Source organism: Stenella coeruleoalba (genome assembly GCF_951394435.1).
Source record: "Stenella coeruleoalba genome assembly, chromosome: 18".
Lineage (NCBI taxonomy): Eukaryota > Metazoa > Chordata > Mammalia > Artiodactyla > Delphinidae > Stenella > Stenella coeruleoalba.
Window position 1 is genome coordinate 74,160,036 of NC_137164.1, and position 1,153,433 is coordinate 75,313,468.

At 42.7% G+C, this 1,153,433-nt stretch overlaps 2 protein-coding genes, 1 long non-coding RNA gene and 1 pseudogene across 9 annotated transcripts; 1 reads left to right on the forward strand and 3 right to left on the reverse strand.

The window, feature by feature from the left end:
- The first annotated feature begins 3,925 nt into the window (after positions 1-3,925).
- Positions 3,926-645,432, forward strand: MYO16 (myosin XVI). 5 transcript variants are annotated; one of them, XM_079902787.1, is made up of 38 exons: positions 3,926-4,010; positions 39,990-40,090; positions 41,341-41,452; positions 169,716-169,886; positions 246,071-246,334; positions 287,311-287,381; positions 298,296-298,439; positions 326,258-326,366; positions 333,073-333,197; positions 340,730-340,855; positions 352,178-352,253; positions 355,576-355,729; positions 370,358-370,508; positions 376,785-376,895; positions 385,553-385,618; positions 392,209-392,336; positions 397,548-397,653; positions 403,352-403,469; positions 413,802-413,949; positions 449,020-449,131; positions 452,175-452,292; positions 453,046-453,117; positions 455,599-455,740; positions 475,389-475,461; positions 492,458-492,610; positions 494,142-494,342; positions 512,766-512,841; positions 517,465-517,640; positions 520,367-520,447; positions 520,729-520,934; positions 555,049-555,151; positions 572,703-572,799; positions 577,448-577,694; positions 579,594-579,865; positions 588,478-589,509; positions 612,666-612,824; positions 626,222-626,307; positions 644,286-645,432. In XM_079902787.1, the coding sequence occupies exons 4-38, from the start codon at positions 169,811-169,813 to the stop codon at positions 644,511-644,513; spliced, it is 5,607 nt and encodes a 1,868-aa protein (XP_079758913.1). In that variant the 5' UTR covers positions 3,926-4,010; positions 39,990-40,090; positions 41,341-41,452; positions 169,716-169,810; the 3' UTR covers positions 644,514-645,432. The 5 variants fall into 5 exon arrangements, with proteins under 5 accessions (XP_079758913.1, XP_079758910.1, XP_079758911.1 ...); XM_079902784.1 differs by lacking the exons at positions 612,666-612,824; positions 626,222-626,307; positions 644,286-645,432 and having other exon boundaries at positions 370,361-370,508; positions 588,478-590,181; XM_079902783.1 differs by lacking the exons at positions 3,926-4,010; positions 39,990-40,090; positions 41,341-41,452; ... (1 more) ...; positions 626,222-626,307; positions 644,286-645,432 and adding an exon at positions 117,371-117,452 and having other exon boundaries at positions 588,478-590,181.
- Positions 645,433-824,026: 178,594 nt separating this feature from the next.
- Positions 824,027-826,217, reverse strand: LOC307176672. The gene is made up of 3 exons (XR_013824863.1): positions 825,945-826,217; positions 825,150-825,245; positions 824,027-824,037 (listed from the first exon to the last, which is right to left on the reverse strand). It is a non-coding gene; the product is annotated as an uncharacterized lncRNA (long non-coding RNA).
- Positions 826,218-1,014,644: 188,427 nt separating this feature from the next.
- Positions 1,014,645-1,042,722, reverse strand: IRS2 (insulin receptor substrate 2). 2 transcript variants are annotated; one of them, XM_079903435.1, is made up of 2 exons: positions 1,038,531-1,042,722; positions 1,014,645-1,015,359 (listed from the first exon to the last, which is right to left on the reverse strand). In XM_079903435.1, the coding sequence occupies exons 1-2, from the start codon at positions 1,042,573-1,042,575 to the stop codon at positions 1,015,355-1,015,357; spliced, it is 4,050 nt and encodes a 1,349-aa protein (XP_079759561.1). In that variant the 5' UTR covers positions 1,042,576-1,042,722; the 3' UTR covers positions 1,014,645-1,015,354. The 2 variants fall into 2 exon arrangements, with proteins under 2 accessions (XP_079759561.1, XP_079759560.1); XM_079903434.1 differs by lacking the exon at positions 1,014,645-1,015,359 and adding an exon at positions 1,037,491-1,038,100.
- A 33,276-nt stretch (positions 1,042,723-1,075,998) lies between these two features.
- On the reverse strand, positions 1,075,999-1,077,095 carry LOC307176811 (proteasome activator complex subunit 1-like; annotated as a pseudogene). The gene has a single exon. The product of its transcript is annotated as a proteasome activator complex subunit 1-like (transcript).
- Positions 1,077,096-1,153,433: the final 76,338 nt, after the last annotated feature.

The window sequence follows — 1,153,433 nt, forward strand, 5'->3', positions numbered from 1 at the left end:
ATGGGTGTTGAATTTTGTCAAAAGCTTTCTCTGCATTTATTGAGATGATCATATGATTTTTCTCCTTCAATTTGTTAATATGGTGTATCACGTTGATTGATTTGCATATATTGAAGAATCCTTGCATTCCTGGAATAAACCCCACTTGATCATGGTGTATGATCCGTTTAATGTGCTGTTGGATTCTGTTTGCTAGTATTTTGTTGAGGATTTTTGCATCTATGTTCATCAGTGATATTGGCCTGTAGTTTTCTTTCTTTGTGACATCCTTGTCTGGTTTTGGTATCAGGGTGATGGTGGCCTCGTAGAATGAGTTTGGGAGTGTTCCTCTCTCTGCTATATTTTGGAAGAGTTTGAGAAGGATAGATGTTAGCTCTTCTCTAAATGTTTGATAGAATTCGCCTGTGAAGCCATCTGGTCCTGGGCTTTTGTTTGTTTGAAGATTTTAAATCACAGTTTCAATTTCAGTGCTTGTGACTGGTCTGTTCATATTTTCTATTTCTTCCTGATTCAGTCTTGGCAGGTTGTGCATTTCTAAGAATTTGTCCATTTCTTCCAGGTTGTACATTTTATTGGCATAGAGTTGCTTGTAGTAATCGCTTATGATCTTTTGTATTTCTGCAGTGTCAGAAGTTGTTATTTCTCCTTTTTCATTTCTAATTCTATTGATTTGAGTCTTCTCCCTTTTTTTCTTGATGAGTCTGGCTAATGGTTTATCAACTTTGTTTATTTTCTCAACCAGCTTTTAGTTTTATTGATGTTTTGCTATCGTTTCCTTCATTTCTTTTTCATTTATTTCTGATCTGATTTTTATGATTTCTTTCCTTCTGCTAACTTTGGGGTTTTTTGTTCTTCTTTCTCTGATTGCTTTAGGTGCAAGGTTAGGTTGTTTATTTGAGATGTTTCCTGTTTCTTAAGGTAGGACTGTATTGCTATAAACTTCCCTCTTAGAACTGCTTTTGCTGCATCCCATAGATTTTGGGTCATCGTGTCTGCATTGTCATTTGTTTCTAGGTATTTTTTGATTTCCTCTTTGATTTCTTCAGTGATCACTTCGTTATTAAGTAGTGTATTGTTTAGCCTCCATGTGTTTGTATTTTTTACAGATCTTTTCCTGTAATTGATATCTAGTCTCATAGTGGTGTGGTCCGAAAAGATACTTGATGCAATTTCAATTTTCTTAAATTTACCAAGGCTTGATTTGTGACCCAAGATATGATCTATCCTGGAGAATGTTCCATGAGCACTTGAGAAAAAGGTGTATTCTGTTGTTTTTGGATGGAATGTCCTATAAATATCAATTAAGTCCCTCTTGTTTAATGTATCATTTAAAGCTTGTGTTTCCTTATTTATTTTCATTTTGGATGGTCTGTCCATTGGTGAAAGTGGGGTGTTAAAGTCCCCTACTATGAATGTGTTACTGTCGACTTCCCCTTTTATGGCTGTTAGTATTTGCCTTATGTATTGAGGTGCTCCTATGTTGGGTGCATAAATATTTACAATTGTTATACCTCTTCTTGGATCGATCCCTTGATCATTATGTAGTGTCCTTCTTTGTCTCTTCTAATAGTCTTTATTTTAAAGTCTATTTTGTCTGATATGAGAATTGCTACTCCAGCTTTCTTTTGGTTTCCATTTGCATGAAATATCTTTTTCCATCCCCTTACTTTCAGTCTGTATGTGTCTCTAGGTCTGAAGTGGGTCTCTTGTAGACAGCAAATATATGGGTCTTGTTTTTGTATCCATTCAGCCAATCTGTGTCTTTTGGTGGGAGCATTTAGTCCATTTACATTTAAGGTAATTATTGATATGTTACGTTCCTATTCCCATTTTCTTAATTGTTTTGGATTCGTTATTGTAGGTCTTTTCCTTCTCTCGTGTTTCTTGCCTAGAGAAGTTCCTTTAGCAGTTGTTGTAAAGCTGGTTTGGTGGTGCTGAACTCTGTCAGCTTTTGCTTGTCTGCAAAGGTTTTAATTTCTTCATCAAATCTGAATGAGATCCTTGCTGGGTAGAGTGATCTTGGTTGCAGGTTTTTCTCCTTCATCACTTTAAATATGTCCTGCCAGTCCCTTCTGGCATGCAGAGTTTCTGCTGAAAGATCAGCTGTTAACCTTATGGGGATTCCCTTGTGTGTTATTTGTTGTTTTTCCCTTGCTGCTTTTAATATGTTTTCTTTGTATTTAATTTTTGACAGTTTGATTGATATGTCTTGGCATATTTCTCCTTGGATTTATCCTGTATGGGACTCTCTGTGCTTCCTGGACTTGATTAACTATTTCCTTTCCCATATTAGGGAAGTTTTCAACTATAATCTCTTCAAATATTTTCTCAGTCCCTTTCTTTTTCTCTTCTTCTTCTGGAACCCCTATAATTCGAATGTTGGTGCGTTTAATGTTGTCCCAGAGGTCTCTGAGACTGTCCTCAGTTCTTTTCATTCTTTTTTCTTCATTCTGCTCTGCAGTAGTTATTTCCACTATTTTATCTTCCAGGTCACTTATCCGTTTCTACCTCAATTATTCTGCTATTGATCCCATCTAGAGTATTTTTAATTTCATTTATTGTGTTGTTCATTGTTGTTTGTTTCATCTTTAGTTCTTCTAGGTCCTTGTTAAATGTTTCTTGCATTTTGTCTATTCTATTTCCAAGATTTTGGATCATCTTTACTATCATTATTCTGAATTCTTTTTCAGGTAGACTGCCTATTTCCTCTTAATTTGTTAGATCTGGTGGGTTTTTATCTTGCTCCTTCATCTGCTGTGTGTTTTTCTGTCTTCTCATTTTGCTTATCTTACTGTGTTTGGGGTCTCCTTTTTGCAGGCTGCAGGTTCGTAGTTCCCGTTGTTTTTGGTGTCTGTCCCCAGTGGCTAAGGTTGGTTCAGTGGGTTGTGTAGGCTTCCTGGTGGAGGGGACTAGTGCCTGTGTTCTGGTGGATGAGGCTGGATCTTGTCTTTCTGATGGGCAGGTCCACGTCTGGTGGTGTGTTTTGGGGTGTCTGTGGACTTATTATGATTTTAGGCAGCCTCTCTGCTAATGGGTGGGGTTGTGTTCCTGTCTTGCTAGTTGTTTGGCATAGGATGTCCAGCACTGTAGCTTGCTGTTCGTTGAGTGAAGCTGGCTGCTGGTGTTGAGATGGAGATCTCTGGGAGATTTTCGCCATTTGATATTATGTGGAGCTGGGAGGTCTCTTGTGGACCAGTGTCCTGAAGCTGGCTCTTCCTCCTCAGAGGCACAGCACTGACTCCTGGCTGCAGCACCAAGAGCCTTTCATCCACACGGCTCAGAATAAAAGGGAGAAAAAGTAGAAAGAAAGAATTAGTAGAAGTAGAAAAAAAGAAAGAAAGGAGGGAGGGAGGGAGGAAGGAAGGAAGGAAGGAGGGAAGGAAGAAAAAAAGAAAGAGGATAAAATAAAGTAAGATAAAATATAATAAAGTTATTAAAATAAAAAATAATTATTAAGAGAAAAAAGAAAAAAATTAAAAAACGGACAGATAGAACCCTAGGACAAATGGTGGAAGCAAAGCTATACAGACAAAATCTCACACAGAAGCGTACACATACACATACACACTCACAAAAAGAGGAAAAGGGGAAAAAATCATAAATCTTGCTCTCAAAGTCCACCTCCTTAATTTGGGATGATTCATTGTCTATTCAGGTATTCCAGAGATGCAGGTACATCAGGTTGATTGTGGAGCTTTAATCCGCTGCTTCTGAGGCTGCTGGGAGAGATTTCCCTTTCTCTTCTTTGTTCGCACAGCTCCCGGGGCTCAGCTTTGGATTTGGCCCCGCCTCTGCGTGTAGGTCGCCAGAGAGCGTCTGTTCTTCGCTCAGACAGGACGGGGTTAAAAGAGCCGCTGATTCGGGGCGGGAGGGGCACGGAGTGCGGCAGAGGCCGGCGTGACGCCGGCGTGACGCCGCACTCCGGGGGGTCCGCGGTGTTAGCCGCGGCTCGCGCCCGTCTCTGGAGGTCCTTTAAGCAGCGCTCTCAATCCCCTCTCCTCGCGCACCAGGTAACAAAGAGGGAAGAAAAAGTCTCTTGCCTCTTCGGCAGCTCCAGACTTTTCCCCCGGACTCCCTCCCGGCTAGCCGTGGCGCACTAACCCCCTGCAGGCTGTGTTCACACCGCCAGGCCTCTCCCTGCCTCCGACCGAAGCCCGAGGCTCAGCTGCCAGCCCCGCCCGCCCCGGCGGGGGAGCAGACAAGCCCCTCGGGCTGGTGAGTGCTGGTCCGCACCGATCCTCTGTGCGGGAATCTCCCCGCTTTGCCTTCCGCACCCCTGTTGCTATGCTCTCCTCCGCGGCGCCGAAGCTTTCCCCCTCCGCCACCCGCAGTCTCCGCCCGAGAAGGGGCTCCTAGTGTATTGAAACCTTTCCTCCTTCACGGCTCCCTCCCGCTGGTGCAGGTCCCGTCCCTATCCTTTTGTGTCTGTTTATTCTTTTTTCTTTTGCCCTACCCAGGTAGGTGGGGGGTTTCTTGCCTGTTGGGAGGTCTGAGGTCTTCTGCCAGCGTTCAGTAGGTGTTCTGTAGGAGTTGTTCCACGTGTAGATGTATTTCTGGTGCATCTGTGGGGAGGAAGGTGATCTCCGCGTCTTACTCTTCCGCCATCTTCCCGAAAGCTCTCCACCACTCAGCCTGAGTTGGTTTCTAAGATTCACTACATGAAACAGGACACTCATTTCTTTTAGAAGTACAGACGTTTTATTTTACAACCTTGGAGGGTGATATATAATATACGTACAATAATACTCAGAATCTTCAGGGCACGGTTTGGTGATGCATTTTTACAAAGTGGACCCCTCCTGAGGCCACCTCCGCCATCTCAGCACAGGACATCGCCAGCACCCCAAAGCCTGTCACCTCCTCCCTTACGTTAAGTAATCGCCATTCTGACTTCTGTCTTAAAGGAAGAGTTTTACGATTTGAACTTTATACAAATGGCCCCTTACGGGATGTCATCTTTTGAACATCTGCTCACCACTTTGTGAAATCTTTCCACACTGTTTCCTGTAGGAAGCGTTCATTCTCTTTCTCTGCTGAATAGAATTTCACTTTGTGAATGTATCAGAATATATTTGTCCATTTTACTATTGAAAGACCTTTGGGCTATTTTTAGTTGGGGGCTATTATGAGTTGTGTTTCTGTGAATATTCTCTGAAAATATTTTGGGGATGCTATGTACCTGTTTCCACTGGATCTATACCTAGGAGTGCAGTTGTTACGACATAGACGATGCATATGTCCGGCTCCAGTTAATACTGCTAAAAAGATGTCTGAATGGTAATTTCCAGAAAATCACACAGAACCGGGCTATTCAAGGCCACAATTGGCAGGGCTAATTTTTCTCTGCCCACTGCAGCCAGACACGTGCTCTCTGCTTTGCTGCAGACCCCTGGGACTCTCTTTGCCCCCCTGTTATCTGCCTGGCCTGTGCTAGGATCCCGGGGATTATAAAGAGAGTTTACTCTGGATATCTGTGGGCTCATTCACTTTTCTAAATTAATTTTGTAAATGTGCGTAAATCTAATTAACTTTCACAGACTCATCATGGTTAAAGGGGGTCCAAGATCTCTAGGTGTCCATCAAATCAGCTTCTTCTCTCCGGTTTCCCTTCTCCTGTGGAGGACGGGAGGGCCCCAGGGGCTGGCATGGGGCCCTCAGCAACTCCAAACACTGGGGATGTCCCTGCTCAGCCATGCCCGGGCCATCAAGAAGCGAATGCAATTTTCTTTTAAGCTCCGTTTGAGGGTGTCTTTGATTTCCTCCTCACCTTTCCCATCGCTAAGTTGACTAAGTCTTTTGTTACTTAAAAAAAAAGGAAATAATGTTTAAGATCATTGAAAAAGTAAAGATAATTAAATTGTAGAAGGATGTTAATAACAGTTACGAGTATCAATTTGTTGTTTATTTAGATTTATTTTACAATCTTATGCTAGCATGAACCTCACCAAAAGTTAAGATCATGTATTTAGAGTATTCGATACTTTTCCTGAATACTTAATTCTGTGCACGTGAAAAGATTTTAGGCATTTGTTTAGTTTTTGTTTTATCTTGTGTTTCTAGACCCCGCTGCGATCACACACTGTATTTAAAACTAATCACAAAGGTGGGAACTAATGAATGGGCTAAGATGGAGTGGGTAGCTCTGTGTGAGGGACTGTTAGGTTTGGTGTTATGATATGGAACTGCCAATTTAGATCTCCCAATGTCTAGTTAATTTGTCACTTTAAAGGACTAAACAAACAAGACCAACAACACAAAACTATGATATATCTGGAGTACAAGTTGATTAATTTTTCTGGGTCTTATTTTTTCCATCTGTTTAGCAACGATTTTTTTTCACAAATGAATGGGAAAACTCACAAAATCCATTTTAGACCACTTAGAGGGAAACACTGCTTACATTTTTACCTGTAGGCATGTATTTATAGTGGTAGAATATATTCTATGAGAATTTTTTGCATGAAACATTTTATTGTGTGTATATATATATATATATATATAAAACTTCGATAGTGACTCTAGACATTGTGCTTTTCAAACTTTGGCTGCTTTGGATGCTCTGTGGTTCCTTTCTTTCAAGCTGTCCTTATTCACAGCTGTTCTGCCTGTTACGATGCTTTTCCATATTTTCTGTGGCAGAGGGTCTGCCGTAGTAACTGCAGTAATGAGTCACATTTCCCTGTGGCATAGACATCGCTGCCATTGTTTTCCAGGTCAATAAAAGAACCACAAAGTGGCCAAAATGTTGCGCTCCTATCCAAACCATCACATTAACATAAAAATGTGTTAGAAAAGTCTCGTGGTTATAAAGGAATTGCAGTTTTTATCATTATAGTTCCACCTTTAAATACCAAGGGAAATTTCTTAGCAGGTTGTCGTATGTGATCACTGCCTGTAACAGTATTCTTTTTAGGCCTATGCATTTGCACAGCTTCAGAATATTACATAATTATTACATCTGTTATTCCATGTTTTCCATTAATAGCAATTGGCGTATAGGTACTAAGTGCTTTTGCTTAAAAGACACCCCCATCCTCAAACATACACATAAGAGGAGGGATTTGAACCAGAATTCGAAGGAAGGAAATAGACATGCACTATTCGGTTTTATTTTAGAAAAAAATATGAAAGTTAAATTGGAAGGAAATTGAGAAATCTAGTTTTATTATTTTGTTTTAAGATCTCTTGAATAGACCAGAAATAAAGAAACCGAACCAGAGAGAAAGCAGCCCCCCGGGACTGGGAACACCTCTCCTGCCCTTCTTCAGCCCCATGGGAGCCTCCTTCTGTCCAGTAGTGCAAATGGAAAAGGAAACACACAGCTCTGACCACATCCTGCCCGGAGGCTACGTGTTTCCAGGATTTAAGAGGCAGGTGGGGCGAGAGCTTCAGTGTGGAAGCGGAAGGTCGCCCGAAATTTAACTTGATGGAAGGAGTGAAAGGAACCAGGATTCAGGAGATCTGGGAGGAGTGGCAAGAAAGCAGAATAAGGGGGGGTTTATGAGAAAGAAAACGTCCATGGGAAAGAGTCTTTCCGGGGCCGGGGGCTGTCCTATGGGAGCAGCCTACAGGTCTGAGCTGGGGCAAGTAGGGAGATGGGGGCGTGGTCTGCTCTCATCCCTCAGGACCGCCCCTACCTAGCCTCTCTCTACGTGCTGAGAAAGGATTGATCCTTTTAAGGGGTCTTATCAGGGAAGAGCATAGTGTTGGGGTCCCTGGTCCCCCAGTGGAATAGGGGCCACACTCAATATGAACAGGACTGTGTGGGTAGAGAGTCACTTGGAAATGAACACAGCCCACTTTCTCCTTCTGCATTTCAGAGAAGCCTATTGCATAATACATGACAATTTGACTCCCTTGGAAGTGAAGAAAAATTATTATTTTTTGTACGTGTTAACTTCAGAGTTGACAGGGCTACTCTAAAAATCACAGTAAAAGTGAACAAGACATTTCTAAACAGCTTCCCGCCTGCGGAGGACTCTGCTCTGCCACTTTGGAAGGTTGTCATCCAGCCTCGGAGGAAACACCTCCAGAGAAGACAGCCTGCTTTAGTGCTGAAATCGCATCTCCTTCGGGAAACTAGGATGCAGTCTGTGCTTTCAGAGGTCCCTCTCCCCACATCCCAGGAGAGGAAATTCAGCACTTAGCAGAAGTTCTTTTTAATCCCCATTATCTGAGTGGATATGTCCAGCCATTTGGAAGAGTTTGCAAAGCTGCAAGAATTTTCATTTGTGAAAATTAAAACTAATTGGAGTTCTAGCTGTTGCTTGAGTCTTATCTCGGGAATGGGTGGTCCACTTGGGTCTCATGTAGGAGGAAGCCTGCTTTTGCACATGAGGTGAAAGAGCCCCCGGATTTCCCACTGTCACCTGATAGTGAGAAATGTGGAAAAGGTCAAGGAAGGAAGTGTCAAGAAACTACAAATTTCTGTACAAGAGAAAAAAATGAAAAAGAAAGCCCCTGCCCCCAAAAGAAGTCAAAAAAGACAGAAAGGAAGAGCAAGGAAGGAAGGAAGGGAGGAAGGAAAGAAGGAAGAAAGGGAGGGAGGGAGGAGAAAAGGAGGGAGAGAGGAGGGAAGGAGGAAGAAACTTTTTCAATATTTAAAGAGGCATAACATGCTAGAGGGTAAAACTAGAATCAATGGATGGAACTTACAGAATTTTTTCTTTTTTAATTTAATTTTTATTTTATATTAGAGTACAGTTGATTCACAATGTTGTGTTAGTTTCAGGTGTACAGCAAAGTGATTCAGTTATACATACATATATATATATATATATATACACATTATTTTTCAGATTCTTTTCCCATACAGATTATTACAAGATATTGAGTAGAGTTCCTTGTGCTATACAGTAGGTCCTTGTTGATTATCTATTTTATATATAATAGTGTGTATATGTTAATCCCAAACTCCTAATTTATCCCTCCTGGAATTTTTTCTTTTTTAAACAACTTTTTTAAGGTACAAATGACATACTATAAAATTTACCTGTTTAAAATACATTTGAAGACTTGTGCAGAAAGTGACCAAATTTAATTAAAAGCCTTAGGAACTTGAAATTATAGTCTCAGGAAGGAAAGGGAGAGGCTTAGAGAAAGATCTAAAAAGAAGAAAAAGAATTTTCTGAGAAAAGATTTTGCGCATCCTCCTATATTAAAATGGATTTAGATTTACAGGAGGTTACAAAGATAGTATAGTGTTCTGTACACTCCTCACCCAGCTTCCCACAGAGTGTCATACATACAGGACATTGCCACAACCAAGAAGCAAACACTAGTACGTTACTGTTAACTGAACTCCGTACTTCATTAGGATTTTATTGGCTTTTCTTCTGCTGTCCTCTTGCTTTCCTGGATCCAACCCAGGGCACTTCATTGCATTTAGTTGTCACACTCTCTTCGCCTCTTCTGATCTGTGACTGTTTCTCAGACTGTTCTTGTTTGCATGGCCCTGGCAGCTTTGAGGGTGTTTTGTAGGATGACCCTCAGTTTGGGCTTGCCTGATACTTTTCTCATGGTTAGGATGGAGTCATGATGCCTTTTGGGAAAGAACACCAAAGAAGTACCCTTCTCATCACATCAAACCAGACAGAATCACCTGGCTAGGTAGCGCTTGCCAAATTCCCAAGAGATCCCTTGGAAATTCATGTTTCTCATTACTTTGGAAACACCGCAGTGTCTTCCCTTTGCCTTGTTGAGATGTTGTACCCATATACAACCACCAGAGGGAAACCTAGAACAACTAAAGTAAATTGTCTTTTCTTTTTTAAGTCTTTATTGAATTTGTTACAATATTGCTTCTGTTTTTTGTTTTGGTTTTTTAGCCGAAAGGCACGTAGGATCTTAGTTCCCCAACCGGTGATCCATCCCGAACTCCCTGCATTGGAAGGCGAAGTCTTAACCACTGGACTGCCAGGGAAGTCCCAAATGGTCTTTTTTTTTTTTTAACATCTTCATTGGAGTGTAATTGCTTTACATTGTTGTGTTAGTTGCTGCTGTATAACAAAGTGATTCAGCTATATGTATACATATATCCCCATATCCCCTCCCTCTTGCGTCTCCCTCCCACCCTCCCTATCCCACCCCTCCAGGCGGTCACAAAGCACCGAGCTGATCTCCCTGTGCTATGCGGCTGCTTCCCACTAGCTCTCTATTTTACATGTGGTAGTGTATATATGTCCATGCCACTCTCTCACTTCGTCCCAGCTCACCCTTCCCCCTCCCTGGGTCCTCAAGTCCATTCTCTACGTCTGCATCTTTATTCCTGTCCTGCCCCTGGGTTCTTCAGAACCATTTTTTTTTTAGATTCCATATATATGTGTTAGCATACGGTATTTGTTTTCTGATTTACTTCACTCTGGGTGACAGACTCTAGGTCCACCCACCTCACTACAAATAACTCACTCCAAATGGTTTGTTTTTAAATACAACTAAGTGGGTAGAGAAATACTGAAAATGATAAAACCAGGAACTGGACAAGCGTCTGTTTAATTGAAAAAATCATTTATATATATAACCGCACTAAGCCAATTTGTACACACTATCTAATTTTTAATTAAAAAAATTAATAGACTATTTTTAGAGCAGTTTTGTGTTGGCAGAAAAATTGAACAGAGAGAGCCTGTCCACCTAATCATCACCACCTCAACTCCCCATGTTAGTAACATATCGTATTTATGTGGTAAATTTGCTGTAATCAATGAACCCACATTGATACACAATTATTAACTAAAGTTCTACAGTTTGCATTAGGGTTCTTGGTGTCGGACAGTCTATGGGTTTTGACAAATGCTTAAAGCCATATATCCACCATCACAGGATCACATAGAGTACTTCCACTGCTCTAAAAGTCCCCTGTGCTCCCCCATTCATCCCTCCACTCCCTTCACGCCCCACCCTGAGGCTCTGGCAACCACTCAGCTCTTTTACTGTCTGCATAGTTTTACCTTTTCCAGAATGTCATAGAGTTGGAATCACACAGTGTATAGTCTTTTTTTTTAATGTTTATTTTTAAATTCAAATATAGTTGATTTGTAACATTGTGTTAGTTGTTTCAGGTGTACAGCACAGTGATTCAGTTTCACATTCTTTTCCCTTATAGGTTATTACAAAATATTGAGTATAGTTCCCTGTGCTATACAGCAGGTCCTTGTTGGTTATCTATTTTATACATAGTAGTGTGTATATGTTAATCCCAAACTCCTAATTTATCCTCCCCCTTTCCCGTTTGGTATCCATAAGTTGTCTGGCTTCTTTCACTTGCAGTATGACTTAAGATTCCTCTATGTCTTTTTGTAGCTTGACACTTGTTTCTTTTTACTGCTGAATAATCCTCCATTGTGTGAATGATTGGCAGTTGTTAATCTGTTCACCTATGAAAGGACATCTGAGTTGCTCCCAATTTTTTTTTTTTTTAAAGAAGATGTTGGGGGTAGGAGTTTATTAATTAATTAATTTATTTTTGCTGCGTTGGGTCTTCGTTTCTGTGCGAGGGCTTTCTCTAGTTGCGGCGAGCAGGGACCACTCTTCATCGCAGTACGCGGGCCTCTCACTATCGCGGTCTCTCTTTTTGCGGAGCACAGGCTCCAGACGCGCCGGCTCAGTAGTTGTGGCTCACTGCTGCTCCACGGCATGTGGGATCCTCCCAGACCAGGGCTCGAACCCGTGTCCCCTGCATTAGCAGGCAGATTCTCAACCACTGCGCCACCAGGGATGCCCGCTCCCAATTTTTGATAATTATGAATGAAGCTGCTATAAACATTTGTGCACAGAATTTTGCGTAGACGTACATTTTCAAATCACTAGGGTAAAAGTCATGGAGCACAACTGCAGGAACGTGTGGTAAGACTATGCTTAGCTTTGTAAGAAGCTGCCAAAGTGTCTTCCAAAGGGGCTGCAGCGTTTTGCCTTCTTACCGGCCGGCAGTGAATGAGGGTTCCTGTTGCTCTGCGTCCTTGCCGGCATTTGGCGAGGGTCTCACTGTCAGTGTTCCAGATTTTAGCCGTTTAATAGGTGAGCAGAGTTGCCTCCTTGTTTTAACTTGTACTTCCCTCCTGACACGTGATGTTGAGCACCTTTTCAGGTTTCTTTGCCATCTGCAGATCTTCTTTGCTGAGGGGTCTGTTCAGACCTTTTGGCCACTTTTCAATTGGTGTGTTTTCTTACTGTTGAGTTGTAAGAGTTCTTTGTCTGTTTTTAGTAGAAGTCCTTTGTCAGATGTGTGTTCTGTGAAGGTCCCCTTCTAGTCTGTCGTTTTTCTTTCTGTTCCCTTAAATCTAATTTAGTTTTCACCACAACCGTGGAATTGCAGGTGCTATTATTCCCTCTCTTTTATAGACGAGGAACTGGGGCCATATCTCATGCAAGGTCTCAGAAACTAGAGTATGTGCATCTGGACTGTGACCCCTGTTGGGGACAGGGTCTGCAGAGCCAACTGCTTCTTCACTTTCGTATTCAGTGTTTATTAGCTTTACACCCTTTTGTGCTCCATTGAGGTCAGTAGTGATGCTGAGACCCTGATATTGGTCCACTTTCCATTTATGTTGCCCTAGATACTGGTGCCTGCTTGGACATGCAGTGAGCTAGCAATAGTCAGTGTTTGAGAATAGACTTTGAAATACCGTAAAATCAGATCCAGCTTCCAAAAAGTTGCATTCAGACCAACAGCAGGGGTTTTTTCGATGTCAGAGAACAATGCAATGGTTTCTTGAAAGAGCAGGGAAAAATCCGCTATAACTTAACCCAGGGGATTTTCGTTTGGTCCTTGGTAGAAGTGAAAATGAAGCTTCAGAAGTCAGGCCGTGGGGTCAACTATCCTTACTTTTAATCACTTTGGCCTGGAAATTTCCCGGCAGAGGGCTAGACTATCCACTTCATCCAAACAGATGCATAGGAGAAAGGGTGGATGAGTAACACTGTGGGTATATTGTCGCCTCTACCGATCTTTCTTAAAAGAGAGAGAGAGAGGGAGAGAACTTGGGAGATGAGATAGGGGAGGGCGGTGGAGGGCAGCACGAGTGGTACCTTCACGCTTTTTTTTTTTTTTTTTTTTTTTTTTTTGTGGTACGTGGGCCTCTCACTGTTGTGGCCTCTCCCGTTGCGGAGCACAGGCTCCGGACGCGCAGGCTCAGCGGCCATGGCTCACAGGCCCAGCCGCTCCGCGGCATGTGGGATCTTCCCGGACCGGGGCACGAACCCGTGTCCCCTGCATCGGCAGGCGGGCTCTCAACCACTGCGGCCCCAGGGAAGCCCTGAACATACAAGTTTGAATTAATAATTGCAGAGCAGTGTACATACGTCTCTAAAATGGCAGTTGGGGTGGAATCATGTCCATTTTGCTTGATTAATTAAAAATTGAATACCAGTGTGTACTTGTCTAGGAATTTACTTTCTTTGCCATGAAGATTTTGCATTTCTCTCCATTTGGGAGTTGCTTAAGCCTTTTTCTGAAATGACACAGAACTTCATTTTTACCTGTTTGGTGTATCTTATTAAATTACCCTGAAAAGCAGTATAGAGTTGTGACAGGATCATGGGGTCCTTGGAGTCCAATGAACTGGTTTGAATTGCAACTGTGTTAATTTTAGATATGTGTTCTTGAGTAAGCCCTTAACTTTTCCAAGTCTCAGTTTTTTTTATCTGTAAAACAGGGATAGGAATCTGTACAAAGTTGATGTGGGAACCAGAGATAAATTTATAAAACTTGGAAGCTCACTCAGTAGCTCAGTTCCTGCCCACGGCAGGTGTGGCAATGATCTCCATCCCACATGTGCCTTTATTACCAACTGATGCTGATAGGGCAAAGGATGTCTCTGTCTTACCCACCTTTCTATCCCCCATCACTTAGCCCAGTGTTCTGCTCATAAAAGATATCAGCTTGCATTTCTTACTTGATAAATTAATTAAGGAATGTATTCACAGTAGCCAAGACATGTAAATAACCTAAATGTACATTGACAGATGAATGGATAAAGAAGATGTGGTACATATATACAATGGAATACTACTCAGCGATAAAAAAGAATGAAATAATGCCATTTGCAGCAACATGGTTGGACTTGGAGATTATCAGACTAAGTGAAATAAGTCAGACAGAGAAAGAGAACTACCATATGATATCACTTATATGTGGAATCTAAAATATGACACAAATGAACTTACAAAATGGAAACAGACTCACAGACACAGAGAACAGACTTGTGGTTGCCGAGGGGGAGGGAGAGTGGGGGAGGGATAGATTGGGAGTTTGGGGTTAGCAGATGCAAACTGTTCTATATAGAATGGGTAAACAACAAGGTCCTACTGTAGAGCACAGGGAACTCTGTTCAATATCCTGTGATAACCATAATGGAAAAGACTGTGAAAAAGAATGTATATATCTGTGCACTTAGGTCACTTTGCTGTACAGCAGAAATGAACACAATATCGTAAATCAACTCTACCTCAATAAAATGAATTTTAAAAAATTATTAAGGGCATGAAGCGCCTCCTAACCCCTAACTTAAGAAAATCTGGAAATCGGTGTCAGGTCTACTTTCTTGCGCCTACATCAGTTTCTTTCCATATATTATGGCACTCTGTCAAGAGATGGAGGCCCTTTTATCGTGCATCATCTATGGTCTTACTGAGAGAAGTAAAACATTCTTGCATCTCCAGCAGATAGAGAAAGTGGAAATGCCCACAGAGAATTTGCTGAGGATGCTGTATTGTTTCCTGTGTCCACAACACCTGCTGTGTCCACACAGCAGTTCAGTAGCCCTTGTGGTCAATAGCTAGTAATAAAAATGACTCCGGCTGAGTCGCAATTCAGATAGCAAAGATTTGATGTAAAGTTGATATTGTTTGGGTTCCTTGGATTTAAACGCCATAGAAAAAGGCTAACTGGAAAAGTAATACAACTGTCTACATGTTTTAATGGAGAAACTGAGGGCATTTGCACCTGGCTTACTTTTCCCTCTTCAGTCCAAGCATCGTCTCCTTTGGAGATTTCTGATAATGATGGGAATTAACTGTTAGGGTGAGAGTCGGAGAGCTTCTGTTGGCAGGAGTCTATCTTTCTCCTAAAATGGACCAAGTCTCTACAGACAAAGCCCTGGAAGGAAAAACTATAAAGACCGGACATGTACAAAAACTACCTGGAGGCCATGGGGGTGAGGAGAAGCCAGCAGACTCCGGGAGGAGAGCACACGTGCTTGAACCGGGAGGTGGAACTGTACACGGAGGTTTCTCTGGGGGGCTGTGGGGCACATGTGGAAAAATCCAGAAGGATTTCTAGGAAATCAGAAATGAGCTGGTAAAAAATGACTGTTGAGGAGTGTGGGGAATCCTGGAAGGAAGGAGTCTGAGAACGGATGTCCAAAATCTACCTCCCCATCTCTCTCTCTCTCTCTTTTTTTTTTTTTTTTTTTGCCCCACTGCTTGGCTTGCGGGATCTCAGTTCCCTCACCAGGGATTGAACGTGTGCCCCTTGCACTGGGAGCACAGAGTCCTAACCACTGGGCCGCCAGGGAAGCCCCTCTTATCTCTAATCAACAGATGCAAAGCACAAACGCTGAGGACAAAATATCTGAACCGAGACCCAAACTAACTGCTGAAGAAATCCAGTTTGTAGCCCAAACTCAGCTAACATGATTTTCTACAATTACTGACATTCACCTACCTATATACCTAAAATTATATATGCCGTTATATATAAACACTATCTTATTAAAAAAGAAACAATGAAGGTAAACTAGAAAAGCCTGATTTAACTGTAATTGAGAATTTGGTCTCTTTTGTGGGCTATTTTCAGCTAATTTAATCCTTTTTTTTTTTTTTTAACAAGTAGCTTCAAAAGAAAAATGCCCTACCAGTTTATCTTTTTAGATTTTCATTGCAGTTTTTTTTTGGTGGATTCATAATTTATGAAACCAATTTTATTTCTCCCTATATGCATTTTTTCACTTATTTATTGTTAACATTGTTTTTTCTGGAAAAAATTTAAACTGCACTTATGCTCTTAAATTTTGGTTTGCTTACCTTCAGTGTCTTGTACTGGCATATACGCAATCATTTATCTCATTACTTAATGAATTAAACTTTTTCTGAGACAGATATACATCTGTTGAAAACGGACATAGTCTGGCGATGCGTATTGCCGTATCCTTTTGCGGGGGTATCAGTGGTTTCTAACAATTAGAGGCAGGTACCTCTCTGCACCCCGGCAAGAGAGAGTATTGCGTTTTGCCTGTAGTCACACGGTCAGTTCTCTGTCCTTTTCGGTACTTCACTAAGTACATTTAAAAAAATTTTTTAATTTCATTTTTTATGGAAGTGTAGTTGATTTACAATGTTGTGTTAGTGTCAGGTGTAGAGCCCAGTACTTTGCAAGAAAAGTTTCCTCAGATGCAAATTCAGCAATGTTCTGAAGGTGGATGTACCGCATTTTTGAAGCTCTTGGTCACATGATTGACTAGGACTTTAAACCTTTGGCACCTTTTTGGAAAGTTAAGCTGCTTTACTCTCCAGGTTTTTCTACATGATCATGTAAAAGTTGAAGTGCCCCAAACATCTTTTGCAGCCATGCAGGGTGAACACCGCTCATTCCTCCCGTGAACTATTATTTATTACATCTCTTATGTAGATTTACAGTCCTGCAGTGCAGAACGGAGCTGGCATCACAGGAAGAGCTGCGTAGCCCCCTGGAGGCTGGAATACCAACGAGGGTCTTCGAGTTGCCCGCCCGGAGTTTGTTTCCTGATTCCTCCTTGTTGACCCCCATCCCTCCCTTATGAACGAAAGGCAACGTGCACACACACACATGTGCATCCTTCCGTCTGTACTGAAGTATATAAAGGAAATGATAGATGACATAACAACACTATCAGGTGAAATTCCCTGAGAACGGTGTTTTCTAGCACTTCAGATTTGATAGAAGGCTGGCAGCTTGGGTCTGGAGCAAACTGAGGAAGAAGAGGCGAGGTGGCCACGGGCCACACTGGAGGGGAAGGGGTCACATTGACAGCAGGCTCCCGGCGGCGACCAGCAAGCACTGAAGATGCAGAGTGGCAGAGGCAGTGAGGCTGCTGCCAGAGAAGCAAACGTGGAAGGTGTAGGGCAAATAAAAAGTGAAAAGAAGAGGCATCATTCTACCTGTTAGAGATGAGGGAGGAGCTGCTTCCCCTCCCTTTTCTTAGAACATTTTCTTTAAAAAACTTGCAAGTTCTTTCTCTGTCTCTTCGAAGTATTTGTAAATCTTTCCAAAAGCTAAACTTAGGTTTCCCAGCCCGGGAAAGTCTTTCTCAAGGACCTGGGAGCCATCTCCTTGAGATGTAACATCAAGGACGGTAGGGCTCCATCTCCTGCCGTAGAGAGATCGGTGTTTGTTCTTCCTTTGTATAAAGTCAATTAACCAACACGGATGGTCACCCCAATTACCAGGTAGATTTAGGATGAATTACATGGGACACATGTTTCTGTCAAGTCCTGTTACTTGAGGACTAGTTACTGTTTATCCTGAGAACGTGTATCTAATGGGTCGCATCCGCTTGGTGACAGAAGAGGGCTTTCTGTCCTTGCAACCTCTTAGCAGACCACCTGCTACGTGCATCACATCACGTGCTTATTCAACAATAAAACTATTTTCTTTCTCTACTGACTTTATGGAGAGAATTTCAAGGTTGGAAGATTATTCTGTTTTAAATTATATTTCTCCACTAAAGGCTAACACTTGGGGAAAGTCTTCACGATTTCTTTGCTGTTCTTATTGCAGCACGATGATGACAAGGTGTTCTCCTCAAACGTTTTCTCTTTGTTTACAGGAATAGTATTTATTTTCTAGCAGGTGAGCATATTGTAATGTGGTTGCCCCTTCATCTCTGATCAGTCTAATTCTTTTCCCTGGCTGAGCCCTGAGGTCTTTCGGTCCATCCCCCTGTGCTCATAGGTTGATCAATATTGTTTAGCCAAGTGTCAGCTGGGCCCCAGGATAATTTAGTCAAATCATAATGTTACAGGTAATGATTAACATACAATATTTCCATCGAATGTTTAGATCTTTACCGATAGCTTCAATTTCTTTTTTTTATGATTTTTCTCATTGATTTAGTTCTGTTTGTAATGCATTGAAGTAGAAAAAGAACTGTTCCCCCTCCAAAGGACGTATCACAACATTAAAGCCCTAGAGCTAATCACCAGAAAGACTTCACAGTTCTCCGTGTGTGGGTAGCTGACTTCTCCATATTTCTGCGACTGCAAAGAGTGCACTGCAGTAATGGAAGAATATAAATTTTAAAAAAGCAAATTAGGAATGTGAACTAAGATAGTGCCGGTCATATCAGTAAACAAAGCGTGTGGCAGCCATGACGCCATCACAGGACAGGTGCCCGGATGGTGAGCCCTGAGGGAACTCAGGATGGAGACAAAAGGTCTGCCCACTGGCAAGTCCATCTAGCAGTCAGCTGCTGCAGCCACAGGATGAGAGAGCACAGGGTACCGGCCCCAGAGAGCTGAGGTGCACATCCAAGGAATGACTTCAGTGAGCCCAGACTCTTGCATCTTCCCATACATAGCAAAGTGCTAAATTCCTTAACTTGAGATATCTGGTTTTCTTGCATTAACGGTAACATTTTGATGTCCTGAATTCCTTGTCGTTTTATTTATTTATTTTTTTGGCCGTGCCACCAGGCATGTGGGATCTTATTCTCTCTTCCCTGCAGTGGTAGTGCAGAGTCCCAACCAATGGACCGCTAGGAAAGTCCCTGACTTCTTGTCTTTTGTTGCCCAAAACTCCTATATATCCTGGTTCCCTCCCCTCCCCGCTTGCCTCTTTGGAACAGTTTCTCACAGTTTTCTGAGATGCTGTGTCCCTGGCTTACGTCCTCAGATTTGTCCACCGAATAAAACATAATTCTCAACTTTTAGGCTGTGCATTTTTTTCAGTTGACAGGAAGGAATAACATGGAAATCTTTGTCTCCAAAATTCTTAGATATTTAAGAAATCATCGTGCGAAGCACCGTACTAAAAGACAAGCACATCATTGGAAGAATACTCATTTGCAGTTAGGCTTTTAAGCAGAACTTTCGGTTACTTTCGGTTCCATCACAGTGAGCCAAATTGCTTTGGCTAAATTGCTTTCAGCCTAATCATATGCGCTTTCTTAACACAGGGCCTTGTGTAGCTGCTACCAATTAATTGGAGTGATCTTAAAGGGCTCTTTTTCATTAGTGAGATTGTCTTTAGGGATAAATGAATCATTTGCTTGGAGTTTGTAAGAAAAAAAATCAGGACTGAGAAACAGTTTCCAAATTGCAAGACACTCCCGGTATTTTGTTGCTTTTGCTTGAAAAGCGTAAGCCTTTAGCAGCACCTGAACAACCAATAGGGTATTTACGTAGACACTCGTGTTAGTAAAGTGTTAATGCCAGAACTTTAAATTCCTGCATTATAAAATTACATTAAAGATGCCTTCTTCTGAGAAGAGGGAAGAGACAGTAAAAGGGAAGTCATGATTTATTGAGGCTAATCTTGAACTATGATGATCTTTGATAATTACCTCTCATTTAATTTAAATCTTCAAAGAAATACATTTCTTCCTCAAGTATCAGCCTTAAATTTCACTGGCTGATCATCTCACAGCTAAAAAAAATTAATACTTTTCCAGGTGGCTTACTTTATAAGAGGGAACAGTTGAAGGCACGAGAAAATGTGGCTTCAATCCCATCCTGGTCCTTGATCTTGAATCCAAAAAGCTGCTCTGTGTCTCAGCAGTGATGACCACTAGGTGGGATGCAGCAACAATGCCCGCTTCTCTGTTTCTTCAGTGGCTAATAATAGAAAGCATTTCTTCTCAGCAGCTGCAAAAACTGTACACTCAAATGCCCACATAACTGATAAACTGTCTTTTGAAAATGAGAGATCGATCATTTAATTGTCATTGAGTCCAGCCTCCTGTTTTACCAGTTCTGTGTTTGGATAGCCCTTTGCCCAATCCCTGCCCTGTCCTCTAGGTGCTGCCTGAGAAACAGCAGGAAGTGACCACAGTGCGAGGTAACCAGTGATGGCAGGACGCGGGTGGCGTGGGAGTGCTGGTAATTTGGGAAATCAGCACCAGGAGGGCCTAGAGTAATAATATCCAGATATTTTACCTACAGGCCAAAGAAGGGAAGCAAAGCTCAATGTTGATGTCTTGTCCTTGTTGCCAAGGAGATAAAAGGGAAAATGGAAATGGAGACGTGCAGGAAGAAACTGACATTTTTGGTTGACGTTGCAGAATCAGAATCGAACACTTTGCTTTGCTGCTAAGATGTCTAAGAACTGTCATAAAAGATACTGCGTGCCCTTGGGATAAACCAAAACTAACAGTTCACACTTATGGGTTCCGGAATGCCCAAAAGATAAAATCTTGACTATTTTGTGTAAACTGGACTTCATAAAAAATTTTATCCCTGATTTTTTTTTAATGTGTTGGTGTTGGAACATAACTTTGTGGATATAACTGCTTGAGAATTGCTCCTTTTCCACCATGAGCAGAATAATATAAATGGACTAAGCTTGGTCATTTGCCATTGTTAAAAATATCTGTTGCATTTTATGTTTGGTGAGCCAGTCTTCTGAAGCCTGACTTTCCTAGAAGTCTTTGTGAAAAAACGCTTCCTCTGCTTTTTAAAGTGATTCTGCTTCTGAGTCTTCCTTTGACAAGACATACAGTGTGTCCAAAGATAAAGAAGAAAGCTTGCTTTTATAAATAACTTTGAGATCTTGACTAATCCACAGAATAGACGGTATTTCCATTGACCTCTGTAAGTCTTTTCACTACTTTTTCCAACCAAATAGTTGGAACCGCAGCCTATAATTATGTAATATCTTCACTGTGGAGCATTTTGCCAGTTGACCTCAATATCCATCCTCTCCTTCCTTCATAGCAACAGAAGTTTTCACCAGGTTAATTTCTTCTCAGAATAAATATTATGTTAATTAGCATCTCACACAAGAGATGGGTGGGGCCATTTAACTTAATTCTGGCCAAAAGAATGTAAGCAAAAGTACTTGGGAAAACTTTCTTAACAGGTAACTTGCTTATGCTCTTTGCCACTTTCTCCTTTGTCCAGTACTACTTCCTGCTAGCCGGAATATAGTCCTTATGGCTGGTGCTGCAGCAATAGTTTTGGTCCATGAGGTGAATTTAGGGAAAACATCCATGCCAAGCTGAGAAAAAATAGCTTGCCAAGCTGAGAATGTTATTGGGCAGTAAACCAGCTATTTACATAATATCCTTAGATTATACAAGAAATAATCAATTTCTGTCTTGTATAAGTCACTGTTATTTTGGATCTTTTATGGGTTGAATTGTGTCTTCCCTTCAAATTCATATGTTGACGTTCTAACCCCTAGTACCTCAGGATGTGATCTTATTTGGAGATACAGCCTTTACTAAGATAATTAAGTAAAAATGAGGTCAGTAGGGTTGGCCCTAATCTAGTAAGGTTGGTGTCCTTACAAAAAGGGGAAATTTGGAAACAGATATATTCACAGGGAGAATGGAATGCGAAGAGACACAGGAAGAAGATGGCCATTTACAAACCAAGGGGAGAGGAGTGAAAAAGAGCATCCCTTACAGCCCTGGGAAGGAACAGACTCTGTGGAACAGACTCTGTGGACACCATCCTGGACGTCCAGGTTCCAGGCTATGAGACAGTAAAGGTCTGCTGCTTAAGTCTACAGTCTGTGGGACTTTGTTCTGCCAGCCCCAGAAAACTAAGACAGGGTCTGAGAACCAAGGAGGATTTTGTCAGAGAAACAGAAATCACTCTCAGTGTTTCAAGGATTCAATATAGGGAATTGAGGTTATGGAAACTGCTAGAATGCCTGGGAGAGTGAGCCTTGATCACTTGGCTCAGGTAGTGTGTATCAGATTTCTCCACTGCAAAATTATTGTTTTTTTAATCCCCTTGATACTATATGCTTTGGAAGGAGATCACTGTTCAGCCAGTACCTCAGGACTGGAAGTTATGCTTCACCTTTGGAGGGTAGAGTATCTACACAGATTACTTGAAATTCTTCTTCATGGAAGATTTGTTTCTTCTCTCATATTTATTCAATTTTTTATTTATAGCATATGGACTTATGCATGTTTACTCTATACTTTGGGTTATAATCTGATACTACCTTATTGCTCAAATTTTTTCAGCTTTGGCTACTGGAGGTTCTTTCTTGTAGGCCTTTGACATGTCTCCATCACTGTGGGATTTCCTTACATTCTGTTCATTGTGGGTTTTTTTCCAATAAAAAGTGTCTGGTTAAGGGGAAACTTACCTAGAATTGCACTTGAGATCTTTACCATCCTTACTGGTCTTTGGCCCACCAGCTATCTCTTGCACCAAGAGTGTGTTTCAATCTATCCCGTGTCTTCCACAGTTTCTGTCTTATGAAGGAATTGTGTTCTTTAGAGCCTAGTTATTCATACCTCCTATATCTTAGTATAAAATGTTTAAAATAACGAAATGGCATTTAATTTATTTCATTTGCCGTTTTTAATTCCAATTCTGTTGTCTGCTCTCAGGATCAGTACCCTGATATTCTGTTGTTTCCACTGGCCTCGTGTATTTGCTTATCCTCTAGTTTGGCTTTGCTGAATCACTTTGTTTTGAGTGTGTCTCTTGCTTTGTGAACCAAATTTAAAATATTGATATGACTGATATGATTAGTTTCAGCTCTGTCACGTCATCTTTGTTGAATTTGTTGTGCTTTCCATTAATATTGTTTTACTGCAGGCATAATATTTATTTGGTGCTATTTGTTCTTCTTGGTGATCTAAATAGTGTTTTGAAGGATGTGTAAAGTGGTTCAGAGTTAAGTGGCTGCCCGTCCCTCGGTTCCCTAGAAGTTCCCCACCAATATTTCCTTTTAACATTTATTTTGCTTTTCTTACGCTCAAGAATGCTATAAAAAGGCAGAATAGCTTTGAGATGTCTGAAATGGCTACTATGGTTTGTCATACCCTTTTTGTAAAATAATTAACAGGACCTTGAATAAAGAAATTTAAATGTATCTGACATTTTCAAAAAGCCAGTGATAATAAAGAGAATTGTCTACAGCACAAGTCAATTCTCTAAATATTAATATGTAAATTTAATTAAATTTACAATTTAAATTCCACTGGAATTTATCCAATTTGGAATTGGATAAAATGATCTTAAAATTCATATGGAAGTACAAATCTTTGGAGATAGCCAAGAAACTCTTTTTAAAACCTATCTGGCAGATGTCAACGAATACTATAAAGCCAGTAGAATCGACTCAATACAGTGTTGGAATACAGATAGATAAATAGATTAGTTTGACAAAGTGGTAAACCAAATAATTTTAACCAAAGAGAATCGAGAAATACAGCCCAGTATACATGTGATAAAATATTAGGCATAAGTGGTGCTTTAGTCCGGCGAGGAAAGTGTGGCTTATTTAACAGACAGCGTTGGTACGACTGCTCATCCACATAAGAGAATATTTGAGGGGATGCGAGCTGAGTCCCACCAGGGACCCTACGTGTCGGTGTCTGTGGCCAGAAGGGAACAGTGAGGGGCTAAGGCTGGTGAGTGAGAAGGCTTTTAGACCATGCAGGTCTTTACACGTCACCTAAGGAGGGAAATTCAACCTTGTAGGAGAAGTGGGGAATCAGTTTTTCTATTAAGCAGAAGGAAGGCAGTTATGTATACGTGCTATAGGACAAAGTGGGCAAAAGTGTGAAGGATGTTGGAGGGGAGAAAATGAGAGTGTTGGAGGTGGCTAGGAAAAGAGGGCATGGGAGCCCAGAAGTGGAAAGACAGAAGCTTGTAAAAAGCAGGGGAAGAAAGAGCTCTGATAACTGGGCCAGCCGACCCAGTCATACTTGGCCTGCTTTACCATTTGCTTCCCCATGGAATTCCCTTGCCGTGTACATTTCAGATAGATTCCTGGTCTCATGTTCTATCTCTCCAGCTCTATGGTTACAGTGATCCAGAGAGTGTATGATCTGTGTTTAGCCAATAGTTTCTCTAACACCATGGCCCTGCTTTGTCAGTTCCTGGAACCCCCTTTCATTATCCTGACCTTCCGTCCTCTTTGCTGACCTGGGTTACAGCCTTCAGGTCTCCAGTAAAGTCCTCACTCAAGGGAAAAGGAAAATCTTGTGGTTCAAAACCCAACTGGAGTGTTCCCAAGCACAAGGGAAGGCGCACAATCGAAATATATGTCAAGAAGCAGTGGCACCAGCTGGCGGGGCTGAGTTTCTATCTGCAACTTGTAGCAGCTGTCAATTGTCTGAAGAGACAGGTGGAGCCCAGCTGGGACACAGCGGACCCACAGCTGTTTGACTAGGGTGGCTGAGGTGTAGATCTTTTAGAAAACAAAGCCTAGATTAGGTCTGAAGTCCCCTCAAACTGCATAATGCAAAAAGTCGTTGTGAAAACACAGGACATAAAGATGAAAGCAAGAGTGAAAATAAATGTCTTCATGTCTTCACGTTACATGAGGATTTCTGCTTTTTGTTTTACTGTCTATACCATGACTATTGCGTTGAAAGATTTGGGAAGCAGCGTCTTTTCTTTCTTCTTAGGCTTTTTGCCACTACTGTTTTCTGTTATTATTATTATATATTATTCTGACATTAGTTTATTCAGTAAATACTTTGTGCGAGGTATTCGAATAAGAGTATTTATTCTTCATTCTCAAGTCGTTTTATTCTCAGAACAATTTAATTTTATCAGCAAGATTAACTAATTTTTCCATAGTCACACATCCAGAAAGTGAAAAACTTGTCTTTTAATTCACGTGTACACAAATACACTTGAATTAAATATGCTCTTTCTACATTATATTTCCAAAAAATATGCTCTTTCTACATTATATTTCCTCTTGATTAGGCAAAAGCAACTAGTTCGAATAGAGAAAGGTCAGAATCATTTTGGTAACTCTTTTTACCTTTCATGCAAGTTGCTTTTGTGTCTGCAGTCTTAATGGAGTAAGTTAACCAGCCACTTTGATGTGAGCACTGAATCTGAAGAGGGTGAAACTGTTTTTCAGCATTTTTCCTTGTAGCCTTACTGACAGGGTTTAGAATCTGATAGTTATTAGATGATTATTTAGGATAAGTTTCTTAAATTTGCTGAACCTTGGTTTACTCATCTATAAAATGGGTTGTTCCAGACATTAAATATGAATATATATAAACACGTCTAGAGAATAATACTCACTAAATAAGTGACAATCTCCTTCCTCTCTATCATGCATCTCCTCTCTGCTCTATAGTGTCCTTAGACCCCTAAAAGTTTATACTTCATATTGTGAATAATGCTCTTGTGGTAAGGATGGCATTTGACCAAAGAAATAAATATGCGATAATTGAATTTTATTATTACAGTAAACAAGGAAAAATGAGAAGTTGTAAGATCTTCTTGGAACATTCTCAAATCTTAGCAAATTGGTGTCTGTTTCTTTAAAAAGTACTGTGAAAATATACGTTTTGGCCACTATCCATTGACAAAGTTAGGCACTGTAAAAAGGGAAGGAGCGTTTGAAAGGGAAAGAACAGGACGTGCACACAGATAGGTTAAGACAAATATTTTCCATATCAAAGCATACAAAAATTAAAAATGGTAAAAGAATAGTGAAGAAGTGAGAAATAAACCATGAAATGAACCATTTTGATAGAAAGCTTTGAATATTGCTCATGTTTAATATTGTCATTTTAGTCTCTTAAGGTCACAGTGTTAATGAAAATTTTTAAATCCATTTGGTTTGATATAAATCCACTAGTCACCATGGATTATCTCAGCCGGAGAAGCAAAGGGTGGAGTGAGACTAAAGGGTGACCTTCAGTACGAAGGTGCAGAAGCTGGCTGCGTTCACCGTTCAAAGACAGCAGAACAAGAAGAGATGCAGAGAATGCAGTATTCAGGTTCTGTTTTTTCTGAAAGCGACACATGAGCGTTGCAACTGTGTGCCAAGGGGAATTGTGCAATTCTTCCTCTAGAGATTCTGGCATGGCTTTGCCAAAAAATAATGCATGACCCTGCTATCACAGTTGCTCCCCTGGCCCTTTGGGGATATAATTCTTTATTTCAAGAGCCCAAGCCGCGTTCCGCTATGTTTCAAAGACTCTGGAATTCTATGACTGCCATGGGAAAAAGAATGTCATTGTGTTTTGGCAATTTGTCAGATTGAAAATAGAATTCAAAGTCTTTGTCAAGTTCACCTTTTTCTTAGATAATCCTCTGAGAGCTGTTGTATGTAAAGTTGAAACGGAGCGCTGGATGCATTGAACCGCTCCGTGGTGACTAAGAGCTCTCTCCGCTGAGCAAGGTACTTATGTCCAGAGTGATATACACGCGTATTCAAAACTGCCTCACGTCAAAGAAGACAAACTGTTGGAAGGATCTGGCATATTCTGAACTCTGTTTGACATACAGGAAATAGGGGAGCAAAAACGTCCTGTCATGGAGTCTCGGTAATTGAAGAATCACTGAGTTGAAGCCTGAATAGAAAGAAAGACAGGAAGATGAATTCAGCTTTTCTGTTCATCAGTGTGATATTGACAGTATAGCTCTTGAATGAAACATTGTAAATAAGGCTGACAGATACACCGGTGAGGTCTGCTCTCCTGCTTCGTCCTGATGGGTTTATCTTTGGGGGGCACATCAGCTTTACTTAAAATATTCAACAGAAAGTTGAGATGCAGTAGTTTATTCTAAAAGCTTCACATGTCTCATTCCATCAACAATCATTGTTGAGTACATGCGAGATAGATGTCAGACTCACAGAGTTCAAGATGAAAATGACATGGACCCTCTTTTCAAGGAAGACTGAGTCATCCTTTGGGGATGCTGGGTTCCAGCCCCCCAGAATGGAACTTCTGCACTTGTAAAATTTTAATCTAGTGAGTGATCAGCAACTAGGTTGCGATTCCTGTTGTGCTATTTGACTCTCACACGTTTATATTAAATCCTGTTCTGCTACAGATGAAACCAGAGAAGGGGTCATGGAGAAGGCAATATTCCTCCAAGGAGGGGGGTGATGAGCCCTTGCCCAGGCAATCAACACTCATTATTAAGATTCCACTCACCTCGTGAGCAACAGAGTAGGATGCTCACGGGAAGGTCACCCAACACTTTCTTCAGCCCTTTGAGGAGCAGTTAGAGCCTAAGGCTCTGGGCAGTGAGGAACATCACGTACCCCCTTCTTTTGCAAGGCTGCTGTGTCAGTCACAGGGCTGTCGCCATGTGTGCATATGTCTGGTGTCCATCTCAGGGAAGGTGGTGTTTTGGCTTCTTTGACACTCCTCTTCTGTTTCTACTGTGGTAATAACAGATGAACGGATAACAAGAATCTACCCTCTTAACAAAATTTTAAGTGGAGGATATAGTGTTGTTAACTTCAAGCCCAATGTCCTATCTCTGGTCTCTAAGCACTTCTTTGTCGTCTTGTATAACTGAAACGCTATGTCCCTTGAACAGCAATTCCTCATCATCCCCGCTCCCCAGGCCCTGAATGCCACCATTCAACTTTCTACTTATCAGAGGTATCGAAAATAGTCAAACTCATGGGAGCTCCAGATATTTTGGAAACATAACAGCTCATGACTCAGACGTGAAAAGGGACATACAGTCTATGTGTCTTTAGGCTATTGAGTTAACTGATCACATGAGTGGATTCAAATATGAGTCAGCCTGTTTCTTTGCTCATTTATTTAACCGAATGTACTCTCTTGATGGGCTGTTTTGGTGTTCCCTGTATAAAGCCGTAATCCCACGTCTTGCTATCTAGACCACAGCCCTTGAAGAGTCATCCTTAAAGCCCTGTAGACGAATGTGACGCGAATTTTAATTGACAGCCTGTCCCATGTCAGTCCCTGTTTTAGTTTTGGGAGATGTTGGAAGGAACAAGACAAAAATCTCCGCTCAGGGAGCTTCCATTCCAGTGGAGGACACAGGCAATAAGCAAGTTGAATACGTAAAGCAGACAGCGTATGCACCAGTAATAAGTGCTTAAGAGAAACTATCGAAGAGGGAGGTGGGGCTCTGGAGTGTTGGAGTCCAGGGAAGGAGTGGGTATTGACATTTTAGAGAGGGTAGACTCAGAAAGCCTCACGGGGAGAGTGACTTGTGAATTAAAACTGAATGAAGGAAGGAGCAGGTCACGTGGCTGACAGGAGGGGAGCAGAAAGGGAGGGGTCAGTGGAAAGTGCAGGGTGGAGGGTGCCCGGCGTGTTGGGGAACTCGGCACCTGGAGAGCAGAGTAGCAGGAGATGATGTCAGACAGGCAGTGGGGGCCTTGTACGGGGTGGAAGGGGTTTTGCTTTTACTCCGAGATGGGACTCTCCTGTAGAGTTGTGCCTGGGGAGTGACAGTGTGTAACTTAGGCTTTGATAGGTTTGTACCGGTACTCGTGTTGAGAGTATACAGTAAGAAGCTGTGGTACAATCAGGGAGAAGTTAGATCAATAGTTAAACACAGGGTTCATGATGCCCTTGACCAGGGTGTCGGTCCTGAGGACAGTGAGAAAAGGCAACATGCTTTATTCCTGGAAGACATGTAGGATGTGAGAGGAGAAGCAGAGTTAAGGATGAAGGTTCGTAGCATAGAGCTCCCACTGCCTGAGACGGGGAAGACTTCGTGGGATAAGATCACACTCATGGGAATATAGAAACTTGTTTTTAGATATAACTATTCTTATTTTTGCTTTATTTACTTTTCATTGAAATACAGTTGATTTACAATTTTATATTAGTTTCAGGTGTACAACATAGTGATTCAATATTTTTATAGATTATGCTCCATGTCAGGTTGTTACAAAACGATGGCGGTATTTCCCTGTGCTGTACAATATGTCCTTGTGGCTTATCTTTTTTTCCTTTTCGTTTCCTTTTGTATTTTCTGTTTTATATTGGAGGCATATATTTGATTAACAATGTTGTGTTAGTTGCAGGTATACAGCAAAGTGATTCAGTTATACATATACATGTATCTATTCTTTTTCAAATTATTTTACCATTTCGGTTGTTAGGGAATATTGAGCAGACTTCCCTGTGCTATACAGTAGGTGTTTGTTGGTTATCTGTTTTACACACAATAGTTTTTATCTTTTAATCCCATACCCCATCTCATCCCTCCCCCTGTTCACTTTCCTCTGTGGTAACCACTAGTTTGTTCTCTATTATCTGTGAGTCCGTTTGTTTCATAGATGTAACTTTTTAATACTAGTAGGATTCTCAATGGAGGGACCAGTAGATGGGTGGACATATGGTTTCTGGAATTTGGGGAAAAGTCTGAACTGGAGATATATATTTGGGACACATCAACAGACAGGTAGTGTTTAAAGCTATGAAGCTGGATGATACCAACTAGAGAATTAGTCAGATTGTTTCCAAAGCCTCATCAGAACAGACAAAGAGGCAGAGATTGGAGCTGAGGCTGGCCCAACCTGGGGTGTTCAGAGCAGGCCTGTGCTGGTGGCTGGAATGTCAGAGGAATTCCAGGCCCTGCCTTGAGAGCAGCTTCTAGTCAGGCTTCACAGTGCATCACTGACTTGCTTAAAGATTGACCTTGGCTTTGGCTATTACATAACTGTGGAATCCGAGTCTTCATTGCATGTACAGGAGAAGGGTTGAAGTAGCAGAACTGTTCAGTCAGTAATTCTGCAGATGCAAATATTCCCTCACAAATATAAATAAACATATTCATATATTAAAATATTTTCCCCATAATTGAGCATTTTATTTTGTTCTTAATTGTTTTATTCATTTACAGTGAGATTACCAACTAGACAGTAAAGTGTTTTGTTTTTGTTTGTTTTTTTTTACAGAGAAAGGATCTATTTTGCACAATTCATAATAATGTTAGACACCTAGGAAGCCCTCAATGAATACTTTCTTGTTAGAGATAAAAATTTTATAACCATATTTTTCTTTTAGAACCATGATAATGGTCCTAATTTTAAACTATTGTTATAGGACTCAAGCAGAGATGAGATTCCTGAATGAATATGAGATTGAAATTGAATTCATGATTTCAATTTTCAAAAGTGTATCTTGGTGATTACTGATTGGCCCTCCCGTCAAGGTACACTTGTCAACTGTGTTAGGGTCTATTACTTGCAGAGAGCATAAATTTTAGAAAAAGGAAAGAAACCCAATTCTCTTCTGAGAATCCCCATAATAATATTATCTTTTAACTATATTTTGACTCCTGCCTGCTGTATTTGGAGAGTGTGATGCTAAAAATACCATCTGGGACAGCTGGGTGGTAGATTACAGAAACTACAGCTGTTCTGGGGTAAACTTTTGATGGATGTCATCCAAGCACCAGTTGTTAAATACTACCATAGCAAAGGTTTTCTTTTTCCTTAAAAAAAAAAAACAACTGAAATGAAAGCCACAGAATTCGACCTCTCAAGCAGCATGGAATACTTTTAAAAAACCCTCACAGTATGATACTATAATATAATGAAGTATATGAAAGACGTGTGTGAATGGAGTGTTGCTAGAAGAATCAACAGCAGAAAAGCCAAATATATGTAGCACAGTTGCACAAGCTACTAGTGGTGGATACAGACTCACCAAGACAAGGCAAACATGTGAAGCAGATCTATAACTTGCATTTTTTACAAGGAGCAAAATACATGTGGCAAACACGAATGCTGATCATCCTAACTCAGCCTTACTGAATTGAAGCGGGTCCTCCTTGAGTGCTTTCAAATAATACTATTTGCTGAGCACCGACTGTGGTCCAAGTGACATCCACGATCTCATTTAACCCTTGCAACAATCTTGGGAATGTGTATTGTTTTCCACATTTTACAGGTGTGCGGATATATTCTCACACAGGGCAAAGTACTTGCCCGAATTATCCTTCAGTTCTTGTAGATTCACAATATAAAATTAAGAGTTACAATTTAAAAGTTTAATTATAAGGAGTGCAAAACTAAGGACAAAAGACGTGAAGGAAATTTACATGGAGTGACCCGCAAATCCTCCCACAGCATAGCGGTGCCTGCAAGGGCACATCCTCCCAATGATAGGTCAGCGACGTCACCTACCTGCCAGAGGGACAGAGCATGGAAATGAAAAGTCTGCGATTTTAGAATCACAGGTGGACTGAAACTACTACGAGTTTTGCCTCTAAATGGAGGTGACAGTGGTACCCTGTGTAGCACATGATTAAGCAACTGTTTCTTTAACTGTAAAAGTATGTACTTAGGGCTTCCCTGGTGGCGCAGTGGTTGAGAGTCCGCCTGCCGATGCAGGGGGCGCGGGTTCGTGCCCCGCTCCGGGAAGATCCCACATGCCGCGGAGCGGCTGGGCCCGTGAGCCGTGGCCGCTGAGCCTGCGCGTCCGGAGCCTGTGTTCCGCAACGGGAGAGGCCACGACAGTGAGAGGCCCGCGTACCGCAAAAAAAAAAAAAGTATATACTTAGAAGGCATTTCAACCACAGCAAAACATTAGGAATAATAACGCTCTTTGTAGTGTGTCCATATACTTGCTCTGAATTAATTCTTGCTAGTGCTGTTTTGCTGAAATGTTAATGAATTCAGTTAAGGCAGAGGTGTGATGCGGAATAACACAACGACAAGGATTTTCACCGAGCGCTCCTTCCTTTACTTCCTTTGCATCATCCCTAACTTTAATGGAATCGGTGTTCATGATGACAAATGTGAAGAAAAATAAAAACAGGAATCACAAAAATCGGTTTTCAAGTAAAAAGCAAAGCTCATTCTTCATCTGTAATAGACGGTTGACCCATAATTAAGGCTGGGCAGACACCTCCCTCATTGTCATCCCTCACATATGGGAACAAGCGTGACTTTGTGGGACAAGGTGACCTTGAGTCCTAAGACTTGACTTCTAGTCTCTGCTTTGTGCTGATCGGCTACATAACCCAAAGTCTCTACGGCCAAGTTTCCCAGTAAAAAGAAGGTAACACGGTTTATCTTGACCGCTTGTCAAGGATATTTGGAAAATCCAATGAGGGAGTAAGCGTGAGGGGAAGAACCCTGTCTCTGAGAGGGGTGAGTTAAGCAGGGGTTCCAGTCACCTGGGGTGGGGTTTTTAACATTCCTGAAGCTCCAGCCACTCTGCAGACCAATTCAATCAGAAAACTTTGGGAGTGGGACCCAGGCATTCATGCACTGATACTTCTTGAAAGCAGCCCAGGGGAGTCCCCTGTGTAGTCTGAGAACCCGAGGGCTGGAGGGAGTTGAGAGCACCCCTAATGCACTGGAGCTTCTTCCTCATCCTGTGATGCGTCCACAGTCATGGGTGATGGACTGTTGACCCCAGATGATCACAATTGGGACGTATCATTACTACACCCAATGCTGTCTCTCTCCCACTAGTAGATTGGCACAGATTTCAAGGAAAAAATGGGCTAACTAAAAACTTGAGACCTAAAGAGATGACCTTCAAAGGAGTTACAGCATGACATTTTGTAGACGAACACATTGTACAATTTTTTCCCCAAGAGCCAGTACAAAATTCAAATTATCTGAATAATGAAATGTTTCCGATCCACGGTAGAAATAGCCATTTATTCAATTTGTATGTGCACCTCGAGTTTCAATTTTTATTTTATTTAGACGTTTTTATTGAACTATACTTGACATAAATCATTGTATTAGTTTCAGGTGTAGAACGTAATGATTCTACATTTGTCTGTATTTTGTGAAATGATGATCATAGTAAGAGTCTAGTTAACATCACCACACACGAAGGGTGTTTTTAAAAGATAATCATAAATTTAGGGAGTGGAGATAGTTATGACTTAAGTGTAGAATTTGAATCGTGTGGACGTACTTATTACCATTGTGCTCTTACTAAGATAAGGAAATTATTCTTTGGATGACTATGGCAGGCTGTCTTTATGGCATTAGATGTTATGAAATTTTATATCCTGTGGGAAAAATTGTTTATTCACTCAATCCTTGAGTATCCACACGATCTAAGAAGGTTTAAAAAATGCACTTGAAAGAGACGAATTTATTTTTTGCGGAGTCAGCCAGCAGCTACCTATTCATCAATGGAACAATTAACGTTTAGCAGCCCCATTTTACAAGACAGGAGTTTTAACAAGACTATTTCACAGTCAGTCTGAACCACTAGGCAAAGCAATTTCAAAGTGGACTTTGATTTGCCCCCTGTCAGCGTTCATCACTTATAGCAACACTATTCATAGGAAGCGTATATACAGCATAAATATGACCAAAGAGAGTGGTCAGTTTCAGATATAGATCTGGTTGGAGAGGGTCTATCATTAATCTTTGAATTTTATTTTTGAGAAGGGTGAACAACTCAGTAATCATAGTAGCAAATGCTGAGTGCCTGAGACATGGTTTATACCTGTCCCATAAGAAGGGCAGTGCGGGCTTATGAGCTGTAATAAACCCATCTTGTATCGTGCACGCACTTGTCATTCACACACCTGAAAATCCTCTTTGCCCTGAGTTAATGAGACTTATTGAGAAACTTATTGAGAAAATCTAAACTTATTGAGAAAATCCAGATTCCCATAATTGAGGAAGTCTAAACTTATTGAGTTAAACTTAATAAACTTAAGTTTATTAAACTTAAACTTATTGAGAAAATCCAGATTCTAAACTTATTGAGAAAATCCAGATTCCCATAACCGAGGAAGTCTCTCTGAGTCCTGAGTTTTGTTTATTACTTATCCCGGTCACTTTGAGGAAACGGGTCCTAGCTTTCACCCCGTGGATCTGGTAACTGTTGGGGAAGCATGGGAAAACAAAGGCATTGGAAACCCTAGCTTTTATTCATCGCTCGAGAGCACAGAAGGGGTAGAGAGTGCTGGGATTTTCTATTAGGAGGAAGACTATTGAGTATTCTATATTTCTATTCCTAGACTATACACAGAGCTAACGAAATTTTTGTTCAATAACAAAATGATCAGGCAGAAAACGAGGCTGAGGGATTCTGAAAGACACTAGGGGATTCCAAGTGGGAGTGAAGCCAGTGATGGTGCGGAGTTGGCAGGTGGGAGGACCAGCTGAGGACACACATGAGTGGTTGGGGGTTGGATGGCAGGTCAGGGGGCTGGCAGATCTTGCACCTGGCACACTCAGCCCGGGGCAACCACACCAGTTGCTCAGCATCTTGGGTGGAGAAGAGCTGGCGGTGAGACAGGGCACATGAACAAACACCAGCCAGCTGACGTTTGGATTGCCATGTGCCAAGCACAGCAAGGAGTCCGAAAGATTTGATTCTTACTTATTTTACCTCTGTTTTCACTATACTAAAATATTTACAGAGAATGGATGGGCATGTATACATCAAAGAATATTCTAGGCTATGTGCTGATACAATACTATAGTTCCACAAGGGGATTCAGCAAATGTTTGAGTGGCTAAGTATCCCTGCATTCGAGTTTGGGTTCAAGTCCCCGCACGGCCACTTTCCCAGATGTGACAATCTCATAACCTTTCTGTGCTGAGTTCAATCACGTGGACAATAGGATTATGTTTATAACTACTTCATAGGGTTGTTGTGAATTTAAATACATTTATTCTGAAGAAAAGCACCGAACCAAAAACTAATAGCAGCTATTGTTTTCTCACAAGCCTTTTAACCAAGTGGACTAAAATATATCTTCAAGAAAGCACTGAATCATTAAGGTTTTCCATCCCAGCCACTTCACTGGGTGAACTGGCTCGGGGCAGAGGTATGGCTCTCAGAGTAAACTTCCATTATTGGGTTGAATTCATCTCATTACCAGGAATGCAGCGAAAACTTGAAAAGCTTTTTTTTTTTTTAAATACGATTATAAGTACGTCAAACAAGTTATATGTATGTATAGGAAAGCGAATAGTGCAGAAGCACCTAAAATAAAAAGAAATTATCTCCTGATCCCATGTTTCTCATTCCCAGGCTTTCTTCCAAAGCAATAAATTTAAAATTTTGAATAATAGCATATGTGTACAGAAAAGGGCACAAATTATCAAAGTGCAAGGTGAATTTTTACAGTGAGCACACCATGTACCCACCACCTAGATCAGCTGTTGAGCTACCTGGTCCAATGCAGTAGCCATGGGCACTTACGACATACGATGTACATACTTACGAGAACTGATAATTGATTCAATTATTGGACACTATTTAACTATATTTGGAACAGCTGTAGTATATGAATCTACTTTTCTGTCTGTAAAATTTACAAAATCTAAGTATCAATCAAGAACTTCTGTTGAAAAATTAGTGTCTGAATTGAGAGCCAAAAATGACTGCAAAGACACGGCACAAAAATTTAAAATATCCCAGTAATTTTTATACTGATTTCCTGTTGGAGTAAATAAAATCCACAAAAATAGTTTTAACTTTCTAAAAATGTGACTACTAAGTATTTTAAATCACGTGTAGCTCACTTCGTGTATTTACTCTGGTCAGGGCTGATCTAGAACATTACCAGGACCCCTGACTCTGCCTGCGTCCACGTCTAGCTAGTAGTAGTAGTTAGTTATCTTTATTGACCTTTAGCAGTCCATTGTTCGACAACACCACATGTATTTATTTATCCATTCTACTGTGAATGGTCCTTGGGGGGGGGTTGCCTTTTTTTTTGGTCTTCCTGCTATCTGGTTCTAGAAGCTAGGCTTCTGTAACTCTTCAAGGATCCAGTTTTTATGGAATTTCCCTATTCCTACAATTTCTGCACAGGTATTGTTCTCCAACTCTCTCTTGAGCTCACTTCTGTCTTACAATGTACGGCTAATGCAGCCCACTGCAACCAACATACACTTTTACATTCCGTTCTCCAGCCTTTTGTATCACAGCTTGTACTTTTACCAAATGTTTTTCTATCGCGTAGCATGTATTTCCTGTGATCCGCCCCACACAGCTGTTTCTTCACCACGACTCTTTTATTGCAATGCCAGCGCTACATACTTCAGATGTTTATTATAGCAGCATCAGTTTAAGTCAAGGTATCAGTTTCTATTTCAGTCAGAGGGTATGAACTGCTGGAAAAAAGCCCCCCAAATCTCAGTTTACCATAAGAACTTTGTATTTCTTGCACCCTCATAGCACTGGTTCAGTAGTGGACGGCTGGGGGGATGCTCGCCTCGGTGGTATGTCCCAGGAGAAAAGGAGTCATATGGGTAGTGCAAAGCTCTGTTAAACTCCCTGTGGGGTCTTCCTATTGAATTCATCTGCCCTTCAACTTTGGAGATGATCACATGTCACTCTTTGATAATTTATTTTCCCCTCTTTTGAAAAATTGCTATAAATTGTTAAGTTGTGCCTCCTGTGATGATAGTCTATGCCACTTACCTTTTCCTCTCATTTTTTCTTTTTCCTCTTTCATTTCTTGACTTTGTATGCACCTCCTAATTAAAGTTTTCTTTCTTGTTGTTTCTGTTCCTTGAAGTATATTCGTGGGCCATTTGGTTTTTTTCTTGGATTTTCCCCCTCATGTTATAAGGGTTCTTAAAATAACTGGTTCCTCATATTAAAGGAGAAGGTGGTAGAGAAGCTGAATAGAAACTCTGTGTTTGTTGGTGGGCTTATATATGGACAGACTTCACTCTGTGATGGTTGGAAAAGAGCCAGGACCCTCCGATATGAAAAGTTGGTTGTCCTTGTGTTGGGACTAAAACCGTCTCACTTCTGCTTGCTCTTCCCCCAAACTGTCTTCAGAGAATAGGTCCAACAGTTATCTACTGTGTCTTTTTTTTTTTTTTTTAAAGAAGATGTTGGGGGTAGGAGTTTAGTAATTTATTTATTTATTTTTGCTGCGTTGGGTCTTCGTTTCTGTGCGAGGGCTTTCTCTAGTTGCGGCGAGCGGGGGTCACTCTTCATCGCGGTGCGCAGGCCTCTCACTGTCGCGGCCTCTCTTGTTGCGGAGCACAGGCTCCGGACGCGCAGGCTCCGTAGTTGTGGCTCACGGGCTTAGTCACTCCGCGGCATGTGGGATCTTCCCAGACCAGGGCTCGATCCCGTGTCCCCTACATTAGCGGGCAGATTCTCAACCACTGCGCCACCAGGGAAGCCCCTCTACTGTGTCTTGTTTATGCTTTGGGTGTTACCCAAACGCATGTGCTCTGTGTGCTGTTTCTAGAGAGTCTATTGGTTACCTTCTCCCCCTCGCCTCTTCCCATACTGAGGACCTCGCAGGGGCTCTGTCCAGCAGGTCGGCTGCTGCCGGTGCCATGTTGTCTTGATTAGAGTAGCTTTACAGTGAGAGCTAAAACTGAGTCATGGGAGTCTTCCAATTTTATTCAACAACCAATCCAAACTTCTTTAAAGAAATAAAATGTGGTATGTGTGTTCTTCAAGTTTAGCTTCAGTTTTTTAATTTATGCTTTTATGGGGATTGGGGGCTCATGATTAGTTGTCAGTGAGTTAAGTCCCACCCTGTTTCAATTTTAGTACTTCCCCTACATGGTCACAATATATGCATTAAGGAAAAAAGTATCAATTTGAGAACCAAAGTTTGTAAATACACCACAGTTGCACACTCTAAAGTTTTCTGGGGACAGTTTGACCTCGATTTTCAGTTAAATAGGTTCATGCAGTGAAGGCTATATTATAGGATGCCCAGCCCCATGTGTCTCTGATAACCTTCACCTTCTAGAACCACCACATGGATTTTACAGTTTTCGTACTCTTCAAGCTTGGCTACGCTGCCCTATTGGCTTGGGAAAAAGAGGTCAGCACAGGAATCATTTATAAAACACATGGATTTCCTTTGAAACCCACTGAGGGTCTGGGGCATGAACCCTCTTGGGTGGAGTTGCTCAGGCTGAAAACACAAGTGTCCTTTTATAGTCTCCACTGAACTGTTTCCACAGTAATTAATGGGAGGACAATTTCACTTGTGAACTACAGTGGCTGGATAATATGAGGCCGAAAACTGGATGGAGAATGCATACAGTTTGATTTCCCGAACTATCACACCCTCCTTGAAAAATGTCTCCCTTGAAGCATTTACTGGCTAATTTGCGAAGTATATTTAGAGGATATCCGAAGTTGGAGCCTATTAAGTGACTAAAGAACTAGTTTATATTTTAAGCAATTGAAAGATTTTACAGCATTTCATTCAGATTTGTAATCCAGTTAGATGGGGTTTTCTCAACCAGGACAGTATTGACACTCCGGGCTGGGTAATCCTTTGTAGTGGGGGCAGTCCTGTGCATTGTGGGTTGCGAATAGCATCGGTGGCCTCCACCCACTGGATGCCAGTGGCTCTCCCCCTGCCTTCCCTATTAGTCCTGACCATCAGAAATGTCCCCAGACATTGTTAACTGTCCTTGAGGGGTGGGAGCAAAACTGTCCCCAGCTGAGACTGAGTTAGAGGATAGCAGCTGAGTAGTAACCTCTGGTTGCAGAGAGTTAGTGACTTTGACTGGAAGCGAAGTTAAAGATAAAAAATCATGTTTCAGAAAAACTGTGTGAAAATCAGCACAATGAAGGTGAGCTATAAAATGCATTGACATCTGTAATAAATGACATACTGAACTATCCCAATGCCATATAATTTCCTGAACACTCCAGTCTCTCCTTATAAGCATGGATGACATAAAAATCACATGTTGCCCATAAATGTCAAACTTATTTACATCTGCGGGCTTCCCTGGTGGCTCAGTGGTTGGGAGTCCGCCTGCCGATGCAGGGGACGCGGGTTCGTGCCCCGGTCCGGGAAGATCCCACATGCCGTGGAGTGGCTGTGCCCGTGAGCCATGGCCGCTGAGCCTGCGCGTCCGGAGCCTGTGCTCCGCAACGGGAGAGGCCACAACAGTGAGAGGCCCGTGTACCGCAAAAAAAAAAAAAAAAAAAAAAAAAAAATTATTTACATCTGCGATTTATTTTTGCCTTAAAATATTCACTCTTCTGTAAAGACAAGTTTATTTTTCTGGATACTGGCTATTTCTCTTTTATGCTGAACTCAACGGACTGTTGCAGAGCAGCTATTTGTGGAATCATATCAAAAATATTTGAGTCATTTTATTTTAGAATCACACATCATCTTCATATTCAGTGCTGAAATTTTATGCAACTCACTTATGGAATTAATCTATTCTTCCAGTTATTTTGAAGTCAGGTACATCCTTCGAAGTACCTCAGCAGGAAGTCTTTTATAACTGTTGTTTACTCTTTCTCTGTTTTACTTTGTTCATCTTCCTATAAGATTCTAGTCACCAGTCATGTAATGTTATCTCTTTCCCTCTCTCTTGTGTGATTGGATGAAGTTAGACTGATTTTTGTTAGATATAATAGGGAGACTAGAATTATTTGCTTGAGATAGTAACAGAAAATCTTTCATTCACGTTAGAGCTATTTAAGGGTATGATAAAAATGCAGTAGCATTATTAACAAAGAAAACATTTTAAACAATGCCGTAAAAATTATATACTTTAACATTTTCACTCCTAGATAAACCTCAGGTAATTTAGTAGTACTAATAAGAAATGTCTTCTTAACTTCAGAAAAGTACAATTAAAGTGAAATTTAATTATACTAAAAATATAATATTTTAATCAATTCTTTTAACAATTATTTATTAAAATGGTATGGGAGAATTGGTAGCAAGATAAAACATTATTACACTGAAACTCCACCTAAAAATGGTTACTTCTTCCTTTGGAATCATGGTTAACAGAATTGTAAATACTGTGCTGACAGAGTCCACACTAGCTTTTTTTTTTTTGACCGCGCTGTGCAGCTCGTGGGACCTTAGTTCCCCCACCAGGGATTGAACCCGGCCTCTGGCAGCGAAAGCGTGGCGCCCTAACCACTGGACCGCCAGGGAATTCCCTCCACGCTAGCTCTTGTCACTAGAATCAGAATTCATCTTCCCCCAATTTTGGTGAAAGTGACTTTCAGCACCGTACTTAGACACAGTGACTTGCCCATTTCACAGCTCCAGATTTCAAAACAAATCAAAAACAAAAGCACACGCCCAGGTAAAGAATGTCGTTTAGATCTCTCTTTAGCTTAAAAGAGTAGCACTGACTCATTCCTTCTTTCTGGTTACAGAGCTCACCAGAGGAGCCTGTTGGTGGCCGGGCATGATGACACCTTCCGAAGAGGCAGCTGAACTTTGAAGCCAGTGGACCAGGGAAGACACGAAACCGCAGGTAGGTTATGAGGGGGGTGTTTGGGGGGAAGCACTATGGGCGGGTGGAAACCACTAATTCCAGGAAGTAGGAGGGACAGGGATTTTGAAGGCCTACCTTCAGATGTTGCAGTTGTAGGTGGAATACCCAAAGGGAGCAGCAGACTTGAACAAAACTAAACTAGTCCCCAGGGACGACGACAGACGCATATACGTTTACGCGTCCTGGCAGACCTGTCAAAACATCTACAAACAGACGGGCTAGCACTCGCTGGCCACTTAGGTAGAGGCTTTACTGCCCTCACATTGCCCTCGCCTAGGTGCGCAGGGCAGAATCCAGAAATGTCCCAGGAAACGGGTGATCTTTCTTAACAGCCCGCATGGCGCTCCCCTCGCCCTTAGTTCACAGCCCGTCGTACTGACTCTTACCCAGCATCCCGTGATTTTCCAGCTGAAATACACAGGCTGGTAATCAGTGTAAGCGAACAGACTTTGCATTTTGCTTGCGTTTGGCAGCCCGCCTGTCACTGAGGTATGGGACACCATTGGGATGTTGAAAGGCCACCAGCCCTTCCTCTTGCCAAGGGTCGGTGAATTCCTTCATCCCTCCTCCACCCGCAGCTTATGCAGACATTACCAATCAATCACTGCACTAGCCTCAGTGAGGGCTGGGCTCAGAGTCCTTCATCAAACAGTCCCCAGGGCAGTCAGTCTATTGCAGATTTACTAAGTTGGGGCTAGAGTTGAAACCTCTGCATCATCCTTATTCTAATTCTCTTATCTGTTGCCAACATTTGGTTTGACCATGAGCCAACCTCACCCCTTGGCCTTGACTTTTTCATCTATAAAACACAAGGGGGCTCATTTTTCAATTCTATCATCATTAGCCTGATGGGAGGAAAGAAGGTGGAATATATAAAATTGAGTTTCTTCAGATTCCCAGTTTTATCATGAAAAACATATAATATTAAATTGCCTGTGAGAATTGGAATATTCCACTTGCCTACCATGACCTACATGTGAGACGACTACATTAATCCAGGGTATTGTAGCTCTTGGGAAACATTTGTAACAATTCCGTTTATAAAGCAAAGCTAGATTATCACCCAGAAAGTATTTCTTGGTGTTAATAAGCAATTCAGTAAGTTAAGGCCAACTAACAAGAAAACAATCTCCTTTTTTAAAAGGACACATTTTTTTTTTCCAGCATTCCTTTCTGAAAATTTTCAAGTCTTAGTAATTAACTCTAGCTTCCAATTACACTGTTTTCAGCACTCCGTGTTCACAGGAGAGCAATCAGACCAAAATTCACTTAACATATGGAGCCGCAGCTGTTACAGAAGAATGAGTCCGCGAGGCTCTGTGTTCACCTCCTAAGTCCCAGGTAGGGGAACTAAAATGCGAACTTCAGGGTTGCAATACTTTCCAGTTATGCGGTATTGAAAGAACTACCTTTGCTAGTGATTTGATTACGTAATAAGCACTCTGTTTAGTGATGCCTAGACTTTTGCAGGGAGGGACAATGCTGTGCTTATGAAGCACGAGGTCATAGTGCTGAAACCTACAGCCTCTGGAGACAGCCATCATGGTGCAGCCCTTGTATGACTTTGTGTGACCTTGGGAAGCTGTGCGACCGTTTGTGCCTTGTTTTCACATGTGCAAAAAGGAGATGTCACCTATTACATGGTGTGCTTGTGTGCCTAATTTGGATAACATACGAACAGTTATTACTAACAAAGAAAATTGTTCCAGGTTGTTAGGTGTCCCCCACTGTGGACTGAGGCTTCCTGGCCCACAGCCATAGCGCCATAGAAAATAATTCCATGATCTTGTGTTTCTCCAAGGCTACCTATTAAATTTTGGCACCTGCATCAGTGCTATCAGGGCTGTGCACACGTGTGGACCCATTTTTTTTTTTCTTTTGGCTTACGAAGCATCTGCAAGGTTCAGAGTTTATGTCCCTTGGATATTACGATGGCATAGACCGGTCACTGGCACACTCCAGATGAGTCTGGAAGGCTGTGCCTTGGGAGATTTGCACACCCCGAGGCAGGTCAAGGATGGGGACGCTGCTGCTCTCCGTTCTCCTGTGGATCCTAAGCTCTCAGCCCTGGCAGATATCACGGTGCTGATGACCCGGAGCTGAAGGGATTCCCCCTCCAGAGATGCACTCTGGTTGTTTGCTTTACTCTCTCGGGTGAGGCCTCCCTGCCCACCTCCCCAATCAGGAGATCTGCAAAATAGCCTTACCCCATCTTTCCACTATATGACTGACACCCTTCTTCAAACGAACCAAGCCGGGGCTTCCCTGGTGGCGCAGTGGTTGAGAGTCCGCCTGCCAATGCAGGGGATGCGGGTTCGTGCCCCGGTCCGGGAAGATCCCACATGCCACGGAGCGGCTGGGCCCGTGAGCCATGGCCGCTGAGCCTGCGCGTCCGGAGCCTGTGCTCTGCAACGGGAGAGGCCACAACAGTGAGAGACCCACGTACTGCAAAAAAAAAAAAAAAAAAAAAAGCCATCAGTGTCCTGAGAGGAGCATTTGAGATGATCGCTCTCTCTCTCAGCCAAGCTTCCGGAGAGAGGAGTCTGCCTTCACTTTGGCCAGTCCCTGCGCCATTTACCCTATGCTCCACTGCAATCTGGCTTCTTTTTTTTTTAGGCCGGACCCCATGGGGGATAGTTCCCCGACCAGGGATTGATCCCACACCCTTAGCGGTGAAAGCACTGAGTCCTAACCACTGGACCGCCAGGGAATTCCCATGAATACCGTGTTTAAAAGTTATTAAATAATAATAGATTTATGGACCAGGAATGTGAGAATCCTTCCTAAGAAACATGTCTTCTTTCTGTATGGCTCCCAGAGACACAGTCGTAAAGAAAAATTGACTTTTAATGCTGTCCAGGTGATTGAATATGCGGGCAGACCGAGAACTGCTAAATTATAGTGCAGATTCTGAAGCAGAGTTTCTCAAACCTTCGTGTGCATACAGATCATCAAGGGATCATGTTAAAATGCAGATTCTGATGTAGTCAACCTGGGGGCTACTGGGATCACACTTTGGGTAACAAGGTTCTAAACATTAAGCAAGTTGTTTTCGGCATCGGCTGCTCATCGGGTGTACCTGGGGAAGTCGGAATAGTCCCAACGCACTGGTTCACTGCCAGAGATTCTGGTTTTGGTTGGCCTGGTCGGGTGTGAAGCCTGTGTATCAGGGCAGCCGAGGTTCAGTCTCCTGCTTGTAAACTAGGACCCCTGTCCTTCTCATTGTGACGCAGAATCGAGGGTAGGCCCTGGGGCCTGAAGACAAGTGTGACAGGTAAGGACTTGGCCCAGAGATCAGACATTATTGGAAACTTCCTGAGTTGTGCCTAGTGGTAGTGGCTTGGTTGTTTTTTTTTTTTTTTTTTTTTTTTTTTTTTTTTTTTGCGGTACGCGGGCCTCTCACTGCTGTGGCCTCTCCCGTTGCGGAGCACAGGCTCCGGACGCGCAGGCTCAGCGGCCATGGCTCACGGGCCCAGCCGCCCCGCGGCATGTGGGACCTTCCCAGACCGGGGCATGAACCCGTGTCCCCTGCTTCGGCAGGCAGACTCTCAACCACTGCGCCACAAGGGAAGCCCCTACTGATGGCTTTTGTTTGCTACATTAATCATAATTATCAATCATTTTGCTTTTTCTACTGCATTTGATATTGACCTGCTCCCCTTCCATATACTCAATTTTACTAAACCATTCACACATCTTCCAGGACAGGACTTGGAAGTCTTCTGCATCCCTGTCTTTCTGTGGTTCTAGCAACCAGTCAGTCACCCAATCTTGTGACTTTTCATTATAAATGCCTCCCCAATCCATTTTCCTCTTTCTGCCTGCACTGGCATGACCTTGGGCTATGCCCTCGTTTTCTCTCTCCTGGGTCGCAGATGAGCTTCCCCAGTGGCCCTTGACACAGGCTGTGTCTCTCATCATCCTCTCCCCATCACCAACAGAGTCATGTTCCTAATCCAAAAACAGATTTGCAAGGTGTGGCATTGGGGGAAACTGGGTGAAGGGCACATGGGGTCTCTCTGTGTTATTTCTTACAGTTGAATGTGAACCTTCAATGATCTGAATGTGAAGTCTAAGGAAAGAGTACCACTTCCTCTTCCCTTATAAGATTTTAAAATGTTTTCCAGAGTTTGCAAATCCCTTTCTGAACTGGCTTCTCTCCTTCTTCTTCAATATTACTTCCTGCTACATTCTGTCACTGTACTTCTCATTCAGCCAAGTAAACTACTTACAGATTCCAGAATCTTCTACATTCACTCACATTTTTGTCTTGGTAGACAATGCTTCCTTTGGCTTGGGCGTCCTTTGCAACTTGTCAGTTGCAAATCTTTGTTCAGATGCTGATTTCTCTATGGAACCTTTCTAGGTGGCCTCAAGCACACTTTAGGGAGTTTGAGATTGACACATACACACTGCTACATTTAAAATGGATGACCAACAAGGATCTACTGTATAGCACAGGGAACTCTGCTCAATATTATGTAACAACCTGAATGGGAAAAGAATTTGGAAAAGAATAGATACATGTATATGTATAACTGAATCAGTTTTCTGTACACTTGAAACTAACACAACATTGGTAATCAACTATACTTCAATAAAATAAAAAGTTAAAAAAAGTTTCATATTTGGAACTGTACAGCAATTTGTATATACCTCTACTTAGACAAATGTTGTGCTATAAAATAAATGTTTTTTTCCACATCTCCCTGTAGGCTTCCTGTGAACAGGAAGTGTATCCACTTATCTCTGTATTTCTAGTAGCTGAAACAAAACAGAGCTCAATAAATATTTGTTATACAAATGAATGAATCCTCTTTCTTGCCTTGATTGACAGATTCAATATAAAATATATTGATATCCCTAAATGTTACTAAAATATTTATTATAATATTTCTGATGCTCTTGTCTATTCTGAAAATTATGTGTAAGTTTATAAAAAACAATCTTTTATGCTTAAGATAAAAATGTGCAGATAAAAAGACTGCACAAAATATTATATATTCACAACATATCTTGTATTCTAAATCCTTAAGTTACATAAATCAATACCTAGCTGATTAAACCATTTTTCATGAATATTTTATGTGAAAACTGTATCTTCTTTAGTATTTCCATTTTTTAATTTAACTTGAAGATTTTCCTATAGAATGATGAGATACAATAAACCAACATGTTTGTAAGCTGTATGCGTTGGTGATAAGAATATTGAGAATTAAGTACAAAAATAATACCGCAAATTACCTTAAACAGTATTTAACATATTTAAAAGTGTTAAGATATTTAAGTCTTTAAGCTTTCACTGTGGATGAACGTAAATATTTGGTTAGTGGCGTAGGTGTAACGGGAGAGTAGGTAATGCAGTGCGTTAGCATCCTGACCTAAACCGTTAAGGTCACAAACTAACTCCTCCTGCTGTAATTTGGTTTCCACGACATCCCACCTATGGGGCAAGGCTGATAACTGGGGAAGCCAAGTATCCCATACACCTGGTAGGTGTGTTTTTATGTAAGTGTGAGTTTCAGTGATGTCTGTGTGCTGGGACATGTTAGCCTCTGGGTGCATTAACCGTCAACTATCTAAACATGCGCAAGTGAGTACCAGACCCGGAACTGGGTGTTTATACTACGTTAGCTCCCCTCGAAGGACCCCTCCCTGGTGGGGTGACCAAAAAAGCTGTCACTAGTGAACCCTGATTTCTCCCACAAAACTTTTCTTTTAAGCAGAAATAACTGATGAGCAGACAACTACTGCGAAGTTTTTATTGAGCAATCAAAAGAATGAAAGTGAAATTGAGCAACCAAAATTAAATCAAAATTCCCCCATCGCTTTAATTCATTACCATCTCGTCCACATTCCAGGAGAAGATATTAGCTTGCAGTGGTTGTTTTCTTCTTCTTCTTACTATTTTAAACTTGGATATTAATAATGAATTATATCATGCGTTAAATAGGAATTTTATAACTGAATACTTTGGCTTTTAGAAAAGGTAATTCAATTCAAATTAGCTTATATAGAATAATGGCTTTATTTAAATTAATGAAATCCTTCTATATATTTTAGTATATTAAAGCCATACATCATAAAAGGAATGTGTCAGATTATTATAATCAGTGATTGAAAATGAATTTAAATGTAACACATACCTTTAAAAGGCATAATAAATAGTTCTTTACAACATGTGTCTGAGTGAAAAACAATTTGTTGTGTTTGATGTTTGTGTAAGAGGAGTTTCATATAGAATACTAAAATTATTGTGAGGGTTATTTGCAAAAATAAACCAACTTCTTTTTAGGACAGTGGCATACACATTCCTTTGAAAGATGCCTGATTGACAAGACTCCATGATATTCTGTTTAACGGAAGAACTTGTTTATTAAATGTACACACTGTATGTAACACACACACACACACCCGTGTTACCACCAACCCAATGAAGGGTATTGAATAGATGGTGCTAAGTTTTGGATAATCAGAATAGTCAGTGAACTGAAAAATTAGGATAGATCACTGTTAGCTGAGGTACATGTTTTCACTTGCATGCCAGTGAAACAAAGAAACTAGTCAAAATGACCTCAAAATATCCTGGGACTGGTTTGGGGAGCTTGATATTCTAAAATGGATTAGACACATATTAAAATAATGCAAAGAGTAAAAATTGCTATCCAGAATTGCATGAATAAGGCATGACTCTTAGCTAAGTGTAGAATAAGCCCAAGATCTGTCCCTTCGTATCTCTGTGACTTTTACCTTGTTCTTTATCACCTCTGAGTCCATTTCTTCTTCTTTAAAGTGGGACACCCAGACTTCAATGCCTGAGACAGGCATCTCTCTCAGGGAAGCCCCCTTGATCCCCAAAGATAGGGAAAATCCCTCCATCCTATCCTCTATGTCTTTCAGATTTCTATTATTGTACTTGAAATTATCAAAGGATCTGCCATTCTATCTGCCATTCAACACACATACACAGAGCAAATAATATATATAAAGAAGTATTACAAAACATATAAGAGCAGAAACAATGGAAGAACAAACTTACAATGAAGATGTAAAGGTCCTGATTCTTACTCCAGAGATTATATGCTCCTATCTCTACAGCTATAGGAAGGTAACATCAATGACTGAATGATAATCAACAGTGCAGAAGGTGGCAGCAACGTGGAGCCCACATGACCTGCCCCAAGGGGAAACTAGACACTAGACCAGGATTGTTGCTGGGGAAGAATATGAGCTCCGGGAAACCAATGCAGAGTTTTTCAATAAAACTGAATCCCCACGTTTTTTATGGGAGCTGTCCCTACGTTTTCAGTATTGTGTGCGCCAAACAAAACACGTCTGTGGGCCACATGTGGCCCAGGAGAGCCAGCGTATAACATCATTCATGCAGCACATAAGGATGCATTAAGTATTTATATCTGGAAATATTAGAAACACAAAGCCGTAATTACCATAAAAATCATATTTACCCCCAGACTTTGTCAGAACCAAGAGGCAAAACAAAAACAAGCCAACAAACCAAAAGCATCTATATGTACACATGTACACAAATGTGAAGTTGGGCCATAATCAATTAAGTTCTTCTGGATACACCCGTTTAACTCAACATTAGGGCATCATACATGAGATAAAATAAATCTTTTAACAGCAAGAAAATCATGGAGCAAAATCCTATGCCCATTCCTGATATTTTAAAAAAGAATATTAGTTAAGTGGACCTGATGTTTCTAAGGACACCATCGTGAAAGTGAAAAGAAAATCCATGAAATGGAAGAAAATATCTGCAAATCATATACTTGATAAAGGAGTTGTATCTAAAACATATAAAGAATCTTACAACTCAACAATATAAAGAAAAACAACCTAATTAAGAGGAGGAGCAAAGGCTTTAAGTAGACATTCATCCAAAGAAGATAAAGGAATGGCAAATAAGCACAAGAAAAGATACTCAGTATCATTAGTCATCAGAGAAATTCAAATCAAAACCACAGTGAGACACCACTTCACACCTACTCGTGGATACAGGAAAAGTGACAGATAATAAAAGTGTTGGCAAGTCTGAGGAGAAATTTAATCCCTCATTCATTGTTGGTGGCAATGTAAAATGGTGCAACTACTTTTGAAAATAGTTTGGTGATTTCTCAGAAAGTTAAACATAGTATTACCATATGACCCAGCAATTCCACGCCCACATATATCCAAGAAAATTAAAAAATCATGTTGATTAAAAAACATGTTCATGAATGTTCATAGCAGCATTATTCATGATACAAAAAAGCAGAAACAATATAAATGTCCATCAATGGATGAATGGATAAACAAAACATAGTTTATACATATAACAATATTATTCAGCCATAAAAAGAAATGAAGTACTGCTACAACATGCATGAAAGCTGAAAAAAATTATGCTAAGTGAAAGAAGCCAAGATCTATTCTAGTCCAATTGTTGGTCAATCAAAGCAGAGACAAAAGATACCATTTAACTAAAAGGACACAACTTCTGAAGACTCTGACTTCTACCTCACCATGATTCACTACTGTTAGTTCACAGAAAGACTGTGGAAAGTTTCCAATTCAGTTGCATGGATGGATCAAGTTCAAGAAAAGGCCTTCAGATGTTTATCAAAAATAAAAAATAAAATAGGAACAGAAAGATGTTTCCTAAATGGGGAGAATTAACAGCAGGGGTTCATCTCCTTTTCCTGCCAAGCTTCCACTGATACAACATTAAAGAAGGAAATGATATAGAGTGTTACCCGGTGGCCCACAGACTGTTTTGAGGGTACACACAATGTTTCAAATTAGGAAATCACCCTACTTCCAATCCCCCTCCTGCCCCGCATTGGAAAGACCTGAGACTCTGACAGCAATGATCCCACATTCTTACTTTGATGCTGTTGGCTGGACAGAGTAGACCACATGGCAGCCACAGCCTTCAGGGGAAGCTTCCATAATTCCTTTCACTCCCTGTGCCTGTCACCCAGCCAATATATTCATTAATTTTATTTGCTTTGTTCCTTAGACATACATATTTGTGACCTCTGTCGTGAAAACACAATAATGAAAGGAGCAGGAAACATGTTTGTCAAGGGAAATCCATAATTTCTGGAAGCCTGAACACGGTTGGAGGAGATATAACCAATGAAGTGGAGATGAGGAAGCTTCAGTCCAGAGTTGCAATTCTCAAATTGTCTCTGCTTAAAAAAAACCACCTATTAAAACACAGCTTGTGAGACGCCACCCCAGAGCTTCTGATTCGGTAGGTGCAGGGTAGGGTCTGAGAATTTATGTTTCTCTCAAGCTCCTCAGTGATGCTGACTCCTCATTCCACGGATCACAAACTGAAAGACAAGTTAGAAAAGGAAAGGAATAAGTTATAGACAAGGACAGAGACGTTGGCATGACCCCAAGAGAGCAGTGGGTCTCAAAAATACCAACTTCAAAAGATCACTGTAGTAAGGCTTAGGGTATAAAATAGAGGATTGGTTATTGGAAAGTCTGGTTTTAAGTCAGTTTACAACATCCCCTATCTCTACCCAGCACCCAAGTGCCTGCCCACCTAGCGAAACCCTGTGTAGGTCTTTACTACGGAAAGTTGCCCCAGAACAAAGATGCCACATTAGAGCCCTTCAGGTTACTTTCTTGCTTCTTGAACCGTTACCTAAGATGAGGATGTGAGTTGACAAGACTTGCCCGTACAAACAGAGCTTCCAAGCAGCTTTTATTGTTTCCATCTCAAATATGTGAACCATTGGATCACTTAATGAAATCCTTGTGATAGGAAAGACGCCAAGATTAACTAGGACAGCTGATCACGGAAGAAACTGATACTCAAGGAAACAGATGAGACCCAAAGAGAGAGAGAAAAATAATGTCTAGAGAGAGAGATGGGAAAAAAATTCATCTGTAAAATGAGAACAAGATAGTATTAAAAATTGAAAACAAAAGGACACTTGGAAATGAAAGCTATGATTTAAGTAATTTAAAATATCAAATAACAGTGGTGGGATTTTGAAAACCAAGGAAATACCCTAGGAAATTGAACAAAAATCAAAGGGGTGGAAAATATGAGTGAAAAGATAAGCAAACTGGAAGATTATTCCAAGAAATTGAAACACAACTTTTTTCAGCAAATGGAAATACCGGGAAGAAAGGGCAAATAGAACAGGAATGAAAATAGAATGTTAAAATGGTTAAAAAAACAACAACACAAAATAGTTTCCCAGAGCCAAAGGTCAGGAGTCTGCAAATAAAAGAAGACTAACAAATGTCCAACAAAATGAATGAGAAAAGAATACAATAATTATATCAGTGCAATAATAGAAAACAGAAAGTTTAAAGACAAGTTCCTAAAATTTCCAGAATAAAAATCACCACAAAGGGATGAGAATCAGAAAAGGATCAGATTTTTCCCATTAATAACAACAAAAACTTCCAGTTAAAGGACTAATACCTTCAGAATTGTGCATAATAAAACATTTTAACTTAGAATTTTGTTGCAGAAAGACTTTCAGTAAAATAAAGGAATTTTTGGATTACAAGGACTCATTTATTCCTACAGACCTTCACTTTAGAATGTGCTCTTTGAAAATAAGGGATCATTCCCCAAAATGGAATCAATAATTGGATCCAAGCAATAGTAATCCCTCTTAGAGTAATGATGAAGGAACATAAAACAATAAGAGACAGGTGGTAGACACAGGAGAGAAAAATAGGAGACCAGAGAACAGAGGACTCCAAGAAAAAGCTATGCTGAAAAACATATGTGAGATTTTTGACACTCTATTTTAGAATTTGTAACACCTAATGAAACAATAAAGGCAGATAACATGAGGAAGAAAAAGTAACCAATCATGAAGTACATAGTTTTTGTAATAATTAGAGACAGTTCTGGAGAAACTAACAAATGCAAACACACCAGATGAAGATGAAAACTACGTCTCTAGATGATTGATAGATAGATAGATGATAGATAGATGACAGATAGATAGTAGATGATGGATGGATGGATGGATGGATATATGGATAGATAAAGATGAATATAGTGATATAATTCAGAATTAGAGCAGCTTTGGAAAAAGAATACTGGTGAGCATAACAATTATTTATATATAGGAATAAGACTGAATACCTGTGAGAACTGTGGTTTTGAATTTCTTAAAAAATGGTTACAAACCTTAATAAAGCAGTAAAGTTATGAAAGTAATTATAGCTTCATGGAACTTTATACAGAAAGAAATGTAAGTATGTTAATTTCTACAAGGAAATCAATAATGTCTGATATTGAAGCATAGTTTTAAAAAAGCCAAGAGAAGGACTCCAGATTCTTAAATATTCTTGTAATACTTTTTTGCTTAGCCTTAATAGGATGGATTAGAAATCCATATCTCTTGTGGTAAAGGAACAATTATCTGAAGTTCAAAAATGTCCTTAGTTTCACTTTTTTTTCTTCTGTTAAATTCAAGTTATCTTACAAAGTAGCATTTTTATTAATGAATTTATTAGTAAAAATTCCTGGCTTAATAATTGTCAGATCTGGGATTCCACTTCTGAGGGATTTTATGTAAGGACATCATTTCCAATGCTTTCATCTTACGGAGCTTATTTCTAAAGTAAATTCAAGTCCAAGCCATCAGCCAAAGGGTAGAGGATTGACTTGCAGCTTGTCAGTGGTAAGGCATCTTGAGTGAAGAGGTTATAATTATAGAAAATTATCTGTCTTTTAGTTTAGAGGTCTTGTTTACCTTTAGTGTTTTATTACTCACCTTTCCAGATGGTAAAAACTTTGGTCCATCACATTCTTGTTTGATTTTTATGACATCACCATATTTTTTCCTATGACTCTTTTCTTCACTCAACCAGTTAATTGATTTAGCAATGTGAAAACCTAACTTCCAGTTTGAAGGTATTCATAAAGCTTCAGTCATGTAATGAAGGGTTTTGATCTAAAATGCCGATTACCACCAACTTAGTCACTTCAACAGATCAATGGCAGGTCTGACTTTAAAAATATGATCGAGTTAATTGCTTGGCATTGTGATAAGCGCCAACCCAATCGCTTTACTGATTTCCCCCTTTTAAATTTGTTACATTAACGTCATGTTTTCCCAGACATAGAAAATTCTAGATCAATTTAGTCTTACATTTCGGATGTGTTGATGCTACATTTCTGTACATCTAAAATGAAGCATAATAATACTTCAGAGATTTTTTAATACAAATTTAAATAGATGAGGAATTGAGTTTTCAGTAGTCAAAAGTCCACGATGGAATTTATCTAATTGGTAGCCATTTGTTTTACTTGTAAAAACAAAACTCTGGAGATGTAAACTGCCGTGCATTGGAACCAAGAAGAAATTAGAGCCAAGCATAGATTGATGCCATTTTAATAAAGTTACTTTTACACTGTCTTATGTTTCCGTCCAACTAGAAAGTTATACACACGTGCACATTTAGGTGTTTAGGTGTTTTCTGAGGTCAAAAATGCACATTATTCTATAATTTTAGGTAAGTGCAACAGTGACAAAAAACCCAAAGTCACAAAGACAAGGGTCCCATGACTCCTGTCTAATTCTGTTTAATTCTATTAAAAGTATCACATTGGTCAACAGAAATGCCACCAGTTGTAACCTTTGCTATCAAATGAAAGATCGACACATTTGACTCCATAAAATTGTACAACTTGTGTATAGTAAGATCAGAAACAATGTAAAAAGACAGGCCTTCCAGATACGGCAATATGGCCAATCAGAAAAGCCGTACAACATTACCTTTATAAAATCCTGGATAATACTTTCAGGCATTTTTTTTTAATGCATGGCTAAACACCACGTAAATACTAAAAGTTCTCAATTTAAAAAATTTTCAAAACCAAGTATGCAGAAATGTGAGACAGCACCTTGCCTTGGAAAGGGCGCACACCAAATATTTCCCCCCAAATGCATCTGTAACCACAGGCTGTCCCTCCTGTTTCTATGGGGCCTGAATTCACACCACCTGTGTGCTTTTCATATTTTTTTGTGTGGGAGTATAAATTGTGCTAACTTTGTGGAGGTTGATTTGGCAAAAGCAACCACATTTTTTTAAAAAGTATGTATCTTTAGAGCCAGGAATTCAACTTCTAGATTTATCTACTCATAGAGGTGCACACAAAAATATCTTCAAGGATGTTTTTAAAAGTAAAACACAAAGAAAAGAAACAACTATATGCCCATCAATAAGGATGTGGAACTATAAATTATAGAACAGTCATTTTACACAATAATAATGGGCAGCTAATCAATCAGAATCAGTCTGGTGGGCTGTCATCAAATACAGCCAAGGAGCATTAACTAAATGTAGAATGAGCTCATTAATAAGTGTATATGTGTTCTTCTGCAAATAAATAAGTTTAGAAGATTCACGCTATTTTAAGAGTGGTTACCTCTTAGAAAGAGTAGACGTCTCTTTGTAATGTGATTGCAATGATCATTTTAACAGTTAAAAAATACTCAAATCAAGATTGATGATGAAAATCACCTGTGCTCCATATACTTGTATATAGGTGTGTGTGTATACAGTTGACCCTTGAACAACACAGGTTTGAACTTCGAGGGTCCACTTATACACAGATTTTTTTCTCCTTAGTCAATACTTCAGACCTACACAGTCCAGGGTTGGTTGAATCCCCAATGGATGTGGACTGGTGGGATTGGAGGAACCTCGAATAGGGAGGGCTGACCATAAATTATACTAGATTTTCCCTGGTGGGGAGGTGCAGCACCCCTGACCCCCACCTTGTTCAAGGATCAATTGTATATGAAAGTATTGCATTCCAAGCAGAAAATAGAAAGTTCAACTTCATGTATTTTCAGGCTCTGAAGCAGTGTGTATATGCAGTCTTCTTAAGCATCGAGGCGATGGGGACGCCTTTCTACTCAACAGCCGACAGTCATGGCAACACACATATGGCCCTGGCCCCCATGAGCCCAGTGGATATGCCACTCTGGGGACCTACAACCCCATAGCCCTAGGAACACAGACGTGATTTCCACATTAGTCTTGCCACCTGCAGGGGCTCCCGTAGGGCAACCCAAGAGGCGTGGAGGCAGCAGAGACCCTGGCCAGGAGACCCTGCTCTCAGGACCCATAGATCTCACACCCCTTCCGGGTGTTCTGGGATTCCCCCACCCCATCTCCTCTCTCTCAAAGCTTCCCTCTTCCTGGGACCTTCCAGAAAAGTCAGGGTCATCTCCCCAATGGGTTCAGCGTTTTACAGTAGACAGACTGCCTTTGCTTTCGTGCCAGCCAAAATCTTGGTAGGAGGAGGGATTTATAAAATAATCACAAATCCTAGTTACTTGTTTGCAACAAGAAGAAAGAAAATTACAGGAAGTACCAGAACAATGTACTATGCCAATAACTTCTCTTGGCCACAGAATGAAAACCGATTTAAGCAAGTCAAATTTGAACCACAGTGAAAATGCTAAGGGCAAGAAAGCATCAGAGAAAACAAAGACTTGCTAATTCAAAATCAAATTGTAAATAAAACCATAACATCAAGTTAAAAGAGGAAGGCAAACAAGCCTTTCGAAGACCAGAAAACAAACTAACAGACACTGTAAAAGCTGCAGTTGAGCCCTGCTACTTCTCTGTATACAAAGGCGCCCAGCACTGATCCCTGCCCTGAGGGTCTGCAATCCAGTTGGAGACTCAGCCGCAACAAAGGAGCTGGGGCTGCCCTCTGCTCAGTCAGACGGGCGGGAAGCTGTTCCCAGCCCGCTAGGGATGCCCCAGTTCTCAGCGGGAGCCACTTGCTTAAACAGATCAGGTCCACCACGCTGAGTCCTGGATTGACAGAGAGCAGGTGTTCCTCGTTACCGCCTTTTCCATCACGTTCGTTTTCAGGAAGAGCAATCATGTTTATCCCCACGTTGGAAAATATCAACCGGCATCTATAAGATGACTTTCTTTCACATCTCAGCACCCTAACTAAAAAATCAAAGTAAGCAAACAAATACAATTTATAAATACATTCCTGGAGAGAGTGAGGGCAAATGTCTCCAGGAGGTTTTGCTGAGAAGAGAAACAGAAAACTTGGGGGTTGAAACGAGACAAAGCGACTTTGGGGTTTTGGTTTTGTCTTTTTGTCCCGTTAAAAGAATTAAAAGCACGTATGTGCGCTGATGGGTAGGAGTCATAAAAAGGGAAAATGGATGAAGCCGAAGGGAAGGCAAGGGTTGCTGGTGTGAAGTCTTTGAAGAGTGGAGGGGGACCTTAGCCGGGGCTGCAGTCAGTTCACCCTTGTCAACGAGAAGACACAGAAGCATGCACACTGATGCTGGGCCCTGAGAGAGGTGATGTGGGACAGAGGTCTCTGCCATTTGTTTCTCTTTTCCTTGTGAAACAAGAAGTAAGAGCATCAGATACAAGCCAGAGAGAGAGGAACCTTCCAGCAGTTCCCCAGACGCCACTGCCTCCCATTTTTTATGAGTCCTTCACCCTTAACATACATGCCTCTTTCCCCTTCACCTTTAACCTCTTCCTTCCCATTGACGGCCGTCTATAGAATGACATGTTTAAGTCGGCCTCCCACCCAAACAGCAACAGAAACAATTCTCCAAATCTTAAGCACTCAGGCTACTGCTCAGCTCTAAGCTCATCATTTGAACGTTGGATGAAATGATGATTATCTAGGAAAAATGAAAGATTTAAAGTTGACCTCAGAAAATATTTAAGATCTAAAAGAGAAATTACCAAAGAAAAATTTTAAGAAAATAGGCAAATACCTTCCCCTGAGAAATAAATGAATACATGATAACAGATTAATATATCAAAGGAGAAAAGGCAACATCTTGATTGAGGCTGAAAATCTGATAAAAGTTTATATCATTCCTGATAAAATGACTTTTTATAGTAAGTCAGGTTATAATGCCTCTCTCTATAAATTAATCCAGTGGATCTCTTGCTTTTTAGAGATAATCTACCCACTGCTTCTACTAGCACGTACACACACACACACACACACACACACACACACACACACACACACACACACACACACACACACACACCCTTAATGAACTAGCCCTAGCCTGTCTCTCTATCCCTAACTTTGTACGTTTTGTTAAGCTTCAAGTGTGCTGAGGAGTTTGTGTTTCTCTGACCTTTCTATTTTCTCTCCATCACATTGTAAATGATGTCTTCTCTTGAGAAAGTCCTTTACTTCCTGTCTTCTTGCTAAATGCTTAACTCATCCTTCAAGACTCAGGCCTGGTGCCAACATTCATATGAACCGAAACCCGTCCTCATCGTAAGTGGTACACACTTCTATTTAAAATTTTATACTATCTTTGGGGATATTAGCACCATTCACTAGATTGAGTTCTTGAAAAACAACGATTTTGCTTTAATCATCCCTGTGTGCCAGAGCAAAGCCCAATCCCTGGAGCTTGAAAGATGTGTGTGAAACAGAGGAAATTCGTCTTCGTCTCTTGATATCTCCACTTTTGGAACTATCCTTTTTTCTAGATATCCAGGGCCCTCATATGGCAATTAGCTACAAAACATCCCATATAATTCTGTCTTGGGTAATTTATTTGCCTCTTAGAGATACTACGTTAATAACATCATCATCATTATTCCCCTAATGATTACAATTACATTGTAGCATGCCAATGGAATGACATTTTGTGGTTGATAGAATCTTATGCTTACCTCAAGCCATTAACTCAAATCTACTAGGTTTGCCTTGCCCACAGCTAACATTTACTTAGGTGATGGGAAAGGTGAAGGAAAGAGAAAGGGATGTCTTGGAGCAGAGGCAAGGACTCATTCATTGCTTCTATTGCTTATTTTTACTTCTTTATATTTCTGATGGGGGCATTGCTTTGGCATCCTCTCTGTTCACATCAGTGCGTTCCAGGTTGAAGAGTGAATTTTCCTGACAGGGTGGACAATACTTCTGATAAATAAGGACACGGTTCTGTAAAGGTGGTACATTTTTCCCCTGTGGTTAGCGGGGATTGCTGTACATGGGATTTCTTTTTATCAGTAACACATTGACCCTTATTGTACTTCCTGTGACCACATCTGTTTGGTTCTCAGGGTAAGCTGAGTAAGGATAGCATTTCATAGTAACTATCCTGTTGTAGTCATTGCCTAATTCTTCCTTGTGCCGCGAGGGACTTGCAGGTTCTCATATATAATTTTCCCACTGTACTAGGCAGAAGAAATTGCCCAGTAAAGACAGAATAAACATACTCTTTAAGCAGAAGTGTTGTAGCCTAATTGATATATGTTAGTAATTTGCTTTTACTGATTTTGATCACCTATGCATACCCTTAAACAACCACGCAAGTACTACTTAGGTTGTTTCCATGTCTTGGCTATTGTAAATAATGCTGCAATGAATGTAGAGGTGCAGATATAGCTTCGAGATAGTGATTTTTGTTTCCTTCAGTTACGTACCCAGAAGTGGGATTGCTGGATCATATGGTAGTCTTATTTTTAGTTTTTTGAGGAACCTCCATACTGTTTTCCACAGTAGCTGCACCAATTTATATTCCTACCAACAGTGTAAGAGGATTGACATGTTTTTCTGTTAATTCAGAGAAAACTGTAAACAGAACAAAAGAGTAAAACCATAAAAAATGGGAAGAGTATTCAAATATTGACAAAGAACATATTTGGTATTAATACCCAAATAAGTATAGTTGACTTGATAAGAGAGAAGTGGTATATTGTAGGATTTTTACTAATTTCAGAAGTTATGCCTGTGCCTTTTCTTTAAGAATTTAGCTAAATTAGTTTCCTCTCCTTGCAGAATTAGAATACATTATAAACATAAAAGAATAATTGTCTTTGACACAATAAATCAAATTTACATTTCTTTTCACTTGTTATTTTTTTTAAATTTTAAGATGAGGAAATATATGCTAAATCCTGGATCTAGGTTTACAAAAATTCTAATAGCTATAGACAGTACAGATTACAATAAAATCCCCATTTTTCCCCCTGCAGTTTGTACAGCGGGCTGAACTACAGCGTTTCACATAAGACAGCAAGTACAACCAATCTAGCAAAAGCTTTATCAATCTCTGTATAAAAAGGAGCTGATTATATTGCAGTAGCTGGACTTTGATGTGCGACTGTTTTCTATAAACTTTAAAATCTTTGTTCTAATTCAAGTGAACAGGAAACTAGAAGTATCTTATCTAGTAGTAGGTACATGCTAATGTTTAAAGTGTTTCTTTTTTTGTCTTTTTCTTTTTATCTTTTAAAAAATTATTTTGTAGTTAATATTTCAAATGCCTGTCTTGTTAAAGGTTGTAAGATGGAAATTTAACAATTTTTTACAATTTGTTCTAAATAATTTACAGTCATGCAAGTTTACTGAATCTTCTATCTTGCCTTCTGGGTCCCTGAGTAGAGCCAAGGTGAATATGCCCTTCTGGATCTTTCCCAGTGTGTTTACCAACACAACCCTGCTGGACTTGCGAGTCGCTGACCAGGTGTTTCTTGGTACTCACCACACCTTTCGATAAACTGATTCAACGCCAGTCATCAGGGAACTGCAAATCAAAACCACAATGAGATATCATCTCACACCTGTCAGGATGGCTATCATCAAAAAGAAAACAAATAACAAACTTTGGCAAGGATGTGGAAAAAAGGAAACCCTTGTGCACTGTTGGTGGGAACGTAAATTGATACAGCCGCTATGGAGAACAGTACAGAGGTTCCTCCAAAAACTAAAACTAGAACTGCCACATGGTCCAGCAGTTCCACTCCTGGGTATAGATCTGAAACACTAATCAAAAAGATACATGTGCCCCAAAGTTCATAGCAGCATTATTTACAATTGCCAAGATATGGAAGCAGCCTGAGTATCCCTCAACAGATGAGTGGATAAAGAAGATGTGGTATACACACACACACACACACACACACACACACACACACACACACACACACAATGGAATACTACTCAGTCATAAAAAAGAATGAAATTTTGCCATTTGCAGCAACATGGATGGATTTGGGGGGCATTATGCTAAGTGAAATAAGTCAGACAGAGAAAGATAAATACTGTATGGTATCACTTATATGAGGAATCTGAAAAATACAACAAGCCAGTGAATATAACAAAAAAGAAGCAGACTAAGAAACACTGAGAACAAAGTAGTGGGTGGGGGGAAGGCATAAACTATCGGGTGAAAGACAGGCCCAAGGATGTATTGTACAGCACAGGGAATATAGCCAATATTTTGTAGTAACTGTAAATGGAAAGTAACCTTTAAAAATTGTATAAAAATTTAAAAAAAATTTTTAATTCAGGCAAAATAAAGATATTTCATGTAAAAATTTTTAAAAATTAAAAACTTAACTGATTCAAAGATAGTTTACGAGTACAGATAATCCCTGCTACCAAATACTTCAAAGAAAATGTCAAGGTGATAATTCAACAGAAGTTAATTGATTTGAGAAATGCTACAAATGAGCCCTGTAATTCATTTGGGCTCGAGAGTCTTTTCACTGCATAAAAATCATCATCATTTCTAGTACATATCCACAATAAGAAGGCTTGATTTATATCAGAATCTTCTGCTCTTTATGTGAGCAAACATAATAGTCACATAATAATGATTTACCACCAGGGTAAATCATGCAAAAAGCAGCATAACAAAAAGAGGGTCCAGGGGAGATTTGTTTCTTGGTTGGTTTGCACAATATTTATTTATTATTGTTAAGACTGAGGAAAGTCATGCAGGAACTGAGGCAGAGACTCTGATGATCTGCTTCTGGGGTAGTAGGTGCTGCCTGAGCTGTAAGTGACGCTTGGGGGAGGGGCGGGGACACCCCTCACTTCCCCGTCAGTGGGCACAGGCTCAGACCTCCTTCCAAGGCAATGTAAGATTTTGAGGAAACACTTTGTCTGTCTTGTTCACCACTGTATTGTCAGTGCCTAGAGAACTGTTGGGAACATATTAGCTGCTCAGCCAATTCTGTGGAATTAATAATATCTATATAATATCTAAAATAACACCTATTTTGGACAAGTTAAAATGTTTCAATTAAAATTATTTTTGTCTTTCTGTTATTTAAATACATCATAAAGTCACTTGATAAAGAGCTGCTATGCACGTTCGCCATAGTACTGAACATTTTGGCCACACTCTGCTTTTCTCTGTGAGCTCTTTTGTGTGGTTTAAATATTGCTAAGGCCTATGTGAAAAATCAACTGCCTTATGTTTGCCCCCCATTTTTCTTGAGTTTAGAGCTAGTATTACTGAAAATTGTATTGTTTTGAGATGTTTTCCACCCATTATTTTAAAAAGAACTCTTTTTTTCCCCACACAATAGTATCTACTTTTTTTGTATCCATGTAAAATCAATAGGAAATCAAAACTCCTTTCTTGTACATTGTATCTTTTCCCCTTTTAGAACTTTTTTGTCTTTTGGCCACACTGGGTCTTCATTACTGCATGTGGGCTTTCTCTAGTTGCATCGAGCGAGGGCTACTCTTCCTTGCAGTGCATGGGCTTCTCACTGCGGTGGCTTTTCTTGTTGCAGAGCACGGGTGCACGGACTTCAGTAGTTGCAGCACGGGGGCTCAGCAGTTGTGGTTCACGGGCTCTAGAGCGCAGGCTCAGTAGTTGTGGTGCATGGGCTTAGTTATTCCGCGGCATGTGGGATCTTCCCAGACCAGGGCTCAAACCCAGGTCCCCTGCATTGGCAGGCGGATTCTTAACCACTGTGCCACCAGGGAAGTCGCACCTTTTAGAACTATTAAATAAAATAAATTTCTACTCATTTAAAAATAATGGATGGCTAATGCTTTTAAAAGGTAATTCTGATGGCTGAAACATATTAAAGCTGTATATATTTTCCTAAGATTTAATACTAGTTGCATTCAAATGGCCATTTTTGGATATACATGGTTTGTTGGTTCTAATAATGCTAACTTTCAATATTTCCTAATTCAGGGTTAGTGTAATCACTTAAATACATCTAGCTGGTGGATGCACGTGTATTATACATGCAAGAATTAGCTGCAAGGGGTTCTGGAAAACATGGTTTTAGCCTTGTAACCTTTATAAATAGAAGAAGCTGGGACTGGTATTCCAGAGAGACAATCGGGGCATCAGACACATTTGCCGATTGTTGACTGAAAGAGTCTGCCTCTACCGGTAGGCACTGCCTCTGTGTCCAAGACAAGATGAAAGGGCAAGGCCCAGTCAAGCTCACTCTGTCTTTTATTCACTGAACCAACACCACAGGGGAGATTCCCAGGAGTGTGATGCTTATGCTCTGGTTCAGAAAGGTCTCTCAGGCCACATCTAGCTGCAAGGGAGGAAGGCAGAGGAGAAGAGTTTGGAAATACTTTACTCAGTCAATGTATAGTGTCTGCAAGAGGGCTGAAGTGTCAACAAGTAAGAAAGGACACTTTCAAACATTCATGCTTTTAGGGACTATGCATTCTTCTTGAAAGAAGATAAAAAATCTTTATTTGATAACAAATCCATCTAAGAGACGAAAGAAGATGTTGGAGTTAAAGATTAATGGTAGGCACTGAATCCATCTCAGTCCTGAACTAAAGGTTTGGGGCAGGAAGTAAATGACATAAATCACGTGACATCACATCAACCCAATCTGGAGACGGAAAGGGGAAAGGAGAGGAGGGGAGTCGTGTTCTAAGAGTCCAACGTCTTTCATGGTGGGGAATCAAAAGAATTACCTAAAGCTGATAACATGATTAGTAGAAGTTTAAGAGCATAAATAAGTCCTTTGGAAAAACAAATTATGACAACATAATTATATTAGCGATGTAGGGAAGATGAAGGGAAAAGAGAAAGGAGAATAATTTATAACGTTTTCATTTTCTTTTCTGGAAATTAAAGGAAACCAGATATAAATATAACTTTTTTTCTTATCATTGTTCACCAGTATCCCCTGCCTAAGTTTTTTTAGAGCATTGTGAACATGTTATTAACACTTAAAAAGGAATTTTCCATATGAAAAAAAAAGCAGACTCTAATCCTTCTAAACACTCAGAGGGAACACACACACACACACACACACACACACACACACACACACACCCCAAATTAAAAACACAAAGACCATGAAGTAAAAGAGAAAAAAATAGAAAAGTCATTCAAAAGGAAATGGAAAAGAAAATATAAGAAATATGGCAAAACTGAGATCAAACTTCTTGTCAAATCAACAGTTGTAAATGGGATAAGAAAAACTAATTAAAGGAAAATCTTTCTGGTTTGATCAAAAATAGAACCCTCATCTGTGTACACAAAGTGATGCATTCTAGAACAACCTTACAAAGACTTGTTGGACATAAAGAAAAGGAGATGAATCACTGATAAACGTACACAAAAAGAACTCAGGGGTCATGAAATTGTATTTGAATTCAAGGCAAAAATATTGAAAGACAGAAAGAGCTACTTTATGATGATTGATGCTCGATAGAGGATAAAGTCTAGAGCCAGCATGAATCCACGGTCACCACTATTGTTCATATTGCAGACTGTATTCCAAGCAAACGTCTCTTCCAAGGGTTGTGCCATGGACTCTGATACATGAGAGATTTTATTTCGTTGGCTGCATAGGGCAAGGGAGAAAGGAGACAGATGTAGATTTGGGCCACCCTAGATTAGAAGTCTAGCATGAATCCCCTGAATAGAGCTGGCCCCAGAGTGTTAGCACACTTTCTATGAAAGAAAACAAGAAATAAATCTGCCACCCCAAAGGGAACAGGAAGGAAACTTACCTGGCATGACTTCAGCATCGAGTCATCACATAATTTGTCTCCAAAACTGGGGCACTTTTGGGAGGAAAGGTCACTGTTTATAATTATGCTGTAACAACAGGCTGGGGATGTAGAGTCACTCTAAGTGGAAGGAAAGGAAATCCTCTGAGAATGTATAACCACAACCCAGTTCTTCAGCCAGTTTTCAACATGAATTCACACTACCTACAAGGCTGTAAAAAACCTAAGCAAATAATTTAACTTAAAGGAGTCTCAGGATGGTAGTGATTCCAGGAGCCTGGAAAAACAAATGCCACTCCTCTTTGGAGAAATGTAACCTAAAACAGACCCCAGGGGATTTCCCAGATAAAGTGAAATACGAGATTAAGGGCAAATATCAGAAAACACATGAGGAATTAAACATTTTGAATGAAAACAGAAGAAAAAACTCAACTTACGCAAACAATTAAAATAATTGTATAGAAAGCAAGACAAACAGATAAGTATAAAAGCTTCAATTAATTTTCAATCCGGAAACATTGTAACTAATACACAAATTCAAGAACTGGTCATTTGCATAGCAGCCAGGAAGTAATTAGCTTAATCAAGATAAAAGAGACAAAATAAAACAACAATAAAGAGATACAAAATAAAAGAAAATAGTTATATGTGGTTACACTGCCAAACTCTAAGCTAATAATTTGAAAATTGGATGAAATGGTGATTATTTAGGAAAAATGAAATGTCTAAAGTTGACTTCAGAAAACATTTAAAATCTAAAAACGAAATTACAGAAGAAATTTTTTGAGAAAATACTCAAATAGCTTCCCCTTAGAAATAAATGAATACATTATAACATAATAATGTATGAAAGCAGAAAAAACAAATCTTGATTGAGGCTGGTATCTAATTAATAAAATGCTACATCATTGCTGATAAAAGTTACTAATAAATTAAGAATTTACAAGTGTGTATCTTAAAACCCAGCATAATGATTAATGGTAAAAGACAAGAAGATTTTTATTAAAGTCAGAAAGAAATAAAGAACCCCCAATACTACTATTGTTCCTTATAGTTGTTTGGAGCAACTAAAGTAATTTATTCAAGAGAATGAAAGTACATAAAATTCTAAAGCAGGAGTACACAATATTGTTTGCAAATAATAAAGGGAAATCCAAGGGAATGAACTGAATGTATTAAATGAACTTATAAGATAAGAAAATTTAATAACCTGGCTGGTTGAAAAATTAATATGTAAAATCAATAGGCTGCATAAATACAAGCAGTATCCATTTGTAAATATAGTGGATTAGAAGTCTGAATTTCCAAAAGCTACGTGAAAGCTAGAAGACCAGGACTGCGGCAGTTTTCCTTTTCACTCAGGGTTGGACATAAAAGTCATTTTAACAACCCTCCCTACCCTACCGCTTTACACAAGAGCAATTTGCAGTCCTAGGGTGGCTTACAGTGCCGAAGTCTCTACTCTGTCTCACCCCAGAGACAAAGTCCACCTGTAAATACCAATCAAGTGAGAAAAATGAGTTCACACGGCTATCGAAAGAGTGTACACAAATGTCACAGCATCTTTACTTATAGTCTCAAACTGGAAACAGCCCAGGTGTGAATCCACAGGCGAATGGATAAAACAGTATGGGATGTTTATACAATGGAATTCAACCCAGCAATGAAAAGGAAAAGGAAATAATGATCCCTACAGGCAACACAGAAGAATCTCACAGAAATAAGGATGAGCAGAAACCTAGACGTAAAAGAGAATATACTCCTGGTCCTGACTTTATGCATTTCTGAATTTGCCGCAGTGCTCTCCAGGAGTGAAGATGTGTTCTAAGGGCAACAGAATTATGTACCACTGTCCTTGTCCCTGGAACGTGTGTATATTTTATAAGTTTCTCTTTTAATTAAAACAATTTATTAAAAATTTTTTCATCTTTTAAAAGAAGAGAGAATATACTATACAATTCCATTTTGTAGTATGGATCAAGATCGGGCAAAACCAATATATAGGGATAGAAATGAGAACAGTGACTGCCTTCAGGGTCCAGATGTTCACTAGGAAGGAGCGCCGGGGAATCGTCTGGGTGCCGGAAATGGTGTGTATCTTGATCTGCGTGGTAGTGATCTGAACATACACACACAGATACACACACATGCACACATATGTGTGGATATGGATGTCTGTGTGTGTGTGTGTGTGTGTGTGTGTAGAGAGAGAATAAATATATATATAAAGAGTATATAATAGTGTGTGTAATACTATGATATATAAAAAGATATGTGTATATATAATATATAAAAAGATATATAGCTGATTCACTCTATACAGTATACACTAACACAATATTGTAAAGCAACTATACTCCAATAAAATTAAAAAAAAAAAAAGAAGGAACACAGCCCTGCCAATACTTTGATTTTAGACTTATAAAACTCATTTGGTACTTCCAACCTCCAGAGCTATAAAAGAATAAACGTGAATTGTTTTAAGCCAAAAAAAAGAGACATGTGTGTGTGTGTGTGTGTGTGTGTGTGTGTGTATATATATATATATATGAGAGAGAGAAAGAGAAAGTACTGAACATGTAGAGCTCCTGCTTGGCCCGCCAACTTCTCTGCTTCTTTAACCTACATCTGATCCATCGAAGCTCCCACATCTGCCTTTGCACTCACTCTTCTGAGCTGCAAGTAAGAATTTTGGGCTTTTCAGTATGTATATATAGAGCATATAGTTTGCAAGCTCCTCCTGAACTCTCTTGGGTGACACTCGCCTTTTTTTTTTTTTTGGTTGGGGGGTTGTTTAAGGATCCCCTAGTTTCATTGAAGATTGAAGATGACGCTGACATTTCTGCTTCATGTTAATTGAAAGGCAATTAAATGATAAAACAAGAGGACTTGGTGACCAGTTGGATATAGAGGGCTGAGGAAAAGGAGAAATCGAGAATGGTGTGGAAGTCTAGTGTGGACAACCATGTTGATGGCAGCCCCACTCAATGAGGAAGCAAAACAGAAAGATGGGAGTTTGGTGAAGGAGGGGTTGGGTTTTTCTATGGCGCTTGTGGATTTTAAAGTATTTATGGGCTATTCAAGCAGAGATGCTCAGAGGATATTTGCTCCTGAAGCTTAGGGGAGAGAATAATTTAACAAACAATGCCACAAATCTTTTTAAGAGCCTACCGTGTGTTGGACTCTCTTTGGAAACTGGAGATAGATAAGAGAATAAATAGAGATTTGAGCTGGATCCAGAAATTTTGATGCCATCAACATATAAATCATATTTTAAAAAATGAGAATGTATATGACTGACTAGGTAAAGTATCCGGAAGGAGAACAGGAGGCTTTGAGCCAAGTCCCAAGGAACATCAACTACAGGGACGAGGTAGGAGTAAGGAAACAGCAAAGAAGGCTGAGAAGTGACCAGAGATGTAAAAGGAAAGTTAAAGAATGAGTAAAGTCAAGAGAAAATATATTTTCAAAAGAAGGAGATGGTAAAGTGCCGGATGCTTCACAGAGGATGGAAAAGAATTCATTGAATTTAGCAACAGGGCAGTTACTGTGAAACTCAGGGAGGGATGAAGGAAGAAGCTGGGGATCATGAACCTTATTATCTATTACTCTATCTCCTGCACCTGGAAGATTGTAGAAAATCAATAGATTTGGGGAATTAATAAACGAGTATATTGACAAACAGATTAATCTGAACAGAGCAAAAGATTAAGAGAGATTCACTTACTTGACAAAAAAATTATTGAGAGGATCTCTATGTGGCAGGATCTATTGTAGGTGTTGTTGTTAAAACAGTGAACAAAATAGAAAAAGCTCCCTCTTCTCAGGGAAATGCATTTTAGTTATGTGGAGCCAGAGGATGAATAAAAAATAAGTGTGTGTCATGTCAGAAAGGGATACACACTATAAAGTAGGGGGAGAAAGATTGGGAATGATGGAGGTAAGGATGGTATTTTTATAAATGCCCAGGAAATGACTCTCTGACAAAGCATCATCTGAGCAGAAAGGGAAGAAAGGGAAGATTGAGCCCTTGCCAAGGGGTCTGCAAAAGCAAAGGCCATGGGATGATAACAAGAACCAGGGCGAGAGCTAGAGCAACGTGAGTGAATAGAGACACTCCTCAGGGAGCAAAGGCCATGGGATGATAACAAGAAACAGGGCGAGAGCTAGAGCAACGTGAGTGAATAGAGACACTCCTCAGGGAAATGCAAGGTAAAACAACAATGAGATACCACTACACACCTGTTAGAGTGGCCAAAATCCAGAACACTGACAGCACCAAATGCTGGCAAGGACGTGGAGCAACAGGAACCCTCATTCATTGCTGGTGGGAATGCAAAATGGCGCAGACACTTTGGAAGACAGTTTGGTGGTTTCCTACAAAACTAAATATACGCTTCACATATGACCTAGCAACCAAACTCCTTGGTGTGCACCCAAAGGAGTTGAAAACTTACGTCCACACACACGTCCACACACACAAACCCTGCACATAGCTTTATTCATAATCACCAAACCTTGGAAGCAAGCAAGATGTCCCCCAGTAGGTGAATGGATGAATAAGCTGGGCTATATCCAGACACTGGAATAATATTCTGTGCTAAAGAGAAGTGAGCTATCAGCCATGAAAAGATATGGAAGAACCTTAAATGCATATCACCAAGTAAAAGAAGCCAGTCTGAAAAGGCTACATACCGCATCTTTCCAACTATATGACATTTTGGAAAAGGCAAAACTGTGGAGACAGCAAAAAGGATAAGTGGTTGCCAGGGATTGCGGGGAGAGTGGGATGAGTAGGAAGAGCACAGAGGATTTTTAGGGCAGTGAAACTACGCTGCATGACAACATAATGGTGGATACATGTTATTAAACGGCGGAGGCCATGCCTATCTGGGGCAGGGTTTATACGGGAAATCTCTGCATCCTTCACTCAATATTGACGTGAATCAAACAGTGCTCTGAAAAAATTAAGGCTATTTAAAAAACTCCTTTGACTACAAAGCACGAAAGTACTCAAACCAAAAAACAAACAAAAATTGTAGAGACCTGTCTGAAGGACCCAAGTGGCAGCATGAAGAGGTTCCTACTGGCTAAACCTAGAATTGGACTCTTTACTAAAGGACAAGCAGAACAAAACAAAAAGATTCTGCAAAGAACATTATTAAGACCTCTGACAAGTCTGAAATGTATCAGTATATGGTAGATTAGATTAAAGTGCTGTATCAAGGTTAAAGCTTTTGATTTGCATAACTATATGTGGTTACATAAGAAAATACCCTATTCTTAGGAAATACATGTTGAAATATTGAAGGATTGAAGGGTATGATGTGTCCATCCTAGATACCCTCAAGGAGACCTGGATGAAGTTACTTGGGAGCTCTGGCTATTATTGTCCAATTTTTCTAAAAGTATAAACCGGATTCAAAATAAAACCAAAATAAAAATGAGAGAAAAATCCTTGTCTTCCTCTCCCGTGTTACAAAAAGCAAGTCACAGAATCCTCTCTGGTGGAGCTGAGCTCACAGTTTGCTGTGTCAGTGTGCATGTGTCACCAACACAGCACGTTGGTTTGTGCGCTGGGGCAGGTGCTGGGAAGCTGGGTGTGAGGTCCAGACTTTTTACGCTTCACATGCCAGCAGAGATGTTGCTCTGCTCACAAGACACAGCCTTGAAACTGATCAGAAAACCTTTAGCTTTTAGATGGAGCGAAGTAAATAAACTAGTATAGAGCCTAATATCCAAAGGATGTGTGTGTGTTTAATGCTATTTCGATGTCTTCACTTACCCATGCTAAATGTATATCTAACCTGGTTAGAGGTCACCTTAACCTAGTCAACAACTGGTGTTTACCTGATGGCAGCTAACCAGAGATGCAGACAGAATAATAAAAAGAACTGAATTAGTCTTTCTACGACTCTTGGACAAATGCCAGCCCTTTAGGGGTTGCAGATGTGTCACAGTGATTTCTCAGAATCAAGCATTTTCTTCATCATCAGGTCAGTGAGCTTGAAACAGGATGTGTCCAGGTTTTGCAGAGGCCCTAAAATCTGAGCGTTGTGTGAGAATAACAGTTACCAAGAGCACGCACACGCTAACAGGAATGCTTCGAGATTGTCAAGTTGCTCGGCCAGCCCATCACCCAATTCCTGGATAGAAAGGAGGTGAAATGGAAGATGACGGTGTGCGCTATCTGGATCGTGGAGGTGACTCCAGCGGTCAAAACTTACACTGCACACTTTAAACACATGCAGTCTCTTGCCTGTCCAGAAGTGAGGCAATTGTTGGAGCCCTAAGGCGTTTCCCTCCCGACCTGTGTGAGAGCGTAGGTGGGCTTCCCTCACCTCACGTCAGATGAGAGGGGCTCTGAAAGCATTTTGGGGAGCTTGGTACATGCCCCTGGGGTGTGAGAGTCATGGCACCTGACATCGGGCTGACACCCAAGAAGTCTAAAGCAGGGGGCTGGGAGGGGAGCTGCCAGCTGATGGCTCAAAATAGGGAGGGGATATGGGGATATAGGTATACGTATAGCTGATTCACTTTGTTACACAGCAGAAACTAACACACCATTGTAAAGCAATTATACTCCAATAAAGATGTTTTAAAAAAAAGTAATCAATAGCATATAAAGCAGCCAATAGAGCTTCCAATTAACATGAGAAAACTAGCGTTGCCTTTTGGAGAAGTTATAATTCAGCCTAAAGCAAACAAATTTGGTAGTTTGTTCACTCAAGAATGTAATAAATGTTGGCACATTTATCAAAAAAAAAGCAAAGCAAAGCAAAGGGGTTGCATGGGGCTGGCTCATACTTCCCCGGTGAGAGAAAATGTCTGAGTTCCAGGGGACCACATATGAGCCCTGCAGATAGAGGCTGGCTTGGAGTTGGCTAAAAAGGGATCCCACTCACGAGGGGGTTCATGGAGGAGGAAGGAGACCCCCAGCCCCACAAGGATGGGCCTCAGCATACCCAGGGTTGAAGGGGACGTTTCAAGCCATTAGTGAAAAAGTCTTGTGCCAAAGAAATGGCAGCTGGAGAACCCAGCTGGGCAAAGGTGCGAAAGCCAGGAAACAAGGCAACAGCAAAAAAAGACAAGGTGAGCTCTGGATGCATCCATCATACCTGCAGGGAACCAATGCCACGTGGAAGTAGGCGCTATGTAAAATGGTGTCATTCCCCGTCCTGGAGGAGAGGAAGGTGGAAACCGGAAGCTGAGGGGAGGGGGCTGCGAGGGGAGAAGCTGCCAGATTCCTTTGTCCCTTGCCGACTTCCCAGCGGAAGCAGGCCAGGACTGGACGGGGCGAAATGTAAATAGAGAAGAGTGTGGGGTTTTGGTTGTATTCTAACAAAGACACTTTTAAAGCCTAAATGAGACTGTGCTTGTGACTAAAGGCGCCTGGGAAAGTTCTGAGGCTCTCCTGAGTGTCTTCCCAGGGCGGGAGAGATGGGTCTGCTGAGTGACTCTAATGGGTGGTGTGGTCTGTCCGCACCTCGGGAATCCAGCGCGTCCAAGACAGTGGGCAAATGCTCGGCGTCTTCACTCGGCAAATCCCACACACATGTGAATATCAAGATGCCCAGGCCCGAACTCTTCCCTTATCCAGATCTCCTCCTCCTCTTACCGTCCCCGTGACAATGAGGAGAACCGGTACCCGAAGCGGATGCAGAGGCGTGAGGGTGCACAGGCTGATGAAACCCAGATGAGTCGTGGACACCCCTGCAAGGCCCTTGTTCTACTAAAAAATCAGTTCATGACAATTCTTTTTATCAAATCACGTATTTTCAGTTGAGATCCTGGGGCCCTTCATGCCAGACCCGATACACCTATTTCACGCGACCGCCACCCTTACGTCCCCTGCCCGCAGACACCGCTCACTGCAGCCCCGCTGTCCTTCTTGGCGTCCCCAATACACCGTGGCTCATGACCCAGGCGTCATACGTTCCGCTGGCTCTGCCTAAAACGGTCTCTCTCCCCTTCTTCAAATGATATCTATTTTTTTGGTATTGAAGTATAGCTGATTTACAATGTGTTCGTTTTAGGGGTAGAGCAAGGTGGTTCAGATATATGTGTATATATTTCAGATTCTTTTCCATTATCGGTTATTACAAAATAATATAGTTTCTTGTGCTATCCAGTAGGCCCTTGTTATTTATCTATTATACACAGTAGTGTGTATCTGTTAATCCCAAAGTCCTAATTTATCCCTCCCCCCCCTTCAAATGATATCTTATCCTACAAAACTCAGTTTAAGCGTGACAGTTTTGTAACCCTTTTCCTGACACTACGTTCTGATTGATGTGATCCAGCTTGGCCATCCCATCATAATCTGCAGTTGACATGACCTCTGCCCTTATCATAACCTTCCAGGAGAAATGATTTACTTATTCTCTCTCCCTCACTGTACTTAATGCTCCTGTATGTCTAGTTTGAGAAGCCATTCCCACACCCAGAGCAATGCTTGACACCAGTTACATTTGCTAACTGTTGAAGAGAAGATTGAAGGAATAACGATGAACGGTTTTGTTAACGCAGTATATGATTGTTATAGTTATTATTATGTTTAGCGATAACATGTTCAATAATGCCTTGTAGTTTGCAAGGTGTTTTCATATGCATCCATTATCCTATTTGTTTCTTCACCTTGTACAAAGAAAGAAATCAAAGTTATGAGAGGTTAAAAAGCTTACATAACGTATAAAGAAGTATTTCCTTTTTTCTTTGAAACAATCACAACTTTACAAAAAAGTTGGAATTACAACACAAAAAACTTTTTTTCCCCCAGGACCATGAGGGTTAGGGGCCAACCCATTGATTGCTCCAACAGCCCTTAATACTAGTGTTGCAAAAAGAAAAATAAAAAGTAAAACTCAACGTCAAGTCAGAATATTAATACTGATGCATTTCATTATTTCTTTAAAATCCTCAGGTGTCATCAGGATTTTGCCAATTGCACCAATAATGTCTTTATATCAAAGGATCAGAAGTGAGCATGGCAGTTGTCACAGTTTTTCAGGCTTCTTCAGCCTGGAAAAGTTCCTCAGTCTTCCTGGAATTTCATGATTTGCCCGAATAGGGAAATCTATCCCTCTCTCCCATAACATTGAAAAATAAGTGGTTTACAAGGTAATTTCAGTAAACAGAATTTATGTGAAAGAAAAGCTTTCTGTGACAGATGGCAGGACAAGAGAAGCAGCCATATAATTGGGTTCTCTGATGTAGACACAAAGCCTCTTGAACACAATTCAGACAAACCCTTCTAACCTTGAGGTCTTTGCTGTGGTTGATGGCTCTGTCCAAAACAGTACACGTTCTACCGAATAGCAATTCATCAGAAAAGAACCCAAAGATTTCCATTTGGTGTGGCATTCTATTTCCCATTGAAATGAAATCTTATTCTTACAAACTGCCTTGAATAAAAATACATTTTTTTTTTTTTTTTTTTTAGCGATTTCAACTGAGTATATTCAATTGGGTATACACAGCATCCTGCAAATAATTCTCTGATTTGGGTATGAAGATTTTTTTCTTTACTGAGTTTTTCACATAGCTTTTCTCCACCCCCTTAATTCTGTACAGGGTTTTCAATGCTAATTTTGTTGCCCTTCAAACAGCTACCTGCCATTTCTACACTTGTAGAAGCTAAAGGGCCTCCGTCCGCTTAATCTAGTGAAGCATGAAATAGCCAGACGCCTTAATGTGTTTAATGGCTCATTTCAGGAACAACAAAATACTACTTAGGTTTTTCTTAAAGGGGTGTACAATTTGAAGAGGCTCACTCAAAGAATTAGTTACTTAAGTTATTTCCAATTTTCCTTTGATAAGTCGTGCTTCAACAAATATTCTTGTAAGAGAAATCTGATAATTTCCCTAGGATAAATTCTTAGAATGGAAATAAATTGCTTGGTCACAGAATGAATATTTTAAAAGATATACATCTATGTCTTTAAAAATATTCAGTCTTTGAAATATATACATATATTATTGCCCTAAAAATATACCCATTTTATTTAAAAATAGGTACAAAAGCAAAGCACTTCTTTAACCAACATAACTTCAGCACAAGATGGGGACTTGGTCCAGATGTAAGTTGATCATACCATTTGATGCTCAAATGGATCAAGTAAATAGCCTGATACTGAAATGTATGTTTATTTTTTTTGCCATTATTCAAACTGAAAACTGGACTCAGTCAAACGTGAACAGCTATGATATTTTTCTTATAAAAGTAGAAAGCAGGGCTTGTGATTTAAATCTTGCATACTCTCTGTTGGTGGGAATGTAAATTGGTGCAGCCATTATGGAAAACAGTGTGGAGGTTCCTCAAAAACTAAAAATAGAGCTACCATATGATCCAGCAATACCTTCTGGGCATATATCCAGGCACAACTATAATTCAAACAGATACATGCACCTCTACATTCATAGCAGAACTACTTACAATAGCCAAGACATGGAAACAACCTAAATGTCCATCGACAGATGAATGGATAAAGAAGATGTCGTATATATACGCAATGGAATATTACTCAGCCATAAACAAAAATGAAATAATGCCATTTGCGGCAACATGGATGGACCTAGAGATTATCATACTAACAGAAGTAAGTCAGAAAGAGAAAGACAAATACCATATGATATCACTTATTTGTGGAATCTAAAATATGACACAAATGAACTTATCTACAAAACAGAAACAGACTCACAGAGATAGAGAACAGACTTGTGGTTGCCGAGGGGGATGGGGGTGGGGGAGGGGTAGATTGGGAGTTTGGGGTTAGCAGATGCAAACTATTATATATAGGATGGATAAACAACAAGGTCCTCCTGTATAGCACAGGGAACTACATCCAATATCCTGTGATAAACCATAATGGAAAAGAATATGAAAAAGAATGTAGATCTATGTATAACTGAATCACTTTGCCGTACAGCAGAAATGAACACAACATTGTAAATCAACTATACTCCAATACAATACATTTTAGAATAATGAATAAATAAATCTCGTGTACCCCGACGGTCTGTGTGTAAGTGGCTCAACACCTCTCCTTGGAAGACAGAGACTGTTCCTGTAATCATGCTCCCATATTTGCCTCATTCATCATCCGCTTCTTGGCCACCGCATCGCATATCTTCTCAAGACAAAGAAAAGCCCACATTTGATTCATCAGTAAAACACGTACGTTTCTATTTTGTTTTAATATAAAGTCAGAAGCATACAATTTAAGACTATAATAAGAGGGAGAGACTTGGTAATAAGTGCCAACAGATGCTGGTAAGAAGTTAGGAAAGCTAAGGCTGTAAGCATTCAGGACAAAACTAATAAGCATCTCTCTCAACCAGGCTGTTTTGTGGTTGGAAATGGGATATTGCTCAACTGGGACTTCTGCCATGGTTACAGAAGACTGGCATCTTTTGAGATAGAATTATATTGGCTCGGGTCTAACTTGGCCCTGAATAAATGGTCTGTGAAAGGATTCGGTTCTCATGCCCATCCTGAAGCTGGGATGGACTCCACTGATTTGTCAGCCCATGAACCACTGGTTCTGTTTGGCTTTCAAGTGTATCACAAGTTTCTCTCGATGGCTAAGGAATGCTAGCTGCTCTGTATTTTTGCCAAGTTTCTGCATTTTTTTCACCTAGGGCATTTTCTTTTGGAAACGTAACTATGTACTATTATACATGTAGTTGGTTGTTAATTTCTGTCTCTGATACTTGAATCGTAGATTGGAGTAGAAGCCATGGTGCCAGAGAAAGGCATCTTTCAAGCAGACCCGCTCCTCGCTGAAATTTCTATTACAACCAAATGAGATTAAGCCCACATTGGATTTGTATTTAGATAAACTTGTCACTTTCCATTACCTAATTCCAAATAGTTATGAATATGTGAGAGCCATCCTTGCCCTTCACGGGTCATTCCAATATCAGGGAAGTAAACACGGTGTCTACACTGAATCGTGCCATTCTCATGTTGCCTTCAGCAGATTCTATTCAAACAAGATTGATAAGCTAGTCTTGATTTTCTGTGGGATCAGGAGCAATCAATGAGCCTTCTTTGTTGTCATGTAGGTAGGGTCCACTCCTCTAATTAAATTGGACTTTGCAGATTGGAAATTTCCATTCTCCCATATGTAACTATGCTGTCTTTAACTGCACCCCACAGGTGCCTGTGCTCAACACAGCCATCTCCAGGAGCCAGGACCATTGTGCCACAGACAAGCAGGCTGTAAGGGAGAGGCTAGAGCTTATAGTAGGGCCAGAGACCTGACGATTGCACAGCAGTGACAGCAACCAGCAATGGCACTCTTCTGTAAGCTCTGTGCAAATGCTTTGAAAGGTCACCTTTCCAAACAGCACAAACAATAAGGATCACAATCACTACAGTTCTGTCCCAATTTTGAGAGTGGCCATGTCACATCCCCAAAATGTTTTAAAATAAGGCAGTAGTTTTTTTTAAATTTATTTTTATTATTTTTAACATCTTTATTGGAGTATAATTGCTTTACAATGGTGTGTTAGTTGCTGCTGTATAACAAAGTGAATCAGCTGTACATATACATATATCCCCATATCCCCTCCCTCTTGTGTCTCCTCCCACCCTCCCTATCCCACCCCTCTAGGTGGACACAAAGCACCGAACTGATCTCCCTGTGCTATGCGGCTGCTTCCCACTAGCTATCTATTTTACATCTGGGAGTGTATATATGTCCATGCCACTCTCTTACTTCGTCCCAGCTTACCCCTCCCCCTCCCCATGTCCTCAAGTCCATTCTCTACGTCTGCATCTTTATTCCTGTCCTGCCCCTAGGTTCATCAGAACCGTTTTTTTTTTTTAGATTCCATATATATGTGTTAGCATACGGTATTTGTTTTTCTCTTTCTGACTTACTTCACTCTGTATGACAGACTCTAGGTCCGTCCACCTCACTACAAATAACTCAGTTTCATTTCTTTTTATGGCTGAGTAATATTCCACTGTATATATGTGCCACATCTTTATCTATTCACCTGTTGATGGACACTTAGGTTGCTTCCATGTCCTGGCTATTGTAAATAGTGCTGCAGTGAACACTGTGATACATGCCTCTTTTTGAATTATTTCTTAGGGTATGTGCCCGGTAGCGGGATTAAGGCAGTAGTTTTTATAACATGCTAGCAGGGGTCGGCAAACTATAGCCTACAAACCAAATCCCAATTTTTTTTTTTGCATGGCCTATGAGCTATTAATGGTTTGTACAGTTTTAAATGGTTGGCATATATTAAAAGAAGAATTTATGAAACATGAAATTTATATGAAGTTTGAATTCCAGTGTCCATAACTAAAGCTTCATTGGCGCACAGCCATGCTCACAGCCTTGTGTATTGTCTGTGGCTGCTTTTGTAACCGAAAGCGGGGTCCGGCCGCTCAAAAGCCAATAAAGAAGCCAGGTTGGGCTTCCCTGGTGGCGCAGTGGTTGAGAGTCCACCTGCCGTTGCAGGGGACGCGGGTTCGTGCCCCGGTCCGGGAAGATCCCACGTGCCGCGGAGCGGCTGGGCCCATGAGCCATGGCCGCTGAGCCTGCGCGTCCGGAGCCTGTGCTCTGCAACGGGAGAGGCCACAACAGTGAGAGGCCCGCGTACCGCAAAAAAAAAAAAAAAAAAAAAAAAAAGCCATGTTGGTGGAAAGGAAGGTTTGCTTTATTTCAGAAGCCAGCAACAGTTGCAGAGAGGGCAGATGCCTGTCCAAAGGCCGACTCCCCCGCGTTGACAATCACGGGGCAAGAGCTTTTATAGACTGAGGCAGGGGGCTACATGCAGAAACAGCACAGTCAGCTCTGACAGTCATCTTGATATTGGTCACTGGTGGTCTGACCAGCGTCATCTTGATTGTTTTAGGTACAGTTAATCTTCAGTTCCAAGGTTGGTTGGTTCTCATTTCTTGGGGCCAGTTCTCGGAGTTGTGGCAGCTTGTGTCATGGCTACAGTCTGGTCATTACGTAGTTAATTTCTCCACCTGATGGGGTTTCAGTGTCTATAAGACAGCTCACAGGACACGGCTCAAAAGATTATCTATAGCCCTTGAGGAGGAACTAAAGGTCCTTGACTTTGCTTAATGACTACACTATGATTATTTGGTCTCCTTGGACTGTTTTCCTTTGTTTCTGCATTTTCTCACTTCTCTGATTAAACTTATTCTTTGGCTAAAGTTTTTCCACAGACAAAAGGCAGGCTGAGGACATGGGCGGCATAGACCATACGGCCCTGCTCCGTTTCACTTTCAGTCTACAAACGCAGGAGCTAGAACCAGTAACTGAATCCGTCTAGATCCAGAGCAAACTCTCTGAGATGGTCCCCATCAAACTTTGCCAAAAGACATGTCTGATCACCATTGTTTGCATTTTCATGATGAGTTGAGCTAAAGACCATGCCAGCTGGGTGGCTAATTAGTTACAGGGGCCCTTTGTGTCGTGACAACTCAGAAAATAGCACCAGGTGCTGGCACTCACGTGACCCAGATACAGAGGGACCGGCATCACAGGGAGAGGAGTTAATAGTGGCCATTACCATTAGAAACTGTCTTTAAGCCCTTTTTGTTATTAATAGATCACTTTCTTTTTTTTTTGCGGTATGCGGGCCTCTCACTGTTGCGGCCTCTCCCGTTGCGGAGCACAGGCTCCGGACGCACAGGCTCAGTGGCCATGGCTCACAGGCCCAGCCGCTCCGCGGCATGTGGGATCTTCCCGGACCGGGGCACGAACCCGCATCCCCTGCATCAGCAGGTGGACTCTCAACCACTGCGCCACCGGGGAAGCCCAACAGATCACTTTCTTAAAACTGGATGAATAGTATATAAGGTCGAAATCCATATTTGCATGTTTGTTTTGGAAAGTAGTTACTCTTGACTCATCAATCTTTCCTCAGGGTTACAGACACATCCTAAGCACACATCTCTCTGTGGTTGACAGTTTGACCGGGTGCTGTTAATCCTGGTCCAGCCTACATCACGCCGATGCATTCAACTAGTTTTAAGTGCATTTTCCAACTCACCTAAAACCATGGTCTGGTTTAAGGGAGTGGAGTTAGGCAGAGATGAGCATATGCCTGGTCTATGACACACTGTGATATTGTGATTTATAAGGAAAAATATATATTTGGCTTCATCCTTGTTGCTGGCACCGAGCTCCTAAAACCCTTGGAACTTCCTAAGCCTTGAGAGCCGTAAAGGTGTCTTTTGTTAGGTCAGTGAGGTGACTTTTGGACCTAACCTAAGGGCTAACCTGTGCCAGGGGAACCAACCATCGATGGAGGGTTAGAACTTCCTGATTTCTGGGGAGGGGAGAGGGATTGGTGGTTAAATCCATCACCAGTGGTCATTGATTTAATCAGTTGTGCCTAGGTAATGAAGACTTATAAAAACCCCAAAGGACCGGGTTCGGGGATCTTCTGGCTTGGGGAATGGGTGGAGATCTGGGAAGAGCAGTACCCTCCAACAGAGCGTGGAAGCTCAATGCCCTTTCCCCGTACCTTGCCCTAAGCATCTATTCCATCTGGCTGTTCCTGAGTTACATTCTCTTATAATAAACTGGTGATCTAGTCAGTAAGACGTTCCTCTGAGTTCTGTGTGCAGCTCTAGCAACCTAATCGAACCCAAGGAAAGGGCTGTTGGAACCTCCAACCTATAGCTGGTTGGTCAGAAGCAGGTGGGACCCTGGGTTTGCGATTGGCATCTGAAGTGGAGACTGAGCCCTTAACCTGAAGAACCTGAGGTTGTCTCCAGGTAGATAGAGTCCTGGAGTTGAATCGAGTTGAATTGCGCGACACTGAGCTGATGCTGCTAGAAATTGCTTGATGGGGTGGGGAAAATACCCTCCCATCCCCCCTCCACACACACACACACACACACACACACACACACACACACACACACACACACACACACACACACACACAGGAATTTGGTGATCAGAACCATCTTTAATATACACTAATCCCTAGAAATGACTTCTGGGGTCTCCGTACTTGAGGTTTGGATGCCAAGAGCAGAAACATGCAATTCATGGGAAAGGTTCACATGAGGCATCCCGATTCCTTTTCCTTCTGTTGATGATCAATTTCTTGCCACTCTCAGTGTTCCTATTTTGATGGATTCCATGTTTATTTATAAGTTTCTAAATTTCAGATAGAAGACAAACAATAGAGAATCACCCAGAGATTACCCCCCAACACACACACACACACACACACACACACACACACACACACACACACACACACACACACACACACACTCCTTAACAACCCAGTGCAAAAAGGAGCTCAGGAGCTTCCACGCAGCCTTTGCAGGATTTTTCATGGCAGAGAACTCAAGACCTTCCCAGGAAGCCCATTCCAGTTTCGTTATCTTTAGCTGTTAGATCTCCTCCCCACTTTATTTTACAACCACCTGGGTTTCCTCTTCTGTCCCGTGAAATAACACAATTAAGCCTCATCCCTTTCCTAAAGCATGACATGTTAACATACACAAGGCAATTATTACATTTTTCTCAGCTTTAACTTTCAAACTAAGCACTCTCCTCTCCTTCAGCCTTTCCTCGTAAAGCCCCCTTTTCAGATCCCCCCGCAGCTGGACCCCCTCCTTTGGACACAACCCAGCCTGTTGGGTTTAGCGTGGAGTAGCTCAGAACAGAAATCCCTGTGCATTGATTACTGCAGGTTCTTTACAGACCCCACTGAGTATTTTTAATTACATACCTTCTCAGCACCTGTTTTCTTGACAAAACATTAAAAGTGAACACAAAGGCAGATCAAACTGGTACCTTTTTGGCACAAGATTTTTCTCCTAAACTCTTTGTTAATATACAGAGGAATCTGCAAGGACTTTGAACTCAAGCTTCCATATTTCCCAAAAACGTGGTACAAAGTACCTTGTAATTTGAAAACAAAATTCTTCTTTTCAAAGCTATCTCCTTCTGTGTAAGAAGATAAAGAAATGAAATTAGTTCAAAATTATGTGCTATGAAAGAGGCAAATACTGACAAATTCAACGAAATTATGATGTACTAACTTCAAGACATGTTATTATTGAAGACCTACAGGGATTAACACTGTACTGAATTTGTTATGCATCTTTATTTTTGGCTGGAAAATAAGGACAAACAGCAATGCCTTTGTTGCTTCTGAACTGATCCCAGTTTGGTAAGTGTTGTAAGTACCACCAAGGAAAGGAATCTAATATTTAAAAGGGAACAAGGCAAGTTAAACATACGTATGGGAAATAACAAGGTAACATTTAGCCTGAATAATTTGAGTTAATGGATCCAGAGACCAGCAATTCGTGACACCATCGATCAGCAGGGTAAATGCTTAGAAGGTCATGGGCAGTAGTGCTGGGAAAGACCTGTTAGGTTGCAAAATAGACAGGGATTTGAATCAGAGAGAGGCACATCCAGGGTGACTTCAGGCATAACCAAGGAATCATTGTACCCTGAGGTATTATAATTCTTCTGTCTGTCATACCAGTGAAGCTGGAAGGGTCTAAGTAGACAGAAATGAACTCTGCAACATTCAGTGTACCCCGAAGGCATAAAGATGTGATAAAATTTGAGAAGATCTAGAAATGTGAACATCAGAGGCAGAAAAGAACTCATTTAGCAGATATTTTAAAGCAACAGTGTCTACATGACTACTCTAGCCTCATACTTTTTGTGTGGTGGAAGAAATAGTGAAGGTATTTTTCAGGCAATCTTTTCCCAGGAGCACGATATTATGCGAATCATCTAATTGCATGCAAATGATAGATTCTGACTCAGAGTATGAGCAATTTGCATTCCTATCTCTAGTCGTGAAGCCTCCACTTGAAAATATTGGGAAGAAGTAAACAGGGAGGAAGACGGGTTGACTCTGGCAGTATCAGAGTTTGAAATTCAGAAATGGCGTCTTATTGAGAATGCCTGTGTTTCAAGATAAGTGGTTTAAGTATTGTGCCTTATTTCAAATATATCGCAGCTTATTCCTGTTTTCTTTAACATCACCAGGCACATTGTACAAGACAGATGGCCTTAATGGCCTGCAATGCCAATATTCGAAATTCCCTGCCCAACTGTAACAATAATGTCCTTTCAAATTTTAATAACACCTGTCACCCAGGGGACCCATGACCCTCCTCCAGTTTCATTATGTGCAGCATTTCCATTAGCCTGGTTGTCTGTTTTGTTCTTCTCTACCAGGGAAGGATCATGTCACGGGTGTGCAAATTAGCTAATAGTATGATTCAAATTAGTTAAAGTTTTAAAAATATCTTGTATAATAATTAGACTCACAACCCCCTACATATTGGTTCAGAGTGCATCCAATAACCATGTTAATTTTTACCGACCAGCACCTTGACAATGGACGTATTTGAAGAATGTAAACTCTAAATGAGCTTTGCCCTTCAAACATAAGCAAAAAGCAATGTATTCATACTGGGCATGGCATTTTTATCATAAACTCTTTATTAATTTACAGGGGAATCTATAAGGACTTTGAATTTACTCTTTCACTGTTTCAAAAGACATGGTTACCTCTGTGAAATGCTGTCTCTTTGGAATCGAGAGATGAGGGAAATGGGGTAACCTGGATCACTCCCATGGGGGTATCTAGTGGGATCGTGGGTCCACGGATTCATTGAACAAAAATATTGCTGCTGAAGGATACACAGGGCGATTTTGTCCCCCACCACCAGATGCCAGCTTCTCCTGTTCCCTGTGGTCTCCCACTGCAACCTCACCCTTCCCCCAAAACCCCCAGGGCTTCTTCCTTCTTCTGTTCGGGAGAGGCCATAATTGGATAAGGGGTCTCTTTGTAATGGTTAGAATTTATTTTGAGCACAACAAGCCCCATCTATGTTCCAGTGATATGACTAATCTTAAGTTCTCACACAGCCTTAAATAGTAGTGTGTGTGTGTGTGTGTGTGTGTGTGTGTGTGGGGTTTATCTAAAAGTTATATCACCAACTGGCCAAATTAGTTATTTCATTGCAAGTGTGTACAAAGTGACCTTGAGCCCTTGATGGGTTGGTTATATCACTTTTATACATGCAGCTAGGGAGTAGGGGTTGAGTGTTGGTCCGGCAGGGTGGTTAGCAGTCTGGACTGGACTTTTTTTCCCTTACCAGTTCCTCAGTAAAAGCAACTAAAAACAATAAAAAGGGCTGCTAACACGTGCACGCCCTTACCCATGCCAGGCAGTGACGAGCGCTAGGCCCATGTTAGTTTAGGGCACCCCATGAAGTGGGGCTTGTCCCCAGCCCCATTTTCGAGGTGAGTAGACAGAGGTAGAGAACTTGAGGCTCTCACCCAAGGCACGTAGGCACCAGGGGGAGCCAGTGGCTTTCTTAAGGCTGTGCTGTGTCAACAGTGGAAAGAACGTGAAACCAGGGGCCTGGAATAGCTGCATGGCTTGCAGGGCTCAGTGCAAAATGGAATAAGGGGCCCCTTGTCCAAATCTGATTAAGAATTTCATGACAGTGACATTGGATGCATAGTATAGAAGGTCGAAATCCATACCTGCATTTTGTTTTGGAAAGTAGTTACTTCTGACTTAACCATCTTGCCTCAGAATTTCAGACACGTCATAAGCTTACGTCACTCCGTGCCTTATTGTTTTATACATTTACATACAATTTGGCTTCAGGGTCCTGAAGTTGCCTCAGTTGACCCTTCCCTGTGCTCTCATGCACACACACATACAGACAGCACATGTTTCTCACGCGACATTGCCCTAGCCACATGAATCGGATGGTTCCAGCCCTCAGTATGTAGCTTTTGCCTTTCTAAGGCTGATGGAACATGTATATCACCGATGCTGGGAACCTACAAATAATATTTATTCCAGAGTTTCCAACAGTTTATCTTTCTCAGAAACCCCAGTGACAGAGAACTGATGGTTTTCTATTCATATTTCTATTTCTTAATTTTCACAAATCAAGAACCTTCAGATTTATTCTTTCCTTGTTTATTTCCTTGTATATTCTGAGAGATGCCATTTATCATTTTTTTTCATGAAAAGGTGTTTATTTAGATTGGATGCTAGAGTGTGTGTCTGATGTCCAATTCAGATCTCACATCCAAAAAGTTAAAAGTGACAAGTGCCCCAGATTCTTTGCGTTCCACTTCATTTCACGGAGGCATGAATTCTCCAGCTGTCCCCTTGAACTAACCTTCCTGGCCACCTCCTACCAGTACAGTCAAAATACTGCTCACCCGGCTAGATTGCTCCTCTCGTGAGCTCCAGAAATAATAAGCATCACTTGCATTACCAAGAGTGTTATTTTGTGCTTAAACTTCCTTAGGTATCTCAGTTTGTGTGCTAAATCGTCTTTAAATAACGCCTCTATCTTAGTCTGTTCCAGTAAAACACTCTTGAGGATCTTACCCATGTTTCTGCATCTGTTGTCTGACTGCTGCAAGTGACTTCCTTTAACCCCCAAACCTATGTGAATCTACTCCCCACCTTTATTCTATACCTGAAATTTTACTTACAGAATTACAAAAGTAGTTAAGTTTGGTTGATAAACATCAAGATAAGGCAAATGTTCAACTTAGAATTAATTCACCAAAGAAGGTATTTGAAGAACAGCAAAACTCCTGAAGGATTTTAACCCTGATTTATTTTTTTAGAATGAAAAGAAACAGGTGAGAACTCATTCCCCCTTGATAATATAAAGAGCAAATTTCAATGCAGTATTGACAAAAGCTGTTATTTTTAAAAGCATGTCCTTATTAGTGGCTGCAGCCAACAGCCTCCAAGTGGGCCCCTCTTTGATCAGCAGAATGCCCTCCTGTCTGTCTTTTGCCTCTCTCTCTCTCTTTTCTCTCTCACTCTCTCTCTCAAACCATTCGATGTGGTACAAGAAGGCAGTTGCCATGTTTTAAGTACATGGCAAGTGCATGGCAGGAAACAAGTTTCTGGCCAAAGCTAGTGAAGAACCACAGACAGCCTCCTCATGACCACGGGAGTGAAATTAGAGAAGATCCTCCAGTCTTAGTGGACCCCATTGCCTCAGCTGACAGTTTGACTACAACCTCAGGAGAGATTCTGAGCCAGACTAACCCAGTTTAGCTGCTGCCGGTTACGTGAGCATAGGAAATGACGTGAGATACTAAACATTGCTTTAAGCTACTAAGATTCAGGGACACATTTGTTACACAGCAATAGATAACTAATACACTGGCCCAATATTATTGTGAACAGAAAATAAAGCATAAAATCACAGCAGATATGATTATCCCACTGAGGAGTTTCCCTTTGGCTTCTTTTTTTAGGGTTGTCTGTTTTCATTATTAGGAAATCGTTAAATCCAGAATGAATACATTGATATGGAAATAATTATATCCATGCCTTAGATACAATTTTCTTCATTATCCCAAAACTCATCAGCTAGGCTTTTCAAGTCTTTTTCAATCTTCCCCGGTCTTAACCTGTTTAACTTTGTTTTCCACGACCTCTCAGCAAAGTGCAGGGTCTGGCCATACTTTATTCTATACCCAGAAGACAATAAGTCATTCTCATATCTTCATCCCACCGTATAACATCCTAATTCTCCTCCAAAACACTGTTCAGACACCACCCTGCTGGCCTGACCAGAGCGCCCTTCTTTGGCCTGGATTACTCAAGTTTGCACCTGCTGAAAATCTGACCAGTTCATATGCTTTTCATTTAACATGTGTTCATTTTGATTTCTCTTTAAGATGATGGATTCCTAAAATGTAAGGATTCTGAGAGCAGCTCGCTCAGCACTCAATAGACTGGACGCACATAATTAAATTCTGGTAGATTAAAAGATGCCTTATGACCAAACAATAAACACATACTGTGTAGTGGTTTACCGGTAACTTTCACAAACTCTCTTTCACTTAACTCTCTTAACAACTCACTCAGCTAGGACGTTGCCATGTGTCTCCCCCCCGCCAAATTCATATGTTGAAGCCTAACTCCCAGTACCACAGACTGTGACTGCATTTGGAGGTAGGGTCTTAAAGAAGTAATTAAGATAAAATAAGGGTATGGGTGAACCCTAATACAATATGATCAGTGTTCTTATAAGAAGAGGACGTCAGGACACAGACACACACAGGGGAAGAGCATGTGACGACACAGTGAGAAGACGCCCATCTACAAGCCAAGAAGAGAGGCCTCAAAGGAACACCTTGATCTTGGACTTACAGCCTCCAGAACTGTGAGAAAATAAAATTTCTGTTGTGTAAGCCATCTAGTCTGTGCACTTTATTATGGCAGCCCTTGCAAACTAAGGCAGACATTTCCACAGAGATGCTGTAACAAGGTTGACAACTTCTTACGGAGAAGTAGGCCTGGTCCCAGGTCCAGAACTACTGCCCCTGTTAAGGCCTCGGGCCACGTAAGAACTTTGAGCTTTAGAAACAGAAGTTTATTATGTTTTGCCTTTATTTTATGGTCTTGACTGTATGTTAACAGGCTCACCTTATAAATCTTTTGAAATACAGTTGATCAAGTCAGTTAGGGCCAAGCATAAAACCTTCCTAATTACTTTGTTCATAATGAAATGAATAAGATTTGAAATAAGCAGATTCTGTAGGGCTTCCGTTATCTTTGAAGACTGTAGAGGGGAAAAAAATTTAACTGTGTGCAATTTTTTATGTGGAAAATGATATGCAACCTTATAAGCCTAATATCTTCCACTCTGCTTCTTAATTCTAATCATCTTTCCAATACAGATTTATAAAAAGCAATTTATTTGGAACATTAAGAAGATGGTAAGGTTATCAGAGATTAAGTAGTGCGATGTCTGCTTTTGCTTTCCATGTGGGAGGCAGAAAGTGAGACTAGAAAAATATTAATAATAGTTCCAACGGGATGACAAATAGAAGGCATTCATTTGACTCTTGTGTATTATTTTATATAAGTTTCATATTTTTTCTAATGGGAAAATAAAGGAAATTGGAGACAAAAATCAGCTGTACAGTTGCTGACTTTAATATTTGGCAAGCTTTATTACCAGTATCCTGATGAACACAAATACAGAGAAACGATAGAGGTCCTACTTTGTTGCTGAAGGAAGAAGGGAAGCTTGGGGTATTATCTGTCACCCGAGTAGGTTTCACCTACTTGCTAGACACTTTCATGAACTTTTTCTTCAACAATGAAGTAGTTTTCTTGGATAGGTCCTTCCCAGAAAATTAAACTCGTAGCTACTTAGACTCAGACTGTGAAGTGTGATGAGATTACTGGAATCAAGACAGGGTCAATGAGGAAAAAAATAACTTGGCAACAGCAGGTAAGGACTGGCAGTGGCTGGGTTGGCAGAGAATAGGGCTCCGGGCAGAGGGCAGCCATCCTTGACCTTACCCCTGGGCAGTTATTCCTGCAGGCGCGACACAGCAAGGGAACGCTATTCAGCTGTGATGGTATGGCCACGTAGGGTGGTCGCTGTTGTGAAATCCATCTATAGATGACAAAATCCAAGCCTGGCGATAAAGGGAACAACTTCACCCTCTAAACAGGAAAGTAGGCTATGGATGTAGAAAGGATGACAGTGCCATGACTGACACATCCTGACCTGTGGCTGACACCTTATGCCACAGCTTACTGATCAGATCACTTTCCTGTCTCAGCCTTTTGGACATGATGCTCTTCCTGTCTAGAACCATGTTCTTGCCCTGGACATATGTTGCTTTTTGCTGCCCGTCTCCTCTATCATGTTGCCTTTGGTAACAGCTGTTTTTGGCCCTTCTTGATTCAGCAGGAAGTTTACTAACATCACTAATACTGATAGGGGTATTTCTTATAGTGAGGACAAGACTAGTAAAATCAGGGTAAAAGGAAAGTGGAACTGAGGTCAATCGGTCAGACAATGTCCAAATAGGCTGCCAAAGTGAAAGGGAAGATCTGGAGAGACAAGTGATGTTAAACAGCCAAGCACTGAGGCCACAGCAGTGAACTGGGTAGGATCTGTGTCTTTAAGGAGTTTCCCATCTAGTGAGATACACAAGGAAATACACAATTTCCATGCAAAATAATTTTTAAAAATTTTTATTTATTCTTGGCTGCATTGGGTCTTCGTTGCTGCGCGCAGGCTTTCTCTAGTTGCAGCGAGCGGGAGCTACTCTTCATCGCAGTGCGCGCGCTTCTCATTGCGGTGGCTTCTCTTGTTGCAGAGCACGGGCTCTAGGCATGTGGGCTTCAGTAGTTGTGGCCCACGGGCTCAGTAGTTGTGGCTCGAGGGCTCTAGAGCACAGGCTCAGCAGTTGTGGCACATGGGCTTAGTTGCTCCGCGGCATGTGGGATCTTCCCGGACCAGGGCTCGAACCCGTGTCCCCTGCATTGGCAGGCAGATTTTTCACCACTGCGCCACCAGGGAAGTCCCTATGCAAAATAATTTATAAAGAAATTACTGTATGGTGAACTTGAGAGAAGTTGATAAAAGGAAATCCTTGCGCTAAAGGCAATCCTGGTTATATCAAGGGTCTCTGCCATGACAATGCTGAGTACCAAATGACTCTGGAGCACCGTAACTTAAAGCCACTAGCATCCATTTAGCTCATGACTTGGCAGGTTGGTTTAGGCTGGTCTCAGCTTGGCTTGCTCATGTCTGGAGTCAAATGGCCTTGGCTGACCCAGGATGGTCTCAGTCGGAGTCACTAATTACTGCCCCTCCTGTCTCCTGCCCTCCAGTGGACAAGCTGGGCGCATGCTCAGAGTGGTGGCAGAAGATGTTAGCAAGATACACTGAGCTTTTCAAACTTCTACTTGCGTCACTTTGCGAAACACCATTAGCCAAGAATGGGAGAACGCTACAAAGGACTGGAGAATCAGGCCATGGAGGTGGTCAGTCTACCATCCACCCTGGGGTACACTGGCCACCATCTTGGTTTTCTCATCAGCTCCCAGAGTGAAGAAAGGTATTCAATCCTGTTATCAATGAATACAGGATTTTTAAATATCCCTGTAAGGCAGATATAGATCTAAGGAGCTGGGTGGTCATACTTTATTTGTGGCAGCCTAGGATGTATCATTTAAGCTGCAGGATCTCCCTGGGAGGTTCTGATATCCACTGTTTTGTGCTGATTTCCCCTTTGCCTCACAGCCGTCCCCAACATTGGATTCAACTGTACATCAGATCAGGAAAAGCGAAAGGTCAGCTGTGCCTGTGGGGAGGGGGGAGTGAGCAGAAAGGGCCCTGTCACAGCTGCCAAGGGTGCCATCACTGACTCACCTTGTAGCACCTTCCAGTCACGCAGGGACAGCGCTAAAAACCAGACCCGGCCAACCTGGGAGAATCGCACAAAATGACAGGCATTTCTCTGTAGCCAAGAAAAGAGCACTGCTATGACAACACCAAAGCAAGAGGGTGTCCTAGAATGCAGGGGCCCCTTATCGTCTGTAGATCCCATAATTAGCTCAAAGGAAACAGAGAATGAGAGGGCCCTGGTAAGGATTTATCAGAAGAGCAGACAGGTCCTTTGTTTCTTAGGGAAGATAAGCTGACCAACCATCTGTAAAGAAAGGTAACTGCCTGATCGCTCTTAGAATCAAAACCACATCAGTGAAGGGCAATAAGCATTTCAAAGAGTTACAGCTACTCAGTACGTGTAATTACACGTCTAAGCAGCAGTCCATATTTCGGATCCTTGAAATGATCATATATATGATCATTACATGCACTTAATTATCATATATTTTATATATAGTTTGAAATATTTTATAAGATATATTTATATTTTACACATCCATTTCATATATAGTATATACACATATGTATGTATACTCAGACATGTGTATGTGTGTACATACACAGACATATATTTCATATATAGAAAGTTCAATCCAATTAACCATGATTCTTAAAAATACTTGGATGAAAGAAACTAAAGGAAAACATAGTTCTCTCTCTCTCTTTTAAACAGATTAGTATGTCAGAGAAAAATCCATTGCCAATATGTAACTACCATAAGTGTATAGGATAATGGTTAAGATAACGCTATGTATTTATCAGTTGTGTACACTTTAGCAAATTATTTTATCTTTCTAATCTACAAAATGGTGATATTAATTATACTTAGTTACAAGGTTCTTGTGAAAATTAAATGCGTTAACACGTAAAAATCTTAGCGCGGTTCCTGAAACATTGTACCGGAAAGCACCGTTGCCATCAAGAATCTTCTATTAACTTGGTGATTCTGAGGTTAAAATCCCCAACATTTAATTGAAATAACATTCATGAAGAGCCTACTTTGTGCAAAGAATTCTACCAGACTCTGAAGGGATAGAAAAAGGAAAGCAGTATACGCCCTGCTCTTTAAGAACTTACAAGCCCATGGAAGTTGCCCTTACATATGTGAAAATGATGTGAAGTAATAAAATAATTTAAAGAAACAAAGCCTATGGAACCAGAAAGAAATGTGATCACTGCTGACTAGAGAATGAGGATGAACAGCTGAGAGAAGGTGGGACTCTGGCGTTCCTCAAGGGGAAAGAAGGGATTTTGAACAGCGACACCGGGAGAGAGAATTCCAGGCGGAGGAACAACTTGAGCAAATTTAGGGCAGTTTAAAAAACTCGTAGTACATTTATATCTTCGTGACCTCACTAAAAATCAGAGAAGTGACTTGTATGATATTGTTATAATTCATATCATATGATTCCCATACATAATATGGGAACAATCATATATAATTCACATACAATTATAATTAAGCAATGATTATGATTATTTACAGAGTCAACACACATTTCTATGCTTGGCTATTATCTTCAGTAATAGTGAATACTGGCCATAGTAAATGAATCCAAACGTCATTCCTTTATCAATTCAATTAACATCTATGTTGTGCTTACTAGGTACCAGGTACTGCAGTTGGGACTTAGAACACGAAGCAGGTATGATGCAAGGTTTGTTCTCAAGCAGCAGTGGATAAATGGAGAGACAAGTTAATAGGCCGTCAGGATGCAGTGAGATGGTCTTGTGATCGCAGGATACCACACCTTGGGGCTAGGAGAGCTCCTAGGAGGGCAAGGTGGCTCAGATGATGGAGGGGTAGTGAGAAGGACAGAAATTTCTCCATGAGGTGACATGTGGGCCCCATCCTCCAGGAAAAAAAAGGAATTAGATAAAAGTAAGGAATGAGGGGTCATTTATAGCTGCGAGTGGAATGTACACAAGTCTGGAGGCGTGAGAATAGCAAACTGCATGTATAATAATCTGTGGACCGCCTGAGTCAAATGAGAACAGAGGTTGGTAATATTTAAGCCTGAAAAATAATCAAGGAACAGATAATTAAGACCCTTATATGTTATGCTAAGGGCTTAGAATTTTATCCTGAAGGAACAGGAAATGAAGGAAGGGTTTCAGATAAGGCAGAAAAAATCTGCATTTAGAAAGACCACTTTGGCTGCACCATGAAAGCTGATTGGCAGGATCTACTGTAAAGGTGGGGGTAGCAGGGACTTCAGACTCCAGAAAGTGTTGCTTGACCTGGAATGCTGCTGGTCTGAGGATGAAGGGCAGTAGAGGACTCAGTAGTAATTGGATCTGGCTGGAGGGGTGAAGTGAAGGGTTTCTCTCAGGTTTTTACCTTGGTGTTTGTATCAGTCAGGGAAATTAACCAAAGCTTCAGTAACAAACAAGTCTAATAATGCAGGGCTCAACATGATACAGTTTTCTTTTGTTTAGCACTCGTTTAGCATACAGTCTAACACAAGTGGGGCAACTCTCCATCAGGCTGTGTCTTTTCTCCTATAACAGGCCCTTCTAGAATTCTTCACTGTGGCCATGTGAGAAGTGTGTGTGGTAATGGGGAAAACCTTAGCACCAGGCTTGCGTGGAGCCTATGAAACTGCTCCCCATGGGCCTCTGCCAGAACTGTCTCAGGATCCCACAGTGCAGGGAGGACTGGAGAAGAGGGCCTTCCTTTGTCTTGAGTTGGAAAAAGAAACAGTTTACACACAGCGTTGTCTGTGCCATCGTATCCTTTTTTTGAGACAGGAAACAACAGAGGAGGAACCAGTTTGGGGAATCAACTGAAAGTTCAGTTTTGGACTTACTAAGTTTGAATGACTCTAGGACATTATAGGTCTATAGATGGAGACATGAAAAATTAAGTCTTTCAGAAGCTCAGAAGAGGATTCTGCAATCATGTTACCCACTTAGGGATCCTCAGCTTATGTTTAGTGGAGAAAGCAGTTAGGATGTATGGGGGCACACAGGGAGAGCCCCGAAAGAGAGAGCCCTGGGGTTAATTTCTAAGGGCAGTGTAGGAAAATAAGAGCCCGTGAAAGAGAATAAACAAGAGTCTCCAGAGACTGCAGTGTCCCGAAGCGGAAGCCTGGATTAAATGATTAAAGGAGCAACAGAATTTACTAATATTTATTGTTGCAGAGAAGTAAAGAAGCTAAACCTGAAAAGTCCACTGGCAAGAGAGAGTCCATCAGCGTCCAGAGGGAGAGCAGCTTCAGTCAGTGTTGGGGGAAGTTGCCAGGTTTCAGTAAATGGGGGACTGGGAGGTAAACAGTAGAACCAGAGGAATAAGGTGACTCTTTCCAGTTTACCTGCTGCGTAGCTTGGGAAGCAGGAAAGTTAAAGGGAACACTTTGCAGTTTTCTTTTCTGCCTTTTATTCTGTAAAAGAAGGGAAAGACCTTAGTCATTTAAAATATTGATAGAAAAAATGAGTTGTAGAGAGAAAAGTGTTGAAAAGCAGGCCCAAATGGGATAAGTGATGAACTGATGACTTTGAAGACCCCAAGGAGAATAGGATGCTGAGGATGAAAGGGCTGATTCAGGTGAGAGAAAGGCCATCTCCTTTCTGGGGAGGGGAGGAGGTGCTGACTGAGACCCCAGGAATAAGATGCTCTGGGAAGGATAGGTCATCAGCTTTTCTAAAGGCCAGTACCCATCCTGTTTGGCTTTGCACAGGGCAGTGCGGAATTTAATGAAGAACAACTAGGAGACCAACACTGCTCTTCCCAACAGCTTTTCCAAAGGCAGAAAGAGACCTGCCTGCGCAGCAGAAAAGGCTGGTTGTTGGTTCAATGAACCAAGGAAGTCATTTTAAAACTGTTTGTGAGTTGCAAACATTTGGTCAGTGACCTGTTTATCATGCATGTTGGACATCTGTAAGAGCAAGATTGGGTCAAAATTTATAATTATAAATGATAATTAACATAGTTAAAACTTTGGTAATTATTTTTTCAATTTTTTCTATGAAGTTTTTACTGATGTTTGTGTTCACAGTAACAGTGCCAGCAACCATGGGGTTGTGAGTTCCTGCTTCTCCGCTTTGTCCATCTGGGATTTGATTTCTTTTTAAACTTTTATTGACAGTGAAAACTCATATCGCATTGTTACGTAATTGTCTTTTCCTTCCTACTAGTAAAGGGAAGAATCTTTCCTTACGTTCATTGGAATTTTAATTTCTTCTTCTCTGTATTATTTGGACAAATCCCTTGTTACTTTTGTATTGGATTATGCATATTTTTTTGTCAATTTTTGAATGTTCTTTTAATTCTAAGAAAATTACCATTTACTCTTATATGAACGGCAAATATTTCTTCATTTCTGTCGTTTTTGTCTTTTATCTGTGAGAGTGGGTATAACTTTTAAAATCCCCCCCCCCATGTGCTGCAAATTTCTTGCTAAGTTCATTAAGATATTTTAACCTCCCTTCTGGGGAGCATTATTGTAACTCTGATATTTTTCTTTCAATTAAAGCAGTATAGAGTGTTTTGTTTGGGTATATTAATCGAACCAACCACTTTCTGACCTGGATGTAAGAGTTGTTACTGTATTTATTTTATTTGTGATTAATAGTTTTTTTTTTATTTCATTCTGTTGCATTTAAGGTATAGAATTATATCACCTGTAAAAGATAACTTGGCCACGTTTTTTTCTAGTTTTACATTTTTATTTTCTTTTCATGTCTCTCTGAATTGACTAATACTCCTGAAAAGACTATTAAGTGATGGTGTCTTGATCTGGCCTAAACCAACTGCTCTTAGCCTCTCCTTCAAGTAGGAAGTAGCGTGTGATTTCCCATGTGTTCTTCTCATCCAGTAAGGAAATAGTTAACTGCTCCTATTTCATAAAAATGTTTTTCTTTAATCAGGCACAGAGTTGGAATTTTTCATATGTCATTTCTGTATCAACTGAAATGAAAAGATAGTATTTTCATTGTGATTGATAGCAGTATTTTACGTAATCTTTAACTACGATTGAATCCTGGAATAAATCCCTTTTGTGGCGGCGTTGTTCTTTTCATGTATGTTGGATTCTATTTATTTGCAAGATATTCATCAGTAGCTGTGCTTTCTTTTTCATGCTGTAGAAGCTTCTTCAATCCTCACTCAGCCCTTGTGTTGCCAGAAACTTCCAGGGTGAAATAATCGTCTCTCTTTCTCCCTTGTTTTTCCCTGGACTTTTATATCTAGAGTGAGACCCTCTAACTGGTAAGCTTGAAAATCCTGTTGGGAAGAAAATACTGGAGAATGCAGTTCCCCAATTTTCCTTGGCAATGGAAATAAGATTTTTAGAACGAGCTGGTAGCTCAGGGGAAGAAATGAGAGACAATCATCACCATAGTTGTCAAAGAAGCCTTTTTTAGTTTTCCTTCTCTGTTCTACTTCCTTTTAAGTTTTAAATTTCCAATTTACTGCCTTTGGTTTTTATATCATTAGTTCTTTTATCTTCTCCTTTTGTTTTATTCTAACATACTTTTCCTAAATTTTCAGGAAATGCCTTAGTTTAATTTAATACATTATTGTTTAATGACATAAATGTTTAGGTCAATGAATTTCATCTGAGCACTGGCTTACTCACATCTTAAAATTCTGTTACATACCAAATATAGTTCTCTTCCTCTCCTACAAATGCTACATGTCCTTCAAATGTCAACAAAGTACAACCAGTCACTACAAAAGGGAGGAGGGGAAGCATTCTCTTTGTTGTGCCAGTGGGAATGTGAGTTGAGACACTCTTTTTCTAATTTGACCATATGTATAAAATGCACTATAAATTTTATGTCTTTTAGTTCATGAATCACACTTGTACCGTATCCCAAGGAGATGATTAGAGATACACAAAGGGCTTTCTATAACAAGGATGTCAATCCCAGTTCTATCTACAAAATTTGGAAGCTGCAAAAATGTCAAACAATGGAACAATATGGTTAAATATAAGTTTTGGTAAAATCATGTGATGGGGTATTCATTCTGCAGTCAGGTATTTTTATTCTAGAAATGTTTACTAAACAACTAAAAGTTATCCTCATGTCAGAATATTTACAATTATTATTTATGGGTGTTGAAGATATAGGTAGATTATATTTTAACTTTTTTCCAGTTCTCCACATTATTCATTCATAATAACACAGAAAAATAATGAACATTTTTCATAATATGTGGGAATAAATAGGCCCAGTTTAGGAAGCAACCTGGGCATACAACTTACTGTATAAAATTATCTGGAAAGCAGCCTGGTGCTGCTTTTATTTCTTTCTTTCTTTCTTTCTTTCTTTATTTTTGGCTGCGTTGGGTCTTCGTTTCTGTGCGAGGGCTTTCTCCAGTTGCGGCGAGCGGGGGCCACTCTTCAGCCACTCTTCATGGCGGTGCACGGGCCTCTCACTATTGCGGCCTCTCTTGTTGTGGAGCACAGGCTCCAGAGGCGCAGGCCCAGTAGTTGTGGCTCACGGGCCCAGTTGCTCCGCGGCATGTGGGATCTTCCCAGACCAGGGCTCGAACCTGTGTCCCCTGCATGGGCAGGCAGATTCTCAACCACTGCGCCACCAGGGAAGCCCCAATTTTTTTCTTTTTTAACATCTTTATTGGAATGTAATTGCTTTACAATGGTGTGTTAGTTTCTGCTGTATAACAAAGTGAATCGGCTATACATATACATTTATCCCCATTTCTCCTCCCTCTTACGTCTCCCTCCCACCCTCCCTATCCCACCCCTCTAGGTGGTCACAAAGCACCAAGCTGATCTCCCTGTGCCATGCGGCTGCTTTTTTTCCAGAGCATAAAATCTTTAAATCTTCTAGGCTTCCTGTAGTGATCAAATATTTAACTTTCAAAATTATTCCTCAGCCTGCACATTTAATTGTTAGTTGAAAAGTTACACCAAGTTAATAGATTGTAACTGAAAGTAAACCAAGTAAATAGAAGATTTCTGGGCTTGTGTTTTATAAAAAAGAAAGCAGATGCCTTTTCAGACAGAAGAGAAGGAACTACCATTTCTTCTCATGATTAGCTGGTCTCTAAAATATTCATAGATATTATTCAGGGACCTGAATGGTTGATAGGTAAGGTCAGAACCACGGGCCTAAGTTAGTAGGGAGAAGCTCTTCGTCAGATAAAAACTATGAAACCAATTTCAAGTTAGCATTCTTGGTTTTTCAAAGCTCAGTCTTAAAATTTTCTTTAAATTTTTATTAAAATAAAAGAAACCGGAAAAGCACTTAATGTTGAATCAAAGCTGCTCTCATGAATACTACACACAACGTAAACCAAAGAATAAATCAGTGCTTCTTTAGGACCTGAGTGGGTGGACAGGGTTTCTCTTAGCTTCTTGTAGCCATTTTGAGTAGAAAAAGAAGAAAAGCGGGGAAGTATTTTACAGTGTGGTTGAGTCCTATTTTTGGAGACTGTCTGGAAATTATTGATGCTTGAAAACTACTTTTTTTGTAAATAAAAACTAGATGACATGAATGAAATTTCTCTTTCTTGTTGAGAAATGTAAATTGTTTTTCAAAATCTAAATCACAAACAGAGGTGGCCTTCCCTAAGAAACCTATTCAAAGTAGGTCTCTGCTGATCTATCAATCATAACTGCCTTCTTTCCCAGTCCTAAAAATTCTTAACCTTCCTTCCTTCCTCCCTTCCTTCCTTCCTCTCTTTCTTTCATTTCTCTCCTCCACTGAAATGCTTATTCTATGAAGGCAACTTGTCTACCTCTTATAAGGACTTATAAACTCATTACATAGCTATTTAATGAAAGAAGAAATGATATTTAAAGTCTGTTCTCATAATCTCATGTATAACTGGATTACTTTAATCTTTTAACTGGAAAAGTAATTTCAATAACAAGAAAAAGAAAACTGGTTTTGAAGTAAACGATCTGGGCAGTATAAATCTTATTCTATTTTTGCCACAATGAAAATAGTCAGTCTGAGGCAAAAGACCTTGCATTGATCTGGAAATGGAATTATGAATAAAGTTCTAGGGGAGGATTGTTTATGATTCAGAGATGAACAGCTTCTCTTAGAGTCCTGAAAGTAGCAGTACTTTTTATAATGTATTTTAAGAGTGATGCTGATGGAGAAAGCAGTAGTGTGCAATTGCATTAATCTTACTTTGAAACAGCAAGTCTATTCTAAACTTCTCTAATAGTCGTTTTTGTTTCTTTTTATGAAACTAGTGCTAACGCATGACAGAAATTATTGCTTCGAAACAGGGCTAAATGCACTTTCAAATGGCATCTTGTTTAGAAGGTTAAGCCATGTCTACGGAAGTGCTGCATCTTGAGATTCTTTTCATCAATGACTCTAGGATTTCTAATAAAACTCCTTCTGTGTTTATCAGTTTGGGGTATTATTTAAGAGTGTGGACCTGATGTCCGACTAGCCCAGTTTGAAGCCGTGTGACTTTGGGCAAGTTACTTCTTTCTGTGTCAGACTTCTATTATAAAATGAGAATTAGCAACAGTGGCTGCTAACGAGAGGATTAAACATGGGGCACATTTGTTGGTACAGTTAGAACAGTACCGGTGCCTGGTAATGTGGCTGCTTCTGTGGTTGTGTTATGATTAGCATCTTTACCATGATTTGATTCTTTAGGAAGCTGCCGTTGATCTTGAGAGCTGACTAGATGGTCAAGGAGCATGTGACCAGGGCCATTCCTCTGCACTTACATCAAGGATTTCCCGTCTCATTTCTGATTTCCGTTCTCTCGCCTCAGGAAGTTCCCAGATCTGCACCTGTTCACTGATTTTACCTCTTCTGCCAGTAGAGACTATGGCAGCCAAGACTCAGTAGGAAACAAAATGGTCTTTTTCACCCAAATCATATTTCAAAAAGGGAGAGCTAGAAAAGTGAGACTATCCCAGTGGAAATGAAATATCTTCAGTAGTGGATAAATCGGCAGCAGTGGAACTCAACCTGAGTTTGTAGAGGTTAAAGGTCATTTTGGAGAGTCCAAGAATCCTGCAGTAATCCTGATACCAGTTTATATCCTTAATTTGCCCCAGACATGCTAGGAGGGCTTTACAGGTATTAATTCATTTGCTCTCTTAACAAACTTTCAAGGCAATTGCCATTATCATGCCCATTTTACAGCTGAGCAAACCGAGGCACAGAGTGTTTAAGGTACTTGCACAGGGACACTCTGATTTTAAGTAGCAGAAGTGTGGAACCACAGAGCATGCCATGACCAGTGTCCTGCAGCTCAAGGCATGCATTTACAAGCACTATTTTTATACAGGTTAACCCAGGGGCATCGTGACTTTTATTGGACTCTTGTGCTACTTATTTTTCTTCTGAGAGTTGGAAATCTCGGCTGTGCTTTTCCTCCACCGCACAATTGATAGTGTCTGTCCCTTCCATATAGCTTGACAGCTTCATGACTAATAGTTTATTTCTCAGTTTTTAAATAAATAGTGGTTTGAAGAATTTCTCAAAGTGTCATGCATAAGGCAGGCCACATCCAGAACTTTTTCTCTGACAAGGAGAACAGGCCTGAAGATGCAGTAAGAACTGAAATACAGAAGGAAGCCGGTGTGCCCATATGGCAAAGAATGCCCACCAGCTACTGCTGGGCACCTGCCGTCTCTCCCCGTAACTGCAGCTGCAGCACTTAAAAGGCAGCAATGCCTGTGAGCCCCAGGTTATCCTGAGGTTCCACGTAATAAAGAGCTGGGGGATCGCCCACCCCGTGTGGACCCCAGGCCCTGCAGCAGGTAAGAATTTGTCAGGAATGTAGGAGCCAAAGATAGCTCACACAGAGCCCACACTTTCTGGATCTCCTGGGAGCCTTCATGCTGTGCACCAACCAGTTTGATTATAACGCTGAATGAAAGTAACCTTAGCCGCATTTGAGCTGTTCTTGTGGTCAGCCCTGGAACTGAAACCAGACTTTGTGGTTTGGCTATTTCTACTTATTTCTACTCTGAGTTGAATATAGTGACGTGTTCTGAAAACTGTAAGAAAGTCTTTAACCTACATGCCTGATGATCTGTTTAGAATTTTACTCTGCTACATTTGTTTTCATCTTTGAAAACAACAAGTAGCCCATTCCCCAAATGATTTTTGTCTATAAATGTAGAATAATGGGTTCTATCATTGTGAAATTAAAATCAGAATAATTGGATCACCAAAGCCCTTTTAAATTGTCCCACATTAAAAAGTAAATGATCAGTAAAAGCAAAACTGAGCTGACTTTGGGTACATCAGTCGGAAAGAAGAAAGAGTCTGACGGCTTCAGCAAGTGGATCCTTACTTTAGAAGAACCATTCTTTACATTTTGATAAAAAAAAATTCAGAGGAGTCCAAACACATAATTATATGAATTCTTTCTTGAAACTCACCGTTTTTTTTGTGACTCCAGTCTAAAGGCGGTGGCCCTTCCTCATTCCTGACAAAAACGTTGAAACTGGTTAATTGCAAAATAAATAAATTTGTAAAGGAAAAAAGTCACTGCATGGTCCCCTCTCTAATCCAGCAGTATCCATCTCAAGGGGGGCCCTTCTGAGACTGCTCAGAGACATTCATCTCTGGTTTTCTAGGTCCATTTCCTTCCCTAAACCGTTAGCTGCAGCTCAGCGGGGATGCAGAAGACTCTGCATCCCCTCAAGTTGGGAATGATCACCAAGTCCAAAGCAGGGGAGTGGCGTATTCAGGGAGTGACCTGGCAGATCCAGCTCTGCGTTGCACACCTGCCAGTCTGATGTCACTGTCAGGTGCTCCCAGCTACTATTATGCATATTGCCGGTATTATGGACTTTCTGGCCCTCTTACTGCAGATCTGATATATGGCCTGGATCTTGCAAACCTCGGCTTCAACTTGCTGCAAATGTCTCAGAGTAGAAATTCCTACCGGAACTAGGATTCGGGGGTTTCGTGCCAAATAATCACATGAGAGACTATTGAATGCCTTGCTGAAGTCAAGGTATACTGCATGATTTTGGCTTTCACTTTCTGTACAATAACATTAGTAAGAAAGGAAGTGATGTTAGTTTTGTACACCTTGCTTTTAGAGAACTTGCTTTGGTTCTGGTTTTAATGATGACTTCCTTTTTCAAGTAATCTGCTCCTGGGGAAGGAACTTGTTCCTCTCTACATATTGAAATCAAACCTACATCTTACCCTATGAGATCAGATAGGTCATTGTACTTGTGTCATTCATTCTTTTTTTTTTTTTTACAGCCTTTTTTGGAAAGAGCAATTAAGGGGAATTTAAGAATAATTAATAGGACCAGACAAAAGCAGTGTAATAAAACATTGCACTAAAAAAGGCCAAATATAATTAATAAAATAAAAGTAATTTCCAAATGACTAGAAGGAAAAACAATGCTGATTTTCAGCGAAGAGCAGTGTTGAACCCTAGTGGAAAACGTTCACTTTGGCATTTGGATTCGAAACCCTGTGAACCTTTAGAAAATATGGGTTTCAAGAAATAAAGAACGAAAAAACAAAACCCAAAAAACTAGGCTCAGAAAATGAGTGTTACCACTTTTGTAAATCTGCCAAGATTCTCAATACAACTGCCAAAGTTTTGATGTTCAGAAAAACGCAGCGGAATTGCTGACATGCATGCTGCATAAATGACTATTCATCGAATGAATGCTGCAGCTTATATGTGACTGCTTTCCCTGGCTGACTAATATATCAAGCATGGTCCTTGTTTTGTGCTCTGACAAACTTTCTCCATTGCCATAGTAACCTCTACATGTTGGCGGAAGCTGATGTCATTCAAGGTATTATTCATTCCTAGTGAATTGATACTGAGTGCTAATAAGCCTCAGGGAGATAAAAAGAACTAAGTATACAAACTGGTTAAACATTACTTAACCCTTTCACCCCACACCTTCCTCATATGCCCGCCAAGGGGATTCCTGAGGAAAGCTGAAAATGCCATCTGCCCGCGGGATGATTATACAGCAAGGGTCGCAGTTAAATTACAGCTTACTTTTCTCAGTAGGTTTATATCATGGTATCAGTCTGCTCAGGCTGCCATCACAAAATACCACACACTGAGTGGCTTAAACACAGAAATGGATTTTCTCACTGTCCTAGAGGCTGGAAATACAAGATAAAGGTGTTGGAAATTTTAATTTCTGGTGAGAACTGTCTTCCTGTCTTGCAGATGGTCACCTTCTGGTTGTGTCCTTACATGGTGGAGAGAGAGAGTTCTGGTGTCTTTTCCTCTTCTTATAAGGACGTCAGTCCTGGTGAATTAGATTCCCACCCTTATGACTTCATTGAACCTTAATTATCTCCAAAGACAGTCACATTGGGGTTTAGGGCTTCAACATATGAATTTAGAGGCAAGGGACACAATTCCATCTTTAACAATTGTCCTGCCTCTTTTACATTCAAGGACAAAACCCTAAACAGCACATTTCTAGTGGATGTATGGTTTTCATTATTTTATTTAAACAGGAAGATAAGATCGGGTTCATGTATAATAAAGACCAAGATAACGTTGTATCTGAGCCTGAACACCAGGTTAGTATCAGTGTAAATATACGCCTGCATCTGTATGTTGTAACTGTGTGTATACGTAAGTTTATGCTAGAAATATTAAAAATTCACTGGAATTAAAGACCAAAAGGAAAGAATAGCTACATTACATTTTGTTTTTTTCATTAATGTAAATTCAAACATGCTCTTGCATGAGTTTCAACTTAATTTAGTTTTACACTGGATTTGTCTCCATGTTAGATGTGTTTACTATAGTCTTCACAGGAACTTTAGGGGGGACAGAAGCTGGATTACCTTCCTACTGAAAATGTGCACAGACCCCATCACCAGTATATACCAGTTAATGAAGACTTGACCCAAAGTACATTGTGGGCAGAATACAGAACAATAAGTAACACACAACCACAGTGATCCCCAGCTTCACTGAGTCATTCAGTAAATGTCTATACATTTGGTAAGTGGGCAATGACTTTCTAGGAAGGGAAAGAGAATATGTGAGAAATAGAGGCAATAATCAAAGATGAATTTCAGGAAAAGCAAGCAGTTGTCTAAGGTTGAAATAAAGAACAAGCATTAGAGACTGCTAAGGTCTGAATGTCTGTCTCCATTCACATGTGGAGACCTAATTCCCAATGATGGTATGAGGAGACCAGTCTGGAGGCTAATTCAACAGCCCCAGGCATAAACAAGTTCGGCTTGAACTAGGTGATGAGATGTGAGTAGCTTAAGAGATTCTGTCTGCGATTTGAAGGGAGAGCCAACAGAATTTGCCCCTGGGTTACATGTGTAAAAGAAAAGACCCCAGGTTTACTCTCAGGCATTTGGCTCAAGCAAGTGGAAAAAAGAGAGTTTCCCTGTACTTTGATGGTAAGACCAGAGATGAAACTAAACAAGCCTGGGTTACTGAAGAGGTTTGAGATGCTCACGTAGCACCAAAGGTAGACATGGATCACGGTATTTTCATTCCTTCGTGGAAAATACGTCTACTTTATTAAACCTAATATCTGACTGGCCTGGACACTTCCTTCAGTGTTGGATAACAGACATTATCGAACAAGGGCTAAGTCTTGAACGATTCCCACCCCACAAATTACCATTTAGTCTTTAAATTACCACTCACAGAAAATTCACAGAAAAAAAATTCAAAACAGTTTAAACTACACATGAGCACGTATTCATTTTGTAAATTAAGTCCTCTAACGTTGGAGCTTAACAGCCATGTAAGGATTACTTTTTAAGGGAAAATGGGAATATTGTGGCATGCAGAGATGTCTAAACCTGCCTGCTTAGTTTTTCTGCCTGCCCTAGACGGCCTCCTGCTAAGAAACTGTAAATAACTTAAACAAGGACCCCTGTCTCAGGCTCTGCCTTTTTGGGAGCCTGACCTAAGACACATAAACACACAGACAGCTTTCTCAATCTTTCTGATTGTCTCAGAAAGCAAGCACTGCTTTGTACTGTATAAAATACAGATGACCAGAGAAGATAAGAATCACTTTAACCCCACTGCCCACAGATAGCCTCTACAGACATGTCTCGTATATTGGGTGTCTTCTCCACGTACAAAATGTATATACGATTAGATTACAACACTAACTATACTACTCTCCACTTGCTTATTCACTGAGCAATACACGTTAGACACCCTTCTCTCTATTACACATTCTTCTAGAGCTTCATGTATAAGGGCTGCATAGAATTCTATGATTTGGGCAATCGAAAGAGCAATCAGGGTCAGCCCGCTTTCTAAGCTGTGTATGAGATCGGCTCAAAATCCCCACATAACGGACGGGAGGAAGTTCAATGCCCTCACGAGGATTTCTGTAAGTCGCTAGGGGTGTGATTTTCCCACCATCCGTCCCAAATGCATGTTCAGGCTCTTCTCTTTCTTTGTTTTGTTTTCTTTTATTTATTTTTTATACAGCAGATTCTTATTAGTTCTCTATTTTATACATATTAGTGTATATATGTCAATCCCAATCTCCCAATTCATCCCACCACCGTCCCGCCCTGCTTTCCCCCCTTGGTGTCCATACGTTTGTTCTCTACATCTGCATCTCTATTTCTGCCCTGCAAACTGGTTCATTTGTACCTATTTTCTAGATTCCACATATATGCATTAATATATGATATTTGTTTTTCTCTTTCTGACTTACTTCCCTCTGTATGACACTCTTTAGGTCCACCCACATCTCTACAAATGACCGAAATTCATTCCTTTTGATGGCTGTGTGATATTCCATTGTATATATACACGACATCTTTTTTTTTTTTTAACATCTTTATTGGAGTATAATTGCTTTACAATGGTGTGTTAGTTTCTGCTTTATGACAAAGTGAATCAGTTATACATATACATATGTTACCATATCTCTTCCCTCTTGCATCTCCCTCCCTCCCACCCTCCCTATCCCACCCCTCTAGGTGGTCACAAAGCACCGAGCTGATTTCCCTGTGCTATGCAGCTGCTTCCCACTAGCTATCTACCTTATATTTGGTAGTGTATATATGTCCATGCCATCTCTCACTTTGTCACAGCTCACCCTTCCCCCTCCCCATATCCTCAAGTCCATGCTCTAGTAGGTCTGTCTTTATTCCCGTCTTACCCCTAGGTTCTTCATGACCTTTCTTTTTCTTTTTTCTTAGATTCCATATATATGTTATCATATGGTATTTGTTTTTCTCTTTCTGACTTACTTCACTCTGTATGACAGACTCTAGGTCCATCCACCTCACTACAAATAACTCAATTTCGTTTCTTTTTATGGCTGAGTAATATTCCATTGTATATATGTGCAAATCTTCTTTATCCATTCATCTGTTGATGGACACTTAGGTTGCTTCCATGTCCTGGCTATTGTAAATAGAGCTGCAATGAACATTTTGGTACATGACTCCTTTTGAATTTTGGTTTTCTCAGGGTATATGCCCAGTAGTGGGATTGCTGGGTCATATGGTAGTTCTATTTGTAGTTTTTTAAGGAACCTCCATACTGTTCTCCATAGTGGCTGTATCAATTCACATTCCCACCAGCAGTGCAAGAGGGTTCCCTTTTCTCCACACCCTCTCCAGCATTTGTTGTTTGTAGATTTTCTGATCAGGCTCTTCAATTAAATTAGTTCCCCCTGAGAATCTTCCCGCCGTCTCCCATAAGATCTGCTCTGTACCACATGGACCCAGATATGAATTTCAGGTATTTTCCTTAATAAAAACATGAGAGGAAGCATTTGTGTGTGAGACTGACTGAGGATTTGGGGAGCTGGAGGGGTCCCCCTTGGGATAATGCAGACAACCTGATGCCTGACATCAGAAGTCACTGCTCATAACAAACATCTTGGTTGAGGACGTTTTTTTAAGTTCGAGTTTCAGTCTTTATGTTTCAGCGTTTCAGCACTTATCTCTCTTTCTTCCCCCTTTCCTTGCTTTTCTGTGTGTTCACCTACTTTTCTGTCCCTTTTCTCTCCAGACCAACACCGAGTATCTCCCTTTTACTGTAGGAAAACAGTTCATCTTTGGGACAGTATCTTTCCTTTAGCTGAGCTGTGGCTCCTTCTTGGAACATTCTCTGACTTGGGAGAGAATCCCTCCACTTTTACTTCTTATTTAAACACTTATTTAGAAATCCTCCTGCTTTTACTTCCTATTTAGATGAGGGGTGTGTGTGTCACTTTTCCATTTACAGGATTCCTCTAATGTTGAATATTGAAAGCGTTTTCACTTTCTTGCCAATACAAGTCACTCTACGATATGTGTGTATATATATATATATATATATATATATGTGTATATATATATATATATATATATATTTTTTTTTTTTTTTTTTTTTTTTTGCGGTACGTGGGCCTCTCACTGTTGTGGCCTCTCCCGCTGCAGAGCACAGGCTCCAGACGCGCAGGCTCAGCGGCCATGGCTCACGGGCCCAGCCGTTCTGCGGCATGTGGGTTCTTCCCGGACCGGGGCACGAACCCGTGTCCCCTGCATCAGCAGGCAGACTCTCAACCACTTGGCCACCAGGGAAGCCCCTACGATAAATATTTTTATGACTAAACTGGCTTCGACATTTTCAAATTTCTTCTTCCAGAGGCCTGGAATGAGGATTTCTATATGAAGTGTATGAGCATTTTTTAAAGCTTATCATACTTATAGGTAACCTGCTTTCTCAAAAAGCTTTACCAATTTCTACTACCATTAGTCGTGTATGTCTTCTATGGATGTTATCATTTTTTTTCCTGTTTAACTATCTGATGTTGGAAAGCATAATCTCACATTTTAATCAGTATTTCTTTCATTGCTAGTAGAGTTGAAAGTTTTTTCCCCGTAGGTTTGGTAGGAATGTGAATTTCTTGTTTTCTGAACTGCTCTTGATTTCCTAGGAACTCTTTTTAAAATTTAATTATTTTTATTCAATTTAAGAGCTCTTTGTATATTTAGACCTTTAACAAGCTCTTTGCCAACTCCTCTATTTTTGCAGCCTGTTAAATGTCACACGTTTTCTAAACCTGCCCCTCTGTAAGCCGCTCCCATGAATACGGGCTGAACGGACGGACTTCTGATGAACAGAACATGGGAAAAGTGGTGGGATGTCTTTTCCAAGATTATATGACAAAATGCCTGTGGTTTTTGTTACTCTTCCTCCACCCTTTGAGGAAAAACCAGGAGGAAGCTCTATGGAGAGGCTGGGAGCTCCATGGGAGTGAATTTGGAAGTTCCCATCCCCAAATTGAGCCTTGAGATAACCGCATCCTGGCCGGCACCTTGATCGCAGACTCTGGTGAGGTGTGTTAGGACCACCAGGCTAACATGCCCAGCTCCTAATCCACAGAAATGGAGATGGTGCCTGCTTGTTGTTTCTAGCTGCTCAGTTTTGGGGAAATCTGTGGCGCATCAGTAGATAAACAGTGGTTATCTTAACAAATCCTTAAACTCAACATTGTAAAAATCTCACCTATAATTTTTCCTACTTCTGTTATGATTTCATTTTCACGGTGAAATGTTTAACCCATTTGGAATGTATTTTTGCACTAGAGAGATTACACTTTAAAGAAAAACAAATTATACTTTTTTTCTATAAAGTTAGAATAACACTTTTCTATTTTCACTGGAGGATTTTGCATCAATCAAGTGAGGAATTATTTGCAAAAGTGTTTTATAAGCATAATTTTTTTAACATCTTTATTGGAGTATAATTGCTTTACAATGGTGTGTTAGTTTCTGCTTTATGACAAAGTGAATCAGTTATACATATACATATGTCCTCATATCTCTTCCCTCTTGCGTCTCCCTCCCTCCCACCCTCCCTATCCCACCCCTGTAGGTGGTCACAAAGCACCGAGCTGATCTCCCTGTGCTATACGGCTGCTTCCAACTAGCTATCTATTTTACGTTTGGTAGTGTATATATGTCCATGCCACTCTCTCACTTTGCCCCGGCTTACCCTTGCCCCTCCCTGTATCTTCAAGTCCATTCTCTAGTAGGTCTGTGTCTTTATTCCTGTCTTACCCCTAGGTTCTTCATGACCTTTTTCTTTTTTTCTTAAATTCCATATATATGTGTTAGCATACGGTCTTTCTCCTTCTGACTTACTTCACTCTGTATGACAGACTCTAGGTCCATCCACATCACTACAAATAACTCAATTTCGTTTCTTTTTATGGCTGAGTAATATTCCATTGTATATATGTGCCACATCTTCTTTATCCATTCATCCGATGATGGGCACTTAGGTTGTTTCCATCTCCGGGCTATTGTAAATAGAGCTGCAATGAACATTCTGGTACATGACTCTTTGAATTATGGTTTTCTCAGGGTATATGCCCAGTAGTGGGATTGCTGGGTCGTATGGTAGTTCTATTTGTAGTTTTTTAAGGAACCTCCATACTGTTCTCCATAGTGGCTGTATCCATTTACATCCCACCAACAGTGCAAGAGTGTTCCCTTTTCTCCACACCCTCTCCAGCATTTATTGTTTCTAGATTTTTTGATGATGGCCATTCTGACCGGTGTGAGATGATATCTCATTGTAGTTTTGATTTGCCCTTCCCTAATGATTAATGATGTTGAGCATTCTTTCATGTGTTTGTTGGCAGTCTGTATATCTTCTTTGGAGAAATGTCAATTTAGGTCTTCTGCCCATTTTTGGATTGGGTTGTTTGTTTTTTTGTTATTGAGCTGCATGAGCTGCTTGTAAGTTTTGGAGATTAATCCTTTGTCAGTTGCTTCATTTGCAAATATTTTCTCCCATTCTGAGGGTTGTCTTTTGGTCTTGTTTATGGTTTCCTTTGCTGTGCAACAGCTTTGAAGTTTCATTAGGTCCCATTTGTTTATTTTTGTTTTTATTTCCATTTCTCTAGGCGGTGGGTCAAAAAGGATCTTGCTGTGATTTATGTCATAGTGTTCTGCCTATGTTTTCCTCTAAGAGTTTGATAGTGTCCGGCCTTACATTTAGGTCTTTAATCCATTTTGAGTTTATTTTTGTGTATGGTTTTAGGGAGTGTTCTAATTTCATACTTTTACATGTACCTGTCCAGTTTTCCCAGCACCACTTATTGAAGAGGCTGTCTTTTCTCCACTGTATATTCTTGCCTCCTTTATCAAAGATAAGGTGACCATATGTGCATGGGTTTATCTCTGGGCTTTCTATCCTGTTCTATTGATCTATATTTCTGTTGTATAATTTTTAACATCTTTTATTGTGGTTCTATGCAATGAAAGATAGAACCTTTTACATAAATGTTTTAATCTGCTATATACTGTATTGATCGTGCCTTTTTACTGTCCTTTTGATGCTTTGGGATTTGGGGGTCCTGAAGACCCTCGAGGGACTATTCCCCCCGGGGCTGGCCAATTGCTGGAGATCGCAGGGATTCCCCTGCAGTCTGCGCTGTCCCTGTCATATGCAAATCAGCCAATCCAGACCCTACAACCCCACCACCTCCTTCTTTGCCCTAATCACTCCGAGGCCAGACAGCAGACAAGTAAGGATGCCCCTACACCCCAGAGGATGCTGAAATTATTCAGACCAGCCAATCCTAAACCTGCTGCTGGCCTCCTCCATTTCTTCCTGCAGAATCCACAATCAAGGTCATGCCTTCTGACCAACCCAGGTGCTTCCCTCTGTGGCTCTTCCTGGCATGGTGTGCCCCCTCTTCTTGAGACCTGAGGTTAAAACAATTTATCTTTTCAACAGTCATCTCCTGAAATATTGTCCTCACCATACCTGGATGATAATAATAACACCTATATTTTAAAACATTCATGTGTGTAACTATATATATCGTTGCTCTATTCCATCTTATGTATATGTATACACAATCACACATACACACGTACACATGTAAAATGTATATAGTTGCTCTTGCTAAACTTATTCCGTTAAGTTTATTTTGGGCCGAGAATTGTGCTCTTCTTTTTCGTATCCTCCATGCGAGGATGTTATGCAAACTGATTTAACTGGGGAAAAAAAGACAGTTTTGCAGAATGCACTATTCCTTTCTAAACGTTCTTTGGCAATGACAGGCCTCATTTGCAAGCTCATTATATTATTATGGACATCACTAGGTCCTCACCAGAGGATCCTGGATTGGAATACTACCTTGCTATCATTGTATATCATTGTCATTACAGCTTTTTTCACGGAAATTTATAGTGTTTCTCTTACAGGTAGTTGCCAGCCGCACCTTTTGAGCTCACTGTAAAATGGTACTGTAAGCATCATTACTATCGTTCAACATTTACGAGCCGTGCCGCGGGAGGATGGGACCCTGGGGTGCAGCACTTTGCTGAGAGTCAGTCAGTCAAATGTAATATATTCTTCTGACTGTGATGAAGACAATCTGCTACAAAAATCACATAGGTGGGAAAACTTAGAAGATTAACGGACAAAAATATTAAAAAAACCCTTCTGACCTATTGCATTTTTCCCACAAGAAGAAATAAGCACCTCAGAATGTATTTTTGACCACTTTGCTGATCCTACTGGAAATTTTCCTCTTATGTAGCTTTAAAGAGGGAAAGAAGGTGAAGTCGAAGTTATAGAAGAGATAAGTGAGGGTGGAGATTGTCATTAACTGGCAGCGGCGGGGTGGGGGTGGGGGGAGAGATGGACAGGAACGCAGGCTAAAGGAAGAGTGACGCTCCGGAGAGAAAACGCGGGCAGCCCAGTGAGAACAGCTACTACTCTGGCCGTGACCTGGGAAGCGGGCTCAGAACAGGCAGTTGGGCGGAGTCTATCTCACCCTGGGGTCCCGGCGGAGAGCACAGTCCAGAAAGCTGCACCTACCAAGCGGTTCTTTTCAAGTTTGTCTTGTAAGGGGATGAGAGGGGACTTCTGGAGCAGAGGCCGGGAGAGTCTTCCCAGCCAGGCTGGGTCACAACGCCACCGGGTTGCCACCTCCCGCACCTGCTGATACGGTGTCCCAGTGTCCTAGTGCATGACAAGGGGTCGCAGCACTCTCTCCAGGGTGGGCGTGACACTCTGGAAAGAGCTCTGGAATCAGGAAACCCGCCCTTGGTGTGACTTTATCATCGCCTCTCTAGCCAGCTGAATGGTTGCGAGCGCCCACTGACCTTGAGCGATTCTGTTTTATTGGTAAACTAAGATTAATAACAGTAATGCACAGCATGCGCATTAAAGAAGGTTGAAATTCCCCAAGGAGACACTTTAATCTGTAAATGGAAAGGAGCTACACAAGCTGAGAGTAGGGGAGTCCTGGAGATCAACAGGGCGCGATGGAAAACGTGACGGTATTAGAGGCAGGTCACCTCCCGCGCACTGACTGAGTCAGACTCTGTATTTTCACAAGATTCTCCGGTGATTCACGTGCACATTCATGACTGAGGAAGAGTCTTCGAAATCACCTTGGTGGAAAGGAGACGCTCAGCTCGCTTTTCACACTCAAGAGAATTTCTTGGATAAATTATGTGCTAATAAAATTCTTCTCAATACCTTGAGATATACTTACTTCTGATCAAAATTCAGAAGAAAAACTTTTCAATGTAAATTAAAAATATAAATGATAGGTTTAGAAGATAAGGATAACTTCATGGCTCAAATTCAGGAGAGGTGAATGAAAAGACCATACAATTTAGAATTTAGAATCATGGAACTCGAGAATTCGAGTCCTAAATCTTTCCCTCACCCAATTAGATCCCTTGCTCAAAAGCTTGAAGCCCAGGGACCTCAGTCATAAAATGGGAGTAATGATAACCGTGGTTTTTCAAGAATGATAAGATTAAAAGACCAGTCATATGTAAAAGTGATCTGTAGGCTTTCTAGGGATGTACACATGTTAATTGTTATTTCTGTTGCTTCTACCTTGAAATACTTGAGATTTTCTAAACCTGGGTGCTACTACGGGTAAAGTTTGCTACAATCATTTTTTAAAAAAGTATCTATTTATTTATTTATCTAGGCTGCGCCGGGTCTTGGCCGTGGCGTGCGGGATCTTCACTGCGGCATGTGTAGCTGTGGTGTGCAGGACCTCTAGTTGCGGCACGCGCACAGGACCACCAGGGAAGTCCCTGCTACAAACATTTTTAAACACTGCCCCTTAGATAACCTGGTTACATGTGTCTCTAAATAAAATGCCCCCATGGAAGTTATTTTTCCCAGACCAAAATAACAGGAAAAGAAAGTGTGCCTTCTCTACAGCAAATAGTACACATGTATCTGGTGAAAAATGCAAATGTTGACACAGACTATATTTACTTTCACTTTACTGCTTAGACTTAAGAGTGACGACCAGTTTTAGTGGGCATTCATGCTCACTATATTATTAATCAGTTATGCATTACCATTGCCATTCGGAAAACTTTACAGTACACAGGGCTGTGCACCAATAACTTCTCTCCTCTTACGGTTTTGCTTCTATTTGCCTTTGCCTTTAGTTTAAACCTATTCATCTCTTTCTACTTTATAATATTTCCCCTTGTAAGCTATCGGATGTCCTTTTGGAAGGAGAAGAATAAAAATAAATAAACAGATATCTCAGGATACTGTTCATAAGTTATGTTTGAGATAATTGTGTTTCATATATATTTATAATTTATAAATTAGATTTATAAGTATAAAATAAAAATATATTTATAAATGTAATTATAAATATATAAATATGTATATATTTATATACATATAAAACATAGATTTTAAGATGCATTTTATGATGGAACTAAATTGAGAATGTTTAGTTAAGTAATTATCAGACATCACAATTGTACTTGGTATCGATAAAAAGACAAGATGTAATTGTTAAAAATTCGAGTTTTGAACATTGTGGTTTCAGAGACCTATGATAGTTTGCTTTTATTCTTAGCAATTTTCTAATAATACAGGAATTAAAGAGCAACCACATGAAAATCTGATACTAAAACAAACCACTTTGGTCTCTAGGGATTTATTTGAAATGAGGCCTCAGTTTTTCTCTGGCGAATGTCTTCTAGCACAAAAGAAATTTCTAAAATGCCCAGAGGTGATGGCATTTACACAGTTGATTTGAAACAAAGCAAAATGATTGATTACAGAGATTTCAACATTGAAACAAACGGGGCCTCAGTTGCTAAGTCGCTTTCACATGTAAGCTTTCAGGACCCTTAAGAGATGCCTGACCTTGGTTAAGAGTCTCGCTGGCCTCTGGTGCATCAGCCCTCAGGCAGGAGGTGGTTTTCTAAGACTCCTGTAGATGAGAGATGCTTTCTGGAGGAACGTCTCTCTGCCCTAGTCTCTTGACTAAGAACAAACAGGAAAATTCTAGAACCAGAGAAACTGGCTGTGGGAATCTCTAGCCTTTGTTCAGCTTGCTTCCACTTTTCAGTGGTCTCTTTTCTTCTCTACCTGCCCCAAGGGGTATCTCATGATTTCCAACATGGAAAAGACATTGAATCATCATTTACACTTATTAAAAATGAATTTCCTGTCCTCTGTCGGCTCCAATGCCCTTAAACGTTTTTGTTTTTAAATATCTTCTGTTTACTTTTGGAAGAAATTGATTTCTTGCTAAGAAATTTCAACTAATATGAAAGTAAACATTTTTTAGTAGGAGAAGAGTGATGGTCTTACTTAAGATCATATCGTACTTAAGACCAGCCTGACACTGACCCTACTCACTTATTTTCAAGTGTCCGTAAAAAAGGAGGAAGCAGAATCCGAAAGGTGTGCAGACTGCTGAGACAGTCTTGTTGCCTCCCTTTACCTTTCCTTCTTCTGCTTTCCAAACATGACCCTCCCAACCCATTTCTCCAAGCCCCCGAGACGTTTAATTTCAGAACCAGATCTTAGGATGCCTCTCAGCTGCCTGGTGCCTTCGCTTCCCATCCGTGTTGCTTAGCAAGAACAGTCTTTTCCTGGCATGCCCTTCCTACCATCTCAGCTTCGACAGTTTCTAGAACACCTGACATAGCCAGAGAAAGCAGGAGCGGTAGTTTAAGTGCCTGTCTGTTATGTATTTGGGGGACCAGGAAGAGGTTGGACAGGTGCTCATAGATGAGCTTCTAAGATCATTGAAGACTCTAAGATCATGGTTAGAGGTAGGTTAGGAACAGGAGAACTCAAGACCTTGAAGAATAAATATCTAAACTGCTTTTGCCTTTTAAACTCTAGATGACAGAATTTTAAATAGAAGGTGGTTATCTGTCGTAAACCATATACCCTATTGAACTCATTTATAAGTGTTGTAATTTAAAAAAAACTGCAAGAGAGAAACTGAAAGCTGTTTGGTTACTAAAAATAATTTTAATGACAACAATTTAGATGAATGTCTTACCTTTCTTGTCTAATGAGCATGAAACGCAATAATATCTACGTAAATCACTAGATCTGTCAGATTCAGCTGGTTGAAAGTGTGTTTTGCAATAATCAAGTCAGTATACGTGAACAATCAACAAGACTTGTTGGAATTGTAATAGGGTTGTATATTCACATATCCTGGTCATTTAATCATATGTTTAAAAATACGAAGTTTTCACCGATGAGATGTGGAAAAGAGCCATGCTGTTTGGTGTGGATTAACAATACAGTCATAAGTAAAATACCCATGTCAGGGCAGAAATGAACCACAGAGTTATAGCTTAAGTGGATTTCGGAGAGATGGAGACAGAGTCAATTTCAACCCAATGACACTGATCTGGGAAGGAAGTTTTACTAGAAATAAAAACATGGTTCAGAGTCTTGGTTTGGGAAATGCATTTCATTTTAGGTCAGCAGGTAAAAAGTCTATCTCTATAAAAAGATTGGGGTAACTGAAGGAGTGATGAACCTGGAATCAGAGTCTGTGTGGTCATAAAGCCTGGATGGAACTGAGTCTAAGGTAGCAAGACCCAGGAGATGAGTATGTAGGACAGAACGAGGACCCTTGGAGGAAAAGGAGTCACTTTACGAGAAACATCCAGACTGCAGAGCTCATGTGACAAACACACAAATGGTGTCACAGTTCAAAACGCTTCGTACTCACACTAGGAAAGCAAACTGCCTTTTGTTTGATAAAGTGAAAAGTAGCTACATCTCAGGCTCTTTGATGTAACTGAAATAGTTTTAAATGTAAACTCTATACTTTGTAGCAATGCTAACTTTTTTTTCTAATCAGGGAATTTAGCAGAAAAATGCAGTATCTTCTTTACTTCAGGGGTTTTCAGGACCACCTGACCACTGCCCTATTCTGACTCCTGGAAACTGAAAGGAGTGATGGTGTAAAACTCATGGGTAATTATAAATGAAAGGTTAAATATATTTAAATCACACCTCTGTATAAATCGTAGTGGAACCCTTTTCGCTCCTGTAATAGTATATTACTGATTAAAATCTGTTCTTACCACTTGAAGAAAAATATTTAAATCAAAACAATGATACTTCAGAAAGTAAGAATGTTTTAAAACTAAGAATGTTTCCAGATCATTCGTATGTTTATAAAATTGTAAACACTTTCATGAACAACTCAGAGATTTATACATAGATTTCACCCCACATATGTGGTCTCAATAACCATGACACAAGGTCTGAAGTTTTCTAAGCCTCATCTTTTTGTCCATAAGCTCTGCATATACAAATGACATCGGTGTCTCCGTGGTAACTAATGTACCTTAATTATGGTTCCCAACTTCAAGGGTTCCCCAGGCGAAAGCTGAAACTGACACCCTCCTGGAGGGCAAGGAGACTGAGAAAGAGGCAGCCACTCCAGGCTGGTAGGTGGCAGGTGTAATAAGCAAGGAGACTTACCTACAAGGCTTGTCCTGGGGGCTGCAAGATGAACGGATCTCCGCACTTGCCCAGCAGAATCATAAAAGTTTATAGAAAGACCTTAACGGGGTTCAGGCACGTGTACCATCAGGATGGTCTCAGCCACACAGCGCTCTCAGGACTGCATCCTTGAACACGGCTCCCACTGCCTGAACGGTGGGCAGAGCGGACATTCCAAGGGGAGGGGAGGGAGTGGGGAGCCCCCGATTCCTCGAGTGGAGCTCGAGAGTCAACTGGCGGTCACATCCTCTCCATGACCTCTTCCCACAGAATCACACTCTAAATGTAAAGGCACAAATAGTTTAAAAGTCAAAAGATGGAATGAGACACCATGCAAACGCTAATTAAAAAATAAAGCTAGAGATATCAGATATCTATATCAGAAAAAGTAGATTTCATCTCAAAGAATACTAGAGGTAAAAAAAATCATTTCAAAATGATAAAGGGATCGATTCACCAGGAGTATATAACAATTTTAAACATTATGCACTGAAAACGGAAATTCTAAATGCATGAAGCAAAAACTGGCAGAACTGCGAGGAAAACTACAAAAATTCAAAATTATAGTTGGAGATTTCAATACCCCTCCCTCAATAATTGTTAGAAAAATGTCTTAGTTTGGGTTGCTGTGACCAATTAGCATAGCTGGGAGGCTTATCTACAACACAAATTTATTTCTCACATTTCTGGAGCCTGGAAGTCTAAGATCAGGGTGCCGGCATGGTTGGGCTCTGGGGGACGGACCTCTTCTGGGTTGCAGAGGGCTCTCTTCTCATTTATCCTCACGTGGCAGACAGCAGAGAGCAAGAAGCTCTCCCATTTCTCCTCAACACAAATAGCTTCCTGGGGGCTCCACCCTCATGACCTCATCACCTCCCAAAGGCCCCTCCTCCGAACACCGTCACTTTGGGGGTTAGGATGTCAACAGATGAATTTCGGGGGCACACAAACAGTTCATAGCAAATAAATAGAGAAACTGGACTTTCATACAAATTGGCGAAGCAGGAATTATAACTGTGCATTGATTTAAAAATGATGCTGTTTGCCAATAATATGAAAATTTCCTTTTGCTGTCGCATACTTTTAGGGACATAACTTTAATCTAGACATGTTGTTTTACAGGAAATGAATATCTCTGTTTCCCCAAAATGTTAAGAATTGGCAAATTTCCATTTTTAAGTTTCCAGTTCATTTGACAAAGGTATGTAAGAGGCACAGTGGATTATATGAGTGTAATAAAATACAAAGAATTCACCGCACACACTTTTCCATAAGATGAAGCAAATTATTTATGTTCTGAAAAGTGACAAAAACTTATTAGGATGTGAAAGTAGCTGTGTCGGGGCTTCTGTCTAAGGCAATCCTCTTTCACTACCATGTACCTCCTGGGGTTGCAAAGCTGGATAATGCCCGCTTCTGTGCTAGCAAAAGAATTGCTATTTCTAGAATCGGATGTTTCCCTGTAAACACAGTGCTTGCCAATGGTAAACCAGAGTTTATATCTCACTTTAAAGGGAAAAATTACCTCTGGGAAGTGAACCAATATTGGCATTCTTAATAATATATTGCCTATATGCTTGGCTAGGAAAATCATTTTTTAAAACCTTAACAAAGTCAGTTGTGTATCTGAAGCCACTGTTATGACTACATGATGTAGAATGTGATGGGAATGGCTAGAATACAAATGTGATCTTGTTTACGATTTATGGGTTTTTATGTACATATTTTTCTTTTAGTTTCTTATAACTATAAGCTGCTAATGTAGAAACAGATATATGATAGGTACAAACATATAGCCTATATTTGAGAACTGTAAGGGTGGGTGTTGGCCGTACAGAGCATAAACGCTCATGCTGAATCCACGTTAGTATTTTAATAGGCCCCTCTTATTTGATGTGTATAGAGTGTAAGTGCTAGTTACCAGAGCTAACTTTTGGTAGGTTAGCTCTGGGGAAGGTTCTTCTACTATACAAATTTTACCATATGGAGAGAAATGGAATGGTTTCACATATTATACAACACAATAAACATAGAAATAGGGAACGGTCCTCACAGCCCACTTCTGTTTCTTGGTGCCAATGCATAAAAGGACAAGAAAACAATTAGGTGCTGAAATATCTTACTTTCAATTCATATTCATTCTTACTAGTCTATGTTATTCTTAGTACTGTTGTTAAAGTGCTTTGACAAATTCAATGATTTTGTAAATTATTTTTATAAGAATTAAACCTGACTTGGGCCTCTAATCTCGTCACATTACACAGGGAACGCATCTCCAGATACTCATGTAGTTACAAGATAAATGAATTCATTTCATTGATCCAATCTTGAAATTCAAAAACTGTATCTCAAATAACAGAAAAATATGAAATACGAGTGAAAATTAAATTGGTGTCTCAGAATCATTATTTAGTCCTTTCCTGAACATGCAGTGGGATAATGTCATTTAAGAATGAAACTTACATTCCATGCAGAGCTCTCTAGGTCTTCTATTCTTTATATACCCATGTATATGATTTATGCAAATATATCCAATAACTAATGATGAACACGGTTACGGTCTCATTGGAATAAACAGTTCTTGAGTATGTGTTATACACAAGACCCTCTGCTATTATGTATTATTATGTATCTGTACATATGTTTTCATACACATCTGTACATATGCATATATATCTGTATATCTATGTATGCACATATATATATATCTGTGTACATATATCACATTAACCCTAGAATATAGAATATAGCGCTCACGGCAAAATGTGGGCAGTGAAACATGTTTACAGAACCAACCAAAAACAAGATTTGGGGGAGTGGGGAGGGAAGCTTTCTATTTTGTCATGAAACTACACCTGAGAGCAGCTGCCTGGAGAAAGCCTTTTCCTTGCACGTGCTCGTCGTCCCGCGCTGCAGTTCGTATTTTGGAGCAGATTTCAGGAGAATCTCAGAGGCTCTCAAATACCAGAGGGGGAAGGACTGTTATGGCCTTTGTATCTTTAAAAAGGGTCACTCATCTCCTCTGGTAACAACTGCCACAGTCCCCGAGGTGGCCTTTGTTTCGATTGGACTGCCCAAGGGGGATGCCCGCGCCAGGTCGCGGCTCTGGGCCACTGCGCAGGGGACCCGCGTCCGGGCCACCCCCTTCCCCTCCTGCTGCCTCGCTTCTTGGAAAGTCCGGACGGAAAAGTTTGCAGAGTGAGCCCCATTCTTACATTCGCAGCCAAGCGAGAGGCGGGAGAGCCCGAAGGGGAGGATCGGAGGGGCTGGGAGAGGAGAGAGAGGCGCGGCCTCAGCGCGCGAGAGCGTGGGAAGGAGGCGGCCGCCCTGGAGGGGCCGCCGGGCGGTCGCAGAGGGAGGCGTGAGAGACGCGCAGCGCGACGGCGGGCGGAGCGGCGCCCCCGGGAGCCCGAGCGCAGCCCGTGGCCGACGGGCGCGCGGGGAGGGGCGAGCGTGGCCGCGGACGCCGTGTTCCGACCGCTACGCCGGCCCCGCCGACCGGGCGGAGAGCAGTGGTCACTGGCCCCGCCGGCCGGACTGCGCGCACCGCGCCCGCCCCGAGCGCGCCGCAGCCCCGGGCGCAGGGGACCCGCGCACCGCGCACCCTCGCGGGGCGCCCAGGAGCCGAGCCGCGGGGTCGCGGCTCCGGCGGACCCTTCTCCAGCAGGTAAGGGCGGCGGCAGGCGCCGTGCGTGGTCGCCGGCGCGGGGCCCTTGGCTCGGCAGCCTGGCCTCCGGGTCCGGAGGTCGGCGGGGCGACTCCAGGAGGGTGCGGGCTGCTGGCACCTGCGTCGCCGGGTCCCCAGCCGGAGTCCCAGGGCGGAGCGGGGGGCGTGGAGAGGAGGCTGGCGGTCGGTGTGTGGCCGCGGGCTGAGGGAAGAAACCCTCTGAACTCTGGACCCAGCCCCGGAAAGGACGAGGACCTGGCAGTTGAGAGGGGCTGGAAGCCTCTCGTTGCCGCGGGAGATGGGAGGGGCGGCGCGGTCCCCTACACGGCCACTCCTGGGGGGCGGCGGGGGTTCGTCCTCTTTCTCTTTTTCTTCGGGGACGAAAAAAGAGCGACTACTTCAGAGAACAAAGATGTGGGAGTGAAAGAGGGCCCCCAGGCTGTCGCCTCTTCCACTGATCTACTGACCCCTGGCCGCGACCCCCGCGGGACAGTGTCAGCTCCATTGTCTTAGAGGCCCGGCGGCGACAGGGGGGCCAAGTCGGCGGGTGGCGCGGTACCCGCCCCGGGCTCTCGGTCGTGGGTCCTGCTTCTCCCAACGCTCCCGCCCCATCTTCCCTGGCTGGGGGAAACCAACGCGGTCTGTGAAAGCGCTGGGTTTAATTGGTCCCTGGTATACCCCCGAAAGGTGATGGAGATGATTTTCATCAAGTTCTCTTAGCGTTTCTGTCGTTTCTCGAAAAGCTGTAGCTACTCACTCGTGGCTCAGACCTCTGTTTGGGGGGAATGACCCAAGGGCATTTAAATTGGGTGTTCAGCGTTTGCCACTCTGAAGAATTGTTTAGGCATTGGGGGAGGAGGGGTTGTCTTTTGCTCAGCAGGGCCAGGAAAACTTAGCTGCTGTGAATTCGCCAGAGCAGTCAATGGGCAGAAAGGCAGGCGCGCAGGGCGGTCTTTATCCTCCCAAGTGCAAACTCTCCGGGAACCGCTGATCCTCCCGGAGTGGTGGCTTTCTTTGAGAAGCTCGTGAGATGTCTGGAATCTCTGCTCAGGTGAAAGTGAGAATGTCTCGCACATGTTTGCCTTCGGTTCTTGGGGGGTATTTATGAAGTCGCTACACTCCATCCACGAATTTCCTAGTGATGGCCTTAGAATCAAGAGGAAGAACAAGAGACTCCAAAGTTGTCCGTGAGATCCTGAAAGCAAAGCCATTGAGACTGGGAAGGGAGCAACCACAGACCCACCTACCTCTTTATGGGATTACTGCATAGCGGCCAGAATAAATTAAATTTCGCTTTGGATATGTTTAAAGGCTTTGAAGGTAGTTTGTCATCCTTGGGTTAAGGGTCCTCCAGGACATGTCTATTGGTCTGTGTGAAGTTGTTTATTAAAATTATACAAGCATATGCGACATGTACTTAATCACGTGATCAACCTGTGTGCGCATGTGAGGTTAGAGTTGACGGACTTTTGGGAAACGAGAATGTATGCCATTGCTTTAAAGACGGTACTGATATGCCCTAGGGATATATTACTTGCTATAAAAACCATTCGGAGTGTGATATTTATTTATTAAAGGAAAAATAAGCTTAATCAGTACGATTTTCTCTAAAGGGCATAATAGTATGGTTGAACTTATCTGTGTCCTGTGAAAATTGGGGGAGTGAAATGATTTGTTTAGTACACACTAAAATAGCTAAAGTATTTTTTAAATTGAAGTATAGTTGGTTTACAATGTTGTGTTAGTTTCAGGTGTATAGCACAGTGATTCAGTTTATATATATATAGATAGATAGATAGATAGATAGATAGATAGATTCTTTTCCCTTAAAGCTTATTATAAAATATTGAATATAGTTCCCTGTGCTATATAGTAGGTCCTTCTTGTTGGATATCTATTTTATAGATAGTAGTGTGTATATGTTAATCTGAAATAGCTAGTTTGTTTTGCATGTGCAGTTAATACTTTAAAGATTTGTTTCCTCTGGTCTGAGAATGCTTGAAGATAACAGCTCCAGTAGCCACTGGGCCGGGCCATTAACGTGATCTATGGGTAAGTCAGCACTCCCGCAGATAAAGGAGAGTGTCCACTGACTATAAGCCCACTGCAGAGTATGAATGTTCTTGAGGGAGATTGAACAAAAATAGAAACCTTTCCTCCTCCTTAAGAAATCAAGCAATGAAATCTGTTGAGTAAAACCGTAACACCTATAGTGCATATGTACGTACGTGACTTGCAGATCATTAAATTTGTTAAAACATTGGCATACCTGACAAAAGATATTGCAATAGAACTGGGATATTTGAGTATGATGTTTCTTTGAATTTGAGCCTGTAGTTAGCTCAGCACCTCAAGCGTATCTGCCCCTTTGGGGTCTTATCATCAGGGCAAATCGTGGCCATTGACAGCTCATGTTTATAGAATGAGAAAACACCGGGTGAGAAGGAACTTGTAAGATGACCTGCTCAAGCCCCAGTACTACAAATGAAAAACAGGAGGCCCAGAGGACTTGGGTCATTTTGTTCAAGATCACAGAACTCGATCTTGGCAAGGTTACTAGGCTTTGCTCTTTCCACCGAACAGGAGAGTCCGTCAGGTGGGAAGGTAGGGCGTTTGTAGATGGTAAGTGTTTATATCAGTGATCTCCCTCTCCTCTCCTCACTCCTTTGCCATGTGTTTCTCTTTCTGCCAACCCTTCTTCTGGCCACTCCTTTGTTCTATATTTTTCTCTGTACTAGGAATAACACACTCTTCTGTAGGAATTCCAGAGAGCAAAGAGTGAGCATGTCAAAAGAATAGGAAACCTTTAAATGAAAATTATTTATTTAGATTAAAAAGGCACACAGTTTACCCATGTGGGCCAGAAACAAAGATAAACACAAAATCCAAGTGGTAAAATAGGGCAGTTTTCTCCTGAAATGCATGGAGGTGAGGAAGCAGTCATAGGAAGTAAAGTGTCTTCTCCCTTAGAAACTGAGATACTCGTGGTAATAACAGCTGATGGTTTTGTAGGAAGCTTTTCCGCGGAAGATCTCCCTGGATCCTCACAACTGCCCCTGGAAGGATGCGCGGTGGGCGTGGTCATTGATTCTGCATTTCCTATTGCAGATCTCTGAATAGCGTTCCTTGTCCGTTGTAGGGTGACCCCAGGCAAAATTGGATGCTCTTCCAGAGCTCACCTACAGGTGGGCAATTATGATGTAAGTTTGCCTTTCTCAGCTCTGTTTTCACCTTCCTGTCCCAATCGCGGGCCTGGGATGTGGTCCTCAATAAGAATTCAGTCAGTGCCTTTAGAGTATACTGAACGGGTGAGTTTATTTAACCTGGGTGTTTATACTCAGCTGCCTTCTTGAAGCGTGGACTTTTTTCAAAGTCAGTGATTTTTAGAGGAAGTAAAGTGGTAAATGCTTATTAACAGTTTTGTTGTGATGTCTCCTGAGAATGAGCGGCCTTTCGCGTACACAGTAACTTGACTTAGGAAGGCAGGTCATGGACCCCTAGGGACTAGGGTGACGTGCTAACTCTGGATCCCCCAGAGGTGCCTGTAAGAGTGGACTCCTTAGCCAGCCTCAGACCTGCAGAATCTGAGTCTGGGGTGGGACGTAGGGCTCTGCCCACCAGCCCCGAGGCATTTCCATGCCGACTGCCTTTGCCAGCCACGGCACAGTGGTCATTCAGGAGTTCACACGGAGTCTCCTCGACCTGCTAGAGCCACCTCTTCCTTGCCTTCTATAGAAATCTGCAAAGATTTTCTTACTTGGTTTCTTTCATGTTTGATCATAGTGACTGGGAAGACTTGCCAATAAACCAGGCTATTTGTTTAAGGAAGTTTAGATTCACATTATCTGGTTGTAGCCAAAAGTGTGCATAAAAAAATATTGGTATTTTTGAAGAGATTATGAACTGTGGATGACAGGATCTTATCAACCGATTTAGTTTAGGTCTTACACAGGATTACAATACTTTATGGACAATCGTGTTAAAAAGAACTCTTCTAAATAGCCTGGTCTTTATAATTTCTGCAACGTGTTTATTTCTGTGGATGTGGAAGAAACTGGGGCTGAGTGTCGGCACCACTCCACCCCATTAGAGTTCATCCCTCCACCCTTTGCCGTTCAGCTTCGATACAGGAGATGCTGCCGAACCTGTGCCCCCGCTTCTGTCCCGCGCAGTGGCCAGCATTGGACAGCCGAGTCTCACCTTTCGCTGCCCCTGGTTCCTCCGTGTCTCCTTCCCTGGCTCTGCTTTCCTTGTCCATCTCCTCATGACGGTTCCTTCACGCTCTCCCTTTGGACCTTTGCTTCTCCTACTTTCCATGTTGCATGAGGTTTCTCCTCCATTCTCTATGTGCGTGTGGCCGACCTCCAGACCTGCAGCCCCGATCCCGACTTCTCTTTGTGACACAGGTCTGCCTGCAGGACACCTTACCCGGATGTCCCATCCTTCCTGGGTGTTCTACGCCACATCTGACTTCACGTGTCCACCCTGGAGTCCACAGTCTCGCTTACTGTCTCCATGCCCGCCTCTGTGATTCCTGGGTTTTCTTTCCAGCCCCAGTGGTGGAAGCACCGTCCACAGTCTCCTCATTTATTCGCTCTTCCCTTTCCCTCCCCCAGCTTCCCACATCAGTCCTCAAGTCTTTGCAATCTATCTTGTAAGTGTTGCTGAGATGAACCTTCTCCATTCTGACCTTTTATGACCTTTTAGCCGGGGCTTCGTCATGCCCCGCCAGGGCTAGGGATCAGTTTCTAATTCATCTTCCTGCTCTAGCCTGTCCCCTCACATCCAGTCTTACAGATGCCGGGGTGGTTTACCATAAATGTGAGTTTGGCCCTGAGACCTCCTGCTGAAAAGACCTCAGTGATTTCCTGTCACCCACCCTGCGGTGCGTGTGCTCCTCCGCACGACCTACATCATCCTTCATGACTCCATCCTGCCCACCCTCCAGCCTCCTCTCAACTCTCCTGACTCACGTCCCCTACCGGGACCGCACCGAGCTGCCTGTAATCCTCCACGTGGAACTTAGCATTTCTTAATGCACAGACTTTATTCATGCTGGGAACGCGCTGCTTCTCTCTTTGCTCAGCTGGAGTCAAATCCAGAACATCTTCCCCCAGAAATTCCCGCCGGAGATGTCCCTCTTTTGACCTCTCCTTAGGCACATCTTGTGCTAAAGTAATAGGGAAGAACCTTTTGTATTCTGTTACAAGTTCATTACTAAAGGGATGTTGCCTGTAAGCTTAAATTCTACCTACTGGCCCGTCTCCGGGGACCCTGTCTCCCAGGTAATGAGCGTTAAGCTAAGATACCTCTGTTTGGCTCGCAGGAGACATCCTGACCAAGCTCACCCGTGAATGGCTGCAGGCAGGAAGAAATGAACACATCGCCTCCAAAGACTGATCAGGAAATGTTTGACTCTACTCCCTCCCCTTTTAGTATAAGAGAAGCCTGAATTCTATCTCAGGCAAAATGGTTCTTTGGGACACCAGTTCACCATCTTCTCTGTCGGCTGGCTTTCCGAATGAAGTTGGTATTCCTTGCCCCGGCAACTCATCTCTCGATTTGTTGGCCTGTCCTGTGGCGAGCAGTAGGAACTTGGACTTGGTAACACTAACTCTTAGTGCTACCCACTCTGGCTGAATGTCTGACTTACAGCTGCGCTGTGATTTAGACTTCCTTATTCATCTCTGTGTAAGTGTCTAGATTTTGTGGATGTTATGTGAATGGGTATAAGCACTGCACGTGGCAGAAGGCAAGCTGCCTAAAAACGCCCTTTGGAGATTCCAGCTCCCACAGCGCCCAAGCTCTGATCACGTGGACCCTCATCCCACTTTTTTTTTTTATCCCACTTTTTACTACAGCTCTCCTCTCTCCCATCACCCCACATCCCATTGATCTCTCTGACTCTCTGTCTCCTTCACCCTCCCATGAAAATCATCTGCTCATTTTACAGATAAATCAGAAAAGAAAACCCAGAGAGACTGAGTAATTTATTCAGAGTTGTACCGCTGGCTTGTGGGAGATCAAGTTGTATAGAAGTTTAATTATTAAACCTTGTGCTCTTATCAGTCAGCAAAAATCCAGGTTCTTTCTCCGTAAGAGAAAAAAAATTTTTTTTTCCTCTTTAACAAGTGCCTTATAGGAAACCATCACAGCCAGGGGCAACAAACTGTAGCCCAAGGGCCAAATATAACTTGTGTCCTGCTTGTGTCCAGCCTGTAAGCTGGACACACTGTTTATGTTTTAAAGGATAGTAAAAACAAATAAACAAAAAACAATAAGCCAACAAAGGATGATGTGTGACCTACTGAGACCCTATGGCCCTTGTAGCCTACAATATTTACCATCTTGCCCTTTGCAGAAAATCTTTGCAGTGTCTGTTCTAGAGGAACAATGGGACCTGAAGTGTAATTAGTCAAATTTATATGGAAACTGACTTTGGTAAATCATTGTAATACCAGGAAAAACCAGACACATTAAGATAAGTTGGTTTACTGAATTTTAAGAAGAAAAAATGAAGGCATAGCCCATACCTTATTCAGATGGTTGAGCTCGTGTATTTATTTCTTCAGCTTTTGATGCTTCTCACTTATCCATGAGTAACTACCATGATAGGCATCACTAGTATTAAGTAACGTTGCTAAATCAGATAAGTCCTCATAAGAATCACTGTGGGCATTTTTGGTTAAAAAATATGATTGTAGGTATGGATAAGGGTGAGTTTGATGTTCAAATTCTTATAAGCGGAATTGAATTATACATAAAAAGTAGGCATGTGAATATCCCTTTTTCTATAAATAAAGTGTTGAACGCATTCTTTTTCATTTTATTACTGGAATTAAAAATAAGCTTGGGAGGTTAAAGCCTCTAGCCTGTGGCACTGTGTGCTTTTAATGAACACATTTGAAATATTAAATAATCCCTTTATGAATGATAAAGTCCTATTCAGACTTACTCATTTTCTTTCTAATTTAGATTCTTGATTATAAGCAGCTCAGTAATATGTGATTGGGAGTCCCTGGGTAGAAATCATTTCATGAACTCCCAAATCTTCTTTTAAAAAGTGTATTAATATGCCTTTTATCTTTATAATTTGGAACAGCAAGTCATTCGCTTTACATTTATTTCAGTGATTTAAAACTAAATGCAAAAGCAAGACCAAAGAACTTTGACATAAGGAAGAAAGAAATTCAGTTGAACAGAGTACTGTGAAATATTTCATATGGTTTTAGGTTGCTATTTTCACTTTATAGCATGTAGAAAGGAATAACAGTTTTCAGAGTGGACCTGAGATACATGATTTCTCAGGAAGGGGTTTGCTGAAGCTATAGATACATGACAGTTCAAATAAGGATGGTAAGTAGAGTTTTTCTAATATAGGGAGTAACGGAGGCATTGAGGCACGAAATCACAATGTAGTATAAATGGTCAGTGAGAGGGTGAATTTGAGGTGAACAAGCATGTGTTGGAATTCCAGTTCTACTTCTGCTTCTCTGGGACCATGTATACATGTGAAAACCCTTTTTAGGCCTCATCTGTGAAATGGGATGAGCAAAGCACCCGCATTGTAGGGTTAAACGTGGGATTAAATTAGATAAAAATGTCAGTATCTCCTTAGCTCAGGGCTTATCACCAAGCAGGACTTTGTGAACTGCAGGTGCTGTTAGCCTGCTGTAGAGAAGACTTTAACATATTAAGACTTCTGCGGAAAGTTTCATTCTGTGAAAGTCTAGGTTACTTAAAAAAGTTTGAGTTGCCTTCTAACAAGCTTATTGTTGCAAAATCTAAGTAATGAGAGGAAGTGCTATGGTGGATTTGATTATGATTAATAAATAAGAACTTGTTGGTGACAGAGATAATTTTACTTCTTCCTTTTCAATTTGGATGGCTTTGATTTCTTTTTCTTGCCTAATTGCTCTGGCTAGGACCTTCAGTACTATGTTGGATAGAAGTGATAGGAATAGACATTCTTGCCTTCTTCCTGATCTTAGAGGAAAAACTTTCAGTTTTTTCACCATTGAGTATGATGTTAGCTGTGGGCTTCTCATATATGGCTTTTTATGTTGAGGTAACTTCCTTCTGTTCCTAGTCTGTTGAGCATTTTTACCATGAATGGCTGTTGACTTTTGTCAAGCGCTTTTTCTGTGTCATTTGAGATGACCGTGTGAATTTTATCCTTTGTTTTGTTAATGTAGTTATTATATTAATTCACTTTAATGTATTGAAACATCTTTGCATCTGAGGAGTAAATCCCATTTATGCGATGGTTTATTATACTTTTAATGTGTTGTTGAATTCAGTTTGCTGGTATTTTGTTGAGGATTTTTACATCAATATTTGTCATGGATATTGGTCTGCAGTTTTCTTTTTTTTGTAGTGTTTTTGGCTTGGTATAAGGGTAACACTGGCTTCATAAAATGTTCCTTCCTCTTCAACTTTTTGGAAGCATTTGAGAAGGATTGGCATTAATTCTTCTTTAAATGTTTGGTGGAATTCTCCAGTGAAGCCATCTGGTCCTGGGATTTTCTTTGTTTGGAGGCTTTTGATTACTAATTCAATCTCCTTACTAGGTAGAGGTCTGCTCAAATGCTTTGTTTCTGTATGATTCAGTATTGGCATGTTGTATATTTTAGAAATTTATTCATTTCTACTAGGTTATCCAACATTGGCATGTAACTGTTCATAGTAGTCTCTCATACTCCATTTAATTTCTGTGACATTAATTGCAAGACCTCCTCTTTCATTTCACATTTATGTATTTGAGTTTTCTGTTTGTTCTTAGTCTAGCTAAAGGTTTGTCAATTTTATTGATCGTTTCAAAAAACAACTCTTTTTTTCCATAAATTTTTATTTATTTATTTATTTTTGACTGCGTTGGGTCTTTGTTGCTGCGCACAGGCCTGCTCTCTAGTTGCGGTGAGCGGGGGCCACTCTTCGCTGCAGCGCGTGGGCTTCTCACTGTGGTGGCCTCTCTTGTTGTGGAGCACAGGCTCTAGGCATGTGGGCTTCAGTAGTTGTGGCACGTGGGCTCAGTAGTTATGGCTCGCGGGCTCTAGAGGGTAGCTGTGGCACACGGGCTTAGTTGCTCCACAGCATGTGGGATCTTCCTGGACCAGGGATTGAACCCATGTCCCCTGCATTGGCAGGTGGATTTCTAACCACTGCGCCACCAGAGAAGTCCCCAAAAAACAACTCTTGGTTTCATTAATCCTCTTTTTTTCCCATTCTCTATTTCATTTATTTCTGCTCTAATCTTTATTATTTCCTTCCTTCTGCTAATTTTTGGCTCAGTTTGTGCTTTTCTTTCACCTTAGTTCCTTGATGTGTAAAGTTATGTTGTTGATTTAAGATCTTTCTTCTTTTTGAATGTAGGTGTTTACTGCTATAAACTTTTCTCTTGGTACTGACTTAATGCATCCCATAGCTTTGGTATGTTGTGTTTTTGCCTTTGTTTGTCTCAAGGTATTTTCTAATTTCCTTTGTGATGTTTCCTTTGACCCACTGGTATTTCAAGTGTATGTTGTTCAATTTCCACATATTTGTTAATATTCCAGTTATTCCTCTGATATTGATTTTTTAGTTTCATTCTGTTTTGGTCAGAAAAGACAATTGGTATGATTTCCATCTTCTTACATTTGTAAGACTTGTTTTGTGGTCTAACATGTTCTAATATGTGATCTGTTCTGGAGAATGTTCTGTGTGTACTTGAGAAAAATGTGTGTGCTGCTCTTGCTGGGTGGAGTGTTCTGTATATGCCTGTTAGGATGTATTGGTCTATAATGTTCAAGTGCTCTCTTTCCTTGTTGGTCTTCTGTCTGGTTGTTCTAGCCATTATTGAAAGTGGGGGGGATATATTAGTCAAGGTTATCCGAAGAAACTGAACCAATGGGATAGAAAAGGAGATTTTTTTTTACTAGGAATTGTCTCATGCAATTTGCAGGCCGAAGAGTCCCATGATACACCGTCTGCAAATTGAAGGGCCAGGAAAGCTGGAGGTGTAATTCGTTCTTAGTCTGCAAGCGTGAGAACTAGGTGAGCAGATGGTGTAAATCTCAGTCCAAGGGCAAGAGGAGATAAGATGAGATATTTCAGCTCAAACAGGTATGTAGGAATAAGGGATGAATTCCTTCTTCCTCTGCCTTTGGTTCTATTCAGGTTCTCAAGGGATTGGATGGTGCCCACCCACCCTGGGGAGGCCATCTACTTAGTACTGAGTCTACCAAGTAAAATGCTAATCCTATCTGGAAGGAGCTTCACAGACATACCCAGAAACAATGTTTAATCTGGGAACCCCATGGCCCCCTCAAATTGACACGTAAAATTAACCATCACACAGATATTGAAATCTCCTGCTACTTTGGGGTCACTCTTTTTCATGAAATCCTGTCAAAGTTTGCTTCTTATTCTGTCAAAGCCAGTGTCTCTGTGGGTGAATAAGGGCTGAGGCTTCTTGCTAATGTCACTGTCTTTCTAATGTCACTGTATAGACTGGAGTTTAGTTTGATTTTAACAGGGCATCCGGAAAACTTTCTTGTGTTTGACAGAAGGCATCATTGCCCTGATCGACTGTGGCCCATATCTGTGAACAGGGGAACATGGTGAGGTAAGGGAGGTTGAACTGAGCCAGGTTGCCTGCAGAGCAAAATAGTTAATTGACTAGTGTCAGCTTTGGGCAATCAGAGATCAACTTTAATGAGACATAGTTGGAGAGATCTGATAATTATAGGAAAGATTCTAAGTAGAGGATTGATCAAGGTCAGATCATTAAGGAATAGGAGACGGAAACGGAAATGGAATCCCAGACAAACATCACTCATAAGACACACGTACAACCTGAAAAGAGCAGAAGTCACACTAATGCAGAAACCAGAGACACAGGTATGTGGCTGTTAGATAAACACCGCAAAGTCGGTGTAAATCAAAAGAAGAAAATGAAATAGTTTATATTCCCTCTACTCTATGGAAATGTACTCTTTTTTTATGGGAGTATCGTTGATTAACAGTGTTGTGTTAGTTTCAGGTGTACAGCAAAGTAATTCAGTTATACATATGTATATAATATATATATATACACACACATGTATTCTTTTTCAGATTCTTTTCCATTGTAGATTATTACAAGATATTGAATATAGTTCCTTGCATTCTACAGTAGGTCCTTGTTGTTTATCTATTTTATATACAGTACTGTGTGGAAATGTACTCTTACACCTTGGTGTGTACCCCTCTGTAACGTTTTCTGCATGTATGGGTGTGTATGGTTATGTATACGTGTATGTGTGCGACATGATTGCATGTAAATCACCATTCCTTTCACTCTTTTTTTCCATTGCACAGTACTCACTTGGTTTGGGTGCAGTTAACCCAAATCAAACTCTGGAAGTAGACCATGATTGGCTTTGGTTTCTCAGCGTAATAATACTAATAACAGTGTTCCGCTTGCGCTGGTGATTTTCCAGGGTTAAGAATGTGATCCAACCAAGTGTGGCTCAGGACTTCTCTTCCATTACTGAGAGCAAGCGCCCCACCCCCACCCCCCCAATCCCAGACTCTTTCCCAGCCTCTCTCCCCCATGGACACACATTATCCCACTGTGGTCATTGTTGCTATCATGACAGAAATAGCCTATGAATAAAGCCACCGCAAGACAGAGCAGGATTTGAATGAGCTGAGAAAGGGGCTTACACCATGATCAAACAGCACCTGAAACACACCCCTCACCACATACTACCTCTGACCTAGAATATTTGTGGGTTATAAAAGAATAACCATTCTAATTAATTCTTTTAATGTAGTCTTAATATATTTTGGCAATTACAACACTGTAGAGAAAATGCATATATTAAGAGTATAACAAATTAACAAGTTTAACATACTTAACAAATTATTATAAGGTAAACTCACGTATCTAGAAATAAACTATTGTAAGCAACTCCACTACTCACTGTCCTTACTTTTATGGTATTTATTTCATTTTCTCTTCTGTAGAGTTTTATCATCTCTGCGCACCTGAACACCGTGGTTTTCTTCAGACTGATTGTGAACTTTATGTGAATGGAATCATTGATGTTTGTTGCATGAGTTGTAGGTTATTCAGTTTCACTGATGGATATAAGTCTTCTTAGGAATATACCAGAATGTATTTATCCATTCTACTGTTGCTGGGCTTTGGAGTTTTAGTTTGCAGTTTGGGTATATCATGAATGGTTAGTCCTGGCATGTCTCCTAGATGAATGGATGATATATACCTAGGAGGGAAGGGCTGAGTTATAAAAATGGATATTTCAGATGATTTAGATAAACATTTTAAACATCTTGATAGGTTGATATTTGGGGCCAAGGTTGACAAGGGAGAATTTATCAGGGAGAATTGTAAGCCTTTTTGGTGGATTCAACATATCAATGACACAAGTTCAGAATGTCAAAGACATGTCCTGACAACAGAACATTTGGAATAAATATGCGAGTGCTGGTTGTCTAATGCTCAACATATGAGCCCAGTGTCACCAGGATAAATGCAGATGTGCTATAGAAATTGAAACTAATATCTAATGTCCTAAGTAGATGCGTTCACATTCTGAGTAGTGTATTCATTGCCGGGGGTCTTATATAATTAAGGATTTGACAAGCTGGAACATGTACAGAGGAAATAAGCCAGATTGGTTAAACCTGTATAGAGCAATGGAAAAGTACATCCTGGGAAGGTTTACCCGAGAAAAGGGCAGCGAGAATGTTGTACCTTTCCTGTAGAAAAACTATTATTATACCTATTTTGTTATCTCTTGGTAGTCAACCTTGGACCAATGGAAAGGATGGAAGGAGATTGTATTAAGGCATACTCCACATGCCTCATCATTTAATGTAAATATGAGCTCTAATAAATCCAAGGAAAGGAAAAGACAATTTTCAAACATAGGGAGCTCGCTATCAAAAAAGTTTCAAACCGAAATGGGAAGAGCATCTCCCTAGAAGTTTCGATGTCCTGAATTTAGATGATGACTCTTTAAAGTCTTCTCAGTATATCTCCCTGTCAAAAGAGGCAGGAAAAATTCACAGCCCCCATCAGGGAAATCCTGGGCAACCTTAAATATCCTGCTGAAAGCATTTCTCTACAACTTGAACAGAGAGGTATTTCTTACCCCTGAATTATAGCTTCCATTTACTATGTGTAATGTGACTGAGACAGTTGCACCTGTTTTGTCTGTGAATAATTATTACTTGAAAAAGGGATAAAGTCAAAACAAAGGAAAAAGCAACCCCTAAGGATAGACACATAAAAAAAAAAGTTGTGCAAAATCGTATTCCAAAGGGAATAACCATTTATGGGACCTTCTTTAGAGCTCTGCCTTACTTACCTCAGAATCATCTTGATTGATAGAAGTAGGAATTACAGTGGAGGGGGTTCGTATTGAGAAAAAAGCATGTCGGAATCCAAGATGCTTTGGATCTTGGTGATCCGAAGGTGAATATTTTTCTAAGTCAATTTAATAGAATTACATATTTCTATCAGGTCAAAGGATGGACATGAACTTAGTGATGGGACCTCAAATTGGTGTACTTAAAACAAGAAACACTATCCCTAAGCAGTTTGGAGTAGATGCTGCTTCAAAAGTGTCAAGAAAATAGAAAGAAAAAGAAATCCTATTGCTTAAATATTTTTATATTCTCAAGATATCAGTAGCATAGTAAGTTTCTCAAATCTGCCTCAAGATCATCTTTCCAGAGGCAAGAAGTCCAGGTTTCCCACTGGTGAGCACAGAATAGTTTCATCTTGCACAGCGGATGGCTCCGGGTCAGTGGCCAATAACAATTTGTAACACATCAATAGTGCTGTAAGGAAGCCGGCTCTCTCCTCGGAATGCAACCTGCTTTATAAAGACGAAACAGGCTGGTGACTGTTCTGTGAGAAAGAAATCTATCTCCTTCCTTCCTTCCTTCCTTCCTTCCTTCCTTCCTTCCTTCCTTCCTTCCTTCCTTCCTTCCTTCCTCCCCTCCTTCCTTCCTTCCTCCCTCCCTCCCTCCCTCCCTCCCTCCCTCCCTCCCTCCCTTCCTTCCTCTCCTCCTTCTTCTTTCCAAGCTCTGGATTTAACTACACTTCATTTATTCTTGCTTGGGTAAATATACCCCATATATAAGCGAATTTATAAATGGATATCATATACAAATTTCAGCAAGGTAAAAAATAGTAAAAATAAGATTTATTTGGCCAAAATAAGCAATATGTAAACTCTTTGTCCTCCCCCCTGGCCTTTCTTTCTCCCTCTCGCACACACACATATATCAGGAAAACAAAACAAAACAAAACAACTTTTACCCAAAGGCCAAATCGTTTCTTAATAGTTAATAAAAGCTATATCATAAATGGACATTATGTAAAAATAATAATGGGAAGACCATTTCTGAGATTCAAAGAAAATGTGCTAGGGAAAGGCTCTCTTCTCTCCTCTTTCCCTTAAAAGAAGGAACAGGCAATATTGGCATCACATAAATAAACTAAAAATACAAGTTGTGAAAAATTGAGCATCTGTACATTTTAGTACAAATCTGTTTTTAATAAAGAATTTGATTTAATAAACCACATCTAAAGGAAGCCTACCTTTTGTCCTTGAGTTTGTGACTCTGGGACCATCAGTTTACAAGGTAGAACCTTACTAGAATTTTGAGAATACTCTCACTGGGGAAATAAGATAAGTGAGAATAAAGCCTTTAACATATTCATTTTCACTAGTTTTCCATTTCTCTTTCCTTCCCTCTCTTCTATCTTCCCTCTCTCCTTTCTTCCCTCTCTCCCTATCTCTGTGTGACCTGGGGCGAGTCGCTTAATATCATTGTGTGACTGTGTCCTACTTCAGAAAGTGCGTATCATAAGATCTGTCTGGTCTGCTTCAGTTTTAGTGAGAATCAAATGAAATGATGCATGTGAAAGTCATTTTCAAAACTATAACGTGCACCCTATGTACGCACCTATCTATATTTATTACTATTATATATCTCTATGAGTAAAAATATGCAGTTATAATCATAATGGATCCCTAGATCATTTTACTTGAAGAAAATATAATTTGTGTTTGTGAATAAAGATACTAGTAGACTATATCTATTATTTGGATATTCGAATTATTTTTTATATCTGCATTGTGAATTTGAGGTTCTTGTATTTTTTAAGAACCTTGCCAGTAAGCACTCATGTGGGGCAATTAATGATCTCAATGCCTTGAATTGATCAAATATGGTGCGCTGAACAGAATCAGTGTTTGTCAAAGAGAAAACTTAGCTAGTAAAAATCTATTGAGAATATGATACATTTTTACAATTCTATTAAATTGTAATATACATTGAAACTTTCCTCAGTCTCAGATACGTTTAAGTCAATAAACTTTTAACACACTCTGTGGTATGGACATGTTCAATTCATAAGCGTAGAAGACAAATTTACAATAGCCAAGACATGGCAGCAACCTAGATGTCCATCAACAGAGGAATGGATAAAGAAGACGTGGCACGTACATACGGTGGAATCCTTCTCAGCCATGAAAAAGAATGAAACGATGCCATTTGCAGCAACCTGGATGGACCCAGAGATTATCATACTAAGTGAAGTAAGTCAGACAGAAAGACAAATTTCATGTGATATCACTGATATGTGGAATCTAAAAAAAATGATACAAACGAACTGATTTACAAAACAGAAATAGACCCAGAGAAAACATAGAAAACAAACTTATGGTTCCAAAGGGGAAAGGTTGGGGGGGGGAGGAATCAATTGGGAAATTGGGATTAACAGATATACACTACTATATATAAAAGAGATAACCAACAAGGACCTACTGTACAGCACAGGGAATTATACACAGTATCTTGTAATTACCTGCAATGAAAAAGGATGTGAATCAGTTTGCTGTATATCTGAATCATTGTAAATCAACTATACTTCAATAAAAAAGAAGACAAATGAAACTTCAACCGGATAAAAGTGTGTCTTTTCAGAAGTTAAGCTATTTCAGAGGCTGTAAGCATTCTCTCTCCAGCGATCACTGGCAGCAGATGCTCTGACACGCCTCTTCCAGTCAGCAGGGGATTGGCGTTGATCAGGATCTGAGCCGATGGACTCAGTTTCCTCTGTGCAATGGGTGCATCCCCCGTTGCATGCGTGCTCCCCCGCCCTCATCTCTGATCCCTCATCCGTCCTCATCTTGCTGTCCCTCCTCTCCCTTCCCTGCCCTCCCCTCTCTCCTCCTCCTTCCCCCTTTCCTCCACTTGCTCTCTTTCCTTCCCTTTCTCCTTTATCCAGTGCCTGTAGTCCTATCGTGCCAGCTATGAGCTCCAACCAGCACGAGGCACGTTCTCTGACCTTCTGCAATTCACACTCTATACGGAGGGATGGGAAATGAGCAGAGGAAACAACAAGGCAACATAGGAGGATGTGTCCCAACAAGAGTGGGGTAGATCGTGAGTGCCAGAGAGACCCAGGTAAAGGGCAGATCAGTGAGACTGGAAGAGACCAGGGAGACTTCTTGGAAGTATTGTGGGTCTCCCGAGATGCGTGAAGGACAGATAGAATTAAGTTACATGGTTAATAAAACTGAAGTAAGTCAGAAAGAGAAAAACAAATACCGTATGCTAACACGTATATTTGAAATCTAAAAAAAAAATAAAAGGTTCTGATGAACGTAGGGGCAGGACAGGAATAAAGACACAGACGTAGAGAATGGACTTGAGGACACGGGGAGGGGGAAGGGTAAGCTGGGACGAAGTGAGGCAGTGGCATAGACATATATACACTACCAAATGTAAAATAGGTAGCTAGTGGGAATCAGCCACATAGCACAGGGAGATCAGCTCAGTGCTGTGACCACCTAGAGGGGTGGGATAGGGAGGGTGGGAGGGAGACGCAAGAGGGAGGGGATATGGGGATAAATATATACATATAGCTGATTCACTTTGTTATAAAGCAGAAACTAACACAGCATTGTAAAGCAATTATACTCCAGTAAAGATGTTAAGAAAAAAAAAAGTAAGGGTTACATGATAAGATATTGTCATTTACCAACTCTATTATGCAATTCAGTGTTAGGATGCAAGTAATGCAAACAATGAAACCTTTCACAGAGGATTCCTGCTGGCTTTAATTGTCTGAAAGGCTTATTTCTAGCACAACTGTCTTTTCTAGGAGAGTCTTGTTTTTCAGTTTCTTCCATCTTACACATAATGGGCTGTAACATGAATGCGGTAGGTGTCTGCAGGCTGCTTTACTCCCACCACCTTTAGTGCAGCTGCCTGGTAAATAGTGCAATTCAACCTGATAACTGTCCTCTTTATGTCTGATAATCTGCCTCTGAGCCTGGTATTTGGGATCTTAAGTAGTTTTGCTCATAAATGTAATTATATTTAATGATCTGTTTCATATAAACACAATGGTGTTTCCTTTCTGTGAGTAGTCAACTGAATTTGAATGTGGACACAATAAAGGAAACAAATGTGAGCATTGCACATTTCAAAAAATGTTCCTATCGTTGTGTATATTTTCTACTTTGGTCTAGATGTACGTTAAACACAATTTCACGATTATTAATCTCAAAGAACATAACTGTGATGCAGATCTTGATAAATGTTTCTTTGTAGTTTTTCCAACCTTTCTTCTCAATAGACTATACCCAGCACTGTATACAAAAGACGCTAAGTAAATGGTTATTAATTATTTTTAGAATGTATAAGCAAAATCAGAGTCACGAAGGGGAGAAGAAAACAAACACATACAGAGACTGTGTTGCACAGTTACTGGTGACGTACTACAAGGATACTAATATAATACTAATACTCATACTGATGATATACTAAAAGGATGGTCTTTTTAGTCTGTGTGCTCTGATGTAGCCAGAACTGGGCCATTATTTTGAAGATGATCAACTTCTTTTCTATCCAGAAATCAGTGACTTTTCTGAACTATGTGATCCAAGTAACTCTTGCCCCTGGCAAGAGTACTCCTACTTGTTTAATGAATGAACAGATGAATAGATAAATAAATGACATTTAATATCTGTGACGTCTTTTCTCCATGGATTTAAAACTGTATTTCAGGAGTGTTCAGTGCTTGTATTCAGCCCGTAACAGTGTGTCCGTAAAGGTCCCCATCCTTTCTCTGTAGGAATCATCGAGACAGAAGATGAGATTAAGTGCAGAACGTGAGACTTAGTAAGGTGAGTACTGGGATGTTGGGAGTCTCAGGTGTAGTGGTCATAATGATGACACAGCTGTCATGTCAGGTTGAGGAAAGTCGGGAAGTCTTTGCAGAGGAGATAGAATTTGAGAGTTGAAGTCAATGTGTAGGAATTCGTCTGGTGAACATGAACCTCAAACGTACCTTTTCTGAAAGGAAGCTCAGTTTTCTAACTAAACTTGTAGCTGCTCCAGGATTCCCTAATTCCATTCGTGGACCAGTGGAATCTGGGTCTTCTTGCTTCTGCATTATACTTACTTAGACCAGGAATCTCATAAACAACTTGTGTCTTTTCCCTCCCTTCCATTTCCACTGCTGCTGCCCCGGGTCAGGCCTTGGTTCCAGAATGGTGGAACTGGTGTGGCTGGTGGTCTCCTGTGATACCCCTGAGTTTGTCATCTTCCCTTCATCATCCATCCTGTACCTCACTACCTGATTCAGCAACTTGGTACCAGTTGGGTCCTTACTCTACAGGCCCCAAACCTTCCATGTCTTCTCACTACCTACCAATCTTATTCAAGCTCTTTACCCCAGTAAGAAGTCAAACCTTTTCACAGACTGACCTCAGCCTACACTTCTCAGCTCAACATTCAGTTGGGTTAAGGAGGCTCAGCCTGGGAGTGGCCTTCAGTAGTCGGGGGATTTACCCTCTCCCCACCACGTGCATGCGTCCTTTGACAACATTCCAGCTGAGTGGTCCTGCCTTATTTCTGTCCCTAGTTCTGGGAACTTTGCCGTTACACAGCTGACCTCTGTTCAGGACCGTTTCAAGCACGTGGCTGTGCTTTCCCACTTCTGCTTCTTTGTTTATACCAATGTTAAGTTGTCTTCTTTCAAGACACCTTCTCCCTTGCTGGTGTTCACCCCATCATTCAAGTCCTGGCTATCCTGCTACTTCCACTATGGAAAATGACTGTGGCAGTCAGATCATCACACCTGAACCAAGGATTGTGCCCTGGTGACCAGGGAGGGACAAATGACCAATATAAATGGAATGATGGACTAAAGATTGAGATGGTAGTAGAATATAGGAAAATAAAATAAGTGGCATGTAGATGTAAAGTTTTTGTTGAAGGGTGACTGTTTTATGTATGATTTATTTTTGAAAGTGTGAAGGTGATTTTGAAAATCAACTTGCCTGTGTTGGATGATTTCTGATTTCAAGATCAAATGATCGCCCTATAGTTTATAATTTTAAAACTAAGTGAAAAAGTCAACCTGCTGTAATATGACTAGTCCAAGCGCAGACATGAAATCATAAGAGAGGGGAGGTCCAGTGTGAGGACCACGGGTGCCCACAGAGCAGGCATAGAAAGCACCCCTAGGTCCCGTCGAGAGCCCCGATCAGAGCCACCTTAGGGCACCAGGAGGTAGAATGGGAATGAATTCAGGTGGTGCAAACCAGGCTTCCCCACTCCATTCACTTGTCTCATCGATACATTTCACAGGGAGCATCGTTGCCTCAAAAATAGCGTTACTTAACATATATATTAGGAGACAGCCTGAGAGCTAAATGATTTGGATCGGCTAACTTTGAAGTAATCAGTGTTAGGCATTTTTTTGTTTATAATGGAAGTAATGAACTGGATGAAATAACACCTTTGACTGAATCGTGTGAAAGTTGTGCTCTGTTCACTGTCCTTGGACCATATGGGGAAGTCGTCACGTTTTATGATTTCGTTTGAGCCTGAGTTTGAACGGTGTTTTGTCCCAGTCTCACAGTAGCCTTTTATGGTTTGTACTTTCCATCTAAGGAGGCCACAGGATGAGAGAGAGGCTCTCCTAGCCTCCAGTCCTGGCCTTGCCCCCAGCTGGCCAGCTGTGGAACTTTCAGGCACATCCCGATCCAACTAGTGTTTTCTGATCCTATAGAAGCATCCCTAGAGAAGCAGAAGGTGGGACATTCATTAGCATCTAGGATACCTACATCAGAGTTTCTCAACCTGGCAGGATCGACATTTGGGACCAGATTATTCTGTGCTTAGGGCGCAGTGCTGTGCATTGTTGGGTGTCGTAGCAGCATCCCTGACTCTACCCTAGATGCTAGAAGCAACCGCCTCCTCCAAGTTTTAACGTCTTAGAAATGTCTCCAGGCATTGTCAGATATTTAGGGTTCAAAATCACCCTCAGTTGAAAACCACTGATCTAGATATTAGCACCAACTCCATAATCTTACTTTCATTACACTGAGCGGCCAGCTCCTTTGTGGAGGACACCTGCTCAGTGCATCACCTCGCGATCGCTTTAGCGTGCTTCCTAAGTTTATCTTATTGGAGGGACTTCAACAAGAATCCTGAAACTGAAATCCACACGTTTATAATTCCTTCAGTGAGTGGATTGCATGTAACGCGTGATGGAGAATTAATTATTCTTTATTCATTTTACACATTTTCTGCGTGTATTGAGCAAATGATGCCAGTTTTTCCCCTTTTTTGAAGTCTGGCCGCAGACACTAGTCTTCATCTTCCTACGACTGATTTTTCTGGGGGGAGGAGAGGGACAGGAGTGACACCAGCTGGTGAATGCAGAATTAATTACAGATTGTTTCCCTCAAAAAAAGACACACATGGATTACCAACCTCTGATGATGTGGGCAGCTGTTCCTGCCCTTTTAAGATTACCAGTAACTGAACGGATACTTTATTCTCTTTCTCCGAAGCGTATGTTGCAATTTGGGGGGATTTGGACACTGGAAGCTTTGTTGCAGATGCCACATCTAATGAAAATTTTAAACTGTACATGCAATTGCCTCGGAAACCCACTCTAAAATTTATTAATTCCTAACACTTTGGGAGTGCTTGAATTTCTGCTAAATACAAACGTATAAATATATTTCAAAAAAATACTGGATTAGTATTGAAGCATCTATGTCTTAAAAGTAGAAAATTTTCAGATAGATGAAGTATGATCTTTCCATTTATATTGGATTTGAAAAAGAGTGATCTCAATAATATCTAAGTGACCCTTAACGTGTGTTGTGTTCATGGCAACATTTTTGGGGGAGACGTTTCCCCCCTCCAAATGCTGATCGCTTGCTTAATGGTTTAAGTGCATTGAAGTAGAGTGTTTCAAAAAATGCAGATGGTTAAAATAAACTGGATCTTTGCTAAACTTATATTACTATATTAATAAATCTTATAAATGAAATTACTTTAATTTAAGTTGTATAGTTGAAGGAAGGATACTATAGTCTTGAAAATGTAATCTACCTACCATTTCCAGTTTTTCACTTCCCGTTTACTCCTCAATACACCAAATTTGAATTTTGGTCAGTGTTTCATTAACTGGTCCATTGGACATTCGTGTGAATGTTCTATTTCACTTCTGCCTGCCTTCCCTAGTCACCATGCTGCTAATTTCTACTGTTAACATTCCCTCTAATATTTCACTTCTTTCATGAGGAAGCAATATAGTGTCAGGGTTAAAAGCACGAACTTACTGTCAAACTGCCTGGATTCAAATCTTCCTTCTGCAACAGGCTGGTCTCAGAAAAAGCCATTACAAGGTGTCGTCTTGTTCTCTCACTGACAATTAAGGTCAAGTTATTAAATTTGGATGGGGTGACAAAATATTGTGAGATCACAGATGGTGAGTTAGTTATCATGAGGTTGGGGAATAAAATCAACCTTCTATGACAAAATGGCTCATAACTTTAAGTGAACAAGTACAGCTTTCAAAGGCAAATGTCTAACAAATATAGCTTCTTACAACAAGCAACCAGAAATACAGTCCTTGGAACTTTAAAACTATCTAAACCTATTTTTCAGTATCTATAGAAAAACTGTTTTTCCCATTACAAACAAACTGAGTTTCTTTAGAAATTCAAGTTTTCGATAGCAAGTGACAGATTAAGTGTAGAGTCAACTTGAGTTTAACCAGCAAGTAAATTTTGACAACATTTTTCTTATTTTTCAATAAGCTGTAATAGATAATGTGTGCTTTGTTTCATCAAATTTCCTGTATCAATATTCTCGCAATTCTTTTAATGCTTCCTTTTGAAACTATTAATTAAGGCCTGTAGCCTCTGGCTTCAGTTATAGTTTTGAGTAAACACCAAATCAAAGAATATGGGGCTTAAGTTTTCCGTTTACACACTCACTAGAGAGATCATTTAGTACAGATGCCTGCAGGAGCTCAAAATTGTTTGGCAACTTGAATTATACGAGTCATCAATCTATGTAGCCTGGCTGCTCTAACGTCTACGTGATAATAGTCTATGTCACGAAAAGGAGTCTTTGAACAGGAGAGGGCAGTTTCACTACTTATTCATTTCATTTGTAAGGATTATTAACATAGGAATCAGTTCAGTAATAATCCTGTTTGCTTTGTCCGCTTTATTTAAAAACAATTTTTTTTCAGTCGGTTTTTCTAAAATCTTTGTGTTAACAAGTGTGCCAGTGAAAAGATTCTTTGAAACTGAGGGTGTTGGTTTTCCTAATTATTCATGGACTTCCAAAATATGCTCCTTGTTTTATGATTTCCTCGTATTCCATGTGTCTCTAGAGTAAACACCTCACTACAGTGACAGTCTACTCCTTGGGAACTGATTCCATTACATTTTTTTAAAAATTTATTTTATTTTTGGCTGCGTTGGGTCTTCGTTGCTGCACGCGGGCTTTCTCTAGTTGCAGCGAGCGGGCGCTACTCTTCATTGTGGTGCGCGGGCTTCTCACTGCAGTGGCTTCTCTTGTTGCAGAGCATGGGCTCTAGGTGCGCGGGCTTCAGTAGTTGTGGCACATAGGCTCAGTAGTTGTGGCTCACGGGCTCAATAGTTGTGGTGCACGGGCTTAGTTGCTCCGCGGCATGTGGGATCTTCCCAGACCAGGGATCGAACCCGTGTCCCCTGCATTGGCAGGCGGATTAACCACTGCACCACCAGGGAGGCCCCAAAACAAAAGATTCAAAAGAATGTTTGGTCTCAAAAGGACAGGTCCAACTGGAAGGAGTAGGTTGAAATTGCAAGGTAAAGAGGACCTAATTTAGAAAGTGAGGTCCCTGGAAAAATGGAAGATATAGGATTCAGAGCAGCAGAGGCCAGGACCATCGGCCTATGATTGGTGGAGAGATTCTTGCTTCATTATAAATGGAAGGAGAAAGAAGAAGAAAAAGAAGGTGCAGGTTGGTTTACAGATTTGTTGGTGGAAAGGTGAGGGGATTCCCATCTGATGCTTCCATTTTCCTTTTTTTTTTTTTTTTTTTTTTTTTGCGGTACGCGGGCCTCTCACTGTTGTGGCCTCTCCCGTTGCGGAGCACAGGCTCCGGACGCGCAGGCTCAGCGGCCATGGCTCACAGGCCCAGCCGCCCCTGCGGCATGTGGGATCTTCCCGGACCGGGGCACGAACCCGTGTCCCCTGCATCGGCAGGTGGACTCTCAACCAACTAGCCCGCAGGGAAGCCCCATTTTCCTCTTAAATGATGAAGCATGGTTATCCGGTGAAAGTGGTTGGGTATGCTGGTGAGGGGGACTCAAGGTTTGCAATGGAGGGGGCTTCCATAGATATGAGCAACTTATACAGTGAGAAATTTGGCCTGGACCAAAGAAAAATCTGGTCTTTTTCCTGACTCCTGGGATGTAACCATTAAACCCTTGGAATTTCCTAAAAGGTTGTGGTGTCTTGGTTTTAATGTCTTCGCTGGGCCCCATGAGCCAGACCTGACGGTTTATGCTACTGAATGACCACAGTGGGACTTGCCACACTGCATAGACCTTGGGTGGGGACTGGCCATGCCAGAGAGACCACCGTTTGGTTCGTGCTAGGGGCTTTGGGGATTAGTTCACCTAGAGACGGAGTTCAACCAGATGGGCAATAAGGTATCGATAGTGCCTTTGCAACGAAGCCTCAGTGAAACTCTGGACACCGAAGTTTGGGTGAACTTCCTGGGTTCTCCTCATGTACTTCTTATGTGTTGCACGTGGATTCTGGCCATGTAAGGTGTCCCCGAGGACGGTGGAAGCTTGTATGAGAATCCTCCCAGGCTCTGCTCTGTGCACCTCTTCTCTGGAGTGGTTCTTATCTGTATGCTTTCCTTGTAATAAATGTAACCATGAGTATAACATGTTTTAGTGGGTTCTGTGAGTCCCTCTAATGAATTGTCAAAGCTGGCGAGGTGGTCCCAAGATCATCCTGGAGCAGGACCCTCATCTGGTGGGTCCCCATCGTCCAAGATGGTGGCTGCAGCTCCAGCGATCAGTCTTGCATTTCAGCTGTCCAGAGGGAGGGAAGCCGGGCAGAAGGCTACCTCCTGAAAACGGCATTCATCATTTTCTCTTACATCCCAATGGGTGGAATTTAGTCCATAATTTCACCTAGCCACAAAAGACAGTGGGACGGACAGTCTTTATTCTAGGCGGCCATGTAGCAAGCCAGTACAGTATTCCAGAGTTGAATTACTTCACCAGAGTTTCGGTTTTTGAAGACCAGAGCTGTGCCTTATTCTTTTTTTCTGTACATCCAGTGGTCCCCAACAAAACACTGAGTGCACTTCAGAATTTTACGTGATGCTGGATTAATGGTTTGATTTGCCTTGATACCCTCTCTGTAGAACATTTGCAGTAAGAACCTTTTTAGAGATGTCAAGCAAGTACAGCAAAGCCTCACTTTTGTGGAACTCTACGTGTTTACCACGTGTGTGTGTGTGTGTGTGTGTGTGTGTGTGTGTACTTTTGTTGAGTGCAAGAACAATGCTAGACTCAGCAATTTACAAGAACCAATGGCATCAGAATATACGGTGTAGGCCGAGTGAGAGAAGTTATTGATTATTCCCTAGTGATTTCCCTCGGTTTTTGCCTCAACTGGGTCAATCCAAGAAGAAACCATTTGTCTTACTGTAACCTCTCTGGGATCAGTAATCAAAAGATTACAGCTGCCTTGTTATAGCTTAGAGATTTAGTTTGCAGCTGCCACACTGGACTTTCATAGCAGGAGGAGTTTATTAAATTACTGAAGCTGAGGAGGAGAAGAATTCGAAAATCGGCCTTCAAGAGACAGCAAACAGCTGAGAATATAAAATGAGTGGAACCCTTTTGTTTCTTGAAGCTTCATCCCATGGATTCTGGAGTCAGATTAGGGTTTGAATCTCCACAGTAACAATAACAAACTGGGCAACGTTGGTCCCACAGTCTCTCTCTGTCTTGATTTTCTCATCCATATATGGGGCCAATGAATGCATTATTCAGAGCCTTATTAATTATGAAAATCCGAGCTACAAATCGGTTAAGTTAACTACTTGGTAATAATTTTGGAGGAGGAGTTAATGAAGGCAAACTGAACACTTGGAACATGCACTCGACTTTGTAACTTTCACACGTCTGATTTTCACTTTTTCTGTTATATTTATCAATAATTCAGTGCCGCAGTGAACACTTATAAAACTTAAGGAAGTAAGAAATTTAAAAAATCTAAACCTTTCATTTGGATGATAAAGGTACAGAGTGGTTGGGTGGAGTGGGATCCCAAGTAAATTTAACCCCAAGTCCATCATCACAAATAGCACGTTGACATTCCTGGGACTTCCGATGTTAACTCTTATGCCCTTCCTCTTTCTAATGGCTCCAAAGATCATTGTATATGGGAGATAATTTAGTCCATGAAGGTAGATAGAATAATATTGATAGTGTCATAGAGAAAAGGGCCAAGATAGGATCAGAAGAAATAATAATATTTTAAGAGTGGAAAGAATAAAAACAAATCTATAAAGCAGAGGAGAATTAGTGAAAAATTTAGAAAGAAAACCAGGAAAGTATAGTGTTGTGGGAAGAAAGATCAGTGTTAAAATTGGCAAATCATCCTTGGTGAGAAGTGAGCGGAATCCTTTACTTTGACAATTAATTCCTTCCTGGTGGTTGGCATGAGAAATGTCATTGGTGGTAGGTGTAGTTGTGGGGTGGAGGCAGACAGAGCTGGAATTCAGTGGGTGGGCGAGTGACCATTGGGGTGATCAAGGGGACACAGCACGTAGGGATAGGTCCTCGAGGAAGGCCTCAAAGGGAAGCAAGTGTCAGGAGCTAGAGGACAGTAAGGGTGACATTTTCCATGGGATCCTATCACTCTGGGTCTACGAATTGGCGAGATCCTGTTAGGCTTGATTCCTGTTGGTGCACTTGCCTCTGTCCAGCTCCATCAAAGGTGTGAAAGGATAGGTGCTCCCTCTTACTTATCCTTTTATCCCTAGAGCTGAGCACAGTGGCTAGAACACTCAAAATCTCTCTGTGGAAGGAATAAGAAGGTCTCACATGACACTTCAGTATAAAGCTGGTTTTTGAGCCATCCCAGGAGCCAGTCCCAAACTTGGATGTGGTCCCTGGTGTCTGTAAGAATATTTGATCTAAATTCCAACAAGAATGGACATTAGTTTTAAATGTTCATTTTTTCAGTTCTTTCAACTGGAAAGGACATGCCATCAAGTCCTGGCTCATGCCCCTCTGTGCCCCTCTGTCTTCACGCTGGTGTTTTCCCAGCCTACGTGTATCACCTACAGCTTTCCTGCTACATGACCAGATTAAAAAGTATTATACACTCTGCTGAGGTGTCATTTATCAGAAAAATGGCTTTGCAGTATTCCGCATTCTGTACTTCAGTTAAGAGAAATGGATTTCATCAGTGTTTGCCGAAGACTCTCTTTCTAAGAAAATATCCTTCTTGACGTTAGTAATTTAAATGATGCACAGACAAATAATATTCATTAACTGTTTTGCAGAAGAGCAAGCTCTTTTATAGGCTAAGTCCTCACCGACGCACACGGCAAAGGAGAACAGACCCACATTTCCCTGGTGTTGGTCAAACAGCAATCTGCTTGGATCCTTCTTTCAGTTCTCAGTTCTGAGTGAGCCGGCAATTGTATCCCTTGAGCAAATGAACGATGAATGAACTAAAATGCATATTAAGCATCATGGTTTATCCAGGAAACCAGGACAAGGAACTGAGAATTGATGATCTGTCTCCCCGCGGGTCAAATAACTTCTGATCCATCAAATAGTGAATGAAATGCTGTGGTTAAGGAGGAGTATTATGGTGGTTACGTGCAGACGTTTCTTACATTGAAAAATGGGTTTATTAATGGCCTGCTTAAAAAGAAAGTTCTAATCTGCGATTCTGGTACCATATTTAATTAACTAGTCAGCCGCTGAAGATCCATGAAGCTCAGATCCAGAAGTGAGTGATAATCAATTCTGGGTTTTGCTCTGTCCATGGCTAAGGAGATGGTTGCAGACCTCAGCAGGCTCAGTCCAAAGAGTAGATCAATATTTTATTTTGTCTTTTGTCACTGGCCAGGTAGGGGGAGGAAATACACAAGTATTCTCCTTGCTTTTTTTTGCCTTACACTTGAATAATTTTCAAGGAGGTGCAGGGCTGGAAAAAGAGGATTAGATCATTTGTGTCATTGTAAGATGATAGCTCCATGCCAAGAAGATGCAGCCAGTGTTTATCACTAAAATTCAGATTAATAGCACTGGGACAGGGGAAGTATATATCATCAACAGAAACTTCTTAAGAAAAAGATTCAAAAGTTTAGGAACAATGATCAGCTTGTTTTCTGTATGTATAGGACTAGCTTCATCCCTTTTCTGATACAACTCTTGAATTAGATTCTACATAAAAGAGACTGTAATAAAGGACACAGGTGGGAAAATATTTGATGCTGTCTTCATGTATTCACAGTCGTGTAATGGTCAACATAAATGGCAGAAATGCCAAGGGATTTGCGATGTAAATTTGGATTGCCTGTTTCTGTGGATTTTACTCTGTGGCAAAGCCAGTATTTTGAAGAACAATTAAATAACAGTAACTCTTGTGTAAAATGAGCATATTGGAAAACTTTCCTCTTGACCATTTGGAAGAAGCCTTTATTTTACTAACAATGGTGCCTGAAGATGTCATCCAAAAGAAATGAGCTCGGCATGACCAAGAAACACCTTGACAGACTGTAGTCTATATTATAACTGACAGCTCCTCCCCACAAGAAAGAAATTATTTATAATTTGTATGAGTCTATAAACAGTTATGTTCAAACCTCAGTTCTATTAAAGGCTAGGGAATTGGAGCTTTTTTTTTTTTTGCCACTCACGTAAAAGAGACATATAATAATTTTTGTGTTGCAGTAAAACTTCTTTAGTTAGGAGTATACCATTCCCGTTTCTTCACCTATTTCTATATTCATCTTAACAGGAAAGTTGTAAAGAGTCTGTTTCCAAAGAGCCGCTCTTAGAAAGTAAAATGAAATGGCTTAGTTGGATCAGAAGTATATAAAGCTTTGTGTTGTTCCAGAAGCAGAACTATTGTAAGAAAGTAGCCTCCAAGTCAGTTAGCCAAGGAGGAGAAAGTTCTGTATAACAAAATTATAGCAAAATGTTAATCTTCCACAAGTTAAAAATGGTAACGCTTATTTGTATTATTCAAAATACACATGGTAAGTGGAAATTTGAAGATTAGGAGAAATTTTAGGTGAGACACATACGGAGATAGAGGGTATGTTTTTTTCATTTGAGATCAGCTGGGACTTTACTTGCCAAGAAGACCACAGGATTTCCAAAGGAGAATTGGCATTATTGAATGCTTGTAACTGGAAATTCCTCAGCACCCTCAGATGACTCCTTACCACTGGCTGTTTTCCACAGGATAATTCCAATCAAAATTGGGAAACTGAAGTAAAGATTCACACAGGTCCTTTAAGTGACTTTAAAGATCTATGCTGTGTATATTGATTCATTATACATATTTACATATATATTTGTGTCAATATTAAAATGAATACAGGCATATACACAGTATTCTACAAAGAATGCATTTTTTATGCATTGTAATATTCAATAGATAATCGATTTAGCTACTAGGCTATTTTGTTCCATACTTTTTATTTTATGCTTTAAAGGTCATGGATTCAACATTTTCTTTCATCTTCCTTTTCAGCATTTTATCATGAAAAAAATTCCAACAAACATTAAAATAGAGTTAATAGTATAATAAATCTTCTGATACTCTAGATTCAACAATTAATATTTATTTCTTAATAAGAAAGTTATTGGGGTTTTGGGTTCCGTGACTTTCTTCAGTGCCTGAAATCCTGTAATATTCCCTGAGATGGGTTACATATACAGATTTATCCTTGGGATAAGTCTTCATTTTAAAACCTTATCTACAAATTCCCAGAAAGTAGTAAACAGAGTGAAGTTTATATAAATGTTACTACTGATATTTTGACAAGATATAGGAATATTTCCCATCATAGTATTAAAGAGAAAATTGATTATTTCAGATTATTTTTAAATAATATCAAAAAATTTAATAATATCTTGAGAAAGAGTTTTCTATGACTGGAGTAAATGTGTGAATTGGGGAAAATTATGAAGTTCATCTGGATTTTATGTCTTTATTAATTTTTAAATAAGCCATTAGTTGTTCAGTTAAGGTTTTATGTAACAGATGTGGTGTTTTCTTTACGATACATTAACACGTATCGTAAAGATGGTTGTGGACAGATAAAACATTGTTTTGTCTTCTACCCCAGAAATCAGATGTTTGATTTCATCCTAAAATATCATGCTTACTTGTTTTAATAAAAAGCATTTTTCAGTATCAAATATCACAAGCTTCTCTTTACAGGAAACATCAAATGAATATTTGGTAAAGATAAGCAAATTCATTATTAAAAGAATAAAATAAAGAATGATTCCTCAGAAAGGTTTGTTTGACGAAGGAGAAGTCTTCAAGTGTTTAAGGTTTAATTATCATAATCTATGTTTATTGTGATTGTAAAATGCATAAAATACCCAGTAAACAGTTTCAGCATATTCTAAGGTTAATATACTTTTATAAAATAAGATCTTATTTGAGCAAAATAGAATCACGGATTCTCTTCTTTGACCAAAGTAAAGGTACCAGGCACATTGTTTGCTGTCGGTTAATGCTTTTTATCACAAAAGAGAATGATACCTTCCTTAGTTTTTGTTTTTTTTACAACCCATGCTATACAATATCAGGTTTCAATGGTTTGTAGGCACTTGTGTGTATTAATATGTTTAAATTAAAATTCCAATTTGTGATCGAATTTATTGCAGGAAGCATGCAGAAGTGAGTTCTTACCCTCAGTGGGTCTTCCTTTGGGCACAAGTCTTCAGAAATTTTCCAGTCATCTTAAACCTTAGCTATTAGATGAGAATACAAGGACTTGCTGGGTCATATTTTAGATAAAGCAGCAGTGGAACAGGAACAGAGTTTGGTGTCCACCTTGGGCCAGTACCTGGCAGCAAGCAAGACCTTGACACGTGGGGTCAGGACCGAGTCTGGGTTCCGGTTTTGCCTCCTTCCCTGTGCTTGGCCATCTTAGTTTTTGTGAAATAGAGGCATCTACCTCACAGTTTCCTGGGGACCCCATGTGAAAATCTGTGGACAGTGTCTGCCACATAATAATCTTTCAGTATATGCCCTAGTCACTGACGGAGAAGGCTGCCGTGATGTTGAGATTGGGCCCTTGACCGTCGTGATACGATTTCCTTCTGGCTGTGCTGTGCCCCCATTGCTCTGTGTTCTGTGTGTGAAAATGGGGGTACAGACAAAAGTGAGGTCAGGGGTCGCCTAGACGCGGCCTGGAGTAGCGGCATTTGGATGACAGTTCTAGGGGAGGCAGAGGTCACTGCTGGCCAGAAGCCCTTTGGGCTGCATCTGGAGCACCTGGTTCCCAGCGGGCGGCTGTCCATCTTCTATTCTGGTGTCTCGTTTTAAGAAAACTGAAACTTCCCTCTTGGGGGGGACTGTTCTCAAAATAGGCTTTTCTAAAGGGCATTTAGCTTTAGCGTATTAAAACAACATCAAGAAGACCTTGTAAAGTGTATAAATTGGTAGTGTAATATCTCTGGAGAATAGATTTATCTTAGATCTCTCTCTCTCTCTCTCTCTCTCTCTCACACACACACACACACACACACACACACACACACACACACACACACACACACACACACACACACACACACACGGTCCCAAGTGTAGCTTATTATAAAGCTTGCGGGCACTTACCAGTGCTAAATGTTTACTTCCCTCATTGGCTTTCTGAATGCTTAGCAGAGATAATCCTCACTGCCAGAGCATTTGACTGATATCTGAGACCCACAGAGCTTAATGGTACAAGATGTCAGAGTCTGTGTTTCTCCCATTAAAACACCAGTACAATACAGACCCCTCGATGGAGGTGGGGACTTGTGTTTCTACTTCTCATCTCGTTTGTATTTTTCAGTATAATCAAAATGATAGACTTTTGTGTTTGTGGTACCCATTTCAAAACTGATTTTCCAATCACTCAAGAGAATTCACGTGAGGTTGGTAACTGGTAACCATATCCTCGTCCAGAATAAAGGCAGAGAGCAGATATAAGAGCTGGTTCAGAATCCCTTAGCACTCATATGTCAGGGCTCAGAACAAAATTCAGGACTGTTGAACAGAAGGCCACTGTCAACTCACCTGTGTCTACAAGCAGCAGTGTCCATAATGCTTAACAATTGGCTCTTTCTGGGGGGAGAGGGGACACTAATAGCATTTCCCAGCTTCTGAGGTACGCATAGTCCTACCATGGCTAGTTTCAAGCTACTGCTATGATGTCACTGAACACGGAGTTGGGAAGAGTTACACACCTCTTTGGATATTCAGTCAGTGACTCATTGGATCTTTATTAGGTTATTCCCAAGAGCAACACAATGCACTACAGCAGTTAGGAAGACGCAGAACATACGCATACAGTATCTGTCATCCAAGAGCTTACAATAAAATTGGTAAACGGACGCATAAAAGGTGCACCATGACACCATTAGGCATTGGTTGTCCAAGAGTTGCCATACAAATGCCAAGGTGGGTCAGGTCATTCAGGGCTGGATGAGCAGGGCTTTGGCTAATAGAATTTAAATGAGTGGACCTCTCCAGTGTGCAGACTGAGTCACGAGGGCAGTTCCTATCCTCTATTTCTAACGTGGATCATTCTTTGAGCTTGTCACCATCCCTTCTAGTTTCAAATACCACTTCATTTATACTTTCTGAGAGTGTGGTTTTGAGGAAGGAGCGCTGAGTCATCAAAAAGTCTAGGTTAAAAACTGATTCATTACTTTCAAATAGAGGGTGTTGGGCAGGTCCCTAAATGTCTTCACTGATCTGAGCCCAAGTTGTCTTCATATTTGAAATATACAAGGTAGTCTTTTAAAAAAAAATCTTGGTGTTTTTTTTTTTGCAAGCTTGTTTTGAGGGAAAATGATATATTCAAAGGATAAAAATAAGTTTACAAGTGTCCCTGCTGCTGCAACATAGGAAGATGGTAATGATAAAGATGGTGATTATGATGTCAGTGATGGCATGGTGGTGTTGATAATTAAGGCAGTGGCAGTGATGATGATGATGACGACGGGGATGATGATGGGGATGATGGTGATGGGGATCTTAATAAATACCCTCACTCTGGCTGCCCACTTCAGTCTTTCAGATTCAAAATTAGCAAGTAGAGTTTCTTGTGAATTCATTAATTATTGTAACTAGTTGCACTAGTATAGATTAGTAAAATAAAATGGTCAAGGAATTCCAATGCATGCATTTCTCCTGGTGCTCAGTTACCAAGGTCCTGTTCTCCATTTTTTGGGAGGAAGCTCTGGTGGCATCAGGCCAACTGCAGTTTAATTTCATATAGAACTTGGAGATTCACCAACTTAGTGTACTCCTCTCTGTTCTTTGCCTTGGCCATCACTGGTGTGTTAAAATACTCTTGTAAGATGAAAAAGAAAGAAAAGGGAATTATCAGAAAAGAGATTCCATTCTATACAAAAAAGTACGTTTTGTAGGAAAGAAAAGTTATTGAATATTTACATATAACTTGTCCCTACCATTCCTAATATGGTTTCATGCCTGACACAAGAAATACTAAATAAACAGAATGTGGTTGAGAGACTAAGGTGCAGAAGGATGGTATTTAATGTCTGTAGTAAGCTTATGTCTATAAAGAGCTACACATGTCTTTCTTACCAAATAAGAACTTTGGTTATACTTTTTATGCAATGATTACACTTTATTTTCATTCCCTAGCACAATCTCATTTAAAAATTGTAGGTAACTACAATTTTGAAAATCTACCTTTTTTCATTAGAAACTTTTTTTTTAAATTATAGGTGATATATATTTTTAAAATTTTATTTATTTATTTATGGCTGTGTTGCGTCTTCGTTTCTGTGCGAGGGCTTTCTCCAGCTGCGGTGAGCGGGGGCCACTCTTCATCTCGGTGCGTGGGCCTCTCACTATCGCGGCCTCTCTTGTTGCGGAGCACAGGCTCCGGACGCGCAGGCTCAGCAGTTGTGGCTCACGGGCCTAGCTGCTCCGCGGCATGTGGGATCTTCCCGGGCCGGGGCACGAACCCGTGTCCCCTGCATTGGCAGGCGGACCCTCAACCACTGCGCCACCAGGGAAGCCCTCATTAGAAACTTTTAAAAGACTAAATTATATCCTTGTTACTTCCACAAGTGATGCCAGTTTCTGTTGGAGATGTGTGTACCTGGTGTCGCTGTGTGTGTGAGCTTGTGTGTGTATGAGTGTGTGTGTGGGTGCACACACTTACATACAGGGACTGTATCAACAATGATTCATTTCATTTGGGGGAGAATGGTAAAGAGGTAATCAATCAGAATCATTGATTGATACATCACAACAGTACTTCCAACGCCAAGTACACCCTATAATAGAAATCAGGTTTTAAATGCTTGCTTTTGTTGGCTAGGAATGGCTCAGAATATCTGTCTTCTTTCTTGCAAAGATTAAATGATAAGGTATGATGATTACTTACTGGTTCCAATTTATTTGCTGTCAGCTGGTTTTTGTTTGGTCAGATTTTATATTCTCCTCACGCAAATTTCCAGCCTTGCTGGGAAAGTCAGAGCTGTTTTGAGAAACTAATATTGCCTATTAGTGAATTCTGATATGTGTTTCTGGGATCAAATCAACCAAGAGTTCTATAGATATTAACAAGAAATTAAATATTACTTATTTTAATTATGAATTTTAGCTCATCTGCTTACCTTAAAAACATTTAGCACGCCAAAAAAAATCATTTCTCTTGGCCTGGAAGACCTCAGCATGAAAAGTTTCTTTATTTATATTTTGAGGCATAAGATAACTCATGGTCAATTATATTTTACGTAATATAATCTTTAGTATAATAGTATTTTATCTTATGTAATTTATAGTATATAAGTCAGCCTATAATTTTATGCTTTTTAAAATGCTATTTCAGTGTTATAGAGGATTTACAATACTAAAATTCCTGAAACAATGGTGTACACTTCCACTAGTTCAAGTTTACTTTTATGTCTGTCAGGAGTGTGTTGCAACTTTCCTCACAGATTTTGGTAATGTATTGTTATGTGTATATACCCATACTCGTTCACACCTTTGTGAAACCTTTTTTTTCCAAAAACAATGGAGCATAGTACATTTGTTTATCATCTGTTTCCATAAAAAAATTATGTTCTGAGGAGAGAATTTGTTAGTTTTGTTCACCATTGGATCTCCAGTGCCATTAATGGTACGGGGCACATAATAAACACTGAAAATATACATTACTTAATTAACTAATTAATTAATTGAAGTATAGTGTCTGTACAGTATTATATGTTACAGGTGTACAATATAGTGATTCACAATTTTTAAAGTTTACACTCTTATTTATAGTTATTATAAAATATTGGCTATATTCCCCTTATTGTACAGTATATCCTTATAGCTTATATCAAAACACACTTGAATAAATAAAAGATAGGCAAGCTTCTTCCCTTTCCCGAACCGTTCTCCTCCCAAACACATCTCTGCTTTCACACAAGGTCTTAGATGTTTTCATGATTGGTCTTTATTTATGTTTAAGTTTATTATAATTGTCCCTGAGCAAATAAGTTCTAGAGCAGAAATTGCAGACTGGGGACTCATGGAGAATTTAGCAGACATCTTTGTTCCTCCCTGAACAAGTTTTAATAAGTCTCTTTTCAGTTGGGTGCTGCCCACAGGAACCCTGAGGTTTTGCCTGGCTTCCTGCGCCAGGACTCCCCACTCCTCACAGGCCCGGGCCTTCCTGCATACAAGCTCCCAAAGCCACAGGCTCTACTCTCCTTTGACCCTTCACCAGGATTCTTTTCCTAATCATTCATCCCTTCTGGCCTTAGAAGGTATTTGCCTTTTCTGTCTAGATCCAGTGAATTTTCTGCATGCACAAGACAGAGAAAAACTGGCCTATATTAAGAGCTTACTAGGGGTCAGACAATCCTTGTAATATTATCTCATTTAATTCTCACAGTAACCCAGTAGGTCAGGATGTATTGTCTAAAACAACAAAACCAAACAAAACCCAGATCCATAAGTTTCTTATGCTCTGTAGTAGCTGTAGCTTAATAATTTAACTGAATGCAGTCATTTTATTACTTATGAAATTAGTGGGGTTTTCAGCCTCTGAAAACCTTGTAAATTAATTTTTGAATATTATGTATTGACTCAAAACCATGTATTTCTTGTGTCTCTTTTTATTCTCAGAACCCCGTTTAATTCTCTCTGCACTAAATGCACTCAATGAAGAATTGCTGGGGCTTATTCTGTGATAAAAGAGGCAGATGTGTGAAGCATTTTAATTCTCAAAAGGCAGTAAATTATGATAAATATGTGGGTCACACCATGGGTGAATTTGTCCATTATATGACTTTTGAAGCAAGAGTTGTCCGGACATAGAGGAGGTGCAGCTATAGCGTAGGTGGGAAAGCACGGAGAGACTAAGCAAAGTTTGAACTTAACCTCAAACGAATGAGCCTGGCAAGTTTTCATGAAACTCGAGTCTTAGGTTGGCATCCAGGAAGAGGACTCAGAGTGGGAACGGATTGTACTTGGTGTGAATGAAACTACGGAAATGGAAGCCGAGGGTCCAAGGAGGCTCGTGTGTTTAGCCCTTCGGAACAGAAGGCAGCAGGTCAGGGAACTTTCACGAAGTACCTTTTTCATCAGTGATCGATGTCTGTAATTCTTTATTACCAGCTCTGTCCTCATTCTACTGGACTTCTGTCTGATATCATCAAAGAAGCTTTCACGAGTAATTTATCCTCCATTCCTTCACTTCTCCTGAGAGCCCGTTTGTCCCCTGGTAGACCCTTACTTAGCCTTGGCAACCTGACAGCAAAATATGCATGAATATTTTCTCTTTAGTTTATCCCCACTGTCCAGCTTCTATGTCAAGACTCTGTCTTGTACCCAGACACAGCAGTTCCCTAGTCTCTAGTTTTCAAATCCACCCACCGCTTAGCTGTCACAGTCACCTGCTTTAAAGACAAATCATTCTCTCCATTTCCTAAAAATGAAATCACTGCCTTTTTAATATGCAATGAGAAGAGACAGCATTTAGGCACTGCCCAGCCTTCCCACTGGCTTCTCTCCTCACCATCAAAGGTGGGCTGCGTCTAGTTTCTCCCTACAAACTGTTCAACCCTCTGCTCATTCCTCACCCCAATCCTTTTTTTTTTAAATTGCAGTACAGTTGATTGACAGTGTTGTGTTAGTTTCAGGTATACAGCAAAGTGGTTCATATATATATATATATATATGAATATATATATATATATATATCTGTTCTTTTTCAGATTCTTTTCTATTATAGGTTATTACAAGGTATTGAATATAGTTCCCTGTGCTATATAGTAGGTTCCTGTTGTTTAGCTCTTTTATACACAGTAGTGTGTATCTGTTAATTCCAAGCTCCTAATTTATCCCTCCCCCCACTTTTCTCCTTTGGTAACCATACGTTTTTTTTCTATGTCTATGAATCTGTTTCTGTTTTGTAAATAAATTCATTTGTATCATTTTTTTTAGATTCCACATATAAGTGGAATAAGATACCATAAGATATCATATGATATTTGTCCTTCTCTGTCTGACTTATTTCACTGAATATGACAATCTCTAGGTCCATCCATGTTGCTGCAAATGGCATTATTTCATTTTCTTTATGGCAGAGTAATATTCCATTATATATATATATATATATACCACATCTTCTTTATCCGTTCACCTGCCCATGGACGTTTAGGTTGCTTCCATGTCTTGGCTGTTGTGAATAATGCTGCTGTGAACATTGGGGTGCACCCGCTGTCCCTTATACAGTTGATTACTTTATGCAGTTGATTACTGTTCGTCCACTGGAAATCTGTCATTCACCCCATTACCCAGAAAGATCTGACTACCCTGGCATCCCCCCTTTTCAACTTTAATTATATGCTTCACTTTCATGATTCTGAAAAAAACCAATCAAGTATGATATATTGGTATATCTATATATATCACAGCAATATCTTCCAACTGGAGGGCAGTATTCGTTTTTTTCTTTTTTAACATCTTTATTGGAGTATAATTGCTTTACAGTGGTGTGTTAGTTTCTGCTGTATAACAAAGTGAATCAGCTATACATATACATATGTCCCCATGTCTCCTCCCTCTTGCGTCTCCCTCCCACCCTCCCTATCCCACCCCTCTAGGTGGTCACGAAGCTGGAGGGCACTATTCCCGAGGACAGGAGTTTGAGGAGTGTTTCGACTGTTAGATTGCAGAACAGTGCTCCTCCAAAGATTTCCACATTCAAATCCCCAGAACCTGTGAATATGTTACCTTACATGGCAAAGGGACTTGGCATAAATGACTAAATGAAGAATTTTGAGCTGGGCAGATTATTTTAGATTATCCCAATGTAATCCTGAAGGTCCTTATAAGAGGAAGGCAGCAGTGTCAGAGAGAGAGAGATTAGAAGATACCACACTGCTGGCTTTGGAGATGGAAGAAGGCCCAGAAATCAAAAAATGCAGGCAGGACTTCCCTGGTGGCGCAGTGGTTGAGAGTCCGCCTGCCGATGCAGGGGACGCGGGTTCGTGCCCCGGTCCGGGAAGATCCCACATGCCGCGGAGCGGCTGGGCCCGTGAGCCGTGGCCGCTGAGCCTGCGCGTCCGGAGCCTGTGCTCCGCAACAGGAGAGGCCACAGCAGTGAGAGGCCCACGTACTGCAAAAAAAAAAAAAAAAAAAAAAAAAAAAAAAATGCAGGCAGCCTCTAGAAGCTGGAAGAGGCAAGGGAACAGACTTTCCTCTGTGTCCTCCAGAGTGACCACAGCACTACTGACACTTGGAGTTTTTCCCAGTAAAAGCCACTTTGGCCTTCTGAACTACAGAACTATAAAATAATAAGTTTGTGTTGTTTTGCATCATTAAATTTGTAATATTTTGTTACAGTAACAGTGAGAAACCAATACAAAATATATAGAGGAGAGAGTTTGTAAATATTTGATGTGGAAGTAAATGAATGATGACATGGAGCTTCTGATGGACATATTAGATTTCATATCAAGTGCATAAGAGGAGGTCAGTCCTTGCTTAGGGGATAGAAAGAAGAAGATATTAGTGGGGTGGTGTGAGTGAGGAACAGAGAAAGAAGACTGATGCTGGTAGGTATCTGAGACTGGAGACTTCCAGAATATTGAAATAATGGAAATAATATTAAAATGACAAAAAAAAAAAAAACCCTTCCACTACACTAGGAGACATAACAAAGTGATTAAAGATTAAAAAACTTTAGGACGTGGAGCAACAGGAACTCTCCTTCACTGCTGGTGGGAATGCAGAAAGGTGCAGCCACTTCCGGAGACAGTTTAGCAATTTATTACAAAACTAAACATCCTCTTGCCATACGATCCAGCAGTTGCCCTCCTTGGTGTCCCAAAGAAGTTAAACACTTATGTCCACATAAAAACCTGCGTACAGATATTTAAAGTAGCCTTATAATCACCAAAACTCGAAAGCCACCAAGGTGTCCTTTAGTAGCTAAGTGGAGAAATAAACTGTGGTCCATCCAGATCATGGAATATTATTTAGCTCTAAAAAGAAATGAGCTACCAATTCATGAAAAGACATGGAGGAACCTTGAATGCATGTTATTAAGTGAAAGAAGCCAATTTGGAAAGGTCACGTACTGCATGATTTCAATTATATGACAGTCTAGGAAAGGCCAAACTATGGAGACAGTAAAAAGTTCCGTGGTTGCTAAGAGTTGGGGGTGGGTACGAATAGGCAGATCAAGGAGAATTTTTAGGCCAGTGAAAATACTCTGTGTGAAACTATAGTGGTGGATAAGCATGGATAAACATCATTACACATTTGTCCAAACCCACAGAACGTATAACACCAAGAGTGAACTGTAACGTCAACTATGGACTTAGGGCGATGATGATGTATCAGCACAGGTTCATCCATTGTGACAAATGCCCCCCTCCGGTGGACAGTGCTGATAAGAGGAGGTGCTATGCATTGTGAGAGCAGTGGGGTCATGGGTGATCTCTGTAGCCCCCCCTCACATTTACTGTGAACCTAAAGCTGCTCTGTGGGAACTCCCTGGCGGTCCAGTGGTTAGGACTCTGCGTTTTCACTGCTGAGGCCCTGGGTTCGATCCCTGGTCAGGGAACTAGGATCCCACAAGTCACAGGGTGCAGCGAAAAATAAATAAACAAACAAACAAACAAACAAATAAAGCTGCTCTAAAAATCTAGAGTCTTCATTTAAAAACAAAAATTAAGAAATCTGACTTGAAGTAAAAGCTAGTTCTGGAAATGATATGAAGCAGGAGAAACAACCCTGAGCCCACATTGCTTGCAGGAACTTTGGTGCAGACTCTCTGGTCCCTCCCTGGGCAAGAGACTTTGGATTTCTGTCTTTGACGGTCTCCCATGAGATTGGAACTGAATCCAGCTCTGTTTCGTGTCCATCTCTCTGATGGGGCCAGTTGGCTGGCAGACCGTGTCACTGTCTTTGTGCAGCCCCGGCCTACACTGCCGATGGGCAAGCAGTGGAGCATGTGAGCCGTGGGGAGAGACAGGCGACCTCAGGGACGGTTCAGCCACTGGCGACACCATGCCTCCCCCGTCTGCTGTTTGACAGAGATGCTAGGGGTGCCTCTTCCAGTGGCGTCAGCCTGTTGGCAGCTGTGCACAAGAGTCTTGGAAAGAACAAAAGTCTTTGCAGTTGCCTGTTAGTCCAGCTCCACTGTGCCTTTGAGCTTTTAACTCAAATATAACCTGTGGGCAAAGACACAGAGCATGTACGCTCGAGCGATGTCCGAAAATTATCTTCCAGCTGATGCTGACACTTTACTTAGACTTAACACCTTGGACCTGAATGTGGAGTTTTGAGTTCTTTAACGAAAGTATAAAAAGAGTTTTCCTCTCACCTGCCTAGAGTACAAACAAAATGTAAAATAGAAAAGCCAAGCTTTTGTTAGATCTGCCATTTATGTTGTCATGATTTTTAACTAAGGCAAATAATATTGAATCATTTGTAGCACTTAGAGATTTACTTAAGTTATAATGTCAGTGGATATGTAATAGAAATAAACTAAATTGAAAGAGGAAAGTAACGATCATCATTTGTCTTTATTTTATTCTGCTTACCAGAGCTATCGTTCCCTTCTAAATTTGCTTTTTCAATTAAAAAACATTTATTGAACCCCTGCTAACACTTTGAAAATGAATTATTGCATTTGGGAGAAAACCACCCCATTATTTTTCTCTTTTCTTCTTTGCCAGCAGAGTAACTTGCTTTTTGAGAATGTGTCTTAAAGAGAAATACTGTATCCACAGCCATAACGCATGGCTAAAAATGAACCTAATATTTTACACATTTGATAAATACGACGTCAGGATGTCCACACCTTAGCACTTGGCATTGTGCCTTGCGCCTTTTTATGGAAACTTCTTCCTTGCCTTTTGTATAAATACCAAAATCACATTGTCACCTGTGATAGAGCAGCTCCTCCTTTCTTTCCCTTCACACGCTTATTTTTATCCATACTTTTCTTAAATATTGGGGTTCTAAAAAGCCATCTGTTCTTTATTCTGTTTTCACACTCCACAATCCTCTTGGATAATTGCATCTGTTCCCTTGGTTTCATCTTGCAACTATACCAGGTAACTTCCGTATCTCCTCTTCAGCCCAAGTCTTTCTCCTAAGTTTCAGACCCATCCACCCAAGAGTCTAGTAGACTCTGTCCTGTGGCCAGCTCCCGGGGTCTGAGACTGAACTCATCACGTAGCCCCTGACCCCCCAAATCTACTCCTGCTTCTTTATTCTAGCCCTGCCTGGCTGTAACTCTGATGCCTCCTTCTCAGTTCTCTCATCACCTGGTCCTGCTCACTTGCCATCTCTTGAGTCTGTTTTCTTGTCATCAGTCCTACAGTTAAGACTGTCACTTAGCCTTCTTGACTTCCCGCTGCAATTGTGCAGTACCATCTTAACTGTCCCTTCTACCTTGAGTCTGCTTCCCTTCCATTTCATTCTCTATAGTTATTCCAGAAGTATCTTACACAGCATCCCATTTTTGCTCTGTGAAATCTCCCCATGTTTTTTCATAGCCTAGGGGACAAATTCTTCACCCTTAAGCTTTATGAATTGATCCCTGTCTATTTTTCTCAACTTATCTCTAGACTTCCCAGCTAACATCTACTAGTCTAAGCACACTGTGGTTTCCTCATGGATACTATTGTTTGGGGAGTAAACCTGATGCAAGGGTAGCTTCCAAATGCACTGCTAGCCAGGCCATCCCAGAGGTTGCAGGGCATAAAAGCTGACACTCCAAATTAAAATGTCACTAACTTAATTTAAAACACACAGCAAGAGCGGGGGGGAAGAGATGAGTGTGTTAATGTGGATAGGATAGTGTGTGGGCAGCCAGAGGACCGTACGTACTACTTGAGCCCTGGGACACAGAGGATGATGATGATGTGGTTATGCACCTGAATTGAAGGCTAAGCCCATGGATACAAGGTGCCCTGGGCTGATGCCACAGGCTTCCGGTTTTGGAGAACAGGTTCACCTGGCCACAGGTGTGGCTTGATCATCAGCCTGCTGTCAGACGTGGGCTATCTCTGCTTTTCTAGGGTCTAGAGCACACTGAGGCCGGAAGGGGAGCATACTCGGTGACACTGGTGGGTGGCCACCTTCGGGGGGCCCAGAGCTGTCAGCCCGGAAGGGACAAGATCACGGTGTACCTCTGCCATTGTTACTATCTATATGCAGTACTCCTATTTCTGGACACTTGTTTTTATTTATTCCGTCTGTCTTTGGCACGTCTCGCTAACACTTTCCTGGGTTCTGCCTGTGTTGCACTTTCCTCTTTACACGTTACCTGTAATTAACATATCCCCTGCATGTTGCCTCTATCTCTCAAAATACCAGCTTACCTACAGTTTACATTGAACACTTTTTTTTTTAAAGGGCTTCAAATGCTTGGCTTTTTTTTTTTTTTAAATTAATTAATTAATTAATTAATTTTTGCTGTGTTGGGTCTTCGTTTCTGTGCGAGGGCTTTCACTAGTTGCGGCGAGCGGGGGCCACTCTTCATTGCGGTGCGCGGGCCTCTCACTATTGCGGCCTCTCCCGTTGCGGAGCACAGGCTCCAGACGCGCAGGCTCAGTAGTTGTGGCTCACGGACCTAGTTGCTCCGTGGCATGTGGGATCTTCCCGGACCGGGGCTCGAACCCGTGTCCCCTGCATTAGCAGGCAGATTCTCAACCACTGGGCCACCAGGGAAGCCCCACTGAATACTTTTTATGAGTTTGTCCAATGTGTTTGTGTGTCTTGTCCTTCTAGCAGCATTGAACTCATTCTCAAATGCATAGACTCCAATACTACACCATTCCAGCCTCGCATGATGATGTGTCTCCACGCCCTCGCTCCTCCCTCCTGTCGTATCTAGCTGCCTTCCATTTTCCAGGCTAATTTTCATTCGCCCTTCAAGGCCTGATCTTGCTTCTCCTCCCTTCAGAAGCTTCCGTGAGGCTCCATTGCGGACCAAAAGTCCGGGAGATAATGCTTCCTTTCTCTTCGCCTGCTGTAGTATTTAATCACAGTTTACTGTAACTTCATGCTTACGGCGTCGTTCTCTCACGTTACACTGGAACAGCCTTGGGCAGTGATGTTGCCTTGTATCTGTTGGTATTCTGAGTTACGCCAGGCTGAGTTATTCCCGGGGTGGAAATATGAGGTGTGGGGTGGATAACTAACGGTCTTTCTGTACTTTCCTCCCACTCCCGGTTGCAAATATTCTGGTTCCACTTCAAGACTGTGATTTCCCCCAACAGTTTAAGAAATCCCAAGAGGTGTCTCACGTGCATTCACGGCACAGTCCTCTCAGCTGCCCCGTGGAAGGTGCCACCGCGCTTCTGCCCTCCCCTGGCTCCCCCATGTCATCTGCGGCCGACGACTCTAGTGCCCGAGGAAGGAGATGATACCTGTCCTCCAGGGTCCCAGAGCAGCTGTGCTCTCTCACTGTAGCTTCGGTTTCCTTCACGTGCCTTGAAGCTCCTTGGAGGGTCTCTTCGTTTGGTGGCAAATAGTCTCCTTTTATTTTATACTCTGTTCGTGAGTCAAGATCAGCGCTGTCTTCACTTGCCGACAATTATAGAAATTGTACAACGCTCTGGCGATACTTTTCCTTCCTGAAGTGCTTGTAATCTGACTTCTGTGATCCTGCCCTGTCATGTTACTCTGATTTTTTTTTTTCTTTGCTTCTTTCCCTGGGGCTTTTTGTTTTGCTTTTCTTTAACTAAAGCAAAAATCTGAGGTACCTGCTTATCTCCCAATCTTTTCTATAAATACCTGTCACAGAATTTTCTTCCATTCTTTTGCCTTGAGTTGCTACCTTTACGGTGTTGACTCCCTACTCTGACTGATTAATTTTGCCATCTTATCCAAGTTTAGTCATGTTCTCATTATTGTCTACTTGGGGGAGGATTTTAATATTTCCCAGATTCCACTAGCTTCTCCAATCTACATTAGCCATTGATTTCTGTCCTCAAAGTGGGAAATGGTCTGTTTACTCTAAAACCTTAGAGGAGAAGTTTTCTATTATATAAGTACAATGGGTGAAAATATGTAAATAAATTATTCAGGAGAAAGAGTTGAAATGCTTCCTCACTCAGCAATCTCTTTATAAAGGCAAGAGGGATTATGCCAGTAAAAACTTGAGTACTACACATGCATTTCCTCTCATTTAACTTGATTGCTAAATAATGATTAAAAGCATGTCTGAAATTGTATATCCATATATAAATATATAGATAGATAAGTAGATGGGCAGATGAGAGATACACACACATACACGCATGTTATCACTTAGTAGGGCTACATGATAATTGGATTGAATCTAGCAACTAGCATCAAGTATCCCCTGAGAATAATTAAGGCCATCTTTTATTAAAGTCTCATTATTTTCATTTTTCTTAAAGAAGGATTCCAAATGTTAAGAGCCTTGCTGCAGTAAAATAAACAGAATAATAATACTGTGATTTCAGTTTTCCACAAAGAGGGCTTAAATTATTCTCCTAGCAAAGATAATGATGGCAGGTGTCATAAACCAGTGGGTTCCCTCCTTTTCTATTCAAGGTGTTCATTGTACCAAGTTCGCCAGTTTTATATTGAGGTCAAATTGGCTTTGGCAATTCCTGCTGAGTTCCAGGCTCCCACTGAATTTTGCTTTAGGGAAAGTCTCTGGTCTTCTGCCCTCTGCCTTTGGGAGAGGACTTCCCATGGGCGTGAGCATCCTTGGTCCTGCTTCCTGAGCCCCCACTGTGAATCAGAGGCAAAGCTGCTGACGGCTGCCTGATATCCTGAGGGAGGGCCCCTCAACAGGGTCTTCTCGAAGAAAATTAGCAGCTGTGGAGAGAATTGGAGAGAATCGCAGAGTGGAGGGCTCTGCTCCGTGGGGTGTTTGCAGAGGAAATGTGTGTCTGAGGGCAGTGAAGGGGGGTGGCATTCTTTGTTGTCCTGCCAAAGCCACCGCCCACCCAGCTTCCAGGCTGGATTGTAGATGCTCTGCCCTCAGGGAGTTTTCCCAGCACCAGCTGGCAGAGCCGGTTCCTCCCTCTGCCCCCCCCCCCCACCGGAGAGCTCCCACGTGGGTGGGAACCTGCTTCAAAGAGTCAGGATGATGCCCTGGAGCGCAGCAATGTGCCAGAGGATGAAGCAGAATCCGAGGCAGGTGTCACCTCCGTCCCTTGGCATGGGCTAAATCATTTTCTCACTTGTTCCTGTATTGGTGAGAGCACAGTTGAGTCCTGTGCCGCCTGTCCACACGGGCGGATGAAGCAGGGAGCTGATGAGACATTTGATTCTTCTTCACTTTGCATAAATGTTCCCTCAATAGCACCGTGGGGGGTTGAATTGTGCCCCCCCCCCCAAGCTACATTGAAATCCAATCCCCGTACCTCTCTGAATGTGACCTTATTTGGAAGTAGAGTGTTTGAAGAAGTAAGTAGCTAGAGCATCCCTAACGTGACCCGCCTTTGTAAGAGACACAGACACAGACACAGAGGAAGACAGCCTTGGGGAGACAGAGGCAGAGAATGGGGTAGTGGCAGCTGCAAACCCAGGATGAGCAAGGATTGGTGGTTGCCCCCAGGAGCTGAGGAAGGCATGGAAGAGATTCTCCGCTAGTATACCGCCCTGCCGACGCCTTGATTCTGGACTTCCGGCCTCCAGAACTGTGAGAGAATTGTGTTCTGTTTCGAACCACCCAGTTTGTGGCACTTTGCTCCCGTAGCCCTAGGAAACTAATACAAAACACGTATACCGGGAAGATTCTGTAAGAAAAACAAGGAGCGGTACCACCATCATTTTAGAAAACTGCCTTTTATCTGAAAGTTTAATATTGTGACCTGTGATTCAAGCTGAATGCTAGTGACTGAAACATTGTTCACGTAAACTACAGACCCTCTCACACCTGTCACAATGATAATACAAGTTAGCTCATGTTCTTTTCATTAGGGCTTTTAGAAGATTTTAGACAGGCACCGAAATGTACTCCGTAGCAAAAAGAATTAACCTTAAATCTGCTTTCCTAGTGCTGAATTACCACTAGTTGGTATTAAAATATCAGGCTAAGAGTGAGTGTAAAAGACCCATCTTTCTAGAAAGGCGCGGCAGTGCTGTTTGCAGGAAGCAGTTCACTCTCTACTGGGGTTGGAACAGCAGAGCTTGGCTGGCCTGTTACCATGTTGCAGTTGCCATGGCAACGTCAAACCAATGAATGGACCACCTCCCAGAGACAGGGAGGTGAGTACGTGTGAAATTGATTCCGTTGCACACAGGAATACGCTCAAGCCAAATTTGTCAGGATAGCATTTCTGGTAGGCAACTGCATTTTCAATTATATAGACATGATGAATATGATTTTAAATACTTACCTCGGGTATTCTAGTAAAATGGTGTTTGAAAATTAAGTGCGCTCTGGAAATTTTATGCTCTTTATATATGCTCTGCACTTGTTTCAGACAACACTGAATTTGTTTTCGTTCATCTAAATTTGGATAGCTAAAGCAGAATTTTACATCTGAGATGAATCTTTTGAGTTATGTATCCTTGATGTTTAACTGCTTTTATTTGCTCATTTTAGATGAACATGTTTAGAGAAATGACTTTAGAAAATGTAAATGAAAGTTGTTACTGTATGGTTTTATTTTTAGCTAACATCTGTAAAGTGTAAATTCCATTTTACATTGAACAGTGTAACATATAAGTAGTCTAAATCAGTGAAAAATAAAAGGTTTGCTATTTTAGTACTTAAGGAGCCCATGGTAAGGTTTTATAAAAATAATTGATTCACATGACATATTACTGAATTGTGTTCACACTCATTTTCAGCATGCAGTTATTAATATAGTGTTATTCTAGATATGAAGTAGGTCTTGAACTTGGTCCATGTAATCCTTATGATAAATGGTTTATTTGGGGTAATCTGATAAAATAGACGTGGTTTGCTTCCTTTCATTTCTTACTTATAGTACATACTTGGCTTTGTCTCCCCGTAAGGTTGCAGAAACTGTACAGAACAGAGCAAGATCTATCTGTGATGTGGTAATTACTGAAATGCCTTTATTCAGTGTGGTTCATATTAACAAAATATATTTATCAGGCATGATCAATTTGAAATTAGAACATGTCTAACCCCAGGGGCCCGGTTCATGCTAAGAGCTGTCTACTTTCCCATTAGTTCAACTTGGAGAACAGAAGAGCATGACTTGTTTACGTAACAGAAACCAATATTTGCTCTCTTTTATTCTCTTCTCTGCATAGTCTTCCAAGGGCAACGTGCGCCAGATCCTGGCAAAACCCTTGCTGACGATGCATTTCCCCTTGGGCGATAAAATGGAACTGTCTAAACTAAAACAATGCTGCCAGAATCTTAGGACTTTCTAACAGTTCCATGTGGAGCCGTTGATTTTCCTTATGAAAAGATACAAGCGTTTTTTAATTCAAGCTGAGGTGAGGTATTATCAGATGTGTTCCCTTTTGCTTCACGATCAACACTGATATTTATTTGAAAGCACTGGCACACGAACGTGATGCGGTGCATCAAATTGTACTTTGTACTGACACACGTGTATCCGTTCCCATATGAACGCTATTACCTATTTCTTGTGTGTAAACCCATTTAGACATTTGAGCACCCAGACGTAGGGGAAAAATGCATATTCAAAGTACTAAATAAGACAAGCCATTCAAGCAGGTAAATCGAATAATTCCTCTCGTACAAAGTTACTTTGGGAATAATGGTATATTTTCTGGTACGAAGGTGGTAAGTAAGCACTGTTTAAAACAGAATCTCAGGAGACAAGAAAAATGTTTCTAAATACAACCTCACTCCATCAATGTCTTGATAGCCTTTCTGAATCTGGGCTCTGTAATCAACCTTCTAGTTTTAATTGCCCAGGTAAGCTTTTTCATGGAAGGTACCCCGACTGTCAGAGAACATAAGGAGAGGTAGGAAGTGTAGAATAAGGGATTATTCATTTTGAAATCACTGTCACGGTACCCACTGGCATATCATTTGCTGCAGATTTTAAGGGTGTGACAATTTATTAGTGACGAGCTCCATTTCTGGGAGACTTACTGTGTATACTGCTTGGGATACTTGCATTTAAAAATGACATTCTAGGGACTTCCCTGGCGGTCCATTGGTTAAGACTTCGACTTCCAATGCAGGGTGTGCGTGCTCGATCCCTGGTTGGGGAGCTTAGATCCCACATGCCTCGCGGCCAAAAAACCGAAACAGAAAACAGAAGCAATATTGTAACAAATTCAATACAGACTTTAGAACAATAAAAGATGAATAAATAGAAATGACGTTCTAGACAACTGGGATAGTATTTTGGCACTTACAGGGACCAGTAATGCTGACCCATGGATTTTATTGTTGCTGTTGCTGTTATTGGTCTGTAATAAGTACAGGCATCGACAGAATGTGCTTAGGAATATTCAGCCAGTGTGGCGCTGCTGTGACATCCAGGGGACTGGTCATGGGAGTCATCTCATCAGTAGGGACTACGTAGGGTACTGCTGAGCCTATGTGATGTGTTGCAGGTGGTGTGCGCTGCATACGTTAGTCGGACCACACTTTTTAAAGACCATTTTATTGAGATATGGTTGACATGGAAAAAGCTGTAGGTATTTAATGTCTACAGCGCTATGAGTTTGGGGATAAGTACCCATCCATGAAACCATCACCAGAATCAAGGCCATAGAGATATCCATCTCCTCCCAATGTGTCCTCCTGCTTCCTTTATTATTACTGTTGTTACCATTTTTTGTATGTGTGGTAAGAATACTTAGCATAAGAGCTACCCTCTTGGAAAATTTTAAGCATACGATAGACTGTTGTTCGCTGTAGGCACTATGCTGTGGAGTAGATCTCCAGAAATTAATTTTGTGGAACTGAAACTTTGTACCCTTTGACCTTCACCTTCTCATTTGCCCCTCCCCCTAGCCCCTGGCAATCCCCATTCTACCCTCTGCTTCTATGAGTTTGACTTTTTTAGATCCTACCTATAGGTGAGATCATACAGTATTTATCTCTCTGTGTCTGGCTTATTTCACTGAGCATAACGTTACCATGTTTTCAAGGTTCATCCCTGTAGCATTGTAACGTGTCAGAACTACTTTCCTCTTTAACACTGAGTAATATTCCATTGTACAGATATACCGTATTGACTTCTCCAATTACCAATTGATGGACATTTGTTTCTACTTTTTGGCTATTAAGCATAATGTTGCTGTATGTAGTCATGTATGAGATTTTGTGCATGTAGGGTGTCAGTTTTTTGGGGAATGTACTTAGGACTGTAATTTCTGAGTCATATGGTAGCTCCGATTTTAACATTTGAGGAGCTGCCAAACTGTTTTCCAAAGGGACAGCAGCATTTTAATATCCCACTAGCAATGGGTAAGGGTTCTAATATATTCATATCCTCACCAACACCTATTATGGTGTGAATCGTACCCATTTTACTGGGTGTGAAGTGGTACCTCACTGAGGCTGTAATTTGCATTTCCCTAATCACTAATCATGTACAGAGTCTTTTCATGTGCCTGTTGCCCAGTTGTATATCTTCTTTGGAGAACTGTCTATTCATATCCTTTGCCCATTGTTTACTTGGGTTGCCCTTTTATTGTCAAGTTGTAAAGATTCTTTTTATAGCATTCTGGATACCAGTCCCTTATATGTTTGGCAAATATTTTCTCCCATTATGTTGGTCATCTTTTCACTTTATTGATGGTATCAACTACATGACAAGAGTTTGAAATTTTGCTGTAGTCCAAATTATCTCCTTTTTTTTGCCACTTGTGCTTTTGGTGCCATATCTAAAGAAACCATTGTCCAGTTCAAGGCCACAAAGATCTATGCCTACATTTTCTTCAGAGAGTTTTATAGTTTTAGCTCTTATATTTAGTTCTATGAGCCTGTGATCCATTTTGAGATAATTTTTGTGTATGGTGTACGGAAGGAGTCCGACTTTATTCTTTTGTGTGTGGATACGAAGTTTTTCAGTATCATTTGTTAAAAACCTATTCTTTCCTATTTGCACCTTTGTCAAAATTTAACTGACCATAAATGTGAGGGTTTGTTTATGGACTCTCGATTATATTCCATTGACCTTTGTGTCTGTCCTTATGCCAGTACCACACTGTCTTGATTACTGTTGCTGTTCAGTAAGTTTTGAAATTGCTAATGTGAGCTCTCTAACGTTGTTCTTTCTTTAAGATTGTTTTGGCTAGTCTGGGTCGCTTGCCTTTTCATATAAATTTTATGATCAGCTTACCAATTTCTTCACAAAAGTCTGATAGAATTTTGATGGAGTCTGTGTTGAATCATTGTGTAGATCATCTGGGGAATATTGCCATCTTAATAATATTTTGGCTTTCCATCCATGAACATGGAATGTCCATTTATTACAAGTTCTTTCAACAATGTTTTGCAGGTTTTATTGTACAAATCTTGGACTTCTGTTATATTTATTTCTAAGCATTTTCATTATTTTTGTTGCTATTATAAATAATTTTCCCCTAATTTATTTTGATTTGTTCATTATTAGTGCACAGAAATGTAATCGATTTTTGTATGCTGATCTCATACCCTGAAAACTTGTTAAATTCAATTATTAGTTCTAATAGATTTTTTTTTTGTATGGATTGCTTAAGATTTTCTTTATACAAGGGGATAGCTTTTGTTGTTAGAGACAGATTTACTTCTTTCTTTCCAATCTGGATGCCTGTTATTTCCTTTTATTGTCTTATTTTCCTGGCTGGAACCTCCATTACAGTGTTGAATAGAAGTGGTGAGAGCAGACATCCTTGTCTTGTTTTGATCTTCAAAGGAAAACTTTTAGGTTTTCATCATTAAATATGATACTAGCTCTGAGTTTTTTGTGGATGTCCTTTATCGGATTGAGGAAGTTCCCTTCTCTTCCTAGTTTGTTGAGTGTTTTTAACAAGCATGTTGTTGAATTTTGTCAAATGCTCTGTGTCTATTGCAATGATCATATGGCTTTTGTCCTTTATACTATTAATACGGTGTGTTGCATTGATTTCTTTTTACATGTTAAACCAACTTGCATCCTTGGTATAAATCCTACTGGACCATGGTGTATAATCGTTTTTATATGTTTGCAAAGTTCATATGCTTATATTTTGTTGAGGATTTTTTTTGAATCTATTTTCTTTTTTTTTTGCGGTACGCGGACCTCCCACTGCCGTGGCCTCTCCCTCCGCGGAGCACAGACTCCGGACGCGCAGGCCCAGCGGCCATGGCTCATGGGCCCAGCCACTCCGCGGCACGTGGGATCCTCCCAGACCGGGGCACGGTCCCGTGTCCCCTGCATCGGCAGGCGGACTCCCAACCACTGCGCCACCAGGGAAGCCCTGAATCTATATTCTTAAAACACTTGTCTGTAGTTTTCTTCTCTTGTGATGTCTACTTTGTTTTGGTAATACTGGCCTCATAGAGTGAGTTGGGAAGCATTTTCTCTTCTTTCATTTTTTGGAATTTTTTGTGAAGAATTGGTATTACTTCTCCCTTAAATGTTTGCTCTAATTCCCAAATGAAGCCAGATGGGCCTGGGAAGCTAACAGTTAAGGCTAGATTTTTGTATCTCTTTGCCTACTTTGGGTACAAGAGTCTGAAATACTTTGTAAGTTCCACCAAGTCCATGTATATGTCTGGGATGATAATATAGGCAGGGTTTATTTAACTGAGGACTTTGTGAAAATTTAAAAAATACATGGAGAATGCTCACATCTGTTTATGATTGTAAATGGCATGATTATGGCTAAGAGCCTTGCCTCTTTGTTGATCTTGTATCCATTATTCTGTTTTGCAGCTAAGCTTTTCAGTGATCTTGTACCGAGATTAGGGCTTTCCTTTGAGAGGGCCATTATTTTGAATGAAAACATCTCTTGGGTCTATTAGTCACTTGCTTAAAGTTGTCTTTGGGGACAAAGCATTTATCAAAAACATTCTAAGGAGGTCTAAGGTGACACTGACAGGTTATTGTAATTTTGGTTTTTGCTCTAAGTGCATATGAGTAAGTCCAGATCTGATTATTTCAGGTTTTAATATTACTAAGGCAAAAGGGGGAAAAAAAAGATATAACAAGGCAAGCAGTTTGTGCTGTATTTCCCATTATTTTTTTTCTTCAGGCCCTAAGAAAATACTTCTTTGATGACTGAATCTCTGTGAACTGTGGAAGTCTAGGAGTTGGCTCACCGGTTAAGGATAAGAGGATCCAGTGAAGATGAAAGCAAGGGCATCAGAGGATGGTTCAGAACTGAGGATTAGCCCTGGGAGGAAAAAGAGACAAAATTGTCAAGGTTGGTGAACTGCGGAGAGTAGAAAAAATAAAATCAGTGCCAAGCTGGGAAGCATTTCGGATGTTTAAGTCATGATATTGAAACTGATTTGAGAAATTTCTATAATAATAAAAGACTAATCAGGAGTGTTGCGGGCAATTATAATTTAAGGTTTTTGTTAGTCGTATGCTGAGAGTGAAACATATTTTAAAAGATTTCAAGTGTTCAGGACATGGAAAAATAGAAGAGGTGCAGCAATGGTAGATTTTAGCTTCACACCTGCATAGAGGTTTGTGTATTTCAAAAGAAAACCAAGTAAGGTATCTAGTGCTTTTTTGTTTCTGAAAACAAAATTGGCTACTTGCAAATTCTTGTGTAATTATTTCTAAGTGTTTTCATTATTTTTGTTGCTATTGTAAATAGATGTCCTTTCCTAATTTCATTTTGATTTGTTTATTATTAGTGCACAAGAACGTAATTGGCTTTAGTACGTTGATCTTGTACTCGGCAAACTTGCTGAATTCAATTATTTAGTTCTTAAAGATTTTTTTGTATGGGTTTCTTAGAATTTTCTATATACAGGATGATGTCTTTTGTTGATAGAGGTAGTTTTATTTTTCCTTTCCAGTCTGGATGCCTGTTATTTCCTTTTAATGTCTGATTGTCCTGGCTGGAACCTCCATTCCAATGAATAGAAGTGGTGAGAGTAGACATCCTTGTCTCGTTTTGTTCCTCGAGGGAAAACTTTGAAGATTTCAGCATTAAGTATGATGCTAGCTCTGGTTTTTTTTTAAAATGTTCTTTATCAGAAAGTTCCCTTCTCTTCCTAGTTTGTTGAAAATTTTTAACACGGAATGTTGTTGGATTTTATCAAATGCTTCTCTCTGTATGTTGCACTGATCATTTTTTGTTGTTGTTGTTGTTGTTTTTGTCCTTTATACTATGAAAATATGGTGTGTTGCATGGTGTTCTTTTCATGTGTCAAACCAGCTTTGCATTCCTGGGATAAATCCTACTTGATCGTGGTATATAATCCTTTTTATATTTTTCCAGATTTCATTTGCTTATAATTGTTGAGAATTTTTTTGCATTGATATTTGTAAAACATCTGTCTATAGTTTCCTTCCTGACTGAGCTGGAGAAACTTTTAGTTGCAAGAACCAAGCATTCCTGTAGTATCAGTATTCCCCTGAGCGTGCAGGTTCCTTGATGGGAAATCATGAAATAAACTTTAAAAGAAAGAAAGAAATTTTATCTCCCACTAAACTAAGGTTAAATATACTTAGTGAAGACAGTGTCTCCTCTGTTGCTGGATGAAAATTCTGACGGGCTAGATGACTTTTCTAGTAACTCTTAAGCAACGGAAAGAGCCATATCACTTTAATTCTCAATAAAGTTTCAATTCATTAACTTAAAATGTCCAGGGCCAGAAAGTCATCAGTATTTCTAAGCTGCCTTAAAGTTAAATCTTCTCCCTTCCTGAAGTTGGGCCCTGCTGAATGTTATTATATGAGAAAGAGAGAGAATGAAAGATTCTTTCTTTTCCCTCAAGAATTTCTTCTTCCCCAGTTCGTTAAACATAGTGTGTAATCACAGCAGGTGCTACGTCTGTGACTAGAGACAGGTTTAATTCAAGAATTAAGATACTAATAAGACTCCATGTAACTGCCATTGGAAAAGTGGAAACTAGACAGTGAGACACTCGTTTCTATCACAACTTTCCAGCTGCAGTCCATTTAACAGTTTAAACCCAAATGGGAATTATTACACAGAGTAAAATATCAAGGCAGCTGCCCATTGAAGACTTTGAGACTAGAAATGACCACTTAGAAAAGACATGTTATCAACGAGGTGCGTGACCTGTATGTCCGTATCTCTCTTTGTGGGATGGGTTCCGTTATAAAGCATTCGTTTTCTGAGAGAGCTGCCAGTGTTCCCACCAGGGCTCGTATCATCCAGAAGTGCTTCAAGTTTCCTACCAAGACGTCTGCTTGGATCAAACCTCTGGCATCCTGACGTCCGTGCAGTTTTTCACATTCAGCCTCAGAATGTGGGTGCTACTCGGTCTGGATGTTCATCACTGAGAGCTCTGTGAGCTTTCATGTCATGTTCTCACAGTCCAGCTCCTTTGCTTTCTTCTCGGTCCCCTGGCACGATTATCCTTCTGACTGTGTGTGTTAGGTGTATGCTTCCAGCTCATTGTATGTTTGTTATTCCAGCATCAGAAGGTTGCAAACGTAGTTTCTGAGGAATCATATCTCTAAAGTTTTATTGCACGTAGGATTTATGGTAAATTCAAAAGGGGTTAATAATACTTTTTTTTTTTTTCCTGGAGTTCTGAGGACTCTTTGTAACCAGAGTCTCATTTCCCTTGGGGTCTCCCTTAGTATGAAGTACTGACCCAGAGCTGGTATGCAACAACAATAAATAAAGCCAGAACCTAAAAATGCGGGTGGTTCCATGGCTTTCTAACAAGCAGTCTGACCCCATGCACTTTTGCTGCGCAACCCAATTCCTAAAATTAAAAAAAGAGAGCCGCATGATGAAAATCGATAAGTAAGGATAAGTAAGTAAGGAGCTGATCTATACAACCTAAGTGGAGCAGAAGTGTATAGAGGAGCTGTTTTGCTTTCTCTGAAGGAGTTCCTTGATGGAAGAGGAAACTATAAAATTACCTTCTTTAGGGATCCGTCTTTCTTTCCTCCCTCCCTCTGCATTATTTAGGGTTAGGTTCAGGAGCATGTGGTAGAGAGCCCCAAACTAGCCCGGTTTAACCAGGACAGACCTTTGTGACTCAAGTCTAGAAGAGGCAGCGCTGACTCAGAGCCACGGTCCTCAGGGAACATCTCTCCAGCTCACGGCCATGCTGTCTTCAGGATGTGGCCCTAGTCCCGGGAACAGGGTGTACAAAGGATGAAGACAGACGGGCAAAGAGCAGGAACCGGATACTGAGTAAGGGAGGCCCTAGAAATCGCCACAGCTTCTGTCCCATCGGTCGTAACGTGGTCACATCTTCCAGCAGGGCGAGCTGCAAAGTGTGGTTTTGATGGGGCAGCTGTGCGCAGGGGCACAAGGGCTGTCACCATCTGAAAAGCGAGTGTGGTCTCTGCCACCACTCTTCTCTTGGAGGCAGCGTGATTGTACTTAACGGCAGGGGGTTGAATACCGATTTTGCCACTTTTCTCCTGTAGCCTGAGGTCCTCAACCGTGAGGTGGGGACCAGACCTCATTCTCAGAACTACTGTAAGGTTAAAAGGCAAGGTCGTGTGTAAAACACTGAATACGGTATTATTTATCAGTAAATCGTGGAAGTGATCATGTTAGCGGCTCGAGCCCATCTCTGTCGTGCTTCCCTGACTTGCTGGTTCAGAGTGGTTTTCTCAGCTGCACTGCTTCCTGGTCCCAGTTCTGCGTCCTCCTCCCTCTACCCTCCCTGTCTCCACCTGACCCCAGTCCCCTTCCTTCGCCTTTCATTTTGCTCTCTCTCTCCCTCCCTCCCTCCCTCCCTCCCTCTCTCCCTCTCTCTCTCTCTCTCTCTCTCTCTCTCTCTCTCTCTCTCTCTCCCCCCCCCCCCCTTCCCACCCCCCTTGCTCCTCCCTCATTCCATCCTCCTGGACCAACCACTCACTTCTCTCCCTCTTTCTTTCCCCTGCCTTCCAGTTCTGGGGTAGTAACTATTGTGATGTGAGTCAGTAGAGAAAACAAGTAAAGCAGGATAAGGCAAAATACTGCCCTCCAACTGCCCGCAGTGTGGAGGTAACCCCACAATTACAGAATAACATGTTCTAGTTGTAGTCTCGGATCTACAGGTTTAAATTCCACTCAGGGGTAGCCTTGCGGGGGGCAGGTATCACTACAAGTGACGTTTGTGCTGGATATCGAATGCTGGATAGGATTTTATGCCCCCTGGTGAGGGGCTTGGGGGAAGGGGAGACAGAGGACACAGTTTGCACAAATAGGTAGAGAAATCAAGGGAGAATTGAAGTTTGGACTCTTGGTCCAGTTACAATGGGAATGTAAATTGGTGCAGCTGCTACGGAGAACAGTATGGAGATTCCTTAAAAAACTAAAACTAGAGTTGCCATATGATCCAGCGGTCCCACTCCTGGGCATATATCTGGAGAAAACTCTAATTCGAAAAGATACGTGTTCATAGCAGTGCTGTTTGCAATAGCTAAGACATGGAAGCAACCTAAATGTCCGTGGAAAGATGAATGGATAAAGAAGATGTGGTACATATGTACAATGGAATACTACTCAGCCATAAAAAAGAGTAAAACAATGCCATTTGCAGGATCATGGATGGACCTAGAGGTTATCATACTAAGTGAAGTAAGTCAGACAGAGAAAGACAAATACCGTATGATATCACTTATATGTGGAATCTAAAATATAACACAAATGAACTTATTTACAAAACAGAAATAGACTCACAGACATAGAAAACAAACTTATGGCCACAAAAGGGGAAAGGGGGTGGGGGAAGAATAAATTTGGAGTTTGGGATTAACAGATACAAACTACTGTATATACAATAGATAAACAACACATGTACACAGTATAGACAGGGCTGGGTCTGAGCTGGATTTGGCCCATGGGCCGAGCTTACACTAACCTATTGAGAAACTCGTCCTTCGTCTGTCTTTGGTAAATACGTTTTACTGGCAAGCTGATACTCCCATTCATTTAGGTATTGTCTAGGGCTGCTTTTCTGATTTTGTAACAGAAACTGGGTAGACCACAAAATCCAAAAAACCTTACTGTCTGCCTTTTGACCTAAGAAGTTTTCCAGCCCTTGATCTAGAGTTTGGTCACTGGAAGCTGTGGCATAAGCAATTTGAGTTTCAAAAATTATTTTGGAACCGTTATGGCGAACGTCTTAGAGCAAGGAAACTGTTAGAGAGCTTTGCGGTATAGATACTAGAGATTGGGGACGCTGGCTGTGTGTGTATGATTGGGGATGTAAGGAAGAATCAAGGTTCTGTTTTTAGGGGATAAGAGCAAAATTGACATTTTTAAGAAAACGGAATTGAGAGGTGTACATGTTCACTTGCAGTTGCATGTATAGAATTTTGCATGTATGGAAGTCATGTAATTAATCTATGTGGCAAGAAAAAACATTCTATCAAAAATGATAACATCATCTGTCAGTTGATTAAGATCCAGTTCAAATCACTTTCCAATTGCTCTTCATTTAATTTATGTTTCTAAGCTGCAAAGAAACTGCATTTCTGCTGTGATATAGATACTTCTGTTTAGAGGCTAAATAACATTACGAGGGACTTATTTGAAATCAAGGTACACACACTTGAGCTTTCCACAGGCATTGGCTACAAAAGTTTATGTGGTGGATGCCCTAGGATGCAAGTGTTAATATTCTTTTAAGAATCACGTGGTTGATTTTGACATAGAAATGCTGGTGTTGGCGGCTCTTTCCAGGAGCATGTTGTAACGCATTATTCCAGTTTTTCATACTCCTTCCAACGTGCTAGCAACCGCAGGCAGTATTTTCTGTCTAACGACCTTGGTTTCAGCACCAGCGCCCTCTACCAATCTTCTCCCCCAATTCTAGGGGTTATAGCTGCATCTTGCTGTTGCTACCTCTGTTCGATACTTTAGTATTTCCTTTTGATCTTTTCAGTCCTTGGATGTCTCGTGACCAGTCCTTTACATCTAATTGCCTGGAGACAGCAGCGGGTGTGGCTCTGTCTCCCGGTAGGCGCTGACCGACACATCCACCCTCTCTTGTCTCTACCACTTACATCATGGGGCTGGAGGGGTGCTAGATGGAGGATTCTCTTACCCTCTTATGCTCCGTGGGGCAGAGGCAGAGGGAGAGGTTAGGATCTTTCACTGGGGCTGGAGGTCACTGCGCTCATGAGTGAAGAGAATCATGTCCAAGAAAGTCGTCAAAGCCAACGGCTTGAGTCAAGTACTGTCGAGGGTCTGCTGGGATGGGTCTGGAGAGCTCGTGCTGCCACGTGTGAAGAGCTGCAACACCTAAGAGATTGAGGGTTGATCTTCTGGGATGTTAGGAAATGCTCAGGAAAGTGCTATTCTCCCCCAGTAACTTGTTTTTGGGAAGCCGGGAGTACAGAGTCATGAAGCCCAGAATAGTTACTTGTGGGAGCTGGGAGGCTAGGGAAACGCACAGGTGATATAACACAGCCCATTAGAGATGTAAAGGGGAGAGAGGTCCAAGGGGACCTGCTGGGCATCTTGGGACCTGGGAACACAGTGGTGGCCCATGCCATTCGTTATTTGCAGTTAAGACTGTGTATCCACATTGATGTGGACCTAGCTTGTATCTTTTGCCTGAAGTCTTTCCACCAATCACCATTGCCTCTGAGACAAACTCAGGAACTCAAATTAGCAGCCACTGGACATTTAGTATCTACAAGGATAATCCCAAAGGGCAGTCAGTTGGAGCCTAGAAGAGAAGCCAGTCTTTATGCACCTTAGACTTAGGAGGATTCATGTGGCTAACTGAATAAATACTGAAGGCAAGTTTTCGGGGTCTCTTCCAAAGAAGAGAAGGCTATAAATCGCGTATACTGATTTGTGTACATGAACATTTTGACGTAGGGCTTTCCTGAGCACAAGTGCACAGATTGGCAGCCCAGGTGCCTGTCTTCACTGAATCATACCCAGATTACATACCCTGTGATTTCGAGGTTTAAAATTCTTCAGGGGGCTTCCCGGGTGGCGCAGTGGTTGAGAGTCCGCCTGCCGATGCAGGGGACGCTGGTTCGTGCCCCGGTCCGGGAAGATCCCACGTGTCGCGGAGCGGCTGGGCCCGTGAGCCATGGCCGCTGAGCCTGCGCGTCCGGAGCCTGTGCTCCGCAACAGGAGAGGCCACAGCAGTGAGAGGCCCGCGTACCGCAAAAAAAAAAAAAAAAAAAAAAAAGAAAAGAAAAAAAAATTCTTCAGGTCAGTCTAGAACTGAAAGACACACATGCAACAGTTTGAATGCAGAGTCTTTCTAGGTTATGTGAATTTCCCCTCAAGCATTAAAGTTGTTTGACCTCCAACTAACTGGACAGTATTCACTGCGGCAGCTTTGTGTTTGCAAAGTATTAAGCTTAGTTTTCATCATGATACCCCTATTAGTACCAGTTTATCTGTTCATTTAGTTAAATGATGTAACCATAACAGGTACAAAAGGCGCATCCGTATTTGAGACTAGGTCACGCACTCTTGGCGAGCTCCCGTCTCTCCAGGCGGACGGTGGTTAGGGTGCCGCAAACGTGGATGAGGATGGTTCACAGAGGGCAGGGGGCCATCCCGTGAAGGGAGACCAGTTAACAACTTCTAGAGTAGCCACTTGTTTGGCACCATTTAGCCAGACAGAAAATAATGCATAAATGTCTTTAACATGGAGGCTGTGTAGACAGTCTAAGAATATTGATGAACGTGAACGTATTTAACACACATTTTTGTCTAAAATGCATTTTAAAATTCTCTTTTCTATATGGCAGAAGATGTGAGTGGTATTTTCATCAAATTAACCTTCCATGGGCTGAATATATAATTGCATCTTGATAAATACAATTAATACAATAAATGTAATCCTTTTAGGTCATCATTTTTGAGTACCTATTTCAGGTGAGTGAAAGATACACAAGAACTTATTAAGATTATTTATGATTCACTAGAGTCATGTGGCGAAAATGAAATATATGTTCCCTAACACACGTTTCTAAAAGTAGAATCACATCCTACTAATGAGAACATCATTAGAGATGTTGGTGGAAATTCTTTTGGACTGTTGGGACCCTAAGTTGTATACAGATGACATACCACATATAATACGCAAGCTAAACTGAACAAAAATATTCAAACTCTGTTACTTTCTAATTCTTGTTCAAAGACGTTTTCCAGTAATTGAGGTGTCCTTTTTCTACCTGTAAACCTAAACCTTTCTTCTTGCTTATTTTTGTATATAATGCCTGTATTTCTTATTATTATGTTCCCACTAGGGTTTACTCTTTTTCTGCCCTTTCTCATGGGGTAGCCCTGGGCAACATTCCAAAGTAGGCTTTAGTATGTCAGCGCGGTTAGAATCAAGTGAAGCTGGTTAAATGCTTCCAGCATTCCCAATGTGTTTATTGAACTAATGCATATTCATTGTTTCCGTTTGAGAGACTTTAAATCATTTAGATACATTCAACAGTGTAGTTTCAGTATGTTTTCTGTGTACCATTAAGGCCATTCCAGGATAAGATGAAGACCTAAAGTTTTTACCTAATTTTTTTAATGTAAATTCGTTCCGATTCCCCAGTACTTTTCATCATGATGTTTTGGTTTTCAGGACTTGCTCTTGAAGGTTTGTGACTATTTCAGATTCAAAGAGATGACAGAACGTGGTGAAGCCATATTGAACTCAGTGATAAAACACCTGCTACGTCGTTTGTGCCTTACTCTTGACCTTGCATCTCAGTGAGTTTCCGTCCTGTCCGGTCCCACAATTACGCGTTCAGCCTGTTCTCCACGAGGCATTTGCACAGATACTGGGAGTACGAAGTGAAATAGACAAATGTCCCACACTTGAGGATTTTTAAGGAGAAGGAGGTTGTTCCAACCAGGAGAGGGACACACTTATTCATCACCCAGCCCCATCCCCAAACCCAGTCAGGGGAACCAGGAAGATATTTAAGCAGAAGATTTCAATTCATAGTGTAAATACTAGGAAACAGTGCTGTGGGACCAGACAGCAGGGACGATTAATTACCAAGCGTTCTTGTATGTCTGCTGTTTTGGGAGATTGCTTCCATGTCATGTGAAGGCTGAGTTGAATTTTGAGGACTGAAGAGGGAGGGGCCAAATAAAGGATGTGAGCGTGTGTGGTGGGGATGGGGTCAGGGTGGAGACCAAGGTCCTGCATCCAAAAAGAAGACAGGCTTGCCTTAAGCAACATTATGGTGAACAGAGTCATTGCCTAAAAGTTTATGGATTTTTTTGGGTGAAGAATGATTAAAATATTACCTTCTTTGTTGATCTCTAGAATTATAGGGTCATCTACCCCAAATGGGATCATGTATAGAAAATCGTTTTATTTTATTTATTTATTTTTTAAATAAATTTATTGTATTTTATTTTTTATTTCTTTTTGGCTGTGTTGGGTCTTTGTTGCTGCGCATGGGCTTTCCCTAGTTGTGGGGGGCGGGGGCTGCTCTTCGTTGTGGGGGGCGGGCTCTAGGCGCATGGGCTTCAGTAGTTTGTGGCACATGAGATCAGTAGTGGTGGCTCGCGGGCTCTAGAGCGCAGGCTCAGTAGTTGTGGCGCACTGGCTTAGTTGCTCCGCGGCATGTGTGATCTTCCCGGACCAGGGATAGAACCCATGTCCCCTGCACTGGCAGGCGGATTCTTAACCACTGTGCCACCAGGGAAGTCCTGAAAATTATTTTAAAAAACACTAAATTGCAAAAATTTTACAATGTTCAGCTTTAATGGTGGTATTTTAGATTCAGAAAATTTTATCTGTCAAGTTTAAGAGTAAATATTGGAATATTAAAGAAAACATTCAAAGAGAAATAATATTTGAAGATTGTATGGTATGTATTTTGGCTGTTACATTTTAAACAAAGTGATAGGAGCAATAGCGATTGTTTTGTTTTCATTTTTGCTTCTACAAAAATGTAGGTAGGATTTTTCTTTTGCACACATTTACTTTCTTCATATTTTTGATCAAAGAAGGTCTAGGATGTAATACAAGAGCTACTTTTGGGAGCATATCTGTAAATTATCCTGGGGATGGAAGAAGGACCCATACGTCAAGTTGACAAGGTTGATGGCATATTCCCTTGAGTTCCTGTATTCAGATGTGAAGTGTTCTAGAAGAGAGATTACTCAGACAGAAAGCTTCCCTGTTCATAATCAGAATATTCTTTTGGGTTGCTAAAATTTAAATGTTAGAGCATCGTACATTTGAAGCCTGTATTTCAGTATGAATATCACAAGTAAGCAAAATGGACTTGAAATATTATAATCCAGTGATATATTATTATATTTGAACAGTTAGGAAGGTGGTATATTTTCTTTTTGTTACTTTTTCACAGAGACTAATTTCATAATTATTTTAAATGAAATTATGGCCTATATTATTGCATTTACCTGGGTAAATATGGAAGAAGATTTAATGAATGAAAATGGATCTGTTGACAAAGTGCTGGGATGATGAATGATAATAATTTACTCATTTTTGGGTTTTTTATTCCTCTGTAATTTTTCTAAATTGCAAAGCCGATTCTGGCAGAGTGAAGAAAACTTGGAAAACAACGATAAGAAAAATGAAGGAATTAAAACCACTGTCGGTATCACAGTAACTGCTAGCTTTTTGGTCCTTATCCACCCAGTCTTTAAAAAAAATTATTTTACATATAAGATATACATTAGATAATGTAAATATTGAATCATTTTTTGGTAACTTGCTTTTTCACATCATTTATTGTACTGTTTGATTTAATTAAAAATACTTTAAAATCCTATTGAGAAAACATTATTGGAACATAACAAATAATGTTCAAAGCAAGGAGTGAATCTCTGAGATTTACTCTCTATTAAAATCAATTTTGAATCAATTTTAATGCATATAATTGGATAAAGTTGTTTGAACTATCTATGATTTCTGATAAAATATTATGTGAAGTCTGGTATATGTTCGTTAGAGCAACTTTAGACTAAACTTAGCGACTTACAGCTATAACAGTTATTACCATTACTCCTGACTTAAGTTTAATATTTTTATTTATTTTTATTTATTTATTTATTTATTTTTGTGGTATGCGGGCCTCTCACTGTTGTGGCCTCTCCCGTTGCGGAGCACAGGCTCTGGACGCGCAGGCTCAGCGGCCATGGCTCACGGGCCCAGCCGCTCTGTGGCATGTGGGATCCTCCAGGACTGGGGCACGAACCCGTGTCCCCTGCATGGGCAGGCGGACTCTCAACCACTGCACCACCTGGGAAGCCCAAGTTTAATATTTTTAAAGAGTAATAATAAATTGAATTCCAGTCTTAGTGTTTGTCCAGTAGAGGTATAATTTATCAGTATATTTAAGGTGAAGTCTCAAATTCAATGGGTTTTCCCTCCTTTGCTCTGTAATAAATTGTTATTTAGTTATGAGCAAGACATTCATTTTCTCTTGTGGTTTATGTTTGAACTGAGAGTAATAGTGAACCGTTAGGAAGGTATTCTAGGGGTGGTTATTAATTGGATTTATTTGAGCTTAGATTTATATTTAGATAAAAATCTAAACAATTGTTTTCCCCAAATTATTGTGAATTAAAGGATGCAGCAATAATTCAGTTGCTATTTATAATAATGCTTAATCTTCAACTTACTATTTTAAACTTGCTGAGACTCAAACTGTAAACTGAGATGGATGAATTGTTGGAGGATTCAATAAGTTAGTATAGAAATGTTTCTAGAATTGATCCTGGAACAGAGTTAACACTCAGTTATCACTATCTTAAATAATACTACAGTTAAGAAATGTAATAAGTTATGTACTTGCATATGTGATATACACATAAAATACACACACATACCCCAGATATACTAAGAAGAGATTATTTTAAAAATATGTTAATTTATAGTAAATGAATAAAGAACAATACATAGATTTGAACTACATTAAAATGAGCAAAAATGTTTATAAGTAACCATTTTACACTGAAAGTGAAGAAATAACCTTTCTTTTTAAAATTTTTTAATTTAATTTAATTTATTTTTTTATACAGCAGGTCCTTATTAGTCATCAATTTTATACACGTCAGTGTATACATGTCAATCCCAATCGCCCAATTCATCACATCACCCTCCCCACCCCCCCCGCTGCTTCCACCCTTGGTGTCCATACGTTTGTTCTCTACACCTGTGTCTCAGTTTCTGCCCTGCAAACTGGTTCATCTGTACCATTTTTCTAGGTTCCACATATATGCGCTAATATACGATATTTCTTTTTCTCTTTCTCACTTACTTCACTTTGTATGACAGTCTCTAGATCCATTCACGTCTCAACAAATGACTCAATTTCATTCCTTTTTATGGCTGAGTAATAGTCCATTGTATATATGTACCACATCTTCTTTATCCATTCATCTGTTGATGGGCATTTAGGTTGCTTCCATGACCTGGCTATTGTAAATAGTGCTGCAATGAACATTGGGGTTCATGTGTCTTTTTGAATTATGCTTTTCTCTGGGTATATGCCCAGTAGTGGGATTGCTGGATCATATGGTAATTCTATTTTTAGTTCTTTAAGGAACCTCCATACTGTTCTCTATAGTGGCTGTATCAGTTTACATTCCCACCAACAGTGCAAGAGGGTTCCCTTTTCTCCACACCCTCTCCAGCATTTCTTGTTTGTAGATTTTCTGATGATGCCCATTCTAACGGGTGTGAGGTGATACCTCATTGTAGTTTTGATTTGCATTTCTCTAACAATTAGTGATGTTGAGCAGCTTTTCATGTGCTCCTTGGCCATCTGTATGTCTTTTTTGGGAAAATTTCTATTTAGGTCTTCTGCCCAGTTTTGGATTGGGTTGTTTGTTTTTTTAATATTGAGCTACATGAGCTGTTTTGGAGGTTAATATTTTAGAGATTAATCCTTTGTTGATTCGTTTGCAAATATTTTCTCACATTCTGAGGGTTGTCTTTTCATCTTGCTTATGTTTTCATTTGCTGTGCAAAAGCTTTTAAGTTTCATTAGGTCCCATTTGTTTATTTTTGTTTTTATTTCTATTACTCTAGGAGGTGGATCAAAAAAGATCTTGCTGTGATTTATGGCAAAGAGTGTTCTTCCTATGTTTTTCTCTAAGGGTTTTATAATCTCCAGCCTTACATTTAGGTCTCTAATCCATTTTGTGTTTATTTTTGTTGTATAGTGTTAGGGAGTGTTCTAATTTTATTGTTTAACATGTAGCTCTCCAGTTTTCCCAGCACCAATTATTGAAGAGACTGTCTTTTCTCCATTGTATATCCTTGCCTCCTTTGTCATAGATTAGTTGACCATAGGTATGTGGGTTTATCTCTGGGCTTTCTATCTTGTTCCATTGATCTGTGTTTCTGTTTTTGTGCCAGTACCATATTGTCTTGATTACTGTAGCTTTGTAATATAGTCTGAAGTCCTGGAGCCTGATTCGTCCAGCTCCGTTTTTTTCCGTCAAGACTGCTTTGGCTATTTGGGGTCTTTTGTGTCTCCATACAAATTTTAAGATTTATGGTTCTAGTTCTGTAAAAAAATGCCATTGGTAATTTGATAGGGATTGCATTGAATCTGTAGATTGCATTGGGTAGTATAGTCATTTTCACAATATTGATTCTTCCAATACAAGAACATGGTATATCTCTCCATCTGTTGGTGTCATCTTTAATTTCTTTCGTCAGTATCTTATAGCTTTCTGCATACAGGTCTTTTGTCTACCTAGGTAGGTTTATTCCTAGGTATTTTATTCTTTTTTGTTGCAGTGGTAAATGGGAGTGTTTCCTTAATTTCTCTTTCAGATTTTTCATCATTAGTGTAGAGGAGTGCAAGAGATTTCTGTGCATTAATTTTGTATCCTGCAACATTACTGAACTCATTGATTAGATCTAGTAGTTTTCTGGTGGCATCTTTAGGATTCCCTATGTATAGTATCATGTCATCTACAAACAGTGACAGTTTTACTTCTTCTTTTCTGATTTGTATTCCTTTTATTTCTTTTTCTTCTCTGATTGCTGATGCTAGGACTTCCAAAACTATGTTGAATAATAGTGGTGAGAGTGGACATCCTTGTCTTGTTCCTGATCTTAGAGGAAATGCTTTCAGTTTTTCACCATTGAGAATGATGTTTGCTGTGGGTTTGTCGTATATGGCCTTTATTATGTTGAGGTAGGTTCCCTCTATGCCCACTTTCTGGAGAGTTTTTATCATAAATGGGTGTTGAATTTTGTCAAAAGCTTTTTCTGCATCTATTGAGATGATCATATGGTTTTTATTCTTCAATTTGTTAATATGGTTTATCACCTTGATTGATTTATGTATATTGAAGAATCCTTGCATCCCTGGGATAAATCCCACTTGATCGTGGTGTATGATCCTTTTAATGTGTTGTTGGATTCTGTCTGCTAGTATTTTGTTGAGGATTTTTGCATCTATATTCATCAGTGATATTAGTCTGTGATTTTCTTTTTTTGTAGTATCTTTGTCTGGTTTGGGTATCGGGGTGATGGTGGCCTCATAGAATGAGGTTGGGAGTGTTCCTTGCTCTGCAATTTTTTGGAAGAGTTTGAGAAGGATGGGTGTTAGCTCTTCTGTAAATGTTTGATAGAATTCACCTGTGAAGCCATCTGGTCCTGGACTTTTGTTTGTTGGAAGATTTTATATCACAGTTTCAATTTCTTTACTTGTGATTGGTCTGTTCATATTTGCTATTTCTTCCTGGTTCAGTCTTGGAAGGTTATACTTTTCTAGGCATTTGTCCGTTTCTTCCCGGTTGTCCATTTTATTGGCATAGAGTTGCTTGTAGTAGTCTCTTAGGATGCTTTATATTTCTGTGGTGTTTGTAGTAACTTCTCCTTTTTCATTTCTAATTTTATTGATTTGAGTCCTCTCCCTCTTTTTCTTGATGAGTCTGGCTAATGGTTTATCGATTTTGTTTATCTTCTCAAAGAAGCAGCTTTTAGTTTTATTGATCTTTGCTATTGTTTTCTTTGTTTCTATTTCATTTATTTCTGCTCTGATCTTTATGACTTCTTTCCTTCTGCTAACTTTGGGTTTTGTTTGTTCTTCTTTCTCTAGTTCCTTTAGGTGTAAGTTTAGATTGTTTATTTGAGATTTGTCTTGTTTCTTGAGGTAGGCTTGTATAGCTGTAAACTTCCCTCTTAGAACTGCTTTTGCTGCATCCCATAGGTTTTGGATCGTCGTGTTTTCATTGTCATTTGTCTCCAGGTATTTTTTTATTTTCTCTTTGATTTCTTCAGTGAACTCTTGGTTATTTAGTAACGTATTGTTTAGCCTCCATGTGTTTGTGTTTTTTACATTTTTATCCCTGTATTTGATTTCTAATCTCATAGCATTGTGGTCAGAAAAGATGCTTGATATGATTTCAATTTTCTTAAATTTACTGTGGCTTGATTTGTGACCCAAGATGTGATCTATCCTGGAGAATGTTCCATGAGCACTTGAGAAGAAAGTGTAATCTGCTGTTTTTGGATGGAGTGTCCTATAAATATCAATTAAATCTATCTGGTTTCTTGTGTCATTTAAAGCTTCTATTTCCTTATTAATTTTCATTTTGGATGATCTGTCCATTGGTGTAAGTGAGGTGTTAAAGTCCCCCACTATTATTGTGTTACTGTCGATTTCCTCTTTTAAAGCTGTTAGCAGTTGCCTTATGTATTGAGGTGCCCTATGTTGGGTGCATATATATTTATAATTGTTATATTTTCTTCTTGGATTGATCCCTTGATCATTATGTAGTGTCCTTCCTTGTCTCTTGTAACATTCTTTATTTTAAAGTCTATTTTATCTGATATAGAATTGCTACTCGAGCTTTCTTTTGATTTCCATTTGCATGGAATATCTTTTTCCATCCCCTTATTTTCAGTCTGTAGGTGTCCCTAGGTCTGAAGTGGGTCTCTTGTAGACAGCATATAGATGGGTCTTGTTTTTGTATCCATTCAGTGAGCCTGTGTCTTTCGGTTGGAGCATTTAATCCATTCACGTTTAAGGTAATTATCGATAGGTATGTTCCTATGACCATTTTCTTAATTGTTTTGGGTTTTCTTTTTGTAGGTCCTTTTCTTCTCTTGTGTTTCCCACTTAGAGTAGTTCCTTTAGCATTTGTTGTAGAGCTGGTTTGGTGGTGCTGAATTCTCTTAGCTTTTGCTTGTCTGTAAAGCTTTTGATTTCTCCATCAATCTGAATGAGATCCTGGCTGGGCAGTGTAATCTTGGTTGTAGGTTCTTCCCTTTCATCACTTTAAGTATATCATGCCACTCCCTTCTGGCTTGTAGAGTTTCTGCTGAGAAATCAGCTGTTAACCTTATGGGAGTTCCCTTGTATGTTGTCATTTTTCCCTTGCTGCTTTCAATAATTTTTCTTTGGCTTTAATTTTTGTCAGTTTGATTACTGTGTGTCTCAGCATGTTTCTCCTTGGGTTTATCCTGTATGGGACTGTTTACGCTTCCTAGACTTGGGTGGCTATTTCCTTTCCCATGTTAGGGAAGTTTTTGACTATAATCTCTTCAAATATTTTCTCTGGTCCTTTCCCTTTCTTTTCTCCTTCTGGGACCCCTATAATGTGAATGTTGTTGCATTTAATTTATCCCAGGTTTCTCTTAGGCTGTCTTCATTTCTTTTCATTCTTTTTTCTGTTCCACAGCAGTGAATTTCACCATTCTGTCTTCCAGGTCACTTATCTGTTCTTTTGCCTCAGTTATTCTGCTATTGATTCCTTCTAGTGTATTTTTCATTTCAGTTATTGTATTGTTCATCTCTGTTTGTTCTTTAATTCTTCTAGGTCTTTGTTAAACATTTCTTGCATCTTCTCAATCTTTGCCTCCATTCTTTTTCCGAGGTCCTGAATCATCTTCACTATCATTATTCGGAATTCTTTTTCTGGAAGGTTGCCTATCTCCACTTCATTTAGTTGTTTTTCTGGGGTTTATCTTGTTCCTTCATCTGGTACATAGCCCTCTGCCTTTTCATCTTGTCTGTCTTTCTGTGAATGTGGTTTTTGTTCTACAGGCTGCAGGATTGTAATTCTTCTTGCTTCTGCCTTCTGCCCTCTGGTGGATGAGGCTATCTAAGAGGCTTGAACAAGTTTCCTGATGGGAGGGACTGGTGGTGGGTAGAGCTGTGTGTTGCTCTGGTGGGCAGAGCTCAGTGAAACTTTAGTCTGCTTGTCTGCTGATGGGTGGGGCTGGGTTCCCTCCCTGTTGGTTGTTTGGCCTGAGGCAACCCAACGCTGGAGCCTACCTGGGCTCTTTGGTGGGGCTAATAACACACTCTGGGAAGGCTCACCCCAAGGAGTACTTCCCAGAACTTATGCTGCCAGTGTCCTTGTCCCCACGGTGAGCCACAGCCACCTCCCGCCTCTGCAGGAGACCCTCCAACACTAGCAGGTAGGTCTGGTTCAGTCTCCTATGCGGTCACTGCTCCTACCCCTGGGTACTGATGCGCACACTACTTTGTGTGTGCCCTCCAAGAGTGGAATCTCTGTTTCCCCCAGTCCTGTTGAAGTCCTGCAATCAAATCCCACTAGCCTTCAAAGTCTGATTCTCTAGGAATTCCTCCTCCCGTTGCCGGACCCCCAGGTTGGGAAGCCTGACATGGGCCTCAGAACCTTCACTCCAGTGGGTGGACTTCTGTGGTATAAGCGTTCTCCAGTCTGTGAGTCACCCACCCACCAGTTATGGGATTTGATTTTACTGTGATTGCGCCCCTCCTACCGTCTCATTGTGGCTTCTCCTTTGTCTTTGGATGTGGGGTATCTTTTTCAGTGAGTTCCAGTGTCTTTCTGTTGATGATTGTCCAGCAGCTATTTGTGATTCTGGTGTTCTTGCAAGAGGGAATGAGAGTGCGTCCTTCTACTCCACCATCTTGGTTCCTAATCAAGAAATAACCTTTCTTATGAAATTTCCTTATTTAGCTTTTTAAAAAAATATTTTTAGCTTTTTAAAAAAATATTTTCTGCTTATAAAAGTTTCTCACCTTTATAACATTTTAACTTTAAAAAATATTATAAGAAAATCAGCTGGGTACTATTGAAACTGCATTTGACAGGGTGAGGCTCAGGAAGATTAAGTAATTTATCCGAAGAAACACAGCAAGTAGGGTTTTGGATTCATGCTGTCTGACTCTCACCTCTCTCCCTAGAAATAAATACAAAATTGCAAATATTCTCTTTCAATAGAATAATTACTCTTTTTTTCAAGTAATAGCAATTACATAACTAATGAATTAAGGTCCTGCTTAAGGCTCTCAGTTATCAGGGAAATTTGATAATTTTACGTGAAATTAGCAGACGTTGTTATGTTAGAAGGGTTACCTGTGTTTCAAAAGTTTCTACATTTTGAATTGAATAGCAAATTTTAGCAACATGTTTAGATACCATATTCCATAGTTTAGGAAGAGGATTTTAATTAAGGTTTAGAAGGTGCCCTTCATGACAGAGTATAAGATGAGGGTAGTGTTTGCTAATTTTTGGTGCCCCTGAGAATAATGATTCACATGTAATTTTTGTTCACCGTGAAACACCATACATACATAACCAACTTTTCATGTTAAGATTCTTGAAAGTGGACCTCCCATAGCACGTAACTCTATTTCTAAAACACCAGTTTATTGTAACCATATAATCCAGTGTCGTTCTAAATACAGCTCAAAGCCATAACATACCTGTGAGCCAAGATTAACATCTGAGCTCTGAGGTCAGCCTTCTCAGAGAAAGACAGATACATGTGAATATAGCTAGGACCTGAAGCATGCAAGAATTTTTTTCTAAATTAACAATTTAAATAAATACAAGTGTATCTGCAGAGTATCTGGAAAACAAACTATCTAAAGAAGGAAAAATAAATTTAAAAAATGGCCTGCAATACCATCGCTCAGGAATGACAACTTTTCAGACTTCTTTTTCAGAGCTTATGTATTTTACATGCCTATTACGTTTACATGGTAAGGGTCCAGCTGTATATGGAATTCTGTGTGTGTTCTTTGCTTCTGATTAAATGCTACTCAGAGTCCATGTCTTGAAAGGAGCACCACCTGTACAATCACCAGTTGCTTGTTTGGGAAACGGATGTTTTCCTAATTTGTACTTTGACAAATGTGGCTCTTTTCCAGGCGGTCCTGATCACAGAGACTGCAGACACACCTCACTGCTTGCTGAGTGTTAAACAGAGGGGCTGGTGGAGAAAGTGGCATGTGTAAAACATGGCTTGAGCTGCAGCGTTCTTGGAACGAGAGGAGACTTCTCTACATTTATTAGCAAGTTATAAAAACAATACAAAGCGAGACAGAAATCAGAGAGAGGAACATACCTAAGAAAAGAAAGAGAGCAGACAGCCTCTCTTCCAAAACAACACACACCTCAAACTAGAAAGCTCTTTATGGCAAGAGCAAGGTTCGGGAAGATCCTGAGTGAGGAAGGTATTTTTATGGTAGTCATGAATGATTTTTTTGCAAACAGTTCCATTTCACCTCTTCCAGACACAAAGTAGGTCTGCACTTCCTAGGCCTTTCGAGGTTGGGTGGGTGGCCCCAGGTGGCGAGTTTGGACAAATGAGATGAGACAGAAAGTGTCCTGTGTCTTGGCGTGGATTTCACAGCATGACTTTGTCCATTCTTACTCAAAAGATGATTCAGTGTTTATGGGTTTTGTGTATGACCTTTTGGCCTAAGTATTGACTAAAAGTGCCCTCTTTCATATTCGATCATGGAGAGACCTAAGAAAGGTGTTCCAGAGCTAAGGCAGTGGCAGGTGAAGGGAAGCCAGGCACTGCGGTGGAGACAGTTAAAACAGTCACCACCCGTCTCGGGTTTGCGGGACAGTCCCTGATTGTAGCTGTTTGTCCCTGGGTGATTGTCATTGTTATTAGTAACCGTGTCTCCTCTCCAGCGTCCTGGTTTGGATGTTGAGTTATGTCCTGGTTCTACGGACATCACACGTTGACCTCTTCATCAATACCTGTTCTTGTTGCGTGTGTTGTGTGCCTTGTTGATTTCTATCAACCTGGTTGATCTGTTTGGCTACACGTCCCTGTTAGTACTCTTCACGTGTCGTTTTTATTCTGTCTCTTTCAGTTTCTAGCCCCTGCTGTTCTCATTAATGCCCTTTTCCTCTGGATGATTACATACCAGTATTTCTCTGGCTCCTTACTTTTCGCCATCTTGTAAGGAAAACCATGAAATTCATTATTTCATAAAATTGTCATTACTGTGTAGCCAGTTGTCACGGTAACAACGAAGCAGATACCACCAATACAGGATTATCTTCAATCCGGAAAAGAAAATGACACCCAATATTACTCATTTAAGCTTTTCCAAAGTATTTTCTAGAGCTTCAGACTGGCTATATGTATTGAATACCTCATTCTTTCTTTTCTTTAAAAAATTTAGAAGTCATTCCAAGTGTTTTCTGAAATCGTGACTCTGGAAAATTGGGAACAGCTTAGAGGGAAGAGTCTAAATTCACTTTTGTCCTGTAGTCCCTTTGGAGCAAAATTAGGGCAAGACTCGAAAACGGTGTTAGGATATCACGAATGTAGTCAGATTAACTTCCCAAGCTCAGATTTCTTCATTTTAATTCTCTCGTGTGCATTTTCTTCCTTAACCCTGTACTTTTATTTCTAAAGGTCTGTAATGACTAGATATAGGAGTAACTATTTCATAACCTGTATTATGCCCATGTTAAAGAAATGACCAAATATCTATAATTATATGGATGAGAAACTTTTGGGTTCTGGAAGAGCATTATCAAAAAGCCTCTGTTTTTAAAACAGCGTATTTTTAGCATAGACTAAATTACCAGTATATTTTTCTCAATTCATGCTAAGAAAAAAGTGTAAACATTCCACTTAAAAATATGACACATTTTCCCAGAGCTATGCAATCTGAGTCTTATGCAGTGGTTCTCAGCCCTTGCCATGCACTAGAAATACCCGAGTTTTTAAAGACTTAGGAAGGCTTGGTTTTACCGGAGGGTCAGATTTGATGAGCGTAATTGTGAAAGTTCCCCAGGGGATTCTAATGAATCATCAGTGTGGAGAGAGACAGTTTTAGCAGATCCCAGACTTTGGTGTGATGTGCACACATTTTGGGTTGAATCATGTCCCCAAGAAGGTATGGAGAAGTTATAACCCCTGGTACCTGTTGTGAATGTGAGCTTATTTGGAGATAGGGTTTTTGCAGATGTACTTGGTTAAGATGAGGTCGTCCTGGATTTGGGTAGGCCCTGATCCAGTGATTGGCACCTTTGTAAGAAGGGGGACATTTGGACACAGAGACACACAGAGAGGAAAATGCCATGTGAGGACACAGAGTCAGAGGAGACATGAAGCAAGAAGGCCACGTAGAGATGGATGTGGGGACTGGAGTGGTCCATCGACCACCCCAGGAATACTAGGGACTCTGCCAACCACACCAGATACTAGAAGAAGGGAGGACCGGTTCTCCCCTGGAGTCCTTAGAGGCAGCATGACCCTGCCAACACCTTGACTTTGTTTTTTAATAATTTAATGTTTATTTTCTATTGGAGTACAGTTGATTTACAACGTTGTGTTAGTTTCAGGTGTACAGCAAAGTGATTCAATTATACATACACATATATCTATTCTTTTTCAGATTCTTTTCTATTATAGGTTATTACAAGATATTGAGTATAGTTCCCTGTGCATCTTTGGCAGTAGGTTCCTGTTGTGTAGCTCTTTTATATACAGTAATGTGGATCTGTTAATTCCAAGCTCCTAATTTATCCCTCCCTCCACCTTTCCCCTTTGGTAACCATGTTTGTTTCCCAAGTCTGTGAGTCTGTTCCTGTTTTGTAAGTTCATTTGTATCATTTTTCTAGATTCCACATGTAAGTGATACCCTAGCATCATGGCTCTGCCAACACCTTGATTTTGGATTTCTTGCCTCCAGCAGGGTGGGCATGGATTTCTGCTGCTGTCAGCTACCCAGCTGTAGTGCTTACTTACAGCAGCACTGGGAAACCGAGACAGTCAGTGCACTGTGGCTACTTGTTGAATTTATTAAAAATAAAGAGGTTCAGTCCCTACCATCCAAGTACCTAAACCGAGTCCCGGGTGTGGGTCGCGGGTTCCTGAATTTTTACTTGGTTCTCCAGGCCTTGCATTAGGTGGCCAGCTGCGGCGACATCACCTGGGGCTTGGTGCAGGTCCTGAGCCAGATCTCTGGAAGCTGATCAGCTTTTGAACAAGACCCCTGCGTGATTCGTGTTGCTACACTGTGGTTTGAGAGGCCTTGCCTTGAGGAGGAAAGGAGGCGCCCCAAAGCGTGAGCTTGGTTGCTGTAGCCAAGAACATCATTTCTGAGATGAGTTAAGATCTTCAGTCTTCCAGGAAATGGACTTAGTGGATAAGAACAGTGTATTTTCCTAAACAGAAAGGAAAACATAGTTTAAAACTGAGTTCAGGGCTTCCCTGGTGGCGCAGTGGTTGAGGGTCCGCCTGCCGATGCAGGGGACGCGGGTTCGTGCCCCGGTCCGGGAGGATCCCACATGCCGCGGAGCAGCTGGGCCCGTGAGCCATGGCCGCTGAGCCTGCGCGTCCGGAGCCTGTGCTCCGCAACGGGAGAGGCCACAGCAGTGAGAGGCCCGCGTACGGCAAAAAAACCCACAAAAAAACAAAAAAAACACAACTGAGTTCAACAGAAAATATGATTCACTTGCTTTGTAAATGAAAGTCTGGCCTTCAGGTTCATAAATGGTTAATGTTTCCAGCCTTGCGTTTTGAGTGCTAGGCTATTTTCTTTTCTTTTTCCTTTTTACCTTACAGTCAATGGCCTTTCGTAATGATTGGAAGGAAACATAGCAACAAAACCAATTGTGTGACTTATTTTTCCTGACAATACTGGGCAATGTGCTGTGGGGAAAAAAGAGCATTTGGATTTGTGTTTTGCTGTCGTTGAGCCTTCGTTCGTGTGTTCACCGCTTTCTCTTTCTTCTTCCTCGTCATTCTCACTTGTGTAAATGACCTACTTTGAAGTTTCAAATAAAAAGAAGTTAAATAGGCTTTTATTTGGTTCTTGATTCTGTCTTTTTCTAGCAAATTTGGAAAAGGTCCTGACGTTGAGTGTAACGTGGCTGAGTGTGGAGAAAAGAAAGAGCGTTTCCTGTCGTCTTTTTTACTGGTCCACTCACGGGAACTTCTTTAGCTCCAAGGGAAAGCAACAAACTTGCCAATATTTGCACTCTATGAATAGAAGTATTTGACTTAAAATATAAAAAATAAGAAATAAAAGATATTTACCCACTTTTTGAGACATAGGATAACAAATGTTTAAGGGAGCAAATCCTGTGTGTGTGTGTGTGTATGTGTGTGTGTGTGTGTGTGTGTACGTGTACTTAGCTGCTGTACGGAGAAAAAAGAACTTCCCCTCTCCCCTCCTGAGTTCTTAACTGAGACCCCCTGTAATAAAAGGCAGATTAACAAGAGAAAAACAAACAGAAGTTTACTCACTGTATACCTCTTTTATGCACCAGAGGGAAATTAGCAACCCAAAGAGGAGGCTTAGAATTCAGGATTCAATACCATTTTACAAGGGAAGGGGAGGGGGGTGGCCTGTGGAGGCCTCAGGGGAGAGTGATTTTCTTAGGAAAGAGGAATGGGCCTTAGAAGAAGAAGTGGGAGGTGGGATAGTTTGTGACAGAGTTTGTCTGAGTGTGGGATCCACCTTCTCTGGCTGATGAAACTCCTGGGGCTGGAGGGTGAGGGGTGATTTATTATGACAGGTGAGTTTCCTTTGGAGAATCTGTCTTGAGGCAGATCAGGGGAGTTTAGAGAAAGCCTCCACCTGCAGCTGCTGTTTGGTAAAACAAGCGACAGAGCACAGTGGCACATTTTGGGGTGACACGTCCTGAGCTCCTGCGGTCATGTTCTGGGGCGGCTTATCGTGTTACCCTTCACTACATAGGATTCTTTCTACCTTCCATGCTTTGTTACCAGCGTGTGATCATTCTCAGTAGGGTTTGATGGCCAAAGATTGTGTGTTTTCTTTTGTTTCTGCTTTTTTAAGTATTTATTTATGGGCTGTGTCGGGTCTTAGTTGTGGCACGTGGGATCTTTGGTTGCGGTGCACAGGCTCTTCGTTGCAGCGTGCGGGCTTCTCTCTAGTTGTGGCGCTTGGGCTCCAGAGTGCGCGGGTTCAGTAGTCGCGGCACTCGGGCTCTCTAGTTGTGGCACGCAGCCTCTAGATCGCACGGGCTTAGTTGCCCCGCAGCGTGTGGGATTCCCAGTTCCCCGACTAGGGATGGAACCCATGTCCCCTGCATTGGAAGGCGGATTCTTAATCACTGGACCACCAGGAAAGTCCTGAAAGATTGTTTTTTAACAAAGACACAAAGTGTGCTGCTGTTGAAACAAAAGACTTTTATGTAATTATTTATTTATCTGAATTTGTAAGCCATTGTACTCTTTTCCACAGGAAGTAATGGCCAGAAATCTTTCAGAATAAAACACCCCCTCTCTCCATAGAGTTACGCTTAAGCTGAGCCAGTTTGGTGATACCTCTGTTTTGTGAACATGGGTGGACTAAAACATCTTTCACTTTGTAACATATGGAAACTCGAACTTATTCTTATGCTAACATTTCAATGTTATCTAATAGGGTAATGTTTTCTCTCTTGAATCTATGGAGAAATGAACAGTGGTTAAGTGGGGGTGACTGTAATGCTTAAATGACTGACAACTAACAATGGGGGGATTGGTTAGCAGTTATTTAGTACAAACATGACACATAGGGAGATTCAAATAAACCATTCAAGGAACTGTTCTAGAGGAATAGTTAATATCAAAGCACGATATTCAACACTTCATGATTGAAGCTATATGACAGGTGCCGAAGGGGTGCTGGAGTTGGGTTAATCCAATAGAACAGAGTCCTGGTAGCGGATTCTGGGAAATTTCTTTCCTGAGGGCAGAGCTCTAGGGACAGACATGAGGTGCTACTGAGAATCCTTGATCTGGACCCGTCAAAGACACCACTAAGGGCAGGATGGTATGATCTTTTCTTTACAAGTTGAAGCCTGGCAGATAAATAGATCTCGTGTGTATTTAACAGTGAGGCGTCAGACTATGGTTTACCTAGTGGCAAATTTTGACCCATGATATTGGGAAGTTACCCAGAACACGGGACAAGCGTGGGCTGGACCAGCTAGCAAAGGATTTGCTAACTCCAGCCCCAGCCCCTGTCTCCCTCAGACCCTACCTATGGCTTCCCCAAGGTCAGGGGGCATCACTTCCCCTCAAACCTGGGATGGAGTCACGCTTAGAGTGTTACTTCCCGGGGGTGTCTGCTGGGTTCCCACTCAGGTACCAAGCACTGGACAGCAAGCCAGGCCTCCTGCCCAGCAGAAGTAGCTTACCTCATAGCCCCTCCCAGCCTCTGAGAAGATAAAGGAGCCCCCGCCATTCGGGAGCTGCCCGGCACCCACCGCTAGCCAGCGGTGTTCTGCTGAACGTAAACACCTTTGCCAAGCATCAGCATCAGACACTTTGCATCTGTCGTGGGCAAGGCAAAAAGAAGGTCCCTCCTCTATCCTGTGTGAATACAGACAAAAACATGAGCATCCTTCAAGCCACAGGAATGAACACCCCCCCCCCCAATGGTCAATATCAGTGATGCTGCTTCTAGAGCAATCACATCTTTAGTCTTGCCCCAGTCCTTCCTCCTAAGGGATAAGACTTTGGAGAGGAGTCATAGAATGAACCCAATGTCCTGACATCATCTGATCCAGAGAAAAGCCCCGGTTCCTGGAACCCACTTCAAAATTCCCTAATGCAGGCCCCAGTAGTATAATGAGTCCTTCTTACTGAGGTGCCCTTCAATCCCATGGGGCATGCATTCCCCCTCCGTGCAGTGAGCGCCACCCAAACTTGCTCAACTTCAGGAGAATTCCTGGGGTTCCCGGCTGGAGGGCAGCACCTTTCTCGCCCCACCTTCACACATGCTTGTTTCCCTCCCCTTCTGGCTAATTAAGTTGCTTCTTGAATCCCAGCTGGTTTATTCTACTCTTCCCAGCCACGTGATCAGTGCCCCGCCATTTTCCAACAGACGTGTTGGAATCTGCACTGGGGGATTCCCCGTTCCCTGTTCCCCGATGGGACGCTTGGGTACTGATCACTTTCACACAGCTTTGGGATGCAGTGCTTGAGCCATCCCGCTGCATGCAGCAGGGTTGGTCCTCTTAGGCTCCACCAGCCCTGTGTTGCTGAGCAGATGACCATTCCTGTACCATTACCTGTCTAATACATGACAGTCGTGAGCGCCTAGAAATATTCAGTCCTAGGCTGGATGGGATCCTCGTGCTGGGAAATTGGACCAGTGTTGGACCAGTCCTTAGTGAGCACCCTTCTAAATCAAAATTCCTGTGATACTGTGACTCCTTTTCCTTGAGGAAAAGGCATCTTGTTTTGCTTCTTTGTGATCAGTTATGGACTGCTTTTGCTGAAAGGTAAGCCAGGGTGACTTCTAGATCGTATATATCAGAAAATAATTTATTCTTTTCTGGATTTTGAGCTCTTTTAAAATATATTCAATCTATATATTTCATGGATATCTTGACTGCGTGAATAATTCTGAAATAAAAATGTCACATCTTGACTTTTCTTGAGAATTTGTTCTTCCTGCATATTTCATCTCTCCTTTTTAATCAACTCGAATTATTTTACACGTAGATATTTCTTTCTTTCAGTGACCAGAAGCTTGGATGGTCAGATTGGAAAACGATGGTTCACATTTTATTATTAATTTTGCCTTGGTTTTTCATAGGCGTCTCATAGGCTTCTTTAATTCCTTCTACAAAATGGAATGGATTTATGGAATCAGGTCAAATCTCCCCAGCCTGACATTCTAGAGAAAAGTCTGGATCTGATTCAGAGCTTGCGCTTAAGTTTTTGTTTTTTTTTTAAAGTTTCCTCAAAAACAGTTCTGACTATCATACAAGGTTCTGCTCGCAAAGGATTAAAATGACGATTGCAGTTAAGGTGGCCTCACTCTTTCAGTGGAAACTCATCTGGTCTCATAAGCGCTGCTGCCCCGCAGATGCTCCAGGCCTTGGGCTCTCTAATCACTGCGCTGTCAAAGCCCCTCTCCACCTGCTGGGGAGTGTTTTGACACAGAACAAGGACTTGGCCCTGGGCAGCCTCTGATCCCTGCAGCAAATAAAGCTGCTGATTGTCACACATCCACCTCCCTCCTCCAACTCCCCTCGGGTTCATTCTGCTTGACTCGTTTTACTGGTAAACCTTTAACTTGATTTCTTGTATTGATTTTGATGTTCATCAGGCTGGCTCCTTTGAGTGTTTCTAGAGATAAAAAGTAGTGCTCAAGTCAGAGTCCTTTGCCAAATTCAAGGCTTTAATTTTTTTTCTTACCTTGAGCACACTTAAGTCTTCTCTTCTTGTTATTTAAAGATCTGCACCATAATCCCAAAACAACAGTGGCCGACTGCTGTGGGGCTGAAGGTGGGGCTGCCTTAGGTCAACCTGAGCTGCTTTGTTTTCTAGAATGACTTAAAAAAAAAAAATTCAGGCTTTGACTTACAGGGATGGGCCTCAACGGCTGCCCGGAGGGAGGCAGGGAGGTGGGGTGTGTGGGGGAGGGCAGTCTCAGACCTCAAATGTGGACCAGATCTGCATGCGGAGACTAAGGAAATGCAGAGGAGAGATTTGCAAAGGTTGTGCTTTCCTTCTGGTCGGAGCCTCTCATCCACACTGTGGTAAGTGGGTCAACTCTAGTTCACGCTTCCTTTTAGGAGAGGAGGGAAAACCTGTGCAGAATTAACCCTGCATTTTCCACAAGCTACTTTTAAGTCCCTTATTTGAACTTTAGAATGTGTGTATTTCACTCTCAAACTTTTTTGTTTGTTTTGGTTTCTGTTTTTGCTTTTGCTTTTTTGATAGTTAGGTTCAGCATAGTTTAATGCAATTGCTTTCTTGAAAATCTTACCTCTACCTAAAACTAAAAATAACAGCTGAATTCTGAAAGTCTTCCTGAGGGAATCATACATAAAGAAGGAGTTATTGGCAAAGGTCTGAAAGACAAAGAAGGAAAGAAGGTGATTTTCTCAGTTAAAAATGCTTTGGCAAATTTTTATGTGTAACCTAAGATTGAAGCTTGTGGTGGAAAATGGTAACTTTTCTTCTTGGGGAACAAGTAAACGTACATTTTAAAGGCCACTGTAATGTATATAGTGCAACTTAAAATTACACACACTTGTCTTTGTTTTCACAAAACATGGTGTATTTTTTGTAGGATTCTAGCATCTACATTGTCTGAATTTTTCCAACCTTGAAAGTGACTTAAAAAAAAGTAATAGCTACCCTTTATTAACGCTTCCTATGTGCCAGGCTCTGCTAGTCCTTCATATGCATTGTCTCGTTACATACTCACAACAAACTCATGAGTTAGACATTTTTGTTACTCCCTTAAAATATATTTATATTAAAGTCGTACATACCATGGTTAAAGTAAACCAAATGCAACGAAAGGGCTCATAATAAAAATCTGTCGTCTCTGGCCCCATCGTGTGTTCATCTAGTTTTGCACCCCAGAGACAACCATATTTACTTGTTTTCAGTTCTTGACGCAGTTACTTCCAGATTCCTAACAATGTACCAATATGGCAGTGATTTTATTCAGACATTGTCTGTTGATACCAGCTGTGATGGATGAGGGTTTAGTTCATCCCGTACCTTCCTTTATGCCTTCCTCTAGCTCCCTTTCGTAAATACATATATATTTATATGGTGTATGATATTTGTGTATATTTATTGTGTATAATATTTGTGTATATTTAATATAAATATATATTCAACCGAGTGTATATATATATTATATAAATATACATAATATATATATTCAACTGAATATATATTATTTATTACTGAACATAAATATGTGTGTGTGCACATTAAAATTAACCATATAGATGGTTAATTTTGGTTTCTTTCCTGGTCAGTTATCATTGTAACCTCAAAAAAAAAATACTTAAACCTGCATCTATGGTTCTATCGGCCATAGAGAATATTTCTTAACTGACCATTTTATAAAATACAGTTGTTAGTTCTCTCACCCTTTCACGAGCTGTCATCCCTTCCCCTACTTTCCAGTCTCTACCAGCCACACCTTAATTTTGATCCGCTTGAAGCATATGAAACTGCTGACAGGCCGTGGCCTTTGACCTATAAAGATGGCAGTTCCATATGGTCATGTTCAGTTTGGCTAAAATTACATTGCATTTCATAACCATTGTTAAGGCTCCCATACTTACGGACGACCAATTAATATTAGGCATATTCTATGATGTTATAAACGTGTTTAGAAATAGGAACGCACAGTGTAAAAGATGAAGTCTTCCTTTTTACTAGCCCTCTACGTTCTTTATTTTAGAATGGTTTCTCGTTTGAACGGTCCACTGTTTCCTTATCCAGAGATGCAGCTGCTCCACCTTTGAAAATACCATACATTTATTCAGTGCTACTCTCAGTACAGGCAAGGCTCGTCACTAGTATTTTGGAGACAGCTGTATCGGTGAGATAAATGAGGAAGGTGAGCCGTGATCAATATCGGTGTCACTTCCATTTATCTACTGTGCAGATACTTATGGAGCACCTAGGATGCACCAGACACCGCAATAAGGCAAAGAATAAATCAGACACAGGTCCCGGACTTCGAGGGGATGATACTCTAGTGTGGCCAAATTGAGGCATTTTGCAAAATAGCGGAGGGACTGTGTGTGCGTGTGTATTAAACTTAGGCTAGGATGCCATCCAGATTCATTGAGATTTTAGAACTTGCTTAGATTCTCCTGTGAGCTGTGACTTTTGGTTTTTTACCGAATGCTGATAGAGTACAAATAACTTTGTTTTACTCTAATAATAGTTGTGTTATCTCTAACACAGGGATAGTAAAATTCTCACTTGTATCAATGAATTGGTTCAGAAGGTGTCTCTGTTTCTATACATTTTTAAATTAAATTCCAAATTTATATAACAAACCCAAATTGAATTGTCTTCCTGTAGTTGAAAAAAATTTTTTAAAGGCTGCTATTAAAGTGATTGTTTAAGGTTATTTTTCTTACATTTTGTTTGTCTTCTTTAACTGTTCCTATCTTATATGACTTGTCAGTATCCATTTTTGTTGCTGGACCTGCTATTTCATTAAAGAAATGGTTTTCATGGCAAAATAGGCAGGAATGGACAAGTATGTTTGATTTCTTATGTGATTTGAAGAGGCGCTTGTGATCTCCACTCACAGTATTTTTACTCACTGGAACCTAAAACAATATTGCTGGCCGGACTTACACTCTGCCTTGAGAAAGAGAGCAGGAAATCGTTTACGTGATCAAGTGGATCATTGAACCAAGTTGCCTGTGGTTTCTTTGCTCCTCATGTAGCCATTTCGTTCTTATAGTGACCTTGGGAAGCAACAAGGGCTGTGCTTAGGTTACTCATTTGTAACCTCATGTCCATCATAGGACGCTGTCCACTTATGCCTAAGATGGGCGTGTATCACGTGAGGAGCATCACGCATGTGGTAAGTGCTCAGTGAATATACTTGGCATCAGTGAATGAATAAAATGAACTGAAATCCCCCTCAGTGACGTAGGAAATCAAATGCCTTCCTAGAGATTTCTATGAATTCCTGGGGGACTAAAATGTTTCTGGTTCCTTTTGGTTCAAGACCTCTTCTCACATCAGTGGCTAACATTTTCTGATTGTCTCACAAAACTATTCATGTTTTCCCACTCTTGTATGAGGAGGGTTCAGAAATGAGATGAGACTCTTTCTTTGATTTCTCATACTCTTGTACATCACGGATGGAAAGGTCAACAAAAGAAAATGCATCTGTGATTATAGCAGACTTTATTCAAAGTTTGGGGACATTTTCTCAGTGTTTCTGTGCAGTGATGTGCCCATGTATTTGCAGCCTCCTCTGTCCGGATGCCCGCCCCCCCAAGGACCTGTTTTTACAAACAGAATTATTCAAGTGAACAAAGTTAGGCCTTCTCCAATTATTCCTGTTTACCCTAATTCTTGACTTTTTAAGACTACATTTTCTAGTACTCTGATTCTAATGCAGAAATTTTGGCAACATTGCCCTGGGAGTGTGGGGTTGCGGATTGAGGAACAAAAGTTGCTCAACAGTTTGAAATGATGTCCGACAGAACTGGGTTTGTACTTTGGCTCTGATGTTTACTGATCTTTGACATTGGTTAATTCGCTGAGCTTCTCTAAGCTTTATCCTCCTATAAAATGTGGATAATTATAACATTTTACCTACTTCGTAGGGCTGTGAACATAATGCATGAAAGGTGCATAGAACAGTGTTTAGCCTCAAAAGCAGCCAGTAACTTCCTTTTGTTGCCATATTATTCATACCCCTGTCGTGAGCCCTGATTCACGTGAAGACTTTGTACTTGTTGAAGTTCTATGTTGTCTTTAGAAATGTTTGCTACTATACAACTTACTACCTTTAAAAATAGTTCCTTGGATGGGAATGAAGCAGCGGAACTGGAAATATACGTGTGCGTGGTGGAGAAAAAAGGGTCCATTAGATTCCCATCATGATCGGACCACTTGCCTTTCTGTTAGAAATTCTAGTACTTTGAAGTAGAAATGCTTTGAAACTCAGCAACCACCGTATCAACTGCAGTGCCATTTTTTTCTTTCATTTAACTGCTTTGAACATTTAGTACATGGAGCCCATGACAGATCTCTGATGGTGAAATTGGTCTTACCTTAAATGCTGACCATTTACTCATTTCACTGTGGTTTTTATAAGTAAGTCAGCATTTTCAACTCTATATTTAACAGCAGGTCTTATTAAAAAAGGTATTTTTTGACTACTGGGAAACTGTGGTACATTTTTCACTGTAAGGTTTTTTTTTTTGTTTTTTCGTTACGGAAAGAAATATGGAGAGAGAAAAAAAGGAATAAGAGATCTTTTTCTACTCGAGCGGCTCTTCTTAGATGACTTTGAAGTCAGTGTGTAGGTGTTTTGACCCATATAAAAATCTACAGAAAAAAAAGGAGCACTTTTTGAGAGGCAGGTCAGAGATAATTGTGCATGTGTGCTTCCATTCAACACACGTTTTTCCTTTGGAGATGTGTAGCCCGACTGAATCATAAGCTTTTGAAATGAGTATTTGATGGACTTCAGACTGTGTTGTGAAAAAGTGGAAAATTAGAAAGCTTCCTAAAACCAAAGTTTGAGAATTTTTTTGCTATTTATTGTGGTTACACACCCTTGTAAGAGTAAATCCTTTGAGCTTTCAATGGGTTCCATCCCCATAGTCTTTTTTTTTTTTAAAACTAGTAGGCACATAATTTTGGGATATATATATATATATATATATATATATATATATATATATATAAAACTTTTCCCATATATATGTATATGGAAGACTTCTTCCGTATTTAGAGAACTGTAAATCATATGGTCACCTAAAACTCAGTTTGGGGACTGGTCTTATTTGTTAATAATGGTTTGTGTCACGTGTTGGGGATGAAGGTGGGAGAAAGAGTTATTTTCCCTAATTACAGAAACTCCTGGACATACTTACATCATCGCAAAACGTTGTGATCAATCTGTGAACCCCTCAATGGACTGCTCCTCCTAATAGGGGTACTGCATGTGTTCTGAGTGCTTATTGGCTCTGAGATTACTTATATTTTATTTCTAAACTGTGCCAAGGCTGGCAAAATTTTATGGTCTTAATCTATAATATTATTCCTGTAGTTAATATACAACTTTGGTGTTTTACTTTTTGTGATGTTAGATGTTGAAGGTTTTTTTTTGCATTTTATTCTATTTATTTATTTTAAATGTTGAATTTTTTTTTTTTTTTTTTTTTTTTGCGGTACGCGGGCCTCTCACTGTTGTGGCCTCTCCCGTTGCGGAGCACAGGCTCCGGACGCGCAGGCTCAGCGGCCATGGCTCACGGGCCCAGCCGCTCCGCGGCATGTGGGATCTTCCCAGACCGGGGCACGAACCTGTTTCCCCCGCTTTGGCAGGCGGACTCTCAACCACTGCGCCACCAGGGAAGCCCTGAATTTGTTTTTTGTATTTTATTTTATTTACTTATTTTAGATGGTGAATTTTTTACTTACGTTATTTGAATTATTGACAGTCATTTCTGTTGATGTTTGGATTGGTCAATGTCTTTAAATTTAACTTGAAACTACTTATCATCCTTTGCTTTTAAATCATGCTATTAACTGACTTGGATTAATGTGTTAATTTCCTCTCAGCTTAAGCTCATTTGAATGGCTTATTTTCCACAGTACTGGCTATAATTCGCGATATTTAGCAGTTCAGTGGCTATGCTGGAGCAGGATTAAAGGGACAGAAGCAGTTATTCAATCTTCTAACTAAACTTGACATCTGTTTTTATGCTATTTTCTTGTTTTTAACCCAAGCCTTAGTAAATTCCTCTTTTCCAAATCGTTTTTTTTTTTCCTTAATCACTATGGAGTTTTGACTGATACAACAGCTACTTTCAGTGAGTGTACTGAAGACCTACCTGTACTATGTGTAGTTTTTTAAGGGATACTAGAAATATTTTGGTGGAAAAGATTCCGTACCAAGGAGCTAACTCAGACTTTTTCTGGGAGGTCAGGGAGGAGTTAAAATACTAACTGCAACATATGGAAGAAGAATGCAGCAATAAGGATGAGGAAATGAAGTTAGAATTTAGGGGTGGATTGGTTGACATCTAGATGGATGCGTGGATTTGGAAGCCCTCAGCAGGACAATGCATTTTTGAAACATGCAATCCACGTATAAACGTTTCTGCTTCTTCACGGGTTATCAGTGGACTATTCTGTGGAAAAGAAATCATGTCTGGTAGTAGTACTAGGGTTCTGGTTTTAATCAAATCTCTTGTATCCTTAATCATGGTCCTATATCATAGTTACATATTAATCTCATTTCTCAAAGGACCTACTCATTGACGCAGTATAGACTCCTGTGAAAGAATTACACTTTGCAGCTAAATATAGCCATCAGTGCCAAGAACATAATTCCCTATGTTTTTAAGGAGGCTGTCGTTGTAATATGTCTGAGAATATTTCCTTTTGTTTATGTAATAGGAATACTTGTCATCTGATGTACTCTCTGTGCAGAAAAGAAATCCCTATGAATGCTCTAAAGCCCCACTGCCCCACAGTGCTCTAATGTCTGACGGAGGATTGGTCCCCAGGCTCCTAGATGTGTGATTCTGGCCTGAAAAAGCATCCCCACGCCCTCACTGTCCCCCATGGAACTTTCTGGAACTGAGCTCAACATGCCGGCGTGTCCTCCTACTCTGGTCCACAGTGCAGTGGTATCAGACCCCGAGTATCCCTCCTCTGTCCTTCGTGGCCTCTGCTCCACCAGGCCTTCCCTCCTGGCTGTCCTCGTGTGAGTGGGACCCTTTTCTTCCCTCCTCTGCCTTGCCCACAGTTCCCTGATCTGAAAGCGCTCTTCCTCAGCTCCATCTCAGAATGTCTAAAAACGGCCCATTTTTGAAATAGCAGGCAGTGTAAACAGCATTAAGCTTCCCTTGATTTTCTCAGCTAGTCAGGATCTCTTTCCCACAGCACTTTGTAATTGTAATGATCGATAATTATCACTTTCAGTTTTGCAGATTTCTGGAAGCTCGGATGTTGGCTTCCATTGCTGGTTTGGAGGCTCCCTTTGACATTCGAGTCCTGTGAGGCAGCCTAAGGCAGTGTGTAAACGTGACCTTGTATCTACTGAAATCCATTAGGTGCCTATTTTCAGGCATTTGCAGTTCCTGCATGACTGGCCTGGAACCTACAGGGATCTTACTTCCTCTCCCGCTGCAGCTGCCCTGGTGTTTTTTCAGCTTCTCTATTAATAATTTGCCATTATCCTCCCGCTTGCCCGTGCCTTATGCAGTCGTGGACTCGCGCCGCGCTCCCACCTGTGCATCAAGCCCATCTCATCCCAAAGCCACTTCTCGTCCCCGCCTGGCCGGAGGCCCCTCCCCAACACAGTTCAGTCCAGCTACAGCTTTTCTGTTTGTTTTTTCTTTCCTGTTTCCTATTCTTGACCTTTATAGTATTTTTCACAAATTTCATCTCAATACATACCTACTTACCTGTGTATAAACCGAATAAATCTTTGCGCCAATTTGCCTATTCTATGCGGGAAACGGCATTTAAAAAATGACACCCTCGTCGTATGGACACCAAGGGGGAAAGTAGTAGGGGGTGGTGGTGGTGGGATGAATTGGGAGACTGGGAGTGACATATATGCACTAATATGTATAAAATGGATGACTAATAAGAACCTGCTCTATAAAAAATAAATAAAATAAAATTCAAAAATTAAAAAATAAAATGACTCCCTCGTACCCAAAATCAACATGAGCGATGGAACCTGTGTAAGGAATTCTTTATCTTCATGTAGTGAAGGACCTTGAAAGGGGTCCATGGGTGGCCCCAGCACACTCCTCCCCAGCCCTCTTCCTTACTGCCTTGTTTTTCCTGATTTTCCCAGAAAGCAGTTGTGGACCAGCCAGGCAGTGCGGACCTTGCCCTGGGCCAGCCCGAGAGCTGTGTCTCTGATCGCGCAGACCTTGAGCTTCCCGACTGCCTCCGGGTCTTGTTTGTTTCCTGCTCTGCCCTCCTGGAGTTCCGGGAGCCTCTTTTGCCTTCCTGGGTGTCCTTTCCAGGGGCTGTGTCCCCTCCAGGCCTGGTCAGGCTTCTGATTCTATGATATAAACAGCTGAGCTGTGGGTCTCTCCATTGGGGAGAAAGTGCCCCCAAGTGGGTGCACAGACAGAGGGACCCCTGGCCAAGAAAAGATGTCCGGGGATGCCCTCAGGACCTGGGTACCAGGTCCTTAATTCCCGTCCAGGTGGGAGACCGCAGGCTCCACAGGGCAGGGGTCTAGTGGGTGCTGGGCCTGCAGAGGGTGCCCAGTGGTGTTGGTTGATGAATAAATGAAAGAACAATTTTGAAGTCATTATGCTGTGGACTTGAGTGGCTACAGTACTGAACTGAGACACTAGAGGGAGATCAGAGAAGGACTTGAACACGATGGATACAGCAGGAGTCAAGTTTTGGCTGTGTTTGCTCAGATGGAAATGTCACTTCTCCTTCCTTGTCTTAAATTCAAATATATATATGGTGTGAAATCTGAACTGAATCTGATACAAATGCTTTCTCTGTTTTTAACACGGGCCACGATGACCCCTACCATCTGTAGAAAAAAAGGTAGGAATGCTGATGGACATTCTCAGATAAATACTCATCTGAGAAGTCTCATGAAATTACATCATATCATTAAACAGATGGGTTAGAATTAACACCACTAATAGTAATCGGAAATGACAAATGATAGACATGAAGGAATTCTGGGGAGAAAAACACTGGGCTTGAAAGGAAATCGCATAGCATGCCAGAAAATTGTGTATTTTAAATGGAAGGGTTCACTTATGTCCTCACAAATAAAGTCATTAACCTAATTCATAAAATAGATGGGAGAGGTAGGAAAGGACTTAGGATAAGCCTAATAAAATTCATGTGAAGCTTTGGGACACACTGCTATGCCCGAAACAGATATCCAGGGCTTCTCTGTTTGACCTTGAACAATAACCTTTCTGGGCACTGTTTCTCCATCTGTGAAATGGAGTATGTGTTTCACAGGGATTTAGTGAAGATAAAAGGAGAGAAAGTGCACATAAAGGCCTTAACCCAGCGACTGGCACGTGTGTCTTAAGAATGTTGTGCGTATGATACCTCTTGGGTGGTACTAGATACAGGCCTTTCTGTTCATGTACCACGTTTACTACCATTTCCCTGATGGGGCCATTTCCTCTCTCTGGGCTCTGTTTGAATGATTATGCTGTGCTAGAAGTTTTTTGTTTCCTTGGACTGTTCCTCACAATGGTGCTTTTTGGGACTGTGAGTGTTTTGTAGGGAAGAGTGCGCTTGCGTTCCTTTTGTAATCCTCCCACGTGTCGGTTCACCTTGTGGAACAGACAGATAAGGCCTCAGCAGTGGTTTATGAATGATCGTGCAGAGCACTTCCATACAGCAGCAGATGCTGTAAGGAAGATTCCAAGTGTGTACGGAAAGATGCTGATGGGAGAGTTCTGTGTTGGAATTGTGTAAGCATTTAAGTTTCAGCTGCACTCACATTGCGGCTAATAGCGAATCCTCCTCTTCTATATTTGCTTCACTCTTGGCTTCCGTTTTGTTGCATCTGGCAGAAGCTCTGATACGCAAATGGCTCTGCTATCCTCACAGGCACAGGTGACCTTGAGAAAGAAGGAAAGAGAAAAGCTGAGAGAGCTAAGTCCATGGTTGCCTCTTCTTCTACCTTGACTATATTAGAGTATTTTTTTTTCCTCCATGTAAATAAAGATCTGCTGGAAGTTCATTTCCAGATGCTTCAGTAAAAAATTAAGTTGACTTATTTTAATAAAAAAAGATGATAGGAAAGCTCTGCACTGGCACAAAAGCCATGATATTTTGAATGATGAATTCTTACATGAACTTTAAAAGTTAAAGATATCCACTAGGTATCACATATGTCATTTTGAAAATAATGTTGTATCTTGCATCTCAATTTGAAAGAAGCATCATTTCAGTGATCTAAAAATCCATATAACTTAGCTCTCCATAAGTAAGAATAAAACAGTATAAAACATAAAGAGACGCGAACATAGTAAAATCTTATAGACTTCTAGTTTCAAAGACCTGGGTGGTGGACCTCATCTATCAGTTTTCACCTGCGTGCAATCGCAGAAAAGAGACACACACACACGCACACACTTTAAAAAGCACCAGTTCAATGAATCAAATTAATCATTTAAAAATTCCGAGTTGGAAAGCACACTGAAACAAATAAGAAAGGAATTAATTTGGAACAACTAGAGAAATGACATGTAGCCAGTATTGGACTCAGTTCAATTTAAAATCAGAACAACTTTTATATTTTACCATCTGCTTCACCAAGAGCCTTGTAAAATTTCAATACTACAATCTTTAGAGATTCCCATATGAGGGCAGTTTTTTTAAAGGCCATTTAAAGAACGCGAAACCAGAATAAATAATGTTGGTGCCTGTCCAGGAACTGAGGTTAGTAATTAGCGATCAGTAAAAAGATAAATCACATCTGTGAATTAGGGGCTCAAAAATTCCACTTGAACTTCTGCCCTCTACAAAACCTCACAGAAGTCTAGCAAAGGTCTTCCGTCCCATGTAACAGAGGAGCAAACAGAGACTGGGAGAAAGCAAGCAACTAAGTGACACTCATCTCACTTGAAAAATGCCTCAGAGCTGGAATCAAAACCTACAATTCTAAACTGCTGGTTTTAGGCGTAACACTTATTAAGCAAAATAGGCAAGCGGCATGGAACAGACTATATCTCTGTCTGCCGAGTTTTCATGTTCTAGTTATATATTCAGGTGAGCTGTATAGAGAGCAGGTGACATATGCTGATAAAGTATACGCTTTACTTTTTACCTAGACACGTGCAGGTATGTGTATGTAGAGGTTTTAATCAATTGTAAGTTTTAGTTTATGGATATGACTGAATGTTGTAGTGTTTTAAGTGGCCGTTTAGTTAATTCTTCGGAAGCTCCCCCTGGACACAGAATGTAACTTATTCATCCTGCAGTTGTGTCTTGTACATTGCTTGTTTAATGAGTGAATGCATGTCTAAGGAAAGAAGGGATATTAAGAGAAGAAAAAGGGAACAGACATAAGCTGCTGACACCAGACAAAGAAGTACTAATATGCTTGAATCACGGTTTTATTGAAGCTGATCATTATATTAAAATATATGACTCTACGGGATATGGCATATTTGGGCGGTAGATACTGAGTTAGTTCTAGTTACTATCTGTGCAATTTTGACAGAGGAATACCTTAACTTTTAAGAACTCTAGTTTGCTGTTTACTAATTTAACATTTAACATGCACCAAGCACTGTAGTTAGGTTAAAATGTCAAATAAGACATCGTCCTTGTCCGTGTGGAGTTCACAGAGGACTCCCAAGCAAACAGGTAAATGGCATATCAAGTGATGGATGCGAAGATTATCCCTACACCACACACAGGGGAGCTTAGAGAAAGGAGTCCTATCAGGCGTGAGGCAGCGAGTTTGGTTGGGTGAGGAGAACTGGGGTAGGCACTGAGCCATGACAACTGATTCTCCAGTTCCATTCTCCCTTCCTCCTTAGTCTGTGGGACATGTAATGTAGGTCATCAGAAGTGATGTTTCATGTTCTTGTTTTTTTTTTTTTTGGCGGTACGCGGGCCTCTCACTGTTGTGGCCTCTCCCGTTGCGGAGCACAGGCTCCGGACGTGCAGGCTCAGCGGCCATGGCTCACGGGCCCAGCCGCTCCGCGGCATGCGGGATCTTCCCAGACCGGGGCATGAACCCGTGTCCCCTGCGTCGGCAGGCGGACTCTCAACCAGTTCTTGCTCCTCTGTTAGTAGACCCTATCTCTCCTGCTGAATGAGAGAAGAAACCAAGAAAAGTTAGCTCTTATTTTAACTAGGTCCTGAAATTAAACTAGGATGCAACTAGTAGAGAAGTAGCCAGGATCAGGAGAGGGGATGATTCCAAGACAGACTCTGAAGCAAGAAATAGGACTGCATATTTGAAGGTGATACACTATTTAGGGAGTGGAGCTGAAAGGGACCACAAGTGAACTTGACTAAAGTTGTAAAATAATGTCTACAGCTTGGAAAGGTGGAATTGATGATGGACACACTTAAAGGTCCAGAAAGTAATTTGGGCGCATTGTCTGAGAATGGCTAAAGTTCAATTAAATTTGATGAAAATGTAAAACTACTTGTTTTCAGCTTTTTCTAAATATAGTAGGACACATTTGGATGTCTGGGAAAATCTACATAATTTTTCTGGATTTGACATTCTGCCTGTAAAAACATTGGAAATATGTAAATGAATGATTGCATCCAAATGTGTCCTCATTTATGTATATTCTTGAGACATTCTAAAATTCATCTTTACTCCTTCCCTCTCTTTAATTCTTGACATGCAGTTAGTTATCATGCCTGCCGATCGTGTTCATGTGTGTTAGCTTTAATGTGTAACAAAACACCTTCAAAACTTAGCATCATGATAGAAGAGAAAGGAACACTTCCCTAATCATTCTATGAAGACAGTATTTCCCCAATACTAAAACCAGACAAAGACATTCCAAAATACTATACACAAACGCCCCTTATGAATATAAAAAGAAAAAGATTCAATAAAATACTAGCAAACCAAATCCAGAAACAGATAGAAAGGATTATACACCCTGACCAAGTAGGATTTATCCCAGGAATGCAAGGTTGGTTTAACACATGAAAATCAATCAATGTGCCATCAATGGAACATAGGACAAAGACCACATGATCATCTCAGCAGACTCAGAAAAGACACTTGACAAAATCCAACAACTTTCATGATAAAAACACTCAACAGAAGGAAATGTCCTCAACCTGTGAAAGTGCATCTGTGAAAAACCCACAGCTGAAATTATATATAAAGGTTAGAGACTGAAAGCTTTATCCATAAGATGAGGAACAAGACAGGGATGTTTGCTCTAGCCACTTCAATCCAATAATCTACTAGAGGTTCTAGCCAGAGCAATTGGGCAGGAAAATGAAATAAAAAGGATTGAGATTTCAAAGGAAGAAGTAAAATGATCTATTCTCAGAATAACATGATCTTGCATATAGAAAATCCTAAGGAATCCCCCCACAGACACACACACATAACTAATACATGAGTGCTGCAAATTTACAGGATACAAAGTCAGTAAATGAAAATCAATTGTATTTCTGTAAACTAGCAATGAACAATCCAAAAATGAATTTAAAAAACAATTCCACTTACAAATAGCATCAAAAAGAATAAAATACTTAGGAATAAACTTAACAAAAGAAATGCAAGATTTGTACATTTAAAACTACAAAGCATTGCTGAGAGAAATTAAAGAAGTCCTAAATAAATGGAAATGCATTTTGCATTTATAGATCAAAAGACTTAATCTGAAAAGATGACAATGCTCCCCAAACTGGCCTACAGATTAAATGCAATTCCTATTAAAATTACAGCTGCCTTTTTTTCATAAATTGGCAATCAGAGCTTAAAATTAATATGTAAATGCCACGAGCCCAGACTAGCCCAAACAACCTTGAAGGAGAACAAACTTATAGGATTGATGCTTTCCATTTCAAAATTACTACAAAGCCACAGTAATCCAGACAGTGTGGTAGTAGCGTAAGGCTAGATATATAGATCAATGGGATAGAATGAAGAGTCCAGAGATAAACCCTTAGCTTTATGGCCAATTTTTGACAAGGGTGTCAAGACCATCCAATGGGGAATCAATAAGCTTTTCAGCAAATGGTGCTGAAACAACTGAGTATCCACATGTAAAAGAATGAAGTTGGACTTATACTTCACACCATATACAAAATTAAAATAAATCATAGACCTAAATGTAAGAGCTAAAACTATACAATTTTTAGCATAAAATATAGGGGTAAATCTTTGTGACTTTATTAGGCAATGGTTTCTTAGATATGACACCAAAATCAAGTTAAGAAATGATAAATTAAAGTACATCAAAATGCATAACTATGTGATAGAAAGGGTACCATCAAAACAATGAAAATACAACCCACATATTGGGAGAAAATACTTGAAAATTATATATCTGATGAGGGGCTTTGCTCTAGTATATATAAAGTACTTTTATATATAACTCAACAATAAAAAGACAAACAGCCCAATTTAAAAATGGGCAACGAACTTGAATAGAGATTTCTCAAAAGAAGATATACAAATGACTAATAAGCACATGGAAAGATGCTCAACATTACAATAATTAAGGAAATGCAAATCAAAACTACAATGAGATATGCTTATCCGTTAGAATGATTAAAATCAAAAAGTCAGACAGTCAGACAATATCAAATCTTGACCAGGTTGTGAAGAATTTAGAGCTCCAGTACACTGCTGGTAGCATCGTTAAATGGTGCACCCACTTTGAAAAACAGTTTGGTTGCTATGAAGAATTTTAAATATAGGGTTATCATATGACCCAGAAATTCTACCAGTAGGCATATTACCCAAGATAACTCAAAAAATATGTCCACACAAAAACCTGTGCATAAACATTTATAGAAGTACTATTTATAATAGCAAAAAAATGGAAACAACCCAGATACCCGTCAGTTGACACAGGTAAGCAAAATGTTGTCTATCCGTACAATGGAGTATCATTCCACCATAAAAAGGAATATGTGTTGTTCCACGCTACAAACTGTATGAACGTTGACAACATTATGCTAAGTCTAGAAGCCAGACACAAAAGGCCACATATAGTATGATTCCATTTATGAAATATCCAGAATTGGCAAATCCAAAGAGATGGAAAGGACATTAGTGGTTACCAGAGGCATTCAGATTGTTCTGGGTTTAGTTTCCAGATAACCCAATCTGCAACTATCTACATCCATACTGGGCAATCTGTTATAAAATTAAAACATGCATTTCCCTCTTTTCTGACCTGTTTATACTGTTCTGAAATCTGGACTTCCTCATCTTTCTTCCTTGCTTGGGAGATCCAAATAACTTATTTCCTGTTGGAATGCTTCCCTGAAAGTTCAAGAAGCAACCCTAAAACTGACCATCTCTGAAACTGAGCTCATCCTGATGTCTGTAGCCCTCAACCTGGTCCTCAGAGTGTCCTAAGCAGGCATGGTGATCTTGTTTTCTGTGATCTCTCACCCCACCGTCAAGGAATCCATCAAATTCTGGAAAATCTTCCTCCTGAATAGATTTGAGACTGCCTAATTTTCTCCTTTTAATTATATTTTTGAATGTGAATATCAAAAACCCAGAAAAGTTTATAGTTTAGTTTTCCCTGTTTGGAAAGTTATATTAATTTATATCATTACATTACTCAATGTACTCTTCTGTGTATTGAACCTTATTTAATAAGATATAAAGTTCATCCATGTTATTGTAGAGCTCCGTTTCATTAACTCTTCTGTTGAATAGTATACATTTGTTGAGTATATCAGTATTTGTCCATTCCACTGGGGCACAACTGATGCATTTGCCATTTGAGGCCACTGCAAACAATCTGCCTAGGATCATTCTCGAACCCCTGTCCTGGTGTCCTTAGGCACACATTTCGTAGATCATCATAGGATCTGCATACCCTTAGCTTAATAGATAATCCCAAATAATGTCATCTAATATTATTCATCCCAGTGTCAAAACCGAAGTTCAGGATAGCATCACCTCTCTGTAGACATACTGCTACACCTCCCCTCTTGGGTCATCTCTGTGCCCCGCCATGTGCTCCCACCCCAGTGCTGTCTTCACACTACAAGAAAGTGATCTTTCTAAAATGCGATTCTGTTCACTGTATTCAAATGCTTGAAATATGCGAATGGTTCCCCATTATCCCCCCAATAAAATCCAAACCCTACACACCATTTTGCCACCTGGTCTCTGAGTAGATTCAGTGTCATCTCTCACTAGCCCACTCACCATGCTCCAGCCATGCCTAAGCTTCTTCAGCAACTGAGTGAAACCTGGTTTTGTTCTGTTTCTCTTACAATATTTTGAATGTACTATTTCTCATGTGTTGCTCGTTTGTTTGTTTGTTGCCTAGAGCAGAGGTTCTCACACTTAATATGTATCAGAATCATCTATGAGACACCCCCAGAATGTTGGACCCTCACGCAGAGATTCTGATTCTGTACACGGGATGGGACTAGAGAATCTGCATTTCTAACAAGTTCCCAGGGGATGCCGATGCTGCTGGTCTGGGGACCACATGACAACCACAGGACTGGACGAGCCTTTCCTACCCTTTCCTTCCTTGCTTCACCTCTCTTCATCTTGCAGAATTCAGCTTAGATAACTCCCTTCAGTGACTGCTGGACAGGGCAGAAGCCTTCAGTGTGCATCTCTGTACTTTTACACATTCTCTCTGTGTACTTATCCATCTATCATTGTAAATGTCCAAGTACCCTCGTTTAAACTGAAAGGCATTCACAAGCGGGGGCTTCATCTATGCCGTGCTCGTACCTCAGGGGCTGGCACCTCGCCTCATAGTCTGGACCCCATAATAGTAGTTATTAAGGGATAAATAAAGGAAGACACGAGTGGAAGCCAGAATCCATATCTACTCCATCCTGTGTTCTCTCCAGCACCAGCACAGGCCCTGTGCACAGCAGACACACTGTCAATATTGACTGAATTAACAAATGATGGTTTTATGGGGGTCAAAGGAGAAGACATTTTGAATATCTCCTAGATGTACTTTTCTATGGTATTGTGGAAATTAAAGTTACCTAGATTTTCTTACTGAACGAAACTTGGATCCACTCACCCACGTGCAGTAAAGACAGTCTGCTGACACTGGGTTGTGGTGAAGGAAAGTGTAGCGTTTATTGCAGGTGCCAAGCAAGGAGTCCAGGCAGCTGGTGCTTAAAAAAACCAGAGCTCCTGGGGCTTTCAGGGAAAGATTTTTAAAGACAGGGTGAGGGGGTGATGGATGGAGGTGGTGGGGTGTGTGATCAGCTCCTGGACGCTCTTCTGATTGGCTGGTGGTGAGGTGATTGTGAGGCAACATCATCAACCTTCTGTTTCCAACTGGTTTGGGGTCAACATGCTGTTGTCAGCATACAGTTAACTCCTTCTGCCTGGTGGGGGCTTGAGTAGCTGCAAAACAGCTCAAAGGACACGGCTCAGAATAGCACCTCTAGCCCTGGAGGAGGAACCGAAGGTCCTAGACTTTGTTTAATGGCTAACCTACTATTATTTTGTCTTGCTTGACTGTTTTCCTTTCTTTTTGCATTTTATCACGTCTCTGATGAAATTTATTCTTTGGAACTAGGACGCAGCCTAGGAAGCTAAAGTTTTTCTGCAGAAAAAGGCAGGCAGAGGACATGGCGGGGTGGGGATGGAGGTGCGGGTCTGTCTCCAGAAGGTCCCTTAGGGTCCTGCTTGTTTACATTTTCATCCTCAAAGAATAACTTCTTGACTTTCCCCCCAACCACTCCTCCCTCCTCTGCTCTCTGATCCCACTCATGACCTCACTGAACAGCCAAGCCCCTCGAAACTGGTGGCCAGGCTTTCCTCCCTGCTCTGCTGCTGCCTCTCCCTTCCCATCCTGGCAATCTCAACATCATTGCCTCCTGAAAATCTGCTCTGTCCCCTCTACCACGACTCTATTTCAAGCCCTCACGATGTCTGGCTTGGACTATGATAAGAACTTTTAATTTACTTCCCTGCTGCTCACCTTATCTCCCTCAGATCTGCCCTTCACAGAGTTTCAAGATTGAACTCATCTGTTTAAACTCTGCTAGCCACTCTCCATCAGCCTCAAGAGGGGTCTTTATTTTGAGGGTCAGGGACCCCTTTGAAAAGCTGTGCACCCTCTCCCGAGATTCTGTGGGAGTTTATGAGGTTCCAGATTACATAAGCCTGGCTAAGATGATGAAGCTCTTTTTACCACCTGTGATGTCCTTTGCGATTTGCCCCTGTCCATCTCTACAGGTTCAACTCCAGCCACTTCTTATCTGCAGTGCAAGTGCCCCGGGAATACTAACTGGCTTCTACAGCAGCATCAATGCATGATGCCTGTGCCGGGGGGTCCCCATATGCGAACAGTCTTTTCCAGGCTCTTTGTGAGGACCCTTCTTCCGTGAATGACATGCACCTCTGTGCTTTGATGATGCCCTGTGTGTAGTCTACCTTTTCATCGACCTTATTGTATTCTGACTGCCTATTTACCATGCTAGGAGATCACTCTAAGGGCAGCGACTGGTCTGTATTTGTAGGTATATGCATCTGTATAATAGATGTAGCCTGTCAGTCCACGGTTGTTGAATGAATAAGTGTAGAGTGAGTTACCTCAGCTTTATACACCTTGGAAATCTTTCTTTTGCTATTACCTGTTGCTGCTGTGTTAGGAACTACGTCACTTTCTAGGACACTTAAAAAGTGTGATGTAATTAGATAGACTCTTAGATATCATTTGGATACAGTAAAACGCACAGATCTTACAGTTCAATAAATCTTTATATTTCTTTATATTTTTATATATTTATACTTGTATAATGACCATCCAGATCATATTGGAAATATTTTCATTATTCTAGAAAGTTCCCTTGGGCCCCTTTCCCATCAATACTCCAGTTTTAAAAACTTCTATCATCATAAATCAGCTTTACCTGCTCTTGAACTTCATGTAAGGGAAGAGCCATAATTTGACACCCTCAAAATAACCCCCCATCAGCTTCATGTGAGACTTTTATTTCGCTGATGTGTCTTCACACCCATCACACTGTAACCTACCTTAAACCACTTAGTTAACACCTTCATACTGGGGTCTAGAGATGTGTATCAACGTCTTCTGTGGTCTGGAAATAATTCTATGATATTAACAGCTTACGTATGATTTCCGGCATATATCCGTTAAACTGAAAAAAAAATTCTATTAAAGTTGTTACAGCTTAGCTGCTTCTTGAGAACCTAAAATTTCATTCCTCTACCCCCTTAATTCCCATATATAAAAATGTAGCCCTCTTTCCTCTATAAAATCGTACTTTCTGTCTGTAAATCTTTTCTGAACACTTCTCTACGTTTATGGCTGACGGACCTCACATTGCAATGTCTGCCATGATGTAAGAGTAAACATCATTGTGTTAGCATCATATTAGCATTTTGAGAGAAAGCCCACATTGGACATAAATAAACCTTAATAGGACACAGAATCAGGAGGCATCACAGCAGTGAATCAGTGCAGCACACCTAAGCAAAGAACAAAGGGGTGGGGGGCAGGGAAGGGGCGGCAGAGCACGCACCCATGATTCTTTTTCGCTTATGTCCCACCTCGTTTTACCCACCTTCCCACCTTCTCCACCTTTGCCTCTCTGGGTCACCCACTGGAGGAGTCTTGGTGATGCAAAGGATGTATCATCACCTTAGGGTTTCGTTAGCCTCGCGCAGTATAGGCAGAACTGACCTGTTTTTATTGCTTAACTCGGAGAAGCTTCTCCAGTCATCCATAGGTGTGAAAAGGAGAGAGATAGAGAGGGAGGGAGAGGAAGAGAGAAGGAGGATGAAGGGGAAGAGAAGGAGAAAAAGAAGAGGAAGAAGAAGTAGGGAGAGGAGAGGAGAGAGAGATTCCGACAGGAAATACGAGGTCATGGATTATGGATCAGAGGACAGACTTTCTCCTCACAGAGCATCCTAGTGCTGGCTTTTCCTGAGCCCCAGTCCCCATAGAACAGTGCAGTGAAAGCCTCATATTACAGCGGGCACAGGAGAGGGAGCAGAGTTAGAAACCTCTAAGCTCTTAGAGGAGAGGAGAAAGTCTCCAGCTCCGTCACGCTGAAAGTTAACCAGATGAGTCTGGGGAGGGGATAATTCTTCAAGATCTCCCCAGAGCTGTGCTATCTCTTGCCGCCCAGGCGTGTTTTTACACAATCATCCTTAAGCCAGGGTGGCCAGTGCTCTTTGCCCGATGGTGCAGACTGTGTAGGCATGTGAGAATAGTTACGGAGACCTGTCCCCCAAGAATGAGAGCTATTGCAACTTCTCCAAGAATGTGTAGCCTTTACGTTTGGGAAATAATTTAATGTTATTTATGACTTCGTATATTTCACTGTACATTTCTTTTTCCAAATCACTTTAAAATGCTGTTAACATTTCGTCCCTTCCAATTTAGAGACTGTACATGATCCTTTGAAGTCCAAAGTGAAATCTGGAACCAGGGAATTCATTTGGAAGAAGAAAGTCCTTAGTGTTTAAACTTGCCCCCAAGTTGTCCTGTGAAGCATATTAAAGGAGCCCTTCGTAGGGAATACTGACAAGGCAAATGAATACGTTTCTTGCACCTACGCACTCAGATAAGAAGGCTGATCTTCCACTCCATCACTTGTGTCTTTTCCTTCTTTTTCAAGTAGAGTGAATTTTGTTTTCCCAATTGTTCAATAACCCTGCGTTTAATAAAATACTCCTCCAGACATTATGTGTAGTGCCCCAGAAGATGTTTTGGAGTATTTCTAATTCAGGGGTTCTTCATTTGATGACCCTTGAATATTCACTAATGTTTTGGACTTCATAGGGAATGAGAAAAGTAGAAAGTCTACACCTCAGTAAGTAATTATCTACTAAAAAGAGGCTTTTCATGCGATACGATTAAAGAAAAATTAGAGCATTGTATTATCAGATGCTAGATTGACTGGTACATGGAAAAGTGAATAGAGGGTTCAGTGCAGGCTAGGACTTATTTAGGCCAAAATTAGTCCAGAAGAGTTTGTAGGTTAAACGGGTTCAAAATGAATATCAAAGGATGCATACAAACTGCGTAAGTAACTTAGTGTGTATGTAGATAAGTGTATGGGTGGTTAGATTGTAGATAAGGACATGTTTTTTAAGAGACATATTATTTTAAAGGAATGTATGGGAATGGGAAAGCATGAAGGAGAGCCTCCAAATTGAATTGACTCAAAATTCCTTTCGTCCTCTTCAGGAAAATTGACATTATGTGTTAGGTCATTGAAATACTTCAGATAATTGTCTTCTAGTTGACAGGTGTGTATAGATCGGCCCAACCATCAGAGTCTTGTTTCCCAGCTCCATCTCGTTTCCAAGCTCTGTCTGTCTTAGGCCGTCACCGATCGCTGTACTTACCCTTCATCACCGGTGGAAGGTCATTCATGTGTCTGTCCCACCAGTCACAGGAAGCTGCGTAGTCGTTCAAATGGATTGAAGAACAAAGCGGGGAACACTTCACTGTTTCCCTACAAGCACCCATATTACACATAAGCACACACACTTAGGTGCGGCCACACAGACATCCACTAGTTCTGTCCATTGCTTACCTACAGTGAAGGTATGAAAGTCTTGTTTGCAAGGTCAGACTCTGGTGAGGCGAAACAGTATCTGAAAATCGGTGAGGCAGCCTAGATAGTTGTAACCTATGCTGGACAGATTTCAAAGTGGTTGTTACCATTCAAGTGAATGAATTTGCAAAGATTTTACAAATTCCCTTTCTTAGAGACCCAATTTCATTGATACTCATTAGAATTCAAAGCATTTCATTTTGATTAGAGAGAAAAAACTTTGCAGAAGGAATGTGAGTAACCAGATGCCCTTATGGAGCAATGAGAGCGTCCCATATAGCCTGCGTGTGTGGAGACATCTCTGTCTATCAATCTATCTATCTGGATATATGTATGTATTTCTGTATCGATACACATACATGCATATGTTATATTACTCTGTCTTGCATTGCATAAAGAGTAATTTTCAAACTTTTGTGGAACAAATTTACAATTGCATTTTTTTTTACTTTACATTGCTGTTCTATGAAAATATTAGTATACATGCTGATGAGTGTTTTCTGACCCTTATATTACGTATTCCCATGGAGGCACTAAAGCGGTGCTCAGCTGAGTGAGTGCCCTCCCTGCTCTGCTGACACGGAGAGGGTGGTTTTTATTAACCTCTACTTTCTTTCTAGCCATGCAGATCAATATTGTAAATTCCCTCCTCTGTTAGCCCCCCAATCGTCTACATCTAAGTTAAATGTCCACTTGTTCTGGAAGGAGACTTGTGAGGCTGTTTGAAGGTGAGGAGTCCTGTATCTGATAACCAGAGGTTGAAGAGTCTGGCAGAAAACCAAATCGGCCCCAACAGGCAGCAGGCTGTGGAAAGGGGATGTGATCAGAGAGGCCAGGATGGGATCAGTCAGGCAAGGCAGGCTTGATCCTGGTTCTGAGGCACCAGAGGATGACTAGTGAGGCTGCAAGTCTAGCAAGAACTGACTTTATTTATACCTTTTCTTCTTGACAACTCAGGATCAGTCCTTCTCTGCAGCCTTCAGGAAAGGGCCATTTAAGCCTTATAGAGTCCTAAATGATTAAACCAGATTATTTTTCTCAGGAGAGAAGATCTTGACTCCATCTACTCAGAAGCATTCATTATTTGTGATAGGCGATACTATAAATTTAGTTTCCAGCCATTCTGGGTTGGGGTGGGGGTTACCTGTGGATCAAGGTCCCTCAACCTGTATGTAATTTTCTTCATTAAAGTCTAATATTTCTAGGCCCCAGCCCATCACCAGAGCAGAAGCCAAGACTACTTTGTCTCACGACTTGAAGTTGCTTTACAAGCAATTTTTGCATGTGATTTATAGCCTCATTTGGAATTTTCATAGCACCCTACCTAAACTGGTGGTGTTTGTAAAGTTGAGTTTTAATTCCATCATTTAATAAATTCTGAAAAAATGCAGAACTGTGAGGTTTGGGAATTATCTATCAAAAGACTGACGTAACAGATTCCCCCCAGATAGGGGTTGAGATGGAGTAGTGTTTCACCTGTGAGCTTTCACTAGAAAAACTATTTTGAAGCTGTGTGTCACGCACATTCCATTTTTAAAGATATTTAATAATCAGTGCTTGTCTGTCACCAGGATCATTCCAGTTTCATATTTTTTTTTCCGTTCTGGAAATAATTCAGCCTTATTTGAAAAAATCTGGTGTATAACGATGCTAACCTTTAAAAGAAAAAAATCGTGTTTTTAATCAGAATTAGCGTGAATAGTGAGCAGCTGTTTGGTGTACAAAAGAGAAAAAAGAATTTCTTTATTATTCCAAATTGCTTCTGAAATATTGTGTGTGACATTCAGTGAGAACAATTGTTCATTGTAAATTCTGAAAGATAATCAAATCTTTGTGCTTTATTAGTGTGTATGTTATGTAGCAATGAAAAACAACTTTCAAATGCGTGATTTCGTTTTGCACTTAATGACCATAATCTGTGAAAAAAAATTGTTAACATTATATCTAATCCAATCTAGGTCTTTATTGCTACCATCATCACCAACTCTGATGTTATATTTCAAGTATCAGATCAGAGGACCCCAAACTGGTCCATGTGATGTCATAACACTGAGCTGAGTTTGGTAGAGTTGGGCAGAGATCAAGAAATTACAATCAATTGTAAATCACCATTATTTTTCTACTTTATCAAGGGAGTGGAGTTAATAGAGTCAAAATTATTTTCCCTCAGTAATAATGCCTGCAATAGAAGCTACTTTTTGTTTGATAATGATGGAAAATATAAAGATGTATTTCTTTGTGGTTAAATGTAGTTCTTCCAGTGTTTTGAGCATGAGTATGTGGTTTTCAGAGACAAAAACATGAGAGAAACTCTTAATCTGGGGCAACTATATGCATATACAGTTCATGCATATGAACCAGATTCTAAGTATTTTGATAAAGCTAAGAATAACTTTCTGGGGATATAGCCTCCTTTAACCCTAAAGTGGATTGGATGTCGCTTCTATATACAGTCCTTGCTCTATAATTTTTATCACACTACACTGTGCTAAGCTTTGGTTGTCTGTATCTCACCAGACTATAAGCAGTTTGAGGGCAGGGGTGAAGTCATCTTTCCCAGTGTACCTCCAGTAGCAAGAGTCAAAGACTTACCAAATGTTTATGCAATGAATGAATAATAAACACTTTTGGTAATAAGCCCTTGATGTATGGGGAGAGATGTGAATTCTCACAAAGGACTTTGGTAAGAGTTCTTACAGGAGGAGGGTTTAAGTTACTTCACAGTAGATTTTTCGGGCTCAAATCAATCATGTTTTCAATGGCGTATTTTCTTTGCCAAGCACATGTCATGCTTCTCTGACACTCATAACATTATTATTTTCCTCTCCATGCGTAAATGGTGTCATAGAACTCACTTGTCTGAAGATGTTTGTTGAGTATGAATTATATAGAGGTGTGCGGTAAACAAAGAAATACATGTATTTAAGGAAGGTATATAGATAACGTACCTATCTTTGTGTTAAGAGGAGGGGACAGGTGTACCTAGATGGATAGGACTTTCCCCCAAGAGATGCTGTACAGCATTCGCATAAAGTCATCATTACTGTGTGCATCTGTGAAGACTTGTATTGAGGTAGGAAGAGAGAGCCTTGTTGTCTTTTTCGGAAGCAGGTATAAGTAGTTGTCTCATGGTTTTATTAGGAAACATTTCAAAACACAGGAAATCTTAAACAATAGACTCTATAATCCTTGTAGTTAAGGGGTATGTTTTAGACATATTTTTATTCCTGAAAAGCACTTAAAAATGGCACCTTGATAGCAATGACTGTCAATAATTGACTGTGGAATGAATGACTAAATGAGGAATATGCATTGCTGATAATGGCTGAAAGTCCTCATTCTAATTCTTGGGAAGACAAGTCAAGGTGTCTATTGCAGTCGTTTGATATACAGCTAAGTATCATTTCCTTGTTACTGCTGATGGTACCTTTTTGTGGAACACCAACGATATCAATTAGAATTTGTATATGCATTTTTCTAACCTTCAGACTAAAGGTTAGGACTTGCACTTGCCATCTGTAGGTGAGGGAGCTGAGGCTCTCGGAGGCTAACTCACTTGTCCAGTTAGACACCGTGGTGAGGGATAGAATCTAGATGTGAACTCAGGCCATTCTGGTCCAAACCTTGAACTTGTTCTACGTCATACTGCAAAAATAGAACGACGCCTTGGTTAAAATTTAAGTCGTGGCCAACCCAATACATAGGTTTGAATTTTATAATCTTTGGGTTTAATAAAGGCATTTCTTTTTGAATTTTGCTTAGTAAGGGAAGCTAAGACCTAGGCTTCTATCTTGGAAGGATGTACATGGTTAAAACAGTATTCATAGCTATCTTTCCAATGCCCTCAAAATTTGAAACACAACTTCTAGGCTATGTCAACTTGTCTTTTAGATCATCATTAAAAAGTATCAGTGTGTAAAAAAAATTGTCTTGCATTTGTAAGCAACTTACCTATGACCTTTTCTTTGGCTAACGTGGCTATTGCATTGTTGAGTGTACATATTTTTGTTGCAGTAACGCTTGCAGACCGTACATTTCTTTCTTTCTGATTCCAATTCGGTTAGAATTACTTTGCCCGCTTGTACAGTGAAATTCACTGCAGTCAGCAGAGGTAGCAGAAATCTAAATTTGTAAAGCTTTGCAAACCAAAAGCTTTTTGTGGAGCATTTAAGTTTTACATTCTGCTTAGAAAACCAAAAAGAGGTATTGTGAAGGATAATGTAATTTCTTCATTACGAGGGGCAGATCCTAAGACCTGGGATTCTAAGAGGTGGTTATTTTGAGATCCTGCTATCAATTTCCTATTCACATACAGCAACTGGTGGCAACTAAAAATAATCGGCTCGGGGACCAGCTAAGAATCTGGTCACATTCGGCTCAGGGACAACGTGCAGAAATGAGATTTAGGGTCCCTCCTTCAGTCGCTTCTCTCCGGCCCCCTAATTAGCTAGTTTGCTGCCATCTGAAAGCTATTGAAAAGCCATTAACAGGCAGGACTCGGAGAGAGCCGCACTGCAGCACACCTCGGAGCCGGCAGAAGGTGGGTGCGTGTGAGCGCCAATTAGAGGGCACTATTCCCGGGATTGTGGCGCTCGGAGCCCTGTCAGTCAAGCGGCTACAATAGCACGTGCAGCAGTGGGGGCTGCAGACCCCCGGGGAGGCTGATCTGAACTCCAGCTGCTGAATGAGAATGAGTTTGAAGCTTTTTGCACAACCGTGGAACAGAGCCTCGGTTCAATAATGCATCCCGAGGTAAACTGTTACCTGAGGAGAAGCTCTCAATAATGCATTTCCTGGGGACGACAGTTGTAGCTGAAGAGAATGCTGGAACCTGTAGCAAGATTTCTGTCTGAGATGGAAAGATGTCTCACTATCATTTTATCAAGTGCTGTAAGTAAGCTTGCTCTTTTGCTCAGATGGTTATTTGTCTTCTTAAAATATTATTTTATGCAGATGCCAGCCTTAAGGCAGTTCTGCTGGCATGCTACATCTGCCTGCGTGACATAGAACGGTGACTTTGAAAGGTGTTTTACATGCTAAACGAATTTCCTCTTAATACCGGCTTCTGAAATAATGCCAGTGTGATCCAAATGCTGATAGCATAGAAATCTTTAAAACTCTGGCTTTTTAAGAAAAAGATACACACCCAGAGCAATTTTTAAAAACAATCCATAAAAAAGCATTTGATAAGGATATTTCCAGGTGTCAGCACATGTTAATGAAGTGTTTGCATACAAACTTAGTTCATTAATATATGTCTGAGGCCGTTCAGTCATTATTTTATTCTCGAGTTTTACTGCCTGTGTCTATGCCTAATGCCCAACTTGGAAGCTTCATCTCTGGGTTTATCCTTTACTGTAAACTTTCATCCTTGCATCAGTCACCTTGCCGTGATCAGGGACTGGGGTGACATCTGTACCAAATACTGTACACTGATGCCAGTTTGGCACTGGCTTTCCTCATGGGTCCATCAAGGATTTCTTCAATGCCTGGATTTTTAACAGGATTTTCTGAGCTAGACAAAAGCTGCATCTAAACCTTTTTTGGATGGTAATAATGAAGAGGGAGACATTTTTGGTAAAAATGCCTCGCTAGAGATGCTTTTTTTCTCCTGTAGCACTTCTGCAAAGTTCTATACATATATGTCATTGTCTTAATGTGACAGGTGACATTGGTAGAAAATGGTTCCCTCCTAAGATGAGGGTTTTGTTGGCAGAGGACATAACACTGTTACCTTGGAGTAACATCATTCAGGGAACACATGTTTGGAAAGGATCTTGAGTTGTGCATGAAAAGGGAACCTACAAAAACCTTGGTGATCAAGAAGGGGACAAGATTCCCCTTTTTCTTGTCTTTTGTGGGGAATGCATATAGGAATAAAAACTCTATGATTAATGAAAATTAAAATTCCTTGCTCTTCAGCACACCCAGGAGAGGCATGTTTTTGGCTTGCAGGACAATTTTGACTCCAAAAAGAATTCCCTTGTAAAATCACTTGTTTGTAAGTTTGAAAATTAGCTCTCTAATTAATAAGAGTAATTTGTTACGAGGTGCAGCATATTTAGGAATTGTGAGGAGTCTTTGTTTTAACCCCAGAAATCTTGGGGTTCTCGTCGTGGTGAAATGTACCTAGGACCGCACTCTTGGCTGGTTTTGTGTTGGCCCTCATGTTTTACTGCACCAGCAGAATGTCATTATTTCTCCTCTCTGTGCTTGTGCAGAGGAAACTCCCGGAACCCTCTGCACCATTTCTACAAGGAACCTGGGTGCTCCTAGGCGGCGTGTACAAACCTGGTGGGAGGCAGCCGCGAAGCATGTGCCGAAGCAGAAAGGGACAGGGTGACATGAACTTGGAGGTTCAGGGAGCACTTGGTTGCCAAATATAGCATGAGACTGCCCTTTCCTGCCTTACTTTCGTTGCAGCCGAGGTATTTGAGTTTAGAATGTCAGAAAATGAGAAAAAGTGATGATGTGTGACCCGTGGAAGCATTTGAGAGAATTCTTGCAGTCCAGATGAAATCTAAAATTAATGAATAGTGACATGATCCAAATACCTGATGAATTTATCAGAGTGATTACCAACTTCCTACTAAAGATTCGACTATGTCCTAAGTTCTGTGTTTGGCAATAGCTATAAAATGGAAAAGAAGCGTGAATATTGTCAAACGCTAACTTCTCCTCAGGTGGAATGGTACGGCGTGCTGAAAGGAGTTCAGACATGATATGTCATCACGTGCCACTAGTCAAGGGACATTGTGCAGTATTGACCTCGGTCTTGAAGAATGAATAGAACATAGAAGGAACAATGAGGGCATTTACAGCATCAGAAATGTTTATTGATAAGGATCATAATTCACAGTTTGATCATTATTGCTGAGGCAGAAGACGTTACCATACTCTGTCCCCTTGACCTTGATGTTAGGGTGATGGGTTGGCGAGGTTAACTGGCTGCGCCGTTCTTCACACTCCATTCCTTCCTCGCATGAGCTCTGTGTCTTCCACGGGCCTGTCTTTTTTATCCTGGCCCTTGTTGGTCGCCGTATCACGTGTCCACTTCCAAGATGGGCAGCAGTACCGGAAGTGGATCAGTTCCAGGGAAGGAGCCAGAGCTTCTGAAAACATTCAACAACAGAGCCACATGGGATCCTAGGAAGGCAGCCTTAGGGTGGGATGTTGGGAGACCAGTGAAGAGTGCTTCCAGGGAACTTTTAATCATCTAGGGAAGTAGTCATCAGTCATCATTTAATGTTAAAGCAGGTATATACCGAAAGGTCTAAATGCCGATTTCAACAGTAGCTGCTAACTCTGCCTTATGGAGTGATCAGTTATTACAATTTAATTAACTGTAATTATAATTATAACTGGTTATTATAATTACAATTAATTAGAATCAGCCATCAGAATAATAATCACAGTTAAACATTTATACTTAAATATTTATATATTAATTATGACTAAATATAAAATTCTTTATATGATAATTATAATTATCAGTTACTTTAATAAACTATTGTATATTTTAAAAACTGTCTACAATGGGCATGTTTTACAATCAGGAAAACAAAACTTTAAGACAGTATAAGAGACACTATTCAAAGACAGAAGTGGGTCAGACTCACATCACCACCCACAGTCCTTCTTGACTCCATGGGACCTGGCCTTATTCTAACGTGTACCATACATCTTATAGAGAAATGTTCAAAACTAGAGTCTAAAAATGTATTGTGGAAGCACGTCGTAGCAGGAAGGTTTAGGAACACCACAACAAAACGTGCTGGTGTTTCCTGTGTCTCTGTGGCCCGGAAGGATCTTCAGATGGGTCTACAGTGATACTGAGATAGTGAGATTCTGAGTTGTGCCTGGTGAGGGTGACCTGTGAACTTGGCCGGAAACCTCAGCTGAGGTCCAAGCAGAAATGAGAAACCAAGGAGAAAATGAGCTCTAGGGAGTCATGGGCTCCCAGAGTTCTAGCGCCTTGTGAAACCTTGCGCCTGCACTTCTGGTTTCCTCTTAACGAACTGGAGCTGAAGCTTGAGGTGTGCCCCGTGAGATTCCCTTCTGTGCTTGGGAATGAAAGCGTTGGAACAACTGCACCCGGCTTCTCTCTCTCCCGGTTCAGTTCTTCTCTAAGTGTGTGGGGTTGGAGCAGCCCTCTTTGTGGTAGAAGGAAGGTTAAAGTTATTTAAAATGAATAGACTCCAGAACTTCTAATTCACTCACAGCAGCCGAGGAGGAATTAGACCAGAAAGGAGGCTATTTTGCATATTAAACACATTTTACAATGTATCAAGGTCACCTCATTTTTGTTTTTCTGGTCACTCATTCTCGTAAATGCTACCTCTGCTAAGATGCTTTCCCAGATCTTGCATTGATTGTCCGCGCTCTTCACTTGTTTGAAGACCTCCAACTCATTGAAACACCACCGTGCTGCTCCCATGCCTGCCTTGTCTCCCTCAGCCTGCTCTCTGCCCATCCCAGATCCAGGGTCCATCCCTGAAGCCCCTCCACTCCCTCGACCTCACCTCCCTTTGTTGCACTCAAGGGACAAACGCCTAACCCAGGTCGAACGCAGCTTTCCAACTTGTCTGTCCTTATACCTCAGCAGTGGACGATCCTTGATGTCAGAGCAAAGGCAGACAAATCTCATTTTAGTTCTAGACAGACGAGATCCTCCCACACTCTTACCATGCTTCCCTGGTTGGCATGATTGCTCAGACCTAGAGATTCCCTGGACCGCCCACCCTGAGAAAACAGAAACCGTCAGATGTTAACTCCTGCGTCTTCCCACCATTATGTCTACAAAGGTGCCAGCGTGTGAGTTTCTCTTTGCTCACTTCTGTTCTGTAGTCCTGAATTGTTCATCCTTGTACCCAAAGCCAGTGTGCTCTGGACTCTACCTGGTTCCTCCCTCCTTCATTTACCCTTTTCTCTCCTGCATCACGGAGCTCTCTCCACTGCGCCATTTCCATCAGTTTGCAAACAATTGAACAGTCCCCCTTGACCTCCTGTTGCTTTCTGGCCACCACCTCATTTCTTTGTTTTCATGGTCACACCTTAGAGAAATGACACATATGACCTCTGACCCTCATCAATGTTTTTACTCTCCCAGTTGGTCCATTCATTACTTCACTGAATCCACTTTGGTTAAACCACCTTGATGTGGTTAAATCCCGCGGACGTTACTCCTTCCTCGCGTGAGTCAGTTTCTCACGTGGCTTTACTTCTTGTTTTACAGCTCTTGGGATTTTTCCCCTAAGTCCCTGGCATCTTTTCCTCTGCCCCGTTGCCAGCTTTCTCTCTTTAGAGTTTGGCCCTGACACTTTGCAAAATCCCTGGTGACCGCATCCGTTCCTGTGGTTTAAACACCATCGATATTTTCTCAAATATGTACCTTTAACTCAGATGTCCCCCCTTCTTCCTTAACAACATGGACATCTTTTCTGGCTAATGAAGATATATCTAAGCATTCTCTTTTTGATAGTTAAGTAACATTCTTTAGCATTTGTTAAACCATTTATTTATAAACTCTTTCCTTTTCGATAAGCATGAAAACTTACTTTAGTATTTTTGGCTTATATTACTAGAGTATTGATTCACAAAAGCAGGGCTGCTGAACCAAATGGCATGTGGATCTTTAAGTATTGTAGAAACTGCCAGATTTCTTTCCAAGTAGCTATAGCACCTCAGATTGCCACCACTAGCAGAGAATGTGCATCTCTGCATCTTTGCCAACCAGAGATGCTGCTGGTTGAAGATGCGTCTATCTTCAAACGTTGTCAACTCCACGGTGGAAATACAGTTTCTGACGAGGCTCTGTTCTTATTCTACTGATAATGAAAAAGTTTTCCCCATTTTTATTAGGCTTATTTCTTCATATCTGTTTTCATTTTTATGTTGAATTATTTATCTTTTTCTTATCAACTTTATATAATATTTTATATTAAGCAATATTCTTATTTCTCTGGATATGTGCTGAAGAGAGCCTTCCTATTTTTTTCTTTTGTCTTGGTTGGCATCTAATTTTCTTGTCATTGTATAGAAACGATGGCTCTCTTGTCTATTCCAGATTTTGGTTTTATTTATTTCTTTGGGTTGTCTGTTTCTACTGAAGCTAAGTGATTGATCTTTTCCGTGTTATTCTAAACTTGAATTCTTACATTTTTTATTCTAATCCTTGTAAAATTAAGATGTTTGTGTGATGTAAGATGAGGATCACTTTTTTCTCGTTACACTGATCCATTTGTCTAGTTCTTGGCCATACTCTGTTGGTAACTGTGTCTTGATAGTAACTTTAATATATAATAAGGCAAGTCCCTTCTGATTTTTTTCATACCGTTCTTAGATATTCTCAAATATTTACCTTTCCTTTCAATATTAAAATTATTCAACCTGTCTTAAATTTAAAAAAATCCCTGATCAGGTTAAAAAAATTGCTCAGAAGTTTAAATGTAATAGTGTATTAGAATAAGGTCTATAGATCGATAGTATCTATAATTCAATTAGTTTCAATATGTAACACAACTGCTCCAAACTTACCTTTAGAACAGTGTATTGATAATCTTTATATGACTATTTTATATATGTGTAAGAATATTTCATTATTTTTTCAACATTATTTTATCAGACATTTTTTAAATAAAATAAGTAAAGCTCTCATCTAGTGATAAATCTAGGACTCATAAAACCAACACAATTAAGAATAAGATAGAAATCACTAAATGTGCTGCTGAAGATAAATCTTTAGTGTAAGCTCTCTCTGTCTGTATCCAAATCCAATACCTCTCTACCTACCTACCTACCTACCTACCTGTCTATCTATCTATCTATCTATCATCTACCTTTTATATCTATATCTATCCTTCCTGTGTCATCAGTTGTGAAGTAACAAACCAGAGTTGAAGCCTATGTATAAAATGATAAATCAGTATCGTATATATCTATTGTTCCACATTTGACTGTACTGTTCATGTATTCCACTTTTATACAGACTCTTAGGAGTGTCAAGGTTCCGTGTGCCCTGCCTGTCCATCCAGGATATATCTTTGCGCATTTCTGCAGTGTTGACCTTGCATTATTAAAGGCTTGTCATTGTATCTGGAGGGTTCCACACCCACGTCCTTACCTGGCATCTGTTATGCTAATGTGATACGTTCCCTTCTGTAGGCTCTTTGGTGAATGAAAGGGGACTCTTTATACTTTCGATGGTTGACTCGCACTTAGTGTCCTTAAGGGGCATAAGCGTGCTCTGGCAGCTAAACTGAGCTGGGTGGATTAATTTATTTTCATTTTCCTTCTGTCTTATTCATTCATTAATTCAGATATTAATTAATTCAAGAAATATTTTTGAACTCCTAGACTTTTCCAAGCACTGATCTAAAGGCTAAGGATACAAGGAGAATAGAGCTAGCTCACATCCCTCACATTTTGAAATTCCCATGCCAGTGATGAGACAGAGAGTAAATAAGTAAACAGATGTAGATAAAAATGTTTGGGGGCTGCCCTGGTGGCGCAGTGGTTGAGAGTCCGCCTGCCGATGCAGGGGACGCGGGTTCGTGCCCCGGTCCGGGAGGATCCCACATGCCGCGGAGCGGCTGGGCCCGTGAGCCGTGGCCGTTGAGCCTGCGCGTCCGGAGCCTGTGCTCCGCAACGGGAGCGGCCACAACAGTGAGAGACCCGTGTACCGCAAAAAAAAAAAAAAAAAAAAAAAAAAAGTTTGGTATCAGCAACTGATGTGAAGAAAATTAAAAAGTTTAAAGATCTCATGGGTGGCCTGAGAACAGAACAATTTTAAGGGACAATTTTAAATAGGTGGTTAAGGGACAGCATCTCTCAAGAAGTGACCTCTGAGTGATTGAATAAGTGAGGAGGTGGGATGTGAAGATGTGTGGGAACAGTGTGCCCAGCAGAGGGAACAGCAGGTGCAAAGGCCCTGAGACAGGGATGAACGTGGTTCATGTGGTTGATTCAGAGAATCTAGGCTCTCAGAAATCAACTGTTTTGTTTAAAGTTTCATTAATACTTTCCAAACTTAGAAATAAATACTTTCAATGTTCTTATTTATTTTGATGTTCTTATCTACTCAAGTTAATATCCCATAATTCCACTTACCTCTACTTCCAAACTTCTTAAAAAAGTTCTTTGTGTCTGTCTCTCAAATGTCTTGCCACCCAATTACTGCATTTTAGCTTCCATACCATCATTGCGTTGAGATGTCAAACTCTCTTTTTTCTTCTCCATTTATCTGAGAATATTTGTCTAGTTCAGCTCAGCATGAGTCAGAGTTACAAGGATACTTTCTTTCAGGAACGCAAAATGCAGGAAGACTTAGGAGGTTAGAGGTGGTCACCTCTAAAAGGAAAAGGATAGAAAAGGCAGTTTGTGGACAGAGATGTGGTCTCAGAAAAGTCGTTTGCTTTTAAGATAGGAAATACTTGAGTAGGTTTTAGTTCACTGTATCTAATTCCTCATCTTGGTAAACTCAAATCCATCTATGCCTCCACACTTGCCGTCATTAAGGCTATGTGTTGGGGCTGTTTTGTGTTTTAAAATATTCGGGCATAGTTTAATCGCTTGAGAAATGAAAATAATGATAACAACAACAATAATAACGTTGATGGCAATGCAGATTTAGAAGAGCTTTGACAGAAAGGAAACTTTGTTTTTTCATCAGTTGTCATAAATCAATTCATGCTAGAATAGTACCTATAGTATCATTGATTGTTACAGGAGAAGGACCCTTTTTGTGCCGTGCTTTGAAAACTTCTGTTCCAAACCACAGTTGCATTATGTTTTCCTTTCTAAGGAGAAAGCATCGTACAAGTGCAGAGTCCATTTAAATGATTCTTACACTGTTGGGTTTTAAATTGACTTCTGTCTTTAGAAAACTACCCACAGCTGCTTATGGACAGTTCAGTAAATATGTTATCTCCACAGATAGTTGTGGTTAAAAAGGCTACTCAGGAGCTTCCCTGCATCATGAAGCGAGATGATAAAATGCAAAAGGGAAATTATCAGTGGCCCCTCGAACTGCCCTCAGTTCTGTTTAGTTCAGCTTGGAAAGGTCTTTTGCTCCTAGGATGTGGTCGAGGGGAGGATAAATAAGAGGCAAAAAAGCTTCAGGGTCTTTTGAATAAGGAAAGATGAAAGAAGCTTGAATTATTTATTATCTGGAAATGAGGAGTGACAGGAGAGACAGATACGAATTAATGAATGGTTTTGTGGAAATCAGTTGACTGTTCTTCAATCAGGTAATAAAAGAGGAAACGCTCACTGAAGTGAGCTGAGAACAAATATGAGATTGATGAAGGGTGCCTCTTGGTGTGTCCCCTTTTAATCTTATAAAATTAAGTCAATTCTGTGGAGCATAACGGAGGGGAGAAAACCATTTGGAGGCTGAATCGTTTCCTAAATTTCTAGTTCATTGTTATTTATCTGAATAACTTTACTTATTAGGTTAGCTTTGGGGGGACTGAGTTGACACCCTTTCCCCAGGGCACTCACTCATTTGTCCATCACGCATTCATCCATCTCTGCTGTCAGCACTGGGTACTGGGTACATACATCCCTCGGTCAAGGTCAAGGCTTACCTACCCCAGGTCTAGGCTGGGTCTGGAGGCCCTCAGGCAACAAAAGACTGATCCTTACAACAAACCTGGTTTAGGTTAAAACCAAACTTACATTAATAATACTGGACACATATTCATGACACAGTAATATTTGTTAAATGAAAATGAGTGATCAGTAGTAATCAGTTCACATAATGACTGTCATTAATATTCTGTAACAAAGCCATGTTTTCACAATTTTTGTCTTTATTTTCCCAGTATCCACAACAGTCTTCTCTGCTGAAATGGTCTCCAAACCTTGTAAGGTTTAGTATGGACGCCCCTTATTTGGGCTTTTCTTGACATTCAGGGATCTCAATCTTGCCCACCTTTGGTGAGATTTCCTTATACTACCTTCACCAGCAAACCTCCCACAGAATACGGGGCACTGTCTGAGTTACCAACAGTAGTTCTGGGGGAAAGACCTCCAGCTTTTCTGCAGTGCAGACACACCAAGTAACAAAGAACAAAGACCTACACGGACAGGATCACAGGAGGACAGTAGCTCAGGAGGCTGGGAGCAGCGAAGAGGACGGGATTCAACCCCAAAGGACAGTGGAACCCAACACTCCCCATCTCACCCTTTATCCCCTCTCAGTCCTTGCACGCCTCCACCTTGACCCCTGCTGACCACGTGAAGATGGAGGAACAGGAAAGGCAGAATCCGAGACTCTAGGCTTCCGAGTTCAGACTGAACAGGGCGCAGGGATCTGAGGGTTCAAGAGGAGGCGGGAAGCCCTTCTTAGGAGTGTTTCCAAGGTCGAGTACTCACTCCCAGCCTCACTGCCGCTCTGCCTGAGACTCAGGCTGACTGTATGTGGCCCGTGTCCAGGGCTCCATGTATTTCCTGAATCCCCAGTTTGTGATGCCAAGTCTGTACGAGGAGGAAATGTTAGTTCCATGAAAGGAAAGAAGAAAGTTAGAAAGAGGGGGTCTTTTCTGTTTGTTTGCTTTGTTTTATCTGGGTTTTAGTGGCACATGTGAGGGAATTTCTGTTCCCCATCTTGAGCATAGCACATTTGGAGCACATACCATGAAGCTTTCTGAAGTTTGGAAACATATTATTGTAAAATAAATAATCTATAATAAATCTCCAATATAATATAAAGTTGAACCTTTCCTCTACTGTGGAAATAAGGTGCACATTCATGGCAGAAGAGAAAGGAAGTGTATGGGTAAAAGGAATGTATCATTTATCAGGAAGGAAGAAAAAATCCTCACGGACTAGTGTATTTTATGAGTCTCTTGGTTGCCATCGACAGAAGATCCACTCGTAGTAGTTTAAGTACGAAAGGGAATTCATTGGCGTTCATATCTGGAAAATGGCCCATATACCTGGAAAGTCTAAATTAAAGTGGCTTCAGGTACTGCTGGATCTGGGATCTGGGGATTTAACTGCTATTATTGACTCTCTCTGTCTCTATCTCTTTTTCACCTCTTTCTGTCTTTGCCTGTCTTTCTCTGTCTCAGAAAATATGAGCCTTATACCTACTTTCCAGTGAGTTGATATTAAAACAACGACTGGGTCTTTTTTTTTTTTTAAAAAAAATCTCCGAGTGTCCATCTAGCAAATCTCATGGAAGGATCCTGAATTGTCCCTCTAGGACCGTATCCCCACACTAGAACAGTCACTGATCCTCAGTGTAGCGGCCATTGTGATGGGCTCAACCTAGGTCATGTTTTCAGTTCTGTGGGCAGTTAAATTGGACAACCTTTTTAATTTCCCCGCTAGGACCACATGAAGTGAGTTAGGAGAGGTGAAGCCCAGAAGGAGGGCTCCCAGAAGAAATGATGGGCCACTCTAGGTAGTTAATGATACTTTCAGATTTCATATAATGGAGTAGCCAGAAGACAGAAATGAAGATGGAAGGTATGTAAAAGTCTGGGGTTAATTTTGTACAAGGCATTAATTAGTAGTAATCTTCCATGGGCGAGGTGGAGCCTTTGATGATGGGTATATACGTTTTGACTAGTTGTAATAGCTATACCCTTATTGTGTGTTAGTTCTGAGATGAACATAATTTTGAAAAGTCTTCCCAGCAGGATGGAGCAGTGAGTGACCAAAGCCAAGGTTGTTTAATGTGATCATTTTGGACACACGGATGTTTATTAGTGAATTGTACTCTTTGTTCTGACATAGGTTTTCAACCGACATTGAAGAATCTCTTTCATCTGAATATGTCTTACAAATTAACGTGAAGGGCAGTGGTAATCACTTAAAAACACAAAATATAACCTAGAAACTTACTTAGCCTAGAAAGGTTAATAGAAATTTTAGCATCCGAATTTTCCCTGAAGTTTTCCCTTTAAAAAGGAAGGGGAGAACCAGACTCTATTAAAGCCAAAATTAAATATTAAATGTGAAATTCACATTGCAGGGTTGAAACTATTTTATACCAAAATAATGTCAGATATCAAATATTTTACATCCAACTAACATTTTAAATAGAAAAATTTGCAAGACTCAGGAAAATGATGAAATAAAAAAAATTATTTACAGCCATGAAATTAGAGTTGTATGGACATATACACAAGCTTTTGCATTAAAAAAAAGAAATTTAAAGAGGAGCTATTAAGATTACTAAAGCACACATAACGTGTGCTCATTGGTCTTGACCTTGAAATACAAAGTGTTCATTTTAGAGTGCTGTTTCAGGACTCAGACTAAGGGCATCCAGGAAACTGCATGACTGACCGGTGGGGTCCCTGAGCCAGTCACAGCTTCTGTTTCCTTAGGAGGGAACTCGTGTGTTGAAATTGGCAGGAATCCCATTCTAAGACAGTCTGAACACCAGGGAATTTGTCTATTAAACATATCACCTGGCAGGAATAGAGTGAGCTGAGCCTCTTCCGACCAGAATTGAAGATGTTGACTAAGGATGAAATGTGTAGATGTGGATTCAGAGCAGAAGATTGTTTAAAATTTGAGGGCCCCAAAATGTGTAATTGGGGGTAAAGGGTCTAACTCTATTGTGTTGATTATGAGTCCAAAGAGAGCTTCTCTGTTGAGCTACACAGGCATTCAGCCTTCTCTGAGGCTGTTTCAATGTCACGGCATTGCCCTTTCTTGGAAGGGTTAGGGCAGTGATTTCAGTTCCAAATCTCGGAGAAATCCAGTGGCAGGGACATTCAGGAAAAGACAGGGTTTGTTTTCAGCAGTATGGCAGGGCGTTCCAGGCTCCTGAGAACAGTAGAACTGTCAGTAGGCAGTTCTGATCTTAAAGAGGCTAGACTTCCCCAGAGAAGTTCTCATTAAGTGTATATGATAAGAGTTGATTGACATCCAGAGATGGGGCTGTAAGCCACCTGGCTCTGAAGATCCTGAGTGTAGCTGAGTTGTCTCTGAAAAGACGCCTGGTCATTCAGTGCTCTAGGTATCAGGGTAAACCAACGTGCTGGATATCAGCCCATGGGCACGACTGCGGAACTGTTGATGACACAGGACAGAGAATTCATGACGTGGTACCCTCCATGAACCATGGATTTGATGAAACATGCAGGTCCACTTGGATAATGAACCAGGAACATCATCACCTTAGGGTGACAATCTTCAGTTTTATTATTTCCCTGGAACAAGTCCTGAAAAGAATTATGACTGTAAACCTATTTCCACTGAAAAGTTATTTATCATAATCAAATCACTTGTTATTAAAGAAATATGATAAAAATATTAAAAGTAGAAAAGTGTAGATTGATGTGTAAAAAATAAATGTACTTTAGAGTGCGCAGGAATTTTTGTGTCCTGTGTATTTGCTTCATTTCCATTTTCATTTAAAGAGAAAACATTTTTTCACATTCTTTCATTAGAAAAGTATGCCTTAATAATTGGATGGAAACCCAAGAAATGGCCTCTTGATACAGAAATTAAAACATAAAATAGTGAGATGAAAGATATTGTTGATTTTCTTGAGAAGAATTTAAATTATTTAAGTTTATTTCTCCATTTTTCAGAGAAGTGTTTCAGTGCAGGGTTATATGAGACAGGCATTGTCGACCTAAATCCTGAGATATTTTAGGGCATAACATCTATATCTTCCCCAAATATAACTTCTTTGTACTATTTTTTGCTCTGCAAAGAGCGATATGGACCTGCAGCTTGATTACTAGGATGTTAAAATCTAGCACTTTTAAAAAGACTTCCAAGCTTTAAAAGGGTGTTTTTTTAAGGCTCTGGGGGAGTATGTTGAAATTGATTATACTCTTGTCTTTGAAAATCCTCACTGTTCCTTTGTTTCATTGTCATTGTATATGCAGTAAAGATATCTCTGGAAGCATGTTATAACAATTGATTCTGAGAATGAAATTTCTGCTAGGAGAGTTGTTGGGTGCATAGATGTAATTGTGTGTGTGTGTGTGTGTGTGTGTATGTGTGTCTGTGTGTAACACCTGTGTGTAAGCATGTTAATCTCCTTCCCAGGCAACTACCTTCCTGGAATTCGTAGAAAACATTTGTGTAAAGTGGAATCAACAATAAGTTTGCAAGTAAATTTTTCACAAAATACTTAAACTATGTGTATGTTTTTAAATCTCCTGTGATGCAGTGCTTTGTGTCATCTTATTCTCTCTCTTTTTTTCTACTTCTTTTATTGTGGTTAAAAAAAACTATAAAATAGAATTTACCACCTTAACCATTTTAAAGTATCCAGTTCAATAGTGGAAGCATATTCACATTCCTGTGCCATAGATCTCCAAAATGTTTTCGTCTTTAAAATCTGATTCTCTATACCCATTATACAACAACTCCCTCTTTCCCTCTTCCCCTAGGCCCCTGGTAGCCACCATTCTACTTCTGTTCCTGAACCTAACTTGGATCCCTCGCCCAATGTGCAGTAAAGTCTACCTACTGACACCAGGTTGTGGTGAAGGAGAGTATAGCCTTTATTGCAGGCACCAAGCATGGAGAATGGGCAGCTCATGCTCAAAAGACCCAAACTCCCCAGTGGCTTTCAAGAAAGGGTTTTGAAAGGCAAGGTGAGGGAGGGGGTCTCAGGGTGCGTGATCAACTCATGGACAGTCTTCTGATTGTTGGTAGTGGGATAATTGGGTGGTATTTTGGGAGTTAACATCATTAACCTTCTGGTTCCAACCAATCTGGGGTCTACGGGCTTGTGGTCAGCATGCAGTTAACTTCTTCCACCTGGTGGGGCTTTTAGTGTCTGCAGAACAACTCAAGGATATATTATCTCTAGCCCTTGAGGAGGAACTAAAGGTCCTATTATTATTTTGTCTTGCTTAACTGTTTTGCTTTGTTTCTACGTTTTCTCACTTCTCCGATTAAATTTATTCTTTGGGACTCAGGGAAGGCGTATGGCACTAAAGCTTCTCTATAAACAAGAGGTGGGGGACACTGGGGGAGGGGTCTGTCTCCTGGAAGCCCCCTCAGGGTTCTGCTCAGTTTCACTTTGTTTCTATGAATTTGACTACTTCAGATACCTCATATAAATGAAACCATATAGTATTTGTCTTTGGGGGACTGGCTTATTGCATTTAGCATAATGTCCTCAAGGTTGATCCATTTTATAACCTATGATAGGATTTCCTTTCTTTTAAAGGCTGAATAGTATTCCATTACATGGAATATACTTATATATATTCCATATATATACATTTTGTTTATCCATTCATTTGCCGGTGGACATTTAGGTTGCTTCCACCTCTTGGCTATTGTGAACTGTGCTGCAGTGAATATAGGTGAGCAAATATCTGTTTGAGATCCTGCTTTCAATTCTTTTCGTTTTATTCCCAGAAGTGGGATTGCTAGATCATGTAGTAGTTCTATTTTTAACTTTTTGAGAAACCTCCGTACTGTTTTCCATAGAATCTGTACCATTTTACAATCCCACCAGCAGTGCTCAAGGGTTCCAATTTCTAATTGCTTCCACATCCTTGTCAATGCTTCTTATTTTCTGGCTTTGTTTTGTTTTCTTTGGTAATAGCCATTCTCATGGCTGTGAGGTGATATCTCATTGTGGTTTTGACTTGCATTTCTCTGATGAGTAGTGATTTGGAGAATCTTTTTATTTGCTTTTTGGCTATTTGTATATCATCTTTGAAGAAAAGTCTGTTCAAGTCCTTTGCCCAGTTTTAAATTTGGTTATTTGATTTTTGTTGCTGTTGAGCTGTAAGAGTGCTTTATTCTTTTTATATTCTGGGTATGAGCCCCTTATCAGGTACATGATTTATAGGCATTTTGTCCCATTCTGTGGGTTGCCTTTTCACTTTGTTGATTGTGTCCTTTGTTGTGTAAACGTTTCTGTTAGTCCCGTTTGTCTATTTTTCATTCTGTTGCCTGTGCTTTTGGTGTCACATCCGAGAAATTATCACCAAGTCCAATGTCGTGAAGCTTCTATGTTTTTCTTCAATGAATTTAGTAGTTTTAGGTCTTATGTTTAGGCCTTGAATCCATTTTCTGTTAATTTTTGTATGTACTGAAAAATAAGGCTCCAACTTCGTTCTCTTGCACGTGTGTCTTATTATTTCTTGTGCCGCTATTATTTCTAGTTTTGAACACGTACGTCATTAAGTGTGTGTATAGATTGTGTATCTATGAAAAAATTTTTTCCTTTCGGAGTAAACCACAAAAATTAATAGAAAATTAAAGTAAATATAGGAAGCCTTATATGTCTTAGATTGCATCCTCTAGAAGCAGGTTCTGAGGGGGAGGTTCAGGAGCACATCACAGTCTGTTGAGGGAATGCTCAGCAGGGAGACTCCATCAGGGAGTGAGGGAAGTGGGGCACGGAGCAGACAAGAGTAGCAAAGCCGTGTAGTCTTGTGTAAAGTCTGTATTCACCTCAATTCACTTTTCTCTAGGGTGTAAATCACATCATAGGGTCGTTTCCCCTTGGGTCAGCTGGACGTGTTTTTGGACCTCTGTGGAGGGCATTCAGCGACTATGGCTCATGGTATGTGGGTAGAGTCTTCCACTCCCTGGGAGACTGAGCCCAGCAGGGAACTCTCCAGGGAAGAGGACCAGCCAATACTCAGAGCAGCTGAGGATACAGGTGTACCAGCCAGGGAAGGGGATCTGGACAGGGTGACCAGCCAATACTCAGAGCAGCTGAGGATACAGGTGTACCAGCCAGGGAAGGGGATCTGGACAGGGCACCAGGAGCAGTGTAGCTTTCTTCTTCTTTGCCAGTACTGACTCGTGTTGACCATAATTCTGAACTATCAGTTCTAATAGCTGAGTCATAGAATGTGTGGGTTTTTCTGTGTAGGTAGCAGTGTTTACAATGATAACTGATTTTTTCCTCCTCTTATCCATAGTTTATGTCCATTATTTCTTCTTCTTTTTTTCTATGTTGAGTAAAACCTTCATTTTGTGGTAGAATATAAGCAATGATAGAGGGCCTCCCTTTTCTAAATTTGAAACAGAAGATAAAGTGGCAACATGCATTCATAGATGTTTTAAGATTAGCCATCCTTTCATTCCATTAACAAATTGCACACCCCTGGGTTCACTTTGCTAATGTGCACACAGGCTATTTGCATGTGTATGTATAATGAGATTGATCTATACCCTTTTTTTGTGATGTCCTCATTTAGTTTTGATATCAAGTGTATGTTAGTCTCAGAAAATGAGACAGTTTCCATCTTTTCCATCCTCTAGGAGAGTTGAGGAGACATGCATGCTACCCATTCCTTAAAGGCCTGTAAATCATTTGGGCCATGGTTTTTGTTTGTTTGTTTAGTTTTTTTTCTTTTGCTGATTAGATTGTAACAATGTAATGATTATAAATCTATTCAAGTTTGTATTTCTTCTTGAGTCATTCTTGATAAGTTATATTTTTCTAGATACTGTCCATTTCTCGTGTCTTTCCTTATCTTTGTTCTTTCCTTATTTCAGTTTTATTCATTTATATCCTCATTTAATTATTTTCTTCTCTTTTGTTGAGCTGCTTTTATTGTTCTTTTCTAACTACGAATCAGATAGTTTTCTCATTGATTCTAAGACTGGATTCTTTTCCGACATATACATTTAAAGCTGTAGATTTATTTATATGAGCTAGTTTAGTTTCATCCATGAATCTGATATAGACTTTCTTTCATCAGTGGTTGGTTCTAAAAATGTATTATTTCTATCATGTTTTTCTACTTAAACTATGCTTTATTTAGAATCAGCTTTCAAGTTTCTTAATGGGAGGTGCGGCTTCATTTCTCTGGTTGAGATGAAGTTCTCAGCTGGGTTAAGAAAATGCCTGTCTAACTTCACTTCTTCACTGTTTGTTGAAATTGGCTTTGCTTTGCTGCCTAAGACATAGTCAATTCTGTAAATCATCCATGAATTCTTGGAAAAAACCTTTTTTCCCTGAAAATTGGATGCATGTTTCTACTGATGTCCTTTAGATCAAATTATCTATGCCTTTACTCATTTTTTTTTCTGCCTGTTGCATCGAGCAGTCATGGAGAGAGATGCACAAAATTCTCCCACATTGAGTGTGCCATGGCCACGTGAAGATTTTGATTCTAATTGAGATGAACGCATTTCTGGTAGTTGTACAGTAGAATCATTTCAGGAGTTCATTTCCTAGTTCCCCTAACTTATTTTTTATATTTTTGGTTTGCTACAATATAAAGTCCTGAAGTCGACACATCGTGTGGGACCCTCCAAAGCCAAAGCACGGGGCTACTAAAGTTTTTAATAGATATTGCACATTTATTTCTGAATATAGATCTTGGCTTTTTCCTTTACGTGTTTGATCTGCTGGCTCTCAACGTTTGTCATATGGAGACGCACATTTGCTGAGCGGGGACTTCTGGCTGTGACACGTGTCTGTACATTTTTATCTAGAATTGCAGGGCAGTCACATGTATAGGCTTCTCCTTCCCCACCCTCACCCCCCAAAAAGTCACATTGTAGAGCAGGAAATCCAATACGTGGTAAACTTGGCTACACTGTGTCTGACCAGATAATTTTGTGAGGAAAAACAATTAGATGAGAAGTATGGTGTCAGTGTGCCCTTCTGTAAGAATAGAAGTGATAAGCATTTATCTACTACACCTTGAATTCTGGATCTGGTCCTAGTATTATACATGATATTCCTGCCAACTGTCTAATGGCCCATTAAACAGTTTCATTTAACGACAGCAAAAATATTGAACATCTCCAGAGACTCAAGAATAAGCAGTGGATAAAACACCCCAAGTTCCTGACTTTGTGGTGCTTATAGATAAACGAGAAAATATGTACGTTTTTTAGTAGACAGCGTTAGTATTGGTATGAGTGTAATATGTATTCTAAGTATAATAATTGCTATTGTAGAAGTGTAACTCAGACTGATAAGTACTAAAGGGGAAAACGTAGCAGCAAAGAGGCATTGGAAGTTTTATCAGGGGACATTTGCAAATAGAGGTAAAGTGGGAGCCTGTGGGAGCCTCATGAAAAAGGGGGTTTTGAGTGCAGACCTGGGGGGCAGAGGGTGATAACTGCACAGTCTTCAGCTGTCAGAGCAAGAACATTCCAGGCAGAGGGAAGAGAAATGCAAAGACCTTGTGTCTGGAGAATTCCAGAAAATAAAAAGGAGAGGTATCATTGAAGCGCTTTGTGGGAAGTGCCTTTACCTCTCTCTGACTCTCTTTACACATCCCGTGTATGCAATAATTGGGGCGCATAGATCCTCATAATATATTCCTAACAGGAATAATTACCATTCATTGAGTCCTTTGTGCCAGGCATTTCTTTTTTGCAAACTTTCTCCTAGTTTTAAAATATCCCAGAAAGCCTGACATATTAATTCCTTTTTATATACTAAAAGAAAAATCTTAGAAGTCTTGAGTACTTTGCTCCAGGACATAGATAGAAAATGCTGTATCTAAGATTGGAATCCAGTTTGAATTTCACTAGTTTTTGCACTATTTAACATTGCCATCTATGAGCAGCTGATTTTGATGATTAAGCCATTTGAAGTGTATGGGTGTTTATCTACTTCCTATGGAAACTCAAACTACAAGTTGGTTAAATCAGTCAAACATCCCGAGCAAAGATTATTACATATACGTCGTTATTTTCTCTTGAGAAGTGGGTAATTCTTGATGCTGTTTGCTTCAATCACGCCTTGGAAATCATGCTGGAATATCTTTCTCCAAGTATTTGTTTTTTCTGATGCACATACAACCCTTGATTCTCCCACGCGGGGAAGGTGCAGTGGTGTTCTGAAGCCGGTCTTCCCTGATTCTGGAGGGTCCCATCTCTGAGTTTAGTGATGTCACGTGGTCGGTTTTAATTGGCCATGCCCAGAGTATTTGTACCATGATGCTAGGCAAATGCACGATAATTCAAAGATTCCATTCCCACCCCACCAGAGCTGATTGTTAAAAATTCACCAGCTCTCCACTCGGTAAATAGTAATGGAGTAGTCTTCTCATTCAAAACTCTAGAACATTTTAATGTTTTCTTCATCACCACGTAGCACTGTGAAGAAAATAATTCCTCAATCAACAGCATCCTCTGCGTAGGGCGCTGCGGTTGTCACAGAGTTAAAACCCCAAATGTCAGTGGTTACACCCAGTAGAAGTTAGTTTCTTGCTCATAAGAAGTTACGATAAGGGCTGATGCGTGGAAGGCGCGTGGCGGAACCAAGGCTCCATCACTGTCAGCATCTGGGTAGGTGGCTCCCTCAGGCAGCAAGCTCCTGGGCACCAAGCTGGCAGAAGTGACGGAACGTGGTAAAAGGCATGTATTTGGGCATTTTTCATGAGCCTGGTCTGGGAAGCTCAAAAATGAAGTCCACTCACATCTAAGGAGAAGAGAAAACTGGTTTCAGCTAGTCAGTCTGCACGACAATGAAAACATGCCCTATCTTAATACATGCGTCTTAGTCATACTAATGAACTCGTATTACTGTGAGAAAGAGGTTTGAATAATGTTGAAGTTGTATTAGTTCATGTGTGTTTTTTCCTAGGCAAAGAGAGTCAAAATAGTGGGATAAGAAGTAGGATAGTCAGCAGGAAGAGCCCCCGGTCAGTAACTGGGCAGGTGGAACCCCATCAACCCGCCGCGCAGCTGGAAACCAGTGCCTGCCCAGAACTCCTGTCCCAGGAGCAAACTAGCCTGGCCCAGTTCAGACTCCTGTCCTCCGCCTGGGCCGTCCAGATTATCACCTGAGGAATTAGTTCTTGTTGTTCTTAGTGCCCTGGTGATGAAATTCTGTAGACTTTGAGTAGACTGCCTCAAAACTCTATTTCCCATAACTCTGCTGTTTTTAGTGTGCTGTCTTAGAGATCCGTATAGCACATATACACGACATAGCTGATCCACCCATAATTAGCCAAAAGGAAGTCAGAGTGCCCAGTGCATTTTCAGAATATAAAATACATCAAAGTTTAGACCGTTTAAAATCAAAGCATGTGGAATTATTTAACCAACAGTGTGTTAAACATCAATATTTTATATATGTATGGATTTGAAATTTGACAGCCCTGGCTTTTGATTTTCCAGATCATAAGAAAATTAATTTAGGAACAACGCTCGGTACTTCTGTTTGAGGGAGGAGAGGGATTGCTCAATGAATCACCAGCTATATCCACAGACGCCTCAAAAGTTAATTGAAAATTTCACCATGAGACCTTTCTTTAAGAGCGAAAAACGAGAGGACTGTTGGCTTTATTAGATTAACCTCCCTCTTGGACTGCACGCTGATAAGCACAGGATGCTCTGCGATGTCATTTGTTTCACCTCTTTAGGCTTTTCAGTGGCTCCAATGGTTCCCTGGGCGCCCACTGACAAACCTGGAAAGTCACAGTTTCCTGAGCATTCAAGTTAATAAATCAAACCCAATGATATTTTCTAAACAGGTTTGAAAGTGGAGTATATCTCCTTTCCATTATTAATGAGCCCGCACAGACAGTCATACTCCACAGCAATTTGTCATAATTTCAGAACCCCTGGTGTCCTTTTGTGTTCGGGTCACTGGGAAGGGAACGTTCCGTGAGTAGCTATCTGATGCTTCTCACACCACTCTTGCAAAGACTGCTGAAGAGTTTTATGAAAACATATGATTCTAAAACACTGAGCTTTTGTCAAGTGCTAATGAACAATGAAAACACAGTTCCCCAAGTCTGCTGCTCTCCCCTCTCCATATGTATACACATATATATGTAAAATCTGGCTTTCAAGAATCACTGTCTTTTAGCTTGTCTTTGTCTTGAGCCTTTATGGGACATTTACAACTTTATCATGGTCTCGGACAAGTCACAGCCTCCCTCAACGTAGTTTTCTTTGCCTACACAACAGGGATGGTTATGCCTGGTGTTTACGAGAATAAAGTTTTGCCAAGTGTCAAACGAAATAGAAATGAAAATAGCATTGTCACAATTTGCTGTGCTGTCAAAGGAATAGAGCATCTTTCCGAAGATGAAGTAGACCCTTATGGTACGATCTTTCCAGATGTGCCTTACAATCAGCCACATTTTTGTGCGTGCAGAGTTACTTTTACTTGCCTGAGACTTACATCAGATACATCTTAAGAGAAGAACATACACACGGTTATCTGAACCTGTGTTTGTGAGCCACATTCTAGAGTGTTCAGTGGTTCAACATTTATCTTCTGCCAATAGTAAAATTTTCATGTAGTGGTTAATATACTGTTGTCAAGCCCAAGTTTGTGTGCCTGATGCCCAGTGAGGCCACACAAGTCAGAGCTGGAGGAGGGAGATGTTTATTGCAGGGCCAAGCAAGGAGAACAGGTGGCTTGTGCTCAAAAGACCCAGACTCTCCAGTGGGTTTCAGGGAAGAGTTTTTGTAGGCAAAACTTGCAGGGAGGTCTGCTGGGTTGTGTGACCTTCCTCTGATGGATTGGTGGGGAGGTAACAGGGTGGTGTTCGGGAATCTCAGTCATCAGCCTTCAGGTTCCAGCCAGTGTGGGTTCCACCTGCCTGTGCTCAGCCTCAAGTTACCATCCTCCATCTCTGTGTGGGGACTTAGTTCCTGTAGAAGAACTCAGAGATACGTATCAGATTGTTCTGTATATCCCCTCAGGAGGAACCAGGACCCTGCCCCATCCCTGCACTGTTCTTTCTGGACTGCCTTTCCCTTGTTTCTGCATTCCCTCACTCGTCTAGTTAGTAACTGCTTGAAACGCCCTTTGGAACTCAGGGAAGGTCTAGGAGGCTGAAACCTCTTTCCTACAAACAAGAAACAGGGGACACGGAAAGACTTTTGTACCCAGTAGGGCCCCACAGGGTTCTGTCCAGTTTCAATACGAGTTTGTACAATTCCATTACAGGTGCTTTGGGTGGTGTTTATAGGAAATAGAAAGGGATGATTTTCAGGTCCAGGACAGACAACTCACTTTGCTAATCGCTATATTCATAAGACAAAGACTATGACAGCAACAATTCCATACACACAATTTTGAGTTGCCAAGAGAAGAATCTCTCTTCCATTGCACAATCTTTATATTTAACCATCATTAGGTCTTTTAGGAATGCATGTCACTGATGACAAGGAAAAAGGCTCAGCAATAAATTGTGGAAAATGATCACTGTGTCATATAAACAATTGATGGCATACATACGTTCTGTTACATTAGGTTAGCAGAGTCATCACGACATGGAAAACCAATTTTATTAGGCTGTTCTCCAAAACTTGGAATGGCTTTCTGCCAAAATTTAGCATTAGTTGGCATTATTCAGTTAGAAGGGGCTTAGTGCCATGGTGAAGCATCCAAGCCTTTGGTAGAGACTTAAAGAAACAGGAAAGGATGGATTGTTAGCAATTATGTTGAGCAAAATTACCCATCTCTGTCTGTGTCATCTGTTTTACTACTGTGCCGTCTTGGGCAGGACATCAACTCTCTTCGCTTTTCCTGCAGTCTCTAAAAAGTGCTTGCATTACTTGTCTAGCACAAAGAGGACTGAATGGGTTTCCAGCTTGAGTGATGGGCGATGCTTGCAGTGCTGCTATCTTGGCTGTAGCAGTAGGTCTAGTGACTTTTCCATTGTGTTTCTTTCAGGTTGCTTTCAGCTATGTAACATTTTTCGATCCCATGAAATGGAAATTGACCAGTGCTTGCTGGAGTCCCTCCCCCTGGGCCAAAGGCAGCGGCTGGTAAAACGCATGCGCTGTGAACAAGTCAAAGCCTACTATGAAAGAGAGAAGGCTTTTCAGAAGCAGGAGGGGCTCCTGAAAAAACTGAAGCGTGGGAGGAATCAGAAAGTTCATTTTAACCTCGCTGACATGATACAGGATGCAATTATCCACCATGATGACAAAGAAGGTAACGACAAGAAAATCGTTTTCGGATGTAGTGCTTCATATTTTTGGTTTGTTGTTTTTTGGGGGGGAAGTGGGAGATAGAATTTCTTTTCAATATTAGAGGTTTTCTTTTAACTGTCTGAAATATTCAAGAAAAAATTACTCGTTTCAGTGAACATAGTTAAAAGTCCCAAGTCTCCTCGTAAAAGTGAAAAAAAGGCGAAATTTTCGTAAAATCGTTGTATATGGTTTTTAAAGAATTACCTGCCTGAAAAGCAAGTTGTTGATTCAAATCGATGATGAAATTTTTCCCCAATGAAATTGTTTCCTTGATGATGAGATCGTGTTGTGAAATTTATTATTTCATACCTGGATTTGTATATAGTGGTGAAGTCACTTCCCCCCAAAACTCTTGAGAGAGAAGAATCAGTCGGCTTATCCCTTAAAGTTGGTTGGCTTGTTGTATCAAATTTTATTAAGCATACTCAATCCAAATTTCAGTTGCCTTTACAAGATTATGGAGTTTCTTGATTTTTGTGTATTCTTTTGTATGAATTTTGTTTGTTTGTTTTTAGAATGTACTTTCCAAAGTTCTAATGTGAGAGACTTTCCAGCTGTAGGTATAAATGTAGAAAGCTTCAAAGAAGCAAATATATGTTAATTTATCTTGATTGGCTCTAAAATTACTGGTTGAGTTAATCGAAAGCAGGTATGCAAAGAGTACAGACCCATGACCCATGAACTACATTTCAAAATCAAAATCTCTGAAAAACAAGGGTTTTTTTTGTAACTTGGGTGACAGTGGCAAAGTTGTCCCAGAGCTATTTATATTTTTAACCTGTCCAGTCTGCAAAAATAATAAATTTAGTAACATGGGTCCCAAAGCTTTCAACAGGAATTGTGGATCTAAGAAAACTGACAGCCCATCCTATACAATAATAGCAATAATAAGAAGACAAAAGTAGTTCTTTTCATGGTTTTGTGTGGGCATGCTAGTCAAACTAGAAGACTCTGAGAAGCTCTGAGATTTTTTTTTTTCTTAAAATGGAATGAGTGGCAGAGAATCTCCTGGCCGGAAAGGACCTAAGAGATTACGTCGTACAACCTCTCCTTTTATACGTGAAGGAACTGAGATGCAGCCAAGGTACCACATCCTCTAGAAAGCTGTCCCAGAGCACGTTTACCTCCTATTTTATTATTCTCTTCTCACTCATAGCTCTTCATTGAATGGCCATCTGCTCTGTGAAGCTATAAGCCCCTCGAGGGGCAGGGGACTGTCTGTCAGGTTCACCACACTCCTTGCCCCTTCCAGGACTTTCCAGTAGTGTGGAGGGAAAGAGTGAGCAAGCTTACCCAGAGGTAAACTAATTGTTGTCTCTAACTGTTGGAGGAATCCTAAATTAGAACGCAGGTGGATTTAAGCCCTGTATCGATTTAACAGTAAAGAAACAACAAGAAAATATTTACAAATTTATAAAAACTTCTGTGTAAAATAACTACAGGAGAAGAATAACACCTAAGTTAGTGTTAAAAAGAAATTAAGCATAGTAAAATAGTAAGCCCAGAGAACAAGAGGAATCTATTGTATATTATATTGTGTTATGTATTATAATATTTTGCAAAGACACTGAAGTCATAAAATCTGAGTTAATACTTTTTAAGGAGTTGCTATAGGCTTGGAACTGGGCTGTCACTTGGGTGACCAAAGAGCAGGAAGAGAGATGAATCCTATCTTCAGAAAGACTCCAGTCCAAGTACAAAGAGAGAAAAAAACCTCAATAAAATAGAAAACAATAAATGAGTAGAAATGAAGTCTGGTGGAAGTGGAGGAGTTAGGCAGTTTTTTTGGTGACTGTGATTTTTTTTTTTTTTTTTTGCGGTATGCGGGCCTCGCACTGTTGTGGCCTCTCCTGTTGCGGAGCACAGGCTCCGGACGCGCAGGCTCAGCGGCCATGGCTCACGGGCCAGCCACTCCGCGGCATGTGGGATCTTCCCGGACCGGGGCACGAACCCGTGTCCCCTGCATCGGCAGGCGGACTCCCAACCACTGCGCCACCAGGGAAGCCCGGTGACTGTGATTTTTGAGAAACTCTCTTGATGGTTGCTTAGAGCTTAGATCTTTGAAGGAAGGAAAGAAGAAAACCGTTGGGCAGCAGTGCAGGTGAACAGCTGCAAAGAAGTGAGAGTCCCACACAAGGAGGGTCTGTCTGAAAGGAGTGGAAAGTGAAGATATTAGCTGCAAAGGTGGTTTAAAGTAGATAACTTCAGTGGGGATGCTTCAAGGTCTGGTCTTAAAGCAGACTGCAATGGGAATGATCGTATAGACCTGAGAAGAAAATTCATATGCTACAAATGGTTTTTAGCAAAGGTTAACCAGGGATCAACATCCGTAGGGATGCACTGAAGGGTGAGAATAAGAACTGGAAGCAAAGACACCCACTAAGAATCCATTGATGAAATGTTAGTGGAGTGAGCTTGGTTGGGGTAGTAGCAGTGGGAATTGGGGCAAAAGAACAGACCCAACAGTCATATTCCATGGGAAAAGTACACTCATTCATCAGATATCTGCTGAGTCTTTCTTATGGTCCAGACAGCTATGAATGGAATAGACAAAATCGCTACCTACACGATGCTCAGCTGTCTTGTGTGGGTGACCACAAATAAAAAGATAAAGTTGAACATGTAGTTTGGTAAATAATGATAAATGCTGAGGAGTCCACAGTTACCTCCTGAAGGTATATCAAGGAAGGAGCTTTTCAGGTGAGGTCAGAGCCCCCCCTGGAGAAACCAGGGCGGTAGGAGCAGATGGAGAAGAGCCAGACCACAGGGAGGCTGGGAGGGTCATCAAAAGGACTCTGGCTGTTGTCCCTAGTGCCTGCTGAAGCCATTGGGAGATTTGAGCAGAAGACAGACCTGGTGTCACTTAGGAGTTAACAGAAGCAGCCTGGCTGCCACATTCTGAACTGATTGAAGGATTTTGAAGGCAAAAGCAGGGAAACCGGTCAGGAGGCTCTGTTGATAAATTCAGCAAGAGTTGATGGTGGCTTGGACCAAAATGGAACAAGGATGTGGTGAGAAATAGTCAATTTGGGGGTATATTTTTAGAATAGAGCTGACAGGAAATGCTAATGAACTGGTGATTGGGAGTATAATAATTTTCTATTGCTGCCATAACGAATTGCTACAAATTTAGTAGCTGAAAATAACAAATGTATTATTATATAGTTCCGTAGGGCAGAAGCCTGGTGTGGGTCCCACTGGGCTGAAATCAAGGTACCATCAGGGCTGCTCCCTGTTTGGAGTTTCTAGGGGATACTCTGTTTCCTTGACTTTTCCAGTTTCTGGAGGCCACCTGCATCCCTTAAATCTTTGCCTCGTCCTCCATCTTCAAAGTCAGCAACGGTAGATTGAGAGCCGCTCATGGTTCGAACTGTTGTTTCTTTCCTGTCCTTGCTTGCATCTCCCTGACCAAATCTTCTGCCTTCCTCTTCCACTTCTAGGGACTCCTGTGATTGCATTGGGCTCACCTGGATAATCCAGGGTGATCTCCCTGTTTTTAAGGTCAGCTCATTAGCGCTCTTAATTTCCTCTCTCCAGATAATGTAACATACTCACATGCATAATACCAGAGGGCAAAATTCTGGAATCAAAATCCTACCTGCCTTTTTAAGGAACCTCCATCCTGTTCTCCATAGTGGCCCAGCAATCCCACTACTGGGCATATACCCTGAGAAAACTGTAATTCAAAAAGAGACATGTACCACAATGTTCATTGCAGCACTATTTACAATAGCCAGGACATGGAACCAACCTAAGTGTCCATTCACAGATGAACGGATAAAGAAGATGTGGCACATATGTACAATGGAATATTACTCAGCCATAAAAAGAAACGAAATTGAGTTATTTGTAGTGAGGTGGACAGACCTAGAATCTGTCATACAGAGTGAAGTAAGTCAGAAGGGGAAAAACAAATACTGTATGCCAAGGTATATATATGGAATCCAAAAAGAAATGGTACTGATGAACCTAGTGGCAGGGCAGGAATAAAGACGTAGACATAGAGAATGGACTTGAGGACACGGTGGGGGAAGGGTAAGCTGGGACGAAGTGAGAGAGTGGCATGGACATATATACACTCCCAAATGTAAAATAGGTAGCTAGTGGGAAGCAGCCGCATAGCACAGGGAGATCAGCTTGGTGCTTTGTGACCACCTAGAGGGGTGGGATAGGGAGGGTGGGAGGGAGACGCAAGAGGGAGGGGATATATGTATACATATAGCTGATTCACTTTGTTGTACAACAGAAACTAACACAGCATTGTGAAGCAATTATACTCCGATAAAGATGTATTAAAAAATAAAATCCTGCCTGCCACAGGGAGTGAGAGGTTCATGGGTAATATCAAGTTTGTTATGCCCTGAACAATCAGAAAAGCTAAATGCTCTTAACTGTGTTAGGGGTGCCTCTAGGAAGTGAGAATAAGAAAGGCAGTGTCGTGTTGGCTGGAGATACAAACTTGAGACGCATGAACATGTAAGCCCAATGATTCTATAATATCACTTAGGGAATGAGTTTAGATAACATTATAGGAAGGACAAGGACTGAGTCCCAGGGAATTCCAATATTAAGAATTGAGTGAGATGAGGTAGAACTACCAGAAGGGGAAAGGAGAAAAATGAGGTGAGGGTGCTTTTTTCTTAGAGCTAAACGATAAGAAATTTTCAAGGAGGAAAGAGTGATCAGCTATTTCCAGCGCTCCTGCTTAGTCCCACGGGAGGAAGACTGAGACGTGACCACTATGGTTAGAAATATGGCGATGATTAGTTTTGGTGAATTGTAAAAAGCAGAGATCTTAAAGGACTGAGTTCTAACAGAGGGGAAGACAGAAATGGACACGGAGAATATACAGAGCTCTTTAAAGGAGTTTTTTTTTTCAGTTGACGTATAGTTGATTTATAATGTTGTTAGTTTCAGGTGTACAGCAAAGTGATTCAGTTATACATATATATATATATTTCGAATTATGTTCCCTGATAGATTATTACAAAATATTGAGTTCCCTGTGCTATTCAGTAGGTCCTTGTTGGTTATCTCTTTTTTATCTAGTAGTGTGTATATATTTATCCTAAACTAATATATCCCTGAGGAGAGAAATGATAAGGGACCCCTACAGAGGGAAGAGAAATCAGGGGTCTTTTTAATGATGGGAGAAATAACAGCTTGTGTGTATGCTGAAAAAAATAATTCATCTGAGAGGGGAGAACCCGTGGCATCGGCATAGGGAAGAAAATTGCTGGAGTGAGGTCCCTGAGTTTGCAGATGCTGATGAGATCTGAGACCTAGGTGGAGGGTTTGCTTTAGCTAAGACCAATGATAGCAGTAGTTCTCAGCCCTGGCTGCATGCTTGGGTCATCTGGGGAGATTATATTTTTAATTTCAACATCTAGGCCCTACCCGGAAAGATTCGGGTTCAGTGTGTTTGGAGTGGGACGAAGGCAGTTTCCAAAAACGTCTCAGGTGTCGTGGTGCCCAGAGAGGGTTGAGAAGTTCCAGTCTAGGGTCCTGGGTGGAAGGATGTGGTGACAGGTGCTTAGGGAGGCTCTTCCTGCATCATACGCTTGCTGATGGAAGAGCTGTGGCTGTCAGCTAAGAGTGGGGCTGGGGAGGAGGCATTGGAGCTTAAGGAAAGAGGGGAACATGGAAGAGTGGGGGGATGAATGGACCAGAGAGAGACAGTATAAAAAAAGGAATTACAGGTAAAATTAGATCTGAACAAGAAAAAAGAAAGATCACGGGTTGTCACGGCCTCTCCATTTCTTTGTTTTTATTCTTAACTCTCTGATTTACGACCCTAAAATTTTCCTGTAGCTCCACATTTTGCTTGGTCTAGTGACCCATGTAAGGTATTCAGAGTGATGGGAACAACAGGAAACAGAAAAAAAAAAAATCACACACACACCACAATATTCTTTGCACTCCTGCTATGCACGACGAACTGTAATAAACCCTTCCTATACGCTACCCTGTTTATTCTTTAGGGCAGAAAAACACAAGCATTTTCTGAAGATTCTTAGAGAAGAATGTCCTCCAATACAACTTACATAAATTTATTTCTCCCAGGAAAGACTTTCTGTTACTGATGGAAGCAAAGATGATGTTCAGTAACTGAGGTCAGCATTAGCATCAAATGGTGAAGAAATAGTTGAATGACTTAGAATTCCGCAAGAGTTTTAATTTGTAATAAATGATTAACATTTTAAGTATATACATTATTGCAATATAAAATAAAAATTTCTGTCCACAGAGGTTGTCTTAGCTCAGGGCGCCATAACAAAATACTCTAGACCTGGTGGCTTCAACAGCGGACATTTCTTTCTCACAGTTCTGGAGGCTGGAAAGTCTAAGAGTAGGATGCTGGCCAGTTCAGTTCCTGGTGAGGGCTCTCTTCCTGGCTTGAAGGTGGCTACCTTCTTCTATCCTCACATGGTGGAGAGAGAGAGTGCTCCTGTCTCTTTTCTTTTCTTATAAGGGTACTAATCCCATCACGGCAACCCTATCCTCATGGCCTTACCCAAACCTCCCAAAGGCCCCCCAATCCTAATGTCACATTGAAGGTCTTCAATATATGAATTTGGGGGGGACACAAAAATTTAGTCTGTAACAGATGGTATATTCATTTCATACCTGGAGCTGACCCAAGAATGAAATATCTATCTATATCTATCACTTCTTTTGAGTCTCTTGTCTACCTTGGAAAATTCCACCTGAATACCAATATACCTCACTTTATCAGAGGAAAAATATTAATTCCTTGCAAATGGAAGATATTAAATTGCATTGAAGGGGTGAGTAATCTCTTCAGAGGCATTAAAACCTCTCTAGCACATGTTTTACTTTTTCTGGAAATGTATCCAGGACAAAGTTTTCATTTAGTCATGGTAGTCATATTTTCATTTATTCTTAAGCTACCCAAATAGCCCAATGTACACATTTATACAACTGAGAAAGTTAAAAATATTGCCATAAGAAAAACTCTTTCCATTTAAATTATTGTTAAAAACTTTACAGAGTGTGTATTTGTATAAATTATTTTATCTCTTATTTTCAAGTTCTTTCACTGGCTTGCTGAGTGTAAAGGATCAAATGTACTTTTTCAAAGGACGACATGCTATTTGTGCTAAGGTTTATAGTATCTCATTAACAAGCAATTCACAGATTTTTGTTTAACTTTCTAAATGTTGCATTTTTGAAAGTGTAAATTTAGTATCTTCGACACTTTATTGTTCTCTTCTGAGAGCTGGTGATTTTTTAGTGTGAAATCTGTCATTTTAATGTACTCCATCAATCTAAAATGGAGTACATTTTAGATTCAATAATTGTTTTCCATCTAGAAAGGAAAATTTGTTCTAAATTGTTTTAGGGGTTTCAGTGTAACTGTCTTTGAGTTATACCACATTAGAGAGAGAGAGAGAGAGAGAGAGAGAGAAATTTTCTCTATATGCAGAGAATATTTAAATGAGAATGCAATTCCACTGTTAGAATTGCTACTCCCAAATATCATGTTTTACTAATTAGTCCACGATACATTTTTACTAAAAGTAATATAAATGGCAATGGAGTGACTTCATTATGCTTTTACTATTTCGCATTCTACAGATGTTTTCAACACTGTCTGTGCTTTATATGATTTTAGTCACTTAATTCTTCCAGCAGCCGTATTCAGTAGGCAGGATATTCTCCCCGCTATGGGTGAGGATAATTAGCCTTAGAAGAACTAATTACCATCTCAGTCTACATGAGTTGAGAAGCCATGTTTTTGTTCATAACACTACACTGTCTCTCACGTTGATTTCTTTTTTTAAAATCACTTTATTGAGGTATGCTTGACAACAAAAACTTGTACACATTTAATATCTACAACTTGATGAGTCTGGAGATGTCTACCTCTGAGAAACCATCACCAGAATGAAGGCCATAAACATCTACCACCTGCAAAAGTTTCTTCCCACCCCCTTCATTTTTTTAATTAGATTTTTTTTCTTTTGTGGTAAGAGCACTTAATATATCACCCCTCAAGCTTATTTCTGATGCTAAAATGAGCTAAATCATCCACTTCACAAGTTGATTTCCTTCCATTTGCCATTTGGAATTCTTGCTTTCTCTTGTCTAGTGGAGATTTCCGTCCACTGTTAAGGGGCCAAAGGCATGGACAGGTATTCTTTATGCTCTGGTGTTTTCCTTCCTCTTTCCCTGATCAGCTCCCCTCCCTTTTTTTCTTTTTACAATTTAAGATAATTTATTAATTTAGGTACCAAATGTTTACTGAGGGCCTGTTCTACTCCAGATACACAAAGCACTTGCCAGCACAGTTACAGACCTGTAATGTCAAACTTCACTTGTACCTCCATTTTCCTTAAAATTCTGAGTCCTCACTTAGGAAAAGAGGAAACTATCAAATTAAAGCAATGTGAGACTCTATTTCCTTCTCCTGTCTCTCCAACCCCTGGTCCTCAGTTCCTTGGAGGGCTATGGTCTAAGGTCCATGGTCAAAGCTCCGAGCTTAACTCTTCTCTTTCTACCCATCCTCCCTGGAGGGTCTCACATTTCACCTACTCTGGTGATTCCCAAATCATATCTAGACTTTTCTCGTCAGCTCCAGATGCCACCATTCTGATGCCCTTACATTTCTAACTTATGATGTTCAAAATTGAGTATTTATCTCCATGTACTTCCCAAATCAAAACTTCCTCTTCTGTTTTCTATTTCAGTTAATGTCACCACCATTCCCTTGGTCTTATGGCCCAGAAATCTGGAGGTCACATTGATTTAGATGCACATTTGTAAAGTACTGAAGGTTGTACCTCCCCTGAATAATTTATGAGAAGTATCAGATATCTGTATATTATCCTGAGCCTTCTAAGAATATGCCTAGACTGCAATGAATTCTTACCATATGTTGGATGATCTCCTGAGAGGCTCCACTTAGAATTTTGTAAGTAAATCGTTGAGACCGAGTGTGAAGCCTTGGGTCAAAGAATAAATTTCGTATATTCCTTAAGTGTTTTATATATGAAAAATTAAATGAGACTGTGGTTAACTTAAAGCTCCTGAGTACTTAGCCCAGCCCTTTCCCTGCATTTACTAGATTGGCACGGAAGTTAAAATTATGAAGTAGTTGGCTACCACATAAATTTATTTAACTTTAAAATTTTTAAAATTTATATACCATTTATATTTATTAGTATCTAGAGTATAAATGAAGAAGGAACTAATTATAATTTTTCACCACTACCATCTAACGATGCTGGCTTTATGAAGATGACACACGTGCTCTGGCACTGTTTCCCCAGTGGAGGCTGTGGGTTTCTACCAAATGCAGCCCCACTCTCTTTCCTAACCTCTCCATCACCAGCTGCACAAACAGGCAGGTAGAAAATAAGACAGTCCCTCAGTAAATTTAAGCTGATACCTACAGAAATTGATACTGAGACTCTGCCACCTTGAGAATAGTGATCAAATCCAGTAAGTAGGTACCCAACCCTTGTTCCCTACTCATATTCATTCTGAACATAATTAGGTGTGATGTGGTTGAGTACTCTACAAGGATAAATATGTCTAGAACTCAAAGGAGTATATACTTGACATGGAATATAGGTAGACGTTCTCCAAAAGAGTTGGTTTCAACCAATAGGAATGACTTGGGTATTAGACATTTGGGGTTGTAAAGAAAAGGTAAAGCACCCTCTTGTCTTTAAGGAAGAAATAGGGAGAAAGAATATTCCCAGTGGAAAGACATAACAATATATTGTTGTCTGCATCTTCCGTGTTCTAAAGCAGTACCAAGCTTGGGCAGAGTGAAGGAAATGGGAAATTTATCAGAACCATCCCTGTCTTGTTAACTTCTCAGTGATATGGGAACAGACACCCTCTAAGCTAAGCTGAGAATGAACCTGTTCCTCTCACTTGAAGGGGAGTGGGGGTATGTGGGAAGATGTAACTCAGATAAGATATTCTCTGGGGCAGACACAGGAACAAAAGGACCATGTATAGATTTTAGAGAAAAGGGTGAGCTTTTAAGGTCCAGGTGTATGTCTGCATCAGAGATCTGGAAGGCTAAGTGTGTATAGCTTATGTACATGCTGAATCCAGCAACCCCAGGCAGTTTTGAATTTCACAGAACTATGTTCACTGGACTGTGATTATTTCCATGAAGGTAACAGCTGCTGGGTAATTAAAGGTGCCCTTTCAAAACTGGTTATAAAATCATAAATAGCTGGAAATTAAGTGCCTTTACATTCTGTGGGATTCTGTATGAGCTTAATGAGTGGCTTAATATTTTACCAATACTGAATTCATACTCCTGAGAATTATTAATTATTTTAACTGCCTGCTATGAAGTCACAACTTTACTGGGTACTGAGAGTGATTGAAAAAATGTAGAGAAAAAATGTGCTTTGTAAGCACTTATAATCTAGGTGGAAAGATACACTGTTCTTTAAAAACCAAACCAGAGGGCTTCTGTGGTGGCGCAGTAGTTGAGAGTCCGCCTGCCGATGCAGGGGACGCGGGTTCGTGTCCCGGTCCGGGAAGATCCCACATGCCGCGGAGCGGCTAGGCCCGTGAGCCATGGCCGCTGAGCCTGCGCGTCCGGAGCCTGTGCTCCGCAACGGGAGAGGCCACGGCAGTGAGAGGCCCGTGTACCGCAAAAAAACCAAAAAAAACCAAAAAAAACCAAACCAGAAGTCTATCCATTTAAAAGGAATTGCAGTGGACATTTGTTGGGGTGAGGTGAGGAATGGGTGAATCTGAAACTCTTCTCTTTGGGAAATTTTTAGAGTCTGGTAAGAGGAGAGAAAAGGACTTTTTGGCTGTGAAAAACAGCTTGAGCGCAGGAACAGAGGCAGAGAAAAGCAGGTTTCTTACAGGAGAGCATCATGGTAGAAGCACTGATGGAAGCTAGCACCAAGGGTTTTAACTCTGCGTTTGGAGGATGGGTTGGATCCCAACCTAAAACCTAGGAGCTGTGTGTCCCAGGTCAGGGACAGGCCACTTTCCTATTCTTACCTTCCTCTTCTGCAAATAAGGTTAAGAGGCAGAGGGGAACATCTCTCATAAGTGATTGTGAGGATTAGTTAAATATTACATGCAAAGAATTTACATCCGTCATGTATCACTACCTACATAATAAGTAGCAGCTGCTGTTATGATTCGAAAGGGAATTAATAGATGCTATTGAAATAGGTGGAATACTCTGACCTCAGGACCTTTGACATCTCAAAATCAAATAGAAAAAGGCATTTCTTTTATAGGGAGGAGTCATCAGGGCTAGCAGGAACTTTCGTCGGTCGGTGGGAGGGCTCAGAGGGGGGTGAGCAGACAGCATTAACAGGACATCTTTCTCTCTGGGGGCCAGACTGTTTCTGGAATGAGCTATTAGTAGAAGATGTCCATAACCTTAGTGTTGCTTAAACAGAATCAGCCAGAGTCCAGGGATCTGGGGGGAGCAGGGAAGGCTGAGTAGAGCTCCTAGATCTAGGCTGCCCTGGAGGTCTGCACAAGGGTTTGGAATTAATAATTAGCTGAAGAGCAAGTTGCTTTTCCTGATGATATTGTGTGATATTATACATGAAACATCAGGACCTTTTTCTTACGGTTGAAACCAGCCTCCTCACCTTCAGCAGATGTCATCCTACTCCTCTTAGTTTTTACAAAGAGATTTTAATATCAGTTAGTGAGTGGTAACCTGAGTATATCAGTGTTCAACATATTGAATTAATTAATTAACTCATTCATTCAAAATTAAGGGCCTATTCTTTCAAGTGTGTCCAACAGTGGCCTAAGTATTGGGGATGCCGAGAGAAATGGAGCCTGGTCTCTGCAGCCTGGCGGAAGGAGAGACGCTGCAGCAGACAGAGGCCATCGGTGCTTAAGGTCTGCAGGGGAGGGTCGTTGGGCAGTGGGACAGTGGGGTCAGGGTGGAGTGGGAGGTGCAGGGGACAAAGGGAATGGCATCTCTTGGTTCTTCTGAGGCAGGAAAATAAGCTAAAACTAAAATTGGTCCAAGACCTGAAGTCCTGGAGGAGTGTAAAATTTCAGAACTGCAGGCACTTGAGTACGACTGGGGTTGGGGAGCTTAACATTGGTCTTCAGAGACCATGAGTGCTATGCAGAGAGCTTGGGAGGTGGAAGAGACGAGACAGGGGATATTGGTCTGACCCAAATGTGTTTAACGGCAGATGAGTGCTTGAGACATTTATGGATCTTCACGTTCCCAGTGTGCACAGTGCCACCACTCTCCTCCCCCAGGACAGTGGCTTAAGGCTTTTCCTGGTTATCCGAAGGAATGGCAGCATGGCGGCAAGAGCATCAACGTGGCAGCATGAGCTCTTTTAGGTGTCATTCCTTTTTTTAAAAAAATCATTTTCTTACATGAATATAAGAAAAACTGTAGAAGGGAAATACTGGATTTAAAAGCACATTAAAAAATTAACCCAGTAGTTTTCATATTTTAGCGAAGAAGAAGGCACTAGTGAGTTCTGGTATGTGCAGTAAAATCGTGTCTTATAGCTTTGCAGTCTCACTAGTGTATGTCCGTGTCTTGTTCCATATGAGGTTACTTCCTAGACCTGCTCTCTTCTGACTAAGGTCAATGTCTAATGAGAATTAGTGGCAGAACCCGAAATCTGTAATTCCTTACTCTGCCTACTCTCAAGTTTTAATTAAATTGAAACTGAAAAAAAAACAAACATTTTAGTTCACTGAATTAACGCTGTGGCTGTGGTCTTCAATCCATCACATTTTAGATAGTATTGCTGCCGCTGGTATAAACCAAGGGTTCTCTGAGTCATGGTGCTCAGAAAAGTCTATGAAAAAAGAAAAACAAAATCACTGGTAATTTTCATAGGAAAAGAGCACAATCTGTCAGAGTCCCAGTCTGCTGCTGAGGGCACCAGACAATCTGTAGATCATATTTGGCTTTGACAGTGTGGCGGTTGTACGCTCCAAAGTAAAATGTTTTACAGAGAAAATGTAGATTTGCCATTTATAAGATCAGAGAAGTCATTTAGTGCATGCAGGAACGGACAGAACAGAATATATTATCAGAGTTTTTCTTGAGGATTTTCAATATGCAGGCAATTTCTAGGAAATCAAAACTTATAAATACTGTTTTGTAAAGCAGCTCTTTGGCGGCAAAGTCCAAACTCTCCCAGGAGACCCACTCCCTCTGGCCTTCTCAAGGTCATCATTCTCCCAGGTCCCCCTTCATTATCCACAGCACAGGATCATTTGCCTAGAAAAAAATACGTTGTAATATTTTCCAAAGTGATAAGAAAAGAAAACTGAACTAAGCCACGTCCCCTTCATTTCACCGGTCACTTTCTGACCCAAACTCCCAGCAATCCCACCAAGCCTGCTACCTGCTCTTATCAACGGCCTCCTTGTTGCCAAGTGCACACGAGGTTTCTAAGTCCCCACCAAGGTCATCTAGAAGCAGCAGATGCCATCCTCCATCATCCCTCCCTTCACTGGGCCTCTAGACCTCTTCTGTCTCCTCGGTTCTCTCTCTACCTCACTGGTCCCATCTTCCCAGGCTTCTTTGCAGATGACTCTTCAGCCTTCCAAACTTTGAACTCCATAATTCCCCAAGACTTTAGAGCTTTTCTCTTTCTACCCGCCATCGCTAGGAAATCACATTCCATGCCACGTGTATTCTGTGGACTTTAATTTTTATCCCCAGCCAAGATCTCTTCCCTGGATGTCAGACTTCCTACAGAATATCCTGTGGCTTCTGCCCATCCCACACTCCTGGTTTTCCCTGACAAGACAGCCTCCTCCCCGTCTTTCCAACTCAGTGAATCACTCCATTTTACCAGGTGTTCATGGCCAACTTCTTGGCATCTTTCTTGATGTCTCTCTTTCTCTCCTCCTCTACCTCTGAACGGCTTTCATAATTGGACCACCTCTCAGCACTTCTGCGGCCACTCTCCTCTAAGCCATCTTCATCTCTTGCCTGGATCATTGCAGTAGCCTCGTACAGTATCACCTTGTTTCAATCTGTTTTTCCAGCAGCCGGAATAATCCTTCTAACACTTAAACTATTTTAGGGCCCCTCTCTGCCTACACATTTTCAGTGGCTTCTACGCTCACTTAGAAATGACATCTAAAACCCTTCCCACTGGCAAGAAGACCTTACAGGCTCAGCCCCCATCCTGCCTCAGTCCAGTCAATTTTCTGATGTCACCTTCTCCCCTTTTCCTCTTACACTCTCCTCCTGAGCCACTCTGGGCTTCTTATCTTTCCCCCAAAATGCCACACATGCTCCTACCTCAGGGCCTTTGCACCACCTCTTGTTCTAGTTCTGCATGGATCCTTCATTTAGCTCCCTCAGCCCTCTGCTAAAATGTCACCTGATCAGAGAGGTTTTCTCTGATCCTCTGACCTGAACCAGCCTCTCCCCATCCCTCTCACCCTCTCCACTCACCACGTTTCCTTCTTTTTCATTGCACTTATCACCATGCAACAAATTCCTTGTTTGTTTGTGTCTGTCTTCTCCCAGTGGAATGTAGGACTACATGAGCAAAAGCTTTCTTTGTTTCATTCACTGCTGTTCCCTCAGCTTCTAGAACACAGCCTTGCACAAAGTAGATAATCAATTGACATTTGTTTAGTGAATAAGTAATGAGTGAAGTCTCTTCCTAATACCTTTTTTTTTTTTTTTTTGCGGTACACGGGCTTCTCACTGTTGTGGCCTCTCCCGTTGCGGAGCGCAGGCTCAGCGGCCACGGCTCACGGGCCTAGCCGCTCCGCGGCATGTGGGATCTTCCCGGACCGGGACACGAACCCGTGTCCCCTGCATCGGCAGGTGGACTCTCAACCGCTGCGCCACCAGGGAAGCCCGGCAATGGGATTTCTGAATGAAAAGTGTCAAATGTCTTTATGGCCTTTGGTCTCTTTCATGGGGTAATTTCCAAATTAGATTTTCCAGTCAGGTCACTATTCTAATTTTTCCTCTTGCATTTTTAATCAAAAACCACACAGGCATCTAAAACTACTTACACCCAACAATGCTACCCTGTTTTTCTACATTCCCGTTCTCCTTGCTCACAGAAATGTCCTCCCCCGCCCTCTACATGCCCATTTGTCAATGTATCATGGGTTTTTCCCGAATCTCCAGTTTGAAACCTAATAGTCATGTTTGATGTTTCCTGTCTAAACTGAACATGAGCCTTTACCATCCACTTTCCAGATCCCACTAGTGAGTTTCAGGAAAGGGTTCTGTCCCCCTACCTGCATATTGTTCAGTTGCCGAAAAGGATTTTTACAGTTTTTACATCACTTCCCCTTGCTCTGTTGCCTGCTCTTCACTTCTGGTGTTGTATCAGCTCTCATTCGTTCATTCATTTGTTAACTTTTTTCATTGCATATAGATACCCAGGAGAGTGGTAGATGCTAGGCAGGTAAGAGTGAGCAAAAGTAGGCGGAGTCCTTGATTGATGGAGGGAGCTACAGCCCAGAAGGAGAATCCATCCCCTTAGTCTTGATTTGTTAATAGGCCTCAGCTTTCTGCTTTCCTCTCATGGAGAATGTGAACGTGAGTTCCCTGTTATTACTCAGCCAGTAAGTGTAATGCAGTCCCACAGCGGTAGGATTTTATATATATATATATATATATATAGTGTTTTCTCATAAGAGATTTCTAAAGCCATCCAGGTGCTGTATGTTTCCTTCCCTTTAAGTTTTGAGTGGAGTAGCAGGAGTTCAGCTTCAGAGACTCTCTCTCCCTATAACCTTGTTACTATTCATGGCCCTCCGTGATTTCGTCATTCTGATATTATTCTCTGTTTCTCTGTTTTGTGCGCCATTGACACACTACCCCAAGAGTGGTCCCGGGAGAGCAGCATCGCCCACACCTGGGAGCGTGTTAGACACGTAGGCTGGCAGGCCCCGTCCCAGACCTGCTGAATCAGAAACACTGGGCTGGGGCCGGAAGCTGTGTTTTAAGAGGCCCTCCAGGGGATTTTGATGCCTGCTGAAGTTTTCCTTTGATCCTGGAGGTTCTCAACTGGGCATGTTTGTCACACTTAGTCTTGGGACTTACTGAAATTCTCTGTCCAGGGGACAGAGATGCTAAACATTGCACAGTCTTTGGGGCAATGACAAACAGATAATTGTCCTGTTTCAAACGCCCCCATCACCCCTGTGGAGAGCACGATGAACCTGGTCTAACAAAGATGTTGCCAGGTCTTGAGTATAGTGGCTGGCTTCCTGCTTCTCTTAATTTCCTCACTCTGTTTCTTATTTTTAACTCCATCTCCAAATGTCTACATTCTATTCATCTTTCAAGGCTTGAATTCAGTAATCTTCCAGGATTTCCTAAGCTGAAATAGTAATATTTCTCCTTGGCAATCCCAAAAAGCAATCTCCTTTGCATTTTATTCATGGATCTAGATTCGCTTACTTATATCCGCCTTCTAATATCATTCTTCATATAAATGCCTTATCTTTCCTCTTCTCTGCGACTCAGGACAAGGTTATGTCCTCGGTGACTTTCTGTTCCAAGCAGTGTCTGGCATTATGGTTTAGAGTAGAAACCATCTCCCTTCCTTCCTCCTTGTAGTAGCCCCTGAGGGCAAGAATAGAGTGCTACCGACTTGTTTAGCAATGTCTGGAAATACGGGGGGGAAAAAAAAAAAAAAAGGAAAAACCCACACGTTACAATCCATGACCAAACTCTCATGGGAAGCAGCTACAAGCAAGAAATCTGTGTCTGATAAGTGAACCGCTTCATGCAGAATTGGCGCATGATATAAGAAGCTATAATTCCACCTCCCTCCAGCTGTGTAATTTTAGAAACCATTTGTGAATACCCTGGGGCAACATAGATTTCTCAATTGCCTCTATTTCCTTCTCAATTGAAACTGATTCTATAAGAAAACAAGATTACCTTCTGGCTCTAATAAATTGAAGATCACAAACACAATTTGATGTCCAAGTTGAATTTTAGAAAGATAAAGCTTGATGTTAAACCTGAGAATTCAGGCCCTCGATGTTCATCCTCTGAATTTCCTATCCAAGTGGGACAAATGGTAGGGAGCAGCATGCTCTCTGCCTTTGGAAACTCTGCAGGAGTTAAGATGAGTTGCCTTCTTCAAAACCACAGAAAGGGTACATGAACTGGATGACAACGAGGTGCAACTTGCGGAGGACTTTTTTCCTTTTTTTCACCTTGTGGGATTGTCTTAAGGAGGAAAGGTGTTGTATAAATCTGCTGGGGCTGCCATAACAAAATGCTGCAGCATGGGTGCTTTAAACACCAGAAATTAATTGTCTTGCAGTTCAGATCAAGACAGGGGTAAATTTGGTTTCTGGTGAGAGCTCGCTTCCTGGCTTGTAGGTCGCTGACTTCTCCTGTGTCCTCACATGGCCTTCCCTCGATGCCTGCAGAGAAAGTGAGCTCTGTGGTGTCTCTTTTTATAAGGACACCAATCCTATCAGATCAGGGCCCCAGCCTTATGGCCTCATTTAACTTTAATCACCTCCTTAAAACCCCACCTCCAAATACAGACACATTGAGTATTAGGGCTTCAACATATGGATTTTGGGAGGACACAGTTCTGTTCACAAAGGTGTATTTTGGTTGAATTCTTATTTCAAGGAGGCTGTCTTTGTTCTTGGCCCACTGGAAGGTGGACACCGAGATGAAATTAGATGTGCAAGAGGTTTTGGGGAAAACACCAGCAAGAAGAAAAGGAGAAGGACCCAGAGGAAGCTGGAAGAGCTTTCAGAACACAATGCTAGTGTGACCCAGTTGTGTTAGTGTGCTCATAGCAAAAGACCACAGGCTGGGTGGCTGAATAACAGAAATGTATTTTCTCATAGTTCTGAAGACTAGAAATCCAAGATCAACAGGTCAGCAGGTTTAGTTTCTTCTGACGCTCTCCCTGGCTTGCAGTTGGCCACCTCACTGTGTCCTCACATGGTCATCCCTCCATCCCTGTGTGTCTGTATTCTAATCACCTCTTCTTATAAGGACACCAATTGTATTGGATTAGGGTCCACCCTCATGACCTTGTTTAACCTTAATTACCTCTTTAAGGTAATTACCTGTCAACAAATCCAGTCACATTCTGGGGTACTGGGGGGTTAAGACTTCAACATATGAATTTTGAGAGATGCAATAACATCAGTGAAGAAGAGAAGGAAGCAGAGGAATTGGTGGGAGATTTTGCCTCATGGTTCTAAGAAAGTTCTCTAAGAGGCTGACAGCTAGTTCTCCAGTCAGATCTGTCCTTGTGTGGGAGGTGCATCTTGCAGTACCAGACCTGCATCAGTACCCCTGCTGCACATGGTCACTTTGCTAGGAGCAGACCATGAGCACAGTGGCCTTGGTGTGATGTGGGCACAGCAGGTGGGACCATCTGTCCGTCATGCTTCCTTCTGCAGGAGTTCTGAGTAGACATTTCCTTGGATACAGTAAAGCTTTCTGTCACATGTTAAAAAGAACTACAAGAGATTTTTAAGATAAAGCCCAAAAGACTCCCGTCAAGAATAGTGATTCAGATAAGAATGTAAAGGTAGGAACTGCAATCAGCATGTAAGGTGAAGCAAAGTGAGATAGCACGTGTCCCCATCATGGGCAGACACGAGTAAAGTCAGACCTCAGATTCTGAGTATTATAAATCAGAATCAGAAAGAAGGGATGACAGTTATTATTACGAAAAACTGGTTACGGCCTAAACCAAACAGAGAACCAAGTTAAAGATACAATGAAATGTGTGCATCAGAATCATTCCCTAAATTTTAATGTTCATTTATGGTAAAGTCCTAACTTCCTGAAATTTTACAAAATCAATGTTAGAAATGATCAAGAAGAGAACAGACAACAATTTGTCATGGGTGGTTTGGATATTCACGTGCCTGACGGCAGTGGTAGTGGGGGAAGGCATGGTATATAACTGTGGGCTGGAATTGCCTCCTGGAATAGAACTAACTTTCTGTGAAGGAAATGGAGGTCGTATGTAGTGGGTGGTGCGGTGAGATAGGAGGAACGTCCAAGGTCAGGTAGCATCTTAGGAAGATACTGTGTATCCCATCTGCCCCCACCGGTCCTGTTACTTACTTGTGGATCTCACGGTCGGCCAATTCTATTGGTGATCCTGTGAAATTCCAATAGTCAGCTGTCCTTCACCAGGAACACTTGCCAAGTTGATATGGTCCAACCTTGGTTTAGTTGCTTCTTCTCAAATTTTAAAGTGAGTTATGTGATTTCAGGCTGTGTCCGGTAACACAAGTTCATATATGATGACTGAGTCTACACTCTGGAAGAATACTATGCAGTTAACTAAGGAGTTGCCTTAAGCATAAACATATGCACAGCAAAATAAAATTAGAATCTAAATCCAGCTCCTCTGAGGATTTAGTAGACTAAGGGCAGTGTCCTACTTTGCTAAACAGCTATGGCGGAAGTGAGTTAAGTCCCTGGCCTGCTCTGGCCTCAGGTGTTGGGTGTCCCAGATAATTGCAATAATCACACAGACGCTTCTGTGGGTTCCCTGCAGATGTTCCCTTCACATGGAACTGTGCCAGGCTGGTCACTTCTTCCTAGAATCACAGTCTCTGTGCTCTTACACAGTCTCCAAGTTTCAGAATTCCTGCAGCTTCCTAGGAGCTTTTGTCCATGTAAACCAAATATTTTCAAGCTGCACTTTTCCTAAATTCATAGCTGGCATGAATGGCAAAGACCTTGAATGTAGAAAGAGAAGCTAAAAACAATTTGATGGATTTGAACAATGTAGTTAATCCACCAATAGGAAAATTAGTAAGGGCAAATGTAGATTCCAAAATATCAGTTCATTAATTTGGGAGCTGTGGTTTGTTGTAACAATGTGATACGAGTCCATTAATAAAATGGAAGACTGCATTAACAGAAGCAGGGTTTCTAAAACAAGGGAAGCAGAAGGCCTGAGTGATATAATTTAATTTGAGGGCCTTGGTGCATTTACATGTAGAGAAGCCCGTCAGGGACCATGAGAACAGGGAGAGACCTAGAACCATTTTACACGAGGAAGAGGCAGTGGGACTCAGGGTGTCTGGCTTAGAGAAGAGAAGCTCCGATAGGACAGAATAGCTCAGTTTGAAGTATTGCCACACAGAACTTACTCTTTTTTTCTTTTTTAATTTTTATTGGAGTAGAGTGGCTTTACAATGTTGTGTTAGTTTCTGCTGTACAGCAAAGTGAACCAGCTATAGGTATACATATCCCCTCTTTTTTGGATTTCCTTCCCATTTAGGTCACCACAGAGCACTGAGTAGAGTTCCCTGTGCTGTACAGTAGGTTTTCATTAGTTATCTGTCTTACACATGTTAGTGTTTATATGTCAACCCCAATCTCCCAATTCATCCCACCCACCCCCTTCCCCCTTGGTATCCATATCTTTGTTCTCTCTGTCTGTGTCTCTATTTCCGCTTTGTAAATAAGGTCGTCTCTACCAGTTTTTCCAGATTCCACATATATGCGTTAATTACGATATCTGTTTTTCTCTTTCTGACTTACTTCACCCTGTATGACAGTCTCTAGGTCCATCCACGTCTCTACAAATGACCCAATTTCATTCCTTTTTATGACTGAGTAATATTCCATTTGTATACATGTACCACATCTTCTTTATCCATTCCTCTGTTGACGGACATTTAGGTTACTTCCATGTCCTGGCTATTGTAAATAGTGCTGCAGTGAACATTGGGGTGCATGTGTCTTTTTGAATTATGGTTTCTCCGGATATATGCCCAGTAGTGGAATTGCTGGATCATATGGTAGTTGTATTTTTAGTTTTTTAAGGAACCTCCCTACTGTTCTCCATAGTGGCTGTATCAATTTACATTCCCACCAATGGTGTAGGAGGGTTCCCTTTTCTCCACACCCTCTCCAGCATTTATTGTTTGTGGATTTTTTGATGATGGCCATTCTGACTGGTGCGAGGTGGTACCTCACTGTGGTTTTAATTTGCATCATAGAACTTACTCTTATAGCTTCTGTTTCTTCTGGCGACTTAGACTTGTTCACTATGGGATCTGATGGGTAGAGAAGGCCAGGGCTTCAAAACAGAATTCAGCTCCATGTAAGGAAGTGATTTCAAGTCTTCGGAAGAAACTGCCTTGGTAGGTGGCGAGCAAGTTGGCAATTAACTAAAAGCTTTCAGTGCCAAGGTTTACTCATCTGTCATAATAGTACCTACATTGTAGGCAGTGTGAATGTCAGCCTGTAGTCTTGTTAGTATAGAGGCTACACCACTCATCAGTAGCCTTTTGTTATTATTTTGTGCATACTTGGATTGCCTGTTCTTTAAAGTTTCGATATTATAGTGTGATTCTATAAGTTTTTCATAGGAAAATAATTGCGTTCTTGAATCAGAGCTGTAGGCTGCCATCAGATTGCTCTAGGATCATTGAAAATCTCAGGATCAAACCTCTCGTGAGTTTAACTTCAAATATAAGTTATTTTCAGTGCAAAAGTAGAAATGGATTTAGGCAGAGAACAGCCTCCTGTCTCTTCCTTTCTTTTTCCCAAACTTTCCTTGCAGGCTGGTACTTGAAGGGCCATAGGAAGAGGGTATAAAATTGTATAACTTCATTAAGGTGCTTTATGAAAGTATATCTTAGCAAAGATGATAAGTTTTGGAATCAGCGGAGTGTGAGTTACAAATCTTTCTTGTGCTGCATGTTTATTTAACTTGATGGCATCATGCAAATCAACTTAACGTCTTTGAGTTTCAAGTTTCTTACCAGTTAAATGGAGGTAATACTGGTTTACAGGCTTGTGAGGATTGGACATTAGGTAGATACTGGTCAAATGGTAGCTTTCTTATATTCGTCTATCGAGGGATCACTATAAATGTATCTTGTCATAATTATTACAAGGAAAATGTGATTAAAATAATGCCATAAAATATTTTTTGTTAACATCTTTATTGGAGTATAATTACTTTCCAATGGTGTGTTAGTTTCTGCTGTATAACAAAGTGAATCAGCTATACATAAACATATATCCCCATATTTCCTCCCTCTTACGTCTCCCTCCCACCCTCCCTATCCCACCCCTCTAGGTGGACACAAAGCACAGAGCTGATCTCCCTGTGCTATGCAGCTGCTTCCCACTAGCTATTTGTTTTACATTTGGGAGTGTATATATGTCCATGCCACTCTCTCACTTCGTTCCAACTTACCCTGCCCCCTCCCCGTGTCCTCACGTCCATTCTCTACGTCTGCGTCTTTATTCCTGTCCTGCCCCTAGGTTCTTCAGAACCATTTTTGTTTTAGATTGCCATAAAATATTGTGGCGAATTTAAAACTTTAGGTTATAAGCCTTAAGAGCATAGATTGTTGATTTGCCATTTGAAGAACTGAATTTTATTTTCATAGTTTAAATGGGTTTCAGAACTGCTAACCATGTCACAGTTGGTGAGTTAATTTTTAAAATTTTATGTTATATTACAATTTTTATCACAAATAACCTACAAAACTATATTGAGGATAACTGTAAATTTAGTTATTGCAATGTGTATGTATTTGCCTTTAAATGTCACAGTCAGACATTTTGTATCATACTTGCTAATTAAGTTAACAATTTTAATAGACCCCCAAATTTTATCATGAGACTATTATACAGTAGTAAAGATGACTTATTTCACTGAAATGCCTCATAAAGACTTCTTAGTGAGTAATAGCCATTTTTGATTATCTTTGGCATGATTCTATTTCATAAGAATTCAATAAATTTTCATTGTCAAATCGTATCTTTGTTAAACCCAGACAAATAACCTATATCCTTGACTATTCTCTTTTTATTAACGGTCATTTCTTCTAAAGTGCATGAACGCACAAGTACAAAGAATCTCTGAAATCTGAAAGATAAAAAGAACAGTAGCAGCGAAGAAGTTAAAGTAGAAAAGTCCCCACAGTGCCCACCTGGACTTGGAAAAACCACCACAGCTAACATAGTTCTAGGTGCCTCATTTCTAGGAGAAAAGAACCAGTTAATTGAGGAACAGAGAGACTAGCATGATGTAGAAACAATCTTCAAAATGAAAGTCAGTATTGAACAACCTGCAGTGGGGAGTGAGAACGTCACTATAGTTTCACAGAGTATAGTGAGTTACGGATGTGCCTGCGTGGTTTCACCAAGTCTGTCCATCAGCCAGCTCGCGGCTCATTTTCTGCTGTTTTCTCCAAATGCTGTTTAAAACCTACACTTTTCAGCTTAGCAAGCCCAGAGCCTTCCACAAGATATAGTCCAATTCTGTTCATATAGAGGTCAAGCCTAGTGCCTTAGAACATGGATACGATGCAAAACAGAACAAAAATGCACTTTTCTTGGAGCTTTTGTGAACGCTCAGTCTCTGGGGTAGCTTTGGGAGATGGAGTGTTTCAACACTTACTTAGGTCTTTCTTTTTCTCGGCTTTTCCTTCTTCCTGCTCTTTTGCACAACAGTAATTAAAAGAAATCCTTGCGGGCTTCCCTGGTGGCAGAGTGGTTGAGAGTCCACCTGCCGATGCAGGGAACACGGGTTCGTGCCCCGGTCCGGGAAGATCCCACATGCCACGGAGCGGCTGGTCCCATGAGCCATGGCCGCTGAGCCTGCGCGTCTGGAGCCTGTGCTCCGCGACGGGAGAGGCCACAGCAGTGAGAGGCCCGCGTACCGCAAAAAAAAAAAAAAAAAAAAAATCCTTGCTATTTTATTTGACAAGTTATCTACATCTTTTTTCCCCTACTTCCAAACTCACTTCCCACCCAAGAACTGGAAGAAGGGCTGCATGTAGATGTCGGACTCATTTTTTAGCCAGAGTCCGTTCTTTTTCGTCTACCTGTATTTGGTGGAGAATCAGTCTTGCAGAATATCTGACAACCCCCTTGACTCTTTTTTACTAATTTCTTTGTTTTCAGTCATAACTTAATGAACATCAATGACAAGTTGAAATAATCTAGGAACCGCCAGCTTTTTGTCATCATTCTTATGTTTGGGCCACACTTATTCTGGAATGAGCTGGCCAGGCCGTACTTATTACCGACCTGGACTGTTCTTGAATGATTGTAATGCTCTTCTACCGGGCGTTTCTACCTTCAGTGTTTCTTTCTTCCGAACCCTCACACACACACCGATATATTAGTGTTGTTCCTAGAAGATCCTAGTGAATATGTCATTCCCACTCTCAGAAAACTGCCTGCCATTTTCCCAGAAGGATGAAGACCCTCTTCCATGTTGTGTCCCTTCAAGGTTTGTGTAACTTAATCTTGCCTTGTTTTTCATCATCTGTGATTCCACTACAGCACAAGTCCCTGCTCTAACTCTTTTTTTTTTTTTTACATCTTCATTGGAGTATAATTGCTTTACAATGCTGTGTTAGTTTCTGCTTTATAACAAAGTGAATCAGTTTTACATATACATATGTTCCCATATCTCTTCCCTCTTGCGTCTCCCTCCCTCCCACCCTCCATATCCCACCCCTCTAGGTGGTCACAAAGCACGGAGCTGATCTCCCTGTGCTATGCGGCTGCTTCCCACTAGCTATCTACCTTACGTTTGGTAGTGTATATATGTCCATGCCTCTCTCTCGCTTTGTCACAGCTTACCCTTCCCCCTCCCCATATCCTCAAGTCCATTCTCTAGTAGGTCTGTGTCTTTATTCCTGTCTTACCCCTAGGTTCTTCATGGCATTTTTTTTCTTAAATTCCATATATATGTGTTAGCATACGGTATTTGTCTTTCTCTTTCTGACTTACTTCACTCTGTATGACAGACTCTAGGTCTATCCACCTCATTACAAATAGCTCAATTTCGTTTCCTTTTATGGCTGAGTAATATTCCATTGTATATATGTGCCACATCTTCTTTATCCATTCATCCGATGATGGACACTTAGGTTGCTTCCATCTCTGGGCTATTGTAAACAGAGCTGCAGTGAACATTGTGGTACATGACTCTTTGAATTACGGTTCTCTCAGGGTATATGCCCAGTAGCGGGATTGCTGGGTCGGATGGTAGCTCTATTCGTAGTTTTTAAGGAGCCTCCACACTGTACCTACTCTAACTCTTTGCTCCAGGATTCTTCGGATGCCTCTTGCATTTTCTTGCTTCCCAGCTTTCTTCATGGTACTGGTTCCAGTCAAAAGGCTCTCTTCTGTTCTCTCAACCTCCGATGTGTTCCCCCACTAAATGAAATTTCTGTAACCAAAAACCTTCCAAAATTTCCCATTACTTTCCTCTCTTTTCCTCTCTCTTTTCCCATCCATAGTCCAAAAAGTCCCCCATATATTCAAAAATTGTGAAATTATTTTTTCCTTGATTTGTAGACTTGTTTTCATGAATTGCTTTAGGCTAGCTTTATGAGTTTTCTACTGCTCTTTAACAAATTGGCATAAACTTAGCACCTTAAGGCACACACTTGGCATCTGTCAGTTTTTATGGGTCAGGAGTCTGGCTGTGACATCACTGAGGCTGCTACTTAGGGTCTCAGGTGGCTGCTGTCAAGGTGAGGGGGGGCTGTGTTTTCCTTTTGGAGACTTGCCTGGAGAAGAACCCACCTCTAAGCTGACTAGGTTGGCGGAATCCAGTTCCCTGTGGGTTAGGACTAAGGGCCCTGGCCTCTTGCGGGATGTCTCAGGTCCTGGAACCCCTCTCAGCTTCTAGCCACGTGGGCTCCCAGCTCAGTCGGTTAAGAGGCCAGATTGAAACAGAATCTCTAGAGTGAGTCTGTGGTCAAGATGGAGTCAAGGAACCAGTGTCCCAGCACTTTGGTTAGAAGTTGTTACGCCCAACCACACTCAAGGGGAGAGCGTCATAACAGAATATGAACCCCAGACGTTGGGTTACAGGGGCTATCTCCTAGGCATGACAACCCCTAGGGGCTGTCTCCATCCATGATGCTGAGTCTTCTCCATGATTGGAGCCTGGTAATGAAGACCTATGTTTGTATTTCTCTCTCTTGTTCTCTCTCCATTTCTGTTTCACATACTCACACACACACACACACACACACACACACACACACGCACACACGCTGACCTTCCTTGATCACTTGAATTCCACGTCCCTAAAGAGATTCATTTAAATTATTTCATTAATCTAAACCTTCTTTTTAATATAAAATTCCTTAAATGTATTTTCTATTAAATGACCTTAACTGCTAAATAGTTTTAAAAGGACCTTTCAGAATTAAGCAGATTAACTACAATTCACAGCATTTAAACTCTTACAAAATGTTCACGGTGTTGACTTTGAAGGAGAATTCTGCTGGCGATATATGTCAGCCCCGTGTGCAAAATCATGGTCTTCACTGCATAACTTCTTTTCTTTCTTATTTCAGTAGTGATATGTCATTTGAAAACTTAAAATCAGACAGTTAACTCAGTTCATCACAGAGAATTTACAAATATTCTCTATTATCCATGCAAACTTTTATCCATGCTGTGGGTTATATTCTTATTTTGCAAATATATTTTAACTTAATTGTCCTTTCAGTCTTGATTCTAAGTCACCTTTTTACTTTTTAAAATCTTTATTATAAAACCAAAGAAAATAGTTCTATTGAAAAACAGTAACTAGAAGATACTCTTTGTGAGATCAAGTTAGAAGATTAAACAAAAACTCCTTTGGGAGGAAAAAGAAAAAAATTAAAAACATTTTAAAGAATAGGCTAGTTAGATAAGACTAGAATGTTACACATGTGTTCCACGGGTCACCTTGACATATGAAATACATTGAACCAATTAGTATATCTGTATAACAGAAGACAATCACCTGTTGTTCTACATAAATTTTTCCTACATGTGTTCTGTAAATTTTGTTCTACATAATTAAGCCAATTTTTAAATTAAACTACTTGAACTGATGGCTCTGATAATCAGGGTTGATTGTAATCAGTGAAATGAAAATAATGATATTAGCAGAAAATACTGGATCTCTTTCTCTGTCTCACACACACACGCACACACTCTCACACTCACATAATCATGCTTTAAAATACCATGTGTGTCTGGCCTTGTGTGTGTGTGGGGGGGGAGGGAGGCTTGATCTTAGAGCGTTGCTGATGGAACATGCATTTCTTCTTCTCCACGCTGTAATCTGGGAGCTCCGTCACTTTGCTCAACAGCTGTACCATCTTGCATTTTCTCTACCTCTACATCTTATTGCCTCCCTGGAGTCATCTCAGCCCCTTCATTCCGTAGGGATGTCATTTGTCTGTTTTCTTTTAACTCACTCTTTAATCCCTTAATCTTCTAGCTAGCTGCCTATCTTTACTGTCAACTGTACTCTAGACTAAAGCTTCCAATGTATTACATGTCTCAAAGTTACTAAGTCTTTTGGATCCAATAAAAATAGAAAACATCATCTTTTTCTTAGTTTGGAGCTTAAATGTTTTTATTACACACATAGATATTTTATTATGAATTTTTATTATAAATCCCTTTTTCCTCAGTGAAAAGTTCCTGGGGCTGAAGAGCCAGCTGCATTGTTCCAAGCTGACTATTTTAGTGGCAGAATTTTGCCAAGGCGTTGCCAGTTTCGGTTCCTCGACAAGCCTCATTCAACAGGGTCACCTTTGAATCTGTCAGCTACCTAGTACTCTTCCAGTAAATATATTTTATGCTTCAAAAAATAAATAAATCATTTTTCCCTAACCTCAGGTCTGTGATGATGATCTAAAAATACTTTCTGATGATTTGAAAATACAGGGGTCTAGTCTAGTCTAGTCTAATGAAACTTCTTACAACCTTGGGAACTAAAGTTTAAATCCAGTAGACAAAAATTTGAAGCAGTGATGAGCAATATATGTGTCAGGCCAAAATTCTGAACATTATTTAAGTAATTATAAAACGGTGTTTGTTAGAACTGAATGTACTGTTATCGTCTAAGAAAAATGAGATAAGATTATTTAACGCATGGGGCTGGATAATGGGCTAATTTGAAAAAAAAATCATTTTGTAGCAACATTTATGGATGACTTAAGGTAAGAAAGGGAGAACATGTTTTATCAGATTTTCTTACAGGTGTTTTTCAAAGCACAACTTTCTTCCACTTTTGGATTTTTGTGAGTTCCTCTGGGTTGTGTGTTACCAGACATGCCTCTGCATAGCCACCAAAGTGATGAGAATGCTATGGGGCAAGAGAGCCTTAAATCACAGGGAGTTTTATTTCCTGTCATGGACTTAAGAGGCAGCTGAATTAATAAGTTAACTATAAAAAAAATAGACACTTAAATATAGTTAGATTTAACTGATTTCCTTTTGCGAAGGGCAGAGTTTTCCTAAAATAGAATAAATACGATTTAATATTTTTAAGTTTCTATCTCAAAGTTGGCAGTGAATCTCAGATTTATATAACAATTTGCATAACAATAGTCCATAGCAGGACTATTTTGCGTAACACGCAGCATCAATGTGGCCAAATGTCATATCACTACTATGTCTAAAATAGATAACTAATGAGAACCTACTATATAGCACAGGGAACTCTACTCAGTGCTCTGTGGTGACCTAAATGGGAAGGAAAAACAAAAAGGAGGGGATGTATGTATATGTATAGCTGATTCACTTTGCTGTACAGCAGAAAGTAACACAACATTGTAAAGCAACTATACTCCAATAAAAATTAGAAAAAGAAATTGCGAAATGTCAACTCATTCCACTTCTGTGTTAATAAATTATCGGGTTGGCCAAAAAACTTCGTTCGGGTTTCTCCATAGATGTTACAGCAAAATCTGAACGAACTTTTTGGCCAACCCAATAATATTCATAACATACGATGTTTTTGAAAAGATTGAAAACTTTTATTGGAATTATTTTGTTTTTAAAAGAAAACACCATTTAACGAATAGTATCACAGCCCCAAACGGCACATTCTGAATAGGTATGAAAACTGGTGGCCAGGAGAGTTTCAGTTCAGTTACACTGGTTCTTCACATTCACATTTTATCAACGCCCCAATCACAGCTGTACTTAATGTAACTAAGCATTTTTATATCTCCTGAGTTACCATTCCCTCCTGTTTGTAAAATGATGATTCTTACTGTAATTGTAGATTTTGATTAGTTTTAACACAGAAAAATATTAACAAATTATTTACACAGGTTTTTCAATTTAGTTTCTCACATGTCCAAATTAGAGCCAACCTTTAATGTTTACCACAGACTTGCCAAATATTGGCATAGTTCTGTTTTCTGCATGTTTTCAGATAACTGTGGGCCACAGTAGATGCTTATGTAATCTAAATAGGGTGAGGCTTAGGAAAGTGTTTGACTTTACTTCATTTATTCCTTACAGAAAGAATCTATTTTATATGTGGTCTGACAATTTTTTACCTATTAGATGATATTTTAAATAACAGAAGGAAAAGCAGAAAACCCTCATGGTCTTGTCTGAGTAGTGTAGAAAAGTAGGGGAGGGTGGTGGAGATGGAGAGAGAGAGAGAGAGAGAGAGAGAGAGAGAAACAGAGAAGTCCTAGCACAGACCATTTCATCATTTGGGTTTGTGCTTACTGTTGGTATGTTTTATAAGGATTAACTTCATCTTGAGTCCAAATTGATGGAGGACGTACTTATTCAGTACTCCCTGTCACTTGCTTAGCCATTCTAATATCTAGCTAAATCAATTTTATTTTTGGTTTGAAGAGAGGTGACTTTTGCAGTCCACACTACTAGTTAGTTTTATAGTTGATGAACATGAATGGGCTAGAAAAAGAGCCAATACTATTACCACTGTCACATTTCTGAACTTTCAGGAAAGCATGCTCTACATGGGAAGAGACCTTTGTTTAGAGGCAGACGAGATGACAACCCAGGAAGTGCCCCTTTCAGAAAGATTTAAAAGCAGATTTATTATTTGTGTCTCTAAGTTAAAAGGCACTGCTTTCAATGACAATATTTTGAAATATCCCTGAAGCCTGACTCATTGTACCCTTGCCTCTGCCTTTTTAAATTTTCTCCTCCCATTTAATAATGGATTTTTAAAACATAGAACGTCGTGAATCGAGTGTAAATGCTCAGTATAGATTTAAGCTAAATAAAGTCTTGGGCACCAGGAACAGATTCCTTTTCCGTACCAGCTCCCCAAGGAATGATATCCATCGTTCATGCCTTATGTTTCCTTGATTTTTCATGAGACAGAAATGTCCTCAGCAGTTCTGGGACTGACAGAGATATTTGGTATTCATCAGAGTAATTGAGCCTGTGCACGTAACACGGAATTTCGAAGAGTGTTTAAGACACAAACTGAAATTGGTTAATTAAAGTGTGCAACATGCAAGGACATTAAAAACTGTTGATTTTGCATTTGTGGGGCAGTTCTTTAGTGCGAAGACCTAACGCTGATAGATAGATTTTTCTGGCAGCTTCTGTGGTCATGAGCACCAGGGAAGGGGCGGGCTCACTCAATCTTGTTGAATGCTAAAGCCTCTGGCAGGTATTGAAATTGGAATTGATCATTTCCTAAGGGGCAGCATTTATCTCTCTTCCTTAATGTATCACCCTGTATATATTTTTCTACATGAGCTTCTCTGGGGACAACAGTTATAAATGCCTAATGGGGCATATGTCAGAGTATAAAAAAGAAAAATGTACTGATTAACAAGACTCAAAAAGGTAGGGGTGAAATAGTAACCTGGGAAATATCAGAGTCAAGTAACAACTAAGAGCATGTGGTTTATTTGATGCTGAGTTGAAAACTGTAAGAACTGGGGTCCAGGGAGCTGATAGGACTTGAGCAGCTCTGCTACGTCATTCTGAGTGACCAGAAACTATGAATTCGAAAGCGTTCTCAGTGTTCATTCTTGAGGCTAAACATATATTTCAGCACATTGGCGGAACATTTTCCAAATGAATATTATACAGATAAGAAAGCTTAATTATCCCTTGAAACTGTTCCTTTCCTGCCTCAGAATTATTGAAAAACACAAATAAGATTTATGCAAATAAAAGTATTTGACATTAGATTTTCTGTATAGATAGTTTTATAAAACATGACTATAATAAAGTGTATATGGTTTAAGAAGGTTAGAAAGTTTAAGAGCATCACAGTAGAAGGATTATAACTTTTTATTGTGATAAAATCCATCGAAAATAAAACTTCCCATTTTAATTATTTTAAAGTGTACCATTTACCTCATTCACAGTATTGTGCGTCCATCACCACTATTTAGTTTCAGGACATGTCATCACCCCAAATGGAAATACTGTATCCGTTAGACAGTCACTCTCCATTTTCCTCTCCCCCTCAGCCCTTGACAACCACCAGTCTGCTTTCCATCTTTATGAATTTCCCTATTCTTGAGATTTCATATAAGTGAAATCACACACTATATAGCTTATTGTGTCTGGCTTCTCTCATTTAGCTTTTTAATGTCCATTTATGTTGTAATACATACTCCTTTCCTTTCTCATAGTTAAATAATATTCCATTATATAGATATAACTCTCTTTGTTTACCCATCAGTCAGTTGATGGACATTTGGGTTGTTTTCATCTTTTGGCTGTTGTGAATTGTGCTGCTATGAACATGTGTGAACAAGTATTTGTTTGAGTACCTGTCTTCAATTCTTTGAGGCTTATATGTAAGAGCGGGTTTGCTAGCTCATATAGTTATTTATGTTTAACATTTTGAAGAAGATTTAAACTTCTACCGTGGTCACTGAACCATTTTTTCATTCCTACCTGGAATGTATGAGGGTTCCAGCATCTCCACATTTTTGCCAATACTTGTTGTTTTTCTTTATTTTTACAATTTACTGTAGCTGTCCAGTCATCCTAGCAACTATATTTGTGGAAGACTATTCCTTCCTCCATTGAGTGATCTTGGACTATCTTTGAAAATCTGTTGAACATAAATGTATAGGTTTATGGGTTCTGAATTCTTAGTCACATTTCATTGGTCCATATGTCTGTCTTAGGCCAGCGCCACACTGCTTTGATGACTATAGCTTTGCAGTAAGTTTTGAAGTCAGAACGTGAGTCCTCCAACTTACTGTTTCTTTCTTTTTTTTTTCTTTTCCACTTCTTTCTTTTTCAAGATTGTTTTGGCTATTTAGAGTCCCCTATGAATTTTAGGATCAGCTTTCCTTTTTTCTGCAAAGGAAAAAAAAAAAAGCTATGGGTTTTGATAGGGATGTATCTTGGCTTTTTTGATAAGAAAATGTGCTGGAGAATGAAGGAGGACTTTGCCATCTCATATCTTCTTTTCTCCCTTGAAGAGGTACTTTAGTTTTGTTCTCACTGTTATTAGTTTAGTGGGTCAGTTTAACGAAGAATAGTCACTACTTAGTAACCAACATTTCTAAATTTTAGTATTTATTATTTATACAGTAATATAGGAAATTTTTCATTAAAATCTTTTAGTGTGAAATAAAGCACAGTAAACTTTGCAAAAATATGCAACTATGATTTGTCAAAAAGTGAGCAAGTAGATGAAAGAATAAAATAGAGTCCAGAATGAGGCCCACACATGTATAATCATATGATTTCCTACGAAGATGTAGTAAATGCAATGGCATGTGCAAAGAGCATCTCCAAGTTATGTAATAGAAATTGACAGTGGGTTATAGAGAAAGAAAATAAAAAGTGCAGCGTGTATGTATACTGTGTGCCTTCTGGATCTACTGTTTCCACATCAAGGTCTGAAGAAGTATGATGCACTTAAATCATGTTGTCATGAGCTGTCTCTCTGGGTCTGTTCTGGAATGTTTTGAGAGTTAATGATTTAGGATTGGCTTAGGTACAGGAGCCATTCCTGATTCCCACCAGACATATATACTGTAACATTGTAATATATGCTAGAATTCTATAGAACAGGTGAGTTTGATAATAGCATTTTTCTGAATATCTTTTCAGCTGCATGTCAGCAAGGTCCTTGAAGGAGGAACGGAGGAAATGGGTTACAAACAACATGTGAAGAAATAAGTGTCAAATGCTTTTCCAAAACAGATTCAAGATATTCAGCCACAGATTCTAGAAGGACTGCAAATCCCTCTAGTGTCTAATTATTTCTTATTTGTCTTCTGTCTTCTCCAGCCACCAGTCCACTAGATGATAAGCTCTGTGAAGGCAGGATTTTTTCCCATTTCTCCCCTGCCACACCCCAATTTCTAACATAGCACATAAAAGCACATAAAAGACACTCACTGGATTTTTGTTGCATTGGTCACAGCTGCATGACTGGGCTGGGATTGGAGATTTGGGTCACCCTGGCAATGGGGATCTTAGATCTCATGCTTACAATCGCTGGCCTTTTTAGTCAGATCCAGTTTTAACCAGGTTGGGTAGGAAAGCAGAAATCTTAAGCCCCTTGCAAATAATATGGAATTAGTCTTAACTGCCCAAAGCCTGGTAGGTGAGTGTGGCTTAGGTGGGCCTCCACCCACTTGCTTCTCAGGCCCACCAAGCTGATGAGTCTGTAGCTCTCTGCTAAGTGTGGAACGCTACTGCAGCCCCGACCCCATCCCCCAACCTCAGTGGTCTCCTTTTCCAAGAGAGTGGCTGGTAGAATCCTTGAGTGTCCTGGTGATGCCCGTGGACCTGACCCAAATCAGAAACAACCACTTAAGGTGTGACTGAGTGACTCACCTGAGAATGGATTCGAGGAAGATACTCACCATGATCTTCAAAACCCATTAGGCCCTCTTACGATTATTGCCAGGCTGGGATGGAAACCAGCTACACAGTCTTTTGGATACTGGTTTCCACTGCTGCCTCTCTTCCCAGTATTATAATCACTGAGATGCCCTGACATTAAAAATATATGGTTAGATGGGCACATCCTTGACCGACTGGACTTAAAAATTTGGTGACGGAACCTGGGCATTTATATCTTTTTTAAGTTCTACTAGCTGTCCTAAAGCATAGTGAGGGTTGAGAATCATTGCCCCAGGCTCAGGCTGTGTACTGACTGGAGGCCCCCCATCCATGAACACCCTGACCTTCTCCTCTCCAAATGCCCCCAAGATTCATGTTAGGTAGGCTTGGATAACTATGTATTTATTGAGAATAAAATTGTGTGTTCTGAGGAATACTGTGGCTCACCCAGCAGTGGGGACCAAGTTTTCAATGGCCAATTCATGGGAAAAAAACTGCCATGAATTGTTCACTTTTCTACTAATTAATCCCTTTGCTCTAGTTGAGGTATTCAGAGGTAATTTGCTGAGGTAGTAGAATCCTAGCCGTCTTTTTTTCCTTTAGGAAACATCTTTAGAACATCTTTAGGGGGACACTGGCATCAGAATCTCCTGGAGCGTTTCTTTAAAATGCAGAGTTTTTGATTCCATCCCTAAACTACTGAAGCAGAGTAACTGGAGGTGGACAAGGGTATGATTCTAAAGGGGGAAGAAATAGCCCGCAGAGGTGGACAAGTCGGTTCTTGAGGGAGAAATATCTTAACTTTAACGTGGGTCTGTCACCTTTGTGGGTCTGCAGTACACAGCAGACATCCAGAATGTATGTGGTTTTACAATTTCTTGGTGGAACTTAGTGGGAGAGAATAATGAAAAGTAGGTTGGAAAGCACTGAACCGTGAAAAGTGATTCAAAAAACCATCCTCAAGTCGTTCCTAGAGATCCTAAAATTCGAGTTCTCTGTAGGGCAGGTAATCTGCATGTTAAGCAGTGTTCTGTGCAAATAGGCATTTCTGTGGCATTGATAACATAGCTTCTCTATTCCTCTTTTTTGCTTCCCTTCTTTATTGACATATAACATCAGATCAACTTTTTCAGGCATCTCTCGGAAGACTGTCAATTGTCATGGAAGCTCTCTCCTACATTTTTAGAAGTCCTGACACTGATGCTTCTGTTATCATTGCAAGGAAAAAAATGACACTGGCTTTTTTTGTTGTTGCTATTCATTGTAACTTTTTATTTAGAAATGAAATTAAACTTACAAATCATACAAAGAAAGCCCATGTACCCTTCAACCAGGTGGACTGTTTGCTAACATTCTGCCACGTGATCTGTCCTTCCCTCTGTCTAAAAAATGCCTTTTTGCAGGGCTTCTAATGAGGACAAAATTTAGAGCCCATGGTTATGTTTTGTTTCACTCTTCCTTGGATCTGTTGATTTCAAACGTGAAATCTTTGTGAATACTGACCCGCTGTTATCATGAGAATCGTGTGAGAGCAGTCATAGATTGCTGTGCTTTCAGATGTCCACCGCAGCTCCTGTGATCGCCAAAGCACTTTTACTGTCATCAAGTTGCTATCAAATTACTATCATCAGTGGTTGTCATCAACACAGATACATCACAGTCATATCTAGACACTTAAAGTGAAAATTATCAGGTGGACCGCTAGGTTTGGTTATGGTTGGTGATGGTGGGGACATCGGGGAAGACAGCTGCAGATTCTATTAATGATGATGTATTTTCATCCATTTTTACCCCAATAGCTGAAGATTTCGAGACTGAATGTTTCTTTTTAAATATCGAATCATGCCCCCCACGCAGACATTTCGACAGAGTTTCTGTGGCAGCCTGATGATGAAGCCACAAATACACAATAAATGCTGAATCAGTTCCAAGCAGCAGCCCTATAAAAGGAGCCTAAACTTCATTATTCTGTTTGGTCCCCAGATGGCTCTTTTTCCTTAGGCTGTTTCCTTGCAGATTTTATCGTAATGGAAAGACTCCCAAGTCGTGGTGGTGTCATTTCACTTGACTGTCGATTCCAACCGTGTGGTTCCAAAGTCGCTGTGAACCCATACCTTTTTGGAGAAAGTGTTTTAACCTAAATTTGGACAGTTTCCTACAAAATTAGTTATTGTGAGGACATTAACATAGACCTTGATTCCTGTTGTGGTTGCTGAGTTGAAGGTGACCTTTCAACTCCCTTGTGACATGAGAGGCAAAGTGTCCTGATGCTCTTCATGGTTAAGAACACAGTCCTTGGAGTCATACTGCCACACTGTTTTAGATCCACCACGCGACCATCTCATAATTTTTAAGCCTCAGTTTCCTTCGCATAATTTATAAGCCTTAGTTTCCTTATCAGTTGTATTGATACTAATACAATTATAGCATTTGTATCACAGAGTTGGGAGAATCGATGTAATTCTTGTACTAAAGTACTGAGAGCAGTATCAGACCCTACGTACTTAGAAAAGCTCAGTGTGTACTTATTATGCAAGTGATATTTTCTTCAATATATTTTTACATCTCGGTACCTTAGGCAATGTCCCGTTTCTAACCCTTAGCAGAGACATAGAATTTAGCACAGTCTACAGTCTGTGTATGTGAAGAACACGTTTCCTCATTTAGTCAAAAGTTGATTTTGTCTTATTCTTGCGCTGCACCCATGGTATTTGGGGGCAAATACCGGCCTGTATCCAGTCTCCGGTTCTGCTTTAGTTCTATCTGATAGTGTGAACCATTTGTCAGAAAACAGTCTTCTACCTAGGAAAAGAAGATGCCAGATTCCCCCTCCTTTCCTCCTGAGGCTGATGTCTGGCTGGGTGAAGGAAGGGCTGGGGCTTATTCATCAGGAAGGGAGCTCTGCGGTTGCTGCGTACAGAGTCCTTCCTGGGCGCTCTTGGCCAATCCCCTAATCCACCTCGGGGCCACTCCCCGTACTGTGCTGGTGCTTTACTCTCATAGACCCTGAGAGCCGACTGTTGAAATGTCAGGAGTTCATGAGTTGGTTGTAAAACGGTTAAACAAAGCCTGTATTAAAAACTAAAGTATAGGGCTTCCTTGGTGGCGCAGTGGTTGAGAGTCCGCCTGCAGATGCAGGGGACGCGGGTTCGTGCCCCGGTCCGGGAAGATCCCTCATGCCGCGGAGCGGCCGGGCCCGTGAGCCATGGCCGCTGAGCCTGCGCGTCCGGAGCCTGTGCTCCGCAACGGGAGAGGCCACAGCGGTGAGAGGCCCGGGTACCGCAAAAAGCCACAGGATTTTAAAAAATAAATAAATAAATAAAAACTAAAGGATATAAACTTACAATTAAGTAGATTCTAATAAAAAACGACGGTAAAGCTCAAAGCGCATCACTTCCTAATCAGTTCACTACATCTTTCTCTTTTTTATGCGCTTGAAGTTATTTACATCTCTTCTGTGTGTGTGATAGAAATGCCACAAAATTGTGAGCTGGGTCACATCTCCTCCCAACCCTGGGTTCAGCGGTGCCACATTGGTAGCTTGAGATCAACCACGGTGGGAGAATGACACCCCGAGAATTGGCCAGTGCCACAAACCAGGGCTTGATTTACTGATCTTCATGATTGTCTAGAATTAAAGGAGTGATGGAGGAAATGTTAATGATGCAGGTTATACTTAAAAATGTGTCAGTAGCCCCTGTACTGTGAACACCGCCAAAAATGTGGTAAACTATGGTTACGTTTTTCAGAAACTAATATCTGATTCAGCAAAGATGTCGCTCAGGTCATTGATAGATGGATGACGTTTTGACATCCTTCATTATTTCACTTTAATCTTACTCAGGAGTTAGGAAATCTTTTCTGTGAGGGTCAGATATTAAATATTTTAAACTTAGTGGTCACATACAGTCTGTGTTATACATTCTTCTGGACATTTTTGTTTTTTTTAATTATTGTTTTTCCTCACACACCCTTCAAGACGCAGAAATTGTTCTTAGTTCAAGGGCTGTATGCTGGTGGCATTTGACCTCTGCCACTCATAGTTTCCTGACCTCTGGCCCATACTCAGTAATGTCAATGAAAATATCAACCAAAACTTCAAGGTCACATTCATTAATTGTAACCATAGATTTGCTGTGGATACAGGAATTTTTAGTAAAAATCATCTAAATCATTCTGTAAGAATCAATTGGCTATATGGATATTACAATAAATTGTGGGCTGCACAGCCTTTATAGCAGTAAAATGTGTAGTAAATTCCTAAGTGCATATCCATCCATCCATCCATCCATCCATCCATCCATCCACCCATCCACCCACCCACCCATCCACCCATCCATCCATCCATCCATCCATCCTTCCATCCATCCTTCCATCCATCCATCCACCCATCCACCCACCCACCCATCCATCCTTCCATCCTTCCACCCATCCATCCATCCATCCAACCATCCACCCATCCATCCATCCATCCATCCATCCACCCATCCACCCATCCATCCATCCTTCCATCCATCCATCCATCCAGCAATCCATCCTTCCTTCCATCCATCCATCCATCCATCCATCCATCCATCCACCCATCCACCCACCCACCCATCCATCCTTCCATCCTTCCATCCATCCATCCATCCATCCACCAATCCATCCTTCCTTCCTTCCATCCATCCACCCATCCACCCATCCACCCATCCATCCATCGACCCATCCACCCATCCACCCATCCATCCATCCTTCCATCCATCCATCCATCCATCCATCCACCAATCCATCCTTCCTTCCTTCCATCCATCCTTCCATCCATCCATCATCTAAACATCTCCATCTCATCTCCATCTCCATCTGCCCTTGAGCATCCACAAGCACACCACTGTGGCCCACCTGCTCCTGTGGAGGTAACCCATGCATGTTCTGTGCTTTGTAAATAGTCTCCCTGAACCAGATGGCTCAGTCCCACCTTGGCTGTCAGTGCTGCCGTAGACCCCTCTTTCTGCAGTGGTGGCTCCGATCCCTGTTGTGTCCCAGGCTGGTTAGTCCATTTTGCATCCTCTGACACAGAGCCATGAACCCTCCAGCTGCACTGAATCACCCCCCTCATCTGAGCCTGAGCCTTTATTCAGTATTTAAACTGCAAGTGGGAGCAAGAGACCCGCCTCTAGCCTTTGTGCTGACCTCTCTTATTGTCTTAGTCTGCTCAGGCTGCAGACTGACAAATATACAAATATACCAGAGACTGGGTGGCTTAAAAAAAACTTTGATTTCTCACAGTGCTGGAGGCTGGGAAGTCCAGGATCAAGGCACCAGCAGATTTGGCTTCTGGTGGTACCCAGCTTCCTAATTTATAGATGACCTTCTTCTCCTTTTGTCCTCACCTGGCAGAGAAAGAATTCTAGTCTCTTCATCCCCTTATAAGGGCACTAATCCCATCATGGGGGCTCCACCCTCATTACCTCCTAATCACCTCCCCAATGCCCCTCTTCCTGATACCATCACATTGGGGATTAGGCTTCAACATGTGAATTTGCGGGGGGGCGGGGGAGGCACATACATTCAGTCCATAGCACTTACCTAAGGGATCTTTTCCTCCTTTGCTTAATATCCTGTGATCCTCTTCATTGGCCACAGAATGACTTCCAACTGCTGTAGTGTGATGTAAAATATCCTCCACAACAAATTCCTCCAAGTCACACACAGTCTGCCACTCCTAAGGGACTGTTCACTGCCCCTTACTCATCATTCTCCCACCATCCCCTACATGGTCCTCTTCACCCTCTTTATCCTGCCTTACAAATTGTACACTCATCCTTCAATGAATATTGGTAAATGTGTGTTGCTTATATCTTACACTTAAATTCAACATTTAATGATCAAAAGGTTTTGAGAAAATTTAGAGTAAACCTTAAGATATGTGTTCAGTGATATATTATTATGGGTTTCATGACTTATAGTAATTATGCTAATAAGAATCATTTAGTGAGCCTCACGCAGTGCCAGGAGGGTGGGTTAGCTTTCCCAGTGGGGCTCGGCCTCAAATCTGTCTAACCCCAAGGCCAGCGTGTCACAGATCTATATTAGGTGTAATTCACCACACGTGTGCATGGTGGATTCTACGTAGAAATCTGACAGCATTTTAGTCATGTTTTAACTATATAACATAATCTTCCTCTCTGTTTGTGATCACACTAGTACAGATTCTTTGCTGTAAAGAATAGAGAGCACCAAATAGATATCAGCTGGTTCAAGATGAATGATTTCATTTGCTAAACAAATAACTATTAGGGTAAAGGCGCTATTTTGAGTCTGACAAAACCATTGGTAAACATAGTTAATGAACCTTCTGTTGTCACGAACAGACTTTTTAAAATTAAGGGTAAAAGTATGTGAGGGAACGAGATGCGTCTGCCCTGTGCCCAGTTAGAGCTGGGAAGATGGTAGCAAACTAGAGATGGGAACACAGGGAAGATTTGGGGTGACGTAGAAAAGGGTATGTGTTCTGCCGACATTGCGGATTATGGAGAAAGTTAAAGGAAAGACAGTATGCTCAGTGAGGTATGAGTTTGAATCCGAACCATTTTGTACCGTTCTGTGTAATAAGGGACTAAAAGAGGAACTTTTGCTTTAGTTATTTGTGGACAAAGCATGAATGGCTTGTTATGAAAGCTACAATACTGCTGTTAACCGTGGAAACTGGGATCGTGTCTTGGGGAATGGATGGACCTCTTGGAGCCCGTGGCAATTTGCAGAGAATGAGACATAATCCATCTCCCAAGGGCTTTCCATGTCCTACCCAGTCCACCTTTGCTGTTCAAATGGAAACATAGGTCACTTTCCAGCTGTGCTTTTATTCTGATGCGTAACATCTGTTTTGATTTGTCTGACATTACTAATTTAGATACACATGGCTTTGGGAGAATGATGGAAACAGGGCTAAGGGGTAATTGCAGGAAGGGAAGTTTAAACAGAGTGTGAACTTTTATTGTTTTAAGCCAATAAGTCCTAATGAGTTAAAAAAAAATGAAGTGAACTAAAGCATACATGAGCCTAGTGGAGTCATTTCTTTCTTTTTATTTATTTATTTGCGTTCTATAAAGGATGCACAAGCCAGGCACTTCGAAAAAACAAATGTCAAAGTGTGTTCCCCTTTCTGAGTAATTTGCATGGCTGTAATGGGTCCTGAGGCTGACAGACCAACAAGTAAGTTTCAATGTGAACAGAAACACCCCCGCTCTTAAATACACACAAAGGTCAGATGGCGATTCGCGCATCTCCTTTGGCTTTCATGGCTATTTGAGATTTAGATACTAATGAAATGCTGCACCTTTTGATTCAGGATGTTGAAGAAGGATGCCCTGTAACTCTCCTCTCTCTCATTCTTCCAGCGCTGCGGCTCCTGAAGGAGGGGGCCGACCCGCACATGCCCATGTCTTCAGGAGGGACCCTGCTCCATCTGGTAAGAGCTGTGATGACCGGGTGAGCGTGGGTGACACCAAGTGGAAGGGGAACCAATTAGGGGCTCCAGACTCAGTAGCAAAATGCACGTGTAACTGATGATGATCAGAACGATGATGTGTTTCAAGTTAACAGGCTTGGATAATGATACATTAATATTTGTTAATTACTCACATTATAGTTCGTAAATAATGGAGTTCAAGTCTCTGCCCTAAAGAAGATGCTTTTGAACATGAATAGTATTCAACAAATAAGCAAAACAATGTTGTATCAATTATAGAGCATCAGGCAGCCATCCTTTCTTTTACTTTGACATCCTTTCTTTCACTTTCTTTATTGATCCAATGAGCTTTTACTGGTCTCTGCTTGTGGCCCAGATCGTATAAATGTGAATAAAACTTTACTACGTTCTTTTGGAAACAAGCAGGGAACGATTAAGTGAATAAACAAGTAACCACATAAACAAATAAATACAGTAGTTTTACATGCAAGAACTTTTTGCTGATTCAGTTAAGGGCAAAAATGAAGTAAAAGGGGATGTCAATAATTATTCCATTTAGTGGTCTTCAGGGCTAATTTAAAGCTTAAAACTTGGTTTTGAAAAATGCCAAAATTAACATAACATAAAAGCCTAATTGAGACTTGTCTACCAATATTTAAAAAATGCTGTATTTCCTCACCTTAGAGCAATCCATGTTAAAGGAGGTCACGCATCGATCTGATGGAAGCTTCCTAATCTGGTATTGGGTCTCAGCCTTGTCTGCCCCCTGGAATCACCTGGGAGCTGTAAGATGTCAGTGTCTGCCTCCCAGCTCCCCGCCCAGCCTGGAGATTCTGACTCAATTTTTCTGGGATGCAGATGGAACATCGGGGTGGGGCACAGCTCCCCCAGGTGATTCTAATTTACAGCCAAGGTTGAGAACCACTGCCAACAAGAGAACCTTGTGTCTGCCCAAGACTGGAGGCATCTGGGGTGCAGGCAGTCATGTGCGTGCAGAGGAGTGGAAAAATAACTCCGAATATTGATGGGGAACACCATAGAAGAACGCCAGCCATTTCTCTCCAGCATTGATTGAGATGGAAAGAGAGATTTCTGGATTCCCTTTTCCTTCTCTGGAGTGTTTTGGTTTTGAAACCTCTCTCTTTTCTCCTCCGATCGTTACGTAGCTTACGTGACATTTTCAAGGGCTCATTAGTCCTGGATCCTAGGTTTGGTTTCGACAAGCAATCTTAGACTAAGGACATGCTGTGAACAGCTTTCCATAGATAAAGATTCTCCTCTTGGTCACTGTCTTTGGAATCCTTACCAGGAGGTGCAGTACTTTATTAGGTAAGAAGCTGAGAAATAGAAGAATTAAGCTCACACAGTAGTAGATAGTACTGGAGCTTAAACTCTGACCATCTAACTATAAATACTGTAGTCTTTCCCCAGTAAATTCCCCAGTGATACCTGGATTAAGTTTTCAGACAGCAAATTATTCCAGTTGGGCTAGTGGAAGACAGACCTTTGCTTTGAACAAGTCGTGTCAGTTCATTGTTGGTATTAACCAGGAATGTAATGTATTCTTACCCTGTGTGTGTGTGTGTGTGTGTGTTTGACGGAAAGAGAGAGAAAGGAAGAGAAGTATGGCCACTTCTTCATATATTGGATTGGCCAAAAAGTTCGTTCGGGCTTTTTCTGTAACATCTTACGGAAAAACGTTTTTGGCCAACCCAGTATATGATGTATCCAACTTTAATGAGCACCTAAACCTCAATCTTCCCAGTCAGCCGAGCAGCGGTTGCTTCCTTCACCTTAAATACAGCCAGAATGCTGCCGTCCCTCTTCACCTGGATAAACCACCCTCCCTCTTCCCGGGACCAGCAGCTTCTTCCCTCACCTCCCCGGCCCCGTCCCTGTGGACCCTACAGTCTGTTTCTCCCACAGCAACCAGATCGTGTCACTCCATCAAAATGCCCCAGGAACTTCCCTTCCCACTCAGGGCAAATGCCAGAGTCCTGCGACGGCCGCGTGGAACGTGCCCACACCTCTGTGCCCTCATCTCCAGGGACCCCCTCCTGCTCTAGCTAGTCCTTTAATGTGCCCACCATGCCCCTGCCCATGTGCTTTCACCATTATTTCCACTGGAACATTCCCTCGCCGAAATCTGCATGGCTCACTCCCCCGCTGGCTTCGCCTCTCTGCTCAAAAATCATCTAACAGAACAGCCTTCCGGGGCTTGTCCCAAAGGATACGGCAACCCATTCCCACCACCCCACCATCAGCTCAACTTTTATCCGGTGGTTTGTCTCATTCCTTGTAACACAGTTGCCACCAAACAGATCATAGGCTCAGGTGATTATGTTCTGTTTCCCAGACTGTCAGCTCCAGGAGGGCTAGGACTTGGCCTCTCATCACTGTTATATCTGCAGCACTTGGGAGAGTGCCTGGCACTTAGTAGGTGCTCAGTAGATTGTCTGGTAGGCACATGAACCCGTTAACTACTTAATTAATTAATATATAATGCTGTGATAGGTATTAGGGGTGCAAAGATGCAAAACACAGTCTAACAGAGTTTAGTTTTCTGAGGGAGAAAGAAAAATAAACCATGGATTACAGCAGACCTGGAAGCAGGATAAGCAGGTGATAGAGAAAGAGGAAAATGATGAAACCACTTGGCTACCTTCAGAGGTAGTTCTGAAGCCTTTTCTCATGCTCCTGATAAGACTGAATTACTCTTGTATCTAAGGTCTCACGACACATGATTCTTGCTTCTGCTGTCGATCTTGTCACAGTGGATTGTAATTAATGGAGGATGTGCCCTTTTTCTCTGCTGCTAGACTGAATTTTCAGAAACTGTGATGTCTTAGATACTTTTATATCCTTAGCATGTGATGCATGGTAGATACTCAACACATCATAAATGAATGAATGAATGAATGAGTGGATGGATAGATGAACTGTCAGAATATAAGGATCTTTTTGGCTAATGAGAAGGTCCAGGTAACCGAGTCTAAAGGCAGTAGAGTCAGAAGAAAGAAGAAATGAGAAGATGAAGGTGATGAGGTAGATGGGAAGTGCTGCATTAGCTCTGGGTCCAATGCAAACACACTGCATTTTTATACTGTTAGACTGTGAGACTAAGATAAAGTGGCTTTGAAACCGGAATACATGTAGGTAAACTTCCTGACGGCTACAGGAATGTGGGCTCAGCACTGAGCCTCCTTTTCCCAGGATTACTGGGGAAGGGTAAGCTGGGACAAGGCGAGAGAGTGGCGTGGACATATATACACTACCAAACGTAAAATACCTAGCTAGTGGGAAGCAGCCGCATAGCACAGGGAGATCAGCTTGGTGCTTTGTGACCACCTAGAGGGGTGGGATAGGGAGGGTGGGAGGGAGGGAGACACAAGACAGAAGAGATTTGGGAACATATGTATATGTATAACTGATTCACTTTGTTATACAGCAGAAGCTAACAGACCATTGTAAAGCAATTATACTCCAATAAAGATGTTTAAAAAAAAAAGAAAAATTGCAGGTTGCCAGAGAGACAAAATTACAGGGTTTCAAAATTCCTTAGGTACTGAAAAAGGCAATTTCGCCCTCAAAAATGTGAAGCGTGAGCAGCTCTGTGCTCACCCCACCTCTTGGGCATCCTGCAGTGTGAAGCCTGAGGCTTTATCCGCGCGGAAGCTCTAATTACATAATGTTAGAGCAACGTCTTTGAGAAAGTGGCATCGTATGCGCATGCAGGGCATCAGGAATAATGGAAGTGGAAGTTGTTGAGATTCCCCAGAGTTTCACTTGTTTAACTCAGTTATTATTCACTGAGCACCTCACTGTAAGTGGAGGTCTTGGGAAGACTCCTGGTAGAAACGCCACAGTAACATTTAAGTTGGAGATTAATAATTCCCTCTGTATTAAAGGTAGACACTTGACAAACAGGTTTTAATATTTTTTCATCATATACAATCTTTAGTCTTATCATCTTTTAAAATAAACTTTCAACAGTAAGTCTGAATTTGCATGTTTATCTACTCTTCATTCAATAATTTATGAATCAAGTGTATCGTAAGTATCAGGTACCATTAGAGGGGAAATAATGCCAACAGGTAACAATATCTGCACCCTAGGATTTTAGTCTCTGTGAGGGCAATATAGAAAAAACTCAGCTGTAACTCTTTGGAAGGAACAATGCTATGTATGGAGTTGAAAACAGAATCACATGGAACTTTGCTAAAATGCTGTCCAGAGTTTTACGTTATGACTTTTCATACATAAGCTATGAAGAAGGAGCTCCCGGTTGTAAGGAAACCCTCTTGCATGGAGTATGAAATGCGAGTTCCTTTGATTCTGTGCTGTGACAGCAGGAGACCATAGTGAAGCTTAAGTGAAATACATTAGAAATAGGAAAATCTTCTTTCTTTTACCTGGTGAATTCTCATTTTAACATAAAGGCAGGCATTTAAGCAGTGGAGTTCCACATCACTGATGAAAACAAGCTGCATTGGATGTGCAAATATGCCCAAGATATTTGGTAAATGTCACAAGCAGATTAGAGAATAGTATATATATTACACTCAAGACAGGTAGACATGGTGGCAGGGAGGAGAGCAGAGAATCTTTTCAACAACTGTGAAAATCTTGAAGAATAGACAAGGAATTTTTAACAGTGACAGGTTGGGGAGGAGACAAGATCTCATTTTTTACTCTTTTACATATAGCTTGAATGTTTTAAATAATAAGCATGTATGTTTCACATAATGAAAGAAATTACACTGTCGTGGGCCCGGGGTTCAGTCCCTGGCTGGGGAACTAAGATCCCACGAGCTGTGCGGCATGGCCAAAAAAAAGATGAAAATCAAACAAATGAAACAAATTAATACAAAATACTTCTTAGAACTATGTTTTTTTTAGAAGCTTAAATTCTAAAAGTTTCGATCACTATTCTATTCTTACAAGAATATCTGGGTCTCCGAATCGGGCTGTTCTTCGGGCTTTCTTCTAAGTTTCTCTGAAGTCTCAGGAGCTGTAAGAAGCAGAGATAATTAGCAGTTTACTACAGCAGCAGCAGTTCAATGGCTTCATATCTTTAAAATCAAGCAGAAAATATTATGCTATGAAAAGAAGCAGAATATTAGCACTCTGGAGACAATGTTTAAAGGAATATCTTACTTTAGAAACCACCTAGGTATTCAAAGAACAAAAAGAGTCCCTACGTGGAAGTTATCCATACTTTGCCCTGCTTGCCAGAGCGTCTGGGCATTGACCATGTAACTCCTTTGCTTTCCCAGGAAAACAAGGGTAAAGGTTGCAGGGGTACCTTCTAGCAAAAAAATGAATCCTACCAGAAGACAACATGCCCTCTCCAGGGGCTTTTCCTGGGGAGTTCCTTGGGGAAGGTGGAATGGGGGGGAACATCCATCCAGGACAGTGCAGCAGAAAGAGAGGCAAACGAAGAGGCAAGAGAGGACGATGTCACTGAGAGAAAGAGAGCTGGGCCGTTCTGATGTCTGGTGAGACTGCAGGATGCTGCAAGGTCCTGGAATGGGAAGTAGAGTTGCCATTGGCTGTGAACAATGACCCCTTTATGTTTTTTCAAGGATGTGATTTAAGATTCAAATTCCCGACTGTGCTTTGCTTTTTTTTTTTTTTTTTGCGGTACGCGGGCCTCTCACTGTTGTGGCCTCTCCCGTTGCGGGGCACAGGCTCCGGACACGCAGGCTCAGCGGCCATGGCTCACGGGCCCAGCCGCTCCGCGGCATGTGGGATCTTCCCAGACCGGGGCACGAACCCGCGTCCCCTGCATCGGCAGGCGGACTCTCAACCACTGCGCCACCAGGGAAGCCCTGTGCTTTGCTTTTTAAAATCCCACATGCCGCGGAGCGGCTGGGCCCGTGAGCCGTGGCCGCTGAGCCTGCGCGTCCGGAGCCTGTGCTCCGCAACGGGAGAGGCCACAACAGTGAGAGGCCCGCGTACCGAAAAAAAAAAAAAAAAAAGTCCCACATCTCTTTGGTCCATGAGAATCATGGCATCATAACGGGAAAGTCTGAGTCCAGGATGTAGATCAGTATCCAGCTGGATCCTGAATGAAAATCATACCTTTGTTCTGCAAACCGTGGGTGCATTTTTATTGTGATGGCCCACGTGCATGACCTAGGGGGTGAAAAAGCAATGGAAGAGCAAGCTGTGGAGATCCTTGGAAGGCCGTCAGAAACCGAAGGGAGTGACTTTTCCATTTTGAGTAAATAGATCACACAGAACTGGTTCATTCAACATCAATTATAAAGAAGAAAAATTCCCAAGTGAAGTTACTGGTGAGATTTTTGTTTTGTTCTGTTTTGTTTTATCTGTGCAACAATGGAATTCTATTTGTCAAGAATCAGAACCCTTTCTTACAGGGTGAAGGCAATTAGACACAGACTTCCTGGGACTGTGCTCCCCTCCAACAAAATTTTCAATCAACCAGCATTGAAACCACTGGTGTGGGTCTTTCTAGGAGAATTGGAGTGTCGCATCCTGAAAGGTTCTCCCTTAGGGAAGTATGAAACTCCCCCACTCAGAGAGGCCTTCCTTAAGCAAACAGTTCCAATCATTTAATTGACTCTCTAGACATGCCAGGTTTCATGAAATCCCACGAATGCCTATTTTCATCCCTCCTCAGTGTTTTTCAGACTGTTTCCTACTCTGGGCTCTCCTCTGAGGCAGCTGCCTGGCTGACTGGACTTGCGCATCTTCTCTCTCTTTTGACTGCCTCCTTTGACTGCCCCCTTGAATGTAAGCTGTTGATTAGGGAGGACATCTAGTTCATAATACCAACCCTCTGGCTTGGCGTATGGTGGGGATGTGGCAGGTCCTCAGTGGATATGTATTTAATCAGTGGGTTATGAATGTCTCAACCCCTGCCCCGTAATCCTCGTGTTCCCATACTTAATTGTCCAGTTCTTACCAGGCAGCTGGGGACCCTCTGCTGTGACTCTGTAGAATGCTCTGTACACCCTCCCTCTCATTGAAATGTACTGTCTGTTTCTCAAGGGTGATTACCATGTCATGGTCCTTTACGGTTACATTGCCAAGCACAGTGCCTGGAATACAGCATTGCCTAATAAAATCTTGGCGATTCACAGCGAAGCAAACCAGTGTTGCAGCTGAAGGAGCAGAGTGTACGTTCACTGAAAAGGATACCAGTGTTATTAGGAGTTTAAAATTTCAGGATGTGCATCAGGGGTACATCTGAACCCCTTTAGCAACGACCTGTTCCATAATTAGAGTCTGGTCCCATTGGCCGGAAGCTGTGCTGTTTGGAATGCCGGTGGAAATAATAACTGTACTTCAGTGCAGTATTCTGAATAGTTTATCTATGGCAAGGTCATCTGGAGTATAAATACTTACCAGGGAGAAGATACATGCAAAGCAAAAGTGATACGAAGTATATTCAAGATGACACTGTAATGCATACGATCCTTCAGTGTGATATAGTGGCAAAGAAATGGAAGTGACTTGGCAGAGATCCAAGCGCTGGCTGAAAAGGACGGCCCATGGGATTGACCCTGAATGCACAGGACCATATGGAAGTTCCAGAGTGATGTCAAAAATTTTGGAAATTGCAACAGATTTGAATTCGTTTTGCTACTGATATAAATCTCTACCTCTCTGCCTCTCTGTATCTCTCTCTCTCCCCTCTCTCTGTCTCTGTCTCTTTCTCTCTATCTCTGCCTGTCTCTCATTGTAGAAATGTTTCTGAACCGCTAAAAACCCATAAACACAGGACAAGAAAATGGAACTTGGCTAATCCAAGTTGACTGTGTAAATCCTATTGCTTCTCCTCCCCCCAGAGCTGCCAGGCGGTGCAGAAATACATAGTTTTTAATATCAGAACGACACCTGGCACACGGTATCCACTCAATAAATGAATCTGCATCAAATTGGTTGTTGTCCTAGTACCTCTTTGCTGGTCTCCTCTGTCCCAACGGCTTTGTAATCAACACAGAGGAGGGAAAATAGATACTGAAAATAGATAATCATCGAGAAAGCTTACGTTACAGTAGATCTGACTCCAGTTTAAAAAAAAACAAACTGGCAACAGATAACTTACAGTTGTGAACCCTAGGATTTAGTGTGTGAACACAGTGTATATCGAATTTTTGATTTTCTGAGGGTAGATTTCAGGGTCGTTCAGGACATACTGCTCCCTAGCCAACCAGAACTCAAACATATAAAATACCCCTTATGATAATGTGGGGGGAAAAGACAACACATTTGAAGTTTAAAATTGTCTTTATTTGTGATTTGGTTTCTATAGTTTTCAGAGTCTTTGGGGCTGAATCGATAATTCGCATTGTAGTGGGTTTTTATACGTTGAGAAATACCACCTTTGTTTACAAACTTAAAAATGAGTGAAAGGATGCATTGCCAGAGAAATTGTGAACCACTGAGCTGGTGTTGAAAGTGTAAGTGGTCACTTTCTAACTGTGGTCAATTCCATGAACGTCTCAGAGGAAGGAGCTATCGGCCATGTTGTTTTCTAAGTGTACCCTAAGAGGCAGAATGGAATATTCTGGTCACGGATTGGGACTGCAGAATTTAATATTTCATCGTGGAGCTAATCTTGGTCATGAGGAATGGGCAACTAAAGTACAATATAGGTGAAGATTCCTGAGTACTGGAAGGAAGACATTTTAAACTCTTGTATAGGGTGGGTGACCCAATGTACCTGATGCCTCATTGTTTGATGGTGCTCAAAAGTGGAGCAAAGACCGTGGTCATGGTTCCTAAACCTTTGATGAAGGCTTGGACCAGGTTGGGGGAAGAGCATTGTATGTAAGGACAGAGTGAATCTTAGAAAGAAGCACGTGAAGGTGAACATGCAGTGATCTAGAAGAATCAATGATAAGCTGAGAAAATAATCCAGCTTCTTCAGGGTCCTAGGAAGGAATAACTTTACCTGCACAGGGGAAGGCTCCAGGAGAGATGGTGTTTCCAGAGAGATAGATTTCCACTTAGGTTCTCTGGACATTTCCCGATGAGGAACGTTTGCTTGAAATGGACTGTTCCAGAGGTCCAGTAGAAGGAAGAGTGTGTGGACATGAGGCGCCTGGGGGGCAGGTTGGTCAAGGGGCTTCAAAATTCAGGACAGGCTTCATGGCGTGTGCCTTGTACTTAGAAGGGCCCAAGCTTGCTTTCATGCTCTGCTGTCGCCATCTTTAAATTATTAGGAATATTTGAATAAAGGGCCCTCTATTTGCATAAATTATGTAGCTAGTCCTGCTTGGAACTTCAAGAAGGAGATGACAGTGACAGGAGGAGCTGGGGACTTGTCTCCAGGTGGAAATAACTGATGTTGTCTGAGTTCTGTTGAGGGTGACAGAGCGGGGCCTCAGCCATTCTTATGGTTCCATAAAGTGTCCCCAGAAATTGCTAAACATGGTGAAAAACTGCCTGAATCGGGAGAGAGATTTTCTAGCTTGATGAAAATTCTTTCTAGGGAGAATGAAGTTTACTATCTAGCAATAATACTGTAAGAACATTGTACCAGGAATATTCAGCCATCATCATCTTTGCAGACAAGTGTGATTAGAAGGTACTTATTGCTGTCAAATTATTATTCACGATCCTCTGAAATGTGAATCTAAAACTTACGTCACTTGAGAGGGCGGGTATCACTTTAAACACGGTATCTAATTAACTATGTTTTGGTAAAAGACTGAAAGCTAAACCTTAGGTATCTTTGAATCATCACTGTGGATTTCTGACGTGAAGGTTGAGGACATCTTGACAGGCACAGAAGGATGAGGTCACATCTGGTTTGATTATGCAGGGAGCTTTCAAAACGAAAAAGAGAGAAGAATAGGAATTACTTGCATATGAATTTCTTAAAAGAAATTGGGTCCAGGCCCCAAATTCTAAAATGGATGTATTAGCTTTTATTCTCTGGTCCTCACCTTATCAGTCTTTGTACCCAAACCTGCAGTGAGTGTGGATGGGGTCGTGGTTCATATCATGAGGCCCTGATGGTAGGGACTATTTGTTATTGCTACACATGACATGGAACATCAGATACACAGATATCTTAGTTCAAAACTGAAACTAATCCTTCAAAGTTCATGTGTTTGCCATTGCCCCAAGTGCTTCCATGTGTCCCCAAAGTGGCACCCCTCAAATCTCCTTCCATATGGAATGTGCACCATGATTTTGCATTGTCCTTTTTGTACATTCTTGAGAGTACCAGCGAATGAAGAAAGATATGGAGATTCTTCAATGACTGTGTTATAATTGTGAACCACAATTCATGTATCTTTTTTTAAGTTGAAGTATAGTTGATGTACAATATTATATAAGTTATAGGTGTGCAGTATAGTGATTCATAGCTTTTAAAGGTTATATGCCCTTTATAGTTATTATAAAATATTGACAAAGTTCAAACCTTCTGCCTACTTTTTAAAATTGGGCTGTTTTCTAATGACTAATTATAAAGGTAATTAAATAATAACAAAAACATACATATATCTCTGTAGTACCCATTTCCTGTGCTGTCAGTCTCAGGGGTTATCAATCAGTTTGAAGTTTTCCCACAACTCACTGAGGCTCCGTTCATTTATTTCATCATTTTTCTCTCTGTTTGTCATTTTGTATAATTTATATTACTGCCTTCAGATGACTAATCTTGTCTTCTGTAATATCTAGTCTATTTTTCTTTCCACTGTCCATGGATTCAATTTTCCTTTCAGTCTTACATATGCTTCTTTCCTTGTAGGTTAGTTGGGGAACATGAATACATTCTTCCCCAGTTTAGCTCTACCTCCCAAGTTCAAAAATTGGCATTGAAGTTGTCTACCTATGGAAAGGAAATTTGGATTAGGTTTATTCCAAATAAGCCTATCATAGTTTGTTATCATAGTATACTTTCTTTTATTTCTTTTTTTCTTTTTTCAGTGTGCCCGGTATGATAATGTCTTCATTGCAGAGATCCTGATTGACAGAGGGGCCAATGTCAACCACCAGGATGAAGATTTTTGGACACCAATGCACATTGCTTGTGCATGTGATAACCCTGATGTTGTCCTACTGCTTGTATTAGTAAGTAAAGCAATTCAGTTTATTACCATTTGAAGATTTGATGGCATATAAAAGTCTGCATAGTTAACCAATAATACTTCACAATATATAATACTTCAGGTGAGAAAAAAATGTGTGTATATGTCATCACTTATTTGCCTGGAATTACAAGATAATTAGAGACTAAGGTTGTGGGTCACCACATAGTTCATAAAACAAATTGTGTAGATGTCACACCAAGCTCTGTTCCTCTTGCCTTTTTCTTGGAAATTATATGCCTTGATACCTCGCAAGTCAGTGCTAACTAAAATGGTTTGATAATTGTTGTTTCGTCTTTCAATTCATTCTCCTAATTTTTAGCCAGATTAGGTATATGATAGTAAGGCTATATGGCCTATATTGAATCTTCTTCTCTTGTTTAAATCTAGCAAAGAAGTGTCTACAACTTTTGTTTACATGAAAGTGAAAACTCTAAGTATAAAAATCACTGGAGTTATTTGTCGTCATTGTCTTGAGTTACAGCTTAGACCCTGACATGGGTCCTCGCACGTACTATAATTATTTTAGAATTGAGATTCTTTCTGATTAGTTTATCTCTAACAAAGATTTTAAGAAATTATGCAGGATATTTTAGAAAGCATACTAGAATATAAGAGTAAGAATGAATGATTTGCTTTTTTCCCCTTTATTAATAAAAATTGCATAATTCCTTAATGATTTTGTATTACGTGCCTGGCTTTTCACATGAGCCCTCAAAATTTCACATACAAGCAAATTGGTGCTCAAAGATATTAAGCAACTTGCCATAGGTCAAAAAACAAACTATATCTCTGAACTTAAGGTCATTGTCCAAAGTCTGTCCTTTCTCCCCAGGGTCATGCTGCCTGTCTTAACAAATTACCACATACTTGATAGCTAAATACAAGAGAACTTTATTCTCTTACATTTTGGAGGCCAGGAATCTGAAATCAAGGTGTTGGCAAAGCTGTATGCCCTATGTCAGCTCTAGGGAAGAATTCTTCCTTGTTTCTTTCTAGCTCCTATGATCCCTTGCAGTCCTTGGTGGTCCTTGGTTACAGATGCATCACTCCAGTCTTTGCCTCCATCATCACGTGACCCTCTTCCCTGTGTCTCTGTGTCCAAATACCCCTCTCTTTTCTTTATAAATGCACCAGTCGTAGGGTTTAGGGTCCACCTTAACTCAATACCACCTTATCTTACCTTGATCTGCAAAGACCTTATTTCCATAGAAGATCACTCACAGATAGTAGCCTTAGGACTTGAACATATCTTTTTTTAAAAAACACAATCCCACTACACTGCTTTCTTCCCCCTTTTTAAAATCCTAAGCAGAAGTCGTTTAGGATGAAGACTATGAATGGAGATTTCCGTAATCTTGTAAGACGTTTAATTTGGTCTAGTTTAGTCTAATTTGTCCCTCAAGAATTTGTAAACTTTTTTTGTTTTTATAGTAGAAGTGTATTATATCACTAGAAATGTGTTCCTTTCAACTCCTGGAAGATGGCAGCTATAATAAATAAATAAGGAAAGGTAAAGGAAATAAAGACAATTTAGCTTGAAATAGAATCATTTGGGGGAACTAGTACTCTACAGGAAAACACATGAAAAAGTACTTAACTCATTTATAAGAACAAATCTTCACTTTACAGAACCTGAGCCTAAGAGGAATTAAACTAACCAGTCAGCACAAAGGCAGTGAGATCTACTTAGTATTTGCTTAGTATTAAAGGAAAATTTAAAACACATCTCAGAACGGAACTCTGTGGTCTTTTGAGTGATACGGTGAAATCATCAACTGTGCACTTTTTGGAATTCTCAGAACTCATAGGACACCAGGCTAGATTTTTAAAGAAATGGCTTGGTCTATAGTAGTTGTTTGAAACTTTTTTTTTGGGTAGTTCAACCACTGGATGACTTGGGCGAAGCTGGGCTATAATTATATGAGAATGAGATAGAAGAGTTAGATTCATAGCTTTTGTGGTTTTCCTATGTTTTTATTTTTTTTTCTGAATATTAGTCGAGAGATTCAGAATATTAGTTGAGAGTCACTTTTTCAAGGCCCGTCTCCATTCAGTTTCTCTCAGTAATTATGATTAGTTACACCAAACCTTTGCCAAATTAGGCTTTCTATTTTCATTTCATTCATGCAATTCTCAGGAACCAATATTCATGCGACTGAGCTTGAATTCTTAAAATCCTTCTTCCATTTCCTCAGTGTACACTGCTGGATGAAGACTTCCCCTTCTTGAGTTCAGAGAGTTTGTCAGCCCTTAATTTCACTGCCAGCCAAGATTTCCTTCCTTCATTATAGCGTATCTGTTTCTTATTTCTGATGGAACAGAGTAAGAGGATCTACCTTCTTTGTAGAGTCTGCGCTGAGTCCTGGTCTAGGCATCTCATAGGATTCTTAATTTAATGTCACAGGGACAGCCAAGAGAAGGGCTCAGTACATGGCAGGGTTGTGATTTCAAGGTGCAGAAGCTATAACTACTTGCAGATGACTCCCCTTCAGCATATAGAGACTGTTGCCGGGAGTAGCATGGGTATCAGAAATACCACTGATAGACTAGAAGTAGCAAATAACTTGGACCACCCAGACGGCAGGAATGAAGCATGTTTATAACCAGAGCTGGGATTAGGGCAGCCTGTGAGGACTGGTACCTGGGGTGTCAATTACACTATAATTATAGAAATAAGTTAGACATATAGTGGCAAATTACTTAGGTCTTCCTTGTGACTCTTTGCATAACTGAGGAAATATACATGTGCTTTGCTCCCGTTGAGGTTAAACAGTGTCTTCCAAGGAAAATCAATAAGCACTGGCACCAGTCCCATTTCCCAAAACAGATGCTTAGAAAAATAACAACAGTTTGAAGAAGTACTAAATCATTGTCCTGAACGGGGACACCCTCATGTCATTGTCAGACTCAATGATAGCTCCATTTTGATGAGGTGAGCTCTCTACACTCCTTTTTTTGTACTTTTATTGTATTCCCCTATTCTTTGGCATTTCCCCCCAGTTGCTGCTAGGATCGTCAGCATATTGCCTGAGCTCCTTTTTCTTTCACATTATCGTGTATGTTGTGCTTGTTTAAATACGATTTACTTTTCCCTTTGTTCTCGTGTGACACAGTGTCTGTAACTCCTACTTGTTCCCCTGGCAATAACTCAATTTTATTAATGGCCAGTTGCCTTTATAATAAATATCTCTTCTGCCTAGAACAATTTGATTTATATTCATTAATTATTTATCGAGCTTATATCAGTGGTGTTCATTAGGGAGCTCTAAGTTAGGCATTACCTAAATTATTAGCTTCCAGCAAGTCACAGAAGTAACTAGCTGGTGCATACACGGCTGTTTGTTAGAACAGTGCCAGCACTTTATAGCGACTCAATGTATATATATCAATACTTGCTGAATACATACACAAATGGCTGAAAGAATGGCAGGCCAATTTTTGGAAGTCAGCCTGAATTTAATATTGACATTATTAACTCATGTTATATCTAAAAAAACCCTGTCTTATAGCCACATTCATCTTCCTCCATATTCTAGAATTCTTCATCCTACTCATTCTACACTTGTATTTAGAAGTGCTTGCTTCAGCACGCATGATCTCAAGGTCAGATGATATTGCTTTTCTTTACCAGGCGGAATTGAGAGCTAGAAACTGGATTTACTTCATGTGTAAACATAGAATTAAATCTATAATTGGGAAGAGGGTTATTAACATTTTCATGGTCTGCAATGCCCTATTTCTCACACCATAGAATAACCCAGCCTCATATGCAAAGTTATATATCTGCCCGTTGCTGTTATTCATTTACTGATGACTGTCTTTAATCATTAACTAATATGTATTGATCACCAACTATCTTTAACATAATTGCTGCCGTCAAGGCAGTTATTGTTTGTTCATTCATTCAGCAAATATTTATTGAGTGACTACTATGTTCTGGGTGCTACACAGTGAATAAGAAGACATTTTACATTATAGAACAATGACAAAAACAAACCAAAGCAAGTAATGTACGTGTAACCACTGAGTAACTTGACTAATGGATTCAGCAAATCTGAGTAGCCTCATTACCACCATGTCATAACTAGCCCACCATCCGTCCCTAGAAATAATTTGCTTTCAAGTAAATGTGGGTGAAATACATCATCATAAAAATCGTAATTACTATAGAAATATGTTCCCGCTAACAACCTCAAAAGAAAGATTTATTTTACTTCCAGAACTAAATGTCATCGTACGTTGTTCAGCGCCGCACGTCCAGTCTTCTTTCCATTTTCCAAACTGATGAGTAAGGGACACTGTGCACTTACATATTTGAGTGCCTTCTGTTTTGCGCTGAGGGGGTCAGCAGTGAATAAAAGAAGCACAAATCCCTGCCTCTTTGGAGCTTACATTCTACTGGGGAGAAACAGGAAAAAACACCTAAGTGGATGAGGTGTACAACGTGTCAACTAAAGCGAAATGTTGGAGGGGCAAGGAGAGAGGGGTAGAGAGTCTTAATGGATGTCCTGATGGAGGGGTGACATTTGAGCTGTGAGCCTTGTGGACTGTGGGTGCATCGTGGGCTGGGCAGAGGCAACGGGTGAGGGCAAGCTGTGGGGCAGTGGCTCGTGTTAGAAGAAGAGCAAAGGAGACCCAGGCAGTTCTCTCATGGAGTGGACGCGGGCAGCAAAGTACCATCAGTGTTGATTTGGGATTACAAATTAATTCTAGCAAGTAGGCAAGTTCACAAATATAAAATCCATGAGCAATGAGGATTGACTGAATTTATTACTAAGTAAAACAATTGACCGATTTTAGGATTTTAATTGTGAAAAAGAAACCCAGTGTATTTTAGGAATTGGGGTGGCTCAAAAAATGATGGATTTCTACAGTATATTTTCAAAATTTAGACTTTTTAGTACCATTATTATTTTCACAATTTCCATCACATAGTTGAACAGGGTTTTGCAGTTTCCTAGAAGTTTCATAGATAGCTCACTGAGTATGTGGAGCACATCTATGACAAAAGCAATGCACTTAATATATTATCCCTATTTTTACATAAAGAAATCTAATATCAGAGAGGTTATGTAGTAGAATAAAATCTCAAATCTAAATGTTTTCATTCCCAGTAAAGTATTTTACTGTATTAATATTTTTACATTTAATGTAGAATTACATATTCATATAATTCTATATAATATACATTCTATTAAACAAAATTTGACCACAGAATTTTCACTTACCTTATTTTATTGAATATTTGAGTATCTCACATATGTAAGTTTTTAAAATTTTCATTCTACATTATCCAGTTTTTAAAATATTTTCTAACCAGTGCCATATTTGAACACCAATGCTCTATAACTCAAAATTTGTTAGAGTATTTTTTTAATAATTCTATAGTAATTTGCTATTTCTCAGACTTTAAGAAACTTTTCTGTTATCCAAGAGGAAATCACAAAGGCTGAAAAGTGGTTAACTCAAACCAGTCTTTTTAAAATTTTGACTTCCTATTTATTTCAACATGGTCGTAATATATGAAATATATACATATGTGTGTGTGTATATATACATATATATTCCTGGCATGTTGTATCAGTGCATCTATGCCTTGAATCAATACTTGTAAATATCAGAATCTGCTCAATCGTTTGCCTGTGGAGAGAGGAACAATAGACTTTTCTTTGCTAGTTTGTACCATGTGATTTCACAGAGAATGGTTTCTTAATCGCATTGCTCAATTTTCACTTATTTACTGATATGACTTTGGATTACAGGGTTACATTTATCCGTGGCATGCTAGATCTGAATTTTCACATTTAATTTCCCGTTGTGGCCACAGTTGCTAAGCTTCTCTGTCCTGTTCGCAGTTCTAAAGCTGTGACAAATCTGCCTGTTTTAACAGCCCATTGCATTTTGGACCATAAGAAACAAATTAATTGTTATATTGGTGTTAATTATTTTAGAAGGAAAATAATTTATTTGACTAAAACACTGAATGACGCTTCTTTTGGGGTAAAATGATTACCTATGTTCCTGACTAATCATCTCAGGTTTTTCTCTTTTTTATTGAAAATTTTGGGAGGAAATGCTTTGATACTTCACATGTCTTAGAACCATTTAATAAACCTTACTATAAAGGGTATCTATTATACATAATGTCAAAAAATGACTAATAAATAACTGAAGGACAAAATGTTATTTAATTGTTTTATTTTTCTTAAGGGGTGACAGGGAATGGTGAATTGCTGAATTATTAGTATTACATATTACCAGGAGATCTTTTAAGATATTTTCACTCCCTGAAATCAGAACGTGTAGGAAGAGATATTAGCAAATCAATAGTCATTTACTAAGTGAGGCTCAGTAATATTAATGCTATCATTGTTTCACTTCAGTACCAATGGAATGATTACTTGAAATTGCAGTGAATGTTTTCTTCATCCTTGGCCTTTTGTGTTTGAACATCTGATGTTAGTAATTTCTCTGCCTGTTGGCTGGAGTGTGTCATGCTCTGTGTTTAATGGGCAGAGTGGGACTAGATCATTATAATGGGTGCTGCAGGCGACTGACTGCTGGAACCTAGCAATTCTGCCCTAAATGAAATAGCAAATGATGTTTCAAAAACACATATTGCTCACGTTGTGTCAGGTGGCCAAGTTGATAGATCAAAATTAAATTGTTCCAAAACTTCACTCATTCATTGCTTAGACTGTTTCCGGGTTAAATCCTAGTATAAAATTTTTTATATTGTTTAGTTCTAAATTACCCTTTCCATCACTTTGATTTGTTAAATATTAGAACACAGGGTACCCTGCTGCTTCAGAACGTTGTACTCCTCCCCAGCAAATAAGCTAAAACTGAACAGTTCATGTAAGTCTGATTTTCCAATAGGAACTGTGGCAGAACACGTGGGCATCACTCAACTTTTTATGTAAATGAGGACATGCACGCCGTATTTAATCTTTTTTTCAGATGTTGGTCTTGCCTTCAACCTCTCTGAGAAAATTGAGGTCTTCGGGCTTGAATGCCTTCAACTTCCTACTAAAAACTCTTGATTTCTTCCCTATATATATTCACTGGTTTTCTTCCATCCTTAAAGAGGTGTTTGTTCTCCTTTTTAAGCTAACTCCTTCTACATCCGCTTTACATTCTGCTACTGGCCCCTTCTCCAAAGATTTCTCCTTCATCATTTATTGAGCTTTCATTTTCGTAGTCATTCCTGTATCCTTTTCCTTTACATTAATTCATGGTTATGTTCTAGTGATTTCCATTAGTTAAAAAATAAGAAGAAAAAAGCCTGATCAAACTTCTGTCCTCGGATTGTCACCCTGTTGTCCTCTCGTGTTCGTAGCCAAACTTCTCTGAAGGACAATATGCTTTTTGTGACCCCAATTTATGGCCCCTGTCGCCCCATCCAGACAATCTGGTCTCTCTTCACTCAGACCCCTCAAAATGGCCCTTTGCCGAGAATACTTTGACATTTTTGTGATGAGGTCAGTGGACACATTTCATGGTTTATCCTACTTAATGTATCTCACTAGGTCTAAAGCCAAGTTTGTCAAGAAAGGAAATGGGGCAAACGTCCAATTTTTTACCCAAGGTTATATTTTTGGGGCTAATCGGAGTAAGAATTTGAAGGAAGCTACTCTGGTTCCTAAGCCCTGTTAGTGACCATTGAACATTAAGAGGGTTTTTTTTTTCTTTTTTTCAGCTTTATTGAGGTGTAATTGATAAATAAAACTGTATATATTTTACAACGTGATGATTTGGTATATTTTGTTAAATGATTACAACAATCAGGTAAATTAACACCTCCATCACCTCACAGAGTTAATATTAATTTTTTTTTGTAGTGAGAATGCTTAAGATCTACTTTTTAAGCAAAATTCAGGTGTATAATACAATATTATGAACGGTAGTCACCATGCTGTACATTAGATCGCTGGAACTTACCCATCTTATAAGTCAAAGTTGGTACCCTTTCAGCAGCATCTCCCATCTTCCCCGCCCTCCAGCCCCTGGTAGCCACCATTCTACTTTCTGTTTCTATCAGTCCACCTTTTTTTGTTGTTGTTGTTCTTAAGTCGTGTTTTTTTAAACCTATTGCTACCTAAACTTTCCCATCACTAAAATCGACGGTAAAAATTCATCCTATCTATGGTGAAAATTCTTACTCCTTATTCACAGTGATTAACACCATAAAAGTAGATTTCAGAAAACAAGCAATAAAGTGTCATTCGAAAAACGCATGTGGAGGATTTCTGGTTTCAGCTCAGACATGCTCAGACTGCTGTCCTTGCAATAAGGAAAAAGTTGAACCAATTGAAAATCAGTAACTTTTCTTGGACCCATCAGAGAGCTGAAGTTTCAGGGAAAATCCTATCAACCTCAAAACCCGGGAGACAGGTGAATCCAGCCAGTCAGAGCTAAGATTTGGGGCTGGATCAGAAGTCGCAGGAGGCATAATGTTTTTTCTTTTCCTGAAAAAAATTCCACACCAAGTTTTCCTAGAAAAGGTCCCCACAAAACTATTTATCACATAGGATGATATCTATTTGTCAGTAGGGTGGACAAACTCTTACAAAGGGTAGACTTAATTTCATGAAGTAGTGATAAAGACAGGAATATTAAAATTCCTGTGGGAACTTTATAAGTGCAAATGTTACGGCCATTCTGAACCAGCAGAAACTGTAAAAGAGATTTCATTAGCCCACTGCTCAGTGACATTTAAGAGAGCGTATGCTGTTAAATCTTGATCTGAGGTTGAGATTTCCATTTTATTTGGAAAAAAAATTGAATTTGTAGAGGAAAATAATTTTGTAAAGCAGTGTTCCATTTTGGGTTCTAAAATAAATATATCAGTCATTAAATTCATTAAAACACTAAATTACATCAGACAGTTAAATACATCGAAAAGGTTGATATAAGGGGTGTAAGAAATGGGACAGTACACCAATACTGTCAAATAAAACAAACAATAAAAGAGGCTTAGCAGCAATGATACGTAATCCTGCTTTTTTGGAAGGTTATATGTTTTGTATTAGTTAAATAGTCTTTCTCTTTGGAGTTCTTTCTTTTCCAGAATGTCTTTATTGAATCATCCCTTAACCAAAACCATCAGGAGGCTTCTACAAGAGATCTACTCTTTGTAATCTCTTTAACTCATATATATAGTCAAGGAAGCAAAATGGATTTTGAAGTAGATCTCAAGAAAAAGCAGGATCCTGGAAATTCATTAGCTTCTTTAATTCTAAGACAGTATAGAAACTATCAGTCTGCCACTGTAGCCTGCCTACGCTCTGAAATTACATTTCTGAAAATGAGTCCTCTTTGGGCCATCAGAACAAACCTATAAAGTGATAATTCACTGGGAAAGAATCAGGATCTCCATCAACTTGCACAAGGGTAATAAGAGTCACCTCCTTTTAAATTTAGCCACCTGAGTGGTTGCTACAAAATATATTCAAAAAAGAGAAGCTGTATTTTGAGAGCTGCAGAGCTTATGTAGTTGATGAAGTCTGTGTATTGGTGTTACAGGCATCACGTCATCTTCTTGGACAGTAATTGTATTTATATTATAAATAATCTTAAGTGAAAATATCAACAAGGATTTCTTGTGAAAGTCAATGTGTCCTGTTAGAACTGTGCTGTCACTTCCTTCCCTGGTGTAGCATAAAGAAGAAGTAAGGAAAACATCTAAGAACTTTCTTAGGGAAGGAAACAAGTATTTACAAGCTGGACCTAGTCAATCAGAAAGAATAAATTCCTGATAGGTTATTGATGTAAATAGCTCTGGGCATCACTCAACTTTTTATGTAAAAAAGTTTTTATGTCTGATGGAAAGCGGCACTGACACACTGAACACTCTTTTTGAGTGTGGACAAAACTGCTAGTAAAGGCTTTGACCATGGTGGTCACAAACGTAGGTATAAATATACCAAGAATTTTAAAGGCTTAAAGTGGAAGAAAGAATTAGAAGGAATGGTTCCTTGGTCTTAACGTAGGCGTAAAGCATCATGGCAACGATTTGAGCGTCAGGACCTCAAGTATAAGCCCTGACTAGTTCTCTCACTAGTTATGTGACTTCGGTAATTCCTTCATTACAAATAAACTCCAAAAACGTGGGAAATGTTTTCATGGTTCTGACCACAGTTCCTCCTGCAGTGGCAGTGGACTGTCACGTAAATTACTGACAAGTTATTTTTGAAGAACGCCTGGATTTTTCAATTCAGTATTGCTCAATTCTCTCTTTTGACTTTATTTTTGCCACTTTTCTCATGAGTGTCGACATGTTATTTCCTTAAGTTACTGAGTGAAGTAGCCCATGCTTAATGACACCTCAGGGTATTCAGTATCAATACTGGATCAAAATGTAAAATGGTCCGTTCTGTTAAGATAGATGAAACGTAATGAAAAAAAAAACGTAATGAAATGTAATCAACCACGGCTGTGATTATGGAAAAAACTTAACACTAGATTCACAGTCCCTGGAAATGAAGTTTGTCTGGTTTCGAGCATGATTTTTGCTGCTCCCAGGGTTCTCTGATTGCATCTTTTACACAGTAGGAATTGTTTCTACAAGAATATGAAAGACCTGCATTTGCACATATCATACATGTTAACTTGACTTTTCATAACATACTGTTGTCACTAGTCAGCCTTTTCAGAAACTTCCACTGTTGATGATGAAGATTTTTCTTTTCTGACTAATGTCCGATAGAAGAAATACTTACTCTTTAAATACAAAAGCGTAAACTGAAAAATGTGTGCTTCATGGCATTTCTATAATTTTTACATAAAATTATTTGAAGAACAGAAAAATACATACATTTTGTACATCTAATAGCAACATGGGTTTATTAAGTTTGGGAAGTACAGACCACTATCTGTGCTCAAGGTCTAGGGAAAACTTTCGTAGGTTTACCCTGTTTGATTATTTATGCTCCCATTTTTTGGTAAACTGTACTCCCTCTTTTCAAGTGTTTTTCATGATAAATAATATTTTTAGTCTATATTTTAATTAAGATAATTTTAAAAATCTAATAATTTACATTAATATTATAAAGCATTTAATTTGACTTCTGAATGTCTTTTTAGTAAGGTGTTTTCTTTTTCTGATTACATAAATAATGTTTGTTTTACAAGCATTGGAAAATACAGAAAAAAAAGAAGTCACTCATTAGCCCACTGGTCAGAGAAAAATCGGTGGTAACATTTTGATGATGTCCTAGGTGTGTATGTGTTGATGAGTTTTAAGTGAGAATCCGTGGCACGTGGCCAGATTGTCATGTGGAAATGATCTCCCTTTATGGGCAGGAGAGAAAGAATTGGAGGGCCCTAGTGGATCCTGTTAGCGATGTGAGGTTGTTATTGTAGCTTAGGTCAGGGGAGGTGGAAGTTTCAGCTGGAGTGATGATGGCCATGAGCAATGGAACACATCTGGCAGATGGTCATAAAACAGACAGATAATATGATCCTGTTTTACAGAAAATAATATATTCATATGATCACATATATATATGGGTATTTGTACTTATAACTGTATATAGATATACTGTAGGTATTTTTATAAAACCAATATCATCATATTTGTATTATTTTGCAACCCAATAAATATATGTGATGGTGTAATCTGACAACTTGCAAGGGTATACTAAAATTTACATAGCCCTTTGCTTATTTATGCTTTAAATTACAATGAGAATATTAAAATAGGATGCCCTAACAGGTGCCTTAGAGATTCTTGGAAATTTCTGAAACAGTGATTACTATACATATAAGAATAAAATTAACTTCTAATATTAACTTCAAAGGTTCCTAGAAACTTGTAATTTAAAAAGTGAGTTCTACCTATTGGGAAAAAATTGTGTATTTTAACGTGGCCCATTAAATAAAAAGGATTTTAATGTGATTAGTGCCAAGACAGTTCTGAGAGAAATGTGTAACATTAAACCAGTATCAATTAAGTGCCTACTCACTTGCAACCACATTATATCTGTGATACATTCAGCATGAGAGCAGTGCTTTGAAATGTCAGTCTTTGTTTACAGAATATCCCATTCCTAATGCAGGAAAATAATTTATAATAGGAGTCTCCAACACATTACTGATGGTTGGAAGGTGTAAATAGGTCAGACATATCTGTCATCTAAGATGGTAACGTCACACTTGGGGTTGATTTCATGATAAAATTAAAGTGTGATTATTTCAGTATTCAACTTAGTGCTACTTTCATAGGCACTGCACCCTCAGAGCACACACAGATGTTTAACACAAGGGAAATGCCACATCCCTGAGTCCTGCTAAAATAGCCAAGCTTCGATGGCTTGACCTTGCATTCAAATTGTATTTTTCTCAATTTTCATTCCCTGGAGGTTGCCGACCGGTGTCCCATGCACATTTGTCCTAGCTGTGTGTCCTCCGGGTAGAGCTTGTTTGTAAGTTTATATTTTCCCACCGATGACTTGTAGTGAACCACTTCTGTGGGAGACCCCTGTTATCAGGACCGCTTAGCTCTGAGGCTGTTCGGTTTTCCTACAGTCCGTTCCGCTAAGGAGAAGAGGAGGGGATCAACTCATTGCCCTGTGCGCGAGCAAATGCAGAAATAGTGGTCTTTGCATTTCCATCATCAGAGCTCACTCCTTCATCCTGTGATTCCATTAGGGGAGCAGGTCCCCGCCATCTCACTCGCTGTCAGACGTGGGCGACTGCTGTTCTTTATTCAGTTCAGAACTCGTCCCAGGGAGCCGAGTGTGATCTGTTACTAGATAAAGCTGCACGAAATCAGAAACTTGTTCACATTTAAATTTAAAGAAACACTGAATCTTTAAACCACATTTGGAAAGTACTTTATTATGCCGCTGTAGTGTAAACTGCTCACTTATTTGGGGGCAACTCGGAAATATCAGATCAAGAACAGTATATATTACCGAGTGAAGCTTTAGTGTAATATCTTTGTCTCCATTTGTGATTCTCGACACCCTTATTTTTTTCAATATTTTATCTATTACCACAGCAAGATTTGGGTATTTTAATATTAATAGAAATAGGATGTTAGGTCATTTATACTTTAGATATTTTATCATTTTCCATGAAGATATTATGAGATCCATATTTTTAAAATAAGTTAATTTAGAAATCTCCAGCCAGGACTTGCCAAATGAAAATCACTCTTTGACAGATTTTGTAGGCTATATTCTCTTAATGATTATAGTCTGTGGGAAAAAAATAGTAACATCTAAGCCTTCTGAAGATTTTTACTTTGAGAACTGTGTAACTTGCAGATATTTTAACGGAATTTCAGAATTCTATGTTAAAGTGTGAATAGTTAATTGCATTTATGTAGATGAAGCAGGAATTACTGTTTCATAAAATGCACACATTATGCCCTTGTTTTTATTACTATTCTGTACTTTTGGTATTTGTTTGGTACGCACATGTTGTTGTGTACTCTTTGTCAAATCACTGGCAAGTTAAGACCCAGGAGAAATGCAGCAATCTATATATATATTACCTGGAAACTGAGAAAATGAAGAAGGTTATATGAAAGAAATGATGTGGAAAAGTGTCATACGACTACGAAATATATTTGAATTTAATTCAGTTTGACTGCCTGAGGAATTAGAATACACAAGGAAACTTAGTTTGGGAACAATTTGATAGACCAAAGTGCTTATTCCTCTTTCAGTAATAATAGAAGACTTTTAGTAAACACTTTGGGTTAAAACTTTAAAGACTGTAAGTCAGGTGGAAATGTATACATGAATAAACAATATATCTAGTAAAAGGTAAGATGATGGTTCTTTTTGGCCTGAGAAAGTAAATTTTAAAAAAAGCCAAGGCAAGATGGTGCCGGAGAAAACCCGGTTGCCATTAGGGATTTTCTGTCAGCCAAGGAGAAGTGGAAGTGGAATAAATCTGTAAGTTAAACTTCTAAATATAACAGAGGCAAGAAAGACATTGATAGTCGTATTTATATGACTATAAGGTCGGTAGCAGCAATCAGATGACTTTGCTGGGAAAAAACGGCTGTAACAGCTGTGAGGTTGTCCAACATATAGTTCTCGTCTTGTGGGGCTGCTAGAAATACGTCCAACCTAACGTGCTCTTTTCCCTCCCTACAGCTGGTTTTCAGAATCAGCAACTATCAATTCTAGGATTGCTTCCTTAATTCTGATACTCACCTGTCCTGCTGCCCCCGTTCAATGGCGACACAGTCATCTCCTGCTCCCATTCTTAAATACGTAAAACGGTAAATGAAAGGGGGTATCACAGAAAAGGGTTTCATGCATCTTCAGTCCAGGTGCATCCCAATGAGATCTTTCCGGATTGGGCCTGGTATTTCATTGTCTGGCTCAGCGGTGCCCAAAATATTAGGACAGGTTAGTCCCCATCTCAGCAGGACCCTTCCCAACATACAGAGGCTTCCCAGTGCTGTGATGGGTTTTGAAGTTCCAAGTAGAGTGTGCAAGGCTCCCCAAACACATTTGGCTGTGAACACCCCAGAAAAACATTCTTACAAGTGTAGTGAGCCGTAAAATGTAGATAAAAGCTGCTGAAACTTATCAGTGAAGCTGGGGACAGGCGAAAGAGCCCCTGCTTTGTGGGGAGTCCACTCTACCACAATCCAAGGTCACCTTCTCTGTTACCAGAGATGAACATGTAGTGAGAATATATAAGGATAGAATGTTTGAGAGTTTCAATCTGAGGTTAGGGATAATTAATTGGAGAGTCACCAATAATGAGAAAATCTCAACAAAACATTTTAAGAGGCATCCACTTGCGTCTCATCCCAAAGTGAGGATGACACCTGATCATAATGATATTATTCCTTGAGTTTACAGAGCCAGTAAAGTTTCGGGGCTGGGGTTCACAGGGCTTTGTCTGTTTCCGTGTCTGTCCTTGTCTCTACCGTCTCTCTGGATCTACCGTCTTCTTTGTGCTGGTTGGCGCTGATGGGGATGATGTGGTGAATAGTTACTCTTCAGGTCACCTGTAAACACCTTGAAGTTAGCTTCTTTGCCTTATACTTTTTATATCACTTCTACATCCTCATCTGAGAACTGCAGACACTAAAATGCAAAAGGAGACCTCAAAAACATAGAATTATGGGCTTTTAGAGTTTGGCAGGGATCTTGTCCCATGATCTCATATAAAGAGCTACTTGAACTGTCCCTGGTATGGCAGTGGTCAGGGGCCGGGTTTGGAGAGGAACCCATCTCTTCACCTGGCAGAACACCATCGCTAGATCTGCTCTGCAGTGGTCTTTGAATCCTGAGGGATTTAACGTTTTCCCATGACGGTCAAATTTACCTGCTTTTCATAGATCCTGTTCTCTGAATTAATATAAATTCCAATGACTACTTTAGAAAAAGAGATCGGTCCTCAATAAGTTGTAAGCCACACATTTTCCTCTCAAACTCAGGATAATAATGGAAACACTGTTTTCAAATGATCTCTGGTTAACTTACTATGAGAATCAATTCCTTCCTTCCTTCCTTCCTTTAACATCTTCTTTATTTGAGGGTCTGCTATGGGCCAGGTGCTGGGCTTGCTCCTGAGAATAGTAGGGAAAGTACAAAATGAGATTAAACACGAATTCATTACTTAGTGTATAATTATTAATATGTTTACATAAATATTTTTATGCATGTCGTGCATCAAATCTTAGCTTTCAGTGAGTCCTGTGAGGAGCTAGTAAAGGGCACTCTGGAAACTCAAGTATGGAGTGTCTGATCTGGTCTAAGGCCTGGGCAGCAGTGGGGTAGACAGAAGGGGCATCTAATTGGAGGCACTGCCTTTGGGAGAACATTTCGTAAATCCCAGGTCAGGAATTGCGGGTTGAGGGTGGGAGCCGTGAGGACAAAGGAAATAGTGGTGATATATTTTGAATTGAAATCAATAGTAATGTTGATTTTTCAAAGGTAGGCATTAAAGAAGGGGAGGGAATTTTAGAATGAACCCAAGCTTTCTGACTTGGGGAAATTGGGAGGGAGGGTGCAATTACAAAGAAAGCAAACACCAGCGGAAAAATCTTTCTACATAAGGACCATGTATGCCTTTTTGAATATATGAAGTTCAGGACCCACGGAAAGCATCCACCTGGAGGAATCTAGGAGGCAGTTGGTTCTGGAACTCAGGAGAGAAAGAAAAGTCTTATCTACATGCACAGGGTAACAGAAGCCCTTGAGTAGATCAGATCAACCCATGAAAATGTGAAGTCCGAAAAAAAGAACATTTGAAAAAGGGTCCAAAGAAAGCTAATTAAAAGATTCCGAGAGAAACAGGAGGCTGCAAGGAAGACTGAGAAAGGGAAGCCAGATTTAGAAGGCAAACCAGAAGCTTGCAGTGTCGTGAAAGTCAAGGGGAAAAACTGCCTTGAGAGCTTCCCTATGGCGTTGGGGGAACTGTACTAATTACAGGGGAAGCTAGTCATTCAAACATGGAGAAGCAAACCTAAGAAATTTGCAAACTGCATCCCTAGATCAAATGTAAAAACATATTAAACCTTATGTGGTTTCCCTTGTGTACATACCTAAATATTACAGGGTGGAACATGAAAACTGTAATAGAATATTCTAGACTAAAGAAAGAAAAAGAGGTGCTGACATCATAAGGCACTGGAGATAAACACCACGCACGAAGGCCAGCAACACAAAATTAAGGGACAGAAAGTATGAAAGGCCTATATTTTCAGCTTATTGGTAAACAGACCCGAAAAAAGCTATATGTTCTCAGAGCAGGAATGAAGTGTTCAGATTAGTGAAACAGACTTTTTAAAAAGCAGAGTAAACATCAGACTGGTATTGGAGAATGATTCTGTAAAGGATGAATGAGGTGGGAGGGTCCTGGCTCTTTCATATAAGGTCTTAGTCAATAAGTATTTACTAAGTTTTGTGTGGTCCCCAAAAAACCTCCTATAGGAAGAAATGAGAGGCTTAGTAGGAAACGTGATATTTGCATGGGCCTTGAGATGATACTGAACTTACCCGAACCATACCGGGCTCTTTACTTACCCTAGAACCCGTGATTTCTTTTCTTAGCTTCTTTCTCAGAAATGCATATTCAACAGGCTTGCTTACGAAATTGTATCTTTTAATTGATTGGCTGACCTTTATAGCCAGGCCGTGAATTGATTCAAATGTTACTTGCGCCAGGTCACTGGATAATTGTTAATTTGTCTCAAGCTTTACTCCTCACCTTGGAATTTAGTAGATTTGAAACTTGCCAGGGCCCCAAGAGAATGCTCATGTGTTTTCATCTTGTTTCATAGTTTTGTTCATTGTTTAGTTTGAAACACAGTTTTCTCAACATAAATATCACACGTTTATTGTAGAAAATTGAAGGACACCCACAGATGTATAGAGATTTAGTATCACTAACAATTCCATCACATAGAATATATTTTGATGTATTTTTAAATCAGTCTCTCTCCTCCCTCCCTCTTCCCTACACGTGTGTGTGGGATCTTCCCGGACCAGGGCACGAACCCGTGTCCCCTGCATCGGCAGGCGGACTCTCAACCACTGTGCCACCGGGGGAGCGCTCATCACATATTTTTATGCAGGCCATTCAATTTTTTTTTCACTTTAGATTTTTACCTGTCATGCGTACCCATGTTTTTAAAAGCCAGATAGTTTTACAAGGCTTGTTGGAAGCTCTGTAAAACTCAGTCGTTCCCTTCAGCTCTACCCTTCGAATTTTTCTTCCCAAATACAACCACCTTCAACTCTTTTAGATGGTTCCTCTGACTTTTACATGTATTTCGTGTTAAATAACTATGTTAATATTGCCACACCTTGATTTTTCATATTCAGTCTAGAAGAAGGGATTCAGCTATTGTGTGACACTCCCAGCCCCCGCTGGATACACCCATTCTGCCCATGTGCCCGTCTTCCCCTTTTCATCACGGCAAACGTCTGTCAGGTTAGTATTAGAGGTTTCTTTAGCGTGACTGTAAATGCCATTCACACCCCAGCCCCTTGGAATTCTACGATTACCTTTCCTTTCTTACAGGTTTTCTTTTCTTAGCGTGGTTTGTTACTTAGCATGGCAGCCATGCTATACATACATATTTATGTGCTCCCAAAGTAATAATTACTGACCTCAGGATGTTTGCAGAGGGGGCTGTAAAAATGGGTTCCAGTATAATTTCAGCTGTTATAAAATTTTAAATGCTTGTAATACAGGTTTTTAATTTTTTATTACCATAAAAAGTTGCAATCATTAAAATCTCAAAGCACACTTTCATCATAATTAGCGCTGAATGCATAGTTCCTTAATGAACAAATGGATTCCCCAGCGGTATCACCTCCTATGTTATCTGCCCCAAAATCTAGAATCCAAAGGAAAATTACGGGCTCCTAGTTTTCTGTCGCTGCTTAAACAATGGAAACTGGTGGGAAAGTCTCTGCTTGGGACCAGAGATGCATGAAATTTCTGCTTCGGTTCACTAAGTTTTCATGATCTCAGGCAGGTAGCAGCTCAGCAGTCCTCTGGTTGGTCTGAGTCAGGTAACAGGAGGGACAGGAAGGCCTGTGCCCAGACAATGAGTCCTTCCTTCTCAGCCCTGTTCACTGGTGGCTGTCAGGGCTAATTCACTCTCTTACAGGTTTCTGCTGGTACACGCCGTACCTGACAGCCTCCCTCTGACTGCTGCAGGGATTTCAACTCTGATGTCTCAGCTGAGGTTTGGGGAAAGAGATTGCGATTCAACGGCTTGGGGTAGCCAGGTTTAAGTGTTTCTTCACCAGTTCCTTTTGGTGGCTTGAATATTCAGAATAAAATAGCATTCTTGCCAACTGTCTATTTCAAGAATAATAAAGAGTGTACAATGAAGCAGAGTAGAGAGGGCACGTACTACACAGAAGCGTGAGCATTTGTCATTTCTGACAGCATCTGCTTGCCCTTTTGGGTGATTATCTACCATCCTTTTTCTTCATGATTTTAGGTTTCAATTTTGGGGACTCTTTGGGTTTGCTTGTCTTTTTTTTTTTTTTTTTTACTTCAAACAGAAAGTCACAAAAATTATCATCATCCTCATCAGTTCACTCAGTCCCATGTAATTAATTTTTTTTCATCTTGATCTTTTGTTAGCACTTTTATGAATTCATCAGTTTTCCATCAGAGTTCTGAAAATGCTTATTCATGCAGTTCAGCAGTATAGTCAGTTACCAGAAACCTGTACTTGTCAGAGTCTTTTCCATGAATTGCTTGAAGAGCCCGTGAGCCACAACTACTGAGCCCACAAGCCACAACTACTGAGCCTGCGCGCCACAGCTACTGAAGCCCACGCACCTAGAGCCCGTGCTCCACAACAAGAGAAGCCACTACAGTGAGAAGCCGATGCACTGCAACAAAGAGTAGCCCCCGCTTGCCGCAACTAGAGAAAGCCCGCGCGCAGCAGTGAAGACCCAACACAGCCAAAAATAAATTCAAAAAAAAAAAAAAAAACTAAGCGGGGTGCAAGAGAGAAATCCAACCAAACCAAACCTGCCATCTTTAATATTTCAAAGAGCTCTGGGCTGTACGGTCCTATGTCTTCGCAAGTTTTTCATTCTGTCCCATTTTCCAGATTTTAATTCTTAAACCTAGCTAAAAACTGTGCTTGCCGAGAAGGATGGGTGATCTAATGGTTGTCTTTGCAAATAATATATATAATAAGATATTCTTCCTCTTCCAATTAATTATTAGGGTAGCTACCATTTGTTGAGTGCCTGGCCCTGGGCTGGGTACCTCATGGGCTTATACTGAAGATAACTCTCCTACACATTATAGACTCAGAGTTGGCTCCACTTTGCAAACTGAAGGACAAAACTGGGTGGTTTGCCCTTGGTCGCAAAACCAGTGAGCCGAAACCCGGCACTCAGAGCCAGCCTTCCCTGAGGCCAAGCCAGATTCCCCCCATTTCTCCCGTTTTCCACCACCTCTAACCCACACCTCCCCATCCTTTGTGTTCCTGTGTTGCAGCTCCTTGTGTTCTAACGTTCCATTTTCCATTTTGTAATAGTTTCACCAAACTTTTTACCTTAATTAATGCAAAATAGTGGACAATACAGACGTACAAATTTACAGACTTCTTCTGTGTAAGAAACCCCATTTAGGTTTCTTGTTTTTCTCTAAATATGTCCCTTTCTTTTGAGTGTGCATTGCTTGTAGGATAGAAAGTTTTCTTATTTAATATGAGACTCCGTGAATAGTTCAGCAGGGAATGTTATGGCATTTCCCAAACACAGGGTAGTTTTGATCAAATGAATTGGAAAAATGTGGGGACAATTTTTAACTGGTTTCTTGGAGGTGATAAGCTAAATGTACCCCCAAATTTTATAGGGTATGGATTATAGTACAAAGTATTTTACAATATAGTTTGCAGTCAGATTTAAATCAAACAATTTATGTAATGTGTCAGATGATTATATTTGCAAAAAACATAATGAAAATCAAATTAAGTTGTATAGCCCTTTATGGTTTATTATGCCTGAATATGTAACTATGCCAATAGATTGGTTTTTACAATTTTTGCTCTTTCCTCCGTAGAGTTTGTGCTAAAATATTATAAGCACTTTAAAATATTAACAAAAATACAGTCCCAATTTTTAAATAGCCGAAGCACTTGAATAGATTATTTAGAAAAGGGATACAGTAGCCATGAACATGTTAAGAAACAGCTTTTCCTAGAATTAAATCTGCGAATTTTAAAAAGTTACAATTTTACAATATATACCTGTATCACATCATCACGTTGTACATCTTAAAATGACACAGTGTTATATGCCAATTATATCTTAATAAAGCTGGAAAAAAAGAAAATAAATTCAAATAATGGAGCTCAAATTTTAAACAAGATTTTGAGAGCTTGTATTCTTCTGTGTTTGACATTCTATATTTTATTCTATTCCAAGGGTCTGCAAACTAGGTAGGCCCCATGAGACAAATCCGGCCCACTCTCTATTTTGATGGCCTGTAAGCTAACATTTCCATTTTTAAATGGTGGAAAATATCAAAAGAAGAAGAGGGACTTCCCTAAGAGTCCAGTGGGTAAGACTCCACGCTTCCACTGCAGGGGGCACTGGCTCGCTTCCTGGTCGGGGAACTAAGATCCCACATGCCGCGCAGTGTGGCCAAAAAATAAAGTAAAATAAAGTTTATTTAAAAAAAAAGAAGAATATTTTGTGATCTGTGAAAATTATGTGAAATTCAAATTTCAGTGTCCAAAATGAAAGTTTGATAAGAACAAAAAACAAAATGAAAGTTCTAACATTTCAAATTGTCAGTGATAAAATAAAAATAAAAAAATATATAAATAGAAAAAATATATATAAATACATAATTTAACAGTTTTAATAATTCATTCATTTATTTACTAATAATTGTTTCCTGAGCACATAGAGCCTTTATTAGATCCCGGAGATATAGAAATATCAAAGTATTTTCTCTCATGGAGCTTGAAATCTAGTGTGGGATATTGTCAATAAGTACGTATGTGTGTGCTTAAGACATTGGATCATAATCATCACTGTGAGAAAATTAGAACAGAGTAAGGTGATGTGAAGTGATGAAGTATTGAGGGATGGGGACCTTTAAACAGCGATTCGATGAAGAAGCTATAAAGGAACAGCCATCTCAAGATGCCCAAGGGAGAAAGCGTTCCAGGCAGCTGGACCAGCAGGTGAAGTCAGTGGGAGCCGGGCATTACGTGAGGGACAGGAAGGAGGCCTGTGTGGCTGGAGGGCAGTGAGCCAGAGGCCGGTGGAAATAATGGGTTGGAGGGACGATGGGGTCCAGACGACGTGGCACTTGGAAGATGTGAGGGAGATTAGAGACACTCTCTGGTCTCACAATACAATTCCCAGTGTCCTTGAAACAAAAGCTTACAGGATGCCAATAGCATGTTCTCTGTCCTAAAATAAGTGCGTGTGTGTTATATATTAGTTTGGGATAACCTTTACCTTAGCACAGGAGTACAAAATTTCCTATTCAAAGAAGAGAAACTCTTGGGATAAACAAGAATATAAAAAAGAATGTATAACTGAGTCACTTTGCTGTACAGCAGAAGTTAACACAACATTGTAAACCAACTCTACTTCAATTAAAAAAAGAAGAGAAACTCTCTGCAATTCAAAAGCACCAAATACCCACTCACATTTTTCTATTTTCCCTATCATGTTTGATGCCAGCATTTTTATATTTAATGGAATATTTTGTGGCAAGGTGTTTGCAGACTGTAAATATTTTATTCCTCATCAGCGATTCTCCCAAACTTTGACCTTTCCAATGCTCCAGTATTTCCAATAGTTTTAGCATCCCCTGGTGACTCTCATCTGAATTATTACTCTAATGAATGCTAAATTCTAACCTTATCATTCCTGCTACATGTACCAGTTGGTATTCTATCACAAGGAAGAGCTTTCTTCTCCCCTGTTGTCAGGGATTCATTTTGTTACTGATATCAGTATGAACCCATGGGTTCTCAGCTGCAACTTGACAGTCTAAAAACATCACTCAACCAAGTGATCAAAGTTACCTTCATCACCACTGGGATCAAGGAACATCAGGAGTCTTCTGGCACCTTTTTTTTTTTTTTCCAAGCTGCCTATGTCGTTTATTTAAAAAACAAAAACTCTTCAAAGACCACATACCACTGGATCAGACACCCTAACCTCCTGAGGTAACAATATTCATGGGAAAACTAGGATTCAAATACAGGTTGTGGTCCAAAGTCAATATACTTTCTACTACATGCTCTTCGCACCTTTACATCATAGTTACACCACTTGCCCTGATCCTGGTGTGCAAATTTTTCCCATGGTTGTCACTCATTCCAGGATGAGGGAGAAAGCCCTCTCCATCTTCATCTTCCAGTCAGATCACCAAAGTAATGTCCCTTAAATCTTACTAAGAATAAAACCTCATTTAAACTAATTATAGGGAAGAATTGACTAACAGGAGTAAAACCAACTTCCAGAAGCAGATTATGTACATAACTTACAGTAACATAGTCTGTTAGGAACCCTTTGGAAGAAAAAGGCACTGTTCCCTTTTTGTAAAAATGTTTTAGTCTTATGTGGCAGAAACGACTTTGCAAATGTGATTAAGGATTTTGAGGTGGGAGAGAGATCTGGGTGGACCTTAAATGAAAAGGACCTAAAGGACCTTGGGAAGAACACAGTATCCCCTCTGTGGTTGCCTGCCAAAAATCTCATCGGAAGGACCTATGAGAGGGTCTTAAAGAAGAAGACAGAAGAACTGTTTCAAGTGGAAGAAGGCTAAAGAGAAAGGAAAAGAAAATGCCCCAGGTAACCCCTCATTCTGTCCTGAGCCACGGGGTGATAGCGATCAAGGATGTCATTGAAAAAATTAATGAAACTTGGATGTGGACTGTGCTTTATATAATGGAATTTAGTGATGCCAGGCTTTCTGATTTTGATAACACTTACGCAAAAGAATATCCTTATTTTCATGATGTACATACTAAAATATTTAGGGGTAAAGGGACATGGTGCCTGTGACTTACTTTTACAAGATTCAGGAAAAATAAAAGAGACAGAGAAAGCAAAAATAGGGGAAAAGTGTAAATAATTGGTGAAGTTGGGTAAAGAGTTTCCTAGCGTTACCATTATGCAGTTCTACAAACAGGGTGGTTTCAAGCAACTTGTTGTCTCACAGTTCTGTAGGCCAGAAGTCCAAAGTCGAGGTGTTGGCAGGGTCGTGCTCCCTCTGAAACTTATGGGAAAGCATCCTTCTGTGTCTCTTTGAGCTCTTGGTGGTCTCAGGTACTCAATGGCTTGTGGCAGTGTCACTGCAATCTCTGCCTCGATCCTCACATGGCTGTCTCATCCTCTGTGTCTGTGTCCCCAATAACCCTCTTTTTGTAAGTACATCTGTCATTTACTTTACTCCAGAATGACTGCATCTTAGCTATTCTCATCAGCAGTGGTCCTATTTCCAAATAAGTTCACATTCACAGGTACCAGGGGTTAGGGCTTCAACATTGCTTTTTGGGGGGATGTAATTCAACCTATAACAGATATATAGGACTTCTTTGTACTATTCTTGCAACTTGGAGTAAACTTGAAGTTATATCAAAATAAAAAGTTACTAAAATTATTTGCATATAAAAAGTGGTATTTGTGTATATAGTGTTAGGTAGTGTTCTAATTTCATTCTTTTACATGTAGCTGTCCAGTTTTCCCAGCACCACTTATTGTAGAGGCTGTCTTTTCTCCATTGTATATTCTTGCCTCTTTTGTCATAAATTAGGTGACCATATGTGCATGGGCCTATCTCTGGGCTTTCTGTCTTGTACCATTGATCTATATTTCTGTTTTTGTGTCAGTACCATACTGTCTTGATTACTATAGCTTTGTAGTATAATTTGAAGTCAGGGAGCCTGATTCCTCCAGTTCCATTTTTCTTTCTCAAGATTGCTTTGGCTGTTCGGGGTCTTTGGTGTTTCCATGCGAATTGTAAAATTTTTGTTCTAATTCTGTGAAAGATGCCATCGGTAGTTTGATAGGGATTACATTGTGAGAGTAGCAGCGACATATATACACTACCAAGTGTAAAATAGTTAGCTAGTGGGAAGTAGGCGCATAGCACAGGGATATCAGCTCGGTGCTTTGTGACCACCTAGAGGGGTGGGATAGGGAGGGTGGGAGGGAGGCTAAAGAGGGAGGGGATATGGAGACATATGTATGCATATGGCTGATTCACTTTGCTGTACAACAGAAACTAACACAGTATTGTGAAGCAATTACACTCCAATAAAGTTTTATATTTAAAAAAGTGGTATTTGCTTATTAAAAGTCCACCAGGTAACTGTCATTAAAGTTTCAGTTTTAATGTGCTGGGGAATTATTACTAAATGAAACAATTGGCAAGTTTATTCATTGACATTAAATTGCTACATAAACTAATAAAATGTTTATTTACAGGAAATGTGCATTTATTTGTTCATATGTCATCTGACATGCAGTAAATAAGATTCCTACTGAGAAGAATGAGGCATTTGAGTTCTATTTCCAATACTCTAGGAACAGAGTAGGACAAATTGGAGATGGGGTGGCCTTCCAGCTTGCATAATGAGAAAGGAAATGTATTCAGGGCTCCCAGTAAGAACTATGCAGGCCTCAACTGCAAAAGCATTTGAGGAGTTTGCTTTTGCATAATATAACATTTACTTCCCTGATGAAACCAATCACGACGTGATTTATTTTCTTGAAGCCACAACTGAAGGACTTGCCTTAGTCTTAGTTCCAGAGGGACCCATTAACAACACATTACCTTCTGAGTTAGTCAGACTAAGAGTAATAATCAGCCATGAATCTTATCAATGGGGTTTTTATATATGTATGTACAATTTCAGAATTCTAAGTCAAGGAATACAGCTTTTTCAGGGGATCATGTAAATATATGTTTTGTGGCACGTGAATCAGCTCGTCTAGGGACATCTACTAAGACCAGATAGTTGAGTGGTGGGGGTAGAGCCACTGCAGCTGGGGTGTCTCACCCATGTCCAGTGGCAAGGAAAGAAAGAAAGGGAGGGAAGGGGGGGGAGGGAGGGGGAGGGGGGAGGGAAGGGGAGGGGGAGAGGGGGGAGGGAGGGGAGAGGGGAGGGAGGGAGGGACTGATGGAAAGGGGAAAGAGGGAGAAAAAGTCTCCCACAATTGTCATCCATCTAGAAAGAGTGAAGGCAGGAAACTTAAGTAGGCATAGAGTGATTTTGTAATTTCATGTATATACTCTTAAAAATGAATGTCAGAAAATTTAGTTAAAAATAATTATCACGAAAAACATAATTCTTTGCCTCAATTTTTAGTAATTAGTTTAAGTTCAACGTTTGCTTATTTTTCAGTTTGTTTCGGTCAATTGTTTTTAGGGCCTAATAGGTCCCAGGCACCGTTGGGCATGCAAAGAGGAATGAGATGTGATCTGTGATTAGGGAAGTTCCTGACCCCCCAGGAAGGTCTCTACAGGAAATAACACCTGGTCATTCAGCAGCACAGACCAGTGGGGGATTAATGGGTTGAAATTTCAATGAATGAACCCAACTAAATTATTCAGCACCGCATTTCAGTTTCACACTCTCTTTGAAAGAGCCTCATTACTCCTGAAAGAATAGAAAATATTCTCCCCCAGTGCCCCCTCTCCCTGGGCATCAGGTCGCTCGCCTGTTTATTTTTGCTGTTATTGATAATATGTGACTCAATTATATTCACTGTCGTCTGCCACCCAGATGTTTGATATAGATAAGATCCTCTCTGAAACGTCTATGCCTTGGCAAGAAAGAGTACCCTGATTATCTCCCACCTCTTAGCATTGAAATCAGCAAGGATGCCCTGTAGTTCTGTGTCTTAATTGATTCTTGAACCAATGAAGCTGGGTAAATATGCAAAACGTTATTGTCCTGGCTGGAGACGAAAGGAAAGGAATCATTAGCAAAGTCTACTTAAGACTATTGCCTCAAGTAACTTCTTTTCAGACTCTGAATAACTGAAACAAAATGAAATGCACTAAGAAGATAATCTGAAATCTTTAGGACCTTGTAATGACGTTTGCCTTAGGTAAGGGAAATCTGAAATATCTAACTTGACCTGTTCAAATAAAGAAGTATCTTCATATGGTTCTAGAAAATATAATGTGGTTCACTCTGGATGGTAAGGTGAGCAGTACAACTTACGTGGAGGGAATATGCTACCACTTTGACCTACTTTTTAGTTTTCTTTTTACTATATTACAGCAGTCTTTTGGAAACCTGTGCAGACTTGCTAAGGCATAGGAAAGCAGTATATAGACACACACACACACACACACACACACACACACACAAGGTAAAACCCCACATTTTAATATATAAAGCTATTAATGTGATGTTCCTTTTTATGTAAAGTTATGAATTTGGATATTATATGAACCATATTAACTGTATCCACATTGCAATACAGGAAGAAGATAGGGTGAAACTTTCATTTGTTTGGCCTGAGTTTAGTGACAGGTTATTGGGAGGAGGCATACGGGAAATCTTGCTGGATAAATTTTACGGAGCTCATTAAAGAATGTAGAGCAAGGGTGACAATTGATGTGACTACATTTTTAAGAACGAAAGCACGTCTATCATCGTATTTAGGCTGGGATGCGCAAAGAGTCAAGCGGTGGGCTCAGAGGCGCTTGAGGGAGAGCCCTTTGAAGCTAAAAGGTGTGTGATAGTCGTATGTAATATGTTCCATCCATTAATGTCTACAGATTATGCTTTTTGTTGGAAAACAGTTTTTGGAAAGAGGAAAACCAACCAGAAGCCATTAGCTCAGCCTTTATTAAAACGACTGTCCTGTGAGAACAGCCCTCAAATGAGTTTCTGTGGAGAGCAAGGAGCTTGAAGATTTAACAGGATAGTTTGGGGAAGATCAAAGTTCATACAGGAGTTCTCCGTTCAGACTCTGAAGGCCGGGCCACTTCTGTTGTGTTAGGACAACCAGGCACGTCTAGGGCAGCCAGCAAAGAGGCGTGCCCGGTTTAGCAGGCAGGGATTGGGTACTCTGGGTTTGGCAAGGGGTGTAGGGAGGAGTGTACTGGCGGCTAGGGTCTTGCCTGTCAAGGGTCAGTTGAACCTTTTTGGACCATGAGAGTTTCTCACAAAGTATGTAATATAATTTGTCTTAAAAAATAATTCCAGTTTGCTATGTAATCCTGCCGGCTGTATCTGATGTAAACTTTTCTGGGTCTGTTTCCTCAATAAGATAGAAATGAAAGTTTGGATCTGCCTTCTATGTTAATGGTATATATAATGTTAAATTTGTTCGGTTTCACTTACAGGCTGGAGCTAATGTCCTTCTCCAGGACGTCAATGGAAATATCCCACTGGACTATGCCACGGAAGGGACAGAATCGAGCTCCATCCTGTTGACCTACCTGGATGAAAATGGTAGGCAGATGCTTTGGAAAAACCGTAGAAAGATAGAAGAAGATTTGAAAAACCATAGAAAGATAGAAGAAGAGATAGGGCAGTAGAATTTAAGTGTATATATTTTAGGTGTGCTTACATGATTTCAGACGGACGTCGTTTCCCTCGACTGTGTGAAATGAGGTCTTGTTCTGTGCAGCGTTTCATAGTTGGTTTAGTCAATGCAGTTTTGCAAGCTGGCAGAAATCTGGAGACCAACCGTGCAGGGACATTTTAACAGGCATCCAAAGTCCATAATTAGCCGGACTGGGTTTGTAATTATAATCTGTTCTCCACTGGGAGGGGAAGGGAAGGGAAGCAGCACAACTGAATTTTAAGTTAATGAGCGTAAGGTCATGTGAAGTGTATTCTCTTAGGAGCATCCTGCCTCCGAAGAATCCCACTCAGGTGAGTGAGGACCAAAGTCAAGGGCAGTTTGCACAGCATCCCAACATCCACTCCTGGGGACACATGGAAACTCAACCCTTGTCAGAAGAGAGCCCCACGGTCATGGTGCCGGCTGAAGCGATGAGGCCGGGCCCCCAAATGTGTTCGCTGACAAAGAACGTTTAATTGCACAGCCTGAGGGTATAATTTCATGAGTGAGTTCAGCCTTGGCGAAGTGTGAGGCGTTTGGAATCCTGAGCCCCATATGGCGTTAAACTAAGGGAGTATGCCCCATCGTTTATTTTTCTTTCTTTCAGCTCTTCAGGTGTAAAGAACACCAAAGAAATTCCAGTTCCTTCAAGTATGATCTTTTGTCAGAGAAAAAGGTCAACCTATTTAAGAGGCACGTCGTGCCTGAGACCCTGTCCTTCTTGCCTCTAAGAAAAGCCTGCACGTCTGCCTCTTTGCTCTCTGTGCTCTGTACCTGCTCCAGATCACTTGTCTCCAAAGGTTTATTCTCAGGAGGGCTTAGAACAATAATAATTAGTGCTTAGCAGCCGTGGGTTCTTAAAAAAAAACTTGTCTCATTAATTCTGAAAGCAAGGTAAGCGATGTCATCTTCACTGGAGAAACTGTGAGCTGTGCCGTGGTTCTGAGGGTCACCAAGTCGTGGCCCCGGGTGACAGGCCGTGGGGTAGAGTCACTCCCTGGTACCCACTCCTACAGGAGGGACGTAGTGCTTTCTCGCATCTCGTCAGCTGTGACTTGTTGTTCCACTGCTGGGAAGGTTATCGTTTGGATCTTTGCAAAACTTAACTTGGAGTGCGCGATTCTGAATCTGAGTGAGGAACGCGGCTGTCTTATTCATCTGTGCCAGTTCTGTGGGATCGTTTCCTGTTCTCATTGTTCTGAATTTGTAATAGCAACAGTCATGTATCTTTCCCTTTGGAAACTAAAATTAAGTATCTTTCTTTGCAAAAGAATGAACTTCTTCACCTTTCCAACTCACGGGAGCATTTTGTTTGCTAAGAACGCTGAGTGTTTGCAAGAGCAGTGTTACTATTCCATATAAAGAAAAATAAGTGTATTCCTTTAAGAGGCTGATTTAAAAATGATTAAGGAGGGCTTCCCTGGTGGCGCAGTGGTTGAGAGTCCGCCTGCCGATGCAGGGGACACGGGTTCGTGCCCCCGTCCGGGAAGATCCCACATGCCACGGAGCGGCTGGGCCCGTGAGCCATGGCCGCTGAGCCTGTGCGTCTGGAGCCTGTGCTCCACAACGGGAGAGGCCACAACAGTAAGAGGCCCGCGTACAGCAAAAAAAAAAAAAAAAAAAGAAAAAGAAAAAAAAAAGAAAAAAATGATTAAGGAAAAAATTGAGAAGGAGATACTGACTCTGAATGGTTAGGAGAAAATCTGTCACGACGATGGCTGTCACAATCCGTTTGTGAGATACATGTTTGCCAGAACAAATGCTCTTTAATATCTCTTACATTTTTAATTCTGTTTTCCATTTGTCCCTGCTGTTGCACTGGCCTCTGCCTTTCATCTCTCTGCACCTCCTTCACCCCATTCACAGTCTGGTTCCATCTCTGCCCACATCCTTCCTCCTTATCTGGATCAGCTGCCGTAGTTCCAGTAAATACTGTCTAATTCAATTTATTCTCTGCATCCTCCCCCGTCCCGTTGGTGCACTTTTAGAGTTATCGGTTGTGACAGCATGGGCTGATACTGTTAGAAATTTCTAACGTTCCAAGATGGGATTTTCATTATTTGGTGCACTGCGTTCTTCTAACTGGGCGGGGGAAAACCTTGAATTCTCACTCTGCATCGTTCAGCTTCAGATCGGAGTACTTATCACACTGTCACACGAGGACACATGTGGGAGAAGACAGGCCAGGTAGCGAGCACGCCGATTACATGGAAAATCGCTGGTCACAGGTTCTAACTGTACTGTCACCGCCGGCATACGCTGTACCCCTGGTCGCGGCAATTAACCTCAGCTCACTGCCTGAGCTTCCTGGGCCGGAAAACAAGACAGCAAGGAGTTCTGATCAAGCATCTGATGCAGATGAGATCTCCGGTGCACGACAAGCCAGCTGGCGTTCAAGGAAAGCCACTGATTATTAAATGAGCCAGCAGAGAAAGGGGAGAGCTGCGGGGAGAGCTCAAGGTGTCCAGGAACGATGCTCACCACGGAAAACAACATATAGGTCTATGTTTCCAAGTCCCTGAAGAGTAAAACAAACCCTTTTTACTTTGCCCTTCATACAGCATCACCCGTGGCCCTTTCTCCTGTCTTTCAAATCCATCCTTTGAGAAAAAGGGCTCATAATTCTTCTGAGTTCCTAATTTCCTCTCCTGAGCCCACTGAAGTTCTGCTTCCTCCCCTACCGATCTGGACACGTCCCTACGGTGATTGCCACTGCCCTCGGCTCTCTATCCAGCTGTCACTTTTCTGCTCTCCTGCATCATCTCCCTGTGACGTTCAGTGGCCTTGATCACACTCTCCTATGAAAAGGCTCACCTGCTCTGATCTTCCCATAGCTTTTCTCCCTTCTTTTAGTTTCCTTTGGAGGCACCACTTATGTTAGTTGTTCGCAAGGCTTTGTCTTTGAGCATCTTCTCTCTACACACTGTCCCTGGTCATCTTCCCCTCTTCCTAGTGTCCTTAGCAGCTACCTGACCCCAGGGTTACTCTTGCAGCTTAGATATCTTTCAAGACCTTCTGCATTGCACCTGCAATTTCATTACGTGTCTTGTGTCTTTGACTTGTATGTCAGACGAGTTGAAATAACGTGTCCAGTGTGGACCTTCATGTTGTGCCTTCACACTCTCTCTGTATTCTCTTTACCTTTACACCCAGAAATCTGAGTATCTGAACGTCACTTTTCTTCTCCTGAATCCCTCACGTCGAATTGTCACCAAATCTTACAGATTCTTTCCTTGACATCTTTCTAAGAAGTCCACATATCTCACCAGCCACGCTATTACTGCCCTAGTTAAAACCCCAGTCTTTCTATTTTGGAAGAGCCTTGGAAAATGGTCTTCTTAACTCCAGACTTAGCCCTCCCTCTGCATTTTTCAGAGACTCCCAGATTCATCAGTCTGCAAATGACCTTGAAGGTTTCTCCTGCTTAACAAAGTTCTTTCAAAATGCTGTTCCGTCACCAACCCCTTCAGAATCATCCCATTATTGGGGTGACAGTGATCCCGATTTGCCTGGGACAGTCCCACATTAAGCCTGTGGTCAGAGTTGGGGGACAGGATTCGGTAGAGGTTACAACACCGTTTTGGCTTAAACTGGTTTATTTCTCCTTTGCTAGAACAACTTTCATCATTAGCCTGCTTAACTTTTTTGCTTCCGTCAAGTCTTGGATCTCCTCGGAAGCTTACCATGGTGACAAAAATTGAGATTAGATGCAATTCTCGGAGCTTAGGGAACCCCAGGGTACAGCCATGGGGTGGGTCATGTCATAGCATAGTGATAAAATTATCTGTGATAGCGGCACAGAATACCCCGGATACAGGATGGATAATGGAGAAAAGGAAACGCTGAATTGTTACAAAACAATATTACCTTGAGAGGGTCAGTTAAGGAAGGTTAAGATAAGGTTCAGATTGACTTGAGATGTTAATGTACATTTATTGATATAATCAAATGTAATCAGGTAGCAGTAATTAGTATCACATGTAATAACTTGTGCATTTCAGGTAAATGATTGGTTTCTTATGTCCGAAATTAAACAAAAAATTACTAAATTCCTTTCAAAATAGTAAATCTAAGCAGGGCATGTATTAATTTTTTCAAGAAACAGTATGAAAATAAAACTGAACTTCTTTTCAGAAAGAGAGGATTGGCCCGTTATCCACTACAAAATAATAGATTTCTTATGGGCTGTAGTCATCTTGTTTGGCTTTTTTCCAGAAGCATCTTAAGAAATTTGACCAAGAAGTGAGGGAATTTCCATTCTATTGTCTTACCAAAAATAGATCTGTGGGGTTTTTTTCCCCGAACATGTCGGAAAAAATCTAAAAATCACATCTTAATCGGTATCATATTTGATTCAAAATAAAGTTTTAAAATAATGGGGTACAATGTCATAATATTCCCCTCATATCTTCACAACAGTCACCAGAAATAGATTGTTTCCACCTAATATGTTGTAATGTGCATGAGTCTGAAATGAGTGACAGCTAATCTCTTTTAATTTGTGTCTTTCATCTTTGAGCCCTATTCTTTTTTTATCACTCAATTTTAATTACGTGTTTAAATAATTCTCTAAGAGATGCGTACCACTTCAGTAAACATGCAATATTATAAAAGTTAAAATAATATGGCCTTAGGGTAGGGCAGCCATTAGGTTTTTCTGCTACTTCAGCATATGCAAAATTGAGCACTGACATCTGAGAAACAGCGTTTTCCAGATATTACTCACGTGTCAAATTCCATAATCCTAAAAATAGGAATAGAGTGCCAGTTTCAGCTGGTTGTTTAGAAACCTCCAACGTGCCTATTAGGGAGATCTGTTAGTCCTTCTGCAATGGCTTCTGATGATGAGGAAGCTGAGATGTGGCTTTCCTGTTTCTCATTCATGTTTCACCTAAAATGGGTTTGCTTTGAACTGAGTGTTTGAAACAAGCTACACTATTCAAATACTGCATTTGGCTTTATTTTGTTTGGTTTTTCCCTGCCTCCTTATTGTAAAGAAAAACACTCCTGAATGCGTGGCAGGTGATCCATGTACCAGAAGGCTGACTGATAATGAAATGACAGGTCCCTTTCATTGAGTGCTTCCTGCAAGCTAAATCCTGTTTTATATGCTGTATGTGTTTTGACTCATTCTCACGACAACTGGTGAAATAAACTGTCAGCCCCTTTTGCAGATGAGGAAACTGAGGCAGAGGATAAGTTACCTGCCCCCACTGGCACAAATAGTAAGTGCAAGACACAGGCTGGGAGAACAAGGGATGCAGGGAGGCAGGCGTGGTGCGCTCTAGGGGGACATGACAGCCGATGGGCACCGTGCTGCGCTGTGCCACGCAGACAGGTCTTATAAACGCTGCCCATAGCTTTGTTCCTTTGGGATATGTATTATTATCTGAGTGACGGAGGATACAGACAGCCAGGCTAAGTCACTTTCCAGGAGTCACCCTGGGGAGGTCGGCCACAGACCAGGCACAGCCAGGAGGATCACTGCAGCCTTTTTGCTCTAGCCCACTGCTCTCTCTCCATGTTTGTGGCAAGGACTCAATCAGATAAGAGAGAGAAATTGCTCCGAAGTGCGGCTGGCTCATAGCAGACACTTGCTGAGGGACAGATGTCATCTCCTCAGCAGCAGCAGAATCATCTCCATTAGCATCATTGATCTCACTATGACGTTATTATTACTTTCACTTGGAATGAGGTGGATTATTTCCCCTTAGTAAACACCTATTATGTCCAGGAACCAACGTTAGGAACAGGGGATGCAGAAATGCAGAGATATACGCTACCGTGAGATTACACCACCATGAAAGCTCAGGATGAAATATATACTGGATAGAGGTATACGCAGGTGAGCTGAACTGAGTCTTCTCTGCATAAACCACCCACCTCATTGAAGCCGGGCTATCAGTCTTCACTCAATTTTAGTTTATTTCTCCTTATTAACATTAAGAGTCATGAAACCATCATTTGGAACGTCCTTTAAAAAATAATTTGAAGGAAAGTTGCAACAATAGTACCGAGAGGTCCCAGCTACCCTTCATGCAGGTTCCCCTAGCATTACAAATGTACACAGCCTGCTGTATTCACCCCACTAAGAAGTTAACATCGGTACAATGTTATTAAGTAAACTACAGGCTTTATTCAGAATTTTCCAGTTTTCCCGCTAAATCCTTTTTCTATTCCAGGACACTGCATTGCTTTTAGGAGCAGCTATTTTAATGAGGAAAATCATAGGGAACAGAAAGTATGTCTTTACAACTCATTTCAATTCAATGCAGGTACTTTACCATACTTTGGGCAGTCTATGCTGATGATTTATACTAAAACAGAAATCCACTGAAAGCCTGCCATGGGTAAGGCATCCTATCACATTTTGGGATATAATAAGAGGAAAATTATTCAAGACTCTAGCTGGAAATAAGACTGCATGCCAAGAGAAACAATTACGGATGCTTTGAGTGAGAGTTCAAATTGGAAGAGGAGCTTCAAAGAGGAAGGAACACGTTGAAAAATATAAGATAAAATTAAATTTTTACCCCCTGCAGCTGAGGAGCAGTGTACATTCTGTTTGAAAAAGGCTCTTTTCCCCCCTAGGAGTGGATCTGACATCACTGCGGCAGATGAAGCTTCAGAGACCAATGAGTATGCTAACAGACGTCAAACACTTCTTGTCATGTGGAGGAAATGTTAATGAGAAAAATAATGATGGTGTAACACTGGTAAGTTCCACGCTTCACTAGGAGACACTGCTTAAGTTGAGAACGTACGTTGATTTCTAAAACATAGAATTATACACAATTAACTTCTAAATAATGTTTTTTATTTTTCTGATTTAAAAGTAATACATATTTATTGCAGAAATTTTGCAAAGAGGAAAATGCAAATCACTTATACCATCACCCAACGTTTATCTGTTGATATATTCTCTTTAAGCCTTCCTTGTATGCATGTTTTTCCTACAAATTTAGAGTAATTTTTATCCATTATTTTGTCAATGTGATTTTTGAGATGGAACTTACAGGAGAATGTTTTCATTTTAATTTTAAGCAAAAGAAACTGAATTACTCTGATGAATGAATTTCTAAATTCAAGCAAACTCCTGTCATTCCTTTTCTTTTTTTTGCTATCAGGCACAGCTGCAGAAAATTAAACACACAGCAATTAAATTTGGATTAATTTTAATGTAAACACAATGTCTAATCACCAAAATAAGAACGTTTGGTCCTATTGACCCATAAAAATTACCTGGGCTGGGCATGCTGGGGTTAAAATGAATGATTGTGGAAATACATAAATGTATTAAGTTTCAGGAAAATAAATTAGGGCAGCAGAAGGGATTATGAGCTCTGAAGCATGGGGTGCATAGAATTTGGTTGGAACCAATTTTAGAAAGTGGTCCAGTTTCTACAACATGGGGAAAATATGGTGTGAGGTTGAGCACGGTAGATGAGGAAAGCAACGTAACCAAATGGATATGAGTTGTGTGACACCTGACAGCTTTATAGACTTATTAAGTGCAAAGTAAGTGCCTTGAGACTTCTCGATAGAATCATCTTCCTAGATACTGATGTTGGCCTTTGGGATGTAAATTTCAGAAGACTATCAAAAATGTAACTCTAAGCTGTAGGAAAAGAAAACAGAGCATGTTTAGAGTTTATTGAAAAATAACACATTCAAATGGAAAAACATTCCAACTAGTTTATTGAGGAACTATTTACTGACCGTGACCTGTGAACAAAACCACAGAAGTCCTCTTGTCATGGGCTCACATTTCATTGGGGGAAGACAGGTAATATACAACATAAATGAGCTAAATATATAGCATATTACTAATAATAAATGCAAATGAGAAATAGTAAAACAAGACAGGGCATGCTGGGTATACAGTTGACATTTTGCGTAGGTAGACAGGTAAGTTCTCACTCTCGAGAAGTGTTCCGAGTGATGGCCTGAAAGAAGTCTGCGCACACTGTAGGTGTGAAGGAGGAGCATTCCAGGCTAAATGGTGTAAGTGCAAAGGCCCTGAGGCAGGGCCAGGTATGGTGTGATTGATAAACAGCGCGGAGGCTAGTGTGGGTGAGCAGGGAAAACAGGAGGAGAGGGGTAACCAGGACCAGATCACACAGCATCTTGTGGGCCTGTGCGAGGACTGTGGCAGTTACGCTGTGTGAGATGAGAATAGATTGAAGAGCTCTGAAGAGAGGATCCTACTCCTGTTCTAAAAGGATCCCTCATTCTGACTGCTGTGATAAGGATGGACTGTCAAAGGACGAGGGTGAAGCTGAGAGTTCAGTTAGAAGGCTTTTGCTTTAATCTAACAAGCGATGATGCAACTCAGACCAAGATGGTAGATGCTGGAGTGATGAGAAGGGGCTCATTTCAGTCTACATTGAAAGAAGGTCCATTGGGATTTCCTGACCGGAATGTGATGAGAGAGGATGGAAAGACTTGAGAATGACTCCGGTATTTCTAGTTTGAACAACTGGAATGATGGAGTTGACACTGAATGAGGTAGAGAAGGCTCAGAACCGGGCTCAGAGCAGGGAGGATCAGGGTGGATTCTGGAAATGTGAAGTTAAAAGTGCCTCTTGGCCGACGTCATGGAGGTGCCGAGTCTGTGGTTGGATACTGGAGTCTGGAATTTGGGCGATGCCTGGACTGGACAAGCAGTTTGGGGACCTTTAGCACGTACGTACTGTTGAGGCCCTTGACCCTGCATGAAGTCACTGATTTGATACAGAAGGAAAGAGGATTGGGGACTGAGCCATGGAGCGCAGGAAAAGAGGAAGATCCAGAAATGAGATGCGAAGAGGAACTCCCAAGGTGGGAGGAAAACCGAGAGTATATGAGATGTCCCGGGAGCCCAGTAAAGAAAGCGTGAGGAGGAGGGATGATTAACTATCAAGGTAACACTGCTGAGAGGTCAAGGAGACGGAGGTGGAGACTCAGCTGCCAGACTTGGTAACTTGGGCGTCCTCGGTCTTCTCATCGGGACGGCTTTGGTGGAACAGTGAGGTCAAAATCCAGACGAGAGTGGGCTATTTAATTAACAGCTCATTTAAGGCAGGAACTACGTTAATTAACACATCTAACGCGTAGTAAAAACCCAGTGGAGTCTGTGTTTCTTTGTTTGGCAGAAGATATTACAACTTCATGTTGTTGTTTTTGGAAATCACAGCTAAATAAAAACAGCACATGGGCTTCAATCCCCGCTCAATAAAAGGACCTACATACCTCAGAAGATAAGCTATTAAAAGAATCAATACACAGCAATAAATTGCTATCATTTTCAACCATCTGCAATTTTGACATTCCTGGTCACTTTTTTTATTGAACAGAGAACACAAGTGTGGTGTATAATTATTCTGTAATAACTAAATCTCGTTTTGTTATTGAGGTTGTGACGCTTTGTACGAAGAAAGTCACAGTGAACGGGAAGTCCTTCCCTGAGGATCACAGCACTTGGCAAATAGCAGATTCTTTGATTCTTTTGTCTGAGTTGGTTGGTCGATTATGTTAATAGCTGCCACTCCTGGAGCTGTCTTTCTGTAAAGGGCATGTGGATGGTGTGTTCCTGACTGTTGTTGCTGATCATGATAAGAAGACAGTCTTGGCCGCAGACGGATTTCCACATCCTGAGTTGGAATGTCAGTTGTGGTTCAAAATCAGGCACAGTGCCCCACGCTGTTACACTGTTATGTGCAAAAGAGGTGAAACTGTTAACAGAATACTCAAGGAGGATCAACTCCTAGTAAGATGGTTTTTATGTTGCTTTTTCTTCCTTTTTTAGGAACATGCAATAAAAAAAACCAAATATAAGGTAGCTGTTTTTAAAAATTTTTATTAAAAAAATTTTTGGAGTATAGTTGATTTACAATGTTGTATTAGTTTCAGGTGTACAGCCCAGTGATTCAGTTATCCATATATATATGATTTTTCAGATTCTTTTCTGCTCTAGGTTATTGCAAGATATTGAGTATACTTCCCTGGGCTACACGGGAGAAATTTGTTGTTTGTTTTATATAGAGTAGTGTGTATATGTTAATCCCAAACTCCTAATTTATCCCTCCCACCACCAAGATAGCTCTTTTAAAAAGATCTCTTAGTTTATGTTAATATTCTTCTTAAAAGAAAACAAAAGCTTCAGAAAAGGATACAGTTCCCCCCAAAAAAGCCACGTTACAGAGCATATGAAAAGGAGTTCCTGAGTTCAGGTTCATAAATACTCTTTGAAAGCACTGATAACTAGTATATATGTTATCAAGAAGCTGGTTCTTTCCTGTTTTGTCACAAAATTTGATATATCACATCTGGCCTTGAGCCATATTTACTTGGTTTGTTGGAAAATAATTATCCATGAAGTGCAAAATATCAAGCAATTTTAGTTTTGTTTCCTATTTTTAAATTTCGGCAGCACTGTTTCATCCTTACTTCTGGAAGAAGACTTAGCCAGTGTCATCAGTTTTCTGGTCACATCTGGGGAATAAAGCTTTTGTGGTTACTTTCTGTCACCGTACGTAGCCTCGATTTAGAGATTAGAGCGTCTGGACATATATAATAATGAAAACTTCCAACTTGCATGAAGTCAGGCCTCACTGAGTTTTTATTAGGATGATTTTAAAATCTTCTGTTGTGATGAAGTGGAATGACTCGGAGTTAGGTGTTTGGCTTTTGTTCTGAGATGACCTAGGATTAAATGTGCCGGCCGCCCTAGACGTCCCTGGTAGCTCCTGCTGTGTCTAGCTTTGCTGCTAAGCAAGCCAAGAGGGTTTTCCTTTAAGTCTTTGCCTCATAAGCAGCTGAGGAGATGACCGGGTGAGAGTGGGGCTATGTTCTAAATGGTGGAACTGGAGTTTCGCTACATGGAAACGGATCTATTCATAAAGGGGTCGATCCTATGAGCTTCGCATCATTAGTATGCAAGGTGGCAATAAGCCACGCTTCACACACACAGCCGTGCCAACCTCGCTGGTGTGCCAGGGGAAACAAGCGAGTGTGTAAATTGTGCACGTGTTCTAGAGACGCACATTAGAATACCGAATTGGTATGTGAGGCAGGGGAGGTTTGCAGGAAGAACATTTGCATGTTTAAACAAATAAACTGTGGAGTGAATGCAACGTTTGTTAGGAGCACTGACACTGCAGCGTTATCCTTGAAGCCCGGCCAACTTGGATGTCCACTCGCCTTTGCTGTTTCAAAATGTGAGTGCCGGACATGCAGAGGAACGTGGCTTCAGCCCACGGTGGCCCTGCTTCCCTGGGTCAGTTACCTCAGTGATCTAATCCACAACTTCTCCAGCTGCAAAATTGGGATGGTGACTGTCCCATCGGTTGTTCTGAAGAGAAGAAGTAATGTAGAACTTTTATGCAGGACGTTTGTGAAACCACTTTAACGTCCTGTTCTGTGTTGTAACTGGGTAGGTGATTTCCAGCTTGCGATAACTTTCCATGAGGACTGTGCTTCCAAAAAGCTGTTGCTAATCCTCTACGGGAACAACCACTGCCTCTGTGGTTCTCATAGCAGGAGAGGGGTATTCTAAGATGTCATGTGATCAACACTTACACACTTTGGCACCGATACCGTCCAGCCATGGTCAGGACAAGGCAGGACTATAAATTCCATTTCAGAAAATAGACACTTTTTTTCTTTTTTGCGGTACGCGGGCCTCTCACTGCTGTGTCCTCTCCCGTTGCGGAGCACAGGCTCCGGATGCGCAGGCTCAGCGGCCATGGTTCACGGGCCCAGCCGCTCCGCGGCAAGTGGGATCTTCCCGGACCGGGGCACGAACCCGTGCCCCCCGCATCGGCAGGCGGACTCTCAACCACTGCGCCACCAGGGAAGCCCAGAAAATAGGCACTTTAAAAAATTTTTAACTTGAAGTCGAACTTCCATGATGAGAAACGGGACCCACCCATAGGTCTAGTGACTTAAGGATACAGAACTTGATTGCCAGTAGAATCAAAGTAATGGATCTAAACTTCTGATATGTTACTAGGATGATTTTTAAATATTCTGTTATCTCTTGTGATGAAGTGGAGTGACTTCAAAGTTGGTGCCTTTTTTTTAGATTCCACACATATGCCATATGATAAATGATACAAATGAACTTAAATACAAAACAGAAATAGACCCATAGACATAGAAAACAAACTTAATTACCAAAAGGAGAAAGAGGGGGAGGGGTAAATTAGGAGTTTTGGATTAACATATACACACCGCTCTATAGAAAATAGACAAACAACAAGGACCTACTGTATAGCACAGGGAACTATGTTCAGTATTTTATAATAACCTATAAGGGAAAAGGATCTGAAAAAAAAAAAAAAATATATATATATATATATATATATATATAATAAAACTGAATCACTTCTGTATACCTGAAACTAACACGACATTGTAAATCAACCATACTTAAAAAAAAAAGTTAGGTGTTTTGCTTTTATTCTGAGATAACCGAGGATTCAATGTGCCTGCTGCCGTAGATGTCACTGGCAGCCCCTGCTTTGTATTGCTTTGCTGCTAAGTTAGCCAAGATGGTTTCCCTTTTAGTCTTTACCTCGTGAGTAGCTCAGGGGATGACTTGGGTGAGAGTTGGGCTAAGTTCTGAATGGTGGAACCGGAGTTTTGCCACATGGAAAACAAATCTACTCACGAAGGGGTTGATCCTACGAACTTCGCATCTTGGTGTGAGGCGCTAACCAACCAGTGGACCCGTTCTTCATGCAGGCTTATGCTACAAGTGAGCATCTGAAATCCAGATGTTAGTGCATATAGCAGGGTAACTTGCCAGTCACTGACTGATTATTCAAATAATATGAAATAAATTTAGAAGGAGGAGAAAGATGAGTTCTTTAGGAAAATACGTAAATCGTATTTCTCTAAAATAGCTGTGGATATATCATTCGAGGGATGGTTTGCTGGAATGTCAACGAGATGAATTCCGTGTGTAACCAAGTGTGGCAATCTCTTAATGTTTATACCTCAAGTTAGATTGAATTATTTGTTGTTCTAATGTAGTTGAAAGTACATACAAAACATAAATATATAAACGTCACTGTAGATTGAAGAGCATAATTAAGTCCAAAGGTAGAAAAGCAAACTTTTTTCTGAATTTTATCAAAATTAATATTGAATAAGCCCTTTTGACTTTATTGTAATCTTGTCTTTGTAATAAAAATGGCAAGGAGTCGAGCTACAAGATTCCATGCTACAAAACCTAGAAGTTGTTTTTACTACTTTTAAATTAGTTCTTCTTTTTCCTTTCCTTATAGATTCCTCTTCTTAATTATTATGATTACAAATTGAACCATGTAGTTACTTAATAACCTAGTTTCAATTGAGGATGATGATAATTTACTTACAAATAAAACCTGTTGCCAAGAAACAGGAATTCCCCCATAGGAAAATTTGAAAAATTCCTCCAAACCCTGATCTCATCATGGTAGTTCCTGAGGCTTCATTTCTAAGCTTCAGTTTGCATTGAGAAACTCAACTGGGAGAATATTAAAATGATAGCTACATAATCATTTTAGAGCTTGTTGGCATTAATTCATCCTTTCTACTGCTCCTGTCCCCCCTTTTTTTTTTTTTTTTTGCGGTACGGGGGCCTCTCACTGTTGCGGCCTCTCCCGTTGCGGAGCACGCGCAGGCTCAGCGGCCATGGCTCACGGGCCCAGCCGCTCTGCGGCATGTGGGATCTTCCCGGACCAGGGCACGAACCCGCGTCCCCTGCATTGGCAGGCGGACTCTCAACCACTGCGCCACCAGGGAAGCCCCTCCTGTCCCTTTTACATGTATGTAGCCATGGCAATGATCACATTTCCTGTGGTCATTTATATCTTTGAGTCCCCCTCCTGTAACACCAAATACAGGGCTGGAATTTTAGAGCTAGTCAGTACACGTGTGACTTTGGGACAAGAAGTGGTAAATCACTGAGATATTATATTTTGTATTTACAAGTATTCAGATTATAGTAGAAAGGGGCACTGGAGAGGGAAATAGGAATTACATGGAAAAGTGCACATTGTCAGGGTCAGAAGGAAAATAATAAATAATTAACCTATAACCCTTTTTTCAAAGAATGATGACATCCACTCGTACCCAATAAAATTACATATGTGTTCTTTTTAAAAGGTCTCTGTGTTTTAGATCTGATACTTTATTAAATGGGTGTCTTTCAACCACTGAATAAACTACATTGCTGTCCCTGCTTTTTTAAGTTAAATGACAAAATATCTCTTCGTTGCAGTTGCATATGGCATGTGCAAGTGGCTACAAGGAAGTGGTATGTCTTCTCCTGGAACATGGCGGGGATCTCAATGTAGCAGATAATCAGTACTGGACCCCACTCCACTTGGCAGCAAAGTACGGCCAGGTAAAATAATGTTCTGGGTTATTTTTAAAGAATTATTTTATGATCAGTACATCATTTCATATTTTGTTTTGTTTTGTTTTCAGATTATGTACTAACATTATGTAACTTGACTTTTAATGGAATCGTCTTACTAAACAAATATGTTTGTGGTTGAAAGAAAACATTTACTTTTAGAAGGACACATTCATAGCCTACATTCCTTAGAACTCTGCGTGTTGTAGTCAGAATCATTGGAGAAATAATCAAAACTTAGAAACATTCTTTATAGAATGGACTTAATACTATTTTCTTAATATTATATAGTTCTTATCAGTGTACAGTTTCATGAGTCTAGGGTAATTGTGTTTGTTTTCTAGAGTTAGTAGATGTAAAGCAAAATTACATTTTATATTTTATTTTTTTCTATAAATTATATTTCATTTTAATGAATGAAGGATGGGTAGCAGAGTTCTTTCTCTGAACTGATGCTTGGCTGTAGCTAATATATCTTGAGTTACTACTGCACAAACTAATTTCTCACTAGATACTAATATACCATGAAGAAGAAGCAAACTTTAACTTCTAAATAATTTATATGGGTGAATGTGATCCAGCGGTGTTCATAATAATTTATTAATGTTACAATTGATTTACAAAAAATACATAATATGTTATGTTAGAGAAAGTCTTAGTGGTAATAGTAGAAAATATAACTCAGGTTACATATATATGGAGATTGAAGCTAAACTTGTTGATGTCCAAACATTAGCTTGTGGTAACAATCTCACTCACAGAATTTATAGTAAGTTAAATCCCTTAGATACTAACCAGTGTGCAAAATATCCGTCATACAATTTGAGTCATGCAACTGTTGAATAAATTGAAAGCATTTGCATCTCAAGCATCGTAGGAAAAGCATATTGCTTGGGAAGGTCTTCCAAACTAATAGGAACGTTGTTTGTTCTGATGACATTTCCTGGAGAAAAAAGATTCATTCATTCAGTAAATATTTTTATCAGGCTACTGACAACTCCAAATCTGTGCTTCTAGCAAGCGAGCGTGTGCATAAGTGAATGGTTGGGTTAAGATAAGGCTGGATGTAGCTGAAATCATTGGCCTCAGGAGTCCAGGTTTCCCAGGTCTCACTAGGATCCCAGGAGTATCAGGGCATCAAAAGTATACCATCAGGACATTAGTAATCCATGCTAGCACAGCAGCATCCCAGGATACACTGGGTGAGAAGTCTTATCATTTGTAAAACATAGAGAAGTGAACATATAAGCAAGTACTCTTTCCTTGAACACAACTTACTGGCCTGTGCTGATGAGGTGGTAATCAGTAAATTATCAAAATGTGCCCATTGTAGTCAGAGGTTGCTTCTGGAAGGAGCTAAATCTGAAAGTGGTAAAATGTAGCAGAACACGACCAAACTTGAATGAATCATTTTAACCAATTTTTCACTTTGACTGACTGGGCTTTTAGATTTTGGACCAGATATCATTGCAAAGAGGAGCTAATTGTTTCCCTTTAACCACTTTCATAAGAGAATCAACTCAGGGGAAATAGGATTAGATTTAACAAAAATTTTTTAAAAACATGCCTTGGACTAAATATGCCACTTTTCTGTTACCAGACATTTAAATGGTTTTTTTCAGGACCCAGTGTATGGTTTTTGTTTTATTTAACTGCAGGTCAAATGAAATATTTGGTATGAGTTGAGGCATTTTATTTGCTGTTGTACTTTTCAGTTCTGTGATTTCCGTTCGGTTCTGTCTTATAACTTCTATGTCTTTGATGAGGTGTTCTATTTTATCCTTTGTTTCAAGAGAATTTGTAATTGCTTGTTAAAGCATTCTTATGATGGCTGCTTTAAAATCATCATCAAATAATTCCAGCATGATTCATCCTGCTCTTGGTGTCAGTTAATTGTCTTAGTCAAATTATGATTTTCTGATTTTGGTGTGACCATGATGAGAGATTTTTAATTGCTTCTTGGACATTTTGGCTATGTTGCTAGGAGAATCTTGGTCCTATATACATCTTCTATTTTAGCAGGCAGTCACCCTGCTTAGGTTAAGCGTTCAGGTTCCAGTCTACCTGAGTGGGAGGTGGATCCAATGACAGTTTAATTTTCAGACCCTTCCAGGTATTATTTTGGTATGATTGGTTTATCTGGTGCCCCTGGAGTTCCTACTGGTTTCTTCTGGTGTCCCCAAAGGGGTAGAAGGCGTTTCCTCGGGCCAGGCTGCCCCATGTCTCTGGGTGGGGTAGGAGAATCTCCACGGGGACAAAAGACTTTCAGGGCTGGAGGCCTCTGGAGTATGCGGCCCCCCCCCCCACTTGCAGGTGCCATCCCCTCCCCAGCCACCCTTGTCTCTCTTTGGGGAGGGGCATCTCGGTCTCAGTGGAAAAAGAGTGCCTGCTCTGACGCTTAGTGTTAGCAGGGTCATGGTGCTGTATTCACCTGATATTGTCAGGGAGACATGGTTTAAAAGGGGGAGGGATGCCTCTACCTGGGCCCCCTTCTGTCGCTGGGTTGGGCTGGGAAACACTGGGTCCAGGGTTGCCTTCTTCTATTGGGTGTAAGGACGTAGGCTACCCTGCCCCTCCATGGTTTCACCCTTCTGTGGGTCCTGAGTCACCTTTCTCCTTGGACTTTTCAGAGTTCTTCTTGGGTTGCTTGTTATTTCCAGGGTTTATTATAATTAGCAGAGAGGACCAGTAAGAAATCAATCTAAGCTGGTGTGTTTTAAAACAACTGCTTCTGTTTACAAAAATTACTTATTTATGAAAGACCTGTAAAACTTGATGTAAGGCACATAAGCCCAATACAACTGCTGCTTCCTTCATAAAGCTTCCTGGAACGTTTGTCACACAAAAGCCGTAAGATAGAAGAATCACTGATGGATAAGGTAGAGGATATCGGTATTCCACGCCATTACCTGTCACATTCCAAAAATTTCCCAAACTTTGGGTTTTCTGAAACTATGTTTTCAGCCTAGAGAAACATAGTCATGAACTTATATGGGAAATATGATTCAAAAGCTGCATTGACTTTGCAAAATGCAGAGCAATTAAGGTGAATGTTTTTATTACCGTATTCCCAGTGTACCAGCTACATTCCCAGCGCTTACCATCTATTAACGATTAATGGTAAATTAATGAAGAAACACTTCCCAATTGCTGCATGTTTTTCAAAACCAGCTGCACAATATCTGACCCCAACTTTTAAAAAACATAATTTTAGGGGGGTTCCTACTTTGTCTTCTATTTCCCAGACACTCCTCCCACGTACACATACACACCATAGGTCATTCTGCACATCTCAGGGATTCAACCAGCTTTGCTCTGAGGATTTCCATGGCCCGGCACTGGCTCTAGCATCAGCCACCCCTCGCTGGCTGTAGGAGCCTAACCAGCCTTGCTGATTCTTCCTCCCTAGAGCCTGGCCCCAGGGTCTTCAATCACTGAGAACCATCAACTTCTGTTAAAAGAGGGATTTTTACATAGCTTGGAAGGTTGGTGAGAATGATGGAGGTAAATGCATCAGACCATCTGTGCCCATGTGTCCAGGTCAATTGATCCAGCTGCTAGATTCACAGAGACAGATGTCCAACACACAGTTTTCCAGAAATGGCCACCGATAGTGTACAGATAAGGCAGATTTAAAAACCAATCTCACCTTTACCCTCTGCTTCTCTAGAAAATGACTCGCCATTAATTATTTTCTAAATCCTTCAACATTTTAGTGCCAAGGAGAGGGTCTGAAGATCATATGTCTTTTCCATTTTGCTCCATTAAACCTACTCCAATGGGGTCTCCACCAGAACGTAAGCTCCAACACAGCAGAGACTTTACCTGTGTTGCCCAGCATGCTTTCTTGGTGTCCAGCAGAGCAGCGGAAGGGCTTGAATGGACAAATCCACCAGCCAAGAACTAGAAGCAAAGCTTTAACACTGAAAGAGAGAGTGGGGCTTTTCCATTGGAACACATGACACCAAACCCAGAATACTCTTCCTCGATTTAGACTCAAAAAACAATGAGAGATTTCTGTTAATAGAGGATTTTGAGTAAACTGTATCTTGATTATTTTGTCCAGAAAATACCATAGGATGTCTTGAATTGTTTTTAAAAATTGTTCACCCGTAAAAATACTATTTCATATTCATTTTGGAAATGATATTTTAGAAAGAGGTATTATTTGGATATCAATTTATAGGCATGGGAGATTTATAATTCTCTAAAGAAATTTACTGTAAATAAATACACCTCAGTTCAGGGAAAAAAACTTTAGAAATGCTAACATTTTAGAGAGACTAATGGCATTTTTACAGACCTTCATCACAACTTCAGTTTCTCATAAATCTTACAAGTATGAATGCCTTTTGGAGAAGGCGGTCCATAATTTATAACAGTATTTATAACTGACGTGTATACTGGGATTTGTAACTGACATGCATACCTATTTTAAAACTTGCCTTTATAAATATATTAACTTCTCCGGTGAGAAAAAAAGAGATGCCTGTTCTCGTTTAAAACTAGGAACTGAATAAGTTACGTGAGCAGTAAGTCCTTTGATTTTACAACTTTTTACGAGTTGTACATAAAATAAAATTCTATTCTAGCCTTGTACATATTTTTAGTGTTTATAATAAGATTGCCAATGCTACAACAAGAGATAAGTAAATAATTGTACAAATGCTAAAATCTAAATCTCCTTCCCTTCAAAAGTATCTTGAGTCACACAACCTGCATATCTTGATGTTCAAAGGAGTCGTTTGTATTCTTAAATACATTTTACCCAAGTACCTAAGAATTGAGATATATTCAGAGTTTTTATTCTTTAGATATGCCTTTTTCCATTGAGAAAAACAAAAAACACTCTCCGGTACCCCGCTGAGCATCAGCTATTGATAAACTCAGTGCTGGATCCTAGGTTCCCTCTCTTCTCAATGTTTACACGTCTTTAGGGAATCTCACACCTGCAACTTCAAATGCTCTATATGATCACAGCCCCCAAAGCCCTTTCTTGTTTTTCTCTCAAGTTCCCGGCCCATGAGGACCACTGCCTGGTGGGTAATCTCTATCAGTCTGCCCTCACACCCAACTTGTGTACAAAGGCAATTATCATCTTCTTTTCCCCAGTCTGTTGTCCCTTCTGTGTGTCACCATTTACTCGTCACAAACCTGGGCATTGTCGTTTTCCTGCCTCTCCCGTAACTAAGAAGCCACTGAGCCCACAAACTCCTCCCTAGTGAATAGCTTTGAGCTGTATGAGTTATAAACGCAACCGATTAATCTGTACATCCTCTCTGCCTCTGCCTTCACCCAGAGCATCAGCATCTCTGCCTCTGGATCAGCTCATCAGCCTCCTAATAGAGTCCTCTCCCCCTCCTCCGCTCCACTCTCAACAACGTGGCTACAGCAAGCTTTCTAAATGCAAATGTAATAGAACTCTCCGATCTACCATCCTTTCCATTGCTGCTGATACGAAACACCTACTCCATCACACAAGAGTCCCCATGGGCCAGGAATTCTGCTTAATTCTACCGCTGTTTTTCTCCTATTCCCCCCACCAGGTTGGAGGATATGGCTATACTGAACTTGTTTCGATTTCTGGAATATGCCACCATGTACATCCTTTTCATGTTCTTTGCTTTTCTTGAAATTGTTGAGTGGTTAAATCTTCCCCGCCCTGCAGGACTCCCCTGAGTTGTCAGTTCACTGGCTGTCTTTTCTACCTTCCTGGATCCCAGTGTGATGCCCCCGTCATGCACCCTACGTAGCACCTGTATCCCCCATACCACATCACTTATCACGTGCTGGAATTCTCTCTTATATTTGTTCATATTGACCCTCTAGTTTGTGAGAACTGAGTGCAGGTACAATGTCTATTTCTTTACCTGCACGGGGCTGGCACAGAGCACTCAGTTGCTACTTATTCATGAGAGAGTCAGCGAATGTCCTGGTTTAGCAGATGCTTGTCTGTCTCAGTGCATCACTGAACACGTGTGTGAAGAGACGGTGGGTGAGCACACACCTCGAGAGTGGTGGGCCAACAGGAGAAATCCTCAAGGAGATATCCAGGAGTACCTGGGCATGAGCAGGGCGTTGGGGGGCGCTGGACATAGAGATTTGTGATAGGTGACTCAAAGAGATCACGCACGGTGGAGGGGGAGTTCAATGAAGGGCAAAACAGGATGGGCAGCACCTCTTTAATAGTCTAAAGAGTTCATCAGAGGAATCTTTTCATCTTTTAGATCTGAAGTTTTACAGGCATTTATCCATTTTGATGTAGAGTATGGACCCATGAGTGTAGGATATGCAAATTCTGAATTCCCGAAGACGTTTAACATAATTTCCCTTTATTAAGTGAAACAATCTCTTTTAGTTTCTGGACTAGGAATTCGACTATCTCTGAATGCTCAGTTTTTCTTTTTTTTACTTTTTAAAGAAGTAATTTAAATGACCATCAAGGAATTAATTTTGCTGAATTTATCCAAACCGAAATACAGTTGTCCAAAGCATGAGCAAAGTCCATAGCCAGTAATTGGTGTGAGTTTAAATTTCAGCTTAAATATATTTTCTGTCAGCCACGCAGGGCCTCCTTTGACACACACAGAGACCCCGAATCTCACACACACACACACACACACACACACACACACACTCACACACACACACACACTCACACACACACACACACAGAATGTCAGCCACCTTACCCTCTGATAGTTTTGGTGATTATAAAGTTCTTGTAATAGTGGAGATGAATCTTTGTTGGGTTCACACTTTACCTACTCACACTGAAGTAATTTACCTAAAGATCTTACCTGAGGTTAAAACAAACGTTGCAGACTACTCTGAAATTGAAATCAGTACTTGCCCTGCTTAATTTAGTTCCGGGGCACGCCTCACTGATTTCTAACTGGAAGCACGTGGGAAATACTGACTTGAAGAAAAATGGAATTCCCCAAGTGAGAGAATCTTCTTCATTCCACACATGAATGTTTGTTTTTACAGGCCCCAAAGAAAATGGAAGTCCTTTTGTGGTCATAGATTTTCATGTAAGAAACCATTTGCTTTGACCACTCCAGTGCTTTCTGCAGTTACAGGGGAAGCTGTGGAGAGAGGTGATTTGCAGAGAGATCGCCCAAGTTTCTCTTTGGAGTTCTGTAAAGAGTGGATTAAATTTAGAAATGCAAAGTAATTGTTAGATTCTCCTACAATCGGACATTTTTGTCAGAAAATGAAAGCTTTTAGGTACTGCTGTTTTTTTTCAAAATTGTGAAAAACAAGGGCAATCTTACATAATTCTTGGCTTCGCATGTTTTCTTTTCTTTTTGCTTTTCTTCTTCCCTTCATCCTTTCTTTCCTTGCTTTTTCCCTCCCTCCCTCCTGCTTTTTTCTTTTCCTTCTTCCCTCCCTCCATCCTTTCCTCCCTTCTTCCCTTCCTTTCCTATGGTTGAAAAGCAAGCAAATCTCTCAAATTTTTGATACAAAACAAAACTCTTTTCTATACCCATTTTGATGTCCTGGGACCCTGCTCTATATATTCTGTCTCTCAGATTTCGAGAGAACATCTATGTCTTTAGTAAACTGTATATATTTGGAAATAAAAATAAACCCTAAATATAAGCGGTCTGCTGTAACATGATTTAAGTGTTATTGATATATTTTATTTTCTGTAAAACCAAACACTGATTTGCAGTGGACTTGTGGGAAAGCTAGCAATGGCACAAACTGTTTAAAATCGAATTAATTTTACAATGAGAATACTAACAAGAGCAGTGATTGATGGGTGGGGAGATGCTTTGGAGTGTCTGAGCAGAGTGCTTGCATGGGTGGAGAATGACTGACAAACGTCACACAAACAACAAAGCCACAGATCAGAAAAGCCAGTCCCCTTCTAGTCAATATAATAAACTGAGAAATGGAAAGACAAACTTAGGAAAAGAGAAAGAATAAAAATTCCAAAGGAATCTCCAAAATTAAAAAGAAAAATAGCATTGAAAACATAAAATATATAGGGATAGTTTTTACATAAGACATGTAAGATTTCTACACTGGAAACTATACAACCGTATTATATAAATATAAACAATATAATTTAAAAGTAAAGAAGACCTAAATAAATGAGGTGGTAAGCCATATTCATGTGTTGAGACAGTGACTATTATTAAGATCCTGTTACCGACCCTTTCAAGTTGGGCCCCAACAAGGGTCCTCCTGCCTGGCCTGCTGACACCAACAGAACAGGACCGAGTTGGGTTCGGAAGCACAGGGAAGCTTTATTCTTTTTTAAAAATTTTATTGAGGTATAGTTGATTTACAGTGTTGTGTTAATTTCTGCTGTACAGCAAAGTGATTCAGTTGTATATCTATATATTCTTTTCCGTTGTGGTTTATTACAGGATATGGAATATGGTTCTCTGTGGGGAAGCTTTATTCTTTGATCGGAGAACGGAGAGGTGTGGGTGTGGCTGGTTATAGGGAATCTCTCAGTGGGAGGGGTTGGAGTTCTGTGCGGGGGCGGGTAGCACAGGTGCATTCTTGCTCACAGCTCCAGTGCCGGGTGCAGATTTTTGCACACGGCCCGCCACCACCATCTTGGACAAGGTGTGGTGGGCGGTGCTTCTGCGCACGGCCCTCAGAGCTGAGGTGCCCTGGGGGCAGCCATTTGGCCCCAGGAACTCTGGTCTGAAGGGCTGGGTGCGAGGCTTCTGCCCGCGGCTCCCTGTGAGCCAGTGAAGCTAGACTACGTACAGAAGAAGAGGTGAGACGTTATCTTATCCCCTAGATTCCATCTAATTTTCCCCCCGGGACGCCAGTGGGTTTTGCTGAGAATAGTACCTGTGGAACGCAGAATAGTGGCCCCCAAAGCTGTCCACACCCTGATCGCCAGAACCTGTCAGTATGTTACCTGACAAGGCAGAACTTTGCAGCTGTGGCTAAGTTAAAGGTCTGGACGTGGGAAGGGATCTCCAGGTGGGCCCACTGTGATCACTGAGCCCCTAAGAGCGGAGACCCGTTCCTGGCCGAGGGTTGGTGGGAAATGCGACAATGGAAATGGTCGGAGAGGTGCGACACTGCTGGTCTGGGGATGAAGAAGGGGCCCCCAGCCAGGGAATGTGGGCACCTCTGGAAGCTGGAAGAGTCAGGACACAGATGCTCCCTTGGGGCCGGAAGGAAACAGTGCTGCCAATGCCCTGGTTTGAACCCAGTGAGACCGGCGTCAGACCTCTGACCCGCAGAAGTGTAAGATAGTTATTATTTATTGCTTAAACCGCTACGTTTGTGGTAATGTTTTATGGCAGCCGTGTAAAGCTAATCTAGCATCTGTTTACTTCACGCAATCCCAACAAAATACTACAGCCTTTCTCACAGAAATTGAAAATTCATTCTATGGTTTATATGGAAATGCAGAGGACCTATATAGACAAGATTATCTTGAAAAAAACATTAGATACTTTTTTCAAGAATATGTTTTTTTTACTTATTTCAAGACTGCCTCAAAAGCAGTTCAATAAGAAAAAATAGTCTTTTTAACAAATACTGCTGAGAAACAAAGGATGCTGGACCCAAATTAACCTTAAGCCTTTAGGTGCCACTTACAGAAATTCACTTGAGATGGACCATAGACGTAAAAGTTCAAATTATAAAGTTTTTAGAAGGAAATGTATTATGATATTGTCATGGCCTTTGAGTAGGCAAAGAGTTATTTGAACCTAAAAAGCACTAACAGCTAAAGAAAAAAAAATATATATGAAAGTTATGCATAAACAGAAGTAAAACAAATTTTAAAAATCCTGTTCATCCAAAGACATTTTTAAGAAGATGAATAGGCAAGCCATAGAATGGGAGGAATTATTGGTAATGCATATATCTGACAAATGTATCTAGAACATATAGATCAATAATTTAAAGAAAAATACTTCAATAATAAATGGGCAAAAAAATCTTGAACAGATTTCACAAAAGAAAATACAAGAATGGAAATAAAGCACATGAGGGGGTGTGCAGTGTCATGGTCAGCAGGGAAATGCAAGTTAAACTGTACTGGGCTACTGCTTCTTTCCCAGTACAGTAGCTCAATTTTTTTAAATGACAATATCAAGTGTTAGGGAGGATGTGAATCTAGCAATATGTAAATAGCTGGTCATAAAATTATTAAATAGAATGTGGAACAAAAGGAACTCTGGTTGGCAGTGGGAGTGTAAACTTGAACTCTTTGAAAAAAAATTGGAGCTAGCTCATCACTTGTACATGACCAGACCTGTATGCCAGCAATTTCAGTCCTAAGTACATTTATCCTGAAGAAATTCTTGAATGTGTACACTAAGAGATATAAACTAGAATAGTTATAGCAACATTATTCTTAAATATAGGTAAATGGTTGCAATGGCTTGAATGTCCACTGAGAGGAAGGTGGTTAGATGTATTTGTACAATGCAGTTCTGTGCAGTCAAACAAACAAATGGAGCTCGGTTAAACCCATCACCTCAAAAATGCAATGTTAATTCATGAAAGCAAAGCGCAGAAGAATATATACACCAGGATTTCATTTCTATAAATGAGACAAACAGCTGAAACCAAAGCGATGTGTTGATTAGGGATACCTCTTAAGTAAGGTCTAAGCTTACAAAGAAAACATAGTAATGGTTAACATAAAATTCATGACGGTGGTCAACTCTGGGAAGTAGGAACAGGGATAATTTGGGAAAAGAACACACAAACATACTATGAATGACATTTAAAGAACTTGGGTGCACTGGACTCTATTTCATTATTTGCTCTTTCAACGGTACCTATCCCTTATACATATGCTTTGTATGTATGATGTATTTTATAATAAACTTTAAAAAATATATTAATCTCTCATCAAGTTGCTTTATTCTTATAACTTGAGATGAAGTTTTTCTAACTGTCCATTAGACCTTAGGTTCATATTGTCCATGATGCTGTAATGGATGGGCAGTAACAAGAAGTGTGACTTTCATGAATTGTTAAATTAAAACAAAACACACTGTAACGTGATTCCTCCCATTAGGTGCCCTGAAATCGACGTGAAAGGCGTTAAGTGAACCTTTTCAAATCCTCAACGACTTAACCCACTTGATGAGTAATTTTTTATTTGAATGCATTAATTGATAAAACAGTTTGAATGTCATTAAAAAAAAAAACAGGAAATGGAGAGAGTAAGAAACATTTAGCATAGCAGGTTATGCTAATGCATTCTCATTCCATCAGTGCCCCTGGAGGATAGCAACTTTGGATTCTTTACTGATGAATCTTAAGTATCCAGCATAATCTTTCCTATTTCAATTACCTTTAATGTTTCAGGCAAACCTGGTGAAACTTCTTTTGATGCATCAGGCAAATCCACACCTGTTGAACTGCAACGAGGAGAAGGCTTCAGGTAGGTTGTGAGCATCCCGGACTCCTGAGCAGTTACTGCCTTCTTCCCATCATATGGAAGTTGCTGACCCATCACTGACACAGCTCCAAAGTGAGTCAGCCTCTCCTGAGATGCTCTGTGAAACCCAACCCGGTTCAAGCCTGATTCACAAACTCCTGTGCACTGCTACGTTACAAGCATCTGTCAGAGAGCGGTTAAGTTTATAGGGACTTCATTGCAATGTGCTCTTTGGGCTTTAAATTTCCCGGCCAGTGATTCCTGCAGTGTCACTTACTTTAAAATATATTTTTTCTGTTATTTAACTAGTTTCTCACCATACCAAATACATGCTTGTTCATTAGGGTATTTTTAAATGGTAAGAGTATTTTTTTCTGTGCAGATATTTATACTGCAAGCAATAGAGACTAACATTCTCAACCTAATTTAAAACTTTGAAAATCTTAATGTTACTTATTTTTTAATCAATATCTTTTTGAAATTTTCTAGAGTCCTTTTTACCACTCTTTTAAAAAGTGGGTACCACGTTCATTTTCTAGTTTTTAAAACTTGACAACAGTGTTACTACCTGTAAGTTACTTTGGGTATATTAAAAATAAGAATTCTAAATAACAAAGAGAAAAGTCTTGCATAAGTAACAAAATAATGTAAAAATGTTGAAGGTATTAATTGATCTGAATAACATAAATATACTTATTCTTCTTGTTTTTGTATCTCTACTAACCTGAAAGCACTTCACACCTGAGATTTCTTATTTCATGCGCTTCTAGGAGTATAATTACCCGATAACCTCCCGTTTAAGACAGAATGGGAGATTTGCTCTATTTCTTATTTTATTGGAATTAAGTATCATTGCTTAATGTTTATTGATCTTATTTGTTAAAAATAAATTGAAGATTTAACAAACTGTAAGATGGCTTAAGAGTCTCAAACTTTAGAACCACGCTAATATTAATAATAGCGTAGTGACCTTACTATTATCTACAAAAACTTGCCTAATGGTAAATATTGGAAGAGTACATAGAAATTTGTAGCTTTCTCCTATCTTTTTTCAAAAATATTTTTATTGTACATATAAACCCCGTCCTCTGTTAACTCTAGATCTAACAGGAGATCACATTTTTCCAGATCGTATTTCTGGCTTTTTTTCCCAGAGAATGGAATATATCATTGACCCTGGACTGCATGGACTCTGTCTCTCACACTTTGACCTTTTAAGTCTAGGGTCAATTTCACCAAAACAGACACTCAAGGCAATTGACAATGACAGTCCCAGAGCCCCGGGCGTGACTAAGCGGCTGGTCTAGATTCCGCCCTGGCCGCCACAGGCCTAGTGTCTGATGACTCTCTTAGACAATTTTGCCCACATTGGTCACGCAAAGCCTAGCATCAGTATAATCAGTTCTCCACGCCATGTTGGTCATGAGAGACACAGTGATGGGACCACAGTAGGCTCTCAGTAAACATTTGTTGATTAGTTTCAGGTAGATGCAGGATATACCAACAACAAGAAGAAGGAACCACTTAAAATGATAGTGCAGAAAGCAATCAACTAGACACCCGTATTGTGGCCAAGCACATGAAAATCATCATCATTGCTGTATATTTAAAAAAAATTTTTATTGGAATATAGTCGCTTTACTATGTTGTGTTAGTTTCTCCTGTACAGCAAAGTGAATCAGCTGTACGTATACATATGTCCCCTCTTTTTTGGATTTCCTTCCCATTTAGGTCACCACAGAGCACTGAGTAGAGTTCCCTATGCTATACAGTAGGTTCTCATTAGTTATCTGTTTTATACAGAGTATCAATAGTGTATGTATGTCAATCCCAATCTCCCAGTTCATCCCACCACCGATTCCCCCTTGGTATCCATACACTTGTTCTCTACGTTTGTGTCTCTATTTCTGCTTTGTAAATGAGATCCTCTATACCACTTTTTTCAGATTCCACATATATGAGTTAATATACGATAACTGTTTTTCTCTTTCTGACTTATTTCACTCTGTATGACAGTCTCTAGGTCCATCCACGTGTCTACAAATGACCCCTTTTATGACTGAGTAATACTATATTACGTTCTGGTTATTTTGCGCATCTTGAATTTGAAATGGACACACAAAAAATTATCTGAGGGATAAAAGCAGTTTGAGGTATAGCTGTTGCTTGGTATGGAAATAATCTCCCAAGAAGAGAACGCTGAGCTGTCTCCTATGCATTACGTAGATATGATTTAATCTAAAGCGAATGATGATAAAATCCTGGCATCAATATCATCTTGTGGTGGCTGAATTACCTCACTCAGCCCACAAAGCCACGGAACTGAAGTTCACGGACACAAGAGGTCGCGCAGTTTAGTCGTGGGGGTTGGAAAGGAGTAGCCACAGCCGTTAGGTTCTTAGTTGCTATTCATGTGATTTTTCTTCAGGACGTATTGATTTTCAGTTTCAGTTGTTAGTAAGTGTAAATTTGATTAAGGCACAGCTGTATTGCTGCTCAAATACGTTCAGATGTCACTGTGCACATGTCATTTGTAAGGAAATATAATTATTTTTATTTCAGATTGAAAAAGAAATCCCCCCAGATCACAGAGAGAGGCCAGACCCACTGTTTTAAAAACACAACTGAGTAGTTATTTGTACAGCTACCCAGTTAGTAGAATGCTTATAGAATGCTTACTGCATGTTTTATAAGAGCCCAGTCCTTGGGAAGGTATAGCTATTTTCCTCTTTTTTTTTTTTTTTTTTTTTTTTTGCGGTACGTGGGCCTCTCACTGTTGTGGCCTCTCCCGTTGCGGAGCACAGGCTCCGGACACGCAGGCTTAGCGGCCATGGCTCACGGGTCCAGCCGCTCCGCGGCATGTGGGATCTTCCCGGACTGGGGCACGAACCCGTGTCCCCTGCATCGGCAGGCGGACTCTCAACCACTGCACCACCAGGGAAGCCCCTATTTTCCTCTTTTGATTCCCATTCATCAGGCTGAAGGAAGACTTTCACGGAGAATAAAATGACATTAAGTTCTCTCCAGCTTAGCTTCTCAGTGATTTCACATTTTACCTGTGACCACTCAGTGCGTATTATTTTTATATTATGTCATTTTATATTATGTCATGTAATTAAATATGCCACTGATGTAACATAAAATAGTCTTTAAAAATGGTAGCACTGCCATTTTATTCCCACCATAAACTTTTAGTGTTTTTTGTTTTGCTTCATGGGTTGATAAATTTTAATTTTAGCATGTTACATATCAGAATTCTTGAAAGTAAATAGTTCTGTGGGATGTTCCCACTCACTGGCTCTGATCGCCTTATTGTTACTCGTAGATGTTGCCGCGTCTGAGTTTATTGAGGAAATGCTGCTGAAAGCCGAGTCTGCCTGGGAAGGAAGAATGCAAGAGTCTTCCTGTGTTCAGACCTTGGCCCAAGAGGAACCCTATGAAGAGATCATCCCTGACCTTCCAGCCCTTCCCAGCAAGCTGTAAGTGCCTTCTCCCTAGTGATAAAGTCGTAGACCTTGGTCCTTGAGGAGTTAGTTATTCTCCTTTGTCACCCTCTCTAGTCACCAGCCATTTTTCAATCAGTATTAAGTCTGTCTCTCAACCAAAAGTTAGAAGATTGGAGCTGCGTATCAACATTTACCAAAGATCCTTGTGGACGGCAAGGAATTAGGCATGAAAACCCTCTGATTTTGACCGTTTCAGTTCTTCCTTCCCTTTGTCATCACGAGACCAAAGATACTATTTTAAACACATTCCATGTTTCAAACTAAACTGATACATAAGGTTCCCAATAACTATCATCGTGACAAAATTTCCTCAAGTAGGAAATACAAATATTCATTTTTTCTCTCTTAAGTATAAAACTAACGATTTCTTGTTATCTAAAATATGGCCTCAATCCTGACACATGCTATAAAGGAGATGAACCTTGAAAACATTATGCTAAGTGAAGGAAGTCAGACACAAAAGGCCACACAGTGTATGACTGAATTTATGTGAAATGTCTGGAATTAGCAAATCCATAGAAACAGAAAGTATATTAGTGGTTGGATGAATGAGGTGAGGGGAGAATGGGAAGTGACTCTGAGTGGATATGGAATTTCTTTGGGGGGATGATGGAAGTATTCTGGAAGGAGATGAGGTGGTTACACACATCGGTGAGTGTGCTAAAAAGCACTGACTTGTACACCTTGAAAGTGTGAATTTTGTGTTACGTAGATTATGTCTCAGTGAGATAAATAAATACATAAAGAAAGAAACGTTTGAGGTCAAGCCCCAAATCTGCTGTATCTAAGCAGTGGGACCTTGAGGAAGGTACTTCCTGTCTCTGACCCTGTGTCTTGCCTGGTGATGGAGATTATGTCTAACATTGGAGCATTTGAGGGTTCCCTGAATAAAAAGCACCGTCTGGGTTCTGGACCACCTGAGAGGTAATCAGACAGTAAAGACGGAGGCCAGATCACCCCGATCAGGGATGGAGGATGCATCAGAGGACGTGACTGCGTGTGGTGGCTGAAAGGGTTTATAAAGTTATCCCATTATTAGGCAGTTTGGCCAAGTAAGTCCAAGGCACCTATGAGTCAGATGAGGTCTCCCAAGTGAGGGCCCCCCCAGACAAGGCTCAGGACAGGCAGGAGGAGGACAAGTTGTGGTCTCTGCAGGGAGGCTCGCTCCGAGAAGGGAGGGGCTGAGGAGACTCGTCCCCAGTTCATCCATCGGAGGATTCGTCCCACTCCCCAGGTGTAGAGGCAGGCCCAGAGGCAGCATGACTCGACTTCCCTTCCTAGGAGACGGAAGAGATGCTCCCAACAGGTGCATCACAAGGCCGTGAGCCGAGGGGAAGAGGCTTATTTCAGAGCCTGTCCCATCCCTGGCATCAGAAACACATTCAATTTAAAACCTCTCTAGGTAACGCAGAGGCTTGAGTCAGGCATAAATGCACTGACCTCTACTTAATACTAAAATATATTCGTTACTGGATTTGAGTTTTCAACTGTGTGGAAAAGGAGCTTCATTTGTGTGTCAGATGCCGTGCTAAGAATTTCATGGATTATTTTAGTCCATTTTCAAAGCCCTGTTAAGATTTTCTCACTTTCCCAAGGTTACAGAGCTGAGAAATGACAGGTCAGGATTTATAGCCCAGCAGTCGGAGCCCAGATCATCTACACCTACACCACCTGACCCCTCTCCTGTTTTCGCAGGTGGGAAAAAAATAGTATCCCATTTATATGGGAGAGAAAGTGAGAAAGCCATAGGTAGAAACAAAAGTTGGAGTCAAGAATGGTTACCTGCTAAGATACATTCCAAGTGGCCTGGAACTAATGATTAGACTATGTTGACCTTGCTCTTTACATTTTTATATTCCTGATATCACTGGAACGAGAGGAGTAATACAGATACTTGCTATGGAAGAATTTTACTTTCCAGATGTTGATATTAAAATCCATACCCGATATGTTCCATTTTACTTTTAAGATTATGTCATGGGCTTCCATGGAAAGAGACATTAAAATGTAAACAGCATCAAACTGTGAGTTAAAACCAAATTCTTTCATAATAAGTTATTTTGGATAAATATTAACTTATCTCTGTGTCTATAGTTTTGGGTTTCTTCTGCTTTAAAAAAATAAAAGAAAGCAAAGCAACCGACCCGTCCAAAAAAGTACTTTTTACTTTTTTTTATATTTTGATTGAACCATGCGTTTTAGATGGATTAATCAGTGGCTTATTTGCTCTACGCAGTTAAGTATTATTGTTTTAATAACATTTTTCTCTTGTTGACACTGAGCAAAGCTTTCAAACTTTGAAATAAGTTTATATTGAAATGTAACCTCTTCATTGAAGTCTGCTGTCATCTTTCCTCAGGGTAGAATTGAAAATTATATTAAAGAACAACTCATTATAATGTTAAGGTTTTTTTAACTCTAAAAAAATGACAGGGGCTTCCCTGGTGCCACAGTGGTTGAGAGTCCGCCTGCCAATGCAGGGGACACGAGTTTGTGCCCCGGTCCGGGAAGATCCCACATGCCGTGGAGTGGCTGGGCCCGTGAGCCATGGCCGCTGAGCCTGCGCGTCTGGAGCCTGTGCTCTGCAACGGGAGAGGCCACAACAGTGAGAGGCCCGCGTACTGCAAAAAAAAAAAAAAATGACAGGTAGACTTGTTTAGTTTAACAACTAAGCAACTTTGTAAAATTTCTTTTATCACTTATGATTTTATCTTTATAGAATTATTAACAAATGGGAACTGGAGCAAAGAGACGTGATGAAACAACTAGGTACACTTATGTTTTAATGCAGAAAAGCTTAATTTCTAGAATCGACTTGCAGACCTTGTTTTAGTATAAGAAGGAAAAATGGGGATATTTGAGGTCTCCTCTATAAACAAATCCACAGACATTACAAAGGACAACTCTTTCTTTAAAGCTGATAAATTTGTGTATTTTTGGAAAAAAACAGGACCAAACAACAACCACTTGTTGATTTTATCATAGTATCACAGTGCTGATTGATCTGGGCAACAGTTTACTGAGATATATCAGGACATTTTCAGAAATGCCCTTCTTTTGATAGAGAACATGTATGAAGTAAATCAGAGAATTGCCATGATTGACAGGAAATAGAAATATAGTTAAAAAGAAATCTCTTAGGCGTTACTTACAAAGCAGCATTTCTTCACAAACCAGTTACGTGAGAGTCAGTGGTTATATCCGATGTTTGGGGGGGGGGTTCGGGTTTCTTCTCTCCTCCTCATTTCTGCAATTTTCTGCAGACTCTTCTTTTTGCCTATCCTCTTTCCTTATTTTGCCCAGGATAGAACAGGGTACATTAATTGATAGGAGAAGCAAAGAATTAGAAAGAACCTAAAACATCTTCTCCTCTCCTCTGTATAATCTATTGTTTCTCTTCGATAACCTGTCCCACTTTTTATCTCTAGTCCTCATTCTGAAGATTTAACATGTAAAACCTCATCTGAATTACAGTTGCCCATCTTTCTTCATTATTTTTAACCCCGGCTTCCTTTTTTTTTTTTTTGCATTACAAAGTTGACTTGTTTCTTTTATCTTTTCCCTGAACGCATTTTGCTAAAATTTTAAAAAATAATTGAGTGGTTTACTTTCTAATATCTCAGCATACAAGTCAAATTCCCTTTCCATTGTCAACTTATATTCATTGTTCTGCAAGCATTTTGTGCCGTAAATCATGATTTAGCCCCAGTTGTGCTGCACGGTTTGTAGCAACTGCCTATCTTTGGTTCAACACTGAATCAATAAGAAATTCCTCTGTTATTGGGTTATCCCACATTTCATGGTTTCTAAGACATCTCCTATCCAGTGAACATTATTAAGGTGTCTATTAGTTGCCTGAGTTTCAAGTTCTTGTCTTAAAATGAGCAGGTTAGATTTAACTCCAGAGGTCCTGCCAACTATAGTATTCTCCATCGGGTCTCTACTACCTGTAAAGCTTTTAGGCTTCCTCTCTCTTCCTTAAACCCTCAACAGCTCTTCTCACACGTGACTGCCCCTCCCACTCTGTTCTTTCCCTCCTGCTGACGGGGTGTCTCCTCTCCGCGCTGTCTTTTCCATCCTTAGCTATCTCAGTGCCTCACTGACTGTTATTGCTGCTAATGAAACAGCGGCTGCTGAACGTGCCCTTTGGGGTTTGAACATGGAAATGCTCTCCTAGGGTTTTTAATCGCTGAGACATTCTGATAGATGCCCACTTTTGTTTCTGATATTCTCTTCCATGGAGTCCTTGAGTTGGAATACACAAAAATTCTGCACAGTGCCTACGTGGAGTAGAGTAGTTCACTAAACACTTGTGGGTTTTCACTTATTACTAATATAAACAATGATAACAACTGATAGTTTTTGAGCAGTTACCGGGCATCAGCACTTGTGCAGAGGGATAATTCCATTTAATCCTCAAAACAACAGCTGGAGGTACTTTGTATTTCTCTCTCCGTTTCATACGTCCCTGTCCGACACTCAGAGCTTCAGTGACTGGACTCACGTCACACCCGTGTATTCAGTCTGACATTGTTTCTGTGAGGAGGTCATTTTCATTGGTAATTCTAACATTTCTAACTTGTCTTTAAAGAGGAAATGATTGATCTGAGTTTCAGTTATGGTTCGTCTGCCTTAGCTGTGGAACACTGTCGATTTAGGATACGCGTGTAGTATGACAATTGGAGAAGACAGTGCGGAATGAGGAAGAGATGTCCCTTCCACAGAAGTGATGAGTGAGAAGGTTACTCGCAGTATGATCTGTTGTGAATCTGCTTTCCAGTCAAAGTTGCGCACGGGAATGGAACAAGATGGGGCCACTGGGGGAGTTCCCTGGTGGTCCAGTGGTTAGGACTTGGTGCTTTCACTGCTGAGGGCCGGGGTTCAGTCCCTGGTCGGGGAACTAAGATTTCACAAGCTGTGTGGCCAAAATAAAATAAAAAGACGGGGCCACTGTTTTCTGTCTGTCCACTAAGTTATCCATCCAACCATTTGACCTTGCTCACTCTGTCTAAAAACCAATGATGTGACTTCAGACTGGAGCTTTGAGGCAGCCTAACCTCTGTTCCTGACTGGTAAACATATCAACATTCTGGGAGGACAATGTGCCCTTACTCCATGGGAAGAGGGCACCGAAGCTCTGAGCTCAGGACCCTCTAAGACCTTGCCCTGTGTGTCTGTTTGTTTAGCGGGTCCTGATTTGTATCCTTCACCATAAAGCTGCAATGGTAGGTATAGGGCTTTCTTGAGTTCTGTGAATCATTTGAGTGAATGCTCAAACCTGAGAAGGGTTGAGGGAGCCCCTGCATTTGTAGCTAATTGGTCAGAAGTGCGGGTGGTCTGGGGACGCCCAGACTTGTGGCTGACATCTGAAGTAGGGCAGCCGTGTTGGGGACGGTGCCCTGAACTTGCGGGCTTTGTGCTGACTCTAGGTGGTCCGTCCGTGTCAGAAACGCCCTGCAGTTCAGCGCAGGGTTTTGAGGATGGTAACTGTCTCGTGGGGTTGTTCTTTTTTTTTTGTTGTTTTCTTTTTTTTTTTTTTTGTGGTACGCGGGCCTCTCACTATTGTGGCCTCTCCCGTTGCGGAGCACAGGCTCCGGACGCGCAGGCCCAGCGGCCATGGCTCACGGGCCCAGCCGCTCCGCGGCATGTGAGATCTTCCCGGACCGGGGCACGAACCCGTGTCCCCTGCATCGCCAGGCAGACTCTCAACCACTGCGCCACCAGGGAAGCCCCCCATCAGTACTTTTTAGTGGCAAAGTTGAGCATCACTTGGGAGAATGTGGAGGAGGAGCCCCGGGGCTTTATTCGGGTTCCTGTGTCCAGGCCTCAGTTCTGGACTAAATGTGCAAAGGCCTCTCGGCAGAGCACAGGCCCTGTAGTAATTAGGGACACCCCCCCCCTCGCCGCCCCACCGTACACATTCCTGTGTTACTTGGACCGATTCAGCAAAACAAAGCGCTCGGCACAGTTTGATCCACCTTCCTTAGAAAGTAGGTTCCACGCTTCTTGGTGTGGCTGCCGTACTAGCTGCTCATATATTATGCAGTTTTCCCTTTACTAATAAGCCCCAAGCAGTGCCTTTCGTTTGCTAAATCTAGTGAGTCTGACTGGGTAGGGCTGCTAGGAGCGCTGTTGTTCTCCTGAGTGAAGGGACGGATTTATCTGCTCAGCCTTGTTGTTTTGTGTCCTTCTAATACCATGCTACCGGGGACATAAATGTGTTACCTGGAGACGCCAAGTGTTTCTGAAACCAAAGGATGAAAGTGACTTGCTGAGGATACAGAACAGGAACCTACAAGGAATCAAGGTCCTGGAAGATCTCCTTGAGGTGGTTAGCATTCCTGAGCTGTGTATTTCTGGCTTTCTTGTTTTATGAGAAAAATAACCCTTCATTTCCTTACGATACTGGCCTTAGTTTCAGACTAATGCAGCCTAATGCAATACTGCCTGATACCATAGCTATTATACCCTTGGGGTGCCTTACTTGGGGTCCCATGCCCCACTCAGAAAACTTGTAGTAATGATAATACTCTGACTCTCCAGTGTGTCTTAATGTTCCCTGTGGCTTTTTATGACCTTAAGGACTTTTTAATCCAACACTATCAGCAGTTTCCTATAACTTCTGATGTAGGAAGATGGATAGAGTGACCAAATGTCCTGGTTTGGTCCAGTACTAGTGAATGCCTGTTTACCTAGCATAACTATCAATAAAGCTCTCTTTCAGCTTAAAAGTGTCCTAATTGGCAATTTATACTCTACTTATGTAGAATCAGGGAACACTGGGATAAAATTTCTTGTGTGCTTTCATTTCAGATTAATATTTTAAAGAAAGTAATTAAATGGACAGTTATTTCAGCACTGCTAATTCATATTGCCCTTCAGAGTATAAAGGGCTTTTGCATCTAAAACCTCACTTGATATACGTAAAATTCTTTCTTTTAGTAATAAACTCTACAAGACATCCAACCTGTTTCCTAATCAAATATTATGACTACATTGCTGAAAATCTGAAGAATGTAGCTACGAAGTTTTGCTAAAGCTGTCAGTCAATTCCCTAAGAATTTACGCTTAGAAAGGGATTCTATAGTCTAGTAGGGGACAGAGAGAAATGTCAGAATATAAGGACATAATGAGACGTTGAGAATTGTTTAATCTAGTTTCAGTTTAAACCATTCACACTATCCCTCAAACATTGTTGGGCAATTAGACAGCCTTCCAATATTGGTTGAGAAGTAGACTCTCTTTGGGTGAAGGTGGAGGGAAAGGGTACACATTCCATTTCTATTTCTTTTCTACATTGGAAACAGCTCCACTGATGAGCACGCACTACCTTTTAAGGTGGCTTGTTCCATCCACTGCCGCATACCCTCATTATTGTCTTCTCTTATATTATAGACTGAGTGTGAGTGTATGTGTGAGTGAGTGTGTGTGTGTGTGTGTGTGTGTGTGTGTATTCTGGTGCTTTTGTGCTGCCAACTTAAGTTTTATCAAATGATATCAAATTTACTTATTAAAAATGTCTGAAAAATGCAGTATATCATTAAACATCTCTTTGATTTAAATAAATGATAACGTTATTTCATGTAAATATCATTCATTATGTACCTATTCAGCAAAATAATTGCATGCTAGCGAGTCACTTCTAGCAAATGTAACTCTTGACATATTTAGAGACTCCCTTCGTAATGCATAGAGCTTCTGGATTAAACTTATTTTAATTTAGAGATTTTTAAAAATTTCTTTGCAAATATCTGTTGAAAACTACTAAGATGAATGAGATGTCTTAAAAACAATGTAATTTCCAATCCAACCACAAGTGACACGTTGACGTTTTAATTTATGTTTTAAAGACAAGTAATAGTTTACTAAAATGGTTTTTCAAATTGTAAGTATTTTCTCTTACAAAAACTAAAGTCATTTTTTGGGGGGGGGGCAAAGATAGCAATTAATTCAAAACTCTCTAAGAACCGTTTCATTCAACGTAAATCTTTGGATCATAATTTTATTTTATTGATGCAGAGAAACCCCAATTCCCTTTAATAAATAATTTATGTACCTATGTTCCTAGGATTAAAATTGAGAACTGTCTATTTGGTCCATTACTTTAAACACCAAAATAACTGAGTCACATATGCCATTTCTTCATGTTTGTTTCTATTAAATTTTTTTCCCTGATTGGCCTAATATATCTCAATATAGTCAATTTTATTTGTTTTCTTTAGTTTTCTAAAATTGCTTTAGTTATAATGGGCCATAACTGTCGCCTTCATTAGTTTTATTATGTTCCTGTTTCGATATTCAGAAATAAAATCCTAGTTCCTACAGGCACATTTGCTCTGCATGAAATGCTTTTTATGTTATAGAAATAAGTAAGTCTTGAATAAATTCAGTGGAGTTTAGAAATCGGGTGTCTGCTGATATAGTCCATCTAATTTCTTCCTCATCAAGTTAAAATTGTCTCACTTGCATTAATCTAAAGTACCCTTTAGATTTCATAGCTCTTTCATTTTCTTTATGTATATGGAGTCTGCCTTACCAAAAGCCTTCTTTTAGAAAATACACTATTCAATCCTGTTTTTTTCTTTCTTGCTGATAAATGTCTAGCCCTAATAATTACTTTTTTAATAATCAGAATATTTTCTTCCTTGAAGAAAATGTGGAAAGTGCAGAATAACATCTAGAAGCATGAAAATAATCTCTCATTAGTGTCGAAGAAAAATTGCACCAGAAAAGTTAAAGATACAGGAAAGACTTTATTCAAGAATATAGCAGTAGGGAAGAAATACTGAGCTCAACTCCCTGAAACTAAAGGCCAGAAAGCTTGTCAGCGCTGGGCTTAGAGGAAAACTGCTGAAGGAAATCATCCAGGGGTTGGTCAGAGTGATGAGGCCTGAGTTTGCTCACTGGTGTTTATGGAAGTTGGGCTCCTGGCCTCCCACAGAGACTGGGAGACAAGCGCTCCATCTTTCATGGTGATTGCTTCTCAAAAGGGTGGCTCTCAGGTCCTGGAGAGAGAATCCCCGGGTTGTAAGCCTGGGAGGGGCTTACATCTCAAAGGGGCGGAGAAAACAATTTATAATTGTAAGTTCTTTAAAGTAAGTTGTCTAAGAAGGGAGAGGTCAGGGCTGTAGCGTGGAGAGAAGCTTGTCTAAAGTTCAGTTACGATTAGTCCTCCTTCCGCATTAGTCCACCTTTTTGGTGCAACCACTGTCTATTCACTGGGCATATTCCTTTGTATCCTGTCTATGTTTCTTCTTGTTTATTAAGTTGAATTCTTCTTCTTTCTATATAATTACAACTTTTTAAAAAATTAATCTTATATCATAAATATTTTGCCATAATTGATAAAGTTTTAATGATTATTAAAATACCAATGATTCCTTTCAGATTATTCCTTTTTCTAGAAGAATAGCATTTTAATACATGTTTATATTCTACAAATGGATAATCAGTGATAATTTAAATATTTAGAAGTTAACATATGAATGCTATTGTTAATCACAATGATTATGGATGAAATGTGTTTCATGTAAAAATTAGAATAGAAACCTAAAGAAAAAGTGTTCCATCGGAATGAGAGTATTTGTAACCAGCTGCTGGCAGTTATTGTTAGTAGTAGATCCTAGAGGGTATAACCTATGACATTAGCGAGTATACATGGTGTTTTAAAATGCAGGTGAAAAAGCATGTAAAGAGAGATTATGTGTTAGCATCATAGAACTGTAGGACCTGAAACACATTTAGATATTCTAGTTCCCACAGTTAGCAAAGGTGGAACTGTGGGGAGATTTTGAAGTTCTTAGAAGGTCAGGTAGTAGCTAAATTGAGGTAAAAACTGACTTAGGGGCTTCCCTGGTGGCGCAGTGGTTGACAGTCCGCCTGCCCATTCAGGGGACACGGGTTCGTGCCCCGGTCCAGGAAGATCCCACATGCCGCGGAGCGGCTGGGCCCGTGAGCCATGGCTGCTGAGGCTGCGCGTCCAGAGCCTGTGCTCCGCAACGGGAGAGGCCGGTGAGAGGCCCGCGTACCGCAGAAACAAACAAACAAACAAACAAAAAACTGACTTAGAATGAGGTCACTGTATTCCTGGACCAGTCTTCTTTTCAAGTGTATCTTTCAAGGAGCCTGCTATTAACACTGAGATTAGATTTGGGATACAAAAGGAGTATTTCAGCTGTTTTAGTAGACTCACCAGTTCTTCCTTTTAGAAATCCTTTATAGTTGATTTTACTTATTTTATAAACTATCTTTCTAGTTTTTACCTTGACTAATCTAACTACTGCTTTATTAATTGCTATACACTCAGAAGATTCAGTATTTGCAAAACCTCTCTTTAGTTTTTTTGTTATTGTTGTTGTTTGCTTTTTAATTTCTTGGCAATGCAGGAAAGGGAGACGGTTGGTCTAAGGGGAGATAAGGAAGGAAATATTTCGGTAGGTGTGAGGGTGAACTTTTAGATGTAGGCAGTGTGACGCGGTGGTTGAGAACACAGACTCTGAAGCTCAGGTCCCAGCTTCGCTGCTGCTCACTGTGTGTCCAGAGCATGTTCTCCTCTCTGGTCCTCAGTTTACTCATCTACAGAATGGGCATAAATATAATGTATACCTATGGTATTGTTGTTAAAGAGTTAATGTGTGTGTAGTACTTAAACAGAGATGGTCATACATTCAGTGCCATATAATTATTAAAGTGATTTGCAAGTGCTTCCCTCAAATTATAGTAAATATCAGAGAACCGCAACTGTCTTCAAATAGTGGAAGGGCTCTCAAGTCGAAGAGGCACAAGGCGTGTTGCTGGAGCCCCAGGTGTGATGAGTAGAGGGGTCTTGTTCCAGCGTTGCTCAGGAAGAAATACAGCCTCTTTGAAGGTTGTAAAGACCTTATTACTTGATGGTATTCAAGCAGATCTGGATGTGAGCATTCCCTTTATATAGTGTATTTTTATTTATTTTTTATTTTTTTGCGGTATGCGGGCCTCTCACTGCTGTGGACTCTCCCGCTGCAGAGCACAGGCTCCGGACGCGCAGGCTCAGCGGCCACGGCTTACGGGCCCAGCCGCTCCGCGGCATGTGGGATCTTCCCGGACCGGGGCACAAACCCGTGTCTCCTGCATCGGCAGGCGGGCTCTCAACTACTGCGCCACCAGGGAAGCCCTATAGTGAATTTTTAAAATGAATAATGTAGCATTGGGAGGGACGCCCACCGTGGGCCGTAAGCCACCTCCACCTTCTTGCCCAGTTGGTCACTGTGCAGGGCACATGCAGTTAGTCATACCAGCTGCTGGATGACTGGAGGAGACCGCAGCGCCGGGGCCCTGGCTTCTCTTCTACTGGGCACGGTGTGCTGCTTTGCTCAAAGAGTTCTTGCTTCTTGCCCAGTTTTCTCTCCTACAACGCGACACGATGCGCGAAGTGTAGCCGTCCACTTAGCTCCATCTGTGTTGCCCACTCCCGCCCCCCATGGCACAGGGGGCAAGGAGAACTGGTGCACACAGGCAGCGTGGATTCTGTCTGCCGTGAGCAGTAAGTCCTCTGTCTGTTATCCCAGCACCTCTCGTCTTCTGCGTCTGTCCATACAAGAGTAATAGGCTAACCTGTTAGCTTGTAAGTAGATCCCCAGAAGCTTAAGCTAATACTGTTGCCTGCTTATTACCAGGGTCGTTGAGCTAACCCCTTGATGCGCATTATGTTGGTAACCCGTCACTCCGGGCCTGTTTTTCAGTTGCTTTTACAGAATGGTTATGTAACCAGCCCGAGGTGGCCGAGCCAGGCATCAAACTTCGTAGCTTTTCTGACTCAAAAATGTATGTTTGTTGCAGCTCTACTATACCATGCCGCCTCTTTTTAATATATAATCCCCTGCCCTGTTGCCTACTGAAAATACCGTCATTGACTACAAAACATCGCCATCCAGAGTTCAGAGGAAGTAAACTGACCTCACGTTTCTGTAAACGTGTTCTTCAGCTATTGCCAATTTTGCCTCAGACCTGGACCTAATTCAGCCCGTTCGTTAGTCTGTCTTTATTCCCATTTTCCTAGACTCCAGCATGGCTGGCAGGTGGCACAGAGATGGGCTGCAGAGCAGTGAATGAGGCTTGTGGTTACTGAAGGAAGTCCTTCAAATTATTCCCTTCTTCCCCGTCAGGGTTAATCTAAAACAATCATTTGTATTCCTATAGACTAACAACCAGAGATTGAAATAAAAAGACATTGGTAGTGGCATAAAACATGCAATATATCAGAATACATCTAACAAATTATTTGCAAGATTTTAATGCTGAAAACTACAAAATAACTGATGAGAAAGTTAATGAAGATCAAAATAAATGGAGAAATATACTGTGTTTATGGATGACAAAATTTGACATTGTTATTAGGTAAATTCTCCCCAAATTAACTTACATTTTGAACACAAGGCTAATCAAAATTCCAGAAATTTTTATGAAAACTGACAAATAGTTTCTAAAATGTATATGAAAATGCTAAACCTCAAATGGCCTCAATAATTTTGAAAAAGAAAACAAAGTTGGATGACTCACATTGCCTGATTTCAACTCTTACTCTGAAAGTACATTACTCAAGAAAATGTAATGTTGGTGTAAGAATAGGCTGTTATATCAGTGGAATACAGTGGAGTGTCCTAAAGTAGGCCTGCACATATATGGTCAGTTGATTTTCAATAAAGGTGTCCAGGTAATTGGATGGGGACAGATGTTCTTTTCAGAACTGATGCTGGAACATTTAGACAGCAATACGAAGAAATAATGAAACTCGACCCATATACAGCGCCATATAAAAAAAGCCACTCATAATGAATTGTAGACCTAAGTGTGAAGCATAAAACTATAACACTTCTGGAATAAAACCTAGGAGAAAACCCTACTGACCTTGGGTTTGGGAAAGAATTTTTAGATAAGATACAAGAGGCACAAACCATAAGAGAAAAAATATTCCATGAAACTTACTGTTAAAAAAATAAAAAGACAAGATACATACTGGGAGAAAATATTTGCCACATGTGTATGTGATAAAGGACTCGAATCCAAAATATATAAACTCAATAATATGACACCAAAGAGAAGCCACTAACACACCCACTGGAATGGATTTCAAAAACAACAAAAAAGACAAGTTCTGTCAAGGATGTGAAGCAAGTAGGACTCCAGCCCACGCCTGGGGGAAGCACCAATGAATGGTTCAGACCCCGAGGAAAGTTTGGAGTCTCTCCTAGGTACGCAGCCAAGATAAATGAAAGCATGTGTCATACGTCACCACAAACACCTGTGCGTGAATGTGTATAGAAACTGCATTTACAATTGACAAAAACTGGACAAACCCAAATGTTTGGTGAATGGACAGCCAAAGTGCAGTGGATCCCACAGGAAGACACTACCCAGTGATAAACAATGACAGACTTGATACATGCAGAAGCGTGAATGAATCTTAAAAACATGTTAAGTAAAGGAAGCCAGGAACACAAGGCTGCATGCGCTGTGATTTCCTTCACATGACATTTTAGAAAAAACAAAATTATAGTGAAAGAAATAATTAGCCATGGTTACAAGGGGCAGGGGGTTAGGGGAAATAATTGACTTCAGAGGGCACACACAAAGAGCCATTCGGGAGTGACAAAAATTCTATGTGTTGCCGATTATGTGGGTTACACAAATGTATATACATATATGTAACCAACTATATGTAATTATGTGTATGTAGACAAAACTCATGAAGCTGTACATCTGCAGAGTGAGTTTTACTGTTTGTAAATACCTCCATAAAACTGAAATTTTAAAACAACAGCAAAATGCATTAAGCTTTAATTAGAATCACAACTGCTACTGTAAGATGCATGAAATAATTATGTCGCTGTATATTGCACTTGATTAAATATGGATGTATTTCTGCTTTATGGTCACATTTAGGAAAGTACATTTTTAAACTTGACTGTACTAAAGTGTTACAGTACAAGTTAAACATTCGGATTGTGTTTATTTTTTATGAACTTGCCTTTCTTTTGGCAACAGTGTCTATGGAAGAACAAAAAATGAAGTAGGTTTTATTTTATTTTTTTGCCTAGCCTGAGCTGTAAAGGAGTAATAAAACTTATTGTTTGTAACATTGCAGTCCTTAAGCACGTCGTTTGTTTTTAATTCCCCTATTATCATTTCTTCACAAACTCTTCACTATTGTCCATGATTCTATAACATATTAAAATCCTGTATGAACAGTATTTTGCTTAATTGTAGAATTTTGCCTTCACTTGTTTGCATTCATTCACATTTAAATATTTTGCTTAGTTCAATCATGCATTTCCACCTTAGCTTTTCAGTTGCTCGTTGATTTGTCTGTTAAGTCATATATCCATTCATAAACCTTTTCTTCTCAGGTTGAAATGAATACATTTTTTCTTTTAAAGGTGAAATTGAACGAGATCTGGAGCTAATAGAAAAGTTTACAGATTTCTCATTGATTCTACCTGCAGTGTTGACACTGTTTCTTACCTGAATTAAACAACTGTCTATAATCAGCTCTCCAGTCATGGTAGTTTTTGATTGATATGGCAATATTAGAAGACTAATCATAGCATTGATTTTTTCCTCCAGCAGCCCCCTGGCATTGCCAATTGCCAAGCAAGACAGTATGCTGGAAAAAGACATTATGTTCAAAGATGCAACAAAAGGTCTGTGCAAGGGACAATCTCAGGACAGTACTCCCGAAAATACCACCGTGAATGGCCCCACCAAACCTGATCAGGTAACTACACCCTTATTGCAGGTCTGCTAGTGTTGCATCCTATTACATCATGCCTTAAAGTCCAACTTTTCAAAAACAAACATCTACTAATTTCAATTCAAATAAAAATGAATGAGTGCAAATGTTAATATTTGGTTTGAAATTGCCATGTATAAATTGTTACGGTATTATACTGACCATTAACAAACTTAACTGCTATGTGTTTTTACAAGGATTTGGATTTTATAGGCTTGATTTACCAGGAATGGAAGTTCAGCCAATACGTTAATTCCCGAATACTTCCGCTTATGTCGTTAGTCATCATTTTGATTATTATGTGGATAGTTTTCTGTTTCTTACAAATATCAGACATTTTACGTAACAAGAAGGACAAACCAGTCACTGAGTCACTTATCCGTAAAAGCAACTGTGGTGGTGTTTTGTGTGTGTGTGCCTGTGTGCCCCAGTGTCCAGATGATCAGAGATCACTTTGAGGAGCTTTAGAAATTAATGTATTTTTTGCTATCATTCCCACAGAAATAAATGAGTTTTATATGTTTCATGTTTTATAAATGGCAGAGTAATTTTCTGAATGTCACAGTAATCCCTGAAAATGTTTTGTTTCACTGTGTCTAATTTTGAATGTTTTAAGGACAATTTATTGAGGTTTTCTAAAGATTCTCTTTTCAAAATGTAAATTTCATTATTTTTTGTTATTTTCAAATAACAAATTATTTTTGTAATTTTGAAATACTTTTAAATTTTAGTAGGTATACTCATCAGCTCAGACTGCCGTAACAAAATACCACAAACTGGGTGGCTTGAGCAACAGAGATTATTCTCTCACAGTTCTGGAGACTGGAAGTCTAAGATCAAAGCTCTGGCTGATTCAGTTTCTGGTGAATGTCTTCTTCCTGGCTTGCAGATGGCTTCTTTCTCTTCACATGGTAGACAGAGAGAAAAAACAACCTATCTGGTGTCTTTTATAAGGACACTAATCCTATAGGATCAGGGCCCCACCCTTATAACCTCATTCAACCTTTATAACTTCCTAAAGGCCCCATCTCCAAGCAGTGTCACAAGCTGGTTAGAGCCTCAACATATGAATTAGGGGGGACACGATTCAGTCCATAGTGGTAGGCAATTGAGTGTTAGGTGAAATTTAAGGCAAAGCTTTTTCTTAACTTTTTTAAAGGTCCTATGAACTTTCTGTAAACTTACATACATATTATTAAGTGAAAGAGTCCAATCTGAAAAGGCTACATACTATATGATTCTATTATTTGACATTCTGGAAAAGGCAAAACCATGGAGATAGTAAAAATATTAGAGGTTACCAGGGGTCGGGGCAGGGGAATAAATAGGTGGAGCACAGGGAGCTGTTAGGGCAGTGAAACTACTCTGTACGACACCGTAGGGGTAGATATGTGATATTATACGTCTGTTCAAATCCATAGAACGTACAACACCAAGAGTGACCCTGATGTAAACTATGGGGTTTGGATGATGATGTGTCCGTGTAGGCTCGTCAGTGGTAACAGAGGTACCACCCTGGCGAGGGATGTTGATAACCGGGAAGGCTATGCATGAGTGGGGCCAGGGGTATATGGGAAATTTCTGTACCTTCCTCTCAATTTTGCTGTGAATCTAAAATAACTCTAAAAAATAATATCTTTTAAAAAAATGAGAGGACATTCACAGCATAACATCAAGTGTAATCCTTGCTGAATGACTTTTCAGTTTTTAATGTAAGCTCTTTATAATTGTATCCTAGACATTAAAAGCAGCTGTAATCATGTTCTGTTGATCTGGTATTAAACAAGGAGAGGCTAGTGTTCAGGTTTCAGGAGCATATATTATCTGTGTAATGTTCACTCACATCTCCCACTGTGTGCATCGTGCTGTCATTCATTCTTGGTCATGAGGTGCTTGGATTCTCCGCAGGGCTGTCCTCACTCACACTTCACAGGAGGGCTTTAGAAAAGCCTTGTCAAAGCGATAAAGTTCCCATTCCCATTTTAAAGAGAAACTCATTGTGTAGAATTCAAGTTGAAACAAACCCCACAGCATCTCTCCTTTCAGGTTTTTAGAAAATGGAGGCCTTATCAAATGGTAACTCCATACATGAATATTCAGGACTTGATTGAAACTTTTTTTGGTCCTGATAGTCACCAAAATTCACATTCGCTTTATAATATCTCTGAGAATGGAGAATTTTTCTTAAGAGGCTTAGAAACGTGCGACATTCTTCCTTCTCTTCACCTTTTGTTCTGTCTTTGGCCCATTCCTCCTCTCCCCTGTCCTCTTCCATTCTCTTCCTCATTTCCTAACTGCTTAACTTCTTCTTTCCCTTCCTCCCTCTCTTCTTTCCTTTCACAGTATATTTATTTAAATTTGGTTCCAGCTTAAAATTCAGGTCAAATTTTTACTCCATTTAGCGAAGCCATGTTTTCCTGGGAGTAAAGAGACAGGAGGATGGAGTCAGGCAGATTTGCTCTGGCTCAGGTCTGCTTCTGGAGCTCTGTGACTCTAGAAGCCCCTTAATCTCACTGAGCCCCACCTGTAAAATGGGAACATAGTACTCACCTTATCTGGTTGTTTTGAAGATGACAAAAGACTAAGGCTATAAGGTGACAGCACAGTTACCAAGAACAAACAAAAACTCAGCAAGACATGTTTATTGTTTTTATTACTGTTATTTATATTGACTGACTGTAAGGTTTTGCCACAGTGGTTGAATCCTCTATCCACTAATTTATCTGCTCTTAATTCATGTAATTCCAGTCGACACTGGGTTTTCTTTTTTTCAATGTAAGTATAGATTATTTTAAAAAAAATAATATAAAATAATCCTTTCAGAGCTTACAAATGCTTTCACCTATAATATCTTTTATTGAATTTTATTTATTTTTTATACAGCAGGTTCTTATTAGTTATCTGTTTTATACATATTAGTGTATACATGTCAATCCCAATCTCCCAATTCATCCACCACTACCTGCCCCCCAATGCTTTCCCCGCTTGGTGTCCATGTTTGTTCTCTACATCTGTGTCTCTATTTCTGCCCTGCAAACCGGTTCATCTGTACCACTTTTCTAGGTTCCACATATAGGCATTAATATACGATATTTGTTTTTCTCTTTCTGACTTACTTCACTCTGTATGACAGTCTCTAGATCCATCCATGTCTCTACAAATGACCCAATTTCGTTCCTTTTTATGGCTGAGTAATATTCCATTTATATATGTACCACATCTTCTTTATCCATTCGTCTGTCGATGGGCATTGAGGTTGCTTCCGTGACCTGGCTATTGTAAATAGTGCTGCAATGAACATTGGGGTGCATGTGTATTTTTGAATTATGGTTTTCTCTGGGTATATGCCCAGTAGTGGGATTGCTGGGTCTTACGGTAATTCTATTTTTAGTTTTTTAAGGAACCTCCATACTGTTTTCCATAGTGGCCGTATCAATTTACATTCCCACCAACAGTGCAAGAGGGTTCCCTTTTCTCCACACCCTCTCCAGCATTTTTTGATTGTAGATTTTCTGATGATGCCCATTCTAACTGGTGTGAGGTGATACCTCATTGTAGTTTTGATTTGCATTTCTCTAATAATTAGTGATGTTGAGCAGCTTTTCATGTGCTCCTTGGCCATCTGTATGTCTTCTTTGGAGAAATGTCTGTTTAATGTCTTCTGCCCATTAATCCCCAGAATTCTACTGTGGGCAAGTTATAATTCACTTTTGCTAGTTAACTGACTCTCAAGTTTCAAATTGAGTATTTAAACCGACCAAACTCAAACTCAAGAAAGTTAAACAAATTGCCTAGAGTCACAAGTGTTTCTTTTCTGCTGTATCCAGTGCTCTTTGGAGACACGACAGCAAGCTCTGGGTTCATTTCCCAGAGCCCTGCTGCCCTGTGACAGTTCTGTGCACAGGAGAGAACGTGTGTGTTCCATGGCTGCATGTGCATATAGGGATTTTGAAGATAGGTGATGCTTCTCTTTCTGTAGTCCTTGGACATACCAGCATCCAGGTACACAAAAGTAAATTCTCAGCAAACAAAGGACCTGATATATTGCACTCTCTAAGAAACATCTCATAGAATGCAAAGCAGGTAAGAACAAGGTGCTGTGCAGGCACGGTGATGGGCTTCAGCTTTGGGAAGCTTAATATATATATTTTTTTTTGCGGTACGCGGGCCTCTCACTGTTGTGGCCTCTCCCGTTGCGGAGCACAGGCTCCGGACGCGCAAGCTCAGCGGCCACGGCTCACGGGCCCAGCCGCTCCGCGGCATGTGGGATCTTCCCGGACCGGGGCACGAACCCATGTCCGCTGCATTGGCAGGTGGACTCTCAACCACTGCGCCACCAGGGAAGCCCGGGAAGCTTAATATTTTGTCAGATCATCACCCCTTTCCCTGTAGGACCATCCCGGTCAGCTCGTTCTTTTCTAATTTCTTCTTTCCTCTTCTTTCATGCCTACTTCTTTCTTTCCTGCAAACAGCCTTTCCCCAGAATCTTCTTGCTCTTATCCCAATTGTCAGACCTTCTGTGTGCCCACTGAATTTCTGGTTCCTGGACATATACTACTTATGTCCTAGAGAGAGAAAACACGACCAAACACAGCAGAACAAAACAGGAAATTTGACAGCACTGAAAGCAGTGTTGGCAAGTGGAGACGAGGAATCAGTGAATGCAGAGTATTTCCAAGGTGTAAATTCCTTTTGGGTCTTGAAACATTTCTCAAAGTGTTTCTCTAATTTCTTCCTGCCTTTCTATTCTGAATTATGTCTGTTTTGTGTTTCAGATTTCTAGTTTTGGAAATGTGTACATATATAGAGAGAAATGTATGTATATATATGGGTATTTGTATATCTTCATAAGAACCATAATGATCAATCCTAGCGAAGATGTTAAGTTTTGTTTTTGTTGTTTTTTACATATTTATCCCGTCTCTGTTTTGACTGTTGTCATAATTGTTTGGGAGACACTGGTAGCATACACGACTGAGTCTACAACTATGACATAAAAATATTCACAGACATATTATCAGCTGTCACAGTGCTTTAGCGATCTTTAGAAAGAATGTGCCCCTTGCTTCAGACTGATTATCAAAGCTTCATTCCTGATCATTTTGGAATCTGTTATGCTAACTACACGGAATTCTTCCCTTGATCTACCCTAACACTGTATTTTCACGTTTGGTTACTACAAGCAGGCTGGGAAGTCTTCACATTTTTACTGTCAGCCTAGTAGTACTTTCTCTAACCCGTGCAGCAGCTGTGACTGGAGATGAAAACCCTCAAGAATTCCAAAGATATGCCGCAATAGCTCTTTCAGCCTTGTTGGAACAAACATGAAACTTCTGTTAGTGCTAGTTCCTGCTGTTTTTTTTTTAACGTGCATGCAGAAATTTGCCTTGAGCTCCTGAGAGCTGTGGATATATGAGGAATTTTATTATTTTAGCGTAAGTCATTCCTTCTGAAGGAAAAAAAATTCCTGCTCTTGGTTTTTCTCCTTTTTATGATTGCTTTGGGAGTTCAATACGTATGCCAACTTGCGAGAGACCTTTGTCTATATAAATAAAACTAAACATTGCCCATTTCTGACTTGTAAATAATAGATTTTTATCTAATTTAAATATTTCAGATTTACCTTTTTTTTTTTGAAATATTGTCCAGTTTTTCAACTCTGTCACTCAATATAAAATTGAGTAGGAAAGCAGTGTTTTTCTTTCTGACAGAATCATCTTAATCTCACACGACCTGAAACTTAGGAGTAATGTAGAACAGAAGAAGATACACAAGCCAGAATTCTAGAGAGGCTACTTTTAAGTTCCAGTGCCTCCCTCCATGTATTCAGAAACTGAAGTCCAGGCACTCTGCTTTCCTCCCATTCCAGTTTCGTGATAGGAGTTTTCCTTTAGCCTTGGAAACACTGAAAAACGTGAGCTTTCAACAGCTGGTCTTAAAAAGGACTCAGCACAGTTCAGAGCTGTCTTAATCAGACTTCATGATTGGAGGGACGTGGGGTCACATGCAGGTTGTGTGTGTAGTTGCGTGTATGAGTGTGTGCCCTGGCTGGTGGGTATAGAACAGAGATTCTCACCTGAATACATTTCTGTGACCGTTGAATTTTTTGTTCCTTACAAGTGAACCATTTCATCTTTTAATAACAATTTCGAATTCATGTGGTCTGTAAACTTTTGACATGTAATTGAAAATGGAACAAACAACTGTGAAGACAGTTGATTGGAAAGCAATTAGGATTGATCTTACCTATTTTTCCCCCAGGTCAAGCTGATACCTCCCGCTCCGAACGATGACCTGGCAACGCTCAGCCAGCTTACCGACAGCAGCCTGCTTTACGAAATTCAGAAGCGCTTTGGGAACAATCAGATCTATGTAAGTGCCCTTGAAATTGCCTTTGCACTGCTTTTGTCTTGCTGCGTATTTTCACCCGTCAGTGCTGCAAATACGACAAGGAAGGGGCTCATTGTTACTTCTGGTCATGCTGAAAGCCTAAGGTGGATTTCTCAGAGTTTGGGTCAATTCTTCTGATTCAGTTAGCAGGCAGTTTCTGCAAAGATTCACATTTCAGGGTTGTTAGGAGAAAGTTGGAGCCCTGAGGGTAGACAACTTTCCTCTTGTCATGTTTGCTGGAGAAGAAGATCTTGCTAGAACCAGCAGGATCTGCAGATCACTTATAAAAATGCTGTTTCTTTCATCTGCTTTAACTCAGCCTCCTAGATCTGGAGAACGAAGCCAAAGAGGAAAAGCTAAGTGTGCGTGAGGGATGCCTCTCTATTTGCATGAAAGAAAAACTATTGTTCTTCTAAATTATCAGGAAATGTCTTTGTCTAGTAAATAATTTACATACACATCTCTGATAATAGCATACAAATGTGTGACTTAGATGGCAAACAGCACGGAGAATTGATTTGCTGTGGTTCTCTTCTGGTTTATATGTGCTATTTCTTCCAATACGTATATCAATTTTGACACTATGCACTCTCAGTGTCTCTCTCTCTCTCATTGATTTTGTTAAATTCATCTCAGAGCAATTCAATCAGAATGTCTATAGAGACATCTGATTATGCATATGTCTGCTATCCCTTTTTGATAACACCCGTTATTTTTCCTACTCTGCTGAGAAACTGATGAAGTAATTTTCATGTAAATGTGAAATCAGAGATTTCTTTACAAGTAATAAATTGTCGGGTGCTCATTAACCCATGAACATTCAATGCAGTGTCTCAATGATGGGATAAATTGCCTGCCACTGTAAATACACTTAAAATTAAATACTTCTATCAAAATTAATGGAATTGAGTCATCAGCAGAAAGTGGTGAAGCCTGATTAGGTTGGTCTGTTACTGCCCTGTTGCTTTTGTGTTATTTTTGTTCTCTTGTCTCTCCTTTTCCAGCATCGTGTTGATTCTTCTTCATTTTAACTTCTTAATCACATTATCAGCAGACCACTGCTTGAATAGTTTTGATTTCTCTTATTTCTTAAATGCTTTTCAAGTGGCTTTTTATCTCCCAATATCTACTACTCTGCATCCTAGCGGGCACCATCCTCATCATCTTTTCTCCAATAGCCTTCTGACTTTCTAGTGGAAACTTCATAATGAACTAGAGTAATTTTCGTAAAGAACAAATGTAATCTCGAAACTCCCAGTCTTAAAACTTTTCTGAGGCTTGTCATTTTTCTTGGAAGGACAGCCACAAGCCTTATTCATGATCTGGTCCCTAAACACTATCATTGATGATTCCTAGTCACTGGTCGCTGCCCACCTTCCTGCATCAGGGATTCCCCTTAGACTGTCTTTTTTCCCATAAAGTTCTCTTTCTTCCTCCACATAGTACATAGTTTTATAAACTCCCACTCAATACTTCTTCAGTCTTTAAGTAATCCTTCCCAGAACTTCCAGATTAAGTCTCTGTGGACCATCTTTCTGTAGCACACTTCTCACCGCTTGTGATTATAAACCTCGGTGGTGGTTTGATTAGCATCTTGCTGCCATGCTAGACTCTGAGCTCAGGGGGAACAGGACCCCTGCTGGTCTTGCACTTCCTCATCTGAAATGACAGCTACTTCCCACCTGTTTATCGGAGTCATGTCGCAGACCCCACACAGTGGACCACCTTCGTAGACTCTCTTTGCTAACTCTACTGGGTTTCTCTCTCTACCTGGATAATCAGAATTAGGGTTCCCTGCTTTGCTAAAGTTCATATAAAATACTATTAAAAAACAAAATTCAACTGAGTAAATTTTCGTGATCTAATTGGCTTTATTGAATGATTCATGAATTGGGCAACACCCCATCTAGCTAGCAGAGGGGAGCTCCAGGGGGCCACAGAAGGGGAAGGGTTTTAAAGGCAAGATAAGGAAGTCATAAAAAATATTGCTTCAGGCTTAGGTAACTACCTGTGGGGAACAGAGGGGTCTATGTAGCGATTACCTCATCATCTTTTGGGGAATGGAGAGGGGCATGTGACATATTACCTTACTGGTACCAAACGGAAAATTCCTGACTGTCTGGTCAAGACCACATTTCTGGAGGAGGTGGAAGCTTCAGTTAGGTTAGGTATTACGCCCCTGTCGGTTAGCCTGGCCTAGCATACGGGACTCTATTTTGGGCCTGTGGTTTTCTTTTTGAGGATATAAACTTTTCACTGTGTGAGGCATGATTTCCTCTTCTGTAGACCTGAAATATTGAAGAGCTGCACTACCTAGGATCAATTTTGTAATGAGTGCTCCAAGTTATGGTATTTGAATTTGCCTTTAATGGATAGACAAGCAATTTAAACGTTATTGATTGAATAGTAATAGGTGATTCTCGCAGTGTAGTCTCTGGACCACTGGATATGTGAACTTTTTATTACCAGTCTGCCCTCAGAGTAAGCTTTTAGAAACTCTTATAGCAATTTAATGGTTTAATTTCTGTCTGTTGAATCTCATAAGAATCAAGCCTTGCTTTTTGTATGTCTTTGTCTTTTTCAATTTCATTTTTCCAGGAGTTTTTTATTATGTTTTGCGGAAGTATTAGTCCACAGTGAATTGGAAATAAAAGTGTTCCCTCCCCACAAATACAAAAGCACTAGTTTAGTAGATGTTTCAACATTAAAATATTCAAATTTGGTTGTCCGTTCCCAACATGCCCCTCCCATCTCCGTTAATGACAACGTCTTTCAGTTTTCAGGCCAAAATGACTGGAAGAGTATTGGTGCTTCTTTTTCTTACATACCCCACATGTGATTTTCCTGCCAATCTCGTCAGCCCTGCCTTCAAAATGCAGACAGCATACCACCTCTGCTGCTGCTCTCTGGGCCCATCAGCGCCCAAGAGAAAACACTGCAGCTGAATTAACTGTTCAACCAGGGTTTTCATCTCTTTTTGCTATAGTCCTATAGTCTGATTTGTTATATAAGATGATCTTTCGGAACAATCTGCAAGTTGCTCTTTTAACTGAGTGTATCGCCTCCCATTTGGATATCAGATTGGGAAGTTTCCCTCCTGTCTGTAGGAGTAGGAAGTTCCCGAACCATCAAACAGAAAGTGAATTGCAGGTAATGTGATACTCACTCACCAGGAAGTGCACAGAATAAATAACATTGTTAACATTCAAGTAATAGTTTTATAAACTATTTTTATCACAAAATATATTTTCAGATAGTCCCGGATTCCTTCAATATTTAGCCCCCCCCCAAATTATATCTCCATAAAAAATGCATTTTAGGGTATTTTTATTTTATTTTAATGTTCCTCATCTTTCTTAATTAACAGATTTCTCAATTCTTCCTCAATCTACTTTCTATCTTCATTTTTCTTCTCTGGAATTTAAGACTAATTTTCAGATACTTCACTAATAAAGTTCCCCTTTGGTTCAATTATTTCACTTTTATTTCCTTCCTCCTTTACTTGGCTATAAAATACTGGCCAATCCTTCTTTTAAGTGAATGCTGTCATGCATTATGACATATAAAGAGAATAATGCACAGCTCATGAAAGTATTGCTTCATGAGTTTTTATTTGGTGAACACACCTATGTAACCAGCAGCTTCATAAAGAAAAGGAGTGTAAGAAGCTCCTTCCCCAGTTTAATGTAATCATTACAAAAGTTTCTGGCATATACGCTTATGGATTAGTTTTGAATTTCTTTTAATTTTGTAGAAAAGGAATCATCCGGTATATTCTTGTTTGTGTCTGTCATCTTTCATCATCATTATGTTTCTGATACTCATCTATAGTGTTGCTTGTAGCAGCAATTATTTGTTTTTATCCCTGTAAGTAAGCTACTGTACAATAAGCTACTGTATGAATATATCCTCTTTTATTTATTTACTCTACAATTGAGGAATCTTTGAGTTGTTTCCACTTTTTGGTTACTATGAATAATACTGTTATAAACCATGCTATGCCTTTTGGGGGGCACACATATTAAGTAGCTCTTGGAGTAACACACAGCCTCACGTCTTTTGTGAGGTGCTCACCTAGGACTACAGTGCCAGCATCATCAGGTGTGTTCAGCTTCAGGAGATACAGCCAAATAGTATCTCAAAGTGGCTACATGCCCAATACGGACATCTAGGTTTCCACATCATGACCAACACTGGATGTTATCAGTATTATTTGTGTTATTAATTAAAAAAAAAAAATCTAGCCTTTCTGGCAGTTGTGCAGTGGTACTTCATTTTGGTTTTAACTTACATTTCCCTGATAACTGTCAACTTTAATAATATAATAGCCAGTTATTTTACCAGCAAAAGCAAGTTTATACAGGAAGAGCAGAGGAATTGAAATTCAGGTTGTGCAAACTATGGCAGACCACAGGCAAATCCCGAAAACAAGGAAGGGGAGCTTGCTTTTATAGGGAAAAGAGAGGGTTTGGGAGGGGCTGTAATAACTAAAGGATCCATTGGAGGAAGCATGGAGTCCAGAGCATGGAGGCTTCTCATTGGTTGGGCTGCTCCAGTCTCTGATGGGCTAGGCTGTCCTCAGGCTGAAAGATGTTTTTTTCTTTCTGTTGGTCAGTGAAATAGAGACATCTTTCTGTTATAGATAGATGTAGGGCTCTTCCTGTTTGGGGTAATTAAGGATGCATGGTAGGGGTGTGAAATCACCCCCTCCAGGCCTGTTACACGTCCAGCTTTAGCTGAGGTTTTAAAAATTAGTTCCACATAACTAATGATGTTGACCAATAGGTGTCTGTTGCTGATTTGATTATCTTATCTTGTGAAGTGTCTCCAAATTACGTTGCCATTTAAAAATAAATGGGTTGCTTGACATTTTCTCCTTGATGTGTAGGGGTTTCTTAAATATTCAGGATATCCTTTCTTTGTCTGATATGTATAGATATAGATATATATTTATTGCAAACATTTTCTCCCAGTTTGTGGCTTGCATTTTAGTCTTCTAAAGTGTCTTTAGATAAAGAGAAATTTGCGGTTTTTACAAAGTTCTTTAGGGTTGGTACTTTTTGTGTCCTGCTTAAAGAATTTTGGCCTTGGTCCTGAAAATATTTTCTTATATTTCTTATATTTCCTTCTTGCAGTTTGGCTGTTTTAACTTGAACATTTCAGGTGCATTACCAGTGTGGAAATGATTTCACAGTGGTAAAAGAGGAGGGTCAGGACGAATATTTTCCCATGTGGATTCCCCCCACGCATTGCAGTGAGACCTTTGTTATAAACAAACTTGCCATACGGACTGAGTCTCTCTGAAACTGGTCTTCTGTTGTAGGGATCTGTTAGTTTGTCTGTAAACCAGTGCTAAAATATCTTAATCATTATAGCTATATAATAAATCTTGATATATAGAAAGTCCTCTGACTTTGTTCTTCAAAATGTCTTGGCTAATGACTCTTGGACATTCATACATATTTTCAAGTCCACTTATCAATTTCCGTTGGATTTTCATTGGTATTGCTTTGAATGTACAGATTAGATGAGAATAATTGAGATTTTTCCAATATTGGATTTTTTGTTTCATGGAACGTTACTATCCGTCCTTTGGTCATCTTTAATTTTTCTGGAACATTAAAAAAAAATTGGTATAGAAGGCCTGTTTGCATTAGATCTATTTTAGGCATTTTTCAAGTTTTGATGCTATAATAAATGTTATTTTCTTATTGAAAATAACAAGCAATTGTGTTTTCTAATTGTTTATGGCTAATATAGAGATACGATTTTGATTTTTTGTAAGCACATTTTATTCATCAAACTTGCTATATCCATATGTAAGTATTAACTTACGTGGAGATTCCTTTGGCTTTTCTGCACACACTGCTACGTAGTCTCCAAATAACGACTTTCTTGTGTCTCTTTTAAATCTTGATAGTTTCTTGACTTTCTTTTCTTGCATTGTTTCATGGTATAGGGCTGTTAATAAAAAGATGACTGGCAGTGACAATAATTGACACTCCTGTCCTGTTTCTGATCCCAGAGTAAAGCTGTTTTATTATTAAAATCTGTGTTTTATCATTAAAATCTGTTTTTTATTATTAAAATCTCTGTTTTATCATTAAGCAAGTTGTTAGCAGTAGCTGTGCCGTAGGTGTAATCACTTTTTGTAGATTAAGGAAGTTCCGTTATATTAATAGTTTTCAAAGTTATTTTTAATCAAGAGTGGGAATTGAATGTTATTAAATGTTTTTTGTCATTTATTGAGATGATCCTATAACTTCAGTTCTTGACTCCTTAGTATTATGAATTACAAGGGTTAATTTTCTAACATGAAGCCAACCTTGGGTTACTAGAATAAAGCAATTTGGTGGAAATATATTATCTGTTGAGTGTCTTATTGGATTCAACTTGTCAACATTTTTCTCAAGATTTTAGCATGTCTTTTAATGAGAGAGACCAGCTATAATTTTCTTTTCTTTCAAGGTACTAGTTAGGTTTTTAATATCCAGTTTATTGAGGCCTCTTAAAATGAAGTGAATCATGTTCCCTCTTTGCTGTTTTCTGGAATAATTTTTTTTTTTTTTTAAAGAAGATGTTGGGGGTAGGAGTTAATTAATTTATTATTTTTGCTGTGTTGGGTCTTCATTTCTGTGTGAGGGCTTTCTCTAGTTGTGGCGAGCGGGGGCCACTCTTCATCGCGGTGCGCGGGCCTCTCACTATCGTGGCCTCTCCCGTTGCGGAGCACAGGCTCCAGACGCGCAGGCTCGGTAGTTGTGGCTCACGGGCCTAGTTGCTCCGCGGCACGTGGGATCTTCCCAGACCGGGGCACGAACCCGTGTCCCCTGCATCGACAGGCGGACTCTCAACCACTGCGCCACCAGGGAAGCCCTGGAATAATTTGTATAACATTTGTTTATCTGTACATCAGCATTGAGAAGAATTCACTGGTGAATTCTTAGTTTTCTTTGTGGAAAGGTTTTAGACATAGATTCAATTCTTGTACAAAAAATAATACTAGTTAGATTTCCTATACCTTGGTACATTTGTTTTGGTAAGATGGTGGATTGCTGTCCACATCATCTAAATATCCAAACTTAGTGACTAAAATATGATTCCTAATATCCTCTTCATCTGTTTTCATGTCAGTGGTATCTGTAGTGATGTCATATTTGGGATATTGGTAGTTGGTGCATTTCCTCTTGTTTCCTCAGTCAATCTTGTTAGGGTACTATATTTTTATTAGATTTTTCAAGATTGCCTTTTGGCTTTTGTTTTTTATTCCTTGGCATTTGTTTACTATTCCTTTAATTTCTGCTCTTATATTGGCTATTTAATTCTGCATAATTTGATGTAATTTGATGAGCTCCTTGAAATGGATACTTAGATCATGATCTGCCTTTCTTCTTTTCTAACATACACATTTCAGGCAATAATTTTCATACCAAGTATACCTTTAGTAGCATCTCACATGTTATGTCATAATCAAAATATTTTCTCATTTGCATTATGATTCCTTTTCTGGCTCATAGGTTATTTGCAGATGTATAAGTTCCAAACATTTGGTGATTTTCTAGATATCCATTATTAATTTCTATCGTAATTCTCCCATGATCAGAGAACATACTCTACGTGACTCAAACTTTGAATATAATGAAACTGGTCGGTGTTCAGCTTAAAAGAATGTATATTGTACGGTTCTTGGTAATAGTGTTCTATATAAGTCAGTTAGTCAACTTGGTAATTATTTATTTCAAAATTTTGTCTGTTTGTTCCAGTAGTTACTAAGAAAAAATTGTTAAGGTTCTCCACTATCACTGTGAGTTCATGTTTCTCTCCTTATAGTTTTATGCTAGATTTCAGTCTCATAGAGTTTTAGAATTGCTATATCTTCCTGATTTATCATTTTATTATTGTGAAATGTCCCTTTTTATCACTGGTACTGCTTCCTACCTTAAAGTCTATTTTCTATGAATTGAATATTGCTAAACCACGTTTCTTGCAGTAATTACTGTTTGCATGTGTATCTTGCTTCATCCTTTAACATTCAAGTTTTCTTAGTCTTTATATTTGAGTTAGCATTTTAATCCAGTTCATAATCTTTGTCATTTAATTAGTTAGTAGTTTACATTTGACATAATTACTGATGTATTTGGGTTTAAATCTAACATTTTATTATTTGATTTTTATTTGGTCCATCTGTTCTTTATGCCATCTCATTACTTGTCTTTTTTTAATTAAAATTATTTTTATTTGCTTTTTGTGCTTTACTAACTTTTCTGTTATACATTTTATTATTATTCTTATGCAGCAACATAGAATCCATACCCCATTCACCGCCTCCACTCCATTTGGCCATGTGTTTTAATTCTGTGTGTTTTTATTCAACTGGTGATTATAAAACCCCTTTAAGATAAGAAATTCTTAGAATTCAGTCATTTCACTTGTTATGTGTTCAGTGGAACAAGCCTATTGGTTTAATTTTATTTGAATTTTCTATTTATTTACAAACTGTTAAAACAATTCACAAAATGGTAAAGTGTGATTTTGACTTATTCTCTATATTTTGCTCAGTGATTTTAAAACTATATAATTTTTAACTTTAAAGGTGCTATTTATATGGTCCAATAACTATTTATATCCTTTCCTTTTAACAGACTTTTATTGGGGACATCCTCCTGCTTGTTAATCCATTCAAGGAGATTCCAATTTATTCCACCATGGTGAGTATAAAATTTAAAATATCATTTAATAATGTAGAGTACCACTCACTAGACATGCCTGTTTGCATCAAATGATTAAGAAGCAAAAACCGAAACAGTAAGTAAAATCAAGCTTCTCAGAAAATCCTACACTGAATGGTTAGATAATAGTGACTTTAATTTCTTCTGAGAAAATATTGACAAGGAATGTTATTTTGTCAAAAGATTTCTTTGCGCTTATAATACGAAATTCTTACGATTGTAGTCACTAGACAGACGTCTAAAATCAAATGTTACACTAACTCTATTTCCCATGTATTTTTGATTAATTCAAGGTCAGTTGGTTTAGAGGTCTTTGAACATCATGACCGCTTTCAGAAGAGTATTATGATGTTAAAGCAATGGAATAAGAAAGGATGATACTGCGTTTATACATTTTTCTAAAAGACTTTCCAGCTTGAATCATGAGAGTCAAAATTAAAAAGAAATTGCTTGTGGAAAATCTTTCCAGGCAGCTGAAGACGCAGCATGATCTCTGCTGTGTTGTCCACATCACTGTGGATAGCGAAGCGTATTGTCGCATCTCTTTGCCTAGTATTTTTGGATCAAACACACTGTCATGGGAGCTCTCTGTGTTTTGTGCAGCCACAAGGCTGCTTCCAGTCCGAAACAGAATCCCTAATTAGGAGCAGGGGATAAAAGGAGGAGACGTGTGTTCTTGAAGCAGGGGCGCACTCGCAGAGGCTGGAGGGGCATGGGGTAGGGGAGAGAAAGAGAGAGGAAGAGAGAAAGAGATTACTCTCTCTAAACTCCAGAGGACGCTACTAAGAATTATTACAGAGATGCTTCCCGGGTACGAGAGGACCTCCCACTACCCCACCTTCCACTCTTCTTACCAAAAGTCAATTCCACCATTGCTTTAAAACTGCCTTGGAACTTGCCCACCCTTCTCATTCCACCCATGCTTACCCCAGCCTCATCCCTGGGCTAAGTGTGTGTGGAAGCATGACCGACTAGGGCAAAAGGAATTACAGGTACCCATAATCATTTTGGGAGTTCTGTCATAGGAGCAGGTGCAGGAAAAGGAGGGGAAGGAGGAGAAGGGGGAGGGGAGGTAACAATCACAGGGAAGATGGCGTCATTCAAGGACCAAGCCTACGGCATTGGCAAAGCAGCGTTCAGAAAACCAACGCGCAGGCGCACGTCTGAGAATAAATGCCTGGGCGGTGAATCTGCATCGGCTCCTCACACTCAGTATCAGACTTTTCTCGATTGTCTCTCACCATAACCTTTACTGTGGAGTTCACAAACCAGAGGTATATCACCTTGAGATCTCAGTGTGCAAAAGGATGACGAATACCCGGGGATGACTTCTCAAGGTCATATTTTTGACTACACGCAGTACAAGACTGATCAGTCATCCTGAATCCTCGAATTACAGATGAGATTCAGCTCCTCCAAAGTGTACCACGACACCTAGTGTGGGAGGCCAGGCCTAGGGCATCCTCTGCTTTCACATTCCATTGACTTTCAGATGCTGCCGGCCTCCAGATGTCCCCACGGCCGGCATGTTGGGGTTTGGCAAGTAGCTAGGGTGGCTGGGCTTCTTAGCCGTGGAAGGAGAACTCTCCTGGGTTTAGAGTAGGGTGTAGCACACGGCAGGCCTGCCGCAAAGGGCTTTACGTATGCTACCACATTTAATCACCAAAGGGACCCAATCAGTGTAAGTGTTATCGTTCCCTCTTTGCAGATGGATAAACTGAGACTTCAGGAGATCAACTAGGCTTTCTAAAGTTCTCTCATGAGTGGCAGAGACAATTTAAATCCAGGTCTTGTAGCCGCAGAGCAGATGCAGGACAGACTGCTCTCAGGGACCCAAGTGCTGAGCCCAGAGACATATCATTAGTCATTGTATGTGACTGTTTGTGTACAACAAACTTTTTTTTTTCAGGGCGTGTCATCTATATATAGGTATAAGATAATGAGTGGGAAATCCAGTCGGGCAAGTAGAGTGACACGTTCATACTATGGTGTGAAAACAGCAGCCACGCCCCGTCGAGCCCTTGGCATCAGGTTCCACAGACTACCAGGACCCTGATGTTAGGGGCCCGTGAATGGCACTCTCATAAGCTACACGCTGCATGGCTGGCTTCAGAAATCAGACCGTGGCAGGATCCTGCAGATCTCCTGGATGTTTATTGACAGGTATCATGCACAGTGGAGAATAGGAGGGGATTGATCCGTAAAGAAGGACCTTACTTATTGGGCTCACAGAGTCCAGCAAAGACTAGCAATAACCCGAATGAAGCTTATGTGATGCCATCTCATTTGTGAAAGAGCACTTACAATGCCCACGGACCAAAATGCTCTTGTTCCCAAATGATACAGACATGGAGAGAATAAGGTGAAATGGAGAGAGATGGCCTGTGGGAAAGGAAGGGTCTGACCCTGACAGTATTTTCTGGACCGAATGGGAACATGCAATACTATTAGTAACGATCATGGTAACCAATGTAAAGTCGGTGGTTTGTCAATCACTCAGAAAACTAGAGCGGCTTGGTGAAAACCTTCAAGGTTCAATATAAATAAGTGGAAAATGCTATTCTATTAAAATTATTATTTCATATTTACATTACTTCTTAAGTGTAGGATTAGCATCAAGCAAAGTATTACCAGGTGGTAGCAATGGAGTATTCTACAATACAAACTCTAACATGGCATGAAAAGAAGAAGATTTACAGGAAAAGGGAACTGAGAAAGGTTATTGGTTTGATTATCATGAAAAAATTTTGGACACTCACGATTCTTTACCACATCTAATGTTAGTGAAACTTAGCCTAAGGAGAATACCGAACTCCAAATAGGTTTGAAGAAACACAGCAGGAATGTGAGATGAACCCCACGTACACGTAGATTCAGGCATGCTCCTGGATCTCTTGGGTCTCACTGTGTTGATAACATCTAACGAAATCCTTACTAGGACTTTACAAAAACAAATGGAGTTTAAAAGCATTTTGTCAAAATTAGGTTAGAGCCAGGTTGGACTTGGGGAGAAAGTGAAAGAGTGTTAGTGCCAGTTTAAAAAACCCCAAACAAACCCCAAATAGAAATTCATCCTGCGAGAGAACAAAGGTGGGCTAAACCTTCCTAGCTGGCTTATGAATTATCATGTAGACGTCACTATCATTCGAATATCTTTTATAGTTATTTTAAATTCTGGAATAATTCAAAATGCAAACAGTTCAAGCGTAATAGGCAGTGTGTGCCCACCCCCCACACGTGTGTCCTATCGCTTAAAAGTTTAAAATGAAACGTGCCTTATGTTTTCACACGCACTCCTGAGGTTGGGATGCAGCTTTAGAGACGTGATACCAAGACACTGTGTGCTAGTTTAATTGTAATGGTATTTTCTGGGTGGTACTGAAAATAAAGGTACGTTTCAATTACATGGTATCTGAGATTAAGTGACACTGCGTAATGTCAACACAGACTGAGTTCCACTTCAGCCTGTTCCTCTTCACAAAAGGTGGCAATCACTACCCGAAGTTACCCTTTTTTTTTTTATGTACTGTTCTTTATTATCCGTTAATAGATTTTTTAACATCTTTATTGGAGTATAATTGCTTTACAATGGTGTGTTCGTTTCTGCTGTATAACAAAGTGAATCGGCTATACATATACATCACCGAAGTTATCCTTTTATCCAATCTTCTGTCTGTTCATTCTGTAGACATGCACAAATATATGTAATAAACACCGCAGGTGCCATTATTTTCTGTTTTAATTTACTCAGAGAATATACTAACTATATTCTTTTACAACAAAAATCGTCATGAATCCTTATGCTTTCAAAAATTTTCCATGGGGCTTCCCTGGTGGCGCAGTGGTTGAGAGTCCGCCTGCCGATGCAGGGGACGCGGGTTTGTGCCCCGGTCCGGGAAGATCCCACGTGCCGCGGAGCGGCTGGGCCCGTGAGCCACGGCCGCTGAGCCTGCGGGTCCGGAGCCTGTGCTCCACGACAGGAGAGGCCACAGCAGTGAGAGGCCCGCATACCGCAAAAAAAAAAAAAAAATTTCCATGATAAAAGGTTCGGGTCTAGTTAATTCATTCTAAATACCCTATAGTGTTTTATTGTTTTAATACACAATTATTTATATTTATTCATTAATCCCTATCGTAGAATTACTTTCTCGTTTTCTGCTCTTACAGAGAGTACTGAGGATGGTTTGGTGTGCAGTTCCTGGTTCATGTTTGAGAATTTCTACAGAGAGATCGCTAGTCAAACCTACCTCCTTAAGTCTAGAAGTTTCTGCCAAATTACACGTAGAATTTCTTAGAACAACACTCAGTATTATACATGTGTTTTTCAGCCCTAGAGAAAACTTCATTTCGAAATCAAGCTCCACCACTAACTTGCCACGTGACCTTGGACCTGTCACTCATTTTTCTTTGCATCAGTTTCCTCATCTGTAAGCAGGACAATCATCCTCATATCCAAGTCTCGGGTTTCTAGGAGGATTGGATGAGTGAGTGTAAAATGCTGAGAAGAGCAGCAGGCATAGAGCAAGTGAGGCCAGCGCCATCGTTACTAAGCTGCTATTGATAACGTTACCAATAGCTCACGCGCACTGTATCCCCTTATTGTTTGAAATAACATTTCCTTGGTTACGAAGAGAGCTGTTTTTTCATCTTTTCTCACGTGTATTGGCCTTTCCTTTCCGCTTACACTCTTTGCCCAATTTTCTATTTTGTTTCCAGTTTTTCTTATTGATTTGTGAGTCATTTATAAAATGCTGAGGATTTATTGATTGTATGCCCAGCTTACTTTCCTCTCTGTCTTCGCCTGAGTTTTTTTTATTATTATATGTGTGCTGTTTGTGGTTGAACAGGAGTTGTTAGCTATGATGTTGTAGGATTTTTCCCAATACAATTGGTGTTTTTGACCCCTATTCCCTTACTCCCAAATCATAAGAGTACTGTTTTTACATACTTTTCTAAATGTGTTAAGCTTTGCTGTTCATATTTGGAACTTAAATTCAGTTGGAATTTATTTTTACAGATGGCATGAGATAGTGATGTTTGTTTCCTTTACAAATAATCAATTTTCTTGACAGCTTCCTTTAAGGATAAGTGACACAGCCCCTCTGGCCCCCAAATCTCACCGAGTAGGCCTGAGTGGAGTTCTGTAGTCTGTTCCAGCGGTTCCTTTTTCTCTCTCTGCACCAGAACCACAATGTTTAATGACTTAGGCTTTTGATGTTTTTATTGGGATATAATGCATACCCGAAGGTGCTCATCTCTGAGCGTACTTTGCCACAAGCACTGGAGGTGGAACATTCCCAGCCTCCAGAGCCCACACTTGCTCTTTCCAATCACTAACCCTTTGCCCAAAATACCGCCACGCCGACTTCTAACAGCATACGTAGATTGGTTTCACCTACTTTTTTTTTGCTCTCTGTAAATGGGATCTCCTAGTATGTTCTCATATGTATCTGATAGATTCCATTCAACATTATTTTTGTGAGAGTCACCCAATTTTTTCTTGTAGCAGTAGATCATTGATTCTACGTTAAAAAATTATTTCCCCTATAATTTGAAATAATTTTACACTTATGGAAAAGTTGCAAATAATTAGTACAAACAGCTTTTTTCCTTCAACCATTTTAAAATAATTTGCTGGCATGTTGCCCCGTCAACCTTGAGTACACGTACTGTGTCTTTACTACAAACAAAGGCATTTTCCTATGTAACCTCCGTACAGTCATCAAAATCGGGAAATGAGAGCTGTTCCCATTTAATCAGGAGGCTTCATTCAAGTCTTTTCCATTGTCTCAGTCATGCCCAAACAACCAAAGATCCAGTCGACCATCACAGGGTGCGCTGACAACTGGGCATTTAATTTCCTTCCATTTGGAACAGTCCCTCAGTCTACTCTTGAACTTTCCAACCTTGACATCTTTGAAGATACAAGCCAGTTATTTTGCAGAATAAAAATTAAGTGTGTCTGATATTTCTTCATGACTCACAAGTCCTCCTATCATTTAGTTTTGATTCGAATATAACTCAATTCACTCGAAACTCGCAAGGACTAAAAATACTAGCACTGAGTCACCGTGGCGATCATTAAAAATCACCATTGCCCTGAAATCAAGTTCATTTTGTCTTTTTTCCGAGAAATTTGTAAATCTGTATGTTTCAGATGCAACTGATTTCTTTTCAAATTAAATATCCTTTGCTGTCTTATGTTACTGAAATTAAATGTTGCTGAGAGAAATTGCATTTGATATAAGTTGCCGCCGTTTCAGCTTACTTCGTGGAGAGCTACTGAACTGGATTTTGGGGAGTTGCTCTTTTTGAAGACAGCCAAGTGATTTAAAGCCTGCAAGCCAGATAATGAAGGCTCAGATGTGTGTCTCCATTTTGTCATTACGGATGCTTAAAATGCACTGAGAAGGGCAGCATTGGGCAAATGTTTTGTGTTTACAAGTGAGACTCAGAATTAGAGATTTATATGCTTCTGTGTATGGGAACTATGTCAGTAGCATCGTGAGGTAGAGGATCCTGAACCCTTTTCACGGACATTCCTGCCTGTGTGCTGCCCTGTTTTCCAGGTCTCCCAGCTGTACCTGGGCAGTGCGGGGCAGCCCTGCCCCTCTCTGCCACCTCACATTTTCTCCTGTGCGGAGAGAGCCTTCCACCAGCTTTTCCAGGAGCAGAGACCTCAGTGCTTCATTCTCAGGTGAGCCTGCCCCTCACCCCAGCTCCAGGCTCAGTTCTGCCCTGAGGGCTTGGCGGTAAAACCGTCCTCATTTCTTCTGGTTTTCGTTTATTTACTCCCTCACCAGTTCGTGGTCCACTAAGTGTGCAGTGAGTACCCTTGACTCGTTACAAAGGAGAAACACCTTTGTTGTTAGAAATGGCCCTGAGTGTAGCTGAATCGATATCAACAAACTGAACCTGAAACTCATCTCAACCATTCAACATTATGTCTGCGAGAGTCATCCAATTTTCTCTTCATTTTGAAGGTTTACAGCTTAGAACTAGTGTCTTGCTTTCAAACCTTAGAAAACATGGGAAAGAGAGGCACCTGATAGTAGTACCACCCTTCTCCACAATGTGGTGCTGAGCAAAATACCATGCAAGGCCTTGCAGATGTGGGATTTCCCACCCGCTTCTAGGTATTTATACCTTTGCTCATATGTCAACAAAATTATACACTCAAATTAATTTTTTAGTGAAATGCAATGGTAATATTAGCTCATAAATACCAAGATGCTCAGGAGGGAGCATTTAGCTTGGAGCAAAAACTCTTCACGTCAAAAAGAAGTGTCCCACAAGAAGTAGGGATGAAATGTGGTTATATATTGATAGAGGAATAAAGAAATATTTAGGTATTAAAATAAGATCTGCGTTGAGAATTGTGTTTTATATCAGACCACGCTGCCACAAGAGGGAGACTTTCATAAGTACCCCTGGCTTTGCAGAGATTTCAGCAGTGGTGTTGGTTGCAAACTGAATGAGTGAATAAAGCTTTGCACAACCTGAGTCCAAGTGAGATACAAGAGTAACTATGGAAACCTGGAAAGAACCCAAATAATATTTAAATATTGAGTAACTATGGAAACCTGGAAAGAACCCAAATAATATTTAAATATTTAAATAAGCACTTCTTTATATACTGTTACGTTGTGAATTTAATCAAAAATTCCATGGAGGGTCACATCGATGGGTTGCAAACTTTAGTGTTCTGGTTTTCAAAATAGTGTGCAAATGGTTGTTTTTACACCTGTTCGGAAGTGTCCCCTGGGGTGGGGTGGGGGACCCGGGCATTCTTGAATCAAGCAACTCTGCTTTCATCTGCTTTATCTGTTGGGTTTCCTGGTCTCACTTACACACAAAAAGAGAAACACTTTTTAAAAATCGTGAGATGGTGGGGCGTGTGTAATAGTGTTGACGATAATAACAACTCGTATTTATTGAGAACCTGCTGAGTGCCAGCGTCTCCTCTAGGTGCTCTCCATGTGTCATCTGATTCATTGCTTTAGTAACCTCGTAGGATGGGTATCATCATTGTTATTACTGTCATTTTATGTATCAGGTGCTGAGTATTAGAAGGGTTAGCTAATTAGTCCAGGGTCTCCCAGCTAGTAAATAGTTAGCGTAGCTGGGATGTGAGCCCAATAGTCTGGCTTCTGAGCCCGAGTGAAGGTTATCCACACTCGCAGCCAGACTCTAGAGCATGGCTCGCCCAGTGCCGCTAACCTAAGGAGGCTTGCAGAGGTCCCCCCAGACTCACCTAAAATGATGGTTACAAATCCACGGACTTAACTGAATTCTCATTGAGTCCACTTAATCCTTGTCAAAGACTTTGGACCTTAGCGAAGCTGTGAGGGGCCAATGAATCCCTATCCTTTGGGAACCTACCGATTACAGAGTTCACAATGCCTAGCATGTTCTTTCAGTGACGAAACCTGTTTGTCTTTGTTTCTACATGTACTTGCTCATGGAATTGTTTTGCTAACAATAGTAAGATTTGTTAATATTCTGCAGAACTAATATTCCTTTGGGACATTTTTAAAGGCTAATAATGCCGTGTTATCAACCACTTATTCTGAAAAAACGATTTCTTCATTCACGTTTCGAGAAATGAAGAGCAGGGCTTCCCTGGTGGCGCAGTGGTTGAGAGTCCGCCTGCCGATGCAGGGGACACGGGTTCATGCCCCGGTCTGGGAAGATCCCACATGCCGTGGAGCGGCTGGGCCCGTGAGCCATGGCAGCTGAGCCTGCGCATCCGGAGCCTGTGCTCCTCAATGGGAGAGGCCACGACAGTGAGAGGCCCGCATGCTGCAAAAAAAAAAAAAAAAAAGAAATGAAGGACAAGTCCATGATCATAAGGACTTATTACTAGCTATTGTCTGTCTTCTTTCGGAATTGCTGTTTGCCTGTAGCTTCTCAACCTCCTTGATTGTCTTGACTACGACAGGCTTTCTGTCTTTATACTAATACATTAAAATGAGTCAATTTAGAATTCAACTAAATACTTTGTGTAAAGATCATTTACAGAGTGTCTATTATGTCCCATGATTAGCATTTACAAAGAATAATTGAAGATTTGGAGATCAAAGTTCAAATATTCCTGGAGTAGGTGATTTACAGTACCAGGCCAGAGGATTTTTAATTTGATTTTCAAATTTTCATTTTATTTCTCATTTTCTTCATAATTATGGGCTCCCGTAACACACTAGGCTTCATCCTAAGGAATAGTTTTTAACAATTTTTAGATCTCTGTCCTGGGCTAGAACTGGGAGTTGGGAGCCCACCCAGTTCTACCTTTGCTTTAATTTTCTGAAGGCCTTGATAGATGGTTTTAATTAATTGTTTGAGCATGTACGACAAATATCCATTCTCCTAACAGTATGCTGAGCAAACCTAAATTAATGTTTTATGCTGAATGTGCAGCTAACTTGTGGAACAAGCAACATAGGGTCTGCTTCTGTCATGTACAGATTTAGCAGACGAGGCTGTTCATATTTAAGCTTCACATTTTGTATGGGTCCATGACCCATCAGCGCCGCCCCAAATCTTTGGTCAATGTCTGGTTTAATCATAGACGTGGATTTTCAAATCAAGGAATGTTTCTTGAACACGTTGAACTAGAATTTTTAGTTGCAACTTGATATGCTATGAGGCCAAGACTATTATATCCATTTTTTCTTTTTTCTAAGATTTCTTTGTATTTTACTCAAAGTGAAATGTGGTGCTCGTTTTGGGATTTTATGAGATGGCAAAAAGCCATGTGATTCTGGCTAGCCGAGAGAGTTGATCATTTTCCCTACATGTGGTCACAGGGTGAGGGCAACGGTGGGGAGAAGGAAAAGGGACCCACGTGACCACTGGGTCAGCCCCACAGCCTCCCAGGCTCTGTGTCTCCAGATACGCAGGGACTCGAGACCCGCCCCTGTTTCGACTTGCTCAGTAGATGCTCAGGGAGTGTTGGTTGAGTGTTTAATGTTGCATAAGCACTGCCTTCTACGCTGCCCCTTCTCCAAGAATGAGCTCAGTTACTACCTCACCCAGAAGTCTCCTCTGGCTTCTTCCAAGCGATGCACCTGCCCCGTCTCCCACGGGCTCGTTGCTAGCTGTGCCCACCTGTTATAATTATACCGTAATTATGTACCTACTCCTTCCTCGAGAGTATCCCCAGCCCATGGCGCAGGAAGCGGTATCTTTTCACCTCTTTTACCCTGAAGACTAACAGACTCCAGCACGTAGTAGGCCCTCAGTAAGTCTCATTTGAAGGAGCAGGCAATATTTGGAAAAGGAAAATGGTATTTTCAAGATTGATCCCTGAGTGAATGCAAGCAAAATCTCTCTAAAAACGAGACGCCTGACACATCAAGTTATGTTGCTGGGTAATAGAATTTTTTAACAGGGAATATAATTGTAGACGTTAAATTTCCATCATGAAAGATTTAGATTGTTTCTGCTCTGCAATTAGAAGGTTAAAAGGAAGGGTCTTTGAACCCAGAAGATGAGCTCTTTCGTATCTTCCGCAGGTCACTGTCACCTGCTCCCCTGAGGCTGCTAAGCTGGTCGCTCTAAAAGTGGTTAAAATGTTTATGGTCACAGATGAGGGGAGTAGACGTTTTATTAACAAGTTGAGACGTGAATAAGAGAATTAAGTGTCAGTTTCTTTCCTGGCAAACACGCTTTAATCAAATTCATTAGAACAAGTGCTCAAGGGAGAAACCTGAGAAAGCCCTAGCAAAAGAGCTTTATATGTATTTTCCACTTTTGGCTATCGATGAGTAAACACCGTTCTCACGAGTATTCCATCTAGATGCAGTAAAAGCCTTATTTCGTATCGGACTACGTTGGTTTAGTAATTATTGTATTGGAGTTTTATGTTAACCCTATATTGCCTAGTCTCAGGAATATAATACAGTCATTATTTATAGGAATTATATCACTTACGAAGTATGCCTGGGAAATACCAAAAGCACTGTCCTCATGCAGGACATATGTGGATGGTGCCTGTTCCTAGATTAAAGGAAAATGGAAAACACGAAATGTCCAAACTGACAGCAGCCTCAAGACGCCACAGGCCGTTTTCAGATCTGCTGAGCGCCGGGCACTCACCTACCTGGTCGCTCCTCCATCAGGCCGTTTTCAGATCTGCTGAGCGCCGGGCTCTCACCTACCTGGTCGCTCCTCCATCAGGCCGTTTTCAGATCTTCTGAGCGCCGGGCTCTCACCTACCTGGTCGCTCCTCCATCAGGCCGTTTTCAGATCTGCTGAGCGCCGGGCTCTCACCTACCTGGTCGCTCCTCCATCTTTACCGGCTTAGTTGTAGGAGCTGCATGCTTGATGTTCACTTTGAAGGAAGGAGGAGGAAAGCTGAGAAGGATTGCATGACTTTTCCAAGGAAGATGTAACGTCTTTCCTGGAGGACTCAAAGATTTAACCAGGCCAGACGTGTGGCCCTACCAAATACGCATCTCGACTGTAGGGCACCGACACCTGGCGGCCACCCCACTCACCTGCACTCACAAAGCACGGGACAGGCGGAAGCGTCTTTCTTTCCAGCCTAAGGCCTTTCTGCTATAATTTACCTGCATCATGTGGTTCTACTCTGTAAGATACTGGGGAGCAGAAGTGGCATCCTATTCATTTATAGTCCCAGCATCGAAAACACCATATTGTGTGTACACAGGTACACACACAGAGGCACACAAACATACACACACACGTATTTATTTATTGTGTATATAGTACAGCAAAGGAGTGAATCACATGGAAGTGTTAAATGATGCCATCATCGCATTAAAAGTCACTAGGTCATTTCCTCACCTTCTTTGTGCCTGAGAATTGTCTCTGGTTATTTAATTTTTTTACTATGTTCTCCAAAACCATAAACTTGTGGTTTTTTCTTTTTTCTATTTTATTTTAGTGGAGAAAGAGGATCTGGGAAGTCTGAAGCCAGCAAACAAATAATGAGACACCTCGCCTGTAGGTCTGGTTCCAGCAGGCCTATATTCGATTCCAAATTTAAACATGTAAGTCTCTTGCTTGGGTTAGAAACTATGGAGAAGCAAGAAAAATGCAGTTTACAAATAAAGGGGGCATCTTAATAGGCCATCAGTTTAACCATAAGTTGACCAAAATTTGTGGAAAGAAAGAAAAAAAGACCAGTGCAAATGAATATTGTTCACGTCAAGGTTTATTTTCTTGTATATATTGCAAAATATTTTGAACGTCATACTCTTTTTGTATTTGCTCTGAACAGTTGGATTGAAAATACGTAATACAGTTAGAGTCGTCGTTGTTTACGTAGAAAGGGACACTTTGGTGGGATTGGCCAGATAAGCAACTTTTGTGGGGGGATTACTGAGAGGTGATAATAAAGTTTCAATGTATGTGAAAGAACTGGTAACAGTCAACTTTGATGACATTAATAGGCTGGTGATAAACCTTCAACCCCAAAATTGGTATTTTGACATATAACATTGTATTCGTTTTAGGTATACAACATAATGATTTGATATTTGCGTATATTGCAGAATGATCACCCCACAATAAGTTTAGTTAACATCCAGCACCACACATAGTTACAAAATTTTTTTTCTTGTGATGATAACTTTTAAGATCTAGTCTCTTAACAACTTTCAAATATACAATACACTATTATTAACTGTAGCCACCATGCAGTGCATTACATCTCCAGGACTTATTTATCTTATAACTGGAAGTTTGTACCTTTTGGCTCCTTTCACCCAAATTAAGACTGATTTTAAATTATATGCAGTAACATTTGCTTTTATATGAAGACACCTTATCCTGCTACTTCATAGACCTAAAATACTGTCAGGATTGAATGAGGAACCACAGAGTCCTATTAGCAGCTAAGGGAAAGGTCAAACTTCACACGATAAAACTCAGACATTTGACTCAAGGAGACACCTGCAAGTAGACGGATGTTTTCACACGGTTCTGTTAACAGGTGTTTTCCAGGCCACAGCGGATTAGAAGGAGAAACTCTCTTTTCAATTCTTCTCTTTACAAAGAATATATGATAAATCAGCTCTACAGTGCATGTGTGGTATTGTATGTGTTCATTAATGACTTTAATTCATAGCCATCTATTAAGCTCGAGCTATATATTGGGCATGTGCAGAATTCTACAGCACAGCTCAAAGTAATTTAACATTTTGGGTCAACTTGGGAAAAGTAGTGTAAACTCTTTGTTCAGCTATTGTAATATGCTTACTAATGACACTTAAGGATTAGAGAATCTATAAAGCAATGCGGTTATAAAGTAGACTCGGGTTACCTAATAAAATAACAGGATCTGCTGGCTTAATTGTAATGACAAGAAACCGTAGTCTCTATGTAAATTATAGACTAAAGCACTCATTTATTAAAACAATGCTTTGAGAAAGAGCAGAGTGTGACTTCTAAAATGCATTCTAGATTACTTTATGTAAATTGGATTACTTTATGTAAATTGGCTTTATGTAAATTGGGTTACTTTATGTAAATTGGCTTTATGTAGTGAATACATTCTAAGCTGCATTTTTTTGGATAAGATAGATACAACTCTTCCAAATCAATTAGCATCTGGGAATCCATATTATAATGTCAATGCAAATTTCCAGTGAAACTATTCCTAATTCATTTGTTCATTTTACTCCTTTCTCATGGCAAATTAAGGGTGTCATAAATAAGTGATTTCCAGTCTTAGGTTTGAGTATGGCTTAAACTTCATGTCCATCATGCTTTTTTTGGTCTCCCTTTAAATGATCATCCACATGCATTTATTCAGTGTACAAGACGTTCTTGAAAATTACCCAGCCACAGTCTTTGCCCAGCATCCAAGTGTGTGTGCTGTGCGGTAATAAAATACACGCATTGGGAAAAGTTATGAACTGACTGCAAATCATTATAACATCACAGGTGTTCACTGAAATTATGTCTGTTTAAGAGGTGGGCCAGTACTTTCTGCATGAAAGAAAAATTGTATTTAGGAGGTGAGTAGAAAAGAATATCCTTGATACACAGAGCAACGTAGTAGAAGGCTTTATGTTCAGGGCAGGATGAGAGGAAGGTTCGTTAGGTGGCCCTGAAAAGAGAGGAGTGAGTGAGCAGAGTTAGATGGTGGAACAACCCCTTGGAGGTACCACGGGGCAGACACGTGCAAGATGCTGCCCCGAGGGGCCACGTGCACAACAGACACATGGTATCTTCCACTGGGAGATACTGGTTGAGTCTGGACCAAATCATGTTGCCCTACATCTTAGCATAATGTGAGAGAAGAACAGTCATTGAAGGTCATGCTGATGAGCAGTTTCCAAAGAATAAACAGTAGAAGAACGGTAGCAACATAACAGGAAGGACATACCGGTAGGTCTTCAGCACAGAATCGTGGAGAAACTGAGGCGTAGAGAACATTTTCCTTGTGGTTTACATCGATGGCAGAATTAAAGATTTATAAATTAAAGGTTATTATCCGGAGCTGGGGTGGGGGGTGGGAAACACAAAGGGAAGGGGTTTGGGAGGAAGCTGGCCATTTCTAAGTTCCGTGCTATCACGGTGAGCAGTGTTCTCCATAGAGGGTGCAGAGAGAGAGAGCAAGAGATTTAACTGGTAGCTGAAGGTGAGCTCCAGAGATGATTTTTGGTAATTTTATGCAGGTAATGCACATATATTTTAAAGGACACACAGCTGTAACTTTTCTGGATTTTAATCTTATACTTCAGTTGTCCGTCTTGAAAGTCTACGTAGGTTTACGTTCTGCCTTCGCGATGGGCTTCAGAGTGAGCTTTACCCCATGGGCAGGTGGGTTTGAATACCATCACTGTAGATACTGCTTTCGTTTCCCTGGACAATTTCAAAACAGCTGAGATCGGTTAAGAGGGTGGTTGTTTGTAGTCGCATTATTTGAATTTCAAACTGTGGAAGCAGGGACTTTCCATGGCAGTAGGTTTATTGGAACATAAAAGTCATGTTTTGGGAAAAAACACAATTGCCTGGGACTTTTCACTAATTCTGGCCCAAATGAGTTTCAACTTTAAGACATTCGGTTCCATTTAAATTAAATAAATGTTTATTGAGTAACTGCTTTCACAGAGTGATGGGGGTCACCTTGATTAAGCCCTTATTTTTTATTGAGGAGGCTACAAGTTTTTACTTTGAGAAAATCCAGCTGACTAACTCCTACCAGGATAAGTGCGCGTAACTTTGAGTGGCAGAACTAAGAAAATTTTATAGAGAAAAATTCCAATGTAAAATAGGAACAAATCATGCCAATAAAATTTGAAACAGTAAATACTGAGGAAATGTATACTTACTTCCCTTTGCCTATATTTTTATTTAAAGTTTTATTATGGCACAATATTCTCATTATTTTGTTTTAAAGTTGAGCAGCAGAACAGTATTGGTTTTGCATTTTTTCTGTATTTCTCTTAACACATTTGTTTAGCGCCACCTATTGGGCAAATGGATGATTAAAGATTAAAAAAAAAAAAAGAACACCTCATTTCACTTTAATCTTGAATCGTGGACCAGCAGTGCACAATGAAAGAATGCCATGTATTTATATTTGTTCAGTAGTTTTAGGTTTATGCTAATTTTCTGCCTTATATGTCTTTATCATTATTCAGATACGGTGATTAAACACACCGATTCTGCAAGAGATTGCTCGGGTTTCAATCCCAGCTCCACTATTTATAAGCTCTGAACCTTGGGAAATTTACTTAATCCATCAGTTTCCTTTTCTATAAAATGGAGACAGTAGTTGTGCGAATTAAAAGAAGTTATTTATACATATACACGCATATACGTTCGTACCTATATATGAATGTGTGTGTACGGTTAGATATAATTTATATATAACTTTATATATATATATAGTTCCTGGCACATAGTAAGTGAAGTATAAATGTTTTCTACTATTATTAACAAAAACAAAACGAATCTTTGCTATTTGTTGAATGCTTACCATGTGCCAGGCGCCCAGCTGAGCGCTTCATACACTGGACTCTGATAACCACTGAAGGGGTTATTCTGCTTAGAGTAAAGGAAAGGAGGTTTGGGAATTTATGAAACTTGCTCACGGTGGTAGAACTTGTCATTAGCAGAGCGGGAAAGGGGGGGCAGAGCACATGCATCGTGCCGTGCCATTCATTATCCTGGACTTCCTGTCTGGGCCTGGGTCATTCATTATCTTTTATATTCATTTTCTATTATAATAAGAAATTAGTGTGTTATCAGATACAACGCCAACCAACTAGAAGCCAAAATATTTAAAAATGTTATTTTATTCCTTTTTATGAATTTTTAAACAATTGTTTATTGTAATATTATAAAGGCTTAAAATGTGATATAATTACACTATTAATTTTGCTATATATTTATTTCATATTAAGTTGTTGGAAAAGAAGCAAAACATAGGACCTTCATAAATACTGTTTCAAATTATTTTTCAGAAACATTTCTGCCATTACTACTATCAATGCACTATTATGATCTTTAAAATTAGGTTATTGTAAAGAGACCTAAATCATAGGGTTTCTGTAAAGATTCAGGGTTTCTCTCCAAAAGTTCGAACTTCAGAAACAGACGTTTTAATATATTTCGCTGTTTCCACGATGTTTAGCTCTGTGACTTGTGATTAGAATCGAAGTGTTGTTTTATAATCTTTCAAAATATGAAATACTTCCAGGTGACTTGAATGCCTTAGTAGAGCAGCATCCAGAAAGTTAAAAAACAACAGCAAACTTTTTTTTTTCTAATTTAGAATAAAAGTCTCGAAAAATACTATCATCAGAAATTGTAAGCCACCACCAAGTGTATCGAGAAGGTATCATAGTGCCCATCTTGTGGTTGATGCAGGAACTACATTTAAGATGTCAGTATCTTGAAAGATACAGAAAAATACCTTTGAACCTTCCAGATTTTCATACATTTTGGAGAATTGCTTGGCCATCATCATTGTCACAGGCACAATCGGTTGTGAGAAAAAAATGACATTCATCCTATAGTCAATCTTTAAGGAAATACGTGAAGAATTTCAGATGCCGGGGTTGATCCGTGGAGCTGTATTAAGAGCATTTTAAAGCTGCAAGCACCCATCTCTACAAGAGCACCTGGTGATAAGATACCCTGGATCCAGTGGCTTCATCTAGAATTCTTATTATGGAGCAAAAACAGGGTATGGGAGGGTTATCTAGGGACTCAGGGTGCAAAAGAGTATGTGGCAAAGTAAATACGGGTTCGGAAGAAGGTTATAAACAAATGTGTACGTGGATTCGTTATTTTTAAAGGAAATTCTGACTATTGCTTATATTAACTCTAATTCCTCCCTCCAAAGCCACAGAAGCACTTCCACTGTTCTGTTCAAGTTAAAAAGCCCAAATAGCATGTGCTGAGTTGTGTGCGTGTGTGCCTGTGTGTGTGTGTGTGTGTGTGTGTGTGTGTTACACTGAGAGGCTAGTGAAAAAAAGGGAGTCATGTGCTCTGTGCATAATTCTCCTGTTACTGTTAGCTACCGTTTGAGAGGGAGAATGCTAGCAGTTTGCATTTGAGAAAAGAATGACCTTAAAATTGCAATATGATGTTGCATGAACAATGGAGAACCTCTTAGCTGAGGGAATATTCCTGTCTCTCTGCTATTATTACCCAATTTTATTTAAACAGATGGGTAACTCAATAAATGTTTCCCTTTAAAAAAAAATAAACGTTTCCCTTTTGCTACAGGTCATGAGCATCTTAGAAGCCTTTGGACATGCCAAGACCACTCTTAATGACCTGTCCAGCTGCTTCATAAAGTATTTTGAACTACAATTCTGTGAGAGGAAAAAACACTTAACTGGAGGTAAGTGTAAAATTAACAAAGGAGATCTCTGGAGCTACCAGAAGGGGGCAGAGAAACACCAAGCACCGTGGCAACAGTGACTGGTGTGTGTGCGTGTGCGTGTGCGTGTGTGTGTGGGCGCGCGCACCCACATGTGGGTGTATCAGTGTGCACACCCAAGGTGTCAAGTTATGAGTTCTAAAATTATTGTGAATTGAAAAATATTCTGAAATGCAAGGTGAACCTTTCAAGGCAATTTTTGTGTAAACTAATACGAAACCAAACCGAAAATAGCTGAAATGAATCACACTTGCTGAACACAGAAACAAACTTAAATATCAAAGTAATGTGTAACTTGAGTACATAATTCCTTCTTGCAAGATACGTTGAAACTTATTTTAAATAAAACTGAATCTATTTAAAAATGATTGAATTAAAACAAATCAAAAAATCAAAATGATCACCCAACTAAACCCAAACTGAACTATTTCTTATTTGATTTAAATATTTAATGTGTACTTCATGAAAACCCCTTATTTGAAATTCAACTAGTTTAGAATTCACTTGGGATTTTACATCTTTCAAATCAAAACGGATTATCCATGCAAATTAATAACATGACTATAACTGTAGTTAGAATGCCTGAATCTACTTGGAGGAATAGAGTCTTTTCAAAAGTTTTGTAACAGCTGTTAGCACACAAACAATTGTAATTATCTTTGAAAGAGATCAGTTTTATTTGGTGTTTCAAGTTACACTATCTTCCCTTCAGGAAACAAAAGTCACTTTTGACCATAGTTTAGAAACAAATAACCTGTATTTTGCAGTGAGGTATGTCCAAATCCCATTAGTACTAAATGAAATTTGGTAAAAAATATGCATAAGGAGAGTCAGAAAAGATAATTTTAGATGTTGATGTTAGAGGCTTAAATTCTGCAATAGGAAGGCTGTTTTGTGTTGTTTCTCACTCCATGGCTAAGAGCTCTGTTTGAAGATCTACCATTTTAGGAAAACCTCAGAGGAGAAATGTCTTGAGCCTCAAACTCTGGTTTTCACATCTTTGTTTGTAACACCCCAGTGAGACTATGCCTCCAAGCGGAGGGCACAGCCTGGCCACCTCATTTTGTGAGCATGATTTCCCCTGAGCTTTCCGGCACCAAGGGTTGGAGCCATAGCAGCTGGGAGATTCGGGGGTTCTGAAGGTTGCACGTCCGAGCCCCTTGCTACTCCAGGGGGACCCGAAGATAACTAAGGACACTGTGTAATCTGGGAGCTTGTTAGAAATGCAACCTCCTATGCCCCACTGCAGACCTCAGGATTGGGACTTGAACAGTTCCTGGCAATTCCCTGGTGATTCAGACAAACGCTGAAGTTTGAGAGGGACGGTTCTAGCCCAACCCAAGTGAAGCCGGCTGCTACGGCTTATGCACAGTTGGCTCTGAGGAGATACAGCGTGTTCTTTTATGGAAAAGATGGAATAATTTTATTCATTTATTTTTTTGTGGTTGTAAAGTTTATACTTATTTTTTTAACCTTTTATTTTATATTGGTATGCAGTTGGTTAACAACTCTGTAACAACCACATAGAGAAAAGAATTTGAAAAAGAATAGATACATGTATATGTATAACTGAATCGCTTTGCTGTACACCTGACACTGATACAGCTTGTTCTTGATTCAATAGTCCCTTTACCAAGGCGAAGATAAGTGGCTTCTGACGGTCTTATCCATTCCTAATTTTGTTTACTTTCTCTTCTGGATAGAATTTAACATGTCCTCCTCAGGAGCGTTAATTTAGAAAATAATTGTACGCTGCGTAAAAGCAGGAGGTGACAGCTTACTTGTGGAGCTTCTGTTAATCAGGCAGCCCCACGGAGCTCCAGCATAGTCAGACCCACAAACTCCTCTCACACAGCCTCTGCAGGCTGCACACTGTGACAGGGTGACAATAAATATTCATTCAGATGGATCTGAGGCACTTCCAGGTCCTGAAACGCCCTCTGGATTGTGAAAGAGCTGTGAGCATCAGTGTGCTGCCCGCCTGGCACATGACTTCATTTTCAGACGAGGCCACGTGCACAGGTATGGGGGCTTGGGGCTTAGCCATATCTTTCTGTGGGACACAGTTCACCCCACGACAGAGAATAAGGAGAGATCTATTGTGTCCGTCTTTACTTTTCAAAATTATTCTCAGTCTAAGCAAACGTATCATCATCACCTCCGAAAACAGGCACTGTTAAAACACTTTAAGAAGCTGTACGTCAATGGGATATATCCTTTTCTGAAAGAAAAATTTTAAAAAGTATCAATATAAATTACTTTACATGTTTTTTAAAGACAGCTGAGTCCTTCAAATTAGTCCTGTGTAAAAGCCTTCTGAATTTTAAGTGTTCACTAAAATAGTAAACCAAATTGGACTAAGGTTTTTACACCTCAAATTAGGTAAAATATATGTAGGTTACAGGTTGATTTCATGCTTCATGGTAGTCTAGATTTTCTTAAATTATCAACATGTAAAATAGTTGTAAGGAGTTTATTGTACAGGGAATGTTATATTACTACTTTTAAGGTTGATAGATGCTGTATATTTCCTTTATCGACATTATTGCTTATACTTTTATAATTTAATGCCAGCTCCTTGATCAGGGATGCAACCACCAATTGTAACAAAGAAAATACAAGTCTCAGTTTTATGAAACATCAGCTACAGAAAGTCAGGATTGTTTCTTATTTTGAAGAAAGTTTAATTAATAAAGAACATTCTAACCTAGGCTTTCGGTCCAGGGTTTTTTCCCATCTGATTACTCATTTAACAGTGTAATCTTTCTAAGTTCCCCAAGCCCCTGTTTCTAACGTGCTCCCCTGATTCCAGCTCTGTTGACTGTAGACCAAGTCGCCCCCCTTCTTTCTTCCCCCGCACTTGTCAAAATCTGAAAGCGCCCTTTCCCATTGGTCTGGTTGTTGTCTGTGACTCCTCTTAGGATACAGGTTTGCTGATGGCAGAGCGCTTGTCTGTCTGGGCGCACAGTAGGCCTGCGTTCCGTATCTGTTGGATTACAGACTGAGGAGTGGCACTGGGGAGCGATCACAGCGGAGCAGCCATCGTTCAGTTCAGGGAGGGGGCTGTGTAAACGCCTCGGGAACTCATTCATGCCAGCAAAGAACACCTATTATCGAGAGTCTCCAATAGTCAAGGAAAGTTATCAGCATTTAACTCTGGATTATTTTGTGTAAATAGAGCCGATTCTCTTCATACTGAGAGTTTGTGTGTGCTAAGGGTAGAACCATTATCTGCTTCCTGAGTGTGGAGACTGGCAAAACAAACGTGCTGAAGGGTCTACAAAGGTAGGAGGACCCAGAACCCATGTGTGGGAAGGGAAGAATAATTGGCTCCTTGTCTTTTCTGTGTCTTGAAGACACCCAGGCTTGTTGAAGTGGAAATTGAAATTTACTAACAGTCAGAGATGTTTCCCAATAAATATGCCAAGGCTGTGTTATCTACTTGGGAAAGTTAAAACTTAGAGTGAACACAAAGAGATGGAAAATATATTAAGATGTTGGCATTTCATTTTTTCAAACCTTAATTTTAAATAGACAAACAAATAAATAGTTTTCATCTTCATTGATGTCATCGTCAACTATCCTTAGTATTATACTCTCGGTTCTTTGAAAAGTTTCAGAATGGCCATAATCAAAAAGTCTATAAATAATAAATGCTGGAGAGGGTGCAGAGAAAAGAGAACCCTCCTGCACTGTTGGTGGGAATGTAAATTGATACAGCCACTATGGAGAACAGTGTGGAGGTTCCTTAAAACCTAAAAATAGAATTAACATATGATCAAGCAATCCCACTCCTGGGTATGAATCCAGAAAAAAACATTGTTCAAAAGGATACATGCACCCCAATGTTCATTGCAGCACTGTTTACAATAGCCAAGACATGGAAGCAACCTAAATGTTCATAGACAGATGAATGGATAGAGAAGATGTGGTATATATACAATGGAATATTACTCAGCCATAAAAAAAGAAACAATGCCATTTGCAGCAACATGGATGGACCTAGAGATGATCATACTAAGTGAAGTAAGTCAGACAGAGAAAGACAAATGTCATGATATCCCTTATAGGTGAAATCTAAAAAAAATGATACAAATGAACTTATATACAAAGCAGAAATAGACCCACAGACATAAAAAACAAACATGGTTATCAAAGGGGAAGGGGGTGGATAAATTAGGAGTTTGGGATTATCATATACACACTACTGTATATAAAATAGATAACCAACAAGGACCTACTGTATAGCACATGGAATTATACTCAATATTTTGTAATAACCTGTAATAGAAAAGAATCAGAAAAAGAATATATATACATATATATATACAAAACTGAATCACTCTGCTGTACACCTGAAACTAACACAACATTGTAAACCAACTATACTTCAATTAAAAAAAAAGTGTCCGGGAATTCCCCGGCAGTCCGGTGGTCAGGACTCAACGCTTTCACTGCCGAGGGCCTGGGTTTGATCCCTGGTTGGGGAAGTATGATCCCGCAAGCCATGCGGTGTGGTCAAAAAATAATTTTTTTTATGTGAAAAAAATGAAATAAATTAAAAAGAATATTTCAGTGTGCTTTAATTGATCGCATCTCCTTTGAAGAACAGCATCTTTTAGTGCAAGCAGCCTGGGCTTTGGAGATAAGCCAGTTGGGTTTAAATGTGAAAAGGCCTGCAGCAGGATTTAAATGAGGCAAAGTTGGAAAAACACCTAGCACAGTGCCTGGTACACAGTAGGTACTTTAAACGGTGATTCCTCCTCTTGGGATCCGGGAAGCCTGGGATCTTTGTTTCTTTTTGTCCCCACTAACGGATGGGGAAAGTGAAGTTGAGAGGGACATGGAGATGCCGGTATCAGATTCAGGACCGGGGACCGTACTTTGGGCTCCTGATTGAGGCACCGTTTCACCTGTAACGCCCCCGGCATTACTGATCCTGGAGAGTGAAGTCAAAAGTAGTGCCTGGGGGTCAAAGAGAGACTCTTTGGCTGCAGTAATTAATCAGAAGTGTGCTGTTGGTGATTGCTGGTTGAAGGCATAATGGGCGTTTCTGGGAAGAGATCTTATTAGTCATATACTGATGACCACTTGGGTGGGCAGAGTGAGAGTGGGTGCTGGAAGTTTCTGGAAGCTAGTGGAAGGGCAGCTGGAGCACTTGACCTTCTTGAAGGAGAGGGAGGTTTCTGTCTTCCACCTCCTTTCGTCTTGAACGAAAATGGGTATAGCTCTATACAATCCTTTCACTGCATATTATGTTACATATAATCTGCAAACATATATATTTTTTCAGTAGCGAAACTTTTTGGAAGACCTGCTCACATAGATTTCTGGAAAGATGGAGGATCACAGGTATACTTCCAGTCAAGAATATTTCTGACATAAAGTATTTTTTTAAATGTACACGTCTTCAGAAATCAAGAAATTAGTAGAAACTTTCTGTGCATGGACACTTGCATGAATGAGTCAGAAACACTTTTAACTTCAAAACCTATCACTTTCCTTCCATTATTCCAGTTTCATTTTAAACACAACAGAAAGGCCTGCATTTTCCCCATTCAGAAGAATATTAGAGTCTCCCAGAAATTTGAACTTTTGGTGGTTCTGAATTTTTGGTGGTTTTCTTCCATCCAAAAGCTCCTTAAAGATGGACTTCTTAAAAAAAATCCTACTGATCAGAAATTCTTCTAATCCACAGCAATTTTATTCACTGCTGGAGATGAGCTAACTAGGATGATACTGTTTTTGAACGATGAAAGGTATTGAAGTCACTCTATGATGTGGAATTTGATTAGTTCTGAATACTGCTTTAAATTAAGCTTGTGTGTTGGCTTGAACAAGTGGGCATAAGGTCAGTCTTTTCTCTGAGTATAGAAGCTTGATGGTCAGAAGGTCACCACTTGGCCCTCCATTTTCACCTGATATTCCGTTAGTTGGTGACCAGAAAATAACAGTGGGGACAGCTGTGACACTTTATTTCCTATGTGTACAGATTTTTAGAAATATTCTCTTGAGCAGTTAATTACTTCAGGGTTAATGTTATCCATAACAAATGGAACATGTTTTCAGCATTTTGCTTAAGAAGGAAAAAGTAGGAAAGAAAATTGAATAATTAAGACCTCAATTTGAAATTACCTCCTGATTAAATACTCATGGAGAAATGGAAAAGAAACCACACCACCTCATTCTAATTTTGCCATCACCTTCGGGCTTTAATGCCACTAATTGAAGGGGTATTTTGAAAGAGTCCTTCTTTATGCACTTCTGATAATTTCTCTAGAAGGTGTCTAATGAGACAGCTTTTCTTAATAAGGTTTATTAATTTTGAGATTTTTTTTAAGCACTGATCACCATTCTGACTGACTGAATTGACCACTTACAAAATTTATAGGAATAAAGCACTGCGATAGTGGTTCCATTTGTTACAAAATTTATAGGAATAAAGCACTGCGATAGTGGTTCCATTTGTTCAAGTAGATTTGCTATGTAAAAGCCAAATTGGGAGACCTCACATTTTTTGCTTTCAGAGGCTGGACTCCGGAATAATTAACAGTAGACTCATTACACAAAATTTGGTTTATAGTTTAAATGGAGGGAAAAATTAAATTCATTTTCCTTCCTAAAACTGCTATTTTTTTGATCCCCAAAATTATCGACCATGAATTCTTACTTCAAAGTTGAAAACTATAGTAATTCACAGTTGCATTTAAAATTCACGTACAGAACTGTTTGCTGACCATTCATAGTGATAAGAATAAACCTAAGCTCAAATACAAAGAATACTCCAGAAACAGTAGGATTTTCAGCATGCCAAATATATGGTCCTCAGTTCTGATTAACATTAGGTTCTGAATTTCCAGTCCTATCTTTGAAGCAAAACTGGGATTGTGATTCCCAAATTGCATACTTTCGTCATTTCTCACGTACTATGAACGAAATTTCAACATGTATTTACGATGTGGGTTATTTTTTCTTTTGCTTTTGTAATGTTTAAAGGCAGAGGAGCAAATAGTGAATCCTTGATATGAGTCCTCCTAATACGTGTGAGGTCACAATAAACCAGGAAGATGACTGGACACTATTCACATTGTGCCGGCATTACTTATTTCCTCCCTGACTAGAATGTAAACTTTATTGTTGAAGGACCAGTATCATTATCTATCACTGCACTACAAACCACGATTTAGCTCCCTCTTTTAATTCCAGTATATTAGGTCTTGAAACCTTTACCATTCTGTATATTAAATTGTATCTTCATGAATTCACATAGTATTTGCCTTTGCTGCAGTGAGTTTCTTCCAGTGTTTCCAGCAGTGAGAGACCATTGTCTGTATCTCTTGTCCTAATAGTGCAGCTATAAAAACCTTCTGAGCTGTTTGACAGTAATACTTGCTAATGTCTACAGCAGAGCATTTAAAATCAATGTCTACTGATATATACCCGAGCAATATGTACCTGCAAATTTTGAGACATTAATCAAGAAAATTCTAATACTTATTTTGGTGGCTTTGTTATAAGCAAGGACATGTCTTGTTTCAGATTATATTTGTGCACAAAAGTATACGTTGGGTCAGGAACAAGGTAAGAATGTCCCCTCTCACCACTCTCTTTCAACATCATACTGGAAATCCTAGCTAATGTAATAAGAAAAAGAAAAAACAAAGGTACACATATTGGGAAGGAAGAAATCAAGCTGTCTTTGTTGATCTGATTTTAGAAATCCAAAAGAATCATCATCAACAGCAACAACAACAAAAAACTCCTGGAACTAATTAGTGATTGTAGCAAAGTTTCAGGGTATAAGGTTAATATACAAAAGTCAATCGCTTTCCTATATATCATCAATGAACAACTGGAATTTGAAATTAAAAACAGCACCATTTCCATTAGCACCAAAACAAAAATACTTAAGTATAAATTTAGCAACATATGCGCATGATCCTCATAAGGAAAACTACAAAACATTGATGAAAGAAAGCAAAGAAGATCTGAATGGTGAGACACTCAATGTTCAACGGATAGGAAGGCCATGAAGACTCAGTGTTGTTAAGATGTCCGTTCTTCCCAATTTGATCTATAGATTCAGTACAATTCCAATAAAAATCCCTGAGTTACTTTACGGATATCGACAGGAGGTTTGTATGGAGAGTTAAAAGTTCCAGAAGAGCCAGCACAACACTGAAAAAGAAGAACAACATTGGAGGACTGGCCCTACCCAACTTTAAGACTTACTGTAAAGCTACAGTAATCAAGACAGTGATTCAGTAGCACTGGTGAAAAAATAGACAAATAGGTCAATGGAACACCAATAGAGAGCCCAGAAATAGACCCACATAAACGTAGTCAACTAATCATTGACTAAGGAGCAAAGGCAATTCAATAAAGGATAGTCTTTTCCACTGATTTTGCTGGCAAAACAGAACATCCACAGGCAAAGAAACCCACGCATGTAGCACAAAGATATCATGAAAAATAGCTCAGTTAGATCATAAATCTAAATGTAAAAACAAAACTGTAAAACTTTTAAAAGAGAATAGAGGAGAAATTTTACGTGACTGTGGGTTTGGCAATGACTTTTTTTAAAAAAATAAATTTATTTATTTTATTCTTGGCTGCGTTGGGTCTTCGTTGCTGCGCGCGGGCTTTCTCTAGTTGGGGCGAGCAGGGGCTACTTTTTGTTGTGGTGCGTGGGCTTCTCACTGCGGTGGCTTCTCTTGCTGCGGAGCATGGGCTCTAGGCATGCGGGCTTCAGTAGTTGTGGCTCGCGGCTCAGTAGTTGTGGCTCACGGGCTCTAGAGCACAGGCTCCGTAGTTGTGGCGCACGGGCTTAGTTGCCCCCGTGGCATGTGGGATCTTTCCGGACCAGGGCTCGAACCCCTGTCCCCTGCATTGGCAGGCGGATTCTTAACCACTGCGCCACCAGGGAAGCCCGGCAATAACTTTTCAGGTACAACACTAAAAGCACAATCCATGAAAGGAATAATTGATAATCTAAACTTCATTAAAATTCAAAATTTCTGTTCTGTGAAAGACACTGTGAAGAGAATGAAATGATGAGCCATAGGCTGGGAGAAAATATTTGCAAAAGACGTATTTGATAAAAAATTGTCTAAAATATATGGAGAACTCTTAATATTCAACAGTAAGAAAACAACTCAGTTTTAAACATGGGCAAAATATCTGCACGGACATCTTACCAAAGAAGACAGACAAATGGAAATGAGCACGTGAGAAGATGGTCCACGTTATACGTCATCTAGGAAATGCAGATTAAAGCAAGGATGAAATACCACTGCACGCCTGTTAGAATGGCTAAAATCCAAAACACCAACAGCACCAAGTGCTGGCAAGGATCTGGAGCAACAGGAATTCTGATTTATTGCTTATGGGAATGCAAAATGGTGCAGCCGCTTTGGAAGATAGTTTGGCAGCGTCTTACAAAGCTGATCATAGCCTTGCCATACGATCTGGGAATCACATTCCTTGACATTTACTCAACTGAGTTGAAAACCACATCTGCACGTAATGTAGACATAAATGTTTATAGCAGCTTTATTCATAATTGCAAAAACAGGAAGCAACCAAGGTGTTTTTTAATAGCTGAATGGATAAACAAACTGTAGTATATTCATGCAATGCAATAGTATTCACTAATAAAAAATGGGCTATAAAGCCATGAAAAGACCAAAAAGCAACTTTAAATACATATTATTAAGTGAAGGAAACCAATCTGAAAGGGGCACATACTGTGTGATTCCAGCTATATGACGTTCGGGAAAAGGCAAAACTATGGAGACAGTAAAAAGATCATTGGTTACCAGGGGTTGGGGGCGAGGGAGGGGTGAGTAGGTGGTTCACTGATTTTTAGGGCAGACTAAAAATATGTATGGTACTGTAATGGTGCACACATGACATGCAAATTTCTCAAACCCCATAGAACTGTACAACACCAAGAGCAAATGCCAGTGTAGACTACGGACTTTAGTTAATAATAGTGTATCAATATCGGTTCATTCATTTTAACATATGTACCACTCTAGCGCAAGATGTTAATAATAGTGTAAACAGCGTGTGAGGGAGGGGAGAGAGAGGGTATGTTGGAACTCAGTACTTTCTGCTTAATTTTTCTGGACTTAAAAAATTTCTCTAAAAATAAAGTCTGTTATTTTGTTTTTAAAAGGTCTGTGCTTGGGAAGAAGCTGCATTATTATTTCTTCTGATTAATCTGTGTCAATTTATGGAAATGAAACTCATAATGCCATTTGACAGAATCCCTTTTCTTTCCTTAACCAGCCAGAATTTATACATATATGCTAGAGAAATCCAGACTTGTTTCACAACCTCTCGGCCAGAGCAATTTTCTCATCTTCTCCTTGTTGATGGATGGGTTATCTGCTGAAGAGAAGTATGGACTCCACCTTAACAATTTATATGCCCATCGGTAAGTGATTATACATGTTCAGCCTGGTAGTTCTGCCTTCAAATTGTGGTTGCATTTTAGCGGTCTTAAATTTTCTTCTTATTTTTCAGAGAAGAAATGGTGACTTCTTTTAGGAGAATAGTTGGATATACTATTAGACTAGAACTATCTGTATAACAGGGCTGTTACCGTTTATTGAGTGTTTAGGTGAAGTTTTGTGTATGTGTATTAACTTGTGTTTCTATTTTCCTAGTTTTCAGATCAGAATAAAAAATTAGCGCACATATAAACTTTTATATTCCTTTGCCGTATTTTGGATATAACATTAGCTATGCATTCCTAATTTTCAGTAGTCTTTTGAAATAATGGGACATAATATTTGAGCAATTATGATTCATTAGTAACAGATGAGGTTACATAATGGCTTCAGATGAACAATACACATAAACTGGGGGGCTGATTTTCTGCAATGGAGGAGGAAAGTGTTTGTTAAAATGAGGATGCCTTGGTCACAGGAGGGCCGCGGAGGGGAGAATTCTTAAGACAGTGAGCTGAGGGGTGTCTTTGCAATGTGTGCATGTCCGCCGACTGCCTGATCCGGTGTGTCTTCCCACAAGGACTGGTCCAGATTTGGATAGGATGGGAGCGAGCCAATAAGGAGAGTAAACCCCATTCAGAGGAAAAGTGGGTGAGAGATAGGCAGAGAGGGTGTGCGGGTCCACACACAGCAGTGAATTCCTGGCAAAGCAGGGAGGAGCTGGACTCTGAGAGAGACGTGGATTTACTTCAGATATCTATTGACACCTGAGTTATTGTTTCCTGATTGTTTGTTATTGGATTCGAGAAGAATGGTGTGAGTGGTCATGATTTTATGAGAACTTTTGTGAGAGAAAATAAAGGATGCTTGGGGAGGCGGATCATGGCCTGAGGACCAATCATGTTGTTTGAGAGTTGAAGGTGGAGAGCTGATTGGACAAGTAGGTGGAGATGTCAAATGCAAGCTGAGAGACGGGGGATTTTCCAGGGGCGATGGGGTCTTAATGGAGTGGAACCCCTAGACCTGTCCGAGAAGGGACAGAACAATATCTGTGGTCGCCATTGTCTGGGTTGGCGGGGGGTGAATGATGTGGGGCGTGGGACCGGGGGAGGGGAATGAATTGGCCGTATTCGAAGTCACTGTTACATGATTAACAGCTCTTATTCAGTTTCTTTGAAAATACTACATCCAGCAGTATAGATACACTTTATCATGTCAAACAGGAGACATGAGGTAAGAAGGCCTCATCAAAATTGTTTTTTATTCAAAGTAAGAGACTATTTGGAGATTTACTGTCCCCCCAAAACAACAGAAATTCAGAAGAAGAAAACACCGATATCAAAGCATGATTGCCCAGACGAAAGTGATTTAAAAATAGAAATTCTAAGCTACCAGAGCATTAGAAATGTTTTTTTTTTAATCCCTTCATTTCATGAAGGAGAAAATCAAACCCAGAACCATAAGGAGGTCTATACCGAAGTGAATATATTATACAACAGCAGTACTGAGAAACCCCATTACTTGGAATTCATTTTTTGTTTTTCTACATCGCACATCTCTAATGGGAGGAAAAGCCTCAGATTGGGGACCGTGGGGTAGGTGTTCAGGGCAGCCTGTGAGGAAGAAAAGTCTTGGAGTTTTGTGTTCCTGATCTTTCTTATTAGCAAAAGCTCAAAGCTGATAGCAGGCCACTGGCTTCGGTGCGTCCGCGCGTGTGTGTGAGTGCACGTACACGCGTGTGCCCGCGTGCACGTACATGCGTGTGCTTGGCATTGCAGACGCGGAGCCACTGAAGAACAAAAGGCAACAATCTAATCCAGCATTCAGAGAGACACTTCAACTTCTTGGTCTGTGGCTTGGACCCCTCTTTTGAAGTGTGAGAGCGTGTAGGAGAAAACAAGCATTTCTTTATTGACCTCCATTCCAACATCCGTTTCTCTTTGCAAAAGAGGGTTTGGAATCACTTAGGCTATTTAGAAAGTCAAACGTCAGGGGCTGCTTTGTGAGAAGCTCCGACAGGAAAGAACTCAGAAAAATCATGAATAATTCAAGTCCCTTGAACAAAGAAGTTATTTTATTAAAATGAATTATAAATATCTAATGGGCACAAAACAGCATTCCTCAGTAAAAATGTACACCGCCACTCCAGATTCATAAGCCATGTCCACTGGAACATTTGTACGATGAGAATTCCACAGACAAAATATTCTTTCATGATAAGACAAGCTGTTTTGCAAGTTATAACGCATTGTACATCCCAGTGTTTTTGTGATACATGGATCTTCCAACAGTTACAGTATTCGTGGGTTTTCTCACTTTTACAGTGCTGGTCAGGCTTGAGGAGCTAATATTTGTATGATATTTGAATTTGGGTTGGGGTATCATCTTTGCTTAGTAATTACACATATTAGGTACCACAATTTTGGAAATTGTTTGGCTGGTTTACAATCAGTAGTATAAAGTTGAACTTGTTAGCCTTCTAACCTTTCACAAATTGATGATCCTTCTGAATTTCCTCCTTGAAATCAGTATTCATAGGTAAAGTAGATCACTATGCATATAAAAACATAAACATAAACAATATATAAATAAATCTGTATAAACAGAATATAAATAAATATATAATATTGCTTATATATAAACAATATCATCACACCTACTTATCTGATTTTATTTAAAAGATGTTGATATGTCTATTAAGTAGAACAAATCAGCACCTAGATTACCATCTGGATATTCCTTTGCTTATTCAATACTTATTCCATAATATAGCTTGTCTTGAAATTTTGATGAAGTATGTTGAGTCTTAAAGCAAACGTTACAAAATTTTGCAAGCCTGCCTCCTTCAAATACATCTTTTCTTTATTACTACCAATTCATTACCCACATGAAACATAAAATAGGCATGAAGCAGGAATTGCGAGCTGAAGGCATATCCAATGTTTATCACGTGTCTTTACATGATTAGAACTCCAGAGAGAAGAAAGTATTGTTGTAACTAACGCTACTGTAATTAAAGCTACAAAAGTGTTTTGTTTTTCTTTTAACTTTGACTCTGTTTTTGGAACTAAAAGTTTTCAAAGTCTCACATGAAAATTTATGCAGGTTTATTTCAGTGTTAAATGCACCTAAAAATACTTCCTTGTTTGTAAAATTGGAACAGTATCTAGAACAAGCAGATAGCACTCTCGCTTATGGAATAGAAATGGTACAGATATAGACATCAGCTCCTACAGCTTAACTGAACGCAAACAATATTTATAACACTTTGCATAAAATCTTCCTGGACAGATTGTTGAAACAACGGCAACAAGAAAAATGTCTATAGGTCTCAACATTTTGAGCAGCGGCAGTAAGGGTGCATTGGTTGAGAATTCCCACTAGATGGCAAACTCTCCACAAAGTTAGACAGGAGCAAAAAAAAGAAAACCATCATTAAAGGTTTCTTTTTTATTTATGGTTCTTCCTATGATTTACTTTTTCTTTTTCCTGGCTGTTTGTTTTCCAAGTTTTATCTCAAAAAAAATACTAACATTACATCTGGGCAATAAATGTCATTTATGTTTCTGGGAATTGAGATTTAATGAAAGTTAGAAATAGTCATTAATTGCTTATCTTCAACCTACTTTAAACAGCTTTTATGGATGTAGTCCCAGAACAGTTGGGCTCTGAAATACAAAGAAATTATTCCGAATCTCCCTTCATATTGATTAATGATGGAAATGATTGTGGTGCTACATAAGAACATTCTCAGCAAAGGTCAGATTTTGAATTACAAGCTGAGAGCAAGCGATGTTTGACTCAGTGCATGACCTGTTTCTAACCTTGTGTGTTAGTGAAAGGAAACTCTGACTCACTGAGTACTTGAACTTGTAAGTGCTGCTGGGGTACACCTGTCGCAGTAGATGCTGCAGCAATGAACTCGCAACGAATGTTGTTTTTGCTGAGGCTTTATTATGTGCATTGAACTTCAGTTGAGAAAGACACATAATTTTTAAAAAGGTAAGGGTAAACTTAAGTATTCTTTGAGGATGATCTTGTGATATAATACAAGATTTACTCAGTACACATTTTAGGCATGCATCCTTGAAGGTGCTCCCAAGACAAAGATTTGAGACAGGAGGTATTATATGTTTTTTCTTTTTTAAAAAAATTTTTATTGAAATGTAGCTGATTTACAGTATCATGTAGGCTTCAGGTATACAGCACAGCGATTCGGTTATACATGTATATATATTTTTTCACATTCTTTTCCCTTACAGGTTATTACATAATATTGAGTATAGAATTCACAGATATTTTCATTTCACACTACGGTGGTTATAGATATCTCCAAGTGTCATTTACACTCTCACTGCTTTCGATTTACAGTAGTTATGAGGCTTGTGGCTAGGTCTTGTTTTTGTTTGTTTGTTTGTTTTTAATTTAATTTTTTTACAGCAGGTTCTTATTATTTATCTGTTTTATACATATTAGTGTATGTATGCCAATCTGTAATCTATTTCTTACTGATTCTATTATTAATTATTATCTAAATGATAATCACAGTCGTAATGTATGCAACTTACGGAGCGCTTAGCATAGGCCGGTCCCTCTCCTAGTTTTCCCTTGTCTCGGCGAGTCCTCGCCGGTAATTAAGCAGAAGGTGCAGGACCGCGTTCTCATTGGATGGCCCAGGACATGAGGATGGAGAGGCCAACCAGGGGCCCAGTTTGACTCTTGGCCATAACCCTGTATTGTCTCTGCAGCAACGTTGCCTATAAATAACACCAGCTGCCTTTGCACCTTTGCATCAAAGAGATTTGAAAGAAAATGAGAGGGGAAGCACCAGGTCAGCCTGTATGTGTGTTTTTATTTACAGTCGGTTCAGCAAAACTAACTTAGGACATGCTAGAGTCTGTTCCCTCTAACTACCATAAAAAGCAGTTCTGGGTCATTTCTTTATCCAGCAGTAACATAAGAAAAATTCTGAAGTGCATTCATTATGCTAGCTGAAGGTTACATTGACAATATAAAGAGGGTTGGATCACCCCTGCCAATGCGCAGGTAAATTGCACTTGTGAAAAGCCAGCAGGAAGAGGTCAGGGCCCGCGGCTTTCTAACTTCCTTCCATTCGTGAGTTATGTCCACCCAGCAGCGGAGGGGGCAGACGGAGGAGCCGCAGAAGTCAGGCACTGCCCTCGGCCTCTAGCTTGTCCTCAGAACCCTACGGAAGAGCGAAGGGGAGCTGCGGTAACCTGAGTTGTGTTGGTAATAAATACGAAGCACAGATACGTGCTACTTAGCACGTAGCCTTCCTCAAGGCCACTTAGCTGGTAAATGTAGTCAGTGAAAGAGCCTGGTTCCAAACCCAGGTATATGTGGCTTCCAGTTTTCTGTTCATCAGAATTGCTTGATTCCTCGTGTCAGATGCCCAACTCTCACACACTTAAGAACAAAAAAAAAAAAAAAGAAAGAAGGAGAAGGACTCAGAGGGTCACGTAACTGGAGAAAAGAAGTTATGCTTGGGTGGGATAACTAGACCCAGGAACTCAAGTGCTGCCTCTGTGTCTCTCTGTCTCTGTCTCTCTCTGTGTCTCAGTCTCTGTCTCTCCCTTTCTCTCTCTCTCTGTGTCTGTCTGTCTGTCTCTGTCTCTCTGTGTCTCAATCTCTGTCTTTGTCTCTCTGTGTCTCTCTGTCTCTGTCTCTCCCTCTCTCTCACACACACGTCTTTTTTTGTTGGCTTGTATTTCTAACATGGGGGAGAATCCAACACAGGCAGCCCTAACCTTCCACATCTCAGGAACCCCGGACGGAAAGCAAAGCTGTCTTTCTCAAAGACGCCACCTTGGCGCCCAGCACAGGCTGGGCCTGTGTCTCGTTTGCACGGCTTCTGTGTGCCTCTTCAATCCCACCCCTTACACTCAGGGCAGATCAACATTTGATAAATTCCAATTTAACTATAAACTTCCTAGCTCCAAAGTCTTTAATAAATATTGCTTTTCTGTCATATCACGTGAAGTCTCCTGGCCTTGTTGCAAGGCAGCAGAGCTGACCAGGCCTCAAGCAATTTAGGGGAAGGGGCTGTTAACATGTTCTTCGAGGTTCTCTCTATAGTTGCTCAGCCTATAGGAATGGAGGTGAGTATCAGTCAGGTGAAAACTTAGTTGTTTGCTGATTGAAGAAAAGAAACTTTCAAAAATCCAAAGATCTAATTTTTAATATATATATTTACATATGTATACAAATAAATAAATACACACACAATACACACACACACACACACACACACACACACACACATACACATGAATAAAGAACATATTTTTTCCCCAGAGTTTAGGATGAGGGCAGTTGCGGCTTGTGTAGTGTATCTTGCATAGGTCTGAAAACATGGCAGTAATTGTTTCTCACCTAAAGGAAGACTCATCCGACCTCAGGACCACAAGGCAAGCACTCACTGAAAATGACCTTCACATCTGCTCCCGTGACCTTCCTCCCTCTTTCTCAGTCTCTCTTTGTCTCTCCCCCTTTAAAGTTATTTCCTCTTAGAAATTACTGTATTGTATTCTAATTTATGAGGAACTGTGTCTCTCTTTGTCTCTCTCCCTTTAAAGTTATTTCCTCTTAGAAATTACTGTATTGTATTCTAATTTATGAGGAACTGTGTCGAGATGCTAAACAGGCAAGGTGTAGAGAGCAATCCGCGTGTAAATGGGGGCGTGGCTTTCGCAGGCTGCGGAAGCTTGTAGAGGAGACCACAGTCTCCCCAAGTGCTTGTCTGGTGACTCCACTGCCATTTTGGAGAGACTTGTTTCCAGTTCTGTGTGTGTGAATATGTCTCCTTTCCAAACCCTGTGACTGTAGCAGACGGCACCCCGCGCTCGGCTGTGACGCGTCTCCAGTTCCGTCCGCCCACATCTGCCCTGCGGATGCAGTCGGTGGTGGTCCTTCGTTGGGTCTTCGTTGCTGCGCGCAGGCTTTCTCTAGTTGCGGCGAGCGGGGGATACTTTTCGTTGCAGTGTGCAGACTTCTCATTGCCGTGGCTTCTCTTATTGCGGAGCACGGGCTCTAGGCCCACTGGCTTCAGTAGTTGTGGCACGTGGGCTCAGTAGTTGTGGCACATGGGCTCAGTTGCTCCGCAGCATGTGGGATCTTCCCGGACCAGGGCTTGAACCCGTGTCCCCTGCCTTGGCAGGCGGATTCTTAACCACTGCGCCACCAGGGAAGTCCCAATGACACAGTTTAAACCTGCCTCTTGCCGGCTGGGTAATTTGGGAAAATCGGGCAACCTCTCTCTGCTTCTCTTTGCTCCTCCGTGACAAAGGGCTCACCTCGGAGCACTGCTGTGAGTGAGGACTGCACAGGCTGCCTCGAGTAGGTCCTAGAAGGCGGCATACAAGGAACAGCAAGATCGTTCATATTATTATAGGAGGCTCTTTCCCATCAGAGTCATGTGGGGACAGCTGAAGGGATAATTGTTTGGAAAAAGATGACAAGCTAGTGTCAGAACTTGAGTTCTTGTAGGAGCTCTGGGTCTGGGGAAGGCTTCTTCCAAGCCTGTGTCTCTGCCCCCATGCAGTTGGGCCCAGGGACCTTCCCCAACTTCTGCTGTATGAGTCGGGCTCCGAGTCTGTGGTCACCGTGATGAATTACTTGTTTCAGTTATCAAAACGTAATTGGATCTTTTGATGAAAATCAACACAGCCCTTTTGAAGAGGTGAGGGCGGCTGAGAGTAGGTGTGGGAAGGAGGACGGGGGTGGGGGGTGGGGGGGAACATGGCCGCAGCGGGTGCTGATGGGCTGAGAAATCAGAGGGTCTCCCATCAGCCCCGCGGCCGGGCTTCTCCGACAGAGAGCACCTCGTTACTGTTACTGAGATACCAGGGAAAGTGCAACCCTAGGCAGAACCTGAACACTCCTGGAGAACTTCCTGTTCACATTTTCCCTGTGGCAGAAAATCAATTCAGATGCTTCAAATGCTTTGCCTTTCTGTACCAGCTAGAAGTAGAAAAAAAAAAAAGAGATTTTCTTTAAGTTCAAAACCCTGCGCTTATTTAATCAGAGATGATGATGACCTCAATAAGATTTTGGAACGCACGATTTGTTACCAATAATCTGTCCCCTCAAGTGGATTCGGCTAGTTCGAACCAGATGTGCGTTGTGCGTATTACAGGGTGGGTTCTGAAACTGATAACACGATGTGGATATTTATGTAGAGTCCTACGGTGAAAGGTGTGTGTTTACGTGTGTGTACACAAATCTAAGATTACATTCCACGCTGTGATAAGAAGCAGCATTTTGAAGCTAAGGCTGTTTATTCTTGTAACTCCACAGGGGAATCTGAAAGCGTGTGGGAGGAATAATTAAAATCAAATAACCAACATTTGCTTGTGCTAAGAACTTGATGTTTATCATCTCACTTTATCCACAGCCCAGCCTGACACAAGGCTGAGTGAATCACCCAAGGTCCCATCCTAGGAGCATAAGAGTCTCTCTTAAACACCTCACATTGCTGCCTCTCAAACCCTGATGTCTTGATAACAGATGAAAGATTTTGCAGAAATGTTTGAAAAGGAGCCACAAAAGATCAGGCTACCCGGAGAAAGGCTCTGTGACACCTGAGGGGAGGCTGGGGCCCCGAGGGCACAGATCACAGCTGCTCCTCCGGTCCGGGTACCCGGCAGCCCGCTGGGAGGATGCCAGCTGACCGAAGGATGCAGTTAAATGTGGTCCAGACTGGGGCGAATTCAGACACGGAGAAGAATGAAGAGATACAGGAACTGGTGATAAAGTGAAGACAGGGCAGCTAAATGAGTGTCTAAGGGTGTCCAACTCCGGCGGGATCACCGCACAGGAAGGGGGTGCTGACTGCTGACGGGGCGGCTGCTGAGGGCTGTGAGGTCTCATTCCCACTGAGGATGGAGAGGGAAAGAGAAACTGGACCTCTGGCCTGTCTGGCCCCGCCCCGCCTGCCCCAGACCACCACGCCCACTCTCCCTTCCCCCAAGACCCAGGTTTCTCCGGCCTCTGTCTGCAGCCTTTCCTCACCTGCTGCAGTCTCTGGGCCCGCTCTTTCGTGCAGATTCCGAATTCTCAGAATTCAAGCCAAGCAGTTTGGGGTCCTTTGTTTCTTGCTTGTTTGAAGGTTTCTGCCACCCCAGGACTTTGTGTTAACCTCATCGTTAATTAAAATCAGAGTTTTATGGACTTCCCTGGTGGCGTAGTGGTTGAGAGTCCACCTTCCGATGCAGGGGACACGGCTTCGTGCCCCGGTCCGGGAAGATCCCACATGCCGTGGAGCGGCTGGGCCCATGAGCCATGGCCGCTGAGCCTGCATGTCTGGAGCCTGTGCTCCGCAACGGGAGAGGCCACAGCAGTGAGAGGCCTGCAAACTGCAAAAAAAAAAAAAAAAAAAAAAAAAATCAGATTTTATGGTTACACGAATTACCCTGAGCCACACCTTCCCCACCCAGCAACTGTTTACTCTGATCTCAGAAGCCGGGTGTGAAGCTGTCCGCTGTGTCTGTTCGGACAGTGGGGACAGTGGGGACAGTGGGGACAGTGGGCTCTCTCATCACTGAACTCTCTCAGCTAGCTGCAGCTTCATCCCAGAACCTCAGAAGAAGCAAAGCCCTTCTCCTGTCCTCCACCACCAGTTTATGGCCTTGGTTGGCTTAAGAGGAATTAGCATATTAAAACATTTGCATGCTGGCGCTAATACACAAATCAGATTCTGATATGAAGCTATATTTGCCCCCCTGGGCACATGGACATCTAATAGAAATCTCCAACTGGATGTGTCCCGTCTGAGCTCCTGATCAGCCCAGCCCCCCGCCCCCAAACCTGCTCCATCCTCCACTGGCAATGCCAGCCTTCTTCTCACAACCACAGGCGACCCATCAGCTGGCCCCGCTTCCCACTCTCCACTGCCGCCACCCCAGGTGTCACCCGCGTGTCTCCTCTGGATGACGGCACAGGTGTCCCTGGTCCCCGTCAGCGACCAGTCCTCAAGGCAACAGCCAGAAGGCTTCTCTGAAGCCCTCCTCTGCCAGCCCTGCAGTTTTTCCTCGTTCCCCTAAGGGTAGGGAGCCAGCAACGGCCTCTGAGGCTCTGTGATCTGGTCCCTCGGCACTGACCTCCCTGGTCTCCCCGAGGCTCTGTGATCTGGTCCCTCGGCACTGACCTCCCTGGTCTCCCCATGGCTCTGTGATCTGGTCCCTCGGCACTGACCTCCCTGGTCTCCCCGAGGCTCTGTGATCTGGTCCCTTGGCACTGACCTCCCTGGTCTCCCCGTGGCTCCCTGCCTGGCCACACCGTGGCCTCCATGTCCCGCTTTGAGCCTTTCCACCCAGCTTTGCTCCCGCTGGCCCCTCTTCCCAGAATGTTCTTCCTCCAGACTCCACCTGGCTCCCTCCTTACGTCTTCAAGGCTTGGCTCACATCTCCCCTTCCCAGCGAGCCCGGCACCCGCAAGCCCTCTTCGTGCTCTGCGCGCTTCCCTCCGTAGAACTCAGCACCTTAACACACGCCAGGATTGACTCGTTCAGGGTACCCCCCGTGCCTCGTCTGCCCCCACGGGAATTTACACGCCATGAGGGTGTAGGTGTTCATCTGAGTCATTGACCAGTTGAAAGTGGCTGGAATTGCTCTTGGCACAGAATAGGCTCTGAGTAAGTCCTTGTTAACTGTGGCACATACGAAAGTATCTGTTTAACTAAAGTCACTGAGAATGTCTTATCCCCCCGTTATTGCTTGCGCTCAAGATAAAGAAGGTTTTCAAAATGATGTCATGGCTTTCCTCATTTGGGTTACTATTTACCGTAACCTGGGGCTTTCCAGCACTCATCCTGAGGGTGTTTATTTTCAGACTTTGTATCTGTTCTGACACGGCTGTCTCTTTTGCAGTTTGAACTCTTTTGGCTGCATGAAACTTCTTAGAGAACCTTGGAGGAAGCAAAGGGTTTCTGCTGTCTTCACCGTCAGTTTAGGGCCATAGAGTCAAAACTTGTGTTTAAATATACCCAGTAGTCTCTGAGTTTATAGAGAGAAAAGTTCATTTGGATAGGATGCTGGCTCGTCCATCCGCCCCGCTGGACGCCCCTGCTAAGATGTGCGAGGTGTCCTGAGGGTTTGTAGCACGTAAGTTGAATCGAAGGAGCTGTGAGTGGGTGGGATTGACCCCCCATCGTGGCTTCCTCCAGTCTCACCAGTGGCCCTGTTGGCTGTCCCTCCTTTCCCCGTGTTCCTGCTGCCGCCCTGGGCTTGGCTGTCATCCTTTCTCACCTGACATTCTTCAAGTCTTCCCAACACCGACTGGCCTCGTTACCATCCCTGCCCCGCTCTCCTTCGGAAGCAGCAGTCAGATCCCGCCCTTCCCGCATCCCTTAAGACCTCCTAGCATTTTTCCCTGGAGGACAGAATGGACTGCAGTCTCTTGCCTCCCCCCACCGCGGGGCCTCCAGCCCAGCCTCTGCCCCCTCGTCCCCGGGAGGCACCCGTCTCCGGGAGCAGCTGCGGAGGCCTCGTGGCCGGGCTGAGGGGAGAGTGAGAAGTGGGGGCTGAGGATGGAGAGGTGGACACAGTGCCACTAGAAAGAGAAGCAGAGGTGCCGGCTGAGTCTAAATGTCCGTGGAGACGGGAGAGCAGCACAGGGCAAGCACCTAGGGCCACAAGAGGAGACCAAGGGCCACAAGAAGAGAAACAGGACTGGTGTTTCCTAGTGCGGTTTCTGGAGAGAGATAGGAGCAAGACCACAGACGAAGGCTCCCAGGTGGGCTTATCCCAGACAGGCTCTTTCCTCACCTAGAGAACACGCCCTTCACATTGACAGATGCTCTGGACTGTATCCAATTCATAATCAGGACACCTTTTGAATTTCTGGTGCCAAAAACATTTAGACGTGGGTGAGGGAGATTAAGAGGTACAAGCTTCCAGCTGCAAAATAAATGAGTCACGGTAGGAAATGTGCAACGTGGGGATTATAGTCAATAACTATGTAACGTCTTTGTACGGTGACAGATCACAGCTAGACTTCTCATGGTGATCAGTTTGAAATGTAGAGAAATATCGAATCACTGTGGTGTGTAACAGGAACTAACATAGTGTTGAAGGTCAGTTATACTTCAAAAACAAACAAGCAAACAAACTCAAAAAGAGATCAGATGTATGTTTACAGAGGTGAGGGTTTGGGGGAAGGGGAATTAGATGAAGGTGGTCGAAAGGTACAGCCTTCCACTTAAAAGATGAATAAGAGCCAGGGATCTAATGTACATCAGGATGAGTATGATTCACACTGCTCTTTTTATATATAAAGTTCAGAGAGTAAATCCTAAGAGCTCTCATCACAAGAAAACATTTTTTTCTATTTCTTTTATTTTTTAGTTGACGTGATGGAGGTTCACTCCACTTATGGTGATAATTCCCTATGATGTATGTAAGTCAAATCATTGTACTGTACACCTTAAATTTATACAGTGTTGTATGTCAATTATAGTTTTATTGAGAAAACTGGAAGAAAAAAATATATTAGAGAAATAATTTATTGCAGATTGTAGCTCTGTCTGGGTTACAGGCACTGTGTTGGAGGCTAAGAATACCAAGACGTAAGGTAACCTGTGACTGAATTTCCAGGGTCCTCCTGTGAAAAAGAACCACAATCAGATGTAGGTGGACTTTAGCCTGTGATATGACAAGTGAGGTTCAGCTGTGGACCTCAGCCGTCATCTGGACAGCACGATGCCCTAGTGATTGGAGGAGCAGGTGTTCCCCAGATAGAGAAGGTCCCAGATGCAGAAATCACAGAACCCAAGGACACTTAGAGAAAATGAGTGTCTTGCCCAAATACCAGTGATCTTCCTACGTGAGGAAGTAGCAGATGATGCACTGTATTTGTACTTGAGCGTCTCTTTCTCTTACGCCCTCCTCTGCACAACAGCGAGACTGATCTTCCTTAATGAGTGACTTCCCGCATCCCTTGGGGAATGTCGAACCTACCTGTGCTCGACCTTTCCTGGAGATTCTGATGTTATTGGCCTGGGGCGTGGCCTGGCATTGAGACTCGCCCCCGGGATTCGAATGTGCCCTAAGGAGAGCCATAGTCTTGGGTGAATCAGGGCTCTGCAGGTGCCGGCCGTCCAGAGGTCCCTGATGACGCCTAAACAAAAGTCCAGCTTGTGAAATGGACGCACAAATAGGCCCTTCTGATCTGGAAATGTATTTATACTTTACAAGACTTTGGAAATTTCAAAAATTTTCTTTGAAGATGAGGTCAAACTGGGCAGGGCAAATATTCTGCTGTGTGGAATCCAATGAAACAAATGGACTTAATATTTCCCTGGTGCCAGGGCAGGAAAGGGTTGAGCACATCACGGAAATTCAAGGCTACCTGAGTTCTCACACACCCCACAAGGCAGCCTTTCCTGCCTTCTCAGCGATAAGGAAATCAACAAAACTCAGAGGGGCCTGAACCCTGGAAAGTCTGAAGCCAGGATGACCTTCAGACCCAGAGTACGACTGCACTCCATGCTGAGCTGTCTCTGACTGCCACCGTCCTTTCCACCAGGCACATCTTCAGTAGAGTGCCAGGCATTGCCCAGGAAGCCCCTCAGTGAGATTTCTAGAACTTTCTCTTGTGTTAGGAATCCCCCAGCCCATCTCTGCTGAGCCCAAGATTGAAGGCGACACTGCCCGTGCTCGCCTTTTGTGTTTGCTCCTCTCCCCAGCCTTCCAGGGAGGATGCCTAGGAAAGAGGGATGGGAGAAGCTTGAACAAGAGAGGAAGCTAGGATGGATTCCTGAGGCCTTCAGGGAAAGAAGTGAGGAGAGCAGGGGAGCAGCCTGGAGGCGAGGAAGGGTGGGATGATGGGCAAGGTGGCCCATCCAAGTGCCAGACACGTCCTCACACCTCCCATCAGTAAATGCGTTAAGGTAGTTGTTGTCAACAATTACGTGAGATTACGCTGTATCCATCATGTTCTAGGTAAATCTTATACAAAATATTGCATATAATTATATGTAATAATATGATTACAGATATACCTAATTTCTTTCTTTTTTTTTTTTTTTTTTTTTACTAAGCCATTGAAGTTTTATTTAGCTTTAAGAAGACATACACTAAAGAGTTCAACCTTATAAGAGTACCTAATTTCTCATGCTTTATATTTGAGCAGCAATGTGGCACTCATCTAGAAAATCATGTTGCATTGATGTTAACATATAAGAAAAGAATGGCATGATACATGTAAAGAACTGAACATACAAACAGTTGAAAGGAGAATGGAGTGTAGTTTGTTAGGTAAAAGGAGTGTATGTGGACAGCTTACACAGGTTATGTGAGGGACCACACAAACAGCACTTCTGTAAAATGAAAATTCATAGAGCCTGAAGCTGTACTTTTGAACTGAAATGACCTAAAGTAAAATGATGAGCAGAGATGTATCAGGTAAGCACGTGAAAGCTTGTACCAAAGTCTGTGCTTTTCATGGAAACACTATATTTCAGGCATTTATGGTATACTTACTAAAACATTGAGCACATCTTAGGCCATAAAGTAAAGTTTAATAAATTCCCAAATTCCAAAATTGTACAGGGTTTATAGTCTGTCTACAGTGTAATAAAATTAGAAACAAAATACGGAAGTAAAAGCAAACAAACAAAAGGTCACTAGAAAACTAAATATTGATCGTTGGTAATAGAAATAAAGGGTATAACCACGGAGGGAGTGACACGAAATAAATAAGAATCCTTTGACGTTGACTCTAAAAGAAATGAAAAATCCAATGAGATGAGGACCATAGAAGGAATCTAGCTGGTTTCCATCCCAGAAAGAAGCCACGCCCAGGAAGTTCCTAAGCGAGTTCTTTCAGACCTTCGGAGAACAAACAATTGTTTAAACCATTGCAGAAATGAGCGACTGAAGAAAATTCTTTGTTCCTTTTTCAGAAGGCAGATTATGCAGAAGAGAAGCCCAGAGTTCCAATACTCACATGAAAAGATGCACATTCTCACGAGTAATCGAGGCAATGGAAACTGAAAGAATAATTAGGTACCATTCCACAATGAAAATATTTGCAACAGTAAGAAAAATCAGATAATACAAAGGGTGAGGCATTCTGACACGCTCCCGATGAGAGTTTAGGTTAGTACAGCCACTTCGAAGCACAGTGTTTGGTCAAGTTGGACACGTGTATAACATACAAAGGCAGGTGGGTGTTACTCCACGGGCCGCTCTTGGCAATATCTGGACACATCTTTGGCTGTGACAGCCTGGGGAGGGGGTGCTGCTGGCACCTCGTGAGCAGAGGCAGAGGGAGCTGCAGAACGGCCCCGCCTTCCCCAGGATGGCCACACAGCAGAGAGTCATCAGCTCGCAGAGCTCAGCAGCCCCGAGGTGGAAAAACTCTGCATAGGGAAACCCACGCATGTGCGTAAAAAACATGGACATGGGTCTTCACCGGCACACTTTGCAAAGTTGCAAATACAAGAGTAGAAAAGAAAAGAAATGATGGGATCTGAGGAAATGAATAGATTAATCAGGCGGTGGTCATGGTAGAGTATTTTAAACTAATGTAAATAAACGAACCTAAACTGTATGTAAGAATAGATCTTATAAATCTGAAGTTGAGTTAAAGCAATTTGCTGAATGGTACATATAAATAATATTTATATAATTTTAAATACAATAATATTACATATTTTATAGATACATGTATAATTTAATTTTTTTTTTTTTTTTTTTTTGTGGTACGTGGGCCTCTCACTGCTGTGGCCTCTCCTGTTGCGGAGCACAGGCTCCGGACGCGCAGGCCCAGCGGCCGTGGCTCACGGGCCCAGCTGCTCCGCGGTATGTGGGATCTTCCCGGACCAGGGCACGAACCCGTGTCCCCTGCATCGGCAGGCGGACTCTCAACCACTGTGTCACCAGGGAAGCCCCTATAATTTAATTTAAAAAAAATACACTGAAAAGATAGACACAAAATTGATCATACTGATTTCCTCTGATAAGGAAGGGTGAAATGGACAGATGGGGATGTTAACTTTATCTGTGAAATTTATTGGTAAAAAACAAAGATTTGAACTAAATATGTCACAGTGTTGCTATTTTCACATCGTTGAAGAACGATCCATTGGCTATCTGTATGTTCCACTTTTAAAACTTTTATCAGTGTCAAAATTTTAAAAAGAAATTTAAATCCAGAATATCTATGATAAATATCAAAAGAACTACCGATTAAAGAAACAAATAGAAATTATCTGACTTGTAGATATACAGGCATAAATAAAATATTAGCAACTAGAATCTAGCAATCCATTAGAAGCTACTCAGTGATCAATATTAAGAAATTTAATTATTAGTACTATACATCACATCAATAAGTAAAAAGAGAAAAATCAATTGACCATTTCAGTAGGTGCCAAAAGACAAAAACATTCAACTCCCAAATCTTTTTTTAAATTAGAAATAAAAGGAGTCTTTCACATGAAAAAAATTATTTATCTCAAGACATCATATTTAGTTGTGAAATAAATCCAGATTCTTTTTAGCATTGATCCTAAAGTTGTAATCATTGTGATCAGAGAAGAAAATTAAGAGGAATAAACATTATCAAGGATAAGACAAAATTACCATTATAAGTAAAATGAAAGCTCACCTAGAAAATCCAGTAAATCAGTGGCAGAGTATTTTCTCTAATAATATATTTCAGTAATGTTTTGAGTTACAAAACAAACATATGCAAAAATAAAAAGATCACATATGTACCAGCCGTAACCACTTAGATAAAATAGATGAGCAGAAGTAGTCCGTTTAAAAGAATGCTGCTGAAGTATAAAATCTCTGTGAATAAGAATGACCTAATAGAGACATTCACTCATAAAATGCAGTCACGAGAACAGGGACCTCGGAATCATAGGGCTCCAACTGTGAACACACACACACACTTACAGCCATGCACACTTAAATACACACCTCCTCTTTTAACTGAGCATCTCTGTTTTACCTGTTTTATATATTGGAATCCCTTAAGATTAGTATTCAAAGTTTTCATGATGGAAAAAAATTCTAAAACCATTGCTCTCAAGCATTCTAGGCTGCCTAAGAATTATTTATGCATATCTCCATCTGTTCCTGGCCACGCTAATCTCCTCCCCGTTCCCATGAAGCGTTCTGTCCTCCTGCAGAAAGAATCTGGCCAAACGTGTTCAGTGGATGAATGAGGGAACGAGGGAATGAATGAGTGGGTGAATGAGTGAATGAATCAATGGATGAGTGAATGAATGAATTAGTGTATGAAAGAATGAGTGAGTGAATGAACGAATGTGTGGGTAAATGAGTGAATGAATGAATGAGTGGATGAATGAATGAATGAGTGGATGAATGAATGAGTGGGTAAATGAGTGAATGAATGAATGAGTGGATGAATCAGTGAATGAGTGGATGAATCAATGAATGAGTGGGTAAATGAGTGGATGAATGAAAGCCTTGACACTCTTCCTTCTGCCTGGGTTCTCCTCCTGCACCTGGAAAACACTCATTCTAAACATTAATCTCGAGTCCCTCTGTCCTTTGGCGCTTTCCTGACTCCTTCCTTTGTCCTTAGTGGTCACAGGTAGTCTCTCCACGTTCTGTGCTTATCTCTACTGTGGACCTCATCATGGTTACATGTTGTGTGCTTACATCGCTGTCTTTCCCTAAGAAGCAAATGTTGTAAGACTCGAGACCATGACTTAATCAACTTAATGCCTCTAGATCCAGGCAACATCATTGGCACAGAATAGGTGTGCGATTAAATGGATGTATCAATAAACATTGTTATGAGTGTGTGTGTGCGCGTGTGTGTATAGATTTCTAATTTTATAGCAGTGATTCTAGGTGTAAATTTTGTTTTGTTTATTCTTCTTGAGACTTCGATTTGCAAATCATCAGAGGCATGTATTTTACCAAGTATGAAAAATTCTTGGCCATCATCTCTGTGAATGTTCCCTTTTCCCTCTGGAACTCCTGTTAGATGCATGCCGTTCCTTTTCATTTTCTCTCTCCTCCTCTAACCTCTTTCATATTCTCTATCTCTGTATCTCTCTGTGCTTCGTTCTGGGTAATTTCTGCAGTGCTTTCTCGTAGTTTACTTCTCTGTTTGGAGCAGCTGTTAATCTGATGTTCAATGCATACTTTGCATTTTAATTTCAGTGACTTTTTTTCCCATTTCTAAGAGTTCTACTTTGTTCTTTCAAATCAAATCTGATTTTTCTTAAATACGGTTTCTTGTTCTTTTCTCGTATTATATTTTCAGTTCTTTAATTTGTTTTAAACATATTTGTCATACCGTCTGTAACCGGTCATTGTATTATCTGGAGCTTTCGGACCTCTACTCTTGCTGTCTATTACGTCTGATGACAGCTGCTCAGGGAACGATATTTCTCCTGGTGTTTGTTCTTTGGGGTGTGAGTTGCTGCCTCTTGGTGGCCAGGCTGGGAGAGTCCTGCGTGGCCTGAGTAAAAGGTTACCCTCTAGAGGGTTTGTCTCCCTTTGGTCAGATGCTCAGGGAGTGTTACCCACCTGGGACCATTTTTATGCTAATTCTTTAGTTAAAATGTCCTAAGGACACACATGCAGTCTGAGTTTAAACCTCTAAAACCAAGAAAGGGCTGTCTGTGGGTATAACTTTTGTCTCCCAGAATCCCCCCAGTGAGTTTCCCCAGTGAGTTGCCTGTCTGTGTCTGTGGGGCAGGTATCTCTTCCCTAAGCCTTTTGATTGTCTAGCTTTATGTACTTTCTAGGGCCAAAACCATGTTCTCCTTCCTGTGTGGACCGTAGCCCCTTGGTTAATAGAATACACCAAAGTTCCTGTAAACCCTAAGGTTCAGGTCACGGTTGCCTCTGGGCAACCCAGGGACTGCTCCTTTACTCTCATGTGTGCAGTTTCTCTGGTCCACACGGTCCCAGAAGTGCACTTCCCTAGTGATATATTTCTGTTTTGGAGAGATGAAGAGACTCTTTTTCTTCACTATAGATCCAGAGTGAACAGTGGTTTTAAGTTATTTTAAGATATGTGAGCTGTCTATACATGTAGAATAGATCGCGTCGAGGTGTGTGTGTGTGATTGGAAGCATCTTTACGTTCACCCAGGAAATGGATATTACTAAATTTGATTATAGCTAAATATTTGGACAAATCCTAAACATTTCTGTACTTATTTGGGGAGTATTGTTAGAGCTAGCTAGTCCAGAGCTTTAGCTTTTAGACAGATTCATCTAACACTTTTATAGGAGATAAAGTACTCTAAACATCAATATCAACAGGAGGCATGATACATGGTGATGCTATGCTATTGTTGACAACCGGTTGGGTCATGTATAATATGATGTGTGTGTGTGTGTGGTGTCCAGGTATAGAAGAGCTTGCCCTTGGGTGCGCACTCTCACCTGTTTAAGCATTTCATGGTAAACAGAACATCGTGCAGTGACGACTCATCTTATTTCTCAATCGTCTCTTACATCAAATGCATTAGCTTGGGAAAATCACCCCCGTGTTGTATCTGTAAACCCTCACCATGAATCTGCTGCTTGCTGATAACCTTTGCAAAACGCATTAGTAATAAAAAGAGACCCTGAACACTCAAAACAGCAGAGGACACACGTGATTGAAGGATTAAAGTGAATGAGGTCTATCGGATATAAATCTGCTATCACATTGAGCTGTTCTTCACAGTGAATCCTTTAAGAATGAAATAAAACTCAACTAGTTTGATGTAGGTTGCACAGAAGACCGTTTTTACTTATTTTTCGCAAGAAGGATTACTTGCTGTATGTTCTACTAAACACAAGCCCCCTCCCGGTTGTCCGTGATGGGGACTGTGTCCTGGGTCCTCGGTAGGAGCCGCGGCTGGAGATGCTCGGCACACACACAGCTTCCCCGGAGGACTGGCCGCTGGTGCCTGATGCAGGAATGGTTCTGGTGGAATCTGCAGGACTGAACCCAATTCAAGTAAGAAGCAGCCAGAATGGAGAGGTCCTCAGAGGTCAATGGCAGGAGACAGAACCTGAAGATGGACAGACAGTGAGCCCCTGCCCCCTCCCTCTTTGGAGAGCATCTGGAGAGAAGGAATCTACTCCATGTGAGAGGATCACCTTGGAAAGAGTGAGCTGCAAAGGTGCCTGAAGTAGCCACAAAACGGACAAGCATACACGTTTGCCCTTTTATTTTCTTAAAGAATGTTCCCCAGACACTGATTCCATTGAGAGAAATGCCCTTTCTTGTAGGCATTGCTATGGAAAGCTCACTGCAGCAATGAAAGTTCAAATTAATTCAAAATTAGCATATCCTGTCTTACTGCTTTGGGTACTACAAACACATCTTCCTCCTTGTCTCAAATCAAATTAATTTTGTGTAATTAACTTTGAACTTGCCTTAATATCTAGAAGTCAGTTTAATTATCCATACATAGAATAATCTATTTTGTGGCTTAATTGGCATAAATAGACCGTGTTTTGAGTTTGTAGTATAATCAATTCCTAGCTTCCAGAGAATACCAGCGAGGCCAACAGGTCTGCATTTCATGAATAGTGCTTTGTTTTATCTCTTCTTTGATTGGAGATTGGTTTTTTTTAAATCCTCTCTTATTGTTTCAAATAGTAACTCTATTTTTGACTATTTTTCTTTGTCTTGCATAATAAAATTACTATTACAAGCACATTTCCTCTAAGTATCCGCATTACTTCTAAGTTCGCTTCCCTTAGACAAGGGATTTTTTTTTAATGTTTGAAGAATCCCCAAGATTATAAAGCCTCTTAGACAATATGCTGAGAGAGTAAGTGCATTTACAGAATTGTTAACATTTGACTACGTTATTAATTGAAATGCTCATTGAGTGTTTCTGATCCAGCCGATGGTGGATTGAAACATGCAGGAGCATTTCAGGATTCAAAACACCACAATGTTCGCCTCTTCAAATATCGGTTTGCCTTCCAGACTTAGTAAGTAATCATTGCTATTCTATATGTTAGTGTTCTGTATGACGTAATGTATCACTACACTGCTACAGTTTTATCTGTGTGCTTCTGTCTCCCCTGCTGACTGTGTAATGTTCCTGGACATGAACTTGGTCTCTTCCATCTTTGAATCCCAGTCATCGCAATCCTTGACACATGTATACACTCAGTATTTTCATTTACTTGGCTAAAGCCTTACTATCTGAACTTAGCAGTGGATAATAACAAAAACATGGGCTCTGTCTCTCACGAGCATATAATTTGTTCCAGTCTGTCTTTATAAATCTTCTCTGAGTCACCAAAGGAGCCTAGACCTACAGCAACAGGGTTATCTCTAACAGAGCAATTTTGATCGTCTAAATTTTGTTTGAAACCTTCTCTATTAGTGAGGAACGAGGGTGTAGGAAACCTGCTTTATTCAGGCCTGTGGCCCCAGGAAGAGAGTGTGACTCGTATTAAATTAAACGTCTGAAGATACAGTGAATAAACTGATGCATGAACGAAACTCAGCGTATTTGCTGTGATGATAAGAATGTCCATCCAGTGATAGAAATGAATACTTTGGCCCCCCAAAAGGAAAAGTATAAAAACATTTATATGAGTACCTGTTGTCCAAACATAAACACTGTATTTTTAGCATCGGACGCTGGGTAAATTAAATTATGGTTGATAAAATGTTGCCTTTCAATTTCTGCTGTAACTACAAGAATATTATTTACTGGGATCACATCATAATATACAGTGGTTGCTGAAATGCAAAATAGTAGCGTATCATTAAACCTTAGAGCAATTTCCTGATCTAGATCATCATCTAGACGCAGTACCGTTGTTTAATGTAGTGTCGTCAACATTTTAAACGTCCTGCCGTATCTGACCTTTCCAAATGGATCTTGATTTCTCTTTGGCTGATAACGTGTGATTGATTCCATTTTGTGGAAGATTTTCAATTTCAGCAGGAAGAGATCTCTTATCTGAAAAGGGAGATCAGTGGGAAGTGAGAAGGAGATTTAGAGCTGGTAGCAGAATCAGCTGATTAAGGTTCGAAGCCAGAGGAATAAAAACAAAGCACAGAAGAGATAAAACCTACGACTAGATGTTTCTTCTTTGTGCTGTGCCTCCTTTGGACTTCTTTCTCCTCTGTTACCACGGTGCTTAGGACAGGAGCATCATTCTGGGAGAGGAGCTGAAAAAAGAAAGAAAGTGAGAAAGGGGCCATCCTACCTCATTAACAAATAAAACGTTCCGAAATTCATCACATCGGGGAAATCGGCCATGATCCCTCTCATTTTTAAAAATCATGACAACTGCGGTTTTAGTTAATTTGTGTAATTTAATTCTTGCCCCGCCCCCCCAATTTTAAGTTGTATGTCTTCTAACAAATGAGAAGTGAACAGCTACTGATTTTAATCTTCTTAATTTTAGAAGCTTTTATTTTCATACAATTTAAGATTTAGGGTTAACTCTTTGAAGTGTTTAATACCTGAAATATAAACACTAAAGTTATTAGAAGCAGCAGATCGGGCAGAAAGAAGCTATCAGAGGGATTTCTATCCTGTTTAAATAATCCGCAGTACCAAATATCCATTTCAGTTCATTTCTAAGGAAGTGTACGGCTTTGTACATTTGAAAATTGAAAATAAATTTGACAGTGAAGATGCATCTGAGCTCCATCATACTTGTCCTTAAAATGTTACTTATTAACATTTTCAAGAGTGGAATTGGTTTAGAAATCTGTAAATTTATTTCTATAAAGAATGACAAAACAGTAATAGTAGTAGTAATAGTGAAAGAGGGACCTGATTTCTGGTAGGTCACTATATCATTTCATTTCCTCAGTACTGGAGGGAAAAGTTAAAACAGAATGTTAATTATTCCACCAGAAGGATGAACATATTAAGACCAAAATAGTCATGACTACTGGTCTTGAAGATTCCAGAATCCATCTTTGGAAAAACTAGTTTTGAACATTTGTTTACTGATTCTGTACCTTTCTATGTAACTGGTTGTTTTTTAATATTCTTGTGTAACTTTTTGGATTTCTCATATTATCATCTCACAATTAGACTGTTACATGTGGAGCACATCATTCTGACCTTCAACAACAATGTTTTCAGAACGTTAGACTTTCCGTTAATTTGTAAATGTAAAGATAAAATGACAGGCAACATGCTGGGCCTTTTCTGTACATGTTATTTTTCTATGTAGAAGGATTTTGACCTAAAAGCACAATGCAACACTGGTGAGCTCATAGGGGTCACTTATTTGGACTTATCTGAACGCTTATTTGAACTCAGTTACTTCACGAGTAGTGTTTTGTTTTTAGTAATAAGTAGTTCAGATTTACCATACAGGTGGAACTCTTGGCGTAGTTCAGAGAAGTTTAGAACGGGAACTGAGGATCAGCAAAGAGCTCACTCTGAGTGCGAATGGCTTAATTCCAGTCATTTTTCCTTTAGATTATCTTGGCTCTGATTTTTTAAATTCCGTGTTGTAATATTATATGTGAACTATATTTTTATATAATATATAATTTTATCAAAAATATGTAGCACATTTATAATCACAAGGACAGGTCCAACAGACATATTTTTCTAGAAAATATGTAAAAATAGCAAAAAGAGGTACAATAGAATAGCAGGTCCTGGAGCAGAAGCCACATTTTCCATCCCTTTTTTCTTGACGTCATCAGGGTCAATTATGAGTAAAGGAGTATTTTTGTGTGTGCTAACAATCAATTTTATTTGGCTTTTCAATGAGAATTGATATTTATCAAAAAAATTGGGATATTTAGTTTAATTTATGAATCTCTCCTGAAATAACCAGTTCTAATATTCCATTTCTGAAATCATCTAGTTGCATACTTAGCCTTGGACAGGATTACTTTACTAGATATTACCTGCATTTTAATAAGGTATTGTTGTTGACATTTTCCTGATTTTTATTTTAAAAATCTTTTTAAAATTATGGATGTAGTGTATTTTTATTTTACTCATTTTAACTTCTTTAAAAAAATCCCAGTTTGCTAAAATGGAGATGCTGGTGTTTCTTACTAATATGACAGAGACATTGTAGCATAATCTTTGGATGCTATCGTGATGCCAGGGCTGTGAGCTTTTGTACATGGGATTTGTGTCTCCCTTCATGCTTGTGGACATGCAGTTTTTTCCAGAAAGGTTAAGTTTGCTATTTGTCTAATTACATTATCCAGAAAGGCCATCAAACTAATTAAGTGAACAATTTATTTTTCTCTTTAGAAATGTTTTACTATTTCCTCACTCCTCCCCTCCCCTCCTTTTTCTCATACTTCCCTCCTGCCACTCCTTAAAGAATTTAAGGCAGGTTTATCACCTCTGGTCACATATTTCCATGTTTGTTTCTTATACTAAGCTTTTTTTCGCTAGAACATTTCCCAAAGAAATTCCTCATTGTAGTATTTCTGGGGTTTTGTTTGTTTTGGTTTTATTTTGGCAAAAGAATGATTGAATTTCATAGCATCGACTTTTCTCTTACTTTTGCCAACCTTTGGTCAAAGAAAAAGAGTAAAGTTTGTGTTCACTACTGACTTATCAACCAACTACCAACTACTTTGGTCAAAGAAAAAGAGTCAAGTTTGTGTTCACTACTGACTTATCAACCAACTACCAACTACTTTGGTCAAAGAAAAAGAGTCAAGTTTGTGTTCACTACTGACTTATCAACCAACTACCAACTACTTTGGTCAAAGAAAAAGTAAAGTTTGTGTTCACAACTGACTTATCAACCAACTACCTCTGGCTCCTCTCAGGCATGTTGGGAACCTACCAGGTAAAGCAGAACCAGCCAGGGGCATCTGAAAATGTGGAGACACGTATGGAAACGTTCAGGTTTATATGAAAACGACCACACAATCAGTACTGATTTAGGTTTTATAAGACTGTATATCAGGGGACTTCCCTGGTGGTGCAGTGGTTAAGAATCCGACTGCCAATTCAGGGGACATGGGTTCAAGCCCTGGTCCGGGAAGATCCCACATGCCACAAGCAACCAAGCCCTTGCGCCACAACTGCTGAGCCTGCGCTCTAGAGCCCGCGAGCCACAACTGCTGAGCCCGTGGGCCACAACTACTGAAGCCTGTGAGCCTAGAGCCCGTGCTCCACAACAAGAGAAGCCACCGCAATGAGAAGCCCGCACACCGCAACGAAGAGTAGCCCCTGCTCGCCACAACTAGAGAAAGCCTGCGCACAGCGACGAAGACCCAACGCAGCCAAAAATAAATAAATAAATTTATTTAAAAAAAAAAGGAAAATCTATATCAGGAACATGGTTGACATGATCTCTATCGAAAAAGAGTCAGATTATTGACATTTAAGTTGTATATGTTAAATGAGAACTATTAAATATTTAAGTGTGTGAATGTGTGAATAAGTGGGGAAGAACAAATCTCTGTGTGTATATATATGTGTGTGTGTGTGTGTGTATATGTGTGTGTGTGTGTGTTTATATAGACATACATATATATACGTGTGTGTGTGTCTAATTGATTTCCCACAATTATGGGGCTGAGAAGTCCCAAGAGCTGCAGGGGGTGAGCTGGAGCCCCAGCAGAGCTGATAGTATACGTTCCAATCCAGAAGCAGTCAGGCTCAAGACCCAGGAAGAGCTGACGTTTCAGTTTGAGTCTGTAAACAGGAAAAGACAACGTCCTGGCTTCAGACAGTCAGGCGAGGGGTCCCCTCTTACTTGTGGAAGGTCAGCCTTCTTGCTCCGACTGGATGAGGCCTATCGAAGTAGAGAGCAGTCTGCTTTACTCAGGTCCGCAATTCAAGTGTTAATTTCATCCAGCAACACCGTTCCAGACACACCCAGAATAATAATGGTACATCATAATAAAATATGTGGACACCCTGTGGCCCCGCCAGGTTGACACATAAACAAGGCAGAGAGTATGGCTAAAACAGAGAGGGTTTTGTTTCAGGTGTGTGGCCTGGTCTGGCCTTGGCACAGGGGTCTGGCAGGAAGAGAATCCTGGTGGGTTGTGTCAAAGCACAGGCGGTGGGTCAGTGTCGAGTTATATGGTGGCCAGCTGCAGTGGGAGAGGAAGGTGCAGCACAGAAAGTGCAACAGAATAAGCATGGTCTGACGGGGTAGAGCTGCGTTACGGGGACTTGTGGAAAACAAGTGGGATTTATTATGCAGGTGAAAAACATACACGCAGAGAGTCGACATGACGGCAGTAAGTAAACTTTGGGAAGATCGAGCTGATGGAGAGCACACGTGTACACTCATTCTCTCCAATCCAGACGGACAGCTCCTTGGCCTGCTCCCTATGGGTGGGATGTGAAGACCGGCCTTGCCTTTTTAGTGGGAATACCGATCTGGGCAGTTTTAATAGGGTCTGATGAAGCACTGCTGTGAAGGAGGTGCAGAGTTTTGCAGAGCTCCTAGGAAGGACATCCAGCCTCCAAGACTCCCCAGAGCCAGTGGCGTGTGAAGAAAAGCAGGACTCGTCCTGGGTTTCGGATGTGTGCGGATTATGTTCCGAGTGAGGAGCACAGGGTGAGTGAGGACGCAGAGGTGGATGAGAGCGGGGTCTGTACGAAGGAGGGAAGGAAGTTCTGTGCGGCGAGAGCTCAGAGGGAACGAGGGTGACTTTGTCAAGACCGGCAGCTGGAGAAGGGCATGGATTCCGCTAGGGAGTTAGTATTGCAAAGGCAACTGGAAGCCATTTACGCATTTTGATTTGGGAAGAGAGTTCACTAAATTTCCACCTTGACCGCATGGAGGAAAGTGGATTGGACGTAAGATTGGAGACAGAGGCTCCTGCAGTGCTTGGGTGATGATTACAATGGGTGGGAATGGAGACCCTGCAGCCGCCTCCCACCAACCCTGGGGAGTGGGGGGAGGTGAGCTGAGCTGATCTCCAGATGCTGGAGGCTGTGGGGATCCTGGAGGAAGGTGCGTCTGTCAGATTCACTGTGAATGAAACGTCAACCCTGGTAGTCAGATTTCCACCCAGCAAGGGAGGAAGGAGGATGTGGACATGGTGGTTATCCTGATCAGTGAGACTGGAAGGAAGGAGGGCAGAATAGGGTGGGTAATAGAAGTAATTCCCTTGAGAGGAAATGAGAATTGCCTTTAGACCTGCCAACTTGAAAAGCTTACTTGATATGTTGGTAGGTTACACGCAGCGTGGAGTTTTCACGTAGCTAGCGCTGCACGAACACCCGTGCGAGTCCGCGGCGGGTCCCAGGAGAAGCCGGAAGCCATGCATCCGTAGTAACTGTCCCTAAATGGTCACGTGTGGGAATGTCATCTTCTGGAACATTTACAGATTACAGACGTTTCGGTGCAGGTGTCTACCTCGCTCAGTATTTAAGACACAGGGTTACCTTTGGGTTTATCCCTCATCACGGGTGCCATGGATGTGATCTTATACACAAGGCCCTTTGGTGAGGTTTCCCCTGAGCAGGATTTCTGCGCCTGTTCAGCCTTGACCAAGGCCTATTTATATGGACATACCTGCTGCCCCTCCTCCCACACAGAGCCAGAGCTGGCCTGGGGTGAGCTGGACTCGGGGAGGAATACAGAACGCCCCTCCTCCACCCGGCAGATGCAGCCCCCAGGCCTTGGCCAGTTAAACCAGGTACATGAAGGCCAGGCCCAGCCACCTGCTCTGAGCAAAAACTTCTCTTTTGCCTCGTTTCACTGATTCACTCATGTAATCACTGCTGGTTCTCTGTGTCTCTGCAAGAAGGAAAAGACGCCCCTTCCTTTGGCAGGAGGGGCCCCTGCCGGACACAAGGCTGAGAGCAGGGTGCTGCCTGGGGTTGGCCCCCTAGCACGTGTCCTGGGCCCTTTGGGCGGGAGGCAGCCACTCTGTTCTGATGTCTCCACCTTTGTTTTCAAGAATTAAGTGAGTTCATCAGAAGCACAGAGGCATTCTTACCAGGAAAGATGGTAAGAGTTTAGAATTTGTTCCGCCAGATGTTTTGAAGAAATATTCCAACTGATTAGAAAAATATGGACAAACTATTCCAGGAATGTCACAAGACCCGAAGTCGCTCTGAATGCGTAATTTATTAAATGGATTCTGTTCTTTTCCTGAAGACCACTGGCAGCCTTTCCTCTCTCCAAACAAAACAGTTTGCGGCTAATATATTAACATTTTCATTGGGGGAGATTTATAGATCTGAACCTGTGGTTAATAAGAAATCTTATTCATATTCCATGGAGGGGGGATTTAAAATTAGTTAATACTTTCCAGATAGTTTCAAAACAATAAAGAAAAGAATTTCCTTTGAGGAGAAAGGTGGGGTCGGGGTGCAGGAAGCAGCAGGTTACCATCTTCCTTCATAAACTAGTAAACAGGGCTGCCTTTGTTGATGCCAACTGCTTGGTTTTGCCTTATCTGGTTTCTGTTTACATATTAAACTTCCCCGAGTAGAAGGCAGCTTTGCCCGTGGTCGAGAAGACATTGTTCTTTTGTGTTTATGCGGCAGATCAAACACCAGCAACAGATAGTGTTTGTGGTCTGTGAGCCCAGACCCCGTGAATGGGCCCGGCACATGGTTTGAGGTAGTGAGCTTTTTTCTTTCTTTTTTTCTTTCCTTTTTTTTTTTTTTTTAATTTCTATTTGAGCCTTCATTCCCCATGTGTCCTAGGCACACATGCAGCCCCACAAGAGTCAGCTCCTGTCGGCCTAACAAGGGTGCCTGGTGAGCACAGGCAGGGCAGCTGTTTTTGTTTGTTCATTTATTCTTCAAGTAATCAGTTAATTTTGGAGATACAGTTGACATATAACATTGTGTAGGTTTAAGGTGTACAAGGTGTTGGTTTGATACTTTCATGTATCGAAACGTGATGTCACTCTAGCGCTAACACCTCCATCACCTCTCATAATTATCGTTTCTTTTTTTGTGGGAACAACTGTTAAGATCCAGTGTCTTAGAACTTTGATGTTTATAGTACGCCCTTGTTGACTGCAATCACTGTGCTGTGCATTACATCTCCAGACTTAGTCATCCACCAATTGCAAATTTGCAGTTTTAATACGTCCGGCTCGGCTGTGAGAGAGGAGGGTATGGGTGCCTGGAGGGGGACCCAGGCCCTTGAAATTTTGTTCTTTTGCAAAAGGTCATTGTTGGTATGTGATGTTCAGATCAAATCACTGCCACCTTGAATGATTCCCAGTCCTCTTGTCCGAAGGGTGCCTTATGCTGGGGAGCTGGCATTTTTAATTTGCCCCTCTACACAGAAGAACTTTATTCCAGGATCTGTTTTCCTTTGCCACAAAGCGTAAGTATCAACACACGTGTGCCCCCCCCAACACCTTCAATCACACACTCACAAGCATATATACCACAGACACACACATGATTTTGACTGTAAATTTGACCCACCTTAGAAGATGTATTCCTGGAATGCTGTTTGTTGTCATGAAAATCAACAAGTTGGAACAATGGGACAGTTGACTAGAAATAGCACAAGTCAACAGTTGTTGTTACTGACTTATTTTAAATAAATTTAACTGTAGTGAAAATCTTTTCTTATTCAAAGCCCAAGTAGAATTTTGCACTGTTCAATTGTAATATACATTCGTCTGGTTTGCTGTTTTTTTATGTAAGTGAAAACAAAGTTATTTGTATATTTGGTGCAGGTGTGCTTTTCTCATAGTGATCTTTAAAAATGAGATTTATAAACTTAGTCGTTCAAAATAAATCACCTTCAGGTTTTGTAAAAAAAAAAAAAAGTTGGGGGGAGACCCAAGGAACCTATCAAAAGCAAACAAACGAACAAAAAAAGCTTTTCTAGAGCTACTAAGTTCGTTCCTCAAGTCGCAGGAGTGTGACTGAACCGACCATCACAAAATTCCATTGTAATGTCAAAGATGCTTCAACCACGCACCCGCTTCTCCTGGAGGCCTCCCCATGGTGACAGAGACCCTGCCCAGAGACTCAGCACGTGCTCGGAAGCATTTCTCAGAAGCTTTGCTGAGTTGTGAGTTTGTTACCGAACCAACGTTGCGTCCGCTTGCCTACACACAGTGAAGCCAGTCTGCACCACGATGTCGTGGTGAAGGCAAGGGCAGCATTTACTGCAGGCCCAAAGCAAGGAGTCCAGGCAGCTCATGCTCAAAAGACCCAAACTCCCCGTAGGCTTTCAGGGAAAGTTTTTGAAGACAAGGTGAGAGAGAGGGTTGCAGGGTGATCAGCTCATGGACACTCTTCTGACTGGTTGGTGGTGAGGTGATTGGGCATCAACATCGTCAACCCTCTGGTCCCAGCCAGTCTGGGGTCTGTGTGTTTGTGGGCGGCATCTAGTTAATTTTCTCCATTTGTGGGGGGTTTCCGTATCTGCAAAGCAGCTCAAAGAACGTGGCTCAGAAGAGCGTCTGTGGCCCTTGAGGAGAAGCTAAAGGTCCTTGACTTTGTTTAATGGTTAAACTATTATTATTTTGTCTTACTTGACTGTTTTCCTTTGCTTCTGCATTTTCTCACTTCTCTGATTATGTTTATTCTTTGGAACTCAGGGAAGACCTAGGAAGCTAAAGTTTTCCATGAACAAGAGGCAGGTGGAGGACATGCCGGGGTGGTGGAAGGGAGTCTGTCCCAGGAAGGCCCCCATAGGGTCCTGCTTGGTTACAAGCTACTCTGTTTCATGCCTGTAGTGCAAGTATAGAATTGAGTCAGAAGAGAATAACTTAATCATAAAATATCCCATGAGATCTTAAAACCTCATGAAACTGCATTCTATTTAAAACACATCCATGTATAATAATAATTCCACTTGTTATTTACCTTCCCCCTGCATTTTTAAGCAAAATTTTAACTTGAGGAAGATGCCTTGTGATGCTATGCAATTTTCTTCCTCCTCCCATCCCTCTGCGGGAGACTTGTGACTGAGCTGAGAGGCCCAGAGGGGTCAGGATGGAGCGTGTGTCCCTTGGCCAATTCCCGGCTTGGAAATCTTAAACAAGCTTCAGTTCCCTTGTAGCTTAAATGGGCACAATGATAGCTCTGCTTTTCAGGATCCACGTGACCATTAACTGGGACGTGCTTCTAAAACATCCAGTGGAGCGTTTGACACGTTCTCAGTTCTCACCACCTTTCCCTTTGAGTAGAATTAGTCAAACAGCATTAATCCGTCTGTGATTTTTAACATGCTACAGCCTGTTCGTTACAGTCTTCTACTCCATGGTGGAAACAACATCCGGGGCATTCCCTTGATGTGTCAAATCTTTTGAAAACAAAACAGCAACGATTCTTGGTTCCACAAATGCTAAGTCTCTGATGTTTCTGGCTGTGGACACTGGGAGATTATCTGTACGTGGCCAAACGTTACTGTTCCGAGTTATGTATGAGTTAAAAGGAGATGATAAAGAAAAAAAACAGATTGTTTGAGCTATAAGTGTATGATTTTGAGACATGAAAGCTAATATAAAAGACATTGAATATTGAGTTCTAAGATTTGAATACTGGGAATTGTGGAACCATTAATTAACAGGTGACATAGTTGGAAACTGTCAGATGAAACACTGGTACAGATTCACCTCGGTGGGTTTCGACCACTTTGTTGAGGTTAGGGGGGAAACATCAGCGGAGCATGGCTAGTCTACAGGGATGTCTATAAACCACGGCCCACAGTCATTCTTACCAATTTTCAAGTGTTAAAAACGTGGAAATGCACGTGTGACTGTAAACCTTCGAGTGATTCACAATGGGAAAAAATAATCAAAAAGTGAGAGCTATGAACTTTTTCTTCTATCTATTTACTCCTTTTATCTCAGAACAGACAAGCGTATTTTATAGTTTAAACAATTCTACATTGTTAATAGCATGTGTTATGATTTCTCAAAATGGTCCTTATTTCATTTGGCTTAGTTATTTATCTGATTCAGAGATTTGTTAATGACAGAGCACATTGACTAAAGCTCCCCACATATGCAAGATGTATTTTTCCCAGGAAGTGCTCTAGTTCTGCACGCACATTGCAACCTGAATATAGAAAGCACATCCTTATTTAATTATCAGAAAATCCTCAGGAACTAGAAATGGAGATTTTACTTCACTTTTAATCTGTTTTTACTCCGTTTTATAGATACTAAGATAAAAGTTTAAAATGTCATCAGAAAGGGTCAAATAGAACTCACCTCTGTCTCAGATTCTTGGTTGTAATATTTTACTAGGCCTATTTCTCTAGGATTACTTTGTCCTGTGTGTGGTTTCACTATTAGGTGATTTATTTCAGAGGGAAAACAAGCACTTTTCATCTCCAGAAAGTAAACGTTTAGTTTTTTCTGGTACTAATTTTCCCACTTTAAGATACAGTTTTGCTGATCAGTAAGACCTATATTTCTAGTGAAATCAGCCTACACATTACTGAATAGTGGGAGAAATGTAAAATTTGCATAGGAGACATTGAGGTCTGTGTTTTTTTGGATCATCCTCATACCAACAAGTTTTCTGATTACAGAGGAAAATACAGTGAATCTTAAAGCATCATTCCTGCCATCAGGCCAACTGCCCTCTAAAATCCCCTACTTTGATTGGGTTTCTCCTGAGCCATTACAGACTTAATAGCCCTGTCTAAATTGCCCAGATTAACTTCCCATTGCTCCTTCTGCCCAGAATTTTACTGTTACATTCACACTGCTTCACGGGAGCAGGTCAGAGCTGCTGTAAATTCCCACCATATGCTGAGGTTTAAAGAAAGATTTGAGTTCCCCATAGGTGGAGCTTGTTAATTGATTAACTTTAAGAATGTGAAAAGGAACCATGGTGTTTTGCATATTTGACTTTGTAATGTTACCAGGAGCTAATTATTCTTTGCAAGATGTCAAGTGGCCACTCTGAATGGAATTCTAACCTATGTTGTGATCAACAAGTGGGAAAGAAAAGATGACACCAGGAAGATGGATGGAAAAGTGCTGTGAGAACAAGAAAAATTAAGAGTCATTAGAACTGCTTGTCATTAAGACGTTTTAGTCACTAGAATTTTGTGAATTTTAGGCAAGATGGCTCTGACCATCCTAACCCAACCCCTTGCTAATGTGGTTGCCCTTGACCTTTACCTTTTGTTCCATGGCCCCAAACCCCAGCTCACTCATCCTCTGGGGAAAGAGAAAGCCCCCAGGAGCTGGTCCTCAGCTCCCCCTTGGTCCTCGGCTGCATCAGCTAAACCTCCTGTGTCCCCCTGCTTGGCAGTGATGTCCCTTCTCCACAGCCAGTGTCCTAGATTCTCATGACCTTCCTCAAGGCCACTTTGCCTCGTCATCTAAACCTCAACTACTTTATCTCCTAAAAAACCGAAGCCACAAGCAGTGGTTCCCCCACTCCCTGAGATGCTTCTGGCCATTGGACCATATTAGTCCCCTGACCCAAACGTGGAGAAGGCAGTGTCCCTCCACTGTGCTCCGAGTCCAAACCCTCTTCCTTCCTCTGCAACTTCCTTCTCCGTTGCTTTTAAAGTTTTTTCCAGTCTTCATGTGCTTCTGCCTCAGCTTATAAGCTCCTGAAGTCTTCGCAGTCCCCACCTATTCCACGGGGCTGTTTCATTTAGACCCCTCCCAGCCACGGTCAAGGACAAAGAAGTCCTCCCAGACCCCACATCCACACCGACGGAGTGTGCTTCTAGCCCACACCATCCTGTCCCTCGCTCCTGTGGTCTCCTTGCTGTTAATTCTTTCTTCATCCCTAAAATGTTGGCGTCTCCTTTCTGGGGAGCTCATCCACTTCCATGGTTTAGTCATCTGCATGTTGATGACTTCCAGACCTTATTTTCTAGTCTTTTCTGAATTTCAGATCCTTATAGCCAATTATTTCTTGGAACACCGCTTGAACTTCAGCAAGCTGTTCAAAGTGAACACGACTGTGGTAAAATACAACCTTTCTCAAAAGCACACTCCTCCTCTTGGGACGCCTCTCTGGATGAATGAGGCCCCCATACACCCCGCTTCCCCAGACGGAATCTTGCAAAGCGTTCTTGACGCCTCTCTTTTCTCCTCCCCTGTGACCAGCCAGGCCCCTCCTCCCAGCCATCTGCCTCTCCATCTCCTCTGCCTCTCTTCCCTGCTGGTCTCTCACTGGGTCCACTGGCTTCTTCAGTTGGCTCATCTCTTTCCAGGGAATCTCCCTGGGCTACGAGAATATTCTTTCTGAAACTCCAATCTGCTCATACCTGTTCTTTGTTTCAAGAACTTCGGGACAGCCCATCCCTTCCAAGACATCATGGAAACTCTTCTGCAAGATACACACGACTCTGGCTACTTGTCCGACCTCATCACCCACGGCCCCTCTCACTAGAGGCTCGGATTTGGCTGACCTACGCGAGTTCCCCACGTACGTCACGCGTGCTCCAGCCTCTGTGCCTTTGTAGGTGTTGCTGATTATTCCAGGGACACCCTTGAGTCTTGGATTTGCTTGGGAAAACCTTACTCAGGTGTCACTCTTGGAACCGAAGCCTCCTCCCCGCCCCTAGCTTTCCTCCTTGTCCCCTTCTTACACTCTCAAAATCAGGCCAAGTTCATCGCTGTTATCCTGCTTCCACGCTGCGTCACAGCTGTGTCTTCCCTTGCCTCTGCCCACGGATACACTATCTTTGCTCTTGAGACTCCACGATGACTTCCTGATCCTTCTATCCTCAGCTGCTAGTATCGTGTATTTGGTACGTGATTCCTTTGCGTTTATTGAATGAAAGGAATAAATCAATGCATTCATCAACCATTTCGTAATTAAAAGATATTGACAAAAAGAAAGAACAAGTGGCTCTAAATTTAAAATCCTGACTACAGATATTAATTACAAAGCATACAATAGAACCTGCTGAATTTCTATATGAAATACACAGAACACTTGTGACCTTCTCCGGGAAAGGGTGCAGCTCAAGGGAGAACTAAGTAAGACAGTGTGAATACGTTCTGGTACAGCAAGAACTTTTCTTCCTTCCGGAAACATCATGTGCTAGCGTGGACCAAAGCCTTGTGAACACATGGGGACACAACGTCCAGGTGACTTCCGTTACCCTGGAGACCAAATATGGCTGAAGTGACTTTTAACCACTGGGGTTTGACCACGCACCTAGCCATGAAGCTCTGTGCTTTTCCCCCTCACAGGTATTTGAGCAAGACCCTTCGAGAAGAAGTATCAACAGCAGAGCATTCTCTGAACAGGGAGAAATTTGCTGTTTGGAAACAAGCCCTGAATGTAATTGGCTTCAGTAACTTGGTGAGTCATGCCATAAATATTACACTGAGAAAATCAGCCCTCTACTAATTTATAAAAATCATTCATTCAAAACACTTCTGTGCTCCTGGAGTTCGCATGCTAGGGCGGGATAGACATAAACAAGGGTACGCTCAGGGCACAGGTGCCCTGGAGACAGGCAGAGGATGGACTGCCGTCTTCAAGGAGGTGGTGGAGACCTTTGCCCATTGGAACCATGTGAGCAAAACACATCAAAGAACTTTGCTTTGACTCAGAGAAGACTGGCAGATCCTGGGGACCGTTTACTGCCAAGAATCACTTTGACAAGTAATCTGATCACCTTATTAAACTCTCTTCTTCAACAACATGATTTAGTTTTTTCATTCTTAAAGAATTACCAAACACCTGCCAGCATTACAAAGCTGAAAAGTACTACGTAAAGGGTTTAAACCCGCTGCTGTGCGGTGGAAATGTCTGTGATTCTGGAAATGCCCCAGGTCTGTGCCGTACGATATGGCAGCCACTGGCCACGTGGGACCGGGGAAATGGAGTTTTAATTTTTCTTAGCTCTGATTCCTTGAAATTGAAACAGTCTTGTGTGGTTCGTGGCTCCTGAATTGAACGGCGCAGGTCTAGAGAATAAGAGATAGGAAATGACCTAAGCCCGAGACCTCTCAAATTCCCACCAGTCTCTTTCCATCACACATCCTCTCTGTGTCCCCTCATTCAACGTGGCGTCAATCTGAATGACAGCCAATCCCTCGTTAGCGATCAGTGTAAGGTCGTGTGGGGGTCACTTTGGTATGCCCGTAGCTCGTGAGCCCAGTTTTAGTCACAGATCTAAATATGTTTTTTTTTTTTTTTCCTTAAACCAGGTAGTTGATTGATTTGGGTCTTTGTCTTTTCCCTTGTCCACATGGCTCATGGGGCAGGGAGTGGGTGGAAGGGGTGCGAAGTTGGCGAAAAGGAGAGGGTAAGGAGGTGGGGACTCACCCTCAATGAATTAGCTCGGGGCCTTCACCCCGGCCTCACCCATTCAGAGACTGGATGGGGTTCTAGGAACGTGTGATCATATGGTACTTCGTTCTTTGTTGCTCTGCTCATCCAATCTCTGTATTACTGTCTTTCCCTAACTCCTACCCGTTTGTACTCCTCTGTCTTTGCACTCGCTACTGTTGTGCTCTTTTCTTATTGTTTCTCCCTTCCTAAGTGTCTGAGATCTCTGCTTCCTTATGGGAAACTGGGGTATAGACATGGGTAAGGAACCATTCCACCAAAAGATCAGTTGCTTGGAAACGGGGCTTTAAAACTCCATGATGGATCCTCAGAGGCAGGGCAAGCAAATTATACCTTCCACCTAAGGCAGTGAGTAGGGAATTTTAAGTTTTTTGGTGAAAGAACTGTGTGCAGTTAAGCAAACGATGTGAAGGTAATCACTTCATCTTGATCCTTTGGGGTGACTGGGACGGTGACAACTTGGTCCACACAGGAGGAAAAGATCATGTCCCATAAGATTGCGAGGAAGGTACTTCTGGGCTGGCAAGACCCTTGAATCAAAGTTTATGACTGTGGTCCTAGGAGATCTGACCACAAAGGAACCTCCGCTCGTCTTCCATCGCGGACACAGAGAAGCAGCCCCTGCCCCTGCCCCCTGAGCAGCTTATCTCCACCTGCCTCTGTCGTGGCACCACCACACTGTAATCCGTGTTCGGGCTACTTTTCATAGCTCTGCCTACTTCACTGAACTGGATGATACTTGAGGACACAGCGAAGTCTTGCTGTCTGTATCCAGAAGTACCTCTCTCCTAGGGCACTGGGACATTTAAAGAGGAGTTACTGGATTTATTTTTTAAAAAAAGGGGAAGAGGGAGGTGTCAAGTAGCTTAAGATGCTCGGAAAATGTTATTCAGACAAGCACAAGTAAATACAATTAGAGACACTAGTTTGTGATGTGGAGGTTACCAAAAACATTTCTAAGTAATGCCACAAACATAGAGTGTTATACCTGATAACAGATTATCCTTTTCAGTGCTCTCATTTTAAGGTCATAAAACTACCTTGTCCTGAAAACTAAAAGTTCTGGAGGAAATTCATAGAAGTCCCAATGACCATATTGTGTCAACTGTGTATTTATAAAGCAAATGAGAATTGTTCTTAGAAAAACTTCCACAGACGGGAGCTTTTCTTCCCAAATTACAAATGCGGAAACTGGGAATTTAAAAGATTATGTCAGTTGCCCTAAATGAGGCTTAACCACTTTTGCTATTGATAGCATAACAATAAATAGTTGTGATTCTGGGGAAGTACCTTTTAACTTACAGCTTTTCCTTGACTTTTTATTCTTACCCCCAACTGACTGTCCAAAGCCAAATCTGAGGTCTAATTTCTTTCTTTATGCAGCGTTCCAGGTTCTCGGATATTCTTTCAGCAAACACTCTCATCCTTCCTGCTAACGTCCATTTTTTTCTGAGTTTTCCTTAAAATACCTTTAAAAACTAGCATTTTGTTTATTTCGCCATGGATGTTTTCATCAGACCTCCATTAATTTTCCAGCAGAAATGAAAAATTCTGTAAGCATAATAGCAGTTTATTTCAAAACAGAGAACTAAGGGATGGACTCTGATGCTCTCTGGGGAAGCAGCCACGTGACCCTGAAGTCGGCTAAGCCTCCGGTAACAGTTCTGCCAGCCCTGGGGGGACACGTGTGAAGTCCGACCCTATAAGTGATGTCCAGCCAGTCAGACCATGGTTACACAACCATGCATGCTTCATCCTGATACTTATCCGGAAACCATTCATTTATATCAGAACACATCACGTCCTCACTGTCTCTCGTTTAAGGAACAGAGAAGTCGGCTGCAGAAGGAACACTGAGTTTCCCGATTTTGATTCTGAGCTAGAGATTGGTAGTTCCCTAACGGGACATTCTGGGTCTGAAAAATCACAGCCCCCCCATAGCACGCACATCATTTCTTAAACCTACTTGGAGGTTTTTCAAAGGATTGGTCTTTGAATCTTTCTTCTGAGCGGCGCCGCTCATCTCCTCTATTTCTCAACCGTGTAGGAGGTGGAGAACGTGTGTGTGATTCTAGCGGCCACGTTACACCTTGGAGACATCCGGTTCACTGCTCTGACCGAGGCCGACTCCGCCTTTGTGTCTGACCTCCAGCTTCTGGAACAAGGTCAGTGGGACAGATCTAGCAGTAACCTCATCGATGTGCAGCTTTGCAGACTGGCCAGTGGATGGCGACACAGTACAGAAAAGTCAGGTGGAATCAACCCTTTTTTGCTGGAGTGGGATTCAGTGAGGGCGGCGGAGGGGAAAAAAAGAACTGTATCCTCTTTCTTCTTCTTTCTTCTTTCTGGTTATGTGAATGACTAAGATGTACGTTTGTGTCACAGTAACAGCGGTGGTGCTTCGGCACATAATTGGGTTTATTTATATCGTTCTAAGTATTCTCCGCCCCGCCCCGTGCCATCCCGTATATTTGGGGAGCATGTTATTAGCTGAACATTTAAACAGAACACAGTTACTTCCCTTTAAAGATTTTGTCACAAACCTCTCTCCCTTGAAATTACCTTGTCAGTCACTCCCAGGTTTTTTCAAAACGCCTTAAAGCCACAGGTTGTCGTGACCAGCATTATCTTTGCCTCATATCGAAGTAATTTAACCAGGAATTGGGAAAAAGCATTCAGGGCCATTTGTGAGGGCAGGAGGGAAAGAATCCTGCAGTGATTTAATGCAGGAGCCCTGAGAACTCATTAACGTTTCCATTCCTCTAAGCCACTGTTTCTCTAGCTGAATTTGCCAATTGCAGTGGTAGTTTGGTTTCTTTAAGGCACACATTTTCTAATGGGTCTATACAAACTCCTCAATTATAAAATGCCATGTTCTCGCTGTCAAAAATACGTATTAACTTTATGCTTTCGTTTAGTGGCTGGAATGTTGCAAGTATCAACGGATGAACTGGCATCTGCTTTAACAACTGATATCCAATATTTTAAGGGTAAGTTTCTCTGTACTTTGCCTTTCACCTCTGTGAAAATCTTTACACTGCTGAGAGGCCATTCTGATGAGCTGGTCACCTTTTTCAGCTAGTGACTCATTTTAGACAAATAGAGTCATCAATCCAAGAGGATTTATTCAGTTGGAACATGGGATGCGTTAGTGTGTGCGGTGCCAGGCTGTGAAGAGCATCCTTTTCCCTCTTGCTCGTCCGTCAGGATGAGAGCTGCCATTTACTGGGCACTTACGAACTGGAGGGCATTGTGGCAGGTGCTATAAATGTTGGAATTTTTAGTTCTTCCAAATTGCTAAGGGGTGGGCTTAACTATTTCCATTTTAATGAATGAGAAAACTGAGATTCAAAGAGGCTAGATAACTTTGGACATGAAATCACCAGTAAATGGCATGCTTGGAATCAGACTCTAATGCCATCTGACTCCCGAGATGAATCTCTGTGCTGTAGGATCTCCACTCAGTGGCAAGAGGGTGCCTTTCCTAAATGCTCTTCACTCATCCACTACAAGTCATCACCTCACCAAGCTGCCTCTTCATTGTAATTTTGAGGACTCAGCGTCCGTCTGATATTGTTTATTCTCAAAATCACTGCTATTCTTACCTCTGTTCCCAGTGGCCCTACTTGCAGATACTTTGGCATGTGGCTTGCAAATTCTGCCTCATCCCTAGAGTTCCCCTTCCACGTTCCCAAGCTTTATGGATCTCCCCATTATCCACTGAGTTACCCAAAAGCCATTCCTGGCACTTCGTCCTCCTCCTTCTCCACTGAGTAGATCAGCCACAAGCCAGTTCTACCCCATAAATACTTCCCACTGTCACTCTCGTCCCTTCACTTTCATCCCCACTCCCTTAAACTGTCTTTCTCAGATGATGGCAAGAGAATCTGATCAGTCTTCCACCTGGCCTTATCTCACTCTACCTTCCTTCCGCACTGCTTCAGGAATAAGCTTTCTGAGATGCAAATATGATTTTCATCCATGGATGACAGCCTTGAAAGGATGCGCCCACTCCTTTAGAGTAAATATCATCCCTTTCGGAGGTCCTGAGAGGCCTTTATTATTGGGGCCAAACCTCACTTTTATGCTTCATCCTCAGCCGTTTTCCCGCCAGTGACCTTGCATCTGGAAATACACTTTCTTGAAGTTCTCCAAAGGCATTATTCTTCCTCACGGCTTTTTTTTTTTTTTTTTTTAATTGAAGTAGAGTTGGTTTACACTGTTGTGTTAATTTCTGCTGTACAGCAAAGTGATTCAGTTATACCTATATATATATATTCTTTTTCATATTCTTTTCCATTATGGTTTATCCCAGGACATTGAATATAGTTCCCTGTGCTCTACAGTAGGACCTCGTTGTTTATCCATCCTATATGTAATAACTTGCATCTGCTAACCCCAAACTCCCAACCCATCCCTCTCCCGGCCCCCTCATGACTTTTTAAAGAAACATTGAACTCCCCATTAATATCTGTAATTTAATATATCGAGGCCTCCCTCCTTACTCCCCAGCCATGTGGGTGAGAACCCCACCGTCACGTTGGCTCTAGAGACCTCCATCCTATAACATCACAAGTGACACCTGCTTTCACCACCACTTCGTGAGGTTCCGTCTCAGCGGCATTGAACTCATGGCCGCTTGACTCTTCACGACCTGCTGGTGCTTTTTTGTTCATTTGTTTGTTTGATCTCAGCTTGCCTCAGAGGCGGTTCTCCTTTACCTGTGCCTCTGTTGATTGACAGCTCACTAAGTCCTCATTTCCCATGGTCAGCATCCTATTACCGGACTCCCTGTGGGTTGAGTTGCAGTGGTACCCAGGTTGGCCGAAGCCATAGAATGTGAACTAGATGCTCACTCCCTCTCAACTCTCCAGCATAAGTGCTGGCCTAGCCTCAATCCCAAATCATCTTTACTTATCTTTTTCTTGGTTTCTTCTCTAGTCTATTCGCCACTCAAAAGGTTATCACTCAAGATTTCAATCACCAGCTCTTTGAGAATAACATAGAAATTTCTACCTTAAGGCCCGATCTTCCTCTCAACCTCCTGACCCCCACTTTGGTTAGCAGGATCACTTCTTTGAAAATATTGAAAATATAACTAATTTTCCAGTCCTTGAAGAGGACTCCGTATCCAATGCAGTGAGCCGTCATCAGAAAGCTTGTTAAGAGGGCCCTGCACAGAGTCGGTTCCCTCACTGAAGGGAGATGATGCAGCCTGCCCCTCCAGGCTGTGGCCAAAAGCTGTGGTCAACATTTGCAGCAAACAAGATCGAAGTGTGCACGGCACTCACTTTAGAGAAATGTGTTTTCGTAATCACCGGCAGAGGCTTTGTTTATTAGAGTCATAATATGTTTTTGAACATCTTCTGTTGCACGTGGATGTGGAGGGATAACTAGGAGGACACAGCTTGGTGGCTTCTGAACAAGGGAAAGTCTTGTGCTCATGCCTCCTCCCCTTCCTGCTCTCCCAGGAGAGATGATCACACGGCGACACACCGTGGAGATGGCTGAGTTTTACCGGGACCTCCTGGCCAAGTCCCTGTATAGTCGTCTGTTCAGCTTTTTGGTGAATACGGTGAACTGTTACCTTCACAGTCAAGAGGAGCCCAGCAGGTAGGTGTGATGGACGATTGCGGTGATTCCCACAATAGCGACTTAACTAGGCTCGCTCTTAAAGATGCTTCATAATCCAGTGTCACCCAGAGGTTAAACTATCATTAAAACATTTCATTTTAGCGCGATGACTTTACTTCAAGGATTTGACTGACTAATTTTAAGGGATTCAAGCCCCCTCTGCCCATACGCACAGCCCTGGATAAATTAATCAAATCATCCCTCGTGCATAGAGACGCAAATGCATTCTCTCTGGACTGAAGGCATCTATGGCCTTTTAATCACCAGGAAGTATAAAAAATGTATAAATCTGGGAAGAAGACAGTTCAAGAATATCTAAAGCACTTCAGTCCGTTGAGAAGCCCATGTCTCTCCAGAAACAATTTGATGATGTGTTTCAGCTCGGCAATTCCTCCTGTTTTCTTCACTTGTTTTGTGGATTATTTGATAAAGCGTCTCTATGGTAACCATCTTGACTCCTGGCCTTAGTCATCTTTAAGGAGTAGTGTTTCAGGGCTGTTTGATCATCTAAAAATGATAGATCTTCTTGGCATCTTGTCAGTGGAAAACTTTGTTAGTATTCTTGTCTCCAGTAATGACCTTGGGCAGGGCAGGCCATTGGGAGCAAAACTGCATCCAGGAGTCTTTACACGTATGCTGGTCTTTGAATGAAACCTCTTGAGGATTTCTTTGTTGTCCAAACAGACGTCACCAAATTCCTGAAAACGGCTCCTTTTAGAGGTTACTTGGAAAACATTAGGACTAATACGTATTAATGGGAAAGTTCTTAAATAAATACAGATATCTCAGAAGATTTCAAGGACAAAGGCGTACTAAATTCTCATTAAAATATACACATTAAAAAATCCACTGCTCATTGATCAGCATGTTCAGTATATAGCCTGTGACTTGAGGGTCGCTATAGCGTTACCTATGTTTCAGCAGATATACATTGATATTGGATGTGGTGAGGATTCTGGATTTTATTATTTCTTACTCTCAATTTGTGATTTCCCTTTAAATATGAAGATTATTCACAGAACAGTACTAGTCGGCTAAGACTACCAAATTAATCTTGTATAAAATCATTGGCAGCTCTGCTGAAGTTGACATTGAAAAAATTAACAAATAAATCCAGCTGCACATAAAAACTTTTAGAAAATTTCCATTTGACATTTAAATCTTACAGAGCCTTAAATTATATAAATGAAAAAACTTATACAGAGTCAAGATTTTTGACTGCACACAGAGAAAATGAAAACATAAACCTTGGAAAACACATTACTTCCCTTTCAGTGGGAATATTGTGTCAGTGTGCAAATTTATGATATGAGTCTTGTCTTTATGATTCTCTACTAGGCAAATGAATAAGGACAAGGATTATTGGAAAATTAGAGGTGAATTAATGTATCGTAAGTTTAACTCCTAAAAGACAGTTTTCTCATTTGAGTCATAACTCCCATGTTTTCTTCTCTATTTCTCCCATGGGTCACCCAAACCTGAATTTAAATCCAAAAATAATGCAAAGAAAGGTTATGTTTGCAGTATTTCTAATTCACGGAAATTCATGGAAAGCTTAAAGATTTGCAGATTTACGGACCCATTTCCTAAGTCACAGAGAAGTCTCAACATTTGGATAAACTTAGAATAGGCTTTTATTGTTTATGAATCCCCAATTTCTTTTGGAAATTTTATAATTGTGTTAGAAAAGATTATATTAAAATATATATATATTCCTGTGGTTAACATGGGCAGGCACGCTCGATGTTGATGGGAAATATTTTTCACAGTAGGTAATTTTTGTAAAATTTGCAAGAGAGAATAAACATAAATAGGATCTACTCTAACAAGGTATAAAGGGAAGACAAGTGAAATTTAAGCAGATGACATGTTTGTTCTTGGAATGCTGGGTTCATTTCCTGGATTATAGCAAAATAGGTACAATATAAATAATGTTATACATTAAAGAAAATTCTACTTCTTCTACCTAGTTTCCAAACAGGTTTATCATCCTTGTGATTGTGAAATGAGATAGAGATTCTTACTAAGGTGTAGCGAATAATAATAACTTAAAAATGTTCAAATGATAAATAATTTTTGCATCTCCTAAAATAGGACCTGTTTCACAATTGCTGCACTTACATTCCCAGGATTGAATTATCAGTGTTAAATTTGAAATTACTATTTTTCCTGAATCGAGATCTTCAGTAGATTTTTGGTGTAAACTTGCCTATTTCGGAGGCACCTGTAAGTTAAGAGAGTCTTGGACAGGCAGAGGGGTTGTGGAAGCTTCGGGAGGCGTCTCCAAATGTCTTCAGACACAGAAACCTACAGTTTATTTTAACTCATTTTCATCATGAGTTCTGACTGCAATGGTGTATATATACGGGGACACCTGAGAATATAACCTACCGAACAATCCCCTTTTTATCATAGAAGCACCCTAACAATAAGTAGACTGAAGGTTATAAATAGATGAAGTTTAGGAGGTAACTCGCTCGAGGGGTATTGGAGATATACTTTATTCATTCATTCATTCATTTATTCATTGATGGCTGAATGATCTGAAATCCACATTTTTGGAGAGCACAATTTGGCATGCAAATATAATCCAGTAAGTAAACTGAGTTTCAGGCATACATGTGGAGATTTTTTTGTTTGTCCCTGAGCCTTCGGGGTCTTACATATGCTTATACTATATTACATTCTTTTGATATTTTAGTTGAGCTAAACATAAACATGTTAGTAATTTATGATTAATTACATTCCGCTTCAATGAATTATAGAAACTTTGGGAGAGTTCTCCAACTGTCTTCAGATACCAAACCCTACGATTAATTTCAACTCATTTTTATCCTGAGTTCTCCTGTGTCCAAGCCTGTTCCTTTGGACGGCACCTGATTGCAAGAACTTTGGTTGGTTTCCAGGACTATGTGAGGATAAAAGAGGTCACACAAGGCTGTCCTCACAGTGCCTGGTAAAATCTTCGTGGTCGTGGCTGGAGAGAAGGCTTCCCAGTTTATGGCCATTTACTGTGGAGAAATGAGGACTGAGAAAAAATGCAGAAGGAGGCCATGGTAGAAACCCTAGATACAGTCCAGTCTCTTCGTTTTCTGTTGCTTCGGTAATCTCGGTTGTTTGGAGAATAGCAGATAAAGGAAATAATTTGTTCTTTAAGAATACGAATGCCGCTACGCATGTACACTGCTGGGTAGTTTTGTTTTAAGATTCACATATCAATGCAGTGATTTAATTCCTGAAATCATCAGTCGGATATTTTTGGCATCTTATCCTGTTTCTAAATTCACATGGTTTAATTATAAGAAAATGATTTTGTAAGTCAGTATGGAATGTCCTAGGCATCCAGCAAGATTTCCATCAACTTATTGCCACGTGGCACGGGTGTTCCACAGCAGTCTGGCTGAGTCATCGTAAAGGATGGAGATGTTAATAGTGGAGCCCGATGTCTCACAACTGACAACTCACTCTCTGAAATGAGACAAAAGTGCGTGTGCAGTAGGATGTGAATGTAAGGTCCTATCGGGGTGTCAGGCGAGCACGGTCCTCTCCAGCATCTGACAGCATCAGATGCATCAGAATGCATGTAGCGAATCTGCACTAATAAGATCGGAACCATCAGTTTCATATGCAGAAAAATGACACTTCTTCATAGGCGAGACTTGCTATTCACTCTTAATTAGAGGCAACAAATGTTTTGTGTAGGGAAAAAGTAAGGATAGCCTTGAAGAATCTGAAGCCTGGTTTAATCTGTTGGGTAGTCTGTATCTGGTCTAAATACTGCCTTCCTGAATGGCAGAGAAGGCTGATCTCTACTTTGATGCTCTGAAATGAATGTAAGGTGAATTAGCCGGGTTAAGGGGATTTACGGCTTAAGTTTTCATTTGGGAATTCTCCTTAGATTTGTTCTACTGAGAATTCAGTTTGTACACTATTAGTTATGAACAGTTAGTGGTGTGTATGCACGTTTGTTGAATTTCCAAGGATTTTAAACAGAAGAGAGTGTTTTGCTGTATATTATATTGAAATGATATCCAAGTTTCTTATGATTTCCATTTGTTTCTCATTGATGCAATCAGGTAGCACTTAATAATGTACTTACGGAATGTTATAATGTATTTGGACCTTTTTTTAGGTCGAAGTCCAATTTGAGAATCTGATGAATGGCGTAAACTCACACACAGTTTTCCATATAATTTGGGGGACTTATAGACTCTCCCCTCAAAGAAATAAATGTTCCTGGACTGTATTAACTTCTCAATTTGTTGATTAAACAGGTTAATAAATTCTGAAATAATACCGCCTATGTGGTTCATAGTCCCCTGGTAGTTCTTGAGGATTTTTAAGTCAAATTTTTTTTTTTTTGTAATTACTTTGTTGTTGACCTTTTCTTAAATAGAAAATTATCTTTTTAATTTTAGATAAAATCTGTGATTTTTAAAAACCTACAGAGATACCACCTGATAGACGAGTAACGTAATTTTTACTACACTAATATAACAGTAAGAATGTTAATCTTTTTAAGATTATTTTCAGCGGATTAGATTTGCAGCTCTAACTGAGAATTTGTCAAGAATCTCATCCATTAGAGACAGGAAGTCAGTATCTTACTCTATGAAGCTCTAGGGGCCTGAAGATAGAGCATCGTCCTCTGCACTGCAGGCAAACCATCAAAAATACCTCCTGGATTATGGTTTATACCTACACCGTTTGCATAGATCACCTATAATACTTTACCTAGCATCTTAGGACAGTTTTCGAATTCCATCTATAGGTTGTTTTTGCTTTTTGTGCAGGGGGATTTGTCATGATTTCTGTACCATCTCGTATTTCCCAGGATGAAAAAGCCTGAAATTCAAATCAAGGGTGTGTGTGTGTGTGTGTGTGTGTGTGTGTGATTATTTTCTTCTTAAATTATTTAACCAGAAGGCTTTTTAAAAAAAGTCAGATGCCGTCTATGACTTTTTAAAAGGACTAGATTGTAGCCATAAATAGTTATAAATGGTTCTTACAAAAGTATAATTTGTTTTATCTTTTGCAAGGAAATGAGGTCCGTCAGGTTAACTCTTTGAGTTGAAAATTTGAGGATTAATCCTCTCCAATGGTGGCAGTCATTGGGCGCATCCCAGGTGATGAAAATCGCCCATTATTGGGACTTGAAATTCTCCAAACGACCTAAGCGCTTAAGCCCCCCAACCCGAATCCCGCCCTGCTTCCTTATAGATGGGCACCTTCGCCTTAGCTGAGGGCTCGCCGTCATTCTCTCCAACAGGAAGGGTTAAGGTGAGCAATGTTTCCCTCCTTCCTGAGTCAGATGGTGAGGAAAGATTTTATTGAAAAGGAGCCACGCGATTTGTCAGATGTCTGCATGCCCCTACCCCCAACCCCGCCCTGCCACGTCTGTAATGGAACTTGAGTAGTTGTCACCTAACTCCAGATTTAAGTATTTTTTACTCCCTGCGACTGTCCGCATCATTGACTAGCTGGTCTGTATGAATTCTCGTTAATTCAGGGTGGGGCTCAGTGGGGCCCTGTGACCACTGCAAAGCAGAGGGATATCAAAATTAAATACTTTTTCCAAACCACACACCGCTCTCCCAGTCCATTCAAGGAATCTCAGTGAGGGATTTTACGGGCTGCAATAGGTTAAGAAACTATCTAAATGGTAGGCCGGGTGATAAGAAAGTGAAGTGTGGAGAAAATGTCTAGAAATTAAATGTGTTTTTTTCACTGTTATTTTGATAAGAAAATTGGAAATTAATTTCCCAAAGAAAACATCTGAGCATACGATATATTTAACATCACTTGAGAATCCTAAGTAAAATCTCATTCTCTGTCTCTCAGTCGACATATATTTTGTAAACTGTTATTAAAAGTTCAAAAAAGGTCATGGAGCTTATCTGTCCTCATTTCAGACACAAAAGTACAAAGTGAAACCTGAAGGAGGGACTGAATGTGTAAATAAATCTGATTAAACCCCAAATATTTACTTATTAGTTTCAACTTTCCCCCTTAGCACTTTACTAAAATGATTATAAAGATTTAAGTTCTTTGATGGATATTACAAGTCGAAAAGAAAAATAATCTATACCAACAGTCCATACGTAATTAAGAGTTGGTAAAATGATATTTTGTACATTGCCTTATTAATTGTAAAGTACTTAATTCTTAATAAATGAATTTATATCATTAATTCCCAAATGCCTTATAGAAATACTAAAACAGCTGCTGTGCATTTGTGAGAAAATGAAAATAGACATTCAGTATTTTTCCATTTATTGTGTGATATCTTTCTTCATTAACTGTATTTGGGGGGGTGAAAGATTTAATAATCAAGAAGAGTACAAAGGGTTATAGGCAAGTCTTACCTATTATCTAACACGATTAACATTTGTCACTTTTGCTTCCGATTTTTTTAATGCAAAAGAAATAGAAAATTGCAGCTAAAAGCCGAAGTTACTTTCGTTTATCTACATAAGTCGATTCCTCTCCTTCCTGCCCAGAGACAACAATATTATCAATATTTTGTAAATTTTCCAGTTTTAAAAATTAATCTAGATATTGGTGTTTCATAACGAGTATATAACACTGTGAGTCATTAAAGAATTAAAGAAATGGTATCATAGAGTACATTGTACACTGTACTTCCCTTTTTAACCCCACATAGTTTTTGAGATTTAACTATATTGATGCGTAATGAGCTAATTGATTCTTTGTAACTGCTACACTAATTCCCCTGAAGAGAAACCACAATACCCTCATCTATTTCCTTTTAGATGGACACTTACGTCTGTTTTCATTTCAATTACAGTGTCACATCCTGAGATATATGTTTAGAATTGTCCCTGGGGTATATATTTAGTAGCAGAGTTGTGGGGAGAATATTAATTTGCATTTCCCTGATTACAAGTGACGTTGTACATGGCAATGCAGATTCTACACTGCCTGGTGGTGATGTGCTCATATGTGTGCGGTGATATTTGTTCAGTTATATACAATGACCTGGCTTCAGGGACTTACCATAGACATTCTTGCCCTATTCCAAGGTCATCTTACATTTTTTCCTAAACCTTTCGATTTTCAATACATCGGGAATTTATTTTTGTTTATATGAGAAATTGATATAATGTTATATTTTAAATGGATATTCAACTATTCCTATCCCATTTATTAGAAATGCTTTTTCACCTCCTCCTGATGTTTAATCTATTTGACTAAAGCTGTATCAATAATATATTGTTTTAATAAGTTCTCATAATAAGTTCTTACTTTTCTTATTTGTTTTGGTTTCTCTGGATCTTTATTTTTGCATATGAATTTTATAGTCATTTTGACTTAGTCCATAAAAGAAATTCATTTGAGATTTTGATGAGAACTACATTTATAGATTAATTTGGGGAGAATTGGCCTTTTTAGACTGTTGATTCTTTGCTTCCATAAATATGATCTATATTTCTTAATGCATATTCTTTTATTTCTTAAATATGTTTGTGTTTTTTCTATCAATTTCTTGCACACTTCTATTTGATTATTTTCTAAGTACTTTGTACTTTCTCTTGCTATGATGAGTGCTATTTTTCTATTATATTTTAATTTGTTTATTGGGATACTCAATCTTGAGTTTCATATGTTGATCTTATATCAGGAAACCCTGCTGACTTTTCTTATTAGTTCTAATAATTTTCCTGTGGAATATAATAATGTAAATGATCATAATTATCTTTTTTGTCTTCCTTATCATTTATGTCTTCTACTTCTTCTTATTTTATTACATTGGCTAGCACTGCCAATACAATGTTGAAAATTTGTGGTGTTAGTAGATATTCTTGTCTTGTTTCCCAATTAATGTAATACCTCTAATTATTTGTCAGTAAGTAATCTGTTTATGTAGAGTTCCAGTAGATAATCTTTGCTAAATGTTTTCAACCATAGATGTATGCTGTTTCATTGAATGTTTTTCTTTTATCTATTAAGATTATTTCTCCTTTTCTTAGGTTATGTGGCAAATTTTATTGATGTATGTTTTTTGATGTCGAATAATTCTTCATTTTTGGTGTAAACCCTATTTGGTCATGATGAACTAAATTCAATTTTCTAGTCATTATTATGGGTGTTTGCATTTATTTTCATTAGTGCGATAAGATTTTATTTATTTGTTATACAGTCTTTTGCTATTACGTCTATGTTAAAGAGTAAGCTGAGAGCAATTCTGTTTTTCTTCTCTTCTAAAATGGTTTGTGTTAAATGAAGATGATATATGCCTTGAATGCCTGGTGGAATTCTCCCTAAAAATTTTTGGGGAGGTGAAGGGAGAGTTCACCTATGAATACTATTCTAAAATTTATAGGTCTAATCAGATTATTTTCTTTCTTTTTAAAGTCATATATATTCCAGACAGTCGTCCACTTTAAGATTTTAAATGTATTCACCAACTAAATCACACTTTTGTTTTATTTATAATCCTCCAATCAATAGCTCTTATAATTCTAGTTTGACAACTTTACATTCCTGACATTCTTTATTTATGCCTTTGCTCCAGTATCATTGGTAAGTCTTGCCTGAAATTTGCTTGTAAGAATTATTTATTTTCAAAAATCAATTTATTTTTCTTGTTGTCATTTCTCATGTTTATGTTATTTATTTTTACTAAGCTCTGCAGTTTTAGGACACCCTATTTTAACTTTCTTTGAAATTTTCTCCTTTTTTTTTTTCCTGACTTCCTGACTGAAATGTTTGTTTCATACTTTCTGGTGATTACGTTGACCCTGAGCCTATGAAGTGTCTCCTGAGTACCTCCTGGTGCATTCCAGGTGATTTATATGTAGCACTTCCTTCGTTTGTTTAGTTCTAAATATTTTGTCTTTATTTTTGTTTCAGAGATGAAATAACAAGCAGTTTGTCAGGAAAATAAATTTTGCACACCATGTTTTTCCCTCCTTCATCCAAATTGGGGAACTTTTTCCCATTAAATAATGATATTGCTTTGATTCTTATGAATATGGTACGAGTGACTTCTATTTCTGCGTAGACATTTAAATCATGGTGCTTATTGTCATGACAACCAAAACTACACAATTTAACGAAATATCTAAGACAAAACCTGCTTTCTAAATAATTCTCCTTCTGCTTCATTTCGTTACCAAAACACCCATATGTGTAATGATTTCCTAAAGAGCTAAGAACCTTTTCTCTGTAATTGCACATTTGCTTTTCATTTTTTTGTGAGATACTTTTTTTTCAACTAGAAGGATCCAGAGAAATAAAAAATATGAGAGGCTTACCAAAGTAGATGTATATTATATTACTCAAAAATTAAATATTACATAATAAATACAAAATGATGGTTAAAAATTTACCACCCTTATTATAAAAATTACCACGTACCATGGACACAATAATGGTTAAATATAAATATTAATCATGATAATGTGATAAACTGTTTCAAGAATAGTGCAGCTTATTGAACCAGTGAAGAGCTACGTATTTTTCCCTTAAGTGCACGTTTTTAGGCGATGGGAGGAAAAAAAGAGATTTCTTTCAGATCTATGAGAATATGGCATTTTTAGTATCGAACAGTAGTGTTTTTCCTTTTTGATAATGGCTGTTATGTGATTTGCAAATATTATTTGAGAGTCAAATAGATTCAGTATAGTGTGTAAGAAATTCAGTGATTTATAAGGCTACTACAAACCCGCGAGCATTCCTCTCTAGCTCTTTCTTGAGCCAAGAGCGCAGAGGCTAAAGCTTGTGTATTTTATACAAAGGATAAAATTCATCGCATTGCTGGCCGTGCCCACACTCTTGTTTCATTTCTCACTGGGGAAATGCATTTGGCCTCTTTTCAACCCCCTGATACCCTGCCCTGCTGGATAGAGTTAACCAAATCTGTATTTATTATGCTCCTCTGTGCCTGTCATTTGAGTGTAGTGGCAGTTCTGCCAAAATAAATAACGCCGCCGTGCAGCTCAGAGATGAGAGGAGGGTGTCCCATTCTGGGTCTTGGTGACCCTGCCGCTCCCTGAAGAAAACACCAGGAAGGAAATGTCAGTCCCACAATTTAAATCTTGTTTGCCTTTTCCTAATATAATTTTCTCATCGAGAAGGATGGGCTTTTCAACGAAAGGACATTTTTAGTTTTTGTTAGCTGCACGCTTTTAACTTTTCTCTCTTCACGTACAGTCTTATTAAAAATACATTTTCCAAGCAGACGGGAGAAGTGGGGGAGGTGCATTTATTGTGGTTATTGTTTGCTGGATGTTACCTGTAAGCGAGCCAGGCTTCGAGCTGGAGATTATTACATTTAATATTGACATTGGCATGAGGAAGGAATTATTGTCTCCCCTCTTCAGATAGGGAAACCGGAGTTCAGAGAGGTTTAGTAATTGGCCCAAGTCACACAGCCAGGAAGAAGTGGTCGATTTGGAGTATGAACCCCACTATGTCAGACTTGACACCTGAGTTTTTCCAAAAATGTCTCCCACATGGAAATGGTCAGAAAATGATTTTAAAAAGCATAGTTTTAAAGCTACCTTAAAAAAATATAAATGGTTTCTTTATTTCCCTCCAAAATTATTATTCAAAGTTTAACATATCTATATATCGACATGGCCCTGAGGGTGCGATTGTCCTCTGTTCTTCGTATCTGCGTCTCTAGCAGCCGGCAGAGTGCTTTGCAAACGTAGGTGCTCAGTACCTATCCATTCAAAAGGTGAATGAGCTAATGAAGTAGTTCGAAGCCACTCTCAAGTGAGGCAGTGTTGCTAGATTGCAAAAGTGGCCCCAACTGCTCGTTCTCTGCATCCATGCCCTGTCCAATACAGCTCTGACGCTTCTCTGATCAAGAGTTTAGGTCCGTTTTCACTTCCTTCGAATCTGAGCTGCCCTCGTGACTTGCTGTAGCTGAGAGAATACAGCAAAAATGATGGCGTGCCAGCTCTAAGGCCTCGCACTAGTCTAAGGTCCCGGTCATTGCCACTCGCGCATAAGCCCGGGCTCTCCTGCGGACAGTGAGAGGCACTGTTAGCCAGCCAACAGCCGGCCAACCCCAAGGCACTGAGCGGAGGAGGTTATCCTGCACCTGCCAACACCCCCGCCAGGCCACCCACACTGACAAAAGGACTTAGAACCATAATAAGTACTTCATGTTTTTGGGCGCTGAGTTTTGGGGTGGCTGGTTACCCAGCAATATCCACTTGCTACAAGTCACTATCTCCTTAATTTAACTTTGAGCCACAAGTCGTGAGCACATATACTTGAAGGTGATTGCTGGAAAGACAGGTGTCCATTTCATAGGTGGTGGGAGGGATTCTGAGATGATCTCCCATCCCAGTACTTTCATACTCTGTCTCCATCATCTTCTGGGGGGCAGTAAAGTCACAAACCTTTGGGTAATAAGAATTTATGATTTTCAAACCTTGCTATTAAATTGCAAAGGTATCCTGAAGTGCTCTTTAAAATCTTAAATAGCAGAAGCCTCATAAAAAGGGGAGGAGGGCGGTGTATTCAAAGAGAATTCTTATGAAGGGAGAAAAGGAACCCTATTAAGAAAAGCATGATCGTTTTACAGTTGTGTAGCAAATCAGCAGGGTGTATACCTTAAACTGACACAATGTTGTATGTAATTAAATCTTAGTGAAGCTGGCGAAAAAAAAGAAAAGCGTGATCACTGAAAAATGAAACGGCACTTTTTACTGTAGTTTACAACTAGTGGGTTGAAATGTTATGTAGATCTCATGTTTTGTGTATGTGTATGTATGTTCAAGTACATGGTAGTTAATTTATGAATACAGCAAATTTACCTTTTAGCTGTGTTTTCATTTTTTAAAAGGGTGATAGAAATCAAGAGATCTGGATTTCTATTCTGCGCCTGACACAACATTAATGAAATTGTTAGTAAGACCTTTATGTCTCGTGAATATTAATTTTCTCAGTCTCTGAAACTGTGATGATCGCATTTCATTTACCTACAAATGGAGCCTTGGCTCATCTCTCTGGCTTGGTTTTGCTTTCAGGACCCGTGAGTCTGTGATTCCTGGTCAGGGTATTTTGGAAGATGTCAGTCGCATCCAGATACCTGGTGGCTCACTGCTTTATGCCCGGGGGTGAACTCTGAGTCAGCCCCCTCCAACACAGGTTATGCTGAAATGCGTCAGATTCAATGGATCCTTGAGTCTTAGTAGAACTGGTAGTACCACTATTAATAGGTGAAATTTAAAGGCTGCAGATCAGATCACACCTGCAAATTCTCACAACCACGCCTGGATTAGTTCAGCTCTTCCAGTGGCTCTAGCCTAACAAGACCAGGCTCCAGAGAAGGTCAGGAACTCCAGGGAGGGTCAAGACTTTTGCCTGTGTTGCAGGCCTCATCCACAAGTATTTGTGGCAACGCATGGCTGGCTTTCTCTGCAGAACAGTGTGTGCCTGCTAGCACTTGCCCACCCGTTCACATAGGGCATTCACGTAGGGGGCACTCCCCTCCCCATAATTAGTAATCATCCCTTTTCGAAAGATCACAGAAACTGCAGATGAAGTACTTTGATGGCATTCTGAAAACTACTCCCACCCAACTTACCTGGATTACCCACCCCTATGGAATCCTGCCTTTACTCTGCCTTCCAAACCAGACCCACCCAATTGGGTTTTATACCTTTTGAGTTTCCCTGCGTCTATCCAGAGCATCCCCTGCCTGACCTTGGCCACATACCTTGACTCACAATCTCCCCTGTGAACCTCGGGCTTGTCTAAAGCCAAAACGTGACCTTCAGATACACCTTCAGAGTTCACTCTTCTTCCAAGCCTGTCCTCTACCTGATGCCTCCTTTGGGTCAGGTGGCGTGGATCTCCCAAACACCCGGGGTCAACCTGATCTGACTTCTGAATCCTGCTGTTGTATTTCGTCTTGCAGTCATCTACCAACTGACACAGACCAAAAGGAAAGGAGACATATCTGCTTGATATGAGACTGAAATATACATTTCCTGGGAAAGACACATAAGCTACGGAATTCCCGCATCTCTGTATAGGTTTTTATTTTGACAGTTGACAGTTTACAAAAGGTCGTTCAAAAGCGATGATACAGGGTCCTAGGTTGGAGGCATACGGAGGTAGCACCGCTTGTTATTGTTTGGCGTATAGAATATGGTTGGTCCCTGACTTTGAAACAGCAAGGATAATGACACGTAACCTACAGCTGAGTTGATTTCACGTCGTTGCTTTGTTTCTCTTCTTTGAAAACCTTTCAGGCACGGTGTGCTTCTCTGGTTGATGTGTCCCTGAAGGAGCTCCGTCGCCCCTCCTTACACCTACATACATCAGTAACACGGAACCTCCCTCTAGCTTCTCTCTGACTCACTTATCCAGAGAGTTGGTTGAACACAAGAACTTACTTCTCTTTATTTTTGTTGGAGGGACTAAGGGCACTAGTCTGAAGGCATCCCCAAGAAATACAACTCTGCTTTCGAAGAGTCAGCAGACATGGGAGGACGTTAGATACAAATCTCAGACACACATGGAAACGATAGCGGCATAAACGCTGCTGTGATTATATTCAACTGCTAGAAGAATGTATTTCCATCTCAACCTCAGGGTCCCTCAGACATCTTGCTTGTAATTTTCTTGCCTACTCGTGTCTTTATATTAATAAATGAAGCTTGAGCCGCTTGTGGGAGCCAAGGCCAACCATAGGAAGGGTCCCTATTCCAACATCATGGCGGACGGGGCAGTACCCAAGCAAGCATGCATTTGAGTGCCTCTGAGTTAACAAATATTCAGCCCCAGGTCTCTCTGTCCCTGTGCATAGCTGTGATCCTAGCGAGCGTACCATTTTCTTACTGTTTTATTGAGGGTTAACAAGGCTGAAGTGCACATATTCTGTAGAGTTCAGCGATGTTACACACGCAACCTGGCATATCCCCCCCCCCCCCCACAGAGCTAGATGTGGACTCTTCCTCTGCCCACTGGGTTACGTCTGGCTTCCTTTGCTGAATGTTCCTTATGTGAGATGCATCTACAACGTTGAGTGCAGCCGTAACCCGTCCTTATTCTACTTCCGAGTAGTGTTCTTTTGTAAAAACGTGCGTGGACATACCACTAGTTAGTTCCGTATTCAATTACTGATGGACACTTTGGTTGTCTCCAGTTTTGGGCTCTGTAGATAAGAAGCCATGTATGTTCCCATGCATGACTTCTAGGGGACAGGCACTCATTACCCCGGATACCCGCCCGGAGTGGGATTTCTGGGTCATTCAGTAGATGTGCGTTAAGCTTTAGCAGACGAGGTCAAACCATGTTCCAAATTTCAGATCTAAGCTGTGACCAGCATCGTGTGAGGGTTCCAGTTGCTCCACGTCCCGTACATACAGCTTTGCATCTGGATTTTTTCACTGTGGTAACTATTTATCCATATTTCTATCTAATCTTCATAACTATGGCTTTTAATAACCACAGAATACTTAGGAGGAGCAATGATGTCATAAATTAGTTAAATGGTCTGCATTATTCTCAAATGAGGGTTATTTCAGACTAGGAAGGTAAGAGTTCATATAAACTAAATATCATTTGTGGTTTGAAAGAAGTAAAGTATGTGGTAGGTTATTCTTGTTTCTAAAGATGCTTTTGTTAACAATACACGTGTGTGTGTGTGTGTGTGTGTGTGTGTGTGTGTGTGTATCTCACTGTTTTAAAAGCAGCTCGTAGTGAATGAGGACATAGGTTTATTAAAAGTACTAAGTATTGGTGCTTTTCAGCTGTGAGTTGTAGCTTTCACTGATAGGAAGGGTTTAAGTGATTTTTTTGATTATTTGTGCTCTTACTACCCCTAGAAAGGGCTCCCTTCCTGGTTTCTCTGTAGGTCAGAACTAGCTTTGTTTATAAGACCAGCAATTGGAAGTGGCTTTATATGATACTGCATCAATAAAACATTAGCTCTGGTTTTCACCCTCATGCCAGGATTTCTGTGCACATCCAGGCTAATTAGCTACAGTTTTCACTTCAAGGGCTCTCCAGTTTTTAACTTCCTAACTTGTATTTCCAGTGGGGGGAAAAATACAAAGGAGGACGGGTTTAAGAACAATGTTGGTATGCATGATGCCGTAGGACAGTTGGACGCAGAGGGCTGCTTTGGTAACCACTAGCCCCACCTGTCACCCAGCTTCTAATGAAACTTGTCAGCAACTGCAGACTTCTTCCCTAATTTCTGAGGTGTTTTCAGAAAATGGTAAGTCTCAGGTACTTTCTTCCGTCGAAGAATAAAAGGCAGGAACTTCTGAAAATACGCAATCCTGGAGCCACGTCTCCATCCCAAGTTCCTCTAAGACTAGAGAAGACCCTTGCAGAGTCAGATAAGCTGTGTGGGCAGAGGTAGCCACCGTGCGCTTTGCCGATTACAAACAAAGCTTATTTTAACCAAATTCTTCAGCGTATTGGTAGTAGAGCTTGCAAACGCCATAGCATAGCCCAACTTCTCCAGGGACGTTGCACCACTAACCTCTGCGCAAGGCCATCTGGTCCCCAGGGCAGTGTGTCTGGACAGCCAGATTGCTCAAGTCTGGAATGCTTTTATATTTCACTCTTACCCCATCTGGAGTCTGACCCGTCAACGATCAGCCAAAGAGGCTGATTCAGCTCTGGCTCCATCTGAGGGTTTTGTGCCAAACAGGATTCAGCTCTTCCCTAGACTGACTTTTAGTTACTTAGTTCATCTCCCTGCCTGGGGACGATCGAGGACAAAACCTGATGTGTGCAAATCCCCGGACCGCTCTGTCCAAATAAAATGAGTTCATCCACGTTCCAAAGTGGACAGTCTCTTTGATTCAGACTTTCCCCTTTCTCATACCCACAAACCTGGAAGGCAAATCAAAACGAGGCAGATGCCTTGGCATTTAACATTTTGTCTGATATAGAAGGTGGTGTATTTTACTAATGAGTTAATGTGGGTTAGAGTTTTGTTAACCATCAGGAAAGCCCTCAGGAGAATTCTAAGGCAGAATTTGAACTAAAACAGATCATCTTATTAATATGTTAATTTTGCCTAATGGATTGAATCCCGGTTCATCTGATGACCTCTGTCTGCTCCTCCGTCCTAGAAATTGGATGTTGAGTTAAATGCCTGTGTAATATGAGTCAAGATAGCAGTAAGAGAAATGACAGAATGGGCATTTTGCTGGCTACAGGTTCTTAGAACCCTCCTGCCAAGGCTGCCATTGCAATGACAGTCACATATTTCACTCAATCATAAAAGATGAAATAGATTTTTGAAAAAAACGAACACCTTATATCTGTCAGTAGTTGCAAAAATAATCGTTAAAATGCATTAAACCTGCATTAAATGTTTTCCTGACAATGGTTTTTCCTTTCTTCCCATCTTTTCCTCTTTAAATTTTTATTTTGTAACCAAATGTAGTTTGGAATCCAGTGTGTATGAAATGTGAAAAAATCATTTAAAAGGAGTGTTCTTTCAACCAAATATATGCTACTCTAAATTAGTAATTAATTTACTGTCCCCAACCTAAACCAGAATCTTTCAACATTTTACTCACCCACGCACAGCTGGCTAGCCTCAGCATCCTCTGCTGGTCCACACGAAGCCACAATCCTCATGAGAAAGGGAAGGACATATGTCATGAGGTCCTGCCACCCATAGCTCTTCTCCTTACCCCTGACCTCTGTCAGTGTTGTGGGCTGTCACTACAGGACCCCTGCTGCCAAGGCAGCTGGGAACCAGGCAGGGGAACTGGGTCTAAGGGCCTGAGAGGGAGGTCCTGGTACACGCTGGCAGGAGCATTCATGCTTTGGACCAGCACTTGGTCTTCAGGAAGCCCCTCTGCTCCCTCTGGACTCCTCGGGTCCCTGCTGCACCTCCCGTCCCTGGAAAACCAGACACTTGTCTCTACCGTCTCAGCGGGGCTCCACTTTCCTCTTTCTGCCCTGAAGCTTAGGGTTGTCCTTCCTCCACCAACTCAGAAAATGCCCAACATGTGTTTAGCCATGTATGTTTTAAATAAAGGCTAAAGATGGAGAGTGCTATAATACCCACTACAGAACATTTTAAAAATTAATAAATCACCGCTAGGTCTACCATTCGAGACATTTCCAGGTCCTCTTCTCGGGCTGACTGCACTTCTGTCTAAGTCTTCTGGATGTGTAATTGGGGTTATTTATACAGAATTTATAAATTGATTTCTATTAACTTGACAGTTTCTCTAAATTAATCCGTCCTAGGATGGATGCTGTTTAATTAATTGTGTCTTTAGTGTTGGGTATTTGTTATTTTTTTGTTGTTTTACTATAATTAAGATAACAATGAACATCGTTATTCATGTCTTTAATTGCATTTCTGATAATTGCCTTAGTATAGGTTCCTGCTTATGGAAGTCCTGGTGCAAATGATATGAATATTTCAAAGCTTTGTGCCACATAAGCATGTTGTTTTTTAAGAAGGCTCTACCAATTTCAACTGCCAACAAAAGTGTATGGGGATGTCTTTCCCATCATAATTTTTTAAAGTTTATTTCTTTTGCAATTTTCATGAGATTGACATTTTAATATGCCTATTAGCCATTTATATTTCTACTCTTAGCCACCCTCTGTATTTCTATAGCAAGTTTAAACAACTGTTTTTAAAAGCAGCTTTCAGTGATTGGAGACACACTGTGCACCAGCTATTATCCTAGAACTTTCTTTACATTACTTCTAATTGTAGCAAATATCTAGGTGGATGCATGTGACTTGTTATCTCAGTTTTATAAATGATGAAACTGCAGCTCAGAAAATTTAAGTAACTTGCCCAAAGTTATCCAACTAAAAAGTGTTTCAATCAGGATTCCTACCAAGACGGAACAACTCCAGAACTTGACAGGCTTCATCACTAGGCTCCTACAAGTGAAACGATGCAGCTCATTACATGGAAAACACGCACACACACACACAACAGAGCAACAAATCAGCCTAACCCTCAGCACCATGGTTCCCACCGAGTGAACATCATTCCCGGTGTCTTTTTGTGCACATTATAAAGATGGTGGGATGGGGAGAGGCGTGGATGGGTGGAAGATGATGTATGGCTGGACACATAGTCTAGTAGACTGAGAAAAATCTATGAAAATGAAGGAGACAATGCGTTTTTAAATAATACTTACCTCTAACAGAACTTAATTTTATTTTTACAGTTTATCCTGCAAAAGAATTTCGTCTTTGCATAATCATGTTTTTGAATATTTTCTTTTGACGTTTCCCAGAACTGAAAGCAGAAAAAAAATGATCACATTTGTTTTCCTGTACGTGTTTACAGTTTCTGGTTCTAACATTTGGCTCTCTAATCCATGTAGAGTTTATTTGGGCACACAGGGTGAGATACAAAGCTAACTTTATTTTTTTCTTCTAAAATACTGAATCGATTACCTAGAGACATCCAATGAATGCTTCTTTCCTCCCCTCACTGACTTACACTCTTTGCCATGTGACGTTTATATCAAGGGCTTTTAAAATGCTCTTTCCTACTTATGACGTTCATATTTTGTACCATCTACAACAAATAATCTTAGAGAAAGGATATCACAGAATCATTAGCTTGCCTTTTTCTAGAGAAAAAAGTGGCCATGTAAGTGACAAATTATAGCCCCTAATGTATTGTGATTACATCCTGCTTGTGAAAACACAATATAGGTACAAAAAGGGAGTTGGTGGCCAAGGGGGTCTGCAGTTTGGGTACATCAAATTGAGTGGAAACAACAGCAAAACATCTGCACCAGCAGGGAGACTGGTAATGAAACAACGAGCACCATCGTGATGAGGAATTGTCGCTTCCACTGGCAGAAAATGCAGACAGCAGTCCTCCTGATGACGCGCTAGACCAGAGACATGGCAGGGGTGGGGTGACCAGCGTTCCAGAATCATCTGGGGCTTCCTTTGCAAGAAGCACCTCGTGCACACACCCCCGTGCCGCTCCCATATCCCCACAGAATCCAGGTTGTCAGCGTTCCCGGGTCACATGAGGTTTCATTCCTCCTTTCCTCACTTACTGTGTGTGTTCTGACATCTGTGATTTGACCATCCAAGACTGTAGCAAATTCCAAGAGCGATAGTTTACATGGAAGAGAGAAGTCATCACTTAGATAGATTTCGCACCCGAGTTTCATGATCTTCGTTGTTCTTTATTTATAGGACCTCCTTTAGGAAAGTCATAATTTTTGGAGTGGCTCAAACTGATCTATCAAAAAACATGCACGTGGCTTAATTGTAACTTGTATTGTACTTATGTGTAATGGAGAAATGGCTTGATTTACTGCTGGTGAGACCCACTTAACAGGTCGGTCCAAATTCCTTCAGAGAAAGCAGGTCTATTTGAAGGAGACAGACAGAGAGGCTTTCAGAGAAGTAAATATTAAACTACCCATATATCATTACATTTTATACTTAGAAATCAGTGCATTTTTGTTAATGAGTTTGTGTTTGAATCAAAGCATTAAAAGAACACTTTTTCTTCCTAATTTTCAGTTTTCCACCAGATTAAGATAATCATTTGTGTTTTTACTTCAAGTTGCCAGTGACACGCTATGTGGCTGGATTTCTCCAACCTAAAGTAGCAGTGGGAAGCGTTAAGGATGCCTGTTCACTGTGTCCTCTTTCATTTCAGCTCGCAGACATGGGATATTGGAATATTGGACATCTTTGGTTTTGAAGAATTTCAAAAGAATGAATTTGAACAAGTAAGTGGGTTTCTTTTGAAATTTTGTTAACTTGAATGGTTTTTTCAACTAATAAGTTATCTCTCTTTAATTCAGTAAAGGCTATTTGCACTGTTTCTTGGGAATATGTAATTAAAATAAGGAAATAAGGACTCTGCAGTCCTGTTTTAAATTAATGTTCCTGGTTTGTTGACATAGTCATCATTTTTATGTGGTCTTGTAAACTGGCATAATCCTTTTTTTTTTTAAAACAGAGGCACTTGTTTTAAAAGATGGCGTTAGATGAAACCAGAGTTGTGCTTATGGAAATGCCATTTCAGCAGGGTCAGAGACTCGGAGGGTGTCTATTTGAAATCAGTTTGAAGGTCTTTAGAAACTCCAGCCAAAAACCAGGATGGAAATACTTTCTCATGCTAAATGTTCTTATTTGTAGTTTCAACTTTACGTGACATGCGTACATATGACTATGGCCAACTCATAAAAGTACTTTACAGAGGTGTTGATTATTTTTAATCTATTTACAATTTAGGGCACTTGTAAAAGCACTAAATTCTTTAGGTATCAATAATATAGTACAAATAGTTTAATCGAATTAAGTATATCTAAAAATTAAGTGTTAAGGGTAGAAATAAAAGTGGCTTTAGCAGAGAAGGAAAACTAAACCTGTAAGATGGTACAGGTGGGAGGAGAGAAAACCATGCTGCATTAAATTACACGAAGAATTTCAAGTATGCAGTGTTCAGAGTGGTTACTGGCACTGGGTAAGGGATTAAATAGAATGAGGTTGAAACCCAGTTCTGCGACTTGTACTAGCAGAGCTGTCCTGGCCAAGATGAAGAATCTGTAATGAGCTTTGGTTCCTTATCTGTAAAATCAAGATGGTAATAGACCTATGGAGCTGTGAGAGTGAACAAGATGACTGTTATAGAGGTTCTGGTGTCATTTTCCAGCTCACTGTACACATGTAAGAAATGGTGGGTAGCTACCTTCGCTGCTGTCAATGGGAACACCTGAAAACCTTTTCAGATTTGGCCTTTTTTCCTCTAAAAAAGTGGTTCAGGGTCCTCTGAGTAGATCTTAATCATGCCGACTCACTTAATCTAGGGTGAATCATCGTGAATCATTTCTCTACAAAACTTTACAGGAAATCTCGCCTAAAATAAGAACAATGAGACCGGAGATTTCTTCTCCCTTCATGATGCTGTGTCCACGGATTAATGGAAAAGGGAGGACTTTGTGGTTCTATTTATTTATTGCTTATTGTTAAGAAAAATAGTGATGAATATAGGAAGAGGGCAGTTGAAAGAGTCAGCAGCAGGATGTCCAACGAGAAGCATAGGTCTGCAGGCTGCTTCTGGTGACGGATTTCTCAGTGCAAGTATTTGAATGTTGTCTGGCAGTCTTACTGATTCCTTCCATTTTTGCCTTAGAAAACATGCAGGCTCGGGTCTCTAGTGAGACTCACGGTTTCTGCATCTCCCGGTTAAGTGACAGGCAGAAATCACAAGTGGGAGCGTGTCTGCGAGGGCTGGGCTCCCAACCTCCTGCTCCAGACCCAGACTCAGTATCTTATCAAGTCTGTGCCGGCAGCTGAAATGTGCAAAACGTTTACGTTATCTCCTGATTAAAACTTCCTCATTTACTATAATTACGTGTACCCCTTATCATTCTTTCTTGCTGTTAAATATTTTAATTATATATTTTAGAATATATTCATGGCCTGAGATTTTTATTAACAAAGAATGGCATTTTAGATTTTAGATTTTTCAACTCTAAAGAACAAGTCTCTGTTAAATACTAAGAGCTAGTTTTAGGTACTTATGGGTAGAAGCTCAAGACCAACTTTTAGACCTTGATTACAGAAACAGTAAATATTTTTAAAGATCTACCTTTAGTTTGCTTGGCAGGTTTGTCACGCACATTTAGCAGGTTTGCTTAATTATTGGGCGCAATATACCCAGGCATCATTGAGAAGGATAAAATGATTTTCTTTGTGGTTAGTCCAAATCTCATCTTACAGGGTAGTTAGCAAATTCCTCCATTTGCCTGTGAGCTTTTTAAAGGCCATTGGTTTGAATGATATGTTCTAGATTCTTGAGTTGCTAATAGAATGGCGAACTTCCTCATTTCTTATTCCACTGAAAACTTGCAACAGAATGATTAGCAGATCAATATTATATTCAGAATCAAACCCAGAAGAATATTAGTGCCTCTATCGGCTATTCAGTAGAACGTCCACGCCCACAGGGCTGCAGTTGGGCGTGGTGCCGCACCGTGTATATGACACGAGCTTAACAGATGCATTTCAACTGAAATTTAAAGAGTAAACTCGTAAGGAGAAAACCTTTAGTGGATTTGCTAGGGGCTGCTCTTGCTCGGGAATAGATGTATACTGCTTGACAATCATTCATCCATAAGAAATTCGACAGGGACAATCTGAGGAGAGACTAAGAAGTACTCCAAAGCATCAGCATGTCCAACCTCAGTTTGCCCAAGTAGCTCTAAATCATTCGATGGAAGCTTGTGATACTTTAAATGAGAATTTGTTTCCGCTCATAGGAAATGCTAGTCCTGTTTTCTCTGACTTGTAATAAGTCATTTCTATTCAGAACTAATTTATACATTATAAAAAGATAATTTTTAGAGTAAAAAATGTAATATAATATATAACTCAACAGCAGTTTGATGGTTCCGTGGAGGGGGCGCTAAATTATCTGAGTTCCAAAGTACAATTCGGGAGACTCTGAATCTGTCGCCCTGATTAGTTATGTAATTACATCATTACCAGGTCCTCTCTGCCATGTGATGCTTACATCTCATGAATTCTCATTTCCTTTATTATGTATCTAGCGCTGTGAACATATCTCCGAATGCCCTAAAAGAAAAGCCTCTCTGATCAACTCTTCAACTTGACACAGCCAGGGAATTCCATTTACGATGCTTGATAATCAGAAAGAAAATAACCAAGACAAAAGTTCCCTTACACATCACAGTGCCAATGACGTTAGAAAAGTGAAAGCGATTCAAGGCACAATGTGGGAAGGAGAGGCAAAAATACTTGTAGTTCCAGAGACTATTAATATTTAGAAAGCTGAAAAGAAAGAATGAAACATGACTACACACAAGGTGAGAATTTGATAAAGTAGCCAGTTGTAAATCAGCATGCAAAAGACTTTTATATGTTCTGAAACTAGTTTATCAGAAGACATAGAGGAAAAGAAGAAAACATTCACATAGTCAAAAATTAGTAAATAGCCTAAATGAGGACGAAAATACTCCCGAAGGTTGCGTAATTACAGTTAAACGTGGAAAGATATGCTGCATTCCTGGAAAGGCTTGATAGTACAAAGATCCTGATTCTCCCTAAGTTAATTTATAAATATAACCTGATGTGGTCTCACTACAAATAAATGAAGAATGAGTGACAGAATTAGAGCAAGTCAGTTCCACAGCTCCTAAGAAGTAATGAATCTATGCAATGAGTACCAATCACAGCTAACATTACAAGAAGGGTGACAGTATACCAGATGCATATCAAGTGTTCCTGCCAAGAAAGAAAGAAAAGAAGGAAGGAAGGGAGGGAGGGAGGGAGGGAGGGAGGAAAGAAGGAGGAAGGAAAGTAGAAAACCTGAATATAATGAAAGGTATTGATGTAAGTACTAATTAACAGAAACTGAGGACAGAGAAACGTGATAAACTAAACCACAAGAATTCACTCTGAAAACTCCAGACTGTAAGAAACAGTACAGGAAAAATGACCTGATCTCTTCAACATATAAAATGCAAGGATAAAAATGTAAAAGAACAAGGTGCCTGGTAGGTTGAAAGAGATCTAGGAGACATATGAGTCAGTGAAATAAATGTACGGACGTTATGCGGATCCTGATTTGCTTAAGTATAAAAAATTATGAGTTAATTAGTGTCATGTGAAATCTGGATATTGGACAAAATTAAAAAATTATCCTTGATAAAAATTACGTGACATAAGGGTACTATGGATATATTTTTTAAAGTCCTTGTAGCTTAGAGAATTATACTAAAATATTTGCCAATTAAATGACACAATGTCTGAGAATTGCTTCAAATGAATTTAATTTTGAGGGTAATATGGAAATGGATGAAGCAGAATTGGCCGTGAGGTGGTAATTGTTGATAATTGTTGAAGCTGGTTGATGGCAGATGAGGTTATTACATTATTCTCTTCACTGTTGAATATGTTTAAAATTATCCGTAATATACATGTACACCTCAGAGATTCGCAGGTTCGGTTCCAGACCACAGCAATAAAGGGAATATGGCAATAAAGCTAGTCATGTGCATTTTTTTGGTCTCCCAGTGCATATGAAAATTATATTTTTACACTATACTGTAGTCTATTAAGTGTGCAATAGCATTACGTCTAAAAAAATGCACATCCCCTAATTATAAAGACTTTATTGCTAAAAAATGCTAACCGTCCTCTGAGCCTTCAGCAAGTCTTAGTCTAAACATCAAAGATCACTGATCACACATCACCGTAGCAGATATAATAATAATAATAAAAGTTGGAAATATTGCAAGGATTACCAGAACGTGATACAGAGACAGGAGGTGATCAATGCTGTTGGGAAAATGGCGCTGGTAGGCTTGCTCGACCCAGGGTTACTCCAGACCTTCAATTTGTAAAACACACGGTAGCTGCAAAGCACAGTAAAGCAAAGCACAAAAAAATAAGGTATATTCCTGTGCTATTTAAAATAAATGAGAAAACTTTGAGATTATATAATTATTATTTTAATAAATGCTAGAATATGTTCTCTCCCAACAGTTGTAAAAAAACGCCAAGTTCTGCAGACTACAGATCTTCACAAAAGGCATAAAGAACAAACTAGTGGAAACTAATGATTTAATATTCAATAATTTCCCCCAGTTTCCCACTAGACACATAACATGCAGCTACATATAATGAAATTTTTGAAGCTATGGAATCTAGTAAAATTGCCTATCAACAATTTACTATAAGACTGCAGAGAATTTGGAAAGAGAACACATTTGTTCAAAGTAAAAGCTTTGAAACATTTCCTTGCCTACAAATTCTTTTCTAAAGAGTGAGATTTCCTGGAAAGTCCTGGCGAACAGGACAAGCTTGGGCTAAGTGTTCAGTGGTTTGGAAAAAGCCAGATGCCTTGACTTCTAAAGTTCTACGAAATAAGATTATATAGTGTGTCAGCCTCAACCTCAAAAAAACCCCATAAAATCCTTAGCTGTGAAATCACTATCCTAGATATGATACAACGATAAATCAAAGAACATATTAACGACCATCGGTTGAACTCATACCACGTACTGTTGATGTAGATAATTCCATTTTATAGATAGGAAAACTGAGAGTGCTATGGTCTCTGCTCTCTGTAAGAATGTGTTTTATCGGTACCTAGAAGGATGCATTTGTTCTGGCTCATTTGCATCAGGGTACTCTGTGGTTCATTCATTCAATAAGTAGTTTTTGTATAAGTGCCAAGTTCCAGACCCTGTACTAGGCACTAAGAAATGTACGGACATTATGGTGAGGTAGGTAGGGTACAAATATGAGAAGGACCAATTCTAATTGGATATCTTGGGAGAAGGATTAGGAAAACCTTAATGAGGAAGAGGCTGCTATTTTCATTCCTAGTATGGCAAGTCCCATGTATTTTTTTAAAATTGAAGTATAGTTAATTTATACAACGTTGTGTTGATTTCAGGTGTACAGCAAAGTGATTCAGATATATATATATATATATATATATATATATACACACAAACACACACACACACATATATATATATATAATATATTCTTTTTCAGATTCTTTTCCATTTTAGGTTATTATAATACAAGATATTGAGTAGAGTTCCCTGTGCTGTACAGCAGGTCCTTGTTATTTACCTAGTTTATATATAGTAGTGTGTATCTGTTAATCCCAAACTCCTAATTTATCCCTCCCCCACCCTGCTATCCCTTTTGGTAACCGTAAGTTTGTTTTTTATGTCTGTGAGTCTATGTCTGTTTTGTAAATAAGTTCATTTGTATTATTTTGTTAGATTCCACATGTAAGTGACATCATATGATACTTGTCTTTCTCTGTCTGACTTACTTCACTTAGTCTGATAATCTCTAGGTCCATCCATGTTGCTGCAAATGGCATTATTTCATTCTTTTTTATGGCTGAGTAGGATTCCATTTTATATATATATATATATATATATATATATATATATGTATATATATCACATTTTCTTTATCCATTCTTCTGTCAATGGACACTTAGGTTGTTTCCATGTCTTGGCTATTGTAAATAGTGCTGCAGTGAACATTAAGTGCATGCATCTTTTCAAATTAGAGTTCTTGTCTCTTCCAGATATATGCCCAGGAGTGGCATGTGGCAACTCTATTTTTAGTTCTTTAAGGACCCTCCATACTGTTCTCCATAGTGACTGCACCAATTTACATTCCCACCAATGGTGGAGGAGGGTTCCCTTTTCCCCACACCATCTCCACACTGATTATCTGTAGACTTTTTAATGATGGCCGTTCTGACTGGTGCGAGGTGATACCTCATTTTAGTATTTAATCATAGCTCATGTTCTGATAGTGATAGCTATTAGGTATCAGTATGATCTATTTACTGCTCAATGAATTGATCTATAAATATAAAAATACTTTATTGTTAAATATGCAGATTCTCAAATCATGCGTACCTTAAATATCTAACTCTGTCTTAACACATTTTCTGCTCTCTGATATTGAATTTTCTGAAATCTTTTCAGGAACTCACCAAGCTATTGATAACACAGTTTAAGAAAAATATGAATAAGGAAATTTTTTTGTTTTTTTACATAGCAGAACCCCAGTGTAGTGCTACTCAGGTTTCTATAGAAAACTACACAGAGTAATTAAGTAGTGAGATGCTATTTTAATGTACTTCTTATAATAATATTGGATTCTGTGTTTAAAAATAGTGTGGTTAGAGGTCCTCAGGCTAACAATTTCTGAAAACTTGTTTTGAGGAAATAAAAAATAAAGTAGAAGAAAGCAATTTTGACCATGTAAACTGTACATTTAATGACTTTTTTTCTTGAAAGCTTTTAACTTAAACAATATCACCATTTTAGAGCTAAAGAAACCAAGGCTCAGATAATTTAAGTAACTCAGGGAAGGACATGTAGAACCAAGATCTGGTTCCAGAACCAATGATCTGCACTATTTCCAGCTTCAAAGGTTCTTTGAAAGTTAGACTTAAAGATTTATTACTATTGTAAATTTTCTCAACTTTAATTGCTTCCCATTCATAAGTATATTTTTTGTATTTCTCTGAAGACACAATATTATTTATTCTATTAAATATAGAAGCAATAAACTTTGAATAAATTTTATGTGATAGTGTTCTTTTTTCCATAGTGGAGTTTTTCACCAAATGCATTTATTTAATCCGAATAAATAAGTTAGAGAATGCAGGTATATCTTCTTCCTTGTAAAGTGAAGGCTGACCTCCTTTTATTGCACTTTGCTTTATTGAGCTTCACAGACACTGCATTTTTTACAAATTACAGTTTGGGGGCAACCTTTCATCGAGCAAGTCTACTGTCACGTTTTGGCAATCTCATAATATTTCAGATGTTGTCATTACTTTGTATTTGTTATGATGATCCGTGATCAGTGATCTTTGATGTTACTAATGCAACTTGCTGAAGCCTCAGGTGATGGTTAGCACTTTTTTTTCGCAATAATGTATTTTTTAAATTAAGGTATATACATTGTTTCACACATAATGCTATTGCACACTTAATAGACTATAGTATAGTGTAAACATAACGTTTATATGCGCTGGAAAACCAAAAAATGCATGTGACTCGCTTTCTTACCATATTCCTGTTGTTGTCATGGTCTGGAACCAAACCCGAACTATCTCTGAGGCCTGCCTGCACCAGGGTGGTTAAAAGGAGGTGTTACAGAATGTAATAAGGAGAATATATGGATTTGAAAATGTATATCAGGTCACTTTAGAGAAGAGTGAATCGAGTTCTTTTAATGACAACTAACCAGGAAGAAGCTCAGCTTTCCAGCAGTGGCTGTGCAGGTGCAGAGTCCCCAATGTGCTGACTACGAATATGGTTCCATTTAGTTTTCTGCTAATAATCACCAGTGGCTACAATTTCTAGAGCCCCTGCTATGAGTCAGATGCTTTTCTTGTATGATCACTAGCTCCTGCAGCAACCTTCTCAAAAAGCTAAGGAACGTCCCAGAAGCCTTTGCGGGGCCTCGTGCGAATTCAGATGCAACTCCATCTGGTCCCAAATCAGTGCTCTTTGTGCCATTTTCTTTCTTCCTTTGACACCTCAGGACCAGGGCTCTGCAGTCTGTGCTTTTTTTCAGTATCTCTAGGCTTTGCATTTAATCCTGGATAATGACAGCTCTTTGAAAAAGACAATGATTTCAGTAGCATTTGTAGTTTTCAATCTGACGTTAGCAGATTGTTACGTAGAAAATGGCAAGAAAATTAGCCAATAGGTTTATTGTTGGCTGACCCCTTCAGTCAGTCCCTCAAATCCCTGAACAGTGGTGATTTTTATGTTAAAGGAGATGATAGGCATGAGTTACACGCATTAGAATATTGGATTTATTTTATGAATCTATGTTGCACTGAGTAATAGAATCCCTAAAAGAAATGCTGGAGAGAGAGAAAGTGTTTTTTTTTAAATCTGTGTAAAACCAGTGTCTTTATCCCTGTGAAGTAACCTCTATTAGCTTAAAACCTATTGCACAGAGTTTGATTTGAAAAACCTCAAAGAGAAACCACGGGAGGAAAGGGTGTTTGGTTCCTTTAAGGAACAGTAAAATACCAAAAAAGGGTGGAAGGTAGTTTGGTTTTGGAAAACCAAAAAACAAGCAAGAGCAGAAGCAGGTCCCCACAGTGCCCTGGGCCCGGGATCTGGGGATGAGGCTCCTGACACAGGACTCCAGCAAGGGAGCAGGCCTTCCACGCCGCGTTCCCCAGGCATCAGGCTCCTGTATTTATGGCATAATATCAGGGTCTTTATCCGTGTCGAGTCAAGGTAGACGGTGCCGGGAGAAAGGGAACATGTCCTTTCCCACACAGGGATGGAGAGAAGAAAGGCTCTCAATAATAGGAATTTCAAAGAAGGCAAAATACACTATAGAAGTTTAAGGCTGAAACAGATCGGAGACATACTCTTCCCTCATCACCCCTACCCCTGCCATTTTATAGAGAAGGTGCTGAAATCAGGAATGACTGATTGGTTGGGGAAACTATATACAGTAGTCTCGAAACCCAAAGAGGCGTTCTTCAAAAGAGTAAGTTGGAGATGCAGAGTACACTTGACACAATGAAGGCCCCAGAAAGGGCCCCTGCAGAGAATACTGTTGGCTTGGCGTAGTGTTTAATAGGCTTCTCTTGTGTTGTTTTTTAGACGATAGTAATTGACGTCTCATGCAGTTAATGTTCTGCTGAACGTATCTGAGAACTACCGAATATCTGAAGCCTGACCTCATTCCTGCCGCCTCAGATAAAAATGGGTTAACAGACATTTGGTCTCATCCAAAACCTCCATAGGACATTTAGTTCACATGAAAAGGTCCTTGACATTTGGTCCTATCCAAAATGTCCTTGAGTATATTTAGTCTATGCCAAAAGGTTTTGGACAGGACCAAATGTCAAGGACCTTTTGGCATGGACCAAAGGTCTTACGGCCAGATATCTGAAGGACATTTTGGACAGGAACAAAGGTCCTTTAATGTGTAACTGTATGATATATGCATCATGTGCATATGTGCATGCGTGTGTGTGTAGGTATATATAAACTGATGAGGAAACCAGGTAATGGGTTGTGTACGCCATCATCTGTCTCCGTGTGTTCAAGCATGTCTCCATATTAGAATCACCTGGGAAGCTTTCAAAATGTATCAGTGCCTGGGCCCTACTCTGATTTAATTGGTTTGGGGTCAGGCCCAGACATCAGCCTTTTTTAAAAGCTCCCGGTGAATTCTAATGTTCAGTAGGATTTCGAATCCCTGTCTAACGCCTGGAGCTCTGTCTTCAGCTGGAATGTGCTTCAATTAATCTCCACTTTAATTCTGTGAGGCATACATCATGCTTTATTATATTTTTGCTTCAGATAAATTTCACTGAGTAATGAAAATAAAGGGAGAACAGTTGGTGAAAATTTACTCAAGAAATTAATTTTGTCATTAATACAAATGATAGGCCATCTGGATAAGCAATGATAGTCTGTTACTAAAGAGTGTTTTCAAAGGGTGCGTGATTTTTATTATTAAACCACTCAGCAATGGCACCTAATGTACAAAGCATGTATTTGAATCAGAGAAGGCGCATGCTAATTAAACAGCTCTTAATAACTGTTCATTATCCTTTATGAATACCTACCTTTTACCCACATTCAAGTCTCCTCTGAGGAATCCGTGGGAATTTAATGAAATCCCAACATAATTCCGATGGATAGAGTTAAAAAGTAAAAAGAATGATCGTGTTGCATTGAAGTCAGTGATATACTCAATTATTGATGGAGATTCATGCTTCCAGATACATAAACTAATTTGCCTTACAAACCTTTCATTCTATCTTTCTCTGATGGTGTTTAAACACACCCGCATATGCACACACAACACAGACAGCTCAGTGAAAATAAGCCAAGAACGTGCAGGGTTTTGTCCTGATTTTGGCCACCAGTTGGTTGGCGGGATGTATTTTTCCACTTGCCAGCAAGGTGGCTGCCACAGGGCGATATGTCCGCATTCGTCCCCTTAGCCACCTTTCCTGGTAGTTCTGAAGTTCATGCTATTAGCACTTCTTTTATATTTTAACTTTTGTTCAAACAGTGAGTGCTCTGAACAGTTTAGAGCAGGGAAAAGCAAACTGTTTTAGTAAAAAAGTTTAATGTCCGCCTTGCTTCAAAGTGAGTTTGAAAAACAGCCTACTTCAAACTCCACGCGTTCCCCGTGATTTCCTCTAACACCCAGCTTTGCTCGCCTCTCTTAGAAATGCAGGTCCACCTTCAGTTTCAGGAAGCACCCCTGTCCAAAAAGCTACGAGTCAAAAATCACTCCACAGGCTGCTCAGCTGTACACATCTAGCTGGATTTTTCCTTGGGATTTTAATAAATGACTTCTTATTTCTCCCCGGAATACAAAGAACACAATGTACAATTAAAGGTTCAGATATATTGTAAGGATCAGCCCATGTCACCAAGCCCCACCGGACACTGCAGCTTAAAAATAAAGCTTTACTTAAAACGTAAAACTCAGGAGGGAAGCTATATGTTTTATGAATCATTTTGACCAGGAAAGCATTCAACTGAGTTGCTCTGTTCAGAAGCACAGGCCAAATCATTTTTTTGTTACGCAAAATTTGGTACTCTGCTGTAGACTTTCCTTTCTGGAAAAAAAAAAAAAAGTAGAAAAAAAAAAGACTAGAAGGCCTTTTCCAGCTCTTTCTCGTGACTGCGGCTTTATCATCATTCACACTTGACATCACCATTCTTACTAAAACAGTGGATCAATTCAGTGAAGCCAATATTCAGTTCAGTAAAATATTAGGGAACAAAACCAATTAAAATGTCCAGTTTTTATTATTAAAATGCTTGAGTCAGCTGAAACACTACAGCCAGGTTTATATACAGAGATGGTCAGATATAAAGTCAGAAGCAAGAAGATTTAGTCAGTTGTCATCAAAAATAATTTTTGTAACTGCAGAGCTGAGCTCTATCCTGAATGCAAAATGATAAGAGAATTATATTTTACAATATAATTTATATATTTTAATTATATATAAATATATAATTATATATTATATAATTTATATAATTTATAATAATTATTATATTTATAATATTTTTATAGATTTTATAATATTTTATAATAATATTATAAAATTATATATTTTATAATTATTATATTTGTAATAATTTTATAATAATTATTATATTTAATGTGTTTGAGACATCCACATCTACCTAGGTATTTTCAGTTAGAGCATCTCAAAATGAGGGGAAAGATAAGTGTCATGTAATTTGGATATTTCTTCTACAGTAGAGAATCAGCCATTGGTGGTCTTATTTCAGAATCCTTTATCAGACGTTTTTATTTTTTCCTGCAGTAACAGACATCATGTTATTTTCATGGCTTCTCCATTTATTTCTTGAGTAACCTATTTCCCAAAATATATAACATTTAGCCACACTTTCCATAACTACTTTTAAATCAAACCGCTGAGATGTAAGATCTATTTGTGTTGTTTTAAATGATTCAGTGCATATTTTAATGTCAAAAAGTTTGAAAAATTACAATTGTGTGTATCATCTAATCAAAGAGAATCTTTTCCAGTGGTTTCATTTCATAATGGAGTCATTTATTTTCTGTACATTTACTGTAAATATTTCACTCCAAATTGAAGAAATTTCTTTATAGCATTTCTTAATCTTTGGTAAAGCAATTATCTCAGGACTAAAGGAGTTTATCACATTATTAGATGGGAGGAACACCTCAAAATATTAATTTTTAAGCAAATAGAATATTTAAAAAAATTTTTCATTTTTACCCTAACAACAATTTTCAGAAATTTCTGTTTTTCATTTATGATTAAAGTGACAGCAACAAGAAAATGTATTCTTTCACAGTGGGCTACTACTAGGGACAGATTCCACACAGTTTTATAGAAAATGACTTGTCTTTCCAGAATCATTCCTAGAGATTAATACACCATAAGTAAGATTAACATAGATCTTGATCTACTGATATCACTTAGTTTTTTTTTTTTAACAACTTTATTGGAGTATAATTGCTTTACAGTGTTGTGTTAGTTTCTGCTTTATAACAAAGTGAATCAGCTATACATATACATATATCCCCATATCTCCTCCCTCTTGCGTCTCCCTCCCACCCTCCTTATCCCACCCCTCTAGGTGGACACAAAGCACCGAGCTGATCTCCCTGTGCTATGCAGCTGCTTCCCACTAGCTATCTATTTTACATTTGGGAGTGTATATAAGTCCATGCCACTCTCTCACTTCGTCCCAGCTTACCCTGCCCCCTCCCCATGTCCTCAAGTCCATTCTCTATGTCTGCATCTTCATTCCTGTCCTGCCCCTAGGTTCTTCAGAACCTTTTTTTTTTTTTAGTTTCCGTGTGTATGTGTTAGCATACGGTATTTGTTTTTCTCTTTCTGAGTTACTTCACTCTGTATGACAGACTCTAGGTCCATCCACCCCTCTACAAATAACTCAATTTCGTGTCCTTTTATGGCTGAGTAATATTCCATTTTATGTATGTGCCACATCTTCTTTATCCATTCATGTGTTGATGAACACTTAGGTTGCTTCCATGTCCTGGCTATTGTAAATAGAGCTGCAGTGAACATTGTGGTACATGTGTCTTTTTGAATTATGGTTTTCTCAGGGTATTTGCCCAGTAGTGGGATTGCTGGATCGTATGGTAGTTCTACTTTTAGTTTTTTAAGGAACCTCCATACTGTTCTCCATAGTGGCTGTATCAATTTACATTTCCACCAACAGTGCAAGAGGGTTCCCTTTACTCTACACCCTCTCCAGCATTTATTGTTTGTAGGTTTTTTTGATGATGGCCATTCTGACCGGTGTGAGGTGATACCTCATTGTAGTTTTGATTTGCATTTCTCTAATGATTAGTGATGCTGAGCATCCTTTCATGTGATATCAGTCAGTTTTGATGGGACAATTTAAGGGGATGAATGTGCTAGATTGTATCAGGTATAAGGGAGGAAATATGTTGCAGATGATATTTAATTACTGAATTCCAGCCCTTCCTTTGCCAGCTCTCATGTGCAGAATTTATGGGTCTGTATCCGTATTCAAACTCTTTTTGCCTTAACAATCAAGCATTTAAAGTTAAATGTCCTATATGGTATGTTCTCAAATGAAGTGACTATATTTTTAATATTTTTATATTCAGGGAATTGATCCACAAAAGTGTGAGTTTATTTAGGAAACATTTAGTTTTAAATTTAAAGAACTTTCAGCTTTGCATATATCTCATGAAATCTAGTTGTCAGGGAGCAGAGGGGGAAAGCTCTGGTTAGCCACTGGCCAAATCAGATAGAAGGAAGAAAATTTAAAAAATTTCAGAGATCGTGGATGGAGTGGTAGAGGAAGAGACGATGCAAAAAAAAGGGGGATTTTGCAAGTTTGAACAAATTCACTCAAGGTCTTCAGGTTTTAACATAGCTTCCAAGACAGCAGCAATGTGGCATAGTTATTTTATTTTTAACTTTTTTTTCAGGTTTAAAAAAGGAGGGTTTAGTTAATTATATACAAGAATGAAGCCCGACAGGGTGGGGGCAAGGAGTCACCGGAAAGCACAAGTCCCCTGGGGCCCTCCCCTTCCCCTACCTGCTAAATAAATAGCTGGAACCAGGTCCCAGTGACCACCGGTCCCTCCAGGCCCCTGGACACCCAGCTCCCTGGGTCCTCAGACTGCAGTCCACCTGCTGCAGACAGGCACTGGCCAGGGCTGGCACAATCAAGGGGACATTCGGACAGACACATTTTTTTTGGTTGTTTTATGTCAAGCTATTTAATTGGGAATGGGAGATACAGATAACAAGTTTCCCTCTTTCTTGTTAATTTTCTTAAACAGAAGATCTTATTTTGTAATAGAATGCAGTAGGGAAACTTATTCAGTCTACAGACATTCGCTGATCACCAAATTTACAGAAACCATCTTTTACTATGAAACAGAGAAACAAGAAAAAATATTGGAAACAAGGGCAGTCGCCCTGGGCCATCATTTTTGACCTGGAGCTAAGAATTATTTTGGTTTTTCTTCGTGTGTCAATATATGGTATTTAGATCTCATTTAAATATGTTATTTAAATATCGTATTTGGTATATTTCTACTATACTCTCCACTTACTATATTAATAGTGAAATATCGATGTATGTTCATCATCCAAATAACGTGACTAGATTAGGTCATAAGAGCCTCTACATTTTCAGGTCTCCAGCTTCTTCTTCCATCAGGGTAGTCCCGCGTCTGCAATCCTGTTATTCTCCAATCACCCTGTTTCTGAAGATGTTTGAGCTGCCTCTACTTACTCAAAAAATTCTGGTCCCGGCAAGAACTAAAGAATAGAACTTCTCAGCAAACCATTCCAGCCTCAGGACGAACTCCCTCTGTGTGCTGACCCATGCCCTGCACTCCAATATGTTGCTTCTTTTCTTCTCTGAAAAAATTTCCCTCTAAGATTTCTTTGTGTCCCTAGAATCTCGTGAATGCCCATCCTCCCAAATAGCTAGGTCAGTGAGAAAGTGGAAAACTATGCATGTGTTATTCTTAATTTATTAATTGCCACACCTTTATGGGCATGCCTAGACCACCACATAAGGGCTGCTCTTATGTGTCCAGGAGAGAAGCCATGAACTCCCAGCAGAGGGACAGGAATGTCTGAGAGGAGTCCTACTTAGCAGGTGTGGTGATGATACCAGACCTGGGGAAGAATTTGGGCATGGGGACAAGAGGAACCCAGGGCGGTCTCTCTTTTTTCGGTTGACTGTTCCAGTCTTGTGCGATTTACAATAACTTTGGCATTTACTTTGTATAAATACATCCCATTTCACATTAAACATAATCCTAAATATTGTTCCCTTTGCAAATGAGATCTGATTTCCATTTACAAACACTTTATCGGTAACTTCGATTTATATAAATTATTCATATTTAATTATTTTCAGTGAGTTACAGAATTCTAAATATTTCTAAGTGACTTTGGATTCTACCTAGTATAACATAATGCAGATGGGGGAACAGGATGGTCTGTGAAACTTCCTGAGCTCACAAAGGTAGTAGGTGTAGAGATGGGCGACAGGAGGCCCTGGGCGGAGTGCTGGACCACTCCAGGATGGAGTCAGAGAAGGAGATGGACAAGGGGTGGCCAGTGAGGTAGGAACCAAGAGAGTGGATGTCCTGGAAGACAGCGGAGGCAGTGCCCCAGGGAAGTAGAGGAATCGGCTGTAGATTTCACTGGGAGGTCAAGGAAAATGAACACGGAGGGTTGAACGCTGGATTTAGAAATGCATATATCACTGGTGACTTCTAGAAAAGCCATTTTGCTGGAGCAGTGAAGGCAAAAATGTACTGGCGGGGTTTGAATAGTGGGGAGGACAGGAATTTGAGAGAAGAAAAGATAACTCTTTTGAGATTTTTGTTATTAAAAAAAAAAAAAAAGCAGAATATAGGAGAATAGCCCAGGGGGAAAGCAAGACTTCATCTTGGGTAGATTTGTGTTATTTTATTTTATTTTCTAATATCTTAAGATATTTTTAAGTTAAATTAAAACTGTAAGAAATAACACATTTGTTAACAAGTGTTGGTGGGGTGTGGAGAAAAGGGAGCCCTCCCACGCTGTGGGTGGGAATGTAAATTGGTGCAGCTACCATGGATTTCTCAAAAAACTAAAAATAGAGCTACCATGTGACCCTGCAATTGCGCTCCTGGGTATATACCTGAAGAAAACAAAAACACTAATTCGGAAAGATACCTGCATCCCAGTGTTCATAGTAGCTTTGTTTACAATTGCCAAGATATGGAAATATGGAAGCAACTTAAGTGTCCATCAAGAGATGAATGGATAAAGAAATATATATATAATCTTTGCTGACAAGAGCCCCAATATATATTCCTTTTGGAAATATTTTTTAAATACTCAAATATATTTTAGACCCCAAATTTGTAAGTTAATGCTGTAATTATACTTCTTGTTGTTTTTAACGTGCTCATCTTCAATTGCGTAATCAGACCGTATGAAGTCAACAGAATCAAGTGAAGCTCTTTACTTTGGCTTCTCGGGACGACTGTAGTGCGGCATCTATAGATACACTAACTGTGCTGACCGTTCTTGAGTCAACACTTCACTGGTCTGAGATGTTTCCTGGAACCATGGATCTGCATGCCGAATCATCTTGTGAATTGTTTCCTCTTTCCCCACAATAGCTCTGTGTCAACATGACCAATGAGAAGATGCACCACTATATCAATGAAGTGCTTTTCCTACAGGAGCAAACAGAATGTGTACAAGAGGGAGTCACCATGGAAACGGCCTATTCTCTTGGTAACCAGACTGGAGTTTTGGATTTTTTTTTCCAGGTATTCACATAATATAATTAGATACTTTACAGGATGCATGCATTTAAATATACTGGAGAGAAAGAACTTTCTTTTACGGGGCCTTATTTTGAGGATATCTTTATGGGAGACTCAGCAATTTCTAATTTACTTATAATCTTTCAGTGTTGATTGAGGGGCACACGACCTTTCTCTGAAAGGGCGTTTGAAGGATTACCAATTGATTAAAAAGACAACAAGTATCAGATCATTTTGTTATAAAAAATATTCAGCTGCAGTTATGTCACTAAAACTCTCCTCTTGGCATAGTTATAAATACCCATTGTACAAATATAATATTTTATAAAGTAACTCTAAGACTAGCAAGACCATAAAACAAACTCAGCAGAATCTTGTTTGTCTCCACATTTCTAAGTTTGAATATGGAAAACCTTGGCAGAAAAAAATATATATATACGTACATATCATCTTAGTATTTCTGCAGGTGTTTATGCTTATCTTTATTGTTTCTACCTTACAAAGCAAGAATCTTTGCCTCAATATCGCCATCATAAAAACAAAAGTCTATCACACAAACATCAGTCTCTATCTACTAATATAAGGCTTTATATAGATTCACCAGTAATATTTCTAAAACACTTGAACATTGTTTAAAACTGATACCATTTAGCTATTGAGGAGAATAGTATATAATTTTCTACCCTTTATTTATATAAATGTATATTTACAAATTACTTTATTCATTTTCCGAATATGTGCAATGTTCTTGTTTCTGGTACCAACTTGTCAACATTCCTTGTTTTAAGTACAGAAGAAGTTCTCTTCCTCCAGAAAGCCCTCCCTCATCATGACACACATAGTATACAGTTTACCTCCTTAATAAGGTTATAAGATGGGTTGACAGTAATATATACCTACCTGTATATGGGAAGCCTTGGGTACCCACTACCCCACTTCACGCTTGCTGCTATGTCCTTGACTGCTAAACCGTGGCCAGCAGAATGAAGTTATTTCTGTCTCTTTGGTTATCATCCTTGGGGTCTCATCGTTGGAATGGTTATTTCAATAGTGGGACCTCGTCAGTATGAACTGGAAATGTCAGTGGATATTTCTGCTGCCACTCCTCTTTGATACCCCCCAAAATGAAATGAAAAGACATACCAAGTATAGGGTGAAACTTGCATTTTTACCTATAAATAGGTAGGTCTATATACCAGAAAGAAAACATACAACTTTTCTGTAGTTGGAAATTTTATTAAGGTGAGAATATATATTTTAACAACGCCAGTGTTTTAATGACCTTAAACGACACTTATTTATTTTCAATTCCTCTAATCAATAAATACTACTGAGAACCAACACGACATCAGAGGTTGGCTAGGTGGGGCGGATACAGCAATGAACAAAAATAGACATGTATTGACAATAAAGACTAATTTATTTTCTCAGTGCTTGTATGAGCGTGATGAGGATGTAAATGGTATGCATGAGCAATAACAAAGATAGCAAATTGAGTAATAGAAGGAAAAAAACTCCTCTTCTTAACTTTCAGAAGCCTTCTGGATTTCTCTCTTTATTGGATGAAGAAAGTCAAATGATTTGGTCAATGGAACCAAGTCTTCCCAAAAAGCTACACAGTCTTCTAGAATCCTCAAACACAAATGCAGTTTACTCCCCCATGAAGGATGGGAATGGGAACCTCGCCCTCAAAGACCAAGGCACAGCTTTCACCGTTATGCACTACGCAGGACGGGTGAGTTCAGAGAACGGAGCAATTTATGGTACGCGCTAATGGGCCAAAGGTCTTAAGAACAAGCCTTAAAGGTTTTGCTATTTTAGAGTTTTGATCATTGAAACTGGGTGAACAACCCACAAAATGTTTCTTTCCTAACCCTGATAAGGACTTAGCATTTCAGAATGTGGGTGATGAAGCACGTGGTATGATTCTTCTCATGATGTTTCCATATTTATAAGTTAATATGAGCAAAAGAGACCTGGATTTAATACAAGAGCTCTTCTGTGAAATTTGGGATATTTTCAAAATCGAAAGAAACATTGGACATCTGAGTTTACTTACCCTCAATATAGTTGTTAGTATTAAATTACTTTTCCTAAACCTAAGGAAGAAAGCAACTCTCTGATCCCTCTCCATTGCCTAACCGGCTTTGTAAAACATGCTTCCTTCTTCAAATCCTTCAAGGACCGACTCTTATCTGCCTAAAACATGTCACAGTCCTGAGGCCAGCCTCCTATTGGGCTTCTCCGAGCTGGTCCCTGTCACTTCTTCCAAGGCTTACCTGCCTCAACTCTCCTCTGCAAAACCCCTCTTCAGGTTCTTTTTTCCCATGCACTCCCTGTTTTCCTGCGGATCCCGCCCCCCACGCGTGACGCCTCTTCCCACTCAAGCTGGAAATATCCTCCCTGTCTTCTTCACGAGGTCAAATTTTATCCATCTTTTAATGCTCACATCCACATCCCACTTAATCTCCAATCCAGCTTCCATCTCTAGTTAATTCTTCCACTTTTGAATCTGTAGCCGCCAGACTTCCCTCCCTGTTTGGGATGTAGCACAAATACCATTATTAGGGGGTGAAATCCCTAGTCACTCTCTCACTCTCCGTGTATTTCAGTTCACTTCAGCCAGTGTTTACTGAGACTCTACTATATGCCAAACCTAGAGCACTAGAGAATCAAAGATGAATAAACCGTGTTTCTTGCCCTCAAACGTGTCACAGTCAAGTAAGGAAAAAGGAAAGTTAACAAATACTTCCGCTATAATTTGCTCATAGTAATATTAGTCATGTTAACAAAATTCTCTGTTACCACAAAGAAGAAAGAATTTATTTGACTCCAAAAAAGAGTGTAGAAATGTTTTCAAGAGGAGGTAAAACGTGACCTTGGCGTTTAAGGGGATGCTGAGCTGCCTGAGACTGCGAGGCAGGAACACCCCAGTAAAGACAAGGGCTTGTGAAAATGAATGGACCGTGCGTCTATCTGGATTCGGTTGCAAAGGACAGAATCCCGTGTAGCTGTTCAAGCAGAAAATCACTGTTGGGGGGACTCTAAGTTGAACTTGCAGAAATGACCTTAAAACCACCCCACAGGACAGGGCTCCCTCGGTAGTTAGGGCCACGTCTTTGATCAGGAAGCCTGCAGCCTGATTGAGAAACTGCTGCTACAGGTACTGACTCCCAGTAACTGCTGTCACCTAAACCAGTAAGAGGCCCATTCCCCGGCACTCAACAAGGAAGAGTCAGTGGCTGAGCCTGGAGCCTTCAGTGCTGGAGAAAACCAACATCTCCTGGACGTGCTCACCAGGTAAAACACAGACACAGCAGAAATGCAGCCTCCGCCACTTCAACTTTCGAAATCTCGGGCAGTAGTTCAGACAGGTGGAAGCTGCAGAACGAGCGAACCCTAGCTGCAAGGGAGTCTGGGAGAAGTAATATTCGCACTTTCCAACATCTGCAGGACAGGAAGTGACCAGGCTAAACCTAACACTCCGCCATTTCCAACCACATCGTAGTTGGGAAATGGTACCAGACGTTTGGTCAAGTGTATGGAGGTTGGTAGGAGAAAAGTCTAGGAAGGTTGTTTGTGGTGAAATCAGGAATAAATATGCATGTACACCTCAGGACTTTGTCCTCTTCACAGTGTTAACTTATCGGATGTTTTTAGACAGGGTGGGGGATGAAGTGAGAAAACCAGAGGACATGATGTAGGTAGGTTGGGAAGAAAGGAAGGGGGATATGGAAACACTCCAACAAGGACTGCGTTTGAGCCAGAGCGGCAGGACAGAGTGGTGGCATTCCCAGGGAAGAGTGAGTGACTGAATGTGTGGAGCCAGGGAGGGGACACAGCTGGAGATGACCCCGAGGGCCGCACCCTGTTGACTGATGGAGGCTATTTTAGGCCAACCAAGAAGGGAAATCCTGGAGAAGGAGGCTGTTTGGAAGGAAAGATATTCCACTTCAGATGTTTGGAATTTGAGGTTTTTAATGGAAATTCCCATGAGATGCTGAAAATACTTGACACTGGGAGGCTGGCTGTTTCTAGAAACCTAGTCATAGTTTGGGAAATGTGTATAATTGCACATGGAGAAGAGGGAGAAAGATGTTAGTAGGAAAGAAAAGTATCACAGAAACGAAGAGAAAAGAGACGTCCGGGTCAACAGGAAGTGAGCCTTGACAGGACACTTAGGCCAAGGAACAGCTTTGTGAGAAGTTCTGGTGGGACGGTGCCATGTGATGGCTTAGTGGATGTGGGCGGAAGTCAGTGGATGGTTTTATATAATAGATATTCTCAGAAATTATCAACTATCCTTTAGAGTTGAGAGATTTAGCCTTTACTTTTTTTTTATAACAGTAGCAATCTTTTAGTCTTATGTGCAGATTTTTTAATCTATATTTTCTTTATATTAAGAATTTACTAAAGAATATAGAAACAAAGATACTTGCATAATAAAATAACATGTTATTTTACTTTTCAATTCAAATGTTAGAATACTTTTCAATTCAAAAGCTTTTGTGTCAGAATTCTTTTTATTGAGGTACAGTTAATTTACAATGTTGTGTTAGTTTCAAGTGTACAGCAGTGATTCAGTTACACATAAATATATATATATATTTTTTTCAGAATTATAGGTTATTCTAAGATATTGAGTGTAGTTATTCTAAGATATTGAGTATAGTTCCTGGTGCTGTACAGTAGGTCCTTGTTGTTTATTTTATATATAGTAGTGTGAATCTGCTAATCCCAATCTCCTAATTTATCCCCCGCCCCTTTCCTCTTTGGTAACCATAAGTTTGTTTTCTATGTCCGTGAGTCTATTTCTGTTTTCTAAATAAGTTCATTTGTGTCATTTTTTTAGATTCCACATATGTGATGTCATACGATATTTGTCTTTCTCTGTCTGACATACTTCACTTAGTCTGATAATCTCTAGGTCCATCCATGTTGCTGCAAATGGCATTCTTTCATTCTTTCTTATTGCTGAGTGATATTCCATTGTGTATATGTACCGTATCTTCTTTAGCCATTCATCTCTTGATGGACATTTTATTATGCAAGTATCTCTGTTTCTATATTCTTTGATAATCCCCAGTGCCTGGGAGAGTATCTGGCACATAAAATGCACCAATACATATTTGATGAATAAATGAATTATTTGATACTTAAAAATAATTTATTGAATTCATAGGATTTAGTTGAAAAATTACAATAAGGTATAACTAATGATTTTGGAAAATTATTTTTCTGCAAGTTTCGTGGAAGCTCTCTTCAGTCGGTATATACCTGACCCGCTTTGTAAGTCTGTTCGTCTTGTATCTTGAAGATATACTAGATGTTCAATAAGTGAAAATTGCATTAAACTGAGTGGTACCAAGCTTTGGAATAAAATTTTGCTTACTAATTATTGTATGTTTGCATTTAAAAAGTATTCTACAAGCACCTAGTAAAATGTCAATGGTTTTAAGAAAATCTGGAGAGTTTGAGTGAATGGAATCATTTCACTGAGTTCTGATAGCAATGAAGCAAAGCAGAGAAAGCCAGTTGATTAGTTGCCACGTAGCCAAAGCCCTGTGGAATCACGACATTTCCTGTAAAAGCACCTTTATATTTTAAAGCAGGATTTTCCATAATTGGAGTCAATTTTGCGGTTTTATAAAAGTCTTTCATTTCACTGAGACGTACTGAAGAGTCTTAGCCCAAGGACTCCCTGAGGACTCATTCACATGGTAAAGTCTAGATCCTATGTAATTTGTGGCAATATGTCAAGCCATATGCCATTCTAATCATCAGACGTAACTTTGTATACTTAAATTTTGAGCTATTGCATTTTCAAGGAAAGCAGCACTTTCTGCATTTTACAAATCAGGAGATGTAGCGAAGAGCTAATTGGCTTAAAGTCACCAGGCAGGGTCTAGTTTGGACAGTAGGATGAGCAATCCTGAATAGCTCTTTGATGATAAAGTTGATCCCAGAGGAGACCTCAATGGCTTTGGGGTTCGTGGGTTTGTTCGTAGTCTCCTCTTGTCCGGATGGATGTGCTAGAGAGTTCTTATCATCACTTGCCCCTCCATGCCTGGTTTACCTAGTTCTGTTAGTAAAAACATGCCGTATCTCACAGGAAGAACAATCATTACTGCTGGTGATGATATTGACATCCAGCCTCCCGCCCCCAGAGACCCACACACCTGACTGTTCTGCTCTGACTGCGAGACCCTGCCATGTTTCTGAATCTCATTTGGGGCAGAGGCTCAGAAGTCCTTTTAGAAATGTTTAAGCAACATTATTTAAATTATAGCTGACGATCTTCCCTAAACACATTTGAATTTTTCATTACTCATAGGAGCGTGGTGTATTTTCCAATCTCCATTACAGAAATATTTTAAAGTAAATGGGATGAGGCTGTACATGAAATATTAACAGGGTTTCACTAATGAGCATGAATTTGAATTAAAGAAGCTGTGAGTTGTGTGTTTTTTATCATTGTTATTTGTTTTAGCAAATTTTAAACCTTATATGGGGTTACCTGTTTTAGGAATTGCTCTTAAACTTCTTTTAGTGATTTAAATGATGGATAAGCATTAAATCCAGAAGTGTGTCTAATTTTATTGGCTTTTAAAATTAAGAATCTTGAAGGAAAGAAGAATTAGGATTTGGCAAAAGACGTTGGTTCTTAGGAAAGTTGAATTTCCATGAAGGTGATTCCTAAACTCTAATAGGAAATAGTATTTTGAAGTTCCTACATTTTTTTTTTCCTGCGGTACGCGGGCCTCTCACTGTTGTGGCCTCTCCCGTCGCAGAGCACAGGCTCCAGACGCGCAGGCTCAGCGGCCATGGCTCATGGGCCCAGCCGCTCCGCGGCATGTGGGATCTCCCCGGACCGGGGCACGAACCTGTGTCCCCTGCATCGGCAGGCGGACTCTCAACCACTGCGCCACCAGGGAAGCCCTGAAGTTCCTACATTTTAACACGAGCAAAGGAAATCGATTAAGAGATAGTAAAGCAATCTGAAGTAATAAAAGTTAAATTCATGAAAACAGAGGTCGAGATTAATAGCTATAAAATATATGACACACATTTGACCTTCTTTGGTGTCTGCTCATAAGGTCTTTGTCTGAACGTTGTTTATTATGATCATTTCTTTTTTGGCATGAAGTGATTCTTTGGGGATCTCAGATAAGCGTCCCATTGTATGACTGGCCTTGATGATTGATACAAATCATCCTGGTGGTGTTGCTCTTACCTAAGGTGATGTGCCTGTGTTTTAGCCTCCTTCTGTTTCCAAACCCATAAGTATCGTCGTGGATGGAACGGTGCCTGCCCCCCACAAAAGACGGGTCCTCGGGCTCATGCCTGGAACCTACGACTGGGAACTCATTTGGGAAAAGGCCCTTTGCATATGTAATTAAGTCAAGGATCTTGAGACAGGAAGGTCTTCCTGGATTATCTGTTGAGCGCTAAGCCCAGTGACAAGTATCCTTATAGGAGCGGGGCCGAGGGAGATTTGAGAGAGAAAAGCAAGCGGAGACCGGAGTGATGCTGCCACAGGCCAGCAGAAGCTTGGCGAAGCAGGCAAGGAGGGCAGGGGTGCCAGGTTCCAGAGTGGGTGCTGGCTCCAGCAGCCCCAGGAAGCCAATGCACGTGTTCATTGGGTCAATGTTTACAGACTAGAACAGCAGTGAGGAGTTTTAACTCATAGCATTGTAGTTTTTTTTTTCTTTTAACACATCTGATCCATTTGAAAATGACTCCTGCATTTCTGCATCTCTGTTTTTGCTCACATGGTGTCCTCACCCATAATGCCCCTTTCCTCTTTCTTTCCAAATCGTACGCATCTTCCCAAGGCCAAGTTCTTGTCCTGATCCGAATTTCCCTGCTCTGTCTCTTCCCTCATCCATAAGCACACCTGATGCTTACCTAGCAGTGTTCAATTTGCAGAGTGCCTGGGAAACATTTTCACCACAACCGTCTTTGTAAATATTACTGTGTCAGTTTTCCGGTGAAGTAAGCCTTGGTGGAGTTTAGTGGTTCAGCAAATATTATACAGTTATGTGTGAGTCTCCTGGGGGCATCATTACGATGTCCCCCATCCAGCATGGCTTAAAACCGTGCAAACGTATCCTCTCTCACAGTTCTGGCGGCCGGAGTCTAAAATCAGGTGTCCGCAGGTTGGGTCCCTCCGCAGGCTCTGAGAGAAATCTGTTCGAAGCCTCTCTTCCAGCTTCTGGGCTTGCCAGCAGTTGGTGTTCCTTGGTTTGTAGACACAGCACCAAGGTCTCTGCCTCTGTCTTCACGGGGTTTTCTCTCTGCGTGTGTCTTTGTGTCCCTTTCTCTTCTTTAAGGACACCAGTCATTGGATTTAGGGTCCCCTCCCATCCATAGGACCTCGTCTTAACTAATTACCTCCACAAAGGTCTTATTTCCATAAAAGGGCACATTCTGTGGTTCTGGGTGGGCATGAAGTTTGGGGTCACACCATTCAACCCACTGCAGACTAGTAGGTCACAATACAGTGTCTCAGCTTTCTCATCCCCCCACTCCCGTATCTTTCTCTCTCCACCATGGTATGTGCTGAAATCTTAGTGTTTATTATCTCAGTCATGAAATCTGTGTTGTGTAACAGAGAAGACGCACTGGGGCACTTGGGGCTCCCTTGCTGTGACTTTGAGGGATACACTGACCCTCAGCTAGCATACGCATGGGGTTTGTAATTAAGGGGAATATACTTATGAACCTCGTAAACTTGTTCTGAAGGGTAAGTGGTGGGCAAGCAATCAGTGCAGGTACAACTGTTTGGAGACGTTGTGTCAAAGATGCGAATCCTATTTCCCCAACAACTGCTGAAGGTCTTTCCATGCAGGAATACCACCATATCTGGCAAAATTTTAAACTCATCAATCACAAGTATCGAGGTCCTGAAAATATTTCGGGAATCACCTAATCAACTGGCTGTATTGAGAATACTAGAGGCCCAACTGACTTTCTCAAATTGAGTCATTGGTAAATGTCCTTGATGAGTTAAGAAAGATATTTGTTAATTCTTGTATGTTATAAATGTGCTCACGTTGCATAAATAAATGTTTTATAAATGTGTTAGAATATTTCTTTTTATTTATCATGATGTTATTCATAGGGCTTTAGCAGATGATAAGGAATATGTAACCACCAAAGTTATAGTACGGTATTTTCTTGTACTTCCTATCACACTTGAAAGACTTCAGTGGAAGGTAAGTGCAGGAAATTGAGATTGTCTCAATCTATGGAAACTATAATATTAAAAGGAAAACTATTTAGATAAATGTTTCACCTTATGTTAATGTGACATTCTGTTTTTCACTGACTATACAGGTGGTTTTTGTGATGGGTAACGCTGCCTTGATTAAAGAGAATTTTTGTAAAAAATTATATTCTTTACCATTTAGCTTTATGACTAATAGTTTAATCAAGCACACAGGTGTGTGAAGTTTTACTGCAGATTTTTAAAGGTCCTTTCAATATCACTTTCCTTAAGAAAATTGAAGCGCTCTCTGCAATTTACATACATATTCCAAGATGTAATTTACAACAGAAGGAAAATGTATAGCCCATTATATAATGTGCTCGTGGGTGTGTCTTTACAGGGGTGGGGTTTGCTTGTATTCATCAAGGTTCCTTTTCCATCCTCCTAAATCACATCCTGGTGAGGTGGATGAAGTCCTAATCCCAGACTGTAGACCCTGATCATCATCATCATGTCACTGATTTCCACAGGCCTTTCCGGGAACCCAATTACTAAAACATTGCTGATAGGAGTGATGTGTGGAAGAGACTGACTTCTGGCCAGTCTATAAAATACCTGAACTCTTTTTCCCTTCTCCTTGAAAAGGATCTACCCCTATTGTGGAATAAATGAAGTTTGAAATATGTCGGTTGAGATTTATGGTGTTGCCCAGACGTCTGAGAAGCAGAGATCTCTATCTCATTGAGGCTGCAGAACGTTCTAGGTGACAGAGGGATGAAAGCCGACCTCTTTGTCCTCAGATGTATTTACATAACATGTATGTGGGTGAAACCTTGGTCCCTTCAATTTCCCTGTGTCACCTGCGTCAGGAACACCTTCTGTAGTTTGTCTCCTGGCCTTCATCTCCAGAGATCGGTGGGGGACACAGTGTTCCCAAGAAGACTCTGAAATTGAACCTTTAAATCAGCGGGAACAGGAGATGAACTCATCAATAGGGAAGTTTCCATTTATTTCCCTCTTTCTTTTCTCCAGGCAGAATCCCCAGACATAACAATGAAACCTGTCTGGTCCAAGCCAAACTGATACTATTAAAGGTTATTTGACAGAGATATTTTGACCCACACAAAGAGAGCTTAATTTACATCTGTATTTGTTCACCTCTTGGGCAAACTTTTAGAAGAATAAAAATTAACTCCCCCAGGCCCCTTGTGCTCCGTTTCTTCCATCAATTTCACCTTTGGCATAAATACATTTTTGTAGCCTTAATAAATGTTTCCTTATCCAGAGTTTTATTAGGAAGAGAAAATGCAGGCTCTTATTTAGGGAATCTTACCGTTTTTTTCAAAGATTTAACTGGTTCTTTTATCTTCATGGGTTGACAGACATTTATAAATAGGGAACTTTAGATTTCCTAGAATACTGGTATCTTATTGTAAGTTGATTGGTATTTTTTCTCCTTAAAAGGAACCAGTGAAGCATGTTCATAAATTTCAGTTGTGGTAATTTTAATTCAATGCCCATATCCAGAATCTAGATATCTAGATAAGGACTCTTAACAGTAATACTATGTGCTTCTAATAACTTTCTCTGTTGATTGGTACTTATCAACTTAAAGTGGATCAGAATGAGGGCAAGCAAAACTATTAGATGGAATGACTTAATGGAAAAGTAAAAAACAGAAGCCTCTGCTTATAAATATTGATGCAAGAGAGAGATCAATTTACCACCACGCATGAAATCCAGACATTTTTCAGCAGACCTCAGATAGAAAGCTGAAACCAGGCATGAAAAATTATCAGACCCATTTATGTTTACTGAAAACGATCTTATTTCTTTTGCTAAAATCCAATCTTTACACACATTCTAATGTGCTATAGTGAACTCAAGAGTCTTATCTCAAAAGTTGCCCATTTTTATCAGCTGTGAATCCCACCTCTTTCCTAGCGATTATATTTTGCATCATGTAAATAGCATGGTGGAGAAGGGGGTTATGAATTTGACTGATGAGTGAATTTACTTCCATTCATGTCTCTTTCTAGGAGTTTATATGCTCTCATGATTCAGTTTCGTAGATGACACGGCTCCCATGTCTCTCCAGTCTGTTTCTCTGTGGGCTTCACACCTACAGGTCTACTTTTTAGTATCTCTGCTTGAGTGGCGTCTTCACGTTAACAGATCCAGTGGCTAACTAAACTAAATTCCCAAACACTCTCTCAGCTGACTTCAAAAAAGTAAATAAAACTGATTTGCCGTATTTGTCCCGCTTTTCAACTCATGGTAAAATCAGAAACCCAGTTAATTACCAAATGCGAGCTACTCTCTCCCCACCTACCCTTAGAATCCAAATAGCCCTCATTTGTATTCCAGCGCCCGAGGTCACATCACCTCCCCCTCTTGGGTCCCTTCAACAGTGTCCTAACACTAACTGATGGAAGAAATGTGAATTATGAATAAAGGGATGAATGAATATCTTTACTTAAAGGCATATGAACTGCTTTTATTTCATTTATCTTCTTGTTTCCCTGGTGACACTGTCCAGAATTAAATGTGATTATTCTGATTCGACTTGTTAATAATAGTCCTGAAACAGTGGCGGTGACGCCTGCCTTCTTTGCCATATTTTTACCTCCCAGTTTACCTCCTTTGGTAGAAGAATAAACTCTGGTTTCTCTTTTAAAAATCAGATCTTCCAGATCGTTTTAACACTCTCGTTCTTCGTGTACCTGGTAGTTGAATATGCACAACTCGGGAGATGTAATCAGGATTCGATTTTTGTTTTGGGTTCACACCACTTTTTAAAATATATTCAGCTGGGACAACCCTTCCTTTTAACCAGAAAAAAACCCAGGCAGCTCCAGCGATATTTCTGGTCTCTTCTAAGTAATAGAAAGTCCTTTATTTGCTTTCATTGGTGCTCGCGGACTCAACTCAGAGACGAGGAGTTTCTGGTCCTGTGTAGTGATCAGAACCACGAACTTTAGCTGACCGTCCAGTCCCGTCAAGCCCGAGCCACACAGGAGACACTGTACCGTGGCCTGGAGCATCCTGTTTCTGTCTATTCTTGTGCTGGGTCCTCTCATTTCATCCCAATACGGCTTCACGCACACAGCTCCTTTCGATATTTAGGGCTGATGCTGGCTTGGGTGCTTCCATGCGTCCCTGAGATGCTCCCCTGGGAGGGCTTTGAGGCCCTTGCCGTGCCCTTGGTGATGCTGTCCCCCCCTAACCCCCCAGTTGGCTGCTCTCCTGGGGCCCTGGTTTCTGACGCTTTCCACCGGACCCCACTCCTCTCAGCCTCACATGTAGCCTCTTGGGCAGGATGTAACCCAACTTGGGATTGTGGACCAGATGAGGAAACTTCATCACACCCTTTGTAGTTCATCAAAAAACGTAATATGTCCTGCTCTCCACTTTCTGGAGCTGACACACAGCGGCCCTTCCTCTTGCAGCAGGGCTGTGCCTTCCCTCACACGCACCCCATCCTTCTGCCCATTTCTGACTTTGTGCTACTTAGTGGGGGTCGATCACCCGTTCCCAGTGTCTCCCTAAGTGCTGGGACATTGTCCAAGTGTGTGAGGGCGTTCCATGAAGTCTCCTCCCTCTTGGTTTAGGTGCTGGGGGAAGAAACTGTGTAAAAGTATTTATGGCCCTATTTGCCTGCTGTATAAAGCAATCACTGCTCTGCCCTCAAATTGGTGTGAGAGCAATAGGTCCATAGACCCATAGACAGAGATGTCCAAGTCAGATACCGTCCTTAGAGAAATACGTACACACACACACACATATAAAGGCAATATCAATGCCGCCAGAAGCACACGTAAGCTGTCCATGCTGTAGTCTGGGATGTCCTGAAATGCCTCAGTTATCACTGAGGGTAGGTAGCTTCATTAGAGGAAGTTGGACTTCTAGCACTTAACCACATGGAAATACAGATTTCCGCATCGGAACTACATTAATTAGGTGATACTATAATTAGCAATTCAGTTTGTCCTTTACATTTTGCCTTGCGAGGTAGAGTGTCCACTCTGGAAAAGGCTCTCATCCTAATGCAGTGTTTTATATGTTACTATGGGTAACGTCTCAGCCCAGTAGGAGAAGGAAGGACAAAGAAGACGCAGGCAGTCTAGGTAGCGAATCCCTCAGTGATGCCACAGAAGGCTCTCCTAGGAATTCTCCACCCTGGTTTTCCCACTCAGGTGGTTCCTGTTGGCCTCCTGATTCTGGCCTGAATGGAGAGTTGGTTGTGACATTTACGTTTCTAGCCTACAGTGACATGCTCTATTTGTTTCCATTTCTTTTTCTCTAACCTGTGAGGCCTCGCTGCAGGTACGCTGAGACCCCCCCCCCCCCCGCTCGCTGCACGTGGTTCATTTCACGGGCTGCGATGCCATCTCCTTGCACCCTCAGTCTTCTCGGAACGAGTAGTTTTTATCGCTCTGTCTGCATCCATCCTTCCGCCCTTCTAGGACTGCCTTGCTCTCCTGGCTTTCCGTCCTACCTTCAAGAGCTTCGTTATCTCTCGTCAGGTGTTCTGAACAGTGATGAACACGGTATCTCTCCTTGTCCTTTTGAGCTGCAGAGCAGGTAGAAGCAGCTGAGCTGTGAGCTGTCAGCACCAAGACAGGAATAGACAGAGCGAGAAATTGGGGCTGGTGGAGGTCAGCCGGGGTCTAGCCTGAAAAAGAAACTGCTCCACATTTTCAGGCAGAAGAAAAGGAGTACAGGGATTCGGTTCCCCAGGAAAAGTTGAGACAGATGGGAGACGATGAGGTGACCCAGAGACGTGTGAAGCAGCTGCCTCCTCTGAGGCTGGAGATAGGAAGGGAGGAGACTGTTTCACGGGGAGTGGAGCTGAGGGCAGCTGGTGGGAGCACGGCAGACTGGCACACCTTCCTCGACCTCGCATGGCCCTCCGCCCGTGTGCCAGCGCCTGGAGCGGGGCTGATGAGACCACAGACGTTAGGATGTTAGGCCCCAGCTCGGGCAGGCCCCATGCTTTGCTTACCCACGTGGAGTAAGCCAACTGCTCTCGCTTTAATTCAGGGGATTCAAATCAGAGGTGGCGGATGGAGCCGTTTCCCGGCGCGCGCCTGCACTTCAGTTTCCTTGGAGACGAGCCAAAGCTGAGCCTGACAGCCTCCAGTTGGGAAGACAACGCATGTGCTCTGGCCTTTCGTAACTTTTCTTTGTGGACCCGGGAGACTAAGTATCTTGATGGACTGTGATTCACACCCATGACGAAAGTTTTATAACCCCTGTTTTTATATACAGCGAACGTAATTTTTCTTTTAATTGCATGTATTGCAGTGCCGGAGCGCGACAGCAAGCACATCCAAAAAGGGAGCGCGTGGCTGCGGTCCCTAGCTTACACCCTTCTCACTGGGCATCCTCACCAAAGCGTTTAGATGCGTGTGCTAACTGCTGAAACGTGAGGAAAATGCTCAGTTTCCTTTGGAGCCATTTTATTGAACAGAATCATTCCAAAGGAAATCTTTGACTACATGACAATTCCCTTTAAGATTTGTATGGACCTGTATGCATGTAAATTTCTCTGTTACATGCATGAGGGATGCTGTCTCTTATAGCATGAATCCTTAAGAGGAAAAAAAAATAACACCTGAGTTTCAGTTATGTAAAGACGGAGGGGGAAAAAGAGCCTTTATCCTGGCCTCTATCTTTTGTGCTTTCAAGTTTTTTCTCCTTTCATCCCCCAAACAATAAACCAGCAGGAAAAGGAGGGGTGGGGCTGAGAACAGAGGAGCTGTCTTGAGTGACCTAGAAAGGCCCATGCCTGAAACCTGCTCCTGCCATTCCAGCAATGCCCGCTACGTCCCTCCCGAGTGGCACAGCTGAGACAGGACAGGCCTGATCTGTCGCCCTGGCATCACAGACTCACAGAGCTAGGGTGATTCCTAGGGTACATTGAGTTTTTCTCCTTGCTGTTTTCCCATTCATACAGATTCCTCTGTCCATTTAACTAGGCTCTGAGGCCCACTGCCCTTTGAATCACCAGGAGCCCAATGGGGTGGCAGTAGAGAGGCACGTCAACCCCTTCCACCTGCTCACCCTGCAGCCAGGGAAGTGTGCCTGGAGGCCCAGTGGAGACCCAGAACTCCTGCCCACCCAGCGGCAATGAGAATCCCCTCTTCTTTTGTGTCAGAGGAGGTTGAGCGGGGACCCCGAATTCTCCACTTGACAGTAATGAGGCTGTGCCTCTCTTCCCCTGCTGAGTCAACTAACCAGAAGGTTAAGTGGGAAACTTCAACGTCCTCTTCTCAATTGATAGAACAGCTTTGTGGGAAATCAGAAAGGATGTAGAAGAACTCAACACCATCAACCAATGGGATCTGCTCACTTATAGATGTGTAAACCAAGAGAAGAAGAATTCTCATGCTTTTCAAGTCCATGCTTCAAGAAAGACTATATTCTGGGCCATAAACCAAACCTAAAATTCCGAAGGATTGAAATTATACAGACTGGGGCTTTCCTATCACAATGGACTCAAACTAAAAATCAAGAAGAGAAAAATAACAGGAAAATCTCCAAATACCTGGAAACTAAAAAATGCCCTTCTAAATAATCCATAAATCAAAAATGCAGTTTCAAGGGAATTCAAAAATATGTTGAACTGAATGAAAATGAAAATACAACATATCAAACTTTTGAGACAGGCCTAAAACAGTGCCAAGAGGAAAATTTATAGCACTACATACACATATTAGAAAAGAGGAAAGTCTCAAGTCAGTCATCTAAGCTTCCACCTCAACAACCTAGAAGAAGGAAAGTAAAACAAACCCAGAACAAGCAAACAAAAGGCAATCCAAGAGCAAACCGAGAGCAAAATGCGTGGAATTTTTTTAAAAATAGAGAAAATCAATGAAACAAAGAGTTGGTTCTCTTAAAATAACCATAAAAATGACAAACCTCTAGTAAGGAATGACAAGGAAAAAAGAGAAAAGACTCAAATTGCTAATATCTGGAATAAAACAGGAAATATGAATACAGACCCTGCAGTCAACAAAAAGATCAAAAGGGAATAAATACTACAAACAACCATCACATATAAATTTGATGACTTAGATGAACTGGACCAGTTCCTCAGAAAACACAAATGACCTCAATTCACCACATATGAAATAGAGTCCTGAGTCTTCCCTGCGCTGATGTCGATATCCTGCGGGTGATGGTTTTGTCCGATGTTATCACTGGCGGGAATGGGGTAAAGGGTCCACCGGCTCTATCGCTGTTACTTCTTACAACGGTGCATCTACAATTATCTCAAAATTAAAAGTTTAAGAAGTATTTAAAGGTGATGGGAGCAGGTTATCTATGGACATAATAAACTGGCATGAGTGGATATCATTTATTTAGATTTTCTAGTTGCCTTTGACAAGGCCAATACCAAACTTTATTGGATTGAGGAAATCATCATGATTAAAAGACCAAGTCTGCAAAAACAGATTGTATTTTACCCTTAAAAAGAAAAAATAAACCCACCTCAGATGTATGTGCACACATATGTGTGTTGTGTGCGTGTATTTCTCATCTCGTCCCCTGAAAAGTCCGAGAAACACTGACTAGCTTGATAATACTATGCTATTGTGCACCTCTAGGTCTCTAATTACAATTTTCCTGTAAAATATGAAAGGGCTCCTTGAGGAAATACTTGATTCCAGATTTGGGACCAGGAAAAAAAAAACATGATATGGAACCATGTGTTATTAGCATTCCACTAATGCCAAGTTTATGTAACACAGAGTCGTTAGCATTATTGTATTAATTATGATAAAATAAGCTATCTTGGGGGTAATGTCTAATACTTCTGTTGAGCTGTCAACTCAAATCCTGTCAGGACTGTAATCATCCCTGTCTTAGGAATAGGCTCAGAAGCTCTTAAGCTTGGAATGCCTTTGCAGAATATTAATTTAACACATAAAGAAAGACTCAAAGAGCTAAAGCAGTTTTCCCATTGTCACAAAATAATTAAGCTCACCTGCTTCAAGACTTATTAATTTTATATGAAGTAAAAACTTTTGCCCAACGCCATGCTTCCTACAAGCACCAAACTGCCCTTCTCGAGTGTTTGCACTTGTATGGATTTTGTTAAATATCTTTTCCACGTAACTTCTCTAGCTGGTGTCTCCACCTGGGAGGTTTTGAACTTTAGTTTTAATGGGAGACCTTTAGCTTTTTGTCTAACTCTCCAAGTACAACCAGGACGCCATTCATGAGGACTTCCCAGAGCACATGATCTTGTGATAATGAAAGACTCATCAACATAATCTTAAATAAAAAGGGGAAGCTCAACGTTATGCTATATGTGGTCACAATGTAATGAAACCTTTTTGTTCATTTCACCAAACATTAAATGAATCTTCCCAGTGGACACAGCATTTTGCTTGTTGCTGCAGAGACAGAGCTGAGCAATCCATAGTCACTCCCTCAAGGTACAGCAGGAAGGCCCATCACAAAGCAAGGCACGACAGGAGCAAAGACAGGCAAGGGATGTACTTAGAAAAAATCAGGTAGTCCAACTGTGTGTGTGTGTGTGTGTGTGTGTGTGTGTTCAGAATCATCAGATGCCCGTGAAAAGAAGAGGCTAGAATTATAGATTGGAACCATACAGAGGAGGACCCTACACTGCAGGCTCAGCTCTGGGACATTAAATAACTTGCCAGAGTCCATATAGATGCAGAGCAGCTTAGCTGGGTGTCTGTGGTCTCTGGGCACTGCTGTCTCTAATACAGGAAGGCGTGTAGAAGCCAAACTCCAGGTTAAGGTTTCTCAACCCCAATCCCATGGTCATTGGGGGCCAGATACTTCTTCACTGTGGAGCTGTCCAGGGCACTGTAGGACGCTTGTAGCATCCCTGTCCTTCCAGCCCTTCAGCTGTGACAAACGCAGAAGACTCCAGGCACTGAAAGTGTCACCATCATCCCTGGTTGAGAACCACTGCTCTAGATGATGTAAAAATTGTTTATATTCAACCGTGTGTAATATGTAACGTGATATATAGCTTACATTTTAATATTGGCAAGCCATGTTCTGGCCTAGGGGCAAACAGGATAATTAGGTAATGATTGAGAAGTATCTTACAGTTGTTTAGTTGTTTGCCTCTTAGCTCAAGCAGTCTTCTGATCCAAATTCATGTTGGAAAATCTGGGAATCTGCAGGGTATCTTGGGATTTCTGTGCCGTTTAGGCTCTTGTGACAGCAAAGAATAAAATCCCAGCAAGGCTTTATTGTAAGGATGACACAGTTAGGCATTGGAACTTGAAAACCCAGTAGGAACCAAGACTCACTGGGGGTCATCTGGCCTTTTTCTAGCTTCCTCTCACTGGCCACTCAGCCTCTTTCTCATGGATTCTTTCTGTCTAGTTCCATCTTGCTGCCAATGAGACAATCTCCTCTGGGCCATCCAGTTAAAATTCCCCAAGGAGTCGGGTGACTGTCACCTTCCCTGGTCTAACCACCCACACTCCCTCATGGTGATGCAGGACAAAGAGACATCACTGACCAGCTGCCCTCCTCGGGGTCAGTCCTGGTCTACCCGGGGTAAAGGGCAGCCTGTGACACCCAGCCGTGGGGAAGCAGCAGCAGCTGTGGAACCCGATGAGCCTTGCGGCTGATCTGACCCTCTGGACCCCACTTGGGAGCTCGCACTTAGCTGAGGCTGAGAGAGACAATAAAACCACGTCTCTCTTCAAAAATCAAGTCTCCCAGGCCAGATGGGAATACCAGCAAAACCAGACAATAAAGTCATTTAAATATGTTCGTAAGTAAACTGTGACAGAAAAAAAAACTGTTCTTTGAATAATCCAGAATTAATTGTTTCCTGAGTTTTCTTTGTTTTAAGGACTTCAGATTTTGTTCACTGCTTAAATGCTCCAAAGGAACGCTTTTTTTTTTTACTGAAGTGTAGTTAATTTACAATGTTGTGTTAGTTTCAAGTGTACAGCAAAGTGATTCAGTTACACATACATACATATCTATGTACATATCTGTTCAAGATCTACTCTTTTTCAGATTCTTTTCCATTATAGGTTATTACAAGATATTGAGTATAGTTTTCTGTGCTCTAGAGTAGGTCCTTGTTGTTTAGTATTTTCTATATAGTAGTGTGTATCTGTTAATCCCAAACTCCTGATTTATCTCTCCCCCCCGACCCCGCTATCCACTTTGGTGACCATAAGTTTGTTTTCTACATCTGTGAGTCTATTTCTTTTGTAAATAAGTTCATTTGCTATCATTTTTTTAGATTCCACATATAAGTGACATCATATAATATTTGTCTTTCTCTGACTTACTTCACTCAATATGAGAATCTCTAGGTCCATCCATGTTGCTGCACATGGCACTATTTAATTCGTTTTTATGGCTGAGTAGTGTTCCAATGTATATATATACCACATCGTTTTTATCCATTCACCTGTCAGTGGACATTCAGGTTGCTTCCATAGCTTGACTCTTGTAAATAGTGCTGCTGTGAACATTGCATGTATCTTTTGGAATTAGAGTTTTCTCTGGATATATGCCCAGGAGTGGGATTGCAGGATCATACGGTAGCTCTATTTTAAGTTTTTTAATAAAGACAGCGCTCCGTTTCTCAAACTGACGCCTCATTTCCTTCCCTCCCAAGGTGTCATGAAGTCTTCCTACTTGGTTTAGAGAGTTTTCGGAGCAGGTGAGGGTTTTTCAGAATAAACAGGCTATGGTGGCTATGAGTCAGCACCCCTTTCTCCTAAACTCGCGATTGGAGGAGGGCCCCGGCGATCAGAGCCTGGGAATGGGAGCTTTGAACTTGCCTGTAGCGAGAACTCTAAGACCTGAAGACACTGCTCTTATGAATAATTTAAAACTGCCGCTGAGTCAAGTTATTCTTTAAAGGAAATTACTTTCGTGGTCATGTTTAACCATTAGTAATTATACCACTTTCTTTTATTATAGGTAATGTATGAAATTGTTGGAGCAATTGAAAAAAATAAAGACTCCCTTTCACAGAATCTTCTATTTGTAATGAAAAGTAAGTGTTCCCCGTACGGTTAAAATGCCACACATTCTTTATGTCTCTGTCTCTGAACATGGCCCTATAAAATATGCCACCAGCTAAGGATAATTGAACTATCTTTCGTGTTCTAATGCCCAGAATAATAAGGAATGGAGCTTGCCGTGCTACACACTGGTTATAATTTAATTTAGAGTCTAGTAGAAACCATAATTTAACTAAGCTTTTAGCGGATAGAAATATAAAACACCTTCACCAGTTTGGCTTGTGAATATAAAGAAGCTCTTGTGTGAAGACTGATGAAGGTGCACATGGCTTCCCCACAGCAGGGTGAGTTTCATTACTTAAGATGACTCTGGAGCACAGCTAAGGGTGGTATTTTATTCTTGTGTACTTTCAGCTATAAAAAACTAATGCTTACAAAGTAAAATGAGGGTACAAATTGATATATACATACACACATGCATATATGTATATATCCATATAAATTTATAGGTGACATCTACTTAGTGAACCTTAGTACTTTATATACATATCTCTATACATATCTCTATAATTCTATACTATATGTAAAACGATGTACTGGGTTTATATGTGGTATAGTTATATATATCTCTGTATTTACATATAGAGCTATAAATTTACGTATATGTATAGTTCTATCTCCTCTAGTAATTATTTTCTTAGTAGAAGTTCTGCAGTGATTCACATTTTCTTAATAACCTCTTCAATGAATTAAAGTGTATCATCTTTGTGCTTTAAGTTGCTCTAAGTGAGATGGAGCCATTTATCATTCCTGGGAAAAGAAGCATATCATAGCCTTTCATGAAATAGTTGGATGCCTTTGAGCTGGAAATAAGACATCCATATCACTTCCGGCTGGAGGAATATATTTACCTTAGATCAAATAGCAGAGTTGCAGTATATTGCTTTTCATGGGGGATGACTCTGCTTGCCTCTCAGAATGTATGGTTATTGAGTTCTCTTAAAGGCTGAGACTAATGATAAAAACATGGACTTGGAATAATACTGTGTAAAAAGAAAGAAGTGAGATAATTGATCTTCTTGATTATCACTGGAAATATCTTCCTTCTAGTTTTCAAATATTTGGACTTTCATTCATAACATACTTAAAATTGTATAACGTACATAAAATCCATGTATTTTATGAAGAACTAATATACAGCATGTTTTCAAAGTTGGCACTAGGCCTCCTTTTTTTGTATTTCACGGTGACGGAATATGTATTTAGAAAGAAAACACGATGGCTTCAGTTACTGCAATTCTGCTTATCTTAGCAGAGTCCCTATATCTTAAAGTCATTCTTTTGTGTATGCTTGCTAACAAGTGCCAAGAGAAAACAGGCGTATCGTATTTTATTCTAAATATTTTAGACTATACATACATCTGAGCAAGACGACAAAAATTGCAACGTGCCCTTATGTGTTCATATAAGAGGTGCGAAGCATTTTCTGCAGAGGGCTAGAGAGTAAATATTTCAGGCTTTGCGAGCCGTAAGTTCACTGTTGCAACTACTCAACTCTGCTATGATAATGAGGAAGCAACCGTAGACAATACAGATGGATGTGGCTGTATTTCAATAAAACTTTATTTACAAAAACTGTGGCCTGTGGATTTGGCCCACAGGCCACAGTTGCTTACCCGTTCTATCACACAAGCAAAGATGCATGGTTGTGATAGTATTTTATGAATCTATGGAATGTTTTGGCACTGCAAATAGTTATTAAAAGCAAGCGTAATTTATAGATAATAGTGGTAATTCCTGTCTCCAGGCACCTTGCTAAGTACTCTGCTTACAGCATCTGATTTAATTCTCATATTATCCAAAAGCTCCCAGGTGTGGAAGGAGGCAGGGTCTGTGGCAGGATCCCTACAAATCCAGCTGTGTCTGTGACACCCCCGACCAGTGCAGACAGGGAACTGGGTGGCACGGCTCACACAGACAGTGCCCTCGTTGATGCCCAAGATGGGAAATCAAGTCCACTTGACTCAGAAAGAAGCAGGTACAGTCCAGACTCTTAAGTCTACTTATGAGTAGAGGAGATCTTACTATTTATTGTCGGTGATGCTGTTGGCATTTCTGCAGACCTGTTCATAGACTGTGGGCAGCTCAGTTAGCTCAACCCGTTTTACGGGCAGAAAGGCGCCCAGTGCATTGTGTCTAGAGCCCAGAGAGGGATGCTTCCCATTGCAACGTGTATACAGGGTGACATGAAGAAAAATGCCTGCAGCAAGTGACTCCTAGAAATAGGGAAGGGAGGCCAAAGCTGTCTCTTCGCTAGGGACTTCCTTCTCGGGCTCTAGGTGGCAACACGATGGCCGAATTTCTCTTTTTAATGTGCCGAGGAACCTGCTCTCACCTCCCACTGGCTCAGCTTATGGGCCGGGCTCTGCTGTTAGGGGTGAGGCCTGATGGCATCTCCATCGTAGGGGGATGCTACCCCTGCTTTACCTTCATGCAGCCTGGGTGTGTGATCCAGAGAAAGGACAGAAGCAGGTGACTTACATGTTTCGGTTCATAGTTATGTCTAGTGTTTACAGAAGTAGTAAAGCCTTTTTCCGCAGTTACGGGAGTACCAGGTTGCACTATTTATCTGTGGTCCCGTCCATCCACAGACTAGCTAGAAATATAAATAATATTTTTAATTAAGTTACATAGGCCATGGTATTATATGTTTATTGTTTCACTGTTTTTAAATGATTTCAAACTTAAAGTCACAAAATTAGTACAAGGCACTCCCGTGTGCTCTTTTCCCAGATGGACTTTTTTCATTTCCTTTCTCCTTTTCTCTCTCACTCTCTCCTTCCTTCCATCTCCATGTGTGTGTGCATGTGTATGTGCGCACACTCTCTGAGCCACTGGAGAATGGCCAAAAGTGTCTTTGTGCCTAAATACTTTGGTCCCTATCCTAAGACCAAGGACATGATCGTAGATATCCTCAGTAAATTATCAGACGATTAAACATTGATATGATACCAATATCTAATTCAGAGTTTATGTAACACTTTACCAATTATCCCACTAATGTCTTTCATCATCATTTTTCTCCCAATTCAGGACCATTTGCTGAGTTTACTTGCCATTTCTTGTCAGTCTTCTTTAAGCTGGGACATTTCCTCAGCTTTCCTTTTTCTTCATGACATTAATATTTTAAGAAGTGGAAGCCCAGTTTGGTCATTATTTTGATACTAAAATTGCCCAAGACTTGGCCAGTGAGAACCCCTCCAAGCTAGTTCCTATGTCCTTTTGACAGGTTCTCATGTCTGTTGGGGTACTTTCTTACATTCTGGCTTTCCAAAGTGTTCTGGGATCTTCTACCTTGCCTCAGATCCAGAATTGGCCACTTATCCAAGAAGACTTGCTTTATTTTAGAAGTGAATGGTGTTAAGAAACACTAAGAAATGGGGGCAGGGTGAGCTCATTGCTACTGGCGTGTCATTGCTTTTAGATCCTTTCAGAACTAGGAAATTTAAGATATAGGCATAGATTTTGCATAGATGTGTGTGTGTGTATATATAGATATAGATATGGATAGGTATATCGCAGTATATTATCGTGATACCTATAATTTCCAGCCAACACCACAGGGCTCCTTTTTGCCTTCCTGTAATCCATAATTGTATCTCCCTTCTCTGACCCTCCTCCTAGCTCCCTATTTGTTTATTCATATAGCGACTTTTCACTCAAGGCACTGCTAATAAGTACATTAGCTGGGCACACAAAATAATCGGAGTGCAGAAATGGTGGAAACTAAACCACTTTGCTCCTGAACGCTGCCAGCTGTCCGATGAATGACTTACGCACGTTACATCACACTTTAATCTTGCGGGAATCCACAGAGTAGGTACTCGGGTGGTTATTTCACAGAAAAGGAAATTAAGGCTTAAAAACTGTCTACATACAGATAGAAGTAACCCAAGAAACATGCCTTCTAGATCCTTAACTGTCACAGACATGGTTTTCACTTTGCTATTCAAATGTGTCCATCCATTCATGAGCCCATTTCTCCCTGAGGTGTCAGGAAAGACATATGGACCCAGAATTACCAGAATTTTTATAACCTAACACCTAATATATCAACTTGCTTTCACCTTTCCAGCTTAACTGGATCAGAAAAAGAGGCACTTTTCCCCCTAACAGCTGAGACAGTTGAATGAGACAGGGGCTCCCCAATGTCTGCATTCCACTCGGAGAGAGGTTCTTCCTGGGGACGTGTGTCCCCAGCAGTTATTTTCCTGGAATGGAGAGCTGCTGACCAAGACCATTTCATGACTTGGTCAAGTGCACTGAGGCCCCTTAGGTCTGAGCAGGTCCGATCCGGTCTGGCTGTTAGGAGAGCAGTAAGAGCCACTCAGTTCTAGAGCAAGGGATTCAGGGCTCAGGTGGGGGACGGGAGAGCATGGGATCTGGCCCAAGGGCAAAAAAAGGTCAGAATTCATCAAACAGCGTGATGAGTAGTGGGGAAAATGAAAAAGAGGCAAAAGGAAAGGCAGGTTCCTAAATTCCCTCCCCGCTCAGAGTGTTTTAGTGGTTAGAACGCTCGGATGACGTGTGAGCTTAACGCTTGCATGAATTACGATTTTAATGCCGCTTACAATCTTCATTTATTTATTTCCTAGCTAGTGAAAATGTCATGATCAATCATCTGTTCCAGTCGAAACTGTCACCAACAGGAGCCCTCGTACCTTCCTCTCCTTCTTTTAAATTCAGAGGACATAAATCTGCCTGGCTCAGTAAGAAAATGACAGCTTCTTCAATGATTGGAGAAAACAGGAATTATCCAGAACTTAGTAAGGTAGGAGTTTTTATGACTCGTGTCTGGTTGTTTTGAAGTTTGCTTATTAGCACATTTGCTGCTTCTTTTAAAGAAAAACAAGCACAATCCTCAATGCTCATGGAAATAAATTGATATTTTAATTGAAAACATTAAAGGAAAGACTGCTTACCGAAAGTACAACCCGCTGAGAGAGGACAGTTATAAGAAAGTGCAGTGGAGTGAAAATTTGACAGCAAATAGAGTATCAGTCATTTTAGTTGTTGTCTGTGCAGCACCCTTTTTACATCTCATCCTGTGACTGTCTTTTTGATGAATGGGACGTAACTTCAGGGACAGTAGGATTAAAGGGGATAAACTGAGCTACCTTATTCTGTTGATATTAATCACTTCAGAGGCTTCAGGTCTCTAAACAATAAATTGTAGTTTCTCATATAGACATAGTGTATTTTTCAGGTCCTAGAGTTCCGTAGATTTTTAATTTATTTCAGCATTATACTAATTTTTTATTGGGGTATAGTTGCTTTACCATGTTGTGTTAGTTTCTGGTGTACAACGAAGTGAATCAGCTGTATGTCTACATAGATCCCCTCCCTTTTGGACCTCCCTCCCCACCATCCCACCCTTCTAGGTCACCACAGAGCACCGAGCTGAGCCCTGTGCTGTCCCGCAGGTCCCCACTAGCTATCTGTTTTACACATGGTGGTGTATTTATGTCAAACCTAATCTCCCAGTTCATCCCACCCCACCCCCGCTGCCCTGTGTCCACACGTCCGTTCTCGACGTCTGCGTCTGTGTTCCTGCCCCGCAAACAGTTTCCTCTGTGCCATTTAACGGGTATTTGTCCCACACCAGCGTGGTTGTACTTACAGCCTAAAGATTCTGACGATTTGTAAAATAGAACAAAAAATACAGTGAAGAGTTGCTTCAGACTGAAATGTTTTATGTTTATGAATTCAGTGCCCAATCGTAGCCCAGTTTGTTTTGCTTGCCTTTATAAAGACTCTTAAAAAATGAGAAATATGGTTGGGAAGGTGTCCAGGACAATCAATCTTAGAAATTCAGTCACTGTAGCTTGCTGAACTGCATTTTAACTTACCAATTAAAATAAAAGCATAATTAAAGTCAACTGTATTATAGAAGAATGGCAGAAATGTGTGTAGCGTATTAGAAGTGTCTGTGTGTGTGTGTGTGTGTGTGTGTGTGTGTGTGTCCTCCTGAGTGTGTGTGTATATGTTTAGCCATTAGACCCTAGATTTAAGGGTCCTTCGATATAGTTGTTCCAGAACTGGACCATCACAGGAATTCAATCTCACTGCATATAAAATGGCATCTTTTACATAAAAAGGACAAAGTGTTCCCCTTGTAAAGCTCCATCTCTATTCCTGGTGGTTTCGCTGAAACTTCTGGCCTTTCCTTTCTCAGTCACCCTGGAAACCATGAGCAAGAAATCGCCACACACCTCCAAACTGTAATTTTTAACCTTAATTATTAAACATTACCAGGCATAGATGCCATTAGTCTTTTCCCTGAAGGACTGCAAAAGCGAGATAATTCACAGCAGTTCCTCCACCCGGAAAGGGAAATTGAGTGTTCAATTTCAAGGGATGAAGATTTATTTATTATGATTTTTCCTTAAGTGTTCCATTCCTCTCTTCCCTCCGAGGGTCCTCACCTCTGCACACCCATCCCTGTGACCAGCAGGGTAGCCATCTACCCACCCTTCAACTGAGCATCACGTTCGGCTTTGTGTTTGTAGAAAACAAGTTGATCTTAGACCAATCGCTTCGTTTTCCATTCCCTTGTCAGTGACAATTGATCTTTTCAGCTTGACAGTTCATCTCGACGGAAGGAAGTGAGCCATTGCCATGATAGCAATAGCACCATATTGACAAGGATGTTTCATCAAATTTTTTGTTCTAGCGAGACCTTTTATTTTAAGATAAATGATTTTGGATCGGTAGATCTGTTGGTCTCAGTCTGTGTGATTTCGTGAAATGTAATAGTACATTAGTGGCTGAGGTTTCTTTTAACCCCTGGTGGGATTTAATTAATTACTTTCTGCCTTTCGTTCTTCACCCACTGGCTTCATTTTCACTGACTTCTTTTATCTGCATTATCATTTAATCTTTGCTACGTTTGAATTATTTTCTTTTAAGAGCTATATGTAACTACTTATCGAAGAAAACAGTCTACTGTCATTTTTCACAGGCAAGTAATTTACTAACCCCTTTTAGTCATTAAAAAAGAGAAAAAGAAAAGGAAGGGAAAGAAAAAATGAGTAGGACACTGATTATAGTTAAACTTACGGAACAACCCAGTGATTGTTAAAACATCAAATCTTTCTCATGTAAAGTATCCATTGTATCCTTTTAACGCAGAGTAAGCTACATTTCATGATAAACATGCACAGTTAGTAATACAATCAGGATACCGGGGGAGTTTACTGTACCACCAAGCAAGTCAACATCTGTCTATTCTCAAATGAAAGTAGATGCAGGTTCGTAACAGCCATGGACTTGAAAGGCTACAGAAATGGTTACTTTACATGTAGTTGCCCATTTTTCTAGCTCGTGGTACCATTACAGAAAATCATTTGTTTTAAAAAAACTGATTTTTATAGTCTGTTTTAAATCTACATCTGCCTGTAAGTGAGTTTATATGAATCAGAGGGTTCATTTTTTTCCCTCTAAACTGGAATTTAGTAAAATAAACCTGCTCACCCTTTCCTTTTGTTTTCATTACAGTTATTAAAAAAGAAAGGAAATTCTACATTTCTTCAAAGACTAGAACGGGGAGGCCCGGCCACCATTGCATCGCAACTCAGGGTTAGTGAAGTTTTCAGATTTCAAAAACTTCCATTTTGATTATATCAACTGTAGAGGGTTTACATGGAATTCTCCATTTTCAGCACTTAAGGACCTTCCAAAAAGTAAGCATACACACACACACACACACACACACACACACACACACACACACAAAGCAAGTGAATGCATAATAAATAAGAATCATGGATTGAAGATAAAGATTTTTATTTAAAAATTGCTTTACCTTGTCAGTCGGTGTCCTCTTTGGGGAATCAGTTGTGCTTTACTTCTCTCCTTAGAAAACTCTGACGGATATTACTGGAAAACTTCAGAAGTGCACTCCACACTTTATTCATTGCATCAAGCCCAATAACTCGAGGCTACCAGATACTTTTGATAATTTTTACGTGTCTGCTCAGCTGCAATACATTGGGGTCCTGGAGATGGTGAAGATCATCAGACACGGATACCCTGTCCGCCTTTCCTTCTCGGATTTCCTGTCAAGGTAGGTTCTGCTCTTGTGTCCACTGTTCCCAGGACCATGTTGATGATATTGTAGCGTGGATCTTCTGTTTTCTTTTCTGGCATTTCTTTTATTATTCATATTCTTTTACCCTGAGTAGACAAAATACTGTGGGAAGCAATGAAATACGCTGACAAAGCTTATATAAAAAGTTACTGGGCTTCCCTGGTGGCGCAGTGGTTGAGAGTCCGCCTGCCGATGCAGGGGACGCGGGTTCGTGCCCCGGTCCGGGAAGATCCCACGTGCCACGGAGCGGCTGGGCCCGTGAGCCATGGCCACTGAGCCTGCGTGTCTGGAGCCTGTGCTCCGCAACGGGAGGGGCCACAATAGTGAGAGGCCCGCGTATCGCAAAAAAAAAAAAAAAAGTTACTAAACTTTACTGCAGACCCGATAGCTTGGAAACAATTTTCGTGTTCCCTTAAATTTAGGTTTCCTCGGATTTAAACATTTATAAAATTGTTGCTTATAATATTGACATAAAATTATAATTTGATATAAGAAACTAAGTATGTGATTATTTTCTCCTTTTATATGTATGAACAAATGTTTTTTAGGTCAAGTGTCGGCAAACTGCATTCATGGGCACATCCAGCCACTACCTATTTTTTGTAAATAAAATTTTATTGGAATACGGGCAGTGAAAATAATGAGGATATCTGTTTTCAGGCAATCAAACAATAAAAGGGAGGATGGGCAAAAAGGAAACAAGAAAGTATTTGGTCATCTTATATAAAAACATGAAATTTAAAAATCACATTGACCTAAAGTAATATCAATATTACAAGTATAAAATCTAGCATTTATGGTTAAAAACTAACTGTACAAATAGTATGGAGAAATCTGTTTGGCAAACCATTCAGCTAAAAAAAACAGATTTTAAGACTTTGTTGGCCAGAAGTTCCGTTTGAGCCACTGGTTTGAAGAAGCTGCTCAATTCAGGAAAAGCAATCAACCAAAAGACTGAAATCAGCAAGTTGGAAATAATCGGGACAAAGGGTGTGATATTTAAGCTATGACTAAAATTCTACTTTTAATTTGTATCACATTTGTTTTTCCGGAGGATAGAAGTAGCATCTGTTTATTGTGTATTTTGGTAAATTTCACAAAGACACAAAGAAGAAAATCAACATCCTATGAGCCATTCATTCTCAAAGAGCTGATAGACTGTTCAGAAGGGAGGAGATAAAATCCACCACATTGCAGGATAAAGTACCTGGAGAATGAGTATGTTTAACCTGCAGAGTGTATCGTGTAGGTAGACAAGATAATTGTGTTTAAAAACTTAAAAGATGCTAATTCATGAGCTCATAGACACACTGTCTACTATTTATAGGGGAAAACTGCAAAGTGGGGCATTACACAGGGATACATTAAGAATTAACATGTGCTGAATATAAGAATTAATTTGTGCTTTTGTTGGATAGTGGTGTCACATCACTGCTTATTGTACATTAAGAGGTGTCTGGTAGGGACAGCTCTGATCTGCCTCTTTCTGTTGCCTCAGTGGACGTCCATTTAGAGTCTCCAGAAATGTTTGTTCTGTTATGAGTATATATTTCTCACACTTTACAGTTTAAGTATTAAAAGTCAGCCTTCCCACCCCTTTAAGTCCAAGTGGTCTTCGATTCAATGAGTTTAAAACCTGCCCATAAACAAGTTTAAAGTAATAGATTCCCACATTTACCCCGGACCTTCTGAATGACAGTCAACAGAGAGTGGGGTCCAAGGACCCCCTGGTTTGTCTGATGGGGAGGGGTGTGGTGCTGTTATTACTGGCATCATACGGTCTCAGAGGGTCACCAGCCTTGATAAACTGTAGTTCACTCAGCAGCACTGACTCCCTTCCCAAGCCGTGCTGAGAATCATGGTTCTGCAATGTTAGTGTCCATCATAGGCTTGTTAAAATACAGATTCCTGGGCGGCAGCCCCAGAGTTCCTGGTTCAGTCGGTCTAGGTGAGGTCCGTGAATCAGCATTTTTAGCGAGTTCCCAGGTGATACTGATGTTGCTGGTGTGTGGACAACCTTTTGAGAACTACTGCCCTAGAACATCTACTCCCTTGGGGATTACATCTTTGTTTGGTTTTGGTTTTCCCCAGACAAGGGTTGAAAGTAGGTGAATGCCTTGATAAGCAAAGGGAACTTGTCGAGGATGCAAAATCTCAGGCATTTACTGATTTACTGAATTAAAATCTGCAGATCTGTTGAGATTTCCAAGTGATCCGGATGCAGTTTCAGAAGCACTGTGAGTGGATTCCTGCACTGGATATTAAATAGGGTTAATCTCACCCTATGAATATTTTTTAAAGTGCATTCAGTGCATTTTCTGCTGTTTATTTTGTTAGAATGTCTTCGACTCATGGAATCAAAGAAGCTTGGCATTAAAGTGTCCCTCAGAGTTTCTCTGGTATAATCTTTAGTAGCTGCATGGATCTTCCTTACAGCTACTCCAACAGGCAGTCACTTGAATTGTCCTATTTTCCCAGAAAAGGGTGGAGAACATGCCTGTATGTGTACATGTGTGTGTACATGTGTGTACATGTATGTACACGTGTGTGCATGTTCCCAATATTATATATCATAATAATTAGAAAATAATTTTACCTTTGTTATTTGTATTTGTCTAGTTTGACATATATACATATATACCTACCAGAATTTCTTATCTCTATTACAATGGTGTACGCAATGATTATCTTTTAAAATTAAGTACAGTCTTCCATATATATGCATTTCTTGCTTTACTCTGACTTCTAGGCAGAGGGCATGTCTTATTCAGTCACAATACCTGTGCGTTTTGGGTTTTGGTCAATGTTTTAGGAATGAAGCTGGCATTGGGGATTAATAGCTGTTCAGTGTAAAGTAACGTTTCTCCATAACAGAGACGGTAGCTGCACTACGTTTGTTGAAAAGAATAGTGGGGATGGGAAATGATACTTTTTGGTAAATCTCTGCTTTTCTTTAACCAGCCCCTTACGCAACAGGAGATGTGATTTCAATTTATCATCTTTATTTGTAATTGCACATTAGTAGAAATGGAATTATTAATGTACTTCAGTGGGAATTTGTCACCGTCACTCTTACATAAAGGATGCCTATCTGCAATATTATCACAAAAACACTGATCTGTAGAGAGATTATCAGCTTCTACAGAACTTGAATAAAACACAATCCACACATTTTCACATCAACAAGTAACGTATTTTTTCAGAAAGCTCATCAGAACCTTGAAATCCCCCGGGCAATCAAGCTTCGTTGTATAAACACAGCCTCGAGGTGCGATTTAATAGTTTTGGTTGCCAAAATATCAGATAACAGTTCCTATGTAAAACATTTCTTTTCTGTTTGTGTCACCTTGTCTTAACTGTTAGAGAATAAAAACCAATCAAACAAATTACTTTGTTTAGTTTACAAAGAGGAATATGGTTACCACAAAAATGCTGGACAAAGAGGAAAAATATGTCCAGTTTTGAAACCAGCACCTACTCATCTCAACAGCATTTATCGCTTCTGAAACCCAACATGACAGTAAATGTGGATAATGGGCAGTTCTGCGGAATCTGTAGGTGGACGTGATGGTATTGCAAATTCGCTTCCTGGTATCCTGGCTTTAATAACTGTCCATCATTCTGAGTCTTCCTAATCAAAACTGGAGAATTGTGTTTGTCGAGAAATCCTATTTTGATTAAATGAGAAGCATGCTTGTTGAATTTTTTCCCTAATAGCATCAATAGTTTCTGAATGGGGTAGTAAAAATGCAAGTTCCTATCTCCATGGCAAGAAACCTCACAAGTTTGGGTATATGAGGAAGAAGGAAAGGAGCAATAGAAGTAAATTATTATGTGCAAATCATGATACATAATTGGATCACCTATTGCTGTGGACTGAATTGTTCCCTCCACAAAAACTCATACATTGAAGCTGTACCCCCCAACGTGACTGTATTTGGAGATGGGTTCTATAAAGAGGTAATTAAGGTTAAGTGAGGTCCTAAGGGTGGGGTCCTGATCCAATAGGATTGGTGTCCTTATAAGAAAAGTCACCAGAGAGCATGTCCTTCTTCTCTGCTATCTGAGGATGCAGTGGAAAGGCAGCTGTCTGCAAGCCAGGAGGAGACCTTGGTAGAAACTAACTGGCCCACACCTTGATCCTGGACTTCCCAGCCTCCAGGACTGTGAGAAAATAAACTCCTGTTGTTTAACCTGCCAGGTCTGTGGGATTTTGTTATGGTAGCCTGAGCTGGCTGCGAATACCTGTGTTCGTAGGTGTGTGTTGATATGGTCTCAATAGGTAGCATAGCTGGACAAGTTATGCCGGGAAGTTTTTGGGACTTTGTTCGTATTATGTGCTACTCTTGCGCTAATGGGAAGAAGTCTAGTTTACATGCACATGTCATGTGATTTAAAAAACTTGTGTCTTTGTACATGGAATCATATTCTTTCTATCTCTTTCTCTATTTACTCAATGGCATTTACTTGATATTTAAGATTCACTCAAGCATCCTCTCTGTTGAAAAGTCATTTATAAAATCCCCAATTGGTTTGTGTCTCTTGTCTAAGCTTCAAAAAGGCCTTCAGTATTTTACTTATTATTTGCTCACTGGAAATACTCATTTATGTGACTATTTAACCACTTAACCACTAGAGAAGAGGTTAGCAAACTATAGCCACCAGATCAGATCTGGCCTGGCACCTACTTTTGTATGACCCGAGAGCTAAGAATATCTTCTACATTTTTCAATTGTCAAATTTTAAATGGTTCTATATATACCTACGTAATCTCAAGTTTGCCTCTTGGCATACAAAGCTAAAATATTTACTCTCTGGCCCGCTACAGAAAACAACTTGCTACCCCTGTCCTAGACCATATGCTCCTTAGATGAAGGCAGGTATTATTGCCCGTGCAGATGCTAACATAATGCCCACCAGCCGTCATCCTTCTGGGTCCAAACTCTATGGAACTGAACAAAAAAGATCTGACATCCTCTTCCATTTCAACAACTGTCTCTAATGTTGGACGGATTCTTCAGTTTGTGAGAATTTTTCTGATGGCATTGTAAAAGACAAACTCTCACCAATACCATCTGCAGAACATAAAATTCCAAGTCAGTGGCTTGCAAACAACGAAGGTTCCTTTCTCTTCTACATTATATTTGACTGTGTTTAGGAGTTGCACACCTAAGCTCGAATCAGCTCTGATTTGGGCCTCTTTTTCGTGATGCACCCCAGGGTTCAGGAATAGCCCAGATCTAGGACATGCCCTTCCTGTGCTGGGGGAGAAGAGACATGGCCGAGTGGCTGCCACAACTTGTGCTGAGCTGCAGCATCTGTCACTCTCTTATATTCCATGGGTTAAGGCAGTCACATGGCCCAGGCCAACATCAGTGGGGTGGAGAAGTGTCTTACTCATGGGAAGTACCCCAGAGCACGTAACAAAGAGTAGGGGTGTATACACTTCTGGCTCGGTTAGCAGTTGCCCCACAACTTAGTGGCATAAAACAGCAATTTGTTATTTCTCCCAGTTCTGTGGGTTAACTGGGCTTAGTGGGGCATTTCTTGCTTGGGGTTTCTCCGTCCATTGCAGCCATACAGCAAAAGAGGTTGGTGTCAGCTGGGCTGGATGGACAAGACGGCATCTTCATCCCTGTGTCTGGTGTCTGGTGTCTGGTTGTTCCTTCATGTGGTCTCTCTCTCCAGCATAATAATCTGGACCTCTTACCTGGCAGCTCAGGGTTCCAAGGGGCAAGGAAGGAAGCTTGCAGTCCTCTTACAGGCTGGGCTGGAACTAGCACAGCATCACTCCCCCTGTATTTCATTGGTCAAAGCAGTTACAGACCAGCTGAGATACTTTCACTGGGAAGCAAGCAAGTGGCCAACTTTGGGACAGGCTACCACGTCTTCTTGAAGGGAGAACATGCAAGTAATTGAGAATGATGCCTAAAGCTCTGCCTATGTGCACCGGCACTGAGTCGAATCTCTGTAGACAGAGTTTTGGGTGAAGTAGAGGAGAATAACTTTATTGCTTTGCGAGGCAAAGAGGGACACAGCGGGCTTGTGCCCCTCAAAAACTGTGTGTCCCAACCTGGGAGGATTTGGTGAGGAGTTTTATAGCAATAGTCAAAGGGCAGGATTGCTGGTAAGATGCAGGGTGTGTGCAGGGCCTGCATTCCTTTAATCTGGCCTCAGATGATCTCCTGATGGGCTTGTGTGGTTCCTTTAATCCGGAATGAAGAATGCTAACATCTTCCATTTGTTGGGGGTTTTAGTTCTGTAAAGCACTCAAAGATATCGTTATGTGCATCCCTTGAGGCGGAACCAGGACCCTGCCCCAAGCCTGCGCTATTGATTCCTGACTGCTCCCCACTTGTCTCTGCATCCCCTCCCTTCCCTGATTAGCAACTGTTTGAACCTCCCCCTTGGAACTCAGGGAAGGTCATGGAGGCGGAACAGAGAGGCTCCCGTGCCCAGGAGCCCCATAGGGTCTTGCTCGGTTTCAGGAACAACAAAAAAAATTTCGATAGTCATGCCTATACCTATGAATTGCTATTATATCATCCTTCACCAGTAAGTGTATGTGCGTTTGGTGTGCTGAATACTGTAATACCAGAATTTTTTTTTTTCCAAACTATAGAATTGAGGGAAAGAATAATCTGAGGCAATGATGATGAAACAGTTTTGAGGTGTCTTTAAAGGTAAGGTACCACGCCTGGTACCTTGCATGGCACTGTACCACCGTTTTCAAAGCTTTCTTCAATACCCTGTATGCTTGTCACATTATAATTATCATGGCTTTTTAATGGTCATCCAAGCCTGGGCCAGATATTAGTCCTTTGTGTCTCTACTCTTCTCGGGTGCTAACCTTCTAAATGTTCGTCTTTTTCCAGATTTAGAAGGGACATCGTTTGGAATCTAGCTGTGGGTCTTGGGTGGCAAGTGTGGAAGGGTCACATCATTCATCTGTGGACTTCTTTGTGGTTGGCAGGGGAGAGCAAGACAGCATCACCACGGGGAGAGGTTGACCCTTTAATGAGGCGCCCTTATGTGGAAAAGACAGAAGGGCTGGTCCAATAAAAGCACCCCAGGGACTGGTCTTATGCTTGGCAAGGTGAGGGCACGTGATCTGTGTTCTGAGATTGTTACTGGATGAGATCCCTCGCAGAAATAGTAGGAGTCATTTAGCTTGTTTAAATGACACAGTTGTCGCTGAAAGGGCAGGCTGTGAAAGAACGTAGCCATGATGTTAAATTGGGTGCGGGGAGAGGGATGAAGGGACACACTTCAGCTGATTGGATTAAACTAGTGGGCAGCGGCCGCCCAGCCCAGCAGAATCACAGCTACAGATCTGGGTTGGAATCATCGAAAAGTTTTCTTTGTTCCTTGGAAGTGATGTCAGTTACTGTCAATACATCTTTTTTTTTTTTAATACATCTTTAATAGAAACGTGAGTTAATACGTTCGAGAGCTGTTAAATATTCTAATTCAACTGGCAAAGGATACATTTTCTTCTGGGTAATTTTGCCAAGTCTCAACGTATTCTTCCTGCTAAAACCACTCTGCAGGGTTGGCTGGTTGTCTAAGGTTTAATGACATTTGGAAGGAAAGAGGGCCTGCTACTTTTCAATGAAATATAAAATAGGAAAGAGAAGTATAATAGATTCTCGAAGCTATTTCAATTTAAACATAATTAAGTATCTTTATTGGGAATTTGTTATACTGTTCAATGGATTAGGAATCATAAATTACCCCATGACCCACTCCAGACATCTGAAAACTTTTTCTTTAAGAGACCAAATAGTAACTATGGTAGGCTTACAGGCCACAAGGTCGCTGACTTACGTATACTCAACTCTGCCTCATGGCAGAAAGTAGCCATAGACAGCAGGTCAACGAACGGGTGAGGAGGGGTTCCAATAAACTTTGTTGGCAGAAACAGAGGTGGGTGGTTTTGACCCAGGGGTACCTAACCCTTTATCTAGTCCCACCCCTCCTCTTTCTGATAGATTTGGGGGACATTTTTCCATAGAAAGGGGGACAGATGATGAAAGGTGACGATGTTTGCTTTCGTACATGCATCGTTGGGCTTCCATCCTAATTTCTACTCTGATAAGCTGGATGGTCTGCCATGACAGCATTCATTCACTCATTCCTTCACCATTCACTTCTTCATTGTTATTCATTCACTCTTATTTTATACTAGCATTTTGTGGAATCAGAATGCCATTATGCCTTTAATTTTTAAATTATAAGTTATGTCAGGGAAAACATAATCACAAGATGACGTTGCTTGCGGGGGCCAAACCAGTTTTAAATAATGACCTGTAAGTTGCTTGTTTCATGATTATAAATCATTTAATTCTGTTTATCGGGCAACAGTGTTATGTAGTGGGATCATTAGTATACGATAGTTTTCATTCATGGTATCTAAATGGTCCTCATAACTCAGGAGTCGACAGAGAAGCTCAGGTCATCATTAGGACTTTTGAGGGGACCTGATTCATATCATTTTTCTTACCCAGTTCTTGACCAAAGTGAGAAGACAAAAATCATCAAAATGTCATCTTTCTTGCATGTAAAGTCTAGGATGAAGGACACTGCTTGGTGTGAGAGGCAAAGTGTCTGCTAATAGAACCCCAGAATTAGGCAGAATTGCACACACAACCCCCAGTTACGGCCAGTTTGGGCTCAGGTAGACCTCCCAGTGAGGGACGCTGTTCAGGCAAGGCTTGGAGAAGGGAAGGAAGACAAGCATTCCTCTGCAAGCAGTTTGTTCTCAAACAGCTGAGAATCCCCTGTTTTGTTTTGTTTTCTCTGCAGAGTTACCAGTTAGATTAGTCAGTCACTTCGCCTTCCCTCATGGATTGTGAAGGATTAGAGAGTGACCCAGAGTGTCATCCTACCTCCAAGTCTAAGGAAACATCAGAAAAGAAGAGGCACCGCCCTCTGCATTGTTTTGTGTTCTGAACCAGAGAACGCATCCAGGAAGCCTGCTCTTGGGGGGATGTCTGAGTCTTTCAGAATATTCTCCCCCATCTTCGTGAGCACCCACTTCTTTCTGATGTGTCTTTCTGGGACCACTGAGAAGCAATATAGATTTTTGTACCCAAAGATTCTGCAGTGGGCCAACAGTGCATTACTTTAATTGATTTCAAGGCCACTCTGTATTCAAGACTATAAATGAATTTTATTTCCCATCCCCAACCCGTCCTGACACATTGTCCAACAGAGCCCATCAGGGATTCTGCAACCAGAATAAATGAAAATATTAAAACAAAAGAGCAACTCAAATAATAAAATCCCAGTGGCCTAAATATTCCCAAACTTGACTACGAATCTTCTTCCGTTGTTAAATTCCCAGTGAGAAAAGAAAGTTCAAAGATTAATACGTCTTATAAATTCAAGTCCAGAGATACTCAGTTGCAAAGGAATTGAAATCCCAAACCTGATTATCTTGACTTTCTGAATTAAATGTCCAAAATTCCATATGCATATGAAATTACTATTTCAGAAGCATTCTTTCCATTTTTCTAACTTGGCTCAGACTTAGCTAAAAAGGTTCCATATGTCTTGGTGGAGCTGGGGACTCTTCAGTGTAACATTCTGAGCAGTTAGTCATTATATTAGTCTGTTTGGGCTGTCGTAACAAAATACCGTAGTCTGGGTGGCTTAAACAATTGGCATTTATTTTCTTACAGTTCTGGAGACTGGAAGTCCAAGATCAAGGTGCCATGGAGACAGAAAGAGACAGAGACAGAGAGAGACAGAAAAACTCTCTCTGGTGTCTTTACTTCCAAGGATACTAGTCCTGATGGATTAGGGCCCCATCCTTATGAGCTCATTTAACCTTCATTACCTCCTAGAGGCCCTATAGACGAATACAGTCACATTGGGTATGGGGGCTTCAGAATATGAGTTTTTTTGCGGGGGGACAGAAACATTCAGTGTGTAGTAGTCATCTTAATGATGTGACTAATTTAGATCTCATTTGTTGTGTATATCACTGCCAAATCGCTTATCAATTTCACGTCAAGTCCAGTGAGTAAATACTAACCATAAGGTTATTTGGATACCAATGTCATACACACTAAATTTAGAACTATTTCCCTAGTCCTAGAGCAGAATATTACAGGAAGAATTATTCTAGAATCTAATATTTTGTGTTGCCAGAGACAAGGGTGATCATAATAGTATATTGACCAAGCCAGGGCATGTTTAAGAGTGAAATGGGGCCACTGTTAATAATTTTGACAGAAATACAGGTATAACCTGGGACTGTCCCTGGCAAACCAGGACGTTGGTCGCCCGAACTATCTGTACCCTGCACTTAACCTTCTCATGAGTTTCACTGCATTTCATGACCAGGAATCTTTCATCTCTGTCATTGCCAGTAGATTATAAGCCCTGTTAAGGAAAACCTTCCACTATATGCATGTAATAGGTGGGCGACAAGCATTTGTTCAATAAGCTAATAACGTTTTAGTTTTTTGTATAGTTTTATAGTCGAGCTCTACGTTGTGTGTCCAAGATGTAGCATTCATTGATAACCTATGATGCGTTCCTAACTCAAACCAGCTCTGACTTTCAAACCACCTTAAAATACATGGTTTCGTTATACCTAAACATTTCCTTTTCTTTTTGGCCGTGCCACGTGGCATGCAGGATCTTAGTTCCCCAACCAGGGATCGAACCCATGCCCCCTGCAGTGGAAGCACGGAGTCTTAACTATTGGACCGCGAGGGAAGTCCCTAAACGTTTCCATTTTAGGGTAGCCATTTAAACGTTAGGGTGAGATAATGATCCCAGTCTTGCCTTTGTCACAGTTTAATAATATTCTCACTCCTCAAAAAGCACTGAGTCATTCTCTGAAATTCCTAGCCATAACTGTACAATAATTCATGGATTCGTGCTCTATATTGATTTTTTAAATGGCTTTCATTTGATGGTCCTTTCTTTGTTCTTTGAAATGCTTTGTTAACTGCAAGTACTCTCTTTTACTGCAAGGGGAGGATCAATTTATTCAGTAAAAATATTTTTAGGAATAAAAACATCACAGTAGACACTGGATTGATGATCTATGTTTAGGGGAGAAGCTGCTGCTAACTAAGAGTAATTTACAAGTCAGGCTGACCCATTTAATACTATTTCCACATATACTCACTTGAATCATTCACTACAACTACTTTATTGTGAGACCCTATTACTTAAACTTGAAAATTTACTTCTGTGGCAAGTTAATAAATATTGAAATTATGTGAAATAAAGATTTCTACATTTAGTAGAAATCAATTTTGAAATAAAAGTAATTTGTTTTATTAGGAAATCCTTACTATTTTTTAATCCATGGTTTTAAAAGTACGGTGATGACATTGTGTTTTTAAACTAATATTCTTACAGATCTCTCTCCACTTAGGACCAAAAAAAATCCCAGTGTATTTCTGTACATCATTCTCGGCTATTTTCTTCACAGCTGTCAAAAATGGGATAACTTATATTAGGAAGGAACTTATAATGTATTCAAAACAATGAAGTTTGCAGGAAAATGAATCATGCAGAGTGACCTGAAAATTATCAATGCACATAGTGAGGGACTCAAGAAGAAAAAGATTTTAATAGGAATGAAAAGCCTTCTCGACAACTGACAGATGGTTAGAGATGGGGCAGTGTGACTTTTTTTCCAGCTCTGATCATCATGACACTAAAAATCAGAGTCCCACTCAAGAACTAGAATACCAAATGTGGCACTCAGCAAAATTACGCCCTCCGCTTTCTTTGAAGAAACTTCTATTAGATCTCTACAAAGCTGAGGAATAGAAGTAGTCATTTATACATTAGATTTAATAAAGCAATGATTATTTAACAAAATAATAAAACAAGAAAGCTATATCTATACATTTCCCATTAGAGATCACCTACCCATCATTTCCAGATTGAGTTTTACAGATTTATCAGGAAGAGACTTATTAAGAGGAGTCATTCCATGGCTATTTAAAACTCTGCTGCTCTTGTCCCAGTGAAAGATGTATTTGGAGCAGGTACAGATGCAAGAGAATTTACTTGCTATGCCCGATACACCTCACTGTCAAGACCAGCATCGACACCGCAGTCATCTTCCTGCACTTGAACATCTGAGCATTGTTTCATTAGGTACTTTTATATGGTGACTTCTCATTCGTTATTGTGTTTTGATCCTTACTCCAAATAAAGCGTACACTTGCTGATAACAGGACCTGCATTTCCCCCAACGCTTAGCCCAGCACCCTTATTCATGGCAATTGACTGACAGCCTCATCTAGCAGCAGCTTCTGTGTCCTAGTTGTGTTTCTTGTTTCATAGTATGGGTTGGACCCGCTTAGTGAATACACTCCTGGTGCACGCCCGCTGAGAATGGGTCATTTCTTCATGCCATGCTGTAAAGTACCTTAGAAATGCAGTGTCAAAGGCACCTTCTCCCATCCCAACTCTTATTGGGATGGGAAGTATTGGAATAGAAAAGATTTGGAATAAAGGAGTTTGGTCTTCCCACTCTACCAGGATATCGCCTTACAGCCTTACCTAGATGGAACCTTAGTGACATATACAAGTGTCCTCTCATAGATTGTGTCCCCGGCACCTAACACAGGGCCTGGTACAAGGCTGGTGGCTAATAACTATGCTGTTGCTATTGAAGTGATTAATAAATCGTTCAAGCCATTTTGCAGGGAATTTTCTTCCTCTTTATGCCTCCACTAACGTTTATAAATTCTGTGTCACTAAACACACACACACAACACACGTACGCACACCAAGCACTTGTCAGACCAAATTCTTTAAATCAGTACCTCTCAACCATGGCAGCTCAGTAGACTCACTGGGGTTTAAATCTTTTAAAAAGTACAGATAGCTGTGTTGGGGCCTGGGCAGTAGGTAAGGTTGTCAGATAAGACACAGGATACCCAGTTAAATTTAAATTTTAGATAAACAACCAAAGTCAAATCCATTTTCCTTGTTTTTTTTCCATCAAGAGGAGATACTCCTCTGGTGTTTACTTACATACAAACTAAATATCAGAAGAAGCGAGAACTTTGGTTTCTATCGTAGGCGTCCAGAACAGATTTTTTGTTAAGTTTCTCTGAATTCTTTTCATGAAGATGAATTTATTTATTTCTAAAAAACTTTTAACAGTTTTAATAAACTATGATTGACGTACAATAAGCTGCACCTGTTTTTTCCGTTTAAAAAAAAATGACAAGTTTTGACCTAAACCTACATCTCAGAAACCATTTCACAAATCAAGATGGTGAACCTGTCCATCGGCCCCAGAAGATTCCTTCTGCCCCTTTTGTAGCCTCACCTTCTTACCCATCCCTGCTTCCTCATCCCCAAACAGTCAATGATGCTTTTGTTTACTAAAAATTAGTTTCATTTTCTGAAATATTTTGCAAATGGAATCATAAGTTGTGTACCCTTTATCTGGCTTCTCTTGCTCAGCATAGTAATGTTGACATTCAACCATGTAGTTGTGTGTCATCAGTGGTGTGCTGGGCTGTATTTCTTTTTAATGTTCACTCACCTGTTGATAGGTATTTAGGTTGTTCCCAGTATTTGGTTATTACCAGTACGGCTACTATGAACACTTGTGTCCCAGTCTGTACATGGACATGTTTTCATTTTGGCGGTGGAGTTGGGGGTAAAAATATGGGAGTGGAATGGCTGAGGCATATGGTTAGCATACGTTTAACTTTTAAAAATACTGCCAAACTCTTTTTCAAAATGGTTGTACCATTGTGTATTCCCACCAGCAGGGTATGAGAGTGCCAGTTACTCACATCCTCTCTAACACTTGGTGTGATCAGTCATGTCATTTGTTACATTCTAATGGGTATAAGCTGGTATCTCATTGTGGGTTTACTTTGCATTTCCCTGATGACTAATGATGTCAGCCATCTTCCCATGGACGTGTTTGCTATCCATACACTTTATTTGGTGAATTTTCTGTTCAAATGTCTTGCCTAATTTTTCAGTGGGCTGATTGATTTTTAGACTTCTTTATAGGTTCTGAAGACACGTATATATTAAACATTTAATTGGCACACATTTTCTCTTAAGATTGTGTCCTGTCTTCTACATTGTGAAAAAGATTACATAGAATTGGTGTTAATTATTCTTTAAATATTTGGTAGAATTTACTGGATACACCATTTAGGCATGGAGATTTCTTATTTGGGAGGATTTTAAGTATGAATTCAATTTATTTAATGGTTCTCAGGGTAACTAGAGAAGGCCCACGCACAGCAACGAAGACCCAACACAGCCCAAAATTAATTAATTAATTAATTAATTTTTAAAAATGAGTAAAATTTTAGATTGTCAAAAAAAAAATAGTTCTCAGGGTATTCATTGCTGCCTAGTTCATCTTGGTTGGATTTCAGTAATTTGTAGTTTTTAAGGAATTGATCAGATTTATCTATAAAGAGTTGTTCGTAACATTCCCTTACTACACCTTTAATATCTACAGCGTCTGTGACAATATTCTCTATTCTGATAATTTTATCTTCTTTTTTTTCTTCTTTACCAGTCTTGCTAGAGTTTTATCAATTTTATTTATTCAAAGAACTAGCTTTTGATTTTGATTATTATTTTATGTTCAAATACTTCCACTGATTTCATCTCTTATATTTATTATTTCTTTCCTTCTGCTTGCTCTCGGTTTATTTAGTTCTTTTTTTCTCCAGTCTTACAGTAGAACTTTAGCAATGTGAAATCTTTCTTCTTTTTGAATATAAGCATTTAATATGAATTTCCCTCTACTTGTCGAAATATCATCATTGAGCTGATGATGAGTTTCCCACATTCTTCCAGTAGTCACTGGCCTGGAATCCAGGGAGCTATAAACCCAGAAGTTGGTATTGGTGCAAGTGGAAACAGCTCCAGGAGAAGCCCTCTACTCCAGGCTCAAGGGGCAGGACATGAAACTAGTAAAGATCCAAGCATGTGGAAAGGCACTGTTTTTATCCCCTCCAATCTCTCATGCCTCATCTCAAGCAGGCCTGTGGCAGAAGGCTCATAGGCAGCTAATTCTCTGAGGGAGGGGAACTTTCTTCCCCAGTCAGAAGAGCTCCCAGGAGGGTGGGATTAACCCCTATTGATCTCCTCTCTTTCCTGTCAACCTGCAGCTCAGCCCCAGATGCAGGCACAGTCAAAGGGATGCACCATGGAGGGGATAATAAAGCCCCAGACTTCAGGCTGGAAGACAGGAAAGGGGAGACTCAAGGAGCAAGAAAGTGCTAGTGAGACTGGGAAGGAGGGGGAGCCCTGGAAGGTGACACAATAAAGCCTTTTAAGAACCCAAGGCTCACCTCCAAGCTATGTGTGTGAGGATCACAGATGTATTTCCCTTTTTTTTTTCCATTCAATTTATTTTTTATAGACTATATTTAGAGCACTTTTAGGTTCACAGCAAAGTTGACTGGAAGATAAAGAGATTTCCCCTATGCCCCCTGCCCCCCCCCCACATGCACAACCTCCCCCATTATCAACATCCCCAAGCAAAGTGGTACATCTGTCACAATAGATGAACCTGCATTGACACACCATTTTCACCCAAGGTCCATGGTCTGCATGGTTCAGTCTTGGTGTTGTACGTTCGCACCTTCATTTTTCAAAGATATTTTTACAAGTTAATTGAGTAATTCGAGTATGATGCATCTTGGAGAAGTTTTCTTCGTATTTCCTGTGCTTGGGATTCAGCAAGCTCCTTGGATCTGTGAGTTTCTTGTATCTGTGAGTGTGCAGCTTTCAGTAAATTTGGAAAAATTTTGTCCATATTTTCATGGAGGATTTTTTCTTTTTCACCTACGATTGCCTCTCATTTAGAATCTCCAATTACGTGTGTAGTAGGTCCTTGAAGTTGTCCCACAGATCACTGATGTTCGTCTCTGTTCAGGCTTCTTTCTCTGTGTTTCATTTTGGATAGTTTCTGTTACTGTGTCTTCAGGTTCGTTAATCTTTCCTTCTGCAGTGTCTAACCTACACTTAATCCAATCCAATGTAGCTTTTGCTTCAGTTGCTATAGTTTTCATCTTCAGAAGTTCAACCTGGATCTTTTAAAAATCCTTCATGCTTTTAACATATTTCGTCTTCATTTTAGTATATATTAGTCTACTAATGCCATCATCTGCCATTTCCAGGTCAGCGTTGACTGGTTAATTTTTCTCTTTATAATAAATCATATTGTTCCCCTTCTTTGCATCCTCGTCATTTTTGGTTACATACCAGATATTGTGTTAGTTTTTCAGGTGGTATGTATTTTTGTATTTCTATAAATATTCTTGAATTTTGACTAAGAAACAAGTAAGTCACTTGGAAAAGTTTGTTGTTTTGAGTTTTCCTGGCACGCTTCGTTAGTTAGAACCAAACCAGTATGTAGTCTGAGCCTAATTACTTTATCCTACTGATGCAGGACAATTGAGTTCTCTTTCCAGCGCCCCATGAATTGTGGAATTTTTCACTCTGGCTGATGGGAGTAGCCCAACCTTCTTCCCGTCTTTGCCGTGAGGATGGTTCCCTCTCCTCCACTTGGGTGGTTCTTTCCTGGGACATTGGTGGTTTATTCACATGTATGTGGTGGTCAGTATTCTGCTTGAGACTCAAGGGGGCTCTGAGGATCTCGGGACTCTTCTCTCGGTACAGCTCTGTCTTCTCAGATTGTCTGCTCTGTGAACTGAGGCTGCCTTGGCATCCCTCATGTCCCAGCACCATCTCCTCCACTCGGGGAGAGCCTCAGGCTTCACCTGGGATTCCTCTTTGAACCACAGCCTGGAGCCTCCCCCCATGAAGTAAGCTGAGGGACTCTCAGGGCCTGACTCATCTGTCTTCCTGTCTCTCAAGGATCACTGACCTTCATTGTCTGGCATCCAGTGCCCTGAGAATCATTGCCTCACATATGTTGTCCAGTTTTAAATTGTTTGAGGATGGCAAGTAAAACGAGTCCCTACTCCTCCATCTTGACTGAAAGCAGAAATTTATAAATTGATTTTTTATATTGGATTCCTACTGGATGGGCCTTTTACCTATTAAATTGTTCCTGGGCTAGGTTGTGAGCACCTATAATCTATTCTTACAACAGAGAACTTCCTAAAACGAATGGTATTGTTTGAAGGCTTGTATTTTTTAGGTAGTTTTTGATACTCTGGGTAATAGTAGACTTTTCTCCTTTGATCTTCCAATTATGTATACCAACTTTTCCTAAACAGACTTGTATCTCTGTAGAAAAATTAACATAGAGCAGCTGGTATTTTATAAAATGATGATTCTAGACAAGAGTTTGGATAGGAAGTGGAGGTGAATCCTATATTTGCTTGAATGTGCCTGGGATTCTAATTAAGCTAAAATTAAGCATGTTACAAATTGTCCAGGAAGCTGATGACTTTTTTCTTATTCTTAGAGAATTCATGGGTTGGAAGTTTCTATGACCAAAATGGCTAGAATTGCATATTTATGTGCACGGCCCTGAATAGACTTAGGAACATTCTACCCGACACCCTGTGCCAAAAAATAAAATGATTTTGACTCAAGAAAAAAGTTCCACCTGCTTTGCCCACAGTAGAATTTTGAGAGTTAGCAGGAAATCTCCCATTCTCTCATTGATGATCTACCAGTGCTTTAACCTGGGGAAACCCTGAGACATAAAAAGATCCTAAGGTATTTCAAAAATTAGTAAGTGACAAGGGTAGATACCTTTCACTTACATTTCTCATGTTATCTCAGAAATCTTTACAGCCATTACCTGAAAATATTGCTAAAAGCATTTATCAGATCAAGAGTAAGACTCAGGGCTTCCCTGGTGGCGCAGTGGTTGAGAGTCCGCCTGCCAATGCAGGGGACGCGGGTTCGTGCCCCGGTCCGGGAAGATCCCACATGCCGCGGAGCGGCTGGGCCCGTGAGCCATGGTTGCTGGGCCTGCGCGTCCGGAGCCTGTGCTCCGCAGCGGGAGAAGCCACAACAGTGAGAGGCCCGCGTACCACAAAAAAAAAAGAGTAAAACTCAAAAAGTTAAGACTTAAGCAAATGCCTCTGGCCTTTACTGTGTACTATTGCCATTCCATTTCAGTGGTCTGGGAATATATAAACATACATATGTAGCATATATAGTATAATATATAGACTACTAACAATAATTGATCTGTTTCAAAGAAACAAACAAAAAACCTAATCAAGACAGGCCTTGAAAGGTATATATATATATGTGTGTGTGTGTGTGTATTTATTTTATATATATATAAATAAATGAGTATTGTACATTCTTTCCTCAGGATTTTCATGTTATACATTCATTTACTTAAAAAAATAAAGTCTTCACGTGAAGCTGCCAGATACATCATTCATTGACGTATTTAAAATTAAGAAACATAGCAATCACACGTGAAACCTGACAAAGTGCAGTGTTACATGATGCCTGTACTTCATTTCCCCCTGAAGGTTATTTTATTTCTGGCCTTAAATCTTACCCAGGACTTCTCTAAAGACCTACAAGCTTGAATGCTAAAGCACATCTCTAAAACAGTTTTCCATTAGAGTTAGTATTGAGTTCCTACAAATGACCTGAGGCCCTGCTAAGTGTTAAGGATAGAAAGATGCGTGAGTCTTGCCGAGATCTGATGTTCCTCCCGGGTAAGTTGGGGGAAGAGACGCAGGAGATGGTACTGGGGTGCTGTCAGAGCCTATAAGCAAAGCCCGTTACCCCCCCAGAAGGAATTCCAAGAGGACTCTTGAGCGATGATGAGAAACAAGCTCGCTGCCAGAGGTGACGGAGGAAATCCCAGACTTAGAGGGAGACCTGCGGATGTGATGTGAACAAAGGGAAGGAGGGAAGAAGCATCAGAGGGCGTCTGGGGAAGACATTCTCATTGCAGTAGCCTAAGTGCAAGCCTCCAAGGAACACTGTAAGGAGAGGCAGCACTTAACGTGGCCTGAAACCTTCCCAAGACGAGTGTAGGCGAGCAAGACACTTTGCTTAAACGTTGTATAAGGGCAGGTTCCTTATAAATTAACTCCTAGCGTGTACAGACATCGCACTTGGCAGGTGGCAATTGTGACGGCAGGAGAGGGTTTTCACGGGCAGCAGCATCACACCGGGTACTGGCAACAGTTTGTGAAAGAGGTGAAGTGTCTGGGGATGCAACTGAAGTCGGAGCTTGCATCTTTCTCCTTTCGTAACATATCTAGGGTCACGTGTGCACTACACAGCTTTCTAGAGCAACACATGTATTATGCACTACATATCAACGCAGGTTTAAAGTTAATCCATTTTGTCATTTTCACTGAAATTGATCCACTCAGCAGTCCTGTTTTTAGATGGTTTGGGGATAGTTTAAAAATGGTTTTAAATAAATCAGCCATGGGCTTCTTTTAATACCACCCAGTCAGAAGGTGTAGAAGAAGACACATCTGAAGAACAACGGGGACTTGAAAAGTGTTTTAAACGATCCAATGAATAAGAGAAAAAGTGTGCTGCTAGGTAGCACTTGTGCAGGTACAGTGGCCTAGAGAAGAAAAGATCTTTGCTGATTTCTCCTCATGATCACGTCAGCTCCCCGGCTTGGGTCCGATGCTGCTGAAGTAACCAGCACCTCTTTGCTGCTATGAAGTGAGTCCGTGCAAAGGTGGACAGTGAATTCCACCTCGGAGATGGTGACCATGTGCCAGCTAGACAAAAATGGCCAATTCCCCTTAATACATGTTCCAAATACAAATAAGAAATAAGTGACTATGAAACTGTGCTTTCACTTGATGTCTAATATGCGATGTGATGGTACAATCATTGGTTTTTATATATTTCCATAAGGGGATGGTCACCAGCAAAGCAATATCCCTGAGTTATTATAAAAATAATATTAAATATTATTTAAGTGCATTTACTTTATAAATGCATATACTTCTATATAAATATTATAGATTTAATTATCTTACTATATAAAATAATATTTAAATAACCATTAAAATTTTATTTTCTCCCACCTCCTCTCATTGTTTTTCTTCCTATCCTTCCTTTAGTCACTCAGCCAGCAGTAGCTTGTGGAATGTCTTCAACATAATAAATACTGTGCAGTACTTTAGGGATAAACATATGGAATGCATAGAATATTCTCCTTTGCCTCGGAAGCTAGGGAGCTCGAGGATGACAAAGGGAGTGATGCGATAGAGGAGGATGCATGCAGTGTCTAGTCCAGGCAGGGAGGTTTCCAGGGAGAGGGTTCACAAAGTCTCCTGGAGTACATGTCATTGACCCCAGGCTTGAAGACCACCTAGGATTAACCAGAAGAGAAATCAATGAACAGTTGTCCACACAAGCAGGTGCAGAAGCACAACAATAAGGATGAATTGTGCGTTCAGTAAAATTCAACGTGGCAGGAGTGCGTGATCCTGACGGCCGGGAGATGTTTAACTAGGGAAACACAAAGCCTGTAAAAAAACCTAGGACCGCATGCTGAAGGTGGGGAGTCCCCGAAAAATGCTGAGAAAAACGGTGTGAGGATTTGGAAAGACGGGCAAAGCAGGCGCAGTAGGAGACTATCGATTCCAGGAATTGAGACATCAGTAGCTGAGGCTTTACGGCGGGAACTTAATTGAGAGGAAGAGGACAGAAACTAGGGATGTTTAGGATGTGAAATGATCAATACACGTTGACGGACCTGTCTTTAGAGATGTCCAGGTTTCCGGGTGAGGAGGTGGAAAGACGGTAGATCCCACATAGGAGGATTAGGAGGGAGTGTGGAACTTGGGGTGTGCGTGGGAGATCCACACTGGCTGTCCAGGAGGCAAGGGGGCGCATTGGTGTGAAGTTCAGGAAAGTGGTTACTGTGTCTCACAGACACACAATTTTAACATCAGTTTATAAGGGATGCTTACAGCCTTGCGGGTTTTGAGACGGCTCAGGGAGAAATTCCAGGAGGGGCAAGAAGCACGTGCTGAAAAGCACATGTATTGATGAGAAGGATGGAAGGGATGAAGTATATAAAGGAGGCTGAGACGTTGTGGGACAGCTTAGGGGCAGCCTCGAAGAATGGCAAGGAGACTATTTCAAGGAGGAAGGAGTCAGTGGTTTCATATGCCACAGAAAGGTCAAGTTATATGAAAACAGAAAGGATCGCAGGAGAAAAAAGCCCTGAAATGCAGCCATTGGATTTGACAGTAGAGAATTTGTTAGCTATCTTGACATATGAGGTTTCGATAAAATGATGGGCACAAAAATGGAAAGTGGATTGCAGAGGTTGGAGAGTATATTGGGATGAAGAAGAGAATTGGATTTGATTATTGTTCCAGTGCTAACCCACCCCTTGCTAATTCTCAGTTACCACATCACATTGTGGTAAAACACAACTTTCAAAAGGGGAAAATCATGACTGTCATACAAATGTGTTACGAACACCTCTCAAAGGTTTTATTCAGTTCCTTAGGTAAAGAGGAGACTAATAAGGTGCTACAACCAGATCTGATTTACAAGTGAAGAATTTATTTACAGAGATTATATTCTCTAGGGGCAAAGTTTATTTACCCCGCCATGACGAACGTCCTTTGTGTTGCTTTGGACAGAAACTGTCTGCATGTCATCAGTTTCTGTAGTTTAAGTTCTATCACAGCAGAGCTGCAAAACAGCTGAGTTTAAAGCAATCAAAGATTATACCTCTATAGAATTCGGTAATCCCCAAGGGTCCACTGGACAATGCCCAGAATTCTTTTGAGAGGACATGCAAAGGCAAGACCATATCTTGTTCACCATTTTTCCCGGTATCCAGCAAAGTGTCGTACACACGTTAATCTTAAAGGTAATTATCAAGAGAAGTGATAGAAAAGCTAGAGATGATTAGAACCAGAGCTTTTAAGTGTGTGCAATGCCAAAGGTGTATATGTGTTACTGGACATGAAGAGACAGAGCATTTTGCATATTATTAATTCCTCTAGGGTTCTAGTCAATCCTAACTTTAATCATGCCTTCTCTGAATTAAAACTTTCATTAGAGGCTTCAGTACCTAATGGTGAGTGATATACTTAAATTTCCAAGATATCTCAAATAGCACGCATCTTACATCATTTGGACTTCTCCAGCCAATACTTTCAAATAGTAATAATAAGTGATCAATATTTAATATGACAATTATGTGCACATTTTATTTTCCCTCGGAATATGGGTGTACTGGGTTCTAATTCAAAAATGTTAGTTACCCTTCACTATTTGTTATATCATTCAAGAGTAACATTACCTGTATTTAAAGTGTCTCATTAAAAGAGAAAAAAAAATAGATGTTAAATTTTTCCTTTTGATCCTATGTTCTTAAAAATGTTCATTCCTTGCATTTCTTGGCTGGATGACAACTCAGTTAACTGACATTAGAATTTACTGCTGCTAATTTTCCATGACTCACCACAATACAAATGTCAATTTTGTCTTTTTTTCCAGTTTCCCTTTTTCTTTTTTTAATTTTCACATCATTTTTAAAGTTTACTTTCCATTTGCAGTTATTACAAAATATTGGCAATATTCCCTGTGCTGTGCAATACATCCTTGAGCCTGTCTTCTACCCAATAGTTTATGCCTCCCCTTCCCCCATGCCTGCATTGCCCCTTCCCCCCACTGGTAAGGGTTTGTTCTCTATATCTGTGAATTTGCTTCCTTTTTGTTATATTCAGTAGTTTGTTGCATGTTTTAGATTCCACATGTAAGTGATATCATATGGTACTTGTCTTCCTCCGTCTAACATTTTACTCAGCGCAATGCTTTCCAAATCCATCCATGTTACTGCAAATGGCAAAATTTCATTCTTTCTTGCGACTTAGTAATATTCCATGGTGTGTATGTACCACATCTTCTTTCTCCATGCATCTATCGGTGGACACTAGGATTGTTTCCATGTCTTTGCAATTGTAAATAGTGCTTGTCTGAACATTGGGGTGCATGTATCTTTTCAAATTAATGGTTTTGTGTTTTTGGATATATATACCCAGGAGTGGAACTGCTGGGTCATATGGTAGTTCTGTCTTTAGTTTTCTGAGAAACTTCCATACTGTTTTCCATAGTGGCTGCACCAATGTACATTGCCACCAACAGTGCACAAGGGTTCCCTTTCCTCTGCATCCTCACCAACGTTTGTTATTTGTAGACTTTTTGCTGCTAGCGATTCTGACAGATGTGAGGTGATACCTCGTTGTGGTTCTGATTTGCATTTCCCTTTTGATGAGCAATGTTGAGCATCTTTCCACGTGCCTGTTGCCCATCTGCATTTCCTCTTTGGAAAAATGGAAGCATCGGGTGACGGTATTTTAAATTAATGCTTTTTGTGTGGTATTCACATACAATGGAATATATTATTCAGCCTTAAAAATGAAGGAAGCTCTGCCTTTTGTGCGAACATGGATGAACCTGGAGGACATGATGCTAAGTGAAATAAGCCAGACACAAAAAGACAAATACTGTATGATCGCACTTATATGTGGCTCTAAACAGTCAAAATCATAGCAACAGGGAGTGGAAGGGTGGTTTCCAGGGGGCGGGGGGAGGGGAAGACAAGGAGGTGAGGGTCAAAGAGTACAAAGTTTCAGTTCTGCAAGATGAGTAAGTCCTAGAGGTCCACTGTACAGCATTGTGTCTATAGTTATCAGTACTGTATTGTTATCTTAAGAATTTGCTCAGAGGGTAAATCTTATGTAAGTGTTCTTATCACAGGTAAATAAGTAAATAACTAAAAATAAAGAAGGCAGAAGGAAACTTCTGGAGGTGATAGTTACGTTTATGGCATTGATAGTGGTGATGGTTTCACAGAGGTACAGTTATTTCCAAACTCATCCACTTGAATGCTTAAATATGGACACGCCTCCATAAAGCATTTTTTAAAATAATGAATACTTTCCAAAATTAACAAACATTATTGGGTTCAGATACTGAACCCCAACTCTTCATTCAGCTCTTGTCACACATTTTCAGAAGTAGACATTCAAAAGAAAATTTCATCACTGTGCAAATCGGGAGATCTAGTTTCAGTGCCAGGCTCTTCCCTCAGAGCTCATAATAATTTCATTCTTCTTCATGATCTGCTAACCAATTCTAATAACAGTGATATTCAGAATAGCAGGTTCCTATGGTTGTAAGTAACTCAATTCAATATCTGAAATCGACATAAATGTATTGAAATCATAAAATAACTGGCATTAGCCACCAGTCTTCATAAAATGTTTTAGCCATTTACCTGGAGAAGAAGTGTCTTCTGTGTTTAGTAAGGAGAGAAAACACTGGAACAACAAATTTTTCCAACAAATAAATCAACCTGCCTTGGTTTCCTGTTCCTACTCAAAGATAGGAGGTCAGACTAACCTCAGTGGGTATTTGGTTAGGGAGCAAATTGCTTTAGGAACAGGATAATGTTACTGAAACCACAAAGCTTAGAGAGGGCTCTCATTTAGGCTTAAACAACAAATGAACAGCTGTTCTTTTCAGTTTAAGGAAACAAGCTGTTCTGGTACCTGAAGAATACAGGCTATGGCTCAGCCAGTAAATTCTGCAAAGTGTGGAGGGGGAAGGGTGGAGCACGTCAGCTTCCACGTCCTCACCGACTGCGCTAAGCATCCTCTTGGGCATGTGTAACGGGATCTGAAAACAGCAGCATTGGGTCCTTCGCCTGCAACCCTTAGCTCAGCTCCATCGCAGATTCAGTCCCGCGAGAGGGCCCAGCCTTGAAATGTCCCCACAGTAGATGGCCCTGCAGTGCCGTACATGCAGGGATGGGATTTCTGTGTGGAAAACTATCTTCCGGCCCGATTAGAAGCAAGTACAACCCTGGCCAAGAAACAGGTTACCTGCTGCAAAGGCTGCTCAGGAAATGGAACTCTGTGTATATTCCACACCAGGACACTTGTAATTGAGTGTTTCACCTCCATACATTTACTGAATAATTCGAACGTTCTTCCGTTGTACAATTAGAATGAAATGGTGGGACGGGCTTGAAGTAAGAGAACTTGAGAGCATTGTCATGTAAATTCTAGGCAGGTGCTCTGAATCCATTTTTTATCTGCAGAGTGGCACTGGCTAACCCCAGGAGCCAAGGTAGAATTTCGCGTTCTTTTTTATTACTCAGCTCCCATATTGTCTGGGATGAGAGCCTCCGGCTTAATTACATGAAGTGCCTGAATGAAGGCCACACAATTAAGGCCGCACCCCGGGCGGTCTGCTTGGCCGCGGGCTCCGGAGTGAGATGCTTCCGAGGAAGGGACCATATGGCGTGAGTGGATTCGTTTTGGTTGTGTGGTCCTCGGCACCCACCGCCTTCACCGTGCCGGCAGCTCCCAGGCTGCAGCCGGTTGGCACGTTAGCGGTCACAGCCGAGGGAAACAGCACACCTTCGGTAGAGCTCACACAGAATCATCCCGGGGGTTTTCAGATGAAGGCTAAAAGGGCTTCTCCAGGGCCTCTCAGCTGGCCCAGGAAGTAGGGTCCAGGATTCCCCTCACTCTTTTTGTTTTTGTTTTTGTTTTTGCGGTACGCGGGCCTCTCACTGCTGTGGCCTCTCCCGTTGCGGAGCGCAGGCTCCGGACGCGCAGGCTCAGCGACCATGGCTCATGGGCCCAGCCGCTCCGCGGCATGTGGGATCTTCCCGGACCGGGGCACGAACCCGCGTCCCCTGCATCGGCAGGCGGACTCCCAACCACTGCGCCACCAGGGAAGCCCCCCCCCCCTCACCCTTCTGTATTATCTCCTTTCTCTTGCGTCTGCATCTCCACCAGCAGTGATGTAAAAGCCAGGCACTGAGTTTGAATTTTGGATGCTGTGTTTTAGAGTCGTAACAGATAAACGCCTAATAAATGTGGCTGTGATGACAGTAAATAATAGCATAATAATGGCATCAAGATAACAGTAACAAAAGCAACACACACACACCCAGCATAATGAGGGAGGAGGAGAAGGAGACAGAGAAGGGGAATATCATCTTGCCATAGGAGGCTTGGAATTCAGGGCAGTAGCGTGGGGTCCTTCTCTTTACATTTCCTGTTTTATTAATTGTCCTCATTTATACATTAATCTGTATGACGGTTACCTTCATCCTTTCAGGCTCAAAAACAAAAGGGGCAAGTATCTGTGTTTGTCCCATCTCTCGCACACATTTAGTAGGAGACATATTAGACTCAGAATTCTATACCCTAGACTAAGAACCTAGCTTTGCTGTAACTTTTTGCAGTTATCACGTAATCTCTGTAAATGTCGTTCTGCGGTTGCTGTGAGAATTCAGTGATGATACGGACTGATCCATCATCATACCTGGAATCTTTAGGCACTGGATAACTCTTCCCTGGTGTTTCTCCCTTCCTTCCATCTCTCTCTCCCCACCTTGCTTCTCCCCTGACCCATTCTGAACTCCAGAGAATTGCATGTAGAAGTTAGGGATGACCCTCGCCAAGCTAGTCACCCAGCCTCAGACAGAACTGTCATGTGGGCGTGCAGCTCTGGGGTGACATCAATGGGGCAGCTCTTCCACCACTACCGCCCACCTTTCCCCCACCCCCCACCGCCGGCAACTTTTCCCAAGGACTCTGCTCCTAGGGGGCTCTTGAACCAGGAAACCCATGGGCATGTGAAGGCCACAGTGCCTTTGAATGGTGTAACCATTTTCGAAAGATGACAGCAGCCTAGTTACCATCATTTGGGAAGAGAAGAGAACTGAGTCTTGCACAGCGGCGTGAGCAGTAGGTCTGGAATTGTCAGAGTAAGGATGGAAAGACTTTTCCCCTTAATAGAGTCACCTGTAGATCCTGAGGGGCTTAATGGTAGTCCCAACAGATGCAAAAGGAAACTCAAGACCGAATTCCAGTTCCGAACACTCCAGGAGACCCCAAGGCCATGGCAAAAGACAGCGAACGTCCCCTTCCAGTTCTTCCTGTAAATATACAGGAAAAGGGCGTGCCTACTGAGGAGGGGATGTAGGTGAACCCACTGGAAACTGTGTCAGGCTGACGAGGGCACAGCAGGTGCAGAGAGATGTTGCGGGGGCAGACGGGCAGGTGCCTGTGATGAAGACTCCACGTGGTCCTCTGAGCAGCTCAGGCTTTGCTCTGCCGCGGAGGAGATGGGCGTGGCGGGTGGAGCAGAGCCCGCCCATCACAGGACCGTCAGCTCCGGGGGCTAACACCCAGACCCACCGACAGCCCTAGCTGGGATTTCTAAACCTTAAGACTCACGGAAGAAGACAAAGAATGGGTAACACTTAACACAATGGATTTTTGTGTGAGCTGGAGGATTTTGGACTTTTTGCTTTCGCATCCTTTTCTTTAAAAGGAAAGGAAAGGGATCCTCTTTAGTTGAAAAGCACTTGTGCAAATCCTCTCTCTCTGTGTCTCATTTCTCCTTCCTGTCCTCCCCCCAACCTCCACGTTGAAATAGATTCTATTTCTCTCTCAAGCCCACTTGTACTCCTGCTTCTTCATCCTTCTCAGCATCTTCATGACGTATGTCAGTCCCGTTGCTAGGCGGCTGTTACGCTCAACCCACCACTCAGCATCCTGAATGCTGGAAATTGGCCCCAAATAGCTAGAAAATCACCCTTCTGCACCTGCACTGCGTTTACCCTGAGAGCAGGAATGTGAACAGTACAATGACAATCCAGGCAAGTTTGCGGAAGGGGTAAAATGCATCCCCGTTTAACCATAGCCAGACGGCTACGTTCGTGCTACACGCCAGGCAGACAAACCACCCAGGGCCCTGTGGGAAAATTTCAAGGGAATGGTTAGAGAAGAAACTGTGTCCTCATCCTATCAGAACTAAACCTTAATGGGCGAGATAACCTGGAGGAAAACAGAAATACACAAAAATTAGCATGGATAGATTGTAGGACTCGTAGATTTCTCCAAGTGTTGCCCATGCTGTCTGAACATTCTTCCTTGCCGCTGAAAAGCAAAACACCCCAAAACTTTGCTTGATTCTATTTCCTGCTCAAGCTGATGACCTTTTCTTTATTTATGCCATGAACCACGAGAGCCCGGTCCTCGGGCTTCTCCACCATCTGCTAATGCCTTGATGCTGTAGGATTCTGGTTTCTTCTGGACGTTGCCTCAAGTCCTCAATCACAAATCCAGCAGCCCCTTGTCAGTGCTGACATGCTCGCACCTCTCCACGAGGGTTAGTGCTGTGGACCCCATCTCACACTCTGCCTTCCCCGGGCTGCTCTGAAATCACACAGTCCCAGCCCCACCTGCCCCTCCCCCCCCCTGCACCTGCCTTCACCTGCTGTCCCTCTCCATGTTTCCTCCGACGGAGAGTTGCCTCCATGCTCCATCTTCCTCTTTCTGTGGATTATCCAGGCCTGTCTCAGGTAGAAGGAGGTTAACGGGAATCCTCAAGCATTCTTTTGTTGTTATCAAATAAGTAATTAAAATATGTCCCTAATAAGAGAAATGTCATCAGGTCTTGGTTTTCTTATTTCAATTTCTTATTTCTTGGTTTTCTTGTTTAAGTGGTTTCGGGATTGAAACTGTCACGACATAGTTTTCTTTGAGAATGAAGAGATGAAGTCCATATTCAGCAAACAGAAACAATTTCAGAGAAATTGCATCTAAGTTTTTTTTTTTAAAGCACTAGCTTAATATATATCCCTTGCATCTTTCTAAGGCAATGATTCTACAATTTCATGATAGTCAACTAAGAGTCACTACAATGTTTAACCAGACGTCTACGGTCACTGCATAAGCCCTTTTTTTTTTTGGTCTCTGGGACCATGAGGGATAGAATGTCAAGGTTCTCCTTGAAACTAGAAGGAACAACCACTTTTGAAAAGAGGAATATTTATTTCATCACTTTCCTTAGGTTCTATTGTACTTTACATTTCTTAATTGTTAGCTTTTTCTCTGCTACTTCAACTTCAATCTACCCATCTTAGAATACAGAAACCCCAAAATGAAAAGGACCAGTAATGTGGTTCTTTCACTTATAATTTTGTAAGGTGTGGTCATGTCTGTTATTCTTCTATCGTCATCATATTCTTGATTCTGTGAGTGCATTGAGGAGAGGTTTCATGAATCCTTGATGTAGAAAGAGCACTTAATGACGAGTGTGTGTGTTATAGAATTTTTCAGTAGCCATGATGGGACTTGCTGGGAAACCCCACACTTATATACTGGCAACTTAGGATGTAGACTGGCAGGAAGGGGAGGATGAAAGTCGTCAGAGACACGTTCCCAAGAGAAGTGAGGCAAATGGAGCGTCTAACACAGTTATAGGTTTCAACTGTGTTACCCCGAGTAACAGAGAACCCTGAGTATTCAGAACCGTAATGGAAAGAGGACCAGTTTCCCACATGGTAAGTACTGTCCTGTTCAGTCAGACAGAAGGTCGTGACAGAGAAGAGACTGACCCCGGCTGAGGAATTGACAACCAGGGAGGCACTAGGTCTGGTTCGGGGGTGTTGGTGACATTGGTCTATACCTCCTTTGGGAGTTTCACCTCCACTCCCCGTTTCTGGTTCTCCTGAGTTGCACTGACCGTTTCCTTCGGTTTATGCAGCATTGGCCCAGGGAAATAACTACTCTTCCCAGACTGCTCCATCTCAGTAAATGTCAACGTCATCCTCAGTCTCCTAGGTCGAGAAATGACGTCATGCTCTCTTCCCTTCACATCCACATCAGTGCACTGGGAAATCCTATTGGATCTGCCTCAAATATGGGCAGAGTTCAACCAATTCCTACCATTCCTGTTGCTTCCATCCGGGGCTGTGGCAAGAGCATACAGAGGGTCTCCCCAGCCCCCCACTTGTTCCCTCTGCCTGCTCTCAGCCTCACAGCTGTGACGATTCTTTAAATGTCAAGTGACGTGACTCGTCTGCTCAAAGCCTTGCTCCCCGGGACTCTCAGAGTCAAAGCCAAAGTCCATGGCATCACCGGTGGGGTCTTCGTCCTCACCCTGTGTGGATACCTCTGTGGGTCCATCTCCTCCATCCTTCCTCCCTCTTTTCTGCTCCAGCCGTGCCTGCTTCCTTGATTTGCTAAGCTGGTACCATCCCACCCCAGGCTTCCAGACCCCATGCCCTCAATTTGGATCCCTGTTCCCCAGAGAGAGCCATGCCTCCTTCCTCACCAGCAGGTATCTGCTCACCCTGAAACCTTCCCTGCTCTATTTTTCTCCATCTCTCTTGTCATATCTGACATCCGTCCTCATTTACATTTCTATTATCTCTCTCTCCATCATGGGATGTAAGGGGTATAAGGATCTGTTTTGTTTCCTGCTGCATTCCCAGTATCTATTTTGTGCTCAGTCAATATTGGTTGATTGATTGAATGAGCCCGAGTGAATGAGCCACACGACCCAGATTCTGGACGTGGAACTAGGTGCCAGTCACGCCCCTCACGCCAAACCAGGATGAGACAAGAGTGAGTCAGCCGGGAGAGGTAACACTGACTTCTCAGAGTCGGCTGGTTTATCTGGGATGCAGGGCAGGTGTCAGCCTGAGGATAGGGAATCTTCAGTGGATGGAGGTGACCACCTCTTGGGCAACAGAGGCCAGGAGGGTGTGGGGAACGAGAGCGAAGAAGTGCCTTCTCCAGTCACACCAGCACTCTCAGGACCATGTGCAGCTCCAGGCTCGGGCTGGTTATTTCCATTTGGTCTGAAATTGAAGTTTCTATGAGATCATGCTTCAGTGCAGTGATGGGCCCGTGACACCACCCAGAGATGACACTCACATTCCAAAAGACAAGATGTTTTTAATTACACTAAAATAGAGTACCTCACCCTGTCTAAGATGACGTTTTTGTCTTTTCGGTTGAAATGTCAGAATTATACCATTTTAGGTGTCAAAAGAACAATATAAAATGAGAAAAAAAGGCACCAAGTGTTAAGGTTTTTTGTTCTGACTTGTTAATACTGTATTCAGATACTTGAATTATGTCAATTCACTTCTTGGTGATAATTAGCAAAGTTCCAGAATGAGACAATTATAAAAGAATGAGAAGATAATTTGAGTGATTTCATTGCATTGTGTGACTCTGGGTAAGTGGTGGAAACGCGCTGATTTTCCTGAGTGTTTGAATGAGTCTGTATGTCATTATGAGTTTAGTTTACTGCTAAAGAAAAGCTCAGTCACCCAAAGGTCAGAGAACCAAGAGCTCTTATCTCTGCATGTCCCGTATGCTGATGGTTACTGTGCGTTTGGGACTTTCATGCTCAAGCTCGTCTCTTTCACTCTGGAACTCTCTGGGGCCGGGGCTGCTTCCTTCCCGCCTCAGCCGGAGCGATGGTGGTGGAGACATTGCCACCACTGGTGGAGTCAGGCTGCCCCAGGTTCAATCCCAGACCCTTCCACCATCTGTGTCAGGTCCCTAGGGCTTCCCTCACAAAACACCACAAACCGGGGTGCTGCGAACAACGCAGATGTACTTCTCACAGTTCTGGAGGCCACAAGTCCAAAATCAGGGCATCGCCCGGGCCCTGACCCCCTGAGACTCTGGGTGGACTCCTTCCTTGCCTCTCTGGGCTTCAGGTGGTGGCCCCGCAGTCCTTACAGCTGCGTCACCCCACCTCCATCATCACGTGGCATCCTCCCTGTGTCTCTGTGTTTACGTGACATTTTCTCTTCTTATAAGGACACCAGTCCTGTGGGATTAAGGCCCACCCTGCAGACCTCCTCTTAACTGCATTACATCTTTGAAGACCCTGTTCCCAAGTCAGGTCACGCCTCTTCTGGGGAGACACAATTCAACATCATCTGTGTGAACTTGGGCAAGTGACTTAATTTCTGTGACCGTCAACTTCTCACCATCAAAAGGAGATTATCATCCGTGCCCCCTGCGTCTTGGAGGAGTGTGCGAAGTGACTAATGAAAAGTCCCCTGCATTCATTCGGTGCTCGAGAAGTGTCATTCCCCATCCTCCACTCTCCCAGCCCAATTTCTTCATGTATGCATACTTTCTACACGCATAGGCAATGGAGCAGACACCATGGGATGTGCAGAGATGACCCCGAGCCCTGGGGAAGCTCGCACACTTTGAGGACAGATACAAATTAAATTAATGATTACAACAGAACCTAGAATTTGGGTCGCACACATGTGCGGTACTGAGAGAGGGGAAGATTACCTGCTCAGTGCTTTGCCAAGGGCCTCACAGCAAGTTTGCTGCAAAGCTGGACCTGAATCTTGGTTTAGATCCCCAATCCAGTTTCTCTCCTGTTCACATACATTGCACGGTTATGTCAGTTATCACCTTTGAACCACTTAAACATTATAACACATAATCCCTGTTTGCCCACTGATGCTCCGATGTCATGTACCAGCATCTTTTGGGGATGCCCATCACCTTCAGGTGGTCCCTCCACTGCCCCCGTACACTCTCCTCCCAGTTCCCGGCCTTCCGCACGCTGCAGAGTAGAAAATCATATTCTTGCCTCTTATCAAAAAAAAAAAAAAATCACTGAATACTTCCATCATCTATAGATCATTTGAGACCATTCAGTGTGCTCAAAACGATGAGCAAGATTCTTCAGAGCCGTGCCTCTAGCGCTACAATTCCTGTTCAGTCTCTGTTGCTTGCTATTTTTACCCCCTCCTGTACCCTGAGTTGATACATGAGCAAAAATCTATGTGTGAGAAGGGAGGGTGTTGCTGATGCGGCCGTATTTATTTTGTCTGACTCACGCGAGCAATATCATGACAATTCTCAATCCAGGACAAATAATACGGTAAGTTTTCGGTGACAGTATGCTCAAAGGATTTTAGAGGGGAAATGAAAGTCTGCTACTGAAAAAGTCACACAGGTGTATTTTCTCAGGATTCATGTTATACCCCAGACCCACAGTTCCTGCCGCGCTTCCCCCTCCAACCTCGCTTCTCTACCTCACTTGCAGAGATAAAGATGTGCGGTGGCCGCCAGTGGGACGCGTCCAGCCCTCTCAGTGCTCGGCTGGATGGGGGTGGTGACCCGGGTGTGTAGGCGACACACCGCCTTCCTTAGATGTCCTCAGGAAACAAAGGACTCATTTGAGAAGATGCCAAATTTGCTGCAACAAACTTTAGATGAAAAGCTGAGATATTTTACAGAAAATAACAGAAAACTTAGGTGATTTAATTATCACCTTTGAGTTCCCAGGGCAGCCCAACGTGAGGATCATAAACACACCAGATGCAGTTAGATTTTTTTCTCATTTCTCCTGTCTCTCTCCTTCCCCCTCTTCCTCCCCCTCCCCTTCCTCCCCTCCCCCTCTTCCTCCCCCTCCCCTCTTCCTCCCCCTCCTCCTCCCCCTCCCCTTCTTCCTCCCCCTCTTCCTCCCCCTCCTCCTCCCCCTCCCCTTCTTCCTCCCCCCCTCCCCCTCCCCCTCCCCCTCCCCTTCTTCCTTCCCCTCCCCCCGTTCCTCCCCCTCCCCCTCCTGCTCTTCCCCCTTCTCCTCCTCCTCCTAATGTTGTTTGGCTTCCATGTCAGGCTAAATGCCATAAGTGCAAATGAAAATTTCACATAGATTTTTTTTTAATGGGTCATATAATTTTGAAAGGCATTTTTTTTGGAAACCCATAGGAAAACTTTATATAGTCATGAATTTCAGCCAAAGAGCGAAATTTAATTATTCTGAGGAACTTTCCAAAAATAAAATGTCCTTCTTTTAAAATACTCGGTATCTACTCCATGGGGAGGAAGCTTCTCTACCTCTCACTTAAATAAAACTTTTGGGTGTTCTGGTGTCCCTTTATTATAGATACTAACTGCCTCTAGATTCACTCTCGAACACTAACAGAGAATGTGGGAATACCTTAAAAGGTGTATTTTAAGAGTATTCTACAAATTTAAATGAGATCTAATAGATTCATATTCTTCCTCTTTGAAGTTTCATTTGATAAATGGTTTGCATCACTCCTGATAATATTAAAGATACATTACAGGATTGAGAGATATATTTGGTTCCTTTTAAGATCATTTTCCTTGTAAAGGACAAGGGCTGTTTCCTAGTGGTCCAATGTAATGCACAATGGATGGAGATTTGGGGGCACGTAGGATAAAGTAAGAATGGGAAAAGTTTAAGAAACAGGGTAACAAAGGCAACCCTGTTGAAGATAATCCTTTGATGACCAATTCAGTCATGGCTTTCCTGTCCCCACTGCTTTTTGCAGGTATAAGCCCTTGGCCGAGACCCTCCCGGACGACAAGAGGATGCTGCCGGCCGAGGAGAGATGCCGGCTGGCTCTGCAGCAGTGCCCGTTACCAGGCTGGCAGGTGAGTGATCTACAAGCTCCTACCAGAGCAGTTGGGGTTTCCAGTAGCGGGGCCGAGTCCCCACGGGGAGCTGCCCCAGTCTCACTGGCAAAAACAAATTGCTGTGATGTGTTTGGCAAAGAGAGATGCTAAGTGTAGTCCCTGGAAACATATCAGTCCTTCTGACTCACCGGTTTCATCAGCAAATGCAGGATGCAGGAAGCTCGGAGCCTCTGTTTATAGTGCGGGGAGAAGGCCGGAAGCCCCACTAAGTTTGCCCACATCCCAGACCCCAGTGCTGGTACCAGAGCTTTCTGGAGCGTCTGAAAGGGAGCAGAAGTCGGAGGAACCAAAACGGGGGGGATTGGAAGAGCTCAGGGGTCTGCTGGAGGGATAGCCAGGCTCCCAGAAGGAGGAAGGAACAGGAGACAGAAGAGCAGGGAGATGTTCCCCACGAACACAAGGGCACAGTTTGGATTCTGTTTAATCCCTGAAGCAACTCAGAATGCCACCGTGACTAGGGTTAGGAAGAGAAAGAGGAATTTGAAAAGTAAAAGAACTGAGAAGGTAATGTTAGGGCAATAACAGGAAATAGAATAGAGTCCACCACACCAGGAATGATTGCAGGTTCCTAGATATAAAACATCTGCAAGTGCATTGGTGGCAAAGAGCTTGGTGGCCAATAGCTTTGGCAAAACATAAGCATTACTGGAGAGCAGACATACATCTCATTTTTTAAAAATGAGAGGGAGATAGAGCATCTTCAAGTGAAAATGCATGATAGTTGATGAGGCCAGAAAAGAGTACTTCAGTGCAGAAATGACATGAAGAGAAGGTTCAGAATTGCTGACGTGTCTGAAAGCGGCCCCATGTGGGTAAGACAGGTATTGAATCCTGGATTGACACTAACACCCTTATCTGTCTACGACGAAGAACTAAGAACCTCGCATTTTAGCATCGATGAGTAACGTTTTCATCGTCTGTGCCACCCAACCTCTTTCTTTATTATCCTGTCCCCTGTTCTTTCCTTTTTTTACCTAATAATGGAGTTGAGCTTCAAATAGCGGTCTGAAGGAGGACGCTCACACAGTCGGTAGTAGGCATGAATGCACACTTGTGCCAAAAGATTGGATAAAAAAAGGAGGAAGGAGGACTTGCTAACACAGAGTGATGTCAGCTAGCCCCGCTCCAGTCAGTGGCATAAGATGTGGGCTCACATGCAGAATTGTTCCACAAGCCTGTAGGCGGTGAAGTTATTTCAACTGACTCATTGTCAGAACTTTTAAGCCAGTACCTGAACACTAGTGTTTCCTGAATATAGAACACGAAGATTTTCTCGTTGCATTTTGTTCCTTAAAAAAACACAGATAAGAATAATTTACTTTATTAATGTTGAGAAAGAAGGTTGACTTGTCGAGACAAAGTGAGGGAATCTGGAAGAATTCTTCCACTGTGAGAGTGACCAGCAGGGACCATAACACCTGACCAGCCGTCGTTCCTCCGAGACACCTGTGTAGAGTGTGAGGTCAGACGTGAGGCGGCAGGGGGCTGGGGAGCAAGCCAGTGCGCGTGTGCTAGGACACTTGACAGTGCAGCTGGGGACAGTATGACACTGAATCCCACATACATTGGGACTTTGAAAAAGTGCATCAAAATGCAGAAGAGTTCCCATTTCATTACACTAGTTTATTTTCCCTCACTCTTTATCTCCCCAAAGGAGGCCAAAAATACAAGACAGAGAAAAAAAGAAAGGTATTCATTTGCTGATCATGTTTGCTTATACGTTCCCTATTGAATAGTTAGGAAAGACAGCTTTCTCCAGCTTCTCCAAGATGTAGCCTTTCATATACTTGATGCTATAAGGCGAATCACTGACTTCACAGAAATAAAGCTTATTCATGTTTCACTCTTGTGCTAGTCAAACAGCAAAGGAAGTTTTTTAAAAAATTATTTATTTCTGACCTAGAAAGGCAGACCCCTCCGTTTCAGAAACAAAGCATTTGTTCGAAACGCGGTGATAGTTACAGGCAGAGTTGTGGCCGCTATCTTCTGGCTGGTTAATGAAGACGAGGATTAACTAGGAGCTGTTTGAAACAACAGCAGGTCGTAACGGGCGGTTCTTGTATGGGCAGCCTGATCTGAAATTGCTGAGTCCAGCGGACACTTCCTGTGAAGCCGCCCGTGTTCATCCTTTGGCCGAGTGGTTAGCGTGAGATTAATAGCTATTCTTCTCCAAGGTTTTTAGAAGCGATGCTAGAACATAAAGGGATCGGAGTCATCCTTTGCTGCGTGAATCTGCGTAGAGTGTTAGCTAGAAATTCAATTCTCTTAGCTAAAAATATGATCCTTTAACTGTGTGTCTGATGGGCCTTGGGGATCTTGTGAGAGTGCTTCCTTTCTCCCAGACATCGATCAGAGGCTGTGCAGGAAAGACTCCGCGTCATCCGTAGCGGCATTCTAGCCCCATCGTTCCTGTTCTCTTGCGCGTTACAGCAATTCCATCAGCGGTGCTGAACACCGGGATTTCCTTCTGTTTCAGACGAGGAGAGACGTCTTCCCTTCAGTGTTGTGCGTTTGTTTACCAATCCGCGTGTGCTGTTTATTGTTTATGTAGCCGTGGGTTTGGAGTCGGTACGTGAGGCCCTGGAAATCCTGATATTTCATAAGTAACGCTTCCTCTCATCCTTGGAATTTGTTACAACTATTTATAGGGTTTGTTTTGTTTGCCTTATTTGAGTTAAGCCCTATAACAATTCCATGCAGAAGAAGGAAGGTAGGCAGTGAACAGGAATAACCTCATTTCAGACATGAGGAGGTCGTCTTAGAGCGAGACGTACTGATCAAAATACAAGGTGCGGCGAATATTTCGTTTCGGTGGGGAGGCCCCTTTGCTGGGACCAGACCCGGGTCTTCTGTGCTGTGTTCTTTCCACTGCACTCGCCTCGATCTGTCTCTTTTAATGTAGCTACCGAAAGCCCCTTTCCTCAGACTACAGAACTTGAAAGGCATGGGTTATGCGTCCCGGCCTGAGCTCCCATCAGAGGCACTGGTAGGTTCGTTTATGACTGAGCTCCGATCAGAGGCACTGGTAGCTTCGTTTATGAGTCTGAGCAGACTGCTTCCTGTAGTTCGTGTCTTTTTTCTGTTTCTGATTCGCCCAGTAGATGGAGGTAAAACAAGCTGGCTACTTCCCGTTGCTGGCGATTCTGATCGGAATGTTTCTTATGCAAGCGTCAGCCCACTGACCCTTCAGCAGCCGGGGCTTTTGGAGGCTAGGTCCTGACTGCATTTTGCAAAGAAAAGGAGGAGAAGGAGAAAGGGAGAAAAGAAGGAATTGGACTCAAGGGAAGAAGTGTTTGACTCTGTCCAGTGTTTAATGTCAGCTCTAGTGTGAGAGCGGAGACCTAGATGCTCCGGGCGTCCGGAGGAAACAGCAGATGTGGTGACGATTCTCAGGCCAGATGCGAGTCTAGGGGACGCTCGCCTCGTGTTCACCCCTTGGGCAAAGGCAGGTGGAGAACAGCCCTGCTGAAGCGTGCAGGTTGCCAGCTTTGCTCGCGACCGAGCCCCCACCTCCGTGTCCTCTGCTTGTTCTCACTCCTGAGGTTGCCCACCTTCGACCACGTTGCTGCCTGTCTGTCCTCCACCAGCGAGGAAGTGCATCCTTGGAGGCCGCGGCTGCCCGGTTTGCTGCTGTGTCTCCAGCACAGGTGACGGAAAGATGCAGGCAGACACTCTGTGCAGGTTTGCAGGGCCAATAAGTGAGTCTGTGTCCATAAGAAGCCACGAAACCTACGCTTATAGTTTAGATACGAGTATACACAGACATATACGAATTGTTAGAACCTGGAACAATTCACAGAAACCTAACAGTGCTAATATCTGGGGAATGGTTTTGGAATGAGAATCAAATGGAATTTTTAGCTTGTATCTATGTTTAGAAGGTACCTGTATCTGTGCATTACTCCTGTAATTACAAATGACTTTTAAAATTTGTAGCCACTCCCTAATTTAAGTGGAATATTGTGTAGGGTCAACTTAATTATTTTAAGCTTTTATGAAAAAAACGGTAAGTCACACTGACAGTGCTTTCCCTAAAGCAGTTTTGTTTCCAAATAATAATTAACCTATTGCATAATTTACACCCCCGGCCCTTTCTTCTCAAAGGCATCTTCACAGGATTCGAACTGGTCACCACAAGTTTGGGCGGACTCACTCAGGCCATTACTCCCTTTACGTACTCAGCATCACCGTTTTAACAGAAGGGGGTTTTAATTTAACGAAAAGTGGAGAAAAATCATGAGGCAGTGATGGCTGGAAAAGCATCCTTGTTCATGTTGATGAAATGACATATTTTAAAAATACGCTCAAAATATGCTGAATCAGAGCTTTATCCTTATTTCAAGGCAGAATTTAAGTTGCTCAAAAAGAAGTAGAAGGTTCTTGAAATGATTTGAGTGGACTCTACATGACTGCCTTCCAGGACTGTATTCTGTCTCACCAGAGGTATTTTTCTTTTTGAAACGAAGAGTCTGTGGCATACTTTGTTTGTGGTGAAAAAAAAAAATCTACACAGTTTGAAAACAAGTGAAATTAAGCTGCTAGTTATTAACCTTCTACTATTTGGTGTTTTTTAAATTATTCAGGTATTTCATTTATTTGAATATATACATTTTTAATTCAGTCCCCCTTTAAAGGGTAACTTTAAAAATAACCCCTCCGGACTGTGTACATTTAATCAAACACTTTCTGCCCTGATTTCCCCCAGCCATAGACCAGCGACCGGCAGGCACTTTGGCTCACGTGAAACATGCGTGTTTTGCCCTGTTATGTCATTTATATAAAGGGAAAACTTTTGAAACTAATTCTAAGTGGAAAAATAAATGGTATCATCTGATTTTCACACATTTTATATGAATCAACTGGTTAGAGGATGCTTTCTTCTGTGAAGTTATTTGAATGCTATATTCATTTTAAAGCCATCTGGAGGGTGACGAAGAGAGAAACAAATCTGTTAGAGCCCGTTCATGGGTGCCAGGGGTGCCGTGCAGCCCCCAGCACTCGTAGGGCCCAGGGGGAGCCGGGCTGGGGGATGGCTGACCCCCACTCAGCAAGGCTTTCACAGGGATAGGTTGCCCTGTCGTTCCAGACTTTTCTAGAACTTTGGGGTGAGAGGAGCTTTGCGGACAAGCAGAGTGTCCTGTGTGACACCTGTTGCAGGACAGCGTGGAAGGAGAAATTTCGATGATAACCTGAGAGGGACTTCACGTTTCCTCTAAGGCTGTACGAATGGGGGGTGAGACACGGGAAGGCTGCCGGTGACTCGCTCAAGATGGTACAGACAGGAAGTAAGAAACGCAATTAGAACTTGAACTTGACCTCAACGACCCACCTGATATGATTCTTAGTCCTTGTGTGCGTGAGAGAGAAAGGAAGAGAGATCTAAAGGAAGTAACAAAGGGCAGACTCCACATTCAATGAAATATACGTTTCCTGTTTGTGCTTATTCACTAACAGAAACAATGACAGGACTTCCCTGGCGCTACCATTGCAGGGGGCACGGGTTCGATCCCCGGTCAGGGAACTAAGATCCCACATGCCAAGTGGCGTGGCCAAAACCATAAATTAATTAATTAAAAAACAATTACAATAATTATTTTCTTCATCATCATCCTTTAATATAATTTTCATTCCTTATATCTTCTCACGTAAGGCATGGCCTAGATTCCGCTGCGTGTCTCTCTAAAATATACGGCCTTGGAAGAATTCACTCTGACAGTACTAAGAATTGCAAGATTAACGTAACGTTAAATAAAATCATTGGATGAAGGAGTGATTATTTCATTAACCCCAAATAGTCCAGTAGAGAAAAGATGATAAAAGAAAGAGCGAGAAACTGTTAAAAGTTTTAAACATGCTCCACTTTCTGTACATCTTTGAAGACGAGACCATTGTATAAGGGCCCTTGGCTCTCATTAGGGCAATAAATTAATGGCTTATAGCCTTTGTTTTATTACTCGAGGGGCACTTCATAAATCAACCGTAAGTTCAAGCTAGAAAATAGCCTATAAAATTACTCTTTCTCTCATATTCCTCCTCTTTCTCTGGCATTATTAATGTTGAAAATAATCAAAATTAGGGATCTAAGAGTATCTCTTGGTACTATGTGCATTGTGACTGGGAAGTACTATATATATGCACGTATACGTGTTTCCTTTTTTCTCGTGTACTAAACACGTACGTATACACGTATATATGAATATAATTTTGTTATAGTGTTCAATCTGTATAAGAAACTTGAAAATTAGAGAAGAAAATATAGATCACCCACAACTGAACTACCTAAAGATAATTACTCCAAACCCTCGGTGTGTATTTAAAAATAACATTACAGATGTTTGATTCTTGGACAGTGTGTCTCCCTTTTCACTCTGAACTTTATTGAGGACAAATATTGCATCTCTTTTTTTCTTATATATTTTCACACACACGTGTGTGTGTGTGTTTCACGATCACGTCTCCTGGGGTCTGGGTCATAGTAGACAACCAGTGTTTGTTGAATGAAAGAACGAATGAATCTCCTACCTGTTATCACGTTTCTTTTGGAAATGGAAGTATCCACAATCGAGTCTGGCTGATACGTGTGATAGTCCTTTTTTAAAGTCATTTTATGTTTTCCCTCTCAGCCTCATTAAGCAAAAGGCTCAGTGTAATATCTGGCACTCAACCGTTGCTAAGTGAGAACAGGGTATGCCTATGGCTAATGCCATTTTCAGGTCTTAGGAATCAATCTACTTTCTTGTAACTCCAGGTCAACAGCCTTACTGAGCATCGTTTGTGTCCTGAAATTACACAGGCAGTTGTGATGCAATGTTAAGGAGGAATGGCCTGTCCCCCTCACAGGGGTCTTACAGTCTAGTCTGGAGGGGGATGGGAGGTCTGTACCGTGGGCAGTGAACGAATAAATAATTACAGGTTAGGGTCCCGTAACTCCTCACTGGTAGGGAACCAAGGTGGACACTGTGATGGTGAATCCCAGGGCCGCTCAGGTGGGCGGCCATCAAAACAGGCATCTCCACAGCCACCACGTTCAGGCTGAGACCTGAGGGCTGGCAAGGAGCCAGTCCCGTGATGGGGCAGGAAGCAGGGTGGGGTGGGAGCCCTCTGTGCTGTCCCAAGGGGACGGCAGCCCAAGAGAAGAACGCAGATGGGAGCAGGATGGTGGAGCCCCGAACACCCACCAGTGACAAGGGGAGAGACCACACCGTGGGGCAGAGTTTCTCAGCCTTTGTTATTTCACTGTCGCTCCCCTCCATGGAAAAAAATGAATGAGGGAATGGGACTGGGGGACAAAATCTTAGCTGTTACAGTAGTTTGTGGCCCTTCAAGGATCAATCTTCCTGGACAAGCTTGGTTCTTGACAACTACTGAAAGAATGGTGGTCCTGCCTACACCCCATCCAAGTCCGTCTCTTCTGCATCAGTCTAGTGTTCCCCACTCCAGACTGAGGTGGTCATCCAATAAGCCCTTATTAAGCATCTGTTGTATGCCACCAATCTTGTCATAGCTAAGCGGGGTTTTGCCCATCAGAAGCCAACGTCACCCTCTGAGGCAGAATCCACCTTGCTGAGAAAGGATGCTTAGAGGGACACAGGGGCCAGAACCAGGGGGACTTGTATGAGCAAAGCACAGTGTTCAAGTTCAACGTGAAGCCACTGATGAGCTTTAAGGAGGGTGTTAACATGATCTGATTTAGGCTTTAAACATGAAAAAACGTATCAAGCAAGACTAGAGCTGGGAAGCCAGGCAGTGAACTTAAGGTCGTGACCTACCTGAGACAGAGCAGAGGTAGACGGATAGAGACGGTAGCTGAGGCAGAGAAGGGACGGAACCTCACAGGGACCTTCAGACAACAGTCTTATCATATTTAACTGAGTCAGAGTGAACTCTCCTTTAAAACCGGCACATTAGTTTAGGTCAGGAATGTGCGCCAGCTCTTCTGTGCAGGTGTGAATTTGCTGCACAGAATATGTGTGGCGCTCCAAAAGATGGAAAAGACCATATGATATTGCTTATATGTGGAATCTAAAAAGAAAAAGAAAAGAAAAGGTACAAATGAACTTATTTACAAAACAGAGATAGAGTCACAGATGTAGAAAACCAACTTATGGCTACCAGGGGGGCAAGGGAGGGGGAGGGATAACCTGGGAGACTGGGACTGACATATGCACACTACTATATATAAAATAGATAACTAATAAGGACCTGCTGTAGAGCACAGGGAACTCTACTCAATACTCTGTAATGGCCTGTACGGGAAAAGAATCTAAAAAAAGTGGATGTATGTATATGTCTAACTGATTCACTTTGCTGTACACCTGAAACTAACGCAGCATTGTAAATCAACTCGACTCCAATAAAAGTTATAGAAAAAGGTGGAAAGGACCTGGCCCTGCTGGAGTTGAAAGCAGAAGACAGTTCATGAAAGTAAACATAGATGAGTCTCAAAGCAAGCGTGATCACACCACAGAACATTAGGAAAGCTCGGTAATGTTTCAAAAATCTAAAACTCTACGGATAGTCTTAGAGAAGATGATGAGGATGAAGGGCTATGAGGGTTCACATTTTTAGAAGTAAAGCCGACATCCAGGTACATAAACGGCAGTAACGTTTCTGTTGCTGGCGGTGGCCATGCTCCAAGTTTGTGTCTGTACCCACCCCGGTGAGCACAATGGCTCCGATTGTGTTTATGCTGCTGTTAATCATTTATAACATCACATTCCACAGGGCAGGTGAATATTATTGACATCATTGAGCCCATTTTGTCAAAAAGACAGAGACTAAAGTGCTCCCTAAATGAATCCATTAACTTACCCAGTGCACTTTCCTCTGTGGTTTTGGAGCTAATCAGCCTCGTCTGGGGTTGGCACTGGTTTGGTTTGCACAACGTGTCGCTATGGGGTGAAGAGATTTGTTCTTTCTGTGAAGCACTCTTGACCATACTGGTACGATTTCCATAATGAAATAGTACATAGGCTCACATAGTGCGTAATTCACTCGTAAGCACAAAATAGTAGTTTTCATTCATCACTGCTTGCTGTACAGGTCATACTGTTCTAGGTGAGAGTCATTAATTTTTCTTAACCTGTAATTATATGTAATTCGAGCCAAACCACTTTCTTCAAATACCAGAAGATACAGTACTCTTTTAGATGTGTGTAGCTGTAATTATCTTTTCTGCATTGAAGTTAAACTTCAAGAATAGTCTATTTATAACAAAGAGAAAAGAACTTGTATTTTAGTACAAATGTATCCTTTGAGGATGTTTAAAAGCACATTCAGAGCCAGACTGAACATTAGAATATTTATATTTAGTAGTTTTTCAAAGCCACCATGAAAATGTAAAATCCTGTAGTATTATTAATAAATATAAATATGCAAAATAGTGGTCTTCTGTAGAAACTTAAGGAATCAAAGAAGCAAACGGGGCAAATATGTGAATTCAGCCTGAAAAAGATGGCTTTTAGTTAAATGGTTGTTTTACTGAGCTTCCTCAAAGGATAAAGCAGATTCTGTCCATCCTTGTGGTCCTGGAGCCTGGCACAGTGCCTGGTATTAGGAAGGCCCTAGGCACATGTTTGATTTGTGACTGGAGGGAAGGAGGGGTGGATAGATAGAAGGATGGAGGGGTGGATGGAAGAATGGAGGAATTAAGGGAGGGGTGGAAGGATGGATGGAGGAATTAAGGGAGGGATGGAAGGATGGAAGGATGGATGGAGGAATAGAAGGATGGATGGAGGGGTAGAAGGATGGATGGAGGGATGTAGGGACAGAAGGGTAGATGGATGGAAGGATGGAGGGATGGAAGTATGGATGGAGGGATGGGTGGAAGGATGGAGGGATGGATGAAGGGATTGATGGAAGGATGGAGGGGTGGATAGTGGGATGGGTGGAAGGATGGAGGGATGGAAGGATGAATGGAGGGACGGGTAGAAGGATGGAGGGATGGGGAGATGGATGGAGGGACAGATGGGTGGATGGACGAATGGTGAGTGAATAGATGGATAAGACAGACAGGTGGTAGGATAGGTGGGTGAATAAATGTGAGGCAGGAAAACCAGGAAAAGATATGAGATACAAGGCACCTAGGTACTACATGAAAATGATAGTCAACCAGGAATGTGTGAAGGACTGTCCATAGCGTGCCTGTGGGAATGCTGGGGTTTGGGAGGCTGCTTCTGTTTGAAAGAGATTACCTGGTACAGAAAGGAGAAAGATGTGTGTTTTAAAGGAACACAGTGACATTCTCAGATCAGCAGGAAGAAAAACAAACCTGATGGGAGAGAGACACAGACATCAAAACACATAAAAAAGTGTGTTGTTCTTATGATTGCCAATAAAGCTATTTTAAAAACTGAACAGATTGACACTGGTGGGGCACTTTAAGAGATAGATACCAGGGCATTTTTTGAAATTCTAATATTACAGTAAAAGAAGTTGACTACTTTTAATCTAGCTATGATATATCTTGTCTTTAAACGGGAAGTATTTGTTTGAACAATGCTTCATGTTTTTAGAGCAAAGGAGATTAAAATTTTTTAAGCATAATTTTTTGTCTGTAATAACGAGCATAAAGCATTTTGCAGCAAAGATATAAGCATCCACAATAAACTGTTTCTCATTAAAATATAATCTGGTAATTATATGTGGTAGTTATTAATAAAAAACCTTCCAATAATATGACATACAAGACATATGAAACATCCGAGATAGCATCTCACATAACAGTGGCAGCAGCGGTGACACCATTCAGTAAGAACCCTGTGCTCAGATGCTGTAGGCCCTTGACATTGTCTGCGCAAGCCTTGAATTGGTTTCTGCTCTCAGGGAGTATGTGGGAAGTTAGAATAAGAGTCAATAGCATCTCTTTTAGAGGAGTGAAATGTGTTAGATCTTCAGAGATTAATAAAGATCATATTATGGAAGGCTTTGAATACTAAACCCTGAAGTATGCATTTTAGCTTAGAGGCAACATAAAACCACGGAAGGTTTCTGGAATATTAATGAACTGGAGGCAGTGGGCAAGGTGAGTCCAAGAGTAGGTAAAGAATTAGAGGATGAAATAGGCCCTAGATTTTGGTTACAATTGCACCAGAATGTGATGGTACCAGAAATATGGAACTTAACGTCTTTGTTTCTTGAACTGCATGAGATGCATTTTTATAAAATGAATGAATTCCTATAGTTTAAACAGATACAATTTTTTAAAGATTCACTTATTTGAAGTAAATTAAATTTTAAACATCTGAGTTCATGTGGTAGCTCATGTCCCTGAAAATCACTTTCTTTGAAATTCTGCTTTTTCCATTTTGTCATTCCATCTACTTTCCTTCACCCAATATGTCTAAATTATGACCTTTGTATTTTTCCAACATTATTCTAGTCCACAAATACTTCACAGTCAAGTTGAACATTCAGACAGGTATACCAATAATGACAAAACCGGGAATTCAGTGGTATTCTAGAGATATCTTCAAGGTACATTAGTGACATAGACACACTACTGTAATGAATTCATTGTTATAAAGTATACACTAGACTGAGAGTTCATGAAGCCATCTGGGTTTTGAAGGATGAACAGGGGCTTACCGAGTAGATGATTCAAAGAGAGATGAAGACAAACAGTATACGTTAAGCCAGAGGAAAAAAACAAGTTCCCCTTTTGGAATGGCAAGAACTATGATATAGTTTGAGAATAGATAAACTTGAATGCATTGAAAAAGGATCTTACTACAGAAAGTCTAACAAACATTTCAAAAGAGTTTGAGCAATATCCTGAAAATCATGACCTGCTATTAAATAATTTTTTTTTTTTTTTGCGGTACGCGGGCCTCTCACTGTTGTGGCCTCTCCCGTTGCGGAGCACAGGCTCCGGACGCGCAGGCTCAGCGGCCACGGCTCAGGGGCCCAGCCGCTCTGCGGCATGTGGGATCCTCCCGGACCGGGGCGCGAACCCGCGTCCCCTGCATCGGCAGGCGGACTCTCAACCACTGCGCCACCAGGGAAGCCCCTATTAAATAATTTTAAGCATGAAAGTAACATAGCGAGATTGATGTTTAGGAAGATCACTCTGGAGATAGTTCTGCCCGTGGTCTGCCAATCAGTGAGGGGTGGTCAGATGGGGGATGTCCCCAAAAAGGTGAGGCCAGTGCTGTGCGCATCCGGCCATGGAAACGGGAAGTATGGGTCCCTTTACGCTCCCAAGAAGGGCAGCCCTCCTCTGCGTCTGCCTCTCTGTGATTGAAAGCAGTAATCAGGGATGATGGTGAAGGGACGGAGCGCCAGGGGAGGAACCTCACAGGTGCCTCCACATCTCTCTCTACCGCAGCGTCCAGTCCGCCTACACTCCATGGCAACCGCCCATCCGGCCCTTGTCTGTCCTCCTACAGCCTACACCTCTGAAACAATCCCTGGAAACTAGCGATAATCGAAACTTTCGAAGTCATCGATGACAATTGTGTTTAATCTTTTAAAATCTGTCACTTCAAAGAAGAAAAAAACAAAAAACCTAATGGTTTTCTAATAAAAATAGCAAAGACTCTAATTCACAGGTGGTTTACTTTTACAGGAGTCAGGATGACATTACCATTTTCATCTCACATAGGAGATGACGCATCTGGGAGTTGCACTTTGCATCTAGGGAACACAAGCAGAGGACTCAGTAGGAGGACGTGTCAACCTCTCCTTTTCTCTGGTTGTGAGAGCATCTTTTTATAAGAGAATGCAGCCAAAATCAAGAATGTAGGTGATCTGAACATTTGGTCTCATTCAGATGAATCTTAATTTGTTGGATTTGATATAGCATACTAAGGCGCTGATTACAGAGAAACTGTACATGAATTCATCACGGAGACAAAATTAAAATGGCCAACACTTTTCTCCTAGTCAGTGTCATTAATAGACAGTGTAAATCCTTGAAAATTTTGGGATCTTGTCTGGGTTTTTCCTGATGAAGATAGATTCCTAGATTTATGTCCCACTAATCCACAGTATCAGTGAGAGCAGAGGCCGTAAGGACTAAAACGTATTATTCAGAACGGTTTCTGCGGAAGGAATCTGAAATACTACTAAATAGCTAATTTCATTCTTTAAGGAGAAAGAAACATTTACCAAAAGACCAGCACAGCCAAACAAATGCTAAAATTTCTAGCGAGCATCTCCAGATATAGGCGACATAAGTCATGTGGTAAGCAATAAAAATAAAGAATGAATGAATCTACCTATTGGATAACTGTAAAGTGAACCCAAATAGCTAAATAAAATTTTTTTTAAATCATCTGAATGCGATGGCAGTACAATACCCAGCCGTTTGCACAAAGTCTTCAGCTGTGTCTTAGCAGGACACTTGCAGTGTGGATTCAGACTCCCTTCCGCCCGCCCTCCCACTGGATCAGAAACCCAGAAGCCCTCCTCACTCACAAAGCCCTTGGTTTTACCTGCGCAGGGAGAATTTCCATGAGTGTAACCACACCAGAATCTCACCAGGAGCTTGGGAGCGGCCCCGTCCTCTGGCTCCCACCTTCCCTGTGTCTGCCTGTCTAGCATCCCACCTTCCCTCGTACGTGTCCTGTGACTCACGTTCCCATCCTCTCCTCATTTTCCCAAACCGTGGATCCCAGCAACACCTCCTTTTTTTGCTGCCTCCGAGTCTGGCCTGACAGGCAGATCTGCCATGTGAAACACTCAGACCACTTCTTAACTACCCACTACTGAGTCCTGTGAAATTCCTAATCATTGCGAGAAAATCCATTTCATCCATGTTTACTCCCCTTCAAATTTAGCTTTCCTATGTGACCTGACAACTGCCTATTTCCTGAAAATACTCTACTACGAGGTTTCACTTTTTGTCATCTTCCTTGTCTTGGTAGAGGAGAGCAGTGCAGCTGAATCATTGCCCCCGACGTTCTAGCTTATGCTTTTTTTCTTTTATTCCCTCCATGGTTTATCCTATCACCTACTGAGTTCCAGGACTTATTTCCAGCCTGATGAATGACTTCTGGGCCTGGCTTACGTGTTCGTCGTCCATCATACCTTCTTTTCATCCTTGAGGACATTATCATCTGTCTCGGTGACTCATCTTATCCTAAGACCTCAGAATTCCTTGTCTTCTGTTTCTAATCTGAATCCACCTTCCCCACAACCCCACCACTTGTGACGTGCAAGAATTCATATTCTTCAGGAGATGTAAATATACATGTGCAATGGCAGATACCTAATGCAGGACAGTAAGTGGAACAGTCATTCATAGCGTGCTGTGGGAACACAAATGAAGGTCACCCAAGCCCTACTGGACGTGGAGAAAAGGATATCAAAAATCCACTCCTGGGGGCTTCCCTGGTGGCGCAGTGGTTGAGAGTCCGCCTGCCGATGCAGGGGACACGGGTTCGTGCCCCGGTCCGGGAAGATCCCACATGCCGCGGAGCGGCTGGGCCCGTGAGCCATGGCCGCTTAGCCTGCGCGTCCGGAGCCTGTGCTCCGCAACGGGAGAGGCCATAACAGTGAGAGGCCCGCGTACCGCAAAAAAAAAAAAAAAAAAAAAAATCCACTCCTGGAGGTGGGGTAAAAGGTAAATAGAAGTTGGCCAACAGACAAGCAACAGTTGTAGAATCTTCCAAACCCAAATAATTGATTTCATTATACTGTCCTGCTCAGAGCCCAGCCCAGCAACCCATTTCTCCGGCCAGTTTTAAGCAGGAACTTTATAAATTTTGAATACAGTTTCCAAAATTATTTTCATAAAAGTTAGACGGGATCCTCTTTAAATCTTTTAGTGTATACCCAGTGTTCACAGGAAAATGTCTGTTCTTCACTATGTGGCCACCGGTTACCTGTGTAGCCCCTTCCCTCATCACACCGCACAGGGCTGCACCTCGAGATGGTTTGTCGTCTTCTGTTCCTTGCCTAGTTTTTCTGTCCCACATTCATCTTTTCCCATCATCCCTGGAAAATTTTTATATCCCCAAATCTAGCACAATTCTCAAGATAAACCTACTTTGATTTTTGGAACGGCTGTTAGAAATGTCACTAGATGATCTTATTTGCAAAGCAGAAATAGAGACACAGACGTAGAGAACAAATGTATGCATACCAAGGGGAAAAGGGTTGTTGGTGGGATGAATTGGGAGATGGGGATTGATACATATACACTATTGATACTCTGTAGAAAATAGATAACTAATGAGAACCTACTGTAGAGCACAGGGAACTCTACTGACTGCTCTTTGGTGACCTAAATGGGAAGGAAAACCAAAAAAGAGGGGATATATGGATACGTATAGCTGATTCACTTTGCTGTACAGTAGAAACTAACACAACATTGTAAAGCAACCGTACTCCAATAAAAATTTTAAAAATAAAATAAAGTAAAAGTTGATTAAAAAAAAAAAAGAACAGGGTAAGGAGTAAAAATAAACCAAAATCCAATCCAAGACCAAAAAAAAAAAAGTCGCTAGAAGAGATCTTAGTCATCCCATGCAGCTGTCTTCCTGCCCGGGGTCTCCACTGAATGAAGGGAGTAGAACTAGAATCCAGCTCTTCCACCACCATCCGGAGGTCTTGTCCCCATGGTGCGCTCCCTTCATACGTTAGTTCTCCCAGAGTGGTCATTACTGCTTCTACCCGTTCTGTAGTATCGCTGCCTCTAACTCTCTGGGAGTTTCATTTCGGAACCCAAGTTTGCGTGAATTTTGCTTCGGGGATTGAGTTTCCTGCAGCGAGTTACATACCACAGTCGACAATGAACAGAAAGATGACACGCTCCCTCCTTCCCAAAGCCTGCCTCACAGATTTGCTCTGTGGTGCTCACAGACAGTACCAACTGTTCTTCCTGTTGACTGCCAAAATCATTCAGCAGTTGGGAAGAAAAAAAAAAAAAACTCTATGAATTATGGAAAATCACTAGGGAGAGAGAATGGCACTACAATGGGGGGAAAAAGTGACAATTCTCTGTGGCCACCCATTCAAGTACCCGCCTCGAATCTCAACCAATTTAAAGAAAACTAAATGAAGAAGGACATCTAGTCAACCAGGGGCCTCTGAAACAGGAGAGCGGTTGAGGGCTTGTCCTGTCCATCCAAGTGGCTAGCCCGACTGCCATAATGCAAGATTTGAGTCTCAGTCTCTTGCAAAACCGCGTGCTTCATTAAGACGACAAATCTTGGCTAAGGGGAGAGCTGCATGAGATGGGAAGTGACAAAAGATGTTCGGAGTAAACTCCGTTTCCATGTGAAAAGCTTCATAAGCTACCTCTGGCCAAGCGCTCCAATGGCAAGTCTGACCTGTCAGCCTTTCTGGTACCTAATGGTGTGTATGAATGTACCAGCTTCGGGTGCCCCTTTGACATCTGACACAGGCTGCGGGGGTAAGTGGTGGTGTCAGCATTTTAGTGTCCGCAGCCCATGCTTGGGAGCACACGTGTTGGTCTCTCATCTTCACGGTGTTTGTCTCAAGTGCTCAGAAGACGACTATGAACGTATCACAAGGTTTGCCTGAGCTGTATTTTTTCCGTATCTAACAGGACGTCACCTCTGTGTGTCCACAGCTCTTCATGTTAGTATTTCCCAGGCTCTTCTGCAGTTATTGACGTCTGAGCATTTCCACTGTGAGCGTTTCCATTGTGAAGGGCATTCCTCACACCTACCACAGCCCTGTGAATTCTTAGAAAATAAGCACAACACACCAGAAAATTATTTTGAAGACGCGTGGATATGGCTTATTGTTACGTGTTTTTCAGAACTTTCTCTGACAGTGCTTCTCATCAATAGTGGAACATTTGGACTGGCTTGCACACCACCAGGGCTTTTACTAGAAACTGATTCGGTAACATGCTGAAATTCCTTTTTTAAAATTCTAGACACGAATGTTCATTGTATAGCTACTGTTTAGGCAGGCGTCTAGAAGATTATTGCTCAGAGATGACGACGTGAAGACTTTTTACTTTTGTGCTGCGGTTCTATCACTGCAGTTGTATAAACATTTGATTTATAATAACATATGGTGTAGTAGAAAAAAAATCATTGAAATGAAACAGTTTTGTGCATCACGTTTAAGTTGTTTCTGTTTTTGGTCTTTTTGTTTGTTCACTTTTCCTTTTCACAGACGCAACCTCCCTGCTTTGAGTTGCGGAAAGAAAAGGATCATAAAATAAAGATAAGGGTTTAGCTCTGGGATTTGGGAATTCATTCATGGGAAAGGTTGTATCTTCCAATGAAGAGTCAAGGCCCGTGTTTTCCCTTTGTGCTGCAGGGGGCAACCACGACAGCTGTGGTGTATGGGTATTTGCAAACATTAGTGACAATGTATACACGCAGCAAACATACTTATTAGAACAAAAGCTTGGGGATTCTCACAAAATGTAGAAGTTTTACAAGAATACGGCAGATGCACTGGGATAACTTTTGTGAGCTTTGCTCCTTCGAATCCTTTTCTGGAAAAACCTCTTGCCTGATTATTTTCCCATTGTTAGTTTGGCATCTTCATGCTGTTAAATGTTTCCCTGCTGTTTGCCTTTTAGATCGGTGTTCGAAAAGTATTTCTGAAATACTGGCATGCCAACCAGCTAAACGATTTGTGCCTACAGCTGCAGAGAAAAATTATCACCTGCCAAAAAGGTAACAGTTACACGCGTCACAGTAACAGTTCAGTGACATTTCTGAACTTTGACGAGTCGGAAAATACAAAATCATTTAGTGAACCCCCAAGTTTAAATGTTAGGGAAACCTAACATTTAGGTTAACCTAAATATTAGAGCGGACCCTGCCATGGCCCTATGTCCATCCATCCCATGGCGCTACCTTCAGGCAAATAAATAGGTTTCAGGAGTTTCAGAAGCACTGTAGCTAAGTTGGCTATTTACTTGTCTCTAGATCAGAGTGTGCGGCCACAGCTCGTGCTTCATCTCATGATCATTCTATCTGTAATTCTGCATCACATTTTCACCTAAGTCATAGTTTGGAAGAGGGGCTATACGTACCTTGTATTTTATGCATTCCTCACCTGTAAAATATTCATGCTTGCTGACCCTCCAAGAAGCACAGGACAAGAAGAGTGTGCCTTTGAACCCACAGTGGGGAAGAAAACACAACCCATGTGACAGTCGGGTGCAGCTCTGGAGCCAGACTCCTAGGCCACGCCAGTCAGCGCCCCTTGGTATGCTAGAGTTTGGAGGACTGCCACAGCCCATTAGCCAATGTATGCCTTGGATTTATGTATGCCTTGTAATTTAAGTAATTCCATGTATGCCTTGGATAAATGCTTGACTATTTTTCCTTTGTGAAGGGATAATAATATTTGGACTGTTAACTTTGAGAGCAGATAGCATCTATTTCATGTTAACTTTGAGAGTCCATTTAGATTTTTTTTTTCTATCAAAACCCAAGTGACCGCCAAAAATAGGTACATTTTAAAAATCGTAACTATGCCTCACATAAAACATACATACTTAATAGATTTTTAATTTGCTTAATAGTTTAATTGTATTATATATCTCTAAAGAAAGGTAAGAAGGGGAGAAATTAATCTACAGGCTAACTTTTGGTGGAAGCAGCCGTGATGAGCTTAGCTCTCTAATCTATCTGAAACTATTAAAAACAAGTGCATCTCAGAGAACACGGAAAACTGCCTCACCCTGTTCAAGCCTCTGTCTATGCGAGCCCCTGGGGGATTCCTTCAGGCACACCCCTGGCTGAAACCTCTGATGGGTCCCATCATTTTCTGATGATAAAAAGTCCTGCTATATGCTGGTCCCTCAGACAGACTCGGTTCAGAATTTAGCAAGTCCAGTCCACGGGAAGGTCAAAAGTCAGAATCTCATTCCAAGTTAAATCGTCCCTCTAGGCTCCCACCCTTACTTAGGTGCCCTCCGGGGAGGAGGGAACAGCTAAGGGGACAGGGCCGCCCCTCAGTCCGACCCACACCCATGTGACCTGGCCTGGGGTTTCTCTGGCCAGCAGGCAGGCAGGGGTTAACAGGCTCTCTGCATATGTGGGCGCCTTTCAGCCCTCACCTGTGCTACCCACCTGGGAACCGCAAAATCTCTCCTTTGGGTGCCACTTGGAACTCCCCGTTGACACTGCCTGTGGGCCTGGGTGCTCTCCAAGAGGAAGTCTCTTTAAATGACTCCTGGCAGGCGTCTCTGTCTCGATAAACAAGGTCTGGTGTCCTAGAAGCACAGTTGGGGACCCTGACAAGTGAGCCTCTCCCCGCAGAGCCGCCCTGCATTCAGCCCCTGGCAGCGTCGGCCTCCCAGGCCACCGTGTCCTCCAAACTCCAGACCATGTGGCAGGGTCTCTGGCTGGTTCCCTGAGGCCACTTTCACCAGCCTGGTGTTCAGGGGCGGTGGGGGGAGCCCCGGGTGAGGGAGGCCCTATGCAATCCTCGCTTCTCTCTGGGTTATAGGGTATAGGTTATACCTATATAGGGTTATAGGGTAATAGGGTAATTTGGGTTATAGGGTCATTTGCCATCTCTGTCCTCATCAGTGTAGGGAAGGGCTGGGCTCCCAAGTCTCCTTTTGACTCTGTCGCCTTTGCAATTCCTTTCTGTGTGGTCAGTCCAGGCATGCCCTGGGAGCTGGTTGGAAATGCAGAGTCTCAGGCCCTGCCCCAGAACTCCTGAATCAGAATCTGCATTTGTAGCCTCAGGCTGAAAGTGGGATGGGGAGAGTCTCCTTTACAAGACCAGTGCTCTACCCCCCGGGCTGTGGAACCAACCGAGAATTCCATTTAATACCGCGTTTATACATACATGGAGCGGGTATCACTTTCTTCTGGAAATTTTCCTACATGTAATTAGAAGGCGGCGTACTCTGTCTTCCATCAGTGCCCGCTAGTAATGTCTCCTCTGGTTGGTTACAAATGTTAAGTCGCTGTGCCCTATGGACCTGAAACAGAAGAAATTAGCAGAACTGTAGTTCTTTCTTCACCCCTAATGATAAAAATTGAGAATGGTTTTTAATAAATGGATACAAACCACAATTTCCTATTGCATAAATGAAATAATGGCTGTTAAAGCATTTTTTTAGATTACAGGCTCTTAAATGCAAAGCATTAGTTATTGATTTTTATTTTTACATCTCTTAGAACCATTGCTTCAGTCCTTTTTGCTAGTTTGAAATTCATTCAGCATTTATATCATCTGGAGTCCTTTCCAGTTTTTTAAGAGTTCTCATTTTTTCTTTGTAAATATTGGGTGGCAGAGAGCTGTAGTTACACCTCAGTCTTAAATTTAATCATTTCAATTTCAAATTATTCCCAACAGAAGTTTCCTCTGACTATATACCTTCATTTTATCCTGCATGAAATTGTCAGAAAGAGACAAGTATTAATTATCTATTTGTGCCAAATTTATTTGTATGAATTGTCTCTTAGTAAAGGTACCATGTTTTAGCAACTAGTATAAATTTTTTTCTTTTAATTTTCAAAGATTGCTAGTGCAAAGTGTGAGAAAACAGAGTCTGGACACAGGACAGTGGATTCTCAGGTCTACGTGGATCCAATGAACATTCCTGCTGTAGTTGGAGGTCAGCAGTCTGGCCTGTCCACATTAATCTTCCCTTTATTCCAAGAGATTACACATCTTAAATATACCCTCCCATTGTCAATGTCTAGATTCTGTTTAATGTAACAGGAATGAGCGAATGAACAGAGAGCAGGCCTTCTGCCTCTCTCTCTCACTGTGCCTGTCACGTGGCTGAAATTTCTACATTTTATTCCGCATTTTTGATTCCTGGGAGTCTGATTGTACCTTGAGCTGTTTAATTTTTTTCTCTTTTAGATTAGTTCAGCATGACTGTCTTTACAGTTATCTTAATACACTGCATTCCAAAGTAACTAAAGACTTAGTACCGCCATCTGAGAAAAAGTCTTGAGCATTTTAGACGTCTGCATATTATTTGCCTCTGAAGCCATACTTGTGGAAAGTTGCGTTCGCCCTTCCATCTTCTAATCGAGTAAAGGCATCTAAGTGAATATCCTAGACATATATAGACACCCACATATTTATTCTCCTGTAGCCGGGAATATTTTAAAGCACCTAATATTTTATAGGAGGAGAAGAAAGTGTCTTTGTTACCCACATTGGTTTTCCCTACAATTATAGCTCTTCCTATGATCCGAACAACTGCTTCTAATCACAGAAACTTAGAATGAGAAGGGACGCATCCTAGCATCAGATCAGCATTGCTCCCACTCATCTGTCAGAACACCCCTGAGCGGGGGCCATCCTGTTTCTTGAACTTGCCTGGGTACTGGGAGCTGACTCTCTCCCATGAGATGCCTGATCTGTTTACAACCTGTGCTCATTGTTAAAACGCCATCTTCATATTGATCCCAGATGTGCTTCCCTGCACCTTCCCTGTTGTGACCTGCTCTCTGGAGAGCTACAGATTGCATCCACGTGGCTGCAAGGTAGAGTCTGGCCTCATAAGGGCAGAGATTTGAATCCCCGCTCTACCGTTCTTTGGTTGTGTTTACCTAGAGGAATCTTCTCGGCCTCACTGAGCTTCTCTTTCTTGGGGTACAAGATGGAGATACTGGTACATTAATGGCCATCGAGTTTGGGCACTGAAAGATGGGTTGGAGCGCCTAGCACGTGGCAGTGCCTTTACACGGTGGGCGTGACTTTTATTTTCAAGTCTTACATTTGTTACTGACGCATAAGTGATTTCAAAGTGTGTTCATCCACCTGTTTCCCCCAATTCTTACACGTTTTTCTAGCCCTGCTTCCCCAGAAAGCAGAAGGATGACCCATATTTCTACACAGTCTCTTTCCAGAGCCTTAAATGCAGTGTTAGTTTTTCTAGGAGTTAAGTCACAATCCTGTTCGCAATATGTGCATGGTTTTCAAAGACTACATCCGTGAGCCTCAGACGTTTCTGTTATAATCTGATATAAAATAATGTGATTGGTGCATCCCCAAAACAGTCTGATGAGAGCCACACCCAGAATTCTCTGGGGTTTGGACTTAGTTCTTTCCATCAGTGTTCAGCCTGTGTTACCACAAGAAGGAGGGAAGCTTTATTAGACTATTACCTGCACGATCTCATTCAGGGTGAGGATTTTTGCCTCCACTGTTAGCATTACTGAATGTAGATATCTTTTTTAATATAAGGTTAGAATGTTTTAGTAAAGTCCTAGACTGGGTTAAATATATTTTATTTTAGAGCTGCTCCAACGTAATGTATTTGGACTTGTTGATGTACATCTGGGTTTTTTGCTTTTGCTCCTCTCGTTGACCCATCACTTTGTTCTTTTACTGAAGTTATCAGAGGATTTTTAGCACGTCAGCACTTGCATCAGAAAAGGAGCATTAGGCAGCAAGAGGTCACATCCATCAACAGCTTCCTGCAGATTACAGAGGACCTGGGGCTTAAGACCTATGATGCCCTGGTCGTGCAGAACGCCTCGGACATCGCCCGTGAGAATGACCGGCTCCGGAATGTAATGAACGCTACTTTCCACAAAGAGAAGTTGGAGGCCAGGAACAAGCAAGAGGAAGGAGCCAAAAGGTAAAGGCAGATAGTGTGCAACTTCGGTGACCTACGCGATTGATCCTGGGGCGTCAAGAAAATGCCGATAGCCCTTAACGCCAAGTTCAATCACTTATGACCGTAGGGAGAGGAACAAGCACGTATGCATGCGCAGTGCGTTACATGAAACCTCCTGACACCTGAAAAGATGCTTTTCCCGGGCTTTCCTTCCACAAAATAGATGCTCTACGTGTTAGTTTAGGTCCCATGAAATAATTGCTTCTCCTACCGTGCTTGCATCACTGACCATCTCAAGCACAAAGTTTTAAGGCATCTAATCTTTACGTCTTAGCAAAGATACATAGCTTGGTTCTCGACATCTTTATGCAAGTGTCACGTATATAAATAAGGCTGACTCCTAGAAACTTCTGAAAACCTGACCCCCCAAATGGAGAAGACACTCTAAAAACACAAGAGCAGTGAAATCAATGAATGGTTGCCTGTATTATATTCCCCTTAGGAAACTGTCACATCTTCTTTGCCAAAAAGGAAAGCTCTGGGGAAAGATTTTTAATTTAAAGTTCACGTTGGACGCTGAGCTTGAAATAGACATGTGAAGAAAACTAAGTCCTTCTCCACTTTTCCACTCTTGTCTCTCTGTGACAGACGAGGACACCCGTGATTTACAATCCTCCCTGGGTCTTTCCATCCTAATTTGCTGTCAGGGAGATGTTTGTTTTTCCATAGGAACTTAGTAATGTCTAGTTGTTTCTCCCTGAAAGTGACCCCCCTTTGCCTTGACTGTGATGTCGAATGATTTTTTATTAAAGTGGAAGTGGTGGTGTGTCTCTCCCTAATTAGCCTCAAATATCTCAGTGATTAAATACTGAAAAAATTCCCTTTGTACGGAAAACTGTAATTAAACATTACAGGGAAAACAAATTATCCACCGAGCGCCACGCTTTCGTCTTCAGCTAGTTCATTTCCTATATGGGCGTCTGGCTCTGCCTGGCAGTAGGTCCCAGCTCTGTTGGTGTTCTGCCTCACAAGATATAATTATAGAAACAAATGCTCGGAGACTCCTGGCGAAATGAATGCATTGGCATCTCCCTGGCACATGATTCCATTGACATGTGAAGCCAGAAGGAATTGTTTTTAACCAGATAACTATTAATTTTATAGGACTTCCAGAATAATATTTATTATTTTCTCTGCTGGAGCTAAACAGCCACCCCAATTTCTCAGTTTCATTATGTATTCATTTGCCTGATATAAAATTAAGTGAAGAAGTATTTGTCTATTTATTTATTGAAAACCAGCAGTTCACTTGGCGTTGGGCAACCAGATGGAATAACAGAAGAAAAATAACAATTCTGCACATAATTAAATAATTGCTGATGGAATTTAAATGGCAAGGGAGAGAGAGAGAGAGAGAGACAGGGAAAATGAAAATCTTTGATCGTTTTAAGTAAAGCATCTGCTCTTTTGCAAGGGCAAACAGAGATAACTCCCAGCATCTGATGCATCAGTAACTCTCTATTAAGATGGATTTCCCAGAAATTATCATTCAGATTGAAATCCTGGCTTTTTGATTTGCTTAATAATCAGGGTGTGAAAACTTCACTCAGCGAATGCCTGATAGCAAATGTGGCATTCCTTACGACATCTTGGGTTCCGGTGAGATTTTTTTCTAAAGTAATAATGAAGAGTCTCGAACGTGTTTATTTATCACGAAGCAAGGGCTGGAAGGATGAAGTGGCTTCCTCTGGATGCGCTGGATACCAGAGCGCTGCACGCATCCTCCAGCCTCGGCGGGAAGGCTGTTTACCAAAAAGCTGTGATTACGTCTGCTTGAGCCGGTTCATTGTTCCCATCTGAATAATGCATCTGGGTCTCTCTGGCGGGGCTGTTTGTGTTTGTTTCCCCACGCACACCCAGAGCTGAAGACAAGGGTGGACCCAGGCGCCTCCACTGCAGCTTCGTCCCAGTGCCCATGGCGGTAGACAGCCTGGTCCAGTCCCAGGCTGGCCCATCCACCCCGTCTCCTTCTCTGCACTCGGTGCTCAGCCTGGATGACAGCAGCGGCCTCCCATCACCACGGAAACAGCCTCCGCCCAAGCCAAAGAGGGACCCCACCACGCGGCTGAGCGCCTCCTATGAGGCCGTGAGCGCCTGCCTGTGGGCTGTCACCAAGGACTCCTCCAATGAAGGTTAGCCTCGGGGAAGGGGGACCCCGACCCCCGTTGGGTTACTGATGCTTGATTTCCGGTCTTTGAGTGCGCCGCGGCAGTACTTTGCCCTAATGTATTTTTAGTAGAATTAAATCCGTTGTTGGCTTGCCAGGGCCCCCCCCCTTTCTTTTTAAATTTTTATTTATTGATTTTTGGCTGCGTTGGGTCTTCGTTGCTGCACGCGGGCTTTCTCTAGTTGCGGCGAGCGGGGGCTACTCTTCATTGCGGTGCACGGGCTTCTCATTGCGGTGGCTTCTCTTGTTGCGGAGCACGGGCTCTAGGCGCGCGGGCTCAGTAGTTGTGGCTTGCGGGCTCTAGGGCGCAGGCTTAGTAGTTGTGGCGCACGGGCTTAGCTGCTCCGTGGCATGTGGGATCTTCCTGGACCAGGGCTCGAACCTGTGTCCCCTGCGTTGGCAGGCAGATTCTTAACCACTGTGCCACCAGGGAAGCCCACCAGGGGCCCTTTAATCATTAAACATAAATAATATTAATTCTAATCTCTAAGCCTCTTAGGGAAAAGCTACTTATATATCATTTCCTTAACTCCTCTCCCGACTTCCACATTGAATGAGGAGCCTCAAACCAGAACAATTCAGAGAGTCGGTCGCTCGTCCACGTAAACTTTCGTGAATTAAAAAGCTAAAAAGATTCATCTGGCTTCCCTGTTATCACAACTTAATTAAAAATTAAGCCTGCTTTATCACCACACAGTAAAGTGAAACGATTCATGCAGAGGAGAATCATGACTCAGCAAAATTCAGTGAGTGAAACTTTGGGGACTAGACAACAAAGGTCTCTGCATCGGTGGTCTAGACGTATTTATGCAAAACCACAGTTTATTCTCAATTAATTCTCTCATAGATTAGTTCATGTGATATTATTGCTTAATTTTTAATTTTTAGAATTGTGAAAAGCAGAGGAAGTCCTTCTTTGCAGAACATTTACTAACTTCACAGATTTTACTTATCACCCATGAGTATGAGGTCCTATTCTAGGCCCAGGAAGGTACACAATAAATAAAACAAAGTTATCTTCCCCCATGGGGTTGGCATTCTAGTGGGGAAGACAGATGGTAAACACAATAAACAAATAAATACACGGAATAGTTTAACTGTTTTTTGTTTTTTTTTTTTTGGCGGGGCCTCTCACTGCTGTGGCCTCTCCCGTTGCGGAGCACAGGCTCCGGACGCGCAGGCTCAGCGGCCATGGCTCACGGGCCCAGCCGCTCCGCGGCATGTGGGATCTTCCCGGACCAGGGCACGAACCCGTGTCCCCTGCATCGGCAGGCAGACTCTCAACCACTGCGCCACCAGGGAAGCCCCGAGTCAACACCTTTTATGCCCAGTCCTGTTCTTATTAACACGTGCCTTTCCTAGAGGTTTTCATCCAGTATATACGGTCATAGTGAAGAGAGGCCGGCCAGAGGGCTCGTTTTTCTTCTCTACCTTTGTGCCTGAAAAGCTGGAAGCAATTTTATGGGCCAGTAAATTTTAACACTCGTTTGCAAACTATTAACAAGCGAGAGCCAACTGTTTGAAAGTGTGATTTTTAAAAGTTCGGGGTTGCTTTTTGCAAACAGAGACTAGGAAAGGAAGAACAGAGCCGCGACTTCTCTTCTTTGCAGGGAAGCTCCCAGCTGAGGGCTTTGCTGAAGAACTGAGTATCTAAACCCAATGTGACGGCTTTCTCCCCAACACAGGGACCCCTGGATGGTGAAATAGCACAGGACAGGTTTTGGGGGGCAGCTCTAGGCGCCACCACTTACGCCTGGTGATGTGAGATGCATACCCAGCCTCCCTCAGACTCCAGCCACCCGCTCCTTAGAAATAACACCCGAGGAATCCGTATTTCTTAGAATTGCCGTACAGCTTCCCTTTGTAACAAAACACAGTTTATATGTATAGACACGAGAATGGTTCAGCTGTGTGGCTTCATTTGGAAATAGCGTTACATGTCATTCCCTTTTTTATTGTCTTGTTTATAAATTTATTCTAGAATAGCACTTGACACCCAGTAAGCACTCAGTAAATACTTATTGAACAAATAAATCAATAGAATAGAAAAATATTTCTTTGTGCTGCTTTCGTGAAAGCGGAACTAGCTTCTTATCAGTAAATCGAAATGAGCACAATTTGGCAAGTTTCAACATGTACCCTTGAGATTTGTCAGACTTTGTCAGCATTATTTTTAACAGAATCCCCTTTATAATATTTTTTTCTCTTACCTGAAATCTGATGAAAATTAGGTCCTCCGTGAACGCTGCCCTGAGAATGTGTGACGGGGCATAACAGGAGAACATAATTATGTTTCACAACTTATGGCTCATTTGTCCATTCAACACATGTTAATTCAGTGTATTCCACTCCCCCAGGGCCTTAGAGACCAGTGGGCTAGGAAAATGGGCAAACAAATTATGAGAGAGGCAGAGTAACAGCAAGGGCACCAAAGAGCACAGAGCAGGAGGGGCTAACCCTCACTGGGACCTGTGGAAGGGGTCGAGAAGGACATTTAAGAGGCCTTACACACGTGGAGGGCAGTCAGTGGGGAAAGATGGGCCGAGAGCAAAGGTAACAGACTCCTCCCTCAAAGAAATGACCTAGCAAGGTTGTAATCTATCGCAGCTCAGTAGAAGCCCTTCTTGTCCAGTTTGTAAGCTGGTTGCAAATCGATGCTGACCTCACTCAAGTATGCAACAGGCCCACCAGCCAGGGAACTGGCTTTATCTAGGCATCCTTCATGTCTTAGGTCCTGAGAAGGGCACACAGTTTGCTCTGAAACTGGGCAAAATCACACTGGAAGAGTTGGAAAACAGAGGATAACAACACACACAGATACAGGTATTTTCTCCATGAACGATCTTCTCATTTCTTTCTTCTCATAGATTTAACATGTAGGCATCTTATTCTCAGTGAGAATGGGGCCAAGTAACTTGTGTCTTGAGGCAGAGTCACCGACGTGCCTTAGCCAAAAACTCAAAGGGAAACTATTTTGTACAAGAAAATGTTTACCTCCTAACAGAATCTAAAAATGACACAAGTCCCTAGATCACTGCACAGTAACTCAGATAAGAGTCAAGTTTAAGAAAAAATGAGAGGGCTTGAGAATGTGGGATTTATCCCTTAAGTTACTGTTAGGACACTAAGACTTGCCCTGAAGGTGATCTGTAACCATGAAATGTCTCCCTGATCCCATCTCACTTTTATCCATAAATTCAAGGACTAAAAAAATTGTTAAGAAAACTCAATATAAATTCACTCTTAACAGCCCTTAAATCCTTATTTGCAAATGAACAATTAGCAAGGACTTGTGTGGACACACACACACACACACACACACACACACACACACACACGCAAAGAAATAACCATAAAGCCAAATTAGACTCTTAATTCTCTAACTGTGGTATTCTAATTTCACTTTATGAAGAATGAAGCTTTCCAGTTCCCGGCCCAGATATTCTAATTTGGTAGTTATAGACAAGGACAGGAACTGTGCTCTTTACATCCTCAGTAAAGCACCCCAGGTGATCTGATAGTGATGAACTGCAGACCACGCCCTACAGAACCCTGTTCTCTGACTCATGACTAATTTCTGGTTCTGTAGTAAAAATATGATGTTGATGGTAACAGCTGACACTTACAATTGTTTGTCATGTGACAAGCACTATTCTAAGTATCTTCAATATTTAGAACTACCTGATGGGGTGAGACTGTCACTGTGACCCCTCTGTAGATGTGGATGTTGAGTCAGGGCAACAGTGGTGTATCCTGTCCCATGCTACACACCCAAGCAGTCAGCTTCCAGAGGCCAGTCTCTCAACTGCCTCTCGATAACCCATGCTACTTTTATTTATCATCGTTTAATTCATAAAAGCTTTTCTCTGCATCTAAAGCAAACCTTGAGGGAATATCATATCAGCTATCTATGGTTGCTTACCAACTCCTCCCAAACTTGGATACTTAAATAAAATGCGATTATTTTATTACTGTCTCAGGTTCTGGGTGTCAACTGGGCTCATCTGAGTGGCTGTCCCTCAAGGTCCCCCATGAAGCTGCACGTGGTGGCTGGAATCGCCTGTAAGCTGGTCACTTGCATGCCTGGTGCCCATAGATGTCTAAGGACTGGGACTGCTTGGCCAACTCTGTGTCTGGGTGGTCTCTCCACCCAGTTTGTGCAGCCTGGCAGCTTCAGGGTAGCTGGACTTCTTACGTGGACAATCAGTGTGTCCCCGGCGCCTGCTCCAGGAAAGAGAACGCCGGGCGGTCACTCTCTTACCTTTGACGAGCAGCCTTGGAAGCCACACAGCGTCACTTCCGCCACTGCCACCAGACAGTCTCAGAGGCGCATCCAGGTTGAGGAAGGTGAAATAGACTCTAACTCTTGATAAGACTGGGAAAACTACTGTGGCCAATTTTTGGAAAATACAGGCTGCCTTAATCCATCCTCTGGATCAAACAATTCACATCCCTCCCACATGCAAGAGGCACTCATCCCTCTCCCAAGCTCCCCAGAGCCTTATCCCATCATCACATCGGGCTCAGGTCCAAGCCCCAAATCCCATCATCTAAGTCAGGTCCAGGTATCCTGGCTGCTCAGGTAAGGCTCCTTAGGTGGGCAGCTCCTCCAGGACTGTCCCTAACTATCGAAGGCAAGCTGCCTATTCTCCACACAACTAACATGTTGCTTGTGCCTGGGTTAGGATTTAGTCCTGGTGCCCGGAAATTATTTTCCATGGCCATTAGGTCCGTGCTACAGAATCTGGGCTCACCTTTGGATGTTATTTCCTCGTCCACAAGAGGTGACACGTTTGGGGCCGGTCGTTTTCTCAGCCTGATTCCTGCTCATAAACTTTTGAAGCACCAGAGCCTCTTTATTTTGTATTGATCGTACCTCTTTCAACGCAGCCGATACAGTTCCTTTAAAAGCTTTGCGAGTTTCCTGTGAATCAATTTATAATCTACCCCTTTAGTCAAAAGCCACATCCACAAATCTCCTTGAGATAATCTCCTCTTGACTTTTTCTTTTCTGCAAGATTTCTGTGGGGCAGTACTCTTGATATCCTTAGAAGTCCTGTGGTTTTGTTTCTTTGAAAAGGTCCAGTGAAGCACCACCTGACATCTTTCTGAGGTCTTAATAAAGGGGTTCATAGTCATGACCTCGGCTTCAGCGTTAGATCCTGTTTTCCTGAAAATGCCCCAGATTCAATCTCTGCTTACAAGTCATTTCTTAACTTCGGAGTTATTTACTATCCTGATGGCCCAGTGAGAAACTATTTTATTTTCAAACTCAGAAAGCCCAGGCTCCTTTATAGATAATCGTTTGTTCTTTCTGTAGCTTATCTCTTTACCCTCATTTTCCTGCAGGAAAGTAGAAGAATCCAGGAGGCTGCTTGTACACTTGGTCTAAAGATCTCCCTCCCTAGATCATCCAGTGCCTTAAGTGTGTTGTCTGGTTTCCGCAGTACCGCAGGTGACAGTGTTGCTAAACTTTCCACAAAGGTATAAAAAGGGTTATGTTTCCCTCGGCGTCCAGCATATTTCTTACTTTCCTTTAAACATCACCAGGAGCTTTCCTGGGCGTCACGCTTCTGCTAACAGTCTCTTCAAGACCTCTCCTCCTTCCCTGGTGGTGCAGTGGCTAAGACTCCACGCTCCCAATGCAGGGAGCCCGGGTTCGATCCCTGGTCGTGGAACTGGATCCCAACATGCCGCAACTAAGAAGTCCGCCTGCTACAACTAAACATGCCACGACGAAGATCCCGCCTGCCTCAACTAAGACCCGGCACAGCCAAAATAAGTAAATGAGTAAATAAATAGATAAATATTAAAAAACAACAAACTCCTCCAGTTTCCCAAGGCTACTGCCAGGCTTTTACAGTTTGGGTTTTTTGGCTTTATGGCGGCATTCCACTTCCAGTACCAATGTCTGTATTAGTTGTCCATTGCTATCTAACAAACCTCTCCAAAATTTAGTAGCTTAAAATGACAAAGGTTTTATCATCCTCTCTCTCTGTCTCTCTCCTTCTCCCTCCCCCTCCCTCTCTCTGTCTCCCTCTCTCCCCATTCTACTAGTTGGGTATCAGCTAAGCTATTCTCATGCGAACTCTCTCACAGCTGTGGTCAGACAGCGGCTGGGCCTGGGATGGTCCGCAGGCTCAGTTCATTACATTTCTGGTGTCTGGGCTGGGGAAACCTGGACAGCTGAGGGCTGGAGCAGATGGGGTCCTCTGGCATCTCTCTCACCTCTGTGTGGCCTCTCCACATGTTCTCCACAGCATGGGTGCTTCAGAGTAAGCAGTCTTCTCACATAGAGATCAGGGCCACCAAGAGATGTGTCCCGAGAGAGGAAGAGCAGGCCAGAAGCTGCACTGCCCCTGACCCAGCCTCAGCAGGCAGGCGGCCTTGCTTTTGCCATGTTCTACTCATGGGGCGGTCACAGAGGTCCTTCCAGCTTCAAGGTTCTAGAAGAGCACGAAGGACTAAAAATATTGTTGAAGCCAGTTTTGTAAAATGCAAGCTGCCACAAGTCCTTTAAAATATTCAGATCTTCAGAACAACTCTGTAATACTAATGTTAAAATTTTGTCTGGTTCATTAACTTTCTAGGAGAAGCTTATGCGTTGCTGTGTTTTAGTACATCGAAGGCCTTTGCGATAATGCTCATTAATTACAGAATTGTGCATTTGGGATATTTTCTACTCTTAAAAGTTGGCTGCTTTGGTGAACCCTGTACAATACTGGCCTTCAAAGATATCCATTGAGTTAGAAAATTAACTTTGTTCTTTTCCATTCCCATCTGGATGTCTCCCATTTGTTTCATGTTTGCGAAGCACTTTACACACATTGAGCTAAGCCCTTTACATGCATTATTTTATTCCTCTGAGATGATTAGTGATATCACCATTCTAGGCATGACTATACTGAAGCCCAGAGAGATGTGACCAAGACCTCTTTTAAAATTATAATTTGCACCGATGCCACCACGCAAACACACACACACACACACACACACACACACACACAGACCCAATTCTGTGACGATTATGGCCTGTAGTTTCCCACCTCATAGCATGTATCATGTTCTAACATGCTATGGAATTAACTCATTTGTTTTATTTACTTTTTTTATTGTCTGACTTTACCCAGGAGGGCAGAGGAAGGAAGGGGACAATTACTGTATATTCACTAATGTGTCTCTGAATAAATACTGGTTAAATGCACGACTAAATGAATGATAGCATGAAAGGGTGGTCATGCTGGGGTTTGAATCCAAGCCCAGCTGACTCCAAAGCCTTTAATTTTAACCCTAAAAGTGGAGTTGTCACTCCGAAAGTGGAGACGGACACTCTCATATATGCAGTCATAATGAGAGAAAAGCCTGGCTGCCTTAAAACTCAGGAACTCAGCAAAATTAGATGTGCTTATTCAGATCAAGAATTCCTACAGATTAGCAAAGCACCAAATTGGTAAAATAGTTCAAGATATTTGAGAAGTTTTGATATTTTAGTAAAACTGTGTGTAATTTTCTAAAATTAACATCTTGGCTCCAGAGAAATTATATTTAATAAAATCTATAATTTACAGTAAAAAACATTAGAAAAATAAGTCTTTTAGAATTTTTTAACTTAAACTTTAATAAATGTTTTGAGTCATATTTAAGTAGTTTTTCTGCCTCTTTAAAAATTAGTTCTCGCTAATATTATACTCTTGTTTTTCTAAATATCTTCCTTCTTTTCAATTTACGAAGTTGCCACTGAAGTTCTTAGAGAAATACAACACTCTTGATTTCCCTGTTAAGTGTGTTAGGATTCAGATATATTAATTAACTGTAAAACAAGCCCTTGGCATCATTTTAACAACGTTCTTTTTAGGAAAATAATCTTTCCATGCATGTAGTTGTTTTCAGTGGTGTTCTGTCATGTTCGTTTTAGACCATTTAAATAATCCAGCTTAGGTATTTCCTACAGGAAACACCCACAGGGCACCAACTCGCTAATTTGCTGGTTCTCTCCAGGCCCCTATTTTCTCTTCTCTAAAAGCCATGAGGAGCAGTTCAGCCAGTACTTAGTCCACACGTGTATCAGGCCCTCAGAACCCAGGCGTAAGCAGGTGCCAGTGCAGATGGAAGGCGCCCACCCCGCTGCATCCCAGCCCTTCCCGCTGCAGGCGGCTGGCAATCCTGGGCCTCCTTACCGGCCACCTTACCTCTTCCTTGACTGGTGGCAGTTGTCCTCCCCCTCCGAGATCAAAAACTGGCTTTTCCCCTTGGCAGTCGTGTGAAGTGCAGGGAGACACGGACCCAGGAGGGTGGGGAGATGGGGAAGCTGAGGTTGAAGAGAACCAGACCCTGGAGCGGGGAGCGAACTGGACCCTGGAGGGTGGAGGGACCCGGACCCCCGCAGCGGGGGAGCGACCTGGACCCTGGAGGGTGGAGGGACCCAGACCCCGCGGGGGGGGGGGAGGGGAGAACTGGACCCTGGAGGATGGAGGCCGGGTCCTCGCCAGTCGCGGCGCCGGGGCAGCTCCGCGCGCTGCGCGAGGCTCGGGCCGGGTCCCCCGCTAACACTGCCGCCCCTTCTCCGCCCTCGCCCAGTTCTCAGCCGGCCCCGGCCGCACAGCGACGACTACAGCGCCGTGAAGAAGATGCCGCCTCGGAAGCCCACGCGGAGCCCGCACACCAAGCTCAGCGGCTCCTCGGAGGAGATCTCGGGCGCCAGGCCGGGGGCGGCGGGGGCCGGCGGTGCGCGGCGCAGGGCGAGCGGCCCGCAGCGCGCCCCGGGGATCCCCGCGCCGCCCGCGCCCCCGGAGCCCGAGCCCGTGTACATCGAGATGCTGGGCCGCGCCGGCAGCCCCGAGCCGGCGGAGGCCGTGTACGAGGAGATGAAGTACTGGGCGCCCCCCGAGGGCGGCGGCCTGGGGGCGGGCGTCTCGGCGTCCGCCTCGCCCCCTCCGCCGCGCGACGGCCGCAGCCCCCTCCCCTCGGAGGACGGCGACGCCGGCGGGCCCTGCCGGGACGCGTGCGACATCCCCGCGCCCTTCCCCGACCTGCTGCCGCACCGGCCCCCCCTCCTCGTGTTCCCCCCGACGCCGGTCACCTGCTCCCCGGCGTCCGACGAGTCGCCCTTGACGCCCCTGGAGGTGAAGAGGCTGCCGGTCCTGGAGACCAGCCTCAGGTACCCCGTGCAGCCCGAGGGCGCCGGCCCCCCGTCCCCGCAGCACCCCAAAGCCCCAGAGGGCGACGGCGACCGGCCCGCGTTCGCCGGGCCGCACGGAGCCTCCCGTCCCCCCACGCCCGCCGCCGCCCCCCGGCCGCCCGCGCACTTCACCTCCGCGGCCGAGCCCGGCGCGGGGAGGCCGGCGGAGCCGCCCCGGGGCCCCCCGAGGCCCACCTCGGCCCCCGCGGGCGCGCCCTGCAGCCCCGGCCTCAGGAGCCCGCACCCCCCCGGGAAGGCGGCCCGGGCCGAGCCCCGGAAGGCCGCCCCCGGCGCCCCCTCTCCGGCCGCCTACAGCCCCCCGAACTGCAGGCCTGTGGGCAGCCCCCTGGACGAGCTGGCCAGCCTCTTCAGCTCGGGAAGGAGCGTGCTCCGGAGGTCGGCGGCGGGCCGGAGGATCCGAGAAGCCGAAGGTGAATTTCGCACACGGAGGTAGAGGCGTAGCTGCAGACGCGGATGTGTGCCGATGTGCCGCAGATACGGTTTAAGGAATGCTTGAGGTCATTGCAGGGTCGTTCAGAGCAGGTACCAACTTAAAAACAAACATCTTATGCAACCAATATGGCCATGTAGGTAAGAATGAATCTTTCCGTCTCGTAGGTAAAAGTTCACGATACAACAGCCCACAGCGCTAAAACTGGGTTTAATACACCCTCGTGACTTGAGAAGTATTAGAGCAGGACTCGGCTTGAGCCGCTGATTTCCGTTTCCTGATAATATTCACTTGAAACATGGAAGGGGCACTTTTGTCACATTATGCCAAGATGCCCCTTTGGTTTACAGCTCACGGCTAACCCGTGTCCTCCAACCTGCTGTCCATCTCACTTCCACTCCCGGCATCTGGGACGGTTACCTGTTCAGTTACTCTCTTACACTCGCTCAGTACCACTTGCGCTATGTTGTTCTGAATGAATGATTTTTGTGCTGTTCCTTTGCCACCCAAGGAAAATTTTAACTCAGTTCTGTTATATCTGCATCTTCTCATTGAGCAGCTCTGTCTCATAACTAGTTAGCTGTTGACAGACCAGTCAAGTGAGCTCAGGGCTAAGCTGCGGCAGCCAGAGGCTGTTGCCTGTATTAAAAAGTATTTATTTTGTGTCCATATAAAAGCAGAAGCAAAGCAAAAAAAAAAAAAAAAAAAAAAAAGCCAAAAACACAAAAAGCCCTCATTAAGAATTTGTTGCTAATCTCTTGTAAGTAGCTCACCATGTGCTAATTCATTCAGACGAGGTTGCCTTTGAGCCAGAGGCGCCATTTGGGCACAGATTCTCTTAATAATCACAGAGAATGTAGTCATCTTCCAAAAAACATCTTTTTATACAGAACCAAAATATTTTCCAATGTGCTGTATTTGGGAGGGGAATTACGTGAATACAAAGCATCTTCTCTTTAAGGAAATTGTAGCAGGTCCCTCGACCATGATGCCATTAACCCGAATGTAGATGGCAACTACTAGCCTCCCCACTTTACAGAGATGGGAAACTTCAAGGTCAGGAGGTTAATTAAACACCTTCCTTAAGGTCAGGTGGTAGGACTGGAAATAAAAGCTTATGATGTGACGTTTTATGTACACGTTAACCTGCTCTTTCACCTAAAGAAAATACATAAATATATTGGCTTTCATCATTTGATTAGGTCCAAAATCTCTAGAAAATCTAGAAAACATTATCAATAAGTGAAAAGTAGGTCAAGACTAAGAACACTTAGCAAATGAGTGAATAATCTAACCCCCATTTATTCTTTTTTTTTTTTTTTTTTTTTTTGCGGTACGCGGGCCTCTCACTGTTGTGGCCTCTCCCGTTGCGGAGCACAGGCTCCGGACGCGCAGGCTCAGCGGCCATGGCTCACGGGCCCAGCCGCTGCGCGGCATGGGGGATCTTCCCGGACCGGGGCACGAACCCATGTCCCCTGCATCGGCCGGCGGACTCTCAACCACTGCGCCACCAGGGAAGCCCCCCCTCCCCCCATTTATTCTTCAGTCAGATAAGCTAATTGTTTTTTTAGCTAACAATTTCTTCTTAATTACAGGCCATTAGTAAATGAAATTGTCCTTGTAAGTAGGAGATGGCTTGAATTTCATAAGTCATATGTTTCATTCCAAGGAACAAAATGGACTCTAGGAGAAAAGCCTTAAATGAACAAATTACTATTTGCTTTCGGAACTAAAAGTTTATTAAAACCAAATTTTACTATAGATGGGAATTGGATGAATTCTTCTCGACTGTATTCAAGGAAGTGAAATTAATGAATTTGTAGACGGCCGTCATCATTTGGAAATCCCTAAGTCTAGGACTTGAGGGGAGGATTCCAGTGAGGCCTCCAGGCAGGGTGCGTGGATGTGCTAATATTTACCCTTGGTAACATTAACCGGTATTTGGGAACATGTATCAGAACCTCAAGTACAACATTGTTAGTGCAACTCTAAAATTATAAAATATCTATTTTTCTACTGTGGGCTTTTACAAAACACTCTTTATTTTGAAAAGATTGTCTTGAGCCACTTACGACTTTCTCATAAATATATGAATTGGCAGCTTCCGCCCCAGCACAGTGGCTGTAATAACAGGAAGCTGCAGTAGGAGATGGCTCGTCCCCTCGCCCCAGATGACAGGAGTCCAACGGTGCAGCTGAGACCGGTGTGATTCCCGAGGGTCCACGATGTAGGAAACACGTTGACCAGCGTGCAGGACGTGTCCTCCTGGGATCGTACAGGCTATTCTTTTAGGATGTCAAAGGGGCTTAAAGAGAAGACTTGGAAGAAAAAATAGTCTTGATGCTGGAGCTAATCACTGGAGCTGCTTATATGATTATTAGGGTTTACACCATGTGATCCTGGAGCCAGTAATCCGTCGTCTTCTGAATGAATCGCATGGCTGGTATTCGTGATTTACTGGAGTCCTGGGACTTCTCCCCTTTAAGATTTTAAATCTTCTTCTTTACCCTTTTTATATTTCAACATATTCTTCTCTTCACCTGAAATAGCTTCCTTACCAAATAATCCAGTGGGCGGCTAATTCCGCCTCAATGCACCTGAATTAATTACAGCTCATTTCTTGGACCGTTGTGATATGGGGAGACTGCACTGCAGATTTGCAGAAGGGTTCAAAATATTCCCCTCGCTTCCTTAGAAAGTGACCTTGAAGAGATTAAACTGCTCCTTATTACCCTGCTAAAGGTATTTCCAGTTAAAATATAAAGGATGGTGAGTTGCGTATAGAAAAGGAGGTCCTTTGCTGTTTAATTCTACAATGTCACGACTCCATAGACTTAATATCCATGTGGGATTTTATAAATATCATGTCCCTCAAAACAGTTCATTTTCTATAGACTCTTGGATATTCAATTTGAGGTACACAGGTCACAGAAATTCTAAGAGTCCGGGATGCAGGTATAGACAAAATGTGATTGTGCAGGTGACAGATGTGACTGCAGTCTGGGAGGGATAGTATCAGCAGCAAGTAGCTGCAGTGCTTACTATGCTCCAGGCATTGTTTTAATAACCTGTTTAGTTCTCACAAGACTAAAATGTATCTGCTGTTAGCATCCCCATTCTACAGATGGGAAAACTAAGGCACAGAGATTAAACTTTCTCAAAGTCTTCCTCCTTTGAGAGAAACAGCCTGACTTGAATGCAGTGATTCTGGCTCCAGGGACATTTGTCTTGGCTACCTGCCCAGGACTGCAGAGGAAAAAAAAACCCCAAAAAAACAGAGGATAAGCCTTTAAAAATTCATATTTGCTCACCTGAGGTGCAACAACTAAGAGTCCTACAGTTTGGACGAAGAAAACGGTTTCATAAAGTCAAAAATTCCAAACATGTACTTTACAGATCGCGGATGTAAACAATTGTGGAATACCCACTAGGCCCTTAAAATGAAGAATGACTAAATGTTTAATTGTCTGTGACTTTCTGGTTATCCCATTCATTCACAAGGTGTTTTTCATCTGATGCCATAATATGATTAATATTATTATGCTAATTATTTATAGTTGCCTAGTTTCAAAAATTATGAGACCTCATTCAAATGCAGGGGCAGGGTCATTGGCTTCTTGGGGCCACGAGGGTGCGCCATCGTTCCAGATGGCTTCGTGGCAGCTGGTTGTTTATCTAGAGCATGAAGTAAAGTGAGCATGTTATTCTGTACCCGTTGAAAAAGATCAGATGATAGGGCTTTGACAACAACGCAGTACACCTCAGAAATCTGGAGAAGAATGTGGAGGAGTCTGAGTTGCAGAATATTCTGTGAAAAAACATTACTTTGTTACTTTCTGATACTGTGCATCCTTAGTTGATATGATATAAATAGGTAGTTAAAAATTATATTGACAACCAAAAATATAGAGAGACAATATTTCTTCGCATATAATAGGTGTTCATTAAATACATTTGATGAAAACCTACCTAAAGAAGAAAAAGCAGTTTTACACATAAGTATATTCGTTAAACCTGGCCCTTGTGGCGTTTTTACACATAAGAACCACTGAAGCCAAATGGTAATTACTCTTGATTTCAAATATTTCATTTCATTGCATAAACACTCCAAGTAAGAGTATTTTGAGTTTTTACATCAAAATATTATTTAAATGAATTTTTTACAGCATGTTACTTGATTCCATAGGGCCATTTATTTTCCAAAGAGTTATTTTTAAAGTCGGCTTTATGGAAAATTGCAAACATACAAAAGTAGAGAATAGATGAATGAACTCTCTCTGTGGCCAGTCTTAGCTCATCTCCAGTTTTCTCCACCATCAATGGATTATTTGGAAGTATGTCCCAAGGTCAAATCAATTTACTAATAAATATTTATAAACCTTTTATTAGAAAAGTCCTTTAGAAAAACAAAAGGTTTATTCTTAAGTCACTTTAATTAGTACAGACCAGTCAATCCTTCTGAGCCCATGAATGTGAGATGGTTGCTCAGGACAGAAGCCGCCTCCGGATGCTGGAGACTCGTTTTTCATGATACAACCAAAATAATTCTCAGGAGTTAGCTTTCCACCAAAACAACACCGGCCTGCGAGATCTTCCACAGGTTCTTTGAGCACAGCTCCAGACGTGCGCAGCTGTGCAGACAACTTTTCTGCTACGACAACAAGCGTGGATTTCTAAATATCGCATCAAACAGAACTAAGTATGAAAGATCCAGGTCCCAAAAGACATACGGTTGCATCTTAAATCAACATGGTGTGAGGTTTTGACGCCTCACTGCCAAATTAAGTACAATTACTTATGCGTTGTTCAGCCACAAGAAGATGCCTTAAAATCAGTGAGCTATCACAGAATTACAGGCAGAAACCTCTGACCTGCTCAAGGACAGTGTTGGTAAATTGTCATTCTCTGCTCCTGGCGTTTGAGACAGAAGTTTCGACACCATCTTCATTTCATCTGTGATGCGTTGTAATGAAATTACGGCATACGGAATTGGTCCTCCTCGTGCAGATGTCTAGATCCCATCATGGGATGCAGGGCTTGACATCCCGGAGGCTTCTTGCCTCCATGCAGCCTCTACTAGCAGTTTATCCGTGCCGAGCTGTTAATCTTTCTCGCTCCCCAGCCGCTTTGCTTTCTCTCCATGGTGATTTATTTGTGAGCGGTGGTGGCCTGAGGCTTCATGAAAATTATGAAGGGCGTGGAGAGCAAGCACATAGTTTACTGATGTGTAGTTGAGCGCACTCCTGCCTCTCATAAAGGTCTCCCTCCTGTGAAAGGAAGGAATTCCGCGGCCTTCTGGAACCATTTTAAATCAACCCTAAGTGTCCCTCGTTTTCCAAATGAGTAAGTCCTCCGGGAAGACGAGCTTCACATCCCCAGAGAAGCAAGCTGTCCATTTATCATCTATCAGGCGAGGATGAGCTATAGAAATGGCCCCCCCTCCCGTATCGGTGAACCTGAGCAGGCACAGAAGGAGAGTAGATCTCTCTGTGAGAAAAGGACGTTTTCACCCAGTTCCTGGCCCTGCTGCAGTAAAGGAGAGTATCTGTGTTTGGGACTGGCAACCGGACATTGCAGTGTCTCTAATTCCCCAGATGTCCAATAGAAATAATACTTTGTCTATCTCCGCTTGGAAATGAGCTTTGATCAGTAGCCAAACATACCTATGTTAAGAGCACAAAGCTCCTTGTCTTCTATGTTAAATTGGACAGTTGAAAAAATGCCTAATATTGGTTGTGAATGTGGTGACATTTCTCTCCCAGTTTACGGCACCTTCTCTCTCTAAATGCCCAAGAATTCACACAGGGAAATGGTGCAACCAGGGGCCCATAAACAGGACTTGTATTAACTTGTAGAGCTAATTCCCTTGTAGTCATCATTAATGTGAGCACGGGGCTTGCCACAGGGAATCCAAAGTAGAGAGAAAGAAATCCGTGCGCCCTGCCCTGTCCCGGCAGTGCAGGTGGCAGGGGGGTCCACCCCATTTCAGTGAGAGGCTTTACGTGGAGGCTATAAACCACGAGTGGGTCTGTGACTGAACCCCCAAGTGGCCCGTGAACCCCAGGGGTTTGTTTGTACCTCGTTTAGCGAGAGGTTGCACAGATTTCATCACAAAGTGTCGGTGAGCAGGGCACGGTGCAGGGCCGCTGCTGCAGATGTGCACAGCTGGCGTGCCCGGCAGCCCAGAGGGGAAGTGCGTGACGGCTGCAGTTGAGGAGAGCCTCATGCCAGGGCTGGCACGTGGGCAGGAAGGGTGATGGGGACAATGATGGGGTGTGGAGTTAGTTTCCCGGGTGCAGAGGGGAGCCGGTATGGCAGCCAGAGGAAGCCATGTGTGGTGAGCCCTGCCTCTGAACGTGAGTTCAGGGCACCTGGTCCTTTTAGCATCTGGCCATGAGCCTTGAAGGAGAGAGAGAGAAAACAGAGGGTGCACGGAAGCAGGGCAGGATGAGCTTCCCAGCTGGAAGCTCCACGACAAGGCCTGGAAGCATCTCCAACGTTCCTCTTCTGTCCCGCGAGAATTCAGCATTAACCCTTAGGATCTCCCCTACAAATTAAGAGCCAAAGGAAGAAAGAGAACCAAACCGATAGTAGCAATTCTTGGTATGTGCCTGTGACCTCAGAGAATGGGAACTACTCAGAAACGCTCTGGAACATTGGTCATGGTGTTCTGTTAATAGTGTTAATAGCTAATGCTTGTAAGTGGCCCTTTCCTGTCGGCCAAGCATGCAGACGTGCCTCTTCTCCCCGGGTCCTGTCTGTGAAGCCAGAGGTGCAGGTGTCAGCCTCTCCATCCACCAATGAGCAGCCGTAGACTGAGGGATGAAGTGATTTTCCCATAATCGCAGAAACTGATCAGTCCCAGAGTCAGGAATCAAACACGTCTCTGTTTTCCCAGACCTTGGGTCCTTTCTACTGTGGCATTCTTAGTCTCTAAAAAACAATTAAAGTGTAAAAATGATACCCAGTCCCTGTCTCAGAAAGTAATTCCCTTCTGAAGTTAAAGATAAACTCCTTACCAGGAAAAGATATGGGAGGAGGACGCATAAAACTTTTCTTTTTGTAAAAACACAAAAGCCAAAGGCCACATAAAACTGTTGGAAATGTTCCTAAGGGACACGGAAGTGTCGGTTTTGAGCTGAGGGCGTGTTCCTTGAGTGCCCCTTCGCCTCGCCCTCACCTTCCTGATAAAACCCTTTCTACTCTCTGGTCCCGCAGACTGCCCTCCCTAGTGTCAGGGACCCACAGCACACAGGTGGGGCCGGAATAACTCCTCACATTCAAAAGGATTGCTGGCTCGCTTTCTGTCTCCCTTTGACTCAGCCTCTGTGAGGCTTTGCTTGGGAACAGTTCCTAGTTACAGGTGAGCAATCACTCACAGCAGTTGTTTTCACTTGCAAAGCGCTCACCCAGCATCTTTCCTTAAGGAAGTATCTGACTCTGTGGGATGTGAGCGTCGGGGTGTGAGTGTCCGTCCTGGGAGTGGAGCGTCTCAGATGCCTGCTCAGGACCAGCCAAAAGGTACAGCTGTAGCGACCTCTCACCCTGTCCCAGGGCCACGCTAAGGGCTGCACAGATGATCAGAGGTGGTTCTCAACAGCCAGCGTGATTGGGGCGGGAGAAAGGCACCCAAGGAAGCCCTCCTCATCTGTGTCTCTATGGCAACTTTTTATTTCCTAAGTTACGTGGCTATAGAGACAGAAATATAGATAATGGCAACATTAGAAACGTGGCTGAAAAAAAAAATAGTGTCAGGCCCGTACTCAGAGCCTCTCAATAAATGTTTGTTGGGGGAATCTTAAACTCAGAGATCTCCTGAGCTTGGGACTTCCACTAGGCACAGCTGCTTCATTCCTCCTTGAAACCCAGGAGCCAAACCAACCAGAGAGTTGTGACCATTAAATATTTAGATCAACCTGATCAAAAAGTGACCCTTCGAATAGTGTGAATTATCCTGGGAAATTAGCTTAATGTCTTGGCTGTGAGCCTACAGCTGCCAGCACGCCTTCAGACCAGAGACGGGCATCTTGCACAAGTAGTTGGTCATGTTTGAGATGAGCCGGAAGAGGCAGAGAAGCATCCCAGCTCCGCTGTTCTCTAAGGCACAGTCAGTGGGAGGAGGCTCTTTTGTACCTGGAATTCTGGAAGAGAGGGCAGTCTTTTCAGAAGTGGATTATCTTTCCTAACCAGTAAATATTTTTCATACCATCAAGCCGTTAAAGCAAGCAGCCATTGTGTGTTGGGGGTCTCTGGACTAGATTTTGAATTAAATGCCCACTGGGGGCTCCAAAGAGAAACCCAGTGCTTTATCCTCTAAGCCACTCAGCAACCCTCCCAAAGCAAGTTAATAAAGACCTTCCTGGCTCTCCGCATCTCATTATTGCCACAGAATACAATATCCCGGGGTTTTCTTCCTTTTGTGAAGAAACTCTTAGAAGTGACAGGGTACAGGGAAAGTTTCCCTAAAGATGAGCTGGACCGCTGCCATGTTCTCTCTGTCCTTAAGAGGATTGGAAGAGAAAAAGATGTTTCTTAATTACCTAAGAGTGTTTAGGTTCTTTAGGCTGACTTGAATCATTTTTATGATTAATTCTCAGATTAGCCTAGAAAATTCCTCACCACCTGAGAGCCAGCTATATTCAATGTCATTTTACCCACTGCCCTATCCCATGAGTCACCTGCTGTGTGTGACGCTTCTCAGACCTTTTTCTCTGCTGGTTTTCACTTCTTTCTTTTTCTGGTTTCTCCTTGAAACCAGAAATGTTCATACTTAGACATTGTACACTGACAATATACCGGGCAATTGCAATTTTACATTCACTAATACATGTTAATTGTAATAAGCCAAATCAACGACAATCTAGTTCGCTTTCCTCCCCACACAGGTGACTCGGTCCTAAAATACGCAGGGACCAAAGCATGGCAGACATGAACTGGAGCCCAGGTGACACACGTTTACAGTGGAACGCTCACGGTAGCATACCTGAGAATGTGTGTATTACCAAAGTCCTGCAAAACCTACAAAAGAGCTTCTGCACACCCAGAACTCTGACTCATGATCAAACATACTCTTCCCCCCCCCCCCCCGCTCCCCTGGCCAAAATGTCCATTTTAAAGAATGGAAGAACTGGCATATGTGCACTGTAGGTACAACAGGGTAATTCCCAAGCAAATAGGCATGTTTTCGATCTTAGTTTTACTATTCTCCTTTGATGTGGAAAGATCCAGGAAGGAGTAAGTAAGAGACAGAAGACTTGAGCAAAGCAGTGGGTGAAAACTACCCCTATTCAGGCATTTCCATGTTACTGAAAAGGGAACCAAAGCTTGCAGCCCTTAAGTTACTTCCTGAAGTCACATCTGTTTGTCGGAGTTATGTTTGCTTAATTCCAGTTCTCAGGTGAGATCACCAGCCAGACAGGGGCCAGGCTGGTTTTAGAAGCAGGATGGAGGGCACCCATTTACATCCATTTACATCCGTTTAAAGTAGCCGAACGCGCGCCATACCCTTAGCAGTTCACATGTCTTTTTTCAAGTAAATAACCAATGCCCAGCAGCGGATTCTCTAGCGCAGAAGAGTATAGTTGTTTTTAATTTTCATGAGAATTATATTGACTTTATTTTGTCTCTTGGTATTTAACCACCTTTATATATAGCTTGTAATGGAGCCCCTCCTGGATTTTTAATAGAAACTTGTGTTAAGAATAACTACTTCAGGGCTTCCCTGGTGGCGCAGTGGTTGGGAGTCCGCCTGCCGATGCAGGGGACGCGGGTTCGTGCCCCGGTCCGGGAAGATCCCACATGCCGCGGAGCGGCTGGGCCCGTGAGCCATGGCCGCTGAGCCTGCGGGTCCGGAGCCTGTGCTCTGCAGCGGGAGAGGCCGCAACGGTGAGAGGCCCGCGTACCGCAAAAAAAAAAAAAAAACAATAACTACTTCATGGACCTAGAGATTATCATACTAGGTGAAGTAAGTCAGAAAGAAAAAGATAAAATATCATGCAATATCACTTATATGTGGAACCTAAAATATGACACATGAACTTATTTACAAAACAGACTCACAGACATAGAAAACAAACTCATGGTTACCAAAGGGGAAAGGGGGGGGGCGATAAATTAGGAGGTTGGGATTAACAGATACACACCACTATATGTAAAATATATAACCAACAAGGACCTGCTGTACAGCACAGGAATTCTACGCAGTATCTTGTAATAACCTACAAGGGAAAAGAATCTGAAAAAGAATATATATATAACTGAATCACTTTGCTGTACACCTGAAACTAACACAGCATTGTAAATCAACTCTACTCCAATAAAAAATAAAAAATTTTTTAAAAGACTGAAAGAAAGAATAACTACTTCAGTCCTTGAGAAAAATATGTAATCTACGTTTGCTCCATTTAAGGGACTCCTTTGTGCTCCCGTCGTAACATGCTTTCCAGTGCCTTCTGTCCATCCCCTACCCACCACATGAAACTTAGCACAACCAGATATTTGGTTGAATTGCATACGTGTCAAACGAGACAGTAAAACTCTAATGGCTGGCGTTCATTTCACTGATGTAGTTCACTTACCCAGGCTGGGAATCATGTCTAATCTCCAGAGGCTGGGACAGCGACACGGGGCAGAGGCACTGGGCTTCTGTGTGGTGATGAGGGATTATAAAAATGTCTTTTTAACCTGATGATCATTAGGAAACCCAGCGATGTGGTCCAGCTGCTAATCAGAGAGCATTTCCATTGCTGCAGGGGTCGAATCCATCTTAAGGAACCCTCTGTAATGATTTTAGGGAAAAGGTTCCATTTTTCAGACAATAAAATCATTCTATGACATCGCCCCCAAGACACAAAGTCCTTTTCAGGATTAAAAAAATCGGAGGTTAACTTCAGGCAAAATGATTCAATGAGTAACAATATTTGTGTTGCTGTTTGCTACTTGCCTCAAGTCTTCAAAGAGGTTTGGAAAAATCGTTACATGAGAAGGGTGGGCTTCATTCATGCATTCAAAACATGCATTGAGGGTGTGTTTTGTGCAGGGCGTTGTGCTAAATTGTATGGATTTTAGAAGTAAAATATGGGATCTGCTCAGAAGCAGCTCACAGCAGGGAAACACGAGAGATCCGAGGTACCCAGGCTGCAAGAAACATTGTCCGGGAAGATGCTGCTTGGGCTTCTCAAACTGCTTACCCTTAATGCTTGTGAAATGCTGCATTTTTATTCAATTCATTCTACTCTCTTTCGTTTTTAAATGCTTATCGTGACCCACTAAATTGATTTTCCAACCCATAAATATGTCCTTTGAAACACTGATCTGGAAGGTAGGATTTATCTGGAGGGAAGGAGGAGAGTGAAACCCAAGCAGTGGGAGAAACAGGCTGAGACCAGTGCGTCTCGCACTGTAAGAGGAGGGTTTGTGCAAGGACGCGATGGCGCCACCACGTGATGTCTTGGAGGAACTACACCAGGGTGTGTGAAAAGGGCTTTTCTACATTCATGTACTTGTAAACGTATATTCTTTAAAGTGAAGGATGAGAAATGCTTAGCTGTGGGTACATGAGGATGGGACCGCCAGCTCCTGACTGGCTCCGAGGGGCTTTCTTCCTGCAGTTCTGGGTGAGATGAAAGCCATTGAGATCAGCTCAGCCTTTCCATCAGTGTCCCTCCCAGTGTCCCATCCTTCCTGGGTGGCCGACATCTCTGTGATGTGACACTGCCACTGCGACGGCTCCGGGGACATTCAGTCACACAGGCACATGGGGTTCGAAGGCACCAGGAATTAGTAGTGTCCGCCCGTCTAGTTCCGTAAAGGACCATGGGAGCCATCAAAGCAACAGGCCACGTGGCTTGAGGAGAATTCTGAGAAGACTTTAAGTCTGTGTAGATATTTTTAACTGTTATGTAAGGCCTCAGAGCTGCTGCGCAGCAGCCGCCCGGGGTGGGCAGCGGGGCTGATCTACAGACGTGCAGGGCGCCGCCAGGCTGTTAAAATGTGGCCATGTCTCTGCACCAGTGGAAATCACTGCCGTCCTGAGCCCTCCGGGGTGCCCAAGCCCCAGCCCCGGAGGTCTTGCCCCAGGCCTGCCCTGTGTCCTCCTCGTGAACTGTGCCCACAGGCAGAGGCTTGAGGTCTGTGGCTCCTGCCTGTTTTTATTGGTCCTGGCTTGTGACCTTGGGGCTCTTAAATATCTGGGGTGGATCAAGTTTATAATTAGTTCTGAGCAAGGATTTTGAAAAGACTCAGTTTACACCACTGCGTTTTGGCTTTTAACTTTTGCTCATTTTACTGGTTCTCTCTGACCCGGCTGCAACTACATCAGTGAAATGAATGCCAACGATGAGCGTCTGTCTCGTATGGCATGTAAGTGATTCAGCCACGTCTCTGGTTGTTCTGAGGTTCACGTCGTGAAGGTAGGGGATGGACAGGAGGCACCAGAACAGCATGTTGTGACGGGAGCGCAAGCTGGTGTCCCTGAAATGGAGCAAACGTAGATTATATATTTCTCAAGGATTGAAGTAGTTGCTCTTCAACAATTTAGCTAAACATTAAAAATCCAAGAAGGGCTCCAGGACGAGCTAAATATAAAGGTGGGGCTTCCCTGGTGGCGCAGTGGTTGAGAGTCCGCCTGCCGATGCAGGGGACATGGGTTCGTGCCCCGGACCGGGAGGATCCCACGTGCCGTGGAGCGGCTACGCCCGTGAGCCATGGCCGCTGAGCCTGCGCGTCCGGAGCCTGTGCTCCGCAGCGGGAGAGGCCACGACAGTAAGAGACCCGCATACGGCAAAAAAATAAATAAAAAATAAAGGTGGTTAAATACCAAGAAACAAAATAAAGTCAATACAATTCTCATGGAAATGAAAACATAAATAACCAGTTCTTATTCTAAAGGGATATGCTGCTGGGTGTTGGTTGTTCCCGTGAGAAAGGAGGTGTCTCGGGGGTACCCCCCTTGTTTTTTTCCGATAGTAGGTATTACCAGTCTCCCATCCATGTGACACCATACCAGTGTCAACAAATACCGAAAGCTCCCAATAAAAGAAAAGGAATATCGTCCTCTCCATCTTTGCTTTCTGGAGAAAACACACACCTAAACCAGGACATACACTGTCAATCTTGTGCAGCTGTGCAGGTGTGGCGTTCCAGGCTTCCTGGATTTATGTTACCACCTGGCATTGAGGAAGTGTAAAAATACCAGCTATATAAATACCCGCGTGACCCATGAGATTAGACACGAGGAACGGGTCTCCAGGCCAGGCCAGCTTGTTGTTTAGATGTTGCATGTTCAGCTCATTATAGGGGAGGCGAGCTCCAGGGAAAGGAAAGGGTGGCCATGCTTCTTCCCGCGATGGCAGGGACCGGAGAGTTGGGCCCAAAAGGAGCCACAGCTCGTCAAACTGAAAAGAAAGTTGACACAACATAATTCTCTGTGCCTTTTTGGGTTCTGCAAACCTTATTTATACTGACAGTCATTTTTTAGCTTTACTATGGGTACATTCTTGCCCTGCTCAGCACATATGTTGTTGAAGATATCACTCTATTTCCTGCCTCGGTTGGTGTTTTTAGCACAAACCATCTCCTAAGACTTGGCAGGGGAGTGGGTGGCGGGAGCTAAGGCGGGGTGGGCAAGGAAGCCCTTTCCTTCCACCCGACTTAACCCCAAGCGTGCGTCTTGGTGACACTTTCTGCCGCAGAAGACTGCTCAACATACAAGGTCAAGAGCAATCTTGATCTATTCAAGAATGGTGAATTCATAAGGGGTTTTTTAAAAGTAGGGAGGAACACCGGGGCGCCGGCTCTAGCCTCTTAGGGTAAGAAGCAAGTCCAGCTAATACGTGTTTTCAACCCACCCATCCTTGCCAGTCGCCGCAGTGTTGTACTTTTCTGCTTCTTGAGTAATCAGTTCTTATAGCCGTATGACCATGTTGTGGAATGCGGCTGCCACGGGAGTCATCGCATGGGGACCTCATGTGGTCCCCAGCACCCGTAGACACGGAAGCCCTCTCTTGATCCATTTCTGGGACTATTAGCAAAGGGGTGATGGAGTCTGGTTCGCGTCGTTTAAGGTCAGTTAGACGCCTGCTGTTCAAAACACACGCCTCTTCCGTGTGCCCTCCTGACCACACCTCTTTGATAATGTGCCCTCTGCTGACATCTGACATCTCCTTACACAACGCCACACGTGGAATCTCTCTTCCTGTTTGAGTTTAGGACCAGCCACTGTGTCTACCTGAATCCCTACCCCTGACATTTGTCTTTCTCTGAGGCGATCTGCCAAACGTCTGGGTTATACTCTCATGGATAAGAAAAAAGTCTTATTCATGTCCTAGAAGCCTGTCAGAGTGCAGGGGGCCTGGGGAGTGATCTCTAGATCCTTATTTTTGTGCATGTGTTTTTTCCTCTTGTGCAATAATGTAAGATTTCAGAGAAATAAGAGATTTAAAAGGCATTGTTCCTTGGAACTCAAAGTAGATATGGTTTAACACAAGCTGGATGCCGATTTCGGGTCTGAGCGGTCCTGCCCATGCGTAGTGACACACCATCTATGTGTGTCTGTCAGCAGAGTCGAGCTGCGACTTCTCAATTTTAGAAACGAGAGGCTGAGAAGCAGCAGGACCATGCCAGGCTCCTGTCTCAGACTTTGTACTTTTCCTTAATGCCAAATAGGAAAAAACAAGCACATTCCTCCCTGCAGTAGCCTCTCTGGAGCGGAATTTTCCTGTAGAGTTGCAGAATGAATGATAGCCAGCATGAGTAACGGGTTTAAAATGTATTTTCACATTTTTTATGCCTTGCATAGCGCTCTCAACCTTAAATCAGTCGAACAGCTATAGTTTGTTTTTCTCTTGCGTTCCAGAAACCTGGATCTTAATCTCATCCTTTTCCAAAATACACCCTAAAGCTATGTCAAATCCAGGTAACCAAGAGAGAGTGCTGTTTTTAAGCATTCTTCCTGAAGAAACACTCCATCGCTCAGTCCTTCCTCATTCTCCTTGACCTTTCTGTGGCATTTGGTACCGTGAGCCTCCCCCTGCTTCCGGAAGCCTTTCCCCTCTGCCAGCCACCCACCCTCCCGTCCCGCGTTCTCCCCCCTCCATGCTTACATCTGACCGTTCGTATCCTCTATCACGTGTGCTCTGCCGTCTGCCTCTCTGCTTGTAGGAATGTCACTTTTCCTGGAAGAGATCCTCCCTCTCGAGAGATTTTTTTTTTTTTTTTTTTTTTTTTTTGCGGTACGCGGGCCTCCCACTGTCATGGCCTCTCCTGTTTCGGAGCACAGGCTCCGGACACGCAGGCTCAGCGGCCATGGCTCACGGGCCCAGCCGCTCCGCGGCACGTGGGATCTTCCCGGACCGGGGCACGAACCCACGTCCCCTGCATCGGCAGGCGGACTCTCAACCACTGCGCCACCAGGGAAGCCCCCGAGAGATTTTTAAGTCTCCGCTAGACATTATCTTTTCAGTCCTAACAAATGCTCTTGTTCAAATCATCGCCACTCGGTTTAACCCTTGGGTAGGCGGCTGTCACTTCAGAGTCCACGTTCGCAGCCCTAACGGCACCCCCATCGCTGGTCCTGGCCGACTCCCAGGGATCTGTAACTCGGTGAAACCCCACCTGCACTGCTCCTGCAGCTGCCCGAGTCTAAATTCTCACTGCTTTTCCGTTTCCAATCTCTCTTCGAAGCTGGTCAGCTGTACACCTTTGTTGCTGGATGAATAACACTTTACAGATACAGCCTCCTTCCGGGCACACCCTCACTCGGATACTTGCTGGAACTCCCCGTGTGATGCCCCGGAAGGTCCAGGCTCCTCCCACACCCCAGGGCAGAGCTGGGGCAGAGCCCACGAGGTGCTCACTCTGCCGCTCGACATTGTGGCTTCCTCTTCCCTCCTCCTCGCCACATTCTGTCCCGGCTTTTGCAAATCCAGTGTTTTCTCCCCATGCCCGCCCTGCGGGGCTCACCTGGCCACTGAAGCCCCCGCCTCTCCTGTGGATCCCTGGGCATTTGCACGGCTTTCCTTTCTGCCCCTGGTCTGCTGCTGAAGGTGCTCTGGAGACGATCACCTTCGAGTTGATCACCTTGCGTGTCGAGTCGCCATCTAGAAGCCTGAGAAGAGGCACCTGTTAGGATGCACCCTGGGCCTCCTGTACATGCTGGCACTTTAAGTGTCAAAGGCTTTAACACACACACACAAAACCCAGCCAACATTGACTCAGCTGAGTAGAATGAGCATCCCACAACGACGACCACAGATTATTCATCCCTTCATCCCCCAAGATAGTTGGACAGTCATCCGTGCCTTTTCTTCTTGCACTTTGTCAATTGTTTCCATCCATTCCTGTAATTTATTGTGTCTTATCACCCCTCTAGAATGGGAGCCTTGAAGGAATCATTTCTTTTAGGTATATATTTCTAAAAGCTCTTGGCGAATTCTTTGCATACCAATTGAACTGCGTAGGACTTCAGAATTACGTGTTCCATCCCTGCAGAAGCCTCGTGGTGTAGAGGAGGAACGTGTTGGCCCACGGCTCATCACTCTGCATTCCGCTCACACAAAGCCCCCAGAGTGGCCGCCAGCTCGAGGGCATCTCACTGTTTCCCACGGATGGACCAGCCCCTGTACCTTTTGCCACTTTCCTCTGGCTGTAGATTTGGAGGGAGTTCTCTGAGTCGCTCACCGCACTCACGTGTTTCTCGAGCGCCCCAAACTTATTCAAGGAGTCATCTTCCTCCCCAGTAAGAAGCTTCTCTCCTCCCCTGAAAATCTTTGCATCCCTTTCCTGAGAGACGTTCCTCTGCTTAGCCTCCGTCTCCCAACAAAACCCTGCTTCCTCTCCTCTTCCAGACGTGTCCCCTTCCCATGAACTTACACCTCTGACTCCCAGGTGAACTTGCACTCCAGTCCTGTGACCAGTGAAGAGTTAGGCTTTTTCTGCTCGGACATTGCTCTGAGGATTGCATAAAACAGCAGCTAGCTTTCACGGAGTATCAGTGAGAGCCAGACGGCATTGCGCCCTTGTCACCTTATTCAGTGACATCTCCCAGCGAGAGTCAAGTCCTAGGAGCCAGGACTGGATCAGGTGCATTGCTGCCAGGACCCTCTATGTTTGGGACAGGTTCTGGGTTTTTTTGTTTTCAAGAAACTGAAACTTATGCAATTGGGGGCAGGAGAAACTTCTTTAAGAAAAAGAATAAAAATGACCAAAATTTAGGGAGCAAAGTGGACATTTATTTAAAATGAGAAGATAAAGCAAAGCAAAATACTCATTGTTCTGTGCTTAGAACACTGCCTGCGCACACTAGATGCTCGATAAAGATCTGTTGAAAGAAAAAGAAAGAAGTAACAAAAAAATCACTACAACAACATTGCTGTAGAAATTTTGTCAGAAAAAGCTGTCAGGCACCCAGATGTTAACTGTGGGTGCTTTGCTCGACTCCCACGGACCTTAGCCGTGGTCTTTGAAAGTGGCGTGTGGTTTGGAGCTTCCCCTGTAGACTTGGGGTCAACCGGCTTCCACCCGTCTCCAGCCTCCAAGATTCCAGGAGTCAACACTGACCAAATCGATTATCATTTCCTGACATTCGACATTGTAAAACCATGTAAAGTAAGACTTTTTTAAAAAGCACCTATGCATGAACCTTGTGTATTTGTAGGACAATAATGACATAATTATCAGTGGTAATTAGTGGGAAAATAGTGAAAACACGAAATTTCCTACCGTCGGTCAGGAATAGATTTCCAATACTCACAAGTGTTTTCTTCTGCAGGTTAACGCTCTTAGGTTGAAATCAAACAGCTCTGGCCCTTTGATTTTGTTTGTTGTTTAAAAGCTATGACATTATTATTGACTATATTTCCCACACTGTACATTTCATACCCGTGACTCATTTATTCTGTAACTGGAAGCTTCGCTCCTCTCAATCTCCCTCACCTATTTCTCTCATCTCCTGCCACCCTCCCCTCTGGCAACTACCTGTTTGCTCTCTGTATCTATGACTCTGTGTCTGTTTTGTTATGTTTGTTCATTTGTTTTGTTTTTTGAATTCCACATATAAGTGAAATCATACAGTAATTTGTCTTTCTCTGTCTGACTTATTTCACTTAACGTGATACATTCAGGGTCCATCCATGTGGTCACGAATGGCAAGATTTCATTCTTTTTATGGCTGAGTAGTATTCCATTGCATATATGTACCACATCTTCTTTATCCATTCATCCATCAGTGGGTTGCTTCCATATCTTGGCTATTGTGTCTTGTCCAGTTTAACACTCTTAGGCAGAAAGCAAACAGCTCTGGCCCTTTGAATGAGTAAAACGTGTTTACCACACACACTGAAATTTCCTTACCTTAAAATGTAAATAAGTGGAGATTAGAGCTCAAGGCATATCATTAACAGTGGAAATCCTTCTATATGTTTCCAGTAATCTCATGTGAATGGGGAGAAATGATTACTGTGGTGTATGATTTCTCTGTCATAATTCACATGAATTCTTCAGTTGGTGAACTTGTCAACTATTTCACAGTTACACAGAGTGTGGTTTCTTTAAGAAAGTGGATTTTTTATAGCAATGTTGTTGTGTTCATTCATTTATTATTCATTCTTTTTTCTCTCTCTTTCAACAAACACTTATTGAGCACCTACTGTGTGCAGGCACCCTTGGAGGCACCAAGATTGCATTTGAGCTCGTGGTGTCGATTTTCTGGAAGGTGGAGACAGAAAACAAACGCTTGAAGCGTAACATGTCATGTGATGAGAAGGACCGTGTAGAAAGCTAAAGCAAGTTGTGAGGACAGAAACTGACCTGGGGAAGGGAGAGGGGTGCCACTTTCCGGAAGGTGGTTGGGAAGGCCTTTCTGCTCGGGGTGGTTTGCGCGGAGCCCTGAACAAAGCGCAGAGCCCCTGGCTTCGCTCCGGGAGAGTGAGAGGATGAGTGGAGGGATGCAGAGAAGCTGGTGGGGCTGGGGAGGGGTGCGGCAGATGGGCAGTTGGAAATGAGGTCCAAGGCGAGCAGGGAGCGGGGTCCTGGAGGGTCCCTCAGCCTCAGGAAGCCTTTGGATCGTGATCTGAGCAAAATAAGAAACCGGTGGAGAGATGTGAGTGGGAAATGGTGTGAACTGACTTAGCTTTTTTTTTTAATTAAAAAAAATTTTTTTTCTTCTGGCTGTGCCACGTGACACGTTGGCATCTCAGTTCCCCGACCAGAGATCGAACCAGCGTCCCCTGCAGTGGAAGCGTGGAGTCTTAACCACTGGACCACCAGGGAAATCCTGTGACTTAGCCTTTAAAGCAGAGTTTGTCAACCTCGGCCCTATTGACATCCCAGGCCAGATGTCTTGTCCCCCAGTCTTCATCCTGGAGGCCTGTCCTGTGCATTGTAGGGGGTTTTGCAGCGTCCCTTACCTCTACCCACTAGATGCCAGTAGCACCCACCTCCCCGGTGTGACAACCAAAAATGTCTCCAGACAGTGTCAAATGTCCCCTGGAGAGGTTGGGGGTGGGGGGGGACGGGTGTGGGGTGCAGTATCATCTCCTATGGAAAACCACAGTTTTCAGAACATCACGCCCACCCAGCCTGATACTCTGGTTATATAAAAGCTAGCACTAGGCTACTGAATTGTCTTTGCATATTCATATTTCGAGATTCGGTAGAATTGTCTCGTTCGACTCATACTCAACTTGAACGCGCCTTCATTGCGTACTTGTGTTCGATCATTATATCTTAATGTGAAGACTGAGACTGTATCTTTGAGTCACATCCCCCGATGTGATTCATCTTTCCTGTACCTGTGAGAACAGCACCAGGAAGCAGGGGGCGGTCACAGAGAAACCCTGTTCACAGGCTGCAAGAAAATTCCACAGGAATTCGAATTAGCTAATGTTACGATGCGCCCATCAGAAGGCTGCCCCTGAAATACACAGGCCACTGATTTCACAAGATGCAGAGATACATAAAAGACTCAGACACACCCTTAAATCTCTATGTGGGATTTTCCAGCCCTCACTTCCCTACTTGTTTGCTTAGATTCATCGAGAATCTCAAATATTTTCTTTTGGTGTGACTTTTCTTCACCCTCAAAACCCCGATGACCACGGCTTGGAGGCACGAACAAACCTGATGACTGTGTTTGATCTGTGTTGTTTTTTTAAATTTTCCACAAAATCTGCATCCTGAACCTGCACTTTTATAGCCAAGCCTTCTTCAGACTTCATGCCAGGGTCCTCTTGACGGGATGCCGTTGCAATTCCTTTGCTGTTTAAATAATGGGTGTCCTTTTGACGAGGAATGTTGCAACCGTTCTTGCATGAAACTGACAACTTTACAGCAAAATCAGATTTTTGAGAGTCAGAACCTCATTGGGGTTGAATCGAGAAATGAACAAGTTGGGGCACAGGCTCTCATGCACGGGTTCAGCGTGGAGTCAGGGTGTTTATGAGAAGAGGCTGACACAGAACGTGGTGACCAAGAATCCCTCGGTTAATATTCATGAATAAGCATAACCCCAAAGTGGTGATGTCGATATTGATGTCGCAACTCTATTTCAGCGTCTAGAGGACAGTTTTTCAAGCTGGGGTTCCCAGTTCATCACCACTGAGGCATGGGTGATACAGGCACAGAAAAGAAGATGCTTTATTCTTTACATCAGCAAAGGAAATAAGGAAGAAAGCCTTTACGGAAGGGGCCAAGCCAAAGAATGGGTGTGGGTGGACGGCAGAGCCCTGCACACCTAGGTCTAAACCCAGCGGCAACACACCGGCTCACTGTGAAATGTTCGCGGGTAAATTCACCTCCTCAGGCCTCAGTGACCTCATCTCAAAAACAGACGAGGGAGTGACAGCTCTTCAGAATTGTTATGAAAATGAGAAGTAAGTCAAGCCCCACCTCTAGCAGGGGATTAGCACATAATAAAAGTTCAGGAGATGGTAATTACCGTAAGAACAGTGTGAATAATTGTCATCAGGTTGACCACTTATTCTTCCATCTTAAGAAGGACTCGCTCCCTTATTCCAATCCACAGCCATCCTTGGAATAGACAGACGTGCGCTCTTACGATAAAAACATAGAGAAAATGTTAGTAGATAACGTAAGGATCACAGCCTAAGTTTTGAGACACATTTTCAAACATTTTTTGGCTACAAGTGAACCTGCTGATTGGACATATGAAGATTTTTTTTAAACTTTAATAGCAAAAATGGAGGGTTTGACTATAGTTTACATATAGCAGTTGTTTATGAGATAGAAATCCATTCTGGGGGAAGCTAGCATCACATACTCGTACCAGGAGTTCACAGTGTCTCAGAGTACTGGGTCCTGTACCGCCAGGCCTAAGAGGACGTCCCTGTTACCCAGGTGCTCCGCCCTGCTTCACGCTCTGAGCCTAAACAAGACCCCCTGGAGAAGGTTCCCAGCCCCACTGCCACCCAGCTGGGAGCCCACCAATTTCCTTCATCTTCTTGCTCCTTCCTCTGCTTGTTTGTTGTCAATCACGGTCCCGCGGGTGACGCTCCAAGCTACCTGTCTCCTCATTTCTGGACCTCCAGCTAGTGGAGAGAGTCTGGCCAGAGTAAGCATTCAATAAACAACTGAATTAAAGAGCGAAAAAAAAAAAGCTTAAAGAGAAATAAAAGCAGGTGAATGTCTGTGTCTTGAGATCGCTTTAACACCAAACCTGTTTTACTAATTTTCAGAAGATGATTTTTAAAAAGGCAAAATAGAGTTGACCAAGTTGAATAGATACTCTTTCAGTTCCAGCCCATTCAATAATCTCTGGCCATCAAGAGCTGAGATGGTGAAGCTCCCCCGACCTCTCCTTGGCCGCGATGCCCGCCTTGGCCTGGCCAAAGCCTTTTTACTTGTTTTTTAAATGCAAGGAGTCTGGAGCTACTCCCTGGGTCGTGGAAATAGAACCTCTTCCACCTGGTTGTCAAAGCCCTGCTCATTTTGCCCTCATTCTATCTGTCCAACTCTTCCTTCTCTAAACCCCAGAACGGCCTCCTGTCTGGGCACACCAGACCTGCTCACTTGTAAAGGAGCGGCCACTGCGCTGCACAGAAGATGCTCTGAACAAGATTAGTGATGGTGGGGAGGGAAGAGGGCTGAGCGGGGAGAGGGCGTCCCAGGCATAGGGAATGCGCACCCCAAGCATGAGAACGTGTCCGTGTGAGCGTTTGGGTAAATGCTGAGGGCCTGGGTGCTGTTTGAGTGCAAGTCTCAAGGGCAAGGGGAGACAGCATCCAGGAGGGAGAGCTAGGATGCTGTCAAGCCCAGCCTTGGAGATGAGCTCTGGGGGGGCTGGCCCGCTGCTTCCTTCTGCCGTCACGGTGGGTAAACTGTTCCTCCATCCGTAAAATATAATAAGGCGTATTACATTTATGATCCTTTTTGAATCATGTATTGGCCTAAAACTTCAGAACAGTCTGACTAAGAGATACCCAGAACCTACTAAGCACCGCAGACAAGGGGCAGAAGCAACATGGCAAATCCCTGATGGTGAACGGAAATTCCCCAGAGGGTGGGAGCACGTCTTTCAGCCTAATTTGGACAGTGGCGTCTGTGTTCCTCACCTCAGAGAACTCAGTATAGCACATGCGTTAAACATTTAGGTAATTTTGTTACTGTATAGAATGCAGAAGTAGGATTTTGAAGTTTAGTATTCCTAAGTGGATAATAAACTTTGTAACAATAGCGAAAATATATCTGTTACATTTTTTTCAAAGCTATAAGGTTGCCTCAGCTCCACTTCATTTAAAAACTCAGAAAATTTCTGAAACATGAATAGATTGCTATGCTTCTTTTAGGAGATAACCTTCCCAAGATAGGCAGTTCTGTAATGACAAGTAATTAGACGTATGACATCAAAAATTCTTTATAGATTTCATAATAATGTTTGAAAATAACAAGTTATGAAATTCATTATTGCCACTGAATGCATCCCATTATGTTTAACAGAATTATGTCAAAATTTGGTGAATATTTTGTAGGCTATACGTTTGATTAAGGGTGATTATTAATTTACTGTTTCAAACATCATTAATGTTTGTTTTCATAAGTTTTATTATTTCCTTCCACTATTTGATTCAACTTGCTCAGTACACTTTATCAGAAAAGAAGAATTGTTTTTACAATTTGTTTCAGGTTTTGAAACTAACATGAACCTTACTAGCCGAGATGATCTTGGTACATCAGAAATTGCATCAGAGACCCAAGATAGAAATGCAAATAACCATGGGATTCAATTATCTAATTCACTCTCCAGCGCGATCACTGCCGAAAATGGAAATTCCGTCGCAAACGGTAAGCACTTCGTTACACCCGGAAGTAAGTAGATATACGTTCTAAGTTGTATCAACTTTCTAGGGAGAATGGAATTAAAACAAAAATGAAGTAGGCTTAAAAACTGGAAAAGGGTATAGAGTATGAAATATCACTCTAGGGTGTGTTGTCAACTTCTTATTTTCAAGTTAAAGAATTCAAATTGCATTCGGTATTAGTTGACTTTTCAGAGATTTTTATGGAGTATTTGGTCTGTGGAAACCAGTATAAAATGAGACGTATACTGGGCAGAAGGAGGCGATGGATGCTCTAACAGTATTTTTAATGAAAAATGTATCTTTTTCATTTCTTTTAAAAATTTATTTATTTTTTTAAAATTTTTTATTGCAATATAGTTGATTTATAATGTTGGTTAGTCTCAGGTGTACAGCAAAGTGATTCAGATATATATGTGTGTGTGTATATGTGTATGTATATATATATATGTGTGTGTGTGTGTTCTTTTCCCTTATAGACTATTACAAGCAATTGAGTATAGTTTCCCGTGCTATACAATAGGTCTCTGTTGGTTATTATTTTATATATAGCAGTGTGTATATTTTAATCCCAAACTCCTAATTTATCCCTCCCCCCTCCCCTTTTTCTTTTCATTCCTCAAAAGTGTGAAGGAAAATACTACTGAAGGAATGGTAAACACCACACTGGCTTTAGGTGTTCGATGTGAGTGTATCAGTGAAGGTATCCTGTAGAAATTGGCTTGACTGTGTGTATCCAAACCCTGTCTAATAGTGGCTTAAACAAGTAGCTTATTCCTCCCACACTAGAAGAAGCCCAGGGCTTCTAGTATTGTCTGAAGGGAAAATTCAGACCAATCTTTTCTTGAAGAGACTGAGAAGGTGGGCATGGGATGCAATGAAGGCCAAGCAAAGAAGCCTATATTCTAGGCTTTTCTCTGAAGGACACTGGGGGCATTCACTGAGTCCACAGGAGGTAGCTGAGAAGCTTGGCTGTGCCTTTTAGGATTGTGGGGACAGGCTGAGTCCAGCACCTGCCAGGGCCCTGGGGTGAAGCCTTGAAGGGTCCATCCTGAGAGTCAGAAGAAAACCCAGGAACCCCAGCTCAGCTATGAATCTTCTCAACCCCTGGAGCAGGAATGAGGTCCTCCAAGATTGACAGGGCCCACAGGTACCTGGGAGAAAAAAAGTATAATCTATCCCAAAGGACAATTACAGTATTCTAGACTTCAGAATGTTCTTACAAACCATTTTTCAAATACCAAGTTCAACACATAATCAAAAAGAACCAGGCGGGCTTCCCTGGTGGCGCAGTGGTTGAGAGTCCACCTGGTGATGCAGGGGACACGGGTTCGTGCCCCGGTCCGGGAAGATCCCACATGCCGCGGAAAGGCTGGGCCCGTGAGCCATGGCCGCTGAGCCTGCGCATCCGGGGCCTGTGCTGCGCAACGGGAGAGGCCACAACAGTGAGAGGCCCGCGTACCGCAAAAAAAAAAAAAAAAAAAAAAAGAACCAGACACATGAGGACACAAAAGCAGATGAAAATTACAAGCAGAAATAGCAATCCATTGCAGTGTATTATCCATGGGGGTTCAAAAGATTGGAGTTCAAAACCATATACTTTAAAATAAGTATGTTTACTAGGCCTAAGGAGATAAAAGAATGAGAATCTCAGCAGAAATCAGAAACCATGAAAACGTGTCAAATGGAAATTCTGAAATTGAAAAATGCAGTCATAAAACTAAGTACAATAGAGGATGAGGTTAAAGTCAATTAGACACAGCCATTAAAAAAAATCCTAGGGAAGTGGAAGACAAGTCAGAAAATATCAAGAATGAAACGCAAAGAAGCAGAAGAGTGGAAATTCCAGAAAATGGTTTAGAACCTATATTCCAGTAACGTAGTTTAGAGACCTGAAGGATATGCTGAGAACTGTTTTTGGAATTCTGGGGAAAGGAGAGAGAGTCTGTGGGCAAGAGAAAAGATGTGGTGAGAAATGGGAGAGAATTCTCCTCTGTGGGCAAAAGATCTGGTGAGAAATGGGAGAGAATTCTCCAACACTGATGAAAGCACTAAGAAGCAGGTTTAAGTTGGCAGTTTCTCATAAACATACCCTTTCCATATGACCCAGCAGCCCCCCTCCTGGGTGTTTACCGAAGAGAAATGAAAACAGCGTCCATATAAACACCTGTATGCAAATGTGTATCCTACCTTTATTCATAATCACCTAAAACTGGAAATAAATGAATTGTCCTTCAGTTGGTGACTGGACTGTATTCGTTATTAATTGCTGTGTAAAAATTACCCTCCAGAACTTAGAGGCTGTTGTTTTGTCGTTTCTGTGGGTCAGGAATCTGGGTGCAGCTGAGCTGAGTGCCTTTGGTTCAGGGTCCCTCATGAGGAAGCGATCAGCTATCAGTCAAAACTGTAGTCATCTTGAGGCTGGTTGGAAAGATGGTCTGATTTCAACATCACTCACAGGAGCATCTCCACAAGGGAGGCCTCACAACAGGGCGGCTGGCTTCCCCCAGAGCAAGCGGTCCATGGGAAAGCAAGGAAGAGCACCCAGGATGGAAGCCACGCCCACTGCACGGCTGCTCTTGGAGGGGACAGCCAGCACTCCAACCTCATCCGGCTTGTTGGATTCAGGCCATATGTCCAGTCGAATCGTGGGAAGAGGTTACATGAGGTGTGAGTGCCTCTGGGTGGGCCCATCAGGAGCATTTCACAGGCTGACCAGTGCATGGATCAACTCTGCAATAAAAAAGGAGGAACCATTATTACACACGACAAAATGGGTGCATCACAAATGCATTGCACTGAGTGAAAAAAGAATCAAAAGACTCTAAGTATGATTGCATTTATATGACATTTGGGAAAAGGCAAACTACAGGGACAGTAAGAGATGAGTGGTTACCAGAGGCTGGGTGCAGTGGCCAGGGCTGGGCTGTGTAACAAAATGTTACAGGCCGGTACACAGGCTGTGTAACAGTGATGTGTTGGCCACAGTTCTGGAGGCTAGAGTCCAAGGTCAGGGTGCCAACACCGATGACAGCCCTCTTGCAGGTTGCAGATTGCCAGCTTCCTGCTTGCCCTCACGTGGTGGAAGGAAGGAGCTAGCTCTCCGGGGTCCCTGTTTTAAGGGCACTAATCCCATTCATGGAGCCTCCACCACATGACCTAATCACCTCCCAAGGGCTCCACCTCCTAACACCACTGCACTGGGGGGTAGGGCTTCAACATATGAGTTTTAGGGGGACACAAACATTCAGACCACAGCAGACCACAGAGGGGCATGTGGTGGTATTGACAAACAGGAATGAGTGTGTTCCTATAAATTTATAGGCAGGTGCGTAGAATAAAGGTGAATCTCTCTTTCTGTAAATGTCACTTTTGTTTAAAGAAAAAAAAGCCTGAGTAGAATAAATACAAAGAACAATACTCCTAGGCGTATCGTAGTGAGACACTGGTAAGCAAGCATGAATCTTAAAGGCAGCCAGAGGTTAAAAAGGAAAAAAAAAGACAAATTACCTTTAAAGAAGCAGTGGAAGTCCAAAGACAAGGAAATAACATATTTAACATGCTCAAATAAAGTAACTGCCGATCTAGAATTTTACAAACAGTAAAATATTTCTGTAAGAACGAAGGGAGTTAAGGATATCTTATCAAAACAAAACAAAGCAAAAACTGAAAGAATTAAACATGGGCAGACCCAGAATGCTCAGGTAAAAGAAGGAAAAATGAACAATAAAGAACTAAGTAAAGGTAGGAGGGGGTAAAAATAATATTTACTATTATACACTGATAAATCACATTAACAGGTTATAATTTCAAAGGTAACCACTGAAAGAACAGTAGAGAGGTGTATAATTTCCAAACTATTAGAGTAAAATAGAACAATAAAAAGTCAATCAACCTAGAAGATAGCAAAAGGGGTAGAATAGGAATATCTTCAAGGTACGACAAATTGAAAAGTCTCAGATGGTAGACAGAAAAGCATACATGAAAGTAATTTAAACTCAATTGAATTCCATTAAACTTTAAGACTCTTATTTAGTGTAAGTTCACATTAAAAATCAATTAATACAATATTTTGAAGCTTAAAGTTTCTGAAAACATGTAATACATGAGGATGCTGAAAATTTAAATGTGAAGGGATAGAAAAGGAAAAGATATAGCGTGCACATATTAAAAACAACAACAGTTCTGTTTGGAAGTTAAAAATTACATTGCTGAGTAATCAATAGATTCAAGAAAGACAAGAACCTAAGTTACTGAAATATAAAATAAGCAACAAAGTCAAATGTTAATTCTTTGAAAAAAAAATCTTTGAAGCATTAATAAAATTGAGAATTCTCTTTCAAGGGTGATAGAGAAATAAAGTGGACACAAGTAGCCAATTCTGGGATGAAAAAGGGGACCCACCACAGATCTTCCAGAAATTAAAAAAATGATAATGATTATATTATAAACAGCTTTATGGCAAAATAAATTTGTGAATTTAGATGAATACTTTTCTCCAAAAAAATTACAACTAACCCAAAATAGAGAAAAGAAATAGGAGAGCTAAATAGTAATGTAAATGTTAAATTATTGTGTTTGTAAATGAATACTTTCCTACAAGGAAAACTCTAGGCCCAAATGATTTTTCTGGTAAGTTCTCTCAAAATTCTAAGGATGAAATAATTCCACTGTTATACAGACTCTTCCAGAGAATAAGAATGAAGAAGGAGAAGAAAAAAAATTAAAGCAGAAACCTCTCCCAGCTTGCATAAATAACCACTTAATTTATGACAGAATTGGCATTGGAGGAAGAATAATCAATTGCAGTCCATGTGAGGAACAGAAATGAAACTTGACCCCTACCTTACACTATACACACACAATCCCTGGTAGATTTTAGATCTAAACGTCAAATGTAAAATAAATTTTATAGAAGAAAATATAGAATAATAATTTTTTAACCTCAGAGATGGGAAAAGAAAGGACTTCTTAAACAAATTAAACAGGATACAAAAAAGTGCTAACCGTAAAGGAAAAAAAAAAATATATATATATATACACACACACATATATATATGTATATGTGTGTCATGGGATAAAATATTTTCAACACATTTAACCAACAAAGGGCCATATTCAGAGTTTACTTAAAAACAAACAAAAACTACTGAACAGAAAAACAGAAAGGACAAATGAAAAGGCATGTCAACAATTTTAATGAAGTCCAACTTTATTCGTAATTAGAGAAATGCACATTAAAACCGCCACGTGATCCTACTACAGACTCTATAGAATTTCAGAACTGGCTGACCGGGAGGCGGAGCTTTGTGAAAGGATCACCAGGAAGCTTAGGGCAGGGATTTCATTCGGAGGAGAAAGAGCCAATACCGATTTGAGAGAGAATGTTGGGAGCTTCTGGGTAACAGACAATGTTCTCTTTCTTGACTTGTGTGGTAGTTACAGTTCCTCACTTTTAAAAAAAATGGGAGAGAAAGAGGGAGGGAGGGTATTTCAGAATGGCTGTTAGGTAGGCAGGATGGTGGTACTCCATGGCCGTCAAGAGATTCTGGCTTCACCATCCTATCTCTGGCTTCCCTCCAGGTCCAAGTAAGGTCGGGGGATGTAGTTTTTCATCTGAGCACGTTGCTCGCCCAAGGATGTTCATTGCTGACCCAAGGATGTTCATTGCTGTCCCAAGAATGTTCATTGCTGAGCTGCCCAGCAGGAGGGGGCGAATGGGTCTTGGGGAAGATCTAGCCAGGCGATTCTCATCACAAGTCGCGCTTTACTTGGAAGGAGTCATGGGGTGGATAGATGATTAGGGCAGGGCTTGTTCAAGCTTAGCATCAAGGACCCCAGGGTAATGCGGGAGTGTTCTGTTGGCACGCAGGAAAAGGATTGTTTTCATCACACACACACAGAGAAAAAGCCCCAAAGTGTTTCTGAATGCTTTCCCTCCCCCCATATTAAGCAGGGATTCCATGTAACGATTGGTTGGAAGTATTTGGCTCGTAAGACAGAGGCTTTTTGGTACGATGGGAGGAAATGACACTGGGAAGATACAGAAGGATTTTTAGACCTGCGGTAAAGATTTCTAGGGAAAGGAGCTGCAGTTACCAAGAACAGACAGACGTACCGGTTCCCAGGTTCCCAGAGCATGGGTCTTTCCTAAGTTTTCTCCTCTCTTCTTCAACAACATATTACTATTCATCTGGCGTTTTAATTTTATGCAGGCTACAAAAGCTGTACATGTTTTATGTGACAATTTGGAAAATACAGGAAAGAATAAACAATGAGTAAAACCTACCATTCCTTGTATTCCCCAGAAATACCCAAAACGTGTCTAATATTCCACTGTGTAGAATTCTGGTTTTTTTCATACAAGTATATGTGTGTGTTTATATAAGATGTTTGGTTTTGTTTTTATAAAGCTTGAGTTATACTGTACATGTGGTTTTAACAATCTGCTTTTTTCCCTTAGAAATCTCACGTGGTCTATCTCTAGGTCAACAAACGCAGGTCTGCATTGCTTACAGTTGGCCGTTAATTGTACAGGATGCATAGCATCTCATCAGATAGGACGAACATGATTTAAAATAACCCAGCCCTATTTGTTGCATGTTAGAATTACCTCCTGATTTTCTATCCTTAAAATAAAACTGAGTGTTTATGATGGATTACTCCAACTTGATTAAAATAGACATTTTGTAAAACTTTCCATGTTAATGTGTCACGTTCAGATTTATGTGTGTGTGTGTGTTTAGATGGAAATATGGAGATATGATCTTTCTTTTAAAACCATTGCTTTCTGAAATCTCTGATGATAACCCTTTACAAAAAGGATAACAAAAACGTTGTATACCCTTATACTGAAATTCAATATTCTTAAAATAATAACAATGGAATTTGAGTGATAGCAGTAAGTCAACAAGTATGTGATAAGAGAATATTTCACGAAGGTTGCATATATCTAGTAAGAAGGTAATTAATTCATTTTTTATTTCCAATTTTGGAGTATTTAATGATAGCTGCTAAACAAAAAGGGAATTTAAAATGTATTGGATGATCAAAACTGAATGCAAAAACATTTAAAAAGGTAACATATATCCTTTCATTTTTATTAAATTTTTACTCCCCGCCATCCTCCCTAGCTCACCTTGGGTGATCTTATTCTACCACAAGGAAAGAGAAAATAGGCACTCCCCTTTACCAAAATATTTAATTTGTCTGTGTTTTGAGTCAAAAGCCAAAAGCTATGGCTTGGTAAATGGTCCTAGAAAACTTAACACAAAAAACTCTGAGTCTTACTCTAAAAATCAAAATAAACCCCAAAACCAACAGAACAAACCAAAAAACCCTCTAGACCAAATGGAAATTTTTGTGGAATATGTTGCCTGAAATTAATCATATAAAATTCAATATTTAGGAATATCAGGCTTCAAAACTTCAGTATGTAACTGATAGCGTATGTTCAAACCCTGAAACAGAGATTTACACGTTATCCCTTAAATGCTCATAGAGACCAGATTTTAAAATAGAGCTAGCTCTGCGTTGTTGTTCATTGAAGATCACTTGAAAATCTCGAGTTATGTGCACAAAAGGAAAATTATTTCAATTGGGATTTCAGTCTTTCAAAGCAACACGACATGTTTATTTTGATTTACCTGTGAGGACACCATGAGCTTCTGGGCTCCTGAAACCTTCCCATAACTATTAAAATACCGGCACAATGCTCTGGGTATTCAGGCAGGCACTCAGTAACAGCATTTACTGATAGGAATCATGTTGCCTATTTCATAAGAACCAGTAAGTCCTATGCCGGGACCAGAGTCAGAAAACCTCTCCTGGTCGGTATGCTAAAAACTGATCAGATGTTATATATGTACAGCACATGATATATACATGGTCATTATAACTCAAATCGGTTAGTCGTACTGGTTCCCAAGTCACAGCGTATAGTCAATATGCTTACTAAATAAAGGCACGAGATGGGAATAAATGTTTAAAATAACTTGAAGTTTTCATTGAATCAGAAGTAGTGTTATTTTCAAGGAGACGATTTCTCTGGAATGCCAGTATCTGCGTGCTACCTCTGCTTCCCAGAAATAATTATCTGTTTGTTCATTTGCTGAAATATAGTTATGTGTGGGTAATTATAGCTATCACTTACTTTAATTGCCATCCTTTTACTGATGCGAACACAGACTTAGATCTTTTTTTGTATATTTAATTATTCCCTGGACTTGTGGTTATTTATCATTAGATTAGAGAACAGTTTTTAGTGCTAGAACGTTGTAGTTATAGCAAACAAAATATTGTGAATCTAAAGATGTTTAGTGGGGAAATAAGGATATGACAGATTCTATCCAGGCCATTTTTATGTTCAGTATGATTTTCTTTCTTGCTGCGTGATGACTACACATTTTATGGCTGGGCCTCAGAAAAAATGACAATTAAAGGGGCTTCTCTGGTGGCGCAGTGGTTGGGGGTCCGCCTGCCGATGCAGGGGGCGCGGGTTCGTGCCCCGGTCTGGGAGGGTCCCGCATGCCGCGGAGCGGCTGGGCCCGTGGGCCATGGCCGCTGGGCCTGCGCGTCCGGAGCCTGTGCTCCGCGGGGGGAGAGGCCACAGCAGTGAGAGGCCCGCTTACCGCACAAAAAAAAAAAAAAGACAATTAAAGAATACAGTCATTACATTTGATTTTCCATTTACCATTCTCTGAAGCTTGTCTTTCTTTATTTGTGCTGTGCTTATCCTCGGTGCATTGTAAGGATAATCTATGGTGATAAAGTACTGGGTGAGGCCATTTACCAGACCGGAAGCTCTGCATTCTTATAGACTCCAAGGCCACATTGAACCTAGTGCTATTGAACCAAACCACATCGACTCTGGGAACTTTGGAGAATGGCTTTTTCCACTCATGCTCAGGAAAGATCCAGACCCCTAGCGAAGGAGCCCTTGGTTAGAATCCATGAAATGTATTCAAATATAGGTTTTACAACCTCATCTTTTTTATAGGAACTGTATAGATTCTTTGGAATTCGTACTGCTTTCTGATTCAGAGCCAAACCACCAGGGGAAGCAAGTCTTCACTTGACAATCTAGAATCTGGTGCAATTATCTATTTTGAGCAGCAGAACGTAGGTTTGTCAAGAAAGCAAGCTCCTCAGGCATTCAGAAAGCCCTGCTCCACTCCTCCGTTTCATTAAAGATACTTTGAAGTCATATTGAATAATTTCTAATTTGGACTTCATTTAATTCAGTGTCCTCCACTGTAGTTGAGAAGTCGGGTTGAAAATGGCGGATGGAACTGCTGACTCTGCCATTTCCTAGCGGTGTCGCGCGGCTCCTCTCCGCCTGGGCTCGGACCCAGGGCTGATGCACGCTAACTCCATGACCCTGAGAAAATGACTTAACCTCTCCGATTCTCAGTTTTCTCAGCTTAAAAATGGGGACAATCAAAGGACCTGCCCTGTGGGATTGTTATGAGGATTTAGCATCAGTACGATGATGCTAGCTAAAATTAGCTCTCAAGAAATATTACCTATACACAGATACCATAAAAGTCTTCGATATTTTAGAGCTAGAAGATCCCTGAGGATTTATCCAATAAAAACTAGAATTATGTACATGACATAGATGAGGTATAAGGCAGTGAATTAATTCCTCCAAGACCACACAGGTCTAGAATCAATGCCTTATAACTCGTTTACACATAGACCCAAGTACCCACGTGTGTATAGTCAAACACGCAGGTCATTTTGATGGTCTACACTGGTGTTCAGACATTATGATTCGGAGCCTCTGGCATGAATGGAAGTCGGGGTATGTGGGTAGAGTTCAAGGGAAGGGAAGCACACTGTTGCTGCCGCAGAAAGAGTACACGGAAGGAGGGGCGTAGAACTGTGTTTGCTGGGAATTATTGCCCCAGAGTCTGGTCTGGGAGAGGGCTGTGCCCTGAGAGAACTAGAGCAGGTTTATAAGTATGTGTGAGAAATGGTTCTGTGATGGACACCCCACTTCCGATGGAAGTCAACAAATCAGGGGCTTCAGATGAACCTTGAATGTGCCACCAGCACCAATCAGGGGTCTTCAACCCCGTGGGAAAGCACAGTGGGATTCTCTACCCCAAGGCTCTGGGGTTCTTCTGATGCCTCTGTGTAACAATGTCCCTTGGCTACATGAGGGACACGTGTTCAAGAATTTACAGGTGAAATAATATAATTTCTGTAATTTTTTAAAAGGATAATGAGAAGTAGATGAAACAAGACTGAAACACTGAAAATCCTGAAGCTTGGTGATGGGTCCATGGAGTTTCACTCCATATTCCCTTTGCTTTTATATGTACGAAATTTCTGTAATAAAGTCTTGAGATATTTGTTGTCTTGATAGATAAGATGGGTTAATTATTGTAGTTTTATGTCACTTCTTGGAATACTTAATGAAAATAAACTTATTAGTTAGTGCACTTAAAGTCTCTCATTTTCTGAACAGAGCCTTTGCCCATATTTTAAAATATGAAAGTAGGTCCTTTATTTTGACTTGTAGGATGTTTTAAGAATAATAGAGCCTTTTATTTGGTGTATTTAAATGTTCTATGTTGTTCTTTTTTAATTTGCAATTTACTTTTTTGATATTTTTAAAGTATATTTATTTTTAAGGTTCGAATAGAAGTATTGATACATTTTCTTTTCCTTCATGGCGTGTGTCTTTGGTGCCATTTTTAGATCATTTGCCTTTAAAAAGTACTGCTTCTAATATGGCAACAAAATAAAAGGTTTTGTTGGCCAAGAAAAGAAACCCTGCCTTTTCTAATCTCCTTTGCACCTTCAGTGCTTCCAGCTATTTCTTTGCGCCTCCGGGTTCACACTCCCATGCGTATTCGCCATAACCGGGCTTTCTCACCTCCCTGCTATGACCTTCAGGGTCAGTGCTGCCCCAGAGTCATCTTCCCCTGGAGCCCCCTCACCTCCTGCATCACCAAGAGGAAATGACATTCCCAGAATTTCTCCAGTGCCCCTTTCTTCTCTGTCACTCTCTCTCTGTCACCACCCAACCTTCCATCCCCACCCCCGACACTGACTCTATCTGTCCTGACCCTTCTTTAGTCGACAGGTAAGAGATGCCTTTGCACCTACCACTTCGGTACCCTGGTGCCACAGCCCTTCTCAGAAATCTACAGTGCTACCCATTGCCTTCAAATATCGCCAGATTCTGTGAAGTGTTAGGTGACGCCTTTAATTTCTGGACTACACCCTCCAGGTCCCCTACTTCGGCCATCTTACAGGCCACCCCCAGGACGTGGAGACATCTCGTGTTCCATGTTACGATGCTTCAGCGCTTCCGTTCCCTTGGCCAGGCTGACCTTCCTCAACCTCGCTCACCTTTCAAAATCCTCCCCATCCTGGAAGGTCCACAGCCTTTGGCATCTCCACCGTCACTCTTCCTCTAATCCCTCACCCAGAGTGAATCCCTGCTTTCTCCAGATCCATCTCAACACCACCTGTGCCCTGTGGAACCCTTAAGTCATTCTGTTGTGTATTCTGCTTAAGAAGCATTACCGTGAAGATTTGAGATCTCGGAGGCAGACCTTTTCTTGAGTCTTGGCGCGTTTCCCAGCGCCTTGTTCGGAGGGTGACCTAGATATTCCCTAACTTTATTTAGTTGACACTGTGTAGAGCAGTTCATGCTAATGACTTGGCTCTGAGTTTGGATCTGCACTAAGCTGACTCTCTGTTCGGATTCAGCGAGCAATCTTCTAATTGATCATTTCGTTTTAAAAAACGGATCACAGCACTCTTCTCCTTCCCCAGGTTCCTAGTCTCTGTAAGACGTCCAGTGAACCAGATTCTCTAGCAGCAGACATTTGTCTTGCTTGTCAATGGGCCCTTCATCCCCGTCTCCCATGAATCCCAAACTCTTAGCTTTGCCCTGCTACCTGGACATACATTTTATTGTGACTATGCTTATCGAGTTGCCTGGAACGCCAACCTGTGTGTGATCTTGGATTTCCACCCACCCTTCCTCTGTATTGATTCCGATCACTCTAACACTCACTGCTTGATTGGACCCTTCCCCACACCTGCTACCCGGGTCTCGATACAGTATTCCCCTGGGCAACTTTAGACATTGCTATTACTTTTGACCAAGACCCAGTCCCCCCATGACCACCCATCCGTATGTCTATCACTTCCTAGATACTGGCTCTCTCCCGCCCAGTCTCAATGAACTAACCCTTCCATGCCAAGGTATTTGTATATATATCAAGATCAACTGGGATGACTTCTTATGTGTTAACAGGATGACGTGGACTTCTCTGCAGAACTAACTCTCTAACTGGAAAACTATGAGTGGTTTTCTAATGATGTTTAAATCAGGAATCCTGTACATGTTTAATCCGTTATACCATACTGGTTAATTACGATTTCAGATGAGAGGAGCAATCACTTCAGAATCTAAAGTTGTCTAGGTTGAACTTTCATTGGACAGTTGTTACTCTTTAGTCCATTCATTTTTATCAGTAAGTCACCTGATTGATCCCTCTCTCAGAGTGCTTCTCAGCCAGGGATGATTTTGCCTTCCGGGGGATATCTGGCAATGTCTGGGGACATTTTCGGTTGCCACAACTGAGTAGGAGATGCAAAGGACAGACCCCCAGCAGAGAATTACACAGCCCAAAACGTCAGCCAGGCTGACGATGGAAAACCCTGCTTGGGTCACGAGGGATAATTACTATAACCTGTTGGAGCCTCGAGGGCACTTCTGTATCGTGGGAGATATAAGTTGCCTCAGACCCGCCACTGAGCCTATAGGGTTGGTTATGTATTGGTCTGTTGTGATCGGGCAGCTACCCTGACCTTTTCTGCGTGGAATTTCACCCAATCTCCTCCTTTCCTTTGGGTGTAGAATGAACGATAGTCAATACAATTCATCTGACACGTAGACCTGATGGTGTCTTATCTTATCTGTCTTCCATCCCTTCTCAGCCACCCTGCTACCCCACAAATGGGAAGCAAACTGTCACCCCAGGGACCCATTTACCCTTCGTTGCCCACAGGCTTCTCTTTCCCCATCAGTCTTTCATCAGACTATTTGCAGCCTCTAGAAAAGTTTTCCTTCTCCCCTCCAGTACTTCTTTGCCCACGTCTGTGTTATTATGACATATTTCTTCGTGATCATTTCAGCTTTTTTTGTCAGTACATTTCCTCTTTGATTAGATGGAACTCCAGCAATACCTGGTATTACCATGCTGCCTTGGGAAATTTATTTTTCAATGAGTGTTTACGGACCTTCATTTCAATCCGTGAAATGTCACCATTTTAATTTGTTCAGTAAGTACACGACTTACTTTGTTTGGGGAAAGAACACACAACTTAACGGCTATTTTGTGTTGACCTCCATAGGTTTACCTGAAGACGATGGATTCTCCAGGTTGTCTGGGAGTGGGACCTCCTCCCTTCAGAGACATAGAGAGAGTCACACCACTCAGGTAATGACCCCTCAATGCTTACCTTTGCTGTGGTAATTGATGTTAAATGCCTACAAGAGATTCACGAAGGTGTGACCAAGAGTGTTTGTTCTTATTGGACTAGGGAACACAGTTCTTTTCAACTCTGCTGTAAGTTTCTTCACCTCAACATTCTCTTTCCCTTTGTATCAGGTGACTGCTCTCTATTTTCTGCTGGTTTCAAAAACAGAAGAACATTCAAAACAAATAAAAATTAATAGATGGTTTCATATGAACTGTTCTGACATAATTCATGTAGTGGCATTTTAAAGTCACTGTCAGGTGAAGGGTATATTGCATCTGCTGAATAGCATTAGCATTTCCTGCATTGGACCTCAGCTGAAATAGGAAGGCTGTAAGTGAGGACAACATGGAGAGAAAATGCTTGAAGTCCCTGTGGTTTCATGGCCATTATCTCTCAGTTTCCACCTCAAATTCCATGTAATCCAAATTCATTTGTAAACTATCATATGATCAGAACACTGCAAAATCAAAATGAGATTGCAGTTCACAAAACTGTTCTGATGTGCTTCAGTAATTTCACGTGTATGCGCAATGTGTTTGGCCTCAAAAATTTTGCCAAAATAAAGAGGATCGTCACTTTAAAATAAACTCTGGTGTTTGTAGAAAGAATAAAGGATTCATATCAATAGTGTAGTGTCCTTTTTATGTTGAGTTTTAAAATACTGCCTTCAATAAGTATCTTCAAAAAATATGACTTTGCTTTGAAGGTGGTACACAACCAGCAATGTATCAAAGATTTTTTTATCAATATATTAAAGATTATTGCTTTAGCAGCAAGATTATTTTTTATGAAGTTACAGCACAACTTTTGCTTTGTCAAATATCTACATTAAAATCGTTTAAAAACTCAGTCAAGTATTCAGATGTTTTCATGAAACCAATTATCCAGCCAAAGATCTTTTTTCATCTGAACATTTGACATTATATAGGCACAGTTATCTTATCAGCTGAGATTTTTAAAATAACACTGATGAGCTAGTGGGAAAAATCAATAATTTAATCTTAAAAATAAATCTTACAGTAGACAATATGCTGAAATCACTTACGCTGATATATAGGCATTGAAATAGAAAAAAAAATGCTGATTGCTTGCAATAATAGATTGTCCTAATCTCCCCTCTGTTCCTTAGAGATGCATTTACTTTACCTTGTAAGCATTACAGCTGCTTTATCTATGATAATTCACGGGAGAACCTGCTTGTAGAGAACATTGGCTTGATTTTTATTATAGGACCGTCTCCTATACGTTAGAGCGCAGTGATAGATACAGCCTTTCCAGGGTTCATAGAGAAAAGGGTTAATTTTGAAAGAAGGTGCATAAAATAGGCATCTCTGGAACTTTCCCTCTGATCTTTCATGGATTTGGCTAAGATGCAAAGAGAGATGGGAAAGACCACCGGGAATAATTTTCCATTCCCAGTTTTCAATAAGGGCTTGTTTTCAAATGCAAACAATCTCCAGTTATCTCACAGGGCATATTTTCAAGGAAATGGAAAACCAGGCTCATTTTCTTCCATGCCTGGTGTGGGCATTCTCCTGGCAGGACACACGTGTCAGTGTTGGGGACCTATAACAGTTATGTGGAACTATGCCTTGAATGGCCACACATCTCTCAGCATAAATGCTTCTTGTATGACATTTATATAGGAAATATGGACACATACAGGCATATTGAATTCTAGACTTTCTAGTAAGGCTACTAAATAAGAATTCTATAAAATCAGCCCTGAACTGATTGGGCATGTAGCAATAAAATTAAATGTTGACTAAAAATTGAATTCCTATTTGAGGATGTCTATGTTTTAATTAGCATCATCAGTGATTTTAATGAAATCCCTTTAAGGAAGATAAAATGTCTGGGTGTTACTGTAGATAAAGAAAACAAGAAATAGATTTAGTAATTTGCCAGAGGTCATAGGGAAAATGCAGTGTCCACAGTTTGAATGGATGTCAAGATCCTATGTCTTGTTTCTGAAAGTGAGCTTACCATGACATTAAAAGCAATGGAGGAGTCATCCAACTTTTACATAAAATTTAAAGAAGTTTTGGTCAAGGTGAAAATCTTAAGTAACTGTAGTGGACATTTGTGGTTTGTATTCTTAGCTGCCGGCCACATATTTAAGTTTCTGGCCTACCACCATGATAATATAAGGAGAGAGATTTCACCTTCCTCCCTTCCTTTGAGAGCTGGATAAATGCATGTGGGATGGGCTCTGTCTATCCACCATGGGTTATGAGTTGAGAGACATACGATGGAAGGGATGAGGATAGATGTCGCCATGGGGGTGTCATCTGGCCACAGTGGTTCCCTCCAGTGGCCAAAGATGTTAGCCTGTGTCTGTGACCGCCGGTCACCGCGTTCGCCTTGGGTGCAGCCCATGTGCCAAACCTGTCCTTAACTTCACGTCCAATTATTTTGCTTTCCAATAAATCTTCTACCTGTTAGAGTTAGTTTCTGTTGCTTGCAAAGAAGAATTTTGACTGACACACTAATCTGATTTTATTGTTATTATCTATAAAAGTTACTTCATATCAAAGGGTTTTTTTTAATTTTATTTTTTATTCTCTATATTTTTAAATTGAAGTATAGTTGATTTACAATGTTATGCTAATTTCTGCTGTACGGCAAAGTGACTCAGCTATACATATATATACACTCCTTTTTTATTTTCTTTTCCATTGTGGTTTATCACAGGATATTGAATATAGTTCCCTGTGCCATACAGTAGGACCTTGTTGTTTATTCATTCTAAATGTAATAGTTTGCATCTACTAACTAACCCCAAACTCCCAGTCCATCCCCCTCTCCCTCCGCCCCTCCCCACTGGCCACGGCAAGTCTGTTTTCTATATCTGTGAGTCTCTTTCTGTTTTGTAGATAGGTTCACTTGTGCCATAGTTTAGATTCCACATAGAAGTGATATCATATGGTGTTTGTCTTTCCCTTTCTGGCTTACTTCACCCAGTATGATCATCTCTAGTTGCATCCATGCTGCTGCAGATGGCATTATTTTGTTCTTTTTCGTGGTTGAGTAGTATTCCATTGTATACATGTACCACATCTTCTTTATCCATTCATCTTTCAAGTTTTACATAGAGTGTGCATTATTCTTAATGTAGATGTAAACAATTTTCTAATAGGTGTAGCACCTCCATAAATAGCTTCTTCTCTCAAGGTACAGAATATAGAAAATGTAGTTTATGTTCTATTCCATCGTATTTTTAAAATCAATTTGCAAACTGTAAGGACTTTATGTAAAAGTAGTAAAAATCAATTTTGCTTAAAATATTTGGAACTAGTAGAAGCTGAGACACTAGCCGGATCGAGTATGTGGCTGTGATCATTTATGCTCCTTATGTAGAAGGCTTGGTAGGTCCAGGCCGTGAACCGCGGCGAACTATTCATGTCCTTCTGCACCCCAGGGCGCAGGTAAACCAGCAGTGAAGGTGTGACATCGTGGAATCCCACATCCTAGTCCTGAAGGGGGGCTTTGTGGCATTTCCCAGTTCTCAACACTGGAATCGCAGAGGTTGAGGAAGCCACTTCATGTTGGTTTTTGAATTAGACAGTGTTTATAAAAATACCATGCCATTTATCTACTTGCCATTTTGTAACATGTGAAATCATCGTTTTTTAAGTTTATACCATTTGGCATGATGCAGTCCCTTAGAGGTAAGTCAGCGGGGAGAAGAGACTCAGCACTGAATGAAATACTGAGAACACGCCCACCAGCCTAGAGGGACCTGTTCGTGTTTGTGCTGAGACTGCAATGCTGACTCAGGGGGCCAGGTAACCTGACACAGGGAGCCCACAGATTATAAATAGAGCGAAAGCCTGAGCAGAGCAGAAGAGGGCAGGCCGGAAGGCAGGAGGGCAGCAGAGAGGATGGATGAAATAAAGCGCTCAGTGCTTGCCCTCGGCATAAAATCGCTATTTACACATCTGTTTAGGGGTCCACACTTGACATTGAAAAATGAGATTACTTTTTACTTGAGCATAGTTAATTTGTATTTACATTCTCATTTTAACTTTACCAGGTTTCACTTCCTGACATTCTATTCCTCTCATCTATCTGTTCTGCCCAGTAATATCGTGTGGTTTACAATCTTCGATCTTCGTTGTGGCCATTTATTGTATCTCTTGCCAAACTTTTTAAAATATTCTTTGGCTTTTTAAAAGAGCACTAAAAGTTGTTCTTCATATCTGTAATATTCAAATATTCAATGTAAGAAATCATGGATGGTTTCTGATAAAATAGTGGCAATCCAGGGCCTGAGAGCTTAATAAATATCTACTCCCTTCCGTCACAGCCGCCAGTGAAAGCCCTAACAGAATCAATATGCAGTCGATCCACACCAAGAAGCGAATTGTTCTGTGGTTTGTTTTACTGAACCATCAAAGGAGCCTTTTTGTAATGTCACATATCAAAGAAATGAAGAGTTTGCAGAGCACTCAGTAAACCCAATGCCTTCTTTCTGTGTTCATTTTATTTGTCACATGGACTGCTTGAACTATATTGTGGCATGGAAAAGAAACAGTGTGTTAGATAAAATAACAAAATGTAGACACTTTTCCTTTAACGTTAAGGGGGTAATTCTAAAACACATGATGGGGAATAGAAATTAGATAACCATTTCCAAAGGAAATACGTGTATTTCACTTGTAAGCTACAAACCGAAGGAGATCTATCATAGAAAGCTCTTCCCACAGCTGAGGTTTCGGGAAATCAGTATGCACCACTCGTGACTTCCATATTATGGGCAAGCAATGAAGGCAGTAAATTAATTTTATGGTTAAGAGTTAAATGGCCGTGTTTTCAACAGGAAAGGGACATGTCCTGTATAGATATATAGAAGCTTGGAAAATAACACAGACAAATCCTATAGTTTGTATTTTTTCCTTCATAGAATTGCACCGTATGCGTATCCTAAATGTATTTAAATGCAGAATGTTTTTCCAGTGACGACAATGACTATTATCAATGAGGAAAAATCAATTTTAAGAAATATGAAAGGAACGAGAACGCAGAATTGTGACTATGTGTTTTTTGTTTGTTTGTTTTGTTGAAGTATACATGGTGACTATGTTTTTAAAAAGGAGAAGGGTCTTGTGATATCTCTGCAGGCTGAGGTCAGGGGAGCACTCCAGGTGGGGAAGGAGCAAAGACCCTGGACAGGAGCCGGCCTGGATCGCAAGATGGCCAGCGTGGCTGGAATGGAGTAACTCCATTCTGCAGTATGGCTAGATGTCTCCTTGAAGAGCAGTAGAAATTACCATTAGCTATAAGTGTTAATTCTAGAAAAAGGGAACTTTTAATTATAAACGACAGCAAGAGGCTAAATGTACAATCCCAGTTATGACTGTATTACCTTGTCTTTCTTCAAAACCGTTAACCAGGTTTGCCTTTTTTATAAGTGGAAAATATAAGACAAATAGCTCTGTTCCTGCTCCAGATACAGAGAACTGGAAGATTGATACCTGGGAACCTGGGCCCCAGAGTTTCTGACTTATTAAGTGTACTACTCTGTACATTAATGGGGCCTGACAACTTTGAAAGAAAAATTTAGGCTAAAGGAACAGAAAGTTTTCCATGGTGCTGAAATGTAATCTAGCCAACCTTGGTAAAGGAATGTATTTTATGACCTTAGTAGACCTCTAAGACCTGATTTTTCTCTGATTTCTATGATTACACTATTATTTGAAACTGTCATTTCTGACAGAGTCAGAAATAGGTTCTAAAACAGATGAACTATGATATTGGGAGAAGTGTCATAAAGTCAATGACATAAAAAGCCTAGATTTGGAAGCCCAAGTGGATTTAAATTAATTGTATACACTTGCAGGTGATTTTTAATATCTATTTTGGGAAAGGAGTCTTGATTAAAAAGATCTGCTCTTGTATGTTGCCTACTTTGGCAGAATCTTGTCTATTTTCCTTTCTAATGCTTCCTGACATCTCTTTTCCTTTCTCTATTTTCTCTAGCGTTTGTACCCGCATGCTTTGCAATGACTGTGTCTTAAAGACACAGTCATTGACCCCTAGGCACCACCCCTGGCAGACACAGTGCCCACCAAATCCATTTCTTTGGAAGTGCCTAGCTAGACTACGTTTCCCAGCATGCTTGTGATTGGGAGTGGTCATGTGACTGAGATACAGCCAATGGAGCAGGAGTACTGATGTGAGCTCCCTCCAGCCTTGGCCCATGCAAACCTCCCTTGGACTGTGAATGCTTTATGCCCTTTCCCATCCGAAAGCTGGATACACAATACTCCAAGACCCAGGAAGATGCAGAGTACAACTGTGACAACGTGGAGGTCATCCATCCACTGATCAGAAACACCCATTTTAGCCTTAACATGAACAAGGCTAAAATGGGTGGATTTTGTGTCAATCCACTGGTATTTGTGGTTTGCCTGTTACAGCATCTTGGGTAATGTAAACTGCTACCCTTTCTCATTTATTTGGCCTAATGTTTCAGGGGTTGCTACTGAGCATTATTTATAGTCCTTAATTCACTAAGTTTAGCTTCCATTATTATTTAGCCATCTTTATTCTTTAAGGTGGTAAAAATCATGCCTGTTCATGTCTTCTGATGATAGGATTATTGGAATGTTGCTTATCAGACATTTTAATACAAAATGATGATCACTGGTGCTCCCACCGAGTCATAAATATGTAAAAGCAAAGCTTGTAATTCTTAACAACTGGTCACACAGAAATCCCTCCAAATCAATAGAATTTATTTTACTCAGGGATAAAGTGAGACTCCTATAATAAACTGGGCATCCTGAAGAAATGGTCTAATACTCTTAGGACCTATTTGTGCATTTAATGATTAGAAGGAATTGCCTCTCTTATCTCTCATTCTCAAGCAGGTGGCTCTAACTGGTAACTAAACTTCAGAGGAGACTCAAGGTTGAGGACAGAGAAGATGTTTCCCCCATGCTAAACTATGCCCCTTTCTTAAATATAGTTGATTCTTAAAATCCATCTGGATTGGGCTCATAGTTTTATTAGCATTCAGTTTCACGAAGTGGTTTTCCTCATTCTTATTTAATTATATTTAATACCATAACACAGATTGTGATTGTTTCCGGAAATAAGTATTTTGAGGAATGAATAAGTTAACAGGTAAACTGTGCCCTACACAGCAATGCAAGTGAAGATACTGGCCATTTGGACAGTGAGGTTAAGTATCCTTGGACTTGGACCCTCCATCCTCTGGAGGCTGTGGAGTGCTTATCTGCCATGGTCGTGACCCTTGCTTTCCTCACTTTCATACCTATATCTTATCTCCTTTCTGACTTATTCACATCTGCATGACTAGTTCAAAGCTAACTCTCAAGTTGTATACCACATGGCACAGTGTTTTCTCTCTCTTTTGTTTTTCGGTCATTGTCGATGTAGACGTGAACAAAAGTGTGGACACCATTCCTTATCCCACTCGACCCAAGTTGCCTTTCTTCTTTGTGTGTCCGACTCATCCTTTTAGTCCAAAACAAATCCCACAGCCCAACAGAAATCTCTTGGCCATACTGACTTTGAAATGCGTCATGTCTCCTCTGTATCCCAACAACAGTCATTGCGTCTGTAATTTATTAATCAGTTAATGCTGTGCTTCCTCATGAAGTTTTTGTGCTGACGTCCTGTTTAAGCTTGTTTGTTCATCTGACTCTTTACGTTTTTATGTCCTGTTGCTCATACTCAGATGAAAGCCTCTTGAGGGAGCAGGTCATACCGCGTGATTCTCAGTCCCATGGACCCCATCACGGCGCTTTCTGTCTCATAATCATTGAAAGCACATGTGTTCATTGATTAGCAGACAAGAAAAACTTCTTGGAAGTCAACGTGATTAAGAAGGTCGACTAAACTCAATGTACTTGGGTTTGAATCCAGACTCTACCACTGACTAGCCAAGTGAGTTTGGGCTTTAAAGATGAATTTCAGCATCTATGAAAAGAGGCTAATAATCCTTAACCTGCTTATTTCACATGGTTATGAGATTTTACTAGAATAACCTGTGACAATGCTTTAAGAATATGAAACAAGATCATGAAGGTGATGCTTGAAATGGGCTCTGGAAACCTTAGAGCTTTCTGTATCTGGGCATACAAACTGGGACTGTTACAGAGAAGATAAATAGAATTACAGAGTGTGTTCTGGGTACATCTGATTGAATTGACGTATAGAGTCTATGTGAGGGTGAGTGATGATGAAGCTGGAATAATTAGTGTGGTCAGAAAATACAGGGTTTTCTGTAACATGCTAAGGTGTGTGGACTTGACTCTTTAGGCTAGAGCAAGGCAGCAGCATTGAAGATTTTTGAACAAGCAAATTTTATAAACAGACTTATTCTTTAGAGACAGAAAATCTAGTAGATTATTTGTCCTTAATAATACCTCCTGGTATTTGCAGTGAGCCTCCCATATAATCCCAAGAAAAATACTTTTAAAGGAATTGTAATACTCTTACTTTCTATGTTTCCGTTATAATAGATTTATATTTTCCATGTATTCTCTGTATTTGAACCCATTAATGTAATATGTCATTACTATAAATGTACTCTAAATATATGCTATTAGTTTTTGCTACAATCTTCTAGTCACTAATACTGGTACTGCCATGTTTTTAAGTGAATTGAGGTAAGAGACCAGAACTCATACAAAATCCATATCCTGAAATGTCACAAATTAATTGTCGTGTGATGCACAATCATGAATTTCTATTTTATAACTTTCCATCGGTAGGAAGAAACATGCATCCACTCATCAGATTCGATTTTTATTCTTAGCTATGGACTTAAAATCAGCTCAAAATGCAAATAGCTGTCCATTTAAATTATATTAAATGTGCTCCAATATAATATTACTTATTATAAAAATAAAGGACGGTGGTTAATTTTTTTTAAAGAAATCAACTTGCACAGATAAGGTGAAAAAATTAAAATCCTCTCTTCCTTCCCTCACTGCCTGTTGTCCAGATATACTCTTGTTTCCAATAGAACCTGTTCCTTTTAAGGGATATTTTCCCTTTTTTAACCCGTAGGCGAAAAAGGAGACAAAATAGCAAGAAAGAACTTAATTGGATTGCTGTCTAAATGACTATTTCTGAATTAAGAGGGATCAACTCTCTTCTGCCTAAACCAGAAATGCTGTTTTGCTCTCAGATCATTTTCTTGATTTTTTTTTCTAAAGATACACAACCCTTTAATCAGAGACTTTTTGAATCAAATTTCATTTTAAGCCATGTCATTGGGATCTATTTAGGTAAACTTCGGTTTTATAGACTGATTTTCAAATTTCATTTTTTAATGCTTTTCCTCCAACATGTTGTTAGCATGAGTGGAAATGGAATTTGCATTTGAAACACTGATATTCACTATTCAGTCAGCCAAGAGGCTGTCTTCTTTTAATTTCCATAAATGTCAGTAAATGCCTCTTTTCACCTTTGGGTGAATAGTCAATAGAAAAATCAATGCTGTGACAAATGAACAGCAACATGATTTTACATATGAATTATTTAACAAATACTATTTTTATCCTAGAAGGGAAAGACTTAAGGTAAAAATCAGCAGCAAATTATTAATTTACATTTATTAATATTATTCATAGAAATGCATAACCACAGGAAGTGAAGAAAATTTGTATCTCATTTTTTAATTAGTTCATGTCATAGGACTCTGTTAATGACACAATAGAAAACCATTAAAAATTAGCAAGTAGATATATATGTAATAAACCTCATTAAGCCTTTACATAATGTTGTGCTTCCCTCTGGGTTGTGAGAGATTTTGTGGTTTTTAACCCCTGAAGGTAAGTGCACAGATTATAAAAGTCCCACTTAGGGATGTAGAACTTGCAAGAGGTCACTTAGTCAAATTCTATCTTCACGTCTAATTGCCGTCTCCTAGACGTTAGAAGACACAAAAGAGTTCACAAACCTGGAGTTGGGGGGTGGTGAAGAGGATGGAGTCTAGATTCATGTCTTTTAAATACCAAATCAACAAGACTTTTCTCAATAACAGGGGGAAAAAACACACATTATTTTTAACCCCATCCTGAGTTGTTCAGGTCGTAATCACCGGTGTCTTAAGTAACACTATTTTCTAAGGATTAATTTCAATGAAGGAATCTTCTTGTTAAAAATCTGCTGAAAGGAAGGGATTTTGTTCCAGGACGAGGATCCTAGCCCATAGGGAATTGACTTCAGACTGTGATCATCTGTGTGTCTGTTCACATGTTCTGGGAGCTTGACATGGGCTGATGAGAGGCATGCCTCTTTACTGAACATGGATGCCTTAGCTTCTCCCTTGCTCGATCCTTCCATAAGGGCAGAAGGGAGAGAGTGGGGCTATATATGCAAGCCAGGCCACGTTTTAGGGGGTCTAAACTGACAGGAGGGTGTCAATTTAAAATGCTGACCACCCCTTAAGTGCAGCCTACCTGCAGTGCCTCAGGTGTTGCTTTCCAGTGGTGTTGGAAGAGTCACATTATCCCAGCTCCCAGGAAATACTTAATCCAAGTGGACCCTAAGCTCTGAAGTTTCCAGATCTCTTCCAGGTGTCAAATTTTCAAATAAAAACCACAGAATAATTTCCAAGTGTATTATTAGATCCTCCACCAAACCATTTGTTTTCAAAGACATTTAAGCTGACAGATAGTGTGCGTCCTTTTCTAGAAGCCTGAGTTTTGCACCTGTTATAGAACAGTACCATTTTCCCCATGACACCCAAAAATAATAATTCTGGGCATAAGATGTCTTAGTCCATTCTGGCTGCTGTAACAAAATGCCACAGACTGGGTGTCTTATAAACAACAGAATTCTATTTCTCACAGTTCTGGAGGCTGGAAGTCTGAGATCAGGGTGCCAGAGTGGTTGGGTGAAGTCTGTTTCTCAGGTCACAGACTTCTGGCTGTGCCCTTACAGGGCAGAAGGGGTGAGGGAGCTCTGTGAGGTCTCTTTTATAAGAGCACTAATCCCATTCATGAGGGCTCCACCCTCATGACCCAATCACCTCCCAAAAGCCTTATTCCAAATACCATCACTTTGGGTGTAGGACCCCAACATGTGAATCTGGGGGACACACATTCAGATAGTAGAATAGGATAAGCCTGTTTGATGGCTCGAGGCATTGCATCGTTTGGCCACCCTGCAGTCTAGGGTGACCGTCCCACGCTCTTCAATGACCCCTCTCACCAACCATTCAAACCCATGTAGGCAGGTCTGAATTCAGAGTAACTAATGAGTCCGGGGCGCCTCACACCCTGTGTGATTTCGGAGCAGCAGAGCATTTTGAGTACATTCCCAGGGCTTTACAGTGTTTGAAAGGGTCTTATCTGAATCCGTGAGATGTGAATTACATCTCAAGTCTGAGAATTCATCCACAGTCCATCTGGCATTGCTCAAAGGCTCTCTCTTCCTTTCCCTTCCCAGGAACTGATGGAGGTGTGGTGCTCAATTGCCCCCCAAGTTTACAAAAAAGTGAAACCACAAGTCTGATACACTGTGATGACATTTGTCCCTTTTCTCAAACATGCATCTTGGCATTCATACACTGACTCCATCCAGACCCTCTACGTAAGTGCATTGAATGCACTGTGCTGGGCAGAGATTAATTTACTAATTTACCAGTTTTAGACTCTAAAGGACACCCATAGTCTTGTCAAACAGGGACTAATTTTACTCACGGGGAATTCTACCCACTTAGATCAGCATTTTTCCCCCACTTGCATATTATAATATATATGACCCTTTTTAAATAATAAAAATTCATCCTTGACTCTTAACATTTCTTAAATTATTTCACTATAATGTTAATTAAGTGTATACACATGTCATTACTGTAAAATCTCTTTATCCTTTTAGCTTTTACTACAGCTATAAAGTCAAAGCCAATTTACAAATTGAGTGAAACAAAAACCTACAAAAGCAAGAAAACATTAAAATTCACAACATTTATGTTAGGTATGATTTTCTTTAGATGAAATTACTGTTGAAAATATGAATCTGGTACTGACTCAAATGCATGAACTTTGGTACGGATCTGCCATCTTTTACCTTTGATTAATCCCAGTCTATCACTTCTAGTTGAACTGCTAGGCAGCCTACCCTACGATGTCAAATCACTTAGCTTTTTATTGGAGGAAAGTGCCTTATTTGAATATCAAATCCATCTATCTTTTTCTCATTAACCTGAAACAATATAAACAATATTACCTGTGTCAATCTGCTTGTAAATAACATACGAAGTCAGAAAATTAAATCTCACTGAGCTCTAGCTTAAAAAGTAGGTAGTCAAGTGATCCAAAGCACATACAAATAAAAAAGCAAAAAATTTTAGGCTGTCCCAAGAACTTGAGGACCCCTGAAAATACATATACAAATCCCAGTTTCCAAAACATTTAACTGTTGTTTAAACTACTCACTATTGCCCTTTATATCTTACTCTGAAATTCAAAAAACGTCTAGATCTTCTTCTTGCATAACTTTCTTTAGTTGTAAATCATATATAAATCCTAGTTATGTTATCAGTCTAGTGTGTTGCTCAGTATTTTGAAATCTTCTCGTTACTAAGGAAGGAAAAGACTACTGTATATTTTCATAGGGCCACAAATTGTGAGAAGTACTTTCCTTTAACATTATCTGATTGAGTCATCAGGATAATCATAGTTCAGAATGTTTAGGGATTTTCTCAAGTCAAAGAGTTAACCATGACGCAATCATAATCGCCCACATTTATAGAGCACTCGTTACATTTTTAGGGCGCTCTTAAGTAGCCCAGATCCGTCCTTTTGAGGTAGATGATCACCGTGCACCCACTTTACAGGTGAGGAGGCTGATGGGCTTGCTCAAGGTCACACAACCATTAGGTGCCAGATTCAGGATCCCAGCCCGGGCGCCCTGGCTAGAGCGTCCTGGTTTGTCAACCATCCCACCCCTGCTCACACCAGAATCAAAGTCCCCGTGGGTGTGTGATTCCCTGTTAGAGAATGAAGTTCAGTGTCATTCCTGGTGCTTGTCTACATCAAGCCCCGTGGAAGTGCCTTCTCTCCCCCTTTCTACCCGGGGCCCATTTCGTTTTTCAAAATTCACATCACAGCTACCACCTCTGTGAAGTCTCTCCAGACCTTCCTCCATACAGCCCCCTTCCCCAGGTAAACAGTGAAAAATAATTTTTCAAAAAACCTCCCGCTCGTGGACCTACCCCATCTCCATGCCCCGTGCAGCATGTCAAGGCACTGACGTCATTGGCATGTCTAAAAATTCCTTTAAAAGCAGGGTTCAGTCATTTTCATGGCACACAGAGGTAGCGCCACGTAGAGCCCAGAGGTTCCTAGGTGTGGAACACTTCTTACTTTCCCAACTACAGCTCTTGCCGTCTGGTTCTGAAAGAGAATGTTTTCATGTACAAACACTGGTCTATACAACATTCCAGAAAAGAAAATAAGTAAGGAAGTAACTATCCGAAGTGGTGGTATGGGCTGTAGATACACATCTTTTAAAGCAATGGGGAGCACGACTTAAGTTAAAAGACACCAATAAGACATCCTTTAATCTCCGAATAAATCAGGATCAATGAGACCTGGGTGAAGCCAGCTGACTCCAGACCCACACTGCCAGCGGCATCCTTAAGCCCCAGAGTCACTTCTCTTTATGAAAAGAAATGGTTCCCTTTCGATACCAAAGCTATTTTGTGTTACAAAATCATTATTGCCGTTTTAATGATAATATTTAACTTGTTGTGAAATAACAAATAATGGTAAGGGAAGCTGTAATGGTTTTTGTTACTACAAATAGGACATGAAATTTAAAGAATGACAAAACACTGATTTAGATGTTTTTACCGTGCTAGATAATATCGCAGATACTTTTTTATTCCTCACCTGTTACTTGACCACAACTTAAAAAACATTCATAGTTGTATTTGGTCGCTCTTCTAAAATAGTAAAACTCTTTCACTGCCTGTGACAGATATGACTCTTGTGCCTCATAACCTGATACATTTAATAAACCTAAATAAAGCAGATTAAACATCATTAGTCAGGGCATCCTGTCTTCATCTTCTGATCCGTTTATTGTCTCACAGATCAATTTTTTAAACTACCCTTTGAACTTCATTGTGTTGAAAGTAGTGACCTATCAAATATCCTTACACAGAATTTTAACCTTCATTTAAGGCATAACCTGTGAAGATTCTTTGTGTTTTTTTAAAATGGAGATCAATAGTGTTAATATTTTAGCATCTCATTTCTGCCATTCCAGCAACTATCTTTCTATACCTATTAGAGTTTACTCAATACCTATTAATCTCTGTAATACAAAGTTTCATGGGATCTCTCAAAAGGAGAGTGTATTCTGAGCATTAGTTTGATTATTGCAAACATCAGTCAAATTTTTGCTTATCAAGGAAGCTTGGAGAGCTCTTGGTGGTGGATTCAAAGATGGTGTTCTGTACCCACTACATTATTCAGGACATCAATACCCTCATTAAGAAAGTGCTTTCTAATGCTTTGTGTGTATAAGTTTCACCTTTTATAATGTGCTTGGGAATTCAGATATTTTTAGTAAACGTCGAGAAGCTTTGAAAGGATAGAGAGCATTTTTTTTTTTTCAGCGAAGCCGTGACTCAGGGGATTTGGGACATTTTATGTCAAAATCGCTCCCCACAAGCCTAATTCAGATCAGCAGCTGCTGAAAGTCACTCTCAGCAGATCGGGCTGCTTCTGTGGAGTGACTCAATCTCTAAATCTTTCCTGTTAACGAAGGTCTTAGCAGAGGGTCACACCTAGTGTATAGTTTTGGTCATTATGAAAAGCTGCTGAAAAGAGTTTAGGGTTGAGGATAACTATAGCATAGGTGTATTTTGTGCTTGATAAGAGGACAGAGCGTGTGGTCACGACAGCATGAGAATAAATACAGCACATGCCAGCCGGCTGCAGACGAGCAGCATCAACTGCAGGGTGGAGACTTGGATTCCGTTTTTACGCTTCACTGTTTTGTTCGGAATTGACCTCCATTTATAGATACAGATGTAGATACTTGCATCTTTCTTTTAGATGAATTGAAATTTATTATTTCATAATAATTTGTTAACGACACATTCTATCATTATTCTTTTTGTACGTGCCTAGAGAATAAAGCATGAAGCCTTGATTTCTTTCCTCTTAAATTGTATTACTTCTGTCATTTCCCTAATACTGCTGGAACCTCAGACCCTCTGAACGCCATGTAACGCCTCCTGACTTTTGCAGTTAGGGTTGGCGCGTTGTTCTACATATGACTTAAAGTCTATAAGACGTTTTCCAAACGCATAACTTGTATTTACCCATGGATTTAATTCCAGTGTCCTTAATCCTCTCTTAAATTTCCTTTTTTTTTTTTTCCATCTACGATCATTTTCTTCACCTTAAAAAAAATAGTCAAGACCTGTGATAGCAAACTTCCTCGTTCTTGTTTGTCCAATAACATTTTGTTTCACTTTCATTTTTAAGGGATTTTTTTTTTTTTGAGTCTAGAATCCTACAGGTTGAATTACTTCCTTTCAGTACTTTAACTTGTGATTCATTGTTTGCTGGCTTCCAGTATTTCTGTTTAGGAGTCAGCTTCCATTCTCATTGTTGCTCCTTTGAAGGTATTGCGTTTTTTCTTGTAGATTTTGAAAACATTTCTTTTTGTCATTGACCTTTGGCCTTTTTAATATGATCTGCCTTCTTTTCTTATTGTTGGTGGTGGAGTGTATTTATCGTGCCTTTTCCAAACTTCTTAATATGTATGTAGGTGCCATTCACAAGTTTTGGAAACTTATCTCTGAATATTGCTTTGCCATTTTCTTTATATCTCCTCTATCAGTACTTCTGCTACTCCTTTTACTGTTTATGTCTACTCTTCTATTTTTTTATTTGTCCATCTTTTTCTCTGTTCTTTTAAACATTTAATCACAGGATTTTTAAAGTCTTTATCTGCTAACTCTAAACCTGGATCATCTGTGAATCTGTTTTATCTTTTGATTTGGGGTAGATTTCCTTGTCTCTTCCCATGTATAGTAATTTCTAATTGCACGCTAAGCATTGTGTGTAAACCAACACTACTGATGATGTTTTCTACCTGAGGCGATTCAACACAGCATCCACTGGTGGAGAAAACAGAGGAACTAAGAGATGTTAGTGAAAGAAACACACAGATTTCACGCAAATCCCAATGAGAAAAAGAAGTAAAGAGGAAGATGATATAGGGACGCTGGTCTTTGGCATATATCAGGTCCTGGACACCGGCTGTTGGGCAAATGACAGGCACTGTGGGGTAATAGGAAGACGGACTCTGGAACCAGCCCGCCTGGTTCCACCATTTTCTGTGTGACTTTGGGCAAATGATTTAACCTCTCTGTGCCTCAGTTTCCTCACCTGCCAGATGCTAGCTCCGCTTTGTAGAGCTCTTGGGAGCATTGCGTGAGTTAATATTTGTAAGGCGCTTAGAAAAGTACTGACGCATCTTTAGCATTCTGAAGTGTCTACTAAATAACTAATTTTATGCACACCCTCCACCCGGCTCTCCTGGCTCACTTCCCTGACAGTAGAGGCAATCTGGCTTCCACAAGAGTCTCCCAGCAGGAGGATTCTGACTTCCAGGTCATTCCGGTGCAGTCCTGGAGACTAGGGAGCAACCCCCTTGTAAGGGGGGGCATACTGCTTTGGCCACTCACTTTCTCTCAGTGCCTGGAGGTTGCTTTGGGGATTGGACGGTCACAGGCCTGTTTTGCACACTGTTTGTCTAGGCTTCAATTGGGAGAAACTCCTTTTGCTAATAACCAGCCCAGAAATCCAGTTATGCACTTCAGGTATGGGTTTGACCCCCCAGCTTCTGTGTTTTAACATCGTTTCTTGACAGTCAGCCCATTTCTGTGATTCTAGGCTTTAAAATCTTCTTCCTCAGGTAAACAAGAGGCTTGGGTGTCCCGGTGAAGGTGTTGGCTTTAGAATTGTATGGAACACGGATGGCCTTGCTGTTTTCAAGTGACTCTCCTCACATAAGCCAACCACCATGCCCTGCTTTGTTTTATTCCCATTTATCTTGATGGAAGGGATGGAAGTTATGTGGGAACAAAGTAGTAGGTGCCCTGAGGCCATCTCGTTCCCTCTGAATTCCCCCCAGTGGTCCCGTTCTGATGTCCAGAATCTCATTTTCTGAAGCCAGCACACTCACCACGGAACTGACGGCCAATTTGGCTTCTGCCACATGCAGCTGCTCCAGATGACTGTCTGCTGGCAGAGCGCAGAGCCCACAGCCTGCAGCCTGCCACACGCCCTAGCTGTCCCTGGGGGCAAGCTCTGCCTCCCCTCAGGGACCCCAAGGAAGCCAGACCGAGCAGCCAATACACTTGCACGCGGTGATGCCCTCCTGCAAAGACCCCTGAAGTTCCCATGTCTGTGGACTCCTGGGGCTAACGCATGATGGTCAGAGTTGGGGTCACATGACCTTAAAAGGTGTTGACTAGTAACTGTGCGTAGACAGGGGGGTGGATCCTGGAGTGGGATGCAGCTGAAGAAATCCAGAAACATCTATTATAGACAGAATTACAATCGTCCTATATTCAATGAAGAAAAAGTCCAAGATGTCGTAAGAATGTATATAACAGAGAGGGCAAAGGGCAAACAGACATGTGAGTCTTTCCTGTACCACTGGAGGTACATCGCCTGTTCCCCAGGGTACTTACCCTAACTGATTTCCAAGTTCCATTCATCGTTCTAATTCGGCAGTTCACAGCCGACCTGCATTGGATGCCGTTTCCCAGGGCAGCAGAGCCAGGAGGTTCTAGAGTGGATGTCCAAGCTCTCTTCCCACCCCATCAGAGCCTTGGCGTCCAGGTGTTGCTCTTATACTTCTCATTCATTCACAGTATTTGGTGCTACTCTTTTTACCCCCTGCTTCCGTCCCCCAGGTAATCCATCAACTGAGGCTGTCCGAGAATGAGAGCGTGGCCCTTCGGGAGCTCCTGGACTGGAGGCGGAAACTCTGCGAGGAGAGAGGAGACTGGCCACAGATCCTGCGCCACGCGGAGCCCAGGGCACCTCCGCCACCTCCGTGCAAGAAGCCCACGCTCCTGAAGAAGCCCGAGGGGGGTTCCTGCGGCAGGCCGCCCCCCAAGTTCTGGGACACTACCCTGTGATGGGCCCCGACTGCAGACTCACTGCCTGGAGATGCCAGGTTCACAGACAGAGGCTGCCCCTGGTACATGCTAGGGGCTCTGTCCGCATCTACACGAAAAGCACAGGACAGCCCAGTTAAATACACGAGATTCCCTGAGTGTGTGAGTGTGCGTGTCTCTGTGTGCGTGTCTGTGTTTTCTCATCCGTTCTGCGGGGATGCACTCTGATCTTCAGGCTCTGTGGTCCTAGGGCCGTGCTACCCCGAGGTAGCGAGAGAAAGGCCGGACAAAGTGTGGCTGAGCAGGGAGAGGATGATGGCGGAGGGGGACCTCTACACCGCAGAGTTGTTTTTATAGGGTCCGACTACTTGCATCTTGCCCTCCAGTCATTTTACTCTCATACACTCTCCAGGACCTAGGTTTTATTTGTAGGTGTTTGCGTTTTATTGGAATTACAATCCTGTTAATGATTTACCTGTTTGTTATTGTATTTTATAATTTTATGCAATGGGTGGTGCTCCCTTTCTTCAAAATACAGACTTTAAAAATATCATTTCTAGAACTTTTCTTTTCCTACATACCTGTTTTTTTTAATGTAGAGTACCGAAAAATCCCGAGGCTGTGTTGCTGTTTTAGCTTCACCGTTCCGACCTCTGCAAACGTACGGCCGGAGTCCGATGTCTTGTGTTTCATTCACTGATCAGGAGACGGTTCCTTCCTGTGCCCTGTGTTTCCAGGCACACGGACTGTGAGCTCTTTATAGAAATCTCATCCCCTGACTTCAGTAGAGGTTACAGGAAACGATGCAGCACCCCCTTAAATGCATATGGCTTCAGATTCATAGCTGGGGGTGTGCAGGGGGCGTATCCATTCAAAGGTCTACGCAGTACCAATAAGCATGCTGAGATTTGCTGGTCTGAGCCGTGGTGCTGCCCCACAAGACGCTTGTCCTCTCTGAGCTCCACTGCATGTCTCACCCACTTTATGTCCTCAACCCTCCTGTGATGCACCCGCCTTGCTTATCCATGTGCTTCTGTTGGCCTCAGACCACGGTGTCTTGCTCCTTGGAACTTTGTTTTCATACCAGCCTTGGCAAAGTTACTGTGCCAATAAAAGGGTACAACTCTGTTCTTCTGTGGTGTTATTTATGTGCCACTGTTGTTTTCCACAAACACTTCCGTTTCTGGATCAGATCAGTAGGGGCGAGGAGACCTCTGTTCGTGTGTTCTTCTCACAGCATCTTGCAAACTTTAGGATCTACGGTTTGTTTTGAAAGAAAGATTTTTATGGTTATTCCTACATAACTACCAGGTGGGCCTATGTCAGTTGTAGGAAAAATATGTCAATTATTTAGGAATACTAATAGGCCAGTAAATCAGGAGAGGACTTCCGTTGAGAAGATGGCGTGTGACGCTCACAGATCCCACACCGAGCCAGGGAGGGCCACACAGAGAAGCACCTGGGTGCGGCCAGAGGCAGAGGAAGCAGGGGAGCTGGTGGGCTGGAGCTTTTCCTGGGGTTTCCTGGGCAGGAACGGGCGAGGCGGGTGTGCATGTGTGGACTGACGGGCTTGGATGGTTTCAGCCCCTCTCGGGCACAGAGGCTGCCCCTGGTCCTCTGGTTGCTGGCCCCTGGCGGGGGGATGGTGGCCTGGAGTGGGAGAGGTGGATGAAGGCAGTGGATGGGCTGTGGGCTCTGGAAGGGTCGGGGTTGTCTTCTATCTCTGGGACTTGGCCAGCCCTGGGCGGGGTAGTTCCTTCAGCCTCAGCCAGGGACAGATGTGGAAGCGTCAGAATGCAGAAAATTAAAAGACGTAGTTGACACGTGGTTAAGTGGCAACAGGACTGATGTCACCCAACAAGTTCAGGGGGGGCCGCGTGGACAGCCACCCGGCCTCGCTGCCTGCTCCTTCTTTGCACTCTCGCCGACATCCAACCTCCTAACCCCAGTCCCTAAGTAACCGCGACACCAATTCCCTTGAGACACCTGCTTCTGTGGCCAAGCCTTCACACGGTAGGTACTTCATGACCTTGGCTGCGTTAGAAGTGGGAACTGGGTTTCTCCTGCTGACACGCACGGTGTTTTTATTTAGACCAGAATGAAAAGTGAACCGTCCAGGCATTGGACTTGTGAGAACTGGTTCCGGATGTGCATTGAGCACTTGCTGTGACTGTTTTAGTTGCTTTGCACGTAGTATTCCAACCCTGACACTGACATATGCCTTCCTGATAATTCTCATCTCCTGCGTACCGACCCTGAAGTTGAAGCTCAGAGCTTTAAGGAGGCTGTCAGAATATAAACCCTCATCTTTATGGCTCCAAAGCTCATGCCATTTTAACTTGATAGACAGAAATTTTATACTTATTGTATGGAAGTCTAGCTTGAAAAGCTTCATTAAATGATCTTTTGGGGGGTACACCGCTGTGGGAAACTCTGATGGACGCCTATTGCAGGGAAGGTGTACGTGAAGCAAGCCACCCAGGCACATAGGGTCCACATGACACACCCTCTGTTCTGTTAATCTGGTCACAGTGTGGGGCCTGTGTAGTTATAACCTGACCCTGACCATCACCTGCTCAAGCATCAGGCAAGAGTAAATATTTAGTCTGTCTAGTAATCCCTTCGTCTCATCTAAGGTTGTTCATCTTCCAGAGCTAAAGGCCAAACCCCTTGAAGATTTTCTGACACACAGTCTCCTGACTCAGTAAGTACAGCCTCTTGCGCATTGCTTTCTGCTCCCCACAGTGGAGAGATTTCGGTGTGTGTTCGTCAGTAGCTTACAACCAGCTGATTGTACCTGTTCCACTTATATGACGGAAAAATCAACTCAGACTCAAAGCATTTCATAGCCAGGAGAGTATTCACAACATTAATAGTCAAAATAATATGAGATAAAGTCCAAGTCTGTGGGGATATTAAAGGTGCTCTCAGAGTGGTTCTCTAACGATTACAACATTGTCAGGATAATGAACAGGGGTGCCATTCTGGGTAATAAAGCACGGAATGTTATTCCACATAAGCAAGATTTCAACAATTGTGTATGTTTGCAATATATTTAAAGATGGTACTTTAATTGCTATCAGACCGTAAGGTACGAATTATGATATATTATCAGGCCTGAGACCTTATGTTTAGCGATGTAAGTGGTGTGAATTATTACCCTATGTTAAGACACTGCCCAGTCTTATTGCTTTAAAAAAATGCTTTATGAGAGGGCTGTAAAAACTACTATCAAAATGTTCATAGTGGGGCTTCCCTGGTGGCGCAGTGGTTGAGAATCTGCCTGCCAGTGCAGTGGACACGGGTTCGAACCCTGGTCTGGGAAGATCCCACATGCCGTGGAGCAACTAAGCCCGTGCGCCACAGCTGCTGAGTCTGCGCGTCTGGAGCCTGTGCTCCGCAACAAGAGAGGCCGCGACAGTGAGAGGCCCGCGCACCGCGATGTAGAGTGGCCACCGCTCGTCGCAACTAGAGAAAGCCCTCGCACAGAAACGAAGACCCAACGCAGCCAAAAATAAATAAATAAATTTATTAAAAAAAAATGTTCATAGTGGGTTAAAATGATTTAAAATTCATTTTCCACAGTGGAAAAGTATATCATTAGTATTCTTAAATAGTGGCATATAATTTAGTAGAATTATGCTACCCAATGAAAGCAACAGCCAATTAAAATCTTAGATTTGTAAATGAACCTCACACAGAAACATTACACAACTTGGACAAAAAGTATATTCTGAATTCCATAGTCTAGAAGGTTGGATACATATCGGGGAAAATTCTATTCCTGTCCATTTTCAGCCAGACATCAAACTCAACTCCTATCACAGTAAAGGACATGGAAGTTATTACATAATAGCATTCTACAATGGGACACATTTTACCCCCTGGCTATTACTCTGCACTGCTAATTTTGTCCCAACTTTTAAATGTATGTCTTTAGTTAGAAGTTAAAAAGTTTTATTTTTATTTTGATTCTCATTGGGAAGTGCTCAATAAAAAACATTCAAAGCTGGAAAAACAAACAAACACGGTGTTCCAAATAAAAGTTCAATGTAATTTCATTACGTTTTTCAAATTGCTTATAGCTTCACATAAAAATCCAGGTAATGGAGATGAAAGCCATAATATTTCTATTTATTGTGCAATGGTACATACTCCACAACGTTCATGGTTTCCCAAAACAGTAGCACTGCTTTCAAAAAACTGAAAAATATATTCTTTATCCCCGTTGTACTTCCTTTACATCTTATTCCTAAGCAATGACTTTATCAAACAAATTCTACAATGTTCTACTCATATGAGTTACAAAGTTACCCACCTAGCAAAGGGTTGTAGCATGCTGAGTTACAGCCTGGAAGAATTACCTTTGTAGTTTTTCTCTTTACCTAAGTACCCTGGACCCCCGGGATGTTCCATTATTGTGGTTTCAGTAAGTTTCTCTAAAATCCAGGATGCTTTGTAAAACTTTAAAGATGACTTTTTCAAAGGGTAAGTCTTATTGGCTTGCCTATAATACATCTCTATCACTGTTCTAATTTCTCAGATCACTTTTCAGATTTTTAAAAAAAATCTATACCTAAAATACCATTTTTGTATGATCTGACAACACAATATAACCTGAATTTTATGTCATTTACCAGATCATTACAATGGCAGAAGAAAATCTTGATGCTTTCTCATAAGAAAATATCAAAGGTGAATAAATCTATGCATTTATTTCAATTTTTGTTTTATAATAGGAATGCATCAGATGTGTCTTCTCTTTCCTTTGAATTAGTCATCGACAGACATCCTGGCATATCTGCTAGCTTGCCTTTTCCTACAGCCCCAGGGAGCGTGCGTTGCTTCAAAAGAAGGCTCCAGAGCTGGCCCAGATGACATTTTCCTGATGTCACCCCTTAGTTTCTAAAGTCTAAAGAAAATGAAAGAGAATGAAACTATTGATAAATTCCAAAGGGGGAAGTTCAAATCTCTAAAGAAAAATGGAATAAAACCAAATTCAATTGGAGGTTTTGATCTTTTAAGGTTTCTGCAAACAAAGAGGCTGGAGGTCCCTGATCTAAAACAATGGGTTGAAAGTGTATAAATTCTGTCACATTGTGAAGAGTGGTTTTCTTACTGAACCTATCTTGAGGGCTCTATTAAGGCTGAATTGCATCAAACCAGGTCTTATACGATAATCAGAACGGGTTCACCCAGCAAATTCCCTGTTGTGGTACACCCACATTATTGTTGAATAAAATAATCAATCTTAATACTGCAAAATATTAAGCATTTTGGATACTTTTTTATATAGATAGGCTGTACATATATGTGTGTTGTAGGGGAAAGCATTCTTCAGAAAATTCTGCATTTAGAGAACTGTTGTCATTCTCTTGGGCTCTGAAGCTGTTATAAGGGGATAACATTCCATATTTTAAAAAGCAAGAAAAGTTGCCTAGCAGAAGAGACGAGAAGCCACAGGAAATCCACATAGTCATGACCTCAACTCCTGAAGGCTGTCAAGGGCAGGGAAATAGGGAACTCAAGGTGACAGCTGCGTAACTGGGCACCAGGAACGTCCACCTTCCAGCCCCTCGTGAAAGGCAAACCCTACAAAGATGGAATGCTTAGTGCCCAGAGCATCCAAAAGCCAAAAGGTGGCTCACAATGACTCTAAGAAAAACCTCATTAAAGGTCCAAGTTTGGTAAAGTTACAGGATACAAAATTAATGCACAGAAATCTCTTGCATTCCTATACACTAACAACAAAAGTTCAGAAAGAGAAATTAAGGAAACAATCCCATTCACCATTGCAATTTATTTAGAAATAAACCTACCTAGGGAAGTAAAAGACCTGTACTCAGAAAACAATATGCCACTGATGAAAGAACTCAAAGATGACACAAAGAGATGGAGAGATATACCATGTTTTTGGCTTGGAAGAATCAATATTGTGAAAATGACTATACTACCCAAAGCAATCTACAGATTCAGTGCAATCCCTATCAAATTACCAGTGGCATTTTTTACAGAACTAGAACAAAAAATCTTAAAATTTGTATGGAGACACAAAAGACCCCGAATAGCCAAAGCAGTATTGAGGGAAAAAAATGGAGCTGGAGGAATTAGACTCCCTGACTTCAGACTATACGACAAAGCTACAGTAATCAAGACAATATGGTACTGGCACAAAAACAGAAACATAGATCAACAGAACAGGATAGAAAGCCCAGAGATAAAGCCACGCACCTATGGTCAACTAATCTATGACAAAGGAGGCAAGGATATACAATGGAGAAAAGACAGTCTCTTCAATAAGTCTTCAATAAGTCTCATCACTAATTATTAGAGAAATGTAAATCAAAACTACAGTGAGGTATCACCTCACACCAGTTAGAATGGGCATCATCAGAAAATCTACAAACAACAAATGCTGGAGAGGGTGTGGAGAAAAGGGAACCCTCTTGCACTGTTGGTGGGAATGTAAAGTGATACAGCCACTATGGAGAACAGTTCCTTAGAAAACTAAAAATAGAATTACCATATGACCCAGCAATCGCACTACTGGGCATATAGCCAGAGAAAACCATAATTCAAAAAGACACATGCACCCCAATGTTCATTACAGCACTATTTACAATAGCCAGGTCACGGAAGCAACCTAAATGCCTGTTGACAGACGAATGGACAAAGAAGATGTGGTACATGTATACAATGCAATATTAGCCATAAAAAGGAACGAAATTGGGTCATTTGTAGAGATGTGGATGGATCTAGAGACTGTCCTACAGAGTGAAGTAAGTCAGAAAGAGAAAAACAAATATCGTATATTAACGCATATATATGGAACCTAGAAAAATGGTACAGATGAACCGGTTTGCAGAGCAGAAATAGAGACACAAATGTAGAGAACAAACATGGACACCAAGTGGGGAAGGTGTTGGGGGGCGGGTGGTGGTGGGTGAATTGGGAGATTGGGATTGACATGTATACACTAATATGTATAAGATGGATGAGTAATAAGAATTTGATGTATAAAAAATAAATAAAATAAAATTCAAAAAGAAAAAAAAGAAAAAGAAAAAACCAACAGGTCCAAGTTGCTACATCACCCAATTTCACTCCCGACAGTTGGCATTTGGCCTTCCTTAGTGAGCAGTTGTCTTGAGTCTCCACCTACGTATGTTTATTAATCAAGTAGGCTAACTGATTTAAAAAACAACCACAGAATCTACTGGCTTCACACAATAAACCTGTATTTCCATTTTCATTTTCTCCCTGAAACCCCAGTCTTCTGCACATTGACCTCAAGCAGTCATCCAGAGACCAAGCGTCCTTCCATCTCCTGGCTGCAACCTTCTCCTGGTCTTTGGAGGTCAGCCAGTGGATGGGATCGGAGCCCAGAGAGTGGTCCATGGAGGACTCATGGCTTGGCTGGACGTGGCTCTTGTCAGTGGCGCCATGGTGTCACACCTGGGGCTGCAGTCCCATTAGGCCTGGGCCAAGTACCAGCTCTTTGTGTCTTCCTGTTCACCCATGTCCCTGGGGGTCTCAGTGAAGCCCCTTTCATGAAGCCCAGCACTGAGAGTTAGCACGCACCCCAGACCCCCTTAAAGGTGGGGAGGGGGACTTCCCCTCTGCCCAAAGGAGCATCAGTCTTCCTTGGATCCTCTCTCACATTTCTTTTCATATCTTTAGCCTTGCTGAGGGCCCAGGAGACAGCCAGCCTGTTGTCCTTCTTCTCCCTCGTAAAGTCAGCGTGTGTTATCAAGTGTCTCATGCTCACAGTAGCGTCCCAATCACTGTCATCCTGAGGTTTAGTGGAAACGAGGAAGAAAGCGTCGCAATTCAATCCCCTGTAACAGCGACATCCATAAAAGTATGTAAAATATGAAATGTCCTCAAATGCTCCAAAAGTCTCCGCTAGTTCGGAGGGGTCTTACCCCCATGACACAGCTGAAATGTTTTGCTATTAACTGCAGTGTACATGGCCTCCTTAAGGATTTTCCCATTTTTATTCTCCTGAAGCTAAAGAACTCATGACGTACACATGACAAACTATCCTCGACACTCCCTGGGCAGAATAATGCCACCAAAAAGTTTCTTCTGGGTAAAGCTGGGAGCTGAGAGTTATCATCTGCATTAGACCAGGAAACCACTAAGTCTTACGCCCTCTGTTCTCATGGGAAGCACCTCATGCTTAATTCCAAACGTTTTTCTAGGCACAAGTGTCCACCAAAACTTTTAATTTCTATATGTGTACACTTGAGTCTGGCTTCAGAGAGAGTCAATAATGAAAAAAAAAACACAGTCAAAATTGTTGGTTGTTTTTTTTTTTTTTTAGCTGTATGCGGGCCTCTCACTGTTGTGGCCTCTCTCGTTGCAGAGCACAGGCTCCGGATGTGCAGGCTCAGTGGCCATGGCTCACGGGCCCAGCCGCTCCGCAGCACGTGGGATCTTCCCGGACCGGGGCACGAACCCGTGTCCCTTGCATCGGCAGGCGGACTCTCAACCACTGCGCCACCAGGGAAGCCCAAAATTGTTGGGTTTTTTGCAAGAGCATTTCTGTTAATCATTGCTTTCTTTTACTCTGATTTTGGAGGCTGTGATGCTCATACAGGTGATGATTTTTACAGATACAACTTACATGTCACTAGTTTTTGGTTTTCAGCACAACTCCTAGTATTTAAATAGTCATTTGCTTTATGCTAGTTTCCAGTCATACTGATATTTTCACTTATAACTATTTCTGGTTCAAAGTTTCCATCTAAAATTTGTTTGCAGGTTTTTAATATCAAACCTAACACCAAATTGCTTTGAACTTCCATCTCTTAATCAAGAACAAACCTTCCCCTGGCTCCTGTCAAGCCATTAATACCAGATGAAATGAACACAAATTCGCTCTTGATAAATTTGATTGCCACGGGACCTGTGCTTTCAATATCATTTCCACACAGGAGAACACCATGAAATATATTACCCTAAGAAGGACTCCACTTGAAAATCAATCATTGTAACAAATATTCCGAAACTGAAAATCGCCCTTTAAAATATTCGACCAATGTTTACTTGCTGAATACTTTCTTGTTTCCTGTGGTTTTTAAAATTTATCTCTACTGATGGCCTCTTTATATCCTGTCCTCTTTACAGCCTTTACAAGAGTACAGGTGACATGTCCCAAAACTTTTGTTCACCTAAAACTGTAAACGGGAGCACTGGTTTGATGAGAAGCGACACCACAGCAGGTGTAATGGGCGGTGTTCCCCACCGCCAGCTGCAGCGCTGTCCGCGGATCCATTTGGAGTTCACGGAGCTGAGAAGGGCTGAGACTCCATTCCTCTCTCCAGCCAGATGAAGAGAGAAAAGAGGGAGCCGTGGAAGGAAGGTGTAATTGCACCCTCATCTTGGATTCATCATGAGCATGAGAAGGAGACTGAGTCAGATAATGCGCTCACCTGCGTGTTTCAACTGGGAAATAGAACCTATAGTTTGGAACCAAATTTCACAGAGAAGCCCACTGACATTTTCTCTGTGAGGATGCTTTGCTTTTCTGCATGGAACACCTAAAGCAAGTTCATGGACTCAAAATGAAACATGTATATTTTTTTTTTTTGCGGTACGCGGGCCTCTCACAGTTGTGGCCTCTCCCGTTGCAGATCACAGGCTCTGGATGCGCAGGCTCGGCGGCCATGGCTCACGGGCCCAGCCACTCCGCGGCATGTGGGATCTTCCCGGACCGGGGCACGAACCCGTGTCCCCTGCATCGGCAGGCGGACTCTCAACCTCTGCGCCACCAGGGAAGCCCGAAACATGTATTTTTAAAGCTCCTCCTCTGCCTATGTGGTCTTGTTCAAACAGACAAAATTCCTGCTAAGAGGTTACAGTGTAGTGGGGAGAAAAGAAGTCAGACAAATAATTCCACATACCCGCTATTTCGAAAATAATGTCAAGTGTTATGAAGGCGAAGTGCAGGGTAGTATAACAAATCTAAAGGAAAACTTAACTGATTTAAAGGAGTCATGGAAGTATTTTCTAAAGCAGAATTTATACCGAGACATAAATGGGCAGATATGGGAGGAGAAGAAGAGTTCTGAAAACTGTTCAGTGTGGTAAATACTTATTAGTTACCTTCTATTTGCTTATAAGAGTCTCTCAACCAAACCAAGGTGTACAATACAAGTTATTAAGTGATTTTACACTTTCTTGGGTAGTTTTCAATGAAATCATTTTTGTGGTAAGTAGATACTTAATAAGATATAATACTAAATTTAAAAAAAGGCATATGACTCGATTGCCATGTAGAATATAGAAAGCCCCAGAAATGGGAAAGAAACTCAGATGTACTGTATTCTTCTAAATGCCTCTTCCTTTCCAGAAGCTCTGAGTCCTCTGCACACACCTTCATTATAGCTCCTGTCATGATTTCTAACATTTCTACGGAACCGTGGGGACTTAAGCGACCTTGATATTCCTCAGATTCTAGCAGAATCTTTGGCACACAGAAAGCAGCAAACTACTCCTCATGAACGAATACATGCAGCAATGCATACATGAAGGAACGAAAGCCAATGGAAGTGTTTTCAAGGCATCAGACTGTCAAGATATCCTGCTATCCCAAATCCCTATACATAATATAAAAATATATATTTTTCATACCTGAATCATTATGTAGGACTTTTGGTGGACCAGATAATGTGAGAAATGCCAGAAGCCTAGAATAGAGGGACAGTAGAATTGCAAAAGGGAACCACAGCCTAACACGGATGCAGGACATACAGGACACCTGCCACAGTACGTCATGGACACACATGGTAGGGTCTGGGGCCACCTAGAAGGGGCTTAATGGGATAGTCCAGCAGGAGAAGCCAGACACATTAACCCATGATGCCTCTTTTCCCACTATCGGCCACACAGAATTGATAGCATGAGAATAATCTCAGGAGGAAATCACAGCTGCACACTTCACCCCTTCCCTCAGGTGCAGCACAAACAAATTCAGCAGAACATCTAACTGCCACAGCACCATCAAGGGTCACAAAGGATCGGAGAAATGAAAGACAATAACTTCAACAACATAAAGAAATTTTGCCCAAAGAACAGTCACTGGGACAAGCAGAATTATGTTGATGTAAGTAACGAGTAGATAATCTGGGGGACAGCTTTCCAACTTGGCAGGCGGGGCGATGGCTCTGGAGCTACTTACGGATTCTGGAGGTGTCTTGGTGATTTTTGTCCTATTCAGCCAAAATTCAGATTCTTTAACCCATTTAATATCCTGGGGAAAATCTGGGAGAAATTAGCTGGTGTTGGCTGTTACCAGTAGAGTAGCTGGTACCAGAAGTAGGATGACAGACGCTCAGGGAAATAAGAATCTGAAATGTCTGATCTGATCTGTTAGACTTGAAGGCAGCGAAGATTCCTCTAGCACTGAAGGAGGGGACACTGGTGTTCTGTGGCGTCCAGTGTTGAAGGAGACACTTAAAGAGTCCCCCAGAGTTGTGGGAAATGAAGTGTCCGTTCAAGGAACGGCTTTGGCTTTGGTGGGCTATGCGGCTGCTGTCACAAACGTGGCAGGATGAGGAATACAATGGTTATGGGCTGTGTGTGGTCATTTTCAACTGTTAGAGATCACAAAGGTAGATGATGAAAACCTTAGGGCTTTTCATTCTCTGCTTATGGAAATAGGAGACCAGGAAACTTCTCTGTTTTCAAGTATAACTTATCTTTTGTAGCCATACGGCAGATGTAGTACAAATCAGCATCTGATCATAAGTCTGGGGTTTGCAGGCTCACTTAAGGTTAAGGCATTGGTCACAAAGATGTGAGGCCCAAAGTACTAGAATGGGTACGAATGGGAGAAATAAATTACTCTAAATAACCAAAGACCCCTGAACTCCTGAATGACCCTCTCCCCTCCTAGCAAGAGATGCCTATCAGATTTGCAAGCATTCAGAAGTTATTAAAAAGTTATAAAAATGTATCTTTTTTAAAAAAAGAATGAGAAAGATCTCTACAAACTGGTATGAAGTGATTTCAAAGATCCACCATCTCATGGCAAAAGCAAACTACAAAAAAATACATGGTATGCTATATTTTATGTCAGAAAAAAGGGAAATAAGAGTAAAAAACTCAAACCTAGTAAAATATTGCTGACGGTCCCTGATTTAGGATGATTCGACTTATGATTTTTCAACTTTACAGTAAAGCACAAATGATACGAATTAAACCATACTTCAAATTTTGAATTTTATTTCTCATGAAGTTGGGCAGTAGCAGTGGGCCACAGGGTCACAAGGGTAAACCACCAATACTCTTACAGCAATTCTGCACCCAGATAACCATTCTTTTTCACTTTCAGTACAGTATTCAATAAATTACATGAGATATTCAACACTTTATTATAAAATAGGCTTTGCATGAGATGATTTTTCCCAGCCGTAGGCTAATGTAAGCGTTCTGAGTACTTTTAAGCTAGGGTGGGCTAAGCTATCATATTCAGTAGGTTAGGTGTATTAAATGAATTTTCAACTCACAATATTTTCAACTTACGAAGGGTTTATTGGGATGTAATCCCATCATATATCAAGGAAGATCTGTATAGGGGATTGGCAGAAGTGAGCTCAAAGAAATAGAATCAGGTATAATAAATCTGAGTATCTTTTTTATATAATTTTGACACATCTAAGTGTTTTACATATTAAAAAGTAAAATTTAATCAAACTAATAAAAAGTGTATCTTGAAATTCACTACAGATACAAATGAACCAAGATGCATATCAAAATAATAATGTAATCATATATTAAAGGAATTAATTGAATGAGTATTTTAACTGTACATGTCTAATAGAATAGAGTCCAAAGACGAAAAGAATTTCAAAGAAACGTTGAACTTTACTTAATAACTCTGTTGATAACTTGGTATTATGAAAATAATTCTGAAGGACTTTGCTTTCATGGTAGGATCAGTCCAATGAGTTGACCTATTAGTGTTGGTGGGAATCATCAGAAAAGAAGGGTACAAACATTGAATGAGGAAATGTGAGAAAGAATTCTGTGGTTTCAGATTTGATTTTGCTTTCAGAATAAAACATTTAAAACAAACCCCAGCTCTATCCAGTGAAGAAGGCACCTAGAAATAAACCCTATTAGCAGTGACTACACCAAGCACACAGATCTAGGTTTCTAATTGGCAAATGTCATCCCTGGGGCAGAGAGAATAAGAGGTGAGCCTGGGTGGTTTTTTGTGATCAGAATGCAAGGAAGTGCTCACATCAACACAAAACAGGAGCTGACCAAATTTGAGGCTCTTCTATTAAAACTATAGAAGAAACACTACAAGGAATGATATAGGTAGTTTACATTTTAAACAAATAGTGGAAAAATTTTAAACCTAAAAAAGAAAACTAACCTAAAGCACTTTGTGACTAAATCACAAAGAGGCAGGACACAAAACATCAATAAACAAACCCAAAGCATGGTCCATTACAAGCATAAATTAAGAATACCGGAAATCACACTAAATGTGAACAGATTATATTGAAAGGACAGTGAAATTCAAAATGCACTTGACAGAAAAAGAAGGACGAAATTAAATAAGGAAAGGGAAAAGAAAAGAAATCCAGTTCGCTGAAATGGAACTCGCTGTCAGAGTATGTTGCCTTCTGTGAAAAATTCTTTCAAGTGTCATGACCCCTAATCTGCTCAACAATGAAAGAAGGGTAATATAAAGAAGTGAGTATGATATGGAATGGCACATGTGAATGTAGTTTGTGGACTACGCAAACGTTAGCTGCCATTATTTTACCTAGAATTACTGCTTTGGACTTAACTGCTTTGTTACTCACTTTTTGTAGCTCTTGGAGCAGCTAAAGAATACTTAACTTTTGCTTTTCCTAATACTTAACTTTTGCTTTTCCTAAGAGATCTTAGACAGCTTTGAGGCAAAGAAAGAAAAAGAATAAATACGGTTCCTATCTGTTATTCTACTTTACCCCAGGAAAGATAAAAACTAAGAGGCCAGTCCCTACGATGTGCTGAATGGAGGGGTCTGATATCCATTCATTCCTAAGGAGTATTAGGCTGAAACTATAGGGACCCAGGTTCTAAGTCCTGGCTTAGTAGTTAGCTTGTCTTTTGTCAGTGTGTGTGTGTGTGTGTGTGTGTGTGTGTGTGTTTGGGAGGCAGAGAGGTGAGAGGATGTGTAGTAAATTACTAAACAATAATTCTAAAATGTTATGATTCTCATCATAATTGGATAATTGACATTTTTGAAAAAAACACGATAGAATCGCCAAAAGATTATTTTGTCCCAACCAGAAAATATAAAAGCGATGGTCGACCACTAAAGAAGAGATGGCCTGTCTCTGGTCAGAGAGAAGAATGAAACACATCCAAGGTACATAGTCAGTTTTAAAAATATATACATGTTAAAGAAACAAAACACAAAAGTGACTTCAGGGATTCACTGTGCTGGAAACACGAGCCAATTGTCTTCAAAGGATGCTCTGACACTTATTCCCAAGACGTGGCATTTCTTTTTCTACGATGAAAAAAAATGATTTGAAATTGTAAATAAAACCCTCCCCGCTAATGATTTGACAATGTTAGACCTTGTCTCGGGCAAGCCCAAGGAAAAAGACAAAGAAACACAAGGAATTCCGAGCGCCAGAGTTTATCAAAGTCAAGACGGTATCTTTTTGAAAACTGCAAGTAAGGTTTAAAAGATGATTTCATAGAAAAGAACATCCAACCTGACCAAGTGCGGGTGTTAGGAGGTCCTGAAATGCACACTTCTTCCTAGTGGGGCCACACTTGTGGATCCTTTGAAATCTAAAATTGTGGCAAGAACGGTGAAGCGGGAATTTAAAGAATTGCGCATGAGTCTCCATAAAACCTAAGAGGTTCCTGGAATCAAAGCAACTGAAAAGACCCCTAAGCTGCTCTCTCATCGCACACTTTAAATACATAGGCGGTTATCAAAACAGAAATCAAACAAGGCAGACGACATAACTTTTTTTTTCAAGTAAAACTATTATGTGTTTGTTTTGTATATACTAATCTTTCCCCCTCATTAAACTGGGGGAAAAAGAAAAGTAACAACAACAACAAAATGAATGGCTTCCTAAATAACAATTCCAAAGAGAATACCTTAGGTCTTTGATACAATCAAACAATTCACATTTTTGAGAATTTATTACGTGGTGAGCCTACAGTGGTTCCAGGGTTTACAAAAACCGAAAACTCCAGAGCTCCAGGTCTTGAATATGTAACAATCTGGACCGTTGAGTAAAAGAGTAACAGCAATAAGACTTAAAGCCTCAAAATCTAGCCATTATGAGAACAGGTGGCTTGGAGATAATACTAAATTAACTCTAAGACATGGAAGGAGAGACAGGTGCTTCTCCATCTCACCATATGCCGTCCAAAACGTAGAAAAAGCAGAAATAAAGTCAGACTGACGAGCTACCTTAATGTAAAATCTTGTTTTACGTCTGGAAAAATTCTTAAATTTTGTGTGCTGGATGCCAAAGGGAACATCCCTTTGAATAGACAATTAAAGAAATGCATTAACTCATGTGTAACAGGAACTAACGTAGTGTTGGAGGTCATTTATACTTCAAAAGCAAACAAACAACATAGAAAAAGAGATCAGATTTGCGTTTACAGAGGTGGGGGAGGGGAGGAGGAATTGGATGAAGGCGGTCAAAAGGTATGAGCGTCCAGTTATAAGATAAATAAACACTAGGGATGTAATGTACAAGGTGATAAATATAATTAACACTGCTTTGCATTATGTATGAAAGTTATTAAGAGAGTAAACTCTCAGACTTCTCATCACAAGGAAAAAATATTGCTTTTCTTTTTCTTTTATTTTGTACCTATAGGAGATGATGGATGTTCACTAAACTTACTGTGAATGTAAATTTCATGATGTATGTAAGTTAAATCAGCGTGTTACACACCTTAAACAGTGCTAGGGAGTTCCCTGGCTACCTAGTGGTTAGGATTCTGAGCTCTCACTGCCGTGGTCCCAGGTTCAATCCCTGGTCAGGGAACTGAGATCCTGCAGCAAGCCGTGCAGTCAAAAAAAAAAAAAAAAAAAAAAAACCACTTAAACAATGCTGTATGCCAGTTATATCTCAATAAAACTGGAAGGAGATTCTTTTCCCATACTGGTTATCACAGAATATTTATTTATTTATTTATTTATTTATTTATTATTTTTTATTTTTTGCGGTACGCGGGCCTCTCACTGCTGTGGCTTCTCCCGTTGCGGAGCACAGGCTCCGGACACGCAGGCTCAGCGGCCATGGCTCACGGGCCCAACCGCTCCGCGGCATGTGGGATCCTCCCAGACCAGGGCACGAACCCGCGTCCCCTAGCATCGGCAGGTGGGCTCTCAACCACTGCGCCACCAGGGAAGCCCCAGAATATTAACTAGAGTTCCCTGTGTCCTTGTTGATTATCTATTTTATATACAGTAGTGTGTATAAGTTAATCCCAAACTCCTGATTTATCCCCGAAGAATCTGAAAAAGAATGAATATATGTATATGTATAACTGAATCACTTTGCTGTACACCTGAAACTAACACAATATTGTAAATCAACTATATTCCAATATAAAATAAAAATTAAATTTTGAAAAAACTACAGCTCTATTTAAAAAAAAAACTGGAAGGAGGAAAAAAAACAACTAACGAGGAAGTGAATTATTTTATGCCATCATAGGTTTTTTTAAAATGTTACCTTTCGGGGTTTCATTCATGCGTTTATTTTAACTCGCCCAGGGCCCTACCTGTGTTTCTGTGCCCGGAGCTGGCTTTTGTATGAGAGGCTGAGGGAGTCTGGCCATCCACACCCTGTTTCCCTTTTTGAGTTAATCCCAACCTCAGTAGCAACAAAAATGCTCTCTTTTTGACCAGATGGAAATCTGAGGCCAGTATTTCTTGAGACAGGCATTTCCACCCAAGGGTTCATTGTAGAAAGCTTCAGATTAATTCTCTGCAGTGGATCAAACCGGCCCTGTGGGAAGCAGGTCACCTCCCTTCCCTCTGTATATATTATTTAAAATCAGTTGAGGGTCACCCCCGGACTGTTTCCATGAGGTCATTTCTTGTTCATCATCCATGGAGATGTTTGCCCACAAGCAGTGGTAAAAAGCACAAAGGACAGACGGCCCTCAAAAGGAGAAAATAAAACACAACTGAGCCAACCACATAGTTTCCATGTCACAATCCCCAGAGCTCACATTCTGTTCTTGTTGATTAGGAAGCAATATAATGTAAAGTCCTGTCACCATGGCTATTAATAACTTGGAAGGCATCCAGACCCACACGGGTACAGGGGAATATTCTGTCCTTAGTAATCACATCAGTGTCTAGATGTTTTCTCTCTGAGACCAGGCCTCTGTGTCTCCTGCAAGCCACGTGTGAAGCTTCTAATTTTCCAGTCACACATAAGCCCTGATTAGTGGTGATAAGGACCGATTTTTTTTAAGAGACTTAAAAAACCACAAAGAACTCGGAGTTCCAAAACACTCCATTAGCACTTTCCAGTCCTCTTTTAGAAAACCAATAGGAAAAATGTAAAACGGAGTGGGTTGGAAAGGTTTTTCAGCGAAGTAGAGTTGTAATTTTAAGTGGGAGTTTTGTATTGAAACCCCCGATGGCAAGCATGATTAAGAGAAGATTAGCTCCACTGTTTATAGCAAACCTTTTTTTTTTTTTTTTTTTTTTTTTTTTGCGGTACGCGGGCCTCTCACCGCTGTGGCCTCTCCCGCTGCGGAGCACAGGCTCCGGACGCGCAGGCTCAGCGGCCATGGCTCACGGGCCCAGCCACTCCGCGGCACGTGGGATCCTCCCGGACCGGGGCACGAACCCGTGTCCCCTGCATCGGCAGGTGGACTCTCAACCACTGCGCCACCAGGGAAGCCCCTATAGCAAACCTTGATTAAATACAAACAAATGAAACTAAAAAAGAAAAAAAAAAAAAGAAAGCCCCTTCCAGAATGTTCTGTGGTCCTTACCCAGAAGAATTATCTTGGAGGAAAAAAAAAGCAGAGATCCGTGGACTTAACCATCGGTCTTGGTCCCCGTTCCTCCCTATTTGCTTCAATCCTCCGTCCATCTGTATCACTTGCCTACTCTGGTCTGTCTTTTGAGCTTCAGCTTTTCAAAGAGCAGATACCACACCAGCTTATTTTATGTTGAGCATCTCTCACTTGGGGCTTTATTAAATGCTAAGGAATAATAAGACTTAGAATTGCACTGGGATTTTTTTTTCTGAAGTAAGGAAGGCTGAACATGATGTGTCTGCGTTTTCCTCCAAGCCTTTGGTACAAGGAGGCCCAGGGCATTAAAAACAGGACCACCTGGAATGGGCCAGGTGACTGTACACTCTTGGGGGCTCTTTTCCTACAACCCTTTCCCCCTGCTCCCTTCTGTTCCTCGTTTTATAAAAGGGGTAAGCGCAGGGCAACCAGCCATAAATCAACATCAGAAAAGCAGGAGGAATTCACCTGTCAAGAGGAGAGATAAAACCTGTTATGACTACAGAACAGTTACAGCACAGTGAGTAAGGAGTAGAATTGCTGGCAGTAAATGGGACTCGTTTTCTTTCAAGGGGTGCAACTCTGAGCTCAGGGGAAACGTGCTGAATCTTTGAGAGGCAGAAGCGTGATGGGGAGAGTACGTAACCTGACAGCATCCCAGGTGGCATCTGGGGCCACGCCTGCAGACAGGAAGGCAGAGGGAGGAGAAAATGTCTTCTCATGACTCGGAGAAGAGTCAGTGGGAGAGTCGACTCTTATGGAAGAGAATTCTCATATTTAGGAAATAGTTTCGTCAACGTGATCTCAGTTAGGCTGCAGCTTCACCTATTCTCTTCCTCTTCCCTCTTCATCTTTCTCCTACTTCCACCCTCCTTTTCTCGTCTTCTTCTTGTACTGAATGAAATAGGAGTGGTCCTCAGGAGAGGGCAGAGGACGTTACGCAGTCGTCATCTGCTGTAAAGCGCTCATGCAAAATGACCTTTCTAATTTCAAGAATTGGAAAGGTCACTTTGAGTTCAAGTGAATTGTTTCCTCCGCTCTGCATTTTTCACCTGATAGAGATATCAGATCATACATGACTCTGTTTATGGTTTTATGTTCTTTTCTTTACAATGAACCGTTTCCCGAGTTCTGGGAACTTGCTGACCTCAAGTCAGCAGAGCAGACTGTGGGGAAAGGAGGAGAGAATGGAGTGGGGAAGACGGGACTTCCTGGAACCAGCCAGGGTGAGTGGACCCATAAGGATGGACAGGAATCTTCAGTTTCTCACTGCCTGTGATCCTTCACTGTTACGGATAGGGATGTCCTTTGGGAGAAACTGACCCCTTTGTGGTACAGAAGAAAAGAAAGGTGATGACCATGGTCTTAATCCCACCCTCACCTTGGTTTCACTTGCAAAACATTTTTTCAAATGCTCTCATCTGTCTGAATTTCTCTCTCATTACTGCCCAACATTGGTCTTTTACTCCACTCTTTTCCTCATCACTCTTTACTGTCAACTCTTCCAAAGTTTACCTCTAATACTCCCTGAGCATGTAAGGATCCAGGCACAATATAGTATATGGTTTTGCAATTTTTAATATTCTATATATTAATGCTTATAGTCCTGTGGGGTCAGAACCATGTCTCTTTGTTTCAAGTCTTTTATTTAGAAAGTGAAAACTCAGTAGACACGTTTTGTCTGACTGATGGGCTAAAGGCTCTGGGAAGTCTGGCAACCTCCTTTCTTGTTGATGTTTGAGCAGGTGCCAGATTTAGTCTGACTCCCCCGTCTACAGAGGCAGTGGGATGTATTCAAAGTAACATTGGGAGTTTTCTAGATCAATATGGCTAAGTGTTCATTATCGAGAACCCCCTGAATACCACCTGCAAGTCTGAATTGTTGATTTGAGGAAGCTAATTGGTTTCTTCCAAGTTCTTTGAATTAATACTGGCATTATTTTCCAAGTGAAACTACAACCACAATAGTACACAAGGGCATTTTATGTGCTCATTACAAGACATCGAATAAGTGTCACACGTTAGAGGTCATTGAAATGAGTGAAAGGGTGTAACAGGAAAATCCTGGGCAGTCAGAACGACGAGATCATAGAGGATTTTCTTCTCTGACAGTAGGTTTTAAAAAATTCATATTGAAGATCCGATAGAGATCCAGTTGGAAAGGATCACAGAATATTGAAAGATATATTCTCTACTGAAACATCAACAAAATTGTTTCCTCATATTAAAAGTATAATGTGTGGTTCAATGAAAGGGTCTGAAATACAATACAAAGATTAGGAACTACCTATTAAGAAGCTGATCAGATTTGAGAGAGAGAGAAAAGTTCAGCTTGGAAAGGAAAACAGGCAGCATTTAGTCTGATTTAAACTCTGAACTGTAGTTTTATAAGTCTTCTTCCTCCTTCACCCAAAGTGCCCAAAATAAAGCTTTATTATTTTGATCAAGAGTGCTGAAGAATAAAAGAAAAACAGTGTTCCCTCTGTAGAAAGGCAGGAGTTGGTCCCAACTGGGACAACAGAGCTTACACTCAAGGCGATGGCTGGAGTCTATCCTGAGAAAGTTCTAGGTCGTCTTCAGTCGTTACATCTCAAGCGTTGCAGGGCTGGAAGCAAGACCCAAATACCTTGAGAATATTTCTCCCTGTGGCCGGATTGGCACAAGTTGCTAGGACAAGAATAAGAGCTTTTTGTTTTTGGGGGGTTTTTTTTGGTTTGGTTTTTACTTTGTTTTTAGGAAACTTACTCTTTTCCAAGCAATTTTGAAAATTCAAAGGAGATGCTCAGGAAGTGATGGAGGGCCTGTTTCCTTAATAGGTTACTTCTGCTGAATCTACCTGGCAACCAATCAGCGCATCACTTTCACACCCTAAGATTCTCCTGGCGGCAACGATTTCTTACACTGGGGAGCTTCAAGATGGTTTATTCTACTGCGTACGCTCATTCTTTACCAAAATTATTAAAAATGAATCTGATAAAACCATAGTCAATATAAAACGAGTGAAATACTTTTCTAAGAAAGCAAAGGGGAGGAGGGATAAATTAGGAGTTTGGGATTAACAGAACAGAGTTTGGGATTAACAGATATATATCCTATATATAAAACAGATAAACAGCAAGGACCTACTCTATAGCATAGTTATACGTATATACGTATAACTGAATCACTTCGCTGTACACCTGAAGCTAACACAACATTGTAAATCAACTTACTTCAATAAAATAAATTTTTTACAAGTCAAGTAAGCAGGAAAAGAAATATAGACATCAAAAAAAGAGGTGATGAATCTAAAGTAAAAGAAATAATAATCCTCTAATAATAAAATATTATATTTGGGGGGATTTGTTTTAAATATTTTATTGTGGGAAATAGCAAACATAAACAAAGTAGACAGGATGATAAAACAAATCCTCAGGAACCCATCCCCTTACTTCAAAAATTACCAACTCGGGCTTCCCTAGTGGCGCAGTGGTTGAGAATCTGTCTGCTAATGCAGGGGACACGGGTTCGAGCCCTGGTCTGGGAAGATCCCACATGCCACGGAACAACTAGGCCCGTGAACCACAACTACTGAGCCTGTGCGTCTGGAGCCTGTTGCTCCACAACAAGAGAGGCCGCGATAGTGAGAGGCCCGCGCACCGTGACGAAGAGCGGCCCCCGCTTGCCACAACTAGAGAAAGCCCTCGTACAGAAACGAAGACCCAACACAGCAAAACTAAAAATAAATTAATTAATAAACTCCTACCTCCAACATCTTCTTTAAAAAAAAAAAAAAAAGTGGCCTCTTAAAAAAAAAAAATTACCAACTCAATGTCAGTGAGTTTCACTCCTACCCCACCTCCTCCCCTCTCTTATTATTTGGAAGAAAACCCAAGACCCATCATTTCATCTTAAAATATTTAATATGTATCTCTAAAAGATATGAAAATTATTTAAAAGAACTAATCATAATATTATCACATCTAAAAATTATCAATAATTCTTTAATGTTTTCAAATATCCAGTTAGTGTACAAACTTCTAATTTTCTCATAAATGTCACATTTTTTATCATTTGTCTGAATCGGAATCCAAGTAAGGTCCATGATTGCAATTCATTGCTGTATTACTGAAATATTTTATAATGTATTGATTTCCCCTTCCATCTATTAGTTTTTCCTTGTAAATTCTATTTGGAAGAAACCAACCACGTGCCTTCTAAAATGTTCCCCTCTCTGGAGCTTGACCTTTTCCACATGGTTCATTCAGAGAAGGATTCATGTCAGTGCCCTCTGTTGAACTTCAGGAGCCAGTTCTGTTTACTTTGAGTTCACTAACAGTAAATTTTTAAAGGGAAATTGTCATTGTCATTGGACAATTATTTTTTACAGCATTCTTGCTATCTAGATAGACAATTTCAATTCTTTTGTTTTCCTTTGGTTTTGTGGCCCATAAGGAAACTATACTTGTCTGTTTTCTCTTGAGAGATATTCCTAAGGAACATCACACTAAATGTGAATAAAGACTTGTTGCAGACATAATGCTGTGTTTTCACTGAACTCCATCCCATTTTCCCCTCCCTGGGCCCACCAAAAACTACATTATCCAGTCTCTCTTATGTATGAAGCCAGTGACCAGATCCCGGCCAATGGGATGTGGGCAGAAGCTGCTTCATAGCCTGACTGTAAAAACCTTCCCACATGTTTAAGATGGCAGAATCCCTGGTCCCTAATACACACTTGTGTATTCGGGGCCACCTGACCGCCATCAGACAGGGGTCAAGAGGGAGGCACAAAACTTTGTGTTACTCCAAGTGAGATTTCGAGATTTGTTACGTAGCATAGTCTGGCCTCATCCACCCTGACTGGTACTAGAACTGGAGGCACTGAAAGGCACATACAACATTTACAGTCTGCCTGAGAATATTACAAAATCCCTATTTGAGTAAGACTCCCCATTTCTACTTAAGTAAATGAATGAAAACAGAGTTTATACATAACAACTCAATTATAGAGTTATATATACATCTATTTATATACATATATTTAGAAAACAGTAGAACAGAAACATTTTCATCCCATTTACTCTAAAGTCTACATATTTATTTGACATCAATATATTGAAAGGGAACAAAATGTGTATGGGATATAGGGCCACTGCTCCCTTGGTTGATATCAGATCAGCAGAGAAGAAAACGTTTTAGCTAAATGTTTGATTTTAATGCAATTAGTTTTCAGCACGGAGGGGAGTTTTCAGCGAAGTAATCAATTACTTTGAAACAGGTAGCTAAAACCAACTTTTCATCATATAAGTTCTTCCAAAAATCAGAAAGAAGAACTTATGTAGTTTATTTTGATGGAGTTTTAGAGTCAGCCAGGCGATAGCCATGTGACCCAGGGAAATCTGTCATCCCTGAAAGGATTCTCTGGGACACGTGGGGTTCTCCCCGGAGACACCCTTTAAAAGTCAATTCTTACATCCACCGGAGTTCACTCCCAATAGAGCATACCAGGTTATTTAACCAAAATCTGTTTCTATTGTCTTGTTGATTGTGAAGTGGACAAGCAAACATATTGAAAGAGAACATGCATTTTAACCAAATGATACAAGACAGACACACAGAAATTTAACAATGGGAGAACTTAGCGGTTATGTCACCTAATTCGTTTATTACACAGATGTGGGGAAAATGTCAGAAAAGCCTAAGAGGCTTCTACAAGGACAGAACCCAGCCAGGCAGCTACGGACACTGACTGCTGTACCCCGTCGTCTGACTTCTGGTTCTGAGCCCCTTTCGTCTCACTTTAGATGGAACGTCATTATAACACAACTGGCGTAGGCTAAATAGACTGACTCATTACAAAGCTGATTTAAATATGCACGGGACTCAGAATAAGCATTCCTGTCGCTAATGGACATGGGAAGCCATCTCTTTTAAAATGTAGAATAAACTAATAAGAGACGGATTACTAAAAGAGTAAGAGAATGAATTACTTAGATTATATGAAGCTCAGTCTCCTCCTTAATTAAAGGGGGATGCTACTACTCCCATGCAGAATTACTGTGACAGCTATCAAGTCCTCAGCACGAAGGAGGCACTGCCAACCACTGCAGTCCTTACCATGTGGCAGAACGAAAGCGTTCCATAAGTGCTGGTGTTGCCAAAGGTCTTGGAGGGTCTCCATTTAAGATCTGGGGACTCACGCAGTGTTAATTTATCACCAGTTGCAACTTTAAATTTTGAGCATCCTGGCAAACAAACCCACAATCATCTATTTACTAAACCACTGATATAAATACATTTTCTAGTGAAATCAACACTGTGTATTTTCTAGAAACATAAGTCGACCAAACACTATCTTGCTTTCTTAGCAACTGAATCGCCACAAGAAAACTCCATGTTCAACCTAATTGCTTCACGGTGGCAAGAAATATATAGAACATTATTTGTTTAGGTTGTTTGCAAAAGGAAAGACAGCCTTCACAAGGCGAGTTCTGCTGATGTGGTAAGTGACCACACATCAGGAAAACAGAAACTCTCAAAACTGTGTAGCATTGAGTGAATCCCTGGTGTGATGAAGTGTGAGACAAACTGAACACAAAACTCAAAAACCAACAGAAACCAACACTTTCACTCTAGTGAGAAATCTGTACTAGACAGGAACCTGGGCAAAAGGAAGTCGGAAATGACACGACAAAATTATTCTTTCTCTGGTCATTACTCCCTTAACCCTTACTTTTGCTTTCTACTGACAAGCATATACTTTTTACATAGAAATAAATATACAAAGTTACAAAATATTATTTTATCCCCACTAAACTAAATACTACATGCACAGGGCACTAATACAATTTTTTTTAGCATTTTAAATGCTAATACCTAGAAATATGAAATTTGTTCCTCCTTTGAAAACAAAAAGTTTAATTTTGTGGTTATGTGGGACTTAGATAAGCCATCATAGGGGCTACTCTGAAAAACAGAAAAGATGTGTGTTAGGTTCACAAGTATAACAGAGGCAGTAACTTAATATTTTGTTGTTAGAGTACCTTAAATTATGTTTTGCATTAATACTTTTAAACTGTGAATGATAGAATAGATCTGGATAGAAAAGAGCTTCAGTAAAAATTTAGTTTTCTCAGGGTGGTTTTTGTTTGTTTGTGTGTGTGTTTCGGTTTTTGTTTTTGATTGTGTGTGCTTGTCGAGGACCACAGAGTTTGACCCATATTTGACCGTGCTAAGGCAACCTGAGGAAAGTTAAAATGCGTCCAACCCTTTGACTTTCCAAGTCAGACACCAAACAAAAACTACGGGATTACATCAGAGAGCATACTAGAGATTCCTGGGTTCAGGGACATTGCTAACTACCATGATGGGGCATGAACTATAGAAGGAAGCTGTCATCACCACTGACAAATGCCTGTTATATGAGGTGTTGGATTCCCTATAAAGAAAGCAAATACCAGTGAATTCAAGCAACCCAAGGCCTGAGATTGGAGTTACCCTGGATTTTCCTGCATGTTTCCACAGAGATAAGAATCGAAGTCTATAATGAAACGGAACATCCACGTTGGCACATAACTCCATGATAGGACATGTGAGCACAAATAGTTCAAATGGCTCAGAGAGAGAAAGCCAAATGCTGAGCCATCTAACTCTTTGGAATGTCAATGTGGTGTATGAATCACCTGACAGGCTTTGCGGCGGTCCATTTAAAGACATTATTCAAAGAAACTCCGTCTGCACATCACTGCCCCAAAAGGAGACTTTTCTCTTTCAAAATTAATGAACTCCTCAACCAATTTCTTAGCAGCAGGTGTCATGACTACTGAATGTGAGATGAACCTCCACGTTTTCAATCCTTGCGGGGACTACAGATCTGCAAAAAGCACGGTATGCAGAGACAGAAACCCTATATTCTAGAATGTGCCAACCCTTTCCCAGACAGGTGACCTTGAGAAAGTACCTTCTTAATCTCTCTGAGCTTTCTTTTCCTTCTTTGTTAAGGAGTCCCTGAATTTTCCTTCACACAGGACTTGCATGAAAATCAAAGGAGATAATTTATAGAATAATGTTTGATGAAGTCTACTGCATATAGGCATAATAATTAGAATAATTACTATAATATTTTTATGATTATAAAAGCAGAATCTTCTGCAAAACCAAAGTTTTACTTGAAGACATGAGTCAATGAGGCTGTCCAGGAGAACGTTTGGCGTCAGCCAGAACGAGGAAAAAGAAATAAAAACCTTGAGGAAGACTAATACTTAGGAATAAGGCCTAGCCAGGAGCCAGCAAAGGAGAGTAAGAAGTGATGGTGGAAGTGGTGGGTAACTAGGTGTGGCTGGTGTCATGGAAACCAGTGCCGGAGCCGAGTGGCCGTAGGCGTCGTGCAACACGATGGCAAGTAGGAAGATCACAACTGAATTGAAATCTTTAGGTTTGACGATGAGGAAGTCACAGTTCTGTTTCTATTAACTAATTTTTCTCCTGGTCTCGGGCCACGTGTCCTGCTTCTCCACATGCCTAGTAATTTTAACCAGATGCTTGACATTGTCCATATTGTCCAGTGCCTTCCTTTCAAGATCACTGGGCTTTGTTCTGGAAGGCAGTTAATTTGAGTAAGATTTAAGCCTTATAACTCTTACGTTTTAATGCTTTGTTAGCGTGGGTTTAGAGTGGCTTTTTTCAGGGCTGCAGTGGCCTTGCTCCCGAGGTGTGGCCTTTCTGGAGCCTCTACTGAACGCCCTGGGGGTTCAACAATGTATTTCCACTCAGGCTGCGTGGAATTCAATATCTCCCAGCTCTCTGAAATCCTCAGTAGTTTTTTTCAGTTCGTAGTTTCCTTCCTTTAATAGTTGTTCAGACTAACATTCAGACAAAGACTCAAGGCAAACTCTTTCTCTACGGACCTCCTTGCCCTCCACCATTCTGCTCCACAAATTCCAAGTGTGCATTACCTGTGAAATTACCTGGGAACCAGCGATCTCAGCTTCCTGAACTCTGATCTCCATCATCTCATCTCAGTGGGGCCCTGTACTCTGCTTGGGCTCCCCTTTCCTGGGCCATGATCCAGAAGAATCATCCAGGCAGAAAACCAAGGCATCCAGCGATCCCTTCATAAGTGTCTCTCCTGCCATGGACTGTATTCCTGTGCTACCTGAATACAATGTTGTTGGGTATCTGAAAGCCATATACTTTGTACAGTTTTTGTAGCTGTTTATGGCTAGAGGGCTGGTCTACTACCAGAAATCAAGAAGCAAGACAGGCCCACTGGACTCATGACCAAAAAATTCAGGAGACACCTTCAAGAGGCTTTCACTACCCAGTACTGGGTAAATCTGAATAAAAATGTAAGATTAACAAATATAATAAATTGAAGTACATCAAATATATTAATTCATGTGTTTATAAGAATACTTAAATCTCGTTGGTCGTATTTAGAGAATGCCAGGAAAACGACTCGTTATCTTGAAAAATAGTAAGAAGACATAACCAAGCACTTATCTTGCCGTTTCTGAAAGAATTCTACCTGAGGGTAACGGAATAATATATGAGGGAAAGACACATCATAGACAACAAATTAAAAAGGAATGCTCAAATTAAGATATCACCATTTTGCAACCCCTAAATTATTTTAAGTCTATTCTAGACAGGTTATTAATGGCAGCTATCTTTGCAAAAAGAAAGATAGCTGGACATCATGGGTCTCCTGATAGAAATATATAATACTGCCTATGAGACGCTATGCATAAAAAGTAAGATAAAATAAAACTATAATCTAAATCCCATCAAAACTCTAGGTCTAACTACCAATTTACAGAACATACGGGATTCAAGGGAATTACACAGCAGGTATACAGCAAAACGTGAACTGTAAAAAAATCTCTTCAGGACAAACAACCCAGATCCTTCAACAAATAAAATGCAAGGAAAAAAGGAGGGGGCTATATTTTTATGAAAAGAGACTTAAAAGTCAAACAACTGCAGTGTTTGGAGCTTTATGGAAATTCTGAATCAAACAAACTGTAAGAGAAAAAAAAAAAAGAATCGGAAACATTCAACACCAACAGGATTTTAATAATAGTAAGGAACTATTCTTAATTTCTGGATGCAATAATGGTATTGAGGTTACATTTGGAAGAGTCCTATCTTTTGGAGATGCTAATTGAGATATTTATGGAAGAATTGTTATGATGTATAGGATTTGTTTCAAAATAATCAGGGACGGAGTGCAAGCTAGGATTAGAGATGAAGTGAGACTGTCCTCAAGTTAAGTTTTGAAGCTGGGTCATTTGTACATGAAGTTATTATAATATCCTCTCTTTCTGCTTCTTATAGCTTTGAAATTTCCATAATAATTCTTTAAGCAGTGTCTTTAAAATTGCCTTACCACTGATATTAGTTTAAATAAAAGAAGTTTTGTGATCTGTAGCAATATATAGATTTCTTGGTAGTAAAAAGATAGTCAAGAGTTAACATTCTCTAAATTCCAGAAGCAAAGAAAGAAGGAAGGGACAAAAGAAGGGTGGGAGGGAGGGAGGAAAATTAGGAAGGAAATATGCAAGGAAAACCAGACTCAGTGCAGCGATCTTTTCAGTTTGTATAGAGCTTTAAAAAGTCATGAAAATAGTAAGTTTAAGTCACCCCAAATTACTACAAATTGCAGTCAATTTTAAAACATTTTTACTTACACCTTTGATAAGATGCCCCAAGAGGTGTAACCGAGAAATCATATGTAGAGGAAGAATAGCTCCCTGAATTTCTTTTGATAAGCTCTTTTGCCATTGCCCAGACACAACCAACACTGGCCCATTTTTCGTGGGGTTGTGGTCTTCCAAGTGGGCAGCCTCCCTTGGCATCTCCTGCATGTACAGCTTTTCCATGGCAAAGGGTCAGGGCTGCTGCCTACAGTGGCACATGCTGGGTGGTACTCCACCAGGCCACATTCCGTGGGGCCAAGTTCACATCTAAACAGGATGGACTTGCATCCCCACACTTCCCAGTATGAGGCAGCAGTGTCATCTTCTACAGAGTCATAAAATGTCTTGGAGACGTTCCTTTCTCTAATTTGTGTAAAGACCCCTAAAGACGGTCTGGCTTCCCTTGTGATGGAATCTCTAAAAGGTCCGCAATTTTTACCATAACCGTCGATTTTTAAGACCAGAGGTTTTTTTTTTAATCTCACAGACCTGGATTTGTATATCACCATCCAGCAGTTAGCCTTGAATTTTTCACCCTATTTTATTGTACTTTCTGAAGTTCTAGGGATTAGATATTTACATATATTAACGATCTGCTATTTTAAAAATATAATTGGGAAAATATCGCTTGGCTCAATTATAGAAGTCCAGACCATATATGCGTTGGGCAAATCACTTAACCTTCCTGATCATCGTTGGATCTATTGTTTAAAGAGGGTCATAAACCCTTGCCTACCTCTTAAGACTATTATCATAGTCTTGTGATCCTGTGATCCTGGATAGATGTGATCCTGTGAACATGTAATTACCGTTGATGTGCACAACATTGTAGACAGTTGAAGGCAGATGACAAATATCTAGTTGGTATTTAATGAGCACGTTGGATTACCGGCGAGATTGAGCAATCACTAGGTGGCTGGACTTATCAGCAGGGCTTTACGCGTATCTCATTTAATCCCCAAACAATCCCACGAGGGAGTGCGAACATCTCCTTTTTAAAGATGAGAAAACTGAGGCCATGAAAGGTTAATTAAATTGCCCTGCATTACGCAGGGTCAGCATTCCTAGCCAGGCAGCCTGTGGTAAGTGCTACGTTGTACTGAGTATTTATTTGATCACCGATATTTATTAGCAATCAATACTGATGACCGATATTTATTTGAAAGGCCTGGTAGGACAGAGAAAAGGAAAGGCAAGACCAGATGGAAACATCTGAGTACCCTGTTAGGCTAGCAATGCGGCCCCTTGGGCGATAAAGATTCGTTAACCACGTATTAAGAGAAGCCGAGTACAGAACAGGGAAGAACAGAAACAAGAAAAAAGGACCACGTTTACTGTCCCAAGCACTGGACATCTTCACAGCTGTTGAGTGGGCTTAACAGAAGAAAAGCCCTGAAGTTACAAGAGAGAATGTTACTCTTATATGTTACTACTCCAGCATCCCCCTTGAAGGGATCACTCCCACAACCAACCCAGGGACTTTTATCCACATATTCTTTCTAACCAAGTGTAGGAATCTGTCAAGGAGACGTGGTGGAGAGGAAAATATCTCCATTGCACTATCTCCAGGGGATGTTTTGACATTCCTTAGAAAGTCCATCATGGGCAGCTACCCACCGGACTTGGCTTGAAAGACAGGTTCCCTGCTAACCAAGAAATTGCATCTAGTTCAGGAAAGAGCTGTAAACAGCTAACAATTGTGTCACGTTCCAGAGTTTCTTTAACTGTAAATACTTTCTCTTGGTGATGGTTTCCGTAATCATGTTGACATCATCTTTTCCCTCATCTCTTCCATCCAGTTAGCTGCTTTTGGAATTCCACTCAGATCATCTGCCACCCTCTCTTCCTCTCCTTTCCCAGGACCATTGGATTCACCTGGGGGCACCCCCTCCCACCCCTCGAGGAATTGGCCTAAGGCTGCCTGCTAAGAAAAAATAACCAAAAGCAGACGCGATGAATACGACTTGCTGTATTTGATAATCAACCGAGAAGTGATCTGCTAATAAGTGACCGAAATGCTTAACACTTATCTGTGGAATTCTGATGACTGCTTACATTTCTAGGTCTGATGACTGATTATATCTCTAGAGAGTAAAATATTTGGAATCCGAATAAAAATACAAGCAAATTTTAATTCTGCTTCCTGTTGTCTGGCAAACTTGTGGGGAAGAAAAGAAAGCAAACTTAGCCAAGAGGGGTGCAGAGGTGGAGAGCGTCTGCCCCTCCAGGGAGAAAGAGAGAAAGATGTTGGCGTTACCTGCAGCCATGGGTCCTGGCTGAGTCCCCTTTCATGTAGACAGAGGGGCGACACTCCTGTCATCTACTCCCGGCAGCTACAACAGCAGTAGCATCTGCTGGTGGCAGGTCTGAGGTCTCATGATTTTGAGGAAGGTGGGCCCTCAGACCCTCTTTTCTGAGAAATGACCCAACAAGCGGAAAGGACACTGTCCCATAGGAACCCCTATCAACGGAACCTCTAGAACTCCAACCAAGGTGACCGGTTCGAGGTGGAAAATTAAAATGTGACTCAAATCCAGTCTAGTGAAACCAAGACCTTATCTGGAAGCTAACTAGGCAAAAACCAGCCTGGATTCTTGGTGAGGGAAGTCCTGAAAGCCAGAATTTTCCCATACTTATTCAGAGAAAAGAGACAGAGTGATGTGATCAGGCTTTAACACATTAATAAAGCAGTGGCCTCAGTGGTCAAATCAGGGCGGCCAGATGTCATGCCTGGACACCACTCTCTTCCTTGACCCCTTCTATGCTCACCTAACAACTTTCAGATTCACCCGGTGTCTCGGGCATGGTCAGGATGCTTCCTGTTCTAAGAGGGATATAGGAATGGGAGGGCTTGAGTACAGGACATGAAATTTCCCTTTATGAATTCACCTTTCCCTTTAGGAATTAAAATGTTGAATCCAAATAATCACGGGAAGACTGACAGGTTTGCTTTTCCAGGAGTTCAAAGCTGAGGGCAAGCCCCTGACCGCGGTGACTCTATCTGGGGAATGCCACCCTCTGATGCCAGCCGGGGTGTCTGGGTGACATCCTCCTCCAGCACCAACAGGTAGTATCAAAGGTCTGTTAGATGTCACTTCTGCTTCGTAAATTTGCCAACTAGTGCCACCTCTGGACCTCACTTTCCTCAGCCGTAAGTCACTGGGTTGGCCTTGAGGTTCTCAGAACTTTCAGTCTCCATGAGGCTCTTCGTCTAAAATACCATTGACTTCCTTGTTTCTCTCTTCCTCTTTCTTATTTTTCTTTCAATGTCAAAAAAGCACAGTCTCTTGTCAAACTTAAACCTTGGGGCTTGCTCTTGGGTTTGACCTACTAAACAAATGAACTGTTTTCAACTAATTGATCATGTCCTTCAGTCGCCATTGGAGTGTGGGTTAGTTACGCATGAGAAGGTCTGCCAGTCTTGACAGGAGGATGTCTCTCAGGTAGGCAAGCCACCTGTGATGAAGTGATCCATTGAGAAAGCCTGTTCTCTTGCTGCATAGAAACAGGCCTGAAGACAAGACAATGTGAGCTGTCATACACGGACCTCCCCAAATGCAATTCCGGGGAAGTGGCATGCCGCCATCGTTCAAGTTAATGTCTATTTGTGCAATGATATTGTTTGAAATAATTGACCAATTCATCAAAAGGGAACAGCAGACTTTGGAGGAGGGGGAGAAGGGGCCTTTTTCAGGACTAATGAAAGAAATGACATTTCTGTTTACCCTGTGTCAGCTTCAAATAGTCAACAAACGTTTGTAATGACTTCCAAATTTTGAGATGGGATTCACTTATAAGGACATGCAATTTTTAACATTTATGGACAGGGTGTTTCTTCCATCAACGTTCAGCTTTGATAATTATTTGAACTATTCGTTATGTCTCAGAAGTTAAATGCGTGATAAATGGAATGCCTCTTATTGGTTGCAATTTTCCAAATGGAAAGAACGCCTATTTCCTTGGAGGTCAACTCAAATAATATTAATAACAATTGCAGAGCTTCTGGGGGCGCAGGTTGATAGTAAGCCTGAAAGCATAGAAGAGCATGCTTTTTATATTAAGATTGGTTTCATTCTCAAAGCAGGCACAACCACAATCAGAATGATCTTAGTGTTTCCAGCGACCCTGCCCACAGAGTCCTGATTGATAACAGCTAATAGGGTCAAATATGTCCTCCTACAAGTCAGAATGGCAGCTCCAAAGCAAGCTCCGCTCTCTGCAGCTCAGAAACCCAGCTGAAACCTGGAATCCGAAGAATGTGTTTGCATTGTCCAAGATCTCTCCCATTACCTAGGGGTCCACCCTGGGATTCCATTCTAGTGACTTTACAGAACGCATCTAATTACTCATTAGTTGGTTCCCACGATCTGCTTAAGAACTCGTTTACTTGTTAACAGAGAGGGTGGGGCATCTAGCCTTCCGAGTCCATTGAACCTCAAAAATAAGATAAACTTGTCTGAAGTGTGCACACTGTTCCCGGTCGGTTGAGCTAGAGGTAATCAAGAGATCACCGTCGCCCTCCTGATTCTGCAAATAAGCACATGGGGAAGGTCATCGGAAAGTCTGTCTGGGAAACTTGCCTGCGTGGGTTTCCACGTACAGCTCCCGACTTGTCCCGAGATGGTGCTTCATGGATGTTTGTGGAACTGAATGAATACAGCTTGGATTTATACCCTTGCCTGTCAGATATCTAGTTCTAAAAAAATAGACACCTGTGCTTCCACGCAAAGCCATTAAGATGTTTCCTGCTGTGCTGTGGGAAAAGATGTCTCTGGCCATAATTATCACCGTTAACCACTCTCAGAGGTCAAGCAAAACTGCAGAAGAACACACACACACACACACACACACACACACACACACACACGTCCAGGTAAGCTCATTTGCAGTCATCACATCTCACACTGAGTTCAAAACATTTCACCCACATTTTATTAGCAAGAAAACACCTGAGGGACCACACATCCTCTTGGACCTGGTACAGAAATCCCTGAGTGCAGATGTTGGGTGGTTCACGTAAATGACTCTGATTTCACGGAGGCAGGTTCCAGCGTGGCGTCTAAAAACCATCCCATAAGATATATTCCCCCAATAAACATGGTTTAGTGCCTTTTCAGTCTCCGTATTTTTAAAGCCCCCTGTAGCCGCTGTGCCACGTGTACCAAACAGTAGTTCATTACCACTCAGTAAGGTCCTTGCGCTGCATTTACTAATTTTATACCAAGAGCATGAAACGATGTTGTCTAGGGAACAGGATAAGAGGAGCGGGGGTGGGGGGGGGTTTAGGAACCGGGAATGTTATTCTGGCTCCGCTGCTAATTCTCCTGTGACCTCAGCCCAGCCCTGCAAATTGTTACTATCTGCAAAGTGAAGATAATGGACAGGCCCTTCCCATCCCACAGGAAAGGCTGGAGATTAATTAGGCAGTTCATTTGAGATTCAAAGTGATGTGAGCCCACAGGAAAAGTGATGCGGAGAACAAAGGCGGGACCGGCGCATCATTTTAGCAGACCTGGGGCCACACCAGAGACAGTCCTGGGACTCCATTTGGTGACACACCAGAACTTGTTAATTAACTGGTATTAGGAAGTCATTATGGTTACCAGGGGTTAATGGAAAGATTGAACTTGCTAAAATGGGCCTAGAGAGGTGTAAATCCAGGGCTCCTTTGCAAAATCTTTCAGAAACCCGAAGCAGGTAGTCTGCGACGGGCACAATTTTTTTTTTTTTGCAGTGAAAAATGAAATCTTCTCATTCTTACTATGCCAGGAACAAAAATTCTTTAAAAAAATGTTTTTAAAGGAAGAGAACAATTAATACGCCTTTCATAGTGCTTTTGGGGAAGAGTTTCATCGAGTATTCACATAGTGGGTGCTGTGTGAACACACACACACACACACACACACACACACACACACACACACACACACACACACAGCCAAACAAGAATTCTAGCAAGAAACCAGAATAACATTCCGGGAGGATCCCAGAGGAGTCCTCAGCCTCCCAGGGAAGGAACGAATGGGAAGCACACAGCGCAGAACGAAACAGATCTGGAATTTTCAAGGCCCCCGGCTCAGCTCTGCAGGAGAAGCCCCGGTGAATGCAGACCGGTCAGAAAGTGATGGAAGGAAATGAAATGTTTGTCTTGTTATCAAAGGTGGGTGTCTGAACGTTGTGAGGGCTTTTAGGAGGGAGGGAGAGGCGTTGATCAAGACCCTCAGTACAGCATCCCTGGGCTGGGTCCCACCTCATCCCCCCGGGGTGGGGGGCCGGGAGGCGCCCAAGGTGTGAAGTTGACCAGATTCGCTTAAAACGCAGCCGCCTCTAACCAGTTCCAACTGGCCTGTTTGAATTTGCTCAGTATAAACCATCCGCGTGAATAGCAATATTCACGGGACCCTTTGCACCCTAAGGGCACCGCCCTTCTGCCTCTGCAGCCAGAGAATCCCATTCTTACAAATGTGAGGAAAAGGGGGAGAGAGAAGGGCCAGAAGAAGCAGGATTAAGCCATGAAGCAGGAGGAAGCCCCTGCCAGGAGGGTAGAGCAGATGCTTTCTCACCACTCCACGGGCCCCTGTACAAGGTTCATAGCTCCTTGCAGAGTATTTGACGAGTTCTCACCGTGTGGACCTCTGGCGCAGAGCGTAGCCGCCTTCCAGAGCAGGCGTGATGACCTGGCATTCTCGGCGCCGGAGACGCCCACCGTCTCCCACGGGGACATCTCTGGGAACGGGGACCCCAGGCCCCACCGTCCTCGCAGAGGGAACCCCTGACTCTCCCCCGGAGGGTTCTCTGCAGAGGAAAGACCCCCGTCTCAGGATGAGCTACGCCCCCGCGGGGGAGCACAGAGGGCGCGTATTTGGTTTTCCCTCTGGTCTTGGAACCTCCCCGTCTGGGCGGGCAGGGGGCGAGGGAGGCCTTGCCAACACCTCTGGGAGCCTTTGAATCTCTGGGCCCGGAGCCCCCCGGGGTGGGTAGGGGGAGATGCCTGCGGGAACGCGGACCTTCCTGGGGAGGCTTGAAGCCACATGTAAAGGCCCCCTCCCTCCTTCCAGCTCAGGCACAGTGGAGAATAAGATGTGAATATTTAAGAAAGGAAGTCTCTAAAGAAGGAAGGCGGGGAAGGGGGAGAGGGTCAGGGGTGCAAGAGTGGACACAGGGGTCGTGCACCTTTTGACAAGCGCTGGGCCTCTCAGTGTGTCTGGGAGCTGCGTCCCTGTCCACGCCCCCCCACCGGCCAACCCCCAGCCTCCTCCCCTCGGCCCCCAGCCTCTTTCCACCCTTCTCTGCTCTGCTCTGCTCCCCCATTGCCCACCACTCTGCTTCCTGATGCACAATGGTGGATGAAGGAAGATGGAAATTCTCCCACCACCAAACCTGTGATGGGGTTCAGGACGCACTTCCTCCCAAATCCGGTACCTCGACATACAGGGTATCCGAGGCTGAAGGAGTTTGAGGACAGGGCACTAGCAGGAAGTTGCTCTGACCTTCTTTCCCCGAAACAGGTCAAAACCCTCCTGTGAGGGGAGCTCTCCCTGTTCCTCAAGGGAAAAAGCATCCTTAGCCCTTAAGACAAAGGGACTCGGAGAAGAACCGCACAAACAGGCTGCACGTCCCTGCTATTCCTGCCCTTTCATCTTCCTCCACGACCCTCGCTGTTTGTGGAACCCAGCATAGAAACACTCAGCTCTGCCCCTTCTCGTCCTCCCTGTCTCATGAAGGCTCCCGTGTCACATAAAACTTGTATTCAATGCATGTGTGTGCTTTTCTCCTGTTAATCTGTCTTTGTTGGTTTCATGTTCAGACCCAGCCAGAGACCTTAAGACAGCCCTTCCCCCATACCCCACTCTTCACATGAAATGTGACTTTCTGGGTCCTCTGACTCCACAGGAAGGTGGGAGCTGGACCAGCCGCCTGTTCCCAACGCCCGCCCTGCTCCTTGTAGAAAGATGGCAACATCACTGTGCCACTAAGAGTCCTTGACAGGCTAACTGCGTCCCCCAGAGACAGTCTGTACCATGCACTTGGCTTTTGAGATTCTTCAGGACCCAGCTCCGCCCTGCCTACTCAGAAGTGTTTTCCATCATTTTCCAAAGGGCCCTGGGGCCAGGCGGCCTGCTGGTTTTCCTGTGATGGCCCCGTGATGACACCGTCCACGTGTCCCTCAGCTGTGGTTGGCCTTTCCCGAGTGAGTCAGACCCACTAAATCCTCCCAGAAGGCCTTTGCGGACCTTCCCAAGACTCGTGGAAGTTCCTTGGCTGGGATCTCTGGGTCATTTATATGGTCCTCTCACTGTCTTTCCTGATCCGTTCCCGGAGAAGACCCTGCCCATCACCCTCTTTACTGTCACGTTGCTTTATTTGTCGTCATAGCATTCTTATTGCCCAAATTAATTGCATGGTCATTTGTTGAATGGTTTGTCCATCTGCCCGGCAATAGATACATCCCATGATGGCCTGGACCTCGTCTGTCTTGTAAACAAGATGTGTCCCCGCCATAGAGGACCGGGCGTGAAGCGCAACAACAAAACCACAGCCACAGGCGTCCCCGGGCACTGGTCCAAGGGCTTTACCTACGCCAGCGAATTTAGCCCTCCCAGCAATCGGACGAGGTCAGTGAAGTTATTACCCATTGACAGGTGGGGACGCTGAGTCTCGGCAGGTAAAAACACCTGTCTGGACGCACACTGCTCGCATGCAGCCGAGCCTAGGCTCAAACGCAGGGATTTGGGTCCAGAGCCCATGCTTTTCACTGACAGGCGCTGCATCATGAAGGCTTAATAATTACTTGTGAGTGGTTGATTCAGTGAATTGTTTCCATCCCCTGTAAGCTCCTGGTGGAGTGGAAGCAGGCAGCATGCTTCTCTCTCCCTCTCTTCTCACACACACCTCAGACCCAGGCAGGTAAGGGGGCCCCTAATTAAATGCCGTGCCCTTGGCTGACTAATTCCACAGAGGCTGGCCCACGAGGATGCTCTCACCTGTCCAAAAGCACACCTGAGAAAACTCGTCAGTGACTCTCCGGTCTCCATTCTGTAAATCAGGAAAATTTGAGAAGCACCTTTCAGAAAGAACTTTAAAAACAAAAATGTCGCTCATTAGTAAGGGTTTCTCTAGGGCACGCGACTTGGAGAAGCATGACGGCAACTGCAGGGCTCGGAGGCCAAGTGGCCTCGGTCCTAGTGCCCAGGACTCGCTAAGTGGCCCTGAAAAGACTTGGAGTCACATGCACACCAGGTCTTTCTGTGAACTTTTGATACCATGAGGTACCTCCTTCTAATGTCTCTGTGCCTTGAACACAGTAAGTACTAATAAACATTAACAATCGTAATCATCAATTATCATGAATGGTTCAATGCCGCTCAGATGAGAGGACATTAGACAAGTAGTTATAAGAAATAATGTCTCAGGACTCTTTAACCCTAAGATTTTATGATTATTTTATATTAAATAATGCAATTCATTTATTCATTCCACTAACATTTACTGAGTGCCTGGGATGAGAAGGGGTGACCTATAGGGATAGGTCTTAGTCATCATTCCTCTTTTATTGTTATTTGGATACCAGGAAAATGCCACTGACATCCCTAGGAGAGAGCAAAAGGGGCTGCCAGTCATATGGGGGCAGAACTGAGGGAGACAGACATCTAGAAACAAAAGGCAAAGTGATAAAGGAAATGGCTATTCAAAGTAGGAAAGGGTTCTCTGAATTTAGTAAATATAGTGACAGCTTATCCGCAACCATTTCAGAAGGAAAGTGGGTCCTGATCTCGCAAAGGATGTAACTGATAGAACATACGGTGGAAACCTTTCAGGGCTTCATTCATTCGAGGTGATGCGAGGGAACATGATGAGGTTGGTGGTGGTTTCATCCCAGCTTGGAACAATGCCCTAACCACAAACCAGCCCTTCCCGTGAAGGTCACCATATAAAATACACGACGGCCAGTTACCACTGAACTTCAGCTACACAACAGGTGACTTTTCGGTGTAAGTATGTCCCAGGTACCGCATGTGATGTGCTTATACTAAAAACGTATTTCTTGTACATCTGAAATTCGAATTGAACTGGGGCTTCCTGTGTTTGAATTTGCTAACTCTGGTTGGGCCACACTTTTCAGGATGTCTACCTTAAGTCTTTTTTTTTTTTTTTTTTTTTTGCGGTACGCGGGCCTCTCACTGTTGTGGCCTCTCCCGTTGCGGAGCACAGGCTCTGGACGCGCAGGCTCAGCGGCCACGGCTCACGGGCCCAGCCGCTCCGCGGCATGTGGGATCTTCCCGGACCGGGACACGAACCCGTGTCCCCTGCATCGGCAGATGGACTCTCTACCACTGCGCCACCAGGGAAGCCCTACCTTAAGCCTTTAAAAGTGAAACAAGAAATGGCAGATCACAGGATGGTAGGTACATTAGTCAGGTTTCTCCAGAGACACAGAACCAATAGATGGTTCTGGAGAACATGACATTATTATTAGCACTGAGACGATAAGAGCTTTTGGAGCAAAGACAAAATCAGCAGGGTGGGCTGGCAGGCTGGAGACCCAGGGGATTATTGACGGTGCAGTCTGAGTCCAAAGGCCTCTGCTGGCAGAATTCCCTCCTTCTCTGGAGAAGTCACTCTTTTCTCTATCCAGACCTTCAACTGATTAGACGAGGCCCACCAACATGATGGAGGGTAATCTTCTTTACTCAAAGTGTACTTTGCTACAAATGCTAATCTCATCTTAAAAATACCTTCCCAGAAACCTCTAGACTAACACTGAACCAAAGATCTGGCCACTCTGGTAGACACAGAGAATTAACTGTCACCTCAGGAAAGGCAGCTGACTGGGGCATTGTGTTTGAAAATCTGGTGGATTTGGAGCAATTCCCTACACATGCAGGGGAATCTCATCCCAGAAGTATGTGTTGAGTCATAAAGCAAAGCAACAGACGTATGCCCTGCCTGCTACAGTCCGCAGAGCTCCAGGCGTACGCTGTGCTCACAGGGAAACTGTCTCATTCTTTAAAGAACTGGTTGCCTAGAGATGTTTTGTTTTGCTTTGCTTTTTCCTTCTATCTTTTCTTTTCAAACAACACTGATCCTCTGATGAAGAAAGGGAAGCTCACTCTTTGTTTTCTCTCCTGCCCCCAACAGAACAGCTGTGAGAGGAATCGTGAATTTGAAAGGGCGGAACTCTCTGAAGCCCATCAGATCTGAAATCTCCAGAGATCACTGCAGACAAAACAAGTCTTCACAGCCAACTCTTACTCATTTGGTCGCAGAGGACCCTGCGTGGCCTCCCGTCCAAAGGCTAAATTTAGGGGAACAGCTCTGGCCAAGACTGAAGACGAAGGTTCACAAGGGCAGCCGAAGTCCAAGTTGATGTCCACTTAACTGTTTCACGGCAAGAGGCTTCATGTGCAGAGCGTCCAAATTCCTAGGGGTTTAAAGATTCAAAATCTGAGGAGGCTCTCAGTGAAGAAACCAGAGGACCTCTCTGCAGATTCCTTGTCCATCTTCACCCGCTTGGCTCACAGCCTCTGCAATCGTCCCCCAAAAAGGAAGTCCCTTCTTCTGAATTGTCTCTTCCGTGAGGGACCCAGGAGTGTGAACAGTTAGCTCTGAGGACTTCTGCCCACCCCGGGTTTTCCTTCATTTACTTTCTTTGGAGATCGAGGAAAACACTTTCCCTTAGATTCCAGAGGGAGACAAAGGGCCATATTTCCCTGAGCCACACGAGGGAAATGGGTGAGTCTGAACTCTAATGAGAGCTGGGTGAGATCTGCTTCTTCCCAAGTCACCCACTCGAGGACGTTTCCCCAGTCGGATCTCTTTTCTTGTCTTATTTAATCCGAGAGACGATTTCATGATGCTCTTCGCTCCATTCTCACTCCAGCCACAGACCCACATAAGCATTGTTATGCTCTGTTGAGAGCATCGCGGTAGGAAGGGTTTTGTTCTTATTTATGGAGCGACCACCAGGAGCCAGATAGTGTTTTAAGGAATTTACACATATTCACTTATTGAATCCTAACAACACCCCTATGAGGCAGGCACTACAGATGGCATCCGGCTTCAGAGCTCACTCTGTCTCTCACGGAAAATCAATTTTTGGACGCTTTATAATAATAACAACTGACATACAAAAGGCTCTATAAAGCCTTAAAAAGTATTTTCACAGATCTCATCCTATTTCCCCTTTGTTGCTGCCCGTGAGATAAAGCATCTCTTTTCTTACCAGCCTCATCATCTCCATTGGAAGAGGGAGAATATCAGACTGGGAGAGGTTGCAGGATTAGCCTGGCCTCACCTGGATTTTCAGGTAAGCTGTCCGGCTGGGTAGCAGGTACTCCGTCTGCCTGGATACAGTTCCCCCCACTTGCAGGCAGCCAATGCTGTGTCAGAAATCCAGCCCCTGGCCAAGCCTCAAAGTCTTCCTGGACTCAACCAAGCCAGAAAGACATTCATCATCTTCCCTCCACAAACCATCGCTCTCAATGCTCCCCGCCTTGTCGTGATGTGACGGCCATCTGTCTTCTGGTCTCCCTGTTTCAAAACCTAAGAATCATCTTCAAGAATCACTCTCCTTCTTCCTCTTCCATCCAGTGTGTCCTTTGAAACGCATGTGTCCAATTGGTGGAACAGGCTAATCCTGGAGCACTACCACGTTGTGCTGTGATCAAGGGACACGACTGTGAGGGCAAAAAAGGTGGTGGTGGTTTTATAGTCTTACAGAAGACATGAAACTGGTACATAGGTTATTATCATTCAAGGTAAGAAATGACAGGGGCTCAAGACAGGAAGATGAAACAGCTCCTTACCTATCAGATGAGGGGCCTCAGAAGATGACTTCCTCACCTCCAAGTGGCCAAGACAGAGAAGTGAGGCATCATTGCAGCTGAGGCTTAAATGACTCAGAACCTAAAACACAGGGGCAGGGCTGGTGCTCAGAAGTCGGTGTCAAAGTCGGGAGTAAAGAATACCATCTTGGGCTTCCCTGGTGGCGCAGTGGTTGAGAGTCCGCCTGCCGATGCAGGGGACGCGGGTTCGTGTCCTGGTCCGGGAGGATCCCACATGCCGCGGAGCGGCTGGGCCCGTGAGCCATGGCCGCTGAGCTTGCGCGTCCGGAGCCTGTGCTCCGCAACGGGAGAGGCCACAGCAGCGAGAGGCCCGCGTACCGCAAAAAAAAAAAAAAAAAAGTACCATCTTGTGGCTGATTTTTAGGCGAGAATGAAAGAGATCTAAGAAACTAGATGATGAATGAAAATTTCTTTGAAATTCCTTTCTTCTTCCTCTGGCTGCACTTTGAGCCCCTTGTTTCAGGCTTTTCTCACGTGCTGATGGCAGTAATTCCACGGCCTCCCTGTCAGTCACAACGCTCCCGGCTCTCCTCCTTGCGGAGGATGCCGCAGGTGACGTTGGTACCATTCCTTCCATCGAGGGCATCCATAATTTATTATTTGCTAATAGAGACCCTGGCACTCACTCTCCTCCTTCTCTCTTGTTACACAGAAGACCTGTCCCACTGAATTCAAAGACTCCTCTTTCCCTCGTGCTTTGGATCCCATTTCATCTCACCTCCTTAGTAACCAGAGTGTGATGACGGATAAACGGTTCTCTCTTGTGTAGTCAGGTCCCCCTCCTTGCTCCTGGGCCCTTCGCATCATCATTTAAATATTCCCAAGGCTTTCTCATTAAAAATAATTCCTCCCAGAGCAAAATGGCCCAGTTACCACTCCCTCAATCCTCCCCGGAACTTCTCCCCTCATTGCATCCTGTTTCAACCCCATCACTCCCGTGACCCTCTCACTCACACCCATTACATCTCACCACCTTTTCTTTATTTCTCTGTAGTCTTTTCTCAATAATTATGATGTCTGTGGAAACTTAGGGGGAACAGAGTGGACTTCTTTCGGTGATGACAACCCTGGAAGAAGCTGGTCTTGAAGACAGACTAGGTGTAGATGTATTTGAAGGTGCAGGAGGAGGGCCACTGAGTCAGAAGAGCCCTCCGTGGTCCTGTCATCTTTCAATTTAAATACCCTCTTCCCCCTCTTCCTGGGATTACCACGGGGTGATCTTCTTGTGGGGGTATTTGGTTATAAACCTCTGGTCATAGGAATCAAAATTCAAATGTCAGCCAACTTTTGGCCCAGGAACTGCACTGGCCGAAATTGATCCAAATAAATAAGAGGACAAATGCATATATGTGGGTGTGAGAATGTTCACAACAGTGATTTTAAATAAGAGGTATCAGAAACCGAACTGACCCTCAGTAGAGGCATCATTAGTTGAATTACTGTAGATGCTTCCAAGGTGTGCTCTTTAAGAATGAGAAAATAGATTTACGTTTATTGGCATGGCAACATTTATAAGGCAGATTTTTAAAAAAGTTATAACCTAACCTTTTAAAAATTATACATACAAACGTGCAAACATGGAGAAAATTCTGGAAACAAATATCAAACAGTGATATTAGCTAGCAGTGGCTTTCCCTAAGAGATTACTAGTGATGTTTTTCCTTCTTTATAATTTATAGTATTGTTATTTTTTTCCACAATGGTCATGTTTATCACTTATATGATAAAATAAGCTCTTTTAATCTTGGAAAATTTAGGGTCTCTCCTCACCATGCCGTCCCTATTTTTAAGTTATCAGCCCAGGTGTGTGTGGCTTGGAGAGAGCCTGGCGGCCTCATGTCCCAAAGCAACGGTCCATCTCTGCTACGCTGGTCCTCCTACACTTTGGTGTTAATTTGTCCTAAAGGAAGGGAGAGGAGAGAAAGACGAAGAGTGAAGGAAAAAGGGGAAGAGAAAGTGGGCAAAACAAGGAAGCAATCTGCTGGTAAGATTCAGCCCAGTCTGTCTTTCCAATTGTTTGAATTCACACTGCTGGTCTGTGACACCAACAGCACGTGTGTAAATTCACATTGCAGCATATTATGAAACAGTCGATACGAAAACCCTGAGGAACAGTCTGTGGATGACAAACGCCAGTGACTGCTGGTGTTTTCTCATGACCAGAGGCGATAGACAGATGGTTCCCTCAATCCTTCCAACTTAAGACCTGGGTCATTCCAAATATAACTGGTCACTGCCATTTCCATAAGACACAACTTTGGGTGGTACTCTTCCTTATCTAAGTGGAAGGCAGTGACGGATTTCTAGTAGATTTTTCATCCTTTTTGCAAAATCTATTCTGGATGGGTTTCTGTGTTTGCGTGGTTTTTGAGGTTATCCCTCAGAGAAAATCAATCCAAATAGAAAACCTGGTAGGTTCTAATAGGTAGGATTTTTTCCTGAGATTCTGCTTACTTCTGTGTCACACTGCCGGTCAGCCACTGAGGGCCCCCGAGGACACCCGTGTCCCAGAGAAAAGCCATTCTGTCCCCAAAGCTATGACAGTTGAAAGAGAGGAATCCACTTTCTAGCTAAATTCCAGCGTGTAATAGCGATGACGCCATCCTGAGATGAAGAGGCCAGGTCTCAGTAAAAGTGAGCTAGCCTCTGTCTCTGAGCTATTTTCAGCCCTGCCTCTCCTGCACGTGTGGCTGTTTGTTTATTTTTGTTAGAAAGACAGACTTGTTCTTTTGCCAGGAAACCCTCTAATATCCTGCCACCGGCATCTGCACAGAATAGAACACTCTGGAGGATCCGATGGAAAAGAACCCCAAAACCTTCCCTCTGAAAGGGATGAGGAAGAGAGTGGTGTTTCTGTTTGAAGCCGCAGAAGGTGTGAGACAAAGTGCAAACTGGGCCGCACCAAGGAGCTATTGTGAGGCGCTGGTCCGGGAACAAGGGTGAAGGGGACCCAAGGTGACTGTGCATCCCCGCGCCCTCGGCATCTGCCGAGCAGAACACAGCGCCTTTCTGCTGGTGTTCAATACGCTCCTTGTGTCCAAGAGCCTCAAAGGGCACTTTCAAATGCGGTCCACTTATTTATACGTTGTCTCCTGCATCAGATTGTAAAGTCTACGAAACAGAGAATGTCTAATAGACTCACCCGTACAGACCGGTGTTTGCCCCGTGGTAGATACTAAACAGATAGTTGAGGAAAGGAAAGAAGAAGGGATGGGGGGAGGGAGAGATGGGGGAAAGGAGGAATTTGTGCCTTTGACCGATTACGCTTCCAACACCCCTCGCACCAGCCTGGTTGCTGTTCCAATGCCTCCTGCCGTTCCAGGCAGTGCCCAGCAGTGGGCGTGGCAGAGAGGAGGACGGTGCTCATCAGATTCACAATAGAGTAAAATTGATGTCACAGTAAAAAAAAAAAAAAAAAAGAACGTTAGTAACTTAGTGTCGACATGCTTATAAATAAGCACTTTACATGAATTAGTTTTATAAAAGGGAAGTTTTGGAATGCATTCGGAGAGTTATTTTTGTCACTAAGTCCTCTAAGCACGTGGGATCCACACCAGCAAGGAGACACCAACACAGAATCATCAGCGTGGTGTCAGGTGGTGCGTTCAACAGAGGGGCGGAGAGTCTATTCTCCTATTACCTAATAGGAGAGTTTCTCCTATTTCACCTCGTTTTCCATTTAGTTACCACTCCAAAGAGGCGTGCAGGGTAGTGGTGACAGTGTATAATACGGTTTCTCACATCACCCATCTTTCTTCTGCCAGGATACTAAATTGGCTTCTTGCGACACCTGGGCCTGTCTTCATTCATTCGTTCATCGAGTCATGGCATGACTTAGCTATAAAACAGGTAATGAACTCACAAGGCACCAAAGTCCCAAAAGGGAAAACATTTTTATTTCTCCCTTGTGTCCCAGCCAACAAGTTCTCACGCCCACACAAACAACGGTCATCAGCTTTTTGCCTCTTCCTGTGCTACCAGATTCGCTTTTCAGGGCCCCCTGGGAAACTGAGTGGCCATGTCTGGATGGCGAGTGCCTCACTATAAATGCCTCAGTGCTGCTGCCCGCACTACAGACACCCCAAACTTATACCACGCCTTCCATAGCTCCCACTCGTATTTTTTTCATCCTTTGTGGGTGTGATAAGTAGAAAGCAATACACTAAAGATTAAACTATGTTGCGTGAGACTACAACTTCTATAGGTAGAATTTTGTTGTAAAATCAACTTTAATCAGTGTTTATGATTGGAAGGAGCTTGTTAAGACAACATGCCAGCCCTGAAACAACCTCTAGGCTGGCATCGGCCATGAAGTGTACCAGAATATGCTCCCCAAAGTATGCCTGTTTGGCTCATGGACTAGTTGAACTAAAGGCAACTGGACTGAGCGCCAGCAGACACAGGGAAAGCTCTTTACCTCCCACTAACTGCCTGAAAATAGAGGATAAAATTCCCTTTTCATCAAGGAAACTCCCATGGGTAAAGACGTCTTCCTACCAGGAAGAGAGCTACTCTGGACACACATCTCATCGCCGGAGAGACTCTTATCTACATAACAAGACAATCCTCACTTAGCATACGTGTTCTCCCCTCACCTTCCCATGACTTGTCTCCCCATCTTGGAAGTTCAAACCCCCCTTTCTTTCATTTGGCTTGAAGTGCGTATAGGCCTCCATCACCTGGCTGCCTTCTTGGGGCTCATTTCTTTGTAAAACTCCCCTGCCTACGTCCTTAAGGTCATTTTTGTAGTAAAGTACCTATCTTCCGTTTCCTGGAATTTATGTTGGATAAACTTAATATCGTAAGCCAAGCGAAGAGGCAAGATAGTGGGTTCCTGAACTCTCTTCTTTGCCCAGGAATGGGGTGAGTTAGGCCAAGGGCTGCAGGAAAAATGTGCTGAGTCAGGAAATACTCTGAGTCCCCCAGCTGCAGTCCCACCGTCACATTCAAGCAAGCGGAGTTCTGCCGTTGAGTCCCACGCTTTAAACACACACACACACACACACACACACACACACACACACACTACGTAGTTGTTTAAGAGCACGTGGGTATCTCAGTCACTCAAACCCAGTGTCCTGCGTTGACAGCCACACCTTAAGCATCGTTCTCTTGACAGAGGCCCATCAGGCCCAAAGCAACTTGTCTCCACATCTCTTTCCCTTTGTCCTTAAAGCAAGAAGCTACTGTGTCCAGCTGCAAAGATTTTGGGATGAGCCATTGTCGTGTGAGAGACAGACAGGCTCTGCTTACGTGGGCAGAAGGATTTACATGGCCCCTTGGTAAGAGGAAAGACAAATCAGCTAGGATGCACTCACCCTGTGTGGCCGAGTTCCTTTCCCAGGAGGACTGACCATCTGTTCTCATGCCCTGCCCAACCATGTCGTGGGTCTGAAGGTCCTAGAAACCAGTCCACACTCACAATAGTTGCAGAGGAGTAGTTTGCAATACCAAAATATTCAAACTGCTACTCAATTGTTGTGTTATGTGCTTGTATTTTATTACTTATCTAAGTATCAAATGTCACTGTTGTGAGAACACCCAGACATTCACAATACTAATTAAATTACCTCATCTTCCATAGCTTGCTGACATTCCATGCTTAGCATCGTGGAGTTGCGTAGTTGTTTATTTCATTGGTATGTAGTTTTTTTTCTCACATATGGGGGAAAAAACCTCAAAAAATCAATAAAGTTTCAATTATAATTATCCATAGATGCTTTCAATATGTATTATTTCATTTACTTGCATGGTAGCCAAAAAGCAAATTACATGTGGAGTACAATTATTCATTCTGTGAAATGCATTAACTTTTCTTTTTTACTTTTTATTTTATATTGGAGTATAGTTGGTTAACAATGTTGTGTGTGTTTTAGGTATACAGCAAAGTGATTCAGTTATACATATACATGTATCTAGGGAAGCGGGGGGAATAGAACATATTTTATTCAATGTAATTTTGGAGCATAACTTAATAATCCTGAGACATTCCGGACGTGTGTTCCCCGCTGGTATTTTGCCCTGGACGAGCAGAAGCAATCTCTGAGGTCCCTGCTGTTCATCACGGGGGCTTTCCCACCCCTCTGCGTACAATTTTTGCTGCTAGAATGTCTTAATTTGGTCTTACCGTTAAGATAGTTGTTGATAATGACTACATTACCTTCCCCCAAGATTATTTTCTCTGTAATTGAGGGAGATCCCTGAAATTTATTTATTTATTTTTTTGCGGTACGCGGGCCTCTCACTGTCGTGGCCTCTCCCGTTGTGGAGCACAGGCTCTGGACGCGCAGGCTCGGCGGCCATGGCTCACGGGCCCAGCCGCTCCGCGGCATGTGGGATCTTCCCGGACCGGGGCACGAACTCGCGTCCCCTGCATCGGCAGGCGGACTCTCAACCACTGCGCCACCAGGGAAGCCCAAGAGATCCCTGAAATTTAAACAGCCTTCCAAGAGCTAAAGCAGAGCCCATAGGCAGGTGACCATACCACCAGGTGCAGCTGGCGTGTACAGGAATTTTGGCTGTCTCCTTACGCCGAGAAAAGTACTCGCGGAGTACTTTTTTTTTGTAAATTTGTAAATATCAGTAAGTACTGATATTTACAAATCGGGAATTTTCACACCAGTCCTCAAAAATTAGATCTGAAACCCCACTCCAAGGCAGTGAGTGGCACGAGCCATGTCCCCCGGCCGCTGCTGGACACCAAGCCATAAGTCAAGGACTCCGCTGCCCCTCGTCTCAAGACGGAAGCAGCTGCCCTTCATTCTTCTTCCTTTGCTGTTCACCAAAGGCCGGGTCCACCCTCTCAGAGGCTCCAATGGCTCTGAACAGGGACATTGGAGCGTGTTGTCACAGATGAGGGCTTTCTTAGAGGAGCAAAAAGCTGGGGGGCGAGCCGTTGTAGCCTGGTCTCCATGCCTGGGATCCCTCCAGCTGGAATTCTGGGATTCCTGGAGTTTACAGTTTACACGCACAGACAACGTCTGCACACTTGCCGGAGTGTGGACGGATCCCAGTAGGGAGCATCAGGCTGAAACAAAAGTGGATTAACAACCGAATTTTTCTGTGAAACCTGAATTTAGTTTCCACTAGTTCAGCGTTCACTCCAGCAACAGGAATAAAGTACCAGAGGAAAAAATGGAAAAAAAAATGAAATGCTTGCACTGACGTATTATGACAAGACCTAGCTGACATGATCTCAACACCGAACCACACTTAGAAACAAGCTCCTTGGCTTCCTCCTATAACCTGTGTGAACTTTTGGGTTTTATTCATTTCCAATTAACCTTCAAGTCATCCTTGGATTCTGTATTTCGAAAGCCCAAAAGCATTTCTTCCTCTCGCTGGCAAAATCCATCCCAGCTATCGAGTGCAGGCTTCTGAGATCCGGCGTAAGCAGAAATTCTGCTGGCTTGCGTGCATCTGGGAAAGGAATCAGAGCCTCTGTTAGAGGCGATTGCTCTTATTAGCGGATGTGACTTTCAGCCTGGCCTCTGGGGTATTTATCACTAAGGCGACTGCGATTAAAGTGCAGGGGAATCAAAGATTCTTGTTTTTCTTTAATGAAAGAAGTGAAAATTTTATTTGAGTCAAATTGGAGGATAACCCGGGAAGAGCCTCTGAGAAAGCTCTGAGAAATCTTTCCTACTTTTTACTTTCAAAGATTCTTATTCTAGCAATGGAAATGAAGAAGAAAACAATACGAAATACTTCACTGTCATTTTGATGACAAAGAGAAGAGGAGCTTGGGGCTGAAGTTGCCACACAAGACGACTGGATGTGACTCTGCAAACCGTGTCATCAGACCGATGTTAAATTCGCAATGCAACTTTAACACTGTCACGAGTTAGCAGAGGTCAGGAAATGGCCGTATGTACGTCAACCAAGCCTGTTTTTCCAAATTTTTTTTAAAATGCAGCTCTACTTCCCCATTCACCTACTGCCTGTACCTGCTCTTGCTAATGACACAGCTGAGTCGTTGTGACAGAAACCTTATAAACTCCCAAAGACTGTCCCTTTACAGAAAAATTTTGCAAGACTAAAATTCCAACGATTTGAAATCATTGATTGTGGGGCAGTACGCTTGGCGTCAAGAACAAGCGCGTGCATTGGAGGAGGATGGACCTGATTTAAAATCTGACTCGTGTATTCATCCAACCAATATCAGGGCAATGTCCACTCTGTGTCAGGTCCTAATCCAGGTATGACAGTGTAAGCAAGGCAGGACGCTCGACCCTCGCGGACCTTACATTCTAGGTGTACCATCAATCACTAGCAGAAACTAGGGGGAAATGATGTGTCTGAGGGTCAGATGCCTTAGTAGTAGCAGTGGCCTACACTGAGTACCTCATTTGTAGAGTTGCTAAGAGGATCACAGGAGAAAATTTATGAAATAACACAGTGCCTGGCACAAAGAAATAGCTCAGTAACTATTTATGATGATGATCTTACTCTCAATAAATAGATGGATGAAAGATTACTTTTATTATTTCAAGGTCAACTCATCCAACAGATCATGTAATATGGGGTCGTGTTGCATGCTAGCCAACTGCGTCGCACAGACGGATCTTAGGAAGTGAAGTAGGTGGCGTTGGGGTCAGCCTGTGGAGATTTGCATAGTTATGGTAAGAGGTTTGGATTTCATAGATGAGGGCTCGATGCAGAATTTGAGGAAATCTGTTCAGATGGTGTGATGATAATCAGATCTATGGTTTGGAAAGAGAGTCTGAGTACATGTTTGGGTGACGGGCTTGACTTGATCATCCTAATTGTGTAAGACGCGTAACTCATCTTTACAAAGGTGACCACTGAATCACCAGACCGGAACTGTCAGTACAGTAGCCGCTAGCCTCTCGAGGCGATTTCAGTGTAAATAAATTGAAATTCGCTCAAACTAAACACGGTTCCCTAGTCCCAGGGGCCGCATTTCAAGTGCTCAGGACCTGCCTTGGGGCTGGTGGCTACCATGCTGGACAGTGCAGACGCGCGATACTCCTTATGGAAGAAAGTTCTATTAGATGGTGCTGGTTACACTTTGGAAAACCTGCAATTTAATCAGATTCTATGATCGTTTGGGGTCAAAGGATCTTGCTTGATGCTTCTAGACAGTTGATCACTTTTTAGTTACACTTTAGATACACTTTCTGAGGTCCTATGGGATCACCTGGTCTCCAGCCACACAAAGTAGACAGCAGTCATCAACCATGGAGGCGGCTACAGGGGAGACAAGAGGAGAATCCGGGAAGGGAAGAGCATGGTGGGCCGCTTCTGGGCCACAGTGAGTTCTCCAAACACTTGCAAAAGTAGCTGGGAAAGGTATTGAAGTGAGTGGCTATCTACCAACTGATTGGGTTATGTCACACGCCACAAACACTCAGCTATGAGACAGGACACACACTCATTGTGCCATCAGATTCGGTGAGGTCTGGTACACGGGACTTATTTATTCTTCCTGACAGTCTAATTGAAGGTCTTTTTGCATATTGAAATGAACAATTCATAGTTTTTTCTAGAATATAATAAAGTTGCTTAATTGGAATGGATGACTCTCCACAGAGCAGACTAAATGACCTGCTAGCCATTAGTACATTTCTCTCTCTCCCTCTCTCTCTCTCTTCTCTTTTCTTTTCTTTTTTTTTTTAAACCGAGCTATGTGGCTTGTGGCCCCGACCAGGGATTGAACCCGGCCCCCGGCAAAGGAAGCACGGAATCCCAACCACTGGACCACCAGGGAATTCCCTCGTTCTTTTTAAAAATACCTTGAATCAGAAGAAGTTTGGTTATTCTGCCCAGTTCTCCTGCATCATTTCTCTGATAGACAATTACAGGTTTAAAAAAGGTTTTACTTATTTAGTGGGAATAAATCATAGGGCTTCATGTTGGACAGAATGAAAGCCATCCTCTCCTCAGGTATATGAGAATGTGTGTATGACCTGGGTTTAGGTAGTTTCTAAAAGATCCCCAGATGATTGTAATGTGTGGCCAGGGTTGAGAATCACTGCAGAGGAGGACAGGGATCCACTGAAGAACCGTGAGTGAGATCCTGATGCTTCTCCACGCGTGCTTTTGAAAGTTTATTCTCATGGTAACACGGAGGAAAGAACAAAAGCAGGTAGATTCTAGTGACTTGTCTATAGTCATGGGCCTGAACTATTGGGAACTTTAAATAAACCTTTGAACAAGGAAAGCTACACGCTGGGGACAGGCCATTAGGGCCACACAGCCCTGAGTTCTCCCAGTTTATGAAAGTAACGTATGACTTTGCCTCTAAGAAGGAAGGAATGTGTCCTCCAGAGAACACACGTTTTGGGGAACTTGGCACTGCCTTAGGACAGGGAGGTGTTGGTGTCCGCCTGGGAGAGAAAAGCTTTACAGAATACACACAAGGTCACAACCGTGCCCTGGAAATCAGGCTTTGGATCCCAACACAGCTGGGTCCTGGGACTTGAGAGCATGTTCTGAGCAGCGTCCGGCCCCTGTGGCTGGGATGGATGGCGTGTGCACCCCAGGGAGAACCCTCAGCATCTGTTCAGCATCTGCTGGGGAGCCGTGAAAGATCTGAGCCTCACCTTAGGAGACAATGATGCCGACGGTGCTAGTGTTGGAAATAAGCATATGTGCCACCACCTTGCAACCATCTGTGGCCAAAAGCAGTGATTCTGACCAGACATGAGATCCAGACCTCCAGCCAGCTATTCAGTTTGACAAAACGGATCTTCCAACAACCTACAGGAAGTCAGCTGACCATCTGTGTTTTTCGCACAAGGCTGCTTTTCCCCAAAAGAGCAGGGGTCTGCCCTGAAACTCAGTCCCTAAATCCTCCAGGCTTCAGGGAGAGACTTGCTGTGAATCAGCCCTCCTGGGAAACCCTGATCCTCCCGTTAGCCAGAGGCACTCACTCCTGGACCGGCTTATTTTCTGCCCACATTTGGTTTTGTTTAAATCTGGACAAAGTTCATGTTGGGTTTTGTTATGGGGAATGCAGTGTGGGTTTCAGAGTCTTGGAGGGACCGGTGGTGCAGAAAGCCCCCTATAGAAAAGTCATCCCTCTATCCTCCAACCATATTTCCATATTATCAGTCCTAAATTTACAAAAGTGATGTGGAATCATATGTTATCTTTATGAATAGACGTATCGGTCTAAAAAGACCTGCAGAAATCTGAACTACCTTCTGCACTGGCAATCATCACTTTTATTCTCTTTCCTTCTCATTGCCATTATTTCCAAAACTATACACACATCCATAATAGATACTTTATTATTTTGATACAGACCATTAGAGTTTTATGATATACTGAACTGTCATTGAGTTATAAGATTTTTTAAATGAAGTCTTTTCAACTAAGATAAAAGCAAGGTTAGATGTACCAATGTGATTCATACTTATTTGAACTCATATGAAATTTTCATAATCAAGTTTTAAAAATATATTGAATATCCCTTTTCCTTTTGGTCCAGTTAGGTGGGAAAAATTACTGTCCTCAGCATCTTAATTAAAATAACATTATAATGTTAGCAAAACAAAAAAAATCACTTGACATTGTCGTATGGTAATGACATTAAAAAAAGATTACTCTCCATTAGTCTCCCTGATTGTACTAAGCCATCTGTGCTTGTAAAAATAATAATAAATAATGAATTTCATACACCATATGTACTTTGCTGTTTAATAGTAATTCAGCAATAATCCCGAAGCAATCACTTGTTAACTGTGTTAATTGCTTAAAGGTAGTTATTTTGTAATAAATGATAATCAGTTATTTATAATATTAACAATAGTTTTCTTAATTTTTTTTTAACCTTTAGAAATTGCTGTTGGCCATAACCTATCTTAGCATCTGTGCTGGAAAGTTAGTAATTCTGCTGTGTTAATGACAGATTTTCCACAAATCAAAATTCTAGTTATGGTCTGTTAGGTTTGTAATATGTCTTTATAGTATTTAAAAAAATGAGACTGCTATAAATATCTCGCTCACCTTATTATTATAAATAAATGGCTTTAATAAAACTTCTAGGAAATGTAAAATGTGGAGTGATAGATAGTCCAAAACGCAACATGAACATGAAAATAGCAGAGCATTAGGGCCTAAGTAAGAATAGGTTGACAGAAAACCAAGTTTGATCTGGGAGAAAAGAAAAAAAACATAAAATATAACTGCTTATCAACCGTTATATACTTTTCCAAATGCATCATTACTGATTTTAGCTTTAGACAGCCAGGTCATTTCAAGAAATGATATACGATATAAAATAAAAGTGTGACATTTCTAATGACAGAGACGTGACTACATCATACATATTTTAGCAATAAAACAATTTAGATATTTATGATTCAAAGCGACTATTTTGTTTTATTTTTAATAGAGCAATGAGGAGTGCATTGGGCTAAAACCACTCTTTCCGAATTTCACATCCGATGAACAATGGTACATTGTACAGCTGTCCCCCTCCAGCCTTGCTTTTGCTTTCTACAGTATCAGTTACCTGCAGCCAATCACAGTCGAAAAATATTAAATGGGAAATCCCAGAAACGAATAATCCGTAAGTTTTAAACTGCACATAGTTTTGAGTAGCGTGAGGAAATCTGGCACCGTCCTGCTCCATCCCACCTGGGAGGTGGATCTTCCCTCTGCCCCGCGTGTCCCTCCCATTCGTCACTCAGTAGCCCCTTGGTTATCAGATCTACTAGTGAGGTATCATGGTGTTTGAGTTCACGTGACTCTGATTTCCCAAAGCACAGCAAAGCTGGCAACTCAGGTACGCCAAAGAGAAGTCATAAAGTGTTTCCTTTAAGTGAAAAAGTCAAAGTTCTCAATTTCATAAGGAAAGGGAAAAAAATCAGTATGCTGAGTATAAAAAATGTATACAAATCAGTATAGCTAAGATCTACGGGAAGAATGAATCTTTTATCCATGAAATCGGGAAGAAGAAATTCATACTAGCTTTGCTGTCACATCTCAGACTGCAGTAGTTACGGCCACAGTGCATGATAAGTGTTTAGCTAAGATGGAAAAGGTGTGAACTTCGTGCAGTAAGTTATTTTGGGAAAGAGAGAGAGACAGACCACATTCATGTAACTTTTATTACAATATGTTGTTATAATTGTTCTATTTGATTATTAGTGATTGTTGTTAATGTCTTCTTGTGTCTCATTTATAAATTAAACTTTATCATAGGTATGTATGTAGAGGAAAAGACACAGTATATATAGGGTTCAGTGCCATCTGTGGTCTCTGGCTTCCACTGGGGGCCTTGGAAAATACCACCTGCAGATAAGGAGGGAGCGCTGTATGTGCTTCTGCCCCTTAACTGTGGATTCCTCACATGACAAGGAAATAACACGTAGAATAAGTTTAACTGCCTCTGGGTTAGAGGTTCTCAACTACGGGGTGATTTTGCCCTGGGGGGACACTGGACAATGTCTGGAGACATTTTTGGTTGTCATGGATGGGGAAGGATGCTCCTGGCCTCACATGGGTAGAAACTGGGATGCTGGGAGACATCCTCCCGTGAACAGGAGCCCCTTACAACAGAGAATGATCCAGCCCAAGACATCAGTATTCCTGAGCTTGAGGAGTCCTGGCCTAGATGAACTCTTTCGCAGTCAAATAATTTATAAAAGAAACCAAGCATTTCAACTTTGAAAATTTCAAACTGCAATTAAAAGACTAACCTACCAGGAACTTTGTTTCCGGTCCTTTTCTACCAGAGGAAACAGGAAGTATCCTAGAAACCAAAATTTCTCCCTCAAAGATCTGGTACCAACCCGCGAAAGCCCAAACACCCCTCTGTTTATTTTAAGCCAAAAAGAAATAAGTTTATTAAAGAAAATTAAGTAGCTCAAAAAATCGTCATGAGGGCTGCTTTAAGAGGGTAACCCTGAGCTCCCATAAGGGCTGCAACCACATCTCAGAACAGGCCTGACAGAGACTGTCACTTCTGCTGCTGCATCTAGCGGAGCTGGTGCCAGAGATGCAGCCTCTGTCAGCATCTCTGGGGACAGAGGGCCATGCAGGGGCCTTTCGCTCTGTTTGCAAGCTTTACAATCAGTATCTGGGACAGGTACATCTTATGGAGGACCCGTGGGGATGCATAGCTACGCTGCTTCAAGGGTGGCTGCAGAAGAAAAGTATCTAGTCTCAGAAGACGGGGCTCACGACCTGGAACCCTCCAAAGCCAGTGGAGTTAGGCAGAGATGACTTGAGCCTCAAATGGCCATTATGCTTCACACCTGGTGTTGGGACCAGAATTTCCATTTGTTTTTGGAAATAATAGGGCCAGCAACATTAAATGCCAATATTTCAGGGTTGGAGGAGAGGTAAGGTATTATCTCTTCCGACTGCATGCCCTCTCCACCCACCCCCACTTCCATCTAGTTTATGTCTCTTATTTTTTTCTTTCCTTCCTTAGCTGTCAGCCAGCATTTATCTACTGAATATGTATTTTGTGCTAGGTGCTGTCCTAGAAGACACTGCTGTGAGCAAAACAGGAAAACCCCATGCATTTACGTTCTGACTTAAGGAGAGCAACAAACAAAATAAGTGAGTAAGTGTAGTAACGATCCCTGGCTTTCCAAACTCGGGAACTGCGCGTATACAGGTAAATATTTCATTAAATCTCTTGTTATCCAAATTCTTGTTACTTGCCATCTGAAATTCAGGCACCAAATAAATTCCAATAATGCCTTATCTCCCGCTGTTCAAACTCAGCACCCCAACTAGGAATCACATAGCCCTGAAGTGACGGGACTGTTTCTGTAATTTGTCAGATGGTGATAAATGCCAGTGAGAAAAATGAAACCGGGAGAGTGGTAATGACAGTCTCGGGGTGGGGGGCGGGGAGGAATTGCAATTTTAAATAGTCACCTCTATGAAAAGGTGATATTTGGGAGAATTTCCAAGCAGAGAGAGAAGCAAGCGCAAAAGCGTTGGGGAAAAGGAACCTATTGCTGGGTTTAGGGAACTGCAAGGAAGCTTGTGAGGTTTGAAGGACTTCACGGAGGTAGAAATACAGGGCCCTGATCATGAAGGGCTTTGCCCACCAGACCATAGTAGGGACTCTAGTTTCAGAGAGGAATGGAGAGCAATTGGAGGGTTTTGAGCAGAGGAATGACCATGTGCTGACATACCGCAAAGGGATTGCGGTGTTGAGCATGTTCTGTAGGACGGTTAGAATGGACACTGGGAGCCCAATGAAGAGGCTATGGCAGGCAGTGACCTTCTGGAGATGTGATGGAGGCTTAGACCAGGGGTCACAGTGGAGGTGATGAGGTCAGATTCTGGATATACTGTGAAGGTAAAGCCCAATTAATTTCTGATGGACTGGATGTGGAGTGTGCAAAAAAAGGAGAGGTCAAAGATGAGAAGCTAGAAGGATGGTGTCCTGAGATGGAAGATACCACAGGGAAGGAAGGGTGTGTGTGTGTGTGTGTGTGTTTGGGTGTGTGTGCATATGTGTGTGCACATATGTGTGCATGTGTGTATGTGTGTGTGTGCATGTGTGTGTGTGTGCATGTGTGTTGGGAGCAGTGGTTCTGTCTTGGACACCTTAAATTCAAGATGTCTCTCTGGCATCCAAGTAGAAATATTGAGTGGAATGTGAGTCTGGGGGTTAGGGGAGGGGTCTGGACCTAACAGGCATTTGGAAGTTCTCAAGGGTATGGTTGGCATTGAAAGATGTATACTTAGTTGAAGTCATGGAGTTAATTCATGTAAAGAAGGGGAAAGGACCACGGACAGAATCCTGGGACACTCCCATGTTAGGGAGTTGGCCTGATGTGGAATAGCCAGCAAAGGAGACTCAGAAGGAATGACCTGGGAAGTAGGAGCAAAACCAGAATGTCTTCTTCCATGGGTAGAGTAACTGAGTGTGTCAACCAATGTTGGAAACTGAAAGAGGTGGAGCCTGCAAATTGTTCATTGTGAGCAGCAGCATGGAAACCATCAGTAAACCTTCAGGAGTCGGGGAGGAAGGGCCCCGCTGAAGACGGTTCAAGAGCAAGTGGAAGGAACGTGGGAGACAACAGTACAGAACATACAGGAAGAAGAGAAGTGGGGAGGTAGCCAGAGCAGTAGCCAGAGGAAGTAACTTCATGTTTGAATGGTAGTGAGAATGGTCCAGGGGAGAAGGACAAATAATGATGTAGGAAAAAGGGTTTCTAATTAGTCAGAGGAAGATCCTAGGGAGCAGGCCGATTTTCTGCTCGTAATAGGTCACTTCCCACCTGTGACTAAGGACCTACGCATCTTAAAAAGTCCCAAAGTCCCTTCCCCATTGTACAAGCATCCTTCCAGCTCTGGTTTGACCTGCTGTGAAGTAACCTCTGAAGTGGGAGATCTGGTTCATTTCCTGGATTCTCAAATTGCATGTCTACTCCGCATCCACGACCAAAAGCATGACGGAACAACCACTTCACTGATTCAGTATTGTCTTAAAATTCTCCACAACATCCCTTTACCCAACACGCACTCTCACGGCTTCTACTCATATTATTTCTCTAGACCCTCACTCTCTCTGTGCCATTCCCACCATGGATGGTTTCAAGCTACCAACGTGACTTCCCTCAATAAAGGATTGAGACACGATGTGCACAATTAGCTTTTGTGAGCTGGTGAAAGCCAGCTCCAGCCCACCCCTGGAGTAAAGCATATTTACTGTGAATGTCTTAGGTCTTATGTCTTAGGTCAGGTTCTTGCAGAATCGACCAGGAATTGGACGCATGTAATTTATTAAGGGTGTGCTCCCATGGGACACCGGGAAGGGAGTGAGTACAAGACAGGGATGGGTAAGAAGGTGAGCAGGGAAGTGACTGCAGAAAGATGATGGCTTCAGCCTGGCCCCACGAAGGACTGTGGAGTCTGGAGTCTGATATGTCCCTCCAAGTTGTCCCGGTTTTCACCCCATAAAACCAGTGCTCCATGGATGTCACCTACTTCTGTTTGGTGGTGGCAGTCGGTGAACTATCCTCCAATTCAAGATACAGATGAAAGAGTGACTCTCTTCACTAGCAGTTTGGGAGATGGAAGGAGCAGGGATTTTACTGCAAAGTTTAACTCTGTGATGGGCTTTAAAGGGTCCATAGAGGCTCACCTAGAAGACAGAACTTTGACCGAGGGAATTTGAGAGAAAGCACAGCCAATACCTTGTCCAGAAGAGTGTAGCTCCAACCCTGACTGCACGTCGGAATCACCCAAAGCCCTAAAAGGCAAGTCCTGCTTGGACCCCGCCACCCAAACCTGGGATTTGATTATTTCAGACAACGGTAATCTTTAACAGATAAACCAGTGGGGTCAAGGTTGAGAATTAGTACAATAAAACTCTGAAGCAACTCACAATTGTTTTTGAGTTCTCAAATAGTTCAGTGTTGCTGGAGCATACAGTGCTCTGTGTGTGTGTGTGTGTGTGTGCGTGTGTGTGTGTAACAAAGTACCTTCAGTAACTGTGTTGTATGTGTTACATTCTGTTGCATTTTGTGAAGAAAGAATTTTTGGCAAAGCTTCACACACACACACACACACACACACACACACACACACATAGATTTTTGTCAAATAATTTTTGGCAATGCTGACATATAATAATAAACATTAAAAATGTATGTAGCTTTGCCAAAACTTATTTGCCAAAAAAGAATACGTATATTAATGAAAATTATTTGCCCCAAATTAATATATATGGAATAAAACTATTTCAAATCCAGCTCAGTTTTTGCCTTCTTTCAAAAAAGCCCCTCTTCTCTTATTCAGTGCTCATTACACATCTCTTCTCATAAATCTGGTCATATTTATAGTCGGTTAAGTGCTTGACTATCTACTAAACTGTATTATTCTCTAATGACTTCTTGCCCATAAATCTTCTCATCCAGGTTTTAAGTTCTTCCAGAGAAGTACGATGCTGGCATACTTCCTTGCATCCTCCACAAGGAAGCCCCAACTGAGGCTCCATAACTGAGCCCCAACCGAGAGGTTCTTTCTTCCAGGGGTCGATGAGGGGGCTGGCAGGTTGCAGATCTACCTAAGATCTCCATAAGCTTCCATGGTCACCCACCATTCCCATCTTAATCCAGCATATCATTGTCATATAACTCAACGTTATAGAAAAATAGGACAGCAATGTGATGGTTGGGACTCTCCATCTTAAAGTAATTCAGAAGTTGGGTGAAGTTAGAAGTCTTGGTTGCTTTTATATAACAGGTAGAAAGCCCTGCTTGTAGATCTGGCCAATATTAAAGACTGGGCTATGCTATGGTTCTGTCCATCTCACGCTCTGGTAACTTCACACTGACCTTGATTATGATCTGCTGGGGGACCCATATCCTACGACTGCATTTACATCACACTCAGTTAAGTGGAGTATGGGCAAATATTTGGATAAGATAAAATGATCAACTATGAAAATAATAAAAACAGTCAATACAGTTACCTCTTGGTAATGCTTTCAGAAAGTTTCACTTGTTCTGAGAAGAAAATGATCAGGGCTTTATCAACTATGCCACACACTGACATAATGTGGAAGAAAGATGTGTAGGTGCTGAGGCCACCTGCTGGAAGCAATCAATCAGACAAGTGAGGTGAGATGACGTTATCGTGAAGATGGGGATCATGACAGGGTCCCCCATGATAGCCACCACTTCCCAACTCCAGAGCCCTGCGCTCTGAAGAGCTAACATACGCCTTGATGGTTTTGAGTTTGACTCAGTAGGAGATCTCCCTGAAGGAACAGGCAGACAGCACAGCTCCCCTTGATAAGGTAAATATTGTGTTGAGAGAATTGTTAACTTTGGAATGAGCCCCACTGTAGGGCATGTTTAACCACCAGCCCAAACTGCACACATCTCTCTAATTAAGCAAACCTCCCTTTCCCTGCAATACGGCCTGTGGAGAACAAAACAAGGATAAAAGAGACCAGACTATATATTAGAGAAAAGCTCTGGACCATCTTCAGGATAGAGTGTGGGAAATTCTCCCACATTAGTATCACATGTATTCCTGGAATTTCACCAAATATTTAATTAATAACTACAACCATTACTTGATGACTTAGGATGTACCAGGGCAGTGCTTTACAAATATCTTACATTTTACTTGCATCTCACAAGCATCGCAAATATGGAAACCCTGAGGGACCAAGAGCACCCTCCTCCAGGAAGCCCCCTCTGACTGCAGAACTGGGGTAAGTTGCCCTTCGTGGCAGCTTCTGTGGCCCTTATCGCCTTCCCAGCACTCTGGAATGAATTTTCAAGTTCTCTTTATACTTTCTTTTCTTTTTTTTTTTTTGCCTGCACCATTCAGCATGCGGGATCTTAGTTCCCCGATCAGAGATCGAACTAGGGCCGCCTTCAGTGGAAGCGTGGAGTCCTAACCACTGGACTACCAGGGAAGTCCCAACTTTGATACAGCCTAAGACCTCATCTTCCGCCCCAGCCCTTATCTTTACAGGCATTACTATGGGATTATAGGGCGGGAAGACACTGATACTCAAAGGTAAACCAAGACTGATAATATTTATTTAGCAAATGACTTGAGTACACATTTTGAAACAAAGGAAAAAACTGTAAACAAAATAAAATACATATTTGCAAAGTGATTCCCTTCTTCAAAGAAACCCAAACTGTTATGTAAAACTCAAGTTTTCAGAGATGAAAATTCAAAACAATTTTTATTTTCCCCTTTGGTTCAGGACAAAGGAATTGATTACTTCTCCTTTCTCCAAACCCTTACCCCAATCTTTTTTTTTTCTTTTTTATCTTCAGTAAATCTGTATTTATTTCCACTTTGTAGAAATTAAGTTTGGATGAGCAAATCCTCAGACTGTGATAAAGCTGCCTCGCGAATTTCACAAGCATTAATTTTGTTTCTGTAATGAATTACCCAATTGGAAGCTGAAAATTGGCCAGCTGTCTTCTACTTTGCCTGGGAGCCAGATAAAGAGTGTTTGGGTTTCCTCCTCTCCTTCGTGGGATTTGGGGGCTTGGGAGAGAGGAGTCCTGACATGGGGCCTGCCATCCCACAGGCAAATCCTCCATGCACAGCTGGGCCCCTTAATCCTCCACTGTAGAATTTTCTCCCAGTGTAGAAGCTTTGTCTTATGGGATTATCTCCGGAGAAAATGAAAATAGACATATAGCCCTGCAAATTAGCCTTGAATCAGGAGTGTATTAAGATAATTGTGCTTTAGCCAGGCTTCTCTGTCCTGCTCTCACTCTGCGGGGATCGTTATTTCCATTTGGACTACTGTTTGAAAGTGCCCATTACTGATACCTAAAGTGAATTAGACAGAATACCTCCAGAGAAGATAATAGGCCACTGGTGGTCACTAACCACAACAGTCATACGGGTTATTATTTTGAGCACTGCTTGGGGTGAGGCTCGATCATTCCGGCCTTTGGAAAGAAGGTTAAATTCCCATGCCCAGGACTGTATTTTGCACTTTTCAAACCTCTTGCAGAAATCAGATTCTATAGTTTATGAAGGATTCTCTATTTATTTGTAAATTTATGGGGAAAAACCAACAGTCCTGGTGAAAGAAAAAAAACAGGAATGTGGATTGAATGTTAGCTATTTATGGGCAGCTTCAAGTTCAGAAATAGAGTGTAGGTTTTATTTCAATGTCTGTATGTTTGAAAGGACCCGGCTCTGCCTGCCTCTTAGAGAAGTTGGTCAGTTTGACACATTCCTCTTCCCATTGTCTATAATAAACCATTTTTAATATAAAAGCCACTGGATAAACCTTTCTTCTGCTCACTTAGTCACATCCTCCCTCACCGTTATCTCTGAATTAAAAATTCTAGGGGCTTCGCTGGTGGCGCAGTGGTTGAGAGTCTGCCTGCCGATGCAGGGGACACGGGTTCGAGCCCTGGTCTGGGAAGATCCCACATGCCGCGGAGCGGCTGGGCCAGTGAGCCATGGCCGCTGAGCCTGCGCGTCCGGAGCCTGTGCTCCGCAACGGGAGAGGGCACGACAGTGAGAGGCCCGCGTACCGCAGAAAAAAAAAAAAAAAAAAGTTCTGGTCACGGAGAGCAAAGGGCAATACTAGTGGTTAAGGATGGCTAAGGACAGAAATGGTCCCAGTGGCCAGGTCTCCAGGTGGGGGGTCTCTGTCCCACATCTGCAAAGTATCAGGTCACCACTCAGGCCCTTTGAAAACGTAACTGATGGTGTTCAAATGGGCCTAGATGCCAAACTTACATCTGCTGTTGACCAGTTGTATAACCTTAGACAACATGTCTGTCTTTTCTGAGGCCCAGTTTCCTCCTCTGTGAAATGGGGCCAATACTTATTCCTGTCTCCCAGTGGGTAGTGAAGGTCCAATGACTCACGTCCAGCTCTTAATTCTGTGCCTCATACCTCAGATACTCTCAGGAAATGATGACATCAGACCTTTGGATGGACCCCCTATAAAATATACAGGGTTTATCCTTGATGCATTGAAAGAAATACATTTAACTCTTCCTCCAAACTAGCTATTCTTCAGAGAACCAGCTGCGGTCAGTGAAGAAGCAGCCGTGGAGAAAGGCCCTGCAGTGGGGAGGCCACCTGGGGGGGACTGTCACCACCACAAGAAAGGATTTTTCCAGCACACACCAGAAGACAGGAAATGTACCAAGTCAGGGGCCCCAGAGGATTCAGAATCTGACTTCCACTGAAACTCTGATAGACCTTTGAAATCAAGGTCACCTGTCTTCTGAAGGTCTCTGCTGTGTCCATTACCATGTGACACTTGAAGAAAAGTTAACCGGGAAAGCTAAGAGACCAGAACTTGAGCTGTCTGTTCTCTTGTCAACGTTAAACAGTTTGAAAGCTAAGCAGCTCGATTAGTATTCGGATTTTTAGAGGAGCAAGTATCCAAGTCCTAGACGTAAAGGCAGAAGTTCAGACCCACAGAAGAGATAAGAGCAGAAGCATGGACAGTGCGCTGGGTATTCCTAGGACTGGAATAGCTCTCGGTTGGCGTGAATCCAGGCAGAGAAAGGCAGCCCGGCCTCAGAGAGTCCGTGTCAGGATATGCCTGGTTCTGCCGCAGTAACGAACAGCCCGGGAGTCTCGAAAGCGTAACAGCCATCAGTTTATTTCTCCATCTGCGTGCCCACACCCACCATCTAGGGGGTCTCCTCTTATAAAGCATACTCCGTATTCTGCAACTGAGGCCGAGACAGCAGCGACACTGCTTGTGAAGGCGGCAGGAGGAAAGGTGTGCTTTTCTGGGTGAGGGATGTTCAGCCCCACAAGGACACAGCTCATCACTCACTGGTCACCTCTGTCACATGGCCCTCGCTCCACCGTGAGAACCGGAAAGGATGATGCTTCCAAGTAGCCAGAAGCGGGAGGACCGGTGCACAGCACAGATGAGGCTGCATATCTTGCTTTATGATGCGTACGCTATAGCCCCAAAGCCAGTGCCACAGGCGATGGGTGAGGCGGAAGCAAGGGCGGAGACCGTGGCAGGAGAACTGAATGTCTTTGCCAGTTTGGGGTTAAGACTTGAGCAATTGTAATTCGGTGAGGGCTGAGCAGTGTTGCTTATGGACCATCCGCCAGACACCTCCAGGGAGTACACCCTCAGGACACTTCACGACACCTTCCTACCCCCTGGGCTGTGTCACCAAGAACAAACTACAGAAAAACGATCATTTGACTGGGGGAGGTTGGGTCATGGAAGTCAATAGGTTGTGAAATTACAACATCAAACTATCACGTATATTATGAAATTGCAAAATTGTTGTGTTACACATCGCAATGTGTATATTTGTGTGTCGATGAACCCTAGTACCGAGATTCTCAAAGCCTAGTCCCCAAAGAGTAGTATCAGGACTATTTAGGAACTTCCTAGAATTTGAGTTACCAGGACCCAAACACAGGTAACTGAGTCAGGAACTCAGAGGGGCTGCCCGAGCCACCTGCCAGGTACCAAGCCCTCCAAGGGATCCTGGTGTGATGTTCTCAAGTGTGGGAACCACTGCCTTAGGACACATTATTTTAGGATGAACAGAGATTTTAAGAGTTTAGCTAGTGGTACAGTAGTTCTGAATCCTGGATGCAATTAGAAATATCTGCAGAGCCTGTAAGAAGTACATCTGCCTGGGTCTCACTCCCGGAGATTTTAATTCAGTGTGTCTGGGACGGGACTCCCGCATCATGTTTGTAAGAACACTTCCAGGTGATTCCAACGCACAGTGTGGGTTGAAAATCACCTACACACAATATCCCTCATTTTCCTGACACGGAGGAGAAGGCCTGGGAGGCTAAGCGGCCCGAGCCCACAGCCCGTTAGGTCCTACGTGAGCATTTAGCAAACACTGTGCACTGGATGATCATACGATACCAAATAATCAATGCTAGTGTCAGGATTCGTCATCTGGTTTTGACCCGGATGAGTCACAGCTATGCATCACTGCTATTGCTTCTACCCTTAATTAACATTCGCTTTGCTTTCACAGTGATCCCGGATTTTTTTAATATACAAATTTGTTCATCCAGTAAGATGACAAATGGTTGACGTAATAATGATGCAAGCAATGGACATGCAGGTCATCATTTTCCCGTTACATTTAATCAGGGTTCCCTCCTGTGTGTCATGTGCAAGTCGGTAATCACGGCATCAATATTATATTCCAAGTACAGAGATTCTGCGGTCTTTTAAAATCAAAGAATGGATCTGATTCTGACCCAGATGGCTCAACCCTAAATGTCACGTTCTTAAGTTTTCTGAGACAATTGGGTTTTACAAGAAGGACCAGACAACGTTTCCTTTGCTCCCGATAATCGGCTGTGGCCAAGGGAGTGGGACTTGGAGGCCACCGCATCCCTGGGCGCCTCTAAGTGTCCATACTTTTCCTGCCCCCTCCACCTCCCGCCTCCCTGGAATTCCCAGCGTCTGCCGGCCACTCCAGCCACCTGTGCTCCTTCAGCTCCTCTGCATGGGTGCTGAAGCCCGCTATGCACAAGGCACGTGGAAAGGGAAGGCAATGTGTCTCAGCCGCTATGTCTGTTTTTCCACCTAAACACAAAAGAAAGCTTTCCCAGATTGTATTTCTTCTTTCCGACATTTACAGTTTAAGGATAATGGCTGTGCAGGGTAGGAAACTGACTCAGCACCTCCGGAAGACCAAAGCACTATTGGAGCGGGATTGCTGGAGGACGCTTGCGATCGATATTTGCACACCTGTGCTGTAGCGGTGTTGTGACGTGGTGCATCTCCTTTCCAAGCTGCCGAAACCCTCTGTGCTGGGAAACTGGGCTTTCCTCATTCCTCAGTCCATCACACGGGACGCTGGCCCGGGAACCTGATCTTTTCTCCATTGTCACGCACTGGGTAACCGTCAGCTATCTGAAACTGGCTAGAGGTTACCATAGCAACGCCACCCAAACTGCCCTGAGGATGGAGGCTCTTGGACTGGGAAGTGTTGTCATTTCAACCCCTGACTTTCATGGTTTGGAACCTGACTCTAAGCCCACGTATCAGAATACAAGACGTTTCAGAAAGGCCTGGAGCTCCGGGTGTTAAGTTTCCAGACAGGACTTAGAGGCCTATAGAAATCAGCTCATTACAGAGGTCATAGAAACCACTTCCTGCAGCAGTTATAATCTGCAAAACAGGGGTCTGACCTCCCCTTGAAAGCGCGGGCTTGAGGACTTTGGGAACAGAAAACAGAGGACGGGTCAGGTCCGATGGGGCCATGCTGCGGCCAGGGCCCCTGTGAGGACAGCTCGGTGGGTGACAGGACTGCCTGGGTGAAAACGAGGCTCGGGTCTCCTTCACCCCCGCCAGGCGGCTTCACTGTTCTAAGGGATGCTGGCGCTCATCTCTGACTCTCCCGCGTCATTTATAAGCCGCTCCCCTTCCTTTATCTCTTGTTCCTGACCCTCTAATATTTTGTCTTCCTCCCTCGACTGTTAGCAGAATCTTCAGCTTCGAGCTTTCACTGCGGCCTCTTGCATGTTTATGAAATGTTTACTAAGCGCTGCGCGTCCTGGGGCATGGTGGAGAGAAGGGAGGCATGGTTGCTCTGGGCTTACATCTGTGGGAGCTAATTCCTCCACCTGCCCTTCCCTTGCTTGGAACGACACCCACCCTGCAGGGCTTGCAAGGATGAAATGAGGTAATGAATTTGATGTGTGACCAGAGTGCGGACTCTGGCCAGAGCTCTTCCGAGAGTCGAGCTTACAAGATCCAACAGGCGAGGACAGGCCATGTGGCCGTCACTCTTCGGCCTGGGCAACAGAGCTCCCTCTCCTGACCTTTACAGTCCCCGCTCTGGTCCTCCTCTGGCGTTGTCCTTCCAAAGGGCAAGATGCCGAATGGGCCAAGGGCCCCTGCCCCAGGAGCCATGCTTTCTTTTCTAGTCCACATCCTGTACACCCCAGAGCCAGAAATGCCAAGAAAACAGTCTTGAGGTCACGTCCAAGGCCTGTAACACATTCTCATCCATCTTCCTGAGGGGACACGCGGCCCCAGGCAGCTACCACTGTTTGTGGGGAGTGGATGGAAGCTGGACTTGCAGGCTGGGCACCCACCTGCACACCCAAGGCAGGCGAGGGGCCGGGTGATGGAGCTCTGTCCTGGTTCTAGCTCAGAGGTTGGAGGAGTCTGAGAATCCCCAATTCAAACCTACCCTTTCTGGTCATTAGTTAGACATGCGTGTCAAGGTAGGCAGACAGAATATGTCTTATTTCACTGTCTGCCAGCTTGATTCGTAACTTTGTGATATTTACACAAACAGTGTGAAGGCTCCATTTGCACTGTTGACTTGACTGCCACAAGTGGCAGTGGCGGGCTGCACACACACACACACACACACACACAGCACGCGTGTCACAAGGGTGTGAAGCACCTACACGGACACCGAGAAACTACTCTATGCAGCCATCACTTTGACTTGTTTATTTTTGTCCTTTTTCAAAGGGATTTTTAAGAAATTGTGTAGTGATGGACCAGGTAGCATTGGAATGGACATGTGATACACAGAATAATAAGAAAATTGGAAAAGAGGTCAAAAGGGAGGGAAAAGGGCTAAAATTTATTTCTGGTAAAAAAACAAAAAACAAAAAAACCCCTCCTTCTTCCCTTCCTTCTTCCCAACCAGTTCGCTAGAATTTCTAATCCCAAGGAAAATCCGACAGTAATGCAGAGAACCAAATATCCGGGATTTAACAAGGAGACCATAAAAGCAGCCTAGTGGATGTTCCGTTTTATATTAAGATGCATTTGAATTGTTTTTCACCCTGACCTGAGAGTGTCTGCCTGTGATCCGGATCCACCAGGCTGAGCTGAGTTAAGTCGTGCCAGTGATGGATTTTACGGGAGGAGCAGGTGGTTGCCTAGGGCACAAAATGTTTTAGTGACTCCATTACGGGTGGGTCTGTAAGCTGTGAGGGGGTAGGTGGGCTTGTGGCTCTTTTCTCCCCATTTTGCCTACGGCAGCAAATTCCCCCCACCACCCTAGGGTGTAACAGGCAGAACATTTGAATATATTTACACGACTAATTGAAACAGGGGGCGGGGAGGAGAGGAGAGCGTTCGTTTACTATTTCCTGTGCTTCTGATGAGACATGAACTTTCTCTCTCCATCCCCATGCATCCCTCCTGTGGCATTTCCTGGCTGGGAGAGATGCTGACAGAGGCAGGCTTTAATGAAGGTCACATCACCAGCACGGGGGTGTGGGGATGCGAAGCCAGGCAGACCAGAGCGACAGCTGGCACCCCTGCCCACTCCCCTTTTCTTCCCGCCCCTCGCTGGAGACTGTCTACACTGTCGTAACAATACGATAGACCTCCTGAAGCCGGGCCAAATCTGCACCTGGTTCCCCCAGCTGCCAACACCATCTGTGCAGGTTGTCACCGCAGCTCAGGTTGTCAGACCCCGAGGAAGCCTCGGTGGGACAGAGCCCATGCTCAGAGCAGACCTCACTCTTTTGTAGGGCTCCTTCACTTTGTGATGGAAATTATTCACGTGTCTGGTTGAACTGGAGTCCATGAAATGCAAGTCCACTCCACTGCAGCATAAGGTGCTACGCAGGGAACAGGATGGCCCAGGATGGACTCTGGTCGGAGGCTGGTTCTGAGTTACGTGCCCTGTACTATGTAAAATTATCACTGAGTAGTTCGAGTGCATCACTGTCCCCATGAGCCAGCATGGGGCAGGCAGACAAGCTGTCCAGAGGAAAATAAGGAGGCTTTCGACCATTTGCTGAAAAGTGACACTTTTAGGAAATACCAAGGAAGGGTATCTTCAATTAGCCAAGATCCTTGGAACAGTCACCGGAGTCCATTAAAGGCCACAAGAGAAATCTGAATGAGACGCCCCTGGGGACATTCACAGTGAGCCCATGCTGTGTACACAAAGGGGCTGGTACATCCAGTGCAGGGGACCCCCTTTTATCATCACAGGCAGGGTACAGGCAGAGAGAATGGTTTTTACCCGAGGGGGGCTATGGTCAGTAGGAACTGGGAGAGAAACGAGGAGGCTGGGAGCAACGAAGATACATTTCCTCCTGGATGCCTCTTATTGGGAAAAACATTCCATAATACTTTGGAAGTAAGTTTGGCATCCTTTCAAACCCGATCCTTCCCAAGTCAGCACAAGATTTTTCCTCTTTCTTCCCAAAGTAATATTAGTTTTTTTTTCTGATTTGTGATGTATTTGTTTGTTTGTTTTTTTAAGTACTTCCCGATTAACAAATGTTCTCTACACACAGAGCCCAAGGGATCTATTCTTATGTCAATATGTCCACATAATTCACCATTAATGGGAACTAAACATGCACATGGATGGAAGAAAGGAACCCTGCATAACCAAATGAATAAGCTTCATTAATGCAAAATGATGGCTGATTTTTTCTGAGAAAATGCATTTAAGCCTAAGGTTTCAGGATAAATCTGCCAGCAAACGATGGACACAAATTTAGCCCAAAGGCATTTGAAAGATAATCCAGGCAGGACTGCAGTGACTGCCTTGAAGCCCAACATCCAAAGCTTCCGGGGAGACTTTGGGACCTTGAGCCAATAGCAAATTGTTCTGCAGGCAGGTCTCCCTACAGAGAAGGGTGATGAGGACCTCCAAGACCAGAGGTGGACACCTATCAAAATGCTTAATTTTGCTGCAATAAAAAAGTAACACTGTCCACAATATAAAGTGGCAATTTCCCTGCCATGCCAAGATAAAGACGTTATCTTTATACCTCTGTAAAATATGCCCTTTATGCATCCTGGTTTATGGTCATTATTAAAATCCTGGGGCGCTCCTGTGAAAAGGAGGAAAATCAAATTTGGACTTGATTTATTTGTGTGTGCATGGAAAGGTAAGGTCAGTACATGGCAAAGAGCCAAAATGGTACCTCTGGGGCGGTTTTGCCATCATTCGAGGTTGCTCATTGCTACATGCCTCTTGTGGCACTCTGAGTGGCATTTCCTAAGACAACTGTGAAAAGCTGTTACCAGATGATGAGGAATATTGGGTTTTTAGCTTTGACAGTAAAAATGTCTATGGCTCTTTGGAGAGTGAAGGGCAATGTAATCAAATCCTCCCAGGAAACAGCAAACCATGGTGCCTGGAGCTTTAACGCACCTGTTGAATTTAGGGCCATGCAAAGTTGGCAGCGATGGTGAGCCAACTCGTGGGCCAAAAGCCCAGACAAAGATCCTGATGTGAGCCACTTGCTTAATTGCACTCTTTCTCTTTCTGTCTCTCCTTTCTTTTTTCCAATTCCAGTTGCAGTGATTCTATTCTTGGAATTCAATTCATAAAAAGTTACACTCTTGTCCATGGAATTTTTATCCTCTATAGGCTTCCTTTGCCCCTAGGAAGAAGAAAAAGAAACAAGAAACAAACCAGACAGTTCATTCTCTCATGTATTTTAACTTGTATAAACCTCGGTAGTTCACAAGGAATAAAGAAAACACATGCAAAACCATTTCTCAAGATGTCGATAATTTTACTGCCAAAAGTCTTTCTTTCATGTGAGTTTTTACCCATGCTCAGTATCTCCATAGGGATGTGCTGCCTTCTCCAAATAGTTTGATTTTGAAGATTGTCATACCAATTGGCTGGCTGTGGGAGATCTTTGAGAAGATCTCATAATGAAATTCCTGAAAATGGCTTTGAGGGGAAGCTCGCCAGGAGAGTAAGGGTCCTAGCTGCAGCCTTGCATTCTGACCCTAATATTTACTAGTGTTTGTGTTAACCTTTGCAGAATCACTTTTATCCACAACTAAAATGAAGAGGGGAAGGATGGGCATCAGCAGGGTCACTGTGTTTTCCAAAGTGTGTCCATTGTTATATGCGCTCTGGAAGATCACCTATGAACAAAAGATTCTCGTTTCTTAAATTAGGAAATACTGTTTACTGTATTTTCTTAATGACTTTCAGTGATTCCTTTTCTGTTAAAAAATCTGAGATATCTCCAGTTAAACATTAGTTTAATATTAACTCATTTTTTTTCCATCTCTTAGTTGCTGAAAAGCCTTTAACAAAATTCAATACCATACCTATTCATGATTATAAGTACTCAAGAAAATAGAAAGATGTTTTCTTAATAAGGATATATATACCATTCACACACAAACAGATAGATAGATACACAGATAGATGGAGATATAGTCCAAAGTCCACCATGCTATTTAATGGGGGAAATTCTAGAGATTCTAGAAACATTTCCCCTAGATTAGGAACAAAGCAAGATGCCCCACTATGTCCACTACTTCTCAGCATTGTAGTAGCAGTATTAGCCAGTCATACAAGATACATCAATTAGAGACATGAGAATGGGTAAAAAAAGAGTAAAATTTTCTCTGTTTACAGGTGTTGTGTTACTATTCTTTTAAAACCCCAAAGAATCCATGCTAAAACTAACTCCAATAATAAAAGAATTCAGTGATATAGTAGGATATAAATCAACACATCAAACATCAATGGCCTTCATATGTACAAATAATAAGCAGTTAGAGGAAGTTCCATTCACGATAGCAGTAAAAATCGTAATACTTAGAAATAAATGTCACAAGAAATGTGCAAAACTTACACCAGGAAAATTTGAAAGTGTTCATGAAAGTTGACTTGACCAACTGGAAGGTCAGTCCTATGTTTTGAATAGAAAGACTCAATATTATGTACATTCTCTCTAGGTTGATTTATAAGATCAATGCAGTATCAATAAAAATACCAACAAGTTATTTTATAGTATTAGACGACTTGATAAAATTCATACAGAATAACTGACATGCAAATACACCTATGAAAACACTGAGGAACAAAAAGGGTTGGTCTTGCCCTATCGGATATTAAAGCATACTCTATGTCTCCCATAACTAAAACAATGTGGTACTGGCGTGGAATAGACAAATAGACCAGTGGAAGAAATATATAAAATATAGAATTAGATCCTAGTACATATGGGAATTTAGTATATTACAAACATGGCTTCTCAAATCACTGGAGAAAAGATGGACCTATTAATAAATAGACCTAGAACAAATAAGGGTAGCCATTTGGAAAAAGATAAAAATTAGATCTACATTTCACACTATACTTAAGAATATACTCCAAACTGATTAGGGAACTAAATGTAAAAAAAAGACACGAGTACTAGAAGACGAATGGGTAAATTCTCTTTAAATTTGGTGTAGAGAAAAACTTTCTAACTATGGCTCAAAATTCAGATGAAAAGATTAATAAATTTGACTACACAAAATACACAAAAAGTTATATGTCAAAAACTCACCATAAGCAAAAGACAATTGAAAACTGGGAGAAAATATTCCAAAGAAATAACTCAAAGAGATGATATCCCTAATAAACAAAAATCTATTAAATATTGAAAGACCAAGGGCAAAATATGATAAATGTGAAAAAGGCATGAACAGACCTCTCTCTCTGACTCTTTCTCTCTCTCTTTTTTTCCTTCTCTTTTTTAATCTAGCTAGAGGTTTACCAATAATATTTGTCTTTTCAAAAAGCCAGCTTTTGTTTCAATGATGATTTTCTTGATTGTATTATTGATTTCCGTTCCTTCTTTTAACTTAAGTCTACTATTTTATTGACTTTCCATTCTTTTTATTTTATTGATTTCCATTCTTTCTTTTTCCTTATTTCTATTTTGGCTTTGATTTGATCTTCTTTTGATCTTCTTAAGGTGGAAATTTAGGGCATTGATTTTGAACCTTTCTTCTCATGTCACCGTTTAAAGCCAAAAAATTCCTTCTAAGCATTGCTTTAGCTGCATCTCACATATTTTGATATGTGTGATTTCCAATTTTTCTCGTCCCCTTAATTTTAATGAATTTTGTATTTATATCAGCTTTAGAAATACAGTAGAATTATCTTAATTGTACTGGAGAGAGCTCCCATGTACTGGTACATCCAGCCTCTCTTGTTATTAACACCTACGATAATATGGTGCACTTGCTACAATTAATAAACTGATGATGAGTCTCAATAATTAACTAAACCCATAGTTTATTCAGGTTTCCTCAGTTTTACCTAATGTCTTTTTCTGATCTGGGATCCAGTGCAGGATCCCACATTGCGTTTAGCTGCCATGTCTCCCTCCGCGACTCTTGGCTGTGACGGTTTCTCAAACTTCCCTTGGATTTGATGACTGTGATAGTCTTGAGAACTACTGGTCAGGTATTTTGTAGAATAACTCTGCAGAGAATGTGTCTGATGTTTTTCTCATGATCATACTGGAGTTATGGGTTTTTAGGAGAACTACTCCAGAGATGAAGTACATTTTCATCACAGTATAAGATGGGTCCACACTATCAACAGGATTTATCACTGGTGATGTTGAACTTGACCACCCGGTTCAGGTAGCACTGGGTCTCTCCACTGCACAGTGGGAGTAACGCTCCCAGTCCTGAAGGTGAAGACTCTACGTAAAGTATTTGGGATTCTTCTGCGTGGGAGAGTTGTCTATTCTCCCCAGTTTATTTATTTAGACATTTATCATTTATTTATACGAGTATGGACTAACTGATATTTATTCTATATTTGGTTTATAATAATAATACTTTATATATTATATTTTTTCATATTATCTTGCCAACATGTAAGTATATTAGTAGAATAAATTTCCAGAAGTGGAACTGTTGAATCAAAGATTACGTACACTTCAAATTTTGATAAAGGATCAAACTGCCCTCCTGAAATGTTATTCACATATATGCTCTTCCCAGTAAAGTAGGAAAATGACTGTTTCATGGCAGCTTTGCTAACACTGTGTGCTACAATCTGTGCTGAACTTTACCAAAAAGTATCTCACCATGATTTTATCACGTTTGCTATTTTTTTTTAATGAACTCTAACTTACCAACATGCGTTTGTGTGCTTCCTCTCTCAGCCAAATTTCCTCAGAGCCAGACTCATTCTGGGGTCAAGACAAATGGGTAAATTCTCTTTAAATTGGTGTAGAAAATAACTTGCAGATCTTGTGGGCATGAGGTTGGAGCTGGCCCCTGGGGTTGCCATTTACTGTGAACACGTGGACTTTGTTGAACTTTTCTGGAATCTGAGACCACAGCTGTCACCTTCCATGACTTCCAAGTTGGACGTCCATTGCTTTTGACAGACTAGTCTCCTAATTTTCCCCTCCCTCCCTCCTTCCCTCCCTTTCTTCCTTCCTTCCTTCTTTCTCCATTTCTTTCTCTCTCCTTTCCATCTTTCTTCCTTTCTTTCTTCTTTTCTTTCTTCCTTCCTTCCTTCCTTCCTTCCTTCCTTCCTTCCTTCCTTCCTTCCTTTCTTTCTTTCTTTCTTTCTTTCTTTCTTTCTTTCTTTCTGTCTTTCTTTCTTTCCTTCTCTCTCCCCTCCCTCCTTTCTTTCCTTCCTTCCTTTCTTCCTTCCTTTTCATCGATGGTGAAATTTACTTATTTCTATTTTTGCCTCTTATTTTGAAGTTATTTCTTACAGGAGGAATGCCAGCTTCCTTTCACCATGGTAAAAGCAGAAATCCTTGCCAACCTTGAACTGATGGGCATACACCTTGTTTGGAAGGGTTTCCATAGGAGGAGTTTCCCACATTTTCTTTTTAACTTCACCCTGGCACATCTGGGTTATTTGAATCTCGATGCAGTCATCTGCTGTAGTAGATTCTTCCCCTGGATCATTAGATCACTGTCTAATTTGAGGAGCATGTTTTCTATGCCTTCAAATAACTGAATGATAAAAGCGTTCGACTGTACTTAATCACATCAGAGCCTTTCGACTTGCTGCTAATAACTTCCTCTCAGGTGGCTATCAGTACATTAATCACCACCTTTTTTTTTTAACGGTTATCCGCTACTTTACATTTCATCCAATTTTACTATCAGTCAGATCATGGCATCCTGCTGTTCCATGAGCATTAAAAAGGCTCCATCACATGCTCTGATGAGACCCAGATACACCATGTCCATGTCATCTCACTAGCTGCCAGACTAGTAAGAGCATCAGAAAGAAAATGAGGTATGACTTGCCAGAAGCAAGCCCCTGCTGACTCCTTGGAATCGTTCCTTCTTTATCCAAAGGGCTAATAAATCTATCATCTGATAATTCACTCTCCAATTTTACCAGGAATTGTCATCAAGTGTCTCTATTTGAAGCTTCCAGTACCCATGGCTTTGCCCTTTTACTTCATTGCAATTCTTCAAATGGAGCTGAAATTGGCTTTGTAATCACACATTTATGTTCTGCACACCTTGCGGTAAAAGTCCTCTGGACCTGGAGAGTCCATCCTTGTCACAGGACCAGCCCTCTCTTACCCTCCCTTCAGCTGTCGGGGACGCAGCTCCTGTTTCCTCCCAAAGCTTCACTGGAAAGATCCATCTTGCTAACAGAAAAGGTTGGAAAAACCAAGCAGGGTAGAAGGAGTTCTGTCTTCTATCATCTGTTAACACTGAACCCAAACCTAGGGCTCCTGCCGGCCTTGAGAGCACTTCCTGTGAGCTTTCTTACCAAGCTCCTCCGGCTGTTAGTCCTTTTGGCAAATCATTTCTCCTATGGCTGCTCCATCCCACCCTTTCTGAAATGAGGATAACCAGAGTACTGCCTGATAGGGCTTCTCATGGAGGTTAGAAGAAAATCACCCGAAGCCAGCAAATACATGTTAGTATTTACAAACACACATGAAGCCCTGAAGGGGTAAATGCTGCATCCAGAAATGGGAACAGCTTTCTCATGGGCTACGACCTGAATTCTGTCCCAACCTGGCCACTGATACCTAGGCACAGACAGAAGGGACTATTTTTATATTCTGTGTCGGTCACAGGGCTCTCTGCGGAAACAAATAACGACGATTGTAAACTTGTTGAAATTGCTTAAATGTTAAGCACTAATTACTGGTTTTCTGAAGACCTTTATGAGCAAGAGTACCCATCCAAATATTGGCAAACCTGGATAGCTGTGCCATTTCTAATGGTGAGGGATGTTCAACGTCATACGCAGAGGACGTTTATAAAGGCCCACAAAGGAATAGCTATGACACATTTTAAACATATACTACACATAGCTAAAAATCAATACAGGTTTGTTCATTCACAGTTACTGCTGGGCCGTGGTCAGAGAATATGGTGGAGGAGAAGGTGATTTTGACCAAGAGTTAGGAGACCTGGGGTCAACTCTTGCTGGTTGCCTTCCAGAAAATAACTGTAAAGTGACCGTTGCTGGTTCTCTAGGTCTTCACGTCAAGAGGGCCGAGTAGATGCTCTCCTTTACCAGGTATAACCAGGGACCCTGGATCATGTCCAATAGGCCTAAAAAATTCCAAGAGATCCCTGATTTTCCCTAGTACTGTCATAACAAAAGCATATGAGAGCTGGCATGAGAAAATATAATTTCTACAAAATACTTGATTTGGAAAAACAGTAGGAAAACACAAAATGGACTCAGTCCTAGAAGCTCCAGAGTGGGTAATACCCTTGGACTACAGGATCCTGGACATCTGTATCTAATTCAAGAATAACAAACAGAGGTCCAGTGATGGGACATCTGTGTGGAGACGTGGGGAGTGGGCTGGGGGGAGATACATGAGCCAATCTGAAGCACGGCTTTTATGATCTGAGCTAACATTTTTTTCCAGCTTAGTGTAGACCAGCACAGTGAAGCTGCTAACTGTTTGGAATCTTTAGTCCAACAGACCCTGATCTGTGTGTCTGGAAGTGAACTCCGTCCCTTCCAGATCTCTTTTAGTATCAAGATTGTATTTTCTAATCTGAAGCTATGATCGCCCCAAATCACACCTTCCATGTGATTGAAAGAACATAGAGATCCTTGACCCCAGATCCAGACCCCAGCCAGAAACTGACTTTGTGTGTAGAGGGCTTATATCATTTAGAAACTTCAGGCCTTGGAGTCTGCCTTAAGTGTACTATTTCCCAAAGTTCTTGGCCCCAAACCCCAATCACATAGGGTCCTGTGTGTGAAAAAGTGTTTTGTGTCTGTCTGGGTTCAGAGATTCTGCCCATCAGTTTCTAAAGATATATATATATATATTATATATATATATATATTATATATATAATATATAATATATTATATAGTGTTAAATAATATGTATGCTATATCATATATATTACACATCACATATACATACATTACATCTTACATATCACATATTATATATATTACAAACTTACCACTATACCTTAACTTGGAAAGGAAAAAATGTGCCTCAGAAAATGATTTTAAAATATATTCCTATAATTAACAATAACACATAACATTTTGAGTTTTTAATCTATACCATGCGGTCTTCTAAGCTTATTGTGTATTTTTTTCATCATAAAATCAACCCTATATGCATTTGTCAAAACCTATAGAATGTACAGCACAAAGAGTGAGCCCTGATGTAAACCACGGGCTTTGGGTGGTAATGACGTGTCCATGTAGGAGGGGTGACAGGAACTCTCTGCCCTTCCTGGTCAACTTTGCTGTGAAACTGAAACGTCTCTTAAAAAAATGAAGTCTATTAAAAAAAGTCCCTAAGGTAGACACCATTATTATCCCCATTTTAATGGGAATAAGGACTAGAGAGATGAGAAAAACTAGTTACAGGAATGTCTGGCATCTCCCTCTGTGTTCACACACCAAGTAAGTGGCAGAGATAAGGTTCAAACTCACCCAGCCAGCTCCAGAGCCCACAGCGATCTGTATAAAGTAAAAATAGACACTGATTCCAATTTTTAAAAACCTACATCACTAAACTCTTCCTTTCTGTGTTTGCTTTAAAAATAATCGAGATGTTGGAGATTGAAAAATGATACCTAGGGGTTATTGAATATTTGTCTTAAGATTTTTAAGTTCACCAATGAATGCCAAGTAGAAGACTCTTGTTTTAAAGACATAGGATAAGAAAGATTTTTTTCAGCTTTTGCAACTTTTTTTTTCTCTATTTCTTTGATGGCTCTTTCAATACCCACTCTTCCTGATGAGGGGCCACCCTGCTGTATCTTGGAACCAGTATCATTACTGTATTTCTGCTTAAATAACTATATAGAAATTTCCCATGAATCCATAGTTTAATAAGACTACCACTGTTTTACCTTATTTTTCTTTTTATTAAAATTAAGTGCCAACCACTGTTCATCTGCTTTTCCTCAAATATTCCCCCTGCCTGGAATGCTCTGTTCCTTTCCAGGTTGCCAAGTCCTGTTCATCATTCAATCACGGTTCCTCCAAAAAGCCTTTTTCAATAACACTCACAGAGGGAGACTGCTGCCCTCTCTGAAAGTCCCAGCACTGACCATGTGCTCTGTGTGGACATCACTGGGGACCAGCCATTCTCTACATTGTAGACAAAGGCAACTTTTCATATTCCTTACATCCTCAGGGAGATCGTCATATCTCGTTACATACACTACGCTCTTGATTCCCACAGAGCTGCAATATGTAGCTTATACAAGGTATGTACCTTATACAAGGTACATACATGCTGATTGAAAATGCTTCCTTGATCCAGCAATCCCACTCTTGGGCATATATCAGGAGAAAAACATGGTTTGAAAGGATACGTGCACCCCGATGCTCATTGCGGCACTATTTACAAGAGCCAAGACATGGACACAACCTAACTGCCCATTGACAGATGAATGGATAAAGAAGATGTGGTACATACATACAATGGAATATGACTCAGCCATTACAAAGAATGAAATAATGCCATTTGCAGCAACTTGGACAGACCTGGAGATTATCATACTAAGTGAAGTAAGTCAGAGAAATACAAATATATGATATCACTTATATGTGAAATCTCAAAAAAATGATACAAATGAACTAATTTAAAAAGCAGAAACAGACTCACAGACTTAGAGAATGAACTTATGGTTACCTGGAGGAAGGGTGGTGGGGAGGGATAGATTGGGAGTCTGGGATTGACATGTCCACACTGCTATATATAAAGTAGATAACCAACAAGGACCTACTGTACAGCACAGGGAACTCTGCTCGCCACTCTGTAATGACCTACATGGGAAAAGAATTTGAAGAAGAATACAGTAGATACATGTATACGTAAAACTGAATCACTTTGCTGTACACCTGAAACTAACACAACATTGTTAATCAACTATACTCCAATATAAAATAAAAATTAAAAAAAAACCCAAACCAAAAAAAAAATGCTTCCTTTTGTTTCATACATGGTTGACTGTCACCGATTAGAACCAAATATAGTGAAATTGTCAGGAAAACCAGAGCAGGCAGTGTTTCTGGGCAGTTTACTCACATACTAAAATAATTAATTGGATTTAGATGGAAATTAAGATTAATCAAGTTTTTTATACTTTTTTACGAACATATTTTCGGGTTTTACACCCATTGAGACCTTTGGCCAGATGTAGGTATTTCTAAAGAGCTGAAGCTATTTTGACTAGTGAAATTCATCCCTAATGCATTCAGTTGTCTTATCCTTTTAAAAAGAAGTTTGTATTTTAGCAATGATACACCATTCAAACTTTTGAAAAGTGACACTTAAAAGCTGTAAGATATTTAACCTGTTCTAAAGAAATATATTTGCAAACATTTATCTAAAGAAGTGTCATTGAAAACAATGTCATCTGTTTTCTTTTCAATCATCGCCTTCCAGTTTTTCAAATTAGAATCGGAGGAAGCACTTCCTCAGGACCAGGGTTGTCCAAGATGGACGTCACTAGACACATCAGTCTGTCAAGTTCTTGAAACGAGGGTGGTGAAGTTCTGTAAGTGCAGAATACAAGAAGGGAAAGTAAAATAGGTATCTTACAATGTTTATGTCAATTATATGTTGACAAAACTCTTTTAGATCTATTGGCTTAAATAAAACATCATTAAAGCTAATTTCACATATTTCTTCTTATTTTTGAATGTGTGTCTACTGACGATTTAAAATTGCTTATATGGCTCACATTCCATTTTTATTGGTCATCACTTTTCAAGACGGTAACTTCTAGGAAGATCTTATTCATCCTCCAATAAAGAGTAGGAATTGTATTGTTCACAAAAAGACTTGATTTTTCTGAAATACACTAGCATAAGGCTTTCCTTCATCTGATAATAAGAGATGATGAGGGTAATGCGTGTTAGTCCAAACAGGAAAAAAAAGTAGAAAAAAGAAGAAAAAAGCCATTACGGTTTAATTTCTTTCAATTATTTTTAATATATGATTTTACAAACATGCCACACGAACACCCCAGCTTTTAGCTTTGGGTGGAAAAATTGATTTGAGGGAGGGATTGATCCCTCGTCTACCAAGATGACGAGTCCAAAAATAAGTAGATTAACCATATCAGCTAATAAGGATGCAATTCCATGGGCGCTCCGGAGCAGATGTTTTCTTCTGTGCCACGTTGATCGAAAAACTGACAAGGGACATTTAAAATTCGTTGCTGGGAGACTCCATATTATAATGAATCTCATTAATAGTAATTAGGATTTGTTTCTTCCAAGCCACCAAGTCTGATATTCTCCCTTTTATCAGTCAGTAGGGCTTAAATGCTGTACGGCGCCCTAGCAACTGACAATATCATTTTGTTTCTAAGAATATGCCGTAAGCTGTAAGCCACTTGTAAGCAGAAAATGTTTATTTTCTTCTTGCCCAACGGTTCACATTGGCCTGACAACAGCCATATCACAGAGTTTTAAAAATCATGACTGGAAATAGGACATAACATACATGTCACAACATCACCGGTGACTTTTAATCACAATTATAGACAGACCGCAAGTCAAAGCAAGCCCTTTTCTTGCCTTGTCTGAAGAGTTCACTTGGAATTCATTATGGAAAATCATGACCCTTGTCCTGTGAACATCGTCTGGGAAGAGTGGGATGTTTATTTATGTAAATGGGCGAGACGGAGGATTTTCTTGCATCAGTTCCTCCAGAAGCACGGTGATCTGATTAGTCCTCGCTTTCATTTACGTGGGCAGACGTTTGCTCCAAAGATGGGCAAGACTGCTTCTTTTGACAGAGCCTGCCAAGTGGAGTCCTACTGTATTGGCAGACTGTGAATAGCACAGATATGCTGGCACAGTGACAGGGGCACGGGAGGCCATGCTCTTAGAGAAGGGTTTCTGCTACATCACCCAGACAGCCTGCCCTTCACAAGTGTCCCAGCCACCGTGCCCCTCCCAGACACACAGCCAGCGAATATGAATGCCAACCTAATTATATATTTTGGCTTCTGTTCTCAAAATAAGCTGTACTTAAGCAAAATTTAGTACCGTCTTATGTGTTCCTACAGCTGGTTAATTACAAGACATTTCAGTTTTCGGAGTAGGAAATTCACGATACGAAGATCGGCCACTATTTAAAGAGAGTTGTTCGCTGCACTTCCAGGGACCCACGACTGGAAAGCATGTTGAACACTCTGAAGATGGTCCTGAGCTGGGAGAGAGAGGAGCATGGTTTTGATTCAGAGTCCAAAGCATTTTTTATGTTTTAGGTCAGTGTACTGTGAAAGACACTTGCTACAAAAAACATGTCTTTCTGATAATACTTCCCCTAAATCCCTCCCAATAAGTGATTCCTAGATGGGGGTTGGCTGGGGAAGAGATGGGCAAAGCCAAAAGCTAGAAAAAGAGAATGCTTCTTCTTCAAAGTCCCTCGATGAGGGGAACAGAATTATAGAGCATTAAAGACCGGAAGAAACCTTAGAAATCATCCAGTTAAGGGGTATTGAAATGCTTCTTTTTTATCGAAGTATAGTTGATTTACAATGTTGTGTTAATTTCTGCTGTACAGCAAAGTGACTCAGTTATAAACATATATACACTCTTTTTCATAATCTTTCCCATTATAGTTTATCACAGGATATTGAGTTCCCTGTGCTATACAGTAGGAGCTTCTTCTTTATCCATCTTATATCTGATAGTTTGCATCTTTAATCCCAAACTCCCAATCCATCCCTCCTTCCTCCTCCCCCTCCCCTTGGCATCCAAGGGTCTGTTCTCTATGTCTGTGAGTCTGTTTCTGTTTTGCAGATATGTTCTTCGTTTGTGTTGTATTTTAGATTCCACAAATAAGTGCTATCATATGGTATTTGTCTTTCTCTTTCTGACTTACTTCACTTAGTATGACAATCTCTAGTTCCATCCATGTGGCTGCAAATGGCATTATTTCATTCTTTTTTATGGCTGGGTAGTATTCCATAGTATATATGCACCACATCTTCTTTATCCCCTCATCTGTTGATGGACATTTAGGTTGTTTCCATGTCTTGGCTATTGTGAAGAGCACTGCTCTGAGCATAGGGGTGCATGTGTCTTTTTCTAGTTTTGTCTGGATATATGCCCAGGGATGGGATTGCTGGATCTTATGGCAACTTTATTTTTAGCTTTTTGATGAAACTCCGTACTGTCTTCCCCAGTGGCCGCACCAACTTACAATCCCGCCAACAGTGTGGAAGGGTTCCCTTTTTTCCACACCCTCTCCAGCATGAAATGCTGACTTCTGAAAGACAAATACATCTATCTAAGCAGAGGTCAACCTGTAAATCAGATGAAGTTGGGTCTGCCCTGGGTCCTGGAAGCTCCCACAGCCTTAAGGTAGGAAAACCCCTGAGCAGTGCACACAGCTCTTTTCACAAGGAGAGAATGGCTTTTCGGATATAACTATTATATTATCAATATTACGTGACATCAAAGGCTAATGTATTAGCTGAAGACTGTTGGCTAATGCCCAGGACAGAAGAAAAAAGAACTTATGTGCGTCACAAGCTGTGCTCCATCCTACGGTTCCCTTCCCAGATCAACACCTGAAATAGGCTGTTTGCCTTGGTGCTAAGTCTTTAGAAAGTAAGCCCTGTTTGCCTTGCAGACACTTTACAGGTTAGAGTCAGAATCATTAAATGCTTCATAGAGCAGCAAGTGAGAATATTTTGAAAGGACGCTTGTATTAGGTAAAATAAAGTTGCTATGTTAATAAATAAAGATCCTTGAAGAAACAGGAAGGCAAACAAGTTATTTTAAATGAATTCCTTAATTTTTCTTCCCGGAGGAAGCAGCCTCTTGGCCTTTGTCATTTAGCCTTTGGCCTTGACCTATATCAGAGTAGGAATAATGGTTATCACCGCAAAGTCTTCTGAAGCAATAAAAGAGTGTCTGACCGTCCAGGGGACGGTGGAGCCTCCTGGAGGGTCACCTGGGCTTTCTGCTGAGCTGCGCTTCTCTGCTGTCATGTTCCCCTTCTTGCTTTTTCTTTGTTTTGTAAAGAAGTGTATGTTCAATAAGTTTTCACGTGTGAGTGTGTGGTTATGTGGCTGTGTGTGTGCTGATATGTCAGTGGGTGGTTGTGTGTGTGTGGTTGTGTGTGTGTGTTTACATGTGTGCGATTGTGTGTGAATGTCTGTGTTAATGTGTGTCTGCCTGTGTGTGAGTGCGTGTGTGTGTGTGAGTGTGCGTAAGTGTGTGTGTACCCAGTTTGTTAGGTAGAGCACGGGCTTTAGAGGGAGAGATTTGATTCTGCTTCTCTCCTCCATCCGCCCGAGGATGTCTAACCCACCTGTGCTCACTCTGGATCCTGCATCAGCATCCTCTGAAGTTGTGATGCTCAGGGCACCGGGTCCACCCCGCTGACTTCCTGATTCACTAGGTCTGGGGCGGGTCTGAGAATTTAGATTTCTGGCCTTTTCCCAGGCGATACTCTTGCCGCTGCTCCAGGACATTCAAAGCTTTCTGTTACGTGTACCTGTAGGTAACAGACCTACGTACAGCCAGAGCAGTTGTAAGGAATAAAGTACGCAAGTGGTCTGGTACCACGCGTAAAATAGTAAAAAAGGAAAAACAAAAGAGCTACTGCCTATTGGTGTTCGTTTCCTGCGGCTGCCGTAACACAGTACCACGAACTGAGTAGCATAAACAACGAATATTCATTTTCTCACAGCTCTGGAGGCCAGGAGCCCGAGATCAAGGTGTCTGCAGGGCCGTGCCCTTCTTCCTAACTTCCGCTTGTGCCAGAAGTCGTTGGTGCTGCCTGGCTTGCCGCTGCCTCACGCCATGTGACCTCTCTCCTTCTGTCAGGACACCAGTCATTGGATTAAGGCCCACCTCGATGACCTCATCTTGACTCGACTGCCTCTGCAAGGACCTATTTCCAAATAAAGCCACATTCCCAGGTACCAGAGGTTAGGATTTGGACATTCGTTCTGGGGGGACACAGCTGAACCCACAGCACTGTTACTGTTCATGAAACAAGGAACATCAAACACGAGTGTTTCACATCTTCTCGCGCTTCTTCAGTTCTTTAGAGTGTCGTGGAGGCAGGGGATCCACTAGCCTAACTGAGGGAACAGGTCTAACCTGCTTCCTCCCTGTGTTCACTGGGGTCTGGACAAGTAATAAGAAAAGAGAACCCCACCGTTGGGCATGACTGTGTCCTGTGGTTAAATGCCATTGCTTTTTCATCTGCAGTCATAACACAACAGAGAAAATGACCAGTTTTGAAGAGCTCCAAATCACGCACCATGGGAAGTGGATAGAGAAATTCTGGATTTTTCTTGCAAACCAAAGAGATTGTTTTAAAAGCCGTTTTAGGGCTTCCATATAACATATGGTAAAGAGGTTGCCTCAGTATGTATAAACTAGGTAGTTCTACTTCAGATGATGACAGATATCATTTTCTGAAAAAGTGTAGATATGCTGTTTCCTTTCATAATGCAGTTCAATAATCTATGTAGTCTAAGACACGTAGAGAGAGATGCCTTTGGCTTTTTGTATGATGGCTGTCTAACTGCAATGATTCCATTTCTTTTTAATTGAAGTATAGTTGATTTACAGTGTTGTGTTAGTTTTAGGTGTACAAAAAAGTGATTCAGTCATACATATATATATATATATTATTTTTCAGATTCTTTTCCCTTATAGGTTATTCCAAATATTAAGTATAGTTCCTTGTGCTCTACCGTAGGTCCTTGTTGTTTATCTATTTTACTTATAGTAGTGTGTATCTGTTAATCCCAAACTCCTAACTTATCCCTCCCTGCCCTTTCCCCTTTGGTAACAATAAGTTTGTTTTCTATATCTGTGACCCTATTTCTGTTTTGTATATAATTTCATTTGTATCATTCTTTTAGATTCCATTCTTAAGATTATATATAATCTTATATTATATAAGATATAATATGGTGTGTGTCTTTCTCTGTCTGGCTTACTTCACTTAGTATGATAATCTCTAGGTGCATACATGTTGCTGCAAAAGGCATTATTTCATTCTTTTTTATGGCTGAGTAATATTCCATTATATATATGTACCACATCTTCTTTATCCATTCATCTGTCGATGGACATTTAGGTTGCTTCCATATCTTGGCTATTGTCAAGAGTGCTGCTATGAACACTGGGGTGCATGTATCTTTTTGAATTATGGTTTTCTCTTTACTATGGGAATTATCAGTCTCTAACTTGCAAGTATATCTAGTGACTTTCCGAAAGGCCTTTATAAATCCTCCCTCATAAAGATGAGGGCTGCAAGTCCTAAACTGGAAAGCTCTGCTGCCGGATGAGCATGACATGGGGTGTTGGCAATTGTAGCCTGCTTCAGTATCTTACACTCAGTCTAGTATCGTTCCATGGTATTTTGGCTTTAAAAACAATTCAGAAAAAATTACACTAAGGCAATAATTACAATTGGAATATTTCTCTCTTTTCTGACTTAGAACAATACCTTGGCCACCGGCTAGTCATCTTCTATTTGAGGGAGTAGAAAAAGTAAACAATTGACAACTTTACTCTTCATCTCCTACTTGGAAAATGTTTTCAGATTTCAGATTAAGATTTCCAATCATCTGAGCTCGATGGTACAAGCTTCATCTAAGTACTTTTATATATTTCAATAGTATTGGTTTAAGATCCAATGTAAGTACTGGTCTTTTCTTGTGCTTAAGAAAAAAAAAACACAACAATGTTTCAAAGTAATGGCCTCAGAAGCATGAAATATTGTAGCCCTTGATTAAATTTTGTGGCCTCCGATTACATTAGAGCTATGAAATATGGCCCACTCACTAGCTGGCAATGGATAGGTTGTTAATATATCTGTATTGCTTCCATATTCAGGTAGAACCAGAGCCCTCTGTCTACTCAGAGGTAGATAAATGAGGAACGATGCCACGACCATATAACACCAAGGTGTCAAGAAAACTAAAAAGAGAAATTCAATTACCTTCCTAATCCTTCTTACATTTCTCCTTTACATAGCGCTCCATCATTAGAAGAGGCCACTGGTTCTTTAATTCACTTTTCTTTATAGACTGTCTTGTCATAGACTCCAACTCAAACTACTTACCTGGCCACGAGGTTCCAATATACCTTCAGTAGAAGCTGTAGATCTTGCTTTCTACAGAATTAACATGACCCAGACCCATCAGAATTTCCCCCTGCATTTGTAGATCTAACCTGAACTACTCTAAGAAATAACTATAACCAGGCCCATAGGCAAAATATTACTTCAGGTACAGACTCTATGGTATTTATTTATATCTTCCTATCCCAGGCGCCTGGTACTCATCCAGTTGAAACGATCTAGTTAGATGTACTTATGAAAAGTAAGTTAGAGTCGACATTCAGTTCTTCCAGTTATTCAGGACATACAGACACATTCACAGAAGAAAAAACAATTTTGATGTCCTATAATGACAGATGGCCTTGAAGTTCCTCATTGATGCTAAGATCTCCCTTATTCTGTCAAATACTTATGAAATCTAATTCTCCTTTGGCCTTGCCCCTGGTCCCGGTTCAATTTTTAGCTCACCTGGTCCCCACCTGCTATTTCTGCCTGGACCCATTAAATCAATATTTCACGTAAAGTGGTAAGGGTAGGGTTGACGCTACACGGCCAGGCTAGCATCCACGTTTACTGCACACACACTGAATACCAGGCCTGAGATGGCAGGATTAATCAATCCCATTCATAACCTAAAATGTCTAACACTTTCATCAGGAGACTAAAGAAAGAAATATTTGAAACTATCCATTAAGATTAACACTGGGGGCTTCCCTGGTGGCTCAGTGGTTGAGAGTCCGCCTGCCGATGCAGGGGACACGGGCTCGTGCCCTGGGCCGGGAAGATCCCACATGCCGCGGAGCGGCTGGGCCCGTGAGCCATGGCCTCTGAGCCTGCGCGTCCGGAGCCTGTGCTCCGCAACGGGAGAGGCCACAACAGTGAGAGGCCCGCGTACCGCAAAAAAAAAAAAAAAAAAAAAAAGATTAACACTGGGAGGTAAACGGGTTCAAAATAAAAAGCAGAAAATCAAAGATGATTCAACCTGAAGGCAGGTCACAGCTCCCTGATCATTTTATTTTTAATTTGTGCATTCCTTTTGGTAGAGTCAGTTGATAACAAACAGGTTGTAAAATCTATTGATTTTGGAGAAAACGGAGGGAAGAATCAAATTACGTGTTTTGCCACTTTCGTCCAAGGAAAGGACATCCACCACCCCCTACCCCACCTTGGTCCACCTGTCCTCAGGGGAAGGTTATGGACACCCCCTTTGACACCTACGTCCCTCACTCAGCATTCTCTCTCCAAAACAGACAAAACACTGCTTCCCAGGGTTCCTTCTGTGCTCTCCCCTTCATCTGAAAGCATCTGACATGTTTCTAAAAATCTGATCGACGAAAAGATAGTTCATTGAGGTGAACTTTCCACTTACTGAACATGCAGCAGAGTTGTCTCCAGCAGAAAATGAGCAAAGAGATCTCTGCTTTGCATCTTGGCCCCCAAACCATTCCCAACAGTGATCGGTGGGGCAGACAAGTGTCCACTGTGCTGCAGGCTAAGATAGATCCTAAGAAAAATTCAAAGGTATCTGCCGGCAGGTGTGGGTGTCACAGGAAGAGCGAAGGACCCTCAAGGTAGAGCTTTTCTGGTTCCCGAAAGAGCCACCTGGGAAAAGGCAGGTGGTCTGTCTGTTGTTGAAATGATCAACCACACACAGAAAAAGAAAAAGATGATTATTTTAAAGTGAAAGTAATTTCTAAACTCTAAGGTATGATACCAATATATCACTTGGTTAATTAGTCAAACAGTGAAGCAAAAGATATGTGAAATGATAAGTGACCATTGATTTGAACTTGGCTTTGAGGGAATTAGCAGGAAAAGAGGGAATCAAGCGGGGATGCCCTTACCTGTTCAGGCCAGAGCTCTCAATTCTCAGCTTCCCCTGTCTTGCTTAACAGATCAGCACTGGAGAGCAGACCCGTAGACCCAGCACTGTGCAGGCTGCCCGTGTCACCAAACAGAAATCGACGTGTGATCTGCAGCCCATCAATCAACCAGAATTCCGCCTGGAGTCAGAGAAAACTGAGTCAACACGCACCCCATCCGCCATTCAGTCCCCTCTAAGTCACATCCAGGGGGCGCCAGGGTGTATTATACCATGATTAGTTTGTCATTCCTAGAAATCGCTGGAAAAACAAAAGGACAAAATTGATGAAATAAATAAATGAAAGAACCTGAGTCACACAGTATTAGAAAGATACATCTTCATACACGAGTCACAAAAATGGATCACCCTTTCAGCGTGTGATAGCCGCATAAACGTATATTATCACGTCTTTTACTGTCTTGCCTTTGCAGCGTTAAGGTGCTTGGAATGCTTGAGTCCGTGTTTTGATGGTAAGCAGCCTCACATCCACGTTGGGAGTAGATGGGATAGCAATCAGAAATAAATGAAATCTGAATCTGCTGGGTTTTCTGTGGGTGAGTGAAGATGGGCAGCCAGTGTCCCAGCGCTGGTCTTAAGGATGAGAAAACTGGGTGTAATTTAGCGGCAAAATTGTTGCAAGAATCAATCTATTCCTGTTTTATGAGGTAGATTGTCTGAACTTTAAAGATGGAGCATAATGCAGTGGATACATTAATTTGAAGAAGGTCTTCTTTTTATTTTTATTTTATTTTTTAAAATAAATTTATTTATTTATTTGTGGCTGAGTTGGGTCTTCTTTGCTGTGCGGGCTTTCTCTAGTTGCGGTGAGCAGGGACTACTCTTTGCTGCGGTGCGCGGGCTTCTCATTGCGGTGGCTTCTCTTGTTGCGGGGCAAGGGCTCTAGGCTTGTGGGCCTCAGTAGTTGTGGCTCACAGGCTCTAGAGCGCAGGCTCTGTAGCTGTGGCGCACGGGCTTAGTTGCTCCGCGGCATGTGGGATCTTCCCGGACCAGGGCTTGAACCCGTGTCCCCTGCATTGGCAGACGGATTCTTAACCACTACGCCACCAGCAAAGTCCCTGAAGAAGGTCTTCTTTTTAAATTTTCCTTAACCATTTTAAGTAACATTGTTATTATTCTCATTTTTGAGATGAGGGATTCAGGGCTGTCATAGACTTTCTGTATGTGTGTCCTGGGGCTGCCTTTAAAAAGTCCCACACACCAGGGGGCTGAAAACAACGGAGATCTATTCTTTCATCTGTCTGGAGGCCAGAAGTCCAAAACCAAGGCGTCAGGAGGGCTGTGCTCCCACTGAAACCAGGCAGAGGATCCTCTGCTTCTTTTGGCTTCTAGAAGTCCCGGACATTCTTTGCTTTGCAGGTTCCTCCCTCCAATCTCTGCCTTTGTCATCAGAGGGCTTCCCTCTGGGTCTGTCTTCACAGGTTGTCTCCTTATAGGGACACCAGCCTCATACTGGATCAGGGCCCCCCTTATTCCAGCATGATCTCATCTTAACTCATTCTACCAACAATGACCTCGCGGCAATGAAGGTCATACTCTGAGGTGCTGGAGGTTAGGACTTCAACCTATCTTTTATTTTGTGGGGGGAGAACATTTATTTTAACCCAGAATATTTATCTAAAATAATCAAGCCAGTTAACTGGCTTTGATCTCTCACCACATTAGCCCTGCACCCTTTCCCCGGGCAGAGCAGAAAAGGTATTTGGGAACAGGAGGGAGGGAGCGGGCTGGTGGGCACAGACACATATTTTACAATATTGAGCCACCACAGGCCAAACAGGTGAGGCCGGATTCTGGGAGCAGGAAAGACAGCAGTGAATGCCGGGGACACTGGACCCAACAGCAGGCAGATGACAATTTCTTGAGGAAGGAGACCAACAAAACAAACAGCCTGTCCATCAGACAACACATAGAAATGCGAATTAACAGAGAAGGGTTGGTTCACGATAATCACTATGTAGAGAGACAACAGCCGTATGTGATGGGGCATGACTGGACGCTCCTTTAGCCCGGGCAGCCTGGGCGTAGCTAACTGGGGTCATTGCAGGTCCCTCCATCAGAAGACACATACGTGCTGTCTTTAGCCTTCAGGGCACTTTGCTAGTTGACATTGTCACAACTTACAAGTAACGCATCTCACATCCCTTTGTCCCGACAGTGACAATTCCCACAGTACTACTTGTGCATCACATGGAGGTGGGCTCCATTCCATGGCCCCTCTGTGCAGCCAGCGATGCCCGCCCTGCTCATGCAGCATTTAGGCTGTGGTCCAGTCCTACCATGCACATTCTATTGCAGATCAGGAAATGAACAACTGAACTCTCAGACAGGATCTTACAAAAATCAAAATCTCAAATTCTGAGCTCTGTCTTTTCTAATCCAATCCTTTCTTTGGTACAAGAGTTCCACTGCCCCACAATCACGGGCTGGGTGGGGCTGGAGGACCTTGCTGAGAAGAACTTTGGCTCTGAGATACCTTCTCTGTGTGTAGATAGACTGTAATCAGATCTCTTGTTGCCCCGTGATGACCTTAGCACTCTCCCACCATGTGCTGTGTGACAGTCAACATCTGACAACGTGCTTAGCAGTGATGCTCTGGATCAATGAAAAAGGAGGAAAATGTTCAAAGAGAGCAGCGTGCAGATGTCTTGACATTCAAAACCCAACTGAATTAAGAAATTTCTAACATCTGATGGGGAATCAAGTAAGGAAGTGTCTGCACACCAGAATTTACCAGGAGATGCTCTAGCCCTTGCCCTATTTCCCCTTCACTTTACAATCAAGCTCTTCACCTCTCACTCACTGAACAGGAATCTTGTTTCTGTTCTTAAACCATTGAAACTTACCTGATGTCTTTACTGCCTTTGGCATTGAACACTATTCCAACCTAGAGAAACTCTTTCCTTCTATTCTGGGAGAATAGTAAATTTCCTCTTATCACTCCTACTGCCCTGACGTCTCTCCAAGGTTCTTTTCTCTGTCTCACCTCTTAGAAGCCTGGTATCCTCCAAGGATCTCTTCTCTTCTCACCTTGCAGACCTGAGTGTGAATCTTGGCAACTCAATGATGAGCTATGTGACCTTAGGCAACTTAACCTCTTCCAGCGTCCATGTACCAGTTACAACATGGAGAGAATCAGAACAACTTCAGTGGAACAGAACAACTTTAGTGGAACCACCAGGATCAGAGAAAGCAGAGCCTGTGTCCGTAGTTACAGAGCACAGAGCAGGCAGAGAGGATGGTTTATCTTGGGTCCAGGCGTTCACCACGCAGCTTCTATTTGGTAAGCTGTTCTCTCCACCCTGGTCTTTTGCTTTATCTTACTTGTTTGTCTCCCTGTGTAGACTGAGATTCTTATGGGCCAGAGCTTTTATCTTGTTCCACCCAGTTCCCAGCCCAAAGGGAATGTGAATGCAGAGTTTGCTGACTGCTGTATTAGTTACCTATTGCTGAGTAACAAATCACCCCAAAGCTCAGCAGCTTTTATCAGTCTGTTGGGGTCACCACAACACAGCACCACAGGCTGGGTAGCTTAAACAACAAAAGTTTATTCTCTCAAAGTTCTGGTGTCCAGAAGTCTGAGATCAGGGTGTCAGCAGGGTTGCTTCCTCCTGAGGTCTCTCCTCAGCTTGCCAACAGCCACCTTCTCACTGGGTCCTCACATGGCATTTCTCTGGGTGTTGCTCGCCTGGTATCTCCCTCTTCTGATAAGGGCACCAGTCCTATCAGATCAGGGCCCCACCCTTAGGACCTCATTTTTAACCTTAACTACCTCCTTAAGGGCCCTCTCTCCAAATATAGTCACACTGGGGGTTAAGGCTTCAACATATAGATTTTGCAGGGACAGAATTCAGTCCCTAACAGAACGTAAACAGCCTTTATCACTCACAGTTCCCATGCACCAGGAGCCTGGGCACTGCTTAGTGGGTCCTCTGGCTCAGGCTGTCTCTCAGGCTGCAGTCCAGATGTCATCCAGGTCTGCAGTCATTGCAAACTCTACCGAGAGGAGAGAAGTCTCTTCCAAGCACACTCAGGTGGTAAGCTCCCTCCTGAGGGTCCCTCTCTGGCTGTTGGCCTGAGGCTGCTCTCAGCCCCTTGACCTGTGGGCCTTTCTAGCTTCATCAGAGTCAACGCTTGAGAAGAGACAGAGGAAGAGAGAGGAGAGGAAAAGGCAGCAAAGTCACACCCTTGATAAGCTGACTTCATGCAGCCCTTCTGCTGGACACACCCCTCATTAAGAGATGGAACCAAGTCCAGCCATACGCAGGGGAGGGGACCATAGAGGGCATCAATCTGGGGGGCAGGGGGCATTGGGACTTGTGTGACAATGCTGCGTGCCCAGCCAGTCCAGGCCTGGGAGCACGGCTGCACAGGAACAAGAGAGGTCGCTCTAGCAGTGTCAAAAGAAGAAATGGAAATGTGGATGGCAACAGTAATAGCGTCATGGTCCCATTTGTGTCACAGTTTAAGTGCACCCAATACTTTTGTAAAGATTATTTCCAAGAAATTGAACTTTGGGAAGAACACACTGCCTTCACCTCGAGAGCCTCGAGTGAAACTGAAAGTCATGATAAGGTTTGTCCACACAGAACTCACACCTGCCATCTGGTGGAAATGGTACTGGTTTCATTCTTCATTCTGTCTTTCTTGTGGACTGGCTGTCAGTACCATGGCTGTAAGGGGAGCTGCTTGGAAAGATGGGGCTTCCGGCAGGCTGAGCTGCCCAGGGCCAGAGGCCGGCCTGTCCCAGGTGAGATTTAAAGCGACAGACACATGTTTGTTTTATAAACCCTTTTAACCATCACCACACTCTGAAGCCAGGACTATACATTCTATGGTCAAGCACGACACATAGCTATTGTGAGTTCTTAAATATTTAATGTTTGCCAGGGTTGTTTGTTCATGCAAACTAATTATGTACCAAGCCTTTTATTGCCAAGAACTATATGCTGGTAAAACTAATTAGCATCACAATAATTGCGCCTTGTGTAAGTAGGGTTCTAAAAGATCAAGATAAATATTTAATCTTAATGCTGTTTTGAAGCTCTCCTCGATTATACAATCAGCTCTCTCCGGGGACCTCAGAAGCACCTTCACAGTAAATAAGGGACACAGCGCATGTCACCGGGGCAAGTCGTGGGCTGGCCAAGCAAAATTTTCATTGGTGGCTGTTATGGGTTGAGCAGTGTCCATCCCTCCCCCACCCCAAAAAAGGCATATGTTGAAATCTTAACCCTTAAAACCTCAGAAAGTGATCATCTTTGGAGGTCGTCTTTACAGAAATAATCAAGTTAAGATGAGGTCATAGGGTGGGCCCTAATCCGATATGACTGGTGACCTTATAAAAAGCGGAAATCTGGGCACAGAGAAGTCCACGTGAAGATGGAGGCGGAAATGGGAGGGATGTGTGTCCAAGCCCAGGGACACCTAGGATGACCAGCAAACCATCGCAAGCTGGGAGAAAACTCCCTCGCAGCCTCAGAAGGGACCAGCCCTGCCTTGATCTCAATATCCTGGCCTCCAGCACTCTGGGAGAGTAACTGTCTATTGTTTTAAACTGCCCAGTTTGCGGTGCTCGGTCACAGCAGCCCCAGAAAACTAATGCAGTCCCCCTACTACTAGCCAATGACCAAGGCTCTGGAACTGAGGGCCAGACTTACTTCAGAACAATCTCAGCAAGCCTGTGACTCCCTGTTCCCTGTTGAAAATGGCACAGACCCTGCTGCAGGGCCCCGTGGAACCTGCCACCTCATTGTACCCTTTCATTCCCAGAATTAAGGAGAATAAATCTCCCAGGATCTGGTCCCCAGTGGGCCCTTTCCATGACCTCCTCACTCGGGTAATTTCATCTTCAGTTTCTTACTAGCCTCTGAACATATTTAATAACAAGCATGTGTAGTGTCAGGAGAGGCCCAGAGGAGGAGATTTATAACCACAGCCTGTCTTTCTGGCCAGGCCCTAAGTGACAAGACAATCCAGTAAGAAGAGAAAACTGTGGACAGGTTTGCCTCTGTGTCATAAAGGACAAACAGGATGCAGAAAGAAGAAAAAGACAAGAAAATGCAAAGAAAGGTATTCAATTCCGTGTCCATTCACTGGAGAAGCGTAGTTTCAGCGCGTGTTTCAGGCCGGATATCATGCGAGGTATCGAGGGCAGGGAAAAGAAGGCAAAGTCTGCGTCGAACGCTCCTGATCTGTTTTGTCTCCTTCATCATTTAATTTCTAGATGGCTTCTGACAACCAGAAGCTCCCCTGGGATGCCAAAGGATGTAGCTTTCCCTCTGACCCCGGATGCTCTGACCTGGGCCTCGACCGGCCGAAGCAAGGGGAACCCTGATGTCATGTTTTGGGTAAATCCCAGCTAACCCGCCTGTCCTACTGAAAGATTATCTCACCTCGCTCTCCACTTCGGTTAAATCCATCAGATAATGTCTCAGTCTCCCTTCCCCTCAGTCTACTTAAGCTTTGCTTAAAAATGTTAATATTCCACTTTAAATCAACTTTAGTACATATTCAAAGTTCCTGTCATGAAAGAAAATTTCCGAGTGTGTGTCTCCTTGTACGTTTGTCCTGTTTACAAAACCTCTACAGCTGATGTTTCAGGCCAAGAGGCAGGTTAAGTTTTCAGAGATCACTGAAGCAAGAATAAAAGTCCCCAGGATGCTACTTATAGCACACCAGGCCCTGCATCCCCACCCCAGGGACATAAAGTATTGCAGGCTGCCAGAGAAAAGATAACACACCCGAGAAATATGCTGTTCCTTTCCCATTTTGATTTCTCTGGTGCCCTGATTTAGAACCTGGCCCTGGCGCATTATGTTTGCATCTCCATCTAGGCAGCAAGGGATGTCAAAAGAGTCAAAAATGCTAGAATCTGTTGGCAGCAGCAGAGGCAGCGGCAGAAATAGAAAAATCCATTCAAAGCCTATGGGTCAATGGGCTCAGACTTCCCAAATTGAAGCCAGCTCAAGGGAGGGGCTCAGGCAGCCCGGGGCTTCTCCCTGCCCAGCAGAGGCGGGGCACCTCTGCTGGGATCCTCACGGGGTCCTGGGTGTGCCCCCTTCCCAGGCCATTTCTTCCAGGCCAGGAGCCCCTGACCCCCCACCAGCCTGGAGAAGCGCTTCTGCGGGCCTCATCTTCCTCCCTAAACCCGAGGGAAGCTCTCACTGTGCCGGGATCTCCCTGCTGGACTCAGAGGCAACCGCTGCTTCCAGTTGGTATCCGGGACACAAACAGCACTGGGTCTTGCTCTCTCGATTCTTTGCTGAAATGACACCTCAGCTTGCAAGTCAGAGGCTGGCTCAGCACCCCAGGTCACCTCCGTAGGGAGACACCAGCTGACAGTGATGGAGAAGCAGCTAGAAGGCACAGACGCAAACCAACAGCGTCCCCAGTGGGGCTACCCGTGTGCCCCTCAAAACTGGAGGGAAACCCAGAGGCTGGAGAGGGAAGGGATGCGTCTCCCACTGCCCTCAGAGCTCAGCTCACTGCCATCCCAGCTGTCACCCCTCCCTTGTCCCTGGTCAGATGCTTTTCCCAGTTCCTGGGGATGCAGTCGCAACCTCCACCCTCTCCTCGGCATCCTTACCCCCAGCATAATGGGAGATAACCGCTTCAATTCACACCCACGTTCAGTCCCTCAGCTCATGACGCGCACTTGTGTTTCCCTGTTTTCTCTCCATTCTCCTAGAAAGAAACTCACCTGTGAACAGCACCTGTCAGGGGCCACAGGCGTTACTTCTCCGTCCTCACCGTGTCCTCTGTGTCCTGTTACTGTGTCATCAAGCTGCGTCTCCAAAGGCAGCTGGAGGGCAGCCAGGGTTCGCTGAGTGTAACTATGTTCCTTAGTTACTGTTCCTTCCCTCTCCAAGGCAGCGGATGGATACACAGTCTCAACACCACTGCATCCTATGCTTTCCCACTGCGTCTCCCCATCCCCGCTCTCACGCGTCATGGCACCTGGGAAGATCCGTGCCACCTGCTTCCCAGCACCTGCCTTCAGTGTTTGTACTCCAGGGCTCGTTCACGGAAGTATGAGGCCTGGGCCAGGAGAGCAGGACCTTTGCTGGAAAGCCAGGCTAGGAGAAGAGATGGAGCCTTCACCATTTGCTGATTCACTCGTGTGTCCCCATTTCACAGAAGAGAAGTAGGTTACTCAAGCCCCGTATCCAGGGGAGGCTGATCTGTCATATTCCAAAGTCCTCTACGGGTAGGGGTCTAATCACTTTGTCTGTGGGATTCCTTTGCAAAGCAAATAAATGTAGAGATGTCCTCTTGGTGAGCAGCGTCCTGAAACTTCCTGTGGGTTCCTTCCCAGCATAGCTGTGCCTATCTGCCATGGAGAAAATTCCCCCCAGGGAGGAAGAAAGAATCGGGGACCCTCACTGGGCGGGATGTCAGCCCCCAAAGCCGGGAGCCTTTGTACGGGGCATATGGCTGTGTAAATTATACATATATGTGGCAACAGGGTACTGCGCTTATTAATTTACACTCGTTAAGAACAATATTTCAGAAACAGTGTTTTATTGGGTCAGTTTCATATCATCCTGCACACAAAACTGTTTCAACGTTCTAACGTAACAGAAAAAAAATATTTTGATATGTTTCCCATTTTTAAGCAAACATCTTATACACTTTTATTCATTTTTCTCTATATTGTATTACTTTTTACATTTGATATTGCATTTAAACCATTTACCATATGATTTCAATATTATTCTACCTATGTTTCCATATTATCGTAATATTTCTACAATCATTAAAAGGACAGCACAGAATGGATAAATGAATATGATTTTAATAGTTGCTCCACTGTTTTCCCTTTTCATCTTGTAAACAACTCCATTAACTATCTTTCTTCACCAAGAAATGTATTTCAGGGCCTCGCTGTAGGCCCCTACTTATAACGGGTAGGCTTGGTCAGCTCAGGCTGCTATAACAAAATACCATAGACTGGACAGCTTAAACACAGACACTTATTTCTCATAGTTGTGGAGGCTGGAAGTCCAAGATCCAGCTGCTGGCAGATTTGGTTCCTGGGAAGGCCCTCTTCTTGGCCTGCACATGGCCATCTTTTGTCCATGTCCCCACATGGCAGAAAGAGAGCCCTGGTGCCTCTTCCTCTTCTTGTGAGGGCACTAATCCCATCGTGGGGGCCCCACCTTCACGGCCTCAGCTAAACCTAATCACCTCTCAAAGGCCTCTCACCTCCTAATACCACCATATCGGGGCTAAGGGCTTCAACATAGGAATTTGGGGGACACAAACAGTAACATAGGCCTCTGACTTTCACACTTGTCTTAATTTAATCATTCTTAGCCTTTCACTGTCTTTATTTAAGGCAGGGTTTCTTATTTGGGGCCCTGTTGACATTTGAGGCCTGATGGTTCTTTGTTTTGGGGGGTTGCCTTTGACCACAAGTTCCCCTGGAAGCAGACTCAGAGATACATATTTGCATGAAGAAACAACACTGGGGAGAATAGTTGGGAACAGCAATCATGGGGGAACCGGAAAGCAGGATTGTGTGCAGGAGAGGTTGAAATGTGTTGCAGCTGCACTGATCTTACAGGGAGTCTAGGAGCCGGGACAGTGCTTGGTGATTGTCAGGAGTTAAGGCAAAAGGGGCTGAGTGTTGTAGGCCTGCCTTGACCACTCACTTGACAGACGTGCAACGGACTGAACCTTGTTTCCTCTCAAGATTCATACATTGAAATCCTAACCTCCAAGGTGATGGAATTAGAAAGTAGGTCACTGGGGAGATGAATAGGTCATGAGGGTGGAGTCCCCATGAATTGAATTAGTGCCCTCATAAAAGGGACGCCAGAGAGTCCCCCATACTCTTTCTGCCTTGTGCGGACATAATGGGAATTCGGCATTGTGCCACCCAGAAGAGGGCTCTCAGCAGAAACCCACAATACAGTTACCCTGGCCTCCAACCTCAGGACCCTACCATGCAGTCACCATGATCTCTGACCTCAGGACCCCACCATGATGTCACACTGACCTCAGACTTCCAACCTCCAGAAGTGTGAGAATTAAACTTTTATTGTGTACGCTCCCAGTCTGGGGAATTTTTGTTAGAGTTGCCCAAATGGACCAGACAGAGGTTGCTGCAGGGAAGGGCTGAAACTGGCCAAGGCAGCTCCCTCCAGCTGAAGCCATTCCAAGAGGTGGATTCCCAGCAAAAGGGGATGGGCACGCCATCCTGCAGAGCCCCTTGGGCCTCTCTCCAAGGCATCCATCACCTGAACCTCTAATTGTATTGGCTCCAACCAAATAAAGCCACACCTATTCCAATGACCCTTGGCCTTCATTCTCACTGCCTCTGACTGCAGCTGGCACGGCCATGTTCTCCTCACCATGGGCTCTCAGCCACCAGCGTGATCATCCCCAGGCCTCCTCCAACCCAAATGATGTTTGTTTCACAAATAAGTGTATGGACCTGTGAACAGCAGAGTGTTTTTCAAGCAAAATAGAACAACTCCTTCCCTGTTTACAGAGGCTAATTATGAAAGACGGAAAACATGTTTTCTCCTTCTGTAAAGTCTCTCTTGAGCTTAGAAGCCACATTTGGCTTTTTTTCTTTCTAGACGGGGCTCCCTCTGTGCTCTTCTGCGAAGTCTCTGCGGAGACCGGGGCCACGCGGCGACGGCTCCTCTCTCTGCTCTGTGCATTTCAGGAGTGTCTTGGGACACATTCCTTTGGCGCCATATGCCACATGCAATTGTGAATTGAACTTAAAAGTACAGCATGAACACATTGTCTAATTAATTAACATTTAAAGGCTCTTTGAAGAAAAGCTCACTGGGCAGACAACGTGACACAAGAATGTGTGAACGATGAGCCACCCGATTTGGGGAATTTAAAATATTATAATGGGCACCCCGTTTACGTCCTGGGCGTATCCATTCAACGTGGCCTCGGGCTCTGGGACGTTACGAGCAGGTGCTAGATGTCAGCCCATTTTCCAGTCCAGGCTGGAAGGCTTGAACTACCCAAAGCCAGTCCTGAAGAATGTATTTTTATTCCTTGTTAAATAAACCATTGGTCTATTTTCTCTTACCAAAAACCTTCTTATAAGAAACATGATAATGAGCATGTGTGCCGGGTGATGGTACCGGGAGAAAGGAGCTGAGAACTACGGTCACAGCTTGCGGGGACTCACGATCAGGATGCTTCCCGCGTGGTGTTGTCCTTCTGAGTTTGTTCTCACTAAAACAAGTCCCCAGTGTAGCTAGGTGATGAAAAGATACATATTTAGGAACATGATGTGAGAGACTGAAAAGTTCCCAATTGCCTGAGAAAGGCACATCTCTCTCTGATTCTGGGGGGCCCACCTATCGGGGAGCCAGCCACCCTCTATTTGAGTCTAGCTGAGTTAAAACCATGGTTTTGGGAGTTCACCATGTGGGCAATTGAGTGAGCAGTGCCTGGGGACTTAGAAGCATCCTCCACCGTTTCTGCCCTGGGATGACCTCAGGGATGTCATTTAATCTCCGGCTCTTAAAATGTATAGTAGACAAAATTTCTCCACGTTCTCACCTTGCAGCCATGTGGCACTAAGACCTCATCCTACCACCTGTGGAAATACCTGTAGAAGATGACATTGGAGGGACCTTGGAAGACTCTTGTAATGTTCCGTTCCTATTGCATCTGCTCATGAAACACTAATATGGTCTGATGGTGGATGCCCCTGGGCAAAAATACGAATGGAAGCTTGGAAGGCTTCCCTTTGGCAGTGCCCATCCTCCTGTGCGCCCATGGGTGAAAAGTGGAGAATTAAGCTGATTATCCTGTGAATGCAAAAAGAAAAGTAAAACCAATTTCCCCTTTTTCTTTCAGAGCATATCACCTCAATTCTCTACCTGACTTTGCCTGGGTAACTTCTGAAAGCAAGAGTCCCATTCATCACACATCAAGAGTACTCATATTTAATTGACCATCTTAAGAAAACAGCTCATGAACATTTTGAAATGATACACAGATGCCACAGGTGGGATGGTGACAAGCTGACTCATCAGCACATAAGACAGATCAACCACTTCACGCTTCTTTCAATTCAGGAAAGGCCAGAAGGGTTACTGCTGCTCTTCGCTCCTTCTCTATACCGACTCCAACAAACAAAATAATTAGATCAAAATGATCGTACTATCCTTTAGCTGAAGGGGGTTTCCAAATATAAGAACCCCAATCACCTGTTAAGCCTTGATTCACGCCTTTGATTTGGAAAAGGGAAAAGACCCCGGAGACTCCTGCCAGGTCTGATGGAATAAAAGTTTTGTTGTTCTGCTTGGTTAAAAATGCTCGGTGAGATCACAATACCTCTTTGAAAATGGACAGTGATATCGATCTGGGTGCATCTGTCTCTCTCAGCAGCTGAAAACGACACCACATGTGATTTCCTGTCACCAAAGCCCGGCAGACATGGCGGGGTCCAGGCTCGGTGGCCCGCGCGGCTCCCATCAGTACCTAGGGCCAGGCATCTTCCTGCCTTTCACCGGATATGCCTGGGGCTCTGCTGCACAGCTCTCTAAACAACTTGCTACCTCCCTCCAAAGGTAGGTTCCTTTTACTTCCATTGGCTGCTGTAGCATAAACAGAACATTTTATTTTTATTTTATTTTATTTTTTTTTGTGGTACGCGGGCCTCTCACCGTTGTGACCTCTCCCGTTGCGGAGCACAGGCTCCGGACGCACAGGCTCAGCAGCCATGGCTCACGGGCCCAGCCGCTCCGCGGCACGTGGGATCTTCCCAGACTACAGCACGAACCCGTGTCCCCTGCATCGGCAGGCGGACTCTCAACCACTGCGCCACCAGGGAAGCCCTGGAACATTTTTAAAAAGTGAAAATCTTACAAAATAAGCAATCAGGAAGAAAAACAAAAAAGCAAAACCTTCCAGGAGAGCAGATTTGCTCAATCTTTGCTCCCCAGGGTAAATGATATGATTTATACCTGTTGTTTCCATTTCCAGTCCACGGTCGCGTCAAAAACATTACAGCTTAGAGAAGAATAAAATAGCATCAGCCCTATTCATCCCTATGCCCTGGCAGGGGAAATTAAACTGTGTGGAAGGCACCCTGAACTTTGCAAACCCACGTTGAGTCCTGGGCAGATAAAACTGTGACGTTAATTTTTTATCTCATTGTACCTGAGCAATGGATCTGAAGAAACATAATGGTCTTGGAGGAAATCCGTGTCATGACTAATTGTTACTTTCACCCAGTGCTTTCAAAATATTTTATTAAAGTTCAGTGAGAATCTTAGGTTGAATTAGAAAGTTAAATGCTTAGAGATGAGAATGTAATTATTTTAAGAGACATCAATTTGACGTATGCTTTATTTTTTCTATATTTTAATGTGAGGTAATATGTGTATTTCTTTTTAGAGGAACTGTAATATGATTTCTACTCTGGTGATAATGGCAAAGCAAGAGAATAAAGAGAAAAAGAACAATAGCAATGAAAGTAACACTCATCTTTGAAGTTTAAATTGTGGAACTACAGAGCTAAAAGTTGGAGATCATCTTCCCCATCAAATACCTGCATTTTATAGACAAGGGAGTCAGGTGCTGTTCTGAGTTGAATTGTGTCCCCAAAATGGCGTGTTCACGTCCCAACCCCCTGTGCATGTGATCTTATTTGGAAATAGAGTCTTGGCTGATGGAATACAGATAAGATGAGGTCATAGGGCGGGCCCTAATCCAATGATTGGTGTTCTTATAAGAAGAGGGAGGGCTTCCCTGATGGTGCAGTGGTTGAGAATCCACCTGCCAATGCAGGGGACACAGGTTTGAGCCCTGGTCTGGGAAGATCCCACATGCCGCGGAGCAACTAAGCCCGTGTGCCACAACTACTGAGCCTGCACTCTAGAGCCCACGAGCCACAACTACTGAAGCCCACACACGTACAGCCCATGCTCCACAACAAGAGAAGACACTGCAATGAGAAGCCCACGCACCACAAAGAAGAGTAGCCCTGGCTTGCCCCAACTAGAGAAAGCCTGCATGCAGCGACAAAGACCCAATGCAGCCCAAAATAAAAATAAATAAGAAGAAGAGGAAAAACGACACAGACACTGACATGTAGTGACACAGACAGAGATTGGATATCCCCCTACAGGCCAGGGGATACCCAAGACTGCCAGCCACACAGGAGCCCAAGGGACAGGCCTGGAACAGACTCTCCCCTGAGGCCTTCAGAACCTTCATAACCTTCATGGCTCTGCCAACACCTAGATTTCAGACTGCTGGTCTCTACATGGTGAAAGAATACATTTCTGCTGCCTTAAGTGAACCAGTGTGCAGTGATCAGTTACAACAGCCCTAGGAAACTTACAAGGGCACCAAGGAATTAGGCAGCGGTGGAACCGAGGCCAGAGTCCCATGAGCATCCTTTCCACTGGGCCCTAGGGCCTCTCTCAGCTCAAGCAATTCTACAGAAAAGCAAATTCCATCAGGATTCCCAGGGAAAATATGTCTACCTTAGTGTGAGTTACCCTAAAGGCAGAACCCACACTGAGGACTTGAATAAAAGTAATTAATGTGAGAGGCAATCCACAACGTGCGGGGTTGAGACAGGGACGGTGCAGGTGAGTGCTGTGGCCGACAGGGCAATGTTCTGCTGGGATAATGCCCCAGCATCATCCCACTGAGGGGTGGGGAGCTGGGATGACTTATCACTCTGCAGGTGTTATCTGCCTCACTTCTGGTCTGCCCTCTGTGGGTCTAGCATATTCCTCTGGACAGAGAATGTCCTTGGGCATGTCTGCAAGCTGTATTTGGGATGGGCTGGGGGATGTGTGTGGGACACACCAACAGCATCCTCTGACCTTCCTTTCCCATCACTGAGTTTACATGTTAACCACAAACAACCAGAATGCAATCCTTCTGAATTAGAGGGTTGGTGTGGAGAATAAGAACCAGAGGAATTGTTTTTTTTAATTCCAAAAGATTGTTTTAAGAAGATAAAGTTGGGCTTCCCTGGTGGCGCAGTGGTTGACAGTCCGCCTGCCGATGCAGGGGATGAGGGTTCGTGCCCCGGTCCGGGAAGATCCCACATGCCGTGGTAGTGGCTGGGCCCATGAGCCATGGCCGCTGAGCCTGTGCGTCTGGAGCCTGTGCTCCCAAACTGGAGAGACCACAGCAGTGAGAGGCCCGAGTACCGCAAAAAAAAAAAAAAAAAAAAGAAGATAAAGTTAAGTAAGGAAGGCTGGAATATTCAGAAGCGACAGAATCAGTATTGGCAAAAAATGTATTTGCCAATATATTTAGTACAGAATATATAATAGTACAGAATAGAGATGCCTTAAGTGGTTCTTTCAGAAGTACAGCTGATCCTCATTAGTCACAGATCCTGTATTTGCAAATATGTCAACTCATTACATTTCTTGGTAACCCCCAAATCAATACTGTGGTACTTACTCATTCACTGACATAGACTTAGTGGCAAAAAATCTGAGCTGCCTGTTGTGCATGTTCCCAGCTAAGAGCTAACAAGGGATGCCCTGCCTTCTTGTCCCAGCTCTCAGACTGTAAACAGGGATTCTTTTTGTGCCTTTTTTGGTGATTTTGCTGTTTAAAATGGCTCCCAATGGTGCTGTAGTGCTGTCCAGTGTATCTAGGGGTGAGAAGGCTGTGATGAGCCTTGTGTAGAAAATCTGTGTTAGATCAGCTTTGTTCAGGCCTGAGTTACAGGGCTGTTGACCACGACTTCAATATTATTATTATTAAATCAACAGTATCTATTAAATAAGGTGTCTTTAAACAGAAACATACATAAAACAAAGGTATGAATTGATTGGTTGGCGAGAATGTCATAAGCAGAAGCCTGCAGGAACGTAACCCTATATTTCCTATAGGAGCAATGGCTCAGTAGTCACTAATTTTGTGTTCACAGTGACTACAGAGCTTAACCACCATGAATAACAAGAATCAACTGTATTATGAAAAGTTTTCAGCAAAAGATACTAAGTTAACTCTCTTTGTCCAAAATACAACTATAAGTAGCCTTTCAGTAAAGATACTATCTGACATATCATTACTCCATTTTATTCTTGTTGTGCCATTGATTTTAGATACAGCAAAGGGTGAGAATAATTTTTCCCATTTTGCTTAATCTCCAGTTCACACTGGTGAGGTCCTTGGGATTGATAATAAATTAATGCATATATGCAGACACACATAAATGATGCTATACTCTTTTATTTTAAGCACAAGGAAAAGTAGGTTAAAAGTCAAGTCATATGTTCATTCATTCCAATTAAGGGGGCTGGAAAAGCAACACATGAATGAAAAACAGTTCATCATTTGGTAGCTTATGGAGGTTATTCCCTAAGAAAGTAAACTGGTAAACAGAGACAGAGAAATTCAGAAAGAAGTTATTGCAGAAAGTCAAGGGCAGGGAAAGGATTATGAACATTTAAGACCAAGGCTGTGTTTAACGACAGATTTCAAATCTCTTAGATAGTTTATCTTGAAGTCCCAATTTCCCTCAAGGCAAAGTACTGGTGTTTACGGTTCCTAATTGCTGGTTTTAGCAGTTCTTCAGGGGATGAAGGGAAACCTGTAAGCGTCCAGCCAGGCGGAGGTTCATGTCTGTCCCGTAATCCTGGGTGTTCACCCAACATCGACCCCCAGCTGCATGCTTTTTAAACTTCATATGGTTGGAGACATTCAGAGCAGGGACTTTCTCCATTATGTCGGCACCCCAACTTGAGAAAGACAGAGCATTATTGTGTCAGTGAGTTTTCTTATTGACTTACCAAGTAGAATGTTCGTATTGTTTCGGAAGGTCTCAAAATGAAGAAGAATCTTGAGATCGTTGAGATTCAGACTGTGCCAGCCAGTTGTGTTTTTGTTCTTGTTGTTGTTATTGTTTCTAAAATATTCACCAAAACTTCCTCTCCAGAAGCCACTGCACGTTTGTGTGGGACCCCAGATTGCTTGGGTGGATGTGATAAGAAATACACGTGGGTTTTGAAGAATGTGGTCTTGATTAAATGTTTCCCTCTGTAACAGAAACCTATCCCTTGCCCCATGGAAGGGAGCCGGGACCAGCTACAGGATATCCCCTCTTCTTCCCCAAATGCTTATGATACCCGACTCTTCTCCTCTCTCTGGCAGGCTTCCCCCCCAACCCCCATCTGAGTCAAAGTAACCCCAACCCACATTTCTACTTTTCAGGGACAAGACAATGCAGAGGCAAAGGGCCTGCGTGTGTGTTGAATGAGGTTGGAACGCTGCTAAATGTTCTAGGTCATCGCCATGGACTGCAGGGTAGAGTTGTGAGGAGTGGAAATCTTTTAGTGTTTCTGTGAGAAAAGGAAAAAAAAACAGGACAGTTAAGTGGAAGCTACCGAGAGTGGAGAGCTGGTTAAGGGGCCCATTAGAAAGGAGAAGATACAGGAAAAGGATAACAAGTCAGAGAAGAGCTGGAAGAGATTTAAAGTATGTGTTTGAGAGTCTGGAAAGCCAGACCCACACTCTCTGTGCCTCAGAGTGACCACTGGTAAATAAGAGAAAAACAGGCCCTGCCTCACAGGGTAGTGTGAGGACTTAATGAGATTGTGCTCTAAAGTGTCCAACATGGTGCCCCTTCCCCCTCCCTCCCTCCCTCCTTTCTTTCCTCCCTCCCTTCCTCTTTCCCTCCCTCCTTCCTTTTTTCCTTCCTTTCTTTCTTTCTTTCTGGCTCCCTCATTAAAAAAATTTTTTTTATCCTGAAGATAATCTTGGAAACAATGATGTGCTGATATAAACGAGAGGTCAGCAGCTCAGGGCAGCATCAGAAGACTGGAAACCCGATGTGGGTAAAGCAGGTAGACAGCCTGTGAGCTCCCTAAATGAAACTCAGGGGCCAGAGAACTTTTGTAAATGTGATCGCTGAGACATCTGAGGGATCTTTGAAAAACAGAGAGCAGAAGGGAAGATTGCCAAAAACAAAAGTGAATAAATGGCATTTCAAAACCCCAATGGAAAAGAAAATTCACTTAAGGCAAACTACAGGTTAGTGAATTTAAAGTACATCCCTAGAAAGAATCTAGAAGCTTATTATAATAATGGTCTGAGAACAGCTAAAGAGAAAACAATGGTAACTAGGATCCAGTAAGAGTCAAGAAGAATAAGTCATGAGTCCTTTCTTGAGAGGATTACTAAACCCAGATTTCACAGAAATGTTTTAAGAAGCAATTACGTGGATTTCAATCAACTATAACATGGTATTTTGTAATACCCTTACAGATTAGATGAAATTTAAAAATAAAACGTTTTGGCAAGCATCTTATCCAATCCACATCTGTTTGTAAAATGCCTGTTGGTTCTCGGCCCTCTGCTTAGTACTAGGGGTACAAAAATGGGAACTGCAGCTCCCACCCCAGGGCGCTGGAGCGTTGGCTAAGAGAGGAGAACCAGTATCAAGTTCCATAACCATTAGTGTTGATCTTGTGCAGGGTCTTGTGCAGGCTTCAGCCTGTGCTCTCTTTAGTGCTTTTATCAGTGACTTGATACAAAGATGGAAGACATGTCATCAAATCTGCAAGTCCCAACAGCGTGAGGGTTGGCAAATACAATGAATTTCAGGGTCTGAATCCAAAAACGTCCCAAGTGCCCTGCAGCAGGGGGTCCTATGCCACAAGCTGGACAAGCCACAGTGTGACATGAATGAGTGTGAAGTCCAAGTCCAGAATAGGAAGGCCTGGGAGCCGGGTTGGGCACCTATCAGATAGGGGGTCAGGCTTGGCAACAAGGGGCCGTCTAGGCTAACAGCACCACACTGCAGGCTCTGAGCCGCTCACGCCTCCAACTGAACAATGACTGAGAGTGAGGGGGACCCCCTGAGCTGCTCAGACCATGCTGGGGGCGGGGGTGGGAGGGGAGTGTGTGTAGGGGAACATCACAATCTGAAGGGTGCCTTGGAAACTGGAGGAGATAGAGGGGAAATGATGTGTACAGGAAAGGGAAACCAATCCGTGTCAAGTGAGAAGTTATGTTAAGTGAGAAGAATGGTTAGCCTAACCATCAGATAGGAAGCTAGTAGAAAACAGAAGATGGACAGAAACTCCAGGCAGAGAGATGCCAGCTGGAGAGAAAACGAAAACAAACAAGCACAGTTACAACCAGAACCTCAGGACATGCCCACGTCTCTACACATGAAAATGTCTGTTCTCAGAATTGGTGAATTAATGATACAGGAGTTAAGATAAACAGCTTGTATCCTTAGCAGGAAAAGGTAGAGGGAATCTGAGCACTGGGTGTGGCTTAGAATACTGCTTCCTTGGAGCAGATACTGGCCTAGAGGAGACCTGAGAGGTTCTGTTTGGCTTCTTAGCAAGACGGATGCCTGACCTGGGGCTTGTGGACACGTGCTTACTGGTCCATTTTCCCCATCCACTTTCTTCAGTGAGGCCCTGGGGTTATATATCTGTGACACCTCTGAGGACCAGACCATGCACATTCTCCAAGGAAGAATGAAAGTGAACTCTTGTCCCTCTCCTCACAAAATAAACTTTTCAAACAACTCTCTTGTGGGCTTATAGGAAGTCTTAAACCTCCCACTTGTAGCAGATCATTCAAATTCAAAGTGTTTCAGCTCCTGGAGATAGCTGATGATGTAATATAGGAGGATTGGATTATCTTACTGATGCAGGCTACCAACCACAGACCCCAAATCTAGCCTAGCCCACTGGTCCAGGCCCAGAGCGGTCTGCCCCTGCACTCCTGCGTATATTCTGATTTCTTTCTCCTGCCTCGTAAGAGATTCCTTCTTGCCCTTCATCCGAGCTATCGCCTGCATGCTGACTGTGCTTATGTGGCCCGTTCTCTTCTCCTCAAATCAGATTCTCTGGGACAAATTCCCCCCAAATTGCTTCTTTGTCTTTACCTTAACTGAAGCCACAGGTATGTTACAGGGGAGTTTATACAAATGAAAATTTTATCAGATTTTTTTCCTAGCTGTAAGTATTGTCTTTATGGTATGATATGATATAAAGAAGTTATGACATAGTTTCTTAGATGCTTATTGAGTTAGTGAATAACACTGAAAAGGCATACAGAATAATATTAAAGGGAAGAACCCTGATGTGAAAATGAAAGTTGTATATAGAATTTGGGGGGAAATCAAGTGAAAAAAATAAGCTATTGCACGTCAAATATACAGCATAGTAGCAGATACATAGTACTTAATAAATGCCAAGTCTTAGTCTGGCTGTAAACATCGTTTCATTTATTAAGCTGCTGTCGCAGCTGACATCATTTACTTTGACCAGTGGAATTTGTACCTCCATCGCCTGCTGGTGTGGTCATGGGTGAACATCTCATTTGCACTGTCACACACATTTCTCTCTGGTCCAGCAAGATAGACTGTAGGAAAGGGTAGGAGATGGAAAATGTGTAATTCACATAACTGTGAGCTTTTCCCCCTCACAACCAAGATTTTCTATACCATCGCTGTTCCTTATTGTTTAAAGACATTGTTATGGCATTGTTTACTCTTAAAGCAGAGGATGAGTGGGTACATTTGGTCCTTTCTATAACATTCCAGCAATCTAATCAACATTGACAGAAAGTTGAACAGCAGTTGCCTGGGGAGGAGCCGGGGGGGGGGGGCGCGGTGGGAGGAGGAGAATGACAAACGATCATGAGGAAGCTTTGGGGATGATGGACGCGTGCATCCCCTTAACCGTGGTGGCAGTTATGGGCGTGCACACAGGCGAAATCTTAGCGAGTTGTGCACTTTGAATATGTGCATTTTATGATGGTTAATCATACTTCAATAAAGCTGTTAAAATTCCATCTGTATTTTTCTTCTCACAGGATGAGTTGGGTTTGGATAGATCACCAAATATGCAAAGTAGTTGACCAAATCCAACATCTTGCCAACGTGTCTCCTATCACTTAATTATCAGATCAGAGTAAAATTTCCAGTGTCTATCCTGACACCCCGTCGTGCTTTCTAAATCACATAACCATTTTCTTCTTCATTGTCATTACAGATGCTTGATTCATGTTTCAGTGATGTATTCTCAATTTTACTCTACTATCTTATGAGTTTTCATACGTGTGAAGTGGGCTAAAATGAGCAAACTGGTTCTTCCTCGCGAAGATCTCTCTCATTTCCTGTGTTTTGGTTCCCCAAATGGAGCCTTATTCGGTTATACTGCATCTATACTAAGTTTACTCAGTTCTGTTTTAAGCACCACCGTCCTTACTTTCAAGGAAGAGCAGCAGAGAAGGAAGATGACGTCAGCAATTTAGTAAAACAGAGGCTTTCCACGTGGACCCCAAATCCACTCTCTCTATGTGGAAGGCACTAATGAGATTTCAAAGGCACGGATGACTCAGAGATGCTCTCTGGGTCCTGACCAAAGCTGCTGGCTTAGTTTGCTCTGAGGGGAAATGGAGCTGGAAATGTCCTCTTGAATAGGGGGTGAAGGAAGGGCTTCACTGGGCACCAGGCACCTCAACCTTGGCTCCCAGATGTCCTGTCCAGGCTCACACGAGGGATATCCTTGTGACAAACCTGCTGCCCTTCGCAGCACCCAGATGTTTACAAAGGAAGGCTGGTTCCTCGTCAACAATAATCAAAACAGTGAGCGCTGTGTGTGATCTCTCCCACTTCCACAGGGAATTTGAATAAAACTAGAATAGGATTAGAAACAAATATCCAATTGACTAGGGGCTCAGTTCCCTTGTTTGGGGAGAAATCTGAATATTTAACTCATTTTTGGTCCTTGCATTTTAACAAGCAAATCTGATCAAACTAAAATTCTTTTTACTATAAAAATTCCCCTTTAAAAATACTGTGTATAGAAAATATTCCAAGTCTTTGAGTCAGCATTTTGTTTCTGGGAATCTGTCTTAATTTTGCAATCAGAAACACACTTGAGGATTTATGAAAAGTAACTGCTATAATATTTCATCAGAATAATATTTGTAATACAATTATAGTAGGTGACAGTATTTACATTAATGAAAAATTGGAAACATTAATTGTTTGAGTGACATAAATCTGCTCTGGTATATATCTATCCCATAAAAGGCACAGGCATTAAAGATCATGTTTACTAAGAATTTTTAATGATAGAGAAAAGCATATACAGAAGAATGTTAAAAAGTCATAATAAAAAATGCAAAGTCATGCAGAAATGGATGAATGAATTAGTTGATGCTGGTAGAGTATATACAACTATGCCTGACACGTGTGCAATCAAACTTCACTGTTATCTCAACCAATCTATTGAATACATTTGCATATTTAAGAAAATCCAGAATATGGAACAAAGTCTTCAAAATAGGCTTTCAAGTAATTTTATTCTTACGTGTTGTCTCAATTTTCTGCAGTGAGTTTATAAGGCATTCGTCATTAAAATAAAATCTGTGGCAAAGAGGAAGGAAATTACATCTGCACAGTCACACATTGTTTGTAAATGACAAAGAGTTAATTCTGACATTCACAAGATGAGATGGGCAACAGAAGCAATCATGCAGTGAAAAAACCCATAATATAGCCTCCAAACTGACAAATTTTCTTTCGGAAGTAGTTATTAGTTTTATTGGATGACTTAGTTATTCTTAGTTATTTAAATTGGCTGATTAATAACTGGGAGCATAGTGGTTAAGAGAGTTGTGACTTTCCAAAATTTATGGATTGGGAATAAGTGTGTGTGTGTGTGTGTGTGTGTGTGTGAGAGAGAGAAAGAGAGAGAGGGAGAGAGAAAGAAAGAGGGAGAGAGAGATGGAGAACATACCTACATTCATGCATTTTCTTTTCAACTCATGTATTTTACCTTGTTCCGGGAAGTATTTAAGTCAGATCGATTCGTGATGAGCTGTCAACAATTATATGTAAGTAGTAAACAAAGTGACCTGCTGGGAAAGAGCGCCTTCCCTCCACACCTCTCAGGAGGCCGTCTGATGTACCTTTACACCTGGCCTGGTCTTTAACTCTTGAAGTTCTGCAACGTCTGCCTCTTTCGGGGTCACTGTGAACCTTTAGTGGCTTCACTGACTCTTCTCTTTCACGATTGTGGTGATGGGAACACCACCATTCAAAATGCTGCATGCGCCTCTAAAAGTAGGAACAAATTGTGAATTCTTGTAAAGACTGTTGTTTGCAGCATCCCTGTGCAGTGGTCTGCAGGCACCCTTGTCTCCCTGTATCGAGGGAGTCTCGCTGACATCGGTGATGTGTGCCCTTCTGAAAGTGGCATTGTCTTCTCCTGAGCTTCTGTCCATGAACTGTCTCACCCTAAACGAGAGCACTGCTTAGGAATGACATTGCTAAACGGGGAACATTTGATTCTTCCAGTCGATAGCAATTCTTGGAATATGGGAGGGAGTTTTCTGTTCCTATTTTCATTTCCTGATACTTGTACAGAGCTTTTCAATCAATGGATAAACCACCCGTAATAATTAACCAGACAGAGTGAAATCATTTGTTACTCAACCTACATTATTACCAAGGGGAAAAGCTGCTGGCCTCCTACAGATATTGCTACATGATTGCAAAAGAGCAAGTGGGTTAAAGTTGTATTTTTTTCCTTCAGAAACTCTATTTGCCAAAGCCCACAGATTGCATTGCACCATTCCCGCCGCTCGTGCTGATGATGCTGCAATACGGGCTGTTTTCATAGGCAAATGAATTTGCAAAATCAGACCTCCTCTTCCAGATTATGCTGCCATAGCTACAAACAAAAACAAAGAGTCAGCAAAGAAACACGTCTCAGAGGAGCTTTCCAGCACGTTCTGCGAGCATCCTTGGGTTCCTTTGGGAAAAATTATACGACCGTTGCTTCTTCACCCGTCCCTTAATAAATCAATAAATATGGATTGAGAACCTACTGTGAGCAAGGTGCTCTGCTGGGTGAGAGAGAAAATGCAAAGACGGGTAAAATATAGCCTGTGATGTGGAAGAGGACGTATATATGGAGATGTCTAAGGAACAGAGGAGATAATTCCCATCTAAGGGAAATCCCAGCGAAGCCAGACCCCCCACCCCTTCCCTGACCCTCTGACACTACATCCTGGCACCTCTTCCCCCTCCTCTGTGGACCAAATAGCACCGTAGCAACCTCCCAGGTGGTCTTCCTGTATCCACCCTTGTTCAATTCCAGTAAGTTCTCCCTACAGAGGTGTCATATTATAAAAGCCCAAATCTGATCATTGAAATATCTGCATAAAACTCTTAAATAGCTTCCCATTCCATTTTAGAGTAAAGGACAACATTTCCACCATGACCTCCAAGGTCATGGGGAATCTGGCCCTGCCTGCTTCTGCCGGCTCCCCCTGACCACCGGTTTCCTCCGCTCGAGCCACAGTCTGTGGCTCTTCGAATGTGTGCCTCCTCTCCTGTCTAGTGTCTTCATAGTACTGTCCCCCCCACCCTACCTCACCAGGAACTCTCTCCTTCCACGGCTGTAGTAAGCTCCAAACGCTCCTTCTGAGCTCAGCTACAAGCCCCGGAAAAGCTCCTCTGAGTTACTAGACCGCAGGACATGAAACGTTCTGACAGCATCCTGCATTTTGGGTTATTAGCCCTTATTTTATTAAGATACAACTGTGTATGACAGAAAACTTGAAATACCAGTGGCTTAATAGATCAATTTCTTATTTAAAGCGTGCAGAGCTGAAAAGGGAGCTCTGTAAGAACCAGGGACCCAGGGTCCTTCTAGGATCTTCCTCAGATCAGATTCAGCATTTGACCCCACCACGTTGTCCATGATGGCTGATCGAAATCTGGAAGCCAGAACTACATTCCAAACAGCAGAATAAGGAAACAGAAAAGAAACAAAAGAAGGATGCCCTCTCACTTGAAGACTACATTCCATAAACTATACACAATGCTTCAATGTACAAACCATTGGCTAGAACGTATTCACATGCCACAGCTAGCTGCAGGGAAGTCTGAAAAATGTAGTGGATGCTGAGTGATCCCTGCCCAGCTAAAAATAAAGGGATGAAGGTATAAAGTTACTGACGGCATCTGCTCTGTCATAGTCTCTTCTAGATTGTAAGCATGAAGACAAGGACCAGGTCCATTTGCGCACCCCCCTCCCATATTCTTGGGGCCTGCCTGGCATGCTTCCGGCACATTGCTGAAGATCCTGAAATATTATTGAATGAGTGAATGGATGGATGAATGAATGGGTGGATATGAATGAATGAGTCAAAGTCCTATGGGATCCAGAGACAGAACTCGTTCATTTCAGATTGGAGGGGGAGATGGCGGTCATGAGGAAGAGCAGAAGTTGTGATTTTTGAGATCACACCTTCATTTTGAACGTGTGATCTCAACTGGGATGAAAAGAATTAACCCACTTCCCTTGGAGGAGTAGGCTATGAATAATCCAGCCAGGAAAATGATGGGAACAAGTGCCCAGAAAGGGTAAGGCTCAAGAGAGGAACAGAAGACGGAAAGACATGGCGACATGGACAAATGTGAGAAAACACTGGAAATGTAGACTGGGCCGAGAGTGCATGCGAACATCTGGGCAAATCACCTCTCAGCTCAGTAACCATTGGGGACTTTGATGGTGTAGTCACAGCACACAGGGCATCTTGTCCAGACAGTCCAGAACCACAGGCACGAAGTCACCTTAGGATGTATGACTCACGGTTAGATCAAAGTGGTCCCCATTGAACCTCTGCAATACAGCATCCTCCTAAAGCTTGTATCTGTTGATCTCGCTTGATCCTTCATTAAGAAACTAGAAGGAAATGGAGAGGAATCCCTCATCTTACTGCCACCAACCCCACCAGCCTAGCAAGCTCAGCGTCCTCCCATCTCTGTGCTTGCACTCGGGTTTCAAAGGATGAAGGGTTTTCTTTTTGCTTTTTTTTTCCTTTCAAAGGTCAACCATTCATTTCTACTCCACACCATCACCTCTCCTTCTCCATCATTGCTTTCTCTCTACTGGACCATTTCTATCTGCAAACAAATGGGTTCCGGCTTCTTTTAAAAAAGAAACAAAACACCCTTTTTGATTTCCTGCTTCCAACTAGTAAGAGCTCCATTTCTTTGCTCCTGTAGACATCAGTTTCCTGAAAGAATCTGGAACCACTTCCTTGCCTCTCACTCTGCCCCAAACTCTCCCGTCAGGGCTTCTGGCCTCTTCCCAGGAGCTATCCTGGTGATGGAGATGCAGAGGTCGTAGCTGCTGGTGATGGAGATGCAGCTGCTGGTGATGGCGATGCAGAGGTCTCTCCCGTCTCCCAGCCTGTCGGCAGCATTCAGCTCCTATGAACGTATTTTACCTCTTGAAACACCTCTTCTCTCAGTTTCCATGACGCCCACTCTCTTGCTTTTCCTACATCACATTCTCCTTTGCTGAGCCTGGATGGGTTTTTTTTCTTTGCTATGCTTTCCCTCTAGATTATCCAGTTCTGCCCAATAACTTCAAATACAGACTATACACCAATACCTCTGGCTTTGACTTCTGCCCTGAATCCCAGGCCTGTGGATCCAACAGCCAGCTTTCCATTTGACATCTCCACTTGGAAATCTACTGGGATTCATGATTAGTTAACATGACAACACAAAACTCTCAGTTTTCCGCCTGCCCCCAGCCCACCATCTGCCCTGCTAGATGCCTCCTGTCAGTCCATTTCCTCCGGCCAGTCCTTAGGATGCATACTCGATCCATCGTTTTCCTCTCCTCCTTCATCCAGCTCTTCAGCAGGTCATGGTGAGATCTCTAACTGGCCTCTCTGCTTCTCCCATTGCCTTTGTCATCCTATTCTGCACGAAACAGCTAGAATATCAGTTCATGCACATTGTGACATGTCAATAACGCAAGAAACATACTCGCCTGGAGGCTGGTCTGAGCTCTTTGCCACGCCCCCTCTCTACTGCTTCCTCAGCCCCAACCTGACCTGTCTCTCTCTGGCCTCACCCCCTGCATGCTTCCACTTTCCCATGAAGTCCAATCTCACTGGCCTTTTTTCTGTTTCTCAAATGTGTCAAGCTCCCTCCCCCTGAGGACTTCTGCTTTCATGGTTTCCTCATCCTGGAATGAGTTTGCCATTCATCCTCCTGTGACCGGCACCGACTTACCATTTGGTTCTCTTCCTAAATGACTCCTCCTCTGAGGATGCCTCCTCGGTCTCTCATCCTGAGCTATGCTCCGTGACAACTTTCAGTTTCTCTCATATCACTTTTTTTTTTTTCCACAAAATAAGACAATATTATCTGATTTTTTGGATTTAATTATTTAACTCGTTATTTTGTGACGCCACCGCCATTCCCTGGAATAAACATCGTGACAGTGGAGGGTTTATCTGATACGCTCTGGTACAGCTTTGTGCTCGGAGCAGTGTTTGGTGCACAGTCTGTGCAAACATAATGAATGTGTTGGGGAAAGGAGGAAAATAAAGACCACGGTAGCCATGCTGACAAGTCCAGAATTATCCACCGCTTCTGAGTGAATAGCAATGGCTAGAAAAGTTTAGAAGACTTTAAAGTGTTTTTCTCACCCTGGTCTGTCATTTAGAATCATCTACTAGGACCTACTTATTACTTAGCGTTTGGTTCAGGGTTTGGTCCCATTTTATGATTTCATCCATGACCAGGGAGGGTGGCTGTGAATTAAGTACCTACCCAATCAGTCTTTCCCTGGAATAAAGAGTCTCAGAAGTTGGTTATAAAATCGGAGAGAAGTCACGATTTTGGGTAAGGAGACCACTATAATTTTCATTTCAACGCCTTCCCTTTTCAATGGGAAAAGGGGGAAGGGGGAACCACTGGGAATGACAGTAGGGCAACAGGTAGAAAACCAGGACTGTCCTGGGCACCATGGAAGGTTCTGGTAGGGAAATTAGAAACAATATGAGCAGAGAAGAGAAAGAGAAGGATATGGTGAAACATCTTGAAATAATGTACCATGAAACAGCCAGTGAACAAACATATTCCTAAGGAGCAAACAGGCTAAAACACATTGTAAAAAGATGGAATAAAAACATAAAGGAAACCTAGGAACAGGCCAGCACTGGGAGCAGTAAACATCTCTGGAAATGGGCCACCGCTGTAACCACAGGGCAGAGAAACAAACAAACAATTGCACGCGTCCTCATTGTAGAAAGGATAACAGGTTCAGAGTAATTTATTCCCACCACCCAGAGCATCATCTCAGCGTGAAGGACTCATACGTTTACACAAACAACAGGGCAGATGACAACCCAGACACACCACGCACAGAACATTCTTTCCAGACATTAATCCTCGGTTCATCTTGAGCCAATATTAGGCAACAATTTGTTTTCTGATTATTCACTTAAGTCAACTCAGGTAGAAAGCCACAGACAGCTTCCAAAGATTTGGATCATAGTCCGATGAGAAGTGAAGTCACATAAGCAAGGAATCGATGATTAATGGTAGGAAATTGTAAAACAAACAGAGAGGTCAGATGACAGCTTGCATACAGCAAAGGAGGGTGGGTCAGTTATCATTCCATCCTGCTGCCCTTGGCTCTATTGATTTTTCCACTCCTTACACACAAAAACTGAAGGAAGGCAAAGGGAAGGACTCTAACAGATTTTTTTAAAAGAAGAAAACAATCTTTGATTTGAGCTAAATCCGTCAGGGCCATTCCACCTGATGTACAGACGAGCATGTGGCTCTTTCATTCAGTCACAAAGTTATACCTGCATTGCTTCCTTTATGCCTCGGGAGATAGCAGTCATTAGAATTCCTCAAAAATGTGTTTTGGGGAGAAAGAAAGGGGCTTGTGCAACAGTGGATCTGGTGATGGGTGCCCTGAGCTTCAGGGGAAGTCCAGCAAAACTCCTGCAGCTTTGCTGCTATCAGGAGGGTCCAGTAAGCACGTGGTAGAGCCCTTCGCAAGTTTGCTCTAAGAAAATGACAATTTTCTCCCACGAATCCTGTGATATTCATTTTTACCCAATACCCACACATGGCCTTTGAAGGTCAAAGAATTGGCTGGGTTTGTTTGTTTGTTTGTTTGTTTCTGTTTTTGCCTTTGAAGGTCAAAGAATTGGCTGGGTTTTTTTGTTTTTATTTTTGTTTTAAAGTAATGGTCACAAAGAAAGACAGGGAACGTGGGAGAGTGTTATGCCTGTTTTATGATGTGCACTGTGATTTAGAGACATTAAGGAAAAATATCAAATGTAAAGTATTTAATGCAAAGCTTTTCCTTAGAAGAATCATCTCAATGATCATATTCAACCCCCTGGTCTACCAAAAATGTTTAAGGTATAATTATTATTCCCCAAATTTAATTCTGGACTGAATTTCTTGGAAAAGTTCCTCTGAAATGACGAAACCCTGATAATACTGGGTCACTTTATGTTTCTAAACATATTCTTATTATTTCCATCCTTATTATATTATTTCCAAAAGGCTTTTACATGAATATACATAATTCTGAGAAAATAAACGTAAGTCATCAAGACAGGCCAGTCAGAGCTGAAGCTAAGGCTTTAAGGATAGCATACATGTTCCGTGATGTTTCCTCTATTTTTTCCTAAATGTCTGCACAGAACTGTGCTCTGGGAAGGCCGCCCTGCTTGCCCTGCCGGGTCTTCTTGCGTTAGTCAGCACGGAGACAGAAAACAGCAGGGCCTGACTCCAAATAGCCCTGCGGGGTTATTTGCCAAGCACAAGGGCAGCCACAGGGCACAGGCAAGCAGAAAAGGACATGCAGGGGAAATAGTTCTGCCATCAAGTGCCAAGCAAGTCTCCTAGACTCTCTGTACCTCAGTTTCCCCATTCGTAGGGGTTGTACTAGATCTCCAACGTACTTGGCAAAACTAAAATCCATTATTGCTTAGCGCCTCCGGAAGTTGCCTAGAAAGTCCTTTTTCTTAGAAAAGATTCACCAATGAACAATGCATGAGCCTGAAATCTTCATATACTGAGACGAGACCAAACCCAAGACATGACACAGAGAGACAAATGCATAGTCATATGTCTAAAACCTGTAGAAAATGGAAATCTAGACCTGCTCCCCAGCCCACCAGGCTGGCCCTTCTCTGAATCGATTTCTAATTCTTGACATTGCCAGAGAACCTGGAATTAGCTATAACAAGCTAGGAAAAATCTCATCAGTATTAAGGACATAAGATAAACTTTGAGAGGGTCAGCAAATAAAATTAGAAGAGACCTGTGATTAACTCTCTTAAACACAACTTTGCTGGCTTTCACCGCCTTCTTCTCCAATACCTGTACAATTTCTCTTTCACAGTAATAGCAGATAATGACCTAGTATCTTGAACTCGTGCTCTTTACTTTTCTTCTCTAAATGATCTACCCTTAGAAACGTTATTAAGTATCTTTGAAAGTATAATTTCTGTAGCAACAAAAGAATCCATTATAATTTTAAAATTTGACTATTGGTTATTTTTATAATTTTACTAAAATAGCTAACACTGTGACAAACACCCTTCTAATAACTCTTTGCTTTAAGATGATTTATGATAAATTACTGTTAATTTTTAAAAATTCATGCGTTCAGACTCTATTCAGATTGCCAGTTCTCCAGGCTGCAAACCATGTCATATATCATAACCATATCATGTAATATTTATATTACAAAATCATTGATAAGCTGTGGTCTATAATGGGTACCGCTCAGGAATTTGCATCTCAATCACTTGGACTTTAAAAAATTAAGATTTATTTTAGAGATTCCAGCCATGAAATAAGCACATATCCAAGCAGAGATAGAAAATCAACTTGAAGAGACAGCACAGTTCTCATGCCTACAAAATTTAACTTCACGGTGGTGGAAGACATTCCATGGAAGAAAACCATTGTCAGGAGGATGAAGGGGATGGATGGAGCTATAAACACAGACAAAATCATAGTAACTGACACAAAAGTAGACTTTGCTTATCCATTGTTTAGGGAGTCAGAGCTTTATTCAAATACTTCAAAGCATTCTTTCTTCATGAGCAAAACCATCTAGTTTAAAGAATTAACGCTAATCCTTCTCAAACTCTTATAAAAAATTGAAGAGATAGGAACACTTGAAAACTCATTTTACGAGGCCAGCTTTACTCCAGTACCAAAGACAGATAAAAACACTACAAGAAAACTATAGACCAATATCTCAAATGAACATAGATGCAAAAATTCTCAGCAAAATGTTAGCAAACCACATCCAACAACACATTAAAAGGAAAATACTCTGTGACCAAATGGGATTTACCCCTGGCATGCAAGGATGGTTCAACATATGCAAATCAATAAGTGTGATAGATCCCATTAACAGAATAAAAGATAAAAATTATATTATCATTTCAATAGATACAGAAAAAGCATTTGACAAAACACAGCACCTTTTCTTTATAAAAACCCTCATGAAATTTGATATAGAAGAAACATACCTCCCTTTATAAAGGCCATATATGACAAATCCACAGCAAATATCATACTCAACTGTGAAAAGATATGAAAGATTGAAAACTTTCCTTCAAAGATCAGTGATAAGACCTTGCCCTCTCTCACCATTCTTATTCAACATAGTACTGGAGAACCCAGTCAGAGAAATTAGGCAGACGAAGAAATAAAAGGCATCCAAATAGGAAAGGAAGAAACAAAATTGTTATCTGCAGATGATATGACCTTATATATAGAAAATCTAAAGACTCAAACTCAACCAAAACACTGTTGAAACGAATCAATGAATTCAGTGAAGTTGCAGGATATAAAAGCCACGTGCAGAAATCAGTTGCATTTCTATACCCTAACAATGAAATATTAGGAAAAGAAATAAAACTACTTCATCTCTGTAGTTGGCTGGGTGCCTGAGGACCCTCAGTTTGAGGAACTAAATACTAGATTCTTCTCACTTTTCTAGGTCTTGCAGCCTCCTTCTGATGTGATTTGGTTTCCCTTGTTGGTCCCCAGGGGAGAGAAACCTGATAGTTCTGACCGGACCCTGGACCTTGTGAAGTTATTGCTCATAGAAATTAAGTTGCAACATAGAGTAATTCGGTGAGCAATGATTTTGTGTGCAGTAGCCTTTGCCAGGCTCTGGGTCAAGCCTTGGGGGTGTAAGGATGAGCAAAATAGACCTTACCCTTGGGAAGCTGACTGTCTGAAGGAGACACAGTGGGGTGAACAGGCCACTTCACTACAATGTGCTGATCCCCTTGATGTGTTTGTCAGTCCAGGGGCCGTGGGAACCATGGGAGGGGCCTCTAGAGAGCTGGGTGGGAGCATCAAAGGACATTTCTATGATAAGAGAGCAAATCTGGATGAAAACACATAGTGAGTGTAAATTAGAAGGTAAATGGGTGATGTTTTTGTGGCAGGGGGGTGGGGAATGAGGCAAAACTGGCTTCCAGATAAGAAAAAATGAGCGAGTCATTTTGTGTTCAGGAAGCTGCAAATCACCCTGCGTGGTTGGCACACAGACCATGAGATTATAGGCCATGGAAAGAAGAGGCTGAGCCCAGGGCATGAAGCTCTCACTGCCAGGCTAAGGAGCTGACTCTGAGGTTTGTAAGCAAGGAAGTGACTTGGTCATCACTTCCTTCAATGTCCCTATAATTCATTATGTGCCTCCACTACTCAGTAAATACAACATTGTGCTACAAGATGGGAGTTAGGAAATGGAGCCCCTGGCTGTCAGGTCTCTCTTGGCCAGAGTCGCGCTGATGGTAGCTGCAGAGCTGGTGCCTGGCCCTTGTCTCCCTGACCCTGGGGTCTTCCTGTGGCAGAGTCTTGCCCAGCAAGGGACTGGATCTGGGAGTGAGGTGGACTCTGCATGCAGTCAGTCCTGCTTCTAGCTGAGGATGACCTCACCAGGTCAACAGTGACAGTCAAGGCTCCCCACTGCCAAAGACTGTGGGTAAGATCCTGCTGGGTCTACATTGATCTGTTTTTATTGACTCAGTTTTAGCTCCAGGCTCTAGCAGATGTGTAGTTTAAACAAGGCTGAGATGGAAGTACGTATGGCCAAGGCCATGGGCTAAATGCGGCAGTGGGTCACGTCTGGAGGAGGGAGGCTTTGCGAGTGTCCTAAAGAGTATTTAATGGCAGGAGAGAGTGCTCTGGACACACTGTTAAGTGAAAAAAGGAGGCGGAAAAATGGATGTGCTGTATATCGCATATTAGGTTTTACACACACATACACAACAATGTATAAATGGAAAAACACTGGAAGGGAGTGTGTCAAAATATAAACAGTGTATAAGAGTAGCAGATTTATAGATGATTTAAAACCTCTCCTCTATATTTTCCAAATTCTTCATAATGAACATGCATTACATTTACGTTAAGAAATTTTTTTCTTCAAAAAGTTGTCACCAGATACTTACAAAAAAACACCTTTTAATTGCAGTATGCACTAATAAAAGTGCACAAGTCATACCTGTACTGCTGGACAAGTTCCCGGAGGAGATGCCTCTATGGAACCAGCACCTGGACCAAAAAAGATCTCATTACAGCATTTCCAGAAGGCTCTCTTGTGCCCCCTCCAATCATTACCTCCCTTCAAAGATAAATTCTAACACTGTAGAATAGTTGGCTTGTTTTTTGAATTTTACTAAGTGGAGTGCAGTGCAGTATGTACTCTTGCCCCTGGCTTATTTAGACAAATGCTATGCTTCAGAGAATCCATTCCTGGTTTTGCAGGTAGCAATGACTTTTCATTCTCTTTGTTATATCACGTCCATTGTGTAAACTTGCTGCATTGAGACTGTTCCCACTAAGGAGCAGCTAGGGAAAATGCTGCCATGATCATTCTTGTATACACTTTTTGGTAAACTTACAAGTGCATAGCTTTGGGTCCATCTCTATGAGCGGAATTGCCGGGCCATAGTCGATGCATGTACTCTACCTTGGTAGGAGTTCCAGAGTCTCTCTAAGTGATTACGCCTTTTACACTCACTAACCATGGATGCATGGTCTGCTCGCTCTGCATGCTCACCAACACTTGGTGGTCCCAGTTGGTGTGTGATGCTATTGCACTGAAGCAGTTTGCATTTCCCTCATGAATTATGAAGTTGGGCACATTTTCCTACATTTAACTGCCATTTGGATTTCCTCTTTTGAGATGTGACTATTAGAGCTTTTTTAAAAACATAATTTATTTTATTTTATTTGTTAATTCCAAAGTCCTAATTTATCTCCCCCTCACCCCCCCATTATCTACTCTGGTAACCATAAGTTTGTCTTCTATGTCTGTGAGTCTATTTCTGTTTTGTAAATAAGTTTATTTGTATCATCTTTTTTAGATTCCACATGTACATGGTATCATATGGTATTTGTCTTTCTCTGTCTGACTTACTTCTCTTAGTATGGTCATCTCTAGGCCCATCCATGTTGTCTTGGAGCTTTTTTAACCCATCTCTCTCTCGGACTGTTTGTCTTACTGATCTGCGGGACTTGTTAACATTTTCCAGATACAAGTCTTTTGTGTAATGTAGGGAATTGCAAGCATCTTTCTCTACTCTGCAGCTTCCATTTTTACTCTCTTAATGGTCTCTTTTGTGATATGAATTTATTAATTTTAATGTGGTACCATTTATCATTCTTCAATGATGAGTGGTTTGGGGGTCCTATTTAAGAAGTCTTTTCCTAGTCAAGGTCATGAAGAGCTTCTCTTGTATTTTATTCTCAAAAAGTGTATTATCTTACCATTCACATTTTGATATGTAATCCAGCAGGAATTGATTTTTATATGTAATGGGAGGTAGCGGTCAAGATCTGTTTGGCCACTTTTTAACATCCCCAAATTAATTACCTAAACATAAATTTTAAAATCTGTATAGCACCCCATCCCTCCCCCTTCCCAAAAGACAACCGTTCTTTCTGACAAAACACTGGTAAACAAAGAAGAGCTCCCAGTTAAGGATGAGGGAGGTGGAAGCCATCAGATGAAAACAACCGTCTACACTTTGCACATGTGTTCCTCAGAGCAACCCTGTGAGCTGAGTTTTTATTTCCACTTGATAGATGACAATAATAAGAGGAATAAGCCAACTTGCCCATAGTCATATATTCAATAAGTGGAAGAGGCAAGATTCGAATTCACATCCTATCTAACTCCAAAACCCTTGCCTTTTCCCTATTCCCAATGCACAAAGTCAGGGAGACAGGCAATGATTATTCACTAGGAGTTGGTTTAAAACCTCCTTCCACCAGTAAAGCCTCCTTCCACCAAGACAATGATATACAGACTCACTTTTGTGTTTCCAACCCTCCAGATCAATAGGCGGGCCACTGATTGGATTGACTATATTCAGTTTGATTTATTTCCTAAAATGGCTACAGTAACTGGATTGATTCTGCCCTGGTCTAGTTATTTCGGGTATAAAGACAGTCCCTAGGCCTGCATGATCTAGCCCGAATTGTCTCTCTGATAAACACATCAACACTGCATTTGTCACTTGCACCATCTGCATTTGAATGAACTTTTCAGACCATTCTCAGGAAGCAAAGAAGATCCCGCACGTAAACATAACTCGGCCACTGTCACACTCACATTGAAGACCCATTTCTCTGAAAGCAACCCTGATGAGGAGCGTCACTGGCCTCATTACTGTAAATATCGGAGCTTAATCTTGTGTTTTCCTAAGCCCTCTTCCCACAAACACATTAAGAGACAATTGCTACTTTATGGTCTCAGTCATTTAAAAGGGAGGATGCTAAGGCTGGAGAGCATTTGTGTGATGCGCTCTTGTGACAGAAGCAGGCAGCAGTGGATAAGATGAGTGGTTCTCTGAACCACGCCGTAAATCAGGCTGATGCCTGGCTTAGAACTCAAACGTTTCCCCTCCCACACACCCTCCTCCTTCTTCTCCTCCAGCACAGCACGTGGCATCTATCTGCTGGAATGGTTTTCTCTTCTCATGACGTTAATACTCTAAACAAACAAATGTATTACATCCATCCAGTCAATATGCTCTGAGTCTCATGACCATCCAAGTTATGGGGATGTATTTCGTACCTCTTCCGTGTTCAGCTAAAAAATCAATAAAATTACATTATCTGATATTTCAACTGCTACACACCAGAGAAACAGTTAGAAATAAATCTCTCCAAAGAAAAATTAAGCTGTCTTACACGATTACTAATTATTGACATTTACTTCTTATAATATCATACCTGGTGGGCAATTATTGGTAATTAAGTGCATAGCAGATCAGCCTCAAAGGAAAAGAAATGTTAAATAGTTAGACAGACATTTCGTATGTGTTGCTGACTGTTTCAGTGAATCTTGAAGAAACACATACAGGTTCAAGATTATTGGTTACTGTTTCTAAACATGGATTTAGTTTCAAAATGTGTAACTAGGCATCACAGATAACTAATATTAAGTTAAGGAAAATAAAATACTATAACAAACTAAAACTATGCCAGGTTGAGACAAAAAGTAAGAGTGACACAAAGATGTGTAGCTATTTGAAGAATAACATCTAACAAACATACTCAATGAAACTGGGAAACTGAAGAAAAAAGTTGAGATCAGATGAACTATTTGTTGGGAATAAGAAATTCTTAAGCTGAGAGTGGCAACAACAAAGGGATGTTGATTTCTTTAAGGCACTCCCCACCCCACCCAAAGAGATGGCCATACAGAGTAGGTATTTTATATATAAACTTTACAGATGTGCTTTTTAGATGGAGGAATGAATGCTCAAAGACTTTGAATGACCTGACTGGAGTCACTTAGTCAGCCAGGTTTGCCACATGAACCCCTGATGACGTTACCCTCAAGACCTATGCTTTTCAACTCCATTGGGACACCTTCCTATCCAACAATTCTGTCTAAAATTCATTTGCATTTCCATGTCTTTTATTATTACCTTAGGCCTGAGATGCTTTAAATCTGGGACGACTGCTTGGAAAACAAGACGTTAGGAAAGATATGGCGTATCCCAAAATTCACAATGAGCAATCCTACTTGGCTCCTTAATGGTTCCCAAACCTATTTACAAGCAGTCTTAAACATTTATTGAGAGCTCCCTATCCATTCATTCACCCAATAAATATTTATTGAGCATCTACCATGGGCCAGGCACTGTGCAGAAGACTAGGAACAGTACAATGAATATAAAACACGCCTGCCTTTAAGGAGCTCAAGATGGAGGGCAGAAAACAACGGCTAGAGGGAATCACATAGGGCGTGATAAACTCTGGATGGGTTCCCAGCGCAGTTTGCAGGGCTCCAATAACTCTTTTTTGGAGGATGTGGCAATAGATCTGAGTTTTGAAATAAGAAGTGGGAGTTTTGTTAAGTGGATAATGGAAGCAGGGCTTTCTGGGGAACAGGGGACGCTTGAGAACATGGGGCTCCTTATAGAAAAAGCAAGTATTTTCGTAACCTTATATTTCAGGAAGTCTAGTGTTAGGAGATGAGGTTGCAGATGATGGAATTTGCTGGCTGGACCACAAAGTCTGAAATCATCTTCAGGACCATCTGGGGCCATTGAAAGATCTGACACAGAGGAATGACCTGATCAGATTTGGTTTTTTGAAGAAGTCAGTCTGGCAGCCTTGAGAGAAGGTAAGTTGGTAGGAAACGAAGATGAGGATGAAGTTTAGGAAAACCAATCCAGAGGCTTCTGGCAATGCTGAGGGGTGAGAGCCCTACAGTAGGTGGGGCCGGCAGGAAGTGATGGCATTGCTGAGGGCAGATGCAGAGCGGACAGTCAGGTTTCGTGTCGAAGTTGCCCCCATTGGAGGGCAACTGCAGTGAGTGGACAGGAGCATATACACGATAGAAAGAAGTCAGGTGAAGCAGGTGAACTCAGCTTCGAAAGCTGAGGCTCAGAAGTTTTTGCGACATGCCTTAGGGATTCCATAGCGGGGAAGGGCCAGTGTACGAGGCTGGCTGACCATTCAGCCGTCGAGGTAATAAGAGTATAAATAGTCAATCAAATGTGACAGCCATGTGCTAGGATTGGGGGCATAAAATGAAGAGCCCCACAGATGGACCCAGTGAACAGTAGACACTGGCCTGCCCAGAAGGTGGAGTCTGAGAAGGAGTTTGGAAAGTAGCATCCAGGGAATATGGTGCAACTCAGGCCCCAGAAACCAAGGGGATGGGGGCAGGGAGAAGGATGTATTCTCTCCAGCCCAGCAATATGTAGTCTCTTGTTTCAAATAAGTATTCTTGGGCTTCCCTGGTGGCGCAGTGGTTGAGAGTCCACCTGCCAATGCAGGGGACGTGGGTTCGTGTCCTGGTCCTGGAGGATCCCACATGCCGTGGAGCGGCTGGGCCCGTGAGCCATGGCCGCTGAGCCTGCGCATCCGGAGCCTGTGCTCCGCAACGGGAGAGGCCACAACGGTGAGAGGCCTGCGTAGCGCAAAAAAGAAAAAGAAAAGAAATTTGTAAACAAAGATTCAAAGAAACCAATTTTTCACCTTTTCTAAGTCAGGTATAACCTTTCTATGTTTCTCAAACCCATATTTGGAGGACCAATTTCAGTACCATAGCTTTTTCTTGCGATTTGTGTAATGTAGCTATTATTGTGTGTATTGCTTTGTTTGTTTTTATATTTTTCCCCATTCTAGTAACCTATCTCTAGGCATTTTTTCAAGAACAATTTTAGATTATATATCAGGCATAAAATTAAGTACCAGTCCACATGCCCAGAGCATACAGAATAGACTAAAATAGACTCTCAGCTTCTGGTAGCCATCTGTAGCTCGGGGAGTCGTTGTGTGTTTGGCTGTGCAAATCCTCAGCTTCTCCTTAGCTGGACACTGTAAGGAGAGGTGACAAAGGACACACACAGACCCAGCAGGCAGGCCACCAGCCCTGATGTCAGGAAACCAGACTGCCATGTGGGGCAGGAGTGGAGAAGAGTCATCTTCCTCAAGACCAAGGTGCAGCTGAGGCATTTCCTGGGCACATGGAGTGGAATCTCTGCTCACCTTTTCCCAGATCACCTCCTGCAAGACCCGGAGAGGCTGTCTTCCTGGTGGGCCCAAGTCTGAACTTCCACTTGATCTCACAGTCAGTGCCCAGGTCCCCCATGTTCTGTACCAGCGAATCTGTGCTTGCCTGGAGATCAACTCCTCCACGGAGTCCACGACTGCCGGGGGTAGGAGGCCAGCTCCCAGCAAAAGCCACCCCTGGTCTCTCTCCTGCCCCTGGGCACAGAGGAGCCAGATGGCGTGATGCCTGCCCCATTCCTGGTCACACCCTCTTTGGCCAAGAGAATAACTCTTTTAAACAAGGGTACATTCTGAAAGATTTCCTGTGAGGTACTTTTAAGCAGATTCACCTACCCACTGAGATTCAAAATTTCACCTGGAAATCACAGTGGCAGAAATATCTACATTCTTATATTTTGAAATTCTCCAATATTTCAAGGGAAGCAGTGAAAATCTTCGGGACTCTGGCTGAGTTCCACAGCCATATTTCATGCAGTGTTTCTCAAATCTGTGTCAGCTCTAGACAAAGGCAATGAATCGCACTAGTCTATAAGCAGAGGAAGCAATTTCATCATTCAATAGGGGCCGATCGAATGAACTCTGAGATAATCTGTGACTGTTTTCTCCACATCCAAAGCGGCACATTTAAGTTGTTTAAAGCCAAGTACATTTTACTGTTCTCTTTAGCAGAAAAATATCCCGAAAGGGACTAAGTTACTACTCTCTGTGGTCTTCGGTAGGGGTGTGTCTAAGACAAAGTAAGACCTTAAGAATTAAATGTATCCCCAATTCACACAGCCTTTGCCTTGGGTCTCCTAACATCCGAGAGCTGCTTGGAATGATAAAGGGGTACCCATGTCACAGGAGACCCAGGGCACTGCCACAGGGAAGCCAAGGAATCATTGTCTTTTGTGGCTGTGAACCAGGTGGGAAAATGAGGAGAATTTTTTTTTTTGAAGTGTGAAATTTACCAAGTCAAGATTTAAAACTATACCCTGTCCCAATAACATGGGTTCTGAACCATTTTTCTTCTGAATCAAAATCCAAGTAAAACTTAGATGTTGCTGACATCATGGTTGGAATTCTGAGTTTGAAAACTGATGTTCAAATAAAATAATGAAACCGAATTGTGTTTTCCATTAGAAGCAATCTGGAGCTCAAAATAATTTTCTCTGTGTATTTATAGCATTTAAACATCCACGTGGATTGCTGTTGCACTGGGCTTGTGTCTGAATTTGTGACCCAAAACACGAGCCCTGTGCAGAGAACTACACACACACACACACACACACACACACACACACACACACACAGCCCAGGCTGTCTGCTGGGCTGGCCCTGTTAATCACCCCGAGGACACAGCCGTTGTTTTGTGTGTCGTGTTTTACACCAGGGCATCGTGGCACTCTCAGCGTGGCGGTGCTGCACTGACTGTCTGGCCTGTGGAGACCTTTCTGTCTGGGACAGTACCATTCTGTCTAGACAGGGAGAGACCACTTACTTTGGTTGTTTTTCCCAACACCAGAAGCAGGCTCCTGCAGCCCTTCGCTGAGGCTTCCTTTCACAAACGTTTAAATTCCCAAAGTGCTTGTCACTGCAATGCTGCAAAGGTCGCACTGCGACTCCTGACCCTGTGTCTGTCCCCGGATTCCGTAGAGCGCTCGGCCCCTCCCGCCCCAAGCGGCTGGCTGCAGGCAGAGCCTCCTGCAGCCCTTATCTGTGAAACCGTTTGCTTGCAGATGAGGAACACAATTTTCCTTGCTGGGAAGGAGAGTGAGCCTGATTGTCCGAAAAAGACAGAGGTGGGGGTAAAACGCTGCTGCTTTAGAACAGTTCTGGGGTTCCCGGTTCCCAGTGAGGCCGGGCTGTAAAGGCACCAGCTTTAACCTTAAGACTCAAAACCTTAGATGTGCACCGTGATTGCAAAAAACATGAAGCATCGAATAGAAATATTATAATCCACGCGAAGCTTATGGCTCTGCAGGTGTTAACCCAGCCGTTCAAAGTGCCTTCTCCTATTTAATGAAGGGAATTAGCTCCATAAAAGTTTATACGCTGCGTGTTCCCCATACTGTGTGTGCATTCTTTCTGTCATGCATTATTCTACTTGCTATAATGAAATCTTCAAAGAACTAAAATGCCCCGTGGCTAACAGATTTTCCAGATCAGACACCGTGGGACAAATAACTTGCCCTTTTTTTTGATTGTACAGAGTGAAAGAGTTTTTATTTTAGTTTTCATTGTGCTTAGACAAAAATCTAGAACTCAGACTTTTTAAAGGATCTCTCAGGAAAAAGAAACCATGGCCTGTTCACTTTGAACTAATCATAAATTCCTATTTCAAAGAACTAATATTCCCCAAAAGGTATATTTTGAAGAGATATTTGGCATAAGAAGTCTTACTATAGCTCATCGAGAGCTAAAAATAAAGCCCAATTCCATAGAACTCATTTATTTTTCTCAGAAGATATGCTTTAAAGAGAGATCTTTTTTTTTTTTTTTTTTTTTTTTTGCAGTACGCGGGCCTCTCACTGTCGTGGCCTCTCCCGTTGCGGAGCACAGGCTCCGGACGCACAGGCTCAGCGGCCATGGCTCACGGGCCCAGCCGCTCCACGGCATGTGGGATCTTCCCAGACTGGGGCACGAACCCATGTCCCCTGCATCACCAGGCGGACTCTCAACCACTGTGCCACCAGGGAAGCCCCAATCTTTTCTTTTTTATTTAGAAAAAAGAGCCAACTATATCCCTCTATGCCAGGAATGTATAAGAAAGAATAGCCCAATTTGATCTAGGGTATCTAATTCCTTATCTACATTTGCAAAATTAATTTTAAAGATTCACACTGGTTTTGCTAGGGGTCCACGTGGATGCATGTTAAGGCCCTGACCTGCTGCCCAGTGGTAGGGAGGGCACCTGCCGCCCGTCCCTCCGATGGCCCCATCTTCTCAGCTAGTCGTTTGCACATGTATATTTGTGTCACCACAGCTTTGATCAATTTATTAACAATTTGATCCTTGAAGACGTTAAAGTGAAGTCATTTGCTCTTTTGGCTCCCATCTGACTGATGATGATGATAATAATAATAATTTATAATAATGCAGAGAGTTGTATGGTTAAGACTCAGGATTATGCAACAAGTTTGAGAATAGGAAAAATTGTAACATTTTTATGAAGATCCTAAACTTATACGTCCTTGTTTCTGTCAATTCTAATAATAAGCATATTAAAAAGTATCATTCTTGTCCTGAATAGTGCTTTGCACTTTGTTGGCATTAAATTGTGTGTGTGTGTGTGAGTGAGAGAGAGAGACAGAGACAGAGAGAGAGACAGAGGAAGGAAAGAAGGAAGGAAGGAGGAGAGTAAAGGATGGAGATATTTAACCACAATTCTGGCCAGTTGTTCCAAGTAGTAAATTCTTGGGGAGTTGCAGTCATTCCCAACTAACAAAATGAAAGCTGACGGATACAAAACAGTTTCTTGCAGAAACTGCCCTTTAATTTGGCACCTTAACTGACAGTTTTGGGAAGAAAATGGATATCGTCATATTTGAAAATTTCCAAATATTCTCTCATGCTCAGCTGTCTTAGAACATGTATTCAAATGAGTCACATCCTGAGAAACTGAGGCAAAAAGTGAACTCAGATTATTTGCATAAAATCAAGGAAACATTAGGGAAAAAAAAAGCCTTTCCAGAATTCTTGCGTTAAGGCATCTTATCTTTTAATCATGCCATATACAACGTAATTTCCACAGTTTATCCTGAGATTTCTTTTCCTTCTTCTGTTTTGATAATAAATTTCCCAGGAAATTGCCCTATAACTGCCACATAAGGGAGACAGATGTTCCAAAGAAAAGAGCAATTTTATTTTATAAGATGTCTTTTAACATATGCACGTGAAGTCTCGTAAATTGTCAAAAGAGTAGCAACATTGAATAAAAGGTAAGCCTATAACAGAATTCAGAAAATTGACTCTGCAAAAAGCTAATATAATATAATTACGTAAGGATCAAAATTTATCAAAGAAAAGAATTTTGAGTACCTAGAGAAATGATGGGCAACGCACCTCTTATGTAGTCTTGTCTCATTTCCCCGAAATATAACCTCTCAAACTTGATGTTCTATCACCAGGTATGACTCTGGTCCCTTTGGGGAAAAAAAGGTTTTTTTCCTTGATTATAAAAGTAAAAATATTTTGGAAAAAAATAATAGCATAAAAGGAGAAAGTAAGAATTTCTCACCATACCATCACTTGTATAGAACCAATATTAATGTCGTGTTTATTTCCAGTTCTATTCGTTCCTAGAGAAATAGGAGGGATCGTTTCACAAACATAAGTATGAATGTGTTGGGTTTCTCTCATTTTCATTTGTGAGACGGTCACTGTAGTCTCCCCAGGACACAGCTGCCTTGAGGAAATGAAGATTTTATGTCAGAGATGCCCAGAGGAAGATGCAGCTTCTGACACTCAAAACGGGCCTCTTTCCCTCACATAAGACACTGCTGAGAAAGACAAGGATTTTGTTTGTTTTCATCTCAGGCTCAGAGAGGTCAGTGATTCGCACTTCACAGTTCTCGGGGCATTTTCATCATCCTTCTGCCCTGAGAAAGGATTTTCTCAATTCCTCCATCTCCACCTTTGACGTGTCAAGCAAGTGTCAGGCTTGGTGGATTGGGGTTCAGGATTACACTGGAGCCTTTGAGCTCCAGATAAACAGGAACGGCAAGGTGGGAGTCAAACTTTTCTGGTGGGGTCCATGTGGGGGGAATGAGTAGAAAATCAAAAGGTTTAAGACTTGGTTGCCAAGGGAGAGGAGGGATGGGGGAGGGATGGATTGAGAGTGTGGGATTAGCAGATGCAAACTATTATATATAGGATGGATAAACAGCAAGGTCCTACCGTACAGCACAGGGAACTCTATTCAATATCCTGTGATAAACCATAATGGAAAAGAATATGAAAAAGAATGTATATATACGTATAACTGAGTCACTTTGCTGTACAGCAGAAATTAGCACAACACTGAAAATCAACTATACTTCAATAAAATTTAAAAAAGAAAGAAAGAAAATCAAAGGGTTGAGAAGTAGGTGCAGGCTTGAGAGGGACACCTCCTCTCCACCTTTCCTCATCCCACTCTGTGCCTGGAGGTTGGCCAAGGTTGACCTGGATGGACCACATCAGAGAGCTGCCTCTCCCACCGAGTCAGCCACAGGAAAGCAAGAAATGAGAAAGTTGGGGAGAGTGAGGCGGGTCTTTGCTCCCAGGGGCCCTACCTGCCCACCTCTGAGAGTTGAGACATCCCTCCACCACAGACCATGGCTCCTATCTGCTTCATGAGCTACCCTGTACCCCAGTGCTGGACACCACTCCCTCCTCGGAGCCCCTCCATCCCAGGGACCATAAGGGCTTTGTGCAGACACTAGTCCCAGAATGACTTCCCTTTTTTTGGTAGTTTCTGTAAACCAATATGTTTCAAACCCCATGTTTGAAAATAAGGTTTGTTCTATTAAACTCACTCAAATTTTGCATTGGCTTCCTGGGGAGGATCCTGATCTGTACAGAGCAGACACGTGGCTTCCAACTGTCCCTACAAAATGCAAACCCTTTGGAGGGGCAGTGTAATAGAAAAATGGGGGACATCACAGGTAGACAGACCCTCTCTACCTCCCTGAATGAGACTCTTGGCACAAACCTGTGGGGCCCACGGTCAACCTGACCCAGATAAGAAGTCAAAGAATTGGGCTCAGAGCACCATCGGAATTGGTTTTCACTCCCAAGCATTCCTGGATCCACAATCCCCACTGCAGTGTGGTGTGGCTGCCTCTACCATCTATCTATCTCTATCTATCTATCTCTATCATCTATCTATCTATCTATCTATCATCTATCTATCTATCTATCTATCTATCTATCTATCTATCTATCTATCATCTATCTCTATCTATCTATCTATCTATCTATCTATCTATCTATCATCTATCATCTATCTCTATCTATCTATCTATCTCTATCATCTACCTACCTACCTACCTATCTATCTATCTATCTATTTATCCGTCTTTATCATCTATCATTTATCTACCTCTATCATCTATCTATCTATCATCTATCTATCATCTATTTATCTCTATCATCTATTTATCTATCTCTATCATCTATCGCTATCATCTATCTATATCTATCTTCTATCTATCAATCTCTATCATCTATCATTTATCTATTTATCTATCTCTATCATCTATCTATGTCTATCATCTATCTATGTATCTATCATCTATTTATCTCTATCATCTATTTATCTATCTCTATCATCTATCTATCATCTATCTTTCTATCTTTCTTTCTTCCTATTTATCTATCTATCTATATTTCTATCCATCTCTCCTTCAATGTATCTATTCTTCTCTCTGTACGTCCACAAGAAATATTTAAGTATAGTGTATATTGTAACCTGCATGGGTATCATGAAACTTTTCCATGTCTAATGGTTAAGTGGTTTAATTTCTTGGAAAATATGGTCATCAGTAGCTGTTACTTTGATCAGAGGCTGTTTGTACAGAGGTTTTGTGTGTGTGTGTGTGTTTATGTCAGTCTTTAGAACGTCCAGAGGAGTCCCAGAAGCTCTGAAAGCCCCAAATAGCCACCGTGAGGTCTGAGTCGCTGCCTTTTCTCTCTTCCAGGTGTGTGATATTCTTTAAAGTCACAGGATTCATCTGAACACGGCAACTGAACAGCAGACCTATTGAATAATGGAAGAGATCTGAACACTTTCCACTTATTTCTGTCTTTGGGTGTGTGTTCTTTTGAGGCTCTTGGTCTGGTTTCGGATTTTGCCGCATATAAAATCCCCACCAAACTCCCAAATATCATGTCATCAAACAATATTTAGACCCAATTTTGGTTGCTTCTGTCGCAGTCTTTATATAAATTTACTGCATTTATATAAAAATAAAAACACTGTTATGAAAATGTTTATGATGTGTTTTTTGCCTACAACTCTGATTCTTTCTTTAGGAAAATTGTCCAGTAGAGTGAAGTGGAGAAATGCTGAAACACTGTTAAGTGTCTTGAAGTAGGTAGATCAATAAACTATTTTCAGAAAGTCCTATGCATTCACTTCCTTTTTAATTTTTTTGTGTGTTGAATTTTAAAATTTGAAAAAATACGATAAAGAATTCCTGTATATCCTTCACCCCAACTCCCCTTATGATAACAGCTTAGGTAGCCACACTGCAGATACAAAAATTAGAAAAAGATAACATTGGTAGACTACTGTTATCTAACTTACACATTTCATTCATATCTTACCGTTGCATTAGTGTCCATTTTCTGGTCCAGGATAGAATTCAAGGCTGAAAGTTGGTTGCGTTTAGTTGCCATGTTTTGTTAATTTCCTTTAATCTGGATATTTTCGTGGTCTGTCCTTCGAGACCTTGACACTCTGGAGGACTAGTGGTCAGCTGTTTCATCTAAGTTCCTCCGTTCCGGTTTGCTGGGCATTTCCTCAAGACTACATGTCAGGGTTGCATTCTCTACAGAAGAGATGTTAGGTCCTTGTTGTATCACACCTAGAAACACGCCAATTTGCCCCATTGCAGATGACGTTAACTTTGATCATTTGGTTAACGTGTCTTCTGCCTGGCTTCTCCACTGATGGAAAAATCTGTCTTCACAGTAGAATCCCAATTAATACGCATAGAAAGAAAGACAGAAATAGAAAATCACCATTTGGTAGACACCATAGGTGGTGGTGTCTGCCAGCTTTCTCCACCAATGGAGAAATCTGACCTTTCAGTAGAATTCCAGTTATAGAAAAATGATGAACGTAGAAAATCCCCATTTGGCAAACGCCACAGTAAACATTGTTTCAAGCAAAAATCATCACTGGATGCTAAAAGTCGTTCCCAAAATAAGATGAGAATCAAGGTATTTCCATAATCTCAAGTTATATCTCTATGTGACACATTAATTACAAAGGGGAAAATAGTAACCTTACAGTGGAAAACATACCAAACCACAACATATTTTTATAAACATCCTCAGGGGAAAAATATTCATTAACATGATAGAAAAAGTTGTTCACTGAAAGCAAAGGTAAGATGATTTCATATATACTGGTTATAAGCTTTTCCTTTAATACACTGCCTGTTCACATTCCTTGCAGACTCCTCTCCTAGGTGCACTATTATCTCATCTATTGATTTATACCCTGTTTTTCTGCATAAAGGACATTAATCTATTGGTTGCCATGTTTGCTGCAGTTCTTCCCTGGGTTGTTGTTGCCTTTTAATATTATTTATGCTGATTTGTGAAATAGAGAAGCTTTTTATGTAGTTGGCTGTATTGATTAACCATCACACTCTCTTCCGTTGCTTTGACTGTAAAATTCTTGACCGTCTTGAGAACAGAGAAATATTCCCCCTGCATTTTCCTCCATATGTAACGATAGACTTGATCTGGTTTTGTTTTTGTTTTCTCAGCAGATAATACATTGTTTCGGAAACATGTAATCCTTCTGTTTTTCATAACTTCATGGTGCTGTTAATGTTATTTACTGTTTCTGCAAGATGTCACTGTGTTTTTAATTCATCTATTTCATCCATTGATCCGTTCACCAGGATCAAAGGGAGTTGTCTGTCAAAGCTTAATGTATGGAGAAAAATGCTTCTGGTTTCCTCTTTTTCAAAACTTTATTCTTCAATTTCATATGGCTGGTTTTCCTGATCATCTTCAGAATCACTTTGCCTATGACCCCCCCAAACTTTCCATGGGGATTTTGTTTGGTATTGCACTAAACTTACAATAAATTACACTAAACTCATTTTGAGAAGAAAAAAAAATTACTCAGTCTTCTGAATTCTCAGTTCTTATTTATTTGTTTTATGTGCACTTGGGAAAAATGATACTTTTTATGATATTACAAATTTTAACAACTGTTATGATCATATAAATTGTATATATATATATATGAATCATATATATTATGTCTTCCTTTATCCATTAACTACTTGAATTAAACGACACATATTTTTTAAAACCTTTACCACGTGATATTTTAGCATAACTTTCTCCAAAATCATCATACTAATTTCCAAATTGTTGGTTGATAGTCGAGGAATAGTTTCTGTAATCCTTTGACACTACTATCATTAGGTCAGTGGAGACCCAGTCCGTCATGATGTGACAGAGATGACTGCATCAAGTCTTCCAAAGACAGCTCCATTCACTGGAGAGTCAGTAGATTACTTGTAGCCTCAGGAAGTGGAGAATTTATATCACTGTCCACGTTATTTGTCCTGCTGTCCAATCCTTACGTTCTCAGATTTTTTTCACAAACAGCGATGTTAAGCAAAGCACTTTCTAGCCTCAGTTATAGTCTGAGGTTTACATATATTAACTACCTCAGTTATCAAAGTCACAAACATCATTTATTGGCATGTCCCATCCATTTGTTGACTTAATTTTATTAATAGATCACTCTCAATCCATAGAGATTTGCAGGAATAGATCAGCCTTGATGACTGAAAACAAGTCTTTATTGTTAAGCCAGAGAATAACTGTAATGCTTTTGGATGGCGATTAAGAGAAATAAATGGTTTTATTGCTTTAAAATAAAAAGAGAGTAACATCTTATTCAGAAAGAGTTTTATTAAAGTTAAATGTCAAAAAGAATTATTTTCTAACATTTGTTTCCACATTCAACTACTAATAAAGTGAATGTAAAAAGTGTGATGTAATTTTCAAATTATTTTGGCAACTTCAGCACTAATATACTATTGGCATTTAATTGTCTTCCAGTTTTCCTTATTTGAAGCCCACTGTTTTCAGATGTATTAGTTAATTTTCTCCAGGGTTTAATTGGTACATCGTACAAATATGAGAGTTACCTGGAGTAGTGGTAAAGAGACTGATAATTTATATCTTTTATAGCACGATCAGAGTAGTGATCTTGTCATGGCTTTAACGTAGCCAAATTTAAAAGCATATGTTTCTAAATTTTGGCTGAAACTTCAGATTTTCTCCATAGCTTTATCTGGATAACATCTGTACAAAATCCAATAAGATTTTATTGTAAACTTTTCTCTTTAAAATATATTGCCTGTGTACTAAGAACAAGGTTTAATTTTTTACAGCTAACATTTCTTGCATCTCCCAAGATCCCTAGAAAACATTACTAAGCTCAAAAATGTTGAATTGGGCTTCCCTGGTGGCGCGGTGGTTGAGAGTCTGCCTGCCGATGCAGGGGACACGGGTTCGTGCCCCGGTCCGGGAAGATCCCACATGCCGCTGGGCCCGTGAGCCATGGCTGCTGAGCTTGCGCGTCCGGAGCCTGTGCTCCGCAACGGGAGAGGCCACAGCAGTGAGAGGCCCGCGTACCGCAAAAAAAAAAAAAAAAAAATATATATATATATATATATTGAATTGCACATGAAATTATTTAAACACCTTTAAGTGAAAACTTGCCATCAATAATGTCTGAAATTTTACTGCCTCGATTTTTATGTTTTTCCAAAAATTCAGTATCTTATTTAGAAAGATCAAAGTTTTGTGACAACAAGGACTATCACCCTGGTTTTCAATGAAACACTCTTATTTATAGGAATATTTTTAAAGTCCATTTAATATTTAGTGTCTAAAACACACAATCATTTCTAACTATTAAATACTGCTAAAAATTCTGGTGGTTCACTCTATTTTCATTCGCTTTATTAACATTTTTTTGATAAAATTTTCAGTTTTGATTTTTCAAATACTTTATAGTATCAGAATGAGTCATGATGTTATCTTAATTACTCCTTATTTAGATGTGTTGCTTTACTGGGAGCTTTTTGCCAGCAAATAAGAGTGAAGGAAAATATTGCCACCAGTGTGTGTGTGTGTGTGTGTGTGTGTGTGTGTGTGTGCACGCGCGTGTGGGCATGCACACACACATGCGGCAGATGCTATTTGGATTTATTTCTGTTGAGTAAATTCCAGAAAAAAAATTATATAATTCATTAGTTATCAAACCATGAAAAGATTGCTACCTAGAACCTCAGAATTCTGACCATGACCCTGCTCTGTCTGATATTCACTTTCCGAAACAGGTTTATTGAGATATATTGGGTTGGCCAAAAAATTCATTCAGGTTTTTCCAGATGTTGTGGAAAAACCTGAATGAATATTTTGGCCACCCCAATAATTCATGTACCATAAAATTGAAGTTTTCTAAGTATACCGTTTGTGGTTCCTAGTACAGTCACAGAGCTGTGTCAACATCACAGCTCTCTAATGTTCATCCCTACCCAAAGAAACCCCCTACCCATGAGCTCTCGCTCCTCAGAGCCCCACTCCCACCCCTTCAGCTTCTGGCAACCACCAATCTACCTTCCGTCTATGGATTTGCCAACTCTGGGCACTCCATGTACATGGGATCATACAATATGGGGTCTTTAGCGGCTGGCTTCTTCACTGAGTGTAGTATTTCCAAGGTTCGTAGATGTACTGGTGCCTTCTGCCTTTTGTGACCCAATCTCCTCCTGCCTTTCCATAAATGCTTCTGTGGGGAGGTGGCTGTGTAGGTAAAGGTGGGTCACTTATTGCCGACCCCTCCCCACCCCTCCCCAGCTTGGTATCCCATTTGTCTCTGATGAACATCTCAATAAGAATGCAGACAACAGGAACCCTTAACACAGAGTTTACCTTGCTCACCAGAGAATACAATTTCAATTCAATGCTCTCATTTGTTTCGTTAAAATGGTTATAAGTTGGACGATCATCCTGAGTGAAGTCAGAAAGAGAAAGACAAATTCCATAGGATATCACTTACATGTGGAATCTAAACTAGGACACGAATGAATTTATCTATGAAACAGGAACAGACTCACATGCATAGAGAACAGACTTGTGGTTGCCAAGGGGGAGGGGAGTTGGGGGGAGAGATGGAGTGGAAATTCAGGATTAGCAGATGCAAACTATTTTATATAGGATGGATAAACAACAGGGTCCTATTATATAGCACAGGAACTGTATTCAATGTCCTGTGATCAACCATAATGGAAAAGAATATAAAAAAGGATGTATATATATATAAATATATATATGCGTACAACTGAATCACTTTGCTGTAGCAGAAATTAGCACAACACTATAAATAAACTCTATTTCAAAAAAGTAAATTCTTTAAAAATGGGTATAAGTTGAAAAGAAAAGCTAAAGTTTATTGAGCGGTTATTATGTCCCAAGCACTGTGATTTCCATGCACATGTCACGTGAATGAAATTTCAACCACATACACGTGGAGGAGGAGCTGTTGTTACCTTTACTCCTCAGCTGTAGAAAATGAAACTTAGTGGGTATCAGATACCTAACCCACAGTCAGCTAGGAAATGATGGAGCTGGACTCCTAACATACAAATCAGCATCTCTGCCTAAGACAGAAGAGGAAGAAGAGGCAGGGAAGGAAGAAAAGGGAAGAAGAAGGAATAGAAGGAAAAACCCAGGTTCTGTGCCAGGTACCTGTATTCATCCTCTGTTAATTGTTGGGGCCTGTTAAGGGTTCTTGAGCTCTGCTCACAGGTAGATCCTCTGCCTCTTTAAACACACAAATAACACCTCTTCCAGAACAAAGGTTAATTTTTGTATTTCTTTTCAATCTCTCCACAGGCCCTAACATGACATTCTTCTCCATGCAGATAAATAAATGACGCTGACAAACACCCCAGGTAAACAGGAGACACGTGTCCTCTCCAGGGTGTTATATGAGACACGAGAGCCACGCCAGGATGAAATGCTCAGGCATTTAAAACCATATTCTGAAATTTATGAGTTGGTGTTTAAAAATAACAGCCCCCAAATGCCTCAAAACGTGTGTGCACCAAACAGAATCCCCCCCTCTGTATTTATTGCAGGGCAATAAAAATGAGTAGAAAAAGGGTTTGATGGCAAACAGTCTTATTAAACCCAGGAGCCATGCAAACAGCCGGGACATAGCATCGGGCCCCATAACGCACACCCAGCTATAATTCTGTCAAGGAGGGCACGTAAACAGCCCTGACGGAATTAGAGGCTTCTGCGGAATGCTAAATGGACCTTATTGTTTATAAATATAATGCCAGATTTGAACGTGGGGATGGCCGTCGTGTCTGACTTATCAGAAGCAAAACGATATATGGAATTCTTTACTTTTTCTTAGGAAATGTGAACGTGAGACACTAAATGTGGCTAAGCTTATGGGTATACATGCAGCTGAGTGGAATGAACGTGACAGGGAAATTCTCTTTGAGGGAAACATACAAGCAATACAAAATTACCAGCATTAAAAAAGATTAGCTCTGACACGGGGTAGGGAGATTTTTTTTTCTTTGTCATTGTTCAAAGCTGAATAGCAATAAGATTGTAAACTGCGGCACTTCATAATAGAATGAGGCCCCCTTGTATAATGAGGTTCATTATAAGTGACATGCATAATTCCAGCCCTGTTCTGTGTTGATTCCTTCTTTTGTTGTTGAGACAGACGGCTTTAATGGACCCAAGGAACCACGGCACACTTTAAACACACTTAAAACTATTTTGCAAGAGTGTTTTGTTTTCTTTCCTTTTTGAATGGGTCAAAATTTAGACAAAAATATCCATCTGAAGACAGTGTCTTTGTGTAAAAAAATGCATATCATTCCGAATATTATTTTAAAATTCTCCAGTGATGAAAGTGTGTGTGTGAAGATTGCCTGGTGAGTTAATTTCATCTGTTAGTAACCAAAATATGCAAACGACGTAGGGAAATTGTTTGATTATGTGGATTTTCAAAGCTGAATATTTATGTCGGCCAGTCCACCGCCACTGCCAGTGCTTAAATCTTCTGAGAAAATCAAACACTGTGAAACATGGTGTGGCCTCTGCAGAGAGATGAAAGGAAACAGCACAACTACAGAAGGATAAATAAAAACAAAGATGATGCAAGTGAAATATACATGTGAGGACCTTAGCAAAGGATTTCAAAACTCCTCTGGCTTAAAAATAGGACAAAGACAAAATAAACCCACTGTAGAAATGCCCACCGCCTAATTCTGCCTGTGTCCTCACACACGGCTCTCCCACAAGCCCTGTGGGACACCAGAAAGCACACCCCAGTGATCCAGTGTCTGGAATAAAATGCCTGGAAGGTCCGTGACCTGTTTTGCGTTCTTTTAAAAATTATTTTTTATTTTAATTAATTTATTTTTCATTGAAGTATAGTTGATTTACAATGTTGTGTTAGTTTCAGGTGTACAGCAAAGTGATGCATATATATATGTATGTGTGTGTATATATATATATATCTATATATATATCTTCTTTTTCAGATTATTTTCCCTTATAGGTTATTACAAGATTTTTTTTTTTTTTTTTTTTTTTTTTTTTTTTTTTTGCGATACGCGGCCTCTCACTGTTGTGGCCTCTCCCGTTGCGGAGCACAGGCTCCGGACGCGCAGGCTCAGCGGCCATGGCTCACGGGCCCAGCCGCTCTGCGGCATGTGGGATCTTCCCTGACCGGGGCGCAAACCCCTGTCCCCTGCATCGGCAGGCAGACTCTCAACCGCTGCGCCCTTACAAGATATTGAGTAGAGTTCCCTGTGCTATACAGTAGGTCGTTGTTGGTTATCTATTTTATACATAGATGTGTGTATATGTCAATCCCAAAGTCCTAATTTATCCCTGTCCCCCCACAGGTTTCCCATTTGGTAACCATAAGTTTGTTTTCTATGTCTGTGGGTCTATTTCTGTTTTGTAAATAAGTTCATTTGTATTTTTTTTTTAGATTCCACATGTAGGCAATATCATACGATATTTGTCTTTCTCTGTCTGGCTTACTTAACTTAGTAAGATAATCTCTATGTCCATCCATGTTGCTGCGAAAGGCATTATTTCATTCTTTTTATGGCTGAGTAATATTCCATTGTATACATGTACCACATCTTCTTTATCCAATCACATGCACACTTAGGTTGCTCCCATGTCCTGGCTATTGTAAATAGTGCTGCAATGAACGTTGGGGTGCATGTGTCTTTTTGGATTACCCTATGATCCTGCAATCCCACTCCTGGGCATATATCCAGATAGTGCTCTGGGCTCTTTTATCTGTTCCCCAGGTTGTCTCCTCTGCTGTTTGATTAGACAGAAGCAAAGAGCAAACTATCCAGGCTTCAGAAGTCCTCTGCAGAGTGTGCTCTCTGGGCTGAGTATATCTGTTTTAAGAACTTCCAAAACTGGCACAAACACAAGCCAGACAGCGCAAGCTCTTTCTGGACCATTTCAAAATCTTCTGAATTTCACTGGAGACGAAAAGTTACCAACAGTCTGGGATCCAGAACGTACTCCCTCCTTTCTGCAATAACGCGAGGTGTTTGCCTAAATACTGAACGTGATACATCAGATCCGGTCAGGACCGAGGAACAGAATCACAGATTCCATGGCGACACCAGTACATTCCTTTGGCTCGATGCTCTGTATCATTTCCCTCTATTTACCCATAACAAGCTTTTTTTTATGCTGGTCACAGAAAAAGAGTTCTCTCTTGGGTTTCTTCCTTCTCTATTAAACGTACAGTGTTGCTCGGGGGAAGTTTGCAATTTACAAAATGTTTCCTGAAAGGACTGATATCAAAGTTTGGAAAAAGACCCTAGAGGATTGCAGAGTGGAGGGAACAATGGCTGGGTCACAAGGCTAGCACATTTATGTTGGCAGATGAGAATAACCACAGGAATGAAAATGACTCTATAATTAGAATCATATAAATTAGACATGAAAGAGACCTATTAGTTCATCTCAATCATCCCCAAAGGGACCAGCGTCAGACCGTTCCCTACAGAGCGTTTCCTATACTTCGTCTATATCATTTTTAACAGGCTTATAGGATGATGCGCTTTCGTTAACTGCATGGACAGGCGCTTTTCTGTGATTAGATAACAAGGAATCTTTGATCTTAGCAGTATGAGCACTGAAATTTTAATACGGAGTTAATGCTTGCAAGGCGTATGTGAAAAACAGGGTGAGGTGAATGCTTTATGGCTTCAAGTACACTTGAAACATCCATACCCACATGGCCATTTCCCAAGCCCTGCTCCCCTCTGCCCCCCACACACATGGGGACACTCACTCTTTTCTCAAGAACCCTGAAATCAGTAGTCGCAGGAAATCATCTCTTGTCTATGAAAAGGTGAAAACTGGCGATAGATCGGAGATGACTTCCTTGAATTATTGATCCCGGGATTCCTGGGAGAGAACAAAAGAGGGAGCCTGGGGAAGGGGCGGGTCTAGTGTCTCCTCCTGAAGACAGCGGCAGGTGACTCACCAGGTTTAAAAGGACCCTTTGGTTCTAGCTCAGGTGCTCTAATCATCTACAGAGAGAACAGGGATCTTCTATAGTAAACGGAGTTGGAAAGTGGGGACATGACTACGGTTGAAATCCAACACACATTTTGAAAGGGGTGGGAGGTGTGTCCTTACACAGGAAGTGATGGTCCCTGGAAGCTGAGAATTCTCAGGTCAGACCATGAGCAGCCAGCAGGGGATCAGGAAATCAGAGCCATTGTCCCAGTGGGGCTTTGGAGACAGGGTGGAGGTGCCCACCCTTTTACTTACTAGCTGTGAGATTTCTGGCAAATTGCTTAAGCTCTCTCAAGCCAGTTCCTTCACTTGTGAAAGTGATTTATTTTTCCTTTCAGCAAATGCTTATTAAGTATGTACCAGGTGTCCGGTCCTCTGCGGGGTGCCCAGAATACAACAGCACACAAATCCAACAGCGTCTCCTTCCATAAATACACCGAGATGTGTCAGGGCTATGGCCGGGATTAAACTAAGTCATGTTACAGAGCGGATTGCCTGACACATACAAAGTGCCCAGCAGATATCCACCTAATTGCTGATCTTACAATATTATCTGGGGTTGGGTAAGGAGTTTTAATGAGACTTCTCGATGCTTATCTCTGAGGACAGGATGAAGGAATATGGAGTGTATGACGACATATTTGGGAGAATTAGTATCTTCACACTTCTATTTCCTTAAATAATCACACTGCATAAAGAATGGGTTACTTTTGCTTTCTCTAATCCCCTCCCCTCTCTTCTCTTCCTTAATCCCTGGTGATCTGGGTCTACGCATCACTAAATTTTTAGTTTAACATGTATTTATTGTGTACCTACTGCATACGAGGCACTGTGGGGATATGAGACGCTGCAGTAGGCGATCAGGACCCTCTGAAAGGGGGTCACTGGGAGATGAGTAGGAATCCGCCAGGCGAAGGGCAGCGCCCCTGACAGAGGAAGGAACATGCGCAAATGGGGTAGGGTGGGCTGGGGAGGGGAGGGGGCGCAGGAGACCAAGACAGTGGTGAGAGCGGGGAGGAGAGTGTTCCCTGGGGCCCGGAGTCAGGCAGGGTCTTGTAGGGCTGGGAGCTGCATACACAAGAGCGTCACAGGCTTAGTATAATCCCCGCTCACGGTCTCCTCTTGGCAGGTTAAACCGGCCCCTCCCATTCCTTGCTGTACTATAATGTTTCACAGGCATCCTTACTGTCTGTTCACTCCCCTTATGACCCTTCTCCTTCCCAGGGTACGTTCCTCACTCTCTCGTTGTTTGTTTGTTTGTTTGTTTGTTTGTTTGAATTGACACCTCTCTGACTGCTTCTTTAATAACTTTCCAGATTTTTCCTTCCCCTGACTACAAATGTTTATACTTGGGTGTTTCCCAAGTTTGGTTTAGTTTCCATGCTTGGTTGTCTTCTCTTTTTTTCCCCGAGATAAGCCTCACTGTGCTCAGAGCATGTACAACACCTACTTTACCATTTCTATTTCCATCCTAGAGCTTTGCTGAGGTCCATACGCACATTTCTTTTATGTACGCAGGCATGTACGCACCCACCCATCCATCCATCCATCCACCCATCCATCCACCCGCCCATCCATCCACCCGCCCATCCGTCCACCTGCCCATCCATCCACCCGCCCATCCGTCCATCCATGTATTCATTCTACAACCATGTGAATGGGCAGCAACTCTGTGACAAACACAGTTCTAGGATTTGGGGACATGGTAACCAGGAGGGTAGACAAGATTCCTGCCTCCATGGAGCTTCAGTCTAGAGGGAAGAGAGAGATGATTCACAAGTAAACAAATGTATACAAAGAAAATCTCCATTAATCATTGAGGCAAAGAAAACAAAATGCTGTGATACGATGGATTCCTGGAGAGCACAGCTAGATACCTCCACCTGGGGCTTTCAAACACCTTCGAAATCAATTTTCAGTCATTCAACAGATATTAAACTCAGACCAAGTATGAGGAAGCCCCGGAGGGTCAGACCCATCAGGGTCCATCTCTGGCGCGCCCCCTGCTGTGATGAGGGGAGGGGACCTAACTGCTTAGTAGATATTGTGTTAATAAGTATTTAATAAATATATACTGTTAGATATTTCTTTTAGCTTACTCATGCTATGAAAAATATACTGACACATTTAGGGTACCACGAATAAAGAACGTTTACGAAGCTCTTCCTGAGAAAGAGAATTGCTGCTTCGAGTCCTTACTTGTAAATAATAGAAGCTGATTCCTGCTGATTTCAGAAAAATAAATGAATTCATTGAGACCATGTTGTGGGGTTTTACCAAGTCACTGGAATAGCTTTAAGCCTAGGCTTGGGGCTAAAAGTTTCCAGGAACAATTTCTAAAACTACATCATCTAGAACTGGTCAGGAAAGCAGTTGTTAGAAACTCAGTACTGCCTCTGAAGAGAGAGAGAGAGAGATTGAGACAGAGAGACAGATAAAAGCAAAGAGACAGAGAGATCTTGAGAAAGATACACACACACACACACACACACACACACACACACACACACACTTTGGTTTACCATTCTTGCCTCTCCCATCATTTGTTCCCAAGGCTCGTCCCAGGCAGCCACATCTGGCTGGTGCTGAATCCCATGCTTTTGCCTACAGTGGAAGTAGAAGAGGGGGTTTCCTGCATTTTAAGCTTCTATAGGTGCATGTTCAGATTAAAGGCTCAAGTCTAGTGGGAAAATTCTGAATCATTCCATGTACAGAGAGAAAGGAATTGGGGAATTTGAGTGCAAAAATGTTCTGAGTGTTCCCTTCAGATGAGGGAAACTCTCTGAGGGGCAAGTGGTTTGGGCTTGTTTTCTAAGGCTGTGTAGACACAAAATGAAAAAAGAGAGAGAGAGATTCAAGTTCAGGGTGGTGAATACACTTCCGGCGGGAGGCTGTGTGAGGGCAGTATGGACGCCTCCGTCAGCTGTGCCCTCTGTCCCTGTGATGAGCAAGCTTAGGGGACGGGGACTTGGGGATGTGAACAGTGGGTCCCGAGCAGGGGAGGGGGCAGGGGTGACTTACATGCTTGTTGGCCTCAGACACCAAAGAGCATAGACGTTTGGACACATAACCTGTAATGCAAAATAGCATGAATAATTATAATACATTCTGGAAGGGGTTTTCCAAAAATGTACTGTCAGTTTTACACTGTCCTGCATGTAGTGACAGACTCTCACTGGCAACAAATGAAGCATGTTTTTTTTACATACAAAGGACTATTATGCAGCCTTTATTTATTTTTCTTCTAGTATTTTCATCTTTTTCCTTCCAGTTTTATTGAGATATAATTGGCATACAGAAGTAAAGGTTAAGGTGTACAGCACAGTGACTTGATTTATATATATATCATGAAGTGATTATCACAATAGGTTTAGTAAAAATTCGTCATCTCATATAGATACAAAATTAAAGAAATAGAAAAAAATGTTTTCCTTGCATTGAGAACTCAGGATGTACTCTCTTAACAATTTTCATATACAATGTACGGCAGTGTTAATTATACATAGGAAGCATAAATTTTAAAATTTATTTTATTGAAGTAGAGTTGACTTACATTGTGTTAATTTCTGCTGTACAGAGAAGTGATTCAGTTATATACATACATACATATATATATATATATATATATATATATATATACCTTCTTTTTTGTATTCTTTTCCATTATAGTTGATCACAGGATATTGAATATGGTTCCCTGGGCTATACAGAAGGACCTTGTTGTTTATCCATTCTAATATAGTAGCTTGCATCTGCTAACCCCAGACTCCCAATCCTTCCCTTCTCCCCCTCCCTCCTCCTTGGCAACCACAAGTCTGATCTCTATGTCTGTGAGTCTGTTTCTGTTTCATAGATAAGTTATGAAGCATACTTTTAGTGACAATTTTGTCTCACCTTAAAATAGCCTCTCGCTGAAAAATTAGACGTGAAAAGAAAACCCAAGTCAGTGACTATTCACACCATTTGACACAGCAAGGTAAATTTTTGGATTATTTCCCTCTAGATTTTTTTCTCTGATTTCATTTTCAGAGCTGTGATCCCATTTTCCTATCTTTTTCATGTATCCTGCTGTAATGGACCAGTGTATCACCCAGGAGCAAGAATTACTGGATAATCGGTATAAATATTTTAACAATAGAGTTTCTTATTTGCTTTATAAAATGAACTCCAGGTTATCATAAAACTATTATTATTATGAAATCATATAAACATATCAAATAAATTCTTAAGACATTCAAATAAACATTTTAAAGGATTTTGAGACATATTACAAAATAGATTACAAATGTTTGTAAGGTAAAAAGGAATAGAATTTGATTTTCTGTGCTATAAATGATATAAAGGAGAGAAATGCATAATGAATACGAGTTGAAGTATTTCTGCGGATGATAAAAATGACGGAACTCTTAAAAGACAAGAAAAGTGATTTTTAAAACAAAACTGCGCTCCTTTCCAGAGAGTGGTGTTGACTGCTGAAATTCTTAATGGCAGCTGTCTCTTACAGGATGGTCCCCATGTCCGGTGGAAACAGGTTTCATGCAGGCAAGGATCCTTCTAATCGTGTTGAACAAAATAACAAACGAAACAAGAATCGACTTCTGGTGGGCTGGGAATAAGAATGTACTTCCTGGGAAAGAACGACCCTGCCAGGCGTCAGTTTAAGTCACATCCTCTGGCAGGAGTCTGGCTGGAGTTCATTGAGAGGTATGGAGAGACTGAGAAAGATGCTTGAGTGAAGACGGAGAATAGGAGGGCCACTGCCTGCTCTCAGCTTCGGGAAGTTCTCTGACAAAGGAAGAGCGGGGGTGTGGTCAGTGATGAGTCATCCTGATGGACACCGTCACCAGCTGTCCAGAGACTGTGGTCTTGTTACCAAAAGCGGTGTCTGCTGCTAGCCGCTCAGAAGCCAATAAAGAGGCAAGGTTGGAGGAAAGGAAAGTTTGCTTTATTTCCGAGGTCGGCAACCTGGGGTTTGGGGGTGGGTGGGTGGATTCATGTCCAAAGGCAGACATCATCCTCCACTGACAGTCAGTGGGCAAGAGCTCTGAACGGGGAGTTTCAGGGGTGTGTAGGCTGAGGCAGGGGGCTCCATGCAGAATCAGCACAGTCAGCTCTGACAGTCATCTTGATATTGGTCACTGGTGGTCTGACCAGCATCATCTTGCTTATTTTCAGTACAGTTAGTCTTCAGTTCCAGGGTCGGTTTGTTCCCATTTCTTCAAGTCCAGTTCTCGGAATTGTGGCAGCTTGTGTCATGGCTACAGTCTGGTCATCATGTGGTTAACTTCTCCCACCTGGTGGCATTTCAGTACCTATAGAAAAGCTCAAGAGTTATGGCTCAGAATATTACCTATAACCCTTGAGGAAGAACTAAAGGTCCTTGACTTTGCTGAATGACTAAACTAAACTAATGACTAAACTAAAGTATTGTTTTGTCCTGTTTCACTGCTTTCCTTTGCTTCTGCATTTTCTCACTTCTCTGATTAAACTTACTCTTTGACTAAAGTTTTTCCACAGACAAAAGGCAGGTGGAGGACATCGGGGTCAGGGACCATAGGGTCCTGCTCCATTTCAGTTTGAGTAGCTATTGGAACAGAGGAGAGCAAGCTAGAGCCTACCTCTGTTGCTAGATTCATCCCAGGCTGGAAACGTTCAGCCATTGGGCAATGAGTTAAGTTTTCTGCTCTTTGGTTTTCCAAAAGAAAGCAAGTCAGGCCGCGTCCAAACAAGCCTCCTGGTGTGGTGCACACCCAAGGTTCTGATCACCGATACCAGCCTCTGCACAATGAACTTACGAGCTCTTGGGACTGTTCTCCGCATGTGTGGGGGGCGGCATGTCTGTCCCATGTAGGTAGGGTAGACAGTCATCTGTCTGTTAGACAGGGGACTGCAGTGTGTGGACTTCCTGCCAGCGAATGTTGCAGGAGCTGCCTGGGTCATCATCAGCCACGCCTGGAGGGGATGAGAAGTTCTTACCATTGTAACACTTCACTATGGAGAACAGTATGGAGGTTTCTTTAAAAACTAAAAATAGAACTACCATATGACCCAGCAATCCCACTCCTTGGTGTATATCTGGAGAAAATTCTAATTTGAAACAATACATGCACCCCAATGTTCACAGCAGTGCTATTTATCATACCCAGGACGTGGGTATGTGCTATTTATCATACCCAGGACGTGGAAGCAGTGCTATTTATCATACCCAGGACGTGGAAGCAACCTAAATGTCCATCAACAGATGAATGGGTAAAGAAGATGTGGTACATGTATACAATGGAATATTACTCAGTTATAAAAAAGAATGAAATAATGCCACTTGCAGCAACATGGATGGACCTAGAAATTGTCTTTCTAAGTGAAGTAAGACAGAGAAAGACAAATATCCTATGATATTGCTTATATATGGAATGTTAAAAAATGATAGAAATGAACTTATATACAAAACAGAAATAGACCCACAGACTTAAAAAACAAAATTATGGTTACCAAAGGGGGGGGGGAGGGATAAATTAGGAGTTTGGGATTAACAGATACACACTACTATATATAAAATAGATAAACAACAAGGACCTACTGTATAGCACAGGGAACTATACTCTATTTTGTAATAACCTATGGTAGAAAAGAATATGAAAACGAATATATATATATATATATATATATATATACGTATGTATAACTGAATCACTTTGCTGTACACTTGAAACTAACACAACATTGTAAATCAGCTATACTTCAATTTGATATCTATATAGATATACATGTATTATATAGATACAGATATACACATACATGCCTGAATCACAGAAAAATTAACAACACTTCAGTTCTCCTCAGTGGAGATGCTCTTGTAAACCAGGAGTCAGAATGTGGCTCTCTCCATCATCCCATCACCATTTTGGCCATTGTCATGAGCAGTACTGATTACTCTGACCAACTCAATTGTATAAAGACTGCCTTTGAGCTAGAAGACACCCTAAATTATCGGCATGACTGTGCTAAAGCTATCAAGCCTCAGCGGGTTGCTGTTTCTAGTTACTCACCTAAACTAGCAACTAGTTGCTTAACATTGAGTAAGCCTGTCTTACTACAGGGTCTGGAGGAAAGAGCACCAACCTGTCAGCTTGGAGACCCAGGTTTGAGCTGAGAGTCAGATGCCTGCTAGTTGTGTGACTTTAAAATATCTCTAAGTCACCCTGGTCTCAGTCTTCTGTCTGGAAACCAAAACCAGTATTTCCTCTGGTTTCCTCTCTTAGGCAGTGAGAATTTAAAAACCTGCAAATTCTCAGCCATCGAGTTTTGTACTCGACCCTTTTGACAGCCTCAGTTCTGTTTATCTGATACGATTTTTAATTTCCCTTTTATTCTGTGTTCATCTCTTCAGTCTTATTGCTGAGTGTTTTTCATGCCATGTAACATGTTCGTAGTGTTTTTTGCTCTTATTAGCAGGTGACTTACAAATAACAACGAAACTGATATCTGCCTTATCTTTCAAATCAGGTGTCTGCAAAAATAGAACGTAAGTAATGGATGTGAAGATACTTTGGAATTGCCAAGCGTTTTATATGTACAGCGATATATAATGCAGATATTGATACATGTGTGTATGAATATACATATGTATGTAGGTTTAAGGTTTGCACATACGTCTGTGTGCATGTGTAGGTAGTGAGAGCGAGAGAGAGGAGGAGATGTTACCAATGAGAGTCCAGAAAGACAACAAAAGAAACACTGTCCTCCTTTATTTTTGCTCTGGCCTTGAGCACACTCTCCCAGCCTAACTTACCCATCGCATGCAACAGAGGCAGCCTCTGTGGGGGAAAAAGGAGAATAAGGCACGTTGTACTGTGTGGGAGGGGTTCGGCTTCACACCCAAGGGCACAGGGGAAGTACTCCTCCCTTGGCTGGTCACCTGGCCACCGGGGTATCTGTTACCTCTGTGGTCCACCCATTCTATAGTTTCCTTGGATACTCTGATTAAAGAAAGCAGTCAGGTGCCTCAGAACAGCAGTGCTGCCTCTACTTTCGTTTCTCTAGTAGGTTTCCTTATTATAAATTAAATCCGTATATTCAATAAGCGATCAGGATTGATCTGTGAGCTGCACGCTAAAAGACGTTTGCTGACCTTTTTTGGGGGATGGGGGTGTCACTAGTGTCTTGCCTGTTGGATTACTTTAATTTTCTGTTGGTTGGAATGTGGTGTTCAGGTGTTTTGGGGAAGATGTATCCCTTAAGAGAGGAATGATTTTTTAAATGAGCACCTCAAAAAGCCCCGTGAATATAGAAAACAAACACATTTACCAAACGGGAAAGGTCGGGGGAGGGATAAATTAGAGTGTGGGATTAACAGATACACACTACCCAATATAAAATAGATCAACAACAAGGACCTGCGGTACAGCACAGGGAACTATATTCAATATGTTATAATAACCTATAGTGGAAAAGAATCTGAAAAAGAATATATAGAACTGAATGACTTTGCTGTACAGCTGAAACATTGTAAATCAACTCTACGTCAATAAAAGTAAATAAATTTAAATTTTAAATTAAATTTTATTTATTTAATTAAATAAAATTGAAGCCTGTGATGAACAGGAGACGTGGTCCCTGGGACCGGAGTTCCTGCCCTGAGAGATGTGAGGATCCACTGACCTCAGAGAGGAACACGGAGACCAGTATCCAGCATTGGAAGCCATAAAGTAACCACCGTCATTCAAGGGTGGATCAGAGCCATAATGAAGTGATGCTCAAGACCAGAGGAAGTCCAGAAGAAGAGAGTGAGTCCACACTTGCTGAACCAGGTGACTCCGTGTCTCCGCCAAAAATGCCAGGCTCTAGGTGCTATCAGAGCTGCAAAGAGCCACAAAAGGCCTGAGATGTTACCCTTTTCACAAGCCATCAGGTTAGACGGGCAGAGTTTCCTGCATGTTGGCAGGAGACACAAGACTCCCGGGTCAGAGGCAAAGACTTTATTATTATTCATGCACGGCAAGCAGCAGGAGCATTTGCCTGTCTACACCGATTTCCTTTGCTCCCATGTCCACAGGGCAATGCAGATGGGATGGCTGCACACAGCTTTCCAAGAAGAATGCTAAGGCAGAAAGGACAGGTCTTTGGGGAAATTCGGTCATGTTCTTCTAGAAGATAAAGACATATTGGTTCTTAGCGTTTCACGGTATGACCTTCCACACCCTACCCAGGTGTGCACATCTTTTATTTAATACTCTATGTTGTTTGTGGTGTTGAATATTCTTCTTCAACGCTGTTGAGGGGCTACATGGCAAAGCATGGATAGATGTGCTATAATCGTTACAACCGAACCCCTATTTTTGGATATTTAAATTGCCTCTAATTTTTTGCTATTATAAATAGCTCTGTAAAGGACATTCTTGTCATCCTTCAGATCCGTTTCCAGACATGAATTTGCTGATTCAAGGAGAATCCAAAATTGGCCTCAAAACATAGCGTAAAATTGTAAAAATAATTTTTACACGAACTCTGACAGGCTCCATCATGCTGTGGGCAGTATATATATTTAGAATATTTTAAAATTCAGTACATGTACGCGGCAAACAATCTTAATAGTGCAAAAAGTCAGATAACACGTCCGACTCTCACAGCCACCCCCTGCCCTGGCCCTCCAAGTCCCTGAGTCTCCTTCCCTGGATGTCGATTCAATGCCGAGATGCTGATGGGTATTTGCACTGTTTCCAAGTTTGGGCTGTTATGGATAAATCTTCTACAAACATTTTTGTATAAATTTTCATGTGCTCTTTGTAGTGAGGTGGATGGACCTAGAGACTGTCATACAGAGTGAAGTAAGTCAGAAAGAGGAAAACAAATACCATATGCTAACACATATATATGGAATCTAAAAATAATAATAATAATGTTCTGAAGAACTAGGGGCAGGACAGGAATAAAGACGCAGACATAGAGAATGGACTTGAGGATGGGGGAGGGGGAAGGGTAAGCTGGGACAAAGTGTAAGAGTAGCAGGGACATATATACACTCCCAAATGTAAAACAGATAGCTAGTGGGAAGCAGCTGCATAGCACAGGGAGATCAGCTCGGTGCTTTGTGTCCACCTAGAGGGGTGGGATAGGGAGGGTGGGAGGGAGGGAGATGCAAGAGGGAGGGGCTATGGGGATATATGTATACGTATAGCTGACTCACTTTGTTATACAGCAGAAACTAACACACCATTTTAAAGCAATTATACTCCAAAAAAGATGTTAAAAATTTTTTTTTCATGTGTTCTTCTGTTTCCTTTCTTTGGGGAGTGGAATTCTTGGGTTATAGAGTAGATTCGTGTTCAACTTTTCCAGTAACGACCAAATCATTTAACACAGTGGTTCTACCATCCTACACTCCCACCAACCACGAATGAGATTTCAGTGGATCTGCAGCCTAACAATTATTGGTTGGCAGAGTTCTAAATTAGCTACTTTAACGGTTGTGCAGTGGTGTCTCATGGTGATCTGAACGCTCATTTTCAGATGACTGATGACGACACGGTATTCCAGGAAGAATAAATAACATTTGTGAAGACCCTAAACCAGAAAAGTGGTGCTTTTTGAAAACTTCTTATAAATGATCTTATAGAAAATACAGACATAAACAGTATTAGCATTTTGGGCTGTGTATTTCCAGACTTCTCCTTTGCTCTCACATGCACACACACATTTAATATGATGAATATTTGCCATGGGCCAAATGAGCCCTCTCAAAGTTTACCTGTTGAAGTGCTAACTCCCAATATGATGGTATTTGGAGATGGGACTTTTGGGAGGTTATATGGTTTAGATGAGGTCATGAGGGTGGGGCCCAGTGATGAGATGAGTGCCCTTATAAGAAGAACATGAGTACTGCTATAAACATTGGGGTGCATGTGTCTTTTTGAATTATGGTTTTCTCAAGGTATATGCCCAGGTGTGGGATTGCTGGGTCATATGGTAATTCTATTTTTAGTTTTTTAAGGAACCTCCATACTGTTCTCCATAGTGGCTGTATCAATTTACATTCCCACCAACAGTGCAAGAGGGTTCCCTTTTCTCCACAGCCTCTCCAGCATTTATTGTTTCTAGATTTTTTGATGATGGCCATTCTGACCTAAATGAGAAGGAAATCCATAAAAGAAGGGATATATGTATAACTGATTCACTTTACTGTACAGTGTAAACTAACACAATATTGTAAAGCAACTCTACTCCAATTAAAAAAGAAGAGGATGAGGCACGAGATCCCTCTCTCTGTGGACACACCTCGAGGAAAGGCCATGTGAAGTCAACACCAGGAAAAGGGCCTCCACAAGAACCCGACCATGCTGGCACCCTGATCTTGGACTTCCAGCTTCCAGAACCATGAGAATAAACATTTGTTGTCTAAACCCCGCAGTCTAGGGCACTTTGCTTCAGAGGCTAAACTAACAAAGACCATCTTTTCACGTTATTAAATATTCTTCTTCAACACGAGTTTAACAGCTCTGTAGTAGCTCAGTGTGTGAGTAGCCACAACTGGTACATCCACCTCTTTGCTGTTTCCTGGCACCTTGATCCCTTCAAGGTTTGTTGTAACGTTTGTCGGGACAGGACTAGAGTAACCCTCTCCCATGACATGGTTTCCTCGGGTGATGATTGAAGGCCCTGAACATTCTGTGAGGCCTCTTCCTTCTGGCTGTCTGGACGTTCTGTCTCCAGCTGCTGTCCTGCCAGAACCTCTTGAAGCTCCAGGGGCCTCACCATACACAAGTGCAGCTTCACATTCACCCAGAGACTTGAGAGGACCAGACGCATTTATCTGGGGCTCTTTCCTTGCACGGTTTCCTTTCTTGGGTCCTGCCCACAAATTCCAGCCACTCAGCAGCCCCCAACCCTGCTTCCCTTGGGCTCTGCTTCCCTGCCTTGGGTCCACGCTGGGCCTCTCAGCAGAAAACGGGGGCGATCCAGGTATAACTTGTGTGCTTCTCTTCTCTCTCTGAGGACAGGCCTACCCTTCCTGTTGTCTGAAAGCTGAAAATGGTTGCGTCCTCATTTTGTAGTTACTTAGGCCAATGGGGTTACTCTGGCCCCAGTTACTTTATCATGGTCCTGTCCTATTCGTGAAATTGTTCTGCTATTACAAACAAACTTTCATGTGCCTATGTATAATTCTCTGTATACAGGTACCTCAAACAATTTTCTTTGGCTACTTATTAAAAACAATAATGTGAAGTCAAGATTTATAGTTTTTGTGATGTGTCCCCTAATTGTGCTATTCCTTTTATCAATAGTTACACCCTAAAAAAAAAAAATTACACCCTGCGTATTTCATTAGTAGATGGGAAGTTTTAGTTAATTAGTTTTACAACTAAAAGAAACACATGTATGTTGTATACTTCCCCCGCCCCCCACAGAGTCAAGAAGAATAATAAAGAAACAGAAATCTTTCTCATGTACCTATATCATCATCTTTGGAAGAAACAAAACTTAACAGTTTCTTTTGTATCTTTCAGAATTTTCTAAGTCCATAAACACCTATATATTTTTTTCCTTTCCTTTTATTATGATACAGATGGGAATATATTCTTTGCATCGTTATGCATCTTTTTAAAAATTAACAACGTATCTTGCATGAATTTCTCTATTTAAATTGCTAGATTTTATTTATCAATCACATTAAAAAAATAGCTCTACTTTCTAGATGTACCACAATTTAGCTAATCAAGTCTCTGTGGAGACTTCTAGTGTTTTCACTTTCAGTGTTTCAAGCAATGCTGTGAGGAGAATCTTTGTGCAGGCCCTCATGCAGGTATGAGTGTATACCTCTTAGGTAAGTTACCAAGGTGATGTTGGGAGGTCAAAGTAAATGTGCCTCTCATTTTGCTGGATGTTACCAAAGTGCTCTCCAAAGACATTCCATCAATTTTCAGCCCCACCAATAGCCGAAGACACCATCTGTTTGTCCACGTCTTCTGTATACTGTGAAATGGCGACTTTTCAGTCTTTGCCCATCTGATGGGTTAAAAAAAATAGCATCTCATTTTCATTGGTTGTTATTTAATTATAAGTAAGGGGGTGCTCATCTCTCTTTCTTTATATTAGTATTTACATAAACTGCCCCTTCATGTCCTTTGAATAATACCCTTTAGGTGGGATCAAGTCGGGCCAGGTAACCGCTGCTAATTTTACGGAGTTACATGAGCCATCTCAGGAATCATGTGACTTACCCAAGAAGATATTTCCAAAGCTGTGTGTTTTTCTGGCATTTATGCAAGCTTTATTTTAATGAATTTTATTTTCTGAATTCTTAATTCACATCATTTCTCTTTATAGTGTTTGATCACACCAGTGTTTTTCCTTACTGTTATATAAAGAATGGGGGGTTACTTCCTTCTTAACCAATCAGGTTGCAGGAAAAGCAAAGCTCTTAGATCATTTCTGGACAGCTGATCCTAACTCAATTTCCTTTCCACCTCAATGGAGATTAGGGTAGATGTTGGCACAGTAAGAACTGTCAGCTTAAAGACAGGAGGTTTGTATCTCTGATCACTACGAACGAAGTATGAAGGCATCTCGGAGCAAGTGTTATTTGTGTGGCTAAGTGAACAGATTTCCACCTCTTGTGGGATTTGAGTACAAGCTGACTGCAGGAATGTGTCCCTTGGGGCCTGTTCCCAGGCTCCCCAGGAAGTACCCAGCAAGGCTCTGGGACCTGGTGAAGACCATACTTGAACTTGTGTAGACCAAGCTTCAGACAGAGGCTGCCCCCGACTCCTGCCCTAAATCTTGGGCTTTGGCAGCCCTGTGACATGCCAACATAATTAAGCTACTCATGATGTCACAAGAAGGAGAGAACACTATAAATGGCACCCAAGGTCTCCAAGGGCTATGAAATCAAAGGGTTGGTACTGCTGGCAACATTTCTTGGCCCAAAGAAGGTCCATGGTGAGAAGACAGAGCTGAAGTGTAAGTGGGGCGACTCATTTAAATCCGTAAGCCTCACCTCATTAATCTGGGTGATCGGGACATCAGACATCAGACCACCTCCTATGAACAGGCCTTTTTGGTTGATGCTTAAATAGCCTCCTAGCCTCCATTGTGGCTCCATAATTGTGACCTTATAACAGTTACCATGGAAAGAATTCCTAGATTATAAATAATGGCAATGTGAGTTTCCTAGTTACCAAGTGTATTTATAAAATGAATTCCAAAGGTACATGACATTTAATTCCAGCCTATTTTTAGAAACTAAAGGATAATAAAGGAAAATACCTTTTTTTTTCAGAAAGAAAGAATTGTACTATTTTTCCAAATGTAGTTATAGAGCAGTAGATCTATATGCCTATTGGGAAAAATCAAGGGTTTTTAGTAATACACTATTCATGGGGGTCAAGGAAAGCATTTGCCGTGACAGATTTCAGGGTTAAATCAAATTACTGTGACTGTGTATTGGAATCAGATTTATAAAAATTATCTTGGAAAAAACACATAATGTCCCTTGATGACCTCATCAGACATCTAAATATTTTGCAAAATATTTTTATTAAAAGAGAGCCATTATTTCTCATGCAGACCTCTTGAAAACAAAGGCTTCCCTAGTCTGAGAAGTCATGAACCATACAAGGGGAGAGAGGATTCCTAAGGAACTGATTACGTAAGAAAAGCCACCAAAAGGGCTTTACATCACTTTTTAATGTGCTTCAGAAATGCAAGTTCAAAAAAATATTAAAGCAGTGGAAATGTAGTCATTTCAATGCCTTTCAAATATTTTGTCTTTTCTGAACACTATTGCAGGAGATACTTCAAAAAAGTTGGTGCATAATGTTTCTTCAACATGGTTGCAAGTTCTCATAATTGGGGGATTTTCTCCTTTGAGAATCTTGAATTGAGCTGTATCTTTTTGTCTCGTTCTCTGAAACATGACGTTCAGAAACTTAATAACTGGAACCTCTTACATTAAAATTCTTCTCTTTCCGTGTATATTTAATGCATCATATATATCTGTAAGTTCTTTCAGTTCAATTTCAATAAATATTAGTTTTCTGCGGCTACTGTAGCAAATTACTAACAACTTAGTGGCTTCAAAGAATGCAAATTTATTATCTAGCAGTTCTGTAAGTCAGACGTCTGACACGGTCTCACTGGGCAGGGCTGCATTCCTTTGGGAGGTTCTAGGGCAGAATCCATTTCCTCGTCTGGCAGCTTCTAGAGGGGCTGGCATTCTTTGGCCGATGGTCCCCTTCCTCCATCATCATGAGGACTGGGTTGAGTCCTCATGTCCTCACATCACGTGAAGAACCTTTGTGTATCTCCAAGGCTATCTAGACTTCAGTTTAAGGCCACCTCTTGTCACCGTCTTCTCTCAGCTGGAGTATCACAGCATTATCCTTCCTGGAACCCTGGATGTACTTTCCTCCCAACCTTCTTTCCTCCAATATTATGCTTATTGCAGCCAGAGGGACATTTTGTAAATTGAAGTCATGCCTTTTTTCTACTAATCCCCTCCGAATGGATTCCCACTGTTCCTGGGAGAAAGATGAGAATTCTCAGCATTGCCTATGGGCCTTACATGGCCCAGAACATCCTGGCCTCTGCAGGCACTCACCATGGAGAAACCTCCTGGACTGTAGCTCTCTCCCTTCTGCCTCAGAATCTTCCTCTCACTGCCCTCCTTCTGGAATGTTCTTTCCTCCCTTCTTTTCCTGCTGTGCTCTATTCAAATTTCAGGACTTCAGCTGGAATTTTGCTTTCTTGGGAACATTTTCCAGATTCCAGAGAGGTTAAATCCTCTGTAACAGAGGTACCCAAGTGTCCGGGTCTGTCTGCACAGTCCAAGTCTGTGCCGGTTGTCTGGTGTCTGCCCCTTCTCTTTCACTGATCTAAGGCACCTGGTCTCAATCTAGAATCCACTTTAATACATGCTGAACGCACATTTCATCAGGATTATACCAACAACTGAAAGTGCATATTATTTTATTTTTTAATATCTATTTCCTTAGAATACCTGTAAGAAATAGGAAGGCAATAACATGTGTGTTGTGTCCATCATGGAATTCCATACCCAGCAGAATGGAATGCTATTCTTTAAAAGAAAATTCCCAGGGATAAAATGGTTGCAGATCTTGCTTTACTTTGCATTTCTTTGATAACTAGGAAGATAGACATTTTCTTCTCACTATTTATATTTTCATTGTGAATTTTTTTATTCACATCCTGGGCTCTTTCATTTAATATGGTCTTTGTAATGTTATATCTGTGAAGACCTCTATTTATTACAGGTATTAACTCTCTGGCTTACTTGACATCTTCCCTATTATTTTTTCCTTCTTTCTTTCATTTCTGTTGCTTTTCACCTTTGATGATTAACATTTTTATAGTAAAATGTCTGTCAACCAGTTCTTCCATAACTTCATTTCTTGTCTGACATACGTTTTCCAAAATTGTGGAAAATGTGTTTTAAATTTTTTTCCTGCTTTTCTAAAATAAATTCTATGTTGATTTTTAGCTCTTAGTCTATGTTTCTTTAGACATATACTACACAATGTGGATTTAAATAATTTTCTCTCCATTTTCTTTGGCTACATAATAAATTTAAAAAATAATTAGTTAAGAAAAAAAAAAAAAAAAAACCAGGGGCTTCCCTGGTGGCGCAGTGGTTAGGGATCCGCCTGCCGATGCAGGGGATACGGATTCGTGCCCTGGTCCGGGAAGATCCCACATTGCCGCGGAGCGGCTGGGCCCGTGAGCCGTGGCCGCTGAGCCTGCGCGTCCGGAGCCTGTGCTCCGCAACGGGAGAGGCCACAACAGTGAGAGGCCCGCGTACCGCAAAAAAAAAAAAAAAAGTGTATACCTTTTTAGACCAAGTTGAGCTTTAACACAAGGTTGAGTTTTCTGCTCAGGGCATTGACAAACCATATGCTGACCAAGAGCATATTCCTACGTCTGACTTTTGACCATTAGTTTCCCAAAGCCTCATAATAAACCTCATTCGTATTCTTTCTTTTTCTCAAAGAGCTAAGTAGATTTCAGCCCATTTCTTTTCATTTCTTTGAAATATGGATTAGGGCTCTTGTTTGTTTTACTGCTTTCATTTTTGAGAGAAAAAATGATAAAGGCACCCATGCATTTTTTCAGCACAGCGTGGAGATAGGAATTCTTCATTAGCTACCATATAGCTATTGTATTTCTAACTCCTTTTCCAGTTATTGGAACAAAGTTTGCTCTTATGGATATGAATAACTGCTATATCCTTTGTGATGACTGTTGTACTGCTTTCTCTGTTCAGCTGACCTTGTATTTTATTTATGTTTTACCTTTTTTTTATTGGAGTGTAGTTACTTTACAGTGTTGTGTTAGTTTCTGCGAATCAGAACTACAGTGAGGTATCACCTCACACCGGTCAGAATGGCCACCATCAAAAAGTCCACAAACAGTAAATGCTGGAGTGGGTGTGAAGAAAGGGGAACCCTCTTCCACTCTTGGTGGGAATGACCTTGTCTTTTATATGTGATGGTGACTTCATTCAGATGGTGTTACAAAATGCCAAACTTGAACATGGAAATAGAAATTGTAAAAAAAAAAAGGAAAAAAAAAGCAGTTTTGTCTGCTTTTTTAAATTTACGATTTAAGGAGACTTTTTTTGAGTAATTAATGCATTGTAACCTGAAGGACAGACTCAGGTTATATTGAATCACACTTTTAGAAAATGTCCCCTAAGGCTTGCTTGCCCCTCCCCCCCGTAAAATGCATACCATTCATTCAACAAATCTTTACTGATTGTGTCAGTCATCATAGTAGGCTTTGGCATTACAGCACTGAACAAAAAAGACAGCTATCCCTGACCCTTTGTCTGGGTTTGGGGTAATCAGCAGATGAGATCCTCTACATACACCCGTCCCATGTTCCGTTTCTGTAGCCCAGAGTATGCTGGTATCTCTCTTATTTTCTTTTCTCCCAGCCTTTTTGAGGGTGATTTTAATAGTGCATAAAACTGAAACAGGTAAAAAGATATCTTTGAGACCAAGGCCATTCCCAGAAGACGTCGCAGTGTTTAAAGCTGAGGCCACTGGGGCCGACGCTCAAGGCGCCAAGGAGTCCTCCCTATTTCCAAAAAAGGGAGAAAACGTAGGTTGCTCTGGGACCTCCAAGTAGCAGTTTAGGTCAGACAAACATCCAATTTTTAAAAAATCATCTTTATAATCTAGTGTCTACAGTGAGTCTAATGTCGTCATGTCCAGCATTTAAGTGTTTTACAGATTAACCCATTTGTAATCAAAAAGAAAATTTTCAAAACATCATGAGGCATTTACCAGGCCATTCAGACATGTCGTCAAATTTAATTATTCCAACCAACACTGAGAACAGACTTCTTTACACTTGAGACTTTGCTCCAAACCCACATAGTTAGGGCCGTCATGGATCCTGCAAAAGCAAGTCCAGGGAAGAGGGACTGGACTTTCAGGGAGTCTCTAGTGGGAACGGGAGCCTTTTCCTCCCCAGATCTAGGGGAGGGCTGCACATCCCAGACCTTGTACCCAAGGGCAAGGGTCAAACTGAAACCCAAGTTCAGGCTCAGGTTATGGGAAGAAGACGGGACAGCAGTAGGGAAAGGAAGGGGGTGATGGGCTTCTCAGATCTGTCACCTGTGCCCACGACTAACATGAGGGGCTCCGTCCCTGACAGCAGATCTGACAAGAATGGGGTGAGGGTGGGCAGCAAGCCTTGCCGGGGGCCTAGGACAATCCCGCAGGGCTCCAGAGACCCAGAAAGACATACACTCGGACGCTCTGTGTCTGAGCGAGTGGGGGACTTGCTGGAGGTCTCTTCAGGGCACTTCAGCCCCCAGGCACCAGAGCAAAAGACATTTTCAACCCCATTTTTTGTGAGGAAGAACAAATATCCAGCCACTCGCTTTGGACCCGAGGAGAGCAGCCTTAAGTGTGGTCGGTGATGGTGGTGAAGAACTGTCCACATTCAAACCCAGGTCTGGTGAAATGTGATTCCCCACATGAACCCAGGGCTAAAATGCTCAGCTTCCATCCAACCAAAGTTGAGTGTGAGCTGACTCTGACCAGGCCCTGGGGGGCAGGCCTGGGCTCCGATGGCACTGGTCCAGTTCCCCAGGGGAGCTCTAGGAATGGGAGCAAGTTCTCCTGTGTGGAGCCTCGGCGAGAAGTTCTGAAATGATTGGGAGGGATGTTGGAAGTTTGGACAGGTTTTGTTAAGGTACTCTTGTCATAGACAGTGGTGTATTTCTGAGGGCAGGGGCCAATGGATGAAGGGAAATGGTAGTAGAAAACTCCAGAAGGATTCAGCACTGAAGTTCTCAAGCCTTCGGGACTGTACCACCCTCTCACTCTTTGGTTTTTCAACAACCCTGCTTCCCCTGCATAAATCTCTTCCTCCATGACTGAGTGGATTTGTTTTTTTAAATTAAAGTGCATTAAAATACATTTTAGTGATAATAGATTGAGATGTTTACAATAAATATAATTAAAAATGTACTGTGCTATTGCAAAGCAAGATGGAAATCACTAATGTACCAATTTAATGCTGCTATAAATAAATAGAACAACTTAAGCTGATAGGCTGAAAATTTCCTACCCGCATTTGAAAAAAAAATTAAATACAATGAAACGCCCTTCAGTAATGTTGTGTATTCTCAGCCCAAGAAAACATTATCTTGATTGAAATTTTTTTCTCTTTGTCCATCTTTCCTAAAGACAAACAAATCTGAACCTGAAGACTCTCTTCCTGGTTTTAATAGCCAAAGAAACTCTCACACTCGGTAAAGGAAGTAAGAGATCTTCTTGCGAGAATTTTTATTTGGGGCAGATTTATGATGTTTGTTTCCTGATTCTTTGGCCCCCTATTGGCTTTTCGGTTGACCCCCATATATATTTCTAACTTGCAACCATCCAGATGGGTTTTATTTAAAGTATTTCACCCAGAGATGTTGAGGAAGGATGACCTTCAAGTACTTCCTTGGTGTCCCCACTCTGAAGCTTAAGCATCATGCCAGACCCGTACTGGGTCCATATCTGTTCAGTCGCATGTCATCTGGCTTCAGTTAATTCTACCCCAATGTTCACAGCAGCACTATTCACAATGACCAATACATGGAAACAACCTCAGTGTCCACTGACAGATGAACGGACAAAGAAGATGTGGTACATATAAATGCAATGGAATACTACTCAGCCATAAAAAAGAACAAAAAATGCCATTTGCAGCAACATGGATAGAACTAGAGATTCTTATACTAAGTTAAGTAAACCAGACAGAGAAAGACAAAATCACACGGTATCACTTATACGTGGGATCTAAAACACATGATACAAATGAATTTATTTATAACACAGAAATAGACTCACAGACATAGAAAACAAACTTAGGTTATCAAAGGGGAAAGTTGTTGGGGGAGGGATAAATTGAGAGGTTGTAATTAAGGAACACACACTACTATATATAAAGTAGATAAGCAAGGACCTACTGTATAGCACAGGGAACTATGCTCAATATTTTGTGATAACTTATAAGGGAAAAGAATTTGAAAAAGAATATATATGACTGAATCACCATGCTGTACACCTGAAACTAACACAACATTGTAAATCAACTCTACTTCAATTGAAAAAAAAAAACGCTGTCTGAGTTGCAGCAAGAGGAAGGTGGCTTGAACACTCAGAGACAGAGAGGTCTGGGGACATGGGTGAGGTCTCCTGAGAACTGATCTCCAGGTTGACAGAACAATGTTGTGTGGGTCACTGGCATTCAGTGCACTTGGCCTTGTTAAGCAGTAGACAGGAAGGTCAGGCAGAGGGAGCAGGGGGCTGTGTGTTCAATGATTAAACCTTTGCTGTTTACATACGTTTTTGCGTCAAGACCTCAACTGCAAACCCCGGTAGACCCGGGAGAAGAAGGGCGATGAAACCATTGCTGCTACTGTCATTTCAAGAAGTTGAAAAGAGGAAACAAATGAGACATGTTTGTTCTTCAAGACAGTTCTTGCTTTGTCCATAAGCACAGAGTAAAATGGTTTTTATTAAGCAGAGATTCGGGTCTGTGTTCCCGTCTCTCTAATGTCATCACCAGCGAGTCCTGGCTTAGTATCAAAAGGGAACATTTGAATGGGCCTCAGTGCTGTTCCATCAAAGCACTCATTTCCTGGTTTATCTGTTTTTGCCAACGTGATCAAGTTCTCTTTGGGAACACTGTGGTCCAACATTTGGTAACAGCGTTTACACAACACGCACGGCTATTCTCTCAAAAGCCCATTTGTTTATCTGTTTGTTCTTCCCATTCATTCCTTTCACAAACGCTTATTGTGCCGAGAACTGGGCTTTGTGTGGGAGAAAAAGGAGGGGCAGAAACAGATTCTGTCTGCTGCAAATACATATGTCAGCTGAACTGGTCATTCAGGGAACAGTGGCGGATTTGTTTCATTTTGCTTTCGGTAAACTGGAAAGGTTGTCGCTCTGTGGTCCGAGCGCTGAGCTGTTGAGTACAAGTTTCGCCCTTTTCTTTGCTCATTTCACGGGCTTAAACCAGAGACTCTTCCAATTTCCTCATCTATATAACTGGGGGAAATAGCCCTAAACTCTCAAGGATTAGCCAACTAGGGATTTCAAAGGATTTGAAAATCTCTTTCATGGTTTTCCTGTATTATTTTACTAGGAGTCTTATTAATATGCTTCATCAGTTATAGTTTGTAAATTATGAGCAATAAGTGACCTGTCCTTTGTTACATTCACCACTATTGGTCTTTATTCTTGATTTAAATTTGCTGTCAAAGGAGTCTTTTTCACGCTTGGGATTTTCCTTTCTGCTCCAAAGATTTCCTTAGCATCAGGAAAGCTATGCCTTCACAGGTCCGCTTCCAAAATATATTGTTTTTGTAGTTATCTAAGGGTTTTACATTATTTCACTACAGGGGAGGGCAAATTTGTTCAAAAGGGAGAGTGAGAGATGGAAGGAAGGAAGGAAGGAATGAAGGAAGGAAGGAAGGAAGAAAGGAAGGAAAGATAAAGCATTTAAATGCCCCTTACAGAAGATGAGAGGTCTAATAGCAGACTGCCTGAATATATAGATGGTTCAATGTATTTGTATATGTTGAAGATAACAAAACAGAATTGATGAATCAAATAGTCTAATAAAATTAAAATTCAGAGTCAAAAACATATCTACTGTGTGTGTCCAGGAGCACACAGTACAATGAAAATAGTTCGTAAGCTGTAGTTAAGTAATGAATTATATGTGACTGAGCTTTTTAAAAAGTAATATAGTTTATTATTTTTTTAAGTCGTTATTGAATTTGTTACAATATTGCTTCTGTTTTATGTTTTGGTTTTTTGGCCACGAGGCATGTCGGATCTTAGCTCCCCAACCAGGGATCGAACCTGCACCCCTTGTATTGGAAGGTAAAGTCTCAACCACTGGACCGCCAGGGCAGTCCCTAGTTTGTTTATAATAACATCTTTTTATAATCTCTAATTTCTAAGTATTGCAAACTAAGTCACCCAACTAGCACATTCTATTATTACTGATTTCCTGTGCCTCATAGCCAAAGCATTCTTTATTGCATTTTAAAATCATAAGCATATGAAAACTTCTTTCACTGACAGCATTTTTCTACGTTTACTAATAGCGCCTAGTTTTCCGTATGTCCTGTAAGACTATACAATTTGTTTTCATTAGTTATGCCAAAGCTTTATCCCTTTATGGCATCATGGAAAGGATATTTCCCCTTTTTTTTAGACCAAAACACAACATGCTCCATTTTTATCCAAGAATTTCATGGCTCTTTCATTTAACTCACAAACACATTCATTCTGTTATATAGCGTGTCCTGGGAATAATTCCAGGAAGAGTCAGCTTCGTTGCTGCCTTTTTATTTTTAAAGCAACTTTATTTACTTGTAAAACTCTCAAAAGGGCACAAGCGACCACACAGCCTTGATCCAACCATAACCTCTACGCACTGCACAAGTACCTCATGCAATATTAACCAGGTTTGTTTGCGTCTGGGGTGAAATACGGGGTCCTGGGGTGACAGCGATCTGTGTGATCAATGAGGGGTTTCCATTTTATGCCTCAGAAGATGCAAGAAAAGCAGTTCTCTGGGCTTTCCTTCTGAGGGCTAACAGGACCAGAGAGTAGGGTGGTGTGAATTCACACACCAACGTGTAGCATCCTAGGTCCATGATTGAAATATCTCCTCCCCTAACTTTTTGGTCCCTCCTACTTCTTTTCATATATCAGAGAGGAAGAAAGAGCCCATTCCATCAGAACTGGCCCTACTACAAGATGTGATGAGACTTTCGAAGGAAAGAAATGGTGCTGTTATGGAAAATAACAGTGGAAAACACCTGACGTAAGGAGGCCTTGAAGCTGAGGTGGGAAGAATGAAGAGACCGCAGTCCCGTGAAATGCAGAGCAGAACATTTCCGGGTGAAGGTAAAGTGAACGAACGGAAGGCCTTCTTATGGAGTAAAACCCCGTGTGTCCGAGGAGAAAAAAGGACCGTCTCTAAAGGCCCATCATTGAGTACCAAGTGCCCTGACGTTGTTTTCTTCATGTTGACTTTCTGTGGCTGGGTTGGTCGAGCTGTTTGGGTAAGTGACTTTACAGACTTCGTCCAATTTGGGAAATTTTTGCATGTTATTTTTTTCAAATACTTTTTCTGTTCCTCTTCTCTTCTCTCCTTTGGGGCCTCCCGTTATACATAAATGAGCCTGCTTGACATTGTCCCACAGACCACTGATTGTGCTCTGTTTGTGTCCATCTTTTTTCTCTCTATTTCATTTTGGATAGTTTCTTTTGCTATGTTTTCAAGTTCTTTTGCTAGTTTTTCAAGTACTTTTCCTCTGCCATGTCTAGTCTGCTACTAATCTCATCAAGTATGTTTTTCTCCTCAGCCACCATAGTTTTCATCACTAGAAGTTTTGGGGGTGTTTTTGTTTGTTTGTTTTTTCATTTGCAGTGACATGGAGGGACCTACAGATTGTCATACCGAGTGACATAAGTCAGACAGAGAAAGACAGATATCATATGATATCACTTACATGTGGAATCTAAAAAAAGGGTACAAATGAAGTTATTTACAAAACGGAAATAAAGTCACAGATGTAGAAAACAAACTTATGGTTACCAAGGGGGAAGCGGGGGAGGGATTAAACTGGGAGATTGGGATTGACATACACACACTAGAAGTTTGATCTGAGTCATTTTGTATCTTCTGAGTCTGTTGTTAACATGCTCGATTTTTCCTATACTGTAGTTTCTTGAACATAGGGGACACAGTTATAGCAACTGTTTTAATGTGCTTGTATACTAATTCCATCATCTGTGTGATTTTCAGATCTGTCTGGGGTCTGTCCTATTTATCTGCTCCTTTTCATAATGATAATTTTTTTATTGAATGGCAGACAACATGGATCTAGCCCGTGATGAATGTTTCTAGATCCCTATGAATATCCTTGGGCTTTATTCTAAGACACAGCTACATCCCTGGGAACAGTTTGATCGTTTCACGTCTTGCTTTCAGTGGGGCCAGAGCAGCCTTGAGTCCAAGGCTAGCGATGCCCACTTCTCAGGCAAGACCCCTCGCAGAGCCCTACCGATGCCCTATAAATTAGAACTGTTTTTCTCTCCGGTTGGTGGACAGCCTTGTGTGAGCTCCAGAGACTACTGACTATTATCCTGATGCTTCTGGATAGTTCTTTCTGCAGCCGAGGGGGGTTTCCTCGTGAGCAGGCAATGACCCTCAGCTGAAGACATGTGGGGACCACTCTTCAGCCCCCTCCCTCACTCCTCAGCTCTCTTCTCCCTGGCACCCCTCGGGGGCGTTATCCACTTTGGACTCTATGGATTGTCAGCTCCACCTCCTCAACTGGGGGAAAAAAGCCAGGCTTCTCCTGCGGTATCGCCTTCCTACCCTGCAGCCAGAGACATCCTCCTGGCAGGAAATGGTGGCAATTACAGACCTTATCCTGTGTGCTTCCCATCTCTAAGGATCACTGTCTTGTGCTGGCTGATAGCCAATGTCAGAAAACCCTTGTTTCATATTTTTCAGTTTCTTCTGTTGTTTCAGGTAGGAGAGAAACCCAGTCCCTGTAACCTCCTCTGGGCCAGAAGAAGAATTGAAAAAATCAAGACCTATTTTTATAAAGTTATAAAAGGCCCTTAGGTGAGTGCAAGGAGGGGATAGATGGAGCAAAGGATCATCAAAAACTGTCTCAAAAATGACAAAGTTAAATAAAATCACACAGAGAACGACAGAATTTATTAATGTCTTTCAGAGTGCCAGTGCCTATTCTAAGCACTTATATAAATCGTCTCACTTATTACTCTAAACAACCTTTTGAAGTAGGTACTTTAAAAACTTCCATTTTATAGAGGGGAAAACTAAGACACAGAAATTAGGTAAATTGTCCAAAGAGCTGGGAGTTGAACCCAGCTTACCGAGCTTAAGAGTCTGGACTCTAACAGGGCAGAATACCTTCAAAAGTTACTTAGGACTGAATAGTAGCAACTAGGACGCTAAGGAAGAACATGGCCTCGCGCTGCCTTTGCTAGATGTTCAGCATCATGATTATTAGCCACACCCTTATTTTTTTCTCGAGGCCACTGCCGTCTAGGGAAACAGGACTCTGCATCATTATGAAATCATGCTACTGGGCTGTCCCTACCCCTGGCAGGCAGGCAGGCACACTTTTCTCCATCTCTCTGAACACTGCCATGCAGAAACCTTCTGCCTTGCTTCTCAAGTGACAACAACAACAAAGTTTCCTCTTTTCTGCCTATTTTATGAGCTGTTTATGCTCAATGCACCTGTCAGAATCAATGTACTACACTATATAAAGGCATACACAGATAAACATCTTATGCCCGCAAAGTTTATGCAGTAGCTCAGTTAGGAATATGATTTTTTAAGTAATTGAGGTCCACCCACCCAGCCCGTCTCTGATGCTCTTGAAGTCATATGATATCTGCACAATGGTCTGGGTGGATTTCATTTACCATCCCCCATCTGTTACGCTTTGCTATAAAGTTGGACGGGCTGCGGTTGTAGGTGGAAAGTAAACTTGTGGTGGGATGTAGAAGGGCACATGGTGTGTGGATTTGGAGTCTGAGAGACGCACACACCCTGCAGTAGAGCCCTGAGGTCACCCAGCTCCACCTGGGAAGCCCCTTCTCAATCCTGTGTCTTCTGCACCCTGGGTATGGACCCTTCTCCGAGTCACACCAGCACCGTCTGGGTCATGCTCCTTCCATCACCAGGGTTGACATCCCTGAAACCTTTCTTTAAGAGTCATCGTACAACTTTGTAACAAAAAAAACATGTATCTGAATATTTACTGAGGAAGAGAAATAAAACTAGGATCCTGTAACTTGAGGGACAAAAGAGAATGATTCAGAGTGACCCCAGGTTCAAAGGTGTGGTAACTCTCCAGGTAACACTCACAGATTAGAAAGTGTATCAGTCAGGATAGTGTAGGGTGTGGTGCTTACTAACAAATACCCACACACACACCTTCTCGATTATGTTGCATGTCCATCTGGGGTCAGTCTTATCAGTGTTATCCTCAATCTGGGACCTATCCAGATGGGGCCACTCTCTGGGACTTAGTCAGTCTTGACACAGGAGGAAAAGAGAGTCAATGGGAGCCGTGAGCTGGCTCTTAAGGCTTCTGCTCAGAGATGATGTATGTTACATCCTCTCTCATTACACTGTCCACACAAATGACAAGCCACTCGGCCAGGTTGGGGTTGGATTTACACAATCCTCCCAAGTCTCCTCTCAGAAGAAACACTTACGATGCCTTGGCCACACCTGATGTCCACGGGCAAGGAGGTGTCATCGCCCCAGGGAAGGAAAGTGAGTACCTTGAACAATAATAAAGTCTATCCCCCAAGAGTAAGGGCTTTTTCCATCAAGACAGGCTTCACAGGTGACTAAATACTCACGCTTACAGTCCCCTCCAGCGATGAAAGAGCCGCAAACTGCAAATCCCTGGGCACAAAGTAAAATGCCGTCGCATACATGGAATTTCAAGAATTAGCACTGGAGTGGCTAAGCTGCTGCTTTCATCAGGATGTTGGCTGCTGGGAAGGAGAGCGGGACCCTCAGTCCTCACATCAGCAATTATCACATGGGTCTAAATTATTCAGACTGGCATCCGCAGGGTAACACTCAGCTCCCGCCCCATCCTGTCCTTGTAACGCAGGCATGAAACATTCAGAACATAGATGTCAGTCAATAAAGAGAATAAAAGCCATGCTCCTATCAGGGGCTCGAACAAAGATGTTCTCTCAGTTTAAGACCCTACCGCCCTGGGGAAACAAGGTAAAATAGAGTTTAATTGTCTCATTTAAGAAACTGAGATTATTTTATTCACATAAAAATGTCTTAGATAAAAAAAAATACAATTGCTGAGACCAGAGACAACACCCAAGGGAGGAGCTCTCTGAATCGGCTGCAAGTGTTAAAAGCTTCATTTCCCTCTGCCAGATGTGGGCTGAAGATCAATTGAGATACAGAATTAAGAACAAGTAGCCGCAGAGAAGACTGGACAGTGGAGCCTGCAGGGAAAGCCTGGCTCACAGGAGAATTCTGGATGCAGTGGAACAACTTTGAAAGCAGAACACGTAGCATGGAAATGTTGTAATTGTCTTCACAGCCATTGCAGACAACATGCTGATGCATTAAAAAGTCCCTGGCAGAGAGCATCAGATTCTCAGGGCATAGACTCCACTGGCTAACCATCAATTCCAGAAACTGCCACTTCTGCAAAGCTTTCGCTGACTGGGATGGGGCTCTACACGGGAGAGCCCACTATAATGCTGCTGTAATTGCGTTCTTGTTTACGTCATCACAAATAGTGCACTGGCACCGCGTGTAGGCTGTGCAAAGCGTGTTTACATTATTCTGTTACACAGACAAGAGAATGTCAGGAACTCTTCTCCTCTAATTTTGTTAAGATCCTTGTTTATTGACGTATAGCTGAGTTATGATGTTTCAGGTGTACAGCAAAGTGATTCAGTTATGCATATATATATATCTATTCTTTTTCAGATTCATTTCCATTATAGGTTATTACAATATATTGAATATAGTTCCCTGTCCTATACAGTAGGTCCTTGTTTTTTATCTATTTTATATACAGTAGCGTGTATATGTTAATCCCAAACTCCTAACTTAACCCTCCCTTTCTGGTGACCATTAGTTTGTTTTCTTTGTCTGTGAGTCTATTTCTGTTTTGTAGATAAGTTCATTTGTGTCATATTTTAGATTCCACATGTAAGTGACATCACATAATATTTGTGTTTCTCTGTCTGACTTACTTCACTTAGTATGATAATCTCTAGGTCCATCCATGTTGCTGCAAATGGCATTATTTCATTCTTTTTTATGGCCGAGTAGTATTCCATTGTGTATATATATACCATATCTTCTTTATCCATTCCTCTGTCGATGGACACTTAAGTTGCTTCCATGTCTTTGCTACTGTAAATAGTGCTGCTATGAACATAGGGGTGCATGTATTCTTTCAAATTAAAGTTTTTGTCTTTTCTGGATATATGCCCAGGAGTGGGATTGCTGGATCATATGGTAGCTCTATTTTTAGTTTCTCATCTGGGACTTTTTAAAAGAGCGATTGGAAGAGGGTTGTGGTCCAGTCTCAACTGCCGAGTCTGGACAGCCCCCCGCCACATGTTGACATGAGGTGTGCACTGTGCCGGGCACAGTGGGTACATCTATGCAGCAGTCCTGGCCTTGTGGAGCTTCTGCTCTAACTCTGTGATTTCCTAGACTGCGACCTGTAAGAAGAAATACACTTCATGTGGCAGAACCGTATGTGTGTGCATCTGCACACACACACACACACACACACACACACACACACACAAACACTGGAACAAAAATTTCACCAAGTAATGACTGTCTTTACCGAATGTGATAAATGCTGACTTTGTTTCTATCCTATTCAATTTGATGGAAAACATAATGATCATGACCAACTAAAATGATTGCACAACAACCCACTGGGCTGTAACCCGTGTGGAAAAGCCCTGGTACCAAGCCTTACCCAGGGCGTAGTTACCTGAGGATGGCGTGACTGCAGCAGACAGGATGGACTGATGGACAGATGAACAGGGCAGGGCCCCGGGGGTGTGGGCATGCAGGAGCAGGAAGGATGTGCTTTCTCTCCCCTCTTGAGCCCGTCCCACCTCCACTCTGCTCTTAAACACACGCCACCCATTTCGTTACTGTGCACGCTTCCTCGGGGCCACAGGCAAAAGTTGGAGAAGTCCACGGTTCTCCCAGAACCTGACACCAAGGCAGAGGGAACAGACCCAGTGTTGACCCAGGAGATTCTCCATCTGGTCCTGGGGGGGAAGGAAGCCTGCTTCCTGTGCACCCCGCCCCGCCCAGGTGCTGATGCATCTGAGACTGTGTGCAGGGTACACACGTGCATTCCTCTACGAAGTTCAAAACACTGATGGACACAGCCTCCCTGGAAATCCTTGCAGACCGCGGGCACTTCAGGGGACCCTGGATAACAGCGAGGTCTCTCTCCTCCTCCCTCCTGGGGGCACACGCATGCACGGCGCACACTGAGACACCCGCTGGCACAAGTCCACTTAGGGCTGCCCACATTCCGAGGTCCACACTGTCCAGATTCATTATTCTCTCAGCCCCTTTTTCCCTCTCCCTGCTTCCAGCTGACCTGGCAGTGAACCCAGGCTTGAATCCTTCGGCCATTGTCTATTTAGTATTCCGTCCTGGTGGAGAAGGTTCCACTGAAACAGAAGCGCAGTGAAACAGGGGCAGCTGGGAAAGGATGTTGACAAACAGGCGAGGACACATCACTTCACGACCAAACCGATCTCCTTCCCACATGTACAAATGCAAGTAGAGATATTTTGGGTTCAGACCAAACACAAAATAATTCTGCAGGGCCACTGACCACAAAAGTCATCATCGAGTGGACCACATCCTTTCCTCCCTAAGTCAGAAGAAGGGCCTGGGATCTTTCTCAGAATAGATGGTCTAAAGAACACTTTAATAAGATTAAAGACTGATTCCCAAATTGAGGTCAGACTTGCTTGAATATGCCATTCCTGACATATACGTACATGAAGGAATTCTAGGAAGAAACCCCAATGCACTGTTAATTTGACATAAATATTTATTTTGTGGAGAAATTGTGATGCTAAGCCCAGAACCTCCCATAACAGATGACATTTAATGAGCATTTACATCACATACCAGCGAGATGCCATTGGCTCGATTTCATAAAGAAGAAATGGCGAGACACAGAGGTTAACTAACTTGTCCAGAAACCCACGGCGAGTGGTAGATTCAAGGTGTGAACCCAGCTCGTCTTGCCAGTCTGCACGCTTAACGACAAAAACACATCCTCTCCGGATTGTACCCCACTCTAAGGGGCTAAGAGTCACTGTTTATTATTGGCCCATAATTATTGTCCTATAATGTTGCCCTGTAAGCATAATATAATGACTTGAATGCTGCTCTATTAAAAACAACCAGATGCTGTCTATCTGGAAAAGAGCATATGAAACACGAAGACCATTATCTAAATGAATTCCCCAAGCCCAGGGATAAAACTAGCTTTACTGGAAGGCTTAGGATAAATGGCTTTGTTCATTAACAAATACAGGTGAAACGATAAAACAACTGGCCATACTGCCTTGTTCTGAGGCATCATCTCTCCTGGTGAAACATGGCTGCACAGGTCCAAACCTGTGCATCCAATTCTTCTGTTTATCATCAGATCCATCAGTGGGTTTGTTGGGTGGAAAAGAAAACTCATTTGATTTTTCTATTGGTCGGCAAGGATAAGGGATTATATGGGAATAAGCTGCAGTTATTTTATTTGTGGGCAGAAGAAAACAATCTAGTCTCTGTCTGTTATTCCTCTGGCTTTATCTTTTCTCTCACCTGGAAACTTTGATGTCAAAAATTTATCAATTTCCAAACAGTTCTGATAGCCAAGCAACGCACACCTGAAGGATTCACTGTATAAGAAGTAGATACATAGCCTTTTTCTAGAAAAAAAAATACCTCTGATTTTACTGAGATTAGAGAGTCAGTGTACAGTACAGTTGCTTAGAAACTTTCCTTTCTCACACGCAAATGCAACATAAAATAGCTTCAAACAAAGGGATCAAGTGTTTCTAAATAAAAGATATCTTCCCAATGACCAAATCCTTTGCCAAAGGTGACAGATCCTTTAATATCTCTGTTCTCAAAGACAATCTTTTGTCTTATGTCATGGATACAAGCTGGAACCATGCAGAGATGTTACCTTTGTTGTTTATCTTAAAAGCACTTCCAATCACTTTGTTTTCTAATTCATAATACAAGCTTAAGGCATCTAGATCTGATTCAAGGCTCATTTATAAAGTTTTCTTTTTTGCCAATGCTGTTAGGAAACATTCTGGCTGAACTTCTGGCCATGTTTTATCTTCGGCTGCATTTTAATTTGAGATTTGACTGGTCGAAAACCTGTGGGACACAAGATTATAACAGGGCGCCTCTCCTGTTCCTGACCCCGCAGGTGAGTGTGTGCAGAATGGGTTTTATTACGCCTGCAAATGGCTATGGTTATTTTCAGGTCTTTGCTGCAGGGATAAACATCTTTGAGTGTTTTACCTCTATTTTCAAATTGGTCTGAATACTGAACAAGATTCAGAAAACCATTTAACTGGGTGAGATCTCAGGTTTCTGAAATTTCCCAAGCTCGAATCTCACCCTACACCCTGGCTCCCCTTGGCTTTCTCTCCGGGACAGTATTCAGTGTTAAGTCAGTGCCTGTCACATCCGAAAGGCTCTTTATATAATTGCTGAATAAATACAGGGATCAATATAAATTACATTTCATAGTTACTTTTCTTTTATAGTATAGATTACTTTTATCATTTTAAAATAAAACGTATACACAGAAAAACACTCAGAACAAAGGCACAGCTCAGTGAAGGATGGCAAGGTGCACACCCACCCTTCAGGTATGAAAATAGACCTTTTTAGACGCTGCTGAAGCCCTTCCACAGGGCCCGTCTCCCACAAAGACCCCCTCTCCACCCAGACTCTAGTGGTCATCACTCCCTTGTATTTTTTTCTGGTTTATTCACCCCAGTGTGCACCCTACCTGCTATTGTTTAGGTTTGCCCATTTAAAAATTCAATTCATCTTTTAAGTCTCTTTTAAGTCACGTTACCTTGCTCATCCCTCTATTTTCCAGGAAACCTGGGAAACACCATTAACCCAGTAATGCTCCCCACAGGCTGGTTCTTGCTGATTGCATTGCTTTCGTGCCGTCCAGCAAGCTCCCTGCCCTTTGTATCTGCTGCCCACCAACAGCTGAATCTAATGTCTTGGTCAGACCTAGCTTTGATCCCTTTGGCAAGAGCGTGGGTAGCACCGTACTGTTTCCTCAGGAGGCACATACCATCTGAAAGTTCACTCATTTTTGATGGGAGCCCTTATTAACCTAGATGCATTCCTTCACTGGGGTTGCAAAATGATGATTCCTAATTCTATCTTTTTTAATTACCTGGAATAATTTTACAGGGAGAAACATTCTCTCCTTTCTTACTTGGTTATCCAACACTACATTTTGTACTTTAAAAACCAGGACAAATGCCTAATTCTTTTCTTACACTTACCCAGTTTTCAAGGCAAAAAATGTTTCCCTGTCAGCTCCAAAATGCAACAAATTCTTATTTTTTAATATCATTATGAACTCATAAATGTAAACCTATTTGACGGATTTAATTCATCACAATTTTTATCTTTTTGCAGCTCAAATGGTTCCATCTTTGTGCAGTAGGAGCCTTTTAATATTGGTTCCTGAGTGTTTTGACCTGACTGTACTACCCTCTGATAGCTTCCTTCTGCCTGTGTTGCCAAGATGTACCAGCTCTACATCGAAGGTTACCTACTTCACACCTGGAATCAGCCATTTCTCCAAGAAACCCAGCTTTCTTTTAAGAAAACTAATAATGCAAGGCCACAGTCTGGGCATTAGAAATGGTCGTTTGTACCTGGTTGGTCATGGTTTTTAGGTCTTTCTATTGGAAAGAGTTAGGAAAAATGATGGAGAGTAGATAACTTAATTATCTATTTAAAGATAAAATACTTCTTGAGCGCATACCAACATTTCCAACTTAAATTCAGGTCTAAAGAGTTTATATTTGACCTACTCTATGTGAACTCTCTGGCTTCTTTCCTTCATACCGAGAATCCTGGGTCTCAAAGACAATGATGACAAAACATTTATAAAATCCCATAATACTCACTGCTTTTCCACATTACAGAAATAACAGTCTCAGAATAACAATACTTAGTTACCACTACCAATTTTGATAATTAAAAATAGTTTAGAATTCATATTGGTACCCAAATTCTCTCTCCAGTGTTTGTTTTGTCCTTTAATACATGGTCATGTCACATATCCATTTCATACTGTGCTCTCTCCTTTATTCCTCATCTAGTCTTATTTTTAACAGTGATTATACACTTAGTTCTCTCTACTAGTTCTTATGTTAATTTTTCTGTAATCATTTTGGTTTGAGAAGCTCATTCTCCAGTAGATTCTGTAGGAAAATATCAGGGAAGAAAATTCTCTAGAGTTTTCAACGTTGATAGCAGTTTGTGCCTTGTATATTCGAAGGTCTGTTTGGCTATAGATGGAATACCCTTGGCTCACATTTTCTTTCCTTGAGTATTGTAAATATATTACTCCTTTTTTTTTTTTTTTTTTTTTTTGTGGCACGCGGGCCTCTCACTGTTGTGGCCTCTCCCGTTGCGGAGCACAGGCTCCGGACGCGCAGGCTTAGCGGCCATGGCTCACGGGCCCAGCCGCTCCGCGGCATGTGGGATCTTCCCTGACCGGGGCACGAACCCGTGTCCCCTGCATCGGCAGGCAGACTCTCAACCACTGCGCCACCAGGGAAGCCCAGAATTTATATTTTTTTTAATGGAAGAAGACTCTTTATCTGTTACAATTTTCAGTATTTGTATTGTCTCTTGCTTTGATTTCACACTTCAGAGACTCCTATTATCAATATATCAGACCATCTTTGCCCATCTTGGATGTTTGTCACTTTCATTCTGTTCATTATCTTCATTTCTTGTCCCTTTTTTTCCTTTTCAAATTCTATTTCTCTTCAGGCAGCGTAAGGTGTGTACATTCAATCCTGTGTTAAGTTTAGTCTATATTTCTAAAATTTTTATTTCATATTTGTAATTATTTCCTGGGTTCTTTCACCTCATTTCTGATTTTTAATAATTCTGATTTATATTCTTTTATGTCTTGTATGCTTTTCTTAAAACACTTATCTGATTTCAAAATTGTTCCTTATAGTTTCATTGCATTTTCTGAGACTGTCTTTCTGCCATGCTTTCATTGTCTATAGGAACATTATTCTACTAATTCTTTTTATTTTTCTTAAAGTAACTTCATGTAGAATTTAACCTCCATATTTCCTGTTGCACTTTTTACATGAATTTAGTTTTCCTGAATTCTTAGACGGAGGCTTTCTTCAGACTGACTTTTTAACTTAGGAAGAGCTCTTTCTTATGTTGTTTTGTATTTTCTTTTAAAAACATGGCAGCTTGCTTTTTGACATTCGGTGTCTCTGTCCCTCTCCTCCACGTGAGCCTGGACCTTCTCTTTCTTTCTTCTCTGCTGTCATTATCTTACTCAATTCTGATTCTTCTCATTGGTTCCTCCCCAACGTGCTCTGATCTGGAAGGATGCCCTGGAAGATCATTTCCAAGGGTTCTTAGAGTTTAGATCCTGTGTCTTCAGATCTTTCCACAGACCCTTTGCACTCAGAGTCAGAAAAACACCTCTGAGGTTCAGCTGCCCCTCCCAAATCAGCACACCTCGCTTTCTGTGCCGGCTCTTTGGGGGCTTCTTCTGTCCACAGTCCCTACAGCTTTCTTACATTGCTTCGCACACAGATGTTGAGGTTATCTGGATAATGAAAAGTTGCTAGAATTAGTCTACAGACCTCTCTGAGCCTGCTGAATTTTAGGAGATAGCTCTTTGTCAGCTGTGCTCATTTCTTCCTTTCATAATTTGCTTTGTTTATTCCTGTCATTTGGGGTCAGTTTTGCTAGTGCTCCCAGACCATCCATTTATTCTCACGTTTTTGTGCATAGGTTTGTTACTGAGCATTTTCTAGGCACTTACCTACAAATTTTATTTAATTCTCAAAATAACCCTATGAGGTAGGTATTTTTATTATCCTAATTTTACAGATGAAGAAGTGATAATAATTATTTTATTAAGCACTGCACACATATTAACTAATATACTTCTTATAACAACCCCGAGATGTAGGTCGTTTTATTTTCTTCATATTATAAAGAAACTGAAACTTTAAGAGACGGCCACCTGGCCTGTTTTACAGCTGGTGGGTAGCAGCCAGATTTCTCACCCGATCAGGGCTAAATGTCTCCAGAGTATGAACTCCTAACTCTCAAGGCCCCTGAGTTAAACGGACCCAGCCTTCAAAATCCTCGCACTGGGGACTTTCCTACTTGTCAACAACACAATTTTGAGAGCGTTGATTGTGGAAGACTAAGAAATATAGGAGGCTTTCAATGACGCTGTTTCTTTACATCTGATGAAGGAGTCCCAGCTGAAATGATATGGATGCTGAATATCTATGCTGGACAATTTTTAACTGTCAGCCTCATGTTGTTTGCTAGAGAAATGTCTCAATTTCAGAATAACACACCGTTCTGAAATGTTTTCTCGTCTCAGTGTTGCAAACTTCTGATTATTCTTGTCAGGTTTCCTGATGGCTGACCAGCCTGGTAAACATCTTCCAGTGTGTGTGCAACAGTTATATGGCAGCAGATGTAACTAAGGATATCATGTTATCCCCCAAATATAGAAAGAACCGTGCTGTTATCATGGGCACAGCTGTCAGCTTGAAGGGTTGAGAATACCTGGATGAAGGTGTCGATTCTAACGGAGAGCAGCTGGCCCAGAAAAGATGATGGATTTAGTTAAAATCAGGAGAAGATATCCACAACCAAACCAACTCAGAGAAGCGAGCACAGGAAAGTGATAGAAGAAGCCCTGTCAAGCAAGCTAGTAAGACCGTCATCAGATCTTCCATCCGTGTTGCTCTTCATTTGGAAGGTGTCTTTGCTGGATCATTAAGGGTCACTTTCACTGGAATTAAAGAGATAATAAATTAAGGTTCTACGATTCTCAGGGATCAGCGTCTATATTTTACCACATGGTTTATTCACAGAGACATGGCTATGTACTGAGGGAAGCCCTGCAGGGGTTCAAAGGCTGGACCCAGGTCCCAACAGGTCATCATTCATGGGACCTTGGGCCATTCATCCCACACCTCTGCACCTCATATGTAAAACAGGAGACTGGACCAGTCTAATGGGGTGGAACTTAGTACTAAAAACCACCAACCCCCCTGGCATTTGACCAGATGCTTTTCCTCTGGTACATGCAGTGGTATTCAATAAATGTTTTTCCTTTTCTTTTGCACTCAAGAACCGTTGCTCACCTGGGCGTGTAGCTATCGCTGAATTTCCCTTCTGACCCAGTGATAAAGGAACCATCACTCTGTCCCTTCCAAAGGTCAGGCAAGGGTAAACACAGGCAGAAAGTACTGAGTCTCCAACTATTAGATAGAACTTAATTTTACTTCCTGATTGAGATGACCTCAGGCTTGGGGTTCTCAGATGGGCAGGACAGACTCCCCACCCTCTCACGTATCTCTTGGAAATTGTGTGTTTCCATCAAGCTGGAATCTCTCCTCTCCTGAAGGTGTCATCAAATGCCATAAGGTACACGTATCTTATTTGCCGACGATCACTTAGCAACGGAACCCTGTGTTCTGCCAACTTTCTTTTCATGCTGACAACCTAGATTTCACAGAAACTGTGTTTTCTAGAAGGCTTTACAGCCTGGGAAGGGTGACGAAGTGATGTCTCATCACAAACGCAGGCGGACAAGGGCAATGGCTGCTTCTGTTTCCGGTGTCTGGGGATATTTTCAAAGTTATGGTCATGGCCTGTCATTCAAAAACGATTTACTTTTAATCATGGGCTATTAATCTGCTGTGGATTGATGCCAGTTACCTCATAAAGCTGATGACATAAAGTGCTGGGTTTGTGAAGAGGTATCAACTTGATTTTAGCCACGAACATTAAAAACCAGCATAAAATGAATGTGCTACCAAGGTGGTGCTACTGCACTGGGGATGTTTACTCACCTTGTAAAAAGTGACGCCGTGTTATTTTTCAGGAGAAAATACTCACTGTGAGAAATTGGATTTGTCCCGTGGGGCGAGGGATGAAGTAGCGTATCTGATACGTTCTTTTCTTTTTCTTCTTCCATTTATCTTTACTCATGCTCTATGGGTATAGGAGGAAAATATTGTGAGACACCTGACAAAGCAGAAGAGAATTACCTACGTTTGAATGTAATAAGTGCTCCTCATTTTAATGGAGGCCCTTAAGAAATGATTTAATATATACGATGTATTTTAAAAGGGTATCTCATCATGGCAATAACAAAGAACAGAATAGACCCAATACTGTTGTACCTTCTATGAAAATCCTGCTTTTCATTCGTGATTCAATCTCCCCACCTTACAGACACTATATATAGTTAACTGATTTTTTCTCACGTTTCTTCATGTGATTATTATGTGATGATAAGAAAGAAGATGATATTGTTCTTTTTTCCAAACCAGTCACACCTAAATGTGGGTCCCAATTAATCATCGGGGAGTTGGTATAAAATTATTCACCAATTTCGAGAATTCCTCCCATCAGCCATTACAATAAATGAACAGAGGCCCCTGATGGTAAGTTTCCAGACCCATTTAAACATTGTCACACTTCTCTGTTAGGTATACAGGACTAAATGATTAAATGGCTTGTTTTACACCCAGACCTTCTGGGGATGAAATTCATTCACTGATGGTAGTTGGGCAGCAAGTGGACAGCCAAGCTGTTATCCGTTTCTCCCAGCCTGTGGGCTAAAACAGGCATCTCTCTGGTGTTTTCTTTCCTACACGTTGTTTGTTTCTGATAATCATTCTTTCTTACCTGCTGTGTGCCAACCTAAGCAGAGATGGGAAAGTGGTAAAGAGCTTCTGCTCCCCTCGCCACGTGGGGGACAATGTCCCACTCCAACCAGCAAATGCGAAACACGGGGTAAAGTCAGAGCGGCCAGGGCTCCAAGAAGATGAAACAGCGTAGCATCAGCGTCACGACTCCCCCAGCGCGAAGGATGCCGTAGCTCGGGACGGTCTATGAGATCTGAGACCCAGCATCACCTGGGTGTTGCTGGAATGGACTCCTTGGAGGCGTGTGTTCGCGTCTGCAGGCTTCCTCTGGTGCCATCTGAACTCTCTGAACGGCGGCATCAGATCCAACATAGGAACACCAGGTGCCCCACCCACGTGCACCCACTGTGTGAGTACAATAGTCACCGCCCCCCCTTGAAAGATACAAGACAAAGCGTGTTATCCCTCCGCATCGTATAAGGCACGCGCTGTGAACAGTGACACGAGGCGCTTGGGCAGAATCAGTGTCAGTTACGTCTGCAGGGTTGCAGAGAAAGCCCTCGGGCCCCGTCCCTCTTTTTTTTTTTTTTTTTTTTTTTTTTTTGCGGTACGCGGGCCTCTCACTGTTGTGGCCTCTCCCGTTGCGGAGCACAGGCTCCGGACGCGCAGGCTCAGCGGCCATGGCTCACGGGCCCAGCCGCTCCGGGGCATGTGGGATCCTCCCGGACCGGGGCACGAACCCGTGTCCCCTGCATCGGCAGGCGGACTCTCAACCACTGCGCCACCAGGGAAGCCCTCGTTCCTCTTTTTGTATTTTTTTAAAATAGATCTTTATTGGAGTATAATTGCTTCACAATGCTGTGTTAGTTCTGTTGTACAGCAAAGTGAATCAGCCATATGCATCCGTATGTCCCCATATCCCCTCCCTCTTGAGCCTCCCTCCCACCCTCTCTATTTATTTCCTACAGTAGCTCCGTGGAAAGGAGCTTGACGGGAAGCAGGAGGATGCTGGAGACAAGAAAGACCCAAGTGTGATCCACCCAAGGGTATTTATTAAAGAACCTGTGGGTCCTGCCTTCCATGAACTGTTAGCAAGTGAGTCTGGAAGGGAGATGGGGTCGCCAGCCCCAGGGCCTGCTTGGTTTACTCAGTACCCCAAATCTAAGGAAAGTACGTCTGGACAATTTCCATACATTTTTGTTTTGAGTAAATGCAGATAAGAAGTGAAAAAAGAGAGGGAGAAGAGAAAAGTTTATCTCATTTGCTCTGTTCTCTCTCTCTCTCTCTCTCATACACACACACAGATACACACACACAAACCATTAACAGACTTCAAGTCATTAAGCAAACTGAAATGTTCAAATACTTACTCTATGGAAATATTTTTAGTTTTTTCGAGCTGGAGGATAGTAGCATGGTGGTGTGAAGCTATAGGAGGGAAGGGTAGACCTTCTCGGGCCCCAGACTTCAGGGCACCCACCTAACCTCAGTGTCTTTTAAGGCTCTTTTAACTTTTAGATTATTTTTCCCTTTTTTGTTGTCAGTTTGGGGGTTTGGTTTTTTATTTTTTTGCAGTTTATTTGTTGGAGAATGTTGTTGGTTTTGCCAGTTGAACTCTTACGGTATCGTTTACCATGTTTTTCTGTCACCCATACTTGCTAGAAACTGATGTTACCTGTGATTTTTAACTGCTCCCTTGTTTCATTGTGGGTGATAAATTGGCGATGTACTGTCTTACTTTTTGCATTCATAAGCCAGAAAACATTCATAAAATGAAACTTCCCCTCATCCACTCTCTGATTACACTGTGTTTATTTAGGAAAGACAGGATAAAGGCTTGAGTCTTTCCCTTTACTTACCAGTTTCCCAAATTGTTTGTTGCTTCTCCAGCATCTTTTAAACAAGCAAGAAGGCCAATGAGGTCTTTTTTTAAAATATTTCTATCATTATGAACCAGTAGATTTAAACACATTTAATGTTTTTCCATGCAGCTGTTATTATTATCAATGTTCATATTGTTTATTGGCCAGGAAAACCTCTTCCAATGGACTCCAGTGTCTTTCTAACTTTACGCCAGTCATCTTTGCAGCTGCCACGCTTGAGCAAGTCCAACCTGGCCCATTAAGTGACTCTACGCGGAGTAGCCCCGAGATTTACATCAAGAGAATCCCAGCTGCTCCCAGAGACTCCATTTCCTGCTCCAGTTCCAGACGGCATCTGACTGGAACCCCCACGAGAGACGCTGAGCCCAGATTATCCAGCTGAGCCCTTCAGCTGGTCCACAGACTTTCTGAACCACAGAAACGGAGAGAGAGATGAAATGATTGTTGTTACGTTTATGTCATTTAGTTTTCTGGCAATTTCTTGTACACTGATAATAACCAAAACAAAATATGTTAAATATATATGCATGTATATAGGTATGTATATATATATAGGTATATCTATATACATACATATATATGCAAAAATGAACAAATAAGCCAATATCTATTTTAAAAGGCTATCTATACATGGAGAGAGAAAAGGAAATAGAGTCAAGAGGATGGGAGCTAAACTTCTTTGTCTATACTACCTTTTGTAGACTTAATTTTGGAACTATGTAAATGTTGTGTGTAATAATACATAATTTTACAAAGCAGCACCTAAAAATGAAACTAAAGTGGAGCATAAGAACCTAACTGTGGGGCTCCCCTGGTGGCGCAGTGGTTGAGAGTCCGCCTGCCGATGCAGGGGACGCGGGTTCGTGCCCCAGTCCGGGAAGATCCCACATGCCGCGGAGCGGCTGCGCCCGTGAGCCATGGCCGCTGAGCCTGCGCGTCCGGAGCCTGTGCTCCGCAATGGGAGAGGCCACAGCAGTGAGAGGCCCGCGTATCGCAAAAAAAGAACCTAACTGTGCATGGAGATGGAAGAATAATCACAGAGAGAAGAGTTATTTCAAGTGCCGTTTAAAACACGGTGATTTCACTGTGCCTTCTCGGTGGCATATAATGAGAGGCCAAAGGGAACTAAAAACAAAAACAAAATGCAACAAAAAATCTTAAGCTGTTTTCAGAATCATATTATTAGTAAGAATACCGCTATTATTTTGCTAAAAGAATTATTATACACTGGACAAGAATAAACAAGTATATTATTCTCTTTTGAAATCAAAATTGATAACGTAAAAGAAAAGAGGAACAAATATAAAATCAAAGAAGTCTGTCTCATGGCCTGGGACCCTAGAAACTCACCTGCCTGCTAAAATGAGCCAGTCCTGTCTCCTGAGATGCCATGATGGGGATGACGTAAACACTCCCTTCATGCCCCAAGATGGGAGGCAGAGGAGTGGGGCATCCAGAACATGCTTTGACCCTGGTGGGGAGCATGTTGATGTGACAACTGTTCTGATCTCTTTCTGCTTCTCTGGTATTCGATACTGACAGCAGCTGGAGTGGATGGAGTGGGGGGAGGGCAGGGAAAGAATACAGGGAACATGGGAAAGGGAAAAGCAAAGAGGAGGAAGAAAGGAAGAAACGAAGGAAGGAGGGAAGGAGGGAGAGAAAGGAAGGGAAGGAAAATAATGCATAAGAAAGAAATAAAATAATAATTAAATTGGCTATTTTATTATTTATTTATTTTTTGCGGTACGCGGGCCTCTCACTGCTGTGGCCTCTCCCGCTGCAGAGCACAGGCTCCGGACGCACAGGCTCAGCGGCCATGGCTCACGGGCCCAGCCGCTCCGCGGCATGTGGGATCCTCCTGGACCGGGGCACGAACCCGCGTCCCCTGAATCGGCAGGCGGCCTCTCAACCACTGCGCCACCAGGGAAGCCCTTGGCTACTTTTTAATTCAGTGTCAGTTTCAGCCTCTTTAATGGCACCCAGGAATGCACACCAGTTCATTCTACAGGCTGTCCATATCTCAGCGTTGCAAACAATAAGAAACGTAGCACCTTAAAGAGCTTGAACCACTTTTATCCTTATCCCTGGTGTGTGAGCTAAAGCTTAGCCCACACTTCCTCATTCCCCCAATAAAACACCTGTGAAGTTATGAAGACGTCTCAGAAACTGACCACAGAAGTGAAGGACACTTCCGGCTGTGCCCCCTCCATGGTGGCTCTCAGCTTGGCTGTGGCGATTGGATCGTGTGCCGAGATAATCTCTTCTAATTTCAGTTCCCATTTTTAATAAAGCTCTGCATAGTCTCCTCCCTTTGAAGGGAGAATGAAACTGACAAGGCTAGAGTGATGGTTGGTTTGTGTTTACAACGCCTTGCTCCATGGAGTTGAATTTCATACAAGCTTCGTGCAATGGGTTCCCCGTGCTGCTGCAGTCAGGATCCCGGGGCTCGGTTTCCTGAGCAATGGCTGATTCTCAGTGTGGGTTCTCATAAGTAATTCAGTTGCTGGGTACATTGGTTCCCAATGTGCAGAGTGGAGAAACGCATGCCTTCCACCATCCACCTACACAGGACTTCAGCCCCTGCTTGCTAAACAGCAGCATTACGTCCACGTTTCGATATTTCTTGGTTCATGTTCCAAACAGAATTTATCAGCCACATCTACGTGTTCAGCGCTGTTAAAGTATAAGTCCAGCGTGAAAGAATTGCAGCCACAAACAGGCAAAGATCTGAGATAAATATTCTGGTGGAGGAGAGACTTTCCTTGGCAACGTCCAGCATTTTCAACAGGATGTGTTTTGTTACTCTTGTGTTTGAGTACGCTGAACCATCCATTGGTGATCGTTTTCTGAGTTTCTGAACTGATCACCATGGAACTGGTTGAAATCTGCCTCTACACAGGGAAAGAAAAGGGCTCAGGACAGTTACGGGAGGATCTGAAGGAGGTACAGCGCGTCCAGAGGTGGCAGAAATATGACCTCACTCACATTCCTGAATTCCTGCCCGACCTCTACATTCTGCGAAACTAACCTGAGGCGAGTTCGTGCCAGGGTATCACTTGAGAAGTTTATTAGTCTCTTATTTCAGAGGTCACTGAGTAAGCCTGTACTTCTATTATAATACCTTCTTCCTTAATGAAAGAGTAGCTTAAGCAATCTTGATCAAAACCAAGCCTCTCTATATTCTATTTTTGAAACGATGCATGGATTTATTCCAACCCATTTCCTGGACTGGGGCTCTGACGATTTTTGTTACCTTTGAGTAAATATGTTTTCTTTCCGTCACTACACAAACACCCGTTGATATTTACAACATTCTGAAACACCCTTTCTGAGCTGTGAACTTTGGCTTTCTTTAAACTTCCATTCTTCTCATGAAATCGATGTTAATTTCTCTTCCAAATAAATACCTGTAACATATCTCCTGACATCTTGTAAGATTTGGAAAGAGAAAGTAGTGTCATAATTAGCATTGCAAAAATTCCCATTCTCTTCCTGTTTATTAAGCCAATGTTCTTGGAAAGGCCCTTAAATTATGATTTCTATGTTGCATTTTACATACACATTCTTGGAGCCTAGATTTTTCTGCATAATTTTAATGCCTTAAAATGCTTGCATTTGCATGTAGCTACTCTTCTGAAGATTAATAGAACCAGCAAAAATAAGCAAATCATGAATGATTTAACTATAGAATTTGGAACATATATGGCCATTTTTTTCCTTTTCATTTTTCTGTGCTATGGTTTGGCCTGAAACTTCAAAGATTTGAGGAAAGGAAAAAAATCTAAATTCCAAAATAGTCTGTATCTTAGTTTTTTACCTCTTCTTTCTTTGTCACTTTAGAACAACACAGACTCAGTTCTGGCACGAAGTGCTCGTGATTACTCCCAAAAGGCAGTCCTTGTAGGGATACCTAGGAGATAGAATGATAGGCTCGGGCGGGGAACTCTGCTGAAAAAAGGGACAAGGACCCCGTGCTTTCCAAAGGACACGACTGGGTGAGGCATTGGCTTTCTGGTTCCGAGAGAGGGGGACACACTTGTTAACTGGTCGACTGAACCACAGCAAGATCTCTCTCCTTTTTTCAATTCTTAGTAAAAATCACTCTACTTCAATAAGCAAACATTCTCTTCTCAGTTGGATACCAAAAAGAGCTATGAGTGAAAGAAGAAGAAAAATGAATGGCTCCCCCTTTGTCTGGAGAAATCATTCCCTTCCATGGAAAGGTAAATACACTAGCACAGGAAGCAAGAGCACCATGAATCACCAACACTAATTTGGAATCAGAAAGGCAGGATTGGCCAAAGGCGTGCTCCAGTTTCTCATAACCCACATAGCCCATTAATATCAACGGCACACAGATCACAAGGTCCAGCACGGGTTCCTCTGTTCTTTCGATACTTGATCCGAGAGCAGCATTTAACCCCGTTATCACAACTTCCTTCCTGAAGCGCTCTCCCGTCTTTGATCCCCACGACTCCGTATTCTTTGGTCTTCCTTCTATTTCTTTGTTGCTCCAACTTCTAAGTGTTGAAGTTCCTTAATCCTAAATCTTTTCTCTGCTCTCTGTCATCTTTCCCTACTGATCATCATCAACAATTGATGTGCTTCAAACTCCCATCTATTCACAGATGACTTTTAAATTCGTATTTCTGACATAGCTCACCTCTGAGCCCCAGACTTGTGTTTCCCGCTACTATCTCCGCCTGGCTGTCTCAGAAGCACACCAAACTGAATAAAGTTTTCCCTTCCCTTCCCCTCTCCCCTAACTTGGTCCTTCTCTACTGGTTCCTATTAGTGAAGGGTCCCTCCCTCCATTTGTCCATCCTTGATTCCTTTGTTTTCCTTACATCCCGTATCTAATCACTAAGCTCTGTCCTTTTTCCTCCTGAATCTCATCAGCATCCCTCCCTACATTTCCTGCCCCACCTCCATCCTCATCCAAGCTACAGTCACTCTCACCTGGATGCACGTGATGGTCTTAATTTGTTCTCCACGTTCCTTGATCTGCTCTATTCTTCACACCATAGTCAGAAAGCGTTTTAACAAAGGACTAATAGGGTTGTGTCCTTCCCCCTTTGAAGCCTTTGAATGTCTAAGTCCAAGCATAGTCATCCCCCGTGGGATGCTGGGCCTGTAGACCAAAGGTTGCCCTTCCCCCCCGCCCCCTACCTGCACCAGACCCCAGTTCCACAGGACACCCTGCCCCCTCCTGAGTGGGGAGGGACACGTGGACATCCGTCCGTCTGCCTGATCCATCTTCTCTGCCTTTCCTCGACTGGCTCGCTTTTCATACGTCTTTAAACCTCAGGTCGAACCTTATTTCTTCAGTGTGGGCTTCCCTAACCACCAAGCAAAGCCAGGATTCCCATTATATACTTTTCTAGAACCCCAAGGACCTGCAAGATCGTCCTTCTTGTCACGGCTTGCACATCTGTACTCATTTGTGTGGGTTTTGGATTGATGCCTGTCTTTCTGAGGAGGCTAGAAGCTCCAGGAGGACAAGGACCAAGGCTGTTTGCCCCTGATTAGGACCAACCCTATGCCAACTGGTTCTCAGCAGAGATGCACGGGATGGAGGACAGAGTCAGGAACCCAAGGCAGGGAGGAAATCCCATCATCCCCAGGATCACTGTTGATCCTTCCCTGCCCACCTGCCTTCTGCATGTCCCCCCACACTTGCCTGTACCGATGCTGCAAAAAAAGGTGATGAGAAAGGCAACGGCCAGGAAGCTGGAAGGCACAGCTATGAAAGCTAATTCCGCCAAAAAACAATTCAGGATGTGAATTGGGTTCGCCAGTATCATTACTGTAATGTCGGGGAATTTCACAACTGTTCCTGAATGAGATTTCTCTTTAATGTTTTCATTCTCCCCTTGTTTCATTTTGATATCAAGAACGATTGGGGGAGTCTTCATTTTTTACTTTCAAGAAGAGTTTGTAAATGTTTGAAACTGAGGCTTCCTGGAAAACTTGGAAGAATTTGCCTGTAAAATAGCAGAAGCCTGGTATTTTGTTTGTGGGAAGATTTTTAAATATTCATTCAATTTGTTTAATGCTTATAAGACTGTTCAGGCTTTTTAATTCAAATACAGATCATCTCAGAATTTTAAAAGCCAATTTTGGTATATTTCTAGGAATCTGTCCATTGTGTTTAAATTTTTATAATTTTTAAAAACTTTTAAAATCTTCCCCTACGTTCCCTTTGCAGCCCTATTATTGAATATTTTTGCACCCCACCTCCAGCTTTTCTTGGTCAGTGTCACCAGAGGATTATTTTGCTGTCTTTCCCAAGAACCGGTTTGGACGTGGCCAGCCCTCCCAGTGCTGCTTTTGCTATTTTATTCCGCTCTATTCTTACATTTACCATTATTACTTCTTTCTACATTCCAGGCTTGCATTGTTTTGTGGGTTTTTTTGCGGTACGCGGGCCTCTCACTGCTGTGGCCTCTCCCGCTGCGGAACACAGGCTCCGGACGCGCAGGCTCAGCGGCCCTGGCTCACGGGCCCAGCCGCTCCGCGGCATGTGGGATCTTCCCGGACCGGGGCACGAACCAGCGTCCCCTGCATCGGCAGGCGGACTCTCAACCACTGCACCACCAGGGAAGCCCTGGTTTTCGTAACTTCTTAAATGAGAAGTTTAACATTAATACCTCATTAACTTCTTCCCTAGTATATTTCTCTAGATCTCCTTGGAAGCCTCATCTGAACTGTCCCACATATTTTGACAGGTGGTGTTTTCGTTACTGTTTAGTTGTGTTCTTTTTATTTGTGTTGATTTTTCTTGAATTGATATTTGACATAATTTAGAAGTTTTTTAAATGTCTCAATATATGCAGTTTTCAAAAGTTATCAGCCCCTCTTTAATTTATAACTTGATTGCATTATAATCAGAGAGTGTGGCCTGCTTTTTAATTCTTTGAGATTCATTTTGACTTATTTTGTGGCCCAGTGCATGGTATTTGTGTAAATGTTCCTTGTAGCAATGAAAATAATGGTACTCTTACACTGTTGAGTGGAGTTTTTATTATATGCCCATTAAATTAAATCCAGCTTGTTAATTGTATTGTTGAAATCTTTCTATCTGTACTAAATATTTTCTGCCTGACCTGTCAATCGCTAACCAAGTTATGAGACTATATCCAAATATCTTAATGAATTTGCCCGTATCGCCATGTAATTCTGTCCATTTTTTTGTTTTTATATTTTGTGGCTATTTTATCACACCCATAAATATTTAGAATTTTTATACCCTCCTAGGCAATTTAAACTGAAATCAAGATATAATGACCTCCTTCATCTGTAATAGCAGTTTTTGCCTTTTAGCCTTTTTTCTGATAGTAACATCACTGTGTTAGATTTCTTTTGGTCGTTATTCGCCCTGCATAGATTTTTCAATTAATTACCTGAGCGTTTCTATATTCTTACGCTTTAGGCATATCTCTTGCAAAGAACACATAATTTGATTTTTTAAATTCCCTCTGGAAATCTCATTTACCTAGCAAATTTATTTGTTCCGATTACGAATATATTTGGATTTATTTCCACCATCTCATTTTGTAATTTCTCTTTGTCACTCTGCTTTCTGTTTTATTTCTTTTTTCATTTATCTTATAGATTTATATCTATATGTACAGGTATGTACACATATTCACTTAAAATATAAGTCTAAAGTTAATTCAACATATCTACTCTTCTCGTGGACAAGGCAGAGAACTTAAGAAACTCTTACCATCCCCATCTGGCTTACCTGCTATTGCTGCCCATCTGATCTCAAAGTACTGATTTTACCCCAGTAAGTTAGACGTTTCAGTTATCATCCCATAAGCCAATGATGACTGGACTTTCCCACGTGCCCCGAGGGCCCTCCCTCCTCACACTGTCCTCTGAGGTACCTCTCGTTCTCTCTGAAGTCGATCCCACCATAGTCCCTTTAGGAAGGATCTGGGGTTATAAGTTCTTCAGCTTTTGTTTTTCTAAAAAGTATTATTATTTCACTCTTGACCTTGAGACATATTTCATCACATACAGGAGCCTAGACTGAGGTTTTTCTCACTCCTTTAAAGATGCTGTTTAACTTTTTTTTTCTGGGGTGTACCCTTGGTTTCGTTTTGTTTAATCAGTTCTGAAATTTCTCAGTTATCAGCTCTTCTTTTTTTCCCCTCCCTCGGATTCTTGTTTCTTGGTCATTTTATATGTGTGTCTTATCCTTATAGTTTGTGAAGTCTTTGTGAATTGAGATGAGTCACTTATGGCTTCTGCTCATTCTTCCTCGTGTGTCCTTAAGGTATGGTGATTTGATCTTGTTGTGAGTTCATATTTTGGCCAAATGTACTATATGGAAATCCCTGGGATCCAGGATTGAGGATTATTTTCTCCAGAGAGGATTTGCCTTAAAATATACTGCATGCCACTGGAAATGTCCCTGTGGTGCCTTAGCCTGGGGCTTCCTTGAGCACAAGTGATGCCCAGTAGAGCTGAACTCCAGATCCACGTGAGGCCAAGCTCAGGATCCCATGTTCTCAGAGGAGATGAGTTTTCCCTTCAGAAATGGACAGAGTTAGAGATATTCTTAGTTCCATTGCAGGCAGTCAGGGTTTTTTCACCCACCATTCCTCTGAAGCTATCGTTCCTTCAGTTGTCCTAGTTTTGTGTAGAAGGCTTGACTTCAACTACAGGACTTTGCAAGCATACCCAAGGTCCCATCCAGAAATGGCCACACCCATCCCCAAAGCGAGATTGCCAGGGTTGTCATTTGTCCCCAAACTTCGGCATATTAGCTTCACACTTGCCTTCAGCCAGTTCTGGTTTCATTTTATTCATATTTTTTCTAACCCTTAGAGAGTTCTGGGGTGTGTGGGGGGGTGTGTGTGTGTGTGTGTGTGTGTGATGTATTCAGCATGAGGACATTTTAGAAAGCCTGATCCACTCCCCCTTCTCTCAGCTGATCTCCTTGCAAACCTCTGCTCTTCTGGAAAGGAGAGGATTGGGCAGAATCCCCTTAGCTCCTAGTTCCTATAGAACGGCTGAAACCCAGTTGATTCTGGACATGATAGGATGTTACGTGTTTAAATCAGAGACTGATTCCCTGGCAGCCCACTGGTTAAGACTCCGTGCTTCCATTGCAGGGGCGTGCTTTCCATCCCTGCTTGGGGAACCAAGATCCCACGTGCTGCATGGCGTGGCCAAAAAATAAATTAAAAAATAATAATAATAATACATTAAAAAAAATAAAACAGACATTGGGGTAAGAGAATTGTGAAATTTTCTTTTTGTTTTAGTTCTCTCTCTTTCTTTCCCACCAGTGAAGAGAGTGGAGGGGGTCACAGCGCACTGTGATTACTGGTGTATCCATAGGGCCTCCTGTTTCATTCTGTTTCACCGTTTTCCCCTTCATTGCTCAGCACGGGCACAATCGTTTCCACACCAGGCACCAGCTTAAATGTTTCTATTCAATGTCCTTGGATACAAATGTATCCTTGAAAGACATACAGTATAAATGTGATCTTAAACTACACGAATAATGTTGTGCTACAAAGCCTGTTTTGTTTTTCCACTCTATGCTGTGTTTCAAGATTTCTCCATGTTGCTAAATTTTGCTTGATTATCCTTTTCTTCTAAGGGGTCTACAGCTGCTTTATTTCCTGCTAAATGATTGCTAGGAATAAGAAGCGGAAAGACGACATGAGGAATTCTAGAATGAAGGCGCTAGAAGATGATGAGGGATGAAATCGTGCAGAGCTGGAACCATGGGAAAACTTTTCCCCCTTAAATGTTGTAATTTTCTCCCTGAGCAAATCTCAGCTCCTTTCTTCCCTCTTCTCTACCAAGTACATGTTGCCTTCTTGACATTGAGCAAAGCTCACCCTCTTAAAGGTTAAAAGTCAGAAATGTGTCTCACTGTCTGCGGGGCTGGTCCCTTCTGGCGGCTCCAGGGGAGAGGCCATTTCCCTGCCTTTTCCAGCGTCTAGAGGCTGCTGTGTTCCTTGCTCCTGGCGCCTTCAGGGCCTGCGATGGTCAGCTTTTCACATTGCATCATTGAGACGCTGAATCTCCTGTCTCTCTCTTTCCCTGTAAGGACCCTTGTGGTCACCTTGAGCCCAAGCAGATAACCCAGCGTCATCTCCCCATCTTAAGATCCTGAACTATGCACGTCGGCAGACACCCTTTGGCCGTGTAAGGTGATGTAGTCACAGGATCTGGGGAATTGGGATTTGGACCGTTTTGGGAGGAGGAGAGGGCACGATTCTGCCGGCCACCAGTGAGTGCAGAGGCCGGAAGCTGTCACAACTAGGTCCCCTTGGAAACAGTGGCGGCTTCTCCTTGGCCAAGCGCTGCAGAATCCGAGGTGCCGGTGCGGGGGTAGGAGTGGGGCATGTGTCCTTTCAAAGCCCTAAAGAAACGATACAACAACAACAACAAACAAAGGCTTCCATGGAGAACCGTCGGACGCACAAGCGAGGGGTGGGTGTTCAGGGAAGAGCCCCAGTAGCCGGCAACAGGCACCGTGAGTCACCAGCGCCCACACCAGACCATGAATAAGCACCCAGCGCAGCACTGGGAAAGGTTACCGATGAATATTCAGGGACTTATTATCCTCCAGAAGAAACTGAACAAGCCGTGCTGGGAAAAAAATCATTGTTTCCTATTGCCAAGTGCTTCACGCCCCAGTGGAGCTCAAAAGTCCTTTGCTTTCTCCTCTTTGCTTGGGTTTCAGCCTGAGTCTCGGCTTGCGGGAAACTTGCCGGGCAGACAGGGGCACCCAGCCTTGCCCCCCAGAGGCCTGGTACCCCTCAGCCAGAGGTGCATCTCAGAGAGCCCAATCTGGGCTGGGCTGGACCCCTGAGAGGGCTGGAGCTGAAGAGGATGCGAGAGGTGGTCCATGCTGGCCCAGGGAACACCTTCGGGCAGGAATCAGCGTGGCCTTAGGGCTGTGTACCATCCCGGGAAGCAGAGGCCTGCAGCAGGATGCGCGCCCACCGGCCGCTCGCTGGTACCTTTCAGGCTCCTTCTCTACGATGGGTCAGAGTCCTCCGAGTCTCTATTTCTTGTCAAAACTGTCTCAGGCGCCCTCCCTCACAGGTGCCTCCTTAGTACCGCAGCCTGTCCTCCCTCCTCATCTGGTCCGCAAGGAGCCAGGGAAAACATTCTATTTTTTAATGAAAATTGCCTTTCTTTGGGGGAAGCACATGGCGGCTGAGAGTGATGGATTAAACAAGATGCAAAAGGGGTGCCGATCGGATAACAAACGTTAATAGTCCCTTCAGGAATCCAGCTAGTATGTTAGCTTTAAGTGAGAAAATCAAATCATGGAGTAAAACGTCCAAAAACAAAACGGGAGGAAAAATAAATAAATTTTGAGCTAGATTCTGGAGTAACGTGCTTAGTGATATAAGTAAAGAGAAAACAAGAGCGTGTATCTACTCTGTGTTGTGCGTTATTCTGAGACCTCTTCACGTATTATGTCATTTGATGCTAATAAACTGTAAAGAGGGTTGATTATTTCCATGTACCTGAGAGGAAGTGGAAGCACAGAGATGTTAAATCACTTTTTCCAAGGGCATGCTTGTTAATAAGTGACCGTTTTCAGAACATACATTAACACTTAAACGCCCTCTGTCTTTGCACGACTTCCGAAACAAATGGCATTTAGAAAAGGAAATTTTCTGGAAATTTCAAAGCTGTGATCATGTCTTTTTTTCCCTCCTCACCAGCAGGAACACTTTGAAGGAAACTGAAATATTTGCACTATCGACTTCTTGGAATTCTTTACAGATTAAGTCTCTGAAAGCCTTTGCCAACATTATAAGAAAATTAAGAGTCACTTTTGCATTCGCTGTTCAATGCAGTTTCTCTCTGACTTGGAGGAACTTTTTATCAGACCCAGGTCAGATTTTCCTTGTACACACTGGCAGGTGGATTAGTGTCCTAGGGCGATTGCAACAAAGTGTCACCAACTGGGTGGCTTAAAGCAACGGAAGTGTATTGTCTAACAGCTCTGGAGGCCAGAAGTTCCAAATCAAGGTGTCTGCAGGGCCGCGCTCCCTCTGGACTCCGGGAGGAATCCTTCCTGGCCTCTTCCAGCTGCTGGTGGTGGCCGTTGAACCTTAGTGTCCCTTGGCTCCCAGCTCTGAGCCAAGCATCCCTCCAAACTCTCCCTCTGTCATCACGGGAGCCTTCTCCCTGTGGGTCTGTCTTCACATGGCCTTCTCTCCTCCTAGAAGGGCACAGCCATAATGGAATAGGGCCCATCCTGTTGACTCCATCCGAACCTGATTACATCCGCAAAGACCCTACTTCCAAATAAGCTCACATTCACAGGTATTGGGGGTTAGAATTTCAGCATATCTGTTTGGGCAACAAAACTCAACCCATAAAGGGAGGCTAGAAAGCCTTCGAAGTACAGCAATGCATGAACTGCATTGACTCATTGATGTTACACCTACGCACATGCCTATTACATACAGGCTCTTCGGGGAATTCAGCTGGGAATAAAGTCTGTATCTCCCTCGTGGTGATTTCAGGCTAGCGGGAGAGGCAAACACATAATCACACTTGTTTGTATATAACTGTGTGGTTGCAACTGGCTGAGCGCTTATTACCATTCAATCCAGGGGGACACAGGTCAAGAAAAGCCTCCCCAAGTTGGAGACAGTTTAGCTGTCTTGAAAGGTGACTAGAGCTCACAGCCGCTGGGGATGTAGGAGATGGTGAAGTCAGCCAGGTGGGAGGGAATAGAGTTTTCCAAGTCCCTGAGGCAGCAAGGACCATGGAAAACCAGTGAGTAGGACTGCACGGGCAGCTAAGAGGACCACGGGGTTAGAAGAGACCAAGGGGGTGAGCTGTGCCCACCCTGATGGTGTCTTATAGACCCGTGGTCCTCACGCTGGGCTGTTCCTCAGGGTCACATGGGCCCTCAGCAGAGCACACAGGCCCAGGGGCCCCTTAGTTTCAAACTGGCCCTCGAGCTGATGCTGTGAAACCTTTCTCATTCACCTCGTTACTTTTAAGCTCATTGGGAGGCCAGGGAAGAGCTTCACGACGGGGCATGAAAAGAGACAAGTTTCTGGACTCCTTCAAAGCTGCCTGTCTTGGGTGGAAGAACATCTCTGTTCTTGGCTCGGAGACCTTTATCTGTGTCCTTCCAGGGCCCTCTGTAAATGCACCCCCACCTGAACCCTTAAAGGATACAAAGCTCACACTTGATAGCACCACCGTGATTCTCTGCTTTACTTACAAAAGGACCAGCGTGGACACCTTGCCCTACATCTCTAACTGCAGGATAGCAGGTGATGAAAGCCAGGCCTTCTACAAGGGGCCGGATTCTGGCTGTGAAGCCAAGTGTTGGGATCTTCTGGCTGCCTTTCCTCCCCCCAGAGGAGTGCAGACCAGGTTTATGTCCCACTGGAATGAAATGGATCAATGGCCTTGATCAATTGCTCAGCCTGGTTACTTACTATCTGTTCGGAAGACAATCTCTTCACCTAGAGAAATCCAGCACGAAGCCTTGACCGTCCTGAGCTCTGCTCCCTGTCAACAAGTTAGGAGTCATGCTTTCGGGGTTGTGTGTACAAGAGTGTTGGAAGAGAAGACAGTGAGCTGGAAAGTGGGTGACAAATCGATCCCGCCCACCTCGTGCCTGCTCTTTCGCCTTTTACCCTGAGTCACCGTCATGCTCCCAGCATGAATCACAGCAGCTGATTCAAGCATCCATCTTTCACACACAAACTCCATCCTGCCTCCACATGGTTTCAAGGCTACCAGTTAGTTGAATATACCTACAGCAATCAAAGTGTCCCTCCGGAGGAGGCATGGTGCCCCTCAAACCAGCTTGCCTGGCTCCCCCCTTGAGTCCCCAAAACATTTCTAAACCCTGTGGCTGCAATGAGCATAGAAGAAGACTTTTGACTCCATGGTACTCTTTAAAAGCATCTTCACTCATCTCTGTCTTAAATTATCTTCTCAATCTGCAGATTGATAGGCATTGGACAGAAACACTCCAAGCTGTAGACCACAGACAGAGCCCAGCTGAGCGGCAACATGACCAAAATCCAAAGCATCGCATCTGATTTTCAAGCAGAGCCGAAGTCGGTTGCCTCACCTGGCGGGCGAGAGGAAAGAAGCCAACGTGCCTGGTATTTGGAAAGTCTATGACATTTTAGCTCCATGCTGTATCTGCATTTTTCAAATCTATGATTTTTTTTTCTTTTCACGTGTACGTTGAAACACCTTAACTGAATAATATTTATGCCGCTTCTTTTCTTTCTCCCTCCCTTCCTGCCATCCCGCCTTCCTCTTTGCATTCGTCCATGTATGTGTTTTGCATTTACCTATTTTTAGACTCAGTGGCCCATGATCGGAGTTCACTTTTTTGTGTACATCATCTGAGTTTTTATCTCTTAATAAGGTATTTCAAATCACTTCCATTATTTTTTATAAGAGGAGTAATACCAACATATCAATTACCTTATTTACTGTTTCTTTTCTTATACTCTTCTTTTCCCTTCCTGAATTTCTCTGTGCTGTTCATCACTTTCCCCACCCCTGCATCTTCCCGGCGTAGGGCGTAGTAGGATTCTTTCCCCTCCACAGAGGTAGCACACTCCCCCTAGCCTTCTGTCGGCCATGCGGCACTGCCTTCGCTTGGAGAACGCTTACTCATCCTTGAGTCTCGTTTTAAAATGATTTTGCCCTGTGAGAGCCTCTTTAGCCCTCTGCTCCCTGGCATGCTGTCTTTCCTGGTCTTGTATGATTACACGGTCTGTCAACCTTCTTTGCAACAGGAAAAACTCCTTAGAGTCAGGGATGATTTCATAACCAAGCACTTAGCATGGTTTCCAGGACAAAGTGGACTCAATAAATATTGGTGGAAGTGTTGAATGAATAGTTAATTAGTCAGGAAGCCCAACTAGCCCACAGATTATGGAAGATTCTAGGAAAGAGTGACAGCCTCTGCTGTGGGAGCCTCATCTTTGTTTATCCTCAGCTTTCTTTTGTGCCTGAAATCAGCTGGTGGTCAATCTCCACGCCCATCTCAAGTTGGCCCCTGGGGAATGCAATCCCGCTATGTCAGTAGATCATCTTTGCAGCTGTGGGTCAGGCTGGGAGCTCTGTCAGCGTCTCCAAACCCTTTGTGCTCTGGCTCTGAGTTCAGCTGTCAGGGTTCACCTCTGTCCGCCAAGTTCTCATCCACCAGGTGAAGATGAATGGTCAATGGCCCTTGACCCACTCCCCTGAGATGCTGGGATAGCTATAGCATTAGTTTCCTACTCGAATCAAGCCGCACCATCAGAGGCTCTCCCCCCGGACCCCATTGCTTTGGCTTTTCACAGAACCGCATGGATGGACATTTTAAGACCCACCTTCCTAAAATGTATTATTAAAGCTGTTTAAGGTATAAAATCCCCATAATTTCACACCTGCCACTTTTGAGGACCCATAAGAGAAATTCCACTTGTGTATAAATAAGAGAAGAAGATGTGTTCTACCAGCCTGGATCTCTACTTGCCGCTGTTTATTCTTATCCTACTACAAGCCACATATTCACAATTGACTTGGCCGCTAAAAATCGTGGAGAAAAATAGGCCTCCTCCCTCCCACCTCTGTGGCTTTGTTATTTCCCAGCAGTTCCCTACTTCTGAACTGTGCTCTCCTTTATAAAACATAGCAAATAAACTTCTCATAGGCAAATACACTTTATAAAACGTAGCAAATAAACGTCTCACAGGTCACTGATGTTCACAAAGAAATTTCCTATCTCTTTTGACAGACACAATAATGCCCTGAGGTGGTTATTCTCACCCTCACTTTTTCACGTGAGAAAACAAACTCAGATGGGAAGACCGTGGGTCTGAGATGTTGCTTAATCTGTCTGAGGGCGCACGGCTGGAAAGGGGCAATCTAGTATCTTGATCGAAAGTGCCGTCTCCAGATTTGGGTAGAACCAGGCTCACATCATAGCTTCTGTATTACCTCTGTGTGGCATTCTACTTCGGCTCTTTTCCTTCATTCCACTGTAATAAATATGGATAATTTGCGAATCTGTTTTAGGGATGATGTGAAGTTAGTTGACATAACGAATGTAAAAAGCTAAAGTTCAATGTCTAAAACAGCATAAGCTCTCAATAGACGTCTGTGTTGTTTCATAGTTTTTATTTTAAATTGGACTGTAGTTGATTTACAATGTTGTGTTAGTTTCAGGTGTACCGCAAAGTGATTCAGCGATACATATATGTATCGATCCTTTTTCAAATTCTTTTCCCATTCAGCTTATTACAGAATATTGAGCAGAGTTCCCTGTGCTGTAAAGCAGGTCCCTTTTGGTTATCTATTTTAAATACAGTAGTGTGTATATGTCAATCCCAAACTATAGACATTTGTTTAAAAGACAAATAAACAGTGGATTTGGATCTAGGAATTTGGATTCCAGATCCGGTATCCCTTTTCATTAAACCAGGTTCTCAGTCTAGAGATGATTGAGAGAGATTTGTGAGCCAGGTGGAGAAGACCCAAAGCGGGTGACAAGGTGTGAAACCAGAAGCCACTTCAGCTGAACCCACCTGCATCCACCAACAAAGCTTTTCTGATCTTGTCATGTGAACCATGGCTGAAAAACACATTCTTGCAGAGAAAGTGCCTTCCTTCCCATGGGGCACCACCTTCATTTTGATATTACAGAAGCACACTGAACGGTTAGCCTGTAGACAAAGGACACTCGGTTGTAGAAAAGTGTAGACGTGAGTCTCACTGTCTACACACCACACATCAGTCCAGCAAGGAAGGTCTAAAAAAGGCTTCAAAACACTTGACTCTTCAAGGGAGAATAGAATAGACCAGACCAGACCAACTCATTCAAGTCCACGGTTACCCAGAAGAAAGACTTATTGACTTTGATTAGCTATAACTGAGATGCAGATCAGCTTCTTCCATCAGTGGCTTGTGGCTAACTGGAGTTCTATGTCTTAACAAACTCTTTTTTTGTTTGTTTGTTTTTCAACCTAGTCACTGTAACTATGGCAAACCCTAGCATTGGCATTAACAAATTCTTAAATTGTGTTCGAGCTGAGTAGAGAAGCTTTCACCCCTCCGTGATGTCTGCCACGAGCCCAGATTAGGGGAAAATGTCAGAATTGTGCAATCTTTGGCCTGGAGATGCCATTTCCCCATCATAATCCTTCATCCAGCCTATTGAGTCATCTTCAGTAACTGGACAGAGGACTGTGTCCTTCCTCTGCCCCTCCCATAAATAACAGAACACAGCACAGTAAAAGCCAGGTATCAACAAGACAACATTCATTATAGTTTTGGATGGCATCTTATCCATGCAGCTTTTCTAATAATTCAAGGACCTGACCTCTGCAAAGCGATTCTCATTGGGAATAAAACATTTGCTTCAGGAGGTTCTAAGGTGAGGGCAAACCATTTGTATTTGTTTAAAAGCTAATGTCATCCATAATTAATGGGATGACTCTGGCTCAGTAGAGCTTGAAACCACTGTGCATATTTGAAGCTGGATTTCTAGTTCCTGAGATGAGGAATACATTTACCCTTAAGCTTTTATTTTGTTTCTTCACGGAAAAGATGATTTCCAGTGACTGAACATTTAGTATCTTTTCAGTATGTTTTTGATGAGTGCTTTTTGCTCTCACGTGGTAAGAACAAGGCCAATCTGCTTTTAAACAGTGGCCCTGAAACTTCAGGTGTCAACTTGGGTAACCGTGAGTCCTTATGATGTCTTGCCATCATTTGAACTCTTGACACAGTTTTTGAAAAGGTTTTGTTTTTGTTTTGTTTTGTTTTTTTAAAAAACAAACGAACAGTTAAAAGGCTTTTTGTCTATCTTGATATACATTCAAAAAATAAAAGTTTTACATTTTGTAAGTCAGTGTTCAGAAGAAAAATTATGGCTCATTGTAATATTATTGAAACCTACTCTTCCATAAATGTACATCTAAGTCCTGCTACATGCATACAGAATGACCCCCGAATTTCCCTGAGGTGATCATGTCCCAGCAGAAGCCTCAGTGAATCTGTGTAGGGGGAACTGTGCCAGGGAACATGGGAGGAGCAATTTTCTCATTCGTTTAATCAGTCCACCCTTCAACGCTTTTTAGTTTTCCTGTATGTAAGGTTTCATGCTTTGACCTCGTTCATATACAGAAACTGACCTATAGAAACACCCAGATAATTCCAACACAAATAAGATTGTGCAGAGTGTCTTAAAAACAATGTAAGTAGAAATATCATCAATAATGGTTCAGGAGGGCAGGGATTCGGAAAGGTCCCACAGAAGAAGTTGGCGCTTGTGTTGTAGTTGAAAGGGTGGTACAATTGTGACGGAAATAGATGGGAAGAGAAAAGGTAACCCAGGTGTACAAAATGGTTGGAAGCAAAGGACAAAGAGGAAGTAGCCTCAGGTAATTAGCGAAGTATCATTTATTTACCCCACATGGAATATAAGTCACGTCATCAGTCCAATAAGGCAGTAATGGGGTTTGAGATGGTCTTGCAGGGACTCTTGAATGGCTAGCAAACAAGGTTGAAATGGATTGCTGACATCATAAGTCTTTACGTTTGTTTTTTGAAAATATTCTGATTAAAACTGTGCTTGGTCATAGTCATTCGATAGGGGTGAGAACTCAAGACACATAAAAAAGGAGAAATTGGCAAACAATTTAAGTCAGTGAGGGAAAGAGTACCCATCACGCTCTTTCAGCTTAACATCCTCTGGAAGCAGTAAGAAGTTCAGAGCATCCTACTGCACAAACTGCGCCAATGACGTAGAGAAGGACAAATCCACTCCTTCTAGAAACTGATAACTAAGTCGTATTCATTTTCAAGTCTTTTGGTTTCCAGAGTGGGTGTTCTTTAGAGAGCCTGCCTTTCCTCTAACGTTTACCTGATGGGAGGGATGCAGAGGAAGAGATTGATGAGGAAGATGGTGGAAACTGCTGGAGAGACAGCCCTGAGTAAGAGGAGAGGATGAGACGGAATTCGCAAGGAGAAGGACTGGCTCAGAGGGGAGCGGAGGGTCACCCACGGAGACAAGCAGGATGACAGGCACGTGGGGCTGGGGCTCACCTCAACGTCCAAGTGCTCACAGAACATCTCCACTCCAACATCAAAAGCCACGGATCAAAATAACACCCCAAATCAGACTCACCTCTATCGTTTTTCTAGTCCCTGCCCCCCCAGTGCACTCAACGCATCTGGTCGTTTATGAAGGTGTTTTGTTATTATCTACAGCAGAGCCATCATTGGCCAGCAGTCTTCAGAATGGGAGGGCGTGTTTCCCTGGGTGTATGAAATTTTTAGGTAGGAGGCAGGGAGGAATGATTATAATGGAATCATTTTTCAGATCCTTACTTTGTAGAGATGCTCTTTGCTTTAGCTGGAAACATCTTCCCCCCCACAATCCCCTCTTCACATTTGTCATCTCCCATTTTACCAAAGATACTCAGACATACCCATTCTAACTGGACTGGGGTCAAGGTAAGACCAAAAACCCTCTGAGCACTGAACAAAGGGACAATAGAACAATCATAGTCCTTTGACCTCATGCCCAGAAAGCTTAGGAAAGACATACCGCGTACATCAGCGCCTGACGCCATGTAGGTGGGTGACACCCTCAGGGCAGTTCCAATGCCTCTGCGTCTACCTATCAACTCCCCCCAGGATGGAACTCAGAATGGACATGGTTGCCATGGGGACATTCTTAGCTAAGTAAAAAAATCAAGGCAGCCTTTTTCTGGCAAAAATTAAGTCTACTCTAGCAAATCAGGTTGACCTTGAGAACTGGCTTATTCTGTTAGATCGTGTGATAATCATTTTACATGAATGTGAGGAGAAAAATCTTCCACTCCAAGGTTTGAACAAATCTATGTTTAGAACAAATAGACCTCCATACACATTATAAGGGGAAGTTCATCCTGACAACAACATGTGAGAACATCTCATTTCCAACTTAAATGTGGAAGGAGGTACGTCCATAGCTTTTCCAAGTTACTTTAAGGGGTGCGGGAAAAACATCTGAAGATCACAGGCTGGCTTATCCTCTCATCCAAATGAGGTTGCATTTTTCCCTTCACAAAAATACCATTGGAATCAAAGAAGACAGAGTAGGGGCTTCCCCCAAAGCACAGAAAAGGTGTGTCATGGCTTCTGTGGCTACTTGATAGTGAAAATTTGACACGTGGTGGAATGTGGCCTGTAAGTGGCTCTCACGCCACTTCGCTGGTGGTAACGTCCTGGGGAGAAGCCCCCTGGTCCTTCCTGCTTCCAGTCACCATGCACTTCACACCTGACAACTGGGAACAGTCAGAGATGCTCACACCTGTTCCCATCCATCCCAGCATCCACAGACGGAGGTGGCCCCCCGCCAGGAAGAGACAGCATTTTGGCCACTGCTATGTTCTCACTACCATTCGATTCACATTTTTTTATTTTACTGAAGTATAGTTGATTTACAGTGTTGTGTTCATTGCTGCTGCACAGCAAAGTGATTCAGTTATACATATATATTCTTTTTTTATATTCTTTTCCTTTATGGTTTATCACAGGATACTGAATATAGTTCCCTGTGCTCTACAGTAGGACCTTGTTGTTTATCCATCCTGAATATAATAGTTTGCATCTGCTGCTCCCAAAAGATTCATATTTATCAAATGAATATTTCCCATGCCCTCCCCAACACAGGGCTCCAGGTATCCACTGAATTTCTAGTATCATAAAAAGTTCACTTTCTCTTGTACCACTCTACTGCCCCACATGACAGCACTGAAGAAAATTCTTAGAATTAGGCATTTCTCCATGAGGGTGTGGGCTTCCATGAAAGTAAAACAAAACACCTATCCTTTTTTACTCAAAATCGAGAAAAACATGGGGGAGGGAAAGATTGGGAATTTGAGATTAGCAGATGCAAACTATGATATACAGAAGGGATAAACAACAAGGTCCTACTGCATAGCACAGGGAACTATATTCAATATCCTGTGATAAACCATAATGGAAAAGAATACGAAAAAGAATATACGTGTATAATTGAGTCACTTTGCTGTACAGCAGAAATTAACACAACTTTGTAAATCAGCTATACCTCCATAAATTTTTTTTAAAAAGATAGAGAAAAACAGACTCAGCTGAGAGCATGGAGAAACCGCCATGCCACGAGATGGGACACTTGCGGCCGCGTCTGGCGTCTGCGGGGCCAGGAGGGCAAGTTTCCAGAATGACCTGCTCCCCGTCCAGGGCACAGAGACAATTACCCTGAGGTCTTTCTATTTGTTTTTCCTTCTGTGGTATGACAGCCAAGAGCTACGGGAAACATTCACCAGCATCATTGTAATATCCTGAAAAGCCCGAAGGGAACAAGAAAAAACAAATCCGAAACACTTCAAAAGGAAGGAAATGTGTTCTGGGGAGTTGTTCGTCGTTACTCAAATATACACACGGACTATATTGGGTGAAGTATTTGCCTCTAATTTTAAAACATACCTAGTTTGACGGAACAAAGTTAACATTCTCTTCTTCCTGCAGCTCAAGGGCCTTTCAAGTTGTTGCAAAGCTTGAGAAAAACACCTCATGAGGCGCTTTTGCCATCTCTGTAACTTAGGACCCTGGTTAGCAAATGTTTAGTTGACAGATCACAGTATCTGTTGCCGTTAGAAAGGCAAAGGCATGTTCATCTCGGTTTGCAGCCTCACGGAGTTTACAGTGTAGCAGGAGAGACAAGGTAATACTGTGACGGGATCACTGAAAGGTTTCCATTCGCCTTTAACATGAAACCAACTTATAGGTGGAATCAAAAAGAGGATGCAGGTGAACTTATTTACAGAACAGAAACAGACGCACAGACTGAAAACAAACTTCTGGTTACCAAAGGGGAAAGGGGGGTAGGGATAAATTAGGAGTTTGGGATGGACATATGCACACTACTATATATAAAATAGGTGACCAGCAAGGGCCTACTGTACAGCACAGGAATCTCTACTCAATATTCTGTGATGACCTATATGAGAAAAGAACCTGAAAAAGAATAGATATATGTATATATGTACAACTGTACAGCGGAAACTAACACAACGTTGTAAATCAACTATACTCCAATATAAAATAAAAATTAAATTAAAAAAGTAGGAAGTGTTACCTAGTATTATACTAGTGGTTACCAGTGGGGAGGGGGGAGGGGAGGGGGCAAATTAGAGGTAAGAGTCTAAGCGATACAACCTACTATGTCTAAAATAAATAAGCTACAAGGATATATTGTATAGCACAGGGAAATATAGACATTATTTTGTAACGACTTTAAATGGAATACAATCTATAAAAACACTGAATCACTATGTTGTACACCTGAAACTAATATAATATCATAAATCAACAATACTTCAATAAATAACTAAATAAAGGGAGATGTGCACATGAATAAAAAAATAATAAATGAAACCCATATTCTCCAGGTGGGCCTTAGGACACACAACATCCCCACCCCCGCACGGGCCCTTCACAGTTGGCTTGGACCACACACATTGCCCATCTCTCTGGAATGCGCCATCTCCCTCCCTTGACTTGGATTGATCCAAACCCCTCCCCTCCTTTGGATCTCAGCTGGAAGGTAACTTTCTCAAAGACAAGCCTGACACTGAAAATCAAACGGAAGGCTGGTGCTAACCTTCCTCTTTGTGCCCCATTCACACGTGCTTGCTTTCTTTAACTTCAAACTCCGTGAGAGAGGAAGGGAACCTGTTATGTTCACATCATTGTTCCTGGTCCATCCCAGACCCTCAGTAAATAGGGTTCGATGCATAAGCAAATGCATGTAAGCAATTCGTATCCTAAAATTACCTGCACGTCACCACATTGCCATGCTGGGGTAAACATTGTCATTCCCGATGTACGCAGATGGAGACACAGAGGCTGAAGGAGGTCTGATGACTTCCTGACCATTGTTTAATTAGTATCTGGATTCTGGGAAAGTGCTCTTTCCATAGCTCCATTAAGATGTAAATGTCGGGCTTCCCTGGTGGCGCAGTGGTTGAGAGTCCGCCTGCCGATTCAGGGGACTCGGGTTCGTGCCTCGGTCCGGGAAGATCCCACATGCCGCGGAGCGGCTGGGCCCGTGAGCCATGGCCGCTGAGCCTGCGCGTCCGGAGCCTGTGCTCCGCAACGGGAGAGGCCACAACAGTGAGAGGCCTGCGTATCGCAAAAAAAAAAAAAAAAAAAAAAGATGTAAATGTCTTAACAAAAAATACCTGGGTACCTAAGTCAGGGAGCAGAGGACACTTAAGAGGGACGAATGGGAAAAGCTAAATGACTCTGCTCCCAGGCGCCACATCTTCCTGGAGCTGGACCTGGAAATAGGAAAAGATGGAGTTTAAAGAACACACTCAGCTACTCCTTGGTGAATTTCCAAGAAGCCTCGGGCTTCTTCTCATCTGTAAAATGGAAATGTTGACCGTGAGGGTGGAATGCTGGGGGACAGCGATGAAGACCAGTTTCCTTAATTCCACACGCTTTGATCTGAGGTTAGGACAATACCCAAGGCCATATGTGGAATCTCACAACAGACAAGACTTGCTCCCCATGTGGTGTGTCTGTAGTAATGCTCTGGGTTTTTTATGATACAACTCAACACACCCAGGCTCTACCCATCAACAGGGGAAAAAGGACAAGGAGATACAACTTCATATGACAGGTATGTCCCCCCGACACCAAGTCGGATTCCTCCAACGCCTGGGGAATTTTTTTTTCAGTTTCATTGAGAAATAATCAATATACATCACTGTAGAAGATTAAGGCCTCCAGCCTGATGGTTTGATTTACATATACTGTGAAATGAAGGCCGTAATACGTTCGGCTAACATCTATCTTCTCATCTCTATGTACAATAAAAAGGGAAGGAAGAAGTGTCTCCTTGTGGTGAGAACTCTTAGGATTTTCAATCTCCTAACAACATTCTGCCTGGGGAATTTTTGTTTTAACGTTTCTAATTCCAGCTTTACCTTCAGAAACTCAAGTGGTCAAAGACAAGAAAACTGTTCATTGTTTGTGCAACAGCCAACAGGATCTGTCAGCACGGGTTCTAAACTACAGAACGCTGAATGGAGGAAGAGTGGCATTTGGTGAAGGTCTGTTCCCCGGTTGCTTCTGTAAAATCTATGTTTTTGTCTCTAAAACAGGAACAAGTGTCCTACATGAAATTATCGGGCTACCTGGTCATTGTCACAACTTGACAAAGAATCGATTGAGGAACCAGGTAAGAAATTGAACTTTTAATATTGCGTTAGGCTCACGCCTCTAAAATGTCATCCTCTCTGTTTATGGAGGCGGAATCATCTTTCATATTTGAAGTGACATCTTGCTTCCAGTACAGGATCTTCTCCAGACACCAGCTACGTGTCCTCTCTCCATCCAACTCGTGTCTAAGGCAACTTAGTATTATGAGTGATCAGTTTAGTGGAACAAATGCTGTTCCTGTCTCGATTCTAAGCTCCCTGAGGGCAGGATAACGTGTTTAGAGAAATCCGGCTCTCGTGTTGACCTCCTTATCCCCTCATCCTGACCGTAGTGTGATCTGAAGCTGGGGCTCCTTCTCTGGGTCTCACCAATGGAGGGAACCTGAGCTCTGAGTTCTCTCTTTCTCTCTGTCTACCTCTGTTTATCACACACATACACACACACACACACACACACACACACACACACACCCTCTGAGCCACCCAACCACATGCCACACTTGGATGAAGCTGTATCTGATGGGTGAGACCCTTGGCCTAGCTCCACTGCTGGGCAGGACCCAGCATCCACCAGCCACTCCTCTGCTTCCCCTTTTGCCTAAAGTCACTTGGGGGGGGCCCGATCCCTCGGCCTTTACGGATGATGAGACCTGCCATAACCAGACGGAGCCAGTCTCCCAGCACCGGCTCCCCCGATACCCCATGGGGCCGAGGCTGCCCCGAGTCTGGTTTCAAAGAAGAAGGAGTAGGAAGCAAAAAGCCGTGCTCAGTTCCCCTAACTCTGCTTAATCATTAACCCAAACTGTCGAAGTTAGCATTCACCAGACATCAGGGAGACCCACGGAATTGCCGGGGTCTTGGTAAAATACTGTTTCGTTTCACTTTTAGGTGTAGACGTTTTCGAGGGTGGCAACCTCAGCAGGGATACCCCAAGGGAAGAGGAACAAGAAAGAATTCTGTGCCCAAAGCCCACCCCCAAATTCCTGGAATTCTTGTACTTAATAAATATTGTTAAAATGAAGATCTGTCTTAAAATTACAATTAGAAAATAGCACATTCACAAAAGTAATGTGTTTGGAGGCACTGGTATCTGAAGATTTCCCACCTACTGAGTCTCCCTAAAAGGTGGGCTACAGCATTTTCTGGTATTGGGACTGCATTTCACTTGCCCCTGAAAGGGCAGCATGTTTGATAAACACTCACTTGCTCCTTGAGGTCAGAGATCTCTGAATGAGCGTTTCCATGGGTGTAAGCGGAGCAGGTGCCCTTCCCTTCATGGACCAGATGTTTATGCAGTTGTTCATTATATAGGTCACATTGGGTTATGGCTTTTGTTAACAAGTCACATTGGAGTTTAATGGTGGCGCTCTGTGTGTGTGTGTGTGCGCGTGCGTGTGCATGTGTGTGTGCACGCGCATGTCTCTCTGGGCTGTGAACTCTTTGATGGGAGGAATCATGACGGCTGCATTTCCATGTCCCAACACCTGTCCCAACGTCAGAAATATAGGAGGAAGATCAGTGAACCAATGGCGGCCACCAAAGCTGTCCTTACTCACACACGTGCCAGCCAGTGTTGCTTGTTGGTTGCTGACGCTGGCTCCCGGGCTCAGCCACGCAAGAGACTGTCCCATCAGAGCCCACGTCTCTGCCCCAGGACCACATGCAGGCAGATCAGAACCCACCCTTGGATCTTTCTACCGAAGGTATCAGTAAAGACTGTCCAGTTCTGTGCGCATCACTAAGCTAGTAACCAGTTAAAAATGATGAGCGGGCCTCCAGCCTGCCAATCATCTCTCTGCCCCTCCTGGCCGCCATGATGCTAGTCCAGGTGAGCCCCACCTCCTGCCTACTTTCCTGTAAGTTTTCAAATCGCCCCTTGACTGGTTTGTCCGCTTGTCACTTGGGTGCCCCCAGTCAGAATCCAACTTCTAAAACGCAAAATGTGATCGTTGTACTTCTGCTTAAAGACCTTTCAGTGACCCAGGCCAAAGTACCGGCTCCTTAAACCGGTCTGTATGATGACACATCACGATCCTGTCCACGCCCCATCTTCTGCCTCGTGCCCTCTGCTCTTGACCTTTCAGTGTTGCCCCAGCCTTGTGGGTTGCCTGGAGCTCCTGGAAGACCGTCAGTGTCCCCTAAGAGACAAGAAATTCCTCCTCTCCCCTCCTCCGATCAACACTCTGTTTTACGTCCCCATGGGGCTCTCTGTGCCCCTGTTTTGACACTTCCATCTCACTGCAGCCTAAGTGACCCATTTCTTATGGATGTGTCTTGCTGAGGCAGGATTGCATGGCCACACTGTATTAACAACTCCAAGAGCAAGCCCAAGGGCCCTGGAGGTGCCCATCGGTGATTCTAAAGAGATGGGCTGAATGAGAACCTGCCTTGGGAGTACTCCTATTATGGTTCAGGTAGGAAAAGAAGATGAGGCAACAGCAGCACCGTTGGAGATGATGATCCCAGAGACAGTTGGCGGACAAGGCATGTGGGGCTTGGAGGTAGAGGGAGGGGATGGCCCAGCCTCAGTGGGGGAGGTTCCCCCCAGGGACAGAAGGGTCCCTTGGATCTGGGTCCCTGAAAAGTCTCAGTGCAGGGATGCTGTGGCAGTTGGACAGCAGGGGCTATAAGATGTGAGATCAAGGCCATAAGGAAGGACAGAAGAAACGGAGGAAGAGCAAAGGAAGATGCAGAGGAGGTTTGTAAGTGTCGGCATGATGTTCACAAGCCGTGTTCATCAAGCTTCGGGCTACAAGTCAAATTCCAAGTTCAGGACTGAGGCAGTCGTGAAGTGGCGGGCCCGCCTCTGCACACGGCCGGCCTCGAGGGAAGGCTAGGGACAGCGTGGACAGTAGGGTGGAGGTGAGTGCCACCGGAGAGGGGCGGATTCCCAGCTGGACGGAAAGAAGGGAGGAAGAGGGTGCAAGTAAGAAAGACAAAAATCAGAGGAGGAGAATGCAAACTAGCAAGTAACCTGGTAGGTTTCTCTCAGCGGATTTGGGGGGGAGGCCATCTGTTGAGAGTTATCAGGATTTAGGTGGAAAACCTGAGAAACGGGAAACATTTGGTGTGGGCTCTGCGTCACAGATGCCCCAGGCTCTGCCTCATGAGAATCCGTTCTTGTTCTTGGTTCCGTGTGAAGGGATTTGTGTGAAGCAAATTCACAACGGCGCCTCCAGATAAGACAAACTCCACAACGAGGAGTACTGTACAGCATGGGGAACTCTACTCAATATCTTGTAATAACCTATAATGGAAAAGAATCTGAAAAAGAACGTATGTATGTGTAACTGAATCGCTGTGCTGTACACCTGAAACTAACACAACATTGTGAATCAGCTATACTTCAATTAAAAAAAAAAACCCCACCATGCACCTGAAGGCTTCCCAAAGACGTTAAGTAAATTCTTTTATAAAACAAGGATGTGTGTGTGTGTGTGTTGTAAGCAGGGCTTTGTAAGAAAAATCTCCCCAGTTTTCCAGCCCTCCACCCCCCAAAATGGGAAAACTTTTTATTTGATTGAAAGGCTTGAGAATCTTCAAGTAAAATACTGTTGCTTGAAAGCATTTATGCAAATCTAAACTCAACCATTCACAAACATTCGCAATGAACGATTACTCATATCTGTAGTCCCTAAACGGAGAGAGTTTTCTTTTTCTGAAATACATGAGTTGCATTTCAGGAAAAATAAAATATATAATTCACCAAAAGAAATCATCAGACAAAACTCTAGAAATCTATCTGAAGCAAAGAGTGTAAGTTCAATTGGATCGCATTGTAAAAGTCGTCATAAAAACTGCATTTTGGGGTCATTTTACATACCTTCCTCCATGTACACAAGACGAACTCGAGATGGCAGACCCAGATGTATGTTTCTGGACCTTTGACCTAATGTTTTTAAACATCTTTGTAAGTTTGTTTTGCACATGTATAGGTTTAAAGCATTGGCTATGATTGCTTTTGACTTCAAACCCTTTTTGCGAGCTCTATAAATAGAAGATATTGATGTTTTTAAAAGGAGTTTTCACTGTCTTGCATTTTCTCCAGGGAAAAGCTGAGCTGGGGAGCGTGTGTTTCTGTCTCTGCAACTACAGCTGCCCTTCACCTTGGGTGCTATCATTCCTTCAAAAGAAGGAACACAAAGGAATGCATCCAGCTTGTTGAAATGCAATCTCTTGAAAGTGGCTTCCCATTTCTTTTAGAGCTATCAGTCCCCTGTGCTGCCTAGCTTCTAAAAGATGCTAAGAGCAGTGCAGACTTGGTCTCCCCCAGGGGAACAGAGGGTCTTTCTTCTGTGATCACGGGAACCCCTCTCCGCCCAGGGGCGCAGGAATCAGTCACTTCCTGAGAGGGACCCTCTCACGTCACACGGCTTGGCTTCCAGCTTCGGGAGGACTTAACAAATATGCATTTACGAATGCATCCCTGCAGCGGGGCTGGCGTAAATCCCCATAAACTGTCTCTATGCAGAAAGTCAATGCTGCAGTGCGTGCCACGAGGACTGCCTCTTCTCTCCTCCAATTAAAACAATTTCACCTTTTTTCTGAACCCAAGCTTCTCCCTCTTTTCCAATTTGATGTTATAACCTTGCAAATTTCTTCCAGGGACAAGGTATTTCAGTCCCAATCTTGTCAATATTCTCCAGATCGCAGCTTGTTCACCTACATTCCTTGCCTGCCTCTACAATACTCATTTTGAAATAATGTGCAGGGGAGGGTTCTCCACCATTATCATTTCCATGTACCATTGAAAATATCTGCTCCCTGGGAAACATTACTAAGGAATTTTTGTAAGTTGCAATACTAGATGGGAGGATAGCGTCTCTTCTCAACTGCGGAAGTGAAAGAGAAATACAAGGTGATATTGCAAATTACATGTGTAGCAAAAAACAAAGGTGGAGGGAGAAATTAGCCGCCATCCTTCCTCCGCCCCCCATACCCACCCCTCCCTCACCCCACCATCTGCGCTGGCTCCAAACTGGATTTCTCTATCAACAAAGCCCCAGCCCACTGACTCTGCTTGAACATTCACCACCCTGCCCCCCACTCCTTTTGCCCCCCGTAAACACAATCCCTAATGGTGATCCCTTTGTCTGCTGAGTTATGGTCTGAAAAGCCATTTCCTCCCCTTCATGGCGGAGGTTTCCAATGTCATCAGGTTTCAAATGTTCACTCAAGTTACAAATTAGGAGAAAAACTAAGGGTGTATCCCTTTCGAATTTTTTCCCAACAGTTTCTGGAACCCGCAGAAGAAAGAACTCAATTCAGATTGCACTTAGCCCAAGAAAATAAGAACGCCCTTCCCACGGACTACTGGAGCTTATTAGAAACACTTCTTCATCACACAATCAGTATTTTATTAAAAAATTAATGCCTGTGAAATGAGTTTTTGATACAAAGCAGCATGGCTGTGACTTTTGGGGGGGTGATTAAAAACATTAATCTCTTCAATAATTCATCTTTTATTCCTTTAGCCTTACTAAATATTAAACAGGTTAAAGTTAAATATTTGAAAACGAAATGAAGCTGGAGTCTCCCAGGGAGGGCAGATGGGTGAGACGCTGCAAGGTCGCTGCCTGCTGTCGGTGTTTCGTAAGACGTGGGGATGGGGCACTGTTGGCAGTTGTGGGTCAGGTATTTTCTTTGCTTGGATGGTACCTGGTGGGCGATTGAGGTGTTCATGCCTTTATCCTCATCTAGGAGCTGCTGACCACGTCACAAAGGGCTTCTGTGATTGACAACAAAAGTGGGAATTTGGAAACGTGAAAGGAGAACCCAGGTCACCGGTCCACCCAGGTCAGAGAGAAAGGGAGGGTTGACCGTCTTTGACCGCGGTCAGCATGGCAGGCAGCCTGGGTTATCAGACCCCCTGGCTTTTGTTCATCCACCCCCAGCCCCTCAGTTGCCACCACTTGCCCCCGAGTCTGGTTAATGGCAGCAACAGCAGGGGCCCTGTCTTGCTAAATCATATATATACATAATGCCATCTGAGTTGATCCAAGCAACTCAGAGAGAGAGAAATTCCTCTCTTATTTGGCCCCCTGATAACACACCTTTTAATTATTAGCAGTATTGTTTCCTTTAGAGAAATTAATTTTAGAATGAGTGCTTGGGACATCCCTTCCCAAGTAATTTTCCTCCAGTGCTTTCTATCCAGTTTATCAGCAAGGTCTCATCTCTGTGACACCGTGTTAAGAATGATGACAATTACTACACTATCCGTGTGGGAAAAAAAGAAGAAAAAAACCCTCTTTTCCTTTGAAATGGTATGTGTGTATGTAGGGACTGAGATTGCTTCAAAGTAAGAAGCATCTTTGATTGTGAAAGTCCACAACGGCAGAAATGCATGCTTGTGCTATGATGGTCTCCCAGAAACCTCACCCCAGAACAGGAAACTTGCATCTACCGCTCACCAACCGACACCCCAGAACGAATCACTGAAGGTCAAATCTCGCTGTGGGGATGATTCTGAATCCAGCCACGAAAAAATATCTCAACCTATTAGAAGAGGGTAAAGTTTACCGTATCTAAACTTGACCTTCTGCTTAGCGAGCTTCCGTAAACAAGCCCAGAATGTCATCACCCGGGAAACAGGTGGGCTGGACTTGAGGCTTTTTGAGGCAGGTAGGTACCGGGATGTACCGGGGTGGAGCGGGGCGGACCTACCTGGGCTTTCCCCCCTTGTCCCCTCCCTCCTCCTACATGAGCGCTGCCAGCCTCCCGACAAGCCAGCCCGTCAGCACACACTCTGTTCAGGCTGGAACTCTCACATAGAGAAGCTTCCTGAGGATGGCAACACGGTTTTTCACAGAATAGAGAAACTGTAAGCTGAGAATGGACTGGAAATACAATGAAAATGCTAATTGGCGACACTGATCCACTTTCATGTTTTATTAATGACATCTGCACCATATTTGTCAAGTAATTTACATAATATGTTAATTCTCCTAAAGAGGGGAGAATGGGAGCTGGTAATTGCATAGAAAATCAGCGCTTTCCCTGCCTGGGCGAAATCTACATAATGATTCCGATATGTCTATATATTAATAGAGACCCTTATTGGGCTTAGGTTACATTTAAAAGTCAGTCAAGATTAAAATTTTAAATCTACTTTTTGGGACAGAGACTCATTAGTAAATGTCTATCTTGGCTTTCGACCTGGTATAATAGTTTTAAAGAACTAGGAGAGGGCTTCCCTGGTGGCGCAGTGGTTGAGAGCCCGCCTGCCGATGCAGGGGACGCGGGTTCGTGCCCCGGTCCGGGAGGATCCCACGTGCCGCGGAGCGGCTGCGCCCGTGAGCCATGGCCGCTGAGCCTGCGCGTCCGGAGCCTGTGCTCCGCAACGGGAGAGGCCACAGCAGTGAGAGGCCCGCATACCACACACACACACACACACACACACACACACACACACACAAAAACAACAAAAAAAAAGAACTAGGAGAGACTCAGTAGCAAACGAGGCGCCCGTGAAATGAGATACAAGACTGTTTTGAGCTCAGAATCTGGTGGCCAGCACTTCTATGTGAATTCTGGAATCTCCCGTCATTTTATTGGTTAACGTTTCACTCCGACACTTTTTTTTTCATATAATATGGAAATGCCACACTATGACTCCCATCCTTAAGAAGAGGGACTTGTCGAGTTTTTCTAGAACTTTCTATGGAGGCAATGAAAGCACCAGGCAAAGGAACCAGTTTAAGGAAAATCGACTTTGGGCCATCCCTGCCCACGTGCACATGGTAAAGCCAGGAGAGATGCTGGTTCAGGGAATTTTAAGTAACACTCAAGTGTTGCTTTTTATTTTAAAGATGCTGGGTTACAGTGATGTCCCATGATGCTCCATCAACCTTCACTTTTTAAAAGTCTAACAAGTTACCCTTCACTTAACATTAATGAGTGCTGGTCATCTAGGGAAGCCCAATTCTGTTTTTAAACAATAAAATTGGATTTCTCCTTCTTCCCAGCCCAAGTTAGCCAAGTTCATTTGCAATACTACGAGACTTCCAAGCCAGTGTGCTACAACCCATTAAAGGAGGCTTTCTAGAGCACATTCCTCAGGCCCAGAAACATGGTAGTCACTGAAAAATCTAAGTGAATTTTTCTCTGCATTCGCCTCTTTGAACTTATGAGGATCAAATAGGAAACCGGGGATCCCTCTCTATTTTGCCTTTGAATTCCAGAAGATGCTGCTTAGGGAATCAAGGCAGTGTTAAATGTGACCACATCTGTAGTGATGATAACTAAATGCTCTAAGAAGATGCAGAAAAAATGAAAAACCTTGTTTTGATGAGTCACCTACTCCTTCCTCTATGTAGGGAGCTGAGTGGACTCCCAGTAGCATAAGTATTGGGAGGAAAATGCTGGACTCTTCAACATTGGTCCAAAGAAAACACTAGTCACATTGTTACTTGGAGAGAAACCAAATTGACCTGAGTGCGTGGTTTCTCACTTCACCTTTAATATCAAGCAAATTTTAAGCTCCTTTGAGAATTCAGAATATTCTAGTTATGCTATGGGGTGATGCTGATATACAAGTTCATTTCGCCTGTTCCTTTGTTTGTTCATTGAACGCCTACTATGTGCCAGACTCTATGCCCCATGATAGCACTGATGTCTTCAGAGGCTGCCTCTCTGAAGATTGGGGGTAATTAATTAAAGTTTAATTACTTCATTAATTAAAGTTCCCCAAACTCTAGTTTTCAGTGACAAGTTTCTGAGGCCTGATTCCTGAGTCCGCCTTGTCTTTGACAACCTGGTTTCTCTGTGTGAACACGGGGACATGAAATGGGATTGTCTAGATTTGTACTATCCTGGTTTACCTCTACTCAAACCCCTGTAAACTCCCCTGACCTCGGAACCAAGAAGCTACAGTGAATGTGGTGGGATGCCTACTGTTTTTTCAACAGCAGAATTAAATCCTTCACTGAAAAGGTCAACAGACAATGGATTCTTCAAACACCCTCCCCGATAACTTCCTCCAAACAAGCCAAAGAACCTGACACCAGCCTCAGTTCTGGTGGAAGCCTGTGCACGTATCCATCCAGGCTCACCCCTGACATCGGAGGACTCAGCGTAAGAGTAAAAATCAAAGCCGGCACACCATGTCTCAGTATTTAAGAGACACAAATCAAACTAACTACTATGGTCCGAATGTTTGTGTCCCTTCAAAATTCACATGTTGGAATCCTAACGCCCGGTGTGTTATTAGGAGGTAGGGGCCTTTGGGAGGAGGTTAGGTCCTGGGAGCAGAGCCCTCACAACGGGGTTAGTGCCCTCATAGAAGGGACTCCAAGAGCTCCCTAGCCCCTTCTGCTATGTGAGGACACAGTGAGAAGTCTGCGACCAGAAGAGCCCCCTGTCCTAACCACGTTGACACCCTGATTTGCAGATGTCCAGTCCCCAGAACTGTGAGCAATACACTTCTGCTGTTAGTAAACCACCCTGGTTGAGGTATTTGGTTACAGCGGTACAAATGCACTAAGACACTAACAAGCAGCTAAATCAAACGCACCTATCCTCACCTCGACAAACATGTTTCTGTAATTACAAAGTAGATGACACGTGCTCAGTTCTAGACGTTCTGCTGATGGACTGGAGATGTTTGGACGTGTGATAAAGTAGTTGCGTATAAAATGAATAAATTATGATATGTTCTATTTTATATATAGAAATATTTTATATATAGAATATAGAGAGAGAGATTTATATTTTATATATAGAAAATTTTATATAGAGAAAATATTCTCTATTTTATATAGAGAAAATATACTATTTTCCTTGCCTTTATGTTTAAAAATTCACTCATTTGGGTGACATCATGAAGACGTTTCTCACATAATTTGTGTTCTGCTGACAGTAATAGCGCCCTGAGCTGTCGTTCTTGGATCTTTGTAGTTTTCAGATTTCCGTTGGCAGTTTTTGTTATTTCAATTTGGGAGAATATCCCACTGCTGGAACAAAGGAAACTGAAATTATAAATAAAATTCTTGAAGCAATTCCTAGCTTTGAAAATAAGCTATGAGTTTTACCTACCATGTGGAAACACTGTAATGTGGTTATGAGGGGTGAATCATTCATCATGGCAGATAATATAAAATATTTTAATTTTCTCGTACAAATGACTATTATTTATATAGCAATGTTTACTTAAATCAGTAGCTGGATCCACAAAATATTGCTGGAGTCCTTTCAAAGGTTTCAATGCAGGGAACGTTTAAATTCAACCAAAAAAGAGATGTAAGCTGTTTGTGATCAGAGCGGTCTCCTTCAAAATTCATTTGAGGATTTTTGCATCTTCCTCCTAATAGTCCTGCAAAGCATGAACCATGGATTAGTGAACAACAAAAGTTTACATCAAAATAGTGAAACGTGCTGAAATGTGCTTTTGAAAATTTAACACAAGTCTTATTAACTACTTTTACTAAAAATAATTCACAGTTTTTTGTTTAATATCCATTGAGTTCCCAGCTGAAATATTGGTATCATACTTCGACCTCATAACACCTAGACCTACACACATACACATTTAAGAGTAACTCGATTATTTAATGTGGCAAAATGTCCCCTGATCTGTCTTTTACAACTTCTGTGAAATCGGTGCTGATTCAGAAATACCTTTGGGGCAAAAATCGGTACCTAAAGTCGAGCAAGGTGACGGAAGCCGTGCGTTACTGGGAACTCATACCTCGCTATGCAAACACCTATCATCGCATCTGTGCTGTCCGAGAGGAAGGATCTGACAAGCTACTTAATTTGTTTTTCCTTTTCCCTCATTCTTTCTGCCTCAAATCCCCTCTGCTTGAGGAGCAGGGCTGTCGGACAGCAGGACCACCATAGATCTCTGTGCATTCGGTCGCCTTTTATGTCAAAGATGCAGCGGCCGATGCAGAGAAGGGATTCCCGGGGTACACGTGGGCTGTGATGGGATATTCAGAGGCCTGGCTCTCACTGGGACCGTGCTAGCCTTCAGCAGCTGGGCACCTGGCAAACAAAGGTAGCGGCTGCTTTATTGCTGGACGGCCAGACCATTCTGTGGCAGATGAACACCACATTTGCCTCGCACCTTCAAGGCCCTCAGACAACGTGTTAAATGGATGAGTAACAGACCAGAGGAGGGCAGAAGAAATGAAGAGAAAAAAGGGCCCTGCATCTGCCATGAAGACAGACAGCACATCAACAATCGCGTGATGATTTGGGGAAGTTTATCAGGTATAAGTGGACAGGAAGAGGCATCCAACCTGCCGAAGCAGGTGCTCTCTCCTCCCTGGACCTTTGCAGCTGGAGCCATATAGGTGAGCAGGTGGGGCTTGGCCTGGCCTCCTCATGCCAGCTGGGGACTTCCTGGTCACAACACTGTCAACGGTTAAACATTCAGTTAACTATTTGAGGCTTTGCTTCTGAAACGTCAATACGTCCTTTGTAACCCCAAAGAAAATACCAGAATACAGCCAGAAAGGGAGGCTGTCCTGCTGGGGTTTCCACACCCGCTGAAGATGGGAAGCCAGACCGAGCCAGAGCCTCCCGCCTGGAGCTGCCCTGCTGAGGCCTCTGCACCCACCACCTTCCTCCGGAGGGGTGAGACGTGGGACAGAGAACAGAAGGAAAGAGAAGCTCAAGAAATCAGAATGGATCTAGAATAGAACATTAACACCAATGTGTGGTCATAACAAACAGAGATTTCAGAGGAGCCCTGAGTACACCTGTCTGTCATGGGCTTACCTGCCTCTGTCACCAGGTGCTCAGCTCTGTAAGGAGAAGGACTAAATATTATTCATCTCTGAATCCCCAGAGGTTCGTATTGTGCCTGGAAAGTAACAGACATGCAGAAACGTCTGCTGTTGCCTGAATCTCTGTAGCCTCTGAATTGCACATTTTGAGAATTCAACGTTCAACTCTCCTGATACCCAGCATGCCCTGGGGCTTAAGTAATGTAACCTCACCTCCTCTTTTTGTACCAAACAGGCAAAGTTTTAATGAGGTTCACATCTCCCAAACTCTGGTTCTAGAACATAGCTTGGGGCGGGGGGCACCTGGATTGTGAATTTTTTGAAACAACCTATATTACATTAGGGTTTTCAAACCAGAACTTGATACAGAAACAGCTCAGAGTTTTATTATGATGGAGCAGGAATGGTTACAAGAGATAAATGGTTCTAGTCTCTCCCTGTTTTCCATAAACACGGGTTGAACATTCATCACATCAAAGTAAAGATGTCTCCACCGTTTACGTGATAAGCATGAACCTCCTTGGTAATGAATTCTTCCCGTCTGTCACAGTGGACATCATGTACTCAGGGAGCTGGGATGATCTTTCATGCGTCTCTGCAGCCTAAGCACCTCATGTGGGTTCTCGAATATAGTAGTTGCTCAATAAATGCACAAAGGAGGAAGAGAGAAAGGAAGAAATAAAGGAAGGGAAGAAAAGAAGAAATAGAAATAAGGGATGCAAGGAAAAGAGGGGGTGCTTCTTTCTCTGCCAAAACGGCAACACCAGCTCTGCAATGTTTTTCAGGCTATGGTTATTTTGGTCAATGGTTATCAAATTTCAGATTGTCCGTGAATAACTGGGGAGCATGTTAAACTATCAGTCACCTCGCTGTTGACCTCCCTAGTCAGTATGTTTGGAGGAGTGGCCGGGAGTCTGCTCTCCTCACGAGGCCTCCAGGTGACAGTGATGGACATGGCTGAGAACAACATGAGGGAACCATAGCTTTCTCTCTCATCTACGTCAGCTCTTGCTTCAGGTAGTTAAAAGCCCCGTGAGGTGCGTGAGCCTTTAGGATTGTCATGTTGTCTTGATGAATCGGCCCCCTTATCATTACAACTGAGCTGTTTTATCCCATAAGTGTTTTTGTTTTTTTAAAAAATAAATTTATTTATTTATTTTTGGCTGTGTTGGGTCTTCGTTGCTGCATGTGGGCTTTCTCTAGTTGCATCAACTGGGGGCTACTCTTCCTTGCGGTGCGCGGGCTTCTCATGGCGGTGGCTTCTCTTGCTGCGGAGCACGCGCTCTAGGCCGCGGGCTTCAGTAGTTGTGGCACGCGGGCTCAGTAGTTGTGGCTTATGGGCTCTAGAGCGCAGGCTCAGTAGTTGTGGCACATGGGCTTAGCTGCTCCGCAGCATGTGGGATCTTCCCGGACCAGGGCTTGAACCCGTGTCCCCTGCATTGGTAGGCGGATTCCTAACCACTGCGCCACCAGGGAAGCCCCCATAAGTGTTTTGATGGCTGAAATACGGAAGGGTTTTCACTGCCCCTGATGCCATAGGAATAACAGCTAAGGTCACACGATTAGGGCACAGGCTGCCTGGCCCTCAGCGCCTGGCAGGTGCGTACAAACGTCAGAGATGTTAAAACATAAAGCGTCAATGTGTGCTTAGCACTGGTGACACGCAGATGTTATACAGTGTTTGTGAAACTGATTATTTTTAAGGAAGAATCCCAGGAATAAAGCAAGTCCTTTATTCATCTTGGGTTATGACTGTTGAGATAGTCCGAGCTCTTTTCAGCTGTGCAGTAGAGTTATGTGGAAGATGAGAAATACTGGCGTGAGTATCACTGTGTTGAAATGAGAGTGGGCTCACGCGTCTCTGAGGGCAACTGACCGGGTCCTGGGCTCCAGCTGCCCCTGGATAACCACAGGATACACTCCTGCCTGCACCAACCTGGAGGGCTCTGGGTTTTATCTTGCTAACGAGTTCCTTACAGGCGTAATTCCATCTGCATTCTGGAAATCTCTTTGTGGAGGTTCTCAGTGTCTCAAACGGAAGATGACCCAAATCAAAGTCTTTATCTTTCCCTCAGGGTCTGTTCTTCCATCTCTTGTCGCATCTCATTGAATGAAATAAGCATCTATACAGTCACATACATGTATGTGTGTGCAAGTACACACGCACACACCCTGCTCCACAAAAACCGATCCCAATGCCACAGGAGTTCATCCGGTCCTGCAGAGTGTTGCCCCAGACCCTCCCACGGACCCCGTCCCATCTCACCACAGCTCATGCCCTCCCCGATAGCACCTTTGCTCCAGTCACCCTGATGTTCTCGTTACACCTCAGGTGTGCATTCTCCTTTCATTTCTCTCTACCAAGAATTTGCTTAACTTTTAAATTTACATCCAGAAAGTTCTTTCTCATCCTCTACGACAGAACCCCAATCTCTCTCCTCGGCAGAGATTTCCTACAGCCCCAGAGCAAAGCGAGGGACCCCCCTGGTGCCGTCCCAGTCCTGACTCATCCCTGAATCCAGGTGCAGTGAGTCCTCTGTTTCCGGTGCTGACTGTCTGCGTACCTGGCTCCCTCTCTGGGCTGTGTTCTAAGGAAATGGACCATATTTTATTATCTATTCTTCCTCTGGTCTGTCATTCCGTCTCAACTGATAAATGCATGTGTGAGGGCTTTCTCACCCTCCGTCCCGGTCTCAGTTTTCTCTCTTTCCTGACGCTCCCCCAACTGTAACTCAGGAACCTGGGTAGAATCTGTCTCTCTGGTCCTCCTGCACCTGTGTAGCATCTCCCCTCCTGGCAGGCCCCCAGGTCTGTGGGCTGCCGTATCCGGCTGCCTGTCGGTGTCCTACGTGCCCTCAGCCTTCCTCGTGACATGTTTGTGTCTCAGGCATAGGCACACCCGACAGTGCCCTTGGGTGTGTACCTGTAGTTCTCGGGTCATCTTACTAACTCGCCGTATAACAGCAGGGGGTATTGCTCTACCCTTCGGAAAAAAGATTCTTTCTGGGAAAAGAGTCTGGATTCCTGGCAGAGTGTCACCAGGAGAGCCATTGCCCTGTAAACAAAATCACATCCTGCCACACCTCAGCAGATTGTCCAAAGGGACTGTGTGCCCGAGAGCCAGCCCCGTGCAAGGGGGGTGGGATGGGCAGCCAGTGGTCACGAGGGCCCTGGCCGTGCCCACCTGCTGCCCAGAGCACCGTGGGCGCTCAGGAGGATGAAGCTGAAGTAGTGATTTGTTCACACGGAGAGATTATGACAAAATGAGAAACTAGGAAACTAACTGAACACTCAGCCTGTACACAGCTAAGATTATATTTTCACGTCCTTGACCTCTAATTATGGCCACACTGATCAAGTCTTTTGTAAATCAGTTTAAAAGATAGCTGATACTCAAAGAAGAGAATTCATTCTTTTATATGTTTCCGTTCATTCCTTCTAGTCAAATATAGGTCAGTTTCACTGCTGGAGGCAAACGGAAATGAATAGAGCTTGATTCAGGGGTTTCCAAAACAATTTAAGTTACGGTGGCTTGATGTATCGTCCCAAAGTGGGAAGTTTTATGATAAATCTACTTATTTTAAAACTCCGGAAAATCGCAGTTTGGTGTTTGAAGGAATTTGCCTAGAGCCTAAGTCGATATTTTATTTTTTGCTTGAAGGGGCTCTCCTGGACATTTTCAAAGTCAGCCAGCTTTTACAAAAGGACAAATGTCCCCCAAGTATCCTGTGTGTATGTACGGAAACCCGCACCTGTTAGATTTAATCCCCAGATCATATTATTAAAGAGAAATTTTAAGTAGTTTTCAAGTATTCCAAACAAGTATGTCTACAGTCCAAGTAGCCTTATACTTTTCATTCAAATGTCCAAAGCTTTCCAAGGAGCCATGTTCATGTTCTGAAAAGAAAATATTTGAACATATTGCCTCAAAGTAAAGTATTTGGATTTTTACATTTAGTAGAGTTGGCTTTCCCATTAGAAAGAACAATACCAACCTCCAGTAGAGAAAGTAATACAGTTCAGAGGATTTCTTTCAGCTACGTAATTTTCAGTAATTCATAATGATTTAGGATTTATTTTTTAAAAAAAAAAAGTCTTCACCAGATTGCTTGTGTTAATTCCTGTGAAGTCAGATTCAAAATTCATTCTGGGCTTCTGACAAAGCTTTTATATTAAGGATGTTGTTTCCACTTATTAAGTTCATTTATGTGAGAGTTAACAAAAGCTGTTTACTTGAAGCTTTACACAGTGTACAATGTTGTCAACGTGTTGGAAAATTTGTGTTATCTTTGCCTTTGAATTAAAAAAAAAAAAGAAAGAAAGAAAGACAGAACAGACTTGTCAGCTGGTCTATCTCCTTGGAAGTTTATAGTTAATTTCTGGTCCTCCGTTGCCCATCTGTGGCCCCCCAATCCAACAGAGATGTTTTCAAGAACAGTTTCTGCTCCAACAAAACAAGAGTTTATGATTCACTTTCAGACTTTGTTCTTTCAACGGACTTGTTTGTTCAGGAAAACAGATTTCTAAGACTTGCACACACAGCAGGACACTTTGTGCCCGTGTTTTCACTCCTGTGTTGCTCGGATGACATGGCTTTTGGCTCATAAAACATGCGTTAGAGGTAAGTGGAGAAAAACACCATCACCTTGGGATGGTTTTGTCCAGTGAAGCGCCCTTCTCAGGGTAGGACAAGTGCAGGCTGACTCAGTTGCATCCCCTGCTCCGTGCCGGCTCCCGGCTTGGGCTGGAATCTTTGCCTCTTCTGCTCCATTTGCTTACAATTCACCCCCATCTTATCTCCCAGACCTCCACCTACCCTGAGCTCTGGACTCAGTGTTTATGTCTTCAAGTTCATTTAGAAAGAACTACTTCCTACATTTCTAAGTGTAGGGAGTAAAACAACGGCAGAGGGTGTACGCCCTGCAAACTACCCACAGGTAGAAGGCTCCCTCTGTGTATTTCCAAGCAGTGGAGGAGAGATAAGAGACAGGGAACTCAAAACACCTCTTCCTTCAAGCATGAAAAAGAAAAAGCAGATACTGCTGGTGAGTTAGAGATTAGCCTGCACCAATATTCCTCTGGGTCATGGGCGCAGTGTGGCCTCAACCAGCATCCGTGCAGATCTAGCTGCTGCCATGGCCAGCGGGGCACCCAAGGGCCTCCTGGGATCAGCTCGCCACCCGGGAAGGAAATTCCAGTCGCCTTGAAACTAAGCCTTCACATCTGATTGGAACTTGAGCTCTGGCCCGAGTTAGGCAAGAGAAGGAAACTGAAAAACCCAAACCACGTTTGCCTCGGGGTTGGAGGCAGGATTTCCCTTATGTGACAACTCAGGGGCAGCTTGTCCAGTGGGAGACCCACGCAGGGCCCTCAGCCTGGCTCTGATCTGCGCTCAACCCCTCCATCCATCATCTTGGGCATCTGCCCCCGGGAAGGCCTATGCGGTGCCGTAAGTGCCTTTTGTGGGACCCGCTGAACAGAAAGCAAAACTTAAAGCACCATCAGAAAACCAGGTTGCTGGCTTCTGGCTGCAGCTCCCGGCCGGGGAGCCAGCGGAAGGTCCTGACCTCCTGGACCTCAGGGCTCTCATCTGTACGCGTTTGTTGACTCATGGTCTGCTGCCCTGGCCAGATTGATTGAGGATCAAATAGGAATGAACTTCTTAAAGTAAGGACAAAATGCCATGTGGGTCTTCCTCTCCCTTTACTGCTCAGTTTCTTCTCTTTCTCCATCTCCCCATCCTCCCCCACCTCCCCATCCTCCCCCATCTCCCCATCCTCCCCCATCCTCCCCCATCTCCCCATCCTCCCCCATCTCCCCATCCTCCCCCACCTCCCCATCCTCCCCCATCCTCCCCCATCTCCCCATCCTCCCCCATCTCCCCATCCTCCCCCACCTCCCCATCCTCCCCCATCTCCCCATCCTCCCCCATCTCCCCATCCTCCCCCATCCTCCCCCATCTCCCCATCCTCCCCCATCTCCCCATCCTCTCCCATCCTCCTCCATCTCTCCATCCTCCCCCATCCTCCCCCATCTCTCTTCTTTTTTGACCTCCTCTGCTTTATTATCTTCAGTTTGTTCTTTGTCTTCTGCAATTTCTTCTTTTCTCTCTTCTGTCCCTATTTTGTGTTCTCTGTTTTCTCCATTCTCTGTATCAGTGAATCTAGGAAATGTGAATAAAAGAACGTCTTACCATTTTACCCTAGCTGGCAAGAAAAGGAAGGGTAGAACCAGATTAGTCTAAATTAAAAATGAAATAAGCTTCAAAACATATATGTAATTCTGCCTGCTAGGGAAAGGACAGGACAGCACCTCTTGTAACTTTGCTAGTTGACAAGTATCGTGTATAATTATCTGCTAAAAGTCTTTAGGCTAAAAAGAAGTTTATCCTAAGAAGCTAGATTCATTTTCTTTTAATACACAGACCAACTACAAAAAGTGTGTGTGTGTGTGTGTGTGTGTGTGTGTGTGAGAGAGAGAGAGAGAGAGAGAGAGAGAATCTTTTTCTCTATACTGCAATTGACTGAAACAAATACTTGCAGGCCACAATGGAAAAATAAAATATAATTTAGAAATCATTGTTAGTATTATTTCAGTAAGAACCAAAAGAGGAAGTAGTGGGGAAGAGAAAAGTGAGAGAGAGAAACAGAAAGAAAACTACCCAAATGGAAATCGCTAGAAGCATAAGGCAGGACACTAGTTCTCAAAATTCTGTGTGTAAAAAAGTTGCCAGAAAAGCTCTACCTAGATTTTAAATCCAGATCTTTGGCTTCTACCCATCTGTTCTGATTTATGAGATCTGGGGTGGTGTCTGGAATCTGTATTGTTAACACGTCCCCTAGGAAATTTTGAAGCAGGTGGTCCATTTTCAGGTTAGTGACGTTGTTTTGAAATCCAATTTTCACGTTAGATTCTTTGAGGGAACGTTGAAAATAAGGATGCTTGATGAGGTCCAGGCCTCAGTCCTTAGAACTTCTTCCTGGGTGATCCTAGTACTCAGCTAGGGTATCGACTTTGGGCTCAGAATATCTAGGCTCGTAACCATAGCTCCGACACTCAGCTGTGCAACTTTGGACAAATGACTCCACCTCTCTGGGCCTCTGTGTTCTCTGTGAATTGGGGGACAACCATTTCCACCGCAGGGCCCGGAGCAGTGGGCTCTCAACCTGGCCTGCATATCACAGTCATCGGAAAAGTTTTAAACCAGGTTGGGTCCCTCCAACTGAATCGGAAATTGTGGCCACGAACTCAGGCTCAGTGTTCAAGACCTTGTGAAGTGGAGATTCAGTGAAATAACGGTATCAGTGTCCATACTCTGCTAAGAATGCAAGTCAGAGCCGGCATAGGGTGTGTCCTCTCCAGGCGGGCAGGGCTGCCCTGGTCTTTTACACGCGATGCCTTTTTCCATCCCCAGCTCTCCCAGGAGGTAGAGTCCGTGCTTTTGTGAAGCATCTCCCACAGTTTCTGGCTGCTGGGTAAGTTTCCCTTTCCCAGTGTAGACAGAAGAAGGGACAAGGTATGTGATAGCAGGTGTGCCCTTGGTCCCCTGGCAGCAGCGCCCGCGGATGTGGGCGGCCTGGACCAGCCGCATTGGCTGGTGGCTGCAGGGCCGCCGGCTGCAGGGGACCAATCATCTTTTGGAAGCAGGCAAGCGTCCAAGTGGAACAGAACACTCAGGAGAGACAAACAGAGGGTTTTCTTGGGTCTGTGACAAGAGAGGAGAGACTGAAAAGACTGTATTTGGTGTTAATCAGCAAACACTTTGGTGGTGCCCAATTGCCATTTTGTAAAAGTCTTGGGTTGAGGGGTTGATGAGAAGTTCGGAGCATCTCAAATTCTCCTCTCCACTTTTCAACTTGCACGTTTTCTCTTCCCAAGAGAGTTACTAACACTGCCCTTCTCAGTCTTCCCATCTGTGACATGCATATTGCTTTGGTACCCATCTGACCTGAGAACAGCGTACACCAGCTGTGAGCCACCCAGCCTATGACCAACGGACCATCTCTCACATCTCAGGTGAGAGGGAAGGGTTCCTCCCACTAAGGCGATCTAATAAAGGAAAGAAAAAGACAGCCTTTTGGTTTCTCCACACCTTGCACGTAAAGACCATGTGTGCATTTCTACCAGAGTTCCATGTGAATTTTACGATCGCTACCCACTGTAATCATTAAGTAACCGAAAACTTTGTGGAAGATAATTTTCCCCCCAAATCAAGACACTGATAATGAAACAGGGCCAGTAATCTTGCTTTCATGAAATGGGGAGTCTAATCCAGTACATTTGGTAAAGGTGTTAAATCAGGGAAAGCAATAAACTGCGTTCCCATATCAATAAAACACGATTCTTTATGTTCTTATTATGTAAAACGGGAAGCCCGGCTCCCTGAGGAAGATGGCGCTGGGCCCAATGGTGCTTTTATCACGAGCACCTCACAGCCTACTTCACAGGCAGCCGGTGAACAAACGGGTCTGTTTATGAAAAATCTGTTCATTACACCATTAGCCGCATGCATGGCATTTTCGGTGGTAAAACAATTTGCAGCACAGATACGTGTTTATGGGAAATTGGGGGGATGGTAGAGCGAATGCATGAAGGCAAGAAGGAATGAGAAATAGTGGGGTGTTGAAGCCACACTTCCTGGCCATCCTCTCGAACCTGTATTTCATCCAGAAAGCTTTTATTTTAAAACCAATTTAAAAAGTCAATAATCATGAAATATGCAAAGACATCCGTGTGCTTCCTGCTTTGTGTTTTATTCCGTATCAGGCTGTCAGCATTTAGTTTGTTTGTTGGCTGCCTGTGTAGGAAACAGGGGGAGGTTAGCACCTATTACCCTGAATCCCTAAACACCAATGGTTTTCCTGTCTTTCCCATAGAAGCCACATGACACCAAAAGCAAAAGCTGCTATTGCTTCTTTGGGCCCTTGAATAACTAACTGAGAAGCCAGCTCTCAGCTACCAGCGTTTGCCAATTCCAGAGCTTTCCAGGCTGCCCTAGCCCGGCCTTCCCAGGATGGCCTTTCTCAGACATCTGCCAGGGCACACTGCCTCTAGAAGGCTCTAGAAGGCCCCCCCTGTTCCTCCTGCACCCACCGATTTTAGTTTGCCTGTTTCCAACTTTGACATTTGGACAAACTGACAACGGCCCAGGATTTTTCTTAAGCTCCTTCCTTGAGTTTCTGTCGGCCCCTGGGGATTTGGAGCTCGGCAAGGTGACCCTATTTTAAAGGCATGTCCTGAGGGGACCCTGAGTGACCTCACCTTGACCAGGACACACTGGGTACAGAATATGACTTCTTGGTACTTGGCCTCTGCAGCCACTTATTCATTACACAAAGTCTTTATCTGAGTGCATATCCTGGAATAATACTCTTAAATAAATACTCTCTGAGGCATTTTACTCCATGGTTATTTACTTGGCATTTCCATGATCTCAATGGAACACAGGAAGGGAGGAGATAGAAAGCTTGGCAAACAATCATTTGCCACGATCTACGCACAAGGGGACAACCGGAAGGCATGTTGTTTTGTTTTAAAAGAGAGAGACGTCACTGACTTGACACAGCGCATCTGTGTGCCGACCAGAATCACCTTGAAAATCCCACTTGACGAAACACACGAGATAACTTCTATCTCGCGAGAACGGAGACCACGTGGCTTTGGAGTGAGAGGACCCGGTTCCGTCCTCCAGACCGACCCTTTCGGCCTTGAGAGCTGAGTCAAGTCATTGAGATTTTGTGCGTCTCGATCGCATCCTACAGTCCAGGGATACCGATGGGCCACCAGCCCCTTCGAATTGTTTTGTCTTTAAAGTGAGGTCTGTCCCCTGCCTCTGCCAAAGTCTGAGAATCCAAGGAAAGAAACGCCAAGACACAAACGAGCAGCCTGCCTTTACGAACCCGAACGTTGTGAGCTGCGATTACCAGCGGCACCATCGCCGTGTTACTGTTATCCGATTTTTAAAGACCTTATGAGGGTCCATGTATTTTGAAAGGTCGTTAAGTCCACACAAAAAATCTGTTTTAGAAACACCCACTTTTGTCAATGAACCCTTTCGTGCCTGATTTAACTGCCTCTTCCTCCTACTTCTTTTCAATTCACTATGAACACAAAGATCTGTCCTCAACCAATAAACACAGATTCCCATGAAATGCTGCCAAAAGGAAAAACAAAAGAGGAAAAAGATAGATGATTTCTCAAGGTTCACTGCATTTGTTGCTACTTAAGCCAAACAGACTTCATTCGTATCCAAAGAAAGCACTGCTGATTTTTATAAGTACAGCCGGAGGTAGGCAACCCGAGACGGTACCAGACATTTTCCCAGGGGCCCCAGTGGGCGGAGGGGCGAACTTATTGTTTATTTTATTTATAGACAGTGGAGGGGAATCCACGATTCAGATCCTGAATCTTCCTATGATGCCCCATGAGTGGGGCAGGTTGGAAAGAGTCATGTGTCAGGTCACAACCGGGCCCTTCAATATCCAAAGGAGAGTGGGGTACACATGCCGGGCTCTGCCCCGGCTCTGGTTCCAGCCCCTTTCTCTTTACACACCTTGGGCTGCCATGGTACAGAGGAGGATGTCCTCTTGAACACAAACCTAGGAGCTTTCGAGCTAGTCCGTCAATGGCCCTGCGATCCCCGGAGAGGCCATGATTTAATTCAATTGTCCTTATTTCCTTCAAAACATTCTTGGAGCTCATCTTTTGAGAATTCTCTTCAAAGGGTGCAGCCTCTTGAATATCCTGAGCCAATGAAATCATCAGACTTTGACGGAAAGTTTAATTTTGGGCAACTATAAAAGTATTGATGCTAGTTTATTAAAGTGATCAGTTGTAAAGCCAAATAATATAGTTTATGGTGTGAAAGGAAATGTAGTTATAAGTAAAGGGATTTGCCTTGGAAATGACTGGAAAATATCTCTGAATAGAGATGTGTTTTAGAGATAGCAACATCTCAGGGAGAAGTTTGTAGCATTCCAAAGTGACTCGTCCAACTGGACCAACAATTTAGTTCTGTTACTCCACAGCGGTCACGCAGTTCATTTAATAACAATGGAGATCCTTCTTACAATAGTTAGCAATGACATAGCATCTCCCTCTGCCCCCGCCCCTCCAGCAAGTTCACAATGGTCATAGAGTCTGTGCAAGGTTGCAGAGGAGAGTGGGAAAAAATTTCACGACCAGGTAGAGCAATTGCTTACACGGCCCTAGTGGGGAAAATCTCAAGGATGGCAAGACCTTATAAAGAAGGAACGCAGTAGCCAAGACATGGAAGTAACCTAAGTGTCCATAGACAGAGGAATGGGTAAAGAAGATGTGGTGTATAGACACACACTGGAATATTACGCAGCCATTAAAAAGGATGAAATAATGCCATCTGGGCAACCATGGATGGACCTAGAGATGATCATACTAAGTGAAATAAGTCAGACAGAGAAAGACAAATCTCATATAACATTATATGTGGAATCTAAAAAATATGACACAAATGAACTTATTTACAAAACAGAAATAGACCCACAGACATAGAAAACAAACTTGTGGTTACCAAAGGGGAAAGGCAGGGAGGGATCAAACTGGGAATTTAGGATTAACAGATATACACTATTATATACAAAGTAGATAAACAACAAGGACCTACGGTATAGCACAGGGAACTATATTCAATATTTTATAATAGCCTATAATGAAAAAGAGTATGAAAAAGAATATATATATATGTGAGTCACTGTTTTGTACACCAGAAATGAGCATAACATAATAAATCAACTACAGTATACTTTAATTTTAAAAAAAGAAGTAATGTAGCCCAGAAATACCTTTCTGCAGAGCACCCCACTTCCAAACACTTGGACTCCCTGTGAGACAGTGCACCCCTAGAGAACTACTACTATGGTGAGCAAAATGCAGTATGTGAGCTATGGTGTCATTGGAACTCTTATCTGATATTAAGGGGAATCATGTCAATAAATCAGGTACCAATTAATTCAAGTGATAAATGATTTTACGGTTGAGTACAATATTAAAATACTTGTTTTGAAGTCTGGCTGACGTCTGTTACACTAAGGCTTTTCTTCAGAATTCCATTTTATTATAATCCACAGTATTTCTTTGAAATATTGCAGGGGGCCCTGATAACCATTATTCAAAATAACTTGCCAAGATCTACCCCTGGATCTTTCATCTAAGACAGACCCCCTCGGGAGGGAACAAGTAACAAAGGCACACACGGAAGCAGACCGGCCGAAAAGCGCTGCTAATCCCAGATCATAAAGCAAAAAGCAAACTTCCGTTACATGAAAGCAATTTGCTGGGGGATCTTGGGATGCAAAGTGGGAGCTCGAGGTGACCACTAGCTGCAGGGAAATGGGTGGGAGCCGTGGCCTCAAACCTGGCTGGGGGCCAAGAGAGGCTTAGGCAGAGGTAAATTTTAGGAACTCTAGAAACGATGGCGAGGAGGAACCCAGCCAATATCGGCTCGGTACAAAGGAATTAATTTAAATTAGTACAATCCCCTGGGGTCCTCCTAATCACCTACCATGAAGAGAAAGGAAATTGTCAAAATGGTACCCAGGAGTTACTTTATCCAAGGAACAGATCTGAGTTTTGGGTAACAGTTAAATAGTAAAGCTGTAGATTTCTGTAGCGTTCAAGCTATAGGGAGAGGAGCAGGGATTCTATTATGTATGCGACAGCAGTCCCCATGCAAGGAAAGGTGAGCTGGGAACCTCACTGAAAAAGCCTCCCTAAACTGACAGCTCTCACAGAATACACCGGAATTGGGGGTAAAGATGGAATCTTCCCTCGGGTTTGAAAAACAACTCTTATTCACATTTTCTATTTTCCCATTGACATGAAAATTGCCTACGAAAAGTAGAAGTCCCGGGGGTACGTGGCTTTTCAACTCGTATCTTTCCCTTCCCTCCTCAGGTCTTAGTTGCTCTGTGTGCACACACGTGTGCGTGCATGTGTGTGCATGAGGGTATGTTTCTCCACGAGAGATCTTTCTTCACTGCAGGCCGATGACCTGCACCAGCGGGAGAGTCGAAGTGCATTTCCATCCACACCAGGCCCGTCCTTCTCTCGGAGCATGGCTGGTTTATCTTGTGAAACTGGGCAGACGTATAAGCAGCATGTACTTTGCCTTTCCCTCCGATATTTACTCCCAGGAAGGAGAAACGGTATGAAGAATAATTTCAACACTGCTTGGCTCACAGAGGTTTTAGAATGTGCCCAGGGCTGTTCTCAGAGAGAAGTCTTCGAGTTCAGGACACAGGAAGACCTGTGTGTGTCAGTGTATTTGGAGAGGCAAATTATAGTCGATGTACTTGCAGTTACTTGGTGTGCAGAATACTGTAAAAGCTTACTGTGAACTTGCTTGTTTAGATCACATATTTCATCAACGTCACACACACGATTACCCACAGTTCACTCTGTCGGTGGGTATCGTCCATTTCCTTATATACCTAACAGATTCCAACAGAGGCCTGAGAAGGCGATGCAACCCTCTTGTTCTACTATTAAAATATCTTTAAAGGAGCTAGGGATTGGGGTCGGGAGGTGTGATGGTTGATTTTACGTGTCGACTTGACTAAATCACTGGACACCCGGACATTTGGCCAAACGTGTTCCTGGGTGTGTCGGTAAGGATGTTTCCGGACAAGATTGACATCTGAACCAGGAGGCTGAGCGAAGCAGATGGCCTTTCCTCAATTCTGTCTTCACCCCCATCCAAGCAGCAACGCCATGAGGAGATGAGAACGATTGGGATACCATGATTAGAAGCGACAGGGGTTAGGAATGCAGACGAGAGGCCAAAGAAAGGTCATTTTTCCCTGATGCTTTTTTTTACGGGGTGGGGTTGCTGTTGCTCGTCGCTGCAGCTTCTCCATGCTTTGTCTGGACATCCTTCCTGATGAGCACAAGTTGGATACCCTGGCGAGGAACCTGATGAGTACCCAAGGCATTCTGACATCTTCTGAGTGAATAAAGCTTATATTCGATGTGGACAGACTCTTATTTACGAAAGCATGTTCTCAGTTAAGGATGGAGTAAAGCTACAAGGAAAGCATATGGGAAAAGAAACCAATGAAGAACAGAAGAGATCGATGGACAGAGGTGGAGACAGTGCTGGAGGTGGGGTCAGGGTCGATGGGGGATCACAGATCAAATGACCTGTTACCTTAGAAGGGGGAGCACTGGCTGAGATGGGCCATTGGGGTAACTTAGAGTCTGTGGCTTCTCTCTCTCTTTTGAATGTTCCTATGTCTACATCTTGATAACCAATTTGAATTTCAGTGCCTTCAATTTAATCTTCCAACGTGACTATCAGCCATTAATATGCTGTGCCTCGCTTTATAACCAAACCCACTCGGAGGGAAAAGAAAAGTCAATTTGCTGCCAAAAATATGAGCGTCAGAGTCACCGCGACAACCTAATGCAAACAGTAGCCGTGACCGCTGCCCAAAGGACATTCGTTACGCACCTGTAGTCCATTAGGGCTGCCAGGTGCCTCACCTGACAGGTCCAGCCACTCCGGTCCCCATGAATTACTCGGCGTCCATAGTATCATCTTTCAGTGCTAGAATACGTCGGTGTGTGAACCCAAAGGTGTGGTACCCACAGATCTCTTACCAGATTAACACTTTTGTCATGGATATGTGAAAAGCAAACAAAAATGGGTGGCATTTCTGGCGTCGGCTTACTGATTTTCGATGGCTCTGACGCCTCTCAGAGGTCATTTCCTAGCTCGTCATGTCTGGAAACAGTAATTTGCCGTTTATCCGTCACCACAGTTTGAATGGCTGTAATGACCTACTTGGGATCAAAAAAAAGGTCTCTCCGTTTATATTCAATAGTGGACCCCCTTCAACAATAACAGATACACACTTGACTAGTCCTTTTCCCAACTGGCCCGCTTCGGAGGTGGCAAATGTCCAGACTGTCAGCATTGCAGACAAGAGTTTCCCCTTCTCCAGAGGAGTTGCCCCAGAAGCCCGATGCCATGTCCTAGTCTGGCTCTCCGGTCCATCTTCAGAGCTGACTGGGAGTGTGTCCTTCTATGAATACATAGTTATGGACATTTCCTCCACAGGACAGAAAGAAGAGGCACATTGGAAACTGTATTCCATTTCAAGAGAGAAAAAGGTTTGTGTTCTGACTCACATGGGAAAGTGATGGCAAGCTGTAGACTGGTATCAATGAGACAAGTTGAGTTGTGTCTTTCTTCTTTCACGTAATGGGGAGAGAATGAAGAATCATGAAGGCATCGCAACAGATGCGCTTAGACTTGAGGTGTGTTTGTAAGAAAGGAAGTAGATTAAAATTGGGAGATTAACTCAAGTGATGTCTCTGAATCTTAACAAGTGTTGACAGGCACCATATTCAATTGTTTAGAAAAGAAACAGAAGGAAGAGGGCTAGCTTTTTTTTTTTTTTTTTTTTGCGGTACACAGACCTCTCACTGTTGTGGCCTCTCCCGTTGCGGAGCACAGGCTCTGGACGCGCAGGCTCAGTGGCCATGGCTCACGGGCCCAGCCGCTCCGCGGCATGTGGAATCATCCCAGACCGGGGCACGAACCCGTGTTCCCTGCATCGGCAGGCGGACTCTCAACCACTGCGCCACCAGGGAAGCCCAGGGCTACCTTTTGAAATGTGAGGGAGTTGATTGTTTTTTTTTGCTTGGTTTTTCTTTAAGTCAAGGAACTTGAAAGCCAGCATCTGAGGCGGTCTCCCCTGGGCTGGAGACTGGCTGGCACCCATGACCAGCTTCTGCAGAGAGAACGCTGCCTAATTTGTGGATGTGCTTGAAGGTCTACATGCCTCTGTCACTGTCCTTTTGAGCTGACTTTCTTAATGGACAGAGTCCCATCGGGGGTTTGTACCAGACATAATCCCAAGCCCCACAGAGAAACAGACCACACGTGTGTAAAGAACAAGAAATAAACACAAGCACTATCCACTTTAGAGTCACCCACAAACTGAGAGCATGCAGTTTGGCATTTATCTGTTCATTTTGGTTTTATTATACTGAATTCAATTCAACCATTTGAATGTTCCTACAGAAGCTAAATCAGAATCAGCGTTTCCTTCCGGTCCACACAGGTGTGACCCTGAAGAGGCACATTGGAAACTGTATTTCATTTCAAGAGAGAAAGAGTTCGCTTGCTTTCTCTTTATAGTCAAGAGTAATTTAAAAATATTTTCAAGCCACCGAGTTTCGGCAGTATACTTTATTTTCTTGAAAACTGATCTTCAAAGTATAGCCATTAAAATGATTCTATGGTTTACATACGATGTTACCTACGGATAAAACATCTCACCTCGAGACTGGAAAAATACCTGCAATGAGGGTGGAAGAAATGGAGAACTAAATATGCAAGTTAAGAACCCCAAATGGTGACATAAGTGTTCAGATGGAGAACGCTTCCCATGGAACAGATGGTAGAATGATGGTTGCCAGGGATTGTGGGGAGGGGGAATTGGAGAGATGAAGGTCAAAGGGTACGAAGCTGTGGTTACACGGGATGAGTGAGGCAGGAGGTTTACTACTCAGCGCAGTGCCCGCAGCTAACAGTACTGTACACTTAGAATTTGCTAAGACGGTAGATCTTACGTTCGGTGTTATTTACGCACACAGACACACGCGCTAGCAATAATAATAATAACGGGGACAGGAGGAAACTTTGGGGTGATGGAGATGTCTGTGGCTTTGGTGGTGGTTTCACTGGTATATATTTATCCCCAAACCCACTGAGTTTCATACATTAAATACCTACAGCTTTTCACATGTCAATCATACCTCAACGAAGTGATTCAAAAATAAAAAAAAACAGCATCAGTGGAGTTATGTGGGGAATGAGACAAGGGGAGAGGCAGACTGAGTTCAGAGTTTGGTAGATTTTGAAGACTGGACAGGAGAGGATGGCTAAAAGCAAATTTTAGGAATGATTAACCCCAAAGCCATGTTACGGATGAGGTGCAGAGAGAAAGTGAAGGCAAATGGGTCAGTCCCGAAGGCAAGAGGATGAATACAGATGCTGCGTACTGTGACAGCTATGAAAATGGAAGCGTGCAGATGCGAGATACGTGGCAGTTAGCAGAAAGGACGAATCAAATATTTAACCTCGTGTTTTTAAATGTGTATGAGTTGGAAAATGTCGCTACCGTTGCCACACGTAGGGAAACCCAGGGAAGGAGCTCATTTTAGTAGGAAAGAGATTCTGGTTTTCATTGTGTTGAGCTGAATCACGAACCCACGATGGTTCCATATTGGATATAACAACTTTGACTCCCCGGAGGAAATATTATCGGCTCAGGCGGGAGGGGCCATTCTACGGCCCACAGGCAAATCCTACTTGCTGAACCTCTGTATGAATAAAATGTTATTGGAACATGGCTTCCCCATTCATTTACACATTGCTTCTGGCTGTTTCTGAGCTACAACAGCAGAGCTGAGCAGGTGTGACAAAGACCACAGGACCTGAAAGCCTAAAACTTCCTCCCTGGCCCTTTAAGGAAAAAGGAGTGCAGACCCCTGGACTGAAGTCGCGTAGGAGTAAGATCAGGTAGGAAATACTTGTGGTGTTTCAGGAGGATGTCCTCAGATACATCCTATCAAGTTGAGGGCTCCTGACATAAAGACGATCCCAACACTGACCTGTGTGAACATCGTGAAGATGGAAGAGTCCCATCAGAGGCTGGGGTCCTCAAAACAGTGAAAGTCCTAGGGTGCTGAAGTTCCAGCCACTATGTTCTGGACATTGTCCGTCATGCAGGACGGGAAAAGAGCAGGGGTTCCAGAGAAGAGCTTAGCAACGTGTGTCCCGGGAAACGTTGTCTCCAGAGGGCAGTGTTGGTAAGATGCCCAGACGTTCTCTCCAGGCAGGATTGTGGAGTACTTGTGGCTGGAGGCCACATGGGAGGCAGCCTCTTGTCGGGTGTTCCAGTGACAAAGTAGTGCAGCCTGCTAAGACAAGGATCAGCTCTTGGGGGCTTCCCTGGTGGCGCAGTGCTTAGGAACCCACCCGCCAATGGAGGGGACGCGGGTTTGCGCCCTGGTCTGGGAAGATCCCCCATGCCGCGGAGCAACTAACCCTGTGCACCACAACTACTGAGCCCATGGGCCACAACTACTGAGCCCGCGAGCCACAACTACTGATCCCGCAAGTCACAACTACTGAGCCCGCGTGCCACAACTACTGAGCCCGTGCGCCTAGAGCCCATGCTCCGCAACAAGAGAAGCCACCGCAATGAGAAGCCTGTGCACTGCATCAAAGAGTAGCCCCCGCTCGCCACAACTAGAGAAAGCCCACCCACATGCAGCAGTGAAGACCCAATGCAGGAAAAAATAAATAAATTTATAAAAAAAAAAAAATCAGAAGGTGGCTTGGCGTTGAGCTGGGTGGTCTTTCTGCTAGAGATGCATGGGAAGGTAGCGTCTGCCTGACAGTCAGCTCCTCTACGAGGGGCCATGCTGGTTAAGGAGAGGCAGCAAGCAGGGTGCTCAAACAGAACTCACGAGTGAGGAGGAGACGCTCAGCTTCACTTCCTCTCTGTCAGAAGCTGCCCTGAAAAGGCTGGTCCCCCCTCTGCTGTCTTTCCTGGCAGGGCCTGCAGGTCTAGCTCCCCTGACTTCTGCAGGGAGGGCTTCCTACTCCCGGGTGAGGTTAGACCTCTCTACCTAATAATAACTAGCACTTGGAGACCACTGGCTATGCACTGGCCCTGTTCTAGGAATCTCATGTGGATTCATGCAGTCAGTCCTTCCAAAAACCCTATGAAATTTTTACTCACATTATCCCCTTTTAACAGATGAGGAAACTGAGGCACAGAGAAGTTAGGTGGCTTATCTATGGTCCAGGTCTGGTGAGGAGAGGACGGGGCTCCCTCCACTTCCCCTTCAGTTGTGTTCGGTGTCATCTCTGCTACTGAGGTTAAGCTCCGTGCTGGAAGGGGCAGCAACGGATCTGGTCTCGTTGCTCCTCCGGCTTCTGGTACCCAGCCTGGCGCGTGGTGGGTGCTCAGTGCAAGGCAGAAGGATGTGGATGCTGGGGTGCTAATGTCTTCAAATACTTACGTAGGAGTAAAAGAAAGAGCAAAACAAGAGTGTGGACTTGTATGTCTATTGGCCAACGCCCAATGCATAATAAATAATGTGAATTTGAGGCTATCATTTAAGGTGGTAAATGTAATCTTACAAATGACATTGAGCTTTGGACCAGTGGGATTTATGACTAGAGTTTGGTGACAAAGAGTATACACTCTTAAAAAAAGCAGGTTTACACACTCTTATGGGTTGAATGGTGTCCTCGGAAAGGCTAGGTTGAAATCTTCAAACTCCCAGCACCTGTAAATGTGACCTTATTTGGAAATAGAATCTTTGCAGATGCGGATCATCTTGAGATGAGATCATTAGGGTGGGCCCCTAATCCAACATGACTCATAAATAGAAGAGAGAGACACACCTGAAGTGTCATGTGAAGACAGAGACAGAGATCAATGCATCTGAGAGCCAAGGAATGTCTAGGAACAGCTCCCACTGAAGCCGAAAGAGGCAAGGAAGGGTTCTTCTACCTAAGTTTCAGAGGGAACATGGCCCTCCCAGCATCTTGATTTGGGTCTTCTGGCCTCCAGAACTATGAGGCAATAAATTTCTGTGATTTTAAGCTTCCCAGTTTGTGGTCCTTTGTGACAACAGCCGTAACAGATGGATACGCCCATAAAAAAGATGGAGCTGTGCTTTGAGAAACACTGCGAGCTCAAGGGTTGGGCGTGTGGGAGAGGATCTCGGTGAAGATCAAAGGCCGTATTAATATGTCAGAGAGCACATCACAAATCACTCACTGGATGAAAGAGAAGAGAAAACTCAAGGCTGTGATCCTGGTATAGCTTTTAAGTTTTACACAGAAGCAAAATAGAGAGGTGGTTGGAGAATTCAACTCTTTAGAACTGTCAGGCTGAACGCAGAGGATGCGGCCAGCTGGTCCTCTCTCCTCATACTGATGAGTCATCACCCCAATTTTAGAAGAGACATTGACAGTGACTACTCGTTGATAAAGAGAAAGAACTGGGTGCCCTGGGGGGGTGCAGAGACAAAAAAAAAAAGAAAAGCAAAGGCCCTCCAAAGTCGCACGTGTAATCGGAGCATCAGTAAGGCAGTTCAACATTTCTGATGGAAAGGTAAGTAGATCCCAAGAAACGAGACTTGAAAGGCAACCCTGATTCAAACGAAGAAACATGGAATGTGTCTGAAACATGAAATTGACTGACAGGTATCAGCCAGATAGATGATCTACAGGCTCAGATTCCTGGTACTTCATGGACATGATTTTGCAAAATGGAATATAACTGAAGACAAGTGTAGGAAAGAAAGGCAGACCTCTGGAACATGGCCACGAGGCTAACATTCTGAAGAGCTGGACTTATAAAATGTTACCAGGCAATAAAAGACCTTTTAGCCTTAAGCAGAATAAAACAGAGAAGCGGAAATGTAGACCAGAATGTAGAGAAGAGCCCAGGCTCTGGAACGGGTCAGACCTGGGTTTGAATCTTGGCTTTGTCCATCTCATCTCCAATGAACTTGGGTCAGTTTTGAGCCTGTATGCAGCGTGGCTTGGTTGTGGTTTTCAATTATAAAATGATGATGATTAGCAGAGGATGGATGTGAATGGAATAGGTTTGGTACAGCATGTGGTCTATAACGAGAGTTCACACCTAGCACCATCATTTATTTATTTATATTTATTTATTTATTATTTATTTTTATTGAAGTATAGTTGATTTACAATGTTTCAGGTATACAGCAAGTGATTCAGTTATACATACATGTATGTTCTTTTTCAGATTCTTCTTTTCCATTATAGGTTTTATATATATATATATGTGTATATATATATATATATATATATACACATATATATACACACACACCACATCTTCTTTATCCATTCATCTGTCGATGGACATTTAGGTGGCTTCCATGTCTTTTCTAGTGTAAATAGTGTTGCTATGGACATTGGGGTGCAAGTGTCTTTTCAAATTAGGGTTTTCGTCTTTCCTGGGTATATGCCCGGGGGTGGGGCTTCTGGATCATAGGTCAGCTTAGTTCTTTAAGGAGCCTCCACACTCTTCTCCAGAGCGGCTGCGCCAACTTACATTCCTGCCAACAGCGTAGAAGGCTCCCTTCTCTATCACCGTCATTAACTAGAATCATTTAAAACGTCACTTGAGAGCATTTTAAAAAGGGAAGCGTAAGTTTTTTAAAAAGTAAACTATAGCACTATGAGATATATATATATGTATATATATATAATATTTTTCCTGGATTTATTCAAGTATAGTTGACAATTAAAAATTGTATGTTCAGGGCTTCCCTGGTGGCGCAGTGGTTGAGAGTCCGCCTGCCGATGCAGGGGACGCGGGTTTGTGCCCCGGTCCGGGAAGATCCCACATGCCGTGGAGTAGCTGGGCCCGTGAGCCATGGCCGCTGAGCCTGCGCGTCTGGAGCCTGTGCTCCGCAATGGGAGAGGCCACAACAGTGAGAGCCCCGCGTACCGCAAAAAAAAAAAAAAAAAAAAAAAACTGTATGTTTAAGGTGTACAACTTGATGGTTGATGTACATAAAAACTAATATATCCATCAAAATGGTAATTTTAAAATATTAGTGTGGTAGGTAAAAAATAGACTGGAACCTACCAGGAGAGAAGAATCATATCTTATGAAGAACAGTTGAAAACAAGGATGTTTGAAAAGGCAGGGAGTTGATAAGAGGGCCCTTCAAGGGTCAGCCTGGTTTTGTAGTTTGCAGTGAAGTTACAGGGATCCACTTTCAGGTCAGGAACTGCCGTGACCAGGCAAGGCTTGTCTGAGCTTTCTGAAGGTGGCGTAAGCCATCAGACGAGTTCGTGCGATGCCCCAGCCCCACACCACGCGAGGTCTGTGCGTTGTCTCCTTTAATACTTACATCACTTTAGGGGGCTGAGATTTCTCTCCAAAGGGAAGAGTCCTGGGGGATTGGAGAACCTCGCAAAAGAATGTTGTATCGACAATTCCAGCATAAAAAGGTAACAGAATCAGAGACTCTGTAATATCCATTCAAAACCCCCGGGCTTTGGCTGCCATCATCCAGTCCAGGGGGGCAGAAGGGAACCAAGAGCAGTCGCTAGTAGGGACCCCAGAGTCCAGGGGTACGTGGGGGTCAGTGCAGGAGCGGGACCTCAGGAGACCAGGCCTAGGTGTACACCCATACGAAGAGCTGTGGTACATCATGGAAGAAAAGCGCTTCCCATGGGCAATTCCATTTATGGAGGCTTCAGACCCTGTACTCTTGGCAGGAGGAGAAGAGAATATAGGTTCTAGAATTCTTTTAAAAAAATATTATTCACATAAAGGAAAGAATGTCCTTTAGGAGACACGTGGGTCCGTATTTTCCGCCTTCCCGTTTCTTTATTCCTTTTTTTCCCCATGCTTCAACCAGGTATCGGACACTTCCAGGCTCCTGGAATTAATGTGTTTTTTGTGTGTTCGTTGTTGTTTTCACTGTCCACAGAGGCAAGACTCGAGGACCATGGTTGGGAGGAGGGGATGTGGTGGGAAAGAAAGAGGGGCTCCTTCTGTCTTGTCCCCCAATGACAAGGCTAAGGGACCATTTCTCAAGCATTGCTATTGACATGTGACCACTTGAAAGCCCTGTCATCACAAGGCCCACTTCCTTTGCGTTTTCATGACCTGTTCCGTGAGTCATGGAGGCCTGCCTGCCTTCTGGTTGGCCCACGGATTTCTCTGTTGCCATCAGTTTTGTGTCCACCGTGAGCTTCCTTCCCGCTTTCCATACCAAGAAGGTTGACCGTAGCTATACTCTGGTTGACTCTCATGCAAAGGAAAGAAATGGTTTTCTTATATGACTTGTAAAGTGGTCCTCAATGATAATTCCTAAAATTAAGCTTCAGAAGTGCTCCAACCTACAGGAAAATTACTGGAAAATATTTGTGTAATCTTCCAAGCAGACCACATGCATTTGGCCATGTCATTCAGCACATCTGTGAAAAAAAGCAAAAGTCGTTCTCCTTTTTTAATAGTCACTTTTATTCTTAGGCTACTCTGAAGATGCGACAAAGGGTTTTGTTTTTATTTTTGCACACTGGGTATAACAGCCTTTCCACCTCAGTGGCTGCCATGCTAATTGTCCTCTCATTCCCACAAGGAGAAGATGTACAGAAAGAAAAGCGATGTTCCCTCGGTGGCTTCTGGGAGTGGGCGTGCATGAAATAATCTACTGAATGGAGAACAGAAGAGAATGAAAGAAATACATAAGAACGCTAAGGGTGCCTTTCAGTGACGGACGTATATATGTTACTAACTTGCGGGTGTAGACACAGCCACCCCAGTCCGACTCCAAGTATCAAACAAAAACCCCTCAAAGATATAAAAGCCCCCAGATAGCACCCGGCTCTCTCCTATGACTGACATTTAATTTTGAAAAATGTGCCTTTCTTCTGTGTTTCCCGTGCTCTTTTACAAACCTGTTTATCACATGTATAGAACATTTTTGTTTATGATAGCTTATGATTAATCATTTACCAAGGACACGAGCCCTTTGTACCTATTACTGTCATGCATTTGTTTGGACTGCGTTTGACCCTTTGTACCCAAGTGGTCTGTGTTGGAACCTTTTGAAAACAATCTACCTGGTTAAATGTGTTTAAGGTACTTACGGAAATCCTGTGGCTTGGTTGCTATCAGATCCTGCTACGTAAGGGAAACCAAAATTACAATTTCACTTGCAAATTCAAATTTACTGTCACCCCAAGATAAATACATTCATCCTGGGTTCCTTGGAAGCATTCTGGAGCGAAATTTTAAACACTGTTTTGAGCAATGGATGGCCACTTTGTGACCAAGGGGTGTTACGTAAAGTATGCCTCTTTGCAAAAAACGAGGGAGCTGGTCTCAGACTTGTCCTCACCTTTGCTCTGTGTGTGACGATCAAAATTCTCTGTGGGTACATCTCAAGGGAGTATATCTATACATCTGACCACCTAGTGACTGGAGGACATCAACTTCCAAAACAACAACACGGGTCGAAAGGAAAAATGGAATGTGTCCTGCGTTGGTTTAATCATTCACCCTCAGACACCTCGTAGTTGAGGAACTGCCTCAGTGTTCCCATCCTCTCCTCCACTCAGGCAGTCCACAAACAGTCACTGCAAGGCTGCCCTGTGCGAAGTGAAATCACGTGCAGAAATCCACTAGGATGGTCTGTGAATTCCAGGAATGTATCATCTCGCACTGGGTACAACATGCCACCTTTAACTTCAAAACAAAGTTGTTAACGTGCTTGCCACGTGTCCGATACTGAGAATAATGGCTCAGAGTTCAGGGGAGGGTGATATACTTGTAATCTGTTATTCAGAGACCGTTTTACAAAAGACATAGATTTGGGGTGGCGGAATGGCTCATGAGATTTTGATGGGAGGAAAAATGCCAGGATGTGGAAGTAGAGGCAGCGAAATCAGAGCTTCGAGAATTAGAGAGTTTGGCTGGACGGGAGCTCATGAACTAGATCAGGTGGAGACATCACTGAGAATGGAGGTGATGGGGGTCTCGCATCTACTATGAGTTAGGATGAGCTCTGAAAGGATGAGAAGAAGGTACCGCATGATCAGGCAAATCTACAACAACCGTTTAAACTCTAGAAGTAAGAGAATTAACACACTGTAGAGTTTTCTACCTGTAAAACGCTCTATGATATGGACTAATATTATAATACTTTCATACCTAAGTTTAACTCAAGAGTTTCCCCATGAGAAGTCTGACATACTTACCTGATCTCGGAGTGTGCAAATCCATGTAATAAACCCATGAGGAATTCTCAGAATGTTTAAACATCTATTGATCTGACCGACATTTCTGCCCTCCTGGGCTATGAGCTCTGACCTCGTAGATAAATGCTGGTGCGGCCAACGGCTAGTGTGAACTGACTCATTGTTTGTTGGTTATTTTAGAGAAAGTTCAATGATGACCTTCATGTTCTTTAAATCAATAAACGATCAGATTCTAATAACTATAAACTTGGCCAATTCAATACCATGAGGGAAGACTGCTGATTTTTGCTTAAAAATATTTTCGAAAAGGCAAGCGACTTGAAACGTCACAGGGATCTCAAATAATGAAGAGCATAGGATAATAGTCAGAAACACATTCCCCTTGGTTTCCGTCACCCCCTGCACACGATATATGCTTCCCTTTTGGGGAAATTTTAAAGTACATATATTTTTAGGGAATCTTGTTTTTCCTGGGCTTGTAAGGGAAAACCAACAGTTAAAGACTGGTGAAAAGTCCCATGTTGACTCAATGTAACTGTACTTCCTATAAAAGCATTTTCTAACCTCATGATATAACTGGGAACCAGGTTTCACTCCCAGATAATGACTCTGCAGGATACTTTCAGGAAACATTGTTCTTGCTTTCCGTTTGGAGGGCTGCAGCCTGCCATCCATGCCATCGAGTTTGAAGCTCTTAGCATCACTGATGATGCAATTAGGAAACAGGAGAACATTTTGACACATTCTCTGCACCTAAACCAGACCACAAATATTTGTGGATCCTTTCATTTCTTAAAAATGTTTCAAAATTCCAATCCATTACATTGAAGGCAAAGGAGAAGCTAATTTTAGAAGTGCACTGGGGCTCTGCTCTGACAGCCACCGGTACAGACTCCACACTTATCTGTTCACAGGTTTATTACTTCCTACAGGCCTTCATGAAACATTTACCAAGGGCCTACCACATTCTGAAATGGGCGATTCTTTAAGATTGTATTATCTCAGAGATAAAAGGATATTTATTTTATTGCTGGTTGAAGGTGCCCCCTCAGAAAGCGATAACCCATTTAATCCTTCCTTCAACTAACATGTAATCCTTGCCCTGGAAAAGGTAAAAACAAATAAGAAATGCCCCTCAGAGGACTTGCTCTCTGGTCTCATCCCCGACCCAGAGTCTCACAAGTACACTCTAACTCTGTAAGTTTCTGTATCTATCATCACCCGGAACGTGTTTGAATAAGACCATCTGTGAAAGCACTGCAAAAACGTATCTATTATCATTCTGATTCATTGATGGATGATTCCCTTCCGATGTTTGAAAACATGGAATTCCAACACATGCGGGGGGAGAAAATCACTTCTTATTGCTTTGTTGTCTTTAAAAAATTTTTTTTATGTTTTATTTTATCTTCAGGCTATAATACATCTCAAAGCAGCCAGTTAAATCGTGATCATTGACAGGAATTTACAGACACACAGGCTTGGACTCTGGAAAGCAACTCAAAGAGATTGGTGATAACTGCTTTATTGATATATAATTCACAACCTCTAACTTCACTCTTAAAGTATACAATTCAGTGCTTTTTAGTATAGTTGTGGAGTTGTGAAATCATTCTCACGCTGTAATTGTCATCGTGCCAAAATAAAACATTACAGTCTCAACCCGTTTCCCTCCAAAGTCCTCCCATCTCCTGGCAACCACTAATCTACTTTCTGTGTCCACAGATTCGCCTTCTCCGAACATATCGTATAAATGGAATCGCACAATATGTGGCCTGTTGCTGCTGCTTCTTTCACTCAGCGTAATGTTTTCAAGGTTCATCCATGTAGTAGCATGTATCAGGGCTTCATTCTTTCTATAAAATATCGACTACTCCCTTGTGCAAATATACCACGTTTTGTTTATCCGTCCATCTGTCGGTGAACATTTGGGTTATTTCCAATTTGGCTATTCTGAATAGTGCTGATAAGAACATTTGTGTAAAGTTTTTGCCTAGGCAGTTTTCACCTAACAGTTTCCAATTCTCTTGGGTGTATACCTAGGGGTAGAATTGCTGGGTCAAAGGACCTATGTAACATTTTGAGGAAATGCCAAACTGTTTTCCAAAGTGGCCGCACCATTTTCCGTTCCCACCGCAATGGAAGGAGAATTCCAATGTCTCCACATCTTCACCAGCGTTTGTCTCAGGAAGATTTTTGTACTGGCATGTGAAGAATATGTCTTAATTTCTCAGAATTCATTTCAAAAAATGTGGCAGAAGCACATCTTATTTAAGAGAGGTGAGAAACGGTACCCTTTTTTCAATGCTGACATCTTCTCAAATCCCTGGGCCACCCTGCAGGGCAGGATTCCAGGATTCTAGGAGGGGAATTCCTTATAGCACTGTGTACAGTCTCTGTGACAGAGTCATTCTCTCGAACTTCCCTAGTGCAGGAAGGATGATGACTTCAGGACCATCAGTGGATCTCCCCTAATGCAGACAAAGAACACAGCGTGCAGGGGGGCAGCAATAAAGTGGTGTGTACTCTTCAGGGCTGTGAGGTTGAAGAATTCACGACTTGTCTCCATTTCATAAAGACGACATATATTCTAATTGGAAAATTTGACTTTTCTTATGATTGCTATTGATCTTGTATGAGGCAAATGACCAGGTGTCTGATAAAGGTTCTATGGGGTTAATGGCCAAATACTTCCATTAGGCACATTCCTTAGACAAAATTAAGATGCAAAGCATGATTCAGGATTATGGCCAGGAACAACCAACTCCATGCGTCTTCAGAAATTCATGAGTTGAATAACGTGTTCAGTTTACTCCCTTTTTTAAAGTTAAGAAAGATTGCAAGTGACCTGCAAATGCTTGAAAAGCTATTAAAACGTTATCATGAAAATGTATAACGTGCTTTAGGGAAAGAGTTACGCAACATAAGTAGACAACCATAGGAAGTGCGTAACTGTAGATACCAGTGTGTATGTGAAAGTGAGCCTGACCTTATGAGATTAGGTGAAAGGTTTTAGGTAAATTATGTTGGGACGTAGACATCACGCGTTGCTATTTGAGACCGTTAAGTCATACACATACACACACACATTCAAACATACACATGCATGCACAAGCACACACACGTGTGTGCACACACATGCAAGTACACAGTGGTGGACCACACCATCCATAGGGTCTGATTTCCAATACACTGAGGTCATGAAGTGCTTTGCAGCCCCGGCATGTTCCGGCACTTCAAAAATATTTGCTAAGTCCTGTGAAACAGCTGCTAAAATCACGAGATTATACAATTCTCGAAAGTACTAATTTCCCCTTCGTTGTCACCTTTTGTACTCTCATTACTCTAGATATTGGGTCAATGTCAGGGTCTGTTGCTGATGGATGTTTTCATGAGCAGAGCAGGGGGCTAGTGGAAGGAGGTTTCAGTCTACCTCCAGAGACCTCTAGTTTCTTCTACTTTTACCCGAAGGACATTGCCCCCATTCTCTGCCTCCTGGTGCTAACCTAGAGCTTTCCATTAGAAGGAACAAACCTGGCAATGCCCTGTCATAGTTGCTTATAACAGAGATCACGGTTCTTCTTGCCCCCATTCTCTGCCTCCTGGGGCTAGCCTAGAGCTTTCCATTAGAAGGAACAAGCCTGGCAATGCCCTGTCATAGTCGCTTATAACAGAGATCACGGTTCTTCTTGGTAAAAGACCACAGCTAAAAACACCGAATTGCCTCAAGTACACGCTTAGAACTGGGGGACTCTTTAGACATGCCTCCAACCCACGCAGATTACCTTCTAGAAGAAGACAACCCAAGAATCCAGAGTGTTGAGTCCTCTGTGAGGGATCCAGGCAGGACTGCACGCCCACCCCACTCTCAGGGGTCTCCAGCTTGACAACCCACCGCCCTGTGCACTCACCTGTTTTCAAGCCCACCTCTCTCTAGAAGGGAAGCCTTGGGCCAAGGATCAGATCTGCACCATCTTTGCCCATTATCTGCCCTACGGTAGGTATTTGATGAACATGTGACTGTTGGCCACCACCATCCCTTAAGTCCCCTGCAAGAGAAAGAATTCTATTAACACTTCCACTGGGCTGAGCCCTCAAATTTGCCAGGGTAGGAGAGGCAAAACTTTATCCTCTTAGGGGCTCCAGCTGGGCCCAAGAATTAAACTGACAGAAGACGGATTAACAGGAGAAAAGCATACAGACTTTTACAGGTCCATGGGAGCCCCTACAGAAAAATGAAGACCCAAAGAAGGGGCAAACCTCAGTGTCCATATATCAGGGAGAACAAAGAGAGACCGTCGTGGAAAAGTAACCAAAACGCACGGAGAGCCAAAGGAAGATGAGTTATTCTGAAAAGGTCGGTTTGTACAGATTTCTCCACCTCCACTTCCAACTCTGGTGAGAAGACTATTTCTCTCCTCCCGGTACAAGGAGGACATCTTCCACATGCGATTTTTGTCTCCTGCTTTCAGGAAGGAAGGGGAGAAACAGAGCACCCTTTTGCACCTGCTCTTTTCCAAGTGCCTTTAGCTCAAAATACTCCTTATGCCAAGGTAGCGTATTTTCAGGTGACACATTCTGTTACCCTTCATTTATTTATGCACATGTGGTTGTATGCCCTTCATAGGGTTGCTTGAGAGAAATAAATGAATTATATGTGTGTGTTTGTGAGGGGCGGTTGGTGTATCTTAGAACAACGCCTGGCACTTAATAAATGCTATGTAAGTATTAATTATCTCTTTTAGTTTAAGGAAGTGATTTGTGTAGGTTAATGATGTTTCCACCAAATTTTAGTCCTATCTGGCTCCCTGATATTATACCCCAAAAAAGTGTGAAAATTCAGAAGTATTTACCTTGCATGCAAACTCATGTGACTTTAAGCTGAACATCTAGCCTATAAAAATAAATTATTAATTTAGTTGGTAATCAAAGTCCAAACAAATCCCTAATCATGAAATTGCTAATTATTCTTTTGTTCTTCCCAGCAACAGACATTAGCAAACGACAGAGAAGAGGGTTGGGCCCCGGGAAACTCTGCATGTGACCTGTTTATATGTAATTACATTCTCTTATTATCCAAGTATTTGTCTGGGACTGTCGAAATTATAAGCTTCGTGACGGTTTGCCTCATTCAGTACTGAGATAGGCACCCTAGAGGCTCTCAATAAACGCCAATTGAAAGAATGATTGAAAATAAACCTACATGCCTTTTCACTTAGATCCAACCCTTTGCTAAGTTTTGACTTTCTTGATCCATATAATCACTTACTATTTACAAAGGAAAAAAATCTAATCAGTGAGAGTCACTTTTCATTGTAAAAGCCACTTGTAATTTCTGTTTCAAGCACAAACGTTACAGGTTTGATACGACTTATGTATTGCCTCTGTCAGGTGGCCGGTGGACCAGGATACTGTGCTGGGGAGATGCAGCTGGGGGCAGATGCCCGAGGGTGAGTTCAAAGCATTGAATAGTTGGTGAAACAATGGTGCATACTTTTCATTCTCAAACTGCCAGCATTTAATGTCAAATTCTGTAGCAAAAAAAACTTAGATCACAGTTTGCAGCTGAAAGAAGTGGCCAGTTCAGGGTCACAGAGCCTGCATGTCACCCAGGGCTGCCTCTGGGGTGAGCCCTCACCCGAGGGCCATTTTCTCCTCCCTGGAAACTGGCCCCATTTTTCTAACTGGCTCATCATAATTTCGTGAACACAAACCAAGAGCTCTATTTACATAAGAACAAATTCATGTGTGGAAGAGTCTGATCGCAAAAAAGCAGATTCAAAACGTGCTAAATTAATACATCGATAGAGCGCTCCAGCCAACTTTATAAGACTAATCAGAGTTGGCACTATAAGAGCATTTATTGTATAGGAAAATCTCCAGGAGGTGTCCTGTGCTTATTTTCTTTTCACATAGAATAAAATCTAGGTAAGGGCAGCTGCTTACTGAATTCCACAAATGGAGAAGGAAAAGAGATTTTCTTTTGCAGACGAAGGCAGAGAAGTCATTTTTTATTTGCATAATTTGAAAACAACTTGACAATGGAGAATGTTTTTCATGCTCTTACCAGGTCTATGCCCAGAAGAAACGACTCTAACTCACTAGTGCTCCGTGATGGATAAATGACACGTTCCACGGATGAAGCATTCTGGAAGAAAGCTTCATGTATCATCTTGCTACACGTTCTCAGGCAGCCAGACAGCCCTGCCCCATCTCCATCCTGTGCGCTATTTATGTGTTTCCATTTACATGAATCTACTCTACGGTTTGCCCGGTTGATTTTTCAAGTTAATGATAGGACACTTGGGGAAAGATTAATGTCAGGAATGCAAAGGTTCAGCAAATTGTGGAAGAGTTTCACCATACAATTAATCTCTCTCTTTCCTACATTACAAAAGTGCAAGGGACAGAAGCCGAGAGCTGTGATCATGCAGATATCACAGGTCCGTCTGCGAGAGCTGAGACTTGGCTGTAAAACTGATAGGAAGACGGCTCTCCGCTCTAAGATCGTTCCCTGCTCCCCGCAACAGCCTTTCTTGCCAGGTCCTTGTGCCTCAGTCCTGTTCAGCTCTCATCATCCCAAGGACAGTTCCGTATGCTGGATGGTAGGGGCAAGTGGAGATGGCATCTCAATGAAGGCAACGCCATGCTCTTGAAGCTGAATCCGGCCTCTGTACCCGACACCGAATTAATTCTCAGAGACAGAGTTTTGGGTGAAGTGGAAAAGAATAGCTTTATTGCTTTGCCAGGCAAAGGAGGCCACAGTGGGCTAGTGCCCTCAAAACTGTGTCCCGACCTGGAGGGGGTAGTGAAAAGTTTTATAGGAATGGTTCAAAGAGGATATGATCAGCTCGTGGACATTCTTCTGATGGGTTGATGGGGAGGTAATCGGGAGTCAGCATCATCAACCTTCTGGTTCCAACCGGTCTGGGGTCCCCGTGCTTGTGGGCAGCATGCCCTTGACTTCTCCCACCTGGTAGGGGTTTCAGTATCTGCAAAAAGCTCAAAGGTATTGTTCTGTGTATCCCTTGAGGGGAAACCAGGACCCTGCCCCAAGGCTGCTCTATTGTTTCCTGACTGCTCCTCCCTAGTCTCTGCATCCCCTCCCTTCCCTGATTAGCAACGGTTTGAACGTGCCAGTTGGAACTCAGGGAAGGTCATGGAGGCTGAATGAAGCCCATTTCCTGTAATCAAGAAAGGCGGGACGCAGCAAGGCTTTTGTACCCAGGAGCCCCGCAGGGTCCTGCCTGGTGTCACTCTCATCTCCTCGGATGTCCCTAATATTGTCTCTCTATGGCCAGCTTTCTGGCTGCGAGCAATACTCTTTGGATGAGGTGTTGTGTGAAACACACACCTCTTCCCTCCAAGGCCATGTTGCGTAGCAGACCAGGGTGATGCTCCGAATAGTTGACTGGCCCAGCACAGAAGCAGAGCGGCGAGAAGGATACAGATGTCAGTCAAATCCCTCTGAACCCCGTCCTCACGGGAGGGTCATTCCCCCGTGACGCAGGGGAGGAAGAGGGAAGACAGATGGAGACAGTGGAAGTGAAGGGTCAGTCTCAAGATGCCGGGGGCAGAGCCTGGTCTCAGATGGGAGGATGTCTTGTCATGGGTTCTCTCAGCCCCATCAGTATCCCTTGTCTCTGTTTTTCAGTCTCTTAACTCAGCATGCCCAGGGTTGGCCCTCATGGGCATCCCCCTCAGATGATAACCCACCAGGAGCGGGGAACTTGCTTGCTACTAGCCTCCTGAACAAGAAGATGGTGCTTTCCAGGCTACAGAACCTTTCCATACCCAGCCGTGCTGACCATCCTGGCTCATGCCGACCTGCTGTGGGCAGAGGACTGGCAGCCAGAGAGGTGCCCAGGGAGGATTGTGGGAATCCCAGTATGAGTTTTGCTTTCTGAGAGAAAAACAAAATTTTTCCTCTCATTTCAGATGGGTAGTCATTCTGGAAGGAAAGTTTAAAACGTGGGGGCTACGGAGATGGAAACAACCTAAGTGTCCATCATCGGATGAATGCATAAAGAAGATGTGGCACATATATACAATGGAATATTACTCAGCCATAAAAGGAAACGAAATTGAGCTATTTGTAATGAGGTAGATAGACCTAGGGTCTGTCATACAGAGTGAAGTAAGTCAGAAAGAGAAAGACAAATACCGTATGCTAACACATATATATGGAATTTAAGAAAAAAAATGTCATGAAGAACCTAGGGGTAAGACAGGAATAAAGACAGAGACCTACTAGAGAATGGACTTGAGGATATGGGGAGGGGGAAGGGTAAGCTGTGACAAAGCGAGAGAGAGGCATGGACATATATACACTACTAAACGTAAGGTAGATAGCTAGTGGGAAGCAGCCGCATAGCACAGGGAGATCAGCTCGGTGCTTTGTGACCGCCTGGAGGGGTGGGATAGGGAGGGTGGGAGGGAGGGAGACGCAAGAGGGAAGAGATATGGGGACATATGTATATGTATAGCTGATTCACTTTGTTATAAGCAGAAACTAACACACCATTGTAAAGCAATTATACTCCAATAAAAATGTAAAAAATAAATAAATAAAATAAGATAAAAAAATCTGTTCATAGCAAAAAACAAACAAACACGGTTTGTAGGGAAATGACAAATTTCAGAAAATTCAGAATCTGAATACACTGTATACATAGCTTCTAGATGCAGACACAGAGAATTGCCAGACACTCAGAGACCCCCTGGTCCCATTCCAGTGACTCCCCTTAAGGTTGAATATTGTCTGGTATCTAACAAAAAGGTCACGTTCCCTGTATTTTGCTCTTCATATAAATGTAACGGCACAGTAAAGTCACTTTTGATTGGGCTTTTATAGTTTCTGTTGTCTGTGAACATGCCTATATGGTTGCCTGTTGTTGTTGTCATGCGTTGCCACTGTTGCACAGGATTCCACAGTGTAAATACTTAACTATTAATTAATTTTTTCCAATGTGTATTACAATATGAGTGATTTTCAGTTTGTGTCTATTGAGAATAGCACTGGTATATAAATACTAGAACTTGAGCTTTGGTGGTATGTGTATAAATTATTGTTCAGTATACATGTAGTAGTAAAATTTTTGAGTCATAAAAAAAAAAACGTGGGGGCTAAACCACTCTTGTTCCCAGGATGAACAGGAGTGAAGGAGAAGTGGAAACAGCTGGAAATACGGGTGCCAGGCTGGTCTCCCAGGAGAGGGAAAGGTCTGCTGGGGTCCGGGAGCTGGGCATTCTCACAGCTTTAGCTCCCTGCAAACGGGTCCCCTTGGCATGCACGACATGTTGGTCTATTGTTCAACCCTTGGGCAGGCGATGGTCAAGCACAAGTGGTGGACAATCAACTCCCCTGAGACGGAGGACCACCTCCAGCCCTGAGGGCGGTACAGCCATCGGGGCCACCTACACGGCTCTGAGAAGCTCTGAGTTGAGCTCTTTGATCCCCTTTGCCGTCCTCCCTGAGATCTCGGGGAGGCCAGCGTTTGACTCAAACCAACAAGGTTCACACGATCCTGCCAGGTTCTGTGTCCAGTTATTCCTCTTATCTATGAGTTCACATGGGCTTCTCAGCGGGGACAAAATTGCACTGGAAACACTGCCGCCTCGCCAGGACCTCAGTGGCCAGGTGGACCCCTCAGGGCCTCTCGCCTCAGACCGTCCACTTCTCCGCAAGCGGCTGGCTGCCGCGCACTTGACTTCAGACCTGTGTGTGTGTGTTTGTGTCCTTGTCCACGTGTGTAAATCAGAGCTGAGAGCTGAGCGAATCCTTGGAAAGGCCACTCCTTCCATTGCTACCTTCACAGCCAAAAAGAAAAAGATTTTGAAAATTCAGAAGTCTCTTTATTTAGGTAGGAAATAAAAAGACGTACGGGAAAGGTGGGGAGATTTCGGACACTTCGCCTTCCACTGAAAGTCTCGTCTTTCGTTGACTAAGAGGTTGCTTTGGTTGGTCCGTGGTTAAGTGGTGACCCATTCATCACCCCCCTCAGATTTCGGGGGTGGATTCTGGTGGGCATCAGTCACGCCCAGCGAAAGAGGACAGGACCAGACACAGCATCGCCTGGCCCTTCTCTGTCTGTCAGAGCACCCCAGATCTAGACTCGGGGTAGAAGCATCTCAGTACCTTGTCTATTCAGCCACAGCTACAGGCAAACGTGGCACAGTCACGGGCACGTGCCCAAGTCTCCAAACCGTCCTGTCGTCTTTGATGCACTGTTGGGGGGGTGGGTCTCTCCATTGATCGTCACAGGAATCCTGAGAGGCAAGGCATCGTCATCTCATGGACATGGGGTTTCGGGGGGTTGAGCGAAGTATTTGTACCCGCCTGCTTGTGAGCTACGGGAGCCCCTCCACCCAGGGCTTGCCGTGGGCTCCCAGGACAGCTTATGGGGCGTGGGGAAGCGAGGACATGCAGTCAGTTCCGAAATGCAGTCCTTGCACTCTGGCCTGTAACATTCGTTCAGTGTTTGGAGTGCTAAGTACCTCTTTGCAGCGATGCCAGTGAGATGAAGGACGCTGCCAGGAGCCCATGTGCCCGACCTTCCAGTCCCTTCCTCTTGCTGAGCCACACTCCCTGCTGAAGCTTAGCTCCACCTATAGCAGCCCCCTCCCCCCGAGTCTACTGCCCCAATCAGGGTCTGCCTCTCCCAGCTGAGGAGAACAGCATGTAGCCCCATCCCAGCAAATCAGACTCCCTCCCACCATCTGGTGTCAACGTACAGAGCCTGAGTCCTCAGGAGCTGCAAAGTCATAGACAGTAGACCCCCATTATTCACGGATTCTGCATTTGCAGATCTGCCTACTCGCTAAAACTCACTTGTAAACCCAAGGTCAGCACTGTAGCAGTGCTCTCCTGGGAGTTCATGGACACAGGTGGAGCAGCACAGTCTCCGGTCACCTGAGCTTCACGTGCCCACCTGAGCTCAAAGGCCACGCTCTGGTTAGGTTTGTCCCCAGGCATCACGCTGGCGTTTCAGGAAGGCTGGGACGTGCCTCTCAGAGGCAACAGCGTGTTACACGAGCTTGCCGCAGGCCTGGGTTCCGGCACTGATGGTCCTGAGGTCAGTGTTAGTTAATCAACAATGCAGACGGAACAAGGTGTCTTTAAACAGAAACACACACAAAACGACGCTCTCTATCGATCAGGTGATGAAAATGTGCCGACACAAGGCTCGCGGGACCTACCTAGTCCTGTATTTCCCTGGGAGCGAAGGTTCAGGGTTCCCTAGTTCAGTGTTTGTGGCACCTTTATAGAAAGAACGCCAGCACTTAGCGTGTTCGCCGGGCACCAGGGTCCTGTTTCCGGTCAGGCCAGGTAGGAGCGAGGGTGTGGCCGGCAGGGAGTGCTGATAGACGGGGTAGAGGAGAGACCCTGAGAGCCTGGGGAGGGGCAGGAGTGGAGAGAGAAACATCTTGCTTCTCCCTTTCTGGTTCCCTGGACTCTAGCTGTTCTGGTGTCCGTGAGATCCGCCTCCATCTGGCTGTAAACCCACAAGGACTCGAGCAAGCCTAGCAGGGATGCTCTTCTGTTCCTAGTGTACACATTTCTATAGATTAAAACTACCCCAATGTCACCAGCGAACATCTCATAATAAGATCTACAAACTGAGTCCTAGATGCAAAGTAAACATCCATCAGCTAATAACAGTCATTCTCATCCTGAACAGTAATGAAATGGAAGAAAACTTCAGCGGAGAAGGTTTTAGACCCTGATCCATGACCTAATAACGCAGATGTACTTACTTAAATTTCCCCCCTTTTCCTTCCACTAAAGAAATATCTTCTGCCTTTCCCACTTGACCTTGGCCAAAGAACTGAAATCTTGAGAAAAAGATGCCGCAGATCCTGTTCATTTAGGAGTCAGGGGTCACATGTCATCAGAGCTGATCGATAGCCTCTTGATTCGATGGTTTTGCAGGAAAGGCAAACTTACTCAGCTCTGCAAAGCTATTTTCATTTCTTCGCTGTTTAGTATAGTTTGCACTTAGTGCTACAGATCAAAGGCAAAGCAGAAGAGACCCAGCAAATCTAACGCTTCTTTGTTTAGTTACCGGCTGTGATAAAGGAAGTAACCATTCCTACTGTCCCTAGAGTGGCCTCTCTGCCAGTTGCGCCATGTACACGGTGGATACACTTGGTGATCTTGCAAGGTGACCAGGACCGCTCTGCTCCACAGAAGGAAACCCAGGATCCCCACAGGTTAACAAAGCCCTCAGGCAACATAGAGGCAGAGCTGGGATTACAATTCACATCTGTTTAACTTCAAGGTAAGTCGCACCGTGTTCACTTTGCTGTGCTAATTCGTGGAGGTGGTTGGAAGACAACCCCACCTTCCCATCCTCCACATGGATGTCACATCCGGTCCGGTATGTGACACCCGAAGACGGACATAGAAGAAACTAACCACTGCCCAACCCCAATGACACTAGTCCTTCCATTCCCAGTGACACCCATTATTTCACCCTAAGAGCAGGAGACCCCATTTCCAAGCCCTGGAAGGCCCCCTTTGCCCACCTTCCCTCTGGACAGTCACAGAGGTCTGTACTCAGCCCTTCTCCCGGAAGACGGCTTCTAACTTCTTAAGGTTGTTGCTTTCATGGATGGGAAAGTATCAATCAGGAACATTCCATGTCACAATCTTTAACTTGTAGCAGCTGAATTGGAGTAAACTGGGGCAAGTCTTACTCGTTTTTTAGAAAAAATATGTTACACTTTATCCACGCTAAGAAGCACATGGCTTAAGTTATGGGCAGAGTATAGGCAGTGGAGCGGGTACAGCTGGAAAGGTTTCACCCCACAGTTAACGTAGCATGTTTGGTGCAGAGCATTGTACTCTAAATACAGGAAGTGTTTATGTAACCCATCAGTTGCCGTTAGGGCGCCAATAAAACCCCACAAATGGCAGAGTTTGGGATACAACCATACTGGTATCCATGTACGAGGTATTAATTCATGGTATCTCTCCAATCCAGTGTTTTGGGGACCTCTCTTCTCCGTCTTCCATACATGAAGTGCATGTGTGTTTGGTGGCTAACGTGTAGAGGAGATCGATTGAATGACATCATTCTATAAGAAAAAAGCAAATGAGATCAAATACGTACCTGTAAAGTCTAGTTATAAAACTACTCTGTGATTTCTGCAATTGTTTGTCATCAAAAGTACAAACACTGTGATTAAACATCCTTTTAACTTCTGTTTGCCAGGGAGCACCGGGTCCTGAGCATATGCTCCACCCACTCCGCAGACACAGACAGGACCCGGTCTCTTTGCAAGACCTGAGCCCGGCAGGCAAGCTGCTCGTGCTTCCTTTTCTCTGATCCCATTGCCTGAGGAGCTGCCTTTGCCAGTAGGTCTGTGTAACATCCCCCAGCCCCCCAGCATCTTAAGAATCTCTGCAGAGTCTCAAAATAGCCAGCCCACTCTCTCCTTCATTTTTCAACAAAATACAATGTCATAAAGCAATTGTGCCCTTAGTTTTCTAAAATTGCTCTGACTGCAATTTGATCTTTCACCTCTAAACCTGACATTTCAAAACCTCATTTACTCTACAGCTCAACCCTCTGTTCCTAACCGTTCATACCAATTTCTACTGCCCTCAGCAGGAAAGAGCTCGTTTACATGAAAGGCACTCCGAGATCATAGCACGAAGACGGCAACTTCCATGTACACACCCTGCTTACCACTTCCCACTCAAGCCAGAAAAGATTTCGGGCGCTTCTCTCCCCCATTTCCCTCGTCTTTTTTTCTTTTCTTATCCCCAGGGGACAACTGCCTACGCATCTGTCAGGGAGAGAGTGGATACACATGCTGGGAGCACCCTCGCCCCCGGGCAGAGCTGGCCTCCTGGGACCATCCTCTTTGTAACGCGGCTCCATCTTCTTTAGTTTGAACTGAGGGCTACATGTCTTCCATGCACAATGATACATTCTGATTCAGTGATCATGTAAATTACAATATTCGGATGTGTTGCCAAATTCTACAAAATGGAGAAAGTGTGAAAAATTGGGGCTGCAAGCTTAGTGGGTATATTGAGAAGAGCTATACTGACAAAGCTGTGGTTTTCTGTAGGCAGATCAAGTGTGGGGGTCGTTTGCACCCGCGCTAAATCAGAAGGGCTTGGGGGACCTCCAAGAAAATGATAGGCAAGGTGGACTCTATCAGACCGAGTTTTCAGTTCCAGGGAATATGAGGACTTTTAAGATAAAAATTACACTTGGGGCTTCCCTGGTGGCGCAGTGGTTGAGAGTCCGCCTGCCGATGCAGGGGACGTGGGTTCGTGCCCCGGTCCGGGAGGATCCCACGTGCCACGGAGCGGCTGGGCCCGTGAGCCATGGCCGCTGAGCCTGCGCGTCCGGAGCCTGCGCTCCACAACGGGAGAGGCCACAACAGTGAGAGGTCCGCGTACCGCAAAAACAAACAAACAAACAAAAAAATTACGCTTGGAAAATTGTACTTCAATCCACACATTTCTTTGTTTTACCTTCTTCATCTATGAAATACTGTACCATCTTCCTACCCAGTGGCGTTATAAAATAATCAGTGAGACATAATACATTTGAATTATTTGTGCACATCCTGAATCTCCAGTAAATAATGGAGGAGGGCGAGGGGGAATCGGAAAGCATCCATGGGTAATAGAACCAGGAGCCATGATCACCAGTGTTTGTAGGGCACTAATCATTCCATAGACAATTTGATTGCTCACGTGATAGAATTACAAGCTTTACAGATGAAAGCAACGTAGTTGATGCATGTCTAGAATGATGACTATAATACATTTGATACCGTGTTGCACAAAATCCCACTTGCAAAATCCATCCGTGCAGGTTGGGACTGTCACTGGAACAGAAAGCCAAGGAGAGACGGCCAGCGATCGAGTAGGAATGTATAGAACTGTCTCTTGGGTCCCTACCTTGAACCCTGACTTTGTGAGAACAAAAGTGACCTTGGATTTGGAGTTGAAAACTCTTTAAAAACCAACAGTCAAAAGATGGTCATACAGGTTGTCCTTGTTGAATGTTTGGAATTTCAGAAATGGTACCAAAAAATGGTAGGACCACGATCCCCAACCACAGATTCTTGAGCAAAAACTACAAGTTATGTACACTCTGGCAAAATATAGAAGCCTAGTGCGTGAGCTCTGAATGAGGACAGCCTAACTAACGAGCTGGAGGCGTTCACTAAAAAGTGACTCCCAGTGAAATGCAATGCATGCTAAGGAGGACACAGGAAAAACAAGGGAGAGCTTCAGAGTAGAGAAGGATGTAGAGGGACACCTTAGCGTGAGTCTGTTGTCAACAGGTTCACATTGCTGTGAGTGTGTGCAAGGAGGGCGCAAGGTATCTTCCGTGATCACTCAGCCCCTGCAACACTTTATAACACGCTTGTGCAGGTGAAGTCTACGCACAGAACTCAACAGAAACAGACACATGCTCAGACATAGAAGTCGGAAGGCATGGGGCTTCCCAACGGCAATGTTGGATACTAAGGAAAGTGGAGTGACGGATGCGTTTAAAATTCTGAGAGAAAATAATCTTCAATTTAGGGTTCTAAAGTCAGTCAAAATAGCAAAGTGCAAGGAAAGAATGGTGACATTTTAAGACATTCGGGGGCCTGGGGATAGAATTCAAGACAGATGAGGTTAAAAATAAAGCATGCCTCTCTACTTTAAAGGGTAATACAAGAAAGGAAATGCAATCATAGTACACTACCTGGCTCTGCAAGGAACAGTGCACACGTGCCCATGTAAACAGGGCTTCCTGACCTCTGCAGACATCGTGATACGATGTCAGTGTGAGAATGTGAGAGCTGAAGGAGCTCAGGGGAGCTCATTCATCATAACAGAAGGAAAACGGGTCATGCCTTAAATTAATGAAGGAAGAATCAAGGTTACAAACACATGGAGAAGGTACATAGGGAAGACGGCTATAAGGACCGGAGTGGATGGAGGGATGCAGGAAGTGATGGGGCAGGGGGTTGCTGGAGTTTGTTATACATCTGGAGCTTGTTATACTGCTATTCGACTTTATTTAAACATGCAGTTCTTATTTGGGTAAAAATAAATGTTTAAAACATATATCAAGTCCTACCTAGGAAAGAAAAAAACAGAGAGAAAGAGAGAGGGGGAAGGGAAACATCACACGGCTGAGGATGTGTGTACGAAGGGACATTGTTGAGAGCAAATCTGTCGGTGGATGTTTTCAGCGGTATGGGCCTGGACACACCACAGCGGGGCCCAGATCCACAAGTCCAGATCCAGCCTTAGGACTGGTTGATAGACAGAGAAGGTGGAACCAATGATTGTCTTCAAACTTTGGCTCCTGGACCCCTAGGAAAAGGTTGATATCTGTATTTTTTTTCTTTCTTTCTTTCTTTTTTGATGTTTTTACAAAAAACATGGTTATAGTATTATAAATATCGTACTTTCACGTTTCTGCACTTACAACGTCTTTTTTAATTTAATTTTTATTTTATATTGGAGTATAGTTGATTTACAACATTGTGTTAGTTTCAGGTGTACAGCAAAGTGATTCAGTTATATATACACATAGATCCATTCCTTTTCAGATTCTTTTCCCGTATAGGTTATTAAAGAATATTGAGTAGAGTTCCCTGTGCTATCGGTATAGGTCCTTGTTGACTACCTATTTCTATGTCTGTGAGTCTATTTCTGTTTTATAAGTAAGTTCATTTGTATTATTTTTTAGATTCCACATATAAGTGATATCATATGATATTTGTCTTTCTCTGTCTGACTTACTTCACTCAGTAAAATAATCTCTAGGTCCTTCCATGTTGCTGCAATTGGCATTATTTCATTCTTCTTCATGGCTGAGTCGTATCCCATTGTATATATGTGCCACATCTTCTTTATCCATTCCTCTGTTGATGGACATTTAGGTTGTTTCCATGTCTTGGCTATTGTAAATAGTGCTGCAGTGAACATCGGGGTGCATGTGTCTTTTCTAAGTATGATTTTCTCTGGATATATGCCCAGAATTGGGATTGTCAGATCATATGTATTTTTTTTTCTATTTTTTTTTTCCAGAAATAATCTCTCTCATGAGATACTAGTAAAAATAAAAAATAGTTCCAATCTTAATGTAACATGCACGGAGTTCCTATTGTAGGCCAGACAACGACCTAAGCACATCTCCTGTATCCATTCCTTCACTCCTGACTGCAGACCCGTGAGCCATGTCCTACTGTCATCCGTAGCGTGGGAAGCTCTCAGCGTCCTTCCCTGGCCCCTCACCACTACATGTCAGGGATGCACCCTCCCCCTCCAGCGGCCTTGACCCCTTGGGAGCCACTGTTGCCAGAAGGTTATTCCTACCCACCTCCACCTCCCAAAGAGGCGGCCTGCAGCCAACTACCACAGGCTAGTTCCTTGCCTCGAACTGAGACAACTCTGTACTGCAGCTCCTTCTGCAGAGCTCCCCGTGGAATCAGAGGGAACACAGACTCTAGCTGAGACCACACACTTCCTTGCCCAAGGCTGGTTTCCTTCCCTGCCTCCTTTTCTCCCGAGAATATCCCCTCAGTCAACAAAACGTATCCTAACCCCTACCCCAGGCTCTGCTTCTAGAGAACCGGACTCAGGATGGGGGTTATAGATGAGGAAATGGAAGCCCAGAAAGGCTCAGTAACTTGTGCAAGGGCCATGCTGTGAAATAGCAGAGCCACAGTCAAACCCAGGCTGCCCGTGTGGGAGCCCTGCAAGCCCAGTAAGAATGAGGCTGTCCTACGGGGCCGGCAGGGACGAGAAGCGGCGCTGATGTGGGGATGAGAAGAGATACTGATACAGCTCAAGCCCCCGCTCCATCGTCCCTGGGTCCCTATTGCCTTTGCCCTTCAGGCGGGTCCATCACGTGAGGCCATAAACTGTCACTTGACTACATCTGGTCCAACTGAGTTTCTGTCGCTTGCAACAGGGAAACCTAAGGGGGCACCCTTGACATAAATAAGGAAGTTCGGGGGCAAAGCATTGTCTTGTTTAGAGACAAGATAATGAGCTTGTTCTTGGACACATTTAGGTGGGGATGCCCAAGGAAAGAAGAAATGTGTACAACAGTCCTTTGCTAAGAGAGAGAAGAATCGATGATGAGAAAAAGGGAAATAAATCTTAGGCTGGGTACTGATGCTTTGCGCTGAAATAAAGATATGGAAGGGGATATTCCCAGGCAGTTGTTCAGACACGGATATTAAGTAGGGTTGTCAGAGTCTCTAAGTAAAAATATCGTGGACACCTAGCTTGGTATGAATTTCTCTATGAACAGTGAACAATTGTTTAGTGTGAGTAGACCTCAGGCAATGTTTAGCACAAACAACACAAATTTTTTCTTTGTTTCATTGTTTATCTGAATTCCAAATTTAACTGGGTATCCTGTATTTTTTCTAGCAATCCTGTCACTTAGGCTCCTCGGTAATTGAAATACTAGTTGAATATCTGAGACGGCTGGATATCACTATTCTTTTTACCTTTTAAAAAAACAATTGTTTTGCTAAACTATTGAGTAGGTACTGAATAAACTGTATGGATATCATAGTAGCAGGGATGGGATGCACGTCCTTGTGCCTACTACCCACGAGGTTGAAATAAGGAGCAGCCCCTCTAGCATCTGCAGTCCTGTCTGTCTTCACAGTCTGATTCTTGGCTCGTTACACAGAATAAACAGCACCTTAAATTATCTACCTACCAGTCCCTTGCATTTTTCTTTTAATTGTGCAATTGATCACTTATATGGAATACTACGTAAAACACATGTACGGTGTAAGGAATCACACAGAGAAACACGCATAACCGCCATCCGGGTCCAGAACGGGCTCACTCACTGTCAGCCCCCAAACATCCTCTCTGGACTCTTCCCACATCGTATTCAGCTCCCTCCATTATCTAGACTTTTCAGGGAAATCATCTCCTTGCTTTCCTTTATATCTTCCTGTATATTCTTAAGCAACATAATTTAATTTTGCCTGCTCTTGAAACTTACATAAATGGAATCGTTTATTTAAAGTATGTATTCTGTATGAGTCGGTAAGGTTGCCATAACAAATAGCGCAGACTCAAAAGACAGAATTTTGTTTTCTCAGAGTTCTGGAGATTGCAAGTCCAGGATCAAGGTGTTGGCAGGTCTGGTTCCTCCTGCGGTTAGAGATGGCTGCCTTCTGCCCGTGTCCTCACGTGGACTTTTCCTCTGTGCCGAGGTTCCCTGGTGTCCCTTCCTCTTCCTATAAAGACACCAATCCTACTGGCTCAGGACCCACTCCTCTGCCCTCACTCAACCTCAATTATCTCTTTAAAGGCCTTATCTCCAAACAGGTACATTGGGGGTTGTGGCGTTCACACATGAACTTGGGGGACACAGTTCAGTCCATAACATATTCTTTTGTGAATTCCCACACCCCAAACTTGCATTTGTGGAGTTCATCCATCTTGTTGGAAACAGGTGTAGTCTGTTCATTTTCATTGCCTTATAGACTTCCATGGTACATACTTGAACAAATTTTACTATATCCACTTATAGTTGGTGAACATGAAAGTTATTTCCAAGTTTTGCTTTTATAAAAAATACTACTTTGTATGTTTTTTCCGATGTGTATCTGCATGCACAAATGCAATCCTTCTTCTAGATATGTATTTAGGAGTAGAACTTTCGGGTCAAAAGGTAGGAACATCTTTAAATGTTTTAGATAATGCCAACCTGCTTTCCAAAAACGTTGCGTTTGAGATCTCTTCCCCACCCACCCCCTCAATAACAGTATCTTCTCTGACTTTTTTTTTTGCCAATGTGCTTGGTGAGTAATGGCATCTCATTTTGGTTTTAATGTTCATTTCTCTGATTAATTTTAATATCAATCCTACTTTAATACGTTTGTTGGCCATTTGGAGGTGTGTGTGTGTGAAGTTCCTATTCAGGTTTTGGTCCATTTGTCTACTAGGTCCTCTGTTGTTTGTTTTCTTTATTATTATTATTATTTTTTTTCGACGTACCATGCAGCATGTGGGATCTTAGTTCCCCAACCAGGGATCTAACCTGTGCCCCCTGCAGAGTCTTAGCCACCAGACAGCCAGGGAAGTCCCTGTTTGTTTGTTTTCTTACTGATTTATGTGTTCTGGGTACTAGTTTTTTGTTGTTTAGCTATATTGTAAATATCTTCTATTAGAGTATGACTCATCTGTCACTTTCTTAATAGTGTCTTTTGATGAACAGGTGCTGATAACTTTAATATTGTCAAATCTATTTATACTTTCTTTGACAGTTAGTGCTTTTCATGCTTAAGAGATCCCCTCTCACTACGAGGTCATAAAGACTTCTCCTATATTACCTTCAAACGATTTTATAATTTTCCCCTTTAGGTACTCAGTGACTTGCACCTGAAGTTTATGCTTGATGAGGTAGGGTAGGGTACATGTTTCTTTTTATTCCTTTCCTTCTTTTTCCAAATGGGTACTCAATTGTACCATTAGTTGAAAAGTCAAAACTTTCCTGCACATATTTGCAATACCATTTGTGTCATGTATCAAAAGACCACACAGTCTGTTTGTTAACTTGCTGTGCTCTTTTATTGGTTTCTATTCCTATCCCAAAACTCACAGTACACTCTCCTAATCACTGTAGCTTTTGAATAGGTCATCTTGTTTTCTTCAAGTGTGTTTTTTCTTATTCAAAGTCTTTGTGCTTCAAAACACATTGTGTATGGAAGCTGTGAAGCTCCTAAAAAAAAAAAAAACGAAAGAAAGAGAAAGAGTAATGGGATTTTGATTGTGACTATACTAAATATGTCAATCAATTATGAGAGAATTAAAATATTTTAATGAGTCCTCTAACAAGATAAATGTTTAGATCCTTCTTTTTATATAGGTTTTCTTTGATATTTCTTGGTAAAATTTTATTATTTTCTACATAGTTTATACTTGCACAAATTGTGTATGAAAATACTTTATATATATATATATATATATTTTTTTTTGCCCGTGCCGTGTGGCATGTGGGATGTGGGATCTTAGTTCCCTGACCAGGGATCAAACCCGTGTCCCCTGCATTGGGAGTGCGGAGTCTTATCCACTGGACCACCAGGGAAGTCCCGAAAATACTTTATATTTTATGCTCTTTTTTTATTTAACTTTTTAATTTTATATTGGAGTATAGTTAATGAACAATGTTGTGATAGTTTCAGGTGTATGGCACAGTGATTCAGTTACACATATACATGTATCTATTCTTTTTCAAGTTCTTTTCCCATTTAGATTGTTACATAATATTGAGCGGAGTTCCCTGTGCTATACAGTAGGTCCTTGTTGGTGATCCATTTTAAATATAGCAGTGTGTACATGTCAATCCCACACTCCCTAATTATCTCTTCCCACAACCCTTCCCCCCCTGGTAACCATAAGTTTGTTCTCTAAGTCTGTGACGTGTTGTTATTGCATTTTCTAATTCATTGTTGTTGGCACATAGACATGCAATTCTACCTAGGCTCCGTCAACTTAACCAAGTTTTTCGTTAATTCTAAGTATGTATCTATAGAGCCCTTGAATAGTCTATTTACATAATCATATAAAATGGAAAATTGAAACTATCACACTTCCATTTCATCCTGTCCAATTCTTATGTCTTATTTTTCTGGCCTTGCTACACTATGTAAAACCCTCAATACACAAGTGAATAAAAGTGGTAATACAGACATCCTTGCCTGGATCTCAATCTTAAAAGAAAGCTTTCAATTATGTCATTAAATATTATATTGGCTGAGATGAAAAAATCATTAGTTACAGGGGACTGAGTGAACTGATGAGGATGATTATAATTTTTGTGACTTTCTGTTTGAATAAAAAAAAAGATATTATATTGGCTGAAGGCTTTTTTTTTTTAGATAGTAGAGTTGAGTTTTTTTTCAGCTATGGTCTTTATTTTTTAATTTTTATTGAAATACAGTTGATTTATAATGTGTTAGTTTCAGCTGTACAATAAAGTGATTCGGTTTTACATATATATACAAATATTCTTTTTTTACATTCTCTTCCATTATAGGATATGAAGGCTATATTTTGATGTGGTTCATGAAGTAATGGAAGTTCCATTTTATCTCCAGTTGGCTAAGAGATGCTTTTAAAAATATATATAAATGGTTTTTAATACAAATGGATGTTAACTTTTTAATCATATATTTTTTCTACGTCTACTGAGATAATTGTATGTTTTTCCCTAACCTGGTAATAGAAATTATATTACTATTGGATGGAAATTATGTTGACTAATTTTTATCAATTCTGCACACATGAGATAAATAAACCCAAGTTTATCATGATGTATCTCACTAAAGATATTGTCGGATAAGACAGAGTACAATTTTGTTATTTCCTAATCTGTGTTTGTGTATTAGATTGGCTTTCAGTTTTTCTTTATCTCACTATACTTGTCAGCTTCTGGTACCAATCCAAGCTTCATTAGCCTCAAAGGAAGATTTACCAAGATGGTAATGAAGCTAGAGCTTTGGGGATTCTCACTTGCACAGAACATCAAATACCTGCTAAATAATTCTATATTTATAATTTTATATTATTTTCTTATAAAAATTCTCCAAAATTTGGTATGCGAAAGGTTCCACAAAGCCTGGATTGTTCCACTGGCTATGCTCATAAAATAAATAATGAGGTATATCTTCACGTTCTATCTGGAAATGTTTGTGTAACATTGGCGATATTTGTTATTTTCCAAATGTTATGCCTGATAGATCATTCTTGTGTAACCATTTAGGCTACTAGTTTCTGTTTGGGAAAATTTGTTTTGACTACTGTTTCAATCTCTTTAAATGTATAGGACTATTCAAGTTTTCTATTTTCTCTTTAGTCAGTTCAGGCAAGTTATATATTTTTAAGATTTTTTTCCTTTTAAAATAAATGTTCAAATGTATTGTTATGAAGTTATTCTCTTTTGTTTTATCATCTTTTTAATGTTTGCAGCAACTATGGTCATATCTCCCCACTGCATTCCTGATAGTTGCATCTGGGCTTTATTTACACCTTTGTTAATTCACCAGTGTTTTGTCAATATTATAACTTTTTTTTTTTTTTTTTTTTGCGGTACGCGGGCCTCTCACTGCCACGGCCTCCCCCGTTGCGGAGCACAGGCTCCGGACGCGCAGGCTCAGCGGCCATGGCTCACGGGTCCAGCCGCTCCGCGGCATGTGGGATCTTCCCGGACCGGGGCACGAACCCGTGTCCCCTGCATCGGCAGGCGGACTCTCAACCACTGCGCCACCAGGGAAGCCCAGTTCTTCATTCTAATGGTAAGATTACAAGTGACTTCTGTTTTCTCCATTATGCTTGTATGTGTTTTCGAAATTCTCTGCAGTAAAACAGGTATTACCTACCAGAAAATATTGATATAATAATAAAACTTCACTCTCTGGTGTTAACCAGGCAAATCTAACACCTCACTCTGGTAGGCAGGGGTCCATCATGACTAGACCTCTCTGCTAAGAGGTTTCCTGTAACAATTTTCAAAAGAGGACCTTTAAAAACAAGTACTGTCACACCCAGACATCACTATCTTTCTCAAAGCCATTTTATTGCTCAAATTCCTTCACCTGCGTTCTTATCGCTATCCTTCACAATATCTACCAAATCAAATGCTTTCACCTAAATACCAATTTCATTCTATTCCCAGTAGTAAGACATTCTTATCTGAGAAAACACAGAGTTCTTTATTTTTGCCCCCCAATCTCTACAGCCCTGAAATCTCACCACACAATTTGGTATTGAATTCAATAAGAATCTGTAATTTTTCCTGGTTACTATTTGCAGGTTAATCCAAAACCAGTGTGCGCCTACCAAAAGCCCAACTTCCTCATTGTCTCCAATGGATTTTATGTTTCTCATTCCTTTTATATCTTTGTTACTAGCACATTCCATAATTCAATATACAAAATCGATAAAACGGGGGATAAACCTAGCTCATTGGCTATTAGTAAGGAAGCAGCCCTCTTAAAAAAAGAAAAAAAAAAAGAAAGCCAACGCATTATTTGGATCTCCATTACAGAGAGACGATCACTAAGAATAAAATTTGAAGGAGAAGTACACCACAAAACGATGTGTGCTTTCAGTAAAATTAAACAGACACGATCTTAAAAAGTCACAATGTAAATAAAACATTATCAGCTTTTCATTTGGGTTATAAAGGAGCTTGGGAGACAGGTAACAACAGAGAAACAGTAGTCTGCTGGTAAGGGAATTTGATCAATCAAGGCATGAACCTAAGGAAGAAACCAGAAAGGAAAGGCCTTACGTTGTGTATACAGTAGGTGACTAATAAATATCTGAGTACGTGTGTAAATCAAGGTCCCAGCCCATCCTTCAGAAAGGATCCTTCAAAATGGAGTGTGGTTTGGGTTTTCTCCTACGTTACCTGATTTTGTGCGTTAATGATTCTATTCATCCTCTATGTTTGGACCGCTTAATCCGCCCGTGGCACAGATCACGTGAGATGTTACTCACACCCAACATTCATGAACCGCGAAGTCCATCCGCCCAGTTTTGAATACTACCATTCTTTTCTGATCACAACAGGAAAAGTGTCATTAAATATCAAAGACCTTTTTTTTCCTGTCTTTAAAATGCACTCGTATGATGAGTACATACCGTTTTTAACATGTTAGTCCCTATAGGTGTTTTCACATAGTAGCATCATGTATATATAAAGTTTTTTTACATTTAACATGATGTGACTGCTTCCGCATATCTGATAAAATTGAATATTTGGTGTATTCCCTTCCTCCCTCCCTCTCTTTCTTCTTTTCTAAAAAAGGCTTAATTATCACTGTTTTGCAAACTGAATAACTGAGGCAGAAAGGTCAAATGACTGGCTGTCAATTTGCTGTGACTACATTCACAAATATCACAAGAAAGGTAGGCTCAAGATAGAAACATTAGCCCAGAAGACTTGGGTTACCCAGACCGTAAAAGAGAAAAGTGCTCAAAAATCAATTGAATTATGGAGAGGAATAAATGATCATTCCCAATGGAAGCTGGAGCTTCCGAAGGTTAACCAAATAGACTAATATTATCTAATTTGTTATGTGCTTCCTAAACTAAGTGGAAACACACAGACGTAGAATGCTACAGGAGAAAAATGTGTGAATATCTAATTTCACATAAAACTTGTATTAAGATCTGTGGAAATGTCCATCTGATGATGTCATTTAACAACCCCTCCCCCAGCAAGGTGCTTGAAGTTGGGAAGCGTGGGTGATTTGTTCTTTCATTGATTCATAGAAGCCCTGGCACGGTGATTTAACTTTCTGCATCATAATTTATCTGTATTTGAAATGGGGATGTAATATCTACGTTAATGACTTCACAGGGTTGGTTGGGAGAAGGGGGCACATCCAGACAGTGGAATATGATGAAAGAACTTTTGAAGGTACCAGCGCTATTTTGCCAGATCTAGTAGATTAGAAATAGTCCCGAGATTATGGTAGCCGGAGGAGATGTCGTATGTAAACTTAATGACGTACCTCTTTATCTCCTGCTACAAGTTAGACAGATGACAGGACAGGCTGCAAAGATAAGGACTCTGCTCCCAGCCAGGAGAGGAGCTTGTTGAAAGCACAACCTTTCCAAGAACAACCATAAAAGCTGACTAGGGCTTCCCTGGTGGCGCAGTGGTTGAGAGTCCGCCTGCCGGTGCAGGAGACGCGGGTTCGTGCCCCGGTCCGGGAAGATGCCTCATGCCGCGGAGCGGCTGGGCCCGTGAGCCGTGGCCGCTGAGCCTGCGCATCCGGAGCCTGTGCTCCGCAACGGGAGAGGCCACAACAGTGAGAGGCCCGCGTACCGCAAAAAAAAAGCTGACTAAAGCACCAAAACAGAAACGAAACATCAGTGTCAAATCATTCAAAGAGCAACCAAGGCAGCCAGAACCGGAGGGTCTGAGATTCCAGAAAGAAGGAAGGGCGCTGAGGGAGGCTCCGTTCCACCGACTGCTTTGTCCCGGTGACCTTTGCCATCTGTCAGCTCTGCCAAAGCCGAAAGGATGGGCAGAAATCGGTGGCTACAAATGTCCAGTATCGCAAAGGTCCTCGCAGCTCATGTGCAGGTGACTACCCGGATTCCTGAGGGCAACACACGCGATGTGTTCCCCAAATTCACATCCATCCAGAACTGCAAGATGTGACCTTATTTGGAAATAGGGTCTTTGCAGATGCAATTAGGTAAGTTAAGATGAGGTCATACTGGACCTAAATCCAAGCGTCTCTATAGGAAGAAGAGAGGATGCAGAGGGACACAGAGGCAGACAAGGTGAAGATGGGACACCAACTGGACAGGTGCCTCTATGAGCTGGGAACACCAAGGACCTTGGGGGACGCCGCGGTGAGGCGGGGACACTCCACCCTCCCCTCACGCATTCGGAGAGACGTGGGGCTGCTGAGACCTTGATGCTGGACTTGCAGCCTCCAGAACTGTGGGACAACAAAATTCTGTTGTTTTGAGCTGCCCAACTTGCAGAATCGGTACTTTGCTACAGCAGCCCTAGGAAACCAATGGGGGGCTGCAAGTTGATAGCTTTATTACCATTATTGTCTGATTTAACACAGGAAAACACTGAGCCCAGGAGAAGCCCAATGGCTCGCCCAAACCCAATCCCAGCCAGCCAGGAAGGAGAATGTAGCAAATCAGAATCTCAGGCTCTCTCACTCCATCCATTTCCATTTCTGCCGTGTGACTCTGACACTGTCACCTTTACATTTCAGTCTCTTAACTAGTGCAAACAGCTTTTCTTTAACAAGTTGTTTCCCAGTGAATGGAACAATAATTGAACGCGTGTCTCTTCCTTGAGCAGAGGAGGGGAATTAGACCTCTTATGCCTGCCATCTGTCTTTTGTGCTCCTAAATTATATTTGATTGCTAGTGATTTCATTTGCAGGAGCAAAACTGATCCCCTACTGTACATCTGACTTCACTGGGGTTGTACAATATTGTTGATTTAGACATTGAGCCTAATATCTACTAGGGCTCCTTCACTCTAATCGTGTGTTTAGATTCATAAATTGATGATGTTGGTAGTTTTAGTTGAACTAATAAACTTTTCATACTGGATGAAAACAGGGGTGCTACAATCTCATTATTATGCCCATGATGGGTAGACTGAGCTGAACTGGGTGCAGCCTGCAGCGTCCAATAATATTTGGTTACTGAGGAGCTGTGTGCTTGATTTCTGATTTACAATAACTTTATAGTCTGCTCTGTGCAGAGTTTGTAATGTTCCTGGCAGTTAACAGGAAGCCATAATTCACAGAAGGAAGCTTTAGAGTTTCTAACGTTTTCAATTTTGGAAAGACTGGTTGCTGGCATTACCTAAACTCAGACATTATAAATTCCCATCGAGGCTGGGTCTGTAGCTTTTACTTACATGTAAGCCTCATCAAAGTCAATTATTGGAGGGAGTCACGTGTCTTGCCAATTGTCATTCCTATTCCTCCATCTTTCACCAGAAGTGTCTGTTGACCATTTCCCTTGTTTATTATTCATTGGCCCCAATCCTCTGAGTCTCAGAGTGAGAGAATTGCATTAGGTGAGCTTAACAAAATCAAAGCAAATATTGTTATGCTTTGATATGTACTGACATCGCCTTGTGTGAAGAATGTCTATGCCTTGCATTTTCATCTATTTTTCTATTTGCTTACAGGTATTCTTCAAGAGAGACTGTTTGTCTTTAACTTAAATAGTATTGAATACTTAAATATTGTCTTTCATTCACGTGAGCTATTCCTGAATCACTCTGTTCAAAACAACAACAAAATATTTTACTCGACAAAGATTATTGAGCATAAAATATATGCCATGCTCAGTGCTTGTTCATGGATGCTTGAGGACACAAAGATTTAAAAATAAAGCCCCTGCCTTTGAGAAGCTCAGTCTAGGGAGAAAACAAACAAATAAAGAAATATTCAAATTCATTATGCATCAGTTAGGAGTTGGTTCCACTGAAAATAACATTAACTTAAAAAAATAAAAATTCTCTATCTGTCCAGGGCTGATGTGGTAGCTTAACCACCAGAGACCTTAGAGACTCACCTACTTCCAGCTTACCACTCCATAATGTCTAAGGTAGAGCCCTTCTCCTCATGTGCCAAAAGAGTTGCTAGAGCTCCAGCAATCTTAAATGCATTCCAGGCAGCAGGATAGAGGGACTATAAAGAAATATCAAAGGACATGAACAAGCTATCTTTTAAGTAAGATTCTTAGAGGCTGTCGGTCAATACATCTGCTTGCATCTCATTGGCCAGACTTAGTCATTTGAGCACACTTGCAAAATGTAATCTTTCTAATTGGCAGCCACTGGCCCAGATAAATTTATTTCTATTAAAGAAAAAAATATAGACAAGAAGGGAAAACCATGTGGTTGCTAATATGAAATTGGTAACTTGACTATTTTTGATCTACAAAAAGTCAAACATGGGGGTCAGAATGCACAGTGAGAAGTGGTTGGAAGATTGATGGGACCAGCCTGGAAGTTTTAGATGTCACGCCATGGGGTGGGGACTTGATCCCATGATCAGGAGGGATGGGACAAAGTTGGATTTCATAACTCTTAAGGGGATGATGAATGAAATCTACAACTTCACATTTTTTAACTTCCAGAAAGGGTCTTTTTAGACATCTGTAAGTGGTCAGGTCATGCAGGTTGGAATGGCTGGATTTATTCCAAGCGTGTTGTCTACCTCATTTTAATGAAGGACGATGATATGGAGAGAGGGGCCATGCCCCTCTGCTTCCACTGAGTGTGAAAACCAGCCTGGCTGCTGGGATCCTCGGCCTGTGGGGGACCCAGGCCAACAAGGGGCGCTGGGCCAGTATGAGGCATCCAGCAATCCTGGTCAGGGAAGTGCTTACGTTCTTACATCAAAGAGAAAATTGAAGCAATCCAAGCCTTCCACGGTTTAAGGAGGGCAGCCCAGCCCGCCAGGGGATGGGCAAGTTCTCTGCATGGGAGCCTCACCCGTTCCAGCTCCTTCGTGCCACAGAGGTCTCAGACTCACTGGTCCCTCTTCAGGCCCTTGCAATCACATCACTGTATTCAAGTTCTCTGTGAAAGTGCTGCTACTTTTCCCTGTTTTCCTTATTTTATTGGCATGTTGAGTATTGTCCATCTTTTCCCACAAGAATAGAAGCCCTGTGAGGGTGGGACTATATCTGTCTTTTTTTTAGTCTATTGAAGCCCCCAGGATAGCACTTGGAACGTAGTTGCCATGGGAACATCCCCCAACTCTGAGACTTGCCTCCATGACTCTTCTGAAGAGTTTTGCTGAGGGTCTTGCTAACTGGCTCATAGTCTTCCTCACCAACAAATCTCACAGCCCCCATAAGATTCAGTGTCTGTGCAGACAAGCCATCAGGACTTTGACTATGTGGTTTCTTTACTCATTTCCACTTGTTACCCCCTGAAATTGCTCTGCCACTAAAATGAGACATTTTACTCCCTGAGAACAACTTCCCTTCACCCTCCTCCATCCTATCAGTCCAGTTACAGCTCCACTTCTCCCCTCACCATCATCTCTCTCCCTGTTCACGTTCCCACTTTCCAGCTTATATTCTCTTGTTAATAACTTCAGCTGCTCTCTTCCCAATAGGCTAAACTCCTTGCCCCGGTTTCAATCCGTCAAATCTGCCTAGAAAATGATCTGGGGGAAGTGAATCCAAATTTCCATCTTATCTGCACCTGTACTGAAGATACTGAATGATGCTAGAAGATGTCCCACAACTGGGTACCTTGGTACCACAGGAAACCCACGGCCACAACCTCAGCTGGACACATGCACCATAACACAAGTCTGTGGTCTCTTTAGCCAGCACCACTGTCCCAGCTGGAGCCAGCCACCGCCACTTTCACCTACGGCCTGTGTCTCTGCAGCTGCTCGCCACCTACATTCACTCCTGGGTCCTCCACTTAGAAGCCCCTTCCCGGCCAGGGCTTTCTCTGACCCCTTCAGCTGATTTAGGGACCTCAGTGATGGTGCTTCCATTGCATTGTTTACCCTTTGCTACATTTATCACATTTTCATGGCGTGTTTAATCTTCAACCTCTCTGCTAGGCTCTAAGCTCTGACGTTCCCTGTCTGGGTTCCTCTCTGCTCTCTTCCCAGATGGAAGTGAATTGATGGAGCAGAAGATCGTTTTGGGGGGCAGGATGCCCTCAGGGTCCAATTTCCAAAACTGTGTGATGACCCTCAAGAATCCCTTGACGGCACTGCCCTTAGTGCCTGAGAATTCCATTTTGGCGCAGGTATATGGTCACTCCTTGTGTGAGAACCAGGGATGTGGATGGAGAGCGTGGAGACAGGTGGGTCTTCGTGTGCAGAACCCTCTGATTGATGCTTTACCAAGTTTTCTGCAACGTAGGGCCATCTGATGACCCCCATCCACGTGTATTATGTTGACACCGAACGCTTACTCATGAGACTGGTGAATGACAGCAACCGATCTCGAGGGCACACTAGCAAGGTAAAGCAGCACTCTCTAGAAAGATTAAAAAGTTTGTGATCTTGTATCTTTAAACTGGAAATTTTGCACAGCTTTAGAACTTGAGGAATGTCACAGGCCTTATGCATTTTTCATACCCAAGATCACAGAACTCGAACCCTGGAGAACATTGCTGATGATGCCGTAATACGTGCCTGGAAGTTCCCTATAGAATTGCTATCATTTCACCCCCACTGCCCAAAGCGGAAGTGATCTAACTACTAAAGTAGAAAATCTTAGCTAATCAAGACTTGGTTTAGTTAGGGAAAGAGAGCACATAAGCTAACGCTGTCATTTTGCATTTATAATGTGCTACCAACAGGTTTTCCCAAGAGCTTCTGTAACTTGATCGATAGCGTTCCCAGCACCAGAGTGAAGGAACAGAGAATGGTGTAGGCGTGGCTGTGGAGACTCGCTTGCCGGACAGTATGAAGGAGGAGCCTGGAAAGCCAGTGGTCCGCACAGCGTAAGAGCATTTTTGTGTCTCTAGGGGGCATAGACTAGAAGACACAGGTCTTCGGTTCCAAGAATCCGGGGTCCATTGTAGGTGGGATACCTGCCAATGAAGAGGGAGGAAGGAGGATGATTCTGAGTTAGTGAATGAGAGCTGGGAAAGGAAAAGATGAATGGGAAAAAGCTTAAAGGGATGTGGTCAAGGGGGAGACTGAGGTCAGAGCCGTGAAGACAGTGAGAGGAAGTTCACGGTGGTGGACACAGGGGAGATGTGAGCGAGGCCTGGCTGTCCATAGCTCACACCAGCTCGGGTGGCTTACTCAGGAGAGAGGAAATGGTCAAGATGGGTCAATAAATGCTTGTTCCAGCAACGCAGGAAGGAAGGAGGATTCTCAGTACCGTGCTCTTCACTCAAGGAACACCTGCCTGCTCAAGAGTGTTGACATTCTACTGCCTCGTTTGATTTGCTTAGAAAGAAACCATAGAGATTTTCTTCACGATGCTTTCTCCTTCGTCGTTCTTTTTTGTTTGGAATGTGTATTTTAAAATACACATTGAGACAATGGTTGTAGCTCAGCTGAACATCTGAACTAGACTTTGGTCCAGCCCAACCGTTCCCTGGAGCTCTCTTCACGGTCAATACCAATCAAATCAGTCCTGCAGTGATCCGCAGCCGTAGCAAGAATGACCAAACCGCAGAAACAGCCAAGCTGCAGTCCAAGTTCAGGTCAAGGGACAGAGCCTTGCTGTCATCTGTAGCGGCAATTAAAACCGGCACAAAGCACGTTTAGCACTTCATCACGCTGAACAGCTAAATGCCACTTATTTCAACATAGCTGCGTGAAGACATAAGCATGGGAAGATTAGGCCCTTAGAATACATAGGAAAAAAGCGCTGGACCAGGGAAGAGCGTCATCTTAAATGTTCTCATTCTCACTGGTCCGGGATTCACTCAAATCTGTGGCCCATGACGCAGAAATCTCCTTTAAAAAATCTCCGCTTTTAGAGAGAGGCCATCTCCTACTTATCAATATTTAATAGCGTTGGAAAATCGTGGGTTATTTTGCTGTCCCTGAAGGAATTACACATTCAGAAAGCTGTAAATATCCACACATCTCAAGCTCCCCTCTGCTTTGTGAACAAATCCTCGGTCGCCATTTATTCCCGAGGTTATAAACCAGGTTCAGGGTTGTACCGGTGACATTTCATCCTCATTACTGCTCCCGCCCAAGTCTGTCGCTGCTTCTCCCCTGGAGGAAGGATTCTTTTGCTTGCCGTGTCCACCCTCCACATCACTATGTAGCATCCCCTTTCCTAGAGGGATGTCACGGCCTCACTCAGGAATGCACTGAAGCAACTGCGGTAGGATTCTCTGAAGTTGGACTTTGCCCTTTGCCCAGACTAAACAGGAAAGGACAAGAAGCTGGGAGGGACAGAACCATGCCCCTCTCAGACTCATATATTGAAGCCCTAAACCCCATGATACTACTTCAACTTACACTAACCTGGATTTCCCTCGCCCTTGAACTTCAGCCATGACTACCAGTGAACTTGACCTCTGGGTCAGGTTCATTGCTTTCCTTCATCCCACAGTTGGGCTCCACTGCCTTGTTCTCACAGAGCTGTTTGAACTCACTAAAACTGCATGTTCTCTACTTTTAATTGGCCCTTACGACTGCACTGTGACTTCCTGTATGTCTTGTTCTTGCCTTTTCTCCTTAACTCATAAGCTATTAATGACCCTCCCTATCATTTGTCCTCAGTTCAAGTTCCCAGTCCTCCGTACCCCTCCCAGGTAAGTGATTTTGTCTCTAACTTATTTACAAAACCGGCTTAGAGGCGTGAGAACTGCACCCCATCTCCTTCCCCTTTTCTAAACAACTACCTCTTTATCCTGCATCTTTTCAGTCTCTGGAAATGCTTCGCCCACAGTGTGCAGAAGCCCTCATTCCTGTTGTTGCCAAATTTCTCAACGATCACTGCTTATTCATACCCAAATCTAGCTGCAAACTTCTAGAATTATTTATAATTATTGGCTTCCTGGCTAGCTGAGTCTGGCTCTGTTGCCACCACTAGAGAGAAATTGCACCAATGAGGAGCCGTGAATTCCTCTCTCCCAGTTATGTATTTATTCCCCATTCACCGCGACTCCTCGAGATCATGTGACATGACTAGTGTATTTCTTTTGAAATTTTGAGCTATTTATTTGACTTCTGTGACCCCGAATTGCCTTGGTTCAATCGTGACCTCTTTGGCTCTCACTTCTCTATCTCTTTATTGACTTTTCTTCCTCTTCCTCTCTCTAACTTCTTCTTAAATATGAACATTTCCCTAAGCTAATTCCTTTATCTCTTACCAGTTTGTTCCTTTTTTTTCCTTCACTAGCAAATTCACCCACTAGCAACGTTTCTCCCTCCAAGACATTGAGGAAAATTTCCATTTTTACTTGAGTATTTAAATTCAACCCACCCATCCCTAAATAGGGATGGTAAATGTCCCTTCTGTTTCCTTATTTCTGCTAACGGCACCCTCATCCTCTCCATCTCCCACACCAGAAACTCTTCAGGCACCTTGGACTCCCCTCTGTTTGTTCTTTAGGGTCAAGGAGTCACCGAGCCTGGTCCATTTTCCCATCTGTCTCATATCTAACCCTTCCTTTCTAGTCTAATATCACCTCCCTAGCCCAGATCTTTTCACCTCATGGACACTGAAACTCTCTTAACAAGTTTTCTTCCTTTTTTTTTTTACTCTTTTGATATATTTTACACAATGGCAATTTTAATGCTCTAGGGCATTGCTTTGTAGATCCTACTCCTTGCCCACGTCTGCTTAGCTAGGAGATAGGTTGAGTGGGGAAGAGTTGAGCCAACATTCCTGCTGGAGACAGTGTATCCACTAGGTCTAAACATCCAGCTAGGGAAGGGTGATGGAGCTGGGACCTTTCTAGCACTTGGAAATGTGAGTCTGGAGAGCTGGGCAGCAGCCAGAAGATTGTTGGAAGGCAGGTCAAGTGCATGTGAAGTGTGCAAGCCATTCCCCCAGAAGCCCGGCCCTGCCCACGGCAGTGAGCCCGGCATGAGCCTGTAACCCTAGAAACCAGCAGGTTCAAGCAGGTGGGCAGCAACCTTGGGGAGATACTGCAGCAGACACCGAGTGTTGATTCAGGGACAGATTGGGGCTTGTTGGCAGAAAGCCTAAACTCTGGAGAGGCTGAGCTACGCGAGGGGTAGCCTGGAAACAGAGAGTACAATACACTCCAGGGAAGTGTTTGCCAACCTCAGAATAGAAACTAGAGCAAAACTGGATGGTGAGCTGATGAACTGCTGAATTAGGACTCACCGTGCCTGAGCCCAGTGGGGGAAGGTGGCCCAAGGGTCATCATTCAACAGTTGTCATTATTTTGAAAGAACTGGGAAACCAGAACCCATCGAATATCTTGAGTGTCTATTCCTTTCCTATAGGATAATGTCCAAATCCCTTAGCATTTCAAAAGGAGCCCCCCAGAATGTAGACTCATTTATCTTTTAAATCTGGGATCCCAACTTTTTCCTTCACAGCTTCCCCATTTTAGTCAACACCCTAAACCCTCAAGTATACATTTGAACTTTTCCATAACCCTTACTCTCTCTGACCCGTCCAACACCATCCACCATTAAAAAACAAAGTCTACAGACCCCTTCCCCAAGGAGGCCCTTCTTGAGCAAACGTTGCCCATCGTAGCTCCCTTATCTGGGTTCCTGTAGCACCCGTTGCCTAAATAATTTATTTCTCAGTCCATCACATGTGTATTACGTTAAGGGGCTCATCTGTCTGTTGTGATTACATCAGCATTCTCGGATGGAAGGTAAGGTCCTTGAGACCAGGAAACAGATCCATTTTTGCCTTGTACCTCCTACGGTTCCTACAGTAAGGTTGCTCACCCAATAAGTAATTGTTAAATATTTCATTGTCACCGCCTCCTTTCAAAGACTCGGACCCAAGAACGAAGAATGTTTTCCTGCCTTTCTGTTTTCGCCGTACATTTTGTGAGTTCCTCTCATTTACATTCGTCTTCCGATAAAAGCGTTTGCCATAGTAACAGACTTGCCTGGTAAGGCTCAATCTTCAGGACGAAGCAGGGATGCAGATTTCTTGGCGGAAGCAAAAATGCATACACTGACAATTAAAAAGCCAATATGTTGGGGAAATATACCAAACGATTATTTTTCTTTTGTTTTTCCTGAGTCTTTATTTAAAGGTCTTTTCCAAAAGATAAATATTGTCACTCATTGACTGTGTATTTCAAATTTGCTGGAGGTTTTAGGGTTTTGCTTTTCATGTTTGCTTGGTTTTTTTTTTTTTTTTTTTACACAAACCCAGGCTCTTTGAACAATTGAATCTACTAGGTTTGGCGAGAATACCCTACAACTTGATATAAATTCTTTTTTTCCTTCCTTCAAGATGAGAAGCCCAGGGTGGAAAGGAGCTCATGGGGAGAGGGAATTACAGACAGAAGACAGATGAAGGCTACATTTTTTTCTCAATAAACCACTGCATGGGAGTTAGAGTACCCTGTCCTGTTTCTACTCCCCAAACTCTCGGGGCAGGGGAGGGGGTCTTGGTAATTTTCAAGTAGTCTATTTATCAATCACACAGCTCCTTGAAAGAGAGCTAAGGAGATGCTCTGACCTCTGCTGGCCTGCATCCCCAAGGTATCTCTTCTGGTGCAGAATTATGTCCCTCCCACCCACGCGGGCCCCTGTGGATTCCCTGCCTGACCCACCCTCCACAGAGGGCAGCAGGGCGGTTTCCAAGGTACCAGAGGAAGCTCATCTCATCAACGCAGGCTTGCTTTCTCCACCTCCTCATGACCAGGCAAGCTAAGGAGCTCTCCTTGTCTTTTAAGAAAATGTGACCTCCAAAGGCTAAGCTTCCTGGGGGCATTTAATTCTAAAAGGCACCCTGCGTTCCTTTTGGCTTTTCAAAATAAGCTGAGTTTCTTGCCGGTGGAGAAAAACAAGAACATATTGACAGATTGATTTCTTTTCATAGACTGATTCCCATCCTAACAAAAAGTCTGTGCCGTTCAGAAGAAACACAGGGTACCAATTTGCCGTATTTCACGTTCGTATTTCTGCGCTCGTGGCACGTTCAAAAGGGACACGCGACGCGGTCTGACCGAGGCTGAGGCGAGGGGGCTGGAGTCCCGTGTGTTTTTCCCCAGTTCATTGTTTTTCACACTGACAACCACTGGCTTCTTCTCACCTCTTCATGTTGTGAAATTGATTTGGACTTTCTCTCTCCGTGGATTGTTACGTTTTTGTTAGTTTCACTGCATTTGCCAATTCAGATTTTGCACATGGTGGATGTAGTTTGTCCAAATGAGCTCCTCTCTGGGAAATGGGGTCAAGTTAGGTCCTGCAAATATGACAATTTTCTGTTGGTGAAACCATTTCCTCCCACCCCATCCAGGTACCTCCACGTCAGGGGCAGTCACAACTAATTATAGGGTCAGTGCAAGGAGTTCAAATTGTGCAGTATGGTCCCCCACACATCAAAACAATATTTTTATTTGTTTGTTTTGATCCAGTCGTTTTGCTTATGTAATTGCTAGCAGGCTAAATGCTTCTGAACGCTATTTACTACTCGTGTTAACTCATCCAGCTCAGGTCTATAAACGAGTCTGGATCAGCCCTTCTAGGTCAAAAAATGAGAAGCCCCCTGATTTCTGGCATTCCCAGACTGTTTGCTCTATGTGGATAATGATTGCCTCGAGAGGACAATTGTCCTGTCAAAACTTCTGCGTTGTGTTACACCAACATACGAACTGGTGCCTAGCAACTCGCAAAATGCTTTAGCACTAAAATATTCCCCCCTTTTTTTTTTAAAAAAAAGGAAGATTGCACAAAGACATTAAAAATGATTGTCAAATGTAGCCCGTTTTGCTCGACTTCATTTTATGTGATCAGTAAATTGCTGGAGAAAATCAATGTATTAAGAAGGATACATTTTCCTTATTGTCTCTACATAGAAGACTATTGATTGTGACAAGAGAGTTGATACATATTTGTAGGCACACGGAGAGCTCAGGAAGGTTCGTCCTGGTGATGAGGTCCTTCGCTGAAATCCTGTCTTGACCAGAAGAAGGGTCAGGTGTTGGATGTCCGGAGATACAGTGGTACTCAAGCACGAAATGGCAAACATCTTTGATGCTCTATCAGGCTATAAGCTGAAGGTAAGATTTTTGCAACAGAAAGCAGTGCGTCTTATTTGCACCCTTTGAAGGCCCAGAGCACGAGATGCTCCCCAGATGAGGCTTGTACTGGGGCTGGACTGACATCTCAGGGGAGCGGGCATTGGGGTACAGCAGGTTAGATCCTTCAAATATCCCCCAAAACAAGACTCAGGTAAATTTTCCCAAAGTTCCTAGAGACAGAGAACTATAAGAAACTAAGAAATTAAATTAAATTAAATTAGCTATGCATTGCACTAAAAATGCACAGTGAAGAAAAGAAGAAGCCATTTCCACTTCCTGTTCGGAAAGCTACCCAGGAATTGGGATGCTGGTGGGATACAGGCCCTGACCCATCCAGGACAGAGCAGTAGCAGGTGACCAGTGGTCCCCAGCAGTAACAGTGAGCATGAGTATGTGGGCAGGGCCTGGAGGAGGGTGAGGCCCGGCCCCGGCAGAGGTGCAGGGAAGCTGCTATGCCGTAGCGCCAGCAGGACCCTGGGCAGCCTGAACCCGAAGGTCTGATCAGCCCTGCCCTCTGCAGCTGGGCCATTTCACTGAGTGATTTGCCGACTTACCTTAGGGGGGATCTTCTGAGGGCAAAGGTCCCACCTCTCCCAAAGCTAGAAGCTCTGCGTCCAATGCTATGTCTCCATGAATATCACCACGTGCTTGTCTTCTCCAGGGCTAAGAATGAGAAAAAGATGTTCCCCAGCATTGAAAAACAGAACCTGAAAACAGGCACACCTCAAAATACTGGGTGTTTGGTTCCAGACCATTGCCAGAAAGCGGACATCACAATAAAACAAGAATTTTTTTGGTTTCCAGGGCTTTGTTTTTTTTTTTTTTTTTTGCAGTACGCGGGCCTTTCACTGTTGGGGCCTCTCCCGTTGCGGAGCACAGGCTCCGGACGCGCAGGCTCAATGGCCATGGCTCACGGGCCCAGCTGCTCTGCGGCATGTGGGATCTTCCCGGACCGGGGCACGAACCCGCATCCCCTGCATCGGCAGGCAGACTCCCAACCACTGCGCCACCAGGGAAGCTCCCCAGGGCATTTTAAAGTTATGTTTACACTAGACTGTAGTCTATCAGGTGTGCAATAACATTATGTCTAAAAAAAAAATACGTTAAGTTTTTTTTAATTAAAAAAAAACTTTATTGCTAAAACATGCTAACCATCTTCTGAGCCTTCCCCGAGGCGTACTAGTACCATCAAAGGTCGCTGACCACAGAGTGCCATAACAAATACAATAATAATAATGAAAAAGTTTGAAATATCGCAAGAATTACCAAAATGGGACACAGAGACACCAAGTGAGCAAATGCTATTTGAAAAATGGTGCCAATAGGTTTGCTCCATGCAGGTTGCCCCAAAGCCTCAATTTGAAAAAAAAAAAAAAAAAAAAAAAAAGCAATATCTTTGAAGTGCAATAAAGCAAAGTATGATAAAAGAGGGTATAACTCAGTAAATAAGCAAGATGGACCACAGAAAAATGTTAATCTAAAGTAACTAAGGTAAACTAAAAAAAAGAAAAAATTAGAGTGGAAATGGAGAAGTGAGTGAGGTAGGAGTGACAACACCTCCGCCCGGACTTTTCCAGACGTGAAATTGACAAGTCGAGGGCAAAACGCACTCTCTCTCTCTCTCTCTCTCTCCTCCATCCTGGGGTCACCCCAGCCTTTCGGCTCAGTAACCGGCACCTCCCTCTATGCAGTGTCTAAAGCCAGAACCCCAGGAAGCCCCTCCCTGCTGCTCACCTGTCTCCACCGCCATCACCATCCCCTTCTCTCCATTAGCCCCGTTCCCACCTGCAGCTCTCCCAGGACTCCCCAGATGACCTTGGCAGCCTCGTTTCCTGGCTTCACGCTTGTGCCCCCGCAGTCTGCCAGCCCGTAGCGAGCCCACTCGCTCCTGTCTGCAGGCTCGACGGCACATCTGTCCCGCTGCCACCATGTGGACAGAGCCCCTGGCCCTCCCACCTGGGCATGGCAGTGGCCGGCTGCCAGGTCTCCTCGCCTCTTCCTACTGTGCTCACAGCCCCTCACCGCCCAGCAGCGGGAGACCTTCACAGAACGCAAATCAGAGCATACGAGCACACCGCTAGGAGAGCCGTCCCATGACACACGGGGCCCTGAGGGTGCAGCTGCTGCCCAGCCACACAAAGTCCCGCAAAGTAGGCGGCCACGAGGACACAGGTGTATTCTTTCAGTCCTGCAAGCTAGACGTCCACAGTCAAGGTGAAGGCAGGGCCGGGCTCCCTTTGAAACCTGGAGAGGAGGAACCTTCCTCGCTTCTTCCCGCTTCCGGGGGTTGCTAGCCATCCTTGGTGCTCATTGAAACGCGGCCACCTTCCTTTCATGTGTCTGTGTCCAAATTTCCCTCTTCTTACAAGGATGCAATCATTGGATTCGGCCACAACCTAATCCACATCCTCTTAACTTGATCACATCAGCAAGACCCTATTTCCAAGCTCACAGTTCCAGAAGGACATGAATTTCTGGGGAACCGTTCAGATCAGCACAACACTCAAACTTTCCTTGCATCCGCCCGGTACCCTGGGCATCCTTTGGGTCCCACTGTGCGCATCCCCTATCCCCGCCCCCGAATATGCTGGCAAACCCCTCAGCCTGGGACCCTCTCCCCTCCCACATCACAGCGCTCCCTCTCAACACCCAGGTTCAACTTCAAGCGTACTTCCTCATGGAAGATTGAAGGGAGGTCCAGCTCGGCCACCGGCTGCACGGCATCCCGCTGTCTGATTTGTCTTTCTACTTCTGGTGCCACTTTCAGAGTAGTGCACAGGGAAGCCGCCCAATGAATGCTGGCTGAAGAAAAGAGTGAAAGCAACTCTCAAAACCACCCTACGTTTTCCCCTAGTGAGTTTCTACTTTTTATACAAGAAGTAGAAGCAGCAGCATCGGGTAAGAGTGAGGGTTGGGTGCTGCGGTACTTACTCTTATTGGATTCTCTCAGCAGAAAGGTGAGGAAGGTAAACACACACGATACCCCATTAATATGAAACAATGGCGACCTTTGGAGCTTCACTCATTATTTACTAGACAGTGTGTTCAAGAGCAGGGGGTGTAGGGAAGGTTGAGCGGAGCCACTGCAGGTCTCTGGTGGAGCAGGGGTGAGGCTGGGAGGGGTCTTGTTCTCACCCTGGGGGATGAGCGATCATTGTCTCAGCTTGGAAGCTTGGTCCAGATTCTGAGATAACAGGGAAAGTCTCGTTAAGCATCCTGCTACAGAAATATTAAGCTCCTGTGATTCGGAGAATATTTCAAATATAGCTAACTATCGATGTGAATTAAATGAAAAACCATAAATTCCATTTCACTCTTGGTAGCAGGAGTCAGTGAGGTTTCTCCAAAAAGGTCCAAATAGTAAATATTTTCTGCTTTTCAGGTCCTGCAGCCTCGCTCCCAACTATCCACTTTGCTTTTGTAGCATGAAAGCAGCAGTAGACAATGCATACAAAAATGGTCGGGGCCATGTTCCAATAAAACTTTATTTACAAAAACAGATGGGTGCCCATATCAGACCCAGGGGCCACAGTTGGCTCACTCTTGGTTTATAGCATTGAAGCAAAACTGTTATAGTAAACAGAGTATCCATCCAGGAAACACAACTTAGAAAAATTTACGTGGTATATATGATATACACCCTTCAAATAAGTTCAAAAGTAAGATTTTAAAAGATGGGCTCACATTCTGAGGTGCAGACAGTCTTTGAATCTCTTAAAAACTGGAAGCAAAATTTTGTGTAACTGTGTATTTTTCTAGGGACCCAATCCATAACCGCCAGGAGATTCCCAAAGTGTTCAAAAATAACTAGGCTAAAAATCACTGATTTAAAATGAAACATTAATCCCCAAATGGACAATCTCCAGTTTTCTTTCCAATAATGACTGTACCAATCACTCTATCAAACTCTACTCCAGACGAGGATGTGTTAAACCACTAGCAATGACGTTCTCTAGTCTACGTGATTTTCCCAGTCACATTCCTGGGCCCAAGAAACTCCACAGACAGGCAGGGGAAGGAGAAATCAAGCAGTCTGCAATCACAAAGCGAAGTTGTCAATTCCTTCTTCTGTAATGCCAACGCTCACCAATGTTTTTTAGCTCTGTCATAAACTGCAATTTCCTCGGGGTCTCGTGAAACCTGGGGGTATTCCTAGGAGGATCAATTCCTTTTAGACAGGTCAAGCACAAAATAAAAAGAGATTACTCATAGGTGAAAGAATGTTCTTAGAAATTCCTTTTTACTATTGTTTGTTTTTTTACTGAACATGCCAGAAACCACACCTTGTAACTCTGAAAAATACATTTTCCACAGCTATGGAGACCCCAAACTATGGCTCCTACAGATGCTAACTGGGGCGTTAAAAGATTACAGAGACTTTTTAAAACAACCAAATAACAGCATTGTGCACATGGTTCCCTGACAGGAAAAATGAAACAAAATCAAGCTCTAAGTGAATTCCAAGGAAGCTCAAAATAGAGGGAGGGCTTAGGGCCTAGAAAAGAAGTAACGATTTCCAAGGAATTTATGTGTATTAATTAAAAGCCATATGTATTTTTACTTATAACACACAAAAAAAAGATAGGTCTGAAGAATCCATATCTCAAAATCTTACAAAATTAAAAAAAATTAATAAACCCAGAACAGCATCCCAATATTTAAGAAGAAAAAAGTCAGGGGACTGATACCACCCAACTTCAAGATTTACTATAGAACTACAGCAATTATGACTGTGGTATTGGCAAAAGGACAGACAAAATAGATCAATGAACAGAATAAATAGCCCAGAAATAGACCCATACAAATAAAGCCAAAGGCAAAGGCAAATCAATGGAGAAAGGATAGTCTCTTCAACAAATGGTGTTGGAACAACTGGACATCCACATGCAAAAACAGAGGTCGAGACACAGACCTTACACCCTTCACAAAAATTAACTCAAAATAGATGATAGAAATAAGTGTAAAATGCAAACCCATAAACTCCTAGAAGGCAACCTAGGAGCAAATCTAGATGAGTTTGGATTTGGTGATGACATCCCTAAAAACTTGTACCAAGAAAGAAACAATGAAAAAGCTGGACTTCATTAAAATTAAAAACCACTGCTCTGCAAAGGACACCGTCAAGAGGAAGAGACAAGCCACAGAAGATTGCGGGGAAGTATTTGCCAATGACACATCTGACCAAGGAATGGTACCCAAAATATGCAAAGAACTCTTACAACTCCACAATAAGAAAATGAACAACCCAGCTTTAAAAATAGACAACATATCCGAACAGACACCTCACCAAAGAATATATGAAGATAGCAAGTAAGCATATGAAAATACATAAACATCATAGGTCATTAGGGAAGTGCAAATTAAGACGATAATGAGATGTCACTACGTACCTATTAGCATGACCCAAATCCAGAATATAGACAAAACCAAATGCCGGTGGAGACGCGGAGCAACAGGGGCTCATCGCTGGTGGAGACACAAAATGGTCCACTTTGGAAAACAGTTTGTCGGTTTCCTACAAAACTAAACATACTCTTACCATATGATCCAGCTATCACACTCCTTGGTATTTATCCAAAGGAGTTGAAAACTTATGTCCACACAAAAACCTGCACATGGATGTTTATAGCAGCTTTATTCATATTCACCAAAACTTGGAAGCAACCAAGATGTCCTTCAGTAGGAAGATGAATAAATAAACTTGGTAGATCCCGACAATGGAATATTATTCAGCTCTAAAAAGAAGAGCATTATTAAGGTACAGAAAGACTTGAAGGAAACCTAAATGCATATTACTAAGCAAAATCTGAAACTGCTATATACTGCACGATTCCAATGATGAAATTCTGGAGAAAGGCAAACGCTAGAAAGATCCGAGGTTGTCAGGGTTGAAAGGAGGCGGAGAGAAAGGGATGAATGCATAGAGTGCAGAGGATTTTGAAGGGAGTGACTTGTTCTATGTCATTATACGTTTGTCCAAACCCCAACTCTTGGTGTTCACAACACCAAGAGCGAACCCGCCTGTGAAGTACGGACTCTGGGTGATGATGTGTCAACGGAGGTCCATCAGCTGTACCATTCTGGCGGGGGTTGTTGATGGTGGATGTATTAGTTGGGGTTCTCCAGAGAAACAAGACCAATAGGATGTGGATGCATAAAGAGATTTATCGTAAGGAATTGGCTCCCGTGTTTATGGAGGTATGATTATAAAAATCTGCAGTTGACACTGGAGACCCAGGAGAGCAGATGCTGTAAGTTCCACTCCAAAGGCCAGCAAGCTGGAACGCAGGAAAAGCCAATGTCCCAATTAAAAACCAGTCAGGCAGGAGGCATTCTCTCTTACTTGGGGAAGGTCAGCCATTGTTCTTTTCAGGCCTTCAACTGATTGGGTGAGGCCCACCAACATGGGGGAGGGCAACATGCTTGACTCAGTCTACCAATTCAAATGGTAATCCCACCCAATACGCCCTCGCAGACACACCCGGAATGCTGTGTGAGCAAAGATCTGGGCACCCGTGGCCCAGCCATCACAGTGGGCACAGTGGGGGAATCCGTGCATTTGTGCGAGCAGGGGGCATATGGGGACGCTCCGTACCTCCAGCTCAATTCTTCTGTGAACCTAAAAGTGCTCCCAAGAATAAGAATAAAAGTGCTCCAAAGAATATATTCAACAGTTCAGAATGAATAGCACGCTTCTCAAAGAAGTAACCTCCAAACATAACTACATGAAAGGTAAATGAATTTTACAGAAATAAATTTCAGTTAAATGGAATTGATTAGCTAGATTCACCAGACCGTTTGTTCAAAAGCATCCCCCAGCCCAAGCAGGTATTAACTCATACCCTTAGGGCATGACAATAATCATGAATTGGCCATTTAAATTTGTATAATGATTGTTCTGTTGCTATTATGGGAGAGGATTTCTGGGTGTAGATAAAAGTAGACAGAGAATCCTTCAGTAAAGAGAATTCTGCCACCTTCAGTCTGGACCACAGGAGAGAGGGGTCTATTTAGCTGTTCAGCACAGGGCCCACTCGCTCCAGGGCATAGGAGGACCCTAAACACTTCGGCAACAATGAGATAAGGTAGGTTTTAGTGACTATTACACCAGGCTGGATGTTAAATCATAGCTCACTGTTGCCTGAAACTCAGATAGGGCCACCTCATGTTTTGCAAATAAAGTTTTATTGGAACACAGCTATGCTCATTTGTTTACCTATAGTCTGTGACTGCTTTTGCGCTGCAACAGCAAAGGCACATGGATACAAAGCCTCACTTTACTATCTGGCCCTTTGTAGAATAATCCGGCCAACCCCTAATAAAACTCATCAATTGCTATTTTCTTAGGGGGGAAGTTTTGCTCGTTTAATTTTATGAGGGAGGAAACAAAAAAACAAAACACCCAACCTCTTCTAAACAAAATATGGTATCCTGAATTAAATCCTGGAAGAGAAGAGGAACATTAGTTTAAAAAATGGTAAAAGCTGATAAAGTCTAGAGTATTACAGCAATGTTAATGTCAGGGTCTTAACAAACATGCCATGGTTACACAGGATATTAACATTAGGGAAGTTCTCCGAACGATGCATGCCACTTTTCTGAAAATCTAAAATTATTCCAAGATAAAAATGTGTATTTAAAGAAAAGTTCTCTGCAGACAGATATTTGAAATAAGCATGCAGAGTGTGAATTAAGTCTGTCTCCAATCACTGCAGCGAGGTGGCTATGGAGATCAGTCATTCATTTATTCAATAAACATTTAAACCTTCTTTGGTTTAAATGTTTATTGAATAAACAAGAAGCCTCTTTTAGGCACCTATGGATAAACCTCAGCTGGCTTCCCTGATTTTGGTCATTTTATCCAAGCTGAATGTTGGAACCTGTAAAAATCTTCCTGACACAGATGGCAAGTGCATTGTGGGCATGTCATCGGAGGTCTGGATGTGCGGGTAACAACGAATTCAGAGGCTAAGCACTAATAAGACCTTTCCTTTTTAACCTTCCCAGAGGAAGTTTAAAAAAGAAAAAGAAGTATGAAATGAATGCTTCCTTAAAGTATTGATGAGAGAAGGAGGTAAAAAACATCCTTGAACGTCTGCTGTTGGCATGGGTTGTATATTTCCTCTGTTGGCTGGCTTCCAGATCTGAGCGCCATGAAAACATTAACCTAGACTAAATCCAAACGACTGAGGCTGGGGGACCAGGCTGGATATATGCTGCTTTGCGCCAGCACATCAGAGGGACGTTGTTTACACTCCTGCCAGAAAGATCATGCCACACGCAGACGGGGTTCTGGGTGACTGGAAGCCAGACACTTCAAAAGGCAAAAGTGGGTATGAAATCACGCACAGGGAGCTACCAGAGCAGCAGCGCTCCAACCTGCCCTTGAGCCGGTCAGACAAACTCCAAGACGATGCGCAAGATGGCAAGGAGCGCCTGCATACGGGGACCCTGCCACGTCTTGGGGTTTGATGTTTTTATTTGAACAACTGTACAGAGAAGGAAGCTTCCTCCTCCCTTTTCTCCTCAGTGAACGTCCACCCTCACAGTAAGGGCACATCAGGGTAAGGAGATTACAGCTGTTAAGAGGAGTTTGTTACCCGGTCCTGCTCCTCTAAGGTTCAGACCATAGTAGTTAAACTCTGCAAAGTTTCAGGGAAACAACCGTACCTATTCTCCCTCCGCTTGCTCAGTCGTGGTTTCATCCTCTGCAAAGTGAAGGGATTAGAATAATAACATCGAATGTGCCCTTCCACTCTGAGATTTATGACACTCACGCCAGACCAATGAGTTCTGGCATCCAAACGCTCCCTTTGACCTCATTAGGGATGTGTCCGCTGGAGAGAAAGTGATAGAGTCGTGGGCTGGAGCCCCGGCTTGAATGATTTGGGTGAGATAATTCTGACATTCAAAAAGTAGGCATCACTGAAACGCACCGGGTGCTCTCACGGGTCCAGCCTTTGGAAACCAGTGTTGTACGCGCCAGCAGAGATTCAGCAAAGGCTACCACAGTGATCTCAAGGAGGAAACTTGAGTCTGGGGGAAAAAAATCGTATTGTTTGGATTGTATTTCCTGTCATAAAGTTGGAGTCACCGTTTTCACTCCCAAGCCGGAAACGAACTGTTTCCTTATTGCCAAAGGCCTGAGATATGGGGTTAAAAGTCCCAGCACGGAAAGTAATTCGGTGGCAGTGTTCCCCAGAAAACACTGACCGAATACTCCACAGGTGATGTGCTCACTGCTAAAAGCTTTACAGGAGTTTTCTCATTCAACTCCCACATCAGCCCTAAGGATAAGAGATTGTCAGGACTCCAACAGGAGGAAACTAATTTTCGGGCTAAATAACTCACCCCAAGTCATACAGCCAACAAGGACCTCGAACTCAAGCGGTCAGAACCCAAAATCTACGACCGTCAACACCCCACCTGGAGCCCAAAGACATGGGATGTGAATGTGCAGAATTAGTGTCAGAAAATGCCCAGCTAAGTGACAATTTGACTTTCCTTCTCAGAAATGAAATGACGAAGGTGCATCTAAGGTTTGTTCGCCACAGTTCTAGAAGCTGAGTCCTAGCATCCCTCTGTCCCAGGGGATCAGTAACCTGTGTCCTTTAGCCACTGACCCATGCCAACAATTGACTGTGAGCTCTGGGTGTTTCCTCAGACAACTTGACCTTGGGAGCAGCCCGCTAGCTGAAAAGTAGGGTTAAAAAGGCTACACAGGGGCTTCGCTGGTGGCGCAGTGGTTGAGAGTCCGCCTGCCGATGCAGGGGACGCGGGTTCGTGCCCCGGTCCGGGAGGATCCCACATGCCCCGGAGCGGCTGGGCCCGTGAGCCATGGCCGCTGAGCCTGCGCGTCCGGAGCCTGTGCTCCACAACGGGAGAGGCCACAGCAGTGGGAGGCCTGAGTACTGAAAAAAAAAAAAAAAAAAAAAAATCTACACACCTTCCCAGTTATAAGAAAAACTCACATGCAATCTGGAAATGGAGTCACACTTAAAATCAAAATACTTCATCTTCACACAAGAAAGATGAAACTACCGTTTTTTCCCGTTAAATTATAGTACTATGTGTCTGCTATTTCTGTGGTTCTTATTTAATCTATCTTTCTGGGTCTCTGATGAAAATACTATATGAAACTTACAAAAGAGCTTTTCCTGTTCAGGAGTATGTTTTGCCTTGTGTGACTACATTGTCCTATTTTATGACTATCTCAAGAACGTGATAAAGTTAAATATATTGCCCTTTCCCTAAATGTGAATATCTGCTCAAAATATATACTGTACTTTTGTATATTCTACTAAAGTACCTGCTTGGGAATTCCCTGACGGTCCAGTGGTTAAGACTTGGTGTTTCCACTGCAGCGGTCACGGGTTCGATCGCTGGTGACGGAATTAAGGTCCCGCCCACCTCACGGCCCGGCCAAAAAAATAAATGAAAAATAAAGTACATGCTTGCTTGTGCCATATAAATGGCTTGTCATTAAACATAAGTGTCCTTGTGTAGAAAGTTTGCATATATTCTTATTTTAATTCAGCTTAATTCACTGAATACTTTTTAAAGTTTTATGCTTTGTCTCAAGCTAATTGTCACACGTCTTACAATAATGCCAAAAGTCAGACTATCCTTCTGTCTGACATTTCCGACGCATGGAAGCTTATCTTTAATAATGAGGCATATAAAATTGATGGTATTCAATCACTGTCACCTACAAAAAATGATACTTTCATACAGTTTTACCAAACATATCTAGTTGAACAAAAAGTAGAAAACTTTGCAAGTATTACCTTGAAACTAATGAATGAGAATATTGGAGTTACACTGTATATATTTCTGCAAACATATTTTCTACATGCAACCATATAGATACAGAATGATGTGCACTCCGTCAGACTGCCCCTCGTGTTCTCCGCAAGAGGAGTAAAAACCACAGTTCAGTTGCGTATCAGAACTGGCAGGAACTCTTTCAGTCTGAGGAAGCGATCTGATGATAGCAATGTTGTAAAAAGTCTGTGGTGAGTTCACTTGAGACACAGTGTTCTGTTCTTGTCGGTTCCTGCACTCCGAAATGTAGCTTTTGCAACCAGGGAGAGAATGAAGGCAGCAATCTATGAAAACAGCTTGTGAGAAAAAAACCAAATAATATGGCTTGCAAATGTTGAGAAGGAAGAAGAATGTACCTTCTTAAAGACGCGCGACCAGATGTTCCAGGGGAGCCTGAGTGTGTGTGTGTGTGCGCGCGCGTGTGTGTGTGTTCGTGTGTGTGTGTGCACGTGCACACCTGTGTTTGAGTGTGGTTGAGTGTGCATGTGTGTGCTTTGGGGGGCATGCATGCACACGTGTGAGTATGTGTACCTGTGTGTGGGTGTGGGGTGGATGTGAGTGTGAGTGTGTGTGTGTGTTTCTACATTCACAGAAGATGAGCCAGAGGATGCCCATTGATTCCGACTAAACTGGCTTGAACTTGGACGCCCTGGAATCGGATCAAAGGCATCCCCAGAGATGCTGGAGAGGAAATGAACCAAAACCTCTGTTTCCAGTTAGGGTGGAATTAACTCCAAAATTGAGTCTGGCAGAATGACTCTGCAAGCCAGGAATTTTGATAGATGGTGTTGTGTGAGCTAAGCCAGGCTGAAGTTTCAACATAAATAACACGCTTGTTCCCAGTTTCAGGGGAAGAGCTAAATTTTAAACCAAGGTTGTCTTCATTTCCCTTTTTTCCTTCTCTTTCTCTTGAATTTAGCAATAGCATGCCTTCAGATGACAAGTGAGGGATTTCGCAACGGATCTTTCCAAAGCAGCGATGGATACAGGAGAAAACCGTGGATGGCGAGTAAATGGATGGGAACCAAAGTCGTTCCAAAGAGAGTATGCAAAGCTGTATTAGGATTACCTGAGCATCGCAAGCCCTCCTACAATGAGCCTCCTGGGCAGTCCTCTCCGAAGTCCACTTGCAGAATCCCTTGCTGGCTACAGCCTGACACCCTTGGATCCCAGGTCGGTTCCTGAGAGGCGCCCTGGGGCCTTCAGGCTTGTTTCTGGGAACTAACTTCTCACAACAGGTCGAAGACCTGCTCACGCATGGGAACTGTTCAGGTTAAGACAGAAGGTCTGGAGTCTACCGTCTTAGTTGGCATCTTGGCTGCCCCCATGTAAAAGTCACTGGGGTAAATTTTGACCTCTCTAGGACTTTCCTCTTTATAACAGGGGGATACATACAGTGGTTTTTGTGAAAAAGATGAGAAATAGAATGCAATGTTTAGGGCAGGGTCTGGGCCTTATGAATAACAAGTGGCTTTATGTGGACTGTGCTGTCCATCTGAAATTCTCTGGAGGAATCAGCAGCCCGGAAGTTTTATCAGCGAGAAAACTTGCAAAAGCTCCTGGTGGGGAGAGGAGAGAGCCACCGGGGCATCAGACAGAAGAATCCTCAGTGGGACAGGGCGGGAAAGGTGCAAAGCCAAAAAGAAGGAAGTGGAGGTGACCACGGAGGCCTCCACAGTCACGCGGGGTGCACTGGACTTCTCCAAAATCCCGAAGGGGTGAAATGAGATGGTTGCTTCCCATGTACTCAAAATTTCTCTTCTGCATTTTCTCTTAAACCGTGGGGGCTAAAGGGGATCTGGAGAGACTTCTGCCAAACCAGATGACAGGACAAGAAGTCGGTCGGTCCGCTGGTGATGCCGAGAGTGGTAAAACTCCTTTGGCCGTTCGGTCCTGTCTGTGCTAGTTTTGATCTGAAAAACCTGCCCCACGTAAAAACCACAGTTGAGAAGAACCCACAACGTGGAGTGCGTCTCTGTGAGATGAGCTGCCTCTTATATTATGTAGCCCCCCTTCCCTGTCGCTGTTTCACTGAACCCCTGAGTGTTTATTTCCTACTTGACATCTTCCTTCTTCTGCCTCTGCCCCCTCCTTCCCACTGTCCCATCTTTGTAAGAAATGCCTACAAGAAAAAATGGCTGTCATGACAACCAGAATGAATGAACAAGCAGAGCGTTTGTCATCGAATATGTCCTCAGGTGGCCGTGGAGTCCACCATCCAAGGGTTGGACAAGCCTATGAACCACGGCCCATGCTGGAGGCCATCACCCAGTCAAAATCCAAACGCTGCCTTTCTGCGGGGTCCTGAGTCTCAGATTTGCAATGCGGAGTCTTGGTTTGTATTTTTAAAAGAACCAAGCCCTATGAAAGCATTTATAGTCAAGATGAAATTATTTAATTGGACAGAGGAAAGAGTCTCGGGAGATTCAGGGGATGGGGGTAGAACTTGGTACATTTTCTTTGTTCTCTCATCTTAAACCCTGTATCAAAGAGCGTAAACAAAAGCTTTTCTTTTTGTATCGATGTGCACCTGCCTAAGTTGGCAATATCACGGTGCTGCACACGTAAGGGTATATATTTGCTTACTGGGATTGACTGGATTAAACACTGTTCATCTTTTGGATGGGCTCTTGCAAGCTACAAATTCAGAAATCCTAAAAGCAAATCTTAGCAGAGCAAACACATTTTCTCTCTAGAAGTGCTGTCACAGGAGGGAATGCAGTCCTCTGGGACCAGTGCCCATCCACTTCAGCTATAATTTTAGAACATCATTTTAAAACAAATATATATATGTATAATCTCCAAACTCACTCACACCAGCTCAATTTTGATTTTGGTAATGCCTTCCAACAGTAGGAAAAAATTACGAGTGGATCTGGTATTTGTCCCTGGTGAATGTTGGTGCAGATAAACATATCCAGTTTCGATGACTAACTCATAATTTCTCGTTGCTGCTTTGAAACAGTGACAGCCAAGGCTCAGGAATACCCCTCACCTGTCTCAGGAGACCAGGCTCCGAAACATCCTTAGCATTTCACCTTTTCAGGGCGTAGTCAAAAGAGTCAAATTCCAGAGACAATGGTGGGAAATCCAATAAATATACACAGCTTTTTTTTTTTCAAGAGATCAATCCATTTTAGATATCAAATAACAGCCCTATTTGTTCCCAAATGGGCGCTGTAGTTTTTTTGTTTGGGGTTTTTTTTGTTTAACATATTTTTTGGAGTATAATTGCTTTACAATGGTGTGTTAGTTTCTGCTTTATAACAAAGTGAATCAGCTATACATATACATATATCCCCATATCCCCTCCCTCTTGTGTCTCCCTCCCACCCTCCCTATCCCACCCCTCTAGGTGGTCACAAAGCACGGAGGTGACCTCCCTGTGCTATGTGGCTGCTTCCCACTAGCTCTCCATTTTACGTTTGGTAGTGTATCTATGTCCATGCCACTCTCTCACTTCGTCCCAGCTTACCCTTCCCCCTCTCCGTATCCTCAAGTCCATTCTCTAGTAGGTCTACGCTGTAGTTTTGAGTTTCACTGGTCATGACTGTAGTTTGCGCAGTATTTGGTGGGTCTGGAAAGAGCAGGTATCCCAGAATTCATTCAGTTTTAGTATGTAGCCCAGTTATTTGATACAAACATAGGAAGTGTGTACAATGTGTGCTTCCCATGGCTTCCACACATCCATACCATGCAGTGCTTTAAGTGCTGGACCTCCAGGCAAGTCTAAACTATAAATTTTTGAAATTATATATATGCACACACACACACACACACACACACACACACACACACATTTGTAGTCACTGAGTGAGTGAGTCAGCAGATATAAACATATATATATCTCTCACAAATACAAAGGTCAAGAGTGTACCAAAGATTTAAAAGAGAGATCCTACAGAGCTAATTAAAATAGTCAGATATAATCATAGGGAAGCACTTAAATAAATAAGGATATATTCGACAACTGAACATCGCTGAGCCACCGGAAGAGTGGACATAGTTATTTGCTGACAGAAAAGATATTCCTCAAACGGTGTTACGTGGTGGGAAGAAATCAGGCCAAGTACGATCGTCTCTTTGGGAAAATAAGCAGAATGTGAACGAGAATTCTGGAATACAGACCAGCAGAGTTTTAACTGATTATCTCTGGGTAGGGGAATTATGGGTCGTTTTTTCCTTCTTTTTGGTTGTCTGCATTTTGCGCTTTCTCTATGTCGCATGTAAGTGGTTTTTTTCATGAGAAGAATGATCTTGAGCTTTAGAAACTGTATCCCAGCGCCTTCGGGGTAAAGAGGACAGAAGACGGCTCACTCTGGGGACAGGCGTCTGAGATTTCCCAGTGAGCCTCTGGAAAGAGGAGGAAGTTTCAAAAGTTAAAGAAGCTATAAAATAGGAAAATCTTTCTCTTCTGAAAGCCTTTCTCCGAAAAGATGCACCATGCACAGACACAGAAGCATCTCCCCTCCTCCAGGTGTGTACACCCCCAGCTGCAGGCCAGCACTCCCCGGAACCCCGCCAGCCACAGTGGAACTTCCGTTCCCTGGTGTACCTACCCCTCCAGGTAGGCTAACTCAGCCTCCACTCATTCTCTTTCCCCTCTTACTTTTCAATGTCAAGAAAGAGAGAAATATTCATCCTAAAGGTGACCAGGGCCACATGACAGTTATTTGTACAACCAACGGTTTCTTAAAAAAGGTACTTAAAAAAAACTCACCTTTTTAGGAAAAATACTTTTTGGCACAAATGACCATCATGTAGTCGTGATTTTGCTCCTGCTGGATGCCCCGTGGTGGCCCACGTGGTGGAGAACAGCACCCAGGCAGTGTCACCCGAGCACTTTACTGAAGATGAAAGTTCCCACCAGAGAGCCAGTCGTGACCAGCCAGACCCAAGCTGCTGGCTCTGGAGAAACTGGATCAAAGCCACACGCTGCACTGTGTCCCGACCAACAGCCCAGCATCCACTGGTCCTACTCAGAGGGGGCTGTCCTCTCGTCCCCTCCCCACTTCCTATACCTGCTCATCATCTATTCCTTCCCTCAGTGGATATGATGAGCTAGACAAAGGTGGAACAGTGAAGAAATAAAAGTAAATAACATCCCAGTCCCACTTTCAAGGAGCTCTCATCAAGCGAAGGGAGAAAGACATACAAATAATTATTACGAAGCTGCGGCTCCCTGACTCGGGTTTCACAGGCCCAGAAAGAAAAAGAAGAATAAGAGGAAGATTTAGAGCTGCCAGTGAAGGACAGTTTTCAGAATGAGGACAATTCCCTACCCCCCTTCCTGATAAATACTAAAATCTTTTTATTTCAAAAAAAATTTTAATGTGACAAACAGGACGTAATCTCAGAATAAAGAACCGTCCTTGCCAAGAGAGCATAGTTAGAAAAGCTACTCTGATCCATCAGTCAATCAATCATTCTGTCTAAAGCTCTAAGATTGGTCATCTTTTTCCATTTTGCCTTGGATTAGTGAGCATTTCTTGATGTACCATCATGGGTCTGGGTATTTGGATCCAGGGCAGGATCCGATATAATGGAAGTCCCCACATTTGAGTGGGACCTGTGCTCGGTGGAATAGAGTCCCCCCAAAATTCATGTCTATCCAGAATCTCAGAATGTGACCTTATATGGGAAAAGGGTCTTTGCAGATGTAACTTTGAGATGAGGTCATACAGGCTTAGGGTGGATCCAATGACTGGGGTCCTTATAAGAAGAAAAAGCAGAGGCACAGGGAGAATTCCACGTGTGGCGACCGAGACTAAGTGGTGTGTCTACGATCCAAAGAACACTAAGGATTGCCAGCAGAAGCTAGGAGATGGGCGGGGGCAAACTCGCACTCTGAATCCCCCAGAAGAAACCAACCCTGCTAACACCTTAATTCTGGACTTCCGGCCTCCAGAACTATGAGAGAATTCATTTCTGTTAAGCTAACCAGTTTGTGGTACTTTGTTAAGCAGGCCTAGGGAACTGATACAAGGGCCAATGAGGAGACATCATTCACTTGACATCGAGGATGTGGAACCACAGAAAAGGTTTGTAGGGATGGAACATTGGATATGCACCTTCAGAGAAAAATATCTTTCAATAGCCAAAGTGGGGGGATATCAAAGATCGGGGGTGGGGGCATTTGGGATACCGGGACGGTGTGAACTGGGTCCAGAACTGTGGTGATGATGACGGTGAAGATGATGATGACGATGAAGGTAATGATGATGTTGGTGATGATGATGACGGTGGTGGTGATGATGGTGATATTGATGATGTTGATGATGATGATGATGAAGGTGATGGTGATGATGAAGATGGTGGTGATGATGATGACGATGGTGGTGATGAAGGTGATGGTGATGATGAAGATGGTGGTGATGATGATGACGGTGGTGGTGATGATGGTGATGTTGATGATGATGATGAAGGTGATGATGGTGATGAAGGTAATGATGATGGTGATGAAGGTGATGATGGTGATGAAGGTGATGGCGATGATGGTGGGATGGTGATGAAGAAGGTGATGGTGGTGGTGGTGATGATGATGATGAGTAACATTAAGGCGCTGATTTGGGGGCACTTGGAACTTAGATTTGAATTTTGTCTTTGACACTAACTGATATATGAAATCTGGGGCACCAACGCTTCATTTCCTCATTTATAAAATGAGGATAATAATAATAATAAAGCCTAAGACATAGACTTATTGTGATGGTTGAATAAAATTCTGTATATATTACACTGTGCCTGGAATGCACTCAGTAAATGTTAGCTACTGTCATTTTTATTCTTTTTTTATTAGATGGATTATTTGATAGGGAGTGAACACTTACGGTAGCAAACTAGTTGGAAAAATTTATGATACGTTTTACCCAAGAATAGCTTGTGTATGGTCATGAAACAAAATGTAATTCAGATTTCGTTGGTGGGGTTCCTGCGTTACCACGCCCTGCCTGCTAGGGGGTTGGCAAAACTCCTGACAGAATCTGAGCGTTTTTCTTTCATATTGTTTCCTTGCAACTTTTTCTCAGCCTCGTTTGTAAGTAACACCAGAATATGTCACAACAAACTATGTCAAATTGAAACTCTCCTTACACCAGGACTGACATATCAATTTGGAATATCCGTCTCTCCTTCTGTAGTTGATCAAAGTTCATTTAAGCCATTTCCTATTGTATTTGTGTTGTTCTTAGCCTTGGAAATTTTCTCTTTGGGAACGATTATCTTTTTTTTTACTGACTGGCAACAGATCTGCCCAAATGAAGGCCATGAACCATTTGCCCAAAATGCTGTAGATATTTACCCTGTGTCTGTGTTTGTCTTTTCGTTTCACTCCTGCTCTTGGGTTTTGTCCATGTAAACTTTTGTATTTCATTTTTACAAAGTCAAATCTGTGACTATTCCTTCTGTAGTTTCTTCCACTGATTCACGCTTAGAAAAACGTCCTTCCAAGGTTAGTTATATTTCTACCTGTATTTTAGTTTAGATCTTCATATTTTTCTTTTTTATATTTGACTCTTTAATCCATCTGGATTTTTTGTAGTTTCTTTGAGGTAAGAATCTAAGTTTTGTCTGTTTATTTGTTGCTTTGCTGTGTTTTACAAATATTAGCTGATGTCCTAGCATTATCTATTAAATGAAAGTGTCATTTCCCACTTGATTTGAACATGCTTACTTTATCACATAATAAATGTTTTATCTAAGGGAAGTTCTCCCTGAAAATACCCTCTTAAATGACTGTCAACATCTACAGATGAGGTGGGAAAAGTCGAGAACTTACATGACTCGAGAAGAGAAAGAGGCAACCATGCCTCAGCGAATCTCTCGTGAGAAGCGGTCCCTTTCCCACGGCTGTTTCCCCTCCCTGGCTGCATGAGGCCCCTTTGCTAATAGGTACTGGGCTCAGGAACCTTTTTGCTGGCTGGTTGGCATTTCCTGAGTAAACACTGCACTCACTAAACAAGTTACTGCATATTGAAGTGTTTAGCAGATGCAAAATCCGAGCCAGAGGGAGCGCACCCAGCTCAGAGGGTCCAGCCTCTAGACAAGTCGTTTCTCAAGGCCACGGGAAGAATCTTGAGAGCATCGCCCTGGGCCCTGACCACCCTGGGGTAAGAGCTGTCACACTGCCTTCACCTGCCCGGATGGATGTCCAGAGACACCTAATGGGTCAACAGGAGTGGTTAGAAAGAAGGCAGGGGACTCCATCCAACAAGAGTACATCCGATTGCAGATGCATGTACTCTTCACATGGAGGCTCCTGGTGGGGTCACCGCGCTTCTATCCATGACCCATGGCATTGCCCACCCACCCCAGTTACACCACCAGAGGCATTTCTGACCGACAGGCAGATCTGGGTGACGAGATGTCTCATCCTTACCGAGCTTCATGCCTATTAATACCTAGAGCATAACAAGGTGAATTTTTAGGGTGCGTTTTTAGTAACACTGTTCTAGAAATGAGCTGAAACTACCAAAACATTTTTGGGAGTCTCCCTCTTTTCTTCCGTACCCTTCCCTTCTCCATCAATTCAATCCTAAAGCCACTCGGTGGGTTGGAGCCAGGTGGATGTCCATGCTGGGTGGAAGGAGCCACAGAGGAGCAGGAGGGCAAGGTGGCATCTGGTGAGGCTCACCGGAGCCTGAGCCGGGTGTGGGGGTGTCCCCGGGGCTGTGGTGCAGCCTCGGTGCCAGGGTCCGGCAAGACGGGGACTGGGGCGAGAGGTGGGGGAGAAATGGGGCCAAGGGCAGCCTTGGGGGCTGGTGCATGCTTGGCAGCAGACCCCAGTGGGACGAGACGGGGGGCACACACGGGTGCTGGAACCCTGGGTACTGAGCAGGATGGAGGGTGTATCCGTGTGGGAGGGGCAGGCCCAGGAGAGCTCACAGGTGGGGGGGGCAATCCAGACAGGGTGCTGACAGGTGGGCAGAAAGCCCACGTCGGGGTGCAGTCTGGCAGAAGGCCAAACAGAAGCTGGCGGTTCCCGTGCAGGGGAGGGGCGGCTGCGGTGGGAGAGTGCGGCCAGGGAGGCTTACCATCAGGGAGTTACAAACTCAGGACGAAAGGTGACGCCAAGCCTGTGACGCTCAGCTTGAACTCGGGGTCTTCAATACGAGTAAGGATGCGTAGAAGCAAACGCGGATGGAGCTGTGGGTGCCTGCACGTGCCGATCAGCTTTGTCCGCTGACACCGGCTCCCACTCCAGAGCTCGCTTGCAAACCCCATCCTCCCCTCGGGCGAACCAGTGCTTCTTGGAGGCCAGGGCAGGGAAGGGCCAGGGTCCGCCTACAACCTGTCTTCATGCTGACGGTGAGTACGTGCCTAAAGAGTGCTGGCACGTAGGCTCCACGCTCAGATTCCCCCAAAGCTGGACACATTGGAGCATCACGATAAGTGATGATAATAAAAGATTATACTCCACTGAGTGAAATGGAAACCACGAGTTCATACCAATAGAGGCAAACATGGAAATGAACAGAGTAAATGTTGGACAAGAAGCAGGTTATGCACAGTTTGTTTTTTGTTTGTTTGTTTGTTTGTTTGCGGTACGCGGGCCTGTCACTGCTGTGGCCTCTCCCGTTGCGGAGCACAGGCTCCGGACGCGCAGGTTCAGCGGCCATGGCTCACGGGCCCAGCCGCTCCACGGCATGTGGGATCTTCCCGGACCGGGGCACGAACCCGCGTCCGCTGCATCGGTAGGCGGACTCTCAACCACCGGGGAAGCCCCTTATGCACAGTTTTAAGGTGGTTCCCACCCGACTCGTATTAGTCACGAAGGGGAAGAGGAGTGAAGATGCCAGCAGACGCCGTCTCATCAGGCAGTCAGTGACCGTCACCATCCCTCCTGTGTCCTTCCTGCCAGCCTCTGGAGGAGCTGCCAGCATCACGAGGGGGCAGCAGGCAGCCCCAGAGTCTCCACAACGCCGGTAACCCTCACAGTCAAGGTCACCAGAGTCAAAGACAGGTCCAGGAGCTCCTTCAGGGTGGTGAAGACAAAAGAAACGTGACGACTAAATGCAGCACGAGGTTCTGAAGCGGATCCTTTTGTTTTCAACCACTTTTTAGGGCAAACGTGAGTGCCGTCTGGGGACGGGTGATGCACCCTGTTAAGTGTGGTTTTCCCGGCTCTGCTGAGGTCACGTGGAGAATATTCGCATGTTTAGAAGATGCAGACTACAGTGCTCAGGGATCTTAGGACATCACAGAGGCAACTTGTTCTCAAAAGTTTCAGGAAAAAACATTATTTGGGTGGTACTTTCAACTTTTATGTAAGTAGTTTTTGCTTGTTGAAAAACTCAGACTTTCTATAGGGGATTCCTTTATGCACAAAGGGAGGATAAAAAAAACTTCGGATGAAAATAAGTCCCCGGACCCCTGGCAGCCTGTGCACCCGCATAGGGTCATCCTGTCCCCACTCCCCCAGCTGGCATGCACCGTTCCCAGGTCACATGAGCATGACCTGTGATGACACATGCGTGCCCCGGGCTGCCAGCGCAGCGCACGGTGACGAAACCCCCTGCAGTGTGCCAGCACCCTAAATAAAGGACGGTGAGACCCACAGATGACATCCCTGGGCTGCCAACCAGGAGGAAGGGAGAGGCTGACTGACGACCAGAGCGGGTCAGGAAAGGTCTGCTTTGGGAGGCCGGCGAGATGAACTTCCAATGAGAAGCGACCAGGGGATCTCAGGACAGGGCTAATGGCAACACTAAAAATAACCAGAGCGGCTGGGCTTGCTCGGTGCTAAGTCCTCGGCTCCAGCATCTCATGTGACCGTCGCCAGCATCCTGAGAAGTGAGTATAATTAGTACCCCCGAGGGAGGAGGAAACCTGAGGCCCGGAAGGTTGAAGGACAAGGCACCTGTGACCTGCTAACTAGACTGGCAGCCAGCAGCATCTCATGACACGTGCAAAGGTGGCCTCGTCGTGCTGCACACCTGAGACTCGCAGTGCTGTGTGTCCATTACAACTCAAAGGAAAATTAAAACATAGACAAACAAACAGTGTGGCTATGGTCATTCTGCTGTTTAAGCATCACAGTGGTCCTAGGAGGGGGCACGTATTCTCTGGCTCTCACAGATGAGGACCCCGAGGCAGCGATGCTGGGGCCTCCCCCGGGGTCACAGCCTCTGATTAGGGAGCTGGACACCCAGCTTTCTCATTCACAGGCTGCTCTCTGAGCCTGCCTGCCCCAGACTCCCAAGACCTGTGTTGAGGGCTGCTTTCACAGACACAGCCTTTGTCACGGCAAAACTTGGTAGAAAGTCCTGTGAGCACGTTTCAACACCAGCAGCTTGACAGAGGGGAGGAGCTTCCCAGGGGTCACGCTCCACGGCCGCCGGCCTTCTGCACAATTCCCTCCACTCCTCCTGGGAGCCCACAGCCTCCTCCTTCCCCACCTCGCCGATGTCCCTGCTGAGCTTTGAGTGACTCTCTGGAATCGTCACCTTCGAGGGGGTAAAGTCACATCTTGTCTGGCAAGTGGAACCACGCACCCAACACGGCCAGGATGAGGGGCCCGCGGTGTGGGCTCTGCGTCGGGCATCCTTGCTCTGGTTGAATAGTGATGGCGTTCAGGCTAAACACAGAGCCATTGAATCCTCTAGGACCATCTCAGTGACTGTCACCAAGGGATGCACAGGGGACACTCCCAGGCATGCGGGGGAGGCCGGGCAGCGGCCAGAGCCCCGTGGCCAGCCTGTTGCCGTCACCAGCCAGGCCATCTGGTTTTAACATGGGGTTGATGCTGTATCCGCCCCCCCTCCCTGTGACTGAGTTGTCCCCTCCGCGTCTAGCTGAGTGGGGAGGCTGGGGTCCGAGGGAGGGAGAGCCTGGGGAGGGCCCGTGCCTGGGGGCAGCCCCAGGGGTCTCTCATCTACCCCTTTGTCTTCCTATACATGCAGAGCACCCATGATGCTGCAAAGGGAAGGAGACGGGGACCCCGTGTTCCCAGAAGCCGAGCCACCGGATCTGCAAGGACCGTTCTGCACACACAGCCCTCTCATCCGTACGAGAACAGGGCTTCGCACGTGTCTTAGGACAGGGCACGGAAGGCTAGGATGAGAAGGGGGTAGAGCCCACTGCCCGGCCTCCGTAGCCGCCGTGGGTCTGGGTGGAGGCACGATGCATCTGTACTCCTCAGCCCAGTTCTGCTCGGCGCTCTTCCCTCTGCCCCGGCCCTCGGGAGGCAGGAGGCCAGATCTCAGTGCTTCTCTCTCCATAAAGATGGGAGCCACTCTGGCCACGCTGGGACGTGGCCTTGCACACTCACGCCTCCTCTGCTGCGTGTGTAGGCCCAAATGTTTAAAGCAGACGGGGGTATAAAGGGAACACAGGGTGTACAAAGTGCTATAAAACACAAGGCGTCAACGCTGTCACGCTTGGTACTTTTAGGAGCGCGAGGGGGGATGACCAGGAAATAAACTAGGCGCAAAGCCAGCTCTTGGATTTCCTTGTTATAGCCTCTTCCACTCATCCGTGTGCTGTGCGTTCCTACCCGCCCTAGACCTTCCGCTGTTCCCATCCACAGCTGGAAGCCGCCGTCTGGCTCACAGGGCACCCCTGACCTTAATAAGGAGGATGACAACACCGGCTCATCACCGTAACAAAGACTGTTTTCATCTTTTATGGTGTCGCCCAGTACAGAACACTGGCATTTCTCTGACTTTTCATTCATGATCCGTAATCGTCGCAAGATTCTTACTGTCATCAACAGAGGCCACAGGTCACTCACCAGATCTGAGGTGTTTCATAGCCAAGGGCCGTCCTTCCCAACCCCTGAGGCTCACCAGTCAGGGCCCCGTGGAAGAGGGAAATAGACACCCTCGGCTGGGCCCCAGAGGTTCCCACCCAGTACGTCTCTAGGGGGTCCCACCTCGCTGGGTTGAAATCTCTGACCCAGCAGTTTAAATAACTGTCCTCCTTTCCTCACCTTTTCAGGGTGATATTTTCTGGCCTTTATAGAAGGCTCCACTTCCCTCTGCATTAGTGGCTTCCTTACAATTCTAGAACATTCTCAATTAACAGGAAGTGGAGTCTGTCTACACGGCACCAAGCGATGTGCGCGTGAAGTCATCAGATCTGCGTGGATAGAAGTCAGGAAGCAGGAGCCCTGAGGGGCGGGGTCCTTGTCAGCTGCTGGGAGATCTGGGGTTTCTTCAAAGACAACCTCTGGAGTTTTCACCGCTCCGTTACTGGTGGCTCCGAGAAGGCCTCACGCGGGCTCTCCTGCCTTTTGGCCGCACTCCCTCGTGTTTATCCCTCCCAACTCAACCTGGCTGTAAACTCCTACTAACTAAAGGTCACTACGTTTGAATTCAGCCTCTCTCTCTCTCTCTCTCTCTCTCTGGATTCCTTCTCTTAATAACACGTTTGACTTTAAAAGGAGAACACCGTTCTTTCACCAGCTCATCACGCAATTCACTCCACTGTGAATCTTATTTCATATCCGAGGGCATCTAAGGGCTTCAGTGCCAGGTTGCCGGTGACCTTGTCTCTCTGGCCTGTCTCAAACGCACAGCTCTCCCTCCGGTGGAAGCTGAGATCCTTGTGGGAGGCCCCGCACGGAGGATTGCTTTTGATTTTCTGTTCTCAAGTGCGTGCAAGCGAAACAAGGACATCCTGACGCGGTGGGATCTGCGGTGGTGGCTGAGTGCCGGCCTCTGGGCTGCTGCGGGCTCAGCACTGTTTCCCAGGGGCCGCGGACCAGCGTTTCCGCCACCAAATCCATTTGGCTCTATTTAGGAACTAAGTACAGGAAGGTAGTTATTGTACGAGATTAGTTTCCTGTAGGCCATAAATTGGCAGTAGCAGAAAAATACAGGATGAATTTATTAGTGCGCAAGGTCAGCTAAAAGGAAGGCGAGGCTGGCGAGGGTGCTGTGTTCTTTCTTTGAACCCACCTCCCAAACTCAGCCAGGCTGAAAAAGACCCTTTAACTACTTAATTACTTCTTAATAGTTTTAAGCAAATTCAAAAGACTGTGCCCGCCTTTGCTAAGTGCCTGGAGGTAGAGCTGCCTGGAATATGTCAGGAATTCCTGTTGGGACTGGAGTTTCTGAAACCCGATTAAAAGGCCCTACAATCTATGGCCTTGTGAGAGGGGGGTTTTTGTTTCTGTTTCTGTTGAGTTTTTTTTTTTTTTTTGGTTGGGGTACAGGGGGAGGAAGGCTTAGCTGGTGTTGATTGGCTAGGTATTTACTTTGACCCTAGATTTTTGTATTTGGGAATCAAAACCAGCTTCTAACAGTTAAAAAAAAAAAATCCAAGTCAAAAATGTAATTGTTTCCAACCAGAGATATGCTCATGTGACAAATGTCCCTGCAGATATTTGCTTTAGAAAGAACAAGTCACTTTTTTTTTTTAAGTGAATTCTTCCTTGAAAACAGAGTTGCAGGTAGCCGCAAAGGTGGGTTGCGCTCCTCGTAAAGACACTTGTACGTTCTGAGAGATCCTTGGCTGGCCGAGCCTCCCGGGCTGGAGTCATAATCCTCCCTTTTCCCTTTGGAGATTTTTCCAAACGCCTTCAACCTGTCAGGTAAAATTAGGCCCCGCTGGTATGAGATGAAATACTTGGAGCCGGTTTTCCAACGCTTTTGCGTGAAAGGCTGTAATTCACATTTTAAATACACCGGAGATCTACAGTGACTTACGGACCATTACCCTGAGACCCTGGCCCACCAACTCCCCACCCCGTGCTCCTCTGCGGTGTCACAAGGGTGGACGGCAGGGATTGAGGAAGCAGATAAAACAGCTCAGTCCTTTCCACCCCTTCCCAGCAGATGACAGCCCTGTAGAGTCTCCAATTTCTTGGGGACCCGTAGCACTTTATGTAGCAAACGGACCAGATGATCAACCTGTCTTCACGTAGCAAGGGCCCAGTTAACATTCACTGAAGGAGCCTCGTATGTTCCCTGGGGTTTTCTGCCCCCTGTCCCCTGGGGCAGCCCCTGCTGTGCCCTGCAGCCTTGGGGGCCTGTCACAGGACAGCCTGCAGGACTTGCAGTAGAGAGGGGGGTCCCGAGCTGCGTCCAGTTCAGAGGTTCAGACAGGCGCCTGGGCTGCGCTGCCTGATGGTTCCAAGCAAGTCAGGGCTCAACTGAATTGCGTCCACTTGTCCAGACCATGCTGCCTTTAGGAACACGTCTGAGAGAACGTCTCCTACAATCGGGTCTTACTCAGATCTAGGTCTGCTTCGTGGCACCCTGCCCCAGAGCCCAGGAGAAGAACCACGGAGCACGTGAGCCAGCCTTGGTTCCATGGTCCCCTGCTCGGCCCTGCTGGGGGTAGGGGCGCTGGCACTATTCCTCCATCCTGTGATTTGCTGAAGGTTTGGATAAGAGCAGCTTGGCTGGACATTTGATCCTCCTTCCTTCCCCCGAAGAGACAAGGGTCTGAGGTGAGTATAAGCGTCCACGTACATGTCTGGCATCAGCTGGGGTCAAGCCAGACTCAACCTCCTGTGACCTGCCGTGAGCCACTTATCACAGAAGAAATCCAGAAATTGAGGGGGGAGTTCACATCCTAAATTGTACCAGCGAGAGCCTTCCCAAGGCCACCCGGGGCCAGACCCTGGCTGGCAGTGTCCTCACTGGCTCAGCAGGGCTCGCCCCCACGCAGCCCAGATCCAGGGTCCCCAAAACGAAGACGATGCTCCCTTCCCGTGTTGCTCTGAAGCCAGTGTTAGCCAATCCTGTGAACCTCAATCCAACAAATATTTAGAGCTCATGAAAGCCACAGGCCCAGCTCTGCTCTTGGCTCTCGGCGACTGAGACAGTCCCACCCTGGAGCTCCTGGATTTCTTCGTCAGGCACCTTCAGAGACAAGCTTTGTTCCCAATTCTGTTCTTGTAGAAAGGAAAAAAAAAAGGGGGGGGGGAGAATTTTCCACTCAGAGCCAGGAATCTTTTTTTTTTTTTAACATCTTTTTTGGAGTATAATTGCTTTACAATGGTGTGTTAGTTTCTGCTTTATAACAAAGTGAGTCAGCTATACGTATACATATATCCCCATATCTCCTCCCTCTTGTGTCTCCCTCCCATCCTCCCTATCCCACTCCTCTAGGTGGTCACAAAGCACTGAGCTGATCTCCCTGTGCTATGCGGCTGCTTCCCACTAGCTATCTGTTTTACGTTTGGTAGTGTATATATGTCCATGCCACTCTCTCACTTCGTCCCAGCTTACCCTTCCCCCTCCCCGTGTCCTCAAGTCCATTCTCTACGTCTGCGTCTTTATTCCTGTCCTGCCCCTAGGTTCTTCATATCCTTTTGTTTTTTAGATTCCATATATATGTGTTAGCATACGGTATGTGTCTTTCTCTTTCTGACTTACTTCACTCTGTATGACAGACTCTAGGTCCATCCACCTCACTACAAATAACTCAATTTCGTGTCTTTTTATGGCTGAGTAATATTCCATTGTATAAATGTGCCACATCTTCTTTATCCATTCATCTGTCGATGGACATGTAGGTTGCTTCCATGTCCTGCCTATTGTAAATAGAGCTGCAAAGAACATTGCAGTACAGAGCCAGAAATCTTCGTGACAAACTTCAAAAATGATTCAGCAAACTCTCGCAAGACATGTGGCATAGGGTGCACTGAGCTGGATAAGAGTAGAAAACACACAAGCCTAGGAGGGAGGAACCGCTGCCCCCTTCCCAGCTCCGGGCTGCACCCGCGAGAACAGCAAAGCGTCGCTGGGGCGGAGGGTGGGAGGGCCTTTCCTCCTCTGTAAACCCACGGAGGGGCCTCGCCTCCGTCTCCAGTGACACTTCCTCCAACCGGTGAGTGATGTGGCTATGGGGCCGCTGAGCACATGCGGTGGCTTCAGCTGAACTGAATCTTCTTACCCAACATGACCAGGCCCACCATGGACTCTGCCCAGCTGGCATGCTGCATCCAGGTGGTCCTGTTGAGTTCCCGGTCACGTCAAGGCGAGAGCCCCTCGACCCTACAAGGGTTATTCTGGGCGTGACCCCGCCAGGGACTCAGCCTAAGATCATCGCATGACTGTGAACTTGTGAAGCCAGGGATGGAAGGGAGGAAACAGAATCTTTAGGACCACTCTGGAGGCTCTGCTCCATGGCTTGAAAGATTATCAGAAACTCAAGAGTTGTTCTTTCCACCCCCTCACGTACCCTCCCACACGCCATGGCTGGCTCTCCTCTCGCTGCAGAGTACGTGCTGCATGTCCTGGAGCTAGAAGATGCTTTCCGCATCGGTGAGTTCAGAAGACCCTGTGTTTCCCCAGCGCAGAGAGCGCATCTCAGGGAAAACCTGAAATTAGCAAGGCTAGACCAACAACCACGTAAGCCAAGGGCACCGTCGAAGCCACTTCTGGGTCTACAGAGCAGACAGAACCCAGGCAGGACGAGAACACGGCCAAGTAACACCACTGAGTAAGCATACGAATCACCAAAGAAACACAGGAGCATCGGGGAAACGGCCGGGGGACAGCCCAGTCATCACGGTGCTGGGGTAAATACGTTTGAAAAAAACTGCACATCGCATTGGCAATCTAAAAAATAATCGCCTATTATAAAACCAGAGAAACAAAATGGGGTCTGTTGTACAGTGGAATACTACCCAACCATAAGAAGAGTGAAGTACTGATACACACGGACAAGCCCTGAAACATTATCTAAGGGAAAGAAGCCAGGCGGGAAGGGCCACATGGCGTATGATTCTATTTATTTGAAATTTCCAGAACGCCAAAGTCAATAGAGGTGGAAAGTAGATGGGTGGTTGCCAGGAGCTGGGGGTAGAGAAGCATGGGGAGTGACCGCAGATGGACGCAGGGCTTCCTTTGGGGTGATGTAAATGTTCTTGAATGAGGTAGTATTGATGGTTGCTCAACGTCATGAATATGCTAAAGACAATTGACTTGTACACGTTGAAGGGGTAGATATTACGATATCTGGATCATATCTCAAAAGAAATAAAATAAAATAAATGAGGGGCAGTGGCAGATGGGAACAGAAATGACTTCCCTTATCCATTATGCCTTCAAGCAAGGCCTCAACGTTGCACCACTTTCATGCAATCATCTCTTTGGAGGCAAAGGTCACTGGGATTTGGACGAGGACCCAACATTACAATAAAACTTTCTAGAGGACCTGGTTTTACTCAGTTTCCGGCTAAGGCACGTGTCCCTCTGAGTTTCAGTTTGAATGAACCTGCAGTGGAAATAAGAAGCATCTAGAAAGAACCTCCAACTTGGCCAAGACTTTAGTTGTTTGAATAACTTTGGCCTGGAAACTACGCACGTTCATCTATTTCATAACTAATCCTCAACTCAGTGAACTGTGTTTGCAGTTAACTCGTGTCAGGGGATTTGCCTTCTGCTGTCTATAGGAGAACGCAGCCTTGCCAGCTTGGGTTGGGCTGGTAGGCAAGCAGATTTCTCAACCTAGGTATACTTGCTAACTCTCTGTGCACATGTCCATGGCCTGATGGCAACAGAGTCCCCGGGTCACATCCCCAATTTCCACATCAGTAAATGTTGAGTAAGAAATTATGTTTCTTAATTGCTTAGACACCAAGGACAGACATACAGGGGAAACGGCACGATGTCCCTGTCACCACAGATCTTGAAGACGTGAAGTGGACCTAAAGCAATAAGAGTACGAATAGACAAGGGAGACTCATTCTCACCAATCCTCAGGCATCTCGACGGCTCTGCCCTTTCTTGCGGACCCCACTCAACAGTGGCAGGAAAAGTGGCAACGCACAGATCCACAAGGGCCCCAACTCTGTTAGAACTCACCCACAGATGTCTGCCCCTTCCTGCCTGTATGATCCAGGCACAGGCTCCTCTTTACTTTTGGACCCCCTTCCCCTCATTCTCTGATTGCAGCTCAGCCCAAGCATCGTTCTGTTGACTCTTCAAGTGCCTCTTGGAGAGACTTAGCCCCAAAGCTCTCAGCCTCAAAGGAAACTAGCAGATGAATTCCCTCTTCATCGCGCCGACTGTCCTCAGGGAGGCGCCCACCTGATAAGACTTGAAAGGAGGAGCAGGGTGAGGGCTGGGGGCAGGTTCCTCGGTTGGTAGGCTGCTCGCTATCTCGGTGGCCTCTCACTAATCCATCCTCCCTCCCCTAGATTCCAGGACCCAGACGAAAAGGCCTGCCACCTGTGTGCTGAGTTAACAGATGAAGGTGAAGAGCCTTTCATAGCTCAAATTTGAGACTTACATACAATGAAGTTGTAAGCCCCAGAGCTCCTTAGATGCTAAGCACTATGATTTCCAATCCAGAAGCTTTCACCCCAATGGTGAGCCCGTAGCTGGGAGCCGGGGGACCTGGGCTTGAATCCTGGCTGCTGCCGCTGGTCTGCTGGCCTCAGCAGGGATGTGACTGCTCTGTAGCTGAGGTTCCCGGTCTCTAAGGCAACAGGATCAGACGGAGGCAGACGGCCAGACAAGTTGAGGTAGAAACGGCCGGGATTCCAGGAGACAGTGTGCAAAGCGGACATGCAGAAGGAAAGGACGGCAGGTGGGAGGGTTGCTGATTTGCAGGTGAGAGTGAGCTCCCAGGTTTTGAGTGGTTCCTGTCAAAGGTCAAAGCAGGTGCTCAGGCAGGGAGGGATGCCTTGTAGTTGAGAGGGAGGGACAAGCCTTCTGCTGCTGTCAGAGGGACTGGACCAGAATGGGGGCATCACCTGCCTAGAAATGAAGGCTGAAGCCTTAGAAATGGGGGTCATGGCTCTAGGAGAGAGTGGATCGAGAAATGAGGGTCAGGGAAGGACCCCAAGAGAACAACCACCTCTCAGTGTCGGAGGTGGAGAAGAGGCAGAGGAAGCAAGAGAGGATGAAGGGCCAGGTGACCCCAGGGTGTCAGGAGCCTGCGGGGGAGGGGCTTTCCGGGAGGCGAGAGCCGACAGGGCAGGGATGGAAGGGCAACAGGGCCAGAAAAGGCCATGAGAAGATGGGACAATGGTGTGGTCCCTGGTGACACTTAGGAGGGTAATTCAGTTATTCAAGGTGTGGAGGCGAGGAGATGGGAAGGAACGGCACGTGGGTCTATGGCTCCCACACTACAGTGATGCTGGCCCGGGTGGGCAACATCTGCAACACCCGATAGAAACGCGGGTGATGAGGCCCCGCCCCGGACCTGCTGTGTCCGCATCTCAGGGCTGGGCAACCTGTGTGTGTGCGTGTGTGGGTGTATATGAGTGTGTGTGAGGAGGGCATTCGAGTGGGTGTATGATGTGTACGCTATGTGTGGGGTGTGAGTGTGTGAGTGTGTGTGAGAGCCGGCTGGGGGAGGGGGATCTTTCTGTTTGAAAAAAAATCTTTGAGAAAACATACAACAAAAAGCTACCATTAATTCAGCAATGTTTGAACACGGTTTATAGTCAGTTGGTCATGAGGCTATCTACAGATATTTGTAAAATAGTACGTTTGTATCCTGTACAGAGAGGTACGAGCAAAATTGCGGAAATCCAAATACGATTGGCAGATTTTGTTGATGCCAACTTCCTGGTCGTGATATTTGACTACAGTTTTGCAAAATGCCACCATTAGAGCAATCAATCTGGGCAAAGGGCATATGGGGTGTCTCTGTATTATTTCGTACAATTGCATGTGAACCTACAATATCTGAATAAGAACTTCTATGAAAACTAGGGATCTTGGGTCATGGCTTTACATATTTTTTAATTTAATTGTTTTGAAGATCAACTTTTTATACTTTTCACTGCAGTGGCGTGGAGTACAACGAATGCACACGTTGTTTGCTAACACGACGATTAGTCACCACAAAGACAAACAGCAGTTAGAAGCGTAAGTCAAAGAGAAAAATCAGAGAAATTAGAACAGCAAAACCACATCCAGACGGATGAGGCAGCAGACGAGGAAGATGACAGAACAGGAGAATCCAACCAGATACATCTATTAGATAAATACGAGATACGCAAATCTTTGCTTGAAAATTAAGATAGATTCAAAGCCCTTTATTAGAGTATTTATAAATCTTCCATTTATAATAAAAACTCCACTACACGATTCAATTAATTTCTTTGTTATCTCCAGAAGCGTTATAATGCAGGGCTAAAGAAAAAAGCACAGTTAAATTATGCTCAAAGCCCACACAAGCCTTATTTATAAATTACGTTCCACATAGAATTCTTTCCCGTTACACCCTGAACAATTGTAACATTAGACGCCAACTTGGCTACGTTCTCTCTCTTTCTCTCTCTTAACTGCCAGGGTGTCTCAGTAAGGTTCACTCTGGCCACCCTGTTTAATAGCACAGACCCCCTACCCTCTGGGGCTTTCCCTACCCCCTCACCTGGCTCTCCTTTCTCTTGTTTCAAAAGCACTTATCATATCCTAACATTTATTATGTCTACAGTTAACATCTGTCTTCCTTCCTAGAAAATCAGCTTTATGAAGGCAAAGATTTTCTGGGGGTGGGTTGGGATGGGTGGAGGAGACATACACTGAGGTACCTACAATGGAGCTGGTGCACAATGAATATCTGTTTACTCAATGAATGAATTTTAAGCATTCAATGGTCTGATTTTTACTTCAAAGTTTTTGAGTAGAGACTAAAAAGAAAAATAAGGAAAGCTTTGTGTGTGGCTTGTCCCTTCTGGGGGCACTGCTATGCAGACAGCGTGACGTGAGCATTCAAGGCAAGGTGGGAGCAGAGGGTCAGCCTTGCATCCCCATGGGGGTGACACTGGCCACCTGCCGTGGGCAGAATATGGTGATGAACGCAGCAGGGTATTGAAATAGGACCTAGATGAGGCCACGTCCTCGGCCGTTTACAGTCCAGAAGGGGTGCAGAAACACATCCGTGGATGAAGACTAGAAAACTGTGAGAGATGGAGGTGAAAGTCACACGATTCTGCAACAGAGAGGTCTGACTTCCAGGGGGATTCCCGTGGGATGCACTTGAAGATGGAGGAGACGTTCTGCAGGAGGACACCCGAGCAAAGACATGAAGCTGCCCCTGGGTGGCCCCTAGGAGGAGCTTTGTCTGAAGCAGAGAAGGTGTCAAGAGAAGGCGGAGACATCATCGTGGCGCAGATAAAGGGCCAGGATGACACACAGTTAACTAGCAAACGTGCATTTATAATGAAAGAGGTTAAGCCGTGGGGAGCCTGTGCCTCCAGGTCTGGAGCCAGGATCGGGAGAGAGGGGAGGGGACCAGGGCTACTGTCTCCAAGGAGAACCGTCTTCAAGTGTGTCCACAGCTCTTCCCCTCCCCCAGAGGGATCCAGAGCCACACCCGGGGCCCCTGGAGACCCTAAATGCCCCTTCGATGTCTCCCTTGGGGATGGGGAACCAGGGGCTGGAGAACCATGCCGTCTCCAGAACTCCACATTCTTCACACCTGGCCACACACACGCACTGCCTGGAAAGTTCTGAAAACCAACTAGTTCAAAGGTACTCTTTCTTTCTTCCAAAAAGTTCCTTTCTCTCCCCCAAAAACTGTTACTTCAAGCAGAAGACACTTCGGGACCGAAATGGCGTCTTTCGAACAGTGCCTGACCCACAGCCACTTTCCGTTTCCTACCAGAATGAAAACACAGAAAAGGAGAAAAACAGCACAGGGAGCTAGGGCGGCCGTCCACCCGCCGCCGGCATCTGGGAGACACGCCAACGGAGAAGCAGGATAATGCAAGCGGGTTGAGAAACAGCCCTCAGCCCTGCCAGCCGGGGCCCGGGGTCCAAAAGCCAGCAGCCGGGGCTGGTGGCGCAGGGCCGCCCCTTCCCGCTGCTGCCCTCCCGCGGGCTTCTCATCGCCTAGGAAAACCGCTCGTCTATCCTCCTCTGGCACAGCCGCTATTTTTTGAGGAATGTAGATTGATAACTAACATAGAATTGATTGTCTGTGATGTAAACCTGTTGCAAAACCAAGGAGAACGTGACAGATGTCTCGCCTCCCCCCAACCCGTGCAGGCTTCCTCTCTCTCCAACCTCAAGTCCACGTGGACCTGCGGTCAGCTCCGCAACCCCACCATCAACGCCGACACTCAGCGCCCTAGTCCTCACCTGGGTCCCTAGAAAGGTTTCCCTCCTCCGGTGTGGCCCAATCCCAGTGAACTCTGCACTGAAACCAACAGGGTCTCCATAAATGCCAGTGGGAACACCCCTCTCGAGGTCTCCCCATAGCCATAGGCTAAAGCTGGAGTTCCCCTTGGTCTGCTCACCTCCCCCTAGGCCACACCTGGACCACCTTGTCCTCTGAAATTCTCTCCTGCTGGAACCTCCCTGGATACCCCAAGCTTGGACTCAGCCCCTCAGCGCTGAGCCTCCGTCTTCTCTGTCTGCCTAGAATGTTCCCGCCCCCGCTCTCCCCCTGCACCTCACCCATCTCATCCCTGAAGGCACAGCTCAAGGAAAACCTCCCCAACAGCCAGTGATGGGAGAACTTCCCGGCACAGCACGCGCTGGAGACCTCCGTCAGACCACTTCACAGGCACAGCTGGGCAATGATCCGTTTCTCTTGTCTCCTGCACGGCGGCCCCGGGACGAAACTTCAGTCATTCGTTCCAAAGCGATTTATTCAGCCCCAGTACCTACCAGGCACTCACTGGGCACACTCACCAGGCACACAGCAGTGAAGGCACAAGTTCTGGAATTTTGATGCTTATGAATCAGCGATCCTATAAATCAGCCACATGATTTCCGAGAAGGATGGGTAGGCTGCGACTGTGGCTTTTTCTTCTCTATCCTCCAACATCCAACCTAGGTTTTGACACAAAGGACACGCCCCATAAATTGCTTGAATGAGCGTGAAATGGTAAGTATCGGTCTGAGGATGATAATGAAGTGTTCAGTATAGAAAAGTGTGTGTAGAGAACATGGGACAAAGAACAGAAAAGGGGAAGAGCAGAACTTCATCGACTGATTAGCTGATGAAGAGAAAGGCGGTGGTGAGCTCTTCCTTGAAGAGTTACAGAATGTCTTAGTCAGCTCAGGCTGCCGTAACAAAACACCATAGCCAGGGTGGCTCAAACGACAGGAATTGGATCCTGTAGTTCTGTGGGCTGGAAATCCACGATCGGGGTGCCTGCATGGCTTGGTTCTGGTAGGAAACACTTGCTGGCTTGAAGAGAGCTGCTTCTGCCTCCCAGCGTCCTCCTGTGGTGGAGGCAGAGCTCTGGCGTCTCTTCCTCGTCTTATAAAGACCCCAATTCCATCATGGGGACCCCACCCTTGACCTAATCTAATCACCCTCCAAAGGCCCCGATTCCTACTACCAGCACACTGGGGGTGGGTAGGGTTTCAACATTAGCATTTGGGGAGATGCTAACATCCAGTCCATAACAGAGGCACGACCTCCCCTGCCATGAACTTCAAAGAGATGTGTGAAGGGATAGAGTCGTTGGTGGGGAGGGGGTCTGCAAGGCCAGGGCTTGTCCTGCTGACTTCTGTTTTCTTTGAAAGTCTAAGTCAAGGTCACCTGCTCAGCTGAGGGGAGGGACAGGTTGGGGAATTGCAGGGAAACCATTAAAGTGTAAAATGACCCTTGAAGAGCATGGGAAAGGCAGCTTTTTCCAGAGGCCAGAAGACGACCCTCCCCCAGCCCCGCAGCACCGACGTCCAGCTGTTTGGACATCACTCGACACAGTTACATGCTTTTCCGGGAAGGCCCGGGGGCAGAGCGGGAAACAGAGAGGTAGAGAGAGGGGCTCGCGGCTGAGAAGGTGCCCATCACCTGGGCAGGGGAGTCAGGAGCACAAGCAAACCACCTCAGGGCTGGCGGCTCTAGAAAGTGGTCCAGGTCTGGTGTCTGGGTATGGAAGTGGGGGAAGTCAGCACCGAAAGAATGATGCCGTCTGAAAGTTTTGCTTTTTAAACCAAAGAAGAGTCATTAGACTATATAAAGTCAGGTGAAAATGTAACATGATTTGACCCCGTTCCCAGAATACTGATGCCCAACCCAGCAGCTTTCAGTTCTGATTTGTGTTTATTGTACGTCAGAAATATTTCCTAACGTTGTTTCATGGCCTAGCGAACCTGCCAGCCCTGGACTTTAATCTCCAAGAGGCAGGATAACGCGTCTGTGTAACACGGCCCCTCCAGGACGAACCTGTAACTGCCCCCAGTGCTGAGCCCTCGGGGTTCATGGGCCTCCCCCGGAACACCTGCAGGACTGGGCATATCTAAGTCAGCCCGCTTGGAAAGGGGTGTGTGTGGTCAGATGGAGAACCAACAAATTTTTGAAAATGGGACACATGAGAAATGACCTTTCCGCACATTAAATTTCACTTAATCGAAGTAAATGTGGTATGGTTGTCTGTGGCCCAGAGGATAAAAAGCCTTGGGTACTGTCTCTGCCGGCCTGGGTGCCCACCCCCGCTTGGAAAGTCGAGCTGAGCGTGGGGCAGAGGATTTGCTCTGTTGTGAAAAGAACTGGGCTCATGGTCAAGTCCAAGTGTGTAATCTGAGCAGGAAGGGGTGGGTGTGTTTTGTGCGCACCAGCAGGTCGACTGGGGAAAAGGTGATGTTTACTGCAGGGCTCAGGAAACGTGAATTTTCGGCAGCTCCGGAGCTGAAATGGCAGCAAACGAGGAGGGGTCACAGCAAACGGCCCCTCCCAGCCAGCCCTGCACAGATGGGCCGAAGGGGACAGTTAGGCAACCGTCTGAAAAAAGGGAAGATTAAGATCAGGACACAGAGCCTGGGGCAACAGGCAAAAAGGAAGGAAAGGGTCACGAAAATGGACCGGGAGAAGACACCGGTGCCAGCTGGACTGCCCGGTGCTGATTAAATAGACTGGGATCCGCTCAGGATGGATGCCCAGGGAGGGAGGCCATGGGGACAGACACAGACCCAGCGGCTCTGATGCAGGGGTCCTCGAGCTCCAGCGTTCATCTGTTTCTGCTCCTGAAAAGTTGCCGCTTGCTGACTGATCGCAACCAGCTCGTTACAAATCTTTTGGAGCAAATGGAGCCTTTCAAGGCCAAATATAAAAGACGTTGGCCCAAAGGTTCTGGGGCAAATCTGGACTTTTGTCTTGAAAGGGTAACGTAGCGGTTGGTATTTTCAACTCTTAACAGAATGGCTGACATAACCGAAGTGTTGACCAGTTATCTGGGGCAATTTTGGGAAAGAACTCATCTTTATCACCCAGGAAAAAAGAAAGATGGGCAATATCAAGTAAAATGGACCCCGCCTTATTTTCAATAACACATTTCTGGGCATAAATTGTCTTGGAAAAAAATGCCTCAATTCGTGTTTTTGACTGTCCAGTAGAGTCATTTATTTAAACAGGTGTTCTTAAAATTATTTAGGGAGTGAACCACCAGGAAGTTACAGAGCCTAAGCAAAGATTGATGTTCAACTCTATTTTCAAAACTAGGCTTTTTCCTTCTTAGTGCTTAGAAGAATGTCAATATCGAAAGTACCAACACACATTCACAACTACGAAGACAGCTCTCTATGAAAACCCAGCTGTCAAACGACATCCCTGAGCCATTTCCAAGGGATTCTGCTCAGGGTTTGTACTCGTTCCCTCCTTTCTGTATCAGTTTAAGTGTTTTCTGGCAGAGAAGCCATAGAATGTGCAAAAGATTTAAGAAAAAGTAGCTGCGGGAACTTTTTAAATTGAGAAATTTCTATCCATTTTCTCAACCTTGTGTGTGCCGTGAGAAAGGGCCTTTGTTTTATTTTAACAGTAGAAACCTTGGTTCAACCCGTAGAACACATGCTTTCCACAAGAATACCGATGGAGAACCGTTGTCCTGAGATGTCTTTGACTTCCGACGTTCTGTCTTAGAATATATTAGAAAGTGGTTTCTAGCAGTGGTGTTTTCTTCCTACAGGATTGAAGTTCTCTTCTTTTTCACTTGGCTCTGACCTCATCATCTGTTTTGATCTTATTGCCTGTACATTTTGTGAGACATTCTACATCCCTGTTGAAAAGAGGTGAAAACTATTTAGATAAGACGTGAGAACAAAATTCGACGACCACACCCCCCCGCAAAAAAAGCAAACTTTGGAATCAGAGGATTTAGAGTTTTCAGAGTTCTGTTTCCTCATTTTTGTCTTTTGTTTATTCAACAAGTAATTAATGAGCGTTTATTCTACCTACGCCAGACACTATTTGAGGGCTGGGAATATAGCAGTAGATAAAACACAACAAGTTCCGGTTCCATGGAACTGACATTCTGGAAGGGGTAAACAGGAGACACACAATTAAATCACCTTTAGTAATACAACATGACAGGTGGTAGTGAGGGCTATGATTAAAAACAAGCAGGGCACAGGGGATGAGAAGGAAGTTTTACCTAGGGTGCTCAGCGAAAGTCCCTCAGATAAGGTGACATTTAAACAGGAAAGTGAAAGAAAATTTCAGGGCAAGGCCTGAAAGGTTCTCTGGGGTGAGAGCATTCCAGGAAGCGGGCTGGCAGGTGGCTGGCTCTGGGCGGGATTTACTCTTTAACCCTCCTAGAACCGATGTGTCCATAAAGCCTTTGTAGGTTTATACATCGAAAGGGCCTCCAAATGAGTTCTTTGATGGGATAAGTATAAAGTCGAAGCCTTTAACATTGAATTTTTCTGTCTTCAGGCTCCCCATCTTACCTCCACCGGGCACCCCTGTGTCCTCAACGTCGGACACAAGTTCTCAAAGTGTTCTTTCAATGGTTTCCACTCATGTACTTTCACTGCACGGGGGGCAGAGAAGACTGAGCTCTGCAGCAAATTCACTGAGACCGCCGAGCACATCTGCTTGCAGACGTTTCCTGATTCCCGCCAAGGTCATCTTGATATTTTCCTGAAAATTGTCAGAGAGCTTCCTCAGTGGACCCAGATTTCTTTGACATCGACAGGAAAACCACTGAGGGAGGAGGGCAGGGTCCCGGCTCCACTTGGACTTGGTGTGGGAACAGCAGCCATTCTCAGAGCCCGGGCCACAGGGTCCTCCGCAAAGGCCTGGGCTCCACGGTGCCGGGTCAGAACCCCGTGCAACTTGCAGTAAAACCAGCCACGGAGAAACCCAAATGCTGAGGCGGGGCGTTTCCGCAAAGACTCACCTGTGCCGTCGGCATGATGGTCACACCTGCTCACTTCAGAACACCTTGCCCCGCCTGTACTTCATCCCTCGCTGCAGATGGCAGAGGGAAGTCCCTCCCTGTCCCATGACAAGCCACAGTCTGCCTGTGAACAGGGCGATGGGAACGGGCTGGCAAGCTAGTTGTGTAACAAAATGACACAGAGAGTAGGATGCAAACCCCTGCATGGAAATGGATAACTTTATCCACCCATCCAATCAGAAAGAGCCCAGTGGCCACTACTACAAAGTTACCTTTTCACAGAAATGCAGAAAATACAACCACAACCTTCATGGGATTGAGGTCATATAACCTTTACATTCAAGTGGCTGGTGCGGTCTGTCAGGGCCTTCCTTTCCCACCTGACCACAGAGCCGTGGGTTCTAGGTCATGGCCAGGTCCCGGTGGCCCCAAACAGCAGGTGCTACCAGGGAAGAGCTGTCCTTGTGTTAACAAATGTATCATCTCTGTCACAAAACCAAAAATAGGGCTGAAACAGAAAAGACATTTGTTTGAAATCCACATGCATGTGAATGTCACACCCAACAGGCCTTGCAGCTCCTGTATTTCACCCTCAGAGAGAAACCCCTTGGGCAGAAATGTCAGGCCTTTAACTTTGCTGCTTTACCAAAAAAAAAAAAAAAAAAAAGAAAGAAAAGAAAAAGAAAGGACCATTTAAAATATTTCAACCTATATGGGAAAAGAATCTAAAAAAGAGTGGATATATGTATAACCGATTCAGTGTACTGTACACCTGAAACTAACACAACATTGTAAATCAACTCTACTGCAATAAAAATTTAAAAATAAAATAAACTATTTCAGAAGGGCTAGTAATTAGTAGGATGGGCTTGTGTAGAATCTAATAGGTTAATTCTTTAAAAACTAACCCACGCAAACATGGTAAATGCTAGCAGTGCTGGGTGGCGAGGACACAGTGCTCCTTGTATTAGTCTAGCTTTTCATACAGACATATTTTAACAAGAAAAAAATACATATTTAATAATGAATATATAATAAAAGGTCATCACTATTTAATAACAAAATATATTAATGAAAATGCTGCTGGATGCTTTGAGCTTCACTAATATATAGGGTGGAATACATCTGTGTAGCATTTATGTGTAATATTTGCTATTCATGTGTAGACTCCTCCCTCCTCTCCACAGAGGTTCTAGAAAAGCAGACCCCATACCACTTCACAGCCGCATCTATTTGTCCTTAGGTGATGATGTTAAAAGAGAATGCCGCTAAAGGTTCCATGATGCTGTAGCGTCCCGCCGCCATGCTGGGGACCAGATATTTCTTCCCCTGGGCTGAGATTCGCCTGCTGTGTGGACACCTAACAGCCAGCCGCCACCAGCGGGCTGTGGTCCCCAGACCCAGCAGCCAGGGGCAGCCCTGTGGCCTGGCACCAGCCAGCAGGCATCCCAGTCCAACTGCAGACGCCCGCTCAGGGCTGAGACACAGAGGCAGGAGACCGGTGGCCCCAGGCTGCAGCGTTTCCTGTTTCCGTCAGTTCTCACTTGAGCTGCCCCCAGAGAGGCCCTCCCAAGGAGAAGCATCAGACTGCATCGTGTTTCTCCACCTCGATTCCTCTCTGCCGTCAGCACTGACCGCCTGGACCACGGGCCAGACCATCCTCCGCCTCTCCTCGCAGCCCTGCCAGTGCGATGAGGTCTCTGATGCTCGAGGAGTCTCGGTCCGCATCCCGCGCAGAGGAAGCCACCGCCTGCACTGGGCACAGTTCACCCCTACCTGAGGAAGGACAGGGGACACTCTGCTACGGAGGGAAGACTTAGGGGGTCGGGGGGTCGGCCGGGCCGCCTAGGCACGGCCCACCCTCCTTCCTGCGAGTCCTCTGCACCCACAGTGACCCGTCTGCCTCGGCCAGGGGTCAGGGACAGAGGGAAGTTGAGACCAAACCCCACCATCCTAAGAGGGCAAGGAAGGACGAGCTGGAAGTTGCTGGTTTTCACCTGTCCTGAAGTCACTCTCACCTGGACAGGACCTCAGAGTACCTGCCAACCACAGCCAGGGCAGCTTAGCGGGACGCACTCGGACCTCGAGTTTGTCCCTTCAAAGGAGAGCTGGGCGTGAGCCAGCGATCATGAAACATCTGTCCACACACTGTACGCTCCTGTGCCGGTATTCTGCTTGGAGGAGAGGCGTTTCTTAAAGATGGGCCAGCTGGCTGGAATTTAACACACACACACACACACACACACACACACACACACATATATATATAAAACACTCTCAGTATCTATTCCTAAATTCTAGTTGGGGCTTTTTGAAAACTTAAGAAGCCCTCGGGAGGCCATCTAAATGCAAAATCTTTCTCGATCTAAATGCAAAGTCTTTCTAGATCTGGTTGCCTCCTTATTTTCCACAATTGCCGCAGCTACACGTACTTAGAAACAAATGTTAGTGACTCACCCATGTTCTCTCCAAAGCGTTAACTTCCTGGGAACGACTTTCTTCTCCTGTGACAGCTCTTTGTGATGAAGTATGGCCACCTAGTGTACCTGTATATTCACGCGTGTGACGAAAAGTCACAAGATGCTGTACATACTATAAGTCATACACTCTGTTATTCTCCATGCTAGTCTCATGGAGTCGAAACAGATCTATTTGTTGTTGTTGTTGTTGTTGTTGTTGTTGTTTTTGCGGTACGCGGGCCTCTCACTGTTGTGGCCTCTCCCGTTGCGGAGCACAGGCTCCGGACGTGCAGGCTCAGTGGCCATGGCTCACGGGCCCAGCTGCTCCACCGCGTGTGGGATCTTCCTGGACCAGGGCACGAACCCGTGTCCCCTGCATCGGCAGGTGGACTCTCAACCACTGCGCCACCAGGGAAGCCCAACAGATCTATTTTTTAAATGCAGGTCATGACCCACTGACGTGGTTTAATGACCTGCAAATAGGACCCGAGCCTTGAAAAACACTGGTTTGCGGCTCTGAGTTGACATCGGGTGAGGTATGGGGCGCCTTCTCCCGTCCCTTCCTCCCTGCACTCTTTCCCACCTCCCTGTGATGTCCAGTATCTCAGAGGATGGAAGTATCAAGGATATTGACATAAATCCTGAACTCTAAGTAATAGTTTGTTTTGCAAAGATATAAATGCTCACAAATTTTCCATCAAGACAGAAAATTAATACACAGAAAACTTCAGTTTCTCTTCCTCCGTGCTGTCAGTGCTTACTCTGTTCTCCCAATTATTTTTTTCCTCTAAGTCAGAGGAAAACACGACATGTCTCATTGCTTTGAGATGCACCCTTTCCGCCCTGTCTTAGTTTAATTTGTTTATTGGTTTAATGTCATGACACAGGAAAGTAATTTCAGGCACCTGGGATTATGGCCTATTTTGTGGTCTCCTATTTAATTTTTAAAGTATATGTAAAATTCACAACCTGCTTCCTACTGTATTTACATTAATATTAAAATTGCTTATTGTCAAGTAAAATTCATAGTCCAGGAAGAAAAGCGGTGTTTACTCCAGAGCTTCAAGGACCCCAGAACAATAGGCCACCATTTCTCTTCATGGTGTTCTGGTTCTGTTTGAAAAGTACGGCCTTAAAGCAAAAGAAACTACCAGGAATTTCAAGCACCATCATAAGCCAGCTGAAGAGGTTTGGGTCAGTGGCTCCCAAGGGCCACGACAAGAAAACCAGATGAAAATGACCTGCTTTCATTATTACCGTAAGCTAATCATTGTGAACACAGTGATAAAATCCTCCTCCACACACATAAAAGCATGTGTCGATCTAAGATCTAATAACTGCTATCCGTCACTGTTGAGCTGTGTGTGTGTGTGTGTGTGTGTGTGTGTTGAACTGTGTCCCCCCAAGACTTATGTTCACATTTTGACCCCTGGTACCTGTGAAAGAGTCTTTATTCTGAAAGAGCATCTCTATAGATGTAGTCAAGTTAAGATGAGGTCCTACTGAAGTACCCTGAGCCCTGAATCCAATATGACAGATGTCCTTATAAGAACAGAAAGGACACAGACACAGGGACAAGATCACGTGCAGACGAAGGCAGAGATTAGAGCCACGTGACTATAGCAGCCAAGCAACTCCACGTATCGCCGGCCACCAGCAGGGCCGGGACAGAGGCCGGGACCAGATTCTCCCTCATGACCTTAGAAGGAACCAGCCTTGGCCACCAGCTTGATGTCATGCTCCTGGCCTCCTGAGCTGTGAGAGAATCAAATTCTGTTGTTTTAAACCACCCAGTCTGTGCTAATGTGTTACTGCAGCCACAGGAAGCTAATACGGACGTGTAAACTCCCATGAATGCATTTGTATTTTTATCATTTAATAAACGTCCATTCTACGTGGAAGTTCACCCAGAGAACCCCAGGTTACACAGTGGCCCCTGCGCAGGAGGACCAGCTCCTGTCTTCGCTTGGTGGGGAGGAGCCTGAGGGTAGGAACCAGGTCAAGCTTGTTCCAGCTGCTTCTCCAGCCCCTGTGTTTAGACATACTCTTGCAGTTAAGTCTTAGATTCTAAGTAAGAAGTAATAGTACATTGACCATAACAACAAAGAAACATACTTGAGTTATTTTAATTCTGTCTTTCATGGTGACCTTTTCGAGCTTTTATTTATGGTTAAAATTTAAAACAGTGGGACAGAGGATGGACTGCAAGATGGAATAGTTCTGTCTGGTAAATGCAAAGCTCAGTTCATTCAATATTTTACTGAATTTTTTAAAATAGAAAGGTACTATCTCAACTGCTATTTGTTTTAAAACTAAAAAAAATCAAGAAAAGCATAATTATCACTGACTATGACACGGTCATCACTTCCCCACTGTGGGGAGGAAGGCCAGTCGGCACCCTTTGTCACCCCCATTTTTGCACCAATCAACAAGTATATCCTGGCACTCAGCTAGGTCTGGGGGATACGGAGATTACAAGAATAAATACACACAGTCGCTTTCTTCAAGCACCTTATAGTTTAGGGGGGAGACCAACATACATGGATTACACCCAGCCATGGTTTCCAAACCTACTGTAGAGTGTTTGCGTGTCCCCCAAAACTTGTATGTTGAAACTTAACCCCAATGTGATGGTATAAGGAGATGGGGGACCCTTGGGGAAGGTGATTAGGTCATGAGGGTGAAGCCCTCCTGAATAGGATTAGTGTCTTTACAGAGAGCTCCCTCACCCCTTCCACCAGGTGAGGACACACGGTGAAGATGGCCGTCTGTGAACCAGGAAGGGGACCCCCCACCAGACACCAGATCTGCCGGCACACTGATCTTGGACCCTCAGCCTCTAGAACTGTGAGAAATAAATGTGTGTTGTTTATAAACAGCTAGTCTATGGTCTTTGTTACAGCAGCCTGGACAGGCTAAGGCAACACCAGAATTAACTATGAGTCTTAAAAACAATTATAGGCACCCACTCTGGAAGACAGCTTTATAGGTTCTTATAAAGTTAAGCATACCTTTATCATATGACCCAACGATCCTACTTCTGGGTATTTACCCTAGAGAAATCAAATGTGTGTTCACACCAAAAGCTGTACTTGAATGTGTACAGCAGCTCTATTTATAATTGCCCCAAACTGGAAACAATCAGAATGTCCCTCAATGGGTGCATGAATGAGCAAACCGTGGTATCTTGGGACAATGGAATACACCTCAGCAATAAAAAGGAACACATTTGTGACACACAACAACTTGGGTGAATCTTAGAGGCATTGTGGAGAGTGAATGAAGCCAATCTCAAAAGGTCGTATTATATTTGCACGATGTTATTGAAAAGACAGACTTATAATGGTGAAGAATAGCTTCGTGGTTGCCGGGGGCAAGCGATGGGGTTGGATATGACTGTAAAGGGATAGCCCCGAGGGAGGTCTTGGGGATGATGGAACCATTCTGTGTCCTGACAGTGGTGGTGGTCACGGGAATCCATACATGTGTCAAAACTGATAGAACTGCAACCCCCCCAAAAATCACCATTGCTGTGTGGTTGAAAGGTCTTAGTGGTAGAGAACAAAAGCTTGAGAAGCAGGTGAAGACGGAGCTGTGAAGAGCTGCAAAGAGGTTGTAAATGAATTTTGAATGCGATGGGGAAACGAAAGATTTTTAATCACGAGAGAAGCATGATTAGATTTGGGTTTTAGTAGGGTCATTCTGTTGACAGGATGGAAGACGGATTGGAGAGGGTTACATTGAAGGGGAAAAAATCAATTAGTATTCTATTGCGAGAGATCAATTAAGGGCGAGAGATAATGATTTCAGCTCTGGACATTCTGAGTTAGAGACATTTATGGACATTGAAGCAACGATGTGTATAGGGGGTTGAATATATGAGTCTGAAGTTCAGAAAGAGGCCTGAGCTGAGACTGTCAGTTTGCTAGTTGAATTCATACGTACGGATGAAGTTGCTTTTCATGAATTGTACACAGGGTCGCAGGGGGGAAACAAGCAGTTTGGGAATGCAGCTAGGGGGATCACAGTATCTGAAAAGAACAGAGAGAGAAAGGAAGCTGAGAATGTATGGCCAAAGAGAAAAGGCAAAGAACCAGGAGAAAATGACGTCCCAGAAGCAAAGGAGGAAAGAAGAGAGGATTCAACACGTTGTGTCTGGTTTCTTATCACGTGATAGACGGATGAGCGACCCAGCCGTTCACAGAGCCAGGAAGTCATCTGTGTGTCCCCCGGTCCACAGCCTCATTTCACAGCTAAAGAAACCGAGTCCTAGGGATGTTACTTGGCTTGCTTGAGAATCATGGCTAATTCACGGTCAGGCTATCCCTGGCAACCAAAACGCCTGGAGGTTGGAATGAATAGTTGGATTTTTCAACGTCTTCCATAAAATATATCTATAAATATATATTTTAGTCAACACATTTCCCCATCAGTTTTTGTTATGTCCACTTACGGGAGAAAAACCTCATCTATCCCAAGCCAAGTAAGTCAGAGCCAGCATGAGTGGGTTGATTCCATTTTTCTGTTTTTTTATGTGAATAATCGCCAGCCTACCTGGATATTTCATTTGCCTTCCGCTCCCCATTCCGTAGAACAGAAACATCACTTTTGAACTACCCATAAAAGCCCCAAGTTTGGCTCCTAGGTAGGTTTCTTAGATAATTATGACGGAAATTCCATTTTGCCCCAGCCTTGACTTTTCCATTTTCTTTCCCAAAATACTTGCCACTTGCTACCCCACCAGGGTATGGAGACACTCTGAAGTGTACGGGATTTCCTAAACTGGGAAAACCTACCCAGGCCTTCCAATAGCCTGAACACTACCACATAGCTTTTTTTAAAAAAAAAAAACCTTATATGTGTTTCAAACCTTACAACTAATCTATTATACAACTGAAATTATTCTATCCAGAAAGGTTAAATGTCACACATTAGAGCCTCAGATTCTCAGCGCACTCCGTTCTTCCCAATCTCAGTAAGTGAAAAAAAAAAAAATACATTGCCGACATGCCAAGTTTGCTCCCTGATTTATAGATTTCTTAAGAATTGGATTTTGCTTAGCAAGGTTGGAAGAAAGAAGAACATGGCATCCAAACACGTGGCGAAAGGATAACTAGTCTAGAACTGAAGTTATAGACATTTGGCGTAGTACGAAGCCACTCGATTCTTTCTTGGAAAAGGCAATAAGGAGCATTCTTTCCCATGATGTCATATCTTTTAGAAGCGAAGTTTCTCAACCGCCGCTGAAATAACGAAAAGCAAGTGGATGACAAAATCAAGGTGGACCAGAAAATGCAGGGTAAGGTATCCGATCCGACCCCAGGGCTTGAGCTGCAGTGCCGTTCTGTCAGGCACATCCAGCCCACCACTAAGTATGGGGGTCTTTAGGTATGGCAGAGAAATACTGTTTCCTCTTTTAATTTACTTGTATTTGGGGGTTTTTGTTTTTTTTTTAAGTTGAAGTATAGTTGATTTACAGTGTTTCAGGCATATAGCAAAGTGATTCAGTTATTTATATACATATATATATATCTATTCTTTCTCAGATTCTTTTTCTGTTATTAGTCCTTACAAGATATTGAATATAGTTCCCTGTGCCATGCAGTAGGTCCTTGTTGTATATCTATTTTATATACAGTAGTGGGCATCTGTTTTCATCTTTTAAACAGCTACTAAGTTGTTAGGACATAAGTAGTTAATAAGTTGCTTGAACCTAACTACTTATACAAAGAGCAGTTAGGACCCACTATTGGCTTAGGAGTTGCTATGAAAAATCACTGAGACACGAAGGGGCCAAGAACCGAGGAAGCAGGGAAATCTCTATGCTCTGTTATCAATGCCCTGGTTTGGCACTTGGCCCGGGAAGGGGAGGGCCCCAGCATGCCCACTTGTTTTTCCTACTGTTGGTGCCTCACCCACTTCTATGGGGCCTGAAATTCGCCAGTCACGGAAAATGCCTGCTCAGGAAACAGATGTGCAGAGGCTGCAGAGGAAACCCACAATCACCGCCCATGTGAACCAGCCCAGGCCTCCATTCATAAAAATTCAGCAAACTGAGGGCCACGAGACAGAGGAAAACACCAGCACGGAAGATAATGATGAGCAAATAAAACAGCTCTGTGGAGAGAAAACAGAAATAATCATAATAATGAAAGAAATCCAAGGGGCTTCCCTGGTGGCGCAGTGGTTGAGAGTCCGCCTGCCGATGCAGGGGACACGGGTTCGTGCCTCGGTTCGGGAGGATCCCACGTGCAACAGAGCGGCTGGGCCCCGTGAGCCATGGCCGCTGAGCCTGCGCGTCCGGAGCCTGTTGTCCGCAATGGGAGAGGCCACGGCAGTGAGAGGCCTGCGTGCCGGAAAAAAAAAAGAAAAATCCAATTTGATCTTGAAAGGTTAGAGAGGGAGTTGCACCCATAAAATCAGAATTGGCTGCAATTAGGAGCAGGAAGGGGGAGGGGCAAAAGAAAACGAGAAGAAGAGAACAGCACTCACAGAAAAGGAAGAGACCCTGGAACTAAAAGTAGGATCGTAGGATCAGCAAAATAAAAATGGATGGAAACACCAAGCTGGTTATCTAGACCAGAGCCCTTCTCCACTGTGCAGACCAGTCAGCAGATACTGTCAAAGCAATCTCCCAGATCCAGAAGCAAAGATAAACAGACAAGTGAATAAATGAAAACTTAACAGTCTTGCGAGATATATCCAGGAGGGTCAAACTAATAGAGACTTAGAGACAGAAAGGTGAGAAAGAAATAATAAGAGAAATAATTGAAGCATCATTTCCAGGGCTGAAGTTTCTTAGATAATGGTCCACCAAGGCCAGAACAGGATGAAGAAGAAATACATCCACATTCTGATAAAATAGAAGAACACCAAAAGTAAAAGGAACAGTCTAAAAGCTCCCACAACAAAAAATAGAAGAGGGCCATGTGGTATGAATGAACCATTGGCAGCCATGGGAAGCTAAGAAAATTCACAAGGAAGTTTAAAGGAATCCAGGAGCCCTTGGCCTCGGCTCACTCTTCTTCACGTGGTTGGACTGAGTGACGTGAATTACATCGCCTTTGCGACAGGTTCCACCACCTTGTTCTGAAGAGGTTAAAATTGAGTAATTATAATACTACATGCTGCCATACAGGGACGTGTACTATGTGAAAGAAACAAGTTGCAGAACAAATGGACCATCTTATCCCATTGAAGCCAAATACACACACATGCACATAAAAACTGGACAGATAGAGATGAGGATGATGAAGATAGATAGATTAGATAGTTAGATAGAGATAAACGTTTAACAGGACAGAGTACACAGGTGGAATTTGGGAGAATACATTGGCTTTTTATCTTCCACATTTGATACTTTCTTTCTCTCCTTTTTTTTTTTTTAAGAAGGAGTACAGATTACTTTTGAAAATTTTTGTTTAAAATGGGGGCTGCAGGAGCATGGCGTGCTCGAGAAGTGAGGAAAATCCGTGTGGCTGGTGAAGGCCGAGAGTGGAGAGCCAAGCAGGAAGATGCCAGAGCTTTGGGCAGAGAAGGATCAGGTCCCCACGTTCAGATGCGGCCAGAGAGGGAAGCCAGGAGTGGACAGAGTAGGGAAAGGACGACTTAGCTCTGGCCCGGAACACGGAAATGACACATCTGACCCTCGTCCGGGTTTGTTCTATGACCTAAGTGCGTTCACCCATCGTGCACAGACAGAAGTCAAGAACTGTGAAGCCTGGATCGATTGTTTGGGGATCGACTCCCTGCCCTAAACCTTATTTCTCTACACGGCGCCATTCCTAGTGGGGGGTTAAATTCCCGGACATGCTCAGAACCAAAGCAAGCAAAATGAGGGTCGCTAGCCACACAATTGTTCTTGCCCTCCATGACTGTCCCATCAGCAATGGCACCAGCTACCCCTGGGTCTGAAATGCAGTTGAAAAAATGCCCCCAAACATGGTGGAAAACTCTAGATTATCTTGGGAGAGCAGGGCATTTGATTGAATCCCCAATCCCACCCATTCCTGGTCTTCCGTATCGGGGATGCCCCTCAAAGAGGTGGACATGTGGGAGTGAGCTAGAGTCACACAGGCGACCACAGCCCCGAGGTTCCAGGATGGCCCGGCTTTGCCATATCCCTGAAGAAATTATGAGTGGGGAAGGAAACGGGACTAATTCTTATTTACCCTTAACCGCAGACTGTGAGTTATAGGGACAGATCATGGCATGGGATTTATTTTCCCACTCTTTTGTGTTTGTGTTTCTCATGCTCAGAGGAGTTTATCACACTGAAGACTCCCATAGACGTAACCCCACATCTGCAGCGGGCAGGTCCCCAGACTCTCCAAAGGGCTGCACAGCTGAACCTCGTGCTCTGAGCAAAGACCTTAGCCGGTTCCTGGGGATTTCCTTACCCTCCAAGATCTTACCTTGGCATGTTGACCAGGATATCACTACCGAAGAAGTATCAATGTGGGTCAAAGTCTCTTTTCTGAAATGTAATCAAAGCACCAGCAGAAGAAACCATGATTAAAAAAAAAAAGTATTGATAAGTACAACTCAAGTCCTATTGTTGCCTTTGTTTAAAAAAAACCCACAAAACCACAGACAATTTTTGTATATAAATTTTTATTTCAAAGCATCTGATCCCCAGAATGTATTCCACAATAAGTGATTTTCTTAAACAAATCAGGACAGTCATCAGTAGGATATTAGTTCTGGGGTGAAGTTTTCCACAAGGTTCCCCCCCCGTACGTACTGTGGATGGTATTTTAATCATCTGTCCTGGGAAAAGCAGGAACACAAAATCAAGTCGTGTACTGAACCTTGAATGTTATTCTGTAAACAAAATGAGTTTTAAGCCTCAGAAAACACTTCAGAACAAAGAACATGTTTTTAATGCCCATGAGAAAAAAACAACTATGATAAAGATGATGGGTGTAAAGGATGACTGTTTACAGCCGAGGTAGACGTTCTCCCATCGAAATCTCCACCAAGTCTGTTGCTGTGAGTCCCCAGGTCCTGGGGGAGGACACTTGGTTTTTTTTCCGCTTTCTGACATCATCTGTTGCAACCTGATGCAAAGCAGCACTTAACTTGTCACAGGAGGAAATAACTCCGCAGCCAGCACGGAAAGTCTCAGGGAGCCCGGGGGCTGGGAGGCCAGCAGTCGAGGGTGGGGCAGACCGCCTCTTGGGGGAGCTCACAAAAACAGTGCTGCGGTTCCAAAGAGAAAGCAGGATCCAGTCATTAAAGAAAAGGGTGGGAGTCCTTGCAGGCGGGAGTCATGATACAAAACTTCGGATAAAATGTCAAGGCTTATTTCAGAATGGCTGTGCGAATGCTCCGTGCTTCATGGGAAGAGGGCTTGGAACAGAGCATCCGTAGATACAAGATCCCCTAAGAACGGAGATAACAGGAGCGATGCTGGTGGTCCTTTGTGCCCCTTCTCAGCCTGGGGGCCTCGGGGGCAGGACCGGGAGCGTCTTCTTCCTTTCCTTGGTTCCCAAGGAGCAAAGGCCAGCCTGGTGAATGTCACAGCAGGTGAGCGCTGGCCAGGCCAGAGAAGAGAATGAAAGCTCCCTGAAATGTGCCCTGCATCGCTGGGGCCCTCGGGATGGCTCCGTGAAAACAGCACGTGAGCCTCCTGCAGCCTACAGGGCCCAAGCAGGGAGACTTGCTCTCCAGGCCTTACACAGATATGTAGCACGTAGCACGCTGCTCCTCACAGAACATGCACTCAATTAACACGTATGAGCACACGCATGAGAAGTAGCTATTAAAATGGTTTATTTTATCTGTGGATAAATGGATGAACTAAATAAAGGACAAAACACAGACCAGCAAGATACTTCATGACGTTACTATCGTATTATAAAATTCATTTGTGCAATAATAAAGACAAGCACGTGTGCCAGGACTGATGGAACAGCTTCGTGGGTTTTGAAGCACATCAATCTTCACGCCATCCCCATTTCACAGAGGAGGAGACTGAAGCCCCAGAGTTCAGGCAACACGCCGAGAACAGAGCAGCAATGACGGGCAGGCGGGATTCGAGCCCGGGGAGTCGGAACCAGTCACAGCTCTAGACCACTCTGATGGGCAGCAGGCAGCAAAGCCACAATTTCAAGAATCCCTGTCTTTTCCTGGTTGTCATATTTGCTTCATCTTGTTCGTTATGTATACTCCAGATGTCTTTCAAGCTTTCAGGTTACGTGGTTAACAGCTTGGCCAACAAGAACCAGACCGTGGCCTGTTTATTGCTCTCTACGCAGCTTTACAAAGATGGGTGTTAAACCTAATTTCCTCGTTGCTAACTGTGAGAGAATACTTAAGCTTGGAAACCTCCTACCTCACTGTTTAAGGCTCAGACAAAACAGGATCCATGAAACAGTTTCAAATGCCTTTCAGGGGTTCTGAACCCGGGGATTACCATCATTGGAGGGTTTTAAGATTTTATTTCAGTTGAAAGCAGAATTAAAAGAAAATAATTTTTTAAAATTTTTTGAGAAATTTTTCTCCACTGAGATTGTGAAAACATCATTAAACAAATTTTATATACCTACTAAGGACACCCAGGTGTTTCCAAATATCTAAGCATTTGGAATTGTATGTAATTAAGAATTATCAAAGAATACCTTTGCTGTGATTCATAAAATCTTTAGCAATTGATTAAGTAATTTTTAAAAATTATTAGCTCTTGAAAAAGACCTGAAAATATAACTGTTTCATAAATTGAAAATGGAATCCTGCTAATTGAAGATCTTCTCCGTAAATCACACCTGGGGAGCCATGGAGGAATTAAAGCTTTTCCGCAATCTTCCCCAAATGCACACTCAGGTAAAATAATATTACAAGACAGGAAAAGAGATGAACTTTGATGCACCATCAATCATTTACTGGTCGTGCACCTGGGACCAAGCATTGTGTTGGTTAAGCTTGGGATTCAGAGACCAGTGGGGCAAACTTCCTGCCCACAAACTTACTTCCTGTTCACAAGCTACTTCCTGTCCACAAACTTACTTCCTGTCTATAAACTTAAATCCTATCTACAACTACTTCCTGTACACAAACTTACTTCCTATCCATCAGCTTCCGGGTGGGAAAGGGAGGTGAGAAGGATCAAAGTAGTGGTTGCCATGGGAACCAGGCCAGGGAATCTCTGGGAGAGAGGACACCTGAAGATGGGCATCTGCACTGAATAGGAAGAGGCTGCAGTTCCTGGGAAAGCATGAGAATTGGGGTCGGGGGGCGTCTACAGAGGAAATGAGAATTGTGCTTGCTCTTGGAGAACAGGTGGAAATTGGATGCTCAGAGGGAAGCAGTGAGGGCCCAGGAAGCAGAGGGGACTCCTTGGTGATCCGATGTCAGGGTGACAATAATAATAGAAATCATTGTAACTGGAGAGAATGACTTCAGTAAGGGAGAAGGAGAAATGTAAGTTAGAAAGGCAGATTGGGGTCAGAATGTGGTCATTCTCAAATGTTAGACTGAAAGCATTATCCTGTAGGTAACAGTGGATACTTTGGGAAACAATATTAACATAAAATAAATCACTAAAAACGTACTATCAGAGCTGGAAATGGCTTTAGAGAATAACCAGCCGCCACTCCCGCTCCTCTAGATTGAAGCCCCTTGTGTCTAGAAGGCTGATTTATTTTCCCTGTATCCCCACAGTGCCTGGCAGAAAGTACTCACTCAATACAAATTTAATTTTAAAATGAAAGAATAGGAAAGTGTAGCCCACAGCAATTGATTTAGTGACTTGCCTAAAGTCACCCTGCAGGGAGCAGACCCTAGGTTCTCTGTTCATCCAGGACCAGAACCCATTTTGGCTTCATTCGGTCTTAAACATAAGCTAGATATTTTATCCACACAAAGACAGCTATCTAGATATACGCACTTCCAGATAGTTGACTGTATTTTTCCAGTTGACACATGGACATCTGATGTCTTTCAGATATACACATTAAGTCATTAAGTTTAACATTAAAGTATAGGTGTAAAATTTTCTGGAGTCAACCTTACCATACTACTATTACAAGGGTTCACAAGCTATATGATATATTAAAATACATTTAAGAGGAAGAACTGGGCTTCCCTGATGGTGCAGTGGTTGAGAGTCCGTCTGCCGATGCAGGGGACACGGGTTCGTGCCCCGGTCCGGGAAGATCCCACATGCCGCGGAGCGGCTGGGCCCGTGAGCCATGGCCGCTGAGCCTGCGCGTCCGGAGCCTGTGCTTCGCAACGGGAGAGGCCACAACAGTGAGAAGCCCGCGTACCGCCAAAAAAAAAAAAAAAAAAAAAGGAAGTACTAAGAAAGCCCTAATCCTACAAATCTCTTTCTCTTTCCTTCTCTCTCTCTCTCTCTCTCTCACACACACACACAGAGGAACACACACACACAATAACTGCTCACTAAGATTATTAATTCATTAATTCTCCCCTCTTTCAAGCACTTCATTTTTCTACTGTAACCCTGGGTGGAGGGAAATACGTGAAGCAAGATTGGTCGTGAGTTTATAACTGCTGAAACTAGGTGATAAATATATGGCTACTCCTTATACCTTGCTCTCTACTTCTGCCCATTAAAAACAATTTCTCATTAGAAAATGTTTTTTAAATAAGTGTGAAAAAGTAATATCCATTAACAAATAAATATTTCAGGCCAAATTGGCTTATTGAGCAACATTCTGATGGAAACAATGAAAACGGAAAACTGGGTGAACAGGGTATCATTAGAATGGTTTCCTAGCAGGTGGCTGCAGGGGTCTGGATGCACAGAGTGTAGGTACTTTGGGAAGTTATCACCCTAGAAGAGGAAACAGAGCTGTAGGACTTTCTATCCTATTGTACAACTGCCTGCTGAACAGAGAGCTGCCACGTTGTTTCAGAGACAAAGCCATGTTTTAACCCCAAACTTAAAAACAGCGTTATTATTCAGAAGAGATTAAAAGGATTTCTAGCAATGTGAGTATTTGAAAACTCAATGACTAGGAAGCATTCACCAAATTTTATAAATCGAGACTTCTGATTTTGTTTTTGCTTGTATACCAAAATAGACCTTTCCACGTGGGCACAGCTCCCCGCAACCCATAAGCAGGAGCAGGTTGGGAAAGCCAGCTGCCATGAACCCCATGAACCCCTTCACTACTAGTGCAGTCCATAAAGTTGACCATCTGTGCCTGAAGATCTGTAGTGCCTATGTGTGTGAATGTTAAACATACAGGACTAAGCCCCTTTAGACGGTATATTCTCATCTTATTGGCTATAATCCTTGACCAATCCAAAACAAAAGTAGATAGTTGTAACCCTAAGGACTAAAAGAATCTAAAACTGAACTTACCTCCCTAAATTGTGAGCACGATTGTCTGTCTTCATTTTATCATTTGCTATTTTTGAAGGAGAAAAATGGAGAAAGATTGAAATGTGATAAGACAAACCGTCAGAACCTAAAGTTCTATGTATACATTCCTGGTTGTATAACCAATGTCAAGGGTTGGCTGGGCATAGAAAGAACTCCAGAAATGTCTGCTCTTACTAGTATATATAGGATGGATAAACAAGGTCCTACTGGATAGCACAAGGAACTATATTCAATATCCTTTGATCAACTATAAAAGAAAAGAATATGAAAAAGAATATATATGTATAACTGAACCACTTTGCTGTACAGCAGAAATTAACAAACATTGTAGATCAACTATACTTCAATAAAAATTTTTTAAAACAAGAAACGTTTGCTCTTGAGCATAGAAACCATTGTTATCAATCTCATTACATGAGAATAAGTTGAAAGTATAGGTACATCCTATATACATCTTAACACACATAGTTATATACAGTAGACAAATTGTTCATACAGACGTGAGCAGCAAAAAACCCTAGTGAGTAAACCCTGGCACACTGGATGCTTCATATTTCAGTGTGTTCAGATATCTGGGAAAGTAGGGAATTGAATTTGAAATTGCATTTTATTTTTTTTGCGGTACGCGGGCCTCTCACTGTTGTGGCCTCTCCCGTTGCGGAGCACAGGCTCCGCGGCCAGGGCTCATGGGCCCAGCCGCTCCGCAGCATGTGGGATCTTCCCGGACCGGGGCATGAACCCGCGTCCCCTGCATCGGCAGGCGGACTCTCAACCACTGCGCCACCAGGGAAGTCCCTGTAATTGCATTTTAAACGCAAAGCCTAAACTATATTACTATGTTTATAAGGCATGAATAGTTATAGCAGGTACAGGGTCCTGGAAATACCAATTCTTTCTTCACAGGCCGCTGAGGCATCCTTTAAGAATGGAATAGTTTTCATGTTTCTATTCGGGATGAAATCAACCACACTCAGCCAGAGTCTGTAGCTAAGACAAGGTGAGTAAACTGGATTTTAGGCTGAAATTATTGTGAGGTGAAGCTTGAAAGGCAGGAAGTGTCTCTCAGAGTCCTGAGCTCTCGGGATTGGAGGGAATTACGTGCAGAAAGGCCCTCAGAGGGGGCTCCAGCTAAAGATGGAGTTAAATGGCCTGGAACTCAACTTACAAGTAAGTTAAAAAATAACAAGGGTCCTCCCTTTTCCCTGTTCCTTTAATTGAAGTATCTTCTATCTTGGAGGCCTCTTTTGAAATGCAATACTCCTGGGAGTGTGGTCACACCTTAAATTATCAGCTGACACTTTCGGAGAGATTAGCGGCAGCCCACAGAAAGAAAGAATGGGATTTAGGCAAAGTGCCTGGGAGTGGAGGGAAGGCCAGAGACAAAGGGGGGAAGAAAGCTTAGTTGATAACCAGACAAATTCTCCTAGTCAAGAGCGTTCTGGTCTGCAATCCAGACTCCTAACCTCTGAGTGCTGTCCTTTGACCAAAAAGATAAACGATGGCTCACGTGTTGCTATGTAAGCTATTTCGGCACAGTCTCCCAGGTTATCTTGGAAGCAATTCGAATTCCCTGAGTGGGGCAGGCAGGACAGCAAACGAAATAAACCCTTAATACAATTGAAAAGCATTGACTTTTTACTTCAAACATATTTAGACAATCCCTGAAGGGTGTTTGTACACTTGAGATCAGACTTTAGAAAAACTATAAATGCACTTTAAGGTAAAGACATAGTCAACAGAATAGCAAGTACTGATAAATCTCTATCCTGAAAACTCATCAGATTCTTCTAGCGATGCAACTGAGATACTCTACCAAAAACTATGTTGCTGAAGGGTTAGAAAAAGAAATTTCTGCTTCAGGAATCTATTCTTTTTTTCCTTTTTCAGATGTACTTTTAAGATTTACTCTTTTAGCAGAATGAAATAATGCCATTGGCAGCAACATGGATGGACCTAGAGATTGTCATACTGAATGAAGTAAGTCAGACAGAGAAAGACAAATACCATGTGATGTCACTTACGTGTGGAATCTAAAATATGACACGAATGAACCTATCTACAAAACAGAAACAGACTCACAGACATAGAGAACAGACTCATGGATGCCAAGGGGGAGGCAGTGGGGAAGGGATGGAGTGGGAGTTTGGGATTAGCAGATGCAAACTCATTATATAAGATGGATAAACAACAAGGTCCTACTGTATAGCACAGGGAACTATACTCAGTATCCTGTAATAAACCATAATGGAAAGGAATATGGAAAAGAATATGTATCTGTATACACATATATAAGTATATATATTTATAACGGAATCACTTTGCTGTATAGTAGAAATTAACACAACATTGTAAATCGACTATACTTCAATAAAATAAATTTTAAAAAGTACTTACTCTTGGGCTTCCCTGGTGGCGCAGTGGTTAAGGATCCGCCTGCCAATGCAGGGGACACGGGTTCGAGCCCTGATCCGGGAAGATCCCACATGCCGCAGAGCAGCTAAGCCTGCGTGCCATAACTACTGAGCCTGCACTCTAGAGCCCGCGAGCCACAACTACTGAGCCCGTGGGCCTAGAGCCCGTGCTCTGCAACAAGAGAAGCCACCGCAATGAGAAGCCCGCGCACCGCAACGAGGAGGAGCCCCTGATCGCCACAACTAGAAAAAGCCCGCATGCAGCAACGAAGACCCAACGCAGCCAAGAATCAATAAATAAAATAAAATAATTAATTAATTCAAATATATATATATTTACTCTTTTAGCAACTTCCAACTAGGTAATTCAGTATTGTTAACTATAGTCACCATGCTGTACATTACATCCCATGTCTAAAAATGATCTATTTTTAATTTTTCTTAGTACCCTGGCTAGAGTATTTATACATGACCTTCAAATATCGGCTTGTATCGATCAATTTACGACAGAAGCTCGTCGCAATGCTTCCTTGGAAACCTACCACGCAGAGAAAATAACCTGTTGCGTTTTTTTCACACTTCCTCCTATAGACTTCCTAGAAGCGATAGCACGGAGCAAGCTCTTCAAAGTTTAATTGACCTCACTGGGTCTGTGACTGCATTGGTAGATCCTAATGGCCTTAAGTGCTACCAGAAGTTGCTGAGCACGGGCTTTGGAAATACATATTTTGTGAATATTAGCTCCATTTCTCCAGGTGTGATAAGGGGCAGTGTGTATAGCACAGAGAGAAGAAACCAAAAGTTGCCTCCTAACTCCACTTTCACATCCATTTGTGTCTCTGTTGCCACGAAATTTTTCACCATCACTAACAATGAGCAGCAAAACAGATGTGACTTTTAATTCATTTTCCCTATTTTCACACTCAGGTGACCATATTCATGAGCAATGGAAGGGTCAAAACTATTAGTATCCTTAGATGAGCATGAGAATCATTTGAAAGTGAGCGTGAAGGGAAAACAGGTTTGTTCTTTAAGCTTTAACGTGGCAGATGTAGCTGAGCTCCTTTTGCGCACCAGACAGTGGGCTTGAAAAGACAGGGGAGGGAATACGGCCGTCGCCTTTCAGGACAGTATCATGTGGCCATGTGCAAACTGGGTCTGATTTACGAAATAACTAGTAACAGTGGAATTGTGCTGAGAAACATTCAACTAATGATCAGGAGACTTGGTTTATGATCTCAGTGTTGTCAATTACTAGGTGTGTGACCTTGGACCAGTCACAATGTCTGTCTCATGGGTTTCTCCCCGTAAAATGTGACATTTGGCCACGGCGAGATGGTTCCTTTCTGATCCAGAATTGTCTGATTCCATGTGAGTCAAGTCCAGTGAGGGAGCAACCAGGGTTCATGGCTAGAGCACCTGTCACCCATTGGGTGGGTGACATGTGTTACATCCCTTAAAGCACCTCAGTCCCGTCCACACCTCTCTCTGCCGAAGGTCCTCAGTTTAGGCTCTTAACTGCTAAGGAAGAATAATTATTTAAATGTAGACCAATTGGTAAAACCAGCATATTTTAGAAAAAAGGGGAGGAGAGCTCAACTTCTCATTATGTAAAAAACTCAAAGTATCATGTCGGATGAGGGAAATGTGTAATGCGGACCAACACAGCCCCTGGTTAGTACAAGAATTCCACAAAGCCAAACAGTGATTCAACTGATCTGATTTGATTGAGGCAACCAAAAATGAGGTCTTCTCTTGCTATTAGATTTTGGACTTTAAACAATTTTAGGGGAAACTTCTATTAGTTAGCCGTATAAATACTATAAATCTACTCTGATTTCCCTGAATCTCTGTATGAGAACCTGTGTGTGTAAGGTCAGTACATCTTAGAGAAAGCAATAAATATTGAACAATCTGAAAAGGTAAGTCAGAGAAATCTAATTACAAAGGCCACAGTTCAACCCCAAATGGATGTATTTGAAAGGAACGTGGCTAACACAGGCTCGTCAAAATGAATGCCGCCCAATCGACAGTGTCTGATTTTCAAAGCCTCGCTCTCCTTCTGCCCCCATGGCCATTTCTAGGTCTTTCAAGAGAAGAAGGTCTTCTTCAGCTTCCTGGGGTGAGGGGTGCAGGCAGAAGGGAGCTCTTCCATCTCCACATGAACCCTCAGAGATAGGCCGCCTGCCACCCCAGGCTCACACGACAGACAGGAAGCCACGCTGCTTCCCAGGCAGCAGTCACTTGTGTGTTGTAAACAGTGACCTAGTCATTAAAAGTATATCCTACGTGGCAGCCACTGGCTTTGTTTAGGACCCAAACCCTCCGTCGCCAGAGATACCAACACCCCTGTTTGCTCGTCAGCTCCAAGGTGATGGCCTACGGATGTGATGACCTTCTTCATTTTAACAGATTCTCCTGCTGTTTGGAGACTAGGAATGAAGAACCCTACTTAGTTTAATGCCCCCTGAACGTTAGACTGATTTGAAAACATCGTCGTCGTTTTGACAAGGATGTTGACATTTCAGACAGACGAGCCACGCACAGTGGGGATGCCTCGGGCTCAGATCCAGCAAACTGGAAGGACTTCACGCAGCCAGGCTGGGGGTAGCGGCTCTGGAGCACGAGGTATGGTTTCCACCCTCATTTCCCACCTCCACGCTGCGTGGTCTTGGACGAGTCTCATCATCTCTAAATCTTAATGGCCCTGGAAGCGTAAAGATCACTGGGAGGTTTCTATGTGACAATGCACTGAAAGCATTTGCTCTATACCTTAAAGCCATGCGGTACCTGGCATATATATAATAGATATACAATATACGTAATAATAACTAATAGTTAGTGTTGTTTTTATTCCATTGTCAGGGCTGCCATAACAAAGTACCATAGACAACAGAAATGGATTCTCTCACAGTCTGGAGGCTGGAAGTCCAAGATCAAGGTGTCAGCAGGGTTGGTTCCTTCTGAGGCCATGAGGGAGGGTCTGCTCCAGGGCTCTCTCCTAGGCTTGCAGGCAGCCGTCTTCTTCCCGTGTCTTCTCACATCATCTTCCCTCTGTGCGTGTCTGTCTCTGTGTCCAGATTTCCCATTTTTCTAAGGCCACCGGTCACATTGGATTAGGGTCCATCCTGGACCTCCTTTTACCTTGATTTTCTTGTTAAAGATCCAATCTCCAAAAACAGTCACCTTCTGAGATGAGGACTTCAGAATACGACTTTGGAGGGGACACAGTTCAACCCATAACACTGTTGCTATAAATAACCATAATAATAATTGATATTTTTACTGTAATTATCCTGATCCTTTTTGGAGCAGAGGTCATTCATTCCAGGGAAGTACATGATGTCTTTGAAACTGAGAATTCTTACCCACTATCTTGTAATAGCTGACTGAGAAGGGGGTGACTGGTTAAATGAAAGAACGAGTAAGTGGGTGAATTGTGGGCAGGATGTAAGTACCACTAAGGATTTATAACCAACAGGACTAACAGAGCTCCCAGCACCCGAGGGAATGAGTCACAGACACGAATAAGATGCCCCATAAGGAACCTGCAGTTCCAAGCCGACGGCAATAGGAGGACAAAGCAAAGACGTCTGTCTCAGAGGAACCAAGGTCAGAAAGAAAGTGGCAGCAAAGCAGGCTTGAGGACTTCCCTGGCGGTCCAGTGGTTACGACTCCACACTTCCACTGCAGGGGGCACGGGTTCGATTCCTCATCAGGGAACTAGGATCCTGCATGCCACGGTGCGGCCAAAAAATAAAAATGTATTAAAAAAAATAATTCTTATTAAAAGAAGAAAAAGCAGGCTTGAGGCTGAGTGGGGCTCCCTTTCCCCTCCCCCACTCCCCAGCTCTGTACTTCACCTCTCAGTACCTCAGGGTCCACGGAGTTGAATCTACGGGTAACTGTAAAATCATCCAGCTCAGAACCTACGCATCACACCATCATATGCACACAAGCATGTTAGGTTTTTTTTTCCTTCCTGCAATTATGTGACGCTTCCCAATTCTGGACCCTTCGGGATGGCCCCGGGAAGCCCAGGGATCAGCAGTGGAAATCCTGGAGGAAGTGCCCAGGGCTCTCCTCACTGCAGCAGGGGCAGGAAAGCCCTCCAAGCACAGAATTTCCATGGAAACCACCCTGAGGCGTGACTCAGAGGACAGGGGCCTGTTTGACTTAGGTTACACTGTCACCAGGTTGAGAGCATGGGGGCAACATAGCCTACGGTGCATAAGAGACTCAGTGGATTTGGGATTATACTTAGAGGGTTTGTTTGTTTGTTTGATTTTAGTATAAGAGAAAATTGCTTTATTTCAAAGGCCAAACTCATTTTCCTCAGAAGTCAAAATATTATTTAATATATACCTATTAGCCAACTGGAGTTGAATTATAACTTAAAAATGAGAAATAAGAATGTCCCTTATGAAAAGCAATAGGGGGGCTTCCCTGGTGGCACAGTGGCTAAGAATCCACCTGCCGATGCAGGGAACACGGGTTCTAGCCCTGGTCCGGGAAGGTCCCACATGCCGCGGAGAAACTAAGCCCGTGCTAAGCCCGTGCGCTACAACTACTGAGCCTGCGCTCTAGAGCCCGCGAGCCACAACTACTGAGCCTGCGCCCCTAGAGCCCATGCTCCGCAACAAGAGAAGCCACCGCAATGAGAAGCCCACGCACCGCAACGAAGAGTAGCCCCCGCTCACCGCAACTAGAGAAAGCCCGCGCGCAGCAACAAAGACCTAACTCAGCCAAAAATAAATAAATCAATAAATAAATTTCAAAAGAATAAAAATCAGTGGGACACACACACTAAATCTAAATATCTAATTCAACAGGCTGATTGTAAATATCATTGTAAGTAGCCTGTGGGCTGCACCTACTTCCAACAAAATATGCCTTCTTCCGGGTGACAGCAAACTCAGATAAACAGACACAGGGAGTCTGACTGATTAATAGGAAAGGTGCTAGAAGGGCAGAACTTCGGAAGAAGAGAAAGTAAAAACGCCCCCCCCAAAAGGTATTATCAGTCTCCTGCTGATTTGACAAAACAGCCTCATTTGTTCTTGGAACTCGATCCACAGTTGATGGTGAGTTACAGAAAGGGCAAAAAGATGAAATTCCTTACGGTATAATTCTCAAGGGTATGGAAAGGATTCAAAGAACCCTGTGAAACCGAACACAGATCGTGCTTTGTCTTCAAGGAAAACCATATTTGAATTACCAACCTAAATATTTCAGTACACTTTTATGAGACAAACATTTTCTTGGGATGATAAAATATGCATTTTGCAAAAAAATAGGAAGCATGTCCCAAAGGACCGAAATATGTATTTAAGGTGTGTGTGTGTGTGTGCACATACACATATATGTACTTATATAACACAGACATCAACATGCATACACACCACATACATGCCCTGTGTCACATTCATACACTATCTATCTATACACACACACACTAGTAGTCATTATTCATACCAGATCTATGTCTGAACACTGTGATCCAGCCTCACAGCCCCCACTTAATGGAGATGCACCACCACTGTGCCAATCACCAGGGTAAAACGCTGTGTCTAGAGTTAAAGTTTAGTTTTACACTTAGAATTCACAGCTGGTCTCACACACACAATGGGATTTGAGTATTTAACCCTTCTCAGAACTTCATAAAGTAAAAGAGAGATCCCATTGCTCTTGGAGAAGGAGAAAATGAGTGGTTTGTGCAATGTTTATAATAAATGTAGATGGAATCCCAAACAAGAATTTGTCTTTAGGATGAACAGCTGAATTGGCAATACCTGGGCTAACAAAGGGTCGTGAACTCCTCGACCGTATTCTGTTCAAGGACTTTGATAAAGGACCGGTCATGGGGTTTTGAAGGTCCAGTGATCTCATCAGGGAACATCCGGCTCCCACTGCGACACTGCCCACTGTGGACAACGGATCCTCTTTGGAAGAGCTTGGACCTTGTTAGGACAGAGAACGGCTGCACCAGGGTCAGACCTGAGAAACCAAACAACAGCAACGCACCCGCTCCCAGTCCCTGACCAGCCCGGGCGTCTGGAAACACAGAACCCAGAGCAGAGGTCAAGTCCTCTGCAAACTGGCAGCAGGCGTGGCTCTGGGACGATGCCGCAGACAGCCCAGTCACCCTCAGCTGGTTGGCTGAAGGATCGAATTTTACCACCTGTTGGAGACAGCGTCTGATTTTGTTCCAATATCTGAAGAAACGTTTAAAGCCAGAGTGCAATCACGTGGCCTCCTTTCCACATCCAGTGGGGGCTGGGAGGGCAGAGACAGACACGAAGTTGTCCTGCTGCCTGCAGTGCAGACGGTGTGCCGCGGACAAGACGCATAATGGGAGACTTAATCAAATTTCAGTTTTCAACTCTGAACCCTGAAAGGAGCCCGCCTTGTCCCCAAGTCATCAGCTAAAGAGAAAAGGCTACACCAAGTGACCACGTGGATACGCTGATTGCTGACCTCGTGGATGTCAGACGTTGGAAAGGATCAGGGGGCTCAGGGGGTTCCCTGAAGAGGAGGGGTCCCAGCAGGGCTTTGAAGGAGACGTAGGGTCCATGAAGGCAAAGTGAGAAGGGAGGTCTTTCAGAGCCCCACCCCCAATCTATAAACCAGTCTTTCCCATTTTCTCATCAGTATTTCTCAGCATCATTTACCTTGAAAATTCTGTGCAAACGAAAACCATTAAAAGCAGTTCAGTTAATTCAAGATAATTATTTCAGTGGAAGAGATTTTTGTTTTCCTAACCCCCTCTCTGTCTGCAGAGAGGCAGCTCTTGGTTACACCTACCGCGGAAAGCCTTCGCTCTGCTTACTTTAAAGAATAAGCCACTGTTTGATTTGCTTTCTCATTTTCAATATGTAAACCCTGGTCTCTTGTGTCTCCATTCCAGGAAGGAAAAAGAAAAGAACAAAGCTCTTTAAATATCAGAGTGAGGGCTGCTTCCAGATGCACACAGCCTCAATACTTCATATAACAGCAGCTTAGGAGGATGCGTGAGAATTTCCCGGCTGGCAACCTCGATTTGACAGGTGAACCTCCACTGAACCAATCACTTCTTATTTGGCTGCAATTTGTTTCGTTTTGCTGGCTGCATTGCAGGAGTGTGCATTTATTCCAAAAGGTCGTTCACCTGTTCCACGGTTCAAAGGGACCATTTTGTTCATTTGAAGGGTGACTGTAACGATATAGGAAGACATAGCCAGGGAAGGGGAGTTAGAATCGTGAGCCAACTTAGTAGGACAACTTAGGAGTAGAAACCACGAAATACAAAAAACAAAATAAAAATATCATTCCTTCGTTTAAAAAAAAATGAAAAAACAAACAAAAATCAAAAAATCGCTAGAGCAAACCACACTGCGAGAGTTTTCCTCTATACGAGAAGTAATAATCACAGCTGCTGTAAATACTTCGTTTATTTGTTTGATTCATATTCTGCATTGGCAACATATTCTGTCTGCTTGATTTAACTAACCCACAGCAAATGAAAATAGAGATTCACATAAATGTGTACCTAGATTGTAATGGAGTCCCTACCTGAACTTAGGGTTTACTTGATTGGATGAATAGTGACGTGTCTTACCCACCTCCTGCCGTACTGCTTGCCACGTGACAGGCCAATAGGTCAAGAGACCAGTTGTTGGGACAAGGAATAGTGACTTTATTCAGAAAGCCAGCAGACTGAGAAGATGGTGGACTAGTGTCCCAAAGACCCATCTTCCCTGAGTTAGAATTCAGGCTTCTTTTATACTAAAAGGGTAAGGGGTAAAAGTCCTGGTTCTGGTAAGACTTAGGAGGGGATATGTTCATTGCTTCCCTCCTGCAGCCATTCACAGGTGGGCCTGGTCAGGATGTCTCCTGTGAACTAGAAAAAGGTATCTTAGCTTAACGCTCATAACCTGGGAGGCACACGTCCCAGAGATGGGCCAGTAGGTAGGAATTAAGCTTACAAGCAGCATCCCCTTAGTGATGACCTCACAATAGAATACAAAGGTTCTTCTCTGCTACATGAATAGCTTTCCCTACCCCATGGGTCAGCCCACTTCCGATGAACAAAAAACTAGACTGTGGCTCCACCGTCCATCTTTTTCTTCAGAAAAGGCCATGCTTGCAGCAAGGATGAGGGCAAGTGTTTCCCCAAAATAGCGGGTTGACTAGCTACGATCGTATTCGACAAAAACCTTGCTTGGCCAATCAAAGGCTATCTTCAGGTAGGACAGGTGGCTGTCGTTGGTTGTACCACATTAAAATATATGATTTACATCAGATTTTTATAATCATACTGCTGTGGTTTTCACAGATGTTTGGCCTGTAAACATGCCGAAGTTTACAATTTACGTGCTACCATCTACCTGTATCTATGGAGGCTACGAGAAAGAAACCAGAACCACTTGGGAGCCGAAAAGCATCTGAATGAACTTCATCACGGACTGCCATAGGACTTGGAGATCTGAGTCCCCTCTGAGTCTGATTTTCCTCAAATGTGAAAATGCAGACAATATGACCTGCAGCAGAGCTGGTGGAACTGCCAGGTTCACGTGGGTGGAAGAAGGGCTGAGCACGCTGCCTGGCGGGAGAGAGGCATTCGGGGATGCTAACCAACGCCTTCCCCTTTAGAAACCTCCGCATCGTCCCGATGGCAAACACAAGCACTGACAGGTGTGTGTCCGACCCCTCGGCAGGTGTGCCGGGCTGGGAGCAGAGGTCAAGCATCTGGACGGCTGTATTTATCCACTAACTGACACCCTTGCTCTCTCTCCTTAGGCTCAGCCTGAATATCTAGGTGGAGAAGCCCGCTCTCCCCTCGAGGTGGGAACGCAGAGTCACGGACGCGAATGCAGACGCGGTGGGGTGATTACAGCTGTGTGCCGCCCATCAAGTCTTTCCTGTTATTTACATGCTCAGATGAAGTGGGCCCTGTTCACAACCATGGCATCGACCCTGGGACTTGTACCAAACAGAGCCTCAAACACAAACCAGAACCAACTGCGCTAATTTGCTGAACCCCAAATGGATCCAAATTCAAAGCTTTTATTTTCGAAAGTGCCAGTAGAGAACCACAGTTTCAAAAACACCAGGAAAACAGTCTCAACAGGACATCACTACAGGAAAGTTTCCTGCAATCTATTTCAGTGTGCTGTGGGTTTTCCTTCTTCTACTTTCTCAAATTGCTGGATTCGTCATTAAAACAATAACTGAAGTAATCTGACGTCTCCTCCATGGACCCACGCTTTATTGACCCTAAGATCTCTCAATCAAATGGAGATATGATCAGTGTGATCAATTGAGAGATTTCTACGGCATCTGTTCTGTGACATAGTAAATCTATGTCTCTATGAGACAAGGACATTGATTTTTTTCCAGAGCAGGATTATTTTTTTCAGTTCTAAGAAAGAACTGCTGAGGGCTGCAGAACTGAGCAGATCGCCCCATGGAAGAATCTGCTTGGTTGATAAGATGGTTTAGAAGAAAAATCACCTTACTGCACATCCTGAATAACTGTCAGACTAGGTCACAAACGCTGTTTGACTGGACCGTACCAAAATATTTAAGGTATTGAATTTTCCAGAGCTCAAGGTAACTGTCTTGCCTAAGACCTGGACCTCAGCTTAGATTTTCCCGTCATCCCTTCGTTCACAGCGACTGGTCTGGGGCCATGTCTGCGGATCCAGTCTTTACTCTGTTGACCACACAGGGGTCTTTGTAATCATACCGCGTCTGATCTGAGTAAAAGGTAAACAGTAAAAGGTGCTACTGAGTGCTGGGTGGTCATCACCTGAAGACAGGGTTCAAGGACCCAGCCAAGACCTGAAGCTGGATATGACTAAGTAATTCTGTAAATCCTCAAACAAGTGCAGTGAGGTGTTTATCAGAGCAAAGAGATGCTCCTTCGCAAAAGAAAAAACATTTTCTTGATCTGTGGAAATGGCAGAATGTCTCCCCTCTACCATGATGGGCAGCCTCTGCCTTGAACAGCAAACTTGCAGATTAATGAAGGTAGTAAAATACAGCACATCGTCCTGCCTCCAGGTATAATATTTTATTCATAGAGGAGCTGTGTGAGCCTTGATGTATGTGGACTTCCATTAACAGGCAAAATTCAATCTGAAGGTGTCACCTCCAGGCTCCCTTAAATTCAACTCTCAGTCAGATGTGCTGGGCGTCCCCCCTCCTCAGGTAATTCTTCCCAAAAAGAAAAAGAAAAAACAGGGGAAAAGGAAAGACAAGCAGGTTAGAAACAACTTGAGCGCCAGTATAGCTCATGCGGGTCCAGGTAGAGCCCTGAATCTCCCAGTCACGGAGAGAACAGCTCTAGGTTCCAGTAGAGCCATTTTATTTTATTCTCTAAATTTGTACTCCCAAGTTTATTTATTTATTTTATTAATCGAAGTATAGCTGACTTACAATGTTGTGTTAGTTTCTGGTGTACAGCACAATGAGATATATATAAAATACATATATGTGTGTATATATATATATGTATATATTCTTTTCCATTATGATTTATTACAAGATATTGAATATGGTTCCCTGTGCTATACAGTAGGTCCTTGTTGTTTATCTATTTTTTATATAGTAGTGTGTATCCGTTAATCCCAAATTTCTAATTTATCCCTCCACCTTTCCCCTTTGGTAACCGTAAGTTTTGTTTTCTATGTCTGCGAGTCTGTTTCTGTTTTGTAAATAAAATTCACTTGTATCATATTTTTACATTCTACATATAAGTGATATCACATGATATTTGTCTTTCTCTGTCTGACTTACTTCACTTAGTACGATAATCTCCAGGTCCATCCATGTTGCCGCAAATGGCACTATTTCATTCCTTTTCATGGCTGAGTAATATTCCATTGTATACATGTACCACATCTTTTTATCCATTCATCTGTTGGTGGACATTTAAGTTGTTTCCGTGTCTTGGCTATTGTAAACAGCACTGCAATGAACATTGGGGTGCATATAACCTTTCAAACCATGTTTTTCTCCAGATATATGCCCAGGAGTGGGACTGCAGTATTATACGGTAGCTCTATTTTTAGTGTTTTAAGGAACCTCCATACTGTTCTCCATAGTGACTGCACCAATTTACATTCCCACCAACAGTGTAGGAGGGTTCTCTTTTCAGAAGAGCAATTTAAAATCTTGTCAGATAGGTAATGTGTGGTGTCAGATACACCAAAATTTGTGATTTATTTTCTCCATAAATTGTGAATGTTTTCCAATTACCCCCAAACCTTTAAGAAGCTCTAACTGGCCTTAAATAAAAATTCAATTGTACATTTATCATCATTTCTATTCTCAAGTGTTTGATTTCTTTAGGTTCAGAGCCTTCATTCATCCACTCATTCATTCATTCACTTCGTTCCGAGCCTGACATCACACAAAAGCAGAATTGCAGGAAGTGTATAAAACCATGTAGGGACCCCCAAATTGATTACTTTTAACTTTCTTAAACCATTAAGATGTAACTCAAGTACATTAATCTATCTGCCAAGCAAGGAAGTGGGGTGTTAAATTTTCTGATATATAGGACAAGATAGTGGACTCCTTGGGATTTGAAGCCCAGTATTTTAAGCTTCCGGCCATTCTAAGCTCTTAGCACTTGCCCATGACATTCGTGCAGGACCCTCGACCCGCCCCAGAAGGGCTCCAGTCTGGGCTGAGGGCAGGGATAAAGGCAGAGCTGCCCACCCCACAAGCTCACCGCTGGCTGCCACTCCCAGAGAAAACAGAAAGGTCAGCCCTTCCTTATGCGACTTCTAAAATTAATTTGGTGCTTAGCCTCAGAGGCGGATCAAAGGGTGGATTACCTGAGGTTGCCTCTGTACTAACAAAGGCACCTCTTCAGCATGGTAAATCGGTGTGATGGCCCCGGGCCCAGAGCAGCGATTTGAGAAAATCACCCATGGCAACAATTAGGCCATGAGTCTTCAGTGACTGCCAGGAATCTCACTGAATATTGGAGGGAGAGAGAATTTATATGTAATCCAATTTAGAACAACAACATCAACTGAACATTCCCTGTTCTGCGAGGGCAAAACCCAGCCCAGGTCTGAAGGGACCCGATGGCTGTGCCTCTAGTGAGACATTTATCTCACAAAGCCTTGGCTTCCTCGTCTATAAAATGGGATATCAGCCTCACAGGCTCCGGGAGGCTTCCAGGCCGGCACAGAAGCGCTCAGCACACAAGATAGTATTATTATGATCCTTCAGGCTGCTGTGATAGAAGGAAGTCCACACCAAGAAGCAAAGGCCTCCTGAACAAGGGAGCACCCTAATTGCCCTAATATAAGCCTCACAGAGATGCTCTCCGTGTGGAAGCTCAGAGGAGGGACCTGCAAGAAAGAGGTACAGAGCTGACATTAGCAGCTCCAAGAGGAGGGAAAATTCAACCTCACAGCCTTCTTGCAGACCTGTGAATATCTGAAGTCTTTGAGAAAACTTCAACAAGGAAGAAATAGCAAAGCCACAAGAAATGAACTTTAGCAGCAGGAAGGCGCCCCTTTGGGCTCCAGCATCTCTGACCAAATGGAAGCAGATCTTGACGGGTGCTAATTGGGTGAGTGTTTCTTAAACATACGCTTCATTTTCCAGCGGAGACCCTCAGCCCTCACATGCATGGATGGAGGGCTGTGGTCACTGGTCGAGGAGCAAGAGATGGGTGAGGACGAATGATGGGGGAGGTTATCCTCAAGGGGGCTGCACTCCGTCAGTTCCCAGGCATCTAAGGAATCCCCTTTACTGGGAGAGGTAGGGGTCCAGGACGAAGCAATCGTCCCTTAGTAACTAACTATCTTTTATTCTACATATTTTATGTGGCAGGCAGTGTGGTGGCTATTTTAAGCAGGTGATATTTCTAATCCCCTCAATGGTCCTGGAATGTAATACTATTGAATCAGTTAGCTGGATGAGTGAAATGAGGCTCTGTGAGACTGAGTACCTTGCCCAGCTCAACACACATCGATACATATAACATTTTGTCCACCCTAACGTCCTTCCTTTCACTAGGATTCTGAATGCGGGTGGGCAGGAGAGCTGTCACATAGGGTGGATGCTGACCCAGGCTGCGGAATCAGGCTACCCCACAGGGTCCCCCGGTGACTGGTCTGGGAGTGAGCATGCAACCCATACAGAACCAGAATCATCTGGAGGAAACTTTGTACGTTGTTGGGAAAATCTCTTTTTGAAATTGCTAACTCTGAAGGGAATGTAGGCCTGGGGCTGCCGGGAGCTTACTGTGTCAGGACTTCAACCCACAGGAATACAACACGGAGAGGGGAGGAGAGAAATAGACTCCTAGGAATTTCATCCCTGAGATCCAGCAGTGACGGGATCTCTGGGCCAACGGTTCTCAGAGTGGGATACCAAGGGCAGCAGCAGCAACATCCCTTTGGACCTTGTTGGAAGTGCAAATTTCAGCCACCCCAGACTCAGTGAATTGGAAACTCTGGAGGTGGGGTCCTCCAGGTGAGGCTGATGCAAGTTCCCCTAGAAAACCACGGCTCTAGGTCAACCACGCAGTCTTTACTTTCATGAGCTAACAAATGCCCTTTCTTTGCCTAGACTTTGATTAAAATAAAAGAAACAAAACCAAGATAATTTTGAATTATTTTCATGAAAAAGTTAAAGTCTTTCTGTACATCCCAAGCAAACAATTATTTTCTAATGAGAAGCTTTTCACTACAGAGGTGCCTTGGGGGGTGTTTTCGTTTTGTTTTGTGTTTGTTAGTACCTGCCTGATGCTTACAAGAAAGAGGAAATTTGAAGCTCCACAGACAGAAATCGTATTTGACGCCGTGAGTGCTGCACAGTGGAAAGCACTGCTGGGGATGTGGAATCTGAGTGGCTGTCATTTACACAGGAAGCAGTTAGCAATAGGAGTCCAGGCCACAGAGAAAGGAGGGGGCTGGAAGCGTAGATGTGGCCACTGGAGAACACCGCAATTCAAACAACACAAAACTCTAGTAAAGAGGAGAAAAATGACAGACGATGAAATCTTTGAAGACAAATTGGAAGACTTGGAAATGACATGCATCCTTACCTTTGCTAAATGCATGGAGAAAGAATGGCCGAAAGAGATATCACAGGAGATCAGAGCAAAGGAGAGCAGTGGATGAGGGGACAGTTCTCACGGGCAGTGGTCCACTGCATGCGGTGCTCCTAGAAAAGCAAAACTCCTCCCAGAGGTCCAGGGCTGTGGGCCTAGGAGTGTCCTTTGGATCTGCCCATGGAGAAGACTGGTGAGCTGTTTCAGCAGGGGATGGAGACGGGAGGGAAACTGAGCTGGAAAAGGAGTGAGCAGATGCTACCGGCAGTTGTCCTGGGGGTGGGGTGCACACCCCAGGATACAGGTTGTGGATGGCAGGTGGCTGACGTGGAGTCTGGAGGAGGGCGCGTCCTAGGAGGATGGATGGCCGCATGCTTATAAACTGAGTGGAGGGGTGAGTAGGAAGCACTGGAAAAGAGAGGAGGTGTGAGGTATCCTATGAGGCAACCCTCTTGTAAAAGTGGGGAGGCTCACGGCTGCAGAGGTGTGAGAGAGAGAGAGACAGAGGCATCACAGGGCTCTCGGGCAAAGCTGGGCTGGAACCCCTACCTTCTGGCTCCTGGGTTCCGTGCTTTCCACCCATAGGTCTGCACTCTGTTCCTCCAGAGTCACCCATCTATTCATCCAACAAATGTTCAACGAGCACCTTCTACGCCAGGCAATGTGACCGTGCACAGAGACATAGCAACGCCCAAGGCGAGAGTCGTGTGACCACGGCTGTCGCCCCAGAATCATACCCCTGCCCCCCCATGAAGAGAAAACAGTTACTGTTATCCAAGTTTCAGGAGGAAGCTACAAAGAGAAAAAAACAAGAACTGGTTCAAACCACCGTGACCCAAGATGGCTGAAGATTCGACTTCCGGTGACCCTGAGCCTCATCACAGGCTCACTGCGATGCATTAGCTGAATGACACGCCCACCAGCTGCACACGGTTGCCAGTTGCCATGACAACAACCGGGAAAAGCCAAAACAAGGACTGAAACGGACGGTTGCATCAATTCTGGGCCCAAGCCACAACGCTGTTTCCAGATAACTCATGTGTTCCTCTCACTCTTTTCCAAACCCCTCCCTTTTACCTCGACCTTCCTATATACTTGGTGTCTCCACCCGAACTGTGTTGAGAAGTTGATTTGCAAACTAGGTTCCCACTTCCCCATCCTTTGGCCACTGAATAAACCTGGTGCTCTTCCAGTCTCAGCATCAGTTTTGTTACTGGCTGCGTGAATCTGATCGGAAAAAGAACCTCCCCAACCGAGACAGGTCGTCTCCACCCGGGCTACGACCCCAGCATGGGTCTGGTCAACCAATCTGGTAACAGTTGCAGGGTAGGGTTTGGGGCCTTAGCTCCTGCCCTGTGTAATCTCCAAGCCCTCAAGCCCCCTCAAATAGATGCTGGATATAAGTTAGAAGATAGCATTTGCCATGAAACGCAGCTTCCAAACAAGTGCCCTCCTCAGATCACCCTCCCCACAGGTCCTCCCTGTAGAAATCCGGGGCTGCTCCTGCCCTGGGAGGTTTAGAGATGAGGACACCAACGACAGAAACTGTGACTGCAGAAGCCCAAGGTCAACGTAAGGAGGTAGTGACGATGCTGAACTGTGTAGAGCACAGAGGTCGACCCCGGGTGCTCCTGGGAGGCTCACGAGTCCATCGGAGCATGGAATTCCCGGAGGGAGCGAATGGGCCTGTGCCTTAGACCAATAGGAGCTACCCAGTTGGAGGAGGTGACTCACAAAGAGGCAACAGGATGTAGCAGGAGGAGAAGCAGGAGGGCAGAATGACCAAGTGCAGGAAAACCCGGGCCATTTGGCATCCCCAGAGCAAAGGAGGAACTCCTGGGACCGGGAGGCCAAGCTGGCGCTTGGGCTTCATCGTGAAGGCCATCGGGAAGCCCGGGGCACACGGCAAGACACCTGCCAGCATCGCGGATGGAAAAGAAACCAGTGCCAAGGCTGGAGGGTGAGAGTCACGATCCAGGCAAGAGGCAGGTGGCGGGCGGAGTTGCCAACGGCAGCAGTGACAGAGGAAATGGGACAGCGGGGCAGAATGTGCAGGAGACAGCGTAACTGGGTTAGAAGGGGGCATGTGAAGAGCTGTGACAATGGGGGCAGATTTTGCATACGTGTGCAAGTCTGCCTTTCTTCCTGGGGACAGTTTTCATTCTTAAAGATGTCCGTGACCCAAGAAGACGTCCTTATCTAATTTTGGAGATGCATGCTGTCCATTGGGCGGGATTGGGTGTTTTACTGGTTAATGGCAGGTAGGAATGGGGCGTCACTCTTAAGGCTTGTGGCTTCTCTCCAGGGAGCCTAGGGGGAGGGTAGCCTGCAGACACGCCAGGGAGAGGGCACACGCGTTCACAGGTCGGCAAGTCTAAGGTGCACATGTTCTTTTGTGTGTTTTTTGATGTATCTATTTATTTCTTTATTTTTAAACATCTTTATTGGAGTATAATTGCTTTACAATGCTGTAAACATTTAGTTTCTGCTATTCGTATACATATATCCCCATATCCCTTCCCTCCCACGTCTCCCTCTCACCCTCCCTACCCCACCCCTCTAGATGTGGCTATATATACAATGGAATATTACTCAGCCATAAAAAGAAACAAAATTGAGTTATTTGTAGTGAGGTGGATGGACCTAGAGTCTGTCATGCAGAGTGAAGTAAGTCAGAAAGAGAAAAACAAATACCGTATGCTAACGCGTATATATGGAATCTAAAAAACAAACAAAAAAATGGTCATGGAGAACGTAGGGGCAAGATGGGAATAAAGATGCAGATGTAGAGAATGGACTTGAGGACACGGGGAAGGGGAAGGGTGAGCTGGGACAAAGTGAGAGAGTGGCATGGACACATATACACTACCAAACGTAAAACAGGTGGCTGGCGGGAAGCAGCCGCATAGCACAGGGAGGTCAGCTCCGTGCTTTGCACGTGTTCTTTAACTGGGTTAATCGGTCCAGCACGGAAGGAAGCTGTTTCAGTTCAACCCAGGGAAGACTCGTCAGCTCTGCTTCTTCAGGCACCTCACCTTGGAGGGACCACGTGCTGCTCAGCACAGTGAGGTTGTGATACCCTCTGCCCAGGTCGGGGTTGGAGACCTCAGCCCAGGAAAGAAGCTACAGTCTCACCCCAGGCAAGTAGGGTCTCCTGAGCCCAGAAAGACGACCTGCTTCACACGTTCCAAAGGTAGCCAGCAGCAGCGAACAGGAAGCAGCAGGAAAGAGAAAGAAAGGCAGCCGCTCTCCCCCCCATCAACGCGGTTTCAGGCTGGTCCCAAACAATCGCCCAGAGCCACTGGGAGGCCCTCTGATGGCCTCACCGAGGGGAGGGTGCAATGCAGATTAAAAACAACAGCCTGCCCGTCAAAGGCAATGCTGTTCAGCATAAGAAGAGGAATGCCACGGCGGGGAGCAGATCAAAGGGCTCTGAGCATCGCAGAAGCGGCTCACAGACTCACGAAAGCACCTCTGTGCCTTTAACAGCAACCCCTAGAAGGGTCCCCGGGTTGCACAACCCGAATGCTGCCCAGTGATGTGGTTTGGAAATTAACCTGGCTTTTCTTCCCACTGCTGTTTTACATATTAATTAAAGTGTTTTCCCTGGATCTGGAATGCCTGCAGGCTGGCTGGGCTCTGCAAAGGCCCTTCACTCCTCCGGCTCTGCCCTGGCCCCAGGCTCCGTCGTGCAGGGTTCCGGGATTAAATCTCTCCCGAATCTGCAAGGGACCTTGTCCTCCCTGGCTGGTACCGTGCTAGAGAACACACACTCCAATAAGGCCTTTAAAAAGTCACCCGTCACTTCCCCCAAAGATGACTGTGCTGTGCAATTTAAGGGAGTTGGGCTGTAGGAGAAATTGCTGGAATGGCCTCCATCTCTCTCCTCCCCGCCAGCCCATTCCTTTCTTTTCTTTGCACGAGCCTATTCCTTTCTTTTTCTTGTTTCCTATTCCAGCAGTGTTTGGAAAAACGTGCAAACAACTCACATTTTAAGAATAAGCTGACTTGTTTTAGATCATATATTTTGAGGGAATCACAGTGGCTTAACGTTTAAAACCACGGAAACCTGAACCCTCAACATGCAGAACTGTTCCGCAGAGCTCAGCTTCCATCCGCCTGCTCCCATCTCAGGCTCTGTGTCCCGACGTGCACCTTCGAATATCATTTTTTTTTTTAAATGGAAGATTCACAGTGCTGCTTCAGATATACAGTAATGCCAGGATTTTCTAGTTAGATACATGTGGTTCATATATCTGTCACCAGGGTAATAAAATGAAGTCATACTACTGCCTTAGGTTTTAGATGGTTCAGCCTAATACATCCTTTTCAGTTCTGATTATAATTCGGACTGTATCCATGAACTTCTTGGATTACGTTAAGCTTACGTATTTCTTTGTGATTTTAGAGAACTTCGTTCCCTATAACATCAGGCGTCAGGTGATTTAAACTCAACAATGCAAAATGTAGGGCTCATTGGTCATCTGTCACAAAGGCAACTCTGTTTCTATAGCAAAGAGAAGATTATTCCAAAATTTATCTAACACGTGGAAGTAGATAGCAGTATACATAAGGAAATCCAGTTGATTTATTGAAAATAAAATAAAGCTACTCTCTCTATTTCCCTACTTAGCGTTCATTTATAAAATTCAAAAGAGATCGGAGAAGGTCAGGATTCATTGCAACGAGGGTTTAGGGGTGCCACGGAAAGGTGGCCTCCACACCAAACGTGAGCTGTAGCAGCAGAAATTCCATCACCGTTGACGTATTCCTTGGAAGTACGTCTACAGTATCTACCACACGCTCACCTCCACCCCGCCCCTGCGTAGTGAGAGGGTACCAGTGAGGGTGGCAGAAATCCTGTACCACACTGGTTTAATTAATAAGGAAACGTAGCGGCTCCTCCGGACCATCAGTCCAGAGGCAGGGCCTGCTTCGGGGCTGGAGGGGCTGGGAGTCCTGTGTTGCCCTCTCCCCTGCCATCAGCCTAGGTCTCCATTCTTCTGCTTGTTCATCCCGCGTTAGCTCCGTCCCGGACTGACACGTCTTGCAGTCCTGGGCTGAATGCCTGAGATCTTACCTACATGCACTGAGTGAGCTGCTTCCAGAAGGTTCTCAGCAGTGCTGGGGAAACCCTTCCATGAGCCCTAAGCCTCCCTCACATGCTATCCGGGGTCCCGAACCACCCAGCAACGAGAAGGCAGCCCCGCTGGAGCTGCAGGGGGACCAGCCTCCTTCCGGCATAAGGTCCGTCGGGGCCTCAGCGTTCTCTTAGAAATGTCTGTGGAATGAAGCAGGGGATCTCTAGCAGAGGAACAGCGGTGCGAAGTTGCAAGTCCCCATCCCGAGAATAACTCCAGGGGACGGAAGTGATGGATTCCCAGTCGGGAAGTTCATCCCAGGGTTTCCGTACTGAGAGCTAGGACTCAAGCCCATCTGAGGCTTCTTCCAACTCCAAGAGCCTGTAACGTTACACCTGTTTGAAATGTCCCACTTTGTCAGGACGGAAGATTCACAAAGGATTTATCGAATGCCTACTGTGTGGAGGGGACTCTTCTTCTAGGGTCTGGGTAGCAGGAGTGAGCAAAGCAGACCTCACCGCCCAGGTCACTTACCTTCTGGCAGGAAAGACGGACAACACACAGGGTCAGCAAATGGAACGACAGAGGGACAAGCGTGAAAAAGCAACAGATGGGAAAGCGGATAGGAAGTATGGAGGCAACGCTGGAGTTTTCATTTTAAATAGTAGCCAGGGAAGAACGGACTGTGAAAATAACCAGCCCCGCAAGGAGTTGGGTTCAATTCCTTTATCTGGGAGGCAACTCCAGGAAGCCCAGCGGGGAAGTAGGAGGTGAGCAGGGAGCCTGGAGAGTGAGCTGCACTGGGGCAGCTGGGACTCAGGGCGGCTGAGGACCAGAGGGAACATGGGGAACACAGCTCAGGACGCCCCTCAGACAGAGGACCGGGGGGGACAGAAGGTTCTGGAGCACAGGGGGCTGCCCGTCGTGGTGAGCACGGGGCCACTCGCTGGGCACCAGGCCCTGCCTGGTGACTTTGGGAGACGCCGTGTGGCGTGGCCTGGGGAAGCGGAGCTGGGAATGGAGCCAGGAAGGTTTTCAGGACACAGACTTTTCCCCCGAGTCAAGTGGGGACACATCTGACCTATTTTCTTAACAGGGTCACAGTGCTTCCTAATGAGGAATGAACTGAAAGGCAGCGAGAGCGAAGCTGGGGGGTCAGTCCGGGAGGAAACCAAGGCCCAGGTCGGGGAGTGGGCTCTTCTGAGGACCACGTGGAGAGGTGTCGGCCGGGCAAGAGTTGGGTCAGGGGGTCCCAGGCAGCATTAGGTCAAGTCTGCATGATTGGAATGTCTGCAGGAAGAGAGAGAGCTGGAAACTGGAGAGAGGGAGAGAGAGAGAGGAGAGAGAAAGATGGAGGGAGAGACGGAGAGAGAGACGGAGAGAGAGACGGAGAGAAAGACGGAGAGAGAGACGGAGAGAAAGATGGAGAGAGAGACGGAGAGAAAGATGGAGAGAGAGAGGAGAGAGATGGAGAGAAAGATGGAGGGAGAGAGAGTTGGGACAAAAGTACAAGGAAGTTGGAGGCAGAGGGAGGAAGTGTGAATTAAAACAAATCTCCTTGTGTCGCCTTGTTTGTGTGTTTGCCTTTCTGACGCCAAGTCGGGATTTCAAACTTTAAATATAGCATAAGAGTGTGAAACATGCAGCTCACTGGAGTAAGGAAATCTTTGTATTTGCTGCTGATGGGGTAAGAAATGTGGGTCTGGGGGATGATGTCCTTTTCCATTAAGATACCTTGGCCTCAGGGAGGGAAAGCTGGACTCCGCTACCCACCGCCTCACACCCCCGCCACGACTCAAATTGTTATTTTATTCCTCGTCATGTCTCCACATCATAAAAAAATGACTGTGCAGGGCTTCTCTGGTGGCGCAGTGGTTGAGGGTCCGCCTGCCAATGCAGGGGACGCGGGTTCGTGCCCCGGTCCGGGAGGATCCCACGTGCCGCAGAGTGGCTGGGCCTGTGAACCATGGCCGCTTAGCCTGCGTGTCCGGAGCCTGTGCTCCGCAACGGGAGAGGCCACAGCAGTGAGAGGCCCGCGTACCGCAAAAAAAAAAAAATGACTGTGCATATTATGGGGTTTAACATAATTTTCAATGAATGAAAGAATTTGGGGAGAGCGTTTCTCAAAATGCCAATACCCATTGGTTAGATCTTCTAAAGATACAGCTAGGATTCTTCTATGAACAGATTTATTTAATCTGAGAGTCCAAATAAAAGAAGCGATACACACTTATGATATGTTTGTCCGAGTTACACATAATCCTATCATTCAAGAACAGACCTGTCAAAATAGAGCAGAGTGCAGCTGGCTAAGCTGACCTGGCCACAAAAGTCATTTATCAAGATCCAAAGGTAGCTCCCCACAGGACGGCCTTTTCACACCAACCCGCAAGTCCACAAATGATTTTGAAGACCCAAACTTTGACATTCTTTGAGATCCAGTAGCACTGGGGCGAACACTTTGCCCAGGGAGAGGCCAGCCGTTGCTAGGGTTAATCCCCCAGCAAGCCGTTTGCGCCTCAGCGCCCGCGAGCTTACCTCCCCCGTCCACTCTTCCGGAGTACGTTCACGCCTCTAAAAGGACTATCCCTGAGTTATGAAACCACAGTTACCACCATACTCTCATTTTGAGTCAGTTTTCTAAACATTTACGCCCGTGAAAGTCCAGGTTCGGGGTAGGCTGGACATTCGTCCATCCCTAATCTCGGAGAACATACACTTTACTAGAGGGGTGACCAGGTACCTCAATTCAGGGGCAAGCATGAGCCGCCGCAGCCACCCCCGTGCTGTGGGTCCGTCGTACGTTTGAGGGAATCAGGGAAGTCTTCCGGGAGGAGGTAACAGTGGCGAAAGGCCTTCGAGCACGGCTAGGCTTTTACCAGGCCAACTTAGGGGACAGAAGGAGGCGGCATCCACACAGACAGGGGGGCGTAAATGTGTAAGGAGGGCTCCTGATTCCTTCCCGCCGCCCCTGGACCACACGGCGCCGGGGATGCCCAGATGAGTCGCTGGAGATGGGGCTGAGTCATAAGGGCCCGGAACCCTGAAGACCAGAGTTTAGACCTTGCTGGGTAACAAGAGGGAGATCTGTTGAGGTTTTGTGCGCTGAGCAGTGATGCGACCTGAGCCGAGCATCAGAACGGGGAATGTGTGACGCCACAGAGGTGGGCTGGACGGGAGTCGGGCTGGAACCGGGAGTCCAGAGGAGCTGACGCAAGAAGCAGCAACCTATCAGCGGGGACGGCGAAGCAGGGGCGGAGCTGAGTGAGACCCCGAAGACAGAAACTGGCTGGATGTGGGGAGGGCCCAGGGGGCTGTCAGAGGTAAGTTTCAGCCTCACTGACTCAGAGAACGTGGTCAGGAAGTGGAACTGGTGTTCAGGGAAGACAATGGTCCGTTTTTGGACCTGCTGGATTGACGATGCCATCAGGAAAACCAGGTGAAGGCATCCTGCAGGCCACTGTCAATGCGAGATCGTGGCTTCTGGGACCGAGAGATGGGAGCAGACACCAAGAAGGAGGTCGCAGAGGAAGGAAACGCCGAGCCGGGAGGTTACGGAAGCAAAGCGGGGCTCGATGAGGGTCAGAGGGCAGAGGACGCAGGAAGGGCTGGAGGAGAAGGACAGCTGGGCAACCAGAGCCCCGGGGGAGGGTGGGCGCCGTGCGGAGGCGTGAAGCCAGACAGACTGGGCATGAGCCCTGGGCCCCCCCTCCTGAGGCCACAGTACAGCGCGGCTCCCCCTGCCAGCATCCCCTCGTGTTCCAGGGGGAGGTGCTCTGAGGATGAAGTGCGACCACAGGGTCTGGCCCACGACCGCCCCGTGGAGGCCGCTCGGAGGAGCCGTGACGTACGGCTCCGGTGGCCGGGAGGTTGTCCGCACCCGTGGCACCTGCTGGCAGGGAGCGCCGGAGCCACTGCGGGTCGTCCCTTCTCTACCTGGAAAACATGGAGACTGTCTGTCTCCCTGCCTTCCTTCGAAGCTATAACTGACAGTTTCTCCCTCGAACGCTTTCCTCAACTCTTCAAAGCAGAACTGGGATCTCAGCGACTGGCGTCTGCTGGTCTTTGTTCTTCATATGAGGCCCAAGGGGGGGCCACTGAGTTTCTCACCAGCTGGTTTGGCACCAGCCCACCCACACGGATTAGACAGACAGAGACTCAAGCAGGAATGATGCCCACGTCCTAGAGCAGGATGGGATCAAGTGCTGATGAGAATGAGGCAGAAGGAGGGGAGGGAGGGGGTTTGCGTGGTAGACACTCCGTCGACCCCCCCCCACCCCCCGCCGCAGAACCAGGACCCCTGGGGCTGGCTGGACGGGGGAAAGGGAGGGAGAAACCCAGGCGGCCAGCATCCTGGAGAGCGGGAGGGGCGGGGAGCTGTCAGTTACAGACCCGAGCCGGGATTAGAAAGTGCAGATTTGACGTGGGGTGTCCTCGTAGCCCGAGGTCCGGAAGGCCCTGACCACAGGGTCCTGTGGGCCAAGAAGGTGAAACCTGTCGGGCCTTTCTGGACCGATCTCCTGCCTCTATTTATGCTTGCCCACCTGCTTCAGGTTAAATGTGCACCTGAGACCACGGGGTGGCCGGGAGGATGGGCTGGGGACATAGAGAAAAGCGAGGGGCAGTGTCGTAACCATGGACGGCACGGGGGGAAGTGGGGCATGTTCAAGAGGAGACCTTCTTGTCACCGAACAAGCAGGGAAGCCCAGTGGCAGACAGACCTTCCCCTTTGCTCCGAAGGGCGGGCTGGGAGTCTTTGAGTCAGCTGGGTGACTTCTCGTCTAGCCTGGGCTCTCAGAAGGCTTTGGGACAACCGGCCTGACGGGTATCTGCTGTGTGTGGTCCCCCATCAGCCAACAGACCAGCCTGGGCTTGCTCCACGGCGACCTCAGGCTCCAGGGGGGCAAGCGGAAGCTGCCGGTCCTGGGGACGACCAGGTTCGGTCCCTGTCACTTGTGCCAGCATCCTCCTGGACACAGCAGGTCATGGCCGGCCTGACTCAGGAGTGGAGAAACAGACTCCTTTTCCTGATGAGACGGGGGTCACATCTCAGGGGGGAGATGCAGGGCGGGGCCGGAGAGGGACATACGTGGGAGCGTTTTTGCAGTAAATGTATGCCTGAAGCTTGGGGAAGAGGAAGGAGACAAAGAAAAATGGTGCTACGGTGGCGTCTGTCGTCAGGCAGGGAACTTCGGAGCGTGAAGTCTTGGCATTGGGTCATTTTCAACTCCTGATAAGGCCGAATGAGTTGCCACTTGATACGATGGTCTGTCACGTAGAATGTCATTTAGGGAATTGGGGGAAGGATCTAGAGTTTCTTATATGATTTATTTTCGTGCTTGTCACTTATTATAAAATTAATGAACTTTTATGAAAGACCTGTGCCTGACACAGGGTAGGTGATTAGTAGAGGTATTTGCTGAATGAATCTAATTCAATCCCCTTTGAGATAATTCACGTGTAAGGAAAATGAGGCCCAGAGAGGCAGAAGAGTTTGCTTAGTGTCACACAGGAGAATCTCCTTCCCCGAATCCTAGTTAATCCCGCCTCCTTTTCATTCTCTGTTAATTGTGGTTTTTTTTATACGTGATAAGAAAAGAGAAAATGATTGAAGACACTGTAACATTAAGTCACGTAATATGTCTTATCATTTTAAATTTATTTAACCTGGCTTCGCTCAAAAGTTTTGTGGCTACGGTGGTATATTACATGATATGAAATAGATTATCCTGTAATATAAGGAACCAGTTTCTCTGCCGACTACCTAACACCACGCCTTGGGACATCAAACCCAAGAACGTTGTTCAATTATTTTATCAAACGGTACTTATTTTAGCCTCAGATTTTTCCAGGACAGCTGATTCCATATTCACTCCAGATCCTCTCTTTAGGTCTGGAGAAGTCGTTTCTTGAATAACTCAGCAAAGACTTCAGTACAAGAGGATCTTCTGCTTTTTATACTCAATCTGCTGGTCAGCGTTTCCCTTTGTCAAAAGCAAGTGGGGATTCCATCCTCAAACTGCAGGAGGGCCCTTGGCTAAGAGCAGCTCTGGACCACAGAGCAATGATACTACGGAAGAAAGCCCAGGGGACGTAGTCACAGACGAGGTTCCAGAAGAAGCACGTGCCATGGGCAGTAACTGGTGGACACGTGGCTTGGCTGGGAAACATCTGTAGCAGCAAAAAAGACGCGATCAGCAAAGGATAGCTGTGTGTCCTGGGAGTGGATTCATGGGCCGCGCGTTATGAAGGAAATCATGGGATCCTGTTTTTCCTATAAAGGATTCTATCCTTATCCGCTGATTATATCAATCAAAACAAGTGGGATTAGTTAAAATAGATAATCAACAAGGACCTATTGTATAACACAGGGAACTCTGCTCAATCCTCTGTAATAACCTAAATGGGAAAAGAATTTGAAAAAAGGATAGATACGTGTATGTGTATAACTGAATCACTTTGCTGTACACCTGAAACGAACACAGCATTGTTAATCAACTATACTCCAGTATAAAAGAAAAATTAAAAAAATACAAAACCACAGCAAAGCAGGGCAGGTGGCTGGTGTCACAGGAGTGGCCCATGTGGCTCTAACACTTCCTGACACGAGGCTTCACTCGCTCTCTGGAGATCCTTCATGCTTGTTCACCATGTTGAGGGCACAGCAGGGCTGGGAGGTCTCCCCTCTACCCGTGGCTGCCGAAGGGCTCCAAGCCATCCGTCCAATGCCAAGCGAGACTCGGACCCAGGCTTTGGTCTCTATCCTGGGCCCCGAGACAGCTCCCTGCAATGTCCAAGTGCCAGAGACTGAGAAAAGCAAAAGCATCCTTCTTCGCCGTCTCCTGGCTTTGACTTTGAATTGTGTATCATCCTTTTAGCCATTTTCACATCCTAGGTGGGTGGGCACTTTACAAAAGTCTCAGTCTGTTTGGGCTACGGTAACAAAAGTACCGTAAACTGAGCAGCTTAAACACGGGAGAAACCTATCGCGCATAGCTTTGGAAGCTGGAATTCCGAGGTCCACGTGCCAGCCTGGGCAGGGTCTGGTGAGGGCCTCTTCTGGGTTGCAGACTCCTCATTGTACCCACGTGGTAGAAGGGGGCCATCTCAGGCCTCTTTCATAAGGGCCCTAATCCCACCCATGACCCCCTCACCTCCCAAAGGCCCCGCTTCCCAACACCATCACCCAGGGACGTAGGTTTCAACAAAGGAATCTGGAAGAGACACACACATCCCATCTATAGCAACAAACAAAGATGAGAAGTTATTTTCTAGAAAATGACACAGAAACCATTTCAACCTATGTTTTCAACTTCCTGACATGTTCATTTTGGTGCCTTTCAATCACTACAAGTCTCACCTTTCTACCAGACCTTGAATGCCAAGGCATGTCATGAAAAGTCTTATTTTCTTCCCCAAGATACGAGCTCAGCGAGCAGGGTAATGAACCCGTGACGTCCAGAAAGAATGAGGACGTGTGAAACCCTCTTTCCAGAGAACTTAGGGAATCAGCACCCCGGCATCCTTTGCAACAAGCCAGCCACCTGGCCCCTGCATCTCTCCTGAGTCACCAGGTAAACAGCTCAGGTTACTGTGAGCATCGGTGCCCTGCCCAGCTGTCTCGCACGGCTGTTCACTGCCCTCAGGTGTGGCATTTACTCCGGGATGGAGCGTATTTTCAGCCACACCTGGATGCCCCCAGGTAGTCGGGAGAAAACGTTCAGTGGAAGGGAAACAACATCCCTATGACTGATGGGAGTCTGTGCAGAGGAAGGCTAAGTGGAGGGAGGGGTTTACTCACTATCCTTGCAGTGGAACAACTTCGCTTCCTGCTGGAAAAGTATGTGATGAAAAGCTTCCTGCCGTGTTCAGTTACCCTTTGGAGGAGGCCAGAAAGGGGCCATTAGCAGCGAGACTCCAGAATTCAGGCAAGCCCTGGAGGACCACCACGGGGGCTGCCATCTGGCAAAAATCAAGGTGGCTGAGGGCACGGCTGAGCCGGAGACAGATGTATTATCGACTTGACATCCCGTGGCCCAAGTGGGATACACTCCCCTTCACGTGAGTCTTCAAACGTCAGCCTGGTAAGTAACTCGGAGGGGAGTGAGAAGAAGAGGATTCCCCGGGCCTCTGTGTTTCTGCAAGACCAGTGGTCCTGACCTTGGAGGGCTGCTCTGGCCACTGGCCGGACGTCCTTGGTCCAGGCCAAGCAGATGAAAGCAGGAAGCGATGTCTGTGAGCCAAGAGCTGAGTGTTTTCAAAAAATAGACCGGACGGGAGGAAGCAGCACGGGTTTGCTTTGAGAGCAGTAAACAAAACTTTGGCTGCCTGCCAGGGAGGAGCTGACGTCTCCAGCAGATCCTGGAAAGCCTGGCGGCTGCTGGGGCCTCGTTAGGGCTGGGAATGGGCAGCAGGAGGGCTGCTGGGCAGGGGCGGTGGTGGGGGGGGAGGTGGGGGGGGTCGTCCCTTCTCCTCCCTCCCTTCCCAGGGAGGGCCATGGTCCAGAGGAAGAGGAAGAGCCCAGGCTGGCTTTGGTGGTTGGGATAAACGCCACCAGGGCTCAGCTCCCTGATGGGAAAAGAGGATGGAGGGAAACGGCCAGGCAGCATCTCCCGAACTCTGCCAGCAGGTGCTTCTCGCGGGACAGGAGCTCGTTCACGAGAGGGTCCTGTTACCACGGGGTCCTGCAGGGAGGGCCCGTCTGGATCTTAGCCCAGGGCTTCCCTTCCTCCCTCACAAGGAGTCTGAGAGGGGCATGACCACATCCACACAGATGAAAGAACTTTGCAAAGACAGACCCTTCCCTGGGGTTTGTCGTCCGGTGCCCTCGCAAATTAACTGGCCTCCCTCGCTCTTTTAGGGGAAAACCTGTTTCTGCACACCCCGCAGGACAGTTATGAACCGAATCTCTAATCTTGCAAAGTCGCCGTGGGCGTGACCACTTCTGGGCATCCTCTGGCCTCGCTGGGTGGTGAAGGTAGGTGGCCCGTGAAAACACTGCCAGAGAGACGGCAACTTCATTAAAACCTTATCTTTGATTATTGTAACAGGAGGTGCCCATCTCCCCTCCTCAGCACACCCGGAAGCGTTCATTCCGTGTGAGGACAAAAGGACCGTGACTCTTGTGTGTTTCGCTTTTCTTGGACACAGCATGGCCATGTATAGCAGACATCACTGATGGTCATACTAACCAAGACCACAATAGTGCTAACAGCAGTTATATCAGTGGATGAAGAAAATACACAGCCCGGCAATTCTGAATCACCCTGACTCATCACATGCCCTATCTTAAAGGTAGGGCAATGGACACAGCGTCATCAAGATCGAAAGAAGCAACGGCTCCCTTTGTCTTTCAACTGGCGGCACTGAAGAGCGGAAATGACAAAGAAGTCGAACACTGCTATAGCTCAGGGTTTGGACACACAAAGGAATGAACCGCCTGCCCAAGGAGCCTGCAAACTTGCCAAGTGATCTTTAACCTGGGACTCAGGGGCTTCAAGACGGACTAGCTATGATCCTGCCGGACCCTTGAAGATGGTAACAGCATCACTAGATCACCAGGAGTCAATGTGCATCTTCCAAGCTGACCACTAATGGGTCAGAGTCAAACTCTCCCAAAACAGTGCAGGGGGGCCCTTGAGCCCTCAGCGCGGAATGCCCTGGAACCTAGCATTCTCCTCCAAGTTTATAAGTTGGTTTCTGGTGAATAGTTCCAGCATCTACGGGACTTTGAAACAACTCCTCGCTTCTTTATTTACAATCAACTTTTCTGGGTAAATACACTCGCCAATTCCTGCCTTGTACGACTCCCTTAGAATGACAGCCCTCTCGTCACTAAAATACCAGATTTCAGGGATTTTAAACCCTGCAGATCATGCCTTCTTCCCGGTGCCGAACAGGAGCCCCCAGGAACAATCAGTCAGGGCACCAACGGGCCGCGCGTCACCGACAAGTTCCCAGATGCCACACAATGCAGGCCAGTCTTGTGGCTTAAACGCCATCATTTAAAAATCACCTTCCCGGGGCTTCCCTGGTGGCGCAGTGGTTGGGAGTCCGCCTGCCGATGCAGGGGACGCGGGTTCATGCCCCAGTCCGGGAGGATCCCACATGCCGCGGAGCGGCTGGGCCCGCGAGCCACGGCCGCTGAGCCGGCGTGTCCGGAGCCTGTGCTCCGCAGTGGGAGAGGCCACAGCAGTGAGAGGCCCGCGTACCGCAAAAAAAAAAAAAAAAAAAAAAAAAAAAATCACCTTCCCCATCGCTCTGATTTTATTTGTTCAAAAGAGACGACACCCATGTTATTGCATTACTGTAACGCCCAGGTAAAGCGGAGGTACAGAAAAACGACTTCTAACAAGGAGGTGAAACCATCCTTGATGAAAACCAACAGACACCATTTTCGTATCTTCCGCCTCCTGAACTGCACCTCTTGGCTCTGCTGACCTGACTGCCACGTGCTCTGGATGCCATCTGTCCCGTGCCCGTGTCTCGGAAGCAGGATGGCAGCAAGCACACGGGCACAGGTTCCGGGGCTGTGCTTCTGCGTCTGAGTCCTGGTTCCGCGGCTAGTGAGCTCTGTGCCCTCCGGCGAGTCCTTTCACCGTTGTGAGCCTCAGTCTCCTCATCTACGAAATGGGAGGGCGAATGCCACCACCGAAGGGTGTGAGGGACGATGAAGGAGTGAGTGTCTGTACAGGACTGAGAACAGCACCCAGCACACAGGCAATGATTCTACGTTGGGTGAAGTGAGTAAAATATTTTTTTAATGAACACATCGACTTTTCATAAATGTTGTGATGTGTGGGGTATTTTCTGGTTTCCAGAATACAAATAATAAGTGAAGAGGTCACACAGTCACCAAGTGTTTTTAAAGAACCAAATATTTACTGAACGACCCCAAACACCAGAAGAGTGGCTTGATGTCAACTTCATTATCCACACAGGAAAAAGCGTTCTCCAGGCTTCCTTCATTTCATAAATAATGTATTTTATTGTATTGCATATGGCTATTAAGGAGAGCATCCATGATCATTACAGACTAAATACAATGCACTAGTCTAGTTCCATTGAGTCTGGTTTCCAGCAGTGCCATATAGGCCCTTATGTACAGCAAGGACAGTGGAAGACAGCAAGAGAAGGTCAGTCTTTTGTCATATCACAATAGCAAGAAATATATTTAACATCTTGATCTCCAGAAACAATACGTACCCCAAAAGAAAACACTGTTTAATAACTGTTAAAGTTTATATAGCAAAAAATATTTTAAATTTAAGGTAAGTCAGGCAAAATGTACAAAGACCCAATATACATTGTGAAGTTTTAACAAACATAACATTTATACATTTTGGTTCCATTCTGTAAACTAAATTAAAAATGTAAATATTGCATATGCCTTTTTTTTTGAAATGTACAGGATAGAAGAAAATTTAGTATATTATCAACTTTTTACTTCGCTTGTTTAAAGTTGCAGGAGGAACATGAACCATGGGAAGGGTGGCAGGACCACGTGAAGGATGGGGAGAGCTACTTAAATACGAGTCAGACACTGCGATCAGCAGCGCCCACGTTCAGTCCTATCTATGGGGGGGGGTGTGGGGGGGTGGTTTCCATAGCAACTCCATCCATCCCGAGTCCCAAAACTAAACCAAAACTTTAGGACATTTTATACATTTTAATAAAGTCTCTCTATATTACACACTGAAAATGACCATCAAACTAACGTGGTATAGTTTACGCACTGTTGTGCTGTGTGATCCTCTAGAAAAGTGAAACTTGGAAAATGCTCAGGGCGATCACTTTACATTCAACTTTGTCTTGCGGTACAATCCTCTGTTCTAAAAGGTCAGCATGGCAGGAGAAAGACTTTTGCATTGCGATTAAATACATGTTTAAGACATTGAATTTTTTGGTCTTCCTCTAGAAAAGCCTCATTTTATGAATGCATTATTCTATAGTGATATCTATCTATATATTTATATATATTTTTCTCCCACCCCCCCCCCCAAAAAAAACAACTCGTATCTCCAATGAATTCGTGTAACCTCTACAGGACTCTCAGAGAAGAGGCACTGGGGACCCAGACACGGGAGGGGGGCTCTAGAGCTCCCCAGACGTGTCAAGGCAGCAGAGAGATGCCGTGACATCCTGCAGGTCAAGGGCAGCGGTCTTCCGCGACACCCGCGGTAACTGCCACCACACTGAAAACATGTGCAATAGGGGTAGCCTTGTCGGGAATTGTTTTCACAAGTGACATGTACTGTAAGATTGTTTTTCTTCTTCCTTGTCTATTAATAACATAGGGGCCAGAATGCCTCTTTTATCAGTTCCTTTGTGTGTGTGTGTGTGTGTGTGTGTCTGTGTGTGTTGTTGTTGTTGAGGGCAGCCTCGTTGCCAGACACAATAGCATCATAGTAAAGATAATACATTTTAAAAGAAATCTGCCAAACCCTTGACCAGCCTTGAACCGCTAGCATGCCTACGTGAATTTTTGGTTAGAGAAATGCAAGCTCAGGATTAAGGATAGCAGAGACGTTTGAGCTTGTAAATAGCATCAAAGGCGTTTGCAATTTGAAGTACCTACATAAACATCTACAGAGAGAAGATTAAACAAGTCTGTTAAAGGTAAAAAGAGATACTCACCCCCTTCCCAGACCCCGCCCCTCCCACCCCCCATCCCCCAATACAGCTGATGGTTTTCCAAAGTAGGTTGCTTCAGTTACATATAATAATTATTATTTATCCATCCATCTTCAAAGTCCAATCTCAAATTTCATCTCCGTTGGGAAACGTCAGTCCCACGCTGGGCTCTGTCTGTGAGTAAACACGCAGGTACCTGGGTTGGAGTCTGACAAGCAGCTGTGTACCGGGCCTGTTCGATGAGGCAGATGACCGCGCTGGGACTCTCGGTACCCAGACGTCCTGCCGGCCCCTGACCACGCCGATCTGGCTTCACCTGGAACTGAGGTAGGACGGTGGTAGTTTTGAGAGGATGCCAGTAAATACCAGACTTTACCACTTTAATGCGAATTGGTGGAATCTCCTAGCATGCTGAGGGATATATCTGCTTTGCCAAAATGAAAGTTAAGGAGAAATTAAGACACTGGCCACAACGGAAAAGGCCGAGGAAAACGTCCAATTTTCTCGTGAATCACTCCTTCCGCTAATTTTGTCGAAAAACAAAACACAACACGACCAGCACAAGGATGAATGCCCCCTGTGGGAACGAGGGACAGAGATGGTTCCACGTCTAACCCAGAGGCGTCCACGTGTGGTAATCGCTCAGATTCAAAAGGAAACCGAGCAGCTTCAGATTTTAAAAAAATGCTGAGCATCTTCTGTTCATGTTTTTCTCTGATGTGTGTCGTCACGGGGATAAAGCCAGGCAGATCTTCACTCTGAAAGAGGAAGGAAAGAAGTCAGCGGGGCCGCTGCGCACACAGAGCCATCCTACTGCGGGAGACGAGGTCCCTCTCAACCCTCCTTTACCATCTGTGTCACTTCCAGGAAATGATCCACTTTGGGAAGCAAACGTTTACTCATTCCGTTTTCCAGAGACGAGTTCAATGGGTAAACTCCCCTTCGGTTTCCCCAGGAGCAGGGCGACTGGGTTTACAGTGAGTTGTGAGATCCGTAAAGTGAGGTTCACATTTTCAGTGCAAGAAAACCATTCATGATTCTACCCTTGGGAGAGGGGCTGAGCGACCTGGCAACGGCCCCTTAAATGCCCAGGTCTCAGTTCTTCGTGTGGACAGAGGGGGAGAAACCACTGCTTTCCTCACAGGGCTGTGGAGAGGATGAAAACCACGCCACGTGTCACCGCGTGTTCTCAGCTACACGGATAATGCCAGTGTGGGTCGCGGTAAGAAAGTGGGGGAAGTAATACGTTCACACTTCTGCCCTCGGAAAACCCTTCCCGCTGGGTACTCTATCCTGTTGCTAAAACGACCCAAGATTCAAAAATAAGCCCCCGTCACACACCCGCTTCCTCTGCCCTTGGGCGGAGCCAGCAGGACCCTCACCAGCTTCAAGTGCTCCCCTCTTTCTGGGCTGAAAGATCCAACTTCCTTAACTTTTTCCCAGTCCCCAATGTTTCCAGCATATTTTTACTGGATGTGTTTGTCCCTTTAGAGGAGAGACTGGAGAGACTGACTGACATTTCACAGCATACCGCCTTTTTTTTTTTTTTAAGCCTCTTGGCTTTTAAACAAAAATGCCAAGTTGTTCATCACTCCTCATGCTGGTAACTACTTGGTCACATGCGTGCCCGGCGGGTCACGCCCCACCGTAAACAGAGCAGTGTCTTCCTTTGCAGCTGTAGTTACTTAACCTGCACCTCTGAATATTCCTCTAAAATCACTCAGAATTCTGTGCTCGGCGCTCACCACGCTCCTGGATTTGCTTTTTGTGTGTGTCTACTTCTTTTCTGTTCATCTTGAGTTCAGAGGACTACTCCCAGCAAGAGAGAAACTTCCAGTATCCCACAGCCAAGAGTAAGCACCTGCTCTGTAGCCCGGCAGAACCCAAACAAGAGCCTGTGCAGACACGTGCTGTCTACATGCAACACAGATACTATATCTTTTCATGACGTTTTCAGAAGTTCCCTACAACGGGACATTTTGAGGCAGTGTCACTTCATTGTTTTTAAAAAAGCTTACGTCCTTTAAGAAATGTAACAAGTAAACTGTTCAGCACATGAAACTTAATGGAGAACAGGGTCCCAAAGTCCCTCCGAAGGGAAGCTGTGTCTCCGGCTATTTTATTCATTATTGGGATTTCTGGTCCTAAGAGGCTCTGGTGAGAACCTGAAGGTTAGTGTCCCTTAATAAATACAGGCATTTGCTAAAATCCACCTGGACTTGAGTCTCACCCTAAATGAGTTTGCATTTTGTCACTCAGGCCCTGACGGTGAAAAGAATCTGACGGCCACCCTAGAGGGAGTACTACCCTGTGGGTCCACTTTCAGAAGGTTTCTATTCAGAGTTTATTTTATTTTTACACTAACGATTAGCTAAATGTACCTAATTGTCTCCTGTTAACGCTAAAACCCCATTACCTTGAAAACAGCTAAGCAAGTAAATTCTTTAATCCCTCAAACTCAAACACACAGAGTTAATTATTGCTGAAAAACTTACATTCCTTTACTGCAAACTCATAGGGCCATGGACATTTTTGCTCTGTTTTTAAGGATGCTTTCTTGCTATGAAATAACTATCATTAGACCGTCATGAGCTCTAATCAAGTTGAATGTGTAACTTCATTTTTTTGAAGTACAAACAACACGACTGTCAAAACCTTAATTTCTAAGCACTAGCATTATGAAAGAAAAGAGCTGCTAAGGAGCAAGGAAATAATTCATGCATTTATTCACACAGTGACCTTTCAACATGACTTCCAATTCTGCTCCGGTGCAGGGCCTCTGTGAGGCACATGGGAGAATGATGAGGTAGAGAATGGGAGTCACATGACAGCTGTTTTCTGGGCAGGGAAGGAAGCAACTCTTTCAAAGGTGCGATGCCCTCTGCAAACACCTGCATTCTGAAGGATGCTCGGCTGCCGTTACCAGCAAAGGGAGAAGAAAGCTCTTCCAAGGGCACAAGAGAGATTCGGGCTGTCGGCCACCCAGTGAGTCAACTTGATGTGGGGACAGTAAGGAACATGGTCCCCTAAGACGCTGAGCCGTGGGCCGAGCAGCCCCAGGCTTCCACGGAAGGGAAGGGCCAGGGATGTGGTCCCACACGTGGCCAGGGAGAGCCACGGATGACTGGGGAGGGAGGCTGAGCATGCGCGCACGTGCACGCACACACAGGTACCATCACAGGGAGGGGGGTTTGTTCACGGCACGTGGGAAGGACGTGAGCAGCCTCAGGCCAAGGAGAGCAGAAAGAGGACGGCCACCAGCTCAGAGACAGATGTCTGGGCGAGAGCTGTGCCGTGCTTCAAACACATATCTCAGTGTATAGATGTGCCCTGGAGCCAACACATCGACCCAACGTGGATGCAATCTGTCTCCTACTGGGTCAGATAACAGTGGCCTTGCACAGACACCTCGAGGCAGACAGCCTCCGAACTTCAGTCCACGCCATCCAAGTCACCTGCCACTGAACCCTCTTGGGTTCACCCCCAACTCATGGGGAGATCCTCCTGCACGCACCCCAGCAAGAATCCCCACCTAGGATCACCGGGAGGGGGCCACTCGTGGAAGATGCCTGGGATTCGGGGCTCAAGTGCGCCAAGCAAGCAGGCTCTCTGCGGCCAGGCCAGCAGCCAGCCAGCAAAGCCAGACCCGCCTGCCACGAGCCGCCTCTCACTGCTGTCGCTCCGTCCCGCATCCCAGGAAGAAGGGGACGGAGGCAGGAGCGGGGCCCTGGGAATGTGAGCCCACTTCTGCCTTTTATTTAGTTCCTTCTGAAGTAAGTTAAATTACCCCTCCCGCTGAAAATGAGTCTGGTTCAGCCAACTAGAAACAAAAATCTTCCAACACCGCCAGCCCATCACCCTCAACTGTTAAATATGCATGCTTCGTAACGATGAGACTCCGGCAAAATGTTATTTATTTTATGACCTATGTTAATTCTACTAGAGGCAAAGAGCCAGTGATTAATTTCACAATTCCTCCACGGTGAATATCATTAAGATGGGAGACATTCTCTGAACTGTGAGGGTACAGGGGCGACACAGAGAAGAAATAAAGGCCAGAACCATGTGTTGCTGGTGAAAATTACAGAGTAACATGCACCAGTTCTGAATCTGCTCCTAGATGTAATGCTTCTAAAATAATTTAAATTTATTGATACACGTTGCATTTGCGGTATAATTACACACTGTACTGTTCTGTAGCCTAGACATTGCTTCGTAAAGAAACTCATTCATGGAAAGCATCAATCTAGAGTTATTTGATTGGAAAAAAAAAAAAACTTTCAGCACAAAGACTGACGTTGTCCCATATGGCATGTCACGCAGCCCAGCTATCCTTTTCCTTTTCACTCTGTGACATATAACAAATGACGTTCATATGAGGGATACAGTCCCTTATGCAGTTATCCTAACTCCCTAGGGACCAGCGCTAATTCTGCCCTTTCTCTTCCATTTAAAAGACCAATCAGAATGCAAATGACGGCGGGTGTTGTCAACAAAGGTCCCACCTCCAATTTGCTCTATTTTAAAAAAAAAAAAAAAAAAAGGAAAGAAAAAGAAAACAATCACTGAAAAACTCTGTCCTTGAGCCCAGTGGGGGAGCTCCCTAGCCACGGAAGGCTCGGATGTCAGAACACGGCCACATCACACCACCGCCGAGCTGGCCTCCAAGATCACAAACACTTCAGTGGAAAATGCAGTGAGCGTTGGGTCGAGAAGGTTTCAGAAATAAATCGGGTAAATGTGCTCTGGCAAAGAAACTCAAGCAGCATTCTGGGAGCGTGTTCTCACTCATGGCTCTTTTTTAAATGATTTCTTATGATTACTTGGGTTTGGATGCAGACAGAGTCCCGTGTGGGGCTCCACGGCACAGCAGGAGGGAACGGGGCCTGGTCTCATGGGCCCTGGGTGAGCAGCAGTGGACAAAACAGACAGCAAACCCACGTAGCAGGTACCAGTGACTTACTATTTTCAGGCAGATCTGAATGAGGACCAGTGCAGACACTTACGTGCGTGACACGAATGAAACATTAGACTTCTTAAGATTAAAATTTATATTTCTAGTAGTAACTATGATTGAAAAAAAATACATAAACCCTATGGTGAGCCCAAACATGTCCTTCAGGCCCATTGAGACTTTTTATGTTAAACACAGAATGACGGGAGAAAATAAACTTTTCTGTTACATGAGAAATTCCTAGAAAAGTCAACCTGATAATTCAGTATCTCCTCACTTTACTAGAAGCAAAAGCACTCTTAGAATATACAAAAAAAAAAAAGTAAGGTCGGGTGTGATAAGCCAGGGATTCTAAGAAAAACGGTTACTTGAACTTTGCAAGTGGAAAAAAAAAAATAACTTAAAAGGAAAATATGGAAGCACAGGGTCCCCGGGACAAACGGGCTCAGTGACTGACTTCACCAACCCGACTCGTGACAGATTTAGAAGCTTCTTGGAGTTGAGCTCATCATTTCCACTGACAATTAAAATCATTTCATCCGGAATGCTTGTTATTGAAGACATTTCCCAGCATCAAGTTGCAACTTGATGCTAATGACACAACGTGAAACAGGATGAGACAACCAAGTTCTCACGTGAGGCTGGGGTTAATGAAAGGCATCTCTCCTTCTTCAGCTCTTGCTTAATCCTTCCCATAAGACCTTGTCTTAATCACCAAAGACTAGAGCAATCAGGTGTCCTAGACTGTTATCGCACTTCAAATTTCCCCGCATTGTCCAAGTTTCACCCACAGCAACCAGCATAAACTTTATAGTGAATAGCCTACACCAACTTTATGTTGTAATACGTAAGTATCCATTCCTTTTCTGTTTGTTACTGAAAAGCCTGGTGTGTGGATCCCGGAAGCTACCCTTTTATGGCAAGAGTTTTCCAGCATCATCGGAGAACTATTATCATGCCCTAACGCAAACACCCGAGAAGCAAAAATGTCCTTAAATTGCTGGTGGACCCTTCTCTTAAATTATGAAACGTTAGACCTTTTCTAGGTAAAAACCAGATGAGGGAGCCTTGGTGACCTGCCCGCTGCCTTGGAGCTGATCAGCAGGAAAGGACGATCCTTAACTTCTCCCAGAACTTTCCTCACTGCTGCACTGGGGGCCGACAATGCAGCCCCCATTTTTGCAAATAAAAGACGGGAGGACTCGGGAAGGAGTGAGGGGAGGTCTGGAACTTCCATTTGGGTCCTGGAGTTTAAACCTTTACACGGTACTACCAGCTGTTTATCAACTCCCCAAAGACACCGAACCCTGCAAGCTGTGCGTTTCTGCTTCGTGCACCTCTCTCTCCTGCTGGTCAAGGGCCTGGACCACCTCGGTCCCCAGCATACAGCACATGCCTGTTAGGTCCTTCACGAAGCTCTGACGAGCTAAACAGAAAGAAAAACCCATGTGGTTCACGCCATTTCTCATAGGCAGAAAAGCAGAATAAAATCTTCTAAAGGAGCACAGAACTTTAGGACTGTCTGAGGCCCAAGAGAAAAGAAAACCTTTGTCGTCTCACGCGAGAGTGGCCTTCTAAGAGCGAGGTCAGCAGGGTACGGCCAAATCGGGTCCTTGCCTGTTTCTGGAAATAAAGTTTTATTGGAACACAGCCACGTTCACTCACTTGGACACGGCTGCTTCTCACTTTAACAGTGGAGCTGAGTGATGGTGACAGAGACATTGTGTCCCAGGACACGAGGAAGACAAGGAGGAGAAAGAAGGGTAAATTTGTGAAAGTTACAACATACATTTCCATCTGCGGGTTACACCTGGAGACTAATTGATACCCCCTCTGAAAATTATCGGCAGGCTTGCGTGCTTCAGAGATGCAATCCCATTGACTTAAAAGCCTGCTATCCTGTTACAGACCCTACGGAGGAGGAAGCAAGTCATGAAATCATTTATGAAGCTAGCACACACTTTAGGAATTAGTTTTCCTTACTCTTCCACTTGATATTCCATGCATAACACCATAGTACTGAAGAAATCTCATTATTACTAAATATATCCTACAGTACTACTCTTTCAACTTGAACATGATAAGTAAAGTTATATATGATAGATCTGCAATTCAGAAAGGGCCCAAATCTCTTCTCTTGCTTGAGTCATTTGAGAACGTGACTAGAAGCATTACGTTCCTACCCTCTGAAACAATATTTGGGCCAAGTGATGGAACCTGCGTTAAAATTGCAAATATCCTATGAACGGTGTAATTCTCCCTCAGGGGTGTATTTTTGTACACTATAAAAATGTTTATATTGTGTCTATCTGAGGTTCTCAAACCTAAATATTATAGTTTTGCTATAAACTTAAGGGAGTGTAGAATAACAGTTTGTTCAAAATATATCCATCCCCAAATATCCTGTTACGTATCATTTCAAATGAGCCGTTCTTTCCTTCGAATATTTAAGAGTTGCTACTGGGTTTTCTTCATTTTATAATTTGATACCTTTTTTGTTTTTATTATTGAAACTGAAATAAGCATTTTCTGGAAGTCTGAAATTATGCCAAATGTAACTCAAATTACCTCTAGGATATCACTAACAGGAAACGTACTTATGAGTACAGTTTAAAAGGTACACCTTCAGGAATCTGAAATTTACTCTGGTTTATACATAATGATAATGCAATAATTTGGAAATGTTCTGAAAACGGGATTTGTGAAGTGCTTGTCTGTCGTCACAGGAAAAGAAAAAAAAAGAAAGGATTAGAAAAAATGGGGGGAAACATATTGTGACCCACCACCAGCCCAGCCAGCGCCCCGAGCTGTCTTGCTGGGCACAGACCCACAGGGCCTGAGCAGCCTCCACCTCCAGACTGCGAGTACATTCCCTCCCGTTGGACGACACCTCACTGATACGGACGCCAGCGTCCTGGCTCGGGGGGAAGAACACACCTTGTGCAGACGTACACCTGGCCTTTACATTGAGATGCAGGATCTCCCAGCAATGAGGAGGCTGAGGGCCGTGTCCTTTGCCCTGGCACAGGTGGACACCCATTCCTACCACCGGCCACCTCAGGAGCCTTGCTGGGAGCTCAGGAAGGACTCAGGGCAACCGTCCCCACGGCTCAAGGACATGCGAGTGTGGAGAGCCACTGGCCTCACCAGAGTCGGGGTCCCCAGGCCCAGCAGGCAGCGCCTGCTGTTAGGAAAATGGGGACATTATTCTTCTGCCCTAGATTTCTCACTGGGCATGGGGAAACTACCAAAAGAGGTTTTATGCATACACTATGTAACTAAGTAGTACAAACAGAAAAAGTATATATATACACACAAAAATTGTTTTTTCCACACACAGCAAGCACGTGCTGCTGGCAGGATGTGCACCTTGGGGCCGGGTCCTTCTGCCTTCTTCCCGCACCTTTCAATGATGTACACGGGTAACCACACGCTGTGCTGTGAATGACAAAGCCCTAGGCCTGGCAGCCCTGTGCCCTGGGAATCTCTGAGCACATCGATCTGCCGTCACGGCGTCTCCTCCATTCAAAACTACACCCATGAATGACATCACCAGCATTTGCAACTTCAAGCAGTAAGTAAACAAGCCATGAATGCACAAACACGAGGGCGAAGAGCTCTCGGGAGGGAAAAAAAAGTGAATAAACTTGTTTTCATTGGCTAGAAGCGGAACAGAAGCAGAATTGTGGTTTTCTTTGGGGGGGGGGTAACTCAGGGCCATTTAAAGCTAACAGTTCTCAGACCCTGCCCAGAGCATCCTGCCTGGGTGCTTTCTGCACGCCTCGTGCACAGGCCGCGCGTGTCTCTGCATCACCGGAGAACGCACACATCCCTCTCCGCATCGCAGGGCCCGCGAGCAAGATGCCAGCAGCCGGCGGGGCCCCAACTAGGCGGGGCCACGGGGCACAGGACCTCTATTCTCTCGGGGGTCACACACAGCGGTGCCCCATAATGCAGACAGACATTTAAATTCCTCTGTAAATTCCTCTGTGGCCGAAGAGAGCGATTTACATCCAAATGGAGTACTCCTGATTGAAATTTCAGGAATGAAGAGTGGAACGTGCGAAGTTACAGACCATCTTTATCAAGTGCATTTGCTAAACAGTAAAGTAAGACAGCAGCCACTGACAGCCACGCCTTCCCGTGGTTCCAGGGGGACCCAGGCCCCGGTGCCCCAGGCTGCAGACCACCCCCAGCTTCCCCGGCAGGCAGTGCCCGGACCAGCCAGGTGAAGCCACCCTGCACGCTCGTTCCGCCCAAATGCTGAAATGTTTTTAATGTCCTTCACAGCTTGAGCCTCAGCTGGGTACACCTGCTGAAGAGAACTTGTGCAGACTTGTCAGAGCCCAGCCTAGACATTCTACCTGCTCGTTTGCTGGGAGGGACCCTGCACACCAGGGGCCTCAGACCCGGGACTTTCAACGTGCCATCGGGAGATCTGCAGAAGCCTGTGGTTGGAAACTTTGGCCCCCAGTCCCTCCTGGAGTGCCCAGGGCCACCAGCTGTCAGACACGGAGCAGGGAGGTGCCTGCCGCTGCCCCCAGGTGGGAAGCCTTCATCCCCGGGGCTGGAGGGCACCCAGTCCTGTCCAGACGGTGACACACAGGGGGACACTGCTGGGACACCCCTGATCACAAACCCGTCTCATCCTTCCCTCTTCTCCAGGGAGAAGGCAGAGGGCAGGACCAAAATACCCAGCGACATAAAGTCAGCTTCCCAAACTGCTGAAGGCTTGGAAAGGTGGGAAACGATCCATCATCCGGTGTTAAGACGGCATTTCTTACTGATTGACACGAAAACCTTCCCGGGCTCCAAAGCTGGGCAGGGTTTGTCTATGACTTTTTTTTTTTTTCCCCTGAGGTACGCGGGCCTCTCACCGCTGTGGCCTCTCCCGTTGCGGAGCACAGGCTCTGGACGCGCAGGCTCAGCGGCCATGGCTCACGGGCCCAGCCGCTCCGTGGCACGTGGGATCCTCCCGGACCGGGGCACGAACCCGTGTCCCCTGCATTGTCAGGTGGACTCTCAACCACTGCGCCACCAGGGAAGCCCTCTCTATGACTTTTAAGAATGGATTTAAAGAAGACATGCCTTCCCAACCACCTCTTTAGGAATCAAAAACACAAACTCCAGACTGAGCAGACGACCACTTGATAGACCACAATGACGCCCAATACATCACACACACAGGCCCCTCCCCTCCAGAAAAGCATCACGCAGACAGGGAAGTCCTGTCCGGAGAGATCACTTCCACCTTTTCACAGTTAGCAGCGTTACGATTCTGTGACACTCGGTCTATATGAATTAACATAAAATAACTTATTTTCTCCATTCTCCTTAGAGGGCAGCCGGCCATTCTGCAAAATCTACTCGTTGTATCGAACTGAACACGAATGGGGCGTAGGCTTCAAAGTGACCGAAACAGAAGAAGCAGAATAAACTTGCCCATTCATTGTAACTTTTACTATATTTACAAATCAGTTGTTTCAATATGCTCACATAAAGAAATATTAATATTTAGCCATTGTCATTCTTTGGAGATAAGCTTGAATTGGAGCCTTATTTGACTTGCCCATACTTCACACATTTTGCACAGATCTGACAAGACTATGCGTGAATCAAGTTATTTACAAGTCTATGCTAGCAATCTGCTTGTAGGGCGAGAGTGGCAGACACAGAGGGGGAAGCACAGCCCCCCCGGCCGTGTGTCCCCGCTGAGACCCTGGGTGTGGGTCACAAACCTCCCCCCAACGCGAACACGCAGCCTCCCGCCATCCACCCCTTCCTGCTCTGACTCCTTACACATCAGATTCTGAAAAATGACTTTAAGAGACCCACGAGCATAAGCGTGTTTCCTAAAATATACACTGGACAGAGAAAATGCAAATTTCACACTTCCGGTCTGGACAAAGTAATAGCAACCCCTACGAGAAGGAACAACTACTAACACAGTAGAAATAAACAATTAGGATGGGATCGTCATTTTTCTCTTGTTCGAATGAATGAGCTGCTTTAAGACACTTCATGCAGGCCATCCCTTTTTTACGTATCTCAGAAAAATTAAGTAAAACCGAGCTTACGTTCTGAAGGTAGACCTAAGCCCATGTCAAGTCCTTAAAGTGACATAAGCTACAACTAGCCACGAAGTCCACGTACGAAGGGTGCGGTTTCTCCACAGAAAGGCTAGAAGAAGGGGAGGGTCTTTATCCACACGCGGTACTAGCTGTTCTGGACGCCTTACTCCCCTTAACTCCAAGCTCACCCCCACCGGTGCTTCCACGTTGAGGCCCAATCTCCATGAAATACAAGGAATAATGACTTTTCTATCATTTTAGTTTCCCAATCAGCTGATGAAGAAAATCAGTTTGTTGCAGAGCCCGAATTTCACGCGCCTTACCGGAAAGCACACTGTGCGGATGGATGCCCTGGGGAGGGGGAGTTGGGAGTAACTGACCCAGTTTTTCAAAGGAAGCCACTGGGGGTTCTGAGAAGACACAGAACCAGGAAGCAGCGAGCGGACCAGAGCATCGTTCCCTACAGCCCGGCAGAGGCTCCCCTGAGGTCCACTGCTAGACCCCTTCACCCTCGGGTGGTTCCTTTAAAAAATAAGGGTAAGGGCAAGAACGTTCCCTCCTTGGAGGTTCTGAGGATGAGACACCATCTAGACATGTTATAAGGTGCTTTACAAATAACGTCTGTGTAACCGAGCATGTAATTCCACGACCAGACACTTGTGCTTTGATGGCATTGTTTATCTTGTGACAATTTCCCTCTGCCTTCCCCAGTGCAATGACATCTCAGCATATTCCTTCCCCCAGAAACTTTTAGGTCTTTTCACCTTTTACGTCATATTTTTGAGAAAGAAAGTCAGGAGCTGACATATACCACACTAAGTGGAAAAAGACGCTATGGCGAAATGATATGAAAAATTTTTAAACACTTCACATACTGTTCCAAAGAAACTATATTTTCCGTCTTCGCTGTTGAACGTGAACAAAGTCTTTACACTGGTTGCCCAGGCTCTACACATCACAGTTCATTGTTAGTTCCTTCTCATCACCTACTGCTCTCTCCCTGCTCCCTCTTGGTCAGCTACACGGGTCTCCTTCTGATCCTGGGACACACCAGCAACTTTCTGCCCCAGGGCCTTTGCACAGTTAGTCATTCCCTTTGCTCATATGGACTCTCCCCCTAAATACCTACAGGACTTGCTTCCTCTCCACCTTCTCCCTCTCTCTTCCCTGCTTTGTTTTCTGGAGCACTTGTTACTACCTACACTACTTCATGCTCCGAACACATGTCAACATTACGTTTATTTCCTTGGTTTCAAAGGTAGGTTTGAAGATTCGGTACTTCTGGTTTTGGGTTGTTTTTTGTTTGTTTGTTTTAGCTTGGAAGCCAAACCTCTTTCTTTCTAGCCTGCACTGTAATATTTTTCAAATGGGTGAAATAGTTTTAAAGTATGCAACATGTCACAATTAGCATCTCTGTAATGAAAAAATAAGAAAACGTAACCATTTGGTTAAATCTGAAAGCTGAAGGAAGATCTAACCTTTCCCGCCTCTGTCTCTCCCGCCCCAGAGGCCACCTTTCTATCCTCCCAAGGGGCCCTTAAGGGAAGTGCCTGTCATTTCTTTGTTGGCTTTTTTCGGGGAAAAACAGATAAAACACACACTTTTTTAAAAGGCTCAGAGCTGCCTGCACGTGGTTTCAGGTGTGTCTTAAGAAAACAGAACTCTACTTGGAAATTAACAGGACGTCTGAAAATTAAGCAATTTTGAAGCCTACACTATAAATACAACTGTGATCACATGAAATGTCTGTGGATCATTTATGAGGAAAAAAACGAACTAAAATCGAAATGTTGACTTCTCACGGACAGGCAGCAGCACTGAGCACATCTTACATGTGAGTTTTCTCAGCTTTGCAGCTACGGATGCTTCCCATCACACAGACTACAGGTGAGCATCCTTCTTCGGCAAGAGCTGAGGGTGAGCAGGGAAGCCTCAGAAGGAACGGGAGAGGGAGTCCACTAACCTCGTGAAGTTTCTGGAATCCAAAGGCTAACAGCAAAGACAGAGCACACAGAGAAATACTGGGAGTTCTGAGGCGAGGCTACCCAGAGCTCAGAGAGGCTGACAGCTCGGAGCCGGGGCCCAGCAAGATCAAACCTGTGGTTTCTCGGAGGAGAAAACTGATGTGGAAATTCCACTTCATTGGATGGACCCCAAGTGTGTGTGGGGGACTGGGGGCGCTACACGTTTGAGTGGTTCCACCAGACTTTTCCAGCAAGGACACCTGCAGTCCCAGCAGGGACAGCCCATCCTGTGTCTTTGGCCAAGAACGGCTCAAGAGTAAATTCAGAGATGAATTCTGAACATTCCAGCTGAACGGCACGGACTCCAGACTCGTGAAGATGCGTGCTTGTCGCCCAGAGTTATTCTAGGAACCGAGTTAAACGCTCCACGCGTTTAACTTGCGTTAAACTTGGGTATTTTACTGCGGTGCTTATTTCATTGAGAACTAAATCTACTCATAAACCAGCACTACCCACAAGCTAAACCACAAATAACAGTAAGAAGGAAAACGGAATTAAGATCTGTCCGTGCTACTGCGTCTTTACAGTTTTGATTCTGACCCTCCGCACCAAAATGTCATTCTATCAGTGTTTGGAAGCTACTGCAAACTTTCAACTCGAAAAGAAAATGTTCATTTCAAAAACTTGTCAAAATAAATAAAATCGAAAGACTGTTTCAAAATTCATGAATGTTTGTATTTATAGAAGTGGGTCAATATTTCATATCGAATATTTCCACACGGTTCATTATTAAAAGTTTAAATTTTTTTTGTTTATTCAACCAGTTAAAGTGAGTTTTCTGAAACTGACTGAGATAAATGTCCACTCTGGTTTTATAATATTCTAAAGAAAGAAGAAATACAGATTTTGCAGTTTCACAACTAAGATATTTTGCGAAAAGGCATCTAAATATTTTCAGCTGAACTGTACATTTCTTATGAGTCTAATTGGTGAAGTAGGAAGAGTTCTTTGTATTAGTTTCACCAAACTTATTTGATATAAATATTTGATCAAGTATTTGTTTAAAAAATTTGATATAAATATAACTGGAAGAGCTTATGAGTAGCTCATGGATTTGTTTTGTTTCATTTGCATAATACCAAAAGTATTAGTTTAGGTCCCTTTCATGCTGGAAAACATTTTTTAAATTACCTGCATCATATAAGAATAAAACAGAAGCCTAACACCACCACAAATCACGGTAGCAAATTATCTTTTAAAAAAATGCATCCAGGCTGTGGTGTAAGAAACTGACCACTTTCCCTTTCTAGGAATTCTTGTTGCCTTGGTACTTCAGGAGCTCTGGCTGTGTACGTCCATCTCTGATTTTCAAACAAAATCAATGTGCACAGCACCCTCTAGTCCATGCCCTGTTTAATCCTGCTTACTGCCTGGAGTTTCTAAAATACTATATGCAGTTTTTAAATTTAGTAAGAACGTCCTGGCCTGTTTCCAAAACTTCTCCCCCAGCTAACAATTCCCTCCATCCATCCGTCCATCCGTCTATCCATCCATCCGTTCATGCACCCACGTTGGGCTCCGGAAACCCTCCAGGAAGAAAGCAGCAGGGGACCACAGGGGGCCTGAGCCGGGCCTGGCAGGGCAGAAAACGGCTGCGTCACTCACATGACAGGTTGGGGAGGCTTCTACGACCTGGGGATCCACGGGCATCAGACGGTCACTGAGCTCAGCGTCTATTTTCAGTTGCCTTCCATCACTAGCACGGGGCCGGGAAGCCAGAGCTCCGTCCCAGGTCCTCCGAGGAAGACAAGTTTTCACAGAAGGGATCCAGACCTCACCCAGGGAAAGACGACCGGGTTTACTTACAAACACTCCCCGCATAGCACGTCAGCGTCTTTATTCTCGTCCGCTTTCCACCTAACTGGGAAAGTGCTCCACAGAGCCAGTGCCCCCTGACAGGGTCCTCTGAGCTTTGCTTTCTTCCTATCCTGAGAAGCAGTTCCATCACTCCATTCATTCCTGACAGGGGGACAAGCATTCCCGTTTTGTTATCCTGCGCCGCTGCCGCCGGCGATGCTGGGTGGATTACTGGCGCGCGTGGCTTCTAATGGCAGGCGTGTGGCCGTCTGCTAGGAAGGAAGTGCTCTCTCTGCGGATGCTGGAGAGACCGGCAGCTCGTGTAAACACAGCCCTGAACCACTCCCCAGAGCACAAGGCTATAGATTCCCGACCACGGTTTTTCAAACATGGATAGCTGTTGTGTGAGCTGTTATGAAATGTCTATGTCTTCTTTTATGCCTTTCAAAGGGGGGTTAGAGTCACATCTTAGGAAGGCAGTGCCTTCTGAAAAACCATTTCTCATCCCATAACAATGAAGTTAAGTAAGTTTTTTCTCGGAAAAAAATAAAAGATCTTAAAAACAAGAAGGGCACCGGTGAGATAATCCACTCCCCAGAAGATCACCACCTAGCAACCACTGATTATTCATGGGTCCTTAGGCAAACTCTAAAATTGTTCGTTTTCAAATAGACTCATCATCAAATAGAGTGATGACTCATCATGAAACAGTTTCTTAGGAGACTGCTAATGGCCTTATTCATAATGACGAGTATAGGATATTTCACTTAGAGAAGAAATGCATCTTAAGGACCCCTCAAGGAATGAATGAAAACACAACCCCATGAGATGTCAGATCAGGGCCCCAGGATGACCCACTGATAAAGAAAAAGGGCTTACATTTTCCCAGATCACAGAGGCCTTTCGATTTGAATTATCCCAAGAATTTTCTTTCTTCCTCTTCTCTTTTTTTTTTTTTTTTTAAACACAAGTAAGCACATGATCTTGAATGTCTGCCAGGCCTTCACCCTTCTGCCACATCAGAAAACACTGCCCACATGGGCATCAGCAGCCTATTTCTCTAACTTACAGCATTCTTCCTTGTTCAAGTGTCTGCTTTCCTCTAGTTCTGTCCACCAGCATACCTTGTAGTATATGCATGAAGCCATTTCCTGCAAGGCTCCCAAATCAAAAAACAAATAGCACTTCTACAAACAATAAATCATTCTAGAGGGAACAGGCCATATCCTAGGAGGAAGGTATTCATCTCCACACAAAGGCCCACAGAGACAGAGCAAACCTATTCTTTCCTGATAATATTTACAAACATCTCTACCCACTAATTAAATCAGTGACCTTGGAAAAGACGCACGACCTCCCTCGGCCTCTGTTTTCACAACCTTAAAATGAGTTACATTAGACGGATGGTTCTCAACTCCTCTCCCTCAAAATGACCTTGTATTTTTTTTTTCCTGTCACCACTCTGTGTGGAGAGAGTTTTCAAGCATTTAGTGTTGTGGGGGGTGGGGGGGGATCTTATCAAGTACAATATACAGTTTGCTTTACTAAAACAAAGACAGTGGGAGGAATATAAGTTTTCCAACTCTGCAGACCACTGGAAGTCCAGGAAGAGAGCCTGAGAGGCCCCAGAAGACACGACCAACCAACATTTTGATTCAGCTCAAATTCACCAACATCACAAGAGCTTTGAAAACAATGTCGAATCCTGAGCTCTTCCAACTGGCAGGTGTGGAAAACAGTTTTAAAAATGAGGGGGACTTCCCTGGTGGTCCAGTGGTTAAGATTTTGCCTTCCAACGCAGGGGGTGCGGGTACGATTCCTGGTCAGGGAGCTAAGATCCCACATGCCTCGCGGCCAAAAAACCCAAACATAAAACAGAAGCAATATTGCAACAAAGTCAATAAAGACTTTAAAAGTGGTCCACATCAAAAAAAACCAAAAACGAAAAAAAGAGGGAGCTTTCTGAAACTAACATGACCTTGTAAATCAACTGTACTAAAATAAAAATTAGAAAATAAAATAAAAAATACATTTTTAAAAAATGACAGAGCTTTCCTTTATTGTCCGGTCTTCCTGCTTTTAGCTGTCCCCATCTTACTCTGAATGAATAACGTGTGGAAGAAAAGAGAGAGAAATTAAGTTACTGCCACCAAGTGAAATAAAAACCCAGCTGTTAACTTGAAAGTTGCCTAAGGCCGATCTACGGTAAAATCCCAAGGTCACTATTGTATATGAGCTTCCAAAGTAGACAGTGTGTAGGACTTGGATAAGATGGGATATGAGATAAAGAGCACTGGTACAACAGCGTCTTCGTGCGGTTCAACCCATCACTACCCTTTTCTGTCTCAGGGATTCCCAGGCAAGTCACTGGGACTCTCTAAGCTGCAGGTTCCTCGTTCCAAAAATGGAGATCCAGGCGGCCCTCCTATGACACAGGGCTTTTGGAGTATTACGTGAGACTTTATGTATGAAAATGTCTTAACGCTATAAAGTGAAAAAAAAATACTTTTTGGATTTTAAACACTTCTTTTGATTGAAAGGGGAGAGGGGCATGCAATTATCTTTCCATATTGATCAGAACAACGGTTACGTTTTCATCATCTCATCGACTTCAGCAGCATTCTTTCAAAATCATTCACTGTCCACCAAGTTTTGGGGCTCGTTAGTTACACTTATAATTTGGAGGCAAAAGAGGGGTGGATTTAAGTAAGTACTTTTGAATTTGCATAGAGAAAGCACTGTGTTGTATTCATAAATAGTAAAGATTATGCACTGATTCTATGCAAAAGTGTAAGTCATTCTTGAGCTCTACATATGGATTTTAAGGTAATCATTAAAATCACTAATATAATGAACTCTATCATAATACCTATTTTTTTCCACATTGGAAAGATTGAATTTGGTACTCTACCATAGTAACTCACTCAAGCAGCTGTACTAACAATACCATATGGATAGATTAAAGTAACAGTAAAACTATAGTTATACTTAAGGTTATAAAGTTTTAACGCGATTAGAGAACACATTATTATTCAGTATTGGAGCTTCAATTATGAAAATAATATCCAGAGCCAGCCTCTGGGAGCACAACTGGATGCGATATTATGAAGCACACACATGTACACACACATCACCCCAAAAGAGTAATTATTTATTTCCCCCAAATTTGGTACTCTTTAAAACTGATACTAAAAAGCCCAGTATTTACAAAATGCTGTACACATAATCATTCATCTTTAAGGTCTATCATGGATCACAATATTTGACCAAATATTCCAAATTTCAGTGAAAACACCATAAGCAAATCGCATCTCTGGGCATAAACATCACCTACGGCATAAGAAAACTGGGCCAAGCCTGAAGACACGTTTGCCTGATCAACTTTTACGAAGTCTCTGGACAGGTAAAAAGCGACCTGATACAAAGTTAACATTTCCTAGTCCAATAGAAAAGACATCGAGAGCCGCTAACTTAACCACTGTATCATTTGTAAAAATGCAGCCTGTAAGTCTTAACCCAATTCCATTTCAGCAGAATGCAATGAATTCAGTTCTGATGCAATGAATTCAATTAAATGAGACGGCCAGGCACAGAAGTATCTTGTATTATTCGCACCCACAGAGCAAAATGCTAGTGTCCAACATAGACTCCAGCTCTGTTCGCACTTTCTTCTGTGCCCGTTATTTCAGTGCACAGTTCATGTAAGTCTCTGCAGCCACATCTAGAAAGAAATGGAATCATCAGGAGCAATTATCAGCCTCAGCATTTCCTCCATCTTGAGTGATGACTTCACCAGTTCTCTTCAGAAAAAAATCTACCGCTGAACTCTGTCTACAATAATCGACCTGAAGTGATTCAGAATAATCACTGCCACCTTGAAGAATACGTTCAAATTAATGAAACGAACACAGAAAGAATCTTCCCATTGAAATGTGGCTATTCTCATAAAACCTACCACCTGATCGATAACATGTTTATATCCGCTGATCTTGGAGGTTCAGAAAATTCCGTTTGGTGGAGAAGAATGCCAGCATTCAAAGGCCTTGCCCAACTTGTACGGAAACGTGCATTCTGCTCATGTCTGCAGTAGATAAAGTCTGCAGAGGATTCACCTATCACAGGAGCCCCAGTGAAGACCGGGCTGTGGGGAAGGGCACGTTGGTCCCCTTCCCTCCGAGCTTCCCCAACTTGGTGTACTTGGCAAAGCAGATAAGGAGTCAAGGTACATTTTCCCTTAAGTTTCTGAGGTGAAATGGGAACACCTGATTCCGTGCTACCCAAAAAAACAAAACAAAAAACCCTCTCTACTTGCCAAATCTGATACCAAAAGTTAACCGGCTCTTGGGACTCTGCTGCTATAGAAAACGCATTAGTGGGAATTTTAACAGAAAACCCATTATCCCCGTGCTGGTCCTGAAACGTTCGCAAGTTCTTTTCAGAAAGAGATTCATTTTAATACTAAGAGTTCTAAAGAAAATAAAGCATTAATTACCTATGAAAATTCCTCTTCTGGGGGTTAGTGGGCCTGTGGAAGAACAAAAGAAACGCTGGAGGTTTTCCTACCCAGTTTGACAACCAGTCAAATCAAAACAGGGCAGGAGTGATCACCCTCATTAAATCAACCCTGAAGACTGAAGCCCCAGGCCAAACAATGGCCGATTCAGCAACTCACAGTTTAAGGGTTCTGCTCTTCTCATAAGGCACCCCATATTAGGAGCAATACTGTCAATTTTAAAAAACCTATATTCCAGTTACACGTTTTTCATCTTGACACTATCTCTTACAAGCACCTCGCAAAAGGTCATCAGAAAGTACGGTCCTGATGTAGTTTCAGGATCGGAATGCTCTTTTCCTTAATTGTTATTTTACTCTGTAATTTAAAACACTACTTCATGACAATTGATAATTATCTAGGAAAAGAAAAATCTCAAGTGAAACAAAGAGGGGGAAAAAAACAATGGTTCTCGGAGACTGGAGTAAAACCAGCCACCAAAACAGAGAAGGCCTGAATTTCTTAGGAAGGTACCGGCCCCACGTTCAGACAACTTTGAGCATCCCGGTTTTTAATTTAAGAACACCCGTTTACAAAAGTGCCTTTCCTGTACATAAACATCGGTAGCATCGCTGGATTTATTAACACGCTTCTTTAGAGGAGCTGAACCGCTCCGGATGTTGACAACCTCCTGGGCCTCCCAGGGGCCCTGAGCACAGGAGGAGAGGGTTATAAGGACCCCATTCTACAGACAGAGAAAGTGAGAAAGAGGGATTAAATGGCTTTCCTCTCTTGCACGTGACTCACGCAGCACGGCAACTAGACACCTGGCTTCCTGATTCCTGGGCTAGTGTTCCACACACCCTGCTTCCTGCTCCGAAGTACTATTTTGGTAAAGGTTTCTCTTTCAATAAAGGAACTAGAACAAGTCATGTGACTTTCATTCAGGAAAGCCTGTGTGTGTTTTCATTAGCACCTTAGTTGTCTGTTCCTGGGAACAGGGTGGGAACAGGGCACGGATTACCTTATTATGACAAGAGCTAGCCAACCAAAGCAGAAAAGCTTGCACGACAGGAAAAATAAAGCGTGTGTGGTTTGTCAAGTCATCTCCTTGGAGTTCTAAAAATATTCAAGCCCCTTGCTTTAAGACTTCAACAGACAATACTTTTAAACGTGCCTTGTGACTCTGCTGCCCCTTCAGAAACAATTGTGTTGCTCTCTCATCCCTGGATTCTTTCACTGTGGGAGGTGAATAAACAGTCCTTTTATGGAACAAATTTAAATACAGATGCTTTCGGGGGTAATTCTTATCTGATCTGCCTTGTACCTACAGATAAACCAATTCTAGAACAAAAACCCCACTAAAGAGAAATAACAAAGTAGCACAGTTTATGGTATACACCGATCTATAACCCTAACGACCAAATATATAAAGTTCATTTTAAAAAGTGGTTTTAAAGCACAGTGACTCCAGTAGCATAGTTTCAGTTCCCAAACAACAATACTCTAAAGATTGGTTGTATTTGTTCCCATACACACCCACAAAACAAAGGATAGGTAACCTTCTCCCGGCTCCCAAGTAAGGTGCATAGTTTCGAGGTAAATTTGTACCTGCTCTGCAGGACCTACAGATACATACACACCCATCTGTGTCAATCTAAGGCGTGCTAACTTTTGAATTGGCTCCACCATTGAAACCCCACCGCCATCCCCAATTCTACTGGAAACAACCATCAGACACTGCTGGGACCTTACCTCTTTGTCACCACCTCTCCAAATACCAAACGCTAGCCCCCCAAGGGACCCCGAATGGTTCCACTTCAGCATAACTCGTGAAGTTTTTCCACGCGGAACCCAAGGAGCTGGATGTGGAAACACGGCCACTTCCGAGAGTCAGGGCAGCACACCCAATGACTCAGGAAGTTCATTTTCCATTTTCTCTTCAAAGAAATGCTTTGCAAGTCTTCCTTCCATAAACCGTGCTCTCAAACAACACTTATCTCCTGTGCACTTTTTATCTATCAGCATCACAGACAAATGTCTACGCGTAAACGTGAGTTCAGTAAAAGTGGATGTTCGTTCTGGGTTTCTCCACAGTCCCTTTCTGGCTCCACAAAATGCAATTTAGTTTCCCCGTTAATTAAGATGAGATGCCCGTCTTCCCTACCCTACTGTTCTCTGTGCTCAAATTAGTTTACTAGAAATCCATTTAGCATGTAGTCCTTTTTTCCAAAAAAAAAAAAAAAAATGTGGTTTGGGCACAATGGACCAATTGTAGTTACCCATTTTGCTTAAAAATAGTCTTTTTTCCTTCTTAAGAGAGTGTTTACATTAACGCCCACAGAGACTCTGGACAACCAGCAATCCAAAGCGATCTCTCATCTTTGTTCAGCCACCACCGAACATACAAACTGCTGTTTTGATTTCAGAATCCTGAATCCTATAGGTTGTAAGGAATTTTATACTGGTGGGAAATCTGAAACAAAACAGGCCAAATCAGGCCTCTCATAAACTTATCTCTTGCGGTTTAACATTTTCCCTCATCTGAAAAGGGCATTATATTAGACGTGAATCACGTTTCTGAGAGTATCTACTTTATCGGAAAGGCCTTGAATCCTTTCAGGCCTGGAGGTGCGCGCTCCAGCTCGTTCGCCCTGTGACTGCAAGAAACGCCTCCCAGGGCCCTCCTCAATCCAGTCCAGGTTTTTCCCGCCTACTCCACCAGAAGCAGTAAGAGGTGTTGTGTTCTCAGGCTGTTTTTCTGATTAGAATCAGATTTCAGCAAAATGTACTTTCGTGCTCACGATGGCCTATACCCATTCCTGTGTGTACAGATTTCTCCTCCACTCAAGTCTAGTTACGCTGGTGTGCATCTTGGACGGCAGCTAATCACCCTTGAAGTCCCAGACACACGCGCAATTTTTCAGATGCACCTGTAGGGCTTCAGTTAACTCCAAGCAAAGTGACCTTCCGCTGAGCATCGTTTATGGGACACATCCTGACAGCTTCCAGGGGGCTTCGTTAGATGCTGAACCACCACACTCTGATAGCTCTCCGTGACTCTTTTTATCTCGTGTTCCACAATTTTAATAAAAAAGCAGGTAGCGTTTCCTCTGTTATATTGGATTTCCAGGGTATCCACTCTACAGCTATAACTTTAAATCCCGTGGATACTAGAAAACACATGCTGGATTCAGATGGCATTAGAGGGCTCTGTTCACGTTTAGAAAAAAAGGTGTACGGATCCCCAAGCTACCTCAGTCATCACCCTGTAACCCTTGCAGACTGCTGACCTCGGGCCAGCATCTAAGACGTGTTCGCTGCTCTGTGTTCTGCGGTTCCCATAAAGCCTCTATCTTCCTGACAACGCTGCACAGAAGCGGCTACAAAATTAAAGAAGAAACGCTCTTGAGCCCCCCCGCCCCCCCCCCACCTCTCCTCCACCGCATCATTCAAAGTTTGAGACAGTCAGAACCTCTGAGACAATCAGGACGCACCTGCAGGTGCAAGGCAAGCACACCTCTCTCCTTTTGGATCTGTGATGAGACTGCAAAGAACAATACTGGACACCATCCCATCCAATGGTTCCTGAGAAGACCAGCATGGTCGTCTTTCACTGTCTCCTCTGAAGCCCAGATTCACATCACCTGGGCGGCCGAAAAATGCTGGGGGCCTGGGCCCCGCCCACTGGCCGCTTCACATGACTGCGCCTGGGCTGCCCCCATAGGCCATTTCTCAAGCCTACTCAGGCGGTCTAACTGGGTCAGGTGCTCCCAGCCATGGTCCCCAAACTGGCAGCACCAGTACAACCTGGGGGCTTCTTAGAAGAACCACACTGGGAGCCGCATCCCAGACCCACTGCACCGGAATCTCGGGGATTCACCTAGCCCGGCCGTCCGGGGCTCAGCAAACTCTCCAGGTGACTCCCAGGTGGGCTCGAGTTGGACAACCACTGCTTTTGAGCTGTGTTTAAGCAGCGTCACCATTTCAGCTTGCTCGGAGCAAAGGAACGTCTCTGGTGGAAAAGCTCCCACAGGCTGCGTGTAAACTTGAAATGGTTCGCTGTTCCCTGCAGCAGTCACCAAAATGGATGTGCGTTTCCTAAACAACTTTTGGGCCCGTGTTTTATAAACTCTGAGGCTCGGCGAGAGTCAGCCGGGCCTGGCTCCAGGAAAACAAAGAGAAAGGTGAAGGCTGCGGCCTGGGAGCTACCGGAACTTCAAGTCCCCTCCCGGCACCAGTTTCCCGCCTCTCAGATGGAGAAGACCCCCTCTGCCGCCTGCCTCCCCCCGGGGGGCTGACCTGGGGGCACCCGCCAGGTGTGCTCATGGGAAGACGGGGAGTCTGGGCCCAAGAAAACAAATCAAAAGTCTCCCGAGTCCAAAGATTCCCACTCAACTCAAAGATGACCCGAGTGCTCCTGGCAAGGTCTCTGGGGTTCGAGAGCTGACATCGGCCCCACAGTGAAACAGAACAGGAAACCTGCGCCCGCACTCTGGCATTTAGGTCGAGGTACCAAAGAAGGGAAGAGGCTTGAGCCACGGACGCCCTCGCGTGCCCACCCTTCTTCCACCAGCCGCAGGGGTCTCACCTTTCACGACCGTGGCCTCTTTCAGGTGATGCGTCAAGAAGTCGAGGCTGGCGTAGGTGCTGGCAGAGGGCAGGGCGCCAGGGCCGGGCCCCACACACACCCCGCCGGTGCTGCCGGCCCCTACCGCGCCGATGAGGCCCCCGAGGCTCCGGGTCCGGCCCCAGGCACTCTTGTCTCCCGTCTGAGGATGCTGCTGAGGCTGCTGCGAGGACGGCGACAGCCCCGGCTCGTCCCTCACGTCGATGGCGATGTAGTTGAGGCCGTTCTGGAAGCCAGCAGAAGTCTCCCGGCGCATCGGCGAGCCACTGCCCCCGGGGCAGCCGACCAAGCCCCCGGGCTGGCTCGGCGTCCAGGGCCGCGCCTGCGGGTGTTGCGGCGGTGGCAACTGGCGGGGGGACGTGGGGGGCTCGTCACCGCCACCCAGGACGCTGCCGCCGCCCCCTTCGCCGCTTTTCCTGAGAGACACGTTCTCCACCGAGGCCGAGTTGTGGCGCTTGGGGTTGTGGGCGAAGGACGGGGACACGGGGGTCACAGTGGTGGTCGAGGAGAAGGTCTCCGAGCTGTGGCGGCGGCGGCCCCCTTGCGGGTCCGCACGGATGACCTTGGCCCCGCGGTGCGGGTCTGGGGGCTGGCTGGCTTGCAGGAAGGCCTCGACCCCCGACACCTGGTCCATGAGGCTTAGCCTCTTCAGGCCGGACACGGGGCTGCTCACGCGGGCCCCGTCGGGCTTCGGGGGCGCGGCGATCGGTTGCGGCGGCGTGGCAGCCACGCCGAAGGCCATCTCGGTGTAGTCGCCGCTGTCGCCCGCCCCCGAGGATGGAGAGGAGGCCGCGCCAGGGCCCTGGGAGGGTGGTGCCGGAGGCAGGCGGTACAGCTCTCCGGGCGGGGGCGGCGGGGGCGCCGGCTGCAGGGCCGAGGAGGGGGCGGCGGGGCGCGGGGGCAGCGGCGGGTACGCGGAGGCCTCGGGGGACAGGAGGGCGTCCAGAGAGCCCACGGGGTCCCCGGCCTGGCCGCCCGGCTGGGGTGACTTGGGCGAGCTGAAGTCGAGGTTCATGTAGTCGGAGAGCGGGGAGCGCTGCCGGCTGTCGCCGCTCGTGCCCGGGGTGCCCGAGCCCAGCGATGAGGCCGGGCTGCCGGCGGACAGCAGCGACGACGACGAGGCGGCCGAGGCCAGCAGCGGGGGAGCGGGCGGCGACAGGCGCGCGCCCGCCTCGCCGAAGTCGATGTTGATGTACTCGCCCGGGCTCTTGGGCTCGGGCGGCAGGGGGTACTCGTGCATGCGGGGCAGGGTCTGCAGCCCCTCCAGGGACAGGCGCGTGGGCCGCGTGGCCCGGCAGCGCTGGCCCAGGAAGCCCTCCAGGCGGCCGCTGCCGCTGCCACTGGGCCTCCCGGGCGAAGGCACCGCCTGGTGGGGTGGCTGCGGGTGGCCGCCGCCGCCCCCTGCCCCGGCCGCGAAGGAGCCGGCTGGCTGCGTGGACCCCGGGCCGGCCGTCGACTCCAGCCGCTCCTCCTCCAGGATGCGCCCCACGGGGGAGCTCATGAGCACGTACTGGTCGTTGTCCCCGTTGCAGGTGTAGGCGGCCTTGTAAGAGCGCGGCAGGGAGCTGTAGCAGTAGCCGGGGACGCCCCGGAGCATCTCCCCGCCGCCGCCGGCGTGCAGGGCGGCCGAGAAGAAGTCGGGCGGGGTGCCCGAGGCTCCCGCGTCGCCGGGGGACATGTTGAGGTAGTCCCCGTTTGGAAGCAGCCTGCCGTCGGCGGCGCTCTCCACGGACAGCTTGGAGCCTCCGCACCACATGCGCATGTACCCGCTGTCCTCCGGGGAGCTCTCGGCCGGGGAGCTGGTCTTGTAGCCGCCCCCGCTCCCCGGGAAGGCCCTGCTGGCGGCAGACGCGGGCGTGGGCCCCGCGGCTCCCGTGGGGGGCAAGGCCGCGACGGCGGCGCGCGGCTGCAGGATCTGCTTCGGGGCGGACACGCTGGTGGGGCTCATGGGCATGTAGTCGTCGCTCTTGCAGCTCCCGCTGCCGCCCGCGAGGGCCACGCCGGGGGTCATGGGCATGTAGCCGTCGTCCGTGCCCAGATTACTGCTGGAGCTCCTGTGCGACCCGATCTCGATGTCGCCGTAGTCCTCGGGGTAGGGGTGGTAGGCCACTTTCGGGGAGGACGCGGGGCACGACGGGCAGAGGCGGCCTGAGCTGCCGGAGAAGGTGGCCCGCATCAGGGTGTATTCATCCAGGGACGCGGAGGAGGGCTGGGGCACTGGCCGCTGTCGGGCAGGCGTGGTCAGGGAGTAGGTCCTCTTCCTCAGCCCCCTGTCCAAGTCCTGGGCCCCATCCCCGGAGACTCTGCGGTAGGGTCGGCCGCAGTGGCTCAGGGGCCGGTCCATGGTCATGTACCCGTACAGCTCGCCCCCGCTGCCGTCCCTGGCCGGGGGCGTCTCGGCGATGGACTCGGGCGTGTTGCTCCTGAGACTGCAGAAGGCTCTCAGGTCCCCAGGGCTCGAGCCGTACTCGTCCAGGGACATGAAGCCAGGATCGCTGGGGGAGCCCGAGGCCGAGGCGCTGCCGCTGGAGGGTCGCTGGGGGTGCAGGGGGTGCTGCATGTGCGGGTGCGGGCCCGGGGGCGGCGGGTAGGAGCCCGAGCCGTGCCCGCTGCTGGACGACAGGCTGCCGGGGCTGGTGGCGGCCGCCGGGGGCGAGTGCGCCACGGGCATGGACATGGAGCGGCTGTGCTGCAGGGCGCCCCCTGCCGGCGCCAGCGTCACCTTGCTCGCGCGGCCGCCGCAGCCGGCGCTCAGGGTGTGCGAGCGGCTCAGGGGCGCGCGCACCGGCCCCGGGCTCAGGGGGCTCCCCGCCACCGACACCGGCCTGCCGCCCGCCGCCCCGGCCCCCGCCGCCACGCCGCCGTCGCCCTCGCTGGCCGTGCGCACCCGGCACGAGCTGCACTTGGCGGCCGGCGGTGTGGCGGCCAAGCTGTCGGTGCGCGAGCGGCGCACCAGGCCCGTCTGGCTGGGGGGCAGGTTGACCAGGTGGTGGTGGCGACGCGCGCCGGGGACGCTGATGGGGTGCGTGGCCGACGAGCCGGACGACTGGCTCTTGCTGCGCGGCCGGAACTCGAAGAGCTCCTTGAGCGCCTTCATGGCCTCCAGGATGGTCTCGTGGATGTTCTGCGCCACCACCGAGTCGTCTGCCTGCATCCACAGCTCACCGGGGCCCGTCACGGCCGAGCGGCCCACCTCGATGAAGAAGAAGCTGTCCGAGTGGCCGCAGCGGCGGATGTTCATCAGCTGCAGCGTCACCGACGGCTGCTCGCAGTTGAGCTTCACGAAGCCGATGGTGCGCGCCGACAGGCACAGGCGGTACACGCCCGTCAGGTTCTTGCTCTGGCCCAGGCCTTTGGGCTTCAGGTTCACCTGCCACACCTCACGGTAGGCGGCCGTGGCGGGCGCCACCAGCCCGTAGCTGTCATCGGCCGCGGCGGCGACGGCGGCGCCGGCCGAGCCGCCCAGGGCGCCGGGCAGGGAGGCGCTGCAGGACGCGGAGGGGGCGGCGGCGGCGTTGGCGGCGGGGGGCGCGTCGCCGGCGTTCGCTCGGCCCTCGCTGACCAGGTCGGTGAGCGCGCGGTACCAGCCCTCCTGCTCCTGCTCGTTCTCGGCCGCCACTGCGAAGTACTCGTCCTTGGTGTAGAGGGCGATCAGGTACTTGTGCTTGGCGTCGGCGCGCTTGTTGATGTTCAGGCAGCAGTCGAGCGCGATGACCCGCTTCGGGGCGCCCGCTTTGCTCCGCCACTTCTTCTCGCTCTCGTAGTACTCGAGCCGCGGCGGCTGCGGCGCCGGCCCCCCGCCCGCTGTCGCCGCCGCCGCCGCCTCGTCGCCGCCCGCTCCGGGTCCGCGCAGCACGAAGAAGCGCTTGTGGCCGTGCTTCTGCTTGCGCAGGTAGCCGCACTTGCGCACGCCGCTGTTGTTGTTGTTGTTGTTGTGGTTGAGGTTGAGGTTGGGGCCGTCGCCACCCGCCGGCCCGGGGCGCCCGTTCATCGGCGGGCTCGCCATCACCGGCGCTTCAGGCCGCGCCGCCCGGCCCGGCGTGGAGGGGCCGGGGGGAGCGGAGGGGGCGCGGGCGGCTCCCTCCCCCCCTGCTCGCCCGCCGGAGCCCGCGTCCCTCGGGCCCAGGAGGTGGGGAAGGTTCGGGGAGGCCCGCCGGGTGGAGGGCGGGGGGCCGGCACCGCGCGGTGGCGCAGCGCCCTCCGCGCTCCGGGGCCCCAGAGGATGCCCGGCGCGGGCGGCGGCGGCGGCGGCAGCGGCCGCTGCCTCCCGGGCTCTCGGGCGGCGCCTGGGGCTCGCGGGCTGGGCCGAGAGTCGGGGGTCCCCGAGCCTCGGGGCCGAGCCTAAGGCGCGCCCGGCCGCACGGGTCCCGCCGCCGCGCCGCGCTCCGGGGTGCCGGGGTGTGCCCCGGTACTCGGGGTCCGCGCCGCCGCCGCCGGGGCTGCTGCTGCTGGTGCTGCCAACGGCGACCCGGGCTCGTCGCGGTCCCCGCCGCACAGTGAGTAACACATCGCGCACCGAGTGACTGAACTAAGAAGAGCAAAACAACATGTGACTCGGCGTTACGCAGGCACACACGGCGCGGCCCGCCCCGCCCCGCCGCCCGCATTGGCGCCGCGCTCCGCGACGGACGGCTCGCACGGCCAATAGGCGCGGGGCGCGGGGGGGGCGGGGCGGGCCGCGCACCCCGCCCCGCCCCCCTTTCTCCCGGGGCCGCGTTTCCCGCCGTCCCCTCCCCCTCCCGCGGAGGCCAGGGCCCGGGTCGGGTGGGGGCCGGCTCGGGCCTCATTAATCAGAGGCTCGTTGTGGATGCCGGCGGAGGAGATGCCACCCAGGGCGGGAAAAGGGGCGCGCGGGAGGGGCGGGGGCCGGCGGCCGACGCGCGGAGGGCCCTGCCCTCCCGCCTTTGACTCAATTAATTGGGCTGGGAGCTTCCGCCAGGGAGGGGACTGGGGTGGGCGGTGGGGGGGGAGGAATTGGGACTGCAGGGGGCGGGGGCCGGCGGAGATCAAGGGCCGACACCGCCCGCCAGGGTTCGGTGCGTGGGAGGGGACGGTGGCACCGCACTCGGGCCCCGCATCGCCTCGCCGCCGCCCCACTAGCGGGGCCCAAGATAGGGGCAGTGAACTTGGCCGCCCTCTCGGAATCCCCCTCCCCCCAGCACACACTTTGGCTTGCGGATCCGGCGCCCCGGCTTGGGGTGGACGCGCGCCCGCCCGGCTGGGCGGGTTTGCTCCTGGGTGGTTCCCGGGTGCCCGGCCCGCGGCTTGTTTACGAGCATCACGTTAGCACCAGTGAGCTCTGGATCCATAGCAGTTTCGTGCCCCTTCCTGGAAGGAGAGCCGGGGTGCTCCCGGGGTCCCACCCGCTCAGGGGTGCCCTTCCCTCGCACCGGGTCGTGGGCTCTTTCCGGGGCGTCATCAGCGCCATTCACTTGTCAGGGTCTCGGGAAGTTGAAATCGTCTGTTGGATGTAATAGGAGAAAGAGGAGGACGAGCAGGCGTAGAAAACTGCAGTTTCCTTAGTGCTGGGAAGGGGGCGCGCTCCAGCGAGCACACAGCCCTGTGAGCCGGGTCCCCGCGGCGGGTGCCCTCCTCCTGCTAGACCCTCCGCCCCACGCGCGGAGGCGCGGGAGTGGGCGGTTCCAGACCCGCGCGCCCTTAGCCGGCAGCGGCCGCCGCGTGGAAGGCGCCCATGGATGCTTCGAATTTTTACATCTGTGTGCCTTCTGTGACTTTCAAAGTCGATCACAAATAAGGACCCACCATACAATCGCGTCTCCTAAATGACAGTGAGGGCTACTGGTGAGGGTGGGAGTCCCCGAGTTCAGATCAGAGCAGGCTCCGGATCCTGCAGAAACCACGAAGGCTAAAAGCAAGCTTGTGTCTTTGTTTTTTCGTTTTTTGTTTTTTTCAATTGTGTGTCTTCACGAAATGATTTGGAACAATAATGTTGGTTATTTTTTTATTAAGTCCTGGAAGTTTGCCTTTGAATGTCCTCTGTACTTTATAAAAGTCTTTATTTTAAATATAATAAAGTCTTAAATTTAAGAAAAGTAACAAGATTATAATATTAGAAAGGGTGATATATATTTTAACCTGTTTGTAAAACTGTGACCTAAAAATTCTGCTAATTTTATGGGCCAAGAGATCCTTACTTACAGAAAGATCATAGTAGTTTTGTTTGTTGTGTATACACGTTATGATTATTGATGAGTAACAAACATAAGAATAATCAATGTCACAAAAATCATCATAGAATTTGCCTCAAAGAGGTGTATGTAGGGTTTTCCTGGTGACGCAGTGGTTGAGAGTCCGCCTGCCGATGCAGGGGACACGGGTTCGTGCCCCGGTCCGGGAGGATCCCACATGCCGCGGAGCGGCTGGGCCCGTGAGCCATGGCCGCTGGGCCTGCGCGTCCAGAGCCTGTGCCCCGCAGCGGGAGAGACCACAACAGAGAGAGGCCCGCGTACCGCAAAAAAAAAAAAAAGAGGTGTATGTAAAGTTGATCCTTCATTTTAAACCATGCTTTAAAAAGTAATACCTCTGGGAGTGCCCTTTTAAGTGTGCATGTGTATTTCTATGTGTGGGCCTGGGTGTGTATATACATTTGTGTGTGTGTGTGTGTGTGTGTGTGTATGATTGTGTATGTGTTGGGGGCACCACCATTATGGACATTGTGCTTCGGTTTTTTATTCTTTTTAGATCTTGCTGCCCCTTTTATGGTAACATGTTGCCTAGCAATCTGCTAAGTAGTTAATATCCATTCATGTTTTCTTCTTCCTTGACCCTTTGAAAAATAAAATTCTTAGAAACTCAAAAAAAAAAAAAAGAGAGAGAGAGAGAGATGAAGGGGTTCTTATCTGGGAGCTTGAAGAAAATGTGGCCCAATTTTATTGGCTTTGTGATGAGTTACAGTAAAGCAGCGCTGCCTGTATGTTCAGTAACCCTAATGGGCATAGTATGATCATGGGGCAACCTGTTTTCAGCATCACGCCATAGTAATTTCTTCTGAGAAAGTACCTTTTCTTTTTGATTTTGACTTTTCATACAAAATTAAGTTTTCAAATATTCATTGAATACTTCTTTGCTGTGCCCTTCAGATGTTAACAAGTCCATCTTGGATTTGTTTGTTTTTTTCCCCTTAGAGGGATTACAATGTTCAATGCCAGTTTCAAGTAAAGGTGTCAGAAGCTCTCCTTTGGCAGTTGACACTTTCCCCATGTAGTACTGCCTCAGTCACTGATTAGGGGCAGACAAGGCAGGGTGAAGAATGATCTCCTCTCTCAGTGGCGTTCTCGTACTATAAGATCACAAAGCTACAGCAAAACTACTTGTCATTCTGAAGTCCTAGAACCTCTCACTACAAGTGTGGGAGCACAGTTTCCATTCTCATTAAGAAGTCAGTCCATGAAACCAGCAGAAAGGAGCTCTGTAATTAGAAGCATCCCAGTCTTCTTCCTCAGCGAAGGAACTGGTTGCCTTTCTCCCTTTCCATTGCCAAATAAGCTATTTATTTATTTAAAGCTTGTGTGACACCTTGTGATTTTCCAACTGCTCTCCCATACTTTTCCAGCAAAAGTCAGCTAAATAACATCTGGCAACCTGCTCTCTGCGCAGGGCTGGGTGCTGCTGTGTGGCCTGTTGCCAGCAAGAGCCTGGATGAAATTTTTTCTCATGGTCCGAAAGCTTTCATCAGAAATTCTCTTTCCTTTCATGGATAGCAAAATGGCCATATCTTTAAACAAGGAGGGATTTTTGTTTGGTTGGTTTTGTTGTTTTGTTTTGTTTTTTAACGTAGAATCTTACACAAGGATTCTTTTACTAAAACCAAAAGTCCTTTCTGGAATAATTTAATTACCTTTCATAAAGTAGTCAATTTCACAAAAGTGTAGACGTTAAATACGTACCATAAATCCATAACACAAATAACAGTAACAATAATAGTGACCATCATTAATTTTCTTCTCTGTTTCATATAAGGAAGCATCTGTAACAGGAGAAAAGTAGATAACATGAGAGGGGGTTTTTTTTGTTTTGTTTTTTTTTTTTTTAATTCTTAACCCTGTAGCTGTTTGACAGTATTTTTGGTCTGGATGAACTCTTATCTAACTGAGTAAGCAGATCACTAAGTGGAATATTACATGACCAGTTTTAAAAGGTATTTTAGCCGCACAGCGCAGGGAGATCAGCTCGGTGCTTTGTGACCACCTAGAGGGGTGGGATAGGGAGGGTGGGAGGGAGACACAAGAGGGAAGAGATATGGGAACATATGTATAGGTACAGCTGATTCACTTTGTTATAAAGCAGAAACTAACACACCATTGTAAAGCAATCATACTCCAATAAAGATGTTAAAAAAATAAAATTAAATTAAGATATACTGTGTAAAAATAAATAAATAAAATGTATTTTAGGAATAGAAATTTTAACATCAGAGGTTTACATTGTAGTCTTTAAAAAGAGTGGCAACATTTCATCAATTTTGCTGTGTTAAATAATGTATAACAGTTGCTCATTTAACACATTTCCCTTTCTGTGATGAATGAACCCTGAGGACAGACTTTTCCTCATCTAGGATTCATATGGGGACTTCCTACACTTTCGCAGCTAGTTTTTTTCTCTCACGAATATATTTGCTAATATGTTTCAACTGAAATTTCACAAGGATTTTGTAACATTCCAGTGCTGTGCAACAGAATGATTTACATGAAGGAATGTAACTGCTGTTTGGATCATTCACTGTCAACGGGTGGCTTTGCAAATGTTTGAAAAAGCAGGATTTGTTCATAGGTTGTATCGGTTTCTCGGAAGTTGTAAAGGCTTTCCACTTCACTATTTCTTTCGCTCATTAAAAATCCTGATATATTTTAAATAATCCTTTCCTTAAATATTCATTTGGGGAAGAGGGATTTTCTAAAATAAATGATTTCTCATGCACATATATGCTAGAGCAAACTAACACTTAAGAATTATTCTGAAAAGTGTATGAATTGAATTAATACTGTTTAGAAAAATGCTCATTTAAGTAGTAGGCACCAGGATAGGCTAATCCAATATTAAAAACATTTTTATTTTAAATAGAATTGTGTTGAAGAAATATTAACACATAAACAACCAATTACATAGTGACTGCTGTCAGTGACTTAAAATTCTTATTCATTAACCCCTGAATTTTGTTGTGTTTAAATTTCGAGAATATATTTCTAGATTAAAAACCAAACAGAACTTTTTTTTTCCCTAAAGACTTCCCATGATTGAAATAAAAATTTCACATTAATGGCTATATAAAATTACTGAATCATTAAAAAAACAATCAAGCAAAAAACCTGTTCCTTCTTAAAACATCCCTCTTCCTTGGAATTCTTGGCCCTGAAATACAATATACTAACATTTTGCTTGACTAAATTGATGCTTTGCAATGTTCTGGCTGCAGAGTTAAAGCGTTGTTTATTGTGTTTGTTTGGTTTTTCCTGTCAGAGCAGAACAAAAGTGTCTGCTTCTCAATGTGTCGTTCATGAGCAGATGACATTAAAAAAAGGGGGGGGGGCTTTAAAGTGACACAGCTATATTTTCTGGGAAGGGAGGGGGGATGAGCAGTGAGGCCCGCTGGGAGTGCCCTTGAACAGAGCGCAAATGTTAAGGAAGGGGAAAGATCAACCCGAGTTCATTGATCCCACTGTTAGTTCTGGGAACAAGCTTTCGCCCTGTTTTTGCAAACTGCTCAGGACACAAATAGGACACGGCTGCCCCGCTTTTCGCCAAATGCTCTGGTGTTTTGGGCTGTAGTCAGAAACCTTCCACTTTTCTGCAGTCGTTCACGTGCTGTTTCTAGGCTTGCCTTTCAGTCTGTTTTCTAGAGTTGTTTTGAAATCCAACCTAAAGATAAGAGAGGAAATGTGACCCGCTCTTGTGAATGCTGCCACCAACTGGCAACGCTTCTTCCCAAGGCAGGACCAGCTCCCAAGCGAGTTGTCACAGCCAGAGTGGTCCCTGCTTTTGTAGAAAGCTGGTTGCAACCTCACCTACACTTGCTCTGCACAAATCTTTAAATAAATCAATAGAAACTGTTTGAGATAAAACAAAGAAATATCAACAAGTGAACTAAGGGCAAAGTCAGATGACAAATGAGGGATGAGTATATTAGTAAGTTTAAGAATTGTTTTTTTTTTTTGGATTGGGTATCAAGCTAACATGGTCACATTTTCTAATATTCTTTAAATCTCGATTTGCATCTTTAGTTACCAAGAACAGCTGTTGTATAAAAAATGTATACCAATGTCCATTTAAGATTTTAGAAAACTACTTAGCCAACAATTTAAAAACAAGAATCTAAACAAGATTATTCTCGAACATTTCCTGGAGCAAACCTAAGGGTTACAATAGGGATACAAACTTTTGGTTGTTTTCTCCACTGAACCGACCTATCAGTCTCAATTTTTTTTTTTTTTTTTTTTTTTAGAATAAGCCAAAGTCATCTTGAGAGATAGTGAAAAGCAAAATTTGAAAAGTATGGAGGAAAGAAAATATATTTTAAAAACTATAAATAAGAACATTTTAAAAGCTATAAATGACAAATAGCAGTGAAGTGTCAACCGTGGCCATCTTTCTGATTAATTTGAACTTATGAACTCATGGCTTATTTATCAAAGCTAAATGTATAAATTATACCATCTTTCATAATTGCTCTAGTCTCAGTTTTTAGGCAATGCCAATGACAGAGATAGTCAAGTTAGTGATGGTATTTGAGCTAAGTTACCCAAATAAGGTGAAGGGATCAGAAGATGGGATTTATTTGCTACCAAATTTGTTTTTTTTTTTTTTTTTTTGCCTACGTTGGGTCTTCATTGCTGCACGCGGGCTTTCTCTAGTAGCGGTGAGCGGGGGCTACCCTTCATTGCAGCGCCCAGGTGTCTCATTGCAGTGGCTTCTCTTGTTATGGAGCACGGGCTCTAGGCGCGTGGGCTTCAGTGGTTGTGGCACACGGGCTCAGTAGTTGTGGCACGTGGGCTCTAGAGCACAGGCTCATTAGTTGTGGCGCATGGGCTTAGTTGCTCGGCGGCATGTGGGATCTTCCTGGACCGGGGGTCGAACCCGTGTCCCCTGCAGTGGCAAGCAGATTCTTAACCATTGCGCCACCAAGGAAGTCCCCAAATTTGTTCTTCAGGTACCTTTATCCTGGATGAAAGAGGAAAAAAAAAAACCCAATAGCAATAATAATAATAACAACTAACTAGAGTGGTTTATCAGTGTATTTACATGTTACAGCATTTGATTCCCACCAATCTGTGAGTATCAAATCAAATAATGTAATATATATTATTATATTATTAATTAATATATTATAATTATTATAGTTATAACTATATTATAATAATTAATAACATATTGATATATTATTATAATAGGTATCAATGTAATATAATAAAATACATCATTCTCCCATAATGCCAATATTATAAACATATGATTCTGACACAAGTGAGCGTCCAGCTAGATCTTTAATTCCCGTTCTGGGTTATCTTTAAGAACTTGAACTATGAACCCACATACAATGTTTAAGAATGATGAGCTATTTATATGTGTATGCTACTTTTTGCCTTGTTTAACACACTTAGAACACAAATGATATTAACTAAACTGAAGTAACTTGAGGCAAGAGGGATTCCTGAGGTTCACAAGAAAATAATTAGAGCAACAACTTGTGAAATTAAAGCAGATGCCACTATCGCCACTCCCCACTGACTGTTAAATGTTAAACGGAGATTTCAGTTCAGATAAACACATTCTAAGAATCCCTGCTGGGAGCGCACACATCAGCCTGCATTTTCACGTTTGTTAGTTCTTCATTAAAATGTCAGCCTATCGTCTTGCTAGAAGAGAGAAAAAAAGGTAGAATTACATATTGAAAATTTCTTGAAATGACATTTGATCCTATAAGAATGTCTTTTCAGGTAGTTAGTAGTAAGGATTAAAAAGCCACACTTTTCTCTGCTGTTAAACAGCACACAGAAAATGAAATATATTTGGTATTTTGAGACTTTATTATTCTGTTTTTATTTTGGCAAGTGTGTCCCTGATTTTAAAACTTCTACACACTAAAAGTGGATTCCAGTTTCAAAATGGTAACCGTATCCCTCATGGTATCAGTTTAAAAGGAAATTAATATGCAGATTGTCAACGAGCAACGCTGTTTAAAGTGACATTATTTTTCAGTTATAGAATGATAGAAAAGTAGGCTTATCCTTTATTATGCAGGTGAATTTTTATCTTTCTCAATTTAAAATATGAAAATCAGGAAATATCAAATTATTAAACACATGTTAAGTATTCGTTTAAGCATCAAACATTTTAGGAATTATCTAGAACATAGAAACCTATGCCCCTTTGGTTTTCTATCTAAATAATAAATGATTTACGTTTGAGAAATTTCTTTCGTTACAATATTGTCACATATAATTCGGAAACAAAAATTGTTATATGTTATTACAACCGTCATCTGGCATTTTTCTTAATTTTATTAATGCTGTATTTTGGTTCCTAATGTTGCTATTTTAACCTCTTCTAATTAATAATATATGGTAGAGAAAGTGATTTTCATCTTTAAGCCCAGGAACTTTCACAAAGTATCCCATATCACATTAGATAACCTTTAGGAAAATTCCAGGAAAAGGTGATATGAAGATATAATAAGAAAACAAAAGTTGAACTTCATCTTGGTTACATGGAACTATCTTCTGGTTAAAATTCTGTTTGCAATTAGAAGAAAGAAAGAGGATACATGAGAACAAGTAAAAGGTAAATTGAGGCAACTTTAACATTAATCTTGTTTTAAATGGCTTTTTATTTTATTTTCTTTTCTTGATGTGAGGTGTTGAGCAGTTAACATTTAAATCAATTTGCAGGTGATCCTGAGCCAGCAGAGACCTTCCACCTGGTCTCACAGGAGCATGTGCATGGCTCATCTGTCCTCATTCCATGTTCAGTTAGAGTAACAACCCCATTTTTAATGCTATTGAAGTTCCTGTCATTCATTTCAAAATGTTTCCTAACTGTAATTAAGGTGTTTGTTTTCCACTGGTTCTTTTTTTTTTTTCTCCCTTTAAATTCTTAAGCAAGTTCACTTTACTCTCTTCTCAGTGCTCTTTGCAATCTCCAGCTGATGCCATAGGAGGGGAAACCCGTGTTGTCTTCCCAAGTCTGCTTTCTGGATGCTGTTCCCAATCGTGATTGGACTACAATTTCAAACACAGCCATGCATAATTAAAACATTTTAGTGATAATAACAAAGTGCCCATTTTACAAGCAAGGCACATCCATTTCAACGAGATGAAGTGTGCTTAAACCCCGTGCTTGCTTCCCAAGCCGAAAACTCCGCAGGGAATGAAAATTGTTTAAGAAAAAAAAAAGTTTCTAACTTTCATTTCATGGAAATTAGTTTTAACTAGTCAAACATTAGTAATTCTGTTTAGACTATTTTTAGGTTAAATTTTTTAAAGCTAATATTTTAGACAACCAATCCTGAAGGTCTACAGTAGGGAATACTAGTAGATGGTCCGCAGTTAACGTTATCTGGTGATAAACTCGTACTAACCCAATAAAATATTTGATTCTATCAAATTGGTCAATGTCTTAAGCATCTACTTTGAGCTAAAGTCTGTGTGGTCCTGTTGGCACCAAAATGCAAACCCACAGCAGCCCCTGAGCTGTGCCTGTCGGGAGGGACGGCCTCCCACAGGTGTCTCTGGTCCCCATGCCTCTTGCTGGGTAAGTGAGATGTGCAGGTCCCTGGCTCCCCCTTACTCAAGCCATTTCCAGGGACTGCATTTGCAGCAGTCACCCTAAGAGATAAGGTGATGGATGGCTCCCTCCAGGATAAAGAGCAGGCTTGCTTATTTCCTGCTACAAAAGAGGTGGATTTCCCAAGCCCGGTGAACCGCAGCTGTGACAGCCTATCCCCTGCTGCAGGGACATCCTTTGGGACTCCCCATATCACCCCCATGATGCTTGGGGGCGTGTGAGGGACAGAAGCAGGTCTTGCTCTTTTCTGTGGCACAAGTCTCTGACCCGAGAAGCCCACGTCCTCTGCCAGTGAGCATGTCACAGTGACAGGCTAAGTGCTCAGCTCACAAGGAAAAAGCACAATGAAATCTCAGCCTGAGATACTGCCTTTCAGGAGGCTCAGTCTGACGGCACAGAGAGCCTGTACGTACACAGCCAAAGCCAGGGGCCAGAGGCATTCAGTACAGAAACACATCCAGCTTCACAGGGGAAGTTGGTGTACTCTAAAGCTGGCATTTTATTTCGTTTCTGGAGAAGATAGACTCTTTGATAAATGATGCTGGCACAACCGGAAAATATATCTGAAGACACGTTACAGTTGCATCCCTGTCTCCTTCCACTAAAATGTCAGATGAATCAAAGTTCTGCATCTTAAAACATGAAACCATCAAACTTAGGAGAAAAGGAAAGAAATATTGATAAATTTAACTCTCTGAAACAGAATTCTGAGGAGAAAAATACAAAATCAAAGTACAGACAGCAAACTGGGAAGAAATCACAGCCAATATCACAGATGAAGTGCTAATTTTGTGTTTATTTCATACTTTCAAGTCTCCTGTAAGGCAATCATAAAGAGACCACAAACACAACATAAACGTGGATGAAAGATCTGAACAGAAAGCTCACAATGATGAAAATAAACGCAAGAAAGTCTTAATCCAATTAAACCTTGCTTAACCTTTCTCATAATAAGATAAATGCCAATTAAACCCACAGAGTGGTACAATCGTTCACCTATCAGATTGGCACCAATGAGAAGTTTGATAACACAGTGTGTTTGCCAGAATGTCAGGAAAGGTTCCCACGCAAGGATGCTGGCGGCATAGACTGAAGCAGCATCCACGCAGGGCAATTGGACTCAATCTATCAAAGTGACAAATGCCCACGCTCCTTGACTGACAGTCTAACTTCTGAGAATCACTTGTGCATTCTGGAAATGATTGCTTTACTCCAAGAGTATTTATTGCATTATTGCTGAGAATGAACCTGATATACATGTGTGAAATAATATGTATTGGAATACCTTCATTCCAGTCTTGTCTGGAATAGCAAACATTTGGACGCTAGTTGAGCACCAACAATGTGGAACTGGTCAAATCATATATGGCTGCAATACTCTGCAACTGAGCCATAAATGAGGCAGCTTTAGTCGTACGGACCATAATATCTGGAGATGCAGTATAAGGAAAGAAAGTATAACACAAGAATCTGTTAAATATTCAGAGGTGTAAAAGTAATGTATGTTAATGGTTAGTGGCTCAGTAGACCTTGCTGATGGTATGTCTGTGAGGGAGGAAGGGAAGAAGCAAGAATAGCTCCTGAGAGAAGGGACCCTCCTGCACTGCTGGTGAGAATGCAAACTGGTGCAGCCGCTATGGAGAATAGCATGGAGGGTCCTCAAAAAGCTAACGGTAGAGCTACCATATAATCCGCAATCCCACTCCTGGGCATATATTCAGAGAAAACTCTAATTCGAAAGGATACATGCGCCCCAATGTTCACTGCAGCACTATTTACAATAGCCAGGACATGGCAGCAACCTAAGCGTCCATCGACAGAGGAGTGGATAAAGAAGATGCAGCACATATATACAATGGAATATTACACAGCCATAAAAAAGAAACGATATTGAGTTATTTGCAGTGAGGTGGATGGACCTGGAGATGATCATACAAAGTGAAGTAAGACAGACAAAGGCAGACAAATATCATATGATATCACCTACATGTAGAATCTAAAAAAAAAAAAAAGATACAAATGAACTTACTTACAAAACAGAAACAGACTCACAGACTTCGAAAACAAACTTAATGTTTACCAAATGGGAAAGGTGCGGGGTGGGATATATCAGGGGTTTGGGATTAACAGATACACTCTACTCTATATAAAATAGATAATCAACAAGGACCTACTGTACAGCACAGAGAACTCTACTCAATATTCTGTAATAACCTATATGGGAAAAGAATCTGAAGAAGAATGGATATACGTACCTGTATAACTGAATCACTTTGCTGTACACCCGAAACTAACACAACTTTGTAAATCAACTGTACTGCGATATAAAATAAAAATCAAATTAAAACAACAACAAAGAATGGCTCCTGAAACGTCTTGCATGGGAACTGGGCGGTTGGCAGCATCCTTTCCTGAGGTGGGGAGACTGGCCATGGAGAGAGGGCTGGGGAGGGAGGGTGATTTGAGATGCCGGAGGGTTTGGACATACCGTCAGGATCCAAGGGAAGGTGATGGGTAGACTGTCACAGAAGTTTGGACCGGAGGTATCAGTTTGGGAGTCACAGGCATATAGTGGCATTTAAATCTGTGGGATGGGCTAAGATCGTAGTGAGAGAGACGAGAGCAGGGAGAGCACCCAGGACACTCTCACATTTCAAAGTCAGTGACAGGAAGGGGAACCCTCAGAGCACACTCAGAAGAAGCAGCCTTTGAAGCAGGAGAAAACAGCAGGGCGAGGCATCACAAGAGTGAGCGGAGGAGAGCCCTGCAGGGTAAGGATGCTGAGTGACCCAGGGAGGTGGATCTGGTGACACGGAAGCCGCTGTGGATCTCTGGACAGGAGCGGTTTCCTCATGGAGGGTGTTTGTGGAGACAAGGAGGTTGGAAGGAAGCCCAGAGAAGGCATGAAAGATGAGCAGGGTCCCTGAGGATGAAATTGAACAAGGGAAGTACTTCCATTACGGGTTGAAAGTACTGTCCTGGCAGGAGCGGTGGGGACCAAGCAGGACACAGAATTCCGAGGGAAGCTGAGGTGGAGAAATAGCAGTATCCTTGGGGAGCACAGGGCAGCGGGCGTCCTCAGGATGGAAGGAGGGTTCACCTAAGACAGACTCGGGTTTAGAGTCAAACGGAAACTTGAAAGAACCTACGGAGGAGTTTGGGAGATGAGGGAGGAAAACTGCGCTGGTTGGAAGGTGGTTTGGCAATGTCTTACAAAACTAAACATAATCTTACCACGCAATCCAGGAATCATGCTTCCTGGTATTTTTTCAAAGCAGTTGAAAACTCATGTCCATATAAAATGTGAACAAAAACGGCTACAGCAGCTTCGGTCCTAACTGCCAAAGCTGCCAGCAACCGAGATTCACAGTCATAGGTAAATGGATAAACAAACCGGTATACTCACCGGTTCTTTTAAAAACTGAGCTGTCGAGTCATGAAAGATATAAAAGTGCATTAGATGCATGTTACTGAGTGAAGGAAGGCAATCTGAGAAAGCTATGCACTGTATGATTCCAACTCTATGGCATCCTGGAAAAGGCAAAACTATGGAGACAATAAAAATAAATAAATCAGTGGTTTCTGGGGGAAGGCGAGAGACGAGTGAAAATAAACACTCTGTATGATGTAATGATGGTTCTGTGTCATTACATCTTTATCCAAGCCCGTAGAATAGAGAGCACCCAGAGTTAACCTAAGGTAATCTATGGGCTTTGGTGATTATGATCTGTCAATATATGTTCATCGGTGGTGGAAAATGCTTCATTCTGGTGAATGATGTGATAATGAGGGAGGCTGTGAATGGGTGGAGGGGGGCAGGAGGAAATCTCTAAACCTTCCTCTCACTTTTGTCGTAAAGCTAAAACTGCTCTAAATAATAAAGTCTTAAATTTTGTTTCAAAAAACATCTCCCGTGAGAAAGTACTAAATGTCACTGAATTATGTATGTTAACATAGTGATTTTATGTTATGTGAATTTCACCTAAAAGAATCCGCCGTGATTAAAGAAAAGCGTTTCACCTCTACGGAGAGGGTTCAAGTCACGCCATGGTTATCCTACTGCAATAGACAGAAAAACCAAAGCATAATCTTTCTTCCAAAAGATGTGCTTATTTCAAAAACAGGAAACAGAAGGAGAGCAGAAATGGATAGAGAAAATTAAGAAAAAAGGGAAGGCAAGGCTAAAACGCAAAATGCTGACATTCCCAAATTAAGGGGAAGAGAACCAGGTAGTACCCTAATCCCACCAGATCAGAAGACAAAAAGTTTCTGATAAACTGACAAGCTTCTCTTAGGGGTTTGTGCTGGAGGTGCTGGGTCCTGACCTTGAATCACCTGGGATGCACTCGAACAGAAGGCATTACGATCCACGATCCTGCATGAACAGTGTCTGAGGGAATGCTCTAATTTGATTGCCCAAAGAGGCTTTTAACCTTCAGCCACATAATTATCGCATAACAAACATACATCCCTCTTCCCCATCGATTTCCCACAGCACACGCACGGTTTCACGAGCCACCCATCTACCCTCAGTGTCGTAACATGGGTTTGAAGAGGTTGGCAACGATTTCAGTTGCCTTGTAAAATGCTACATCTATATTCTGATTATTGAAGGAATAATTGCTTAGCGTAGACAAATTTTTGACTATAGAAAAGTGAATAGAGGAGAATTAAAATGAGCCATAAGTGTGCACCCGGAGACAGCCATTGTTACCGCTTTAAGGACATCCTGGCTGTCTTTTCATATGCATATATGTTGTTGGGCAAAATGGAAACCACGCTGCTTTAAAATGTTTCAATGCCACCAATTTCTTAAAACATGATTTTTCTTATGGCTACGTACCATTCCATTTCCTCACTGCAATTACCTGGTCCCTTCAGCCACTTGCACTCATTGCCCAAGGGCTGCCAGGCTCAGAGCGTTTGGAAGAGCCAGACACGGCCTGTGAGCATCGCCGCCACTGTCTGATGGTCACTGTTCCCGAGGGGCTGCAGACGCAGCAGATGCTGACAGCAGACGTGGATGGCGGTCCGTTCAGTTCACTGAGCATTTGTTGTATTTCTGCATGCAGGAGCCCTGGCTACTGAGGACCCAAAGAGAAAGGACACAAAACGGAGTCAGGGAAATAGAAGATATAGCAAGGATGGTCCTAAATACTGCAGGTGTCATTATTCCCATTTTATAGATGATGAAACCGAGGCACAGAGTGGCGCTTAAGCTCAAATCACATGGCTGGTGAGGAGCAGAGCCGAGATTCAGGGCTGGCAGCCGAGCTCTGCGGGCCATGCCACCCCCCCCCCCCGAAGCTGCGTGGTGCCTGAGGCCACAGGTGGGCTCAGCGCCCACACAACCAGCTGGTGAGGAGGGTTACCAGTAACTTACTTTCTCACATTCCCGCCATTAGCTAAGCAGAAAAGTCAATGGGGACCTGCTGTGCGCAGTGCACTGAGCTGTGTGTCCGGAGGGACGATGAAGCAGCCCCATGGGTCCTGCCCTCAGGATAGGAAACAGACGTAATAGTAACGGTACAGCGATTATGCGATTAAGCTTTGCTTATGTACCATGAGCCCAGGTTAGGGTCCCAGGTTCCCTCCCTCCTTCCTGGTGGAAAGTTGGGTAAGGAAGATCAGGAAGGAGACTGTACGGAAAGGAACAGTGACCGGCCAGCCCGAGACGACCTCTAGCCCTCAGATTCTTTAAGGAACTGAGTTTGGTTTGAAGAATGCTCCGAGTTGCAGAGACTGACCTGTACACCCTTCAGCCAGCAGAGTGACACGCAGAAGCCCCAGGGGACCCCAGAACTTAGCCGGCCTCTCAGAACCTCCGATCCACACGCCGTTTGCTGTTTGGAGGCTTCCAAGCGGCCCCTGGCGAGAGGCGCTCCAGGGAAGCCTGGCTGGTGTCGAGTCCAAATGCAAACCTGGACATAAACAATCCCACGACACATCCCCGAATATGCCCTGGCCCCGAGCCCTGGGCTCAGCGTGGTGTTTCCAGCGTGATGCTTGCTAGGAGGGTTCCTGGAAGTACCTGGCTGAAAATTTATGAAAACTTGGCCCAGGTATAAATGTTTGTAAGCTATTGTTCTTTGTCTGTAAATCTTTGGAACTGTTGTTACGTGTTTTTCCTCCGACAATTTGGCAGAATTGGAAAAAGTTACCATGAGATCCAGGTAGAGCCCCAGAGGAGTTCTGGCCAAGAGGGGAGGAGGGCACTCAACCAGGCAGGAAGTTGGGCTGAAGGAGAAAAGCAAGGACACCAACTCCTTTGCACTGAAACCACATCAGCTAAAGAAAAGAAAGGGAGCCCAGCAGTGCTGACACCTTGGCACTCCCGTGGGTGGCCCCTGCCTTAGCGTGACTGTCCCAGCTGCCCTTCCCAAGCCCTCCGCGAGGCGTCTCTGCCGTCCGATGGGCTGCTCCTGCTTGCTGCCGTTGTTCCCTCCCAGACTTCCTTCCGGAGTAGGTCCTGACGTCTGCGTCGGGATGTGCGTTCTCCCGTTCTGCTTCCCTTCGTGGAGATCTTGGGGCAGCGCAGGACCACCAGCTGAGCATGCTAAGAGCTTCCCCCTCTCCTCTGGAGCCCGACGTGCATGACTCACGTAGCTCCAGCTGCCGGGACAAGATGGGTGATACCTTCTGGATGCGTCCTCCCAGGGAGTGGCATGTGCTCCTTAGCTTCTGCACTTGTGGAACCACTTTGGACCCAGAGGTAAATGAGACGTGTGTTGACGATGGCAGAGCTGCCTTACCAGTTCTGCACCACCCGCTTCTGGATCGATGCTGAACCCAGGCCAGGCCCCTGTTTTGGATGCATCTGTGCAAAGCCTCCCATCCTTCCAGGCTCCTCTCTGATTCTGGTCACGGTGATGGTTGGCGGTTCAGTGAGGCTGCAGCTGGCCTCGTGCTGACGGCACCTCAACTCAAATGCATGCCACTCCTCTCTTGCTCTTTCCTTGGGCTTCTGTGATGCTAAAGACACAAGGGAATGTCTCCTCAGCACTCAGGCTTACGCTACGTGTAAGTCCCACGGCAACCCAATACCACGCGGCAACCCTCAGACAATGGAGGGTGAGAGCAATTGGACATGTGTATCTCCCTTTGATAACACAGCCTAGGTGATGGTGGACTAGGTGGGCTAATCCAATAGGCCTTGTGTCCTTATAGAAGAGAAGAGACACAGAGGCAGACACATGCAGAGGGAGGATGGTGTGAAGACACACAGGGAGAAGCCACCTGATGACAGAGGCAGAGATTGGAGTGTCAGGTCTGCTACATGCCAAAGAGCAAGGATCGCCAGCAACAGAAACCAAGAGGAAGGTGTGGAACAGATTTCCCCTAGTGCATTCATTAAGAGCACGTCCCTACTAATACCTCGATTTCAGACTTCTGGTCTCCAGAACTGGAAGAATACCTTTCTGTTGCTTTAAACAATCAGTTTATGGTACTTTGCTACGGAGCCCTAAGAAACTACTACAATTAGCCTAAAACACGTTGTAATTCCAGATAATTACTAAGCGATAAAAGACTACTAGGCTTATTTCAAAAGGACTAGGGAGCCAGCTTGACAAATTTCCCCCTGGTCAAAAGGGCGCAATTTGAGTTTTAAAAAGGGTAGAAATGGCAAAGATTGACCTATATCACATTGGCTTAAATCCTTGTGATTATAATGATATTTTACAAAACCAAATGGGTCACTTCTTGAGAGGCATGAATAATGAGCCCATTATTTTGAAACTCCAGTAAATAAAAGGAAAGGATCAAGCACTTTTTATGCTTATCCTCCGTCAACTATAGACATTTAACTCAAGATCGGATGAGGGGAAAGCTCTACTTATAAACTTATTCTAGCTAATAAATGAAAACAAAATGATAAAATTTGAATGCAACTATTTACCAATCTCCAGTGAATCTATGGATCGAGGTGTCGAAAAGGACAAAGAAACAGACATAAAGTACGTTCTGAGGGTACATCCCAGTGTGGTCTTGGCAAAGGAATTGAACCCAGATCTGAACGAACCTCTGAATCCAACCACACACAGCGGGTACAGGATAACTGGCTCTAGGGAGTAGGGGACCTTTCTTTTGTCAAAAGGATGAAAGAGTCTTCTAAGCAAAGAGGCAAGCTCTAAGCTAAGGAAACATGGAAGTGTCCTTTGTCCCGAAATGCCTTAACATCTCAACACTGCACTTCTGTACTTTACAGGTAAGGATGGAAAACGCATATTCTGATTTTTAATGTCATCAATTACATCTTTGCAAAAGCTATTCCTGAAATAAATGAATTTTTTAACATCTTTATTGGAGTGTAATTGCTTTACAATGGTGTGTTAGTTTCTGCTTTATAACAAAGTGAATCAGCTATACATATACATATATCCCCATATCTCCTCCCTCTTGTGTATCATGATCTCCCAAAAGGATTTAATATTTAATTGTAAAAATAGGCAGCAAACCTGAATTGTGGCATCATTATGATTTTTAGAACAAAAATATACAAAGAATCATTTTTGGTGGCAAATATAATACTTTTGGATCAGTAAAACTTTATGTAATTATTGCTGTGTGGTTTGTTCATGATATATGGCAATCAGCAAGATCTAGTCCTTGGGAAACACAACAGGACAAATGGCCCACCTTCTTCAACAGATGAACAGTAAGAAAAAGAATTGGTTGGTGGGAGATGATGTGTGGACTTAAAACTTAATCAAGTTTAAGTACAGCAATCAGGAAGTGTAAAGGAGCGATTAGTGTCAAAACCAGGAGAGGGGTGATTTTGGAAGGGGTGAGAGCCCGTGACGGGGAGGGGGACACAGCCAGGGCTTCTGGGGAGGCTGGCATCGTTCAGTGTATGGACCTGGTTGCTGGAACAAATTCACTGGCTTTTAGCAGTTGACTAAGCCCCGCCTTCGTTTCGTGCATCGTGGTACCTGTTCCACGGGCTTGCCCAGGGGGTGCGCCTGTTGCCTTCTCATTGTTTGCAAGCTGATGGCGACTCACTGCCCTTTCTTTGAGAGTCTTCATTGTCTTTTATAGCATTTGGTAGGGTTTACCTCTCTAGGTTGGACATGTCTCTACAGAGACAGATGCACACTGTTCGGCGTAGGGGTGGAAAACGGTCTGACTGTTAGCAGTAGCGAACATTGGTCATGAACTTTCACATGGCAAGTTACCGACCTGACACATCAGGATGATGGCAGCGCATCGATCTCTGTACTGACTTGTCTATTTATGCCTTCATCCAGCACTTGTTGCCAAGGAGTGGGAGAGAGAATATTTGGGACCTCTATGTAAGCAGAGGGGATTTCCTAGGGGATGCCAACTGGATGACAGGGAATTGTAACAGCAGTAATAAACCTGACATGTATAGGGGCCTTCCAGGGGAGAAGCGAGTTTCTATAAACAAGAGACCCCAAGACCTCAGGAATGAATGAGAAATAGGAGGTGTGCAGGTCAGGACTCCTTTGCTTGCAATAAAGTCAACCTAAGTTGAAATCGCTGTCATGGGATACTACATTAAACTTTCCTCGTGCCTCAGAGGTTCAGGACAGTGGGACAGGATTGTCCTCATTATTAATGGGAAAAGGCACAGCACCTGCAGAAGGTCCTTCTGAGATCCTCTGCCCATCACCCACCGCCAGCCAAGGTGAAAGAAGAGGAGAGAGTCAAGGAGACTGATGGCCGAGCTTGCTCTCCTTGCCGGGACTTGTTGGTCTAGTTTGGATTTTATGGCATTTGTGCTCCCGAGTCAACAGAGGGAAGTCCAGGAGAATCTTTGAGCAGCAAGGATGTACTTTCAAGAAGAGGAGACACCCTCTAGGGCCTCACAAGACCTGCACTGGATCAAGAAGTGATCGAGAAGTGCACCTCCAGGAGCCCCCAGGGGGCTTACAGGCACCCCTGGAATTGGTGGGCATATTTGAAGGAAGAGACTGTTGACCTGATCTTACTTGGAGAAGCAGGAAGGCTGTAGCCCCCAGTGACAAGACAAAAAGACAGGCAGCAGGGGGAGAAACAAGCTCTTCCCGGATTGGGGGAGGGGGGAGGGGCAAGGGTGCCAGGTTTTCCCAGGGACCAGCTGGGTACCAGGAAATGTCACCAGCTCAAAGACTTCTCCCAAGAAGGCGGCGGGGAAAAGGCAGGGTCAGGATGGGGCTCCTGCCTCCAGATTATAGAAACGCCCAATGTCTAGGCATCTGCAAACGAGGATTAAACACTCAGACCATGACACCGTTCAAGCAGGACGCTCTCCCTTCCCTTCTGCGGAAGTCATCGTACCAAGGGGAAAGTCACGACACCAAGAGTTGAAGGACAAATGCCAGCTTTCCTCTCTCATGGCTGGTCCCCGCATTTCAGGGAATCCCTGAGCTGGAAGGAAGAGCTCTTTGACCAGGAAGAAAGAGTACGGTTTTGATGTGTATGGGAGTGGCATTTGTAATGTCTGAGGAAATGAGGGTGCCGATAACTGAGGGTGACAGAAAAGTCATGGGACCGGTTTGAGTGTCTTCAGGAGGCAGAAAGAGGAAAAGATGTAGAAGGTGTTTGAAGTTCCTGGTGCCCACTGGTTGCACCGACTTAATTAGAAAAGGCTTACTGACCTACAGCACGCAATCTGGATGGAAGGCACATTTGGACCTGAAGCTTAAAGCTTAGATGATATAATATAACCTGACCTCTCTCTCTCTCTCTCTGTCTCTCCCTCCCCTCTCCCTTCTCGACTTATTTCTAATATTTAATTTTCCTTGTTGACGCCGTTGTCCCCACCAGCAGGCAGACTCTCTCCCCACGGTTGGAAAGGTGGCCATTTCTTTACAGCTAGTGCTCTGAAGCCAGAAAGAACCCCTCTCTCCCGGCATCTAGTATCAGTTGTCACAGAACGACTCAGACTTGTCCTACCTGGGGGTTCCCTATGCGCCTTGATGAACCATCACTGCGAAGGGCAAATGGGACGCCAGGGTCACCAGGCTCAGCCAGGTGCCCATTTCGTGGTTGGAGACGGGGGTCTCAGAGTTAACCCTCTAGCTGGAGTCACGTGAGATGGGCGAGGGTACGTTCTCAGTGGTAAGAGAAGTGTTGGGGCCGAGAGAATAAGGAACTGGAGAGTTCAGGAACAGCAGAGGTAGCCCAGGAGCAATCGTGGGAGAACAGACCACAGAGGGCTCTTGACTCTCCTTCAGAAGTGATGGAAGGACTTCTACGTTTCAGCGTCCACTTGGCTGGCATCCTCAGTGGAGCAGAAATGAGGTTCCACCTCCTCTCTAGTCTTTGTTCCTCGGTGTCTGTAGCTTTGAGATGCTAAGTGGAAGGAAAAGAAAGTACTGAGGTTGCACGAACATTTTCAAAACACATAAATTGCTGAGAAAGCAGTGGACTGGAGGCCAGTAACAGACACAGTCAGTCATGCTGGAAATTACACCCCACTCCATCCAAGGAGCTTTACTGAAACACAAAAGCGTGCATGTGAGTGGCCAGTAGCGCAGATTTTCCCACTTATGACTAATATTTTCTTTCAACGTATGACAACCAAGGGAATACGAGGCAATGCATCGTCTGTAAATCCTCACCCAGCATCTAGCATACATTTTCATGCAAATTGCTACACAGACTACAGTTCCTTTTCCCAACACCCGTCGCCCCTCTGAGTAATCGCCAGGTGACTGCATTTGCTTAGGTTGCTAAAAGACACAAAAATAATGGTAGGGTTTATTTTTTTTAAAAAAATGGTGTAATTTAGTGGGAAAAGCAAGTAAGTTAAAACAGAACAGATATAATAATACAGTTACTTTTTATTCTAATCTTGTTTGGTTCTTAAAATGTGTTCCGTAAAGCAAACTGTTCTAAATAACCATTAATAGACACATTAACAGACGCATTAAAAAAATGTATTTCAAAGTCGTTTCCAGCCTCTGCCAGAGTTGATGGACGTTTACGTCAAGTAAGTTGTAGTTGCGGTAGCAGTGCTACACCAGCCGACCACCTCAATTCTGCTCCTGCTTCTATGACTTAATAGCCATGAAATTACGGGCAGCGCACTTACCCTAAGTATTTCCCACCTAAAAACATGTGGGTGTCTGGTTAGATGCCGGCTGAGGCTCCTTTCTGTTCTAAAAAATGACGTTCCTCAACCATGTTTAAACCCAGAGCCCTGATTTTGTAAGCAATACAACCTTAGGGCTGCATTGTTTCAGTTTGTCAATTCATTGGACAGGAATTATATAGGAATTAACTACTCCAGCAATTGGAAAATGAAAAACAACTTTAGTGGGAGCCAGAGTTCGGTGCTTTCCCCACTTCTGCATGATTTCTCAGCCGGCCCTCCAGCCCTCGCTTCCCTCGATAGATACCCAACTTCAACTCCAAGGTCAACTTAGTTATGTCACTCCCTGGCAAATACCCTATGCTGCCATGCCTCTCACCCGCTGTAATGAGCCCACCTGTACCTCATGCAATTCTCCACCATCGGGCTGTGAGAGAAAACGGAACCCACTGATGGGTCTCCCGGGAAACTCACAAACACAAGCATCCAATGAACCCAGGACGCCGAACAGCCTCCTGCACCTCCAGATCCAGCACCCCTTCCACTCTCCCTGCCCCGGGCCCTCCTTCCTCAGGCTCCGCCCCCTCCCACCCCATCCTCACTCTCAGCTGATGTGTGAGTTTCCCAGAGCTGCTGTGACAACATACTATGCACTGGGGGACTTAAAACAACAGAAATGTATTCTCTCGCGCGCTTCGAAGGCTGGAAGTCTGAAATCAAGGTGTTGGCAGGGCCAAGCCCCCTCGAAGGCTCAAGGGGAGGACCTTCCTTGCCTCTTCCAGCTGCTGGGGGTGGCCTTTGATCCTGGGGTGAAGACGCAGTGGTCCAATCTCTGCCTCTGCTTCCCATGGCCTTCTCCCGGCAGGTGTGTCTCTTCTCGCAAGGTCACTGATCACACCCTGATAACTTCATCTTCACCTGATCACATCTGCAAAGATTCTATTTCCAACTAAGATCCCATTCATAGGTACCGGGGGTTAGGGCTTTGACATCTCTTTGGGGAACGCAATTTAACCCACCACGTAAAGGCTGTGCCTGTCTGCTCCCTCTGCACAGAGGGCTTTCTCTCAGTTGATACTTGGCTCCCTGTTTCATTCTGGGAGGAAAAAGTCAAGTTCTTTCCAACGGAAGGCGAGGACCTCCAGCACGTGAGCTAGCCCTGGATGTCCTCCCATCCCCCGTCTCCTTCAAGGCTTTGCCCACGTGTCACCTTAAGTCTCTCTCCCCTCTTCTACTTTATTTTTCATAACAAAGGTCCATTTGTAACATGCAGAGACTATGTTTATTTATTACTTCTACGGACTGTACTGCATTTCCCACTATTAGCGTATAAAGTCCACATCTGGGGTGCTCATGATGTATAAAGTCCACATCTGGGGTGCTCACTGATGTGCTGTCTGGAACCTGGTGAGTCTCCCTTAACTGTGTGATTTATCAGTGCGCACGACGATTCCTCCCAAACACTTTTTTAGAGTCTGTCAGATATTCTGGAGCATACACCCCCTTGGAAAAAAAAAATGACTGGTTTCGATTTTTGTTCAAAATGATGTAATGAGCCACAAATTAGGCATAGCAACTAAATATGCCAGTAAAAAAATTAATGTAAAACAAATGTGGAGAGGCCAAGCTGGAATATATTATTTTGGTCAAAAGCAAAAGAGTTGATAGATTTTGTTAAGCAGATTTGTACGAAAACTGTGGGGCTGTTGACAAGTTTCCAAAGTACTCTTTTCGTAGGGAAAGGGGAGGGGCAAACGGGTAGGCGAGTAAGAGGTACACACTATTATGTATAAAGTAAGCCACAAGGACGTGTTGTACAACTCACGGACTGTAGTCAGTATTTTATAATAACTATAAGTGGAGTAGAACCTTTAAAAATTGTGGATCACTATATTATATACCTGTACCTTATATAATATTGTACAGCAACTATAAGTCAATAAAAACATTTTTTTAAAGTACGCTTTTTTGTGACTAGAACATAAGGTGGAGGGTTTACTGTTGTAGTTGTCACTTCAGTTAGTGAGGTCAACACAGCGCGTCCTGGTGTCGGTACTTACTGAAAATGCGTCAAATATTCCTGCATCTCAAAATACTTTCTTGAAGCATTTACTTATTTTTCGGTCTAAGTATCCTTGGGACAATATTCCTATTTATTCAAAACAGTGCTGAGAAAATTTCTGCAGCTCAGTTAATAATACAAATTAATATAAATACTTGTGGGTCAAACTTCAAATAGCGAATAGAATTTGGAAAAAGGAGAACAGTTGGCATCTGCAAAACGGTTTCACATGAAAATAGCTCCAGCATCAGTGGATTCCTGTTGGGAATGTTGTCTCTTGTGGACCATTTGAAGTAAAGATTCAAGTTCATAAATAAAGGATGTGGTTAAAAAATAATTAGGAATGACAATTTCTTTTAAATAACGTTCCATATGCAAATAACTTTCATAACGAGATTTATATAAATACATTGAGATATTCTGATTTGGAACGATTTAGCATTATTCAACGTGATGATAATGTGTGTGAATGTACATTTCAATCTAGAACACCCTATGAATACACCCTATGGAGTACAGCCTTAGAAAGATGCCGCTTGATTAGAAAAAATGCCAACCTAACGTAACAACGAAATCAAATATGTGTACTTGATTCACTTGTGTGTGAAGTTGTGGGGTTGCCCTCACCCTGAGCCCCAAGTGAGTCTTATAGTTAAAACAGTCTTCCTGAACCACACGTGGGATTAATGGAGCACAAAGTTGCCTAAGAGGTTTGATTTGGATGGAGGGAACAGAGCTGGATCTATGACACAAACATTATCAGTTGTCCCTTTGGTATAAGTTCAAAATCAGGGTCTTATATCTGCCCAATGTTGACAGTGGAAAGTAAGGTTCTTCTAGCAGAGACATTCAAAATGATTTCAGAGGTGCTGAATTATGTAACAGTGAGTATCCTCACAGACAATAGGGCCATACCTGAAAATCTAGGCAGGGAATTTCTTGTTAAATATTAGGGCACTTGTGCTTCCCTGGTGGCGCAGTGGTTGAGAGTCCGCCTGCCGATGCAGGGGACGCGGGTTCGTGCCCCTGTCCGGGAGGATCCCACGTGCCGCGGAGCGGCTGGGCCCGTGAGCCATGGCCGCTGAGTCTGCGCGTCTGGAGTCAGTGCTCCGCAACGGGAGAGGCCGCAACAGTGAGAGGCCCGCGTACTGCAAAAAAAAAAAAAAATATTTTAGGGCACTTAACAAGACTCGCACGTTGTTTGCCTTGGAAACCTCCTTAAAGGTAGGCATTTACACCATTTGATAAATAATACAGTAGCGTCCATGAAAAGACATTTCAAGTCATTATTTTGTTTATTCATCTGAAGTCAGCTTCTCCAAAAAAAAAATACATTGCTTCCTACATTTCTTACCTGGGATATCCTACAGTCATAGGGAATCAAGTACGAGCCCATTATTAGCCAATGACGGGGTCGCCAACACAGCTAATGATTTATTCACTGCTTTCTGTGTAGATCCAGACCCGTCTCTTCTTCTAACAGAGTAAATCAACGCTGTGCAATAAACAAACAGGTGTGGTCTTCTCAACTGGTGCTCTGGGGGCTGGTGAGGAAGAATTTCCTTAGACTCAAGCATCATGATAGAACGACGAAACCTATCGTCATCCCCGCCCCGCCCCGCCCCGCCCCGCCCCGCCCCACTGCAGTACCCAACACGAGGTCTGGAACGTGGGCGTTTAGGGTCTGGAGTAATTTGAGAGGGTTCGATAGTCCACATCTTTCCAGCTCTGTGACCTTGAGCAAGTTAATTAACCTCTCAAGGCCTCAGGGCCTCACTTGTAAAATCAGTATACTAATAATGTTCACTTATAATGTCAAGTACATAATTAGCACAATGCTTACTAGCTAAGAGTAATAGCTCTTATGATTTTATAGACTGAGTAAATTAAATAAATATATATACATATATTTTTTTCTTTTCATCGGTGGAGAATGAAGGTAAACCTACTATTTTTATGGTGGTCTGTATAGTGGTTAATGTTACACAAATGGTCCTCGTGTGCGCAAAGCTTGCAAATCACAATTCTACAGGACAGTCTAGAACCATGGACTGGGACCCGTAGTCCAGACAGGCTGAATGCTATACTCAAGGCCATGGAGCTCATCAAAAGAAAAGTCAGAATCCCTCTTTTCTGGTATCTTGTTCAACCTCTCGAAACAGAGAAGCTGGTGGGCATCTATCCAGTGTCCTCACCATGGAAAGCCCACCAGTGGGACCAGGGTTATGTCCGTTTTCAGATCAAAACTTGAAAAAATGGTTTTGATCCTATTTCTTGGTTGTAAGCACATCATAGGGCTAATGTGAGAGTAATATTTTTTCAAGCCTGACAATTAATTGTTAAATTGATATTTTGACAGTTGGGTCCCTATGGATCAAATGAGATTTGTCAGAATAGCAACGCAACTTTACAAATGGATGTTGTTTGGATATAAGGCGGTATTATTGTTTTCGTCTGGTTAAACACTGGAGATGTTTATGTGTATCAGCATTACTTATGTTTTTCAAAACATTTCCCCCCATGACTTCATTCATTGCAGCCTGAGCTTCTAAGGCAGGAGACGAGGTACAATCACGGCCCAAGTCAAACAAATCTCACACACACTTGTCAACAAACAGTTTCATTATTGTCAGAACTCAATTGCTGTAACACTACTAAAAAGCTCATAAATTACTTAAAACTGTGTGCTCTGCACTTTCCCCGAGAAATCTCCACGGAAAGCGATGTAAATGGTGTGTAGCTTCTGATGAATTGCTCTGCTCTCATCCCTAATGTAAGGTTGAGTCTCTCTTTATTGAATGGTGGTCTGCCAAGGTAGTTGGTGTCCTAATGGTCAATTAAGTTCCAAACGGACTTCGAAGACCGGGATTAGCTCTTTCCCTTTGCTTTCCCTTCTTTAATAATAATTCACTCAAAGCCCGGAGAAAATTTTACATATGCTTCATCTGCAGTCAGTGTTTGCGAATTATTAAATACTGTCTTCCAAAAAATTTTTAACAGCAACCTTTTTAAGAGCAGATCTGATGATCATTACAATGATGACACAGTGAGAAATGAGCAGTGGCACACTATGGCCCAGGTGAACTTATCTACAGAACAGAAACAGACCCACAGACATAGAGAATAGATTTGTGGTGGCCAAGGGGTTGCCCTACCTGGGTAGGGGAAGAATGGATTGGGAGTTTGGGATTAGTAGATGCAAACTATTACGTATAGAATGGATAAACAGCAAGGTGCTACTGTAGAGCACAGGGAACTATATTCAATACCCTGTGATAAAACATAATGGAAAAGAATATGAAAAAAGGTATATATATAATATATATATATATATATATACACACACTATACATATATGTATAACATCAATTTGCTGTACAGTAGAAATTAACACGTTGTATATCAACTATACTTTAATAAAATAAATTTTTTTAAAAAAGAAATTAACGGTGGCTATGACACCATGTCAAGAATACAGCATCTGGGCTTCCCTGGTGGCACAGTGTTTGAGAGTCCACCTGCCGATGCAGGGGACACGGGTTCGTGCCCCGGTCCGGGAAGATCCCACATGCTGCGGAGCGGCTGGGCCCGTGAGCCAAGGCCGCTGAGCCTGCGCGTCCGGAGCCTGGGCTCTGCAACGGGAGAGGCCACAACAGTGAGAGGCCCGCGGACCGCAAAAAAAAAAAAAAAAAAAAGAATGCAGCATCTTCACTGCACAATTGAAGATGCTTTAATCCTGCTCCGTTGTTCAGATTTACTATTTGTGTATCTCAGAGGGAAAAGCTCCGTGTACACATTTTATGCCACAGGCGTTATGTCTTATAATAAATGTGACAATGGTGTGTAAAAGGTTTTCAAAGGAATATTTGGGAAAATACTTGAAAATTTCTTGTTGGGTTTTCCCGGTATCCTGTGATATTACTCATTTTACACAGGACTTCAGTGCCAGTGGGGAAAAGTACCTAGATTTCCTACACCTCCAATCAAAGGGACAGAGGAGGAGTCCCAGACTCCCACCCTCAGCCCCACAGGAGCCCAGAGAGCATCCTCTGATTAGCTCTGTTATCACAACAGGGATTTGTGTGAGACACTGAAAAGTACCTAGAAAGCCACGTACTTTCATAGAAGTCGAAAAACTGTGAGTTTGTTCTTAAAGTAATCTTGGTTAAAAAAGAAAAACGTCCATCTCAAGAGGTCTGTCACACAGACCTGTGGATGCCGCTACTGAATGCAAAACAGCAAAAGACGCCTTAAAATTATAGGCATCCTGGTCCTAGGGCTGATGTGCATGGATCTGGGACCCAGCAGAGGGGGAGAAGGAGTGGGGACCTCTCAGCTTTTCCAGGCTCCGTGCTCTTCCCTCATCTCGTTCCCCCAGAGCTTGGGTGACTGCTGCCGTCCGGCTGAGGTCGTGGAGGTGGGATACCCAGAAAGATGGGGAGAAGGGGCATGTACCAACTAGGAAAGAGATTCTGGGGCTCCTTCTCTGTACAGGAAGTCCCCTACATATGAACGGGTTCCGTTCCAAGAGCACGTTCGTAAGTCCAGCAAAGTTAGCCTAGGTACCTAACTAACACAATCGGCTATATAGTACTGTACTGTAATAGGCTTATAATACTTTTCACACAAGTAATACCTAAAAACAAACGCTAAAAATAAAGAAACCTTTTTTTTTTTTTTTTTTTTATACGCGGGCCTCTCACTGTTGTGGCCTCTCCCGTTGCGGAGCACAGGCTCTGGACGCACAGGCCCAGCGGCCATGGCTCACGGGCCCAGCCGCTCCGCGGCATGTGGGATCTTCCCGGACCGGGGCACGAACCCACGTCCCCTGCATCGGCAGGCGGACTCTCAACCACTGCACCACCAGGGAAGCCCAAGAAACCATTTTTAATCTTACAGAACAGTACCTTGAAAAGTACAGTAGTACAGGACGACAGCTGGCATACAGGGGCTGGTAGCAGTACCAGCTATATCACCGGTACCTTTACGCTTGCTTCTGGACATCCTCGGCTAGAAATAAAGATATTGTACTACTGTACTCTCTACAGTACTGTAAAGTACAGAAAAGCACAACCCCTTGCAGAGGATGCACGGACGTGACAACGTACGCCATACACGTGAACTAGCTTACGTGATGGGACATGCGAACGCAAGTCCGCATCTTTGAAAGTTCACAAATTGAAGGTTTGTATGTAGGGGACTTACTGTACTTTAATTGTAAGTTAACAAGTGGTTACAAAAATTATGTAGAGAGGCCACAGGCCAGTTTCCTCTATGGTTAGATATCACATAACCACACTGCAATATCCAAACCAGGAAACGCCCATTGCTGCGAGGTGCAAGGTGCCACGTCATCATCTGTGTAGATTTCTGTATAGGGCTATTCCCTCACTAGACAGATCTCCCACTGCTGTTCCTGTCTGTCACACAAAGGGCTGTGGCAGGAACAGAGATGGAGGGTAGAGGCAAGAAGGGGGCCCAGAAACTTCTCGTCTTCGTGGATACAGTAGTTTTCATACGGCATGGTACCTGCTTCTGTAAGCCACAGCCCCGTGACTAAACACGTCCTGCATACTTACCCTATAAGAGAAGGAGAAGAGCCTACAACAGGCTCTTTTTGATCGACACAGTCAGACAGTGTTACCCTGAGAGAAATGGTGGGAAGAGTGTTGACGTGGATAATAGTACCTTGATCAAGAGAAGATTCCAGGCTACCACCAGGAGAGGCAGGTGACGGTGCTGGAGGGGAGGAGATTGGTTAATGAGGCACGTAGTTGTTTTGGGTCCCCAGGCCCTGAAAGGCGTGCATACTAACGTAAAACACAAGACCAAATGACTTGTATTGTTATCTACACGTGTACCAAACCACCTGTTTGTCCAGCACCACTAAATGAAGTTTCCCCTCGTGAGAATAAGTTGTCTAGATAAGTAAAGGTGAATACACCTTTAACACCTGGTGTATTCATTAAACCGCTTAATGGAAATTTTTCTAAACTGAAACGTGAATCTCTCTGCTTCTTAAACAATACACCTCTTACGGAAATACACATTTCTTGTCGGCATGCCGTGTGCTGGAAAGAACATCGCCCCACTGTGTTTTTCAAAGGAACTAAGTTCTGGTAGCACTTCTGCGTCCATTGAGCCGAGTTGCTAACAGCCACATAGGCTCATCAGTTCCCTTGCTCTTGAGGGTTGCTCTTTTGATCTAGAACCACCTAGAACCATCTAGAACGCACCGCTCTGGGCTCCCCACCCGACCCCTGCCCTCACTAGAGCAGCTCCTCCTTTATCTTACTATTTATTTTGTGGTATTAGAGACCTGCCTGAGATTTTGTTTGAGAATAGGACATGTTGATGAGAAATATTTTGAAAACCAACAGATCAGACAATCGCTTTATGATCCTGTGAATCTCCTTTGCCCTCAGCTAGGGCTCACAGCTGGAATATTGAGGTTCTCTAGGATTTTAAAGATTTTCCCAGTAGATGTTGCAGCTGCTCCCCACTCTGTCTCTCCCACGTGCTGTTTGTGATTTCTGGAGGGAACAGGATTCCAGCCAAAGACGATGGCCTGGCCCTGCCCCCTCCCCCCAGACCACAGACTTTGCTCTGAGCAGCATTCCAGTTCCCTCTCTCAAGGAAGGTGAAGATCCATCCATAAACATTGAGCTTCAAATCACTGGAGATAAAGTATGAACTGCTTGAACGAACCATCAGGAAGGAGCCAAGACTTGATTGTTTTGAAAAATCCCCCCCATTGGCCCAGAGTGGAATGAGGAAACACCATGGTTGATGGATAAGGAAACATAGCTGTCTTTCTGTAAAATTAACAGATTCTCAGGGGACATAACACGCCCTCCAGGGCTCCCCTCCTCCAGGACGGAGCTCTCGCTCTCTTCCATCTGTGCCTGTTCACCCAACAGCACTGTACACACCGCCGTCTGTCTCTTTATTTAAAAAAGAGATCTCAGGTGAAGCAACTAGCACCTCCTCTGGCAGCTTCATTTCCTCATGTGTTGATGCAACAGAAACAAGGCTCTGAAAGTTATAGTTTAACAGAATCCCAGGCATACATAATATTAAAAATTATATCTTCGATGTTATGAGATTAAAACTCTGGCCCACTCCCTGGATAATGGATCATATAATTATATTTCCTTTGAAACTGTTGTGTAATATTTCAGGTTCTAAATAACACCCTCACCCATGGCCTAAATCAATGGGGAAGTATTAATAGCCAGGAATATCAGTGATGGAACCATCCGTAAAATCATATATAGGAGAGCTTTATTTTTGCCGGGTAAGCCTTTAATTCAGACATAGTCTTTCACTGAAAGTAAAATTATGGTACAAATGGTCAGGAAAACAAATTGTCCATGTGTGCTTTTGCTGGTCCACAGAAGAAATAGGTTAAGGGTGACAGCTTTGGATGCTCTAAGATAATTAACTTTTTAAACTCATAAATTCTTATTTTGCGGCTGCCTACAGATTAATCAACATCTGTTTAAAAGCGGAATTTTGCAAACGGGCCTCATTAACATTGTAAGATTGTATATCTTTACCAAAATTCTTCCCATCCACTTTCTAAGCCGATGACAAAACTGTTCTATGGACGGTGGGCCTTGCACTCTGCTCCACTCTGAGGCTATTAAAGGATATTTTTAAAAGTTATATTTATCTTATTCCTCCTCCAAAAGAGCATCTTTGGTATTATATGGTGTTATTTCGTATTTATAAATTACAAGATTGGACTTCCCTGGTAGCGCAGTGGTTGAGAGTCCGCCTGCCGATGCAGGGGACGCGGGTTCGTGCCCTGGTCCGGGAGGATCCCACATGCCGCGGAGCGGCTGGGCCCGTGAGCCATGGCCGCTGAGCCTGCACGTCCGGAGCCTGTGCTCCGCAACGGGAGAGGCCACAACAGTGAGAGGCCCGCGTACCGCAAAAAAAAAAAAAAAAAAAAATTACAAGATTATTCAGAGTTGCTTGCTGTCTATCAAAGATTAACCATCCAATCAGGGAAGACTGTGACCAAATTTGGGAGAGAAGCGATGACATTGCAATTTGGTGACAGTGGCCGTGAGACTCACCAGGCCCCCTTGCTTGTCATTGGAGCGCACTGCTCCCCGAGGTCTACCCCCTGCCCTGTTCTCCTGCGTGGCCTCCTGGTCAACCAGCTTCTCAGCTGCGTCAGGTCCCAAGGCCTGCGCTAAACCGCAGCGCCAGGCCACTCTCGCTCTCAAGCTTTGCCGGCCCACACGTGACCCCTGTGCAGACCAAGGCAGAGATGGCAGCTTGGACCAGCGGTAGATGGAGATACACGTCTATGAATCTGGGGTTCCTGCAAACGCAAGAACCAAGAACAGCCCCCGAGAGAAAACGCAAGTGAGAGTTACTTTCGAGGTTAGAATGAGCTGTTGGCAAGAGCCGTCCAATGACGGACGCTCGAGAAAAAGAGAAAAGGCCATGTTGCGAGCCAGTCCCAGGAGGGAAGAAGCACCACGGCGGCTGATGCCCGCCCCGGGCCTCCCTCTGAGCGGCGAGGCCTTCCGCGTAAGGCGCCCCGCCCCAGCCCCTCCCCCACGCCCCGGGAGAGGGAGCCCCACCCACACTCCTCTCCCTCTTCGTGGATGCCAACTTTCAGTGGATACCCGGCCCGTACCCGGCCCTGAGCTGGCCTGTCACCTGGGCTGCCACCTGCACAGTCTCCTGCCAGCCTCACCACCGTCTCACAGAGAAGCGGAGCCCCTCAGCCGCCTTCACAGAGGCAGAGACTCAGAATGTAAGTAACGCGTCTGTGCTCACATGACTCCAAATCCGTGTCAGAACCAGTGAAAACCCAATGGCTGCCTGACAGCAGAACAGCCTGCCCCCTTCTGAGCTCAGAAACTGAGGCTTCCTTGGTCCTCAGGCCGAATCTTCTGGTCGCCAGCTGCCATCAGAGACTTCAGGCACCCCGTGCCCACCTTTGAACGCAGAGGAAGTCTAAATACGCTTCTTCATAGTGTTTATTCAGATAACCTCTGCGTCTCAGCAATTCTCAGCCATTAGTTAAGCTGTACGCCTTCACAGGCGTCAAAACATTCATAAAAAATTATGGACTTAATTTCCCACTTTGACCATTGGATAAAAAACATGTGAAATTCTAACATTTTTTGCATTCAAATGTACTCTTCTTAGGGGCAGGACAGGAATAAAGACGCAGACGTAGAGAATGGACTTGAGGACACAGGGAGGGGGAAGGGGAAGCTGGGACGAAGTGAGAGAGTGGCATGGACATATATACACTACCAAATGTAAAATAGGTACCTAGTGGGAAGCAGCCGCATAGCACAGGGAGATCAGCTCAGTGCTGTGACCACCTAGAGGGGTGGGATAGGGAGGGTAGGAGGGAAGCTCAAGAGGGAGGGGATATGGGGATATATGTATACATATAGCTGATTCACTTTGTTATACAGCAGAAGCTAACACAGCATTGTAAAGCAATTATACTCCAATACAGATGTTAAAAAACAATGTACTCTTCTTTCTAGATGTTAATGATTACGAGCAGACGAACCTGGGTCCAAGTGTAACCTGAACAACAAAAGACCCGCCGCCGCTCCCTGTGGCTCGTTGTCTGAAGTGCTGAGTCCGTTAACCGGCTTTGCTTTGCACTCACCTTACACACTCAGACCCTTACAAGGTACTGAAAATATTTGTTCTTATGTGCTTGGACAAGTTTCTTCCTTTTTTTTTTTTTTTTTGTTGCGCAATGGTATGACTATATTTATTGTGCCTGGGAGGCAAGGTGAGGGAGAAATCTCAACAGACAGAAGGTGGGAAAAGTCTGGAGTCCCCTGTAAACGTCAGGAAGGTCCCTGCTGGACCCGTCACAGAATATGAGAGGAGGCCAATAGATCATTCCCTTTGTTTCTCCCCTGGGCTTCCTGAGCTTCTCGAAGTTCTTCAGGATGCTGTTGTAGAACACAGTATAAGCCTCGCAGATCTCCATGACTGTCAGCCGGATATCCCAGGACTCTGCCTCATCCAGCTGGTGCCCCCGTCGCCGATAATCACCCACGTGGGGCTGCTCAGCTGCTGTGGTCACGGCGTCAGAGCGCTCAGAGCAATATTCGGAGGTCTGAGTGTGGAAGCCTTCCGGCTTGCTGTGGAGGGTGGTCATCGCTCAAACACCTCCTCCTGGACAGCCATGCCTAATTTTTCCCATCCTCAATCCGAGGGATCTGCAGCTGCAACCAGGTGGTGACCAGGTTGAGCTTCTCGGTGACATCCTTGCTGTCAGGCTTCAGGCGCTGCAGGAGGACCTTCTTGTTGCAGTTCGCGGGGCCACAAAGAGCACCTCTGTCGTCATCTTCCTCTTTCTTCTTTTCCTCCTCGTATTCCTTCTCCTGCTGTTTCTTCCGCTGCTCCTTTTCTTTCTCCTTGAGTGGATCAGGCCCTGGGATGTCCAGGGGGCCTTCAGATGGTTCAGGTTGGCTTCATTGAGAGCTGGTTCCTTTAAAAATGCATCCAACTCAGAAATCTTCTTGGAGAAATAGCTCCCGAGCGGGTCTCTGTCTTACCACATACATGGGTCTTCACGGAACACAGCCACCTTGGCTTGGGCTTCGGGCAAGACCCTGAGCGTGGCCATGGCCGGGGCGGGGGTCTAGCGCCGCCCGTGGAGTGAGGACTGGGCACGGGGAAGGGAAAGCGAAAGCAGCACTCGCTCTCCTTCCCGCGTGGCCCTCCTGGGGAGTCGGGGTTCTGGAGGAGGCCGGGGGGGCGCAGACGGGAGAGAGGCTAGGAGTCGAGAGACCCGTGTCCGGCGCCCCGGCGCCCCGCCTCCCCGGCGCCGCCCGTCTTTCGACTCGGACACGTTTATTTCAATCATAGTTTAGTATTGAAGTAAAGATGGAAGGAATTCCATTTGCCATTTTGGAATCTTGTTTCAAAGACTTGGAGGAAATTAGAATTCCAACATGATGAAAAGTTAACGTGTGTATCCCAAACGGTACATATCATGTGAAACTTGGAACGGGAGAGAGAGAGAGCGCTCTAACTGCATAATTAAATGTACTCCTCAGAAACTCACTTTCAAACTACAGGCAATGTTTCCATTTCACCAACATCTTGGTCTTGTTCAGGGAGGGGAGCACAGGCCTCTGGAAATGCAATTCTAATCCTAGGCTTTCTGGAATCCTCTATCATCTGAACCTATAACCGGTCTTTACTTTGCTGTGCTTTGCTCATGGGACCACGTGAAGTTAATGCCAAAAGGAACGTAGCGTTTCATTAAAAACTGTGTTAAGCTGTCACTCTAGTATATGAGTAAAATCCTTAAGAAGCGTAAAATGCAAAGGCTAAAGAGACCTCAAAGTCCACTTCACTCACTCACCTCATGTTATAGGCAGAAACTGAAGCTGGGAGACGTGGGCTCGTTCAAGGGGGTGCGGCCGACTTATCTCGTTGCTGATGGGGTGCCAGATGGTGGGGAAGCGTGGGATTGGATGGGATCTGGAGACCCAGGTGTGGGTTATAACTCTTGCCACTTCCTGGCTCTTGGGCTATTACCTCCCTGGGTCTCAGCGTTCTCATCTGTATAATGAAGATGTGATTTATTCTACAGACATTAAACAGAAAGCTGTATGTAAAATGCCTGGTTTAGGGAGTAGACACATGGAAGGGTTCTTTTTTCCTTTTAGGAAACGTTATTTCTAAAAGCATCTCGAGCTGACAGATGTGATGGGACGGTCTATCTCACGTCAGTCTTGCGTCATCCTATTCCACTGATCAGCTGTATCGTTCGGTGCGGCCCTTCCTTGGGCAACCCTATGCGCTGTTACATCGGGTCACCGCGGAAGGCATGATATTCCACGATAAGACCCAGTGATTGTTCCTGGAGGGCTGATCTCCTAGATGTACCCGAACGTATGAGCTCCCCAAATGACACTCCTTCTGGGCCCATGGGTTGAAGATGTATATGGCTTCTCCTGCTTGTTGAAGACTTATTAGTTTAGAATGCTCTCGTCCTTCCCAGATCCAGCTTCACAACCTTTAATACCGATGACCTCCCACCTGCCATAAACCTAGAGTTTCAGTGGAGGTTTCCAGTACCCCTGGAGAGTAGCAGAATCTTCTGGTCTTTCTGTGAATTAAGGGCTCCTCATTCTCTAGATATTCAAGGAAATGAAGAGCTTAAGTTTCCAAAATGCCAAAGATTTTTAAAACTTTTCTCCCCCTTGTTACAAGGAAATTTCTGTTCATCACAGAAAACTCCCCAATGCAGAGAAACACACAGAAGAAAATGAAAATCATCCCTATGTACCAACCAGAGATGATTTTCCCAAATTTTTTCACATTTGGGATCATAATGTAATAGAGGCTCTAACACACTTTCTTATTTTATATACGACGTAAGGCCAGCTTTTTCTATCGTCATTAAATATTCTTCTACGATACCTTCCCTTAGTGGCTGTAACATAACGTATCCGTGTTTGGCAGGGCAGACGCTAAAATAAAAGACATTTTCATGAGCAATCAAAGGACAAATGAGTGCCCTGGTCTTGAATGGATTAACTATACTGTGGATCAATGAACCTGAGCAACCAGTTTTTGATATATCATGAAATTTGGGGCAGGGATGACGTGCAATATTTCCGTTAAGTTTCAAATAATATCTGTTACGTAACTTGATAGTACAATAGGCTAATATATAACTCAATCTAAAAAAGGCAGCCTCTTTTTATAATTAAGCAAACCAATAGAACAAAGGCACAGGAAGTACTTTAAAAATATATAATTATGGAAGACAAGAGCCATTTCAGAGAAAACAGGAAGAGTGTGCAGGCATGATTAGCCTAAGCGTGGAGACAAGAAAGCCACGATGATGTGTGAGGTCCACTTCCTGTGGTCCAGGAATTGGTGCTTAGCTGGGGGCGATGGGGTGGTGAGAGCAGGGATGGGGGCCACAAGCTGGAAGTCAGCATCCCCATCCTGCTGAATGACTCCCGGGCTCTTGTTCATCTCAAATACTTTTTTTTTTTAATTGAAGTATAGTTGATTTACAATGTTGTGTTCACAGAGCACCGGGCTGAGCTCCCTGCGCTCTACAGCAGGTCCCCACTAGCTTTCTATTTTACACATGGTGGTGTATTTATGTCAAACCTAATCTCCCAGTTCGTCCCACCCTCCCCTCCCCCGCCCCGTGTCCACACGTCCATTCTCTACATCTACATCTCTATTCCTGCCCTACACATAGGTTCATCTGTACCATTTTTCTAGACCTAGATGGGGGGAGGGTGGTGGAGAGGTCCAAGAGGGAGGGGATATAGGTATACATACAGCTGATTCACTTCATTGTACAGCAGAAACTAACACAACATTGTAAAGCAATTTTACTCCAATAAAAAAAAATAGAAAAAAACAATGTTGTGTTAATTTCTGCTGTACAGCAAAGGGATTCGTCGTACATATATATGCATTATTTTTTTAATATTCTTTTCCATTATCACAGGATACTGAATATAGTTTTCTGTGCTACACAGCAGGATCTTGTTGTTTATCCATGTTTGATGAATAGCTGGCATGTGGCAGGCACCTTGCCAGGCTTGGGGACACAGAGTTGCAGGGCTGACCTCTGCTCTCCAGGACTCAGCTGTGGTGGGACAGGCAGGAAACAGACCCCACGTGACATCGCCATCCTGGATGAAGGGTTTGGGACTCGCAGGGGGCTTTCGGGGTAGGGATGTTCTCCCAGAGGTATGATCTGAACTGACACACAGAATGAGCTGCACAGCTGGACGAGCAGGAGGATGGCCAGCACCCATCTGAGTGCCAGAGGAGGATGGAGGACGGCACCAACCCCGAGTCTGGTCGTCAGGATCCCCTTGCCACCCTCCCTGCGGCTCAGCCGTCCTCTTAGCCCCCGTCCTCCCCCAAAACGTTCACAGTCACCATTCAGGAAGGGCTCGCGGAGGCGGAGAATGGGACTCAGCTGACACCTGAGGGCCGATCTGGGTTGCACACACACCTGTTTGCATATCTGGTCTAAACCCTCTCACTTAGAACAATTGCATGTTCCATTCGCTTCACTCTTTACTCTGAGAAAAGTCCCTGCTGATCTGGGTGGTGACGTCAGTGCTACAGCCACCCGGCAGCTGTAACTTGAGAGGCGCGACTGGCTGGGGCCCCTGCGGCCCCGGAGTCACAGGCGTGTGAGACGCCAGCCCTGCGGCTCCCCACGCTGTGGGATTTCTTTCTGAATGTTGCTATAGAACCAGCACAGATAAAACACCTTCAGCAACAAGAGCCCGCGCAGTTTACAGACAAAATAGTACCTTAGTGACACCAAGACTGGCGCACGAAGACACACAGCAAAATAGAGCTTCTCTTCTTCCCAATTTTGAAACCGATTGAAAAGTTTGAAATTGGAAAGCTTGTATTTTAAAATAACAGGGTATTTTTTTGGTTGGTGTTGGTGGTGGCTTTTTTGTCATGGAGACACTGTTTAGACCTGCCCTCTACCGACACTTTTGCTTGGAGTTGCTGCCAACCATCAACTCAGCCCCAGCATCGATGACACGTATTCTTTCTCAGCTGTGTTCGCACTCCGGCCACGTGGCAAAGCCACTGACTACCTATCTAGGGCTGCACTGGGAACCACTGATCTGCAGGCTCTCTTCTGGGAAATGGGGGGATGTCACGCGCCCCGCAAAGTCTCCGCACCTGTGCTCTTTGCCAGATAACTCAGGAATGGGGGTGGATTCTGAGAACAGTCGGGGTCGTGTATGTACATGGCAATCTACTGGTTTATCTCAGAACAGAGGATTTGTGCCCTTGATGTGATAAATACAACGTTGCTTAGGTCGGAGGCACCCAAATGAGGTGATAGCTCGCCAAGATTCCTCTGCTCTTCTCGCCTTGCTTCCAAGAAATAGCTCTGTGGAGTAGGGAAAGCCCTAACCAGACTTAGCCCTCGGGGCTTCCGTTCCTCAGCATTAGAAAGGATGAAGGCTTCCAGAGATCCCTCCTGGCTGTGATACTATGTGATGAGATGAGTTAGAGCTGTTAGATGTTATTATGAATGGGTATACTGGTCCACAGGCCTACTCTACAGCGTAACTGCCCCAAAGGGCTTTGGAAATGGTCCCTTGAAGAATAATCCGTGGAAGATCCCTGGAGTGACATAAGTACTACCGGCGTGTGAAGCAGGGTCCTCGCCCGCTGTGCCCCCGGGTGCTGCTGGGATGTCCAAGCTTAGCTGGGGAACGGGTGCACTGAGAGAGCGCCACCTGGCGTCCTGAGGGCTGCAGGGGGCGTCTGCGGGCCGGCCTGGCAGTGTCTGCGGCAGGGAGAGCTTCCCTCTCTTCCCCCCGCCCCTGGGTCTGGCTACTTCCTGCTGAGCCTTCAGGCATGGCCGTAGACACCCTTCTTGCAAAACACTTTTTCTGCATAGCACTTACCACGTTGCTGGACTCATCCTTTCTGCCGAGTCTCTTGGGGGTAGATCTGTTCCCCACTACGTCCGTCCCCTGCCTGGTACAGAGTTTGGCCCCTAGAGGACGGCCCGTGGCCTGGGGACCGGTCAGTGTCAGCCCTAGGTTCCGCCCGCTGGGGCACTGGCTGAGGGGCACAGTCCAGGCACCCCCCGGCAGAACCCCATGGCCACGGAGGACGTGGGAAACACTGTTACCAAACGCCTGTGATTCGCTCTCATCTCGAGGGAAAGAGAAACAGCCCCTGCTCCACTCGGCCCTGGGAACTGGGCAGAAACTGTTGGTTTTTCACTCCAGTCCCTGAACTCCTGGTGGAGTCGGGGCTTGAAGCTTCCGAAGTGTGCTTGGGTGCCAGCCTGGCGCTCAGATTCCTTGTGGACGGAGGGCCAAGAGAGGAGTCATGGGAACAGAACTGGCATCCACTTCTCGACACTCCTGTCTCCCTGGAGAGGTTTTTCAGGGCTGCGAGGCAGGGACACGCCGAGAAAGTGAAGGGCCCAAGCGTGTGGCCTCAAGCTTCCCCGTAGAACACAGTGCAGAGACGCTAAGAAATTCCAGGGCATGTCTTCACTTTAAGGAAAAACATAAATAGACTGTATTTTTAGTACAGTTTTAGATTTATAGAAAAATTGACTGGAAAATACAGAGTTCCCATAACTGACCACCCACACCCCGGGCAGTGTCCCCTGTTAATAACATCTCGCATTGATGTGGTCCATTTGTGACAATGGATAAGCCAATGTTGATACTTTATTATTAGCTAAAGTCCATAGTTTACATTAGGGTTCACTCATTGTGTTGTACATCCTATGGGTTTAGACAAATGTCTAGTGTCATGCATGCACCATATAGTATCATACGCAGGACAGTCTCACCGCCCTAAACGTCTTCTGCGCCCCTCACATCCATCCCTCCTCCTCCCAAACCCCTGGGGGCCACTGATCTTTCACTGTCTCCATCGTTTTGCCTCTTCCAGGATGTCACGTAGTTGGAATCACACAGTGTGTAGCCTTTTCAGACTGGCTTCTTTCACTTAGTACCATGCATTTAAGATTCCTCCACGGAATTAACATATACACACTACTATGTATGAAATAGATAACCAACAAGGACCTGCTGTATAGCACAGGGAACTCTACTCAATATTATGTAATAACTTGTAAGAGAAAAGAATCTGAAAAAGAATATATATGTATACATATATATATGAAACTGAATTGCTGTGCTGTACACCTGAAACTTACATGATGTTGTAAATCAACTATACTTCAATAATTTTTTTCTTTTTTTAAAGAAGTAGGGCTTCCCTGGTGGCGCAGTGGTTGAGAGTCCGCCTGCCGATGCGGGGGACGCGGGTTCTTGCCCCAGTCCGGGAAGATCCCACATGCCGTGGAGCGGCTGGGCCCGTGAGCCATGGCCGCTGAGCCTGCGTGTCCGGAGCCTGCGCTCTGCAACAGGAGAGGCCACAGTGGTGAGAAGACCGTGTACCGCAAAAAAAAAAAAAAAAAAAAAAAGAAGTAAACAAGAGAACTCTGGGAAAAAAAAAAAATCCCTCCATGCCAGCATGCCAGTTAGTGGATTGATAGCTCATTTGTCTTAATCACCGAATAATACGTCATTGACTGAATGGACAGTCTGTTGATCTGTCTTCTCTTTTGAAAGGAAGAAAATGACAATTTTGGAGGGAGGTAGAAAGAAAATGCGTTCTTCATCCATCAGGTTGTTTTTCTTTTGTTTCTCTTCTCTACTGCCTTGTACCAAAGTAATAAAATGCTCAAATGTAATGAAACTGGAAGTTGGTGAACAGCGGGTCACTAAAGTGTAAGCTTGTACGTCCCTGTTTTGGTGGTAGGGCTGCCCCAAGGGTACATATAAATACTCCGTGACCTCACTTATTAAAAATAGAGCCGTAGGCCAGGTCCCCACTGCCCTCTCACAGGATGGCCTGGAACGCTGCCGCCACTGCTGCATTGCATTCTGCAAAAATGCTCCAGGGTACAAGTTATTCGCTGTGTTTCATTCACCACTCATCTCCCCAACTCTGCTAGACCTAAAGTTAGGCAGACACACCGAGTCCTTGACGGAATCTCCAGCACCAGGGTGTCCGGCCCGAGTCCCGGACCAGGCACACCGGCCAGACGCCTGCTAAATGATACCAAGCTTCCCTGCCTGACCTGCCAACACTGAGCCACTGGCCTTCTCCTGTCAGGTTTTCATTTCAAAATATGCAATCCTTGGTTCTGTAAAAGCCGTTTGAATGCAATGCTTTTAGTGAGTGTTACTCAGATGACTCACAGGAAAACAAAACAGATCTCAAAACACGTGCAAATTCTAGCCTGAGTGTGGTCCCCCATCCCGTGCTTCGGAAAGAATCCAGCCTTTCCCATATTTGGGAAGGATGTGAATTATGTGTGGCGCGCGAGAGAAAACACTGGTGGCTGAGTGCCCGCCCCGGGTGACTGATGGCCGTGAAACCCAAGACAGGACAAGGGAAGCCCAGGGTGGAGAGCAGGCTGGCAGGTGGGGCTCACGACCCCCCGTGGGAACCGTAGGAAGGGGCAGCCCCTCCAATCACCTTGGATCCGCTGGGCAAGCTCACCTGCCCTGTCCCTGCCTCCGGTCCGTCCTCTGTCCACCCATCTTCCCTGGGCAGCTGCACTTGCCTGAGCAGGGAGATCCTGGGTCAGCTGGTGTTTGACCAAAAGTTTATGCACATATGTGAATTCAGTGCCGCACATTTTATTATTTCTGAAGAAACCACTATGTTCTGGGGCGTTCCAAGGCATGGCAGTGCTTTACATGCCATCTGCCCCAAATATTTGCTCATTTGGTTTCTTTGTAACACCCTCTCTGGAAATCCTCTTACTATTACAATACCCTTTCTGGAAAATCGCCCATAGGACTTTAAACTTTGCTTACTTACTAGGTAATAAAATAAATAACTCTTGATTATTTCTTCTCCATTTTATTTCCAGGATAAGAAAACATTTATTTCCTTAGTTAAGTCCCTTTCTTGGGGAATTCCATACTTAAAACCTTCATCGGATAGTTCAAACTTGTCTCTTTTCTGATCTAAAAGATGGAAAACTATTTTTTCTATCAATTTTCATTGCTTTTAAGAGAATCTATCAAGTTTTCCTTACCAATACATTTATTGTTTACTTTTACACAGAAAGAGCTGACTAAGTGACCAGCTTTGGCGCCAGAGCATTTAGCTGTTTTTAGAGATGCCTAGAATGAACTTTTCAGACATCCTCTTTCTTTGAAGAGGATTTGCAATTCTTCATCCAATTGGGTCCCATGGTCCTATTAGCTTCTTATTTTAAAAGGTTAAAGGAGCATCACAAGTGCCAGAGTGAAGGTGGCCGTGACCATGCAATGATAAGAGTTCATTACGAGAATATCAAAATAGCTGTCCCAGGAAAGGAAGGCAGGTCTGAACGCTATTGATTCCCTGAATCCAATGACATTTCGAAACAGGAAGTACATGTCCATTGTATAAGTCAAGGCTTCGGCCCACACAGTTTTGTTTTCTTTTAATTAAGGGGGAAAATGACCTTACCCCTCCGCAGGGGTTGCCCTCCGAGCGTCTTAATTTACTACCGTGAGAGCCAAGCTCATCTTTCTTTGCTGGTGCATTTCCTCCCCTGATGGGTCTTTGGATAACAATTTTGGAGCGACCATATGCTCAGTGGACAATATCCACTTACTGCCGTGATTCCTTTTCTGCATGGAGTGTCTGGATAAATTCATTAGGTACAGAAAGTGAGTTTTCCCAAGTATAGGAACCACAGTAATGCTATACCTCCACATTTCGAGACTAACTAAAGAGTTTTGACATTTTCTTTCTCTTCACTGGTTTCTTCTCCACACTGGTGTTTCCGAATCCTAACGTTGTTCTCATAAACAGAAACCAAACACGTGTAGAGTCAGGCTCCCTTTCACATAACCCACCTGCCCTGCCCAGGGCGGTTCACCCCGCCCAGGAATGCAGGGTCCCATTTCAGTATGTAGTTTAGGCTTTCCTTTTTATTTCAGGGAAGAGTGATTAAAGTTTAGTTTTTACCCTTTATGTCATTGCTTTCTTCTTTAGGAAATTCTGTTGTATTTATTCTGAAACTTCTTTGCCTATGGTCTAAATTTTTCCACTTTTTCTTGAATGCCTTCTTTTTGATTTTGAAGCGTTCCCTTCTTTTCACCTTCTCTGAAGGCACTGTGTATGTCTCCCGATTTACATCTCATTTTTCTAAGACGATTTTTTCTCTTCATCCCCTACTACTGGCACCGCCTCCCCAAGATGCACTAATTCTGAGTTATGTCATTCTTTACTATCTTCTGTTATTTCCTTCACCTCATTCGGTTCATGCTGAAGTATCATGGGTTCTGTTTCTCGTAGGTTTTGTGGATGGCTGTGTCTTGCAGGCATTGGCTGTAGGAATGTCATTCTCTTCCTTACTCTGCTTTGTCTGAGGATAACATTGGGTGGAATTATCCTGCGATCCTTTTCTGTGGCTCATTTTCTCCGGAGGTGAGCTCTTCTGTTTTCAGGAGGGAGGAGAGAGGTTCGAAGAGCTTTTCTAGCTTCCTGGCTCTCGAGCGCCCTCTTCAGTGGTTTTCACGACTGATCAGGGGATCAGGTTGTGGCTGGTCCCTGCAGAGACTTCCTGGCTGTGCTCACCAGCCCTATCGCCCCCTCCCCGACTGGCTCTGTCCTGCTCACTTCTGACTGTATCCCCAGCAGCTTCTGTACATTGGAGTCTGTCCTGGAAGGGAGCCTGGCTGGTGAGTTCGAGGGGGGACCCTTGCACTCATCCACAAGTCAGAGTTTGCAAAGCTTCTCCTGTTTCCACAGCTGGAAACTGACTCCCATGCTTTCCAGTGAGTCGCAGGCGCTGTTTGCTCTGCTGTCCCCACATCCGTGGGCTGCCTGCTGCCTCGCCCCGCCTCCTGCCAAGCCAGTTATGACTCCCCTCAGGTCTTGTGGCTGTCATGGGTCCCTCTCTGGCATTCTGAAGGGCATGGGGGGTCTTATCACCTAGTTTTTAGCAGATGCTCTTCCTGTAATTTCTGTTGTGCTGTCTTAGTCGTACTGTGTTTACTGGGCAGTAGGTGGAAATTCAAGATGACTCAGAAACGCCACCGCCTCTTCCAAAAGAATCATTTTTAAAAGTTTTGAAATAGCATACCATTGGAATAAAAGGCTAAGAAATATTTTTCAGCCAGCTTCTAGTGTACTGGGGGAAATGGTAATCTATCAAAACAATAATACTCAATATATTTTATTATTTGAAAGAATCAAATCCTAAAACTATGTAGAGAATAGGCTGGAAAATTCAATATGGCATCTTGGCAAATTAAAGAGCTGCTTAAATATGGTGCAAAAGGGCTTCCCTGGTGGCTAGTGGTTGAGAGTCCGCCTGCCGATGCAGGGGACACGGGTTCGTGCCCCGGTCCGGGAAGATCCCACATGCCGTGGAGCAGCTGGGCCCGTGAGCCATGGCCGCTGAGCCTGCGCGTCCGGAGCCTGTGCTCCGCAACGGGAGAGGCTGCAACAGTGAGAGGCCCGTGTACCGCAAAAAAAAAAAAAAAAAAAAAAAAAAAATTTGGTGCAAAACATTTTCTTCCTCTTAACTTGTTTGGGATTTTTTAAATGGTTTTCATCACTATTCAGAATATCAGTAAAGTCTTACTCGCACTGAGGATTTGTAAAGTGCTTAGTTGAAAAATCAGTGAAATCAGGCTTCAGAGGCAAAGTAAGTCTGCAAAAGAGCATTGCAGACCACACAGCCGTACCACTGCACCCATACATACACACACACGAGTAGCTCATGCTTGCACGCACATGCACACACACGAATACACACGCATCACTTTATGAGTTTCTCTTAAATCTAGACAACAAATATCCTTTTATGATACATATGGAGACCACTCTGTTACTTGCCTTCATTCTATCAATAGAGACCAATTAAGTTAATGCATCCCCTGGCAAGTCTTAATTCCTAGAAGATCATATTTTACTGAACTTCTTACACGCACTTTCATCTTTGCTAAGTTGGAATGAAAGTGAAATCCATTACGGATATTACAAGAGGGGCTGCTTTGGCGAAGGAAAGAATGTTCTCTCATTTTCAGTTTCCCCACAAATAGAGATGGTTCTTTGCTAGGGTAGGGACTTAAGATGCCACCTGCTAGAGACCATGGCGAGTGGTGTGCCCTTGAAGTTCAAGGACTCTTGTCTGCTCCTATTCTAATTTTCACACCACCAGGGTGGGGACCTCATTCCCTGAGTCTTTGATGTATGGCAGGTCTTGGGCATTGATGCTTTGGTGTCTTAAATCTCCACAGGTGATTCTAATTACAGCCAGGGTTGAGAGTCACTGATATAGAACCTAGACCAGGAGGATGAGGCTAAGAAAAATATGATAGGCTTTAAACAGATTAGGAAGGAATGTGAAAGTCTTTCATAGAAATTTGGACCTTGGTCTATAAGGAATAGGGAGACGTTGCATTTTTTTAATTAAGGGAATTATAGGACTACGTATTTTTTGAAAGAAAACAGGTCACAGTGGACTGAGGCTAGGGATAAGAATCCAGTTAAGGCCACTGCAGAGGTGACAGCAGATGAGGACCTGCACTGCATTGGTACCTCAGAGGGAGAGAGAGTGGGTCATGGGGGGAACCCTCCGAAATGATGCAATGTGGCTCTCAGAGGGGGAGGAGGCATGGGAGCTCACTGGGTAGTTCTGACACCATCTGGCTATTAAATAGAATTAATAGGCTTTGGTTACTAAGAGGAATGAGGAAACGAGTAGGAATCAGAGTTGACCTGAGGGTGACTGCGGAGATGGTGATGCCTCCTTCAAAAGCAGAGCGGATCCTGGGGCTGAGCTGGATTCTGCTGTGCTGGGGGCCGTGTGCCCGGCGGGGATGGGAGGCCAAGCTCCACTTGGCAGATACAATTACAACCTGGAGTTCGAGGGAGAGCTCTAGCTAGACGCAGTCCAGGTTCAAGGATGTGTAAGTGACCACGTCAGGCATGTGGACGAATGAGGACATGCTAGAAGAATGGGTTGAGTTTCAAAAGAAGGGGTCTAAGAAGAGAGCCCTGGGGGATCAAAGTACAAGAAGGGGCGAGGAAGTAAACAAGCAAAGACATGAGAATCAACATCCAGGGAGGCAGACGTGGGTCCAGAGGGCCAGCGCTGGAGACGCCCGGAGAAGAGGATGGGTGTCGGTGGGAGCCGTCTGCTCAGACTCGGATGCGCACAGAACACGACCTGGGATCTGCACCAATGCAGGTCTGATCCTACACGTCTGGGGGCTGATCTACATTTCTCACGGGCTCCCCGTGTTGCTTCTGCCACCAGCCCCTGAGCAGCAGGGACCCAGAGACTTGCACTGGCTGGGGGTTGAGAAAGGGAGCCAGAAGGACGTGCCACTAGAGCAGAGGGTTTGAGAAGCATGTTCGGTTGGATTAAACAACAAACTAAAGGCCAATGACTTGAGAATGTGAGGTTGAAAGCAGGGAACGGGGTGCATGGACGTGAAGTCTTGTCCAGGGAAGGTTTGCTCTAAGACCAAGTGCAAGCCCGCATGTTTGCCACCAGAAGGAAAGTAGCCAGGGAAGAGGAAGTGATTGAAGACCCAGAGACCAGCCCACGAGGCTGAGTACAATCAAGAAAACGGAACATACAGGTGTTGACGGCGATGCAGAGAAATTGGAGCCTTCAGACATTTCTCGTGGGAATGTAAATGGTCCAGCCACTGCGGCAAACAGTCTGGCCGCTCCTCAAAAAGTGAAACAGAGAATTACCACACTATCCAGTTACCACATCAGAGGGATGTCCCAAAGGAGGTGAAAGCAGGGACTCAAAGAGATCCTGTCCATCCACGTTTGTAGCAGCATCACTCACACTGAGCATAAGACGGAAGCAGCCCAAGTGTCCATCAATAGATGAACAGATAAACAAAATGTGGTCCAACCGTGTAGTGAAATAGTATTCAGTCGTAAAAAGGAATGACGTTCTGAGATGCTACAACATAGATGGACCTTGAAAACCTTATGCTAAATCAAGTAAGGCAGACACAAAAGCACAAACACTGTATGATTCCACTTAGGTGAGGTCCCTAGAGTCCTCAAATTCATAGAGACAGAAAGTAGAATGGTGGTTGCCAGGGGCTGGGGGAGGGGTGAGTAGGGAGTTACAGTTTAAAGGGACAGAGGTTTGGTTTTACAAGATAAAAAGGGTCCTGGAAATGGATGGTTGCACAGCAATGTGAGTGTACATCATGTCACTGAACTGTATAGTCAAAATGGTTACAATTTCATGTTATATATATTTTACCACAATAAAAAATAGTTTAATAAAAAGAAAAAATTACCCTCTTTAAAATGAAAAATCAAGAGACCCAGCAAAGTCCCAGAGGACGTGACTGGTAGAAGCGGAGTGAGGGTAAGGAAATCCAGAGCTCAGTTGTGACAGGGTCTTCGGGGGAGACAGGGAGAGATGGGTGTGTGGAGATCAGCTAGGAGGTGACCTTTCTGGCAGTGAAAGAGGTCAGAGTGTGAGGGTCACGCTTTCTAGCAGAGAAAAAGCTATTTGGATCTTGAGGCGGTAGGTTTGGAGTTAGGCTTGTGGGGTGAGGGAGAGCTGGGAGTCTGAACGGATGAGCCTGGGAGGCACTGGGCTGGACCACATGTCCTGGCCCTAAAGTTAGCGGGCGGTGCGGGGCAGGATGCACAGCCAGAACTGGCCGACCCAGGGTTCCCCGGTTGGGTGTTTGGTATCAGGTGGGATCTGCAGAAGGACGGAAGGCTGGCCCCAGGCTGGCATCCTGAGATGGGCTGTGGGAACAGGGAGGCTCAGAGAAATGGACCGAGCTACCTAAGAGGTTCCCAGCAGGAGCAGCGGCCAACTTAGAGCCCAGTTAGCTTACCGGTGAAAGGCAGAGGTGAGCTCACAAAAACAGGTGGGCGGCCTCCTAGCTGCAGCAGGGAGGGGCTTCCAAGCAGGATCAGGAGTTGGGGGCTTCGGGGATCACCTGAGTCTAGACTGAAGCTGGTTCCTCCCCACCTCCCAGACTGACGCTGGGAACCGGGGCCAGAGCCCATGGGGAGGGATCCCTGGATCACCCGTGAGTCGGTGGAGAGGGTAAGTAGGGCTAAAGACCTAGATCAAGCCCTGTGTCTGCCTTATGGACCAAGGTAGTTTTTTTCTCCCTCTAACTAGCCTGAACCAACCCTAGCTTTCAGGAGAACGGTTTTCTTCAACTTCCCTTCCCACAAGCCACCGGGGGTCATGTTAGTTTCTGACTGCACACCTGGTGGTAAATTTACATTCCTTATCTTAGTGCTCTGCAGGTGAGAAGTCCAAGATGGGTCTCACTGGGCTAAAACCAAGATGCTGGCAGGGCTGCACTCGTTGGCTTGTGGCCCCTGTCATCCCCAAGGCCAGCAACAGCCAGTGGAGCCTGGCTCACAGGGCATCTCTCCGACCCTGAATCCCTCACAATAACACTGGGCCCACCTGGGTGATCCCGGACTCTCCCCATCTCAAGGTCAGCTGATCAGCAACTTTATTCCATCTGCAACGTAACTTATGACCATGTTCTGGACACAGACGGAGACATCTTTGGGACCCATTACTCTGTCTACCACAAAAGGATGTATTATTTCCTAAGGAAAAAAATTGGTCTTTCCAAATGTCCACACGTCTGAAAAGCCATTTTAGTATACTAATTTATGGTAAAAGCCTATGCATTCTTTTGATTGGCTAAAAACGAAGGAATGGACACTTTACTTACCATGAGAATTCAAAGTGAAATAAAAGCAGCACTAAAACAGGGGAATGATGGATAATTTGGGTTGGATATTAACTATTCAAATTCAGTTATAGCCAAATCAGATAGGCTCCTAACATCTTCAGGAAAAGACGGATAATAAAAAAGCTAAACTTGAATATTATAGAAATGTGTCTTAACATGTGATTGTGGTTTTTAACTTCTATAAGCTAGGTAATAAGTAAACAGAATATTAGGAATTTAGATAATAAGCTTAATCAATAATTAACTTTCATATATACATACATCCATTTACACAAATAGTATAATTGCCATGGCAGCGTAGTGATTTATTTAATATTTGATCTTTTCAGATCTATTGTGGGTACATTCAGTTCCACAAAATCACATGATAACTCCTTGTTGGGAGATAGAATTTTAGTTGTAATAACTCCTAGCACTGCATTTCTTAGGAAACATCATGGAGAACCACGTAAGTGTGAAAATGCTAAATTAAACAAAATTAATCATTTCTTTACTGAAGACTTGCTTAGAGCCTTTGATGTACCCATTTTCATTGTAAATCTTACAGAGGGGCTTCCGGTCTGCATCATTTCCAAAGCTTCTTTGAAGACAAACCCCTTCTTGTAGAGTGAAAACTCTAAGGTATTAAGCAATCAACATTTTTCACAGGTAAGAATATGTGGGGTAGCCTGAAATATATGCAATATAGATATATATAGAGAGAAAGATATATGCAATTCATACATGAATGGAATTTATATATGAGTGGAATTTTTCTAGAAGTATATTACATATACTTATTACTTATGTAATATATATATATAAAGAAATACCTACAGGAAATTTTACCAAAAGTGAAAAAATGCAGACATTTCCAGGATGTAATTAAATGTAAGCGCTGATGACATAATCCTAAAATGATAAGTCTCCTCTAGACTGTGAGCTTATTATCATGTTATAAAGGTAGAGATCACAGGTAAACCAGGGATGCGTTTATTGAACAGAAGGTTGTAAAGCTAGTAACATGGTCTCAATAAATATTTGTTGAGAAAATGGATTAATAAATGAATAAATTAAAATTTAGCTAGGGAAGATCAACATAAACTACTTAAAGCCTTATTAGTCAGGGTTCTCCAGAGGAACCAGCAAGATGGGTGGATGGATAGATAGATGATAGATAGATAGATAGATAAATAGAGATTTATTGTGAGGAATTGGCCAAGTAATTGTGGCGGTTGAGAAGTCCCACCATCTGCCATCTGCAAGCTAGAAACCCCAGGAGACCCCAGGTGTAATTGAGTCCAGGTCAAAAAGCTTGAGAACCAGGGGAGCAGGAATCCCAGTCTGAGGGCTGGAGATGGATATCCCCCAGCACACCCAGGCGGGCAGGCAGGAAAGGGAGCAAAGTCCTCTTCCGTCCTGTCCTGCACCTTTTGTTCTGTTGAGGCCCTCAATGGATTGGATGATGCCCCCTCCCCTCCAACTAGGGGAGGTCAAGCTGCTTTACTGAGTCACCAGTTCAAATGCTAATCTCATCCAGAAATGCGCTCCTCAGACCCACCCAGAAAGAACCATAATCCAGGCACCCCACCTCCAGTTGAGTTGACACATAAAATGACCCTTCACAAAAGAACCTGGCAGCATGTTGGTCTGTGAAGAACTGATCTAGCAAGATGGAAGAGTGTAGCAAAGAGGACAACTTAATCATTGTGAGTGATCTGGGATGTGGTCACAGTCTTGAAAGGCTACAGAGTTCAGATAATTCTGTAGAAACAGAGAGAAAAGAGCAAACACAGGGCTGCTAAAAGTAAGTAGATCCACTTCATTGCAGTAAGTATCATCTACTTCATATTTATAGCTTTGACTAGGTGTGTTACCATTTGACGCACTTTATATATACAATCACTTAATTTTCACCATAAGTTTGTAAGGTGATACGGTTACACCCCCTTTACCTGTGAGGAAACTGGGGTACATAAATATTAGTTCAGTGTCACAACCTGTAAGTGATGGAGCCAAATTCATACTTTTAACCATCGTGTCATACGACCTCTGAACTAGATTTTACATTTTGGAAAGAAGAAGAAGATGGGATTGGATAATAAGGTGAGCCCAAGTAATGGATGGACTTGACAGTTAGGCAGAGGAAATGAAATATGGTTGTCCAGGTGGTATGGATCCATTATCATCTCTTCGGAACAGAGTGCCCTGATTACCCTTGATTAAGGAAGATAACTGTGGACACATGCAAGGTGATTGCAAGAGGAGAAAGGGCCTGAGAATCATCAGGAAACAATGGAGGCAAGAGCTGGTCAGAGGGGATGTGATGGAAAGGAAATGTCTAACCTGTGGTCAATTTGGGGGGAAGAAATAATAGCAGTTATTGGCAGAGAAAGAAGCAAATGAAAGAAGCGTAGATCAGACACTTGCGTCAAGGTTTCCAGCCTGGGTGTTGCGTTGATGAGAAGCCCACTGCATTATGGTATGTCATAAAATAGTTTTCTCCCCTTCTTTCCCAAAAGGGATAAGGATGTGAAAGATAATTGGGAGAACCATCTAAACTCCTTCTTGGTTATATTTCTCAGCCAATTCAACAAATCCCATCTCAAGCATCTCAAAACTGCAGCTGATATATTTGAACTCGGGATTATAGAGGCAAACTCTGAAACACTGACCGTCAAGAGGCAAAGCTCTCCAAGTGGTGGGGGAGGGAACACTCACTGACCACATCCTTTGATTTCAGATAGTAGACTTATTTTTAATATGCAGAAAGTGGAAATTCTAATCTTCTAAGTTGGAAGGCGACCCATACTTCCCTTTCTACTTAATCTTGTTTATCCCCAACTCTGAGCTACTGCTTTCTTAATGCTTCCTGCTTTAGACTTCCTTACAGAATATCACACTGATATAGCCTGACCTTCAGATGACTCATTTCACTTGAAAAACTGGTTCTAAGAAGTACACATACTTTACAAGTTACTATGGGCAATAACAGGCTCTAGGGGATTCCATTCCACATTCATTTATTGAGCATGTCTGCAGAGATCCATGTAAAATACTGACGAGGTGACCGAAAAATGCTTTCAACAAGGGCTGCATATTTCAGGAGCTGACATTCCAGTGAGTCAGGCAGGGAAGGACACAGGACACTATGCACAGAAGAGAAATGGAGAAATGGGATAGTATCTCAGAGAAGGGACAAACTCTGGGACCATGAAGGGCTTTAGGAAAGTTTTCAGAGAAGATGCTAAGAGGGAGCTGAAACAAAAAGAATAAATAGTGTTTGGTGAGGAGGGGCAAGTGTTCCATGCTGATGGCCCAGCCTAAAATCATGACAGTGAGGGGCTATGCTAAACATTTGGTGACTGTGCACACAGTGTATGGGGTTATGAGGCAGGATACAAGGCTAGGGCTTGGTCACGGGGCCTCAGATGTCATGGTAACATGTTTGAACTTTATTATGTAGGTCCTATGAAGCCACTTGAAGGAGTGACGTGAGTGATTGGACTTTACAAACAATCTTATTTGCAGAGGCGAGATTAGAGGCAACAAGACCAGTTAAGAGTCTGTTGACATTGAGCTTGGCAGTCCTTTCTGTGAAGGACCAATGAGAGCCTGACTGAAAAAAGTGAAGGCACTGGGAGAGAGAGAAAGGATGAATGGGAGGACTTAGGACCACAGAAAGGAGAGTACACCTTTACAGTACCTAAAACACTTTGCATTCCTCTACAAAGAAGAGCAGGTCTACCTCCATTCTAGACCCCCCAAGGATTTGAGGGCATCAGATGAACAGTGAATTTACTGTTCACAGATTGGCTGCCACTTGGCTTGACTGATAACATGTCCCACTAATAGAGCTTGTCTTTTTGCTGATGGCTACATAAGTGTTCAGAACTTTAAAGTTCTTTTACTTCTTCTCCAGGAAGCCAATGGAGTGAATCAAGGACCACGAGTGTTCTTAATTGCACCTAAAATTAAATTAGTAGTCACCAACCAACAAAAGAGGGATATGATTTTTTTGTAAGAGTCCATAAACACCTACTGAAACTGAAAATATGCTTGGCCATAAAACATGTCTCAAAAAATTTCAAAATGTTGAAATGGTACAGATTGTGTTATGCGGCCACATTAGAAACAACCTAGAAATTAATAAAAATATATAGCCAGGAACTGCCAAATACTGGGAATTAACTAATACACTGTAAGAAAACCTATGAGTTAAACAAGCAGTCTCAAAGGGAATTAGAAAATGTTTTTTACTAAATCATAATGAAAATAAAAATACAACATAATAAAATTTGTGAGGTGAAGTGAAAACTGTACTTAGAAGGAAATTTATAGCCTCAAAGTTATATATTACAAAAGAAGAAAGGCTAAATATTAAATAATCCCTGTAAATGATCAAGGAGTTTGAAAACCCAAACCCATTAAACACAAAGGGAATAGAAATAATAGAGATAAGAGTAGAAATTAATGAATAAAACCCAGATATACAATAGAAATGACAGATAAGTCAAAAATGGTTTTCTTGTAGGAGTAGTAAAATTGTTACGTTCCTGACAAGATTTATAGAATGAGAGAGAGAAAGAGAGAAGACAAATACTACCAAAATTAAGAATATCACTAAAAAAGGAAAATCATGATAGACTTTACAGACATTGAAAAGATGGTAAGGAATGTTATATATAACCCTTATACCAGTAAATTTGAAAATTTATATAAAAAGGGTAAATTCCTAAAAGAATGCAGCTTACCAAAATGAAGACAAAAATAAATAGAAAATTTGAGGAGCCCTATATCTTACAAGTAAACTTAGTAATTAAAAACCCTTATTCCCCACCCCCATACAGATATCCAGGCCACATGGCTTCACTGGTAAAAATTTCCAAACTTTTAAGGAAGAAAAAACACTAATCTTATACAGACTATTTCAGGTCATAGAGATATAGGGAGTACTTCTCAACTTTTTATGAAATCAGCATAATGATAATGACAAATTTGATGAGGGCATTACAAAAAGAGAAAATTATAAGCTATCACTTTCATATAGATGCAAAAACCCTGTACAAAATACTAGAAAACTGAGTCAGTCAATGTGTGACATATGTAATCCATCAAACCAAGCTGAGGTTTATTCTTGGAATACAAGGTTGATTTAAGATTCAAGAATTGATCATTGTAATTCCCTATATTAAAAAGTGCAGATCATCCTAACAGATACAAATAAATTGTTTGATAAAATTCAACATGCATGTATGATTTTACAATCACTAGGAATAAAAAGAAATTTCTTTCATCTGATAAAGGTGATCTACAGCATAACCTATATAAAACATCGTTTTTCATTGCAATGTACTGAAATATTTCTCCCCAAGGTTAGTAATGAGAAAGCATGCCTGCCATCACCACTTCTACTGAATAGTTCTTTTTGAGTTCCTGGCCAACGTTTTAAGGAAAGAAAATGTATGAGGCTTTGAAAAGAAGAAATAAAAATGTATTGATTCACAGACAACATGATAATACATACAGGAAATCCAAAAGGGTCCACAGACTAGCTACTAAAATGAATTTGCCAATTTAGCAATTTCACTGATGAGTTCACATACAAAAATCTATTTTATTTCTATATACCAGCAATAAACAAATAGGATATCATATAAAATATAATAGCATCAAAAATATAGCAATGAGGAATTAATCTAACAAAAGTAATTAAGCTGAAAATTTTATAGAACTAAATCAAAGAATACCTAAATAAGTAAAAAGATATACTATGTTCATGGAAGGAGAGACTGAAAGTCATCAGTGATTTGATCTATAGACTCAACACAACCTCAATCAAAATACCATCAATTGTTTCAAAAATGTGAATATCCAAGATAATCTCAAAAAAGAATAACAAAATTGGAAAACTTGTCCTAGAAGATATCAAGGCTTTTATTACACAGCTTTTGAAATAGTGTATTAGGGTCACGAGGATAAACAGGTAAACTAAAAGAAAACCTGGAGAAAGGTCCATTCATATGCATTCACTTGATATAAGTTTAAGGTGAAACAGTAATATAGTGGGGAAAGGATGATCTTTTCAATAAATGCTACAGAATTAATGGAGTGTCCATGTTTTACAAATACATTGTGACTCCTACCTCATAATATACACAACATAAATTCCAGGTGGGTTGTAGATGTAAACATGAAATGTAAAGTATCTTTATGACCTTGGAGTAGGCAAAATTTTAAAAAATAGAATGTAAAATGTGCTACCCAGAAAGGGGGGAAAACATAAAACTCTCCTTCATTAAAATTAAGAACTTCTGTTCATGAAAATGTACTATTAAGAACTTGGAAATGCAAACTCCAAAGTCGCCACCGAAGATTTTACAATACATATATCTTACAAGAGAGTTGTCAGAATAAATGAAGAATTCCTGCTTATCTATAAGAAAAAAAAAAGAATACTATGAAAAAGAAAAGAAGGCTGGGCTTGAAATGGTACTTCACAGAAGAGTCTCTCCAAGTAACCAATAAGCATATGAGAATATGAGAAGATGCTCAAACTCAGCACGGAAATGAAAATAAAATTAAGTAACAGTACATATTCACCAGAATTGCAACAGTTATGAAAAATAGAAAAGAAGAAAGACAAGGAAAGAAGTAGAGACGGAGAGTGAAAGAACAGAAGAAAGCAAGCAAGAAGAAGGAAAAAGGGAGAGAAAGAAAGAAGACATTTGGAATGAGTGTTGGTGAGCCCACAGAACTGAAACTCTCGTAGAAAATGGTAGTATTTTCTACAACTCGACATATGCACACTTTACAATTCAGCAATTCTACTCCTCAGCAGATGTTCACCCAAAATGCATACAAATGTACACCGAAGTCTTAAATGAAAATATTTCCAGCAATATTATTTGCGGTAGTCCCAAACTGCAAACAAATATTATGACCTTCAGTAGTAAAATGACAAATAAGTTGTGATGTATTCGTACAAGGGAATACTGTCTAGCAATGAAAACAAATGAAATGTCACTACACCCAACAGGATGGACGAATTGCATAACATAATACTAAGGAAAAATGTCAGATAAACAATAGTACGTATTATATAATCCTATGTTTATAAATGTCAAGATCAGCAAACTAATCTGTGTTGATAGAAATAAGGGTAGCAGTACCTTTGGGAAGGTGGTGAGTTGTGGCTGGGAGAGGGGCCTCTTGGGGTGCCAGCCCTGTTCTGTTTCTTATTCTGGATGGTGGTTCACAGGTGTGTCCACTTTGAGAAAGTTACCAGTTTGTACACTTACTATATGTGCACTGGTCTGAATGTATGTTTCACTTCAATAAAAAATGTATATAGATATATATAAACAGACAAGAAAAGGATTGTGGATACAAAGCAGGTTGCTAAATCTATCATCTAATTATCATCTATCTGTCAATCGTCTATCTGTCAATCATCTATCTCTCCATCCATCCGTCCGTCATCTATAAATTTATATTGGTTTTCTGGAGCTGCCATAACAAAATACACAGACTGAGGTGCCTAAACAATAGAAACTTATTGTCCCACAGTCTGGAGGCCAGAATCTGAGATCAAGGTGTGGGCAGGGTTGGTTCCCTCTGAGGCTGTGAGAGCAAGTCTGTTCCTCTCCCCAAGTTTCTGGTGGCTGGCGGGTGATCTGTGACAGTCCTTGTCTTGTAGACACATCACCCTGGTCCCCGCCTTCTTCACATGACATGCTCAGTGTATGTGCTTCTGTGTCCAAATTTCCCCTTTTTATAAGTCATAGTCAGACTGAACTAAAGCACACCCTAATGACCTCGTCTTAATTTGACTACATCTGCAAAGACCCTATTTACAAAGAAGTCACATTTTGAGGTACTGGGGTTTGGGATTTCAAAATATGAATTTGGGGGGAACATAATTCAACCAATAACACTATTTGTGTCTACACACACACACACACACACACACACACACACACACACTCCAGCAAGCACATAAGAAAGGCCATAAAATATCTGCAGTCCTTTAATAAAATCCTGCCTTTTGATCAAAGCTTGTTCTTGGAAAATAAAAATTTTATTCCAATACCTAGTGGCAAACTTTTATAGTTCAGTTCGAAGTACATATATATTTTGTATTTAACACATAACCTGGGACAACAGAAAAGATGAAGCCACGATAATTGAGCTCCAGATGTATGACTAAAACGTGGAAAGTGGTCCAACATCCTTTTTAAGCAGAATTGTTGGTCCTTAGCCAAAAATTACACAGTGGAGGAAACGGTGTCACTGGGAGTAACTACGACTAGATTCGTTTTCTGTTTCAGACTTACTTATACAGAGAAATGTCAGCTTTTATTAAACATTAAGCGAACATCATTAGAATGAATGCTACGAGAGTTGTAGGCAATGGAATTTCTGATTAGAGTCTGGGCTCAGCTGGATGCGGGGGTCATGGGTGTTAAGAACAAAGTTCTCACCCCTGGCTGGCTGCCACGCGCACGGTCACAGGGGCTGCTGGTACCCCCGCTAAGGAGCGTGTGCTGAGATGACTCTACCTTGCTCTGGACAAAACACCCCTGCGAGCCTGCGCTATGAACCTTGAGTCAGGACTGTCTTCAGACAGAAGCCAGGGCAGCAGCGTTGCACGTCTGTGTGCTGCTTTGCAGGGTTGCAGGGAACAAAGTCCTCCCACGGAGGCCACTTGTCTTGATGCCCAGGACCATCTCTGGGTTTAGTAAGGCAACTTAATTATCCTCCACCGAAACCACATTGGGCGGAAAAGGTGAGTGATCACCTGCCCAGGGTGTCCGTGAGATGCAAACGTGACAATTCCTGCTCCGTGCTTAGCACGATTCTTGGCACGGAGAAAGGGCTCGACACACGCAGCCTAGTTATTAGAAGGAGTTTACTGTTATTACTTCCCCAGGATCACATGGCTCATAAAATTCTGAGAGAGAAATTGACCTTAGGTCATCCGGCTTCAAAGTACCTTGATTGCCTCGAAACGTTAACAAAACAAAGCAAAACAAAACAAAACAATAAGATGGGAGCAACGGGGTAATGACTTCATGCTGATTCATGTCAACCAGCTGCATTGGCTGTCATGTGACTGTCTGTCTAAGACGGATGAGGAAAAGAACTAGCTGTCATCATCATTTCTAAGAAAATCCCAGCCTGCAGTAGCTGCACTGGAGACGCAGAACGAGGGCCGGGCTAACAGCGTTCCCATCTGTCAGGCAGGTTCACGGCAGGACACGGAGCAGACACCTGGCCTGGCCGCCTGGTTACCTAGAGGCTGAGAAAAACACCATTCCTTCCAAAACTCCCTCTCCTCCTTCCCGGAGGCAGACACAGACACAGCAGCCTCCTTCCCAACAGAGAGAGAAAGGCCGCGTTACTGGGAACAACACAGAACAGTCCCTCGAAACATAATCAGGCATCAGCTGTGAGGAAACCATCTGCAGTACCCGGTCCAGGAGGCGAGGACCAGCCGGGAGGAGAGGACGTGGCCTCCGGAGTCGCCCTGTCATCTTTCTGGCTGAGCACACCCACGACGGGAAGAGAAGAGAGAGTGGTTTCTCGAGTTGCAGGCACCTGCTTGTTGCCAGGCAACGAGGGCAGCCCGCGGCCCAGACAAAAGGCAGCCGGGCATCCTCGGGTGCGGCTCGCATACAAAGGAGAGCAGATGCTGGGGCCCGGCCCGGGAGGAGGGGCTGCGCTCATAAAGGCGCCGCCCTTCTCCCCCAGCCCCAGCAGGCCCTTCCTGGGCTCCCAGAGGAAAAACGGGAAGCTCTGAGAAACTGCAGAAACCAGACTAGAAACAGACCCGGAATCCGAAAGGAATTGACCAGAGTGTCAAAGGAAGGGGGGAGACTGAGTATAAAGGCATGGACTCTGTTTACCAAGGAAGCCCTCACGTGAAGGATGGAATAATAACGGTCAGCCGTGTAGCTACGATTATTAATAAAAATGATACAGCAACAGCACCCATCTGTCACGGAGACAGTACCGGCATCTCTCGGGGGACGCACTGGTCTTCTCATCTGTGTCCCTCGCCCCAGGGTGCAGCCACCCCAGAAGATGGTTGTCTGGGAGGAAGGGACAGGGAGCCCTTTCTCTCTCCAAACCCGGCTACTGGTCAGCACGACCTCAAGATGCCCCCAGGGCTGGTGCCAGAGCTGTCACTTCACCTCTGGGCCGCATCTCCTCAGTCCTACACCAGATCCCATGGAACACCCTCGCGGGGTTATTACAACGGTTACACATGTTAATATCGGCACAGATTCTTTTTTTTTAAATTTATTTTATTGAGGTAGAGTTGATTTACACTGTTGTGTTCATTTCTGCTGTGCAGCAGAGTCAGTTATACATATTCATGTATTCTTTTTCATATTCTTTTCCATGATGGTTTATCCCAGGATACTGAATACAGTTCCCTGTGCTCTACAGTAGGACCTGGTTGTTTATCCATCCTATTTATAAGGGTTTGCATCTGCTAATGCCACACTCCCAACCCACTCCCCTACCCCACTCAGCACAAATTCTCACAACAGCGCCTGTGTGCTCTAACTGCCCTGTTGGCCTTTGTTGAAAAGACAGGAGTCTTTTCACCCAAACCTCCAGGACAGAACTTTGGGGCCCGGACCTAGGAAAGTTGGTTTAGAGAGTTTCTCCAGGAGAGTCTGGGTGGGGCTACCTCGTGACACTCACGTTGGAACCGTTGGGTCATGTAATTTGACAGTCTCTCCGCCCGTCAGTGATGGCCTTAGAACTAGGACTCCTCCCGTCGCCCCCAGTTCCTACCCATCTGCCCTCTGGCCTCACCTTCCCCTCTCTCCCAGGGGCCGTCTAGCACACTGTGGGGACCTGTTCTCGAGTCCCAGGGACACTGTTTCACAGCTGGTGCCTCTGCCTGCCTTGGTTCTCTGCCTGTGAGGCTGTTCCCTGCTCTTTGTTGGACAAACTCTTATTCATCCACAAAACCCTCTGTGATGCTTTGGCCCTGGACCCCTCTGCTGCACGCACACCCCATCACAGCTTGTCACCGTGGACTGTATGCACCGATTTCCTCCATTCTGTCATAAAGTACATCTGGGTTTTCTGCTCTGTGGCCAGGCCTGGGACAGAACAGCTCCCACTTGCGAAGGTGGGAGAAGAGTTCAGACATATCAAGGGCAAGTGCAAGAACACAACTTGAGATGTGCGTGTCCTGAGAACAGTGAGGAGAAAGACCAGCCGCCACTCAGGGGAGCCAGGAAGGAAGGGCTTCCAGGAAGAAAGGAAGCCTCAAAGGGGTCCTACGAGTGAAGCAGGGCCTGACCAGGCAAGGCTGGAGGAGGGGGTCCCGGGAAGCCGCTGGTCCCCTCTGGCGGACCCCAGGCCTCTGGAGCACCAACTGCATTCCCCTGTCCTGTCTTTTCAGCACCTGTGAGCCCTGGATAAAGGCTAGAATGAAGCCCGGGCACCACAGCTGCGGCACGTGTGTGACGCAGCTTAGAGGGCGGCAGGGGAGAGGGCTCTTTTAAAATTTTGTAGCTCATCCATTCATCTGTCGATGGACATTTAGGTTGCTACCATGTCCTGGCTCTTGTAAATAGTGCTGCTATGAACATTGGGGTGCATGTCTCTTTTTGAATTATGGTTTCCTCCTGGTATATGCCCAGCAGTGGGATTGCTGGGTCGTATGGTAGTTCTATTTGTAGTTTTCTAAGGAACCTCCATACCGTTCTCCATAGTGCCTGTATCAATTTACATTCCCACCAGCAGTGCAGGAGGGCTCCCTTTTCTCCACACCCTCTCCAGCATTTACTATTTGGGGATTTTTTGACAATGGCCATACTGACTGGTGTGAGGTGGTACCTCATTGTAGTTTTGGTTTGCATTTCTCTAATAATTAGTGATGTTGAGCATCTTTTCATGTGCCTCTTGGCCATCTGTATGTCTTCTTTGGTGACATGTCTATTTAGGTCTTCTGCCCATTTTTTTCATTGGGTTGTTTTTTTTGATATTGAGCTGCATGAGCTGTTTGTATATTTTGGAGATTAATTCTTTGTCCGTTGCTTCGTTTGCAAATATTTTCTCCCATTCTGAGGGTTGTCTTTTCATCTTGTTTATGGTTTCCTTTGCTGTGCAAAAGCTGCGGGTCAGGAATAGAAACGCAGACGTAGAGAACAGACGTGTGGACACAGCGGGGGAAGGGGAAGGTGGGATGAATTGGGAAATTAGGTTTGACATACATACACTACCATGTGTAAAATAGATAGCCAGTGGGAACCTGCCGTATAGCACAGGGAGTGCAGCTCGGTGCTCTGTGATGACCTAGAGGGGTGGGATGGTGGGGAGGGAGCTTCAAGAGGGAGGGGGATATATGGACACATACAGCTGATTCACTTCGTTGTACAGCAGAAACTAACACAACATTGTAAAGCAATTATACTCCAATAAAAAAAAATTTGTAACTCAAATTCAAAGGTTCTTTCTGCACAAAACAGAGACTGTTGATCGCCATGCCATGATGACACACGCGCCCTCGGCCTCAGGCATCAGGAAGAAGAGGCGAATCCACATTCTTCCTATTTCCATAGAGGTGGGAAAAAGTGAAAACAACCTACCAGATGTTTTTGCTGGTTAGTACTGTGAAACAGGAGGGCAGCAATCCTGTAGGTGACATACATTTTTACTTATTGAAGTCTAGTTGACATACATGATTATATTAGGTTTGGGTGTACAACACAGTAATTCGATATTTTTATAAATTACACTCCATACAAAGTTATTATAAAATATTGACTATGTTCCCTGCGTTGTGCATTATATTCCCGTAACGTTTATTTTATACCTGGGAGTCTGTGCCTCTTACTCCCCTTCATTCTGCCCCCCTCCTCAGCCTACTCCCTACTGGTAACCACTAGTTTGTTCTGTGAATTTGCCTGTTTCTGTTTTGTTATATTTATTTGGTTATTTTTAGATCCCACGTATAAGTGAAAACATACATTTGCCTTCCTCAGTCTGACTCCTTTTGCTAAGTATAATACCCTCCAGTTCCATCCATCTTGTCGCAAACGGCAACATTTCATTCTCTGATATACATTTCAAATGATAAAACACTTTGCAGTTTTATTCCTTGCAGTTATATTTAGAACTGGCTAAATACAGGACATCAGAAACATGTATGCATATTTTCTCTTCCTTTTTATTCTGAGCTCAGCAATGTAAATTTTTTCCCTCTTAGCTGAATATGTCCATTAGAAGCCTTCCTAGGTGAACGCTGTCGTCCCTGACACACGCATCCGCCTAAGTGGTAACCAGAGAGAATGGCAGCTCATCCCACGACCCCTTCATCCTCTTTTGTCTCCGCTTCTGTTCCACATAAAAGTCTTTTCTCACCGGAAGATTCAAGCAGCACTTGTGACCTCCGCAGAGGTGAGTGGACATCTGGTGACTTGATTTCCTAGTGACCAGCTGACTTGTCTCTAAATGTGACGTGCTCTGCCCAGCCCCTCTGGGAGCACAAGGCAAGAGGGGATTCGAAGTGAGGGAGGGGTGCTCAACGGATCAGGGAGGGCGCTGCTGAGGGGAGGTTCTTTTTGAGGTCTTATGGGAAAAGCTGGTCATGCTTGTTCTTTCAAATCATCCCATGAAGACCCTGCTAAGGTTTCTGTTGCAACAGCCCGAAGGAGGTTAATTTCCAGTCAATGAAAGGTGAGCAGGCTGGAAAGTACAAGACACCTGATCCTGCGGTGTCTGGGGTTCTCGGTCCGTTTTAATTGAATCCTCTAATTGAATCGCCCGCATCCTTCTAAAGGGGCCACAGAAACGGGGGCAGCAGGTCTCTGATAGGCACACTCTCCATTTCTCGTGGTTTGGCAACATCCATCCTTGTATGTTACCAGAAATCATCGAGTTTCTTCCCAGTGGAGAGAGCAGGCGGAGGTCAAAGGTAACCTTCCCTGGAAGTAATAAGTTGTTACAGTTCCAAAAAAAGTGGTACTCAAAGACTCAGTTTTCCAGTAATTTCCGCCCATTCTTTCCCTAACCTTCTTCTCCGAGTGTCTTTTGGTATAAGTCTGCTCTTGTTGTCCTCGTGGGGAGCATTGTAAAGTCCTAACAGGGCAGCCCAGCCCCTCCCCCTGCACCCTGCCCCAACTCAGACACCCCCAGGTGGAGGGGTGGCAGCACCCAGGGAGGGGCCCACCTCCAACCCCTGACCTCAGGCTCAGATAATCCGTGGTGCCCAAAGGTGGCAATAGGTCAGAGACCCCAGGGATCCAAGGTCACTCAAAAATAAGTCCAGGGCTTCCCTGGTGGCGCAGTGGTTGAGAGCCCGCCTGCCGATGCAGGGGACACGGGTTCGTGCCCCGGTCCGGGAGGATCCCACGTGCCGCGGAGCGGCTGGGCCCGTGAGCCGTGGCCGCTGAGCCTGCGCGTCCGGAGCCTGTGCTCCGCAACGGGAGAGGCCACAACAGTGAGAGGCCCGCATACCGCAAAAAAAAAAGAAAAGAAAAGAAAAGAAAAGAAATGGTGATTTGACTTTGCTTTGTTTTGTTTTCGCTGGGGGGAAAGTCCGGCCCACACCTTCTTCATTCATCACGCGCCAGACTCCGGGCTGGGGGGCATGTGGCGGGTGCGAAGCGTTCCCACTAGAACACCTGCTACCAGCATCCACGTCCCAAAGGCCTCACGCCCTGGGGGAGCCTGACCGCAGAGGAGCCAGGATCACGCCACCCGGCCTGCCTGGGGTCAGCATCCCTGTGCCTCTGACCCACGCCTCACGGTGGCCACGTGGGGAGGCGCCTCCGTGTCCTTGGATGGTTCATTCTTTGTTGGCTGACCCCCCCCTTCTGTCGTGTTTCCACATAAATTATTGGCACACAAATCCCTGTCTCCTGATCTGCTGTGTGTGGGGGGCAGTGAAGACACTGCCCTCCAGGCCTCTATGGAATAGGACAGGAAGGAGACGTGTCCCGGCTCCAACCCTGGTGAGCTGGCATACGAGAGAGCCGCCAGGGCAGCTGTCCTGCAGGGCACACACACCTGATGGCTGTGTGGCGCTCTCGGGACCTCAGTGTTGCTCCGAACCCCTTTCCGGGCTCTGCGTGGGCTGCAGACCCAGCCTAGCCCCCCACTGCTTCCTCTGCATCCTAGCTCTGCCCTGCTCAGTGCCATTTCCCATCTTCAAAGATGTGCCCTTCCCCTACTTGTCTGGGGCTCACCTCCCTCCAGGGCCAGCCAACTGCCGTCACCCTGTCCACCCATATCCGAGTCCCTGAGACAACGGGAACTTGATCTTTTCCATCAGCCTGTCACTGTGGTCCTTTGAGGGGACCCGATGATGCATGGTCTAGTTACCATCTTCATCCACATGTCACTTTGCTCCCAAGTGAATTTGTAAGCTTTGCATAGGTCGCAGCCCCGTTTTATATTTTCTTGTAGCCTCTAGCGGACCTTGACACAGAGCTCTGATTTATTTTGTTTTCATTCGGGAAGAAAGTTCTTCTGACAATAGCTTCACACTTATTCTTCATCAGACAGTCACCTGATTTCTCAGTAAATGATGACCAGATTAGCGGGTCTTTTTCTTATCTTCTCATTTCCCTACCACCACGTAAGTAGGCTGTAAGTTAAGACAGACGTATAAACGCGCTGTTTTCTGTACCGGGAGGAGTAAAGCGCTTGAAGATGAGGTTTGTGTTTAAACAACAATATGATCCAAAAGGATCTATCCGTCATCCTTCCTTTCAAATCCCGCAGCCATACCTCCGGCAGTTAGGGATTCTCCTAGTCGTGTAAAACCCTTGACTCTTCACCTATTAAAACTGTTCCAGGCAGCAAGGACACTGAAGAAATATGACGGATGGGCCCATAGCTGACATTACACCCTGTTACTTAATCAGCAGAAAGGGTAGACCCGACTAACTCCAAATAAATCCTTCTGTGTCTTGGGGCCAAAGGATTGAGGAGCAAAGAAGGCAGAGGAGACGGATGGAAAGATTGTAACAGGAGAGGGATGGAGATCGTCTTGGTGGAGAACTCTGCTACCGAACTGCTTTCCATTTCTAAGAATTTGCTCCATCTGCTGCCCATCTAAGACTGTCTAGACAATTGCAAAGTATTACATAATTCACAGTGGCTGAATATTTTCCTGTTTACTACAGAGTGAGTCTACAAAGGTCACTGATAAAATAATCTTTTTAACTGGTATGAAAAACATCTCAAAAATCCAAGAAACTTAAGAGCTGACCATACCGGTCCTTTCGGATACTAATTCCCCGATAAAAGAAAACCACAACAGGCCCGACTGTCCCTGGGTTCTGGCAAGGTTTGGACAGGTGTCCAAGCACGAGAGATGGGTTTGTGTTCACACGAGGAAAAGACATAGGACTGTCTGCCCTAGTTAGAACCCGGGGCCGAGTTAATGCATAGGACTCTTGAAAATAACACTTTGGGAATGGATTTAATGGAGACAGAGTACTTTGCCTAAAAAGAGAAGAAAAAAGAGAAACGGAAGCAAAGGAGAAGGAAACGGGGAGGGAGAGGAAGGAGGGGAGGAAGGAAGGAGGGGAGGAAGGCCGTGCAGGTCAGGACGGCTGTTTCCACTTTGGGACGCGCCCCAGGATCTGCCAGCAGAAAGTCAACAATTGGGTCTCCAGTCACAGTGTCACTATTTAAGAGCTGTTTTGTCATTTTTGAGCTCACAGACTCTCACGGCTCCAGCCACAGTGCCTGCCCCACTGTTCCCCAGGGCAAGGGGGCTCTGGGGTCCCTGCCTCGGGAGATGGGGTGCAGAGAGGATGTGCCCATATGGGAGCTGGGACTTGAGGACAGGCTGGGCCCTCTGTGAGTTTCTGGTCCCCTCTCCACCCCGAGTGTTCAAGGACTGGCAGAGCGTCAACAGGTCTTTTTCTAGTTAGGAATACATTTTCTCATTAATGCCATTGCTTTTGATTTTCCAGGTGTAAAAGGAATGTCTGTGAGATCCAGGGGGCCAGGCGCAAGTTGCCCAGTTGGCTGATGACAAGCGAGTCGTCTTCTTTGGGCTCTGGGGGACCCATCGCCTGACCTCAGGGAAGCCCATCTCTGTGTCTCTGAGTGGGGTTGGTCAGCCTGGGACAGCAGGAACAGCGTCCTGCCCTCTGCCTCTGACGTTGGTCGAGCAGAAGCCATGGCTACTTTGCTATTTTCATTCCAGGATAAGAAAGGATATATTGAAATGTTCCAAACAGAATTTTTAAGAGCAACCAGGGCATGCATTCTAATTTTTAGAAATCTAAACCAAAGTGTGGGCTAGAGGTTGTTATCCACGTGGTAGCGGAATAAACCCTGGTGTCACGTAGGCGAGGTAAGCAGGGTGGGAGATTCTGATGCAAGAAATCAGCAGCACAGTCATACCTGGGTCTTGAAATGTATTCTTATTGATGCTTCCACGTTTCATCCACGGGATCATTTTAGAAGAAGCAGAAATACTCTGCCTACAAAACTAAATAAAATTTAATTTTGAGAATTACATTTCCCTGAAAAAAATAATTGTGAATACAAGAACTATGTGAGACCTCAGATCCGCAGAATCTCAGGATGATTCCTCAATAAACGGCCCTGCATTTTGGTCGACTTTCTTGCAAAGTTAATCTGAACTGGCCATGTTAGAAATCAATTATTGACTATAATCTGTGGCTTAAATTTACAAGTGTGTTAGAAATCTCTGTGAGTCCAATTTTACAATGAATGTAACGTTATGTTATTATTTATAACACATGTATATTATTCTATTAGATCATTATCCGGTTGGCAATAACCTGGTTAACACCTATATTTTACATGGGTATATATTCACTTTTATTTTACATGTAACAGAATTATCAATGATACAAATGCTCCTCAAAATTCTGTTAAATTTTGATAATTGTTTAAATATATATATATATTTTTAGAACTCGTATTAGTTAAATAACAAAACCGGTGTGCAAATAAGCATCCCATAGTTTTTCCTAATCTCTGTGACCATAATTAAGGCCATGTCATTTACTCAGTAGTAATTTGTATGTATTCCACATTTAATTACACACCAATTATATTTTCTTGTAATTTGCATACTGCAGGAAGGGATTTTAAAACCTGTTTTAGTCATCTATCACTGCATGAGAAGTTACTCCAAATGTCGTGATTTAATACAGCAATAACTATTTATTATCCCCAGAATTCAGGCAGGACACACTGGGGCAGGCACACCACGAACCCGTGTCCCCTGCATCGGCAGGCGGACCCTCAACCACTGCGCCACCAGGGAAGCCCTGGTCTTGTTCTTAATTAAACAAGGATCTCCTCTTCACCTGCACTCACCTTTGAAGTCAAGGCTCAAAATATTATTTTACGTAAAAAATGTTTACGCACTTGTAGCTCAATGTCCATCAAGCAATTAGGTATGCCAGGCATAAGGTTAAAATGCCACCTCCCCCAATAAAATATTTCAGAGAATTTTAATCCCAAAAGACATGCATTCGACACTTCCTACAGTGGAGATGCCGTGCAGACTGCAGCAAAGGCTGAGGGGAGGCCAGGGGCACAGTCTCCGGAGGCCAAACTGGCCCATCCAGGACCTCACACCTGTTGCTGTTTCAAAAGCACTGCAGCTCTTTCTCTTGGTGTTGCTTCCATGGACAATGGACCAGAGTGTCATCAGCTGCTCCACACGTCACCCCAGCAAGGTCCTCCTTGGCCGGATGTAGCAGGAGGGCTCAGGGAGCCATGCCTGGAGGGCAGCAGACCGGTTCCTCGTGGGTCCACTTGCTGGACACAGCTTGTGCTTTAGAACGATCCAGAAACACAGGGCTGAGGAGCTGGGTCCATAGTTCAACCCAAGTGACCTCTCCTCTCTAAGCGAAGGGCTGGGGGAGGGGAAAGCTGAGTCCGGATGTTCCAGGTGTGGCATTGAGACACAGCAAGGGAGCACAGAGAATTCCACTCCAGGAGGCCAGCAAGACCTGCCTGGTCCCAGGATGGGAGTCCCTCCAGGGAGAACAGATCACAGACACGCAGCTCAGGTCCCTCGGAGGTTAACTTTAAACCCAGCTCAAATTTAAAAAACAGATGCAGCAGAATTACTGAATAATTCTAAAGTGACACCGTCTAAAGGGAGATCACCCACGGTCAAGCTCAGCTCAAAGTGGCATAAGCCTTAATTTTTATTTTAATGTGTGTGTGTGTGTGTGTGTGTGTGTGTGTGTGTGTGTAAGGCAACCCAGTTCCAGGGTGGGATGATGCAGAATACAAACAACTCAGCAGATCACAGATCAGAAAATGGGTTAAGTTTCAGGTAAAATTCGTTTGGAAGCTGAGATAAGAGTGTTGTTTTATTTTGCTTTATCTTCAGAGGAAGGAATAGGCTGTATTTCATGACACTCAGTTTTTGTCTTTCATTCTCGGAGTGCAATATTCCCCTGAAAATGGGACAAACATGCAAGTGGTATTCAGACTGTAGTGTTCTTTTTTTGAAACAAAAAAGTTCAGTGATGTTCTCCAAATAGCTACCTGAACATCAGGGGTGCTGATGTCTGAACTCACGGTTAGGTGGCCTCAAATGTAGGAATCAGAGTGGCATGAGTTCCCCACTTCTCTCCAGGACTCTCATTATGTAAAATTTGTTTAGGAAGCAAAGACTGTCCTGAAACTGGTAGAACCCCATCCCCTCTCCATGGCTTCAGGAGGAGCACGTCTCAGACCTGAGCATGGACACACGTCCCTGGGGATCTGGTTGGATGCGGACTGATTCTGCAGGTCCAGGTGGGGCTTGAGGTTCTACATCTGTGTTTCCTGGTGATGCCAATGCATCGTGGGTCACATGCTGAGAAGCAGCGCGTGGAAAGCGACACAGGTTACCCACTCCTCGTGCACCAGGTTCCACTGTCAGATCCAGCAGCATCGGGAGAAGCAAGGCCAAGTTCCCACCCTCAAAGGATGCAGATAAAGGGACAATTTTAATACCGTGAGTTTGATGTTGTAAGGAAGGCGCACAGAGGTTACTGTGGGAACACGGGAGAGACTGGGCTGAGGATTGTGTCTGCACCGTGAGAGGAGTTTATGGGGAGAAAGTTCGGAAAGGGAAGGGTGGCCTTGCTCCATGATGCTGGCATTTATGGGAGCACCACTGGGCTGCCCCAGACACTCCCGTCAGCCCTGCTTGTGGATAAGAACCCATCCAAGGCGGCCAAGGCAGCGCTCTGTCCCTTAAGAGGCTCTCAAATGTCACAGATAGGATGTGATGGGAGCCAGAATAGAGGTGCTATTTATAGAGTGTGCTCTCCCAACAGTATTTCCGGTTCATGTTGTTCCAAATAGATATTTAGTTTTTTTTTTTTTTTAAAGGATCTCAGCCTACACATCCTCCTACTTATCAGGGTCTTGGGAAGCAGGAGGTGGGGACCTCTCCACGTGCACAAGAGGACTTATGGTCCCTGCTGCGGGCCAAGCTTTGTGGAGCAGGGACTTGTATGGACCTGTCCTTGCCCACCTGTGTGTCTCATTAGACAAAACGCGTGAAAATGTGACTTCCCTTCCCAATACTACCAGAAGTTTAGCTGTGGATCTGATGATGCCACCATCTCACTTTTTTACGTATCTATTTTTCAACACAAACATTTTATCAACGTGTGGTTAATGCTCAACAGTTTCTCTGTGACTTTACAATTACCATGGTTAGAATTTCAAAAGAGCGACAGCTTCTTTGCCAACCTACGTCATGTAGTTGACAAATGTGTCACAAATGTATCAAATATAGACAATGCGAAAACTGTAGCTAAGTAATTCAATTGATTCTATACATGACGATGTTTGCTGTCTGGAAAATACAGTTGTGTAAGCAAAACAAGTGCTCCTTCTTACCATTATAATGATTCATATCCTCCACGATTAAAGAAGAGTACATAGTGTGAGCTCTTTTCTAATGAAAGGGACTCAACTCAAAAACCTAGCTTGATGACCAAAAAGAATGTGGAAAACTTTCTGTTCATAAAAAGACAAAAAGTGCACCCTAAGGGGGTGATAGGAGAGAAAGGGACGTCCCATTATCCAGGACGTGAAGCTAAGCCTGGTCACAGCTCAGCTGGGTGGAGCTACATCGTGCCCTGCTCAGCCTTTGGTATAAACCACGTGTTTCAGTCACGTGAGCAAAGAGTTTCAGGTGTTGCTTGATGAAGATATGACATCAACACCGGTGCCACCTCGTTTTACAGGACTGAGGGGTAAGTAGGATGGAAGGGACATCCTGGGGTCCCATGTTCCCCCTCAGTTCAGTCAGTTCCCCTGTTCCCAGACCCGGAGGACCACTGAGCCCTAGGGGATGAGTCCAACACTGCCCCAAGGTTACGGCCATCCAGAGGTCCCCAGTCTCTCCCGTGTTCCCACGATAACCTCTGTGCACCTTCATTACAACATCAAACTCACAGTATTAAAATTGTCCCTTTATCTGCATCCTTTGAGGGTGGGAACTTGGCCTTGCTTCTCCCGATGCTGCTGGATCTGACAGTGGTACCTGGTGCACGAGGAGTGGGTAACCTGTGTCTCTTTCCACACCCTGCTTCTCAGCGTGTGACCCACGATGCATTGGCATCACCAGGAAACACAGAGGTAGAACCTCAAGCCCCACCTGGACCTGCAGAATCAGTCCGCATCCAACCAGATCCCCAGGGACGCGTGTCCGTGCTCAGGTCTGAGATGTGCTCCTCCTAAAGCCACGGAGAGGGGACGGGGTTCTACCAGTTTCAGGACAGCCTTTGCTTCCTAAACAAATTTTGCATAAGGGCCACCAGCTCTCTGACCCTTTCCTTCCCTCAGTGTGGTTTACTCAGCCTCGATCCTTCTCTCAGAGAGAATAGAGGTAATCTGATAATTAATCCAGACTCATAAAAATCACATATTTACCTTCATAAATTTATATTCCCGAGAAAAATCTGAGTTAAACTCTTCCTAGCTCTCTAGACATGGCCAAATTACATCATGTATATTAAATGCATTTTATGATCTTAAAATATATTATTATATATCATAATGCATGTCATCGCAATGATTACATTACATCAACAATAGCTACCTAATAATACCCGCAGCTCCTAAACCAGAGTATGTCAGAACCACCTGGGCATCTTTTCTGAACGCCAGGCCTTGGCGAACCCAGCAGGGACAAGGCCTTCCCTGAGCTCTCCGAGAGCCAGAGCACCTGGGCAGGTGCACGTGCATCACGTCAACTGCACGACTGGATGTAGGGTTGAGAGGGAGAGGAGTCAAAGACGCCTCCAAAGCCTTTGTCCTGTGTGACCCTATGGGTGGCCAGGGCGTTCAAGGAACCACAAGAGACACCACTTGAATTTTGCTAATTTAGGCTTGGGGCGACCCCCATGACCTCTATAGTTAGTTAATATTAGTCAGTTAATTATGTGCATTACCTTCAAATCTGAGATCCGTCCGTGCAACGGTGGCTGTGGGTACCCGACAGTATTTATTGGGAGGATGGCCCTTCTGGTCCATCAGAGAACGTGGATATGACAACAGCGCCACTGCTGGTGTCAGCTGGGCAGGAGGGATAAATTAGGAGTTTAGGATCAACAGATACACAGTATTATATTAAAATAACCAACACGACCTACTGTAGACACGGGGAGTTATATTCAATATCTTATAATGAACTACAATGGAAAAGAATTTGAAAAAGAATAGATATGTTTAAGTACGTGTAACTGGATCACTTTGCTGTACCCCTGAAACGTAAATCAACTATACTTCAATAAAATAATATATATATATATATACACATATTAAAAAAAAGAAGTGAGTGATGCAGATCAACACAGAGCAAGTCGAAACCACTCATGCTTCTGTAGCATTTCATCTAACCTCCCAACAATCCTATAAGGCAGGTACTATTATTTTTAGCATCCCTAGTTTACACAGACACAGCACCGCTGGTAAAGGCCTCACAGCTAGTAAGAGGCAGTGGGATGGGCAGGTACAGTCTGGTTCCAGAGTTTGTGCCCTTAACCTTTACACCCTGTTCCCTTCGTCTGGAATGTGTTGCTTAAGCAGACAACACCATCGAGATTTTAATGGTCTTTGGGGGAAAAAAAAAAAAAGATTTCCCGTCTCATTTTTCAGTTCTTTCTCTAATTGTTCCAAAATACATAGGCTCCAGGATTTCTGCTCAAGAAGAGCTAGTGAGAATTAAATTTTCCTACAGAGTAAATATGACATCAATTCTGAGGGTTTGACATCTATAGATTACACACAATTGCTAGAAAAAGTTGAATTTATATCTCACTGAGCTCCTCTCAGTGACGAAGAATTTCTGTGTCATTTCCCAGAAATACAGGATGAAATTTCATGGAAACCTCAAGGGCTTGTTTGTTTGTGTTTTATAAATCCAGACTCAACAACAATGATCTAAGGGCACATTGGGAATTAAGTAGTAATTTCTTTCTGATGAGAAGATAGTGTGGTCCTACTGACGTATTCAAAGTAAGATAGATATTTTTTTAATTTTTATTTTGTATTGGAGTAGAGCTGGTTAACAATGTTGTGTTAGTTTTGTATGTACAGCAAAGTAATTCAGTTATACATATACATGTATCTATACTTTTTCAAATTCTTTTCCCATTTAGGTTATTACAGAGGATTGAGCGAGTTCCCTATGCTGTACAGTAGGTCCTTGTTGGTTATTTATCTCATACATAGTAGTGTGTGTATGTTAATCCCAAGCTCCTGATTTATTCCTCCCACCACCCTTCCCCCTTGGTAACCATAAGTTCATTTTCTGTCTCTGTGTCTGTTTCTGTTTTGTAAATAAGTTCGTTTATATCATTTTTTTAGATTCCACATATAAGTGATATCATACGATATTTGTCTTTCTCTGTCTGACTTACTCCACTTAGTATGATAATCTCTAGGTCCATCCATGTTGCTGCAAATGGCATTATTTCATTCTTTTTAATGGCTGAGTAATATTCCATTGTAGATAAGTACCACATCTTCTTTATCCAATCATCTGTTGATGGACACTTAGGTTCCTTCCCTGTCTTGGCTATTAAACAGCACTTGGCTATTGTAAACATTGGGGTGCATGTATCCTTTTGAACCACGTTTTAATTCCCACCTTCAAGAATTTTTAAAGAACCAACTCCTTAGTAAACATAATTTTTTTTTTCTTGTACAGTTTGTCTCTTGGCTGGAAGTGGGAACTTCAAGTTCTCACACCTAATCCTCCCTTAACTAGCTGTGTAACTGGGTAACTCCTCCAACCTCCCAGGCTTCTGCTTTGCTCCTCTCTAAGTCAGAATGGACGATTCCTCAGACCTCCAACACGCTGAGGACATCATTCTATGCACAGACGAGACCTTGGTACCAACAAAAATGAAGGAACACTCAAAGACAGGGTTGCTTTCTTTCTAACTTTAGTCCATCATGCTGGGCTGAGGATAAATTGCACAGTATCAGTAGGTAACACGGTCAGTGATGAGACATAACAAGATAGAAGGTATCAGAGAAAACAATCCATTTAGAAGTAGGTGGTCACCGCTGTCTTGTAGTTGGAAAGCACTAGGAAGATATCCTTTAGAAAAAAATAGCCTTCCCAGACTGGAACCACCATGTGTAATAGCAGTTCTTCGTGGCAGGATGATATAGTAAGTTAATTCACACATCTGTGTTAGTGCCTTACCAAACGCATCATTTCTAATGTGAGGGAAATGAAGTACAAGAGACTCTTGTCTAATAAAAGGTACCAGAGGAAGGGAGGTAAGGCTGATGGTACAGAGCTCTTTTGAGTTTTCTTAGGACTGTGCCTCCCTGGCAAGAAAAACCAAAATCTGGATGTATTTCATCTTATTGAATAAGCATCTACCGAGGATCAACTGTAAGCCATGCCCTGGTGGCCAAGTTCTAGGTGCTCTGGGTCGAAAGAGTAGAAAGGCAGTGGTGCGCAGGTCCGCTGCCCCCTTCCCATCATTGCCCCTGCTTCTCAGGCCCACACAGCCTCAGAGTTGGGTGTGGCCGTGCGGCGTTGTGCAAGTAGAGTATGAACACAAGTAGCTGGTGTCAGTTCTGGGGAAGTATTTAAGATCTAGTGCGTAATTCTCCACTGGATTCCCTGTAGTGCCTTCCCCCTGTGTCAGATGGTGTAGCCAGGAGACGGTAGGGCACCTCTCAGCCTGAGAGGCCTCCAAGCACACAGCCTGTGGCCCTGAAACCACCCAGGCCCACAGTGGACTCACCGTGAGGCCCAAACAAAAGTTCATGTTATCCGACACTGATTCTCCGGTGATTTGTAAAGGCAGCATCCCCTAGACCATCTGACAGAGGAAGTCCCCAGCCCTGCACGTCTATGTCCTAGTGAGAGATGGACCAGTCTGCTACACATGGGTCCTTTCATGTGGACAGAGTGCCTTGAAGGACAGAGAAGTGAGGAGACATAGAGTGAGACTGCGTCGTCATGGAGATAAGATGTTTAGAGAAGTTTCTATTGAAGAGATCAGATATTGGAGAGAACAAAGACGGTGCTTCATGAGATGCTTGAATAAAGAGCATTCCAGGAAAGGAGAGGGCTAGGTGCAAATTTCCAGAAGCCGGACAAGCTTGGCTTATTCCAGAAGCAGAAATAGAGCCAGCGTGGAGCAAGGTGGCTCTCGGGCACGGATGAGATGGGAGGTCCAGGGGGCAGCCTGGCCCAGGTCTCGTGGGACCCTGTTACTCAGTTAGAGTTCAGAGTCCATGTGGTTCCACATTCATGGAAAGCCATGGCAGGTTGCTGAGGAGGGGAGCGATGTGACCCAATTTATACTGTAAAGCATCCATCTGACTGCAAGAAATTTTTAAACAGGGTATTGGGGATAAAAATCTTATGGGGTGAGTTCGAGAGAGATTGAGTGTTGTTTCGTGGAAAGCATTTCAGTTGACTTCAATTCAATCCAACACTTTGGAAAACTCTTTAACACTTTCTTCAAACGTGAAAATATATATCTATCATATAACCCAGCTATTCCGCTCCTAGATGTTTACCCGACAGAAATAAAAACATATGCCCCACAAATACTTGTACACAAATGTTCACAGTAATTTTATTTGTATTACACCTGAACAGGAAGCATCCCAAATGCCCATCAGCAAGATGAACAGATTTTGATATATCCATACAATGAGTTACTACTCACCAATAAAAAGGAATAAACTAGGGATGCATGAAATAATGCAGATGGACCTCAAAATCATTTTGCTGAGTAAAAGAAGCCAGACATGAAGGATTAAGTAGTGTACATTTGTACAAAATTCTATCAAAGGTAAGCTATTCTCTAGTGACAGAAACAAGATTATTGGTGGTTATCTGGGATAAATGGAGGAAAAGATTGCAAACAGAGGTGAGGAAACTAGGATTTCAGACATCCTAATGGGTGTGTGTGTTGGCATCTCATGGTGGTTTTAATTTGCATTTCCCTGATAACTAGCAATGTTGAGCATATTTTCATGTGCCTGTTGGCCAACGGTACATCTTCTTTTGTAAGGTGTCTCTGCTTATCTTCTTAATATTGAGATGGAAACATTGTGTTGTACATTAATATGAAATAAGTGGACACAAAAATAATTTTTTTGTGACTGCCTTCTTTCACTAAGCATACAAAAATACATTAAAAAAAGCAGATTTCAAGAGCTAAACTTGTAACATTACCTCCATCTTCAGGGTCCTTGCCGAATAATTAAATGCTCAAGCCTTGGAGAGGATTCCCCTAATAATAAACTCTTCTTTATCCCCCCCATATATATTATATATATTTTAATTGAAAGCTTTCTTTGTATCCCTGGCTTATCACACTTGGAGATAAGTCATGGAGAATCATACTTTACATGCTCCTTAATTCTATTTGCTATTGTTTTAAGTAGGGATTTTTGTATCCACATAAATGTATGCACTTAGATTAGTCTGAGTTGTGTGTGTGTGTGTGTGTGTGTACCAGGCGGTATTTTCATCACATTTTGATACTGTAGTTTTGTTGAACTTATAAAAAAGAAGCCTTTTTAAAGCTCTGTAATGGTTCAAATAGCACTGGCTCTATCCTTGAAGTTTGGAAGGGACTCAGCAGTGAAACTGGACCTGGCACTTTTTTCAAGGGGTAGCACTTTTCATAGAGAAAATAATGGGACTTGTCTGTTGCTGGAAGGTTTAAATGATGAAATAATGCCAGTAAAGTTTATGACACTTCAGAACATCAAGCTGATGTTCAAGATGAACCTCAGTTTCAATGTGTCACCATTTCAGGAGATTTCCCCATCCAAGGAAGTACATTTTGCCTTGCAAATAATTTGGAAAGAAGGGAAGTTTACAAGAATGTCATGTCACCAGCCATTACACCATTCTGAAAGTTTTCATGTTCCTTAATAATTCTGAAGAATGGGAAAGGCTTTATAGGGGAATCCCAGCATTGACAATTCCCCTTTGTTACATTTTTCCATCTCCAGGCAGAGGGGCTGTCCATCCTTAGGCTCAAATAGAACTTAACATTAAATTAGAGCTGACTTACTTTTTGTGACCTTCCACGACAGCGCCATATTTTTCTGAATTTAGTAATCTCCTCTGGCTTTTCTCTCACCCTTCCTTTGCCTCTTTCTAGGTTATTGGTGCCTAATATTTGGGTTCCTTTCTCTTACCTTTTGTCATTATGCATTTCTCATTTCTAAAGCCAAACTTCTTTGCTTGGTCTAGAAAACCCCAAGTGGCCACTCACGTGCAGGCATCATGGGCGATGCTGTGTGCCTGTTCTATCAACTTCATTGATATCATTTGCTCAAAATAGACCCAGAAGTAGTGAACAGAGGAACTGAATTAGCAACTGACATAATTAACACACACATTCACACACGGTTCATTCCTTCTAGAAAAAAACGTTGGGTCATTAATCTGTGATCCAGCCGGCAACAATGTGAGCGACTGACCCTGACTCTCTTATTTATAGTACAAAGGACAAGAGTGTGTCATGCATAATTGAAAACGCTTTCCCATTGGTCTTGTTCATCAGCATGGTATTAAAATCTTTCTTAAAATATTATTAGCTTGTTTAGGCTTTGTCAAGTTTTACAAACTCCAGAATTAGCATTTCATCTAAGTGTGGTGGAATGTGGCTTTTTTCTTTATAATGAACGATCATGTTCCAGGTGCCCTGTGACTCCGTGGTCAACTAATTCATCTTTGTCTAACAATGTTAATTAGGATGGTATTTAGACCTCTGTCTTCCGAACACTCTTGGGGCCATGACTTATCCTCAGGTTGACATAAGAAGCTATCAGCTCACATTCTTTTGTGAGCAGAAATTCTGACAAAAAATTTACACATTGTTAAGTTTAAAGGTAATCATTATTATTATTTTTGCAGACAGAGAATACTGATTTTCAGCGTGTACCTTGTGAAAAGTCACAGGATTTCCTACCGAGACATCGTCTTTGGTAGTTCTCCACGTTGATGGGAATTTGAGGACACGGCAGGCTTATGGTAAGACTGAGCCGCTTTCACAAAATCAAATGTAACTGAATCACAGGTAACCGTGCTCCAGACTGTCTGATTCATTGGCACAAAGGCATGATTTACCTGGGGAAACAATTTTCCTGAAGGGAAAATCACAAATAAATTTCAATGTCAGGAAGACTTCTAAATGACCTATCGGAGGAAAGTTCTGTATGGACAGGATGACTCTCCAAAGAGACACTATTCAGAGAACATCTATTAACAGTAAGTAGGTGAAGGTTCCAATGCATTCTTTCTTGTGTCAGTTAATAAGTCTGGAATCAAAGACTACAGAAACAAGTAGATAAACTATAAGTAAAGCAGAAACATGCGAAAGTACTTGGCAAGGCTAACTGCATCCTTTTAAGGCTATGGATGAAGTAACTCAGAGAAGGGCTGAAGCTAATGAGAAATAAATGAATTGTTTGGTAGAGGCACTTGGCAAGAGAAGGAAATACACGAAAGAACAGCCTGGGAATTATTACTGAAATACGGAAGAGCTATGGATCTTTGCCAGCTTTGCAGTGACTTAAAAGCTGTGACGTTTATAAAAAGCCTAGTATATCCTATGCTTCTATATTTATAACAAAAATATCAACAAAACTGTCCGGATAGAAGTTGTATTCTGGCTATGGCTCTTAGCTCTAAAATATTAGCATATACGCACATAAAACAAATTGTACTTTGCTTATTTGAATGTTGCCTTTTCCCTTTAATTAGGACTCTTACTTCCATTGATCTGCAGGTAGAAAATGCTCTATTTCATTTCATGCATGTTTCTAATTATCTCGCAGATTTTGGAATCAGGAACTCAGACCTTCCTCCCCGGCTCCCCTCCCCACCTCCTTCCTTCATCTCTCCCTCCTTCTCTCCCCCCCTTCCTTCCTTCCTTCCTTAAATTCAGCCAGCCCACCCACATAATTGAGAACCAGCCACGAGTTAGTGATTCCCTGATGAGTTCACTGTTCAATGGAATTGATGCTATTTGATAAGTATTCGACACCCAACAATGTTTAAGTATAGCTAATGAAAATCATTTATAATAGAGAAATGGGATTCCCAGAAAATCTACTAGGATGCATGTTATCGAGCATGAATTCTAGCCAGTAGCCTCCGAAACAGTCCTCCAAGACAAAGCAAAAGATGGCAAAGCATAACCACACTTATTACACATATTTCAGGAAGAAAAGTGTATCCACAGGGCACTAATCCGAGACACTGAAATAAGCATCTTACACATGTCCTCTTTGCTGCCCCAAACAGAGCAGACTGCCAGACAGGCAGCAATAAGCAGACCTTTCTCCCCCTCAACTCCCCGCTCCCCACTCGGGGACCAAGCCTCTGCTATAAATGGGGGCTGTTTTGACCTTGACTGTCCAGTACAGCTCCCTTGACACCAAAACAACACAGAAATCAACATTTTTCATACTCTTAACATGTCCACATAAAAATAAGAAAAATGAAGGAACATAGAGGTCAGGGAGACACAGGAAATTCTGGACAGAGCATTTCCGATGAGATGGTATTTCTGAAGGAGGAAAAGAGCCTTGGTGGTCAAGCCTGGAGAGACCTGTGTGTGTTCTGTCAGTTCAGGGTATCCAAGGACTAACTGCGGTGCTGAGTAGATGCTCTATGCAGACCCCATGGAAGCTCGGCCGACAACGGTAGAGAGCTCCAGGCTGTCTGCATCAACTCCCATCTCTCACTACACGGGGCACCGGGACGCTGGGTGCTGGCACAAGGTCCACCTGCCGTTTGGCCAGTGTTGGGTGTGACAGATCTCTCTTCAGAATGAATATACACACATATGCACACACATGGAAAGCGTGGGGATAACCCCACAGGTGAGGGATGTGAAGTCATCCCCTAAACTGTCAGGGTCAGGAAACACCTCTGAAAATTGACTTAACACCCAGAACAATGCTTTCTAGATTGTTTAACAACCTTAATGGGATTCAACTAAGGTCCCCAGGAAGCCAAAGGAAAAGTCCATGAAACTGGCAACAAAGGGGACGTGGGTGAGAAAATTTAAAAATTAAATAATTCGAGAAGTGCAATAAAGCAAGTAAATTGGCATGGGGAAGAGTAAAGAGTGGGAATTGATATTGCAGGAATAAATCCGAAATGTGGAGCCAGCTTGAAGATCTCCTGCAGAAAATAGAAGAAAAGGGTGACACAAGGAAGAATAACAGACACCGCTTTCATGCAGAGTAGAGAGTGGAAACGTGATGGACGAAAATACAGGAAATACAGATTGAAGCACACAAAGAAAAATTAAGAGAAATAAACATCTGGAAATATTGAATTTTTACTGCAATCATAAGGAAAATTGCCACGAGCCTGCAGGCCATAAACAAGTTATCTCAAGAGAACCAAATATCAAATTACTCTTTGATTTCTTAAAAGCCGAGTGACATGACATATTAGAAGACAAGAGAGTGTATAATATACCATGTAATATTGAAGATGGGAGAAATAAAACAACAGGCCAAAAATTAAGCAAAGACAAACAAAAAAGCCAAGCAATGGTATAATTTAACACAATTTTAGTGCATACAAGAAAAAAGTCCAATGCGACTGACATTATGAAATGTTGTTAAAGGGGACAATCCAAATGGAAAATAAAAAGAGCTGTGAACCTTTATGTATCAAAAATAGGGTATCAAAAACTTAAAAAAAGATCTGGGAGGAGGGATAAGTTAGGAGGTTGGAATTAACATACACACACTACTGTATATAGAGTAGATAAACAACAAGAACCTACTGTATAGCACAGGGAACTATACCTGATGTTCTGTAATAATCTATAAGGGAAAACAATCTGAAAAAGAATATATATATATATATATATATATATATATATATATATATAACTGAATCACTTTGCTGTACAACTAACACAACATTGTAAATCAGCTATACTTCAATTAAAAAAACAGAAAAAAAAACTTGAAGATCTGTTAGATTCAAGTAAAAGGTAATACAATAATATATTTTTTTTCTGTAGGATTCCTCAACATAAGCCATATACTGTGAACATTTGCAAACCAGATACGATTAATAAAAGATTACGGTTAAAACTCCAACCTCTGAGTGTGAATTGCTACCTTGAGGGCAACTGGGCAACATTTGTTGAAGTTAGAAATGTGCATTTCCAATACTTTCTCTATGTCACATCTACATGCCCTCCTTGAAGAAACTCCCCAACGTGACCCCCATGAGAGATACATGCAAGAGTGATGCTTGTAGTAGGAAAAATGGGGGGAATAACAGAAACAAGCCTCAGAAGAATTATTAAAATACTGAGTAGCATTCCATTGTGTACATGTACCACATCTTCTCTATCCATTCATCTGTCGATGGACACTTAGGTTGCTTCCATGTCCTGGTTATTGTGAAAAGTGCTGTTATGAGCGTCGGGGTACATGTATCTTTTCAAATTAGAGTTTTCCTGTTTTCTGGATACATGCCCAGGAGTGGGATTGCTGGATCATCTGGTAACTATTGTTTTATAATAAAACATTGAGACCACTAAGTAGCTATCCTGAGAGGCAAACATCTCACCCTAAAGTATTTTCATTATAAAGAATTAAAGACATAGAAGTAAACTTAGCCTTTAATTCAAGAAGACAGAGAAACAAGCCCCAAGGAAGCAATGGATGTGTTTTTATCTAAACATCGATTCTAACTGCGGCAGGAACACCCTACATGTCACAGAGGCTGTGGCGGTGGACCGGCCAGTAGCATCTGTCACAGCAGCACGTGTGTGCATCCCTCTCTGGGGCTGTGTGGGGCCTGGGTTCTGACAAGGGATGGGGCGGCGGAGGACACGTCGGGGAGACCATTCTCAACCGAACCAATAAGGACGACCAGGTCACCCTTCTGCATGTAGGTTGAGGTGGGTTCGGGTCAGTGGGGAGAGGACATTCCTGAGCCATCAGAGGGCTAACTGTCCTGGAAGGAGGTGAACTTTCTGGAAGCAAGTTTCTAGCAGCCACCACAGACAATCAGCAGGAGAATATGAACAGCCATTCTCACCCCATGTGAACTGAGAGAGCAGGGATGAGAGGATGAAAGCCTGTCACGAACAGCTTGGAAAAGCTATAACCCTGCTTCGTTGATGATGAAAAGCATACCTGGAATTTCCCGTGGTGTCAAGATGGTGAGAGTGAGAGCCAAGGCTCTCTGAGGCCTGGGAAGAATTTGAATTATTGTTGGTTAATGCTAGCCTCACAATCTCAAGACAGAAAAGGCTTGTCTTCAGTTTCTACTCTAACAGATAATATGCCCTGTATCTTCTCTCCCTGAGATGAAAACACTCTGTACTGATTTTTACATGAGGATTTGTGCAATCTTCTTTGAAACAAAAAGCTATTTGCAGTGGTTTGCTTTGAGCACAGACACTGAATTTTTGCATGTGCGCCAGGACTTTCCTTTTGCTTTGGCTTTCTCTTACTTTCAAAACCTTTTTTGTAAGTCTCACCAGGGTCTGGTATGATTTATTCTGGGTCCCATAGAACAGAAACTTTGAATTAGTATTCTTGTATGTCACAGGATGAATTTTTAAATAGATTTTTTTTTCCTATGGAAAAATTGAATCAAGAAAGAATAGGGAATACACCAAAGGAATTCAAATAAAAAGGAAAAACAGAGAGAAAGAAAGAGACAAAGAGAGAGAGAGAAACGGGAAGGAAGGAAGGACAGACAGAAGGAAGGTAGGAAGGAAGGGAGGAAGGGAAAAAGAAAGAAAGAAAGAAAGAAATCCCAAAAGGCAGGCCATATGAGATTACCTCACAACCAACCAGCCCTAACTCTGTGTGGAGGAGAACTGTTTGTGGTCGAATGTACTCCCCCCAAATACCCCCTCAATAACTCCTGTTCCACCTGTCTTTTCACAATATGACTCTGCCACTCCCCCATCAACAAGTATAATTGAATTCCTCTTCCCATGAACCTGGTAGCCTGCAATGGTTTTATGCCAGGAGTACGAGGAAGTAATGCTCTGTAACTTACAGTGCTGGAACATGAAAGTCAACATACCTTCTGCGTTACTCACTGGAGTTCTCACCTGGGGAGCCTGGAGCTGGCAGGTGGGAGTCTGATGACCTGGAGGCAGCCATGTTGGGTGGGAGCCCAACCGCATGGGAGGGCTCAGGGAGGTGCTTAGGTCTGCAGTCCTAGTCTTTGAGGCAACCCAGCCCAGGCAGCAGACGTGTGAGCCATCAAGCCTTTAGATGATTTCCAGCCAGGGCGTCACCAGGAGTCTTCCCAGGTGAGACCCCGGACATCATGGAGCAGAGACAAACCATTCCCACTGGGCTCTGTGTGACCTCCAGACCTACGTGATCTGTGAGCACAATACATCTTGTGTGATTTAAGCCCCCAAGTTTTGCTATAAACCACTGAATTTTGTCATGGGTTGAACTGTGTGCTCTCAAATATCATATAGTGAAATCCTCACCTTCAGGACCTCAGAATGTGACCTTATTTGGTTATAACAGATGTAGGTAGTTAAGATGACATCATGGTGGAGTAGAATGGGTATCTAATCCAATGTGACTGGTATCCTTATAAAAAGGGAAAACCTGGACACAGACACCACACAGGGGAGATGGAAGCAGAGATGGGGTGATGCTTCCACACACCAACAAATGCCAAAGGCTGCCCGCAAACCACCAGGAGCTGGGCGAGGATGGGACAGATTCTGCCTCGGGGCTCTCTTGTGGAACCAGCCCAGCTGATCTCAGCCCTCTGTCTTTGAGGACTGGGGGACAATACATTTCTGCCCTTGAAGCCACCGAGCTTGCGTTACTTTGTTACGGGAGCCACAGAAAACTAAAACACTCATGAAAAATTGGATATTGGTATGTAAGTTTACATGACTCTTTCTAGTTAGTTTGGCCTAAAAAACTTCTGTAGTCAAGATCATTTTGATGCGTTATGACTTTCACCTAAGGGGTTAGACAGGTAAATCTGGAAAATCTGCCAGATTTGGGTCATGCCCTCCTTTTCTTACCCACCTTTTGCGTTTTTACAAGTTGTGGCTACTAGTGTAGTTCAGAATGGAAACCCCTGCAAAGCCCTCCTAGAGAACCCCACGGGTCATCCCAGGTCATTAACCAACACTCGGGGATGGTCACTCCACCAGAAGCAAAGTCGCCTCATTCCACTCTGATGGTCTGTGTCCCTCTGTTTTGTCCATAGTACGTGAGACACCTTGCTACATGCCTGGCTGAAATCCTGACAAACTCTATCAACAGAGTTTTCACCACGTACTGATTCAGTAACTCAGATATGTGACTTCACGTGTGTTAACGCATGTACGCCAACCCAACGTCGTGTACATACGATCTCATGGGCACAACCCCATTACACGCTGCAAAGACAGGAGAATGTCCCAGATAGGTAAATTTGATACCTATCCCAGTAAAAACAAAACAAAACAACTTCAGGATGGACCATTAAAAGGAAAACTGCAATAGCCAGACACTAGTAAGGAAATATCATATCAAACCCTCCTCATTCATAAAATAGGGTTTCAGCTGATAGAGATGCTTGTCCTTACCCACACGTACCTAGATTTATTGCCAACTCAGATGATGGCATGGAAAAAAGGCTCAACCATTATCTGCAAATAACACAAAGCCAGAAAAAGCTAAATGAATTGCATGTCTTAAAAAGGATATTTTAAACCCCCAAACGCTGGTCTGATCGTGCAAGAAACATAGTGCCACCACAGATTCGGGAAATTCTACAGGACACCTGGCCAGTACCCCCCAAACTGTGAAGGTCATGACAATCAAGGAAAGATGAGGACTCTGTCACAGGTCAGACAAGACAGAGGAAACATGAGAACTGAATGAAGTGGGATCCCCTTGATGGGATCTTGGGACAGAAAGAACATGAATGGAAAAACAGGTGCTGTCCAAATAAAACTTAGAGTTTAGTTAATACTAAATGCACCAGTGTCAGTTTCTTAGCTTGACTAACAGACCAGGGCAACGTAGGATGTTTACGATGAGGGGAACGGGGTCAGGGATATAGGGGAACTCTATATTGTCTGTGCAACTTTTCTGTGAATCTAAAATTCTTCCAAAGTACAAAGTTTTTTTAAAGGAAAGTTAAAGGTGGAGGGGTGCGCCAAACCACAGAAAGAAATTACTGGGGAATACAGCGAACTCATTGATTGATTGCTCAACATTGATTGAACACATCTGAAGCGTCAGATAGTAGCAGGCGATGTACTCTGGTGACAAAAAACGATACAGCATCTTCCCTTAAGGACGGCCACAGATTCCTACCTGGAAGTGAAAAGTTCTGACCCCCTGAATACCTATGAGCTGTAACCACACAGGGATTTGCAGCTAAGAATCTTAGTTAACCACAAACTCAATATTGACCATCAGTGTGTTGCTGATGAAAGGAAGTTAGTCTAAAGTCCCCATAAAAGACCCCATCTTCTGTATTCCAGGATGCTCAGCCAGACTCTAGATCGTCAACCAATTCTAGCCCATCTTTCTGGACCACACTTGTTATACTTAAAATTAACAGCTCTTTCTGTGAAAATCCCTGCTTACCTAGACTGAAAACTGGCTAAAATTGAGTCCCCTTAGGAAGACTGATAGCTGCTAGAGAACACGTAATAAAAATTATGTACGTATTTGAGCATGAGGTAGAGCTGAAAGGCAGGCAGAGGAGACAGAGGAAGCCAGGCTGGAGAAGGTGCCGAACGACAGATTAAGGGGTTTCAAAGCCCCCCTGTGAGTTAGAAGAAGCCCCATGTCCCCCCATCCAGGGCACTGTAGGTAATCAAGGTGGGCTTGATAAAAAGGATTTTCATGACTGCCCCAAAAGCTCTTCTCCAAGAAGGAGCACGTACCCATTTTGAAAACGAGCTGCAGACCCACCCACTGACACCTGTCTCGTTTCCCTTCCGGATCCTGTGCTTTCAGCAGCGTCGCAGGTCACAGGTTGCTTCGCGGCAGAGGCCGCTGTGGACGCTCTTTGATTTTTGTCTGGCTTCCTTCCACCTTATCTTCTTCCCTGGCTACAGTTTTCAAAACCTCAGGCATTTTCCGTTCTGCTTCAGCTGAAATCTTCAGTCTGGTCCCTGGGAATAATTGGCCTGCACTTCATCTGTAATGCACACTCATATCACCAGCAGAACAGAACTCAACTCCCCTACAGCTCAGATGATCACCAGATTAGTCCATCACTTCCTACACTGAGATTATAAGCAAAAAATGGTTTCTATTTCTTAATGCACTTTTGGATGTATGTTTTCCTCCCAATTCGGAAGGTAACTAATTTGCTTTGGACCTCCTCCAGCACCGAATCCTTGGAGTCACTCTTACATTTGACTAGCAAATTACAGAAGTTTTTAGAGAATCATGTGAGCCTACTAAAAAGCAAGGCAGCCTAACCTAGTGATTAAAAGCTTAGACTGTGGAGCTAAATTGTCTTGGGTTTGAATCTGCATTGTATGAGCCTAAGCAAAATAAGTAAGTTTGAGATTTGTTTGTTTATGTCCGGTTACCTCTGTCTGTCTACAGATCAGCCCAAGTGCCTGGGATGGCAGCTCCACTTTGAAAGGACACTACTGCTTTGGGGATATTCTCTTTTCTTCTCATGAGATAAGATGTTGAGCTTTTAGGTAAATCTGTACGTGAGAAAATACGTTGATAAATAACGCGCAAAGGAAAGTACGGTATTTGCAGATACGCCCACAAATGTGAGTGTCGCTTCATCGTAAAACTTTCCCCTTCATCTCCTTGAGATGCAATTCAACGTTAATAAGACCTTTGAGGATATCAAATTTCTAAACAGAGTCCACCACTCTGCTACCCTTTGCTGTCTACATCATGCGGCCAGACCACGACCAGGGAGTGATGAAGAAGATCTGCCACTGAGTACTTTTCCATATTTTCCTATTCCTGGTCTTGGCTACCATTGAGAAATACTTAGGGAATATTTATGGACGACTTGCCTGACGTCCAGCGACTCACATAAGAGAGTTAGGATGATTTCGTTCTCTATTGGGACAGCTTTCGTCAGGCATATTTGGTACCTAAATGTGATTGCTTTGCTTTACCAAGACATAGAGTAGTAAATTTCACATGACAATTCTTAAGGATGGCATAAAGATGGCATTTCTATCCATGTGCTTAATTTGAAAGGGATAACTATTATGAATACATCTTCTATTTGCATTCTAATTTCTACAACGTCTTTCAAAATGGAGCTTTTGTGCGTGTGTATGTGTGTGTGTGTGAGGGGTGTATATGTTATATATATATATATTTGACTACTCACCAAATAAAAATCCCATTGTGGAAATTATGGCCTCTTATTTATGAAATTCTAGGATGTGTGTATGCATTATCCCAGCTAATGAAGGCAATTAGAAAACAAAAGGTTAAAGAATGAGAAAGCTGTTAAATCAACCCTTTAGATTAATGATCTCCAGGAGGATGCTTCCCAAGGGCCACATCAAAACAGAAAGAGAGTTGGATAGATGCGAGATAGATTTGCATATGATTTGTGTGTGATTTGCATGTCATTAGCATATGTGTGCTTGCTCTGAAGTCTTTTAACTTTCGAGTTAAGAATTTCCCTTAAAATGTCTTTTCCTCTTTTCTATGCAGCCTCATCCACTCATGGACGCAACAGTCCCTTATGACCATTAGATAGAAAAAAGGGGAAATCTTGACAAGCCCCCTGAAGAGGTAATGGGGACAGTGGATGTCATCCCAAAATCTTTGCTGGGCCATTAATAACCTAGTGTTTAGAGAACATGACTGAATGAACAGATCAGGAAAAAGAAAATGGTGCTTCTAACCTTGCCTTGACCAAGGGAGTCTAACCTGGTTACCAAATCACTTCCCACCTACAATACAAGGTCAGATTTTATTTTATTTTATTTTATTTTTTGTAATAAGATTAAGATTTTAAATTCTTAAAAGTCCCAAATGCAGGGCGGGGCCTCAGGAAAAAGAGATAATCAGCATTTCTTGTCCTGGGACCCCCTTTCTGTCCTGGTCTCCACTGCCGTCAATTGCTTCCCTTCCCCCTTTGTCAGAAGCGCACAGGCCTTGCTCTCCCCTGAGTACCAGCTCCTAACACAAACAAAACCCACTTTCAGAAAGGGTTTCATATCAGTCATTGGCACCTTAGCATAAATTTGCTAACAGCTCATTCATTCAGCAACAGTCTTCAGAGCACCTACTTTTCATTGATTCATTCACTTGAACATGTTTTAAAGTGCGTTAAAGATTCCAACCACAGTGCTGAAGACCCAGAGACGAGATCCCGGGCTCTGCCTTTGAGCTCATGGTCTACTGAGGGGAAAGGAGCAAAGAACGGTATATAAGATATAAGGTGTTCAGACTGGAGAGTTACTGAATTGTGTTCCTTCCAAGTTCATTTGAAGTCCTAACCTCCAGCACTGGAATGTGACCTTATTTGGAGACAGGGTCTTTACAGAGGAAATCAAGTTGAAAAGAGGTTATTAGGGTGGGTTCTAGCCCAATGTAATTGGTGTCCTTAGAAAAGGGAAATTTGGACATGGAGACACACAGAGAGGAAGACGGTGTGAAAAGACAGGGAGATGGCCCAGGGGAGAGGCCTGGAGTGGCTCCTTCCCTCACAGTCTAAGAACCAGCCCAGCAGACACCTTGGTCTCCAGCCTCCCAGCCTCCATGGCTAATAAGTTCTGTTGTCTAAGCCCCCCAGTCTGTGGTGCTTTGCTAGAGCAGCCCTAGGGAACCGCTCTGTGCAGTGAACAGTGTTCTAGACACACGTGAAGAAAGAGAGTCCCATCAGCCTTGGGGATCAAAGAATGTCTCGCCAAGAAAGTCTTGGTGAAAATCCCTCACCCAGGGGTGAGGCAGTAAGTCCAAAATTGCCTTTCCGGGCCCTGAGATCGAAGCAGTCTTCCTCAGGCTCAGAGGAAAGCATGGAACCCGGAGAAGCAGACGCCCTGGAATGTCCTCTGGAGTTTCCACGAGGCAGGTCTGTGGGTACCACCGCGCACTACTTGCTTTTGACTTTTATACGTCCTTATGTAAAACTGGTAAATATGGTCAGATTTTCTTACACTCAGCCAATAGCATATTGATACCTACAAATAATAGCAGGGATAAACATGATAACTGATGATGTCTTTCTCAAAAGAACCAGAAGACTTGTTCTGACCATCTGAGCCCCGTTCTTTCTTGCTTGGGGTGACCTCAGGAGTCCTGATTCTAGGGTCAGATGTTCTGCTTTTATCACCAGCTCCAGAAACAGTAGCTGCAATTTGCAGTATAAATACTGGTTCCCACATCTGCAGCGGGCTTCACTCTCGCAAAGACAAGACAACCTTGGGTCCCAAACTTCAGCCATATCCCAGGTCCCACGATCAGGACGAGCAGTGCGCTTACCCTGGAAGGGTATCAGTACACGACAGCATCACGCAGAGAAACCAAGAAACTGGACTAGGAGAGCCCTTCAGTGTTCATCACGTTTCTGCCGTGTGCAGGGTGGAGCTTAGAAGAAGCTCTGGGGATCCCAGAGAAAGTAGGACAGAGCGCCCACCCTTAAGGAATTCACGCCCTCATGAGGAAACTATAAGGGCTTTCCTTCCGTGAAATTTGAGGCCATTCCAAAATATTTTGCAGACTGTGGAAGGAGAGGGTCTGACTCTCAATGATTTAAAAAACATGGATACCATTAAAATATCTGACTTCATGTTTTTGTCAACTTGTGGTTTTTTGTTTTTGTTTTTTTGGTTCCTTGCTCAGAGGGGATAAACAAGCACAGAAGGGAGCTTGCATTCAAGTGGATTTTAGTTACTTGGCATGTGGGGGTGGGGAGAAATTCTGGAAAGTTGAGGAGTTACATGCAAAAGTTGGTTTCCTTGGTAAGACGGGGCTATGGGATATGGTCAATTTTTTCATGGAGTTGCGTGCAGCAAACCCATACGGCACTTTCCCCAAAGCAGAGGAGACACCCCCTCTGGGTCAACAGCTCTGGGCACCTGCCCCTCCGCTTGGCACCCTGGTTCAGATGCAACCTTCCAGCTGGGCCTGGGTGCGTCATTTCTGAAATTGAGCACAAGCAATGAGACCTCGAACTTGATCAGGTGAGGCAGGCTTTCCAAATGCCAAATGTCCTCTGGTCAAATTCATCTCAAGTTGCCCTTGCAAAACCCACCCCTTCTCATCTCACTTGGAAATGCATTCTGTGGACTCCCCGATCATCTTTGTTTTGTTTTTTCATCTACTTTTTTTTTAAATTGAAGTATAGTTGGAATAGACCCTTGACCTTTTCTGTCTTCAAAACTCACCTCCTCGGGGCAGCTTCCTGTGGAGACCCCAGCACGCTCACTCTCCCTGCTCACGGAGCCCTCTCTTGTCCTGTTGAGCTGGACCCGCCAGCAAATGCGCCGGCCCTCTCTGTGGACATCACTGCAGCCACCACCCCTGTGGAACCAAGGAATGAGCCCGTGGCTGAGCAAGGCTGATCCGTCACCTATGAAGGTGTCTGGCCTGGGAAGGTGGACTGGGCCAGTCAGAACCCCTCCCTTGGGAGGTTGGACATGAAAGTAACATGAGAATAAAGCCGTCAGTAGCTGGATCGGAAGCCACATCAGGTCACAGCAAGTTGGGAGGGAGACCAAAGAGGGAGATGGAAAGGGAGCCACTAGCAGCTGGGAAGCTGCCGTGCAGTGAGGGGGAGGAGAGACAGACATCGCAGACTCAAATGCTGAGAAACAAATCAGGAACCTGTGAAAGGGCTGCCCGGCGTGAGGGCGGTGGGACCTCGCTAGCAATGCAGGTCCCTGATGGCCTTGTGGCTCAAGTTCCGCCAGGGCCAGTGGGATAAAAGCAACTGGAGAATGCCGTCTCCACCCAGTTCTGTGAGCATCCCACGTCCGCCCCGAGGCACCCCAACGATGTGCCTTTCTGTGTCTGAGACAGTCAACCAGCCGTGCTACAGAGCCACGTGGTAAACTGGTGCTCTGTGAACGTAGGCAGAGTCGATTTTCTGGACCTGATTTCGTCTTAAGGGCTTGAGGTCTTTTGGGTTTCGTCTCTTTAATTTCTGTTTCTTACACCAATTTTCAGGGAAATCATTCTATGTAAAAACATTGCACAAACAAATGGCTGTAACACCGTAGATCTATCGTTTAACCTATGTTCTGTCCACTGATTACAGTTAGTAACCTTTGTGGCTTTCGACATCTCTGTTCAGTGGTCGTTCCTCTGTTCAGAGGCCCTTCTTTAAAAGATATTTTATTTTGTAATGGAAAATGCAAATATAATAAAAAGTCACAGGGAAAATGTGTCTCCACTCCCCAAAGCAGTGCCTATGGAGGAGAAATCGGGCATAGCCAACCGCTCAGAGCTGCCTCCTCTGAGGGCCCGGCCCCTTCAGAGGAGTCCGCTGGGACATCCGAAGTCCAGGCTTGGCTCTGCCGAGCAGCTCCCCAAGGCTTGCCAAGAAGGAATCCTCCCCCTGGGCCACCAGGAGCTTAGCTAACCTCATCTTCCCCTGGAGTCACCCCACACAGCATCCCCAAAGCCACTGCTTTCACCACCCTGCAGCTGACCCGGCATCCCAGCTGGCAGGGACACCTTCCCGGTGGTGCCAACGCCTGCGTCTGCATTTTCCCAAAGCGCACCCTTGCCACTCAGGCTCAGATTCACAAATCAGGATCTTCAGTGCCTCTGACCCCTCAGCCGCCTTGGACACCGTGTGCTGACCTCAGTTTTAACACGTTCTGCTAGTATTGATGGTGCCGTTAATTTCATTTTTATATGCCCGTATATCTTTCTCAGATACGTGTTCTGTGGTCACTTGATGTTCACAGCTGGCATATTTATGATCTGAAGCTCTCAGAAGCCCACATCTCCATGTATTTTAGAGCTGGTGACACCCAGGAAGCTGGGCTGAGTCCCAGCTGAGGGACGATTCTCCGTGAACATCATATCATTACATTGGCCGTGATGGCCGCGTCGTGGCTTCAATGTTCATAAATGGATTCTAAACCAACCCAATTATTCCAAAGGCACTGGTGCAGGTGCCTCTATGATTTAGAAGTGTGATCTTTAAAACACCCCAGAAGGAACAGAATTTGCATTCCTGATATGGATTGGGAATATCAATGTGGTCACGTCCAACTTCTCAGGGCCAGTGCCACCAACACCTGTGACACAAACCGGAGCGGTTCCCACCGACTCCACTGACCACGTGTGCAGGTCCCTCCAAAGAAGTGGTAAGCATAAGCTTCTCTACCACTCGAGATGCCTCCAGTTTTGCTCGTCACCTAGATCGTGGAAGAACTGGACCTCACTCGGGCAGTATTTGTACCACTGTGTTAGGGAACTTGGGAATCACCAAGCTAAGGTGCTGGTCTTTTTCCCAGCCAGGCTCCAGGGGCAAATTTGGGAGTTGTGTTAATCTGTTTCCTATCTCATCCCCCCAAATATCCCAAGTTTGGTCTTGTAATTAATATTATATTTGCATAATATGTAAGAAGAAAGAGCTGTCCGTCAGTTATATCCTGAAGTCACTGAATTAAATATATTAAACTTCTTATCACAAAACACATAAAACCAGAGAAAAGCAAATCTGAATTCCAAGGGCTTACCCCATGATCTTCCTTTAAAATGTGAGTTCCTCACTTATACTTAACATATAAGTCAATTGTGTAAGAAATTATTTGCCTACACGTTCAGTAGTTTGTCTCCTACATAAGGACCGTGACACATGGAGGGGAAGAGAAACACAATTGTCCGTGGCCCTGCTTCGTTGTTCCGCCAGCTAGCCAGTGCCAAGGAGAGAAAAGTTCTCTATACGAAGCCCTGGATTAGATGCTGAAAGACAACTGTTGCTACATGTACACAGAAGCCTGGTTTACAGAGAGAGGGAACAGAGGGTGGAGAAAGAGGCTCCAAGCAGATGTCACTTAGGTTCAATTATTGAACCAACCAGCATCTCTCAACAAAGCTTCTCAAGAGAGCTGCCACACCAACAGCCCTTAGGGACAGGAGCTGTGCCTGAGAGGGGACCTGGCCCCCACTCTGATGGGATGAGACACCCATCTCTGTATGGGGCGGTGACATCACCCCACCCCCTCAGAGTCACAGCAAAGGAACCCACCCTTTCTGAGACTATTGTCCTGACCTCCTTTCTAAAACCAGCCCTGAGTCAGCAGGAACGAAACGATCTCTCACTTATTTTCTTTTGAGGGCAATAATTCATGCTTTATATATTTCAAATGGAAAGAATGCACATGTAATGAGGAGACACGCTAGCCTACTTTTTAAGCATAAGTTACTTTGAGCTATTTTCCCCAAGTCGATCACATTCAGCTGCACCAAGATCATAGACCCATTATTTTCACATTTTGCCAGAATTTTCGTGTGACGTCATGTGATAAACACGAACGAGATGAATCGATTTAAGTTTGCTTTGTGCCCTCAGGTTGATTTAAAGAAGGAGAAAATAGAAACTCTTCCCCTTGGATTTGGTGTAGGGGCTGGTACACAGTGTGCCTAATGAGAGTAGTCAGTTAGCTAATTAGCATAATATTCAGTGTGGGAAAAGACGAGAAAGGTGAAGTCTCGTGTTCTCCTATCCCCTAGTGTGCTGGGCTCATCCTAAGGGCACCATGATGAAGGGGGCTTGGAGAAGAGAATCTGAGATGCTTCCAGATGTGCCACGTGTGTCATACAACGCACCCTGCTGTGGACTTTGGTAAAGACATACTTGTTTTCCCTACGGGCTTCAGATATTAGATTTGTACACCTGCAGCATGTGACATTTCAGGTGACAGACCCTTGATGCCACCGATGCCAAATCCCTTTTCCTTTCAGTGTTCAGGTTGGTCTGCCTGACCCTGGCAGGGGCTCTCCCACCCACACGGCCCACCTCCAGCATGGAGAGCTGGTTTTCAGAGGACATCCAACTAACACCTGAAAAGCTGTTAACCACTACAGGTGACGGACCTAGCCTTCTCATTAAATGTGCATTAAAAAAAATCAAGGTATAGTTGATTTACAATGTTTCAGGTGCATAGCAAAGTGATTCAGCTTTGTATATTTATATATGTACACACACATATGTATATCTATTCCTTTTCAGATTCTTTTCCATTATAGGTTATTACACGATTGTGAATAAAAGCCTCTGTAACTCAAAGAAACACACCTCTGGGGAAGAGTCTTAGGTGAACAGAGGAGATACTTCTTGGAACAGGGACAGTCTTAACACCCTTAAGTCGCTTTCCACAGTCAGGGGCCCATTGCTAGGAAGTGGAAACTTGATCTGTCCCATTAATGGAAAAAACATGGGGCATCGTTGGACCAAGATGTCAATGAATAATGCTCTCACTTTAATTCAAAACTGTTTCAATATCTAGGAAATTATCTGGAAGGATTAGAAAACCAGATAATGTGCTCTGGGTCCTAATCATAAGGTAATCAGGATCTGGGCAGCTGAATGGTTCTCTGGTGGCCTGGAAGGAAACAGGAAGCGTGAACGTTGTTGTGTTGTTACGAGGGGAAGGTTAACACAAACCTCAGTGCCGATCTCCTCTCACCGGCATATTTGTACCCAGGAAACAAGTTCCCTGACTGTGCACTCAGGCCACTCATACTAGAAGCTAGTTTCTACTGACTCTTAACAACCCAAACAGCAATCTCAGGTCTAGGCGTCAGAGAGTCTCAAAAGGACAACTGGAAAGTGAGTAATGTGTAACCTGTAATATTTCTATTTTTAAAGGAAACCGAAGGGAAATCCCAGGAATTAAAAAGGCTGATTGGTTTCATCCAGGTACCAGGAAAACGGACCGAGGAAAGAATTACAGGCTTCAGCCTGACATTTGCAGCAGTGTAATCTGAGAGCATCGATGCGTCCAACTTCTTAGGAGAGAGAAATAATTACCACTATGAGGTCAATGCGAATTCTCTCCATTGAAATGTCAAAAAGAGTGTGCCTTATCAACTTGCCATGATCAGACATACCCAGTAAATTTCCCTCGTTTTCTTGTTTCCCAGGTCACCAGAGAAGGATTTCTGATCATCTTTCTGGTGACGGCAGTGACAGGACAACCTGGAGGAACAGTCCACTGCCACTGCCACCTGGAGTGGAACTTCCAAGAAGGCTGCTAGGTCGTCACGTCCTTGTGCCCCGCTCCGGAATTCTTCCATTCTGACAAGGTCTTTTTCATATCTTCTAGCTCCTTGTTAAAATTTTCACTGTGAACATCTATTCTTTTCCCTAAAATTCACATAACATTTTATTACCAATGCCTTAACTTCTTTATCAGGTAATTGTTCTTTTCTGTTTCATTATTTATTTTTTAAGGGTTTTCTCTTCCTCTTTCAATTGAGAGCAGTTCCTCTGCCTTCTCATTTTGTTTAACTTTCTCTGTCTCTTTGACTTTAGGTGAAACAGTTACCTGTTGCAGTCTTGAAGCAGTGTCCTTATGTGGAGATGTCCCTACACAGACCGCATGTGCCCAGAGCCTTTGGGGGGAGAGCTGGATCTGATGTGAACATAAGTCATGTCCTTCCTCAGGGTGGGCTGGCAGCTCTCACCCTGGTAGGAGGTGGGGCTGGAGATGGAGGGGCTAGAACTGGAGCCAGGTGTGATCCACGGCTTCCCCTCTGCTTGGTGGCCATCACCGCCATATTGGGAGTGGCGTCTGATCTCAAGTTGCTGAAGCAGAAGCCCTGAGGGCCAGGCTCACGCTGGCTCTGTTCCCTTTAAGTGTGTGTTTTCCCTTCTCCCCGCACTGGGACCCTTGCCCCAGAGGGGAGTGTGCCGGAGCAATGGGGTCCATGGGGCTCTTGGCTCATGTCAACTGCAGACAGAGGTCCAAGCTTCCTCCAATACGCTGTCTGTGCCGGCGTCTGTGACTCTGCTCAGATGCAGCCTTGGGTGCATGTCCCTTTCCCCCCAGCCTCCACCACCCCCACCCTGTTGCAGAGCCACAACACGGAGCTGGCGTGGCCCTCGCAGACTCTTGGGGTGTATGGGGGTGAGCCATGGTGTGCAGCTGTCAGACATCTGGGTGGCTTCTGAGGTGCTGCTTGAATAAGCACCAGCAATGGCCACTGCCCCACGCCAGTTCCACCGCAGGACCTGGTCACCTCTGGCTCCCGTGGTGAAGTCTTCTCTCTGGTCATGGCTCTCCCAGGTCCAGTGGTGCTGTGCTGTGACGCAGAATGAGCAAGGCTGGGGCAGCCACCTGGCTCAGGTTGGAAACTGAAGGCAAATGTGATTCAAGGGATATTGACCTCAAGTTTACCTGAAAGTCAAGGATTATTCAATATTCAATTTGACTTCAAGTTAAGAATTCATTAAAAAAATATTGATGAGGGACTTCCCTGGTGGCGCAGTGGTTAATAATCTGCTTGCCAATGCAGGGGACATGGGTTCGAGCCCTGGTCTGGGAAGATCCCACATGCCGCGGAGCAGCTAAGCCTGTGCGCCACAAATACTTAGCCCACATGCCACAACTACTGAAGCCCACATGCCCTAGAGCTCGTGTTCCACAACAAGAGAAACCATCACAATGAGAAGCCTGTGCTCCACAACGAAGAGGAGCCCCCACTCACTGCAACTAGAGAAAGCCCACGCGCAGCAACGAAGACCCAACGCAGACAAAAATAAATAAATAATTTTTTAAAATATCGATGAATAGATAGATCAATAGACGTGAGATAAGGTACAGTAAAATGGTAATGGTTGCATCTTGGTATTGGGTACACACGTGTTCACTGTAAAATTCTTGCAGGGTTTCTGAATGCTTGAAATTTTTCATAATAAAATGTTCTGATGACAGGCTAATGTCTATTTCACTTAAACACATCTATGGATAACATCGGGATATTGAAGTTGTGAAACTGAGTGGAAATATATTCTAATTTCATGGAAAGCACCCATAAAACAAATGACACAAAGTTTTCAGTATTAAATACTTATGGGAGTGTTAAAAGCCCTTATTCTTGGATATTCAGTTAGTACCTTAAATTTAACAAGACCAGTAATAACTGGTAGATGACTCCAATAATGTAAGGCAGCCCCACTTCCATGTTAAATGGTGTAGCTCTAAAATTCCCTAAAATGCAGTAGCAAAATAATCTTCCTCCTGCAAAAAGAGATTGAAACTGTAAGGTTGTATATATTCTAGACTATTCAGAAGAGTACAAATTAGAAACCAAACTGGAACTTTCTAGCATCAGAGGAAGATGATGGCTCTCTAAAAACAAAATGGCTCCATGAATATTATGACCAAAGCTAGTTTTTAGGAGAAACAGTCCTCAAATGTCTTCAGATTCTCTTAAATACAAAGAAACAAACAAACAAAAGATTTCAAAAGAAATGGGATACAGAAATATCAAGTTCTGCCAGACCAGAGATGTAATTTCTAAGAATCCAAAGTTAAATGAGGACATACTTATAATAAGTTGATCATGCACAAGGAAATGAAGCAATTCCTGCTCCTTCCCTCCCTCCCTTGCATACCTAGTAGGGAAGAACTTCTCCGTTACAAAGAACTTCTTTCTAAGGTGCCTAGGACAATTTTGATCCCTTCCCTCTCACTACATCTATATTTATTCAATTGCTTCCAGTTCTGCGAAATTGTCTTTGGATAGCACTTTCCATGTTGAACGTGAAGCTGGCAGAGACAGGTGCTGAGTTTGGAAGGGCCACTGGAGCAATGCCTCTGGAACTCGAGCCATGTTAGTTCATTATTTCTAGCAAAGGTCTATTTCATATTATCCAAAATAAATTCTTCTCCCAATTAGGAAGACTGGGCTGCAGTAATAAGAAAACACACCTTGGGCTTCCCTGGTGGTGCAGTGGTTGAGAGTCTGCCTGCCAATGCAGGGGACACGGGTTCGTGCCCCAGTCCGGGAGGATCCCACATTCTGTGGAGTGGCTAGGGCCGTGAGCCATGGCTGCTGAGCCTGCATGTCCAGAGCCTGTGCTCCACAATGGGAGAGGCTGCAGCAGTGAGAGGCCCGTGTACCGCAAAAAGGGAGAAAAAAGGAAAAAAAAAAAAGAAAACACACCTCAATGGAGCAGATCCACAGTAGATGGATGACTGACAAACACGAGAGAATTGGCTATAAGCAGTGCTAATATATTAATATATATAATTAATTTAATAAATAATATATATTAATTAAAATGTGAGGGACTTTAAGATTGAGGAAAATAGAACAGTATATAAATATACTCTAGTTAGTAAATTTGTTTTTCACAAGAGTGTGGGATAGAAATTCTGAAACTAGTTTTTGTGTGTTCCAAGACTGAAAAACTAAGTAAATATACTCAGGTAATGACAACCAGGACTCTCATTGTCAGAATAATAAGTTACAAATGAACTGGAGGCGATGCTAAAATGAACCCCAGCATGTTGAATTGGAATCAAAGGCATGAACTAATGAATAAAACACACACACACACACAGATAGATAGATATTGAAATAGGTATAGATGTATATAGGTACATTTGTATACATATACATATTTTTTTGATCTGTCCATGAAGAAGGCCTAGAAACAATGAATGAACTAAAGTAACAATGAGCATAGTCAGCACCCATATCTTGGTTCCTAAATATCATTTTCTGGTGATAACAAGAGTTTTTTAAATAAAGAACTGTTCCGTGGTTGGGCAAGAAAAGTATAAGATAAGCCTGGAACATCTTGTGGTTCTGGCAGAAACTAAGGAAGTGCCCCCCAAATGATGGAGATGTGTCAGAAACACAGTAGCCTATTCGAAAATTCCCAAATGTCAAATCTGGAACAATATGAGCAATAAAACCGGACGCCTAAATCTAGCCATTTCAGTAATTACATTAAATATAAATGGCCTAAAATGGTGCCATTTAAAAGAAATTGACAGATTGAACTTTTTAAAAAAAGCTAATGATATGCTATTCACAAGAAAGCTGCCTCAAATATAATGATATAGATAAATTAGAAGTGAAAAGATAGTAAAATAATATACCAAGTAAACATTAATCAAAAAAACCGAAATGGCTATAGTAATATCAGAAAAAGTGGACTTCAGAACAAGGAAAATTACTGAGGATAAACATAGATATTTCAAAATTATGAAAGGTCAATAAATCAAAAAGAAATAATAACCCTAAATGGGTATGTGTCTAACAGCAAAGCTCTGGATGATATGATGCAAAACCTGAAAATAAATGGACAAATCCACTATTGTCCTTTGAGATGTCAACACTCCTCTTCATAGTGATTGATCAAAGAAGAAGAGAGAAAATCAGCAAGGAGCTTAAAAACCCAAAGAGCATCACTGAACAACTTTACCTCACTGACTCTCCATTTAACAAGCAAAATGAAAATTCGTTTCAAGTGCACATAGGACGTTCATCAAAATAGGCCATATTCTGAGACATAAAACAAACCTTAACAAAATTAAAAGCATTTAATTTACACAAAGTAATTATCTGGCCATATGTAACTATAAATAAGTAGCAGAAAGATACTTTAAAAATGTCCAAATATTAGGAAATTTAGCATCATATTTTTAGACCCTTGGTAATGGAGGAAGTCTCAAGAGAAATTAGAAAACATTTTGGAAAAAATATAAAGGAAAATGCAATATATGAAAATTTGTGGGATGCAGCTAAATTATAGCTTAGAAAGAAATATGTAGCATGAAATGTTTACATTAGAAAATATCCCAAAACAACTGTCTTTGCTGCTACCTTAAGAAATAAGAAAAAGAAGAGAAAATTGAACTCAAAACTAGCAGAAGGAAAAAAATAATAAAGCAAGGAGCAGAAATTATTGAAATAAAACCCATAAAATTAGAGAAAAATCATTGAAAACAAAAGATGGCGTTTTTGAAAAGATCAATTAAATTGAAAAGCCTCTGGACAGACTGATCAAGGTAACAGAGAGAAGACACATTGTCAATATCAGAAAAGAAAGAGATTATATTACTACAGACCCTACAGACTTTAAGTAGATAATAAGGGAGCACCATAAGCAACTCTGTCCATAAAGGTCACAAGTTATATGACGTAGACCAACTCCTTTAAAGATTACAAAAACTCACTCAAGAAGAAGTAGATAACATAGTGTGTCTTATGTCTATTACAGAAATTAGATGTATAGTCAAAACCTTCTGGTAAAGAATATCCTGGGCCAAGATAGTTTCAACAATGAATTCTACCAAATATTTAAAAATGAAATAATGCAAATTCTACACAATCCCTCTGGAAAATAGAAAAGAACACTCCTTAGCTCATTTTATGAGGCAAGCTTTACTCTGACACCAAAAGGATCAAAGGCATAATAAAAAAAAGAAAATCACAGACCAATATCCCTCATGAACATCAGTATAAAAATCTTCAGCAAAATATTAACAAATTCAGTGCAGCAACATATAAAAGAAATGCTGCAACTCTGTAGGTAACTAAAAACCACTGACTTGTATACTTTAATCAGGTGAACGTTATGATCTGTAAGATAACTCAGAAAGCATTTTTTTTTTTAAATTTATGTGTATGTAAAATCTGGCACACAAATATATATAGCAGCTTTATTCACAAGTGGAAACAATGTAGATATTCTTCAAAGGATAAGTGGTTAAACAAACAGTAGTACATCCATACAAAGGAAGGCTGCTCAGCATAAAACAATGAACTCTCTGCTGCTTCTAACAATACGAACAAATCTTAAATTCACTTTGCTAAGTGAAAGAAGCCAGATGCAAGAGGCTACATATTGTAAGTTTCCATTTGTATGACACTCTGGAGAAAGCAAAACTATAGGGATGGAAAACAAGTCAGTTACTGCCAGTCGGGGGTTGGGTAAGGGTGTGAGTGAGTGTGAAGAGCTGCACAAAGGGATTGGGGGATGGACGTGCCGTTGGGGGTACATGACTCCATGCGCTTGTCAGAACTCGTAGAACTGTATGTGAAAAACGAATTTTATTGCATGCAAAGAAAAATATACAACGGTATCTGACATGCCACCAAAGTAAGAAATGGTATCATCTCAAAAATTACATCAACAGAGATAAAACAGTAAAATAAACAAATTAAGCATCCGAGTCAAGGAGTTAACAAAAGATTAAAATATATTGAAGGAGCCCAGATAAAAGCATACAGTAGAATAAGGGTAGGACAAGTGAAAAAAGCGAAAGCAGTTCCCTGTAATTTCAGTGATGTTGATGCCCCTGAGTCTAGCCCAGCCCAGGGAGGAAAAGGAAGAAGAGGGGATAAAAGCATAAATACAAAATTTAAAATGACTGAGAAGAAAATCCTTAAATGGAGAACTTTTTTTAATCAAAAGAAACTATTTGTCAATCTATGCAAATATTTTTTTTTTTAAGATTTTTTGATGGGGACTATTTTTTTTTTAAGTCTTTATTGAATTTGTGACAATATTGCTTCTGTTTTCTGTTTTGGTTTTTTTGGCCGCGAGGCATGTGGGATCTTAACTCCCTAACCAGGGATCGAACCTGCACCCCCTGCATTGGAAGGTGAAGTCTCAACCACTGGACCGCCAGGGAAGACCCCACTCTATGCAAACATATTTCAAAAAATTTTTTTAAGTTGGATAAAGTTGTTTAAACTTTCACATGCAGGCCATTCCAATACCGTTTAAACTGTTCACTGAAAGAGCCTAGAAGCACTGACTTCTAGGCACAGTGAACACCCCGGCCCAGAGGTCCTGGCGTCTAAGACACATTCCCAAATAAAAGCCACCAGGGCTGCTCCCAGGACTGGGGCACACAACCCGACCATCCTCTCACACTGTCACACCAGAGATCAAGAAAGAGCTCAAGGATTAAGGGAGGGATGCTGAGGATGCAGGAGCCGGGCCGAAGGATGACCGCTGGCCAAATGTGAAACAATGAATCATAGGCACTGAAACTATTTGGAAAACGCTGCTTTAATAGATATAAATGAAGTCATTGTAAAGAGGGAGAGAGAGAGAGACCATATTTGCCACTATTAGCTTTATTTGTGTAAACATGTCCCCATTTCCCTGGGCCTTCCTGGTTTGTGTCTACAGTAACTGATAGCGTCTCTTTTCACTTTTCTGAATACTTGAAAAAATACTCTAAAACGCTGGAAAAACAAAAGACTTTCAAGACGAAACAACCGGAAGTAAAGCAAACATGCCGATGTGGACAGAACAAATTCGGAAAATTTGCTTATGTGCTCAGTACTAGAAGATATTAAAAATTATTACTGATTTTTAGTTGGGGTAATGCTATATTGACTATATAGGAAGAGTTCTTAATTTTTGAGATGGATTCTAAACTATTTTATGGTGTTGTGTCATGATGTCTGTGGTTTGCTTTAAAAGATTTCAGCATAAATGTGAAACAAATAAGGATGTATATTTGCATTTCTTTGAGTTCCATAAATAAATTCTGAAAGGATATACAGAAAGTAAAAATGCTGACTCCTATGGTAGCTATTTTATTTTGTTTTATTTTATTTCTGGTGAAGGGATGGAGGGAATGGAGAAAGAAAAGATAGAGGGAAGTTTTCAAAAGTTTGCCTGTGTATAACTTTTTTTAAATGTATTTTTACTCAATAAAGTAAATATTTTTACTATCAGAAAACTTCTTCAGTCTTGAACAGATCAAGAATGAGAAGATAAAATCAATCTTTAGCTTGCCTGAGTGATGTCATTGTAAATGTAAGTGAAATAATACATTCCTAATTTTGTTCCCTATAGAAAAACGTATTCTTTTTAGGGGTTGTACAGAATATTTACAAAACCTGAGTATGCATGAGACCACATATAAAACCTCACTGAATTTCAAAGGGCAGAAATTGTGCATGACAAATACTCTGACCACAGGGATATAAAATTAAGTTGTGTTCAAAGACAGATTTATATCCATAAAAGCTTTTATTATTAAACAAGGAGAAATGAAAATAAAAGAAAGCATTCAGTCCAGGAAGTTAATATAAGAAAAACAAAGTAGGAGGAAGGAAGTAATTTTTAAAAAAGAAAATTGTGGCGAAGATAGAATAAAACCAGATTTGATATACACATACAAAGAGCTTATACTCTGAGAGGACAAAAGCTAATTAAAATGCCAAACATCTGGCAATCTCTTCCAGAAAAATGAGAAAATACACATACACAAAATAAAGAATGAGGAACTAGCTAGATAGAAGACTAAATTAATAATATGGTTAACCCTGTTGTAATTAAGATGGTTAATTCTATGATAACATATTTGGAAATCTTGCAGAAATAGATGGCTTTTTAAGGGAACTGTAATTTTCCAAAACCTTCTGAAGATGAAATATACCATCTAAATGTATAATGATCACCGAAGAAAATTGAAGGATTATCAAAACATTACTCCCAGAAAAAGGTGCCAAGCCCAGATTTTGGGGGCTAAACTATTTCCAACTTTCAAGGAACAGATAATTATCATGCTATGTAAACTGCTTCAGAGCAGAGGAAATTACAGGAAACTTCCAGTTCAATTCACAAAGCCAGCACAATTCTGATCCCCAAACCTGACAAAAGTGGCACATAAAAGAAAATGACAGGCCAGGAATAGGCTTACTAAAATTATAAAGAAACTACTAGCAATTTCAGACCAAGTTTATATTAAAATGATAATAGTTCATGATCAAGTAAAATTATTCAAGAAGCACAAAGATATTTTAATAGAATATATCCCATTAACAGATTTTTTTAAGAAAACCATGTGATCATCTACAAAATGCCCCAAAAAAGGCATCAGAAAAAATTACAATATCCATTCTTGGTTTAAAGAAAAGGAAAAAAGAAAAACATCTTTAGGAACGTGGGATCAGAAGGCTACTATGCTCCTAGCAGCACTTAGACTTAATCAGATTTTAGCCAACAAACCACTCACATTAGGATTGTCCGGGGGCTCATTTAAAACGTGGATATACAGCCTTTTCTCTTGAAACAGTCACCTTTTGCCACAATAATGCTGTGTAACAAGCCTCCCCGAAACTCAGTGGCTTAAACCGAAGCCTTTATTTAATTTGTGGTCCATGCTGGGATGTTTAGGGGAGATGCTTCCTTTGACCTTGGCAGGGCTCCCTGGGTCTGGGGCTCAGCCAGCTGTGGGGTTCAGAGCTGTATAGTCACCTGGAGTTCTGCCCACACCCCTCCTCTTCCTCCTCCTGGGCCAGTAGACTGCCTGGTGGCTTCTGATGGTGATGGCTGAGAAGAGAAAGACCAGGCACCAGGCCAAAGGCCCTCTCAGGCCGCTGCTGGCATTGCATCTTCTAACTCGCCATAGGCCGAAGCAAGTCACACGGTTAAAGCCAGTGCTAAGGGGTGGACAGAGCCTCCCCCCCACAGAGCACCCTTCAAATTCCAACAGCAGCAGGTGTGGATAAAGGGGCAAGAATCAGGGCCAGGTCTGTATTTTTCAAATTTTCTACAACTATGTCACTTTTGAAATCTTATTTATTAAAAAAAAAAAAGAATGATTTTGGATTTAACAATCCTTGGGTATGTGCCACTTCGTGGGAGACCCTGACACAGACCAGTCTTAGGCAGTGAGGTCTAATGGACACAGGATAGGAATCTGGGAATGAATGTGCGTGTCCCTGTTCATCAGAAGGGGAAAAGGACGAGACAGGAGGCCATGCTTAGGGTCAGAGATGCCGGGACAATGCAGCCGGGGCTGGGGGTAAACACTGCACTGGAGCAAGCCTTTGAAACTGCCCTCTGCAGTGCGTTACTGCATCACGATTTCAGTTTAGTGGGCCAGCAAGCCTTTTCTCAATGGAGTAGGATAGACTAGGAAATCTCAGAGTTCGTAGCAGAGTGGATGGAGGTGCGATCGTGGAGTGTGTACAGGATGCGATGTAAAATGTCTTAATAGCCTTAAGAGTAAGAGCTCTGGAAGAGGAACTACAAGGGCTCATGTGGGCTGTGCTGAGGAAGATGTGCAGGCAGGACCACACGGCCTCAACTAGTCCTGGTGGAATGGTCAAGAGCAGCTTTCTGATTCTCAGAGCATTCCAGTTTGGGCAGTAAGTTACGCGGTCCTCCTAGAGACAGTCAGCTGAATCCAGCGACTTAGTAAGGGCCGAAGTGGCCCTACACAAGGGGCAGACTCCTCCATATTTCCCCAGAAAGGAGCCCCAAGAGTGCCCGGTGGCCGGGATCCTAAGTCTGTGCTGTGATGTCAGTCTCCTGTGTCGCCTTGGCCAGGCTCCGGTTCTCAGCTATTTCATCAAACACTCTACCAGGTGTTGCTGCGGAGATGCTTTGCAGATGTGGTGAACATCTACAATCGACTGACTTTGTTAACATCTATGTTATCAGCAGATAATGCTGGTGGGCCTCAGTCAGCTGAAGGCCCTAAGGGCAAACACTGAGGTTGCCCCGAAAAGAAGGAATTCCGCTTCAAGATACAGCATAAATTCCTGCTCGAGTTTGAAGCCTGCTGTTTGCCCCATGGATTTCGAGCTCACTGGCCCTCTCAATCAAGCAAGCCAATTCCTTAAAATAAATCTCTAGCTATATCTATCTGTATCTATATATGTCTGTCTCTGTGTCTGTATCTATCTGCATGTCTATATCTATCTACGTATCTCTATCTACATCTATATATCATCTCTAGCTCTGGCGATAGCTACATCTATATCTATATCTCTCCTATTAATTCTGTTTCTCTGGAGAATCCGTTTGAGACAATGGCTGAGAGTCAAGGCATCACCTAGAAGAATGTCCAATCACGCAAGGATCCAAGTGGAGAGACTCAGCCCAGGTCCAGCTGCGTTAAGAGGTGGGTTAATTAGGCTGGATGGTGGTCATGGGGCATAAACGGCAGTAAAAGGTCTTGCATGGGAGAGACACCCTGGTGTCTGGGGCTAGAGCTACTGTTTAACTCTTACAGGGTTCAGGGGACTGATGAGATACAGTGCTGTGTCATGAACCCCAGAATTTACTGCCTCACGATGTCATATAGTTTGCACTCTGCCACTTTCTCATATTACAGTCACAATGTGGAAAAGCCTGGATGTACTATGTGTGGGACATAAGGAGGGGTGGATGCCCATATTAGGGTCTCCAAAGAGACAAAACCAATGTATGCAACACACACACACACACACACACACACACACACACACACACATATATATATATATATATATATATATACACACACACACACACACACATATATATATATATACCTACACACACACACACGTGCAAATATCTACTTATGTATCTATCTATGCTAGGGCTATATTATTTACCAATTCCTTCTTCTTTGGGAAACCTCAGTGTTTGCTCTTAAGGCCTTCAGCTGATTAGACATGGCCCACCTACATAGTGGAGAGTAACCTGTTTTACTCACGTTAACTCATCAGAGATGTCAGCCACATCCACAAAGCATCCTCAGGGTAACATCTAGCTAGTGTTTGACCAAACAACTGGGTGCCACGGCCGAGCCAAGTGGACACCTACAACTGACCATCTGGACCTCGCATAACTTTGGATCCAGGCCAACCTGGAAGGTGGTCATCCTCGCTGTGTAAACTGGGCGAGAGGCCACCTCCTGAAGCCTCAGTTATCTTATCTTTCAAATGGGCCTGATAGAAATTCCTTAGAACAAGTGTTGAAAGAATTAAGTACGTGCCCAGTAGGAGGTGGATTTTGTTATTGCCTCGTCCACTGCTCTGGGGGATGGTGAGGCGTCAGTGGAAGAAGAGAAATTAGGGGGAGGCTGTGTGCAGACTCTGGAGGAAAGCAATTTTTCTTGTAACCCGAGATGGTGGCAGCACAGACCCCAGTTTGGAGATGTGCCCCTGGGGCCTGTCCCACTTTGTCACAATTCCACAAGCTACCAAACAAGCGCCCGATTGCCATCCGAGGTTGCCGGCCTCTGCCTGCAAAGGAAGGCCTCTCTCAGTGGAGTTGGTTAAGGCCTAGGTTTTTTTTCTCTCTGTCTGTCCCCTCTCCCAGGACTCACACACAGCCTCGTTGTTAGTACCTCACACACCTGGCAGAAGACAGTCCTGTTTAAAGCTGGATTCCTTTCTAGGAACCAACAGCTGACTGCAGCACAGTGTTCTCCTAGGAAAGTAGGTCTACAGAGCAGATTCGATTACAACCCATCCAGGTCAACGTGCAGGAAAACCAATAGCAAAACCAGAAGCAAATAAAAAATAAAATTCAGCTGCTTAAACCCCCTTGACTGGCATCAAAATATAGGTACAGATGAATTCCTGGGCTGACGCACAGCCTGAGACACCCAGAGTGTTATGATGTGTCACTTAGGTCATGGCTAACCGCGTGCCAGGGCTGCCTCCCTCAGAGCAAACAGGTCGGCATCACATTTCTTTGCTGTTATGTAACTGTTTTCACTTAAAGGATTACTTGTCCTCCTACAAGAAAGAGTCGTCCACCTTCTTCTCATGGTACGAAGGCTATTTCACCAACCCCACACGTACGTATATAGATTTCATATGTACACTTTCGCTACTTTAATTGATGACAGGAATGGAAAACTGACTTCCCTTTGTGACCACATTCAAAGGCTTCCCTTTGCTCTTAGCTTTCTGGATATTTCATTTGATTATAGAGTAATTCTGAGCCCTAATAATATCATCAATCAGTGAGATGAAAGGGAGAGCTATGAAATTCTACGGAGGACCAATTTCAGGGCCCCGACACTGATCTTTCCTCTTCTGGTTTCTTGAAAACAATTCCTGAAAAAACATTTCAAAAAGAAACTTTTTTTCCCAGAGATTTCAAACAGGATGTTATTACTGCTTGTTCTATTACATTAGAAAACCTTTATTAAAACCACCTTTCTCTGGCATTTCAAATAGAGAGGCATGTAGCAAATTTGGCAAACACAAGAATACTTCTGTAATGCTGAACAGAAATACATATGCGTTTGTAACATGAAGCATGCATGTTGTGTTTTGAAAATTCTATCCTCTTTCTATGCCTTATTCTCTTGGTTTCATGGAAAAATAAGCCTTTAATCAAATTGAGATTTATCTTCAAACCCTTGAAACTCCTGTAACAAAAGGGGGTATTGACTCACCATTAACCAGACAATTTCCACCTTCGATTCTGGGCAATTCAGTATCCAAAGTTGCTTTAGTAAATTCTACATTTGCTACTTTGGTGGTCAACGAGAACTAACTTAATTAACTAATTTATAAATCAGGATTTCAGACTGTGTAGCACCGATCTGATTAGGCTGCATGGGGCTATAGAGCAAGGCGGTGTGTTCCCTGTGCTCTGAGATGTTACCTGAACATATTCATTTATTTTTCAACACTTGTCCTGTGTGTAGGGCACACAGCCCTGCCCTTGATGAGTTTCTACCATATCGAGTTAACCCACTAGTGTAGCAGTTATCAGTTATCTACCAACAATGTCCAGTAACAAACAACCGCAAAAACAGTGAACTATAAAAATAGACGTTTATTTTGCTCACGCTTCTGTGGTTTTAACAGATCCAGGCTTGTCTGGGCTGGTCTGTGCTGGGCACACTCATGGCTTACGTGGGGTCAGTCTAGAGCGTTCTTCTGACCTTGGCTGTACTTACCACACGTCTGGGGGTCAGCTGGACATCGGGTTGAGGGCAGCCTCAACCAGGAAGATCATGGTCACTCATGTCTGCTCCACGTGCTTTGTCTTCCCTGGAGAGCCTGCTCGGACGTGTTCTCGGGTCAGGGAATGGCAGCCAGGACCAGGGCAGCTCCAGCCGTTCAAAGGCTTTTCGGGACTCAGCTGAATGTCAGTGTTTGCTGGCATCCTATTGGCCAAGGGAAGTCACATGGTCAACTGAGAGTAAGAGTGGGAGGGGTCTGCAAGGTGAATTGGCAAAAAGCTTGGAAATAGGGAGGGGTGGAGAATTGAGGGCCTTCCTGTAATCTAACACACTTAGCGCACGAAGGTGTGCTTAAGAGGAGAACAAAGTGGTGACCAACTCAGAAGAGTGAGAGATGAGAGCTCTCTGACCCTTGTATCAGGGAAGGCTTCCTGGTGGAGATGGCAGAGTCAGACACACACTGTCACATCACAGGCGTCATCCCCGGAAATGGCTCTCACTCTGAAACTGTACCTGCAGGACCCCGGAGTCATGTCCCACTCACATGACACCTGCCCTTGGACTTATCTTCCAGTTTTCTTCCTACTTCCCAACAACGTCTGTACCCTCGACGCCCTCTGCAACATCTGACAAGCAAACCTTGAGCTCAGGTTAGAGACAAGCCTCTCCCTGGAGAAAACTCAGGAAATGAGCATGTTGGGGCTATTAATGATTGTTGGTCTCCAACCTCAGCTTGACCCTAACCATATTTAATAATCCCTTTACTCCTGGCTGCTCAGTTCCCTGCCTGCCTGAAATGATTGCTAAAAACGTTCACTCAACCTGGCAAATTCCAACCAGACCCTGACTCGTCTTCTAGGCTGGTGAGGAAAAGGGGGGCAATCTGGGTGGGTGATTACAACGTCCTTGTGCTGCCCACAAAACTTTGTGGCATCCCCTTCCTTCCTTCTTTCCTCCCTCCCTCCCTCCATCTCCCCCTTTGTCCCCACTCCTCAGCAGACCCCTTCTTCCCACATCACTCCCCTCCCCCTCTTCTCTCTCAGAAGCTCCAGCCCTTCTCAGGTTCAAGGACAACAATTTCAGTCTCCTGTGTCCTCGGAGATGTTGGTTCATCAGCTTTCCCATCTCTCCCCTTTAGCATCAATTGTTCTTTTTTCTCTCTTTTATCCACAATCTATGAACTGCCTCTCATCCTAAAAAAAAATAAAATAAGAGGAACAAAGGAAAGCTATGGACTTGGCATCTGTGTTGTATCTATAGCCATCTTGCCTTCTCCACCAGCCACATGCATGAAAACTCCGTGTTTTCTTCCCACTCACCCACTTCCTGTTCCTTCTTCAGACCCTGGAATCTGCTGCACATCATTGGAAGCCCAATGACCAATGACTTCATTAGTCTCAAACCCAATGGCTGGTTTCCCACCCTTATCTGTCTGGTGGCATCCACTGCCTTCAATCCTGGGTACTTGAGATTCCCTTCCACCGGAGAACCCAGTCTCCTTCAGACCCACCTTTTCCTCATTCCTTCCCTGAATGTTCTTCTGCTCCTTCTGGGATTCCTCTCTGCGGGTCCTTTCCCCTTTGGGGTTCCTCTGAGCACCCACCGGGGCAGACCACTTCCCACCTTGTCTATGCCTTCTCCAGACAATCGTGGACCCTTGCAGGAGTTCACTGTCATCCACATGCCTGTGACGTTCACAGTGACATTTCCAGTTCTAAACTCTTCCAAGGCTCAAAACTTTGACACTTCTGCTGTTTGCACACTGTGTAGACACAGCTGCCTCAGGTGGGCCCCACCCTGTGGCCCCAGTGGAGCTCTGCACCTCAGGTCCTGTTACCAAGCCAAACTTGGGTCCACTCATCCATGTGCAGTAAAGCCAATCTACTGACACCGGGTTGTGGTGAAGGAAAGTACAGCCTTTATTGCAGGTGCCAAGCAAGGAGAACGGGCAGCTCATGCTCAAAAGACACAAACTTCCCAATGGCTTTCAGGGAAGGGGTTTTAAAGGCTGTGTGAGGGAGGGGGCTGCAGGGTGCCTCATCAGCTTGTGCCCAATTCTTGGATTGGTTGGCATCAAGGTGACGTTTCAAGTATCATCAACCTTCTAGTTTTAACTAATCTAGGGTCTAGGTGCTTGTGGTCAGCAGTTTTCATCTGGTGGGAGTCTGATTCCTATACAAACAACTTAGGAATGTGTGTCAGACCTTTATCTCTATCTTTCAGAGAACAGGGAATACAGCAATTCTGCCATGTGGCAGATTTATAGTCTAAATTGTTACCAGTTTCCCCACCCAACAGCTATTCTTTGTTTCTACATCTTCACATTTCCCATCATTAACTCTTTTTTTAATTTAATTTTTATTCCATATTGGAATATAGTTGATTTACAATGTTGTGTATGTTTCAGGTGTACAGCTAAGTGATTCAGTTATGCATATACATATACCCATTCTTTTCCCATATAGGTTATTGCAGAATATTGAGTAGAGTTCCCTGTGCTATATAGTAGGTCCTTGTTGATTATCCATTTTATATATAATAGTGTATGTATGATAATCCCAAACTCCT

What these genes read in the sequence shown, in the direction of transcription:
- MYO16 (XM_079902787.1), top strand. Translation starts at nt 169,811, where the DNA reads ATGAAAGCAAGGGCATCAGAGGATGGTTCAGAACTGAGGATTAGCCCT. An exon ending in GAGGGACCCTGCTCCATCTG is followed by an intron (nt 287,382 to 298,295) that starts GTAAGAGCTGTG and finishes TTCTTTTTTCAG; the next exon opens with TGTGCCCGGTATGATAATGT. An exon ending in TGATATCCAATATTTTAAGG is followed by an intron (nt 453,118 to 455,598) that starts GTAAGTTTCTCT and finishes CTGCTCTCCCAG; the next exon opens with GAGAGATGATCACACGGCGA.
- IRS2 (XM_079903434.1), bottom strand. Translation starts at nt 1,042,575, where the DNA reads ATGGCGAGCCCGCCGATGAACGGGCGCCCCGGGCCGGCGGGTGGCGAC. An exon ending in AGAGGCCACGGTCGTGAAAG is followed by an intron (nt 1,038,101 to 1,038,530) that starts GTGAGACCCCTG and finishes TCCTGGAGCCAG; the next exon opens with GCCCGGCTGACTCTCGCCGA.